The 1,153,433-nt window shown below is 39.3% G+C and overlaps 5 protein-coding genes and 3 pseudogenes across 12 annotated transcripts in view; 3 read left to right on the forward strand and 5 right to left on the reverse strand.

Moving 5' to 3' along the window:
- The window catches only part of CSGALNACT1 (chondroitin sulfate N-acetylgalactosaminyltransferase 1), a 339,564-nt gene extending 285,732 nt beyond the window's left edge, over window positions 1-53,832 (forward strand). For all 6 annotated transcript variants that reach the window (XM_028124037.2, XM_028124040.2, XM_028124036.2 and 3 more), the window contains 6 exons: window positions 1,569-1,785; window positions 17,314-17,415; window positions 39,888-40,066; window positions 40,935-41,029; window positions 49,606-49,687; window positions 51,929-53,832. In XM_028124037.2, the coding sequence (XP_027979838.1) occupies window positions 1,569-1,785; window positions 17,314-17,415; window positions 39,888-40,066; window positions 40,935-41,029; window positions 49,606-49,687; window positions 51,929-52,218 (965 nt within the window). In that variant the 3' untranslated portion in view covers window positions 52,219-53,832. The remainder of the gene's footprint in view (window positions 1-1,568; window positions 1,786-17,313; window positions 17,416-39,887; window positions 40,067-40,934; window positions 41,030-49,605; window positions 49,688-51,928) is intronic.
- A 10,243-nt stretch (window positions 53,833-64,075) lies between these two features.
- SH2D4A (SH2 domain containing 4A) lies at window positions 64,076-118,093 on the reverse strand. 2 transcript variants are annotated; one of them, XM_028124088.2, is made up of 9 exons: window positions 117,913-118,093; window positions 106,920-107,079; window positions 105,116-105,287; window positions 88,208-88,288; window positions 83,829-83,940; window positions 81,734-81,944; window positions 79,049-79,164; window positions 64,662-64,882; window positions 64,076-64,168 (listed from the first exon to the last, which is right to left on the reverse strand). In XM_028124088.2, the coding sequence occupies exons 1-9, from the start codon at window positions 118,091-118,093 to the stop codon at window positions 64,076-64,078; spliced, it is 1,347 nt and encodes a 448-aa protein (XP_027979889.2). The 2 variants fall into 2 exon arrangements, with proteins under 2 accessions (XP_027979889.2, XP_027979890.2); XM_028124089.2 differs by lacking the exon at window positions 88,208-88,288.
- A 7,549-nt stretch (window positions 118,094-125,642) lies between these two features.
- On the forward strand, window positions 125,643-126,156 carry LOC114224826 (cytochrome c 2 pseudogene; annotated as a pseudogene).
- A 73,481-nt stretch (window positions 126,157-199,637) lies between these two features.
- Window positions 199,638-199,997, reverse strand: LOC114203561 (RNA guanine-N7 methyltransferase-activating subunit-like protein pseudogene; annotated as a pseudogene).
- A 51,996-nt stretch (window positions 199,998-251,993) lies between these two features.
- Window positions 251,994-252,128, reverse strand: LOC148164819 (thymosin beta-4-like). Its single transcript, XM_088021410.1, has one exon. It carries the CDS (start codon window positions 252,126-252,128, stop codon window positions 251,994-251,996), a length of 135 nt encoding a protein of 44 aa, XP_087877536.1.
- Window positions 252,129-429,775: 177,647 nt separating this feature from the next.
- Window positions 429,776-922,183, forward strand: PSD3 (pleckstrin and Sec7 domain containing 3). The gene is made up of 16 exons (XM_028124024.2): window positions 429,776-429,888; window positions 493,597-493,705; window positions 531,954-533,037; window positions 535,669-536,064; window positions 598,201-598,395; window positions 598,492-598,572; window positions 600,533-600,645; window positions 603,186-603,244; window positions 629,505-629,594; window positions 729,937-729,980; window positions 763,487-763,680; window positions 834,757-834,827; window positions 870,251-870,408; window positions 872,992-873,136; window positions 884,669-884,812; window positions 921,929-922,183. Exons 1-16 carry the CDS (start codon window positions 429,868-429,870, stop codon window positions 922,142-922,144), a joined length of 3,120 nt encoding a protein of 1,039 aa, XP_027979825.1. The 5' UTR covers window positions 429,776-429,867; the 3' UTR covers window positions 922,145-922,183.
- A 118,650-nt stretch (window positions 922,184-1,040,833) lies between these two features.
- LOC114224832 (arylamine N-acetyltransferase 1) lies at window positions 1,040,834-1,081,565 on the reverse strand. Of its 2 annotated transcripts, none has more exons than XM_028124081.2 (2): window positions 1,081,508-1,081,565; window positions 1,040,834-1,042,593 (listed from the first exon to the last, which is right to left on the reverse strand). In XM_028124081.2, exon 2 carries the CDS (start codon window positions 1,042,585-1,042,587, stop codon window positions 1,041,715-1,041,717), a length of 873 nt encoding a protein of 290 aa, XP_027979882.1. In that variant the 5' UTR covers window positions 1,042,588-1,042,593; window positions 1,081,508-1,081,565; the 3' UTR covers window positions 1,040,834-1,041,714. The 2 variants fall into 2 exon arrangements, with proteins under 2 accessions (XP_027979882.1, XP_087877537.1); XM_088021411.1 differs by lacking the exon at window positions 1,081,508-1,081,565 and adding an exon at window positions 1,053,157-1,053,240.
- An 11,335-nt stretch (window positions 1,081,566-1,092,900) lies between these two features.
- On the reverse strand, window positions 1,092,901-1,094,103 carry LOC148164820 (aurora kinase A pseudogene; annotated as a pseudogene).
- Window positions 1,094,104-1,153,433: the final 59,330 nt, after the last annotated feature.

Raw genomic sequence — 1,153,433 nt, forward strand, 5'->3', positions numbered from 1 at the left:
ACCACTTCACATTTTCAAAGAAGTCCTTTGAGCTTCCTAAGACATGAACCTTCTTCTTTCTTCCATGAATGGCCCCTGCAGGGACTCTTAAGTTCTGTTCCAACGTGAGCTCAGCAAAACCTCTCTCGGCTTCCGTGGCTCTGAGGGCCGTTGAGCAGTATACCCTGTTACCCAAGGAATCGATGGAGGCTTCAGGAGGGCACTCAGGCCTTGTCACTGTGTGCCTGGGTCCTTAAATCACCGTGCTGGCCGCCAGCAGATTGTGCAGCTTGATTCTCGAGGCAGGCCCTTGGGACAGCTGTGAGAAATGAGACTACTTGAAAATCCGCAGGACCAGACTCCTCTCTGGGGCTCCTGAAGGAGATCCAGTCTTTGAAAAGGATCAAAGAGGCGGTAAAGCAGGCTGTGAGCATGAAAAGCCCCTGTACGGCAGAGAGTGGAGCAGAGAACCTGGCCGTGTTTGTGAAGAAGACCTGTAGTGCCCACAAAAGCAGAGGGAGTGAGGAAGAAAGGAGGGTGGTGTGTCAGAGGCCTGAGAACTGTAACTCCCGTGGGCAGGCACTTCCCTGGAGATGAACTTTTGAAGCTACTCCAAGACTGGGAAGTGCATGCCAGCTAACGTGGGGATTGGGAGGAGGGATGAGAGCTGCAATAGAAAACATGGCAAGTCAGAGGTAAAAGATGAAGGAGCTTGTCTGGCAATTTGTTGGATTCTTACCGGAGTTTTTTTCTGACTGTAGAAAAAAACACCCACAGGCAGTGGAACCTAAGCATCGGGAATCGTTTGCTTATTTGATAGAAAAATTCTGTCGGGTCAAGCTCATCTTGAGAGTTGACGGGTGGCGACTGTGGCATTTCAGTACCAGTGACATGGGGTAGAGCACAGTTTGGAGGGCCTTAGATATCCCAGGTAGTCTGGCTCGGGAGCACTGAGCTATGATGCTTCTCAGAAGTAGGAAGGATGATATGGAATTAAATAAGATGTGTGCCTACCACTGTGCTGGGTATTTTATGTGTTGTGCGCTTTAACGCTTCCAGAAGCTTCCAGAGGGCCACTCTGAAGTGCTCCGAATAGATCGCTATGGTCAGTCCATCTGAAGTGGTGTAATTTCTAAGAGATAATTTTAACATTCTTTTACAATTAAATAAATAGAATAACTATGGTATTTATCTAATCCTATTGCAGAAAGAGTGGATAATAGCGAAAAGAAAAAAAACGCACAACCCCACTCCACATCACAGCCCATCTTATTTTGGCATGTTTCCTTACTGTCCTTTTTTGAATGCCTCTGTATACTATAAATACAGTTTTGTATCCAACATCACAAATTTCTTTCTGTGTTTATAGGAAGTCTTCAAAACTATGATTTTTAAATTGATGGTATTTTGATTTCTTTGGGGATTTTAAATATGGGAGCATTTTGGGTTTTCTAATACTTATTACATGTAGAGATTTAATCTTAATTTAATGTTTTAAAAGGCATTTTGTGCTAGATCTCAGCTATAAAAAAAATATACTCAGCAGCCAGGGTTAATTTTTAACACTCTCTTTGTGTCTCTATTGACAGGGATCTACCGCACAGAAAAGGATAAAGGCACTCTGTATGAGCTTACGTTCAAAGGGGAGCAGAAGCACGAATTCAGACGACTCGTCTTGTTTCGACCATTTGGCCCGATCATGAAAGTAAAACAAGAAAAGCTCAACATGGCCAACACGCTCATCAACATTATCGTGCCACTGGCAAAGCGGGTGGACAAGTTCCGGCAGTTCATGCAGAATTTCAGGTTTGTTTGTTTGTACATGTTTACCTTCCTCCGTGTGGCATGCGTTAAAATGCTGATATCATTTCCCGTCATCTCCCGCCTTTCCCCAGCCAAGTACAAAGGCCCTTTTCTCTTCTTGTTCAACTGTTCTCTTCATGTAAAGTTTATCATTTACATTTGTCTTTCTCTTAAGCAATTAGAAAACTGTCAGACAAGCAGATTTACCTTCAGAAGGGGAAATTCTGAGGGGTGGCTTTTCATCAGGACATGCAGAGATGGCCTAATGCCTGCTGTGTCCAGGTCTAGCTTGAGTTTAGGATCAGGTTTGGGGACAGCACAGACCACGCTGTCTCATCAACGGTGTGAGGCTTCTCAGACTCTTGAAGGTCAGGGCTACCACGGCCCATGGACTTGGCTGGAGGATGTGCACCCTCAGCTGTGGGAGGCCTTCCCTGGCTGTCCTGCTCCTGAGGTGGCTGGGACGGATTGAATCAGAATCCATTTTTTATTCTAACCTACATCTCCTCAGAGACTAAATTTAGAATTATACCAAGAAGTTTCCAAGCACTTGCTTTTATAGCTACTCAAGAAGATTAAGTAGGGTTTTGTTTTCAGATGCAGTAATGTAGTTTTTACATATGTGTCTTTTTTTTTAAAGAATTTATTTGAGAGAGAGAGAGAATGAGAGAGAGAAAGCACATGAGAGGGGGGAGGGTCAGAGGGAGAAGCAGAATCCCTGCTGGGCAGGGAGCCCGATGCGGGACTCGATCCCGGGACTCCAGGATCATGACCTGAGCCGAAGGCAGTCGCTTAACCAACTGAGCCACCCAGGCACCCTACATATGTGTCTTGAAGCTCTTTACTGTGCAGTGTTGGCTCTTGTAAGCTATCATGGCTAACATTCATATATTGGTTCACCTATATCAGCTCACTCACCTAGCCAGCTTACTGTAAAGATAAAAGTTATATGTGTCTAATTATAAATTTTGGAAGATCAAATTTATTTTTATTTTACAAAAATTTTTAAAGATTTTATTTGCTTATTTGAGAGAGGGAGTGAGCACGTGTGGGGGAGGGGCAGCGGCAGAGAGAGAAGCAGACTCCCCGCTGAGCAAGGAGTCCAGTGCGGGGGCTCGATCCCAGGACCCTGGGATCATGACCTGAGCTGCAGGTGTACGCTTAACTGACTGAGCCACCCAGGCTCCCCTCAAACTTATTTGTATTTATTTAGTTTTTTTAGAGAGAGAGAGAGAGTGGGGGGTGGGGCAGAGGGAGAGAGAATCTTAAGCAGGCTCCATGGAGCCCAATGTGGGGCTCCATCTCACGACCCTGAGATCATTCGAGAGCCAGGAGCTTAACCAAGTGAGCCACCCAGGTGCCTCTCAAACTTACTTTTAATCTTTTATCATTAAATTCATATTATAAAAAGCCAGTAATGCTCAGTATAAAGGTGTGGTTGATACTTCTCAAAATTCTAGATAATGAATGCAGTCTTTTTAAAATTTTTACATTTGAAGGCTAACCTTTATCTAAATAAATTCTAGGGTCAAAATCCAATAGTCTTAAAAGACGCCTTTGGAGGTCACCTGGTCTAATCCTCCCTTAGTTCAGAATCCCTCCAGAGCATCCCTGACATTCGTTCTCTATGCAACATGTGTGTGTGTGTGTGTGTGTGTGTGTGTGTGTGTGTGTACATGAGCATGTGTGCCAGGTAACTAATTGCCTCCTTCGCTAGGCAGGCTGCTCTGTTGTTGAGCAGCTCCAGATAGAAAGCTTGCTCTTATTTGGACCTGCAGTCTGCCTCCCTGTGATTTCAACCCAGTGGGTCTAGTTCTAGCCTCTGAGGAAATGACTGAACAAATCCATTTCCTCTTAGACATCAGAGCCTTTCAGATCTTTAAAGACAGCTGTCACAATGCCCATTGTCTTTCTTTTCCAGGTTCAGCAGTTGTGCCTTCAGTTGTGACACCATGCAGGGGGAGGGTGGGCTGATCTTGTCAACTGCTCCCAATCTGTAGAGGCCCTGTGGGCACCGTCCCCTGGCTCCGGTAGTGAAGTGTCTATGGACTTTTGGCTTCTGGCAGCCTTCCTTTGGTGTTTCTGTGTCCCCTGCCTTCTCTTTGGGATGTCAGAGGGCTTCAGCATGATTTCTCGAGAAGGACTAAACCTGTGGTTGGCACTAGGCATTACGTCAAATCATTGCTTCCCGCGGCTGGTGTGGCCAGTTCTAGGACTCGTTTCCAGTAAATTTCTCTGGCCCGGAAGCTGCCTAGAGTGCGCCGGATGAAGGGCCCTGAGATTAGCGTCAGGCCGGCGTGAAGGCCCGCCGCGGGGCGTGCTGGGCGGGGCGGGGTAGTGCTCCCGCTGAAGCAGCGTCCGCTCGGTTTTCTGTATAGGCACCGGGCCCGGAGCAGCAGGATTCTCTTGGTTATACAGGACCGGCTCTTGCCTTAGTGTCGTGAGGATTGCAAATATTTAAGGATAGGACTAAAACTAGAAGGGAAATATTGTTGAAACAGATAAAACAACTACCTTGCCAGTCTCCAAAATTGAGATAGTGAAATGAAATGCAATTCTAGGTCATGTTTTTAAAACAAATAAAATGCCCGCTGTGGCACAGAGGCAGGAGAGGAGGTGGGTGGGAAGGCTTACGACGTGGGTAGGATATTTCGAAGGCCTGTGTGTGCCAGACACCCGACCAGACGTTGGGGTAAGGAGGTGATGCCTACATTCCCGTGGCCTACAAGCCACACGAAAGGAGCTTGGAACTGCAGCAGAAACAGAGACAAGGGGCAGTGGGCCGCAAGAAAGGCTTCCCAGCACAGAGGAAGCCGAGTGGGGAGTTTGCTCTGTACTCTAGGGGTTTCTGAGTGTGTTGGGTCTCTGAAAACAATGAGATAAGAAAGGGTACTCAAACCTGAGAGTATTTAATTCTGTGTCAGAACTTAGTATAGGTGGCATTTCAAATCAGCCAGCAGAGAATGGATTGTTCAGTGTATGGCTTTAGGACAACTAATCAAACATAGCAGAAAATATTTAATTCTTACTGCATACCAAAACTCTAGAGTAAACGCTGGTCAGTTAAATATTTAAATAGAATTAATACAAACATTATAGTATTGGGAAAAAATATAAGGAGCTATTTATTAAATATTTGACATTGTCTTTATGAAATCCTTTCTTTTTTTTTTTAAGAACCAAAGAGTAAATGTTGCTTCTATTTTATTAGGTATTAGACCCATTATGAAATCCTTTCTATCATAAGATTAGCAGATATTAACTCTGGCTGGAACTGAAGATGGCATTATGAGTGACTTTTGTTTTCTTCTTTTGAATTCTGTTTTGTAAATTTTTATGTAGTTACCATATGTTTTTTAAAAAATTCAACAAAAGATTTTTTGGACTGTTATAATTTAAACATGGATTTTTAGTTTGTAAAAGTGGTATATAGCTATTATAAGATATTTAAATAATATAGAACACAAGGAATGAATTATTTAAAAATCCACTCCTCCCAAATTAACCATTTTTAACATTAATTGAACTCTATTGTAGGTATTTTCTTTGGATATATGCAGATAGAATAACTTGCTAGCTAGAGATAATTTAATACAGCATGAGATATACTGTATATTCTGTTTTTAATTAAAGAATTACTTTTTGCCTGACTCAATTTATAGAAGTGAATCCAAAGTATAAATTTATAATCTGAAGAAATTGCTGATCTTTAATAAAATGTTTCTCTGCTGTAAGAGGTATTATTAGCTCTGAAGAGACCCCTCTAAAATTATCTTTTTTTTAGAGAGAGAGAGAGTGGGGGAAAGGGCAGAAGAAGAGTGAGAGAGAGAATCTTAAGCAGGCTCCACGCCCTTCATGGAGCCCCATCTGGGTATAGAGCTCACCACCTTGAGATCATGAACTGAGCCTAAGCCAAGAGTTGGACGCTTAACCAACTGAGACACCCAGGTGCTGCTGAGATCCCTCTAAAATTTAAAAAAGAAAAAAAAAAAAAGATTTTGCACAACAGAAAAGATTGGAATTATTATGTATTTTTTGCTGCATATTCTCAATTTAGCCTGGAATGACTGAAAAATCACCTAAAGAGGAGGAAATCGGCACAGACATAGTTTCTCCCTCTCCTACATCCCCTCTTCCTGTGTGCTGGCCGTCTATTATTTCTACCTTGTCAGGGGTTGCAGCCTTTGTGTTCTGTTTTGTAGCCACAGAGCCTGTGTGTAAGTGGATTTCACGGACCCATCAGCAGCCCTCTGACAACAGGGGCTTCAGTCCTGAGGTCTTGCTTGGCTAGATTCCGTGGGTGAGAAATTTTTTCAAGAAGTGTCCTATGTGCTAAGAGTGGAATGTCTACTTATGGTCATTTTAATTTAAAGATAACTTGGTTGGGCTTAAAATTCTTAGGACACAGTTTCTTTCCTCGGAAGTTTGTAGACATTCTTCTGGCATCTGATGATCCCACAGAGAAATGTTAGGACAACTTTATTTCGCTTCTGAGAATGACTTACTTTTGTCTGAGTGCCTGAAGAATTCCTTCTTGAATCTTGAATCATAATAGCTTCATCAGGATATGTCTCAGCACAGTGTCTTGTTCTCGCTCAGATTTTCCTGTACTTAATTGAGTTTTCTTTTTTGTTTTGTGGATTCTTTCATGTCAGGAAAATTTTTCGGTGTTTTAATTTTGTATTAGCTTCCATTTCTTAATGCCTTAGTCTTTTAGCTGCTTTCACATAAGGCTTTCCTCGAGATGAGCAATTTGATTTTCAGATGCATCGATTCTGTCCCTTGCTATGCTTAGTTTATTACTTTTGTGTGTTTGGGCTGCCACCTTATTTTCTCAGCACAGAATGTGCCTTTTAATCTGTTGTTTTTATCATTTCTTCTTTGAACTTGCTTTATTGAATTCACATTTTTTTTTAAGAAAGTGTGAAATGTGTAAGATATTTTCTTCTGTTTGAATTGTATTTTCTTTCAGACTAGGCTTTTCATTTACTTTTCAAATGCTGTTGGCTTTCTTGTTTCTCTCTTTTTTTTTCTTCCTTTAATTTTGATAGTCTTCTTGAAACATAGTTGCTGTGAGGTGGCCCTTCATCTTCCTTCTGCCTGGCATACAGAGGGCCACACCTTGTAGGGGGGCGGTTCTCCTTTGCTACCTCCCCGTCTTGATGGAGAACTATTTGTGTCCCACTCCTGGCTATATTCTGAGGGCAGGGTATTTATTGTTCTATTCACTTTATTTGTGGTCTCCAAGAACAGAGAAAACTCAGTGGAGGCTTTGTGCGGCCTTTGTTGGAGGTTCCCTATTCCCGTGGCTCTTCTGTGCCCTGGGATGGATATGAGCTGTGCTGGGCTCACTCTTCCTAGTGGTGGGTGGGTCTTTGTCCTCAGGGGAGGATGATTTGGCTCTGAGAATGGGCCCTCAGGGAAGGGCTGAGGCCTGGAACAGCAGCCCCATGAGATTCCTTCTCATCTCTACCTGTTGTCTTTAGCAGCTCTTCCCTCCCCCCACCAAATCAAAAAGAGGAAAGAAGATAAGGTTTGGGCCTTCTGTTTAATGATTGGTGCTGTGTGTGTGTGTGTGTGTGTGTGTGTTGTGGAGGGTATATATAAGATGTTTCATCTGACTATCAGCATTTCCCATCCCTTCTTTTTCTGCTCTTATGAAGGATCTTGACTATGATCATTTTTTTCCTTTGCTTCTGCCCACTCCACCTTTTTTGCAGGGGTTAGTTCACAAAGTGTAATGAAGAGAGTCCTAATGTCCTTCTTTACTTTCCATGTGAGGTGGAGAGACCATGTATTCCACTGTGGCTGTTCCTTCACGGAGATCCTGAATTGGGATTTGGGCCCCATCTCTCCCCAGGCCAGCTGTTCCCCTCGGCCACCTTCTCCCCGCCTGGATTGACTCTCCAGCTCTTCTGGAGGGAGTTGCTGGAGCCAGGAGCCAGGAGCCACATGAGGGGAAAATCAATCTTCTGTTTCTCCCACTGTCTTCTTGTCTTCCATGTGAAGATTTACATCCTGTTCATTGGTCATTTATTAGTAGCAAGACTTGTCATTTGCCACTATTTTTGGTATAGGGTTTGCAATGATCAGTGTGAAATTAATGTATTTAAAACATTATCTTTCCAGTGCATGTCTTTCAAAATGTAGACACGCTTTGTTCTGACACCATTTGAATGAGGAATCTTTTACAAGTAGCTTTATGTATCTGGCTTTAGTATCTTCTGTAAAATCAAAGTACTGGTCCAGATGGCTCCCCTTGTAGCTCTGACACTGGTTATTACCAATAGATATAGGGTTTTGTTTTGTTTTTCACTTCAGCATCAGTTTGCTAACTGTTAACCTAGAAAAGAGCCAAATGACTAAGAATTATAACAAAGATGCCTTCTTGGACAGAAGAAATAGATGTAAAACCCAAAATTCCCCCAGAGAGAATGGCCCCTAGGGAGGACTGGGTCTGAGAAATCAGCATACTTGGGGTGAAAGCCAGGCATGGGGTACAATCTGCAAGGAACCAAAGACCAAGTTTTCATGTTCCAGAACCATGTCGGGGGTGGGCCCTCGGGACAAAAATGATTCCTGGGTACATGGAATATATGGACTAAGATATTTATTCTCATTATTACTTGAGTCATGTCAACTAATCCTAAAAATTATTTGTGTTTACAAAAAAATACCAATTTAATAAAACCATTTTTATAAAGGTCATTAACAAAGACTGATTAACAATGCGGAATGGAAGATGGGTGTGCCTGGAACCCGGGACCAAGGGAAACAGTTGCAGATTGTCAAAAATGCCAGCTCTGAGCTTTCTGTCAGACAAAGGGACAAGGGGGAAACTAAGGCTGGTTTACTTCCGCCCTCAGTAGTTAATGAAGAGAAGGCTGCTATTTGTTGGGGGCAAAAAGCTTTCTCCTAGTACGAGACCCTAACGGCCATTATTGAAGCGTCAGTAAGCATTAAATGAGAGCTATTCCTGGGATTTACAAGACATTACAAAGCTAAAGCTTCAGTATTACAGTCTCTGTGAGTAGGAATGCGGTTGGCAGGAGCACCATGGACCGCTCTGATCTAGCTACTGGGAGCCCCTTTGTGGCGCCATTGTTATTCATGGAGATGAGATGGCTTTGTACTATGGCAGGCTGGTTCTCTGTTGCTGTCGTCGTAGTTCTGGCCCGTGGAGGATCCTCACAGGCTCCAGGTGCTGTTTTCTCTCCCATGAATGCTCCACATGACTCCTTTGGGGTTTGGGGGACACCATCATTAAGGACCCCTTTACCTGTGGCCAGAAATAGAGGGAGTGTATCCAGGAGAACTTGTTTCACATCTAACCCTGTTTTTATGTTTCCCCTTTGCCCAACAGCGTATTAACTTAAACCTACCTCCTCTTGCTCTTCTTCTTCTTCTTCTTTTTTTTTAATCACCTGATTTGCCTTTGAAACTGTTCTCATATTTGCTTCTTGGCTCTTTAGTTTCCCTTGGCTTCTGGGTTATAGGTCTCAAGCTCATCAGTTATTTCAAGGTGTAGTTTGTGATAGCAGGAAGAAACTCATAATAACAAAGCTATAGATTGTCTTTGTATCCTTTCTCTGAGCCTCTCCCAGAAAAAAAAAGGGATTTTTTAAGCAAATGATTTTTTTATGATTTCTAAAAATCTTTCCCAGTTCATTTCAAGTTTGCTTGATTTTTATTTTGACTACTTCCAGCTGGTCTGAGAACCCTTTTTCACGTTGCTATGATTCTCCTCAGACTTTGGTAGTTAATTTTGTTTTAATGTTCTTTGTTTCCTTCTTCTGACTCTTCTCTCATCCCTCTCAAAGCAATTATGATATTTTCAGTATCAGGGACATCTTTTACTTAAAATTTCTTTAGTCATATTTTAATCCCTTTTCTGCCTAGAACCATGAAGATGTTTCTGGAGATTTCTGGATCTTTAAAAAACAATGACTATAGACTCTCCAGACCAAAATGAGCCTTGAGGGTAGGGCTAACTAACCTGGTGTAATTTCGAGTATAACAGAAAGGCTTCAGGTCATCATCACATTGCGGATTGCTGTTGAGATAGGCCCCTGATCTTCTTGGTTTTTCAGAAGGAAAACTAATGTAGTTTCCATTACAGTATTATCCTTCCTCCCACTCATGCCCCTCTGCCTCTCCCACAGGCCCTTTCTCTATTCATGCACCAGTGTTGCACCTAGGAAAGTTTTAGGGTTCGTATGTTTGAGAAACACTAATTTACATCATTCACCTTATTTAGAGAAAAGTGTCTATTTTGGGACCTAACAGAAGTTGTTTCATATTTCATTTGAGCCCCAGTATGGGAAAACATTTACCCAAGATCAGCTGGAAACGATTGCATTTGCTCTTCTGAAATGGGCAACCAGGAGAGTGGGTCCTGATTGCTTGGTTGAGAGTCAAAAATCAGGCTCATTTCTTTAACACTGATCAGACTACTCAAAAAATGGAATCCAGGAATTGTATATTAATTAACTTGGGGCGAGAGAAGGGGAGAGGACCCACCAAACCAAAAAAAGAATGTTACTTTTTTAAAGCCCGATTTCAGGAGGCCCCAGTCACTCTCTCTTCCCTCTTCAGGGTAGTACCTAGTCCTTTTTTCCAGTGCCTTTTGGCTAAGCAGTTTCTTCCTGTTGGCAGCGCAGACCATAGGTAGCATTTGGAGACTAATGAGCTGTTACATATTTATTATCTCATTTGCATGGGACATAATTAAAGGTAAATCATAGATTTTCTTCTCATACCTGATATATTTGAGTAGAAAATTGACTTAGAAAAGAGCAGTGATATAATTTCCTTGCAGCTATGCCTCCTGAGCCAAGAAAACACTTTCTCTGCTCCTCTCTACCTGTGTGGAGCCTGTCAGGACTCAGCTTAAATACTCCCTCTTCCTTGAGACCCCTTCTCCATCCCTCAAAAGAAAGTAATCATACTCTTCTCAGTCTCTTGGCTCATTACACCTCCAAACCTGTGCTGCAGATAGTCCATCCTGCCTTATGCTCTTTAGCTGTCCATTCCTTCCAATACACTATAAGGTCACTGAGGCAGGTAGAGTGACCAGTTGTACCAGTTTTCTTGGGATTGAGGCATTTGTCAGGACATGGAGAATCCCAGGCAAACCTGGATGGTTGGTCCCCCTACAAGGCACCATAAAAGGTTACATTTTAAAATCTTACTCCAATGAGAATAGAGCATTGCACCACAAAGTTACTCAGTAAATATTTTTGAATCCATGTTTCCATAGGCCATTTAGCCCGAGGTATAAAAATAACTACCCCTAATTATATAAAAACACAATTTTCCTTCTCTCTGTCACCTTCTGTGGTAAGATATCCAGCTTCTTGTGCCCTCCCGGTCTTTCTAGGAATCCTCAGGGATGTTTCGCATATGCTCAAATGCAAGTTCAGCTTCCACTGACTGCTCAGGCGTCAGCTGCATGATGCCAACGCACTGCTTCCGACAACAGCCAAAGTTGTTGGCACTTGCTAATGCCACGGAGGCTGCCACATTAATTCCCCAAAAGTCCTGGCTGGAGCTCCCGACACCCCCTCATAATTGTATTTTCTGTATAGCGAGCCTTTCAGCATTTCCTGCAGCTCCATCTCTCTCTAGGGCTTACCCATGAGTCCACAGGAACCAGCTGGAGAGCAGGACAAACCCTGGGGACGTACTCTGTTTTCACAGTCATGCACCCCTATGACAACTCCAGTATTCTGCTGAACCTGATTCTTCCTTAAGATAGTGGTTCTGACTGGGGGGGGGGGGGGTTGCACCCTCTACCCTGGCACATTTGGTAAAATCTGGAGACCTTTTTGGCTATCACAACTGAGCTGGGGATTGGGGGTGCTACTGATGTCCAATAGGTAGAGACCAGAGATGCTGCTAGACCTCCGGCTATGCACAGGACAGCTCTTTCCACAACAGGGAATTCTCTGGTCCAAAATGTCGATGGTGTGAAGTTGAGAAACCCTACTTTAGGATGCATTTTTCTCCCTAGGAGTACAGCACTTCCTCCAAATAGGCCTTGGGTTCCCCTGTCCCCTAGTCCACCAGATTGCACAGTCATATCTGACTGGTCCCATCAGGAACGCAAGTGAACAGTCCTTCCCCGTGGCCAGTTTACATTTGGAGTTTGGTTGAAGCTTCTTCCACCCTCCTCCTGGTCACACAAACCCATTCCACTTTGTGGCAGAGTCCTAGACCGGTAAGACCAAAGCTGTGAGATTTCAAAAGTACATTCTTCATCCTGCTCGGGTAACCTGAGGTATACAAATACCAGGCTGGTCCTTAGGAAAGGTGGATTGCGTGCGTGCCTGCCTCCATAGCTTGGGCAGGTCACTGGAACTCCTTTCCTTATCTCTGTGCTGAGAGTGTAAATGATGGTCAAGTAGTTCTTTCCACAGTGCAGTCATTCAGATGAGTAACAAAACTCAAAGACCGTGATGTGCCTTCAGCCTCTTGAGAAATAAAAATATAGCTGTAAGAGTGACTGTGAAACATGTTTTCTGACTGAAAATATGTCTTAATTAGTCCCTGTACTCTGTGGCACAGTATCCTCAGGGAGAAGGAACTGTTGGTTTCCAGAGAAAAAATGTCTTAAAAAGACAAGGTCTTTGTGGGCTGCCTTTTGTTTTGTTGATGGTTTCCTTTGCTGTACAGAAGCTTTTTATTTTGGTGTAGTCCCAGTAGTTTAATTTTGCTTTTGTTTCCCTTGCCTCAGGAGACATATCTAGAAAAATGTTTCTACAGCCAGTGTCAAAGAAATTATCGCCTATGTTTTCTTCTAGGAGTTGTATGGTTTCAGGTCTCACATTGAGGTCTTTCAACCATTTTGAGTCTATTTTTGTGTGTGGTGTGAGGAAATGGTCCAGTTTCATTCTTCTGCGTGTGGCTGTCCAGTTGTCCCAACACCATTTGTTGAAGAGACTCTTTTTTTCCATTGGACATTCTTTCCTACTTTGTCGAAGATTAGTCATGGGTTTATTTCTGGCCTGTATTATGTTTCATTGATCTATATGTCTGTTTTTGTGCCAGGACCATATAGTTCTGATTACTACAGCTTTGTAGTATATCTTGAAATCTGGGATTGTTATACCTCCAGCTTTGTTCTTCTTTCTCGAGATTGCTTTGGCTATCTGTGGTTCCATACATATTTTAATATTATTTGTTCTAGTGCTGTGGAAAATGCTGCTGGTGTTTTGATAGGGATTGCATTAAATATATAGATTGCTTTGGGTAGTATGGACATTTTAAGAATACCGGTTCTTCCAGTCTATAAGCACAGAATATCTCCATTTGTTTGTGTCATCTTCAGTTTATTTCATCAATGTTTTATAGACTTGGGAGTACAGTTCTTTCACCATCTTGATTAAGTTTATTCCTAGGTATTTAATTATTTTTGACACAGTTGTAAATGGGATTGTTAATTTCTCTTTCTGCTACTTCATAATATTAGTGTATAGAAACACAACAGATTTCCGTATATTAACTTTGTATCCTGTGACTTTACTGAATTCATTTATTAGAAGATATTTGCCAAAGACATGTTTGATAAGGGGTTAATATCCAAAATATGTAAGGAACTTATACAACTCAACACCAAAATAATAATAATAATAATAATAATAATCTGACCAAAAAAATGGGCAGAGGATCTGAATAGACATTTTTTTCCAAAGAAGACATCCAGATGGCCAACAGACACATGAAAAGATGCTCAGCATCACTCATCTTTAGGGAAATGCAAATCAAAAGCACAATGAGGTAATGACCTTACACCTGTCAGAATGGCTAGAATAAAAAACACAAGACAGAACAAGTACTGGTGAGGATGTGAAGAAAAAGAGTCCTCGTGCACTGTTGGTGGGAATGCAAACTGGTGCAGCCACTGTGGAAACACTATGGAGGTTCCTCCAAAAATTAAAAATAGAATTAACTCTATGACCTAGTAATTCCACTTCTGGGTATTTACCCAAAGAAAATGAAAGCAATAATTCGAAAAGATATATGCACCCTTGTTTATTGCAGCATTATTTATGATAGCCAAATCATGGAAGCAACCAAATGTCCATCCATAGATGAGTGGATAAAGAAGATGTGGTATATATACAATGGAATATCACTCAGCCATTAAAAAAGAATGAGATCTTGCCATTTGCAACAAGATGGATGGACCTAGAGATTATAATGCTGAGTGAAATAAGTCAGAGAAAGACAAATACCATATGATTTCACTCATATGTGGAAGAAACAAAACAAATGAACAAAAAAAGAAAAATGAGACAAGCAAAAGAACCGCAGCGGACTCTTAAATACAGAGAACAAACTGGTGGTTGCCAGAGGGGAGGTTGAGGGAGATGGGGGAAATAGGTGATGGGGGTTAAGAGTACACTTATCGGGGCGCCTGGGTGGATCAGTCGGTTAAGCATCTGCCTTTGGCCCAGGTCATGATCCCAGGGTCCCAAGATCGAGCCCCGAATTAGGCTCCCTGCTCGGCGGGGAGCCTGCTTCTCCGTCTGCCCCTCACCCCACTCGTGCTCACACTTTCTCTCTCTCAGTGTCTGTCTCTCTCTCTCAAATAAATAAAATCTTTTAAAAAAATTACACTTATGATGAACACTGAGTATTGTACAGAATTGTTGAATATATTGTGTACTTGAAATTAATACAACAGTGTATGTTAATTATACTTCAACTGCAAAAGAAGAAGAAAAAAAGACAAGGTCTTTGTGAAGAAGCAACACTTTTGAGGCTTCTAGATTGAGATAGAAGAAAGACCACGTAGGACTGTGGAGCTAATATAATACAAAGCATCCATGTGAAATGAAGAGCTTTCCTGAAGGATACTTAGGAAGTTGAGGTGCCCTGAGATTCATTCCATGCACTTTGCTACAGCCCTACCATGGCTGTTACAGAGGGGTGCTCTCGGGGCACCTCAGTTAGCTCGAAGGATCCAGGCACAAATAATCACACCAAAACACAGATATCTCCATGTACATAGTCACCCACATACACACTCTTCTCCCGCACACATTGTTCTAGGGGATGGAGTCTGGTAAGACTTGTTTGGAAAAATATAAAAATTACAAGATCATTCCAAGAGATTGGTGATGGTGTTTCCACAGTTCTGCTCATTCCCTCGTGGAGCGTTTGTTTATTGCATCATAACTAGTTTTAGTTATGATAGTAGATCGAGAACTTCTCAAGGGCAGGACTGTTGAGGTCCCGGGTAGAGCATCTGGCCTATAGGAAGTTGCTTGCATGGTTTTCGTTTGTTGAAGGAAGTAATGAGTACGAGGAGTGGAGCCGTGGAGGAGCACCGCAGAACCCAGTCTGCTTTGCCTTTTTGGGAAGCCTCAGCTGGTGAATGAAGAGTGAAGGTCCAAGGGATCTCTCTTTTAGTTCTTGAAAGCAGAAAACGCTTCAAATGGATTTTAAAATGCCTTCAGAGATGTTACTAGAAAAACAAGAATGCTTTTTATCCAGGCTCAGCGGGTAACCCTCTCCTGATTCCGGGATACATTTTTTCCAGCTACACATGCAATTTTAAAGCACCATTTTTTGGGTACTTGGCGCTGTGTGTGCTTTTATCCTACCCTGGCAAAGGAAGTTAAAGCATTGTCTGGCAGGTTTGCAAAAGAGCTCTTTTACGGACAGAGAATTTTGTTGTCAGTAGATTCCGTCTGCGGGGCCTGGGTCTGTGAGGGAGCTCTCGGTTTGAAGCACGTTGTCACACGCTGCGCTTCTTGTTCCTGGTCTCTTGTATGTGTCTGAGAGCTCTGCCATCAGACTGGGTTTCAGAGGCAGCTCTCAACTTTCTTCCATGGGAAAGAAATAGATTCGCGGAACCAAGCCTGTGACCAGGAGGAGCCTTGTGTGCCTCTAGCCTTGGGTCAATATCATCTTCCCTGATAGTTCTTCCATCTGGAATTCTCTTCTTCCTCCTCTCTTCCTCTCCCCTATCCATCCTTCAGGCCTTGACCAGTCAAGGTGATAGGATTTGCTGTGCTTTCTGAATTCTGTGTGCTTGTTATCTGTGCCACAAGGTGTCATGATTTTATTTGAGCTCATTTTATTTCCCAAGTTTTTGAGCACAGGAACTGTATCTCCTACATCTTTGGCTTTCTCCCAGCAACCCCAGCTAGGCAGTCACTCCTCTTTGATGGCATTATAAAAAGCACTGAATAAATTGGCCTCTGCAGTTAGAGCTCAGGGACTTCTGGAAAGCTGTGATGTGTTGTTTGGGAGGTTAAGGAAAGTAGCGAATAGAGAGACAAAAGGAATTGAAAAAGGAAGGACATGCAAAATGTCAAAATGTCACAATATATCATCCCACCGGTAGAACCTTTCATTAACTCGCTTCCAGAAAACTGTTTAAACTGTGCACACACACACATATGTATACACATACGTGTACACATAAACACGTGTATACGCACATATATTTACATACACACACATTCACACACCCATAGCTATACAGAATTTACGCACATATTACACGTGTATATGTGGCAAACCCTCAGCAGAGTATCTTACCAGGTTAGCTTAGGTGTTACCATTTAGAGCACAGGACATGGACAAATAAATCAGCTTTGGTGGAGAGAGCGGGTCTGGACCAGTCCAGAGCCGGAGGCCTGGCCCCTAGAGGGCTGTCAGGGCCCTAGAGTGTGAGGTGCCAGGCGCCTGGGCTAATCGGTCATGGAGAGGAGAAATGGGGAAGCAGTGAAGGCGATTGTGGGAAGGGCGAGATACCCTAACTGTGCTTCTGCCTTGTCACTCCCTTCGGGTGTTAAGGAGGGTTTTTGTAGCTCTACATGAAAGAAGGTCTTTTTGCCTTTGTTCATCCAGTCTTTAAGACTGTTTGTGTTTGGCACACACAGGAAAAGTCAGAGACAAGGATTCTAGTCCCACCCTCTCTGGACTTTAGCTTTCTTATCCGTAAAATGGAATTTCTGTCTTCTGTCCTTCATAGACTCCTTCTGGCAAAGAGGGGGAAGGACCCAGTGCCCTTTCCATGACACTAGGTGGCTCCAGGGGCTAAGCCTATGGTAGATTGGACCTGTGGCCTCGTGCATCTGAGTTTTCATTCACTAGATCTGCTCATTTACATTTCATTGTTTTCTTGGGAAGATAAATACAAACGCAGGTAATTGTGATGGCCAACCAGAAATGTCCTGGTGTCCCATCTCTGCTTTTCTTGGCAGTTCACTCAGTTTACTTCAAGAATCATTTGCACTGGGGCGCCTGGGCAGCTCAGTTGGTTAAGTGTTCAGCTCAGGTCATGATCTCGGGGTCCTGGAATGGAGCCCTGCATCGGGCTCCCTGCAGGGCAGGGAGTCTCCTTCTCCCTCACCTTCTGCTCCTCCCTCCCGCTCATGCTCTCTCTTTCTCTCTCTCTGAAAAAAAAAAAAAAAAGAGAGAAAAGAACCTTTTGCTCTTTACAAAATAGGTATATGTTTGGACCTTGCCTGTTACAGTGAAAACGACCAGACATGCATGTGTTTTGTTTTCTAGGGAGATGTGCATCCAACAGGATGGGAGAATTCATCTCACCGTTGTTTATTTTGGGAAGGAAGAAATGAATGAGGTCAAAGGCATACTTGAAAACACTTCCAAGTAAGTACGACGAGGAGACATAATAAGGAGTCATAGTATCTGACCTCAGGAGTCTATATCTGAGGCTGGAACCTCTGCTTCGGTTTTATGTTCCTTAACACTCTGGGTCAACCGGGAGATGGACTGGCTGCTGGCTGTGCTAGGGGGAATTGTGCACCCCCGTCCCTGGGAGACCACCCCACCTGACACTGGCCCTCACTGCACAGGGTGTTGGCTTTGGCAGTTGAGATGAAGTGCCCTGAGCTACAAGGATGGGGGGTGGGGGCACAGGCCTCTTTGGGCTTCTGCGTGAGAAGGTGTCGTCAGCACTGCCGATGCGGGACCCGGTGTCACAGAGTGGGAATTGGGGGCCGCGCAGCTGCGCGGTGAGCTCCAGCTGAGTGATGTCCATCCTGGGGTTTCCTCCACTTAGCAAATGGTCTTACCCTTTTGACTTTCATTCAGTACGCATTTTGAAAGATGAGGGGGAAGCGGGAAGTGATGGCTGGGACAGGACCCTGGATGAAGCCTGCGCAGTTGAACAGAAACGACTTAACCAAAAACCTTAGACTGAGGGTTGTATGCGTATACTTCATTGATCAGTTGTGTGGGGGAATGAATGAAAGCAGCGCAGATGGTTTTCTTCCCTCCCCAAATAAACAAGCAAGTATTGATTTAATAAACACCTGGGGCATCTTCTACTAGTGAGGAAGCCAGAATGGTGCCCCCACACCGTGCTCTGGTTTTCCAGGGAGGTTTGCAGGGCTTCGCTTGAGTAATCAGGTGGGTAGTTTCTCCTTAGTGAAGCTTGGAGGGAGGTCCGTAGTACTCAGTGGCAGAAATAGCCTCAAAAGGTCCATATGGTCTAAATATAAACAGGGCCCCTGTTTTGAGTTTCTGGTAAATGGTTATAAGATTACAAGATTGACTGCCCCTTTTGTATTTATGTTCACACTTTGTTACTAAGTTGGTATTAATGGGCACAAGATCAGAATGCTTATTACAATTACTCAAACGTTCTAAAGCAGTCCGCTGGTCTTATTTCTGTAAAAAAAGAAAAAGTTGTATTGAAATGCAGGCATCCCCATTTCTTTACATATTATTTATATCTGCTTTTGTGCTGCAGCAGAGTTGTGTAGTTGTGACAGAAACTGTACGACTGGGGCTCCTGGGTGGCTCAGTCATTAAGCGTCTGCCTTCGGCTCAGGTGGTGATCCCAGGGTCCTGGGATCGAGCCCCGCATCGGGCTCCCGGCTCTGTGGGAAGCCTGCTTCTCCCTCTCCCGCTCCCCCTGCTTGTGTTCCCTCTCTCGCTGTGTCTCTCTCTTTCTGTCAAATAAATAAAATCTTAAAAAAAAAAAAAAAAAGGAAAGAAACTCTATGACTTGCAAAGCCCGAACTCTCTACTGTCTGGTCCTTTACAGAAAAGGTTTGCTGACCTCTGTTCTAAAGCAATATGGAATTCGGAGTTTATAGGCCCCTGTCGAAGGGAGATCAAAGAGAATAGAATAATTGAATATCCTAAATGTAAGTGAAATAGAAACCTCTCAACTCCAGTGCATTGCAATATCCTTTTCGTCTCTGCTTAGGAACGAGGCCCAGGAATTATTAGAGTTCATGTCCTCTGCCCAGTGGATAGGTTCCATCATCTCTGGAAGTATCCATTCCTGGGCATGGATTTCTTTTTTAAGTTTCCCAGACGATTCTAACATGCAGCCAGGATTGAGAGTCATTGTCTGAGAAAGTGGTAGTCCACCCCAGGGGCTCAGGCATGAGAGGCCTCGACTGCAGCCAGCTGCCCCATTCTGAGGGTTTTTGAGTAGTTATCCAGGTGACTCTGAAGTGTAGTCAGGACTGAGAAATTCAGTCCTATTGGGTCTGGCACCTTCTGAGCACTTTAAAAGACATTTGCTGATGGATACATATAACCAACTTGACATGAGTCTGATGGATAAGTGGAAGGCCAGTTTCAATGTTGTTATGAGAAATATCCATTTTACTGACTGGAAGGCTTAAGGACTCTTACTATCAAGGCATTCTTCTCTGTATCAAATTACCTGGCAAGCTGAATTCTCAAGCAGAAGGTTGCTGGGTGAGCAAAGAATGAATAGAATCTGAACAAGAAAAGTAGAATCATTTCAGTGGTAAGAATGGTTTACTTAAAATTTTGGAAAATTTCCAGAGATCAATCTACCCATAACCAAGAACTTTGTGTCGGAGACTGAGCTGTTCGATGCTTTAACGCAGTGCTACAAAACTCTGGTGAAATGAATTGGAACCCCGTTTTTCTGTGTTGATGCTCTCATTCTGCTAACTGGGGATATCTGCAGTGCTGAGGTCTCTGATGCTTTGGGGGGTGTCCTCCACTCTCCCTGGTGTTGCTCTGATCAGACCACCTCCTGTAGGAATGCCCCACCCTCTGCAGCCAGGCCTGGGCTGACTGAACACAGCAGCACTGCCACTCCACCTTCCAGATCAGTCTTCCTAATCACCTACTGCCCTAGGCTCCTACCCAGACTGGCTCTCACTTGTAACCTTGCCTTGATGACTTCCTGTCCCCGACCACACTGGGGGGCGTGGTTTGCCCCTTCGTCCTCCCTCTCATTATCGTCTTCAACTTGGTGATCTCTTGTCCTCCTTTCTACATACTCAGACGGCCACACTGTCGTCCCCACGCCCCCACCTGACCTCCAGTCCTCTCTCTGAACTCAGACTGTACTCCCTGCTGGCATCCCGTCTGCTTGGCACTCGGCATATGATTTGGCTATATGATCAGCACTGCCGATTGCGGGATTTGTAAGCCGATTTATAAGCTGCTTAGTAAGCAAGTAGTACCATATCACGTGGCTCTTTGTAACTCCAGCTTAGGGCCTTACTCAGAAAATGTCCAGTGTTTGTTCCTCAAGAGAAGAGCACCTGAATGGCACAGTCGGTTAAGCATTCAACTCTTGGTTTTGGCTCAGGTCATGATCTCAGGGTCCTGGGATGGAGCCCCACGCTGGGCTCCATGCTCAGCATGGAGTCTGCTTGAGATCCTCTTTCTCCCTCCCCTCTGGCCTTCCCCCTCATGCTGTCTCTCTCTCTCTAAAATAAATAAAATCTTTAAAAAAAGAGGAGGATAATTCCACATACACAGTATATTTACGCTCCTAGTAATCCATATGAACACTTATATAATGAGCCCTATTTAAATGTCATTTTTATCATTAAGGTGGTAAAACTTCTGTTCAAATGCATCTTATCTTTGAATAATAATAGTAACTGTTCTTATTTACATGAATTATCTTCTTTATTATTCACAGCAACCTTATGAGATAGTTGCTATTATTAGCCCCATTCATAGATGAAGGAACTGAGGCTTGGAGACGTTGTTACTCAGGCTGCCATGCCTAGCACAGGGGCGAGCCAGGATCTGAACCTCCGCTGTGAACTTGAGATACTCCAGGTCTTAACATGGCACATTTCCTCTTCAGTGTACTCCCTTCTGAAACTCATAGTTGTCAGTTGAAAGTAATAAGATTTGAAATCAGCCTAAGTGATATTTATTTCATTAGGATACCAGCATTGTGATTAATCTGTTCGAAATGCAGCTAAATGTATATATGTTAAGAATAGCTTTTTAAAATCTAGTTTGGCTCATGTGCAGTGTTTTCCTCTCTCTCTCTCTAGATTTACGTTTACTCAGTTGAGCTTTACATTTCAGTTGATGGCTATAGATTAGTGTTTTAGAAATTGCAATTTGTGATTCATTAGAGGGTTATGTAATAGCTTTAGTGGGTTATGTCCAGTGTTTTTAAAAACGTTGAAATAGAATAGGCTAGAAGATATCAGAGTGCATCACAAGTAGTAAGGGTAAATACTGTTTTGTAAAACTTTAGTGTGTGTTTGTGTCTAGTATGTCATGATGTATAATATATTCCTTTGTATGGGTGGCAGTCAAAATATTTAGAAACCACTGCCATGGATAAAAGTACAAATCAGTTCTTGGTATCTGATTCTTATTCCATAGTTTTCCATACTAAGCTGCAGTTAATCTCAGATTAAAACCTCACTTGGTGATTCTCAAATATAAATGTGCTTGGGAATAACCTGGGGTGCTTTTTTTAAAAAATTTTTATTTGAGAGAGATGGAGATAGTGAGAGAGAGCACAAGCGGGAAGGAGGGGGAGAAGCAGACTCCCTGCTGAGCAGGGAGCCTGATGTGGGACTCAATCCCAGGACCCTGGGATCATGACCTGAGCCAAAGGCAGATGCTTAACCAACTGAGCCACCCAGGTACCCCCTGGGGTGCTTTTTAAAATGCAGATTCCTGGGATCCAGGTCCAGAAATTCTGAGTCAGTAGGCCTGAGATGTAGAAGCTTGGTAACTGACACTTAGGATGAGTCCCACATGTGATGGTGATGTGGGTGGTCCATAGCCCACAGTGAGAAATGCTGACCTAGGTAGACATTTGCTTGGAGCTATGTATTAGGAAATTTTAAAAAATTGTAACAGGTAGGCAGATTGGCATGAGTTAACATTTACTATATTGCAGCTTCATCTTTGTCCAATCATAAGGATACAAATGCATCTTTCAGAGGTATTACCTCTGAGATCAAAGTCCTAGAGATGAGACCCTACCCTGTCATTGCAAGTATGTGACCTAAGAGAGGGGTTTTTCTGTATGTCTTCTTGGGGACCTGCCTCTGTTAGTTTTTGTGTCATCATTTCATGCCTCTTTGAAAGGATTTTTTCTTTAAGATTTTATTTATTTATTTGAGAGAGACAGAGAGAGAAAGAGCACAAGCAGGGGGAGGGGCAGAGGGAAAGAGAGAAGCAGACTCACTGCGGGGCTCGACCCCAGAACCCTGGGATCATGACCTGAGCCAAAAGCAGATGCTTAACCAACTGAGCCACCCAGGTGCCCCTGAAAGGATTTGCTTGACACGTACCCTCAGGAAGATTTTTTTCAGGACATCCCAGAAGAAAACTGGGGAGGAAGGTTTTATTCTGGTTTGTTTTATTTCAATTTATTTCTAAAATTAGAACAAAATTGTTGCTTTGTTTTAATTTTTTTCTTAAGCAATTTTTAGATACTATCTCATTCGCTAAAATCAAAAAAGCAACACAGCAAATCCCTCCCAAGAAGGTAAGAAATCTTGGACTCTGGGAGACACCTCACAGATTAAGGCAGCATCTCAGGCCTGTGGCCATCCCACCTGGCATTTGCAGGAGGGGGCTAAATATGATTCTGCTTGGTGGAGATTCCACTCTTTGTGGAGATGTGCCTGTATTCAGTATTCTAAATTGTCTTTGAGGAATTTGAACATAACATATAGATTATGATATTGTAATAATGTTAAATTTCCTGAGTGTGATTATTATATAATTATAATGTTACATAGGAGAGTGCCCTGGTTCTTGGGAGATACTTCTCTTTAAGGGTAAAACTGACATGATGTGTGCAACTAACTCTCAAAGAGTTCAAAGCAAGCAAGCAGGCAGGCAGGTAGAACGTTAACACTTGGTAAATCTAAGTGAAAGATACATGGAAACTTATACTATTCTTACATTTTCTGAAGGTCTGAACTTTTTAAGAACTCTGGAAATAAAGCTTGTAATAACCTGGAAAATGTTTATCCAAGAAAAATGACTGAATTTTTGTGCAGCTTTAATCTGGCTTATTCCCACCTTCTCCTTAGCTCTTCAGTAGCCTTGAAATCCAGTAGCCCACAAGCACAGCAAGAACCACAGCCTGGCAGCCACCAGGGGCCACCGTGGGCCAGGAGCTCCTTTAAAATATCATTCCCAGAAAAATGTCATGATGTGATCTGTCTGGAGTTTTCTGGAAGACTCCACTCAGAAGGCTGTCTTTATTTAACTGACTCAGAGCTCTCCCAGTGGAAAAAGCCTTTCCTCCAAAAAACAATTATAGGAAGTCTGTAACTTTGTGGCCGCCTGAGGTGGTAGATAAGAGTTGGGGCAAACAACAAAATAACCAAAATGCTTAAAAGGTGAGGCTGAGGAGTGAGATCTCCACTGGGTTTTTGAAAAGTTCTAATACATTCCTGGGGATCTAGAAAACCATGCTCACGTCTAGGGCTATGCTCATTACTTAGGAAAGATGTGAGCAGGCCCTAACTTTTCACCTCTGGCTGACCTTGAGGCTTTGTGCAGGAAGCAAGTAAAGGCTAAGGTAAGCAGTCAACTGCCTGGTTGAGTGTTGATGGCAGGCCCCAAAATGTACACAAAATCCCTTGGGAAAGATTTGGAGACTTATTGGTTCTAGGCGCTTAAATCTCTGTCTAATCGTTAGCTTACCGCTAAGTTGTCACGCTCAACACAGAATACAGATTTTACAGAATTAGTTCAAGAAAGTCACTAAACAAATAACAACAACAAAGAACACCAACAATAAACCCTGGGGAGGGGGGGCGGTGAGGTTGATTCTCATTTCCAGGATTGCCACATTATATTATTTAAAATGTTAAGTTTTAAACAAAAAGTTATGAGAGATGCAAAGAAACAGAAAGTATGGCTCATGCACAGGAAAAAAAAAATCAGTCATTAGAAATTGTCCCTGACAGGGTCATCTGGGAAGCTGAATTGGTTAAGTCATGATCCTGAGTCACAGGATCGAGCCCTGCATTGAGCTTCCTGCTTAGCGGGGAGTCTGCTTCTCCCTCTCTCTCTGCTCCTCCCCCCCACTCGTGCTCTCTCTCGCTCACTCTCTCTCAAATAAGTAAATAAAATCTTTAAAAAATATTGTCCCTGAGGAAGCCCAGGTGTTGGACTTACTAGACGAAGACTAAATCAGCTGTATTAAATGTGTTTGAAGATTAGAAGAAACCATGGGGTTTTTTGTTTGTTTGGGGTTTTTTAAAGATTTTATTTATTTATTTGACAGGGAGAGACACAGCAAGAGAGGGAACACAAGCAGGGGGAGTGGGAGAGGGAGAAGCAGGCTTCCTGCCGAGCAGGAAGCCCAATGCGGGGCTTGATCCCAGGATCCTGGGATCATGACCTGAGCCAAAGGCAGATGCCCAATTACTGAGCCACCCAGGCGCCCCTAAAAGAAACCATGTTTAAAGAACTAATGAAAAGTATGAGAACCAAGACTTGCCAAATAGAACCATGTCTTACCAAATAGAAAAGTTATAAGAAAAGAACCAAATAGAAATTCTGGGGTTGAAAAGTACAGTAACTAAAATGAAAAATTCACTAGGGTGTGCTGAACATCTGGTTCGAACAGGCAGAGGAAAAAATCTGTGAACTTTAAGGTAGGTCAATTGATGTGATGAAGTGTAAGAAACAAAAATAAAGAAAAATGAAGAAAATGAACAAACCTCAGAGACTTTAGGATACCATCAAGCATGCCAATGTAGACATAGTGGGAGTTCCAGAGGAGAGGAGAGAAAGAAAGGGGCAGAAAAAATTATTTGAAGAAATAATGGCCCCCAAACTTCCCAAATTTGATGAAAAACCTGAATCTACACATCTAAAAAGCTTTACAAATTCCAAACAGGAAAATTCAAAGAAATCCACAGTAAACATATGATAATCAGATAGTTGAAAGACAAAGACAAAGAGAGAAAGAATCTTGTGAGTGGTAAGAGCAAAGCACTCACTGAGTCCAAGGGATTCTTAATAAGATCGGTAGCTGATCTCCCATCAGAAACAATGGAGGCCAGAAAGTGGGATGGCTTATTCAAAGTGCTGGAAGAAAAACACTAAACCAAGAATTCTATATTCATCCACCAGAAATGAAGGGGAAATTAAGACATCCCCAGATAAACAAGAACTGAGATGTCATAACTAGCATGCCTGCCCCACAAGAAATATGAAAAGAAGTCCATAAGGCTGAAATGAAAGGACACTTGACAAACTCAAATTCTTGTGAAGAAACCAACAGCTGAAGTAACAGTAACCATTTCTCTCTTTATAGGGAAATATAAAATACAGTATAAATGTATTTTTTTGTTTATAACTCTCTTTTTCTCTTATCTGAAAAAATAACTGCATAAAACAAAGTTCATAAATCTGTATTGGTAGACACAGTGCATAAAGATATCATTTTAATATGATAACACAAAGGAGGGGAGAGGGAATGGAGGACCAAATTTTGTACACTGTCAAAATTTAAGTATTTCTTCAAAAAGAACTAGAAAATATGACTAGACCTATAACAAGTAAATGGATTGAAATAGTAATCAGAAAATTTCCCCTAAAGAAAAGGCCAGGCTCAAATGGCTTCCCTGCTGATTTCTACCAGTCATTAAAGATGAATTAATACCAATGCTTCACAAACTTTCAAAATTTGGAAGAGGAGGGAATACTTCCCAACTCATTCTATGAGGGCAGTATTATCCTGATACCTTAACCAGGTAAAGACTAAGAAAAGAAAACTACAGACCAATATCCCTTAATAAATATAGATGCAAAGATCTTCAACAAAATACTAGCAAACTCTATCCAGCAACATATAAAAAGGATTTTACACCATGACTAAGTGAAACATCCTAGGAGTGCAGGGTTGACTCAACATACAAGAATCAATCAATGTAATACACAAAACTGCATGACCATCTCTGTACACACAGAAAAAACATTTGAAAAAAATGGGGATTTACTTTATTCTGGATATTTCAGATAAGTGGAATCATATAATATGTGACCTTTTGTGTCTGGCTTTGTAACTTACAGTGATGATTTCAAGGTTCATCCACACTGTAGCATGTAACAGTAATTCACTACTTTTTATTTATGCTACTGTAAATGGGATTACTTTCTTAATTTCTCTTTCATTGTATATAGAAACTGATTTTATATGTTACTTTGTATTCTGAAACTTTTACTGAATTTATTAGTTCTAACAGATTTTTGGTGAAGTCTTTAGGGTTTTCTGTATATAAGATCATGCCATCCACAGACAGAGATAATTTTACTTCTTTCTTTCTGATTTTGTCATATATGGCCTTAATTATGTTGAGGTACATTCCTTCTATACCTGATTTGTTAAGGGTTTTTATCATGAAAGGATGTTGAATTTTGTCAAATGCTTTTTCTGTATCTTTTGAAATGATCATATGATTTTCATCCTTCATTCTGTTAATGTGGTATATCATGTTTGTTAATTTGCAGGTGTTGAACCATCCTTGCATCCCAGGGATGAACCCCACTTGCTCATGGTGTATGCTCCTTTTAATGTATTGAATTTGGTTTGCCAATATTTTGTTGAGGATTTTGCATCTGTGTTCATCAGGGAGATTGGCCTGTAATTTTCTTTTCTTGTAGTGTCCTTATGTGGCTTCAGTATCAGAGTAATGCTGGTCTTGTAAAATGAGTTTAGAACTATTCCTTCCTCTTCAATAGTTTGGAAGAGTTTGAGAAGGATTGGTATTAATTCATCTTTAAATGTTTGGTAGAATTCACTCATGAAGCCATCTGGTCCTGAGGCTTTTATTTGTGGGAGATGTTTGATTATGGATTCAATGTCCTTGCTCATTATTGGTCTGTTCAGATTTTCTATTACTTTATGATTCGGTCTTGGGAAGTTGTATGTTTCTAGGAATTTATCCATTTCTTCTAAATTATCTAATTTGTTGGCATATAATTGTTCACAGTAATCTCATGAGATTTTGTATTTCTTTGGTATTAGCTGTAATGTCTCCTCTTTCGTTTAGGATTTTATTAATTTGAGTAACATCTCTTAAATCTCTCTTAGGTAGTCTAGCTAAAGTTTTGTCCATTTTGTTTATTGTTTCAAAAGAAATTTGCTGAAACAGAGTTGTATAAGCTGGCTTGTATAAGCTCAGAATCTAGAAAATTCTAAATTATTTAAGGCGCCTACTATGAAAAGCTGCTTGAGAATATGTTTAATTTTATATTCTTGACCATACTCAAGTATTTTCAGTAAGTAGAACTCATAAGCAATTTCAATATTTAGAGCTGTTAGATTTAAAAATTTTAAATTATAATATGGGTGTTTATGTAAATTTCTAAAGTATTTTTTTAAATGAAGGTTATTGTGGGAAGTGCCACATTAAGGGAATTTCCTTGTAATGGTGGAAAGAAGTCTGTATGAGAATAAATCACAGGAGACAACAAGATCTTTTATCATTTTCGGGGGCGGAGCAAGATGGCGGAGGAGTAGGAGACCTAGATTTCGTCTGGTCTCAGGAATTCAGCTGAATAGGGATCAAACCATTCTGAACACCTATGAACTCAACAGGAGATCAAAGAGGAGAGTAGCAACAACTCTCTGAACAGAGAAGCGACCACTTTCTGGAAGGTAGGACGTGCGGAGAAGTGAATCCGAGGCGATATTCGGGAGGACAGACGGCGGGGGGGGGGCCTCCGTCGGCCGCTTCTGGCAAGTGCTAGAGCCGCGGAGCACAAAATCGGACCTTTTAGAAGCCGGCTCCGCTGAGGGACGTCGCTCCAGTGGCTAAGCAGGGGTGGAACCCTCGCGGGACAGTGGGGTCTCAGGACCCTCAGGGTCACAGAAAGACCGGGGGAGCCTGAGTGCGCCAGAGCTCCCAGGTATCGGAGCGGGGAAGCCGGCTGCAGAGACAGAGCTGAGGCGCGGGCTCTCAGCTTGGGGTTGCCATAAACTGTGATCCGCGGCCCAGTCGGGCCACTGCTCCTACAGCAGGGACCCAACAGGTGGCAGATCCGGGGAGACTCCCCTTCCTTCCCGGGGCGGAGCGGCGCGGGAACGCACCGCAGGGATCTGCTGGGTTTGGAGACTCCACACGGGGTCGGGTGCCAGAGATACAAACGCTCGGTCACAGGCTGAGTGAGCACGGAGAGCGGCCGGAGACCAGGGACAAGGGAGTAACTGCTTTTCTCTGGGGGCGCACTGAGGAGCGGGGCCCCGATTTCTCAGCTCCTCCGGGTGGAGATTGGGAGGCCACCATTTTTGCCCTGGTCCTCCAAGGCTGTATGGAGAGCTTGCAGGGAACAAAAGCTCCTGAGATCAAACCCGAGCAGCTTGCTTAGCCCGGACCGACAAGGGCGGGGCAATTCAGCCTCCGGCAAAGACATTTGGAAACCACAGCAACAGGCCCCTCCCCCAGAAGATCAGCACGAACAGCCAGCAAGCCAAGACCAAGTTCACCGATCAAGGAGAATGGGAGAACTCCAGCGCTAGGGGAATACTGCACATAGAATTCATGGCTTTTTTTTACCATGATTCATTAGTTCATCAAAGTTATTTTTGTTAACTGTTTTTTTTTTCTTTTTCTTTTTCCCTTTTTCAACCAACATCTTATCAATCTCTTTTTAAAAAAAAAAAAAACATTTTTTATTTTTCATTTTTAGAGTCATATTTTATCCCTTCATAGTAGTTACCCTTATTTTTGGCATATATATATAAGTTGTTCTCTCTTTAAAATTTTGAGATACAGTTTCTTCTAACAGATAAAAATATACCCTAAATCGCTAGTGTATGGTTCTGTTCTAGTCTCCTGCCTGATCACATTATCTCCCTTTTTTTTTCTTTTTTAAATCGATCACATTATCTCCCTTTTTTTTTCTTTTTTAAATCTTCTTTCTTTTTTCAAACAACTTCTTATCTTATCAAGTCCTTTTATAAAATCTTTTATAATTTTCATCTTTACAGTCATCTTCTATCCCTTCATTGTATCAACCCTTATTTTGTACATATATGTCTTTCTTCCTTTAAAATTTTAGGAGGTACTTTTTTATAACAGACCAAAATACGCCCAAAATCTAGTGTGTGGCACTGATCTATGCATTAGCCTGATCATATTTGATCACATTCTGCTTTTTTTGTATTGTTCTGTTTTTGTTTTTATCTTTTTTTCTTTTTTCTTTTTTTTTTCCTCTTTCTTTTTTCTTTCTTTCCCTTTCTTTTCCCCTGGTTTCAGGTCTTTTCTGATTTGTATACAGTATATTTACTGGGGACGTTGTAGCATTTTGTTCTCTCATTCATCTATTCTCCTCTGGACAAAATGACAAGACGAAAAAAATCACCTCAGCAAAAAGAACAAGAGGTAGTACCATCAGCCAGGGACCTACTCAATACGGACATTAGTACGATGTCGGACCTAGAGTTCAGAATCATGACTTTAAAGATACTAGCTGGGCTTGAAAAAAGCGTGGAAGTTATTAGAGAAACCCTTTCTGGAGAAATAAAAGAACTAAAATCTAACCAAGTCGAAATCAAAAAGGCTATTGATGAGGTGCAATCAAAAATGGGGGCACTAACGGCTAGGATAAATGAGGCAGAAGAGAGAATCAGTGATATAGAAGACCAAATGATGGAAAGTAAAGAAGCTGAGAAAAAGAGGGAGAAACAACTACAGGATCACGAGGGCAGAATTCGAGAGATAAGTGATTCGATAAGACGAAACAACATTAGAATAATTGGGATCCCAGAAGAAGAAGAAAGAGAGAGAGGGGCAGAGGGTATATTGGAGCAAATAATAGCAGAGAACTTCCCTAATGTGAGGAAGGAAACAGGCATCAAAATCCAGGAGGCACAGAGAACCCCTCTCAAAATCAATAAAAATAGGTCAACACCCCGACATCTAATAGTAAAACTTACGAGTCTCAGAGATAAAGAGAAAATCCTGAAAGCAGCTCGGGAGAAGAGATATGTAACCTACAATGGTAAAAATATTAGATTGGCAACAGACCTATCCACAGAGACCTGGCAGGCCAGAAAGGACTGGCAAGATATCTTCAGAGCACTAAACGAGAAAAATATGCAGCCAAGAATACTATATCCAGCTAGGCTGTCATTGAAAATAGAAGGAGAGATAAAAAGCTTCCAGAACAAACAAAAACTAAAGGAATTTGCAAACACGAAACCAGCCCTCCAAGAAATATTGAAAGGGGTCCTCTAAGCAAAGAGAGAGCCTAAAAGCAGCAAAGATCAGAAAGGAACACAGACAACACACAGTAACAGTCACCTTACAGGCAATACAATGGCACTAAATTCATACCTTTCAATAGTTACCCTGAATGTAAATGGGCTCAATGCCCCAATCAAAAGACACAGGCTATCAGATTGGATTAAAAAACAAGACCCATCCATATGCTGTTTGCAGGAGACTCATTTTAGACCCAAAGACACCCCCAGATTGAAAGTGAGGGGGTGGAAAACCATTTACCATGCTAATGGACACCAAAAGAAAGCTGGGGTGGCAATCCTTATGTCAGACAAACTAGATTTTAAAACAAAGACTGTAATAAGAGATGAGGAAGGACACTATATCCTACTTAAAGGGTCTATCCAACAAGAAGATCTAACAATTGTAAATATCTATGCCCCGAACATGGGAGCAGCCAATTATATAAGGCAATTAATAACAAAAGCAAAGAAACACATTGACAACAATACAATAATAGTGGGGGACTTTAACACCCCCCTGACTGAAATGGACAGATCATCTAAGCAAAAGATCAACAAGGAAATAAAGACTTTAAATGACACACTGGACCAAATGGACTTCACAGACATATTCAGAACATTCCATCCCAAAGCAACGGAATACACATTCTTCTCTAGTGCCCATGGAACATTCTCCAGAATTGATCACATCCTAGGTCACAAATCAGGTCTCAACTGGTACCAAAAGATTGGGATTATTCCCTGCATATTTTCAGACCACAATGCCTTGAAACTAGAACTCAATCAGAAGAGGAAAGTCGGAAGGAACTCAAATACATGGAGGCTAAAGAGCATCCTACTAAAGAATGAATGGGTCAACCAGGAAATTAAAGAAGAATTTAAAAAATTCATGGAAACCAATGAAAATGAAAACACAACTGTCCAAAATCTTTGGGATACAGCAAAGGCAGTCCTGAGAGGAAAGTATATAGCAATACAAGCCTTTCTCAAGAAACAAGAAAGGTCTCAAATACACAATCTAACCCTACACCTAAAGGAGCTGGAGAAAGAACAGCAAATAAAGCCTAAACCCAGCAGGAGAAGAGAAATAATAAAGATCAGAGCAGAAATCAATGAACTAGAAACCAAAAGAACAGTAGAACAGATCAACGAAACTAGGAGCTGGTTCTTTGAAAGAATTAACAAGATTGATAAACCCCTGGCCAGACTGATCAAAAAGAAAAGAGAAATGACCCAAATCAACAAAATCATGAATGAAAGAGGAGAGATCACAACCAACACCAAAGAAATACAAATAATTATAAGAACATATTACGAGCAACTCTATGCCAGCAAATTAGATAACCTGGAAGAAATGGGTGCCTTTCTAGAGAAGTATCAACTACCAAAACTGAACCAGGAAGAAATAGAAAACCTGAACAGACCTATAACCACTAAGGAAATTGAAGCAGTCATCAAAAATCTCCCAACAAACAAAAGCCCAGGGCCAGATGGCTTCCTAGGGGAATTCTATCAGACATTTAAAGAAGAATTAATACCTATTCTCCTGAAACTGTTCCAAAAAATAGAAATGGAAGGAAAACTTCCAAATTCATTTTATGAGGCCACCATTACCTTGATCCCAAAACCAGACAAAGATCCCATCAAAAAGGAGAATTACAGACCAATATCCTTGATGAACATGGATGCAAAAATTCTCACCAAAATACTAGCCAATAGGATCCAACAGTACATTAAAAGGATTATTCACCACGACCAAGTGGGATTTATCCCTGGGCTGCAAGGCTGGTTCAACATCCGCAAATCAATCAATGTGATACAATACATTAACAAAAGAAAGAACAAGAATCATATGATCCTCTCAATAGATGCAGAAAAAGCATTTGACAAAGTATAGCATCCTTTCCTGATCAAAACTCTTCAGAGTATAGGGATAGAGGGTACATACCTCAATATCATAAAAGCCATCTACGAAAAACCTACAGCGAATATCATTCTCAATGGGGAAAAGCTGAGAGCTTTTCCCCTAAGGTCAGGAACGCGGCAGGGATGTCCACTCTCACCACTGCTATTCAACATAGTATTAGAAGTCCTAGCCACAGCAATCAGACAACAAAAAGAAATCAAAGGCATCCAAATCGGCAAAGAGGAAGTCAAACTCTCACTCTTTGCAGATGATATGATACTTTATGTGGAAAACCCAAAAGACTCCACCCCAAAACTGCTAGAACTCATACAGGAATTCAGTAAAGTAGCAGGCTATAAAATCAACGCACAGAAATCAGTGGCATTCCTATACACCAACAACAAGACAGAAGAGAGACAAATCAAGGAGTCGATCCCATTCACAATTGCACCCAAAACCATAAGATACCTAGGAATAAATTTAACCAAAGAGGCAAAGGATCTGTACTCAGAAAACTATAAAATACTCAGGAAAGAAATTGAAGAAGACACAAAGAAATGGAAAAACATTCCATGCTCATGGATTGGGAGAACCAACATTGTGAAGATGTCAATGCTACGTAGAGCAATCTACACATTCAATGCAATCCCCATCAAAATACCATCCACTTTTTTCAAAGAAATGGAACAAATAATCCTAAAATTTGTATGGAACCAGAAGAGACCCCGAATAGCCAGAGGAATCTTGAAAAAGAAAAGCAAAGCTGGCGGCATCACAATTCCGGACTTCCAGCTCTATTACAAAGCTGTCATCATCAAGACAGTATGGTACTGGCACAAAAACAGACACATAGATCAATGGAACAGAATCGAGAGCCCAGAAATGGACCCTCAACTCTATGGTCAACTTATCTTTGACAAAGCAGGAAAGAATGTCCAGTGGAAAAAAGACAGTCTCTTCAACAAATGGTGTTGGGAAAATTGGACAGCCACATGCAGAAGAATGAAACTGGACCATTTCCTTACACCACACACAAAAATAGACTCCAAATGGTTGAAAGACCTAAATGTGAGACAGGAGTCTATCCAAATCCTAAAGGAGAACACAGGTAGCAACCTCTTCGACCTCAGCCGCAGCAACTTCTTCCTAGAAACATCACCAAAGGCACAGGAAGCCAGGGCAAAAATGAACTATTGGGATTTCATCAAGATAAAAAGCTTTTGGACAGCAAAAGAAACAGTCCACAAAACCAAAAGACAACCGACAGAATAGGAGAAAATATTTGCAAATGACATATCAGATAAAGGGCTAGTATCCAAAATCTATAAAGAACTTATCAAACTCAACACCCAAAGAACAAATAATCCAATCAAGAAATGGGCAGAAGACATGAACAGACATTTTTCCAAAGAAGACATCCAAATGGCCAACAGGCACATGAAAAAGTGCTCAACATCGCTTGGCATCAGGGAAATCCAAATCAAAACCTCAATGAGATACCACCTTACACCCGTCAGAATGGCTAAAATTAACAAGTCAGGGAACGACAGATGTTGGCGGGGATGTGGAGAAAGGCGAACCCTCCTACACTGTTGGTGGGAATGCAAGCTGGTGCAACCCCTCTGGAAAACAGTATGGAGGTTCCTCAAACAGTTGAAATTAGAGCTACCATTCGATCCAGCAATTGCACTACTGGGTATTTACCCCAAAGATACAAATGTAGGGCCCCGAAGGGGTACATGCACCCCAATGTTTATAGCAGCAATGTCCATGATAGCCAAACTGTGGAAAGAGCCAAGATGTCCATCGACAGATGAATGGATAAAGAAGATGTGGTATATATACACAATGGCATATTATGCAGCCATCAAAAGGAATGAGATCTTGCCATTTGCAACGACGTGGATGGAACTGGAGGGTGTTATGCTGAGTGAAATAAGTCAATCAGAGAAAGACATGTATCATATGACCTCACTGATATGAGGAATTCTTAATCTCAGGAACAAACTGAGGGTTGCTGGAGTGGTCGGGGGTGGGAGGGAGGGGGTGGCTGGGTGACAGACATTGGGGAAGATATGTGCTACAGTGAGCGCTATGAATTGTGTAAGACTGTTGAATCACAGATCTGTACTTCTGAAACAAATAACGCAACATATTTTAAGAAAAAAGAAAAAGAAGAAGATAGCAGGAGAGGAAGAATGAAGGGGAGTAAGTCAGAGGGGGAGACGAACCAGGAGAGATGATGGACTCTGAAAAACAAACTGAGGTTTCTAGAGGGGAGGAGGGTAGGGGGATGGGTTAGCCTGGTGATGGGTATTAAAGAGGGCACATTCTGCATGGAGCACTGGGTGTTATGAACAAACAATGAATCATGGAACACTACACCAAAACAAATTATGTAATATATGGTGATTAACATAACAATAACAAAATTTAAAAAAAAAAGATCTTTTATCATTTTCAATCCGGCAATTCTGGGAAATGCAAGTCATTTAGAGAAATTAAATCTCCAGTAGAAACAGTAGCTTTCTGAGGTCATTATAACGTCTAGCAGAATAATTGTTTATAACTTGGAGGAGTCCCTGTGCACCAGCCTTATTATATATAAGAGGGAATTGAATGAGAAACTTGAGAGTTTCATCAGTCAATAATACAATTCAAGAAGAAAAGAAGAAGAATAGTGAGCAATCATGGGGCCTTTTGGAACTACATATTCTGGAGTCATAGTAGGAAATTGCATAGTATCAAATGTAGGGACCTTATTCTGCCATGAAAAGGGCCCGCTTTCCTTACCAGGCCATTACTTTAGGCGTGCCACTAAATGTTACATTTCTTTGTATGGATAAATTAATTAATTCAAACCAAATTGTATCTCCTTTTTCTCAGCTCTCATTTTTTCTGTTATTTCATATTTGTCATCTTTTTAAAAGCATGGGTTTATGTCTGTCCTTAGGAGTCTGTTGGTTGGAGACTCTTGCTGATGATGTATGGGGGGTTCCCCAGTACCCACCTGAGGGAAGAAGGAGGAATTCTGGGCAGTGCCCCCCAACAGTGAAGGTCTGAGATACACCTCAGCTTTTCCTGTGGATTTACCCCTCGATTCATCTGATGCTTATTGATCATCCACTGTATCCCTGCCTGTGCCACGCACTGCAAAGTGCCACATCATCTCTGCAGATTAAGAAAGGGGGGTGGCAATCCCCCCACCAGGATTTACAGCTTGCTAGGTCATCCAGTATGTCTGTACAGGCAAAGGCACAAGAATGCACCGGGCACGGGAGGGCGGAGGGAGGACTGGGCAAAGTGCTTGGGAGCCCAAAGACGCCACTTCAGTTTGTAGCAAGACCTAAGAGGTGGTGGCACTTGGCACCTGGGTGGCTCAGTTGGTTAAGCGACTGCCTTCGGCTCAGGTCATGGTCCTGGAGTCCCGGGATTGAGTCCCACATCGGGCTCCCTGCTCAGCGGGGAGTCTGCTTCTCCCTCTGACCCTCCTCCCTCTCATGCTCTCTATCTCTCATTTTCTCTCTCAAATAAATAAATAAAATCTTAAAAAAAAAAAAAAAAAGAGGTGGTGGCACTTAACTAGGGCTGTGAAGCCTGGATTGGAAGGAGAAAGTACATTCCAGGAGGGACCCTGGTGCAGAGGCAGGAGGCACATGGCACACCAGCCATGATCATCTTCTGGACGGTCACTGTGGGGTGGGAGGCCATGGGCAGAGGACAAAACAGGGTCTTTGCCTGTGCACCTCTGTGGCCTGCATTTTTGGGTTACAGCCTCGTGGCTGTGTTGGGTGCATTCCCAGACCCCCTTGGGGCGAATCAGGGTTTTGTGTTGAAATGTGTCCTTGCTTTTGCATGGCCTCACCGCCCCTTCGTCCTCTGTTTCATACACGGTGGAGCAGAGCTGCTCCGGCCTAGTGAGCGAGTCCCCCTGCCCAAGCAGTGAGCAGCATTTCGGAGTGAAGACAGGGGACGTGTTGAGGGAGGGGCCGGGCGATCCAGCAGAAGCTAGTTTCTCGTCATTCTGTTGTGGGCTATGCTCCAGAGCTGATGCTGATGAGTTTGAGATGAGAGGAAGGTATCCACTGCCGGCCCAGATGTTTGACAGTGTATTAATCTCTCTGCTCTGGAAAAGAGAGAAAGTAACGTTGTTCTGATTCTTTTTCTGGTGTTTCCAGCTCAGCCCCCTTTCTTAGTAGAAAATCCTTGTTAATTATCTGAGGCCCTTCCTGGCAGCAGAGAGGAGAGCATGGGGCTCCTCCAGATACCGGTCAGTTATAAAACGTGCTTGGGTTGAGTGATCGGGAGGGAGGACAGTACTATTACCCATCAGCAGATAGACTCACAGCTGAGTGCAGTGACCTGGCAGCCACGCCGGGAACTGCGGACGGATGGCAGAGTTAGCCCTGGGCCTTCTCCAACACCCATGACTGGCTAATGGTGCTTCCTGGGCCAGCCACTACCCTGTCCCCGCCCTGCCTCTGTGTGCCCTCACGTCCAACTCCCTGAATCAGCTGTCACATGTGTATGCTGGGAGGCCGGCAGGAACCACGTGTCTCCTGTGTCTCCTGCTGGCCAGCACTGGTCATGGTGGATGAGCTGGGTGCGGCAGGGTTCTTTGCAGGGATTGGGGGGATGGGGAAGCAGAGGCTACTGGCGCCACGTGCGTGTGGGCCCCCATTGGGCAGCGGGACCGCGGTGCAGACGGGACAGCTGAGTGCTACACCCTGCAGCTTTGTGCATGGCCTGTGGGCGCACTGAGAGTGGCTTGGAAGTGCACATTCAGACTGGGTAGCACCACGGATAGAACGTGGACCGTCTCATCCTTGTAGAGAGCTTGACTGAGGAGAAAGGAAGCAGATTGCCTTTTATATTAGGGCCAAATGCAGGGTCCCTTGGCATCCATTTTCCTGAATTCTCTTTCTCTAGAGGAAACACATTGAAGCCTAGAAATGGATGTTTTAAGACTTGCTTAAAAAGTTCTTCCAAATTAAGGTCTTCTTAAGCACTAGGCACGGTGTTCTCCTCAGCCCTGTTCCTGGTGGTCCTGAGTGACAGACAAGCTCAGACCCCCATCTTCCTCTCTGCTCTCCCCTTTGCTGCAGTAGAGCAGCTCAGGCCAGGGTTTGGGGGATTTAGGGATAGAACAAACTAGATTAACTCACATCTTGGGTAAGGGTGTCCATCACATTACCACTCTGCCCTCTAAGTTTGCAGTAGTCAGCTGTCTCAGGGGTCAACCACATACAGTCTTGTCATAGCTTTAATGCCTGTTTCCTCAGTTTCTAGGGCCGCTTTGTGTTCTTAAGTATTCAACATGACTTAACTTCTGTAAACATTTGATATATATATAGACAAAGGACCGTAGGCTGTTCCAGGAGGAGAACTGGGCAGTTCCTTTAACACAGCATATCCAGGAACTGCATCCCTCTTCCTTTGGTGAAGGTTGCTTGTTGTTGGTAGATCTCTAACGGTAGATCCTGGAAAACCTCTTGGAGGAGGCACCTGAATTACGAGTCAGATACAGCCTGAAGAAGGAAGGCCTTCCTGCTCTGCCAACTAGCTAACCGGTATCCCCGCATTCTGGGAGGGTCCCAAGGGTATGGGCCTTGAGACGAATCAAGAAAGAGACCCAATACCGGCTGTTAGAAAAAGATGAGCCCCAGGATGTGGCTAAGTCCTGTGAGACCTGGCAGTCGGCTCCCTTAGATGAAGAGGGGAAAATCCAGGTGCCTCTCAAGGGTGAAACCTTCCTGAAAACTGTGCAAACAGGTCAGGGAGAAGTGGGGTGAGTTTGACCTGCCAGGGCAGGGCCGTGGAAGCCTCCAGGAGATGTGAACATGACTGCAGGGGCCACTCTCCACCTGCACGTGCATCTGTGAGTCAGGGAGGTAGCCCTGTCCTCACCAGGGAACAGGCCAAGCGCTGAGGAGGCTCTGGAACATGACTTCAGTGCTGTTCACAGAACATATGACCTGCGGCCACCTCCCCGGAGAGTGCAAGCAGAGGAGGACCCCAGCACACGCAGAACCATGCTGAACTGGATGCAGAATCCCAGAAAAACAGAATTTGAGGATGGAAAGGGCCCACTGGGCTCCACCAGATTTGCAATGAGGAACCAGAGACAAGAGAAGCAAAATGAGTTTCCCTAAATAGATGAGAGACAGCGCTGGGATGAAAGCCATTCGTCTGCTGACACGCTTTTCCACACACATCTGTTGAGCACCTAGTGGGGGCGGGTGTGGCTCTCGGCCCCGGATCCAGGTTTGCTGATGCAGACACCAGGGTTCTTCTAGGCGCCAGGCTTCCATGCCTCAATCGAAATCTGAAAAGCATATCTGGCTGGCACTGGACTCAGACGAGGTTGGGCCCACAGATTCCCAGGATAAAAAACCCAGCTCAGGCCCAGATTTGAAAGAAGATGTTACGTCAAGGAATGGGGAGCAGAACCAGTTCTGCTCAGCTGGTTACATGACCCAGTACAAGCACAACTTCGCATTTGAAAAGCTTCTGACTCTGTTTTTGTGTTGACCTTCCCCCAAGAGAGTTTCGCAGAATAGAGACTTTGAAATGGAAGTGGGCTTTTATACTTGTTTTGAATACATCAAGATGAGAAAGGCCTTAGGAATGGGGAGTGGGTGAGGGGAGAGCCCAGGCTGTGGGAGGAGAGGAACCATTACGATCAGATGGGTGGCGTGAGTGGGAAAAGGGGGATTTGCCAAAGGCAACCCCCCCCCCCCCCCCCCCCGCTGCATAGGCAGGGTTAGGAGCTGAAATAGGACTCAGAGTTGTTCTCTAGTTCTGTCTGGCCAAAGACAATCCCTGTCCCTCTAGGTACAACATGAATTCCTGGAACTTCTGCTCAAGACATGCCCCATTTCAGAAGTTTCTGCTGTCCCTGGGAAAGAAGAGCAAATGAAGAAAGGTGTTGCTTGGCTTAACCATCACAGGCCTCGGCATCCTTGCCTGGGCTGAGGACAGTGAGAGCTGATGCTTACAGACTGCTTTATGCTCTTGGCAGCGTTGATCTAACTAATAACTCTGTGAGATAGTTAAGGAAGGTGTTTTTATTCCCATTTTGCAGATGAGGCAACTGAGCTTCCAGGAGAGTAATGGGCTGGCCTAGATCACAGAGTTAATCTATAGGAGAGCCAGGTGTGGCATAGCCTTCGTGATCTGAGTCCAAGTCTCGTTTTCCTACCGTGCTCTCTTGCTTTACCTGAAGGTGGGGAATGAGTCCAGGTTTAAATCTGTTTGGGGCTAGACATACATCAAGACCATCGTGCCTGGTCTCCAGTCGCGTACAGATGAGAAGACACTAGGTGGGGCCATTCCAGTGTGATTTTATTTCTTTGGTCCAGTGGTTTCATTCGGGTGGCTTGGAAGGCACGGAGATCGTCCTGGGTTCTGTTCCCCTAGTCTCCACGGGTTCAAGTTTCTCTCTCACAGAGAATATCCATTAGCTATAACAGTGCAGTTTTCACTGTGGGGAAATTGCTAGAGAAAGAAGTAAGTTGAAGTAAGTTGGTGTTAAAACTTCACTGAGTGTTCTTGGTACCTTTAATATCAGTGAGTTTCCAGTGAGTCTGGGTCATTCCGTATCTTCTTGGTAGTCTCAGTGCCCTCGTGGTTACAAAAACTATGGGCCCTGGTCTTGTGTTTTCCAAGGGATTCTGTCCGCCTGGGTGCATGAGCACATGAGTGACTGTATCCAGCCTTCCCTTTTAGAGCTGCCAGCTTCAGGAACTTTACCTTCATCCAACTGAATGGAGAGTTTTCTCGGGGAAAGGGACTTGATGTTGGAGCCCGCTTCTGGAAAGGAAGCAACGTCCTTCTCTTTTTCTGTGATGTCGATATCTACTTCACCGCCGAATTCCTCAATACATGTAGGCTGAACACACAGCCAGGTAAGGGTCTCAGGAGTCGGCTCTTCCCTTTCTCTCCCCCACGGTGGTGTTTGGCTCTGTCACACTCGCACTCATTCCTTCACAGTTTCCCTCTGATGTCCTGCTTCTGTACTGGCCCGATTTTACTGCCATGACAAAAAAAAAAAAAGGAAAATCATCTGGTTTGATTTCTCCTTTGATGTCAGTGTGGGCCTGTCAGCCACCATAATTCTGGGACTTTTCATCCTAAGTTCCAGTCTGTAACCCCTTTCCCATTTTCAGCTGGGATGTCAGCCCTAGTGACCATCCATGGGAGAAAGTGTGGTGGGAGGGCAGGGGCTGGAAAGCTGTCTGAAACTAAAGGGAAAGGAGTGGCTGTGGGCGCGTACTAAGGGAGAAAGGGCTCGGAGCAGAAAGAACCCACAACAGGAAAGTGATTTTCATAGAGTTTGACTCGAACCAAGGTTGATATTCAGCTGATAACTACTGTTAAAATACAGAAGCTCTTCCATGTAAGCTGGTAAAGAGCAAGTACCCTGGGGTCCCTAAATCCACTCCTGCTGCCTGAAGTCACCCTGGCCCCTCTAGCCATCCTTTGGACTCCCACAAGGGGGCGGGGGTGGGCACCAGAACTCTCTCTTACGCCCGCCAGAGCCACCCACCGACTGTATTTTGAATACCACATCTGTGCTAGGAGGTCAGAGATATTAGAGAGTCTGTCCATGTGGTCTGGGTGTGCAGAACTTCCAAGATCTGTTTTAGGGCTGAGTGATAAGAAAAGGAAAAGTGGATGCAAATACCTGGGCTATTTCCGAGGGCTGCATATAAGTGAACCAGCCTAATAGTTTTGTCTGTTGCTTTAAGTGAATGTTTGTTTCCTGGTTTGCAGGGAAGAAGGTATTTTATCCGGTCCTTTTCAGTCAGTACAATCCTGGCATAATATACGGCCATCACGAGGCAGTGCCTCCCTTAGAACAGCAGCTGGTGAGTAATCACCCCGCAGGTGCCTTCGCGTGGCTCTGTTTCATGTCTTTCATTACCAGGGGCGCCTGACCATGAGTAAAGGTGAGTGGAAATCTCTGGATTGATTCCCATAGTAATTTTTAAGTTTGGCAGACGTTCTGGCCCTTGCTCCCAGCGCCTTGTCCATTAAAAGTGCTTGCAATATTTAAAAGTGGAAAATAAATAGAACAGTACCTTACAGAAAGGTAATTTCACACCTTCATAGTTTTCTTATATGGTTTTTGGAAACTAGGATTATTGCATTATGGATGCAGCACATTTTCTCTTTGTTATTACAAAGCTCCCAGGTAGGAAAGGTGACAGATGGCAAACAGAAGCCAGAAAGGGGTGGCTCACCCCAGGTCACACGGTGAGTGAGTCAGTGGGGGACCAGATCCAGTGCCCGTCCCATCATGCCGCCATTCCCACATATCACAGCCCCTCTGGGACATGGTCATCAGCAAGGTGGCTCTTAAAGGAACGTTGGAGGGGCTCCTCTGCTAAGATCGTGGGTTCACAGGTCATGGAGAGTGGAACCACACAGACACCAAGGATCTCCGTATGCTGAATGGTTTTGGTGGTGGTGGTGGAGGTGGTAGTGGCGGTGGCGGCAATGAGCCCGTTTAACAGAGAAGCAGTGCAGGCAACAGGAGGATGAGGTAAAGCCAGGAGAGGGTCTCTGTAACGCGTGTAGGCTTGCCCTTCGGAGACGAAATTCCCCTTTATTGTTGTCACCCCCAACTTGGACTCTGACCTTTTCCTGCAAAGAGATCAGCTGGGTGTGTCTAAAGCTGTGTTCCAGCTCAGGCTAACCATCAGGAGACAGCTGACCTGGGGCTGTCTGTTCTTCATTGCCTTGAGGGTCTCTGTCTCGAGGCAACGCTGTGTCTCTTCCCACTGAGTACGTCTTAGGGTGGAGAAGGGAAATGTGCTGTGTGAACATGAAGATGGGAAGGAACCAAGTCTCTCTCTCATGCTTCTGTGCAATGGGAGAGTAAATTGATTTTCATTGAAAACATGTGTGCTTTGAAATTCGTTCGGAGGACTGATTCTGTCTTTAAGCTTCCAGAGGTAGCAAAACCTGTTCTCTCTGGCCCCATCCCTCCAGTAAACCTCTGGCAGCTGATACAGTGATCTTTTCCAGAAGGTTTCAGCTTGGGTTCTGTGAGGTTGGATGAGGTTTACTCCTCACCCTTCCCAGCATGGTTTCCCTTTGGGCCCATGCTGCACGATATGGTAAAAATATAGTTCTCTCTTCCCCCAGTGAAATTCCGACACCACAGATACACTGAATATCTGTTTATGTAACTATGTGTATGTGTGCTGTATATGTCAATACGGTAAGAGTTTTTCATTCCCCAAGAATCAGTTTTTATCTACTTTAGGGTGATACCGCTTCTGTTGAGACACAAACCTTCTTGTTTCCTTTCCATGAGTTCTAAGCTTCCACTAGGGTTTGAGGGGCAAATGGGATACAGGATTTATTTTCTTTCAACCAATCAGAATATAAATTCCTTTGGTTTTAAATAAAGTACTTCTTTACATTTGACATCAAATGTGATTAATGTTTCAACTTCAAACTCATAAAGATCTTATTTACTTGCAAGGAATTCTTTTCATTCCACACTTTAAAAGTTTTATCCTTTTATTACCATTCCTGCAAAGAAGCAGGTGCAAAGGGAAACTACAAGTTTCCCTAAGCCAGTTTCTCAGATCCCCAGAATTAATGGTCAAGCAGAAGCAGAACTCAGATCGCTGTATGCGTAGCTAGAGCCTCAGAATTCTCCTGTAACTGGGGACATTTACTTCCAAATATACCTTAGAGCTTTTCTAGAGCATGTCAGTTTGCTGTTAGGATTCAGTATTCATGGCGAGTCAGTCCAGAGAAACACAGCAGCTGTCTCTGAGACACAGGAGGTTCTCCATCCACAAAAGGAAAATGTTGATTATGTTTGTTATTGGATGCGCCATTTCTGGAGCCCTTGCTGCCTGCAGAGAACTGGACTGGACATTCTAGAGGAGTCAGAGGAGCTGAAAGAGTTTCATATGCTCGGGAGTGATTGGGGAGGAGGTCACTTTACTCTCTTGTTTTTGTAGACTTGTCCAGGATCATACAACCAGCTAGTAGCAGAACTCAGGCCCAAAGCAGGATTTCCTTACCCTAGTGCAGTGGAAGCAGATTGGCTTAGGATCTAGATGAGGGCTGAAATATAAAGGAAATGATCTGACAAAAATTCCAAAGGAGAACATCAGGCTACAGAAATTAATTTAATGGAGACAGAATGTGTAGGTGCTGAGAAGGTATAAAATAAGAAGAGATGGTTAGGGATGGTAAGTTAGGAGAAACTTCCTAGCAAGGGTTCATTTTGGCTCGGTCCTGAAAGATCTGAAATCTATAGATATTCTTGAGAGCCACCCCTGGCTCAAGGTAGAGGGAGAACACACGTCCAGGAGGGAGCTACAACAAAAAGTACTCACAGATGCAAGCACAAGACAAGTGTCCCAGCAGCCCTGCGAACGTGACCTCATTAGTCCCCGTGCGGGTCATTGCTTCTCAGGCTGTGGCCACTGCTGTTTGATAACACTTTGTCTTCAGACTAAAGCCAGAAGCCACATTCCTGGTGTGTGTGTGTGTGTTTGTATGTGTGCGTGCATTCAGACTACTCGTTTCTTTACTTTTGAGTACAGACCATTAATGATTAGAAGTATGTGAAATCATGGGATTTTATGCTAACATTCAGTTTCTTGAGTTGTAAACCTGAGATAAACCTTTAATGTAGAAACAGCTCAGAGAGAAAGGAATGACTGATTTAAATAATTATTAACTTTAGATATTCCACTTTCCTAGTTCAAGCCTTGTTCATACTGGGGCCACTCCTGCCTCTTCCGTCTATAGACCCTTTCCCTCCCCCTATCATCCAGTCTTTCCTTCACCTTCTTTCCAAAACACAGATTAATCCCACTTTAAATCATCTTTTCTGGCCTAAAGCCAGTGGTGTGCTAGTAAATGTGTAACAGCCCACTCTCTGAGAAAGGAGGGGAAGAAAAAGCCCTGATTCATTGTGTTTGCCATTTTCCATGCTGTCAGTACCCTCACCGTGGCCTGGGGAGGCCCCAGAGTGACGTCACTGGATGCACAATCCTGGTGAGCTGGGTGGGGCGGGCTCCATCACAGCCCCACAGCCTTGATGCCTTGTTGGGGTTAACTGTTCCCCACGCTGACTCTGACACTGGTGACCGAGGAAATGGCTGCAAACGCCAGCACCTGGCGTGTGGTCCCCACTCGACAGATACCCCGCTCTGCCGCTCTGCCAAGCGAGCATACCTGCCCTGCCTCTCCGTGTGCTGACCTTCCCCTCCGGGCCCTCTCCTCACCGGGAGATGCCCTTGCTGCCTGACACCTCAGTCTGCCCTGCATCCCACCCATCATTTAAATCCAGTGACTCTGTGCTACTCTGTCCAGTGTGTAAATGGTGTACTGACTCCCGTCCTCACCCTCTGTGATTCTATACCCTGCCTGTCTCCCCCCTTCCAAGAAGTATTTTACCGCTAATCTGCATTTCAGTTTAAATGTCTAAAGCTTGCTGACTGGGCACAGCCCATCCTTTTAGTCTGCTTCTGTATTTTTGGGAAGAAGGCACTCACTGAGTACCAAGAGTAGTATTAACAGATGCCATCCACAGCCTATCGGAAGCCAGCATGGCGCCCGCTTTCTTTCGTGGAATAGCCAATAAGGTGGAGAGGCATTATTATGCTCGTTTCACAGATGAAAACTTGAAGCTCACAGGCATAAGTCACTGCTCAGATTGCTGAGTGAGTGAGAGGGTTGGGAACTCGAGGCCTGCCCTGTGTGATGGGGTCGGGGCTGAGGATGCTGAGTGGCAATGACAGGTTCTTTGGCCTCAGAGTGCTTCAAAAGACACTTTATTCTTTTTAAGCAGATACCAATAAAAGAAGACTTGTGGGAAAATGTGGGTTAGTACAAAGCTTGCAGGAGGTGGCTTTTGAGTCCATTCTTAGACCAATTCTGTGAAAGCTTGTATTTCTCAAGAAATGGAAATGGTCCCAGCAATCCTGGTGTTGGTCTGGGCTCAGCCACAACTGGCTGAGTTAGCTTGGCCAAGTCATTCTACCTCCACACTATAAGGCACATGTATACCCCATGCAGCCTCCCTCTAGGCCCCGATGATAAGGAATGTACCATGTGGGGGCAGGGGGCACCCAACCCAGCCACCAAAGCCCTTGAAGCTTAGGGTGTCTGCCGCTCACAGGCAGGACTGGCTCCGTAATTGGCGTGGCCCAGTGCACGATGAAAGGACAGGGCGCTGGCTCAGGAATTATTAAGAATTTCAAGAGCATTAAAGCAGGCGGGGCTCCGTCTGAGTGTGTGGGGCCTGTGGGCCACACGGGGTATGTACCACCGGCGTTTCTCATGAATGTGAGCCTGGACAAACACAACCTTGGTGCTTGGGAGGCTCTCTTTGATTTAGAGGAAATACTCTCCCTATTTGTTATTTATTTTATTTCAGGGCCCAGATTGCTTCGCGGGCGCTTGTCCAAGTCCGCACCATTAAACCAACAGGCGCTGACTGCCTCCCAGCTCCCCGTGCAGCTGCAGGGCGCCGCCTTCCCACATCTCTGGGGAGGGACGCTGGTTTGTGCTTTGTGCTCTGGTCCCGATAGAAAAGAATCACCCCCGTCACATGAATCGCCCGCAGAGCTGCGGGTCTGGAAACTTCCTGTGGGAGAGCGGGCTTGACAGCTGTCCTTTGTGGTGTGTTCATGCCCTGCAGGGCTCTGCCGCGATCTAAGGTGGGGAGAGAGCCGGGGCTGCCAAGAGTTGAGAGGAGGCCAGCCCTCGAGAGACATTTTTAAAAGTGAGGATAGCACTTAAAAACAGATCGGCGAAATTCAGGACAGAAGATGTTTTTCTTTGAACATACAATCTTTATCTGAGGGTTTCTTCCTCCTCTGTTGTAGTAAACATCATTGGTGTGTATCTTTTCGAAGCTTGAACAGAGCAGTGGAGCTTCTCATGCCTGGAGCCGAGGCTCTAAGCAGGAGAGCCCTCTGCTCAGAGCCCAGAAAGGTGAAAACGTTTTTGTCTGTGCGTCCAAAGCCACACGATGCTTAGTTTTCTCACTGGAATTCCTAGGCCTTCGCTGAGCCGCTCAAGAGTTCCCTGCTTGAACCATGTCTGTTTCCACTGACATGGAGCCCTCTCTGCCCTAGGAGTGCTCCTCATTCTCTCATTGGAGAAGCATTTATTGAGCACCTGCTATGTGCTGGACAGTGATCTGGGGGCTGTGAACGAGCCCAAGGCCCTGGGCTTATGTTCACCAGTGGTGGTAGGTAAAGACAGAAAAGAGAGGAACAAATGCATCAACAGGATAATTTCAGAGAGCTGTTAAGTGTTATAGAGAAAATAAACCAGGTGACAGGTTAGAGAGTGACATGGTGGTGATGGGGGTGGAGGTGTGTGCTGACACTAGCTGGGAGGGTCAGTATGACTGCTTTAGGCAAGTGACATTGGAGCAGAGCCCAGTGGTGAGCAGGGAAAAGGTGACCCAGGTCAGGGATCTGCAAGTGTCCAGCCTTAGAGACCTGTGAGCCCGGTGTGTTCTTGGGGCAGAATAGAAGGAGATTCTGCATGAGGGGATGAGATGGATGAGGCAGGCAGGGGTCGGGTCACATAGGACCTTTGCAGGCTAGAGGTTTTCTCTGGGTTTTATTCTAATTGCATTAGCGAGAATTGCAATTAAAGCCCCTGCAGGGTTTTAAATTGGAACGTGCTGTGATCTGATGTGTGCTCTAGAGTGCTCACTTCCAACGAGGCTGCCGGTCGCGGGCACGGTGCCAGTGACTCAGCCCAGCTGAGGGTGATAGAGCCTGTCAGAAGTGAACCCCCTCTTGCCCTGACGTTCTATGCCATGGGTAGGGTATGATCAAACCCGTTTCCACCAAGGGCTCAGTCTCAAGGAGCATTTCAGATAGTGGCTTTTTCTGGCTTGCCAACTTAAAAGCCGACATTAATAAGTGTTTATAGAATGCGTTCCCCAGGGCGCCTGGGTGGCTCAGTTGGTTAAGTGTCTGCCTTTGGCCCAGGTCATGATCCCAGGGTCCTGGGATCGAGTCCTGCATCGGGCTCCCTGCTCAGAGGAGAGCCTACTTCTCCCTCTCCCTCTGCCTGCCTCTCTGCCTACATGTGCTCTCTCTCTATCTCTGTCAAATAAATAAATGAAATCTTAAAAAAAAAAAAAAGAATGCATTCCCCAGCTCATAAATCAGTTTGTATCTGTCCCACTGTCCCCAGGTGAGGGTCACTCTACCTTGTTCAGTCTTGCCGGGCACTGCATCCACAGCCCAGGTCTGGGGTCACCACCTCTTGCAATCCTTCTTGTCTTTCCTCCCAAGCGCTGGCCCATTGTGCTTCCTGTTTGGAGCATTCTTGTTTAGATTCCATATAGACCTCAGCCAAATGCTTGACGTTTGGTTACTGGCCCTTCTCTTTGACTCCATTTTTATCCAGAAGCTTAGAGGCCTTGTCTGTTTGTGTCCTGGCCAGCAGAAAGATACTAAGCTAGGAGCTGCAACAGAAACCGTGTACCTGGTATGAAACAAACTGTTCTTTTTAAAAAATGACTCAGTAGAGATTTTCCCAAACTTTCCTTCCCTGCAAAATCTTTCCAGCTGATACTAATGAAATTGCCTTGTCACTTGGGAGATATTGTGTAACAGGCTTTTGTTCCGAAGAAGCTAACTGACCAAACCTCTCTCGGTCCTCACGCTCCCTCAACAGCCCTGACGCACGCGTCAGTGCAGGCCATGTCTGTGAGGAGGTTGTAGTGAAGATAAGATGGTTTCGTGGATTACAGAGCAAAAGAGTTTTTAAGTTCACAGTCCTTCCATGAGCCATATATGGAATATAACCGAGGCTGTGATGGAGATAACTTGGAACTTCGGGGAGGTGGGAGAGCAGTGAGGATAGATGTTTGGATGGTAGAGCTAGAAAGAGACCTTAGCGGAGATTTAGCTCAACCTCCTCTATTTTATTTTATTTTATTTCTTTTTAAAAGATTTTATTTATTTGAGAGAGAAATAACGAGAGAGAGCCGGAGCGGGGGGAAGGGCAGAGGGAGAAGCAGGCTCCCCGCTGAGCAGGGAGCCCAATGTGGGGTTCAATCCCGGGACCCCGGGATCATGACCCAAGCCAGAGGCAGATGCTTAACCAACAGAGGCACCCAGGTGCCCCTTATTTTTTTTTTATTTGGGGGGGAAGGGCAAAGGGATAGAGACTCTTAAGCAGACTCAATGCCCAGTGCGAAGCCCCATGCAGAGCTTAATCGCAGGACCCCGAGATCATGACCTGAGGTGAAATCAGGAGTCGGATGCTTAACCGACTGAGCCACCCAGGCGCCCCTCAACCTCCTCACTTATAGGAAAGGAAGTAGAGGCTCAAAGAAGAGTGAAGGACCTGCCTGAGGCAGAAAAGCCAGCCAATGGTCAGGTTGGGAGGAGACCCTGGTGCATCCCCCCTGCTGCACACAGTCTCAGATGAGCAGCAAAGGGAGCCAGACTTGGCAGGCAGAAAATGCAGAAATCCCAGTGGAGGGGGACCTGCTTCGGCCTCCCTTTCCCTTCCCCGAGAGGTGACTTTCTCCACTGAGCACCTCTGTTAACCTCAAGAATGAGAAAGAACTATTAAGGTCTCAAAACAAGCCCCAGAATTACCTCAGCCAAAAAATTAAATGTTTTAAAAAATCTTGCTGCTTTAGCAAATACATTGGAAAATTACTTGCAGAGTGAGAGACTGAGCAGGACCAGGTCTCGCTTTTGGAAGACAGTTGCTGCTTGGACGGCCTCTCGGCAGCCCTGTAGCCTGGCACCACCACAGATGCTTTTGGGCGCTGTTTGGTTTTAAAATAGCTTAAAGGTGAATGGACAGAGACTTTCTTCAGAACCTGGACTCTTGGTGCCCTTTACCTCAGCGAGTGAGAGTTAGCAGAGCCGAAGTAACACACTGCCTTCTCGGGTTTTCTTTTTATTCCCTGAGGGAGTCCTGTGTGTGCCCTGTGCCAGAGCAGCTGAATTCCGAGTTGTTCTCTCTCCCTTTTCTCCACTTCCTGAGCCCTTTGCTGGCTCGCCGCCTGGCCCTGTGTGAGGGGCCGAGGCCTCTGATTCTCTCTGGCGCTGGTGTCGGGCCAGACACGTAGGTGGCTTTTCCATGGCGCTGCTCAAAAACTTGCTCTCCTGGTTTGTTTTTGAGTGTGTGTGTTTGTGTGTGTGTGTGTGTGTGTGTGTGTGTGTGTGTGTGTTTTCATGCCTACACCCTAGAAACATTCCAACCAGACGTGCCAAAACTCACAAGGCCCATTTTGGAACCGGTGAGTTCAGTGTATTCCTACCCGGTGGAGAGGACTCAAATCCAGCTGCGTTTCCCACACGGTTGTGCTGGCTCTTTATCAGTGGGGGGCCGGGCCCCCCATGTAGCAGTGCTTACATGAGTATGGGAATACGCTCTACTTCTGTCCACTCAAACGACAGTGCTTTCCCTGCAGGTCATAAAGAAGGAGACTGGATTTTGGAGAGACTTTGGATTTGGGATGACCTGTCAGTACCGCTCGGACTTCATCAATATAGGTAAGTCGGAGGGACTGGCCCCAAGCCTGCACCTCTGCTGCCGCCCAGAGGCCGTGAGCAGCCCAGGAGGGGGCCGGGCAGGGTCCCAGGAGTCGGACGGCAAACGTGGTGCCATTTCCTAAGAAGAGGCCGTTCCTCTTGTCAGGGACCTGGGGGCTGGACCAGGACGAGGCGTGGGAGTGGGCGACACACGAGCCCCTCTAATCTCCACCAGACCCTCTCGGTCACCCCAGATGCGGCACACAATCTGAGGGAAAAGGCAGTTGTTGCAGAAAGGCAGCTTCGAAGCAAGTCTCCACCCCTCCACCCCCACCCCATGCCTCCTTCTGACCTAGTTCTGGCTCTGGTCCCTCTCCTGCAGAACATTCTGGGCCTCCACAGTAGCGGGATCCACTGGAGAAAAATAAGGACAACATGGGGATTTTTGGAAAATCACATATGGAAAAGATTCAGATTTCTCTCTGCTGAACCTTTGAAAATTCCAGATACTACTTCAAGCTCCGACTGAGTGTATAGTCACTGTCAACACTCACACACACACACACACACAGGTTCCCAGAGCACTGAGAGGAAAGGCCTTTTAGGTTGCAGTTGAAGAGACCAAGGGCAAAGGGACCACATAGCAAGTGAGGGATGTTGGAGAACAGAGCATTTCCTGTCCCCCTTGGAAATACCACCCCTCTTCCCATAGTGGTACCTACTCATGTGCCTCAAAACAAACAAAATTATGGATTATACTTGACTAGGATCTGAATGAACAAGCCAGAAACTTTGATCTTGGGCTCAGGGGCTCAGAGTAGACCCTGGCTTGGGGTCAGGGAAGCTCCGCCCTCAAAGAGCATGGAGATTTGCATCCCCCCCCCATCTTTCTTTCTAAAGCAGGTTTCCATTTCGAGAAACTCTGTGTTTCCTTGCTCTATATACAGGGAAAGATTATTTCGTGATGGTGTATGTTTATCAAATTTGAATTTATAATTGGATTTTCCTAAGGATGGGGCATGGCTGCAGTTGAAACATGGGGGGATGGTAGGCTGGTGAGGATGCTCTTCCTCCGTGAGCCATTGACATGACCTCAGAATCTCTGGGTCACATCTGGACCCCGGTCATTCTTTGCCATCTGGTAATTATTTGTAGGCATCTTACTTTTGCTCCGTCTATTTACTAAGTTGTAATGATACCGATGATAATAAATCAGTTACAGCTAAGCAAGTGCTGCCCCTTACATGACTATCTCATTTGGTTAGGACATCTAGTTCACTTCAGGATAAAGGAACCACAACTCAAGAGAGGTGATGTGGCCGAACCAAGACGCAAATTCCAGACCCCTGACTCGATATCGTACACCTGCCCACCATGGAGTTGGGGGGTGGGCACAGATCACTTGCATACAGAGCCCAGCCGTGGGCAGGCTGCAGTTTTCCCTGTGTGTGAGCCCCCCTTCCGGGCCCAGTGACAGCCTTGATCAGAGCAGTGCAGCGTGGGGGCTCCGTGGGGGCTCTGGTGGAAGGTGCTGAGGATGACTTCACTATTTCTTGTAGGAGTTAAATAAAGCTCCTAGGTGAGAAAGGAACAATGACAAAAAGGGGCCAGTCTTCTCTGGTTCTGTTCGGCTCACAGTGGGCTTTAGGTTAAGAAAAGACATGGGGCATCTCAGTTTACAAAGGTGAGCCTTGAGGGGCCCGTTAGTCACTTTGGAGGAGTCCACTGTGAAGCACGGTGAGACCAGTCCCTTAAACATGTGTCACGTCACCGGCCTGGGGCGGCCACACAACCTTCGGGACCATTTCAGTCCATGAAAGGCAGAGTGTTCTGTGGGACGTAATTTTGTTCACTCTGGGATCCCGTTGCTCTGTCAGGCAGCAAGCCGCTGCTTCCCTCGGCCTGAATGACAGGAGGCCACGTTTGAACAGATGCAAGAGTTTTCATCCTGGGGGCTCAGGCTGCTCCTTCACCTCGCCGCTAGCTCATGAAGGCAGGTGGGCGCTGGGAAGGAATGCTCCTTGCGGTCTTGGGATCTCCAGGAGTTGGTGCCAGCTGCCCCTGCCGCGGAGTTCTCTGTTCAGGATTTCTGAATTCTCTTTCCCGGATGGACATGCTCCTCGTTCGGAGGGGCAGTAAAGCGTCTCCCCTGGATGCTGCTTCTCTGCGTGCCAAGTGCTGTGCTGGTGCAGGTGAGGAAAGCCGGTCTAGACCGGGAGGGGGCTGCACGGCTTGGTTCAGCGCTGTGTTCTCTCTCGACAGGTGGCTTCGATTTGGACATCAGAGGCTGGGGCGGAGAGGACGTGCACCTCTACCGCAAGTATCTGCACAGCAACCTCATCGTGGTGCGGACGCCTGTGCGGGGGCTCTTCCACCTCTGGCATGAGAAGCACTGCGTGGACGAACTGACCCCCGAGCAGTACAAGATGTGCATGCAGTCGAAGGCCATGAATGAGGCGTCCCACGGGCAGCTGGGGATGCTGGTCTTCAGGCCCGAGATAGAGGCTCACCTTCGCAAACAGAAACAGAAGACAAGCAGCAAAAAAACATGAACTCCCGGGGCTAGATCTGGGGAGACCTTTTATTTTTTCCCTTTTGTGATTACCGAACACGTGGCTGTGACAAGGAAAAGATTTCCCTAAAGGGCAAAAGAAGAATTCAACTGATTAGTAAAAGAGAGGAGCGGGGAGAGCCTCTGATTTCTCTCTGCCTATTTGGCTGGACGCAACAGGAATTAAAATCTCCCACTTTGCCTGCAAAAGTAGCCCAAATGCATCCCGACCGGTGTCTGACAAAGGCAGAATGATTGTGAGGTTATAAGCCCGATGGCGTGGAGGTTTTGATTGTGTTTACAGCAAAGTGAGAGCTGTTACCTTTTGTGCTTATTGAAATAGTCACGAATTAAGACCAGTTTTATCAAAGTTCTTTGGGATGAGAGGCAAGCCCATGTCTCCCCCTAGGAATGATTACATGGTAGGGCTCTAGTGCCCGGAAGTGCTTGTGAGATTCGGAGATACACTCACAGCGATCCTTGCGAGTATATTTAAGCAAAACCAAATGGACTCGAAAAAAAAAAACTATTGTGTCATTTCCATCCAAGATTAACCAAAAATAATCTGCTCATCTTTTTTATTATAGTTTTAACCATCCCCATTTCTTAATTTTATTTAAAAATGCACTTTTTTTTGCTTATGAGTTATATTCTGCTTATTTAATTACCAATTTGCAAGCCTTACTAAGAGAGCACAAGTTAGCATACATTTTTTATATCTTTTAAGAAGATACTTGTAGGTGTATTATGAGAACTTTTTGTTCAGATCGAGCCCCATATCCAAGGACACACCAAATGCTGATCCCATCAGACACTGAATGTCAGACCTTTGGTCATGTGGAAGGCATGGTGTGGGGCTACTGATCATTGAGACATAGAGATACTTTATCCAAGAGTATTTCCCAAGAGGAGCAACTGAACACTGGAGGGAAAGAAAGATATACTTTTTACCTTAACAGAAAAGGAAATTCATTCAGACTGGTAATACCTTGATTTATTCAAAAGTCAGAAAACACATTTTCTCCTCAGGAGAACTGGGGACCACTTTCTTAGCTGTTTAAATAAACCAAAGTATACTGTGTGAACCAAACTATCTTTTTTCAAAGCAGGGTGCTCTTCCTGGCTGCTGGCTTTTATGAAAAGAAATGCAGAAAAATGTATTTTGTGAAAGATCACTCCATCTGCCAGAGTCAAGTGGGATGGAGGATTTTGCTACACGTTCACCCACCCCCATCTAGGGGAAAGTAACTATTTTTTAAATGAAACAGTTCTACTTAGTCGCCAAAATGCTTCTGAAAATCGCATTTTATTACAGTTTCCAACTATTTAAAAAAAATACAGTTAACATTGAGTGGTTCTACATTCATGTGAAAATTATTTATTTATTAGCCAGCACCAGATGCATGAGCTAATTATTTGTGATTCCTTGCCTTCTGTTTGCCCACAGTCAACTCATTGTTTAAAAGCCTCAAGAACATTCAAGCTGTTGGTGTGTAAAAAAAAAAAAAATGCATTGTATTGATTTGTACTGGTAGTTCATAAAATTTAATTAAAACACAGGACATGAATGGAAGGTGGCATTGGACAGCTAATAAAATATGATTTGTGGATATGATTTCTTCTTGGAGTAAGAATGCCATGTCTTTAGTTTTAGGAAAACATTTTTTATGTGTAGAGACTGGGGTTTCTGCTACAGACATTTTGGGCTAGATCAGTCTTTGTTGTGTGTGTGTGGGGGGGGTGGCGCTGTCCTGTCCATTGTAAGATATTTAGCAGCACCTCTGGCCTTCACCCACTGGATCCCAGGAGCGTCTCTCACCTGGGTTGACAACCAAAATGTCTCCAGTCATTGCCCAATATCCCCTGGAGGGAGGGTACAAAACCTGTTGAGGACCACTGGTCTAGACGGAGAGAACCACAAGGAAAAACCTGGCTGTTAATACATTTCACTTCTCCTTTTCAGTTAGAAAAAATTGAGAAATGATTTCTAAGGTCCCTTTCTAACTGGGTTTCATATTTCCACATGCAGTGGTGATACCAGAGACTCGGAGCATGCGTGGCCTCCCCTGCAGCAGTTCTGACGGCCTGGGGGACTGGCCGCACACTCCGGGTCGGAGGACGCCCTTCCAGCGAGGCCGGCGGCAGGGGGCAGGTGCTGTGAGCGTGCAGTTCAGCAGGTCTAGTTGTCCTGCAGACCGTGGGGTCCGGCTATGCTCTGTGGGCCAACCAGCATATCCCGGGTGCCTGAGGCTGTGACGAAGACTGGAGTTTCAGCAGTTGGTTAAGAATTGCTGAGGGTAGGGCGCCTGGGTGGCTCAGCTGGCTAAGCGACTGCCTTCGGCTCAGGTCATGATCCTGGAGTCCTGGGATCGAGTCCCGCATCGGGCTCCCTGTTCAGCGAGGAGTCTGCTTCTCCCTCTGACCCTCCCCGCTCCCATGTTCTCTCTCTCTCTCTCATTCTCTCTTTCAAAAAAATAAACCTAAAAAAAAAAAATTGCTGAGGGTAGCTGAGGAGGAAACAGCGTAAGATTAAACTACTCCTGTCTTTTGAGAATTTAGGTAAAGCAGTTTTATCAAGAAGGAGGAGCCCTCTTCAAGCACAGGTGAGAGGGGATTTGTCTTGGCGTGGGCTGCTGGACCCCAAACCCCCAGACCGGGTGGCTTCAACAGCAAGGGGGTGATTCAGCTCAGGAAGGCTGAGGATTCCAGGATCAAACCTATGTCTGGTGAGGACCCATCTCACCATATCCTCACAGGGCGGACACGAGGCAGAGGGCTAGCTCTCTTCCTGTCTCAAGAGAACACTAATCCCGTCATGGAGGCTCCCTACCTCATGACCTAATTACCTCCCAAAGGCCTCACTTCCAAATACCATCACAGGAGGGCTTCAACATCTGAATTTTGTGGGGGCACAAACATTCAGTCCGTAGCAGGACCTGTCCTATATACAGAAGAAGGGTTGGTGAAGACCCCACTGAAACATGACAATGAGGGGCTTGGAATTTAACCTCAGACAGCAAAGGAAGCAGCAATGAACTGTGGCTTGAAGGACCCAGGCACATGACGTCTTCTAAAGGAAGGATACTGCCAAGGAAGCACAGTCCTGGGCTTGTCTGCGGTCCCTTCCCGCTCTCTGCATGCCCCCTCTGTTCTTAACGGCATATGTCACCTGGTAACTGGCCCAGCCATCCCCCTGGAGCTGTGGTTTCTGATACAGACCTGGGTCTTCTCTGAGTCGTGGTGAGCTGATGCAGGCTGGGAGAGCTGCTTGTTTGCACCTCATCCCCCTCCTCACTCAGTACTGGCAGGATAGTAGCTTGAGGTCGACCAAGATGGGAGTATTTACACCGTGGGAACAGGCAGTTGGCCAAGGCTACCTACCAGGACTCCCCCTGCCCTCCCGCTCCACCACCACGCCCCATCCGGGCTGGTGGTTCACTGTTGGCCAGCCCACCAGTGCCTCCAAGTGACACACCCGTTCTCCCTGTCTACCTTATAGCACCTCTTGCAGTCATCGGTGTGGCCCGCCGGCTTCTCCCCACACATCAATGATGAGAGAATCGGGCCTAGGACTTTGCAACAGGTAAACGGAACTTCACACAGCCCTACTTTGAAGATTTTGTCCGACTCAAGCAGGCGTCATACGCAATTCTGAAAAGTATGAATACAGCTTCCCAGAACGTAATCTTAATACATTTTGTTTCGGGGAAAATCTAATGCCATCTACTTGTATCTAATCTTACCAGCGGTCAGTGGGGGGTGACAGTCAACAGCTAGGCTTTCCCAGCCACAGTGCCTGGGCTCCAATTCCAGCTCTTTGACTGGCAGCCTGTATGATCTTAAGCCAGGCACTCAGCCTCTCTGTATCCCCGTCTCCTCATTCAGAGTCATGAATGCAGTCACATCTGCCATGTCCTAGGGATGGAGTTTTGCAATGGTGGTGAGCTTTGGAGCCGACGGCCAAGCCGTCTTTGGTGCAAAAAAGGTGCTTTTATTAAAGCACGGAGACAGGACCCACGGGCAGAAAGAGTCACGGCCCCGGGACTGTGAGGAGCAACTGATTATATACTTTGGGGTTGGGGGGTGGTTAAAGATTAGGGAAATTCCAATAAAACCTAATGATGTACTTATGTTGGCTAATTGAATTTAAATTAAGTAAAATTAACAAAACAAAGGCTCACAGGCTACCAGAGGCCTTGCTGTTGTCAAGCTAAGGTTGCTTTTCCCTCTAGCAAGGCATTAACGTCGAAATGGCTGGGAGTTTCCTGAGGAATGTTACACTCCGCCTGCCTCAGGGTATTTGTCAGTGGGCTGCAGGTTATAAGGACATTTCGTCTATTTGTTTCCCGCAACTAGGACCCGTCGGGCTCGCCGCAGGTATTCACACCCAGGTATCGCTATGCAACACCAGGTCCGCATTCACAGCCGTCCGTGACGCTCCCCAGCACACCCAGCACCTCTCAGGCCAGCATGGGTTGCACGTTAGAGGTCATGAACCCATCACATGGGCACCGTTGTCCTCTATTTCTGTCATTCTGAAAACAAGTTCAGTCCATCTGAAGAAGCGTAACTAGGAATGTAAGATATAACAGGTAATTTCTTCCTTAAATTCCACGCTCGGTAATTTGGTGTCGATGACCCCCTAGGCAGCTGAGGAGCATTCATGGTTTCCGAGGTAAGGTGCAGAGCCGGGCACGTTCTGTATAGAACGCCACCGTGCTAAAGCAGGTACTAGCCTTTCCCAGGTGCAGAAACTGTAGGGAGCTCGCTCAGAGGCCCGGGGCAGAAAGTGGCTGGCTTCAGGCTCAGCTGTTATCACCCCGTCCTACTTGCCAGCTCCAGAGGGCTTGAAGGTCAGGGGGAGGGGGTAGAGAAGGGAGCTTTGGCCTCCAGCAAGTCCAGAGTCTGTTTTCTTGTGCCTCAGTTTCCCACCGTTGCTCTGCTCTTCAGCCCACCGGGCAATCCCCTGCTGGTGAAAGAAAACACCGTGATCCAGGAACACGGAACGCACAGAGCTGCCTCCCTCTAGCGGCTCTGTATTCCCCTGAGGCTTGAGGCTCTGAAGCCTTGGAAGCCGCCCTCCAGAACCTCTGTATGGCCTCTATATGCCCAAGGCCTTGGACTTAAAGGCTGCCTTGAATGGGATGGGAGAGCAGGTGGGAATACTCGCCTTTTGAAAAAGATTTGACATGGTTTCTGAGAATTGCTGATCAGAGATAATGCCCCTGGGCGGTCCCTGAGCCGGTGGGTGTGTTTTACTCCCAACACCCATCAAATAACTGGCAGCTTTGTGTGATCCATATTCTGATTAGCTTTATATTTGAATTCAAAGCTGTTTCTCCTGGCAGGACTCAGTCAGTGCTTTGCTGCAGCAGCCAAAAATCATGGGGACCGTGCCAGCTGGTGGGGGCGCGGAGGTTGGGTGGTGGTTTTTTCCAACACACAGAAAATGTTCTCTCGGCAGAGGTGCCTGTCAGAATGTCTCTGTGATAGCGATCCTTTGCACACGCCCTGGGCCTGTGTCTGCCTCCATGGTTCTTCCAGGGGAGTCTCTCTTCAAGGAGAGAAGCAGGCACGGCCTCGGGGCTGTCTCTGCCTGTCACCCAATCACCCAGAGGCTCAGGGAGGGCCAGGCCACCTTCGGCGACCTCTGCCCAAGACTCACCAAGTGTCCTTTGGTGGCTGATTGCGCAGCCAGCCTGCCCACTACAGGCGGCACCCAGGCGGGGCACTTACTCCTCATCAACCTGAGAGTCAGGGCTTCAGCTTGCTACTCCCTCTTTCTCAGCTGTTAACCCCCAACCCCCGTTTCTAACCCCACCCCAATCTGCTCCCAGAGCGCCCCCCCCAACCCCAGCGTTGAAAACTGCAACAGTCATCCTCACCTGGCCTGCTAGGATGTGAAGCCCCATTTAAAACGGTTAAGAAAAATAAATAAATAAAAATGGAATACAAACAGCAAAACCCTCAAGTTACAAAGAAAGGCTGAAGGGAGAATGTATTTAACTACTTGTTCTTTCTTCCAGTCATTAACCTCAAAGAGAGCCATGTAAAAGTCACCCCTACGGTGTGTGGGGCTGTGAGGAACAGCAGAGTGGTGTGTTCCAGAGCTCCACCACCCAGAGCACTGGCAAGAGATAGGGTAAAGCAAGCGCCATGTGGTTGGGTTGTGGAGGCTCGGTGTGGTGGAGGGTTACCAGGATCTGGACTCAGCTGGAAGGAAGACTTCATGAAGGAACATCCTTTCAGCTAAAGGAAAATAAAAGCTGATTTAGACTGACCAGGGTGGCGGGGGCTTCCCCCAACCCCCAGCAGTCTGGGTTAGCACTGGCTCTGCCTGACCTATTTGGGAGACGAAGCAGAGAGAATCCCAGAGGGATCTGGGGTTGTGGTAAATCTTCTGGTCAAAAAGGCAGGCAAATTCTTGGGGATTTGTGATCAGGAATTCCTGAACAACTGAATCAATTTGTCGATGACCAATTTTGGGTAAACACTTGGCTACTGCTAACTTCGGTGTTGTCAAAATTCAACATTAAGAGAATGCCCTCTATCTGCCATTTCTAATCTAGACTAAGGTAGCCATCTCTCTGCAAGCCATTTCAACTGGCTAATTTATTGTGTGATTCCCTATTATATCCCTCACTCTAAAAGCTTCCCTTTCCCCCTGAAAATTCATCCCAGAAACTGTAGCAAATGGGCCATTGGTATACACAGCCCATGGGTTATATAAGCTGAGTTCATAACAGAGGAGCATGGAGTGCATGAATCCCGGCTTTGTTGGACCCAAGAGACTTTACATACTTCTTTTCTAAGCCTCAGAATCCAGTGGGTGACTTGAGTCACTCCTGTTTGAGAGCTGAAGCTCAGACAGGCTTACTATTGTTTTTCTTTTAAGATTCCACACAGCTAGGGGGCACCTGAGTGGCTCAGTCGGTTAAACGTCTGCCTTTGGCTCAGGTCACGATCCCAGGGTCTTGGGATCGAGCCCCGCCTCGGGAAACCCTGTTCATCGGGGTGTCGGCTTCTCCCTCTCCCTCTGACTGGTGCTCCCTCTCTCTCTCTCTCAAATGAATAAATAAATCTTAAAAAAAAAAAAAAAAAGCCCACACTGCTGGTTAGTGATGTAGCCAGGATCCAAACCCAAACCTGCTAGACTTTCTACTGCACTGAGCTCACTCACGACCAATGTGTTATCACACAGTAGAAAGAGCAGTTTTGCCCTGTAAGGCTCCTGAGCATTTTCAATCTGGGGCAGCAGTAGGAAGCGTGAGGATCCGGCGGAGGCCAGAAGGAAGCATAGCAAGTACACTGGAAATAGAACGCCCACGTCCACAGTGGATGCAGTGAGAGCAGAATTCACGCTGCGTGTCTGTGTGCGAGTCTGTGTTGCGGAAGGGAAGGAGATGAGAAGCTCTCGGAAATACAGCAGGAAAGCAGGGAGAGAGGAAAACTATGAGGAGGAGATTACAAAAAATGGAGAGCAGAGGAGAGACGTGCAAGTAAGATTTGCGGCCACTCCTGAGGAAGGGGAAGAGCAAGTCGAACAGATGTCTTCTTTAAAAGATGTAACTGTAGAAACTTGCTTTCTGAAAGAAAGACCAATGGGATGCAGTCTGAATGTATTTACCATGTTCTTGGCAAGAAGGGAAGCCCAGAGGCCCCGTGGAGACACATCCACACACCCCTGTAAGTCATCTTTGTGTCTCCTGTGTGTCAAATGGCAGGCGTCCCGAGGATTCTGCGTGTGAGGCCCGTCACACGTGCTGAACTCCAGGCCTCTGCAGGAAGTGGCCACTGCAGAACTTTTGGCCACGAATTCTTTCCTTTCTTTAATCTAAAAGCATATTTTGTGCCACATGAGCACATGCCATTAGTTTATACTTAAAAGGACGGTTAATTCCAAAGTGTGGCTCAGATAGGCAATTTTGGTAGAAATGCCCCTAAGATATTTTAAGTGACCTGTCCAGACCCCATTTTCACTTTTTCTCCTTTTTCTTGATCCTTTTTCTTCTTAACTCTCCCTGTGTTTTTCCTTTTCTTGGCAGAAGTTTTGGGCCCACTAACACTTCTTGGCGTTGCTTAGCTCTGCTGGTCACACTGAGGAACAAAGTAACTTCTGTGTGCATCCTCCAAAAGAGGGGTAGAGTAGGAGACCAGAACCAGGGTCCTTATGGGTGACCTGGTTGGGGGTTAATGATTGTGAGGGTCTGGCAGGAGGGGGGGTGGCAGCCAGAGAGTCTGGGATGACTGTAAGAGGAGATTCTAGAATCTTTTGAGGGAGTTGAGAAAGAAAAGAATCAACGTGGGCAGTGAGAGGCATTTGCACACAGTCCCAAAGAGGAAGGCAGGTTGGAGTGCTTGGGCCTGGAACCTGGACAGTAACAGGAGGGGAACACCCTAGACCAAGAAACCGTAGGCAGGCCAGGGGCTGGGCTTGCTGAGGCAACCTAAGAGGGTTTGGATGGCCTCGCCTTAGGCCACAACTAGGGTCAGACATAGGGAGACCGTATCTAATAGCTGAGCTAGGATGAGAATTCAGGCTTCCACGACCCTATTTGGTTTATTTTATTTTTTTTAAGTTCTTTATTTATTTGACAAAGAGAGACAGCGAGAGAGGGAACACAAGCAGCGGGAGTGGGAGAGGGAGAAGCAAGCTCGCCGCTGAGCAGGGAGCCCGATGCAGCGCTCGATCCCAGGACCCTGGGATCATGACCTGAACCGAAGGCAGATGCTTAGCCAACTGAGCCACCCAGGCGCCCCAACCCCATTTGGTTTTAATCATTTTCTGAATTCTGTATCATTCTCCCTCCCTAAGAATTTCAAGTAGCACTGCTGGCCATCATATCATCAAACAATGGACAGTTTATTTCTCTGAATAATAACCAACAGGATAAAACTTACAGAACTCAGACCTGCTTCCCCTTGTACTATTAGGTTAATTCAGGTCATTTCCCGTTTACTAAGTCATCCCACAGTAGGATGTTACTAAGTGTCATTATATCTGGATATGACTATACTTATTTCCTCCAAAATAATTTTAGACAGAGGGTGATGCTGAAATCATATGTCTTCATAACGATTAGTGACTACAGGATACTTTTCTATTCATTACAGAACCATAAGATTTCAGAACTGGATGAAATTAATAAAAATCAGCTAGTAAAAGCACCTTCTTTTAATTAAAATAGAACTACCATATGACCCAGCAGTTCTACTTCTGGGTATTTATCCAAAGAAAACAGAAATACCAATTCGAAAAGATACATGCACGCCTAGGTTCACTGCAGCCATTATTTACAGTAGCCAAGATAATGGAAGCAACCTTGGTGTCCATCAACAGATGAATGGATATAAAGAGATGGATATAAAGAGATGTATACACACACACACACACACACACACACACACACACACACACACACACACACACAATGGAATATTACTTGGCCATAAAAAAGAATGAGATCTTGCCATTTGCAACACGGATGGACCTTGATGGTGTTATGCAAAGTGAAATAAGTCAGAGAGAGACAAATACCCTATGGTTTCACTTATATGTGCAATCTAAACAACAAACAAGCCAAACTCCTAGATATAGAGAACAGATTGGTGGTTGCCGGAGGGAAGGAGGGTTGGGGCGGTGGGCAAAGTGGGTGAAGGGGGTCAAGAGGTACAGACTTCCAGTTATAAAATAAGTCATGGGGATGTACAGCATGGTGACTACAGTGGATAATGCTAGAGTGCATATTTAAAAGTTGCTCTTAGCAACTTAGTAGATCTTAGAAGTTATCAGAAGAAAAAATTTGTACCTTTTAAGGTGATGGATGACAGACTTACAGTGGTGATCATTTCACAGACATTTCACATGTCAAATCGTTATGTTGTACACCTGAAACTAGTTTAATGTTAAATGTCAAGTACACCTCAACTAAAAAAATACCTTTTTTTATTAGAAGTGAAAACTGAAGTTCAGAGAGCTAATGGTGGGAAGATATGGGTCCTGTGTGGTCTTTGCAATTCTAAAATGTCATGGCTGTTGAACCACAGTTAGAAATGACAGCTAAAGACAGGTCCTCTTGGACAAACGTCTCATTGACAGTTGTCGTTCAGACTAGAAACACATGGGACATTTCAGGTAACACTTCACAATGATCTGTGTTTAAAAACTTTCTCATGAGAGCACACACATGCACCCATATGCACTCACACATACACACACGTACCCCACCCTCTTCTCTGGTTACATTTTACACTGTCTGTGAGTGTGTTACACAATCAACAACCTCATGAATAAACTGCCACAACGGCTGCTCCTTTGAAAAAATGCTGAGGCAGAGAGTAGGCCTGGAGTACAAGCCAGCCTCCATCTTCCCAGAGGATGACTCTCTGGCCCAGAGCACCTTGGTCACTGCCCAGAGGCGTCCCCCTCGCTGGGCCGGCCCGAGAGTTGCTTGCGGGTGGGGGTGCGGATGCAGTGGGGCATAAGACTCCTGACTGAGCAAACCTGCATCCCAGAATGGAACAGAGCCAGGGGGGAGCTTACTCTCCCCTCTTCCTTCCATATCAGGAGGGTGGGCTGTGTAGCCACAAATGGCACACAACACCCATCAGGTTCTGTCATGACAAGAACTTCTGTGTGAGTTTGTGAGGGCGGCTGTAACAAATGACCATAAACTCGGTGGCTTAAGACAACAGAAATTTATTCTTTTAGAGATCTGGAGGCTCAAAGTCTGAAACCAAGGTGTCAGCAAGGCCACATTCCCCTCGAAGGCTCCGGGGAGGATCCTGGCTTGTGGGGGTGGCCAGCGCTCCTTGGCATTCCCTGGCCTACAGCCGCATCACCTCTCTGGTCGCATGGCCGCCTCACCTCTGCGGGTATCTGTTTCCCAAGCTCTCTCTCCTTATAAGGATGCCTGTCCTCGGATGGAGTGTCCACCTGAATCCAGTAGCAACTCATCTTCACTTGATCACATCGGCAAAGACCCTATTCCCAACTAAGGTCACATTCACAGGTACCAGGGTTTAGGACTTCAACCTATCTTCCTGGGGACACCATCCAACCCAGAACAAGTAGTACTGCAACGGCTCACTCTCTGCGCTGGTCTGTCAGCGCCTCACGAGTGCGTGTGCTTCACCCTCCGTGGTGTGCTCTCCGACAGAGCCAGGGTCACAGGGCGAGCCCTGTGCTGTCCTCCAGGACGAGGAAACGCTCACAGCTCTTCGCTCACTCCCCTACCGTCTGCAGTATTTCTTGACGTGGTAAGCCTCTCCTCCTCAGTTTTAACTCCTCATTCAGTTTACATTCCCAAGTTTTGTTTTTCTATGTCTCTTCCTTACATCCTGGCTCCAACATACATAATAAATGAAGTGTGTCTGCAGCGTTGGTTCAACCACCAGTGAAGCCTTTTCCGCCAGTTCCCCAAAGCCAACATGGAACTTAACATAAACACAATCCTGAGATGTGAAATAATGCAAAGAGGGAGTGTAGAGGTCATAAAATAGTTCACAGGAGCTACTGGTTTTTGAAGTACGCCTTAATTCCTAAAAGGCTTCAATTTCTTTGTTCATTTTATATCCATCATTACGGTTGTATCCTTCATGTAGTTGCTGAAATTGGGGATCATCTCCCTTTACTTTTGGAGTGAATAGGATGCAGAGGTAATTTTCTCTTAACGTTAAACTCCAGCATTTGTGCAGAAGAGAGATTTCCACGGGGCTCCAAGGACACTTGCCTGTTGATCAGTGTTGGCTGGCTCTGCTGCAGGCTAACTTTGGCTTCTCACACAAAGGCCTATTTCAGCAGCGTTTACCCAGAGGAAAGCCCAGCTGGAGGGGGCAGGATGACACGATGGAGGCTGTCACTCAAAGAGCTCCAGGTAGTCGGGCGGCCCGTCCTGCTGACCGCAGGGGTAGAGAAGGAGCTCTTTTCCCAGGGAAGTTATGGGTTCCTCCTGTGAATCAGAAGGCAGAGATCAGGCTGGGCTGTGGGTGGGCAGGTTGTTAAGACAGTAGAAATAAGAATGTCATGCCCTTCCCTGCCTCCTCAGAGTACATAACTTCTTGTTTGCCCTTGATTTACATGAAGCTTTATTGGTTTACGGCAATCTTAAAAGAGATTTTCTCATCTGCAAATTGCCATGTACTCTTTTTCCCTCCTGAGCTTGAGTTCTCACTAAGAGTGGTCTCAGATGCGATCAGTGTGTGCACGGACTTTGAGCATCTCCTCCATTCTCTGCCCCAGTGCCTTCTCCCTGAGTATCTGAGGAGGAACTAGGTTCAATGATAAAGGAAATGCAATTAAGAATCCTGATTATCCGGAAGAATTATCAAAGACTAATCCCTCCGTTACTCATCTCAATCTTTCTTCTTGTAATTGCCTTTCATTGCTAGAGCTGCCGCAAGACAACCATTCACAGAGCAAATTCAGCCTGGACACTGGTTCACCTTGTGATAGTCCACCAGCGCCGCCAGGGTGGCGTGCTGCAGCCGGTCCACGCCCAGGAAGCTGTAGGAATCCGTAGAGGCATCTATGAGGAAATGCTTACAGCCATCCTCAGACAGATAGGACAGGGCATAGCCTTTGATCCTTTCACTCACACGGATCAGAAAACTGCCTGGCACGCACGTGCTCAGAAGCTCATTTGCTCTCTTTAATGTCAGAATCCCTGCGGAAAGAAGAGCAGGTATTTCAGGCAAATCATTTCCAGAACTGTCTTCAGTTATACAGCTGCGTGGATAAAGTTTAGTAAAAAGTAAGAGCAACTTCCAGTCCATTTTGGACTTCTTCAGAATGCAGTACAGTATCACTCATCTGGCATTCGGTCACCGGGCAAGCGGGGTAGGTGGCAACAGCCAATGGGTAATATAAATGAGAGCGTCCATGTTTAACATTCAGAATACGTTTCCACCTGTGCACCCGGTTATAACATCACAGGTGTTAGGTGGCTTCTGAGTCTGGTAGGACCCTTTACAGGCGTCCTGGAAGTGTTCGAGCTGGGAGGGGACTGGAAGGCGTCCTCCTCGGTTTACTGATGAGGACTCTGTGGCCTGGAGCGTGTTCCTACATGGTCTTAAACAGCGGTTCTCCACCAGAACAATGTCTGGAAATCTCTGAGAGACATTTTTGGTTGTCAGGGGCAGAGGATCCTACAGGTATCCACTGCGTAGGGGCCAGGGATGCTGCTAAACATCCGACAGTGCATAGGACAGCTTCACACTACGAAGAATCATCCAGCCCCAATATCAGTAGTGCTGAGCTGAGGAGCCTGGTCCAGGAGTCAGCAAGTTAGTAACAGAACCAGGAGGGACCCAGGTTTATCTCTTTCTTCTGTAGTTACTCCTAAATGATACTTCAGTGGCATTTAAAGGAATAAAAGAATATCCACATATGTGTATGTGGGTATGCATATGCTCATATATTTATATTTTCACATGTTTGTCTTCACATATATTCAAAATAAAACTCTCCATTTATATGAAGTTTTATATGTATATATACTTTAGAGGCCTCATGAATTCATACTAATTCAGACCAGCCTTTTCCCTGAGTCCAAACGCATGAGGTTTGACTCATATTCCCAATTTCCCTTCTTATTCCTATTGTACTTCATCAGATGAGTCAGTGATGCTGTGAGATATGCGGAGAGTGCACAAACACATCTTGGAGAGATGGTGAAGTCATTCACCTCATCAGCAGGCTCGGTTTGGGAGGAGGAGCAGCATTTTCCCAGTGACCCCCTTCACCTCGGCAGATAGAAGATCTTACTTTTCCTGTTCCACGGTTAGCTCCATAGTGATACTCTGTATCTATTAGGGAACCTCCCCAAAAAAATCTCCTGGTGAAAAGGCACTAGATGGATTATTATAGCCCGTTAGTCTTGTTATTAGTAAAGTTAATAGAGAATTGAACCCTAATTATCCAGAGTATGACATCAAATAAAAGCATCGCTGCTTCCTGGGGTGCCTGGGTGGTGCAGTCGGTTGAGCATCTCATTCTTGCGTTCAGCTCAGGTCATGATCTCAGGGTCATGAGATCAAGCCTCACATGGGGCTCTGTGCCTAGTGTGGAGTCTGCTGAAGATTCTCTTCCCCTCTCCCACTGCCTCTCCGCCTGCCCTCATGCCTGCACTCTCTCTCAAGTAAATAAATCTTTTTTTTTTTTTTAAGCATCTCTATTTTCTTTTTTGTAAGTAGACCTTTAATAAAGTGGGGATTAAAAAGTCACCCGTTCCCTCCTAGCCAAGACCGACCAACCAGCCCTTCTGTCTTCTCTTCTCCCATGTACCTTTCAGGAGGCCCCAGAGCCTGCACCTCAAAGTCACAGTGCTCAACCCCTGCGAGGCTCAACCCCAGTGAAACACCGGGATAAGAACTGGGGGTGTTGCAAACGCTTGGCAGATCCCCCCACTCACAGATAGGAAGTATCCCTGAAATGGAAGAGTCCATTTATATTTTCACATATTTGTCTTCACATATATTCAAAATAAAACTCTCCATTTAAATGAAGTTTTATATGTATATATACTTTAGAGGCCTCATGAATTCATACTAATTCAGACCAGCCTCTCTTGGCTGGTCTGAATTAGTATGGCCTCTCTTCTAGGGCCTCCAGCTCTACTGCATCAAGGCCCAGCAAGGTTACCGATGCCTGTGCATTATCTCCACCACCTCCAGTTACCTTTCTGCCCTTTCCTTGATGAGACCTGAGCCAATGGAAACTGCACGCACCACTGACAGTGCGTGAGGCTCTTGGGTCAGCTGCGGCACTGTCCACTGTAGGTGCTCAAATGATGCCCATCTAAGCTCCAACAGATACGGACTGCTGATTCTGTTGGTCTATTCTACCTTTCCAAACACACCTGATCCTATTGATAAATCACAGATGACAACCATAATCTGAAACAAGGCAACAGGTAACCAGCCTACCCAGGGACTAAAAATAACTGAAGTTTCAAGGCTCTGTATTTGATTGTCTATGAAACCAGGGATATTTTTCACTGACACTGAAAACTCCCCTTCAGAGGTGAGTGAAGGAGAAGCAGCATTCTGGAAAAAAGATTTCTCTCTCCTTCCAGACTTACCAACAACCTAGCTCTGAAACTCCAAGTTACTTCAACAGATGGGGTAGATGTTATAATTTATAACATCAGCATGTTATCCAGATGGATTTAGGTTCCTAAAATGAAAGCTACTCTGGAAAATTATAACTGAACCTGGGTTAAGTTAGGTTAAATTCCTCCTAAAGTCAGGTCAGATAGTAGCTGTATATCAAACTTCCCAAAAGCCTCTCAAACTGTAATTATTACCCATTACACACAGATCTTGGCACTGTGTAACCTCCAGAGACACCAGAACCTAATAAAATGATTTTGTGGCAAATCATAAGTCATAACGGAGACTCGAACACAATGGTTCTGAAGGCAGAACCCATAAAATGATTTTGTGGCAAATCATAAGTCATAAGGGAGACTCGAACACAATGGTTCTGAAGGTTCAGAAGTGAAGTGCCGTGGAGACCACGCTTTGTTCTTTTTGCTTTACAACAACAGGATTATCATTCTTGAGGAGCACACTCCTTTGGCTCATCTGATGATACTTGTCCATGTACAATTTGTCATGATTCCATCGAAGGAAGGGAGGCCTGGCTATGTATTGCTGCCAAGCAGTGAGATTTGTCTGCCTACAAAGAGAGTCCTTGACTGCAAAGGCAAAATCCAGTGTCTGATATTAATCGCTGTGAACTTGGGCAATCTCCTTACCCTGGTGCATGACTCTAAGAATTCTGAAGCAGTGGCCCTCATCCAGCTCCCTAAAGGGAATGACGCCTCCAGGCAACCTCCCTCTGACCAGCTCTCTTCACACATTATAAGCCTATGTGAGTTCACAAGAGGATTTCTGTGCTAGTGATGAGGGGTAAATAAAAAGCTTTCTTTTACTTCATCAATTTTTGAAATGAGCCAGATCTTCCCCCAGCACCGCTCTATTTTAAGCTGAATCTGGGCAGGGAGTGCCAGAACTACTACAGTCCAGAAGGAAGCAGATGTCACTGCATGAGGTCTTACTGGACTGCTTCTGGCTCTTGAAGAGCCTGGGGCAGAGCTGGCTACAACCCCTGAGAGCCTGACCACCCAGCCTGGAGGTTCACAACAGCAGGAGTTGTGAGGGAGCACAAAGAAATGTCCCACTCCTTTCTCTGCATGATGCCAGGGCACGCTCTAGGACAGTGCTATTCAACAGAATTTCTGTGGCAATGGAAATGCTTGGGCTGGCCGTGTGGAGGCCATTAGCCACATGTGGCTATTGAGGACCTGAAATGTAGCTAGTGTTACTGAGGGACTCAACCTTTAGTTTTATTTAATTTTAATTAATTTTGGTGTAAAGAGCCACATATGTGGAGTGGCTACCATATTGGCCAGCACAGCTTTAAACCCCACTGGAGTGAAGGGAGAGCTCCATGACAGGCCCAGAAGGACTATTTTTTGCACAAAAGAGGGTGAATAGACCCTAAGACACTTGAAATAACTCAGAACCTGTAGCATGCCCTCACTGGAAATCCAAGTGGCAGCAACAACCCGACAGAAGGAGGGCAGGTCAGTGGGATGCCCTTCTTCACAGCTTCCTTCTGGAAAATGCCTACTCATTCTCCAAGATGCAACTCAGTAGCATGGAGCTTTCTGAGCAGTAAGTCAAGGTTCCTCTGCACCTGCCGAGCACCTGTTCCCACTTCCCCTGAGACTCCCCTCATCTATCCAGGGTCTCCCCTAGCTCCCCCTCCATCCTGGCATGTACCATCCACAGCTCCATCGGAGTACTCACAGCACATTCTACTCTGTCTCTCCCTGCCCCACGTCCTTGTGATCTCATAGAGAGCAAACACCACATCTTACTTATTTTCACACTCTCGGCACCTGCCACTTACAAGATGCCCAGAAAAGGTCTAACGAGTAATTCTGTCTTATAATCAGTCCAGAAACTTTCTTCTCTGGGACACTTCTATGCAGCTATTGCCTCTAGTCTGAGCTTTGTTACGTATAGGGACAAGGGATGCACTACTAACTTTGTTTATATGTGTACATCTGTATGGCCTACGTCCAGAATCTGGAAAATATGTGTTTAAAAACCAAATGAAAGGTAACCAAATAATAGTAGCTATAGAGTTCTTAATGTTTGCCTGGCACTCCTCAAACAGCGCCTTACTTCATTTAATCCTCAAAGCAGCCTGACAAGCAGGTACCAGTCCTACTCTCAAATCTCAGATGAGCAAAACCTGCATCAGAGAGAGTTCATAATGTGCTTCAGGTCACTTAGGCAGGCCAGGAGAAGCACTGGTCTTGAACCCAGGCAGTCTGACCCCAGAGTCCAGGCTTTCACTGGCTCAACCAGAATACTACCCCTTTGCTAGCATTTCGCATTGCTCAGCGTGCCTCCATTTGCTATTTCATTTAATTCCGAAACAACTCAACATAAACAGAACTGGTATTATTACCATCACCATACAGATGGGAAAATTGAAGAACAGGTATATGCCCAAGGTTATAGGATTAGTTGGTGATGGTTTCAGGTCTCTTGTCTCTCACTCAAATATTTTGTTTTTTAACCCCCACTGGGCTCATGAAATTTTCCTGAAATTGGCTGAAAATAAACCATTAATATTTATTTCACAAAGAGGTGTTCATTTCTTACCTGGGCAACATAGAGCAGGGCGGTGGGGGGAGGGGTGGGGGGAGAATCCCGAAGCAGACTCCCAGTTCAGTGTGGAGCCCGATGCAGGGCTTGATCCCAGGACCCCGATATCATGACCTGAGCCAAAATCAAGAGTTGGACGCTCAACTGACTGAGCCACCCAGGCACCCCTGACCCAGGCAACATAAAGAAGATGCATTTGTCAGTGATGACTTAAGTATAGTCATCTGGATGTAGAATCGATGCATCAGTGACCTCTGCCACCTCCCCTAAGCTCAGGATTCCTGTTGCCAGAGACTGAAAAGCCCCAGAGTACAGCAGGCTTCAGCATTCCCCGTGACCACACCTCGGGTCTGCTGAGAGCTACCTGGGGGCTGCCCTTCCAGAGCTCTGCCAAGAAGCTCTCATTACTTGTTTTGTCATCTGTCCTATATTCTCTGCTTCTTGGGCTGCCCAGAATGCCCTGCAGGGAGGAAACAGCACTAAGATAACTTCCATGAAGGAACTCATCTCCGCTGTTAAGGTGACCTCAAAGTCCCACACTGCAAAGTGCCTAGATAAGGGGTGAATAAAAGAAAACACTGAGTTTTAGAAGAACTTCTTTCCAAGTAGCAACCCTGCCAAATGCAAAGTGTACAGAGGTCTTAAACTTGGACAAGGGCTCTATATTTTCCCACTTTAGCTCCCTTCTACTTTATGCTTTCTTTAACCGTGTCAGTATTTAAAGTAAGTATTTTCAGAGAGGCTCTGAGACCCTCGCTAGATCCTCTATCTAGAGGGAGATACACTGTGATGTCAAGCCCTTCAGGTCTCAGGTTCCGTGGGATGAGGAAAAATAGAGCTCTCAAAATATTATTCATAATGTTTCCTTAATAATTCAAGAATTAAAATTACATCATTTGCTCTTTCTTCATTACCATAATGGCTAACACTTATTAATTAGGGCTTCCTATGTGTCACACTCAGCTCTAAGTACTTCACATATATTAATTCATGAATCTTTTGAATGATTCTGTGAGGTAGGTAATATCATTGTCTGCGGTATACAAATGAGCGACAGAAGTTCAGAAGTCATGTGACTTGCCTAAGGCTGCACAGCCGGTTGGTAGGGGCTGGGATTTGGCCCCAGAGATGTGCATTTTTTAAAAATTTTTTTATTGTTATGTTAATCACCATACATTACATCATTAGTTTTGGATGTAGTGTTCCATGATTCATTGTTTGTGCATAACACCCAGTGCTCCACGCAGAACGTGCCCTCTTTAATACCCATCACCAGGCTAACCCATCCCCTCACCCCCCTCCCCTCTAGAACCCTTAGTTTGTTTTTCAGAGTCCATCGTCTCTCATGGTTCGTCTCCCCCTCCGACTTACTCCCCTTCATTCTTCCCCTCCTGCTATCTTCTTCTTTTTCTTTTTCCTTAACATACCTTGCATTATTTGTTTCAGACCCAGAGATGTGCTTTTGACGGCCACATTCTACTGCCTCATTTCCCAGCATAAAGAAAGAGTGTCCAAATTTTATAATCAGACCATGTGATGACAAAGAAAACTATGGCAACAAAAGCACAGATTAATAGTACTTCTCTAAATACCAGAATCCCCCGTTCCATAAAAAATCTGAAGTCAGACCCCCAAAGCAGCTGCTCTCAAAAGAGAGTTCTTTTGCCCCTCACCCACCCAGTCCCCCCCTTCCCTTGTCTGCGAGGTCCTTCTGGGTCTCTCCAAGAACATGGTGTAAAACTACAAGACTGGAGCCCTGGGCATCAGTAATGGCAAGCGTGGGGCTCCCGGGCACACGCAGGCCATGACACACAGTGACTGGCAGCATTAGGGGGAAGACTCAAGGGCATCATTTAAAAAACTCAAGTAAGCAAGGCCTTTGGGGTTAATGGACTATTCCCAACATTAATGGAAATACATACTAACATTTTTGCAGCCAGTTGCTACACTGGGTAGTATGAGAAAAGTCAGGGTCTTCCCAAAAAAACCCCATAATAATGCATGGTATGTGCTGCAGAAAAGCTAGCTCTTTTCAGGACTGAATGAACGTACATAGCTTTACCCTCTTTACGTTTCCTCTTCAGTTACTTTGGGAATATGATCCAATACTAGGCAGTCAGATAGAACTATGGAGAATAATTCCAAGGGCTCTAATGGTTAATGTAGGTGAAGGCTTCACACTAAACTGCAGGTGAAGCCCCAGGGCTCTGAGCTAAAGCTGTGCTGGCCCCTCTCCAGGGTGGGCCGGTGACGGCTGGGGATGCACTTGCAGGTGTCCTTCCCTGCCACACACAGACATGGCAGATTCTTGCTGCTGGCCACAGCCTACCCCACTCCACAAAGTGTATGAATCATATATGTGAACGAGGCAGGATGTGCTTCAGAAAAACAGAAGCTTGAAAGTCTCTGTGTGGGAGGAGGGCAGAAATCTGATGGCCCCACAGGGAAGCACTCACTACTCCTCAGCAAAATAGCTGAAAGACAGATGATCACTTATGAGTGCCAGTTCCCAGGTTCATTAAGGTTTTAGCCTGAAGGAAATCTTGGGCGGGCTCTGTGAGTCTCTGTCTGTGTGATCCCTCCATTGTGCATACTCAGCCTCAGGGACTGCACGGCGGGGGCTGTGGGCGGGCACATGCCCGAGGAGTGGGACATGGGACACGGGGCTCCACCCGGACGCTCCGCTTGAGGGAACTGAAGTCCCAGAGAGCAGCTACCTCCACAGAAACGGATTGGACTTGCTCTCCACGCAGAAGGAAACTTTGGAGGTATGTGTCAAAAATGGAAGCAATCAAAATAGCTGCAGTGTGAACTGAACTGAAATCCCACAGATGTGAAAGGGATTTGCTTTTTAAGTAGCTTAAAATATAAAATATTGGGACTAAAGCATTGAGAGGCAGGTTCAGTTATAAACCATGACAGCAAATGACATCCACAAGAAACAGATCAGGATGGAAACATTTCACCAGCAGGCTAATTATATCCATATTTGAATAAGGAAGTGTGCATTACATTTCAGAGGCATAATGATCAGCTATTGATGCGTAAAGCAAATATGCGAATTCTCTAACAGAAGCAATTAGAAAATTCCTAAATCAGAAATTTGTTTATACACTCATTGCTAGCTTCCCCCAGCTTCCTACTCCCAGCCCCTGCTGAATTCTAAGCTCCTGAGCACTCTCGCTTATTAGCAGGAGTTGGGATATGCTAACGGAGAGAAGGAATAAATGAGTCTGTGTGTTTCTGAACAGACTTTCAAACTTCAGATTTATTTATCTGTTGGCCCTCTGCTTGAAGAAGTATAAAAAAGCAAGTTAGTGAGTATAGTTAATTATATATCTACACACTTTGGATACTCACAATCAGGAACCAGAATAAGTAAAATGACTTTGCAGGATGTTAAATTTAGCCAGGAGGGCTCTCCAACACTAATTCTCCAACTTTACCAACATTCTAGACCATAATGTGCGTCTTAAAGACGGCTATAATGTGGTGACCAGATGCAAGAAGAAAATGAATAAAAACAAGGACTGTAGGGGTGCCTGGGTGGCTCAGTCATTAAGCGTCTGCCTTCGGCTCAGGTCATGATCCCAGGGCCCCGGGATCAAGCCCCGCATGGGGCTCCTTGCTCAGCGGGAAGCCTGCTTCTCCCTCTCCCACTCCCCCTGCTTGTGTTCCCTCTCTCTCCCTGTAAAAATATAAATAAAATCTTAAAACAAAAAACAAGGACTGTATTTCAGGGTCCAGACAGACAGGATGACAGGAGGGAAGGAGATAAGAAAACAATCCTTCCTAAGGAAACAAAACCAAACAGACTTACAGTATTCAGAAGATTTTAAATCTAGAGAATAGAAGATATTATTTTAGTAAGGCTAGGACTCATTCCCATCTTGCTGAACCTTCCCTCCCAACCCCACGCTCAACCTCAACTGGCAATGTTCTGCTTCACTTTTCCAAACAACTTTAATCCCTGTTTTGGCAGCTGTCCTCTTGTGCTTCCAAATTCCTGTTGCCTTCTGGGCTGACCTCCTGGGTTCTGGGATTTTTAAGGACAGGCCCTAAAGAAATACTTGTCAAAATAGCATAGGAGGACATTTTAGCAGTAATTAAGATCTATTTTATTGAAGTACCGCTTATTCCTTGTATATGATGCTGTCACGGCAATATTTTTGGCAAGATTAGGATTATAATGAAGAGAAAGGCAGAGAGAACAGGAATGGTGAATTTACTCTTAAGCTGTTCAGTTTTGGTTAGCCATAATAACAGAAACACTATGTGCCAGGCACTGTTCTAAGTATGTTACATATATTAGATGATATACTTTAAAAAAAACAAAAAAACAAAAACTACTCTACAGTGTAGATATTATTAACCCCCTTTTAAAGAGGAGTAGAACAGAACTCAAACCTAGGTGATCTGGTCTTGGAGTCTTGTGCCAAGCCTACACTATGTACATAGCTGACCCTCAAACAACACAGGTTTGAAATGCATGGGTTCACTTATATGTGGATTTTTTCGATAAATGTAGTACTGTAAATGCATTTTCTCTTATAATTTTCTTAATTTTTCTTTTCTCTACTTTATTATAAGATTACAGTACATAATACATATAACATACAAAATATGTGTTAATTGTTTATGTTATCAGTAAGTCTTCTGGTCAACAGTAGGCAGTTCGTAGTTAAGTTTCTGGGAAGTCCAAATTTATTTGTGGATTTTCAACTGTGCAAGGGGTTGGCACCCCAACCCCCACATTGTTCAAGGGTCAACTGCACTATCTTTCCATGCTAAGAGCTAAGAAAACTCTGTGCTTCTTCGACTTCACATTTTTAAAAAAATCAGCTTGAGATATAATTTATATACAATAAAATTCACCAATTTTAAGTGTGCAAATGATCATTTTTGACAAATGTATACAGTTAGGTAACCACTACCACAAAGTAAATAGATTCCATTTCTATTACTCCAAACCCTTGCGGCCTTGGGGCATTGTATTAAAGATTTGCGTGCTACATATCTGCTTCTTGAAATTCTACCTGGGAGTGAGCAAAATAGTGTCTGGACAAAAATGTGCTTTTTTCTTATTCTCATAGGTGGGGATGGGGCAAAACTTATGCTGAATGAAAGTTCCTTGACACTTTCACTTCACCACTGTGAGATTTAGTGAACTCATTCGTGTATTGGAGAAACAAATCTCTGTGGTTATTACTGTTCACTGATTTAAATTTCCAACTTATATAAAAAGCATGACATGGGTGTTCCCACTTGTATTAGTGCTCAGATATGCTGTGACTTTGAAGTTAAGTAGATCTGGCTCTGAATATTGCCATTAATGGTAGAAGCCTGAAAAGAACATCTTAGTTTCTAGGTTCTTACCTCTATAAAGTGGGAATAAAAGTTACTTCCTTTAAAGTGCTCAATGTAATGCTTGGCACATATTAGACCCTCAAAAAATTACAGCTCCAACAGAATATAATATGTTTATTATAACATACTGCACAACAGGTAAGACAAATGAGCCAGTCTACATTTAGAAACAAAGAAAAATCTAGATAATGTAATGTTGGGAGAAAACTCAAGTTGCAGAAAAATGCCTATAACATGATATCATGTAAATGTTAAACACAATATTGCATGTTTTATATATATCTTAATATATTTTATAAAAATGCACACACATACATATATATATAGTGAGAGTATAAAAATATGGATGAAAAGGACAACTTCAAAGGAGTGGTTCACCCCTGGGAGAGAAGTAAATAGAGTCAATAAGGGAGTAAAAGAGAGGGCCTTAATTCTTTCAGGCTTTATTTCTTAATAAGAAAAACAGGTATGAGGTAAATATGGCTTCTAACATTCACTGTATCCTAGAAAGTAGATACAACATTTGTTACATCATTGGTGTTACTTACAGTTTCCTTTGTACTGTTTGTTCAAAACATTTCCTAATCAAAAAAATTATTTTTTAAATGAGGGAAGGGAGAAAAATCCTCCATAATGTGGGTAGGCCTCATCCAATCAGCTGAAGGCCTTAAAAGAACGAAGACTGACCTTCCCTGAGCAAGAAGGGATTCTGCCAGTGTTCAGCCTTTGGACTCGAGCTGCCAGTCTTCCCTGAGTCTCCAGCCTGCTAGTCTGCCCAGCAGATTTGGGGTCCATCAAGCCTCCAGTCATGTGAGCCAGCTCCTTAAGACGTTGGCCATGGAAGGATCTTTAGGAAGAACTGCAAAGGCCCTAGGAAAGGGGTGAGTGTGGTGTGTCAGGGACAGAAGGGCAACGTGTGGTGGAAAGCAGTGATCAAGGCAGTGTTCTGTGAGGAATGTTGTTTGAGATGGAGCTGGAGCAATAATCAGATCAAGCTGGACCAAAAAGTGCAGTGAGAGTTGAGACCCCATGGCCTCTGTGTGAAAAGCTTGCTGAGAGAGGAGCAGAAGTGGGGAGACTGTTTTTCTAGATGTGTTTGAGATCATCAAAAGATGCTCACAAAGTAGAGTTCAGTACTGCATTTCTGGATCTCTCTTGCGCTTGGGATTTCCAAGCTCTTACATCTAGGAGATCAGAGGCAATACCCTACTTTACTGCCCATTGAACTCGCACCCATGGCCAGATATTTGCCTCATCATGACCCCAAGTGGGAAGGGAAACCTGAGACAAAGATGTGGGGTCTCTGCTCTTCTTTGCCATCCCACTGAGTGTTAGTGCTTCCTGGGGTCTTGTCCTGGGTCTTCTCTTAACCATCTCCTCAGTGCACTCCTGGAAAATGTCATCCTCTCCCATGCTTTTCATTGTGTGCTGATGACTCTAATCCATTCTCTCTAGCACTGATCTGTTAATCCAATTACCAAATGGATATTTTTCACATGACTGCCCCAAAGACATTTCAAACTCATCATAACCAAAATAAATTCATTGTCTCCCTTCTTTTTAAATCTTTTTTTAATCTCTGGATCCTCCTGTATTCTTTCTCCCAGCTGATAGCATGCCACCTTCCACCCGGCTCCACAAGCCAGAGATCCAGTGGTCTTCATTTCCCTTGTCCTCTCCTACCTACTTCCATACTGTCTAAAGCTAATGAAAAGGGTGAAAGTGTGAACTTCTGTGGGGAAAAATTAGCTGACCAAAACAGTAATATAAGAAAGGCAACTTATGGAGTGTATAACAGAAGGAAGATGGCAAACCAGTACAGAAGAGCTACCATCCCATTATTCCAAACAGGGCTCGTGATCAATAAACAATTATATTTCAAAAATATAAGATATGATCCTTCTTCTCTTTATCATAGAAACGTGAAATTTTGTCTTCTTAAAACAGAAGAAAATGACTTACATTGAGTACATGGCTGTGTATTACTTCATTATATTGTATCATTTATTTTGCTTATGACTATGATATTTATATAAGTGAAAATAAATAAATAACAATAGCAACTAAAAAATTATTATATGTAAAACTCAAGAACTTATTTTTTTAACCAAGGCTCCAGCTGGATTTTTAGTCCAACTTTATCTTCCTAGCTTTTAGCAACTGTTTCAAATGGAATTGCCTGTTAAAGTACCAGGAATTTTTAAACATTAACCAACACTTTCAACTTCTTATTTCCTGTTATTAAAATGAACTACCACCCTTGTAATCAGGGATGACAATATCTTCTGCCCAATGACACAGAAACTATAAAGTACTGATTTTGTCAGTGCTTATCTTAAAAAGGAAAAAGAAAAAAAAGGCAACATGAAACATTCATCTTTTGACACTGATGTCACTCTTTCTTCCAGTGTCTTCTGAACAGAATGGAAAGGAAGTAGGCTTATGACCTAGTCCTAAGAAGATAGAGGAGCTCCTCAGAGAATGGACAATTACTAAAGCCTGAATCACCGAAGAACACGTATTTTCAAGGAAAGCTAGACAGTTCTATAATGATCTGACTGTGAAAGCAGCCCTTTAGCAGAGGGCCTACTACAAATAATTTTTTTCTTTTTAGAAGTTTGCCATGTTATTTGTTTGGGACCCTATTTTTGTGGAATATTTGAGTGTGACATGATACTAATTAAAAGAGAGAAGACTTCGGGGTGCGTGGGTGGCTCAGTTGGTTAAGCATCTGCCTTGGGCTCCAGTCATGATCCCAGGGTCCTGGGATTGAGTCCTGCATCAAGCCTTGAATTGGGCTCCCTGCTCAGCAGGGAGTCTGCTTCTCCCTCTGCACCCACCCCATGCTCGCTCGCTCTCTCATATAAATAATTAAAATCTCTTAAAAATTTAAAAAAAATAAAAGAAGCCTTCAACATGATTCAAACCAAGATACTCTTTAGGACAAGTGTGCTCTGTGAAAGAACATTTTTATTTTAAAGCACTTTTGTTATACATAGAGCCAATTAATCCAATTCAACCACAGACCCTAAAGAAGCCAATTGAGGCAAGAAACCACTTCTTTTCCTGAAATCCAAGAAACTGAGAGGACAGTGAAATGTGTGCTGGCTAGACAGAGGGCTTGAATTAATCAAGTTTCTAGGGTCAAATTAAGAAATGGTTTATTAGGTAATATCTGCTCAGGTTCTAACAAACTCACCTGACAGCTTCAACTGCTTAATGGAAACACAGATCAAAGTAACAGAATTTTCAGGTTAAAGATCATGAAATTCAACACCTTCACTTAATAGGTGAGGAAAATGAGGCTCAGATAACTTGTTACAGAGAAAGACGATTTGCTCACTCAACTGCTAATGGAGAGCTGACCTTTTGACAGCTAAACCAGTGCCCAGCCCACCACACCCAAGGGCGTATCTGACTCTCCCAGCTGTGAAGGGTGGATTAAAGGCATTGCCATTTGCAGGAGATCACAATCAAGTGCCCTAGTGTAGGTGAACAGGAGGCACCGCTTTCCCCACCCACCCAGTGGTGTTTCATTTGTTAACCCACAGTACATGCTGAGACCACAACTGCTCACTGTTTTCTAAATCCGGCATGAGCGTGCAACTCACTAAGAAACCTTTGAAAAACTGCTTTGTGAAAATAATGTCAAAGACTCTTCTTGGGCAGCACAAATAAAAGGAAGCCTTTATTCTTTCTGCCCTCCTGGTGGATTAACAGATGAACACAGCTTCATCTGTCGTCAGATGAGGTTCTGTCGAGGGCACCTGTGTACTCACCATGGAACCAGGGAGCTATGGTGTCTGAGGTTCTCTGGTAGCCTGCTCGCAGTGGTAGCTGCTCCTCTTTAAACCACCGAATGATGTTGGATGCCGTCCTGGTTACTCCCTGGTTTCTGTGATTTAGAAAACAGTTCCACTTGAAAACAATGCCGTCAAAAATCATATATATCCTGTATATAAAAATCATGTATAAAGGGAGACAGGATTATATATATTTATATATATTTGAAGATCTAATTACATAGGTTGAGCTAATGGGAAGTTGGACCCCTAACTACTGCCATTATACAACTAACTCCTCAAGGGCTAGTCAACAAAATAGGAAGAAACATAAATCTGTCACTTGTCTTTCCAGTCCTATAGGGCCAGTCATGGGTATGAGCTACTGCTGTGTTAATCTATTAATAATAATAGATTTTAATTCATTTTTATATGAATAAAAGCTCCATTAACTTCCAATTAAAATTTGAGAAAATAAACATTAAAAAGTGAAATACACCCCCAGCACTATTTTCCTTGGGAGCATGTTCTTGCAAACAAAAGAAATGCAATAAAATAAATTTCTTTCCCAACATTTTCAGTATGAAACTTTCTCTTCTTTCTGTTTCCAACCTCCCTGACTTGCTTTCTTCTCTCCCACACTTTGAAGAGGTTTAGTTCTGCTAAAGACAGTCTCAGAAAAATAAAGTCAAAGAAAGAAGAGTGTTTGAAAATTGGTAAGAAAAAGATACAAGCGGCGGAATCATTTTGAAATATATTCAGTTGCAGAACTAAAGTTCTGGGATGTAAGTCAATTTCCATTACAAAAAGTAACACTGCAATGTCATAAACATATTTCCAAGTCTCATACAACAGCCCACTAATTTTGAGAATTCAGGGTAAAAACAATGACGAGTTTGGATGAACGACCTGGATGCCTGTCATGTAAATTAACTTACAGCTCTTTCTGCATTTTATGGTAACACATGGCCCTGCGAGTTACATGTGACATATATGTCAGATGTACTATACGGGTGTACATATTCATATACATACATACATAGCATTTTGGAGAAGATAGTCTATAATATTTGACTTTTTTGGGAATCAGATCCTGCACACACATGAGATTACATGAGTGCTCTTACTAGCTTTCAAATTAGGTTCTTTTTCTTTGGGAAATCTTTGGAGGTTAAAGAAAAACTCTAAGGACAGCCATCTCTGTCTTTTCTTGGGCTGGCTCCTAGCTGACCTTGGTCACACACTGTTGTCCCAGCCCCAAAACCATCCAGTCTGGCTGCCTCACAAGAAGCATTTCATGCAAGTGTATTAAGTTGGAAAAACTGAGCTCAATTAGCACAGCTCGAAACAAGAATTGCCCTTATTAAAGGCCACCTTCACTGCTGTCAATCACATACATTGTGCACTAAAAATAGTGTGGGCCAGGGCATATTACAAGTCATAGTCACACCCTTGGAAGAGCCTGGAGAACAGGGGCAGGTACACAAACAGCCCTGCTGGGGATCTGGGGCCAATGCACAGACCAGCTTGGGCACTGAAGAGGACTCTGGGCAGGAGCTCACACCGTTGTGACCTGGTCACAAAACTGCGAGGATACCTGTTTCTGATTACTTTTCTTAGGTTTTTGTCCCTAAGAAAAAAACCATTCCCCAAACTGTCACTTTGTAGAACATGATCTTTTAGTTCTGGTCTCCACATCCCAAAATGGAACCTTTCAGTTAAGTAGAAATAATTATAGTAAAGGAAAAGGTCCACCTTCCTGTTTCCACTGAGGTCATAACCCCCATTAGGAAAAGCCTGGAAGATCACTACTGACTCCAAGCAAAGAGAGATTTGTTTGCTTTTTATTTCTCCATACTTGTAACAGAGAAATATTTTTGGTTTTCATTTCAGAAGGCAAGGCTTTAGATAGTTCTGTTTCATTCAATCACTATTTGATTCTTCTTGTATATTTTAAATAATGTCTTTCTATATATTAGAATATGAAAAAATCATAATATCCAGGAGAAAATAATTTTATAATCAGTTAACTAACATAAGGGAAAGGGGGTTTCTGCTATGATATCATTGTATTTTTCTTCAGGGATTCTACAAAACAAACTGTTCTACCTAATTTCCTATAGCCTAGGAAGCAAAGGCACCATCATGACCAAAAGAGTATTCATTCAAAGAAGGAACAGTTTCAAATTCTCAACATATGAACTTGGCTCTGTAACCCAGAATGAGGATTACCATCAAATCTTTAATCCTGAGCAATGAAAATATAACTCTATGATGCCATGAAAGTCAGCATGCCCTTGGGTTCCTACTTTCATATTGTTTCCTACTAAGAGCAATACTGAGCCCTGATGAAACCCCGATTGTTTCTGCTTCTCCCCTCACTGGCTCGCCTACTGCCACTAGGTGTGGGTGGGGGTGCGCTGGTGGCGCAGGAAGGCACTGAACTCCATGTGCATCCTAAGTTATTGGGCATCTTAATTATAACAAATTATGGGTATTTTATAGATGAGAAGAGGATGAATCCAGACCAGGTATCTTGGGAAGACAGGCTTAGAGGTGAGGCTGAATTTAATTACACAAGGCAGCCAGCTGGTCTTCCACTCCCCATGGCCCATAATGCAATTTGTCTTTAATTAGCCAGTTTCAACTGCTGTACTTAAAGCCATCTGTGTGGCTTCTTACCTAAGAGGCTTTCGAGGGTATCCCGCCAGGTTTAGGAAATGAGGCTTGGGTGGAAGGGGGGGTCTTTTTGGTTTCTGTGGAACACCTGGGGGGCTTTGTGGTCCCTCACCGCTTCTTCCTTTTTCAGCCGCTAGGGATAACCTCTTGTAGTCTTCCCGCGCTTGTTTAGCCAAAGAGCGTCTCTTCTCATCAGCTGCTTTGGATTTTCGCACTAGAAAAACAAGGGGGTTTGAGAAAGGCCCTGGTCAGCCCACAGAGATGGTGAGAAGAATCAGCTGGTGAAGAGAGCAGTCTCTCAGGAGATTCTGTCATCTGCTGATAATAACAATCACTATCAACACCTAGGACTCACATAATTCGGGCCTGCACATTCACAATTGCCCAGCATTCCCTGCAGAATTCCTGTCTTTCTAAGGGGGGGTCTAGGACTTCTTAAGGGGGAGAAGAAGGAGGAGGAAGAAGGGAGGAGACAGAAATGGAGAACCACATATTTGAGAATTTCCGGCATTTGGGTAAGACTAAGTGATCAGTCACAGCCTGAGTGCGAATTCCAACTTGCTGGGAGCCTTTGAGAAATTTTTTTTTTTTTTTTTAGATTTTATTTATTTATTTGAGAGAGAGAGAGAATGTGAATTAGAGAGCACGAGAGGGAAGAGGGTCAGAGGGAGGAGGAGACTCCCCGCTGAGCAGGGAGCCCGATGTGGGACTCGATCCCGGGACTCCAGGATCATGACCTGAACCGAAGGCAGTTGCTTAACCAACTGAGCCACCCAGGTGCCCCTGCTGGGAGCCTTTGAATAGGAAGAGGTGATATTACATCCCTCAGCTCAGCTCAGGACATCACTAGTAAAGCTCAGGCTGTCAGGAACTCCTCAGCGCAGTGGCTCATGGCTGTGCACAGGGTGAGAGATCAGCGAGACTCGTCACACTCAGAGCCCCCAAAGAGCTGAACCAAATATGAACTGGCCTACCAGACCAAAAAAATAAAATGATTCTCACCACAATCAGGGAATGTGCTGGTACACATAAAAAGCACCCCAAGGCCACCTTTTAATGTTGCTTTGTAAAATAGAGGGTTTATTGTTTTGTTTTGTTTTTGTTTTAGCAACACAGTAGTAAAGGGCTCTAATGCAGGATGCTAAGACTAATTTTCATTGAGTGTGTTTGCACTTCAGGTGCTCTTGGTCAAGCCCTGTTATGTTTGACTTCAAAGAGATGCCCAAAATATTCCATTACACTAGAATTTCACTGCACTGAAGTGACTGGATCTTGCAAATATATTCATTTCACAGAACTGTCATGTTAATGGTGTTCATTGTAATGGAACTGAAGACAGGATTCTCCACATCCTGCAAACATTGTCACTCCCATTCTCCTGTTCTCTCCCTCAAGTGGCCTCAAGGGATGACCTGGCTGGTAAACCTCTGAGTCAGCTGGAAACCCTCACCGTGTCTCAAACCTGCATTTCTCCCTAGCATCCCTGAGCATGCTCTGCTCTGCCTTAGCCTGCCCTGACCTCTTCCTGAGGGGGTTTTATCTCTGGCAGTGCTAACTCAAAAAGGAGTCAGGGTTAGGTCATAGGTATGGGAGGGATGCTGATATATCCAACTGGTTATTCCTGGGTTCTTCTATTACAAAGTTAAGGTGAGTTCACTGTTGAAAATTTAGAAAGGTATGGAATAACAAGAACTCAAATAAATCTCAAATCCCATCCCTCCAAAAAAATTAACATGTTAATAACCTTCCAGTTCTTTTACTATCCTAAAAGAGGGATATTTTTCATACTATTTTATAATATTTTTCTTCACGTGAAAAAAAGATACAAACATATCCCAAGGCCATTAAACCCTCTTCCAAAACATGTTTTTTCAGAGCTATATACCATTCCATCAAATAGCTATATCACAACTGTGATGGTACAAAGATGAATGGAGAACCTTTCTACTATTCAAGAAGTGACTCGTAAGCCTCTGTGTAACAATTTAGCAATAATTCTCTCAACAACCATTTTAACTGCTTCTTAGATCGATCATTTGTTAAGAGAAGGAATTGGCCTGGAGGGTCTAAGGTGTTGTGGAGGCCTCTGGGTACTCACGAGATGCCTGCCACTCTGAATCTTCTTTCCAGTTTTTATAAATCTGCTTGGTTTTCTCCTCATCTATTTGTTTTAGTTCTTCATCTTGTGTTTTCTTCACAGATTCTTTCTTCTGTTTAAAAACAAAACAAAACGAACAAAAACAGAAACAAACACTAGTGAGTAACTCTGGCAGTTTTCTGAGAGGAGGGGGGAGGAGGAGGTGGGACGTCAGGGACACTGTGGGGTTGGTTTCGATGTAACTCCCTCTGGCCCCCTGGCTAGGTAATTTGTTGTTACAGGAAAAGCTTGGGGTCGGTGAAACCTGAAGCTGACTCTATCAGGACCTGGTTGTGCAACCACATGACCCATTACCAAACCTCTCTTAGGCTGTCTTCTTCGCCTAAATAGAATTAGAAAATTAAAAATATTTCATAGGGTTATAGTGAGGGTTAAATAATATGTAAAAAGTGTCTCCCATAGTCTGTAACACAGTAAGACTCAATAAATATTCATTTTCCTCAAACATAGCACTTATCTGTTTTAAATTGAATTCCCTCAAGTAGTGTGTAAACACCACTTCATGGCACCAGCATAAACACTGCAGTATCTGACAGGCTCCATAAAAATGACAGTACATTTCTAGAGCAGTCTCAGCTGTATCTCCACGTGCCCTCAAACCAGTGTGTCTAAAATGTGGTACTAGGGGCGCCTGGGTGGCTCAGTCGTTAAGCATCTGCCTTTGGCTCAGGTCATGATCTCAGGGTCCTGGGATCGAGCCCTCACACTGGGCTCCCTGCTCCCTTCTCTCTCTCTCTCTCTCCCTTTGCCCCTCCCCCATTCCTGCTCTCTCTCTCTCTCTCTCTCTCAAATAAAATTGAAAAAAAAATGATTTAAAAATGTGGAACTTACACATGATTTTAGGTGACCCAAAAAGGAATATTTTTTGTTTAAAAGAAATTTTTTTACAAAGCATCCTCTTCAAGAAATATAAAATAAGAAACACGAGTCTTCCTTAAAAAGGGAATTTGTTTTTAAAATTGTAAAATATACATAACATAAAAATTACCATTTTAACCTTTTTAAAAATTGTGTAAGAATACACATAACATAAAAACCGTGTTAGCCATTTTGAAGTGAACAGCTCTGTGGCATTAAGCACACTTGAAGGGAATTAGTTTTTAACTAAAGAAAAACTAACACACCAAATCACTTAGGCCTAAAAAGTACTTTTTTGGGTATTGCCTTCTGAGCGCTTATTAGAAAGCTGAATTTAGCACTTGGTGAACTAAATAAAAGCCTCGGTCACCTAAATAATGAAGTTGAGAGGGTCAGAAAAGACTGACCATGCTTCACTCTGTGTCTCAGAATTGACAGGTCTTTTTTTTTCTTTTGTATTTTCCTATAGAGAGATAAAGACAGGGGCTCCTGGGTGGCTCAGATGGTTAAGCATCTGCCTTTGGCTCAGGTCGTGATCCTAGGGTTCTGGGTTCGAGCCCCGCATCAGGCTCCCTGCTCAGTGGGCTCCCTGCTCAGTGGGAAGCTGGCTTCTCCCTCTCCCTCTGCTGTTCCCCCCACTTGTGCTCTCTCGATCTGTCAAATAAATAAATAAAATCTTTAAAAAAAAGAAAGATAAAGACATTCTTTCTGTTAAATTATTTCACCCCAACTGAAATATAAACCTTGATGTTGTGAAACTTGTTTTCAATCATTGTGGGAAGTCATAAATCACAGTTAATGTAGGAGGTGATCATTCATACACTGTCTTTCATTTCAGGTGTAACTAAACTTTTGTGTATTTATAATTTTCATTTTTTTTTCTTACTTTCTTTCCTGCCTAGAGCTAAGCCCCCCTGGTTTCCTAATATTATAAAAACCAAAAAAACAGCTTTTAGTGTTTTAAATGACTGTTAAAATTTGCTATCACCTTACTGAAGCCAATTATAAACCTGAAATACATAAAAAGGACGCTAGCAACTTCTAAGCTTAAACAGAAAAAAACTTAAAAGTTGAGATTTGTTCATCTTCCACATGCATATTTTAAAATGATTAGAAAAGAGCTATAACATTAAACCATGATAGCATGGATATTGCTGCTTAGGAAAAGCAAAAAGTTTACAAAGTGAATCTACTTAAGGAGAAATATCCAGTCACTAATAATGCAGGTGGTATGTGGCTGACGACAATCAGATGTTGGGGAGTGCTATAGCTAGTAAATCACACTCATTTTTAACCAGCAGTGTCGTTATGTATGGGGCACAGAGGGAAAGGAGACACATTAATGAGTTTCACAGAGTAATGGATGAGATGAGCCCTGATCACTCTATTTATTCAGAGCAGCTAGAAAACTTAAGGACTTGTCCTGAGTTTCTCTAAGAATTCCTCCAGAAAATTTACTTTTAGCAAAATCTTTACAGGTTGGCCTTTACTTCCTCTACTTAGGAAACCAAACCATCATTTTGTGTTTAGAAGTGTTTGCAAGAAGCATAGAGGTCCAGGATGGGGATGGTGAGCCCAAGCATGGGAAAGTCAGGTAGAGGCTGAGGGGTGAAGGGGCAGCAGGGCTGAGGCTGGACACTGGTCCAAACACCCACAGGCTGAGGTTTAGACATGGGGATGGGCAGTTTGATGTCAAAACATCTCCCACAGAAAGACTCTCATCCCAGCCTCCTAATGGAAATACTTCCCACCAGTTTCCTCATTAGACCCTCTCCAGTGCCTCCAAAGTCAGAAAGCTCTGTTTTATTATTTTTGTTCTACAGAGAAGCTGGGTAAGTGATCTATCTGCTTGTTCATTCTGTCGAGTTCCCATATAATTTCTTAAGTTAGGGAAGGAATGCATTCGCCCATGGCTCTGGGTGTTCTCATGAGAGGGTATGAAGAATATGAAAATCTGACTGTCTCACATCTAAAAATGCTTGAGAACCATCGAGTCTATCCCCCTTATTTTGGAGACAAGAATGCTCAGGCTCTCTCTTTTCCATCTAGACTCACTCTCTAGATGATCTCATCTTTCATCATGGCTTGACATAACACCAAGATACCAAATTCCTTATAAAGTGTACATGATTTCTCAGCCCTAATCTCCCTTCTCACTCACTGACCTCTCTGCCATTCCTTGACCATGTCAAGCAAGCTCTTGCCTTCGTGCCTTCATACTTGGTATTGCCTCTGCCTGGGGCATAATTTCCCCGTCATCCACATGGCTACCTCCCTCTTTACTCCAGGTCTCTGCTCCGGTAGTGCCTTCTCAGAGTAGCCTTCTCTGACCACGTCTATAAAAAGCCAATCCCCACCCTCCCAGCATTCCTCAGCTCCCTTATCCTGCATTTTCTCCACAGAACTTATGACCATCTGACTTCATAGATGCGCTTGTTGTCCTTCTCCCTCGTCCAGAATATAAGCTTCCCGAGGGCAAGGATTCTATCTGTTTTGTTCATGATGCTTCCAATGCCTATAACAGTGCCTAGCACATAGGAGAAACTCAACAGATGTTGGTTGAATAAATACACAGATCCTTTGTTTTTCTATCATTTAAAATGAAACAATGTAATCCAGGCAGTGTTACTGAAATTCTCCTTTAGATGCTCTACTGTTGCTGTCTTAGAAAGGTACATGTTATATCAGCAGGATGCACACTGGGACTACACTGCAGAAATTCATCATGGTTTCTCCAAGTCTCCATGCGAGCTATCCCAGTTCACACATGTCCCTGCAGATTGCACTGTCCGCTGGAACACGGGCCTCCGCCACGGTCCCATCTAAGGCCTGTGGTAACTCAGACCCTTCTCTTTACAGCTCCGTATCTTACACTACTTTTTCAAACTTTCTGCAGGTCAAATCCTACTATGGTTTCCAGCTGCCCATCTATGCTCCATTTATTGTGAGGAATGTACGATGCAATACAATCTAGCATGATGGAGGAAGCAGGCTCTGCCTGTAGGGGAGTCACACCTGGATGGATGTGTGAGAGATCTGAGTGCCCAAAGGTGCTCCTGGCACAGTGGGCATGGATGGTACAAAAGGCTGCTCATCGAACAGGGTCAAGCTCACAGAACCAAGGAACACATAAGGAACTTAATCTGCATTCACGATTTCTGCCAAGGTAAATGCTTCATTTATTGCTCTCTGAAATCAGTCTTCCCTCAGTGTTCGCGCAGCCCAGGATGTTGTCTCTGTGTTAGATCTTCCGTAAGGAGTTTAGCAGGTATGTCTTGGCATCTGTTCTTTCCATGATACTCAAGACTTTTCCAACTCCAGATAAACAGGTATGAATAGCTAAAGACAGATTTCACATTCTGCTGTTTTCATTCCTGTGCGAGACTAATACACCAATTTGTGAAACATTAGTGGAAATGGCTATGCATTTAGCCCCCTGAAGACAGAATGTAAGTCTTTACCTGGTGAAATCCATATGTCTTCATACGATTGATAGAATCTGCCAACATTTGTTGAATGTTTCTTGAGGAACTGGAGAGTGACTAAAAATTAAATGAAACATGTTTTTATACCATTTAGAGCTACAATGCAATTTCAGTAGATAATCTGTTCGTGCTTCTCTCATTTCAATGTCCCCTAACGTGCCCCACCCCCATAGGTGGATGCACCCAAGTTTCCCACGAGCACCTGAGTTCCTGAGCCAATAATGACTGAGGCAGCAGGTATGCAAAGCCTCAGCACCTTCCCACTCAGTAGGGCTTAGAAATGAATTATTGCTCAAGATCCTGGAGCTGGTGGTTTGCTCATGACAAGTGGGTATCTGTATTTTATTCCCAGCTGGTCCTAGGGTCCCTGAATGACTTCTAGACATCACCATTATTCCTTAATTTAAATTCTCTTCTTCTCTTAATCCCTGCTCTACCTCATCCCCTGTTTTAGGTCAGACCAGAGAAACTCAGTCTCTGCCATTTAACTGCACACGCCTTGCTCCCTATGTAGGTAGGACCAGAGGCACGACTGGAATATCAGTTCGTTGTGTGGGAGCCCTGCCCACTTTCCCTGCCTGATCGCACTGCCTCCCCTCCTCTCCCACCACTATGACCCAGCCCACTGTCTGGGCTTCTGCTGCTCCAGACAGATTTCCCAGGAGGCAACTCCTGCCAATGGGGTTCCCAGATCCATTGCCTGGATTCCCTGGTATCACTCCTGCCTGCCACATGCCAAATGCTCAGGCACTGTGACTGATCTGGCATATCACACTGAGGGCCTCTTTAGACCAGGTCAGTTACCCCGGCCCCTGTCACCCTGTCCCTGGCCCGAGCGCAGAGTCTGGGCCAAGTCCCAGCATGAAAAGCCACATGCCCCATACAGCTTAATAGAGCCACCTGCAGCCCAGGATTTATGTGCCTTGTGCCTGAGGATTCACTCCTGAATTTTGGTATCGATCAGAAGTTGTCAGTAAATTTTCAGAAAAATGTTGGTACCAAGATTCAGTGTGGAGCACAGAGGATACTTTAGGGTCATTACTATGCCATGTGATAAACCAGTGTGGCTACCTCAATTTTACCCCCTTTTTCACAGTAGCTACACTGTATTTCCCAGCTGCCCTAGCGGCTAGGTGTGCCCGTGGGAATACATTATCTCCACTATAATGCAGGTGATAACTGGTATTTGCCACTTCTCTTCTAGCCCTTAAAACCTCCTTCACACATGCCTCTAGACCACTTCCCCTTTCCTTTGGGCTGAAATGGTGATAACAGTCATGCTACTCCTAAAGACAGGAGAGCCATCAAAAGCCCAGTCCCTAATTGACTGTATGGACCTGGGCCCTCCTGAACCAGAACCCATCCTGGATGTTATAAGACAGAAAGATGAACTTCTGTTGTGTTTTGACCATTGTGGTTTTGGTCTATTTGTTACAAAAGTTTCGTCTATCTTAGTTGATAAAACTGGCCATGGCAATCGCTGGTGGCACCCTTCAAGCCCTCTGTTGGGATTTTTGACTATTATGGGGAGTGCTATTAGTCATGGAAGGCCCATCATGACCAGGCACTGTGTTAGTGACTTAAGTATTATTTTTATTTCTCACAACATCTCTGATGGATGGGCAGCACAATGCCCAGTTACCAGAGGAAGAGACTGAATGGCAGAGGAGTTGTGTATGTGGCTGGCATCACACAGCTGACTTGTTCCAGAGTTTAGACTCTTTCCACTATGTCAACACTGTAACGATAGGAAATGAGTTGTAGGTCAAAAGTTTCTTTATGCTTAGTACTTGGCAAAAAAAATGAATCCTACAGGTTTCACAACTACTACCTACCATATTCTGTCTTGTTTTTTAATATTATAAAAGGATACATAACTGCTTTGCATCCAAAATAGTACAGTCACCAGTTCTTATTCATGAACAGGTTAGAACTGTTCCAACAGGTTTTGCGTATGCCTGTTCAAAAGCCCAGTGTAATTTTGAAGGGCTTGGACTTGCAGCCTCTGAATAAATGTCCACCATAAAGGAATGTGAGCTTTAAAAACAGGCTCAGTCTCCCTTCCTTCAATGATATAAGATCTGTGGGGCATCATTTTGCAAAAAGGATCAGTTTCTTCTATGTTGAAAATTAGGAGGCGGGTAACCACCCTCTCTTGCCTCCTCAAGCAGCGCAGATAAGGTTCCAGCTACAGTAGCTATACACCCGCCTCTCCACTGCTTTGTCACAGGAGCTGGACCCATGCAGCCGGCAGAGCTGTGGACCAAGGATTTGTCAGCGGTACGTCCACCACACTCAGCCTTTAAGCTCTCGAACAAACTCTCAGTTGTTTCCCGAATTAGCATCAGGCTAACAGGTAACTGACATGTCTCTTCTAACATATATTCTACTTTGTCAAACATTGTTCCCCCATCACTTGCCAATTACTGTCATGGGTATAATACTTTAAGCATACTGTGTGAGTTATTCTTTGTCCCTTAGAATTATTTGTTCAACTGAATGATTCATCTTATATACACATACAACATTGTTTTCTCAACACTTGCTTTTTTTTATTATCTTAATTTTTTTTCCATTATCTATCTATCACCAAAGGCAGACTACCCCAAGATGGACCACTTTGGCATGCAGATTATTTTTGAGTTAAAAGCAATCAAAACACAGCATATTCAGGAAAAGCTCTTTACCTCCCCACCTCAACTGCCTAAAAGAATTTAGATAAAGGACCTGCTCTAGGAAGAGAACTATCGCTATAGATAACTACATTACACTATGAACTAGGTATGGCAGAGAGGGAAGAACGAGCAAAGCCTGTTTGATCAAAGTCCTCTATGTCCCATTCTTTTTGAGTGGCCCAGCAAACATTTGTTCACCAAACATTTACTCCTTTTCATCTTCCTGTGAATTGCATTCCTCCCCTTTAAGTCCCAGACCCTTAGCCTCTTTCTTCTTAGTTCAGGATGATATATATATACCTCATTTTGCTTGACTGTCTTTGGAATTTCCATGTCTGTGTGGGTTTCCCATACATATGAAATTGAATTTGATTTTCTCCTGTTAATCTGTCTCATGTCAATTTGATTCTTAGTCTGGCCGGAAGGACCTTGATGGGCAGAGGAAATTCTTCCTCCCTGACACCAGCATTTCAACATTCTCACTGCTTCTGCACTTATCAGAAATGATGAGGTTATTCATATTCTTAAGATAATTCAAAACTAAGCACAGGCACATGAACCAGACAATGAAATGGATGTGATACTGGGGACTGAAGGGACGAGTGTGACCATCAGCACCATCTGCTGGAGCCAGTCAGAGTTGCCTGTCTTTCTTTGTCAGAAGGTTTCGGTTCTGTCTTCAGTATACCAAAGCTCAAAGTTGGTTCTTGAGTAGAACAGTTTGAGCATAAATAATTTCGATTAGTTTAACAACCACCCAGTTAACAACTACACGATACTTCTACTGAAGTACTTCTATATGTTTAAAATATATTGTAAACTCCAAAACTATTCACATATACTAAGAACCACATTTATAAAAATTCTAATTTTCAAGGTGAACCAAGATTTGCCATTATTCCAAAGTGCTAAAATAATATGAAGAACTAATCAAGACTTATGTAGAGCAGGTTCATTCGGATACACTTACACATTCTATAAATCCATGGAATACAAGTTCAAGTTCAATGTAATAGACTAACAATAGTATATCCAAAAGAGATTCCCTTTATTGAAAAACAAAACCAGATTACAAAGGGTCAAAAGTGATGATTAATGACGTCAATACCAGATGGAGACAATCTTAGAAATACTGTTGCCACTTTGAGCATTCTCAGAGTGAAGATGAAGAGGCTTCTTAGAGAGGGTACCACCCCTCTGAAGCTTCCATATGATGTTGTGCTCCAGGGAATATACTCTTTAGTTATTCCTATTTGTAACACAGAAGAGAGGAAAACTACCACCTACCTGCAAAATTTTTGCTTTCAAAGCACTTTCAAGTCCAATATATCATTTGACCTTCATTACCAACCCCATAAGGGTGTCAAAGCAGGTACTGACTGTCCCTCTACCAAAGAGGAAAACTGACCTGTTAATAGGTAGGAAAGCAGAGACTGAAACCCATGTCCTTTCCATGTCTACAGCTTGCTCTTTCAATGGGGTGTCTCAGAGAGAACAGATGTTCGTCCTCATGCATACAAGCCTCTGTAGCCACCGCCCATTTGCTACATTAAAGATGTGTCTGCAGCTGCTGAAACTCTAGGGGCAGAGTTACAGCAATCTTACCTGCTTCATATTTCCATTGTTTAAAAATAAAAACTGCTATCAAATATTTATGCAAAAGCTCCACAAAATAAAGTGAAAACTTGAAGGTCAGTGACATCAGAAGCTAGTGGACTTCCTGCAGACACCGAGTCAGAATGGTCCCCTCTAGCCAGCACAGGCCCAATTAGATCTGGGAGTGGAGCCCATCTGTATTGACCAAAGGGTGGTATGAATGTTTATATATAAGTATATTTTAATTACCATTAAACTTAAAAGCATGGCAATTCAAATCTATATAAGCAATTGGATTATCAAAAGATGCTGTAGCATCAGTATTACATGGTTACAAATTACATTTTCCCCCAGAGACTATGTGTCCTCTGAGGATTATTCTAGTTCTATTCACTTTTAAAATGTGATTTGAAAAATAGTTCGTTCTGGCTTTTAATTTATATTCACTCTGTTTAAAAGTAGGATTATGTAATTTATTAATTCCAAATAAACCAGAAAGCTCCAAAAGCCAGAAAATTTTTTAAGAGCTGAAATGTATTTTTTATTTGCCTGAAATTCATACACATATGCCCCACTGTATTTCAAAACCAATTATATGGTTTTATTGAGTGGGTTCTCATGTCCCACTGTGTGTTTAGCTAGCACAATCATAGGTATTGTGACAGAAATAGAAGAAATACTTTTTTTATACTGCAAATGTTTGGAGGTAGCTTACAAAAACATATACAAAAATGACAAAGATAAAAATAGGTAAACTGCGTGATCAGGGAAAACAGATAGGATATGAAGAGGAGGGAATAATTAGAAGAAATAAAAGACACTGTCCTTGCCCTCAAGGAGATTACAGTCTGGGGAGAAAACTCAACCTGAAAATTGTATGAAATATGAGAAGACAGTGTGTCATTATAATAACTCTGAGGTAAGATTATAAATACATATTGAGCTCAGAGGAGAGGGAGGCCACGGAAGACAGGAGTAAGGTTTAGATACAAAGGTGATAGGACTTGGACAGTGAAGAATGGAGAGATTTTTGAATAGGTTACCAGGGAAAGCAAAGGACATACAGGGGACCAGACCTTATGCAAAATGGCTCAGCAGCAACCATCAGGCAGGCATGTTTGTGGGGAGATGGAAAACCCATGACTAATACAGAAAACGTGTAGTCTGTAGTTCGCTCATGGCCAAATGCTGGCAAGTCATGAAAGGCAAGCAGAAGTATTTACCTTGATGCTGCTAGAGGTTTCCTAATACAGAAGTGACGTGGGAAAAAGATGTGACCAGCAATCGTCTATAAGATTGGGATTATGGAGATAAGCAGGGGGGTCAGGGAGTCAGGGAGGACATGAGGAAATAGGGAGCTATACCTTGAGCGGGGAGGGCAGAGGGAATGAAGAGGAAAGTAAAGTCAGGAGAGACATTAAACAGAAAATTTTTAGCATTCATTTTTTTATGGTGAAGATAAAAATGATGAATTAACAGGCTAAAACCAAGAGTTTACTTTTGAAAACAAACTACTACGTTAAGTATTTAGCCATCTTGTTCTTACATCTCATAAATCCATGGTATTCCTCAATGGACTGCAGGTTAGAATAATAACCTCCATGAAGGCAAAAGACCGTATCTGCTTAATTTACTGGTATCTGGGGCCTCAGCAAACAGAACAGTGACTGGCACTTAGTAAAGGCCTCAATAAGTATTTGGTGCATGAATGAACTCACCATAAATTCCGAAACACTTTCTCAATCATTAAAAAATATTCAGTCTAGTTTTAATATTAATCAAGAGAGAATTAAAATTCTCTGAAAATCGATGGCCTGTAACTCACCTAGTTTGCTAACCAGGTTACTGGAATAATGAGATCATCCTATTTCCAGCCATTTTAAATAAAACTTCCCAATGATGACTATAATATTAAGCATTTGAGCATACTGGGATTTAGCTTTTTCTTTCTAAAATAGTAAGAGACACAGAATAAAGAAACTGCCTCGATAAAGTTACAAAGGAGAATAATATAGAGTGGAGGTATCTTCCAAAGGCCAACTAGACTAACAGGATGGAAAACGGGACAATTTTACTAGTAAAAATATGGTACATGGTCCCTATGGAATGGTTTTTTTGAAACATGAATTAGGACAACGAATACCCTAGGGAGTCTCTTCCCTACTTTGCTAACATTGTTGCTAGTAGAGTCTATGCACGGGGACTACTGGACAGGCTGTAGTACTTAAAAGTACAACAGATGCCTGGGTGGCTCAGTCGTTAAGCGTCTGCCTTCGGCTCAGGTCATGATCCCAGGGTCCTGGGATCGAGTCCCACATCGGGCTCCCTGCTCCGCGGGAAGCCTGCTTCTCCCTCTCCCACTCCCCCTGCTTGTGTTCCCTCTCTAGCTGTGTCTCTCTCTGTCAAATAAATAAATAAAATATTTAAAAAAAAAAAAGTACAACAGACTCTAGTATGGTGTGTAGTTTTTAGTCTTTAAGTAACACATCGTCAGGGTTTATTTTGCACATATTAGAGCATCGAACTATCATATTGGTTGAACATCTGTCCACTTCCATTGCACCTTTCTCCTACAACCCTCAAAGCAGTGTGCAAACAGCAGAACTGGGCAGGGATGTGCTCAGAAAATGCAATAATGCAGAACTGGTAAGGGCTGTTAGGGCAAAGCATTTCAGATACGAAAGAGTTCCAAAGGCCACCCTCACCATCTCACCAGAGACACACCTGATATATGTTCCCTGAAAAATGAAAAGAAGACAAGCAAGGGAAATAAAGTAATTATTAAATATAAAGTATAAGGATAAAGTAATAAAGGACTGGTAAGAGAATAGAGTCTTAAAAGCACGATGGCTATGGGAAGTCTTGACACAACAGAATATAGGAACCTAACTATAAATAATAGAAAATAATATTTATATCATACATAACACCATACAAAACACTTCAATACATATTGCTTCATTTGGATTGTTCTCACAACCAATCCAGTGATGCATAGCTATAATAACCACCATTGTTTAGGTAGGAAATAGAGCCCCAGACATATTAAATGAGTAAGTGGTCAGCAAGACCTCATGTCTCTAGACATGTCTCCAGGATTCATAATTTCTTCCTGGCACACTACTTCTAGTGAGTTGGATAAGCAAATTACTGTAAATATCATGCAAAATAAAGTTGTGGGACCAACTTCATAATGTGCAATTCTCAAGACGAGAAATGGTTTTCTCTTTTGTCATTTACTTTATATTAAGCATTTTATATAACATACTGCTTTTAAAAACACAGCAGCTTAAATGGTTTCTAAGGCCCTAGGATTTTGTAATTCTATCTTATATAAAATTTTATTCTACAGACTACCATGAAATTCTATTACAGTTACATGGAAACTACTTGGGTAATTGTGTAACTTTCCAATTATGGCTCTACTTTTGAATTAATAAAAACGAACACAACAAATCCTTTGTCTGTTTTTGCCTAGTATACCCAACACTTTCTCTCTCACAAAAACAATACCGAAATGCTTCCTGCAGGTATACCAGAAGGGAATATACATCAAGACAGTTACTGGTTTGTGATTCTCCCTCTTTTTTCTTCACATCTGTTAAAAAGAAAGCTACAGGTCCAAAACGGTGTCATTTAGGTTGAGGCTCCAAGTCAGTAAACCAAGACTTAATACCTAACCTAACTGCAGTTTCAACCCCCCAGAAATGTGACCTTTCAGCAGCCAACATGGGAATTTCCTGGCCAGCACTAAGAATTTTACTGATAGACCCCTTCCGTTCCCTTAGGAGGGTGACTTTGCCTAAAACAATAGATTCTTTGCTAATAATTTCCTTTTCTCCACTCCCTCTCTACTTTTCCTTTTCTGAAGCCCTTTGGAGCGCCCCTCTACTTGCTAGACAGAGATGCTGCCCAATTCATGAACCAATTAATAAGCCAGTTAGATCTTTAAAATTTGCTCAATTTAATTTTTGTTATTTAATACATCCAATTCTTTTTTTAAGATTTTTTTTTTTTTTTTTTTTTTTGACAGAGGGAGGCAGCGAGAGAGGGAACACAAGCAGGAGGAGTGGGAGAGAGAGAAGCAGACTTCCCGCTGAGCAGGGAGCCTGATGCGAGGCTGCATCCCAGGACCCTGGGATCATGACCTGAGCCGAAGGCAGACGCTCAACAACTGAGCAACCCAGGCGCCCCTACAAAAAGCACAAGCCACATATAACCCAAAACTTTCGTTGCTCTGCAAGTAGCACCTGGAGAAGAATAAGGGTCCAAAAAACCAATTATTTTCACTTCTTTCAAAGAAGTGGCCCTGATCTTAGTATCTTGCTTCTGAATCTCTCCTTTATAAAGGCAAACAACCAAAATCCGGTTTTAGACAACTGCTGCTTTCTGAGTAGAGAGCAAGCTTAACTTTTTGGTTTGGAAGGGATGTATGGAAGAAGGAAAACCTAAGCGGAAGTCCTTCATCATGTCTGGAAATAGTTTTACAGAGTGCTCCTTCACCACTGCCTACCGATGGGAACACAAAGCTATCACCATGGTGTCAATGTCAAGGTTACAGTCAAAATGTACAGCTTAGTAGCATGTTTTTGTTATCATTCTGTTATAGTAAAATGACAGATTTAAAAACATACCAGAGCCTTGAGACAGTGCATGCACACATGTGCACGTGTGCAAAGCGGGGGTACAGATGCAAGAGGTGTCATCTTTAACTCTCGTTCTTTAAAGATATGAAGAGGAGGACTCTGATTCAAAGCGTTTTAATCTATGAGCCTCAAGGTTTTTTGGGGTTATTTTGTATTTTTTTAGGAATGCTTTGAATCCCGGATGTTTGTGTTCTAATTTTTTTAATCTTCTGTTTTGCAGTATGGTCCACTCTGAAGGCCGTTTGTACAAAAATAACAAGTAGTTCTCTGGAGATAAAATCTACACGTGAGCAGATCTAGTTTTATTCAAGGTCCCTTTCGGGGCAAGGGCAGTCAGTCTACTGATTAATGAGTTCCCAGCCTACAAATTACATATAAACAGAGAAACACAAAGGGACTTATCTTTGAATTAGCATACTCTCCCAGTTTCCCAACCACAGAGAACTGTTCTGTTCTCCCCCAGATTCTCTAACACCAGGGTGGGGAAAACACCGACAGCATTCAGAGGACTGTCTGCATCCAGGGTCCCTAAGATCTCCACTTAGCTGCAGGAGATACCCAAACTTACCCAAACTCCCCAGGAGGGGGTACCTCACACAGTGCATCATCTGTCATTTTCTCTGGCTCCTATTAACTCCCCCTCACACTTGCCTTTGCCTGGGAATGGCGTCTGCTTCCCAACCTGCATGTCTCAGAACCTGGCTGGGTGAGAGCTAAATCCTGATATTTACCACCACCTCCGGTTCAGTGACAGGCACCCGGGAACACTAAGTGTTTAACCGTGATCCGCTGAGAATCACGACACTCTCACTAAATATTAAGCAGAGCATTATTTCTGAGTTTTCCAAGCACTATCACCACTGCCAAAAAATAAGCATAGGACAGGTATTTTGTAGAGGGCAACAGCTTTTCAGAATAAGAACCTTACACTCAGCTCTAATCCAGGCATTACTTTTAGCCTCCTCCTCAGATGGCACAAACCATAGAGCCTCCCGGGCCTCCAGCTCTTCATCTGAAAAGTGAAAAGGACCAAGGCTGGGCTCATGATAAAAATAGCATCTTATAACTGAAGAACTTCAGGGAATAATTCTTGCTGCTTCCATTAGATGATCCTGGGCAAGCATCCTCATGTTTATAAATTTTCTCAGCTTCCTTTGTAAAGAAACAGTGTTGCTAATTTAATCCCTATTTTATAGGGATCCTTTTTATAGTATCCTTACAGGATACTGCCCAGAGTCACAGAGCTGTCTGGGAGGACTGAAGCCTTGCTTCCCAAACGAGAGGTCTCGCCCTGGGTCAGTGGCACCGTTTTACAGTGTCTGGTATACTTAATCGGGCAGCCTTACCTTTGGCTATCTATTTGTTCAAATGAAAATTTTAAAGCAACATAAGTATATTCTTTAAAATTTTTTTCATAAAGATTATCTTGAGTGTGAAGACAACTGTTCTGAGACTGGACCCCAAGTTTTCTAAACCCTGAAGTGGGGATCCAACAACTCTTCTCAAAACCCCCAGATTTGCTTCTCATGGCTCTAAGGGTGAAACAGAAATTCTTCAGCCTTAGACTTGGGACAAATTTTTCATTATTCTACAAGAGATCTCCTTGGATGAATTCATTTGCTAATGAAGATACAAAATAAATCATTATTATATTGGTATAAAATAATCCAAAGGCAAACCTATAGATTGGGCTATTTAGTGTTCTGGTTCTGTTAGAAATTAGTTGGACAGTTAGGTAGTCAGGGCCAGGGTCCCCAACAAGAAGATATGGAGTCAGGACATCTAACAGCACTAACATCCTTAGACAGCTTAGACAGGACTGCACTAGCTTTCTGCTTTGCAGCCTTTGCAGAAGTGACTTTTGTAAAATGTCCTAAAGTAAAAGAATTAACCACAAAGTATTTGTCACCATCATGGGCAAGGGGCAGTTAAAACATAAGCTTCCAGATGTCAGCAAAAAAGACCATCCACACATGGACATTAACCTAAATAGGTAGACAGATAACGTGACCAAAGCCCTGACTGGCAGGACTCAGCACACCCTGCTTGCTGAAGATAGTTCCGCAAAAGAGGTCATAAAAATCCCTAAACTTAGAGGGGCGCCTGGGTGGCTCAGTCAGTTGGGCGTCTGCCTTTGGCTCAGGTCATGATCCCAGGGTCCTGGGATGGAGCCCTGCATCGGGCTCCCTGCTCAGCGGGGAGCCTGCTTCTCCCTCTGCATGCTCCTGCTCTGCCTAGTTGTGCTTTCTCTCTCTCTGTCAAAAAAAAAAAAAAAAAAATCCCTAAACTTGGAAACTCCAAGGGCAACACTCTGGGTCCCCTCCCTCTCTGGGAGCTTTATACTATTGCTCAATAAACTTTGCTTTGCTGCCCACCACTCTTTGGGCTACCTCTTCATTCTTCAAAGAGGCCGAAGTGACCAAAAACCACGGGCACTAAAGGCAGAAAATCCTGCAACAGTTCCCCAGAGGGAAGGGTACATCTCTCTCCATTTTTTATATGTAAGAAGATTAGCTCTTTCCCAGGTGGGCCAGAAGATATAGTTTTGAGTCTGGGATGGAAGGCTGTGGAGCAAAGCTCAGACTAGGATTGCCAATGGACTGGGAAAGACAATGCATACTTTATTTCCAGAAATGAGATTGGGTTCACCTCAGCCTTGTACTACTGGCCTTGAACCTCACATCTTTGCCTAAATTCTGGTTGAATATGAAAGTCCAGACCTCAGGGTGGGGCTTATCCATTGAAACTCTATAGAAACTCTCCTTTACAGCTGTACTGATATGAAAAATATTCGACTTCAGGTCATACCTATGGGCGTTGTTTTAAGGTCATGAATGTTTGGAGCCGGAAAAATATATGAGAAATCATCTCAGCAAACATCCCATCTCAACAGCTAACTGATGGCCAACAATCTGAGTAAGTGTGAAAAGGATTCTTTCCAAAGCTTGCAGATAAGAACCTGCCTCAGCCAAAACCTTGATTTCTGCCTTCTGAGACCCTAAACAGAGGACCTAGCCAAGCCTTCTCAGAATTCTGACCAAAGGAGCTGTCAGATAACAAACAGGTATTATTTGAAGCCATTTGGTTTACAGTAATTTGCTGTGGCAACAATAGAAAACATACATGAGACAAGCCTGGCTCCTGTCCCATCATGTGGCCTCTCAGCACCTCAAATGCACCCTCCAGGTCCCAGCCAAAGTACTTTCTCCAGTCAGGCTGCTCTCCTCCCTGTATCCCCACACATGATGCTTTCCTTTTTCTCACCACAGACAGTCTGCATTTCCCTTAGGCCTCCCCCCATCCCTGCCTTCCACAAACTAGTGGAGCCCTGGACACTTTCCAGCTAGTACTTGATTATGTCTTGCCTTACTTAGTACTAAGTCCTTCTAATCTTTCTTCTAACTCCTGAAGGATGAAGACCTTGTCCCATGCCTCCTTTGCAGCTCCATAACACCTATCATTACATGTATTGGGACCCTGATAAACACTTACTCAGAGAAGCACTGATTCAATCCATCCATCCAAACCGTGCAAGATCTTCACCCATGCAGCCTGCATGCAGGACACACTCACAGAGAGGAGGCAAGGCTTCAAGTACTTCTAGCTGAAACAACTCCATGGATTTTTACTGGGGTTTGCAGTTTTTCAAGCATTACCAAATATATTATCTCATGTAATTTTCACAAAAAAAAACACCATGAGATAAACAAAGCAGGTATTTTTTAATTCCCAGTTTTTATAGCTGAGAACACAGAGGCTCCAAAAAGTTCAGAGATTTGCCTAGCTGGCAAATCTGCCTCGTGATAAACCCTGCCACACTGTGATGCTGTCACAGTGTGGGGCAGAGATGCTGCTCTGAAGATCTAGGAAAGAGCTGGGAGAGAAACAACACGGCGGAGCCCTGAGCTCTGGGAAGCACCACTGCCACGAAATCAGACTGTTGCAAGGTTTCCAGGCAGTTCAATGTAACTGGTTTAACCATGTCTTGCTTCTCCACTGCTTCCCCAGGCTTCCTCTTCCTCTTTCTCCATGTTTTCTTACAGGAAAAGTTCTTCTGTTTAATTTTAAAGCTAACAACGTCTAGGTCTAAAGCATTCCTGCTCTAGGGGAAAAAAAACCCATACTCTAATTCCAACAGTATGATCATTAAGATACAGATGTGAATACTTTCCTTGGGGCATGATGAGATGGCCAGAGCACTGGCCCTACATTAGAGGAGCTGGTTTATGGCCCCGGCTCCACCTCTACTCAAGCTTTGCAGAAACCACTGCCCTTGATTCGTCCACTCTGAGAGCAAGAGCCTGTTTCACACCTATGTTTGTTGTGAGCATGAAGTGAAATGGCAAATCTAAGCCTTTGACAGCTATACAGGGCTATACACATTGTAAATGTCAAATTCCTCACCTCAACCACCATCACCCCAATTACTAGCACTAAGGCAAATCTGCCTGCTTCACCAATAAATATCCCAGGCTCCCGGTCGTGCTCTCAGGATGTACTGTTTTCCTCCGGTGATGCTGGCTGTGGCATTCATTTAGGCTGATTTCACCTCATTCAAAATACTACTGGTAAACAGGGGACAATGAAGGAGTAAGTGTTGAACTTACCCGAAGTCCTACACAGACCCAGAGGGGTCCCTATGTTTGCCTTGACCCTTCCATAAGATAATCAGAGCAGAGCTAAAAAACACCGGCTGACACAAATGCAGAAATACCGTCTACTCTGATGCCCCAGTACAAATACAAGGGGTCACTATGAACCAGAAGAACTGCTTCCCATAACTGACTGACTCTACACAGGAGCTTCTACAGTGCTGAATGCACATCAATATCTGGGTTGAATTTAACTTTCCCCTACTCTCCATAGCCCTTTGGAGAGTTTAGATCAGATCAGTAAGGGGTGCTTTCAGATTCAGGTCTGGAGTTCTCTGGTGATGATCTGTCATATGGAAATTTATTACAAATCTAACAAGGCCATTTTACTTTAGTAAATCTATAGTTGGTTTTCCGTGAATATTTTTCATAATTCTGGAAGACTGAGTGCTCTTTAAACCTGTCCATGGTTATTCAGATAAGCTTCATGATCAATAACTTCAATAAAAACTGCCTGACAATTTTTCTTTTTATAATAAATTTTAGGCCATGTGTAGACAAAGTTTAAAGACATGACAATATCTTTCTAGATATTATAGTTAAAATAAATTATGGATGAAATGTGGACCTCTTTACTGTGCAAGACTGAATTGCATTTTGGAAACATATTGGATGACTCCCAAAGCTCTAGTCTTGGTTTCTCACCAGAGTTGTCTAAAGGTACAGATCTGGGGAATACGATGAATTCTGTTTTAAACACACCAGGGTTGTGATAAGAACAAAAGTAGATAAACAAAAAGGAGAGCTTTCTAACTGATTTCTGGGCAAACCACTTATCTCTTTGAGCATTAGTCTCCATCTGTACAAAAGAAATACTTGCATTGTCTATTTCACAGGAGTATTATGAAATGAAATGACCATATGAGAGAAAGTTCTGCAAACTGTCAAATTGTATACACTTTATTATTATGTATAAAATCAACTTATATCTACTGCTACCACCTCAAGTGGCATGCAGAATCCTTGATATCTCTAAACTAGACTCTCTTCCTTTAAAACTAGCTTTTCCTCCAGATGTTCCTGTTTATGCTGATAGCACCTCCATTATCCCAGGCATCTAAGCTTAGAAACTTGGGGTGTGCTAGAAAGGTTGCCCCTCCACCCACTCTGATCCATGAACGATCAGTTCAAATTTAAAAATTTCAAAAGATAAACTGACCAGGTCAAACTCTTGCTCAAAAATCTTTGACAATAACCAATTGTTCTTGAACAAAGGGGCCAAAATACAAAGTTGTCCCCAAGACCCTGTCCTGTCTGGCCTTGCCCCCCCTCTCACTCAATCGTATGCTCTCCTCTGTCCCTTCCACACTCCAGCCACACAGCCTTCTTTGGGCTCTCCAAAGCCCCCCGTTCTTCCAGCTACACAAACCTTTGTCCATGTTGTCCTTTGCTGGAACCGCCAGCCCTGGTCACCCTCTGTGATCATCTCCAGCTCCATGTCCTCTGCAAAGCCACCCTGCACTTCCTGCCATTGCTCAAGTTCTAGTGTAATGGGGGTGCACAGAAACATATCCTTTTCTTGAGGTCACTTATCTTTTGAAATGATGGGTTATATGCAGTCTCTCTTTGCTTTCTCAACTATAAAGTTCATTTGGCAGTTCATTCCTTCAACTTATCTAAAGTTCAGCAGTGATTCTGTTTTTACTCCTACACTATAATCTCAATGTGTAGCACATAATGGGTATTTTTTAAATGAATGAGTAAATCAGTCAATCTTGAGATCTTCTCCTCTCACTGTGTGTGTGTGTATTACATATATATGTGTGTGTATAAAATATAACCCCTATAATATTTATGATATAGTAAAACAATAATAGCCATGGTACTTAACTTCTATTTTAATCTTTTGTTCTTTTGAAAAAAAATTTTTCTAGGAAAGTACTGTAATTCAAGCACAAAGATTAGCATGCATACTCAATGCTTTGGAAAGAGGTTTTTGGCTCTTGCTATTGTTGTTCTTCATTTTAGGGGTGCTAGAAAAGGAGTCTGCTGTTTGGAGGGAGTTTGGTATTAAATGTGGAATACAAAGCAGCCCCGGGAAAGCTTGCATGCTTCACTGAACATGTGAAGAAAGGATGCAGGTCTGACCTTGGGATATAAACCAAATTTTAGAATTTTGTACCCCTAAATATTTTGAGCCTCATATTTACAGCCCTTTATAAAGCTTCTTCACATTCCTTATATTAATAAGACAATCAAATGCAATAGTTAAGGAATGACCTAGGTGTCCTCCAGACCTCTGTTTGAATCCTGGTTCAGTCTTTTGTCAACTATAAGATCTGGGGCAGATTGAATAACCATATCTAACCTCAGTTTTCTTACCTGTAAAATGGACAAATACAGAAACAGTCCCTAGGTCATAAAGTCATTGTGAGAATGAAATGAGACATTCAGCAATGCGCTTTGCCACATCGTAAGCCCGTGAAGTAGGCAGGACAGATAACCGTGGCCCCGTGTAACTGCCTCAAATAGGTTAAGAGCACACACAACTAGTGTCACAAAGCTGGGGACCTGAATAGAAGTCAAACAGTTGCAAATCCCCTGTTAATTCTCAGTTTAATTAAATTCCTGGCAGAAGAAGGTACTTCATAATGTAGTTTTATTGTTCTTCCAAACTATAATCTAAGTGGCAAATGATGTCTGAGCTCTTTAAGCCAACTGAAACACGAGAGAATTCATACCAATTCTGATTATAAAATTCTATTGTGTTGAGGAAATAATGGTCCCCACAGTCACAGGCAAAATCTATGAAGCTAAAGAGGCACTGAGGTGTAGTCCTCACCAAAACAGGGAAGACTCCCTACAACATAATCTGCACCACAAAGACGCCAGCGTTCTAGGACTGGGGTCAGTCAGCGGCAGCCTGGGTGCCAAAGTGGGCCCTGTCTTGGTAAGTAAGGCTTTACTGCAGCAGAGCCACACCTGTTCGTTTGTGTACAGTTGTGACAGAGAGAATGTGGTCCATAAAGCCTCAAGTATTTGCCAACTGGCCCTTCACAAAAAAAGTTGCTGACCTCTGTTATAGAAGACGTATAACAGGGAAAAATAAACCCTGAAAAAATCTTAAAATGCAAAACTTTATTCCTAGAGTTCTTTCTTCACACCTTCAGTCTCATGAAAAAAACCCTTTTTTGTGAAGTAGCAGGTGAGCCAAATTTCCCAAAATGAAATGAACATCAGGGCCTTCAAGTTGGGAGGGATTTTTCCCAGAAAAGTTTATGATCCTGATGTTCAACTACATTCATCCCAGTGGTCTCACTATCTTTAACTCCCCTGGTTATGAAATTCTGCATTTTATACATATGAAAGACTCACTGGAATTTTCTCTTCTTCAAGGAGTGGTGCTGGTCTAGAGCCTTTCCCCAATTCTTCCTCTTCTGCTGCTTTCTTACAGATATTCTGAGTCTCCTGGGTATCTGGTGCTTGCAGATCATAATATTGTGATTTCATTTTCAAGCTATTGGCGAAGTCTTTGGACTGAGTTTTTCTGAAGAGAAACAAATGTGGAATTATCAAAAACATTCTCCAACATGGATAGCTTTTCCAAAGCAGATGTCTACATTCAAATTATGTGAAAAACAGTAACAGATACCATTTACTGAGTGCTTATAATATGCTAAGCCCTTTGCTAGTACTTAAAGTCATTAACTTAGGGGCACCCGGGTGACTCCGTTGGTTAAGCATCTGACTCTTGATTTCAACTCTGGTTGTGAGATTGAGTCCAGCATTGGGCTCTGTGCTCAGTGCAGAGACTGCTTATCCCTCTCCCTCCACCCCCTGGCCCCCCCAACACATGTGTGTGCTTTCTGTCTCTCTCAAATAAATAAAATCTTAAAAAAGAAAAGACATTAACTTAATCCTCATAACAACCCTATAAGGAAGGGCTTGTTATCCTTGCTTAATTGCAAGAGGCTCAAAATAATTATATTATTTATCCAAGGCCACATTGTGGCACAGCCAGGATTTGAACCCAGGCCTGCCCAACTCCTGTTCAGAAGCTAAACTACTAGATCATGCTGCCTGATGAGCAGCATACAATTCCTTTATCTCTGTATGCCCATTTATTGTTTTAGTTACAGGAGTTGGTGGGCAGCATCAGCAGCCCTCGGGACATGAACCAAGGTCCATATGTCAGCTTCTATCTCATCAGCTCAGAGAGGGCTGTCAATACTCAAGGGATAACAGGCTTCACAGAAGTCACCCTGGGCCCCCAGCAGAAGGGATCCATCATCTGCCTCACTGCTACCAGCCAAGTTACCTTCCTTTATCTCCAGTTGATTGTGTCACTTCCTTATTCAAACACCTCTACTGTCCACAGAACAAGGTCCAAAGTCCTAAATCTGGCTTTCAAGGCACTTCAGAGCATGGCCCCCTGTCTCCTGCTACTTGCCCACGTATACCCCAAACATTCAGAAGAAGTCATTGTTACCCAAAGAAACCAGACATATTCAAAACTAGGGGTCTTGATTATGCCCTCTGCCTGCAATTTCCTTCCTGACATTCTGCAGCTGGAGAACTCTACTTACCTTTCAAGGTTCAATTCAGATTTCACCTCCTTTGTGGGTCGGAATAATGGGCTCAGGTAATGCTCTGTTTATAACTTAGTTGTAGCACGTATCACAGCCTGTATCGGCTGAAGTTAGTTGTGTACCTGCCTCTTTCCCCTCCTACTGGAAGCTTCTTGTTCATCTTTGAATTCCTACCACCTAGCATAGTGTAAGCACCTAGAGGGCCTGCTTACTCAGCTGCCCACCTCTAGACAATCTTGTTTGAAGACCTGAAGCTTGAACAGCTGCTACATTTCTCACTTATATTCCTGATGCTCAGCTGTGTCAGCTTTGGTGCTCTGGCATGATTCTAGTGAAGCCAGTGATCACAGGGGAAACCACATCCAGATCAAAACTTGGATGACAAGCCAGGAAGTGAAACAGCTGATCTGATTGCATTGTGGGAAGGAAGGGAACCATCAAAAGTGTAAAGAAACTTGCCAGAGAGATCTATAGTGGCTTCTGTGACTCTCAGATCTCACCTCACTCTCCCTCCAGATACTCTGAAAAAGAGGCATCTTTGCATCATTTTATAATCTGGCCAGCCTCTCACGGGTTTGTAGATCTCATACCTGAGCTCTTCCGCTTCCCACTCTGCTTTCAGCTGGGCCCTCTCAGCAATAACTTCATTACAGATCACATCGTAAGGTTTGTCTAGATGGTGTTCGCCCATCACCCAGACCCAGACTTCCTTATCGGCTCCCAGTTTCCAATGAACAGATTTGCCGTTCTCTGCAAGCAAAACAAAATTTTGATTGGACAAATATCTTTAGTCATGGGTTATTATGTTTGCCATCATTAAAGTATTTAGGGTCTTTAGGAAAAAAAATGTTAGATGAGACAAAGCACTTCCAATCTCCTCAGGAAAAAGCAGCAGTCCCAGGGAGCAATGGAGGTGGTAGTGGTGGGGGGTGGCTGCAGCAGTGTTTGTTTTAAAATATGAATATGAGGGCTCCTGGGTGGCTCAGTTGGTTGAGTGCCTGCCTTCAGCTCGGGTCATGATCCCAGGGTCCTGGGATCGAGCCCTGTGTGGGGCTCCCTGCTCAGTGAGGAGTCTGCTTCTCCCTCTCCCTTTGCTCCTTCCCCTGATCATGCACTCTCTCACTTTCTCCCCCATGCTTTCTCTCTCTCAAATAAATAAAATCTTTAAAAATATATATTTTTGAATGTGTCCATTTTGTAACTAAAGAAGGCAAGATGGGGAGAAAGCATGCAGTTTGTGGTACCATCAGCTATTAGAATCTCTAAGGTCTGAGAGTCTTCTGGAACCCCAGAAGTACACAGCTGCTCCAGGGTTTGGTACTTCATTTTAGAATTAGACTGGCTTTAGTTTAAATCCTAGCCCTGCCACTTACTAGCTGTGTGACTTGGACAGATTATTTAATCTCTCTGAGCCTCAATTTCCTCATCTGCAAAATGGGAATACAACCACCTACAATGCAGGACTGCCATCGGGAGCAGGCTACGCCAGCTATTTCCCCCAGTGCCTGCCACATAATAGGAGTTCATGAGAGGTTAAGTGCTACTGTCGCCCTACTGTTTACTTCTAGGGCTGCTGGGAGAGTCACACCAGCTTGTGAGAAGATAATACTACTGGTAGTGTGATACTTGGTGAAGCTACTTAAATGACCCTTGTTTACAATTGGTCGCAGGGGTTGTATTACATTCTAGTTCCTGGACTTCTGAGATGCAGCCACACAGGTCATGCTCCCTGAACCCCGGGGGAATGTGGAACACACCCAGGAGAGGCCAAGATGTGCAGTCCCTAAATCTAAAAGCCCCCAGGCAGCCCTACCGAGGGCCATTATGGTCCATGTTGTGGTCAAGATCCCTGGGCCTTACAGACCTTAAACTGGCCAGTGGTGTTGAGTGTGGGTAAGAGGGCACCTGACGAACACAGGTGTTTAGAGGTTAGAAATCCACACTGGGATTGTGTCCCGTCTTTGTACGTTAAGTAGAAGGTTTCCAATTAAAGGATCTTCTGCCAGTGAAGTGTTGACCTACTTCCTACTGTTGCCTCAGGATACATTAAAAAAGCAGGCTGCTCAAACTCAGATGTGTTCTTTATTTTGGCACTTTCTACCCTCCTCAGGGCAATGAAGACTTTATACAATCTAATAAAATTCTAAATAGGATACTGGGGCAGGGGGGAGGGGAGACAGAATCTTCACTCTAAGAGGAGGCAAATGTATCACTCAGAAGGCAGCTGACCTCACACTACCTTCCCAAGTAGAGAAACAGTGAAAGCAGCCCCAGGTATGAAGGGAAGATCAATCCCAAGTGTGCCCTCATGGGGATGGGCCCTGGTCAGCTCTGGCTCTGTCTGAGGAGATGCCAAATGGTCCACTAACTTTAGAAAGTTGTCATACCTCATAAAACTCCCTTTATTACACTCTCTCAGGGCATCTAATAATATTTTTTACTACATCCATCTCTCAACCTTCACCTAAGTAACTCTCTACCAATATTTCTGACAGCAGGAGAAAGAAGCCCTGAGAGGAGAGTGGCAGAGGGCTAGGGGAGCAAGAGGGAGGACCCGGGATTCCCGCAGCTTTGCTCCATATGGCAGGACACATTCTCTGGGGAGCGCCCCAGGCTGTAGCCGGGGGTTATCACTCTTAGGGGAAGAAGGTGTTGCCCTGAAGGGTGAGGTGGGGGAGAAATCCCAGAATCGCCTGTGAACAGAGGGTGCTTAGAAATTATAAGCAGAGAAGACTGCCAAAGGATAGGGCTAGAGCCTTGACATTTTAGAAGCAAGGGAGTGGTAAGAGTATGGTGAAGGTAAGGAAATTATGGTTTGGAGGCAAGAAAAAAGAGAACTGTCAGATTTAGCCAGATGCCAAAAGAAGGGCTCTCGACAGAATGGCACTGACAATAATCTCTGTGTTGAGTGCTCCTCACTTTCGGGAGCTCTTCAATGTTGCGTGAGAGCACAGAGATTAGAAGGCCTTCAAGGGCTTCCCCACGACTCCCAAAACTTAGTGGAGGCTGCTGGAGAAGTTATTCTAGTAAAATGAGTGTTAGCTCCAATACCCTCAGTTTTACACCAAGATGGGGGAAGACTACTCAGGCCTCTGTGTAGTTCATACCACAAAAACTTGTTGAGTTTCTAACTCTGAGCACTATGCGGATGAGCTAAATGCTGCAGGCAACACAGGGATAAAACAGATGTGGCTGTTTTCCTGCATAGAGTCTGCGAGAGAAAGAGCAAGGTGTTCTGTTACTTACTTTAATGAATTTTATTGCATATCTACTATGTACCAGGCACTGAGGTAGATGTGCTTAAGTGCTTATGAATAAGACAGACCAGCCCCTGCCCTCCAGGAACTTATATTCTAGCTGGAGACAGAAACTGAACACTTAATTATAAAAGTAATACAACCGGGGAAGAGGGTGTGAAAGGGTACTATGGAAATGCTTAAGAAGAACTGATCAGTTTGAAGGACCAGGGGAACATACATTATAACCACAATAGATTTTAAATCCAGTGAGGATTCGCGGAATGGAGAAATTGCTTTGGAAGCACACAGAAGAAAAAAGTTCTTTGTATTGAGTTTTGGAGGATGGACATGGAATTTAGACAGAGAGGAGGGTGTAAGTTTGGTGACCTACACAAAGATGGTGTGCTCAAAGATTGGAGAAGGAAATCAGTGAAGGGCCATAGGGAAGCAGTGAGAGCCATGAGAGCTGAAAAGAGCTTTAGATGTCACCTGGTCATGGATGGGCTGAGGATCATGCAGGGTACAGAGAGCCACAGGCGCAAGTCCCAGACCCCTGCTAAATGATTTAAACGTAGGCCCTGCACTGCATAAAGCCAGAAAGTGGTGTTAAAATCCGTGTTTCTACCAACTCTTTATGTGACCATGTATATACCTTATCTCTCTGAGCCTGAGTTCCCTCTCTGATAAAACAGAGGTAGTAAGTCAGACCTCACAGGCCTTTCACGTGATAAATGCTCAAAAATATTAGTTCCATGTTCTTGATTAAATGACCAATGAAGAGTCCATGACTGTCTCCGTGCAGATGGTGCCAGGGTCAGAGAAGTGATTTAGGAAGTACCTCATGCCACATCAGCATGTGGAGTGGATCAGAGAAGTAGGAGGGAGCTGTCTAGTGGCTGAGTGGGTACAGAATGGGGGAGACATGAGGGGGGAAAGACCAGGAGTGAGGTACCCAGGGCCTGAATGAGGGAAAGGTCAGTAAGATTCAGGTGGCTGAAGAGGAAGGACTCAAAGATGATGCCAACATTTTGAGACTTACTAACTGAGAGGATGGCGGGGTAATGAGCAAAAACAGTGACATCAAGAAAATAAATTTGTTGGAACTGTTTTGGAAATGAAGAATAAATTATTTTTAATTTTACTAACAATCTAAATGGAGAGCTTCAGTAGGTATCTGAACTATAGCACTGGAGTTCAGAAATGCTGTGGAGACCGACAGTATGAATTTGGGAAATACTTTATAGCTGTCATCATTGAAGCCACTGGTGTAGAAGAATTGCAAAGGGAATGAAGCCTAGTGAGAACCTTGGAAAAGCACGTGCTCCATTCGGGAGGCAAAAGGGAAGAAAAAGAACATCCTGATTAAAACAGCAAAAAAAAAAAAAAAAAGGATTTCTGATTCCTAAACACAAGATAATACAGGAGCCTGGAGAGAATGCACTGCCATGCAGTCAAGAGAGATGGTGCTCCATGCCCTGGAGACATAGAAAGGGGGATGGAGACCCCTGAGGAGGGTCTCAGAAGTCTCTGACCTCAGAGAGTATTTTTAGGGAGACAGGTGGGGGACAGGCTACAAAAGCAGGACAGAAAGGATGGTAAAAGGTGGAGGTTGTGAGTAAGTATGTGCTCTGGGGAAGTTTACTAGCAAGGAAGTAAAAGAAAATTCAGTTATTTGTTCAACAAATATTTACTGAGCATCTGCTATGTTCCAGGCACTTTACTACAGTCCTATGAGACATAAAGGGCAGCTTAGGAGTATGGACAGTTGAAAGATTTCTTTAAATAGAAGAAACAGGGACAAGCTTTACACTTGGGGTTTTGGGAGGGGAGAGCAGAAGGATGCCAGGGACCAGAGCAGGGGAATGATGGCAGGAGGAGTGTGCAGAGAATAGGTAAGGAAGAAAATGTTGACAAGAAGAGGAGAAAAAGCTCCTGTCTGCTAAGAGCTGAAAACTGATAGACCTACACCCACATTTCTGTCCCCAGTGTACTTCCTCAAGGTAAAGTTATACACTTAAGAGATCCTACTGGGGCAGGTACTGCATCTTATAATTTAATGCTATCCACACATTCTGGATTTTCTGTCTACTTCACCTTGAAATTATATGCAGTCTTTAATCAGAGGACAGTAAGAGAGGGACCTTTTCATAGCACTTCCATTTAATTATAAGGTTTGTCCCCAGTCCTTGAATCATGTTTGTATGCTACAGTGTTCTTCATGTTTGCTAGCTTAGGGATTCTTAAGAACTTCTAAAACCAACTTTTCTAGAACAGTGGATCAGTCCTGCTTCATACCACACCACAAAGAAGCGCTGCACAGAGACTCTCATCCCCACCTCATTCACCATATACTATCTCTAACGAGGCAATGTTGTGAAATATCACATAAAAAATGGGGCAACACATGTCCCTGGCATGGGAATGGCCAGGCTTACTTCAGTCTTAGTGTGTGACACTGCTCACATCATCATTGTGTCTGACTTCTCCCCACACGGTGGTGCCCACCAGCGGTGCAGCAGGACAGACTGGAAGTATCAGTGTGGATCATCTCGGGTGCAGGTTAATGCAACTCCCAGGGCTCTCCCCAAACTACGACTGTGATTCAGACAGTCAGCAACTGGTCTCTACTCCAACGAGATCCAGTTCAGAAGGACAACCATAGTAACCGGCAAGGATAAGAGATGGAGAGAGAATTATATACCACGTCCCTACAAAGAGAAGACCAAAAACTGAGTGATGCCAGAGCATCAACACCAGGGCCCTCCTAAAAAATTTATGTGTTAAACACAATGGGAGTATCATCAGGGCTGACAGCAGCACCTATCAGTGCCCAGTTGTTAAAATATGATATACTTCCCTAAACTCCCAACCTCTCAAGTATCTCCTGCCACTCTGTCCTCTCCTTTAGGGACCCCCACCCCACATCCAGAAATGAAAAGATGAACACCAGGCTGGTGGGCACCTTTAGGACTCAATCAAGTACTATAGCCATGTCCCTTCTAACTGATGCCCATGCCATGTCTCTACCGTTAAATATTTAGAGTACCACCCAAGGCTATTACTAACCCCATCTTACATTGAGGAAGTTGAGGTTCAGGGAGGGTATTTAACTAGCCCAAGATCACAGAGCTAGTGAAATTAGAACCAGAATTCAAAACCAGTCTGTGAGACTGCAAGACCTGTGTTTAAGGCAGCCTCATAATGCACTGTCCAAACTGAAACACTTCTGAGAGCAAAAGGGAAATCCACCAAAAGGGATGCCAGGACAACAAATGTAGGGCTTTGGCGGGCTAGCTTGAGCATGGGGTCACCATCACGTTCCTCACCAGCCCTGACGAGCAGGACAGGCCAGGAGAGGGCGAAACCCAGCCCCACGTGCTTGCAGAGTCCCATAGAGACTTGCTGAAATTACTTACAATTGTTGCTTTCCCCATTGTTTGCTAGATTTGTTAACCTGGGTTCATAATCTTATAGTTGCTAATACCAAAGTCCATCTTAAAATTTTAAATAATTGTTATGTTTATTTTAGAGACAAAAGGACAGAAAGGAAGTTGGAGAACCTGCACGGTGCTTGGGCCCAGGAAAGCAGGTGGTGCTGTAGACAAGTGAAAACTTGAGTCAGGAGAGGAGACCAGCTTAATCCAGGGACTCAGGAAGGTGAACAGGAAGAAGAGATTAGTAATTACCCACAGGTGGGTGCTCACCATGGAAAAAGATAAGCCCAGCTAAACTACTAAGCCCCGAGTTAGGGGGACAGGAGACAGGGCCAGAACCAGAGATTCAGAACAGACTTGGAGTAGATCTGGGCCTGGATTCAAATCCTGGCTCTACCAGTGACCATGCAAATGACTTTCTCTGTTTGTCTCCTTATTTGTAAGAAGAAAGGTGACAACACATACCATCCCAGATTCTTGTGAGGTTTACATGAAATAGCATAAATATAATGCTTAGGTCTGGCACATCCTAACAGACCAGCACCTTGGGAAGGGAAAAGCTCTAGGCAAAGGAACAGATAAAGTAAAATCTATAGGGTTCAGTGACTAGCAATGTGGCTCCCAGGTTTCTGGCTGCAGTGATAAGGGAAAAAGCAGTGCCACTGATTATAACAGAGAATGAGAGGCAGGGTCAGGCCTGGGGGTGGTGAGGAGGATTGAGGTGACACTGATGAATTTATGGGTCATCTGACTGGGAGTACTCATTAGGGAATGGACACTGAGGCCGAAGCAGGTGAGAGGCTGGGCTTGGCAGTATGGGTTTAAGCATCGCTGGCATATAGGTGGTATTTAACTCTAAAAGGTAGAAGCGGGGGCCTCTGGGGTAGCTCAGTCAGTTGGTCGTCTGACTCTTGATTTTGGCTCAGGTCGTGATCTCAGGGTCATGGTTGTAGGATTGTGTCTGGCTCCAAACTGAGCATAGAGCTTGCTTGGGATTCTCTCTTACCCTCTCCCTCTGCCCACTGCAAACCCCCAACCCCCCGCAGCCTGCCACCACTCATGCTCTCTCTCTCTACAAAAAAGGTAGAAGTGGTGTCCCAGGGAGAAAATACAGAGACCTTAACCTAGACCTAGACCTTAACCACAGAGAAGTTGTGAACCTGAAAGTCTGTGAACAAGATTTAGGGAGCCTATGAACACTGTAAAACTATACACAAAATGTTGTCTGTGTGCATTTTCCTGATCCAATTTTCAAAGGAGTCTATGAGCCTCTCAATCCCACCTCCAGGTTACAAGCCACCAGTGCAGAGCGAGGCTCCCTGGGGGAATATGGACATTCAGGAGTCAGGTAGAGATAAAAAAAAGAGACCATTATGGAGAAAGCAAGAGACCCAGGACATCAAGAAGGAGATTCAGGGAGGCAACTCCAGAATCCGATGAGGCTGAGGAATCGACTAGATCAGAACTGAATCCATCAGTGGAGGTCACTGCAGTGACTTCAAGCATGAAGGGAGGGGAGGAAGGGCCACTGCAGGTTTCTAGTCATTTCATGAAAAAGGGAAGGCTCTGCATAAGGGAACTTGTTCACCTGCTAGCAACGAGAATGCAGCAAATGAAGTTTCATGAATCCAAGTCCATTTCAAGGGCACACACAGCCCCTCCTCCACCACACACAGCAACCAGATCCCAGCCTACTGCTTAGGTTTCTGTCTGCTTGGAGGCCCAATGAAACAAGTGCTGGGCAATCCTCTACTTAGTGAAGGCCTCTACTGTTTGTGTTACGAGAAAGAAATCGCACAGAACAAAGGCAGGGCCCTGACGCAAGCATACGTCTTAGATGTGTGCAAGGCACCTGCAGACAAAAGTACTGTCTTAAGCTCCAGGTAAGCTGGACATGTAGCATATTCGTTAATAGCACCTGCTTTGGGAGAGTTAGACTCAGGGTCTAATGCAGCTCTATCACTTACTAGCTGTTGTCCTGGGCAAGCTAGTTAATGTCCCAGGCTCACTTTCCTCCGTCTGTAAAATGTGAACAGTAATTCAGCTTCAGGCTTGGCTGTGATTATTTAATGAGATAATACATTTAAGCACTGAGCTCAGGTCCGATACACCATCAGCTCAGTGGTGCTATTTTTATAGTCCAGAGCAGGACTGTCCAAATGTGAGCTACATCTGTAATTATACATTTTCTAGTAGCCCCATTATGAGAGCAAAAGAAATAGGTGAAATTAATGTTAATAAATTTTATTTTACCCGTATTATCCAAAAGATTATCATGTCAGTATATAATGAATATGAAATTATTAATGTGGTATTTTACATTATTCTTCCTATCAAGTCTTTGAAATCTGGTAATTTACCCTTCTAACACACTCAATCCAGACTATTCTCATTTCATGTGCTCAACAGCCACACATGGCTAGGGGCTACCATCCTGGACACACAGCTCTAGACCTCCAGTTATATGCCCTCAGCAGGCAGACAAGGTACATAATTCTCTCTCTCTCTAAAAATCACATTTTCCCATGACATTTTGAAATGATTTTCTGATCTATTACTAAGGTAAATCCATATTTCTAATTGCTTTTCAGCCCTTTCTACTTTAGCCATAAGACTCCTAAGAGGTTCCCGGTATACACAATATCCTAACATTTTAGTGATGCTCTTTGAAAACTCACCACAGCGGACTATATAGAGAAGAAAATGACCAGATGACAATGAAAGAACTGCCAAGTAATGAGCGAAAATGGCGCGAAGGAATGAGGGGGAGGGACGGCATAAGATATATTTAAAGAGCCAAGAAAAGGACAATCTCCAAAGCTGCAGCCTGGCTAAGAACTGCTAAGAAAAAGCAGCACTAAAGTCAGCCGGGTACAAGCTGGGCGGGGGCGGGGAGGAGGCTGGGAGCATAGGCCCCAAAAGAGCAGAAGCACACAGTAGGCCTGTAGCACAGATACACCCCTGGGGAGCACCAGGTATAACACTGCCTTGCACTATCTTGGCTTTATCGTCAAAGGCAGAAGAAGATGAAAGATGGAGAAGTGCTATTAGAGGAAGCTGGGAAAGAATCTCAAAGCTTTTCTTTTTCTGTAGTCACAAGAGAGAACTAATTTAGTGTAAAATGTATTTTTCCAAGTGTTAAATTTAAGGGAGTAATAAACTTTTGGCATGAAATACTGATAGAACATTCACTGCATATATTAACATGCTTTTTAAATGATCATTTAATAAAATAATATAGATTTTCTAAGAGATTCAAATTCTGCAAAAAAAGAATTTAAGCAAAGAAATGAAATTACTGTTTTAAGTAGTCACAAGGAGACCACTTCAGCAGACGTGAGAACCCCCAAATCTCACAAAGTGCCTGGGCCACTGACATTAGGGGCAAGAACCCTTCAGCTCTCACTAGTCCCGAAGTTACACAACACAGTAGTGTGCTCTCTTCACAGTGAATAATGGTGCCCTGAGAGGTCCGGCTCTATCTGATAAACTCTGGCTCAAGAATGCAGGGGGATGTATGAGCCAGTTAAGAAAGATAAAAGGGCCATGCTTCAGTTTGGACATGTTACTTACTGAAGGAAAAATTCTATTTCAGGTCGTATAGAGTACTATGAAATCCAAAAAATCTGGGTACCTACTGGTGGTGTGACTGTGCATATATTACTTAACTTCTCTGATTCTAAGTTTCTCCACCTATAAAACAGACAATACCACTTTGCAGAAGTTCTGTGAAGATGAGACATACTGTATATAAAAGCGCTTTGCATAGTGTCTGACAAAACACGTTTTTAACAAATAGCTATTATTGATAATAGTAATAAATGAGATATTCATATTTATTTCCATATCATTATAAAGGCTTAATTGGAAAAGTTTTAAACAAAGGCAGTATAAGGTAAAGGTCACTAAACTGACTTCCTTTTTGAGTCTGTATATACCAGCATGCAAGTAAGATTCATTTTCTCCATCTCTGAAACCCTGAGTGGTTTTATCACATTTTATTTTTCCTGGCTTAATGAAAAATGAGGAGAAATTGGTCTTGTACGCCTCAGTGGGTGACCTTGAAAACTGTTTTTTTAAACAACTTAGGTATTCATCCATGACAGAATTTGTGCTGGGGGAGGGCGAAGAGCAGAGGTGGTTAATGTATGCTTTTCTACGTCTGCGTGTGCATATGCTTTAAATCTTGATGTACAAGAATTTCTCCCTCATGGTCTCAAGAGGATCTCTCAAGCAACCAGGGATTCCTTGGGTCAGGAAGAAATACAGCTGAAAAATTAACTCACATTAAAAAAATGTGTAGTATGGAGGCGCCTGGCTGGCTCAGTCGGTAGAGCATGCGACTCTTGATGTCGGGGTCATGAGTTTGAGCCCCACGTTGGGCACAGAGATTACTTAAAAAAATGTGTGGTATGACTTCCCCCCACCCACAGCAGTATTTGCATTTTAAGAGGGAGTTTCCCTAAAAAAAGATAACGCAAAGAAAAATCTCTTAAAGTCTAAGAAATGGAAACACAATTGCTATAAAATTGCTGATACAATGCCTTCGTATCCTGGTAGTAGGATATAGACCCCAGTGACAATAAGTGGGAGAGAAGCCCTTCCTCAGGACCCCTCAAATCAAACTGTACAGGTGACTTTTTACTTCAGCTTAAAGTCAGTCTGTTTTCAAGTAAGAGATCTGCTTAATGGCTACACAAGTTCATGGTAAATGCTGTGCATGTGTGGGTATGTGCACGTAAGTATAAACTTCAAGCTGATAAACTGAACTATTAGAATCTCAACAACATTTAGGGTCCATCTACCAAACTGGAACTTGCACCTGACTTGCTCTGACTAGTGTGAACTATTAAAGCAAGCCGGGAGCCACGGTACTAACACATTCACAGAAGAGACACAGGTAAGTTTACCTTTCTTTGGCCTGGACGTCACTGGCAAGGACTCTTTTTTTTCCATTGCTGCTTCTCTTTCTTTCCATCGGCGGATCTGTTCCTCCCTCATCTTGAAGAACAGGATCTGTTTCTGTTCTTCGCTGAGCTCTGCCAGCAGATCAGGATCTATGTACATCTCAGATAGTATCTGTTTCAGCATCTCTGCAGGCCTGGAGTCTTTTACACCTGTGACAAAAGTTCTTGAAAATGGCTTCCAGGTGTGCCTCCCCTGGGATGGCACGTGGACGTACCCACAGACCTTCCCAGAGCCTCGCAGCAATCCTAGTGACTGCGACGATAATTCAGCGAACCGGCTCTTGGTTCCTGGCAGCAAAGATATGGTCCACAATGCTGTTCGCGAATCTGCAAAGGGCAACAGGCAAAAAGCTGGCAGCGTTAAAATGTAGACGCCAGGCAGGGGCAGGCTCATGAATCAAGCTTGGAGGAAATACAGTATCGCTTTTCATTTCAGGTGAAAGGAGAAGAAAAGCTGAGGCACACTTTGTTAAGAGTTTGTGTAACCCCTATCCTGTAATTTCCAGATATTTTATCAACAAAACAAAACAAACCCTAACTTTTTACAGGTCAATCTCAGGGAAACAAAAAAAATTAACAAGTTTAGCCTTCTCCCAACTAAGCAAACGTATTATTACCTCAGAGCCTAAGCACCAACTGTATGGCTGAGAAAAGAGGCACAGGAAGAAATTAAACGGTTCTCTCCAAACAACTTATTTCAAAAGAAAATACTGTTTTTGAGATTTCACAAAGTTACCCACCCCAAACCAGACCAAAATGGGGCCATCCTTAAGGAAGGAAAAAGAAATAGAAATTAGACCACAATGCAGTTTTCCCATTTCCCCTTAGAAGTAGCACGAAATAAACACAATTATGTACTTCAACTTCACAGAAGGACAAGGCAATTTCCAGACGACGTGCCAGAACCGTGAAAATAGTGTAGGTGCAGGAGAAAACATTCGTGTACACTCTGGAAGGTCACCAGGTTTTAAATGTACCTGTTCATAGATCTAATTTAATAAAATCTAAATTTACAGACCAGAAAAACCGGGGGAATAAAGAGGTGACAAGGTTTGTTACAAAGGCTCCCTGCTGTACAAGAGCTTCTTAGAGGGCTCCTTTACCAAGAAGCCCCAGATTCATGCGCTCACAAGTGGGTTCACAGTGGTTGGGGGAGAGGGACGATTCCACTGGGGTTTCCTCTCATTTATGCATTTCTGTTTGGTTGATTTTTTTTAAGACTTTTAATTTTTTTTTTCAATATAACAGGATACACAAAAAAGCTTACTTCCTGCGACTTTTCAGGATCACCTATGTTTAAGAAGTTGACCAGTAATTTGGTGCGCCCAATGCTCAAATAATCTCACTATCTAGCCTTGCCTCTCAAATACCTTGTTTCTAAGTGCAAACACTCATAAACTTCAGACTATCACTTAGTCATACCTTGGCTGCTCTTAGTTCCTTCACCTTGTCATTTCCACGGGTCAGACTGTAAAGCTCCCCGGGAGTCCCCTGCAGCTTCCCCTCTTCTTCTTCTTCTTCCGTGCAAAGCTGTTTCTTCATTTACACAAGCATGTTCAACAGTCAGGGTACCCCAGAATGTTTGCATACACAGCATATAGTTAAATTCTCTATCCACTGTGTAGCTGGGACCTTTACTGAGGCTACAAGTATTCTTGCTAAGTGCATCCTATAATCTCCGCAGCATTCAAACTACTGGAACTCAAATGGAACACAATATTAAGAGAAAATTTTGGGGGGTGCCTGGGTGGCTCTGTTGGTTAAGTGTTGGACTCTTTTAATTTCTGCTCAGGTCATGATCTCAGGGTCGTGAGATCGAGCCCCAAGTGGGGCTCCACACTGAGGATGGATCCTGCTTAAGATTCTCTCTCTCCCTCTCTTGTTACCCCTCCCCCATCTAAAAAAATTAAAAGAAAAAAAAGAAACGTTTTAAAAACAATTAAAAGCAGTGTTTGGGGCGCCTGGGTGGCTCAGTTGGTTAAGCGACTGCCTTCGGCTCAGGTCATGATCCTGGAGTCCCGGGATCGAGTCCCACATCGGGCTCCCTGCTCAGTAGGGAGTCTGCTTCTCCCTCTGACCCTCTTCCCTCTCGTGCTTTCTATCTCTCATTCTCTCTCTCTCTCAAATAAATAAATAAAATCTTTAAAAAAAAAAAAAGCAGTGTTTGACTCTAACTCAGTCAGTCATGTCCCTCCCAGGCTCCCTTCCTACCTTTGCATTTTGCTTTGAAAGATGACCCGCAAAGGCTATACCAGCCAAAGAATTGACATCCTGTAATGCTTTTTTGACTCTTGGGTCCCAACAAGCTTCTTGAGGGGCAGGGCCAACTAAATCTACACTAAAGGAGAGTTTGCCAGAGGCTGAGCTCTGTCTTCACAGGAACCACAGGAAGGATTTTGTTCCTCAGCACACTTGACTCCAATGCTCTGAGATGAAGTAGTAAAAAAACCAAAGTGAATGACTCCCTGATGTTCCAGTAAATGTCCTTATGTTGGCACATTCCCTAACTCCAATGATTGACTTTCACAGAAATAAAACATGGTAGAAAAGGAGGAACCCAGTGAAGCCTGAGGTTTTGTGTTCTGTTCCCCATTATGAGTGGGGTGAATCTTAGCAACAACGATGGTGCGGCCTAAAAACCAAAACCCTGGAAGTGCCAAATTCACATTGCTCCTTTTCTCCACCCCAGAGTACTCCTGACAATTAAGAGCTTACACACGCTGTGCCAGCCACTACCTTAAGCACCTTTCGTGTTTTAACTCATTTTCACAATTACTCTTGGGAGTCAGCCCCTCCCTATCCCTGTTTCACAGATGAAGAAGATGAAAAGTGGCAAAGCTGGGCAGTCTGGCTCTAAGTCAGCTCTACTGTACTCCACTAGTACAGTACAGTTTCTTTGTAAGCCCAGAATCAGCACATCCTCAGGATATGCTACCATATGTGAAATTTCAGAATGAAGACCAGCAAATTTTTGCAGCAACATAAATGCTGACTTGAAGGTGCATGACATAATGCCTCTAAGGGGCAGAAGCCTCATCTAGGTACTGTAGATAAGCTGAGGGGAGACCAGATATCGAAAAACCTCCCCACCCCCCCAGGAAGGGCAGCAGGGAACTGTCATGGTGGCCCAGGCATGGATGTTGTTTGCCTGCTTTATTCACCGGGCACTTAGTGTTCTCAGTTTCCTCTCTCACAGCCGTTAGGAGCAGCATAAATGGTTCAGCTTCTCACAGGTGTGAAGAGTTCCATGGTACCTCTGTGATGAGATACTCAAGCTCTTTCACAGTTTTAATTTGGGTTTGTTTTGCCTTTTCTAGCAAACATGGATTTTTAGCATTAAGATAACTACTACATCTTGAAGGAGACGCTGGCTTCCCTGTGTCCTCAGAGAATACTTGGGGGCTCAGCTGGCAACTACCTTGAGGTCAGGCAGCTGAATAATATGCATGCTATTCTAAGGCTGTTGATTCCCAGCTGGTCTGAATTAACTCCTTCCTCCCTTACGCTCAAAGATGGAAAACTCAAACAGCACAGGGTGCTCACAGAACACCCAGCAAGGACCCCAGCATGGGCTTCTCAAGAGCTGTATGACTCCCATCCAAGAGCTGTATGACTTTCAGCTGTCATTTCACTACTGTTTTCTCATCTGTGAAATGAGGGCCTGCCCATACATCTTTGTAATTTGAAGACTATGTCATATAGTCTATGTGAAGTTGCACAGACAAGTGGAGCCAGGGTAGAGGAAACAGGAAGGAGGAAACTAACCAGGGTTTTTCCCACTTTCACTCCTTCATAGGACAACCACTGACATTGATTCAAACTTTGAATGACTTTCCCCATCTAACAAACTGAGTGCAGCAAATTTCCAGTTATTCAAGATCCAAAAAAAGAAAAGCTAACTCAGTTTTCTTCTTGTATAGCACCTTACTTAAAAAAAGAGAAATGACAAGCGACAAGTCCATAGGTGCTATTTATTTCTAAAGGGTGATAGGATCAGTTGTTTTCCAGGATACCACAGATTTGGATTTGGCCTGACTCTCACATCTTCCATAGCCCTGCTCAACAAAATAAAAGTTGTGCTTTTAATGACTCTGAGACCTTAGAGGGGGGAAAAGCCTGAGATAAAGCCTAAATCATAGCAATAATGTATATGGACAGTAAGACCTTAACATTAAGAATATAGTTTGGGGGCGCCTGGGTGGCTTAGTCGGTTAAGCAGCCCACTCTTGGCTTGGCTCGGCTCAGGATCTCAAGGTGGTGGGATCCAGCCCTTACCTCTGGTTCCATACTGACCATGGAGTCTACTTGTCCCTCTCCCTCTGCTCCTCCCACCCCCACTCACTCTCTCTCCCCCAAATAAGTAAATAAATAAATAATAAACATCTTTAAAAAAAAAGAATACAGTTTGAATTCTACCTCTTTTAAAATGGCCAACTATTTTCATACTTTCAGTTATCTTATTCAACTTTACCTAATAAAGTTTATCTGCAAAAGGGCTATTTTTGAGGATAAAATGAATTTGCCAGAGGTGACAGCAGTTTGATAAGTTTTGTACATATATACCATTCTTCAGAAATTTGAAGTTACCGTACATACGGATTTACCTAGAAAATTCCACTCATGTACCAAATCTATGCCCATATATGCCTTTCATTCATGTATTCACTTTTAAAAGCTCCAAGTTGTTTCTAGTAAGCAGGCAATCAAAAGCCTTTTAGAGGGGTGCCTGGCTGGCTCAGTCGGTAGAGCACCCAACTCTCGATCTCCTTGTCCTGAGTTCAAGCCGACCTGGGGGTAGAGTTTACTTCAACAAAACAAAACACCTTTTAGGAGCTGAGGAGCCTAAGTTTAGAGAGAGGTGCATTGCTTCTTCCCTGTGACCCCTGCGAAGGGAATGACAACTCTGAGAACCGACAAACTAGCATCTCCACGCCCACCCCTTCAGGCGCCCGCGTGAACCCCGAGGGCAGGAGCGGGCAGGGGTGCCCACCTGGCTGAAGAAGACCGTCGCCGGGTTGCCTGGGGCCACCGTCTGGGTCTACCTTCCAGCGGGCGGGCGGCGACGCGCGGCCCTGAAGCCGGCCCCGCCCGCGGCGCCCGAACCCCACAGGGCAGCCCTGCGTGCCGGGGCGCTGGGAAACCGGTTCCCGGGCCTCTCCCAGAAGGTCTGGGGCGAGGGAGGTCCGCACGGCCCTACCCCACGTGCTTGTGAGCGCTCGTCCGCGGGTGCAGTCGCTGCGGGGGCACAGGCGGGGGCGCCCGTCGCGGGCCGGCGGGAGGGCGGGCGCGCAGGAGCCCCGGAGGCCGGGACAGACGCGAGACCCGCGGGCGCCGGGGCTGTGCTGCTAGAGTCCAGAAGTTCTAGGCTAGCCCGACCCTCCCACGCGGCCACCTCCGGCCCGCCCCGGCTCAGTGACGTGCGCACGCACACCCCTCAGGCACACGGAGGCCCGCCCGGCGCCCCAGAATTGCCCCCAGACCTCCCGAGTGCGCTGCGGCCTAACCCCCCCTTGGGACTCCCCCTTACCGCGGCCACACGCCCCGGCCTCTCTCCCGCCGGCGGCTCCAGACACCGGACACCGGTACCGGACACCGGACACCGGACACCGGCCGCCCGCCCGGGCCGCGGTGGAGGGGGCCCTGGGGAGGGGCGCGGGTCGGCCTGGGCCCAGGCGTCGCCGCGGGCCTCCCCCAACGCCCCTCACCCCCGCGCCTTCCGCGCTCCCCCTCGAGCCCCCCCCCCCGTCCCTTACAACACACACCCAGTCTTCTCGCCCTCCCTCGCCCACCCCAGGCACCTACCGGTGCAGGGCCCTGCGCTCGCCTTGGAGGTTGACGAAGCAACACCACGTCCACTTGGGCCGCCAGAAGCTGTCGGGGAAGGAAGGGAGGGCAAGGCAGAGGTGCCCGCGAGCCGCACAGGCTGGCTGGACAAACACTCCGGCTGAGATGTCGGCAAACAGTGTCCCTCAGCCCCGGCCCGCCCGCGCCGCCCCACCCGCGGCCCACATGCCGGAATGACTGACTGGGCGCTCACGGCCCCACCCGGGCACCTGGAGACGCTCCAGGGCCAGACGTCGGCGAGGCCGCGCGGCCTCCTGCATCCCGGCCCACTTGTCTGACCGCACACTGCCCTGAGCGGCCGGGGGTCTGGGGCGGCAAGGCCACTGCCCTCCACCTGCAGTCTGTGAAGGCCTGTCGCGCCATCCCGGGACCTGCGGAACTTATTAAAATATCAACGGGCCCAGCCCCTTCTCCACTTCAGAGCTCCAGGTTTCCTAAGCAAGGTGGAGCCTGCGGAGGAGGCGGGGAGGCCCTTCTCAGTTACACTGACTGAGCCCCAGCAGGCCAAGTCAGCTCACCTCTCGAGTCTCTGGAGCTTACTCTTTTTTTTCTTTTTGTTGACATTAAGTAATTTATCACTCAAGACACTTGTCAGTACCGGTGTGGCTTTGTCGGACAGGATCAAGGAAGCAAAAGGCTGGAAAGATGGAGACTGAAAACAACAGAGAAGGAAAAATAGAAAGGAAAGAAGGTAAAGGAATCTTGTGAATTGCAGCAAGAACAGGTTGGGGTGGTGCATGAAGGGAGGAGCTGACTGAGTACGGGAAAGTTCGGCAGAAGCAGAGTAGAAACATTGGAGGGCATTTTCCGTTGTGGAGGAACATTCAGAATGTGTGCAGAAAAACAGCCTGCTTTGGGCAACCCCCAGATTGCACATGTTGGGGAGAAATGTAATAAACAGTGAGCATTGTGGGAGCGAGAGCACAAGGAGAGTGAATCCTCTCCATGGTCTACTTGATAAATTCAGGGGTGTGATTTCCTTCCTTCAAAAATGAAACTTTCTTGTTCCTAACCTCTCCAGACTGCAGAAGATACTCAAAGTTAGAGCCTTGGGGGCAGAGATGAGTCCTTGAGACCTAGCTATTTAGAAACCATTCTAGGGATCCTATCAGGGGAGAATTTCTGGTTTAGGTTTGGTTCCCACTACTTATTATATGAATGGCCTGTGGGTGCATTTAGCTGGATTGTCATTTGCCCCTGGGTAGCTGCTGTGGCCAGCTGAAAATGAATCCTAACACTGCATGGATTGAGCAGTTGAAGAACTATAAAGGGTGGTTCATCAGCCAGTAAAATTTCCATATGACACTGGTCACAGCCAATTACCTTCCCCCACACTCAAATTCTGATCATGTCCTGGTAAGTCCTTCATTATAGCAATGCTCCCACTTTGCTACTAACCTCTCTGTACTTCAGTTTTCCCTTCTGGGTAATAACAATGAAGTTGTTGTGAGGATTAAATGAGATAATACATGTAAAGTGCTTAGAATAGTTCCTGGATGTGGTGAGTGTTCAAACACATTAGCTTATATTATTTCACATCACATACTGTAATTTCAAGTTACAACTTTACACTCAGACCTTGGATTTTGCTTTCCGTGGTACCTAGACTCCAAGTTAGCCTCAGTGATCCATCCCCACCTCCTCATATGTCACTTCTGAGATTAGGTTATGGAAGACCTGTAAACGCATGCCAGGTTGGGCCTCCAGCGCAGGTCTTTGAGGCACTACTGTGGAACCACCAGCCTCAACCTTGCAGCGCATGTTGCCTGGGTGACTGCTAAATGTTCTCCAGGCAGGCAGTGGGCAGAGCTGCTGACCCTGTGAGTGAAATGCGAGATGCTGAAGCAGGCAAGAAGATCTTTATTCAAAAATGTGCTCAGTGCCACACAGTGGAAAAAAGTGGAAAACACAAGACTGGTCCAAATCTCTGAGGCCTCTTTGGGTGAAAAACAGGACAAACACTAGGATTTTCTTATTCTGATGCTAACAAAAACAAAGGTGTTGTGTGGGGAGAGGAAATTCTGATGGAATATTTGGAGAACCCAAAGAAATATATCCCTGGTCTTTGCTGGTCTTAAAAAGAAGAGTGAGAGAGGGATGCCTGGGTGGCTCATTCGGTTAAGCATCTGCCTTCGGCTCGGGTCATGATCCCAGGGTCCTGGGATTAAGTCCCATATCAGGCTCCTTGCTTGGCAGGGATCCTGCTTTTCCCTCTGCCTGCAGCTCCCTTTGCTTGTGCTCTGTCCCTCTCTCTCAAATAAATAAATTAATTAATTAAATAAAATAAAAAAAGAAGAGAGAGAAGATCTTATTCAATATTCGAAATGGGCAACATCTTTATGAAATGCTCTTGCAACTTAAAAAATACTAGTTTTTAAGCCAGAATTTTCTAATTTCAAATATTGCATGTTTAAAGAAGTCGTATTTGATCTTTCTTGGTCAGCCTGTAGTAACTTTAACATTTAAAAATAAAAGTTGAAATTAAAAAAATAAAAATAATAATTAAAAAAAAGACCTTGTAGCTTGTTTTGGGGTGTGTGTGTGTGTGTGTGTGTGTGTGTGTGTGTGTGTGTCTGTCTCGGATCTTTCACTCTGAAGGAAACCAACTGCTACGTCATGAGCAAACCTTTGGGGAGGAACTGAGGACTCTGTGCCAATAGCCACAGAATGAATTTAGAAGTGAATCCACCAGCCCTAGTCAAGCCTTTGGATGACTGCTGCATTGGCTTATGTCTTCAGTGCAAATTCATGCAACCACCTAATTAAGCCACTCTCCAATTCTTGACCTACAACATTGAGGTAGTAAATGTGTGTAAATGTGTATTAAGCTACTAAGTTTGAGGAAATTTGTTACATGGCAATGGATAACTAATATACCTCCTCATTGGTCTTGTTTCTAAGCCAGTTTTAGATAGCTTTTGTGTACAGAAAATTTCATGTACTGGATAACTAATTTAATGCAGATCCAGGACCTCACCCCAGACCTGGGGAATATAATGTCTGTGAGGCCCAGGCAGTAAGCACTCCAAGTAATTAGATCAAAGTTGGAGTTACATGCGTTTCATGCTTTCAGAAATTCTGCCCCAGGCTCTCCAGGTCAGACATTTCTGAATGCAGTTGCCAAATTAATATTTTTTAAACATTAACTCTAATCTCTCATATTTGGTTGCTAAAATTCTTTGATGCTCACTCCTTCTTGTCTCAAATAAGACTAAACCTCCTGCAACTTTCAAGGCCCAGGACAATCTAACATCAGTCTTCCTCAGCTTTATCATCTTCCTAATACAAACCCTGCATTCAGATAATCCGGCATTTTCCAGGCTCTTAAACCTACACAGGCTCTGCAGCTTCACATTGTGGCCTTTGTCTAAAATGTCTTGCCCCAGGGGCACCAGGGTGGCTCAGTTGGTTAAGCCTCCAACTCTTAATTTCAGCTTAGGTCTTGATCTCGTGGTCATGAGTTTGAGCCATGCATTGGGTTCCATGCTGGATGTGGAGTCTACTTTAATTAATTAATTAGTTAATTAATTAGTTAATTAATTAAAACATCTTGCCCTATAACTTGGCTTATAAAAATCCTACCTATTCTTCAAGCATCAATCTTTAGGAATCCTTTCCTGTCTACCCTCTCAGCCAGAAGCAACCCCTGCCTCCTCTATGTTTATAGCACTTGTATCACAAGTTAGCATTTAACACATCCAAGGACCAGGTAATGAACCCTCCCTAAGTGCTGGGCCTTGTGGTGACACTGGGGGATGGCAGAGCGTAGACAGCCAGGGCTCCTACTGCCATCCTTGGCATACATAGCTGTATGTATGTTTTATGCCTCTTTGAAATCATAAACGTCTTGATCGCAAGGAGTAATCCTATGCAAGTTTGAATCCTACCCAACACCCAGGCACACAACAGGTATTCAGTGCGTGTTAGTTGAATGGATGTTGACCGCCCAAATGAATGCTGACTGCACACAAATACTATAATCATTCACTCAGTGTGGAGCCCAGGATCTCTTCTTTTTTGTCTCCCTTTTCCCTCCCATCCTTCTTGTCCTGTGCCCCTGTCCTGTATTTGTAAGTATCTCCTTTCCCCTCCTCTTATTTCCGTAGTTCTTTTTCCGTCTTTACTTTGTCCCCCTTATCCTCTAGCACCTTCCTTTTTGTTTCCTCTCTCCCATTTCCCAGTATTTTCTCTTTTACTTGGCATAATATGAAGCAGAAAATATATTTTCCCTTAATTTCTTTTTTTTTAAAGCTTTTATTTATTTGACAGAGACAGCGCACAAGCAGGGGGAGTGGCTGGTGGAGGCAGAGGGAGAAGCAGGCTCCCCTCTGAGCAGGGAGCCCAATGCAGGACTCGATCCCAGGACCCTGGGATCATGACCAGAGCCAAAGGCAGACGCTTAACCGACTGAGCCACCCAGGCGCCCCTCCCTTAATTGCAAAAGTTGACAATTAAAATGTTTCAGATTGTTCCAAAAAACATCAAGTGGCCCTGTTATTTACTCATGAGACCCTCAATTACTTTTATTCTCCCTTTGGACCAGTGCTCTCAATAGAAAACATTTCCCCCATTCTGTGACCTAGGATGCACTATGGGGAGGACTGCCACCTTCATGTACTGGCAACACTCCTGATAGATGGGAGGTCTGGACAACCAGGCCTTGGCAGGGCACAGGTGCTGAGCATCTACTGCTGGCTGGCCATTGGCAGGTCAGAGACAGGTACCATGCGTGCCCCCAGCACACAGTTCAGGAGTGCCCCAATGCCCATCCAGGGCCAGTGTTCCAAGAGAAAAGCTAAATATCTATTTACTATATGCTTAGTTTTTTTAAATTTGTCATTTATTTGTAGTAAATGGATACCATGAAACAAATAGCCTACATTTTAATAGACATTAATTGACATTCCATTTAGAATGTTGTTCAAGAATCCTGCTACCCAGGTGTGGCACTGTACCACTGGAGGGACGCCAAGCAGAGACTACAGAGTGTAAGGCACCCTTTGGAGATGTGCAACACAGAATTCCTGTTGCTGCCAGAAAGACATTTCACTTTCCATAAGTAAAGGTCAATTTATGTTCCACAGAAATGCAAGTTACCTTCAGATATTTTCTTTGTAAAAATAAAATAGGATAAATACCAATAATATTTTTCCTGTCATATTTTATCATCAACATCAGAAACCTCAACCACACTTTTTTAATTTTTATTTATTTTTAATTTTTTATTGTTATGTTAATCACCATACATTACATCATTAGTTTTTGATGTAGTGTTCCATGATTCATTGTTTGTGCATAACACCCAGTGCTCCATGCAGAATGTGCCCTCCTTAATACCCATCACCAGGCTAACCCATCCCCCCGCCCCCTCCCCTCTAGAACCCCAGTCCATTTCTCAGAGTCCATCGTCTCTCATGGTTCGTCTCCCCCTCCGACTTACTCCCCTTCATTCTTCCCCTCCTGTTATCTTCTTCTTTTTCTTTTTTCTTAACATATGTTGCATTATTTGTTTCAGAAGTACAGGTCTGTGATTCAACAGTCTTGTACAATTCACAGCACTCACCATAGCACATACCCTCCCCAATGCCTATCACCCAGCCACCCCACCTCTCCCACCCCTACCACTCCAGCAACACTTAGTTTGTTTCCTGAGATTAAGAATTCCTCATATCAGTGAGGTCATATGATACATGTCTTTCTCTGATTGACTTATTTCACTCAGCATAACACCCTCCAGTTCCATCCATGTCGTTGCAAATGGCAAGATCTCATTCCTTTTGATGGTTGCATAATGTTCCATTATGTATATATACCACAACTTCTTTATGCATTCATCTGTCGATGGACATCTTGGCTCTTTCCACAGTTTGGCTATTGTGGACATTGCTGCTATAAACATCGGGGTGCACGTACCCCTTCGGATCCCTACATTTGTATCTTTGTGGTAAATACCCAGTAGTGCAATTGCTGGATCGTATGGTAGCTCTATTTTCAACTGTTTGAGGAACCTCCATACTGTTTTCCAGAGTGGTTGCACCAACTTGCATTCCCACCAACAGTGTAGGAGGGTTCCCCTTTCTCCACATCCCCGCCAACATCTGTCATTTCCTGACTTGTTTATTTTAGCCATTCTGACTGGTGTGAGGTGGTATCTCATTGAGGTTTTGATTTGGATTTCCCTGATGCCAAGCGATGTTAAGCACTTTTTCATGTGTCTGTTGGCCATTTGGTTGTCTTCTTTGGAAAAATGCCTGTTCATGTCTTCTGCCCATTTCTTGATTGGATTATTTGTTCTTTGGGTGTTGAGTTTGATAAGGTCTTTATAGATTTTGGATACTAGCCCTTTATCTGATATGTCATTTGCAAATATTTTCTCCCATTCTGTCTGTTGTCTTTTGGTTTTGTGGACTGTTTCTTTTGCTGTGCAAATTTCATCTTGATGAAATCCCAATAGTTCATTTTTGCCCTTGCTTCCCTTGCCTTTGGCGATGTTTCTAGGAAGAAGTTGCTGCAGCTGAGGTCGAAGAGGTTGCTAACTGTGTTCTCCTCAACCACACTTTTTAAAAGGTTTTTATTTATTTATTTGACAGATAGAGAGAGAGAGAGAGCACAAGCAGGGGGGGAGTGGCAGGCAGAGGGAGAGGAAGAAGCCCGCTCCCTGCTGAGCAAGGAGCCTGATACAGGGCTCAATCCCAGAACCCTGGGATCATGACCTGAGCCAAAGGCATACGCCCAATCTACTGAGCCAACCAGGTGCCCCTCCAACCACATTTTTAATTCTTAAAGAAGTTATACGTTTGTCCCACAGTGAATGTGAAGTAGATGTGAAAGAAAAAGACTAAAACATTTCAACTTTACTAAAAATTAATCAGATCTCAAAATAAATCTCTGTTAAATCATCAATCATAAAAAAATATATTGAAGATATACTACGATTTCAGTTTTCTGCTAGCAGGTTTGATTTTGAACTATTTTCATTTCTTTATGACTCTGTGGGCTTTTATTTTTTAATTCTCATAAATATCAAGATAAATTATTGGTCTTTACATTCATCTTTGAAATATTCTAATTTTAGTGTTTTTCCCTGAATTACCTTTATGAACATTTTTCCTCAAAATCCATGCTCTGAGTTACTGTTAAGACATTCTGTGTTTCTTATATTTCTGTAATGCAGTGGTAAGGAGCCTGTGGCCCAGAGGAACCGCTGATCTGAGGCTTGTGGATGGAATTGGACAACTTCTACCCCAAGTAATATGGGATATCTGTGAACAACTGTGTTAACCAGTGCTGTTTTTTTGTTTTTGTTGTTTTGTTTTTTTACAGATTGAAGCTCTGAGAAAGGAGCAGAAACAAGATTTTGCTAGTATTGTGGCATTCCCTGGACCTTCCCAGGTAGCTCTGAGTAAGTCTCCTAATACTAACAAACTAAAGTCTGATCTCTTCCTTGGACCAGATTCAGAATCAGGTTTTGATTTCCTAACATCTCTCTTCTTGCAGTCTTTGCAAAAAGCATACAAATTCATTCTAGTTTTGCAAGGGTTCACTGCCAGTGAGCACAGAAGTAGTCTCAAGCACATATGAAAATAACCTGGGGAGATTTACTATTTGTCCCTCTGCCTGCTCTCCCAAGGGGTTCTTATTTGATTGGAATGGGATGGCATCAACATTTTTTTTCAAAGCATCCCCAGGAGACCCTAATGTGTGGCCAAGCTTGAGAACCACTAAAATATATGGAAACAAAATTAATTGGTTATGGATTTTGAAGGAGTAGGAATGGCAATCCCTAGACTTTCCTAAAACAAACATGAAGGTAGATATTCATCTGTCAGGTTTTGGTCCTAAAGTTAAGTCCCCCAACCTTGTCTGGAAATGGATGGTCCACCAAACCCAGCTTGTTATTTAAATGCAATGCAACAAGTGACAATGTCTGGCTCCTAGTGGCTGCCTCAATATATCTAATTTTCACTCCTTTCCTTCCTTTCACTGCTTCCTGGTTATGAAACCCAGATGTTCCCTCTGGCCATCTAGTTGAGGAAAGCACTTCCCTCTCTAGACCAAAGACTTCCCACTCACACCAGGGCTACAGGTGTTCTCAGTCACTTCCTTATCTTTCCTGGAGGTAGCTCAAGTTCTGCCCCCTAGCAAGTCTTGCCCTCTCCACCAAGCCATTTCCCTCCATTATACTGTTTGCTTGAAGACTTTTCTCCAACTGTAAATTGGAGTTCATTCTACCCTTGGGTAAGGTGACACACTTTGCCTCTTCCTAAGAGTATGTTAGGTAAAAGCCAGCTTATGGCCACAGTGGTGATTGCCATTGTTTAGTTCATGACAGAAAGTTGGCTTTTATTGGCATGTTAGTATTTTAATGACAAAGAAATTTGTACAGCATCTAGTATAGTAGAAAGTTATGGCCAATAAATGACAGATCATGCTATACAAATAGAGAAATGTGAAAGGGGGCAGACTTTCCCTTGTGGAGTCTACACCCATATAGAATGTATATAACCACATTTGCCAACCCTCATTGTGATTAAACACTACATCTTTATAAGTTCTCATTAAAAGATGTAAATCATACAGTGCTTAGGTTGAGAAGGAATCTAGATATTATCTGGACCCCATTCTGCAGCTGAAAGAAATAAGGCAAAAACAAGGTTAACAATCACAGAGTTATCTAATCAGTGGCATATCCAAAATTAAAAAAAAAAAATTCTGACACCTGGAAGAAATGGATGCATTCCTAGAGATGTATCAACTACCAAAACTGAACCAGGAAGAAATAGAAAACGTAAACAGACCTATAACCACTAAGGAAATTGAAGCAGTCATCAAAAATCTCCCAACAAACAAAAGCCCAGGGCCAGATGGCTTCCCCGGGGAATTCTACCAAACATTTAAAGAAGAATTAATACCTATTCTCCCGAAACTGTTCCAAAAAATAGAAATGGAAGGAAAACTTCCAAACTCATTTTCTGAGGCCACCATTACCTTGATTCCCCAAACCAGACAAAGTCCCCATCAAAAAGGAGAATTACAGACCAATATCCCTGATGAACATGAATGCAAAAATTCTCACCAAAATACTAGCCAATAGGATCCAACAGTACATTAAAAGGATTATTCACCACGACCAAGTGGGATTTATCCCTGGGCTGCAAGGTTGGTTCAACATCCACAAATCAATCAACGTGATACAATATATTAACAAAAGAAAGAACAAGAATCATATGATCCTCTCAATAGATGCAGAAAAAGCATTTGACAAAGTACAGCATCCTTTCTTGATCAAAACTCTTCAGAGTATAGGGATAGAGGGTACGTACCTCAATATCATAAAAGCCATCTATGAAAAACCTACAGCGAATATCATTCTCAATGGGGAAAAGCTGAGAGCTTTCCCCCTAAGGTCAGGAATGCAGCAGGGATGTCCACTATCACCACTGCTATTCAACATAGTATTAGAAGTCCTAGCCACAGCAATCAGACAACAAAAAGAAATAAAAGGCATCCAAATTGGCAAAGAGGAAGTCAAACTCTCACTCTTTGCAGATCATATGATACTGTATGTGGAAAACCCAAAAGACTCCACCCCAAAACTGCTAGAACTCATACAGGAATTCAGTAAAGTGGCAGGATATAAAATCAATGCACAGAAATCAGTGGCATTCCTATATACCAGCAAGACAGAAGAGAGACAAATTAAGGAGTCGATCCCATTTACAATTGCACCCAAAACCATAAGATACCTAGGAATAAATCTAACCAAAGAGGCAAAGAATCTGTACTCAGAAAACTATAAAATACTCATGAAAGAAATTGAGGAAGACACAAAGAAATGGAAAAATGTTCCATGCTCATGGATTGGAAGAACAAACATTGTGAAGATGTCAATGCTACCTAGAGCAATCTACACATTCAATGCAATCCCCATCAAAATACCATCCACTTTTTTCAAAGAAATGGAACAAATAATCCTAAAATTTGCATGGAACCAGAAGAGACCCCGAATAGCCAGAGGAATGTTGAAAAAGAAAAGCAAAGCTGGCTGCATCACAATTCCGGACTTCAAGCTCTATTACAAAGCTGTCATCATCAAGACAGTATGGTACTGGCACAAAAACAGACACATAGATCAATGGAACAGAATAGAGAGCCCAGAAATGGACCCTCAACTCTATGGTCAAGTAATCTTTGACAAAGCAGGAAAGAATGTCCAATGGAATAAAGACAGTCTCTTCAACAAATGGTGTTGGGAAAATTGGACGGCCACATGCAGAAGAATGAAACTGGACCATTTCCTTACACCACACACAAAAATAGACTCCAAATGGTTGAAAGACTTAAACGTGAGACAGGAGTCCATCAAAATCCTAAAGGAGAACACAGGCAGCAACCTCTTCGACTTCAGCTGCAGCAACTTCTTCCTAGAAACATCGCCAAAGGCAAGGGAAGCAAGGGCAAAAATGAACTATTGGGATTTCATCAAGATAAAAAGCTTTTGCACAGCAAAAGAAACAGTCCACAAAACCAAAAGATAACCGACAGAATAGGAGAAAATATTTGCAAATGACATATCAGATAAAGGGCTAGTATCCAAAATCTATAAAGACCTTATCAAACTCAACACCCAAAGAACAAATAATCCAATCAAGAAATGGGCAGAAGACATGAACAGACATTTTTCCAAAGAAGACATCTAAATGGCCAACAGACACATGAAAAAGTGCTCAACATCGCTCGGCATCAGGGAAATCCAAATCAAAACCTCAATGAGGTACCACCTCACAGAATGGTTGTGAGATACCACCTCTAGCCACAGAATGGCTAGAGATACCACCTCAAGTCAGAATGGCTAAAATTAACAAGTCAGGAAACGACAGATGTTGGCGGGGATGTGGAGAAAGGGGAATCCTCCTACACTGTTGGTGGGAATACAAGTTGGTGCAACCACTTTGGAAAACAGTATGGAGGTTCCTCAAACAGTTGAAAATAGAGCTACCATACGATCCAGCAATTGCACTACTGGGTATTTACCACAAAGGTACAAATGTAGGGATCCGAAGGGTACGTGCACCCCAGTGTTTATAGCAGCAATGTCCACAATAGCCAAACTGTGGAAAGAGCCAAGATGTCCATCGACAGATGAATGGATAAAGAAGTTGTGGTATATATACACAATAGAATATTATGCAACCATCAAAAGGAATGAGATCTTGCCATTTGCAACGACATGGTTGGAACTGGAGGGTGTTATGCTGAGTGAAATAAGTCAATCAGAGAAAGACATGTATCATATGACCTCACTGATATGAGGAATTCTTAATCTCAGGAAACAAACTGAGGGGTGCTGGAGTGGTGGGGGGGGTGGGAGAGGTGGGGTGGCTGGGTGGTAGATAGGCATTGGGGAGGGTATGTGCTATGGTGAGTGCTGTGAATTGTGCAGGACTGTTGAATCACAGATCTGTACTTCTGAAACAAATAATGCAACATATGTTAAGAGAAAAGAAAAAGAAGAAGATAACAGGAGGGGAAGAATGAAGGGGAATAAGTCGGAGGGGGAGACGAACCATGAGAGACGATGGACTCTGAGAAATGGACTGGGGGTTCTAGAGGGGAGGGGGTGGGGGGATGGGTTAGCCTGGTGATGGGTGTTAAGGAGGGCACATTCTGCGTGGAGCACTGGGTGTTATGCACAAACAATGAATCATGGAACACTACATCAAAAACTAATGATGTAATGTATGGTGATTAACATAACAATAAAAATTTTTAAAGAATACTTTATTGACAAAATATGCTATCATTTGAACATTCAGTGAATTGAAATCTTTTTGATGATAGAGGTGTTGCCCTGATGTTGATGGCTGCTGGAGGATCAGGGTGGTCATTGCTGAAGGTTGGGGTGGCTATGACAATTTAAAATAAGCCAACAATGTAGTTTGCACATTGATTGATTCTTCCTTTCACTTGAACATTTAGAGGCCATTGTAGGGTTATTAACAGGCCTAATTTCAGTATTGTTGTACCTCTGAAAATAGAGGCACAAGGAGAGAGGGGAAGGCAGAAGAACAGCCAGTTGATGAAGCAGTCAAAACACACACATTTATTGATTAAGTTTGCTGTTTTATATGGGTGTGGTTCATGTGTCCCCAAATAATTACAGTAGTAACATCAAATATCACTGATCACAGATCACCATAACAAATATGATAAACATGATAAAGTTTGGAATATTGTAAGAATTACCAAAACGTGACAGAGACAGGAAGTGAGCAAATGCTGTTAAAAAATCATGCCAATAGACTTGCTTGAGGCTTACCGCAAAACTTAAATTTGTACAAAACTCAATGTGTCTGTGAAGTACAATAAAACAAGGTATGCCTGCACACTGATTTTACACCTTGTGAATTTACTGAATTTGTTTATTAGTTCTAGCAGTTTTTTGGTGGAATCTTTAGGGTTTTCTCTATGTAGAACCATATCCACAAATAGTGATGGTTTTACTTCTTGCTTCCCAATTTGGATAACTTTTATTTCTTTTTCCTACCTAATTGCTCTGGCTAAGACTTCCAATACCATGTTGAATAAAATTGGCTAGTGTGGGGATCCTTGTCTTATTCCTGGTCTTAAGGAAAGCTTTCAGCTTTTTGCTGTTTGAATATGATGTTGACTGAAGGCTTTCCATATATGACCTTTATTATGTTGAGGTACATTCTGTCTATACCCACTTTGCTGAGAGTTTTTATGAGTGTATGTTGAATTTTGTCAAATGCATCTATTGAGATGATTATATGATTTTCAGTCTTCATTTCATTAATGTGGTATATAATGTTGATGGATAGATAATGGTCTATTTTAAGTTGATAGCAAGTAAAATTGGTATGCATTCTAAAACTTTGCTCTTTTTTTCTGGGGTTTTATCTTGTTTTATTCATTTGGAATATATTCCTCTGTCTCCTCGTTTTGCTGACTATCTGTGTTTGTTTCTATGTATTAAGTGAAACAGCTATCTCTTTCAGTCTTGAAGGAGTAGCCCTGTCTAGGAGATGTACCTTATCTTTAACCCTGCCCTAGCTTTTGATTATCTCTCAAACCGTCTCTCTGATTGTTCAGACCTGCTGAGTCCGGTAGCAACCACAGGAGCAACAGCGAGGGGCAGGGCACTAGCCCACCGGGTCACACAGTGGGTTGGTGCCAGCTTGGTAGAGAGAAAGTGTACAGATGCTGCCTGCATTTGTTGGCACTAGAAGGTAGAAGGAGAGTGCCCAAAATAGGATCTTCTAGTGCCTTTGTCCCCAAAGAGTCCCAACAGGCTTTTGTCCCTTGGGCAGATGCCTCAATGTTAGCAAATGAATCTCCCTCACATATGCTCTAGATGCTTTTCAATCTGCTACTTTTGTGCTGGGTCCTGGATCAAGAGTCTGTGTATGAGCCCTCTAAGAGCCGAACTCCCATTCCCCGGAGCCCTATGTTTCTCTTGGATGTAAGCTGTGTTGGTTTTTGGAGCTAGATGTTTTGGAAGCTTATCTCTCAGTTTAGGTCCCAAGGATTGGGGTGCTGGATGTGGAGCACAAACCCTTTGCTTCTCAGAGAGAAGTGTAGGAGATCCCTCCCAACTCCTCCTGGTGTGTGTGGGTCACATGTGGGGGGTGGAGTTTTTGGAGAGATTGTGTCTCTGTTTTTCTTACCCATCTGGATGTGGCCTTTTAATTCTTGGTTGCGGAAGACCTGCTGAGCTAGTTTGCATGTGTTTTTTTTAGAGGGAATTGTTGTATATGTAGCTATATGCTTGTTTTATCTATGGGAGGAGGTAAGTTTAGCATTTTCCTAAGCTGCCATCTTGACATGCCTCCTCTAAAAGCATAAAAGCTATTGTTAGTTTTGCTACATGGTGGGCAGCCTTCCTAAATTGGCTAAATAAAAAGTCTAGTTAAATGCCCAGGAACAAAAGACTCAAATCATCTGTTTTTTAAAATAATATTTCCTGGGGCAACTGGGGGCCATCTGGGTGGCGTCTGCCTTTGGCTCAGGTTGTGATCTTGGGTTCCCAGGATCAAGCCCCGCGTAGGGTTCCCTGCTCGGCAGGGAGTCTGCTTGTCCCTCTGCTCCCTCTGCCTCTCCCGCTGCTTATGCTCACTCTCCTCTCTCAAAAGTAAACAAAATCTTAAAAATAAAATAAAATAAAATTTCCTAGTTACACTTAAGGAGGTAACATATGCCATTAAAGAGATGACACTTAACAGATAGAAATAATTTTAGTCCTCTGTGTGTGCTGTAAATGATAATGGCACCATAAGTCTGTACAGATTAACATGTCAGAGCACTTTCAAACTATTATTTCACTCAGTTCTCACAACATGTTTGGTGAGGTAGGCCTTTGATCTTAATTGACAAATGAAGACACTTAGTTACAGGCCAGTTCAATGATTTGCCTAGTTCACACAGTAAACAGGAAACTGTACTGCTGTATAGTAAACTGGTAGTGGTGGGACCAGGGCTGGGATTCAGGACTTCTAACATTCAGACCAAGGCTCTTTCCCCTACGTTCTACTGTCTCTGGCACTCTGTCTTTTCCCCTGCATGCGGAGTAAAGCTGGAACTTTGTCTTCTTATATTTGCATCCCCAGAGTCTAGCCCAGTTCATGATATGGAATAGGTCCTTAATACATGTTTGTTGAATAAATGAATGACTCTAAATTTGGGCTTGCCCAGGAAGAATCAGTACCTCTCTGAATAGTCAGGGTAAGCTCAATTTAGGCTTTGTAGCCTAAGAAATTATCAACATGTTTTTTATGGAATTATCTTAATCCCAGGAATGGCTCCTTTAACTTGAATGTTCTGAGATGAGATACTATTCTGTAGGAAAGGAGGGGATAATTTATGGGGATGATATTATTATCCTGCCACAGAATCATATACCTCTATATTTATTTTCCTCTGAGTTTTTATTATTTTCAAATGATCATTCATTACATTATCTTATATCTTATTTATATAAGATATAAATCTCTTATCCCTAGGATGTGAATGACACACATATGAGTAACTATTGTTTTTAAATACATAGCATTTCTAAAACTCTGGCCCAGAAGGATTATTATTATGACTGGTCTTGCAATTTTAGTCATGTACCATCTCAAATTATTATTTAATAGTTTTATTGTCCGTGGTTGTCCAACTAGATTATAAACTCCTTTGGATCAACTCATTCATTTTATTCATTTCATAACTCCCTCCTGCTTAATAAAGAACTGAAGGCACAAGAAAGATGGATTTCTGAGCATACAAATCAAGGCAAAGAATGTAGTACTCTCTTGAGAGAGCTCTTAGTGAGGTCTGAAAATGTTGTGAGAAAATATTTGTTTTTTTAAATTTTCATCTTGATCCAACTTAACAGATATTGTAGTCAGAATGGAATTCTGTTTTATTAGACTCCTCACAGTATTTCCTAAGAGTTTATGTTTTTTATAATTATTATTATAATTGTGTCTCTGTTTTTCTTACTAACTTTTTGTTAGTAGGGCAAAATATATAGACAGAATTGAGAAGGCTACTTCTAGGATATTTGACAAGAAAAGAAGCCACATATGACTCTCCTTCTCTTCTCTTCTTGCTTTTCCTTCTTTTCCTACTCACTTAACATGTTTAAAATCTGCAGGTGTATGCTTTCCATTGCTAAAGTGAAAGGGAAATGATTGATTGCTTCTGCTTATTTGTCAAACATGTAGTAAATGCCTATTATTGCTGGGGAGGGAGGTAACAAAAAGAAACAGTGTCTGATGGCAATAAGCATAACATCTAAAAAGGAGAAATGCTATAAATAAAAACAATTGTAATAACTTTAATGAGGGGGTAGAAAGTATAAATACCACAAAGACCACAGAGACAAAGCTGTGAGCATTCAGAAGACCGATTACATCAACCTAGAAGGATCTACATCTTGTGTATGGCAAACTGATGGTCATTGTTGGGGCAGGCTGCCCCCAAATGTACTGCTTTGGCATATTGATTTTTTTTTATAAGATTTTATTTATTCAGTTGAGAGAGCGAGAGCACGAGACGGGGAGGGTCAGAGGGAGAAGCCGACTCCCTGCTGAGCAGGAAGCCTGATGCAGGACTCGATCCCAGGACTCCAGGATCATGACCTGAGCCGAAGGTGGCTGCCCAACCAACTGAGCCACACAGGCACCCTGATTTTTAAAAATTAAAGTTACTTAAGCAACAGCTACTGCAAAAAGGACACTTATTCTCCTTTGTATTCCTGAAAGCAGAAACTAAATCTCCCATGTGAAAGGTACCCTCCCTGTACCAGGAGGTAAAGAGAGATTAGGGCTGAGAAGACTATATAAACAAACCTTGTTAATTCACTAAGGTACTACCCTAAGCTCAAACTTCTCTATCTTGTCAATTCTTCACAAATTTCTGTAGCTATAAAAGATATAAAAGTTGCCTGCTTTGGTTACTTCTTTGAATATTATATTTTGATGAGTATATGAAATTAAATTTGTTTTTCTCCTGTTAATCTATCCTATGTCAATTTAATTATTAGGCCATCCAAGAAACCTAGAAGTGAAGAAAAGTTTTCCTCCTTTACATTATCATAAAATTTATCTTACATTCCCTCCCTCTTTTTTTATAGCTTATTGGTAAAGGATTGGTAAGAATTCATGGGGCAGTCACAGAGGCAGCTGGGATCCTCAGTGAGGCTGAACACATAATGGGATTTTAAGGCTCTAGGATTTTAGGAACATTTTCTTAGTTAGAAATTTTTAGTTCTCTGGTTTGATCTTTCTAGCTTGTATCAGTTATCTCTTACTGTGTAACAAATGCTCCAAAACTGAGTGACTTTAAACAATAATACTTTAATATCTCTCATGGGTCTGTGAGTTGGCTGGATGGTTATTCCGTGGGTCTTGCGTGGGCTCACACATGTGGGTTGGCTGAAACCTGACAGGCTGGAACAGCTGGGCCTCTCCCTGCACGTGGCCTCTCACTCTCAAGGAGTCTTCATGTGGCAGTAGTTGCATTCCAAGGGGACAAGTCCCAGTGTGTTGGTGCACACGTGCTGATGACGCTATTGGCTGAGGAAAGCCACAGGGCCACATTCAGAGTCAACACTGGAGGAGCTACACAGGGGCAGGGACACTGGGATGTGTGGCTCCCTGGAACCATTAGTGTAACAATCTACCACACGGTCCAATGCAGAACTCTCTAGAATATGAACAGCATGCCTGGGAAGCTCAGAGTTGTATAGGAATTTATTCTATGGTGTCCTGGTTGGTTTATTTCTGCGGATGTCTAATGTGGAGCGACTAGACAACTCATAAGTTATAATAAACCACTGCGGTACTTCCTACAAGGACCTTTCTTCCTCCCTCCCTGCCTCAATGCCTCTCACTTCCTTTCTCCCTCTCTCCTTTCTCTTTCCCTCTCTCCCTCCCCCCTAGCTTTTTTCCTTCCTCCCAAGAGGGCAATTACTTACTCATGCTAAATTAGGGAACATTAAACACTAGATCTCAATCTAATGGTTTTTGCACAAACTTCCTATGAGCTGTCTGCTGTGGATATGTGGTCTCCAGTTTCATTTACTCTAAACTATACATTTGAGGACTTCTTGTCTAACATTTTATGTGATTTGCAAAGTTTATAATTAATGTATTTGATATTTCTTTTACTTTTTAATGCCATGAATGACCCTTATTTACTTCATAATTAATTTCGCATTTTGTTTTTATGATGTTTAACATTAACTAGTAGAGCCAGTAAAAGAGGAATGGCCCCAAACCAGATCTTATAGCACTGAACCTTATATTCCACAACTATATTTCTTCCTGTTTATTATTAACGTTGATTTACCTCATTTTAGTTGGTAAATCTGACTATGAGGGCATAGTCTGATATATGATAACTTGGGTTGCTTTTCAGAAAAGAGATGATCATTCCAAACAAACAAACCTCAACTTGTAACTCAGTGAATTCAAAGTATATTTTAAAATAGATTTTAGTTTTCATTAAGCCTAAAGCTATAATTTAACAAACAATAGAGTGCCAAATAGGAGCAGTATGCTGAGTACTTCTTTCTGTTGTGCCTTTTGTATGAGTCAGAATTTCCTAGTGTGATTATAGAGGGGATAAGTTAGGCCCCCCTAGAATCCACATTAACATGCTGAGCTTGCACTACCTGACTTAAACCAGGAAGTAACTTGGGCATTAGAATTGCAGGTCCTTGAGCAACTCATATTCTTTGTCTTACATATAAGGTTCAGGTTAAACAAACAAACAAAACAAAACCTATTCATTGCCAACCGCATGAGCGCTCATGGGAGTTCTGTGAGATCTCTATCACCCATGAATGCCCTGAGCATCATCATTTTATCATCATCATCATTATTCATATTGTTCTCCTTACTTGTCATCAATGAGCAAATTTTTGTTCAGGCATGTGTTCATTTGAAGGAAATGAAAAAAGAAAGGGGGCATCAAAGAAAATGTCGGGGTTTTTCTTTGGCTCAGTGAGGAAATTTTAGAGTATTGGATGGGAAGGTTAGATAGTTTCACCATATTCTCCTTTGGTCAGATTACCTTTGGAACGTTTGTTTGTTATTGAGATAAAATCAATCACAACCAAGTGCAGTTTTTCCAGAGAATTATGAATATGTTAAGTGAAGGATAGTTAAAGGAATTGGGGATGGTTAGCCTGAATAAAAGAAGGCTTGGGGGTGTGTGGAAACATCTTCAAATATCTGAAGGAGTCCCATGTGTCATTTCAGTTGTGGCTTAGTTATTTCTCATAATAGAAATACTTTGGATGAAATTAGGGCATTTGAAATTTGAGATCAGCTATTGCTTGCCAGACATCTCATCTCTTCTTCCAATAATCATCATTTACCAAATGAAGGACAACCAGAACTTACTGCCATCTTCAACCTCTCCTGGTCCATTTTCTTATGTATTGATACATTGGGTTTCATAATCTTTAGTTCTGGCTGTGACTCCTTTCTAAATATTTTCACCCACCACTACTGTTTCTAGTTTATCACATTTCTTGTACTAAAGCTCATTCTGATGTAGTTTTGGAATATAGGTAAGTTTCAGTGGGGTGGAGTCCGGAGCTGACAACCAAGAAAGAATGCTTGAGGCGTCTTTGGTGCAAAATGGTGGTTTATTAAAGCATGGGGACGGGACCCATGGGCAGACAGAGCTGCTGCCCTGTGGTCTTGAGGAGTGGTTGATTATATATACTCAGGAGTTGGGAAGGTGAAGACAAAGGGGGTGTCCAGAAGGACTGTCATATGCTAAAGACTCTCAGGATACCGGAGGCCTGGTTATTGTCAAGCCAAGGCTGTTTTCCCCTCTAATGGGGCACAAACATGAAGACAGTTGGGAGTTTCCTGGAGGAATGTTACATTCCTCCTATCACACACCCTTGTCAATAGGCTTTAGGTTTAGAAGAAATTCAATTTTATTTACATTTCCTTCTGCCTCAGCCTCCCTTAATATTATGAAGGGGAGGGTGATGTTAGGGCTTCAGGAACTGAGTTATGGGTCTCTGGAAGTTAGGCTATTCATAAGAAACCTTCTTCCTTGGAGGAGCAAGATGGCGGAGGAGTAGGCGACCCAAATTTCGTCTGGTCCCAGGAATTCAGCTGGATAGGGATCAAACCATTCTGAACACCTACAAACTCAACAGGAGATTGAAGAAAAGAAGAGCAGCAACTCTCTGAACAGAAAAGTGACCACTTTCTGGAAGGTAGGACGTGCGGAGAAGTGAATCTGAGGTGATATTTGGGAGGATAGACGGCGGGGAAAGGGGCCTCCGTCGGCCGCTTCTGGCAAGTGATAGAGCCGCGGAGCACAAAATCAGAACTTTTAGAAGTCAGCTATGCTGAGGGATGTCACTCCAGTGGCTAAGCAGGGGGTGGAACCCTCGTGGGACAGTGTGGTCTCAGGACCCTCGGGGTCACAGAAAGACCGGGGGTGCCTGAGTGCAGCAGAGCTCCCAGGTATTGGAGCAGGGAAGCCGACTCCAGAGATGGAGCCAAGGCACGGGCTCTCAGCTCGGGGTTGCCATAAACCATGATCCGCGGCACAGTTGGGCCACTGCTCCTCCAGCAGGGACCCAACAAGCAGCAGATCTGGGGAGATTCCCCTTCCTGCTCCAGGAGGAGTGGTGCAGGAGTGCACCACAGGGATCTGCTGGGTTTGGAGACTCCATACAGGGTCGGGAGCCAGAGATAGGAATCCTTGGTCACAGGCTGGGTGAGCACAGAGTGCGGCCAGAGACTGGGGAGACGGGAGTGACTGACTGCTTTTCTCTGGGGGTGCACTGAGGAGTGGGGCTCTGAGTTCTCGGCTCGCCTGGGTGGAGATTGGGAGGCCGCCATTTTCACTCTCGTCCTCCAAAACTGGATGGAAAGCTTGCAGGAAACAAAAGCTCCCGAGAGCAAACCCGAGCAGATTACATAGCCCGGACCAGCAAAGGCGGGGCAATTCCGCCTCAGGCAAAGATATTTGGGAACCACGGCAACAGACTCCTCCCCCAGAAGATCAGCAAGAATCGCCAGCCAAGACCAAGTTTACCGATCAATGAGAATGGCAGAACTCCAGCACCAGGGGAATACTACACATAGAATTCATGGCTTTTTTCCCATGAGTCTTTAGTCTATCAAAGTTAATTTTTAAAATTTTTTTCTTTTTTTTAAATTTTTCTTTTTCCCCTTTTCAACCATCTTATCAATCCCTTTTTTAAAAAATCTTTTTTATTTTTCATTTTCAGAGTCATATTCTATCCCGTCATAGTAGATAACCTTATTTTTGCTATATATATATATATATATTTTCTCTTTAAAATTTTGGGATACAGTTTCTTCCAACAGACCAAAATATACCATAAATCTCTAGTGTATGGCTTTGTTTTAGTCTCCTGCCTGATCACATTCTCTCCCTTTTTTTCTTAATCCTCTTCTTTCTTTTTTCAACCAACTTCTAATCTTATCAATTCCTTTTATAAAATCTTTTATAATTTTCATCTTTACGGTCATAATCCATCCCTTAATCGTATTAACCCTTATTTTTGTACATATATAAGTTTTTCTTTCTTTAAAATTTTGGGAGGCACTTCTAACAGACCAAACTATGCCCAAAATCTAGTGTGTGGCACTGATCTATGCACCAGCCTGATCATATTTGATCATATTCTATTTTTTGTTTGTTTGTTTTTATCTTAATCTTTTTTTCTTTTTTCTTTCTTTCCCTTTCTTTTCCCCCGGTTTCAGGTCTTTTCTGATTTGCTTAGTGTATATTTTTTCTGGGGACATTGTTACCCTGTTAGTATTTTGTTCTCTCATTCATCTATTCTCCTCTGGACAAGACAATGACAAGATGGAAAAAATCACCTCAAAAAAAAAAAGAACAAGAGGCAGTACCGACTGCCAGGGACCTAATCAATACAGACATTAGTAAGATGTTGGAACTAGAGTTCAGAATGACGATTTTAAAGATACTAGCTGGGCTTGAAAAAAGCATGGAAGATATTAGAGAAACCCTTTCTGGAGAAATAAAAGAACTAAAATCTAACCAAGATGAAATCAAAAGGGCTATTAATGAGGTACAATAAAAAATGGAGGCCCTACCTGCTAGGATAAATGAGGCAGAAGAGAGAATCAGCGATATAGAAGACCAAATGATGGAAAATAAAGAGGCTGAGAAAAAGAGAGATAAACAACTACTGGATCACGAGGGCAGAATTCGAGAGATAAGTGATACCATAAGATGAAACAATATTAGAATAATTGGGATCCCAGAAAAAGAAGAAAGAGAGAGAAGGGCAGAAGGTATATTGGAGCAAATTATAGCAGAGAACTTCCATAATGTGGGGAAGGAAACAGGCATCAAAATCCAGGAGGCACAGAGAAACCCCCCTCAAAATCAATAAAAATAGGTCAACACCCTGACATCTAATAGTAAAACTTATGGGTCTCAGAGACAAAGAGAAAATCCTGAAAGCTGCTCAGGACAAGAGATCTGTAAACTACAATGGTAGAAATATTAGATTGGCAACAGACCTATCCACAGAGACCTGGCAGGCCAGGAAGGACTGGCATGATATATTCAGAGCACTAAATAAGAAAAATATGCAGCCAAGAATACTATATCCAGCTAGGCTGTCATTGACAATAGAAGGAGAGATAAAAAGCTTCCAGGACAAACAAAAACTAAAAGAATTGTAAAAACACGAAACCAGCCCTACAAGAAATATTGAAAGAGGTCCTCTAAGCAAAGAGAAAGCCTAAAAGTAACATAGACCAGAAATGAACACAGGCAATATACAGTAACAGTCACCTTACAGGCAATACAATGGCACTAAATTCATATCTTTCAATAGTTACCCTGAATGTAAATGGGCTCAATGCCCCAATCAAAAGACACAGGGTATCAGATTGGATAAAAAAACAAGACCCGTTGATATGCTGTCTGCAAGAGACTCATTTTAGACCCAAAGACACCCCCAGATTGAAAGTGAGGGGATGGAAAACCATTTGCCATGCTAATGGACACCAAAAGAAAGCTGGGGTGGCAACCCTTATATCAGACAAATTAGATTTTAAACCAAAGACTGTAATAAGAGATGAGGAAGGACACTATATCTTACTTAAAGGGTCTATCTAACAAGAAGATCTAACAGTTGTAAATATCTATGCCCCTAACATGGGAGCAGCCAATTATATAAGGCAATTAATAACAAAAGCAAAGAAACACATTGACAACAATACAGTAGTAGTTGGGGCTTTAACATGCCCCTCATTGAAATGGACAGATCATCTAAGCAAAAGATCAAGAAGGAAATAAAGACTTTAAATGACACACTGGACCAAATGGACTTCACAGATATATTCAGAACATCTCATTCCAAAGCAACAGAATACACATTCTTCTCTAGTGCCCATGGAACATTCCCCAGAATAGATTGCATCCTAGGTCACAAATCAGGTCTCAACTGGTACCAAAAGATTGGGATCATTCCCTGCATATTTTCGGGCCACAATGCCTTGAAACTAGAACTCAATCACAAGAGGAAAGTCAGAAAGAACTCAAATACATGGAGGCTAAAGAGCATCCTACCAAAGAATGAATGGGTCAACCAGGAAATTAAAGAAGAATTTATTTTTTTAATTTTTTTTTTTAAAGATTTTATTTATTTGAGAGAGAGAATGAGAGAGAGAGAGCACGTGAGAGTGGGGAGGGTCAGAGGGAGAAGCAGACTCCCTGCTGAGCAGGAAGCCCGATGCGGGACTCGATCCTGGGACTCCAGGATCATGACCCGAGCCGAAGGCAGTCGCTTAACCAACTGAGCCACCCAGGCGCCCTAAAGAAGAATTTAAAAAATTCATGGAAACCAATGAAAATGAACACACAACTGTTCAAAATCTTTGAGATGCAGCAAAGGCAGTCCTAAGAGGAAAGTATATAGCAATATAAGCCTTTCTCAAGAAGCAAGAAAGGTCTCAAATACACAACCTAACCCTACACCTAAAGGAGCGAGAGAAAGAACAGCAAATAAGGCCTAAACTCAGCAGAAGAAGAGAAATCATAAAGATCAGAGCAGAAATCAATGAAATAGAAACCAAAAGAACAGTAGAACAGATCAATGAAACTAGGAGCTGGTTCTTTGAAAGAATTAACAAGATTGATAAACCCCTGGCCAGACATCAAAAAGAAGAGAGAAATGACCCAAATCAACAAAATCATGAATGAAAGAGGAGAGATCACAACCAACACCAAAGAAATACAATTATAAGAACATATTATGAGCAACCCTATGCCAGCAAATTAGATAATCTGGAAGAAATGGATACATTCCTAGAGATGTATCAACTACCAAAACTGAACCAGGAAGAAATAGAAAACCTGAACAGACCTATAACCACTAAGGCAATTGAAGCAGTCATCAAAACTCTCCCAAAAAACAAGAGCCCAGGGCCAGATGGCTTCCCAGGGGAATTCTACCAAACATTTAAAGAAGAATTAATACCTATTCTTCTGAAACTGTTCCAAAAAATAGAAATGGAAGGAAAACTTCCAAACTCATTTATGAGGCTACCATTACCTTGATCCCCAAACCAGACAAAGACCCCATCAAAAAGAATTACAGACCAATATCCCTGATGAACATGGATGCAAAAATTCTCACCAAAATACTAGCCAATAGAATCCAACAGTACATTAAAAGGATTATTCACCACGACCAAGTGGGATTTATCCCTGGGCTGCAAGGTTGGTTCAACATCCGCAAATCAATCAATGTGATACAATACATGAATAAAAGAAAGAACAAGAACCATATGATCCTCTCAATAGATGCAGAAAAAGCATTTGACAAAGTACAGCATCCTTTCTTGATCAAAACTCTTCAGAGTATAGGGATAGAGGGTACATACCTTAATATCATAAAAGCCATCTATGAAAACCCACAGCGAATACCATTCTCAATGGGGACAAACTGAGAGCTTTCCCCCTAAGGTCAGGAACATGGCAGGGATGTCCACTATTACACTGCTATTCAACATAGTATTAGAAGTGCTACCCACAGCAATCAGACAACAAAAAGAAATAAAAGGCATCCAAATGGGCAAAGAAGAAGTCAAACTCTCACTCTTTGCAGATCATATGATACTGTATGTGGAAAACCCAAAAAACTCCACCCCAAAACTGCTAAAACTCATACAGGAATTCAGTAAATTGGCAGGATATAAAATCAATGCACAAAAATCAGTGGCATTCCTATACACCAACAACAAGACAGAAGAAAGAGAAATTAAGCAGTCGATCCCATTTACTATTGCACCCCAAGCCGTAAGATACCTAGGAATAAATCTAACCAAAGAGGCAAAGAATCTGTACTCAGAAAACTATAAAATACTCATGAAAGAAATTGAGGAAGACACAAAGAAATGGAAAAATGTTCCATGCTCATGGACTGGAAAAACAAACATTGTGAAGATGTCAATGCTACCTAGAGCAATCTACACATTCAATGCAATCCCCATCAAAATACCATCCACTTTTTTCAAAGAAATGGAACAAATAATCCTAAAATTTGTATGGAACAAGAAGAGACCCCAAATAGCCAAAGGAATGTTGAAAAAGAAAAGCAAAAGTGGTGGCATCACAATTCCGGACTTCAAGCTCTATTACAAAGCTGTCATCATCAAGACAGTATGGTACTGGCACAAAAACATAGATCAGTGGAACAGAATAGAGAGCCCAGAAATGGACCCTCAACTCCATGGTCAAGTAATCTTTGACAAAGCAGGAAAGAATGTCCAATGGAAAAAAGACAGTCTCTTCAACAAATGGTGTTGGGAAAATTGGACGGCCACATGCAGAAGAATGAAACTGGACCATTTCCTTACACCACACACAAAAATAGACTCCAAATGGTTGAAAGACCTCAATGTGAGACAGGAGTCCATCAAAATCCCTAGGAGAACACAGGCGCAACCTCTTCGACCTCAGCTGCAGCAACTTCTTCCTAGAAACATCGCCAAAAGCAAGGGAAGCAAGGGCAAAAATGAACTATTGGGTCTTCATCAAGATAAAAAGCTTTTGCCCAGCAAAAGAAGCAGTCAACAAAACCAAAAGACAACCGACAGATTGGGAAAAGATATTTGCAAATGACATATCAGATAAAGGTCTAGTCTCCAAAATCTATAAAGAACTTCTTAAACTCAACACCCAAAGAACAAATGATCCCATCAAGAAATGGGCAGAAGACATGAACAGGCATTTTTCCAAAGAAGACATCCAAATGGCCAACAGACACATGAAAAAGTGCTCAACATCGCTTGGTATCAGGGAAATCCAAATCAAAACCTCAATGAGATACTACCTCACACCAGTCAGAAAGGCTAAAATTAACAAGTCAGGAAACGACAGATGTTGGCGGGGATGCGGAGAAAGGGGAACCCTCCTACACTGTTGGTGGGAATGCAAGCTGGTACAACCACTCTGGAAAACAGTATGGAGGTTCCTCAAAAAGTTGAAAATAGAGCTACCATACTACCCAGCAATTGCACTACTGGGTATTTACCCCAAAGATAGAAATGTAGTGATCCGAAGGGGTACGTACAGCCCAATATTTATAGCAGCAATATCCACAACAGCCAAACTATGGAAAGGGCCAAGATGTCCATTGACAGTTGAATGGATAAAGAAGAGGTGGTATATATCTACAATGGAATATAATGTAGCCATCAAAAGGAATGAAATCTTGCCATTTGCAACCACATGGATGGAACTGGAGGGTATTATGCTGAGAGAAATAAGTCAATCAGAGAAAGACATGTATCATATGACCTCACTGATATGAGGAATTCTTAATCTCAGGAAACAAACTGAGGGTTGCTGGAGTGGTGGGGGGTGGGTGGGATGTGGTGGCTGGGTGACAGACATTGGGGAGGGTATGTGCTATGGTGAGCACTGTGAATTGTGTAAGACTGTTGAATCACAGACCTGTACCTCTGAAACAAATAATACATTATATGTTAAAAAAAAAAAAAAGGAAGGAAAAAGTGAAGGGGGAGAAATCACAGAGGGAGACGAACCGTGAGAGATGATGGACTCTGAAAAACAAACTGAGGGTTCTAGAGGGGAGGAGGGTGGGAGGATGGGTTAGCCTGGTGATGGGTATTAAGGAGGGCACATATTGCATGGAGCACTGTGTGGTATACGCAAACAATGAATCATGGAACACTACATCAAAAACTAACGATATAATGTATGGTGAGTAACATAACATAATAAAAATAAATAAATAAATAAATAAATAAATAAATAAATAAATAAATAAATAAGTAAAAAGAAAGCTTCTTCCTTCTAAATCACCTGGACATTTGTAAACTGAGGGAGACTCCTGTCTAGTAGGACTGTGATCTCTATCAGTTAACCATTTGTTTTTCCTTTAGGGCTGCCAGGAGTGCCTGAGCAATGTCCCACACACCACATGGGGTGGGGGGAGTGCAGGGTGCCAGCTTCCACTTTGCCCTCAGCTTGCCTTCTGCTCCCACATCAATTCCATGATTTCAGAAAACCACAGGCCCAAAATGGCATCACTTAGATTAAGTCCTCAAATCAGTAAACCCGGACTTAATACCTAACTTAACTGCAATTTTAACCCTGGGGAATATAACCTTTAAGCAGTCAACATAGAATTTCCTGGTCAAAACCAGGAAACTTATTGACAGAACCCTTCCATTCCCCTTAGGATGGTAACCTTGCCTAAATAATCATTCCTTGCTAATATATTCCTTTCTTTTTCTCTTCTCTCTCTCTCTCTCTCTCTCTTTTTTTTTTTTTTTTTTGAGAGGGAGAGAGAGAGAGCGCATATGCACGCATGTTCAAGGCATGGGCTGTTTGGGGGCGGGTGGTGACCTGAGGGAGAGGGAGAGAGAGAATCCCAAGCCAGCTCCACACCCAGTGCAGAACCCTATGCAGGGCTCAATCTCATGACCCTGAGATCATGACCTGAGCAGAAATCAAGAGTTGGACACTTAACCTACTGAGCCACCCAGGTGCCCCACTAATATATTCCTTTCTTGTTCTTTTAATGCACTCTCTCTGCCTTTAAAAACCTTTGCTTTGTTTAGCTCAGTGGAGCTTCCCTCTACTTGCTAGACAATATGCTACCTGATTCACAAATCATTTAATAACACCAATTAGATCTTCAAATTTACTTGGTTGCATTTTGTTTTTTTTAACAGATTTGGTGGCAGTGATGGGACCTGAAATGAACTTCTGATGGCATTTGGGGACAATGAGAAGCACAGGAATGATGTCCCATGAAGTCCTTTGAGTTCTTGCAGTTTCCTAGGGCTGTTGATAAGTTCCTCTAGTTTTGAGCTTTGCTCTTATTGTTTTTGAGCTAACTGACCTAATTGGCTTTCCAGTCCAGGGTTATTGGGTCAGTCTAGACTAACAGGAGGCTCTAACAGAGCACCACTTCTCAGCCCTTGGTTCAGTCTATGATTCCACATGGGAGTCCTTTCCCAATTTCCAGTCCACAGTCCCTGTTTACTGTAGTTTGCTGGTTTAGTCCTTTCCCCATTTCCCATTCCCAGTCTCCATTTACTGGTTTAGAATTGCTGATGGTGTGCATGGCCTTTTCTTGGCCAGTCCACAGTAACTTCTTTTGTTTACTGCTGTTATATTAAGGTGCACAAGTTCCTTTGTCTCGTTTTGTGTAAATAAAAGCTTAGCTAATAGGATGCTTAAAATTCAAAGTATTAAGAACATCAACTTCTGGCACACCTGCTTATCTAATAGTCTAAAAACTATGGTGCTAAGAGCTGTGAATAGCTACAGAAGTGGCAAAATTCTAGAATTGCAATGGCCATTGTGGGGAATGTTTCAATTAGATAAGATCATTTAAGAAGTGTGCTTGACAGCAAGGTTCCCAAATCAAACAGAATGGGAAACAGGCAATTAAAACAGGTAATCAGAAGACTCCAAAAAGATTTCAAAATCCCCAAATAATTTCATTGAAAGATTCATTGCAAAAGCTAAAGAAAAATTAAAGATCTAAGAGGTATCTAAGACAAGAATTATAAAACTGATACTGAGACAAGGAAATTAAAGGTACCCCATTAAAAAAAGTGGTTTTATTCTTTGCTCCTTTTCCTGCTTCTCTTCTTGCTAGGACCTGCACCCCCACCTTACACATACCTTAATGTGTGTCCTCCTTGTAAAGATCAAGGAGTTAATGATTTCTTTGGCGTCTTCCATCTCAATAGATAACATCTAAGGAGTAACTATGTGAGGTTGTCATGTATGTTTTCCAAGACCACTGACTCACCAACACCCCTGGCTCCAGGGCATAAGCAACTTAGGGAGGACACCTGAACACTTGTTCTTGTCCAACCAGTTCCTGGATGCCTGCAAGGACATGTACCCCAGACCACCATCCTCAATAAAACCGTAGACTCCAAGCAAAGATGACACTCATGTTCCTTTTCCTTTCTGAGTCTCCCAGATGCTCTGTATCTGCTCTCTCCATGTCTTCAATAAACTTTGCTCTTACTTCCTCTTAGCTCCTGTTTGATTTCCATCTTGTGCAAAGTTGAGGACCTCCTAGGCTGGTCCTGTAGGAACCACTCTGGGTCCTTGGACCCAGCCTGCCTGCATCAGTATCACTCCTACTGCTCCCTTCTATCCTCCTTTGAGTACTCATTCTATTAATCAAGCCAGTCTAAATTGTTTTTCCACTCCGAAAAGATGACACAACCAGAAACAAAAGTCCACCAAGTTAATGGTCTTACAGACACTCTCATAGCTATCCTCAGAGGAGGGATCCCAAATGGGCCCCTCCCAGAGTTGACAAAACTGAGGGATTTTCTGGTAAATTGCTACATTATTCATTTAAACAGCTAAGGGGAAACTCTGATAGCTGCCAGACCTGCAGAGGGGATCCTATAAAAACTGGCAGAAGACAGCAAAGGGTAAAAATTCTTACCAGAATAATTTCTTCTAAATCTCTGTCTGTAATGTTCACTTGAGATTAGAAAATAAAATTTCATCCCATCATTTCCTTTACAAATCCAAACCCGTTGTTTATTGATCCTTTCTCTCCCAGGAATAACCATTTCCTTCTTGTTTGTCTCATTTTGCATAACTGGGTTTGGCTTTCTGCTTGTCTGGGACATTCAGGTTGTTGGCTCTTTCTTTTGGTTATTTTTGGGAGTGACTCTGGATTTGGGAAAGGTAATATCCTTTCACCTTCTTTGGGGGCCCATCTTATACCCAAGAGGGGTTATTCAATACTGCCAGAAGTATTTAAAACTACATACCAAAAGGGAAAGAAGCATATTTAGGATAATATAGTTGGGTAGGTAGATGAGCCTATGAAGTCGTTTAAGTTATAGCCTTATTCTTTGAGGAACAGAGAACAACTGTCTCTATCTTAAAAATCTTTTGCAAAACAAAAGTCAGCTCTGGAGGCAATTCGAAGTTCATCCATTCCTTTACCAATCTGTCTATCTCAAAAGGCTTGTAAATTATTGGTTTTAGAAAACCAAAAACCTGGTGTTATATGCAAACAATGAATCATGAAACACTACATCAAAAACTAATGATGTAATGTATGGTGAGTAACATAACATAATAACATAAAATTAAAAAAAAAAGGAAACCAAAATCCTTCTTTTTTTGTGTGTGTGTCTTTTTTTTTTTTTTAAGGATTTTATTTATTTATTTGACAGAGACATAGCGAGAGAGGGAACACAAGCAGGGGAAGTGGGAGAGTGAGAAGCAGGCTTCCTGCCCTGGGACCATGACCTGAGCCCAAGGCAGATGCTTAAGGACTGAGCCACCCAGGGACCCAAACCAAAATCCTTCTTGAAAGAGCTTACATTCTTTCTCTGTCTCTTAAAGCTATACATATTATTATGTCTTTGAAATGTAAACACAGCCTACAGTGTACCTGAGACTAAAGGAAAAAAGAGAGGGGAAAAGAAGCCTTATTAAAATACAAACTGCTGGGGAGCCTGTGTGGCTCAGTCTGGGATCTGAGCACTGCATCGGGCTCCCTGTTCCGTGGGGAGCCTCCTTCTCCCTCTGCCAGTCCCCCTGCTTGTGTTCCCTCTCTTGCTGTGTCTCTCTCTGTCAAATAAATAAATAAAATCTTAAAAAAAATTATAAAATATAAACTGCTAAAAAGGCTCTTGTGCCCAAACTCTTGCATAGCCTCAAAAGATTAAATCCAGAGACAAATACAAATCTTAAAAATCCTCTCCACGAAGACCCCAAATAGCCAAAGCAATCTTGAGAATGATTAACAAAGCTGGAGATACCACAGTTCCACCTTTCAAGATATATTACAAAGCTGTAGTAATGAAAACAGAATAGTGCTGGCACAAAAATAGACATAGAGATATAGAGACCAATAGAACAGAATAGAGAGCCCAGAAACAAGCCCATGCTTATAGAGGAATAGCTATGACAAGAAGGCAAAAATATACAATAGAGAAGACAGTGTCTTCAGCAAATGGTGCTGGGAAGTAGACAGCTACATGCAAAAGAATAAAACTGGGCCACTTTCTTACACCATACAAAATATAAACTCAAAATTGATTAAAGACATAATGTGAAACTTGAAACCATAAAACTCCTAGAAAAAATCATAGGCAGTAATTTCTTTGACATTGGCCATAGAAACATTTTTCTAGGCATATTGTCTAAGGCAAGGGATACAAAAATAAAATTAAACTATTGGGACTATACCAAAATAAAAAGTTTTTGCATAGTGAAGGAAACCATCAACAAAATGAAAAGGCAATCTACTGAATAGGAGAAGTTATTTGCAAATGATATATCCATAAGGGGTTAATATCAAAAATATATAAAGAACTTAGAACCAAACAATCCACTTAAAAAAATAGGCAGAGGATCTGAACATTTTTCCAAAGAAGACATCCAGATGGCCAACAGACACATGAAAGGATGCTCAACATCACTCATTATCAGGAAAATGCAAATGAAAACCACAATGAGCTATCAGCTCACACTTGTCAGAATGGCTAGAATCAAAACAACAAGAAATAACATGTGTTGGTGAGGATGCAGAGAAAAAGGAATCTTCATGCAGTGTTGATGGGAAAGCAAATCGGTGCAGCCACTGTGGAAAACAGCGTGGAGGGTCCTCAAAAAATTAAAAATAGAATTACCATATGATCCAGTATTCCACTACTGGTTATCTACCCAAAGAAAATGAAAACACTAATTTAAAAAGATATACGCACACACACACACGCGCGCGCGCACGCACAGTGGAGTATTACTCAGCCATAAATAAGCATGAGATCTTGCCATTTGTGTCAATATGGATGGACCTAGAGGGTACAATGCTAAGTGAAATAAGTCAGAGAAAGACAAATACCAATATGATTTCATTCATATGTGGAAGTTAAGAAACAAAACAAATGCATGAACAAAGGAAAATTAGATAAACCAAAAAACCAGACCCATATACAGAGAACAAACTGGTGGTTGCCAGAGGGGAGGTGGGTGAAGGATGGGTGAGGTAGATAAAAGGAACTAAGGATATACTTATGATGAGCAATGAGTAATATATAGAATTGTTGAATCATTATATTATATACCTACAACTAATATAACATTGTATGTTAATTATGTTTCAATAAAAATGAAATAAAATATTTAAAAATCTGGATAAGAACGTGGAAACCTCAGTTACTAGTTTCACTGTTCAAATATACCTGAAATCCCAGGTTGAAGCCACTCTTATAAAGGAAGTTTTATTCATTTTTCTGTTCTCATGACACCCTCCCTCCTTTGAAAAACATAAAATAATTTCACTGATTTTTTTTCAGTCAAAGAAATTTTGTAAGCATGTGCTCAATTTCAGTTAACATGAAATATCTAATTTTTTGAAAAAAAAATCCTCTCCACAGATATTAGTAGCTATAAGGTCTTTGCATCTATAAGTGTCCTTCTATATGTTGTAAAGAGATATTTTTCTACCTCTGGGTAGTATTGCTAAAATAATTTGTAAAAAGAGCTCATTGGTTTAAATGAAGTACTTGTAAAGACTGGGCATTCTACAGCTCTCAGAAAGATAGAAACTAACCTAAATGTTTTTTCAAGTTCATATGATCTGGGAAAATATTTGATATAAAATTAGTTTAAAGTTGTTGGTTTAATTAAAATAGGCATATCTTCAGAGTTATCAGCAGTAAAATTAAAACTTTTTTTTCTGCCTGGTTTCACTTAAAGTCAAATAAATGGATGTTATCCTTCAAAAAAATTTGTTTAAATAGCTTGGAATATTGACTGACTTTGATGTCCCATGAAGTTTTTATGGGTAATCTTAGCATAATTGTTAAGAGCAAATACATTGAATAGATGTAAATAATTTTCTTTTAAATTAGGTAGACTTTTAAGTATCTCCCAAGGGGCCCCTGGGTTGTTCAGTCAGTTAGGCGACTGACTCTTGATTTCAGCTCAGGTCACATGATCTCAGGGTCATGAGATTGATCCCTGGGTCAGGTTCCCCACTGAGTGTAGAGCCTGCTTAGTATTCTCTCTCTCTGTATCTCTCTCTCTCTCTCCCTCTGCCACCCCCCACTCTCCCTCTCTTTAATTAAAAAAAATAATAATAATTATAAATAAATAAGTAGTCTCCTAAATCTTTCTGGTAAACTAAAATCTTGAAGTTTTGCTGAGTTAGGTTAAATGATGAATTCAGTTAAATTTATTTAAAATCCAGATCATTTCCAAATAAGACAAAATATTAAAACATTACTAAACATAGGTTTATCTAAAAGATATTTGAATGTGTTAATGCTACATTGGAAAAATTTTAAAATCATATGTTTCTAAAAACCATGAAATGTATTCATAAATTTGCAAATCTAAAGTATATTGGGGAGCCTAGGTGGCTCAGTCAATTATCCAACTCTTGATTTCAGCTCAGGTCATGATCTCAGGCTTTTGAGAATGAGCCCCATCTTGGGCTCGCACTGGGTGTGGAACCTGCTTAAGATTCTTTCTCTCCCTCTCCCTCTGCCCCTTTCCTACCCCCTCTCTCCCTCTCTAAACAAAACAAAACAAAACAAAACAAACAAATGAACAAAAAGAATGTTGGTGTAACAGTTCACAATTGCTTGCTACTTAATTTACTTAGTTAAGGTTGCTAAGGATTAAACATTCTACTTAATATATGCAATTAAAGCTGCTGGAAATAATAATGGAAAACATCTCCATATGCCAGGAAAGTAGTATGTGTTTTCTATAACAGAAGTTTTAAGAAATGGAGATATATTTTTTGTTGAGGAAAAAGAAAGTATTTTTGTCCTAAAGGCTGGCTGTTTAAAGAAAAAAAAACAGAATGTAAAAAAAAAGTTGTAGAAGGTTTATGAAAAGGGAATCTGTTTCATTTTTTTTTTTTTTTTTTTTTAAAGAGAGCCTGCATGGGGGTGGAGTGGGAGGGAGGGGAGAGAGAGAGAATCTTAAGCAGGTTCATGCCCAGTGTGGAGCCTGACGTGGGCTCGATCTCACAATCTTGAGATCATGACCTTAGCCTAAATCAACAGTTGGATGCTTTAACTGACAGAGCCAGCCAGGTACCCCAAAAAGGGAATCTTTGAGAGCAAATTTTAATGGGTGGCCAAGTTGACTAAGATTAAAATGAATTTATTTAAAAATCAGTTTTAATATCAAAAGTAAGCTGGTACAAAATTAGAATTTGGTTTTCTCTCAGTTAAAAGGACAATTTTTTTTTTTTTTTTTTTTACTTTTGATCTGCTTAAGTCTTTTTAACCTGAAACATTCCAAAAGATTTACTAAACTATTAGGCTTATTTGCTCTGTTAAATTATATGGGAAGTATTGTTAAATAAGAAGTAATACTAAGCCTTCTTTATGTTGCATTTGTAAGACTGTGGTACAGGTGGATAGAGTCCATTCTGCCTCCACAAAAATGGCCCCTCATTGCCAGACTTTTGCCATCCTGATGTCCTGGTAACATGGCAAAAGTCTGCTCCTAAATAAAAACATTAACACTGACTGTAAATTAAGCAAACAGGGCTTTAGAAAACCCAAGATGCTGCTTGGTTCTTCCCTGCTCTCTGACAAACCCCATTTTTAAATTTTTGCTTTCCTTCATCCACCATAGTGCATTTAAGACATAGACAGTGTCTATGTCTATTATTTATTCCCCACATAGACAGTGGGGAAACTATACAATTATAAAACTGTCTATCAGCAATGTCTGACTTATCAGGTCCATCATTCTGGAAAAACTGTTTGTTGCCCAGAGGCCCCGAGTCTCCTCTCTCTACACCCTTTCAGCACTTGCTGATGGACTTCAATCACCTGCCACTTAGTATGGATTACCAATATGTTCTTATAATTGTATGTATGTTTGCCAGATGAGTTAAAGCCTTTCTTTGCTGTAAGATTGATACCCTCAAAGTAGCAAAGAAACTGTTGGAAAGTGTGTTACCCACTTGAGGTGTACCTTCCACAGTCTCCAGTGATTAAAGCACCCACTTCACTGGACCAATCATATGAGCCTTATACAAAAACCTTGCAAACTTCTGGGAATTCTATTGCATACAATCTTCTGCCAATCCCTTGTTGACTCATGCTAGTATGACCAGTTACTGTAAGTCTCTCATGTCTTATGTTCAAGCCTATCATCAACAGATTAAAAAGCCTTTCTAGATCCCAGTTTAAAGGATCCTGTTGGTCACAGTTTACAGCCTGGTGATAGATATTTTGAAAACATTATCAGAAAAAAGCCACTGTCGAGCCCCATTTGGAAAGGACCTTACCAAATGTTTCTGACCACTGACACTGCTATAAAACTAAAAGGTATTAAGCCTCGGGTACACAAAACACAACTAGAAAAAGGCTCCACATGACACCTGGTCTTGTGCACATGCTGGGCACCTCCAAATCAACGTGACAAGAAAGAGAAGGAGCTGACATCAAAGTAGACTGTTTCCACCCAAGACAACAAATCAAGACTTCATGCTTTAATTGAACATGAAACCCTTTCTTTTTCCCTTTCCTTTACTCTGGCGTACCCTTATCTTTATCTCCCAGGCCATCGCTAAGGGGAGTAATCTTTGGAATTTAGAACAACCTTCTGTTTCAGGCTAGGAAAAAATCTGACTGTGTCCCTAACATTTCACAAGTGAAATAAGATATCTCTCAATTCCCGTAAATTTACACTGTGAAGTTAGAAAGGACTTAACAAGAGGCTTTCATGATTCAGGATTTACTTTTTTTGACAGATCCCTATTTCCCTAGTTAGAAATAAATGCAAATGAGTCTAACTTCTTAATTTTTTTTTTTTTTTGAGAGAGAGAGAGGGGTGAGGGAGGGACAGAAGGAGAGGAAGAGAGAGAATCTTAAGTAGTCTCCATGCCCAGCACAGAGCCCAATAGGGGATCTCACAAACCTTAGATCATGACCTGAGCTGAAATTGAGTTGGATGTGTAACCGACTGAGCCACAAGACTAGCTTCTTAATTTTTAGAATTATTACAGAATCTGCTGCTAAAGCAATAATTGCACAACAAAGATCCTTAGACTTCTGGCCAAAGTTTTTCTTGATAATGAATAGCTTTTGGCTATCTTTTACCTGAGTACAGAGGTGCCTGTGCTATGACCAACACCACCTGCTGTACCTGGATTAACTCTTTTGGGGATGTTGAAGCTCAATTACATAAGATCACAAAACAAGCCACTTGCCTTAAAAAGTGACCCCTTCCATGGGGTGTTTCTTTGACTTATTTGATTTTGATTGGTTTGGGTTTGGGGACCATGGATCTGAAGTATGCTCCAAACATTGGGAATTATTCTGTGTATGTATAGTAATCATAATAACTTTCCTGGTGCATTATATTCTTGTGGTGAGCATAGCGAAATGTATAAACTTGTCAAATCACTAAGTTGTACACCTGAAACTAATGTAACATTGTGTGTCAACTATACTCAAAGTTTCTTAAAAAGCTTTAAATGTGTGTTCACAGCCACTAACCATCACACAAATGATCTCACTAAGGTTAGAATGTTAGAAAAGGAAGAGAGAATAACTGACATAAAGAATGTAAAACTACAGTCATAACCTGTAAATGTCACAGAGATAAAGCAAAAATATCATGACCTGAGCACATATTAATCCCTAACTCACAGTGCCTAGATGCTGCTTTTGACCCTGGAGATGTCTCCTCCTTCTTGAAACTTGCTACTCCTTTGGCTTCTGTGAACCCCCACTCCCCTGTTCTTCCTTAGCTTTCTAATCAACCTTCTCTTCTGCTTCCACTTTAAATGTTAGGCTTCCTAAGTCAACAACTCCTCTGAATCTAACAACTCTAATGGACTCTGCTAGCATGATTTCATCTACTTGCATTTTTTGAACCTACTTGTATATGGATGCCTCCTAAATCTGTACCTAGAGCCTGGACATCTTTCCTGAAATTTAGACTCGGATAATACAATGCCTGATGGACATGTCCACTTGAACATCATCTCTGAATGCCATGTCAACAAAGCACAAACAGAATTAACATTTTCTTCTTTACTTTAATCTCTTTTAGTTGGTTATATCAACCAGTCTCTCAAGTTATTCTTGGCATTTCCCTTTTCTTTCCTATTCCTCGTCCCATGTTAATTCTAACCTGACCATTGTCAATTCTAATGCTTAAATATTTCTCAAATTCATCACAGGCTTTCCAGTTGTGCTATCACTGGCCCAGAGTTTCATCCCATCTTTCTGAATTTCTAACTGATAAATTCCTAACCGGTCTCCCTTCTTCCCATTTTATTCTCTCCAAATCCATCTTATATACAGCAACAAAAAAGAATATAAATTTTAAACTAATTATGTTACTACATCTCAAAATCCGTCACTTAGAGGATAAAGCCAAAGCCCTCTATCCCCAAGATGGGCTCCTGACTGGTGAAAATCCTGGATAGGAGGAGGACTTTTGTCAACTATCAAAGGACTCTTATTTGGGCTTCTTTTTCTTCTTGTTATTCTCATCAAGTTTTGCTGTTTTCTCCCATGCCTCTCCATCTGGTGCCAAGACTCCTTCACTGCCATAACTTCAAACTGACAGATAATCCTCTCTGCTCAAGGAGACTCCCATATGTCATCAACTCTAGACACAACTGTCTCAGCTTTCCATTACTCCTATTAAATTCCCAACTGACCAATGTTGACCCATAGGTCAAGACATCTCTACACCCCTCATTCAGCATGAAGCAGTTACAGAAGAGAAGACCTTCCACCCTCAGCAATCTTAAAGATTTAAGGGTCAAATTGTTCAGGGGGGAATGTAGAGGTTGCTTTTAGGCAACCAACTTGAACAATGGAAAGCTGAGTAAGGTAGGAGATCTCACAGTGACTTCCTGGCTGAATACAAATAGGCTCATCAGGCGACCCATCTCAAAATATGCATAAGTCCTAGCTGACCAATGGGTTACTTACATCTGGACACAGGTACCAAAAAAGGAAAATTCCATATGTTCCCATACCTCCTCACACTCCCCTTTAACTATAGCCCTCCATCACTGCCTCATGGCAGACAATCTCTACCTCACTGTCTTGTCCTTCACTCCCTTACAGTGTATTGAATAAACATCTATCTCCTTGGTCTGCTTTGGGTGAATTCTTTCATTGCCTGCGCTGCCAGCCTGCACCCAATCATCAAAGAGGGAGAAAAACCATGAGAGATTCTTAACAACAGGAAATAAACTGAGGGTTGCTGGGGTGAGGGAAGGTGGGGGGATGGGGTAATTGGGTGATGGGCATTAAGGAGAGCACGTGATGTGATGAGCACTGGGTGTTATATGCAACTGATGAATTATTGAACTCTACATCTGAGACTAATGATATACTCTATGTTGGCTAATTGAATTAAAAAAAAAAAAAAGAAAGGAAAGCAACTCTAATACTGACCTGTGGGCTCACTGGATAATCAGAGCATGTCCAAGATAAGAAGGAAGACTAAGCCACGTGAAAGTCAAATATCCAATATGTTGCAATCTTTGGGTTGAAATCAGAGCAGGTGAGAATTGAAAAGACCAGTTGTTAAACTACAGTATAGATGAATCATGAGGAAGGGAGAATGGAATAGAAGTATAGTGTGGTAAATATGTTTGCTTTAAACACTCAAAAAAGAAAGGAGTTCTTCTTATCACATGCAATGGCAATGGCTCAACTTTCAAAGGTTTTTTAGGTTTCCTGAATTGACATGCTCCATCCGTAAGTGGTCTAACCTTTATTTGGGGATATTTTGAAATTCTCCTGAGGGCAATCATGAAGCAGAGCTAAAGACCACTATATAAGTTGCCAGAATGCCAGTCTACCAAGTAGGATTCACAGGGACCCAAATACTCCATCTTTCTCCGTGAAAATGGAACAATGAGGGGCGCCTGGGTGGCTCAGTCGTTAAGTGTCTGCTTTCGGCTCAGGCCATGATCCCCGGGATCATTCGCCTCAGGAAGCCTGCTTCTCCCTCTCCCCCTCCCCCTGCTTATGTTCCGCCTCTCGTTGTGTCTCTCTCTGTCAAATAAATAATCCTGGGATCGAGCGGGGTGTTGGGCTCCCTGCTCAGCGGGGAGTCTGCTTGTCCTTCTCCCTCTGCCCCTCCATCCTGCTCTTGCTCACTCTCTCCCTCTCCCAACCTCTCTCACAAATAAATAAATAAAATCTTTTATTTATTTGAGAGTAAGAGAGACAGAGCCCGAGCCGGGGAGGCAGGGGAACGAGTAAATAAAGGCCAAGTAAATAAAATCTTAAAAAAAAAAAAAAGGATTCGTGGGCTATTTTTATCCATGAGCTGTGTGGCTCATGCTTAATTGGTCATTCTCAATGAGAGCCATGACCATTAGCCTCATGATTGTTGGATTCCTTTAGTCTTTCTTAGCCTGTGGAATGACATATACTCTGGTTCCTTCTGCTCTTTTAAACTCTTTGGTATTCCCAACAGAATCGCTTCCTTCTGCTCCCTGGGGATATGCCAGCTGTTGGACATAGGCCACTGTCTCCTCCTTCCTGCACTGGCACCACGTGCTACCCTCTGCCCAGAAGAGTGGAAGTTGTATTCATTGCATCGAGGAGAGTCTCCTTCTCCAAATGGATATCAGCGTGACAATAGATAGCACTAGGACTGGTTTTCGTTTCCCACATCTGGTGTGTTTATGGTCTCTGGCAGGGAACTAATTTCATTAGAAGACAGAAGGAACTTTTTGCAGCTCCACTTTTGGAAGTAGTGAGTTAGTCATTAACGAAAACACCTATTCTTCTGGAAATGAGTCCCTACAACCTGAACACTACTCTTTTGTAGAAATGGCCTATCATTGAAAAAGAGATGACAGTTTGGAGTGGAACAAAGACCAAATTAAGAATGGAAAGAGGAGTGGGTATACCTGGAGGCTTATCTTGGCTCCTACAGAACAAATAAGGGGTCCAGGGCTCAGTCACTCTTCCCTCCAGCCTCAGTTTTCCCAAGTCCATAATGAAGGATTTAGAAGGAAAGGACTCTAAAAGTTTAAAATTTTATAGTTTTATAAATCTTAAGAAGTAGAAAACTAATTTGAGTTAAATGTAATTAAGGGTATATGCAATACATTTGCAAGTTTTGATCACTATTCTATACATATTGTCATAAAGAATAAATAGGGAAGATTTTGAAAATGCCAATAGTCTGGGTTTTTTTTCCAGTCCATGAAAAGATCTATCCAGTTGTCAACTTCTTTTTCCTTTCAAAAATCAGTCAACTAATGGTTTGAGATTTAAGTGTGGAATGATTCAAGACTAGAAATTCTGGTTGCATCAATAGGAAAAGAGTTGTGTTCCTACAGCCATTTAACTTTTTTTTTTTCATTCTTAAAGATCAACCTGAAATCTGAAACCAGGCCAGTTAAATTTAGTGTTGATGTGTCAAACATTTATCGACAATGGCAGTGTGCTAGAGTCTAAGAATAAGGGTCTGGGGGGATATAAAGATCCTTTCAGTGTTTGTTATTATGATGTACCTAGATGAATTTTAAAACTTCTTTGCCATCTGCCAAAGGTCATATGATGTCAGATCTGAACCCTATCATACAGTGATTAGTGAGTGGCTAGAGACATATGAGGCTTTGGAGACTGGCACCTTTGATAGGTTTCTAACACTTGAGTATTTCCCAGCTTGTCCCTCAGCACTTCCAAAGGGAGCAGTACAAATCCATGGGCACCCATGTGGAACTGAACTATTTGAATTATTCTCAGTTACAAGTTTCCAGGGTCTGATCCAACAGTCAAAAAATAGGTGCCGAGTGCCAGTATGTTCTAAGCACAGCGCTAGGTGCGAGAGTATGTAAAAAAAAAAAAAAAAAAGCAAGATAGATAAAGGCTTTTGCCCTCAGGTTTTCAGTCCGATGGGAAAGGATCACATTCTTCAGATTGGTGTAATAAAGATTTCAAGTAGATTTCTACCAGATTCCTGTAGCAGAAGACCAGGATTATTTGGGCAAAAATATCACTTAAACTTTAAATGTGCTGATCACCACCTACACAACTAAAAGGCCCACTGGCCACAGAAATGTCACAGGATTGATTTAAGTACTCAAAACACTGATGAGGTAGAATCTTTCCTTATCTCTCTGGGAGAATTATCTTGCTCAGGCTTCTATGCTCTCTCTTCTCTCTTTGTCTGGCTCTATTTTTGTCCTCTGCCTACCATATACTTTAGAACGGAAAAATTAATTAAACGACCTCAGTTTATTACCTCAATCCTAGAGCCTATCTACCTTGAGAGTTGCATAGTTCTAGATTACATAGCGTGGATAAACAACAGAAGGTAGGCGCACATGCAGACAGAAATGCTATGTAAGGTGGATATAGCAAATATTCCCGTGGACTTTGTCATTCTTCACCTTTTCTGTTCGCCAGTGGAGAACAGGTCTCCAGGACCACATCCTGAGGAAAGGGGTCCAGAGAACACTGCCCTCTGTGGACTGGTGTATTGTTTAAGAAACGATTCCAATAGTTTTCAGTTAAAAAAAAAAAAGCTTACATGAAGTATTTACTGTGTGCCGGGCAACGCGTGTCTTCCACTCTTTAATTCATTTAACCATCACAGTAAACCTTTCATTATTTCCATGTTACAGATGAGTAAACTGAGGAGGAGAAGTTACTTGTCCAAGATACATAGCTAAAGAATGGTAGAGCTAGGATACCAATCCAGACCATTGGACTCCCAAGTTTATGTCCTTAACTAGTATACATTCTGCCATCCTAGAGTGAAAAACTGATTGGGAATCTTCTCTGTCACATTTCCCATTCCTCTTGAATTTGTGTCAACCGAGTGGCAATCCTAAAGTACGCTTGGCATCCACAGAAGCTAATCTATCTGCCGTGCTGGCCTCCCTGCCACAAAACAGCAAGCATGTTCCTGAGTCACTTGTGGCATGAGCAGGTGGCTGGAGCTTACGCCTTCTGAATGAGCATGCCTGTCTGGAAGTGAGGCTGTCTAACTGGCTTTGCCACTGACATCACACAGGGAAATAAATTTTTAAGGCATCTCTGTACTTCTTTAACTTCCTTGAAAATGGTGTTATTTAAGTGGTTATGAAACACGCCTTGAAAAGGATTCTCTTTGATTTAAATACTTAAAACTGTACTTAATGAAGCATGTCCATTTTTAGAGTCATTGCATAATGTCTTGCCTATTAAGTGTGCTTCATAATTTTGATGGTTAAATAGTCAATTGGTAAGATAATTGGTATAATTTCTCTTTTGAAAGAGAAGCCATTCTCTGAGAATTGTAAACATATTTATATAATCATCTCCTCCTTTTTGACCTCCATGGGATGCAAATCTATTCTAGCTTGGGATGTTATTTAAACTGTTTTTTATGTGTAAGACTTGCCTCTACATTTAGTTATTAAACTCCTTAAAGACACATCAAGACATCTGGGGACACAGTAAGTGCAATACCTAATAAATATTACTGCTGAACTGAAATGAAAATATACAGATACTAAATTATCATTAGGTATAAAAATCAAGCCATAGATAAGAAATAAAACTAATAGAAAGATGTGTGTAATCTTGGATGTGTGTAATCCAGGCTTTCTCCATCTCCTGGGAACCAGGAGATGTTATGGAAAGAGCAGGAGTAAGAGCCTGGGAGCCTGGGAGTTGTTATGGAAAGAGCAGGAGTAAAAGCCTGGGAGCCTGGGAGCCTGGCTTCTGCCACGAATCAGCATTTTCTCTGCGGGTAATCAGGTTCTCTTGGCCTTAGTGTATTCACCTGTAGAGGGATTCTATCACTGGCAACTGGGTTTTACTTATTCATTCAAAAAATATTTGTTGAGCAACTACTGTGTTCCCGGAAGAGCTTCAAGTGCTGACGATCCAACAATGAATAAGACGAAGTGTCTTCCCTGATGGAGCTACATACCCAACTGATAAAGCAACCATCAAAACAGTGTTTGATTCAGACTCCTAATGATGATGAGCCTCGCCGTGTTTCCTTGCTGCCGCATTTCCTGTACACACTTCCTTCCCAGAGCCACTTCTTAGAGTTACATTGTTCCTTTGCTAGCTCCCCCTGCCTATCAGATGGTATTGTCATTATCACAAAATACTTGCCAGATGCGTAAATGGAGTGTTTGAAGAGTCCCAACAATAACCCCACTCTTTCTTTTCCAAGTTGTGAATCATTTAAGAAATAAGACAAGAGTAAAGCAGATGATTCCTTAGTTACTGGCAAATGCTGGGGCACATTTTATACTTGCTGTGAAGAAGTCCTTTGGACAGTAAGCCCCAGAGTTAGACACATTGGGTCAGTCCAGGCCCTCCACCTGGTAGCCCTCCTCCTGGTGGCCTGCCCTGTGTGGTTTCCTGATGGAGCAGAGAGCCGAAGGCATGCTTCTTACTGACAGCTGGTTCCCAGGAGATGGAGAAAGCCTGGATTACACACATCCAGTTCCTCTCCCCAACTCACAGCCAGTAAGTTGCTCCTCCTCCCTGAACTCACTGACTATTGAAAAATTGTTATCTGTTTTCTATCTGGATAAAGGAAGAAAATTTTATTCCACTTCCCCAATAGAAACAGGGCAGGGACAGGGACCCCATGCAACATTCCCTGTGTAGCACTGTTACACCCAGCCCCGACTACAGGAAGTCCTGGGTTCCCTTGTTTAACACTCATAACTACTATTGCACGGCCCATTTTGGCAAGTTGTCTAGACTGTTTGTATACTGTTTTTGTAAGGCCTGGGGTCTCTGGTGAGTTTTCCACCAAACACTTGGAAATTAGGAAGACTGCTACCATAAGAGATTAGACACAGGCATATCATTGGGAGGACAACAAAATAACTACGAAGCCAGCAGTGCTCGACTGAGTGAGTGGCTGGGCCTGTGCTGGCAATTATGAGGTGGCTACGTGTGGTGATTTAAATTTAAATTAATGAAAATGAAATAAAACATTCCGTTCTTCAGTCTCACTAGTCACTTTCAAAGCGCTCAAGAGACAATATGGCTAGTGGCTATCATGTTGGACCGCGCAGACGGAGGACATTTTATCATCACAGAGCTTTCCTGGCTGGTGTTCATCTAGAAAAGCTCCCATTAGTTGATTGAAGTGTTGGTCCATTGATTAACCTTTGAAGCGCAGACAGTGGAGAGCCCTCAAGTCACACCTGGGCACTGAGATTACATCAGTCTGGGTCCTGGGAGAAAACAGATGGCACACTTAAAGGCTTAATTGAAGAGAGTTCAATAAACAGATTATGTACAAAGTTGTGGATTGGGCTGGGTGAACCCAAAAAAGATGATGAAGCATCTGGAAGCTTTGCACAGTGAGGAGTCATCAACTGCCCTGGTGTTGAAAGGTCTGAGAGGAATGACATCCCTGGACCTGTCAGGCACTGCCAAACTGATGGCCCTCCAGTGGGCAGTTGGGGAAACACCCCGACTCTTTCTCTTCTTGTTTGTCAGCTGTCCTGCTGCTGTCCCTGCTGGCCTCCAACTGGAAACCAGAGGGCAAGAGCACTTGGGGATGCAGGCTGCAAGGCAGACACACAACGCACAGGGCAGGACAGACAGGGAAAATGGAAACAGAGGAGAGGGATCAGCTCTCCTTGCAATTGCTGCCCAGGGCAGAGCGAGATTTGGTCTGGCTAAGGGTGGTGTGAACTTTTGGTGCGGCAGTCCTAATGGAGAGATGGATTGCCTGACAGTGGCCGTGGTGCTACCGATGGTTTATCTAGGTATGGAGAAAAGACTACCTGATGCACGTGGGGCCTGTATCTGTTCATGGGGCCATTTTCTCTCTCACTGTAATGAATATATTGGCAGTTTTGAACACTTGGTTAGGTGTTTCTGAGCCTTGGACCAGGTAGGGAGACAGCATAGCCCCTGGGCTTGACTTAGGTGGAGTGTGCGTGCAGTCTGATCTGTTCTTTGCAGTGTCCACTTTGAGACAGAATGTTTGCTATCATTCAATCAGTTTGGTTTCCAAGACATTGCTAAAACAGTCAAGAAATGTTTTTTTTCTTTTTCAGCACTATTTGCAATTAAGGAAAAAAATTAACAAGTGAATAATGACAGGGGCATCTGGGTGGCTCAGTCGGTTAAACGTTCGACTCTTGATTTCTGCTCAGGTCATGATCTCAGGGTCATGGGATTGAGCCCCCCGTCAGGCTCCAAACTCAGCACGGAGGCTCAGCAGCTTCAGATTCTCTTACTCTCCCTCTGCCCCTCCCCCTGCACACACACACACACACACACTCTCTCTCTCTCTCTCTCTCAAATCAATTAACCAATCTTAAAAAAAAAAAAGGAACAGTGACAGGCCAACACTTCTTGACATTTATTTTGATGTGTTGAGTTGAATCACAAATAATAAAGTACACTTTTATAACTCAACTATGCTTTGACTTTACTTTCCTTTTATTATAGCAGGAAAATTGTAGAACACTTAGTAAGGAGAAAGTCACCTACTATCCTAACTCATTAAGTGTAATTTTTTAAACATTTGCTTCTCAGCTTTTTACAAGTTGTACCAATAAAGACTTGTATTGTGCTCTGTTCCTTAATGTGATTTCCTGTGCAGTAATTTTAATATCTGCATAATATTCCTTCTATGATATACCATAATCATTCTCCATTAGTTAACATTTAATAGCTTTTTTCATCATTAAAATTACGGCAGTCAACATCTATGAGCATGTGGTCTTCTTATAGTTTAGATTATTTCCTTAAAATAGATTCCCAGAGATAGAATTATGGGGCAAAGGGCTTTAATATTTTTATAATTCTTCATACATATTGCTAACTTGCCTTCTGAAGGATTGATAGCTTCACATAGTCACCATTGATACAGGATGTAGTCTGATTCCCAGAGCCCTGCCAGCAGGGAAATTGTATTAAATATGCAAATTAGCTAGGAGAAAAATTATGTTATTAAATTCAATCTTGCATTAAGAAGTATATCTATTGTTATATTTGTTATTGTGCAATATATATATATATAATATACCTATATTATATATAGATATAGTATTCTGCATACATCTAGCTTGAGGAGAATTGGTAACTCTAGGGGCAGGATAGACCTTGGCAGTCCTGTATGTTCCCTAAAAATCCCCACATGTGGTGTGGCATATCCCTACAAGGCCAAGATTTGGGGACCAACTTCAGAGAGCAAAGATGCTTAGTCCCATGGCCTGCACATGCAAATTCACTCCTATAACCTGCCTAAGGCATCCAAGACCTCTAGGCCTGTGTGAAGAGGGGCTACCCAACCCCAGCAGGTCATCTTCCTAGAGCTAGGGCTTCCCCAAATTGCAATTCTGCTGCAGAGTGGGGAAGGTCATTTGAGTCAGAGCCCTTGTGGACCTATGTCCGGAGGATGCATGGGCCTTGGTGGAAGTCAGGTCTTTTAAGTGTCCCTCAGCAGAATTCCTGGCCATGCCAGGATGGCAAGGCTAACAAGTTCCTTGAAATATGGCTTTGAGGGAAAAAGCAACTGTGTTTTGGAGTGGAATGGACTTCACACATCATTGTGAGTCCCCAGACGTCCCCATGGGGACCCAGTCCATCTCCACAAGTCCAGGATATAGAAGACCATCCCAGGGTGCCTGAAAGTGGAGTCATAGCAGCTTTCCCATGTACAGTTTGCTCTGGTGCACCTGCCCCCAGATATCAGAACCTCTTGATCCTTTAGACAGGGCCTGTCCTTGCTGACCAAGCCATCTTTCTGGAACAGTCTTTCTCAGAACTGCACCACTGGTGAAGACACTTGAATGGTAGTTACCTTCAGACCCCATAGGGCCCTATTGACCTTATGGGACCAGGGCCCTCTCTGACAATTGTGTTTCCCGGGTGTCTCCCATACTACATAGCCCTGGTCAGGCCCAGTATGGCTTCCGAGATCCCATGAAATCTGGCATCAGAGGAAAGAGCTACTCTGTTGTAGAGCAGAATGGAGCCTGGCAACGCAGTGTGTCTACCAGCAGTCCTTACCTATGGCTCAGCCTGTACCTACGTGGCCTTGACCCAGGGACTGATCCTAGAGAGCATGGCTGCAGGATGGGAGCCAGAGGAGCATGTGCATTCTGATCCCTGCCCACCTCCCTCCCTCGTGTATCCAGGTCCTGTAGGCCTGAGTGAACAGCATTGCCCCAGCCCTGTAGGCTCTCTTCCTAGAGTTGTGGTTCCCTGCACTGCACTCCTGAGGTAGAGTGGGGAAGGTCTTTGAGTCAGACTCTATTGACCTGTGCTGGCAGGATACATGGGGAGTCAGGTTCCCCAGGTGTCTCTATCAGTGGAATTCCCAGTGGTACCCAGGATGGCAGGGCTAGGGAGTTCCTTGAGATCAGGGTACAGGCAACTGAATTTTGGAGCAGGGTGAACCTTGGCATTGCTGTGAATCCTGAAAAAGTCACCAGAGGGGACACGGTCCATCCCTGCAAGTGCTGAATCCAGGATGCATGGATGCTGAGTCACCATGACTGGCACACTCCACCAACCTGCCCCAGGTGTCTGGCCCCCTTGGTCCTCAGATGGGGCCTTCCCTCACCCACCAGACCATCTTCCTAGGTCAGACTTTCCCCATGTATCACTGATGAGGACATTTGAATTGTGGTTACTATCAGACCCTATATGGCCCTGCTGTTCATATGCGGCTAGGCATCTGTCTGGCAGTCATAATTCCCAAGTGCTTTGTTTTGGAGGCAAATTATTTTCAGAGAAGAATTCATCTTTCCTAGCAGTTTATTTAATATAGGCTCACTGTGGGAATTTCACAAGCCAATAACATACAGGATAATGTCTCTTACTAAGCCAATAAAGAAATGACAAAGTCTAAATCAATCATAGATTAATTATACTATTTTTCCAGGCAAGGAAACACTTAAGAATTAAAGTCCAAATTTAGTTGAGGTGTACCTTTATATGATTTGGTACTTGGGAGAGCTAGCTTAGCTAACTAAGACCTGATGTCTAACTACCAGCATCAAAGTAAAAGTCCCCTGTTGCGAGAGTATGGTGCTAGCAAATGATGCCACTGGGTTGACAGGCAATATGATATTCTTCAAAGGGCCACTGTATGGCTTTTGCTAATAAAAGAGGTGCTTCTACTGCTGCAGGAGCCAGTTGCTCCAAGATCTTCAAAGAGCTGTTTTAGATCAGCAAATACCCAGACCAATCTCACGTAGTCCTCATGAACTCTCAGAATGTATAGTTTAAATACTGGTAGTTGAGCTGCTGAGGACTTAACTGGTGAGAAAAATGAGATGATGATATCCTGACACAACTTACTTTATTTTGAGATAACAAAACAATGGTTTTAATTTTTGTCATAAACAACTGGATTGAAACAGCTTTGCTTAAGTCATAAATAAGTGGATTTGAAGTCATATCAAACCAACACACAACACTGAGTTACATTGTCTAGTATACATGCAGTTTGCTCCCTAACACCTGTTCTGGTCGTCTGGCCCATTTGGCCTGTTGGCTAGGGACTGCTTTTGCTTACCAAGGAATTTTGAGGGTAGCATTTCTCCTCACTGTGTCATTGATGAAAAGGTTTGAATGGTGATTACTGTCAGGTTCCATACGCCCTTCCTCTCCTTATGGGAGTAGGGGCCTGACTGGCAACTATGATTCTCCCATCCCAGGGAGTCCTAATCAGGCCTGGAATGGCTCCTGAGAGCTTGTGAAGACTGGCTCTGATATCACAAGAGATCTGCCATCAGAGGAATTAGCTCTTCCGGTTGGAGCGGAATGAACCCTTCTATTCTGTGTATTCCTCACAAGTCCATGCCTGTTACCCAAATTACCCCACCTGATCCAGGTGCCCATCCGTGGGAGTCTCCATTCTTCAGAGTAGCCAACACATGGGTACTTTGGTCCCCGGGAAATTCCTGAACTCAGATTTTTAGGACGGTGTGTACAGAAGGTGCCCCAGCCAGCAAGCTGTCTTCCTATAGCAAGGGCTTACTTTCACTACATTGACGATGTAAAGAGAAATGTCATTAGAATCAGACAGTTCACTATGGTCCACTGTTGATGAGATATTCAGGCCTATGTAGAAAGCAGTCCTCCCAGATGTTTTTCATTAGAGAAGTTCCAAGATTTGCCTCTTATCACAAGGATCAGGAATTCCCATGAGACCTGGCTTGAGGAAAAGAGGCGACTGTTTTGGAGTGGAGTGGACCATGTCATCGCTATAAGACCTCCAGTAGTCCACAATGAGAACAGGTAAATCCCCAGCAGTAATGGACCTGAAACATAAGCCAGAAATTGTAAATAGCAAGTCCTTGTGGCTCTAGCATGGGTAGTTCTAGCCTCCTCTTCTTGCCCAAGGCATCGGGCCTCTAGGCCTGTGGTGTGGGGCCACGCTTCACCCAGCCAGATGCATTCCCAGAGCACCCCTTGCCCATTAATTAGATCTGCCCTCAGCAGAATTAGCCCCTCATCTAAAAATATATATAATTTATTTTGTTCTTCTTTTTCTTTATCCATTCATTTATCAGTGGACACATGGGATGCTTCCATAATTTTTTTATCATAAATAATGCCACAATAGGGATGCATATATCTTTTCAAATTAGTGTTTTCATATTCTTTGGGTAAATACTCAGTAGTGGAATTACTGAAACTCCATATTGTTTTCCAAAGTGGCTGCACCAGTTTGCATTCCCACCAACTGTGCAAGATGGTTCCTTTTTCTCCATGTCCTTGCCGATACTTGTTTCTTATGTTTTTTATTTGAGCCATTCTGATGGGTGTAATGTGATATTGTGGTATTGATTTGCAGATTTGCATTTCCGAGAAGATGAATGATGTTGAGCATCTTTTCATCTGTCTGTTGGCCATCAGTATATCTTCATTGGAGAAATGTCTGTTCATGTTTTCTGCCCATTTTTAAATTGAATTATTTGGGGGTTTTTGGTGTTGAGTTATATAAGTTGTTTATATATTTTGGATACTAATCCATTATCAGATATAACATTTGCCAAATATCTTCTCCCATTTAGTAGGTTGTCTTTTAGTTTTCTTGATTATTTCCTTTGCTGTGCAGAAGCTTTTCATTTTCAAAAAAATTGTTTTAGAGAGAGAGCACATGCGAGTGTGGGGGGAGGAGGGGTAGAGGGAGAGGAAGAGAGAGAATCTTTTTTGTTTTTTTTAAAGATTTTATTTATTTATTTGACAGAAAGCACAAGCAGGGGGAGCTGCAGGCAGAGGGAGAGGGAGAGAGAAAGCACAAGCAGGGGGAGGGGCAGGTAGAGGGAGAGGGAGAAGCAGGCTCCCCACTGAGCAGAGAGCCCAAGGTGGGGCTTGATCCCAGCACCCTGGGATCATGACCTGAGCCAAAAGTAGACGCTTAACCACCTGAGCCACCCAGGCACCCCAGAAGCTTTTCATTTTGATGTAGTTCCAATTGTTTATTTTTGCTTTTGTTAACTTGCCTCAGGGGACACATTTAGAGAAATGTTGCTGTGGCTGACGTCAGAGAAAATCACCGCCTGTGCTCTCTTCTAGGATTTTTATGGTTTTGAGTCTCATATTTAAAATCCTTAATCCATTTTGAGTTTATATTTTGTATGGTATAAGAAAGATAGTCCAGGGGTGCCTGGGTGGCTCAGTCGTTAAGCATCTGACATCAGCTCAGGTCATGATCCCAGGTCCTGGGATGAGCCCCGCAACGGGTTCCCTGCTGAGGGAAGCCTGTTTCTCCTTCTCCCTCTGCCCCTGCTTGTGTTCCCTCTCTCGCTGTGTCTCTCTCTGTCAAATAAATAAATAAAATCTTAAAAAAAAAAAAGATAGTCCAGTTTCATTCCTTTGCTCTCCAGTTTCCCAGCACCTTTTGCTGAAGAGACTATCTTTTTTTGACTGTGTATTCTTGCCTCCTTTGTCAAAGACTAATTGACCGGGGGCACCTGGGTGGTTCAGTTGTTAGGTGTCTGCCTTCGGCTCAGTTCATGATCCCGGAGTCCTGGGATCGAGCCCCTGCATCGGGCTCCCTGCTCAGTGGGAAGCCTGCTTCTCCCTCTCCCGCTCCCCCTGCTTGTGTTCCCTCTCTTCCTGTGTCTCTCTCTGTCAAATAAATAAATAAAATCATTAAAAAAAGAAAAAAAAAAGACTAATTGACCGTATACTCATGGGTTTATTTCTGTGCTCTCTCTTCTGTTCAATTGATCTATGTGCCTATTTTTGTGTCAGTACCATACTGTTTTGATTCCTAAAGCTTTGTAGTTTATCTTGAAATCTAGGATTCTGGTACCACCAGTTTTGTGTTTCTTTTTCAAGATTGCTTTGTCTATTCAGGGTCTTTATGGTTCCATACAAATTTTAGAATTATTTTTTCTAGTTCTGTGAAAAATGCTGTTTGTATTTTGATAGGGATTGCATTAAATCTGTAGATTGCTTTAGATAGTATGGACATTTTAACAATATTTGTTCTTGCAATCCATGACCATGGAATATCTTTCCATTTGTTTGTGTCATCTTCAAATTCTTTCATTAATGTTTTATTGTTTTCAGAGTATGGGTCTTTCACCTCCCTTGCTAAGTTAATTCATAGGTATTTAATTATTTTTGGTGCAATTGTAAATGGGATTGTTTTATTAATTTCTCTTTCTGCTATTTCGTTATTATTGTATAGATATGCAATGGATTTCTTTGTATTGATTTTGTATCCTGCAACCTTATTGAATTCATTTATCAGTTCTAGCAGTATTTTGGTGGTCTTTAGGGTTTTCTATATATAGTATCATGTCATCTGCAAATAGTGAAAGTTTTACTTCTTCCTTACCAATTTGGGTGCATTTTATTTCTTTTTCTTGTCTGATTGCTGTGGTTGGGACTTCCAGTACTATGCTGAATAAAAGTGGTAAGAGTGGACATTCTTGTCTTGTTCCTGATCCTATAGGGGAAAAGCTCTGCTTTTGATGATGGTTGCAGTGTATTTTTCATATATGGCCTTATGTTGAGGTATGCTTTGTTTAAACTTACTTGGTTGAAGGTTTTTATCATGAATGGATGTTGTACTTTGTCAGATGCTTTTCTGCATCTAATGAAATAATCATATGGCTTTTATCCTTTCTCTAGTTGATGTGATATATCATGTTGATTGATTTGTGAATATTAAACCACACTTGCATCCCAGGAATAAATCCCACTATATTGTGGTGAATTATTTTTAATATATTGTTGGATTTAATTTGCTAATTTTTTGAGGATTTTTGCATCTATGTTCATCAGGAATATTGGTCTGTCGTCCTCTTTTTGTAGTGTCTTTATCTGGCTTTGGTATCAGGGTAATGCTGGCCTCATAAAATGAACTTGGAAGCTTTCCTTCCTCATCTGTTTTTTGGAATGGTATGAGAAGACTAGGTATTAACTTTTCTTTAAATGTTTGGTAGAATTGGGGTACCTGGCTGACTCAGTCCATAGAGCATGAGACTCTTGATCTCAGGCTCATGAGTTCAAGCCCCACAATGGACATGGAGACTACTTAAACAAACAAACAAACATTTGGTTGAATTTACCTGTGAAGCCTTCTGGTCCCAGACTTTGGTTTGTTGATTAGTGATTACATTTCATTGCTGGTTATCAGTCTGTTCAAATTTTATATTTCTTCCTGATTCAGTTTTAGGAGGTTTTTTGTTTCTAGGAATTTATTCATTTCTTCTAGGTTGTTCAGTTTGTTGGCATATAATCTTTCATAATACTCTTTTATAATCCTTTGTATTTCTGTGGTGTTAGTTGTTATTTCTCATCTTTCATTTCTGATTTTGCTTAAGTCCTCTCTTTTTCTTTTTTGTTTTCTCTTTTCTTTTCCTTTCCTTTCTTTTCTTTTCTTTCTCTCTCTCTCTCTTTTTCTCCCTTCCTCCCTCCCTCCCTTCCTTCTTCCCTTTTTTTTTAATAAGTCTGGCTACAAGTTTCTCAATTTTGTTGATCTTTTCAAAGAACTAGATCCTGGTTTTCCTGCTCTGTTCTATTGCCTTTTTAGTTTTTATTTTATTTCTGCTCTAATCCTTATTATTTTCTTCCTTTTACTGGTTTGGGGGTTTTTTGGTCTTCTTTTTCTAGCAGACATTAGGTTGGGTTGTATATTTGAAATTTTTCTTGCTTCCTGAGGTAAGCCTGTATTGCTATAAACATCCCTCTTAGAAGAGCTCTTGCTACATCAAAGATTTTGGACTATTGTGTTTTCATTTTCATTTGTCTTCATGTATTTTTTTAAATTTCCTTTTGATTTCTTGGTTAACCCATTCATTGTTTAGTAGCATGTTATTTAACCTTCATTTGTGTTCTTTCCAGATTTTTTCTTGTGGTTGATTTTTAGTTTCATAGTGTTGTTGTCAGAAAAGATGGATGGTATGACTTCAGTCTTTTAGAATTTGTTGAGACTTGTTTTGTGGCCTAACATGTGATCTATTCTGGAGAATGTTTCATGCACATTTGGAATGAATGTGTATTCTGCTGTTTCAGGATGGAATGTTTTTAATATATTTGTTAGGTCCATGTGGTCCAATGTGTCATTCAAAGCCACTGTTTCCTTGTTGATTTTCTTTCTGGATGATCTATCCATTGATGTAAGTGGGGTGTTCAGGTCCCCTACTATTATTGTATTTGTTTGTTAATAGCAACTTTATGTATTTGGGTGCTCTCATGTTGGGTGCATAAATAGTTATAATTGTTATATCTTCTTGTTGGATTGTTCCCTTTATGATTATGTAGTGTCCTTCTTTGTCTTTTCTTATAGTTTTCATTTTATAATCTATTTTATCTGATATAAGTATTGCTACCCTGGCTTTCTTTTCACTTCCATTTTCATTATAAATCCTTTTCCATCCCTTCACTTTCAATCTGTATGTGTCTTTAGGTCTGAAATGAGTCTCTAGTAGGCAGCATATAGATGGGTCTTGCTTTTTATTTATTCAGTCACCCTATGTCTTTTGATTGGAGCATTTAGTCCATTTACATTCCGTGTAATTATTTGGGTATGCACTTATTGTCATTTTGTTACTTGTTTTAAAACAAGTTTCTTCTACAAAAGAAGAACTTTTGTAGTTCTTCTCTGTTCCTTACTCTCTTGCCCTCTTTTCTCATGGTTGGTTGGCTTTCTTTAGTAATATACTTGGATTCCTTTCTCTTTTTGCATTTCTAGTCCCAGTTTTTGATTTGTGGTTACCATTAGGTTTATACATAACATCTTATGCATATAGTAGTCTATATTAAGTTGGTGGTTGCTTAAGTTTGAACCTATTCTAAAAGCACTATATGCTGTCCTCCCCCACCCCCATTATATGTATGTGCTGTCATACTTTATATCTTTTTATTTTGTTAATACCTTGACTGATTTTTATAGATATTCTTAATTTTACTGCTTTTGTGCTTCCTGCTTTCCTTGCTCCTGCTTATGGTCTTTCCTTTCCACTCCAAGAATCCCCTTTAACATTTCCTGGAAAGCTGGTTTAGTGGTGATGAATTCCTTTAAATTTTTGTTTGTCAGGGAAACTCTTTATCTCTCCTTCTATTCTGAAAGATAGCCTGGTTTAGTGGTGATGAATTCCTTTAAATTTTTGTTTGTCAGGGAAACTCTTTATCTCTCCTATTCTGAAAGATAGCCTATCTGCTTATGTTGTTGTATTGTCTCTCTAAAGGTGGGGACTCAGTTTCCTATCCCCCTCCCACTCTCCCAGAGCCTGCTGATTTTTAAAGTTCAAGTATTAAGCCTCACTGATTATAAAAACTCATGAAATTAAGCCCCTGTGGTTTTCAAAGCCAAACGTTATGGGGATTCATGTTCCCAGTGGAGGTCCACTGAGCCTGGAGTGCCTGGGGTGGGGCCCGTTCCTCCCCTTTCTCCATACTTACAGTGTCTCTTCCTTTTGGGGAGAGTCTAAGGTGTCAGTTCCTAACCAAATCTCAACTGTTCCTACTCTTTACGCTGTGGCCTCTTCTCTACATGTAGCTACGGAGAGTGTTCTGCCATGCTTTGGGTCATTTTCTGGGTTATTTACACTGATGTGGGTGTTATCTACTTGTATTCATTGGAAGAAGTGAGCTTAGGATCCTCCTAGTCTACCATCTTCCCTGGAAGTGTTCAGATTTTTCTCCATGTTAAAGCCTGACAAAAGCTGGTGGCCTTGGGTTTTCCACACAAGCCACTATATGGGGCCTGGACCATGGTCTACTGGTGCCTAACCTGGGGACAGAGCCCATGCAGCCTGGCCACAAGGTTTGGAGAGCCCAGCACATGCACAAGCTGCTCTCTATCTACCTCCTGCCCTCAGGTTTCCAGCACCTCCAGACCTGGGGAAATAGGGGCTGTCTTAGCCCAGAAGGCTACCTTCGTTTAGCTAAGGCTGCCCCAAGGGCACACCTGTTGCCAAGAGGGGAAGCCCATCTAAGTGAGACCAGTTGTGGCCCTGTGCCTAAGGTGGGCTCAAGGTATCTCTCCAGTGTTTGGCAGGGGAGGGAGTCTGGCACCCGAAAAGTCTGTTAGGAGCCAATATCCCAGACAAACCCAAGATGATGAGGCCAAGGGATTCCCTCTGATACCTGGCTTCAGTCACAGGCATGAAAGGTGTGGTGGAGTGCTGTGGACCTTTACACTGCAGTGAGTGCCCCACAACTCCCCACCACGAGACTGGTCCATCCCCACATATCCAAGTCCCAGGGACTCAGCTGAGGCCACTTGAATGCTGAGGCTCTGGGGCTGGTGGGTGAATCCTGGGCATCAGACTCCCCTCAGCCCTCAGTCCCCTAGATTGGGACTGCTCTCCCTCACCAGTCCTTCCTGTGTCATCACTGCTCTGCACTGACCTATTGATGATAAAGAGGTTTGAGTGGTCATTCTGACACATCCCAACAGGCCCACCTGTCCTTATTGGACAAGGGGCCTGTTTGGCAATGGTGATTTCTAGGTGTCTCCCATCCCATCTAGTACTGCTGGGATCTGGCTTCAGAGGGGTCAACTGTTCTGGCTGGGAGCAGGGTGGACCCTTTTGTCCCCAAGGGAACCCCATAAGCCCAAATGTGGCCCAAGCCATCCCTACCTGGCCCTGACCCTGGGGCTGAGGCCAGGGAGCCTGGCTCCCACCTCAGGATGGCCAATGCAAGGGTGCTGCCCTCCATATGCACTTTCTGCCCTCAGACTTCCCAGTTGGACTGAGGTCCATACTCAGCTTTGGGCACAGAGGAGGGGCCAGCCCAGCCCATCACTTTCCCTGGAGCCAAGGGTCCTGTTACTACACTCCTGAGGCTGCTGGGAAAAGACCATTTGAGTAAGAGCCGTGGTAACCTTGTGCAGTTGGGGTAGCCAGGGCCTCTGAGGGGGTCAAGTCTCTCAGGTGTCTCTCATACACATACTTTCTGGCCCTACCCAGGGAAGGCAAGGTTCAGGAGCTCCATGCCATCTGTCTTGGGCAGAGCACAAAAATGGGTCTCAAAGCAGTGTGGAATTGGGCATAGCTATGAGTGCCCTGGAAGTCCCCAGAAGTGAGTTGGTTTACCTCATAGCTCATAATTAGGGTCGAATACCAAGGTGCCAGAATGCTGCTCACAAATGCAGAGTTAGCTTAGGCATATTTATCTCTTGGCATTAGGCTCTTTTGGCCTGTTCAGTAGGACTTGCCTTGTCGCCAAACATCCCCACCGTGGGCAGCATCCTCACTGTGGCCACGGCTATTCCTACACACCCTTGAGCTGGGGACCAATCCTAGGGTGCCTGGATGTTGAGTCACACACACTTTTGCATGAATCATTCCTTTCTGTGCATCTGTCCTCAGATATCCTGTACATGTTTTCTTGGATAGGAACTCCCCCTTACCTAATGGGACCATTCTCCTGGGGCCAGAGTTCTCTGCATTTAGCTCTTGGTGGGGAAGCTGGAAAAATCCTTTACTCTTATGGCCCTGGTGAATGTCTGGGAATAGGGGTCATTCTAAGTAGTCAAGCCTCCCTGATGTCTGTTGTGCTACCTTTCTGTCTTGCTGGCATGGCATGGCTCCTGAAATCTTACAAGATATGTACATAGGGTAATTGGCATCTCTGGTTTAGAGCAGGCTGGACTTTGACAGTGTGATGTGTCCCCCAGATGTCTCTGCCTGTCATCTTCCCTGTCCCTTCCCATCCTATACTCAGGGACAGATTCCAGGGAGACTATGCACTGAGCTGCACTGCATTTCTTTATGGAGTTCATTCTCAGGCACCTGCCTTCTGGCTCTTTGATGTGGCCTAAGCTCTCTCACATGGACATACATCCATAATCAGAGGCAGGAAAGAAGAGGGTGCTTTGGACCATGCACTTTTTCCTGTCTGCTTGCCTTCTATGTGCTCCCTTCTATTCTCCTGTCTTCTTCCTGCCCAGCACACCCTGTATACTTCCTCTGCACACAAGCCAACATGAAGTCATAACACTTCACAAAGGCAATAATTAAAGCTCTATAACCCAATGGCAGAGAAACCTATTGCATCCAGGCATGGTGAAGTTTTATGCTAGAGCTGAGTACCTGGATCATGTGTGTGTTGATTAGGTCACACCCACATGGAATTAGACTGTGGGGAGCTTCAGACACACAGCATACTGTCTGGTGGTCAGAACTGTGGAGCATCCAAAATGATGTTCCACACTTGCCCTTACTTCCCCTTTGCTGCTTCCTGACTCTCCTTTCTTGCTCCCAGCCCATCGTTAATGTGTGCCCGCACATGGCTCCAAGGTCTGAGTTGTAGAATCTCAGAGCAAAAAGGCACCACAAAAAAATCACCTGGTCCAACCCTTTCCTTTTGAATAGATGAGAAAATTGAGTCCAAGAGAAGTAAAGTGACTTGACGCAGGTTAGTCTAGGGCAAAACCAGCACTAGGACCAAGGTGTCCAAGAAAAAAATCTTTTAGATAAAGGGTCAAAAGACAGGGCTAAGTTTTAGCTCTGCCTTGTAGGAAGTGCATGGCTTAGGATAAAACTCACATGCCCTTCCTCATTTCCATAATTGTTCTAGCCACCTCTGCCTATCCAAAAGGCTGTTGCAAAGACCAGATTAAATAATAGATATGAGACAGGGCTTTAGATACTGTTAAGCCTCCTATCAGTGTAAGATTTTTACTATATCCAGTCAATGGTGTACCAAGGCAGCCTTGTGTGCTGACAATAAGAAGGCACATTGTCTGTAGAGAATTTTAAAGTAATTTTAAAACTGATAGAAATTTGGTTGCTTTTTGTTATCACCATGTTTGGCAATTCTAAATAATGTCAGTAATAAGACATTCTTTCTTGAAATTATTTTTCATTTTGGAGCAGGTTTCTAGCTTCTCCCAAGATTAGAACTTCCTAGGTATAAAATAGCTATGTCTTTACTTGCCAGACCACTCCTGGGAAATAGTGTCTTTCTTTTTCCCTCCTCAAAACCTGTTAAGCCCATCATTTTTTGTTTCTATCTGGAGTAGTTCCTAGAGCAGAATAACTTCCTTGTACTTAGTTTAAACAAGACTTACTGAGCAGAGAGCTTTGCTTAGAGCCTTTTGTTGGCATACAATATAATATTTATTCATTGTGAAGCAGACCTGTGGGTTCTAATATCTTGCTTTTGCTGTTTTTGTTTAATGGGCATATATTTTCCACAAAATATTGGTACTACCATTCCTAGCCATCTCACAAAGCTGTCTAGCTGTGTACTGGCTTTAGAGATAATATGTGTAGAACAGTTAACATAGTGGCACCTAAATGAAGTGCAATAATCCATTTTCCTTCCTTCCTACTTCTCTCTCTCCACCCTCTCTTCCTTTGGCAGAATTTTTTAAGGTTGACCTCCTATTTGCCTACAATATGTAGGCATGAGAATGGGGTTGGCTGATGTCTTTTGTATATTTGTTTTTCCAAGTTCACCACATTCAATTTACTAAAGTTGCATAAAATAAAAAGTTCTTCCAGCAGGCGGCACTGTAGGCTTCCAGAGGATCTGGAAGCCACTGGTTCCAGAAGTAGGTGCCCATCCTACAGTCAGAAAAGAAGTCTTACTTTCTGTGTTTGTTCAAGGATAGAGTCGCATGCTAAGGATTTCATCCTGGAATCCAAAAGCGTTGTCATGTCATCCTGTTACAGACAAGACAATCGGTACATACGGCCTTCCTGAAGTACTGCAAGCCTGAAGAAATAGAAGGACAAGTCAGCTGAAGTGTGCATGGAGAATAATCCTGGTGAAACACCATAATGTTAGCTTTATATACACTGTGTAAGAGAAATTAGACTGACTTAAAGGGCAAACAAACAAATGAACCAAGGAAATCAAGTAACTTAAGTTTAAATAAAGTATATGATAATGCACTGGGTTCTTAAGCAAGGGTACTAATCAGAATCTCCTTACAGCTTAAAACAAAATAAACATTTTTTGCTCCCACTCCTGAATGCTCCAATTGGATAAGTTTAGGTGGAATCTGGGCCTCTAGGTTTTCTTAAGTTCCATAGATGATTCCAATGAATGATCCTAGTATCTAGTAGGATGCTACAAAGGTTATCTGCATTATTCTTGACCCTCCAGTTAGTGTGATATAATGGGAAGAACACATCACATCTAGTGAGCTTTCAGTTTTCTGAATCAGCTTGTTCATCTATAAAAAAGGCCAAGTTGCAGAGCTGGGCTAGTTCCTCAAACCGAATCCAGACATTAGCTATGATTGGGTGCCTAGATCAGGTCTCCACATCATCCCTCCTCATCCCTGCCCCCCACCAAACGTCACTGACACAATGCTGAATGGAGAGATGTCACTGTTGAGATCCTTGCTTTCCTCAGTAATCAATTACAATATAGTGATGTCTTTTCCCTAACTTTGGTAAGTATTGGGAAATTGATCCTCTGTCATGATATAGTCTAAGAAGTAGCAAATGAGTCTTAAAACAGTATTTTTTTTGGTCACTAATTATTTAATGATTTGGGACTCAGAGACTCCTCAAAGGAATAATTAAATCTGTTCACAGTAGGAGGAAAGTAATATATGGTCACTAATGATTTGGTTTGCTCTTTTTGAGAGAAGAGAATAGAAGAAAGACTCCCTGAAAAGACATTGAACCTGAACACCAGGGCAGACAGTATCCTTGGGAACCTTCCATCTGATATTTGATGAAACAACAGCCAGCCCTTCTGTCACCTTGTAGAACCCATTTAGTTGCCACCTTTCCTCCACTTCTCCCACTTGACACCCTCTTCTACATCCTTTAAAAGGGAGTCAAAGGTCAGCATTTTGGTCCCACCTCTGCTGGTCATATATGTTGTAAATATGTCTGTTCCCTTCAAAGTAGAATTAACTAATTGATGATGGAAGATTAAGGGACAAGTAAGGTTTTCCTTATGTGCGGGGAATATGGGTGGCAATTTATGGAGTATGTCTGAAATAAACATAACGCCATCACCCCCTACCTCCCAGTATCTTGTATATCAGCCAAACAGGTATTTAATTTTACCAATGATTTATTTGGGTTAAACATTGCCCATGCCTGAAGGCCTTTCAATAAGATAAGCATCCTTAGGAAGGATGAGACCACCCCCTTGGAGTAAGTGTGATTACCAAATCTTTTTTTATCAGGCAGAAGGTAAGGTTCAGGATGGTTTAATGACAATGCCCTGGGAGTGCAGGATTTGAAAGAGAGGTGTCATCTCAGGATTCTGAAGAGGACCAGCTCTGGGCAAAGGGATGTCCTACTATGGAAGACATGTTTTGGTACAAGGGAACATTGCAGCTGGATTATGAACAAGTAGAATGTCCAAGTTGGAAGAGAATCCAATTCTTCATTTTATTTCATAGAAGCAGCGGCTGAGGCCGAGGGAGAGGAAGAATTTTGCCCAAGGTCAGCAAGAGGACTTCACAATCCACATGCAAAATATTTTCAGTAGTGATATAAGCAATGTCCTGTGCAGTCCTTGGTGCCACTGGCAAGGCAACATTCTCAATGCCAGAGCTTTGCCCCACCTTGTACCAGCTGCTCATCAGAATTCTCCAGGACTCTTTTTTAAAAACCAAAGGACTATATTTTTAACATGAATCTGCATTTTTAACAAATGCTCTCCAATTAATCTGATACACAGCAGGTTTGGGAACTACTTGTCTATGTTATTAGGACTGTTCATATAGCTAACCATAGATTTTTTGTTGGTTTGGTTTTTTGTTTTTTACTTTTTGGTTGTGTGTGTGTGTGCTTAAAAGAACCTTAGACATAGCATGAATCCTCTTATTTTTTTTTTTTTGTTTTAGTTACAGAAAAATTATACATTACTAACCACAGTCCACTTTCATGAAAAAAAAAAAACAGAAAATTAAAAAAAGACAGACTAAGAAGTCAGAGAAAAAATAAACTTACTAATGCCACATTTTAGTGTTTCCTTAGTTCCTTCATTTCCCAAAAGGAGAAAACCAGATCTATGGAATTTAGTGACTCTTCTCAAAGTCAAACAAGTAGTTTGTGACAAAGCTGGGCCTAGGAATCTAGGCCCTCTATCACCACTAGCCCAAACATATAGGACTACATAAGCTTAGAGAAAAGTCTTGTGGGAAGAGACCACATTGTTCACAGTGGTTAGCATTAGAGACTGACTCCTGATGTGGGTTTTCATTTTATACCTATCTGTATTATTTGAATTTGTTCCAGTTATAAGCAACACAAAAGACAAAATTACCTGAAAAATCCTCCTACTGCAAACACTAGACAATGCTGTAGTGAATATTGCAAATAGTCCTTCCAACACAGAGCTGAGCTTGCAGAAAAGAATGAGAAATGCTCATGTGTTGAAAATCAGGGTGGCTTTGCCTGATGCTACAGCTGCTCTGGGAGCACCAGCCTGAGATAGAAGAAGCAGCTTCTGCCCACAGCATGCAGAGGTATGAGTGAGCCCCTCACATAATCCAGGCCTGGGTGGGCTGAACTCATATAGGAGAAGAAGAAGGAAATGCTGTTTCTGCTGAAACTCAGGGTAGGAAAATTCTCCCTGAGAACTTGCAACTTGTGATTTATTCAAGTAGAATTGTATTTTATTCAGTTAAATTAGAAATTAACAACAAAGGACTTTTAAAAAATCCTATGTTTGGAAATTTAGTAATACATTACTCAGTAAGCCTTGGTTTTAAAAGGAAATACAAAATTATAAGTGTTTATAATTAAAAGATAATGTAAACACTGCAGGTTAAGAGATATGGAACGGCTGAAGAAATACTCTTAGGTAAAATTATAACCTTAAATATGATTAACAGGAAATTAAAAAGATTAGAAAGTACAAGCTAACTGTTCAACTCAAGGTTTGGAAAAAGAACAATGGAACAAACAAAGAAGCATCATGAAAAGAAACAAAAATAAGTGCACAAATTAATGAGATGAAAGAGGAAAAATACCAGCAGGGATTAACAAAACCAGCAACTGGTTTGTGGAAAATATCAGTAAGAAAGGTATATGAAGGGAAAAAGAGAGAAAATGCAAGTATACAAAATACATAATGCAAAGGAGAAATAACTATAGACACTTAAAATTTTTAAGATTGTTATGAATGGATAATATACTAGTGAATTTGAAAACTAACTTGAATGTAAAAAGTAACATGTAAAATGTGTAAAAATTGACAAAAAGAGAAATTTAAAAATTAAATAGACCAGAACTTCTGGAAAAGATGGTGGTGTAAGAGGATGCTAACTCACCTCATTCCACAGATACAACTAGGTAACACTCACATCAGTGTAAATAACCCAGAAAATGACCAGAATATAGACAGAACTGACCCTCTACAGCTAAATGTAGAGAAGAGGCCAAATCAAAAAGGGTAGGAAGGGCAGAGATGTAGTCAGGAACCAAACTGAGCTGCAAGAGAGACAGTCCATGGGAGGGAATGACACCACAAGCACAGAGAAGGGGGGTGAACAGATCTCATCCCAGTCACTCCAGTCACACCAGTCACCCCAGAAGTGGGAAAACCTGCACTGGGAGGATAAATTCCCATAACATTTGGCTGGTTCTTGAAAAGATCAACAAAGTTGAGAAAGCCAGACTTATCAAAAGAAAAAAGAAAGAAAGAAAAGAAAGAAAGAAAGAAACAAACAAACGAACAAAAAGAGAGGCCTCAAATAAGCAAAATCAGAGATGAAAGAGGATAAATAACAACCAACACTATAGAAATACACAGGATTATAAGAGAATATTATGAAAGATTATATGCCAACAAATTGAACAACCTAAAAGAAATGAATAAATTCCTAGAAACAAAAAACCTCCCAATACTGAATCAGGAAAAAATACAAAATTTGAACAGACTGGTTACCAGCAATGAAATAGAATCAATAATCAAAAAACTCCCAACAAACCAAAGTCCAGGACCAGAAGGCTTCACAGGTGAATTCTACAAAACATTTAAAGAAGAGCTAATGCTTATTCTTCTGATGCCTTTCCAAAAAATAGGTGAGGAAGGAAATCTTCCAAATTCATTTTATGAGACTACCTTTATACCCTGATACCAAAACCAGATAAGAATACCCCCCAAAATGAGAACTACAGGCCAACATGTCCAATGAACATGATGTAAAAATCCTCAAAAAATAGGAAACTAAATCCAACAATACGTTTAAAAAACCATTTACCACTATCAAGTAGTATTTATTCCTGCAATGCTGGTGTGGTTCAATATTCACAGATCAATCATTGTGATACATCTAATCAACAAGACAAGATAAAAACCATATGATCATTTCAACAGATTGAAAAAAAGCATCTGACAAAGCATGACATCCATTCATGATAAAAACCCTCAACCAGGTAGGTTTAGAGGGCACATACCTCCACATGATAAAAGCCATTTATGACAAACCTACAGATAACATCATACCCAATGGTGAGAAACAGAGGTTTTCACCTAGGATCAGGAACCAGGATATCCACTCTCACCACTTTTATTCAACATAGGACTGGAAGTCCTAGCCACAGCAATCAGAAAAGAAAAAGAAATAAAATGCACCCAAATTGGTAAGGAAGAACTAAAACTTTCACTATTGGCAAATGACATATTATATATAGAAAACCCTAAAGACTCCACCAAAATACTACTAGAACTGATAGATGAATTTATGAATTTAGGAAGGTTGCAGGATACATAATCACTATACAGAAATCCATTTCATTTCTATACACTAATAATGAAGTAGCAGAAAGAGAAATTAACAATCCCATTTACAATTGCACCAAAAATAACAAAATACCTAGGAATAAACTTAACCAAGGAGGGGAAAGATGTACTCTGAAAACTATAAAACACTGATGAAAGAAATTGAAAATGACACAAACAAATGAAAAGACATTCCATGCTCATGGATTGGGAGAACAAATATTGTTAAAATGACCATCCTGTCCAAAACAATCTACAGATTCAATGCAATCCCTACCAAAACCCCAATAATATTTTTCACAAAACTAGAGCAAATAATCCTAAAATTTGCAGAGAACCACAAAAGACCCTGAATAGACAAAACAATCTTGAAAAAGAAACACAAAACTGGTGATATCACAATCCCAGATTTCAAGATATACTACAAAGCTGTAGGAATCAAAACAGTATGGTACTGTCTCAGAAACAAACACATAGGTCAACAGAATAGAATAGAGAGTCCAGAAATAAGCCCATGATTATATGGTTAACTAAGCTACAACAAAGGAGCCAAGAATGTGCAATGGGAAGATAGTCTCCAACAAATGGTGTTGGGCATTCTGGGCACCTATGTGCAAAGGAATGAAATTGGACTACTTTCTTACACCATACAAAATATAAACTCAAAGTGGATTAAAGATCTAAGTATGAGAATTAAAACCATAAAAATCCTAGAAGAGAGCACAGGCAGTGATTTCTCTGACATCAGCCATAGCAACATTTTTCTAAATATGTCTCCTGAGGCAAGGAAACAAAAGCAAAAATAAACTATTGTGACTACATTAAAATAAAAAGCTTCTGCACAACAAAGGGAACAGTGAACAAAACAAAAAGACAACCTAGTGAATGAGAGAAAATTTATATATATATAAAATGGATATTATTCAGCCATAAAAAATGTGAAATCTTGCCATTTGCAGCAACATGATGGACCTAGAGGATATAATGCTAAGTGAAATGAGTGAGTCAGAGAAAAAGAAATACCATATAATTTCACTCTTATGTAGAATTTAGGAAACCAAACACATGAACAATGAAAAAATGAGACAAACATAAAAACAGACTTTTAATATAGAGAACAAACAGGTGGTTCCCAGAGGGAAGGTGGGGGGGGATGGGTGAAATATGTGAAGAGGATTAAGGGTGCACCTATCATGATGAGCACTGAGTAATGTGTAGAATTGTTGAATCAGTATATTGTACACCTGAAACTCATAAAACACTGTACATTAATTATAGTGGAATTAAAAAAATTAAGTAGACCACTAAGGACACAGATTTTTAAAATGGAATTAACAAGCTGTCTCTCTCAAAGCATAACATACACACACTGTGGTATGCAGCCTCTTAAATGTCTCTCAACAATCTGTCTGTCTCCTGGATTCATACCCCTGTGTAATTAATTCCCTGCCCTTGAGTGTGGGCTGCTTTGTAGTTGTCTTCTAACAAATAGAATATGGCAAAGCGTTTGGATGTCACTTCTGTGTTTAGGTTGCAGAAAGACTGTGACTTCCACCTTGCTCTCTCTCAATCTCCTTTCCTCTCTTAGCCCTGTCTCTGGGTGAAACATGATGGCATGTTTTAAGTAGCTTTATGGAGACACTCATAGGCAAGGAGTCTCTGGCCAATAATCAGTGAAGACCTACAGCTTGTGAACAGTCATCTGATTGATTTTGGAAGTGGATTTCTGAGGCCAAGAGCGAAGTGAATGAACTTGGAAGCAGGTTCTCCCTCAGGAGAGTCCTGACTGATGCATTGACAGCCATCTTATGAGAGACCCTGAGTCAGAGGCATCCAGCTAAGCCCTGCCCACAAAAAGTGTGACATAATAGATGTGTGTAGTTTTATGTCTCTAAAATCTGCGGTTGTTACATGGCAAGAGATAACTGATATGTACACAAACAAAAATTGGTTTTACTGGTGAATTCAATCAACTTTCAATGAATATTTTCTATCTTATGAAACCTGTTTCAAAATAGAAAATGAAGCTGCCTAGTTCATTTGTGAAGCTAGCATCATCATTTCATTAATGCAGACATGCACAGATCTGAAGTGTATAATTAGGTGAGTGATGAAGAACGCATACTCCTGCATAAACAATACACCAATCAAGATAAAACCTTTCTGTTACCCCAGAAATTCCCCCATGCTTCCTTCTAGTCAATCTCCTTTCTCATGGGCAATCACTAATATCAGGTTATTTTTGCTATTCTTCAAATGGAATTATATATTTATGTACTCTTGTGCTTGGCTTATTTTGCTCAACATAATGTTTATGAAATTAAACCATGTACCCCTCTCTCCTCTAGTAATGCCAACTTTCCTCCATTATGCACACCCATCTATACTCAGAAGGCTAAAATACCATATTAAAACAAGGTGATAGTCTACCCAATTGAAAAACTGTTTAAAGTTGGTCTTTTAACCATGGGTTAATGACTATGTTAAAGATTTACAAAGAATTAAGTTAATCTAGTGGCATAAAATCAGGCTGAGAGTCATGAAATTATTAGAGCAGGTTATAATTTTCTATCTTTCTATAGAGCATAATACTGTGATGAAATAAAGGAGGCTGCATGAATAAGGCTGCTGGTCAAATTGTACTAAATAATTTTGTCTTTGGTATATATTAAAAATAGCTTATTTATAGGTAGAATTTTATCTAAGAATTATCATATGGGTGTGTATAGCCCCTTGTAGATTGCTCTTTTTTGTAGCTAAAATTCTGTGTTTTTAATAGACCATTGTTGAGGGAGGCACTGATCATTGTAATTAATAGTAATATTATATTATTTTAAAATAATCATGCCAGAGATGGCAAATTGTGGACACCAAGGCTACAACTCCTCCCCTTCAATACACAAGACAATGTTACTAATCAATCACACCACTTCACCGCTCTGAGCCAGAGCTGGCCTGTGAATCCTTCTCAACCAAGTACTCTGGGCAGCCACCATCCATCTACTGGAGTTGGCAAAAGAGTGGAAACCTACTGAACTATTCAGATACCTTCTTAAAGAACATGTTATTCATAATGATGTATTGAGATACAGAACGCTACTTTATTAAAATAGTATAGTGTAAGAGTGTAGAGAAAAAAGGGACTTTGGAGTCTAAGAACGCTGGGTGTGAATCCTGGTGCCATAGTTTACCTAATGGCCTTGGCAAACCACACCTCTTCTTCAAAAGAGGAATGATCATTGTTATCTTACTGATTTTTTTGCAAGAATATAGAAATAAATTTTTAAAGTGCTGGGCAAATAATAAATGTTCATTAAATGGTGCTTAGTACTCTTATCATACTGGAAATAGCACAGGTTTTTAATCAGGTGACCTGTATTCAAATCTTAGCTCTGCTCCTTTACTGTGACTTTAGAGAACTTATTTATTCACTCAGTCTGTTTCCTCATGGGCAAAACAAACAAACAAAAATCATAATAACTACCCTGATGGGTTGTTTTGCAAGAATCAGTGCTAATACATGGAAATTACCTCGAAAATAGTTAAAGCTTGACCAATGATTGCTTTATTTTAATGTTACTGTCATTACTATTCTTCCTTCTGCCTTCCCCCAAAACTCTGGAAAATAATTGAGAAAATATTTGCCAAACTCAGTTGATGGGGCAAAGGTGGTGGGGGCATAGAACTTGAAGAGCTTCCAATGACAATTGGTATTACTGTAATGTTTGAATTTTCCAGCTCTTAATTTATACCTGAAATTTAAAGGCAATATAATAGAAAAACTTAAAAATGTGAATGTTCATTAACTACATATAAAGATTTTTTCAAATACTGATTCAACCATACTAAATAAAACTCCAAAGAAAGATTAAGCCATGTCATTGTGTGTATGAAGTAGTAAGTTGTTTTTTATTCCAATTTGTTTATCCAATTTATTTATCCAATAGTAAGTTGTTTTTTACTGCTATATCCCAAATAATTTGTTTAACCAACAAATTTGCATTGTTTTCATATTTTAGTTATGATGAATAAAGCTGCTATAACCATTCTTGTACAAGTCTTTTTGTAGACATGTTTTCATATCTTTTGGATAAGATAAATTCCTACAGTGGAATTACTGAGTTATATGGTAGGTACCTACTTAACTTTATAAGGAACTGCCAAAACTATCAGTTTTCCAAAGTGGGGAAACACTTTTACTTCAGCCAGTAAAGTAAGAAAGATTTGTTATTCTGCAACACCACCAATATTGCTCACCTAATTACATACTTCATACTTGGTGTTGTCTGTCTTTTAAATTTTAGTCACTATAATGGGTATGAAGTGGTATCTCACTGTGCTTATAATTTGCATTTCCTTAGTGACTAATGACAGCATATTTTCAGGTGCTTGTTTGCCATCCACAGATCTTTCCATGTGAAGTTCACTTCAAGTCCTTTTCGCATGTTTTACATCTGGGTTGTTTATCTTTATTATTGATTTAAGGGTCCTTTATATTTTGGATACTAGTCCTTTGTATATTATGTATTTTCTCTCTGTGGTTTGCCTTTTTGTTTTCTTTATGGGGCACCAAATTTAAAAATGCTTATAAGTTTATTTATTTCATAAAGACCAATACCTATTTATAATTCAAATTGTTCCTAGTAAATTACAAATACAATAGAACTTCCTTACCCTGTTTTGAATTATATTCAAAACCTACAACAAACATTTTACTTAATGTTGAAAATTTGAAATTGAAATTGAAAATGAAAATTGAAATTGAATTTGAATGAAATTGAAATTGAAAAAAAAAATTCCCTTTAAGATAAAGCCTACAATCCTCAGTATAGATCTGGCCAATATTACAAGAGGAAAAAGAGGTAGTATAAATTGTGAAAGAAAAAGAGATAAATTGTTATTATTTGAAGATTGTATGGTCATCTATTTACCTAGAAAAACCAACAGAATCAACTTAGAAATTAATAGAACTAATAAGAGAGTTCAACAAAATTGTCAAATAAATATCAATGTACAACAACAACATTACTTACACCATGAATACAAAGCTAGAAAAATATAATAAAGTGCCATTCACATAGTAACAAAAATGTATAAAGTGTCCAGGAACTAACCAAGTTATTCAGACAGTGTCTCAGTAGAAAACAGATGAGACACTCAAATTTGATAATTAGAGAAGAGATGATGATGATGATGATGATGATGATGATGATGATTTGGTAAAATACTTTGGAGCCTGTAATATCAGGCAGTGATTGCTACTCTTAAGTCTATAAGTTTTTGAAGTTATTTTGCATTTTCATACAAGGTGGCTTATTTCTTCCTGTGTTTTTGATTTTGGATTGTGAGTTCATGTTCCTTAGAACTTCATTTGCAAAAAATTTAGAAGACAAGTATTTGAAAATACTTTCCATCAGTGTTTGTTTTTGATAGGCACCTGTCAGACTAAGACTTCTTTAAACTAAATTTTACCTTTTGCTTTTATAAGTATTGTGACTTCTGGCCCCAATCTCATGTGTGAGCTGTCTGTGATTAGGAATTCTGAGACAAAAATTGTTTTATTTTTCTTATTTTCTCTTTCCACTCAAAGCCAAGGCTTATCCAGGCAAATATTCTTACCATCTCTTTCTGCATGACAGATTATTGTCAGTCCTATTTTTATGTCTAAACTAGCTGTTTTACTGAGGGAAACAACCAGGGTTAGGGTGACTCATTCAGTGGATGTCTCTGTCTTTGGCATCCCTGTGCTTACACATTGGACTTATTTTAAAAATAGCCATTGTTGCAAAGATAAAGGCTGAACATGAGACCCAACAGCATGGACTTCCTCTCACCAAGGCTGATTTAGCTACCACTGCTGCTAAAAGTCTGATACACCATATATATTCAATATGTTGATCCCACTGGGCCCACAGTATGATTTCATCCCTCAAAGTGACCTATCAACAATTTGACTACAGGTAATTCTATTAGACTATTTCCTCTTCCTTGATTCATTCTATTGTCATTGATATGTTTTCCATTTATGAGTTTTCTTTTCTTGGATTAAGGAATACACTGTAGGAAGAGGAATTATTCCTTAGAAATAAGAGCAAAACATAAATAGATCTGGTCTTGGTCAGCAGCACTATCTGAGTTTTCACAGAGGGCCCGATTTAATATAATAGTCTATTCCAGACATTACCTCAGACCAAGGGACTAACTTTATGGATAATAAATTGTGATAATGTATACATGACTATGGAATCCACTGGACCTGTCATATAATACAAAATTTAGAATCTGCTGGTCTGATAAGGTGTTAGAATGTCCTCTTAAAGGTGTGGCTAAGGCATCAGTTTGGGGTGGGGGAGTTGTCCTCCCAGATGAGGTACATATTTTGAACAAAAGGCAATTATAAGGTGTTATTTCTTCATAGTTAGCTACAATGCATGAATTTAAGAATGAAGAGGTAGAAGTAGGCATAACCCTTCTCACCATCATTCCTGGACTAGCTTCATAAATTGTGCATCTTGTCCCTAAAACTTTTGCCTCTCTTTTAAAAGCTGGGGGCCTTGTTGTCTGGAAGCGGGTGAAAAGTGGTAAGATACTTCTATCATGGGATACTTCAAAGTTTTTCTAAACCTAATGTGGGGGAGAAAAAATTTTCATTTCCTTCAAGATCTTCTAGCTGGACTAAAAATTAAATTGACATGAGATAACTTAACTGAAAAAAATCAAGTTTAGTTTGTACTCACAGGAAATCCACGCAGACATGAAATTCCAAAGATGGTCAGGCATAATGAGGTGCATATGTCATCCTGAACTAAATATAAGGGAGTAGTAGTCTGGGACTCCAAAGGGAAAGAATGTAATTCATAGGAAGATGAAAAGAATAAATATTTGTTAAACAGATGTTTGCTGGGTCATTCAGACACAATAGGACATAGAGAAGGCTTTCATCAAAGAGGTCTTGCAAGGGTACCATATCTAGCTCATAATATAGTGTGGTTATTTATGGTGATAGCTCTCTTCCTGGAGCAGGTCTTCTTTCTAAATTCTTTTAGGTAGTTGATGTAGGGAGGTTAAAGTTCTTTCCTGAGTCTTTTGGGCCTGGATTTTTTGTAGCTTGGCAAAATCTGCATGCCTAGGTGGCCTACTGTGGGGTCACCTGCCTGTAGCTCCTACACTAAATTATAACCTAAACTTAATCATTTCAGATTCCTTATACCAGTGAAGAAGAAAGAAATTACTATAGAAGCAGGTGTAATTTACTGTGATATCATGAGGAGATAGAAAGGTTGGTATGTAATGGGACGGGAAGAAGTACATTGGAAACTCAAGCATTCACTAGGATGCCTCTTGGATTCCTATATGCCTAGTGCTCTAAACAAAGAAATAAATGGGCAAATGCAGCAGCCATTCCCATGGAAAAGGCATAGTAACCAGAGTCTCAGATTCCTCACAGATAAAGATCTGGGTTATCCTTTTGGGCAAGCAACCTAGACCAGAGGAACAGTTGGCCAAGGATGAGAGAAGTCTACAGTGGGTGTTAAAGGAAAGATAAAATTATGGGTTTAGCACCAACTAAACAGCAGAGTCTGTAGCATGTCCCACCATCTCTCCCATTGTACTTTGAAAAAAAAATTATATATTTGAATATTGTGACTGGCCACCACCTTGAAGAATCAATGACATAGCAGAGTAAACTTAACGTGGGACACAAGTGGATCTGAGTAGTGAAAAAGATACAGTGTAATAGATACTGTGGGCATTCCATCCATATCCTCTGGGCATTCATCATCCCAATCTTCAATGACTCAATTGCTTCCAATAGAAAGCACCTATGACTCTTTGCCTGAGGATTTTCTCTGGATGCTGGAGCACAACTGATCTGTATGAATTTAGGTCTAAGTGTCAGAAGAATTAATGTCTCTTAGGATCAGCACTGAATCAATATCTGATGGAAGTTAGTGGATACCTGAATATGCAGAGAGTCCTTGCCCTTTTGTTAGGTTAACTGAGGTGGGTTTGTCAGGAATGAGCCCCAGTTTCCCACAGCAGTGGCCTACTAACTTTGTTTCCTTCCCTCTTACACCTCCCCTTTCTTGGTATTTCCTGTGATTACCTCCCAGATTAATTATTTGCATTCACATATATGTTACCATTATTTGGGTGGATTTCTGTTTCTCACAGCAAACAATCCCTGTCTAAGCTGGTTTTTGACCTAAATATCACTCCATTCAAGAAGCCTTGAGAGACACCCCTAGCAGACCATGAAGAAACCTTGCAGTGCACTTGTACAGACTTTGTAATTTTCAGTTCATAGCACTTATCCATACCGTATTGTAATCTCTTATTTGTCTGTGTCTACTGCTACACTGACAATTCAATGAGGCCAGGAACAACTGTTTTCTTTTTAGTTATTATATTCAAGTACCCTAACCCAGCAATTGGCATTTGGTAATTTCTCCCCCAAAAAAGTCTTTAAAAAATCAATTAAATAAAGGAGAATAAGACTTGAGTGGGAGACAATGATGAGTTTAGTGTTGGACATATTAGATATGAAGGACCATGGCAGCTGCTTCTTTAAAGGCAGAATTGGATATATGAGTGTGAAGCTCAGGTGAGAAGTGAGGACTGAAGTTACAGATTTTGATTTGTGAGATGTATCATTTATATGATGGTTGAAAGTAAAGAATATGAAGAGTGAAAAAATGTTGGCTGAGCACAAAACTCACAGAACTCTGTCAATTAAGAGATTGATGGAGCAGAGATTTCAAGAAGTAGAAAGTGATTGGTAGCATTCAGTGTGGCAGAAAGGTCAATTAAATTGAGGACCAAAAAATGTCTATTTGATTTAACAAGGTCATTGATGACCATGGAAAGAATAATTCCTTTCTTCAGTATATATTTTTTAAGTTTGTTTGTTTTTTTATTTATTTATTGGAGAAAGGGAGAGAGAGCCTGAGAGCCAGTGAGCAGGGGAGGAGCAGAGGGAGACGGATGAGCAAACTCCATACTGAGCATGGAGCCTGACGTGCATGGGGCTTGATCTCAGGACCCTGAGATCATGACCTGAACTGAAACCAAGAGTTGGACACTTACTCGACTGATCCACCCAGGTGCCCCTTCAGTAAATATTTTATTTAAAGCATACCATGCGCCAGGCCCTGGTGTAGGCAGAGAGGAAGCAGCAAAATACTGTGTAATGTAGTGATGAATAAAGTAGAAGCCAGATTGCAGTGGTCTGAGGAGAAGCTATGAGATAAAGAAGTAGAAACAGAGAATGGAGAATAATTTTTTTTAAAGTTTGGAAGGGAAGAAGAGAGGTTAAATAGTCACCATAAAGATTTTTCTGATGATTTGCTTTCTTCTCTTGCCTGTTGATTTGTGAGTGATTGGTATTTTTAAAATTTATAATTCATTGTAATATCTGGAAGGACAGCAGTTTTAATGGTGGTATTTGCCTCTTTGACATTTAAGTAGATGTGTCTACAATACCTCAAGAAAAAGGCTTCCAAGCTAGGGGAAATGAATACAACTGGCATAGAGCAACTAGGCCAACCCAACTGCCTTAGATCAGCTAGGCCAACCCAAAGCTTGGAATGACTTCAAGTGCCAAATTTTGAGGGGAATCTGGACCTTAATTTCCACTGTATGGCATAACTTAGGAACAAGAATCATATTACCAAAACATGTAATTCTAAAAAATTTATATTTTTTCCTTGTGATGAGAACTCTTAGGATTTACTCTCAACAACTTTCCTATGTATCCTACAGCAGCACTCACTGTAGTCATTATGTTGTACATTAATCCCTAGTACTTATTTATCTAGTAACTGGAAATTTGTGTTTCTGACCACCTTCCTCTAATTCAGCCTCCCCCCACCCTTATCTCAAGTAACCACAAATCTGAGCTCTTTTTTTAAATTTATTTTATTTATTTATTTTAAGATTTTATTTATTTATTTGAGAGAGAGAATGAGATAGAGAGAGAGCATGAGAGGGGGGAGGGTCAGAGGGAGAAGCAGACTCCCTGCTGAGCAGGGAGCCCGATGTGGGACTCGATCCCGGGATTCCAGGATCATGACCTGAGCCGAAGGCAGTCGCTTAACCAACTGAGCCACCCAGGTGCCCTCTTTTTTTTTTTTATGAGTTTGGAGTTTTTTGTTTTAAGATTCCAGGTATCTAAACTTGACATCATACAATATTTGTATTTCTTTGTCTTACTTATTTCACTTAGTATAATGTCCTCAAGATCCATTCACATTGTCACAAATGGCAAGATTTCCTCATTTTTATGGCTGAATAATATTCCAGTGTGTGTGCGTGTGTGTGTGTGTGTGTGTGTGTACTTCTTCATCTATTCATCCATTGATGGGATACTTAGGTTGTTTCCATATCTTGGCTATTATAAATAATGCTGCTGTGTCAATATGCAAATATCTTTTTGAGTTAGTGTTTTCATTTCCTTTGAGTATATTCCCAGAAGTAGAATTGCTAAATCATATGGTAGTTCTATTTTTAATTTTTTGAGGATCCTCCACACTGTTTTCTGTCGTAGCTGTGCCTGCTTGGAATCTCACTAACAGTTCACAGGGGTCCCTTCTCTTCACATGCTCCCCAGCATTTGCTATCTCTTGGCTTTTGGATGATGGCTGTTCTAACAGGCATGAAATTATAGCTTATTGTGTTCTTTTTTTTCTTGATTTGCATTTCCCTAATGACTAGGGATGTCAAGCATCTTTTTTTTTTTTTGAAGTTATAGCATCACTGTATTTATACCAGAGGAAGCAGCAAGGTGCACATTCAGAAGTGAATATAACATTGTATAACATTGTACAATCAATTCACATTAAATACCATAAAAGTAAGTAGTCGGAATACAGCATTATATACATACTATTGAAAAGGTAAGGGGAACATTTACACAGTTAAACTTTTTTATAACGTGAATTTTGATCAGCTTTGTTAAGTTAGCAAAAAGCCTCACAGTTCATAATGAAATGACTGTGTGCCCCAATCTGACCACCACTGAAACTGAGAAGGTCCCTTCCCCAGTTTATGGCTTTATTCCTGACATGCCTCTAAAAAGAGACCAAAGCGATTGTGGAACTGACTCATATCTGGAGTAATGATAAAGTACCACGGACATAATAAAAGCCAAAAGAAGCATCTACAATTGTTTTACCTTTAACTGCTGATGTCACGTACAATATGTTACAAGTAAGCATCGTTGCGCTTTCAGGAGTTGACTGTACTAACCTCTGTAAAAATTTCGGAATGAGCACATCTAAGTATATAGATACTTCCTTATCTTACAAAGTCAAATTGAGCATTTTCTACTGGAAAATTTTTATTTCTGTGTAAAACAAAGACAGAACCCCATGTAGGTCAAACAAGGAAAACAGACACCAAGTTCAAAGCACTATTAAGTCATGAAACAAAGAAGAATCTGAGGTAGAAGTCAGGCAATATAATCCACAACCTTTTTAGGGGCACACTGAACCATCACATCTCTAGTAAGAGCTCTTTTTTTTTTTTAAAGTCACAAGTTCCAAAAAATTAATGATCCACTCTCTGAATTCAGATGTAAAACTATGACCAACAGAAGATACACACAAACTTTTGTCATGTTAACAGAGGAAATGGTTTTACTAAAAGCTGCTGATGTTTCCATCAGTAGTAACCATAGGGAGGCCGTTGATTGTAACCATAGTGTCTGTATTGATGGGGGTAGTAAGGTTCTTGTCTGTGCTGCGGGTAATCGTTACCCCAGGATCGTCCATGCCACTGACTGGATCGATTGTCACTTGGCCACCCCCGTCTGCTATCCCTACCTCTAAACTGTCTGTTATCTTGCAACCGATTCTCTCTATTTCCTTGGTTCCCACCAGCTCTGCTATTCCATTCCTCAGCGATTGGAGGGGACTCAGGAGGGCGTTTCAGCTATTCCTGGTACTCCTTGTCATCTTCTGTGAATCTACTGGCAAACACCTCTTCAAAATTGGGAACAGCTTCAGAAGTGTCTGTCATCCTGAAATTCCCAGCAGTCTGAGGCAGCTGCAATGTTTAATGTTTATGTTGTTTCGATCTCCGGCCCACACGGTGGCCAAAGGATCTCCTACTACTTAGCTCTCCAAGGTAAGGGAGCCACTGCAGAGGCAAGCCAACATTCGCCTCATCATGCATCTTTTTATGTACCTGTTAGCCTTTTGTATATTGTCTTTGGAGAAATGTCTATTCATGTATTTTGCTCATTTTTAAACCAGATTTTTTCTTTGTTTGCTATTGCGTGGTATGAGGGTTTTTTTTTTTTACATATTTTTTGGATATTAAACTTTTATTAGATTTTTGGCTTAAAAATACTTCTTTCCCATTCCACATGTTGTCTTTTTCACTTTGTTGATCATTTATTTTTCTGTGCAAAAGCTTTTAATTTTGATGTAGTCCCACTTGTCTTTTTTTTGTTGTTGTTCCTTGTGCTTTAGTTGTCATACCCAAAAAACCATTCCCAAGATCCATGGTTTTTTTTTTTAAATTTTTTTATTGTTATGTTAATCACCGTACATCATTAGTTTTTGATGTAGTGTTCCATGATTCATTGTTTGTGCATAACACCCAGTGCTCCACGCAGAACGTGCCCTCTTTAATACCCATCACCAGGCTAACCCATCCCCCCAAACCCCTCCCCTCTAGAAACCTCAGTTTGTTTTTCAGAGTCCATCGTCTCTCATAGTTCATCTCCCCCTCTGACTTACTCCCCTTCATTCTTCCCCTCCTGCTATCTTCTTTTTTTTTTCTTAACATATATTACATTATTTGTTTCAGAAGTACTGATCTGTGATTCAACAGTCTTGCACAATTCACAGCACTCACCATAGCACATACCCTCCCCAATGTCTGTCACCCAGCCACCCCATCCCTCCCACCCCCCACCACTCCAGCAACACTCAGTTTGTTTCCCGAGGTTAAAAATTCCTCATATCAGCGAGGTCATATGATACATGTCTTTCTCTGATTGACTTATTTCACTCAGCATAACACCCTCCAGTTCCAGCCATGTTGTTGCAAATGGCAAGATCTCATTCCTTTTTATGGCTGCATAATATTCCATTGTGAATATATAACACATCTTCTTTATCCATTCATCTGTTGATGGACATCTTGGCTCTTTCCACAGTTTGGCTATTGTGGACATTGCTGCTATAAACATTGGGGTGCACATACCCCTTCAGATCCCTACATTTGTATCTTTGGGGTAAATACCCAGTAGTGCAATTGCTAGATCATAGGGCAGCTCTATTTTCAACTGTTTGAGGAACCTCCATACTGTTTTCCAGAGTAGTTGCACCAACTTGCATTCCCACCAACAATGTAGGAGGGTTCCCCTTTCTCCACATCCCTGCCCACATCTGTCGTTCCCTGACTTGTTAATTCTAGCCATTCTGACTGGTGTGAGGTGGTATCTCGTTGAGGTTTTGATTTGGATTTCCCTGATGCCGAGTGATGTTGAGCACTTCTTCATGTGTTTGTTGGCCATTTGGATGTCTTCTTTGGAAAAATATCTGTTCATGTCTTCTGCCCATTTCTTGATTGGATTATTTGTTCTTTGGGTGTTGAGTTTGGTAAGGTCTTTATAGATTTTGGATACTAGCCCTTTATCTGATATGTCATTTGCAAATATTTTCTCCCATTCTGTCGGTTGTCTTTTGGTTTTGTGGACTGTTTCTTTTGCTGTGCAAAAGCTTTTTATCTTGATGAAATCCCAATAGTTCATTCTTGCCCTTGCTTCCCTTGCCTTTGGCGATGTTTCTAGGAAGAAGTTGCTGCGGCTGAGGTCGAAGAGGTTGCTACCTGTGTTCTCCTTTAGGATTTTGATGGGCTCCTGTCTCACGTTTAGGTCTTTCAACCATTTGGAGTCTATTTTTGTGTGTGGTGTAAGGAAATGGTCCAGTTTCATTCTTCTGCATGTGGCTGTCCAATTTTCCCAACACCATTTGTTGAAGAGACTGTCTTTTTTCCATTGGACATTCTTTCCTGCTTTGTCAAAGATTACTTGACCATAGAGTTGAGGGTCCATTTCTGGGCTCTCTATTCTGTTCCATTGATCTATGTGTCTGTTTTTGTGCCAGTACCATACTGTCTTGATGATGACAGCTTTGTAATAAGAGCTGGAAGTCCTGAATTGTGATGCCGCCAGCTTTACTTTTCTTTTTCAATATTCCTCTGGCTATTCGGGGTCTCTTCTGGTTCCACACAAATTTTAGGATTATTTGTTCCATTTCTTTGAAAAAAGTGGATGGTATTTTGATGGGGATTGCATTGAATGTGTAGATTGCTCTAGGTAGCATTGACATCTTCACAATGTTTGTTCTTCCAATCCATGAGCATGGAACATTTTTCCATTTCTTTGTGTCTTCCTCAATTTCTTTCATGAGTATTTTATAGTTTTCTGAGTACAGATCCTTTGCCTCTTTGGTTAGATTTATTCCTAGGTATCTTATGGTTTTGGGTGCAATTGTAAATGGGATCGACTCCTTGATTTGTCTCTCTTTTGTCTTGTTGTTGGTGTATAGGAATGCCACTGATTTCTGTGCATTGATTTTATATCCTGCCACTTTACTGAATTCCTGTATCAGTTCTAGCAGTTTTGGGGTGGAGTCTTTTGGGTTTTCCACATACAGTATCATATCATCTGCAAAGAGTGAGGGTTTGACTTCTTCTTTGCTGATTTGGATGCCTTTGATTTCCTTTTGTTGTCTGATTGCTGTGGCTAGGACTTCTAATACTATGTTGAATAGCAGTGGTGATAGTGGACATCCCTGCCGCGTTCCTGACCTTAGGGGGAAAGCTCTCAGCCTTTCCCCATTGAGAATGATATTCGCTGTAGGTTTTTCATAGATGGCTTTTATGATATTGAGGTATGTATCCTCTATCCCTATACTCTGAAGAGTTTTGATCAAGGAAGGATGCTATACTTTGTCAAATGCTTTTTCTGCATCTATTGAGAGGATCATATGACTCTTATTCTTTCTTTTGTTAATGTATTGTATCACGTTGATTGATTTGCGGATGTTGAACCAACCTTGCAGCCCAGGGATAAATCCCACTTGATGATGGTGAATAATCCTTTTAATGTACTGTTGGATCCTATTGGCTAGTATTTTGGTGAGAATTTTTGCATCCATGTTCATCAAGGATATTGGTCTGTAATTCTCCTTTTTGATGGAGTCTTTGTCTGGTTTTGGGATCAAGGTAATGGTGGCCTCATAAAATGAGTTTGGAAGTTTTCCTTCCATTTCTATTTTTTGGAACAGTTTCAGGAGAATAGGTATTAATTCTTCTTTAAATGTTTGATAGAATTCCCCTGGGAAGCCATCTGATCCTGGCCTTTTGTTTGTTGGGAGATTTTTAATGACTGCTTCAATTTCCTTAGTGGTTATAGGTCTGTTCATGTTTTCTATTTCTTCCTGGTTCAGTTTTGGTAGTTGATACATGTCTAGGAATGCACCCATTTCTTCCAGATTATCTAATTTGCTGGCATAGAGTTACTCATAATATGTTCTTATAATTGTTTGTATTTCTTTGGTGTTGGTTGTGATCTCTCCTCTTTCATTCATGATTTTGTTGATTTGGGTCATTTCTCTTTTCTTTTTGATAAGTCTGGCCAGCGGTTTATCAATCTTGTTAATTCTTTCAAAGAACCAGCTCCTAGTTTCATTGATCTGTTCTACTGTTCTTTTGGTTTTTATTTCATTGATTTCTGCTCTGATCTTTATGATTTCTCTTCTCCTGCTGGGTTTAGGCTTTATTTGCTGTTCTTTCTCCAGCTCCTTTAGGTGTAGGGTTAGGTTGTGTATTTGAGACCTTTCTTGCTTCTTGAGAAAGGCTTGTATTGCTATATACTTTCCTCTCAGGACTGCCTTTGCTGTATCCCAAAGATTTTGAACAGTTGTGTTTTCATTTTCATTGGTTTCCATGAATTTTTTTAATTCTTCTTTAATTTCCTGGTTGACCCATTCATTTTTCAGTAGGATGCTCTTTAGCCTCCATGTATTTGAGTTCTTTCCAACTTTCCTCTTGTGATTGAGTTCTAGTTTCAAAGCATTGTGGTCTGAAAATATGCAGGGAATAATCCCAATCTTTTGGTATCTGTTGAGACCTGATTTGTGACCTAGGATGTGATCAATTCTGGAGAATATTCCATGGGCACTAGAGAAGAATGTGTATTCTGTTGCTTTGGGATGGAATGTTCTGAATATGTCTGTGAAGTCCATTTGGTGCAGTGTTTCATTTAAAGTCTTTATTTCCTTGTTGATCTTTTGCTTAGATGATCTGTCCATTTCAGTCAGGGGGTGTTAAAGTCCCCCACTATTACTGTATTGTTGTCAATATGTTTCTTTGCTTTTGTTATTAATTGCCTTATAAAAGTGGCTGCTCCCATGTTAGGGGCATAGATATTTACAATTGTTAGATCTTCTTGTTGGATAGACCCTTTAAGTAAGATATAGTGTCCTTCTGCATCTCTTATTTCAGTCTTTGCTTTAAAATCTAATTTGTCTGATATAAGAATTGCCACCCCAGCTTTCTTTTGGTGTCCATTAGCATGGTAAATTGTTTCCCCCCACCTCACTTTCAATCTGGGGGTGTCTTTGGGTCTAAAATGAGTCTCTTGCAGACAGCATATGGATGGGTCTTGTTTTTTAATCCAATCTGATAGCCTGTGTCTTTTGATTGGGGCATTGAGCCCATTTACATTCAGGGTAACTATTGAAAGATATGAATTTAGTGCCATTGTATTGCCTGTAAAGTGACTGTTACTGTATATTGTCTGTGTTCCTTTCTGATCTATGCTGCTTTTAGGCTCTCTCTTTGCTTAGAGGACCCCTTTCAATATTTCTTTTAGGGCTAGTTTTGTGTTTGCAAATTCCTTTAGTTTTTGTTTGTCCTGGAAGCTTTTTACCTCTCCTTCTATTTTCAATGACAGCCTTGCTGGATATAGTATTCTTGGCTGCATATTTTTCTCGTTTAGTGCTCTAAAGATATCATGCCAGTCTTTTCTGGCCTGCCAGGTCTCTGTGGATAGGTCTGTTGCCAATCTAATGTTTCTACCATTGTAGGTTACATATCTCTTCTCCCGAGCTGCTTTCAGGATTTTCTCTTTGTCTCTGAGACTCGTAAGTTTTACTATTAGATGTCGGGGTGTTGACCTATTTTTATTGATTTTGAGAGGGGTTTCTCTGTGCCTCCTGGATTTTGATGCCTGTTTCCTTCCCCACATCAGGGAAGTTCTCTGCTATAATTTGCTCCAATATACCTTCTGCCCCTCTCTCTCTTTCTTCTTCTGCTGGGATCCCAATTATTCTAATGTTGTTTCATCCTATCGTATCACTTATCTCTCGAATTCTGCCCTCGTGATCCTGTAGTTGTTTATCTCTCTTTTTCTCAGCCTCTTTATTTTCCATCATTTGGTCTTCTATATCGCTGATTCTCTCTTCTGCCTCATTTATCCTAGCAGTTAGTGCCCCCATTTTTTATTGCACCTCATTAATAGCCTTTTTGATTTCGACTTGGTTAGATTTTAGTTCTTTTATTTCTCCAGAAAGCGTTTCTCTAATAACTTCCACGCTTTTTTCAAGCCCAGCTAGTATCTTTAAAGTCATGATTCTGAACTCTAGGTCCGACATCGTACTAATGTCCGTATTGAGTAGGTCCCTGGCAGACAGTACTACCTCTTGTTCTTTTTGCTGAGGTGATTTTTTCGTCTTGTCATTTTGTCCAGAGGAGAACAGATAAATGAGAGAACAAAATGCTAACACGTTAACAACATCCCCAGCAAATATACTGTATACAAATCAGAAAAGACCTGAAACCAGGGGAAAAGAAAGGGAAAGAAAGAAAAAAGAAAGAAAAAAAAAGAAAAAGAAAAAGATAAAAACAAACAAAAACAGAACAAAACAAAAAAAAAACAGAAAATGATCAAATATGATCAGGCTAGTGCATAGATCAGTGCCACACACTAGATTTTGGGTGTATTTTGGTCTGTTAGAAGAAAGTACCTCCTAAAATTTTAAAGGAAGAAAGCCTTATATATATACAAAATAAGGGTTGATACAATGAAGGGATGGAAGATGACTGTAAAGATGAAACTTATAAAAGGTTTTATAAACGGAATTCATAGGAAGTTGTTTGAAAGAAGAAAGAAGAAGATTTAAAAAAAAGAAAAGAAAAAAAATGGGAGAGACTGTGATCAGGCAGGAGACTAGAACAAAGCCATACACTAGTGATTTAGGGTATATTTTGATCTGTTAGAAGAAACTGTATATCAAAATTTTAAAGAGAGAACTTATATATATATGCCAAAAATAAGGGTAACTACTATGAAGGGATAAAATATGACTCTAAAAATGAAAAATAAAAAATGTTTTTTTAAAAAAGGGATTGATAAGATGTTGGTTGAAAAAGTGAAAAAGAAAAATTCAAAAAAAAAACCCAAAAAACAGTTAAAAAAATTAACTTTGAAAAACTAATGAATCATGGTAAAAAAGCCATGAATTCTATGTGCAGTATTACCCTAGCGCTGGAGTTCTCCCGTTCTCCTTGATCGGTAAACTTGGTTTTGGCTTGCTGGCTGTTTGTGCTGATCTTCTGGGGGAGGGGTCTGTTGCTGTGGTTCCCAAATGTCTTTGCCGGAGGCAGAATTGCCCTGCCCTTGTTGGTCCGGGCTAAGCAAGCTGCTTGGGTTTGCTCTCAGGAGCTTTTTTTCCCTGCAAGCTCTCGGCACAGCTTTGGAGGACCAGGGTGAAAATGGTGGCCTCCCACTCTCTGCCCGGAGGAGCTGAGAACTCAGGGCCCCGCTCCTCAGTGCGCCCCAAGAGAAAAGCAGTCAATCACTCCCATCTCCCTGGTCTCCGGCCGCACTCCGCGCTCACCCAGCCTGTGACCAAGCGTTTCTATCTCTGGCACCTGACCCCATGTAGAGTCTCCAAACCCAGCAGATCCCTGCGGTGTGCTCCCGTGCCGCTCCTCCTGGGGGAGGGAGGGGAGCCTCCCTGGCTCTGCTGCTTGTTGGGTCCCTGCTGGAGGCACAGTGGCCCGAGTGGTCCAGGGATCACAGTTTATGGCCACCCCGAGCTGCAAGCCCGCGCCTCGGCTCTGTCTCAGCAGCTGGCTTCCCCGCTCCAATACCTATGAGCTCTGCTGCACTCAGGCACCCCCAGTCTTTCTGTGACCCCGAGGGTCCTGAGTCCACAGTATACCACGAGGTTTCCACCTCCTGCTTAGCCACTGGAGTGACGTCCCTCAGCGGAGCCGACTTTTAAAAGTTCCGATTTTGTGCTCCATGGCTCTATCACTTGCCGGTAGTGGCCGACGGAGGCCCCCTCCCCCGCCGTCTATCTTCCCGAATATCGCCTCGGATTCACTTCTCTGCACATCCTACCTTCTAGTAAGTGGTCGCTTCTCTGTTCAGAGAGTTGTTGCTACTCTCTTCTTCGATCTCCTGTTGAGTTCGTAGGTGTTCAGAATGGTTTGATCCCTATTCAGCTGAATTCCTGAGACCAGACGAAATCCAGGTCTCCTACTCCTCCACCATCTTGCTCCACCCCCAAATGCCAAGATCCATGTTAAGGAGATTTTTTTCTTGGAGTTTCATGGTTTCAAGTCTTTTATTTCCATTCAAAGTACTCCCTTTAGCATTTCTTGTAAAGCAAGTCTATTGGTGATGAATTCTCTCAATTTTTATTTGTTTGGGTAATCTTTATCCTTTCTTCATTGACGTACAGCTTCTCCAGGTATAATATTCTTGGTTGACAGGTTTTTTTGTTTGTTTTGTTTTTGTTTTTAGTATTTGAATATATCATTCTATTCTCTGCCTGCCTGAAACGTTTCTATTGAGAAATTCACTGAAATCTTATAGGGGTTTCCTAGTATGTAACTTCTCTCTTTTTTCTTGCTGCTGTTAACCCACCACTTACTTGCTTCTACAGATGAACAAAACCACTGATTAGGACTAGTAATTGGGCTCTACAAATAGAAACTTTGGCAAGATCCCAGTGCTGGTTGGTGGAAGTCCCTCCCACTTTTCCATCATAATCAGACTCCCAGTGGTTGAGCCCTGCAGGTTCCCCTGTAATCACTCTTGGTGTGAAGCCAGAATAGGGGCTCCCACATAGCAACCCACATTTCTGGTGACTGGATGTCACCTCTGGGCTGTCTTTTCCCATTGGATGAACAGTAGGCTCATAGGAGACATCTCGGCATGGTGCTGCACTATCCTGTGGAGAGGCTATGCATCTACATGTCAGCATGTAGCCATTCCTCTTTTCCTTCTTTTTCTTTTTTAAAGATTTTATTATTTATTTGTCAGGGAGTGAGAGAGCACAAAGCAGGGGAAGCAGCAGGCAGAGAGAGAAGCAGGCTCTCTGCTGAGCAAGGTGCCCCATGTGGGACTTGATCCCAGGACCCTGGGATCGTGACCTGAGCCAAAGGCAGATGCTCAATGGACTGAGCCCCCCAGGCGCCCCTCCTCTTACCCTTCTAATGTAGTCTGTCTTGGGCGCTGTGGTGCAGGGGATGCTTCAGTCTCACTCCTGTGCTCTAGGATTCTCTCAGTGGTGTCTTTGTCATCAATAGTTGTTAGTGTTCTTTTTGTGAAAAGGAAGTGAAATTAGGAATGACCTATGTCACCATTTTAGTGTTGTCACTCCAGAAGTTTGTATTTTTTTCATTTGTTTTTGTTAGACTCATCCATCCAATGGTATTGCTATTGCTATAATCAAAACTTAATGGAGCCAATTAAAATAATTTTAATGTAACATCTAAGTTATCTATATGTAATCCATTTATTACACAAATAGACATGATATGTATTCACATTAGTAATCTGTGAATTTCATTTTCTAATCCAGTTTTTCTTCTGTGAATATTATTATTATCATTATTTTAAATATTTTATTTATTTATTTGAGAGAGAGAATGAGAGATAGCACAAGAGGGAAGAGGGTCAGAGGGAGAAGCAGACTCCCCGCTGAGCAGGGAGCCCAATGTGGGACTCGATCCCGAGACTCCAGGATCATGACCAGAGCCGAAGGCAGTCGCTTAACCAACTGAGCCACCCAGGCGCCCTCTTCTGTGAATATTATTAATGCTTTTTAAAAATAGCTACTTGTTTTCTTTAGATTTGTTCAAGGGCTAAATATAAAGCTGAAAACTACATGCTTCTCCGGAGTTGGTAAGCTAGCGATCCCTGAAACTAGCCACTGTAGCCAATGAAGTGCATAAAATCCTGTTAATTTTTCTTTTTTTAACACTACAATTTCTTCATGAAGGGTGCTTTTAAAAATTATTTTGTGAAGCACTCATAACCTAGAATTTACATCTTAACCATTTTTAGGTGCACAGTTCAGTAGTGTTAAGTATATACACATTGTTGTGTGACCAATATTCACAATTCTCTTCATCTTAAAAAACTAAAACTCTATGCCCATTAGACCACACCCTGTTCCCACCACTCTGTCTGTAGCCTTGCCATTCTACTTTCTGTGTCTATGAATTTGACTATTTCAGGTACCTTATGTTAGTGGAATCATATAGTATCTGTCTTTTTCTGACTGGCTTGTTTCATTTAGCATTATGTCTTCAAAGACAATCCATATTGTACATGTGTCAGAATTTTCCTTCTCATATTGTTGCAAATATCTTTTCCCATTCCGTCGGTTGTCTTTTGGTCCTGTCAACTGTTTCCTTTGCTGTGCAAAAGCTTTTTATCTTGATGAGGTCCCAATAGTTCATTTTTGCTTTTGTTTCCCTTGCCTTTGATACATGCTTAGCAAGAAGTTGCTGCAGCTGAGGTCACAGAGGTTGCTGCTTATGTTCTCCTCTAGGATTTTGATGGATTCCTGACTCACATTTAGATCTTTCATCCATTTGGAGTCTATTTTTGTGTATGGTGTAAGGAAATAGTCCAGTTTCATTCTTCTGCATTTGGCTGTCCAATTTTCCCAACACCGTTTGTTGAAGAGACTGTCTTTTTTCCATTGGATAATGTTTCTTGCTTTGTCAAAGATTAGTTGACCATAGAGTTGAGGGTCCATTTCTGGGTTCTCTATTCTGTTCCATTGATCTGTGTATCTGTTTTTCTGCCAGTACCATACTGTCTTGATGATTATAGCTTTGTAATAGAGCTGGAAGTCCTGAATTGTGATGTCTCCAGCTTTGCTTTTCTTTTTCAACATTCCTTTGGCTATTTGGGGTCTTTTCTGGTTCCATACAAATTTTAGGATTATTTGTTCCAGCTCTGTGAAAAAAGTTGATGGTATTTTGATAGGGATTGCATTGAATGTATAGATTGCTCTAGGTAGCATTGACATCTTCACAATATTTGTTCTTCCAGTCCATGAGCATGGAACGTTTTTCCATTTCTTTGTGTCTTCCTCAATTTCTTTCATGAGTGTTCTATAGTTTTCTGAGTACAAATCCTTTGCCTCTTTGGTTAGGTTTATTCCTAGGTATCTTATGGTTTTGGGTGCAATTGTAAATGGTATTGATTCCTTGATTTCTCTTCTGTTCCATTGTTTCTGTATAGAAATGCAACTGACTTCTGTGCATTGATTTTATATCCTGCCACTTTGCTGAATTCCTATATGAATTCTAGAAATTTTGGGGTGGAGTCTTTGGGTTTTCTACATTGAGTATCATGTCATCTATGAAGAGTGAAAGTTTGACTTCTTATTTGCCAATTTAGAGGCATTTTATTTTATTTTATTATTATTATTATTATTTTGTTATCTGATTGCTGAGGCTGGGACTTCCAGTACTATGTTGAACAACAGTGGTGAAAGTGGACATCCCTATCATACTCCTGACCTTAGGGGAAAAGCTCTCAGTCTTTCCCCTTTGAGGATGATATTCACTGTGGGTCTTTCATAGATGGCTTTTATGACATTGAGGTATCTCCCTCTACCCTTACATGGTGGAGTTTTTAACCAAGAAAGGATGCCATATTTTGTCAAATGCTTTTTCTGTATCTATTAAGTGGATCATATGTTCTTGTCTTATCTTTTATTAATGCAGTGTATCATATTGATTGATTTGTGGATGTCCTCTTAGGACCACCTTTGCTGCATCCCAAGGGTTTTAGACTGTCATGTTTTCATTTTCATTTGCTTTCATGTATTTTTTTTTTAATTCTTCTGTAATTTTCTGTTTCACCCATTCATTCTTTAATACAATGTTTTTTAACCTCCATGTATTTGTGGTTCTTCCAAATTTTTTCTTGTAGTTGACCTCCAGTTTTAAAGCACTGTGGTCCAAAAATAGGCATGGTATGATATCAATCTTTTTGTATCAGTTGAGTCCTGATTTGTGACCAGTATGTGATCCATTCTGGACAATGTTCCATGTGCACTTGAGAAGAATGTGTATTCTGTTGCTCTGCTCTGAATGTATCTGTGAAGTATTCAATGCCTTTGTTTCCTTTTGATCTTCTGCTTAGATGATCTGTCCATTGCTCTGAGTAGGGTGTTAAAGTCCCCCTACTATTACTATATTATTATAAATGGGTTTCTTTAATTTTGTTATTAGTTGTTTTATATATATGGCTGCTCTCAAGTTAGGGGCATAAATATTTATAATTGTTAGATCTTCTTGTTGGATAGATCCTTTTATTTTGATAGAGTGTCCTTCTTTGTCTCTTATTACAGTCTTTGGTTTAAGACATAGTTTGACTGATATAAGGATGGCTACTCCAGCTTTCTTTTGATTTCATTGGCATGATAAATGTTTCTCCACTCTTCACTTTCAATTTGGAGGCGTATTTGGTTCTAAAATAAGTCTTTTGTAAGCAGCATATCGATAGGTCTTGGTTTTTTTCTTTTTCTTTTTTTCTTTTTTTATTCATTCTGATACCATGTCTTTTTATTCAAGCATTTAGTCCATTTACATTCAGAGTAATTTTTGAAAGATACGAATTTAGTGCCATTGACTTACTTGTAAAGTAAGTGTCACTCCTGTGGAGTGTCTCTGTTCCTTTCTGGTCTTTGTTATTTTTGGACTCTCTCTCCACTATTTAATATTTCTTGCAGGGCTGGTTTAGTGTTCAGAAATTCCTTTAGTTTTTTTTGTTTGTTTGTTTGTCCTGGGAACATTCTATTCTGAATGATAGCCTAGTTGGATAAAATATTCTTGGCTGCATATTTTTTGCACTTAGCACACTGAAAATATCATGCCAGTGCTTTCTGGCCTGCTGGTCTTATGTGTCTACTCTTGTAGCTTAAGGACCTCTTGTCCTGAGCTGCTTTCAGGATTTTCTCTTCATCTTTCAAATTTGCAAGCTTCACTATTATATGTCGAGGTGTTGACTTATTTTTATTGATTTTTGAGGGGGGTTCTCTGTGCCTCCTGCACTTGAATGACTGTTTCCTTCCCTAGATTAGGGAAGTTCTCCCCTATGATTTGTTCAGATAAACCTTCTGCCCCTCTCTCCCACTCCTGGGATCCCTATTATCCAGATACTATTTAGTCTTATGGAATCACTGAGTTCTTTAAGTCTTCCTTAGTGATCTAATAGTTTTCTTTCTCTCTATTTTTTAGCTTCTTTATTTTCCATCACTTTATCTTCTATATCACTGACTTGCTCTCTGCCTCACTCATCCTCTTTTTTATACCCTATACTTGGGACTGCATCTTTGTAATAGTTGTAATAATTTCGGCCTGACTAATTTTAGTTCTTTTATTTCTACAGTAAGGGCTTCTATGCTTTCTTCAAGCCCAGCTAGTATATTTATAATCATTGTGAATTCAAGTTCAGACATCTTACTTATATCCATATTGATTAAGTACCTAGCAATACTACCTCCTGCCCTTTATTTTGGGGTGAATTTCTCCATCTAGTCATTTTGTTCAGAAAACAAAGGAAGAAAGGAAAAGAAAACAACAACAACAAAAACTTCATGCAGTGTTTCTGATGTATGCTGTGCACATTCTTTTGTTGCAATTTGGCTGCTCTTTCCCACTGATCTGTCCTCTACAGAGCTCCTCCTTGCTTGTAGAGGGGAGTGTTTGAACCTTTAACTAGGTGTGCTTTGATTTGTTTGTCAAGATAAGCTTGTAAAAGCAAAGAGAAAAGAAAAGAAAAAAACCTGATACAAGACAAGAAAAAAGGAAACGGAACAAAAATGCAAACAGACAAAAACTATAAGCCTGATTCCAATGAATAAGAAATAAAGAAGGAAAAAAGAGTAAGGAAAGAAGAAAAGAGAAAAAAAAAAAGTAAGATGCCTGATTTGAAAAATAAGAGAAGGAAACAAACAAATGAACCAAAAATTATAAGCCTGGTTCCAAAAGGAAAGAAAAGATAAAGACAAAAGAAAAAAAAAGAAAAAATATATAAAATAAACAATAAAAAATAAAAAATAAGATATAGAAAAATAAAAAATTTAAAAATTTATAAAATTAAGAAAAGAGGTAAAAAAAAAAAAAGAAACAAGCCTAGTCTTAGTTCCACTGGAAGCTGATGTTTCAGATCATTCTTTAATCAGTAGACTTGGTTTATGCATGAGCCTGTGGTGGTCTTCTGAGGGTAAGGCTTGCTGGCCTGGCTCACGAACTGACTTGCCCTTGTAAGGATGCCCCTGCCAGGTGCAGGGGGGCTGGCTTTCATGTAAGGGACTGTGCTGGTGGGTGGGGGTAGGGAGGGGTGATGGAGGAAGAAGAATATGGTGTCATCTCTCCCTCTTGTCCCTGTGGAGTGGAACTCTTGGCCACCTCTGTTCAGGAGGTCCTCTGAGAAAAGAGAACAATCTCCTATGTCCCAGGCTTTCATCAGTTCCCTGCCCTTAGCCTGTCTGTTCACAGGCTATGGGTGCACCCAGAGCCACAGATCTGTATTTTGTCCCTGGCCAGTGGCTGGGATTCAAAACACCAAGTTTTAAAGGGCCTGGCAAGGTGTGGGTCCACTCCCCTGCCCTGGAGGAGAGCTTTTCTTCAAGCACCATCTAGTCCTGAAAAGCACAGTGTGCTTGCAGAGGTTAGAGTTTACTATAATGCTCAGCAAAAAGCTGGAACCAGGTTTTCTGTCCTCTGCTCATGACTCAGTCCCCTATTCTCTTGTGTCCCAGAAAAGCAGTCATACAGAGGCTTGAATCTCTTGTGGCAGTGAAAAACAGTGGCCAGGTTATCTGCAGTTTGCCTGGGTCTCTGCTCTCTGCTCAGTTCTGCCGCAGAAAAGCAGCTGTTCTGTGTGCACACATAGATTTAAGATTATTGTGGCTCACAGTGTAAAGTTGTTAAGAGGTTTTTCTGCCCTCTGTGCACACCTCTGACCCTGCTATTGAGCACCACTCAGTGGCTCCCAGCTGACCTTTTGTCCTTGGAGAGGGCAAGTACACTCTTCTAAACGTACTCCAGGAAGGGGAGTGATCTCTTCCTGTGTGACACAGGGGATCTCATGGTGGCTTACTGTGCAATCCCCACCCACTGTGCTCTCTCCCACTTTTTCCCTCTCTCTGACTTTGCTCCTCAAAAAGAGTTCCCTCGCCGTTGCGGGCAGTTTTCCTGTCCCCCGATTCATGGCTCTGAAGTTCACATCTGCCATGTTCTCTCCCTCCAACTGCGCAGATTGTTTTCTTAGTCCTCAGATCATATTCTTAGTTGTTCAAGATTATTGGATGTTGATCTAGCTAGAAGGAGGAGAGAAGCTCAGGATCCCCCTATTTCTTTGCCATTTTAACTCGCCCATTGATGTCATTTGTTCTTTGTTCCTAAATAGGAACAAATGTGTCCTCTAATCTTTTTCTCCTTTTAATAGTTTTAATTGAGCATTTTATATGATTCCATTTATGGGGTGCCTGGTTAGCTTAGTAGTAGAGCATGCTACTCTTGATCTTGGGGTTATCAGTTCGAGCCCTACATTGGGTGTAGAGATTACTTAAAAATGAAATCTTTATATGATTCTACTTCCTCTCATTTCTAAGCATACATCACTTATACTTCTTTTATCACTTTTCTAGTGGTTGTCCTTGTGTTTGCAAGTTTATTTTCCAATAACACTATACTGATTTACAGGTTGTGCAAGCATCTTATAAATTCACTTCTCTGATGAATCTGAGAAAAACTGTTAATTCAGTTTGTTCAGCATTTTTTACTTGTTAGAATGGAGTGACAACTTCCAAGCTCCTGTATACCCCAACAGAAACTGAAAGTTTCTTTTTCTTACTCTCTTAAAGATTTTTTTTTTTTTTAATTTGCAAAAGAGTGAGCAAGAGAGAGAGCACAAGTAGGGGCAGAGGAAGAGGAAGCAGACTTCCTGCCGAGCAGGGAGCTGGATGTGGGGCTCCATCCTGGGACACTGTGATCATGATCTGAGCTGAAGACAGATACTTAACCAACGGAGACACCCAGGCGCCCCTCTTACTCTCTTAATACATGTGTTTCATGACAAAAAATGTTATGGTCGTTCCTTTCGATTTAGCCACATCACACAAATTCATTGCTCATCACTGTTTCTTGTATTCTTTAGTTTTCTTATCTAAGATCTTTGTTCCGATTTATTTATCCTTTAGCTAGGTTATCTCCTGTAGTGTTTTCCTTAGACAGGCTATGTGGGTGGTCTGCTTTCTGAGGTCTTGCAAGCATGCAAATGTAAAGGATATCCTCACTGGGTATAAGATTTTTGGACTTACTCATTCAGTAGCCTAAAATAATTGTTGACTGTTTTTTAGTTTCTGATGCTGCAGAGAAGTTGAATCCTTTTTTTTCTTCATAGGTGTTCTATTCTTTCTCACTAGAAGTTTAGATAATTTTCTTCTTTATCACTGTAGTTCAGGAACATTACCAGAATATGTCTAGGTATGTATCTTCTTTTGCCTACTCCTGCTTGGGACTCTGCTCCTTTCAATACAATGATTCAAACTGTTTTTTTTTTTAACTTTAATTTTTTTCTGTTTTTTCCTTTAACAATTTCTTCTCTATTTGTTCTGTTTTGTCCTGATAATTCTATTATTTGTATAAGTTTCTTAGGTTTACCTTCCTTTTTTCTTTTCTTTTTTTTTATGATTAACTTTAAGTGTCTTTTATTCCCCTAGGTCTACCTTCTTATTGTTTTCCTCATGATTTATAATTCTTTTTTTCCTTTGAACAGTTAATTGTGAATTACTTTTCCCTTTTAGTTGTCTATCCCATTAATTTAATTCTCACCATAAGTATAATAATTCTTAGTTTTCTTGATTTTTAAAAAGATTCACCTATTTATTTCAGAGAGAGAGTGTGGGGGGGGAGGGGCAGGGGAAGAGGGAGAGAGAGTCTTAAGCAGATTCTGTGCTGAGCATAGAGCCCAATGTGGGGCTTGATCTTATCACAGCTAAGATCACAACTTGAGCTGAAACCAGGAGTCAGATGCTTAACTGACTGAGCCACCCTTCAGAGGTACCCCTCTTGAATTTTTAAATTCAAAGTCATGTTTTATACTTACAGTGAATCTTTTTTAAATTGTATAATTGCATCTATTTGAGATTCTTATAAATTTTGTTAAATTTTCTTTTTCTTTTTTCTTTTTGGGGTGTGTGTGTGTGTGTGTATGCCTTCCCATCTTGGACTTTGTAATAATTATCTATTACTGCATAACAAATTACCCTAAAATGTTGTGGTTAGAAATATAAACTTTTATTAGCTCACAATTTCTATTGGGTCAGGAATCCAGGAGTGGCTCAGCTGGGTGGTTCTCATTCAAGGGCTCTCACAAGGCTGGAGTCCAGGGGCTGGTCAGGGCTGCAGTCCTCTCAAACTCAGGTGAGGAAGGATCTGCTTCCAAGCTTCTTTACATGGCTCTCTCCACAGGGCTGCCTCATGACATGGCAGCTGATTTCCCCCAGAATGAATGATCCAAGAGAGTATAAGAAAAAATAGCCAAGATAGAAGCCACGGTCTACTTATAACCCAGTTTGGAAGTGACATCCCTTTAATTTTGCCACATCCTATTCATCAGGGGTCAATAAGGTTAGCTCATACTCATGAGGAAGTAATACACAGGGATGTGAATACCAGAAAGTGAACATCAGCCTTTTTGCAAGCTTCTGAGACCCTCTTTAAAAAACTGTACTTTTCCAGTCTATTCATGAATGTGGGTTCCCTCTGAGCCTGTTCATGTCAAGTTCATGGGAGTCTCTCAGCCAAAGTGAAGAGCTTGAAGACATGCTAGTCTTTATTTTAGAGGCTAGAGGCAAATAAACTGTCCCTAGATTTCAGTCAGCCAGAACTTTTGGCCTTTTATTCCATTCAGAAATTTAATCAGAGTATTCCTGAAAATCATAAAGAGTCACTAAAAAGCAACACAATCAGGTTTGCTTTCCAGGGAAAAAAATTATTTTAGCAAAGATATGGAGAATGGTTTGCAGAAGAGGTAGAAAAATCTGTTATGGATCATTGGCAATGATTCAAGCAGGAGATGATGGGCTGGATAAAAGCAGTGGCATTTGAAGTGGGTGAATTTGATATTTAGAAGGGAAAATTTACTAAATTTGATTCTGGATGAAGGGGGTGAGAGAAGAAATATAGCCCAAGTCCCAATTATTTAGTTTTAGCAGGTAGGAGCAATTCACTGAGATAAGAAAATATAATTAGGAAGAGGTAATTTTTGTGTGTGGACTATGGGGAATAATTAATTCAGTTTTTAAAATGCTTTGCTTCAGGTGCCTGTGGGACATCCAAATGAAATTCTTCAATAGGAAGTTGTATTACAAAGACCTGCATCTCAGTAAAGAGATCTGGGCTATTCTTGGTCTTTCCCTAGCAAGGGCCATGCTTCTTCAGGTATTCTGTTTTCTTTCCACATCAGTTTCTACTTACTGGGTCATTCTGACCTATATATACATACATGCCTTAATATCAGCCATTAATTTAAAAAATCCTTTGATCTTAATATCAGCCATTAATTAAAAAAATCCTTTGAACCACCTGGGTGGCTCAGATGGTTAAGCATCTGCCTTCAGCTCAGGTCATAATCCCAGGGTCCCTGGGATCAAGCCCCGCATTTTGGGCTCCCTGCTCGGCGGGGAGCCTGCTTCTCCTTCTCCCTCTGCTACTCTCTCTGCTTGTGCTCTCTTGCTCTCTGTCAAATAAATAAATAAAATCTTAAAAAAAAAATCCTTTGATCTCATGTCTTCCTCCAGCTACGACATTTCTCTAGTCATCTTCACAAGAAACCTCCCTAAAAGAGTTGTGTTCCTCACTGTCTCCACTCTTCACCTCCTATTTTTCTTCTCCATTAACAAAGCAGGGTTTCATTCCTATCACTCCTCTAAAACTCTAATCAAGATCACCAAAGACCAATGACCTATATCTCTCCAAAGCTAATGGTCAGTTCTCCATTCTCTTTTACTTGCCCAGACATCAGGATTTTACATAATTGGCCATTCCCTTCTTCTTGAAACTTTCTTCTCCAGGCTCTATGGAACTGATTTTACATTTATCCTACTGATTAATCTTAAAGTCCGTTGTCTTGTCTAGTGTTTCTCCTACCTCCCTGATTCCTCCTTTTTTATTTTGTCTATTTTGTGGCCTGTTCTTCTATTTGTCTTCCAAATAATCTTTCACAGTCTTAAGTCTCCATCTATGTGCTCTGAAGATGTCCAAATCTACGGACTGCCCCCAAACCAGGAAATAGAAAACATTTATTCATTTATGTTTTTTCCAGATTGATGAATGAACTCATGGCTTTAAATCTAAAGTGACTTTTTCTAAAGTGATCAAAGGTAAAAGAATACAGCTACATTTTACAATGTAACTAACATTTTTAAAATATGTTCTCTGTATTTCCAGTTCTTATATTTCTGCCTTGAACTCCTAGAAATCCAAATGCCACTTGGATATGTAGTTGTCATCTCAAATTTAAGTTGGTCAAGATAGAACTACTTATTTCCCCACTGCCATTTTTCATGTCTAACCTATCTCAGAAAACGGCACATCATCCACTTACTTGCTTAGTAAAGCAACTGTACGTCATCTTTGATTCTTCTCTTTTATAGTCCCCATTGGTTCCATTTCCAAAACATGTACAACCCAAGTCCAAACCACCACATGTTCCTTGGACTCTTGAAGCAGCCTCTTAACTAGTGTCTGCCACCACTTTTCTCACTTAGAGCCCATTTGTTCCATCCTCTGCATTTCAACCAGTGACTTTTCGAAATGTAAATCACATCAGGTCAACTTCCTGCTTAAAACTCTCAATTGGCTTTCATTATACTTAGAAGAAAACCCATCTTGTTTCCTGCCTTTGCATTCACTTCTTCCTGAGGAAGCACTTCACTGGGTATTTATATAGCTGCCTCCTGAGTGTCCCTGGCACAGTCAGTTACTGTACTTTGTTTTCTTCATCATAATTATCAGCACTCATATGAAGCTACTTATTTGTTTCCATATTTATTGTTTGACTTCCCAACCCCTCCCCATGCCCACACACTAGAATGTAAGCTCCTGGAGAGCAGGGACTTTGTTCTCTTCACTGGCTTATCCCAGAGGCTTGTATAAGGCCAGACATAGCAGGCATTCAACAAAGGCTTGTTCCCCAACTGACTTTCTGTCCATTTTTTTCTCCTCACACATACAGACAAGAGAAACCACACTAACATGTATATCAAGCTGTTTTTCCTCCTTGAGTGTTCTTTTCTTGCTTCTTCTTTTGGTGTTAAGATTTTTCTAGACTCAAATCCTCAAAAATGAGGATTTTTCTAGACTCAACTCAAAATCCCAAGAAGATTCTCAGTTCAGACAATAGTATCCCTAATGGAATTATCTTTGCTGAGTTGCATTTGTGCAATGTCTTTGGCTTTTATCAATGAATGTTCAAGAAAATGTCATATAAAACATATTTCATTTGTTATAGGAGCATTGTAGGAGACATTGTTTCTACTATAGTTCTCAGTGACACTAATAAAACTCCCACTTGAAAATTTTGTTTGAGAAAATAGTTCTAAGACTTGTTTTCCCCTTTATGAACTGGTTTGTTTTTTCCTTTATGACAATAAACATTATGCAATTGACCATGACTTCCGTTTCTGTTTGACTACCAGAGAGCTCATACATGCTCAAGTATGGTGTGACTAAACTCTTCTTCTCATTCTTAATTCTCCTTCTCCTCCTCTTCCTTCTCTTTCTCCTTCTTCTTGTTCTTCTCCTTCTCCTCCTCCTTCTTCTTTATGTATAGTTAACATTAAGCTGCTCTTTTTGGACTAAATTTATTTTTCCTCTGGTCTTGATTTTTCTTACAATATTTACATTTTCCCTGGCCCTGATGCCCTAATTTCTATTTTATCATTACTTTAATGTATGCATTTTTTGGTGTAAGCAGGTCTAATCCCTTTCTAAAAGGAGGTAGGGGTGGGAGCCTGGGTGGCTCAGTTGGTTAAGCGACTGCCTTTGGCTCAGGTCATGATCCTGGAGTCCCTGGATCAAGTCCTGCATCGGGCTCCCTGCTCGGTGGGGAGTCTGCTTCTCCCTCTGACCCTCCCCCCTCTCATGTGCTCTCTCTCTCTCTCACTCTTTCTCTCAAACAAATAAATAAAATCTTTGAAAAAAATAAAAATAAATAAAAGGAGGTAGGTGTATACATAAAGAATAGGGTGATACTGTCTTAGTGACGCCATTTCCCACATCTCCAAGCTGAATAGCTCTATCCTTTATGCTCACACATTTTGTTCATGTCTCTACTATACCTCTTTTCAAATTATCATATAACGTAGTGGTTAAAGAGTGCTTAAGTTTCAATTACTCAGTCTGCCAAGCTTTGTGATCTCGGAAAACCTCTCTGTAGTTCAGCTATAAAATGAAGATACTGATGACACCTACCTCATAGGTTTCTTGTATTAAAAAAACAAAATTCATGGGTCACCTGGGTGGCTCAGTCTGTTAAGCGGCTGCCTTCGGCTCAGGTCATGATCCCAGGGTCCTGGGATTGAGCCCCACGTCGGTCTCCCTGCCCAGCGGGGAACCTGCTTCCCCCTCTCCCTCTGCCTGCCGCTCTGCTTGCTTGTGCACTCGTTCTATCTCTCTGTCAAATAAATAAATAAAATCTAAAAACAAAACAAAACAAAATTCACTCTAGTAAATTTGAAAATCTAATTGGTTTTTATTAGGTGATTCATGAATCAGGCAGCATCTCATCCAGCAAGTAGAAAGATTCTGCTCAGAGGTATTGTACAAAATGGAAGACTTATAAGAAGGAGGATGGGGAGGGGGGTCTGGGTGGCTCAGTTTGATAAGCTTCCAACTCTTAGCTTCAGCTCAGGTCATGATCTTGTGATTGTGGGATGGAGCCCCATGTAGGGCTCTGTGCTCACTGTGGGGTCTGCTTCAGATTCTCTTTCCCTCTGCCCCTCTATGCATATGCTCCCTGTCTCTCAAATAAATAATAAAGAAAGAAAGAAAGAAAGAAAGAAAGAAAGAAAGAAAGAAAGAAAGAAAGAAAGAAAATCTTAAAAAAAAAAAAAGGATGGTGGGGAAAAGAGTGATTAGCAAAAGAAAAGAAAGAATAATTTGGGGCCAGAACATTTTCTTCTTTGGGGAAAGGGGCTTACAGGGTTTTTCATCATGCAAATTACCTCACTAGTACTAATCAGAAAATTTTAGATTGACTTTTAAAAGGTCACATTGCTGGGAGAGGTTGAAACTCTGATTAAGTCTTGATATGCTGTTGTGGGGAGCAAATTATTCCATTTGGGGATTGGTTTTTCTCTTTTAACAGTTGTGAGGATTGAAGGAGTGGATATACAATGCTTAGAATGATGCCTGGACTATATTAGGTGCTCAGTAAAGTTAGTGATTATTATTATTATTACTATTGTATTATGGTACTTATGTGTTTGACTCCCCTGATTTGTCTGGAGCTCCTTTAGGGCAGAAACTTTGTTTTACTTATTCCTAGTGCATAGTAAAGTGCCTGCAATCAACTAAGCATTCAGTGAATATTATGGAAATTGCTTAGATTTGAATGAGAATCTGTTTCATGATCCTAGAATATTAGGAAGTGAAATTAAAGAGGAATGGTGGGGATGGATTTAGGAAGGCTTTAAAAGTCAAGTAACATTTACACTTAATGTCATGGGAAACAAGATCCACTGATGGTTTTCAAAAAACAGGTAGGGAAAAGCAGTTTATTAAGGAAGATTAATCTAATAATGGATTGCAGATCTGATTGTATATGGGGTGGGAGAGGGTCACTAGGCTAATGAGCTATATCCCTCTTTGTCAAAGGCCCCACAAGTAATCCCTCCATGTTTCTAAGGTTCACTTTTCCATTGTGCTAAACTTATTCATAAGGACTTGGCTATAGTGAACTAAAAGTGACACAAATTCTTTTGCCAGCAGTAGCCAGCAGAGCTTGCCCCAGCGTTGGAGGACATAAGTCTGGGGCAAGGAAGGGTTAATAGGGATACGAGCAAAGGCACAGACACAAGTTCTCTCCCTCAAGAGAACTGTATGCTTGTGAAATAAATCAGATTGCAATCATCTCTGATGGCAATCCTGAGGTGGGGGGCGGGGGAAGGACACACAGAAAGGTTAAACATCAACCGGTGCTGAAAGAGGGTGGAGGACAAGAAGACAGTCCCATCTTCTCTGTGACCATGGAGACTATAGCCGTGTGGACATGAACTGAAGCCTTCCTTCAACACCTGTTGAGATTCTTCTGCCCCGGAACTAGTTCTTTTGACTTATTACCAGGCAACTGGGGATTTGATTCCTGCACCTGGAGGGTGAGGAGAGGATGTGGGCAGATGGGTCAAGGGGTTACAGATTTCACAGATTAACTTCCCTGCTCTAGAGAGCTGTTGATAGACAGGGATTCTCCCTTCTGGTGGTAGACTTCAGACTGTTTAGAGAAAGAAGGGAAGAAATGAGAGTTAGAATGAGAAGCCCTCCCTCCCTCTTCAGGAGTACGTCCTGTTAGCAACCTCTCTGATACAAGGACAAATATTTAAGAAGCATGATTACTGCTAATATCAGAATGTGTACAGCCCTAATGTTATATAAAGTTTTCTAAAAGTTTATTTTGTAAGTCAATCATTTCATTCATTCACTTTACAATTCATTTCATCCATAATTCAGAAAAATAGTAGCAGATATGTTATATAGTCACCAGAAACAAATAATGACTCTTGGATTTAACTCCAAACTTTCAAATATAAGCTCCATTACCACATTGATTTGTTAAAAATTCACTGATTATTTTAAATGTATTAATCACAAAAACCTGCAAATGAATTTTTTTAAATCCCTTGATTCTGTATGGTGGCATTCAAATAATCCGGAAAAGTTTCCATCTTTCTGTGAAACTGCATAAAGGAAACCTCATTTAAAATGGAGTCCGGTAGCCCAGAAGGGGGAGCTCTCATGCACGTACAACTCATTGCAGTTGAGCGAACCAGCAGAGAGAAGGAAGACAAGAATTATTTCAACAAAGGGAGGGCACTTTTCACATAGAAATTTATCTTCTGCCTTTAGGGAAGGAAGACCCCTCCCCCCATCCGCCGCCTCAGCAACAATGGTTTAGCCACTGTTTGCAGCCAATGAGAAACCTCCACAACCTCAAACTCCTGTTCTCCAATACACTTTTGTTCAGAACGACCCTCCCCAGTTGCCTTTTTAAAAAATCTTTTAAAATAGTTTAATTCTAGTACAGTTAACATGCAGTGTTATATTAGTTTCAGTTGTACAATATAGTGATTCAACTCAGTGCTCATTGTGGTAAGTGTACGCTTAATCCCCTTTACCTATTTCACCCATCACCCACATCTGTATTTTTTAGAAACACACATACAGACACAATCGCTTTTTAAAAATGTGATAAAAGCTGACCTTCCCTGTGTCTCTTCAGACTTGCCTGTGGATCATCATGGTTTACTTGTCTGGAATTGCAATTCCTCTGTTATTCCCAAATGAACTTTTTCTTTCTTTCTTTCTTTCTTTCTTTCTTTCTTTCTTTCTTTCTTTCTTTCTTTCTTTCTTTCTTTCTTTCTTTTTCTTTCTTTCTTTCTTTCTTTCTTTCTTTCTTTCTTTCCTCTCCTTCTTTCTTCTTTCTTTCCTTTCTCTTTCTTCCTTCCTTCCTTTCTTTCCTTCTTTTTCCTAAAAAAAAATTGTCCTTTTCTCTGTTTAAAGGTAACATGTCCATAAGTTAAAATCCAAAATCCTGGGTGGCTCAGTCGTTAAGTGTCTGCCTTCAGCTCAGGTCATGATCCCAGGGTCCTGGGTTCGAGCCCCATTTTGGGCTCCCTGCTCAGCAGGAAGCCTGCTTCTCCCTCTCTCACTCTCCGAGCTTGTGTTCTCTCTCTCGCTGTGTCTCTCTCTGTCAAATAAATAAAATCTTAAAAAAAAAATCAAAGTGCACAGTTTCTTAGGAACCTTTGGGTTTGGTTTCTATTGCTAGACTTGCTTCGATGTTCTTGTCATGATGTGCCCAAGAATACAAATCACAGCCATCATGATGAGAAGATATTCTATCCTTTTTAGGAAATAGCAATATCTGTTAGTAAAATTCTGGGTTTTACAAAGTCAGAAGTAAAATAAGTTTATTTTAGTTTGGGCCACCTTGATTCTCACAGGTTTCTCTGGCACACGTGCAGAGAATTCATCACTTACATGTAACACCCAGTGCTCTGAATCCCGTCAACTGTGGATTCAGAAGTTCTGTGGGTTCTTTGATATGTAAAATAAGCTTTTATTGACCTGCATATATGCTCTGCAAAGTTGGCTTTTTATAAAAGTTGCCTGAAGACAAGAAACATTTCTCTGTTCCCTGTAACACTTTAAAATACTTAGAACAGTGCTGTCCGCACTGGGGCTTTCAGCAAATTCTTGAAGATTTATTGAAAAAATCTACATAGATAAGAAGGCAAATGCACTAATTGGGCCAAAGTCCTTGACTCACTGTATATAGGTAATATGCCTTAGGTTTCGATATCATTTCAAATTTGGTATGCAGAGCAACCAAACAGAAATGAAAAAAGGATCAGATTCAATTACTCTCTGGTAGTAGATAATTAGGAGTGAAGTTTCTGGGGTTTGGTGACAAATCAGAACACGAAACTCTCCAGTTATAATCTTAAAGTTAACTCAGGCAAAGGGGTCTAAAGTAAAAAGTGAAGCATATTTCAATAATTACATTTATCACATGGGCAAAAAGTCAATTGTTTACCTTACTTGACTCCCAGTAATAGTTTACCTTACCTTACTTCCAGTAATTCTCTTAATCTTGTACTTAGTTTCCTTACAGAGTTTTGGTCACATTTCAGATACACTGTAAGGACCAGCTACCCTGGTAATTTGGGTCAGATGACAAATAGAGAAAATATTGTTGGTATTTTTAGTTTTTCTACTTTTCTTTAATAACTGTAAAGACTAACTGTACATAAAGAACAAATTACTTCAAAGGCCATGACATTAGACTACAACCATCTGTATTTTTAGAAAACACTCATGTCACCTGTGTTCTTAAAATAATACATATTACTTATCTATGGTAAATTAGAAAAATCAATACACTTTCAAAGAAGGTACATGGCTTTTTTGTTTTGTTTCAAGTTTTTATTTTAATTCCAGTTAGTTAACATATAGTGTAATATTAGTTTCAGGAGTAGAATTTAGCAATTCATCACTTACATGTAACACCCAGTGCTCACTGCAACAGGTGTCCTCCTTAATACCCATCACCCGTTTAGCCCATCCCCTGCCTACCTCTCCTCCAGCAACCCTCAGCTTATTCTCTATAGTTAACAGTCTCTTTTGGCTTGCCTCCCTCTTTTTTTTTTCCTTTCCCCTACATTCATTTGTTTTATTTCTTAAATTCCACATATGAGTGAAATCATGGTATTTGTCTTTCTCTGACTTTTTTTGATTAGCATAATACACTCTAGCTCCATCCACGTTGTTGCGAAAGGCAAGATTTCATTCTTTTTGATGGCTGAGTAATATTCCATCATATATATATACACACACATACACACACCACAACTTCTTTATCCATTCATCAGTTGATGGACATTTGGGCTCTTTCCATAATTTGGCTATTGTTGATAATGCTGCTATAAACATTGGGGTGCATGTGCCTCTTCGAATCAGTATTTCTGTATCCTTTGGATAAATATAGTAGTATAACTGCTGGATGGTAGTTCTGTTTTTAACTTTTTGAAGAATCTCCATACTGTTTTCCAGAGTGGCTGCACCAGTTTGCATTCCCACCAACAAAGTACATGGCCTTTTGAATATGTCTTTATTTTGTATAGTATAGAAAATTGATTTTTATTTATAACACATATTCATATATTAATTAATTCACAATTTTGCTGTTGGAATTCTATTAAAAAAATCAAAGGAAATACAATAGGTAAAATACTTTTTGAGTCTATGTTTTACTTGTAAATAACTGTCACATTACCTCTCTAAAATATAACTTTGTCTAAAATATTCAGTACTTTCAATAACCCTAAAATGTAGCATTGAGGATAACTCAAATTACATGTTTATTATAAAAACAAAATTTTTTAAAAAGGATAAAATGGATCTTTGTTTTTTACTTTTAATTCTGACTCTTGAACTTTGTTAGTAAATTGACTCTTTTCTTTCAATGAAACTCTTATAATAAGCTCCACACAACCATTTGAAATTGTAATTAAGAATTGCACTACATTAACACAACTATTCCTAGGAAAATGCACCATAACCATGTGTCTGGACTAAGTTTTGTGCCGTTGGACACCTGTCTCCCATATTGCACAATACAAAATTGTACAATAAGCACGCCCCTGGCAATTAGGCAAAAGATATTATTACTGAAGAGTCTCTAAATATATTTATTTTGCCATGAAGCTTCCTGGCATTAATTCAATTAAAAAGTTATATCATAGAAGTATTAAATATCATTGCATAACAGGTAGGAGGAGCAGCATGTAGGGCAGTGTTTCTTTCACAGTCCAAATTAAAAAGGATTTTACCAACAAAAATAAGACTAAAAGTGACGACAAACTCATCAATTTTGTAATTGAGATAAGACAGATTCTCATTCCATAAGGTTTGAGAAGCAAATGTGACTCCATAGGCTTTTCACTTGTGTGGAAAGAAAGCAAAAGCATCCACTATGGAATGCACCCAAAGATTAGGTACAGCTTTAAGAGGAGAGTCATGGACAATACATGCTCCTACGAAGGCTACAATTGTGGCTACCACATTGACAGTCAGTTGAAATTGAAGGAATTTAGAGATGCTGTCATAAGCATTCCTACTCTTACTTGACAACTTTAACAGTATTTGTGAGATTGTCATTTATAAGGATGATACTGGTAGGATATGACATCATCTGTTAAGTGATAGTCCTGAGGCTCCCTTGATGAACAACTGAAATCCCCGTCAGGCAGTTTAAAGACAGTAGTCATGGATTTCTTCTCTGAGTAGAAGGTATATACTTTTATAGACTCTCTTATGTTATGCTCTCCCTTTCCTTCCTTCCTTCCTTCCTTCCTCTCTTTTTTTCTCTTTCTTTTTCTTTCTTTCTTTCTTTCTTTCTTTCTTTCTTTCTTTCTTTCTTTCTTTCTTTCTTTCCTCTTTCTTTCTTTCTTTCTTTCTTTCTTTCTTCCTTTCTTTCTTTCTTTTTCTTTCTCATAGTCTATTTTTAAATGCAGAATAAATCCTAACAACACATATTTTATTTTATTGCCAGTCTGTTGTTGTGGACCTTTGATATCTTAAAAAATACATGTTAGAATTATAAAAACAATTAACACAATATTTGTTTAAAAGACGTTCCAAAATGGGTCTGGAACAGACTTAAGTCTAGGAATTGTTTTATAATGATCTCACCAATGTAAGCCTATCATTTTGCTAATAGTTAACGTTCTTATTTTATCTGAGCAAATGATTGCTGCATTTCCTGTAGTTTCAAAAGCTTCCAAATGTCTTAGTAAGTTATTATCCTTTGTTATTTTCTTTATGGAATAAGCCAAGGAAAGAGGGACTGCAAATGAAAGGTTTTCTGGGATAGCCACCACCAAGACTGTTATTCCAATAGTGAGAAACTGAACAATATATTCTATGTAAACTGCAGTGCAATCTAAAGGCCATTTGTGCTCCCCAGTTCCAAAAGTCCATAGTACAAAGTTTGTCATTAAGAAGACAAAGTGAGAAAAGCCATTAGCAAGCCGTACTTGCCAGTTGTGTTATGGATAACTGAAAGTTTGTCTTATAGAATCAACTACTGTTTGGTGTGAGTAATGTCTGAATCTGCCGCATTTGTCTTTGCTCTCTTGGATTGTTTTGTCCTCTCTGGTCCTATGAGAATCTGTTTCCTTTACATCATCTTTGCTCCTTGTTTCATAAGTCAGCAAAGACAGGATGAGGTTGCTTTGGAGCTGTGGTCACCTAGGACCTAGAAAGCAGCCTGGGGTCGTGGGTCAGCGTCTTCTTCACCATTTCCTACTGTGTGGTGAGGATGCTCTCCTCCATCTTGAGGTGCTGCAGGAGGATCAGCAGCTGGTCCACTGTAGCCCATTGCTCTAGGGGATCTGCACCATGTCTTCCACCACGAGGTCCATCCCATGGACCTCCTCCACCTGGAGCCCAGCAGCACAGCAAATGTTTTGTGGGTCTTGCTGATGCACTTCTCCAGGCTGCGGAATTGTTCCTCCTTGCTCTCTGGTTGTAGATGTCAGCCGCACTACGTGTACCACCCTCCTCCATCTCCACGTTCTGGAACAGCTGGCAAATGTGGCTCCCAACCCAAGCCACATGCACCCCATCATCACGTGCCTGCTCACTGCTGGGTGCGTTTCTTCATTTCCTTCCCCTTTTCTCCAGTGGACCCTCAAGCCCTGGCCAGAAGAGTCACCTGTGCCCTATTTCTGTACCCCCAGCTACTTCCACTGAAGTTGAAAGTGCCCCTCTTCCAATTCCAGATCTCACTCCCCTCCATCACCTCAGCCCCCCCCATGCAGCCCCCACTGCAAGGCCAAGTGCTTCTGTCACACATCAGCAGGCTCTTAGAATTCTTCAAAGACCACAAACACCCAAATGAGAGCAAGCAGAGGCTATTTATTCAGAGCTTGCTTTGGCAGGGAAGTCAGCCACTGTCAAACCTAGGACAGAGACTCAAGGGCAGGCAAGGAGTGGGAAGACTTTACAGTGGAAAACAAGGAAGGCTTCAGGTGGGCCCTAGTTAGAATCTGTTGACCTGGGGAAAGGAGGCAAGCATTCCGTGTGATTGGTTGGGAAGTATATTTGGCTTTCTCTGGTTGGTTCTGAATTGGAAGCATTGGTGTAGGCAGGGCAAACATTAGGGGAGCTTGCATTTATTGGTCAAATCTTGACCATTTGGGTCTGGTTGGTGCAGAGATTGTGGGTCAGTGTTCTATTTTTATATGCTCTGACCATGATCCCTTTGTATATTGTCACCCACCAGTCATCCCCTCTGCTTCCTTCAGCCACCTTTCCAAGTAAAAGCTGTCATTGGGAGTTTTCAATAGGAACTAACATTCCAGGGTGCTGGGGGTTAGCATTTTTTCCAAGAGAAAAAGCTCCAAGTGGTAGACCTGGTACATGCAGCCTGTGCCCAGGGCTGTGTCTTTTAGGCCTTCAGCTCTGTGATGCAGAAGGGTAGCTGAGGTCTTTGATTTTTAAAATTGTGAAACTCGCCCACCTATCTTAGTTCTATTGCAGTGCAGCCAGTGCTTACAGAAAACCAAATATTGTCTCTATATTCACCATATTCTCATGAGTAGAAACTAAAAAACTGAGCATACACCACATGCAAGGTCCAGCACAGTGGATGAAGTAGGGTGTGGTGGACATTCTGTGGCCACAAATTTGGTATTAATCCAGTTTCTGTATTCACATAGCTCCAAATTCATTTTTGTTATGATCTTTTTTCTGTGTCTGAATTATCACCATGGTGTAGGGAAATATGTTATGCTCTGTTACCCAGAGCCTTGGAACATCTTCCAAAACCTTCCGTCATTGAGGAATGATGTTTTGTCTTCATCTTTACTCTCTCCTTGCATCTGGTTAGCAGCAATTGAACAGTCAACTGGTGATTCACTGGATGCTATTTAGTTTGTTCGGTCAGCTGTTTATTAATCTGTAACTTCCTGTTAAGATGCAGGGTGTGCTTTTTAAAGAAACCTTACACAGCATAAGTTTTATTTTGGGACTGGCTATACTAATATATAAAGAGGATCTGTGAGAGTTACTTAGTCTTGTAAACTATTTTCTTCCAGCAAAATTTTGTGGGTACTTACCATGTGCCAGGCACTGTTAGTGCACTATAGTGCAGGAATGAATGAGATAGTCTCAGCTTCCAGAAGTTTACCATTTACTCCAGGAAGACAAGCATAATAAAGTGTGGTAAGTACAAACATAGATGTGCAAGGTATGGAGTGATGCAAAGGAGGAACTGGAAAATTCCAGAGGAACAGAGGAGTGAGCAAGTTTTCATAGAAGAAGCTCTAAAAGGCAATCTAGGAAAGATTTCCAACAAAGATGTCACATTTTGGTGACAACATAGACGGACAGATTGGACAAGGAAGAGCTTGAAACTAGGGAAACAATTTGAAGGTTATTTAGGAGGCTGTTGCAGTGATTTAGGCAAGAGATGATAAGGGCCTAACTGAAGACTGAGAGAGAGGTTGCAGAAAAGATTTGAGAGAATTTTTACAATGGAGTGGGACGGTGGGAGGTGAAAAAAATTTGAGCAACAGTTTTCGTTTTGGAGCATTTGGTAATTAGCGTTGCCTTTAAATAGAATGGAAAAAAGGGGAGAAGGAGGCAAGTTGGGTGACAGCTGTGGAAACAATGGGTTCACTTTTGGACCTGTTGAAATTCAGGTGCCACGTGGGGACATCATTCATTCATTGGAAATCCGAGTTTGAAGTTTGAGAAAGAGGTCTGGGCTGGAAAAACAGATGTGAGTGACATCTAACAATTTGGAAGCATGATTCTATTAAAAACAGATTGTGTTTTCTGTATATGGCATTGGACAACTAATACTTCAAAAGTGCAGAGTTTATTTGAAGATATAGTTTTCTCTAGAAACTTAAGTAACTTTTAGATCATGGATTTTTTCTTTAATGGTGTCATCTTTTATGTGGGGAACTGGGCATACCAGGGCAGGGGAAGAAAGCAGTACAAACTGAATACAATCTGCAAATTGAACTTGGGGGTTTTAACATCGACATTAAAAGTGTTACTTGCCTTTTCAATATTAGAGATTTAAAAAACACACTGCTAAACTATGGAAAACTGTATAGTTGCATTAAATCTTGGAATGCTGTAAAATATTCTTTACCAACAGTGCTTTACCAGTTTCTGGGAATTTGGAAATCTGAAAAGCCTATCATCTTTTATTAGACAAAGTGGGATTTTCAGGAATACCCCTCTGTAAAATTGTCCTTTGTATCCAGGAATCTAACATAACCTTAAACTTAACTCAAACCCTAACTTGTAGCCTTAACTGTAACTCTGGCCCCAACCCTAACCCCAAGTGAATGGATCTGTGCACCTAGACCTACACCTCATCTTCAGCTGAGCCTTAACCCTAACACTAACCACCAACTTAACCGTAACCCCAACTCTGAACCTAAATATAGTACTGGCTCTATTTCTTGTCACTAACCCTATAACCGGACCTAGAACCAATAGATCTATGGGGGAGACCTATGGGGGAAAAAGGGGGAAAGACCCATTTCAGGGGTAGACCTAGGGGAGAAAATGTTCTTCAGGTCTCTAGTAATTAGATAATCAAAACTGAGCAATGAATCTCAGACTAAATGAGTAATTTATAAGCAGATCATCAGCAGACCATCTTTAACAACATATCATGATTAGGTAACCTGAGTTTTCGGTTAAAAATGTCCAAAGGTCTGGCTATTGTTCCTGGATGTCCTACAGGACATACTTGCTTCTGTTCTCTAATTTCAGAATGTGTATTTTACATTTACCTAAAGGTTGTGCGAAAATTTGGTGAACATCTCTGAAAGGAAGTTCCAAATTAAGAGTACATTTTCATAGACTTCACAAAGGTGTAGGCTAACCTTGCTCCCAGTCTTCTAGGACTCCCCAAAGTGTAAGACTATTCTACTCCCAAAGACTTACAGAAAGCTGGGGCTCTTTTATTTATATCTAAATCCTGATGTGCCCCATAGCCAGAACTTACCAGATATAACTCACGTCTGTTAGACTAGCAGTCATTAAGACAATGTGCAGTGTTGGGCTCTGGGGATTATAGAAGTAATATAAGATACTGTATGCATTCAGAGACTTTACGGCCAAGCTGAGGGAAAAATGATTAACATTCATTAAACAATGAGAGAGTATGATGGGACAGAATGTAATTCAGTGCTATATTATGTGGTACAGACCTGGATCTGATCTATATATATTATGTGGTACAGACCTGAACTGCTTCAAAGTGTGGACAATACTTTCTCTTTTCTATATAATACTCAGCAGCTTACCAAAACTTTGTAACACACATTCAATCTTTCTTAGGATCCTGGCAGGTTCATAGAAGGCAGGTATTAGTATAATTGTTCATATTTCCATATGTAGAAATAGGTTCAGAGGAGTTAATTATATCCCCCCAACTCTCCCAGCAAAAGCGGCAAAGCAGAGTTTTGAACATAAGTTGGTCAATTTCAAATCCAGTGGGAATGCAAGTCGGTCAAATCCAATGGGAAGCTCATTCTATTTCATGGAGTAAATGAGACTCGAACTGGGCCTTGGAGGATTGAGTAACATTTGAAGAAATGAAAGGAAATGAGAGTATTTTGAATGGGGTAAATACTATAAGGAGAAAGCAAGAAGCCAAGAACGGGATAGCGAAGAGACAGAGAGGGGAGTGGATGAAGTAAGATTGGTTGCAGAAAATGGGGCTTTGAGAGCCAGGCAAGGGGTTTTATATTATGTGTAGGGTTTCACTAAGAAGTCAGTGAGCGGATAGTGGCATAAAGGAAGTGTGTGTGGGAATCTGATTGTGTGCAGGTATACAGGGGGGATTAGAACAAGGAAGTCCCAGAGGCAGGAAGGCCATTTTAGGTGGCTCTGTGGTATGGCTACAAGGAAGGGCCTGGAATGGGGTAGTAAGAGTTAGTGTTAAATGAAAATAAATGGGTTAAAAAGAGATGAATCAAAAGGATTGACTTAGTGCTCGATTGAACATGAGAGACAGAGAAAGTGAAAAAAAAAATCAAAGAATTCCAAATTTCAAATAACTAGTTCTGTGACCTCAGGCAAGTCATAGGATCTGTCTGGGCCCCTCATCTGAAGACAATGTGATGGCAGAAGGTGACAGCAACCCTCACCTCACATGTGACTGAAACTTATTATATATGCAGAACTATTGGATTAATCAGCTGCTTTAATTATGAAGGGCAATTTTTAAATGTCTAGAAAGATATTCTCAATAACATTACTGAAAATAATGAAAAATTGGGAAATATCTAAATGTTCTACAATGGAGGAAGAAGTAAATAAATTATGACTATTATGTGGAAATTAAAAGCACGTTTGTACAACATGGGGACATAAATATCCAAAATATAAAGGTAGGTGGAGAAAACAGGACACAATACTATCTGAACATTATTAAAAATAAATATATGAGTAGAAAAAAGGACTGGAAGAAAATATTAAGAGTGATTATCTCTGGCTGATGGTAATTTGGCTGATTTGTATAATCACTTTTGTGCTTTGTACTTTTCTGGAATTTGCAAATTTTGTACAACACTTTTTTCTTTTATAATAAGAAAAAATATTTAGGGAAAAAATGAGATCGGCCACTACTGTTTAAAATCTTTAGATGTGTTGTGTCCCTTCTGTTTAAAAAATAAAATATAGAATAGGTACATACATCCTTCTCTATCTGACTTGGAAAATATCAGTGGGGTGGAATAGCTTTGAAGAAGTGCCAGAGATGGAGAGGTGACCTTCTTAGGAAACAGGGAATAGAGCTGAAGAAGATTCCGGTACTGCACAGAGCAGAGATGAGTGCCTTTACTGAAAGAAAATCGGAATCCTTCTCTGTAAGGCAGTTTGATCTTTGGAAAACGCTTACAGCTCAGATAAATACAAAAGCAGCTCCGGAAGTAGATAAGAATGTAGTTATGTCACAACTGCAAACTGCTTCATTGTACAAAGTATTTCATTAGGTCTGCTAACCTCAAGGAGACCTTTGCCAGGATTCCTCTCGGTCTTCCGCTAGGACTGCAAAATGTTGTCATTGACTGTGCATTCAGGCACAAGTGGAAATTGACTATCCTGTGCGTTATGAAACATTTATGTGTTAAGAATTTTTAATAAGCATTTGTATAACTAAACAAAATATTCCCAGGAAATAAGACCACAATGTGCCCTTAAGGAACATAATTGAAAACCAGTAGAATAATTCTTAGAATCTTGATATTGATATGGATCCACGATAGTTCCTGGCTTTGTGCTCAGTAAACAGATAATATGACGTGACAGGGCTATTTATCTGAAGCAATATGAAGTGTTACAATGGTCTTTGACTCAGTTTTCTGCTAAATATGTTATTTCACATGACCTTGTACTATCACTTAAGTCAAAACCCATGGAATTATCTTTGGTAGGCAGATAGTTTCTGACCGTTAGAGCATTCCTTTTGGTTTATCTTGGAATTTGCTTTACATTTACTTTTGTGGTGTTGTTTTCACTAAATATATGCTAGTTCAGGGAACTCTCCTCAAATGTTTTTTTCTCCTCCCTATGATTTATATCGGCCTTGCTATGTTTCCCCTCACTGGTCTGGATGTCACTGCCACATAACAGGTAAAACACACTAGGGTCTGCCAGGGAGAGCTTGAGTTGTCTAAATACAAAGGTCCCCACACCCCAAAGAGGCCAAACCTAAAAGGGTCAGGGTGCAACCTCTGTCCGGTTTTTCTTTTGGATCAGCTTGTTATTAGACTTTAGGTAGGCTCAGCTATGCTAATTTTCTTGGCTGCGCTCACATCTGTAAAAACGGCATGAAAGAAAACAAGCGAACATAGCAAACAGGGGAAGAACTTTCCCACTACCTCTTTCCACCTCTCAGTGTTTGTGATTTTTGCCTATATTTTATGCTGCCAAGTGGACAAAACTGCTTCATGCAGAGCTGGAGGTTTTTCCCAGTTGCACGATACTTGTCTATATAGGTTGTCAAAGTAAATACTGTAAGACCGTTTGCTTATGATATCACCATAGATGACAGAAACATTAGGAAAACAAAAATTCGCATGTCAATACTAATTTTTTAAAAGTTGGACCGCAGTAGAATATATTTGCACCTTTAAAAATGTCTCACAGGAGGAATGTAAACACTGCTGGGAAGGAAGGATAGAGGATAGTAATAGAATGGGAACTTTATGGCCTTACTTGCAAAAATGAAATAATGAGGCCTGAGATGGCTTTTCTATTGTTGTCCTCTCACCCTGTAGGTTTACTTGCATGACTGTCAAAATAAATGACAAGTTACATACCGTGTATAATCAGTATGACATCTGGGGCTCCGTAAGAGGCCACTGTTTCTCTAACTTTAGCTAACCAGTGCACTTCCTGTAGCATGCTTTTGGTTAATTGTCAGAGCCAAAGGGTCTGATTACCCTCGGCTTGTTTTAGAATCACTCTCTCTCTCTCTCTCCCAGCTAGCAGAAGTGTCTCTTGCAGCACTTACTGCATTCCAGCATTGAAAAAGCCTATTCTTTTGACAAATATATACAAGCAAAGAGCTAATGGGGTAGCTCCATCCATTTGAAGAAACTTTTAAATCATTTTGTAACTGATGATTCCTAATTTGCTTGATACATGTACCTTTTACACCTTTTCCTTGACAAGTGAGCCAAGATTGTGTGGTGGTTTTCACTGCGGCCTGCGGCCTGAAGCGTAGGAGAGAAGGAGAATGATGAAGAAAATATTTTTGAGATTTCACAGAGAGAAGGACTGAGATTTTCACTCTGTTGTGGAATCCGCTGGAATAAACAAAGTCACTCACACCAGGCAGCTTAACTGAATACATTTTATACTTTAAGTTTCTGACACAACCTCAAAGCAAAGAGGAACCTCTCCAAGGACCTAACCAGATGCAAGCCTGGTAAGTCACTGACTAGCACGGAAACTTTCATGTGAAGCAAAACACTAGCAAGAATATATTTTTAGGAGGAAACTTTGGGTCCTTAAAAAAATTCTGTCCTTTCTACAACCATGAGTGTGTAAAAATAAGAATTCTCACGTGGTAGACGAGGTGATTTGGGGTATTTTGCCAGGCTGCTTTGTGTTATGTTTTCCTTGGGAGGAAGGAGAGAGAGAGAAATATTCTTAGTTTTACCATCTAAATCTACTCTATAAAATCAAATTGCCAGTGACTGGGTGTTTGAGGCTACAGGCAGGTTGATGCCCTGTGAACCATGCTTTTATTTCAGTATGTTATGCAAAATTGACTGGTTGGATATACAGAGTTTTCATGAACATAAACTGAAGGATGATTTTATTGGAAAACTCAAGTATATCTTGATTTTTTTAGAAGATCCAGTTCCATTTTTTAAAAACCTTGCTTTTTGTCCTTTATTTAATAATATCTTTAGTGTTGAAGAGATGAAACCATAAAGCATTGAGTTGATGACAAAGAAGATATAAATAAAACTGTAATAGCAAAAATATTAGAATAAGATATGTATTTCCACAGAAAAGCTGGACATTTAAACTTCAAAACACAGAGGCAGAAAAGGCAACTTTTTACTTTCCATTTATCCATAGAAATTGCCTTTATTTTTGTAACCAGACCCACTAAGCTGGCCTTTATATGATCCTTTGCCCTCATGAAGCAAGTGGGGAAATACCTCTATGTGAAATGACTGCAGTTTATTAAATGTCAAAGAGAAACTTGTTAACCAGACTTATCAGATAACCAATTGCCATGCAGAGCAGCTGCCAACCACGGGAAGTGTCAGTCTTCCCTTTAAGGACAACTGGTGACTACACAAAATGCATAGTTTATAAATAATTAGGAAAAAGAGATTTGAAAGCATGCCACTCATGTTATGCTATATGTTCCTAAAAAGAATAAATATTACCAGTAGTGTCATTCATAAGAATGATTAAGTATCAGTGTGTTAGAAAACTGTGAATGCAGGCAATTTCAGCCTAACTCCATAATCTCAGATATGGGCAAGATATAAGCATAGGAATGAGGTTTCAAGGACAAGCGTTGGGGGAGGGGAGTCCAGGTTTGATGTATTTTTTGTGGCTATGGACTGAAAAAACCGGTTTCCCAGGAAGGACTCCTGCAGTTAGGAGATGGGATTTTTTTTCCCTTCTCTAGTCCTGAGAATTTCTCTTCCCTGAGATGAGGGAAGGAATGGAAGCCTCTCAGTCTTTTCTGGATGTTCTTTTTCTTTGCAAAGGAGGAAATTAAATTGCCAGGATGGGATCCTGGCCAAGTCAGAGAAACCCTCAGGGGATCTATGGGCTTCTATGGGGTTGAGAAGGCCTACCTGACATGAACTCCCTGCAATTTTATGCAGAATTGCTGGTGAAGAACCACTCCTTTGCATAAGGAGAACATTTGAAGAAGAGCACTTGCGCAAGTAGAGGAGAGACAGGTCTTTGAACTACAGCTGCCTTTGAAGCTAGGGCCTCAATTGCTCTAATATACACTCTAGATCTCGGGATATTCAGGAAAAAAACAGGCTCAATTCAAGACCTCTCGGCTCGTGCTTTGTATAGGGATCTGTGTATGGAGGGCGAGAGGACAAGATGCTTCCTGCCCTTTGCAAATAAATACAGGTCAGCCAGTGAAATTTAGGAACACTATAATTGGGTTAGACTTGCCCAGACAGTGACAGAGAGGGTCAGTTGGGAGTTGGGAGATGAAGACTCAAGTGGAAAATCAGAATACTAGAACACTCGGATCACAGGAAGGGAGGCGTGTGGTTCTGATGATCGAGGCAAAGAGAGAAATTGGGAGCTAGAAGTAGTCAGTGAGAGCAGAATAAGGCAGGCTGAAAGGAAGGAATCATGAAGGAATCATGACTCCGAATTGATGCACGGGGGGAGCTGGCCATGGCCACGTGGCCTAAAGGTGCTGCAGCAGATCGGGCAAACTCTCTTCCCAATACTGTGGGCAGGCAAACTCTGGCTAAAATATTTTATCATGGATTAAGAGTTACCTCAAGAAATCTTCTATTCTGACTCCCTCATTTCATATACACGGAAAGTGAAGCCTGTGGCCTAACTAACCTAGAACCATACAGGGAAGGAAATGGGAGAAATTAGCTAAATTGACACAGTTCAGAGTCAGCAGAGATGTCTAATGGCCTTCTCACACTTGGCATGTCCCAAACTCTACCCCTACATCTTCTTTGTCTACAACATTTCTCCATTAATAGCATCTCCATCTTTCCTGGAACTTCAGGGTCACTCTTGATTTTGCTTTTTCTCTCACACCTACCTTCAATCCTTAAGGAAGTTTAGTCAGCTCTGCCTTCAGAAATATCCTTAATCTGACCATTTGGTTCAAGCCGCCAAAGCTCCGCCCTGGATGATTGCAGTAGGTGCTCTCTCTGCTTGTCACGTGCCCCCTCCACGTATATGTTCAACACAGCAGCCAGAATGACCATGGTAAAGCCTAGGTCAGATCACACTCCTCTCCTGCGCTAAACAGACAAACAAAGTGCAAATAAAATATCTCCTTGAGTAGCATAGGAAAGAAAGAGCCATTATTTATGTGATATGTGTCATTCACCTGGGAAAGGGAAGGAGGGAGGTGAGGGAAACTAGCATTTTTTGAGAGTCTACGATGGAATTTGTGTCAAGGAACTTGTATGGTGCTTTTTGCCCATCTGGCACTCATGACATGGTAGCTGTTTTTATTTTATTTAATTTTTACTGACTTCACGAGGTGGATGTTATGATCCCTTTTTGGCAGGTAAGGAAACTTGGGCTCAGAGAGAGGTTATAGATTTTAGGGTCACTTAACTAGTGGTGGTGGAGCAAGGATTCAATCCCAAGGCCACGCACCTTCCCCAATCCTATCGTTCCACTGTGATCTTTAGAAAGGACCCCCAGGAGCATACAGCAGGTGTATATATGCTATATGCGTGCATGTAGGCATTATTCACCATAGACGTGGAGAAGAAGGAAACTGGCAAAAACTCCTCCCTGGTGCCTCTTAACTTCTTTTTATAACCCAGTTGCTGAGCCCTTTGCCTTACTCCTGGACACCCATTCAGTGTCTCATATTTTCAGATGTCCTTAACCTCAGTGATCATCATTCCATTATTCAACCTGAGTTTCAATCTTCTCATCTGTAAAACTGAAATGATTATACCCCCCTCATGGATTCATTATGAAGATTAAGCAAGAATAAAAGTCAACATTTATTGAGTGCTTGCTATATACCAGATAGTACTATTTTAAGCACCTTATATGGATTAATTTATTAATCTTCACAACTACCCTATGGAGTGAGCATAATTACTATCATTGTGATCATTTAATGAGTGAAGAAGCTGAATATCAGAGATTAAATGACCTGCCCAAGGTTACCCAGCTAACAGCAAAGATTCAAACTGGGGCAGTCTGACTCTGTGGGCCCTTTGCTCCATTTCCCCTATGCGTCTTCATTTGTAAAACAAGGATAATCTCTAAATAATAAATAATATTTTTTAAAAGATTTATTTATTTATTTATTTATTTGAGAGAGAGAATGAGAGAGAGAGAGAGCATGAGAGGGGGGAGAGTCAGAGGGAGAAGCAGACCGAGCAGGGAGCCCGATGTGGGACTTGATCCCGGGACTCCAGGATCATGACCTGAGCCGAAGGCAGTCGCTTAACCAACTGAGCCACCCAGGTGCCCTAAATAATAAATAATATTAAAATAATCATAAGGTGATAATAAAGAATAGCTATCATTTACTAAATGCCAACTTGTACAAAACGGCGTGCTTCCTCCCCTGCACTGGCCCCTCTGTAGGCCTCCAGCACTGCAGAGTTATTATAAGGATAAATGACATGACAAGTACTTGCACATTATAGAGGATGAATAAATATTGTCTGCTTTCCACCCAGAGATAACCAGTATCAATACTTTTACATAGAAACTTCTAGACACTTTTCTATGCCTATTTACAAATAAATAAGTAAATATGGATTATATTGTACATTCTATTTTCAACATCCAAATATGTTCATATTTTGGATAGTAAAAAAACAACATGCTTTCTCAGTGAATTTGATGTCACCCCCAAGTCACAAAGCATTCTTGGGGTTCTCGAGGGAGGAAAAGAAAATCTAGATGTTGCAATGGTTTGTGACTCTCTCTGCCTTCCTAAATATATTTTATTTTTGTTTTTAAGGAAGGTTCTGCATCATGTGTTGTTAATTTGCAAACTGATTGGGTTATTTTATTTTTTTCTCTCAAGAATTGAGTTTTTTTAAATTTACATTAAGCCTTTAGTTGGTTTCTTTTCTTTTCTTTTTTTTTAAGATTTTATTTATTTATTTGACAGAGAGAGACAGTGAGAGAGGGAACACAAGCAGGGGTAGTGGGAGAGGGAGAAGCAGGTTTCCCCGCTGAGCAGGGAGCCCGATGCGGGGCTCGATCCCAGGACCCTGGGATCATGACCCAAGCCGAAGGCAGACACTTAATAATGACTGAGCCACCCAGGTGCCCCTAGTTAGTTTCTTTTCAAACACTCGAGTGTAGTCAGTAGACCTTCACAGGGGAAAAAAAAATCCCCACCATTAAAGCAACAGACCACATGCTTGGGCTTCTGAAGCTGCTTGGTTTCTTCTCAGCGTGCCCCTGGCCTGTAGTTTGACTATCCCTACTTATGAAAGCTTTCATCCCCTAGTACCTGAATTCTCAAGACTATATAATCTTCACAGTGTGGCAAAATGTTACAATATTTTACAATTTTTATGAAATTTTGTATTTTGCAACTATTACAAAGAAGCAGGCTATGACTCACAGTTTTACTGGAGCCCTCCTTCAAGCAAGTTCATGAAAAATATGATCTCAACAATATTTTTTGAATGAAGCGTCAGCAGAAACTGATAGAATCTGAGAAATCCGTTTAGGAGACGATAGTAAACATAAAGTCCCTCTATAGTTTACAACTCATGTTTAGCCTTGCAGTTTGTTCTATCCCATATACATACATATGTCTGAAGTTTTGATAGGGAATTTTTAGGTCAACACAATCTCTGCTCAGTTTTTTTTTTTAAGATTTTATTTATTTATTTGAGAGAGAGAGAAAAAGATAGCGACAGCATGAGTGAGATGAGCAAGCAGAATGTGGAGGGGAGGGAGAAGCAGGCTCCTGCTGAGCAGGGAGCCCGAGGCAAAACTCAATCCCAGGACCCTGGGATCATCCCTGCTCAGTTTTAAACAGGACTGATGAATTGTTGAACACTACATCAAAAACGAATGATGTACTATATGCTGGCTAACTGAACATAATAAAAATAAATAAATAAAAAAAATTTAAAATTAAACAGGAGTTTAATGTCTTAAACATTTTTAACTTTCAAATGACTTCTCTGGAAAAAAAAAACCCATAGATTTCTTAGGCAGAAAACACAGACCAACCATCAAAACAGATAATCAATATTTTTTTAATCACTCTTGAAATGATAATAAGAGCAGCTGACTTTTTTTTTTAAAGATTTTTATTTATTTATTTGACAGAGAGAGACACAAGCAGGGGGAGTGGGAGAGGGAGAAGCAGGCCTCCCGCTGAGCAGGGAGCCCAGTACAGGGCTCGATCCCAGGACCCTGAGATCATGATCTGAGCCTAAGGCAGACGTTTAACGACTGAGCCACTCAGGTGACCCAACAGCTAACATTTTTATAGCACTTGTTTACTTGTAGGCACTTCCCTAAGGGCTTTATATTACATGTAATTAATTTATATGAAGCATAGTTTTCACAAATATCTTATGAGGTGGGGACTTTAAATAATGATTGGAAATAAAAAGAAATTTATCTCAATAAATAAATAAATTTTGAGAAAAATAAAATTGCTTTAATGTACTCATGTGTGAAAATGGGTGTAGTCAACAAATTTGATGGTGGGAAAATAATGGAACGTATAACAAAATAGCTTAATTTATTTTTTTCTAAAAAGATAATTTAAGAAACCATTGGATAGCTTGGCTAAAAACACTTTTTGGATATTGTTTGATCTTAGAATCATCAGGAAAAAAGCTTGACCCATTTAAGAAGTCTCTTAATCATTTCACGATCTATGTCAAATTATAACGCTGTATGCCTTAAGCTTATGCAGTAGTGTTGTATATCAATTTTATCTCCATAAAACTGGAAAAGAAAAAAAGAAGTCTCTTAGGAGTAAGAGTGTCAAGGTTAAGCAAAGAAATATTGCTTGCAACATACAATTTGAAAATAAAGAAGGGAGGCATTCCTAGGAAGTTAGTAACTTAGTTGCCAGGGCAACTCTTTTATGATAAAACAAAGGAAAGTCAAAGGAAATGTACTGTATGCTGTGGGGTTTTTGTTGTTGTTTCTTCCTTATTCTATTCTGCTAGACATAAGGAAAAGAACACTTAGGGTTTTGGAGCAGAGAGGAAGAAAAGTAACTTTCTCCTAGAAAAGAAGATTCAGGGATTTTAGATTCCTTGAATAATTAAGACTTAGATACAGATAAAGTCCTACTAATTAGAATAAAGAACAATTAGGGCAATAAGCTTTCTTGTCTAACAAGATTGTTGCATATATGTAATATACATAATAGACAATTGCCCATGTCTTGGGCAATTTCTGATCTTAAGAAAAGGCTCAGTGAGTCCTTCTTAAAGTCAGAACTATCAAACTTGAATTCTAATTCAGAGAAGCCAAACGTACCTGGATGTTTGAGTTTCTTTAAATCTTGCTCTGTATCAGCTTACGTCATTATGCAAGAGTTAATAAATATTTTCCCTCTCTCACTCTATTTTCTAGAAAAGACTAATTGGCCCGATTGTAACTAAGTATTACTTCTTAGCTGGAAAGTACACGTCACTCATCTGCATCTCCATACTTCACTTTTCACGGGGTAGCAGCTCAGCTTCCCTGCTGGAAACACAATTAGTGTTCTGTGATAGTGTGTGTATACTCAAACCTTTTGTGATAGCACACATTCTAGGTTTAATATTTTATAAAGGATTGTACACATATTGGGTCAGTGTCTATATGGTAAGCTGGATATTTTCCCATTTCTAATAAAACCCTAGCTTAGAGCTTCCTGTTTTCTGAGCTTTGTAGGAAGCAGCCAGAAAGCAGTGTGTGTTACCTGAGACGTGTTTGTTTCCTTTGGCTCTCGAGTTTGGCATCGTCTTCCCTTTTCCTTGGCAGAAGATTGAAATTAGAGCCTTGAAGGGGATTTAAATGCAGCACTTGGGGCAGCACCCTGCCAAGCAAGCCAGCCACTGACACCCGAGGTAAGGTTATGACAAGGATTCTCAACAGTTAAGACTCCAAGAGTGAAGATTAACATTCACCTTGCCTTGGACTGATGTTACTTTTAGTCCCCTCTGAAAACAATCGAGATAACCATGTCCATGCTCAGAATGTCTCAGTCAGCGGTGGTTCCTCTTTCAGACAAAAGTGGTGCCAAGGAATGTTACTTCTGCTCTGGCCTAAATAGCACTTTTCTCCTTATTTTAAAGTGTCATTTTACGAGGAGATGTAGTGAGGGGAGGAAAAAGCCTTAAATAAATAAGCTTTTTCTTTCTTTTTTAAGCTTTGCTTCCTGGTGACCAGTGTCCATAACATCTCTACGTAAACTCAGTTTACTCCTATTTCATCTCCAATAGCCCTGCGTGCTCTTGGAGAGAGAGGGCCTCCTAGCTTATGCAGAAAAGAAGCTATGAGGCATCTTCATGCCTTAGCTTCCCTCTTGTCTGCTTCCAGAGTAACCATATGTTTACCCATCTTATTCTCCCTCCTATCTTAGAGGAAAAGAAATCCTTCATTTCTTTCCAAAGCCAATTTTTTTCATCTTTGTTAATGATCTTTCTCTTTTCCCACACTTTCTGGGATTTAATTTACTAATCTTTCTACTCTCTCTCTTCTAGCTTTTCTTTCCCCCTGCCTGTAAATGTATATGAGTCTCAACCTTGCACAAAAACCTTCTCTAAGATCACACACTCCATTCAGTTACCCCCCTTTTCCTCTGCTTGGTTTCATTGCCAACTTCTTTTTTTTAAAGATTTTTATTTATTTTATTTTGAGAGAGAGAGCGAGAGAGAGAAAGAGCACAAGCAGGGGGAGCCGCAGAGGCAGAGGGAGCTGAGCAGGGAGTCTGAAGCGGGACTGGATCCCAGAGACGCTTAGCCGACTGAGCCACCCACATGCCCCTCGTTGCCAGCTTCTTGGTAGAGTTTTCTACAATCACTACTTTCTCATCTCTCACGTACTTTTCACCTTGGTTTCTGTCCTCATGACTCAACTGAACTTATCATAGCAAAGGTCATCCATGGTCTCAAATCCAGTGTCCTCCTGAGTGGTCATCTAACTGGACCTCAGCACAGCCCTCCCTTCTAACACTCCTCCCTGGGGTTTGTGAAGCAGCTCTCTTCTCCCTAACTAATCTCACCCTTAAATGTCACCCATGGTTCTGTCCTGGGGTTGATATTAATTGAGGCTGAGGAGATGGACTTGGCAATGGCTCCTACCATGTTCTGTCCAGAGACACTTCAAGGCATGGATTAGTCATTGGGTTCCATTTTCTCTTCTTCCCTATAGTATTCCAGAAATTAGAATTTTTCAAAATATCTGACACTCAAATCCAGGAGTTGCTATTTTTGTTTTCCTTCTTGCCTCGCCCTAAGAGAGGAAGGAATTCACCTTGGTGACAAAGGCCTTGGTCATTCTCTTTGTCATGTACTGGCTTATTGAAGGAGATCAGAACAAAAGAGGGTCTTTACAAAGATACATGAAAACTTGGACAGTTCTTGCGTCTGGGCTCTTTGGATTAAGTCAAAATGAACATTTTCCCTACATGGTGCTACCATGAGTCCATGTGCCCCTGAGTCTGGTGTCTCAGTGAAAGACATGGCAACACAGTCCATTCTAGTGGAGTCATTGCATAAGGTGTTTTTGTTTTGTTTTGTTTTGTTTTAAGATTTTATTTATTTGGGGACCTGGGTGGCTCAGTCGGTTAAGTGGCTGCCTTCGGCTCAGGTCAGGTCATAATCTCAGAGTCCTGGGATGGAGCCCCCTGTTGGGCCGCCTGCTCAGCAGGGAGCCTGCTTCTCCCTCTCTTCCCCGCTCATGCTCTTTCGGTATCTCTGTTGCTATCTCTCTCTCTCTCCCTCTCTCAAGTAAATAAAACCTTAAAAAAAACCCAAAAAACAAAAAAACTTCAGGCACTGTGGTATATTGTGAATTTTGAAAAAAAATTTATTTATTTATTTGAGAGAGAGGGAGAGAGCGAGAGCAAGCTATAGCAGGGGGGAGGGGTAGAGGGAGAGAGAGAGAAGCAGGCTCCCCGCTGAGCAGGGAGCCCCACACAGGACTCGATCCCAGGACCCTGGGATCATGCTCTGAGCTGAGGGCAGTCACTTAACTGACTGAGCCACCCAGGTGCCCCTGCAAAGAATGTTTTTGATGCACAAGTACTATACCTTTATTTAGAAAATGGCGGTACTTGTTACAAGTTATGCAATATCTCTTTGCCATGACATTGAGAAATGTCTGGGAAATCACCCAGGGAAGCTTTCCTGTGGTCTCTGAGTATATCCCCTTAAAGGTTTCTCCAAAGTTAGATGATTCGCTTATGCTACAGATTTGTTTGTGGAGGCTGTAGTTACTTGCCTACTTCTCATTTCAGCGGAGTCTTCCTTTTCTCCTTTTTTTCTTTTCTGCCCTTCCTTCTTGCTCATGGGACTATTTTACTGGAAACTATTAATAACCCTCCCAAAACTGCACGTTCAACTTTCTTCTAAAGAACAGAGGAAACAGACAACAGAAATTGTGCACATACCAAACTGAAAGAGAAAAACTCAGAAAGTAGCAAAGAAGCCTGAAATAAAGTATAGGATGTATCTCATGGCCGTGAGGGAGAAGGAGAGCAGACAACCTATCGCAGAACTCTAGGAATTTCAAAGGCCTTTTCTGGCACCGTGGTATCAATGAGGAGGGAAACTAATCATCCCAGATAGGTAGTTGGGAGTTTTAGAGTTTCAAAATTCACTTAATATCGCACCGTTCACAGGTGTAATAGGTGTAATAAAGTTTATTTCTAGCACTTAATAAAAGCCCAGTGTACTGGGGGTTTTTTGGAAGAACTAAACATACTGATTTTCTCAGGATCAAACAGTCCTTTGGTTTTCCTTTTTTTCAGACATAACTTTTAGAGGAATGTGAACACTTTTGGTAATTTTCCAAGGAGCATTTATTTACAGTCACCCTTTTAGGTTGTAAAGAATTATCAGAAGACTCTTTTCTTTACCTTACTTTGTAGTTTTGTATATTCTAAACAGTTCAAAGGTTTACACCAGAATAAAACTGCTTGAATTTAGAGTGAAAGTGCTTGGGGTGGGAAAGGATTGATCATGCTAATGATATTGTATATTGTTTGTTCTTTCCTTCCATCTCCCAAATATTTCCATCCATCTATACCCAAACAAGAAGTTGTTTATTCCTTTTTGTTTAGTTTTGCTTCACATTTCTGTTTAATCAAAGTATTCACTAATTACTGTGGGAGTTTAAGTTACCCAGTCTAATAAAACACCATCCAGAGTCTGAAATTATGTAACATCCACCCTTTTGAATAATCTACAATGTTTGTAACTCAGCTGCAAAGTTTTTTTCAGGATCTAATGTTTCTTCAGAAGTTGAATGGCAAACAGCAGGGAATCTATCATTTCAGAATTCTCCTTCTGGTAGAATGAGAGAGGGAGAGAGAGAGATAGCAACAGAGATACCGAAAGAGCATGAGCGGGGAAGGGAGGGAGAAGCAGGCTCCCTGCTGAGCAGGGGTCCCAACAGGGGGCTCCATCTATGCTTTAGATACACGTGAACACAGTTCCAAAATTATCCATCTTGCTGAAGAGCAGATTTGAGACCAGACAAAAGAATGTACAATTCAGTGGTTTCCTTTTGCTCAATTTATAATGATTCCACTGTAAGCAGTAATAAATAATGATACTTTTTTTCTCAAACTTTGCCTTGAATCACAATCAGAGGGCCGGCTCCATACGGATTGCTGGGCTTCACCTCCAGAGTTTCTGATTCAGTGGTCCTGGGGAAGCCCGAGAATTTGCATTCCTAACGAGTTCCCCGGTGACGCTGATGCTACTTGTACGGAGACTGCACGGTGAGAACCGCTGCTTTAATTATAACGTTACAGCATGATAATTATACATGGTAATTTAATTGAGTTTCTATTTTCATCTCTGCATATGCGAGAGAAACTGAAAGATTAATGTGGGAATTTCAATTTTTGGTGAAGAACACACACTGAGAAAAATGATATTTTAAGAACTGGCTATTCCCTCTAACCTCAAAAGTATAACATAATATGTATAAAACACCTGAGACAAACCGAGTCATCTTTTTCTCAGTGATTTGCTGCTACGGAACAACTCTCTGGTTTTGCCTTTGCAAACAGACCACAAGACTGACTTCAGATGACTATTGCTCAGGCTGGATCCATTTATACACAAAACCCGTCTCATCAGCAGTCCAATTACATTTTCAATCCTGTTGGCTGATTTGACATCACAATATGTAATTAATGGTCATCTGCCCCAGTGACAGGATTAAATCAGGACATGCTCCTACAGCCAAAGCAAGTGTCTTTCTCTAGTAATTTTACCTTTGGAATTCAAACACAAATCAAATTCCCTTAGTCACTATTCAAAGAACAGATGCAAGAGTGCCCCACAATGTGTTTTTATTGGCTTTGCCTCACTTTTTTAAAAAGTTTAAGTATTTATGGTTTTTGAAGACCACGAGTCTTTTCTTTGAATATTCCCTATGCGATAGTTCAACTTTTTTTAAAGTCCCAAGAGAGAAGAGCTCGAGGAGCTCTAGCAAGCACAACTCACACACTATACAAAACGCAAGCAAAGATGGCACAGCCATAATTGAGCCACAGCTGTGGCTGTGGATGCCTATCCACAGAGGCTGGGAGATGCATGCCGCAGGAGGAAGAAAAGCTCCACAGTGCACGAGGACTGCACTCTTATGGGACTGTTAGCTCTGGCGACTGTTGTACAAAGGCTGATGAAGAACAGTGGAATAGCTTTGAGTATTAAACATGCACAGTAGCAGAAGTGCCTAAATATTTTTCTTTCCAAACATTTGGTGTCCTGCAACATGCAGCCTGAGTCTAAAAGAGCTATGCAATCGCTGTTGTTTAAATCTGGTTCTACGTTAGCAAAGTAATCTTAAGGGAAAACATGGGGAAACGGATCAACAACATTGCATTTGGTTATGACTGTCAAGCATGTTCTCTCTGATCTGCCTCAACTTTCAGTGTAAAACTGCCACCAGGGAGAGGCAAAGAGAGTCAGGGAAGTGCTTTTAGCCTTTGCCTCTTTCCTGCTCTTCATTTTTGAACCCTTTTGTCCTACCTCCTTTATCTCTCCCTTTTACCACCCCTTCCTCTTCTAATATAGAAAATGACTATAAAGTCATGAACTGGTTGCCCAGCTGCACATGAGAAGCAATTATTTTCTTTTCTTTTTAAGATTTTCTTTATTCATTTATTTATTTGAGAGAGTGAGCTTGAGCAGAGAGAGGAGCAGAGGGAGAGGGACAAGTAGACTCTAGGCTGAGCATGGAGCCCGACAAGGGGCTCCATCCCATGACCCTGAGATCATGACATGAGCTGAAACCAAACATCAGATGCTTAGCTGACCAAGCCACCCAGGTGCCCCACAATCCTTTTATTTTATAACTATGACTAGAATAGATCTAGTCTCAATTATATTTTCCAGCTTATTCAGTCTCACTTTTATTTTATTTTATTTTATTTTATTATGTAATGATAATCACCATACATTGCATCATTATTTTTGACGTAGTGTTCCATGATTCATTGTTTGCATATAACACTCAGTGCTCCATTCAATACTTGCCCTTTTTTTCCTTTAAATTTTTTATTGTTATGTTAATCACCATACATTACACCATTAGTTTTTGATGTAGTGTTCCATGATTCATTGTTTGTGCATAACACCCAGTGCTCCACGCAGAATGTGCCCTCTTTAATACCCATCACCAGGCTAACCCATCCCCCACACCCTCTCCTCTAGAACCCGCAGTTTGTTTCTCAGTCCATAGTCTCTCATGGTTCGTCTGCCCCTCCAGAGTCCCCTGCTTCATTTTTCCCTTCCTACTATCTTCCTCTTTTTTTTAACATATAATGTATGATTTGTTTCAGCGGTACAGGTCTGTGATTCAACAGTCTTACACAATTCACAGCGCTCACCATAGCAATACCCTCCCCAATGTCTATCACCCAGCCACCCCATCCCTCCCACCCCCCACCACTCCAGGAACACTCAGTTTGTTTCCTGAGATTAAGAATTCCTCATTGAGTGAGATCATATGATACATGTCTTTCTCTGATTGACTTATTTCGCTCAGCATAATACTCTCCAGGTCCATCCACGCCATCAAAAATGGCAAGATTTCATTCCATTTGATGGCTGCATAATATTCCATTGTATATATATATATATATATATATATATACCACATCTTCTTTATGCATTCATCTGTCGATGGACATCTTGGCTCTTTCCACAGTTTGGCTATTGTGGACATTGCTGCTATAAACATTGGGGTGCACGTACCCCTTCGGATCACTACATTTGTATCTCTGGGGTAAAGACCCAGTAGTGCAATTGCTGGGTCATAGGGTAGCTCTATTTTCAACTTTTTGAGGAACATCCATACTGTTTTCCAGAGTGGCTCCACCAGTTTGCATTCCCACCAACAGTGTAGGACGGTTCCCCTTTCTCCGCATCCCCGCCAACATCTGTCATTTTCTGACTTGTTAATTTTAGCCATTCTGACTGGTGCGAGGTGGTATCTCATTGAGGTTTTGATTTGGGTTTCCCTGATGCCGAGCAATGTTGAGCACTTTTTCACTTGTCTGTTGGCCATTTGGAGGTCTTCTTTGCAGAAATGTCTGTTCGTGTCTTCTGCCCCTTTCTTGATTGGATCATTTGTTCTTTGGGTGTTGAGTTTGATAAGTTCTTTATAGATTTTGGATACTAGCCCTTTATCTATCATTTGCAAATATCTTCTCCCATTCTGTCGGTTGTCTTTTGGTTTTGTGGACTGTTTCTTTTGCTGTGAAAAGCTTTTTATCTTGATGAAGTCCCAATAGTTCATTTTTGCTTTTGCTTCCCTTGCCTTTGGAGGTGTTTCTAGGAAGAAGTTGCTGCAGCTGAGGTCGAAGAGGTTGTTGCCTGTGTTCTCCTTTAGGATTTTGATGGACTCCTGTTTCACATTTAGGTCTTCAACCATTTTGAGTCTATTTTTTGTGTGGTGTAAGGCAATGGTCCAGTTTCATTCTTCCGCATGTGGCTGTCCAATTTTCCCAACACCATTTGTTGAAGAGACTGTCTTTTTTCCATTGGACATTCTTTCCTGTTTTGTTGAAGATGAGTTGACCATAGAGTTGAGAGTCCATTTCTGGGCTCTCTGTTCTGTTCCATTGGTCTATGTGTCTGTTTTTGTGCCAGTACCAGACTGTCTTGAGGACTACAGCTTTGTAATAGAGCTGGAAGTCCGGAATTGTGATGCCACCAGCTTTGCTTTTCTTTTTCAACATTCGTCTGGCTATTCGGGGTCTTTTCTGGTTCCATACAAATTTTAGGATTATTTGTTCCATTTCTTTGAAAAAAGTGGATGGTATTTTGATGGGGATTGCATTAAATGTGTAGACTGCTCTAGGTAGCATTGACATCTTCACAATGTTTGTTCTTCCAATCCATGAGCATGAAACGTTTTTCCATTTCTTTGTGTCTTCCTCAACTTCTTTTTGAGTGTTTTATAGTTTTCTGAGTACAGATCCTTTGCCTCTTTGGGTAGATTTATTCCTAGGTATCTTATGGTTTTGGGTGCAATTGTAAATGGGATTGACTCCTTAATTTCCCTTTCTTCTGTCTTGTTGGTGTATAGGAATGCCACTGATTTCTGTGCATTGATTTTATATCCTGCCACTTTACTGAATTCCTGTATGAGTTCTAGCAGTTTTGGGGTGGAGTCTTTGGGTTTTCCACATAAACTACCATGTCATCTGCAAAGAGTGAGAGTGAGACTTATTCTTTGCCAATTAGGATGCCTTTAGTTTCTTTTAGTTGTCTGATTGCTGTGGCTAGGACTTCTAATACTATGTTCAATAGCAGTGGTGATAGTGGACATCCCTACCGTGTGTCTGACCTTAGAGGGAAAGCTCTCAGTTTTTTCCCCATTGAGAATGATATTCACTGTGGGTTTTTCATAGATGGCTTTTATGATATTGAGGTATGTAACCTCTCTCCCTATACCCTGAAGAGTTTTGATCAAGAAAGAATGCTGTACTTTGTCAAATGCCTTTTCTGCATCTATTGAGAGGATCATATGGTTTCTGTCCTTTTTTTTTTTTCAGGTTTTAAAACTGTTTATTGCATATTAAAAAAATTGTGCATTCCAATAATTAAAATCATTTGAACAACAACAAAAAAATGGCACTCTGATTAAACTGCATTTTATAGCCTGCAGGACACCCTGGACCAGCTCGGTTTTTACTCTCGATTTCACTGTTGTCCCACCCAGCTTCTTCCTTCACCAACATGCAAGTTCTTTTTCTTCCCTGCCAGCCAGACAGGCAGATGGGAGAGGCAAGCGTCTTCGTTGTCAGTAGTTCTCGATTCTTTGATGTGAAAAGGGGTAGCACAGTCACTTGAACTTATCCAACCACTTTGCATCTTACAAAGTTAAACAGCTAAAAGAAGTAAAATAAGAAGGCAATGCTTGTGGAATGTACAGTGCATATTGGCGGCACATGCCTCATTACGATTTGCCTGCTTGCTTCTCCTGTTCAATCGTTTCTTTTGAAGGCAGTGGATTTTTCTCTTGAGTTTCTGTCTTCTTCAATTTCGACTTATTGAATTTCTCAATCTCAGCCATATTGGGTTTGTCAGACATGGTTGCAGAGGAAGCGGAGCAAGGTGCGCATGCAAGTGAAGTCCGGTCTGCTCAGTGGCCACTGCCGAATCTCTTGTTCTTTCTTTTATTAATATATTGTATCACACTGATTTGCAGATGTTGAACCAAACTTGCAGCCCAGGAATAAATCCCACTTGGTCGTGGTGAATAATCCTTTTAATGTACTGTTGGATCCTATTGGCTAGTATTTTGGTGAGAATTTTTGCGTCCATGTTCATCAGGGATATTGGTCTGTAATTCTCCTTTTTCTTGGGGGTCTTTGTCTGGTTTGGGGATCAAGGTAATGGTGGCCTCATAAAATGAGTTTGGAAATTCTCCTTCCATTTCTATTTTTTGGAAGAGTTTCAGAAGAATAGATATTAATTCTTCTTTAAATGTTTGTAAGAATTCCCCTGGAAAGCCATCTGGCCCTGGGCTCTTGTTTTTTGGGAGACTTTTGATGACTGCTTCAATTTCCTTAGTGATTATAGGTCTGTTCAGGTTTTCTGTTTCTTCCTGGTTCAGTTTTGGTAGTTGATACATCTCTAGGAATGCACCCATTTCTTCTGGATTATCTAATTTGCTGGCATTATAGTTGTTCATAATATGTTCTTGTAATTGTCTGTATTTCTTTTGTGTTGGTTGGGATCTCTTCTTTTTCATTCATGATTTTATTTATTTGGGTCCTTTCTCTTTTCTTTTTGATAAGCCTGACCAGGGGTTTATCAATCTTATTAATTCTTTCAAAGAAGTAGCTCCTAGTTTCGTTGATCTGTTCTACTATTCTTTTGGTTTCTATTTCATTGATTTCTGCTGTGATCTTTATTATTTCTCTTCCCCTTCTGGGTTTAGGCTTTATTTGCTGTTCTTTCTTCAGCTCCTTTAGGTGTAGGGTTAGGTTGTGTATTTGAGACCTTTCTTGCTTCTTGAGAAAGGCTTGTATTGCTATCTAATTTCCTCTTAGGACTGCCTTTGCTGCATCCCAAAGATTTTGAACACTTGTGTTTTCATTTTCATTGGTTTCCGTGAACTTTTTAAATTCTTCTTTAATTTCTTGGTTGACCCATTCGTTCTTTAATAGGATGCTCTTTAGCCTCCATGTATTTGAGTTCCTTCCAACTTTCCTCTTGTGACTGAGTTCTAGTTTCAAAGCATTGTGGTCCAAAAATATGCAGAGAATGATACCTATCTTTTGGTACCAGTTGAGACCTGATTTGTGACCTAGGATGTGATCTGTTCTGGGGCACGTTCCATGTGCACTAGAGAAGAATGTGTATTCCGTTGCTTTGGGATGAAATATTCTGAATATATCTGTGAAGTCCATTTAGTCTAGTGTGTCATTTAAAGTCTTTATTTCCTTGTTGATCTTTTGCTTAGATGATCTGTCCATTTCAGTGAGAGGGTGTTAAAGTCCCCTACTATTATTGTATTGTTGTCAATGTGTTTCTTTGCTTTTGTTATTAATTTGCCTATATAATTGGCTGCTCCCATGTTCGGGGCATAGATATTTACAATTGTTAGATCTTCTTGTTGGATAGACCCTTTAAGTAGGATATAGTGTCCTTCCTCATCTCTTATTACAGTCTTTGGTTTAAAATCTAATTTGTCTGATATAAGGATTGCCACCCCAGCTTTCTTTTGGTGTCCATTAGCATGGTAAATTGTTTTCCACCCCCTCACTCTCAATCTGGGGGTGTCTTTGGGTCTAAAATGAGTCTCTTGCGGGCAGCATATTGATGGGTCTTGTTTTTTTATCCAGTCTGATACCCTGTGTCTTTTGATTGGGGCATTTAGCCCATTTACATCCAGGGTAACTATTGAAAGATATGAATTTAGTGCCATTGTATTGCCTGTAAGGTGACTGTTACTGTATATTGTCTGTGTTCGTTTCTGCTCTGTGTTACTTTTAGGGTCTCTCTTTGCTTAGAGGACCCTTTCAATATTTCTTGTAGGGCTGGTTTCGTGTTTGCAAATTCCTTTAGTTTTTGTTTGTCCTGGATGCTTTTTATCTCTCCTTCTATTTTCAATGTCAGCCTAGCTGGATATAGTATTCTTGGCTGCATATTTTTCTCATTTAGTGCCCTGAATATATCATGCCAATCCTTTTTGGCCTGCCAGGTCTCTGTGGATAGGTCTGCTGCCAGTCTAATGTTTCTACCATTGTAGGTTACAAATCTCTTCTCCCGAGCTGCTTTCAGGATTTTCTCTTTGTCTCTGAGACCTGTAAGTTTTACTATTAGATGTCGGGGTGTTGACCTATTTTTATTGATTTTGAGAGGGGTTCTCTGTGCCTCCTGGATTTTGATGCCTTTTTCCTTCCCCAAGTTAAGGAAGTTCTCTGCTATAATTTGTTCCAATACGCCTTCTGCCCCTCTCTCTTTCTTCTTCTTCTGGGATCCCAAGTATTCTAATATTGTTTCATCTTATGTTTTCAGTTATCTCACAAATTCTGCCCTCATGATCCAGTAGTTGTTTATCTCTCTTTTTCTCTGTTTCCTTATTTTCCATCATTTGGTCTTCTATACCACTAATTCTCTCTTCTGCCTCATTTATCCTAGCAGTTAGAGCCTCCATTTTTTTATTGCACCTCATTAATAGCCTTTTTGATTCCGACTTGGTTAGATTTTAATTCTTTTATTTCTCCAGAAAGGGTTTCTCTAATATCTTCCATGCTTTTTTTCAAGCCCAGCTAGTATCTTTATAATCGTCATTCTGAACTCTAGTTCCAACACCTTACTAATGTCTGTATTGGTTAGGTCCCTGGCAGTCGGTACTGCCTCTTGTTCTTTTTTTTTGAGGTGATTTTTTCCATCTTGTCATTTTGTCCAGAGGAGAATAGATGAATGAGAGAACAAAATGCTAACAGGGTAACAATGACCCCAGAAAAATATACACTAAACAAATCAGAAGAGACCTGAAACCAGGCGAAAAGAAAGGGAAAGAAAGGAAAAGGGAAAAAAAAGGAAAAGAAAAAGATAAAAAAAAGAATATGATCAAATATGATCAGTCTGGTGAATAGATCAGTGCCACACACTAGATTTTGGGCATATTTTGGTCTGTTCGAAGAAACTGCTTCCCAAAATTTTAAAGAAAGGAAAGCTTATATATGTACAAAAATGAGAGTAAATACAATGAAGGGATGGAATATGAATGCAAAGCTGAAAATTATAAAAGATTTTATAAAAGGAATTGATAAGATTAGAAGTTGGTTGAAAAAAGAAAGAAGATAAGTTAAAAAAAACAAAAAAAGGGGAGATAATGTGATTAGGCAGGAGACTAGAACAAAGCCATACATTAGAGATTTAGGGTATATTTTGGTCTGTTAGAAGAAACTGTATCCCAAAATTTTAAAGAGAGAACAACTTACATATATATACCAAAAATAAGGTTAACTACTATGAAGGGATAGAATATGACTCTAAAAATGAAAAATAAAAAAGATTTTTAAAAAAGGGATTGACAAGATGTTGGTTGAAAAGGGGGAAAAGAAAAATTAAAAAAAAAAAGAATAAGAAAATTCAAAAAATTAACTTTGAAAGACTAAAGAATCATGGGAAAAAAGCCATGAATTCTATGTGCAGTATTCCCCTGGTGCTGGAGTTCTGCAGTTCTCATTGATCGGTAAACTTGGTCTTGGCTGGCTGTTCCTGCTGATCTTCTGGGGGAGGGACCTGTTGCCGTGGTTCCCAAGTGTCTTTGCCGGAGGCAAAATTGCCCCGCCCTTGTTGGGTCCGGGCTACGTAATCTGCTCGGGTTTGCTCTCGGGAGCTTTTGTTCCCTGCAAGCTTTCTGCACAGCTTCGGGGGACGAGAGTGAAAATGGCGGCCTCCCAATCTCTGCCGCGGAGGAGCCGAGAACTTAGGGCCCCACTCCTCAGTGCGCCCCCAGAGAAAAGCAGTCAATCACTCCCATCTCCCCGGTCTCCAGCTGCACTCTGTGCTCACCCGGCCTGTGACCCTGTGACCGAGCATTTCTATCTCTGGCACCCGACTCGGTGTGGAGCCTCCAAACCCAGCAGATACCTGTGGTGCACTCCTGCGCCACTCCTTCTGGGGGAGGAAGGAGAGTCTCCCCAGATCTGCCGCTTGTTGGGTCCCTGCTGGAGGAGCAGTGGCCTGACTGTGCCGCAGATCACGGTTTATGGCGACCCCGAGCTGAGAGCCCGTGCCTCGGCTCCGTCTCTGCAGCCGGCTTCCCTGCTCTGATACCTGGGAGCTCTGCCACACTCAGGCACCCCTGGTCTTTCTGTGACCCCGAGGGTCCTGAGACCACACTGTCCCTTGAGGGTTTTAGCCACTGGAGTGACGTCCCTCAGCGGAGCTGACTTCTAAAAGTTCCGATTTTGTGCTCCGCGGCTCTCGCACTTGCCAGTAGCGGCGGACGGAGGTCCCCTTCCCCCGCCGTCTAGCTTCCCGAATATCGCCTCAGATTCACTTCTCCGCATGTCCTACCTTCCAGTAAGTGGTCGCTTTTCTGTTCGGAGAGTTGTTGCTATTCTTTTCTTCGATCTCCTGTTGAGTTCGTAGGTGTTCAGAATGGTTTGATCCCTATCCAGCCAAATTCCTGGGACCAGATGAAATTTAGGTCGCCTACCCCTCCACCATCTTGCTCCTCCCCTCAATCTCACTTTTTCCTCCCTTTTTTTCTTTATTCTTTTTCTCAGGCTCAAACTGAAGTGTCCTCTAGTTTTCCCACAAATTCTCAGGTTACTTTCTTTATTGCCCAGTGGTGTGTGCTCAAGATGATGTAACTCTTAATACTAGTTTCTCCAAAGTGTAACTAAAAAATAGTGATCTGCAAACATCACATGCAACAGCCAATAAATATATGATTTTTAATATTGTCTGTGATTTTGGATTACAAGTAACTGTTCTCCATGGTAATAGATAACACAGTATATTGCCTCATACTTTTAATAGGCCTTAAATTATTGACTGATTGATTGTCCTTCTGTCCTATGAGTTTAATGATGCAAAAACTGAAGGATTGTAAGTATACTTTTATAATTGTTCTCAACCCAATGGTTTATTTAATCAACTGCATTATAACAAAATTTCTTAGGCTTCACAAAAGGGGGCATTGTTTTTCTTTACAATCTTCTAAAGCTGTAGTTTTATAGTTATTTTTTGAAAGATTTTATCTATTTGAGAGAGAGAGAGAGAGCACGAGCAGGGGATGGAGCAGAAGAAAAGGGAGAAGCAGACCCCCCACTGAGCAGAAGCCTGCTGGGGCTTGAGTCGAGGACCCTGGGATCATGACCTGAGCTGAAGGCAGATGTTTAACTGACCGAGCTACCCAGGGGCCCTTATGGTTGTTTTAAAAGAGTGTCTTTTGAGGGTACTAAGATGAAAGACCAGTAAGTAAATCAAGTTGACAAGAGAATAACATGGATTCAATCTATTAATGAAAGCCAGTAGCCACCAGAGTCATATACTTGAGCTTGAGGTTAAAAAAAAAAAAAAAAAGCAAGATGAGACGTTCTCTTTCTTTCTTAAGCATTCATATTTGGAACCACATAAACATCCCATAACAAAATCAACTTGTCTCCACAGAATTTGCTACCTTGTTCTGGCTTGACCTCATGTCTAAACAGAGACTGAAAAAGTAATGGCTCAGAAAAATGACTAACTATGAAGTTCTATCCTGTTCTGAAACTAAAGCTAAGCAAATTCTGAAGAGTGGAATGTCCCTCCTGAGACCCACCTCCTTGGGGGACTGTTTAGATCTACCTCCCATACTCCCTGCTTGGGAAGGACATGTCTCGTGCACTTCTGTGGAAAGGGTGCTCTGATTTAGGCACAAAGATTCAGACTAAGACTCTTTTTGGAAATATCCTGTAAGCCCTGAGAGCTCTCAAAGGTGAAGGAGGGAAGGGTCAGAATAGTTGGAATTCTAACAGAAGAGATATTTTAGAAAATTGAGCTTCAGGTAAAGACTCAGGGGCTGAGGTCTTTTGGGCCAGGCTTCTCAAGTCCTGCTGGCTTAATTTGGAAGATAATGCCTATGGTACCAGCCTTTCAGAATGGTGGCTTGTGATCTTCATAACTTTGAATATGACTTGTTGGAATGAGGTAGGATGGTATTAATATATCAATACATGCTTTCCAGTAGAAAGAAAAGTGAAAGGAGCATGAAATCTTGAGTGTTTGGGGTTGGGGGAACACTTAAGACACTCAACAACTTCTTATTGATTGATTTAAATGTACCTTTTCAATCCAGAAAAAAATCTGGTCTTCACTGTTTGATGGCCACTCCAAGAAGGGAATATTAGAAAGTCTATGGTTTTTTTCTCTGGGGTCTAGAATAGGAAAAGATGGGGGCAGGCTGGTGGTGAGGGAGAAGGAAAGGAACCAAGGAAAGCTTAATCCTTCAAAGCATTTGTATTGTATTTTTATTTACTGAAGATGCCATTTATGATAACTGAGAAATACTGAGGGTGGAGAGGAAAGAGCAGATTTTTTATATGCTCATTATTAGAGAATGCCACAAACACAGGAGCTATGATGCCTGATCTTACAAAGGAAAGTAGCTGAAGGTGCAGACCCGAGGGGGAGGCAAGTGAGGCACTCACCTCGGGTACACAGTTCATTGGGGTGCCAAAACCTCAGTCATCAAGATAAATAATGTAATACTCACAAAATACTTAAATTTTGTGCCTGAGGCAAGTGCCTCACTCCCCTCATCCTAGTTCCATTGATGGACTCTCTAAATGAGTTGAACTAATCTGCTGTGAAGAGGGTTACCAGAAAGCAGATTTCTCAGGGCAGGGGCCAAGGAGTCAGGCCTCAGTTGGCTTTTAACTGTAATGGGGACCTCTTAGATATACATGCCATCATGTCACGTATAAATGATTCAATGGGATCTGTGACAATATCACCCATAAATCCCATACTTTAAAAAATATAGTAAGAAAATGTAAGCTTAACTTTAATATGAGTGGTGGGTTGAACGGTCAAAAAGTTCTGTCCGTGTCATAATCCCTGAGACCTCTGAATGGGACCTTATTTGAAAACAAAAAACAAAAAACAAAAAAAGTCTTTGCAGATATAATTAAATGAAGGATTTGAGATAACGAGATCATCCTGTGTTATCTTGGTGGGACCTAGATCTAATGACAAATCTCTGCTAAGGGTGAGACAGGGGGAAACTATGCACACAGGAGAGACAGCAGGGGAGTGATGAAGCTGCAGACCAGGGAACAGCCAGTGGAAGCTGTAAGAGGCAAAGAACGGATTCTCCCCTGGAGCCCTCCAAGGAGGGCCTCCTGACCTGCACCTTGGTTCTGGACTCATAGCTTCCAGAATGGTGAGGGAATAAAATGTCTGCTGGGTACAGCCATCCAGTCTGTGGGGATGTGTTACAGCACCCACAGGGAATTAACACACTACAGCAACGAGGGCCCCATGACAGCAGAGATACCACAACTGCTGTGTTGAAGAATGCTGTCATCTTGAAGATTAGACAGAGGATGGGCCTTTAAGTAGGGTGGCCACATAATTTATTGACCAAATCAGAGCACTTTTGAGAAAAGAAGGGGTACTATTAATCACACCTGGACAACGGGCACCAATCCTGGAACGACCACTCTTTGAGACTAAGGGCTTACATCGTTAATTTCCAGCAAATTAGTGGTCAACGGTAAGTTTGTTATTGGAGCCACAACCTCTTAATGAAGCCACTTCATTAATTATAGATATTCAAGGAGTTCTGGTGTGGGATTCAAACACTTCGGGGTGTTTTTGTTAAATAGATCAATTAGAGAAATGAGTACTGAGTGGCCTTTGAAGCAAGTTTTTTTTTTTTAATTATTTATTTTGAGAGAGTGTGGGGGGAGGGGCAGAGGAAAAGACCCTCAAGCAGACTCCCCGCTGAGCAGGGACCTGGAAGCGGGGCTCGATCTCAGGACCTTGAGATCATGACCTGAGCAGAAACCAAGAGTCAGATGCTTAAGGGATTGAGCCATGCTGAGCTAAGTGTTTCATGTTGCAGCACCCAGCAGACATATTTATAAAAGCAATATTCTCCTTTGAGAATATTTATATTCTCAAAAGCAGAGAATCTGACTTTGGGAAGCTGGAGAACCAGCAGTGCCTGTTCTGGAATGTTGGCAGGCACTGCAGAGAGTTCCCGGGCCAGCTCTCAAGGGCCTTCAGAGGTGGCGTGACTGATACATTTGTGTGTGTTTATCATCGGCTACAGCGTTTGCCATGACGCCTGAGTTTCATGGTATTTTAATTATTAAACAGCCAGAGGAGCTTCAGTATTTGGGCAAGAAAGGTAGAACAAAAAAATCTATTTTTCTAATAGAGATATATAAAATCTTTAACTGAATCCACTTAGGGAAGAATTACAACTTCAAAGTCGTACAATACTGTACCTTGGCTATAACATTCTTAAACCAATTAGTTTTATGTTTGGGTTTAGAAATTTAACTTCATTATGACAACATAACACTTGAAACTTTGATGATATGTTTGGTATTTCTCTGGTTTAAACTGTGTTAAGTATGCTGTAGCAATGCTAAAAAATGTTTTCTATATTTCTAGGATATATCAATGAGCAATATCTAAGATTCAGCAATTCAATAAAAAATATTTCTGTGCACCAACTATATGCTGGGTACTTTGCCACCTGCTTGGGATGCAAAGATTCTCCATCTGTCCCACTTTCTGCCTTCTCCTCCCCGTTCTGTGCCCTGGGAGCCTGACCCTTACCGATGGGCTCCCTTACCTTCCGGCTTCCCGTTGGTGCCAGTGCACCTGTGAAGTGCATCTGTCAGCAGCTGTGTCCATACGGCTTTCTCTGGTTCTGAGTCCAAAAGGATTCCAGTAACTGGTCAGCTCTAGGGCTGGTAAATAAGGGGGTAGGGGGAAGTGAGAGAAAGGAAGGGAGAATATATTGTCTGATTTCTTTCATTTTCCTAAACCCTGCTCACATTTTTTAAATAATCCCTTTGTTAAACTGACTCCAGATTACTAATTTGAGAGGCCAAGATCCTAATTGCTGAAAATATGGACTCACCATATTTTCACTCATAAAAGTGAAAATTTTTCACTCACTCACTCATAAAAGTGAGTTCACTTTTAGCTGGAGACACAGATGTATAATACCTAACTGTACCATAAAGTGAAAACTTTACAGTAAAAGCCTGTGCAAACAGATGTCAGGGTTCTGAGAAAAGAAAGAAGAAGTGCTCCCAGGCAAGGTAGAGGTGAAGAGAGAGATAGAATAGTCTTTATCCAGGGGCACCTGGGTGGCTCAGTTGGTTAAGCATCTGCCTTCGGCTCAGGTCATGATCCTAGGGTCCTGGGATCAAGCCCTGCATCGGGCTCCCTGCTCGGCGGGAAGCCTGGTTCTCCCTCTCCCACTCCCCCTGCTTGTGCATTCTTTCTCTCTCTCTCTCTCTCTCTCGCTGTCAAATAAATAAATAAAATCTTAAAAAAAAAAAAAAAAGAATAGTCTTCATCCAGAGCGTAGCATTTGGGCTGTGGAGGATTCAGAGGTGGTGGAGTTCCTGGCATCTTTATGGACCTCAGAGATCTTGGGCTGGTTAGTTGAAGATGGTGGCAGGCTCAGGAAGGAAGAGGAAACTCCTGGAGATCCCACTATGCTGGGGTTTTCACTATTACTATTTTAGAATAATGTTATGTGGTGAGATGAGCAATGAGCCCAAGCCAGAAAGCCTTTGGGTCCTAAAGTTGTCGCTAGCTAACTGGATGAACAAAGGAACATTTCCTAACCTTCTCTCTGTCTCAACTGCTTCATCTACTGAATGGAGAGGATAATTCCTGCCCTTCCTCTTATACGATTTCTGTGAGGCTCAAAATGAAATACTGTTTGTAAATATGGCATAGGACTAAAGCACTATACAAATGAGGAACATGTAAGTGCAGGTAAGGATGGAACAAGGTTAGCCGTGAGTTGGTAAAAATTGAAGCCAGATGATAAGCACCTAGGAATTTATTACACTATTTGTTCTACTTGTGTGTATGTAAAACATTGTAATTGGGAATAATTGACTTACAGAAGAATTGCAAAAATAATACAAAAAATTTCTGTATACACTCTATCAGATTCCCCAAATGTTGATAACATACCCCTTGTGCTTTATCATTTTCTGTATGTATATATGGATGAATGTGTATGTATTTTAATAAAAAATACATATATTGCAATACAATACATATATTACAAATATACAAATATTTGAAAATAATTTATAGACATGATGCCATTTACTCCTATAAATGTGTATTTCCTACAAACAAATTCATCCTCTTTCATACCCATAATACAATGATCAAAATCGGGATATAACTAATGCCTATATAGTATTATAAGTATTGTAAGTGTATAATACTTACACACCATTATCTACACTTCATAGCTCATTCGAATGTCACCAAATATCTCACTAATATCTTTTATAGCTAAAGAAAAATAATTCTTGCTTTCTGGTCCAGGATCCAATAGAGGACCACACTTGCATTTAGCAGGTGTTTGTGTAATGTCTTTAGTCTCTTTATTTTTTTTATCTTTTTTTTTCCTTTAGTCTCTTTAAATCTGGATCATTTCCTGTCTTGACTCATTTTTTTATCACCTCACATTTAAAAAATATATAGGCCCTTTATTTTGTAAAATGTCCCTCAATCTAGGTTTGTCAGATGTTTCCTTATGATTAGATTCAGTTTATACATTTTTGACTGGAAAACCATGTTACGGAAACCCAAGTTCAGCTGCCTGTTGCTCTAAAGGCCAATACTCAAGAGACAGGTTTTGACTGGAAAGGAATGTGAGCTTTATTCAGGAGGCCAGCCACCTGGGGAGAAGGCAGACTCTTGTCAAAGGCCTACCTGGGGTTTCTGCCTGGCCCAGGGTTTTTTAAAGGGGTTTAATCAGTTAAGGGAGTGCAGTGGTCTGTGACGTTTCCTGATTACGGGAAGACTCAATGATGTTAGCTGCAGAGTTATCTCAGTGCTTGGAGACTGTGCAAGAGGGTCTGGTTCCTTGGCACCCAGGGGTTGTGCAAGAGTACTCTGTTCTTTCTGCAAAGGAGGACAAGGTCTACAGATGTGCAAAGGGAGGCCAGTGAAGTCATTTGTGTGACCTTAAAAAAGAAAAACATTTTGCTAAAAGATCGCTGGGCTAACCAGAAAGCTATGGGAGCTTCAGACAGACTTGTTACCCTCTATGGCCTGGGAAACTTCTGGTCCTTCATTCCCCAAGGCCAGTGTTCTGCAAATCTCAAAGAAAGTAAATTAGTTCTGGTGAAGGGCCTTAAGTCAGCAAGCAAGGAGTGTGTTAACTTGAAGCAAGTTAACCCTTAAGACCAGCTGCAGTGCTGTAACAACCACAGAAGTAATATATCCTCTCAGAGTGTCCTTTCAAGGGTCACAACTATCTGTTTGTCACATTATTCCTGATTAACTTTACTTGATTAAGGTTATTGATGCCAGTAAAGTTACATTTTCTCTTTGTCATTAATAAAACTCTTGTGAAGAGATAATTTATTTTCATATTTTATTTTACGTTTTTATAATAAAAATGGGGATGGTAGGGAATCAAGAGTTTAGTTTTAGATAAGTTAAATTTGAGATATCAACTAGGAAGTCAAATATATGAATATGAAGCTCAGAGTAGTGTTTTAAGATAGTGTGGTATAATATAGATGAAACATTGAGTGGACTGAAGAGAAAATTGTAGGTAAATAAGGAAGTCAAGAGCCTTTGTAGAAATTTTTTATAAGTTCTGATTGTGAGAAAGAGCATAAGAATGGGGTTGGTAGCTGATAGGGAATTTAAGGTCAGGGAAGGATTTTTTTAAATGTTGGGAAATAGGAGAACATGATCATATGCTGATAGGAATGATGCAGCAGGCGCCGAGGGGGTTGGGCCTGGGGGGTAAAATGGTGCAGCAGAGAGAGAGGGTATCAGAAGCAGGGAAGTCCCTGCAGGTATTTATCCTCAAGTCAGGAAGCTGGCTTCCCCTTCCAGCTCTGCCACTCTGGAGCTCTGAAACTTTGGTAAGTAAATCAAGCTCTTAGTACCTCAATTAACCCATTTGAAAAATAGGATTGTTATGAGAATTAAGTAAGATGGTATTTCTAAAGAACACAGTACAGTGCCCGCTGAAGTAAGTGCTATGTAAATGTAATGTTGATTATCTTGAACTCACAGTCATTTAATATCTTAGAATTGCTTTATCTCTCAGCTGAATTCTGAGGTATTCCTCAGATCCTTTCTGCTCTTTAATTGCATCTGATTTATTATTTAACCATACTTTGAGTTTTTAACTTCAATAACCATATCTTTCATTTTTAGTTCTGTTTAGATTCTCCTTTCTTGAGATAGTGTCTTGATCTTTCATACGGTTTCTATTTCCTATTTTAACTTTTAAATTCTTTAAATATAGTTATTATATAGTCCCTTCTAATATTTCAATTTGGTGGGGAGTACATGTTTTCCTGTATATTTATATCTGCTGACTTTCCCTTATGGTGATTCATTTTCTTTTGTGGTTTGTAACTTCTACTGTGAGTTCTTTTTCAACTGAAGTTGTTTTGTTTCTCTGGGTGTCCCACGAGACTTGTTTTGCATTTTCTTTTGCCAACTGTTCTATGAGTTTCACTGGTCTGGAAACCATTTTTGTATTAATTTTGCAGTTTATTGTCCCACAGATTAGGACTCTATACTTGCAAATGGCTCAGGATTGGGATTTCATTTCTCATATGAGGATTTGTTGTTGTTCATTTATATGATTTTTATTTTTAAATCAGAACCCTTTCCAGAATAGCTAATACTAGAATTTTTTAGAACTTCTTTCTAGGGACTTAGCTATATAAAGCATTTCCCAGTTTCAGTTCCCTATTTTGCAGAGGCTTAAGACCACATCAAAATGCCCTTCTTGGGGCATTAAAACCTCAGTCTTTTGGACCTATATACAGGTATGATGTGCCCCTGGGCCACCAGAGGCAGCTTGTAAGCCTAACACTCTGCCTGAGACATTTCTTGCTGTTCCCATTAACAGAAGAAAGTCCATTTGTTCTTTCATTCTTGGTTATGTGTTTACAATTTTTTGTTATGTTTTATGTGTAAAAAGGATAGAATCTATTTTAGTCCAAATGACCCAGTTGTAGGAACCAGAACTCTGCCACTTAATACAGAGAGATATATAGATATTATAAAGAGACCCAGCATGAAGATTTTCCTGAAGAATATGCAAGCCATCTTTTTCTCTATGGATTCTTTGAACTCAACTCCTGGGGTAAGCTAGACCAAAGATCAAGAGCTGTGTAACAGGAATGCATCTCATTGGGCCTCTTGTAGAATTGCTTTTCCTGAATTGCAGTTTGGCATGATACCCTCACCTTATATAGGCAGATTTTATCAGAAACGGCCTTGTGAAAACCCTCACTGTCTTTACTATAAAGATATTGTTGAAAAGAACTCATTATGCTTTCTGTACTCCTCCTGAGGAACTGGATTGTTTTTCTTTTATGGAAACTCTCAGTTGAGTAACTACTAGTGTTTTCCTCTTTGAATGGACTAATCAAAAGCTTAGAGCTAAGTGTGTAGCCAACTTCTAATAAGAGTATAAGGTTCTGGGCATGCATTATTGGATTCTAACCTTACTCTTGACTCCATCTTATTTTACTATGCTTGTTTTCTCTTTTAGTCTCATATATTTGAAATGTACTTTACCTTGCTATATTTTATTTATCTCTGTAAACTATTTTACATCTTTGATAGGGTGGGGTGAATGATGTGTCTATGAATGAATAACATTAATGTGCAAGGTACCAAGCTAGTTGCATGAGAGTAAATTGACCTCTATGAGTTAAGGGCAGAAAATAATTTATAATCCAAGTGCAAGAGAGTTAAAATATCACAAAATAATAGGCAACCATTAAAAATTAAAGTTGAAGAATGTTTAAAGAAATGGGACACACACAACAACAAAGTATTTGTCTAATGCTCCCCTTCTCATATATACCAATAGGAGCAATGCAATATTAAGTCAATAATGATTATCTCCCTTAGTAGGATTCTGGTTGGTTTTATTTTATTATTTATGTATTCTTTATTGTCCAAAATTTTGATTATAAACATATATTCCTATTATAATTATAAAATGGAAAAGCAGATGAATACCACTGTACCTATCAGGGCTGTGAGGAAACAGCATTCACCCCAAAGAGTTTAAATAAAGAGAGTTGAATGATGGATATTCTGTAGAGGCGTGTGCTGGGTTAAAAGGATGAGCAAAGATTGTTCAGACTCCCCAAAGCTAGTTGCACTGGGAGACCCCCCCCAGGGGAATAGAGGCCTATGAGAGAAAATAAATAGAACAGTAGCCTGGGGTGCGAGGTTATTCCACCAGAACTGTTGTCGCAGAGAAACACAAACATTTACGGAGACAACAGTGCCAAAGCAGGGAGGCAGTAGGAAAGAAATCTTCAGACCTTTCTCTCCATTACCTGCTATGATGGTCAATTTTATGTCAACTTGACTGAGCCACAGTGTGCCCAGATATGTGATCAAACATCACTCTGGGTGTTTCTGAGGGTGTTTGGGATGAGGTTAACCTTTAAATTGGTAGACAGAGTAGATTACCCTCCATAATGTGGGTGAACCTCATCCAATCAGTTGAAGGCCTTTCCCCCAAGGAAGAGAGAATCTTTCCTGTCTGATTGCCTTTGAACTGGAACACTGGCTTTTTCCTACTTTTGAACTCCTCTGAAACATGAACTTTTCCTGGGTCTCAGGCCTGCCAACTCTTGGAAGGGAACCCTACACCATTGGCTCTCCTGGGTCTCCAGCTTACTGCGTGACCCTACAGATCTTGGAACTTGTCAGCCTCCATATTCATGTGAGCTAATTCATTATAATACAACTATAAATTATGCACACATGCACACACATCCAATTGGTTCTGTTTTTCTGGAGAACCCTAATACCTGACTGATACACACTCTAATCTCCAATGGAAATATTGGCCAAACCCAGCCTGCAGAGGACCTGGGTGATGTTCTGGGGCTCAGAGCAATGCAGAGGACAGTGGGTGATTTCCGGAGTTGTGCATGTTGACAAGGTGGTGGAGGTCCGGGGTGTGAACAAATGGAGACAAATAAAATGCTACGGTGGTTCAGAGAAAAGAGACATTGGAGCCAATGGGGAAAATTTTATGTAGAGGTAGATTTTAAGCTATTTATGTGTGGATAAAATGGGATTATGACTGAAAATTATTTAATAACTACACAGTTCTGTAATATTCCAGCTCTTATGAAGATTAAGCTGCAAAGCATTATACACCATAGAATGATAGTACCTACACAATAAAAATTATAGTAACACTGGGGTGCCTGGGTGGCTCAGTTGGTTGATTGAACATCTGACTCTTGGTTTCAGCTCAGGTCATGGTCCCATGGGTTGTGGGATAGGGCCACATGGGGCTCTGCATGAGTGGGGAGTCTGCTTGAATGTTCTCTCTCTCTGCCCCTCCCCCCACTCACGCGTGTGTTTGTGTGTGTGTGTGCACATGCATGCATGTGCACACTCACTCTCTCTCTCAAATAAATGAATCTTTAAAAAAATCGTAATAGCATTTATCATGTGCCAGGCATTACGGTAAATGCTTTACATAAGAAATTGGGTATTTCCTTTATGAGGCAGAAATATGAACCCTTTCCCAGAGACCTAGCTATGTAAAACCAGCAGGCGGTTGGAGGAATAATTGCAGTTTGCTCAGGCACTCTGCAAGTAAGAGGCCCTATGGTTTGAAGAGACCATGATGCCATTTTGGGTTTCATGTTCATTTAGTGCAGTCCTAGTTATTGCCAGAAAAACACTGACCTTGTGGTTCAAAACCTCACATCAGGAATGGTTTGTCCTTACAGGAAGAAAAAAAGCTCTTCCCACCCAGGTGCCCTGCAAGTAATCTCCCCTGACTATGGCCCATGAGCAAACCTAGAAAGTAAGTAAAACAAAGAAAAAAGCTCAGAAGGGCATATGAGTAAATATGTCAGTCGTGGAAAGGAGTTAGGAGGCGCTCAGCTTTCTGTTGATATGAAATTCTGTTTCTTCCTGTTTTGTCCGTGTCTTGCCAAGCCTTTGGACGAATGAAGGAGGGGGTCATCATGCTGTCAGATAACTATAGGTCCCTTGATAGGAAAAGAAAAAAACACAAGTGAAAGGAAGCCAAGTGAAATGGATCAGATCATTCTGGGCAAAGTAATAATGCCGAAGGCAGGGCAGGGGAAGCTTCTCCTCATTGTCCCTAGGCCTTTTCTAGGCAGAGCATGTTGAAGGTCAGATGAGGCAGAGTCTGACATCAAGTCTGACTCATATCTGCCCTGAGCTACCTCTTGTCACTAACAGACCAGACAGAAATGTTGGGGCTTGTTCAGGGTTCTGAAAAAGGCTAAGAACAGGTTAAGAACATCCAGTTTCGGGGCACCTGGGTGGCTCAGTCGGTTAAGCATCTGCCTTCAGCTCAGGTCATGATCTCAGGGTCCTGGGATTGAGTCCCGGAGTCCAGCTCCCTGCTCAACTGGGAGCCTGCTTCTCCCTCTCTCTCTGCCCATCCCCCTGCTTGTGCTCTCTCTCTCTCTCTCAAATAAATAAATAAACTCTTAAAAAAAATCCAGTTTCCTGGCTTACATGACAAAAGACACTGTATTCCAGCCTGAGCTTTGACTGGGCATTTTAGGAGCCACAATTATTGACATCTTCTGAATTAAAGTGCACAGTGAGTGACTGGATCCTGAAGAACAAGAGGTCAAACCTGTGACACCGAAATGGAACAGGAACAGAACCTAGGAAGGAAGACGGCCAACAGCCCAGAAATTGGCAAGTCCCTCACAGCTTTAAGAGTAATCTGATATGGCCACCCAGGACCTGAGATCAGTGCTGTAGGCTGGGAGTAGGGGAGGGGCCTTCCATTCCCAAAGAACTTCAGGTCACAGGTCTGGGAGTCAGGGAGTGTGGGTTCTGGTCCCAACCCTGCCTTTAAGTTGTCCTATGTCTTATGGTGAAATAGCTTCTCTGGCCTCAGCCTCTTCATAATTAAAATGATATAGTTGTGCAAAAAGATTTCTAAGGAGTTTCCCTTAGGGGGTATAGCTCAGTAGTATACCCATGAGTTCCAGAACCTAATGTAGTGGCGCCTAAAACATGGCTTCCTAGTCTTTTTGGGGTTGCTGATAAACTTCAAAGGAAGAACAATCTCAACTCCAGAACCTTGGTACAGGATGTCCACACTGCCAGGGGTATCTCTTAGCTGGAATCTAAGAGAGCTTGGCAGATGGCAGACAAATGGTCACTACCTTCTTTTATGCCATAGCAGACATCATTAATGGATCATATTATTTTCCTAAAACCTTCTCAACTCAGAGCTTCAGGCAAACACTACTAACAAATTAGAGTAGGCCTGCTAGATGAAACTTGTTTGCCGTCCCTGCTCTCATCTTTCTTTCCAGTTTGACATTCTTCATTGGATAACATCAAAATTAATTGGTTTGCATGGAAAATTCAGTTATTGTATGAGAATACCACATTTTAATTAGGGTTTTAAGTAATTGAACTCTTTAGGCAACAGTCTTTGTATTTAAGCATTACATTAGTGAAGACATTTGTTCTCATAATTTAGCACTATGTAAATAAAGATGCAGTTACCATAGAATCATGGCATGTGGAGAAAAGAAATAGTAAACATGTGTCTGGACATCCCGTTAGTCCCCTGGAAGAAACACAGTGCAGTTACTCATAACACATTCAGTGGTAATATTGTTTTCTCTGTGCTGAGTAATAATATTACTTGTGTCTCCTCTGGGAGATTTCCATAACCTAATGGAGTTTCACAACATTTGGCCTTAATTATCTTTTACTTAATTTAATTCATTTGGTTTAACTTAGATTGCTTTCTACCAAGCTAAGTTTTTCATCCTTTTCCTTGTAAATACACACAGCAATTATTAGAAGGTAGCTATCACATCCATTCCCAAATGTCACAACTGGGTTAAAAATTCTTTTGGTTTTGCATTACATCATGCACTCTGATGTTTGATGCTCTTCTCAGAATCATTTCCAAGTTATCTACATTATGATAAATAACATCATATACTTGGGAACTTTTTTCTCTTGTTGTCAACATGCAAAGTTGTGTAGGTTCTTTCAATTTTGTCTGATAAAACTTGTGTCTAACTTTTCATATTCTTCAGTCTTTCAAAGATAGTTTCTTCTGTAACTCACAGCGAGGACCAGAGAAGACCAGAAGTAAGGAGCTTAGTTGAGGAAGCCTGAGTTATCAGAACAAGCCAAGAGGAGACATGTTTGCATTAAGATGCAGCAGACCATCTGGGAGAAGTTGAGACCACTAAAGTATGTGATCAACAGGGCTTCTCCACTCTGATTAATGCTTCTGAATAAAAGGGAGGCAAATGGTTCTCACATCTGGATAAAGAGCACAGTGGATGAGCATGGACAGTACCTTAACCAAACAAAGAATTGAGATACCTGTCCATGTCCTGGAACACTGGCTCAAGGCTGACATAAGAGTAGAGGCTGATTTATAGTGATGCTAATAAAGCTTATGCTTTAGGCCCCCTGGCTTCTATGGACTACTTCCAAGAACCCTAGGAGAGGCCTTAGCAATGTGTTCACATTGTCAGATGTTCTTTTAAAATATACCTCCAAAAAGGAAAAGAGATTTTATTTTTATTTATTTTAAAGATTTATTTATTTATTTGAGAGAGCGAGAATGAGAGAGAGAGAGAGTACATGAGAGGGGGGAGGGTTAGAGGGAGAAGCAGGCTCCTGGCTGAGCAGGGAGCCCGATGCGGGACTCGATCCCGGGACTCCAGGATCATGACCTGAGCCGAAGGCAGTTGCTTGGTTAACTGAGCCACCCAGGCGTCCCAAGAGATTTTACTTTTAAAGATTTATTTATTTATTTCAGAGAGAGAGAGAGAGAGAGCGAGAGCTTGGTGGGGGGGGGGACAGAGGGAGAAGATAATCTTAAGCAGTCTGTGGGCTGAGCACAGAATCTGATGCATGACCCTGAGATCAAGATCCTGAGATCACAACCTGAGCCGAAACCAAGAGTCAGACGCTTAATTGAGTGTGCCACCCAGGGGCCCCAAGAAGAGATGTTTTAAACACTGTTGGTCAAGATTTCTGTCTCTGTCCACTTTACTCTGTCCTTCTTTTTCTCATATTGAGTGTTAAAAGAGCCCATGAAGTTTTGAGGCTCCATCTAATGGGAAGTTCACTGGGGATACATTTAGCTGGGTTAGTGGGATATATCCATGAGGTTTATAGTAGCTTTTGTGCAGGGTTTAGTGACCATGAGCTGTCCCATGTGGGGGGCCTGTACCCTCATACCTATATGCCTGCTAGGATGTCATTGTACAGGGCCAGAGGTCATATGGTGATAATGACGGGCCCTGTGACACCTGCACTGGTACAGCTGGATAGTGGAGGAGAAGTGAGGATTTAAACAGGGAGACAGAACCAGGTCTGTGGAAAATTCTTCTATTATCAGATATTTAAAAAATAGGTAAAGGATTCTATTGTCAATAATATCTAGTCAAAATGGAAGTGATCTTCACCCAGGAAGAGACTCAATAATCCAATGTATAAAAATAATAAAATTTCTGTATAATATTTTTATTTGTTGATGGAAATCAGTGGAATGAATCGATGGGACTTCTTATGCATGAAGAGCACAAATTTATACCAGCACTAGATACAGAGGAAATGTGTGTGTGTGAAGTTATGTGCTTTATGCATCTTAACATATTGCCACATGGAGAGTATCTTACTCTATCTTCTCCTAACAAAGTCTGGTGGCTCCAGAGGAAATGATGTGCCAAATAATTACTGACAGTGGCAATCCAGGGACAAAACCCCTGAACTCATCATCCAAAACTCAATGTATGGATGCTCAGAGCAGAAGAATGATTTGATTAAATGGCAATGCAGCTAATACAACAATGCAGCATCAAAAACATTTAAAATTGCCTTTGAATTGCTCTATGTATGCCTCAGTTTCAAATTAATTTGATATATTTCTTCATATTTATTGTTCATGCTAAAATTCAAGTACAGTAAGAAAGAAGTAGTCTAGTGGAAGCCCAAATTGGTAAGCTAAAAGACTGACAGAGCTTCAAATGTCAAAAACTCTCCTGTATGTCATAATAGAAACTAAAAAAATAAACAAACAAAAAATACTAATGGTTAAAACTCATGAAGGATAAGATGAGTTGACAAAGCCCAGAAAATAAGGATAATGAAAATGACATAGAAGAATTTTTAAAAATTTATTTTAATTTAATTTTTTTTCTTAGAGAGAAACAAAGCAGGCAGGGGGTAGGGGCAGAGGGTGAGGGAGAGAATCTTAAGCAAGGTCCACGCCCAGTGTGGAGCTCAATGTGGGGCTCATTCTCACCACCCTGAGATCATGACCTGAGCCTAAATCAAGAGTCCGATGGTTAACCGACTGAGCCACCCAGGAGCCCTGACATAGAAGAATTTTAAAAGATCATGAAGATCAGGACTCTCTTTAAATGGACAAAAAAAATGCAGGAGGATTAATATAAGAATGAAGTAAAACAATTTGTGTAGTCAAATAGTACATAAGGCTAATAGCTTCATTTTGATGAATTGGCTGACTTGGATAATACTGTGACCTCTCTTTTGAGCTTGTTACAATGAGCAATAATTTTATTTGACACCGTTTAATGAATATATAGTTTTCTTTTTTTCTCAAAATTATTGCCCCACTAATATTTACAGAAAATCAAACAACACACAAGTGCACACACACAAAAGATGTTTTGAAAATAGACACTCTGGAAAAAACTTTCAAGGATCGAACTGTCCAGAGATTCTGGCTGGCCTATTCCAACACTGCATGTATCATTTTGTTTGTAAACTATTATCAGAAGCAGACATTTCTTATATCAGGTTAGTTTTTAGGCTGGATGGCTATTTCGAGAACATTCAAAAGTCATAAAGATTCTACAGGGCACTAGAAGGCTATGTTTACTTGGATCACATATTGGTCAAATAAAAATGTACTATGTCTCAAAGAACAAAGAAATAGTATATTTTTGATTGCTAAAAAGAGTTGTGTGTATTTTTTAATAGTATTGAAGTATAATTGACACACTATGTTATATTTGTTTCAGATGTACAACATACTGATTTGACGATTCTATACATTATTCATTGCTCACCATAAGTGTAGTCACCATCTGTCATCATACAACATTATTACGACATTATTAAATATATTCCCTGTGTATTTTATAACTGAAAGTTGTATTTCTTAGTCCCCTTTATCTATTTTTCCCATCCCACCACCTACCACCCCTCTGGCAACCACCAGTTTGTTCTCTGTATCTGAGTTTGGTTTTTTTGTTCATTTGTTTATTTGCTCATTTATTTTGTTTTTTAGATTCTACATATAATTGCAATCATATGGTATTTGTCTTTTTCTAACTTATTTCACTTAGCATTATACCCTGTAGGTCCTTCCATAAAGCCACAAATGGCAAGCTCTCGTGCTTTTTTATGGTTGAGTAATATTCCACTGCATATCTATACCACATCTTCTTTATCCATTAATCTATCAATGGACACTTGGGTTGCTTCCATATCTGCGCTATTGTAAATAATACTGCAGTAAACAAGGGTACATATATCTTTTCAAATTAATGTTTTCATTTTCTTTGGGTAAATACCCAGTAGTGGAATCACTGGATCATATGGTATTTTTATTTTTAATTTTTAATTAATTAATTAATTAATTTGACAGAGAGAGTGAGAGAGCACAAGCAGAGGGAGCAGCAGAGGGAGAGGGAGAAGCAGGCTCCCCGCTGAGCAGGGAGCCTGATGCGGGGCTTGATCCCAGAACCCCAAGATGGTGACCTGAGCTGAAAACAGATGCTTAACCGACTGAGTCACCCAGGCGCCCCTATTTTTAATTTTTTTGAGGAAACTCCATACTGTTTTCCAGAGTGGTTGCACCAATTTACATTCCCACCAACAGTACATGAGCATTCCCTTTTCCCCCCACATCTTCACCAACACTTGTTATTCCTTGTCTTTTTGATAATTGCCATTCTGACTAGTGTAAGGTGATTTCCCATAGTGGTTTTGATTTGCATTTCCCTGATGCTGAATGATGTTGAGCATCTCTTCCTGTGTCTGTTGGCCATCTGTGTCTTCTTTGGAAAAAATGTCTATTCAGGTCTTTTGCCCATTTTTTTGATCCAATCGTTTGGCTTTGGTGTTGAGTTGTGTAAGTTCTTTATATATTTTGGATATTAATGCCTGATCAGATATATCATTTGTAAATATCTTTTCCCACTTGGTAGGTTGTCTTGTTTTGTTGATGGTTTCCTTTGGTGTGTAAAAGCTTTTTATTTTGTTTAGTTCCAAGGGTTTATTTTTACTTTTGTTTCATTTGCCTGAGGAGACAGATCCACAAATATGTTATTAAGGCCAATGTCCAAAACATTATTGCCTATGTTTTCTTTTAGGACTTTTATGGTTTCCGGTGTTACATTTAGGTCCTCAGTCAATTTTGAATTTATTTTTGTGTATGGTGTGAGAAAGTTCTTCAGTTCCATTCTTTTATATGTAGCTGTCCAATTTACCTGACATCATTTATTGAAAAGACTGTCTTTTCTCCATTATATATTCTTGCCTCTTAGATTAATTGACATAGGTTTATTTCTGGGTCTTATCCTGTTCTATTGATCTCTTTGTTTTTGTGCCAGTACCATACTGTTTTGATTACTAGAGCTTTGTAATATAACTTAAAGTCCAGAATTGTGAAACAGCCAGCTTTGTTCTTCTTTCTCAAGATTGCTTTGGCTATTTAGGGTCTTTTGTGGTTCCATATACGTTTTAGGATTATTTTGTTATAGTTCTGTGAAAAATGCTATTGGTATTCTGATGGGGATTGCACTGAATATGTGGATTGCTTTGGGTAGCATGGACATTTTAACAACATTAATTCTCTCAATCCATGAGCATCGTATACATTTTCATTTGTTTGTATCTTCTTCAATAACTTTCACTAATGCCTTATAGTTTTCAGAGTATAGGTCTTTCACCTCCTCAGTTAAATTTATTCTGAAGTATCTTAGTCTTTATGGTGCAATTGTAAGTGGGATTGTTTTCTAAAATCTCCTTCTGCTACTTCATTATTAGTGTATAGAAGTGCAACCAGTTTCTGTAGATTAATTTTTTATCTTGCAACTAATTCATTTATTAGTTCTAAAATTTTTTGGTGGAGTCTTTAAAGTTTTCTACATGTAAGATCATGTCATCTGCAAATAGTGACAGTTTTACTTCTTCCTTACCAATCTGGATGCCTTTTATGTCTTTTTTCTTGACCGATGGCTGCAGCTAGGACTTCCACTACTTGGATTGAAGAAAAGGGGTGAGAGTGGACAGCCTTATCTTATTCCTTATCTTAGAGGAAAAGCTTTCAGTTTTTTACCATTAAGTATGATGTTAATTGTGGGTTTTTCTATAAATGACCTTTATTTTGTTGAGGTATGTTACCTTTGAACCCACTTTGTTGAGAGTTTTTATCATGAACATATATTGTATTTTATCAAATGCTTTTTATCTATTGAGACAATCATGTTTTTTATCCTTCCTCTTGTTAATGTGACATCACATTGATTGATTTGTGAATATTGAACCACCCTCATCCCACTTGATCATATGAATGACCCTTTAATATAGTGTTGAATTTGGTTTGGTAATACTTTGTTGAGAATTTTGTGTTTCTGTTCATCATAGCTGTTGGCTTGTAGTTTCCTATTTTTGTAATGTCTTTGTCTGGTTTTGGAATCAGGGTAATGCTTGGCCTCGGTGAATGGATTTGGAAGTTTTTCTTCCTCTTCTATTTTTTGGAATAGTCTGAGAATAGATATTAACTCTTTTTAAAACTGGTAGAATTCACTTGTGAAGCCATCTGGTCCTGGATATTTGTTTTTTGGGGAGTTTTTGATTACCAATTCAATTTTATTACTAGTAATCCATCTGTTCAAATTTTCTATTTCTTCCTGATTCAGTTTTGGAAGATCGTATGTTTCTAGGAATTTATCCATTTCTTCTAGATTGTCCAATTTATTGGCATATAATTTTCATAATATTTTCTTACAGCTATTTGTATTTCTGTGGTGTTGGTTATTAGTTCTCCTTCTTCATTTCTGATTATTTATTTATTTATTTTTTGTTTGAGTGTTCTTTTTTTCCTTTATTGAAAGATTTTATTTATTTATTTGACACAGAGAGTGAGAGAGCAAGAGAGCGCAAGCAGGGGGAGCAGCAGAGGGAGAGGGAGAAGTAGGCTCCCTCTGAGCAGAGAGCCCGATGTGGGGCTCGATCCCAGGACCCAGATGGCCCTCTCTTTTTTTCTTGATGAGTCTGGCTAAAGGTTTATCATTTTTGTTTATCTTTTCAAAGATTAAAACAATATAAAAAAGATCTTGGTTTTATTGAACTTTTCTATTATTATTTTAATTTCTATTTCATTTCTGCTCTAATCTTTATTATTTCCTTTTTTCTACCAGTTTTGGGCTTTGTTTGTTCTCCTTTTTCTTGCTCCTTTATGTGTGGGGTTAGGTTGCTTATTTAAGATTTTTCTTGGGCACCTGGGTGGCTCAGTCGTTAAACGTCTGCCTTCAGTTCAGGTCATGATCCCAGGGTCTTAGGATCGAGTCCCACATCGGGCTCCCTGCTCCATGGGAAGCCTGCTTCTCCCTCTCCCACTCCCCCTGCTTGTGTTCCCTCTCTCTCTGTTGAAAAATAGATAAAATCTTTAAAAAAAATTAAAATTAAAAGAGAAGATTTTTCTTATTTCTTGAGGTAGGCCTATGTGTCCGTAAACTTTTTTCTTAGAACTGCTTTTGCTGTGTCCCAAAGATTTTGGACCATAGCGTTTTCATTTTCATTTGTCACCATGTATTTTTCAATTTCCTCTTTGATTTCTTCACGGGCCCTTTTGTTTATTTTTTTAGATGAAAAATTATCCTGATGTTGCAATGAGAAGTGGTTTTCTTAAAATACTGGAAATTTCATGGGAATCATTAAGCTGATTATTGAATTTGATGCATTTTTGTGTGATCAACTGATAATTTTAAAAAAGTGACTTGCTTATGTACATTACATTAATCTAAATAACTGGAAATCCTTTACAAAATGAGTTAGACAATCAAATAAATAAACCAGGAAACAAATACCACTCCATAATTGTAAATTCTTCATAGGATATGATCGATGTTTTATCAGCTGGTGATTATTGTGCATTAGTCTTATAACAGAAAAACCTATGCATAATTTTAACTTTTTTACCAAATGAAAACCATTTATCTGTGGTCATCATATGACAATATATGAAAGATGACTACAAAGGGCAGCAAACACCCTTTCAAATATTAATAATTGCATAGGGCATATGACATATACAGCTCATTCCCTAATCACTTTAGAGGCAAAGCTGCCCCAATAGTACTGAAGTTGTTGGTTACTGCAGTATTTCCACAATAGTTAATAAGTTTGCTTTTCAGGCTTGTCTAGTACAGTGCTACCCAATAGGAATATAATGTGAGCCATATTAAAATTTTCTAGTAATTACATTTAAACAAGTAAAAAGAGATAGTTGAAATATATTTTAATGATATATTTTATTAAACCCTATGGATTCTAATATGCAATCGATAAAAATATATTTAAACATTAAAAAAAATTTTGTGTGCTAAACTTTGAAATCTCATGTGTACTTTATGTCACAGCACCCATGTGACTAGCCACACTTCAAGTGTTCCATAGCCACGTGTGGCTAGTCGTTACCAAATTGGACAGTGCAGATATTGTTGTTGGTGTGTTTTAAACACATATGACAACTCAGATTTTTCTTTAAAGGGTCTGAATACAATTAAATAGTTTGTCTATTATAAAGTGTTCAAGCGGGTGCCTGGGTGGCTCAGTTGGTTAAGCGACTGCCTTCGGCTCAGGTCATGATCCCGGAGTCCCAGGATCGAGTCCCGCATCGGGCTCCCTGCTCGGCGAGGAGGCTGCTTCTCCCTCTGACCCTCTCCCCTCTCATGTACTCTCTCTCTCTCATTCTTACTCTCTCAAATAAATAAATCTTAAAAAAATAAAAAAAAATAAAGTGTTCAAGCCTCGCCACAGGGTTGCAAGCTAGGAACAAGCTAAAGTTAACTGCAGGGCTAGATCAGATAAGGCTGACTTCTGGGACTGAACTTCTCCCAGGTGATAAAAATTTTGTGAAAGTGCAAGGGTGCCTGGGTGGCTCAGTTGGTTAAGCGACTGCCTTCGGCTCAGGTCATGATCCTGGAGTCCCGGGATCCAGTCCCACGTCGGGCTCCCTGCTCAGCAGGGAGTCTGCTTCTCCCTCTGACCCTCTTCCCTCTCGTGCTCTCTATCTCTCATTCTCTCTCTCTCTCAAATAAATAAATAAAATCTTTAAAAAAGAATTTTAAAAGTGCAGATCAGCAGGGCCCTCAGAAGAGTAACCAGGCAAGTACTGCAACAGCTGGGCCACCAGTGAGAGCTGGTGACCAAGCAGCTGAGCCACAGGACCTCAGAGGGCTACCTTGGGCAAAGCTTACAGGCTATGGAGGAGACACCCAAGGATCAAGGGCGACAGAAGGGGACCCTGGGGGAATAATAGATGATTAACCTTCTTGAATGCCAATGAGGGTATGCCAGGGCCCTGGAACTTTGTATAAATATGACAACATGGAGCCTCAGAACAATCTACGTTTAGGCATTATTATCCTGAATTTACAGGTAACACCAGTAGAGCTGAGAAAGGTGGAGAGTTTGCCTGACATCACACAGTAGGGAGTGGAATCCGAATTTGTGTTGTTTCAAAGCCTCCACGTGCCACACTGCCATAATGTCCCTGTCAGAAAGAATGGTATTCCAAAAATGGTACGGGAGGTTTGAGGAATCAAAAACAAACATTACTCTTACACCTTGATTACTTTATCCCCAATTCTAGCATTGCCTAAAAAGTCAAGAGTTTTCTTACTATTACCACAGTGTCTTTCATCAAAAATGGCCTGGGAAAATAAAGATCGCCTGCTGGTTAGATGTAAGCCAGCGCAACAGCAGCTGCTTAGAGGGCTTTCTAAAGATGGCTCTTACACTGTGGTTTCTAGAAATACGTTATGTCATAGGAGCAGAGACCTATGTCCCTGCCTATGTCATTCAGTATTTCTAAATTCCATTTGAACTAGTACAACTCTTATTTCCCTCTGACTTTTTGTCTCCCAGAGCTCTTCTTCTGAGAAATTGAGTGGATGGAGTTTACTCCTCCTTACCTTTTCTCTCCCATAGATGTAACTTTTAAGCAGGAAAATTCTTCTAAAGGAAGAAAGAGTAAAAGCATATGAAGTGAATCTCAAGCTGAATGAACAACCTCCAAGTAATTAAAAGCTGATTGTGTCCTCCTAAACCCTTTAGTTTCTGGTTTCTGCCTAAGGAGTATAAGGTTTAGGTGTGAATTGAGGGCTAAAATGGCTTGAAAGGCAACCTAGATAACTGTCTGTTGATTTGAGCTCTTCACTTATTGACTGTATGTCTGTAGGGAGCGGCGTGAATAACTTTGGAGCACCCTCATGCTTAAGTACTGATAAAAACATTAAAAACTATAGGCATTAGTTCTGCCTTTGGCTATATAGCTTTTGTAAAGGTGGGTAACTGCCTAGCCTCAGTTCTTCCTCTGTAAAATGTGAAGAGATTGCTCTCATGAACACGCTATGAAGGCGCACATATGAGTTGTGTCTTTCCACAATGTCAGCTTTATTCAATCATAAAGCAAAGTTAACCACAGTTATAAAGCAGGTTCAGGATTCCAAACTCAGTGACAGTTCACCATGTGATTAAACTTGGCTTCTTACACAGCACCCAGAGCAGGAGAGAAGACAAGCCACACAACGAACAAGATAACAGAAGGTACAGGAAGTGAACGAACCAAACTCAAAGTCAGTCTGTGGGCGTGTGGTTGAGCTAAGGCCTTGGTCTGGTCCGGGTCAGCTCTCCTGCACTCAGCTTCTGATGTTCTAGTGGTGAAGGCTCTCGGTTCTGTTTGGAGATCACGGAGATCAATGGGGCAGAGCCTTCCATGGCAGTTGCCTTTTTTAAGTGGTCAGACAGAGGGGTCAGGTCCGAAGAGTTTAATAGTTTGTTGCCCTTTTTAAAGGGATTTAGTCAGTTTTGGGTCTCTGCAGACCTCCTCTGGTTCTGCTTGTTATTAGTTCTGGGGTGTCAGCTGACAGGCGATACCTTCTAGCTATGGTATTGTTAACTGCTTACATCATTGCTTGACACAGGCTCCTACTTGACGTGAGAGACTCCATTTTGCTCTCTACAGTTGACCATTTCGTGGGATTAGTGGGCATACTGAATGAGATTAAATGAGACAATATGTGAGAGTGACTCACACAGTTCCTGGGTCAGGGCAAATAAAACGTTGAATGAATGAACAAATGAACATTTTAAGCTTTTTAAAAAAAATCGTTTACAGAATAATTATACCAATTTATCATAGAAAATACTTAGCCCATTTCTCACACAGCTGTCATTCTTATAATTCATGGTTTATTTTCCTTAGTAGACTACACATGATTATACATCTTTTTATTTTATTTGTTTTTTAAAGATTTATTTATTTGAGAGGGAGAGAGAGAAAGTGCTCATGGGGGTGGGGGTGGGTAGAAGAGGGGGCAGAGGGAGAGATTCTTCAGGCGGACTCCCTACTGAGTGCAGAGCCTGCCAAGGGGCTCCAGCCCACATGACCCATGAGATAGTGACCCCAGCCCAAACCAAGAGTCAGACACCCAATCAACCGAACCACCCAGGCCTCCCTATACATCTTTATTTAAATCACAAATTTCACATAACCAAACAACTTCCACCTCTATTTTCTTTATACATTGATTTTAAAATTAACTCAGAAATCTATATAGCATGCTCATCATTATTTGCATCGTCCAGAGATGGAGTCAAAAGGCTCTGAGAGGCCCTGCTGTTTGCACAGTCAAGAATTGACTTGGGTCTGGACACCTACCTTGACAGTGCCTCTGCTGAGTGCTGCCCAGTTCTCAGTGCACTGAGGGGAATGTTGGGCTCACAGATAGCTCAGGGATGGCCCTCATTCTAGCTGACCCTGTTAATGAGATGAGAACATTTTAATACCTGCACACTTTCTCCTGCGGTAATGATAATGCATAAGAAAAATAATGAGCAGTAGTGAGCACTAGGTCCCTTGTTAGGTGTCTGATGTGCATCATCTCACACAATCGTTATACCACCATATAAGGTAAGTCTAGTATTTTCCCCCATTTTCTACTGAGGAAGTGGGGGGAAAAGAGAGGTTAAATAACTTGCAAGGGTCACTTTGTTGCAGGAATCCTCTGCCTTTAGTGCCCATGGTTCTTGGTCATGCCGCTTCGAAGAATGAAGAGGTAGACCAGATGAAGCCTCCTGGAGAGGGAGGGGACCCGAGAGGGTTGCCCTAGGAGTTCCTAAGTTTAGGGGTTTTAATGAGCTCTTTTGCGGAACTATCTTCAGGAATCAGGGTGTAGAGTTGTACCAATCAGGGCTTTGGTCACCTATCTATCTACCTATTAGGTTAATGTCTCGTGTGGATGGTCTTCTTTGCTGACATCTGGGGGCTTATGTCTTAATTGCCCCTTGCCTGTGATTGTGACAAATGCTTTGTGGTAAATTGTCTTATTTTAAGATGTTTTGCAGGAATCATTTCTGCAAAGGCTGCAAAGCAGAATGCTAGCATGGTCCCGTCTAAGTTGCAAAACAGATGTCAGTGCTGTTTTATTTTAGCTGTCCTGACTCCAAATTTTCTTGTTGGGGACCCTGGCCCTGACTACCTAACTGTCCAATTAACTCTTAACAACTTGACTGGTAAGCAGCAGAGCTGAGACCAGATCTGGTTCTGTAGACAGCAAAGCTTTAACGACCATGCCATACCAGCGAGAGCCGTGAAACACAACATGCCGACACCACTCTGACCATTTGAAAATGGCAAATGTGTCTGTTACAGACAATTGTGTATTTGGGGCCCATCAGACCATGCATAGAGACCTGACTCTTGAATAGAATTTTTCCCAGGAGGTGATTTTCATGCTTCTGTGCTATTGTTTGGGATAATAAGAATCAACTCTGAGTGCTCCTTAATTAATGAATACAAAGACTGTGAAGATGGAGAACTTGGGTTTATTTTTTTTTCACACAAACCAATTATTTATTATATATTCATATGTTTATAATTAAATTTTTTAAATTTTATTTTATTAGTTACCATACATCATTAGTTTTTGATGTGCTGATCCACGATGCATTGTTTTTGTATAACACCCCGTGCTTCCTGCAGTACGTACCCTCCTTAATACCCATCACCGGGCTAACCCATCCCCCCTGCCCCCTGCCCTCCAGAACCCTCAATTTGTTTCTCAGAGTCCATAGTCTCGAGAACTTGGGTTTAAATCTTAGCTCTGCCGCTTACCAGCCACAGCAACCTGAGCATAGTGAATAAAATAGTGCATATAAATATTTAGTTTATTGCCTAGCAGACAGTAAGTGCTCTATAACCATTAGCTACTTTTCTTTTTATTATCAGCACATTCTTGGTAAGCATCTATTACGGATAGATGTTATAGTGGTACTAAGTATTGGCTCTAAAATTTTGATGTAGGAGAGATTCAGGGATAACGTTCTGGTTAGGGGAAGAAGAGTAGGCAAAGGACTTATCTTAAAGCTGCTTTACATAACAATGGGCTTGAGAAACATCAGTTTTATATACCAGTGATTAGGGAGGGTAGACTGACAAAAAAAAACCTTATAGGAGCTACTGCTGCTCCTAAACCACCCTTGTGGCCACAACTATAGGTTCTATAGAGAATACATATTCATATCTATCTAGCTGCCATTGTGCTAGAAAAGAATATCTTATGCCACCACCTTTAAGAAAACCAACTTGTTGGGAAAGTGGACATGTAAGTAAATCATATGGTAGGAGACCTTCTAAAGGAGAGATTTCACCAAGCACTGTAGCAATTTGGAAGAAGGAACTGACCATGCTTTGTGGAGTTGGGCTCACCTTCACAGATATATTTGAGCTGGGTCTTATAGGATATGTAACAATATACTAGATAGAGAAACACAAGAGCCAGCTAAGCAAAGAAAACAGCATGAGCAAAGATCTGATAACATTTAAAGGACTGGGACAGTCAGGAAAAGGCGTCTTGAGGAATGGCGTAGGAATTAGTGTGGCTACAGGTTAAGATATAGGTTAGGGGACATAACACCAGGAGATTAGCCCACAAGGATAGGTTGGCCAGGTAGTCCGGCAGGGTAAAGCATCTGTACCTTATCATTTAGGTAATGGTTAGAGCCTAATAATTTCTTTTAAAAGATTTTATTTATTTATTTATTTGACAGAGAGAGAAAGACACAGCGAGAGAGGGAGCACAAGCAGGGGCAGTGGCAGAGGGAGAGGCAGGCTTCCCGCCGAGCAGGGAGCCGGAAGTGGGGCTCCATCCCAGGACCCCGGGGTCGTGACCCGAGCCGAAGGCAGACGCTTAACAACTGAGCCACCCGGGAGCCCCAAGACCCTGATAACTTTTAAAGAAGGGAACACCGGGGCACCTGGGTGGCTCAATTGTTAAGCATCTGCCTTCGGCTCGGGTCATGATCCCAGGGTCCTGGGATCGAGCCCCACATGGGGCTCCTTGCCCGGAGGGGAAGCTGCTTCTCTTTCTCCGTCTGTGCTCTCTTTCTCTGTCTCACTCACTCTCTCTCTCTCAAATAAATAAAATCTTAAAAAAGAAAGAATGAAAATACTATGATCAAATCCTTATTTTAAGTATATAAAAACATCAAAGTATATTGTCAACTGAAACTCCAGTTGTTTTAGTGAGAATGTGCTAGATTGTGCTACAATAATAAACCCAAAATTTTAAGGACTTAAAACACATTTATTTTGCTCTCCCACACAATGTGTCCCACATGCGTCAGCAAGGGTTTTATCACACATAATCCCTCAATATTCCATCTTGGAGCTGCACTATCTGGATGGAGCACAAGTCCTCCTCATCAGCAAGGGAAGAGAAAATTAATCACACAGCCTTGCCTAACTGAAGAAGAGCTAGAATTGTTGATGAGAGAATGAAATGTTTGGTGAGCCTTAACTGTCTCTGCCGTGCCGGGAGAAAAAGAATTTTATATCTGGATATGACAAATAAGAGTCACTGGAGGGCTGGGAGGTAGGGTTAGATGCAGCACCTAGAATCTGTAGGGCCGGGACCAAGTAGCCATGGAAAAATTGGTCCTTCTGTGTCCTGTCCACCTACTTTCACCCTTTATCCCACCCCTGCTTGCAGATGGTCATCCACTAACCTTTCCTGAGATAGTTGTAGGGCATTAAGCAGTAAGCTGATAAATATTCTAGGTGTAGTGGGGGCTGGAAAGACACGGTATGTGGAGACCCAAGGCCATGGTGAATTATTAACCTCCCAACAATGTTTCAGGAGTGTGGGTCCCATTGTACCCACTTCCCTTTTCACCTCTCTGCCCTATTTGTGATAAAAAATAAAGTAGGCAACCTCTGGATGAGAGGCAGGAAAATAGAGAAGAGAGAAAGAGAGAATAAAATGCTATATATACTGGATAAACACGACACAATGTTAATAGTGGTTTTTTGGAGGTAGTAAGATTATGGATTACCTTTTCTCTCTCTTTTACCTCCTTTCTTTTCTGTATTTTCACATTTCAAAACTAAATAGTATTAGTTTTCATCATTGGGCAACTTGTTTTATTTAAAACAGATATAGGGGCGCTGGGTGGCTCAGTCAGTTAAGCATCTGCTTTCTGCTTGGGTCGTGGTCCCAGGGCCCTGGGATCGTGCCCTATATCGGGCTCCCTGCTCCGTGGGGAGTCTGCTTCTTTCCCTCTGCCTCTCCCCCTGCTTGTGCTCTCTCTCTTTCTCTCTTAAATAGATAAATAAAATCTTAAAAAAAACAAAACAAAACATGATACAGAAGTTGTGCTGTTTATTCTGCCAATGGTTCTGGGGGATTGACACTTAAAATTTTGATTTAATTTTCTACATTATGCAATGAAGAATAGAAAAGGTTAGCAAAAAATCCTCCAGCTTCTTGGTGAAACTAGTCTTGGACTCAGTCAAGGATCTGAGGACAGAGTTGGGCCACTGCCTGGGAAGTGCAGCACCTAGAATTTGTAGGGCCGGGACCAAGTAGCCACGGGGGGCCATGGGTGCACTATTGCCCTGAGGCTGAATTGTTAGCAACAGAACTGGGTTCTGCTCTCCCAGGAGCACATTTCTTCAGGGCAGGGTAACATCTGAGTCTTCCATCTGTCTAGAGAAAATTCTCCCCTCTCTGCCCATGATTAAATAATGAAAATAATTACTATTGATTGTTAAGAATCTTATATTGATATGAATACTTAAAAAAAACCCTTTGTAAAGACAAAAAGAGCATTAATTATGTCATAATTCGCACGCACGACAGTGGCAGGGGGACACTATTAATCTGAACAGACATAAAGATGAACACTGGAAGAACAAGAAGTTTGGGGTTTGTAATTTAAAGCAATGCGAATTGTTTTCCTGTGTGAATCAAGCCAGGATGGTAACTTGTGGTTATGTCACTGTGAACATTCTTTCCCTCTGCATCATGGGAGAAGTTATGCAGTCATTCTGATTCTCCAGCTGTTTCTAATCAGATTAAATGAAAACTAGGAAAAAGACTCTGAACTGAACCCACACCATCTACAGACAGTTCTTGCCTCAAGCAACACTGGGAGAGTGGAATATTCCTGTTGCCTACTTATAGCTTATTTATCTCATTCCTGACAGAGAAACCTACTAAGAGTCACGAATCAAGAAGATCTCTTCTATTCTCTCTCTGGACCCCTTGTCCTTTGAAGGTCCCACTAGAGAGACTGTCCGCCAAGCCCAGGCATTTAGTAGTGTCTTTGAAAGAGGCCACGTATGATAACTGAAGCCTCGGAAAGACACCATGGATTCTGAATACCAGGCAGAGCCAACAGGTAGTTTAGATACCAAGGTTAGGAAATGCGTCTGTAAGTAAAAATGCACAACATTCTTTCTTTGGTGATAGCTGCAAACATCTCAAAAAAAAAAAAATGCTAGCAAAACATATTCTATAATGTTGTAAAGGAATAAAATGATAATGTTTTGTGTGAATTGGTGTAACATAAGTGAAATGAGTGAGAGTACAGGCGAATTGGTGTTCGGTTTCAGTTCCCATTTACTGCGTGTCTCCACGCCGGTAATCGGCCTCTCTAAATACCGGTTTTCCCATCAGCATAATCGGGACACTACTTCTCTCGTCGGGAGTTCTGAGTGCATGGCTCACAGTAAGTGAGGAAACAGAAGGACGGAAAATTCTCATAGCCAGAGAAGGGCAGAATAAGGATTTAGCTTCACCTTCTTTGGACTCAGAATCTGGGCTCCTAACCTCTAAGTTGTAATGGAACCAAAAAGCCAATGTAAGAAAAACAGTCCTATAGACTGTTTTTCTGAACTAGAGTAAGAAAGAATTTTTTAGTAATATAAACAAATGAATAAACCATAAAGGAAAATGTATAGATTTGACCACGTGAAATTTTAAAACTTTTACATAAAAAACACTTTCTAAAAGTTTAAGAGGTAAAGAACAACTGAGCAAAATGTTCACAACCTGTATGGATTAATATTCTAAGTATATAAAAAAGCCAAGTGTTTAAGAAGATGAATAGTCAATTAAAAAAAAAAGGACAAAATACATATACTAAAAATGTACAAAATAAGAAATACAAATGGCCGATAAACATGTAGGGAAATATTCTAAGCCAGAAAAATTATCCAGAACACTTCATAGGTTGAGAGAACGTCCATGCTCCTAGACTCCTTCTCTGCTTCCCTTTTCTCCTCAGGCTCTCAGCTTGCCATGAGCTGGGAAGGTGAGGGCTCAGGATCTAGCCACTGCTGAGCTCCAGCACCCTCTCCTGCCACTCTCCTCCACACTGTGTAGTCCAGCCTATGGGACACCGTAGACTTACAGCATTCTCAGATTTAACTTTCCTGGTGTTGACTATTTGTTAGCTACTCTGCTGAGGCTTGAATTTTAATCATAGGTGGATGATCAGTTAGCTAGTGCGAAACATTCCCAATTAACGGTTCTTCCCTGAATGCATGTTGTGTTAGGATTTGGTGCCTTTGCTTTCTCTGTTTTTTACCCTCTTTGCTTCCCTTCTTCCCCACAAGGCCAAGTCCCAGCCCCTTCCTCTGAGAAGCCTGCACTGTAAATGGGCAGAGTACCTCACATCATTGTACTCTCTTCACACTTTATGTATGCAAAGCGTAACATGGAGGTTAACAGCATAGACTCATGAGCCAGATTGTCTGGGTTCAATCCCAGTTCTGCCACTCATAGATGACCTTAAGCCAGTTACTTCTCTGTGCCTCAGTGTCCTCATCTGCAAAATGGGGTTAAGAATAGCAACAACTCATAGGAATGTTGTAAGCTGTAAGGTAGTCAACAGGGTGCTTAGGACAGTGTCTGACACATGGTAAGTGCCTTTTTAACATTCTCTTATAAAACTTTCCACACTTAATTGTAGTTAACTGTTTATATGCAGAGCAGGATTGAAAAAGAAAAAAAGGGGATTACCAAAACTCAGTTTTGCAGATAAAGTGTAGTTTTTTCAATTTGTTTATAGATTTTCTGGAATTCCTCTTGACCGGCAACTGCCACCTCTTCTCTTGCTCTGGGACATAAAGACACCAAATGTACTCCAGCTTTGTAAACTGAGTTTGATCCAATAATTTAAATAGCCCATTGATAACACTGTCTTTGAAATTGCTTAGACTCTTCTTTGCAGTTCTCCAAACCCCACCCAACTCCCTGGGGTTGGCCTCTGAGTTTTTGGAGGGCGAGAGAATGTCCTGCCTCTGACGGGGGAAGCTGAGGACCTCCAGTACTCATAATGCTTTCTGCTCCTCTTGTCTCCCAGCTCACAGGGGCTGTGTTGGCCTGCCTTCCGCTGGAGCCTGCTACTGCTGAGCTCACACTCCCCTCTTGCTCGGCTCGGGAAGACCTACTGGCCTCTCCCTGCTGACTTAGCTCCAACGGCTGTGGCTTCCTCCAAGTCCCTGTCATGCCTCCCACCCTGCTCCCTGCTCCAGGGGCTGCACCCCAGCTCTCTTGCTGTTGGCGACCTCTCCACTTAGCACCCCCACCACACCAGGTGCATGAGGCACTCAGGAGTGCAAACCAGGCCCTTCCTCTGCCTGAAAGTGCTGCTTTGCCCTGATTTACCCCAGAACAACCAGACTCCGAAACTCTCCTGCCCCCAGCATTTCCAAATTCTATCAAACATACAACTACTTCTTTTGACCATCTTATTCCCACGATCCCTGGGGCTAGAACGGGGACTTTCCTCCATTTCTTGTGGATTGGTTGTCCCCCACCCCGCCCCGACCACCCTTACATGAAACCCTGGTCTGGACATCTGGCCTGGAACTTAATATAGCTTTCTTCCCTTCCTATCATATATGAATAGTGCCTGCCTTTCAAGCCTATTTTGTAATTGAAAAATCTAATTCAAAAATCAGATTCATTCTAAATGCTAATGTTTTCTTTTCCCTTTGACATTCATGCTGCAACAATTTAAATCCCCTCAAGACTGACAAAGAAAGAAGGTTAAATACAGTGAACACACACACACACACACACACACACACACACACACACACACACAGAGCCCCTGGAAACTGGAAACATCAGCCCCATTGTCTGACATTGTTTCTCAGCTCCCTGAGCTCTGCAGAGACAGACTTCATCATATTCATTGAGCTGGGTTCTGTCTCAATTTGAACACTGGCCCTACCACTTACCCTGTGACCTTAGGCAAGTTACTTGGCCTACCTGAGTCTGTTTTTTCATCTGTAAAATCCATTTAAGACTATAACTTTGGGGGTGCCTGGGTGACTCAGTCGGTTAAGCATCTGCTTTCAGCTCAGGTCATGATCCCAGGGTCCTGGGATCAAGCCCCGCATTGGGCTCCCTGCTCAGTGGGGAGCCTGCTTCTCCCTCTCCCTCTGCTTGTTCTCTCTCTTGCTCACTCTTTCTTAAATAGATAAATAAAATCTTAATATATATATATATATAATTTTGTGGGATTGTTTTGAAGGTTAAATAATTTAATACATGGAAAATTTTCAAAATAGTGCCTGGCATACAATAACTGCTCAAAAAATGAGAATCATTGTTGCTATTAGCTCAGCGCTTCTCCAGAGCGGTTTGCTCAATAAATATTAATTGAAAGATCATACAATGAGATAGTAACTAAACTTGGGGTATAGCTCAGGAGTTCTGATTATCAGACAGAAATATGAGTTTCATTGCACTGTGTCCTTAAAAAGAAGCTGTTAGTAAGGAGATGCAATACTGTATATGTTTTGCAATCATGTGTCTAATCCTTACAGGGGAAACTGCAATTAGCCTTTCTTTCACCTAATGCTGTGCATTTAAATATTTAAGACTTATTCCCAAAGCTACTTTTAAAAAAATTGGGCTTAGAGAAAGTAAAGAAAAATAGTAACAGCACAGGGAAGTGAAAAGAGCAGCGCTCTAAAAATCAAAAAAATGGGCATCCCACTTGCTGCTCTGGTTCATAGGAGCCAAATGACCAAAGGTAAGCCATCTCCTTTCCAGTCCTCCTCTGTTGCTGCACTACATGTCTAAGTTCCTTCCAATAAACAATGCTATTCCTTACTTCTCTGTATTATGCATTATGAACTAGATCTGCAGCACTGAATTTGCCCACATAGCCCTTTAGTTTGGTTCAGGATTCCATCAAAGTCCTCTTGCAAAGAAAGGCATGTGAGTAGTATCCATTGACAACCTGCCTTGGACTGCAGGAGTCTTGCTTGAAAATGGGTCTTTTGTACAACCAGAAAAATGAAAGGATACCTTATCTCAAATTACTTTATTGATTTAAAGACATTGATGAATTTAAATGTAAATTATTTATGAATTTAAATGTAAATTATTTATGAATTAAGCAGTAACAGCAAAATCTAAACACTCTTTGAGAAAGAACTTCCTAAGAAAAAAATTAAAGTGAAAAAATTAATTTATTATACTCATTTGAAGATATTTCTGGTCATACTTCTCAACTTTTCTTCAAAATATTTAATATAACCTGGGTTTTATTTATTATATATATATATTTATTTATTTATTTTAATTTATTTGTCAGAGAGAGAGAATGAGCACAAGCAGGGGGAGTGGCAGGCAGAGGGAGAAGCAGAGGGGGAAGCAGCCTCTCTGCGGAGCAAGGAGCCTGAGGCAGGACTTGATCCCAGGACTCTGGGATCATGACCTGAGCCAAAGGCAGACGCTCAACCGAAGGCAGACACTCAAGCAACTAATCCACCCAGGCATCCCCCCATAAACTGGGTTTTAATGCTGTAAGAATCTTGGCATAATTTTTGATTATCATTTAAAAAAATATTTTATAATTGTAAATGCTGATAGCAAATCTTTGATATTATATGCATAAGAATTTGTTTAATGTGCATACTCTTTTTAAGAAAAAGATTTTATTTATTTATTGAGAGAGAGAGAGTGAGGAGAGAGAGAACATAAGCTGGGAGGAGCACAGGGAGAGGGAGAAGCAGGCTCCCCGCCAAGCAGGGAGCCAGATGCAGGGCTCAATCCCAGGACCCTGGGATCATGAACGGAGCTGAAGGCAGACGCTTAACGACTGAGCCACCCAGGTGCCCCGGGAGAAAGAATCTTAAGCACATTTCACGCTCAGCATGGGGCCCAACGCAGAGTTTGATCTCACAACCCTGGTGTCAGGACCTGAGCTGAAATCAAGAGTTGGATGCTTAACCTACTGAGCCACCCAGGCACCCCAGTTTACTTTTTATTTTTATATTATATTCTCCTGTTAATTGAATATCTTTCCCCATTCAGACTTTCGATGCTGCTAAATTTCTTTTCCGGGACCTTTAAAATTATCTTAATTTTCTTCCTGGTTCTCCCTTTCTTCTCTTTAATCTTGTGGCACTCCTTCCCAGCTTGTCATACTTTTTACACAATTAACATTGATTGCTATTGTTTCTGAGCTTTATATATAGCAAAATTGTGTTTGAAAGCAAACTCTCAATACTGTTAACTGCCCCCAAACTCAATCCTACCCTTTAATCTGCCAATAAAGCTGTATGGGAATATAGGTATTAGGCAATAGTTTATATTGAACAGTCTCTGCTGAGATATAACTGGTTATCTTCCTAATGGAAAATCATGCTCACTTTCTCTTTTTGTGGGGTAATACTTTTCCTTACTGAGTGATATAATTACTTACAGTCAACAAGGGAGAGATAATTGATCTGAGATTAAAAGATACATAGGAGGGTACAGTTCCTCCAGCATTAAACACCCTCTCCATATGTGTAAGTATAAAGAAAAAATCTGAATCGACTTTTAGAAAGATGAATAAAATGAGCTCCAATGGACTTTGAATAAAACATATATTATTGGGAGAAAAAAATTAAAATTCTAAGGAATTCATTTGTCAATCCATAAGTCTAAAATTTTTATGAAAAAAGAAGTAGAATCAAAGAATGTGACAGCTGGAAAAGACCTAGAGATCATCTAGGGGCCCACTCATTTTAAGGCTCACTCTAATGCTCCCACTGGACTTTGTTGGAGATGTCAGAATCTGTCTCCTGCAAACCACTGCTACAAGAGATTGTACTGAAACCTACTGGAGACCTAGTGATTATTCTAAAATTGACTGAAAAAATTGAAAGATATGTTTTCCTATTCTTTTGATTGATTTCACAAAAATATACTGAAGTCAAATTTAAAATTCAGACTACCAAAAATGTTTATGTAATTTCACCATGGTTTTGGGTCCTTTTAGTGTATTGATGGTCCATTTTTGTATATTACTATAATAAGGGTACATTGAGGTTTCCCTTATTACAAATGTACTTTTTAAACAAGTTGGAGTTTCTGAGTGGGAATGTCTTAACAGAAACATTTGGGAGGAAATTCCACATTTCCAAAGCATGGCTTCAGTATAGAAAAAGAGCAAATGTGTTGATTTTTCTTTTGGGTGTGTTGGTTTTGGTTAGGTCTTAGTCATAGCACAATATATGGAAAATTCATAGGACTTTATGTTAGCAAAGGGAATGAAAGGGAACAGTTATTTAAAGGAACAAGACTTTTGGGCAAGAACCCAAGCACCTGGATATCTAAGATATATAGCCTTGTTTAGAATAGCTGTTCCCTTCCTATGTGTATGACTTTCATAGTCACAGACTGACTGTGTATACGGAACCCTAACTGCCTCTATGTTTCTATAACTAAACCTAAAGTCTAATAAGGTCTCATTCTTCCTGAAGATAAAAAAAAAAATCAAAGATATTTACAAATGACTTATCCCATAAAGGGTTAGCATCCAAAATATATAAAGAACTTATAAAACTCAACACACCAAAAAATAATAATCCAATTAAAAAATTTGCAGAAGACATGAATAGATATTTACCCAAATAAGACGTCCATATGTCAACAGACACATGAAAAGATGCTCAACATCACTTATCATCAGGGAAATGCATATCAAAACTACTATGAGATATCACCTCACCCCTGTCAGAATGGCTAAAATCAACACAAGAAACAACAGGTGTTGGGTGAGGATGTGGAGAAAGGGGAACCCTCTTGTACTGTTAGTGGGAATGCAAACTGGTGCAGCCACTGTGGAAAACAAGATGGAGGCTCCTCAAAAAATTAAAAATAGAACTACCCTATGATCCAGTAAACACACTACTGGGTATTTACCCCCCAAAAAGAAAAATGCCAATTCAAAGGAATTCATGTACCTGTATGTTTATAGCAGCATTTATAATAGCCCAGTTATGGAAGCAGCCCAAGTGTCCCTCAGTGGGTGGATGGATAAAGAAGGTGTGGTATATGTATATACAATGGAATATTACTCAGCCATAATGAAGAATGAAATCTTGCCATTTGCAATGACATGGCTGGAACTAGAAGGTATAATGAATGGTAAGTGAAATAAGTCAGTCAGAGAAAGACAAATACCATATGATTTCACTCATGTGTGGAATTTAAGAAATAAATGAGCAAAGGAAAAAAGAGAGAGAAAGAGACAAACTGACTCTCTTTAAAAATCTTTTTGTGATGTAATTTTTAAAATCACATTTCCATTTTTTTAGGTTTTTATTTAAATTCCAGTTAGTTAACATATAGCATAATATTAGTTTCAGATATACAATATAGTGATTCAACACTTCCAATACAACACTGGGTATTCATTACAAGTGCGCTCTTTAAACCCATCACATATTTAACCCATCCCTCCACCCGCCTCCCTTCTAGTAACCATCAGTTTCTTCTCTGTAGTTTATGAGTCTGTTTCTTGGTTTGCCTCTCTGTCTCTTTTTCCCCCTTTGTTCATTTGTTCATTTTGCTTAGCATAATACTCTCTAGCCTCTATCCATATACATTTGTGTGTGTATATATACATATATACACACACACCATATACGTATATGTACATCCATATACATAGGTATACACACACACACACACACACACACACACACACACACACACACCAATCCTTTATCCATTCATCAGTTAATGGACACTTGGGCTGTTTTCATAATTTGGTTATTATACATAATGCTGCTATAAACATCGGGTGCATGTATCCCTTTGAATTAATATTTTTGTATTCTCTGGGTAAATACCCCATAGTGGGATTGCTGGATCCCGGGGTAGTTCTATTTTTAACTTTTTGAGGAAAATCCATACTGTTTTCCACAGTGGCTGCATTCCTATCAACAGTGTTAGACAGTTCCCCTTTCTTGGCATCCTTGCCAACACCTGTTGTTTCCTGTGTTGTTGATTTTAGCCATTCTGACAAGTGTGAGATGATATCTCATTGTGGTTTTGATTTGCATTTCCCTGATGATGAGTGATATTGAGCATCTTTTCATGTGTCTGTTGGCATCTGGATGTCTTCTTTGGAAAAATGTCTTTTCATGTCTTCTGCCCATTTTTAAGTGGATTATTAATTTTTGGTGTGTTGAGTTTTTAAGTTCTTTATATATTTTGGATACTAACCCTTTATCAGGTATGTCATTTGCAAATTTCTTCTCATATTCCATAGGTTTCCTATTAGTTTTGTTGATTATTTCTTTCTCTGTGCAGAAGCTTTTTATTTTGGTGTAGTCCCAATTGTTTATTTTTGCTTTTGTTTCCCTTGCCTCAGGAGACATATCCAGAAAAAAAGTTGCTTTGGTCAATTCAGAGAAATTACTGCCTGTGCTTTTTTTTTTAAGTACTTTTATGGTTTCAGGTCTCAAATTTAGGTCTTTCATCCATTTTGAATTTATTTTTGTGTATGGTGAGAGAAAGTGGGCCAGTTTCATTCTTCTGCATGTGGCTGTCCAATTTTCCCAACACCATTTGTTGAAGAGACTGTTTTTTCTCATTGGATATTCTTTCCTGCTTTGTTGAAGACTAATTGGCCATATAGTTGTGGCTTTATTTCTGGATATGCTATTCTGCTCCATTGATCTATGTGTCTATTTTTGTGCCAGTACCATACTGTTTTGATCACTACAGCTTTGTAATATAACTTGAAGTCTGGAATTGTGAAGACTCCAGTTTTGCTTTTCTTTTTCAAGGTAATTTTGGCTATTTTGGGGTCTTTTGTGAGTTCATGCAAATTTTAGGATTGTTTGTTCTAGCTCTGTGAAAAATGCTGATGATATTTTGATAGGGATTGCATTAAATGTGTAGATTGCTTTGGGAAGTGTAGACATTTTAATAATGTTTGTTTAAATATTCCAATCCATGAGCATGGAATGTTTTTACATTTCTTTGTGTCCTCTTCAATTTCTTTCTTCTTTCTTTCTTCCTTTCTTTCTTCCTTCCTTTCTTTCTTTCTTTCTTTCTTTCTTTCTTTCTTTCTTTCTTTCTTTCTTTCTTTCTTTCTTTCTTTCTTTCTTTCTTTCTTTCTTTCTTTCTTTCTTTCTTTCTTTCTTTCTTTCTTTCTTTCTTTCTTTCTTTCTTTCTTTCTTTCTTTCTTTCTTTCTTTCTTTCTTTCTTTCTTTCTTTCTTTCTTTCTTTCTTTCTTTCTTTCTTTCTTTCTTTCTTTCTTTCTTTCTTTCTTTCTTTCTTTCTTTCTTTCTTTCTTTCTTTCTTTCTTTCTTTCTTTCTTTCTTTCTTTCTTTCTTTCTTTCTTTCTTTCTTTCTTTCTTTCTTTCTTTCTTTCTTTCTTTCTTTTCTTTCTTTCTTTCTTTCTTTCTCTTCTCCTGGCTTAATCTTCATTTGTTGTTCTTCTCCTAGTTTCTTTAAATGTAAAATTAAGTTGTTTATTTGAGATTTTTCTTGACTCTTGAGGTAGGCCTATAGTGCTATATACCTCCCTCTTTGGACTGCTTTTGCTGCATCCCAAAGGTTTTGGACTGTATGTTTTCATTTTCATTTCTTTCCATGTATTTTTTTTATTTCTTCTTTGATTTCCTGGTTGACCAATTTATCTTTTAGTAGCATGTTGTTTAACTTCCATGTATTTGTGGTCTTTCCATATTTTTTCTTACGGTTGATTTCTAGTTTCATAGTGTTGTGGTCAGAAATGGTGCATGGTAGGGTGCCTAGGTGGCTCAGTCAGTTGGACAGCCAGCTCTTGATTTCAGCTCAGGTCATAATCTCAGGGTCATGAGATTGAACCCCACTTCAGGGTCCACCTTAGTGTGGAGTCTGCTTAAGACTCTCTCTCTCTCTCACTTTGCCCCTCCCCCTCTTGCTCTCTAAAATAAATAAATAAATCTTTTAAAAAATGGTGCATGGTATGACTTCAATCTTTTTGTATTTGTGGAGACCTGTTTTGTGACCTAATATATGATCTATTCTGGAGAATCTTCCATGTGCACTTGAAAAGATTGTTTTAGGATGGAATGTTCTGAATATCTGTTAAGTCCATCTAGTCAGTGTGTCATTCAAGCCATTGTTTCCTTGTTGATTTTCTGCTTAGATGATCTGTCCATTGATGGAAGTGGGGTATTAAAGTCCCCTAATATTACTGTATTATTATCAATGAGTTACCTTATGTTTGTTATTAATTTTTTTTATATATTTGGGTCCTCCCATGTTGGAGGCATAAATATTTACAATTGTTATGTCTTCTTGTTGGATTGCCCCTTTCTTTATCTCCTGTTACAGTCTTTGTTTTAAAATCCAGTTTGTCTGATATAAATATTGCTGCTCTGGCTTTCTTTTGACATCCATTTACATGATAAATATTTCTCCATTCCCTCACTTTCAACTTTGAGATGTCTTCAGGTCTAAAATGAGTCTCTTGTAGGCAGCATATAGATGTGTCTTGTTTTTTAATCGATTCTAACTCCCTACATCCTTTGATTGGAGCATTTGGTGCATTTACATTCAAAGTAATTGTTGATAGATATGTATTTATTGTCCTTTTATTACTTGTTTTGTAATTGCTTCTGGAGATTTTCTCTGATCCTTTCTTGTCTTTGTCACTTTTGGTTTCTCTTTTCCGCTCAAAGAGTTCCCTTTAATATTTCTTGCAGGGCTGTTTTAGTGGTCATGAACTCCTGTAGGTTTTGTTTGTCTAGGAAACTCTGTATCTCTCCTATTCTGAATGATAGCCTTGCTGGATAGAGTATTCTTGGCTGCATATTTTTCTCATTTGGCACATTAAATATATCATGCCACTCCTTTCAGGCCTGCCATGTTTCTATTGAGAAATCTCCAGGTAACCTTATGGGTTTTCCCTTGTATAGGGGGGTTGTAAGTTAAGGACTTCTTTTGTCTTGCTGCTTTTAGGATTTTTTTCTTTATCACTATATTTTGCTAATTTAATTACAATATGTCTTGGTGTTGGCCTGCTTTTGTTGATTTTGGTAGGAGTTCTCTGTGCCTCTTGGAGCTGAATGCCTGTTTCCTTTCTCAGATTAGGGAAGTTTTCAGCTATTATTAACTGAAATACATTTTCTGTCCCCTTTTCTCTCTCATCTTCTGGGACTCCTATAATACAAATGTTATTATGTTTGATGGAGTTACTGAGTTCTCTGAGTCTATTCTTGTGTTGTATAATTCTTCTTTCTCTCTTTTGTTCAGCTTCATTCTTTTCCATTATTTTATCTGCTAGGTCACTAATTCCTCTGCTTTTTCCAACCTGCTGTTCATTCCATCAAGTGTGTTTCTGATCTTGTTTGTTACTTTCTTCATCTCTGAATAATTCTTTTTAACTCTTTTATCTCTGTTGTGAGGGTCTCACTGGTGTCTTCTATTCCTTTCTCAAGCCCAGTGTGTATCTTTATGATGGCTGCTTTAAATTCTCCCTCAGGTATCAGGGCACCTGGATGGCTCAGTTGGTTGAGCATCTGTCTCTTGATTTTGGCACAGGTTGTGGTCTCAGGTTGTGAGATCTAACCCTGTGTCATTCCACATTGGACATGGAGCCTGCTTGGGATTGTCTCTCTCCCTCTCCCTTTCCAAAAAAAAAAAAAAAATTCTCCAACAGGCATATTACTTATATCTGTTACTTAGATCTCTGGCTATGACCTTATCTTGTTCTCTCATTTGGTATAAATTCCTCCATGTTCTCATTTTGTCTAAGTCCCTGCCTTCTTCTGAGTGTTAGAAAAGCCAGTAGCCAGAAAAGCCAGCTCTTTCTCCTAAGAGTAATTGCTTTATGAAGGAGAGGTCATAGAGTTCCCAGGGCTTGGCACTTCAGGGAGTGTCTGCCATGTGTGCTGCCTGAGCTGTGGTGTTATGTTCTGACTATTCTGTTCTTCTGGCCAGTTGTCTGCAGAGGCTCTCTTTGCCCGCAGTGGGCAGTGTTTGGTCCCTGGCCTGAATGTGGTGAGTTTTAACTAAATGTGCTTTGGTCTGCTTGTTAAATGAGACCTGATATTCCTTCCACTAGAACCGAAGCCCTGTAGAACTCTTCGGTCGGGAGACATGGTGTGGCCAGGGGTTTATGCTGGTCTTCTGTGGAAGGGACCCACTGCACTGGGATTGAGGTAAGCTTTTCTGAGAAAGTCCCATCAGAGCGCAGAGGTGTGGCACTTGGTGTAAAGTTAGGTAGCCAGGATCGGTGCTACACTGCTTCCCACAGGTGGCTCTGTGTTTATGCTGAGAAGCCAGGGAGGGAAATGGCACCAGCCAGCTTATTTGTCCCTGGAGAGGTGTCTCCATGAATGCTGCCTCTCAGGGATATGCTCCAAGAAGAGTGAATAATCTCTCCACTGTGTGCCCTAGGTGCTCTTCAGATCGCTATTTCCATGCTGTACAACTGTGGTTAGTTGCCTGCCTCTCTTTAGGAGTTGGTCAGTGCCCTCCTGGCTCTATCTAAGCCAATTCCATTGACCTTTAAAACTTCAGACTTAAAGCCCCACTGGTTGCAATAACTCGTATAATTCAGCTCTTCTCATTTTTCAAGCCAATGGCTTTGGGGAAATGTTCTCTTTGTGTGTTCCCCTGTGTGTTCCTCTCTCTCTTGCCCTTCTCTGCAACCATGGCTCTCTCTCCCGTCTGCAGAGCTCAAGATCAATTTCTCTCCTAAACTACATCTCCACACTTCCTATCTTCTTCAGTATGACCTCTTCTCTCCCTTTAGTTGTGGATTTTGTTCTGTCAGTCTTCAGGTTGATTTCTGGGTTATTTAAGATGATTTGATCATTATGTAGTAGTGTTCATGGGACAAGACGAGTATAGGGTCATTCTACTCTACTGCCACCTTCCTCTACCTTAACAGACTCTTACCTACAGAGAACAAACTGATGGTTACCAGAGGGGAGGTGGGGGTGGGGGGCAGGCATGGGTGAAATAGGTGATGGGGATTAAGGAGTACATTGTGATGAGCACAAGATGATGTATGAAATTGTTGAATCACTGTATTGTACATCCAAAACTAATAGAACACTGTATGTTAACTACAATGGATTAAAATAAAAAATAAATGAGAATGTGATTTTTAAAAATGTAGTCAGTTTCAAGTAAACCTATTGCCATAAGGGTTTTTTAGTCATTTTAGGGTTTTCCCTGCCCACTTCTTCCTACTTTGAAGGATAATGTAAATTCCAGAGGCTTGTCTAGCATCATAGTCCAGGCACAAGTAGCATTCAGGGAAAGCACAAGAGCTCTAGTTTTTCTCTGTGCTACAGTGGCACCTAGTGAGAAGAGCAATTTGCTTAGTCCTTGGGTGTGGACCTCTCAGCACACTTGTGCTTGCTTGGGTGAATTCATCCCTATCTCAGTATGGGCTATAGGATCTACAGTCTTATCTCGACTAAGAGACACTCTTCATATGTCCTCAAATAAGACCACTGGCTTTTCTTTAAGTACATATCCCCATTTCTCTGTTTTTACACACACTAACCCCTCTATTTGTAAAGGTCTTCCCCACTCAATAATCTTGTCTCGGAACATTATCCAATCTTGAAAAAATTTGTAAGTTCTGGCCACAGTGGGCCCTTATGCCTGTATGACTGCAGTCCACCCGTGTGAAGTCACAGTTGCCGTCTTTGGTCCAGGCTTATGTAAACTGTCCAGAGCCTATAGGTACTTGTGACTTGCGCCTTAAACTACTAACTTTTACATTCAGTTTCTAAATTGAACTCACCACAGGCAAAGTAAAAAAAAATCTGACTGGGGTTATGACAAATAAATGTAAGAACAGAGTGGAGAATCAAGAGGCCTGCTCCCAGGTCCCATGGCTGCCATGTAACAGGCTCTGTGACTGAATGAGTCCCTCAGCTTGTCTGTGCCTCTGTTCCTCACCTGTACAATGATGGAGTGGGATTAAAGTAGTAAAGGCCTCTTCCAATACTAAAATCAGTGGAGACAGCTTTCTGATGGTCCCTGCTCTCCTCTGAACTCTTCCCTCAAGTGGAGTTGTCATCTTTATGCAAGTGCACTTGATTTATATACTCTCCATGAAGCACCTCTGTGCTCAGGGAAAAGTAATTCCCTCACCTCTGGAAGTATTCTGTGGTGTGAGTGTGCCTTAAATAATTGAATGAGAGAGAGAGGGAGAGAAGAAAGAAAGAAAAGGAAAGAGAAAGTAGTTTACCTACAAAAAAAATTAAGAAGAAAATATTTGTAAACAACTGGAAATCTACAGTGTATTAGGGTTCATTCTATGACATTAAATCAGCATTTTAAATTACCTTCACCTTAGTCTTCATTGTATTTTACCTTTATGCTGATCTATGCTGATAAGTGAATATATTATGCTATATATATGTAAAATCCTTGGCTTTCAATCTATATACAATTGAGTTTTCATCTCCTAAAATAACTGATTATGGAGATGCCACCTCTTGCAAGAAGCTCTGTGATTCCTCTGAGTCAGAAATAATCTCTTTCAGGGGCGCCTGGGTGGCTCAGTTGGTTAAGTGTCTGCCTTCAGCTCAGGTCATGATCCCAGGGTCTTGGGATCGAGCCCCACATTGGGCTCCCTGCTCAACAGAGAGGCTGTTTCTCCCTTTCTCTCTCCCTCTGCCTTTCCCCCGCTGCTTGTGCTCTCTCTCTCTCTCAAAAAAAAAAAAAATCTTTCTGCTCAAAACCTCTTATTATGTTTTATATCTCTCATATCACTCACTACATATTTTGTATTTTGTTTATTTGTGTCCTTTTGTATTTTACCTTCTAGCCTATAAGATGCTTGACAATAGAAGAGACCAAGTTTTATATATTAAAGAATAGCTACAAAATCTAATGCATGGTAATGCTCGAAATATGTTTTCTCAATGAATAAAATGACAATTGAGCTAGTCAGCTTTCACGATGATAAGCTGTGTAAAACAAAAAATCAGTGGAATGCAAACATTTATTTCTCCCTTGAAGGTCATGGACAGTCAGGTAGCTGTGCTTCGGGCTGATGTTCACTTCAGTTCTGTTCCATGTGTTTCTCATCTGGGACTCAAGCTGAAAGAGACACTTTTTCTCTGGAACGCTCACTTTTATTGTTGGAAATTTACTAGAAGGTTGGCAGAAAATCTTGAAGCTTCTTCAAGCACCCATTTGAAACTAGCAGGAGTCACTATGTCCCTCACCACTAAGCCAAAGCAAGTCACCCAAGCAAACCCAATTTCACTGGGAAATACACTTCTCCTAGGAGTGAGGTGGGACAGGTTCAGAAGTGAGGGATTATTTACTGAAAAATAATATTATCCACCGCAAAGACAATGAAGGATACAGAACAGAAAATAAGCAGATCCACAGATCTTCAGTGTTATGGCAACAGTATCACCAAGCTAAGTGTACTCAAAAAGCTCTTCCACATTCATTTCCTATCCTTATATACTTTCCAGTTAGGAAGTTGTTGTATATATAGCTCTAGCCTGCATGAAAAATATACATAGATGAACTAAAATTCAGATCAGTGATAGAATAATATGCAGGTTTTCCCCCAGGAGACTAAGAACTCTCCATTTCTGACCTAAGCTTAGAGAAAAAATGGATAAATCAGTCTTAATGAAATGAAGTTAATTAAAAAAAATTTTTTTGTATCTTTTTGAGATATAATTTTGCGTTATCATAAAATTCACCCATTTAGAGTAAACAATTCAATTCAATGGGTTTTAATATATTGAAAGTTTTGTGCAACCATCATCACAATCTAAATTTAGAAAATTTTCCTCCTCAAAGAAGAAACAGATAATTCATTAGCATTCTCTGCTTATTACCCATCCCCTAGCCCTAGGCAATCACTAATCTATTTTCTGTCTCATTAGATTTGCTCACTCTGAACATTTCATAGAAATGGAATCATATAGTATGTTGTCATTTATTTTTTTTTAAAGATTTTATTTATTTATTTGTCAGAGAGAGACACAGAAAGAGAGGGAACACAAGCAGAGGGAGTGGGAGAGGGAGAAGCAGGCTTCCCACGGGGCAGGGAGCCCGATGCGGGGCTCGATCCCAGGACCCTGGGATCATGACCTGAGCCGAAGGCAGATGCTTAATGACTGAGCCACCCAGGCACCCCTATGTTGTCATTTATGACTGCATTCTTTCACCTAGCATCTGTTTTCAAGGTTTGCGCATGCTGTATCAGGACTTCAGAATTTTTTTATGGCTGAATAGTATTCCATTGTGTGGATATACCACAATTTTGCTTATCCATTCATCAGTTAATAGACATTTGGGTTGTTTTCACTTTTTGACTATTATAAACATTTGTGTATAGGTTTTGGTGTGGACATATGTTTTCATTTCTCTTGGGTACATATGAAGAAGTAGAGTTGATGGGTTGGATGGTAATTCTATCAACCTTTTGAAGAACTACCAAAATGTTTTCTAAAGCCACAGCACTATTTTATATTTTAATCAGCAATGTATAGGGCTCCCAATTTCTCCACATCCTCACCAACATTTGTTATATCTGTCTTCTTGATTCTACCTTCCTAGTGATAGCTTACTGTGGTTTTGATGTGCATTTTCTAAATGACTAATGATGTTGAACATCTTTTCATGTGTTTATTGCCCATTCATATACCTTTTCTAAAGAAGTATCTACTGAAAGATGTTGCTCATTTTTAATTAGGTTATTTGTTTCTTTACTATGGAATTCTAAAAGTTCTTTGTATATTCTGGTTATCAGTCCCTCATCCAATAAGTGATTTGCAAATATTTTCTTCTGTTCTATGGTTGTTTTTTCACTTTCATGATGGTTTCATAGAATGAAGTCCTTTTGCCTTAGCTCTTAAGCTTTACTCCTTTCATGCCAATGCATCTGTACTGCTTTAACTGTAATAAGATGCTAGACTGGGTGCTGAAGACTATGACTTCACATGCCTTTGTCCCCATATCTTGACTTCTCTGTTCATTTTGTGAGCATAAAGGAAGTTAAATTAACACTGGCTGAGACTACCACCTTAAATAAGCATAAATCCCACTTCCTCTGTGTACCAGCTACAATTGGATGCACGCTGAACAATTGGATGAGCCACAATTCAGTTGTGGCTTGAGTGGAAGCCCCTGGAGCAATGTCTGCTCTCACTTAGGTGGAGCTCTTTCTGCCTTAACTGAAATTCAAGGTCATCAGTGCCTTTCAGCTTAAAGAAGCATCACTGCTAGTTCTTCTCTGGGTCATATCACCATGAGAATTTGTTTTCTCTTATAGTAAGAATTATTTAACTCTTCACATTTAATCTCAAATAATCTAATTTGGAAAGGCACAGCGTACTTTGCATGGACTTTAAATCCAGTATATCCCTTGGAATGGCGCAGAGGTACTCAAGAAAGCTTCATTATTTCCAGTTAATGTTCCATGACCATGCCTGTGTATTCTCAATCCTCTGATCTAAAACCTAGAGATATGAAATGATCTAATGGAAAATGCTAAACCTATAAAAATCCAAGCATGAATGTGACTTTCTAAACCTGAAATCCTTTGAGAGCCCTTTGTTCCAATATGCAAGAAGGCTGTGGTATGCAAAGCCTGCTTTTAGTTTCAGGCAGTCTTTCAATTAGCAAATTGTAAGCTTGTGTGGAGCTATAACAGGTGAAATATTCTTAAATTCATTAACAAAACTGGAAGCCCAGAAAATTTAAAACAATTTATGGAGATTTCAGAGTTGTCAGATCTGCTGTGGACAAAGTTAGAGATATTAGTTTCACCACCCTTGCTTCCCAATTTCCTCTTTTTTTTTTTTTAAGATTTTATTTATTTATTTGAGAGAGAGAGAATAAGAGAGATAGAGAGCACGAGAGGGAAGAGGGTCAGAGGGAGAAGCAGACTCCCTGCTGAGCAGTGAGCCCGATGCGGGACTCGATGCCAGGACTCCAGGATCATGACCTGAGCCGAAGGCAGTCGCTTAACCAACTGAGCCAGCCAGGCGCCCCCAATTTCCTCTTTTAATACATTGAAACTTATTTAAAAACATGAAGTCGTATGCAAATAGCCAAACACTGGGATGGTGACAAAAGTTATTGTCTTAGGTAGAATTTCCCAGAAGAGGTCCTGAGACAGAAATTGACTTCCTGGAGGTTTATTGGGTGTGCTGTCAGGAATCACTCCTGTAAGATAGTGAGGGATGCGGGCTCACACTGTATTCTCAACATCTGGGATGTGTTGAAGCTTAACCCTAGTTATAGGCTGAGGTCAATAGGTGAGGTAGGGGTAGGTTCTGATGGGGATACATATCTTGTTGTTAGAGATCTCAACACTGTCTTCAAGTAAGGGGTTGCTGCTGTTAATAGGGAGGGGTGGCCCACTTCTGTAGGCCCAGAGAGCTTGGGGAGTTAGGAATTGGAAGGGGGAGCTGAAATCAACTCAGATGTCCTTGGCTGGAAATTTCCTCTTTTTTGGAGGTTTGCTGTTCTCACAGTTAGGTCCCGAGCCTGGTAGTCAGCTTCCTCTGCCTTCTCTATCTAGCATTTGAGACCCTCTTTGTATGCTTCAGGGAGGTCCTCTTGCTTCCACATTTGGCTCTCATTTGCCTGTAAATTGCTTTCAGGTTTACATTATCTTTTCCAGAGTGTCAACCTATCTTAGTAATAGCTACTGAATTACATTATAGTTACTATTTTCTCCAAACTTTGGACACATCTGGTACTTAATACCAGCTACTTCATGTCCTTCCACTGGTGTACAATTTCAATTTGCTACTGGTGAAAGTTTTAACAACCAGACCAAGTATTAGTTTCCTATGGCTGTCATAATAAACTGGGTGGCTTAAAACAGCAGAAATTTATTCACTCATAGTTCTGGACACTGGGAAATCGGAAATCAAGGTTCAGTAGAGCCATGCTTCTTCTGAATGCTCTAGGAGAGAATTCTTCCTTCTTCTTTCTGTTTCTGGAGGCTCCTGATATCCCTTGACTTGTGGCTTTATGACTTCACGCTCTGCCTCCATCTTCATGTGCCTCCTTTCCTATTTCTTTCTGTCTGCATGTTTCCCCTTTTCTCATAAGGATGCCAGTCATTGGATTTAAAACAATCCTAAATCCAAGATAATTATATCTTGAAATCCTTAACTAATTACATCTTCAAAGACCCTATTTCCTTTAAAAATTTTTTTCTTAATGTTTCAAGTCTTTATTTAAATTCTCATTAGTTAACATATAGGGTAATATTAGCTTCAGGAGTAGAAGTTAGTGATTCGTCCTTACGTGTTACACCCCGTGCCCATCATAACAAGTGCACTCCTTAATAACCATCACCCATTTAGTCCACGCCCCCACCCAGCTCCCTCCATCAACCCTCAGTTTGTTTTCTATAGTTACCTGTCTCTCTTAGGGTTTGCCTCCCTCTATTTTTTTTTCTTTCTCCGATGTTCATCTGTTTTGTTTCTTAAATTCCACATATGAGTGAAATCATATGGTATTTGTCTTTCTCTGACTGACTTATCTCGCTTAGCATAATGCATTCTGGTTCCATCCATGTCATTGTAAATGGCAAGATTCCATTCTTTTTGATGGCTGAATAATATCCCACTGTGTGTAGGTGTGTATGTATGTACATACCATATCTTCTTTATCCATTCATCAGTCAGTGGACATTTGGTCTCTTTCTGTAATTTGACTATTCTTGATAATGCTGCTATAAACATTGGGCTGCATGTATCCCTTCAAGTCAGTATTTTTATATCCTTTGGTTAAGTACCTAGAAGTGCAATTGCTAGGTCATAAGGTAGTTCTATTTTTAACTATTTGAGGAACCTCCATACTGTTTTCCAGAGTGGCTGCACCAGTCCACATTCCGACCAACAGTCTAAGAGGGTTCCCTTTTCTCTTTATCCTCACCAACATCTGTTGTTTCTTGTGTTGTTAATTTTGGCCATTCTGACAGGTGTGAGGTTGTATCTCATTGTAGCTTTGATTTGTATTTCCCTGGTGATGAGTGATGTTGAGCATCTTTTCATGTGTCTGTTAGCCATCTGGATGTCTTCTTTGGAAAAATGTCTGTTCATGTCTTCTGCCCATTTCTTGACTGGATTATTTGTTTTCTGGGTATTGAGTTTGATAAGTTCTTTATATATTTTGGATACTAACCCTTAATCAGATATGTCATTTGCAAATATCTTCTCCCATTCTGTAGGCTGCCTTTTAGTTTTGTTGATTGTTTCCTTCACTGTGCAAAAGCTTTTTATCTTGGTGAAGTCCCAATAGTTCATTTTCGCTTTTGTTTCCCTTGCCTTCAGAGACATGTCTAGTAAGAAGTTGTTATGGCTGATATCAAAAAGGTTGCTGCCTGTGTTCTCCTCTAGGATTTTGATGATTTCCTGTCTCACATTTAAGTCTTTCATCCATTTTGAATTTTTGTGTGTGTATCGTGTCAAAAAGTCAAAGATCAAATTTCCAGATAAGGTCATCTTTTGAGGTTCTAGATGGACACGAACATGGGTGGTGGGGAGAACACTATTTAGCCCCCTATAGGTAGCCAGTTTGGCCAGGGACTATTTGTGCTCAATTTACCACTGATGAGGAGCTCCTCACTGCTAGCCAGGTGGCAAGTGATTCATTTCCAAAACCCCACATTACCTTTGTCATCCCACTCCTGATACCAACCTCATAGGTTGGGTTCTCCAGGAAACAGACCCTGAGTCAGAGTTCAGGCTGCAGAATGTTAATTAGGGAATGCTCTTGGTACCTATGGAAGGGAAGAGGAAGTCAAGCTGCATCAGCCTCAACCAACCCTACAGGGAACTTTGGAGCTAACTAAAATCACCTGTCAGAGTCATCCAGGGTTGGACCAAAATGGTTAGATGTTTATATACCCACCTCTGTTAGTCACTGGATATGAGCAACTGTGGGAAAGGCTTGATCTTGAATGAGGTGGCTCTTTGTAGCTTTCATAAATATCTCCAAATTGCTCCTCCATATGTTTGAACCAATTTACTTTCTCATTGGCAACATGTGAGTCCCAGTTATATCACATTCTTGTTAAATTTGATGTCAGACTTTAAAATTTTTGCCACTCTGATGGATGTGATCCAGTTTGTTAGTTTAATTTACATTTTGTTTATTACCAGTAAATTTGAGCTCATCTCCTAAGTTTATTAACCATTCAGATTCCCTTTCTTTTTGACTTGCCTTTTGTATTCTCTACCCATTTTTCTACTGTATTGCTTATATTTTTCCTTTTATAAGTGTTCTTATGTTCTGGATCCCAACTCTTTTGTATTCTATAGGTTGCAGACATTTTCTCCCAGTCTGTCCTTTGTCTTTTATAGTGTCTTTTGTTATACAAGAGTTTTACATTTTAATATACTGAAAAGTATTTATTGTTACATTTGTTGATTTTATTATTCTCTTTTCCTGAACCTGATGTTATAAAAGGTATTTTCATAAATCTTACTCTAAGATCAAAAGTTTTACTTTTTACATTTGTCTTTAATATACTTGAAATTATTTCTGTGTAAGATATAAAGTTTCTACAAGAATAACAAATTTTCATAAAGATAATAAGCAAAACATGTTTGAAGAGTATTCATAATTTTTGACTTGGAATTACATGATTAAGATTTATCCCAAAGAAAGGAAGAGAGATGTGTGCAAAGATTTACTAGGATGATGACCACATCATTGTTTACTATATGGAAGAATTGCAGATAATCCAAATACTTAACAGTGGGAGAATGAGTGAAATTAATCTGATTACAGCTATATAATGTTACATAGCTACAAAAATAACACATTTAAGAAAATTAAATGACATTGAAATAAATTAATGATAGGGTCTCATGTGGAAAAGACCAGTTAAAACAGTGTATATGTATGGAATGAATAAATCACAGGGATGGAAGGCACAGCATAGAGAATATAGTCAATGATACTGTAATAGCATTGTATGGTGACAGATGGGAGCTACACTTGTGGGGAGCATAGAATAAAATATAGACTTGTCAAATCACTATGTTGTACACCTGAAACTAATTTAACATTGTGTGCCAACTATACCTCATTAAAAATCCAGTGTATATGATCTAATATTATTTTGAAAAGAAAATGTAAATACACACAAAAAAGCTAAAAAGTTATTTATTGAACTGTTAGTGTCTGTGTCGTGAAGTTATGGATGGATGATCTTATTTTATTTACTTATTTCTTCACATCTATTTATATTTTACTTTTTAATAAAAAATTGGAAGTTATTTTAAAATAATCATTCCAAGGATTAAGGTTAACAGAGCATTCCTATGTGATTAATGAAGAAAAAGCAGTCTTTGTTGCCTGGTACAGTGGTTAGAATGATAGAAAGCCCAGAATCTTAATGACAGAACTGAAGTCAAACATCCTGATCCGATAGTCTTCCATATTTGTATGACCACATATCCTGATTTGGGGTTCAGAAAATGTGATTACATTACACCCTAGGTTATGGGTGCAAAGGCTTGCTCAAATCATATAGACTTTCAAGGTGATAGCATAACCACTTTTAATCCAGATTTATTTTTACACAAGTAGAAATCAAAATTGTGATTCAACAACTAAAATTTAATGAGGCAAATGTAGGTATTCTGGCAGTTATGAAACATGTTATCTTTTTTGAGAAGGGGCAGGAAGTTTCTTATTGCATAGAGGATGTCATATATGATTTGAAGATACTTTCTCCTGAAATTATGCAAGAAATAGGAAGTCCAGAATTTCTCCCAACACAAATAAACCAGGTTTTCTCAAAAGTCAAATAAAACCTGATGTTTGGTTATATCTTTCTTAGAGATGTTTTACTTTTTTTCATTACCCCAGCAAGATATATATACAGGATGCTTTGTGAAAGAAAAAAAAATCTGAAAAATTAGATAAAGATAGAACTTCAATTTTTTTATATTTTGAAAAATTTAAAAATCATTAAAAAGTAGTGAGATTATTTTTAATAACTCACTGTACCCAGAGGTGTGCTGGTCAATGTTAATGACTCTTCAGCAGGAAAAAAAAGCTCTGATTTGTAATATTTGCTGATATCTGTGATGTAAATACTTCCACAGTGGCCAGTTTTAAGCTATCATGGTGGCATCATTGACAGGGGGTTGGGGAGAGATGCACAAAATTCACTCTTCCTGGTGTGATCCAGATCCAGCACACCACTGGGTACCATAATAGCCATATTTAACAAACACTAACAATTTTTGCATGACATTTTCCACAAAAGAAATAAAACATTATGAACAATGTTGAAGTTCTCCTTGTTTCTCTCCACAGATCCATCTCTTTATCTTCCTTCCCCAGAGACACCACTATCAAGAATCTGGTATGTATTCTTCCAGACTGCATTTTCATACTTTTATTACAATATATATGCAGTAAAAACAATAATTATGTTTTGCATACTTTGGATTTTACCAAATGCTGTCATATTGTTCATATTCTTCTGCTTCCTTTTCTCTCACATTATGTTTATGAAGTTTATTCATACTGATTCATATAGATGTGGTTCATTCATTTTAACTGCTGATTGTGCTCAATTATATGAAAATATCACAACTTATTTATCCATCCTCTTATTAATGGACTTTTAAGTTGTTTCCAATTTTTGCTAATACAAGTGATGTTGTAACCACTCTAGATATGTCTCAGTATGTAAAGTTACAATGCCTAGAAGTGAAACAAATGAGTTTTAGGGGATGGTTATTTTCTACTTTAGTAATATTGACAAATTGTTCCCTAAGTGGTTGTACCAATTTATACTCCTCGTAGATGTATATGAGAATTTCTCATTTTCATATTGCCAATTTTTAGGATCATAGGACTTTTAAAATATCACCAAAACCTTAGGGTATGACATGGTATCTTGTTTTAATTTGCATTTCATAGATTACAGGGTAGGTTGAACATTGTATTAGTTAGCTAGTGTAAAGGCTAAACTGCTGTAACAAATAGCCTGTCTCCCCACTCCAATATAGTAGTTTAAAAAAGAAAGACATTTCTTTCTTGCATAGCAATCTTATGTTGGGTAGTCCAGACTGGTAAGGTGACTTGGCTCCACACAGTTATTCAGGGATCTTTCCATCTGTTATACTGCTGTCTCTTAGGCCATCATTCTTGTCTTCATGGTTAGTTAGGTTGTTGCCACATATCAACTTTTGGTGAAAGATTAGAGAATTTTTGGGAAAGCAATTTTCTTATAGGCATGTAAGGCAGAAGCTGCACACATCCCTTCCATTCACGTTCCATCAGCACTACTTAGTTTTATAGATGCATCCTTAGGAGGATACTGGGAAATGTAGTCCTTGGCTAGAGAGCCATGTGTCCAGTAGGAAGGGAAGAAGGTGGGGACTAGTATCCCTTCTTAAGCAGCTGTTTATTGACCTTTTGGGCTTCATCTTCTATGACTTAGCTGGCAATATATTTTGTCCATTTTTGTTTTGTTTGCTTTTTCTTATTTATTTATAGGAATTCTTTATATATTCTAGTTTGCTTATTTATAATAAATTTGATCACTTAAAATGTACCAGTATACATACATCAATAAAGATATCTTAAAATATTCTATTGTACATTTAAAGGAGTTACTTAAACAAGTCATGTCACATTCTTTTGATAAATTAAGATTTCCTTTATAAAGTGAATAATTCCCACCCATTCCAATTTTCTCTTTTCTGGAAATATGGAATCTCACCTACTCATTTTATTTAAAATGAGCTAGACCTATATACTCCATTGACTTCTTAAAAATGAAAGTTTTATGGCAAGTTTTTAGGTTAATATAAGTTTCTCAAAATTAACACTTAGAAAAACGTCGTTTCTTAGATTCAGTTGAACTTACTGAACCCATAAGGGACCTTGACAACATGTCTGATGTTGTGGTAATTTTCTTAACCACACTGAGTTTCAATTATCTCAGTTGAATTAAGGATGATATTATTTGCTCTAACTGCTATATGAGATTGTTGTAAAGACCAAGGAAGATAATGTAGGGAAATGCTCTATAGAATCCAAAATTTATTTAATTGTTAGGAATTAGAATTACAAATAGGATTTAAGTAGCATGCATTAGATTTTATTATGCATTATTTATGCATTTCATTTTATTATGAAACAAGTTTCATAAATCTTGTTTCCAGTTCCACTGACATACTCTATATATTATCTACACACATAATCTATACTCCATATCAAGGCCTGACTTTTGACAGTCACTACCATCTCTGGGTGTGTGTGTAGGTGCAGGTTGGAATAACAGCCATGTGGCTGAGCACCTCTATGTGAGATAAGACTCTTCTGAGAATTGCTTTTACTCAGAGCTGCTCCTTTCCTAATGGCAACCTAGGAAATGCTTTCCAGATTGTTTTCAAGCTGTTCTCAGCTAAACCTCATCATTTCTAGTTGTGCCTTGGAGTTTCTTTTATCACTGATTCAGGCCAACCCAGCTTGTCATTAATCACTGTCTTCACTGGGGAAAAGTCTCAGTTTCCTGGAATTTTGTGTCCAGCCTGTCACACATAATTAAAACTCATTACAGTTAGTTGGGCAGTACATAATGACATCTCTTTATCTTAGCCTGATCCATCAGCTCCTCTCCCCAGTATCTCTGTGCCACCACAACTCTGCATGGCAGTCTTCAGGCGCAGCCAAGGAAAAAGAGGGCTGGTGGGGGCAGAGAGGGAAAGAAACAAGAATGCCCTGGAATGTGATATTTGCTTTATTAGTGATAAACAGATTTTAAAAAGTTGGAAAGAATTATATCAATGTGTTCAAGAAGTGATATATAGTAGAAGTCTCATTATTTTATTGATATACTTGAATTTTGTTTTAAAAATTAGAACAACAGTGTTCTTGTGACAAAATGCAGGACAATTATTTTATGCTGTGTAGCTTACACCTGCAGTTGTTAGGTATACTCAGTGGGAAATAAAATGAGAACCAAGGTGATTATGTGGTGACCAAGGTGGGGGAATTAGCAGAGTGAGGGTCTCTGTCTCCCTCATACCCAAAATGGGGTTAACATTCATTCACTTGTTAAGCATTTATTGAGGGACTCCTATGTATTAAGAGATATCCTAGGTGCTGGGACACAGCAGAGGTAGAAAAAGGTGAGGTCCGGCTCTCATGAAGCTTGAATGGTAGGGCATGGAGGAGGTTAAAGGGCAAGACTTAGACAAAGAGGCAGATGATAATGAAAATAAATAAATACAAGCATATCAGTTAGTGACAAATGCTATGTCAAAATTTTAAAAAATGATGTGAAAGAGATTGGGGTCATCAAGAAAGATCTTTCTGAAAACGTAACGAGTAGACTGAGATCTGAATGATAAGGAGCAAATCATTTAAAATCAGGTGGGAAGAACACATAGCTGGAAAGCTCAGCTAATGCAAAGGACCAAAAGTAGGACCAAGTTTAACAAGTCCCAGTGGGACAAAGAAGAAGGCCAATGGCCATGTAGTGAGATGGTGAGGGCAGATGACAAGGAGGTGCATGTGGATAGGTAGGTTGGATCATGCAGAGCTCTGTCAGACAAGGCTTGAGTCACAAGTCCAGGGGTTTAGTCCAGAATGAGGTCCATTCGGGGGAGCTTTTGCAGCAATGAGGAAGCCAAGGTTCTCAGAATCAGGTAACTACGAGGTCTAGGAAGTTTATCTGGGTTGATTCAAGGATAGTCTTTAGGGGTAAAGAGCAGACATTGGGAAGATGGAAGCCATTACAGAAACAGTATCCTGCCCTGAAGGAATAATCTAGTAGGTATTGGGTGGGTTGGTGGTGGTCTCAGCTGATGGAAATGAAACACCAGAACAAGGTAGGACAGACAGACATCCTCTAGGTAAAGATTTAGTAGGGCTACAGTGCCTCTTAACCCATGCAAGCATCCCATAAGCACCAGTTCAGCCCCTTGTATCCCATACTACAGACATGGGGCAGCAAACAAGCTCCCAAACCCACTCGCTTGTGTGTGGGAACTCCAAATGTACTGCAAGGTCTGACTGTTGTTGGCTAACAGCCTTACCAGGTCCAAGCCTAAAGTTGGCAGGGACAAGGAATGTGTACCTATATAGTACTAGAACAGACTGGGAACGACAACCAAGAAGGAAAAAATTTTGCTTTTAAAGATTCAGGATCAAATTCAAGGTTCTTCACCTTTGAGTTTGGGCACCACTCAAGTCAATCAAGCCTTCCAAGTTTTTTTGACATTGTAAGGCAACCATCTGGTAAAGGAACAAAGGTAAAAGTTCATTGTGAATAAGACTTAATTATGCATCCCGTAGGCAGATACGCCCTGGGTTAGGTCAGGCACAAGTTGAGGCTTTATGTGTCAAGAAATATCTCAGGATAGCAGAAAGTGTCCCTCCTTCAAAGGTGGCACCATGTCTAACAACAAGTTCCTTAATTTTGTAGCCAGGAAAATCTCCTGATAGCCTAAAACCCCATACTATTCTTACTAGACCATCCTGTCTTCCTAGTAAACACGTCCCTAAACTTTTTATTTATTGTAGTAAAAATAAACAATAATCATGAGGAATTGAAATGAGGCATATTTCATAGAAATAATACATAATATTAAATTAAAACGTATGTGCCTGTTTGCTGAGTGGAAACCAGAGATAGCTAATACACCTGACTGTGTACAACACCTGAGGATCTTTCTATAAAAAGTTAACAACAAAATCATTTTTTTTTATTAGAAGCTTTCATTTTTGGTGCCTGACTGTGTTCTAGGCACTGTGCTGAGCACATTTTACATGATTTCATGTAACTTCGGTTATGCTATTGTTTCTAACTAAAAGTAATGTACTCAAGAAATCCCAGGGTTTGGAGGGTCGTCTGATCTGACTTATACCATTTGACTTAGAGCAGCTTTTCCATTAATGTAATCTTCTTCACCTCATGGGACTTGGGTAATCACTTATTTGTACTTCTCTCTGTCCTTTTTTTAAAGATTTTATTTATTTATTTGATAAGATAGCGAGAGAGCACAAGCAGGGGGAGGGGGCAGAGGGAGAGGGGAAGCCGACTCCCCGCTGAGCAAGGAGCTCCTCACAGGGCTCAATCCTAGGACCCTGGGATCATGATCTGAGCTGAAGACAGATGCTTAACCAACTGAGCCACCCAGGCGCCCCTGTACTTCTCTCTTTTTGAGGGGAGGATGAGGGCAACAACAAATTAACTAAACTAAGTGCTTGGATCATATATATTAGAGAAAGAAGGACCTTATAAGGCTAGCCTTCTGCCTTCAGATGATTATGCACTGGAAGGCAAGAGAGGTTAAATCCCCTTCTCAATGCCACCAGCTAAAAACTGGCAGAATGAAAACCACAGTCCAGATCTTCTATTAAGATCCTGTCACCTGGGTGCCTGGGTGGCTGAGTCAGTTAAGTGTCTGCCTTCGACTCGTCATGATCCCAGGGTCCTGGGATTGAGCCCCTAGAGGGGCTCCCTGCTCAATGGAGAGCCTTCTTCTCCCTCTCCTTCTGCCCCTCCCCCCCACTCATGTGCTGTCTCTATCTCAAATAAATAAATAAAATCTTAAGAAAAAAAAAGATCTTGTCACCTGTTAAGATCTCCCTCTCCTAAACTGAGCTTTGTTGTGAAAGCAAGAGTAAATATGTGTTGAGATATGGCACATTTGTGCCATTGGTTCTCCTTGACAAATTGTACTTTCAAAACATAGAATGAAGAGGTGAGGCTAGAAATGGTTACTGCAAATGGTATATTGTGCTTCTAACTGCTCAATTTGGAAGAATTTAGGAAAGGCAAAAAACTAAAATCTGTAGCTCAGAATAAGCACTATCCCAAGCAACAAGATCATAGACTTATCCCACCCCAGGCTGTAACAACATTCTACCCAGATGATGAAACAAATATGCCTCCCTCCTGCCCACCTCCTCTACTCAAGCATGTCTGTTCCATTCCATCCCTCCCATCTGCTGATGTCCCAAACCTCAGGACAGCCCAAGGATGCAGTACAGGATTAACAAGGGAAGGTGCTAAGGGGAACTTTCTGACAATCTCAAGTGTTTTTTAAAATGCAGAAATGGTAATTAGCATAAAGAAGGCTCATTTTAGTGTGTGTGTGTGTGTGTGTGTGTGTGCGTGTGTGTGTGTGTGTGAGTGTGTGTGTGTTGGGGAGATGAGCACTCTTCCTGATGACTGTGCCTGAATGCTGGTCCTTCCTGACCTACTAATGAGATTTCCTGCATGGCAGAGAAATAGCCTCTCACTCCATGAAAAGAGCCAGTCCCAGACAAATCTCTGGAAAGACAGAAAGATCTAAACAAACACAGACCAGACATTGATTTAATGCAGATGCTGACACTACCAGGAAAATGAGAGAAAAGGGAATATTTGGGGAGAAAGAACAGCATATCTTGAAAGGCGAAAGCAAAGTAATACATTAAAAGACCAAGAATTGGCAGCAAGAAAATTATCTTGTAACATTCATAACCATGTCAACCAGAACATGTCAAGAAGTGACTCTGGAAGCAGTAGAGAAAATGTGGAGCTTTAGCAGAGGATAAAGAACCCGATCAAAGCATGAAGTTTGCTCACATCCAAGCTGTGAAACAATCATCTCCCTAGTAAAGAGGGATAGAGGCTCAAATTGCACTTGCCCTAGCATGATTTATTTACAGATAAATTATATACCTATAATTAAGCACATAGATTTAACTGAAATGTTTAGCCACAATATTATACATACCATGTTTGTTGAATTACACTTAAATGACCCCTTTGCATTTAAAGTGCCAGTAGGGAGCTGGGTAGTGGGGGGGGGGGAGAGGAGGAGAGGATGGAGAACTCCAAGAACAAGCTGTATTTTGCATAACAAAAGACCATCCTAGATTAGGGCTTTCTCTGCCTTTACCTACTTGCTGGAAAGGGGGGTATGTTGGAGGTACTGTCCCCACGTGGAAGTTCCATCAGCAGATTTGAGGGTGTGCTGGTGGACTGAGTCAGTGAGTGAGTCAAATCCCTGCTCCACCCAGGAACAAAATGACAATAGTGTCTTTCAGGGCATAGATGTGAGTCATGTTTGAGCATCAACCTCTGCAATGCAACACCATGACATCACCTCTACAGCCTACTATTTGGCCCACAGAACAGCTGTGGAAGCAGTGATTGAATCTGAATCAAATTCAACTCTATTAAGTTAACCTTTGCAAGGTCAACATCTGCTACTTGCTTTTTGGCCAGCCAGCAATCTAGAAAATGAGTGTAGATGACCTGGTTAATGAAGCTTTAATAATAGAAATCTGGGTCCTGATTAAATTTCGTGCAGCATGTCTTTGTGGATGCTAGTGTATCTTACAGGGTTTCTCAGGGTAGGCAATTATATATAAAAAATTATAACAGCAAATGCTCATTTAAAATGTATCCTATATATAATTAGAATTAAATATGTATATGAACAACTTTGTGTATATATACACATGTATCTATATATACATTTACATACATACACATACTATAAGTACTTAATTCTATTGTATCTGTATATATATGTATACATGGGCATACATGTGTGTGCATGTGTGTGTGTGTGTATACACAAAGTTGTTCACTATAGCATTTTTTTATTGCAACAATAAATCCAACAATAAATGCCCAACAATAAGATATTTTTAATTAGATTATGGACTATATATATAGCAGGATGTTATGGAGTTGTTGACAAGAAAAAAGTGTATTAGCACGCATGATATTATTATAAGCCATTATGAAAGAAAGCTATGTGATAGAAAAAAGTATGCGGGCGCCTGGGTGGCTCAGTTGGTTGAGCGACTGCCTTCGGCTCAGGTCATGATCCTGGAGTCCTGGGATCGAGTCCCACATCGGGCTCCCTGCTCGGCAGGGAGTCTGCCTCTCCCTCTGACCCTCTTCCCTCTCGTGCTCTCTATCGCTCTCATTCTCTCTCTCTCAAATAAATAAATAAATCTTTAAAAAAAAAAAAAGAAAAAAGTATACAGTAGGATCCCATTTATGCACAAAAAAGGATATATGTAAATATAAATGTATATTAAGGCTTAGACAGTCTCTGAAAAAATGGGGGAAATAGCTATTAACTGCATTAGGCTTTGGAAAGGGATTTGTGGGCAGATGAAGTAGAGAGGTGTGAGGGAGAATTTGTTAAAATTAGTTTTTTTCTTAATGTATCTTCTAAAATACAACAAACATTAAAGAAAGGCACAAGAATTGCATCCAATATTCAGAGGTCAAACTGTCATTCGTAGGATACTGGCTGCTGAATATATACTGTAAAAATGGTTCCAAGTTTCCATGCATAAAGATTCAAGTGCCCCGAAAGCAATTTCACTATTAATGTTTTTATTCTGCCATGTTTTCTCTTTAGTACCATTTTCAAGGAATTGGGACATTCTTTTTCTAGGTATTTTCTTTCTCAGTTATTCAGACAATCATTGATCTAATAACAAAAGGAAGCTTTTAGAGACACTGTGTGCCAGATATTACTCATACTTGATAAATTGCATGCCCAAGGGAATATGAAAAGAAGCACATCAACAAAAATAGAATATAATTCACATGGATTAAAACAATATGTGCCAAACACTTCTTTTTGTGGGAGAGGGAAAATAGCAACATATATTAAAAAACTTAACAAGTGAACATAGGAGATTATGGCCCTCATAGGTTTTAGTTATTCAGTGGACTTTTCCTGATTGTTTATTTTGCATTAGGCATTATGCTGAGAATGCGTAGTGGGACAATGTGGTGAAAGGAACAGATAAGTTAAAACAATAATTAAAATGCAATAAGTAGTAAAGTGGAGGTCAAAAGGAAAATACATTTAAGCAAATGCAAAACAGCATATAAACATGAAAGAATGAGGTATTGAAGGAAAGGCAAGAATACTGCTATTCTTGGGTGTGGAGGATACATATCTCAAACTGTCTGTTCAACATGTCCACTTGGATACCTAATAAGCCTCTCAAACATAATGCACCCCAAATTGAGCTTCTTATTCCTCCACTCTCCACCTCCACCAGCTTCTCCATGGTCTTCCTCTTCTTAGTTTATGGCAACCGCATCCTTCAGCTGATCAAGCCAAATGCCTAGGAGTCACTATTGAATCCTCTCTATGCTCCATATATAAAGTATCAGCAAATCTTTCTGGATCCCCTGAAAGGATCCAGAACCTGATCACAACTCACCAGCTCTACTGCATCCATCCTGGTCCAAGCCACCATCATCTCTGGCAGCATTGCCCCACTTCAACCTATCTACACAGCAGACAGAGTGATCTGTTTATACAGTAAGACAGATCAAACCCCACCTTGACTCTCATCTCACTCTGAGTAAAAAGCTAAAGTCCTCACTGTGATTGATCAAGGTCCTGAATAATCTGACACTTCCCCTCTCCTCATTCTGCTTACCTCACCTCTACTTCCTCTTGTTGCCCTCCCTTCTCCACCCACAGGAGTCCAGCTCTTCCCCCAGCCTCCCCCAGGCATGCCTGTTCTACCCCCTCCAGTTTTTATTCAATGACCCTTCTCAGTAAGTCTTTCTAATCCCCCTACATAAATTGCAACCCCTACTCTCATATTCTATCTTCTTTTTAATTTTTCATATCACATGTAAATATCAAACACATTCTTTATTCTATGTATTTATTTTGTTTATTATCTGCCACCTAAAACCCATGCCCAGAATATAAGTTCCAGAACAATAGAGATTTTTGTCTGTTTTTGTTCACTGCTGTATCCTCAGAATCTAGAATAACATTCGGAATATTAGAGACATTCAACAAATATTTGTAAAATTCATGAATAAATGAGTGGGGTGAATGAGATATGAAATGATCAAAGTTGAGATTGAAGGGATACACAAGGGCCCAGCTCTTGAAGGTGCCATGGTAAGAACTTTGAAACTCGGGCACCTGGGTGGCTCAGATGGTTAAATGTCTGCCTTCGGCTCAGGTCATGATCCCAGGGTACTGAGATCAAGTCCCACATCGGGCTTCCTGCTCCTTGGGAGCCTGCTTCTCCCTCTACCTCGCTCTCTCTCTCTCTCATGAATAAATAAATAAGATCTTAAAAAAAAAAGAACTTTGAAACTCATCAAACAATAGAAAACCACAGGAACAAGAGAGATGTGTATGTGTGTGTATGATATATAAATACATAAACTGTATAAAGAATGCAATGCGTGGGGGGAAAGACAGGAAAAAATGGACAAAGGACTTGAATAGACATTTCTCCAAAAAGATATCTAAATGGCCAAAAAGCACATTAAAATATGCTCAACATCATCAGTCACTAGGGAAATGCAAATCAAAACCACGACGAAGGATCACCTCACTAGGATGACTATAATCAAAAAGAGAGGTAATGACAGGTATTGATGAGGCTGTGGAGAAATTGGAACTCTCATACATTTCTGGGATTGTAAAATGGTGCAGCTACTGTAGAAAACAGTTCTGCATTTGTTCAAAAAGTTAAATGTATAGTTACCATATGACAGCAATTGTGGCTTGATAGTTCATTTCTTCTTGCCACTGAATAATATTCCATTGTATGGATGTCCCAAAATTTGCCTGTTTACTTATTGAAGAACATCTTTGTTGTTTCCAAGTTTTGGTAATTATGAATAAAGATTCTATGAACATTCATGTGCAGGTTTTTGTATGGGCGTAAGTTTGCAACTCATTTGGGTAAATATCAAAGAATATGATTGCTGGATCATAGGGTAGACTATGTTTAGCTTTGTAAGAAACTGCCAAACTGTCTTCTGAAGTGGTTGTACCATTTTCCCTTCTCACCAGCAATTAATGAGTGTTCCTGCTGCTCCATATCCTCATCAGCATTTGGTGTCAGCAGTGTTTTGGATTCTAACCATTCTAATGGCTGTAGAGTTTGTTTCAATTTGCAATTTCCTGGGGCACCTGGGCGACTCAGTTGGTTGGGTGTCTGCCTTTGGCTCAGGTCATGATCCCAGGGTCCTGGGATTGAGGCCCGCATTGGGTTTCCTTCTCAGTGGAGAGCCTGCTTCTCCCTTTCCCTCTCTCGCTCCCCCTGCTTGTGCTCTCTCTCTCAAATAAATAAATAAAATCATTAAAAAATAATTTGTAATTTCCAATGAAAGCATTGATGAAAAATGTTGACTATTTTGGATCCTTATTTGCCATCTTTGTATTTATATTATAGTATTATATAATAAGTTTCCAGTGTCTCCAATCTAAGTATGAATTGCTTATTTTTAGTCTTCCCACATTTCTGGATTCCAGTTCATATTGAGGAAAGTGAATCTAAGGAATTTAAGGACAGACTCTATCTAGTACGCCCATTATCTGGTATAGGAAATCACTCATGTGATATGTAAAAATTGACTCATAGCATGAGACTGATTATAAAGCCCGAAGTCAGTCAGTTTGCATTTCCTCCTGGAAGATACCACTATTGGTTTTTACTACCTTCCTTCCAGGTCATATATTCTAACTTAATTTAATGGCTTTTAAACATGCCCAAACACCCAGACTAGAAACTCAGAGCTACCTTTGGGTTTTCCTTCTGCTTCACCTTGCACATTAATATAGCTACTATATCTCATGAATTCTACTTTAAAATGTTTCTGAAATCAATATCATTTTTTTCATCCTGACTGACAAATATTATTGCAATAACTTAAAAAAAATTTTTTTTCCTGCTATAGAGGCCTGATGTGGCAGCAGGAGGCTTCCTATTGTGATCAGAGATCTAAGCTCTCCACTTCTGCTTCACCAGAGTACCTTCACTTTTTGTCTGTTTTATATACTGGATTCCACATAGATTTAATTTTTTCAAAATAATTTTTTTCCAAACACAAGCAACCAAAAATAATTTGATAAATTGAACCTTATCAAAATTAAAACCTTATGTGGATCAAAAGACACAACCAAGAAATGAACAGAATAGGAGAAAATACTTGCAAATTATGTATCTGATAAGAATCTTACAACCAGAATATATAAAGAACTCTTCAACTCAATAAAAATAAGACAAATATTCCAATTTTTAAATGAACTCAGCAATTCCACTCCCAGGTATATATCCAAGAGAATTAAAAACATATGTTCACACAAAAACTTGTACATAAATTTTCATAGCAGCAATATTTCAAAATATCCCAAAGTGGAAACAACCCACATGTCCATCGACTGATAAATGGATAAACAGAATGTTATTCAGCTGTGTAAAGGAATGAAGTACTGATTCATGCTACAACATGGATGAACCTTGAAAACATTATACTAGGTGAAAAAGCCAGACACAAAAGGCCACATACTGTATGATTCCATTTATATGAAATATCCAAAGTGGACAAATACACACAGAGAAAAAGTAAGTTAGTGGTTGCTAGTAGATGGGTAGATGGGAGAATAGTGAGTGACTGCTAACAGGTTTGGAGGTTCTTTTTGGAGTCATGAAAATGTTCTGGAATTATATAATGGTGACAGTTGCACAACATTGTGGATATACTGAAAACCACTAGATGTTCTAAAAAAACCACTTTAAAATGGTGAATTTTGTGTTATATGAATTATATTCCAAATAAACATTGCAAAAAAAATGGTGTCTTCCAGAAATTATTATCTGGAGCTTTAGAGACAACTTTGTGATCCAGAAAATAAGCAGAAGGATCAATACAGTAACAATACTGTATTGTTTACTTAAGACTACTGTGGATTTCTGCTGAGGAGGAATTTGTGGAGAATTCTTACTGCCAGATTGAGTGATCCTCCCAGATAAGCAGAGTTGGGCTTAGTTCTCACGTCACTGTAATCCCAGGGTAACTGCTGTCATGTGCAAAGTTTGAAAATGCAATTGTTCAAACTGAGTAAACACAATGCTCATGGGGCACATGAAAGCCCACAAGAAATTATATAGATAGGCTAGTTTAAGGGCTGCTGACCAATGCCCTTAGCCTGAGGTAGGGCAGAACTTTCATATGTGCTTGTAAAACTCAGGTAGAAATGAAACTAACTACTAGAAATAAGGAAACAATGACAAAACTAAAAATACCACTATAACTATACAAGCACATGGGTTTCATACTCATGGGAAAATAATCTATTTATGCATTGAATGCTTTTTCTCTCATCACCTGTAGAGGTTAGGATAGATGATCAAATCGGCACTTGTTTGAATTCATTCCCGAAAGAACACAAAAGTACAAAATTTGAGTTTAATGGCAAAAGACAAATATTTTTTAAAAATATGAACCAATTAAAAGCTCATTACCCAGAAATACATTTGATGGTGTATGTCTTGGGAGGAAATGGTCTGAACCTTTTCTTGAAGCCACTCCCTGACCTACAGCTGGAGTAAGAACAATACAAGAGAGAGAAGAAGCAGTGCAAGACTCAGGCTCCAAGTGGTTGTTGAGGCAAACCTGCAATAAGATAGAGGAACTTTGAGGAAAAGAATTCAAGGGTGGTTCTCAACATACCAAGTAATGGGATATAGCCCGCTATGCCTGGAGCAGTTTCCAAGTTTCGACTTCCTTAAGAGACCTGGGATTGTTGAGGGGCCCTGATGGGTAGGTAGCCTTGTCTGGATTTTCAAGTTAAGACTAAGATGACCCCGGCAGGCAGGAGGGATGAAGAGGTCCCAAATAGACTGTCATGTAGTAGTTCTGTGTAGTGCACAAGTTTGAAAGGTACATTATATCTTGTGTGTTATGTAGACTGACAACACTAGAGTTCTTAATTTATACTAGAGCAATAGTACTCAAAAGCAAACAAATAGTAATTTGACAAATATTTTACTATAATCACTGCATATTGTAAGCTATATATAGAGTTACACACTTAACTCACTCCCAAAGAGAGAGAAATGGAAGGATTTTTTTTTTTTAAGACAAGAAAAAATGCATTCTTTTGATTAATTTTCTCATGTTCTGTCATCATGCAAAATGAAATTCAGGTCCGAAGGGCAGTAAGCAGTCACAAATATGCAACATCCATCTGGAGTGGTACATGGGTAGTCACTAAGGAAACGATTCCAAAACGGAAACCATAAGTGCCTTCACCAAAGCCAGATAATTAGAAATGCTGTTAAAGAAACCGTGTAGGATGTTTCTTAACTTCCTGGTTAAGGTAAATCAGATCTAATTATATTTTAGTTGCTAATTCCTACCCAAATCATTGAAATTTTTCATGAAAATTAATTAAACTGATAATTCTTAATAGGAAATTTGAGAACAATCAAGCTCCCTCAATGTTGCGTAGTTTGTCAAAATAATTTATAATCTTAACAGGAGTACAGTATCTTCATGCATTACTCTCTTCTCATAACTCATGGGATTCTTTTTCTCTTTGTAGTTATATTAAATAGATCCTATAGATCCTTTTTCTGTTTTAGTAAGTTTAGAGAAGGCAAATTTAATTACTTCAATTTCATATAGGCTTGTGAACACAGACTGACCCACGTCATATAGAGACATGCACGTTATCACAGCCTACCTGAAACATATCTGGCAGCCATTAAATCATCTGCTAAACTGCCTTCAAGTTTGGGCAGGAAATTGAATGAGGGAGCACAGGAGGGAGAAATAACTTTTGGGTAAGTAAGAATCAGAAGAAAAATCGAGTAGGTGGAGAGTTCTGTTACTCGCCTTGCCTTCTGAGCTGTGGTACCCCCCCAGTAGTCTCACAGCCCCTTATCTGAAATTTGTGGGGTCAGAGGTGTTTCAAAATTCCAAATGTTTTGGACTTCATGAAGGTAATCTATTTTGGATATGTTGCATATGCCATGACACCCCAGGGTGGCTGGGGCAGCAGCTTATAACCAAACATTGGCATGTCTGCAGTTTAATGTATGAACATCACTAAGTAGAATAAAAAAACAACTGAAAAAGCCTCTTGTCAGTTCAGATCAGGTTTGACTTTCAAATTAAGTCTGAAAAATCCTTTGGTTTTCAGAGATGATTTTGGAATTGTGGATAAAAATCATGAACCTGTAATGAAATTAAAGAGATTGCCCTCTTTGTCCTGGTTGTAGGTGGAAAATCCTCTCGGGTGTCTTTTTCACACCCTGTGTCCCCCCGACCCTTCATAATAGAACTTGAGCAAAAGCGCAGAACCGCAGGCCCCAGTGTGACCCTCGCTCCGACAGGTCAGTGTGTCTTGGGAAAGAAATTTGACGTTCAGTCAAATAAAGAGATCCTTGTTAGTTACACCCCCAACTGAAGAATTCTGTAACTGCTTGATTTGGTGAATCATGGTGAGTATGTGAATTTCCAAATCATTATCTTGGAAATCTCTCACTCTCTCATTCACCATTACCTAAATTTTGTGTATCATTTATCTCAGCAATCCAAGATTATCTGATGATGAAAAAATGCTTACCTTCCCTGCGAATTTAAATGTATGAGGTATCCCTGCCTATTCTTCGGTTTCCTCGCTCTCCCCACTGAACCCTCTGCCCCAATCCAAGTTAAATGGAACTAAAAGTATGAGCAAATTCTGAAAAACCTTATTTTGATAACTAGCACAAGCATAACAACTACAGTCAATGTGAATCTCTTTGGCTGGGAATCAATTTTCATGTTTGAACTTGCAGAGCTGTCAGTTTAGGAACTGAAAATGCCATTTTCTTGGTCTTCAGACCTACTCAGTGAAGGAAGGTTCTTAACTGGGAGGACTAAGGGCTGTGTCAGAAAGGATCCACGGTGGCTATGCAGACCAGGGCCATCCAAAAGAAGCATAATGTGATCCATACTTGTCATTTAAAATTTTCTAGTACCCACATTTAAAAAGAAACAAGTGAAATTAATTTTACTAATATATTTTATGTAAGCTCATATATCTAAAACATTAACTTTCTGATATGTAATATGAAAACTAATGATAAAATATTTTATATTTTTCCCACCAAGTCTTTGAAATCTTGTGTATATTTTATACTTAAAGAACATCTCAATTTGCACAAGTCACATTTCAAGTGCTCAAGAGCCACATACTATTGGCCACCATTTTGGACAGTAAAAGGAATGTGAAAGTTTAGAAAGCGAAGCTGGCACCCAATCCCTCAGAAGTTTGTGATTCTTCTGGGAAAAGGATGGCTCCTACTTTGACTTTTCTTTCACATTAATTCTACTATATATTATAAACAAAAATAAAGACCATCAACTAGTGAAAACAATGTCTAGTACCTCCAGTAAACTAATGAAATACTCGGGATTCATGCTCAGAATTGGATGTCATTCCTTGGCTAAGTAGAAGTCACAGTTTGAATCCAAAATTGGAGTAACACTGCAATCAGAAAGGTGTTGCCCACTGATCTTTTTGCAAAGAAATTTACAGAACAAGTATCTCTATTGACTTTAACCCTGAACTTCTGCTGGTAGCAACTTAAACTGCCCTAAGGAAAACATGTACATAGTAAATGCTAACAAGTGAATGTTGAAATGATTTAAAAATAAAATTCAACCATGTTTAGGCAGTTAGACTTCTTCCCTTTTGGAACTAAGGAATTTAGGTCTTACAATCTTATTGTGCAGTAATGAGCTGCATCTAGATTTTCACAACTATGAAATGAGAATAATGTCTAGTGTTTTATTACAGGCATTGTTCTCAGTGTATTACATGTACTGATTTGCTTAATCCTCACACTAATCGTATATGGAAGATACTGTATTTTTTTTTTCTTAACATATATTGCATTATTTGTCTCAGAGGTACAGATCTGTGATTCAATACTCTTGCACAATTCACAGCGCTCACCATAGCACATACCCTCCCCAGTGTCTATCACCCAGCCACCCCATCCCTCCCACCCCCCCCAACTAGAGCAACCCTCAGTTGCTTTCCTGAGATTAAGAATTCCTCACATCAGTGAGGTTATATGATACATGTCTTTCTCTGATTGACTTATTTCACTGAGCATAACACCCTCCAGTTCCATCCACGTCATTGCAAATGGCAAGATCTCATTCCTTTTGATGGCTGCATAATATTCCATTGTATATATATACCACGTCTTCTTTATCCATTCATCTGTCGATGGACATCTTGGCTCTTTCCATAGTTTGGCTATTGTGGACATTGCTGCTATAAACATCAGGGTGCATGTACTCCTTCAGATCACTACATTTGTATCTTTGTGGTAAAGACCCAGTAGTGCAATTGCTGGGTCGTAGGGTAGCTCTATTTTCAACTTTTTGAGGAACCTCCATACTGTTTTCCAGAGTGGCTGCACCAGCTTGCATTCCCACCAACAGTGTAGGAGGGTTCCCCTTTCTCCACATCCCCGCCAACATCTGTCATTTCCTGACTTGTTAATTTTAGCCATTCTGACTGGTGCGAGGTGGTATCTCATTGAGGTTTTGATCTGGATTTCCCTGATGCCGAGCAATGTTGAGCACTTTTTCACGTGTCTGTTGGCCATTTGGAGGTCTTCTTTGCAGAAATGTCTGTTCATGTCTTCTGCCCATTTCTTGATTGGATCATTTGTTCTTTGGGTGTTGAGTTTGATAAGTTCTTTATAGATTTTGGATACTAGACCTCTATCTGATATGTCATTTGCAAATATCTTCTCCCATTCTGTCGGTTGTCTTTTGGTTTTGTAGACTGTTTCTTTTGCTGTGCAAAAGCTTTTCATCTTGATGAAGTTCCAATAGTTCATTTTTGCCCTGGCTTCCCGTGCCTTTGGTGATGTTTCTAGGAAGAAGTTGCTGCGGCTGAGGTCGAGAGGTTGCTGCCTGTGTTCTCCTTTAGGATTTTGATGGACTCCTGTCTCACATTTAGGTCTTTCAACCATTTTGAGTCTATTTTTGTGTGTTGTGTAAGGAAATGGTCCAGTTTCATTCTTCTACATTTGGCTGTCCAATTTTCCCAACACCATTTGTTGAAGAGACTGTCTTTTTTCCATTGGACATTCTTTCCTGCTTTGTCGAAGATGAGTTGACCATAGAGTTGAGGGTCCATTTCTGGGCTCTCTATTCTGTTCCATTGATCTATGTGTCTGTTTTTGTGCCAGTACCATACTGTCTTGATGATGACAGCTTTGTAATAGAGCTGGAAGTCCGGAATTGTGATGCAGCCAGCTTTGCTTTTCTTTTTCAACATTCGTCTGGCTATTCGGGGTCTTTTCTTGTTCCATACAAATTTTAGGATTATTTGTTCCATTTCTTTGAAAAAAGTGGATGGTATTTTGATGGGGATTGCATTGAATGTGTAGATAGCTCTAGGTAGCATTGACATCTTCACAATGTTTGTTCTTCCAATCCATGAGCATGGAACGTTTTTCCATTTCTTTGTGTCTTCCTCAACTTCTTTCTGAGTGTTTTATAGTTTTCTGAGTACAGATCCTTTGCCTCTTTGGTTAGATGTATTCCTAGGTATCTTATGGTTTTGGGTGCAGTTGTAAATGGGATCGACTCCTTAATTTGTCTCTCTTCTGTCTTGTTGGTATATAGGAATGCCACTGATTTCTGTGCATTGATTTTATATCCTGCCACTTTACTGAATTCCTGTATGAGTTCTAGCAGTTTTGGGGTGGAGTCTTTTGGGTTTTCCACATACAGTATCATATCATCTGCAAACAGTGAGAGTTTGACTTCTTCTTTGCCGATTTGGATGCCTTTGATTTCTTTTAGTTGTCTGATTGCTGTGGCTAGGACTTCTAATACTATGTTGAATAGCAGTGGTGATAGTGGACATCCTTGCTGTGTTCCTGACCTTAGGGGGAAAGCTCTCAGTTTTTCCGCATTGAGAATGATATTCGCTGTGGGTTTTTCATAGATGGCTTTTATGATATTGAGGTATGTACCCTCTATCTCTATACTCTGAAGAGTTTTGATCAAGAAGGGATGCTTTACTTTGTCAAATGCTTTTTCTGCATCTATTGAGAGGATCATATGATTCTTGTTCTTTCTTTTGTTAATGTATTGTATCATGTTGATTGATTTGCGGATGTTGAACCAAACTTACAGCCCAGGGATAAATCCCACTTGGTCGTGGTGAATAATCCTTTTAATGTACTGTTGGATCCTATTGGCTAGTATTTTGGTGAGAATTTTTGCATCCATGTTCATCAAGGATATTGGTCTGTAATTCTCCTTTTTGATGGGGTCTTTGGAAGACACTATTTTATTCCTACTTGAAGGATGAAGAAACTGAGACCAAAAAGGTATTTTATCCAAAATCACACAGCTAAGAAGAAATGAAATAGTATTCAAACTCATGTTAGTAATCATTATTCTGTAACCTATTAGATTTATAAGATGAGGTGAAAATAAAATGAAACCTGATTATCTTAAATAGAAATCACAGTATAAGCACAATATATTAATATTAAAAAATATCTCATAGTGAAAATACTAAGAAAATACTCCTTTGTTAAAGGAAATCTATTTGGTTTTGTTTTTAAATATGTGTATTTATATGTCCCTCTTTTAATACAAATGGTAGCATAATATGTAGACTGCTATGAATTTCACTTATTTTAAACTAATAACTTTCTCTGATCTTTTCACCTAAGCATTGATATAGTATTCATTATATTTCTTTTTTTTAATTCCCAAATTTGCTTTATTTTTTTAATCATTTATTTTATTTTTTTCATCATGACAAGCGTACTCTTTAATCCCCATCCATTATTTCCCCCAGTGCCCCCACCTACTTCCCCTCTGGTAATCGTGTTTGTTCTCTAGGGTTAAGAGTCTGTTTCTTGGTTTGTTTCTCTCTCTTTTTTTCCTTTGTTCATTTGTTTTGTTTCTTAAATTCCACATATGAGTGAGATCATATAGTATTTGTCTTTCTCTGACTGACTTATTTCGCTTAGCATTATACTCTCGAGCTCTGTCCATGTTGCTTTATGTTTAAATTATATGTAGTTTGTCTCATGTTGTACCAAAGCAGCTGAAATTTAAACTCATTCATTCATTTACTTCATTCAAATACTCATCTATTAGTGATACTTTCCCTGATGCTTTAAAGTAAAATAGCAATAGGGCGCCTGGGTGGCTCAGATGGTTAAGCGTCTGCCTTAGGCTCAGGTCATGATCCCAGGGTCCTGGGATCGAGTCCCACATCGGGCTCCCTGCTCCTTGGGAGCCTGCTTCTCCCTCTGCTTCTCTCTCTCTCTTTCTCCCTCTGTCTCTCATGAATAAATAAATAAAATCTTTAAAAAAAAAAGTTAAAAAAAGTAAAATAGCAATAAACTTTTCTAGCCCTTAGCAATCTCAATCTTCCTTAATTATAAATTTATACATATTATTCCTTATTATAAGTATATTATTATAAATTTATGTATAAATTCATTATTCCAAATTTACTTATGTGTTTGTGTTCTCTCTGTCCTCAATAATGTAAGCTCCATACAGGCTAAATTTTTTTCTGTTTTGTTCGCTCCTATATCCCCAGTACTTGACAACAATGTTGGGATCTTAGTAAATCCTCAATAAATATTTATCAATTGAACAAATGATTGACTTTTTAATATTTATTCATTTGTTGATGCTGAAACAACACATATAGCAATTATGTACATAGACTTTGGAACAAAAAAGACTTGGATTAGAATCACAGCTGCCATTTACTATTCGTAAAGTATTTATAAATTTATTTATTTATTTATTTATTTAAGATTTTATTTATTTGTCAGAGAGAGAGAGCCCAAGCAGGGGGGAGTGGCAGGAAGAGGGAGAAGCAGGCTCCCCACTGAGCAGGGAGCCTGATGCGGGGCTTGATCCTAGGACCCTGGGATCATGACCCAAGCCCAAGGCGGATGCTTAACCAACTGAGCCACCCAGGCATTCCTATTGTAAAATATTTAAAAAATAATAAATACATTGATCTCATAAGATTATTGGGAAGATTAAATAGGATACTTCTTTCTAAAAGTAGCATAGAGGCTGGCACAAGGCTATGCGCCACGAATGTTGTTGTTGTTAAATTTTTATTACTTATGCACTCATTAAATAAACACAGTGCCAAACACTGTGCTAGGTGCTGAAGGAGTTTGAGCTAAAGAAGACATCTCTTTTGAGATAAATCATAGCTTTTAATACACTGCTGGACTCATAAGAAGTAAAGGAGCTCTTTAAGGCTTCCTTACCCCACAAGCTCTAGCCCACACCCTCCACACTCCAACCCTAAGGTGAGCTGAAAGCAGAGTCAGGCGCTGGAAGCAGCAAGCAAATGAGAAGTGTATGTTTTCCGGAGAGCAAAGGCTACAAGCTGTACGGCCATCAGGGGCTCAGGCCTCAGGCCGGGACCGGGCAGACAGGTAAGCCTGCCAGTCTGACATAAGAGAGGACTAAAGTCGTACCTGTGTCAGTAGCAGCAAAAGTAGACAGAAATTCTCTCTGAAGAAATCTGCATGATCCCCATGATTTAAGATCATGCAAGTATGAGTTCAAAAAGATCACCAAAAACACAAATAAACAAGCCATCATGTTGCCAAAAAAGGAAATAAACAGGTTTATTAGACCCCCAAGGATTTCACATTTTTAAATTATTAGATAAACAATACATAATATAGAAATAAAAGATAGGATTATAAATTTGATGAAGAAACAAAATGACAGGTAGATTTACAAAAGAATCTAATAGAACTCTTTAAATTGAAAAATATAATTATGGAAATTAAAAACTCAATGGAGAGGTGAAACGAGATGAATAGCAGCTGCAGAGGGAATCTAAGAGGGCATACATGGAAACTACGAGAAAGACAAAGAGGCTTGTGGAGGAGGGAGTGAGAAGCCTGCCGTAGGTATAACCAGGGTCCCAGAAGTAGACAATAGAAAATATGGAGGAGAGGTGAGGATTGAAGAGAAAAATGGGTTTCTGATAAGACAAGACTCACCAAACAGGATAAATAAAAATAAAACTACACTTAGATAAATCACAGTGAAACTGCAAAATATCCAAGCAAAGAGATGTTATAAGTAGCCAAAGAGAAAAGGCAAATCACCCACAAAGGTACGACAAACTTCCAGCAGACTTCTGAACACACCATATAAACAGCCAGAAACTGGAATAATGTCATGAATAGTTTAATGAAAACTTAGAAAAGCTGTTTACAGTATAAGTCTGAAATAACAACCCTTTTAGACCTGGGAGAGTTGCTCCCAGCAGATCTTTACTAAAGAAACTTCTACAGAGGGGTGCCTGGGTGGCTCAGTCGTTAAGCATCTGCCTTCGGCTCAGGTCATGATCCCAGGGTCCTGGGACCGAGTCCCGCATCAGGCTCCCTGCAGGAAGCCTGCTTCTCCCTCTCTCACTCCCCCTGCCTGTGTTCCCTCTCTCGCTGTGTCTCTCTCTGTCAAATAAATAAATAAAATCTTTAAAAAAAATAAAAGAAAAGAAATTCCTACAGAATCCACTTCAAAATAGAGAAAAGTGATTCCAGAAGAAAGGTCTGAGATGCAGGAAGGAATGGTAAGCAGATCGATTAGAAAACATGTGCTTTATGATAAAAATGATGTCTGATTGTGAAATAAAGCATTCCAAAGCCCTTGCATTTTGGGGAGAAGATGAAGATAATGGATTACAATTTGACTTTGTTTACTCAAGAAAGATCACTGAAAAAAATAGTAATAGAAAAGTTTAGTTTCAAAAACCAGAAGCAAAAAGAAGATGAGAAAAACAAGCAAATAGAAGTCATGTTAAACTTTTTTAAAGGCAAAGAAGAGGGGGAAAAGAGGTGTAGAAAACATAAAACAAACAAAAATAATAAAGTAAGGTGGAGTAAAAAAATCTAAATGTATCAGTAATCACAATGAATATAAATGTTATCATCTTACGAGTTAAAAACAAAGTAAATCAAAGAGAGAGAAAAAATTCCAGCTATATACTATTTATGAGATATGCCTAAAACACAAAAACACCAAAATGTTGAAGTAAAAGAACAGATAAATATTAATTTAAAGCAATATTATATTAAATAACTTTTTGAATAAAAAAACAAAAACCACCCAAAATCTTAACCATAATTATTTTTCATTTTTGTAAATTCCTCTTTTTGTCCCAAACTTCCATATTTGGATATTACTATATTTATGATACACATTTAATTTCAATTCAGTTTTTTTCTTTTTAAAGTTATAGTATAATATAATATCCCAAGTTTTTAGGTGGTCTGTATCAAACATATTTGACCTTTTTATAATTCAATTATATTTCCTGCACGACCTTTCCAGTAGTGAATTTTATAAGCTTATTACAAACTGTGTGAAGTAAAAACTCATTTTATTTGTCCTAAATGCTTAGAAATTCAGAATCTGTTTATCGTCTGAATACTTCTCGATTTAGGGACCGCCCGTGTTATTTTATGCATGCCACTCAGATTTTATAGATTGGGAACATAAGCCTACTTGGTCTTTGCAGGCTGAAGCATTGCCCTCTTTTGCACATCCTCACATAGCACCGTGCATCTTGCGGATCATTTTATCTGACTCTTCGGTCTTTCTGAAGAGGGCAGAAGGCTGCTTGGTTGGCTGGGAGTTGGAGTTGAGGATACAGCACCTTTCTAAGTCTCAGGATGGAGCACAAGACTGAAATAGAGGTGCTCAGAAATACCAACAAGCAATGACAACAGTAACAAACTTCCTACGTGCCACGTACTGTTTAATCATATTCCAGACGGTAGTGCTTACTGCTGAGTCCAGAAAGGCCTCAAATACCTTTCTGATTCTTCTTTCTCCTCCTCCCTTCTTTGTTTCCAAACAAATTAAGAGACAAGCGAGTAGGCATTCAGGCCTCTTGCCTGTTTGCAGAAGCTGTAGATTGGCATCAATGCTTCCATTCATCTGCCTCTCTTCTGGGTCAAGAGGGCACAATGACAGTATGGATTCTGAAACAAAGGGGTGTGAACTTGGGGGCAGGAGGCCAAAAAAGAAAAAAAAAATCCAAATAACCAAACCATAGAGGTCAATGCTAATGAGCAGAGAACCAGCTTACAACTAAGACTTTCCAAGCCTTTAAGGAACTAAATAAAATTGGATTATGTTTCAGTGACTGACATCACAGCATAGCTGAATAGTAATAATACAGTAGTGCAGTACATAGAAATTACATACGTACATAATTATGGCTTTATGCAAACTAATGAACCAGATGAACTTCTCTGTTGCCTCTGACACAAACCTTGGTTTTTCTCCTGGGAGTTGGAAAAAAGTCAATGTGTCAGCAATTCATCTATTTCTGCCTGTTGGTACATCATGCAGAAATTAAATGAGGTGCATAATGTGAATTTAGATGTCAACATTCTGTTGAATTCTATAAAGATGTACTAAAATGTTTAGTTTGCATTATAACAAATTTGTGTCATTCTGAGTTTGTTAAATTTGGATTATGGAAAATTGAAGATTTGCATAAATCTAAATTCTACTAAGGACCCTGTGTTAATATATTCTTCACATTATTTTTCCAAAGGATAACTTTGATCTGTTCAATCCAATCTTTAAAGTCTTCATTATATACTTTGGAAAGCAATATTTCCTTCAACCTCAAGTATTCAGCCATTAAATTAATCTTTTGAGCAGGTCCTAAAATATTTAGTAGTTTTATCTGACAGGGTAATCATCTGACATGAACATTATCATGATATATTAAAAACCAAAACAAACCAAAATAAAACAACAAAAAAAGGTTCATGCTGCCAATCATTTGGTTGGTCTGTGCTAAAGTCACCCGTAGGCCCTCACTGGGTCCCCCTGACAAATGGCACCTATCTGGGAATAGAGGCTGGTCAGGCCCAGAGCTCTGAGCTCAGCCACGGAGCTGAGCACGTCTAAGTGGGCTCTCCTGGGCCTGCCCAAGGATAACAACAAGAATTATAATTACTACTTAAACGAAACGAGTTTTAATATTGTGCGCCCCAATATTAAATATCAGCTTATGTAAAGCAGCCTGTAGCATATGCTGCATACTGGTTCATTTATGTGATAGCTTACCTCGACGCTGGCTCCTTTTAGAGCTGATGGTTCCGCTACCCTCTTACATATCATCACTGTGGATACCAATCTAACCCAAGCCCTTATCACCCAGACTGAGGCCACTGACACTCTTTCCCCATTTTCTTGCCTCAGCCTCATTCCACTTAAACTGCTCTCCACGGTCAAGCTAATCGTCCTATAATAAAGCTAGTGTCGTGTCTTACCACTACTGAACAAGCTAGAACGGTGCACAACTGTTCCTCCATCTGGCTTTACAATCAGTCTTCCCTGGCTGCCTTCTTTCCTTCCTCCCTTCTTTGTTTCCTCCCTCCTTCTTCCTTCTTTCCTTTTGACTTTTGACTGAATTATAATATACATCTAGAAGAGTGCATATATCAGTGGATTTTCACACAACTGACTAGCAACCCAGAAATTCCTTCTTGCTCCTTCCCAGGCTCCACCCACCCTAAAGGTAACCAGTATCCCACGGTCTAAGAGCAGGAGTTAATTTAGTCAGTCTTTACTTTTATTAACCTCCTACATGCAGGACTCTGGGAAAGGCTCTAACTCGGGGTACAAGAGGATGCCTTGGGCCCCCCAGACCTTGAACCTATGGCAGCAAGTCTAATTTGAGTCCCTACACTGATGGATCTGAATGTCCTGAGATGTCATCTGCCTTCATCAGAATTTGCTCAGGAGCTGCCAGCTAGAGGTGTCCAGGTGACAGCTAACAGAAGTTTGGTAGGGAGAGGGAGAGACCGGCGATGGGTAGGGTTTGCTGATGATGTTCTAAAGCGAACATATGCATTTTGCCTCCCTCCCATTTTCTCCATCTCTTGCTCTTCAATCATCTCCTCTGCTCCCTACTCAATTGCTTTTCAATTAACAAAGCCACAAAAGGCAACTGCAACCTGTGGCGTTCAATCATAGAGTCCCCAACTAATACCCAGGGCCTCTTGCATCTCAAGTGGAATGCTTCCAGGGCGCGAGACCCTTTGATGCTGCTCTGACCGACAGAACATTCTCCCTGTCTTCCAGGAGCAAAGACATGAAAATAATTTTTATCTGTGATTCTTTTTAACAGCAATTCAACAAATGCTATTTGTTGTTGCCTTATTGTGAAGTTGAGATTTTCTTAAGCAGACCTATTGAAAACATAACATAAAAATAGAACATTCAAGATCGAAGAAAAGTCAGTGGGTATTACTCATCATCCCAACCTAACTCTACAACTAGTTTAATTTTGCATATCGTCTCTTTTGCATATTGTCTCTCAGATCCTGTCCACACTCAGAATTTGTACACTTGCTATTGTAGTGCTCATATCAGGAGACTACCTTTAAGTAGCCTTTTGTTTATGCAAACAAAAGGAGTAAGTTTCACGGAGTCCCCCTATAAAATAATTTGAATAAAGAATCACAAAATTCTGCCTTCCTTTTCTGATGTATCCTAATTCTTTTCATTCAGGGGAGCTGTGTAGCTCAGCTACAACAAATGGCAGCCATGCCAGGACATGAGGAGCCTGGTTCTTGCTCCCGCTCTGTCAGTCACTGTTTAAGTAAACATACGGGTGTCGTTGTAACTTCGGTATGCCTCAGAATCTTCAGGAGTAAAGTGCAGAGGCTAAGACCTATCCCACCTACCTCACAGGATGCCTTATTAACTCAATAAACCGAGCACCTACTACGCATGCACGGGGTCCCTGCTGGAGGCTGTGGGCCAAAGCAGAGCTGGCAACTGTGCCTACCTGGGTGGCTACCTGGGCAGTGGACAGGTGGAGGTTCTGGTACAGAAGAGGCGATGGCCCCACTCAGGAGGGTACGTGAGTCAGGCCTTGGTCAGGGCTCCGGTTTTTTTTTTTTTTTTTTAAAGATTTTATTTATTTATTTATTTGAGAGAGAGAATGAGAGACAGAGAGCACGAGAGGGAAGAAGGTCAGAGGGAGAAGCAGACTCCCCACCGAGCAGGGAGCCCAATGCGGGACCCGATCCCGGGACTCCAGGACCACGACCCGAGCCGAAGGCAGTTGCCCAACCAACTGAGCCACCCAGGCGCCCTAGGCTCCGGTTCTTGCATTGCTGCTCTCCTCCCCTCATCCTTGTTCTCTCTGAGAGCAGGTTCCCAAGGTCCCCAGGATCGTCACAGGGTTTTGACCTCTCTGCATCCCCCCCTTGTCCCTTTCTCCCAGCTCCTCGCCTCCCTCCCCAGCTTCCACCACCTCTTCCTTAGTCCTCCTTCACCAAAGTCTCATTCTCTGCTTTTTCCTAGGCAGGGGCTCGGTGGTCCCCCAGACTGGGACCCTGACACTGCGCAACACAAAACTTATTTCCCTTCCTGGAAGGGAAGTGTGGGGGCCTCAGAAACCCAGGGGCCTTTCTTTAGGATATATCACCCTCCCTCAAGAATGCACAGAAAAAAGTTTTCTGCTGAGGAGGGGAAAAAATAATTTTAAAACATTCCATTTCAAATTCCATATCCCATTCCACTTACATTGAATCCAGAAGCGGGAGCAGTTGTTTCTGATTGGAAATGTCTTGCAGGATTTTGCAGAGTGTGGCATTCGTGTCAAGCAGTAGAGACAGTTGGGGGCTTAAATAGGGCACCTCGCATGAAGGAGCACAGGGGGCAGAGTTCAGAGGTGGGAGGATCCAGAGGGTGTCTGGAGAGCTGCAAGGATCCAGAGGCAGACGGGGCCTTAGAACTTCAGAGCTGCTATGCACATGTCCTGAATAAGAGTGCTCGTTCTCCAAGTTTAAAGCAATCTGATTTGGAAGGAGTGAGAGGTTCTTTATGTGGGGTATCCAGAGAAGAGCTGCCTGTGATGACAAGGGTGGGACTATGGCACCAGCCCACCAGAGCCACATCCACTTCCTCTAAGAGGCTGGTCGGCCCATTGCCTTGTGCACATCTCCCCGTGCCTCATCGCTCCAGAGGTCCCAGCGTCCCGAACATCCATCACCACACTCTCACCGCACATTTTCCATATGTGCCTTGACCTGATCAGTCCACCTTCAGGTCCCTCCTGAAATTTCTGCATATCACAGCCTCTCCTCTGAAATATGGAGGTTCTCTGAAGACACCTTTCTCAAAGGCTGTCTTTTCTCCCACATTCCATGTAACCAGGACCCCAGAGGTAAGGTAGATATCTTCCTTGCTTCCCTGTGCCACCTCCAGACCATTTTTATCCTGTGAAACCGTGCCCTTTGACATTCATGTGATTGGGACACAGTACCTCCCTCATCTCTGTCACCTCCCGGTCACACTTCTTCATTTGCTTGTTCCCAGGCTTCCTCTCCACTCCAAATTCTGTCACTCTTGTAATTGTAGCATTCTCAGGAAAGGCCATTTTAATTCCTGGCATCTCAGTTTCTTCATCTCTTTGTCTCATATGATCTTTCCTTCCCTCTGCTTCAGTTACCTCCTCTTATTGTTGCACCCTGGACAATTTGCACCACCTCTGAAATCCTGAATGCCAACATCATGCTCCCAGACTCTCCATATCCTTCTAGTTTAATTATTCATGTAACCTACTAGAAAAGTCCTTTAACCTCATCATGGCTTCCACTTCATTGATCCTCCCACTTTCTCCCTATCCAACAATATCCTCCTCATAAATGCCTCCCTTCCTGCCTAGGTTCAATTCCGTACTCCACCATTCTAATCATTTTTTACAAATGCCATAAATTCACTTATCTGCCATTGCTTCATGGATGTGTTATGGACAAAGATCCCCGGTAGCAGCAGAAGGAATGAATTAAATTAGAAGGAAATTGAAGGCAAAACTGTTGGGAAAATAAAGTGATCCCACAGATATATATATCTATTCTTTGAAAAGGTAAATGGACTATATAAACATATGGTTGTACTAAGTTACATTTAGTAATTTTATTCTTCATTAAGAATTAATAATATTTGACCTGATCAAATAGTTTAACCTTGGGTTTGTCATGTTCAAATTATCATGGTTTTTGAGTAAATGTCCCAGATTATCTCAATATATTTATGCCCACAAGCTGTAAAACATTTATAGTTTGTGGTTTGGGGGCTAATCAGGCCTGAAAGTATCTTTCCACAGTAATTGGAAAAAGCCTCCCATATCCAGCTGGCTATTTTTAAACACAAGGAACCTCTCACTCCTTCCAAATCAGATTGCTTTAAACTTGGAGAACAAGCACTCTTATTCAGGACATGTGCGTAGCAGCTCTGAAGGTCTAAGGCCCTTTTCCTTCAAGTATCTGGATTGAAATGGTGCCTGGAAAAAGTGATTACAGAGGCAATGAGTTTGAAAACTTCAAAAATAGTCATACAGATTTTAAAGATGTATTTAAAAGCAAATAAACAAAAACTAATTCTACCCACAGTACCTGTGGAATGAAGGAGGTCGAGCTCTACTTTCAACACCAAAAGAAATGAACAGTGGAGGAAGAAAGGTGTTGAACTGAATGGATGCCAAGAGACCTCTTAGCAAAGGGCTATAAAAGGCTATTTTATTCATTGTTGTTTCAAGACCCAAAAATTCCAAGTGAAGCCAGCACACTGATGTGTTTGGTTCTGTGGTGGTAATATGTGAGCGGATCTGGTGATGAAAGCAATTTGCTGCCTACTAAAAAGGAGGTACATCTCAAGCACTCTGCTTCATGGGCTGGGGCATCCTCAACCTAGTGGTGACACATAGAAAATGATGGAAAAAAGAAAAAAAAAGATGGAGTTCCTATGAAAGGCATCTGAAAAAAATTAGTTTTAATTGTTAGGACAGAAAGCATTATGTTGATCCCTGGGTTGTCCTGAAGAAAGTGCAGTGAAAAAAAGGGGAAACTTAAAATAGTTCTAGTAAAAAAACTTGACAGATATTCACAATGTGTCTAGGTAATTTTATGCCAGTATAAAGAATGTATTAATGACGTGTCGTATACTCGGGCCTCTGGGGAGGCATTTGAAAGGCAGCATGGCAGATGGAAAGGGCCCTCACCTGGGCATCAGGAGATGGGTTGGTTCCAGCCAGATCTCTGACTCTTACCACCACTGACTTCAGATAGTTAGCTTCCCTTTTCTGACAATTCTTTCCTCTTCTTAGACTAAAATGTTGGTATCCACCTTAGGCAGGAGGAACGACATCTCAGAGACTAACCAGGACAGAGTCTATGGGTGTAGATGTGTTAAAGAGTGGAGTAGAAAGCCAGCCTCCAGCTTGGACCTTATCCTTTTTGTAGAGCAGGAAGTGATTTACCCACTGGGGGAAGAGGCAGGGGCCCAGGTGAAGAGAAAGTTTGGAGGAGTGTCTTGGTGAGAAGAAGGAAATCAGAAAAAGCCGGCAAAGCCACAGTAACATTTATAAGCACAGATACGTAGTGAACCTGACAAATGGCTTCCTTGCAGCAGCAGCATTTCCCAATGTGTGAAGCCAGAAGATGGAAATCCTTGAGCAGTGGGAGTTGGAGAGAGAGTAGGGGTCAGGAAAAGGTCCTACAGTCAAATCTGAAGAAATATTGCAGAGTGCATTCCCTTATTGAAGATTCATGGTGCATATTAGCATATTGAAGGCTCTGGGGAGACCTACAGTAAGGAAACAGGATTAACTATTTAATCCTGAACTCACTTCAGTACAGAAACTTTTAAAAATAGATGTTTGCGATGGTTACCAGAGGGGAGGTGGGGGGGAGGGACGGGGGAAATAGGGGATGGGGATTAAAGAGTACATTTATCATGATGAAAAAATAAAATAAAATGAAAAAATAATGCTGGAAAAACTATGTTTGTTAAAATTTCACCGAACACAATAGATAAAAACACTGTTCTAGGGTATAAAATTCCAAGCTCGCTACCAAGGTATATAAGACCCTGAAGGACTGAGCTCCTACCACTGCCGGCCTCAAACCCAGTGTTTAGTGCTACTAAAGCCAAACCACGTGGGGCTCACCTCTGCCCACCCCACCCCCCAAGTCTGCACACCCCAGACTGCCCTGCAAACTGCATGCCTGTAGTTTCGTTACGTGTGTTTTGCTCACTGAACACACAAATGCTCTCCCACCTCTCAGACTGGCTAGTCCCCTCATCTTTTAAGATTTGTGTAAGAATTATCCAGGAGGGGGATGCCTGAGTGGCTTAGTCGTGTGAAGGGTCTGCCTTGGACTCAGGTCATGATTGGAATGAGACCCCCCCATCGCCCCCCCCTTCCAGCTCAGCAGGGAGTCTGCTTCTCTCTCTGTCTCTCCCTCTGCCTCTCCCCACCACTCGTTGTCTATCTCTCTCAAATAAATAAATACAATCTTAAAAAAATAAAAAGAATTTTCTAGGAGGCCATGCTTGTCAGGGATATTTTGTAACTTTAAGTGGAGTCATATTCAGAAAAATAACTCCCCTGTGACCTGATTATTATCATCATTTTATAAGTGAGAAAATGAGGTTCAGCCAGCCCCAGTGACTTGCCCAAGATCACCCTGCCAGGAAATGGCAGAAGCAGGGCGTTCTCACTTCAAAGCTGAGGCCTGCCCATACAGTGGCTATGGGAGCCATTAGAAATAGACTTAAAGCATTTAAAGAGCTTCTTGTAAAAAAAATCCTCGGCTTCTCCCTCCGGTCTCTTTCTCTGTGTGTCTCTTTCTCTAACATCGTCACTGCCAGCATCATAGCGTCTGCCTCTCAGAAGGCCCACTGGTGACTGAGAAGGACGGAGAGTCTAGGGTGGACTAAAACTCATTTGTACCCTGTGCACACGTCTCTTCTCCCAGCTGCTGCTGTTCCCAGTTTTCTGCTTGGCTGGATTTTTTAAAGAGTGTTAACTGTGTTTTTCCTATTGCTAAATGCAAAACAAACAAAAAGCAGTCACGTGTGTGTACACATGCTAGTGTATTTCTTTCCGAAGCAAATATTTGTAATAACAAGGAGCTGGAAAGGATGAAACTTGCCTTTAAAAAAATTTTTTTTTACATCGTTTTCCATATGTTAAAAGTAGAAAGGGACTAACGGAAAATTCTCCAACTATAGCCGTAAACACTGAGCCCAGCACTGAGCCCAACAAAACCTGTGCTGTTGTCGGACTTGTGTGAGTTCACTGGGAATAGTAGGTGCAGGTGAGACTCTCCCTGGCCTGCTTATGGCCCATTCTCTCCTCCTGCTGCCGAACCCGGACACTGTATGAGGAAGCAGCCTCAGAAAACCACTTGCACCAAGATATTAGTTTAATGGTAGGTTTGCTCCTCCCAGAGTAATTAGAATTTTAAAAGAGAATCTACCCCCAGGAGATGATTGACCCAGAGAAATTAATCTGTAAGGGTAGAACTTTTGGATCTATGTCACTCTGATGAGCATCTCTTTTGGGCCCAGTAGGCCTTCCTGGCATCCTTTGAGTTGCATCCTATGGAAGGACGTTCTCTTTTCCCACTTATAAGGCCATCCTGACTACCAGGGTGAAAGAAGTAATGCTAAGTTGAAAAAGAGGCCCTAACACATATGTGTGTAAAATGGAATAAACAACCATTTTCCATCGTTTAAACAGCTGCACAGACCTAATGAAAAGCAGTCTATTTCAAACAGTTATGCTTTTAAGTATTGCTTTCTGCCCTTTACCCTTCACTCTTCTTTTACTCCTTTCAAGATAAATAGGCCTTTTTTTTTTTTCCTGCTATTAGAAGATTTCCTTCTGAAAGGCACAGACTGTGTGTGAGAAGCACATCCATTCATATCCGGCCGAGGTAGTCAATGCTGCCTGGTCTGCCAGGCAAAGGGGAAGCGGATCCGTGTGCCCCTGTCTGTCTGCATCTGCCCACTGGGCATGGCCACGTGCCCACCACCCTCAGTGCACCATACTGGCCCTGTTCTTCTCCCAGCAGAAAGGACATGCTGTGTCTCCCAGGCAGCGTTTCTGTTTGCTTCCTGACAGGAACCCAGCTTGAGGGCTGCAGAGAATGACTGGGACGTCGGGCAGACCACACTAGTCACTAAGGCTGCTGCTTGGTCGGGTTACCCTCAGAGCCTCTGTTTACTTCTCGAAGCCTGGAGGTGCCAGGGTGTGCTGTGGGACGTCGTGAAATGTGGTCTATGAAGTGCCTGGCACACTCATGCCCAGCACAGTATGGAGAAGTTGCTCTTGCCAGATCCCCAAGAAAGGTTTGTTGGGCTGAAGCACTGAACAAACTGTCTTTCACAGACTCAAAGTCACTTCCTCCTCAAAAGCCTCAAAAGATCCCCTTAACTTTATTTTCAAGGTCTTCCGTGACGTAGAACAATGCCCACGCCCCCATATTTCCCATTGTAACCCATGCTTTGCATGCACTCCATCATTTTGAGCCACATATCATATGCTCTAAATTTGCCACATCATGGTCCCATTTCTGTGTTTTTCCTCTGGTTTCCTCCAGCTTTGAATGTATGACTCCCTAATTTTTACCTACTATTGTAATGCTGACCAACAAGGTCACCTCAGGTGGCGCTTCTTCCAGGAGATCTCCCTGACAGCTCTGTCAGAATAATCTCTCTCGGGGCGCCTGGGTGTCTCAGTTGTTAAGCATCTGCCTTCGGCTCAGGTCATGATCCCGGGGTCCTGGGATCGAGCCCCGCATTGGGCTCCCTGCTCCACAGGAAGCCTGCTTCTCCCTCTCCCACTCCCCCTGCTTGTGTTCCCTCTCTCACAGTGTCTCTCTGTAAATAAATAAATAAAATCTTTGGAAAAAAAAAAGAATACTCTTTCTTCTTGTACCTCTATTCAATATTTATCACATTCTGTCTTGTATTAAAGCTGTGTTTTTCTGTCTTTCCCATTAGATTACAAGCTTATTAAAGGCAAGAACTTGTCCATATACACACCATTTCTTCATTTAACAAGTATTTATTATGCTAGGTTCTGTTCTGGGGACTAGGTAGGGGGTGAAGAACAAGATCATGTGGTGCCTGCCCTGGTCCTGAGGGAAACAGACTTCAAATAATTAGGCAAATAAATAACTCTGTGATGACACAATGTGGTATGTGCTATGAAACCTATTGCAGAGACACATCTGTAAGTAAGTAAATATTTTCTGAACTGCCCTCTCTTCCCTACTCTCATCTCACCTTGATCTTCAAAAGTCAAATGTTCATAATGCTCCTTACATGGCAGTTCACACCCATTTTAATCTCCTTATCAAATGGGCGCTGGACCACACCCTAAGTTCCCTTCTGAACACATTCTCTTTTTATTCCATATGGGAATTTCTCAAATCTTCAAGTTCTGGTTCCTTTTGGCTTAATAATTCCATCTTTAAATCCTTTCTATCCTCTCATATTTTACTGTAAGAAGTCAGAAGAAACCAAGTCACTTCTTCAACACTTTGCTTAGAAATCTCAGCAAAGCATCCAATTTCATGGGGCACCTGGGTGGCTCAGTCAGTTAAGCGTCTGCCTTCGGTCAGGTCATGATCCCAAGGTCTTGGAATGGAGCCCCACGTCAGGCTCCCTGCTCAGCGAGGAGCTTGCTTCTCTGTCTCCTCCCCACTTGTGCTCTCTCTCACTATCTCTGTCTCTCTCTCTCTCAAATAAATAAATAAAAAATCTTTAAAGCATCCAATTTCATCACTGGCATGTTCTACCTTCCACAAAATACTAGAACACAAACACAGTTCAGCGACGTTCTTCACCATGGCCTTTTCTCCATTGTCCAATAACATGTTCCTTACTTCCATCCCAGACCTCATCAGAACGGCCTGTATTGTCTGCATTTCTATCAATATTCTGTACATGGTTATTTATGTATTTTCTAAGACGGAAACCTTCTTTACAGCTCTCCTTTCCTTCCTGAGCTCCCACCACAGTCGTTTATAAACGTTCCTGTATGTTAATTTCAGCTTCGTCTAACAGGCGACTAAAACTCTTCCTGCCTCTACCTTCAGAGCTGCTTCCCCCTTTCTAGATATCTGTTGTAGCAGCATCCCATTTCTTGGTTTGAATTTCTTAGTCAATTCAAGCTGCTTTCACAAAATACCATAAACTGGGTGGCTTATCAACAATAGAAACTTATTTCTCACCCTTCTGGAGTCTGGGAAATCCAAGCTCAAGGCGCCGGCCAATTCAGTGTCTGATGAGAGTCTCCGTGCCAGTTGCTCACTGCTGACTTCTTGGAGAAGGGACAGTCCCCTAGCCTCTTCTTTTAAGGACACTAACCTCACCAAAAGGGCTCCACCCTCATGATCTGATTACCTCCCAAAGGCTCTACCTCCAAATACCATCATATTGGGATTAGGTTTAAACCTATAAATCCTGGGGGGGGCGGACACTAACATTCAGTCCATAATAGCATTCATCAATTGACTCTCCCCAGTATCCCCTCTTCTGAGCCCTGTAGCACTTTAGCCTCATTGCCTCTAAGGACGTTTATTTACTTGTGTCTGGATTCAGAGTTTTCCATGTAGGCAGCACCCCTACTGGATCTAAGCTGCTTCTGGGCACTGACTAGTACGTACTTAACCTCTGCAGTCCTTGCCACACAGGAGATGCTCAACAGTATTTGTTGAAATGGTGAATTTGTGTCCCTTCGTGGCAATGATATATATGCCACTGATGTTAGAAACCTCAGCTGACACAAAACAGGGGAGCATAGAGGAAGGGAGGGAAAAATAAAACAAGACAAAATCAGAGAGGGAGACAAACCTCTTAAAAGAGACTCTTAACCATAGGAAACAAACAGGGTTTCTGGAGGGGTGGGGGGTGGGGGGATGGGGTCATTGGGTGATGGGCATTAAGGAGGGCACGTGATGTAATGAGCACTAGGTGTTGTATACAACGGATGAATCACTGAACTCTACCATACTAACTATATGTTAATTAATTGAATTTAAATAGAATTAAATTAAAATAAAACCTCAATTGTTCAATCAATTTGTCTTATCTTAAAAGAAAGCATCAGAATTCAAATTCTCCTCTATAGCCCTAACATGGTAATTATTCAGTAACACTGAGTTAGGGCAGATATTTTTATATTTCACAAATAGAGGTTAAATCTGTGCTCCTGGTGAGGTATACGGCTAGACCTGCAATCTGGTCAGGGCTCTGTTCTTTTTATCATTCTTCTCCAAAACAAAGCCTAGGCCTGTCTCCAGTGAACATCATTCCTTTGACCTGAAGCCCCTGTCAAGAATGATAGCAGAAGCCCAGAAATCCTAAAAACAAAGCAGGGAATCCATTTTGGATAAGTATCCCCAAATATTATCTAGCCTTATTACATTCTAGACTTCTCCCTTCCTGTTACTTAAGGGATTACATCGTGCCTTTCTTGGGAGAGAAATTGTGTTTAACGCTGATCCAGGGGACTGGTTTGATTCTGGATCATTTTGCCCTTGCAGGAGTTAGGGAATAGAGCAAAAGATCAAACTCCCAAGGACTGAAGATTACTGTGTTTTCCGGTCAGAGTCTTTATGCAGGGATATTACTGCAGTATTACAGTAGCATTATTACTGCAGGGTAGAGAGTGGATGCTCAATCAATATGGGTTTAGTAATTGCTTTTATTATTAAGACCTGATAAAACCTCCTCCGCTTCTATTTAAACAGTGCCTTATTGTGTAAGTTGGTATGCCACACACACGGCTTTCCAAATTCACTGCTGAATTAGTCATAATTTGATAACATTTCAAGTGAATTCATTGTCTGATATATCTAAAAAATTACCAATATGTGGTTCTGATCTGAGTATAAAACTAAGCCAAATGTTTTACTTAGGGCAGAATTGTTTGGATTTTTGAGAATGAGTCAGGAGTTAGCAAAAAGAAAATTTCTAAAGCTTAGTGAAAACTTCTTTCTTTCCTTTCTTTTCTCTTTCTTTCACCACAGGGAAGAATACGTGACTGGCATTAGAATAAACGTTGTTGGCAGAAAGTGCTAGAAAAGGAAGGATTATTGATGGCTGGAGTGTCTGGCAAAGGTGTCAGAAAGCTGGTGGAATCTATACAGGATCCCAGAAGGCAGTAGCGTTTGCACAGATGGGGAAGACAGAGAAGGGAAGGGGCTCAAGCAAGGGTCTAAGTGAAAGCTTTGCATGGGGAGCAAACCTGTATGAGGGGGATCACATGGAAGAGCAGTGGGAGAAAAATCAAGGAAAAGAGGGAAGGCACAGGCAAACCGGTCATTGAGATTATCTTTATGTCAGAGACTGGTGACCATGGGTCATGGGCATGACAGACTTAGGGTCTTAGAAGACCAATATAGCAGCAACTAGTAAAATCCATTGAGTGGGGATGAAGGGAGCACAGAAGGAACTGGGTTGGTTCCTCCAGTGGGTTGGAATGAGGACGGGGATGCACTGAGAGGCACTTGGCGCCTGTTTGGAGTTAGGACAAAAAGGGCTCAAGTGCTGGCTTTACCTCTTGTTAATGACCTTGGGCAAGGTGCTTCATCTCTCTGGGCCTCAGTTTCTTCATTCTATGGCCTCTTGAGGACTAAACTGGATAGCAAATGGGAAGTCTTTGCACATGGTGGCACTAGATAAAATTACAGCTATTATGGGGTTCAATAGAAATGAGTCATTTCCTCTAATTAGTTATAAAAAGTGCACTTAGACGTAATCCCTATTCATCTAATCAAGCTTTTGTGCAGGCTGCTTCTGGCAAACTCAGAACAGTGTGAGGATGGCTTCCCTGAGGAACAATCTGGAACAATTAGAGATTAAGTGAGGGAGGTGTAGCCTTTGGCTCTGACCTGGGTCTCAGAACACCAACACCTCAAACCTCACTCCTCACACCACAGACTGTCCCTATCCTCCCCCACCCCACCCCCTCTGTAAGGTGGAGCCTGCTCCTTACCTGGCTGCAAAGACCCCCACCTTTGACTATCTAGCGCTTGCATGTGGAAAAGGCTTCAGAAACCATGAACTAAAAGACAGTCATCTGGGCAGGACACAGAGCAGAGCATTTAAATTCCTCATGGCCATCGCTCTGGTCTGTTCAAGAACTTTTTCCATTTACTTGAAAAACAGTCAGCCTGTGTGATCAGATGCCAGGGTAGGCACATATCAACCTAAAATACAACGAGTCACTCAAAAGACACCCACGTGTGTGTGGGGTCAAGGTGCCAGGCAGTAAAGGAAATAGAAACAGGATGGAAATGGGGGAAACTCCATTTGGTTCTTCCAAAAATAATCATCACAAGGGGGAGTATCTGACATGGTGTCAACTCCTGAAGAAATGAGCTGAGCTTGCTTTTTGGGGAGAGGGAAAAAATGGTCACAGGGGAATGAGTTTGAAGAAAGTAAGAGGAGGAGGAATTGAGGGGACCATGTGCCCCCTGATACTTGAAGGGGATGTGAGAAAAGTTTTTTTTTCACCTCTCCAAATCTCAAGTGTTTGTCTATAAAATAGAAAATAAAGTTGGTCCCTAAATAGATGCATTTGGAAGCAATGTGGCATTGTGGAAAGATCATAGACTTTGGAGCCTGAAAGACCTGAGTCTGCATCTGCTTTGTTGCTATGTCACTTTGGGAAAATAGTTGAACTTCTGCAAACTTCAGTGTCTGCTTTGAGACAGAGACTCTAACGTTTACCTTGTGGTGAGGATAAGAAGCGATATATATATGTGTGTGTGTGTATATACACACACATATATATATAATGCCCATGGCAGTGTCAGGCATACAGTAGACAAGCAGTAAATTGTAACTGTTGACGTTGGCATTAACACATTCACTATTATGCAAATCTCCTTATATAAGCCACAACTGTGAGGTGAGGTGTATTTCTAACCAGTAGATAGAACATCCTGGAGAATCTTGAAGCCTTATTTGAAATGGTATGAATAGGAATGCTCAGTGCTTATTATTGGCATAGCTCGGACTCTCCTAGGTCATATCTTTCAGTTCAGTCCATGTCTCTGCCCTAGACATACTCTCTCTGGCCGTTTCATGCCTCCTTAGCCATTCAGGTTTCATTTCTGCCCAACTCTTCCTCGATCCCATGCCCCATCCTTACCTCTGCCCTGTTTCTCATTCTTTCTGGACTCAAGAATGCATTATCCAAACACATATAATAGGAGAGGCTATAGATACTACCTTCTTTTCCTTCCTATTAGGCTGTTGATGACCAACAGGTCACTAACAAATTGGACACAGTGACTCCAGAAGTCTCCCAGTTTAATTGCCAAGGGTGGATCAGTGTTGATGCCACCTTTTGTGAGAATGAATGACTGGAGAGGCAGGTTGTGACTCCTTTGACTTAAACTCTGAATAGAATATTTCCAGGAATCCTTGGGATTCCCTGGAATGTGAACCTCTAACACTCATTCTCTGGGATCACCACTCCTGGGAGAATTACTTATCTTCAACTCAGATGACAAATCTTGATTGTACCATTTTTGTACAATCTTGAATCATTTAAGCTCTTAAAGACACCAGGGAAACCACTTTAGAGAGGCTCCCTCATCAGCAAACGTAACACATGAGTGGTGGGTGGGTCTCTCCTGGGAATCCAGGTTTTGGAGATGGGAAGTACAGACAGGCTGAACAAGCTGCATTGATTGGGTCCACCCATCCTAGTGAGGGGAAAGAACCAGACCTGGATGAAAATCTCAAATTCCTGCCCTCCCAAACCACGTTGCTCTAAGCAAGTGACTTCATTTCCCTTATTCTCTCTTTTCTGCATTTCTTATTTTATTTTATTTTATTTATTTGAGAGAGAGAGAGGAAAAAAAAAGAACGAGCAGAGGGAGAGGGAGAAGCAGACTCCCCGCTGAGCAGGAAGCCCAACATGGGGTTCGATCCCAGGACCCTGGGATCATGACCTGAGCCAAAGGTAGACGCTTAACTGACTAAGCCACCCAGGCACCCCCCTTTTCTACATTTCTAAAAGCGGGATCCTGCTGTCTACTTCCTAAGGTTATCAGAAGGTTTAAGTGAGAGAAGCAAGTGCTCTGATATCCCTTCCCAGTGCCCACTCCCCACTCCACCCTTGTTAAGATTCTAGAATGTTCTTTTTCTCTCTAAAAGTAATGAGAAGAAATCCCTAGCAGAAACAGAGTAAAGTTTAAATCATCTGTTGTTTGCAGTAATCCCTTATGAATCTTGAAGGTCAGTGGTGGTGAGAATCCACCTAGAATCCTTTTAGACAAAGAAATCTTGAGCCTTCAGAGAAATCAGAGACAATGATTTAGAGTTATTACTGATATTATAACAAAAGCCATCCTGACTTAAAGACCTAATACATGTTAATTTTGTGTTTACAAAGTATTCTTACATAGATTATCCCATTTGACCTTCAAGATAATTCTGTAAGTCAGGAAAGGCAGAAATTTATTTTGCTCAGGTATATGCACTGAAGTTCAGAAACTTGCTGTGGGTCATAACTAATAAATGATCATACCAGGACTCAAGCACACGTGTCCAGACCCCAATTCACTGCTGACTCTTCCCTCATCCCAATTAATCCTTTTTTTTTTTAAGATTTTATTTATTTAATTGACAGAGAGAGAGAGAGACAGCATGAGAGGGAACACAAGCAGGGGGAGTGGGAGAGGGAGAAGCAGGCTTCCAGCCGAGCAGGGAGCCTGATGCGGGGCTCGATCCCAGGACCCCGGGATCATGACCTGAGCCGAAGGCAGTCGCTTAACCAACTGAGCCACCCAGGTGCCCCCCCCCAATTAATTCTTTAGCTCTTAGATGCTTACCCATCACCTTAGAAGCATGAAAACATGCATATGATGCCCACCATGGATTTAATATATACATTTCATGACACAACTCAAACCATTCCATTGGGTCAATCAGTTTTCTCTAGGCCTTAATAACATGGTATAAATTCTAAGAGTTGCTAACATTTATTGAGAAACCATTATGTGCCAGCTACTCTGCTAAGTAAGCCCTTTATATACACTTCCACCTGATCCTCTCAGCAACCCTATAAAGTAGATATTGTTACCTCATCTTAGAGAAGAAGAAACTAATAATCAGAGAGGTTAAGTAACTTGCTCAAGGTCACACAGCCACACAGTGGATTCAGAGAAATGTCTGTCTGCCACGAAAGCACATGCTCTCAATCACAGTGCTATTTACATCATAGCAGAAACCCATGTTTCTCTGGCTTGCCCCAACATCTCAGACAGGACTCCAGCCTCCTTTTGAGGTGGCCCCCAAATACTTAAAATGTCCTAAGGAGATGTCTTACGTGTGACCTCCAAGTAAGTCCTGTCAGCCCTTCTGTCGACTCTTTAGTGGCGTTTACCATTTCTTTACTCTTCTATTCCAAGCCCGTACAACCTAGAAATGAAATATTTGGCCACAGTCACTTCTGTGGTAGGCTTACAAATAAAAAGTTAGAAGAGAGAAGTGTCCTGAACATACCATCACTACCACCAGAGTTCTTTTGTACATCGTTTTATTTGGAGGTTGGAGTTGAAGTGAGACCTCTCATCTGATAGCTCTTTAAAGCCCTGGCCCTTCTGCGGTTGTGGGAAAGAGGCAGCCGGCAATCATTTCACTTTCCTGAGCCACACATTCCTCAGCTGCAAAATGAAGGTGATGCCACCTCCTCATGGGATTGTGTTCTGCCTTGAATCACATAAGGTTTACCAAGCGCCTAGTGTAATGCTTGGCACCCATAGAGGCTAAAACAAAATGATGGTTTCTTCTCACCCAAATCCCTGTTCTGTACAAACATAGAACTCCTGGCCTTCTTAGCAGTTAATCAGTGAACAAACTAGCATTTGTTGAGTGATTAGTGTCTGAGCAAGTACTTTTATAGGAGAGTGGGTAAATTACGTAAGAGGACCAGCCATCACTCACACAGGACTTTTGTTGAGAAACAGTGTGATCAGATCAGCATGTCATTATTTCAATGGATGGGTCTAAGACTTGGACATAGTACTGTTTTGCCAAAGTTTTCTCTGTAATGCTGTTTGTTGTAAAGGAGTTATAGTGTCCCATGCCTGCACTAGACAGCTCTGGCACATTTCTCAGTAGATGTACACGAAGTCCTTTGTCAGCTCTCTGGAAATGTGGGCAGAGCTGCCATCATCTTGGTTGTAAAGGTTGTGTGAAGATGTTTAAAAATAAAAATAAATGGAGAGCCCCAGCCGCCCCTCCTGAGAATGTCCCAAGACGCCCTGGCCAGCGGTGGTCAGCCAGGGCTGTGGCCCTACCTTACTCCAGGGGTGCTGCCAGTGGAAGGGAACGGCCAGGTGCCAGGGAGAGAGAGACAGCTCAGGCTCATGTGCTGCAGAGCAGCCTATTTTGTGGGCTCTGGGCTCAGTTTGTCTCCTAGCAAAACGTCCTGGTTCCCTTTCAGGCAAGTTCACATTGAGAAAGAAAAGTCCTTTCCCACCTCCTCAGGGACAAGGCCACAGGACTCAGAATGTTCTTTTCCACTGTGAGAGGTATTGAGCCTCTAGTAACACTCTGAAAGTGAATTACTCAATGAATTTTCGGGTGGATTGCTGTAGTTCTCACAAGAGGCTGAAGTATTTCTCTAAAACAAACAAAAGCCCCTTGCATCTGATTTGTCACCTGCATGTTTTTTCTTATTTTCTGTCTTTTTCCTATCTTTCTGTCTCTCTCTCTCTTTTTTCTCTTATCTCTTTTTCATCTTTATCTCATTATTTTTATTTATTTGTGTGTGTGTGTTGCCAAGTATTTTGATGTGGGACTATGGGACTCCTGGGGAACTCCTAAATAACCGCAGGATTTAAAGAGGAAATTCATTAAAACATTAAAGTTGTTCACAAGTGTGCATTATCAATGCAGGCAAGGGAGATTAAAAATACACTTTGAAGTGCCCTGGAGGCTTCATGTATAAATCACAGAGTGTCTCACAAGTCAGACACCAAAGAAGAGGTGTAGCTAATATGGAATTCAGGATTAAACGATGAGACAAATAACTTTTGTGTTTTCATTTCAAATATGGGGAAGGGGACATTTAATTAAGAAAAAGGAATTCAATCAGACGCACCAAGGTGAGAGCGATGAAGTCTTGACTGTCCCCTCCCACCTCATTCCTAGATTGTGCTCCACCAGTCTGTCTGCTTTTATGATTCTGTGAAGTGAGTGCTGAGTCCAGTCCCACAGCCAGCATTACCCCTGCTCCTTGAAGACTCCCCCTGCGTGCTGAAGGTGTGTCGTTTGCTTCCTCAGGCTGTCAGTGGAACCATGGGGCCAAGTCATGTCTGGTCACAGCTGCTGGTATTTGCATCCCTGGGCGCTGAGGTCTGAAACTCGACCTTGGCAAGAGCCAGCCCTACCCCCTTGGAGGAAATGGCTGAACAGCCTGAGCAACAGCAGATGAAAACTTCCTTCCTCTTCATCCAGCTGCAGGCCCCCCCCGCCCGAGCTCTCCCCTCCCTGTCTCCAGCCGAGACAGCCTGGACAGCAGCCCCAGGGGGCCCGGAGGAGGGACACATTTTCCCAAGTCCCAGGACTGGCTTCTTGGCAGGCCGGGACCTCAGGCACACACAGGGCTCAGCTGCTCCTCCCTCGCGCCTGCTGCAGAAGGGGGGCTCTGGGACAGAGGAACCAGCTGCTTTCAGTTGCTCTGCTCTGAAGGAGGAGGAGAGAGAGGAAACACCCCAGGATCTGGATGTAAGGAGGGGTGGCGTTTACAGACCCCTACGTCACAGGCCTTCCCTGGCCCCTGCCTCCAGGAAATTTGGACGACAGCAGCCCCTGTCATGCAGCCTTCCTAGCCCAGCTCCCGTAATGAGTGATGAAAGCAGCAATCCCTCCATGGGCTGGGAGCACTGGCCAGCCATCACTGCCCCCCAGGACCTGGGGAGCACGGACCCTCGGTCTTGGGATGCCTTGGGATGTTCAGTTCCACAGGCCAGCCCGACTCATACCACTGACAGAGGTGAAAGCGCTACGCTGAGGAGAAGTGTTGCCACCTGCCAGGTACCCCCGAAGAGCTGTGAAGCGGACATCGGCACCACAGCGCGAGCTAGGAGAGCCAGGCTCTACAGATACTGTCCGCGCATTCAGACCAGCCAGAGCTGCCCGGCCCTGCCTGCCCCTCTGCCTCTCACGGTAAGAAAGTGCACGTGGCTAAATCCCCAGACTCCAGCTGTTCCCCTAGAAGAGGGCTAGAGAGTGGGGACAGATGAGCCCACTAGGGCTCCCAGTTCCTCACACTTGGGTGTCCTCTCCACCATGGACGAGGTGTACCTCAATAGCAGGGGTACTCACCAGCCACAGTCCCCTGGGGCCTGGGCCTGGATCCTTCCTCCGTGTTCTGCCACCTTCCCAGCCATTAGCAACATCTTGTTTGAAAGGAGAGAGAATAACTGTTTCCCAAGATTTCTGCCAAAGATAGGAGAAGAGAATTTAGGCGAGGAAGTACATACTTTTAGGGGAAGACAAGAGGAGGGACAAAGGAGGTACATAGACCTATATTGAGCCCTATGCTGTGCCAGCCATTTATGCTAGATGTCTTCTTATACCCCATTTATCCTCATAACCACCCTGAAGAATGGAGGCCCATATCCCCAATTCCAGATGGGGGGACTGAGAAGTGGCCAGGCAAAAATCCTCTTCCTTCCAAAAAGAAAAGGGCAGAAACAAAACCTGTTCTCCAGAATGGGCTGTGGGAACTCTGGGGAGGCTTCAGTGAATTTTGTGGAGGTTTTCAGAACTGGGGTACAGCTTGGAACTCAGACACATCTTTACAAGCTTGACCTTCTAAGGGCCACATCGACTTCCCATCACCCTCCCCCGCCCCAAGAGGGTATATAGCCCTGGGTGTCAGCCTCCCAGCCTCCATTTCCCAGCAGGAAGGGAAGGGTTAGGTAATTTTGTGTGGATCCTCAGGGTCTCTTCCAGCTCTTATGGGCTATATCTCTAATCACGGCCATGCTGACTCTTTGTTATTAACATCTTTTTCTCTGCATCTCTGACTCCACCTCCTCATCATGCTGGTGCTCCCTCCACCCAGTTCAGGTGTATGGCTCCCAAAATGGGTTGGACCAAATAAAAAATTATGCTTTTATTTTCCCTTTCTTCACAGCATGGACAATTTGCTATACTTTGCACATATATAGGTGACAGCAGTGAGGGTGAGGCAGAGTGCGTGTGTGCGTGTGCGTGTGTGCATGCGCGTGTGTGTGCGTGTGTGTTGGCGCTGCTGGGATGAGATAGAAGACTAGGGATTCTTGTTGGGATATGTGGAAGGTTGACATGGAGGGGACTGTCAGGAACCTCACAGGAGAAATGGATGAAATTCACAACATCAGAAAATGGGTCTTCCATGGGCTTGGAAGTGATGTGGCTTCATCTAGATTCTGTGGCTGTCTCCGACATGCTTCTACACACCATCCTTCCTTTCCCTTTCCCCTTTTAACAGGGAGCCTGTATAGTCACAGTTAAGAAAGGATGAGCCCAAGTTCTATTCAGGGGAACTCTTGGAAGAAGAGAGATACTAGCACGCTTCCTTAAGAAATAGTTTACATTCCTTCCTAGTTCTTGTATCACTCATTTCCTACAGGGATTTAGAAGGAATGACATACCCGTGCGTCAGAGCCCCATCTCTCTATGTGGGATCACACAGTAGTTGTTTATGTACTTTAATGCTGGTCTGATAACTTGAAAACTCCATCTTTTCCTACTCTCCCCTCCTGTCTTCCAGATATAAGCCAAAGCCTCAGAACTGTTGCCTTTTCTCTAGGGAGAGGCACCTTGAGAGTTGGTCCAAGTGGATAGATTTCTGCCTTGTCTGCCTCATGTAGTCACTTTTGCTTATGGGTTCTCAGATATCTGCCCCCATCTAAAGTAGGGATTGCAAGGTTCCAAACTAAAAACTTAGATTTGTGTATGAAAGTGTTGGTCCAGTGAAAGGGACCCTCAGTAGCCCTGTCTTAAAGGAGAGAAGAAGAGAGGCAAATCAGTGGGACATCGGGGCAGGACCAGGGAATACATGGTCCATGTAGGGTGGGACTCAAGGTGGTTAGGAAGCCAGGCTAAAAAAATTAACCTTGAATTTGCTGGTCAGATGTTGTGATTCCTCCACCACAGGAAGGTGAGTTGGGAAATTAGCACCCTCAGGCACCAAGTCCTTTAAATGCCTTAAGGCTATTATTAACCAGGTGACCCCTGCCTGGTCTTTTGTGTTAGAGAAAGGAGAAATTAACAGAGATAGATTTTCCATCTGTGCAGTCCTGAGCAGACTAAGTGGCTGGATCTGATAGATTAGTGTATGAGAATTCTCCAGTCTTCTCCTGCTTCTCGTAGCTATATAAGTCACAGCAAAGTGGCAGAAAGGTGATTAGAAATATCTTCTTATCAACTATGAATGGAAAGCCCCTGATTACCCATAGTGGAAACTTTGGCTTGATGTACTCATAAAAAATGTGATCGATTATATTTGTTAAAGTGAAATGCTGGTTACATGGAAGCAAAGCCTACATATACTACATGTGTATGATAAGACTGAGGTTCTTGTATCAACTTTCCAAGCAGAAAGATCTGAATCGTAAGTGTAAACTCTCTTCTTCGCAGCGCTCCAGATTGCTAAATTTATCCTCTCACAGTTGAAACAAACGGGCTCCAATGTGAAAATTGTTGACTTAAATCCTTCCAAGCTAGCATAGGGAATAAGCACAGCAAATCAAATCAAACCAGTTCGTTCCTAATTTATGGTAAAAACAATTATAGCACTCAGTGACCAACACAGGGCTTCCAATGCACTATTTCCTCTTATTAAAACCTCAAAACTCCATGAAGATATATGTTATTATCATCCCTCCTTCACGGATGAGGAGACAAGAAGCTTAGGGATGGTCAGCAACTTGCTGGGTTCTATGACTAGGACGTGGCAGCTCAGGACAGAACTCTAGTTATCCACTCAGAAGCCAGAGTTCTTTTAGCCTTCTCTGAGTGTCTTCTGAGAGGGTGAGATTTCCTTGGAAGGCAACCCACTACTTCCCAGAACCTGGGATACTATTCTCCTACTTTCTGTGGTGGGAAGGATGAGAGAAGGACCCTCAGGATGGGAGAACGACCCTCAGGTCTAGTGACTTGTGTGAAGAGGCGCTGCTTTCTAGAAGCAGTGAAGGCCTGGGTTTGGAGGATGTCGAGTTCCAGCTCCTGGCAATGCCAACTGAGGGCTATAACATTCCTGTGGTGAGTCTGTCAGTGTGAATCAGAAAATGTTCCATGGTCTGAGGCCAGAGCCTGCCTTAACAATTTCTCGGACCCCATGTTCTGCTGCCTCTCTGTGGGAACAAGAGGAACTGTCAGATGTGTGGCTTGAATCTGGGGCGAAAGATACAAAGACCATACAAAGATAAAGAAAACAGACACAACACAAGAGGGGGGAAAAGCTTTCTCTATAATCATTTTGGGAAATTTCCAGTTTTTTAAAAACTAGGTCTTTGTATCTTATGTATTTTATGTTTTGATATAACAACGATTTGGGGCATCTGGGTGGCTCAGTCGCTAAGCATCTGCCTTCGGCTCAGGTTACAGTCCCAGGGTCCTGGGATCGAGCCCCACATCGGGCTCCCTGCTTGGCAGGGGGGGCCTGCTTCTACCTCTCCCTCTACTGTTCCCCCTACTTGTGCTTTCTCGCTCTCTCTGTCAAATAAATAAATAAAATCTTAAAAAAAAAAGATGAAATAACAATGACTTTTGGTAAGTAAATGACAGAAAATCTTTCCCAAATACCATTTTTATAAACCCCACAAAATTTTCACCTTGTAGCTTTAAATTTCCCAGAATTTTTACCTCTCTCCATTAGTCTTCCTTTTTTCTTCCTCTGTCATCTCAAAAGCAATCACCTTTTTGAGTTTTTATCACCAGCTTCCAGGAGTGTTCAGGTTTAGAAGATAGGGTGGAGAATGAGCAGGACAGACAAGAAGTCCATGGAAGGTTTATGCGGGAGGGAGACAGGGAAGGGTAGTTCTTTTTTTTTTTTTTTTAAGATTTATTTATTTATTTTGAGAGAGTGAGAATGAGAGAGAGAGAGAGAGAGAGAGAGTACATGAGAGCGGGGAGGGTTAGAGGGAGAAGCAGGCCCCTCGCCGAGCAGGGAGCCCGATGCGGGACTCGATCTCGGGACTCCAGGATCATGACCTGAGCCGAAGGCAGCTGCTTAACCAACTGAGCCACCCAGGCGCCCAGGCTAGTTCTTTTTTAAGGTAGTGAAGGGAAGTGCAGGTCTATTGTCCTATAGGCAGGCCTTGTCAAGCAGACTAAAAAAAATGGTTTGAACTTTCTATGTCTTGGATTGTTTTGCCTTAAAATAAGACCAATGTCTGACATATAAGTCTGTAAAGGGCATTAAATTTTTTAAAGATTATTTATTTATTTATTTATTTATTTATTTATTTGAGACAGAGTGCACAAGAGTGAGCACACAAGCAGAGGGGAGGGGCAGAGGGAGAGGGAGACACAGGCTCCCCCGTGAGCAGGGATCCCAACTTGGGACTCCATCCCAGGACCCTAGGATCATGACCTGAGTTGAAGGCAGACCCTTAACTGACTGAGCCACCCAGGCGCCCCAAAATGTAAAATTTTTGATGGAAAGCTTTTATTTAAAGTTCTCTGGCACTGGAATTTAAGAGATGAAAATGAAGCTCTGGTTTTGGCAACTAACTAGTTAAGTGGCCCCTGACAACTCACTGAACAAAGCTAGGTTATTACATTTGTTCTCTGAGATCTTTCCAGTTCTGACACTCTACATAAAGTATGAATCTATGAATCCAGAAAGGGAATGGAACTGTTTGATGAAATGAAAGTATTAAAACAATCAGCTTGGGGGCACCTGGGTGGCTCAGTTGGTTAAGCATCTTGCCTTCAGCTCAGGTCCTGCCAGGATCGAACCCGCGGAGGGCTTTCTGCTCAGCGGGGAGCCTGCTTCTCCTTCTTCTGCCTGCCTCTCTGCCTACTTATGCTCTCTCTCTCTGTCAAATAAATAAATAAAATCTTGAAAAAAAAACCAATCAGCTTGTCTCTAAAGATCAATGATTTTGTCAAATGACCTCACTGCAAGGAAGGTACCTAGTGCCTCTCTCTGGGAGATCTGGGACTTCAGTGGGCTCCGGGGTGGTTATATACACGGTAGCACAGTGCCTGGCACTTAACAATTAGGTGAATGAGTGAAAGAATGAAGGAATGAACCTTTGAAAGGCTGATTAACCTTCAGTGAGATGAAAGAGTGCCTTGGGTCGCCTGGGTGGCTCAGTAAAGCAGATGACCTGCCTTCTGCTCAGGTCACAATCCCAGAACCCTGGGCGTCCCACGTGGGGCTCCCAGCTCGGCGGGAAGCCCGCTTCTCCCTCTCCCACTCCCCCTGCTTGTGTTCCCTCTCTCGCTGCGTCTCTCTCCATCAAATAAATAAATAAAATCTTTAAAAAAAAAGGAAAAAAGAAGAGTCAGTGCCTTTTTGAGCAATAAAACAAATCTCACCATGGAATTTTAGGGACAGAATTCCCAGCTGTCAGTCCCCTAATGATTGATATTTCCTTCTCTGACCAGATTCCAGGTGAATTAAATTACCTTCTGGTGTTGAATACTGACCCTCCAGGGTATACTTAACCCGGCCCTGGCAAAGGTCATTTATCTTATCTAGGGTAGATACTTAATTACCCAAGTCTGTTTGTTTTCTGGCCTGTCATAAGTTTAGAAACTGTTCTGCACACAAAATGGTATTCTAGAGAATTCTACCTTTAAATTAATCCCTTCTGGTGAGCAATTTAGAATTAAAAAAAAGAAATTAGAACAGAGAGAGCTTGCACAAATGCCCGTATAGGAATTTTAACAGCAATATAAATACATGTGTAATGCTGTCCCTTTTAAAAGATTTTGGTGCTTAGGAGACAGTACTGATTGGATTGAAAAGCTTATCTTTAGTCTATTTTATACTGCTTTGGTTTTGACACAGATGTCTTGATTTAGTACTTGAATAAATGAAGTCTGAGATAGCAGAATGGGTTTCAATTCTTTTTTATCTTGTGATTCGCCTTGGTGTTCCCATGACAACGTTTTCTCGCTCTTTTTCTCTCCTTACCCTTTCATTTCACATTCAAACACGGAAGTCCTGTGGATCATTGTACAAGTGCTACCCTCGCGGAACTATATGCACCACGGCATCTTGATCGCGGGAAGAGGGCAGAGAGCACACGGGCCACGTTACAGTTGGGTGTCCCTGTGACATACAGAAAAGCAATTGGAATGGGAGCTAGGACATAGGGACTCTGGCCCTCTCTTTGATTTAAGTTAGCTAAGGAAGGACAAGTCTTTTCATTCTGGGTCTTAACACCTTGTCTATAATGTGAAAAGATTAGGACTGCTTTCCTCCCATCTAGTCTATGATTCTAAGCTCTTGCCAATCCATTTGTGCCTACTTTAAAATTCAACCAAAACTACAGCTTTTGATGATAAATCTCTGAAAGTCCATCATATTTAGAATTTACTATGAGTTGGGAAATTCCTTTATTGGTGAAATTAGATGTCTCTTCACTGTCCAGAAGATAAATAAGAACTAAATACTTTTTTAAAAAAGATTTATTTATTTTTAGAGAGAGAGTACAAGCCGGGGAGGGGCAGAAAGAGAGGGAGAGAGAGAATAGGAGGCAGACCCCCTGCTGAGCGCAGAGCCCAATGCCAGGCTCCATCTCATGATGCCGAGATCGTGACCTGAGCCAAAACCAAGGGTCGGATGCTCAACAAACTGAGCCACCCAGGTGCCCCAGAACTAAATACATCTTAAAACACTTTACAACAGGTGCCTGGGTGGCTCAGTTGTTAAGCAGCTGCCTTCGGCTCAGGTCATGATCCCAGGATCCTGGGATGGAGCCCCGCATCTGGCTCCCTGCTCTGGGGGAAGCCTGCTTCTCCCTCTCCCACTGCCCCTGCTTGTGTTCCTTCTCTCGCTTTGTCTCTCTCTGTCAAATAAATAAATAAATAAATAAAATCTTTAAAAAAAAAAACCACTTTACCCCAAGTGTTAATAGTTTTTATAAAATGTTAGTAGCATTAGTCAAGTATTAGACACATTTGGACAAAGAGTCTAAAGTTGACTGTTTTTATAACTCTACAAAAAGGAGCTTTGTTATTCTCCCATATTAAAAAGGAAATAAATGCTGAAGGGGGTTTTTCTGTGTTTTTAGTCTCTTGAATTGGTTATTCAGCAAAGGAAATATTTGGAATTCAATTCCAATCAGAAATTAAGATGGTGAAGAGTGGTGAAGAGACTTGTCCTCACTCAGCTAGTTTGAATTAGTTCCAACAGATTGCCTCCGTTTAACTCTGAAGGTTTGTGCCTTTGAACAAAAGTGTTCTACTTGTAGATTTAGTTAGGATTCTTGGTTGTATATAATAGAAATCCTCAAGGATACTTTATCCCAAATGCAAGGCACTCACTGGAAGAAGGACACATGTGTGTAAGAGTAGGGTCTCATAGAACCCTAGGGCCTCAGGACCCTAGGATGTGGCAATGTGGATGGGCCTCAGGACCAACTGGAGTGGGGGCTCCAGAGCTTTTAGGGCTCTCTCTGTATCTCTTTTCTCTGTCGGTCCCTGCTCTTCTCTGTACTCTTCTCTGAATCATTTTTTCTCTTTCTGCACATCTGCTTCCTCTATTCTCTCTTCCACAGGGCGTGTATAGCCACCCACAAGTCCCAGGTTTACATCTCCTCTCTTTAGAGACAATGTAGACTAAGACTGGAACCCTTAGGCCTGCTTCCCAATCTCCCAGGAAGAGGCTCCTTGGCCTAGTGTGGGCTGGGTGTCCCCCCATTTTACTATGGAGGGGGCAGGGGCAGGTACAGCTCACATGATACTATCAGGTCTGCTGAGAGCCCAAAGATGGTGATGTATATGTATATCTTAGAAAGGGACAGCTTCTGTAAATTAATGGGATGTGGAGAGGAGAAGAGCAAATTTGGACAACCACCCAATAAATGACCAAAAACACTTTCAGGGAGTTGTCAACTAAATTTACAAAGTGATCGCTTTGTGTAACTGTCCTATCTGAGCCTTCTGAAATTTTAGGGAAGCCACTTTTCATAGCCTTTGGGGAGGTTTTTTAAAAAGAGCACACCTGAACTAAGCAATATATTAGAAAGAAGCTATTGCCTGATACAGTTTATGAATAGATTTGCTTCTAGAATCTGATACTGGTTATGATATTGTCAATTTTCTCTTTCATCTATGTTTCTTCTTCATAGACTTTTCAAAGACTATAGGATGCTAGAAGATTTACACAAATCTAAGTCCTCTCTTACTAATTCCTTCACTCTTTCCTCATGTCCTTTAGTCCCTCCACTTCACATTTGTTTTTTGTTTTTTTTTTAAAGATTTTATTTATTTATTTGAGAGAGAATGAGAGACAGAGAGCACGAGAGGGAAGAGGGTCAGAGGGAGAAGCAGACCCCCCGCTGAGCAGGGAGCCCAACGCGGGACTTGATCCTGGGACTCTGGGATCATGACATGAGCCGAAGGCAGTCGCCCAACCAAGCCACCCAGGCGCCCCCTCCACTTCACATTTGTAAGGCATTAAACTATGAGGCCTCCAGGCTGGTGACTTGTCAAGCAAGGGGTGGGCTTCTATAATAAGCAGATTACCATCTCAGATTCTATATGTGATCTCTTCCACTTTACAGCAACTCACTGGGACTCCTGACCCACAATATTCAAGAATTAAGAACAACAAAAATCATAAAGATAAGCCACATTCCTTGAACTGGGTTATACAGATTCCCTGAACTGAAACATATCAATGGAAAACAAAGGTGGGCGCAGGAAGGAATGAAGGTTCCATGCAGTTCACATTGTTGGGCTATTGCAGGGCAGCATGTTTGGTGGTTCCCTTTCCCTCATTTTGAAGTAATCAGCAGCTGCGATGCTTTTTTGGCTGCCCCTTGTTCTGTGCATATTTCCTGTGATTATATTTAGTCAATTTTAACTTTTTGGAATTTAACTTTCAATTTTCAAGATGTGTGATTTTGTCTTAACCTTTCAATTACCAGGTTCAGCAGATTATGAACCAAAAAGCTTCTGGACATTATTCAAGCACTTACAATGTTTTATCATTTGAAAATCCCACTTTATCAGCAAGGAGCTTGGTTTCTCTTTATTGAATTCTCAAAGTGATTGTATGATGGAGGAACAATTAAAATGTCATGCCATTTATCCCATGCCACAAGCAGAAAGATCTTCAGGAGAGTTTGTTACATACCCTCGATCTTTTTCCGTTAAGGATTTCAAGTGTACCTCAACTATAGCACAAATAATAAATAAAAATAATGGTAAAGGTAAATAGTAATAATCAGGTCTAGGGAAATATAAATAAGGATCAAGATGAAGAAGAGATCAAGTGAAAATCAGGAAAAGAACAACAGTAACAACATAAATGCCGTAAAGGCTTACAAAGTTGGTGTTTTTCAAGGTCAGATTTGGATCTGTGCTTTCCAGGTATCCATGCTATAAGGGACACGGTTAGCTACACAGTTCCAGTTGTGAGAAGGGAAGGAGAAGGGGGAAAAGGAAGGAAGGAAGGAAGGAAGAAAGGAAGGAAGTGAGGGAGGGAGGGAGGGAGTTTCTTTAACATGTTCCACAGAAATAATGCTCTCAGAAAACCAAATTTTGCTTGCCCTTTCAAATAGCAATAAAAATAACATTTTAGATAAAATCTTTTCTAAGGAGCACTTGATATTTACTATTTCCTTGTTTCTTTAGGGGTATATACAAGATAATTTAGGGCACCTGGGTGGCTCAGTTGGTTAAGCGACTGCCTTCGGCTCAGGTCATGATCCTGGAGTCCCGGGATCGAGTCCTATGTCGGGCTCCTTGCTCAGCAGGGAGTCTGCTTCTCTCTCTGACCCTCTTCCCTCTCGTGCTCTCTATCTCTCATTCTCTCTCTCAAATAAATAAATAAAATCTTAAAAAAAAAGATAATTTAACTTTCTTGATAACTTAAGTAATTACTATAATAGCAATATTGTTTGTTGGCAACTTCACATCTATAAGACTATTTGCTTTGTACTAATGCCCCCAAATACTCTGCTTTCTGAGTTCTTACTGCTTTTTAGTTATTTTTCAGTTTCCTCCATGCCGGCCTATTCCCTCTTACTGCTATTAGTGTGCCTACCTCTAACATACTTTTTAAAATCTACCGCAGGCCAGGAAACTAGATAACAAATTCGTTTAAATTGTAAAGCAAGTTTGTTAATTATGGAAAGTAAAAGTAAAAACCCTCTGTGTGAGGGGTTGAGTGGCTCATCCAGCAGAAAATCTCGAGTTTTAATACAGATTTTTTTTCTTTTGATTTTGTGTGTTCAGACGTGATACTTTTGCTTTCTATAACTATGGTTTCAATCCGATGAATAGTTGCTAAATAAATAACTTCTGGATTCATTCATTCAATAAATATTTCTTGATCACTGTTCTAGGCACTGGGGATACAGCAATGAATAGGACAAAGTCATTGCTCATGTATTCTGGTAGGAGCAGGAAATGAAACAAATAAACAAGACATGAGCATACAACTTCAGATTGTGACGAGTGCTTGGAAGAAAATAAAACAGAAGGAAATGGTGAGGTGAGGGGTGTTAGAATGAATAGGTTAGTTTGTGTGATGAAAATTGGCCTCATGGAGAAAATGTCTTTTGAATTAAGACTTGAATGACGGGCAGGAGCCAGCCAAGGGAGATCGGGGAGGGGAAGGTTCAAGGCAGGAGTTAGCACAAGAGTGCCACGTGCCTGCAGGATCACTGGTGAGCATTAGTTACTAGAAAAGTCAAAGCCATAGGAAGGGACAGATCATGTAGAGCTTCACAGACTCAGAAAAGAAGTTTGAATTTTATTCTACGTACAATGGGGAGCACTTGGAGAGTTTTAAACAGGAGAGGAACTCAGAAATTAAGGTAAGAGTGGGTGCATTGATGAAGTAACTTCCCTACAGTTACTCTACAGATTACAGGATTTAATAATGTTCCTGCCTCCCACTTCCTAATCTTATCAAAAAATCCTTGAGGCACACAATTTAACTTCCTCTGGATGGTAGGAAACTCTCATTTTTTCCTTAAAGTCCTTTAGTTCTGAACTATAGATTTTATTATTTATTTATTTGAGAGAGAATGAGTCCAAGAGCGGGGAGCAAGAGAGGGAAAGGGAGAAGCAGACTCTCCGCTGAGCAGGGAGCCCGATGCGGGGCTCGATCCCAGGACCCTGGGATCATGACCTGAGCCGAAGGCAGACACTTAACCGACTAAGCCACCCAGGCGCCCTAGTTCTGAGCTATAGTGGTATGATGAATTCATGAAGGAGGGGGGAGAATACTCCAGTTCCTCAAGTATTTGAGGTTTCCCTGAATAAAACTGCATTCTCATGGTAGACAATCGAGCAGATCCTTTCAATATTTGTAACCTTGAAAATTTTGATTTTGTTTAGGATAACAATGTTTAAGATTTAAATTTAAAAAAAACTTTCTTTTTTTATTATTATAAAATGTATTGCACATAATAGGTGCTCCATCAATATAACCTCTAGATTGCCTATGGCATAGCCACTCTAAGTGACCTCCTCTCTTACTCATTCTTTCACTCTTTCCTCGTGTCCTTTAGCCCTCCACTTCACATTTGTAAGGCATTAAACCAGGAGGCCTCCAGGCTGGTGACTTGTCAAGCAAGGGGTAGTTGGCACCGTTGGAGTCAATCCAAAGTAGAATAAAATCTCAAACTATCTTCGGGGTCATAAATTTAGCATAGTGGTATTTTTATGATAATATATTTCTCTTGCAGCTGAAACCATTGTTTAAGGAGTTCTTGGGTGGGCCTGTGGCCAAGGAATTACAGTAATATTTCTCTTTGGCTCAACTTGTTGACCTAGTTTTTACAATCTACTTTGCAAATAATCTCTGCGAATAATGTCCCCTCAATAGTGATAACTATTCTCCTAAAGAACCAGCTTTACTCCATGCTCTGAACAACCTATGAAATTAGTATTTTCACCATAAATAATCATTCCTATTTGTCATGCCATTTGAGAAAGCTAATGGCAATATTCTTTCCATTTTCATCCTCAATCTGTTTTAGTAAGTGAACTTTATCTTACAGTTCTCTCCAAACTGCTCTTCCACCCTTCTTTGCTGTTTGTGAACCATTTATGGCTGGCTGCCTTCTGTGCGTTTATTGGGTTGTCTTGTTGTTTGTAGCCTCTGAAGCCTTTTGGGAAAAGAAAAGCATTACAAAAATCCAACTAGAAGGAATTATACTGTTGACTACTGTAAGTTACTTCAAGCATTGTTAAAAGAATTTTTTAAATGTTTATGTAGGTCCTTGGGCAGACATAAAACAAGTAGGAGGTTCTTTTCATGCTTTCTATAAGCTTGAAGTCTGAGGCAGACAAACATATATACAAAAAGGCACTTTGGACATATACAAGAAATATCAGCAGAATAAGGACAAAGGCTTGCTACTTTGGGTAATAATCAGTGTAGGCCTGCACTCTGATGATGACCAAATAAGAAGGTTGTTGTGCAAGTTACTATCCGCTCATCATGGTTTGAGAAGAAAAGTCACCATATCTGTTCCATTTAGTCAGGGGAAGATCCATACTGGAGATGGGCTTCAGGGCCTTTCTGAGTGAAGGAAGGAAAAGCGTGGTGACGGATAGAAATGTAAAGAGGGTTTGAGTATGGAGTTTCTCCTGAGTTCACAGGTGAATTTTCTTATTCATTAATAAGGAACATAACAACTAATATAATCATATACACATAGAGTGAATGTTTTCCTAACTGAAAACTAAGATTTCTGGGTTGTAAGTTTATACCTCTTACTCAAAATATAAAAAATAAATTTAAAATAATAGACTGCATTTACTGAATTAAAAAAAATACCATGAAAAGAAGCACATATTTCAGCATAAAAATATGCATCGTTTAGTGCGACATTGGAGAATTTGGAGCCAGGACCAGAAAATCTGGACATAGACTGCCATGTTTGTGCAATAGAGACAGGTAGTAGCATTCCCCGGGACAGAGAATATTTCTCCTCACCCTGGAAGATTTCCCTTCCCAGGTGGCAGGCAGTGATGGCGACTGATTAAGGCCACTTTGCAAGGCGTTGCTAAGAGACAGCAGACATGCAGGAATGGGTCCTGTAAGCTTGATCAAAGTCAGTGAATCTGAATCTATTTCCTGGTCAGAATGTGCAAGGAAGTGGGGAAGGGGAGGTTGGGCTTGGGATGCCTCTTTGAATGTGGCTCCTTTTGCAAGGACTAAATGTTGCCGATAGCACATGAAGGATTCTGTCACTTGGACAGCAAATCAAAGCAAGTGATCCACGTTGGGAGTGAGCAGAATGTGGCCTCTGAACAAAAATGAGGTTTAGAACTTTGTGACACTATAACAATATGTCAGTTCACAACAGTAATGTATACATTGACTTTTCTGCATCTTTCTTCCCAGACAAAATGATTTTGAGACCTCTTAGGCCTCTTAATCATGAAGACAGGCCAAAGAATTTATAGTGTTAATACCCCTCCATTTGCATGCTTGCCTAGCCTATCCTGAACATGAACAGACTTGGCCTTATAAAAAAATTGGTTCCTACACTGTTAAGAGTAGGAAAAAGAAGAAAATAAGTTATTCATGAACTATAACTATAGCAGGTATCAAAAGCCATCATCATGTTCAGAGAAAGAGCCATTTCATTATTTTTCATAAAATCACAGTAAAATCTTGCTCCATATCCCCATCTTCCTGGACTAGCAATAAATTCAGTCTTGGATATTCTCAGGGTTCCCTGTCCACTAAAATTGGGCCAAGGGTCGAGACATTTCCATGGTACAAAAGCATTCATGAATTTTTGCATTTACTTGTTCCTTCAGCACATGGTCAGCACAGCACCATGTTGGAGAGCACAGACCCCAGAGGCAGACTCCAGGTGTGAGCCTCAGCTCTGCCTGCACCTTCCTAGCTGGGTAGCCTTGGGTGAGTTACTTAATCTTTCTGTACCTCAGTTTCCTCATCTGTAAAGTAGAAGTGAGGTGAGTTCCTACCAGACAGAAAAAAAGAATTAAGTTCTAATTTGTAAGGCACTTGGGCCCATGCCTGGCACAGAGTATGCAGATGCTGGGGAACTCCAACTTCGATCCAACTTCGATCACCAACTCCAACTTCCATCACCAGTACCCCATCCACCCTAACCTTTGCCAAACTGCCTCTCATTCTAGGCTCTGGCCTTCAGGTCTGGCAGCTCCATTGCTTCTGTGCCCCAGGGCCTGGGGTCTGGACTCCGTCTGTGCATCTGGAAAAGTAACACATAGGAAGTAGACAAGTCGGGAGCAGGGGAGAGGAAGAAGAGGTCTCCCTTTACCTGTAGGTCTGAATAATGATTCCTTTCCTTACCCCCTTCCATCTCCAAGTATAAAGACAAAGGCTGTTACTTTTTTTGTCTAATCATAACTTTTGTGTTACATGCGCCTAGTATGAGAATTCTCCATCAAGTCATCATCTACTGCAGTCCAGAACTGCGGGACCTGGAGAAAAAGAAACGCACTGAAGCTCAGAAAACTTCAGGAAAACGAAAGAGAGCTCCCTGTAGTTGGAAACATGAAGTAATTTGCCTCAGATCCTAAAACAAGGCTGGGAAGTGGGAGACAGAAATATGAAAGCCTGTAAAATCATGACTAAGGGCAAGTCATTTCATAAACACACCCACCCTTCCTTTAATTTCTGTCCTCTCCTGCTTAAAACTTCCCGGAGGGTGCTGCCTCTGAGTAGCCCCCTAGGATTAATCAGGATTCTCATTGTACCCCTTGCCAGGCTCAGGCCAACACCCTCCTCTCTCAGACACTTGTTTTAGCATCTTTAGCATCTTCTAACAGAAGGGAAATGCCCTGAGGGACACTGTGCCTTGACATATAAACCTCCCCAAGGTACAGCAAAGGGCTTCGCTTAAAGGGAAGGGTGCTGAAAAAAAAATCAAGAGAAAATTCACAAATTCATGTTAATAAATTATTCTGCCACTTAAGACGGTTTGGAGAGGTTTTTAATTATTAGACCACATTCTAAAAACAAAACACTAAGTCTGGGTCTGCCTAGCCTAAGTAAAAAGGAAAGAGTTAAAGAAAATTTGGATTTTACAAAAATGTATTGATAAACTAGGCTGGTTCTCTGGACTCAATATCCCAAATTCAAGATTCAAGTTGCTTGGTTACTTCCAGTAGTTCCAAGGTCCTCTATTTTTTTTTTTTTTTTTTTTTTTTAATTTTTAGGAGGGGAAACCAACCTTTACTTACACTTGGGTTCCAGTTCAGAGCCATCGTTAAACAGGATACCAAAGCAGGAAAAAGCACAGATCCTGGGACCAAGGTTCAAATTCCAACACAAGCATATTATCTATGTGACATCTGGCAAACATTACCCGTAGTTTCTTCAGTAAAGTGGGGAGAACCTCACCCCAGCTTCCAGCAGCTGTTGTAGCTGCCTCTGCCCCAGCCCCTCCCTGAGCACTCTCCCTGAAAGGCAGCTTGGTGGAAAGGAGCATGGGCTCTGCAAGTCTCAGTTCTGCTGGTTACGGAGGCACTTGAAATAGGAACTCTAAAACTGATGCAAGGACCAAGTGAGAAAAACTGCACATAGGTCTTCAATAAATATTAGTTATCTTCAAGGCTTGCCCAGAACAAGGATGTGTCCAAAGTGGGCGATGATGTGCAAAGTGGGGTGCACAAGACAACTTATTTGGCACAGAAAGAAAAAGATAGTTTTTTATGTTTTTATATCTCATCTTTTAAAATTTTTATTTTGTGGGGCACCTGGGTGGCTCAGTCCGTTAAGCGGCTGCCTTCGGCACAGGTCATGATCTGGGATGGAGCCCTGCGTTGGGCTCCCTGCTCAGTGGAGAGCCTGCTTCTCCCTCTCCCTCTGCCTGCTGCTCTGCCTGTCTGTGCTCTCTATGTCTCTGTCAAATAAATAAATAAAATCTTTTTAAAAAATAAATAAATAAATAAAATTTTTAATTTGTGCTTTAAAGCTTACATGATGTATTAAAATGATAGTATTAATTGCAATGATGACTGGATTCAGGGGAAAAGGTTTAAACATTGCTAGGCATATCACACTAAAAACTAATATTAAAAACAAATATTTACATTTTTAAATTTTAAATGTACAAAAATTTTAAATTTACAAAATTTACAATTTTGTCTAAGTCTTTTGCTTCTTGTAGCATCATGATGCATCTGAAATAGGGCGGGAGTGCCCAGAACTATGATCTACGTCTGCTCCAAATTCCAGTGTGTGGAGCTTTTACCCACACCACCAAGCAATTCTATACCAGCTGGGTGCCCTACAATTCAACTCAATTCTGACACTACCGACATGGAGATTGCATCCAATTCCACAGGTTGAGTGTTTAGTACTACAAAACTGCACCTCTCCTCTCCCATTTTAGATTCCAGACCAGATTGTCACCTTTGCTTCTGACCTACTGGTTCTAGATTGGAGCTTTCCACAATCACTCCTTGAGTTCAGTTAATTTGCTAGAGCAGCTCATAGAACTTGGAGAGACGGTTTACTTGCTAGATCACCAGTTTATTATAAAAGGATGTAACTCAGGAATAGCCAGATGGAGGAGATCATAGGGTGAGCTCTGGGGAAATGGCACGGAGCTTCCATCCCCTCACTGGGCAGGTGTGCCGCTCTCCCCAAATCTCCAGTGTTTGCCCACCCAAAGGCTTTCTGAACCCTACCTTTTCTCGTTTGATGGTGGCTTAATTGCACAGGTATGATTGATTATATCATCAACCATTGGTAATTGAATTCAGTCTCCTGTCCCTCTCCCCTTCCAAAAGTTTCATCATTAACATGACAAGAGACATCTTCCTGGCCCTCATCACTTAGGACATTCCAAGGGTTTTAGGAGCTCTAAGCCCTGAAAGAGACAAAGACCAAATACATATTTCTTATTATGAATATAATATCACATACGGGCAATAGGCAATTTTGTGATACTCCTAACCAGAGGAATCCCTTCTAGTCCTGAATTCCCTACCACCTAAAAATAGGATCTTATCTTATAGGTTGAGATTTGGAGTAGGGTTGCCAGATTTAGCAAATAAAAATAGCAATATTTGAGACATACTTTTACTTTTCAGTGTAATTATTTGTTGTTTATCTGAAATTCAAACTTACTGGTGTCCTATATTTTATCTAACAACCCTTGTTTGGAGGTGGACTTGTCAAATTGTCCTTGTTTGGAGTCAACTGGTTGCACTAGCTAGCTAAGTGATCTTGGACAAATTACTTAACTTCTCTGAGCCGCACTTCCTTTGTACCCCTCCATTGTTTTGAGCATCCTTTTTATAGAGGATGTCAAACACTTGCACAGTTCTAGCACGTAGCAGATAAAGTTCCTGCTAAATTATAGGTATTATCACAATCACAGTTGACCCTATTATGTAGTTTTGCCTAATATTACAGTATTTCTATACAAACCTTATCTCCTTTACTAGAAATTGGGATCCACATCTGCAGAGGCCTGCGCATAATGGGTGCATAACTTGTTGAATTTTGCATAAATACAGCCTCTATCACTTCTGTGGAATCTGGGGGACTGGCTACTTGGCTGGCCCTTCTTCCCATTCTCCTATTCCCTTCCTTTCCCTTCCCCCATACGAAGAATAAAGCTTGGTTCCTAAGTTATTTCAAGCAAGCTAAGCCCTTGTGGAAACTGCTTCAGTCAGTTTTTATAGGCCAAAAGATCCCACAACATGTATAAGATTTATTGTTCATATTAAATTGAAAAGCTCCCTTGAGCAATTCTTTGGAAATACTGATGAAAATGAATGGCATTCACTAGAACTGTTGTAAAGATTTAATGACACTTGCATTCAAGCTGCTGAAAGTGAATAATTATGATGCTGGGTAGCTATTTTTCTGCAGAGGTTCAACAGTTTAAAACAACTTGCCCTATGTTAGCTTGGCATTTACTCAGGGTGTGTGAACCATCCCTATCAGAACTGTGGGCTAGGGGAGCCTAGGTGGCTCAGTTGGTTAAGCTTTCTGCCTTCAGCTTCAGGTCATGATCTCAGGGTCCTGGGATAGAGCCCTGTGTGGTGCTCCCTGCTCAGTGGGGAGTCTGCTTCTTCCTCTCCCTGCTCTTGTGCTTGTGCTCACTCTCTCTCTCCCTCTCAAATAAATAATCTTAAAAAAATAAAAATAAATAAATTAAATTAAATAACCAATATGTCAGCATGGTACATTTTGGGTGGCCTACCTTTGGCCCCTACAGCTCCATATGCAGACTGCAGAGGACACAAAATCAGGGGACTAGCCAGTCAGTCCTGTATTCCCAGCACATGGACTTGAGTGAACTTTGGGCATGTGGAAGATCATTGTTTTCCACGTCATTACCAGAAAGCATTTCCCATGTGCCTAACTAATGGAGGGATTTTCCTTCAGACCCCAGGTGTCCATGTTGAAAGCTAAAGGGAGATCCCAGCAGTTGGCAGAAAAGACAGAATGCATAGACAGATGCCAGAAGCATTTCCCCAAGCTGGCCAGCAAACAGTACAAAGGGCTGCATTTGATAAACCCAGCGGTCACCCAGTTGGCTCAAAGGGAGAAATGAGTCACACATAGGTGACTGCTGTGGGTCTCTCCAGAGCAATTCCTACCTGCTTTGCCTAGCTTGCCATGCTTCACTTCACCCAGAGCCTTGAGGGTCACCCCTTGCTGCAGGCTCAAGACACACCAGGAAAGACTGTGTCTGGACCACCAAATTGTACTTCCATCTTCTATTTCTGGTTGCCCATTTGTGTGGGATTTCCTGTCCTTTCACAAGCTATTTGAGTGATGCTCACGAAAGTTATGATTCAGACTTGTGAGCTCACTGAACGCATTGGTTAGAGTCCAAGGGCTTTTCTGATACCCTTTCTGTAGGAGGTGTTTTGAAGAATGCAGTGACTCTTGGTGCAGTGATGGCTTTTGGTTTCCTTATCTCTGAAGTGAAGATTTGGATGCCATGACTCTGGAGTGTCTTCTATCTCTAATATTCTGTGAGCCTCTGATATGGAATAATAGGTATGAACATACTCTAGCACTATCAAGTAGGGTCACTACTGTTATTATGTTTTCCCCTGCATCATATCACAAACTAAGACGTAGCTTGATACCAATTTCTCTCAATAATTCCTTCAAATTGACCAATCTTTTAAAATGATAATTGAGATAATTGAATGTCTACCCAAAGAACACATCAGTCTTACAGTTTTAGCGTTAACTTTCACTCATTCAACAAATACTCCTTTACAGGCTCTGTGCTAGACATTAGGGATATAAATAATAATAATAGTAATAAACCCCAGACTTGTTCTTGAAGTATACGTAATCTAGCTGAGAAGACAGACATTGAATAAGTAATTAAAAGTATGATGAGTGTTACAAGGAAGGTCAAGATGCTGTAGAAATGGGGGCACCCAACCTGGTTTGAATGGGTAAGAATAGCTTCCTGCCAGGAGTAACCTTGAGTAAAGAATGTGGTGAACAACTACCTATGTCGTATCCAGGTGTTAGCTGGGAGCCTTGGCCATGTTTTTATATGCAGCCAAAGGTATTAGGGTTTGTGAGAAGTAGAGTTTCTCTAAAGTAAAATTTTCTCATAAGTGAGATAGAAGCCATAATGTAATTTTCTAATAAGCCTTGAGTATTAAAACTCTATAGTGATCTTAATGAAATTCCACCTGGTATCTATCAGATGGCAATAACAGTAAAGGTTGACTGTTTTAATAATAGAATAATTCTAGCTAAAGTCACAAAGGCATTGATTCTAGCAGGTTCTTTTTCTCAATACTTGGAATTATTACTATTTAGGGAAGAAGTGGGAGTAATAAGGAAATATTACAATCGTAGTAGGGAGGAATTTTATTTCTGACATTTTAAGCATAGCTCTAAAAAGTTTAACTTGAACATTTCTTATGACATAACATTTAGGAGATGAATGTGCTGGGCAGCATTTAGATTCTTAGGTATTATTAGAATGTTTCCACCTTAACTTCAAAAGAAGCAATTTAAGTGTGTCCAATATTACTTTATCTAGGTGCATACCAAAAGCATCTTTAAGTATTAGGAATCACATGCTACTAAAGCTTAATTACCTAGAATTCAGCTACCTGGACTTCACAATTAACTTGAATTTCTTTTTGTATTGTATCCAAGGCTTAAGGGAAGTTGCCAGATAATAAGGTGTTAAAAAAAAAAAAATCCAACTCATATATTTTAACACTAAAGCATGTCATGCTGAATGTGCACCTCAGGCCAAGATTCTGTACATTCCAATTCTGCTACACCTGGGATTAAAGGCTAAACTTGGAAATCAGATGGACCTAGCTGACAGTCCTTATTATACTTGTTATTAGTCTCCAGGCAAGTTATTTATTTTCTTGATAGCTCGATTCACTCATCTGCACAAAAGAGATAATAATATTGTCTTGCTGTAATGTAAGAAGAGTCAAAAGGAATTGCATAAGTAAAGCAGAGAGCCCCTCAGGCACTTGACAGGTGCTCAAGAAACTGAAATCATTTAAAACCACGATTTAGCCACCCCAGTATCACAAATAATCCCAAAAAAGGTGATATTACATTTGGTATTCAGTACTCTTATAGAAAATTATGCCTTCATTTTTTCAAAAATTATTTTTAACAACGATGATTAAAATTAAAATATTTCCTGGTTAACCCTTGTTAAGCTACAGTTAAAATCAGGTAACTAGAATTTCCAATTTAGAAAATATTCAGGTTAATAAAGACGACTTTTTACATATTCAGAAACTACAGTGTTTTATCTACAAAAAAAAATAAGATCACCTTCCAGAGTCAATAGACTGGTTAACTCTGATTTTAGCAAAGTTTAAATAGACTGTCAGGTAGGAATTAGTGCTATGTTTCTCTGCCTGTTTAAGCTAATTCTGAAATTTTCAAGTCTTGCTGTCTCACACATGCCTTATAATTAATTCTGTAGTTTTGTTTTTTGCTGAATACCTATTATCACCTTTATTTTGCAGGGATGATAGACTTTTTTCTTGACTAATGTTGAATGGTTCTGAATTTTCTTTTCTTTTGCATTTGGGGCAAAACAGACAAATCACATAGATATGACTTTGAAAAGATCGATTTTCAAATATAAGTTATATCAGGATGTGGCAAATTTCACCCAGGATGGGGAGGCAAAAGTTGTCAGCAAGTTTGAGGAGATGGAACATGGCCTGGAAGGAAGAGGAGTTTAAAATAAAGGCTAAGAAGGAGAACATTCTAAGTGGGGTTAGCCGTGTGTGTAAAGTCTTAGCAGTGATGTTTTTAAATGTATAATTTAACAAATTTACTAGCAAACAAGCAAAATAGTAGTACCTGTTTATTCCTGATTCAAGCACAGTATTTGCGAACTAACATGCTTGTTGGTTGAGTCACTTTGTTAACTTTGTCTTGTCACCAATGATTAGATTATTAACTATGTCCTTTTTTAATTTTCCAAAATATTCTCTAACTATAAGGACCTTGGCCAACTAAATTACTTTATCTCTTTGGCTTGTTTGTTTTGTAAGTGTGGTGTGGTTGTGTGTGTGTGTGGGGGGGCATTTATAAGGACTGTCAACTGTGATTTCACTTTTTTTTTTTAAGAAATTCTAAGCTGGCATAGGAAAATGGGGAGGGATGAAAATAAATGAGGCATGCTCAGCTGCCACCAGTGGAGGGTGGCACCTGGCTGATGCCTGCAAAGGGTGCCAGGCTATAAAGGAGAGCCAGGCTAATGAATGTGCCCCACTGTGTTTTGTGGCTGATTGAAAGAGGACAAAGAAAGGGCCAGTCAGAGTAGGTAGAAGCCAGGAACCTTCAACAAGGGGCTGTTGTTACCCTGCCCAAGAAGGTATCTAGATAACCGGAGACAGGCACCTTCTAAGCCACTTGCTATTCTTAAGCTTCATGCCCTTGCATGAATGGCTGCTTCCATGTATCATCTTTCATTTCCTTCTTTCTTCCTCTAGTTAACTTTATAACTGAGGAAATCATAAAGAAGAATTTCATCCTATCAATAGAAAATAGGCATAACAATGAAACGATGATCAATTTGGCTTCATCAGGGAGGCATATTTTACACTAACAAGATTTATTGACATATATTACTGTTAGTGTTGAGTTATGTATAAGATCTGCAAATCTCTGTGACTATAGCTATAAGAAAACCAATAATCCTATAAGTGAAGCTATAGATATATATGTATTGATAAATAAGAGGTATTGATAGCAAAATTTCTATATAGATATTTCTAAAGCTCCTTCTTAGAAACTCAATTAAATTTTAAAGTGTTTTTTTTTCAAATATGAAGTTATCTTTATAGTACTGGATTATGACTTTCCTTCAGAGGCAAATTCTAGCACACTGCATACAGTGAATACTCTGTATATACTATTAATTTGCATACATAAAGTTCAAAATCGCTTTCCTCCTCCCTCATTCATTTTTTTAATTTTTTATTGTTATGTTAATCACCATACATTACATCATTAGTTTTTGATGTAGTGTTCCATGATTCATTGTTTGTGCATAACACCGAGTGCTCCACGCAGAACGTGCCCTCTTTAATACCCATTACCAGGCTAACCCATTCCCCCACCCCCCTCCCCTCTAGAACCCTCAGTTTGTTTTTCAGAGTTAAAGTGTTTTTTTTTAAACTTTCCTCTAGTCATCTGAAACCACAGACTCCTTAAATCTCCAAGCTTCAAAATGTATTCACTTCCTTCAGCTGACATTATTCACAAATAAGGAGGAAAACAAACCCCAGCTCAACAAAACTTGACATTTCAGGGAGTTAGGGCCCTCCAAACATCATAATATAAAATAGTTGCTATCATTTGAAAGGTCAGTGACATTTAGGGCTGCCTGTGGTCAACAGCACTCATCTCAAGCACAGATTTGACTGAAGCCCAGGCAGACTTGCTAATCCTTTGGTTCTCAATGCAGTTGCTTGGAATGCAGCGCTAGGCACAGCACAACACTAGAATTTCCCATGGTTATAGGAGACAGAAGGCAGCCTGGGGCGGGTACCCTGGTCTATACAGCGCTGAAGAGGTGTCTAGCAGGATGGAAAAAAAGAAAATGATCCAAGAAAAAGAAAAGCCTTGAACTTTCTATGAATTATTTCTTTCCTATCTCTCTCCTTTTGTTGTCTCCATAATGTTATCCATTTCATCTTTTTGTTGTGGGAGTGATTAAAGGTCTCAACTCAACATTCTACAAACATAAAAAGTTTTTAATTTTTTGAATAACTGATAATAAACTTGCTCTCATAATTTCCTTGCTTAGGTACTGAGGGAGGAGAAAGAGGAATCTATTTGATCTCATCAAATAAAATATCCCAGTGTAATCTGATACTGTTTTAAATCCAGACTTTTCACAAAGCTTAAATCTCTCACCCTTCTACTGAGACTAGTTTTTTGTTCAAGAGCAGCTGCCACTGCTACTGTTGGGAAGAGTGAGTTGCAGAGTTTGGTATGCCCTGTATTCCTCTCATAATTTTCCCATGTTTTCCCTTTGAGCTGCACCCTCTGCAGCTCATAATTTTCCCATGTTTTCCCTTTGAGCTGCACCCTCTGCAGAAGCAGCAGTAGAACTGGAGGGTAGGGCAACCATCTTCCTATGAGAGTGAAAGCAGTCTACAGACTCTAGAAGCCTGGGTGTGGTCACTCTTTGTTGACGCCTGCTGTGGTGCCATTCCCTAGTCTGGTTCCTGGCATGATGTTGCAGACTCAGCAACCGCTGAGGGAAGTGCCCATGACTTAGAACTTGATCATTCTGTTTTTCATGGTCTCTGCTAAAATGGGGATTGCGGTGTAGGTGGCATTCAGAATTTGCATGGGCAGCATTCAGCTCCAAAATGTAATCAACCTCAACCAGATCATTGGAGGATAGTCAAACTTTCCTGTAGCTCTTGCCAACGGTACATGTTGTATCCCTTCAGGCTGGACAACTCTGCTTTGCATAGTGATCACAAAGGCAAGCTATTGGCTTCCCTCCTTCATTCAATCTCATTTGGGTCACAGAAACCACCTGGGTTCTTGCCTTGATACCCAAAGCCACTGAGAACTGGAATGGCAATATCCTCACTTTCTCTTTCCTTGGTGTGCTCCATGCTATGGTCCCCTCTCGTTCTACTGGCCTAGATACTGCTGAGCCTCTTGCCATCAAAAATATCCAGATAAGCAGCTGACACCAGTCCTTAATTTCCAGAAACATCTCCGAACTTCAGAGGACTTCTGTACAATGTGCTTAGTTACTCCAGTTCAGGGAGAAAGAAGGGATACTGTCATTATTTTGGTTGGGCCTAGCTGGTAGAGTAGACAACACTTAAAAAAGTATCATAAAGAAAAATTAACTTTTGTGTATGTGCATATGTATGTGTGCATGTGTACACAGTTCTCTGAGTTTTAACACACACATATATATACATAGATAATACATACATGTGTAAGTTTGTGCAACCAACCACCACTATAATCAGGAAATATAATGGCTACACACCCCAAAAACTCACTTGTGCTATTCCTTTAGAGTTATACCTCCCCCCTCACCCATAATCCCTGGAAATCATCGATCTGTTCTTTAATACAATAGTTTTGTCTTTTCAAAAATGTCATAAAATGGAACCACAAGTATATAATTTTTTGAGACTCAAGGGTTTTGAGGTTCAACCAAGTTATTAATTATTGCATGTATCAATAGCTGTTCCTTTTTAATGCTGAGCATTCCATTGCACAGGAATTTGTCCACAGTTTGTTCATCCATTTACCCTTTCAAAGACATTGGGCTGTTTCCAAGTTTTAGTGATTATGAATAGAGCTGCTATAAACATTCATGTACAGGTCTTGTGTGAACATTAGTTTTCATTTCTCTAGGGAAAATACTCAGGGGAGAGATTTCTAGGTCATAGGGTTGAACTTTATTTAAAAAAAGAACTGCCAAGCTGTTTTCCTAGATGGTTCTACCATTTTGCATTCCCACCAGCAAGGTAGGAGAGATCCCATTTTTCCTCTTGCCAGGGTTTGGTATTTCTTCTGTTCTGTGTTTGTTCCATCCTAATATGGGTATAGTAGTATCTCCTCATGGTTTTAGCTTGCCCTTCCCTAATGCCTATCCTTATAATCTCTTCAGTGGAGTGATTGTTCAAGTCCTTTGCCCATTTTTTCCCCTTAAACCATTTATTAGGTGAATTTTTTTTTCTTTTCTTTCTTTTTTGAGTTTTGAATGTTCTTTATATAGTCTAGATATGTCCTTTGTCTGATACGTGGCTTGTAAATATTTTATCAGTCTGTAGCTTATCTTTTCATTTTCTTAACAGTGTGTCTCACTAAAGTTTTTAATTTTTGATGGACTGAAATTTATCATATCTTTTCTTTTATAGATCATGCTAATGGAATATCATGTCTAAAAACTCTTCATTTAATCTTAGGTCATGAGATTTTTTTCAGTTATTTTCTTCTAAAAGTTTTATGGTTGTAGGTTTTAGATTAAAGCTTATTACCCATTTTTTAATTTTTGTGTATGAGATTTAAATTGAGGTATACTTTTTTTTATATAAAGATAACCTGTTGTTCCAACATCATTTATTGAAAGGGTTATACTTTCTCCATTGAATTGCTTTTGCATTATTGTTAAAAATGAAATAGTCATATTTGTGTGGGTCTATTTCTGGACTCTGTTCTGTTCCCTTGACCTATATGTATTTCTTCATGAATACCACTCTGTCTTATTACTGTAGCTTAAAGTCTTAAGACTGGATACTGTGATTCCTCCAACTTCATTATTCTTCAAAACTGTTTTAGTTATTCTAGTTCCTCTACCATTCATATACATTTTAGAATCAGCTTGTTTTTATCTTCAAAAAAATCCTGCTTGGGGCAACCCTCTCAGGTCCCCTCCCTGTTCGGGAGCTTTGTACTCTTACTCAGTAAACTTTAGTATTGCTCAATAAACTTTGTTGCCTGCCAAAAAAAAAAAAAAAAATCCTGCTTGTATTTAGATTAGTATTGCATTAAATCTATAGATCAACTTGGAGAGAATTGGCATCTTTAACATGTTGACTCTTCCAATTAATGAACACAGTATGTTTCCATTTCTTTCAGTCTTCTTTGAGGTTTTTTTTTAATGGATATTTTGTAGGTTTGGCATGTAGCTTCTGAATATTTTTTTTTAGACTTTACCTAACTATTGCAATTTGGGGACTTAATATAAATGGCATATTTTTTGTTTTAGTGTCGACTTTTCTTTTTTAAACTACAGTAAAACACACATAACATAAATTTTATCATTTAAATCATTTTATTTTATTTTATTTTATTTTTTATTTAAATAAACTCTACCCCCCAACTTGGGGCTTGAACTCACAATCCTAAAATCAAGAGTCATAAGCTCTACCAACTGAGCCAGCCAAGCACCCCTCATTTTAACCATCCATTTTAAAATGTACAATTCAGTGGCATGAAGTACATTCATAATGTCATACAATTATCACTTCTATCTGGTTCCAGAACTTCCTTATTACCCCAAAAGTAAATAGTATTATTTTTTAAAGTTCAGTTTTCACTTGTACATTGTTAGCATATAGAAATAAGACTCTTGTGCATTTACTTTGTGTTTGTGACCTTTCTAAATTCACTTACTAGTTTGAGGAGTTTTGTTGTAGATTTATTGGGATTTTCTACATAGACAATTTTGCAATCTATAAATGAGGATAGTTTTATTTATTCCTTTCCAATCCACTGGGTTTTTTATTTATTTAATTTTATTTAAAAAATTGCCATTTGGTTCTTCTTTATATCTTCTGACACTTTCTATTTTAATATTTCTTTCAAGAATGTTTGCAAATACTTATTTGAGCGCTTTTATAATAGCTGTTTTAAGGTCTTTTGTCAGATATCCCAATATCTATGTCATCGTGTTGGTATCTGCTGATTATCTTTTCCCACATGAGTTAACATATTCCTGGTTCTTCATAGGCCAAGCAGTTTTGGACCGTATCCTGGACTTGTTGAATATGACTTTATGAGACTCTGAGAACTGTTTAAATCATATGAAGAATATTATTTTTGTTTTAGCAGATAACCAACCTGGTTAAGTTCAGGCTACAATTCCAACCCTCCTTTTGTGGTCTGTGATTCCAATGTCAGTTCAATTTTCAAAGCTTTTATGGTACTACTTAGATTCGTCTCACAGGTGCACCACTCAGTGGTCAGTGTGGGACCTGGGTGCAGTTCATCCATTACCTCAGTTCTCAAAGTCTTTGATTTGCTAATTAGGATCAAATCCAGGCATGGGCATGACAGACTTGAGCCTAGGAGTTCCTGAATGTAGTCAGTTTCCTGAGATGCTCCCCTCTTCACTATCTCCCTAGTTCCCTCTTTTTGATCCCCTAGCCAGAAACTTTTCACTTCCATACCTGCGCCATATCTGGGGCCAAGTGACAGGAGGAGATATGACAGGGAGAGGATAAGAGAGATGAAAGAAAAGGAAAGCAATGGGATTTGATCCCACTTCTGAGAGTTGCAACTTCACTGAACAGGGAAAAAGTTTCTCTCCTTTTGAGTGTTGGAGTTTGGGCTCCAGCAGGTTGCTGTCGTGACGGCTGTCACTGCTGCCACCATTGCCACAGCATAACCTGGTGGCTGGGACCTGAGAAATTGGAGCAAATAAAAAATAAAGAGGGGATTTCCCCCACACTCTCTGAAATTTAGTAGATCCCTTCATTGCTTCTTAAGCCAGAACTAAAGTGCTTCTCCTGATCTCTCCCTATATGCATCACACACTTCCACATCTCCAGCTACCTCAAGTTCAGGCTGCAGCATATGGGAGGGAAAATAAAATGGTAAACTTACCAACAGTTCCGTGCTATTTTGAGTTACAGCATTCTCTGATCGGCCTGCTGGTATATATTTCCTTTGTTGGGTCTTCAAATATCCGAACCATGCTTTCTGTCTATGTTTTATACCTGCATTCAGCGAGAGAACAAGCAGCATATGTTTATGCCATCATACCTAGAAACAGAACTTCCGACAAGTTTTGTATGACATAATTTTTTTAACCCAGCCAATTTTGATTTGAAAAAGTGTTGTTAATTCAGGCATCACTACATAAAATTAGAATAAAAGATTACTGGATCTATACTCTTTCCGTGCCTCAGCTTCCTCTTCTGAAAAGTGAAGATAATAATAATTTTTACTTTAGGGAGTTGTTATGAGATTTAGATGAGGTAATATATATGTAACAGTTAGAATTGTGCCTCAACCATAGTGGTGTATAAACTTTTGGTATCATCATCATTCACCATTAGAAAGACATTAATCATTCTTGTAACATTAGACCTATTTTTGATATTTCAAATATATGTGCAAATGGAGATAAAAAGACAAATTTTAAGCAATTGTATAGAATGTAGGAAAAATGTCAGATAAATATAATATCAATTTTATACTTATGTGTGAAAGCTAAGCAAGTAAAACACAATGAAATTTAGACGTGACAATCTACTGAAAATTTGGAGTTCTTTCTTACTATAGATACCAGTTTGTAAAATGAAATCATGATTTTCCTTGATACTTATGCACACATGAGTTTTCTCTCATTGTTTCTTTGAAGAACAATTTAGCAAGAATCCAAAACTCATTCAATTCTAAATGCTGAAAAAATTAGGATTCCCTACTAAAATGCTCCCTCGATTTGGGAAAGCACTGAGTCTTTTTTTTCAAACTAATAACAGTTTACATCTGCTGAGTTGAATTTCCCTTAAAAAGTCCTGTCCAAATTGCTTTAGAAGTGTCCCTTCCATTCTTGATGTTGTTTGTACACAGGAACAGTCACACTAACAATTGTGTATATTTTGTCAGGCTTCTTGTTGCTCTCAGACATTCTTGGGGGTTAGTCTTTAAATCAGGGATGGGACATTCATTTACAGTTTTTTAAAGGCGCATAGCCATAATTTTAGCTTGGTTAGCTGACGTCATTCTTTAATTTCATTCATATCTCTAAAATGTCAACATAGTCCAACCCTGTTTCTCCTTAGAAATATTTTCTTCAAATGTAAGGAAAATTAACCCATAAGTCCCCAGATTGTGCCTACTAAAATTACAAAAGGACTATATGCATAGTCTGAGTGGAAAAAATGATTATTTCCAAGATGCCGTCTCACTAAATCTTTCTACTTCTATGTTGTATCTTACCTGACACATGCTGCTGGCTCTCAGTAGTCATCCTCTAACCTGTATAGTCCCAACTGGAAGAGAGCAGCTTTTACATCTCCTTATTCTGCCATTATTCCCTTATGCCAGTGGGACTAGCTCAAGAGAAGGCCTACAGGGGGAGGAGCAAGATGGCGGAGGAGGAGGAGACTTAAATTTCATCTGGTCCCAGGAATTCAACTGGATAGGGATCAAACCAGTCTGAACACCTACGAACTCAACAGGAGATCAAAGAAAAGAATAGCAACAACTCTCTGAATAGAAAAGCGACCACTTTCTGGAAGGTAGGACGTGCGGAGAAGTGAATCTGAGGCGATATCTGGGAGGATAGACAGCGGGGGTGGGGGGCCTCCGTCCGCTGCTACCGGCAAGTGATAGAGCTGCGGAGCACAAAATCGGAACTTTTAGCAGTCGGCTTGCTGAGGGACATCGCTCCAGTGGTTAAGCGGGGGGTGGAACCCTTGTGGGACAGTGTGGTCTCAGGACCCTCGGGGTCACAGAAAGACCAGGGGTGCCTGAGTGTGGCACAGCTCCCAGGTATTGGAGAGGGGAGGTCGGCTGCAGAGGTGGAGCCGAGGCGCGGGCTCTCAGCTTGGGGTTGCCATAAACTGTGATCCGCAGCACAGTCGGGCCACTGCTCCTCCAGCAGGGACCCAATAAGCGGCAGATCCAGGGAGACTCCCCTTCCTCTCCCGGGAAGAGCGGTGCAGGAGTGCACCACACAGATCTGCTGGGTTTGGAGACTCCACACGGGGTCGGGTGCCAGAGATAGAAACAATCGGTCACAGGCCAGGTGAGCACGGAGTGCAGCTGGAGACCAGGGAGATGGGAGTGATTGACTGCTTTTCTCTGGGGGCTCACTAAGGATTGCAGCCCCGAGTTCTCGGCTCCTCCGGGGTGGAGATTGGGAGGCCGCCATTTTCACTCACATCCTCCAACGCTGTGCAGAAAACTTGCAGGGAACAAAAGCTCCTGAGAGCAAACCTGAGCAGATTACTTCGTCGGGACCTGGCAAGGGCGGGGCAATTCCGCCTCCCGCAAAGACATTTGGGAACCATGGCAACAGGCCCCTCCCGCAGAAGATCAGGAAGAATAGCCAGCCAAGACCAAGTTTACCAATCAATGAGAACAGCAAAACTCCAGCGCTAGGGGAATATTGCACATAGAATTCATGGCTTTTTTCCCGTGATTCTTTAGTCTTTCAAAGTTAGTTTTTTTTAATTTTCTTTATTTTTTTCTTTTTCTATTTCCTCTTTTTTTTGGAATTTTTCTTCTTTCCTTTTTCAACCAACATCTTATCAATTCCTTTTTTAAAATAGTTTTAAATTTTCATTTTTACAGTCATATGCTATCCCTTCATTGTATTTAACCTTATGTTTTGCATATATATAAGTTTTTCTTCCTTTAAAATTTTGAGATAGTTTCTTCTAACAGAACAAAATATACCCTAAATCTGGTATATGGCTTTGTTCTAGTCTCCCGCCTGATCACATTCTCTCCATTATTTTTTTTTAAATTTTTCTTCTTTCTTTTTTCAACCAACTTCTTATCAATTCCTTTTTAAAAATCTTTTTAAGTTCTCATCTTTACAGTCATATTCCATCCCTTCATTGTATTTACCCTTATTTTTGTATATATATAAGTTTTTCTTTCTTTAAAATTTTGGGAGGCAGTTTCTTCTAACAGACCAAAATACACCCAAAATCTAGTAGGTGGCTCTGTTCTATTCACCAGCCTGATCATATTCTTTTTTTCTTTCTTTCTTCCTTCCTTTCTTTCTTTCTTTCTTTCTTTCTTTCTTTCTTTCTTTCCCCCCAGTTTTGGGTCTTTGCTGATTTGTTTAATGTATATTTTTCTGGGGTAATTGTTACCCTTTTAGCATTTTGTTCTCTCATTCATCTGTTCTTCTCTGGACAAAATGACAAGATGAAAAACTCACCTGAAAAAAAAAAGAACAAGAGGCAGTACTGACTGACAGGGACCTAATCGATACAGACGTTAGTAAGATGTCGGAACTAGAGTTCAGAATGATGATTATAAAGATACTAGCTGGGCTTGAAAAAAGCATAGAAGATACTAGAGAATCCCTTTCTGGAGAAATAAAAGAACTAAAATCTAACCAAGTCGAAATCAAAAAGGCTATTAATGAGGTGCAATCAAAAATGGAGGCTCTAACTGCTAGGATAAATGAGGCAGAAGAGAGAATTAGCAATACAGAAGACCAAAGGATGGAGAATAAAGAAGCTGAGAAAAAGAGAGATAACCAACTACTGGATCACGAGGGCAGAATTCGAGAGATAAGTGATACCATAAGACGAAACAATATTAGAATAATTGGGATCCCAGCAGAAGAAGAAAGAGAGAGAGGGGCAGAAGGTATATTGGAGCAAATTAAAGCAGAGAACTTCCCCAATTTGGGGAAGGAAACAGGCATCAAAACCCAGGAGGCACAGAGAACCCCCCCTCAAAATCAATAAAAATAGGTCAACACCCCGACATCTAATTGTAAAACTTACAAGTCTCAGAGACAAAGAGAAAATCCTGAAAGCAGCTTGGGACAAGAGGCCTGTAACCTACAATGGTAGAAATATTAGATGGGCAGCAGACCTATCCACAGAGACCTGGCAGGCCAGAAAGGACTGGCATGATATATTCAGGGCACTAAATGAGAAAAATATGCAGCCAAGACTACTACATCCAGCTAGGCTGTCATTGACAATAGAAGGAGAGAGAAAAAACTTCCAGGACAAACAAAAACTAAAAGAATTTGCAAACACAAAACCAGCCCTACAAGAAATATTGAAAGGGGTCCTCTAAGCAAAGAAAGAGCCTAAAAGTAACATAGGCCAGAAAGGAACAGAGACAATATACAGTAACAGTCACTTTACAGGCAATACAATGGCACTACATTCATATCGTTCAGTAGTTACCCTGGATGTAAATAGGCTAAATGCCCCTATCAAAAGACACAGGGTATCAGATTGGATAAAAAAACAAGACCCATTGATAGTCTGTCTATAAGAGATTCATTTTAGACCCAAAGACACATACAGATTTAAAGTGAGGGGGTGGAGAACCATTTACCATGCTAATGGACATCAAAAGAAAGCTGGGTTGGCAATCCTTATATCAGACAAATTAGATTTTCAACCAAAGACTATAATAAGAGATGAAGAAGGGCACTATATCATGCTTCAAGAGTCTATCCAACAAGAAGATCTAACAATTGTAAGTATCTATGCCCCTAACATGGGAGCAGCTAATTATATAAGCCAATTAATAACAAAATCAAAGAAACACATTGACAACAATACAATAATAGTAAGGGACTTTAACACCCCCCTCACTGAAATGGACAGATCATCTAAGCAAAGATCAACAAGGAAATAAAGGCTTTAAATGACACACCGGACCAGATGGACTTCACAGATAGTTTCAGAACATTCCATCCCAAAGCAACAGAATACACATTCTTCTCTAGTGCACACGGAACATTCTCCAGAATAGATCACATCCTGGGGTCACAAATCAGGTCTCAACTTATTATACCAGAAGATTAGGATCATTCCCTGCACATTTTCAGACCACAATGCTTTGAAACTAGAACTCAATCACAAGAAGAAAGTTGGAAAGAACTCAAATACATGGAGGCTAAAGAGCATCCCACTAAAGAATGAATGGGGCAACCAGGATATTAAAGAAGAATTAAAAAAATTCATGGAAACCAATGAAAATGAAAACACAACTGTTCAAAATCTTTGGGATGCAGCAAAGGCAGTCCTAAGAGGAAAGTATATAGCAATACAAGCCTTCCTCAAGAAACAGGAAAGGTCTCAAATACACAACCTAACCCTACACCTAAAGGAGCTGGAGAAGGAACAGCAAATAAAGCCTAAACCCAGCAGGAGAAGAGAAATAATAAAGATCAGAGCAGAAATCAAAAGAATAGTAGAACAGATCAATAAAACTAGGAACTGGTTCTTTGAAAGAATTAATAAGATTGACAAACCACTGGCCAGACTTATCAAAAAGAAAAGAGAAACGACCCAAATAAAATCATGAATGAGAGGTGAGATCACAATCAATACCAAAGAAATACAAACAATTAGACCATATTATGAGCAACTACATGCCAGGAAATTAGACAATCTGGAAGAAATGGTTGCATTCCTAGAGACGTATGAACTACCAAAAGTGAACCAGGAAGAAATAGAAAACCTGAACAGACCCATAACTAGTAGGGAAATTGAAGCAGTAATCAAAAATCTCCCAACAAACAAAAGCTCAGGGCCAGATGGCTTCCCAGGGGAATTCTACCAAGCTTTTAAAGAAGAATTAATACCTATTCTTTTGAAACTGTTCCAAAAAATAGAATGGAAGGAAAACTTCCAAACTCATTGTAAGAGGCCACCATTACCTTGATCCCAATACCAGACAAAGACCCTATCAAAAAGGAGAATTACAGACCAATAACCATGATGAACATGGATGCAAAAATTCTCACCGAAATACTAGCCAGTAGGATCCCACAGTAAAATAAAAGGATTATTCACCATGACCAAGTGGGATTCATTTCTGGGCTGCAAATCTGGTTCAATATCTGCAAATCAATCAATGTGATACAATACATTAATAAAAGAAAGAGGATGCTGCCTCTTTAGAACAAGAACTATATGATACTCTCAATAGTTGCAGAAAAAGCATTTGACAAAGTACAGCATCCTTTCTTGTTTAAAATTCTTCACAGTGTAGGGATAGAGGGTACATACGTCAATATCATAAAAGCCATCTATGAAAAACCCATAGTGAGTATCATCTCAATGGGGAAAAACTGAGACTTTTACCCTACGGTCAGGAACATGGCAGGGATGTCCACTATCACCACTGCCATTCAACATAGTGCTAGAAGCCCTAGCCTTAGCAATCAGACAACAAAAAGAAGTAAAAGGCATCCAAATCGGCAAAGAAGAAGTCAAACTCTCACTCTTTGCAGATGATATGATACTTTATGTGGAAAACCCAAAAGACTCCACCCCAAAACTGCTAGAACTCATACAGGAATTCAGTAAAGTGGCATGATATAAAATCAATGCACAGAAATCAGTTGTATTTCTATACACCAACAATGAGACAGAAGAAAGATAAATTAAGGAGTCGATCCCATTTACAATTGCACGCAAAACCATAAGATACCTAGGAATAAATCTAACCAAAGAGGCAAGGAATCTGCTACTCAGAAAATTATCAAATACTCATGAAAGAAATTGAGGAAGACACAAAGAAATGGAAAAACGTTCCATGCTCATGGATTGGAAGAACAAATACTGTGAAAACGTCTATGCTACCTAGAGCAATCTACACATTTGATGCAATCCCTATCAAAATACTGTCAACATTTTTCAAAGAAATGGAACAAATAATCCTAAAATTTGTATGGAAGCAGAAAAGACCCTGAATAGCTAGAAGAGGGTTGAAAAAGAAAAGCAAAGCTGGTGGCATCACCATTCTGGACTTCAATCTCTGTTACAAAGCTATAGTGATCAAGACAGTATTGTACTGGCATAAAAACAGACACATAGATCAATGGACAGAATAAAGAGCCCAGAAATGAACCCCCAACTCTATGGTCAACTCATCTTCGACAAAGCAGGAAAGAATGTCCAATGGAAAAAAGACAGTCTCTTCAACCAATGGTGCTGGGAAAATTGGACAGCCACATGCAGAAGACTGAAACTGGACCATTTCCTTACACCACACACAAAAATAGACTCAAAATGGTTGAAAGACCTCAGTGTGAGACAAGAATCCATCAAAATCCTAAAGGAGAACACAGGCAGCATCCTCTTCAACCTCAGCTGCAGCAACTTCTTCCCAGAAACATCACCAAAGGCAAGGGAAGCAAGGGCAAATTTGAACTATTGGGACTTAATCAAGATAAAAAGCTTTTGCACATCAAAGGAAACAGTCAATGAAACCAAAAGACAACCAACAGAATGGGAGAAGATATTTGCAGATGACATACCAGATAAAGGGCTAGTATCCAAAATCTATAAAGAACTTATCAAACTCAACACCCAGAGAACAAATAATCCAATTAAGAAATGGGCAGAAGACATGAACAGACATTTCTGCAAAGAAGACCTCAAAATGGCCAACAGACACATGAAAAAGTGCTCAACATCACTTGGCATCAGGGAAATACAAATCAAAGCCACAATGCAATACCATCTCACACCAGTCAGAATGGCTAAAATTAACAAGTCAGGAAACAACAGATGTTGGCGAGGAGAAAGGGGAACCCTCTTATACTGTTTGGAATGCAAGCTGGTGCAGCCACTCGAAAACAGTATGGAGGTTCCTCAAAAAGTTGAAAATAGAGCTACCCCATGACCCAGTAATTGCACTACTAGGGATTTACCCCCAAAATACAAATGTAGTGAAAAGAAGGGCCATGTGCACCCCGATATTTATAGCAGCCATGTCTACAATAACCTAACTATGGAAAGAGCGTAGATGTCCATCAATGGATGAATGGATAAAAAAGATGTGATATATATATGTGTGTGTGTGTGTGTGTATACACACACACACACACACACACATATAATATTGTATGATGGAATGGAATGGAATATTATGCAGTCATCAAAAATGAAATCTATTTGCAATGATGTGGATGGAACTAGAGGGTATTATGCTAAGCAAAACAAGTTAATCAGAGAAAGACAAATATATGATCTCACTGATATGAGGAATTTGAGAAACAAGACAGGATCATAGGGGAAGGGAGGGAAAAATGAAATAAGATGAAACCAGAGAGGGAGAAAAACCATAAGAGACTCTTAATCTCAGGAAACAAACTGAGGATTGCTGGAGTGGAGAGGGTGGGAGGGATAGGGTGGCTGGGTGATGGACACTGGGGAGGGTATAGTGAGCGCTGTGAATTGTGTAAGACTGATGAATCACAGACCTGTACCCCTGAAACAAATAATAGATTATACATTATAAGTTAATAAAAAAATAAGTAAAAATAAATAAAAAAATAAAAAATAAAATTAAAAAAAGAGAAGGCCTACAGAAGACAGGGCAGTTTCTGAATATTGGAATCTCTCTTCCCTTATGCTGGAGAAGAGAGGGCACAGAGTGTGTGTGTCCTTTATATTGCTGACCTCTGAGGAGAAGGGACAATTATAATGTGATCTGGGCTTTCAGGGATTACCTCCAAGACTAATCTGGAGTCCCCAAATTTCCTTTCCTTCAGACTCATACAGTCAGCTTGCAGGCCCCTCAATTTTAATTTTTCTCTCCTAGCAACTTATGAGTGTGAGAAATGAGAGGCACAGTATTTGCTAGTCAGTGAGTGAGGGGTGACAATGGGAAGGTGTCTTTTATTAAGAGAAGATAAATGCTAACTAGTTGTTCTAGGAGCCTGAGTTCTGCACTTCTCCACTACTAGATATCTTGTCCATTCAAACCACCCATCAATGCATAACATGGCCTTGAGGAAAGCCTTCAGAATATCTACAGGTTCGGCCAGACACTTTCATAAATAACCAGAGTTTTCTGACTTCTGTGGGGAGATTACTTGGCCTAAAAGTGTTTTCAGGAAACTTTAGTCATTTATATATTGTCTTTGTGATTTTTTTTCTGTGAGTAAATATCTCTGAAGTCAAGATTTGATGTTCTAATTACATGCTTTCTAATATATGTTAAAATAGGTACTTCTAACTATCAAAATATATCAGAATCTCTAAGGTGGGCCACATGGATCAGTATTCCAAATATCCCCAGGTGATAACAATGTCTGGTCAATGTTGTTGAGACCTCATTCTTTAGAGGTTGTTGTGAAAAGAAAATGAGATGCTGTATATCAATGTCTACCCTACTAGCTGGCGCATAAGTGTTGACTTCCTTACACTTCTAACAAAATGGGCATTTCCTTTATACCCTTTCATTGACCAGCAGCTGAAAAATCTCAAAATACAAATAATAAGGTGGTATATTCTAAAGATATGCTTTCATTGGCTTCTATCAGTGAAATCAAGTACCTCCTGATTTTATAATATGGAGAGTAAAAGGCTTCTATTTTGTCAATGGTGGTTACTTGCAGCTCTTTTCTGTAGAAGAATGGTATCACCATTAAGCATATGGCTGAATGGCTAGATGGAAGGTGGTCAGTTGACCATGAAATCCAAGGAAATTTCTTTTTTCTTTGTGGTGGCATCAGGCTCTTGGTATATAATTGTGAATAAAAGAGGTGGGTGAAAATAATGGGAGGAGGTAGAAGAGCATACTTTACATTTGATAGTTAGGAAAGACCTCTCTGAAATAAAAACATTTATGTTAAGACCCAAAGGTTGGGAAGAATTTTACCAAAAAAGTAGGAAGAAAGAGCATTTCAGGTTGGGGTGTGAAGTCCTGAGGTTGGAAAAAAGCTTGGTGAATTTAAGGAATTGAAAGAAGACCAATATGATAGGATCCCAGAAAGAAAACAGGAAGTAGCATGCTTACTTACTTATTACTGATGTATTTTGGTTTATTCCAAATGCTATGGGAAGTCATTGAAGAGTTTGGGCCAGGGATACTATGATATACAAATATATATATATTAAGATTTTATTTATTTATTTGACAAAGAGACACAGTGAGGGAGGGAACACAAGCAAGGGGGGTGGGAGAAGGAGAAGCAGGCTTCCTGTGGAGCAGGGAGCCCGATGCGGGGCTGGATCCCAGGACCCTGAGATCATGACCTAAGCCGAAGGCAGACGCTTAATGACTGAGCCACCCAGGCATCCCAGGATATTTATTTTTAGATCACTCTGACCACAGGCTGGATACAGGCAAGAATGGAAGCAGAGAACAAGTTTAGAGGCTATTCAGTGGTTCATGAGAGAAATGATATGAAAGTGGACATGAGATATATTGTGAAGTAGAAATGACAGAAGATGGAAAAGAAATGGAGGAGTTGATTAAGGGTGAAGTAAGAATCTTGAGCAACTTGGATTATGGCAAAGACCACAGACAAATAAGTTGGTGTGTGTGTGTTGTATATGAGTGGGGGGGTGGATTAAGAGTTCATTTGGGATGTATAAAGTCTGAGATGTCCCTGAGTTCATCCAAAAGGAAAAGTTGGGGAAGCATTTGAATTCTGCGGAGAGGATGGAGCTGAAGATAAAAGTTTAGGAATCATTAGCATATTGAAGATATTTAAGTCAACACATATAGGTGAGATTACTCAGGGAAAGAATGTAGCGGGAAAAGAAGTTCAGGACAAAGCATTGGGTCTCTAAGAATTTAGACATCAGGCAGCAGAGGAGTCCAAATGGTCACAAGGGTCAGGCACAGACACTGGTCAATCTGAAGAAATGCTAGTGACATCCCTAAAACAGGGTCTTGGAAGCCCCCTTCTGTCTTATATTAAGTAAATGTTTTCCAGGGCCCAGAAGAGGGTCCAAGACAGCAGAAAGCCTGGGGCAGAAGTGGCTCAGGACTGTAGCTATTTACAAGTGGTATGAAGTATTTCAATATTTTAGTACCAGGTATAGTCAAAGTGATACAGACCAATTGATTATCAGTACTGGATCCTGCAAAGGAACACAGAGGAGTAACTAGGGTGGTAGGCAGAGTTTTTGGTGTCTTAGAAGCTTGAAGGTTTAATTGTGTCTAACATTACTGAGATGAGGCAACATGCAGACCTTGACAACAGAAATTCCAGTGGAAGGATGGGAGAGAAGCCAAATTACAGTGGGTTGAAGAGTAAATGAAGGACAGTATTCATATGCCACTCTTTGAGAAATTTGGCTACAAAATAGAGGAGAAAATTGAAGTAGATGGAGGGATGTGTAAAGAGACAGTAAAATATATTTGCATGCCAGTAAGAGTAATATAGGAGAGTAAGTGTTGGTGATGCAGAGTCCAGGGGAGAACCAAAGTAATACAGTTTTCAGAAGCAGAGAGATGAAATAGCATCAAGAGCTCATCAAAAGCTAGGAAGAGAAATGAGGGCAGAGGCAGGCTGGCATGTAGGTTTGGTGGTAGCAAGATGAAAGATCACAGCCTTGTCTGAGAGCTTTTCTTTTCTTTTTTTTTAAATTATTTTTTATTTTTTAGTATTTATTTAAATTCCAGTTAACAACAGTGTAACATGAGTTTCAGGTGTTACAATTTAGTGATTCAACACTTATATAAAATACCTGGTGCTCATCACAACGGGTGCACTCCTTAATCCCCATCACCTTTAACCCATCTCCCATCCTGCTCCCCGCTGGTAACCATCAGTTTATAAGGGTCTGTTTCTTGATTCGCCTCCCTCTTTGTTTTGTTTCCTATGCTCCTTTATTTTGTTTCTTAAGTGCCACATCTGAGTGAAATCATATGGTATTTGTCTTTCTCTAACTTATTTTGCTTAGCATATACTCTCCAGCTCCATACATGTTGTTGCAAATGGTGAGATTTCATTCTTTGTTATGGCTGAGTAATATATTCCTTTGTATATATAGACCAACTCTTCTTTATCTGTTCATCAGTCAATGGATATTTGGGCTGTTTCCATAATCTGGCTGTTATTGTAGATAATGCTGCTATAAACATCGGGGTGCATGTATCCCTTATGAATTAGTATTTTTTTAAAGATTTTTATTTATTTATTTGTCAGAGAGAGAGAGAGAGAGAGAACAAGCACACAAGCAGAGGGAGAAGAAGGCTCCCCACTGAGCCAGGAGCCCCATGTGGGCCTCAATCCCAGGACCCTGGGATCACGACCCGAGCCAAAGGCAGACGCTTAACCGACTGAGCCACCCCGGGGTCCCTGAATTAGTATTTTTGTATTGCTTGGGTAAATACCTAGTAGTGCGATTGCTGGATCATAGGGTAGTTCTATTTTTAACTTTTTGAGGAAACTCCATACTTGTCTACAGTGGCTGTACCAGTTTGCTTTCTTAGCAACTGTGCAGGGGGGTTCCCCTTTCTCCAAATCCTCGCCAACACCTCTTGTTTCTTATGTTGTTGATTTTAGCCATTGTGACAGGTGTGAGGCAATATCTCATTGTTTTGATTTGTATTTCCCTGATGATGAGTTATATTGAGCATCTTTTCATGTGTCTGTTGGCCCTCTGTATGTCTTCTTTGGAAAAATATCTATTCCTGTCTTCTGCCCATTTTTAAATTGGATTATTCTTTTTTGGGATGATGAGTTTTATAAGTTCTTTATATACTTTGGATACTAACACTTTATCAGATGTGCCATTTGCAAATATCTTCTCCCATTCCGTCGACTGCCTTTTAATTTTGTTGATTGTTTCCTTTGTTGTACAGAAGCTTCTTATTTTCATGAAGTCCCAATAGTTTAATTTTGCTTTTGTTCCCCTTGCCTCAAGAGACATATCTAGAAAAAAGTTTCTACAGTTCATGTCAAAGAGGTTATTGCCTGTATTCTCCTCTAGGATTTTAATGGTTCCATGCCTCGCATTTAGGTCTTTAATCCATTTTAAATTTATTTTTGTGTTTGGTGAAAGACAGTGGTCCAGTTTCATTCTTTTGCATGTTGCCATCTAGTTTTCCCAACACAATTTGTTCAAGAGACTGTCTTTTTCCCATTGGATATTCTTTATTGCTTTGTTGAAGATTAATTGACCACATAGGTGTGTGTTCATTTCTGGGTTTTCTATTCTGTTCCATTGATCCATGTGTCTATTTTTGTGCCAGTACCATAGTGTCTTGATCACTACAGCTTTGTAATATAACTTGAAGTCCTAAATTGTGATGTCTCCAGCTTTGCTTTTCTTTTTCAAGGTTGCCTTGGCTACTCAGGGTCTTTTCTGGTTCCATACAAATTTTAGGATTATTTGTTCTAGCTCTGTGAAAAATGGTGGTGGTATTTTGATAGGGATTGCACTGAATGCATAGATTGCTTTGGGTAGTATAGACATTCTAACAGTATTTGTTCTTCAGATCCATGAGCATGGAATGTTCTTCCATTTCTTTGTGTCATCTTCAATTTCTTTCATCAGTGTTTTATAGTTTTCAGAGTACAGGTCTTCCACCTCTTTGGCTAGGTTTATTTCTAGGTATCATTGTTTTTGGTGCAATTGTAAATGGGATTGATTCCTTGATTTCTCTTTCTGCTGTTTCATTATTGATGTATAGAAATGCAACAGATTTCTGTACCTTGATTTTGTATCTTGCAACATTACTGACTTCGTGAATCAGTTCTAGCAACTTTTGGTGGAATCTTTCTGGTTTTCTAGATATAGCATCATATCATCTGCAAATAGTGAAAGTTTGACTTCTTCCTTGCCAATTTTGGAGGCTTTTATTGCCTTTTGTTGTCTGATTGCCATGGCTAGGACTTCCAGTACTATGTTAAATAACAGTGGTGAGAGTGGACATCCCTGTCTTATTCCTGACTATAGAGGAAAAGCTCTCAGTTTTCCCCCAATGAGCATGATATTAGCTGTGGGGTTTTAAAAGATGGCCTTTACTATGTTGAGGTATGTTCTCTCTAAGCCTACTTTGTTGAGGATTTTTATCCTGAAGATATGTTTGTACTTTGTCAAGTGCTTTTTCTGCACCTATTGGAGTGATCATATTGTTCTTATCCTTTCTTTTATTAACATAGTGTATCAAGTTTATTTATTTGTGAATACTGAACCACTCTTGCAACCCAGGAATAAACCCCACTTGATCATGGTGAATTATTCTTTTAATGTATTGTTAGATTTGGATTGCTGGTATTTTATTGAGGATTTTGGCACCTACATTCATCAGGGATATTGGCTTGTAGTTCTCTTTTTTAGTGGTGTCTTTATCCGGTTTTTGTATCAGGGTAATGCGGACCTCTTAGAATAAATTTGGAAGTTTTCCTTCCTTTTCTATTTTTTGGAATAGTTTGAGAAGAATAGGTATTAATTCTTCTTTAAATGTTTGGTAGAATTCTCCTGCGAAGAAATCTGGCCCTGGACTTCTGTTTGTTGCAAATGTTTTGATTACTGATTCAGTTCCTTTGCTAGTTATCAGTCTGTTCAATTTTCTGTTTCTTCCCGTTTCAGTTTTGTTAGTTTTCTATGTTTCTAGGAATTTGTCCTTTTCTTCCAGGTTGTCCAATTTGTTGGCATACAGTTTTTCATAACATTCTCTTATCATCGTTTGTATTTCTGTGGTGTTGGTTGCTATTCTCTCTCATTTGTGTTTTTATTTATTTGGGTCCTTTCTCGTTTCTTTTTGAAAAGTCTGCCTAGAGGTTATCAATTTTATTAATTTTTTTCAAAGAACCAGCTCCTGGTTTCATTGATCTGTTTTATTGGTGTTGGGTTTTTTTTTTTCTTTTAGTTTTTATATCATTTATTCAGCTCTAATCTTTATTATTTCTTTCCTTCTGCTGGCTTTAGGCTTTGTTTGTTGTTCTGTTTCTAGCTCCTTTGGGTTGTTTATTTGAGATTTTTCTTGCTTCTTGAGGTAGGCCTGTACAGCTATATACATCCCTCTTAGGACCACTTCGCTGCATTGAAGAGGTTTTTTGGACCATTGTATTTTCATTTTCATTTGTGTCCATGTATTTTTTAACTTTTTCTTTGATTTCCTGGTTGACCCACTCATTGTTTAGTAGCATGTTGTTTAACTTCCATGTATTTGTGGTCTTTCCAAACTTTTTTTTGTGGTTGACTTCTAGTTTCATAGCACTGTAGTCAGAAAAGATGCATAGTATGATATCAGTCTTTTTGTATTTGTTGAGGCCTGATTTGTGACCTAACATGTGATCATTCCAGAGAATGTCCCATGTGAGGGAGTATACTTTCTTAATGAAGAGCAGCAAACTGCAGTCATTGCCTATAGTCCAGGAAATAAGGTGGAATTTGGGGAGCAAAAGAAACTGCCCAGTTTCTTTTTGCAAATTTTTACACAGTGAATCCCTTTATTATATGTTTACCTTTCTGTTTTATTTTTGTCTTTGTTTGTATATTTTGAATCAGTGCAACTGAGGAAGGGATTAGCAAGGAATACTTAGGTATATTTGTACCAGGCAAATATCAGTGTTCACTTAGTTTCCGAATATGGAAACTAGAAAACCGGAGAAGTTTGGAATAGCTGATGAGGAAGCCTGCACAGACACCATATATATTTTGGAGTCTGAATGGAATGTTTGCTGTCTGTTGAAATTTGAAAATGAAGCAACTGCCTTGCTAACATGGTCTCCACTAAGCCATATCTTGGTTTGCCCATGCATTTTCCTGTTCTGGTTAGATTGCATGCATGGAATATGTCCAATCTTTCCATCAGGAGGTTTCTCTTTACTTTGTAGTTGTACAATGAATAAAAAATCTGACTCACTTCTCTTCAACCGAGAGGAACAGTTCCAAGACACATTTTAGATTTAATATAAATATTCAAACATCCAGATTCTGCCTGGCCTAATTAATTAGGGTATAAGAGAGTCAACTTTCTTTCTTTATTTGTAAAGCTGCAATGTAACAAAGTGCCCAGAGGCCACAACAGGCTTCTTTTGTGGCTTCTGAGTGTCAGATTTTGCATTGGAATAATATCTTTTGTCCTTTTGTACTTGAAAAAGATGAAAGGGAAGGAAGCTATCCCATGTGAAAGTTGCTATAAATGATCACATTTAGATGAGATTAAAACTCAAAGAAACACAACAAAGGACACAGTATTTAACATCAAGGAGGAAAAGAAAATTCAGACCAAGAAACAAATATTTTCAAGATAATAGAATTATCTTTCAGTAGACTATATCTTAATAAGGCACATAACAGTATTTTTAGTATGAGAGCAAATAATTTTGGAAAGTAATGTGTTCTCTTGCCATATACATCAGCATGCAGCATGGAGACTGAAGTTGAATTGAATTGGATTCTGTATCTACCTTTGTTTGGTAGAATGACTTTCCAGTCATGTTTGAGGTAATCTGAATATAGGAAAGGAACCACTGAGAAGATTAAATCTCGGTGGTAACAGGTCACAGAATGGGGTGTGGATTTAGTTGGGTCTAGGATTTCAGCACTGGTCCTAACTGTGTCATTTTGCTTTGTCAACACATTTTAGCATCAATTCTACATTTACCCTCTGAGCCTTTTGCCTTTTCTTGCTATCTTGAAAATTGAAATAGTCCTTTTACCCCAGAACTAGTGATATAGATCATTGGAAAGGTCTGTAAGTCGTCTAGGAATAGATATGTCATTAGTTATGTATGAACTGCCTCATCAGTAAACTTAAGCTGTTATATTAGTTAGACTAGGCTAACCTCTTCCTTGGCAACATAGCAACCCCTGAGTCTCAGTGGATTAACATGACAAAGGTTTATTTCTTGCTCATGCAAAATCAAATAAGAGAAGAGAGATCAAGAAGGTTATGCAAAGTCTTTTTACTGTCACAGTCCAGAAATGACATATACATCTCTTCCACTACATTAAATAGGACTAATCACACTGTGTGCCTACCTGCAAAGGGGCTCAACATGTGGTCCTCCATGTGCCCAGGAAGAAGGAAAAAGGATAGACAATTTTCTACCACAAATTTTCTTTCTATTGGCATTATATATATCACATAACCTATAATATATATAGTATTCTTATTTTCTAAATTACTTAGTTCAAAAGTCCCTCAAGCCTAGAATTGCAGATATGCCAGATTTAAAAATTGTTGGCATTGTTAGATGCTATTGAGGGGAAATTTTATTAGCATGATTCCTGTTTAAGAGTAGGCCTTTTAGAAGAAAAAAAAATCCTATTTTTATAAAATAGTTTCAGATTCATATAATTAGCTCACACATATTATTAAAACTAAGATCACCAAAAATATTAATTCTCTGGACTGCATTTGGCAAATTCCCAAGTGAAGATTCCTTGCTGCATTTTTCAGCATAAAGAGAAGTAGGGGAGATGGGAGGAAGAAAACAGAGACATATGGGGCAAAGAAGTTGGATCCATGCAAGATGATTATAGAGATCTGGAAACATAATTTCCTTGCTCCCTTCCTCCCTCCCTTTCTCCCTTCCTCCCTTCCTTTCTCCTTTTCTTCAACAAATATTATTCAATCTCTGCCATATGCCACAAACTGCCAGGTACCAAGGAAACACTCACAAACAAGGTTGTCATTGTCCCTATATTAGGGTGACACTGTGTGCTATAACAGATAAACCCCCAAATCTCAGTGGCTTAACACAATAGAAGTTTGCTTTTAATTCATGTAAAATCCAAAATGTGTGTTTCAGAGCAGTGGGAGGCTGCTTTCAATCAAGTAGTTCACTCACATGGCTCCACAAATTTTCCATGTGGCTTCCAAAGCGCTTGACTGCAACAAGCCAGCAGAAGGGGAAAACACATGGATGATCTCATGTAGGAGATTTTTATGGGCTTGGCCTGGGAGTACTCTACACCACTGCCATGTCCAAATGCAGGGAGGGCAGGTCAGAGCAGAAAAGACTTAACAGACCATAGAGAAACAGGCTGAAAGAGTCCTCTTTTGGTTTAGAGAAACAAAAATCAAAAATTTATTCACTTGTTCAACAAATAATCATCAGTGCCTTCTCTTTCAGGCATTGTTGTGGGTACAGGAGATTCTACAGAGAAAAAGATAGACATAATTCTTCTCTCATTAGACTAATGGTAAAGTTTAAAATATTCCTAACCAAAGATTCTACTTTTAGGTCTATACTCTTAAGAAAATCTTGCACAGGGTGCCTGGGTGGCTCAGTCGGTTAACCATCTGCCTTTGGTTCAGGTCATGATCTCAGGGTCCTGGGATCGAGTCCCACAACGGGCTCCCTGCTCAGTGGAGAGCCTGCTTCTCCCTCTGCCCCTCCCCCCACTCATGCTCTCTCTCTCTCTCTCTCTCTCTCTCTCTCTCTCACAAAATAAATAAATAAAATCTTAAAAAAGGAAAATCTTGTACATATAAATAAGAAACCATACACAAAATGTTTACAACATTGTGTAAAAGAAAAAAAATGTTGAAATAAATGTCCATCGTTGGAAAAATAAATTATAATATATTTATTCAATAGAATACTATAAAGCAGATAAACTGAAAAAATTTGAGCTACAACTATCAACATGAACAAATCTCAAAAACACAATATTGAGTGAAAAAAAGTAAATTGCCAAATGATTACTGATAGACTGGGGTTACATTTAAATAAGTTTTAGAACCCCAAAGAGCAATACTGTATACACTTCATGGATACAAATTACACTAAAAGTTAAAAACATGCATAAGCATGGTGAACACAGAATTTAGAATAGTGGTTATTATCTCCAAAAAAGAAGCAACAGGGAAATGGATCAGGAAGGGATACACAGAGGTCCTTGTGTGTATCTATAAAGCATAATTTCTCTTAGAAGAATCTGAAGCAAATATGGCATAATGTTTAGATTGGATAAAGCTGGATGTAAGCAGGTGAGTGTTCACCATAGCATTATCTTTTTTTGCTATTACATTTGAACTGTTTTTGGTACCCTCTTTAACTACTCATTGCCTCTATCCTCTTCCCATATTTTCCCTCTCCAAACATCCTACAGATCTCCTGGCTAGTATCTCAACCACTGGTCCTGCCAAGGGGAGACATTTTCCCTTCTTGCCTTTGGGTGATGCATCTGAAGCAGTACAGAAAGGCTGCTAGTGGGAAGGCAGGAGGAACAGGGCACAGGTGTTATAGGCTTTCAAGTGGGGAGGGAGTGGTAGGTAGAAACATGGTCACTGGAGCTCCCTGCTTACACTCAGGTCTGTACCCAAACACCTGTCTTCCCCAGTTGGTCTGATTTCCAAATCCTGGTGCACCCAATGGACCCACTCACCATCTTACAAGATGGTCCTGACCCTCAGCCAGCACCAAGATTTCTAGTGACTAAAATCCTCCCACTTTGCATGGACAATTTGTTCTCTCTTGATATCCCTGGACTCCTTCCCCACTTTAGACTCCTTGGTTAGCTGTATTAATGCAGAGCCTCCACTCCATTCTTTAAGCTCTGAATTTAGATATTGAAGCACAGTTAGAGAAATTTCAAGAAATCCATACATATATTTATAGCAAACCAATTCTCAGCTCCTGATACTTGCTTTTATAACTTTCTGTATTTTTTTTTCTAACTTTCTGGCCTTATTACTGTGGTAGCTTTTCCAGACCACCTTTACTCTCTTCAAGCCTCCATCTTTTCTTCCACCTCCCCATACTCCTATCTGAGGATCTTGCCATGGGAAAGCTGAAACAAAGCAAACTGTGGACACCTAGCACAAATGCTCCGTCCCCAATCACCTTTACCTATTTTTATTTCTACATCTGTTCTCTCTTCCTTTGTTGTAATATAGAAGGAAGAGATTTTCCTATTCCTTCCTGGAGTTAATTCATCTACCTGTGCTCTAAATTTCTTTACATCTAAGCTGAAAGATATTATTTCTGTATCATGCCATCTTTTTCTAGCATCCTGTGTAGTCTGTCATTTTCAGTTAGATTTTGTGGATTTTTCTTTTTCTTTTTGAGTGCCTGCACCATGCTGGATGCAGTGGATAGAATAAAGAATAAAATGTGGCTCCTGCCCTCAGCTGAGTAGGGGAAGATGGTAACATGCTATTTCCCTGACTATTATAATATAGTCAGCATGACACAATGACAAAGAGTTCTCCAGGTGTTCACAGGAAGGAGCAATTATTCTGATAGGGAATTTTTATTTCCTCAAGCCTTTCAACTGCCCCCAAGCCAATTTCCCCATTCCAGCAGCAATATAATAGAAAAGGAGAAAGTGCATGCAAATTCATTCATTAATCCATTCAGAAAATATTTATTGAGTGCCTACTATGTGTCAGCACTACTGGGGTGTTGGAGGCTTCCTAATGAGCAAAAACAGACAAGGTCCTTGCACTCCTGGAGCTTATGGATAATTGAACAAGAAAAGTCTTAATTACACAAGTCAGTATGAGCTATAGTAAGTGCTAAAAAAAAGCCAATGCTGGATCATGTAAGAGAGCGTAATAGAAGATGTGGTCTGATCCCAGGAAGCAAAGAAGTCTTCCCCAGACCTGCAATAATGGAACTAAGAACTGAAGAGTGAATGCTGGTTATGGAGGCAAAGATGGAGGCAAGGTGAGGGCTAGCCTGTGCAGAGCTCCTGTCTGGGAAGGGAGCTCGACAAGTACACGGGCCTGGAGGAGGCCGAGGGAAGGTGATACCATGGAAGGGTGGGGTGCATGCATGTCAGGTGAAGAGATGCCATGGGGAAGGAACTCACGGGCTCTTTATTCTAAGAGCCATGGAACTGTTGATGATTTAAACAAAAAGGGAACATAATCAGATGTATAAATAAATGAACACTCTAGCTTCAGTGTGAGGAGCAGTGTGGAGGGGTTGGGGGTCAACTCTGCTGAAATTGAAAGAGCACTGGACTTGGAATTGGGAATCATAGGTTCCATCTCCAAGTTTTATAAGTCCGGTGACCTTGGGTGAACTGTTTTGTTCCTGAATCTTGTTTCCTCCTCTGGATACTGAGACTATTGGAAGAGTATGTATGTGACTAGTTCTTGGCCCACAGGAGGTCTTCAGCCCGTTTGTTTAATCCTGTACCTTTTTTCTTTTTTTTTTTTTTTACGATTTTATTTATTTATTTGACAGAGAGACACAGCGAGAGCAGGAACACAAGCAGGGGGAATGAGAGAGGGAGAAGCAGGCTTCCCGCGGAGCAGGGAGTCCAATGCGGGGCTCCATCCCAGGACCCCGGGACCATGACCCGAGCTGAAGGCAAACACTTAAGCGCCCCCTCCTGGACCTTTTTAATTTTCTCTAAACCTATAGCCAAAATCCATTTGACAGGTAGACATGTGGGTGAGGGGTATAGACTATGGAACCCACAGCATTTCTGAGGCTGAATTTCCAAGAGCTTCGGGCAAACTTCACAGGCCCAGAAGAGGTGGAGTCACTTAAATTCGAACACCTTTTTTTTTCTAATTTCAAAAAAATTGCATTTGTCGAAAACTAACTTAGCAGAGCTGAATGGCCTCTTTGACCTACATCGTAAGTAATGAGATCTTGATCTAAGAATTAGTGCATTCCCTATCATGAATTGGCTGGCTTGTTTGAGCAGAAGTGTAGTGTTTTTTTAAAATCCTGGCTTCTTCAAGACTTCAACTTTCTGCTAGGTACTGGCTGGAACCAAGAATTTTAATTGTTTCATTCCTTTCCTTGTTGTGATTGTTTTCTATTAATGGATTAGTCAAATAAGAGGTTAAGCTAATAAGTGACAGGGATGGGATCCAAATGCAAGGAGTCTGGCTTCACACTTTGGATTTTGCCAGGCCACTCTGCCTTCTCAGTAGTCAAAGCAGGCTCAGGAGCCAAACTGATAAAACACCTAGATTTTTGCTTTCTCATTAAATGAGAAAATAAAGCCATCTTCACCATTATCTTCTCTCACAGATCTTAGAGGCATAGGAAAGTCTTAGAAACCCAGGAAGCTCATCCACACACATGATTTAGGTTTAAGGAATTCCTGACCTCCTGCTTATGGTAGGACTACAATGATGGGAGATATTCTCCTCCCTCCTCATTGGAGAGTATCACCTCCTTTTACAGCCTGTGAACCATGCTCCCTTCTTTACCCCCAGTTCATATGTTGAAGTCTCAACTTCTAGTACCTCAGAATGTGACTGTATTTGGAGATAGGGCCTTCAAAGAGGTAATTAAGATAAAATGAGGTCTTATGGTTGAACCCTCATTCAATATGACTGGTTTCCTTATAAAAAAGAAGAGATTAGGACACAGACCACACACCAAGGGGCAACCCTGGGAGGATACAGAGAGAAAGTGGCCATCTGCATGCCAAAGGAAACAGGTCTCAGAAGAAACCAAATCTGCTGATGGCTTGATCTTGGACTTCTAGCCTCCAGAACTGGAAGGAAACAAATTTGTTTTATTTAAGCCTCCCAGTCTATGGTATTTTACTATGGTACCCCGAGCTAATTAATACAGAGCCTCATGTAGCTCTACCAAATCCACATAAAATGAGAAAACCTGATTAAGTTTCCTTGCTTTCCTGCTCCTATGGAATAAATCTGACTCTGTGACAGTTTTCCATGTTTTGTGAATGAGGCTGCCTACTGCTTAAGCAAATTGCTTTTCCATATCTTTCAACTTGACAATGCACAGGTCTCACATTTATTGACCATGTTGATGATTTGAAATCTCCTCTCTTCTCTCTCATTTCTCTCACAAAGATAGATAAGCTAGCACTTTGGCAGTTAAATTGCTTAGAGTTCACAAAGTATTAATTCAGTAGCTAAGTACCTTTCACTAGTTTATTCATATATCTTTGTAAGCTAAATGTTTTTTTACCATGATCAGTGCTATAAACTGTTTCTCCAGGAATCTTTCAAAGGTGTGGGCTTTGGGGAGACAAAGTACACTCTGCCCTCATAAAAGGATCCCATAAACGATGTCTCTGCTGTTTTTGCCTCTAAGGTGGTAGATCTGCCAGAACTCGGCAGCCTGTAGGAGAGAGTGGGGCCACGTCTCTTTGAAGAGCCAAAGGGGTTGGCTCCATTGCCCCACCAGGTTCATTGGCATTTGAGTTGATTTTAGTCCCTGAGGGCAGCTATCAAGCCTGGCCTCACTCTGTCTGCTGCTTCGGACGGAGGCTTCAGGAGAATGAATTAGAAGCTATTGGCCCTGTTCTTTGAAGTATCTGGATGTGCACATACTGCTTGTTCTAGGTTTAGGCAAGCCAAGGATGCTAACCGGTTTGTCAGTGGAACTGCTGCATAAGAAAGGATGGAAAGTAAATTTGCAGGAAGATTCATCTGCAAAAAAAAAAAAAAAAAAAATCTAACCACGAGACACTCAGTGGCCCAACTAGTCTGTAAGTAGATGCCACCTCACAGCAGAAACTTCAGAGCAGGAGGCCCACCTGGCCACGGCATTGGGCCCTGGGCAGTGTGATAGCCAGCTTCTGCCTGGAGCATGGGCACCTTGGGATCCTTATTCTAAGGGGTTCCCATTCTTAGGAAGGAGAGGACTGGTTCTCTGCCTTGTTAATTCACATCATTCAACATGTCCCTGTTGAATGCCTACCTTGTGCCAGGTATTCTGCAAGATGTGGGAGAACAGTGGTGAAAAGACAAACATGGTCCCTGCCCTTTGGGCTCAATAGTATAGTTGTGCAGAAAGCAAAGGTTGTGTTTTCTTCCCCTACCCACACTCTGTATCTCCATCTTCTTTGTCCTTTCTTCCATTCATCTGTCCCCTGTACTCCTACTCCCAGAGGTTGGCATCTGAGGAAGACAGCCACAGAAAGAGTGGTGCTTATCCCAGGGCAAGAATCTTATCATCTGAGTAGAAGATCCTTTATGATAAATGAGCATCTTGTGGACCCTCCAGTTACACAATCCTGAATCCCTTCTTTTGTGATGAAATCTGCTCAATGCACTCACAGTGTTATAGCCTGGATGCCTTGTGGAGGTACATGAAGGCTGCTCCAGAGTGCCAAGAACTGCAGAGTTAGAGACCACCAGGCTTGCAAATCAGCAGTGCATGTTGTCATTAGCAAATAAACAGCTGAGTGGCACTGAATTTCTCTGCTGAGGCTCTTAAATACTTGTCTACTCAAGCTCCTAGTTTAGTTCCTGCTTCCTGCAAACAGATTTATGTCCCCACATACACAGGAATGAGAGGTCTGCTGGCAGTGAGTCCCAGAGAGGTAGTGGGGTTTATAGAGGATATGCTGACAAATAGACTTGCTGGCAGCTGTTGGTCCCAAGGATGCCAGCCATAACATTTAATTCCTAATTCTCCAGATAGTATATGAACTGAGGATGGGTAGAGACCACTCTTGATCAAAGACAAATGTTCACCTGAGGCCTACACCTGAGAACTTTGTCCCTATCCCTACTAAGTTTAATGCCTTTTCTTCTATTGCAGGACTAACCAATCATTTCACTTGCTAAGAATTGAATGATAGCAAGCTTCAGTATTACTGTTTAACAGAGCCAAAAGTATTTCTTTGAAATACAGTTTCTTTTGTTGGCTTTAACAAAACCTCATCAGGTCTTACTAAAAGGATTAGCATCTGGAGTTTTATTTGGATTATCCAACACTGGATCAAATTTGGGAAAAAAATGTTTAGCTTGCCTTAAAAATTTAAGGCAAGGTTACACTTGGGCATTCCAAGAGGCAGAAGGTAATGATAAGGGGATTATGATTAAGTAAGAAGGAGTGGGCATGGCTCTTTGTTAAGTCTGACCTCAATCAAATGCATGGTGCTGGGAACTTAGCTCATATTTATTGAGTAAGTAAGTGACGGCCCAAGAAAAGAAATTGGCCAATGCTAAAATGATAAATAAATCAGGATCCCCATCAGGTCTGAGAGTGTAAGATCTAATTATTTCATCTTTTTCTAAACAACTTTTTTTGTCCGTATTGGATAATCCCAGTAAAAGTTTGCTTATGCAAACTAAACTTGAAATTAATTTCAATTGTCCTTGGTAATCACCTATTAAGGACAGAGCATAAGGGATGATAGTTATGGCCTAAAAAGAGATATAAAGAAAAGTATTTAAGAACCTAGTAATGATTAAATTGATGTGAACCCTGAATTCAACTGGGATAAAAATGCCTACCTGGCAGGTTTTTGTGAGAATTAAATGAATTAATGGGTATAAAGCATCTAGCATAATGCCAGCTAGCTATACAGAACAACTACTGAGAACTGCTATTTTCAAGTACTCTGTGCTGTTGCTCAGAAATGCATATTATTTTCCCAGGAAAGAAGCTTGGCCATGTTCAAGGGATTTTGGCTACTGTCAGTCTCAACTCCTTTAACACTTCTGATATATTCAAAATAAAAGATATATGAAGGGAATATCTAGGCCCTTTGGTCAAGTTTTCCCATGATACTGTGAATCTCTTAGTTTTATATCATCCTCTCCTTAAAATTTTCTCCCAATTGCCTGTGAGAAATGAAGTCCAAATCCCTTATAATGGCATTCAAGGATTTTTGCAATTCAGACCTTAACTTTTTTCGAAGTCTCATCTTGCTCTCTCCCTGGAACATTTATCGACTTCCCCACCTCTACACCAAACTCCTCTTCATCTGTGGAGAATCTCTTCTGTAAAGCTTTATGGTTTTCGGTAGAGCAGGGTTCTTATAGTCCTTTCTTATTTCTTTCAATCCCAAAGTACTTTTCATGATTTATTGTAATTATTTTCATGTGTTTGTCCTCACTGGACTACAAAGTCCTGGAGACCAAGGCCTGGGTATTGAGAGTCACTAGATTAAGAGCTATGGAATGAGTAGAAAAGGAACAGTAAATATAGTGAAAAAGAACAGATGATAATTTATATTCACTTAATATCTGCTATAAGCTGGGTATTGTGCTGGATGCTTGCCAGGATATAACTGATATAATCTTATTTAATCTATTCAATAACCATGCAGGCATTAATCCATTTACAGATTAGTAAAAGGATTTAAGGATAGAGTGACTTGTTTAGACTAATTAAGAATAGTACCTAGATTTGAATCCTTTCTGATACTCCAGAAAAACCCAGGCTCTTTGCATTACAGTAGGCTGGCTTGAGAAGGGAAATGCTACAGTGGAAGATATAGGCTGGCATTAGTAAGCAGTACAGATTCGATAGGGGAGGAAAAGCAGCTAGGAGACTAGCTACTGGAACAATTGAATTGTGGAGTAATGAGGGCCTGGAAAAGAGTAATAAATAAAGAATAATTAATGAAAGTGGTAGACATTGACAAGGAGCCAAACAGAACCAACCAAATGAAAAGCAGATTCATAGAAATCACGAATGCAACACAGTACATGGTCTGAATGTGGTTGGGGGACAGAGGACCTGTAGTAGGGACAGGACACAGTCCTTAGCCTGAATCCTCAGGGGCTCTTGGCCCTGTGCTGGGATACCATCCAGTAGCATGTGGAGCAGAAAACCAAAAGGACTCAGGTCCTGCCAAGAAATCATAATCTGTTCAATCCAATGTGAGTATTTGAGATTTGACATGAGAGGTGTTCAAGGTATTTCCCCCCTAACTATGAACCTAAAGGTGGCCTGCAAAAATAATAGATTGAATCCCATTTCTCTCCCAGCTCAGATTTGTCAAGGGGATTTCAGCTGCTGTGAAGAAAGGACAGCACCACAAATGCACTAACAGATGGGAGGGTTGTTTGAGTTGTGTTTGACTGAATATCACAGTACATGGAAAGGCTGACCCTGACCTACCACTAAAACTGTTTGAAATCTTGTTTATGTAGCATGATTCCACATGTATGAATTCTTTCTGCAGCCATTTTGGCCAAATATGCTACTTGCCAGTCTGTAGTAATTGACAAAATGTGTGGTCTGATGCTCAACATAGAATTGTCCTCCTGGTTCAAGTCTTGGGTCTTTGCTCTTTTTTCCTACTCTTTTCTGTTCTGTCTGCTCTCCCCACCCTCCACCCCCGCCTTTTTGGATTTTTTGTTTCTGTAAGGTCAAAGTAGTTTAGGGCCAAGAACCAGATAATTGGGAAGAAGAGGTAGGACAAAGTGAGGACCATATTTTTTTTTGTAACTCCCTCTTCTTTGCATTATTGGGCAACTCATTGGTAAACTATTCCTTTATTTGATGTTACCAAGATGGAAGTTGTATTTAACTGGAAATTAGGGCAATTCTTCTCTTGTGAAGTTGTGCTTTCTTTTTAGGAAGTGTGATTCTTTCACAGGCATTTAATTCAATTTAAAAAAGAAAGAAAATGGAACTTTTGGCAGCAGACTCAAGCATTATGAATGAAATTAAAATGCCCAAATCTGTGCTCAAGCACATTATGTGGATTAATGATACTCCTTTGAGCTCTTCATGAATTCAGCTATTTTGAGTTTCAGTGACCCATTAAAAAGGCACTTTCATGACTGCTTTTTGTTTATATCCTCAACTTTTTTTTTTTTTTTTAAGAAAACTGCAGAAATTCTATTGGTGTTTAGACCTGGTCAATTTCATAGACTACCTACTTTGCTGGCACAGAATTGAAGGCTTTTGATATTTCAATCACTGACATTTGGCTGTTACATGTGATTTTTTTCACCTTATGCATTATAGAACTAGATTTATCACGCCTGATATTTTTCTTTTAAATATGTGCCAGTTTTGCTTAGAAACATGTTAGGGACTTATATAGAGCCTCACCCCACATTTCACTAAACATATGGAAGGGAAATAATTTTGCAGGATGTAATTCTAGAAGCTGGGTCACCTGCAAAATCACTTTGGAATTTGATATCCTTAAAAAAAAAAAAAAAGAGCCCACAGGGATGAAATACCATATGTTAGGTGCAATGTGGGAATATGAATCTTTTTTTTCTCACTTATTATGTAAGTTTTAAAAACCACATGTTCATCCAGCTGTTTCTCATCAGTTTCATTTTGTTCCCATATAAACACATACACATAAAATAGACAATTTTAATGAAAAGAGAAATTCTCTTTTTCCCTTAAAGTTTCTTTGATGATGGAATTCATGTAAAGCTCTGAAATATGAAAATGTATAAGTTAAGAACCCAAAGGAGAATTTAAAACAAAATGCATTTTGATTGTCTGTTTTGTCTCCATTTTTCAAATATGTTCATTCTTTTAACTCTATAAAACCACATGGGAAAAGCACAATTTTAAAATAATATTAGCAAATAAGGTTCTTGGTTTCTTTTTAATGAGAAAAGATCAATCAGAACATTTTTGCTGACAAGATCAACACAGAGAGGAATACTGGTTGTTCAGAGCATGTTGAGACATAGCCTTACTGTTTTCTCATCTATTTTTTTTTTTAATTTTTAAGATTATTTATTTATTTATTTTTGAGAGAGAAAGAGAGAGAGCAGGAGTGGGGGTAGGGGCAGAGGGAGAAGCAGAATCCCTGCTGAGCAGGGAGCCCAACACAGGACTGAATTCCAGGACCCCGGGATCATGACCTGAGCTGAAGGCAGACGCTTAACCGACTGAGCCACCCAGGTGCCTGGTCTCATCTATTTAAAAGCTGTCTGGGCATACAGTCCAGGGTGTTTATCTGATACATATTGACTTATAGCTTTTAGCTATCTTTATGTACAGCTTTGGAAAATTCAAGAGGTACAGCATTTCCAGCGGTTACAAAGTAACATAGAAAATATTTGGTTGTATCTTTTGTACTGAATTTTACTTAAAGAATAGTAACTTAGATATCTATAGAACTTTATAGCTTTATGGTTTTCTTATACATTCTCCTGTTTAATCCTCCCAAATGTGTACCTCCTTTACCATGAATTTAAGGTACAGGGGACATAGATAATTAGAATGAGTGTCAGGGTGCCTGGGTGGCCAGTAGGTTAGGTGACCAACTCTTGGTTTCGGCTCAGGTCATAGATCTCTTAGTCATGAGACTGAGCTCTACATCGGGCTCCGCACTCAGCATGGAGTCTGCTTCAGATTCTCTCTCCCTCTCCTTCACCCTCCCCCTCTACCCGTCTCCCCACTCATGCTCTCTCTCTCTCAAATAAATAAATAAAATCTTTAAAAATAAAATAAATGAGTGTCATACAGTGGGCCCACTCACTTTGGCAGTGTACTCTACCATATTAGGGTCAATTGAGCTACTGAAGATAAGGATAATTAGCTAGATCAGCTCCAAAGAGCTTTGTCCTTCTCTGAGTTAATGCCGTTGCTATTTGTCTTGTGACTTACAGGATGTAGGCAGCCATACAAAAGTAAATAAAGTAGGTTCTACATAAAATGGGATCAAGTCTCACAATATGTAGAATGTTGAAGTTGAAGAAACTTTACATACCATGTGGTCCAAGCACAATTCAGACAGCATCCTTAATTTCCCCCACTTTTGCTTGGATACTTCCAATACGGGACATAGCACCTCACAAAGTAGCTTATTCAGCAAACTTATCATTTGTATTGATACTCTGGTCCAAGTCATCATAATCTTACCTAGCCCACTGAATCTTAGCAGGTCATCCTGCTATCATTCTTGTCCTACACCAATCTCCATGATCTATTCTTCATACTGCAGCAAGTGAACTTTTAAAAATGTAATCAGGACAAGTTATTTTCAGGTTTAAAAATCCTCTAATGTATTCCCACCGTGCTTTAAATCTAAATCCAAACTCTTACTATGGCCTTAAGGTCCAATGACCTGGCTTTCTGCCTACATCTCCTGCCCCTCCCCTTCTTAAGTGCTCTGCCCTGACCACATGGATCTTTCTACTGTTCCCATTTCATGACATTTGCACGCTGCTCCCTGAGCCTGCTGAGCTTTTCCCATGCATTTGTGTGGCACACTCCCTCATTCAGTCAGATCAATGCTTATATATCATCTCCTCAGATCACCCTAACTAAAATAGCTCCCCCCAGATCATGCATAAACACTTGACCTGCTTTATTTTTCTTCATAGTTTTATTGCTCCTTACATTATTATTTTTTTATATTCAATTATAATTAACATACAGTGTTACATTAGTTTCAGATGTACAATATAATGACTCAGCAATTCTATATGTGTTTATTTGTGTGGATGTTTATTGTCAACCTCCCCACTGTACTGTAACTCCACAAGATAGGGACTTTGTCTCTCTCATTCTCTACTATGTTGTCATATAGTAGGTATTCTATATATGTTGATGGAATGAATAAATTAATTATTAGAAAAATTTCCTCTCCATTCTAAGACTGAATTTATGTGGAGTGAAAGATGAATTCTAAGATTCCATCCCTGGGTAACTGAAAGAAGATGGAAGTGGGACAGCAGGAATTGTAGGAATAAAGAGTTCAAAGCACCTAATATCAACCAATCTACCCCCTTACTCTAGAGATAAGTTGAATGATGACCTCTAGATCATACAGCCAGTACATCATGGACTGGAATCCATGTCTTGTGTAAATTTCCCTGATTTGTGTTTTTTTTTTTACAACACCACACTATCTCATTTAAATCAGCAGAAGGAGATGAGGTTGGGGGTATAGCTAAAATGGTAAAGGAAAGATGATAAATTCAGCTTTGGATATACTGAGTCTGAAGTGGTACTGGAACATTTAGATTCAGATGTCATGTACCATAGATGTAAAAACTGAAACTCAGAAATGAGCTCAGATACCTGTATTGATTTAGTAATTCCAAACTGTTGGAAAGGATGAGATTGCCAAGAGTAGAGAAAGAGGAAAAAAAAGAAAAGAAAATGGAAAGAAGAGAGGGGAAAAAGGCTAAGTCCAGAAACTTTACATATAGAAGAAGTTTGCAAAGAAAAAGGGATCCACGTGGTCTCATAGAGTCAAAGAAGAAAGAAAATCAACCTAGGGTAGGTCAAATAGGATAAGTACTAGGCAGAAGGAGAGGCAGTTTCAACAATGTGGGATAGAAAGTCAAATTTCTCAGGACTGAGGGAATAAGGGTGAGGGGCTTAATGGTGAAGAGCTCTGGAATTAAACTGCCTGGATTTAAATCCAGAGTTCAGCATTTACTGTATGTCCTCAGACATTTTTAATGTCTCTAAGCCTTATTGCCTCATATATTAAGTAGGGATAAAATTAATATCTACAACATGAAAGTGTTATGAGAAGTAAATGAAATAATCCATTTACACAGTTTAGTCCAATATCTGACACATAGTAACTACTCAATAAATTTAGATACTATTTCTCTTGGTAAAAGTTTAGAATATAGAGGAAGGAGAAAGATAAATTGTGGAAATTAATGGGGTCAAGGGAAGACTGCTCTTGAGGGGAAAATCCTGTAAAGAAAGGAAAAAGGCTTACAGATTTAGGCATAGGGCTTAGTTTTAGGGAAGAGAAGATAGATTTTGAAATAAGAACACAAACAGATTTTAGAGATGAGAAGAAATATGGATATTTTGATAAGGAGAAATGTATTCCAATGTCACCTTGATAGATCAGTCCATGGTCCCAGCTTGTTGAGAGATTTTGAGTCCTTATTTCTTATAATGCCACGTTAGCTGATAATTCCAACAGTCTGAAGTGATAAGCTTGATAAGTTTGATAAGCACTGCAAAGAGCTAAGGATAGATTCTTACAACATGCTGTGAGAAAGCCTCTCCAAGTTGCCATTGATCAACACTGAATCAAGTGGCTATTGATTTAACACAATCTTTTTAAAATTTCAGGTTGGAAAGCATCTGATAAGGTCCTCTGGCCCAATCTCATCTGAATTCTCTCCACATCTCTAGCAGGTAGTTTTATATAAGCTGTATTTGAACAACATCCCATTTGATATCTTGCAAGCCAGACCTTTCTTCCTCAGATTAGATTCTTCAGCATATAAAGTTCTTCCACTGAGTTGTCATGGGTCTTGAAATGGTCACATTCAATCACTTCTTAGGTTTAAGGGACAGAGGATTCTTTTTCTTTTCTTTTTTAAAAAATATTTATTTATTTATTTTAGAGAGAAAGAGAAAGAGCAAAAGGAGGGGGAGAGGGAGAGGGAGAATCTCAAGCAGACTCCCCACTGAGTGTGGAGCCTAATGCAGGGTTCAGTCTCAGGACCCTGGGATTATGACCTGAGCCAAAACCAAGAGGGTGACACTCAACTGACTGAGCTACCCAGGCACCCTGACAGAAGGATTCTTTCAAACAAATACATACCTGGGAATAAAGACACTGGTAATGACTTGTCTGTAACAGTCCTTTGTTAGTCACATAGAATGACCTTAAAGATAGGTAAATTCTAATGTGCAGTAGGAGATGCTGGAGCACAGAGGATGTTTAAGAGCATAAGATACTGCTAAAAGGGTTAGTCCTAGAGAGTGGCAAAACAAAAGCACAAGGTATCAGAGGAAGGGAAATATTGAAGTCATAGTCATCCTTCTTCACACCTTTGGCTTTTTCTGACCCCAGGTGGGTAATGGGTGAGCTACCATCTAAAGAGGAGCTCAGGTCTGAGCATTAACTTGTCACCATTACTGTCAACAAGATAGTCCATTTAGTCCATTTAAATGGACCCAGCCAGCAGTTGCATGGATCTGGTCTGAGCTAAGAAAGCTAAAGGTATTCTCACTCTACCTGTGGATAAGATTTCCAACTCCAGACACATAATGCCACCACAGTCCAGATATAGTCTAACCCAGCCCAGTTCAGCCCACTACTCTCTGAGTTCAGCTAATCTGAACTTTGTGTTTCCTCATTTGTAAATTACCTTACCTATTAGAATTCAGAGAGCTGGTTAAAATGCTCTCGTGGGTGTTCCCACTTTTAAGTTCCATGATAGTAGCTCAGCTTTAAGATCTCCCTGGTGACTCAAGAGATCATGGCAAGAGGTGGGTAGGCAGTGGCAGCTCCAGAATTTCAACCTAGGACACAGTTGGGGGTCAATCTACTTGAAGGGGAAAGCTGCAGACTTGTCATGGAGCTGCATCTTCTTGGCAAGTGGCTGTTTTTATCTTAATTGCATAAGCATTGGGGGGACTTAGGGGCGGTTAACAAGAATTGGGGGAATCTGAACCTCCCCCACAAATAACCCCTTGTGCAATTTCTGGAAATAGTTCTAGGTAGATGGTGTGGTAATTCTTCCAGCTCTATACTCCTGGCAATCTCCATATCCTTTGTTCAGCTTTAGGAAACTAAAAGACTCAGCAGTGGTTATTTGAACATTACATCCACCATCAGAAGATACTCCTTTTTCATCAGGAAACTTTGGTTATCTCTGTGTGTTAATTTTCTCTTCTGCCTGAGTGTGTAAAATGGTTAGGATTTGGCCAAGAGAAGTATAAAAGAGAGACTGGACAATTTGTTAAAAACAACAACAACAACAAAGAAAGAAGTTTAAAAAATTCTTCTTCCTAATTCAACAATGAAATTATGACTGTTAATGAAAAATGAACTGGTCAGGATGCCTGGCTGGCTCAGTCAAGCATCTGATTCTTCATCTAAGGGTCCTGAGTTCAAGCCCCATATTGGGCCTGGAGCCTACTTTAAAAGAAGAAAGAAAGGAAGAAAGGAAGAAAGGAAGGAAGGAAGGAAGGAAGGAAGGAAGGAAGGAAGGAAGGAAAGAGAGAGAGAGAGAGAAAGAAAGAAAGAAAGAAAGAAAGAAAGAAAGAAAGAAAGAAAGAAAGAAAGAAAGAAAGAAAGAAAAAGAAAGAAGGAAGGAAGGAAGGAAGGAAGGAAGGAAAGAAAGAAAGAAAGAAAGAAAGAAAGAAAGAAAGAAAGAAAGAAAGAAAGAAAGAAAGAAAGAAAGAAAGAAAGAAAGAAAGAAAGAAAGAAAAAGAAGGAAAGAAAGAAAGAAAAAGGAAGGAAGGAAGGAAGGAAGAAAAATGGATGGATGAACTGGTCTATTCTGACCATGAACACTTTACCATTTATGATAATAACACTAGCATCAATACTAAACACCGTGCATCTATTAATAGCAATTTTCATCTTCACAGTGTTTTACCAACAACTAATTAATTAAAAAAACCTATTTTAATTAGTTGCCATGGTAGTAAATAGAGATACACAGAAATAGTTACCTCCATCAAATCTGTTCTTAGCTCCTGAAACATAACTCAGTTTGGGCAATAAATCATTATTATGTAGCACTATAATGTGTTTAGAATGACAATTATGTTATTACGTTAGTAATGAAAAGATTTGCAAGTACACATAAATACATGCAATAGCAAATATTTATAAAGATAATTTTTATGTTTGTTACACATAGAATTTTTTCTTTAACTGAGTCTGATAGCTAAAAATGAAAATTTCATCTATAATTATTACTCTGTTTATATCTTATCTGTTACGTTTCTTCCTGGGTACCCATCCTGAGAAGAGGGTCATCAGAATGACAGAGGCTACAAAAAATCTGCTGTTAAATTAACAGTGAAAAGAGGAGTTATGGAGGGAGGGTGAGAAGATGACACAGTCACCATCTTCAAGTGTCTGAATGGTTATTGGAGGGGAAGAGAAGTTGGACTGATGGTTTGTCCTCTGGGGTCCGGACCAGAGTGCACAGTGGAAGCTACAGGGAAGTGTGATCTGAGGTGTCACGGCATAGTGGTTATGGCAAATGCTCTGGAGTCAGACTGTGCTTAAATCCAGACTCTGTCCCTTCCATAGGTCAGGCTACCTACTCTAAGCCACAGACCTGTTGCATGGGGTCATGTGGGGATTACCAAATTAATGCACTGAGAACGCGCTCAGGCCTATGCCTACTATATAGGAAGTATTGCATGAATGTTAGCACTTTATTAGTGGAAGGTTGTTAAAAATGGAACGGGTTCCTTTGTGAGGCAACGATTCACTTCTCTGTGACCAGAAGTAATGCAGGAAAAACTGAATGGCCACCAGTTAAAAATATCATATAAGGGCTTCCTGTTTTGAGGGTAAGGTTGAAATAGATGATTCTTGGGTCCATATGATTTTTTGGGAGGGGAAGGAGGAAGGACTTCTACTTTTACTCTACACTGGATCAGTTCCCCGCTTGCTCATTGAGAGAAGAGTTAAACAACAAGGTAAAGGTCGATATAAATATTTAGGGAAATGTGATTATAACAGAGAACATTCTGGATATTAAGGGAAGTCATTTGTAATTTTAGAACAGTGAGCCACAGACTTAGGGAAAGCAGTTGGAAAAAAAAATCTCCTTTTGAAAATGACTTAAGGGGTCTCAGAGGAAAACCCAGCAGAGACTAGATTGTCAAAATTAGTGGATTTTTTTTCCCCCAAATTAAGACTATTTCAGGGCAAAAGTCTGAAAGAGAAAAGTTTGCTCCATATAATACCATTTAACCAGTAATACTATGTCACCAGCTGATCTAGATTTTAAACAGTGGGAGCTTCTTTCTCATCATTTTTCTCATTTTTATCTCCTTCTCTCTAACAACACTGTGTGATGACAACTCTGGTCCAGTTGCACAGAGCTGCTGAAATCCATAACATTTTGGGCTTGTTTGTGGGATATGATGTTGGGTCGGTCCCAAACACTCATGAGACTGCTATTCCTGGGAGTGTGGCTGTCACTATGACAAAAGGCTGGGAATAACAGTGAACTAAGAACCTTAAAGAGAGGCTGAGATGGAGCCAAGGGAAAAGGAAATGAAAAAATGAATCTTGAGGAGGTAACCAAGGCAAGGGTAAAAGCCTGGATATAAACAGTACAGGAAGAGAATGGAAACAGAAGGAAAAGAGCACAAAGCAGAGAAAGAAAAAAGAGAGGTTTAAAATCTGTTCTTTTACCTTTAAACCTTACATCTACATAGATCCTTCAAATGCAACAAAAACTATTCTTTTTTTAATTTAAATTCAGTTAATTAACATATAATGTATTATTAGTTTCAGAGGTAGAGGTCAGTGATTCATCAGCCTTATATAATACCCAGTGCTCATTACATCATATGCCTTCCTTAATGTCTATCACCCAGTTACCCCATCTCCTTTCCCCCCTCCCCTCCAGCAACCCTGTTTGTTTACTATGATTAAAAGTCTCTTACGGTTTATTTCCCTCTCTGATTTTGTCTTGTTTTATTTTTTCCTCTCTTCCCCTATTCCTTTGTTTTATTTCTTAACTTCCACATATGAGTGAGATGATATCTTATGATATGATCATATGATAATTGTCTTTCTTTGACGGACTTACTTCTTTTAGCATAATACCCTGTAGTTCCATCCATGTCGTTGCAAATGGCAAGAATCATTTTTTTGATGGCTGAGTAGTATTCCATTGTATATATATACCACATCTTCTTTATCCATTCATCTGTTGATGGACATCTAGGCTCTTTCCATAGTTTGGCTATTATGGACATTGCTGCTATAAACATTGGGGTGCACATGCCCCTTCTTTTCACTACATTTGTATTTTGGGGGTAAATCCCTAATAGTGCAATTACTGGGTCATGGGGTAGCTCTATTTTCAACTTTTTGAGGAACCTCCATACTGTTTTCCAGAGTGGCTGCACCAGCTTGCATTCCCACCATCAGTATAGGAGGGTTCCCCTTTCTCTGCATCCTCACCATCTGTTGTTTCCTGACTTGTTAATTTTAGCCATTCTGACTGGTGTGAGGTGGTTTTTCATTGTGGTTTTGATTTGTATTTCCCTGATGGCAAGTGAAGTTGAGCTTTTTTCATGCATCTGTTGGCCATTTGTATGTCTTTTTGGAGAAATGTCTGTTCATGTCTTCTGCCCGTTTCTTGACTGGATTATTTGTTCTTTGGGTGTTGAGTTTGGTAAGTTCTTTATAGATTTTGGATACTAGTCCTTTATCTGATACGACATTTGCAAATGTCTTCTCCCATTCTGTTGGCTGTCTTTTGGTTTTGTTGACTGTTTCCTTTGCTGTGCAAAAGCTTTTTATCTTGATGATGTCCCAGTAGTTCATTTTTGCCCTTGCTTCCCTTGCCTTTGGAGATATGGCTAGCAAGAAGTTGCTGCAGTCGAGGTCACAGAGGTTGCTGCCTGTGTTCTCCAAGGATTTTGATGGATTCCTGTCTCATATTTAGGTCTTTTATCCATTTTGAGTCTATTTTTGTGTATGATGCAACAAAAACTATTCTTCAGAGAAAATAAAAATTAAAGTTTGAAGGCCAAAATAGGTAGTAAAAGAGAAAAGAAAAATGTCCTTTTATAGATAGCCATTGTAGAATTAATCATTTACTAGAAGCACTATAACTGTGTAGACAGCATAAACTGGTATGTCCGGTATGGGCACTTTCCATAGTAAACCACAAATGAGAAAAAAATTAAAGGAGAAAACAATCTTATAACCAAGAATAACTAAAACATCACATTGAAAGTCTTTTTTTCTGAACAAAATGGATTTGAAGTTAAATGTCCATTGTTGTGTGTGTGTGTGTGTGTGTGTATGACATCTACGTGGCATTTTTACCAAATGACAAATTTTAAAACATTAAAATAGCCCTCCCTTTTAATGTTTATAGTCTCAGAATTTCTTCAAAAATGTGGGCATATTCAACTTATATCCACAACAAAATAAGAGGTGAGTTCTACACTCTGATATTAATGTTGAATATCCATCGGCTACAAATTACTAATACTTTCTTTGGAAATATTTTATTACCTGAAAAAGTTCCACAGCAAATCAATACAATTCAAGTTATAAAATAAGTCAAATTAGTTCTGCATAGTAGAACTATGCAGTTATAGTGCTTCTAGTAAATGATTAATTCTACAATGGCTATCTATAAAAGGACATTTTTCTTTTCTTTTACTACCTATTTTGGCCTTCAAACTTTAATTTTTATTTTCTCTGAAAAATAGTTTTTGTTGCACCATACACAAATGGTCCCAGGGTCCTGGGATCAGGCCCCGCATCGGGCTCCCTGCTTGGCGGGAAGCCTGCTTCTCCCTCTCCCACTCCCCCTGCTTGTGTTCCGTCTCTCGCTGTGTCTCTCTCTGTCAAATAAATGAATAAAGTCTTTAAAAACAAAACAAAACAAAACTCCTTAAAAAAATAAGTCAAATTGGTTTTGAATTTTTTTTCTAAATATTATATTTAACATATAATATAAGGGATAGATAAACTATAACTCATTTATGGGTTTGTGTGTGTGTGTGTATGTGTTTAGGGGTAGTGTAAAGGGATAAAATGTTGATTTTTAAAAGATAAAAATTGCTCTACAAATCTTAATGTCTTTTCTATAAGGTAAAAGCATTTTTATTTGTAACTCATCTGATAAATGAAGATGGTGATTGGAATAAAATGACCAGATATGACTCATTGGTTTCAAGTTGGCATCCTACATTTGTCCCCTCCTTCCAGGTGTCCAGTGGTCTGAGCACCCCATTCCCAAGTCATGTTGAATGGCAGGAGAGACTCCTCTCAGAAGGTGATCATTTTTAAAATAGAGCAGATCATTGGATGTATCCAATTATTAAATTTTTATAGTAAAATTTTATGAGGACTTGATTCAAACAACTGTCTTGCAACCTAGCCCAAGAGTCTATAGGAGGGTTTCCTCATTTGTAAATAAAGAGATTGGGTTAATAATCTCTAATGTCCCTCTTAGTTTTGTCTATGAAGTTGAGTCCCTTGCTCATGGTTTTATTTTTCCATCCCCATTTAGTTAACATACAGAAACAAACCTGTCATCAGAATGTCACCCACTTTCTTCACAAGTAGTACTTAACCACACTATGATGAATCTAATATAGTTGGTTAATGAACTTTCATCCTAAGTCTCTTTATTGGAGAGCTTTTAGATCATTTGTCGGGGAGGTGGGGAATACCTTCACCTACATATGTGTTTAGTACTTTTTCAGACTGTGCTTGACTTTATTGTGTCAAAAAACAAAGATCAGTTCACCAGGGAAGATATTAGAATGGGTTTAAATTTGTTATATACTACCTTGTTCCCTGCTATGATCTTACTCCTAGAAGTAGTGTGGCAAATGTGACTAAACTGGTAACTGTTTTGAGGATACATGATTCACATATCTTCCAACAGAATTCCCTTACAGCTTCCAAAATAATATGCTTATTATTTGATACTTGATTATGTGTATTGGGGCTAGGTATTTATCACGTTCTTGCTCTAATAGAAAACCCCATAAATTTCAGTAGCTTAACACAATAGAAGTTTATTTATCACTTACTTCACAGAATGTATGTTGGTGAATGTTCTGGTTGCTCTAGGCACTGGCAACTTCCTGATAAACAAGGAAGAGAATAAGGAAGATTTTGGGTGTCAGGCCTTGAAGTGTCATATATTACTTCTGGTGACATTTCATTGACCAGAACTAGTAAAATGGCCTCATCTAGATACATTTGGGATAGGAAATGTAGTTTTCCTAACATGCCTAGGAAAAAATTAAAATGGATGGTAAACACAGGGGATTGTTTCTGCCATAGTATTCCATAGCAATGAGCCATATTTAGCAATGAGTTGAAGAAGAGGAGCCTGATGGGGAAAACAGCTTATACATTTTCCATGACCAAAGTTAGGATGGTCCTCAGAGGTTGTAACAATTATCATGTTGAATTTCTCCTATTTGTGTAATTCAGAAATGAAAGAGTGGTAAAACTTTAGAAATTAAGTTGATATGGGGCCAGAGAGGATAAATGCTGAGTAGGGAAAAGTGCATTATTCTGGGGGGGGAGAGAGAGAGAGAGACTGAGAGAGAGAGAGAGAGAGTGTGTGTGTGTGTGTGTGTGTGTGTGTGTGTGCCTGTGTTGGGGAGTATTTACAGAATCTGGAGATATGCTCTGTCAGATATTGGCTTCATATTTTTGCTTGGATGCCCCACCGCCTAACCTTTGTACAGTCTATACTTACTTATAATATACCTTACTTTCTTTGTCATTGACTTAAATTTAAGATCTCTCTAAGCTGCAACCTTAAGAAGCTAGAAAAAGAAAAGCAAATTAAATCCAAAGTAAGAAGAAAAATGGACACAAAACAATAACAACAGAAATCAATAAAATAGAAAATAAAAAAATAATATAGACTATAAATGAAAAAAAGTTGATTCTTTGAGCTAAACTGATGAGAAAAAAATAGAGAGAAGACACAAATGACCAATATCAAGAATGAAAGTGAGAACATGACTAGAAATCATAGAGACATTAAAGGATAATAAGGAAATCCTATGAAAAACTTTATTCCAATTAATTTTGACAATGTAGATGAAATGGACAAGTTCTTTACGAGCTCACTCAAGAACTAGATAACCTGAAATAGATAACCATATATATTTTGTATGTTATTATTACATGTAATTATATGTGTATATATAATATACATGTTTTTTAAGCAATTAAAATGTAATTATATGTGTATATATATATATATATACACACTTTTTTTTAAGAAATTAACTTTGTAATTAAAAACCTTCTCCAAGAAAACTCCAAGTCCTGATGGTATCACAGGTAAATTATACCAAACACTTCAGGAAGAAATAATACTGATCTACACTAACTCTTTTAAAAAGTAGAAGAGAAGAAAATACTTCCCAACTCTTTTATGAGGCCAGCATTACTCTGATATTCAAATCAGAAAGATATATTACAAGAAAGATGTCAGGCCAATATCCTTCATAAACATAGCTGCAATGGTAGTATAAACAGTTAGCAAATTGAATTCAGCAACATATAAAAGGTTTATTTGTTATGAACTGAATTATGTACCCCTCCAAACTTTATATTGAAGTCCTAACCCCAATGTGACGGTATTCTGAGAGAGGGACTTTAAGGTTAAATGAGGTCATAAGTGTGGGGACCTAATCCAATAAGACTGGTGTCCTTATAAGAGAGGAAGAGACTAGGGCGCCTGGGTGGCTAAGTTGGTTAAGCGACTGCCTTTGGCTCAGGTCATGATCCTGGAGTCCCGGGATCGAGTCCCGCATCCGGCCTCCCGCTCAGCGGGGAGTCTGTTCTCCCTCTGACCCTCCCCCCTCTCATGCTATCTCTCAAATAAATAAATAAATAAATAAATAAATAAATAAAATCTTTAAAAAAAAAAAGAGGAAGAGACTCCAGGAGTGTGTACACAACACACAGAGGAAAGACCATGTGAGGATATAGCAAGAAGGTGGTATCTGCATGCCCAGAAGAGAGGTCTCATTAGAAACTAACCCTACTGACACCTTAATCTTGGACTTCAGAACTATGAGAAAATACATTTTTGTTGTTTAAGCCACAACATCTATAGTATTCCGTTATGGCTGCTTTAGCAGACTAATGCAGTAATATATGGTGATTAAATGAGGTTTATCTCAAATGTAGGGTTGGTTTAACATTTGAATATCAGTCAATGTAATTCTCCAAGAATACAGCATTAGAAAGAGAAATCATATGAATATCTCAATAGATGCGAAAAAAGCATTTGACAAAATTCAATACCCATTCATGATAAAAAAAAAAAAAGAAAGAAAGAAAGAAAGAAAAAAACTCTCAGCAAATTGGGAATAGTAGGGGACTTTCTCAACCTGATAAAAATCATCTACCAAAAACTTGTAGCTAACATCATACCTAATAGGAAAAACAAATGCCTTCCCCCTAAGATCAGAAAATGAAGCAAGAATTCTTATCAATTTGATTTAATATTGTACTAAAGTTCCTGATCAGTGCATTAAGCAAGAAATAAAACTATCTTCATTCACAAATGACATGATCAGCTATGTTGAACATTATAAGGAATTTATTTAAAAGCTAGTAGAATAAGTGAGTTTAGCAAGGTCACAGGACACAAGATCAATATACAAAAACAAAATTTGTTTCTCTGTATTAATAGTAAAATATTTGAAAGTATAATTAAGAAAATAATAACATTTACATACCATGAAAAATCATGTGACAATTGGATATAAAGTTAACAAAATATGTGCAAATACCATACACTAGAAACTACATAACACTGATGAAAGAAATCAAAGGAGACCTTAATAAATGGATATATATATATATGTATATATATACCATCTTAACGTTTCATAAGACTAAGCGCTGTTGAGATTTTCAGTTCTCTCCAAATTGACCTATAGATTCAGTGCAATCCCAATCAAAATCCTAGTAGGCATTTTAAAAGAAATTGACAAGTTGATTTTCAAATTTATATGGAAATACAAAAAACGTAGAGGAGGCAAAACAATTTTGAAAAGGAAGAACAAAGTTGAAACAAAGTTGAAATACTTACACAACCCCATCTCAAAATAATCTTTTTAAGAATGGTATTAGAACAGGGGCACCTGGGTGGCTCAGTCGTTAAGCATCTGACTTCGGCTCAGGTCATGATCTCAGGGTCCCGGAATCGAGCCCAGCATCGGGGTCCCTGCTCCGCGGGAAGCCTGCTTCTCCCTCTCCCACTCCTCCTGCTTGTGTTCCCTCTCTCGCTGTGTCTCTCTCTGTCAAATAAATAAATAAATCTTAAAAAAAAAAAAGAATGGTATTAGAACAACTGGCTATCCATATGGGAGGACCCTTAACTTATGCCATATATAAAAATTAAGTCATAATGTAAACATAAGAATTAAAACCATAAAACTTCTGGAAACAAACATGGGGAAAACTTTGTGACATGATGTTAGGCAAAGATTTCTTAGGACACGAAAAACATAAATCATAAGAGAAAAAAGTGGTAGACTAGACTTCATTTAAATTAAAAACTTCTGTTTTTCAAAGAAATTTAAGAAATTGAGAAGGCAAGACAGAGGCAGGAAGAAAATATTTACAAAATACATATCTGACATAGAATTTGTATCCAGGATATACAAGAATTCTTACAATTCAATAATAAGAAGACAAAAATAATTCATTTTAAAAAAATGGGCAAAAGTTTTAAACAAATACTTTAGGAAAGAAGACATAGAAATTGGAAATAAGCACATAAAAGGATGCTCAATAGTATTCATCATTAAGACATGCCAGCCAAACTACAGTGATAGCCAACTACACACACACAAAGCCAAAATTGAAAAAAAGAATTGATAATACCAAATGTTGGCAGCAATGTAGAATATTGGGACTCTCATACCTTGCAAATGGGAATGTAAAATAATATGGCCAATTTGGAAAACTATTTGGTATTTTTTTTTAAATAAAGTTAAATATACATATACCACATGAGCAGCAATACCATATCTGGGTATTTATCCAAGAAAGAACATATAAACACAAAAATACTTGAACATATATACTCATACATTTTCTTTATAATAGCCAAAAACTGGACACAACCCGAATGTCCATCAACTGGTAGAGAAACAAGTTATGTATCCATGCAATGGAACACTACTGAACAATAAAGAGGATTAAACTACAGACCCATATAAAAACATGCATGAGGGGCGACTGGCTAACTCAGTGGTAGAGCATGCGACTCTTCATCTCAGGGTCATGAGTTTGAGCCCCACATTGGGCATCCTACTTTAAGAAAAAAAAGAAAAAAGAAAAACATGCATGAATCTTAAAAGCATTATGCTATGTGAAAGAAGGTAGATAACAAAAATTTTCTTATTTTATGATTCGATTTATGTGGAATTCTAGAAGGGCAAAACAGAAAACCAGGTCAGTAGTTGCTAGTATCCAGGGTTTGGAGGGAGGGATTGACTGCAAAGAGGCTTGGAACTTTGGCTGTGGGGGAGTGGTTAGGCAAAATATCTTGATTGTAGTAGTGATTTACACAACTCTATACATTTGCCAGAACTCACTGAATTGTATACTTACCAATTCTGATCACCAGTTCCAACATGTGTGAGTTTTCCCCCCATATCACCAAGCAATTCTCCCATACCAGCTGGGTATTCTACAATTCAACTCAATTCTGACACTGTCTACCTGGAGACAGCATCATATCCCATAGGTTAAGGGCTCAGGCCTTAAGGGACTAATGGCAAAACTGCCCCCTTCCCTTCAGAAACCATAAGTCCAGGTTGCCATTTGGGCTTCTGACCAACCTGCTGTAGACTGAAGGTTCCCACAGCTTCCACCTCAGGTTCAGTTATTTGCTTGAGAAGTTCACATAAATCAGAGAAAGAGTTACTTACTAGATTACCAGTTTATTATTAAAGGATATAACTGAGTGACAGCCAGATGGAAGAGATGCAAAGGGCAAAGTATAGGGAAAGGGCACAGAGCCTACTCTAGAGAGAGTAATGTTGGTAAGCACTATCAACAAAGTAAGTAAGAGAACTTTGAATAGAACTCTCATCACAAAATACATGCATTATGAACTCTTACATTTGAAAATTTCTGTAAATTTAAATGTTTCTGAAAGGAGAGAAATCTATCAGTTTTCTATTTCCCATTAAAGACTCTCATTCTAGACACACCTGCTGAATTACTTGCAAGAAGTGATTCTCCCAGAATCTCCAAGTGTTCACCAACCTGGAAGTTCTCCGAATCTGTGTTTTTTGGTTTTTATGGAGGCTTCATTACCTAGGCGCAATTGATTAAATCATTAGTTCTGGGCAACAATTCAACCTTCAGCCCCTCTCCCCTTCCTAGATGTCAGGAGTTGGTACTGAAATTTCCAACCTTATAGTCACAAGTTTGGTTCTCTTGGCAACAAGCAACAAGTCCCATCTTCAGGTGAGGTCCAAAAGTTACCTCATTAACAAAACAAAAGACTTTTTTAAAAAAGATTTTATTTATTTGAGAGGAGGGAGAGACAGAGCATGAGATGGGGGAAGGACAGAGGGAGAAGCAGACTCCCCGTGGAGCAGGGAGCCCGATGTGGGGCTCCATCCCAGGACCCTGGGATCATGACTTGAGCAGAGTCAGAGGCTTAACTAACTGAGCCACCCAGGTGCCCCCAAACAGAACACATTTTAATGCTCTAGTCACTTAGGAAATTTTGAGGGTTTTAGGAGCCTCTGTGCCAGGAACAAGGACAAAGATGAAATACATATTTCTTATAAATCACAATATCATAATACTTAAAATTGTTGACTTTTACTGTATGTAAATTGTACCTCAATAAAGGGAGGTATTAAAGGGAAAAGACCCTTTCCTCCAGGGTTCCTGACTGGATTTATATGAATCAATAGACCAAAATAGCTGGTCTCACAGATCTTAGAGGCGAAGTGATTGAAAAAGAGCCACTCTGTCAGAATTAAGCCTCAGGAATGTGTCACTTCTTGCAAGTAATTCAGCAGGTGTGTCTAGAATGAGCGTCTTTAATGGGAAATAGAAAACTGATAGATTTCTCTCCTTTCAGAAACATTTAAATTTACAGAAATTTTCAAATGTAAGAGTTCATAATGCTTGTATTTTGTGATGAGAGTTCTATTCAAAGTTCTCTCACTTTGTTGATAGTGCTTACCAACATTACTCTCTATAGAGTCAGTGAAATCAAAGGAATTCTTAAACATGTTCTCCTTCCCAAAACAAGGAGAGAGAATTCTTTCATTCATTTATTCATCCAGTGAATACTTGTTGAGTACTTCCTCTGTGCTAGGCAATATGTTCTGCAGTGGAGACAAAAAGTAAGTAAATGAATGAATGAATGAAGGAGTGAGTGAAGGAATGAATGAATAAGGTGTGGTCTGTACCCTCTGGAAAGTGCTGTCTGCACTGGGTTTCCTAGGGTCACAATTCAGAGCATTCAGCTCCTGGGGTTTGCCATTGTCACTTAAAGACTTGCCAGAAAGACTGAGGATCATGAAAATAAAAAATATTTTTAATTGAAAGCTCTTTAAAGATTTTATTTATTTATTTATTTATTTGAGAGAGAGAGAATGAGAGATAGAGAGCAAGAGAGGGAAGAGGGTCAGAAGGAGAAGCAGACTCCCCGCTGAGCAGGGAGCCCGATGCGGGACTCGATCCCGGGACTCCAGGATCATGACCTGAGCCGAAGGCAGTCGCTCAACCGACTGAGCCACCCAGGCGCCCTTGAAAACTCTTTAAATCCCCAAATGCTGCAATTTTTCAAGTGGGAAGGACAATCTCTCCCAGTCATAGAAAAGGAAACGAGGGCCTAAGGATAAGAAGGTCCCATTCCATGGTTAGATAATGAGTGAGCTGAGACGCTGTCGTCTGATTCTTGTTGAATATTCCAGAGGTCCCTGAGGTCATCTTCACTGTCTCCTCTCATCACTGACTGTACAGCAGCCTGTTACTACGTTATGCCTTCTTCTTGGAGAAATGCCTACTTACTTTTGCAATTTGAACGCACACACCATAGGTCATTTCTACTCTGTCAAAGATATTATAATGAATGCTTTTTCAGCAAAGAAATGTTTTGTATGGAATCCCCCTTCAATACAAATACTGCTTTTGAAACAATTCCTCTGCTTTTGAAACAATTCCTTTTCATTTGTTGAATGATTCTGAAAAAAGTGATCTGTTTTTTGAGGGAAATAGGGACTTTTCCCCAAACATTTTCAGCAATTATTCTGATGGTAAAGCATTTTCTGGCAAAGTAGGAGGAAGCAGATAGGTTTTCAAGTGTGAAATAGAAAAGCAGCTGTAGCTATGCAAAGGTTTGGTTGTTTTTAATTGTTGAGTTGGTAGGGGTGCTTGGGTGGCTCAGTCCTTAAGTGTCTGCCTTCATCTCAGGTCATGATCTCAGAGTCCTGGGATCAAGCCCCGCATCGGCCTCCCTGCTCAGCGGGAAGCCTGCTTCTCCCTCTCCCACTCCCTCTGCTTGTGTTCCTGCTCTCGCTATCTCACTCTCTGTTAAATAAGTAAATAAAATCTTTAAAAAAAAATTGTTGAGTTGGTTCATAGTATTGCACTAAAAAGCTTTATCTTCTCAGAAAAATAAATCAGTGCAATCTTATGGTATTCTTGGACCGAACTTTCATTTGTCATTTATTCAGTGCCACCTATGTGCCAAACCCTGTGTGAGGCAGGGCTGTCAACAAAATTCTTATGAGGATGGCTATGTTCTGTCTGCATTGTCTAAATATAGGAGTCATTAGCCACATTTGAAATATGGCTAAAAACTGAATTTTAATTTAACTTTAATTCATTTAAATTTAAATGGCTACATGTGGCTAGTAGTTCTCAAATTGGACAGGATATGTATGAGGAATAAGTAATATGAAGTGTCTCAATATGCACAATGTGGTTATGGTGTATTGGGCTAGATGTAGATGTAGGATCTTTTCCAGTGATATCTGTCCACAAGTGTACCAAATCTGTCAGAATCATCACCTTCAATGAATCTACAATGAAAATGATTCAGTCTGTATCTGGAGGTACAATGAATAATGTGCGTACTTAAATGTCCATGTAAATGTCCATGTAAATATATGTGCACACATATTTACAGTGAGAAAATAAAGTGCTAAGCCTCTTTCAAGCTAAGAAGCATAAGAGGATGGTAGAATAAGGCTCTGCCTCAGGTTCAACTGAGGTGTCAGTGCAATAGATATCAAAGGCTTTGGAAGTGAATGTGAGACAAACCTCTACCCCATGTGCAGATTTTTAAGGAAATGGTCCTGAGACCCTGTTCCACAATACTGGGTCCTACAGTCAGATCAAAGCTATAAAAAGAAGAGTATGAGGTCGGTGGGAGCCTAACTCTACTCCTCATTAGGGGGAGGTAGGAGGTGCTACTCTCTAATTCTAAGCCCAGTGAAGGGACTTTTAGAGGGCCCTTGGAGATATTTGAAATTGTTCCCTGTAGCTGGAAAATACTGAGAATGGTGGTCTAACTCATGTCCCACAAAACTAATGGAGACTGCGGCTTCCCGGGAAACTCAGTGTGGGAGACTGTTGACCACGCTTTGGGGGCAGGGCCAGAGAGCTCCTGCTGTGTGGTTGGGATTAGCCTGCAGTTCCAGAATTAGTGAAGCCAGGGACATGTGAGTGTTTCTTGTGGACCAGGTGTAGATCACATGCAAGAGAGTGGGCCTTGGGTCCGCCCTCTTGGGGTATATCCAACAGGGTGGGCTGGAGAGAGACTCAGCGGGAACAGGAGGTGTCCCGCTGGGGTACCTAGGGCTGAATAACAGGAAAGGGGACCTCGCCCACCCTCTTCCCCACTGCACACTTCCAGATAAGCAGAGATTTAATGCTAGGTCAACGTTTTTTAAGCCACTTTCCTTTATTTAGGTACCTTCTTGCAATTACAAGAGGTAAGACTAGTCTTCGTGACATAAAACTGTAACACAAACATGCTATAAGCACTATGGAGCTGGCCACATGGACTTCTACCTCTAGGTAGACCTGGCACGAGTTGAAGGGACTGGTGAAGCGCCCTTGACTTGCAATAGACCTTCCACAGGGTGGTTTTTAAATCTCCCTCTCCCTTCGCCAGAGGAGGGCGCCTTTTCAGGTCCTGCCTTTGCCGCACACCCCAGAGGGCAAGAGGAAAAAGCACGGGACTTTGGCACTTTCGATTGAAAAGGCAGTTTTTAAAGTGAGCTTCCCCCTTGCAGGCACATTCAGTGTGGGATAGTCCCGAGACTAGACTGCCGGGTCGAGTGAGCGCCCGTCTTCCCAGGCGAGATCCTCCCGAGGGGAATGGACCTCAGTTGGCGCGGCGGGTGGGCAGGTCGCCGGAACTCCGGCGGCGGCTAGTGGCCCTAGGAGCCCCCGCAGAGGCAAACAAACCACAACCCTGACCTGAGGGGCCTCCCCCTCCGCACCCCCTGCCGCCCAGGACCCTGGGGGCGGGGGCGCGTAGGCGCGTGTCCCCGCCGGCGCGCGGCCCGGCGCTCTTCCTCCTCGCCGAGCCTTCACCCGGCCCTTCCAGAGAGGAAACACCCTGGAAAGCGTCTCTCACTTTCCTCAGGGTGGGAAAACTGGCAGGGAAGAAGACAAAGCAACAGGCACGGTTCCGCACTCCGGCTGGAAGCCGGGCGGAGGGCGAGCCCGTGACACCTAGCGACTGCTGAAGGCCCAGGGCACCGCCCCCGCTCGCCCTTGGGGCACCGCCCCCTCCACCTCCCCTCCCACCCCCTCCCACCCCCTCCCACCCTCGGGAAGTTACCCCTTCCCGCTCTCCCGCCCCTCCCCGCCCCCCGGGCTCCTGCCCCGCCCACCGCCTCCAGCCGCAGCCTGCTGTCGGACCTTCTCAGGGGGCCTCGGGGGCGGGCGGGCGAACCGCCTCTGCAGCCTCCGCCAGGGTGCGCACCGCCGCCGCCGCCGCCACCGCGGGGCTGCTAGTCCGCCGCCACTCGCCAGTCCCGGGAGCCCAACAAAGAGCGCGCGGCAGCGGCCGCCCGCCTGCAGTCGCGCCCGAGGCTCCCTGGCCCGGGAGCGCCCGGCGACAATTTCGGCGCGGGCGATGGAAGATGGAAGGAAGAAATGCCGCGGTGAGGCTGGAGAACCGCCGGGGGCTGAAGGGCGTGTGGGGTCGCTCGCGTTGCTTACCGTCCGATCGGGGATTTGATTTGCTTTGTCGCTCCTTAGTCCCCCTGGGTCCCTGGGCCACTTGTGTTTGTGCCTTGATGTCAGATTCTGGTAACTGTTTTCCTTTTTGCTCTTCCTTTGTGTGTGTTAGGAGCCCAGAAGGGTCAACTTTGCGGTGTTAAGGGGTTTTAATTCAACCCTCCGCTTTGAAAACCTGCCTTGGAAAAAAAGCCCGAGTACTCGTACTTGCTTAATGATCAAAAGAAGGAAAGCATTAAAGAGGACTTAATGTGCCAATTTTTACTCTGCCCAAGTCAGCTCTTGTATTTAGGGGCTATCACGTTTCTCTTTCAGAAAGAAACAACAACAACAACAAGCCCCAAAACAAATTTGCATTGAGCCAGCAAACAGGGGAAGATTATTTGGTCTAATATTCTCAGTAGCTTTTAAAGACGTTTCATTCTGTTTTACATGCATTTAACTTTTATCTGCTGTTTTCAGCTGTAAGTTCTAGCAAATGATGTTCTGAGGTTTAAAAAAAATGCGGGTTAACACTTAAGAGAACGTGGGTTTAGAATGTTGTCCTTGACTTAAATAATAAATGGTTAGTTTTACCCGTCCCCTCGAGGTTAAAGGATGTTAAACACCCAGTAGGCAGAAGATGTAAAGGGCATTACGATTTTATTTTATAGAAACTGGTTTTCCTGACAGTGGGATGCAGGATTTCCACACCAGAGTAACTCTTCAGTGGGTCCAGGTGTTGGTGTAGGGAAAAGGCAGATCTTGAAAATTGCACTCAGTGGGATTCTGAGAACAAATGCTTTGTTTCATTAACTATAATTCAATACATACAAAGGATTTTGCAAAGCCCAATAGCCAGGTAAGTAAGACAGAATTTCAGCTGTCAAGGAGCTGCTTTCTAGTAGGAGAGACTTATGCATAGGTTACATGGAGGAACCCAGAGGGAGGAGAGCTTCTGACCTAAGGGCTTGGAAGTCCTCTGAGAGGAGCTAGCTGTTGAGCTGGACCTTGAAGTGGGGAGGGTTTGTCTGTCTTTTTGTGTGTGGGGGAAAGATGTTCCTTGCTGAAGGAAGAGAAATGCACTTTCTATCCTATTCCAAGAAATGCTTTACCATCCTTTCTTTTCTTAGAGTATTTACAAATCAGGAGATTTTTTTTTTTTTTAAGTCATTAAATTCCTCTTCACTTGAAAATGCAACATGCTCAACAGAACCAGCAAAACAATACAGAATAAATTAACACCTTCCCAACCGATTTTTAGTGGCTTGATGCATGTCTTTCTAACAACTTTCTTACATCCATTCACAGATCATATCACAAATATATGATTCGTCTTGCCAGATACTTTATTAACATATGCTTTTTATACTAAAAGGAGTAGAGTGGTACCATGGAAAGCACTTGGGTGGAACACTTGGCTTGTAGGTTTTGTCACTGAGTTTTTGCTGTTGTATTGGCAAATCATTTTAACCTCTAGCTAAAATTTCTTCCTTTGTAGGTTGAGGGGATTGGGAAGATGCTTTCTCAGAGCCATCTAGCATTTTATGGTAACATGCTTAAACATGTATATGCATTACTTATATAGTGATGTAGTCTTAACTTCACATTCTGACTATCTCAAATTTGTTTGTGAACGGATCATTGCTCTTATCCTATCCTGGCCATTGAAAGTGGGAGAGCGATTAAAGCTGCAAAGCTAAAATAACACCTTATTTAAAGGTGAAATTCCACAGTTGAATGTTATTTTTAAAAATGCAAGCATAAGAAGCTTGATTTGCAAATCTCAATTTGTGTTAGTTTTAAAAAAATTTTGTTGACACTCTTCATTTGTGAACAAAGAATAATGCATTTACTATGTACATTGTACTTAAAAGGTACAATTTTGCTTTTAATTAAATAGTTTCAGTTAAAAAATGGGATGGGATTAAAAAAATGGGATACTAGGAAATCCTTTTAGGCTAGTAAATCTTGGGAATTTGGAAATAAAAATAAAATAAGACAGAAAATCAGTTCATTGAAAAAGGAAAATTCAGAGATACTTTCCATAAATGGCTCTATTCACTTTTTTAAAAAACTTGGTATTATTTGTTTGCTAATCCTGGTGGAAAGTATGAATGGGATTTAGTCTGACATTACATTAAAAACAACAACAACAACATGTCCAAGGCATTACTACTTTCAGAGGTGGTTTTTTTTTTCCTTTAGAAACTGTGGAGTCATCTGTCCTGCCTTATTCATAAACATGCTATTGTGGTAATAGGTTAATCTCAGTCATGGTTAAACTGAGGCAAAAACCATGTGAACATTAAAATGTGTGTGTGCTTTGGCCTCCAGATTGGTTTGTTTGAGGTTTACCTGAGGTATCTTGTCATATGGCAGTTATGAAAAGAGCATTTCTTTGGGCTTGGGTTGGATTAGGAGGTGAGTAATGGATGGTGATCCTTTCCAATTTTTAGAAATGAATTCAGACATTGAAGTTTAGGCAGTCTGTGAAAAATAATCTGGCGATCAGTAGGTGACCAAAGTCCACTTACCTCAGGATATGAGTCAGGCTCCCAGAAGGCTGCGGATCTAGTCTAGCTTTAAATCACTGTTGTTTTGTGGGTTCTCAACAGTTAGGGATTCTTCCCCTGTAGTCTGGGCCAAACACAGAAGTCCTTAGTTTCCCTTTGTTGAGAGTGGAGGTGATTTATCTTGAATAACTGCCTTTTAGTTCTTTCTGAATTCTTTTACAGTTAAACCAGCCTAACCTTATGTTAGGGAGTGCAGGATCCAGATGAATTTCTCCAGAGCATTTGTTCAGAGTGTCTTGTGTCTGGACAGTTTGCGTTGTTTGTGATATTGCAGACTCAGAGGCTTGCTGGAAAGAATTTTAGTGGTGACATTTTGAGAGTGTGTCCCTTTGTACTTTTCCTCTGTTTCGGAGTTACAAGACCATCTTCCAAAGACATTTTTCACATGCTGCAGATTAGTGTTAGTTGAGTGGCTACAGTGGCAATGTCAATCACTGTTGCAGTTTACAGTGGAGAAAAAAAGATAGTTTGCAGCATATAGTTAACAAGTTATTCTTAAATCCAGATCGCTGGATTTCCATGCCTCCTTTGAAAAGAAGGGGTAACACATAACCATAATGAATCTTTGCTTGTGCTATCTTATTTATATAAAAATAGCACATGTCCCTGCAGTCCTTGTTTTTCACTGGGCCCAGAAGGTCAACAAACTGGGGCCCGGTTGGTGCCTAATCGGCAGGGACTTTGTTGACAATCCGGGACACAGAGGTGGTGAAACATTTTTTCTCTCGAGCATACTTGTGGTGTGAGGGAGTCACTAGCTCCTCGCCCCTTCTTCCATGTGAGTGCCAGGCCCTGGCTAGGGCCCGCCACTCATTTCTTGGGGCTTGCTTAACTTTGAACAGCCATCTAATATGAAACTCCCTTTTCCTTGGCCACAAATCAGTGATATGAGTCAGAATAATTGTACATGTTGATGGATGGTTTTCAAGTTTATTCTTGGAGTTAGGGATTTAGAGTAAGTGGAAAAGTAAGCATTTTGACCTGAGCCTGGGGCTCTTTTCTTACACAGTATTTTTATGTGGGTTGTCTGAGCAGCAACGTTTTCCTTTAAATTTCATCTTAAGTGAAATTTTGGAAATTTTGGAAGTTTAACAATAACTTCTGGAAAATGCTTATTTTAAGCATTTTAGAAAAGCTAATTTAAGTTTTCAGGAGATGCATTTTTACCATCATAGCTAATACTGATTGAGATCTTACTGTGTGCTTTGGCAGATTACCTCCTCGAGTCCCCATGACAACCCCATGAGGTCAGTACTGTCATTATCTCCATTCTGAAGTCTGGAGAGGTTAAGTAACACAGCTAACAAGTGGCAGAATGAGGTTTAAATTCAACAGTCCAATTTTCTTAACTACTGTTCTGTTTTTATGTCCTCAAAGTTAGCATTGCGTTTTGCAGAAACTGAACTTTTTGGCTCTCATATTTAGATTCTGTATGTCTTAGGACCTGAAATGGGATGACAAATCAACAGCCATTATTTTATATATGTGTTCGCTTAAGTGGTAGGACCAGGATTGTAGTTTGGCTCAAGAGATGGAAATTGTGTAATTTTCTTTCAAAAACACTCTTAGTGTCTAAAGGGATCACTAAATGGATTATGTAAGGAGTTCTGTATAGTTATAAGCAATTCATTGGAATTCAAAATAAAGCAGATTTACAATTTGAAATTGAATGTAAGGCTCACCTATTTTAACTTATAATTACATCACCTCATAGAAGTAATCTAGACTTTTTTTTTTTTTTAATAATTGTGGGTGTTGACACAGAGAAGGCTGCTTTTTTCTTCCCGTGAGCTGGGACTTTGGTTGTTGAGAAAAGGAGCCTCAAACAATGAGGAGGAGGTGAATGAGCTGAGGGCATTAATAGAAAGATCAGGCAGCAACTGCTCCCTTTTCTCTTACCTTCTGTTCCCAGACTTGTGCTAAGAAAAAGTGAATTATAGAAATGGAGTAGCTTGGTTCTTTCTATGGCTTTCTATAGTCTGGGGACAAGGCGAGTAGAAACATGTAAATAGAAGAAGCTGTAGCTTCTTTTGTTTGGACTTGAGGAGGTTATTGGTTAAGGGCCACTGGCACTGCTTTTCTCGGTATATGAAAACTTACACCCTTTTCTGAATTTTGATTTTTTTTTTTTTTTGGTAATCCTTTCCAAGAAGTTATTTGATAGGCACAGTATAGATTCACTCATAGGACACTGGGGGAAAGGGAAATCTAGGTGTAACAGTGAGTGACATAGACAATGCAGTTAAATGATTGCTGCCTATGTGATTAATAATATTTTCTAACAATGATATTAGGAAGATACTGAGAAATGACAGCAGGCTGTGTGATCTTTCATAGCATCTTACCACCCTGATCTTTCCTTCATGTCTCTAAAAGCTACAAGTCGGAGTGTTTAAAGAAGAAAGATAGTTCCTTGGGGCTGAAATTTTTCATTTGAACGTCAAAGTTTGCTCTGGGCAGGTGTTTATTTTCAGCTTTTATTTCTAGTGGCTTCAAAGGGTCCGTGAGCTGCCTACTCCACCTGCTGATGCTTATTTCTTCCTATAAAAATCCCCTGTGCCAGAAAAAATCTCAATGCTTTCCATGAACTAATATCTATAAGTAAATTAAGGCAGAACCTGAAGTACAGACATTAATATGCTATTCATTCATTCAGCAGATGTTAAGTACTTATCATGTGCTAAGTTCTATGTTAGGCTTTAAAAAAGCTTGTCCACTGACCCCTAAAAGAAAACCTGCCAAGAACATTCAGAGACATTTGGGTACTTCTGAGAGTCAGACCTCACAATCTGTAAATACTGATAATGTACCTAAGAACTCTGAGCTTAAACAAACTTTCATAGAATCAACGAAGTTTCTGTCATACCAGTATTGTTAAATAGAATTTTCTGCTATGATGGCAATATTCTATATCTGTGCTGTCCAGTATGGTAGTCAGTAGCCTCATGTACCTACTGAGAGCAGTTGGAATGTGCCAGTGAAATTTAGGAACTGAATTTTAAATTTTATTTATTTAGGTGAATTTAAATAGCCTCATGTGGCTAGTGGCTATTACGTTGGATAACACAGCTCTAGGGCAAAAATGCACTAACAGATAGCATGGGCTATCCTGAGCAGTCATTTCCCATGTGACCATCTGGTTGCTTATGATGTGTTCACCGACGAAGCTTTGTTAAGTTTTTAGTTTTGCACATATTTACAAAAGCAGTGAGAGTGTATGGAAGCATGGGATTTTAATGGAAGTGAAAGTGGAGGTAAAATCATTGAAAGTGATGAGAAGGAAAAACCTTTGATAAAATGGAAAAACGTGAGTGTCTTGCTGAGAGTCTTCTATTATATTAATAATTAGGTGTTTTGAAAACTTAGGGAGATGGTGAGAACACTGCAGTTGACTTTTTTTGTTGCAAGCTGTGGATAGTTCATAATTTCAAGTCCCCTTTGATCTGCCCACCATTGCAGTGAGTATAAGGGTGGGTCATGCCCAATATCTTAAGTGGCTAAGGTCTTTCCTGGGACCCCTTAAAGCTGTCCTGGAGGCCCAATAGATTTTTAGTGTAGTTGAAGCCGACTAGGAAAGACACCTGAATAGCATTGATATTGGCAAGGAATGGGCCTGGTTTTAAAACTACTCATGGGGCACCTGGGTGGCTCAGTTGGTTAAGCAACTGCCTTCAGCTCAGATCATGATCCTGGAGTCCCGGGATCGAGTCCCACATCGGGCTCCCTGCTCAGCAGGGAGTCTGCTTCTCCCTCTGACCCTCACGGTCTCTCTATCTCATTCTCTCTCTCAAATAAATAAATAAAATCTTAAAAAAAAAATAAAACTACTCATTAGTAGTAGATGGTGCTTTTGCATCATCCTTAGAGATCGAGAACACAGTAAGACAATGGAATGGAGGAAAAAAAATCTTACTCTTTTTCCCCAGATACTTTTTAGTGACAAGTCTGGGAGGTGGACAGTCCTGTTTGCAGGCTCCAGGATTTCTCTAGGTAGGCGTACAGGAATAGCCTTGAGTGTAGCATGTGTGAAATCATGGGAGAATTCTCATGGTTAGGCGTCTGTTGAAATACATTCCAGTTTTTGAGTTTTGTAACTTGTGGTGAAAACAATGAAATCAAGGCATAATGAATCAAAAACGTGGGGATAGGAAGAGGAGAAGGAATGACATGTATTCTGCATTTACGTGTGTGTGTGTGAACTTATACATTATTATGTGTTCTTTACATTATTGTAAGATAGGTGGTGTCCCCATTTTCAGAGGATGAAATTGAGGCTCATGAAGGTTTAAATGGGATTCTTTTTAAAAACAACTTTATTGACAATAAAATTTACATACCGCACAACTCATCCATTTAAAGTGTACATTTAGTGACTTTTAGTATGTTCACAGAGTTGTGCATTTGTCACCATAGTCAACTTTAGAGCATATTCATCACCTCACACTAAACTTTGGACCTATTAGCTATCACCCCCTTCCCGACCCAGGCAACTGAATATCTATTTTCTATGGATTTGCCTATTCTGCACAGTATGTGGCCTTTTGTGACTGTCTCCTTTCATTTAGCACAATGTTTTCAGTGCTCATCTGTGTTGTACTTCATTCCTTTTAACTGCTGAGTAATATCCATTTGAATATGCAGGGCGCATTTCATTTATTCATCAGATAATGGGTTGTTTCCATTTTTTGGCTATTAGAAATGCCGCTTTGCACATGCATGTACAAGTTTTTGTGGGGACATATGTTTTCATTTCTCTTGGATATATACATAGGAATGCAATTGCTGGGTCATATTATAACTCTATGTTTAGCACTTGGAGGAATTGCCAAACTGTTTTTCACAGGGGCTGCACTATTTTACATTCCCATCAGCGATGTATGAGGGTTCCCATTTCTCTACATCCTCATCAACACTTGTTATTTTCTCTGTTTTTGATTTTAACTATCTTGTTGGTGTGGAGTGTTATTTCATTGTGGTTTTCTCTAATGTAGTTGAGCATCTTTTCATATGCTTCTTGCCCATTTTTATATCTTTGGTGAGATGTCTGTTTAGATTCTTTGCTTTTGGTAAAATTGGGTTGTCTTTTAAAATTGGGTATTTGTCTTTTCATTATTGAATTGTAAAATTTCTTTATGTATTATGGATACAAGACCCTTGTCAGATATATGCTTTGCAGATATCTTCTTACATTCTGTGGGTGGTCTTTTCATTTTCTTGTCTTATCCTTTGAAGCAAGTGAGGATCTTTATATTAAGCAAAGCATGAGAGGGTTTAGCACACTTCACGTACTTACTGAGGTCAGTCAACAAAATGACTCATAAAATGGCTTATGTAATGAATGTCATCTTGTTTGTTTCTGGTTGGAGAAAAAGATAGATTTAACCTTTGCCTAAGCTACTCAGACAGGGTTGCAAAGCTTTCATGTGTATTAAAAGTAAAATTTGCAAGTTGTTTCTCTGTAGACTTTTATGTATAGAAAATAGTGCTTTCCTCTTGGATTCAACAGAGAACTGTTAAAAAGGAAAAGAATGGGGCACCTGGGTAGCTCAGTCAGTTAAGCATCTCCCTTTGGCTCAGGTCGTGATCCCAGAATCCTGGGACCGAGCCCCACGTCTGGCTCCCTGTTCAGAGGAGAGTCTGCTTCTCTCTCTCCCTCTGCTGCTCCCCCTGCTTGTGTGCTCTCTCTCTCTCTCTATCAAATAAATAAATAAAACCTTTAAAAATAAAAGGAAAAGGAGCTATTACCAAGAAGAGCCCTCTTTTGAGGTCCTGTAATTTTTATGATCTAAATAATGTTTCCCATATTTGTCTATCAAGGGAATTACCTGATTTTAGATTTCTAGGGCCAGTTGAAGGTTCTGGCTCAATAGTTCTGAAGTGACACTTTTCATCAACACTTCCCATGATTAGGATCAGGAATGCTTGAGAAACTCTGATCTAAACTGGTGATAATAATGACCTTTAGTGGTTTCCCCTAGAACTTAATTAGACCTCTTTAGTGGGTGTGACCTCCAGGGGACAAGCATCCTTCACTGAGGGTTATTACAGAGCGCAGATCCAGCCAGTCTGACGACTTTGCTTACCACAGCTACTGATCTTGATCCAACACAACCCAAATTCTCTTCCCCTCCCCTTATATAGTAGAGATAGTTCCACTATAAAAATTTAATCCAGGTTCATAAACATTTTCATGTCATAAGGTTACCACCGTCCTCCTGAGAGTATTGCTCTCTTTCCTTTTCCTCTCCTTTAAGATGTGTTCATAATTTTCTTAGCATTGTTGAATCCCTGGAGGCCTCCCATAGCCACACAAATCTCCATGTAACTTGGTTACTTACCTGGGGGTGGGTGGGAATTATTTTCAGTCTTCAAGTCACACAGCTATTAATTGGTTAAACTGATCTTTCTTGTACCCTGTATTATTATTGCCTGTAGTGCACTGTGGTTGCCAAGAGGAAGATTCTAGTACTTTGTGTGGTGCTTTGGCACATAGTAGTCACTTAGTAAATGTTTGTTCGACGAATGAGTTGAACACCACAGTCTATTTATTTATTTATTTATTTATTTTTTAAGATTTTATTTATTCATTTGAGACACAGAGATACAGAGAGAGAAAGCATGAGCAGGGAGAGAGGCAGAGGGAGAAGCAGGCTCCTTGCTGAGCCAGGAGCCTGATGCGGGGCTCGATCCCATGACCCCGGGATCATGACCTGAGCCAAAGGCAGACGCTTATCCATCTGAGCCACCCAGGCGTCCCACCACAGTCTATTTAATAGCTAAATCCAGGAACCCTTCCAAAAATGTATGGACAGAGTAGGTGCTCTGACTTTTAGCCGTGTGTTTTGGTGGAGTAGAATTTCCAGAGTCAGCAGATTTCTGGCCTCATCGTTTTTTGTTGTTGGCTTCACTGTGGGGTTTGGTCACGTAGCTCCTGTTTTAGGGAAGTGGAATTTCCCCCTACTTTGTAGACAGTGTTCGTGGTCTGCTTTTAGAGCTCCAGGTGTGTGACTTTCATTACAGCTTTCTTGCAAATGACAATCTAGGGCACAAAAGATAAGAGTAATATGTCACTGTGAATTTCCTCACGCAGGTCTTTCCCTGATGGCAGAGGCATCTGATTGAAGCAGATAAAGGTGTGGGCTGTGTTTGCCTAGAGTGTTGTAACGGTCTCAGAGACCCATTTCATTTATTCTTTTGATTTTTCCTGTTTTCATTCTTGGTTCACTTCCTCCTACCTACCTTGTGTGGCTTGTATGGGAGATAATTGCGTCATATGTTGATGGGTTCTGTTTGGGGGAAAAAAAATCTAAACACGGCATAATCTAAAATGAACTTATGTAAAGGTATACCTATGTTAAAAATATTTATATATTTTAATTTTATATATAAAAATATATGTTTCAAAGAACTTGGTAGGCTTAGAGCAATTAAAGCCAACATTTTAGAAGCACTACTAAAATAAATAAATCTGTGATTATGTAGTCCATGGGAAGAATATTTTAATTTATAATATTATCTATGAAGAAGGTTCCCGGGTGAGCTAAAAGGATAACAGTAATTTCTTGGTGTATATAGGGATATTTGCATCATGAATCTTAATATATAACAAATACAAGTTTTATTTTGTTTGTATACAGCAAAAACAATTTAAAAATGAACCATTGTTGGTAGAGTTCTCTTACGGTCTTGTAATGTGTTGTGTCTAGAACATTCCTTTTAGCTTTCCTGGAAACAACTCTTTTGTATGTACCCATATGTAATTGTTTTACATAATATTTAATTGAATTACACAATTTCAGTAGCAGGTACAACTGGCACAAGTCAGTTAGGGAGCAAACACAGTTGATTCTTGGTAACCATCAACTCAGTGATAGGAGCAGAATTTCATGAGCTTGCCAGAGTCTTGATTACTAGCTATAGGCACCAAGTAATAATGGGCATCAGCTAGGATGTTTTACAGGGTGAATGTTCATCCTGGAGTTGGCTAATTGGAGGTTGGTTAAGAGCTTCTGCTCTAAACATGACTTCCTATACATAACTTCAGAAACAGGCAAACATATATGAGAATTAGTATTATAAGGTAGAGAAATTAAGATACTCCATTTTTTTAAAAGTTATTTTTGGCTTTTATCTGCCTCACATCACTGCTGTTTGTGTACAGAGTTATTTTACTCCTGAATTAATTTATTTCTGCATGTAAATGTTTTTTGAAATTATTTTGCTTTCCTTTTACATGGAAATAGTTGAAGTTCTTAGTGGTTTGTAAAAATATGACCCACAAATGTCTATCTTTTGAGTGAGTATATTACTAAAGTATTAATACCCCAATTTTTTGTCTTATATATAAGTTCAGAGGTTCACCGAAAACAGGGTTGCACCCAGATTTTTTATATTATTAAAACATTAAGTGCTTCGTACTTTGTGTCGTAATTTCTCTATCTTTTTTAGAAATGAAAGCCCATTCTATTGGCCTGGCAACTTTGACCTGCTTCAGGAAGGGTATCCATATCCAGACCATCTTTTCAGTGTGCTCTGGTGAAGCAAGATCTAGGGTTTTGAGAAGTCCTAGTGCCTTTGGAGTGTTTTAGAGTATCTCTCAGTTTAGAGAACTATGTCTTTACATTACTCAGTTTTTTTATGAGGTTAACTTAATTTTCAAATTGGAGCCCCCCCTTTTTTTCCCCACGATATCTGAATATGTATATACATACAAAGTGCCTGATTAAAAGTATGCTATCATATATCATATACAGGTCTGTATCACTGTCCTCTTTCGTTCACTCACTTATTTATTAAATATTTATTGTCTCCTATGTACCAGGCATTATTTTTAGATACAGGGGATACAGTCATCATAAAATAGACAAAAAATTCTTACTTTTGCAAGGTGTGACAGGCTGTGTGTGTGTTAAGTACTTTGGGGAAAAATAAAGCAGAGGAGAGAGATTGGGAATGAGGTGGAGTTCCAATTATAAATAGGATCGCCAAGGATGGCCTCAGTGAGGTGACTTGTGATAAAAGGCCTGAGGAAGATAAAGGGAGTCATGTAGGGAAGAGTACTTCAGGAAGTGTAGACAGCAAGGGGCTAAGTCCTGAAGTTGAGGCATGCTTCCTGCCGTCCAGGAACTGCAAGAACAGTGTGACTGGAGTAGAGTGAGCAAGGAGGAGAGCATACACCAGTTCCTGTGAGGCCTCTGGTCTTGTAGGCTATTGCCAAAGGCTTGGGCTTGTACTTAGAGTGAGAGCAAAGAAGCCAGGGGAGAGTTTCAAGTAAAGATGTAACATGATCTGCCTTCTGTTTTAAGAAGACACACTGCTGCTGTGTCTCATGAGACTAAACTTAAGTGGGGAAGGGTAGAAATAAGGACACCAGTTAGGAGGCTATTGTAGGAACCCAGATGAATGATGGTGACTAGAGTGGTAATGTTTTGAAGGTAAGAGTGGGAATGATTTCCTGAGTGACAGGATGTGAGATGTGAGTGAGAGAAGTCAGTGGCGAATTGTAGGGTTTTTAGCTTATGCAGCTTGAAGGATAGAGTTGCATTAACTAAGCTAGGGAGACAGTGATTTTGGGGGAAAGATCAGGAGCTCAGTTTTGGAGATGCCCAGTTGGCAGTTGGATATATTACTCTGGATTTTAGAGCAGGTCTGGGCTGGAGGTAGACACTTGGGAGTTGTCAGAGTAAGGGATTGGGTGAAATCCATTAAGAGAGTGGGTGTAGATAGAGAAGCAGAGAGGTTCAGGACCAAGAACGTGGGCTACTTCCACATTGAGGTTGGGAGATGGAACCAGTAAAGGAGAATGAGAAGAAGCAGCTAATCAGGTAGGAGGAAAACCAGGAGAGTGCGGAGTCTGGGAGCCAAGTGAAGAAATACAGTGAATCAGATGCTCCCAAGATAAGGGTCAAGACTTGACTTAGGAATTTAGCAATGGGGAGGTCACTGGTGAGCTTGACAACAGCAATTTTGGTGGAGTATTAGGGACCAAAATCGGTAAGGATTCAAGAGAGAGCAGGAATAGAGAAATGGAAACATCAAACGTGGACAAATACTTCAAAGGATTTTTGCTGCAAAGGGAAGGTGAGAAATATAGCTGAAGGGAAAAGCGAGGTCAAGAGAGATTTTAAAATGGAAAAAATAGCAGTATGTTTGCTGATAGGAAAGACAATAAAGAGGAAAAAAGGAATGAGCCTTCATGTAGTAGCATAATTCTCATTCAGAAGAACATTGGTTTTGTTTGATACAGCTAAAATCATTTAGCTTACTATTGTAAACGAATTCTTGTTAATGCAGTTTGTATTTTCAACATACAAAGTTCTTACCTTCCCATCTCCATCAAAAACCAAAACTTTTCTTTTGTCTGAGCCTTTAAATAAATGATGTTTTGGTATGGATAGTTTCTGTTCATCTTAAACAACCTAATGTAGTCCTTAGATCTGCACCAGTATGCATGGGCCGGAGGTACACTCAATTCACATACCTTCTTCAGTAGCTGATGACTTTTTTTTTTTAAGACTATTTTTTAAGAGCAGTTTTAAGCCCACAGCATAACTGAGAGGAAGGTACAGAGATTTCCCATTTATCTCCTACCCCCACCCATTCATAGCATCCCCCATTATCAACATTTCCCATCAGAGATGGTACATTTGTTACAATTGGTGAACCCACACTGACACATCATCATCACCCAAAGTCCATACTTTACATTAGGGAATTACTCTTGGTGTTCTGCATTCTATGGATTGGCAAAAATGTATAATGATTTGTATCCTTCATTATCATATCATGCAGAATATTTTCACTGCCCTAAAAAGTTCTCTGTGCTCTTCTTATACATCCTTCCCCACTGTCCCAGCACCTCGCAACTGATCTTTTTACTGTCTCTACAGTTTTGCTTTTTCTAGAATGTCATATAGTTGGAATCATGAAGTATGTAGCCTTTTCAGATTGGCTTCTTTCACTTAGTAATAGGAAGCTTAGTAAAACCTAAGCTTCCTCCATGTTTTTTCATGGCTTGATAACATTTCTTTTTAGTGCTGAATAATATTCCATTGCCTGAATACACCACAATTTATCCATTCACCTACTGAAGGATGTCTTGGTTGTTTCCAAGTTCTGGCGATTGTGAATAAAGCTCCTGAGAACATACGTGTGTAGGTTTTTGTGTGGGTAAATACCAAGGAGCATGATTGCTGGATCATATTATAAAAAGAGTATGTTTAGTTTTGTAAGAAAATGCCAAATTGTCCTCCAAATGGCTGTACCATTTTTGCATTCCCACGAACATTGAATGAGAGTTCAGACGTACTATTTCTGAGCTTATTTTTTCCTCCTTAGGTTTTGCTTCTGTTTTCTTCCTGTTTTCTCTTACTTCTCTCTAGCAAGCACTTTCTGACTCTCAGAACATGTAGCATTTCAGTATCTTCTGCCATCCAACCTTTGCATTTTTATTGATCTCTGCAAAAAGACTCATAGCTCCTGGGTGTTTGTTTAGTAATTAGGTAGCTGAAGGGACTCGAAGCACATTTCATTTGAATGAATGGCCAGACTTCTGGGTATTATTTAAATCCTGAGGCACCACATTACTGACAAAAGCTTCTCAGATGGCTCTAGAATTGAAGAGGTACTTAATCAAAGGTAATTTTTTTTTTTTGGTTGAGGAAAAGTTTGAAGTTAATTACATATAAACTCTGAAAATTCATTTAAGTTTTTACATTTAGTTTCTGCTATAATTTAGAATATATATCTTGTCCTGAATTTAATTTTCATGAGGCATATTTTTTAGGATCTATATCGGTACTGTCTAATGGAAATACAGTACCAGTTTTATATATAATTTTAAAATCCAGGATCTGAACTCTATAGACAGTCTGATTCGAGAGCTTATTTTCTTACAGGCTGTGCCAGATTGTTTCCTCAGCATATCTCAGCAATGCATCTTTAAATTGTATGATTGAGGGGTGAAGAGTGGGGATTGCTTGATTTATGAAATCAATATATTCTGTAAACTTGAGTGTAAATTAACTTTAAGTAAATCACATTCTGTTTGCCATTAATTTGTCTTAATTTTAGAGTTGCTTTATCTTGATTTCTCACTGACCTTCCATTACAGTTGAGCCTCAACACTTTATTACTCTGTCCAATTCTGACTTGGGGGAAAAACACCTAATAATATATAAGGCATACCTTCAGTGTAAGAGAGAACTGGAAACCAGTAACACCAGCCACAACTATTTATTGAGTGATTATTGTATGCCAAGCATTGTGCTAATAAGACTTTGCACTTACTGTCTTATTTAATCATTAAAATGATGCTGTAGGGTTGGTTTTCTCTTCCTCAGTAAGTGCCAAAAGCTGTGCCACTACAGTCCAAAACAGTTAGATTCTGTGAGAATTACTGTATTTGATTCTGGGGATCATATTTTAAAAGAGACATTAACAACGAAAGGGCAGTTAGGTGGCTGAGTGGTAGGTGAGTGGTCAGAAGATAATGTGATATTAGGAGAGGTTGTAGAAATTGTGATCTTTAACCTAAGGAAAGAAGACTCAGTGGATAGAAAGTTGTCTTTAAGTATTTGGGACAAGGAGTGTGATATAAAGAGAAACCTGACTATGGCATAGGACTATACTTTTCTGTCTTTCTCCAAAGAATATAGAAAAGAAATTTGCAGAATAACACAGTTTTATTTCTGAATAAGAAAGAACTTTCTCAAAGAATTGTTTGAAAAACTAAACCAACTTTAGATGTGTTTGGACAGAGGCTATGTCCTTACCTAGATATTTTAGATTAAACGCTTGTATTTGGAAGATTTGGATTATAGGAATTGGCCATTGGGTGAGTTGTCCGATTCTTCACATGAAAGTTCTTGGGAGTTTGTGATTTTGTCACAGATTGTGTTCTAAAATCAGATGCTTTTATAATATAAATAATTGTCTCCGTTTGTAAATTAAGTTGGAGATTGTGATTAATAAGAATGTCAGAGCTAAGGATGAAGTCTTACAGTCTAACCTCATTTTGCAAATGAGGAAACAGAAAGTTACAGAGGATAAAGCCCCTGTTGGACAAATAGTCAGGCATTAACTTCATAGGTGAAACAGACTAAATCACTTATAGCACATGTTTAAAGGTCCTTTTTAATCTTATCCAGAGCTAACAGAATGAAGCATCTGGAATTCTGATTGGGGCACACTGGAGTCCTTTTGTTGTTGTTATCTCATCTGAACTTGGAGCTCAGTGATTTTCCTAAAGAGAAATTTTCTGTTTCTTCATGGTGTTTTAGTTCCTTGGAAACATATGCATCTTCACATTAAAAGCAGAAGAAGGTACAGTGGCTCTGATAATTTATTGTTCATTCAACATATATTTATTGAAGGTCTCCTGTGTGCCAAACACTTTTCTGAGTAGGGTTGTACTGTCACAGGCTTTTACTCTGAGATGGGAAGCCATCAAATAGTTTTGAGCAGAGGATGAGGAGATTAACTTTTTTTTTTTAAGATTTTATTTATTTGTTTGACAGAGCACAAGTAGGCAGAGCGGCAGGCAGAGGGAGCGGGAGAAGCGGGCTCCCCGCTGAGCAGGACACCTGGCGTGGGGCTTGATCCCAGGACCCTGGGATCCTGACTTGAGTCAAAGACAGAGGCTTAACTGACTGAGCCACTCAGGTGCGGCCCCCCTTAAAAAAAAAAAAAAGTATGGCTGAACTATAAAAGGATTCTCTAGGAGTTTCCCCCAGGTATAGTCTGCTTTGATGTAGTGAGACATACCTTTTGGCCCCTAGGCTCAAGATTAGAATAAGGGCAATTAGAGGTTTAAATAAGTTATGTATGTAAGTTCACAACAAGTTATATAAGTAAGTTCATAATAAAACAAGTATAGACCTCTTGAAAATACTTACCATATGCCAGTTTGAAAAGCATTATGACTTCTTGATGGAATTTATAGACCTAGGTTTGAATCTTACCTCTTAGGGGTGATCTGATTTTGAAATGTATGAATTCTCTGAGCTTCAGTTTCCTCATTGGTGAAATGGGGGTAAAACCTTTTTCATGGGACTTTTTTGATGGTTAAATGCTTAAAGTGGGACCGTGCATGTAAAATGCTCAGCTCAGTGCCTGGCCCCATTGTAAACATTCAATCAGATTATTACTACGATAATTGAGTCAAGGGAATTTTAAGATGGGTATAAAGATAGATTTGGAGTGCTAACTCTGAGTGTTAATTTATTTTTAGTTTAGACTAAATGTCTTAAGTACCTTTGTCTAGAAGTCCTGACATTGACTCAATGCTTAAAAATAATACCCTTCCTTAATACTGTTTTACATGTATATGAATTAATCCTTTTATATGTCACTAGCTGCTTTTGTGGTGTCACAATGTGGCAAATTCTAGAGCTCTCCTCCACATTCCACAGCCCTTATCAGTTTGGACCAATTCTGGAGGTTTGGCTATTGATAAAAGCAGGCAGGGAAGGGCCCTGCCTGTAGGTCATAGTTGACCTCTAGCCAGAGGACACCCAAGGGACTGGTTCACTGTGAAGCTGCCTGGGTTTGAGGGGTGTGCGCATGCGTGCGTACTCTGTTATCCAGAATCTTTGTCCTCCTGGAGAGTAAACACAACACGCTATGATTCTGTGGACGAGTTCACCTCTGTAATGTTTTTTGTTTGCCCATTTTTACACCTGGAAATTCAGTCTGACTGTTAGTTCAGTATTCTATCTATGGCTGTGTCTAGTTAAAAGCATAACAAATTTGACTTGCCAGTCTCCAAGTGATACTAGGAGAAAGTTCTGTGTAAAACTGACTTGGACCTCAGTAAAACATGTCTTTTGGGTGCCCTCCTTTCCTTTTGCTATGGCGTCAGCTGTTTCTAGCCCAGTGCTCCATCTTATTTTCCTGAGGCTTTAGGTATCACCTAGCTGAGTTGATAAATTCATCTGGGTTAATGGGAGAGGGTTAGAGGACATTTCAACTGTTTTTTGGAGGCACTATTTTGTTTTCCTCTCCCCTCAGTTATTTGAAAGTACTTTGGCAAAACTAAGGCCACTGTGTTAATACCACATTTCAGCATTATTTTCAGTTGAGCCGTTAGTGCATGTCAGAGTCATGAGAATTTTAGATCATGGAAAAGGTAGGTGCATGGCAGGTCTCTTGTGAAGATATAGGCACATAGAGCCCTTTTTGTTTTCCCTTTGAATTGTGTAATTTTTAAAATTCTACTTTAAAATATAAAATTTTAAACTTTTTCTGATTATGGGAAAAGGCCTGGTAATTGTGGATTAATTGGGATATACAGAAATATTTAAAGAAGACAACAAAAATCAACTAATCCTTCTACTCAGACGTAAAACACTGTTAACCTTTTTTTTTTTTTTTTAAAGATTTTATTTATTTGGGAGAGACAGAGACAGAATGAGTGAGCATGATGGGGGTGAGGGTGGGGGTCGGGAGCTGCAGGCAGAGGGAGAGGGAGAAGCAGATTACCTGCTGAGCAGGGAGCCTGATGCTGCTCCATCCCAGGACCCTGAGATCATGACCTGAGCTGAAGGCAGACCCTTAACGGACTGAGCCACCCAGGCGCCCCTTTGTTAACCTTTTTTGAGACATTTCTATTTCCTCTCTTATTCTGGGCGTGTGTGTGTGTGTGTTCATATAGTATACAGTTTTACATGGTGTTTTAGTTTGCTTAATATTATAATATGAGCATTTCCCCATATCATTAACACTGCTTGCAAATATGCTTTATTATTTGTTACTATTGTTTTTTGAGGAGCATCCTTCTTTTTTAATTGAAGTATAGTTGACATACAATGTCACATTAGTTTTAGCAAATATGTTTTTTTAAATGGCCACCTGCTATTTAATCTTAGGGTTTTTCTGTAAGTTATTTAACCAGTTCCCTATTACTGAATACTTAGGATGTTTCTGTTTTTTCGTTGTGATGACATATATATACACCTTACAAATAAAGGATTTTATATAAACTTTGTGTCTATGTCTCTGATTATTTCCATAGAATGTTTTCTTAGGAGTTTGAGAGTCAAAGGTGTGAACTTTTTAAGGTCCCCAAATCTGTATTCCTTTCTGGAAAGGTGGCACCAGTTACATTTTATCCACCATCATATAGAGGCAGACAGAAACACGTGGTTTTTAGGTGATACAGGTTAGGGCTGGCTCCGTTTTAGTCACTGTCCTAAGTTTACACCTTTTAAAAAGGTGGTGGTGGAATCACAGAGCTGCAGATCTTTAGATCTGTATCTATAAGAGATCTAGTCCTACTTTGATACTTTTATAGATGAAAAAACTGAGAACTACAACAAGGAGTTAATTCATTGACCCAAGATCATATAGCTGGTAATTGGCTGAGCCACGATTAGAGACTTGACTCCTTTTTGTCCTGTGTCGTTTCTTCTTCAGCTTGAACCTAATGCACCAGAGAGAGTTGTCTATAGGACTGAACTCGAGGGGAGTGGGGACAGATTATTATTATTATTATTTTTCCTATAGCATGGCCTCTGTTTAGTGTATAGTACCATTACCTATCATCTGGCCCCCCTGGCATGCCTCTTGCCCATATTTCCAGAAAAATCCCCAGGCTTAAATTTGATAGGGCTAGCTTGAGTTATGTGTCTGTCTCTGTGGACAAGGGAGTGGACTACCTTGGCTAGGTCTGAGTCGCACGGCTGCATGCGTGGCCCTAGGTAAGAATGAAGGGAAGTTGTCGGTTTAAGCCTAACTGCATGGAGTGAGAATAAGGGAGAGATGATTTAAAGAAGAAAAGAGGTGTTCTATTATGAGAAGAGAGAGTGCTGGGCAGGCAGAAACAACAGATGCTCATGGCAGATGAAATGGGGCTGGCCAGAAGAAGCATATGCCAGGAGAGAGGAATAGCAAGCACAGAGGCCAGGGGTAGGCTGGAGCCTAGCATATGAAGAATGGGAAGAAGTGAGTAAGGAGGTGTTAGGGTGGGGGAGAGGGGGACTGGAGAGAAGGGAATTAGAAAGGAAGGCTGAAGCAGATAGGGCAGGACCTTATAAAGTAGCCTGTTTGGATTTTATCCTATGAAAATGGGAAGTGATTGAAGGGGTTTAAGCAGTTTGGCATTTTGAAAAGATCACTCTTGGGGCACCTGGCTGGCTCCGTTGGTAGAGTGAGTGATTCTTGACCTCAGGGTTGAGAATGAGCCCCATGTTGGGTGTAGAGATTACTTAAACTAAAAAGATCATTCTTCATTCCATTCTCCACCCTGTAGAAGGGAAGCAGGGCACTCAGGAGGCGTTTGTAGGTGAGAGAGGAAGGTTTCTTGGATGGGAATGGTGGCAGTTGTGATACAGACAAATAAGCCACATTTTGTGTAGATCAATAGAACCTGATTATTGATGGGATGTAAGGAGAGGGGAATGAAGTAGATTTCTGGCTTGATTAACACAATGGATGGAATTGCCATTATCGAGATTTAGCACTCTTATTGGTATTGTTTTGTGTCACTGAGTTCCTTCCGCCTAGACTGGACTTCTTAAAAATAGGATTAGACATCATCTCTTCACCATTGATGGTAGTGCAGTGCTGAGCATGTGATAGGAACTTGGTTCGGCATCTGTTAGGTGGGTAGTCGATCTTAGTCTCCTTCCAGGGTGGGCCTTGAGAGGAGGCTTAAAGTAACAACAACAAATCCTATTTGTTAGGACATACCTTGTTGCATTTTTAAATTTGTTTAAAGTACAAATTATGTGGGAAGAAGTTACCATGAGCTGCATTTTATCAAAAATGTAATCAGACCACAGAGTTAACGAAATCTGCCCATATTTATTGACAGAGCTGTAACATTTTCTAATCCCTGGTATTCTCATTAAATCATCTACCCTATTCTTGTTCTTCTGGGTAATTTTTTTTTCCCCTAAAATTAGTGTTTTTTCTTCCTTTGGCATTCTAATGCCAAATTTTGTTTTACTATTAAAAGTAAAACAAAACACTAGATAACTGGCCACGTCATCTTTGGGTGGTCCCTGCACCTTTGATACTGCTTTGTTGTCTCAATTCCTTTCAGTCTCTTTTTTCTCTTTTACCAAAAACCTCATTCTGAAGTGCCTGCGAAAAAGAGACCCAGACCAGAAGAAATCAGTCCAGCGACCCAGCAACAAGCTCCCCGAGGTTATAGGGCAAAGTAAACCTCTTCCCAGAATGTGCTTCTAACATGGAAACACAGTGCCTAGTTAGGGCTCAGGAGATGCCCACCAATGCTGGTTACTCATCCTTAGCCAGTGCTTTGGTTTGACTTATTCATGGCTGTTGCTCTCTCTGGCATGCTTTCATTTCCCCCTGAGAGAAACTTTAAAACAGGAGGAGTTAAACAGAGGCAGTCTAAAAAAAAATGGGTACAGAACACAAGCTACCCTTATCTGGTGTCCTCACTGTGCAGGCTGTTGTCGATGTAGAGTGCCCCTACAGTCCTATGGTTTGCTTGACCCAGGTTTGCAGTTGGTTTTGAAGCCCCCAGGCCAAATGGCAGGCCCTAGTCCAACAAGTACACACCTTACCTTCTGGGGCAAAAATGTGCTTTTTGTTCTGCCATTCCTCCATTTGCTACAGATTTTTATTGTTAATTTTTAAAACTTTTTATTTGAGAGAGAGAGAGCATGTGCGGGAGAGACGAGCAGTGGGGAGGGTCAGAGGGAGAAGCAGACTGCACTGAGCAGAGGAGCCCAACACAGAACTCAATCCCAGGACCCTGGGATCATGACCTAAGCCGAAGGCAGATGCTTAACTGACTGAGCCATCCAGGAGCCCTGCTACAGATTTTGTAAAAGAGTGATTGATTAAGAGAATTTCATAAACCAGAGTTACTTTCCCTACTCTTACTTGCGTATTTCTGAAGGGTTATTAGAACTTTTAAGTTCTGTTCCTTAGAAGTTTCTAAGGAAAAATCAGTGTTCTAAAACTTTGGGGTCTTTTTCATGCTCCCAAATCAATCCTTGTTTTTTACATGTGGTGGTGTCATTAATGTTCTTGTGGAAAAATTTGTTTAAGGAAGTAGAGCTTCCAGACTGTGGAGGGGTTTGGTATATGGGGGTTGGGTGAACATTTTGAGTTAGGTAATTAGGCAGCTACAACCATGTGGAACAGAGGCGATGATTAGACTAATTAGTTAAGCCATTTTTGTAAGTGCCATGTCGACCCAAGGGTAATGGCCTAGAAATGCTGCCTTTCCTGATTTATTTGATTGATGAAAAGCAGGTTTTACACGTGGGGTTTACTTATTTTTAAAATTAAGGATTTGCCTGCTTTTCATCTGTTTCAGTTTTAGTTCTCTGTATCTGATTGTGGAATTTTGGGCTAGGGCTTTTCCACTTCTGTTTCCATCTCCACTGTACTGTTGTTGTGGAGCAGATGTGACAGGGCACCTGTAGACAAGCAGGTCTTTCCAAACACCGGGGGTGTTGCATTTGGTCGGTATACAAGCAGCTTTCTTTCTGGTCATTTTTATACACCTAACTTATTCACGTGTGCATTTATTTATCTACCATTCCCTGGTGTCTGTTGTGTGCCAGATACTATCTGGCAAAGGATCCAAAGATATGTAGCAGTTAGAGACTTTATTTTGTTCAGTGTTACTGCCCCAGTTTCCCCAGCTGCTTGGCGTGGTGGGTATGTATGTTCAGACTCACCTCATGCAATTGTAGCTGAGTTTGCAAGGCAGATTTTTTTTAAAAAAAGAAAACACATTTCTGTATACTAAATCCCATTTATTTCCTTGTAGTTTTAAAATTTAAGCTGAATCTCTTAAAATGATTTACTTTCTAAAAAATAATAAATATTATCAGGAATGCTGTAGATCTTTTAAAAATAAAAATACAAAGTGAAAACATTTTACCAAATTTTAATACGGTACTATGTGTAATTTACTAAGTACTTTTACACATGCTATGATGTTTGATCCTGCCATCAGCTCTGAGGTAGGCAGGCAGGCATTACTCCCTGTGATAGCACCCTGATAGCACATTGTGGGGAATTCAGAAAAATTAGCTGATTTTCCTCAGGTGTTCATAGTCAATACATAACAGAGACACAACATTACTGCATCTTCTCCTTCCTGGCTTATTTTAGTCTTTTCTTAAAGGAATACTTTCTTCTGTAGTCAGTTCACAAATGGCTAAAGTAGACCCACTGGGTTTAAAGAATCTTTTAGGGGCATTCAGCAATAAGTGGTAAAATGTATAACTTTTCAAAAACAGCATTAGTAATATATATATATAAATATATACTAATCAGATAAACTAAATATAGTGCTATTAAAACATGTTTGTGAGACTTTATTCACACAGTGAACATTTTGTGCTGATTTGTCCATTGTCCTTACCTTAGGTAAGAGTGGTGGGCTTTATGAAAATCTATAGTGAGGTGAAGAGCCAGATAGCTTTCTGAGTGCTTTGAGTGTATTTTGTAATATACAATGGAGTAATAATACCAACCTTGCGGGAGTGTTCTGAGGATTACGTGGTAATTCATGTAAGCAAGGTGCTACTCATATGAGGTACTCAATATTTGGTAGCAAAAATGAAGTAAAACAAAAACAGGTAAAATCCTAAATACCAAAGGGGAGAATAAAACTATTTTTAGGTGCCTTTTTTACTTTATAATTGAAATTCTAATTATAATTTTTATCTATTAATACTGTTTCTCCAAAAGCCTATACTATTAACCTAATTTCAATATTCCATGTATGTGAAGGGAGCAAAGTTGTTCTTTTTAAAATAAAAACTTCTCAATTCAGTATGACCTTTTACAGTTAGTCTAAGTTAATGACCTTTATTACATCATTACTAATTGAGGATTTTAAAGACCAATATTGCTCTGCTACCCAGCATCTCCCGGCTTAGGAATCTGAGACACAACTGGAATCTTAGTCTTTAAATAGACTTTTGGGTAATAAAATGAGGTGGATTATCAACAGCAAAGCTTGATTAAATATGATTATAATGTAATGTTATTAATTCAGTCACAAGATATCCATTAAAATCACACTAATTAGGAAATATTTAATTGCGTTCTGGAAAAAACAGAAAATGTTATAGAGTGAATTGCCACCCAAAATCAGGAACAGAGAATTAGAATTGATTCTGAGACCTCTTCATGATACTGAAATACATCATTCTAATATTTAAATATTTAGAAAAGAAATCTGAAACAACTTTAAAATATTTCATCTGTCTTTTGGGATAATAATGAATATTGATTTCATTATTTGGATAATACTTCTGGAAAATGCAGAAATTTAAAAAACTCAATACTTTTTATAGCTGTAATTAAGGAATTATGATAATATTCACAAATTTACTTTATTACCTTATTTAAAAAACTGAAACTTGTTCCTTAAAATGGTCAGATGGTTCCTTTAGATCATTTTTTGATGGAATTCTTTAAAAAAATGATTATTCCCTTTTCTGTATTTTAAATGCATGTACTTAATGCTGCTTAACTTTTTTTGATGATTCATGTTGACTGTTTCCTAGTATTCAATTACAGTGATATTGTCTATGGGGTATAAATCTATATCTTAAAGGCATTATGATAAGTTATTTTATATGATAACCAGCTTGTAAATAACAGTTTTAAATAATAATGTATGATAACCAGGTTTTAAATAACAGTTTAGTTAAATTATGCTATTTAACAACTAGATATTCAGCCCCTATTTAAGTGTACATACAGAATCTTAAGAAAAAATGTTTTAAGTACTTCTCAAGTAGTAGCTCATTTAGTCTTTACAATACCTTAATGAGGTTGTTATCCTCTTTTTAATTTTTTATTATTTTATATTTTTAAAGATCTTATTTATTTATTTGACAAAGAGAGAGAGAGAGTACAAGCAGGGGGAGTGGCAGACAGAAAGAGAGGGAGAAGCAGGCTTCCCGCTGAGCAGAGAGCCTGACGTGGAGCTCGATCCCAGGACCCTGGGATCATGACCTGAGCTGAAGGCAGTCGCTTAACCGACTGAGCCACCCAGGCACCCCATATCCTATCTATCTACTATCTATCTATCTATCTATCTATCTATCTATCTATCTATCTATCATCTATCTATTTTTGAAGGGAGATCCTTCTTTATTTTATTTTATTTTATTTTTTTATTAACATATCATGTATTATTTGTTTCAGGGGTACAGGTCTGTGATTCAACAGTCTTACACAATTCACAGCACTCACCATAGCACATACCCTCCCCAGTGTCTATCACCCAGCCACCCATCCCTCCCACCCCCACCACTCCAGCAACCCTCAGTTTGTTTCCTGAGATTAAGAGGCTCTTATGGTTTGTCTCCCTCTCTGGTTTCATCTTGTTTCATTTTTTCCCTCCCTTCCCCTATGATCCTCTGCCTTGTTTCTCAAATTCCTCATATCAGTGAGGTCGTATGAAACTTGTCTTTGATTGACTTATTTCACTTAGCATAATACCCTCTGGTTCTCTCCACGTCATTGCAAATGGCAAGATTTCATTTTTCGATGGCTGCATAATATTCCATATATATATATATATATATATATATATATATATATATATATACCACCTCTTCTTTATCCATTCGTCCATTGATGGACATCTGGGCTCTTTCCATAGTTAGGCTATTGCGGACATTGCTGCTGTGAACTTTGGGGTGCAGGTGCCCCTTCGGATCACTACATTTGTATCTTGGGGGTAAATACCCAGTAGTGCAATTGCTGGGTAGTAGGGTAAGTTCTATTTTCAACTTTTTGAGGAACCTCCATACTGTTTTCCAGAGTGGCTGCACCAGCTTGCATTCCCACCAACAGTGTAGGAGGGTTCTCCTTTCTCCGCATCCCTGCCAACATCTGTCATTTCCTGACTTGTTAATTTTAGCCATTCTCACTGGTGTGAGGTGGTATCTCATTGAGGTTTTGAGATACCCTCTTTTTTTAAAGTCACAGGGAAGTTAAGTACCTTGTCAAACTAGTACATAGTAGCATTTAGATTTGAATTCTCTCATCTGGCACCAGAGCCTTCACTCTTAATCACCAAGGTAGTCTTTTTGTTGTATAATGAGTGGACTTTGTTTTTCATTTTTGGTAGTCTGTGGCCTGTTTTGTTTACATCCTGATTTTTGTATGTTTTGAAGCTTTTTGTTTGCTCATTTGTTCATTGGCACATACTGATTGAGCACCCATTATGTGGTGCTGAGGGTGCAGCAAGTAATCCAGGTAGACCCTTTGGAGTTTAGTGTCCAACAGTCCATGACTGTTCATGCTTGATGTCTAGTAGGAGGGAAAACAGATGTAGCAGAGTTCACTTACTGTGGCATTAGAAAGAACTCCGTGGGAAGCAAGGGTCTGAGAGAGGCACAGGGTTAAGCCTGATTGGGAAGGAGGTATGAGGAGAAGAGGGGTGACATTCTAGTCCAGAAGGAGCAGTCAAGCGCAAAGCCTGGGATGAGAGGCTGTGTAGGTTTTTCAGGGAACTGCCAATAAATCCACTGTGGCTGAAGCTCAGTGTTTTGAGTTGGGAGGGGTGAAAGGTGTAAATAGTGTAAAAGTGTTTTAAGATCAGATAGAAGAGTAAAAGAATTAACTTAATACTTTATTCTAATTTCTGGGATAATAAAAGCATAGAAACAGAGTATATGACTTCCATACTTACAGGGGCACAGAATAATAAATCAGTTCAAAAGGAGCAAGAAAGGAGATTAAGATAAAATAGATGGGATAAATAGCACAAAGTAAGATGGTACATCTTACAAATGTATTTGTAATTACATTAAATGTGTATGGACTAAATTAAAAGACAAAGATTGTCAGACTGATAAAAACCAACCAACCAAAGAAGGCCCTACTTTTACTTTATTGATTCTCACAATATGAGAAATGACAAGAAGTGGCCATGAGATGATATACCCCCATCTCCTCACCTCTCCTTGTACTCTGGAAGCTGTCACCTTCTTGGGAAGGGCACTGGGCTTCCCACCGTAAGTGCAGTGGTCATACTGGGAGCTGGCAGGTTAGTGGTATCTGGATGATGAAGGACTGGCTCCCCACCAGCTTGTGAGACCTTTTATGGCAGAGGTGGAGTTTTATTCACGTCCCTAGTGACTTACGTAGTGTTTGACTTGTGGTAGTAGTTGGTATACGTAAGTATAAATACCGTACCTAGTATTTATCACATTTGTATATTTGAGTTCCATGTGAGATTGTAAACGCTTTGCAGGCAGGGAACTTGTTATAGTTTTCACTTTTCCATAATACCTGCTAAAGTATGTATAAGTATATAATAAATATTTCTTAATTAGTTCAGTCAAGTTCAAATCTGGTCTGCATAAAGACATTCTACCTCTGAAGGCTTTGGAGGTTTGTTTGTATAGCACAGAAAAACAAAAACCACTTCTTTATACAATAAAGAATCTAATGACCTGCTTTTCCATAAAGACATTTTACAGATATGAGTATCCTTTTGAGGTGGTGGGGGGATGGGTGAAATAGGTGATGGGATGAAAAGGACACCTGTCTTGCTGAGCACGGAGTAATGTATAGAATTGTTGAATCACTTATATTGTACACCTGAAACTAATATCACACAGTATGTTAACACTTTGGAATTAAAGTAAAATTTAAAAAATTAACATCCAAAAGAGGTGTTCTTTTGTGTTTTGAAGAGCCTGATTTATTTGGTATCAAAATAAATACTTTGCTTATATAAAAGCTATAATAAGATATTAGTAATGAAATATTAAAAGTATTTTTCTTGGAAGAAATATTGGACAGAACATATCAAAACAGCAGTTTCTTTTTCTGGAGTGAAAGATACTTTTGATTCTGTTAGTCCAATGCCTGAAGTTCTCTGGTTGACTGAGGATGTACTGCTTGATACAAAACTCAGTTGACTTCATGTAAGAGTTACTCCTTATAAGTGAAAGAATTATAGAGTGCAAAGTAAAAGCAAGACATTCTGTTTTTAATTACAATGTATAAAAATTAAAACATGCAGCCAGGGTCTAGTTGGATATACTTTTTTGTAGTAGGCATTTTTGGAAACGTTTACTGAGAAATAAAATAAAAATGGGTAAATGCAGCTTCCCCTCAATATCCTGGTGGTCCTCCTGTTTAGTGATCTATTTGGCTGTCATGAAATCACAGAGTTTTAAACCATGGAAAGGTTCTCAGAAACCTCTTAGTGGTGAGAGGACTAGACTACTTCAGTCTGTATGGCTAACTGTAGGAGGAACTGGAAAGGGAGAGAGGTTGAGAGGGAGAGTCAGTGTCAGTGAGAGAGATGAGAGATGGGGATTGAGAAGAGGAGAGGCATAGCGGATGATAAAACGGTATTTCCTCTTTGCTCCTTCTCGGAAGTGGGAAGTCAAGCAGTGATCTGAAGCCGTGCAGACGTGAGGTGAGCGGAGACTGGCGGTGCTGGGGATCTAAACATTCTATACCTTCAGTATAAACCACCTGGAGCTAACTGAGGCTTGCTGGCTGCGCTTCAGTCCAGCCACCATAGAGCTAGCCAACTTTCAGGGTAGATAGAGATGTTAAGGAGAGAAGAGGCAAATTGAAATTTATGTGGCAGATCATTTGTCAGATTTCAGATTTTTCAAATCTTAGCAAAAGGGTATAACCTCACACTCCCTTTCTACTTTCAAATCTGAGCAAAATTGTTTGACTTCCTTCCTTGGTTAGGGTATGACTTTTAAAGAAGAATCATAGGGCAAACTATTTCAAAGGTATTTTGAATGTTAGTTATCCTTTCCCAGTTCACACAAGGTGATTTACTGCAGTGAAACAAGCGTTGAAACTGCGTGTGGGGGGGTGCAGTGCTGGTTTTTAATGTTGCCCACAGTGCCCTCTGGACTTCATCAAGCCTGGGGCGGTCACCTGGCACCAGATTTAGGTTCTTAAATCCCCAGATACCTCCCTGAAGTCAGGTGGGCGCGTGGCCCAGTTGAGGCTGAGAGTCTTAGCTACTCATTATCAGTTGTTTCCTTTGGTATTACTGTGCTGTCTGACGTACAGCTTCTCAGGAAAGCATGTGCTCTTCGCTTGTTTGTACTCTAAAGTCCATTTCTGGTTACATCATTGGAAGTCTCTCAGTTTGACCTCTTACTTTGTAGGTTCTATATGTAAATAAAGACAGTTTATTTGTTCCCATTACACAGGTAATGTATGTTCATTTTAGGAAAATCAGAAAATAGGGAAAACAAAAAGAGAAAAATATAAATTAATCTATAATCCCCCTCCTAGAGAAACCCCTGGTAACATTTTAGTGTGTATCTAAATGGTTTTTTCTGTACGTTTGTTTGCATAATACTAAGTATGCTTTAATACATAATACTGTTTTGTACTAACATTTCTCATTTGACATATTCTATACCTCTCTCATGTCAATAAATACAGTTTTGTATTTTCAAAAGACACATCTCTTTGTCTCTATCTTTTAAATACAAGTAAGTACAAGCAAACAAAAAAGTCCTGTAATCTCACAACCCATGTTGACGTATTTGAATGGCTACTAATGAAACATCTAACATTAAATGGTTGCTTACTGTATGCCAGGGGCTGTTTTATCTGTTAATTCCTCTAATCCTCACAAAAGCTGTAAGAAGTAGATAGTATTATTAATCTTGTTTTGCAGCTGAGGATACTGAGGATAAGTGTTTAAGTACTTTCCCAAAGCCGTAGAGCTAGTAAGAAATGAGCCTGGAATAGGACTCAGGCAGTCTGGCCCCAGAGCCCATTTCTTAACCATGTACCACACTTTAAAAATAAACAAACAAATACTTTTATGTCCATTTTAACATTCATTCATCCACCATCCATACATTTCTGTTTATATGAAAGGGATCATACACATTTTTCTAAAAGGTTCATAATAAATTTGGAGATCCTTATCAGCATGAACAGGGCTGTTTCATTCCATATGACAGTTACATAGACATCCTTTGTGTAACTTGGTTTAATTATCTAGTTCACTACAATGGACAGTTTGGTTGTTTCCAGATTTTGCAATTATAAGCAGTGTGGCAATAATATACTAATCTTTATTAAGTGATAAAATCAGGTACTATATGTAAAGTTTGTAGAACAGTGCCTGTTACATAGTAAGATAATTATTGCTATTACTGTTAATACTCTGTGCCACACCCTGTGCTAAAATTTTATTTGATCTTCAAAATATTCCTAAGAGATAGTGTTGTTATTCCTAGTTAAGGAAACTAAGGCCTACAGAGGTTAAACAGTTTTTATTGTGTCACGTAGTGAAGTAAGTAAAACCTAGGATTTGAACCCAGCCTTATGATTCTGGAGCACATGGTCTTGACTACTCCCATCTCTATATGCCCAACTTTCAGGGGCGGGGGAGTTGTGATCCTCCCAGTACCCAGAAGTGGAGGAGCATGGATATTGGTAAATACTTATTTTGGTGAGAACATTTAAGTTCTAATCTCAGTAAATTTCGTTCATGCAACACAGTGTTATCAACTATAGTCACCATATTTTACATTACGTCCTCATACCTTACTCATCTTGTAGCTGAAAATTTGTAGCCTTTTACCAACCTCTCCTTATTTCCCCCACCCGTGTAGCTCCTATAAACCACTTTTCTACTCTGCATAAATGTTTGACTTAAAATTTTGTTTGTTTTTAGATTTCACATATAAGTGATACCATGCAGTATTTGTCTTTTTCTTTCTGGCTTATTTCACCTAGCATAATACCCTCAAGATACATCATGTTGTTGGAAATGACAGGATTTCTTTCATTCTCATGGCTGAATGATATTCCATTATATATACATATAATGATGTATATATGTGTTATATATATTATATAAACATGTATGTATATTATATACATACTTATAAATGTGTATTTATATATCATGTACATAATGTGCATAATATATATGTATAAATATACATATACACCATGTCTTCATTAGCCATTCATCCATTGATGGACATTTATGTTGTTTCCATATCTTGGCTATTGTGAATAATGCTGCAATGAACATGGGAATGCAGATATCTTTTCCATATACCGTTTACATTTCCTTTGGATATATACCCAGAGTTAGTATTGCTGGATCACATGGTAGTTCTTTTTTTAACTTTTTAAGAAACTTCCATACTGTTTTCTATAGTGGCTACAACAATTTACATTCCCACCAACAGCTCACAAGGGTTTCCTTTTCTCCATACCCTTACCAGTACTTGTTATCTCATCTTTTAAAAAAAATTTTTTTTTATTTGAGAGAGAGAGAGAGAGAGACAGAGAGAGCGAGCATGTGTGAGCAATGGGAGGGGCAGAGGGAGAGTAAGAGAGAATCCCCAGGTAGACTCCCTGCTGAGCATGGAGCCCAGTCATGGGACTTGATCCCAGGACCCAGAGATCGTGACCTGAGCTGAGATCAAGAGTCAGATGCTTAACTGACTGAGCCACCCAAGCGCCCTGTCTTTGTTTTTTTGATGATAGCTGTTCATATGGTTGTGAGGTGATATCAGAATGTGGTTTTGATTTGCATTTGTTGATGACTAGTGGTGTTGAGTATCTTTCACGTATTTGTTGGCCATTTGGATGTCTTCTTTGGAAGTATCTTTTCACTTCCTATGCCCAGTTTTTAATTAGATTGTTCCTTTGCTATTGAGTTGTATTTCTTTATATCTTTTGGATATTAACTCCTAACAGATACATGATTTGCAAATAGTTTCTATCATTCCATAGATTGCCTTTTCACTTTGTTGATGGTTTCCTTTTCTTTGCAGAAGCTTTTTAGTTTTTGCCTTTGTTTTCTTAGCTTTTGCTGTCATATCCAAAAAAATCATAGCCAAGGCTAATGTCAAGGCCTGTGTATTCTTGTAGGAGTTTTATGGTTTCAGATCTTATGTTTAAGTTTTTAATCCATTTTGAGTTGATTTTTTGTTTGTGGTGTAAGATAGGGGTCCATTTTCTTTTTTAAAAAAAAGATTATTTTGAGTTGTCTATAAAATAAAGAAATAGCCTTTCAACTTTCATACGCATTGTGAATGTTTTTCCAATGTAAACATTTTTAATGACTGTATTTTCCATTATATGGAGGATTGTAATTTATTTGAATAGTCGGTCTTTTGATTTTAGTTTTTTACTAGTTTTACATGGTAACTGCTTTCCTTGAGGTCAAGGAAAAAGACTTCAGATTTTTCTTTCTGTTTGACCTATTGTTTGCATTTAGCACTGTGGTCTACCCTTTCATCCGGTGAAAAGCAAAAACGCACTGAACAGTAGTCAAGACTGCAGGACCTGCTGGATGTAATAGCTAGCAGGCCTGCTGTGCCAAACCCAAGTCTCTCTGACCACGAGTTCTAAAATGGCACCTCTTGGGTCTTCTGCCTCCAGCCCTCTGCCCCTTCACTCTCTGTGCCTTTCTTTTTTAACTTGATGTGTTATGTATTAAAAGTTTGTTTGTTCAGTCTACCCTCTACCAGTATGTAGTGGGTAGGTGAGTGGGATTTTCTTTTGTTCGCTGTTCTACATGTTCCCTCGGACTAGCACATCCCGGGGGCTCCGTAAGTATTTGTCAAATGGGCCATAGGACTTGGTGGTGAAAAGTCTAATTTGCACTCCTTAGATCTCTTCCCCTTGAAGGCACATAGGATTATATTTGGCCCTTCCTGGGAAATTTGGTCAACTCTAGGGATTTTGAAGTCCATCAGGTCTTAGGGCCTGAGCCAAGTGAGAGTCCCATAAAGAGGGGGTTTATAGTTATGAAAGATTTGCATGAAGAATATCTCAGACCTTAGTTTGAATCCTGACCCCAGATATTTTTAGTCATTGTCTGAATTTGAGGAAAGCTTTCTGGGCCTGTTTGCTCATCCGTAATTGTGTGTAATAATACCTGCCTCCTTGGTGTGCAGTGAAGATGAACTGGTACAGGGGAAGAAAAATAAAACAATGGTGGTAATATGGTTGTTAGCTTTTTAGTTTTCTTCTGTGTGATTTTCTGTTAATAAATGGATTGATTTCCTCAGTTGGATTGTACTTACTGTCTTTTACTAATTTAGAGAGGCTGTTCAATGTAGTAGTTAAAAGCTCTTTAGGTGACTTTGGAGTTTGCCTGGGATCTGGTCCTTTTGCCACTTACCAGCACTGTGACACCGGGCAAGAGTGAACTGTCATTTATAAGTGACAACAAATGGCTGTAGTAGTAGTATTTACCTTAGAGTGGTTATAAAGATTCAGTGAAATCCTGCTTAGCACAAAGTTTGGTCCATAAGAAGCACCTGATAATTTATATCCTGTAGTTTAATAATAATAGTTATGATAGTAGAGTTGACAGAAGCTTAGACTTCATCTAGTGCAACTCTAGAAGCCCTGTTTCTTTCTTTCTTTCAAGATTTATTTATTTATTTGAGAGAGAATGGGGGGAGGGGCAGAGGGAAAGAGTCTCAAGCAGACTCCCTGCTTGATCTCATGACCCTGAGATCCTGACTTAAACTGATATCAAGAGTTGGAAGCTTAACCAACTGAGCCACCCAGGCGCCACCACCCTGTGTTTCTGATTCTGCCACCTGCAGGAATAAACAAATGAGTATCCTTTTCAGTCATAGTCATTCATGTACTTAAGATTGGATCTTGCAGACTGATTTATATCCCTTCAGAATTTGTATGTTGAAGCCCTAACCCCCAATGTCACTAAATTTGGAGATGGAGCGTTTAGGAAGGTAATTAAGGTTAAATGAGGTCGTAAAGGTGGGGCCCTAATCCTGTAGGACAAGTGTTCTTTAAAAAAGAGGAAGAGACAGCGGAGATTTCTCTTTGTGAGAGACAGATATAGTGAGAAAGTGGCTATCTACAAGTCAGGATGGGAGGCTTCATCAGTAAACAAACCTATGGCACCTTGATCTTGGACTTCTGGCCTCTAGATCTGTGAGAGAGGCCTGGAGGCTGGTTCTTAAGCCATTTAGTCTGTGGTATCTTGTCAGAGCAGTGTGAGCAGATTTGAACAGATCTTTTTTCTTTTCTCTTGTTATCATCCCTATCTTATCTTAGTTCCCCTCTTGAGACAGTTTTCAGATGCCTTGCAGTCCTGGTCATCACTGGCTGGATAATTTCAAGTGTGCCATTGTCCTTTTTAAAATGGGAAACCCCAGGAAGATCAGGACTCTCAGATGGTCTGAGCAGATTGGGTACTGGACATTACTCTTCTAATAAAATCTAAGATTGTGTTAGGTAGTCCCCCAAATACCCAAGACTCATGTCAGTGCCAGCCTATATTTGGTCAATATTTTAGTCCAAATCCAAAATTTTATCTTGCTAATTTCAGTCTTCTTTTTTTTCCTCCTTCAGAACTCTCTTTGGATCAACTTACTCAGTGCTGGCAGTTTTCACGTTGTATTTTTGGTCAGTCTGTAACAAATTACCATAGACTGGATGGCTTAAACAGTAAACATTTCTCGGGGTACTGGAGGTTGGAAGTCCAAGTTCAGGGTGGTGGCATGGTTGTTTTCTAGTGAGGGCCTGGTGTCTGGTTTACAGAGGGCTGCACTTTGCTGTGCCTTGCCATAGTGGAAAGGGAGCTGCTCAGCCCTCTGTCCTCTTAATAAGGGGCACTAATCCCATTCTTGAGAGCTCAACCCTCGTGACCTAGTTACCTCCCAAAGGCCCATCTCCAGTTACAATTACATTGGGATTAGAGTTTCAGCATGCACAAGCACATTGCACTGTGCTCCTAATGTTGGCCGCCTACCCTGCTCGTACACTTCCAGTGGTGGGGAGCGTACTCTTTTGCTGTAGAAATTATTTCATTGCTTGGATTCCTCCAGGTGTTTTGAGGAATTATGTATGTTGAGCCAAAATCTGACTCTGTAACTGTGTTCTGTAGAGGAGCAGAAAATAGCTATTCTGCCTGCACTTGATAGTTTCTCATAGACTCCCCTTTCCCCTCCTGATACTTGTTCTAAACAATATAATATTTTACGTAGCATCATTGGGGAAGATCAATTCCACTTGTTTTCCACAGGCCAAAGGTATATAGATAAATAAATCTGTAATACATAAATAAAAGAGGAGCTTAATTGACTGTATTTGTTTTTTTTAGTGAGTAGCTTCCATCAGATCTATTCTCTGTGAAAATAGATTGAGGTAGTAGGCTCTTCATTCCTTATTATTTTCATCAGTAAGATACATTTCTCTGTTTAGTGTGATGAGCATTAATCTTTACCTGAACTCTTCATTGTATTTTAGATCTGGAAGGTACCCTACAAATTTAATTTCTTGTAGACCCTTCTGTGGCAGATGTCTATCTTTCTTGTGCTCAGTTTTCTTATCTGTTGTGGTAATCCAAGGCCAATGGAAAGCTGGGCTCAGCCTCCCTGTGCTGAAGCCCAAGGCAGGCTGACCTACCTTGGCCTACTTCTGGCCATCAGATTGGGCTTGTGATTCTAAGGAGCTCTGAGTGCTTCAGTTTGCCTGTGTAGACTACTGGAGGCAGCTGCACTGGTTGACGGGTAACAGTATCTATGGTCCAGAGTCATGTGGACGGAGGTGACAATCTGCTGGGGTGGAGTAGTGGCTGGAGCAGTGGCTGCAGCAGCGCTCTGGCAGGCGAGGCTGTTCTGTTGTAGGACCTTGGCTGTGTTTGCCCTGCCTGGTCCCAGTCTGAGTCTGCATCTGCAGCCCCTCTGCAGACAGCGAGCTCCCCGAAACCTTGCCAGTTACAAGCACCTTTTCTGCCTAAGCTAACCCAGTCTGAGTCTGCATCTGCAGCCCCTCTGCAGACAGCGAGCTCCCCGAAACCTTGCCAGTTACAAGCACCTTTTCTGCCTAAGCTAACCCGAGTGAGTTTCTTGTTTTTCACCAGGAACCTAGGCAGGTACATCCTTATTTGAGTGTTTTCAAATTGTGGTATAGGATTTGGGTGTGTAATCATCTCTGCCTAAGCACATCTGAGGTTTGCATGTACTAGTTAAGGAATGTACTCGCTAGGGTGTATAATTGCTATTTATGTGGCAGTTTGGAGCTATATCTTTTCATCCTTAACTGATTAATTTTCAGAGTACTCTTGTAAGCAAGATTTCTTTGTTTGTTTTTTAATTAAGTTCTAGACCCAACATGGGGCTGAACTCACAACCGTGAGGTCCAGAGTTGTATGCTCTACTGACTGAGCCAGCCAGGTGCCCCGGAGAGATTTACTTTTTGACCCTTTCAAAGCAAGTACTGATAGAGTAGGCAGTTAGACATGACCTGGAGGCAAAAGTGGTGATAAATAGGTGCCACTTAGAAGCACACTTAGAAGCTTGAGGGCACAATATCCTGATTTTGTGGCTTTTAACATCTTGGTCTTGCTGCTTCCAGCACCCTGGGGCTGACAGACCAAGAGCCGCGGGTGCAGAACCTGCGCTCTCCTCTTCAACTGCTGCCCCAGGGTAACCTGTGGCTTCATTATAATATATTTATATTGTGGGGGCGCCTGGGTGGCTCGGTCGGTTAAGTGTCTGCCTTCGGCTCAGGTCATGATCCCCGGGTCCTGGGATCGAGTCCCATGTTGGGTTCCCTGCTCAGCGTGGAGTCTGCTTTCTCTCTCTCTACCCTTCCACCTCTGCTCATTCTTTCTCTCTCTCTCAAATAAATAAATAAAATCTTTAAAAATATATATATATATATATATTTATATTGTGGTTTTGACCTCCCCCACCAGCCCCCAAGGGGGAAGATGGCTCTGACAGTTCCATTTGTACCGGCAAGTACCTTGTAGGGCCAGAAACTCCCCCTCCCAACCCTTAGGAGGAGTCCCTTGGATGATTGGAAACAACCTCAGTTGGAGACTGCCTAAGCTGTAACCTCTGCACGACACCGCTGACCGGTGCAGTGGCCGCCTCCGGGCCTGCCTGCTCTCCCACCTTGAGGGTGTACTGTCCTTAATGAACTGCTTTGTGCTTGCTACTTTCTTTGTGGCTGTCTTTATTAAAGTGTGGATCCTCACATAAATCTTTCATGCGGAATCCAAGAACTGAGACCTCCATTCACACAACACAGACTCTCCCACTGGTAATAGTACATTTATTTATTTTACTTTATTTTTTTAGTGGGCTCCACACTCATTGTGGAGCTTGAACTCATGACCCTGAGGTTGGGGGTCGCATGCTGTACCTACTGAGCCAGCCAGATGCCCCGGTAATAGTATTTTTTAAAAGAAGATGGACAGGGGCGCCTGGGTGGCTCAGTCGTTAAGCTAAGCATCTGCCTTCTGCTCAGGTCATGATCCCAGACTCCTGGGGTCGAGTCCCACATCAGGCTCCCTGCTCAGCTGCAAGCCTGCTTCTCCCTCTCCCTCTCCCACTCCCTCTGCTTGTGTTTCCTCTCTCCCTGTCTCTCTTTCTGTCAAATAAATAAATAAAATCTTAGGGAAAAAAAAAAAGAAGGTGGTCAGGCAGGGAACATGCCAGGATGTTGAAATTTAGGATGTGGAAAGTGTTATAAAATGGTAAAGCTATGTCTGATTGGCTGGTAGGAAGGTTACAATCTATTATAAAACTGAAGTTTTTACCGAGCTCCATGGAAGGGCTCAGATTGCAAATAAATTTAAGAAAATGAGGTACATTGGTGTATCAGTGTTTGAATATATTAGGGTAAATGAAGGTTTTTTCCCCTCTTTTACTGAGCATGTTATTTCTCATTTCAAAAACTAGATAGTTAAGAAATAATTAATGTTACCTTGCACACTTGTATATATTTATATTTTATTAGCAGGAATAAACTTTTTAAATTCTTTAAAGCTATATATAATTTGGAGGGGTTTTTAAAAAATCCCCTGTGGGCCATTCATATGGAGACCATGTGTCTGTGGTATCTACAAATCCATAATAATAATACATCCTTTCAGAATATTTACTCATTATGACTAGTATTTTCAGATTTCTAAAGATCCTTGGGTTTACTTTAAATTACACCCACTTATATTAAATTACAGGTAAGTTAACAGGGATTCAGGTCTGTGGAGTATGATAGCCAAGGCTAATATTAATAATATTAATGATACTAATATTATAACAATTTGGATATTGAATTTTCCTACAGATGGAACATTCAAAATATCAAGGGTGTTTGATTAATTTAATCTTACACTATCTTGTTGAAATTTGTCTTGCTTATTAGTCCATGTCTGTGAATACCAGACCTTGAACAAGTAAGGTATAGTGTGATCTCTTTTTAGAAATGGACACAACAAGCTATAAGTATAAAATAATTTTTAACAAGATCTAAAACATGGATACTTTATTTCATTACTGAATATCCCCCCACTAGGAACTTGTATTGTTTTCTGGTCATTCCATAAATTCACATTGTACTGTGGATTTTTTTTTTTTAAGATTTCATTTACTTGATAGAGAGAGAGGGAACACAAGCAGGGGGAGTGGGAGAGGGAAAAGCAGGCTTCCTGCTGAGCAGGGAGCCCGACATGGGGCTTGATCCTGGGACCCTGAGGTCATGACCTGAGCAGAAGGTAGACACTTAACGACTGAGCCTCCCAGGCACCCCTCTACTGTGGATTTCTAAATCTAAATTAAGCTGTTTTGTTTTCAGGATTTCATTAAGATCGTGTACTTTGTGAGCACTTGAACAAAGAATATTTGTGGGAAAGGGATTTTTTAAAAGAATATATGAGTATGATATAACTTTACTTAGTACCTTAAAGCTGTTATTAAAATGGATCCCAGTAAGAGAAGGCATTCTGGGAAGCATACTGAACATTAGCTTCCCCCCGCCCCCCGCCACCTGACATGTTTATTAAATAAATAAATTTTATATCAAAACATAAAGATTTTAAAGAACATTGTTCTTTTCAGAGTAGACACTTGAGGAGGCTTTACACTAACTTTTGTGATTTTCCAGTAGCTGAACACATTGTTGGATCTTTTTACTTTGGAATTACATTTATATCCTCCATTGCATTTTGAAAAATTACCCATAGCAGTGATGGACCTTTATTTTTTTGTGGGTGGATTTTATTTTTGAGTCAGGCTACAACTTTGAAAGTTTGCTCTGTAGGCCAGGTGATAGCAAGCTGGGACACAGTCTTTAGTGAGACATGAGGTGTGTCTGTGAAGAATCCCCCTGTCTTACGTGATGTGAAAACTGGTTTTGGAGGTTACTTCAGAACAGGAATTCTAAATGATTTGCTCAGGATTTCTTGAAATAACAAGTGTGGTTTCCTAGGGCGACTCTTTGAATGAGGACAATTCATTTAGACATACAAGTTCTGTTTTTAAAAATAAAGTTCAATATACTTTATGATCTGCTTGTGAAATCTTCCTCAATGTCTGAGTATCGTAATGAGGCAAATTGGACTTGAGAGCAGTTTTTCTGAACTGAGAAATCTCAGTTATTGGGTAGAAATACAGGATGATCTTAACCGAGGGCAACGGCTACCCTGAAGTAGTACACAGTGTTCTATGTGGGTGTGTGTGGATATTTTTGTTCTATGTGTGTGTGGTTTTTTTGTTTCCCTTCAAGAAAGGGTACAGTGTATTCACCACCTTCTCCAAGGGTTCTGGAACCCCAAACAATTGAAAACCAAGAGTATCTTCCTTCTCTGGTAGTTTCAGGAACTGTAGGAACATGGATATGCATTTCTGCACCCTGGTTCTTTTGTAAATCTAGAGGTGTCCCGAGGAGCTGAAATGAATGTCTTCCATGGGTGTAGTTGCTCATTTAGCTCCTCAGAGGGGGTACCAGTTTAATTTTGGTGGTTTAGATTTAGATCTTTCACTAACGTCTTTTTGAACTTCTTGGATGTTGGAAGCAATTCCCTTCATAGCATCTGGGAATATATGATTGGGCCCTCAATACTTAATCTTAATTCTATGCATTTGGAAGGAAGGAAGTTTTGGGAGAAGCCATTTTTGCCCAGTCAGTTGATTTTCCTGGTTACCTGGTATCTGGTAACCTTTGTGTGCTTTTTACCTTTGGTTGCTAACTTGATCATGTGACTCTTTTGGCAGTTAGTGATATTTCTTTCTTTTTTTTTTTAAGATCTTATTTATTTGAGAGAGAGAGCAGGAGTGGTGGGGAGATGCTGAGGGAGAGGGAGACGCAGGCTCCCTGCTGAGCAGGGAACCCAACTCAGGCTCCATCCCAGGACCCCGGGATCATGACATGAGCTGAGCCGGGAGCCTGATGTGCGGTTCGATCCCAGGACCTGGAGATCATGACCTGAGCCGAAGGCAGACACCCAACCATCTGAGCCACCCTGGCACCCCAGAAGTATGCATTTTTAACAACTACTTTGTTTGACATTGTAGTATAAATTCTAAAAACTTTGTGAGAAGTGGAATGGCAATCCCTTTTGCAAAGTATATAGTAGTGTGGAAATTATAAAAGGAAACCTAACAGAAATGGAGTTGGGAGGTCAGAAGGGGGAGCCTTCACTTGTCAGTTGCAGAACCAACAGAGGTGCTTTGCAAGTCCATACTACTTTACTACTCCAGCAGGAGAGAAGGGTTTTCTCCTTGCTCTGTAACAGCCCAGCCAGTGAAAAGCCACTACACTTGGAACTCCCAGTTTACTCCAGTATAGTTTTTGTTTATAACAGCCCCTCCCAATTCCCTCCTTTTCTCTATAAAAGAACGTTCCTCTCCTTTGTTTTCCAGACTTAGCTATGGTTTTGCCATAACTTGGTAGTTTGTATGTCCTGAATTGCAATTCTCTGCTATACCCAAATAAACCCATTTTTGCTAGTAAAATAACTGGCAGTTTTATATATAAGGTTAATAGTATATAGCTGCCTAAGAAATCCATCTTATCTCAATGAGAATCATTTCCTTTAAAATAGCCCAGTGTATTCCACCCTTTAGTAGAGAGACAGGCTAGCTGGTTCCCTGACTATAGGACAGTGTACCAGCTGTAATCCTGGGGAAAGTTATACATCACATTTTTTTTTTCTATTTTAAAAAAGGGAGATTAAAATACTTGTTGCCTACTCCTCTCATAAGGTGTTGTAAGGATTAATGAGATCGTGCTAGTAATGTGCCTTAAACTCTCTGGAAAAAATGGGCACGGAAAATACCAAGTGTTATATTACCAGGAGTTTAACCCAGGCGTGGCTTTTACTCTGCCAGTAAGCTTCTATTTATTTTGTTTACATGTTGCTTTAAACAATAAAGTAAAGTACTGTATTAAGCTTGAGGCCCTTCCAGTAGGTGTGTCAAAATGAGGAGTAAGGGAGTAAGCCTTTGGCCTCACATGTTTTAACTTGCCGTCTATTTCAAGAATCCTGTAAGCTTGACTGTTGTGTGTTGGATTGGACACTTTCTTTTTTTAAAGATTTTTATTTATTTATTTGAGAGAGAGAGAGAATGAGAGAGAGCATGAACAGGAGGAGGGTCAGAGGGAGAAGCAGACTCCCTGCTGAGCAGGGAGCCCGATGCGGGGCTCGATCCCAGGACTCCAGGATCATGACCTGCGCTGAAGGCAGACGCTTAACCAACTGAGCCACCCACGTGCCCCACTTTTTTTTTTTTTTTAAGATTTTATTTATTTGACAGAGGGAGAGAGAGGACAAGCTGGGGGAGCAGCAGAGGGAGAGGGAGAGGGAGAAGCAGGCTCCCCACTGAGCAGGGAGTCCGATGCGGGACTCGATCCCAGGACCCCAGGATCATGACCTGAACCTAAGGCAGACACCGCCTGGGCCACCCAGGCATCCCTGGACACTTTTTCTGTAGACCTCTTACTACATTTTGCAGCTTCAGGTCTGTTTGTGGGACTCGGCTTCTTTAATAACTCCAGGCTGTCATTTTTAAAAGCATATAGGTTAAACTTTGTGCCCTACTTGAGTAATAAATTGTCATTCTGGCAACCTGATGTGCATTCTAACCAGGGGATATGGTGTGCATGCCAAGGAGAGGGCTGATGAGATGAGAGAGAACAAAGCCTTCCCAGTGAGGCCTGTGGTCCTTTTGTGAATGGCCCAATAGGGATGCTGATTCCTGAAGGGCATAGCCTCCTCTCTGGGTAGATTTCCCCCTGATTTCATTTGGGGAAACCTCTTGGGCTTGGCAGGATGTGCTCAGACATCATTATGTAGCCAAAACCTGACTGGTATAATAACTGAGTTTAAAAGTCAGATGCCAGAGTGTTCAGAAAGGCATTATTTCTGAATTATCAATGAATGAAGCTACTGTAATAGAAGAACAGCAAAGTTTAAAATAATGTTGATATTCAGGATGGCAGAATTGGGGGAGTTGGGAAGGAGATGGGAGAAATATAATTTTAAACTTTTAAGATTCCACTGAAGTATAATGCTTAATTGTTAGTGATTCTAAGCAATGAGGCACATTTAAAAATAGCTTTTTAACATGAATGAACTATTTATGAGTTGAACTTCAGTGAAGAATAAGTTGGTCATGCAAATTGTTTTTAGTAGTCTGTTAAACATTTCAGGGCTGAGATATTTTTAAAAAACATTTTATAAAAGCAAAAAATCTGACCTAAAAGCAACATTAATTATAATGATAGTCCATTGTATAGCTCAATGAAGAAATATGTGTCACTTTCTTTTTAATGTTATGTTTTCTTTGAGTTTCAAAATATGCAAAAGGGGTGGCTTGGGTGTAAACTGGAGACCAGTGAGTTGAGTGAATTGAGAATAGTTGTGGACACAGGGGTCTTTTGTGTGTCTCTGGGTAAAAAACAGCCAGTGCGGAGCCACTCTGCACTCCAGCAGCTTTGGAAATCAAGGGAGGCCTTGCAAAGTGAGAGGTTGAGTGTAGTTGGTGGCTCAGGAAGTAGCACTGTGAGGAGGAAATCAGTGCTTGTGCTATGAATTTGTTCTGAGGCCACTGAGTCCTTGAAATAAGAAGGTAAGTGCTCCAGGGTGTTAAGGAGTAAAACATTATTTTGGTGAAGTGTAACAAGAGATTTTGATTAGAATTAGAAAATAATATTTCTTAGTGAGCTATTTTGCCTGTAAATAAAGGCAAATAAACGTGGAAACTATGCATATGTAAGTGCTGTCTTCTTAATGAGTTATTACATTTTTGGTAGAAAGTACTGAAATGTGTAAATTCCATTACTTTTCATAATTTTTCTTTCCTCTGTACATGAAGAAGGCCTGCCTTTTGTGGCTAAATTACTGAAAGCAGGACTAATATTCACAGAGGGGCAGCAAGCAAATCATACAAGTATGGAACACCTAGGATGAATGGACCCAACCGACGGGGCCAGCTTGATTAACCCCTCCTCTTTCCAGGGACATATTTACTTCATGTTGTAATAATGTGGCCTCTCTATTTTAGCTATAAGCAAAGCCTTAAAATATTGCTGTTTCATTAAATTTGTAGTACTATTAATAAATTATTTATACCCGAAACATTGCTACTGACCATGCATTTCCCCCCACTCCTCATTTCGTATTTACTCCCGGCAGTGTTGTGTATTCCTCTGGCAAGATAAATGTAAAGAACTAATCATTGGTTCTAGTTTTTAAATGTTTTAATGGTCTCTACTTGCCCTTCTGAGTAATTCTGAAAAAGAATTGAATTTGTTTTGTTTATGCTTTGCATTTCAGTTGTTGCTAGTTGGGTATGTATAAAATAAAAAAACAAAACCCTGAGGTTCACAAACAGAATCCATAGCATGCAGAAAATTTCGAGAACCTGGTATGTGCATGAGAAAAGTTTTGAAGGAATTTTTTAGTTTGAGAAGCAGAAATTAAGGGGGTCAAGTTCTTTGTGGGTTGTAATGTATGGGAATATATATAGCCTGAACAGAACTCTTCCAAAGACCACGGAACATCTTGGCTCCCCTGGTGGCCTGATGTGTTATTTAACCCTTCCATGTCTTCTTTGAGATAGGATTGACAGTGGAACCTAGATCTCAAGTGCTTATAAGGATTAAGGTGATACAATATATGAAGTTGGTTAGCCAGGCACCCCTGGCTCATAGTTTGTAATCATACATACCTTTTTTTTTTAATAAAAGAAATATCTTTTTTTTTTTCCTAGACAGTAGGAGCTGTCTAGACTAGTCAGTTCTTCAACAGTTGGAGGTATTCAGACTTCAGTGTGCTGTGGAAGGATTCAAGCATAAACCTGGTAGTCAAACTGAAATAACTCCAAGTCCCATCTAAGAATGATCTTTTTACCCAGTTAAAAAAAGACATCTTATTTGCATATTGCATTAGCAATATGGTTTGCCATTTTTTCCAAAACGATACTTTCTTTCTTTCCCATAAAAAAATCCCTTTGGCTGTGTGTCTGTATTGTTATATCTTACCAACTTTATTTATTTTTTTTCAGGTTTTAAAACTTTTTATTGCGTATTAAAAAATTGTTCATTGCAATAATTAAAATCATTTGAGCAAAAAAAAAAAAATGGCACTCTGATTAAACTGCATTTTGCAGCCTGCAGGACACCCTGGACCAGCTCGGTTTTTACTCTCGATTTCACTGTTGTCCCACCCAGCTTCTTCCTTAAAGCAAACCAAAGATTTCTAAGTTTTTTAATGCTGCGGAAAGTGTTGAAGGAAGTTCCTAATAGGCATAACAAGGTTTTAAGAATCATAGTTGACCTGTCTTCATTTTGAGACTAATACAGAATTTTTGCAGAAAGAAAGCCAGTGTTGTAGATTTTACGAAGTTTTATCAGGAAAGCAGGTAATGTCTGTTATGTGCTTGAAGGAATGAGCTCTGGGGCAGTGGAGGAAGAAGCACATACATTGTTGACCAGGATTTAGAAATATTTTTGTCAGACGGATACCTGATTTATCTGCTCTTTGACTCAGGACAAACAAAATGCCTGAATGACAATCTTAAAGACCTCTCTAGAGGAATAATATTCCTCTGTATATTTATTAGTTTCTCTCTCTATATTTTTTATGACTCTTGTTTGTTATCTTCTGTTGCCTTTAGATAGCTTAAATTGTAGCAACATGTTCTGTGTTACTGTGTTCTGTATTACTGTCCCATTGTGTTGACAACTGTGTGGACTACCAACTATTGAGATGACTAAAAAAGGTAGTATTGTTTCTACTCTGCTTCATTGACAGTGCTTATGCTTAGTTTCTCCTGTGTATTTTAGTAAAATTTCTCTGTTGCTGAATTTCATCATTTTTCAGTGGAGCTGTAAAATGTCTACTTGCTATATTCTCTTTAACTTCTAGTCTTCAAGAGTATGATTACGCCTCACAATTTTTTTTATATTTGTCCGAAGCTTTTTTACTCTTTGCAGAAGTTTCATTTTTCAGCTCCTTAAGTCGTCTTCATTGTTCTTTTCAGTTAGGCTTGGAACTCTAATAAGGACTAATTGGGATCTGTTGGTTGTACCTAAAGAGAGTATAGAAATGACTTAGTTCCTACCTCTGATTTTTGGCAACTCTGTTTTGTGAGGAATATCCCAGAGGCAGTAAGCGTTCAGGATCAGCTGATGACCTACAGTGAAGTGACCCTGAGTATATTTATGCATTTCTTAATTTGTTTTCATGAATTGTTTGTTCAGTTCTTTGTTGGATAGCTTTCCATTATTTTATGATTTCTGCTTTAATTTATTACTCTGACATTCAAAGAACCCTTTTCCAAATCACCTCTAAATAACTGTAATCCCCTCTCTTGCTTCTCTCTTGCCTATTCTCTTGGTTTTTGCTGCTGCTTTGTATTTTGTATTCTAACCAGGCATGCCACTGACTATGAATCTTCCGAGCACACCACTTGATTATGTTTCCCCTTTATTTAGCATTCCTTCCTAACTATCGAACACTCCACTCCACATTCTGATATGAATAATTTTTCCAAAATCAGTGGATAGCTGAGTGTCGTTTTTGTTAGGGCATGCATCTAAGTGATGCGAAGTCAGAGAGATAAGATAGAGTCCCAGGATCAGGAGACTTATTGTCTATTTTATCTGGATAGACTACTCATCAGTACAACAGATATTATTGTAAATGACAAGAGTAACACAATATTAAGTGCTATAGGAATTCCAAGGAAAGGATAACATGATAAATGATGTCTGGGATGGGATGGTTTTCCGGTCAGGGGTGGGACTTGTACTGTGCCTTGAAGAAAGGGTTGAGTATTAGTGAGACGGTCTATCTTTACCTGGCCTCATGTTTCCAGTCAAAGGGACTGCCACAGAAAGAAGAGTGACTTATTGATTGGTGAGCTGGGGAGAATGAAGATTTTCAACTCATCACCTGCTAGGCCTCTCTGTTCAGAGTCAGCCTGCATTTGGCTTTTCCTGCCTTAAAAGACCTGTCCCTGCTGGGATGGCTTGGGGTTGTCTAGCTGTGCCAATGACTGGCTACAGAAGTCTGGCTAATTCTTATCATAGATTATAGCCATTTTCTCTAGTCAGCTTTATCTGTAATAAAGTTGGTGTCTTGACTCATCTTGACTTGCTCCTCTCTTAGTTGGATGTGAGCTTGGAGAGAGGGTGGAAGGACAAGGTTGGTGGAGGCATAGGCATTAAATACTGAGTAGATGAATAGTGTTGGCTAGTGTAGTGGATCAGTGAGAGAGAAAAGTTGAAAGAGGAGATGGAACCAGATTGTGCAGGGCTGCAGAGCATGGACTTTATTTATTTTGTAGTCTGAGGACACGTTCAAGTTTTTGGAACACTTGAGTGTATAGAGTCTTGTTTTAGTACTGTAAATCAGATAATGCTATAGAATGGATTCCTGTTTTATACTTTTTTTTTTTTTAAGCCTTTACTTCAAGGGATTCTTCAGTTGGGATTCATGGAACTTCTGGCTTTGGAAGTTAATCTTCCAAAAAGGGTTTAAGGCCCACCATTAAACACCTTTGTATTGTTTGCTTATAGGACAGGTAGGAAGAGAATTTCACCAATCAAGTATGGTGTTTACTCTGGATTGTTTGTAATGCCTTTGCCAGTTTACAGAACTTCTTTTCTATACCTAGTTTGCTAAGGATTCTTTTAAAATAATAAATGGATGTTGAATTTTATCAAATATTTTTCTGCAGGTATTCTCATGATCAGATAGGTTTTTTTCTCCTTTAATTTGTCAATATGGTACATTACAATAATGGAGTTCTAAAATTAAAACAGCTTTGCTTTCTTGGGACAAAGCCAGGTTGGTTGTGATGGATTATTTTTTTTTATATATTGTTGAATTCACTTCGCTGATTTCTTGTTTAGGATTTTTACATTTAGTTTTGTGAGATTGACCTGCAACTTTCCTTTACAGAAACATCCGTAAATGTTTTCTGTAACTTCTTGAATGCTCGGAAGGAATCCATACATTAGAGAACCTTAAGAAAACAGCCAACCAACGAACCCCAAATTGGAAATAATATATGATGTATAATTAAAAACTAATTAATTAATTGATATAAAAGGGTAGGAACTATGAAAAGAAAGTCTTTCTCTAACCTTAAAAACCCAGGTCTCCTGGCAATCTGTTACTAGAGATTGTGTACGTGTGTGTGTGTACACGTGCACATACCCACACATCCCTCCCATAAATGGTTGCATATTCTACACAGTTTTCTATTTTACTGTTTTTACTTAATATTCTTTGGAGATAGCTTTAGAGTAGCACATAAAGTCTTCCTTATTCTTTTCTTAAATCTCTGTTGTATTTCATTATATTCTGGAATAGGTCATTAGACCCTTATTGATAGACATGTAAATTATTTCTTGTGTTTTGCTGAAACAAATATCATTTTACTGCCCTCTTTGGCATGTTGGTTTTTGTAGACTAAATTCCTATAAGTGGAGTTGCTAAAGGGGTGTGTACATCTCAGATTTTGACAGAAATAGCCAAATTTTCTTCCAAATGGGTTACATCTCTTTACACTCCAACGGTGTATGAGCATGCCATGGCAAATGTCTGGAGGATCCTGACCTAAGACTCATTTACTACGGCACAGGTCACTGGGTTTCTTGGTCATGCTAGTTGCACCCACACTTCACCCCACCTATAAGTGCATTCATTAGTAACTTGGTGATCTCATAAGCTTTGGCAAGCAGTGATTTCCTGCTTAAGAGCCTCTTGAGAGCCTTGGAAATGGCTGTGTTCTAATGTATTACTGTTCTAACGTATACCTGATCTCAGGCTACCTAACTTATTCCTGTCTCTTCTCTACATCCCTCCTTTTCCAGGTCCTCGTGGAATAGTGGAAATAAATTCAGCAAATGCTGGCTTCTGTCTCAGTCGGCTTTCCAGCGCTCATGCTGAATGGAGTGGACAGGGATTGATGGGATGACATGAAATTAGTTCTCCGAGAATTGGACTCTGTCTGGGCTGTTCTTACCTTTGATTTTGTTGCCCCAAGTTAGATTAATTTCTCGAGTTGTGTGCAGTCACCCTTCTTTCCTGAGGGATTATTTATTCTGAAGCCTAGGTGTGTGGAGGTGATTGATATGTACTCCTAGAATTGGCCATCATCTCTTACTGAATTATGCGTCCTTGTAGTGGTAGTCATGAGGGGATGTGTGGCAGGGGAGACTTAACACTTGGTTACTCCTGTCCCTAATAAACTGTTGGGAGTCTTACCAACTTAGAGAATAACAAGATTTCCCCCAGTTCATATACAAGAGCCCTCAGGTGTTCTCCTGATTAACGTATATATATTTAATTGCATGGTCTTCTGAACATGTATACTTTGATCACTCTGAAAATCTGTTTTCTGTTGTCCCAATATGTGTTTGTTGGATTATTATGTTCCAGATAAGGGAAGTGTTAAATTAATAATACCACCATCTCTTTATATTTTTAACTGATTTGCTCTTGTACAAAAGATGATTTATTCTCAGCTCCTCCAAGCAAAATTAGGGATCTGTAATCACTCACATCAGTAGTCTTTATTTGTAAATTTATGTGAGCTACCAGTCTCAGTTAACCAGATTTTACCGTATGTCTAAGTAAAATGTATAAGCAATCTCTGACTTTCTTATGTGAATCCCAAAAGTTATTCATCATTATTTGGAACTCTGCTTTTATTTTTCCACAGAAGTCAGTTTCTAGGTTTCCAGCAAGCCCAATCAAGCATTCTTAAAATTAACTCTCAATACTTAGTAAAGCAGTAAGTATTATTTGAGCTCAACCTAAAAAATACAGTTTATCACATGATTTTTATATTCCAATTATAGATGTAAAAATAGAACAAGCCTCTAATCCTCAGAAGCTCTGGTGATCAGAGACTGTGGGCTATGTGGGTGGGTAGGTTGGGGGTAGGGTATGTGTAAATGTCTTTAAAACCGAAAGTGAAGACACCTCTCAGTGAATCATTTATTCTCCAGTGTTCTGTATTTAAGGACAAAGGTAATTTGCATTCACTCCTTTTTCTTTAGCTCATGCATTGTTGAAAATCCAGTGTTTGTGAAAAGAACTTGCCTTTTGTAGCAATGGGCATTACTCCATACTGTACTCCTTGCACTGCTTGGGTCCAAAAACAACTTCATGGCTAATAGCATTGTTCTCACTCACTGCACTAATTTAAAGCCATTGATGATAGCAACTGACATCTTTAACACCAGTTGTAAAATACCCACAATAAACCAGAAATCCTAAGAGTACATTTTCCCAGGTATTTTGTGGTTGTAATTTTTGCTGTAGGGATGGTGGAGGTAGCCTAAGAGGGACAGGCTTTGTTCCCTTCTGTCAGCTGTCCTGCTGTTTCTTAGTACTTCTTGAGGGCTCAGTTGTATACTCCAATGGAGCTCTAACAGCTCTCACGCTTCAGCATGCCTAAGAATCAGCTGGAGGAGATCGGTAAAAATTTAGGTTCTTCAGCTCCACTTCCAAGAATCTGATCCAGTGTGCCTGAGTAGTTCATCGATCTGCAGTTTATCCGTTGCACCCCGGGTACTCTCTTAACAGATGTTCTCTGGGCCAGCAGAAATAGTGCTCTAGAATGTGTCGCACTTCCTAATGTTATCTTTCTCAGGTATGAGTGAGAGCAAGACAATTCCTAGATCACCAAGACAATTCCTAGATCACCTGCTTCTGTGATTGAGGCTGATGAACTCTGTCAGGGACCAGTGTACAACTTGATGTCCCTGAAGAGGTAATTGATAAAATGGGACATAAAAGTCCTGAAATAATTATTTACTTTTATCATGTTTATATAAGCAGTTTGTTTCTGAGAAGTTTACTCTTTTTGGATTACAGATGTGTGTCTTTGCAAAATCTAAACATGTAAAATTGGAACTTTTTAGTATTGAAGGTAGTGTGAGTATCCTGACAATGCTTAAGTTTAAAGAACGGAGAACTTCTGAGATCAAAACCCAGATCACTTTGTCAGTTCATATAGTGTCTTTTATTTATTTATTTATTTAAGATTTTTAATTTATTTATTTGACAGAGAGAGCACACAAGCAGGGGGAGCAACAGAGGGAGAGGGAGAAGGAGCCGGGAGCCAGGAGCCCGATGTGGGGCTCGATCCCAGGACCTGGGAATCATGACCTGAGCTGAAGGCAGATGCTTAACCGGCTGAGCCACCCAGGCGCCCCTCGTGTAGTGTCTTTTACCTATTAACTGCCCATCATGCCTTTCCTGAAGCTAGGATGCTGAGAAGTTATCAGTGGAAAAATGGGCAATTAGTGTACTTGCTTTGTCAGGATATTTTAAAAAAATGACTTTACTGGTGATTAACCGGGGTATTAAGCACCCACATAAATATTTCACTTCGTTTCATTTTAAATTAAAATTAAAAATTTGGTGAAAAAAAATTTATTAAGACCATTGATAACTAGTGTTATTTGTCTGAGAATTGACTTAGAATATTTTGCTAAATTTCTGTTTTCAGGACCTAGTGTTCTATTTGGTGTCCTTCTGTACCTCTCCTTGACAGATGTATATTTTATAAATCATTGTATCTTAGCTCATGCACATTTCTTCATAATAGGCATCTGTTAGCAGCAAGGGATGTGATGCTTGGTATTGTCTGGTCTGGATTTATGTCCTGCAGGAAGAACCAGATGCAGGGAGAACCAGCTCCATGGTGGTTGACCTGGTCCTTATGGTTTTCTTTATGATGCCAATTTCATGATCATTTGGTGTTTTTCAAGAGGAGTTTGGAGACACTTTGCTTTGGACTGCATATTTTCTTGTAGAAATTAATGCAATGATGGTATTACTCCTAATATTTCATGTGTTATTTTAGCTTAAATTACAACCTGAATTTTATGACTTTTAGAATGTTTGTATTTGCCCAGAAGCACTTTTTTCTCTATACATGTGGGTCTGGTAAATGACATGGACTTCAAAAGTAGGAAAGAATGTTGGTTTAACTTATTTGATCTCTCACATGCCTCCTTGAGAAGAAATTTGTGGCTGCTTTTCTTACCTTAATCAAGAACCATCTTTAGCATGTCTTATTTGTAAGATCCAGTCTTGGGTATTACATGTTTCAGTAAAATACATAGCCGCCACCCAAGAGGTCACTTTAAGTTAAGGGAAATAAAGATGTAGCAAACTAAGGTGAGAAGACACTTACCTCTCCTGGTTTCCACCTTGGTCACATTTGGCATCTGTTTTTCCTTCCTGTCAAAGTGCCAAATGACATGTTTTTTAAACATTAGAGTGATTGTAGTTTTTTTCAGAATTTAGCGGAAACTTTGAAGTAACTAAAGACACAGTCATATTCTGCAAAGCTTAGATTTAGGTGAGTAGGCAGATAGTTTTCATTTATGTAATTTTTTTGTGATGTTCCTGCCAAGGCTTCCAGAGTTTTTTGAGGTTGCTGAGTTTATAAGGACTCAGCAAAAACATTTTGGAACACTTAACTGTGAGCCTGTAGTCTGTCTGCTTTGTGTGATACTGGTTTTGATTGTTCTCAGTACCTAGTCTTCCTGCCTTTTTTTTTTTTTTTTTTGAGTACATAGAGGAGCGTTTATGAATGCTATTATTCGAAGTCTGGTTGATTTCCTTGGAGGGATGTTGATTTTGCTGGGCTGACTTCTATAAAGTTCTGTGTGGCTTTGCAGTCTTCCCTCAATTTGCTGAAATCCTGCAGCGCTCTCCCCATGTGGAAAGCTCCAGCCTTCTGAGTAAGGACCTGAAGCAAATAGGGAGATGTGTTCAAAGGCTTAAGAAAGGTGTGTTTTTCTCTTTAAAATCTGGATCTTTACATTGCTTCATTTATGAGTTTTAAACCTGAAGCACACAGGTCCAAAGCCTGAGGAAGGTGGAGGTGGTACGTAGTAGGTAGGTAAGGAAACAGGAAAGGCAAAATGAAATCTTGTCACTGGGCCTGTGCATTTGCTGCCAAAGGTTGCACCCGCTCGTCATTACTAACTGTGAAATAGTGGGAACGGCAGAGGATATATTCTGAACTGATAAAATTCGGTTGCTAGTTTTCTTTTAATTCTTTCTTTGAAGCTCTCCAGCACTTTAGTTAGTTGGTGCTTTAGTGAAGGAACTGTGAGGAAAACTTGATCCCTATGTCTTGTATTTGTTTTACAGAGGTTTTGTTACAAATAAGTGTTTATCATCCTAGTTTCCTAGCCCCTAACTTTCTACATTGTCCTCCCCCCAAAATAAAGGTTCTATCACTATTTGTAATAAGTCATAATGTGTTGTGAATGCAGTCTTGCCAGGTGTGGGCACAGTTCCAAGAATGGACATGTAATCTTCCCATTTGGTCTGAAGGCAACTAAAATGGGTCCAAGATGCAAATTATCAAGGGAAGAGTCCTTTGAGTTGGCCCAAAAGTCTGCTTATCTTTCCCTTTGACTTCACGTGAGATGGACGGCAGCAGGGTGACTCTGTGTGCTCTGGAGCCCCTGCCACACCTTCCCCCATTAGGCTGGCTTCCCTGACTCCATGCCTGGAGGAGCAGTAGAACCCCCAGTTGCCCTGCCCCAGGGGAATGTGCTTTCAGGAAATGGGGTGAGTGAGTAGACATGAGAATGGACCTCCAGGGGCTTTTAAAAAAGCCTTGAATTCAGCTCTTGTCTTTGTGCTCACACAGTTAAAAAAACAGGCTTGGCAGCAGGGCTAGATAGTGACTAGGTGAGGAGCTGAGGTCTCCTTTTTGCCAGTGTCTTCCCTTTGGTCTTGTAGCCCATTTCCTGCTTTGCTCTATGGTTTTGAAGCTGTTTTTTACCTTTAGAAGTCCCTTTCTGTTATGCTGTTTTTGGCCTCTCTCAACTCTTGAGAGGCCCTCTGTCCCAATTTTACTTGGTGCTGTTACTGGTTTTGGAGTATCTATCCAGTTAGCCTGTCAAGGTAGTAGGAGCTGGTTGTAGGGGAATTCTAAATCCCCCCTCTATAAATTGGGCCACCCTCTTCTCAAACACCAGTGTTTTTTCTGCTTGTTTATATGCCGGCATGTGTCAAATATCTTTTTAAAGGGAAAAATGCTGCCCCTGATAAGATTTGAATATCTCTTTTTATAACCATGTAAATGGAAGAAATGGATGGTTTTGTTTTTGGTTTTTCAGCAAGACAAATTTCTTAGCTGTATTGGAACAGTGGAGTATATTTGGATGAACTGCAATCACGAGGAACACTATTAGTGGAATAACAATTCCTTGATAAGTCTTGTGATTATTTCATTAACAACTCATTTGTACTTGAAAGCAGCAGAAGTATACTTACAGAAAAAATATGAGTGTGAACTCTTGGTTTAATTGCATAGATGTAGAAGTATAGAATAAAAGTGTGCACTTGTATATATATTTCTCTGTGTGTTTGTATTAGTTTCCTATGGCTGCTGTAAGAAAGTACTACAGCGTGGTAGCTTACAACAACAGAAATGTATTCTCTTATAGTTCTAGAGGCCAAAAGTCTGAATGAGGCTTAGGGGCTAAAATCAAGGTGCCAGCAAGGCAGTGGTTCCTCTGGAGACTAGGGAGGATCAGTTTCCTTGCTATTTCCAGCCTCTGGCACTGCATTTCTCACATTCCTTACAAGGGGCATTTGGCCCCTTCATCCATCTAATAGCATAGCACTGTTTCATTCTGCTTTCCTCTTTCCACTCTGACTTTCTTCTTTTCTCTATCAAATCTTGGCCCACCTGAGTAATCCAGAATTATCTCCTCCTATCAAGAAACTTAATCACATCTTCAAAGTCTTTGCCATATAAGGTGACATTCACAGACGGCAGGGCTTAGATTGTGGACGTGCTGGGGGCCCTTATTCAGCCTGCTGCAGTGAGCACACAGGGTTGTGTGTGTCTGTGTCCTCTGAACTGGTCTATAAGCAGGTACACCCCAGTAGCAATGAGCATACCCAATCACCCCAAGTCCAGTTCTTGTATCTAAATACTAAATAATATTCTTCACTAAAAGGGACTAGGTTTTTTTACCCCCCTCCCCTCCTTTTTTTTTTTAAAGAAATGGCTGATTCTAGGGAGAAGCCTGGAACATCCTGTTGTACCAGAAAGTAAAGTGGTACTCATAAAATAATGGAGACAGGTCAAAAAAACCAGAGACCGGATAGAACTTCTACTGGTCAAAACTGGGCAATCTGAACTTTGAAATAAATAATGAACGTAGATTACAACCCATCAAATAAAATAGTAAATTCAGCCTTTACTGATAAAAATATATAAATTTATAGGTTCAAAGTTTGATGAGGTATTTACTTAGTTTCTAAGTATTTTTCTACAGCATACTGATTAATTACAATGAGAAAAAGTTGCAGTTGACAGTGGAGAAGCCTGGCAGATCAAAATGAATATGATTAAGTGGTGGGACAGGTTAAAATTGTGTGCCACTGGAGGATGCAAAGAGAAGAGCATCACTTCTATGATATGTCAGAGATGCATAATCTGAACTTAATCATGAGGAAATGTAAAGATAAACCCAAGGTGAAGAACATTCTACAAAATAACTAGATGGTAATTTTCATAAAGTGGCACAGTTGTGAAAATTAAGGAATATGATGTAATGTAATAGTGGGGTCTAATAGCCAGTTGGTAGTTCTAAACTTCACTGTATGGGGATGTGGTTAGGCCACTTATTAGTGGACCCCTGGTTTAATTATCTAGGTCTTTCTTGGGCTGGTTACCTTCTACAGAGAAAACTCTTCACATCTGCCTGCCTGCAGGGTAAAGTCTAGGGTGCCAGCATTTTACAGGCTGGATGGAAGAAGTCTAAGCATCCTAACATTTAGCAAACAAGTCCCCATTTCCACTCTGGTGTCTCGTATCATTTGTGCCTGGTGACCCTCAGCCAGAGATGTTCTTCAAAAAATCTCTCCAGTGAATACAGCTCCATTCTTTTGCCTGGGTTGGGGAGGGACATTTGGGCATTGAAGCAGAGGTTGGGATCTGGGGATCTAACTTTTGGATAACCATTCTTTTTTACTAATCCTGCTTGTTTTAGCCACTCTTCTCCCCACCTTCCCCCTCCTCCTGGCCTTTGAGTATTGTGTGGTATGGCTTTGATGGGTTCTGTTCTCTTTTACTTGTCATCCTAAATAACTTTCTTTTGGCTCTTAGCTCTTGCAACCTTCCCTAATGTAGTACTTGTCTAGGCTGCCACAATAAGGTACCTCAGAGTAGGTGGTTTAGACAGCCAGAGACAAAATTATTTTATCACAGATTTAGAGGCCAGAAGTCTTGAGATCAAGGTGTCAGCAGGGCTGGTTTCTCCTGAAAGCCTCTCTCCTTGGTGTGTAGATGGCTGGCCTCTCCTTGTGTCTTCATATCGTCTTCCTTCTGTGTGTGTCTGTGTCTTCATCTCCTCTTCTTATAAAGACACCAGCCATATTGAATTAGAGTCCACCCAATGACCTTATTTTAACTTAATTACGTCTTTATTTTTTTTTTAAGATTTTATTTATTTATTTGAGAGAGCAAGAAGGAGAGAGAGAGAGAGAGCACATGAGAGGGGGAAGGGTCAGAGGGAGAAGCAGACTCCCCACTGAGCAGGGATCCCGATGTGGGACTCGATCCCGGGACTCCAGGATCATGACCTGAGCCGAAGGCAGTCACTTAACTGACTGAGCCACCCAGGCGCCCTTAATTACTTCTTTAAAGACTGTCTCCAAATACAATCACATCTAAGGTACTGGGGGTAAAGACTTCAACATACGAATTTTGGAGGGCACAGTTCAGCCCATAGCACCCATCTGACCATTGCCTTTGGCAGCATTAGCACTAAGGCCTGCACTTGCCATGACATGCACAGTGCCCTGTTTCCACAGGCCTCACTTCTGCTGGGCCATGGGAGCAGATGGGACTGAACAGGCTCAAGTGTGAAGTTGTGAATGTTGGAACCAAGGGTTTGTTCTTAATGAGTTCTGAAATACTGTTCTTAATGGCCTTTTATTTAGCTTTTAATCATCTCTGGCTTAAAGGATTTGGTAATACTTAGCTCTGACCGACTAGGAGGCTCTTACCACACTGACACGGAAATGATGAGGAAATGAAAGAGCGTACACCACCACCCGCAAACTCTACTCTCCATCCCTGTTCCACCCTTCCCTTCCTCTGGCCCCATCCTTCCCCTCCCAAATCAAATTACTTTTACTTCTAAAATTTGCTTGCTGCTGTCTGCTTTCGCCTCTTGATTTTTTGCAGCTAGACAATTAGAAAAATTATTTTACGTCAATAGTGTTTCTCATGTGTCTAAGATTGGTAATTATAGTCAGTAACATCCTGAGAGTTGGATGATGTAAGTGAAAATTCTTAGCAAATTTGAAAAGCCATGTAAAACTAAGATTGAGATTTTATCTGTCCTGTCCTTGTAACGGTGGACTTGCATCTTTAAATGCAAGGCATGTTTTGGTAATCATGTCAGTGTAATGTTATCATAAGGAAAAGATTTGCGTTTTTCCTCCTTAATGTAATATCTGTGAAGGTGGTTCAGAAGTGTGAAGAATCTTTGTGCTTCAGAATTTGAAGGGACATTAGAGATAAATTTGAATAACGCTCTTTATCAATAGGGAAGCTAACGTCCACAGACTAAGCATTAGTGTGAGAATGAGTGATAATTCCAGGTGGGATTGAAGTCTGGATCATCTGGCAGTCCGTTTGCTAATGTTACTTCATATCCCATATTTTTTAATGAGATCTATGTTTCTAAAATGACCGTGACAAAATCGAAGAATATATTTTATTCAATTAGTAATACAGAAGAAAAAAGTAGTACTGAATTATATGGGTCAAGTTGCTTGTTTCAAATACTGTTTTTCAAAGACCTGCAAAAATTATTTAGAGATGCGTGCTGCTATAACCCTTGGCCATGAGGAGATTGTGTGTGTGTGTGTGTGTGTGTGTGTGTGTGTGTGTGTAACCAGGAATAATTAATGTAGGTAGAATGGATTTTATTTCACTAGGCAAGGTGGAGGAATGTTAATGCTTTGATTTGGGTTTGAACGTTGGGTTTTAGGCTCCCCCATAATTGTCATAGCATGGAGTGCTTTATCAGAGTGGAATCTTTTAGTGTATTTAATTCCTGGGTAAAACATCCCTTTAAAAAAGTGCTTCTCTTCTCTGAAGTCTGAATATGCTTTGAACACTGCTTTACTTTCAAACTTTAGCACAGATGTGCTCTGTGAACCACTGTCAGCATCCCCCTGGGAACTTTTTAGGAATGCAGAGTCTCAGGCATCTCAGGCACCACCCCAGACCTGCTGTATTTTAACAAGATTTCTCATGTGATTCATATATACAAGAAAGGATGAAAAACATTGGCCTAGGGCAGTGGTTCACAACATTCAGTCCCTGGAGCACTCAGCATTAACAACATTACCTGTAATGTTAGAAAATGCAAATTCTCAGGCCAAACATCCCAGACCTACTGAAACAGAAACTGGGTGAATCCAAAGTACATGTTTTAACAAGCCCTATACATGATGCCAATTCATGCTGAAGTTTAAGAGCCACTCTGAGCAATGTGTTTCTAGCAGTTTGTAAGATAATACATTTTACATCATGATCTCTCTCTCTGTCTGTCTCTCTCTCTCACACACACAAACACGCATGTGCGCATGCACACAAGTAACTTAGGAGTTTTATAAAATAGTGCTTATCTTGGGGCGCCTGGGTGGCTCAGTTGGTTAAGCGACTGCCTTCGGCTCAGGTCATGATCCTGGAGTCCTGGGATCGAGTCCCACATCGGACTCCCTGCTCGGCAGGGAGTCTGCTTCTCCCTCTGACCCTCCCTCCTTTCATGTGCGCTCTCTCTCTCTCTTTTTCATGCTCTCTCTTTCAAATAAATAAATAAAATCTTTAAAGAAAAAAACAGTACTTATCTTACTGCATAGTAAGATATACTCTGGTATTTTCAGTTTTGTTCTCTTAAATATATATATATGTATGTATAAACTTATAGAGTGCTCTTGAGCAGGGTCTCTTTTTGTTTGTTTTCTTTTTTTAAATTATTTTATTTTATTTCATAATGATAAGTGTACTCTTTAATCCCCGTCTTGTATTTCCCCCACACCACCACCCACCTCCCCTGTGGTAACCATCAGTTTGTTCTCTTTAAGAAAGGGTCTCTTCTTTTGTGCCATGGCCCCTTCAGCAGTCGGGTAATGCTCTGGATCTCTTGTCAGAATAATGCTTCTAAGTACATACAGTAATATACATGGAGCTGCAGGAAAACCGGTTACAGCGTTTAACACGTATGTTTAACAAAATATTAAACAAATTTTTGATAGGGTAGTGCATTTCTTTATTCATACTTTAATTTAGTGGTGGGTCTAGTAACTACTATCATTTCAAAGTAGGGATGAGTATAAATTATATTTTTAAAATATCTGCAGTAACTGTTAGGTGGTGTGAAAATTGTTGTGATTTCTATTGATAACAGTTGCAGCTACTGATAATAATACTGTGGTTCATTGCATACATTCATATTTGAAAAAACTGCTACATTTCAGCTTAAGGTAAGTGAAAAAAAGATGGAATTTTTTTTCACCATCGAATTTCAGATTTCCAGAATTCTACTGATAGACCCCTATGGAACTGAGGTTAAGAACCCTTTCTCCTAAAGAGGAATGCTCCTTTACAGAACAGTTTTCAGGCTTTAAATTGAAACTATGCCAAAAAATTATCTTTCTGCAACTTCTTAAAACTGGTTCTTCATAGATGGCATATTTTCTTGTTTTTTAGCACCATAGTAATGGATTTTGTTTTTAGAATTTTCTTTTCTGTTGTTTTACTGAGACCTTGCAAGGTCACCTGGAAGCCCACATCCACGCTATTGATAATGTTCCTGCTCTAGTCTCCCCTGTCTCAATGCATGCACCCAGTTGCTCAGGCCAGATTCCTGGGAGTCATTCCCTGGGTCATGGGTTCTGGATTCAGGATTGAATCCATAATTTATTAGCTTTATAACCTTGGACATGTTACTTACCCACTCATTACTTCTTTCTCTACGTATGAGACTGGGATGATAGTAGTGCCTGCCTCGTATGATTGTTCTGAGTGTTAAGTGAGATATCCCATGTATTGCGTTAGTGTGACCAAGTCCAAGTTTGTCCACTGGCCACACGATAGAGCAATAAGTCAAGGGCAAGATGTTGGGGCAAGGAAAGCAATTTTATTTAGAAAGCCAGCAAACTGATGGTGGATTAGGAGTATTGTCCCAAAGAACCATCTCACCAGGCATGATATTTGAGATCCTTTTATGTTAGGAAGAGGGGGAAGTAGGAGAGGGTTAGAGTCAAAAGGTGACTGACGTCTGTAAACATCTGAAGAAGGTTGTATAACTTCTTTGTCCTTGGGTCAGTTGATCTTTGCGTACAGGAATCTGGTCATGTCATTCTGTAAATGTTGAACATAGCAGAGTCATTTTGTACATACTTCCTTATTTCCCTGGGTAAGGTAGATTTTGGATAGAAAACAGTTTTTGCAAATCTTAGCTGTAACATGCCTATGTGCAGGGGTAAGCAGAAGTTTCTAAGCTGTAAGTCACAGTACCAATGGAAGTAGAAGCAATATGGAGTCAGACATGTAAGTTTCTCTGCTGCGTTAGAGCAATGATTTGCTGGGACTAAGTGGTTAGTAAATGTTATTCATTATAATTACCCCTGATTTCTCCCTGCTCTCATTCCTTAAACCCAATTTATCAGAAAGTTTATGTAGATCCTCCCTACAAAAATATATTTAAAATTGATCTACTTCTGCCTGTTTTTATTGCCATTGTTCTACTCTAAGCTTCCGTACTCTAGCTTGGGCTCCTAACTGGTGTCTGCTTCCTCTTGACTCATTTCAATCCATTTTCCTGTAACAATCATATGCTCTTTTTTAAAAGTTTTAAATGGATGATCTTTAAAAAGTGAAATACACAGTGATCACTGTGTATTTCAAACCCTTCAACTGGCTTCCCATTAAACCTTTCCTTGACTTACACACTTGTATGTTTGGCCCCTATCTCATCTACAGTGTTACTTTATGCTGTGTTATTTTCCTGGTCAGTCTCTAATTTCCCATTTACCCACTATTCTGTGGCCACATGGGCTTTTCAATCATTTGAATAGCCTAATCCTTTCATGCTTTAAGGCCATTGTGTATGACCCTCCCTCTGCTTAGATGATGGGGGTTTCTCTCCCTCCCCAGCCTCTCCTCCTTCTCATCTCTGCAAGTATTTAGTTCCTCAGGGAGCCTTCTGTAACCACTCTCCCGAAATTAGGGCACAGTGTTCCTCTTCTACCAGTCTGAAGCTCCCTAAACACATCAAAACGTTGACATTTCCTCTGTTATGGGGAAAAGGTTGATCAACAGCCTGCGATTATCAAGCATGTAACTCCAAGAGGAGTGTGCACCTTTACCATAAAGATAAATATTACACATTATGAACATTAAGTGATTGTAGAGCTATTTTTAGAAATAAATTGTTATCTCAAAATTGTACAGCCTAGCTCTTTGATATTGGTATTAAAGAACAAAGAGAAGCCTGCCCGTTGACTAGTCTGCAGTAGGGTGATGGAGTTAATCATAACCCCATCATGGGCCTTCTCATTACTGTCAATCATTTCTGCTCCAAAGAGTGTAACAGAAGTCATAAGATTTCCCTCTTTGAAGTAGTTGCCTGGTTGCTGATAAAATCCTTTGTGTTTTTCTCTCTTAAAGTGAATGGTCAGGTTTGCTTCTCAGACATGAGAAAAGAAGGTGTCTCATAATTAGAGGGTGGAAACCAGTGAGGGCAGTGTCTGGATCCTGGTTGATTTTTGAGTTCAGGGTAAAGTGGCAGAATGGCTGTTTGATTGAACTAGGTCAGATTTCTCTGTGTTTTCCAATTTCTGCCTGTTAACTTATTTTTTATTTTAATTAATCCTAGGCCAGAGAAGGGAGGCACTCGCCAGGAAGAAGGTCATAGGAATTCCAAATCATGATGTGAACTGCTTTCACAGTTACCTTTGTAGCTTTTCTTTCAAATAGGGGACTTTAAAGAATTCCAAAGAACACTGGGACATATGCTTAAATTTAGGACAATTAGTATAAGTGGGATGACTGGCACTTCTACTCTGTGCACCCTGTTTGGCTGAATGGTATTCCTGATTATATAAAAAGTATGGTCTCTTTTGGGGAAAGACTACTTTTTGTTGGCTTATTTTAGTAGAACCTATGCACAAATATTCTTTGTGCTGTGGGGTAATGATAATCATTTGGAAAATGATATATCTAAAAATAAAATACAGTTTTCTGATTGCAGAAAAGTAACGTAAGTTTAATTTAAAAAAATTCCAGCAACCCACAGGTAACATCATACTCAATGGTGAAAAGCCAAAAGCTTTTTCTCTAAGACTAGGAACAAGACAAGGATGTCAGTTCTCACCACTTTTATTCAACATAGTACTAGAAGTCTTAGCTGCAGCATTCAGTCAAGAAAAAAAATAAAAGACATCCAAATTGGTAAGGAAGAAGTAAAACTGTCACTGTTTGCAGATGACATGGTATTATATAGAGAAAACCTAAAGAGTCCACTAAAAAACTATTAGAACTGATAAATGAATTCAGTAAAGTTGCAGGATACAAAATTAATATGCAAAAATCTGTTGGGTTTCTATATGGTAATAATGAACTAGCAGCAAGAGAAATTAGGAACACAATCCCATTTACAATAACATCAGTAAGAATAAAATACTTAGGAATAAATTTAACCAAGGAGGTGAAAGACCTATACTCTGAAAACTATAAGACATTGATGAAAGAAATTGGAGATGACACAAATAAATGGAAAGATAGACCATACTTATGGACTGTTAAGAATTAATGTTGTTAAAATGTCCATACTAACCTAAAACAGTCACAGATTCAATGCAGTCCCTATCAAAATACCAGTAGTACTTTTCACAGAACCAGAACAAGCAATCCTAAAATTTATATGGAACCATAAAGGACCCTGAATGGCAGCAATCTGGAGAAAGAAGCACAAAGTTGGAGGTATCACAACCGCAGAATCCAGAATACACTGCAAAGCTATAGTACTCAAACAGTATGGTCCTGGCACAAAGATAGACATGTAGATCAGTTGCATGGGACAGATAACCCAGAAAATAACCCACACTTACATGTTCAGTAAATCTATGACCAAGGAGGCAAGAATGTACACTGGGGAAAAGACCATCTCTTCAGTAAGTAGTTTTGGGAAAACTGGTCAGCAACATGCAAAAGAATGAAACCAGACCATTTCTTACACCATACACAAAAATAAACTCAAAATGGATAGAAGACGAAAATGTATGACCTGGAACCAAAAAACTCCTAAAAGAAAACATAGGCAGTCAGCTCTTGGGCGGTGCCCTTAGCAATATTTTTCTGGATCTGTCTCCTCAGGCAAGAGAAAAAAAGCAAAAACTCAACTATTGGGACAGCAAAAAGCTTCTGCACAGCAAAAGAAACCATCAACAAAACAAAAAGGAAACCTACTGAATGGGAGAAGATATTTGCAAATGATATCTCTGATAAGGGGTTAATATCCAAAATATATGAAGAACTCATAGAACTCAACTCCAAAAACCCCAAATAATTGATTAAAAATTGGGCAGAGCACCTGAATAGACGTTCTTCCAAAAGAAGACATACAGATGGCCAGGAGACACATGAAAAGATGTTCAACATCACTCATCATCAGAGAAATGCAAATTATAATCACAATGAGACATCACCTCCCACAGACAGAATGGCTGATGACTATTATAAAAAAGACAAGAAATAACAGTGTTAGTGAGGATGTGGAGAAAAGGGAACCCTCATGCACTGTTGGTGGGAATGTATATTAGTGCAATGACTATGGAAAACAGTATGGAGGTTCCTCAAAAAATTAAAAATAGAAGTACTGTGTAATCCAGGAATTCTGCTCTGGAAGAAGAAAACAAAAATGTTAATTTGAAAAGATATAGGCACCCCTATGTTTATTGCAGTGTTACTTCTAATAGCCAAGATATGGAAGCAAGCCAAGTACCCATCCACAGATGAATGGATTAATAAGATGTACACCATGTACAGTGGCGTAATAGCCATAAAAAGGATGGAAAGCTTGCCATTTACCACAACGTGGATGGACCTAGAGTGTATTACGCTAAGTGAAATAAGTCAAAGACAAATGCCACATGATTTCACTTATATGTAGAATCTAAAAAACAAAATCGGTGAACAAACAAACAAATATACCCAGAAATAGAGATAAGTGCAGAGAACATAAATGCAGAGAACAAACTGGTGGTTGCTAGAGGGGTGGGAGGATGGGCTAAATAGGTGAAGGGGATTAAGAGGTCAAATTTCCAGTTATAAAATAAGTCATGGGGATGAAAATTACAGTATAGGGAATATAGTCAATACTGTTGGAATAGCTTTGTATGATGACAGGTGGTAAATACATTTATCATAGTGAGCATTCTGTATCACTGTGTTGTATACCTGAAACTAATATGTTCTGTGTCAGCTATACTTTAATCAAAAAAAGATACTGTACCACAGTTCTGCACTCCCATCAATCCAAAGTTTTCATATTTTTCTTATTCCCCTATAGATGTATGTTTATTTTTCTATGTAATTGTAATCTTGCAGTGATCATCTTGTATTTTGCTTTTTGTTGTGTTATATTTTTCATGTTTCATTTTTAATGGCTGTGTAGCATTCTGTCAAGTAGATACGTCATTCTAACCATTCTCTTGTGGTTGGTTTGCTTTATGGTGTATTTTTTATGATATGTTTTAAATGATGTCTTTGTTATGTTTTAATTTTGCAGGCAGAGACATTTGTTTGGGTTAACAATGCATCAGCGCATTCCCAGAGTGTTGCCAAGGCCAAATATGAGTTTTTATTTGGCAGATCTGAAGAGAAACCTCCAGATACTAGTAAGTGTTTCCTGACCCTCTTCCTTCAGGTAACAGATGTGAAGTGCTACTGAACTTTCGTATCTCAGAAGCTGAGAATTCTTCAAACCAAGAACTGATTTGAAATTACCCAGAACAGGCTACAAGAATCACATCCAGTATTTCTTAGAAAATTTGTTTTGAAGAAGAATTAAAGTGAGCAGGTTTCAAAGAGGAGGAAGGCAGCAATGAGGGTGGAGAAGTACTCAGAAGGTGATAAAGGGGATATTAGTGTGTCTTGGGAGTTAGCTAGGAAAGGGATACTGCATGTGCTTAGGAGCCCGGGCTCTGGAGCTGGACTTCCTGCATTTGAATTCTGGTCTTGTAGTTTATGAAGTTTGTGACCGTGAGTAGGCTAATCTGTTTGTGCCTCAGTTCTGTCATCTGTAAATGGGATTATACAGGTTATAAATAAGTTAGTTACACCTGTCTCAGAGTTCTCTTAAGGTTTTAAATAAATTGACATATATAAAGATCTTAGAGCCACATGCGGCATGTAATAAGTGCTATAAAAGTGTTTGCTGATGTTATTATTTATTGTAATCATCATCATCATCACCATGTCCCTGACATTTGAAGTACAGTCCTGACTCTCCTCGATTCTGTCACTGTCTGACACTGATTTTTGTTTTGGGTAGACAAGGAATCTGACCTAATGTAGTTGTCGTTCAGTTGAAAAAAAATCAAATAATAACTGCATTTTGGACTTCTATGTTAGATAGGAATATGTGATGGACCTCATATTATTTGGGGATAGCAAGATTGTAGTGTATCTGCAGCCATTTAAGAATTTCTTTTGCCCTAATCATGAATACTTATTAGATATTTCATTAGTTGAGGACTCTTAAATGAAGTATAAACCAGCTTGATTATTTTTTTTTAAAGATTTTATTTATTTATTTGACAGAGAGAGACACAGCAAGAGAGGGAACACAAGCAGGGGGAGTGGGAGAGGGAGAAGCAGGCCTCCCGCGGAGCAGGGAGCCCGACGTGGGGCTCGATCCCAGGACCCCGGGATCATGAACTGAGCCGAAGGCAGATGTTTAACGACTGAGCCACCCAGGTGCCCCCAGCTTGATTATTTTTTAAAAATCATTCTGCTTTTATTAGAGTGCCCCCAATTTGCTATTTATCTTTCAGCATAAATATTTAACTATTCTGGGCTTGAGGTTTGGGGCACTTAATCATTATTCACTATTTCTCAGACAGGAAGTACTGATTCAACAAGACTATTTAAAACTTCTCAAACAAAACAAAACAAAACCCGAAAAAAAACTACAAAAAACTCCTTCTTGACATTGCTTTAACTTCGCATGTCACATTGTGATTTTATGCTGATTAAGCTATTTTTTTACTTTGATAAAAAATGATTTTTTCTTTACTATGTAGAAATAATATGAAATGTCTGCATAGTTCTCTGACTTGGTGGGTGAGTTTGGTTCTTCCTTACTTAACAGGTTTTGAGTATACCTGTATACCTGAGGCAAATCAGAATGACATTTTCATGACATTTTAAACCTGTTTTTATTTGCCTTGGTAAAAATGGTTAGTAGTATTTGTTTCTAGCGTGATATTGTTCTGCAGGTGTGAAAGTATGCATGCATTCATTGAATAAATACGTTTAAGGAAAACTTACAGTGTGTAGTCACCTGTACTGGGGACTGTGAGGATGCAGAGAAGTACAGATACAGTTCTTCCATTAGGAGCTTATTCTTTGGTCAGGGAGAAACAGATCTGTGAGTGACTAGAGGGAGGGACTAATCATTTTCAGCCGCGACTTCATGGAGGAGGTAGAAGTTGAACTTTTTCATAAAGAATGACCAGTGTTCTGATTAGTATGGTTTTTGGGGAGGGCATTTCAGATTGGAGGGAATGGTATGAGCAAGGGTATGGTGGCAGAAAATAAAAATTGTTTGAAGGACAGGAAGGAGACTAGCCTGGTTGGTTAACAAAATATCTCAGTGAAAGATAAGTTTAGCAAGATAATCATTTAAAAAGGGGCAAAATCATGTAGGGCCTTCTAAGACAAGGTAAAGAGTTTGTACATTATCCAGGTATGCAAAAGGAAGTGGAAAATCAAGAAGGATTGATCTGGAAATTGGAATAGAGCAGCAGAAGCTGTTGCTTACCACAGGAGGGTTGTAAGATGCAAGTTTATATCTTTTTCATATCTTTTTCTTCTCATATCTTTACAAAAAATTATGGCGTTTTTTTTTTTCATTTCAAAAACACTATTGAAGTTTCTTTACATAGACTAGTCATCTGTCATCAAAACACTGCCCAAATTCAGAATACCACAGGGTAAGGTAGTAGAGAGAATAGGACGGTGTTTTTATTTGAATTTGATTGATAGACATACCTCTTCCCACAAAGGTTTTTTTCCTTAAAAAAAAAAAAAGTGAATTAGGGGCACCTGGGTGGCTCAGTTGGTTAAGCGTCTGCCTTCGGCTCAGGTCATGATCCCAGAGTCCTGGGATCGAGCCCTGCATCAGGCTCCCTGCTCGGCAGGAAGTCTGCTTCTCCCTCTCCCACTCCCCCTGCTTGTGCTTTCTCTCTCTGTGTCTCTCTCTGTCAAATAAATAAATAAAATATTTTTAAAAAACATGAATTAAATAAGTGACTTAAACTAGGTGCTCCAGAAACAGCCTGCTGGAGAAATGGATGCATCCCCAGTGATAGGTTCCATCACCCGAGGGGTGGTACCCTAGTAATGACATATTCAGATCAGGTAAATTCATTTGGTTCGTGATCCCCAGTTAGGCCCAAGGAAAGTGTCGCTGCTACAGGGAGAGAAGGCTTAGACTTTGCCATTGAGCAGGGACTTAACAGGAGTCATAGGTGGGAGGTTCTAGGGAAAACAAGTCAAGACTATTTGCACACTATAGCTTATTGCAGGGATTTTTGAATCGGTGACAAGACTTAGGGTGTTGGATGGGGTATAGGAGAACATGTGAATTGTAGGAAGATGGCTTGGAATTAAGATCTAGATTCTCATTATTTGTTCATCAATATAGTGAAAGGAAAGTGATGACTATGCTTGTCTGGTTTCTGTGTTCACTCTACTTTCTGGGAGCTTCAGCTTTCAGGAGCTTCTCAAGGGTGAGAGCAGTAGTTGGTGATTGTTGAGAGGCTTTGGGCTACGAGTGACTTCAGTTGTGCTGTGACTTAATGAGGCTGTGGTTCTCATCTTCCATCCCAGTCCGCTGTTGGAATACGTATGGAGCTGTATTGAACTTCAGAGAGATAGAAAAGAGGTATCATAGGAACCTCATGGGGGCTAACCATAGGCCTGTATTAATTAGTGTTTGGGTGACAATGCCTTTTAGACTTCCACTTACCACACTTTTCCTCTTTAGGTTGCCACACATAGATGACAAGCATGGCTTTTCTAAACTAGTCAGATAAAGTATACTTTAACAGAAGGGTGGCTTCATTTTGGGAAGGTATGTTTTTTGAAGTGTTTGTAAGGCAGTATCAGATGACCACAGTCAGTTGGTCTCTCTTTTATCAAAATCCGGAAGTCTTTGAAGAAGAGTAAAACTCTGGTCCTCAACTTACAGGAAGGACAAGTGACTTATGGAGTGTGTGAGGAAGTAAAAGGGCCTGTGGGATGCTAAATTAACTCTTAGAAGTTGACAAAATCTTACTCCCATGTTCTTTATTGATTTATAAACTAATTTTTAAGGTAAGTAGGTGAAGAAATGCACTTCAGAAAAAGAACCTGCCCAAGGGTGCACAGTTTAGAGCTTTCGAATGAAGTGGAGGGCAGGGAGGAGATAAAGGGACTGGGGATTGATATACCGATTTTCCAGAGCTCTGAGTTGGGGGAAAGCCACTCATGTGGAACTGAAACCCAGGCTGCAGCACAGAGGGGGTAGAGATCCAACTATATCTTCACATGATATCTAGAAATTGACACAAAACTGGTATTGGACTTATTGACCTTAAAAGAGCCAGTTATTTTACCAGCAAAATCAGTTTATTCAGGAATAGCAGAGGAATTGTAATTTGGGACACGCAAAGTATGGCAAAACGTAGAAGTCCAAAGATCAAAGGAGAGGAACCTTACTTTATAGAGAGAAAGGAAGTTGGGAGGGGCTGCTTTGAACAGAAGTCCATTGGAAGAAAGTGAGAGTTTAGGGTGGTGACAGTTTCTCATTGGTTGAGTTGCGGTATTACTGGTTGAGCTTATTGCTGGCCAGTCAGAAATTCTTCCTTTCTCCTGCTGGAATCGTAAAGTAGGCTTCTTCCTTTTGGGAAAGCACAATACCTCCCTTCCTGTTGGTGTCTACAATTGACCAATGTCTCAATTTTTCTCTCCTATTTTAAAATATTACCTTCTATTCTTTCTAAGAAAAGTTTCACTTTGATAATTCTATTTATAATTTCTTTCCCAATCTCTGATCACTTAGTTTTCATTTTAATCTGTTCTTTTATATATGCATTATGTCTAGAGACTCTCTCTAAAGAATTCACTAGAATAGAATTGTTTTTCTAAGATTACCTTCTGTTTCTGTAATTTCTACTTCATCCAGGGTCAGTTCTGTTTTATTCAATCTTGGAGCTTCTCTTGGAAGCCACTGTTTTTCCTCAAATGTCTGTTGGAGTTTTTTTTCCCATTCATACGCATGAATAAAAGACTGAGTTCCCTGGGGCGCCTGGGTGGCTCAGTTGTTGAGCATCTGCCTTTGGCTCAGGTCATGATCCCAGGGTCCTGGGATTAAGTCCCGCGTCGGGGTTCCTGCTCAGCGGGGAGCCTACTTCTCCCTCTCCCACTCCTGCTTGTGTTCCCTCTCTTGCTGTGTCTCTCACTTGTCAAATAAATAAATAAAATCTTAAAATGAAAGAGACTGCTTTCCCAAATATAGATAGATAGAACTTTTCTCTGTGTGTGGAGTGCATCCCCAGCAGGCCTCTTCCTTGTAAATAGAGAAGGGCTTAGAAGAATCTTGGTGAGTTGAGATTTGTGGACTGGTACAGGGATAGGTAGGTGGGCTGCCTTTATACTCCGACTATGTGCTTTGATGCCAGCAAGCCTCTAGGTAGGATGGTGGGAGAGGGGCCAACATAGGAAGCTGTTTTGTAGGTAATTCTTCAGGTAATCACAGTGACATATGTTCTGCTTCCCATTCTAGATATGGACACCTGTCAGCCCTGGGCTTTTAGCTTCTCTGTGGCTTTACCGTGGGGATATTTGCAGCCTTCAGGATTGGGTCTTGGTTGTGATTTCTGCTTTATTTTGTCTGTGATGATAACCCCATCCATCCCTTTCAGTTTGACAAACTCATTAAAATTTCTGGCTTAATAATGTTCCTCTTTTTCTCAGCATCATTAACAAATTTATTTTCTTTTGAAAATTTATTTTCATTTTAATAGGACTTAGAAAAGGAGAGGAGGAAAACTTGTGTCCTTGTCTGTTGCAGTAACCCAGAAGCCCGAATAATTCTTTTTTCTCCAGTTTTACTGACATATAATTGACAAATAACTTTGTGTAACTTTAAGGTATACAGTGTGATTACTTGATATATGTATATATTGTGAAGTGATTACCACATTTAATTAGCACATCCGTACCTCACATAGTTACTATTTCTTTCTCTTCTTTTTTTTTTTTTTCATTTGTGATGATTGCATTTAAGATCTACTCTCTAAGCAAATTTCAACTACACAGTACAGTATTGTTAACTGTGGTAACCATGCCGTACTTTACATCCCCACAACTGACTCATTTTTTTAACTGGAAGTTTATACCCATTGACCAACATCTCCCCGTTTCCCATCCCTTAGCCCCTGGTAACCACCAGTCTACTCTGTTTCTAGGAGTTGACTTTTTTAGATTCTGCGTAAAAGTGAGATGATGTGGTACTTGTCTCTGTCTCACTTAGCATAATGCTATTAAGGTCCATCCATGTTGTTGCAAATGGCAGATCTTCCTTCCATTATATATACCGCATTTTCTTTATCCATTTATTTGTTGATAAACACTTCAGTTCTTTCCATGTTTTGGCTACTGTAAATACTGCAAGTGAGCATGGGGGTGCAGATGTCATTTTGAGATAATTATTTCATTTCCTTTGGAAGAAGTGGTATTGCTTTTTAGTAGCTTTATTGAGATACATCTTATAATACCACATAATTAACCCATTTAAAATATAAAATTCAGTGGTTTTTAGTATGTTCACAGAGTTGTACATACAGCACCCCAGTTAACTTAGAATATTTTCATCATCCTAAAAAGAAAAGACTGCATGCCCTAGCAGTCACTCTATATCTCTTCCTCACTTCAGTAGGCAACCAATAATTTATTTTTTGTCTCTATAGATTTGCTTATTCTAATCACTTCATATAACTGGGATCATATAATATGTGATCTTTTGTGATTAGGTTTTTTTTACTTATTGTGTTGTTTTCATCCATGCTGTAGCATGTATCACTACTTCATTCCATAATAAAAAATTGCAGAATAATATTCTATTATATAATAAGACTACATTTTATTTGTCTCTTCATCATTTGATGGATATTTGGGTTGCTTCCACTTTTTGGCTATTATGAATAATGGTTTTATGAACGTTTACGTATAGGTTTTTGTGTGGATGTATGTTTTCATTTCTTTTGGGTCTGTACCTAGAAGTAGAATTGCTAGATCATATGGTGATTCTATGTTAAACCTTTTGAGGAATTCTAAATTTTTTTCCATAGCGGTTGTACTATTTTATATTCCCATCAACTGCATACGAGGGTTCTCATTTCTCCATATTCTAGTCAACACTTATAATTATCTTTTTTATTATATCCATTCTAGTGGATGTGAAGTAGAATCTCATTGTGGTTTTGTTTTGCATTTCCTCAAGGACTAATGATGTTGATCATCTTTTCATATGCTTATTGGCTTATTTATTTCTTCTTTGGGGAAATGTCTGTTCAGATTCTTTGCCCAGTTTTTAATTGGTTTGTCTTTTTATGATTGAGTTTTAAGAGTTCTTTGTATATTCTGTATATGGGTACATTATTCGAAAATATTTTCTCACATTTTGTGGATTGTCTTTACTTTCTTGATAGTATCATTTGCAGCACAAAATTTTGAAATTTGGTCAAGTCCAATTTATCTGTTCTTTTGTTGCTTGTGCTTTTAGTATTATATCTAAGAAGCTTGTGCCTAATCTAAGGTCAAGAAGATTTACTCCTAATATTGTCTTCTAAGTTTTATAGTCCTAACTCTTAGATTTAGGTCTGTGATCATGTTAAGTTATTTTTTGCTTATGTGTGGGGAAGAAGCTGAATAACTCTTTTTTTTTTTTTTAAGATTTTATTTATTTGACAGAGAGAGCACAGGGAGGGGGAACAGCAGAGAGAGGGAGAAGCAGGCTCCCTGCTGAGCAAGGAGCCTGATGCGGGGCTCGATCCTAGGATTCTGGGATCGTGACCTGAGCTGAAGGCAGACGCTTAACCAGCTGAGTTACCCAGGCGCCCCTGGACTTAGTACATCTAAACAAAATGGTTTTTTTGCATTATTTTAAATATCACTGCATTTCCTAGGACTATAACTATCATGTGAACCAAGGGAAGATTTTACTTAGTTTGGAAGTTTACTAAAAATTGTTCACCATTTCAAAACACCATATCCCACAGGTGATATTCATGCTGTTGAGTCATCAGCTCCACACACCTGTTATCTGTGCTTGAGCCTTGCCTTCCGGGGGACTCTGTTTAGGTGCAAGCAAGCATCTAACGTAAGCATTTACATAATGAAAATCATTTTAATTTTTTGTATTGCATTTAGTAAACTGCTGAATGTAGTACATTCCATAAATTATTGATTAGTTTGAATTTTATATTTAGTCAGGTCATTATTTTTGAATGTCACTTGATGATAATAGAGGAGGCATTGTAAAATATTTGTTATAAAATTAAAGGCATTTTTGCTCTTACGAAGTTGAGAATTGCTATTTTTTTTTTAAGATTTTATTTATTTGAGAGAGAGAACACCAGACAAGTAGGGGGAGGGGCAGAGGGGGAGGAAGTGGAGGGTGAGAGATGGGGAGGGAGAAAAATCTCAGGCAAACTGCACTGAGCTCAGAGCCCCCTGCAGGGCTCCATCTGGAGACCCTGAAATCATCATGACCTGAGCTGAAACAGGAGTTGGCCGCTTTAACTGACTGAGCCACCCAGGCCCCCCGAGAATTGCTATTTAAAGCAATGGTTCTTAAGCATATCAGATTGCCCTGTGGCAGTTTTGAAAATCATCATTGTGAATCTCCCCTAGAAGTACTAATTTAATTGTTCTCTACAAATTCTAGGAACTCTACAAACCTTTCCCACTTCATGACATACTTAGATGATAGTCTTTGTATTATACACTTAGGAAGAATGAAGGCAGCTGCTTCAGGCTTCAGGTGACAGTTTCTGGGAATTCTGTGGCCCCTGTTTTGTCCAGCCCTGACCTGCCTTGCTAGCAGAGATATATTGACACCTTGGATGCTTGGAATGCTCGTTAAAAACTCAAATATTTCTTTCACAGTGTATACATATATAAAATATCACCTTGTATGTTTTAAAATCTTGTAATTTTACTGTCTGTTATATCTCAGTAAAGCTGAAAAACCAGTTTGGATTCTTGAACTTCACCCCAGTAATTCTGATTTTGGTGTGTGACCTGAACATCTAGTACTGTATTGAATGCCCTAGATGATTCAGACCCAGATGGTTCTCAGATTGCACTGTGAGCGGTCCTGCTCTTGAGGGGTGAGAAGAGGAATTGGGGCATTCTGAGAAGAGGACAAGGGAAGGTTACGCTCCTTTCTAAGTGTGCGGGAGGTCATGTTAAGAGATTTCTGAGACAAAGTGGAGATACAGAACTGCTTGGTTGGGTTTGTCCTATCACTGAGAGCAATTGCCTTGTTGGAAATGGTAGAGCAAACAGTGCTGAGAAGCAAAAGCCCAAGAGCTCAGCTCCTCCTTTTACGTGAATTTCAACTGTGAGGGATTATGTCCTGAGAGGCTGAGTAGATTTACAGATAAAGTACAGATCCACTCTAGGTAATCTTGGAAAAACAGAAAGGGCAAGTGCTCAAAAATTTTGAGAGGCAAAACCTTTATTTTTAGAAAGAATAAAGGAAATTGTAGAGACTCGTGATTTTCAGGATAATGTTCAGCCAAAGTGTAGAGGATTTTGAAAGTATTGGGAGAGTAGAGAGTCCTCCCCAGGAAGGAGCTTGTGGTGGGGGCTCATGGATGGAGGGTGGGATCCGGACGGAGGGCGAGGCTCAGGGAGAAGAGCTTCCAGGCAGAAGGTAGCCAGCAGGGTTGGGAGACAGGGTGGAAGGACTTTGACAGGTTAGTGGAACTGAAAGTCGTCTGGAGTGGTTGGAAACCCGCATGTTATTAACATTATTAACTTCCCTACATGGATGTTGTTGGAACACAGTTGGGGAAATGCTGATGTATTGGAAACAGGCCTGGGCAAAGAATCAGGAAGCCTGGATTTTCATTTGTGCCGGGTACCAGATGCCAAAAACTTCCTTCAAGGCAAGTAAAGGCACTTCTGGGTATTTACTTTTTCAACATATAATAAATATGTATAGTTGCTAAGGCTGGAGTTACAGAAATAAAGCATAGAGTCTGACTAAAGACCGGTGGGGGAAACAGACAAATAATACGATGATTGTAACACAATACGCGACTTGTTATAATGGAAGGAGGAACAGTGAGATTTGGGAGGCGATTGGAAGCACACCTAAAATCGACTGGAGGGAAGGCTTCTAGGAGAGGTGATTATCCGAGCAGGGTTTTTGAGGGTAAGGCGGAGTCGTTGCTGGGAAGAAAGATGTTTCCGATGGGAAGGAGCGTATGTAAAGATGTGTTACTGTGAAACACGGCTTGTTCAGAGCAAGGAGCATCAACATGGGAGGAAGGGGGGAGAATGGGAAAGGCCAGGGCCAGGTTGTGAACTGTCTTACATGCCATGCTAAGGAGTATAGATAGTACGGATTTTTTAAAATAATGGACTGATTTTTCACATTTGGGATTTATAGGAAGTAGCTAGAGATTGGGGTGCAGTTAAGGAAAGGTGAGAATCGAGGTGGTGTACCATGTTAGGAAGGTACACACACATACAAACACGCACCCACACAAACTAGTGGCTTAGACAAAATAAAAGTTTACTCTTCTCTTCCATGGAAGGAATCCAGCCCAAGATTTAGAGCTCAGATGCTGATTCCACAGAGTCAGATGATCCTGACTCCTTTGGACTCTTTGGTCTGCTATGCTTTGACTATTTCTCGTCTTCTGATGTGGTTGCTTGCTGCCATATTCCTTGAGAGCTGGAAGGTGCAGGAGGAGCATGAGAATGGTAGAGGGGCATGTGCTCTATGTAATTTAAAGATATTGGGCAGACAGGACCACAAAACACTCTCAGCTGGAGCTCATTGTTTATAATGTGGTGCTGTATTTACAAGGGAAATGCCGAAAACATAATCTTTATTGCAAGTGTCCATGTGTCCGGCTAAAAATTGGGAGTTCTGTTAGTAAGGGAGGAGGACAAACGTCCAGTGTCTCTGCTGCAGAGTCGTATAGGAATGCAAGGGACTTGTGAGGAGGAGGGGCTGAGGCAGTGGAGACCGGAGGGAAGAGGCTTCTCCTGCAGAGAGTGAGGTACTGCTGCTGGCAGCTGAGCGGATGTGGAAAGGAAGAAGAGGGAGGCCCTGAGTGGCCTCTGCTTGGGCGGCTACGTAGACGGTGTTGCTTTCTGACAAGGCACAGTTTCTTTCTTTCTTTTTTTTAAAGATTTTATTCATTTATTTGACAGAGAGAGTGAGCGAGAGCAGGAACACAAGCAGGGGGAGTGGGAGAGGGAGAAGCAGGCTTCCTGCCAAGCAGGGAACCCAATGCAGGGGCTTGATCCCATGACCCCGGGATCACGACCCGAGCCGAAGGCAGACGCTTAACGACAGAGCCACCCAGGCGCCCTAACAAGGCACAGTTTCGAAGGAGGAGCAGGTGGGGGGTAAGAATAAGAACGGTGACATTTGGACGTGTTGAATTTGAGAAGCCTGTGGCACACTCAGATGGAGACATCCGGTGGGCAGGTGGGCATACAGGTCTGGGCCAGAGAGAAGACGTTCTGGAGGTGGGTAGGATTGCCCAGGAAGCATTGCAAAATGAAAAGATGGCACTTGGAAGAACAAGAAAATTAAAGGGCAGGCTGAGTGAGTGGTGTTTGAGGAAAATTAGAACAGAAAGATATTTGGGGAATAAGAGAACGGATTTTAATAATAAGGGAGTAATTCCTGCCGCAGATGAATCTAGGAAGATCAAGACTGAAGTAACTAGAAATTAGGAGTTAACTGAATGCAATAAAATAGAGAAATGTGTGTGTATAAACAACTCTGTATATCAGATGTGTACAAGTGTATGTGTAAAGTTGTTTAGATTAAACCTCTTGATCCTGTGACTTGTTAAAATCACTCAGGGTAGATGGTTGCTATTTTCCTGAAATGACCTAGAAGTGGTCTGCATATTCTATGCCCCTAAACCCTTAGCAGCCCACACTGGGCTTTCGTCACTGGGACAGGATAGTGACTGACTCTCTCAAGCTAAAATTATGGGTATATTTACTGCTAAGTGAGAATATTTTTATGGGTATGGTGGGGTAGATATTTAATACAAGGACTAGTGTGCTCTAAGTATCATGAAATGGTTTAAAATATGTGATGAAACGTTATTCCACCTGCCACTGTCCACCACCTTCTTGAGCTTTAGAGCATCAGCCTGAGTGAGGATGAGGGACTGGTCAGAACTGCAGCGAGCTTGGCTAGGTGGACCTGGACATGGTGAGTCTTTGTTCCTTTTAGGATAATCCTTTCCCTAGAGGTTTAATTCATAGGCACAAAATGATTTTGAAAACTGGACCATCTTTTATGATATCATTTTAACCTAATTACAGATATGTAGTGGCAGATTTCTAGGTTTTCCTTCAATGAGTAGATATTTTTTCCCCGAAAATCTTGGAAAGAAATATTTTGAAAATACAGAATTTTATTCCCGAGTTTTAAATTGTTCACGCAGTTCTGTTAACAGTGAGACAACACTGCCCTCTGGTGGACAAGGTGTGTAACACTTTCAGTAGAGGTTCTCAAGTTCTGTTTGCTTTTCCTGCAGGCAGATTTCTTGCAGACTGTTTTGGAGGTCAGTTAGTGTGCTTTTGTTCCTTCTGCCTAATCTATTCTGGAGGTTTATAAAAATTCCAGTGGTGTACAAATATGTCTTAAATCTGTTGTGTCTTAATCTCATTATGATGTTATGAAATTAAAGATTTTGAAATTTTTATGGCAAAAAAACACTGAAGTTTTTGAAATAGGAAGTTAAGCAACTATACCCTCAGATGGACATTTTGGTAGGTTGTTGATAATAATACTGTCTGAATATAAGATGCATTAAAATAATATATGAAACCCAATCTGGGATGCTATTTTTTTTCCTTGTATATAAATTTTGCAAAAACTTCCAAAGAAGTCAGTATTATTGGAGATGTAATAATTGAAAGATTAATGTGGAACGTCCTAAATTTTTCCTTAACTGATGGGTTTTTGGTTGCTGCACTTTATAATTATGATACAGGCTGGTAATAATGTGAGTAGGATATTTTTCTTAAATTTTTTGGGTTCAATCCCGAGTGAACATTTTTATACATTTATTATGTAATGTATACTCTACTAGAAAATTTTTATATTAGTTTAAACCTCAGAAGAATCCTTTGATATTAATGTCTCCCCACCCCTGGGTTATTTCATAGATGAGGCTCACTGAGATTTAAATAATTTAACCTTAGGTTACACAGCAAGTAAGGCATGGGAATGGCATGCCAACTTGAGTGTGACTTCAGAGCCTGGGTCTTCCCACAATATCCTATGTTTCTACAGAGCATCAGAGTGGTGTGTCACTGTACCCCCAGTTGCCAGTCAACATGAAAGTGGACTGTAATTCTGACTTTGTCAATTTTTTTTTAAAGGATTTTATTTATTTATTTGACAGAGAGAGCACAAGCAGGGCGAGCAGCAGGCAGAGGGAGAATCAGACTTCCCTCTGAGCAGGGAGCCCGATGTGGGGCTTGATCCTGGGATCATGACCTGAGCCAAAGGCAGAGGCTTAACCGACTGAGCCACCCAGGCGCCCCTGACTTTGTCATTAATTGGTAGTATGATATTGGATAAACTATTTAACTTTTGGGGTTCACTTTAAAAAATTTTTTTTTTAAATCTTGAAACCAAAATCTTTCTGTTTCCCTGAGGTTTTGCGGAATGAGGAGATGGTGGTATGAGTCCATGCCCCACCCCAGTCAACCAAAGGCATCCCTTCTTTTATCTGTCTCACATATTGGACTGTTGTGTGAAATATAATTTGAAGGCATAATTTTTCCTCTTAAAAAATAAAATTTTTTATGTCGGTCTGTATGATGTTTTAGGTCTCATGTAGTTCATTATTTTTTGACAGGTGTTGATGCAGTGCAATACCTCCTTGTAATTTTCCTTTGGGAGGAAAGAAGATATGGCCTAAGGCATCAGATTATTTCATGCATGTTCCTTTCCATTGGTAGCATTAGGGTGCTGATGACAGGGCCATCAACTTAGGAAGAAAGCAAACTCTTGATGGGGCAGTCTTCTGTGTCTCAGGATACTGAAATGTCTAAATTCTTTATCCATTTTGATTGGAGCATCCAGCCTGCCCCTTTTTCCTTGCAGTGTAACTTCAACAACCAAACCTTTCTTATCCAGAGGGAAATTATAACATCAGGAATGTGATCGAAGTAAAAAATACATAAAAACACTGAAACCTAAATTAAAATATCTATTTGCTTTCAACATTGTAGAATTAGCGATTTCTTGGCAAGATACAAAATAGCAGTGAATAAGACCAAGCACCCTTTCATCCATTGCTATGTTATTTATGCTTTCCCCCAACAATTTGTTTTCCTTTGTTGTGTCTGTACCGTTCATATATTGGAGTATCCAGTCAGTATTCATTCACTTGATAAGACAGTGGTGTTAACAAGGCCAGGGTCAAATCTTAAGGAATAGATAAGTTTATTTCATTATATCAGGAGACTTGCAAATAATTTTACAAAAATGTTTCTGTTGGTTATGAGGGTGGCCCTAGCAAATGAATGGGGATGGCTCAATGGAAAACTCAACTAACTGTACTAGGAAAAGCAATTTAGAGAGTTTGCCCTTTTGATGACAGATTGTTAAATATTTAAAATATGGTCTTTTTAGTTGTCCTTGGAACAACTAGCTTTGGTGAACTTCGAGTTAGTTCTGGTGAAAATGAAGAGAATTTTTAAAAGATGCTTGAGACCCTGTTCTTTTTAAAGGAAAAATGACTAGAGATTCTTTGTGGTGGCAAATTTCCTAAAATTTGCTGGGAACTGAGATGTGTGTAGCTTTGGTTCTTATATCTAGGTAATTAAAAATAAGAGAAAAGTAGGGGCAGGAAATAAGTTTCTCTTGTTTAATACATTTAAATAATATCTACAAATATTTATTGAGTATTTGCTATGTACCTAATACTGCCGATCACTCTTTACAAGAAGCTGATGAACTTGTAAGCAAGACAATATTCATGCTTGGAGCCCTTAAATAGAAGATGATGTATTTAAGTGCCAGATAATTGGTTTAAATCTCATGAGCAGATGACTAATTCCATGTTAAAGATCCTGCTAGAGACAGACATACATTCTTAAAAGGAGACAGATGTCGAGGTCAGGAGCAGCGTGGGAAATCAGGGATATGTGGTCATCATATTGTATATAGGAGAGGAGAGATCAGAGCAGCGTATGAAGGAGTAATCAGAGGCTTCTTGGAGGGATGCTAATGTGTTCTGTTTTTTAAAGGATAGGTAGTATTTGAATATATGGAAAAGAATGGGGAGAACGTTCTGTTGTGGGAGAAGATGAGAGTGATGTTGTGGAAAACAGTAGGACACTGACTCAAGTGGAGAGGTGAATGAAGGTATGATGCCTTTAATACCAGTTCAGAAGGTTGTGATTTGATGTCTGTCCTGAGAAGCTTTATTTAATCCCTTTCAATCTGATTGACTATCCATTTCTTTGAGGGTCCCCTCTGTACCTTAGAGTCTGCCTTGGCTTTTGAATCAGTTACTCTGAAAGGCACTAATTTATTTACAGGTTTTTCTTTCACTAAATGAGACTTAAGACTACACTTGTTACCTTGACTGGAATTTGGCTATTTTTGAAATTCCACATTCATCAATTTACCTATTATATTCAAGGTGGATTACTTCTACAGATAGTTTGATTTTAATTATTTTATGTTTGAAACTTAAAATTTAGGTTTTTGTGATTTTGCTCTCATTCTCATGTGCCGAGTGCAAAGGACATAAAAATTAAATCCTATCTAGCAATACATTTAATGAATTTGTCTTGTAAAAAAAAGACTAAGTGAAAGAAAATTAAAATTCAGCCACTATGTGTCATGAATATTATTGTGTGTTTTATTTATCTTCTTTTGTATTCACGGTATGTTATTCTACTGATATTTAGGAACTCATTTTTATCTCTGAATTTGTTTTAAAGATATATTTTACAATTAGTTGCTAATGACAGTTTTTCCTGAGTTGTTTTAGGCTATGAAACTTCCACTTGTGATGTTTGAGGTTTAGCAGTAACCTGTGTTGGCCTGAGGAAACCTGGGTGTGGTGGAGGTGTCTCCAGGCTATCTGAGCTTTCTTAGCAAGCGGTGAAATGAAATTGAAATATGCAAGTCATTGCTGATATTTCTCCTCTCCCCTCCCACCCATTTGCTTGTAACTATGAATTTTTCCATTTCTACTGTTTATGATCTTTGACATCTTCTGATTTGGGTATACTAGTCTGTTTTTTGACAATGTAAAAAAAAATATTGCCAGATCCTTTGGTGCATTGAAATTTCTTTGAATGAACTAAAAGTAAAGTTTCTTAGATGAGTGAGAGCTGTGAATGTCTAACATGAAACCCTCTGGGAGAGGATTTCTTAACTTTAGAGGGTCTGTGAGCTCCCCAGAAATTTTATGCAGAGTTCATATAAATGTCCATCTGAATGTTTCTTATTGGGAGAGGGTCCATAGCTTTCTCTAAGAGGTCCATGATACCAAAAAATTAAGAACCACTTCTCTGAGACTTGGGGAACAGAAAAATAAGTTTAAGGATTATATCTTTATGGTCCTACAAATATAACTATTATCCTAAATCCATAACACTAATAAGATGTTTATTGTAAAATAACCTCTTTCAAGTAGTTGAGTTACTGAATCTATATTGTCATTGTTTTTTGCAAGATATACCTCATAATGGAAAGGCCAAAGGGATCAATTTATACTGTTTCTTTTTTCCATTTAGAAAAATTATCTGTTTCCTATATAGGGATCACTTGCTGTAATCTTTATAAATAAGGGGAGTGGTGAAAATTGTTTTGGGTCCGTATATCTATGGATTGCCTTGTAACTTAACATTGTCATCATCCTAGTAAGGAATTAATGAATACCTTAACTTTTACAGTATGATAGTTATCTAGCATATAGAAAACTTGAGATAAAAAGTAAGTGGGGAAGGCAGTATGAAATCATGAAAATATAAGGACCCAAAGAAAAGTACAGGCAGTATATGTTTTAAGAGTAAAAGGGAGGGGATGATCATGGAGTTGGGTCAAGCATGGAGGACCTCAGTGAGAAGTAGATTTTTTTTTTTAAAGATTTTATTTATTTGAGAGAGAGAATGAGAGACAGAGAGCACGAGAGGGAAGAGGGTCAGAGGGAGAAGCATACCCCCCACTGAGCAGGGAGCCCAATGCAGGACTCGATCCTGGGCCTCCAGGATCATGACCTGAGCCCAGAGGAGCCACCCAACCAACTGAGCCACCCAGGCACCCCGAGAAGTAGATTTTGAGTGGGGACATGAGTAATGAGGAAGACATAGTTGGAAAAGAGGGAATAACTGTATACTAGTTTTACACAGCCATGGATTAATTTACTCTCGTCTGTGGCTGTTTTTGCTACTGGGGCAGAGTTAAATACATATTTGCGTAGAGACCTTATGGCCCATGGAGCTTAAACTATTTACTATTTAGTCCTTTACAGAAAAGATTTGCTGACTCCTGAGTTCAAGAATTACATCTTTAATTTAGTCACACTGGGAATTCGTTTTAAGATTTGTTTTGTTTTTTTGGGGGAAAGGGAAGCATTTAATGGGACTGTGGTGACAATAATGCTATCAGAAAAGTGCTTTAGGAAGATTAATATGGCAAAATTACTTACAGTGTATTAGAGGATATGGATTCATGTTGAGGTGGGTAGAATGTTCAGGATCAGTAGCTAATAGTACCTGCTCTAGAGAAGTGATAGTAATAATATAAATGAAGGGATAGATGCTTAAGACTTTAAGAAATGAGGGCACCTGGATGGCTCAGATGGTTAAGCGTCTGCCTTCGGCTCAGGTCATGATCCCAGGGTCCTGGGATCAAGTCCCACATCGGGCTCCCTGCTAGGCGGGGAGCCTGCTTCTCCCCCTGCCTCTGCCTCTCTCTCTCTCATGAATAAATAAATAAAACATTTAAAAAAAAAAAGACTTTAAGAAATGAGTTATAGTCTTGGAGACTAAAGATATGGGGACATGTGACAGGGGAGGTTAATGTTACATCAAAGTAGGAATTCTCTCAAGCTAGGTTTTCAGGGAAGGTAATCACTATGATTTTGACATGTTGAATATGTAACGTGAGACATCTGTCAGATAGTTAGAAATTGTTGACTCTGCGTTTTCTCTGCTTCTCTGGACAGACCCAGCTTTCCAGGGATGGTAGGCACAGTTCTAGAGGAGGCTGCCTGAGACCCCATACAGGATCCCAAGAAAGAGAGAATGTTTCCTCAGTCCAGGTTTCCTTCTTCCTGGTAGTGCCTTTCAAAGTGAGAAGGCAGGGGGTTGGCGTGGTGAAATAATGTGGATATGTAACGCATGGTTTACTCTTGGCAGTGATGTGGCCACTGTCTGTGGAGGAGCACGGGGCAGAACTCTCAGGGGCTCTCTGGAGCATATAGACTCAAGTGAGCCCATCATAAAAAGCTCTTCCTTTGCATTTTTCACATTAGACACACATCTCTTCTAGACTCCTCCTGAGACACCTCCCCACCCCGCCCCCCATGCCAGCTAACTGGATTATGTGTGAACTGCTTCTAGCTGTGGTCTACTTTGTATTTGTTTTCTCATTATGTTGTCATTAACCTAAGTTTCTCATACATTGTCATTATCATAGGTTGACAGGAATGTGGCCTCCAGACCTTTAACTTTCCTTGGTAAGATTTCTTCTGTGTTTGGCTTCCTTCACGCTTGTAATTAAAAGGATACAAACTGGTCTAGAGTTCTCCTGTTTTCTCTCCTTTTTCTGTTACCGCAGTCCAAGTCTAGACCCTGCCCCAGGTGTCTGGTTTGACTGACTGGCAGTTTCTTCTGAATTGACTAAATCATTGATATCTTTCTCTTTTTATTTATAGTGGTCTCTATGTGAGGTGGACTAAAGCTCAGGAGAGATGTTGGGTCTGGACATCTGGAATTATCAGTGTAGAGCCCTACTTTCAAATGCCATTTTTTAGTTTTCAGTTACTCTTTTGTGTGACCTTTCTAATTTTAATTTTTTTTAAAGATTTTATTTATTTATTTGAGAGAGAGAAAGAGCACGCACGAGAGAGTTCAAGAGCATGAGCAGGGGGAGGAGTAGAGGGAGAGGGAGAAGCAGACTCCCCAGTGAGCAGGGAGCCCACTGCGGAACTCGATCCCAGGACCCTGGGATCATGACCAGAACTGAAGGCAGATGCTTAATTGACTGAGCCAAGCAGGTGCCCCTATAATATTAATCTTATAGCAGCCTTGTGAGGTAAACATCTTGCTTACCTCCATTATTGTTTGAATCATGAATCAAAATTAATTGCAAATTTTTATTTAGTGAGTACAAAAGACTGGAAAAAAAGTTTGACTTTTAATGAGTTTTTTTAAAGTAATAGGTGAAAGCTGAGGCTCAGAGAAACAAAATTATTCGCCCAAATTATATAGTAAGTAATGGAGCAAAGACAGATTCCTAGTAGTGATAGTAATATCAGCTGGTTTGTACCAAGTGTTTCCTATGTGCTGGGTGCCATTTTAAGCACTTTATGTGTATTAACTCATTTAGGATACTTTTGCCACCGTACCAGTTTGTCTTTTGGATGATCAGTATTTATTCCAAAGCTCTTGCATCTTATTTATTTTTTTAGGATTTTATTTATTTATTTGAGAGGGAGAGAGAGAGAGAGAGAGAAGGAGCAGGGGTCGGGCAGAGGGAGAAGAGAAGCAGACTCGGGACTCTATCCCCAGACCCTGGGATCATGACCTGAGCCGAAGGCAAACGCTTAACCGACTGAGCCACCCAGGTGCCCCAAGCTCTTGCATTTTAGAAGGCAGAGAACGCTAAGTGAGAAGAGCAGTGAGCTGAGAACTACCTAGAATTCTTGATACTACCCGTAATTCAAGGGCAGGAGAAAAACTGTATGTAATAAGCCACGGCGACAGAAACATAGCAGAAGAGGTAGAACCACAACCAAGACAGCATATTGCTACACAAGCCAATGGGGGAGACAGTTTCTAAAAGAAATTCTATTCCCTTCCATCCTTTTTGGCTGAGCAGATGTGCTCTGTTGTTGAGGCTGGGTCTAGAGTTGTTCTGGTCCCGATTCCCTGCCATCTAGCTCATGGATGCCCTTATTGATCCCTACAGAGAGGGGAGATTACATTTTACATTAACATAGTTAATATGAGAATTTTTAAAGAGAATCTCTTACTGAAAGAAGGAAAGAAAATAGAAACAGCAAATAAAAGAGTTTATAAGTTAGAGGATTATATAAGTATGGCTTACTGAGCCCTTCTGGCTAGCTTTAGTTGCCCACCTGAATGCCATTGGGATACTTACCAACTTTTCTATATTAGGGGAGATTCAGTTCTTCATAGTATTTGCTTTCAAGTTTTACTTCTGTGTATGGGTAAGGACCCCTTCAGGTCACCTCTTTAGCTCAAGACTGTACTTTCCTTCAGCTCTAATGCTATCCTGGCACCCTTGGTTTCTAATTCTATCCTGCACCCCATATATGAGGAAGGCAGTTTGCTGACTGTAAAAATTCTCCTTGTTCATTACATGCAACTGAGTTTTATGCCCTCTTGAATAGGCCTTGCAGTTCAATATTTGTGCTTCCTGAGTATCTCAGTGGCATGGGTATACTGCAGTGAACAAAATAGAAAAATATCAGTGACTTCACGGAAGTTTCATTTGGGTCTTTGGGGGCTTATATTTTGGTTACATTCTAAATAATATTAATTAGCCAGTTGTCAATGGTAAGAATCTACTTAGAATAATATTGGAAACAACAATAACTAAATTATATTACTACTAAAAATTATGTTTACATGGTTTATATTAATAAACAACATGATATGAGTATTATTATAAATAATACAATCAACGAGAAAAAAAGGTTCAGATCCCCAAACTGTGCTAGATTAAAAGACAGGAATGAAGTATAATCCAGTGTGAAATAATGATTTTGTTTGTTTCCTTCTGCTGTTCTGTATATTCATATTTGGGCTGGCAACTAATTGCTTTTCTTTTATTCCCTTACTTTGGCCTGAGGGATATTTCTTGCTCTCCTGATCTTCTAATCGTGTGTCAGCCAGGTTTCTTCAGCTTTATACTCTTGATCTGTAAGAAAGCAGTTAATATCCTATATTATCCTATATACTCCCAAATTAGGGTAAGGATGTTTTCCTTAAAAACTTATCAGAAAGGGCACCTGGGTGGCTCAGTTGGTTAAGCGACTGCCTTCGGCTTGGGTCATGACCCTGGAGTCCCGGGATCGAGTCCCACATCGGGTTCCCTGCTCGGTGGGGAGTCTGCTTCTCCCTCTGACCCTCTTCCCTCTCATGCTCTCTATCTCTCATTCTCTCTCGCTCAAATAAATAAATAAAATCTTTAAAAAGAAAACAACTTAGCAGAAAAAAAGGAGTGGTCTTACACTCAAGTTGTTAACTGTTTCTGTATAAGAGAAGTTTTGATTATTTTGAATAACAAAGAACTTTTTGGAGAAAACACATTAGCTTGGAACAACTATAGATAATGCTGTTGGGATGTTTACAGAAATCACTAAAACAGATTAAAAAAAGGAGAAGAAAACATATCTAACACACGTTTAGTAGTTATTACTGGGGAAAGATCCTGGAGTTGTGTCAAAAGTCACTGTAATCTAGCTTTTTAAAGATGGCTTCCAAGGTTACATTGTGAGGCTCACCCGCAGTGAATGGATACTGTAGATTAGGGTAGAATTTCCAGTTACAGCTGGAAATTCTGTAAAACAGAAAACAGTCACAGGTTTAAATATTGCTGTCTCTCAACTTAAGACAGAACTGAAGATATAATATAACTCTATGGTAGCAAAGGTCCTAATACCAAATTGCATATGAAAAGCTTGAATTAAATAATTCTCTGAAATGTAAGTGAAAAAAAGCTAATATTTTTTAATTGCTTTATGTGGTATGTTAAATATATATACAAAATTAACATAAAATATCAACATGCACAAAATTAGTATGAATTATGTGCAAATTTGTACAAATATGGACAGATTAACAGTAAAAGTGCTAATAGAGAAAGTGAGATCGATTAAAAACATTTTTTTTAAGAGAGGTAGAGAGAGAGGAGGGGCAGAGGGAGAGGGAGAGAATCTTAAGCAGACTCCACACCCAGTGTGGAGCCTGAAGTGGGGCTTGATCTCACAACTCTGAGAATGTGATCTGAGCTGAAATCAAGAGTTGGATGCTTAACCAACTGAGCCACCCAGGCGTCCCCAAGTCTATGAAAAATTTTAAGATTTTATTTGAGCAAAAATTGATTTAAATCCTACAGCATCCAATATAGGAGATAGGAAGGAGTTCCAACTTGTATAAAATGGAAGACTTTTTTTTCTTTTAAAGATTTTATATATTTATTTGACAGAGAGACACAGCGAGAGAGGGAACACAAGCAGGGGGAGTGGGAGAGGGAGAAGCAGGCTTCCCACCGAGCAGGGAGCCTGATGTGGGGCTCGATCCCAGGACCCTGGGATCATGACCTGAGCCGAAGGCAGACTTTTAATGACTGAGCCACCCAGGCGCCCCTAAAATGAAAGACTTTTATTGGCAAAAGGGAATGGGAACAAGGAGGTTATAGTAGGCAACAAAATGGGTTGGTTATTGCAAAGTTACCTTCCTATAGGGATGGCTGGTGTGTGTCAGGCATATTACCTAACTAGTACTGATTAGGTGATTCCTTCCTAATTGACTGGATTAACATTACAGTTCTGGGAGAGCCAAAACTGTAATTAAGTTATGTCTCAGTTTGGTAATGTAGAGCTTAGCAATAAGAGACTCCATTTGGTGCCTGTTGTTTGTTTTTTTATTTTTTATTTTTATTTTTTTGTTATTTTGTGTTGTCTTGTTTTTAACATAAGTTACATTTCACCTTGGAGTGATTTCTTTTTTTTTTTTTAACAGTATTTCGGAGTATAAAGCTCTGACTTCGTATCAGTCTTGGTATATTGCCTACCCCTCCTCTCTGCTTGGATTTATTGGATTTATTTCATGTTATATCTTCTTAGGTTCTATTTATCTCTATGTGAAGCTTAAACTTTCAGATGTACCTTACAATAGAAACAATAGACTAATATATAAAAACTAAATTTTTGTAATCCTGAAATAGGCAGTGAGGTTTTTTGTTTTTAAGATCTAAGAACCAGACTTAAAAAATAAACTGGAAACTGGCTCCTTATTTATTGGAATTTGCTCAGTGAAAGTAAGTTATTTCAAATAAGGAATTATAGTTACAGTTCTTCCACCTGGATTTAGGAATTAATAAAAACTAACAATAAAATGATATGGTGATAAGAATTGGCATCATAGTCAGTCTTGATTTGTGAAAAAGGTCTAATTCTAAAATCTCATACTTAATTTGATAAGTTTGCTTGCCTGTCTGTATTACTTTGTTTGAAGATTTTGAGAAATAACACATATATCAAAGAACAATTTACTACCTACAGCTTGTCGTTTCTGAACTAAAGGGGCAGTGCCAGTGACATGAAAGTGGAGAAATACCTTACTGATTGGAAATTTTGTTCTTAAGAAATGAGTAGTTGTTCATTTCTCTTAAAACTTTGTGATAAAATTTGGACTGGGCATTTGTGTTATCAGGTATGGTAAGACACACAGACATGTGTGTCCGACAGACATGACAATTATTTCCATGGATATAATGGAAATAATTCTCATGAAGGACGCAGTTTACACCCACAGATCCCTAGAAACAGGAGGCATAGTTGGTGTGCAGGGCCACATGGGGAAGGAGGCAGAGGGAGTCAGGGAGAACATGGCCCAGCTTTTAACATGTTTTTTGCAGGAAGGAATGGGCAAGCAGTGTAGGTCCCTGAGTATGTTTAGGATTGAATAGTTTGAATAATTTCATGGGTTCTGGTCTGTAGTGGTAGGTCCTAGTTGTCCAGTACAAGGCCCTGGAGTGATTTAGGGCAGGGGGAATATTGGTTTAAGAGTGTGAGAGATTTATGTAGGAAATGGGTTGTGGCTATAGATTGGTTTGTATATCAAAAGTGTACTCCCATGGGAGTCCATTGCTATCTCCAGGAAATAGCTAGTGGGATGGGGGAGGGGTGCTTTGCTTCCTCAAGATCAAAGTTTCAAATGCCAGAGCATCAGTTATAGCAAATAAGAAGATATAGTCAATATAAACTTTGTGTTAATGTTCAAAATATTTTATAATTTAAATTTCATCTTTGTTTATTAAAAAAATTGGTTGTAGTTAGTTGGCAAGTATACTTTTACTTAGAAAATATTCCTTTAAATTTTAATGAAAAATAAATCTAGTTTTTGATTAGTTCACTCTGTCAGTGATATTTCTAGAAAAACTATTAATATTTTACAGAAGAGGTATAACCAGAATATTGGTTTGGATTTTTTAATGGTTCTCTACTCTGAATATTTTGGTATTATGTATCCTTTAAGAATAATGGCAGTGTTATTAGATTACATTTGAGACACAAAACAAAATAATTTCAGGATGGCACTGCCGTCAATCTGAATAAAGAAGTAAACGGAGGCAAGCTTGAATTATCAGAAATTGAGTTTATTTGGGGATAGCAGAGCAATTGCAATTTGGGAAATGCATCCTGTAGCAAGCTGTGGGTGGATCCACTGAGAGTTTGGATCAGGCTGTATCTATGGCCAAGGAGTGCGGAGGGGGAGGGCCAGCCAGAGTTCAAGCAGGTAAGTTCATTGGCTTGTGGATGGAGAGAGAGTTGTGGCAGCTATTCATTGGTCAGGAGATAAGTCTTGGTCTTCTGTAAATCAGACATTTATAGGAATCAATCTTAGTTACTAAGTTCTGTTTTTCTGCGGGTGCCTGTGTGAGTTTCTCCATTTCATATCCCCTGGTTCCAGTTAGATTGAAAAATCCTTTCACTTAATCTAGTTATGGACTCATATGCTGTTTTTGAACATACGGTTTTTAGAGATGGTGCCCATGAGAGACTAGAGAATATATAACAAATCTGTTTTTGAGTTTTACTTTTTGAAATAGAAGGTTTTAGGATGTCAGTCCAAGATAGTATTAGTTAAAGCCTAATGTGAAAGGCTAGACATTTGGAATTGGGACATTTGTGAGGTGGAGACACATTTCTTCATGGTCCCTGGTAGTTGCAGTTGTATAGCCTTTATAATAGCAGTAACTTTATCAAGCATCCTCATTCTTGTATTTGAGTTTTTGTGTTTTTTTCTCCTTTAACATTAGCCTAGTTGCATGCAGATTGGATATATGGAAAAGTAAGGAAAGTAAGATGGAGGAGGGACATTTCACATGCTGTTGCTTTAGCCCTTAAACCTTTTGTTGTTCTGTTTGTAATAGGGCAACATAGCTTCTAAGTTTTGGGAAGTAGTATGTTTTGCTTTTTCTATCCCGCGGGGTCATCCATTGACTTGGACTTGGCACTGGAGAGGATACAGGCTCCGGATCTAACAGAAAAGTCATGATAAATAGCCCAGCCTTCCAGTTAGCCCTTGGAACTACCAGAAAAATGTGACCTTTAACTGTATGATCTCCATAGGATCATGGAGAGTTGCATATAATAGAAAATTGAATTAAATACTTGAACTAAAGGTGTATTTCTCTCCATTGTAAAAGAAGATGGGGGTGGTAGATCTATGGTGGGTTTGGGCATTCTCTGTTTCACCTCCCTAACTAATAGGATGCCTACAGTTTGGGATGGCTGCTTTGGCTCTGGCCCCCTTCCATATTCCCGGCAGAAGAAGAAGTTGGGGAGGGCAAAATGGTAAATGCTCCTGTTTCTTCCCCATATAAGGAGCTTTTTGAATGGCATGCCTAATAACTTCCATCTTGCATCTCATAGGGAATCAGTGATTCATTGATTGGTTAATGTTTATATGAGGCCAGCAGAGGTTGTCCTTTGCTTTTCTAATCAACTCTGGAAAAATAGCAGCTCTTTTGGGAGAGGGTTTTGAAAAGTTGGCAGTTTTAGTAAGAAAATGTGACATTAATACTAAAAGTAATGATGATTATGGAAAACAATAATAATTAACCTTGAGCTTTTATTATATACTGGTTGCCACTCTTGAGTGCTTTATACATTTATATGATAAGGACCAGTATTACATTATGCTATTCATTTTGTGCTATTTTTCACCTCACTTTTCTCATCTACAAAACTTAGTTTTTGCATTTAGTATTTTTATTGAGATTATGTTGAAAGGTATTGCATACATCCAAGGTTCTATTAGTGATGTAAAAATTTATGCCATCATATTTAAAACTAGATGTTAATGTCTTTGAATTTTTTATATCACATTTCCCAAGTAATATCAATTACCCATTAAAATTAATTTAATCACATGAATGATAATGTAATTAATCATCAGTAAAATGACTTGAGATGGCAGTGTCATTTAGCAATGAGATAAGGACTGGCAAAGCAGGATTTATATCTTCCTACGGCAGTTTTTCAGCATTGTATTTGCTTTTGCCTTTTCTGTTTAAATAACACAAGAATTAAACCCTTTTACAGGGAACCCATGCATTTCCTTTCACATATGTCATTCCCTCATCAGAGAAAATGCTGCATAATCCTGAGAGGACAGCCCCACCTCTGATGTCACTGAGGATGGTACAATCCTCTCCGAGCCTTTGCTGGGGTTTCTGCCGCCGCACTGGGGAAATGGTTACATTAAAGCTAACTCCCGTCATCTCAATTATCTCCTTGGAAGTAGTTTTCACAAATATAGAAAAGCCCTACGGTGGTTGTTTTCGGTAAGCTACCAAGGTAGAGAGAGACAGGCAGAAAGAGGGCAAGCAAGCGAGCGAGCGAGCTAGCAAACAGGCGGCTTAGCCTTTGTGAGAGAGGGACTGAGGCGGCAGCTCCTCTCAGCTAGGGTTTCCAGTGCTCAAAGTGCTTCCATTGACATCACCGTGTGCAGTGCAGGGCAAAAGGGGCTGCCAGGAAATTTGAAACTCATTTGCTTCCAGTTGACTAGAACAGCAGATTTTGAATTAGCTGTTTTTTTTTCTGGCTAACTTTTCTCAAGCATTAAGCTGATGAACTGGGCATTTTCTATGATCAATGGGTAACTGCTGGAGCTACAGTAATCTCTGTGAGTAACCTCTATTTGTAGGTCTATGCAGGCAAATATATTTTTATATATCTATCTCTTGTAAAATGCTGCTGTGAAATGATCCATCTGTATTATTGACTGCTTTTGCTTACTAGTCTTGTCTTTTGACTGTCCCAGTAGGAGACCCCTGGGGCTAGACCAGGTTGTGCTGAATCCTGACATAGGAAAGAGCATACCGCATTATTTAGGGATGCCCATGCCAATATTTTTTTAATTCCCCAGTCATCAGAAAGATGCCACCTACCCTCTGAGTGCTTTTGCCCAGTACCTTACCTGGCTTTAACCTGGAATGTTTATTTTAGCATCTGACATTGGATTTTCCAAAATTTTTATTCTTAAATAGAAAGCAATATTCTTACCTGTGCTTTTATTTCCTTTCATTGGTTTTTTTGTTTTGTCCAACCGGCTTTCCTGAGAATACAGTTCTCTCAACCTATTTCTCTACTCTCTGTTTGTGATGTATTATATAGAAAGAAGGAGGAAAACAGGCTACCCCGGTAGTTTTAGAAAGACATAATATTGTGGCACTGGACGGGAATAGGGGAGGAGTTTCTCTTAAAGAGCTCAAACCCCTTTCCATCTGCATGCCTAAAGTATGGCTCTGAGCAGCCTAGAAGAGAACCAAGGTTGGCCACAGGGTAGCACCAGGAATGTTCTGTGAACACTGTAGTTAAGGCTGAGATAGTATCCATTGGAGATTTATAATTTAACTCCTCAGTTTATAAACGGGCGTGTGTTTTTTATGTCTATTGAAAGTGTCACTTTTAGAGTAATACAAGATTTATTTTTCTCTCACCAGGGTACTTGACTTTCTATGAAATTTGCATCTCAGATATACTTGGAATTATTGCTCATGTTAGTTTGCAGCTGAATCCTTAGCAAAACTGTGGGTCTCTTTTTGAGCATGAAAATCACCGAATGCAAATACGAATCAGCTGAGGCTTATTACAGACTGGAGGCTGAGCGAGGTTGTTTACCATTGCACCTAACATCTGTCTTGACACAGCAGTGTAGAGAAGTCCACAGCTGTAGTTGATCATCACTGCGAGGAACTCCAGCTGCTTGGCATTCATGATAAAAAAAAGAAGACTTGTGTTTTTTTGTTGTTGTTTTGTTTTCTAAAATTTTATTTATTTATTTGACAGAGAGAGAGAGCAGGAGAGCACAGGCAGGGGGAGTGGCAGAGGGAGAGGGAGAAGCCAGAGCCCGATGTGGGGCTCCATCCCAGGACCCTGGGATCATGACCTGAGCTGAAGGCAGTTGCTTAACCGAGTGAGCCACCCAGGCGCCCCAAGACTTGTATTTTGAAACATCAACTTCAGTTTCTTAAATACTAAAATCTCTCATAAAATATTTTATATAAGAATTTATATTAATACTACCAGATTCATATTAACTTTAGCAGAAGAGAGACTGCTGTAAACAAAATTGTGGAATTATTTAAAAGTTTAAACTTTTCTTGCTTTTCAAAATAAAATAACAAAAAGTAAGGGTCAGAGAATTGTTAAAATTGGGTTTTTCAGAGAATAGAATGGTGGTTATGAGGTGCTGGGGGGTGGAGGAAATGGGGAGATGTTGATCCAAGGGTACAAGCTTTCAGTTATGAGTGAGTTCTGGGGATCTAATGTACAGCATGGTGACTGTAGTTAGTAATATTGTATTATACACTTTGAAGCTGCTAAGGAGGGTAGATCTTAAATGTTTTCACCACAAAAAAAGAGATGGTAATTATGTGACATGATGGAGATGTTAGCTTAAACTATGGTGTTGATCATTTTGCAGTCTATAAGTATCGAATTAACACATACACCTTAAACTTACACAATATTGTATGTCAATTATAGTTCAATAAAGCTGAAAAAAAGTAAAAAATAAAATTGGGTTTTTAAAAGTGTGAATTCCTAAATAGGAAGTAGAAAATGGATAGAATGGATGAAATCAGAGGAGCAGCTTTAGTCAGAATAAGGCTGAAAGGAGAAGCACAAGGTGTGGATATAAAAAGAAAAGTTACGAGAAGTGGAGGACAGTGGAGGAACTTACTGTTTGACAAAAGGAAACCAGTTTTAAAAAACAATGATTTTAAAGCTAGGCTTCAATTTGACTCTTACAGCTTAGTGTTTCTTCTCCACGACGAGAATAGTGTTCTGCACACGTGCAGAGACTTTGGTTTAAAATTAGTGGGCTGTTCCTTATCTCACTCGTTTACCTTCCCTATGCTGGATGCAGGGCCGCTCCTTAGCTTGCGGAGCTTCCTCTGAAATTGACCAAGATGGTAAGCTAGCGTCATGTCCCCGGGGATTAGAACTGAATGGGGAGAAATGGGCTCTGAGTCATTAGTATGTGATATATCACTTCTGGTAAGCACAGCTGTAACTATTAATCACTCAGGAAGAGTGTTCAATTCATGCAACAGTCTCTAGTTGTGTGCACATGCTAATAGCTTGTGTCGTAGTCGGCAGGCCTTTTCCTGGTTTTTGCAGCATATAAATAAATACCTGAAATATGTGTGTTTTTAGACTTATTAGTAACCAGACAGTAGCCAGCATTCTCTGTGAGTTTTATTAGGGTGAAGGGTGTGTACCAAAATACAGTGTACTTAGATTACTCATTTAGTAAATTCTCATTACTCATACTCATTTTCTGTTATTTTTATCATACTAAATATATTTTCCATTGCCTAGTAAAAACAGACCAGATTATTTTTTTAAAGGCAACTTTTTCTGTTGCATTGCAAATCTGAACAACGTGTACATGCATCACTATTACTGGAGGGGTTTATTATTAGACTTAAAAACATTGATCACTGTTATTCACAGTTAAGGATTATAGTTACTTATAGATGAAATGTATTTGAGATTTTTTAGCTCTGCAAGGCTTTTTATACATTTTGTAAACTGGACCTTTGTTTTCCAATTTTTTTTTATTGATTTAGGAAATTTCACACTAAAGGGGACAAAGTGATCGCCCTCCTATCTGTGGGACTGAATTCCTATTTGACAAGTCAGGGGGACTTTAAGCTTATTTCTGTAAAATTTCCAGTGTTAAAATAATTTAGGAATTTATAGTTCTTTTATCACACTAACTTATGATGTAAGTCTTAAGGTGTTTGCTAAATGATATTCATTAAGGAACAGAGAGTACCAGTGACATTGCATTTTATTTTTATTTTTTAATTTAATTTAATTTTTATTTTTTGCATTTTTAAGGAAGATTTTATTTATTTATTTATTTGTTTGTTTATTTATTTATTTATTTGAGAGAGAGAGAGAGAAAACAAGCAGGGGGAGGGGCAGAGGGAGAAGGAGAAGCAGACTCCCTGCTGAGCAGGGAGCCCAATGCCAGGCTCAACCCTAGGACCCCCACAGGATCATGGCCTGAGCCAAAGGCAGATGCTTTACCGACTGAGCCGTCTAGGCACCCAATGTTATTGCATTTATGAACAAAGTACACGGAAAGGAGAGAAAATAGATTTTTAGTGGCTAAGTTAGCTGCGATTTATAAAGAAATGAAAATCTGTTGATTTGAACTCATAAAAAATAGATTACAGACCCCCTAGTGCACTCTTGAAAGTACCTCATCAGAGTGAATTTGTCCATGCATTTTTATTTTACAAGTAATATATCCAGTGACATGTACATTAAAAGTCTGGGAAAATCCTGTTTTTAAAAATTGAAAAAGCTTATCTTTCCCTCAGCCCTTTCCCTTTAAGCTCTAATGTTATTTCGTTAAGGCTGTGTACAGATGTTTACAATGCTCAAGTTTACATTTGCGTTACTTTAGGATTTTATGTTTTTTTTTCCATAAGTAGAGTTGAGTCATTGACCATTCACTGTGAGAGAAATTTACTATGAGATGTAAAATAAAGAAGAGATTATATCACAGTAGAGGAGATTCTCTTCCTCTCTTAAGAAAGATTCTAGGATGACTGGAGGGCAAACCCAGATGAGAATGAGCAAGCCCTTCTCTTGTAGGAATGAGACTGTAAGTTTCTTTAGTTGTTGTCTACTTGATTAAACAGTTGGACCTTTCAGTTAGGAGGTAGGAACTCTTGGGATTATATTATATTATATTTTTTATTTTTTTTTAAAGATTTTATTTATTTATTTGACAGAGAGAGAGAGACAGCAAGAGAGGGAACACAGCAGGGGGAATGGGAGAGGGAGAAGCAGGCTTCCTGCCGAGCAGGGAGCCCGACTCGGGGCTCGATCCCAGCACCCTGGGATCATGACCTGAGCCAAAGGCAGACGCTTAATGACTGAGCCACCCAGGCGCCCCTTGGGATTATATTTTAGAATAAAAAAGTAGCCGTTGAAATGTAGTCAGAACAACTTTAGATATTGTAGTAGATACTATTGTAGTTCTGTGGAGAAGTGCTTCTCTTACTTTAATGTGTATATAAATAACCTGGGTTTCTTTTTAGAAATACAGATTCTGATTAGGAAGGTCTAGGGTGGCACCAGAGTCTTCGTTTTTTTGCAAACTCCTGGGTGGTATTTGTGTTACTGTCCCAAGGCCACACTCTGAGTAGGAAGATTCTAGGACGGTACTTCCAAATAGAATTTTCTGTGATCACAGAAAAATGTTCTATATCTGTGTGGTGCAATATGGTAGCCACTAACTACATATGGTATTGAGCACTGGATTTTCAATTTTATTTTATTTTAATTAATTTAAATTTAAGTAGCCATATGTGGCTGTGCGTAACATATTGGACAGCATAGCACTTAGAGTAAGACAGTCAGTTGAGAAATTTATTCTTAATGGTAAGCCCCTGTGGGGTCATGTTGAAATCTGGAACGGTGGGCAAGATTGTGTCCTCTTATTTTTACCACTGCCTGAACTTTGTCTGCAATAAACAAGTGCATACAAACGGAGTTACTGGATTGCAAGCTCTCTGATGGCGAGAGCCACGTTGGCCTTGTTTGTTGCTTTGTTTTCCAGTGTTCAGCACATACTTGGCTCACAATAAATGTTGGCTGAGCAGTTGGAAGAATTAGCTAGCTGTAACGTTAGGAAGGACCCCCATGTTTGCAGCAGTCTATTCAAGCCTGTACTTGGGACTAGGGGACAGAAGGCTGATGGCACTGATATGGAGTATTTTGCTTGTGTTTTGGTAGGTTTCTTCTTGTTTGTGTTTTGAGGTTCTATTAAATGGTATCCTGATGGTTATAGGACGTTCTTCATTTATTCATTTATCCAACAAATATATCCATTTTGCTAGGTACTATTGTTCTGGGTTCTGGGGATATAAAGGTAAAGAAAGCCAAGTTCCAGCCTTTTGCAGTTTATATTCTCAAGGCAACAGAACAAAAACAGTACAAAACAAAAACAAAAATCCTCTTTCTAAACATTACTGGATCCAGTTTCTAGGGAATATGTATGTGTAGAATTCATAATTATGGTTCTTCTGGGGCTCTAGGCATAGACATGACAGTCATATTCTCTTGGGAAACTGACATCCTGTTGATCAGAATCCCTCATGATAAACCTTTTTACTTGCTTCACATTTCAGCTTCCTGTGTCCTACTCTGCAGTAGACTTGCCGAATAGTTCTTACTTTTTTCCTTTGACCATTTTCTTTTAAGGAGTTTGCTAGCCAGAATGGAAGAAAATCCATTTCATTTACTGGTCCTCAGGATCATTCTTAGAAGGCCACGGTCTTTCTGAAGCCCATCTTATTTAAGCCCAGGCTCATTTCCTTATGATTTGAAGAAAAACAGGTTTTTAAAGTTGAGGTATAACTGACATGTAACATTATATTAGTTTCAAGTGCATAACGATTTGATATTTGTATATATTGCAAAATATTCGCCACAGAACGTATAGTTAACATCCATCACCATATATAGTTGTAATTTTTTTTTCTTGTGATGAGGCCTTTTAAGATCTACTCTCTTAGCAACGTTGAAATATATGATACGGTATCGTTAATTATCATCACTATACAGCACATTACATCTCCGTGACTTATTTATTTTGCAACTGGAAGTTTGTGCCTTTTGACCCCCTTCACCCATTTCACCTAACTCCCATGCCCTGCCTCTGGTAACCACCAATCTGTTCTCTGTGAACTTGGATGTTGTTGTGGCTGTTTTTAGATTTCCGTATGTAAATAAGATCATACAGTACTTGTCTTTCTCTGTCTGACTTATTTCACTTAGCATAATGCCCTCAAGGTCTATCCATGTTATTGCAGATGGCAGGATTTCCTTCTTTTTTTATGACTGAATAATATTTCAGTGTGTGTGTATGTGTGTGTGTCTGTGTGCGTGTGCACGTGCCTGTGAGATTTTTTTCATTCATTCATCTGTTGACGTACACATGGGCTGTTTGCATATCTTGGATATTGTAAATAATGCTGCAGTGAACATGGGGGTGCCTCTCTTTTCGAATTAGTGTGTTTTCATTTTCTTTGGATAAATACCCAAAAGTGGAATTGCCGGGCCATACGATAGTAAATAATATGTTTAAGTTTTTGAGGTTCCACCATACTGTTTTCCACAGTGGCCGCACCGATTTACATTCCTACTAACAGGGCACAAGGGTTCCCTTTCTTCCACCTCCTCTCTAACACTTGTTTTTCTTGTGTTTTTGATACTGGCCTATCTAAGAGGTATGAACTGATATCTCATTGCGGTTTTGATTTGCATTTCCCTGATGATTAATGATGTTGAACATCTTTTCATGTACCTATATGTATATCTGTATGCCTTATTTGAAAAAAAAAAAAGTCTTTTCAGAACTTCACCCCATTTTTAAATTTTTAGACCTGTCCCTGTTTCCCAGAAGTGTATGGCTATTTAACCTACAACCCAAAGCACTCTTGAAATTGATCTTGTTAACATTAAAAAGTATCCCATTTCTTTCTCAATATATTAAGTTAAAAAAAACATTAAAAAAACTACTCGATTTAGTTCATCACAGGAAAAGCATCTTTACTAAACAACAAAAAACAATTTGTTAGGGATCTGACCAAATATACAAAGTGGCAGATAAGATTCCTATTAGAAAAAGATGATTCCTAAAGGAATAAAAATAGATAACTCCCCAAAGTATATGTATTTCACATGAGTGTGAAAAACTCTTCTTCTCTCTCCCCTCCCCTCCCTCCTACACACTTGACACTACATTTTCATTCCTTTAGGGGGAAAAATAAATGCAGAAAAGCTATGAACTCTTATTAATTCAGATTCTACTAGTGTGTGGTTTATACTTAGGTAAGTGCTAAAGTTCTTTTTTTATACTTCACAAATCCCTTTGTCACAGATATGGAACCAAATTTGGGCAAGACTAATTCAGTAAGACTTTTGGGAAGAGAAATAGCTATTTCAGTATTCACTTGGATTCTTACATTAGTGATAGAGACTGACAAAGGTGAAGGAAAAGCTTTAACAAGTGAGATGTAAGAGCCCACAGCAGTCGGCATGGGCTGAGCAGTAGATTTGTGGGAGCATGTTGAAGTTGGTGGGGGCTGGGGCAGAGGGCATGCGGTGATACTGGGTGTGGATACTGGATACTCCCACTGGAGTGGGAGATGCAGGAGCCCTTGCATCTTTGTTCTGTCCCTTCTGCCTTTGCCCAGGCTCAAGCGCGCATCACCTCACCTGGGCTATTGCCAGTAGCCTGTGTTGTTACTCCTGAGTCTGTTTATGCTTGTTCTTTCTCCCCTGTATATCCCTTCAGATGCTACCAGAATAAACTTCTCTAACATGGTAAACAGACTTTTCATGCGTTGGCAGTATTTGCTTTTGAATCCCCTATATTTATAGTACACAGCAGGTAGTTAAAGAAGTATGTTGAATTTGAAGGAATTTTGGAAGTGATAGGCATTTAGTGGGAAGTATCTGTGGTCCTGTTTCCAAAGGGAACAGAAAAAAAATCTTAAAGTAAAAGAAGAGTTTGGTCTTTTAAAAAACAATTACCCTAATAGTCCCGACTTTTAAAAATAAGGAATAGGTCAGAAATTCTAAATAAGAAGGTCAGGATTAATATCTTATGAAGTTTTGTTTGTTGTTAAATACAGTTTAAGTGAGTGGTGACCTGAAATGCAAGCAGCAAAAATGAACCGCTCTTGCATTCTAACAAAGAAATGCCTTATTTGAAAGGAAAGATTTGATGCTATGCTGAGTCCTGTGACGAGTGCTCTAACCAAGAGCCATGTGATTTTTTTTTTTTAAAGATTTTATTTATTTGACAGAGAGAGACACAGCGAGAGAGGGAACACAAGCAAGGGGAGTGGGAGAGGGAGAAGCAGGCTTCCCGCGGAGCAGGGAGCCCGATGCGGGGCTTGATGCGGGGCTTGATGCGGGGCTCGATCCCAGGACCCTGGGATCATGACCTGAGCCGAAGGCAGACGCTTAACGACTGAGCCACCCAGGCGCCCCAAGAGCCATGTGATGTTTAAGGCTATTTTTACTCAGAAGCTACAACTGGAAGATTTTTCATTCTTTATTGTGTTTGGTAATATTATTGCTGTCAAAATAAAGGTCTGACAAACCAGAGGCCTCTTAGTTTTTCCCAGGAATTTACTCCTGAGAGACAAAAAGACTATGAATCTAGTCCTGACTTGTAATTCTCGCATAATATATGGTTGAACGTCGTTCCATTTACCTTGGTCAAGTCAATTTGCCTCTCAGAACATTGATTTCTCTTGGTCTATGCTAGTCCGTATTCAGTTAAAAAGTAAACAAAACTTAATAGAATAGTACTTATTAGAACAGTAAACTTAGAACAGGAGAACTGACTGGAATAGTAAAGCAAGCTATTTGTCATGCAGGGTTTTGGTTTTGTCCTTCTGCCTTTTGTCTCACTTTCTTTGACCAGTTGCGAAGTTGTTATATCACAATATCACAAGCTGTTTCCCACAACTGATGCATTTGCCATCTCCTTTTTGTGGTACATTTTAATGAAAAGTATTAAAAATAGGATGGAGAGATTATTTAATTCCTTTGAGGCCTCTTTTCTTGATTTCTTTATGGTCACTTCTCTTTGGGCTAGTGTGCTGTGTTTATTTTAGTGGTGGTTTTACAGGTGGCAGTTTAAACGGTTAGAGCAAAGTGGACTCCTGAATGATAAAGTGTAATTTTTCTTCCTTTTGTTGAACGGATTTCCCTTTGGTATGTTAAATATATGTATGGCTTCAATGGTCACTATGGGCAGTTTTGTTAAAGCACTTCAGATAGGTTAAAAATTGTTGCCTTTTGTAGCTTTAAAATATGAGCTAACATCATGTCCACTTATTTCATGTATTTGTACTACTATATGTAATGTACAGCTAAGATTCTCTTGATATTTATAAGGGGAGAGGTGACTTCTTGCAAGGGCTGGTGATTAAGGGAAGACTTAATTAGAGAAAGGGAATTTGAGTTAGGTCTTGAAGGAGGAAAACAATCTGGTCTTTAGAGATGGCAAGAAAAACTATGTCCTGTGGGGAAAAGAGATTGAGCAAAGGCAAAGGCATGTATATATAGTTAACTTAATTTCCAGTATATATTTGAGAGAACCTTTTCAAGGTATTCATGTGCTGTATCCCTCCTTCAGTTAGAGAAGTAATAGTATAGTATATTTGAAAAGAGTTGAACAAGAGAAAAAGAGTAATTTGGGGAAGATAGATTGGGATTGGTTTGGGATTGGGACTTCTAGCTCAAGGAGTTTAGACTTTATTCTGTAGGCAGTGCGAAACTACAGAAAGCAACATAATTTTTGGTTTAGGAACAAAATGGGAAAATGAGGCTGGGCATTGGTTAACCATTTCAGAAGATTTTTAAATTTCAGGGAAAAGATTGAAGACACACATATTAGGGTACCTTACTACCAATAAAGGTGGAGGGGCGAGGAGGGATGTAAAGCATAGTAGAGGTAGACTAGAAAAGCTCTGATTTTTTATTTGTTGTATCAGGTTGGTAGAGTATATCATTCAGTTGAGCCTGGTTTCTCACCTAATTATGTTAGGTGGCTGATTTAATTCTTAAATCCCTCCAACCTTTGAAATTCTATATTCTTTGGTCCTTGAATTTTTGTAAAGGTACTAGCTTAGAGAAATAATGAAAAACATTTAAAATTTAAAGGAAATATTTCCTACTGTGGACTAAGTACTTCTCTATGCATTTTAAGCTCTTTTACTATGTTAAAGAAAGGAAAACATCTTTTTGGATTATTCACTTTTTTCTTTCATTGCATATTAACAATAAATTTATAGCTTTAAAGTGCTGAAGAAACCGATTAATGGAGAGAAAACTTTTAAGAGCTCAAAAAAAGTATAAAACATGAAAAATGTTTTAAAAAAGTGTAAAAGGTATAAACAGATACCAATATAGGATATTTCCCAATTCATTTTGTGAAGCCAGCATTACCCTAATACCAAAGCCGGGTGAAGATAATACAAGACAACTGCAGGCCCGTATTGCTCACCCAAAACACTAGAAACCTGAATTTAGCAACATTTTCTTCATCAGAACATTCTTGTTGTTCTCAGTGACTGCCATTTTAATAAGAAAATGTAAATTTGGTTTGTTGCAGTAAATATGTACTAATTATTGTTTTTACTGCTTCATATATTGGGGTTCTGTATAACACTCCATTTAGGTTTTATGCTGCTGGGATTCTGGAAATATTTCTTAACACATTAAGTATCCTATTCCATTTTGACTTCACTCTCATTCTCCGAGGATGTTCTGAAAGCCTTTTTTCCCCTTAGAAATCCAATAGTGAAGGGGAGGCTTCCAGCTGAAAAAGTATTTACTGACTTTAAATAGATCATATCTGTCTCGGAGATTGTACTGCACAGATGCTGTTGGCTGGATCATAAGGCTCTTTGTTTTTATGCCTAATATAAATATTCTAGTTACTACTTCACAAGTGGTATACGGCAAGTGGTACGGATTTTATTTTAATTTCTTTTCTTTTTTTTTTTTAAAGGATTGTTTTGTTTTTCTTTTTTTTTTTAAGGATTTTATTTATTTGAGAGAGAGAGAATGAGAGATAGAGAGCACGAGAGGGGGGAGGGTCAGAGGGAGAAGCAGACTCCCTGCTGAGCAGGGAGCCTGATGTGGGACTCGATCCCGGGACTCCAGGATCATGACATGAGCCGAAGGCAGTCGCTTAACCAACTGAGCCACCCAGGCGCCCCTATTTTAATTTCTTTTTGCATGTGCAGCAACTGAGTTGCACGTGTGGGACTTTATCAAAACGGTGAAAGATGGCGTGTGTCATTAGATGCCTCCTTCTGTACTAAAACCTTTGCCCTCATGTAAGCTAAGTGGAAGGGACCACTGCAAAGTTATGAGAAGTTATGAGAAGAATGTGTTGCTGGGTGGCTGAGGGGCAGGAGACAGTGAAAGAATCAAACAAGGACTATTGAGTACCTGATATGTGTGGATATTTATTAATCTACATTGGAACCTGTTGTTCAAAACAAGTTATGTGTCCATTCTGTTCTATCCGTAGGTGATCATGGAGGAAGCACTTTACTGCCACCGAATGTCACAAATGAATTTCCAGAATATGGGACCATGGAGGAGAGTGGAGAAGGCCTAAGAACTTCTCTTGGGTTTGATACAGAGTCTCTGCCGGGCGGCCCACAGGGGCAGCAGGGGGCCCAGCTTCTCGACGGCCACCACTCTGGGCCTGACAGTGTTACAGAAGGACCAAAAGATGTCAGAGAGTCCCTCTCTCAAAGTCACCTCAAGGAACAAAGTTTACAACCCATTGACTCTTTGATTTCAACTCTGGAAGCCACGGAAGCCAGAATAGCTTCAGGAATATTACAGGCTACAAAGGTACTGGACAAAGATGCTGTTTCTAGTTTTTCAGTTCAGCAGGTGGAGAGGGAGCTGGACACTGCCCTTCATAAAACAAAGAGACACAGAGCCAACAAATTATTTCCTGCTGGCCAAGGAAAAGGACCAGATATACCTCTTTCAGCTAAAGTTGCAACTGAGGAGAATTCTTACTTGAGCATCCAGAAGGATCTGACTGTACTGTTAACTGGAGAGGCTCAGGCAGAGCTTTCTGAGATAACTGATAGTGGTAGCAAAGGGGCTCTTCGTGTGCAGGAGCCCGCTCGTCCGGTCTCCTCCCTGGGGAGCCCAGCAGTGACCCATACCTCTGCGGGCAGTGTTGGTTTTTTGAGGGAGAGAAGGTCTGATCAAGGTAGCTCCACAGGACGCCCTGGCCGGGTCAAACATGTGGAGTTTCAAGGGGTGGAAATACTGTGGACAGGAAGGGAGAAAGGAGAGACACAGCACCCTGTGGATTTTGAGATCCCGTCGGAAAGGCTGACCTCTCCTGAAAGCAGAGAGTTTTCCAACATGCCAAGCCATCTCCTCTCATCTGCTGGTTTGTATAATTCAGTTGGTTTGACGGAGAGTGTTTGGGATGGAACCTGGAGCACTTCATCAGAGAAGCCGGACGCTAGCTCAGGGACGTTTTCCCCTCTGCCTCTTGTCGACAGTGCAGAGGATGAGGTCTTCCTAAAGGAAAACAGAGAACATCCTGAGAAGAAACCTGACCTGGAGACAGACAAGGGAAGGTGAGCTCCCATAGTCATCCTGCTGTCTCTGATGCCTGGTACACGTTATAGGAGAATGTCGTCCCATGCTTGGCTATGAGAACTCAACACAGTATCCTGGGGCCTTGTTATCATAGAATGCAAGAGAAGTTACCGTGAGCTGGATTCCTTCTAAGTCCCAAAGATACTAAAGTGATTTTGTTATAAAGCTGTCCGTCAGGCATAGACTACGGAGGGAGAGTTATGGAGAACCTGCAAACCCATCCATTTCTGACAATTTTTTTATATTTGACAGGTTTCAAGTTTTCCAGCATCAAGATAGCTACATACACAATACCCCGCAGTTATCTTTAATAATATGAAAAGATTTGGACTCTTGACATATCCTACAGTCACTGTATCTTATCTTAGGCACTTCTTCTGGATGCAACACCAGTACCTGCACACAAGCTGCAGACATGTGTGAATGCAGGGGTTTTGGGTGCGGGCTGCCTCAGTTTCCTAGGTTTAGTAAGGAGGTCAGGAGGTCAGAAGTAGACTTTATAATTCAGTTGTTCTTGGCATTGACATGAGAATCCCTTCTCCCAAGTAGCACATGTTTGGATTTTGGGCCTGATAAGTCAACTTACATATATGGTATTTCCTGATCTTTCCACACATTTCTGACATCTGCACCAGCTTAGAGCCTGGATAAATGGAAGACAGGACCCAGCTCTCTTCACCTCTCTTGATTGCAGTGCTCCTTCTGGCAGAGTGATTTGTTGTATACTCTCATTTCCAATTTGTACCATCTTTTCTCCCATCAGTCCTCAGAACACCACATTTTACAGTATATGTGGGAGAACATCTATGTCACGGCTGTCGGGCTTTTGTGTTTGTTTGGTGTAAGGAAAATACCTTTTCCTCTGCAGTTAATTAACAAATCCATCTAGAGTGACGTTCCTTTAGGATGGTTATCAGGACTCCTCCTCTCTACTCCTTCCCCCCCCATCCCCCTAACACATAAAATCTCTAGACTTCCCTCACAAGCAGCCTTGATATGTGGCACATGGCTCAGTAATTATATTTCTGCTGGAATATGCACTTTTGCATATTAATTCATTCTTCCTTTCCTCTCTTTCCCTTTCCACAAATAGTGTTTGATTATCTACGATGTTATTGACCCTGCTAGATGCTGGACATAAAAGAATGTTCAAAATAGATAATGGCCTGTGGTCACTGCCTTCATGGAGTTTACCGCTGAAGATAAACACTGACCATATAAACATATTAATTACAGGATCATAAATAGTGGTAGGTTCTGTGAAGTAGAGGAAGAGAGACATACTAGAAAAAATAACTTAAATTCAGGTGATGGCTCTGCGGCGGCCTTTCTGTGGAAATGCTAAGTAGGCTGAGACTTGAGAATTAACTATGAGTTAAGCAGGCAGAGTACGGGGAGGAAGAGTACTCCAGGGAGGGCGGGAACCGCATGTGTCAAGGAGGGCTGCTGGGTTGCCTGACTATGCGCGCTTCCTGGAGTTGTGTGAGACAAAGGCTTTATGGCAAGTTGGACAGCAGTGTGGCTGGACCACAGGGAAGCAGGCCTGCGGTGTGGGGGGCGAGTGTGGAGGGGTAGGGAGGAGCTCCCTCATAGGAACTTGCCATTTTATTCCATAAGCAGTGAGAAGCTGTTTAGAGATAAAAACCCAGAATACTGTTTGGTACATGGTAGACCTTTGTAATTTGAAAACAACAGAGACAACTGTATTGTTGATTGTGAGCCCTCATAATACCTAGGAATATGGATACTTAACAAGGTAGTTTTCTTTCTATTTTTATTGTATTCCTGTTTATAAGAATCTGAGGCTCAGAGGTTAAGTAAAGTTTTCTAAAGTGACATAGCTGGTAATTGGCACATCCATCATTCAGCTCCAGGTTTTTCTGACTCTTGACCTCTTGCTCTTACTGAGTTTTAAAGTTTTTATTTAGCTATCCTAATGTTCATTTTTAATATTTGAACAGAATGCTGCATACTAAGTAGTTGGTGCTCTACCCATGTATATTAAATTGTAAGGGGTTTTCACTGTTTTGGTTAGCCTTGGAGTTAACAGGTTTGTTGGCTTAAAAAAAAACAAACTTTTTTAAGAGGTCATAGCTGGCTCTCTTAATTTGGGGCTTGAAATCTCTCTGCAGTGCTGCCTTGTTGTCAGCAGGGGGCGACCCTTGGATTCTAATGTATTCATCCTTTTGAGGGCGTTTGTTCTTGTTTAAATCAGAAAGTATTAATAGACTGTTGAAAGTTTAGTGTATTTTTACTCCGTTAAGTTTACACAATATATTTATGTGTCCGTTAAAATTGAGGATGACAGTAGCTGCTAATAATTGGAATTATTATTTGGAGTTTAGTTGACCAGATAGAGTCACATACTGGGAAACTAGTGTGAAACCATATAAATTATTTAGAGGGTAGTGTAGCACATGTATGCCAAGAGGTTTGTCAACCCGAATATGTTTCCATGGTATCTTCCTTCCGAAATATATTAAAATATAAGCCCAAAGAATATAATTGCTAGCTTTACAGAATATTATCTTTTTTATATGGTTGAAGGGGAAAAAATAAAAAGAATATTAGCCTAATTTTGACATTCTTTATTCTTATTTCCTTTCCAGGATTCTTGAGCAAGAGGAGCACTTTAGGGGAGGAGATGATGATATCCTTGGGCCTGGTTATGCAGAGGACTCCACTGATGTGTACAGCTCCCAGTTTGAAACCATTTTGGACAACACTTCCTTATACTACAGTGCTGAGTCCTTGGAGACATTATATTCAGAACCTGATAGCTATTTTAGCTTTGAAATGCCCCTAACTCCAATGATACAGCAGCGCATTAAGGAAGGCAGTCAGTTCCTGGACAGGACGTCAGTGGCAGGACAGCAAGATGTCCTGAGCGTCTCAGCAGATGGTGGAATAGTGATGGGCTATTCTAGTGGGATCACCAATGGGCTGAATGACACCAGTGACCCCATCTACATGAGAGGCACACCAGAGATTGCTTTCTGGGGAAGGTACTATCTCTAGTCTCATTAATTTCACGTGGTGGTTTTTGTATCATTTTCTCTTTGGGAGATCTGGGTGTGGAATATATCTAAGCAGCGTTTGGCCAGTTTCTGTGGATATAAGTGAATGATGGGAGTAGAAAGTAATTTGGGTTTTAGGGGCAGGCAGAGTACACCCTAGCAGTTTGCTAAATTGGCAAGCTGTGGTTATTGTATTTGGTGATGTTTCCTGGACTACGGTATGTAAATTGGATCCTGAGCGAATAGTCGTGGGTGAGGAGTAGGTGTCAGCTCCCGTGGTGTAGCTTCGGCGGCTGTGATGGTGCTGTGAAAAGAGCACTGAGAGCTGTTGACTTCTGTTTTGGCACTGACATTGGTTGATGACTTGAAGTGGGTTGCTTGACTATGCCAGGAATTCCTTAATTGCAAATTGAGGGTGTTGGGTTAGCTGGGCACCAGAGTCTCTTCCAGGCCTTTGCTCTGTGAGGTCCTCTTCTCTCAGGCATTCTTCCTGTTCCTGAGATGGTGGGGGAAGGATCTGATTATGTGAATGCTTGGTAGAGCCGATACTTGGTCAAGGCTATAAATACTTCCTCTCTCTACTTTAGGATTTAAGTCTATCTGGGGGCTAAGATGACAAATTATATTGTTTATATGTGCCATACCTGTCATTTAGTGACTCCCTGTCTATTTATGGATTATCCAGCATTTCATTTCTTCTTGCTCATCACCCTCAGGTGATTTACCTGTCATTTAGCATCTTTATCAATGCACAGGGAATACTAAACTTCAAACGATTTTGTGAATTTGGTTTGAATATAATTTTCCTGAATTGACGTGTGTCAGTGTGTGTGTGTTGAGAGAGGTGGAGGGGAGGTTAAATGGGGATAAACTATTTTAAAGCTGTATGAGAAAGTGTCAGTGCTTTTTTTAAGTCAGTATTCATGTTACAGGTTTCCAATGAACCTCTCTTAGTGAGCAGTCCATCTTATGTTGAGCATTTTCTAGACTTCATTGGATGAACACATTCAAGACTGACACGTTATAGAATTGCAGCAGTGGATTTCCATGTGAAATGGACCATGGATGTTGGTTGACTTCTTGGGTAACTAGTGAGATAATTAAAAAAATCTCTAGTCTCAAAAGCAGAAGACCTTGGTCTGAAATACTTGGGCAAGCCACTTATTTTCTCTGATACCCACTCTATTTATTGTCAAAATGGGGTTAATGATAATCTAGTATGCTATGTGGCTATATTAAAGAGTTAATATAGATTTAAGCAACTAGCATAGTGCCTGGTATAAAGTAGGAGCTTGAGTAAAGGTGTTGTGAATCAGAATTGGTTTGGCTGCTAAGTCCACATTTAGACTTCCTGTATCTCTTGAGAGGGGCGGCGTCCCTGAGAGGGAGGGTGTCTCTGGAGGGGATCTTTGAGGGGAAGATGTTTCTGAGGAGGGTGGCCCTCCCCTCAGAGGGGGGACCTTTTTGCTCTACTCTTTTGTCCTTTTTTTTCACCATCATCTCTGATAACTAAGTTGTAATAAAATGCAGTAGTATAGGCATGCAGATAATTTTATTAAAATTTCAGTCCAACTTTCTGGGGTGAGTTGAAGTTATTTATATAACAGGCCCAGAAATAGGTTGGGGAGCTGAGATGTTTTGTGGCTGAGAGGCTTTGTTGTAGAAGTTACAAGGCGGGTAAGTAAATAAAAAGAAGAGGTGAACATCAGCGAGTCAGATCAGGAAGGAATTAGGTGAAAGTTTTAATCAAATGTATGGTCTGCTTACTTGGAATACGAAGTAGTCATCACTGGGGCCAGCATAGGTGCCAGTCATTTTTAGTAGGGCAGAGTTAGATAGTTAAGGAAGAGTATTATGGTAGATTACAGTATTTTAGCATCTCACATTTAGACAGCAGTATACTTCAGTCCATCTCAAGACAAAGCTGTGTTACCTGTACTGTAAAACCATGAGATCTTGGCCAGCAGTAAGACGAACCAAGAAACAGACTGTTAACAGTAGAGAACAATCTGATGGTTACCAGAGGGGAGGTGGGTAGGGGGATGGGTGAGGTAGGGAATAAGGAGTGCAACAGCACTTTCATAGCAACCCCCTTCCCCTGAACACTGTGTTAATACCATGTACATGAATTCAAGAAGGACCACCCTTTTGTCTTTTGGCGCACAATTTATTTAACAATATGATTGATAACAATATTCTTATTAACAATAAGAAATGAGTTGGTACCTTACCATTCTATACAGTGATTGAATCTTCTTGGATTTTCTTATATACAGTAATTATAATGCTTGCATGATTTATACTAGAATTGCTTTTCCTCATTTCAAGTTTCATATAGAAAGAAAAGAATGCTTCTTCTCTATTAACATTAGCATGATCTAAGAGAGTGATTATCCCTGTTTTTGTCTAAAACCAGTTTTATCAGAGAAATAAAGCAACAATTTCCACATCTGCAAGACAAGAGTTTGGCTTAAGCCAGTATGTATAGATAGATGTGTGTGGGGGTGTGTATGTGTGTGCACACAGGAGCCAGTTCCTATCGTCCAGGGGTTAATACTTGGAGAACGCCCACAGGAGCTCGCTATAGAAAAAAATCTATGTCAGAAAGTTGGGATACATTATAAGCTTGCATTATTTCAAGAATCAGTTTCCAAATATTCTTCTTCTTCTCACTTTTAAACATAAATGTTTAAAGTCTTGAAAATACAAATAAAAAATATGAATATAATGAACTTGTTTTTCCTGTTAAAAAAAGCACGAGTCACCAGCAATGACAACAAAAAGAATCCAAACAAAACCCCCTTTCCCCCAAAACAAAACAAAACAAAACAAAAAGAGACAGAACAGATATTTAAATCAACTGTTTTTTAACAAAAAATACATATTATTTGTATTATGTGGATGGATGAGATGGGGATTAAGGAGCACACTTACTGTGATGAGCACAAGGTATTGCAATGAAAGTGTTGAACACCCACCTGAAACTAATATTACACTGTAACTTTTTAAAAAATAAGATGGAATTCTAGTACTGAATGAGAAGCATCTTAGAAATGTGCCAACGAAACTTCTCTCCCAGCTCTGGCATTCTTCCTCATGATTCCTGAACTAGTGGTCATTCTACCCTTCCTTGAACCCTGCTGGTGACTTGGATGGATCTCTTTGTGGTCTTTGAGTTGGCATAAGATAGTAAATGGTTATAGGTGGAAGAGGTTTTGTTTTATGATATGTGTCTCTATTCAGGGTTAAAAAAAATAGAGTGAGGTCAATGATCCTAAGAAATTTTAAAGAAACTGGAATGACTGTTATGTTTTTCTTTACCCTCTCTGCCTTATTGGTGCTTTCAAGATGCAGCATCAGAAGAATTGTAGGTTGAAGAATTATGACATTTTCAGCTCAAAGGGGCCTTAGATAACCTTTCCTATTTTTATGGTAAAGAATCTGAGTCCCAGTTTGGTGGGATGGATTTACTTGGTGAGAGATCCTGTACCAGAATTCAAATAGTCTGACTCTTAGACCAGATACATTCACTGTTCTAGGCTGCCTGGTCTCATATCTTTGTTCTTTTTCTAAATCTAATTTCTCTCATTCATAAGTCTAGAGAATCAGGAGTCTGAGTTGGTAATTGTAGAACTTGGTGGTGGTGGTGGTGGTGGTGTGTGTGTTTAGAAAAAATTTACCAAATTGATAATGAACATGTCTGCATAAATTTTTAAAGTAATCAACGAGCAGGCTTTTAAACATTTCTTCTACATTAAAACATTCTTCTGCAGAGGTAAGGAAGTAGACTGTTGAGTCTGTTAAGGAAATCCAGATTAGAATGCACAGTTGCCAACCTGATTGACTTCCCTCAACCAAGCACTGAGGGTCGAAGTGTTAGGATTCAAGGGAAAAACATTTTTCCAATTTTATTAATAAATGTTGTGACATTTACATAAGGAAAGTGCTAAATAAAACAAGTGCACATGCCTAGTATTTTGTCTCTATTCACCAGCCTTGCTGTTCTGTTGGCAGCGGACTGGGGGGGTTCTGACCATATTAAATAAAGGGAATCTGAAGAAGGCTCAAAGGAAAGGGGATGATATGACTAATGATATGACTAGTGACTAATGATATGACTATCTCCCTGATAATGCTTCTTTAATTCTAGCTAGACCTGAACCAAGAAATTTAAGCCCGTCTCTGTTGACGTATTGATTTTAATGTATAAAATGTTAGGTCTCAGCCAGTAGAAAAGATTGTAAGATTACTTAGGTTGTCTCTAAGCACAATTTTATATCAGAGGCATCCTATGGGTTTTATTTAGTAAATACATGGTGCATACTTCTCATAAGGAGCCAGGAGAAAGAAGCTATTAATGTTCACATTTTCCAGATAAGGAAACTGAGACATAGCACAATTGAGTAACTTGCTCAAAGTTACACAGGTGGTAAATGGCACACCTAGGATTTGAACCCAGGTAGTCAGGCTCCAGAGTCCATTTATTATTGGTTTCAAAACAAAAATATATTTGGCATTGCCTAGGTATGTTCTAAAATCTTTTTCTACTTCAGTATGTGCCTTTACTTTGTCATTAAAGGTGATTTTAGCAGCAGTATTTGACAGTGATTTCTTTTGAACGCAGGATGACACTGTTCTCTATTGTGTGGCTTCTTTAAAGACAGGTGCAAATGTTTGGGAATGGTGATGAGGATGTTGTATCGCTTCAGCAAAACTTAGTTCTGTCTCTCAGCAACATCTTCCAGTCTTGGATTTAGCCATGCGTTGGTGGCCAGAGGGGGTTGGTGTTCCCCGATACTCTCTCTCTCACCACTTAGAGAAGAAATCATTTCAAATCTGTGATATTCTAGTATCAGGTCGGAAAGGACATTTTCAAAGAGTGTATATGCTCACTGTTTGTCTTTTAAAGGATTATATACCTTTGTGATATCAAATAGATCGTTCTTTATAAGGTGAAAAAAATTCTTAAGACCCTGGACTAAACCTGGATAGAAATAGTAAAATTCTCTCAGGTGCTCTGAACACTGAATATTGGCGAGGGAGCTGCATGTCAGTCAGGAAATAGCTCACCCTGTGAATGCAACACAATATTTTAATGAAGGAGCAAAGAGGAGCATCCCCTCCCGTTGTGGTCCGCTACAGAGCACTCAGGCTGACAGGGTCAGCAGTGCTGTGTGAAGTCCAGTCACATGGCTCCAAAATTAGAAAGGATAATTAGAGACTTACAGTTGTACATGTTCCAATGGGTTCCTTTGTGTCTGGGTGTTTCTCCCTCGCTGGCTTATCATCTGATGATTGCCACTCCAATCAGTAAGTTCTGTCTTGAAGACTGAAAGGCACAAATGTTGTCACTGTGACCATTAACAGAGCTGAATATTGTCCCTTTCTATTGAGCTTGGATTTGGACAGATAGGAAAAGAGAGATATCAAATACAGTAATATGGCAGGAGCTTTCTTTTGGTTCTCTGAAATATATAAAACTGCTTTTTAAAATCACCTGTTTAGTGTAATGGATATATTTTATGTCTCAGCTTCCTAGTTTTTCTTTCAGATACTGCTCAGGATGTGGAGTACAGCAGAGGAGTTGAATTACATCTACTTGCAACTGGTATGCCTGAGGAGAGTGCTCCAGCCAGTCTTGGGTCCACTCTGAATTTGATAGTTTTGGTTTTTTGCCTTCCTCTTGTTCTCTCCCTCCCCTTCTCAAATGGAATGTTGGCATTTAAAAGTATCCCCTTTCCTCAGTTTTTCTCTTTCTTTAGTGTCTTTCTGTCTAGGAAAAAGTTACATGAAATAGGATTAATACAGAAATTTGTGAAGTGTGATTTCAAAAATTTTTTTGAAATTCCAACTTAGAACCTGCAGGCATTTTAATATAATGTATAAGTATTAAAATAAGAAATTAAAATAACATGGTATTAGTTAAGCTGGTGACTGAGGAAAAGATTTGATCTTGTGAAATCATCTTTAGAGACCTGGCTGGCCACTGAGTACCCAACTTTTCTTCTGTCATTAGAAGCTGGAAGCTCTACTGTCTCATAGGTTGATTATAGGGTAGCCGTTGCTCTAGTAATCTCTTTAGTCCTTTTCTTTTACATTTTAAAACTAGTTCTGCAGGAAATGGGTTCTCATTTTTTTTCTTTCTAGCTTCTTCTTTCTGCTTTTCTAGCAGCTATAATGGATTTTGTTTTTTTATTTACCAAAAGGGGTTCTTGCTCAGTGGTAAGTGATGTGGACTCTACTAGGTAGAGCCAGGCATACCTGGGTTTGAATCCTGCCTCAGTTCCTTACTAGATTGTAATCTTGAGTAACTAATAGAAAATCTGGGAGCCTTTCCAAGTATAAAATACAATGAATAATCCCTATCTGGTAAAGGAAGGAAAAGCAAATGAAATTAATCAGGTGACAAAAATCAAGAAAAGAAAATCAAGTGGCATGACAATGAGTGGTGTACATAGTAGGAGATAAATAAATCAAAATTTATGTCCATGCTACTCTACCATGTGCTCAAGTCCTGTATCAGCCTCTGAGCTGCCAGCGGTGTCCTCCCAGCTCTAAGCTGCCTGGCACACTTAATTACTGGACTTCCTGAAATCTCACTTATTTTCATAAAGTACAACGCACTGTGGTAGGGTGGCATAAATATGGGGATTTAGGATCAGAAGACCAGGAGGTCAAGTCATCCTTTTTACTGGCTGCCTGATGTTGGGTAGGTTGTTTTACTTCAGAGAGCCTCTGATTCCTTATTGGTAAAATGGAAATAACCTCACCACTCAATTTATAGTTTGTTGTAAGAATTTGCTAAGTTCTAGTTGGTGGATATTTATTTTAAACCTGCTGTGAGTTTTGTACTATTCTGAGTAATAGTGTAAGGGATATAAGAAAATAGGTAAGAAAAGCCTGGTAAAGAAAAAAAGATGCAAGGTTTGGCAAATGTTTGAGTATAGGACATGAAGGCTGAGTCAGAATCATAAGGAGACTTCAAGCTTAGATGACCAGAAGTAATAGGAAGTGGGGAGATCATTTGTGGGAGAATAGCTTGTAGTGGGGTCAGTTTAAACGGGTTAAATTTGAGGAGTGATGGTGCTTTATGTACAAATGCTGGTGGGAATATGAGATTGAAGGTTGGTTGCAGGGACTTTGGAGCCACGATTTAGAGGTGAGGCCTGCTGCTGTGGACATGAGCAGACTCTTGAAGGGCGGGGGCTGCACTGAGGCCACTGCAGAGATGCACACACAGGAGCACTAGAGTGCTGCTTGTGTGTCTTTCTGATTCCATATTTGTAGAAAATAGCTCCTAAGGTGACTTTCCTGGCAGCTCTCTGTGCTGGCTTCATTTCTCCAACAGCACCTTCATTTCTCCAACAGCACCTTGTTTACACCCGGTGTAAAAGCTACGTGCTCTGGTCATCGTTGTTCTTTCATTTCCTCCCAGACAGTCCTGGCCCTGGCTGGCTCTGGTGGTTTTGGGCTCTTTGTATTTGTTGAGTGCCTCTTGTATAAATTGCTGATGACTTCAGGAAATGGTGCTGGATTTGAAATAGGGTTTCTTAGAAACATTGTAATTCTGCAGTTTATACCTTAAAGTAATGCGCCCTGGATAATGGTGGCTGTTACACTGAGGAGTGCTGCGGGATGCTCACTGAAGTGGATGATCTTTTATCAAAGACCATATTAAAAGACTTCAAATGATAAAAGATGTTGGGGCATATATATTAATTACAAGGGCAGTCGCAGGTCTAAATAAAAACTGGATTGGCTGTTAATATTGTAACTGGTTGGGATGATGCAGCAATCTTTTTATTCATATACCAGTGCAATATTTAACTTGTAAAGGAAGCAATAACATTTCCTCTCAGTAGAGGTCACTTAACACAAGATTTGCAGTACTGGATGAGAAATGTTACCCATTGATTTGTGGTTTGGGGAAGAAAAAAGAGAAATAAAGTTCTTTGAAGGTATTTTCCATAGGAGTACCAGTTTATCAGAACCCAAAATAGGTACATTTCCAGTGCTTTGATCTTTTCTTTTTTTCTTTTTCTACTGTGGATCTCGTAAGCTTTTTATAAACTGATATACAGAGTCTGTATTAAATTGGCTCAAGCTCTTAGCAGAGCCTTAATACTCAGGACCTGAGTGGCCATGCTACAAGTTATGTTCAATATAATCTTTCTCATGAATGCTAATGAGGATTAATATTAAACTACATCTAAACCAATGTTAGGTAAATGATTTACCTTTATAATCCCTGTACCCCATATGCTATTTCATGTGCCTGCACCTAAACCTCCGTCTGCAGTATTCTCCTGGTCTCTGAATTAAGAATTATGAAAGGAAAGCCTAATAAATCACACACACTGAACTACTGAGATTTTTAATCTTTCTACTTACCACCTTGCTTCCCAGCAGTATTGACCTGGGAGCTTGTTGGAAGTGCAGAATGTCAGGCCCCACCTCTGACCCACTAAATTAGGATCTGCATTTTAAGATGTCCAGGTGGCTTATGTATACAGTGAAGTTTGAGAAGCACGGGTCTAGGACAGTGGTCCACGGACCAAGCTAAAGTAGGAAAGCTCTAAAATAGGGTTTTCTAACCTGACTTCACATTAGAGTTACGTAGGGGAACTTTTAAAATTCCGACTTCCCATGCTTCACCCAGAGATTCTGATTCTGTTGGTGTAGGGTGACATCCGGATAGTGATAGCTTTAAAAGATTCCCAGGTGATTCTGTTGTTCAGCTTAGGCTGTCAGCCTCTCAGAGTTTGTTGGAAATGTGTACCACAGAGCTTACCCCTGACCTACTCGATCAAAATGTGTGTTTTAACAAATTCCGAGGTGATTCATAAGTACTTTAAAGTTTGAGATGCGGTGAAAACTCTTTAGAGGCAGAACACAAAGCTCAGTAAGACAGTCCCTGTTCTCAGGTAAGCAGGGTTACTGTTCTAGTGGCAGAGGTTTGTAAAAGTGAGTGGTCCTGGCTGTGAACCTTGAAATGATTTGTTTCATCTTTTGTGTAGTGATCATAGGGTGCCCATCCTTACTCTAGAAATATAGGGGTTGATCCATTTTCCTGGTAGGGAACAGTATGTTTTTTTAGTAAAGAGTGTGGGTTCTGAAAGAGTGTGAACCAACTGCTTTGGTTCAAATTTTGGTGAATTATCTCCCTAAACCTCAACTTCCTTATCTGGGAAAAGGGATAATAATTTACTTCCACTTTACTTCCACTTGATGAGTACTCAAATTATGTTGGCTATTATTATCAGTAATAACACTGCTTAAGCTAAAAGTTTTCTTTAAAACTTTTTCAAACTCACCTGATATGAATGGGCTGTGGTCAGATCGACAAAGGTGCTGTGTATCTGTAGTAATAATTCTTGGATTACTTGAAGGTGAGGATTTTTAATGACTGTTTTACTGTCTTTATAATTATCTATTTAGCAGCTCCACCTCAACACAAAGGTGACATTTTTTTAGTCTAGAATAGTAGTATAAAATTTTTAGTACAGAAAATAAGTGGTATTGAATAATTATTGCAAAACACAATCATAAAAGTTCTTTATTCACACTCAGCATTCATTTAACAGTAGTTTTAGGGTTCATCCTGTAATATTGTACTTGGTCAGGTATGGGCCTATCTCTCCTCTTAGGCAGTGATCTTCTCAAGTCTTCAGTTCTGAGACTCAGAGAACCTCTGTGACAGAGGCCAGCACACACCAGACACTCGGTTTTTGCTTAACGAGGAACTTAATTATCAGCTGCTCTCTACTAGGTGCTAGGTGTCTTCCAGAGAGGAGGCAGGTAAGAAAACTTCACAGATAGTTCTAGTGCGGGCCTGCCAAGCCGGACGTAAAGTTCTGAGGCTGGGGCTACTTCTGGCATGAGGTGTTGTGGAGGCCCTCTGGAAGTGCTGCTTTTTGTGGCGGGTTTTGAAGGCAGAGGTAGATATGTGTAGATGATCATCAGGGGAGTGGGCAGGGTGACTGTCCAGGTAGAGCCAAACTGAGGCAGAATTAGTAACAGGTGCTCGGATCTGGGGACTTGAGAGTTAGGAGTTGAGGGAACTGTGAACCTCTTTGCCTCTTCTGTTAATTTTTTAGACAGAACAGGTGCCGCTGCACTCAAAGGCAGCCATTATGAGTTGACTTTACAACTTCTGAAACATTTTAGGCGTACCCAAAAGAGTAGGAAATAATAAACACCTGTGATCTCACCAGAAAAATAAACAGTGCAGATGAATTGCCAACTCCTGTGAATGCCTCCATGGTATCATTCCTTCCTTTCTCTTCGTTAAGGTAACCATGACCTGTGGGTGTTTGTCATTCCTGGATAGGCGTGCATCTGTGAACACTAGATAGTGTTTTTTTCACGTTTTTAAACCTTATATAAACGCTACCTTCATCTCTCCTTTTGTAACTCACATTTTTCCTCAACATTTCAAATTCATTCTTACTGATTCATAAAGTCCTAATTTATTTGCTTATAGTATTCATTGTATGAACGTATACTATAATTTACTCTTCCATTTTCCTATTTATGAACACTTGCTGTCTTGTATTTTTATCTCAAATGGCATGGCAGTGAACATTCTAATTTGTGGCTTCTTGTGCGCTTATGGGAGAGTTCCTCTAGGTGAGGTGTATATTTAGGAATAAAATTGCTGGACAGTAAATTATAATCATTTTCTGGGTGAACCAAGGCATTCTTGAAAGGGCATATTACATTTTCTTTGAGAAGATGTAATTTTATCTATTTCTATTTATAAAGTGATTTTTAGGTATTTTACCTCCTGATCCTTGTAATTCCGATATCCCAACAATAATTCCGATATCCCGACAAAAACAGCTGGCGCCCAAAGAAAAAAGCATGGGAGAGAAACTAAAGTAGAACGCTGCTGTCCTTTCCCCAGAGGGGCACCGAGTGCTGCGCACTCTGTTATCCATTAGCTGGGTCTGGTGGCCGCGCTCTCGTCGGACGCCTGGAGCTCAGGAGCGGAGCTCCGGGTTTCTGAGACTTCTGTGTGGCCGCGGTGGCCTGTGTGTGACCGCTGTGGGTGTCGCCTGTCCACTTCTGGGTGTCTGAGGCAGGACTCCACAACAGGGCAAATGAATATTTTCACATTAACGACAGCAGAAAACCAGAATCAAAACTAGGAATGAAAGTAGAAAAACACAAATCACATTGTGAATTTTATATAATATAAATGAATTAGATTTATTTTTCCTATTTCAGTCATTCTTTTAGGTCCAGAATGTGTGTGCTGCAAGAAATTATAGTCTTCAAAAACAGTACTTCAAAAACCTTAGTGCTGTTTTGGAAGAACAATGCTGAAATTACTTTGGTTTTTTTTCTTTTTTTTTAAATGAAGTTGGACAAACTTCTCTTTCTTCTTTAAGAGCAACCACTCCAAATCAGCTAAGACAGTTGCCCTTTCTCCCTGTTGTCGGCTTGCCGCCTAGCTTCTAAAGAGTTAAGTTGGAGGTTTGTGAGGTCATGTGTGACTTCACTGGGTCTGGACTTTTGAAGCAGATCTTTTGGAGGGAAGCTGCCTGTTGAGAGGGGAGGCTAGGCAGAAGGGGTGGAGGGAGGGCTCCTTTCACTTCTTTCAAGTTCTTATCCCTCAGCCCCTGAGGGACATAGTGACATTCCGGGAGAATGTCACTGCAGAGCCCGTGTGTAGCGGTTCGCACTCCCAACAGAAGCAGCTGTATAAGTACATTAAAAGAGGCCTTGCCGAACATGAAGGTTTGCTGAGCAGTTGGAACAGGAGAATGTTCTTTGTATTCCTGATAAAATTATGGGCAGACTGTTTGCTGACGGAGGTAACTAGAATTCAGTTTATTGTCTTTGTCTGGTCCCAGACAGTACTGGATTATATATAATTGTAGTTAGAGAAAAATTCCTTGGATTTTAAACTGTTTTATTTAAAATGGAAAACATCAAGAAAGTCTCAGAGACTTAGGAAAATGATAGTTCATATATATTCTAAAGAAGGTTGACAAAAATGAAGAGGGTGTATTTGTTATAGGGTCTGTAATGTTTGGACAGGATGAGATTTTCTTCCTTAATAGAGTTGTGCTGCTCTTTGAGGTGGTCAGACATAGCTTGGTGCTCCTAGACTACAGTCTGCTTTCAGCTACCTTTTCTGAAACTGCATCCAGGCATTGGAAGGTTACCAGTTTGTTTGAGCTTGATCATTTAGTGGGGTCCATTCTGACTACTGTGCAAGGCTGTCACTCTTATTTTGGTGTGTCACTGCTCTAAAGGGAAAGTTGGCTGTGCTGTTTGTGTAGAAACGTGATTTGTCTTAGATTTTAGCATTAGGTTTGAAACTTCAAATGCTAGCTGGTTATCTAAAGAAAAAAGGCATAGGGAATATTTTTTTCTGGAACCGAGTGAATTTCAGCTCCACAGTTATCTCTGAGAAGGTCTCTCTTGTTTCATATTCATAACTAAGGTCAGTGGTGGTAAAAGAGGGAAATTGAACCCAGTGTGTTGATATTTTTTTTTTTTTTTGGCCCATTCTTGAGATGCTTGGGGTTAAAGGATTCTTGAACACCTGGGAGCCCATGAGGACCCTGGCGTTTGAATGCCCAGGACAGTCAGCTGATTCTAACAGTTGTATTTGTGGGTATGTGTTGGGGAAGTTGAAGTTTCTTGCCTTGATAACAGTGTTTAAGTTCATAATTTTAAATCCATATTTCTAGTATTTTATAATGTCATTTATCTTACCTGGCCATCAGTATTAAAAAAAAAAGCCTCTTTCTAATTGAATTTTTTGTTTCATAGCTTTAATAACAAAGGGCAAAGAGAATGCTTGATAAAAAGGATGTGAAACATACTTTGTGACAGGCATAGTGGTTATGAGCCTGGACTTGGGAATTATAGGCTCACTGATTGAGTTTTATCTCTATTTCTTACAATTTGACCTCTAGTAAGTTACTTAACCGTTACTCTTCAATCGCAGTTTCTTCATATGTGACCTAGAGATGGTCATAGCACCTAACCTAAGAGGTGGTTGTTGTGAAGATTAACTGAGGTACAATACAGGAAGCACTTAGCAGAGTATCTCCTGCATTAATAAAAGCTCAGTAAATATTAATAAACTAGCTATTGTTATGTTTAAATTGCCCTTCCTTACCTCAAGCACATGAGAGGACTTAGACCTTAGAGAATGGCTGTTATGAACTTGGAGTTGTGGGTGTGCCCACACTGTAAGCATGGCAGGGTTCCGGGTAGTGCCCTGTGCCTCATGGAAGGCAGTCTTTCCCGCTGCTGCCCCAGAAATCCTCTCTCAAATGGAGCCTTAGGTGTCAAGGAGGGCTGAGAGAGAAAAGGGGTAGATCAGTACAATCCGTCAACACTTTGTGAAACTTCTTTATGCTCATGTCCTGTTGATAGTGTATCCGTTCCATCATCTTTGAATGTGGAACACAGGACTGCACACACATGTACCTCATAGGAGGAATGTGACCCACACTAGGAGTAAAACTGAAGTGATTGTCAGAACCAGGCCATTCTTTCTGTGTTCTTTCTGTAGGTGCAGATTGTCCTTTTCCATGCAGTAGTGGCTGTTCTTAGAGGGTTTATCTGTATTTCCAGCTTGGCCCTTTCTATCTTTAGGCTCCAGGAGTTAGTAGCTGTGCAGCTCTTTGAAGCTCCTTAACTTCTATTTCCCGGAATATGACTTGTGGGTAATATCTTTTCTTCCATGGTTATTGAGATTAAATAAGATAAAATATGGGGCACCTGGGTGGCTCAGTCAGTTAAGCACCTGCCTTTGGCTCAGGTCGTGATCCGTGGGTTTGAGTCCCACGTGAGGCTCCCTGCTCCGTGGGGAGCCTGCTTCTCCCTCTGTCCCTACCCCAGCTTGGGCATGTTCTCTCTCCCTCTCTCAAATAATTAAATAAAATCTTAAAAAAAAAATAAGATAAAATATGTGGAAATGCCTAGCATAAGGTCCTAAGTACTAACAAATTTTTTGCTCTTCCAAAAATTCTTCCATTTCTTCTATTACTGTGAAAGGAAAATTCACACAGTTTGTAAATGAGTCTCTCCCTATTTTGCTTTATAAAGGTCTCATGTCTAGATCAGTGTTTCTAAAGCTTTTGTTTACAATGATTTTCTTCTGTGTTATTAGTTTACTTTGTCTAGTGTCAGTTTCTCTGTCACCATGACTTTCCCGGGAAGTCATTACGGCTTTTAAATTTAATTTAGAACTAGTTTTCAAAAATATGAAAGGAATATGTGCCAATGGTAAAAATTGAAATTGAAGTTCTCTTTTTTCCCCACTTGGCTCCAACTTCTCAGAAGGAACCTCCTGATGGTTTTTAGTGTATTCTTTAACGCATGGTCTGTGCGCTCTTTGGGAACCAGTTTTTAAACTGCCTCACTGGTGCAAAAGTGCAGATGTAGAATGGAAACTTCTGTCAGATTTGCCAGCTCCCTGTGCAGCTCAGTTCCTCCCTCCAGTTCTGCAGCACAATGTTTGGAATGTTTGGGAGCACTCTTGTAGGGAACCTGCCCGCACAGCTGGGTTGTGTCATCAAGAGCCTAATGCACTTGGCAGGTCCAGCTGTAGCCACACTATTATGATTCATGTGATCAGGCCAGAGTTCATGCAGGATAGCGAGGCAGGCCTGAGTCTGAACCTACCGTGAAAATGCTCAGTCCTGAAATTCTGGGGAGGCGGAGCCTGTGTTGGGTTCCAGCAAGGATTTTAGTCATTGTTTAGCTGGCTAGAGGGTGTGGTTCAGTCAGCTCGGTTGAGCGACTGTTGTGTTTGGCTTTTTGTCATTAAAAACATTGGGTGGAGGGAGGATACAAGTAGGTGCACTGAATGTGGAGTTGTAAGAAAGGGGCTCAGCTCTCAGCCTTTGCTGCTTACCAGCTGTGAGGCGGAGGGGGCATGGGGTGGGGGGGAGCAAGGCTTCTTTGGTTCTCTGTTTCTTTAGTTGGAAAATGGGATTGTTGTGAGGGTGAGATACAATAATGCATATGAAAGTGCTAGATCGCAAGGTGCTCAGTGGGTTTTTAAATTTGTTTTTCTTAATGGATATTGAGAGGACTGGCTTATTCCTCCTGAATGGCTTAGGTATGTTAAACTATTTGTGCTTTGGAGAGGGAGGAACCGTGCCTCTGTCTAGTGTTTGGTGTCATTGGACTTCATCCCACCTCTTGGTGAAGGTTGTTTGTTCCATCTGCTGTTGAACGCTCCCAGCATACCTAGAAGCCTGCGTTTAGAAGGGACTAGGGCAGTATAGTTTCTGTGCTCAGAATGGTGTCAAAGAAGCCACTCCCTTTTGTTGATTTAGCTAGTCCTTTATTGAGACCCTACGTTTTAGCAGAGGAAGCACTGCGAACTGAGGCCCTGATTGTCTCCATTGACCCAACTCTGCTACTGATTGTGAGACCTGGGAAGAGTCACTTCCTCTCTTGATCTCTCACTTTTCTCCTCTGTAAAACAAAGGTGGTTGGACAGAAGACTTTTTTGTATGTGGGGGTGGAGATGGTGGACTAAATTTTTCTCTCTTTCCTCTACCTTATTATATCCATCATCTTACTGACCAATTCTTTCTTCCCCCTTTTAAACACCTTAGGACAGTTATCTTCAAAAAGATAAAACAAGTGAGTAATGAGGCTAAACATCACTTGAGGGATGCTGTGTTGACTTGTGAGATCTAAATATAATGAAAACCCTTTAAGGATGACAGGGTGGTAAAAGAGTGAGTATCATATTCTCCTGCCTATAATCCCTGACCTTGACGTGCTTTGTTTTGTAGTCATCTGGAACCAATCATCTTTGATTAGGGCTTCCATGCCTCAGATCTGTGGTTATGGGAGCTATGAGTACCTGAAGGGAGAGAGAGAAAAAGGATGCCATGGCAGGTGGTAGCTGAAATAGAGATGCCACCATGACAAGAAATGGAGTATGAGTATTCTTTTAGCTGGAGGCAATAATCCCTTCAGGGCAGAGGAGGGGCCTTTTGCCAGGCTGCTGTGGCTTAGTTCTCAGTACTATTCATCCATCCTGGTTCTTAAGTTCTTTATCTAAATCTTATTCACTAGAGGAACACATTTATCATGTGTGGACATTTTTAGGCTGGCTTTCCCAGGACAAGACTGCATTTCGAGGTGACAGAATGATAGGGAAACATTTGTATTTCTTCAGTATTTTGCTGCTAAAAGATAAACAAAAAGACAGTTAAAAACTGTCTCTGCAGCTTACAAATCAGAAGGCTTAGGACTGGTCCAAGTAGTGTGAGACAGTCATTGCCTGTTGTAACTTGTGTTCCTTGGGTCAGCTGAGTCAACTTTTAGAGACCCATGGAAAGGCTCCTTCTTGTTGAAATAATTCAGCTAAAGAACTCCAGGATTCATGACTTCAAAAGTCAATGGTTGGTAAGAGGAACACAGATTTCTTATGTGACTGGCTGAGTAGCCCAAGTGTATGACCATGTGTTAGAGGGCTTATCTCTGTTGTAGACCCTTCAGTCTCAATGTAAATAGAGATTCTGTTGATCAAGATTTCACACTTCTTGCTAATTCCAAAATGAGGTCTCAGATATTTACCTTGTATAAACTTTGTGACAAGTAGATCAATACCTGCTTAAATGTCAAATGTATAAGTGCTGCTTCAGGATTGGAGGTGGGGATATGGCCAATAGGTTTAGAAGGTAATGAAGAATAAACCTAAGGACTAAGTCAGTATAAGATGAGTTTGGCTTTGCATTTTCTGGCATCTTGACCTTGGGAAGCTGGTATGTCCCATCCTTGACTATAACTTTGAATTTACCATGGAAATTGCTGGGCATTTTCTTAAGCTGGAAAATGAGGGAACCAAAGTATCCACTTGAAACACAGCCAAAAACATGTTAGCATATTTTAATATAATGAGATACTGCCTAGTCTCTGGGCCCCACCTTCTCAGTAGGGTCCTGGTAAATTTACTGATCATTCTGGGACTCCTCATTGGTAAGCAATATCGATTTCACATCCCAATCCTTTGAATATAACTTTTTTTAAAAGATTATTTATTTATTTATTTGAGAGAGAGAGAGAGAGAGAGAGAGAGCGCACGCACAAGCAGGGGGAGTGGCAGGCAAGGGAGAAGGAGAAGCAGGCTCCCCACAGAGCAGGGGGAGCCTGATGCAGGGCTTGATCCCAGGACCCTGGGATCATGACCTGAGCCGAAGGTAGTTGCTTAACCAACTGAGCCACCCAGTCACCCTTCTTCTTCATTTTTTTTTTTAAAGGAGAAAAACATTTTTGTTAACAAAATATTTCACTGGCAAATTTAGGTTGAATAAAACAGACACCCACTATCATACACACACACACACACACACACACACACACACACACACACACGGCAAATTTAGGTTGAACAAAACAGGCACCCACTATCTCTCTCTCTCTCTCTCTCACACACACACACACACACACACACACACAAGGTGAATTTAGGTTGAACAAAACAGGCACCCACTATCATACACACACACACGACAAATTTAGGTTGAGTAAAAGCAGGCACCCACTATCATACACACACACACACACACACACACACACACACACACACACACACACAGCTATTCCCTGAAGTATCCCAGCTTGAGAGAGAACAAACAGCACTTACACGTGAGCCACAGTCAGTAGACGTTTGAAATGTCTGCATTGCTCCATACTGATTCTTCGCTCCATGTCTGGTTTCATTTGGTTGCTGCAGAGTGAGAGCGGGCCATCTCCTGAGTCATCAGTATCTCTTCCTGTGGCACTGAGGCCTTCTTGGGAGGTCTCAGAGCCACACAGCCATGGGGCCGGTTCTGGCAATAGGCTGAGAGATCCATCTACAGAAGCTAGGCTGTGAGCCAAGGGTGGGGTTGCCCCACCCAGTATGTGTTAAGTATTAAAATCCACCCATGGTTGGCTAGTGTAGAAGTAATATTTATCTTGTGTTATACTCAGTTTTATGGAACCATACCCAAAGACAGCAGTCTGCTGTAACTGTACACCAAGTTGATTAAAAATTGAATTAGATATACCTTCTTAAAGAACTTAAAAGGGAAGTCTCATTGTGAAGAAATAACAAGATTTTGGTATTTTTTCCCCTCAAAATATTGTATATTATACGACTACCAGCTATCCTTCCTGTGCTCCAATGCCATTCTTTTCACTAGCTTTTTTTTTTTTTTTGATAGCATGTTTTCTCCCTCCTGCTTTCCTTCTTCTGCCTTTCCTGTCTCCTCTGTCCTCAGAATTCAAATTGTCATGGGATCTTTTCCTTTCCCTGATTATTTAGCCATGCTGATGTCTCCCCAATTGTTTCTCCATTCCACATTCTTATCTTCCTGAGCCTCAATAGCCACTGACGGACAGGGACTTTAACTTGCCATGTTGCTGTGGCCATTGCGCATCTACCAGTGAGACTCTGATAAGCTTAGGTTGCTTCCAGACCTGTCTGTGGAAGGTGGACGTCTACAGTAGTCCTGTGTCTGCTGGTGATGCAAGTGGTAGTAGGAAGAGTGCTGTGCTGGGAGTTGGAAGACTTGGGCCCTGGCCCTTGTTCTGTCTATATCTAAATTCCTAACCTGTCTCTCCATTCACTCATATGGAAAATGAGATTAGATTAAATAATTCACAACGTAGGGCGCGTGGGTGGCTTAGTCATTAAGCGTCTGCCTTCAGCTTGGGTCATGATCCCGGGGTCCTGGGATCGAGCCCCGTGTCGGTCTCCCTGCTCAGTGGGAAGCCTGCTTCTCCCTCTCCCACTCCCCTTGCTTGTGTTCCTTCTCTCGCTGTGTCTCTCTCTGTCAAATAAATAAAATCTTTAAAAAAAATAATTCACAATGTGTATTTTCAACTCCAAAAATCCATTACTTGACTCTATGAAATCATACTAATTCTGGCTCCTTAGATTAGCTCTTTGTGACCAATTAGAATCTTCTTTACAAGAACAGATTGAAAAATAGTGAGGAGACTGTGGAATTGGAGCAGGTAAAATAACACCAAAATTTAGCAACAATGCTTAGAGCATTGATAAGATGGAGAGCAAGTGGAAGGAGAGGACATTTTCCATTCTTCTATGGTCTTTTTTGGGCTGTGTACACAGCCTGACTTTTGCATCATTCTTCCATGGAAGCAACATCCACCAATTACCCATTTTCAGTCTAAGTTGGCTGATAAGAAATACTTATTTTGAAATCCCAAATGCACTCTGCTCTGAAGATGAACACAGAGATAGTAGGCTATTGGAATTTTCCTTTTGGCTGAAGGAAGTGACTTATGGTTGCATCTTCTTTATCCCTTCTTAAAGTCCTTGTTTCTCACATGAAAGCAGAAGTGTGACCCACAACAGCTGAAATGAAACCAGAATGTAGGAGGTTAGAGTCCATGTAATTCTCTCTTGATTCTTAGTTATCCAGTGTCTGGATATTGTATCCCCTGCATTTAGGAGAACTATTCTCTCCTCTTTGAACTGAAGAAGTATGGCGTTGGCAGTCAGGAGCCTGGGGTTTTTCTAGTACTTCACATTAGCTCTGTGGCTTTGGGCATGTCACTTAGCCATTTCTGAGCTGATCTTGTCTTTAAAATAAGGGAGTTGGGCTAGGCAATACTTAGATTTTTTTTTCCAGAGCCAACATGCCATGACCCTGTAATTTTCCTCTTCCATATGCGAGACCATGAGAAAGGAGTGGCGGTGAGGGAAAAGGAGAGTAACAACAGTCAGGTTCTTCTGATGCCTTGTATAGAGCTTACAACCTCCTTGAAGGCAGAGGCTGTCTTTTTATTTTTGTATAGCACTAAGTCCAGGTTACCACAATGTTTTAAAATTGATTCTTCTTTTCAGTTAGTATATTGATTTTTGCATTTATGAAGGTATCAGCAGTCTAGGCCTCTCTCTGTGAGGAGGACGACCTCCTAGAAACATGAGTGGATTCCAGTCTGAATTTTTCTTGTAATGATGGCAGAAGTTTTGAACTATCTGTACTTTCATGAGGAAAATGTTTCCCTCTGTGGGGTGGTGGAAACTTTTCTATTGATCTCCCTTTCTGTTTGTGTTTTCTTCAACCAAAGCCTCAAGGACATTTGTTGTTCCCCAGCTTGTAATAAATGTCTGTTGGTATCCAGATTGAAGGACCTGCTTGTGTTTTGGAACCCTAAGTGAGGGTTAGCAAGGGAACATCAGTGTTTCTTCAGGGAATTATTTGCCTTTGCCTTCTTGATAATGATAGTGCCAATCAAAGCATTTGTATTCTGATTGATAAAGTTGAGTACATGCATTGAATGGCTTATCAAGAATATTTTCCGGTCATGAGGAGATCTGAAAATCTCCTTTTCCTATTTTTTACTTTTTTTAGTACCACAAGGCAACTTCAGAATCGGCAGATTGCCCTGAGTTTAAAATAAATCCTCTCAGTGAGTGATGCCACTCTTTCGAGTCCTGGAGAATGCTTTGGTTTAGGCTTATACCACTGACTTAAGGGAAGGGTATCAAGACGAGTGGAGATTATTATAATCGCATTTAGTTAATCTGTGCTATTGGTCAACAGAAATAGAAAGGATTTCACTTATTTATATATGTTTGTTTTATTCAAAACATTAGTTTCGGTATTCTCTCCTGTCAGACTCTTAGACGGGGTTATAGTTTGATTTATTTGTGTTTCTCTCTTCTGCCATGTCCTAACTGACAGAGTAACACGATGTACGAAGCTTCACCTGAGGGGGAAGAGGGAGTCAGAGGGCTCAAGTGGTCCCGGCCTGTGCAGCTGACATAACTAAGAGGGGGTCGATGTGGTGGTTACAGAGCTCACTTAGTTTGGAAGTACCTGCCTCCTGAAGCCCTGTCCAGTACCCTTGGACTGATGACTGAGGATGGTCTTGCCATCCTGCCTGTGTCACTAATTCTGGGACCACAGACAGGGCCACGTCAGTGGGACCAGCGGCCCAGGGGGCAACTACTCCAGCAGATTGCAAGATTTCTCCAGCTTACTGCTGATGTGACAGTCTCTCCTCTTCACATCCTCTTCAAGATAATATCTGTATAGATGTGGCAAGCTTATATGAGTAATATAGTCTCAAGTCAGAATAGTAATAGTGAAAGATGCTATTTACTTTTGAAGAAAAATTCTAATTTACTAAATATATTTCTACCTACTGATTTTTTTTCTCCTTAGAACAAACTTACCCTCAAGTTAAAACTTTGTTCTATTTAAATAACAATATTTTAGACAATCTAGGCTAGTTTGTGAACTCCCATGACATGCTTTGAGCCATCCATGGCTGTACATTCCTAGACTTGAGTACAAGGCTTTTCCCACCAATTTGGAATGAACTGGTCATTGTAACCAGTTTTGTATGGGACAGTTGTTTCAGATCCTAATCCTATAATGATGTCATTTTCTTTATACCCAAAATAAATGCTGTGCAGACTAGATTATTCTGGAATTTGACTGCTCTATTTTTCTCCCAATTAAAATCTGTTGCAAAGGAACCCTGCTGGTGAACAGTTTCCCTTATAAGTTATTGTTTTTGTGCTTCTAACTTTGCTAGTAATAAATCTTATTTTTCCATGAGAAAGCAGTCTGTTCTATTTAAGGTGGAGTAGGAGTTGTGGTTGAAATTGCAAGCACATCCAGTGTGTTCTATTTTGATTTTCTAGCTTCAGAGTATTCAGTGGAAATGGTTTAATCTCAGTGTGCTTTGGGTTCAAGGGTATAGAAGAGTAAGAGCTATAAATATGGTGAATGGAAGAAGGATCATTATTCTATTTAGCCAAAATAAAGTGTACTCTAGATTGTTTATATATAAGGCCTTGAATTAGAGAAACTAATAATCAGTAATAGAGTTCTCAAGTTTCTGATGGAAGGTGTGCATGTCTACCTCAAGTTGTTTATATGGAAAAGAATAGAGGAGAGATCACCTTGTAGAAAATTCCACCTTCTTTAGAACTCCCAGGGGATTGAAGGGGGACCTTCCTTTACTTTCTTTCTATGATACCTTCGTATTTGATGAATAATTACCAGAACTCATATTTTATCCTTGGGAAGCTACAGCTCTTAGGTAATTATGGATATATTTATAGGATTTAAAGAGTATTAATGCGAGTCTTGCCATAACTATTTTATGTAATCCCATCAAGCTAACTGCTGGACCTCTTTTAGGGCTAGAATTGTAAGTATGCGATGGCGCAGAATCACATGTAGGGCTAAGAACCTGTTTCTTTATCAGATTTATCTTCATAGCCCAAGCTGGCTGTTACCTGACAGTATTACCTTGGGCAAAAAAACCCTCCCTTTTGTCCTATAAAAGGACAGTAATACAGTAATACCTACTTCCTAGAGGTGTTTCGGTTAAGATAATGCTCATGAAGTGCTTAACACAGTGTGCAGAAAATGTTGGTTGTCATCACCGTCTTCACTGTCGTCATCATTATCAAGTCATTCTGTATACTTGAAAATGCCTGTATTTTCACTATGCTTTTTGTACTATTTCCATTAAGCATAAAGCTTAAATTAGCAACAAGGGACATTATTGCATACTCATTTCCTTTCTACTCTCCTCTATGCTTTGTATCTCTTGGTGTCCTTTGCTCAGGGGTGCTAGGTGAGGTTTAAAGCTGTATCTCAAAGCTATTATTAGAAGAGGAGAAAAATCCAGAAATGGATTTTCTGGATGCAGAGTTATTTGCAGGCATCTTTTCAGGGAGAGGGAATTTCCTAATGCCTCTTAACGGTACTTTGTTGCATAAAGGAGAAAAAAAATAGAAAAACTTAAATAATGTCTGACTCCCTTGCTTAGATTTTTAAGTATGGTGAGTTTAATTCCTCATGCTGGTATTTATCTATCTAGAACAATAACTTTCAGTTATGGGTCCCTATAATTCTGATGATAATTTTATTTTTTATTAACAACCACAGCAGAGACATAGCTTTCTAGAGTGGTGCATTGACAGTGGAAAAAACAACATGGAAACTGAATATCCTTTTAAAAATTAGAACAATATGAAAATTTATGGGTCTCTATCCAAGGAAAATCCCGTGCCTGATTCCATAATATTCTGACAAAAAGGAACCTAAGAGGAAGACCTCTGTACCTTAACATTGTACCAGGCTTTCTGTAGTCAATGCACTCATTCTTTGATTCATATTTATGTCTAAAACCTTTGCTGCAGAGCTCTCATTGACTGAATATTAACAAAGTCAGTATATTAGTAAAACTATAAATTTTTGTGAGATCTAACTTATCTTAAAACTAAAGAAAAAAATTTATTTTTTTTGAGATTTTATTTTTAAGTAATCTCTACACCTAACGTGGGGCTCGAACTTAACCCCGAAGTCAAGAGTCACATGCTCTACCAGCTGAGCCAGCTAGGCACCCATAAAGAAAACATTTAGATTGCTATGAAGAGATCCAAAAAAGATGTTTCCATTTAAGCCCGTGGCGGGAGCATTTTTATGTCAAAAATAAACTACCTCTAAGAGCCTACCTCTAAGCAGTCTCTGCAACACAGAGGGGTTATAAAGGCATGTGAACTTTGGAACTGTGCATTTTTGAGCTGCTTTGGGATAATGGTGATGCTATACAGAGTAGTTGTGGTTTTCGTCCAAGGAGCTCTGGTTGTGGGCTAAATGCTAGTTGGTGTGATCCTTAGTCTCATTGTGTATCAGCGGTAGGCTTCAGGTACGATTTCCTTCTTGAGATTCTAAGACACTTGAAATACCAACCAAAATGGGAGAATGGCGAAGTCCATCTGATTGTTGGCCTTGGAAACAGCAGAGGAAGGGCTCTTCACTGCCTTTCTGCTCCTACGACTAGTAGCTAGGGTTTCTTTATCAGCTGTATACCTCCATTGGCCTTGAGTATTCTGCTTACAAATAGAGTAGGTACTAATTAAACAAAGAAAGGGGCCAGGGACCCTTTGTTAGTTTATGCTTTTAAATTCATTTTGTTACCCTCATATACTGAGTCATGCGGGATTTTTCTACAGGTGGTGTGGCTCAGTGTACAACACTTCTTCCTTCCCTGATCCTCTGAGACTTCCTGAGAATGGTTCATGCCTGTTAGCAAACTGTCTCTTGAAAAACTCAAGAGAATTTTGTCTGTCATCATCATAGTTGAGTCACCCAGGCATGACCGGTTGATACCAGCTGGCTGGGTGCAACCCAGAAAAGCCCACCCACTCACCAGCATCCTTCTTTTTATCCAGTTCAAACAACGCCTGCACTTCTGTTCTCCATTTCCATATGGGATCCAGGGAGCCCTTTCTCTTCGTGGCAAGTAAGGGTGATTGATTCCTCCATGCTAGTGGGTTTTAAAACCGTGTGTGTGTGTGTGTGTGTGTGTGTGTGTGAGAGAGAGAGAGAGAGAGTTTAAATAGACATTTTTAAAAATAAAGTATTATAAAGAACTCTCAGTTTTATCGGATAGTTGAAAGTGGAACTTGCTTTGTCTGAAGCTTAAACGGGGTGATACTGAATTCTACTCCAGGCATCACCAGCCCTCCTCAGGCGCTGCTTTCACGAGTTGTTCTTGCTAAGAATACATAACCTATTTCTCCATGCTTTTCTGTGCTGTGCATGAACATGCATACACACAGGAACACACGTTAGCAAGCCGTAACAAGTAGGACAGTTTACTAAGCCACCACAAAGTTAGATACTACCTAACTGCCTTAAGCATGAATTGTCACTCCTGGCCAGGGGTTTACCAGGCAGTTTAGGTTATAAACTTGATTTTTACCCAACAGAAATTATGAGACTTCTTTTGCTTTCCATCCCCTACCTAGGTTCTTGTTTTAGTACTTTTTAAGTAGCTCATAGTATTCTAATAACCTTACCCCAGGTATAGTAGACTATTGTAGAATTTTAGAGGGAGAAGGGACAATTTAGTCCCTCCCTACACACACACACACACACACACACACACACACAGTGTTGTGCACATGAATGAATATACTAAGGTAGTAAAGCAGCTTGCCCCAAATCTCACAACTAATGATGAAATGGAGACAAGAATTCAACTCTCTTGACTGCCATATATATCCTGCTGTTCCAGAATGTCTTCCAACATGTGCCTCCTGCATCTGACCACTATCTGTAGATCTGCCGTACCACACTGGCATCATAGACCTGTCCTAGGGATGCAGGATAAGCAGTGTGATGTCTTACGGCAGACAGTCCAGATACACATCCCAGCTCTGGCATACTGCTCACCTGTGCCTCAGTTTTCCCATCTGTCAAGTAGACATACTAATAATACCTACTTCATAGAGTTGATATGAAAATTAAATATGCTAATGCCTGTAAAAGTCTCAGAACAGTGCCTAGAAGAGTGAAAGGGCTTAATACACATTAACTGTTATTTTTATTTGAATGCAGCTATGCATTGAATAGCAGTGGAGGGAAATTGAGTGAAGTCCATTATGGATCACACTGAAATGTTTACCACAACCTGGGCAGACCAACTAGGGTTCATTTAGTTCATTCAGCATTAGCAAAATATATACCAACCACTCAGGTCATCTCTAGAAGGCCAACATGTTTGTCATAAGTGTTTTGAGACATTTGGCTTAGCCTCCCCTCCAGTACACACCTCTCCATACCCCAAACTGTAACCAGGAGTGATTGGGGGCATGAGGCTTATCTGCTTAGCATGATATGGTGGGATGTTTTCAGACAGAGGAAGGTAGTTCTTACTCTAAGCTCTTTAGGCTTATTCACTTGGCAATCACATTCCTTTGAGATAATGCAGAGTAGTTTTGTTTGACACCCAGAGGACAAAGGGATCAGCAGTAGGATCCTTAAAGGCTCATGGGATGGTTAGTTTTTACAAAGCATGAGCCATTATTTTGTTCGTTCACGTAATAATGTAAATTATTATGTGGAACAGTATGTGGGAGGAGAGAGAAAAGTTTTTATGGAACGATGGCACTGCATTGTCTGTCTATGTGAATGATGTGGGTGAAATAACCACAAAATATTGCTAAGTAACTACCACATCTGTCAGTCCATTGCCGTAGGCTGTGTGGGAGGCAGGGAGATACCGTGTGGAGCTAATTGTGTCATCACTGTGTCATGGAAGAGCTACAGTCAAGCCCAAGTCTTGCTTTGTGTGCTAAAATACTTGGAGGATAACCCCATTGGTACTTTGAGCTCAGTGTTCAGTTGACTTACAGTGGGTGATAACTTTGGTGAGTGGTGTGTTCTAGAACTACTGGAGCTGCAAAACCTTCTTAGGAAACTTGTTTTTCTCTGGGTGAGTATTAAATCCTTGGTTCCAGCTTATATTTGCAGAAGTGTTTCTTCTCTAAGTAGGCCTCCTCTGTGACTGGCCACAGCCTGTCTGTCACTCCCTTCTCTTTGCTGTAGGAAACAGGCTCCACCTTTAAGGGCCATGAGTTGTATGAGGAAAAGCAAACTCAAGGTGCTTTGGTGGAGAGAGAATCCTGTGAGGAAGATGTCCCTAGAGGAACTAGGGAAATTTGCCTTTTGACAAAGGATCTTTTAAAGGGAAAGCTTTGCTCTATTGTTTTTTGGTCATTTTCCTCTTTCAGGCTTAGAAACAATTTTCCTTTAAAAGTAAGTTAGATTTGTGTCTAAAAGTTCAATGGAGAAAATGTGCTTGCACTAGGGATGTCTTTTCTGTCTGTGCTCTGATGAGATAATAATGCAAGAAACCGATGAATTCACCAATTCAGAACACTTGTAAATGATGTACTCTCAAGTTAGGATGCTGGCACACTTCTGTGGCTCTCCTCTGCTTAAAATGAGGAGCAGTACCTTGACTGCTTTTGAGAAAGCTTAGTACAAGAAGTGGTGTTTTGAGATTTAGTTCCCTTTTTGAAAGATCCCTTCCGTTTGTTTTAAAGTTGGTTTTGAGTTGTCTGCCATTTCTATTTGTATGATAAGCCCATTTCCTCTGGGTCATTTGTAGAATATTTAGAGACTGATTGTGATTACTGAGAAACAGGGCCAAAGTTGTATTTTTGAACTGCTTTTAGCCAAAATAGGTTGTCAGCCCCTGAAGGATTATATTTGTTTTATTGAACATTATAATTTTTAAAAAAGTTGAACTTTGGTTTGCATGTACTTAAAAAAGTTTCCCTAACTCTATGTAGTTTTGTTGTTGTTTGTTTTTTTTTTTAAGAGAACAGGACACATTTAGTGAATAATGATACTTAGCTTTACTAATCACAGAAGTACTTTTGGAGAGCAGATGCAGACTATTTCCTTTCCAGGAAACGCATGTTCTAACACTTGTCAAGAGTGGTAAGACAATGCAGTCCTTTGGATAATATTTTAGACTTAATGTTTCTTGATCACATCATGAAGCCATAGCTCTACATGAAATCAAAACTTAAACTCTAGTATTATTGGCAGAAGATTGTTTAGAAACTAAAAGCCCTGCTCAGGGCTGCCAGGTGAGTACAGGTGTGAGCTTTGTCGGATGGCATTGTGCGATAACTGGTTAAGCCATATGATTCATTAGATAAATGAGATAACTTAAAGCCATTCATAATTATGCTTTTTATTAGACTGGAGACCTTTGTCTACACAGGGCAGGCATCTGGAACAGTCCTCTATCATTTCATTCTCAGACTGACCCTCCCTTACCCAGTGGCTGTCTGTCTGATGTACAACATGACATTTTGAAGATAAAATGAGTTGTTGATCTGATTGAGGTTAGAAGAGAGTCATCCTAATTCTTACCCAAGGTGGAGTACTTGAAAACCTTAGAGCTGACCAGGAAAGTATGTATATTTTATGGTCTTTTGCCAGTTAGTAATAAAGTGTTAAAAACAGTGATATCTTGGTAACCTAACTAAGTGGTATGAAAATTAAGCCATTAGGATGGAGAGAGAAAGCATGGTCACTTTCTTCCAGAGACCACTCTTTCATTGAACTTGCTCTCTTACTCCTTTTGAGCTCTATGTAGGCAAACCTGTGTTTATTTTACCTTGGTAATGTTTTATTTTTTTATTTCTAATTTTTTATCTTTTAAGATTTTATTTATTTGAGAGAGAGTGAGCGCGAGAGAGAGAATGAGTTGGGGGGGTGGAAGAGCAGAGAGAGAGGGAGAAGCAGACGCCCCACTGAGCAGGGAGCCCTGACGCGGGGCTCGATCCCAGGACTCCAGGATCATGACCTGAGCCAAAGGCAGCTGCTTAACTGACTCAGCCACCCAGGCACCCCCTGGGTAATTTAAATGACATTAACTAAAATATGGTATTATGGTATTGGCATGTGTCGAGAAGACTTGTTTACCACAAAGCAGTGAAGAAGCTCTTGGTAGAGCTGGGCCCCTGGTTCAACAAGTGCCCAAGAACTTGTTCATGGCTGATTCAAGAGCATCTCGCATTTGCTCTCTGTCTTCTTTCTGGACCTTGATTTTTGCACATGAAATGCTGTCCACTGGAGTTTTAAGATCATGTATACTATATCTGTCTGCTACTGGTAGTATTATGTATACTACTACTATCTGGGCTTGTGTTTTTTGTTTCTGAGCATAATCCCCACCCCCACCTTGAAGGTCTCCTAGTTCCTTTCTGTCCTGGATATGTAGCTAAAAGCCTTACGCATCAGATCAAAGCAGAAACCAGAGAGCTTAATTTTTTTTTTAATTAGTTTCAGAGGTAGAATTTAGTGATTCATCAGTTGCATAAAACACCCAGTGCTGATTTGCCTCCCTCTGTGTTTCTGTCTTATTTTATTTTTCCTTGCCTTCCCTATGTTCATCTGTTTTGTTTCTTAAATTCCACATATGAGTGAAATCATACGGTGTTTGTCTTTCTCTGATTGACTTACTTTGCTTAGCATAATACCCTCTGGTTCTGTCCATGTCGCTGCAAATGGCAAGGTTTCATTCTTTTTGATGGCTGAGTAATATAATTATATATTATTATTATATTATAAAATATATTATATATTGCCCTATATATATAGCACATCTTTATCCATTCATCTGTCAAGAGACATCTGGGCTCTTTACATAGTTTGGCTATTGTGGACATTGCTGCTATAAACATTGGGGTGCATGTGCGCCTTTGAATCACTATGTTTGTATCCTTTGGATAAATACCTAGTAGTGCAATTACTGGGTCATAGGGTAGCTCTATTTTTCACTTTTTGAGAAACTTCCATACTGTTTTGAGGAGTGACTGCACCAGTTTGCATTCCCAGTGTAAGAGGGTTCCCCTTTCTCCACATCCTCACCAACATCTGTTGTTTCCTAGGTTGTTCATTTTAGCCGTTCAGACTGGTGTGAAGTAGTATCTCATTGTGGTTTTAATTTGTATTCCCCTGATGCCATGTGATGTGGAGCATTTTTTCATGTGTCTGTTGGCCATTTGTATGTCTTCTTTGAAGAAATGTCTGTTCATGTCTTCTTCCCATTTCTTGACTGTTTTGTTTTTTTGGGTGTTGAGTTTGATAAGTCAGAGAACTTAATTTGAATGAGACTTGCATGTATATTAAAAACCCAACCACTTAAAAAAGGAGTCTAATTCTAAAAGGAAAGTATTTATTCCTAGAAGACAGTTTCAGAAGTAAAGTATATATTCATTGAAGACAACCTGAAAAACACAAAGAAGAAAACAATCATTCTACCACCAAGGAATTAGTGCTGTTGCCATTTTGGTATATGCATTTTCAACGTGTGTGTGCATGTGCACACATGTGCACAGAATATATCAAGTTTATTTAGATAGCATTTCCCCAAGTTTGGTGCAGACACTATTCGTGGTATATGAGATATTGTAGAAAATATATGAATGAGCATGTTTTGTTAATAAGTATATATTCTAATATGTATTATAAAATTATAACTAGCACATCAAATCTGTGATTTCATGGTTACAATTACTGTGAAAGACCTTTAGTTGTTGGGAGTCCTCAGCACCTCTTCATTGCCTCACTCCTTAGGTGATTTCACTAGGTCTTTAATATCTAGCACACTGGCAATCTGGTCAGCTCTACCTTCAAAATATATTAAAATTAAATTCTTTCATCATTCCAAATGCTATCATGATCCATATGATCCAAGTTTATTACAATATCTTTTTAACTAGTGTCCCACTTCAGTCGTCAATCTCTTTTGGCTTCTCATCTCGGAGCAGAAGCCAGAATCCTTACCATGATGTGTAAGTCCTTACAAAATATACCCCATGTCTGCACCCCACACCTTTATGATCTCATCTCCTTTCACTCTTATATTCACTTTGCTTCACTCACATTGGCTTATTTGCCCTCCTTTGAACACACCAGACATATTTCCACCTCATCCTTTGCCCTTGTTATTCCATCTTCCTGGAATGCTCTCTCTGTCTCATGGCCAGTCCCTTCACTTCAGGTCTTTCTAGTGAGCATTTACCTGGCTACCTTCTCTAAAATTCTAACCCCTTTCCCCACAAAGCCTCATATTCCCCTTGCCTGCTTTATTTTTTCTCCCTAACTGTGTCACCAACATGCTGTATATGTTATTCACACTAAAATGTAAGCACCACTAGGGTAGGGATTTTTGTCTGCTTTAGTCATTGCTGAATTTCCAGCGCCTAGAACAGTTCCTGGCATTATCATAGGCACTCAGTAAAACCTTGTCGGAAGAGTAGGTTAAATAAAAATCATGAGCTGACTTAAGGAGTAATGTTAATAAGTAAGTCAATACATGTGGTGAAGGGGTATATATAAAAAGCATGAAAGTGATGAATGATATTTGAGAAACACTGATTTAAGTAATCTTTGAGTTTCTTTTGTGTTATTTATAAATAGTACTGTAGTAAATATTCTTAAGTAATTTTTTTGTGCATGTTTATCATTATTTCCTTAAACTAAATGCTTAAAAGTGTCGTTTCAGATTCTTAGGATATATAGTTGTTGTTTTTTTTTTTTAAAGATTTTATTTATTTGACAGAGAGATAGCGAGAGAGGGAACACAAGCAGGGGGAGTGGGAGAGGGAGAAGCAGGCTCCCCGCCGAGCAGGGGGCCCGACGCAGGGCTCAATCCCAGCGCCCTGGGTCACGACCTGAGCCGAAGGCAGACGCCCAACGACTGAGCCACCCAGGCGCCCCTTAGGATATATAGTTTTTAAGTCTTACAGAAACTAGAAACTTTACAGTTTACATTCCTCCCTCCAGTGTCTGAGTTGTCCGTATTTCCTCCCATAGCCCACTGTGCAGTTACCACAGCCCTTTTTTATCGTTTCCAGTTGAAGAGCTAAAGAAGCTATCTGGGTACCTTAACCTGTACTTCTTTGATACCTTATTTTTTGTATGAGCATTTTGTCACATGTTTAATTCTGATCTTTTTATCCTTTTTTGTGGATTATTTGCTCGTGTCTGTTTTGGTCTGGGCCCTGGGTGTAGTGGACTGAAAACCTACATGAACTGGTTTTATTGGACTGATACCACAGGCACTCTGGTTTATCTCGAGGAATAGAATACAAAGGACAGTCATACCTCCCAGAGACAAGAACTGGAGAGTCAGCCTCCTCCCCTCATCCTGACTCTCCTGCTTTTCTTTACATCCTGCATTTCCCTTTCCTCCAGGCCTCTTTGCTCTCCCATAACTCTTTATTCCATCTGGCTTTGGCTTGCCACTGTCACTTAGTTCAGGCTCTCCTTTAACTTGACCCTTCAGTTCAGGTACCCTTCATCATCTGAGTGCCTTGGATATCTGTGTCCCAGATTTCTAGGAGTGAGCAATCGATTGGCTCAGTTTCACTCCGTGTTCAGTCAGCAGAGATCAGGATAGGGGTTGAGGTACTTGGGGCCTGTTCTTTCCAGGCACTGTGGATGAAACAGCTTCTCTAGGAGAGACACAGCAACTAGAATGTTCAGTACAGTGTCCTTTGCCCATTTTTTGATTTGTTGTGTTTATTTATCTCTTTTGGGTCCGTAGAAGTCCTTTACATATGTAGGCTAGCGTTGTCTTTATCTTATGGGTGTTTTTCTGTCCATTTATCATTTTTCTTTTGCTTGGTGTTTTTGCCATGTAATTAAATCTGTCACTTAAAACATGATTTCTGCTGGTGTAATGTTGAGAAATACCTTCTCTGTGAGGAAATTATACATTTAGCTATATTTTCTTCTAGTTCTTGGTTTTATTTTTTATGTGCCCCCTGAATTGTGTTAAATTTTAGAGGAATTTGAGAAATGATTATCTTTGCCATTTTCATTCCAGGAGTATAGTCTTTATTTAGTACTCATCTTTTCTTTTCCTCTTAGCGAAGTTTTATAGCTTTATTTTAGTTCTGTGCTTTTAAGTTTATTCCTAGATACTTTATAAATTTTATTCTTATTATGAGTAGGGTTTTTTTTTCAGTTATGTTTTCTAGTTGCTCCTTCATGGTTTATGAAAGCTATTTTAAAAATATTTTTATTTTATAATTGACCATCTCAGGCAGGCTGGCTCATACTAGTTCTAATAACTTTTTTACTTGATACTTTTGGGCTTTACATGTGGAGAAGTTGGTGGAGTTGAAAAGGGGTAGGGACAGCATATGCCAGTGTCGGAAACATTTAGTTGTACCTGGATCTGAACCTATGCAGAACTGAAGGGAAGGCCTGTCTTCTGTTACTGGAGTCTGAATTAAGAGTTTTGAGGAATGTGGAAGGCCGTTTCATACACGGATGAACTCTGTATACCCTTGTGTACCCTTGGCCATGAAGGAAAATGGAAGGAAAAACCCTGTACCTTATGCTTTTCCCCTTTAATTTATTTGCTCTCCAGGGTTGAAGTAGTGCAGCTACTGGACTTTTACATCCTCTAAAATGGCAGGCTGCCTCATAAAGTTCAGGAACCCCACCTACAAGAAAGACTATATTTAAGAAGCCTGAGTGAAAAAAGACAACAGGAAAAACAGGAATGTCTACAAAAATGTAGTATTTGGTGGTGCTCTTTTGTTGTCAAAAGAAAGGAAGGTTTGCTTTTGTGAGCCTGGATGGTACCAGTTTATGAAAATATTTCCAGCAGTGAATAAAAAATTATTAAATGGTTTCAGTGTTTTTCAAGTTAAACTCGTCTTCCTATGCGTCTTTTTTGTGTATTATCATACTCTATTATAAATTATAAACTGTGGGGCGCCTGGGTGACTCAGTTGGTTAAGCGGCTGCCTTTGGCTCAGGTCATGATCCCTGGGTCCTGGGATCAAGCCCCACATCTGGCTCCCTGCTCTGTGGATTGCCTGCTTCTCCCTCTCCACTCTCTCCATCTGTCCCCCACCCCATGCTCGCTCGCTTTCTCTCTCTCTCTCTCTCAAATAAATAAAATCTTAAAAAAAATAAATTATAAACTGTGAACTCAGAACTGAATATAAACAGGAAGACCAAATATATTTTTGGTTTTTATCTTCTATGTCTCATTTATTCGTACTATGTCTTTCTTAGGCAATCTGCTGTTTGACATAATGTTGAACTGGTATTAAAAACAAACACAGCAATTGAGCTGATTTTATGTGAGATTACTATATGACTAATAAACAAGTTGAGACTGTGTATTTTGGCAGTTTGAGTTGTGGTGCTGTATTTCAGTTCAGAGTAATTCTAGAGCTGAACACTGGCTCAGATTTAATTAACCGTTTCACTTTACAGACAAAGTAGCTGAGATATTAAGTACTTACCTGAGGTCATGTGGCTTTCCAGTTTCAGGGCCAGACTAGTAATAGTAGCCACACTGGTGGATGCACTTAATGATGGTAACACTGTTACCTATTTTACAGAAGACGAAACTGAAACGCAGAGAAGTAACTTGCCCACCTTCACACAGCTGTTGCACATGAAGCCAGGATGTGAACCAAGGTCTGGGTCTCACATGCCTGCTTTTAACCATTGAGTTGTTTTGCTTCTCCACTCAGTATTCTGTGCTGTTAACCATGCTGCCACCTAGCATTGTTTCAGCATTGCTATTTATCCAGTATTTGGCTCCTAGAGGTGCTTTTCATACCTGAAAATGGTATTAGATTTTCCCCAACACATACTCTGTTCTCAGAGCTGGTTGAGGTTGAATGGATCTAGTCTGTGATTAAGGAACCTTGAGACAGGAAATAGGTCTGCAAGCAGTAGGGCCAGTTCCCCCAAAAGACAAATCCAGCCTCTTCAGGGACATAGCTAAGGTTATGCTGCAGTCCTTTTATTTCCTTTCTCAGCCATGGAATTTTTTAGTTAATTTCTTCTTCCTCAAAAGCCAACAGATGAAATTTGTTAATGCTATAATAGCCGAAGGGTACTCGGATACTTATTATTTATTTACCATAGATCGCAGAAGGTAATTTCTACTGGTATTCTTTGAAATGAATTGTAGTATGCATCTGTTCTATGGCCTCTAGCTAGGGAAATAGCTAAAAGAAATTCCCAGGAGCTTTGGTGCATAAGATTTGCTGTAAAGTTAGGTTTACCACCAAATGGATCTGTTTTAGATGTGGGCCACAGGGGTTTATCATCGGGAAGACCAAGTAGAACCTGAACACATTTTACTGCACTTGTGGAATCCAGAGTCCACAGTGTCCAGAGGGCTTATTCATGTAATAGAAAATTGCTAAGGCTTGGTGTTTCTAGAGCTTTTTTTGAGGGGGAAAATGGTTGTGCTTTTTGCCAGTCAGGTCATGTGAGATGGTAGCCTTTTAAAAATTTCTGTTTATAAAATTGTAATAAAAATTTTCTCTCAAACTCTAGAGCATCTTTTCATATCATATTATTTTATTTCAAGACAGAATTAAAGAAGTGCCCTTTTAGAGGTCGAGCAAAAGTGCTGTGGGATTATAAAGTCAAGTCATTTGAAGGCTTGGGTCGGCTGTATAGAGGCATTTGAATTGAGAATGGAGGAGTGAGTAGATTTCCATATGGTAGAGAGAACGAAGCACACTTGGAGCTAAGGGAACACTAAACTGAGCAAAGGGTCTTCATAGTGTACAGGGAAAGATGCAGTGGGGACTGAGGCTAGAGGCTTGATCAGCTGATACTGAGAACACCGTGCTAGGAGCAGTGCGATGAACATCATGCTGAGGAGGTAGGGGGATATTCTGTAGGCTTTGGAATTTTTTTAAGAGAATGATATCCATCCTATGATAGCAGGAGAACTCTGGACGAATGGAGGTTGGATTAGAAAGAAAAAGCCCATGGTGATTGAATGTATCTAAAGATTCCTGGGTTACTATATAATCTTGAAACTTGTTTCCTTCTGTGTTTTTTAATGAATTTTTATTTTTCCATGTGTAGTTATTAAACTTATTTTAATTAATTTAATTAAATATTAAATTTAAATATTAATTTAAAAATTAAAATATAAAAAATTTTAGATGTTAGGTACCTTGCCTTTTCATTATAAAGAAAAGTGCCTTTGTCGGGGAATTAAAAAAAAATAAAAAGAATCATGAGTAAGACCATTTTTTCTGTTATCAAAATTTGGATGTGGTAACTTGGTTGTTTCTGTAACTTGTAAATAGACTTTGAATCTTTAGTATTATTAAGTGTGGGCATTTCTCATTACTAAATACATACAACAAAGCCTTCAGAGGAAAAATCAGCAACTGTAAGACTAGTTTGTAATTATAAAAGACCAGTTATTTTGATAATTTAGGCTGCTTTCTACAATTAGTTAAGGGGAAAGTGGAAAATTCGAGTATGAGGATGATGTGTTTCCTCTGGTCAAATTTGTGAAGTGGAAATAACCCTGCACCAAGGAGCTGGAGGATTTGGCTTATAGTTCTGCTGATTGTAACTTTTAAATTATGCAACTCAGGGAATCTTGTTAACTTCTCTGAGTCTTTTCTTGTAAAATAAAAATAAACTGTTCACCTTACAAGGACTTTATGCGACCCAAGAGATTTAAGAATGAGAAACATCAGATTTTATTGCTGATATAAAAAAAATCACATGTATTATCTCTGTCCTTCCTAAAACAGTCTAACTTGTATTTCTTATCTTGGCTAAAAGTTGGTTAAATTCACTATTATTCACCCAACACCTTACGTTGTACAAAGCCAAAAGCCCGGAAGTCTACCTCGATTCTGCTCCTTCCTTCATTTTCCAGGTATAATTGGTTAAAACATTTTACTAGTTTTACTACTTTTCTCACAGTTCTGCTCCTTAACTCCATGTTCATTACCTTGTATTGAGTCTTTTGTGTTTTTCGCCTGGACCTTTGCAATAGTTTAATAATTGGAAGCCCCTGTCTTCAGTCTCCCTTCCTAACAAACGTTTGAATGGCACTACTTTCCAACTGCCATTTAAGCACTTTATAAATTACAATTCATTTAATCCATCTGTGTAATCCAGTCACCTTCCATAGTGCAACCCACTGATCTCTCTCAAATCTGGCCATTTTTCTTACCTTCTTAAGTCTTTGTCTGGCTTCCTTGCCTGAGTGTTCATACTCCTTCCCCTTCTCCTACCCTGTAATCTGGTGACACTGGCCTGTTGCAGTTCTCTGAACAAGCCATGCAGTTTTACTCCTCCGTAACTTGCATATAGCCATTCCCGGTGCTGGGAGAGCCTTTCTTTCATCGCTATCCACCTGGTGAATGCCTTCTTTTGGCTCAGAGTTGTGCAGGATGTAACCTTTTGCAACTGAAGCACTAACTGCTCCATGATTTCTGTCATGTTTCTAGTTATTTGTATAAAGTTCATCTTCACTCTCTTTTTTGCTCTTTATTCATCTCTGTATACTCCATACCTACTGTGAAGTCTGGGTGCTTAATAATTGATGTCACTGAGGGAACTTTGTAGGTTAGACATATCTGTTAAGCCTGTGCTCTTAACCGTGATGTTAACATTGTACAAAACAATGTCAGTCATCATACTATTCATATCACTTTGGTATGAGCTGATGTTAGTGAGCTCCTTGTTAGTTATAGCTGATGTTAGTTGTATTACAGCACTTAAAGCTTAGAACTTACAGTACACTTGAAAGATAGAAGATGTACTTCTTCTGGCTATAGAAATACTCATATCACTCTTGTAAGTAGGAAATGGAAGTGGCCCTGGTTATATATAGACATAATTAGATTAAAAAAAATCAAAAACAAAACCTTCAAAAATTTTCAAAGGGCCTTTGCCAGGACTGATATGCATTCCCAAACATCAGGGATAACACAGTAGATGTTAGTGGAATCAGGTGTATGTAATAGAACTTTTTTCTTCCTTAATGATACATTTTATTTTCCCAACAGAAAAGACAAAAGAAACTCTTTTACATCACAGGGAATATAAAGTAATATGACATTATACCATCTGATGAGAACTATAGGAAGTCAGACTTAGGTTAAAAGGGAAATTGCTGTTGCTATTACTCTGTTTGGATCCAATATTTGCACTAATCCATAGAGAGGGTAGTATACCTGTGCTAGTCAGGGTTCTTCAAAAAAACAGAATCCATAAGAGATACATATAATGAGGGGATTTATTTTAAGGAATTGGCTTATGTGCTTACGGAGGCTGAGAAGTTCCACAGTCTGCCATCTGTAAGCTTGAGGCCCAGAAAAGCTGGTGGTATAATCCAAAGACTTTGGAGCCAGAGAGGTATAGATTCTGAGCTTGAAGTTCTGAAAACCAGGAGTGATCAGGGCAGGAGAAGATGGATATCCTAGTTCAAACAGTCAGGCAGAGCTCAAACTCAGTTTTTCTTCTATTCGTGCCCTCAGTGGATTGGATGATACCCACCCATATTGAGGAGGGTGAGCTGCTCTACTGAGTTCACTAACTTAGATGTTAATTTCTTCCAGAAATACCCTCACAGACACACCCAAAAATAATGTTTAACCACATATTTGGGCATCCTGGGGCTCAGTCGAGTTGATGGACAAAATTAATCAATCATTACAATGTGTTTTGTTTTAAGAAGGGAACATGCAGAAGAACTCCAGCATCTGAGCACAGGAAGTGGCTCTGAACCAACCACACAGATCCCGCTGGGTGTTCTGATCTTGCCATACTTTTAAAGCCATCAGTGTGGAGGCAATGGAAGAGATCAGATTTTCACAGGTCATTCTCGGTCCATGAAAGATAGCAGTCAGTTAAAGCAGTCATGTTCAAAGTATGAATCAATGAATCATAGTTTCTTAACTTAAAGCAAATATTGAAAGCATCTTCATTCAAAATAATATTAAAATGCTTTGAGCTGTTTTTTACCAATGAGAGGGCTCCCTTCCCCCTCAGCATTCATATCTTAATTGTTATTTTATAAAATATAATGATTAGGATGAAGATGCTTATAGCCAGGAGGCGTTTTAGTTATACCCGCTATAGGAGTGATTCACAAAGTGGCCTGCACCCTGTAAATCTCAGTCTTTAGGGGTGGTGCCCAGTAATGTGCTTGCTTGCTTGCTTTTTTAAAAGATTTATTTATTTTACAGAAAGATCATGAGCAGGGGGGAGGAGGAGGCAGAGGGAGAGGGAGAAGCAGACTCCCCACTGAGCAGGGATCCCCATGTGGGGCTCGATCCCAGGCCCCTGGTATCATGACCTGAGCCAAAGGCAGGCGCTTAACCAACTGAGCCACCCAGGCGCCCCAGTAATGTGCTTTTTTTAAAAACAAGCTTCCAGGTGACTCTTAAAGACATTGAACTTTGAGATGGACTGGTGGTAATTACAATGAGAGATAGCTGACAACTCTAAAACTACTGGTTCACGGTTTTAAATTTGTTATAACCTGGCAGGTTTATTTGAAATATAACTAAATCATTGTTTCTCAGACTTTTAGGTCTTGAGTGGCATTGAGAAGTTGACATTGTAACAGTTTCCCAGGTACTTCTCATGTAAACGTAAGTTCAAGAAACCGCTCTAGTATATGACAGCACTATAGTAAGTCAGGGTTTTCCAAATTGTATTTCTCTAGGTGTTAATAGAGATGTTCTTAGAACAAAAGGATTTATGGTGAAATAAGCTTGAGAGATGTTAGAAAGTTAAAGAAGATTTTTTTGTTTTTGCTTTTGTTTTTAATAGCTCCACTTTTCAGAGCCTGGAATGGAATACTGTTTGGGGGGACATATAGAAAAAGGTGGCTCTTGTCCTCTGGTTTGTTCTAAGATGTGGCTAGAGAGGTGCGGTTGGACTTGTGTATAGTGGAGCACACTGTGTGTTATTGGTACTCTGAGCTGGGGATTAGTTGATCTCTTTTAGATACCTGTATTACAGTCAGGTAATGAACAAAGCCGTCTTGGTTCTACTTTTTTATTAACTGCTGCCCCCAACACTGCAAATTTCTTTGGAGCATTTATCATGGATAATGAAGTGTGTTCCTTAGACATTGGTATGTGGCCCATGGATTTATTTTGGGGAGTTGTGGGGAACTTTTTTTTTTTCCATTTCTGTTCTGTAAAATCAAGAATTCTGGGAAAGAGAAAACAAAATCTTTTAAACAATTTAATTGTTGTCACTATTTTTGAGTGACTAATTTTATTTAATCTTCACTGTAACCCTTTAATGGAGGTACTTTGATCTTCATTATTTGTAGGTAAGGAAGCCGAGGCTAGGACAGGTGATATAACTTGGCGAGGCTGAGCCCTGAGCCTAAGTCTGTTTGAGTCTCCAAACTCATAATTTCTTTTTCTTAGTGATTTTGCCTTTCAGTTTTATTTAAGATCTGTATTAGTGCATTGGATTGTTTACTGTGGGAAATACTCTAAGACTGAAGATAGATGTAGCTCAATTTCAGTTTTGTTTCTAAGTAGTTTTGTTTTTGGGAAAGTCCGTAATCTCTTTGGGCCTCATTCCCCCCCCCACATTAAGTTTATAGTGCTTTCCAGACCTTATTCCCAGAATATTAGGAAAATTTGTGAGTATGTGTGTGTGTGCACACGTGCACATGCACATGTGCATTCTGAATAAAATCTGTAACTGTAAGGGAAGAGAGCAGGTAATGGTATTCTCATTTGTAATAATGAGCTTTCCCCAAACTTTGGCAAGTTTAAAATGGTATCGATGGGAGTTACTTCTGCAAGTATTTTGGTTGCTGTGAAGTGACTAGCATGTGACAACAGTGTGACAAGGTGCAGAAACGTCATCTCTTGGGTGACTTGGAGCTGATGGCATTGCAGCAAATTGCGGAATTTAGGCTCTCCTGTGCCAGGACCAAAAAGCTAGCCTGATCTCCAATAGGACAGGATTTTTAACACCTTTGGTGAAGAAAGGGGAGGGGAGAATTCACACCTTTCCAATTATTGCCACTTGCCTTGTATTTTCTTTTTAAGTGGTTGGGGTAAAAATCTGGTAGGATTGGCGAGATTGACTTATTTTATCAGCCCTCATTCCAAGGATAAGAATTCGGAATGTGAAAGTAAGACTACCTAGGTGATTTGACTGTAGTTGAAGAAGAAATTTAAAAATGAATTTTAAGAATGGTGCCACAGTAATTTCTGTTTCCTACAGACCCCAAAGGAAGGAGTGTATCCTTCGAGTAGAAGTTCCAGATTGGTAGGTTGTTTTTTTTGTTTGTTTGTTTGTGTGTATTTATGTTTTAATTTTGCTTCTTGGGTGTTTTTCTAGCTATTGACTTAGATTTTTCTTTGTCTTCCTTCCCTCCCTCCCTCCTTCCCTCCATACTGCTTTATAAAACGAGTTTTTACACCTCAGAATAAAATTACTTACAATATACCTCAGAAATAAAATTAAAGAATAAAGCCTAAATAAAAACTTCATAGAGCTGATTGACTAGATTGATTCATCATTTTTGAGTGAGTATATATGCTGGGATAGGAGTTGTGGTGCCAGAATCTAGGAGAAGGGTGGGCAAACAGATATTCTTGTTCTCTAAACTTTAAAATACTTAATGGTCATCTGACATGTATTTTTTATTTTAGAAGAAGGACGATATATTACATGAAGTTAATGTACTAGTGAGGACAGTATATTTTATTTTCTATTGTGCATCTTATTCTGAAATGTCAGAATGTTCTCTGAAAGTCACAATGTATATGAAAGCTGTTTGCTGGGTTAATCTCTGATACACAGCTTTGTGTAGCAGACAGTTGGGAATTGCTTTGTGTAGCAGATAGTTGGGAATTGCTAAATTATTCACATTGTCAATTCACATTGACAAATATGGTTTCATTTAGGTCAGGAAGTAGACAGACGGTCATTAGGGGGATACTGGCTTACGGATAGACAGATTGTACCTAAGACATCACAACTAGGTCATTCATTCTAGCTATCTTAAAAGTTGAGTTTGAGGATATTTCTACTTTATTCTTGCACGATGGTGTGAAGTGTTGCTCATAAGAGTGTGTATGTCCAGCTTAGGGTAGGGTGAAGGGGTATCAGGAACACACTTCAGGGGGTGGACTGTAGTATTGAAGAAGGGACCCAGGTTTGCCCTCCTACTCTCAAGTGAGTGACACTCTTTGAGGAGCTGGGCTGGAGAGACAGCAGGTACTGTCTAGGGCTCTGCATGGTGCTTCTTTTTCAGGAAGACATATGTGATCAGATCTCCCTCTATTTGCTTTTCTCTAAAGTCTAAAGACTCAGCCTGGGCCATCTATTGGATTCAGGCCACCCAAGACCCTCTTATGGCCCCCCACCCCCCAAAAAAAGTTTCTGTGGCACAAAAAGCATCAAACTCTATAGCTCTAATAACTTAGTGAAAGTTTGAATGCTTCTGTTCACAGAGTGTGTGTTCCATGTAGAATAGATAGGAAGTAAATGGGTAGTAAACAAAACCAAAACCAAACAACAAAAAAAGATTTTATCAAGGTTGAAGTAAAACTCTTTTCTGCAGAACTTCTAAGTCTTTAGTACTAAGAGGACACAACTGCATTGTGAATCGGTAGGGGAGGAGGAGGAGTTAGAAGTAAATACTCTCTTCACTTTCCACAATCCTCTTTTGTATGGTATGGAAGGTATTTATTCTATAGAGAATTTTCTCCCCGTGCTATCCCTTTCTCAAAATACAGTTTGAAGTGATAGAATTGATTATGGTTCAAGATTTTAAAATCTTTCTATATATATAGATATAAATTTGAAGCCATGGGTATAGAAGTTCACGAATTGTGTGGAGTTGCAGCTTTATTTTGTGTGTGTGTGTGTGTGTGTGTGTGTGCATGTGTGTGCATGTCAAAAGTCCAAAATTTTGGTATTATAGCAATATGGATATTTAATATTATCTAGAGCAGTGTTTGAATTAGCTGGGGAAATACTCATTTCTACAGAAACTGGCCAAAAAATGAGAAAAGTAATAATTGTTTTAGAGAAAGCACAAGAGTTTTCATTTGCTTTTGTTAGGCTTTAACTAGTTCACATAAACTCCACTTTATCACTTTTCTTAGGAGGAATAGTTACCTGTAATCTTTTTTTTTTTTTTTAGATTTTATTTATTTATTGGAGAGAGAATGAGAGAGAGAGAGAGAGAGAGAGAGAGCACATGAGAGCAGGGAGGGTCAGAGGGAGAAGCAGGCTCCCTGCTTAGCAGGGAGCCCGATGCGGAACTCGATCCTGGGACACCAGGATCATGACCTGAGCTGAAGGCAGTCGCTTAACCGACTGAGCCACCCAGGTGCCCCAGTTACCCATAATCTTAAAAGTTTAGCATTTTGGAACTTGGTATATTGGTGTTTTTGAAATTGGTGGAGCAAAATTGTAATACTAATTATCTCAAATGTGTTCTTGGTGCACATCGTCTTGGAGATAATAGCAATGCTTTAAAAATACTGTTCTCATTTATCTATGCTGAAAAATAGTATTTTTAAAAGCACTGATTGGAGAGTATAATATGTCTGTGTTCTTTTGAATGGTGATTTTTGAGAATTGGGCCATAAACTTCTAGAATTAAATGCAAACACCAAAACTTCAAAATAACTTGTCTTTTCTACAATAGAGGGAACAGAAACCAAAGACTTTATTGCCATCATTATTTTATCTCAGGACCCATAAATGAGCAAATCAAGAAAAAGAATATATATAGTCTTCCTTTTAAAAAATTAAATGTTATTGAAATTTAAGGTAAGTCTAAAGTAATAAAAAGAAAAAGACATAGAATTTTTAAAATCTAAGATGCTGTTGATTCTGAGGTAAATCATTATTTTAAGTACCACCAGAAAATAATAGGCCTCTAATTAACTATGACACAATGCTTTTTAATACTTAGAATTTTTTTTTCTTTCTCTGTCTGACTTATTTCACTTAGCATAATATTCTCTAGGTCCGTCTATGTTGTTGTAGATGGCAAGGTCTCATTCTTTTAATGGCTGAGTAACATTCCATTGTATATGTATACCACAGCTTCTTTATCCATTAGTTGATGGACTCTTGGGCTGCTTCCGTATCTTGGCTATTGTAAATAATGCTGCAGTAAACATATGGGTGCATGTATCTTTTCAAATCTGTTTTTGTTTTTTTCTAATAAATAACCTAGTAGTGGAATTACCAGATCATATGGCATTCCTATTTAAACGTACAGATTTTTACATGAAAATAAGAATCTTAGTTGCTTATTTTCATTGTCTTCTCCATACACAATACTTTTATTTCAATACCAATTAATAGCATAATCTTTTTGGAGACCTTGTACACATCAGTTAAGTCAAGACTAAATCAACAATGTATAATTTTCCTTTGTACACAGATAACGAACATCTGTCTGGCTGACAGGGGTTGTACTATATAAGAAACCATCCGAATTTCAGAGACTACGAAATTTAGAAAAAAATTGTCTAAATCAATGGTATTTATATAGTTTTGTCAAAATCAGTACCACTTTTGCCTCATCTCTCTGGAGATGTTCAATGGGAAAAAAAGGAAAGGGGGAGAGGACTTCTGATTTTTATTCAGGAGCATCCCTGGCTCTTCCTGGTATCACCCCCCTCCCTTGATAGGAAGGTTCATGATCAGGTTCTGGAGGATTACTTTCAGGGTTTCAAGCTGGTCTGCACTGCCTCTGACATCATCCCCTCCTTTTATTAGTTTTCTGGGCTTTCAGAAGTGCTCCTCCCCCAGTGCCGTTTCCCTTGACCAAGAGACTTTGTCATTTTCAGTTTACTTGAAAAATATTTTCAGAAGCATTTGTTGAAATTGAAACTACCCTTTGGGAAGGCCAGCTTTGTCACCAGTTATTTAAATTGTCATCTTTGCTCTGGACAATTGTGTACTGGACAAAAAGTTTTGGATTTGGAGTTGGAAGACATGACTCTAAGGGCAACTCATACTTCTGGATATCAATTATTGTCATGTAAACAACGAGTACTTAGGTGATCTATTATTTGAAAGTTCTGCAGGTGCTTTCCTTAGGCCGCGTGGGCTAACGGTAGGTGGTTGTCGTAATTATGCCATAATTTCTTTGGACCACTGCAAGGGTCTCAGATGTGAAGAGTAGTTTTATGACCTGAATTCTGTTTGCTCAGCTGTGAGCCCTGGTAGGGTTTCCCTTATCTAAAACATATACCAAAATGGATGCCTTATTGTATTTCATTTGTACATAGGGGATACCTTTCTAAAATTCATTCAAAGAAGCTGTACTAGGAGGTTCTGACTGTCATTAAAATGGGATGATATATGTAAAGGGCTTGTTACATGTCAGAGTGTCAGAAAATGTGATTTCCTTTCTTCTCATCTGATTTTAAAGACTCTCTTTTTTTCTTTTTTGGAGAGGGAGGTATTCACTAAATTTGTTGTCTACTGTGTCCCTTTAATTCTCATCTTATTTGCAGAGCAGATTGTCTTGTCTTGTGTCCAGGAACTGAATCTGTTCCAGTTTATGTTATACCTCTGAAATCCCACGATTTCCCAATTTTAAAATACCAAAATACTTGAGAAAAGAGTTGGATGGTAGATAGCTGATGTCATTTACATTAAGGAGCACCAGGCTCACTCCCCTCACATTGCAGGAGTTGATAGTGTGAAATCAAAGGGCAAATAAAGATGATCTACAGCTCCCTAAAATTTGGTAACTTTTTTTGCATGAGAAAAGTAGTTTATTTCTAAATTAAACTTATACATGGTTCAGATGATTTATTCATTAAGCAAACACTTTGGTAAGAATAAACTGTGTGCCAACTGTCTGGTAGGCACAGTTCTCCTGGTTTTCTTGCTTATTACCTCATTTGTTTAAAAATATATATATTTTTAAATCAAAGATCGTTTCAAGAAACCTGTAATTTTCTAAAACATATTCCTTGGAAAGGAAGGCACCCTGTGTCTGAGCACCTCCTCCTCTCTTACGTGACTCAGTGATCCAGGAAGTCATCTTCAGCATCATCTTATCTATTTTTAACATATAATTAATGAAGATAGGAAGAACCTGGTTTAAGCATCATTCCTAGGAACATACAAAGCTTGGCAACTGGCAATGCTACTTTTCTTTTTAAGATAATATAAATGATCTTTTTATTAGCAATGATGGTTTTACTTTTCTAAGTTACTAAGAATTGAATGTTCCCCTTGGATTCTGTCTACTTTGTTGCCACTTTTTCATATTTTCTCCCCATTGTGTAGTATTAAGGAGCAGGTAATGTTTAAAAAAAATAATAAACCTGGGTAAAAGTGTCTAGAGAGAGCTCATTGGTGTTTTGTACTGGTCAGAGCTTCCAGATTCCATAATGAGGGAAGTATTTAAAATTATTGAAGTAATTCTAATTGGTGGATATAAGTAACCAAAAACTTTAAGCTTTTTATATAGGTTCAAGAGAGGAAGCATCCTAATTATTATTTTCAGGTATCTTCTAGTCAGGTTGCTTGGTGTGTTTAGACTAGAACACAGTCATTGACTTTTCTTTTTAAATTTATCACAATTTGATTAGAGCACTTCCAGTGAGCAACTGTTTATGTGCCAGTCCTTGGACTAGGCATTGAGATAGAAATGTGATGAAGATCTGGATTCAGCCTAGAAATGTCACAGACCAACCTGATGGGTAAAGTAGTAGAGACAGTATGCACAGTGTGCAGTGGATCCTTGTGCCACAGGATGACTTAGGGGATTGCTGGAGTCTGGGCCTTGGATGATGCTGAGGGTCACGGGATCATTATCAGAAGTAGGGGAGGAACTGAAAAACAGCCTACTAACTTTGGAAGCTAACATGTGTCTAAGATACTAACAGTCTGGTTTGTTGTTGTTGTTGTTGTTTTTGTTTTTTTAATTGTTGTACCTCTTCTGACCATAGCTGTTTGAGAATTGGAGTTGATTTGGGGGCTTTTGAGTGAGTGACTGCTTCGGAGTTCAGACCCCACCTCTTCCCTTGCTCTCTCCTCTCTAGCTGTGGTGTCCTCTCTGTGCTGTTGTTTGGACTTGCCAGTCCTGCCCAGGCCTTAGTATTTGTTTGGAGTGCTCTTGCTAAAGATACTTTGCGAGGACACATCCCTACTTTCCTTCAGTTTTCCACTCAAACGGCACTTTCCTGGTGCCATGAATAAAACAGCAGGTCTAGCCTCCCCCGTTTCCCTACCTGGCTGTATTTATCTTCAAGGCATTTATCACCATCACTGTCTGAATGTTAGCTCCATGAAAGCAAGGGCTTTTGCTCTTCGATGCTTTATTGAACACTTAATATTTACCTTAGAACAGTGTCTGACTCATAACAGATATTTAGCAGATATTTGTGGAAAGGTAAAAGGGAGGGACACAGAGAGGGAGACCTTGATTTGTTTATTATCTGTCTCTTATTTGAAGTTAAAACTGTACAAAGGCAGGACTTTGTTACGGTCATTCTGTACTCCTAGCACCTAAAGTATGTCCAGCACATATTAGATGCTTTAATAAGTTATTGCAGAGGTAATTGTGCACATTGATGTGTACACTTTAGTAACTATACTAAGCATGTTTAGTTATATGGATGTCCCTTAAGAAGTAGACATTTTTGTTCTAATATGCCAGTGTTATACTGAAAGTATAACATTGCCACAGAAGAAAGGCCACACAGCATATTGTTTAAGAGCTTGAACTTTGCAGATCAGACTGCCTGGCTCGAGCTCCTATCCCAGCTTTGCCATCGATTAGCATTGTGACCATGTGAAATTACTTTACGTCTCCATGTCTTAGTTTGCTCCTCTGCTAAGTGCATGATAGTACCGATCATAGGGCTGTTAAAGGGTTTAGGTGAGTTAATATAAAGTGCTCAGAATAGTGTACAGAGCACAGTAAACATTCTAGATGTGCTTACAAAATATATTAAGACAAACAATGTTTATGGATATTCTTGGTAACTCATTCATCATAGGCAATAAAGAGTGGAAAAAATCCCTTTTTATTCCCATAGCCCCAGATGAGGATGATCCCTTTGTTTTGTCTCCAGATGAGCTGGAATAATGGAAAGAGATGAAAGGAGGAAGTGACTGAGATAAGACTTTATTTCCTTAGGGAATGATCTTCCTGCTTTCTTTGTGCTGATCTTACTACACTGTTGTTAGGAAGCACATTTTTTCTCTTTTTAAAATTAAACACAAAATTTGTTAAGCGAATCTGAGAAACCTCTATCAAATACAGCAGCTTTCAGTGTAGTTGCAAGAAGTGACACTCAGGAAAAAGTCAGTATGGAGAGGATATGCTGACCGGCCACTGTAGTAGGAATTGCATGGAGTTTGTGAAAGCGAAAAAGCGAAAACCTGCATCATCTGAGTCATGCCCCCCGAGGAGTGTGAAACTCTAGAAGGGTGAAGAGTAAAATTATATATTTAAAATAAATGCCTCTAAAGTAAATGCAGCTTGTTTCATTCACTTGGTGTTTGGGCAGTTTCTTTACCTCTGCTTTGCATGTTGGTGCCCTCTCCTGGAAGACTGCAGAAGGTATTTGCAAGGTGAAACTGCCAGAAGCTGACGGGCACAGCAGGCCAGCTGTGCAGTTCTGAGGGCGCCAAGAAAGTGCAGCAAGACCTGTGGTGTGGGGCAGTGAAAACAGGTATTTATAAAAATTTGAAGAGAGGGCAGAAAACACTAATAGTGATGATACAAATTGGATATATCTAACCATAGAAAGTATTCATAAAGCCTCTTGTTCTTCCGAAGATGGAAGAGTTAGAAGAGAAGAGGAAGAGAGAGGTGAGTATAGAATTGATCTAATGTTCTCTAGATAGATAATATTATTTAGTACCTGGACGGGCAGAAGTGTGTGTGTGGGGTGTTTGATCAAGCTAAATTTGTATTTACAAGTATACTTTTGAGGGTTGTAATGTTTTGTTTAGGAATGGGATACTTACGTTTAGTAAGCTAATTTTAACTTACTTATGCCTAATGGTTATCACTCTCAAATAAATTACATTAAAAAGAAATTAAGTTCTAAGTTGAGACCTCTAGCAGGGGTTGATTAAAAAAAAAATCGACTTGAATTAGGATACATCTTCTAACTCTAGACACTGCTTGCAAGATAGAAGAGGGCTATCTATCCCTGACTTGCTTTAGGTGCCACTTAACCTGTGTGCTCAGAGGGAAGCAGGGATTCACAGGATTGGTTTAGATACACCAAGCCTTTTTTATTTTCTTTTAAATTCCAGTATAGTTACCATACAGTGTTATATTAGTTTCAGGTGTACAGTATAGTGATTCAACACTTCTATACATCACCCTGTGCTCATCACAACAAGTGCGCTCCTTAATCCCCATCACCTATTTAACCCATCCCCCCACTAACCTCCCCTCTGATAACCATCAGTTTGTTCTCTATAGTTAAGAGTCTGTTTCTTGGTTTGTCTCCCTCTCTTTTTTCTTTCCTTTGCTCATTTTTTTGTTTGTTTCTTAAATTCCACATATGAGTGAAATCATATGGTATTTGTCTTTCTCTGACTGACTTATTTTGCTTAGCATTATACTTTCTAGCTCCATCCATGTCATTGCAAATGGCAAGATTTCATTCTTTTATATGGCTGAGTAATATTCCATTGTATATACATACTACATCTTTATCCATTCATCAGTCGATGGACACTTGGGCTGCTTCTATAATTTGGCTATTATGAATAATGCTTCTATAAACATAAGGGTGCATGTATCCGTCTGAATTAGTGTTACTGTATCTTTGGGGTAAATATCTAGTAGCACGATTGATTACTAGATTGTAAGATAGTTCTATTTTTAACCTTTTGAGGAATCTCCATATTCTTTTCCAGAGTGGCTACACCAGTTTGCATTCCCACCAACAGTGCAAGAGGGTTCCTTGTTCTCATATCCTCGCCAACACTTGTTGTTTCTTGTGTTTTTGATTTCAGTCGTTCTGACAGGTATGAGGTGGTATCTCACTGTAGTTTTGATTTGCATTTCCCTGATGGTGAGTGATGTTGAGTATCTTTTCATGTGTCTGTTGGCCATCTGTATTTCTACTTTGGAGAAACATCTGTTCATGTCTTCTGCCCATTTTTTAATTGGATTGTTTTTTGGATGTTGAGTTGTATAAGTTCTTTATATATTTTGGATACCGACCCTTCATCTGGTATGTCATTTGCAAAAATCTCTCATTCCATAGGTTGCCTTTTAGTTTTGTTGATTGTTTCCTTTGCTGTACAGAGATTTTTTATTTTGATGTAATCCCAATAACTTATTTTTGCTTTTATTTCCCTTGTCTCAGGAGACATATCTAGAAAAATGTTGCTACCGCTGATGTCAGAGAAATTACTGCCTGTGCTCTCTTCTAAGATTTTTATGGTTCCAGGTCTCACGTTTAGGTCTTTAATCCATTTTGAGTATATTATTGTGTATGGTATAAGAAAGTGGTCCAGTTTCATTCTTTTGCATGTAGCTGTCCAGTTTTCCCAACACCTTTTGTTGAAGAGATTGTCTTTTCCTACTGGATCCATTCTTTCCTTCTTTGTCAAAGTTTAATTGACCATATAGTTGTAGGTTTATTTCTGGGTTTTCTGTTATGTTCCATTGAACTCTGCGTCTGTTGTTGTGCCAGTACCATACTGTTGTGATCACTACAGCTTTGTAATATGACTTGAAGTCTGGAATTGTAATACCTCCAGCTTTGCTTTTCTTTTTCAAGATTGCTTTGATTATTCAGGGTCTTTTGTGGTTCCATACAAATTTTAGGATTGTGTGTTTCAGTTCTGTGAAAAATGCTGTTGGTATTTTGAAAGAGATTACATTAAATGTCTAGACTGCTTTGGATAATAGAGACATTTTAACAATATTTGTTTTTTGGATCCATGAGCATGGAATGTCTTTTCATTTTTTTGTGTCATCTTCAATTTCTTTCATCAGTGTTTAAAGTTTTCAGAGTACCGGTCTTTTATCTCTTTGGTTATGTTTATTCCTAGGTATCTTATTATTTTTGGTACAATTGTAAATGGGATTTTCCTTTTTAAGTTTTTATTTAAATTCCAGTTAGTTGTGGGGTGCCTGGATGGCTCAGTCGGGTAAGTGTCTGACTCTTGGTTTCGGTTCAGGTCATGTTCTCGGGGTCATGAGATTGAGTCCTGCATTAGGCTCCGTGATCAGCATGGTCTCTTGTCCTCTCCCTCTCACTCTGCCCCTTCTCCCTGCTCATGTGTGTGCACGCCTCTCTCTCTCTCTCTCTCAAATAAATAAATAAAATCTTTAAAAAAAAAAATTCCAGTTAGTTGAGATTGTTTTCCTAATTTCTCTTTCTGCTTCTTCATTATTGGTGTATAGAAATGCAACAGATTTCTCCATGTTGATTTTGTACCCTGGGACTCTTCTGAATTTGTTTATCAGTTCCAGCAGTTTTTTGGTGGAGTCTTAATGGTTTTTCTGTATAGAGTATCATGTCATCTGCAAATAGTGAAAATTTGGCTTCTTCCTTGCCAGTTTGTATGCCTTTTATTTCTTTTGGTTGTCTAATTGCTGAGGCTAGGACTTCTAGTACTATTTTGAAAAAAACTGGTGAGAGTGGACATCTTTGTCTTGTTCTTGACTTTAGGGGAGAAGTCTCAGTGTTTTTCCATTGAGTTTGATATTCACTGTGGTTTTTTCATGGATGGCTTTTATTATGTTAAAGTATGTTCCCTCTAAACCTACTTTGATGAGGGCTTTTTATATCATGAATAGATGTTCTCCTTTGATGTTTTTTCTGCATCTATTGAGATGGCTTTTATCCTTTTATTGATGGGTACACCAACTCTTGATATGACACTATTTAACAAACTGTTTACAATAGTAAAATTGTAGTCATTATCCGTGTAAGGATTATCCACTTAGTGTAGTATCTTTTGCCAGTTGTGTTGGTCAGAGTTCATACATACCCTCACTGGCAAAATCCTTGATCACTTTCTGTTGCCCAGTGAATGTATAGTAATACTAATTCAATGCAGTAAAAGTGTAGACAGACAATAAATTTTTGCTTAAAAATTATTTATTGTATTCTAAAATGTGTGAAACATCTACTAATATGAATAATTAGAAGATGGTTTAAGATTCAATTGAAAGTAATTCAGTGCTTCATATTTTTTAAATTAAAATTGAGCATTTTCTTACCCTCTGTGGTATGAAGGGGCAGAATATAGCACTTTTATTTATTTATTTATTTATTTAAAGATTTTACTTATTTATTTGACAGAGCGAGAGAGCACAAGCAGGGGGAACAGTAGAGGGAGAGGGAGAAGTAGGTTCCCAACCAAGCAGGGATCCTGATGCAGGGCTCGATCCCAGGACCCTGGGATTATGACCTAAGCCAAAGGCAGATGCTTAACCATCTGAGCCACTCAGGTGCCCCACAATAGAGCCTCACTTTTAAAACAGTATCTTTTAGTTATAACTTTTCCTCAATAATATAACCATAGTGATAGAAAACTGATCATTTTCCAGTATCAGATAAACTTAAAAAACTAGAAAAAATTTAGATAATTATGATTGAACTTATAATAAAACATGTCTTGAGTTATCAGATGGTTATTTGGGAATTTATTGCTTTTGCATTGACTTCTTTTGTTTAATGATAGATTGTACCATTGAATGGGCCTCAGTAGAGGGAAGCACTGAGAAATAATGTTACAAGCACTACAGAAAAGCAGCCATTATCATTAGTTTCTTTGTTATACAGAATTGTATGTGACAATTATTTGTTGTCTGTCTTTTTTTAGTTGGTAGGGATTTCAGAGAGAAAAAGCAAAGATGTGCTAGTTGGGGCAATTTTGGCTTCTAAAAATTTGACATTCCTTTTTATAAATTGTCTTTGGAAGGATAGACTTGATTTCATTCTGTGTTACTGTAAATACTCTAAGGATATTAAACTTTCTTCCTTATAATTGTATTGCATTTGGCAATAATAGCATCCTTGACTAAATCCCAGGAGTGAGGGTAGTGGGCTCTAGCAGTTCAGTTAGTCCCTTTTACATGTCTTACTTTTCTCATGTGTCATAGGGCCAAATAGTACCTCCTTCTTCCTCAGTCAAAGGAGGGTGTGTTTTGATGAGTTTATGCTTTATTTGTGTATGTTTACATTCATTTATTTAGAATGTTAATGCCTTCCTTCAAATGAAAATTTTTTAAATTAGATAATTTGAATTTGGAGAAACATGAAGGGATATAATATCTTGGCATGGGGGATAAGCTAGTGTTTTTCCATGTAGACATGTGGGTGTATTGTCTAAATTCAGACCACCCTGTTTCCCCAGAGTGTGCAGCGCATAAACACAGTCATTAACAGATATGGTCAGCTTCAGACTGTCTACTTATGAATTTACAGGGATATGGAATGCAGTTGTCCCTTTTATTTCCTTTTGTCAGGGTAGAGAGTGATATGGTGCCATTAGAGATTTTTAATGCCATATAAAGGCAGTGAGGTAACATGGCCAAAAGCTGTATCTTATGAAAGATGTACACTCAGAATACGCAGTGACATTTTAATAGCATTCCAGGAAAACAAGTTAGTCCATCTGTGAATGATTCACTCTTCCTTTTTTGCCCACTGGAATTGGGATTCACTGTTTCGTTCACTGAAGCTTCTGTGCAAATAATGAACATGTAAATGTTTCTGCATCATTTTCCTCATTTATTATCAAACTAGACATCCAGTAATAGTTGCTTTCCAAATGATTCACCTCATATTTTTATAATGTAGTTGTATTTAAATTGCCTTGATAATAGTGCAGCAAAATTACATTCTTATTTGAGAGCCAGCCAAAAGCTCCAGTTTAATATGAAAAATCAAAACAAAATAAAAAACTCAAAAAAGAAAAAAGAAAAAAAAATAATCCTGCATCATCTGGATTATGCCCCCAGAGGAATATGAAGCTGTAGAAGAGTAAAAATACCAATTATTTATTGGAAATAAGTGCTTCCAAGGCAAATTTGTAAGTTTGGTCAGCTTCTGTACCATTGCCTTGCACATTGGTGCCCTTTTCTGGAATACTGAATGTAGGACTAAGTAAAATGAATGAGGTTTTAAAAATATCCTGAGCCAGAACCTCTAGGTGACACTTACTACAATTCTTCATTTGTAAAGACTGAATTATGTTATCCATGCCAAACAGAACTAGCCATTAGGAGTTTCTATAGTTAGATTTTATCAGTGGTTCTCTATAATTATAAAGTCCCTGAAATCATTTATAAGTAAAATGCAGTTCCATCTAGAGAGATGTATTCTATATAAATGTCAAAAGTAGGTTCATTTGAGGCAGTTTCTTTAGAGAAGTCAAGTATTAATTTCTACTGAGAGCCAGTTAACATTTGTGTACAATACAAATAGCGGCTTACATTTAATAAAATACTGCCTGATGTAATAATCTTATGTGATCATCCAAATAACCAAGTAATAATCTTAAAGATGTAAGGAGTAGTAGTAGTAGATTTTCCATGGGTTACAATGGTGCCTCAAAATCCTGATAACACATCAGAATCATCTTGGAGCTTAAAAAGAAAATGTGAAGACCCACCTCAAGCAAACAGTCTGAGAATTCCCTGGAGTAGTGGGTCTGGTGATGGAAACTAACATTTATTGTTCACTATGTGCCAAATGCTACTAGGTAAACGTTTATGTGGATCTTCTCATTTAATCTGCACAACACCTTGGGAAGTTGGTATTGTTCTCTCCATTTCATAGAAGAAGAAACTGAGGCTCACAGAAGATAATGAATTTACCCACTCTGGTGACTGATAGAACCAATTTTTGAACCTTGACAGTCTATAACTGGAGCTTTTTGGCAGATACTTGCTTTTAGCATCTTCTACATTAATAATTGTTACTGGCAAACTAAGCACTTGCATGTAGAATCTCATTAATAAATGAAAGGAGACCTCATTCTTCTGCTGTAATGGATTTGTGTTCAGATGAATACACTGCTAGACATACTTCTTTGTCACACATTTCTGGATTCCTTGGGCATATTGGACATTACAGCCCCTTACCAGGTGATCGAGCCACATGAGTGGAGGGGACTGCTAAGCTTGTACTGAGTTCCCACAGGTAGTGGATAGTTGCTGTGGCTACTAGACAGCTCTGCCTGAATATCCTGTGGACCCCCTTGTATGATTACATATATATTATTACCCACCCCTCTGTCTCCTGTTTCTGTATGTGTGCGTGCTTGCGTGCCCCTCACACACTGTTACACGTCCCATCTTCTTCCTCTTGTATTCGTTATCTTGGTTGGTGGCAACATACTCTGCCCAGCTTCTAAGTCAGAGTTAGCTTTCTGCCCTCCCTTGGAACACAACTCCACACACATTCCAAATCACTCATTATGTTCTTTCAGTTTATTTTTTGTAAATATCTTTCAGAGCAGAGCAGGGTTTGTTTGTTTGTTTGTTTGTTTTAAGATTTTATTTATTTATTTTGAGAGAGAATGAGAGATCAGAGCACGAGAGGGAGGAGGGTCAGAGGGAGAAGCAGACTCCCCGCTGAGCAGGGAGCCCGATGCGGGACTGATCCCGGGACTCCAGGATCATGACCTGAGCCGAAGGCAGTCGCCCAACCAACTGAGCCACCCAGGCGCCCTGTTTGTTTGTTTTTTAAAATTTATTTATTTATTTGCGAGAGGGAGAACATGCACGGGGGAGGGGCGGAGGGAAAAGGAGAGAGTCTCAAGTAGACTATGTGCTGAGTGTGGAGCCCTAGGCGGCCAGTCTCAAGACCGTGAGATCATGATCTGAGCGGAAATCAAGAGGTTGGTCAGTTTACCAACTGGGCCACCCAGGCGCCCCTTGGAGCAGGTGTTGTTTTTTGTTTTTTTTGTTTTTTAAATATTCACGTGAATTATCTTTCAATTCAGGTTCTTGTCTCCTAGCCAGAGTATTTTGGTAGCTTTTCTAGCTGATTTCTCTGCCCTCAATTTTGTCTCCCTATAGTTTTTCCCACATGGTACAAAGAGAAGTGATCTTATAAAAATCCAAGTCTGGTGGGGTGCCTGGGTGGCTTAACTATCCGACTCTTGATTTCCACTCAGGTCATGATTTTAGGGTCATAAGATCGAGCCCCGAGTCCAGCTCTGCCCTGAGCATGGAGCCTGCTTAAGATTGTCTCTCCCTCACTCTTAAAAAAAAAAAAAAAAAAAATCCAAGCTGATCATTATCATTTCCCCTCTTTAGACCTATAGTGATTTTCCATGGGTTACAGTGATGCCTCAAAATCCTGATAACACATCAGAATTATCTTGGAGCTTAAAAAGAAACTGTGAAGACCCACCTCAGGCCAATAGTCTGAGAATTCCCTGGAGTAGGCCCCAGGCGCATGTCTTTTCTGAAAGACATTACATATGCTCATATTCCCATATCTCCTTGGATATCTAATGGAGATCTCAAAGTTAATGTATCTAAAATGGAATTTCTTTCTCTTAAAACCTGTGCCAACTTTGGTTTTCCTATGTTAATTGATGACAACTCCACCCTTCAAGTGGCTCAGATCTCCCATGACCGCTTTATAAATAAAAATATATCTACCTCTCTCCCCAAACTGAGATTCTTGATCTCTCTTTCTTTTCTATTTTTCTTCCATAGCAGTTATCACATTCTAATGTAATATACGTATATATATTTTTTTCATTTATTATAGTTGTTTATTTTTAGCTCTCCTGGGGTAGAAGCTTTTTCTTTTGTTTACTGAACTATTCCTAAATAGTAAGCACCTAAACACATTGCCTGACACATGGCAAGGAATTTGTTAATATTTGTTGAATCAGCAAAAACAACCATACCAGAAAATGACTAGCAGTAGCAAAATTAATAGTAGTAGAGGATATAAAGGACTTGAGTACTGAAGTCCCATTGTCCATGTCTAGCTCTATGCCTCAGTTTCCATCTGTAAAATGGGTATACAACTATCTACTTTATAAGATTATTGAGGATTAGATGAGACAATCTCTAGGAAACACTTATCTCGGTGACTGGCACAAAGTAAGTGCTTAACTAGAGTTAGATGCTGTTAGGTTAATGGGTACCACTGGAGGTACTGTAGCTGTTACGAATAATTTCTCATTTATATTTCTTCCAAGATTAGATGATGTGCTATCTCTGCAATGCCTGAGAAATAAATGTCCTACATAATGATGGCCAATAAGATTTCCTTTCCTTTCTCAAAGGCGATGTTATATACTTCAGGATTTTAAGTGTATCTTGGTTATGATATACTTAGGACTCTTTTTGACTGACGTTCATTCTGGCCATGAAAGCTAATGCATTTTTACATTTTTTTCCTGAATCTGTTGGTTTCAGGCCTTTATAGCTGTAATTTCAACCTGAAGAGTGGTGCCAGGGTCATATTGTACCCTCTGGTCCTTTCATTCCACTTGCAACTGGAGTCATTTCTTTCCACTCTTTGGGATTCTTCTGACTGGCCTTTACCTAGCTTATACAGTATAAAATTGGACTAGGTGCTGTTTGTTGTTGTTTTCTATGCACAACTCCCTCGGTATACTTTATAAATGCGGGGGGTGGGGGAAGCTTTGACACCTTAGCCTAGTTTACTTTTTTTATCCTAGTTTTATTACCTCAATTCAATACAAATTTAAAGAATTTCTTAAAATTTAAATTCAAAGTAAATATGAAACCAGGCTATCTAACTGGTACCCTCTGCTGATGTCAGCCTCTTCTAGAACATTCCAGGATTGGTCATAATGAATTAGACAGTTCGTGCGTGCCATGTGATATTGACAGTATAGCATAGAAGACAGTGGAGGAAGTGGACAAAGCCAGTTGCTCAGTTCTTGCATCCTTGTAGCAGATGGCTTCTGAATAACTTCATCCTTCTCTTGTGATGTGGATACAGAGTGAAATTCGAGATTGTAGTAGGTGAGAGAGATGGGACTTCTAAAAGAAGAGCTAGAGTAAAGGTAATTTATCAACTGCTCTGAGAATGCAGGAGGAGGGAGTTGGAATATGATTCTTAAAAAAGTTATCTCACTTGTGTTCTTGTAGGGTCAAAAAGAATTTGCAAAATTTGGGGCACCCCAGAAATTTAGGGTAGGGGTAACAAGAGGGGCAAAAGGAGCAAGATGGAAAAGGGGTATGAGAGCACAGCTAATATTCCTGTGTGGCCCAAGCATGAGGAAAATGGTAGATGATAAATCTAAATGAGCCATTGGGGTCAGCTTGTGAATCGTCTTATCTGACATGCTACAGAATATGGATTTTCATCTCGATTTCTATGAAGGAGGCATATTATTACATCTGTGGTAGCACTATGTAAGCTGGGAAAGAAGGGTGAAAATAAGAGAAAAGAGTTTTTCCTTTGTATTTAGAGGACATTAGGGAAGAATCAGTAGGTCATAGGCAACTGAGAGAAGGTCTTAATGAAACTATAGAACAATAGTTTAATAAGGAATAAAAATTACCTAAGTAAGTCAAAATAAACCCACACTGTGGGTTGTGAAACACGCTACCAATTGGCAGTTAGGGAACACCATTATTGGAATTCTTCAAATAAGTTTAGAACAAATATTTTGGGAGGTGGGGTTACCGGGTGAACCTAGGTAAAATACAAGACGACCAGTTAAATCTGAATTTCAGATAAACATTGAATTTTTTTTTTTTAGTGTATGTTCTGTGCTAAAAACTATTTTTTTTTTGTTTATCTGAAATTCAGATTTAACTGGGTATCCTATTATTTTTATCTAGAAAAACTGGTAATCCTAGTATTATAAAAAGGTTATGAGAATGTCCGGTGATCAGACTAATAATCTGATCCTTCTTTTGATGGTAGTGTTATTACCATATGTATTTGCAGGTAGGAGGTACAGGCCCCAGTGAAGCATTTTCTAGAACACAGGAAAAACCTTTTGGGGAGTCTTTTTACATTTAAGTGGCTATTAGGAATTTCACCTTAGGAAATTGTAAGGTTATTTGATCAAGAAGAAAAGAGAGACTAGAAAAAAAAAGGGAAAATTCAAACTACTGAAAGCATCTAATATTCAGCAGACTAGATGGACAATGTCTTGTGTATTCCAGGAAACAAAATGGGGTGTCATCCCTCCTGAGAGGGATCATCCAGTTTGCTTTATCAAGTGTGAGCAAGGCTGGGCTGCCATTGTTGTTTATGCTCTTAATATACAGTGGCTCTTGTGTTCTGGCTCCTGTTTTTATTGGGGTTGTAAAAACATTACAAAAACCCCAACAGTAAGCACTCTGCCAAGAAGGTGAGGTCATAGTAATATGACTTCACGGGGAGTGAGGTCCTTAGAAGCCCTGGTGGACCAATAGACACTGGACTTGTGGGGCAAAGAGTGCTGAGAAGGGGCTTATAAGAGGATGTATGTATGGCCCAGCCACCCTAGGCTCTGAGATGAGTTCTTTTTGGTGTCTGCCTTATTGCTGGTGAGTTTGTGTTGCCATTATATTGCCAGGCTTTCTGATTTAAAAGGAGCAGTCTCTGTTCTTGCTCAACTAATCTCATAAATCATGAAATGGGACAGAATGAAGCCATCTAGGAATGGAGGTATTTATCCTCACTGTATTCCTTATTTTCTTTTTTACTGAAGGTTTTGTCAAGAAGATCCAGAGAAGTCTGATTTGTACAGATTTTAAAATTACCTCCTTTTGAAGAATGTGGGGAGAATGAGGTGAAATAGACTGGGCTGGGCAAGAGAATAGAAAGAGGGGGCAAGTAGAAAGAGTGGTGACTGTCACCACTACACTTAAAAAAACTATATGCTCATTAGGGTAAGTCTCTTGTATTTGAACAAAATCTTTGCAGTACTGTATATGTGGTGTAATTAAACTATTTACATGGAATGATTAAATATATGCTATAAATTTGTCGTGAAAAATGAGCAGTAAGTAGCAGTTTAATTGAAAAGAAAATGCTTTCTTTGGCATTTGTTTTTTCTCCATGATAGCTACTAGATAGAGTAAGAGAATGCATGCAGACAGAACTGCAGGGATTTTCTTTTATAATTAGAAAAATTATTTGATTGTAACTAAAATAGTTCTTGGAATAAATGTTTTACATTTCTACCACGAATGCAGGAAAACACAAAGTATGAGTTGCCCTTTAAAAGAATTTTCTAATACGAGTTTACTTATAGGTTTGGTGTATATAATGATTGAATACTCAAGTTTTCTGATAGGATAGATTTCATAAAACTGGCTGGTAACTCTGTAGAGGAAGGTTTAGGATGAAAAAATATTTAAATGTATTTGCATGAAGATCTCGTCATAATGATGCAATTTATTATAATTGGTATCTATTTCTGTTGGAAAATTGTTTAAAGTGGCTAATTGTTTAAAGAAGGTTACCAAATATTTTTGCCTGGGGTAATTCCAGTTTATGTTTGTTGTCCTGGCATTGACTGTGGCTTAACATTAGACTGACTTTAAAAAATGAAGTATTATCATTAACAGCTGCAGTAAAGTTAAGTCAGCCTGGGTTTGAAGAGCCTCCAGTTGGTACTTCTAGCTTCTCTGCAGTGTCCTGTGGGCTGTGTGAGTTGACGTGTGCATTGAACAGAATAGTTGAGTCTAAAAGACAGTGTGGGATAACCTCTCTCTTTTCCCTCCCCTTATAGCTCTCTTTCAAGGACAGCATGTAGAATACTTGCTGATAAAATGAGCTTGGAGAGGAGTTGTGAGGGGCAGTTATCTCCCTCAATTCTGGCAGTGGTTGGGGAAGTCTGGGACTGTGCAGTTCCTAGGTGTACTGGCTGGACAAACAGTGATAGTGTACCTGCCAGGCTACTACTTAGTTAGTGGTAGGAAGTGGAAAATCATAAGGTAGCGTAAGTGACAAAAATAGATACTGAATAGTTCTGCTTAAAAAAATACATTTTTTTGCTGTAATGATTTTTATCATTTATTATAAGTTTACAACTAATTTTTTATTGGTGATGCCTTTTTTTTTTAACTTTGTAACAATTATAATCTCATTTAATTTTATCATCCTGTTCCCTCTTAAGAGTATCTTGGGTTAGACAATAAATGGATACTCTACTTATAATTCAGGCCAAGTTAAAGAACTATGTGACAGAGCAAAGACATGCAAAACTAGGCCCATGGGCCTGTTCAGCCTAGCCTGGAATGGTTTTTAAGTTTTAAAAGGTTGCAGAAAAACAAAAACAAAAACAAAGAAGCATGTGTGACAGAGACCTTATGTGGCCTTGCCTGAAATATTTACTATCTGGTTCATTACAGAAAAATTCTGTGTCTGGTTTGGAGTCTGTGGTAAGTGTGCTGGAAGGCTACTTAAATGTGGTAGTTTATCATGAATGTATTGTTCCTTAGTTACCAAGTTAAAGTGAGGATTTGGAAATTACTGCGTAATTGGTGTGTGTGGTATAACTGCATGATGTAGCACTCTATAGCCACCCACAGGCTGACCCTTCAAGAGCAGAGGCACTCAGTGTGGTTTGTGGGGCTTACCGAGACCCTTTCAGGAGGCTTATGAGTTCCAGTTTATTTTATAATAACGATACAGCATTATTTTCCTTTTTCACTGTGTTGATGTTTACACTAATGATGAAAAAGCAATGGTGTAGGGGCTTTAGCACAAATCAAGGTTGTGGCACCAAACTGTCCTAGTTGTTATTATGTTCTTCACTATCATGCACTCAAAAACAAAAGCCAGTCTCACCTAAAAATTCCTAAATATGATAAAGTGGTACAAAATAATTACATTTTAACTCTTGAGTATATACCTTTTTAATTTCACGTGTGATGAGATGGAAAATATGCATAAAGCACTTCTACTCCTGATGGTTTTCTTTAGGACAATCTTGTATGTAATTCGAGTTGTAAGTTATAAACTAATTGCTTTTTATGAAATGCCATTTTTCCTTCAAAGTGTAACTGACAAGCTATGGTTATTGGGAGCCATTTTCTCAAAAATTAAGAGAGTGAGCCTATTTATAATTTAAGAAAACAACTGACAGTATTTGTTGCCAACAATAAAATTTGAGCTTTCAGTTAAAACTTAGAATTTTGGAAAAACTTCTATCTGCCACCAAAAGTTTGGTAGGTTTTCCATACTTAAAGATTTTTCTGAACATAATAGTGGTGACATAATAAATGTGATTTTAAAAAATATCATATAATGAAATGTGTCAACAGATATTTTGCAAATGACCAATGTATGCTACGGAATCTTGCCTGGGTAAAAGATCCATTTAAAGTAGAAGACAAATTTTAATATGAGTATAAAAAGTTCTTTGATATGATATTGGCACTAAACTTTGGGAAACTACCACTTGTCTTATTTTGGTGCCGTATAAAAAAAGAAAATCTACAATTATCTGGAAAGGATATTAAATTACTTCTTATTTTTTTAACTAAATATCTGTGTGAGGCTGGATTTTAATATATTTCAATCAAAACAAAGTATTGGTTAGTGGCAGTGAGAACCCAGCTGTCTTCCAGTAAGCCAACCATTAAAGAAATTTCTAAATATGTAAATAATTGTTGCCTTTCTCACTAAATTTTATGTTGTTTTGGAAACTATAATTGTTTTTAATAAAATATATTATTTATATTCATGAAATGGGTTTGTTATTTTAGGTGAGTTAATAGTTGAAATTTTTCTTTTTAAATTATTAATACAGTGAATATGAATTGATAAAACCCACACAAACACAAAGGTCTTTGGTGTCCTCCGTATTTTTAAAAATGTAAAGGTCCTGAGACCAAAAGTTTTAAGAACTGCTCATCAGAGGTTTAAGCAATCTCTTCTTCAGTACATTGAAATATAGTAGCTGGAAACACTTTTATGAATAATTAAGCATAAAACCATCTCATTTAAAAGTTTTTTTCATTTAGTTCTACAATAGCATGGTAATTTCATCAGCTATTTTTCCTTTTTGTCACATAAAAAAATCTTTTCTTTTTTTTCTTCTTTATCAATTCTCACAGCAATGCTGGGGTAAAAACAACACTACTAGAGGCTCATTCTGAGATGGGGAGCACTGAAATTCTGGAAAAGGAGACCTCAGAAAGTCTCAGTAATGGTACCAGCAGCAACGTAGAAGCAGCCAAAAGGTTGGCCAAACGACTTTATCAACTAGACAGATTCAAAAGATCGGATGTCGCAAAGCACCTAGGCAAGAAGTATGTTACCAAGGCTGGTGTCTGAGTGTTCCTTACGTGTGTGTCTTTTTTAATAGCTTGGATTTTAATAACAAAGTTTATCCTGTTTTCTTATAGCAATGAATTTAGCAAACTAGTTGCAGAAGAATATCTGAAGTTTTTTGATTTTACAGGAATGACACTGGATCAGTCTCTCAGGTACGATTAAATATCACTTCTTTTTTTGTTGTTGTTAAGATTTTATTTATTTATTTGACAGTGAGGAAGACAGCAACAGAGGGACCACAAGCAGGGGGAGTGGGAGAGGGAGAGGGAGAAGCGGACTCCCTGCTGAGACTCCCAGGACCTGAGCGGAAGGCAGACGTTTAATGACTGAGCCACCCAGGCACCCCCGCTTCTGTTTTTTTTTTTTTGCCTCCAAATAATTTTGAGAAGAGAAAGTAATGCTGAAACTAATTTTTTAACCCACAGTGACTTTGTGATCTTAGCTGAAATTATACTATAGTTTATTAGACACAGTAGAAAGAAAATTATATTGTTTTTATGAAATCACACATGAAATCATATTTTCCAACTAGTAGATGACATAATAAAGAATAGTGACAAAGTAAGTCTTGAGAAGTGGAATCTGTGGGAATTTGGTTTTCGAATGATCAATTAAAAAAGGCATAGATTTACAGACTGTAGAATTACAAGCTTTTTTCCCCTAAGCATTTGTTTATAATAGCCTTTTAAGATGATACTTCAAATTAACTCATGAATGGAATAAAAATGAGTATCAACATAATCAGCAGAAGATATCTGTAAACTGTTTCAGGTAGTAGCACTTTTTGCTGATCTGTTCAAATGAAGGTTTAATAAACACAATGAACCTCAGTTTTCACACCATATTGTACTGTAAATTTCTAAGAGCCGCTAAAGGTAAAAGTCAGCATTTACTCTTACAAACTTTATAACATGCCTGGAGGAATTCTGAGATCATCTGTATAACCCTCTAGTTTTATAAATCAGGAAACTGCGTTTTGGGAGGTGAGGTAAGGATGTTTGGATTAGAATGCACAGTAATGACTTATTTGGTGGCACTTTGCGTGAATTGAGGGCATGCATAGGTTTTTCCACTGAAAACAAATAAGGGTAGAGGAAAGATCTATATTTATGCTTTGTTCTCTGATGTGGTTTATAAAAGACAGTTATGAAAAATTCAAGTTTGATAATATAATAATTTAGATTTAACAAACTAAGACAGCAACATTTTCATCATAGAAATCAGGTTTTTTGTATGTTTCTTTTAATTGTAAGATTTCTTAGAACATTTTAAAGAATTTTTTTTCTTCCTATCTCAATGTTTAGGGAAGTGCATCTACTTTGTCAAGTGAGGGTTATCAGAATTTATCATTAATAGACAGTACTCTTACTGACCCTAATTTAGATTGGTGTGTGGTTCTGGGCATATTTTTATTTTTCAAAGAATTTTTATACATAAAAATACATAAAATTTTATTTTTATAGCCTAAGGAATAAATTAGGGTTTTAGCTCCCAATTTTCTTCTCATATAAAAAGTTAATAATATAATGTGATAATAGGCAAAATAAAATTCACAAAAATCTGTGCACAAGATAATATAATTGTAATTTTTCTTTTTTTAAAATTTTATTTTATATTCAGTCAGTTAACATATAGTATATTATTATTTCAGATGTAGAGTTCAGTGATTCATCAGTTGTATATAACAGTGTGTCAGTGGCAAGTACAATCATATAACAAAATGGCAAACTTTGATCCATGTATAGTTTTTAAAACATAGCCTACATGGTTATGGGTTCAGTCTTAAGTGTTCTTTGGTTTTTATCTGACTGATCTTTTAAATGGCTACTTGTCACTCAGTCATATGGGAAGTTACTACCTTCCTAAGGCTTTTCTTAATGTATTAGCTACCATGTTATTGTTACTGCCCTGTCATCTTTTATATTGACATTTTATAGAACTAAATAAATTTATATTGAATGCCTATCTAATAAGTGATTTTTTTAAAAAAATAACTAGAATATCTTCTTTGTATAATTAATTTTTTATTATATATGAATTAACTTTAATTGTCAAACGTAGAGTATGGTAATGTTTTCTAGTTTCACTTTTTTTCTCTTAATTCTTTTTAAGGTATTTCTTTAAAGCATTTTCTCTTGTGGGAGAAACTCAAGAACGAGAGAGAGTTTTAATACACTTCTCCAATAGATACTTTTACTGTAACCCAGATACCATTGCTTCACAAGGTAATCAGATGAAAATGTTTGTATTTCAAAAAACAAGGGTTATTTTTCTCATTATGAAAGTTATATTTTATTGTGGAAAATATGGAAGATTATACAGATGAAAATGAAAATCATCTAGGGATCTCTGGAGAAAACTATTAACAACTGTTTGATTTATTTCCTTCTATTTGTATAATAATTAATTTCAAATTTGAATCATTACAGAGTTTTGTTTCCTGTTGTCTTTCCCTTTCATTGTGAACATTTTCTCCTGTCATTAAATATGCTTTTTAGCATATTTAATGACTGCATGATATTCTTTTCTTTCCATTATTTTTTACTTCGTTTTACAGTTCCATAGTATGACAAGATGCTTTAAGTTGCTCATGCTGCCACTCTGAGATTTTACGTGGCAAAGCACATTGTAATAAATGAAATGCTGGTTTTCTTATGTCTTCTTTCTATCCATCTGATCTCTAAACTTCTTGAAGTGCATGTATGCTTAGTTTTGGAAACATTTACATTTCTCACTGGAGTTTGTAGTGTGTCTCCAGTGCTTTGGTTTGATATTCATTGTAACACTGACCACTGACTTTGGTTTATGATGTTAATGAACTATGAGTTTATGTTTATTGTACTATTTTTAAAAAGCAACTTTAAACTATTTAATTGTTGCACCCTGTCAAGAGGTTTTCTTCCTCCATGCCGTTTCCTGCAATAAAGCAAAATTTTCAGGGTTTGAAGTCAGGCACATTCATTTGCAATTGGAGAATCTTTCATAAACACAAATTCTGGAATAGATCACTAGGACTAGATGCACTAGAAGTAACAATTATCTCTTAGCTTCAGTATTGCCAATTAACTGGGATAAATGTACTTGATATTGACCAAAGTGATTAATCGCCCCCCCACCCTGCCTCTGCCCTGCAGGCTCTACCGAAATTAACTAACAATCTGATCCTTAGAGTTACATTCCTCTCTGTAAAATGGGAACTTAATTTTCTTTAGTCCTTTCTTTGTTTATACTTAGACTATTTATTCACTGTTTCTATCACTATCAGGATTGAACAGATAATGAAGGGGATAGAAGGGAGTTGTTTTTATTAAAACCTCCGTTAATCTAATAAGATGCTGACATTCCTGAGTGAAACAAGGAATATGGATGGACGTGGACACTTGTACACGTGGCCATTGATAAGGGTATTTGAGAGTTGGCTACTGAGTTTTACAAATGCTTTCAAGGAAAATATTTTAAATTATTTAAAATTTAATAACAAACTGGAACTGGAGTAAATATACTTTTGGGCATTTGATAGCATCTCCTTAGAGACATTAGTAACAGAAATCACCTACTATATTCAAAGGCATACTTCTGAAAAATAAGCTATTTTTAATTCATGAATTCAGTAATTAGGAAGGCCTGCCTTTCTGTACATTGGCATACACTAATAAGATTTTTCTGCATCTTCACTGCCATTGTCTACTATACTTGGATTGAGAATTGCAGGAAAAGAATGAGGAGAATAATTCTAAGGTTTGGAAATGAGAAGCTTCTAACTCTTAGTGCTTTTTCTTTTCCTTTATAAAGTAAGAGAGAGTGATGTTTCCATCTAAATGTGACATGATCCATCTGGTTTGAGCAACATCTTTCCCCTGAATATTTAATTTTTTAATCTTTACAGTTATTGCAATATTTTACTTTTGTCTGATCCATAGTATCCTGGACCAACCTACATGCTGCCTTTAGTGAACTGTCAAGAAAGAGGATAACTATTCCTACCCATATATTTTTAGCCAGAGACCTAATACACAGACAGTATAGTGAAAGATGCAAATCTTGGTTTTCTTTAACTTTTGCTTCTTCCCTAATTCACTTTCCTCCCAGAAAGTAAAAAAAGAAGGAACAGTAGCAAATAATTTATTTTCATTTCTGTATCTTATGTTACAGAAAATTGGGAAAATATAAATAAAAAGATAAAAATTATCTCACTATCCAGAGATGATAATCTTTTAATATGTTATATATTATTCTAGATGTATTTATATTTAAAGGGAACCATACTGCATGTAATGTGCTTTTCATATAATAATTTATTGTGAAATATCTTTCTATTTCAACATGTATACTTGGACAACATTTTTAATGACTTAAACATAACAGGATTGTGTTTTTGGAGGGTTTTATTTACTTGTTCCCCATTATAAGCAATATTTCTTTGGATACCCTTGTATTTTGTATAGATCCTTATTTCCTTAGTGTAAAGCCTTATAAATGGATTTGCTGTGTCAAAAGACACTGTTTCAAAGCTTAAGATATGTTCTATCAAACTACCCTCCAGAGAGGTAAAAATGATACACTTTATCACCAGCAGAGTCCAACTCTGTGCAGAGGTCCTTCTAATAATTTACCTATTTTTTGTCTCCCCAAACAAATACAATTAATTGTGCATAGCCACATTTTTGTGTTTTCATAGGTTCTTAATGTATGCCACTCTAATGATAATAAGGAGTCCAATAGGAAATAGTGAATTAATGCTTTCTTTCCTTGTCTCTTCCCTTAGATGGGGTCCATTGTCTCACCTGTGCAATGATGCTTCTTAACACAGATCTCCACGGCCATGTAAGTGTAGGTGTGTGAAGCTGTCTTACGGAAATCAAAATATCTTGGGTTTATCTTTGCTTTTGTGTTCATACGTACTTATTCTCTGCCTCCCTTTCTCTCATTCTCTACATGGCACGTAGGTAAACGTAAATCCTTGGAAAAAGAAATAACTATTTTATATGCTAGCACAGAACATAATTCACTTAAAAGTGAATGTGATATTGTCTACATGTCTGGAGTTGACTTACCTGTAGTGAGTGTGTTCTGTATCTTTTTTCTCCAGTAGATGGCAGGGACATTTTTATTTGGGTTGATACATGATGGAAAGGGGATATAAGTTAGATCTGAAGATGTTGACTGTGTTTTTACTAAATCTAGTAGCCAGTCTTAAGAACACAGCCTTTTCTACACTTCTCAGCTCATGTGGTCTTCTACTAGTTGAAATATCAAAATATTCTATTTACTATCTCATTAAATTTATAATTATATATAAACTTTTACCTCTCATAGATGTGGAATTTTAGCATTTACTTAAACTGTTTATCTTAGAGAAAATGAAAATGTTTTAGTTTAATATAGGCCAGTATGTTCTTATTTAGCACAAAAATTATTTCATAGTCCCAAGTCCATTTATTTTGGGGAAGAGAAAACCAGGTTTCTTATGATTAAAGAATCTAGATCATCCCTTGATTTGCTATATGATTTATCTTACAATTTTAAAAAATCACATTGAAAGAACTAAAACTGGGGTGCCTGGTGGCTCAGTCATTAAGCATCTGCCTTCGGCTCAGGTCATGATCCCAGGGTCCTGGAATTGAGCCCCGCATCGGGCTCCCTGCTCGGCAGGAAGCCTGCTTCTCCCTCTCCCTCTACCCCTGCTTGTGTTCCCTCTCTCGCTGTCTCTCTCTCTGTCAAATAAATAAAATCTTAAAAAGACAAAACAAAACAAAACACTAAAACTTAGGTATCCATACAGATTCGTTTTCCTATTCCGAAAGCCCACATAATTTCTTTAAGAAAGGCAAAATGGAGCTGTTTGGGACTCTTAAGATGGACTGAAGGAAAAAAAAGTGATCTATCAGAAAAATGAAGAGGAGATGTAGTGATAGCTAACACATCTTCACAGACCTCTCAACTCAACTAGGAAGCTAGGAAGTTCCTTTTGCAATTTGCATGAGATGAATATAGAATAACCTAGTAACTTTTAGACATATGTGTCCAGAGATGATATAGAATAAAATTAGTAGATACTCTTGGGACATTTTGGGGTAAGAGCGCCATAATACATCTTGGGGAAATAAAGGTACTAGGATTTCCACAGTGTGACCTTTGACATGAGGATCAGAATCTAAACTCATTGGCTTGTTGTGGGGATGACCAGTCAGTGGACAGTCCTGACCTCTGTTTTTCTCTTACCAGTAAAGCAGATTTTCCTTGTTTAATTTCTCTGCCTGTCTTATGATGACAGTTACAATTCTGTCCCCTTCTTTTCCTCCGACTTAATTTCTCAACCTAACTTTCAGCCGAAAGAGACAATTTTGAATACTCTTGTCCACATATAACTTTGATCCAAGCCAGCAAGTCCCAGCATGAGGTATTTTCCTCACGTGAGATATTTTGTGGTCTCATTCACATACGATGGTTGTGCATTTAGTGTCTGTTGGCTGAGAAAATTTATAATGACAAAAAAAAAAAAAAGTCCAGTAACACTTTCTATTCTTACTTAAAAGTTGAGGATCTCATAGAACTTCTGTGGAAGTTGCTAGATGGCAGATTGGTTTCTATTAAAAGCTGAATTACTTTTTAGAAAGCTAATATTGCTTTAATAATACTTTCAAATAGACGTGTATCTTATTAATCACAATAATTTGAAACATAGCAGTAAATAAAGGTGTGAGGTTTGTTATTATTCACATGACACAGCATGTTTTATACCCAAACTAACCACAGGCACCCCAGTGTCTATAGTCCATAGGTTCAGAAGCACAGATCTCGGATATGCTCTTGTTCTGTTTTCAGACCACTTTTGAATAATTGAAAAGAGATTAAATGAAGCGTCACACTTCTTTTTGGCAACTAGAATGTAGGAGTTGATAGATGAGAGGCAGTATACAAATGAAACAGTTTAATACTGTTTGGCTATAGTCACAATTACATATAAGAAAGAGAATAAATACAATATCATCAACATATTTTTAGTAATTATTAGTTCTTAGCTTTGTTTTTGAAAATGTGTGCTGTATACTTAGGATTGTCTGTTGTTTAGGTTTTGTATATTAGAGGTTTTTTAAATCCTTATTTACAATGCATGCTGTTAAAAGTGTTGAATATATAGTAGTTATCATAAGAACTAACCATATGAAAATGTGTTTTCTCATCTTCCAACTCTGGATTCATTTTAAAAATAAATTTTCCTTCTAGGTGGTAAGTTTTTATCCATAATTCTGGGTGTAGCTTCTCTTGCATCATGATTGCCTGATTTATTGTTACAGTGTCTGTTTGACTTATTAGCATGGCCCCTTTGAAGGTGAATCATTCAAAATATAAAGTGAATTACTTCTAATGTCTGCCCCTTTTCACCTCCTTCCCAGGCCGTACTGCCTAGGCCCTCACCTCTCATTACTTAGTCCAACGCCAGAATAATCCTCTTGGGAAGTGAACTAATAAATTACCATTTTCCTTTTCTTCCTTAACATGGTGCCATGATAGCAATACAACAGCATGACCCTTTCTAAGAAGTACTGAGATGAGCTTGTCTTTTGCTTTCAGTGGGGGAGGCATAACTTGGGAATTAGCTTCTTTTGGCTTTTCTTTGTGAATCCTCCTTGTGGGTTTTATTTACTCTAAGGAATGATACATTGAAAATGCACTGGTATGGGCCTTTGTTCATTCTGCTAATTTTTCTTACTAATAAAATGATAGAATGTATACTAATATAATAAATCTAATATACTGTCATATATTGGAATGCCATTCTTTCTTTCTTTTTATAATTCTGTTATTCAGCAAACACTTAACAGTATGTCTACTCTATCCAAGTTCTGTGCCATTTGGGTAAGGATCAGAAATGAATGAGACATTTATGGAACTCAAATCTCATTTCTGGTAGTATTGGCTAGGCTGACTTCCATTAGTCCTTTTAACTGAAAAATGTAGCAGGTAACTGAGGTGCTATAGTGGAAAAGTACTGGGGGGCTATTTTAATTATACCTTGGATTATTGAATTTCACTAAGTAGGCTAAAACAAAAACCAGTACGAAGTATATGCAATATTTTTGGGAGAAGTTCATTCAAATGTTATAATTTCATTGTAGCTAAAAAGGCTGATTCCCTTTTGTACCTATTTTTTTAAAAAAATAATGTATCATTATTTTAGCAATTGTATTGACTTGCTTTTATTTGCATGTGGTTTATTCTCAGATAAAATATTTTATAATTGTGGTCACATGGCTAATTTGCTAAGTAATTTCTTATTTTTAAAATGCCTCTTCATCTATGAAATAGGTATGTAAATTAAACTTTTGCACATACAGATAAATTTCTATTAAAACAAATTCTAGAGTTTATTTTTCTCTTACCATGCTGGAACTAAGTTGTATTGATGTTATTTCAACTATCAACATGGAAAGAGCTGAAAATCTGAAAATCTTTCTTTAAAGCCACGTGTTTTATTGGAAATAGTATGAATAAAGGATTTTGTCATGTTAGAATAAATTCAAAACTATTTCTTTTCTGGACTAATCTTCAAATGTGCTTTGTTGACGATAACTAGCTCGCAGGTACTTGGATCATAGTTGAGATTCAGCTGTCTGCCGGGATTATCACTGGGGCTGAAGACAGGTGTCAGGGGCAGGACAATAGGCAGAAACTTCTTACTAGGGCTGGACCCTGAGGTGGGAGGAAGTTTTAGATATAGACTGAGTTGTAATGAAGACCAGGATAAATAAATATAGCATCGGTCATTTTCACAACTAAAAGTCAAAAGTGATCCATAAGACAGTGACTGCCCAGGGTCAGGCGATGGTCAGAGGCAGTAGCCAGGACATTATTTTTAATCAAGATATTGTGGCAGAATCTACCCTTTAACACTGTGGCTTGGGATTTTTAGTAGCAATTTTACCCAAGATGTCTCTGTGTTTTTCAGTAATGGCAGGAGCTAGCCCACTTTGCGACAGGGTGTAAGGGATTTGGGGGTGTGGTTCTTCTGGAGTGGTGGTTCTATCTGGCTCAGGCTAGGCCTCCTGTAGATAGATATCTTTGGGTACTCTGGGTGTGTTGACTGTCATCCTCAGTGGTCTGAGTTTAATGTATGAGGCAGGACCTTACTGTTTTTTGTTTGTTTCTTTTTGTTTTTGTTTGGTGTTGGGTTATAGGTTGAACGACTAAAGGATAAAACCACAGTTAGTATACCATACTGGTAGGGAGGCAGAAAGAAGTCAAGGAATCAAGTATAGGTTTTGTAATAGAATAATGTTAAAAATATATGCATAGTACAGTTTGACATAGGTCATAGCAGTCCATTATTTTTCAGTCTGTAAACTGCATTGTTAATTGTATTTTTAATTCCTGGATTGGCTCTGTAGGATCATAGAATTGTAAATGGTGGGTAAAATATTTGATTAATTATCAGAAGTGGAAAATGACTATTATAAGAATTGTCTAATGCTTTTACTTTTCATATTGTGCTGTTTTACCTTTGTACCCTCAAAGCACCACAAACCTCTGTGAGGGTGATAGGCAGGTTTAATAGCCTAGGAAATCTCTGTTTCTGTGATTATCTTTCTTGTAACTGGCATCTGCCTTAAGTGCGTTTGGCCTGCTGCCCTCCCTCCCGTAGAGCTGTCTTCTCTCTGGGCTCCTCTTCCTGTGTCTGCTGCCCCACACCCTCAGTGTCCTCTGCCAGGAAAGCCATCCCTGGCATTCATTTATTTTCCTGAGTTTTTCCCTACTGTAGATTCTAGCCTTGTGTTTAATTTCCATTCAGCCAGCACAGTCTCCTTCCCTTGGAATCCTCTTTTCCATGTCCTTTGTACCAACTCTCTCCTTTCACCTCTTTGGGAGCTTCCCAGCCACAGTGACTTCCAGCAGGCTCTCATCCCTGGAGCTTCTCAGTGATACTGGTAGTTTGCAGAAGCATCAGGTCTGGACCAGAGTTGCCAAGGGTTTTTGGTGGGGCCTTGGGTTCACTTTTACTGTTACTGTTTTTCTCACCAGAAGGAGCATTTTGGGGATCGCCTGAGAACCTTAACCATCAGCTGTGGAAATGTTTTTATAGAAAAATGTCTTGATTTCAGATTTTTCTATTTTTTTTAAAGATTTTATTTATTAATTTGAGAGAGAGAGAGCTAGAGTGAGCACAAGAAGGGGGGAGGGGCAGTGGGAGAGGGAGAAGCAGTCTCCCTGCCGAGCAGAGAGCCTAACTCGGGGCTCGATCCCAGGACCCCGAGATCATGACCTGAGCCAAAGGCAGACGCTTAGCTGACTGAGCCACCCAGGCACCCCTCAGATTTTTCAATTTTTTAAAATGACCTTTGAGATACTGTCACATTGACAACTATGTGGATTTTAATAGGAATGCTTACTTAAGCATGTCACAGTTAATCATGCACTGGTGCATTTTCTCTGCTTCTGTGACTCCTCAAAATGAAAGCCTCCTTTCCTTTTATTCCTTTCCCCCATTTCTGCCTCCCTAGCCACCTCCCACCCTTTCTCTTTCTTTAACTTTTTTTTTTTTTTTTGGTAGCTCTGCTTTTTTTTAGAATAGGTTCATACATGGAAAAAATACAATGCGGATATCAGTTGGGTCAATGGGGTTCATTTAGGAACCTCAGGTTATCTAATTTATGCATTATTCAGTTGCTGCATTCCTTTTCCTTCTTACCATTATGAGTTTTTCACATTTGCACAGGTCATTAGTAGAAAATGATAAAGGAAAGTAGATGAAACGCCATATGAAGTCTGTTTTTGCTCTTTCTCCTGCAGATGGTTTGGGGAGGGAAGAAGTGAGGGTAAGGAAGGTGACTGAAACCTCTTAACTCTAATCCCATTGCTTAAGTTAATGTCTGTCATTCTATGATAACTTAAAAGTAGAGTTTAGTCTTTGTAATTTGATAATCAGGTCAGTGTCTTTTCCTTTATCTTCTCAAATTTCAGAGGAAACACTTTTTATGATGTTGTGATAGAATATGCTACTACAGTACTTCTCTCAAACTTTACAGTATCATATTACCTTTATACTCTTAAATTTTTTTGAGGACCCCAAAGAGTTTTTGTGTATATCCATTAATATTTACCATGTTAGAAACTAAAATGGATAAGATATTAAAATATTTATTAAATTATTTTTAAAATAGCATTAATAAACCCACTAAATGAATAACATACTTTTTTCTTTTAAAATGAGTGAATTTTATTTTTTCGTTTTTAGGTGTACAACATAATGATTCATTGTTTATATATATTACAAAATGATCACCATAGTAAGTCTAGTTAACATCTGTCACCATACATGGTTATAATTTTTTTTTCTTGCGATGAGAACTTTAAAGCTACTCTTCAGTTTCAAACATTCAATACTGTAGTCACTATGATGTACATTATATCCCCATGTGGTATTTGTTTTATAACTGGAAGATTGTACTTTTTTTTAATTGAAGTATAGTTGACACACAATGTTATGTTAGTTTCAGGTGTACACCATAGTGATTTGACAAGTCTGTATGTTATGCTGTGCTCACCACAACTGTAGCTCCCATCTGTCACCACATAACGCTATTACAGTACTAGTGACTGTTTTCCCTATACTGTACTTTTTATCCTGTGACTTATTCATTTCATAACTGGGAGTCTGTGTCTCCCACTCCCCTTCACCTATTTTGCCCAGCCCCCCATCCCCCTCCCTTCTGGCAGCAATCAGTTTGTTCCTCTGTATTTATGCGTCTGTTTCTGCTTTTCCTTTTTTTTTTTTAAAACTTTACACACATATATTTTTTTAAGTTTTTAACTTAAATTCCAGTTAGGTACCATACAGCATAATATCAGTTTCAGGTGTACAGTTTAGTCATTCATGTACAGAGAATACCTGGTGCTGATCACAAGTGCACTCCTTAATCCCCATCACCTATTTGTTCATTTGTTTTCCAGATTCCACATATTAAGTGAAATCATATGGGAATAACGTTCTTTTTTATGAATTAGACAAAAAAATCAGTGAGAAGTATAGCATTGAAAATTTTTTTGCAAGACTTTCATATTTGGCCTAGTAGAAGACAGCTAAATTCTCTGCTTTTTTTAGTTAGTTGCAGTATGTCACAAGTAATATAGCTTCTAGAACACCCCACTGTAACCTGTGAGAGAGAGTGAAAAAAATGTTCTGAGTATTATTATAACACCAGGTTTGACCTCATGGACACCCTGAACTGGATCCCTGAGTCATACTTTGAGAACCACTGTGTTACAATATTATCATTTGCAATTTTTTTTTTAAGATTTTATTTATTTGACAGAGAGAGATAGCGAGAGCAGGAACACAAGCAGAGGGAGTGGGAGAGGGAGAAGCAGGGAGCCCGATGCGGGGCTCGATCCCAGGACCCCGGGATCATGACCTGAGCCTAAGGCAGTCGCTTAACAACTGAGCCATCCAGGTGCCCCTATTTTTTTCTTTATACCACGTCTAGTTCCTTTTTCAATGGCAGTGTATTACACAAGTGGCAGGAAAAGTCCAAGTAATATTTCAGATATCCCTAAAAGTTGAACTTCTAATACTTCATTAGCTCATGGTTGGGGTTTATGAAAGAATACTTTGAATATCACATCCATAGCTTCTTGGTTTGGAAATTTACAAAGGATACTGCTTTGCCTGCTAATCATGCATATAAAAGAATAGACACCTGAGGGCAGCATAATACAATTAAACGTATTTGATAGAGAAGACTACAAAACAAAAGCAAAATAGCTTATAGCAGATCTACAAAACTGAACTAATTACCAAATCTGTAGTATGATTCCCCCCCCCCATTTATTGTAACATGTTGGAAGAGGTGGAATTGTCATGTGGGAGGGTATGCCTGCTGTGTTTTAAAACCCCAAGATTTATGAAGCCAGATTTTACCAATGGGTCATGAAAGCTTTTAGTTTCTCTGAAAGCAGGTTTTTCCACAATGCTTCCAGACTCTATATTATTAAAAATAAAAATTTTAGGATTATTTTGCCTAATTCTGCAACCTGTAGGTCAGAGTATATGCTACGATCAGTTTTCCTGGTGAATACTTGAGATAGCTCTCCTTGCTAGAAGCTCTCTCTTAGAACTGAGTTTAGGTTAGGTCTTGGCGGGAGCTTTGAAGAAGGTTTCATTCCTCCAGTTGTCAGGGAAGGCATACTCAAAGCAAAGACTTGGTCACTCTTGTGCTGAATTTTGGTCAGTAGCTTGTATGGTTTCTAGGTGACTCTAAAGAAGGAATCTCTTCATCTTAACTTTTTGCCCCTTTGCTCTCATTGTTTCCACTAAAGTTGGGAGCTAATTATCAACTGAGTGGGGAAAATGCCATAATTTTAACAGCAAGGCACAGAATACATCAGGATGCCTAATCTATTTGCATGCTCACTCATAATGTTATCCTCGATACAAATGCCACTTCCTTCCAGTTTTCTTTTAGTTCAGGGGGTCAGCTGGGCGCCTGGCTGGCTCATTGGTGGATCATGGGACTCTTAATCTCGGGATTGTGATTTCGAGGCCCCCAGTGGGTGTAGAGATGACTTAAAAATAAAATCTTAAAAAAAAAAAAAGATCAGGGGTCAGCAAAGCATGACTCACAGGTAAAATCCAGCTGATGGCCTGTTTTTGTAAGTGAAGGTTATGGAACACAGCCACACACATTTCTTTACATTTTCACACTAAAATGATAAAGTGTTGAGTAGTTGTAACAGGGACCTCATGACCTGTAAAGCCTAAAATATTTCCTATATGGTTCTTTTCACAAATTTACAGAACTTTTCTCTTCTACACCCCCTGCCCTTAGTCCATGAAACCTTCTACTCTTTCTCCCAAACATAGTAGAGTAAGGTTGAGGATGATCCTTTTACTTAACATTCTGAATGAGAACATGTTAAAAACATATCTGAGTTCAGTTTTTCAGAAATGATAAATTCATCAAAGAATTTCTCTCTAAAAAGGCATTTAATGTATCTTTAAAAGAAAACAAATGGAGAAAACAGCTCTTTCTTTTGTATTATAAGAGAACATATTTGAAAATGGCAATATAATCATTTGGGAGAAAAGCCTTAAATTTTTCTGGGGATATGAACCTCCCGTCTTGGGTTTTTTATCTTTTTGCTTAATATTTTCTCTCATTAAGGAAGGTGCCTTAATTGGCCAAATATTCAAAATTTGGGCCTGCCTGGTATTTTGGGATTTCAAATAAAATTCTTACTTTTTGTGGATTTTCCATTCTGTATGTTAAATTTTAGATTTGATTAAAGATGCCTCTTGATTTTAGTTAATGATCTAGAGATTCATATTCATCGAACAGCTCAGATTTGATTGGAAATATTTCATTGATTTCAAGAAAGGATTTCTGTGATTCTCAATGCATCAGGAGGCTTTTTCACATCTCCATGCCTTATTCATTTAATGGAAGGGAATCCAGAATATAAAAAGGTACTACAAAATTACTGCCTTGGCATGTAACTGGCCAGCATTTGTTTCAGAGCAAGCCTACTTTTTTCCAAAGTTATGAATCAATTTGGGAAGAAAATAGAACCATGGCAATGTGTGAGTTTCTCTGCAATAGCTATGAATGGTTGAGATACAAGATCAGTGATTACAGTTAGCTTTGTTCAGTGGAAAGTATTTGAATAATAGTATTTCAAGGTAATTGATACAATTTGGTATAACAAGAAGGAAAAATCCAGGTATTATATGAAGGAGTGTTTCTCGCTGACAAAGACTTCATTCCATTTTACTTTTACTCCATGACAAAAATGGAGTTTTTGTAAAACTCAGGTAATGTTTAAACATATATGTTAGTAAGGCACAAATGGACTAATGAGACCCTTTCCCTTTCCTTCTGGGCCTTACCTAGAATTACCACTGAGTCAGAGGAGGATAATAAGTAGCAGATATAAATAGCCTCAAACAATCAAATATTCAGTAAGTTGTTGAGCATCTTTGACTAATAGAAGGCCATGTATCTAGGTTATTTTCCTACATTAGTCAGACAAATTGAGGTACCAGGTATTGGATGATTGTACTAATTCTTCCTTACTGTGGAGGACCCAAAGTGTATGAATTGTTTTTGTTGGTTCGAATTTACATATCCATTTTCTCCCTAATTGCTATTTTCCTAATTGTTATTTCAAAATCCATATGAGTCAAAATGGTATCTTTATACTAATGTAGGCTGTGAAAGTATATAAAAAGCAATGCTAAATAAGCAAGTAAATAAAATAAATTTGAATTTAGAATGAAGTATGACTTTATAAACCAAAATAATGCCAGGGACTTTGCCATTGTCTTTAAATGTTATAAAACATAACAATTATTAATTAAATGATGATTTATACCATATAATAGAAATTCATGGTGTCCTCAAGAAGTTTTTTCTGACTTAGTGATCTTTAAACGTATTGCTCATGAATCTTTCAGATTTTGAACAAAAAATAGTATCTTTCTTCCAGTTTAAAGGTGTCCTCTAATTGTTTTCATTAAAAGTTTAAGTAATTAAAAATAATAAGATTTTGTGGTGTTTTCACTTGCTCTCTTATCATTCCTCTCCTCAGCTCCACAGTAATCTTGAAAACCAGTAGTCTTTCACGGTCACAGTAGCTGTGAAAACCAAAAGCTTAGCATTCACTGGATTGGGCAGTTAGGAGCTCCCTCAAGAGCCCCATTCCCGGAATTATCATTATTTGACTTGTCTGGCAGCTCCCTGGAAAACCCTCACTTGCAGAGCTTATTTTACTTCGATCTGACTCTATGCTCATTCCAGAAAAAACAGTCTTCTCCCCAGAGCATTTGACAGTTGTTCAACATTACTGCTGCATCTGGTGCTAATAGCAGTTGGGCAAACAAGAAGCTGACCAAAAAACTTAAAAGGAAAAGCTGAGAAATATGGCATACTGGTGAACTCTGACATGTTCTTGGGAATCTTTGTCCACCTGTCTGGGAAAAACCTGAGAAGGCTCTAAGCTCTTACCTCTAACAACCCTTGAGATTCTGCATAAACAGAAAGTGAAGACTATAACAGATTTAAAAACTGTCTCCTGGAGCATTGAAGGTATTCCTTAACATGCATGCAGAACCCAATGACAAAGGCTGGGATACTTATTCATTCAAGGCATTTAAGGAAATCTCTATCCAATAATAAGCTGGTTACTGAGCTAACTGAGGCTTCAGGGGTCACATACAACAAAGAATTAGTTCAGGAAAAGCCATTAAACAAACAATACAGTAACAACAAACAGGTGGGGAAGGGGAGGAATCTGATTTACAGATTTGCCGCATTATTTAAAATCCTTAGTTTTCAACAAATAATTATGAGACTTGCAAAGAAATAGGAAAGTATGGGTCATACACAGTAAAAGAAAGCAGTCAATAGAAGCTGTCCTCTGGGAAAGCCAGACATTGGACTTAAAATATTAGAAAAATGGATTAAAAATATTCAACTATGTGCTGCCTACAAGAGGAACATTTTAGATTCAGAGACAAATACGTTGAAAGTTAAAGAACGAAAAAAGTAGTACTGTGTAAACAGGAATTGGAAGAGAGCCGGAGTTTCTTTGTCAATATCAACAAAATATACTTTAAGGCCAGAATTACTAGAGACAAAGATATTTTATAATGATGAAAGGGTCAATGCACCAAGAGGATACAACAACTCTAAATGTAGGAACTTAATAATGTAGCCCTGTAGGGGCACCTGGGTGGCTCACTCGGTTAAGCATCTGCCTTTGCTCAGGTCATGATCCCAGGGTCCTGGGATCTAGCCCTGCATTGGGCTCCCTACTCTGTGGGGAGCCTGCTTCTCCCTCTGCCTGCTGCTCCCACTGCTTGTGCTCTCTCTCTTTCTCTCTGTCAAATAAATAAAATCTTTAAAAATAATAATATAGCCCTGTAATAAATGGATAAACAGGTGACAAGTGGAAGGTAGATAATATACCGAAAATCAGAGCACCAAAATATATAAAGCAAATATAGAACTAAAAGGAGAAATAAACAGTGGAATAGTAATAGTTGGGGCCTTTAATACCCACTATCACCAATGGATAGATCACTTAGAGAATCAACAAGGAAACAGTGGATCTAAACAATAGTATAGGTCTGATGGACCTAGGACACATATACATTCTGATATATACATTCCATCCAATAGCAGTAGAATACATATTATTTTTAAAGCACACATGGTGCATTATCTAGGAACAATCACATGTTAGGCTGCAAAACAAGTCTCAAGAAATAGAAGATAAAAATTATATCAAGTACCTTTTCTGACCACAGAGGTCAGAAAATGAAAATAGAAATCAATAACAGGAGGAAAGGTGGAAAGTTCACAAATATATGGAAATTAACAAACAGTGGATCAAAGAAGAAATCAAAAAGGAAATGAAAAAGTATCTTGAGACAATTAAAAATCGAAACACAATATACTACAACTTGTGGGGTGCAGCATAAACAGTTCTAAGAGGAAACAATAGCTGTCAGCAATATGTCAAGAAAAAAAAGATCTCAAACAACCTAACCTTATAACTCAAGGAACTAAAAGAACAACAAACTAAGCCCACTGTTAGCAAAAGAAAGGAAATAATAAAGATAAGAGCAGAAATAAATGGAATAGAAAATAGGAAAGCAATAGAAAAGATTAACAAAACTGAGTTGGTTCTTTGAAACAATAACAAAATTGACAAACTTTTAGGTAGACTAACCAAAAGTAAAAGAGAGGACTCCTAAATAGATAAAATTATAAATGAAAGAGGCGACATTACAATAGACACCACAGAAATAAAAAGAATTATGAGAAACTACTATTAACAGTTATACTCCAACTTATTGGACAACCTAGAATAAATGGATAAAATTTCTAGAAACATACAGTCCACCAAGGAAATGGAAAACCTGAACAGACCAGTAATGAGTAAGGAGAGTGATTCAGTATCAAAATCCTAACAAAGATAAGCCCAGCACCAGATGGTTTCACTGGTGAATGCAAACATTTAAAGAAGGATTAATGCCAGTCCTTGTCAAACTCTTCCAAAAAATTCAAGAGGAAGAGGGAACACTTCCAAAATCATTTACAAGAACAGCGTTACCCTGATACAAAAGCCAGATAAGGTCAGTATAAGAAAAGAAAATTACAGGCCACCGATGAAGACATGCAAAAATTCTCGAAATACTAGCAAACCACATTTAAGAGCACATTAAAAGGAGCATAGACTGTGATCAAGGAGGCAAGTATGTTTCATCATACACAGATCAATAAATATGATACGTTACATTAATAGAATAAAAGAAAATTATATAATTATCTTAATAGATGCAGAAAAAGCATTTAACAAAACATTATCATTTCATGATAAAAACTCTTAATACATTGGGTATGGAAGTATGTATACCTCAATAAAGGCCATACCACTGCTAACGTCATACTCCATGGTGAAATGATGAAAATTTTTCCTTTAAGAATGAGCGCTGTAAATTGTGTAAGACTGTTGAATCACAGACCCGTACCTCTGAAACAAATAATACATTATATGTTAAAAAAAAAAAAGAAGAAGATAGCAGGAGGGGAAGAATGAAGGGGGGGAAAACAGAGGGGGAGACAAACCATGAGAGACTATGGACTCTGAGAAACAAACTGAGGGTTCTAGAGGGCAGGGGGGGATGGGTTAGCCTGGTGATGGGTATTAAAGAGGGCACGTACTGCATGGAGCACTGGGTGTTACATGCGAACAATGAATCATGGAACACTACATCAAAAACTAATGATGTAATGTATGGTGATTAACATAACATAATAATAAAAAAGGAATGAGGCAAGTGTTTCCATTCTCACTATGCCTATTCAATTTAGTAATGCAAATCCTAGCCATAGCAATTGAACAAGGAAAAGAAATTAAAAGAATCCAAATGGGAAAGAAAAAAGTAAAATCATCTGTTGGCAAATGACATTCTTAAATATAGAAGACTAAAGACTAGACTCTACACATACAAAAATGTTAGAACTAATAAAGGAACTCGGTAAAGATTGAAGATAAAAAGTTAATATGCAAAAAATCATTTTGGTTTTTATACACTAATGACAGAGTATCTGAAAAAGAAATAAAACAATCCCAGTCACGATATTATCAAAAACAATGAAATACTTAGGAATAAAAGGAGGTGAAAGATCTGTACACTGAAAACTAGAAGACATTGATGAAAGAAACTGAAGATACAAGTACATGGAAAGATGTCCCATATTTATAATTGGAATAATTAGTATTGTTAAGATGTCCATAGTACCTAAAGTCATCTCTAGATCCAATGCAATCCCTATTCAGATTTCAATGGTAATTTTTACAGAAAAGGAAAAATAACCCTAAAATTTGTATGGTACCACAGAAAACCCCAGGGAGCCAAAGCAATTTTGAGAAAGAAGAACAAAGCCAGGTATATCACATTTCTGGATTTCAAACTACAAAGTTATAGTAGTTAAAACAGTATGGTACTGGCATAAAAATAGACACATAAACCAATGGAACAGAATTCAGAGCCCAGAAATGAATTGACATATATACAATCAACTTAATATGATATATATGTGTGTATATATGTGTATATAAATATTTTTTAGAGAGCATGAGCAGGGGTGGGGAAGGGGTAGAGGGAGGGGGTGAGAATCTTAAACAGACTCCACACTGAGCACAGAACCTGACATGGGGCTCAGTCTTGCAACCCTGAGATCATGACTTGAGCTGAAATCAAGAATTAGACACTTAACTGACTGAGCCACCCAGGTAGGTGCCCCACAATCAACTAATATTTGACAGGGGAGCCAAGAAAACTCTATGGGGTAATGATTGTCTCTACAATAAATGGTATTGGGAAAACTGGTTATCCACATGCCAAAAATGAAACTGGATCCCTATCTTACACAACTCACAAAATTAACTCAAGTAGATTAAAGACTTATATGTAAGGCCTAAAACCATAAAATCCTGGAAGAAAACATTGGAAAAAAGCTCCTTGACATTGGTTTTAGAAATGATTTTTTTAATCTGACACCAAAGCAAAAGCAACAGGCAAAAATAGGTAAGTGGTACTACAGCAGAATAAAAAGTTTGTACAGCAATGCAAACCACCATCAAAATGAAAAGGCAGCCTATGAAATGAGAGGAAATATTTGTATATCATATATCTGATGAGAGATTAATATCCAAAAAATATAAGGAACTCCTATAACTCAATAGCAAGAAAAAAAAAAGAAAAACTAAAATTGGGAAAGGAACTGAACTTTTCCAAGGAAGATCTATTCAGATTGTCAACAGATACATGAAAAGATGCTCACCATCACTTACCATCAGGAAATGCAAATCAAACACAATGAGATATTACCTCACAGCTGTTAAAATGGCTCTTATCAAAAAGAGAAAAGGAAACAAGTGCTGGTAAAGATTTGTAGAAAAGGGAACCCGTGTGCATTGTTGGTAGGAATGTAAATTGGTGCCTCTTGTCACTTCTGTGTACCATATTGAAGTTTTTGACTAGAGTAATTAGTCAAGGAAAAAATGCATCAAGATTAGAAAGGAATAAGTAAAATTAACTCTGTTTGCAGAAGACTTGATCTTGTATTTAGAAAATCTTAAAGAATCTACAAAAAAAAATACCTTAATCTCAAAAACAAGTTCAGCAAGGCTGAACTTCATTTACAGAAGCATCAGAAATACTAAGATACTTAAGAATAAACTTAAAATAAGACTAATATATTGATGTTGAAAACTATAAAACGTTCAAAGAAATCAAGTGATAAGTTATCCCATGGTCATCCCATAGGGACTGGGACACTTAATGTTAAAGTGGCATAGTCTACAAAATGATCTTAAGAGTCAGTACAGTCACTGTCAAAACCCCAGTTGGCCTTTTTTCGGCAGGGGTTTGGTGGAGGTGGGTGGGTGGGGGTTGTCAATCTTAAAATTCATGCAGAAAGGCCAAAAAAATCTAGAGCACAGAAATAACTTGAAGGACTTGTACTTTTTGATTGCAAAACTTACTACAAAACAGTGCTAAAAGAAATTAAAGAAGACACAAATAAGTGGAAAGACTTCCCATGTTCATGGATTGAAGACAATATTGTTAAGATGTCCATACCACCCAAAGTGATCTGTAGATTCAATACAGTTAGTATCAAAATCCCAATGGCATATTTTGCAGAAATAGAAAAAAAAATCCTAAAATTCATATGAATTCTCAAGGTACTGTGGATAGCCCAAACAACTTTGGAAAAAAATGGAGAACCCACACGTCCTGATTCCAAAATATAGTGTAAGGCTACAATAAGCATAAGAGTGTGATACTGACATAGACAGGTAAATAGATCAATGGATTGGAATACACAGTGCAAAGATAGACCCTTGCGTATTTGGTCTAATGATCTTCAACAAGGATGCCAAGACCACTCAATGGGAAAGGACAGTCAGTCTCTTCAAATTGTGTTGGGAATAAAGGATACCTAAGGCAGGAAAATGAAGTTGGACTTTTATACCATATAAAAAATTAACTCAAAATGGATTAACAATCTAAATATAAGACCTAAAACTGTAAAACTCCTAGAAGAAAACATGACGTTGGACCTAGCAATGATTTCTTGGCTATGATACACAAGCACAGGCAAAGCAGAGGTAACAGAAGCAAAAATAGACAAATGGGGTTACATCAAACTTTTGTGCATGAAAGGACACAGTGGAGTTAAATGACTGCCAATGGAATGGGAGAAAATATTTGCAAATTATATATATGGTGAGGAATTAATATCCTGTAATGTACCAAAACTCTATAATAAAAAATCAAGGATGAAGGTAGTAAAATTAACCAAAATTACAACAGTTAGTTAATGGAAACATAAAATAAAAGGATGTAAAATGTGTCATCAAAAATATAAAATGTGGATGAGGAAAGTAAAATGTAAAGCTTTGGAATGTGTTTAAAATTAAGTTTTTAGCAGCATTATCTACAGCCGCCAAATTATGGAAACAGCCCAAATATCCATTGACTGATGAATGGATAAAAAAGAGTGAAATCTTGCCATTTGCAATGACATGGATGGAACTAGAGTGTTACGTTAAGCAAAATAAGTCAGGGAAAGACAAATACTATATGATTTCACTCATATATATAATTTATAAAACAAAACAAAGGGGAATAAAAGAGGGAGAGAGCAAACCAAGAAGGAGATTCTTAACTATAGAGAACAAACTGATGGTTCCCCGAGGAAAGATGGGGAGGGGGGCATAGGTGAAATAGATGATGGGGATTAAGGAATGCACTTGCTGTGATGAACACCTGATGTTGTGCGGAAGTGTTGAATCACTATGTTGTATACCTGAAACTAATAGTACACTGTATGTTAACTAACTATAATTTAAATAAAAACTTTAAAAAATAAAATTTGCTATCAACTTAAAACAGGCTGCTGTTTACATAAGATATTTTATGTGAACCTCACAGTAACCACAAGGAAAAAAACTTACAGTAAATAGACAAAAATGAGGAATGAATCTAAACAAAACTTGAAATAAAGCCATCAAGCCACAAGGGAAGAGAGAGAGAAGAACTACAAAACAGCCAGAAAACAGTGAACAAGATGGCAATAAGTGTATGCTTATCAATAGTTACTTTCAATGTAAATGGACTAAATTCACCAATCAGAAGACATGGAGTGGCTGAATGGGTAAGGAAACAAGAGTCATCTACATGTTGCCTGTAGGAGACTCACTCCAGAAGTAAGGACACATGCAGAAAGTGAGGGGATAGAAAAAGATACTCCATGGAAAATGGATCTGAAATGAAAGCTGGAGTATACTCATATCAGACGAGTAGACTTTAAGTAGGTATACTTATGTCAGAGTAGACTTTAAAAGACTGTAATAAAAACAGAAGGGCATTGCACAGTCTTAAAGGGGTCAATACAATAGGAAGATATAACACTTACAAATATATATGCCTTCAACGTAGTAGCACAAAGATCTATGAAGCAAATATTACCAGACTTAGAGGGAGAAACTGAAAGCAGTGCAATAACAGTAGTGTTTCAATAATGGACAGACCATTCAGACAAAAGATCAAGATGGAAACATGAGGCTTAAAATGACACATTAAACCAGATGGATCTAATAACTACATACAGAACATTCCATCCAAAAGCAGCAGAATATACAAACTTCTCAAGTGCACATGGAACATTCTCCAAGGATAGATCACATGTTGAGTCACAAAACAATTCTCAGTAAATTCCAGAAAACTGAAATCATATCAAACATTTTTTCCAATCATAATGTTATGAAACTAGAAATTAATTACACGAAGAAAATGAGTAAAAAAACTCAGAAAACTTGGAGATTAAACAATAAGGTACTGAACAACCAGGGGTCATTAAATAAATCAAAAGAGAAAGAAAAAAATATCTAGAGACACATAAACAGAAATATGACATATCAAAGTTTATGGGATGCAGCAATCCCAAATCTGTTAACACCTAACAAAAATGGTTCTAAGAAGGAAATTCATAGCAATATAGACCTACTTCAAGAAACAAGAAAAACCTCAATCTAGCTTTACACCTAAGAGAACAAGAGAAAGAAGAGCAAAGCCCAACATTGGTAGAAAGAAGAAAATAATAAAAATCAGAGAGGAAATAAATGAAATAGAGACTAAAAAGACAGTAGAAAAAGAATCAGTGAAACTAAGAACTGGTTCTTTGTAAATATAAACAAAATCAATAAACTCTTAAGCTTGACTAACCAAGAAAAAAAGAGGACTCAAATAAAATAAGAGATGAAAGGGAAGTTAAAACTGATATCCCAGAAATACAAAGGATCATAAGAGACTACAATGAACAATCATATGCCAACAAGGTGGACAACCTAGAAGAAATGGATAAATTCCTAGAAACATACAATCTTCCAAGACTGAATATGAAGAAATATAAATTTTAATAGACTTTTACCAGTAAGGAGATTAAAATAGTAATCAGAAATCTCTCAACAAATGGAAGTTCAGGATCAGATGGCTTCATTGGCAAATTCTATCAAACATACAAAGAAGATTTAATATTCTTCTCAAATTCTTCCAAAAAATTGGAGAGGAGGGAACCTTTTCCAACACATTTTACAAACCCAGCATTATCCTGATACCAAACCCAGACAGGGACACCACAAAAAAAGGAAAATTATAGGTCAATATCCTTGATGAACATAGAAGCAAAAATGCTCAACAAAGTATTAGTAAACGGATCCAGTAACATGTTAAAAAGATTATACACCATGATCAAGTGGCATTTATTTTGGGGATGCAAGGATGGTTCAACATCTGCAAGTCAATATGATCTATTAACAAAGTGTATGATAAAAATCATGTGACATCTCAATAGACACAGAAAAAGCATTTGATAAAATTCAACATTCATTTATGTGAAAAACTCAACAGAGTGGGTATAGAGGGAACATACCTAAACACAATAAAAGCCATATATCACAGTCCCAGAGCTAGCATCATAGGCAACAGCAGCTGAAGGCTTTTCCTCTAAGAACAGGAACAATAGAGGGTTGCCCACTCCTATCACTTTAATTAAATATAGTATTAGAAGTCCTAGGTATATCAGTTAGACAAGAAAAAGAAATAAAAGACATCCAAATCAGAAAGGCAGAAGTAGAACTGTTTTCACAGATGACATGCTACTACATATAGAAAACCCTGAAGAATCCACCAAAATCTGGTCCATTGGAACTGATAAATGAATTCAATAAAGTTGCAGGACACAAAATCAATATATAGAAATCCATGGCATTTTTATATGCTAATAACAAAACATCAGAAAGATAAATTAAGAAAACAATCCCATTTATAATTGCAAACAATCACAAAGAGTAATATACCCAGGAATGAATTTAACTACAAAGGTGAAAGACCTATACTCTGAAAACTATAAGACACTGATAAAATAAATTGAAGATGACATGAATAAATGGAAAGATATTCCATACTCAGGGAAGAGTTTGAAAAAATTACTATTGTTGGGGCACCTGGGTCGCTCAGTCATTGGGCATCTGCCTTCTGCTCGGGTCGTGATCCCGGGGTCCTGGGATGGAGCCCCGCATTGGGCTCCCTGCTCAGCGGGAGGCCTGCTTCTCCCTCTCCCACTCCCCCTGCTTGTGTTCCCTCTCTCGCTGTGTCTCTCTCTGTCAAATAAATAAAAATCTTTAAAAAGAAAATGAAAAAAGAAAAAAATTACTATTGTTAAAATGTCCATACGACTTAAAATAATCTACAGATTCAGTTCAATACCACTCAAAATCCTAATGGCATACTTCACAGAACTAGAACAAGTAATTGTAAAATTTGTATGGAACCACAAAAGTTTCCAAAGAGTCGAAGTGATCCTGAGAAAGAACAAAGTTGGAGGTATCATGCTACCTGACTTCAAACTGTAATACAAAGCTGTAATAATAAAAAAGTATGTTATTGGTATAAAAATAGACACACGGATCAGTGGAATGAAATTGAAAGCCCCAAAATAAATCCACATATATATGGACAATTAAACTACAAAAAAGGAACCAAGAACATACAATGGGGAAAGGATAGTCTCTTCAACAAAGAGTGCTGGGAAAACTACAGCTACATGCAAGATAATGAAACTATACCCACTACCACCTTACACCATACACAAAAATTAACTCAAAATGGATTAAAGACTTGAATGTAAGACCTGAAACCATAAAATTCCTAGAAGAAAACATAGGAAACTCCTAGACATCAGTCCTAGCGATGTCTTTTTGGACCTGACTCCCAAGATGAGAAACAAAAGCAAAAATAAACAAAAATGGGACAGTATGAAACTAAAAAGCTTCTGGAAAGGAAAACCATCATTAAATCATAAAGGCAACCTAATGAATGCAAGAATATATTTGCAAACCATATATCCGATATGGGGTTAATATCCTATATATATAAGGAACTCCTATAACTCAACAAAACCCAAATCTGAATAGACATTTTTCCAGAGAAGGCAAAGGGCAAATGAGAAGATGCTCAGCATTCTCAGCATCACTAATTTTTAGGGAAATGCAAATCAAAACCAAGTGAGATAACACCTCACACCTGTTAGAATGGCTGTTATTGAATGACAAGACAAGAAATAAGTGCCAGATAGGATGTGGGAGAAAAGGAACCCTCACACACTGCTGGGATTGTAAATTGGTGTACCCACTATGGAAAACATTATGGAGATTCCTCAAGAAATTAAGAATAGAACTACCATATGACTCAACTATTCTACTTCTGTGTATTTTTTTGAATACGAAAACACTAAAAAATACGCATGCATCCCTATGTTCCTGACCCAGATATGGAAACAGGCTAAATATCCATCAGTAGACAAATGGAAAAAGATGTGGTATGTATGTACGTATGTATGCGTGTGTATGTACAATGGAATATTAGCCATAAAAAGAATGAAATGTTGCCATTTGAGACAACATGGATGGACCTTGAGTGTATTATCCTAAGCAAAATAAGTCAGATGCAGAAAGACAAATACAGTGTGATTCCCCTCATATTTGGAAAGTTAGAAAATAAATGAACAAACAAAACAAACTCGTAGATACAGAAAACAGAGTAATGCTTACCAGAGTGTAAGGGGATTGGGGAGTGGGTGAAATGGGTAAAGGAGATAACTGTATGGTGTTGGGTGGTAACTGGACTTGTGGTGGTGATCATTTGGTAGTGTACGCAGATGTCAAGTTACAAAGCTGTACACTTGAAATATATATATATATACACACACACACACACTTATACATACATATGTGTGTATATATATACGCACATATATATATACATACACAACATATACAAGAAAGTACTCTATGATTCCACTTACGTAAAATAACTAAAGCAGTCAAATTCAGAGAAGCAGAAAGAAAGAATGATTGTTACCAGAGGCTCAGGGGAGGGGGAAAAGGGGAGTTGTTTTTTAATGGTATAGAGTTTAAGATTTGCAAGATGCAAAAGTTCTGAAAGTCTGTTTTATAGCCATATGAATATACTTAACACTACTGAACTCTACACTTAAATATGGTTAAGATGGTAAATTTTTTCTATGTATTTTTTAGCCACAGTAAAGTACAAAGGCAAAAACAACTTACTACAAAGCTACAAGAATCAAGAGAGTATTATACTGGCATCCAGTCATATGTCTAGGTCAATACAATAGAATTGAGAATTTGTACTAAACCCTTACATTTATGGTCAGTTGATTTTGAACAAGGATGCCAAGATTATTCAGTGGGAGAAGGAATAGCCTTTTCAACAAATGGTGTTGGGATAGCCACATGGAAAAGAATGAACTTGGATATGTTTTTCCTGTACAAAAATTACTGCAATATGGATCAAATATCTGAATGTAAGAGCTAACTGTAACATTTTTAGAAAGCATTGGAATAAATCTTTCTGACCTTGGATTAGGCAATAATTTGTTAATTTGACAATAGAAACACGAGCAGCAAAAGAAAAAATACATACACTGGATTTCACTGAGATCAAAACTTTCTGTGCTTCAAACAACACCATCAAGAAAAGATAACCCACAGAACAGGAGAAAACATTTTCAAAGTATATATCTGATAAGGAGTTTTGTATCCAGAATATATAAATAACTCCTACAACTCAACAAGAAAAGACAAATGACTCAATAAGAAAAGGGCAAAGAGTTTAAGAAGGCATTTCTTCAAAGGATATATACAAATGGCCAATATGTGCATGGAAAGGATGAACATCATTAGTCATTAGGGAATTGCAAATCAGAGCCACAAGATGGCAATTCATATCTACTAGAAATGTCTAAAATAAAAAAGATAAATGTTGGTAAGGATGTGGAAAAATTGGAACTTACACTTTTAGTGGTGATGTAAACTGGTGTGGTCTGTTTGGAAAAAATTCTGACAGTTTCTCAAATGATTAAACATAGAGTTACCGTACGACCTAGCATTCCTACTCCTGAGTTATATATATAGGAGAAATAAAAACATATGTCTACAAAAAACTTTACACAAATATTTATAGCAACATTATTCATAATAACCAAAATGTGGTAACAGTCCAGTCAGCCATCAACTTCTGAGTGGAAAATTTGTTATATTCATACAGTGGAATGTTATTTTGCAATAAAATACTGATACATGCTAGAATATGGATGTACCTTGAAAAAAATATGGTAGATGAAAGAAGCCAGTCAAAAAAGGCCATGATTCTATTTATGTGAAATATTCCTGCACAGGCAAATCCATACAAATAAAAAGATTAGTGGTTGCCAGGAGATGGGTGTTGGGAATGGGAGGAGAGATATAGGAGCTGACTGTTAATGGATATGGGGTATCTTTTTGGGTGATGACAACGTTCTGAATTTAGATAGTGGTGATGGCTGCAGAACTCTATCAATATATTAAGAATTATTGAATTGTAGGGGCACCTGGATGGCTCAGTCGGTTGAATGGTGGACTCTGATTTCAGCTCGGGTCATGATCTCAGTTGGGTTCCGCGCTCAGCGTAGAGTCTGCTTGTCCCCTCCCTCCCCCTCTGCCCCTCCCCCTGCTTGCCCTTGCTCTCTCTCAAATAAATAAATAAGAATCACTGAATTGTATAATTCAAAAGGGTGAATGTTACGTGGATTATATTTCAGTAAAGTTGGTATTTGTAAAAAGTTACAGTGAGCAGACACTCCATCATATGAAAAAGTCAACTCTTTATTTCACCTTTTTTTTCTAATATTCATAATTGTTTAATTTTCCATAGTTTTTTTTTTCATGTAACATGTTTTTATACTTGGGAGTCTTTTATTGATTATTTGATGAAACTTTCTTGTAACAAAATATCTCATGACTATAAAATACAACGAATGTTTAAATATAAATCATTCTGCAAGAAATTGTTGCTATGAACAATACAAAGTTGATTTTAAAAAGATAGTGTTACAAATATTTGAATTCACCAGATCACATATTAAAGAAAATTTTGGTTTTTAACTGATGGTTAAATCATGTCATCTTTTGATTTTTGAGAATTGGAAACTGCCTGACTTGGAAAAGAATTTATGTAGTCATTATTCATTCATTTTTCTCGGGTCCTCAGAACATAACCAGAAAGACCTTGTCAAGTCGTATCAAAATGACTATTGAATATTCTTGTTACTTTTTACCTTAAGGTACCTTTTGTTTTTTTTATTATTATGTTCAGTTAGCCAACATATGTACCTTTTTGGATCTGATACATTTGATAAGGATTGGGAAGGTTGAGATATTGTGTTTTTCAATATAATATTGTGAAATAGTATTTTTTATTAAAGTTTCTGTGCTTTAAATAAATTTTTCATCAGAACTTAGGGCTGCAGATTTAACTTACTTAAAATAATTGGCAAAGTCAGTTCTCGTTGTTAAAACATTCATCCAGTCATGTGAAGTCTGACTGCCCTCTTTGCTGATGGAAGAGGCAAGGTTTTTAACAACAGTTAGTTAGCACTTTTACTCTAACTAATTCGATAGGATCAGTTGGATGATTTGTTTCATGTTATAAGGTAGAAGAGCAGCTGTGAGAGGGGGAGTGGAAAGCAATTACTTTAAGACACATAGGTGTATATGTCCCCAGGCAGATCTGTATTTTTGAAGTTCAGGTTTTGTATACATACTCTAAAAACTATCTATGGCTTTGCATCCCTTTTAAAGTCTTAATATTTTTCCTCAACTTGAAGACTAACGTCCTACCCCACTCTTAGTCTTTTCTGAAAAATAGCCTCAGAGAGTATACATTTTATTTGTATGCATATTATTGTACAAGGATATTAATATGTTGGTACACTTCATATTCACTTGGACCACATTTGCCAGAGATCCCATGCGGTTGCGTGTATATTCCACACCCCGCTCCTGCACTCACGATGGATTTCTGTTGGTGTCAGATTGAGCCTCTGAATCCTCCCTGACTGGCAGCTCTTACTAGTTGACTGAGGCTGGCATAGAAGTTTTATTAGTTTTCTCAGTCTAACATATTTGTATCTTCTCTTTTTTTGTTACTTTATATTTTCTGTTTGCTTTTTTTTCATTTTGTTTATTAATGTGATTTTTTGGTTAAACTTATTCTTAAATCTTAAACTTCATCTTAAATGTGTTTGGAGACAATTTTCCATGGGTCTCTTGCATTTCTGTACATTTTGTGAACAGGAGCTTTGGTTGCTTTTGTTCTGTTCTATTTTTTCAAAATTGTTTCTGCAGTGAGCAGTTTGGAAAATATAGTGACTTTAGAGCAATGGATAGGTTTGCTTATAGCCTTGGATGAGAAGAGTTGGTTTCTTATTTAGAGCAAAAGCAATAGGCATGCTTACTGTCCATTACAAATATTCAGATTCCCAAATCTCGGGGCTCTTTTCCTGTATCACAACCCACTGTGTGTGCATGTCAGCTGGCCCTGTCAGGTTCTGTGAGAATTGGGACTCAGGAAACTGGAGCAAGAAAATGCTGATATTTTGGCTACTCCTGTTGTTGTAAAAAAAATTCCTGTGCCTCCGACTCAGGAATCTTACTTCATCTGCCAACATGTGAGATTGTGGTAGACTAGTTTGTTAGCTTGAAAGTGGGCTAAAATCTCAGATCCTTCACAGTTCTTGACAATATGTAGGAAATAAAAATAAACAAGCAAATAAATATCAGAGTTCAGCTCAGAAATGTCATTTTATCCATGTTTTCCATTAAAAACTACCTTATATATATATAAATGTAGCATAGATTTCTCAGATGTTTTCTTAGGTTAAAATAAAGGTTTGGCATAATTTTGCTATTTATATTTAATGACTGTTTTGAAAGCATAATAAGCCATCTGTTTCTTATAAGGTTGTATTATATGTATGTGTGGATATATGCACATATAGGGGCATGTGTATTCATGTTTTGAAAAGCCAAATCAGTCTTGCTTTGCTTAATCACAGTTTTAAGAATTCCATGTATGTATGTCATTATGATGTATTATTTGCCTCTATTCCAGAATATTGGAAAGAAGATGACCTGCCAAGAGTTCATTGCAAACCTTCAAGGGGTAAATGAGGGTGGTGATTTCTCCAAGGATCTACTGAAAGTAAGCATTGAAATACTGGTTTTTAAAATATGTTTATATTTTATCTTTTCTGTTTATTTTTTGATCTAAAATAAACAGGCCAAGGATTACTTAAGTATTTTGTTTTTTGCTTTTGGTTTTGTTGGTGATATTTCTGTTGGACCTCATCCTTGATGTGTCAGACTGCAAATACCCTTCAATGAATAAATGCTAAAAGTTCACATTGTAATCAGTAATACTGAGATAAGTAGATTTGGAATAATTGGTGATTCAAATAGTGAGCAGTTTTTGTTTTATTTGTGAGCATACTGACAGAACTTGAAAAAGATCACAAAGGTATATTCACTATAGAAACAGAAAAACATTTACATACTATAATGGAAGCTGTATTCAGTCCCTAGTTACAGAACTAGGACTTAAGTTGTCTCTGGAAATCTGAGTAATTGTAGAATGTTTAATTATTTATAGTTAGCTTTATTATTGGTAACAACCAGCATGTTTTTCTGTATCAGAATTGTTTTCAAGGAGACAATGAAATCAGCTTTAGAATTTATAACATTCTACAGCAGTATAAATGAGATATGCATTTGTTTAAATACAAAATAGTGATTGATAATGGATGTGAATATTTTAGAAGTTCAGGATAAGATATGTATGTTGACAGTGTGAGTTTTACAGATTCCTATTTGATTCTAGTCTTTTTAAAAACTTTGTACATATGTAGATTTCTTTGGCAATTCCTTTGAATTTGCTAAGGGTAACACATATGAATTGTGGTATGATCTGGAAATGTACCAGTTGAGAATAAGTCCTTTATTATGTTTTATGTATCTTTCAAACCATATAAAATATATACAGGAGAGTTCTAGATTTTGAAAGTCATATACTATGGAAAGTGAAAGAAGGCTTAAGAATATGGTATTATGAGATTCTCTTACTGACTTTAATTGCAGCTCATTAAAAAATTACATTATATAAAAAGCAGGAAGAAAAGCATCTTCAGGTTACTATAGAAAGAAGTGTTTTTTAGATTGTTTCTTTATAGGACAAATGCTGCCATTGCTGAAGCTACAGTTCTGAATGGGAAATAAAAGGTGTTGGATTTTGACATGATAAATATATTCTCTACATCCATTGAAGATGTACTGTAGACACATGTTAACAAATCTTTTTTCAGTTTAGTGGTATTAACGTGGAAAATAATGCAGTCTTTTTAAGGATTGGTGAAGCTTTTATCAAGTTATGTCAGAAGTAGAAATTGGCAGGAAAATTTTTCAAGTGAAGCTTTTATATTTTATTGGTAGGCTTATGGTAACATGCATGACTGTGGATGAAATATTGGGCAAATTTAGAGCATATTTGATGAGCTGTCTGAAACCAAATGTAGTTAACATACAGTCCAGTTGCTGCCGTTCACCTTGGGTAAACATATGTTCTTTGGTTTACTCTGCCAAGAATTTTCTGGATGATTTGTTACAGTTGTGCCATTGAGATCATGTTTATAAACCTCAGGGGGGAAATATTTATTATACTCTTTTATTTACTGTAGGAAGATGACAGTGAAATGACACTGAAAGTGACAGTGGGATTTAGCATGGAAATTGTCAAGTAAAATACTGATTTCCTTTAGTAGCCAAAACCCCAGCCACTCACCCACCTAAGATGGGAGTTTTCCATTTCAGTAAGAATCTGGATTTTACTGCAGATTTCATCAAGAAAAGGTTTTCTTCAAACCATTTTTGTTTCGTTTCTCTTCCATGTGGCTATTCTTTTTTCCTTCCCTGCCCTCCTGCTCTCCCCCCAACCGACTTTCCCTCCTTTACTTCCTCTGTTTCTATTTATCTATGTTTTTTCCTTTCTCTTGTGCTCTTTTTGTCTCTCTTTTTTTCCTCTTCTCTCTGTCTCAAACTCTCTCCCTCACTCTCTTTCTCAATGGCTATCTCTTGATTCTCTTCAGAGATAAATTACTAGGTGGAATGTTAATTTGAACTTTTGTGGAAAATGATTATACACATGTCACATAGAGAGATAACACAAAACATTTGGTATTATGTTACAGGTTCTGAGTAACCTAACCCCTTTCTGTCTTCTTCCACCCTCTCTCCAACTTGAAAATTATAGGCACCTACAACATTCAGTTTAATTTATTAGTTAAGATGCTTAGAGTTACATGGATTGAATTGAGCCTTTCATTGCTGCATATTGATCTTATTACTTTTAGATTTCTTTGGCTCAAAAATAGCATTTGGATCTATGTCTGTTCAGATTTCTTTGGACCAGCAGTAAGATTTCACCTTATGACTGTTGTTCAATGTGGTTGGGTAGTAGGGAATATTTATTGATGGCCCATTGTGCATTCACTGGGTATTGTGGACCTGGAGAACATGCTGGAACTAAATGGGCCCCTGTCCTCACAAACTGCTGAGAAAGATGGGTGGTTCTTTTTCCCTTAAAATAAATAGTTATTCCACATTAAAATTAAAATATAAACTGATTCTGCTTGTTCTCAACAGAAATGGTTATCAAAAAAGATAAACCGTAATGTATTTAAATGTATGAAAAATGAGAAATTTATTTCAAGCCTTTAATTCAGAGACTTCAGTTAATATTTTGCTTTAATTTTGCCTTGACTACATGAAAGGGATAGATGATACATTGAGCCCCTTTTTTATAATTACAGTTCCACTGCAGTGTCCCTTTTTTTTTTAAGATTTTATTTATTTATTTGACAGAGAAAGAGCACAAGCAGGGTGAGCGGCAGGCAGAGGGAGAAGGAGAAGCAGTCTCGCCACAGAACAGGGGGAGCCCAATGTGGGACTCGATCCCAGGACCTCAGGATCATGACCCGAGCCGAAGGCAGACGCCTAACCGACTTTGCCACCCAGGCGCCCTGCAGCGTCCCTTCTGACCTGATGACCTAACAGATAAATGAGTGCTTTGTGCGAATAAGAATGTTTCTCCCACAAGTTGCTTTGAGTATAAATTCTAGATGCCTACAGTAGAAGGTACAATCTAAGTAGAATTAGTTGGAGACCAAAGGACAACCAGTGATAGAATATTATTTAGGTTCTTTAAAGTTGAAGTCTGGCTGTGAAGATGTGGTGTTTGAGAGAGGCCTTTGAAGTATAGGTACCATTTTAGTAGTAGCCTTATTTTGTTTTTTAGTTAGATTATTATTTATTTCATTTCCTACCACCTTTCCCACCCATAAACATTAATGTTCTCTGTCATAAGTACCTTTCACTAAATCAGGACAGCAATTCATTTAACAAAATATACCAAACCTTCTGGCATGTTTCATGGCTGTATAGGGACTGCCCATCCCAACACTTGGTTATGGTTTGTGCTTAAGCATTCTGAAGGGACAATGTGGAAAAGAAAGGTAAGGGAGGTTCTGCTTTTGGTTCTCATAGACTTAATAAGATATTCCTAAGATTTTTTAGTAAGTAATAAAACTATTAAGTACATGAATAGAGAGGGATGAGAATGTAAAATGTGGGCCAAGTCTGGGTTGGAGGCTAAACTTTCTGAGACACTATAGTGTGGTGATTATGATTATGGACTTGGGAGCTGTGTTGATTGGGTTCTAATCCCAGTGCCCCTCTCTTAGTAGCTGAGAGATTGTAAGCAAATTCACTGAAATTTTGTCTCTTGATTTCTGGATCTGTGAAATGGGAGATCCTATTAGTACCCACCTCATCAGTTGTTTTAACAATTGAATGAGTTAACCTATAAAGTCTTTAGAGTCCTAGCATGTAATAAATGCTATATGTGTTAGCTATTGTAACTTTTTATTTTTAATATTTTATTCTTTACCTAGCTTGAAGTGGATTGGGAAGGGCCTCCATCCCTTCCTGCAGGGTTTGGGTCTAAGGTGTTTTATAAGTATGAGGGCTAAGTGGGATTAGCTTTTATTCACAAGATCTCTCTCGCCCATCCTTTTTTAGCATAACCATGCACATTTTCTTGCTCTTTCAAACAGACCATCTGTGACCTTGAGCTTAAGCATTTCCTCTTTTTGTGGTAAGATTTTTAACCCTCATCATTTATGGCTTCCTTTCTTCCCAAAGATTGTTGATTCCAAAGAATGGCTGTCAGAATTTTCCACAAGAAGCGTTTGTTCCATAAAGTCTGTGTTAACATTGTGGAGGCACTTGAAAATGAACCTTGGTTAGAACTTCCCTCTTGCCACGCTTTTATATCTTATATTTGGTTTGGATCTTTGAAACTGCAAGATTGGAGGTCCCGAGCCTTCTTACCTAGGACTATTTGGAGAAAATATGAGAGCCAGGTGGACATCTAGCAACCTTTCTTTTTGTCCCTGGAATTTTAAATCACTTCAAATAATTCACATCTCCATTAATATCCCAGGATTATTTTGGGATCTTCAAAGAGGAGAAGAACTAATTTGCTTCCTCAAATGTTCTTCAGGATTCCAGGACCAGTTTAAGTTTGGTCTTAAATTATTCTATAAGTTTTATTTCTTCTGAGTTTCCTATGAATCTCTATTCTTGATTTTAACAGAAAAGCCACATTTTTATCTTTAGTCCATTCTGTGTTCTATTTCTAACCTGGGTGGTTGATAATCCTTCATTTCTCATTACATATAGGGGGAAACACAGGAACTTTGGGTGATGGACACCTGTTATTTAAATATTTAGAGGGGAAGCAGCCATTTCAAAATATATTTACATAAAAGCAGGAAAGAAGCAATGGGAAATAAGGCAAAAGGAGCCAATGAAAAGTGTCATAGAAACGTATGGGGTAGAAGGTTAGTTATTGCTTGCATAATAATTTCATTTTGGGGAGATCCAGACTGAAGATTTTGACAATGAAACATGAAACCCTGCTTGTTTTCTATCTCAGCGTTCTTATTGTCACCTACCATTTGATACTCAAATAACATTCTTAATATTTTTATCCTTGTCATAGTTAGGTCTCTAAGTTTCTTTTTTTCTTGAGCAGCAATTGAATTCAATAGGTGCCAATGGGAATTAGAAAAAAAATCTCTTAAGAATTTTTGTATCATCTTAATGATGGAGAGGGTAGAAATGACAAAACACCCAAGTCTTTCAAAATGATCCTAATAACTAAAAAACAAAACTGAATGCAATTTGCAGAATGTTTTGAAATCTATCTCCTTTTAAATCTGCCTAAATACACAAATAGCTTTAATAATAGCTCTAGTTACAAGGCAGTGTCACTGGAAATTATTAAAAAGCAAGGTAAATAAATCTTGCTTGGGCAAGTCAGTAACATGCCATCCTTTCAGGCTATTGCTTATGATTAGATGTTTGACTTTAGAATATTCTTCTGAAATTTATTGCATCTATCTCCTTTACTTGGGAATTTATTAACCTTGAAATTAACTTGCAGTCTCTTGAGGGAAGACCAAAAGTTTTCACTCTCTCAGGTGTTAGTGGTGAAGAGAGAGGTAGTTAATGATGAAGAGAGAGAGAGAGAGAGTGTGTGTGTGTGTGTGTGTGTGTGTGTGTGTGTGTGTGTGTGTGTGTAGATTGCAGCTGGGGGTTATGGCAGTTAAATTGACAAAATGCAAATCAGTATGCCTGGCTTAGTGGAATTTCATATGCATCATTTCATTAATGGAATGGTAAATGACATAGTGAGTTCAGTTGTTACATACTGTATTGGTCAGAATCCCAATAAAAATTCTTATTCAGATGTGCTTCTTTTCCCTTAGCTTTCACAAAAGACAGAATTTAGGTGAGGTTCTTTTATAAGAAGTGTCTAAGAACATAGGCTATCTATATCCAATCCTTAGCATACATATTTGGCTGAAAGCATTATGTTTTATTCTAAATGCATTTTTCTTGTTTGGCATTATTAGGGAAAAATAAGTTGTGAAAATGATGGAGAAATTAGCTGGAAGAGTAGCATTTAAACAGATGACTCTAAAGGTCAGCAAAGAAAGATATAATACAGTTTATTTCTTTTCAAGTTTTTAAATTCCAATTAACATACAGTGTAACATTAGTTGCAGGTACATGCAATACCCAGTGCTCACCACAAGTGCCCTCTTTAATACCCATCGCCCATTTTACCTGTCTACCTGCCCACTCCCCCACCCCCTCCACCCCCCAGTAATGCTCAGTTTGTTTGTTCTCTAAAGTTAAGAGTCTCTTTTCTGGTTTGCCTCTCTTTTTCCTCCCCCCATGTTCATGTTTTGTTTCTTAAATTCCACATATGAGTGAAGTTATGTGGAATTTGTCTTTCTCTGACTGACTTATTTAGCTTAGCCTAATAAGCTCTAGATCTGTCCACGTTGTTGCAAATGGTAAGATTTAATTTTTTGATGACTGAATAATATTCCATTGTGTGTGTATATACACACACACACCACATCTTTATCCATTCATCTGTCGATGCACATTTGGGCTCTTTCCATATTTTGGCAACTGTGGACATTGCTGCTATAAACATTGGGGTGCATGTGCCCTTTCGTATCACTGTGTGTGTATCCTTTGGATAAATACCTAGTAGTGCAATTGCTGGGTCATAGGGTAGCTCTATTTTTCACTTTCTGAGGAACCTCCATACTGTTTTGAGGAGTGGCTGTACCAGTTTGCATTCCCACCAACAGTGTAAGAGGGTTCCCCTTTCTCCGCATCCTCGCCAACATCTGTTGTTTCCTGAGTTGTTAATTTTAGCCATTCTGACAGGTGTGAGGTGATGTCTCATTGCAGTTTTGATTTGTATTTCCCTAATGATGACTGATGTTGAGCATCTTTTCATGTGTCTATTAACCATCTTTAAGTCTTCTTCGAAAAAGTGTCTCTTCATGTCTTCTGCCCATTTTTTAACTGGATTATTTGGTTTTGGAGTGTTGAGTTTGATAAATCTATATAGATTTTGAATACTAACCCTTTATCAGATATGTCATTTGCAAATATCTTCTCCCATTCCATAGACTGCCTTTTTGTTTTTTTGATTGTTTTTTCACTGTGCAGAAGCTTTTTATTTTGATGAAGTCCTGTCGCAATAGTTTATTTTTGCTTTTGTTTTCCTTGCCACAGGAGACATATCTAGTAAGAAGTTGCTATGGCTAATCCCAAAGAGGTTATTTCCTGTGTTCTCCTCTCGGATTTTGATGGTTTCCTATCTCACATTTAGGTCTTTCATTCATTTTGAATTTATTTTTGTGTATGGTGTAGGAAGGTGGTCCAATTTCATTCTTTTGCATGTCGCTGTCCAGTTTTCCCAACACCATTTGTTGAAGAAACTGTCTTTTTTCCATTGGATATTCTTTTGTGCTTTGTTGAATATTAGATGCCCATATAGTTGTGCGTTCATTTATGGGTTTTCTATTCTGTTCCATTGATCTGTGTGTCTATTTTTGTGCCAGTACTATACTATCTTGATCACTACAGCTTTGTAATATAACTTGAAATCCGGATTTGTGATGCCTCTCACTTTACTTTTCTTTTTTGAGATTCTTGTGGCTCTTTGGGGTGAAAAATACATTTTAAATAAAGATTAATGTGTTTTATTGGACAAGGAAGAAACATGATTATGAAATATAAAATATTGTGAAAGTTCATAACCATTAGGCTTTTCAGTCAAATGATAGTTGTATTTAAGGGTAAATAAACAAAAATCAATCAGCAGTTAGAAATAAGCAATTTTTTTTTGTGATCTCAGTCTCTGAAAAGGACCTGTTTCACAGTGTGACATGAAGAGCTGTAAGGATTCTTCTTAAAAAGAGAGAGCAAAGAGTGAAATAAGTCAATCAGAGAAAGACATGTATCATATGACCTCACTGATATGAGGAATTCTTAATCTCAGGAAACAAACTGAGTGTTGCTGGAGTGGTGGGGGGTGGGAGGGATGGGGTGGCTGGGTGATAGACATTGGGGAGGGTATGTGCTATGGTGAGCGCTGTGAATTGTGCAAGACTGTTGAATCACAGATCTGTACTTCTGAAACAAATAATGCAACATATGTTAAGAAAAAAGAAAAAGAAGATAGCAGGAGGGGAAGAATGAAGTTGAACCATGAGAGACGATGGACTCTGAAAAACAAACAGGGTTCTAGAGGGGAGGAGGGTGGGGGGATGGGTTAGCCTGGTGATGGGTATTAAAGAGGGCACGTTCTGCATGGAGCACGGGGTGTTATGCACAAACAATGAATCATGGAACACTGCATCAAAAACTAATGATGTAATGTATGGTGATTAACATAACAATAAAAAATTAAAAAAAAAAAAAAGAGCAAAGCCAGCCCACTTCACTTCTAGAGTTCTATCTAATTTGACCCTTTCAGCCAGGGAGAAGGTTGAAAATTTAACACTGAAAATTGCCCTCCTTTTCTTTATCCCAAAAGACTATCCTTAAGCAACATCCCACACTCCCCCTGCGCACACCATTTTTGCTCTCTACTCTTTCATCTTTACTTCCAGTGTTATCACTGAGGACAAGTATAACTAGAGAAACATGAATAAGGTCAGGTTTTATTAATGTCAGTACTGTGGTTGTGATAGTATACTGTAGTTTTGCAAATGTTACCTGTGGAGGAAACTGGGTAAAAGGTGTAAGAAATCTATTATTTCTTACAACTACATGCAGATCTGTAATTATGTCAATAAAACTTTCAATGAAGAAAAGGCCCACTTAAAAAAAAGGGGGTGGGGGCAAATGCGCCTGTTCTCTCCATTCAGCCAGAGATTTAGGCATTGTATAAAAATTAGCTTAATGAAATTTTACTCCTTGTGGGTCTTTCTTTTAAATTACCAAATATCATGATCAACAGTTTAGGTATAACTGTATAGCAGCATTAAGAACAATGATATATTAAGAAAAAGGCAGTGGGAATTATTTTCAAGAGTTAAAAGTTGGAAAGTCACATAAATCTATTTTTATGATTACTCCGGATACTGTAGAGATTTGTTTGGGAAGATGTGGGAGTAGAAATGGAAAAGAAATGGTCTGTCCACAAGAGAAGGAATAGTGGCGTGGATATGGGTATTGACAGTATTGAGAAAAATATATTAACTATTGAATTATTTTGAGTTTTTTATTAGAGTTTCTGTTGCTAAATTATTATCCCAAATTGCCCATCTGCCCCCTCCTGTATTACCTGCATTCTAATCTGCGTGGAATCTAAGAGCAATAAAAGGTAGAACAACCATAATTTTTTTTCTGAGTTAATGTTTGGTCTGTTAGGCTGAATGTAATGGTAGGCTTTGTGGCCATGTGAAGTGAATATTGTCAGATCTGGAAAGGAAGCCCAATATTTTACCTTGGCCAGACAATTAACTTCTTTCAGTTTCCTCGTGTATAACACAGATAATACTTTCCTCCAAGAGTGATTATGAGGATTAAATAAGATGATGTGTGTTCAGTGGCTGCATTGTGTCATCTAAAATGCGTTCAAGTGTTCATAAATATTAGCTTCTTTGTTTTTTCTACTCCCAATTTTTTGTGAATGGGCTGTGGGGGTCACTGGGGCTCTGAGCCTGTCTGAATGCTGCCAGGGACTGGTGATGGACTCTTAGCATGATCATTTCACCTCTTTGTACCTTAGTTTCTTCATTTGTAAAATAAGATATTTGGGCTGTGCCCATAATGTGTTCGGGCTCCTATAGCCCACAGTGTCTATCACCACCACTTGCCACCTGGAACAGAACTTCTTACTCTGTTTTTCTGCTGTGCTCATATTTTTTGAGCTAAATATTCAATGGCAGAGCTGTTGGAAAAATCCTATAGATGATATTTAAGGTACCTTTCAATCTAAGTATTGGAAGCATTCCTAATTTCTCTTTGTAAACTGAAATCGTATCAAGTTTTATTTTTCCTATTGTATTTATTGATTTAGACAAACAAGTGTGTACCTCATAGTGAAAGTTCAGATTTAAATCCAGGAAGATTACCTTTGTCGTAGCAGCGTTCTCAAAGGCTTAGTCCTAAAGAATTACATGAGAGAAAGAAGCAGGCTGCAGTCAGAAAAAAGTCTGAACTTTTTATAAATGAAAAGCTTGAAGTGAATTCTCAAAAATACTTGATCTGAGTTATATTCGGAGTATGTAGTTGAAAATAGGAACTTATGGGTGGTATTTAAGTGTAGCTAAAAAAAGAGCATCAACTGTTGCCTAGAGTAGGTGAGTTCTCTCAGAGAGAAGGTCATGGAAACCTGGTAGCAACAGTATCTATGGAGGAAAAGGGCTCAGATGCTTATCCTGATACAAAAGCAGGATAGCTTTTAAAGAGAAAAGCTGTGTTATCAAGCTCTTTAAGAGAAAAGCTCTAAAGGTTCTTGTTTAAAATATGGAATATTGCTTTTTTCAGTAAAATGAATCAAGCTGAGTTGTGATGAACAGTTCATGGTGTGTTTCTGCTTCTGCTTTCCCCATGGAGATCTAGAAGCATGCTTTGCTTCCAGTCATGTGCTCGTCATGGACTGAGTAATGATGCTGCCTTTCGTATGGTTCAGACCTTGAATGAAACATGGTGACGGTAATGAGGATAATACTTTGAAGTAGCTGAATATCCACAAAACATCTTCCCATGCTTTTAAAAAAAAATTATCAAAAACAAGTCTGGTAGAACATTTTGGCAGAACAGATGCTGCTTAAAGAGTACAAACAGATTCTTAACCAAAAAAAAAAAAAAAAAAGGAAAGAAGTTTGGGTAGGGGAGGTAGTAATCAGTAGGGGCACTTTAATGGAATATTAACGATTCCCAGAGAGATTCTATTTTTAATATGATCATGAAGGAGTGCTACAGAATTTCATATTCAGATGTATCTATGGAAGTTAGATTGTATGTTTAGAGATGTTTTAAAGCATTATCCATCAAGGTTGCTGCTCCTTTCACTCAAGTATAAACATGTGATATGAATGTCATGGGTCACATGTGAATTTAAACCATTCTCCTTTTGCTTATGATATACCACACGGGGATGGGTTCCTTAGGAGTGATGTGCTTTTTTCTTTAAGAGGGCTGCAATCCAATGTAAATGAACTATCAGCAAATATGTATTCTAAACACAGTGTTTACCTATCCATTAAGGATACAATGAGACAAATTTTAATTTAAAGGCATTTTTAGCTGTACAATAAAAATGTCATAAAGGAAAACAATTTTTGTGGTTGTATTAATGGTTTATTCATGTAAAGGTCAGTTGTCTGAAAAAGACTCAGTAAGTTGAAAACACAAAATAAGAACTCCGAACAGCCAGAATAAATGGATGTTATAGCGTCTGTGTAACAAACCTTAAAATGTTACTCAGACCCTGACTTGTGGCCTATTTTTAATAATAACCACAACTTTTACTTCAAAATTTTTGCCCTAATCTCCTTTCTGGGTATATCCTAAGGAAATGGCCACGCAGACACAGGCAGATACTGATACACAAACAGCTGCTTCAAACTATGGCCTGGCTGGGCACCTGCCAGTAAGAACCAGCTCTTAACTGGCAAAGTAATAGCCACATTCAATTGATTTTTCTAAAACAAACTTCATAAAACACAAATATTTTGGTTGTTACTTAAATTTTTTAGTTGAAAATTTAACTTAATTTTGTTATTTTCTCAGTTAGCCATGAATTAGAAGGATGAAGTTGGAGGGAGTGCTTTTAGCTATTTGGACATTAGCAAGAAGTGATTTGATAAGAAGGTGGAGAGAAAAGGAAACCTTAAAAAGTACTGGGTCTCCAAATGGAACAGCTGGAGTTGTTTTGACAAAGGACAGGCAAATCTAGGTAGTCAAGTAGGTGCTCAGAGAATGGCTCTATTATGTGGCACATCAGAGTAATGGTTGTACTTAATGAGTCATCAAAAATGTTGCATTATGCTTATTTAGTTTAAGGAGACAATGTGAAATAGATTTAGAAAGATTCCCAACAAAACTATTTTGTAAAGATTTTGGCATTTAAAGAAATTAGCTTACATCAGAAAATCCACTATTGTAGAATAATTCATTTCTCTACTCATTTTTGAACTCCATTCCCTGTCAATGTTGGATTTTTTTTGTTGTTAAAGCTTTTTGTTTATTTTAGTAGTTCTAACATTTACCCTTCCCTCAAACTTTTCACAGATAGCAGTATAGTTTTTGTGCTGTAATGTTGATTTCTCAGAAACACCAGGAAACAGCATTTTCCCAGACTTCACAAGGACGTGTTTCCTGGATGATGTAGGTACACAAACTTTCCTCTTGACCCCTATACATTCCTGCAGTTCTCCCTCATCATCTCAGCTACCTGTTGAAAATTCTGATACTTTCAGATAAATAAACTAATATGTTCATTTCAACACACTGCCATTTGAAGAAGAGCACTAAGGGAAGTCAGTACTTAATCCTAGGCAAGTCAATTTACCATGTGGTTGCTTAATTCTAGAAGCAATCAGAAGCAATTATTCTTTAAGAATGCAACATATATACGTTGTTTTCTTTCACTTGTAGAAACATAAATCAAAGACAAATCTGTGTACCTAAAATATTACCTTGAAGCGTTGTTTGCATTTCAGGTTGTTAGTCGTATGTTATAAACATAGGCAAAAAAAGACATATTTGAAAAGAGTTATGGATTTTGAGAATATCTGAATTTTTATTATAGCTCATTGTTTGTGTATGACCTTTTCCCTCTTTTTTTTAGTATAGTTGACATACAATGTTACATTATTATCAAGTGTTCAATTTAGTGATTTGACATGTTTATACATTATGCTATGTTCACCCCAAGTATAGCTACCATCTGACCCATTTCATTGGTATTACAGTATCCTTGACTGTGTTCCTTATGTTCTGCTTTTTATTCCCGTGGCTTAGTTATTCCTCTCCCTTTCACCCATTTTACCCAACCCCACACCCTTCTCCATCTGGCAACCATCAGTTGGTTCTCTGTATTTATAGTTCTGAGTCTTGTTTTTATTTATTCATTTTTTAAAAATTTTAATTCCAGTGTAGTTAATGTACATACAGTGTTGCACATTAGTTCCAGGTGTACAATATAGTGATTCAGCAGTTCCATATATTACTCAGGGCTCATCAAGATAAGTGTGCTCTTAATCCCCTTCACCTAACTCACCCATCCCTCCCACCTCCCCTCTGGTAACCATCTGATTGTTCTCTATAGTTAAGAATCTGTTTTTTGATTTGTCTCTTTCTCCCCCTTGTTCATTTGTTTTGTTTCTTAAATTCCACATGAGTGAAATCATATGGTGTTTGTCTTTCTTTTACTGGCTTATTTCACTTAGCATAGTACTTTCTAGGTCCATGTTGTATCAAATGGCATGATGTCATCATTTTTATGGCTGTGTAATATTCCAGTGTGTGTGACATTTTCCTTATCCATTTTCCCTGACCCTATTCTTTTTTTTATTTTTATTTAAATTTAAATTAGTTAACATATAGTGTATTATGAGTTTCAGGGGTAGAATTTAGTGATTCATCAGTTGCATATAACACCCAGGGCTCATTCCATCAAGTGTCCTCCTTCATGCCCATCAACCAGTTACTCCATCCCCCCACCCACCTCTCCTCCAGCAACCTTCAGTTCCAAATAGTTCAGAGTCTCTTATGGTTTGCCTCTCTCTCTGTTTTTATCTTATTTTTCCTTCCTTTCCCCTATGTTCATCTGTTTTGTTTTTAAATTCCACATATGAGTGAAATCATATGGTATTTGTCTTTCTCTGACTGACTTATTTAGCTTAGCATAATACCTTCTGGTTCCATCCATGTTGCTGCAAATGGCAGGATTTCATTTTTTGATGGCTGAGTAATACTCCATTGCATATATATACCACATCTTCTTTATCCATTCATCTATCACTGCACATTTGGGCTCTTTCTGTATTTTGGCAACTGGACATTGCTGCTATAAACATTGGGGTGCATGTGCCCCTTTGAGTCACTGTGTGTATATCCTTTGGATTAATACCCAGGTGCTGGGTCATAGGGTAGCTCTATATTTCACTTTTTGAGGAACCTCCATACTGTTTTGAGGAGAGGCTGCACCAGTTTGCATTCCTACCAACAGTGTAAGAGGGTTGTCCTTTCTTCACATCCTTGCCAACATCTGTTGTTTCCTGAGTTGTTAATTTTAGCCATTTTGACGGGTGTGAGATAGTATCTCATTGTGGTTTTGATTTGTATTTCCCTGATGATGAGTGATGTTGAGCATTTTTTCATGTGTCTGTTGGCCATTTGTATGTCTTCTTTGGAGAAATGTCTGTTCATGTTTTCTTTCCATTTCTTGACTCGATTTTATGGGGTTTTTGGGGGGTGTTGAGTTTGATAAGTTCTTTGTATATCTTGGATATTAGCCCTTTATCTAATATGTCATTTGCAAATATCTTCTCCCATTTTCTAGGTTGCATTTTAGTTTTGTTGATTATTTCTTTTGCTGTGTCAAAGCTTTTTATCCTGATGAAGTCCCAATAGTTCATTTTTGTTTTGTTTTCTCTGACCCTATTCTTGAGGGCAGAGACTGTGTCTTATTGGTCACAGTATCTTTATACCTAGTGTAATTCTAGGACAAATCAGATATTCAACAAATACTTGTGAAAGAAATTATTGCAGTTTTATGTAAAACACAGTGCAGTGATTTCAGTCCATGGATTGGCTTTGTGAGCGTTATGTGAACAACTTGACACTATATGCAGAATTGTGAATCTGTGTGACTGTATACATAATTCCATCTTTTTTGGGTGTGTGTGATAGAGAGCAAGGGGAGATTGTCAGAGGGATCTTTGGTCCCCCAAATATTGAGAGCCTATAGACCTAGGACCCTCCTAGAGTAGAGACTTGTGCCTTGTTGTTTTGATTTAAATAAACACACAGAATACTTAGGAGAAAGAGTTTTTTCTTTCTCCAAAGCATATTGTTCATTCATTGAGGTCCTGCTGTGGGCCAGTCTCTGCTGGATTCTGGGGTGCAGCCCTTAAATAACACAGATACAGGTTATGCCTTCATGGAGCTCAGAATTTGGTAGGGAAAACAAATATTGGACCCATGATTATAAAGTATGAAATGCTTTCCTCAAAATTATACAGTAATTGTGGTTAGGTATAAAAGGCATACTTAATAGATTTGTCATGTATGGCAAAAGTAAAAAACTGGATTAAGATGAAATTTGATAGGATTCATGAGTTTCTACTTTAGTAAAGACTGTGCTAAATATATTAGGGAAAGCAAAGATGAGTGAGACATGCATCTTTCCCTGAAGGAATTTCTAACATAGTGGTTTGCAACTCTGGCTACACATTAAAATCATTTGAGGTGAGAGGAGAAATAATAGGCAACTAATGTATTCTCACTTAGGTGGAAACTATTAAAATAGTATAGACTCTTTGAAGTAAGGTCTTGAACTTTTTTATAAAACTAAACATACGCTTACTCTATGATCCAGCAATTCAAGATAAATGAAAACCTGTGTTACAAAAATATTTGTAGTAACCTTATTCATAATAGCCCCAAACTGGAAACAACCCAAATGTCTGTTAACAGGTGAATGGATAAACTGTGGTATACAGTGTGGTATTCCGTAAAAAGGAATGGCCCACCAATTCACACATCACGAATGAAAGAAACTTTATAAACAAATGTATGCAATGCATGGTTATATATGAAATTCTGCTATAAGCAAAACTCTTCTATGGTGGATAAAATAAAATTGGGGATGTGAGAGTGGGAATATCCTAGGAATGGGCAGGCAGGAACTTTCTGTGGTAATGCTAATTATAAAAAAAAAAAGTGTTGGGGAAAATGTCACTTGTGAAGCTGTAAACAAAATCTTGATGTCTTCTCCCAGCTCTTCTCTCCTCCCTGTCATCGATTTCAAATCTCTGGGTCAATGTGCATTTTTAAAAGCTCCTCAGATGTTTCTGTTGTCCACTGAGATATGAAGGAATATTGAGTAGGATAAAGTACAAAAGAAAACATACTAGTTTTCTATTGCTCTTGTAACAATTTACTGTAAACGCAGCAGTTTAAAACAACACAGATTGATTATCTTACTGTTTTGTAGGTCACAGGTTTGGGCTGACCTGAATTTTTCTGCTCCAGGTCTCACAAAACCAAAGTCAAGGTATAGGCAGGCTTACCTCTCTTTCTGAAAGCATTGAGGGTGAATCCATTTCCAAACTCATTCAAGCAAAAATCAGTTCCATGTGGTTGTAGGACTGAGGTCCTCATTTCCTTGTTGCCTGTTGGCCAGTGGTCATTCTCATCTTTTAGAAGCCATCTGCATTCCTTGGCTTCTGGTCCCCTTTTTCCATCTTTACACCCAACACCGATGGCTCAAGTCCTTCTCACTCCTCATATCTCTCTGACCTCCCTTCTGCTTCATCTCTCCTCTGCTCTTTTTTTGGAGGGGGGCACATCTCCTGAGTGACTGTTCTGTCTTCCTCTTATGTTTTGAAGGGCTCGTAGAATTAAATTGGGCCCACCCAGATAATCCAGAATAATCTTCCTGTTCCTTAGTCAACTGATTAATAACTTTAATTCTGTCTATCTGCACAGTTCCTTCCCAGCAGTACCTAGGGAATGAGAAGTAAGCATGTTTAGAATTCTGTCTACAGTAGAGAATTACCTATAAAATGCTGTGGAATAAAGAGAAGTGACTTCCACCTAGGGAGCATTGGAAAACCTCCTTTGAGGAAGTGGAATTTAGTTGTCATTTAAAAGGTGGTTCTTATGGAGTCTATGGAGCTAGAATAGGAGCGAGAACTCTGGATGGGGATAATAGTTTAAGTGCCAGTGTGGAGGAAGGAAAGGTGACAATGTGTGATGCACTTAGAACAGCCCTTATCCCATGAAGTCAATCCATGTGTATTGGTTATTTACAGTGAGTTATTTGAACCACTATAGCATAAAAGCAGTTTTTTTTTAGATTAGAGTAAAATAGGAATATCAAAAAGTTACACATCTAATGTGTAGAAATACCATTTTTAAAAGGACTGGGCAATTTTATAATGTGACTTTTGTGTCAGCTTTTTTTTTTTGTTAGAACCCTGTAGATTTACATATGAAAGTCTAAAAAATTATTTACATATTTCTAAATTTTTTAGAACTCCAAATCTACTGAGGAAAACCTGGGGATTGTGGCCTTCCATGAAAGTAAACCACTCTTCCTTTATATTTCCCCACAATACTTAACTCTTAACCATTTTTAGTAGACTTTTTATACTGCTATAGGTGGATGATAAAACGTGAGTACAATTGCAGCTTCTGTGTAGAGATGCCGTGGCCCTGTGGCATCTATCTAAAAACTGCATCATTATCCACTGGTTTTTTATAGTAATTTCACATAAAGGAAAAATCCTTTTTATAAGCTTTAAGTTCTTTGTACCAGTTATCTTCTTTTTACCTTATTTACTTATTTATTTATTTATGGGGGGTGGTGAGGGGCAGAGGGAGAGAGAATCGTAAGCAGGCTTCATGCCCAGCATGGAGCCCAACTTGGGGCCCGATTTCACAACACTGAGATCATGACCTGAGCTGAAATTAAGAGACACTTAACTGACTGAGCCACCCAGGTGCCCCTATTTATGTTTTTAAAAAAGATTGTGTATACATTTTTATGTTGAAACACACTCATCTATATAAAAAGTTTTAGAATACTTCCTGCCAACCTTTTAAAAATACAAAGGATATAACTGCCTATGGTCATTTTTATTCAGCCTTCTAAAGGATGTGTACATAAAAGCTAGAATAATTAGACCAGCACAGCTAGCTCTGTAAACTTCTGGTACATACTAAGCATTCTGGAGTCTTTCCAGACTTTTCTTCCTAGCTCTTGCCAGTGTCTGTCTTCTTTCCTTCTCTTTCCAACCTCCACCCAAACTAAAGCGGTGGTCATGATGGTTGGAGTCCTGCTAAAGGACACCCATTCTTCTTCTGTGTCATTTTTTACTAGCCTTGAGAGGAGAAAGAGCTTTTTCTTGGAGTTGCTTTCTGCATTCTGAGTAAAGAGGATATAAGTTATTCATACAGTAGTTAATTTAGCTATCTAGCACCTGCAAAGGAAGCACTGCTTGCTTCACCATGTTGCAGTCTTTTTCTTGTCATCATCCTGCCAGGACCTCTTCTGGTATTTTGATTAAAACCCCATGCTTTCATATTTAGAATTACTGAGAACTCTTTTCTGATTTCATCTTTTTCCACTCATTTTCCCACTTTTATATGCTAAGGTATATTTTCTAATAGTTCTAAGAGATTGCAGTTACTTTCACTTATTTCTTTCTCTTCATATTTCCATAATGCTACTGACTTTGAGAGTGTCTATTTTTTTTGCCTGTCTACTACATCAGTTACATTTTTTTTTAAATAGGAAAAATTGAATTAAAGATACCTGAAAACTAAACCTTTAGAAACTCTCTTAGGTACCTTCTTCAAGTTCTTATGTTCCTATATTTTCCTTGTTTAGAATACTTTTAATTAAGCTCACTGTAAGGATTTTTCCAGTGCTGTTAACCTCCAGTAAATGGTGTCAGTACTTCTGCAGGTACCCACATATATTTTTATGAAAAGGCCAAACTCTGATTTATGATGTGTTTTACATTATTATTATTAAGAAACAGAATTATTTGGCAATATTTGCTTTTGAGAAGCCCTTTTTAACATTAAAAAATTGGTATGTTTATAAACTTCACATTATTTCCTATGAGCAAAGGAGGCCATCAGCTGGCAGTTCTGAAACTATTACTAGGATTAAACAAATAAGCAAATAAACTGTAGATGATAAGAGACAGGTTTCTCTCTATAGGAGAAAGACATTACAGTTTAGGGAAAGGGGTAGGGTTAAACCCTTTGGGTGTTAGATTGGAATTAGAGTTATCACTATAAATTTATAGTTTTTTAATGTACAGACACAGAAATGTAGCTGGGTGTGCATGTGCTGGGTTAGTATGCATACAGATATTTCCTAGTTCTGCCTGCTGAGCGGATCCAGAAGCAGTGACCTTCCTAGGATCCAGACCTTGGTTTCTAATTATTCACCATAAAAAGAACCAGGGCTCCTTGGAGAAGTGTTTGACTCTAGACCTGGGACAGGGAAAATACAGGGGAGCCTAGGACATCTCGGGGGCAGGCCAAAAGAACTGGGCCAACCTGGAGAGACTCCCAAGGTCAAAGCTGGAATAATTTGAGCAAGGAAACGATAATATTAGATTATACCCCATAGAACAAAATAAATATCCATTGAAAAATGCCTAACCTCAGTGTAAACATGAGAAAACATCAAGCAAACTCAAACTGAGGAATATTCCACAGAATAGCCAGTTCTCTTCAGAAGTGTCAAGGTCATGGAAGACAGAACTATCACAGATTAGAGGAGACAAAGAAAACAGAACTACCAAGTGGATCATAGGATCCTGGATAGTGTCCTGGAATAGAAAAAAGACAGTAATGGAAAAACCTGTGAAATTCAAATAAGGTCTATAGTTTACTTAATAATACCATACCAATATTAATGTCCTGGTTTTGGTCATTATAGTACAGTTTTATAAGTTAACGTTAGGAGAAGGCTGGATGAAGGGCATATAGGAACTCTCTGTACTATTTGTACAAGTTTTTTGTAAGTCTAGAATTATTTCAAAAGAAAAAGAGAAGATGCTGGGTACTTAAATGTATAAAGATGTGTGTACAAGGACATTAATTGCAGCATTGTTTACAAAAGCAAGAAATTGAAAATAACGCAGTTGTCCATTGGTAAGGGATTAAGTAACATAATTAAGTAATTAATTGTATGTTATACTTATATAATTAATATAGTTACTAAAAAGAACCACATAGCGTTATGTGTACTGATATGTATGTCATGGTGAAGGGTTGAGAGTGTACAGTTTGATTCAGGCTATGTGGATTTTCATCCCCTCCTCAGTACTTAAAACTGATTCTGTGACCTTAGGCAGATTATTCTCTTCTCTCAGTTCACCAGTTTCCTCATCTGTAAATTGGGAATAATAATAGTATGTACATAAGTACATGGACTGGCTGTGAAGATTAAATGTGACAATCCTTGTAAATTGTGCTGATAATACTTAGCACATAATATTGTTAAAATATTAGGACTTTTATTTTCTAAGAATAAATGGAAAAAAAAAACCGAAATAACATTAAGAATCAAATGATGCCATTTCTGTTAAAAATAATTGTGGGGCACCTGGGTGGCTAGACCAAGAATCTGTAAGCGTCCTACTCTTGATTCCAGCCCAAGTCATGGTCTTGAGGTCATGGGATTGAGTCCCGTGTCAGACTCTGCACTCAGCGCCGAGTCTGCTTGAGATTCTTTCTCTCCCTCTGCTCCTCCCTCTGCTCATGCATGCTATCTCTCTCTCTCTCTCTCTAAATAAGTAAATAAAATCTTTAAAGAAAAAATAAAGTCTATTAAAAAACATATGTATGAATATTAAAGATCAGATACTAATGCATTAATGGTGGTGGTGTTAGAGGAGGTTGGCAAATTAGGGAACTTGCACTTTCTAAGTTAAACTTTAAAAATGTATTTTCCATAAAGTGTACAATTAGACAAGTGTATACAGCAGCTTTTAAAAGAAGCCTGCTATTAATAATTATTAAATAAAAATTATTAAATAGAAATAATTAATAGAAATGGAAACTATCTCTAAGGCTAAAGGAATTGGTTAGTCATTCTAGATGAGTCTTCAAGATCATATGACTTGTATTCTCTTTTGTTGGAAAGTAGAGGAGGTTTGACTCTGTTCTTGGCCATGTAAAGCTAGTCAGTATCTAATACCCTGCAACAAGGTTCTTGACTTGGAAAATGAAGAACTTAATGGCTCTAGCTGATTATTCTAGGCTGTGGAAGGTTATTGTGAGGATGAATGTGACCAACTTTTTGTCTTCGTGGGATCTAACCCAAAAGGCCTAAATTGTAGAATTTAGCCAGAAATAAGTAGTTCTGGTAATTTTTATTAGAATGATTAAACTCTGGAGGAGAGTACCAAAATGATATAATCTCTAGGCTTATAGTTAAAAATAGGATAGGTATGAATTGCTTTTTGATCCTTAGGTAGTGGTGGCCCACCTGAGTTACAGTGTAAGCCAGAATTCACTGATATGATAACAAAAGCCATTTATATTTGTATACAGCATAGATAGAATATATATGTATATAACTTGTAAATAACTACACATTTTCACATTTTTGAAGAATATCCTTAACTCAAATTTTGGATATGATGTCATCTTTTTTGTGGTTAAGAAGGTTTGTGTTTCTTGTTTGTTTGTTTTTCCCTTCATTCTTGCTTCAGTACCTGTGATGTTCTGAAGTTCTTTATAGTGCTAGGGCTCTGTGCTTGACCACTCTGATCTGTACAAGTCTATGCAGCAGATTCAGGTACATCTGTCTTTGTAGTTTTAGACTGTACTGGGTTTCTAAAAGGATCACAGGGTGGAATTAGGATGAAATCTCAAAAATAAGTATATTCCAGGGATATGGGAAGACTATTTCTAGAAATTAGAATAAAAGGTAAAATGCGCTTGTTCTTTTGCATTTGTAATTCCTTTTTAATATCTTCCCTATAATAGACCTCTCAAATTTGAATCACTAAGGCTTTCCAAGGGAAAAAAGTGAAAATGTTGAAAGCATATTTTCCTCATTTGACTCTTGGTAGTGTTTTTACACTCTTTCCTCCTGGTTTTGTTAAACATTTTTGTTCAAATATACAATATTGGTTGACCTGCTATTTTAAAAATCTTTTAGATTTCATTTACGTTTCACTTTTCCTTCAGGACTCCACCTGCTTTTTTCTTCTGTTTGCAACAGTCACTGTTTCATCCATGGTAACTGGATGGCAGAGAATTTTTCTTTTATGATAAAATTAGATGCAGTGCACTGAAGCCCATATTATTATATTGCAATCTCTGGGGAGCTTGACATAGATAAGAGAGGGCATCCCCAAATGCAGTGTGCTTGTGGATAAGGTACTGGTAGATCATCTTAGCACAAGATTGGGTTTTACAATATTACATTTTAAAGGTACTGGTATATATAGCTAGTGGCCACATATAAATGTAGAGTCTGTACATGAATAGCACAGCTGGAATGTCAGTAGGGTTTTCCCGCTTTTTCCTAAATACTTTAATATGAGATAAAATCGGCTAGCTGTAGTGGGCACAGCTCATGTGAGCCAGTGCTATGAAGGTGGGATCATGATAGTAACAAGTCTAGGGAAAGAGCGATGGACTTTTGGAGTCACATCATCTTGGGTGTAGTTCTGACCCTGCCACTCACTAGCTTTGTGACATTGGGCAAATTATTGAAGTTTTCTGAAGATCCTTTCTGCAACTGTAAAATGGAGATAACATTATATCCCCTTGAACAGTTGTTATAAGAATTAAATTAGATCATGTATATCAAAATGTTTAGCACATCCTCTGGCTCATAACTAGTACCTTTCCACCCTACCTTACTTGTTCTAATCTACTTCTTGCTCAGTGCTTTGTTTTCTAATACTTAAAAAAAACAGCAGAAAATATTACTTCAGTCAAATTTTAAAAATGAGAAAAATTGTGAAAAATATATTACCTAAGTCCCTTTTGTATATTTGGACCTGAAAATTCTTATTGTAAGTTTTCTTTCATCATTTCATTCTTTCATTCATTGTTGACTGTGTGCCAGAACATCTTTCTGGAGGATAAGCTCACACTCAGCAGAATAATTGAAGACACTGGGAGAGCCCTGAAGCAGATGTACTGAACCCTGGGGGAGCTAGAAGGTGTGGGAAGGTTAAGATTGGCTCCACAGAGGAGGCTAAAGCAATGTTTAAGCAAAATTAGGAGGAATAGTAGACCAAGTGTCAAGAATAGAGGGAATAATTTGTTCATTTGGATCTGGGGATGAGTGAAAGAGAGGATTTCTGGATGCCTGGTGGTGCCATTTCACGGAGATTAGGCATACCTGGGCAATTTTATTAGAGCTGGAGGTAGTTTTAAAAGGTTATCTAGTCTGATGTCCCTGAAATTTTAGATGAGGAAACTGAGGAACTATTAAAGGTAGGCTCAAAGAGGAATTGAGATTTATTCAGGGTCACTCAGACACTTTCCCTGCTTTATTAGGAGTGCAGTGATTTGATTGCTGAAAGAGTCCCTTAAGAATGAGATAGACATTGGGGAGGGTATGTGCTATGGTGAGCGCTGTGAATTGTGTAAGACTGTTGAATCACAGATCTGTACCTCTGAAACAAATAATATATTATATGTTTAAAAAAAAGAAGACGAAGAAGAAGATAGCAGGAGGGGAAGAATGAAGGGGGGGAAATTGGAGGGGTGACGAACCATGAGAGACTATGGACTGTGAGAAACAAACTGAGGGTTCTAGAGGGGAGGGGGTGGGGGGATGGGTTAGCCTGGTGATGGGTATTAAAGAGGGCACGTTCTGCGTGGAGCACTGGGTGTTATACGCACACAATGAATCATGGAACAGTACATCAAAAACAAATGATGTATGGTGATTAACATAACATAATAAAAAAAAAAGAATGGGACTAAAGGTATGATGTGTTTTACTTGAGAATTTTACACATGAAACACCAAGGCATCCCTGTCTTTGTAGCAAGAGAAGGTCACTGCCAGCTGTCAGAATTGAGGAGAAGGAGTGAAGTGGGGGGGAAAAAAAAGGTAGAGCTGAGGTCAGATTCTGAGGAGTGAGTAGGTTGCCAACACCCACTGCCAGTAAAAGCAGTGTGGGAGTGATCCAGGGTGAGTTAACACAGCAGGAGCTGTCCGCCTGGAGCCAGGGTCATTGTCCGGGTCATCAGTCCAGTTGGAGATCAGAGCTGGGGACAGAGGACAAGGAGGCAAGGCCGTGTTATATGAATATGGAGTTGGTGCCTAGAAATAACATGGGAGCCACTGTGGAGGTGGCCTGAGGACCTCTCCTACAGGCCGGCCTGCCACCATTGCTCTGCAGTGTTTGGCTGACATCTAACATCTGGCAGTTTTGTTTCTCTGAGCGTTTTCATGAAAAAGAAAGTTACCAAGCAGTCTCTTAGCCCACATTTGGTGTTACGTTATTTGTGGTATCTTGAAAATTCTTTTGGAAAGAACCTATGTTCTAAAAATAGCTAATAGTGTCTGCCTTCGGCTCAGGTCCTGGGACCAAGCCCTGCTTCTCCTCCTCCCTCTGCCACTCCTCCTGCTTGTGCTCGCTTGCTCACTCTGACAAGTAAATAAATCTTAAACATAAATAAAAATAGCTAATAGTGTTAATTTCATCTAGTCATAATTAAAAATACTTGGTTTTTATTTTTTTGCTACTAAAAAATAGGGTAAATTAGAAATCTGTGACTGTTTATTAACAAGCAAAAAGCAGACGGTATTTATAAAATGGGCCTCTTTCTATAACTATTAGACACAAGATAAATGGAAGTTTAAAAAATAAATTTTGGAGTACATAATCCTGTTCTTCATTTCCAACCCTATAATAAAACACAGATGTTTTAGGAAATTTTATGGTTCACCATAGAGTTCAAACAAATCTATTTATATTTGATGTTTTCCAGGTTTGCCCAGCCCTCTCTTTCTTTAAATACTGATGGTATTTCAACAGTGAGCCTATAACTAATAATTAAGCATAGGAACACCCATTTTTTCCCTTATATATCCCAGTCTTCTTTCTTGCACAAAGATTTGTTTATTGCCTAAAGTCTATTTCTGCTGGGAGAATCATATGTTTCCCTGTTACCGATTATAGCTGAGCATAGTTTTCAATCTAAATGAGTTTTTCATTTGCTTAGTATTTTCTTTCTTAAAGATATTTATTGCTAAATTCTCATCCACTTGAATTTTTCCTGCTTTTCCATATGTGCCTTCCAAAATGATTTTTTAACGTTGAACTTATTTATTAACTGAATCACTAAATAAAAGTCAGTCTTTTGTCCGAGTTGTTCTGGCAGGTGCCAGAGGTTCTTAAAAGGAAAAGAAAATCATTCTTATGGTTGTTTTTGTCTTATAGACATATTAAGACAATTTTAGGGGGAAAAAATGACTAGAATTTCTTACAGAACACTTTTTTTTTTTTGAGAGAGAGAGAGAGAAGAGGTAGTTAGAAAGCTTACCTTTGTCTGTTTTTTAGCAATCCAAGAAGACCATTTCTGGAACATGATCAGTTTGTTAAAGGTATAATCAACGCTTCTACCTGTGTGATGTTTATATCCCTTCTGTTCAGACACTGTTCTGGTAACTAGTATGAGTCTTCATTTTGGTGCTGAGTAAGGTACCAGTTTGGCATTCAGACCTACTCATGTTATGGTTTAACCTATGATGGAATTGAGATATCCAATAATGAGTAGAATTTTCAAAATTTAATGTGCAATGTGTATGATAGATCCCCTTATAGGATGATTACTGTGTGGATTCAAATGTACCACCTGGTGGATTGTGTCCCCAGAAAAGAGCAGCTACATGTAGTAAAACGTATTGGTTCTGACAACATGGATGTTATTTAGTCATAGATTGTTAGGGCTAGGAAGTCACTCGTGATATGATTCTGATGAACCCTCTCCGTCAACAAATGAGAAAATGGGTTTCAGGGAGATAGTGACTTATTCAAGGTCCTAGTCAATATGGTGAGGCAAAAACAGAATAGAGAGGAGTAAAGCTAATTCTGTTCCCCACTGCCATGGTTTTCTCACCTGCCAGGCTGCCTCTAATTTTGAAATGACATGCAAAACTGATTACTGTCAAGTCATGATAATAGTCTGTGATGCAGATGCTAGGGTCTGGAATTAACAGTTCTGTTTTTTTGCCAGTGACCCATGTCAGGGATTCAGATTTCCTGATTCCCATTGCATTGTCCTTCTCCCAGTCTCACACTGAAGGACTTTTAAGATCAATCAAAGACAGAACAACAGAATAGCACAACAGAATCCCTGAGTTCAAATGATAGTTCTACCATTTTCTAGCAGTAAGCCCTAATTTTCTCATTTGTGAACTAATGCACTGTTTCTCAGCTGTGACTGTGTTAGCATCATCTGGGAGAATTATAAAGACAACACAAGACAAATCAAAATAGCCTTTACCCCGAGAAAGCTCTGATTTTAAGTGATCCTGGATGGGGTTAGTATTGTTTTTAAAGCTCTTCAGGTGATTCTAATGGACAACTAAGCCATCAGACCTGATAACTTTGAAGTTCCTTTCAAGTTCTAATATTCTGCGATTCTTAGATTTTTTTAAAATGTCATCTAGTCCAACTCCTCATTCAGCATAATCATCCCTTAGTATTTGAAAAGTGGCATCTTATTTTTATGTCAAAATTTTGAAAGTTGCTTAATTATCATCAGAAATCTTAGATTCTTAAAAAGTTTTTTTTTCTGATAAGCAGACAGATTTGCCTGTGGAGAAACAGATAACTCTAATCCCTTATTTATTTGATGACTTTTCTAATAATTGAAGATTACTTTTATGATTCTGCAAAGTTACCTCCTAAAGCAGAATACTCCCAACTTTCCACCTCTGTTGATGTGACAGTATGTCCGTATCCTAATACCCTGCTTGTCTTGCTCTGGGGATAACCTGGGTGGCTATCATCTTTGTGATGTGTGTTCCCTAGAAGTGAACACAATCCCTTGATGATCACAGGAGGGAGCCCTAGGGGTTTTTGGTGATCGTCATCCTCTGAAACTCTTTTTGAGCGTAGGGTTAATGAAAGTCCCTAGTTTCAGTAAATTATTTACTGACACTCACGGGTTTACAGATATATTCACTAATAAATACCATAGATTATATAATCCCCAGCATTTTTGAATTCTTACGTACCAGGGATGGTTCTAGTGTTTTAAGTATATTAATACATTTGATTCTTGGAATAACCCTATCAGGTACATATCATTATCATCTTCATTTTATAAATAAAAAGAAGAAACTATCCAAGGAATACGACAGGTAGGTATCTTGCCTCTGATTTCACAATGGGTGGCAGAGCTGGAATATGAATAATATAAGGCATTTTACTGCAGAACCTGTAGTCCTTTAGCTTTTCAGTAAGAGGTCTCCTTATCTGTAATGTAAGAATCTTGATTTCTAAGTACCTTGACACCTCCAAGTTCTTATTCTATGTAAATTAACAACAGTATATTGATACTAATTAATTTTTTTTAAAGATTTATCTATTAATTTAACATAGTATATTCAAAGAAAACAATCTTCAGCTCCTTAGGCCTATTTCTAAGGCCAAGAGTTTTTCATTTATTTTACTATAAATCATAGATACATTGCCTGATTTTGCACAAGAAATTAATCTTTTTATTTTATAGTAATACAGACATGCATTATGCATAAACATGTAAAATAAAGGAATTTAAATTCTGTTCATTCATCCTCATCTAAAAGTCTAGAGAGAGGCTGGCCTGAATCTTGTTGTATTTCATAGAATTCTAGAACTCTAGAGTTTCAAGTATTGTGACTCATGATATGAATTACCCTTAGTTTGTAATTGTGGAAGTTGGAAGTTAAAGAAGTTTTATGGAGGGCATAAGGCTTATGCTTATACCTAAATTGGTAAACTAAATTTTAGGAGATGTGCTCATTTGTTATAATTACATGCTGTTTTAAGAAACTTCAAGGACTTCAGAAGCTACTTTCCATAAAAACAACTTAAATGCTAATTATGTTATTTTTATTTATTCTTTAAAGTAGATTTTCAGTGAATTCTGCTAGACAATCTTTGTTCAATTTGCCAAATCAATTTTCTAAAAGATAATTTTATTATTCAAATGAGTGTTTCTTCAATTGACTCAAACAGAAAGTTTCTGCCTATATCATTGAAAAATTGTTGAAAGAACCCTTGTTGATATCCAGTAATCCTTTGTGTTCTCACAGTTTCACCAGCCTGAGAAATTTGTATTGATTCTAAGTTTTTATGAATACTGTTTCTTAGTCCTTGTCTGATTCATTCTAAAAGCTCAGTCTTTCTGTGTAAGGCTTATACTCAAGGTTGCCAGTAAAAACCATGCTCCTGGGGAATAGAAACATTTCAGAGAAAAATTGACCTCGTAGAACGTACTCTCATCTGATTACTTTAGCAGATATGTTTGTATGGCTGGTAACAATATAAAGTATAAAAGCTGCAAATAAAGCATTTCTTTTCAGTGTGACTCTTAACCTACAGCGTAGTGTGTGTACTTATGCTCATTTGCACTCATGTCTCAGCTCAGTAGATTTTTCTGAACTCGTATTGTGAGCATCTAAGCCATCAATTGGATTGTTTATGCTAAGGCCTTGGTGGTCTTGTGAATATGTGCCAGTATTACACTCTAAATTATTGGCTTTAGGAGTTTATGGAAACAGTCTTTGATGTGAAGATCCGACTTTCCCTTTAACAGCAGAATTTTAAGTTTTCATCTCAGATGAGGACTGTTGCTTTTGTAGTACAGAAAAGCTTTGTAATGACGCTGCTGTTCTTTGGAAGCTTTTGATTTCAGCTTTAGAAAGAATGATTTAACACCTTATAAAACATCAGAATGAGAAACTGTGATCTTCCTTTCTTTTTGTTGACTTTGGTATTTATAGTCATGGGCTCATAGACTTAAATGGGGGTGAGATGGGGCTTGAAGATACTCTCGCCCAGGCACCTCATATACAGGTGACGCTACCTGGCACCGTGCATTTGCTCCTTTTATGTCTCCCCATGACATGAAGAGCTCCATGAGGGCAAGGAGTTGATTGGCCTTATTCACTGTTGTGTCCCCAGTGCCCCAGTAGGTGAAGAACCTAAGACTTAGGGAGAGAAAAAAGACTTACCCAAGATTGTCCAGCTCAGTAAGTTGCAAAATATGACCTAGACGCTTCATCTTCTGACTACAAACTTTGTGCCTTTTTGTGATTAAAAAAATAGACTTTATTTGGGAGTCATAATTATTTGGGGGCCTTAATCTGTATAAAAAGGCAGAATCAGACATAGTTTACATTTATTACATACTGTTTTTCAGGTGTATAGACTACTTACTTCATTGAACCCATAGAGGAAAACTCATTGATTGAGTGTATTTTTATCCATATTTTTATAGGTGAAGAAACTTGGACTTTAAAAGATTAATTTACCAGGGGTTCTATACAGAGTCAGAGAGCCAGGATTCAAATCTTTTTTCTTCCTCCCGAGTTTAGTGTTCTTTCTACTTTTGCCTTTTATGTGGGGGCCAGTGTTTGCCGGACTAAAGAATTATCGAGGCCCAAAGTAACAGTAACTGAAATTATTTAGCCTTATATGTTGCAGACCTTAATACCTGTAAAGTTTGCTAAGTGAGTGCTAGCTTGGCCTAGAGGTCTCTGTTTAAAAGATAGTAAAAGAAGCATCACTTCCCAGTTTCTTTCATCTGTGGTAGTCAGTGTTGGCCTCCTGTGTGGTCTGACATGAAGGGCTTTTCTGCTCCCTTATCTTTTTCTCATTTTCCCATAATTACACTTGGATTTCCTCATTTTGGTCTTACATGATTTGCAGGCTTCAGAGCTTTCCTGCTAAATTACAGATACCCCTGAGATGGTATGGTATTGGATTAGTTGAAGACTAACATCTACAGCTGGCAGAAAAAAATTAACCTCTGTTGTTTTTATTATGGAAAATGGAGAGGAACAGTGACAGACTGGGAAATGAGTGGAAGCCACTGTGACAGAGCATATTTGTTCGCATTCTTTGCAAATGATAACCTCTTATCCAGTGGAATTTTGTCCAGGCTCAATTGGACTAGTTTCTTGGGACTCAGGATAATCTCATTACATCTCCACTTTGGTATATAAACCCATCTGCCAACCACTTTTTGGGAAAAGTCATGCATGAGTAATACCACTGTTTCCTATACACAGAGATTGGAGATGTCAGGAGGGGTTGGTGTTCTGCAGCACTGCACGTTGGTGCAGGAAAGAGGCAGCTGCCTGTCCACAAGAGCTGCTATGTTACTACCTCCATTTATCACTCTTATTTTTCAACTGTGGATATTCCAGTATTTACTTCTTCTAAGAAAGATGTTGTAAACATTGATCTTTTAAAATCATGACCCTAAGAAGTAGAACTTTTTTGAAAAGAACTCCATCTTTTCCCCTAACGATTTATGTATTCTTTACCTGGTACAAAATCCTTGTATATTTTGTTTACAACATACATTTAGCTAAAGGTACTAAGAGACTCAGGGACGGTTCTATAGACTCACTCTTTTGTTCTCTATTTCTGTATTTTAAAAGAATTCTAATTAGATGTTTTCATCGAGGTTGCTGTCTGTGAAGATAGAGTCTACACTACATCCTCCATTTTGTTCTTTTCTGTTCTTCATTGGGTGAAGAGTCAAGGGTGGGAAATAGGGTATATTGGCAGGAAAAGGCACTTAATTTTGGCCATTTTTAATTTTTTCTCTTGATTTCCTTTATGTTACAGTGGTTTCCAGTAGTGGGGCTTATGACAGATTGCTTGCAAAGATGGTCACCTGTAGTTCTTCCCATCCCTATTTGCACATGCTGTTCCACCCATCAAGAGGGTGGCATCTTCCCCCTCCCCTTGAAGTCTGGGCTGGCCTAGTGTGACAGAATGTGGCAGAAGCAGTGCTGTGAGAATTACAAACCTTAGAAGGGGGCAGTTTCTGAGCCACTGTGTAAGGAAGGAAGCCCAAGCTATCCTGCTGGAGAGGGGAAGCATTTATAGTAGGAACTCCAAAGCTCTGCATCCTGCAGCCAGCACCACTTCCAGACATGGGAGTGAGGTACCTGGATCCTCCAGCCCCAGTTAAGCCCGGCTAACACCATGTGCGATAGGCAGTCTCCTCAGAGCTCTGCCCCAAACTGCACATCCACAGAATCATGAGCAAATAAAACAGTAGATGTTATATGCCACTGGCTTTTGGGGTAGTGTGTTGCAAAGCAATAGGTAATCAAGACAGGATTTTTATTTCTTCCAAATCTTTCTTCTTTTCGCATAGCTGTTTATTAATTGTCTAAGTATATCCATGAATTTGTATTCCTGAGGGGGGTCTGCTATCTGATCAGTATTTTGTTTGTTGTGGTAAAAATTTGTTGACATTCTTTAACAGCTGTTTCTCATTTTGTTCTTTACCAGCTTTATATTTGTCTTCACTTACAGCAGATTCTGTGTCTCCTGAAATGCCCCTGAGAGGTCATTTCTCTGGAGCACACAGAGAGACCAATTTCTCATAGTGTGTAGAAGACAAAAAATTATTCCTGTCTTGCAAAAGAAAAATAATGAAACAAAGAAAAGATAACCTATTTTCTTTAAAGAGTATTTCCTTGCTACTACATTAGACCATACTCACCTCTCAGACTCCACGAGTAGCTGAACATTGTGCTCATTGGTGGACAAAGAACATGCAATGTACATTCCTATTGAAATTGTAAGTATTCCCAGGAAAACTTAGAAAGTAATTATTTCGTTTTACTGTAAATTTTCTGGAAGGATCTGAAACAATTTTTAAGAGTATGACTTTTAATTTCCTCCTGAGCAGAATGAATGCTTATACTGAGATCCTTGTATCAGCTTCCATAAGCAATTTCCTTTGAAAACTCAAGGTAGTATTTTTCTCGTTTTGTTGTCAGTTTTTTATACTTTAAAGATTTATCATTTTTTTCTGTTGTCTCTCTGTCTAGCAGTTTCTTTCCTCAAACTCTCCCAAATAATTGACTAAAAAGAATTACTAGAATTATGTTTGATCAGGCAGTAAAGTTTAAGTATCAAATGGATAGAAGAGGCTGGGTTTAGAGGATCTCAGTTGTCTTTCTTAATAGAGAGAATCGTATCCGGCCCACCTTAATGATTCATTTACTGTTTCACTTACTTCCAGTCATTATTTATCGGGTAACACGATTCCATGAGTTCAGTAGTCAGTAGTTAGAATAAATGTTTTGCTGTTTGATGAAGAGGGTTCTTTGGGGTGGTAGGGGAGGAGACAATTTTCTAGAAAAGGCTGAGGGGAATAATTTTTAGGACCAAATTCTCTCTCCTTCATTTTATTTAAAAATATTTTCCAGGCGCCTGGGTGGCTCAGTCAGTTAAGCGTCTGCCTTCGGCTCAGGTCATGATCTCAGGGTCCTGGGATCAAGTCCCACATCGGGCTTCCCTGCTCTGCAGGGAGCCTGCTTCTCCCTCTCCTCCCCACTTGTGCTCTCTCTCGCTATGTCTGTCTCTCTCTCAAATAAATAAATTATATATATACATACATATATATATATATATACACACACACACACATATATATATCCACCTTACCTAGGTACTTGTGAATTTCTGCTTGGTTACCATCTCTCCAACCCTAAAACGCTATTACATACTCTTAACAACCTGTAAGGCAGTGGTTCCTGCTGGACATTGGCAATGTGTGGAGACATTTTTGGTTTTTACAACTTGAGGTGGGTAGGTGCTAATCATATTTAATGCATGGAGGCCAAAGATGCTGCTGAACATTTTGCATTGTGTGGTATCTGGCACACAGGAGGTGTTAATTAAATGAGTATTAAATGGATGAATGAGAGGTCAGTGAATGTAACGGTGGATACAGTGTGTCTTCCTTCTCTTTCCTCACAGATACTAAAAGTAGGCTTTGTTAAAGATCAGATTGCTAGTTCAGGTATAACCCAAGGTCTTCTTGTTAATATGCATAGATAAAAGGTTTTTGCATTTCCTACACACAACAGAGATGAGAGCTAAATAATTTTTTTAGTTATAGTGTGTGTGTGTGTGTGTGGGTGTGTGTGTGTGTGTATGCACGTATGTATGTTTATATTAGACATACTTGCCACTTATCAGCTAGAGATTAAGAGATTAAGGTATTAACAGATGAGAATTAATGGCAAGGTTGATCACACCATGGTACCTTCATCCTTAAAATGTCAGGTCCTCATTTTGTTGTCCTAGGGTTGTGGAATGCATGTGATTTCTTTAGAGCTGTTCCAAAGTAACATTCCCCATTAAGAACATCTCAAAAGAAGTGGTATATTGGGAATAACACAGTATACTATTTGTAATTAGTAAAAAGCAATACTTTAGTGTATTTCTTACTTTTGAAAGTCAAGAACTAGTATGCCAAATGATGCCCCTATTTTAGAAAAGGGGCAGCTTTTTTGTTTTATGATGCTTTCTTTTCTAGTCTCTGTGGAATTGTGCCTTCACTATTTTAATGAAAGAGGAAATAAATGAATGTGCTAAATAATGAGAGTTTTTACTGGGTGGAAACATTGTTTAATGCACTGTGGCAATATTATTTAAAAAATTTGAATTAGTAACTTCCTCAGAAGGAAGAAGGTTTAACAGGGGATTTATTTCCCTCTCCTGTGTAGTAGGCTAGAAGCAGGGTTATTAGGGATTTTCCCCCAGAATAGCATTTATATTTTTTCATAGTGTCCTCATTTCATTCATGGCCCAGAGCGAGTGCTAGCTGTTTTGAGGAAGAGCAGTGTTTAAAGATAATGTATGAGACAGGTGCTGGGTAGTTCTTAATACACAGTTCTAAAAATTGTCCATTTAAAATCCATACCTTTTCTAATTCATCCTTAGAAAACTGCATCTTTTTTGTCTTGGGAGCTGTGGATTCTGTTTATCCCTTTTATCTTTGTTGCACACTTCTTTTCTTTAATGTAATGGCGTGTTCTCAGGAATACTATATGAGTCTAGATTTAGTCCTCTGTCTTGAGGCAATTTCAGGTGACCGTCCCAAACAAGATACCACATTTGGACAGAACTCAGTATTGAATATGAACTAATGTTAGGAACTGGTGGTGGATTAAAGGGAGCTAGTAAATTTGAAGCAAGAAATAAAACGGAAAGCAGAACCAGTTTAAACTGTTTCCTTAGCTCATTGCTTAAACTTTCACACATCGCCTAGTAATTATGGGAATCTATAGGATTACAGATTCTGAGACGAGTCCAGTTCAGAAATCTCTGCTGACTGGCAAAGAAAGTTCAGTCCCAAAGGCGGAAAAAAACTAGAGACTTAAGGTTCATATAGTTGATGAAATCTGCATTTGCATTTAAAATTGCTTGTTAGTTCAATTACTACATTTTAAAATGACTCTGGTTTGTTTGTTTGTTTGGATGGGAAAGGAGCCAGAAGAATAAAAATTTTCATTCAATGTTTTCAACCCTGCATCTTTTTGAACAGACATTTCAGGATACAGAGAAAATGTAAGACCACAAGGATTTTATTCTGTGTTTTTCCTATAAGGATTTATTCTCTAAACTGAGAGAACTGACACGTAAGGCCTCTCCCTTTCTTTTGCCCCTTCTCAGCTTCCCTCTCATAATCATTTTGATAGCCCCTGCTTTTTTTTTTTTCCTTTGAATGGGAAAGGACAACTGAAGATGATTTCCAGGCCCTTCAGACTCTGATCCTTGACAATCCTGAAGCTTGAGCTCTTTTCCTGTCCTCTTTGTGCTCTGAACTCTCGACCTATTGAACTTCTTTCAATACCTGAACACTTTCTACTCTGTCTTGCTTCTAGGTCTTTATTCATGCTATTCCCTCTGCCTCAGACATACCTCCCCACTTTTTTTCTGACTAACTCTTACTCATCCTTCAGGTCTTCCTTTGCATGTCCCTCTAAGAAGCCTTCCCTGTTGTTGACTTCCAAGTTAAATATCTTTTCTCTTTCATCCATAGCACCTTGTTTTTAATTGACTTTAATGTTTACACTATACTATAAATTTGGAGAAGACAAAGACCATATCTGTTGTGTTCATTGGTGTATCACCAGTGCCTGACACAGAGCTTGAGGCATAGCAGGCTCTCAGCTATTCACTGAATACTTGGAATGGGTATTTAAGTGCTAAGTTGTATGAAGAGAAAAAACACTGAAGATAGAAGTGATTGTAAAAGTGGGGATTTGACCTGAATTATAATCTCCTTCATCGAAGGGAGAGTTCGGCACATTCTTTCTCCTACTTCCCTTTCTTGCTTCTGTTTTTCTCTTATTCTTACAACAACTCATTCATTCATCCAGCAGATATTTTTTGAGGTCCTAATATGTTTTCAGCATTATTATGGGTGCTGAAGATAAAAAAGTGAAAAATTCTTGCTTTGGTGGCATTATATTCTGATCGACTAAATGGATAAAAATGAGTTAAATCTGAGTATAGAAATTAGCAAGCTGGTAGGGCAACGAGGAGGGCCAGTTTGATGAATAAGGTATGTTGCAAGTTGGACTTTGAATGGCTCCCCTTAAGAGCATAATTTTACTTTGGAAAGTAGGTGGGTAATGGAGCCGTATATATAGCTTTTGAGTAAAGGAGACTTTTAGTCTGTAATTAGTATGCAGCAACTGAAAGTAAAAAGGCCAACTTAGACAAGATTGCCAAAATAGGGGTAAAGATACCCAACTTGGAATAGGGTAGTGGCAGAGAGGTAAAGATGTTTAGAAGAGACGGTGTGTGTGTGTGTGTGTGTGTGTGTGTGTGTGTGTGTGTGTGTGTGTGTCTGGGGGTAGTGTTTGGACTTCTTTTTAATTCAGCAATTTAGTTTCTGAAGAAAATGTCCTAGATGATAGACTGCCTGGATAGAGGAGATAAAGGAGAGAGATAAATTAAAACTATACATTTAGAGCCCAGAAGAGCAATAGGAACCCTGAGAAACACAGGGGCAGTAGTTTGGATGGAATTAAGATATTTTGCATAAATTGAATCAGATTTCATCAGATTTAGGTTTATTCAATTGATGCTTGTTAAACTCCCACTTTGTATCATTCTCTGGAGGTCAAACAGCTACATGAGACTGAGGGAGGCCGATGAGGCCTGTGCTGCCATGAAGTTACATTTTAGTGGATACCCAGATGAGGGGGTGGAATTGTCGATCAGGGTTTGGCAATCTGCTGTGACAGATATGAGTTGAAGTCATGGGATATCTAGGTAGCAGATAATCTTGTAGTTTATTTGAATTTTTATGTCTAGGGTTTGATATAATGATGTTATAATTGTAATCAGTTACGGCAATTGGAATGAAAATAAAGAAAAAAGATAAGAGAAAATCAGGGCATTACTGTGAATCTTTTAACCAGCTATACTCCTTTTCCATATGTGGAAGAAATATGGAAATACAGACATTTCTTTGTCTTTAAATTCTGAGCTGTCATTTTATTAAAGTTCAGTAACTTAATGTCTCTCTCTCTGCTTATTACTTGGCAGGATCTCACTAGCTCATCGATGTCAATTTAGGCTTGTCTCCAACAAATGCATGAAAGAAATAGAGGCCAGTAATTCATATGATTTTTAAATAGATTTAGCACATGAGTGCCTTTCTGGGTTTAGGAAAGTGGAGTAAGGAGAGACCCACAGTCATAGCTTCTGTTGTCTTTGTCCTCTTTCAGTAATGGCCCTGAACTGTGAGGCTAGTGTCTTGGCTCAGAGATAAGGATGGTTTGGCATTGATTCTTCTGTTGCTATCTCAAGCTGTTTTTTTTGTCCCCAAGAACAGCACTCTCAGTGGGTGTGGAAGTGGGTGGGACGTGAAGCAATGGTTCGTTGCATTGCCTGGCTACAGCTTGGCATTTCTTCCCTTTTTCTTTCTCTCTGCGTCATTGCCACTAGTGCCACTAATTTTACTTACCCCAACCACCCTTATTCTTGGGAGTAGCCCAGTGTCTCAGCATTATATTTTCTTTGGAGGTGTGGCAATGTTCTCAAGAAATAATCTAGGAGATGTTACCCATCCCATCTTCCAAAGTTAATGCTAGAGGAATTCATGAAGGAAATAGAGTGGGGGAGAGAAAGTCCCTCTCACTTGATCTTCTACTTTTCTCTCTGCTTGTCTTTTACTTGGGACATATCCTAAATGAATATATACAAGATGCCTCGGTCGCCAAAAGGGAAGGATTTAAAATGGGACATAAGGTAGAAGGGTTGTAAAAAAGAGTGCCAACCCCATTCCTTCCAGTGATTCCAGAAATCAAAACAAGCCTCCTTGAAGGAAGTATAAAAAATTTTTACCCCCTTAGGACAAAGTGCGATTTAGAGACCTGGTTTTCATTTTTTTTTTTCCCAGATCCGAACCAAAGAAGTCTATAATATTAGTTTCTTCCAAGCTCAGATCCTACTTACATCTCCTCCTTTATCTATTTCTGTCCCTATCTGTTTGTAGCCTCTCTTCTCAAAACTAGCTATTTTCTAAGTTTCCTAAAGAAGAAAGAATTCTTAGGGCTTGTATTAAGATAGACCTTAAAGTATGAATAGGTTTGGGGTGGGGATGAGGTGGGGTGGAGACTTACTACAGACATGGGTTAAAAAAGAAATAACATGATTGGGAGCCAATAAATAGAACATGTTTTCTATGTTGAAAGCCTAATGAAAGGTTATTTGGCAGAAAAGAACTAGGAATTTAGGATTTGCTCAGTGATCTACATGGGAAAATACAGTTCACTTTATCTAAGTCTTAAAATCTTTCTACATAAGTTTTTTTTTCCCCCCTGATCAATAACTTTGCCCCAAGCTCACCTGCCCACTTCAGATCATCCAGTATTCCTGTCTGGTGGTTAGGATTGTTCTTTGTTCATGGTCCTTTTACCTCCCCCATACCCAGGAGTAAATAATTTATCCCCACACTCCTTGTTCTAGTTTTGCCTTCATTTAGTCCTTCCTCTATTTATTTATATGTTCATGTGTTCTAGAATCATTTGTTAAGCAATATTTACCTTTCTCACATTAACCATTACACGTTCACATTAAATTTTATACCCACGCTGGAAAGAATTATAAAGAGGTGTCTAGCTGTAACAGTACTGCTATTTGCTTTGGCTACTCAGTATGTTGTTGCCTCATTTTTCTTCTTCTGGCGATAGACCCCTTGATAATAGGCATAGGCATGCCTGATGCCAAGAACTCCACTTTGCATAATGCCTCCGCTCTCACCTGTGACCCAAACCCTAGGCTTGTATTTTTGTCTTCTTTTTAGTATATCCATTTTTGAATGTCTGTTAATGTTTACTTTCAAAAGAATAATTTCTATGTAACTTACAGTCCTTTGCTTAATATGGCTGTGATCGCAAATCACTCTTCTCTGATACGTGTAGATACAGAAGTTGCCTCTGACATTAATTTCTGCTTCAGGGAACATGAGATTTAAAATCAATAAATGGTTTTTGCAGTGACAGTGTGTGGGAGAATCAACTCTTCTCTAAAAATTAAGTCAGAAGAAAAACATGTCCTTAAAATATATTATTTTTATGTACTTGACTTTCATAGGATTGTTTATTTATAAAGGGCTGCCGTGCTTTTCTATGTTTATACCTACAAACTTCATTATTTCATAAACAATGCAGTGCGACTGACGCACTCTTTGAACTATTACTGTACATGCAGCCCTGGGAGAAATGGTGATGGAGGTGCAGAAGGAATAGGTTTCTGTTCCTTTCCTTGAGAACTTGATGTGTATGTGTATATGTGTGTCTAGGTGTGTTTGTGTGTGCTTTTTATATTTGAGAATTAACAAAATAGAAAGGGAACTCTGTCATGTCTTTTTGTATTTATGTCAGGATGTTGTTTGGTGCTGGGCATTTGACAGATCTTCGGTAGAGAAATGCCTATGTGACTAATTTGGATTACATTAGAATAGTTGACGGAAGGATCCTTTTAATGACTTGCTGTAAAATGAAAAAAATGACTGGATGATGAAATCCAAAAATGAAAGAAAAATTACATCCATATTGGCACAAAGGCATTTGAGGAATTTGCATACCTAAGTGTTACTTATGGCATTTTGCTTTCTTGAAGATGAATAACAACAATAATATTGATGATTATGTCTAGTCTCTTCAAAGGAGCTGGATCATTGGTGTGATTTATAGCCGTATACCTTTCAGTTGCATCTGAGTTCATGTACAGCCAAAGGCAGAAATACTGTCTCACTCCCGAGAGGCATGAGTTTGACTATGCTAATTCAGTGTGGCAGGATTTTTTCGCCAAGCTCCTATTTGTCCACTTATGTGCTAGTGCTATGGAACATATTTTGAAAGTATAAGTTCTGGTGTATGTCCTTGATCTTACAGTTTAAGTGAGGAAACAAACCGGGTAATGTATATGCAACAACTAGCAAAGGACATGACATTCTGTAGTTGGTAACGAATTATGGGTTTTGCATAAGAGTGCTATAAGAGTTCAGAAAATGAGAACTTGGTGTATATGTGGTACTCCAGGGAAGCTCTATTTGTGTGATGAATTTTGAATGGGTCTAACAGATAGATGGGATTTAGACAGAGGGGAAGGGTGCTTATGGTGGGGAGGAAAGGGCATTCTGGGGTTAGAGAAAAGCAGGATTTGGGAGGGGTGAGGGAGCGCAGTGTTAATGTTGGATAGCAGTAAGGATGGCCAACCTGAGGTCCGACCACACAGGTCTAGTGGTTACTGAGAGGATGTGACACTAATGGGAGACAGTGGAAGAGCGACGTGGGGGCTGAAGGAGGTTGATATGCTTTCTTTGCCCCATGCACAGTTGCTGCCACTGCTGTGTGCTCTCTTGAAGTGGGAATGAAGGAGAGAGGATGGAGAGAAAGATTTAATATTTGTCCCTTTCTTGAAAGATTGAGTTTATTCTTAGTGTAGATCATTTATTACCCAGATGAACGGAAAGCTTTTACAAGGCCATCTAGGTAGAAATCTCAGATTATCACTGTGATTAGTGTTTATACTGTGCTGGAAAGAGAACGTTATAAGAACATGTACATTTTTAGATTCTGGTTTAAGTTTTTCCTTGTGTTTGTCAGCTCTATAAAGTAGACCCGGCAAAGGAAGGCTGAGTGTTGCTTCTTTAAAAAAGGGAACAACCTGCTCCTTGTCGAATTAGGGAATCTCTAAGACTTTGTCACATACTTTTTAGTCCCACTGACATATTACTCCCACATCCTTGTGGGTAGTAAAGTTAAAATTTTTTAAATGTTCTTTGATCTTCCACCCACTGATCTAGTAGACATTTAAGTTCAATACTGCAGCTGGGAGAAAGGGGAGTTGAAATATAATTTATACCATTAAAAAAGCCTCAGAAATCACAGTCTCTATGTCTGTACTAGTTTAGAAATTATAACAATAAATTGGCTTCCGTTTTAGAATGTGTTGTTAGTCATCACACTTTAAATTACATGGAATTACTATTTGTGACCTACTTAAAATGGTTGTCCTTGTACTGGGAACAATATGTGTATAGCCATTGGTTGACTTGTAGGCCTTTTACAAAGCTGTCTTTTAATTGCAACCATATTGAACATCAAGTTAAATGAACGCTGACTGATTCTCAGTGGACTGGATTTTATTGGGTGAAAAAGTGCAACAAGCCTTTATTCAGGGAACTACTTAGTAAATAGTTAATAGTAATTAAATGCCTCTCCCCTGCTCTGTATTAAGATAGGACACATTTTCTAGAGTGATCATCTATTTTATGCGGAGTGGTTCCTAGAGCAGGAGTCAAGAGACTCAGGCCCTCCCGTAGCCATGATGGTACACTGTTCTGTGGCCTTGGGCAGGTTACACACAGCTTCACTTTCCTTCACTTTCCTTCGTATAAACTGAAACATTGCATTATCATCTCACTAAATGTCAGTCTTTTTAACTTCTGAGTTTTTTGATGGTCCTAGCTATGCTACAGAACTCTGGAGGAATATAAAAGATCAATCCAGTGTTCCTTGGTCTCAGTGGCCCAAGTACTTGGTCCTGGCTACCAAGGACATGGTTGACTCATCCAGGTAGACATTTGTGGGCGTATCTCAAAATGAATCTTACATCAAATAGCACTTTGCCTCCCCCAGCCCTTTGGAGCCTCTCCTAGAAATTTCGTAGATTTTATTAAGAAATAATTGATCCTTAAAAGGAAAGCATTAAGATTATTTGAAAAAAAAAATACCAGAAGTTTCATACATCTTGTTTTGCTAGCCGGAAGTGAGTGCTCTGAGGGGTATCCTATGTGTCAGACGGCAGTGATACGATCCCCTGGGGTTCTAGGGGTGAGAAGGGCTTTGTTCTCAGAGGGACATAGACAGTGGACAGTCTTCTTTCACCAAGAAAACTGGTAGAATGTTCATGATTTAATCTCTTTGTTCACATTGGCTGATGAGGCTTACCCCTCAGTATAAATATTTTTATCTTCAGGCTTGCTTTTAAAATAAAGGCTCATTTTGGTTTCCCCAAATTCTGAAGAAGAGTGATATAAAATAGGAAAAATTAGAGGCACCTGGGTGGCTCAGTTGGTTAAGCATCTGACTCTTGATTTAGGCTCAGATCATGGTCGCAGGGTCGTGAGATGGAGCCCCAGGTAGGGCTCCATGCTGGGCGTGGAGCCTGCTTAAGATTCTTTCTGTCCTCTCCCTCTGCCCCTCCACCCGCCCCCCACCCCCGCTTGTGTGCACTCTCTCTCCCTCAAAAAGAAAAAAGGTAGGAAAAATTAAAACCTTTAAAACATCACCACTAATGATAAATCACTATTTTTTAAAGTGACCTTTGAACCTTCTTTGCTTTTCTTGAAGACTTTTGAGTTGTTGTAATTATGTGTGTATTTAAAGCGTGTTACATGAGTGCATCTGTATCCCCGCTTATGGGTATTGTATGCCATCTGCAGAGCACTGTGGGGGTGGTCAGGCAGGGAGGAGGGTTTCATACTAGACTGGATTTTTCTTTCAGTTTTTCTGGCAGATTTCAATACGAACTTCTTTAAGAATCTTTTCATTTTTCTTTTCTTTTCTTCTGGTCAGTTTGCATATAATAATTTGTTTCTATCCCATCAAGAGCTTCTCGTTTTTACTGCTTTTTGCCAATCCTAAATAGCTGTAAACATGTATAATTCCAGGCAGTTTGAGGATATGGTTACAGTGTTTTGTTTTGTTTTTGTTTTTGTTTTTTAAGTTTTGTTTCCTGCATTGCCTGTGTTTTACTCAGCAAAATTGTACTGTCTTTCCAGATTTATATTAAAGTATGTTGTCAATTCAAAGGGTCTTAAGAGGTTCAGAGTGCAGTTCTGACAAAAAGTGTAATCCAGTAAATATCTGGTGGTTCAGGTAGGTAGGAATGATTGGAATGTGCCTATGTGCTTTACTAATAAAGGGTTATGTTTTTGTATCCAGAACTACGGCTTTGAGCTTCTTTGTATTTTCTAGCATGCCCCTCTACGTGCAGAATATCTCTGCAGATTTTCTTTGTACATATCAGTTTTGCCATATCGGGTATGGCAGTTATCCTTGATGGGGTGGGTCAGAATGGGACAGTCATAATTGCCTGTAGGTTTCTATATTTACACTTTGGGCACTGTGGACAAAATTTACATATCCTTTTCTGTATTTCAGTGAGAGAAATAACAGTACATCACTGTGAACAGAATAGATATTTCTATTTTTAAAATTTTTTTGTTTGAGTATAGTTGCCACTCAGTGTTATATTAGTTTCAGGTGTGTAACATAGCGATTTGACAAGTTTATACATTATGCTGTGCTCAGCACAAGTGTAGATACCATCTGTCACCATACAGTGCTATTACGATGTCATTGACTATATTCCTTAAGATGTGCCTTTTATTCCCATTACTTATTCATTCCATAACTGGAAGCCTGTATCTCCTACTCCCCTTCGCCCATTTTGACCATCCCCCCTACCCTCTCTCCTCTGGCAACTGTGAGTTTGTTCTCTGTATTTATAGGTCTGATTCTGCTTTTTGTTTGTTATTCATTTGTTTTTTTTAGATTCCACATACGAGTGAAATCATATGGTATTTGTCTTTTTCTGACTGACTTTTTTCACTTAGCATAATACCCCTCTAGGTCCATCCATGTTGTCACAAATGTCATAAGTTCATCCTTTTTTATGGCTGCATAGTATTCCATTGTGTGTTTTATACATATATAAGTTTATATAGTCACAGCTTCCTTATCTGTTCCCCTATCGATGGACACTTAGGTTGTTTCCATCTCTTGGCTAGTGTAAATAACACTGCAGTAAACACAGGGGTGCATATATACTTTTGAATTAGCATTTTCATATTCTTTGGGCATTTGCCTAATTTGGTCTTCCACAATGGCTGAACCAGTTTGCATTCCCACCAACAATGCACAAGAGTTCCTTTTTCTTCACATCCTCACGAACACTTGTTGTTTCTTGAGCTTTTGATTTTAACCATTCTGACAGGTGTGAGGTGGTAACTCATTGTAGTTTTGATTTGCATTTCCCTGATGATGAGTGATGTTGAGCATCTTTTCATATGTCTCCTGGCCATCTGTATGTCTTCTTTGGAGAAATTTTTCATGTCTTCTGCCCATTTTTAATTAGATTATTTGGGTTTTTTGGTGTTGATTTGTATACGTTCTCTATATATTTTGGATACTAACCCTTTATCAGATATGTCATTTGCAAATATCTTCTCCCATTCAGTAGGTTGTCTTTTAGTTTTGTTGATTGTTTCCTTCATTGTACAAAAGCTTTTAATTTTGAGGTAGTCCCAATAGTTTATTTTTGGTTTGGTTTCCTTTGCCTTAGGAGACTTATCCTCCTAAGGCAGAGAAACTGACTTATCCTCCATTGTTAGAGAAATTATGGTCTGTGTTCTCTTCTAGGAATTTATGGTTTCAGATCTTTCATCCATTTTGAGTTTATTTTTATGTATGGTGCATGTAGTTGTCCGGTTTTCCCCAGCACCATTTATTGAAGAGATTGTTTTTTCTCCATTGTATATTCTTGCCTCCTTTGTCATACATTAATTAACCAGATAAGCATGGCTTTATTTCTGGGTTTTCTGTTCAGTTCCTCATCTCATAGATATATCAGTGTATCTATGTATTCATGTAGATACAATGATTCATGTAGATATATCAATCTATGTATCTGTTTTTGTGCCAGTATCATACTGTTTTGATTTTTACAGCTTTCTAATATATCTTGAAATGTGGTGTTGTGATACTTCCTCAAGATCACTTTGACTATTCAGGGCCTTTTGTGGTTCCATACAAATTTTAAGATTCATTGTTCTAGTTCTGTGAAAAATGCTATTGGAATTTTGATAGGGATTGCATAGAATATGTAGATTGTTTTGGATAGTATGGACATTTTAACAATATTAAATCTTCCAATCCGTGAGCATGGAATACCTTTCCATTTTTTGTGTCATCTTCAATTCCTTTCATCAGTGTTTTAAACTTTTCAGAGTACAGGTTTGTTCCTAGGTATTTTATTCTTTTTGGTGCAATCATAAATGGGATTGTTTTCTTAATTTTCTCTTTCTGCTACTTTGTTATTTGTGTATAGAAATGCTACCGATTTCTGTGTATTAGTTTTGTATCCTGCAACTTTACTGAATTCATTTATTCTAGTAGTTTTTTGGTGGAGTATTTAGGATTTTGTGTGCATAGCATTATGTCATCTGCAAATAGTGACAGTTTAACTACTCTTTACCAATATGGATGCCTCGTATCCTTTTTTTGTCTGATTGCTGTGTCTAGGGCTTGCAGTATTATGTTGAATAAAAGTAGCAGGAGTGGACATCCTTGTCTTGTTTCTGATTTAGAGGAAAAGATTGTTTTGGATAGTATGGACATTTTGTGGACATTTAGTTTTTCACCATTGAGTATGAAGTTAGCTGTGTTTTTCATATATAGCCTTTATTATGTTGGCTAAACCCACTTTGTTGAGAGTTTTTATCATGAATGGATATTGAATTTTGTCATGTGCTTTTTCTGCATCTTTTGAGATAATATGATTTTTATCCTTTGTTTTGTTGTTATATTATGTCATTTTGATTGATACTGAACCATCTTTGCATCCCCACAATAAATCCTGCTTGATCATGGTGAATGATCCTTTCAAACGTGGTTTAGCAATATTTTGTTGAGGATTTTTGCATCTGTGTTCCTCACAGATATTGGCCTGTAGTTTTCTTGTGATTTTGTCTAGTTTTGGTATCAGGGTAACACTGGCGACTTCTGTTTTTTAATATATGTGTTCGTATATAGTTCATCATATACAGAATGCTTTCTTATTACCTCAAAATCTTTGGCAAAACAAAATATAAAATACTGAGTTTGCTATATACATATATGCTATCTTCCTACAAAGCTGTTTGGTTAAAATGAAATTACTTGACCGTAAAAGAGATGTAGGCAGTTTTAGGAATAAAAATAAAATATCCTAGAACAAGCAAGTCAGTCTTTCTCAGAGTTGGAATTGTCCATAGATAAAATGTACTGCCTATGTAAATGTGGCTTCCTTGACCTGAAAATGTTCAAGCATAGTCTGGGCAGTTAGCTGGGGTACTGAAGGAGAGGTTCAGCTAAAAGAATAGTTGGACTAAATGACTTTTAAAGTCCTTCTCAAATAAGATTCTATGGTATATAGTTCATTACAGTTTAATACAGATATGAGTGTTGTTTTAAGCAAGATGACTAATAATACATAATAAAGAAGATGTCTTTAAATATGTCTTCTGCTTCCGCCAATGCTGCTTATGTAGCTTGAGAATGTTTTGTTGTTGTTGTTTTTTCCTTAGGAGTCCCTCTAAAACATGGAATAAGGTAAAAGCCTAGATTTAGTTACTTCCTCAGGCCAGTCAATGTCAGATTTCTAAATTTTTCCTAAGGACTTTGTCTTTTGACAAATACCCCAATAGAGCCTGATTAAGAGGAACTTTATCATTAGTATCCTCCTCATGTTACAGATAAGGCAGTTGAAGTGTTTAAGTGAGGAACATTTCTGCATTCCTAAAGTCTGACTCCAGAGTCTGAACTTTGATTTTATATTTTGTACTGTCTTTTTATTTTTTTTTTTAAGATTTTATTTATTTATTTGAGAGAGAGAACAGAGAGCACAACCAGGGATTGGGGGAGAGGGGCAGAGGAAGAGGGAGAGGCAGATTTCCCACTGAGCAGGGAGCCTGATGCGGGGCTTAATCCCTCTACCCTGAGATCATGACCTGAGCCGAAGGCAGACGCTTAACCGACTGAGCCACCAGGTGCACCTATACTGTCTTTTTAGAAACAGGATGCCTCTTATAAAGAAGCTTGCAGTTTTGTTAAATATGATTCCTCAGTGATCTTGGTGCTACTAATCATCTCACTTGACATCTTAAAAAAAAAAAAAAAAAAAAAAGGAGCTTTATATATGCCACACACCAGACTTGGTACTTTGATAGTCTCAGTGGAGTCTACTCATATCCCTCTTCCAAGGTGCCTCCTAGAAACTTGTTTATTATCTGGAACAGGGCAGAGTGCTTCTGAAACGGGCCGCATGCCTATCAGAAGTCACAGATACCTAATTTTCAGTATCTGTCTTGATTTCTTTCCTATTAGCCTTATTCTCCTGATCTCAGATAACTCTGTTATCACTTATATTCCTTAATCCTTTATTCTCATAAGTTCTCTACATCAGCTGACTGACAGTTTTACAGGTGTCTGTGTCAGTTGGGTAGAATCTGAAGTTCTGTGATGTCTGTTTTTGCACATTATCTAGGCATTTGTGCTAAACTCTACTCTCCTTATTTGCCTTTTTTTTTAACCTGTTTTTCCCATTTTAGTTTTTTATTTTTTCTGGCACCAAATCCCTTTACTTTCAAACTTCTTGTATCTCTTAAGTTAGAAAATTTCCCTGACTTCCTACTTTCTTTTGCCATCATTTCCTATTTTGTCCTACCTCTGTTTTTCATCTCCTAAGGGCTTTTAGAGTTTTTACTTCAGATTGTATGACCTTTCAGGTCTTACAAGACCTTGTGCTCAGGAACACAGCTGAGACCTGAATATATGCAGTATTGATGTGTTTTCTTTTTATTAATATTTTTTCTAACTGTAAAATGTATTAAACACTTGTTATAGAAAACATGTAAAGTACTAAAAATGCCTTCAGTATTCCTATAGCCCAGAGATAATATTTTTGAATATTTCCTTTTAGTCCTTTTTTTCTAGCTATGAAGCTGAATGATTTAACCTCTTTGTAATCCCTGCCTCTGTCTACTTTCTTAGAAAAACAAAAACCGAAAAAACACATACAGTAGTATGCTAAAGTTACAAGTCTCTTATAATTTCTTACGGGGGGAAAAAAAAGGTATGTGAGCCTGTAATGGATAACATGGGAAAACAGATAAACAATGCTGGATGATTCTAGAGAAATGAACATGAATGAGTAAATGGATGAAAGGATAAGATAAAGAGTGTGAATGTAAAAGAAGGTTATTTACACTATAGCTCGGTAAGGGTGCTCTTTTAGGGGGTGGAGGTGGGTTGTGCGCGTTGGAGCAGCAGCAGGAGGTAAACAGTCAAAGCCCGCTGACAACAGAAGGTTCCTGGAGGGCTGGCTGGAGCTGGTGTGAAACATATACCCCCTCTACCTAGTATCCTTGAAAAAATACATAGCAAACCCTGGTACAAAAGTAGAAAGGGTTGCACAGTGTGGGACTCCCAGAGGAGGACACACTGGCTCCCTTCTCACAGGCTGCCTTCCACAAATCCTTCTGAGCCATTTTTGACATTTAGTCTGAAACCTGTGGAACGTGTTCTGTGTTCTTCTATTTACCAGGTCTCACCTCATCTAATTTAGTGTATGTAGGGGAGCTGGAGCAGGCGAAAGTTTGTGAAATGGAAAGAATGATTTAATATATGTGTGAAAAAAAAAACCACCAAAGCAGGCTGTATGGAAAAAAAAGCCAAATAATGTTTTTGTCTGACTCTGTCAAAATGGCAAGAATTCATCAAAGCCAGTGTTGTGGTTGCTTTGGAGAAAAAGATAAAAGAAATTATATAAATAACTAATCTATAAATACATGAAATAGATAATATATCAAAGGGTATTTAAAACAGATTCCCTTTCTGCAGTTTTGCTTTATGTTTTCTTTTAAAACTGGAGCAAAATATGTTTAGGCTCAAAAGGTTAAGACATTATAATTGTAAAAATAAAAGCAAATTAGAATGTTTTGACCACAGTTAGAGATGTGTGACCTCACACCAGGAACAGGTGCTCCTGGCAGAAGCATGACAATTGCTAAACAGTATATACTTAAGGAAAGTTCCCCTAATTCCCATTCTGGAACATTTTTTAAATTGACATTTTCTTCTAAATGGCTTTACTCCTTATTTTTACATACACACACACACACACACACACACACACACACACACATATAAAATAGGTCTGTTGTAAATGGAATGTTAGGGTGAAATGCTTACTACCTGAAAAAAAAAAACAACAATTGAGAAACATGATTTACTTTGATGGTTTATTTATTTTTATTTAATCCTGTTGTTTTGCTTTTGATTTGTGTACTGGAGAAGAAAACAAAAAACCTTTGTTGATACTAGGACTCCTTTTAAAAAGGCTGATTTCATTTCTGCTGGCTAATTTTCATTTTCTTCTTTAAGAAGTTTTTTTTTTCGTGTTTGAAGAACTTCAGGTTTCTAAGTCTAAATGTTTGAATTTTTTTTTTTTTTAATTTATTTTTTAAGTAGGTGCATCCTGATCATCCACATCTCTTTGGAGTCTGGCAGGAGACTATGCCCAGGGTTGGGCTGCCATTGTGCCTCCCCTCTCTGTCCTGGGGAAGGTGGAGATGATCATATTAACACCTCTGTCTCTGTGACAGAGAAATAAATTGAGAGATACTACCTTGTAGTCCTTTCTTTTGATTTCTAAAATTCTCATTGTATATGAGATCAAATTAGCCATTTTTAAACCACTGGCTTAAATCAGACATGGAGAATAATTTATAGAACTATAAAATGGTCTATTATAAAGGTTAATCAGATCATGTTATTCCCTGCTTAAAACCCTTAATCCTATAACTTCCCTCCACACCTAGAAAAATAAATTTGGACTTCCTTATCAAGATCTACAAGGCTCACATGATCAGACTCCTGACACTGATCCCATAATCTCACCCCCTCCTCATCTCTTGCCCATGTTTTTCTTACTGCACAAGGTTCAGCCACACAGGCCTTCTTGCCGCTCTGTGAATATACTAGACTCATTCCCACTCTCTTCATTGTTTCACACACTTGGAACATTAACATTCTTCCTTTCATTGGCTCCTCCTTGTTAGTCAGCAGCTTGCTCAAAAATTGGATTCTTAGGCCATCTATGCCTCTGGTACCTGAAAAGGTAAAAATTGTATTTCCTTTAGCTCCTGCTGGCCGGGTTCAGATCTGTGATTTAGGTTTGGCCCTCAGAACTCCAAGGAAGATGACCATGAGCCATAAAGGGGCTGAGTCTGCTTGTAATAGTGCTGTTCTTTCTGCTGCAGTTTCATTTTTCTGTGGCTTCTGTGGCAGATGTCCAAATGTCTACTGCTTGCGTACCTACCCAGAGGCAGGATGTGGGCGCCAGTCATGTTAGAGGTCGGGTGGTTCTGGCGGCAGCACTGCCCTCATCCTGGCCACGGCCGTGGCTTCTCTCGTGGTGCAGGGCTGCAGTATGGCTCTGGGACTGTTGCCTGGACACTCAGCCTGGACTTTTTCATTAGCTCTTCTAGCAGTCTGTAAACTGTTTTAATATCTGATAAATCACAGTCTTACACTTCCTAAGGAGATTCCATTCTCTGCACTTGCACCCTGACCACTATCTGTGCTGGGCCTACCCTCTCCAGTAGCACTTACCCACCCCCACTGTTACATTCTGTTCTCTAACCCTACTTTATGTTCTTCATAACACTTCAGCAACCTGGAATGATTCATGTATTTGCTTATTCATATGTTGGCTGCTTTCCTCACTGAAATCTTATGTTCTATGAGGGTAGATGCTTTGTATTTTACTGTGCCCATCTATACCTAGAACAATGCCTGACACATAGTTGAGTCTCAGTACATATTTATTGAATGAACTTCTATGCCACATCCAGTTTTGGGGTAGCTTCTGAGAGAACTGAGAGAGAAACTGAAGACTGCAATGGGATTTTGTTAAAAAAAAAGAAAAGAAAAACAAGTATTATTAATAAGTGATATTCATCATAGGCTATAGAGCAGCAAGGCCTGTGTTTGCCATGCCTGCCATAGATTTTCACAGCTGAGGCAGAGCGTTGATACCTGTGTTTAGAAAGCATTTTCAAGTAGTTTAATATTTTTAAAAATCTGTTATATTTAGCAAATATTACAGATAAGTCTTTCAACTTAGTCTGTAGAAATAAATCACATTTTAAAATTACTGTCAATTTACAAACTAGGTAATTTAGAGTTTCTAGAGTGCTTACCTTTTTTGAACAATCTGAATTAGGGTAATTTAAAGAATAGCAAAATACTCTTTTCTTGAAGTGTTACAGTTTGTAGATGGACAGTAAATACATACATGAATACATTAATAAAATAAATGTCCTAAAATTGGGTTTTCAGATCTGCTTAGTCTAGACCATTGCTTTTTAAATTGCAGGTTAGTGGATCATTAAATCAATCTAGTGTTTTGTGGCTAGCATTTCTTTCATTAAAATGGAATAGAAAAGAATGTAGTACGTAGAGGAAAGGTAAGTATTACTTTCTGAAATTTTTGTTTCAGATATATATGTGTGTGTCTTGTATGTGGTGGGTCATGATGAAAGTGTTGTTACTGAATATTAGAGTAAAAACTCCCTGAAAAGACGTAGAGAGATAATTGTGTGATCCACAACTCATCAGTGATAGCTCTACCCAGAAGTACTGCTAAGATTGAAAGTTAGAAATTTGTCTATGGATAAACTTACTGTTTTTTAAAGCCCCAAACTATCACACCCTACATGAGCAAACAAAAACTGCGCTCCCTGCTCTCCAGAGAAGATAGATTGGTATTTATTTGTTTTTATTCAATCACTCTTTTTGGGGGCTCTTACTTCCCATTCCAAACTTTCCAATCTCACATGGTACTCTTCTGAGGAGTGTAATGATTTTTCTCTATCTTGTTTCATTTCCAGCGAGTCTTACATTATTATGAGAAGCTAAAATTAGCAGGAGGTAATATACATAAGACCGAGCTAATGGACTCTGAATCCCAGCTGTACTACTGCTGCCCCTGGGAACGTTATTAATTGTCTGAGTCTTGCTGTGTCCGTGGAATACAGGAGTGATGACAGTCCCTATCTCATAGTCTTATACTTTTTTTTTTTCTTGGTAATTTGTAAACAAGTGCTCAGGACTGTGCCTTGCAGCAGTAAATGTGTTTGCTGCAGGGCTGCTGCCCGTAAATCCTAAGCATCCCTGCCCTGAAACTGTGACATGAGTGTGGTCAGGTATCAGTTGCACAAATATTTTTTGAGAATCCACTGCTCACTTGTTGCTGTGGGGAATACAGGAGAAGGTTTCAAGGAGCTTGTAGTTCCTGCAGAGGAAAAGTCTCATATACTTGATGTGTGAGTGGAACAGAATAACCAGGTAGTGCTGTTGTGAATTAGAAAGGAAGGAATAGGGTTCCTGGAAAGGAGAGGAGGGTGAGCTTTGAGGTGTTGTTTTGAATGATTCCTTGCTGCTCTCTCTCCTAAAAATGAAATCTGAATCACAATTTCTTAACTTATTGACTTAAATAACTTTATCTGAGCCTGTTTTAGTAGCAAATTCTTTTCCATTGGTTAAAACTATTAAGCCGTATAATATTCAGAAGATTGTTTGGCTGGGTGGCATCAGGGCAGGGGGGTTAGATGAATTGAATGTGTGATGTCATTGAGCTAATAATAATAAGGCAGCTTGATACAGCCATTTCCAATAGGGATGAGTGTGCAGTGGACCACAAACCTCAGAGTTCCTTAGCTGCAGCTTCTGTATCCATCTCTATGCTCGGAGATTGCCAGTTGGACCAAAAATGTATCCAAGCTCACTTAGCTAAGGCTTCTTCTCTGGACTGTACATGGATGGGCACTGCCAGTGCTTTTGTGTATGGCTTTTTTGCTCTTCTTCCTTGGCTAACAAATAGCTGACAGTGAGGATTGCTTTAGATATTGTAATATATGCAGTCAAGGTGAATCCTTCTAGCTTGTTGAGCTTACTTTTTTGAACTGTGTGATTATATAATACATAGTTGTAATAGAAAAATTAGGAAATAAAGATAAGCACAAGAAAAAATCTCCCATAACATTTTGCAGAATAGCATCGCATTGATATTTTTTAAAATAGTTTTGCTACATAACAAACCACCCCCAAATCTTGATGACTTAAATCAGATTAGTTTCCTTCTCTTACTACATATTTGTGGCTGTGGGATGGTTATGACTGAACTCTGTTCTGCTCCAAGTGTCTTCTCATTTGGAGATCCAGCCTGGATGAGGTGTTCCTCAGTGCACAGGCCCATTCTTGTGGTAGAAGGAAGACTGGGAAAGGCTGAGCCCAACCACAATGAACTTAAAGCTTCTACTGGTGTGTGACATAGATCATATTCAAATATTCGTATGCTATTGGCCAAAGCAAATTACATGTCTGTGGCCAACATCAATGGGGTAGGTAGTTCTTCTTGGGAAACCTTGGGAGTAGGGTGTGTATAGGTATTAGAAAAACAGTACAATTTATGATAATTTTGGTCACAAATATTCCCTTTCTTCCCACCCAGAATATTCATGTATCCAATAATACAGCAACCACATTCTACTTTCCTGTTCATGAACACTCACTTCCTTCCACAGGCAAAGTACACTCACCCCCTCTCCAAAGAGGAGTCATCCAAGAACAGTCTTTTTGTTGCATTCTTTAGGAGTTCTATAATATAGCCGTAAATGAACACAAATTTAAGTGGCGTGGTCTGCTTTTTTCAATTCATATATTAAAAAAATCTTTACAGATCAATATATATTTTAATAAAATTTTAATGCTCGCACTGTATTTCATTATTTATGCTATGTTGTTTTTTTTTTTACCAGTCGTCTGTTAGTAGACATTTTGATTGTTTTAGTTTTTGCCATTTTAAACAACTGTTTAAACATTTTTTTTCATTTCTCAGTTATTTACTTAGGAATTGCTGAGTCAAAGATAAATCCATATTTTTAGTGCTTTTCCTTTATATTATAAAATTATACTCCAGAAGAGCTATTTTGTGTTATTTCTGAACCAGTTTGACAGGTGAAAATTCTATCTCATTGTTATTTTTTTTAAGTATCAATTTCATTATGTTTATTGGACATTTTAGTATTTCTTCATTTTTGAATTGCCTGTTCATTACTTTTTTTTTCCAATTTTTTGAATTGGGATTTTCATCTTTTTTTCTAATTCATCTCTAAAATTTGTATTTAATGATTCACATATGCTGCTTATTTTTTTCTAGCCTATCTTTTAACTTTATGTTATTTTTTAAAGTTTCAGTTTTTAAATATTAAGTAGGGCAAAGACATTGTGGATAGTATATTGCATGAAGGTAGAATAGGGTAGAATGCAGAAAATGGGCACACTGAGACTGGGCAACAGGTCTCTCAGTAACTGGGCAGGCCTGAGATGAAACTCGAAGAGTAGGAAACACTGGGATTCTCTCATTTTCCTCTACTCCCTGTGTTTAAGGTTTCCCACTGTGGAAGTGTATCCTCCCAGAACTGGTCTTCTCATAAAGGGACATTCTCCGTTTATAGTCTAGTAAGAGAAAAAATGTTTAGGATAAAGGAAATGATCTTTATTTTAGTGGCAGTAAAATTAGTGTTTGAAGACAGAAATGTATGTTTTCATTTGGGAAGCAATATTTTGGTACATCATGCCTTTGATTTTTGCTTTTTCATCCTTTTGGCATCTTTGTTTTAGGTCTTATCTGCCAGGAAGTTCATTTTTGATTAATCAGCTCTTCTTTCTTTCTTTTTTCTTCCTTTTTCTTGGGGGGGGGTGGAATCGGTGCCACAATTTTAGGAACAAACCAGTGATGTTGCAGTATTTTTCACCACTTTGATTAATGTGAAATTCACGGGCAATATACTTCAGGCCAAATTCTGATCATGATTGCTTTGAGATTCAACTGCATTCATTTCTCTTGGTTTTAAAATACAAGGTTTACTTATTAATTTTCAAAAAACTTAGTGTTATATATTCTCATTAGAAACACATTCATGTTATTTTACTTTTTAAAAAAAGAAAACCCTAAAGATTGGCAACTGGTCTTTTAGAAAAAGCATCCATGGCAATGGATGTATATCACCCGGTCTTCTGTGGAAGTTATTCATATGTTATTTATTCTAATTAACAGTTCCACGTCCATGGGAATTCTCTACGTGGGAGTGTGTTTTCTGTGGGTGATTAGTTACACCAACAAAAATGGCACATTGTTAATTGTTTATATTCTTAGAAATTTGTTTAAAATTTATTCTTGAAAAGTAAATGCTCGATCTCCTCAGAGTTCAAATATTCTCATGATAATGAAGAATTGAAGGAAAGCAATTTTGATTTCAACCTCTTGAAAGTCTGATTGAGCACCTTTAGGGACCTTGGAAGAGACAATAACTCAGTATAACTCTGGGTAAGCCACTCCTGAGCTAGGTGGGTGCTGGATAGCTGTAGGTTTCAGTTGTATATTGGTCAGTAAGCTTCACTCTCTTACAACTACAGAAAGCATGTGAGACAAATCTCTGTCATGGTTCATAGACTATGAATTCATCAAGAAAAGACTCCCTGTAACCAGAACAATGAGGAAGTTCAGCAACCGTTGGTGGTGTCTTCTTTTTAGTGGAATCCTAGCAGCAAAGAATTAAAGGGCGCTTCATGCAGCTCTTGACACTGACAAATAAGAGTTTTCTCGTGCTAGAATTTCTCCCAGTTCTTGTCCTCACAAAAACACAAAAACCAAGACAGTATCAGAAAAGAGATAAGAGAAGGACATTTTAGGAGAACATGAAAATGGCCCTGGCGAGCAGTACACAAAACAATAAAGTGTCTCTTGTAAAGAGTACCAGTTAAGGTATAGATATTTTACAAATAAGCTAACATTTTAAGTCATTTCCATCTTACAACTCTGAGAACAATTCCTAGGTAGGTTATATGTATGTGTGTGTATATATACACACAGATATATGTATCCATATACACATACATAAGATTTCCCTATTTTATAGAATGGAAAGCTGAAGCTTAACATATAGCATAGTTCCCCAGACAGGAAATGGTGTATCTCCCCCACCCCCATCTTTCTTAACCACTGTACTGTGTTTGTGTGTGCCTCAGTATAATTTACTTAATTAATCAGGTCATGTTTTCAAGTTATTAGGGAGAATGTGGATCTTAGAGTTACAAACAGTTCCATCTATTTCAAGATGATCTTAAACATGTAGAAACAACTGTTGGTTACAAATTAGTGGTTTCAGCCTCCTCTACAGATGGATCAGCTCTCAGTGTAATACCTGCAACAGTAAACCACTAAGAGTATCTGAAGGCAACACCGCAATTCCTGGGAAACACTCTGTCTTGAGAAGTACAATGGTAAAACTTGATCTTGAAGAGTTTTTTGGTTTTGCTTTTATTTTCAGTTCTTTCACATAATTTTCAGATAATGTGCAGACAAAAAGTCCCAAGAGCCATAAATGGTCCTATGAACATATGAACACAGAGACATTTTCATGATTTTTTTGTGTGTCGGATTGAAAAAGATTGAAATGAAGTATTGTCCCTAAGTTTCTTTTTTCTTTTTTTTTAAGTAGGTTTTTACACCCTTGGGAAAGCTTTGGCTATGTGATTGTAAAGCTTATTGCAAGTGTGAATAATTCCATTTTAAAAATAAATATCCACTTAAAGCGAACACTAAGCATTATCACATAAACTCAGTGCATTTGAGGAAAATTCACCCTGACAGATATGTCTGTGTATCTTGGAATATGTCCTGTTAGGCAACCCCTATTGTTTCTTTCTACAATGAAGGTCTTAACTCATATGATAGCATTTGCACACATATGTTTGGTTTAACTGGATTGTGATATAAATGATCAACTATTGATAATCATTATGATTCTGTTTTGTTCTGTATGAGAGGCCCCTTGCTGTATGCTAGGTTTTAAGTTATGCAGTCTTCACATGGGGCATGTTTAAGTAGTATATTATATATGGGTTTGAAATTTGTAGCAAGCTGAATGAAATTTGTTTTGTCATTGAAATTATTGCACACATATGTTTGGTTTAACTGGATTGTGATATAAATGATCAACTATTGATAATCATTATGATTCTGTTTTGTTCTGTATGAGAGGCCCCTTGCTGTATGCTAGGTTTTAAGTTATGCAGTCTTCACATGGGGCATGTTTAAGTAGTATATTATATATGGGTTTGAAATTTGTAGCAAGCTGAATGAAATTTGTTTTGTCATTGAAATTATTTATATCAACTCAAAATATCCAACTCCAACTTTGAGTTATACCAACTCAAAGCATCATTTCCTGTGACCAAATTTTTTTTTAGTTATAATATTTAAGATAAGATGTTATTTTATGAAATCTGCAAGAGCCTTAGAGGTCATACCTTCTATACAGATGAGTAAACTGAGGCCTTGATATGTGAAGGGACTCTTCCAAGGTTGCTTCAATTTCACTTAGGGTTTTGAACCTCTGTTCAGCACCCTTTCTGTTCCACTATTTTTTTTGACCTTGGCTGACGTAAAGAAAGAAAAGACAAAAAGAAGGGACAAAAGGAAATGAGGGCTCAATATTCTGTGGATTGATCTGTAGTGTGATGTGAAATCTGTTGGTCTTGGAGTCTAGCAGTTTAGAGGTTTGGCTTCTCTTTTTGCCCTTGCTAATTTTGGCCTTGTTTTCCTCTTAAATAAAACTATTTCTGCAGTGTTTTATGTATCTGGCCTCTTTTTGTGTTTTGTTTCTGATGGGAAAATGAACATTTATACATTTTGTTTTATAAAAGGAAGTTTGTTCTTAAATCTTTACTCTCCAGAGTTCAAATCATTTATAAATAGGTAACTGTGTTTAATGATAAAATTATAGATCCCTACACAGCTGCTGCAGGCTTGCTACATGATGAAGCTGTGCTTCTGCTTAGTCTTAGCTCCCAAACCAAACTGTTGATTTTCTTAAACACAGCTTTCAGGTTATTAGAAGTAATAGCAGAAAGGCTTAAGATGATAGGTGTGGGATATAGACCGTAAGCAATGTTCACTCTGTTTAAGTGGTGTTTTATATCTTTAAGAACTTGATCCAAAAACAAACAACCATACTGTAGAAAGTACATCATATTTCCAATTATTAATGTGAAAATATATACCTTTTGATGACACATTCATTATAATCTATATAATTCATATTCTAACAGCCTATATAATAAATTCTTGGACTTTGTTTATTTTTTTAAATTATATTTAATTAAGTGATTAAATTAAGAAATCTGTTTTCAGAGGGAAACAGGGAGAGAGCTACTGCATTATTTTCTGGTCTTTGTTTTTAAAAGGTATGTTTAATGTTAACATGAGAGCCCCAAAAAGTGGTGGTTAATTTCTTATGTCCCATTTCTTCAAATCTTAGCTTAGGAAAATGATAACAAGGTTTGACTGAAGTAAGATTCTATCAAATCCTCTTGCAAAGAAGGAAGCCACACCTCATTAAAATTTTCCAGGACTTTTGTCATTGATTAACTAATTGCCTGCGGGAAAAATTTTATTCTTGGAAGTAAGTTCAAAAAGTTAACCATTCACCAATGGTTGGTAAAGAAAGGAAGAAATAAAAGCAGAATCTATAGCTTGCTTTTTGTTTTTTTTAAGGCTTCTGTACAATTTGTACAGTGTGTAGTACTAGGAAGAACCCTAATAAACATTGTTTAAAAAATGGAAATAATTAAAATGCTTCACATCTTACTTTTTCCTCTGTCTTAAAACACTCATTCTGGGGGTGCCTGGCTGGCTCAGTTGGTGGAGTGTGCAACTCTTGATCTCAGGGTCGTGAGTTAGACTTAGAGCTTACTTAGAAAATAAAATAAAGTAACACATCCATTCTGTATCTCAGTATGCCTATCCAAAAGTTTCTTATAATTAATTTTTCTTTCATACTACTTGAATTCCTTTTATTTTTCTCTTATCATATATTGCCCAATAATCCTTACATTGCCTGAAATCTTTGCCAAGAATTATAAACATCCCAGCAAACATTTTCTGAGGAAGCTCTTCTTCATATAGAATAATTGCCCAAGTGAGATTAGCCAGATCACTAAATAAAAAAGCTACAATTTTTACCACATTCCACATTGTCACCGTGAAAGTAAATTCAAAAATCAAATTTTGGGTCCTCTTTCTTAATTGTAACTAGGGGTATCAATTTAGGTAGGCTAAATTGCGATAGTAAATGATCCCAAATTGCATAATGGCTAAACACAGTAGAAGTTTATTTTCCTTCTTACTCAGTTGTCCAAGGCAGATAGATATTCCTGGTGAGCAAGTTGCTTTTCTCCATGAAGAAAAATAACAGCCTGTGTCCATTTTGTGGCTTTAACAAACCCAGGGACACCTTAATTTTTCTACATCAGGCTTCTAAAAGGGAAAGAGAATATGGTGGGAGCGGGGGCTTTAAAAGTGGTCCACATTCCTTCCACTCACATTCCATTGGCAGGCATCTAGCTACAAGTGGGGCTGAGAAAGTGTCTAGGTATTTCCAGCAACAGCCCTGTTAATCCGAAGTTAATTCCACCTGTTTTCTTTTTACTCATTTTGATGAGGTTACTAGAAAATTTTAAAGTATGTATGTGGGTTTCATTATATTTCTGTCAGACAGTACCTACCCCAAACTTTTCCCCCAAACTAATGATGGTATGATTTAAGGCTGAACACCTTTCCCCTATCCTAGTCAGAATGGATAAAAGCGGTGGAGTCAGATTTGTTAGAACTAACTTAATAAAAACTTATTTCCTGTTAAACTTATATTGATGAACATGACTTGATGAGTGATTGTGATACTGTATATAGTAAAACGTTGGTAATTCTCAAGGGAGACTATAATTAGTACCTGAGTTAAAGAATATTTTAAAAGAAATGCATTTTATTTGCTTCTAGGAATATATACTAATACAAGCTAAGCAAAACGCTGCTCAGTAAAATAGGTCACACAGTATTAGAAAGAGACTAGCTTTTAAGATCTTGTGGATTTAACAGTGAATTCAAGTCCCTATTTTAGCTGAATGACTTTCTGCAGTTTAGCCAACTTCTCTAAAACCCATCTCTAAAATGAGATTAATAATGTCTACCTAGTAAGGTATGTCACAGGATTAAATGAGGTAATGTAAGTGAAGATTCTGGCATATATAAAGTTCCCTGGGGTGCATACTCTGAGTCAGAGGTTAACTGGTAGGAAGTTTACTAGGGAGTAGAATCCAGATCATACCAGGGAGGTGGGGGCGGGGTGGGGGCATGCTGTGGAGGAGAGAGGAAGAGAAGTTGGACTGCGATGCAGTCTCACAAAGGCCTCAGCTGACCCTTGATGGAGCTCTGAAACTGAGAGGTGGCCCTTTAGAACGATCCTGCAATGGGGTGATCCAGGTCCATTCCTCCCTCAGGTCAATTCTCAGAGAGGGCTAACAGGTGAGGCTGGATGTGTCCTTCTTTCCTGAAAGGGCATCTGGGCAGCCCAGCACTGTTTCCACCTAGGAATGTTCATTACCTCTTCTCTCCTGTTACAAAGCTTGCTTTACAACAGGAAAATATGCTATTATGTTGTATGAAGTTACTATAATTAATTTAACCATTTGAATTTTTTTCCTGTGCCTTCCCATTACAGTGACATTTTTGAGTTCATCTCCTGGAGCATATATATAAGAGCTTTTCTAGAGTGTAGTCCTAGGAGAAGAACTGCCAGGCCATAAGGTAGACAAACTCAGTTTTATAAGATAATGCCACATTTTCCGGAGTGTTTATATGGAGAGAAGAGCAAGACAGGTAGGATTGGGCCCCAGAAAGTTTTAATAGTAATGATTATATTATATTTCACATAGTGAGGGTAGAGGGTTAAGGGGTGTTTCTTTCATTATTATGTTTATTTTGCATAAATATTGCATGTATTATTTTATATGTATCAATTATTACAAAATAAAAATGCCCCCTAAATGGGAGTAGGTAGAAGTTTTCCATAGTTCTATGAAATCCCTCAAGGGTTGTCTGCAGTACATGGAAGAGGTCTAGCAGTTTGTTTCTAAAGTACTTGATAACCTTAACCAGTTATGTTTCTAACATATTTTGAAGGGAGGCATGAAAGACATTATCTTGTTACTCTTTTACCTCATGCTTGCGCTTCCCTTTCTGCAAGGCTCATTTGGGGCTGTCAGGTATCAGTGATTATTGTGTCTACAGCTTCCTCTAAGAGATAATTAAGATTTATTTTAGATTGTCAGCCTTCCCCTAGTCAGCCCAAGTTTGTGATCTCAATATCACTGTAATATTAGCTCTCATCAGCCCTTTGTTGTTGCTGCTCTTTGTAAAGAAGCTTTTTCCTTCTGCTGGAGATCTTTAGTCTTATTAGGGGTAGTCTTATCCCTAGAGAATTTGAGAATTGCACAGCATAGCTCTGGTCCCTTTTTCATGCTATTTGTCTTAGAGTCTCTGTTTCCATTTATTGGTTCCTCTTACAGTAAAATGTGTATTGGATTGTTTTTCAGGGCACCTGGGTGGCTCAGTCAGTTAAGTGTCTGCCTTCAGCTCAGGTCATGATCCCAGGATCCTGGAATCGAGCCCCTAATAGAGCTCCTTGCTTGGCTGGGGAGTCTACTCCCTCTGCCCCCCCCCCCACCACTTGTGTTTGTGTGGGCTCATGCGCTCTCCCTCTCTCTCAAATGAATAAGATCTTAAAAATAAATAAATAAAATGTGTTTTGGATTGTTTTTAATATCTAAGAGTTAGTAGTATTTTTTTGGGGGGGTGGTATAAATTTCCACATGCTTGGCCAGCTCTAAGAATCCCTTGAATGACTACTGCTAACCTGAAAACCATTTCATTTTTCAGAATAATTTAAATTTATTATCTAAGAAGTAAAAGAGCTTACATCTAGAAAGGTAAACTCACTTCTTAATTAATTTGAGCTTTGTAGGATGTTTTCCCAAAAGACTTGGGGAGCACTGTAGTGGTGGGAACAGGTGAGCAGAGTAGGCTAGTGGGGTGGGAATGGCGGGTAGCTGTTTAAGGCATAGGGGACAAGACTGTTTTATTAATGATTGTTTACTATTTGTGTCCCAGGCTTAAATAGGTACCAGAATCTTTTTAATCTTTGTTACCGAAGTGAAATTCTGGATTGAGCTGCTTTATTTTTTGTTTCATGAAGCTCAGACAGGAGTATTTTCAGATCTCAAAAATCAAGTTTTTCAGAGCATCAGGATCTAGCTTTACTACTCAGTTATCACAAATATGTCTTTTACGTATCAGGTGCTATGCTAAGTGCTTCATCTGTGTTTTCTAACCTCTACCATCTTCCATAATGCCATTGTAACAACCACGACTGTTGACTACCCCCCGCAAAAAAAGAAAACTGACCCATGATAAGGATAAAAAGAATTTATTGGAAGGTATTCAGGTAGCTTACAAAATGGAGGGGGAGATTATTTGAGAATCATGTGGAAAATAGGCTCTATTCAAAGAAGGCTGACAGCAGAGGAAAATGCCAAGTTGCTTCCGTGAGAAAGGTGCCGTCAGGACCCTGCAGCTGCCACCAGGACTGTAACAGGGATGCTCTGTCATTGCCCCTTTGTCTTTATGTCCCTCCCTTGGGAGCACCAGGTGGTCAAGCTGAGGTCACATGGCTTTTGCTGCCAGCTTACAGTGACAGAAGACTGTCTGTAACCCCACCTCTGGCCCACAGTAGGGGTTTCCCCTAAAGTAGGAAGTTGTTCTTAATGAGTAGCCTAAAATCAACAAGTGTACATTTAGTTGTTTCCCCCATTTTTCATTCAGGTTTAGAGAATTCAGGCAACTTACCCAGAGTCATACATCAGTCAGTGATGACGCGAAGGTGTAAACTCCAGCCTGTTTTGGCTCATAACCTTGTACCTTATTACCACTTTAAGTGCTATTAACCTTGTAGAAGCCCCAGGTGTAGTCTTGTCCACACTGAAATTTGAATGAAGCAGGGAGTATTAAATAGAAAGCTATTGCTTTGTTTAGTTGGGTTTTGTTTTGGTTTTTGACGGTTGCACATTTCCAGCTAGTCTGGTTCCACTGGAAAAATCTGGCTCAGTTTGAGAAACTGATCATTGGATATTCTGTGATATGCATAGTCTAGCCTTTACCTATTTCAGAATAAACTATACTCCTGAATTTGCTCCGAGATTTTTCTTAACCCTTCAGGAGTTTACTTGAGGGTAAACTCATACCAGTGCAACTTCCCACCTGGATCCCCACCCCTGGAAACGACTTTCTGAAGCTCCAGAGCAAAACTTTGGTTTTACAGGACTTTAAATGTTCCTAACACTCTGTGTTCCATTCTTTTCTTTAATTGGAATTGCTGATTGAGAAGTTAAAATAATATCCATGTAGTCTGAGCAGTTTGGCTTATTGTCCTTTTGAAAATAAAAGCCACAGATAGATTTGGAAACAGAAAATGGCCCCAAATTAACAATTTTTGCAGTTCCTTTTTTGACTGATATAACTCTGGCTTCTGCTATTACGCTACAGTTGCTTAGACCATTGGTCCCTTCTTCCTGTTTATCCTTCAGATTCCATCTCATCATCAGCTCCTCAGGGAAGCCTTCCTAGACTTCTTAAGACCAGCTCAAAACCTGATGGTGACTCAGAGTACCTTGTGCTTCTCCTCAAATCAGTGGCACTGTTACTGTTTTCCATTTGCTTGTGGGATTATTTGATTATTTACTAATTAATGATTCTGGAGCTAATGTCTAGCTCCGTGTAGACTCAGTAGGAGCAGGAACCTGTCTGGTTTTGTTAAGATTCTGTTCCTAGTGCCTAACAGTGAATGAAGGAAATTATAGTGTTGAGTAGAATTAAACAGGTCTTTTGTCTTTAGCACGATAGAGCTTACAGTTACTTTTATGTAATACTATTTTTGGTGAAATTAAAGATGACTTGAAATTATTAAAGACTAATAGAAACTGATAATGTGACCCAAACTACCAAGCAGACTAATCAAAGAAATAGAAAATGAAATTCTTTGGTTTGTAAGCATTTTCTGAAAGAGAGGCAGCAAAAAGTGGTGCTTTCTCTATATAAATCCTGGTTTGTTTTGTTTTGTTTTAGGAAAAAAGTGAAAGTAAAGTCATGTACTTTGATTAGCATTATTTTTTACTCAAGAGAATAATTTGTCTTTGGTGTGAAGTTCTGCAAGGGCAGCAATCTCTGACTATTTTTCTTTTCTCCCGGACATTGTACCTGACATGTGTAAGGCACTTAGGGAATATTTTTTGAATTAACACTAAGTGTTATAAAGAGATTATTGTGGGTGGGTTTATTGGATTAGCTTCTGGAACAGAATATTTTCTCACCACTTACCATCCCATCTATAATTATTGGTTTACTTCCTAGAAGAACATCTTTTAGGGCTCTGAAATGATAACCATTTTAGTGTTTGCATTTTGTGTGTATTTGGAGATAGAATGAAGAATACTTTCTTGTGGCACAGAAAGAAAAATTTGTAGTGTCTCAGGTATACATGCTAGGTTTTTCTAGCATCCTAGAAGGCCTGGGCTGAATGTGACAGTGTTATACAAAATTATGTCTTATGAATACATGGATGAAGTCTTCCTTCTGTAATTTCCTGTACTTCTAAATAGCAGATCTAATATTTGACCCTGGTCTAAATGTTTTACATCACTGGATTTGGTTTTATGAGGGCAAAATGATGTTTTTTCAAGTTTGGAACTATTTCACGCTTACAGGGTGTTTTTCCCCCCCTCAAGAATGTTATTTAATTTTAAATGTAAGAAGGTTCTATTTAAAGATTTTTTTTCCCCATCCTGTTGCTTTGTATGAGGAACAGATGGAACTAAAGCATGTGATAATAGAGGCAAGATTGAGGGCTGCTAGAGTGAGGTAATACGTCTTCATAGGTTGAACAAGTCATAGGCATTTTGACTTCCAACTGCCAATTACTGCAGACAGTGGTTATTCATTAAAATTAAACTGATTTTACTTTTTGGATAATGAATTATGACTCAGAGAAATCCGAAGCCCCGCTGCTAGACAATACTGCTCACTTTTGTACACAGCTGAAATGTGTAAAGATAAGCATTATCAGACCTTTAGCAAAGGGACAGTGGACAAAGAGAAGGCTGTGAAACTTGCTCATTAGGCCGAGATTGAAGGATAAACGGACCAGGGAGCAGGTTCATTATCTATTTGTGGAGAAATTGTCTGGGTCCCGATTTGGAAAATAGTCTTGAGGTATGTCCAATCCATTAAACTAATAGATTGGTGACACATAGCAACAGAGTTCCAGTTCAGACTGAGATTGGTGACACATGGCAACAGAGTTCCAGTTCAGACTGTCGGCACCTCAGGCAGGTGAGCCTGCATGAGGCCTCATGTGGTCAGACCACCTGTGGATCAGGATTTAGGCCTGGGGTGTAGAGCACTAGGAGAATCCAGGCTAATCACCATTTGCTAGGGCTCAGAATGGGTCCCCAGATTGGAAAAGTATCAGAATTATGGGAAAGCCTGGAAGAAGACAGGAAAATAAAGCAGGGAATAAGTTTTTATCAAATGTCTCTGTTTTATTATTTGAAATCCTTTGTTGTTTTTATGTACTCTCAACGACTACATTGTCCTCTAGAAGGTTAACTAATTTTGCGATCATGTTGCTGTATAGAAAGGAATAGCCCCCAGAGAATGGGAGGATACATACCTTACTCTTGCCACATCAGCAACAGGAAGCTGTCACACATTTTCCTGGACCCTAAGGCTAGTTCCTAAGCTGTTGGCAGAGTTGATTTTTCAAGTCTTCCCTACAGTTATTATATGAGTGGTTGGGTTCCATTTCACTTCTGGAGTCAGTCTTCCTGTAGTGAATTTTCCATTTCCAGGTAACCATTTCAAGCCTTATTGCAGTCTGAAAAAAATGTGTGGCCATGGAATCCTTAGCTTTCAAGAAGCAAACAGCACAGGAGAAAAACATCTTCTGTTAGATATTAGGAAACCTGGACACAAGTCTCAGTTCTGTCACTTATTAGTTGTGAGATCCTGGACAAGTCACTTCATGTTTCTGGGTCTCAGAAATCTTCACCTGTGAAATGAAGAGATTGAAGGTGATTTTTTCTAAGGTCCCTTCCAGCTCTACCAATGGGATTAAATCCAAATGAATGGCCTAGAAGAAAACCACTCATTAGCACCTTTATGATGCCAGCACTAGCACCAATATTGGAGATGTGGGGCCACATGACAGTCATGGCCAGAGAGCCTCAGTGAGCACCTGACCTCTGACTCCCAGATCAGCATTCTGTCACTTTACTCTCTTATACAAGACACTGTGTTCTAAAGAACCTAGGGAAAGCCATGAGATCTTTTTATATTAAGTGAATGTTACATCCACCGTTTGTTCTGTTCTGAAAATAAAGTGAGCTGGTTTCCTCTTGCCATCTCATGCCTCTCTCCCTAGCCCTTCTATGTATCATGTTAATAATTGTACCTCTGGGCAGTTGGTATTTAGAATTCATTACCACTTTGGCTTCTCTCCAGAGTTCATCACTCAGTCTTTATCTTTTTCTGCTCGTGATTCCATGACGTTTTCTTAGAGGGGAAAGAAGCATCTGCCTAGATACCATTGATGTTCTCTTCTGTATCTCATTTGGGATCTACAGTCTTCAGTTAATTGATCTTTCAAAGGTATCCACCATTATAATTATGGTAATAGGATTTCCTGTTTTTTCTAACCCTCACCCCCAGCTGGCTATGGCTGCCTAAAGTCAGGGGCCTCGTGCTGATGTTGTATGTATATATCCCCAGCACCTGGTAGGCACACGTGAACAAGGTATTAAATTGGATTAGTTTCTCTGGGACTCTGCCTTTGGAAGGGCTTAAGAGAGTTTTTCTGCTACCCATTAACTGGGACACTTTTTTAGCCAACCTTTTAGGGTTTATGTACTAAATAGTATTCTAAGTCAGAAAGCATCAGAAGCTGAAGTACCAATTTTCAGACCTTCAGTTAATTTACTTGCATAATTAAATTCCCCTTACAATTTCTATTTCATATGGAAGTCACCTTTATTTTCTGTGAAAGCTTTTATGGAAAGTTATTTTGAAGTTCTAAATAGCTGCTGCTCCTCAGGAGGCCTGCCTTTATTTTATAGCAAGCAGGCTGTCTGTGCACAGGCTGGCTGAAGTCTAAGGACAGTCAAGCCCACTCAGAGCAGGATGGGGCAGCACAGGGTGTTCTGATAAGTCTTTGAAGTGATTCATATTGAATCTAGTTGCAACCCCCATAAATACCTAACATGATGACTATGGGAGATATGAAATAAATGCAAGAAAAGGAAAATAAGACTTGTTCAGAAAATTGGAAAACCATATTGTTTAAATACTGTTTAAGATGTGGCATACTACAGGCATATTCACTGCATCCTTATTTATGGTAGCAAAGACTGTAAACAAAATGTCCAGTACTAAAACCCTGAGAACATATGATACCTCACCACACTGGAATACTATGTAGCTATTAACAAGAGTGAGGTAGCTTTGTGCTGATGTAGAAAGATCTTGAAAAGGGAAAAAGGCAAGAAACAAAAAGAATATATATCATGCTTTCATTATAGCCCCTAAGAAGGAAAAGGACACAACATATACACACTCACACATATAGTGTAGATGGATGGATTATCTCTGGAAGGATGCATGGGAAAATGGCAATCGTGCTTTTTTCTTGGCAGAGGACTGGGAAACTGGTGTGGGAGGGAACTTAAATTCCCTCCCTTAAAACTGCATACTCTTTTGGACCATTAGGAAAGAAATTGTGTATTAACTGTGTTCATTTTTCAGAAAAAAATTATGCTGAATTTTCTTAGAAAGTTTAACAACATGAAATGCAGTAGAGAAGGGAAGCTTACTGTGTATTTAAGGAGTTTAATTATTCAACAAGTAGTCATTGAGCTCCTGCTCTCTACCAAGTACTGTCGTAGGCTCTGAATGGCAGATGACTTCAGACAGCCCTGATCACCGTAAAGACCAGGAGATAGCAGTTATGATGGAGAATGACTGGGGTGGAGGGTAGGGGCTCTTTTAGGAAGCGTGACGGAGAAAGTGTCTTGGAACAAGTAGCAGCTGAACTGAACCCTGAATGAGAAGCCGGCTGTGTGGAGGATCAGGGTAGAGCGACAGAGTTCCAGGAGGGAGGACAGCAAATAGGAAGTAATTCAGGAGAGCTACAGTAAGGAGCTGAGCTTGTGTTTTGTGTGTGGGTTGAGTGAAAGCTGCAGTGCAGTGTATACTCTGCACTGGGGTGGAGAGACAGGTCTGACTGAAGGAAAGAGTGGTACTGGGAAGGGGTGGGAGTTAAGTATAGGTCAATGGGACGCGGCCACACCACTGACCCTGAGTGCTAGGGGCCCTGCCAGTGTGTCCACATACCTCTTGGCCAGCATGCTCAGTTAGGCTTAGACGGGCTCAGACAGGCTCACCCATTGCTGACTCTTAGAGACTAGAGCCATTGCAGTGGTTCTCTTCACTCTGTGCAGGCGGAAGTGTGGAGGGAAGGCACAGGGGGATACTTTTCTCTCCCCAACTTGCAGAAAGATTTATTCCAGGTTTAAAGAGGAAAGGGCCGATGTAAACAGCCATAGTTTGTGGAAGACAGTATGGTTGGTGGTACGGTTTAAAGTGAGGGTTGGAAGGCTGGCTCTGTGCTAGCTTCCTGAACTGACCTCGCTCATCTATAAAGTGGTAGGGATTGTAATGTCACTTTAGCCCACTTCACAAAATTGTCAAGTTGATAACCAAAATGAGATAACAAATGTTACTTCTATAAAGTAGTAGTAGAAGGTGTTAAATAGATGAAAATTGTTATTAATAATGACATTACAGGAGTAGTACTGTCATTTGGGCAGTCTGTGGGTAAAGATAGAATATTTCCGCTGAACAGAAACCAAGTTGTAGATCAGAATCCATTTCTGTACATACTAGCACATGGTTTTCATTCTTTTTATGTAACCTTTTTGGTGGAGAAAAGGAAATTCAGCTCATCAGGAGACCCATTCTGACTCCTTATTACGGTGACCAGCAAATATCCAAAAGACATGTTTCTTTTAAACCAGTGCTCTGTATTTATAACCGTGCTGAGGCAGGGGCTCTGTCTTTTACACAGTACTTTTTGAATTTTTATCTTGCCTCTGCTAGTAGTTCCTTCATGGGTTCTACCTCAGGCTTATTTGTGTTAAATGAAGATATTTCCCTATATAATCATCATATATGATGATTTAAGTGTACTTAAATTGGAATTTTGCAGAATTAATGGTCAGCTTTATCATGACATTAGAGCACTTCTTTTTATGCTTTTGGAACATGCTTTGTAATATGTTAGGTCACTACTTTTTTTTTTCTTTAATTTACTTTATAGAACAGTTATGCAATAGCTTCAAACTACCTGGGAAGAGAGGGAAATTTACCACAAAGTAGCCAAAACGATGTTATAGACTCTAAAATCAATTAATTCTTAGAGGAAACCCCCAAGATCTTCTAAAAAGCTATCACCTATTATTATTTTAGACAAAATTCTATCAAAAATTAATTTCTCTTTTCGTTTATGACAGAGTTGAAGTATCAAGTGCTTCAGAGATAGGAGATGGAAAGTAAAGAAGTCTAGAGGAGGGTGGGAGGAAGCCCCTGACCTGAAGGTGAAACAAAACCCCAAGTCCAAATACCACTTTTTCTGGGCTGATTAACAGTGAACAAAACAGCCTGAACACCATCTTAAGTAGTTCTCAAGCACATCGGTGCTTTGCCATATACTGTATAAAATTTGTAATCCTGAGTCATCAAGAAAAAGTTCCGACTTGAGGATTAGATCAGTTGAGGCACCACTCTCTTCCTAGATTGGCGTTTTACAAACTATTTTAAAATTTTGTTATTTATATTAACAATAAAACTTCTTTTATCTGGAGGTTATCTGGCTGACCCTCTCTCCACCCCTGAGATGCCAGAGAAGTGAGGCATTGCAATCCTGAGTGTTATACTCAAAACTGACTCTGTGTGTCAGGAACTAAAATTACCTGGTCTTCTAATAATTTCCAATTTGTAATACTTACTCGAAAGGTTGCATGTGTTCTTGTTCACTGACAGAGCATTTACAGCTCTTGGAAAAGCTTATTGCTTTTTATTGATTGAAATTGGTTTTATCGGTCTTACTCTAAGCCATATTTAAAATTAACGTGTGCTAACTGACCAATTTTTTTTTTTTTAACTTTTTAGTATGATAGGAAGGTAGCATAACCTCTTTTTTATTCTGGATTTTTCATACAACCTGACACAATTCCTGTCTAAATAGCTGGCTAATTACCCTAAGGTCATAATAAACATTTAATTCATCAGAAGGCAGTACAGTTTAAGTTACTGTTAAACAATGTGTGGCCTGGGACAAGAAAGAGAGGAAAATAAATGATTGTTGGAGATGCCTTTCTGGCTTCCATCTTTTTACTAGCCTGTAATTGATGAACCTTTTGATTTCCATCCTTCTTCCCCGCCCCCCTTTGGAGCTGTATCTCTGTTCCCACCCCACATGGTGCCTCACAGATTACTTGAGACTTTTATTTGTGGTATCTCTATTTTGTTGTTGACATTAGTGAGCTTGCTGCACAATATCACAAGAGAAATGGTGTTGCTATTTGAAATGTTAATGAATAGCTTGCCTGGCCAATTGCCATTTGCTTCAGTGTGTGAATATGGAGCGTGTGTGTGTGTGTGTGTGTGTGTGTGTGTGTGTGTGTGTGTGTGTGTAAGTAAGTAAGTAAAAGAGAGACGAGTAGCAGGGGTGGGATTGCATTTTTTTCCTCTTTCGCAGCCAGTGACGTGAGCCGTGCCTGGAACAATCAGACTCGCTGCAAACAGGGTAGTTGAAGATGCTGGGGGAGGCAGCCTGGTGTTTCTTAAGCTAACGCAGATCTCTGCTCTCTGAGCTGCTCAGGCACAACCCGACAGAGTTCCTTCAGCATTAGAACCTTTCAGCGGTTGGAAAGTGCCTTTTTATTTCTCCAAACCTCTTACCCAGTCAACCTGAAAAATGATTGGAGTGAATAGTGTTCAGAGTACCAGCAAGGTGCGGGTGAGGACCTCAGGTTCCGTGAAATACTCCCGGGAGGATTCTATCCGGCGGCAGTCCCACCGGTCAAAGTCTATGAAAATTTCTAACTCCTCAGAGTTTTCCGCTAAGGATACCAAGGTAAAGAAATACCATGTTAACCCGTACTGAAAATTTGATACAGTCTTTGCAAATGTCTAATGTGCAGTGACAGAATGAGAAAGTAAGATATATAAAATGGCTCTAAGATAATCAGGTGAGATCAGATGAAAGGGATGGTATCTGAACTCCAGATATAAAGATTGCTGTGGCATCGGTCAGTTTTATAAAGAGCCCGTTTGTGGAAGAGAAGGGTGAGGCAATGCTCAGAATGAGATGATTGTGGGAAAGTGTTGGTTGGCACATTGCTCTTGTTTTTAGTCTCAGAAAGGTTGCCTTGACAAATAATTTGTCAGTGCAGTGTATTTTTAGAACATCAGGAATACAGAGACATTGTGTATGATTTTATCATTCAGTTAGTCCTCCTGCCTTCCCTTCCCTGTGCTGCCCACAATATATGGAGCTGATGTACAACAGTGACCTGGTCTTATTAAACTACATTCTTGCCTTGTACAAAGTCAGTAGCCTCGCATATATGTAATTGGGAAGATTTTCTTCTTTCATGTTTCTTACACATATGTGCTGGCAGTGCTGCCATTAATCGCTTGTCTTTTTGCGACATCTGTAGGATAATATTCTCTCTGTTCATATGAAATGTGAAGGGAGTGATTACGTAGTGAAATGGGCATTTACTACATGCAACATATTCTTGAGATTCTTCCCACCACCATCTGTGTGAGCAGGGTACTCAGAAACACTCCCACTCCACAGGTTTAAAAATGGAATAATAGAATCATAGGATCCCAGAACTCTAAGGCTGGAGATGTAGATGATTATGATGGAGATTTCAGAGGTTTGATGATGCACAGAAAAAGCTCAAGGAGGTAGATCTCAGTGTCCTGTCTGTCTTCTCACAAGTTACATGTCCAGACCCACTGAGAGTGACATTAGGCTTTCACCCTCCCACCTTTCACCTTCCCAGTCCCCTTCTATGGCATTTACATTGTTGAAAGACTTTGGCATTAGCAGGTTCCCTTAAAAGTATGGCAGGGGTGGGGATGAAGGGGGCAAAATACCTTAATGTGACTTTAAGAAACATGCTGGCTTTCTGTCCACCCCCTTAGATTATGACACAGTGGAATCTAACCTCTTCAATCATTAGCAAATTTTCTAGCTAGAATGTCGTCAGATGTAGCTCTTTCCCCTTCAGTATTTTTTTAAAAGCTGTAGCTTTGGGGAGAAACATGTGTCTTCACATGTCCTGTTCACATGTCATCTTCACAGTCCTGTCACTGTGACCTGCTTGGTGAGACCTCCTGTGGTGTGCCGACTACTGTCTCCTGCTGTGATAGACCTGGATGGCTTATTATATTGTTAAATGGCTAAATGTATGTAAGATGTATGTGATTCTCAACATGGCTCTAAAATTGGCTCCTATGAGGAGTGCAAAGGAAGCATCTTTAGATTTTGTTTTAACATGGATTTTACCTACACTATGCTGTCAAAGGCTTTGGGAAATAAAAAGATCATCATCATCTACCAGCAATCCTGATGAATACAACTAGAATTATGGTTGTATACTGTAATTAATGTTGGAATCTAGCATAGATGTGAAATGAAAAGACTTTCTACTATCTTCTGTTTGTTACACAGTACAGGTTTTCTTATTCGATATTGCATCTATGCAAGAGAAAGCCAAGCATTTTTTTTTTTTTAATATCACAAACATTACAAGGAGTGAACAATATAAAAGACCCCTGGTAGAATTGTAATCAATAGGCCGTCATATGGTACTTTGGAAATTATATTCAAATTTTTTTAATTATATTTTTTAAGCATATTTGGTCTTTCAGTTCTGGAGCGTATATTTAAGAATGTGTCCAAGTCCCCAATATCTCACAAGAGGTACTTTTGTAGGATTATGTTGTCTTTTAAAATTGAACACCAGAAGGAGCTCATAGAAAATCATTAGAACAGGAAATTAGATAGATTGAACTTAATCTTTCACTAGCCATTTTTGTTCCCTAAATGAAGTTAACTGAATGACTCTGTAGACTTGTACCCTAAATATAGGGGACTGAATTATATTATAGATGCATAAATACTTATCAACACATATTTCTATCCATAGTGTATACATTTTACTCCAGGCGTTAATAATCAGAATTCTTATTCACCAGTAGTCCTTTTTTAGCACTTAATGTTTCTTCCCACTAATCATGTAAATAACACTTTTTAATTATCTGACTCTTTATCCAAAATGAAAGATACCTAATCCAATGATTAGAAAAAATTCTTCCCCTAATCTCCAGAAAGGTCAGGTGCTTGTTATATACGCTCCTGGGATTTAATTTTGTCTCTCTGGAACTCTGGTTCTTCCTAGAATAGGTGTATTAATTGTCCTTTGTCAGAGAGTTGGAGTTATAACATGTTTTATATTCCTTGAAAGCTTTCATTTTTCACGTTTCTAACTTCTGTTTTGTTGTTTATTGAAAACATAATGGTTTAATTTAAATTTGATTCATCTGTTCTCACTTTTTATCTGGTTTATTCATATTTGTTCTTCATTTGAAGCGGTTATTAAAGGACTTCTGAAAGGATTAGGTACTATTGCCTTTGATTTTACCAAAATACCTTAAAAGCTTCCCTTGATCTAATCATTTTAAATTAAGAAAATTGAATTTTCTAATCCTTTGTGGTTCATTTTGACGTAGTTTGAAGAATGTTATTTGAACTACCAAAGTGCAGTCTATATGTTATTTTCTTTAAAACTTGATTTTCTGTATGGTCTTTTTTTTTTTTTCTCCTTTAAGGTATTTTAAATTACATTCTTTAGACCTCTGAATGGAATGTGGCTTTGTCCTTTTCTAGATAACATTGTTAATATCAAATTCTGAAGCAGATAAAATGAGTAGGACACATGTCAGTATGTTTTAGAAGAATGTGCATTTTGTGGAGAACACATTCACTGTTCAAATGTATTAATTCTTACTTTGACTTAAGCTATTTATCAGTTAAGGGTCTGTTATTGGAAGAGTTACCAGTGAGGCTCCTGGCCATGAGGGGGCAGTGCAGACTTTCCTGCTGTCAGGCCCAGCTGGTTGCTCTGCCTTTGACAGAAGTAATATTTTGGAGTCAATTTCTTCAAAGGCAAATACTCCAGAATTTGGTGTGTGTAGTATAAGAAATGTTGATTAAGCCTCAGTTCTGCCTGGAATTTCCACATGTCTCCCGTGGATTTAGTTAAATCTCAAATATAAATTATTTAGGTATTCCTTAGTTTTTAACTTGAGTAAGTCAATTATAGGTTTAAAACATAAATCTGTAAAAGTTCATGTTGATAATGTCATTTATTTCCTTCTTCATCTCTTGTCAGACTGCATTATATATTATAGATCAGGAAGATCTCAACTGATGCTTTTGTTTCATGTTGTTGTGGGTGAATATAACAAGCATGGTTGAACTCTTGAGGCCTTTTTTTTGAGGACTAGTATGAGGCTAGGATAAACCAACAGTTCTCTAGTTGATTATTGTATGGGTTCAAACAAATTGTTTAAAGCTATTATTTAATAATATGGCAAAGAAGTCAATTTCTCCAACACTGAAATTTCAGAGTAAAACTTGTACTTTGGGTAGTGCAAATTGGAAAAAGTTGGCCGTTTGCTCTCTGTGCCAGGGTATTGCATCCTGATAGCCTAGCCTGGGCTTTGCTCCCTATAATTAGCAATATGTGCCTAGACAGTCTCTTCTCCTCCCTGGGACTCATCCATAAAATGCAGGGGTTGATAGAATGATAGCTTTGTTCTGAGCAATGTTAAATTTAGAAATCTTGCGGGGGTTGGTGGGGGTTATTTCCTCTGTAAAAGGAATCGAAAGACAGCTAGATTCAGGGAAGGTGAGTTTTATATGTATTTTGAATAAAACTTCCTGTGCTAGGAGATGTTAACATAAACATGTTAAAGGGAAATGAAATGCCTAATTCATTGCTTTGTAAAACATGTTGCCATTGTGGTGAAAGGCCCCATCAACTCTATTCTCCCCATCCTGCATAAGCTTGCTTGTTATGTCTTTAGCATTGTTAGATAAATGTTACTCATTTCCCCTTCTGTGAATCAAATCCATACACACAGGAACCTTAAAGATGTCATTACAATGCCCACTGCAACCTAAAGTTTTTCAGGAGAGGTTTGAGGGTTTTTCTTATTCTTTACCAGGTCCCTTTTGTGCTTTAGATTAAGGCTAGAGCCTGGGAAGGAGATTCTGGTCAAATGGATCCTTTATATATGTGTACTCAAAAATGTGTATCTCATATATTATGGGAAAAATCCTTAGTCATAATTTGGAAAAATTCCTGCAAATGTCTGTTTATATATATATATTTTTTTATTCTTAAATTGAAGCAGAACATCTTTTAATCTTGTAAATTCATCCTCACTTGGATCCTTGCAGGACAGTAGATTTAAACAATTGGGGTCGGAATTCAAGAACATCTCTCTGGACATCTTATAACCCTGGCACATGAGAGAATTAGGGAGGAAGTGTCTTTCACAAAGCAAATCTGATAGTGTAAAGATAAAAATAATTTTATCTCCAGAACCCTATTTTTCTTACATTGGCTCTGCTGTCTTCCCACTGGAGTCACTTCTTGTGTTCTAAAAAGTTATACTTTTCCCTCAGGTGTGATTCTGCCAGACTAACAAATTTGATGTTTTAATGTGATCTTTACCCAAAGGAGGTCTTAAGAAGAAACCTGGCTCCTTCTGGAAAGGATTTCTGCAAACTACCTTATTATCAATAGCTATTTAACTCACTTAAGACTTTAGTCAGTCTTGCTCCAAAATAGAAGCTTGTACTACCTTTGGATTTATTTTTAAATTATAAAGTTAGCAAAGTGATAATGGTTTTTATTGTTGGGCTTGGGTTTTTTTTTTTTATTCTCCTTCAAGACCTAACCACCCCCAGAACCACCACCAGCTTGTTTCTGAATTTCTCAGATCCTGCCAGTACTTTCATGTAAATTAATACTTTTTTTCCCTTAGATTATACAGATTTTGAGATGTTGAGCAAACTGTGCTCCTGATGAAATGACCCTTGTTGACCCTTGAATATAATTAAAAGCAGGTCTTCATCATTTACCTATTTTCACTTGATTAAAGTGCCAGTAGAGTTGTGCTTGGCTTGAGTGTCTCTAAAATAACTCCCAGTGTCATACTGTATTCTTGATCTGCTTCCTTATGCCTTTCTCTTTGAAAACATTCTTCCAATGATGTATATAGCATATATGTATATAGCACCCATAGCAGGTGGTTCAGAGCTTCGATGTAATATTTGAACATTGTAAAGAAATTGCTGGCCCATGCCATCATTTTTGGCAAGCTAGTATAATACCCTTGTCAGAATCAAAGAAAAGGAAAAAAAAAAATCTATGAAATATTAAGATGAGAGTTCAGGGAGGAAAAAAGAATCCTCTCATTTTTAGGAGTCTTTGTTGAAGCTCGAGGGAGGTTAGTACCATCATGATAACCTGAACTTAACCATCTGGGAGCTCTTGTGTGGGAATATGCATGGTGACCAGATGTCCTGTTTTTCTAGGATGATGACTTTCCTTTATTGTATCCTGTTGTTAGATCATGCCTGGTTGCCTGGTTTATAATTCATGACTGCATTCAGTTTAGGGACTAATAGATTTTTGGAAAAATGTTTTTATTTACTCATCCATGGTGATGCAGAAACCATGAGGGGCTGGGCAAGATGGCTCTTCCTCAGTCATTTATCATGAGAGTTGCTCTTTTATCTTTGATTTTAATTAAGATTTTGGAGCATTACCTTAACCTTCAAGCAGATCACTTTTCATTGCTTTTTAAAAGCCAGTCTTTCACATTCAATGGTACAACATTTGGCTTATTTGTGCATATAGATCATTTGATCTTTGTGGAATTTGTTTTTCTAGGTAGATTACTTGTAGTGTTTCATGTCAAAATTTTTAAGAAAGTACTGGCTGAGACTCAATTTTTATAGCCTGACTCATCTCATAACATAACACTGGTTGTAGCCTGCAGTTAAGTGTTAGAAGGCAGGATGATACCCAAGGCACGGGAGACACTAGTATACTTACTCATCATTACCAGATTCAAATCTGGTAAGCCAAGTTTGTGTTTGATTCTGGCAAATCAAAGAGGATTATATAGCTGTTTCATGCGGCACCTGGGTGGCTCAGTTGGTTAAGCGTCTGCCTTTAGCCCAGGTCATGATCCCAGGGTGCTGGAATCGAGCCCCGCATTGGGCTCCTTGCTCATCAGGAGCCTGCTTCTCCCTCTCCCTCTGCCTCTGCCTGCTGCGCCCCTTGTTAGTTCTCTCTCTCTCTGTCAAATAAATAAATAAAATATTTTTTAAAAAGATTATATAGCTGTTCCAGACACAATAATCCCCTTGCATCCAGGTGCAATTTAGGGGGTTCAGCTTCAACCTTGTAACTGAGAAATCTACTGGATCATGCCAAGGTATTTATAGCAAGCTGTAGGACCTTCTCTAGACCCTGGAGCTCCTAGCAGTTCATGACAAGGGAATTCATGCCTATTGAGCTTTTTTATTAAAGTTTTCTTCTAAGATTTCCCAGTGTAAGTAAACTAGAAGGGTTGGGGTCTAGTTCGTTGAGTAGACTGTATAGGCAGACAGATAAAGGAGAGTGCTTTGAGAGAAAAAGCTCTTTACTGTCACTTAGAAGGACTGCTAAGGTACCAGCAGTGCACTGATTTATGACAGTTCTCCCCAGAGCACTTTTTAAAGAATAGGTAAAATGGAAAGGCTCTCCAGAATACTTTAATTATGATTGGGCAGTATTTTGAGGGGAATTTTGTATGTTTCATTAACCCCCTGCTGTGACCTCTTAAGATTGTGATTAAGTGGTATTTATACACTGCAAAAGCATAACTCTTAAAATTAAAGATAACAATATGCTTTTCTCTCCATGCCTATGTAAACCTCACTGAAATGACAGTACAACTCCTAGATTTTGAAGTACACAGATTGAGACCTGATGCCCTCAAGATGTCAAAAAAATTTGGAAGATGGAAAGCTTACCAGACTTGTTAACTATTTACCAATCCAGAGAAAGCCAAAACCCAAGTGTCTGCAGACCTGGAAGCCAAGGAAAGATAACTGATTTTCCCCATAGGACACAAGAGAGGTCTAGGAATTGGAAGCACTGATTACATCTAAGGACAGTAGGTCGAAACAAGAAGATCCCTTTAAAGGTTCTAAATTAGTAACTAGACACTCTTAATGCCCTCCCTACTTTCTAGAGCCAAATGCTCCTCATCTTCTGCAACTCCTGTCTGGGAAGATTAACCCAAAAACTTTGGACTTCAGAAATCAGGTCAGTTGAGGCCAGTAGTGAGATTCCCACATTGAAAATAGCAAAATTAAGTGAAAAGTACATACATTTCACAATGGGCAGACTCTTCCTTTCTCCTCACCCATGTACTTTTTCTTAGTTACATAAAGAAGAGGAGGCTTGGTATCCAATAAACAGGAAATCTAATAGCAGAGAGGCAGAGGAAAGCCTCAGGATGATGATTAAGAGAAGCCCTAGGACATCAGCTATGCAGGAGAGAGAAACCAACCAGTTTAGATTAGAGTGAGAGAATAGAGAATTCCAAGGATGCTTCCAACAGTGTCACTGAGAGAATATGTGAAATGTTAGACCATATGGAGAGGAAAGTCACTGTTCTTCTGGAAAATGTGGAGATGAATTAGAGATAAGCTTTTGAAAATGAAGTAAACAATAACAAAATGAGGTAATAACTCCAGAGAAGACAAAAAGCAAATGAAACAGAGTGCATACATAGCTCAGGGGTGAATTATATCTACACAGTCATAATAATGTAAGCACTGAAAATTGATGTAACGTTAAATTGTGATTGTGATATAATTTTAGTGGAAGGATTGGGGTGCAGGAGGGGAGAGAGAGTGAGAGTCAGCTGTTGGTATGTGTGAGTGAGAAAAAAAAAGAGAGAAAGAGAAGTGCCCTTTTTCTAGAGGCCCATAGGTAAAAGTCAGTCGATCATACTGAAAATACAAAAAAAAAAAAAAAAAAAGGATTTGAAAGAGATTACTTCTGGGCAGCAAGAATCAAGAGGTAAATCAAGGGATTGTTATATTATATGCCTTTTGGTAATTGTTTATTATAAAAATTATATACATGTATGGCCTTGTTAAGCTTTTAAAAATGAATAGAAAATAGCATATATATGTGCATATGAGACTGGAATAATTTTCAGTGACTAGAATGGTTTGTGTAGAAAAGCAGGCTAGAGGAGTTGGTGGCAGAGTAAGATGACACTGGGCTTGTCTCATCCCATGAATATAGCTAGATAACTATCAAATTATCCTACATACTCGAGAAATCAATCTGAATACTGGCAGAACAAACTTCACAACTAAAGGTAGAGAAGAGGCCACATCAAAGAAGGTAAGAAGTGTGGATACACAGTTTGGAAGAGAAATGGAGTATGGCTGCTGTGGTAGGGAGGGAGCTGCGATCACGGAGAAGGGCTAGAGGCAGACAAGCGCATAGGAGAGCTCACAAGGAAAATGAATCCCCATAGTAATTGGCTTGGAAAGTAAGAGGTCCCAAATTTTGTGAGTTCTTGCAAACAGTGGGGATCTAAGCCTAGAGTTTTAAAGGTCAGCATGTGTGGCTCTGGGAGATCTCAGAGGACATTGGGACTGCTGTTGGGGAGAAGGCAAGCAAACAACCTGCAGACATGCAGTGGGGAAATAGCAATCTGAAGAGCACCTGGGGCATACAGTGGGGAGGTTATTTGCTCATCTCTTGGAGCTCATCCGAGAGAGAGAGCATTCACAGAGACCCATCCAGTTCCCAAAAAGGAACTGGTAGGCATTATTTCCCTCCCTTCAGCATAAGCACAGGGCCACCTGGGAGAACCAACACAGCACCAACACTCGCTCCCTAACTTGCTTACACCAAGCCCCACCCCCATGCTCTGGTAGAACAGCCCCTCCCAGTCTTGCCTCCGTCCCAGCACATCACCCCTTCCCCCAGAAGACAGGTCCAAACTCTTGCTCACATCACATCTCCCAATGTGGGAGTTTTGTGGGGCCTTGGTTCTAGTGGCAGTGGTGACAGGTCTCATTTCACAAGCAGACGAGAACACACCTAGTTAAAAATGTGCTGCATTCAGGCCAAGGAACAAACACTGCCCACAACAGTCAAAGAGACTCCACAGACAACTGGCCTCAAGGATAAAGCCACCAGGACACAAAAGCAGAGCACAAGTAACACACATTGGAGACATTTCCAGAAGCGCCAGGGTCTAAGCAACAGGGGACATTACTCAGCAAGGCACTACAGGACCTCTTTTTCATAAGGCCGTTACCTTCAAGAAAAGGAGATACAGCTGACTTTCATAACACACACAGACACAGAGATTTAAACAAAATCAGAAGATAAAGAAATTTATCCCAAATGAAAGAACAGGACAAGGCAATAGCCAGGTATCTAAGTGAAACAGATATAGGTAACATGCCTGATAGAGAATTTGAAGTAATGATCATAAGGATACTCCCCAGACTTGAGGAAAGAGTGGAAGACATGCGTGAGACCCTTAACACAGAGATAAGGAATAATATAGCATAGATAAAAGGCTCAATAAATGAAATGAGAAGCACACTTGATGCAACAAACAGCACAATGGAAGAAGCAGAGGAACGAAATAGTGACTTAGAAGACAGAGTAATGGAAATTAAGCCAACCAAAAGAGGAAAAAAAGAATTATGCAGAATGAAAATAGACTTAGGGAACTCAGTGACTCCATTTGTAGCAACATTTGTATTTTAAGAGTCCCAGAAGAAGAGAGGCAAAAAGGGGCAGAAAATTTATTTGAAGAAATAATAGCTGAAAACTTCCCTCATTTAGGGAAGGAAACAGACACCAGATCCAGGAGGCACAGAGAACTCCCATCAAAATCAACAAAAGCAGATCCTCACCAAGACATACTGTAATCAAATTGGCAAAATACAGTGATAAAAAATTTTTAAAAGCAGCAAGACAAAAGAAGACAGTAACTCACAAAGGAAAACACATAAGGCTAGCAGGGGGTTTTTCAGTAGAAACTTTAAAAGCCAGAAGAAAATGACAGAATATATTCAAAGTGCTTAAAGGGAAAAGTCTGCAGCCAAGAATACTCTATCCAGCAAGCCTGTCATACAAAATAGAAGGAGAGAGAGAGAGTTTCCCAGACAGATGAAAATTAAAGGAGCTTGTGACCACTAAATCAGCCATGCAAGAAATATTTTATTGTATTTAAATTCAAGTTAGTTAACATATAGTGTAGTATTGGTTTCAAGGGTACAATTTAGTGATTCATCGCTTACCTATAACACCCACTGCTCATCCCAACAAATGCTGTCTATACCCATCACCCATATAGCCCATTCCCCCCACCAGCTTCCCCTCCAGCAACCCTCAGTTTGTTCTCTTAACTATAGAATCTCTTACTGGTTTGCCTCCTTCTCTGTTTTTGTTTTTGTTTTTTTATTTTTCCTTCCCTTATGGTCACCTGCTTTGTTTCCAAAATTCCACATATGAGTGAAATCATATGGTGTTTGTCTTTCTTTGACTGACTTATTTTGCTTAGCATAATACACTCTAGTTCCATCCAGCCTTGCAAGAAATATTAAAGGGGACTCTGAGTGAGAAGGAGAAAGTGACAATATAAAGGTAGGAAACACAAAAGCAGTAAAAATAAATACTTATGTAAAAAATCAGTCATGGAACTCACAAAATAAAAGTACATAAAGTATAAAAACATAAATCTAAAGTGCAGGGAGGAGTAAAGAATGAGTTCAAACCTAAATAACCATCAACTTAATATAGATTGCTATATGCAAAAGAGGTTATATACAAACCTAATGATAACCATATATCAAAACCCACTAATAAACATGCAAAGAATAAAGAGAAAGAGATCCAAATACATCACTAAAGAAAATAACCCATGAAAGAAAGAGAAGAAAGGATCAGAAAAAATATTAAAAAACAACCCCAAACAAATAATAAAACAACAAATACATATCTATCAAGAATTACCTTGAATGTAAATGGACTAAATGCTCCAATCAAAGACAGTGGATAAAAACACAATACCCATCTATATGCTGCTTACAAGAGACTCATTTCAGACTCAAAGACACCTGCAGATTGAAATTGAGGGGATGGAGAAACATCTGTCATGTAAATAGATTTCAAAAGAAAGCTGGAGTAGTAATACTTATAATAGACAAAATAGACTTTAAAACAAAGACTTGAATAAGAGACAAAAAAGGACACTATATAATCATTAGGGGACAATCCAAAAAGAAGATATGATAATTGTAAATATTTACACACTCAATACAGGAGCACCCAAATACATAAAATAGTTAATAACACACACAAAGGAACTAATCAATAATAGTAGGAGACTTCAACACCCTACTTTACATCAAAGTACAGATCATGTAAACAAAATCAAGAGGGAAACAATGGCTTTAAATGACACACTGGAACAGATGGATTTAACAGATATATTCAGAACATTCCATCCTAAAGCAGCAGAATATACATTATTTTCAAGTGCACATGGAACATTTGCTAGAATAGATCACATATTAGCCCACAAAACAAACCTCAACAAATTCAAGATGGAAGGCATGCTACATATGTTTTCTGACTACAATGTTATGATAGTAGAAGTCAGACACGAGAAAAAAATCTAGAAAGACCACAAATACATGGAGGTTAAATAACATTCAACTAAACAATGAACGGGTCAACCAGGAAATAAAAGAAGCAATTAAAAAGTACATGGAAACAAATTGAAGATGAAAACACCACAGTCCAGAACCTCTGGGATATAGTAAAAGTTGTTTCAAGAGGGAAGTTTATAGCAATACAGGCCCACCTCGAGAAGCAAGAAAAATTTCAAATAAACAACCTGACCTTACACCTGAAGGAGCTAGAAAAAGAAGAACAAACAAAACCTAAAACTAGCATAAGGAAAGAAATAATAAAGAATAGAGCAGAAATAAATGAAATAGAAAGTAAAAAACCAAAGAACAGATCAAAAAATCAGGAGCTGGTTCTTTGAAAAGAATTAATAAAATTGATAAACCGCTAGCCAGACATATCAAGAAGGAAAGAGAAAGGACTCAAATAAATAAAATCACAAATGAGAGAGAAGAAATAACAACCAACATCACAGAAACACAAATAATTATAAGAGAATATTATAAAAACTACATGTCAAGAAATTGGACAGCCTAGAGGAAATGGATAAATTTCTAGAAACGTATAAATTACCAAAACTGAGCAAGAGGAAACAGAAAATTTGAACAGACTGATAACCAGTAAAGAAACTGAATACTCAAAAAATTCCCAACAAACAGAAATCCAGGACCAGATGGCTTCATAGGCAAATTCTACCAAACATTTAAAGAAGAGTTAATACCTAGTCTTCTGAAACTATTTCAAAAACTAGAAAAGGTTGGAAAAACTTCCAAATTCTATGAGGCCAACATTACCCCAATACTAAAACCAGATAAAGACACCACTAAAAAAGAGAAGTACAGGCCAGTATAGCTGATGAACATAGATGCAGAAATCCACAGAATACTAGCAAACCAAATCCAACAATACATTTAAAAAATCATTCCCCGTGGAGTGCCTAGGTGACTCAGTCAGTTAAACGTCTGCCTTCAACTCAGGTCATGATCTCAGCGTCCTGGGATCAAGTCCTGCATTGGGCTCTCTGCTCAGCCGGGAACACTGCTTCTTCCTCTTCTCCCTGCTTGTGCTCTCTCTCGCTATCTCTGTCACTATCTGTCTCTCAAATAAATAAATAAATAAAATCTTTTAAAAAAAAAAAAAATCATTCACCATGCTCAAGTTGGATTTATTCCTGGGTTGCAAGGGTGGTTCAGTATTTGCGAATCCATCAACATGATATATCACCTCAGTAAGAGAAAGGCTAAGAACCATATATGACTATTTCAATATCTGCATAAAAGCATTTGACAAAGTATACAACATCCATTCATAATAAAAACCCTCAACAAAGTAGGGATAGAGGGAATATACCTCAACGTAATAAAGGCCTGATATGAAGCCCCACAGCCAGCATCATCCTAAATGGGGAAAAACTGAGATTTTCCCCTAAGGTCAGGAACAAGACAAGGATGTCCATTCTCACCACTTTTATTCAACATTATACTAAAAGTTCTAGCCACAGCAATCAGACAACAAAAAGAAATAAAACACATCCAAATTGGTAAGGAAGAAGTAAAACTTTTGCTATTTACAGATGACATCGTACTCTAGATAGAAAACCCAAAAGACTCCACAAAAAAACTCTAGACTTGATAAACAAATTAGTCAGTCACAGGGTACAAAATCAACATACAGTAATATGTTGCCTTTCTGTGCACTAATAATGAAGTAACAGAAAGCAAAATTAAGAAAATAATCCCATTTACAGTTGTGCCAAAAATACCTAGGAATAAACCTAACCAAGGAGGTAAAAGATCTATACTCTGAAAGAAATTCAAGACAATGCAAAGAAATGAAAAGATATTCCATGCTCATGGATCAGAAGAACAAATATTGTTAAAATGTTTATACTACTCAAAGCAGTCTACAGATTTAATGCAGTCTCTGTGAAAATACCAAGAGTATTTTTCACAGAACTAGAACAAAGAATCATAAAATTTGCGTGGAACCACCAAGGACCTCAAATAGCCAAAACAGTCTTGAAAAGACTGTCTTGAAAAAAGCAAAGCTGATAGCATCCCAATTCTGGACTTCAAGTTATATTACAAAGCTGTAATAATCAAGTATATGGTACTGACACCAAAATCAACACCTAGATTAATGGAACAGAATAGAAAACCCAGAACTAAACACATAACTATATGGTCAATTAATCTTTGACAACACAGGAAAGAATAGCCAGTGGGAAAAAGTCTTTTCAACAAATAGTGTTGGGAAAACTGGACAGCTACATACAAAAGAAAGAAACTGGACCTCTTTCTTGCACCATACACAAAAATAAATTCAAAATGGATTAAAGACGTAACTATGACCTGAAACCGTAAACATCCCAGAAGAGAACACAGGGAGTAACCTCTTTGACACTGGCCATAGCAATTTCTTTCTAGATATGTCTCCTGAGGCAAGGGAAACAAAAGCAAAAATAAAGTATTAGAACTACATCAAAATAATAGCTTCTGAGCAGGGGAGGAAATGGTCAACAAAACTAAAAAGCAGCCTATGGAATGGGAGAAGATATTTGCAAATGACATATCTGATAAAAGGTTACTATCCAGAATATAAAGAACTTACACAACTCAACAGCCAAGAAACAATCTATTTAAAAATGGGCAGAAGACATGAACAGGCTAACAGATACATGGAAAGATCCTTAACATCACTAATCCTCAGGGAAATGCACATGAAAACTACAATGAGATATCACGTGACACCTGTCAGAATGGCTAAAATCAACCACACAGGAAACAACAGGTGTTGGTGAGAATGTGGAGAAAAAGGAACATTCATGCAGTGTAGGTTGGAATGCAAACTTGGTGCAGCCACTGTGAAAGACAGTATGGACATTTCTCAAAAAGTTAAAAATAGATCTACCCTTTGATCCAGCAATCCTACTACTGGGTATTTACCCAAAGAATAAAAAAAAACACCAGAGGGATACATGCACCCCTATGTTTGTAACATTATTTACAATAGGGAAGATATGGAAGCAGCCCAAGTGTCCATCTATTGATGAATGTTTATAAAGAAGCTGTGGTGCACACACACACACACACACGCACACACAAACAAAATTTTGCCTTTTGCAATGACACAAATGGAGCTAGAGAGTATAATGCAACGCAAAATAAGTCAGTCAGAGAAAGACAAATACCATATGATTTCACTGACGGTGGAATTAAGAAACAAAACAAATGAGCGAAGGGAAAAAGCGAGAGAGGAGTTAAGAAACTGATTGTTAATTATAGACAACAAACTGATGAGTACCAGAGGGTGAGGGGATGGGTTAAATAAGTGCTGGGGATTAAGGAGTGCACTTGTTGTGATGAGTACTGGGTGATGTATGGATTGTTCAAAACTGTATTTTACACCTGAAACTAATGCAACACTAACTGGAATTATGTATGTTAACTAACTGGAATTACAAAGTTAAAATTTTTAAAAATTTGGGAAAGCATAAAAAATTCAAAAAATAAAATGGTTTGTGTATCTTAATTAACTTGTTTAGCAAATGCCAAAAAACAGAGACTACTTTTTTAAAAGTTACATCTTTCCCAAGACACTATATTTTAGCAGTTATGGGACTAGATCATGTTCTGCTACTGGTCGCTGTCAAAATTTTCTGTCTGTAGTAAAAATGGTCATGAAAGACTGGTCCTCTCTTGGGAAACATTCCTTTATTTGAGATTGTCCTTGTTACTTATTTTTATGGAATGATGACAGTAGTAGTGTTGTGGTTTGGTTTGTTTTTAAAAATTTATTTCCTCACTTGGCAAAATTTAAAACTTGGCAATTCCATGTGGGTTCCCAAAACCTCTTTAGAAAATTTTCCTGTTTATGAGATCCAAAAACCTGATAGTCACTAGATTAGATCATTTAATTTGGCTGTATTGATTGTTTTTGGATAAAATCTAGTTCCATTTGGTTTGTCTTTCCTTGCTTTGTCTAATCCACGGAAATGACAGAGAACAAATGCCATGCCTGGTGTTCTCTCTAAATGTCAGAGTCTCCTAATGATCATTTTTTTTACAAGCTTTTTGTAAAAAGAAATCTGCATGTTACCCACCAAACAGTTTTTTAACTGTGTACATTAACTTTACCATCATGTCCATAATCATTAAATAGTTGATCATTTTTCTCAGGTATTTAAACAATACTGCATGCAATTTATAAAGAAGCTTAGAATTTGTTTTCCTTATGTTCTAAAATTATGAAGCATTTTTATTATGGTACAAGCCTTGCAGTTCTTAACAATAAGGTTTACCAGCAGGAAGGTCTAAGAACTGATTAGGGCAGGTATAATTCAGAACCTTCTTTGAAGTTATTGGTTATTGGTATATTTTTTCAAAAGAATGGCTTAGCTATCCAAATCCAGACAAGTTTTTGTTATAGTGCCAGAGGATTAGGATATAAGAATTAAAAGCAAAACCAGGAGGTAATTATAAATGTAGTGAGTTTGAAAATCATGAATAGTCTGAATCAAGTCAGAAAATAGTTAAACATTTGCTGAAGAATATTTTGGAAGTTCATCATAACTCACATGGAAGAAGGTGGTGATTCACTAAGAACATAGTTACATTAACTTTTCCCAAGCTGTCTAGCTCTAAGGCTTGTTCTATTAAGTTACACCTATATAATGTTTTTGGATACTAGTTTTTAATGCCCACATTGGTTTGAAAATGGAGGGTCCTTTTAAAATATATGTTGCAGTCTTTCCATCTTTCATGAGAATCTCACTTAGAATACCCTCTTCTACCTGAGATACATATCCTCTTCTTAAGAGTGTTTTGACAGGGTCATGGCAAGTTCATTTGAGGAAGGACAAAGAAGAAACTGTAAAGTAGTGAATAAAAACATGGGTTCTGGAGTCATAGTCCTATGTTTGAGTTCCAGTTTTGCCACTTACTAATAACTCTGTCACTAGGATAAAGGTTGCCAGATTTAGCAAATAAAAATACAGAAAACCCAGCTAAATGTGAATTTCAGATAAATTATAATATTTAGCATAAATATTTCATGCAAAATTTGGAGACATATTTATGCTAAAAAAAAAAAGTCATTCGTTGTTTATCTGAACTTCCCATTTAACTGGGCATCCTGCACTTGATCTGACAACCTACAGCATTCAGCAAGTCACAGTCTGCCTTATTCCCAGCTTTAAGATGAATGGAGTAAATTATACCTATAGAATGTTAAGTTAAATAATGTACATAAGTGCTCAGTTCAGAGTCCAGCACATAGTAGCACTCAGTAAATGTCAAATATATGGAAGACCTTCCTTCAGTTGTCAGACATCTAGCCTGGCATCCTAAAACAAAGAGGACTCTAGCCCTAAAATGTTGTTAGACATCCAGTTGGAGTTCTGTGCCAAATTCTAAGATCCTTGGGTGAAGAGTATGCTAGTCTGAGTGGTCAGAGACTTGTACTCTTGTCTTTTAAAATTTGGGGAGGAGGAATTATATAGCCTAGGCTAGTTAGCATACACAGAGTTAGAAATAGGAAGTGAATGCCTATATTTTTAAAAGAAATCAAAGGTCAAGGAAAAAATTATAAAGGCTTTAGAGTCAAACTGCCTATGATTCCATTTTGAGATCGGCCTCTTAGCAGCACTTTACTTAACCTCTGCACTCTATTTTCCTTCTCTGTAAAATGGGAATAATACCCATGGGTGGTGGTAAAAAGAGTAAATGATGTAGGTCATGTATAACCCTAGGAACAGGTCTTGGCACTTGTTAACTACTCAGTAAATGTTAGTTTGTTGGCATAATTTGTCCATGATGCCAAACTGCCAATTTGATTCAAAATAAGTGATTCTTCTAATGCCCAGCATATGTTTGCCATGGGGTATTGATTGGCTAAGGGGCATGGAATGGATAGATTCTGGATATTTAAATTCAAATATTCTATAAAATCTGAGGAGGACAGGAGTAGACTGCATGTAACAAAAGTAGTACTTTTTATTTATGTGTCACTTAACCAGAGTACAAATGGTTTCATATCATTTTCACAATTCTGTGAGGTAGGTGTTATACTATCTTTACAGATGAAGAAAGCAGAGGTTTAGTGTTAGTGGCCCCAAGTCGTAACAGCTGATTCAAGAGGCAGGTTTGATACAATTCTACTGATTTCTAGTCCATTGTTCTTTTTTCTATGTTTACTGTTTCCCATCATAATTGTTGTATTAGGATTATCATCATTGAGATCTTTGGCTTCTCAACAGTTTTTTTTTGTTTTTTTTTAAACACTGGCTGTGGTCGAGACAATTTATGAGGCATTGTGGAGACTAAAGAGAGGCAGAAGACTTGATTACATGTGCAAGAAGTTTAAAATTTAGTATCTAGTTTTTCAGTTGAAGTAACGTATACATGGTGTGGTAAACATTTGAATAGTACAGAAGATTTTACATTGAAAACTCTTCTCACCCCATTTCCCCAGTCGCCCTCTCCAAAGGCAGTCACTGTCAATGGTTTCTTCTGTATTTCAGAAATGTTCTGTGTAAGCATATATTTATATTTATATGTACACATGTGCACTGTTTTGCACCTTACTTTCTTCTTTTAGCAATATATTCTAATATATCTACTTTTTTAATTTAAATGACTTTAAATACTAATGGGTGAGAATATATCTCTGGTGCTATTGTTAAAACTGTCTTATCCAGGGGCGCCTGGGTGGCTCAGTTGGTAAGTGTCTGCCTTCGGCTCAGGTCATGATCCCAGGGTCCTGGGATCGAGCCCCGCATTGGGCTCCCTGTCCCACGGGAGGCCTGCTTCTCCCTCTCCCACTCCCCCTGCTTGTGTTCCCTCTCTCACTGTCTCTCTCTGTCAAACAAATTAAAAAAAAAAAAAAGTCTTATCCAATTTTTTATTTGTGCTTGAGGCATGCAAAAATGGGCCACCCTTCTCCCATAATTTAGGAAGATAGCCTGATACATCCCAAATCTGCCACTGCCATCACCTCAGTCCAGGTCACATCATCTCTACCCACCAGTCTTTCTGCCACTTCCCTTGCTCTCTTCTAGTTCTTTCTCCACACAGAAACCAGGGTGACCTTAAGAACATGAACTAGAGCAGGTCTCTCCTCCATGGTTGCCCAACACACACAGAAGTTCTTTGTTTTCTGGTCAAAAAGCTCTATGTGACCTGTCTACCTATTTGCCCTTACCACAGGCCTTCAGACCCACCATGCTCAGTTATACCAAGGAGCTGCTTACTGATCTTCCGTTTATCTTTGTGTGGCTGCTCCTTGTCATTCATATTAAATTTCCTTGTATAGAGGTTTTCTTATCCATCCGGTTGAAAGCTAGTCTTTTAAGTTACCTTATATTAAATACCTTATGATAATTATCTGGAAGTCTACCAGAAAATGATAGAATCATTTTGATGTGTTTGTTTTCTTATTCCTTTATTGTCTGTTTCCACCCCCACTGAATCTAAGTTCTTTGCCTGTGTTTTTCACCACTGGACTTTTCAGTGCCTATATTAATACCTGACAGCCTGAAAGGTAGTAAAGACTCAGTAAATATTTATTGACTGAATATATGAATGAAAGAGTGAATAGTCTTAAGAGATTTGTTTATACTATATTGTTACAAGTGTTACAACTATTATACTGTACTATTGATGTTACAATAGGAATTATAGTCTTCTAGTAGTGAAGAAGGAAACTGTACTATTTTGTATAAATATTTATACTATGTATTATACTATTATAGGAAAAAATATCATTGATAATTATAAAAAGTAGTTTAAAAAAGTTACTTAAAAATTTCCTCTGACAGGGCACCTGGGTGGCTCAGTTGGTTAAGCTACTGCCTTCGGCTCAGGTCATGATCCTGGAGTCCCTGGATCGAGTCCTGCATCGGGCTCCCTGCTCGGCAGGGAGTCTGCTTCTCCCTCTGACCCTCCTCCCCCCATGTGCTTTCTCTCTCTCTCAAATAAATAAAATCTTTAAAAAAAAATTTCCTCTGACATATTAGCATATGATAGAATATTTGTTGTAGTTATTGTACAATAGAGTGATACAATAAATATGAATTATGTGATATATGCCATTTGAAACAGTTTATAAAGATTTAGTGATGTGTTAAAGGATAATTTGAACTACTGACTATCAATTCATGTAGTCTGTGATAAGTTTTAGGTGTACAACATAATGACTTGATATTTGTGTATATTGTGAAATGATCACCTTACATACTTAGGAAAATTTTTTTTCTTGTGATGATGAATTTTAATCTACTCCCTTAGCAACTTTCAAATATGCAATAGAGTATTATTAACTATATTCACCATGCTATACATTACATCCCCGTAACTTAATTTATAACTGGAAGTTAGTACCTTTTGACCCCCTTCACCCATTTTATTCACCCCTCAGTCTGGCAACCACTAGTGTGTTCTCTATATCTACAAACTTGGTTTTTTGTTGTTGTTTTGTTTTAGATTCCACGTATAAGTGATATCATACAGTATTTGCCCTTCTCTGTCTGACTTGTTTCATCTAGCATAATGCCCTCCAGGTCCGTCCATGTTGTATCAGATAGCAAGATTTCACTCTTTTTATGGCTGAATAATATTCCATTATATATATATGCCACACTTCATCCACTCATCTGTCAGTGGATATCTAGGTTGTTTCCATATCTTGGTGATTGTAAATAATGCTGCAGTGAACATGGGGCTGCATATGTTTTTGAATTAGTACTTTTTATTTTCTTTGGATAAATGCCTCGAAGTGGAATTACATGGATCACATGATAGCTCTAGTTTTAATTTTTTGAGGAACCTCCATAATGTTCTCCATAGTGGCTGCACCAGTATACATTCCCACCAACAGTGCACAAGGGTTCCCTTTTCTGTGCATCCTTGCCAGCATTTGTTATCTCTTGTCTTTTTGATACTAGCCATTCTAACAGGTGTGAGGTGATAACTCATTGTGGTTTTGATTTACATTTCCCTAATGATTAGTGATGTTGAGCATCCTTTCATGCTGGCCATCTGTATGTCTTCTTTCGGGAAAAAAAAAGTGTCTATTCAGATCCTCTTTGGAAAAACGCCTATTTAGATCCTCTGCCCATGTTTTAATTGGATTGGGTTTTTTTGTTTTTTGTTTTTGCTGTTGAGTTATGTGTATTATATTTTGGATATTAACCCCTTATCACATATATGATTTGCAAATATTTTTTCCCATTCAATAGGTTGCCTTTTCATTTTGTTGATGGTTCCTTTGATGCGCAGAAACTTTTTCATTTGATACGGTCCCACTTATTGTTGCTTTTTGGTGCCAAGTCCAAAACCATCATTACCAATACTGGCATCAAAAAGCTTACCCTCTGTGTTTTCTTTTAGGAGTTTTAGGATTTAGGCCTTATAGTCAAATCTGTAATCCATTTTGTGTTAAAATTTATGTATGGTGTGAGATAGTGGTCCAGTTTCATTCCATTGCATATAGCTGTCCAATTTTCCCAGTGCTATTTATTGATGAGAATGTACTTTCTCCATTTTAGATTCTTGGCTTCTTTGTAATAAATTATTTGATCATACATATGTGGGTTTATTTCTTGGCTTTCTGTTCTGTTGTTCTGTGATTCTGTCTTTATGCCAATATCATACTATTTTAATTACTGTAGCTTTGTAATATAGTTTGAAATCAGAGAGTGTGATGCCTCCAGCTTTGTTCTTCTTTCTCAAGGTTGCTTTGGCTGTTGGAGGTCTTTTGTGGTTCTTTCCATCTTTTAGAGATTGTTGGTTATATTTCTGTGAAAAAAAAAGCCATTAGAACTTCTATTTGGATTGCACTGCTTCATAGACTACTTTGGGTACAACAAACATTTTAACAGTGTTCTTCCAGTCCCTGAACACATAATATCTTTTCATTTATTTGTGTCTTCTATTGTTTCTTTCATTAATATCTTCCAGTTTTCACTGTATAGGTCTTTTACCTTCTTGGTGAAATTTACTCCTAGGTATTATATTCTTTTTGATATAGTTATAAATGGAATTATTTTCTTAATTTCTCTTTCTGATACTTTGTTATTAGTGTATAGAAACACTACAGATTTTCATATATTGACTTTGTATCCTACAGCTTTACTGAACTCTTTTATTAGATCCAATAGTTGTTTTTTTTTTTATGGAGTCTTCAGGGTTTTTTATATGTAATATCATGTCATCTGCAAATAATGACAGCTTTACTTCTTTTTTTTATTTCCCCAACTTGAATGTCTTTTATTTCTTTTTCTTACCTAATTGCTCTGGCTGGGACTTCCAATACTATGGTCAGTAAAAGTGGCAAGTATAGACATCTTTGTCTTTTTCCTGACTTGAGGAAAAGTTTTGAGCCTTTTCACTGTTGAATATTATGTTAGCTGTGCACTTGTCATATATGGGGCCTTTATTATGTTAGGGGATCTGTTTACAGTTTTAACAAGTGGAAAAAAATTCTACTTAAAATTGTTACTTAATAAGGAACTTAGTACAGATATGGAATCATTATATTGTACACCTGAAACTAACATAATGTTCTATGTTAATTATACCTCAATTTAAACAGAAAAAAGGAACTTAGTGGCTATTTACTACTTAAATTTTTGCTTACATTTGCAATAGTGTTATTCATACTAGCATATTTAAGAAATTTTCCCTAAGACGCAGCAGCTAGTCAAATGGGAAGCAATTGTAAGGTGTAGTTAAGGCACTTTAGGAGGAATGTGCTCTGTGTAAATTCTCATAACACCTTATTGACCAACCTGTCCCTCAAAATGAACGAACAAAAATACGTGTGTGTGTATTTGTTTGGAGTATTGCTATAGTAGAAATGATAATTAGGAGTTACAGTTTTATTTATTTTCATGTTTGGTTTAGTGGTACCTCCAGAGCTGCTCACCAAATCTTTTGTGTGCCTATTTAGTATTATCTTTGGCTGCATTTCTTTTCCCTTCAGTAATAATGAAGGAATGGTGGTTTCTATTTTAGCTCACAAAGATACATTTGACAACAGGCATTCAGGCAGTGTTCTCCTCCCCCTTAGAGAATTAAATCTCTCTCTCTCTCTCTCTCTCTCTCTCCCTCTGTCAAATAAATAAGTAAAATCTTTATTTATTTTAAGATTTTATTTATTTATTTGAGAGAGGGAGAGAGAGAGAAACAGCATGAGAGGGGAGAAGGTCAGAGGGAGAAGCAGGCTCCCCGCTGAGCCGGGAGCCCAATGTGGGACTCGATCCCAGGACTCTGGGATCATGACCTGAGCCGAAGGCAGTCGCTTAACCAACTGAGCCACCCAGGCGCCCAATAAGTAAAATCTTTAAAAAGTTAATGTCAGTCAGATGCTCACCCCCCACACTTTAAATCCTTAGATCCGGAGATTGGATATGGTTTCCTTCTATAAAATTTTTCTCTAAAGAAAATACATTTAATATAAATCAGATATTAGATACTGTGTGTGTAAAGCATCTTGCACTTTGTAAATAGGAAGCAAAGTTAGTTGACTCTGTTAGCTGACTAATTCTCCATTAGGTAAAGTTCAATCAGGTTTAGCATCACATTTTGTCACCCTTACATAAGAGGCCCCTGAAGGCAGAATATATTTATCTGCACCCAGCATAATGTCCCTCCAGCCAATAGAATGTTCTCAAAAATGTTTATTATGTGATGAATTATACATATTAATTATACCTCAGATTCCCTTTCAATAACAAAAGCATATATTTAAGTTTGTTTTCTACTGTCTATTATGGGTTTTTGCTGGCATGTCTACTCAATTGAGTCAGACAGATAATGGTTCGATATTTCTGCCATTGCTGGCTGGGTTTGTAAGTGCACCACAACAGAAGGTTCGAGTTAATTGTTCAAGACATAGATTTTGATTCTGTTTATATGGTGGCTGGATCTGACTGTAGATGTGGAAATAAACTCAAAATCAGTTACTTTATATTGAGCATGCTTCTGTCACCCTGAGTAAAAACTAGAGATGAATGTTTATGATGTTGCTTGTGAATATATGTTCTTTAATGTAGTGCTCTTTAAACTTGGATACATGAAAATTGTCTAGTGGGTTTGGGAACACAGGTGGTTTAAAGGGAAATCAATTTCGAGAAACTCATCTTTAGTATTTCTCCCTAAAATGGATCTACCCTATGAATGCTCTGTGGTCAAAACTTCAGGCTGTTTATTCTTTTTTTACCTCTACTTGACAGTTGCCTTCTGCCACTTAAAAAAAGAAGGGGGATATAGCTTTCACCCATAATCTTATTTGGTACATTGCATACACGTGAAATCCTCCAGGAATAGAAGGGGCAAACAAAAAGTCCATTCTAAATACTGGTTTTAGGGAAGCCTCTAATGAGGGGGGTAATGCAGTTTTTCAATATTATTTTAAGGCATAGAGAAGAAAATAAAAATAGAGCACCATTTCTTTAACATATTTTGAGTTTCTCTAAACAATTTGAAGTTCATTTGGTTACTAGTTTTATCATTAGTTTTTAAATAGTGTCTTTTTCAAACATAGTCTCTCTTTGATAATAACTTCAAGTAGTGCATATTTAATTTTATACTTAAAAGTCTGCTTGATCTGAATATCTGCATGAATATTGTACTTGGAAAAGATAGCCCTGGTGTTAATGGTGTCATAATTCTTCCTGGGTACAAATTTCATTGTGGTCACTGTCTGTCTCACTAAAGGCAGTAGGAAGCTATCCAATTTATCCTGTGTAATTTGTATAATAATTGAAAGAACACATGGGAAAAAATATCATTGGAGGTTAGAGATGATTGAACTAAAATACATGAATATGATAGATTGCAAAATGTGCCTCTGTGTGGGGAGGGGTGGGAGACAGGGAGAGGGAGGGAGAGAGAGACAGAGAAACTCAGGTTACACAATGCATGGTAATGGGGAAAACTTCAGAAAACCATGCGTGGGCTGTCAGTGATGGTGTTGAGCCTTGAATAAAATTGCATTTTATCATGTCAATGACAAACAAAAGTTAGAAACAAAGCCTTAAAAGTAAATTTAGACCAAGATACCTTGATCTCTGTAATTTAAGCAATTTACTTCTGCTTTCTCATTCTTAAAATTTAATGAACTTCAAATTTGAAGAATCATTCTGACCTGTTTAGTCTCAGTGGAGGCATTTGATTGTTGTCTAGCTCCTGGGTTTAAGTTGCAGGAATTTCACTTAAAGAAATGATTGGTAGGGACACCTGGGTGGCTCAGTCAGTTAAGCACCTGCCTTCAACTCAGGTCATGGTCCCGAGGTCCTGGGATCCTTGCTCAGCGGGGATTCTCCGTCTGCCTGCCGCTTCCCCTGCTTGTGTGTTCTCTCTGACAAATAAATAAATAAAATCTTTAAAAAAATTAAACGATTGGTAAACTTGCAAAGCAGTGGTTTTTAACGAAGGACTCATACCAGCGTCAGGAGTAGAGCATTTAGAAATATCCATATATTTTCTCAACTGGGAATCTGATTCAGTAGATCTGGGATGGGGCTCAGTAATCAATATTATTAAAAAATTCCTTGACTGATTTTGGCAACCACTATGGTAAAAGATTGTTTTACCTAGGGACTGACTCTGGAAATATTTCTGAAAAGCAACCTTTCTTTACTCAGATATCTGTCTTCCATTTATACCTTTGTGTATTAGTTTCCTAGGGCTGCTATAACAAATTACCACAAACTTGGAGTCTTAAAACAACAGAAATATATCTTCTCCTAATTTTGGAGGCCAGAAGTCTGAAATCAAGTTGTCAACATGCTGCACTCCCTTTGGAGTGTCTCAGAGAGAATCTCTGCCTCTTCCAACTTATGGTGGTTGCTGGCATTCCTTCACTTGTGTCTGTATCCAATTTCTGTGTCCATCTTCACATTGCCTTCTCTTCTTCTGTCTTTCTTAAATCTCGCCCTCCCATCCTCTCTGGACACCACCCAGCCCAGATACCCTCCCCATCTCAAGATCATTAACTTAATCACATTTGCAGTCTTTTTGCTATATACAGAAATGTTTACATGTTCCAGGGATTAGGACCTGGACATCATCTGAGGGTCCATTATTTAGCCCACCACAACTGGTTATTACCTTACTGCATATAATATATATGGGTTACTGTGGCCCATTAAGGTTGATTTATCCCCAACTATCAATTTGTGGCCACTGGGCCACACGAAACAGCCTTTCATGACAATGTTTGCCCACAAACCTTGCTCTCTTGGAGCTAGGTCAAATAACCCCTTACATAGCTAGGGATAAATTATTTTCCTGGGCTATAGACTACATCTCCAGTTTCAGCCATTTATATGGCAGATACCTTTAGTTGTAAGTGGACTGAGACTATAGGATCAGTGTGGCAAACCAGTCATGGTCACCAACAAAGGCATTTCAAGCATGTGTCCTAGCAACAGTGACTTTTGTTGAAAGCTCATCCATTAGAATATTACAATGACCACCGTTCTTGAATGTATTCTGAGAGAGGCACAAGCCTTGTTACCTTTTCACATGGGTCTTGACAAGCCAGGCATTTACGGTGCTGTAAAGTTTGGTCTTAGGAGGAGACAGTGTAGTTAGTTTTAGTTGATAAAAGATTTAGTTGAATTTATTTATATATATTATATATATATTATATATTTAGTTGAATAAATATAGTCAATTGATTTCTGAAAAATGTGATTTCTGAGTCAGAGCTTATGAAAAACAGCTATTGGACCTTGAGAGAAGTTAATTAACATATGACTTCATTTTCTTTAATCTATAAAAGGAAGAATTTGTTTTATGATTTCTAAGGCCCCTGTCAGCTGTGAAATTCCATTTTGTTGTTTCTTGAGTAGGAATTAGAGAGTTGTTACAATTCATCCCAAAAACATTATTACTAAAAGATTTGTCCCTATGCCATTAGTAGGCAAATACAAATATGATTTTAACTTGGAACTTTCTTGCTTGTATGATAGGAATATAATAGTATTGTGGATGAAATAGTTGATAGAAAAATTCTGGCAGTCCTAGGATTCTGACTTGGATATATTTTATATTACTGTAAACTACCTTTACTTGGGCTTTATGTATAGTGTTTCCACACTCAAAAAATTAAATACTTTATACTAAGGTTACCAAGTTTGAGAGTACATTTTCACTTTTAGGTCTTCATGCCTTAGTTCCTCTTTACTGAGTTTGTGGTGCTTTGGAAACATCCAGGTGCATCTGACATATGGATCTAATGTTCACAAGAGTTCACATGGGCTGAAGATAAACCCTTAGGCTCACCTACATTTAAGTGATAAGGTGAGAAAGATGTGAGTAATGGGGATTATCCAAAGAGTTAGGAGAAAATTCAGGAGACTGTATTGTGTCACAGAAAATAAGGAAGAAAATATTTGAGAGTATTCAGTGCTGCTGACAGGCAAAGTGATGCAGGAACACTGAAAAGTGGCTTGAATTTAGCATAAAAGAATCGGATGCATTTATTGTGATCAGTTTTTAATGGAGGAACAGGAATGAAAGCAAGATTGCCTGAGTTGAAGAGAAGACATTAAGTGGAGATATGAATTGCAGAAACTTATCTCAGAAATTTAGCTAAAATAGCAGGCTGAGGAACAAAGGGTGGTAACTAAATTGCAGAACTGGGGTTTAGAGAGACTTGCACATGTTTGAAAGCTAATAGAAAGGCGCTAGTAAAGGAGGAGATGTTACCACAGAAAGGGAAGGTATCAGGACCAATTTTAGAGGATCCCTTCCCTTACCATCAGAAAGGCAGAAAAAATAGATGCCATTGTGGGTACATTTTAGGGAAGATGGCAAAGAGTTGAAGGAGGCTCATGAATCAGCCTCTCCTGAAGTTTGAGATGATGAATATTCAATGGCATTAATTTGTGTTCTTGTTCAATTTTCACCCTTAGTGCTGAATTAGTCACCTACAAATAGGGGAGGCTGTGAAGCTCAGGAGGATAACACTAGTGGCTAGGTCAGTGCTACCCCTTCTTTAATATATACCCCAACCTCCTTGACTTCAGGGCTGGGCCCAGTCATATTTCACCTTCCAGCTACAGGGATTAGTCCATGGGGAGGATAGGTGATCTAAACCACACCAATTAGAATCTTCAAATTGGAGTTAGGAGAAAGAACTGTTTTTTCTTGTTGAAAGACATAAAAGATGTAAATGGGGGTTGCTTGTTGTAGACATATTTCTTGTGTAGTAAAGAAACAAGGAGTGGAGATGTTTGGGGTGGAAAGAGAATAGTTGAGAGGAGAGGAGGAGAGTTTTAAATGCCTGTGTCCCTGAGGCCAGCCCCACCCTGTCTTTTTATGATTTGGCCACATAAACTATTACATACACTATTAGGTCCCCCTAATGCATAAGGTAGCTAGAGTTTAGGTATTTGTATTTGAAACTAAAGAAACCTTAGCTAATATACGCGGTATAAATGTGGAGAAGTCAGAATAGGATTGGTCAAGAGTTTCAGTGTCTTTTTTTGGTATAGCAGAGAGGCAGTGGGACAAAGAAGTTGAAGATATTAATAATAACAAGACTGGTTGATGTGATAGAGCATGGGGTCTAGGTTGCACGAGAATGGAAGGGAGGACTGTGGGGCTAAAGAGGAGTCAGTTCTTTACTAAGCTAATAGGTAAAAGGATAGGAAGTTGTGACGAAGGATATATAAATGTTAGATGCATTTGCAAAGCATATTTTCCTTTTTTTAAGAAAAATAGTGTGTCATTATAAAGCACCAGAAAGATTCAAGCAAATCCCTTTGTAATTTTGCAGTTGGAAAAGGATAAGCATAACATCCACTTTTTAGATTTGTCATGTTATAATATATACACTGGGAGAGGACTACAATATGACAAGTTTGTTGAATTTTACAGAATACTTTATAAAAGATTTTTGTTGCATGATATGCATCTGAACAAGAGTTTTCTATTTTGGAACTCAGTACCTCATTAAGCAAAAATATTCTCATGAGCAGAAAATTTGAAAAAACTCGCTTTAGGACAGAAATGAATATATTAGAAAATTTTTAGATGCTTAGATATCATTGTCAAGTATCTACCTTTATGAATAGATTTTTTTTTATCTTTACTACATTGTTAAATTACTCTAGGTAATTTTGAGTATGATAGTATATAAAGAACATTTAATGATCTGTCTTTTTTCAATTGCAGTTTCTCAGCTCACTATTACTTGTGGGTTCAAAATGCTCATGCAAATAATGGAACCCATTTAAAAGGCATTTATCCAGCAAGAGTTTCTGAGGCTTGAGTTAGACATCTTCTCTCTCTGCACATCTAAATAAGTGCAGTCTCATGAGACATTTAAACAACAGGTTGTTGTAGTTCTTCAGTAAATTTGAGTTCCTCAAAAAGAACATCCAATTTATAGCATGGTCTTTGTGCCTCAATTTACCCCTTATTTTAATTTGATGTTCTATCAGTTTTGTATTTGAGGACACGTTTTACCATGTCCTGTTAATGATGAAATGCCTCCTAATTTTTATTAGCTTCATAATTATCCAGTATTTAAACTGACTGTGGTAGCCACCCTGCAAAATTCCCACAGAGTTTGTGAAAATGCTGGCTAAGGATACATGAATTAAATCTCAAGTAATATAAAATCTGTAACCTAAATATATTTGTACTGAGTCTTCGGTGAGTCAGTCGAGTTGGTCCAAGTTCTTTGAAGAAGAACATTCCAGCATCATTATAATGTTACGATACACATATCCTTTTCTTCAGTATAACTTGTTGTGGTAGTTTTATAGCTTAAAGATACATTTGTGTTGTCTTTTACATCTTACTCAAAATTAAGAAAGCACAGATGTGGAGTAGCATTTTCTTGGGTGGTTGTCATAGTGGAACAACTTGATTACAAGGATCTTATCTGGGAGAATCAGGGAGAATCAGGCTGACTGTCATTATTGTTACCAAAACTCTAGTTTTCTGTCTTTCCCCTCCACCACCTCACATCCATCAGGATAGCACTTACTAACTGTAAAGCACAATTATGAAGTTAGACTGATAACAACTGCATAAGTCATTGGTATAGAAACTCTGAAATTATTCTAAGATGGGTTCCATACCCTAGGTTCAGTCCCCCTCACATGTATCTTACTCATTAAAATGTTGTGAAAACAGTTAAATTTATTACATCAATGAAAAAGATATGCATACTTCAGTATCCAAACTAATGAAACTACAAGATCATATTTTGAATAAGGAAAATAGAGTACATGGTCTAATTTTAATCATATCCTAATATTTTACTATGGTAAAATATAATACAGTGTTGCATGTCTTATTTATAAAAGCCATTTTTTACTTTGTGCAAAATCTGTTTCACAAAAGGCTGCTTACCCTATGCTTATTTGCCTCACCTGTCCTTATCTTTCAGAGCCGACGGGTGACTAACAAGGGGCTTAGGAATTGCTTGCTGATTCCTTTTGGCTTTGGTCATTTGCTGAATTAAAAATATTGAACAGAATGAAAAGAATAATTCCATCTTGTTTTCTCTCTTTACAGGCTCTGTACAACTCTATTAAGAATGAGAAGCTTGAATGGGCAGTGTGAGTATGCTGGATGTCAGCATTTTAATAAATGAACTACTTGTCCTTTTCTTACTGTCTTTCTTTGTGCTTTAGAGGGTGATCTTAGAGAAGGATTAAATATGCATGGCCAGTTCTCATTTTACACCAGTGTCTAACATACTCTGTATAAAACCTAAGTAAACCCTGAGTATCCCATGTCTTTTTCTTGGTACCCAGCCTGCTTCTGTTTGCTTTGAGTCTAGTTGCCTTGCTTAGAGACAATTATCTTTTTAATGTATCCTTTTAAAAAATAGCCATTCTAGAAGAAAATCTGATAAAATCACGTAATTCCAGAATCCAGTACAAATGATTTTGGTACCATCTACTTACTATAATTCCCTCCTTCCTATCATCATAGATCAAGGTTTTCCAGTCTTATTTCCAATGACCCCAATTATATCAAGATATTGATAAACTTGAGAAACGATGGATTAAATAAGCAAAAAAAAATTTTTTAACTGCAGAACTTCCAGGAGTTTGTACAATGCCAGTCTCCAAGAGAGGAATCAAATTCGCAGTGTTTTCTGAACCTTTCAACAGTATAATGTAGTGCTGCTTCAAGGTACATACTTTGGTAGATACTAGTATAGATAAATTATATCTAACCCTATGTAGACCAACAATACTGCTCTTGCTGAACTTTCACAGATTAATGCAGCAATTAAGAATTTAACTTAAAAAAACTTGTTACTGGGTGCCTGGGTGGCTCAGTCGTTAAGCGTCTGCCTTCGGCTCAAGTCATGATCCCAGGGTCCTGGGATCGAGCCCCGCATCGGGCTCCCGGCTCTGCGGGAAGCCTGCTTCTCCCTCTCCCACTCCCCGTGCTTGTGTTCCCTCTCTAGCTGTGTCTCTCTCTGTCTGATAAATAAATAAATCTTTAAAAAAAAAAAGTGTTACTTAAAGTTATCCATAAATTAGGTCAAAATATGTTTTTCAAATAGAACTACATGTGAATTTTATTTTTGGTTTTCACTGATATTAAGCATTCATAAATATTTTTTTCTACCATGTGACCTAACATAGCAGTCTGCAGTGAACTTGGGTTTATAGAATCGGAACTTAGGGGATAAATTTTATTCTTTCATTGTACATTGGAAAAAAGTGGGTTAGCAATTGACTACATATATCTCACATATATATACATCATGAGACTCAAAGACAGTGTATCATTTCAAGGAAAACTGATTAAGATAATAATAAGAATTCATGGTCTATCCAAAGTGATCACTTTTGGACTTCTCTGTCATGAATGAAAGTGGGTTTACTAGAAAAATTTCATAAATGTTATACTTGAATCTTGCTGAAATATTAAAGGTATAGCCTGATCTATGCAGAATATCTCCTCTAGTGAAAATTAATAAAAATGAAATGTAAATATATTCATACTAGGGGAGAGAATATTTTTCTTTTATAAAGTTATTTTTAAAACCAAATAAATGTACCCCTGAGGATCTGTTTTGTAAATCTAAATCTTTGATATATTGAACTTGTTACAGTAGGTTTCATATATATTTATGTATAATGGCAGTTTGGTGCAAGAAAGTTATCTTTTTTAAAAATGCTGGTATAGTTAACATAGAATGTTATATTAGTTTCAGGTGTACAATATAGTGATTCAGCAATTCTGTATGTTACCCAGTGCTCATCATGATAAGGGTACTCTAATCCCCATCACCAATTTCACTCATCCCCCAAATCGCCTCCCCTCTGTTAATCACCAGTTAGTTGAGTCTGTAGTTGAGTCTGTTTTTTGGTTTGTCTCTTTTTTCTTTGTTCATTTGTTTTATTTCTTAAATTCCATATATGAGTGAAAGCATATGGTATTTCACTTTCTTTGACCGACTTAACTTCACTCAGCATTATACCCTCTAGTTCCAGCCATGTTATTGCAAATGGAAGACCTCATTCATTTTTATGTCTGAGTAATATATACAATTATATACACCACATCTTCTTTATTCATTCATATATCAATGGATGCTTGGGCTGCTTCCTTATCTTGGCTATTGTAAGTAATGGTGCAATAAACATAGAAGTGCACATATCTTTTTGATTTAGTGTTGTTTTGTATTCTTTGGGTAAATACCCAGTAGTAGAATTAGTGGATCATATGGTAATTCTATATTTAATTTTTTGAGGAACCTCCATACCATTGTCCATAGTGGCTGCACCAGTTTACATTCCCACCAACAGTGCACAAGGTTCTTTTATCTCCACATTCTCTCCAAAACTTTTTCTTGAGTTTTTGATTTTAGCCATTCTGACAGGTGTGAGGTGATATCTCATTGCAGATTTGATTTACATTTCCCTGATGATAAGAAAGTATCTTATCTTGGGCCTAATCCATGGCTGAGCATGTGAGTTTCCCCAAGAACTGAATTCTTCTGTGGCCCTCTTGTCAAGTCAAGAGAGCACTGTGTTCAGGAACCCAAATTCCAGAATCAGATAGATTTGGGTTTGAATTCCAACTCTTGCATGTACTAGCTGGGTCACTGGTCATGCCTCTATGCCTCAGTTTTCTCTTTTGTATGATGAACAATTAATGAACCTCATATAACCCTCAGGATGACACTATAAAATGTTCTGAACTACTAAACATAAAGCAACAGTGAAAGCCATATCTACAGCAGTGAAAGGTATGGGAGGAGTCAAAGATAAGATAGAGGCCCAAACCTAAGTAGGTAGGGAAATACTGGTGTTGCTAATAGAAATGGAGAATATATGACAAAGTTCAGAGACAGATGATAAAGTCTAAATGGAGTGGAAATGTCCTGTAGGAAAGTAAAAATGTTGAATTGAAATTTGGGAAAGAGATCAGAGCTATATAAATACTTGGGAAAATTTTTTATAGATCTGGCAGATGAAGTTTTAAGAATGAGTAAAGATTGCTGAGAAAAGGACCTTAGTGAAAAAAGACAGAATAATTCTAAGTGCTGATCTTTGGGAGGTACCAACATTAATAAATAATAGGACGAAAATGAGTTAGAGAAAGTGTGATTGGAGAGGTGCAAGAAGAACTGAGTGAGCACAGTGTTCTATATGCACATACTTATTTATCAAGGAAAAATCTTAGTTCTTGATCTGAAGAAATCACATAAATTGATATATAGCAGAGTTTTCTAAAGTGTGTTCTCAGGAACATTAGTTTTAGTAGCTGTTAATAGGTATTTTATAATCAAAAGAGGACTCAGTTATCCCATTTTTAAATTGGATTATTTTTGGGGGGGTGTTGAGTTTATAAATTCTTAATATATTTTAGATACTAGCTGTTTATTAGAAATGTCAGTTGCAAATATTTTGCTCATTCTGTAGGTTGTCATTTAGTTTTCTTGGTTGTTTATTTGCTGTGCAGAAGCTTTTTGTTTTGATTTAGTCCCAATAGTTTATTTTTGCTTTTGTTGCTTCAGGAGACATATCTAGACATATGTTGCTATAGCCAGTGTCAGAGAAATTACTGCCTATGTTCTCTTCTAGGGCTTTTATGGAGTCAGATCTCACATTTAGCTTCTTAATCCATTTTGAATTTATTCCTGTGTATGGTTTAATGTTCAGTCTCAATCTTTTACATAATGCTGTCCAGTTTTCTCAACACCATTTGTTGAAGAGGCTGTCTTTTTTCCATCACACGTTCTTTTCTGCTTTGTTGAAGATTCGTTGATCATATAATTGTGGGTTTATTTCTGGGATTTTATTGTGTTCCATTGTTCTGTGTGTCTGTTTTTGTGCCAGTGCCATGCTGTTTTGATCACTACAGCTTTGAAATATAACTTGAAGTCCAGATTGTGATGCCTCCAGCTTTGCTTTTCTTTTTAAGGTTGCTTTGGCTATTTGGAGTCTTTTGTGGTTACATACAAATTTTAAGATTGTTGTAGTTCTGTGAAAAATACTGTTGATATTTTGATGGGATTGCATTAAATGTGTAGTTTGCTTTGGGCAGTACAGACATTTTAATAATACCAGTTCTTCTGATCCAATGAGCATGAAATGTCTTTCTGTTTCTTTGCATCATCTTAAATTTCTTTCATCAGTGTTTTATAGTTTTCAGGATACAGGTCTTTCACCTCTTTGGTTAGGTTTATTCCTAGGTACCTCATTATTTTTTGTGCAGTTGCAAATGGGATGGTTTTCTTAAATTCACTTTCTATTCATTATTGGTGCACAGAAATACAACAGATTTCTGTACGTTGATTTTGTATCCTATGAATTTACTGAATTCATTAATCAATTCTAGAAGTTTTTTGCTGGAGTCTTGGGTTTTCTATCTAAAGTATGATGTCATCTGCAAATAGCAAAAGTTTTACTTCTTCCTTACCAATTTGGATGCCTTTTATTTCTTTTTGTTGTGTGATTTTGAGGACTAAGGACTTTGAGTAACATGTTAGATAAAAGCAGTGAGAGTAGACATCTTTTTCTTGTTCTTGACATTAAAACTGAGTTTTTCCCCATTTAGGATGGTGTTGACTGTGGGTGCTTCATATTAGGCCTTTATTATGTTGAAGTATGTTCCCTCTAACCCTACTTTGTTGAGAGTTTTTATCATGAATTGGACTTTGTCAGATGCTTTTTCTGCAGATATTGAAAGGTTCTTATCCTTTCTCTTATTGATGTGATGTATTACATTGATTTGCCAATAATTAACCACCTTTCATCCGAAAATTAAATCCTACTTGACAGTGGTGAATGATTTTTGTTGGATGCGGTTTGCCAATATTTTGTTGAGGATTTTTGCATGTATGTTCATCAGAGATATTGGAGTGTAGTTCTCTTTTTTTATTGTGTCTTTATCTGGTTTTGGTATAAAGGTAGTGCTGCCCTTGTACAATGTATATGGAAGTTTTCTTTCCTCTTATATTTCTTGGAAATGTTTGAGAAGAATAGGTGTTAACTCTTCCATTAATGTTTGGTAGAATTCAGCAGTGAAACCATGTGGACTTCTGTTTATTGGGAGTTTTTTGATTACTGATTCAATTGCATTGCTGGTAATAGATTTGTTCAAACTTTCTGTTTCTTCCTGCTTTAGTTCTGATAGGTAACATGTGTCTAGGAATTTATCCATTTCTTCTAGGTTGTCCAGGGTGTTGACATGAAGTTTTTCATAATATTCTCTTACAGTTGTTTCTATTTCTGTGGTGTTGGTTGTTATTTCTCCTCTTTCATTTCTGGTTTTGTTTGAGTCCTCTCACCCTCTTTCTCTCTCTCTTTTTTGATTTTGGCTAGAGTTTTATCAATTCTTTGATCTTTCCAAGAACCAACTTCTTGTTTCATTGATCTGTTCTATTTCTTTTTTATTTTCTACATCATTTATTTCTGCTGTAATCTTTATTATTTCCTTCCTTTTGCTTGTTTTGGGTTTAGTTTGTTGTTCTTTCTCTAGCCCGTTTAGGTATAAGTTTAGGTTGTTTATTTGAGATTTTTCTTGCTTTTTGAGATAAGACTGTATTACTATAAATTTCCCTCTTAGAACTGCTTTTGCTGCATCCGAAAGATTGTGTATCATTATGTTTTTATTTCTATTTTTCTCCATCTAATTTTTTATTTCTTTTATGATTTCATGGTTGGCCCACTCATTGTTTAATAGCATGATAATTAACCTCCATGTATTTGTGCTCTTTCCAGATTTTTTCTTGTAGTTGATGTCTAGTTTCATAGCATTGTGGTCATAAAAGATGCATGGTAAGACTTCACTCTTTTTTAATTTCTTGAGACTTGTTTTTTGGCCTAATATGTGGTCTATCTGGAGAACATTCCATGTACACTTGAAAAGAATCTGTTCTGTTATTTTAGGATGGAATATTCTGAATATATCTTTTAAATCCATCTGATCCAGTGTGTCATTCAAAGCCACTGTTTCCTTGTTTGTTTTCTGTTCCTATGATCTGTCCATTGATATAAATTCAGAGTTAAATATCCCCTAATATTGTATCAATATTGATTTGTTTCTTCATGTTTGTTATTAACTGTCTTATGTATATAGGTCTGCCCATGATGGATGCATAAATATTTACAATTGTTATATCTTCTTACTGGATTGTCCCCTTTATGATTATGTAGTATCCTTTTTTGTCTCTTGTTACAATCTTTGTTTTAAAGTCTGTTTTATCCGATAAGTATTGCTACACCAGCTTTCTTTTGACATCCATTTGTATGATAAACGTTTCTCCATCCCCTCACTTTCAATCTGCAATTGTCTTTAAGTCTGAAATGAGTCTGTTGTAGGAAGCATATACATGGGTCATGTATTTTTATCCATTCTGTCACCCTTTATCTTTTGATTGGAGCATTCAGCCTATTTACATTTGTAGTAATTATTGGTAGGTATGTATTTATAGCCATTTGGTACTTGGTTTGTGGTTGTTTTCTACTTCTTCTCTGACCCTTTCTTCTCTTGCTCTCTCCTCATGATTTTCTGGCTTTCTTTAGTATGGACTTGTATTTCTTTCTTTTTATTTTTTGCATATCTCTCACTTGTTTTTGATTTGTGGTTAACATGGGGTTTGTATATAACATCTGCATATAGCTGTCTATGTTAATTTGGTGATCACTTAAAATTGAACCCATTCTTTACTCCTCCCCCCACCCATGTTTTAGATATATTGTGTCAAACTTTACACCCTTTTGAGTCCCTTGACTGATTTTTACACATATACTTATTTTTACTGCTTTTCCTACTTTTCTTACTCCTGCTTATGGTCTTTCCTTTCCAGTCAAAGAGTCCTCTTTAACATTTCCTCTAGGGCTGGCTTGGTGGTCATGAACTCCTCTACCTTTTGTTTGTCTGGGAAACTTTTTATCTCTCCTTCTATTCTGCATGATAGCCTTTCTGGAAAGAGTATTCCTGGCTGCAGATTTTTTCCTTTGAATATATCATGCCACTCTCTCCTGGCCTGCCAAGTTTCTGCTGAAAAATCCACTAAAGGGGTTTCCCTTCTATGTAACTGTTTTCTCTTGTTGCTTTTAAAATTCTCTCTTTATCACTACTTTTTGCCATTTTATTATTCTGTGTCCTGGTGTGGACCTCCTTGGGTTGATTTTGTTGAGGGATCTCTGCCTCCTAGATGTTGATATAGTTCCTTCCCCAGACTTGGAAAGTTTCCAGCTATTATGTCATCAAGTAAATTTTCTGACCCCCTTTCTCTCTCTTCTGGGATCCGTATAATGAGAATGTTATTATGCTTGATGGAGTTGCTGAGTTCCCTAAAACGATTCTCATTTTGCATATTTTTTCTCTCAATTTTTCAGCTTGATTACTTTCCATTATTCTCGTCTCCAGGTTGCGAATTCGTTCCTTTGATTCCTCTAGCCTGCTATTTATTCCATTTGGGTATTTTTAATTTCATTTATTGTGTTCTTCATCTCTGATGTGTTCTTTTTTATGTTTTCTCTCTCTTTGATAAGGGTCTCACTGATGTCTTCCACTCTTCTCAAGTCCAGTGAGTATCTTTATGATCATTAAATTCTCTATTAGGCATATTACTTACATCCATTTTGCTTAGGTCTCTTGCTGTGGTTTTGTCCTGTTCTTTCATTTGGGACATATTCTTCTGTCTCCTTATTTTGTCTAACTCTGTGTTTCTCTGTGTTAGGAAAGTCAGCTTTGTCTCCTGCTCTTAGAGGTAATGGCCTTATGAGAAAGAAGTCCTATATTGCCCCAATGTGCAGTAACCCCTTTTCACCAGAACCTGGCACTTCACAGGTGTCTCCTATATGTTTTGTGCACCCTGCTATTATGTCTTGGCCTCTTTTTCCTTCAGTCCAGTCATGTGCAGTGGCTTTCTTTTTGCCTGTTGTGGGCAATGTTTTGTCCCTCTAGGGCTGCCTTGGTCTTGAATTGAGTAAGATCAAGCATTTCCCAGAAATGCAGTAGCACCAAACTTCAGTGTATTTTCCCTGTGTTGTCTAGTGAGAGGGTTTTGTTGGTAGGTGGGTCCTGCAATCAGACCAACTATCTGCTCACAGTCCACTACTTGGGCTGCCATCTAACTGGTGGGTGTGGTTATCTTCCCCTCACCCCAGAGAAGGAGTCACTTTGGAGTGGCACTGGCCTCTGTTGGAGCTGTTTGCATATTATCAGTGGCCTTGGATGGGCTATGGTCAAGGGCATATTGGAGGGGACATCATGCTGCTGCTGGGACTAGCTGGTGTGGGGCATGTAGTTTTAGCACAGTGTGCACTGGTCTGCTTTTGAAATGAGACCCTTCACCAAAGCTGCAGGAACTGGGTAGCCTGGGCAAACCTACACAGTGCCTGTGGGAAGGGTAAACAATTTAACAAGGTATGCCACCATGAGGACCAAGGCCCCACAAAGCAGTTGGGTTGGAAGACACAGTGTTGGTAAGGTTTGTTCCAGTCTTCTGAGAAAGTAGACTCACAGCTCCGGCACTGAGGCAAATGTGACTGGAAAGGGTGGATTTGTGAAAGTGTAGGGGGCAGTGCTTGGTGTAAGCAAGTTAGGTAGTGAATGCAGGCACTGTGTTGGTTCTCATAAGTGGTTCTGTGTTTCTGCTGAGGGGCCGGGGAAGAAGATGGTGTCTGCCAACTCCTTTGTTTCTGGAGTAGTTTCTTACTCTATCCCTCCTGGACATGCTCTGAGATTAGTAAGTAACTCTCCCTCCCATATCCCCTGGGCGTTTTTCAAACTGATAGTTTTACAAGGTATCTTCTTGAGCTCTTTCTTGTTCTCTTTAAGTGTGGGTACTCAACTTCCTATTGAGTATTTGTCACCTAGTATTTCTGGCCTAGAGCCAAGCCTGCTGATTTTTAAATTCTAGGTTTTAAGTACAGCTATTTGTAAGAACTCCAAAAATTTGGCCCCTCTCCTTTCAAAGCCAAATATTATGGGGATTGGTTTTCCCCATGCAAGTGCCCCAGTGTGATAGTCTAATTCTACCCTTTCCCACCCCACGGCTTTCTCCCACCTTGGGGGCTGGGGTCTTTTTAGCTACCCACCACATCTCCACCTTTCCTACCTCCTTTGATGTAGCTTCTTCTCTACATTTAGTTGTGGAATTTGTTCTGCTAGTCTTTGGGTCATCTTCTGGGTTATTTTTGCTGAATGTGACTGTTACCTGGTTGTGTCCGTGGGATGAATTGAACTTATGGTCCTCCTATTCTGCCGTCTTCCCAGCCTCCCTCCAGTAATTCTCTTTTTAAACTTCCAAATGGCCACCTGTAGATTTATATTAATTACTATTGAGAAAACTAAGGCAAAAAAATTTGCTATAGATTGTGCAGTGTTTGTAGATACCACAAATATATTTAATGTTAAAAAAAATTGAGTGTATCAGAAAAAAATTGGGCAAGTTGGCATTAAGAGTTACTGGTACAGAAAGAAGTAACCATGGGAAAATTAATAAAACTATTTGCGTGAAACATTGGACCATAAGGAGGAAAAGGAATAAAACTCAGTTCTCCATTTTGGGTATTCATACTACTAAACATTTGCTAGATATGTATTGTGCCTCATTAAAATAATAGAGTAGAATAAAAATTAACATTCTTACCATCATTGCTATTAGATGATTGCTTTCTTCACATTCCTAACATGGAGAATGCTACATCATGTTTTTGGTAAAATAATAATTCTAATGTTAATGTTACATGGAATTGATAAATTTAGAAGGTAATCTACATGAATATTAAATAAGGGTAAGTCTGTATATATAGATGGATATGTAAAGAGTATTATTCATTTGATTATTCTAATGTAAATTCAGTGAAAATACATTGAATATACGATAAGGAAAGAAGGAAAAACAGAAATAATATAGTTATGAATGACTCATTAATTTGAAGGGAGATTTTTGAGCTGAAGAATTAATATCACTTAAAAATTTGTAACTAAAAATGATATTGACTGTGACTCTATCTCCCTGATTTTGGGGTTTAAAGGAGGAAAGATTTCAGGCTATAGAATTAGGGAAGATTCTCCTACAGCTCTGTGAAGTGTAATTTATTAAGAATCTGAATCATAGCTCACAATTTTAATCTGTAAGGACCTGTTTTTCTCAGTCATTTCAAGTATGCTGAACTCAGATATATTGAAAACTAGAAGAATTTGCCATCAATTCTCAGCTTTAAAGGGAAAGTTAAAAACAAAATGTCTGCTTTCTGTGAGATGGATACTTAGAATATTTAAGGATTTATTGTCACAACAGTTTTACTATCCATAAAGATGATGATGAAAGTGATATAATTTACAAATATTGTTATCTTTGCTTTACATTATCTTTAATTTCAGAATATGCTGAACAGATAGTTGGTGACCATATGGAATATGATTATAATGTTAGTATCCTACTGGTCCCAAAGCAATTTTAGAATCACTGAGGTGCAAAGAATTATGGAGGCTGGGCTATAAGGAAATTGTCTTTCCTAAAAACTGATGATTTAGAATTTTATACCATCTATATTAATTGCTAACCTTTTGATTTTTGTTAAAGACAGGAGGCAAATACTACAATGAATATAATTTCTAAATGAAGCATATTAGGCATGCAGTGGCTAAATAGTGCCTTGAACATTTTAGACAATAGTCTGGATTTCATTAAGCATTTTGTATGTGTACATTTTAATATACATGCATACATACATTTTCAGGAGTGAGGAAAATTTAGCCAGATCAGTAATACTAAAAGAAGTTATTTTAAGTTGCCCATTAAAAATTTCTTAGTAGATCTTTTGAATTTTTGAATTTTTAAATTTACATACCTTTTTTATTTTATACTGTTGGTAAAAGACAAAGATGGATTCATTTTATACTCCTACTTTGTACCATAATATGATCCAGTATCATAGAAATTTCTTGGAATGTCAGCAATTAGGTTGAGAAGCAACATACCTCAACATACTAAAGGACATGCATGGTAAGTCCATAACTAATATATCAGTGGTGAAATGTTGAAAGCTTTTCCATTAAGATCAGGAGTAAGACAAGGGTTCCCACTCTCACCACTCCTATTCAAGTAGTACTGGAAATTCTTGCCAGAGCAATCAGAGGAGGAAAAAGGCATCAGAATTGGAAAGGAAGATATAAAATTGTCTCTGCTTGCAGATGACTTGATTTTATATATAGAAAATCCTAAAGAATCCAACAAAAAACTATTAGGCCTAATCAACAAATTCAGTAAAGTTGCAGGATACCAAGTTAACATATAAAAATCAGTAGCATTTTATACACTAACACTGAATTATCTGAAAAAGAATTAAAGAAAATGATCCTATTTACTATAGCATTAAGAACAATAAAATACTTTGGAGTAACTTAAAGAGGTGAAAGATCACTACTCTGAAAACTGAAAGACACGGATGAAAGGAATTGAAGAAGACACAAATAGAAAATTCTATGTTCATGGATTGGAAGAATTAATGTTGTTTCAATGTCCATACTACCAAAAGCCATCAATAGATTCAGTACAATTCCAGTTAAAATTCTGATGGCGCATTTTGCAGAAGTAGAGAAAACAGTCCTAAAATTTTTGTTTTAATATTTTATCTATTCATTTGATAGAGAGAGACACAGCAAGAGAGGGAACACAAGCAGGGGGAGTGGGAGAGGGAGAAGCAGGCCCCCCCACAGAGCAGGGAGCCCGATGCGGGGCTTGATCCCAGGACCCCGGGATCACGACCCAAGCCGAAGGCAGACACCCAATGACTGAGCCATCCAGGTGCCCCAAAACAGTCCTAAAATTTATATGGAATCACAAAATAGCCAAAGCAATACTGAGAAAGAACAAAGCAGGAGGCATCACACATCCTGATTTCAAGCTATACTATTAAAGCTATAGTAATCAAAACAGTGTGATACTGGTATAAAAGCAGATAGATCCATGGAACAGAACTGACAGCCCAGAAATAAACCCCAGCATATATGGTCAACCTAATATTAGACAAGGGCGCCAGTAATTCTCAATGGAAAAAAGACAGTCTCAAATAAATGGTGCTGGGAAGATTGGATATTTGTATGTAAAAAAAAAAAATGAATTTTTTCACTATTTTACAGCACTCATGAAAACTAAGTTGGTATGTATTAAAGACTTGAACGTCAGATCTGAAACCATGAAACTACTAGAAGAAACACAGGACTAAAGCTCCTTGACATGGATCTTGCCAGTGATTTTTTTAACAAGTGGAACTACATCAAACTGGAAAGCTTCTGCACAGCAAAATAAACAGCAAAGTGAAAAGATAACCTACAGAATGGGAAAAATATTTCAAAGCATGTTTCTGATTAGAGGCTAACGGCCAAAATATGTAAAAATGCCTGCAACTCAATAGCCAAAACAAACAAACAAACAAACAAAAAAACCTAATTAAAAATGGGCAAAAGACCTGAATAGACATTTTTCCAAAGAAGATACACAAAACACCAACAGGTACATGAAAATTGCTCAACATCACTAGTCATTAGGGAAATGCAAATTTTCCAGTAAACCTGCCTTATAAGAATTATTAAAAGAAGTTCTTGAGAGAAAAGGAAAATGATATAGATCAGATTCTCAGCTCTACATAAAGAAAGAAAGTGCATCATAGGAGGAATAAGTGAATGGAAAATTTAAAAGAACTATTTTTCTTACTAACGTCTAACTGATAAGTTTGTTCAAAATAATAGGAACAATCACTTGATAATGTATTTATGCATATATGTGTACTTATACATATATACATATATGCTTGTATATAAGTGGCATGAATTACAGCAATGATACAAGGAACAGGAGGCTGGAATTTGATGGTTTCTGTTATTATAAAGTACTTTCACTACCTCTGAAATGTTATTTGAATGTAGATTTGGATTAGTTGTAAATGTATATTGCAAACTTTAGGGCAACTACTAGAAAACATTCAAAATTGTAACATACTAAGAAATGAGGAAAATGGAATCATATAAACTGCTCAGTTAAAATCACCAAAAGATGGGAAAAGGGGGAAATGAGTAATAAGAGCAATGAATAGAAAACAGTAACAAACATGGTAGCTCTTAATCCAATTATATCATTAAATGTCAGTGGCCTAAATACACAGAAGACAAATTGTCAGAGTGGATCAAACAGAGAGAAATTTATAACATAAATTTTTATATTAAAAAAGAAGAAAGTTCTCAGTTCAAAACCTAATTTTATACCTTAAAGAACTAGTAAAAGGAAACTAGCAGAAAGAAATAATATACTTTACTGCAGAGATGTAAAATAGGGAATGGCAAAATAATAGAGAAAATCAGTGAAACCAGGAGTACTTCGGAAGGTTAACAAAATTGACAAATCTTTAGCTAGATTGAGGAAAAAAAGACTCAAATAATTAAAATCAGAAATGGAAGAGGGGATGTTACTACTCATTTCACTGAAATAAAAAGGTTTATTAAAAGAGTACCATGAACAATTGTACACTGACAAATTGAATAACCTGTATGACAGATGAACAATCTTTATAAACAAACAACCTACCAAGACTAATCATGCAAAAATACAAAGGCTGACAGACTGATAGGAGATTGAATCAGTAATAATAAACCTCCCAATGAGGAAAAGCCTAGAACCATATAGCCTTACTGGAGAATTCTATCAAAACTTTAAAAAGAATTAAGGCCAGTCCTCCTAAGACTCTTCTAGAAAACTGAGGTGGAGGGAACACTGAACACTTCCAAACTAATTCACCAATACCAAATTCACCAGTATTAACACCAATACCAAAACCAAACTAAGATCTTTCAGAAAATTACAGAACAATATCTCTTAGGAATATTGATGCAAAAATCCTCCACAAAACACTAGCAAAGCAAATTTGTTATGCCACATTAACAGAACAAAGAATGTAATCCACATGACTATTTCAATTGATGCAGAAAAATAATTTGACAAAATTCAAACTATTTCCCCTAGAAGCACTCAACAAATCAGAGATAGAAGGAAAATACCTCAACATTTATGTGTGAAAAACTTAGAGCTAACATCCTACTCAATGGTGAAAGACTGAAAGCTTTTCCTCTAATATCAGAAACAAAAGAAGGATGCTTACTCTCACTACTACTTTTCAACATAGTACTAGAAGTCATGGTAACAGTGTGTTATGGACTAAATTGTGTTCCCTTTATATTCATATGTTGAAGCCCTAATCCTTAATATGATTGTATTTGGAAATAGGGCCTTTAAGAAGGTTATTAAGGTTAAATGAAATCATAAGGGTGGGTCCTAATCCAATATGACTTGTATCCTTAGAAGAAGAGACACCAGAGTTGCACACACACCGAGAAAAGGCCATGTGAGGACACTAAATAAAGCCACCATCTACAAACCACAGAGAGAGGCCTCAGTTGAAACAAAACCTACCAGCATTTTGACCTTGGATTTTAACCCTCCAGAACTGTGAGAAAACACATTTTTATTGATTAAGCCACCTAGTTTGTGACATTTTGTTATGACAGCTATGACTGACTAGTACACAGAGCAATTAGTTAAGAAAAAGAAATAAAAGGCATCAACATTAGAAAGGAAGAAGTAAAGAGATCTCTGTTCACAGGTGACATGATATGTAAAAATCCTTGAAGATTACACATACACAGATAAAAACTGTTAAAACGAATAAACAAGGGGCACCTGGGTGGCACAGTCAGTTGAGCAACCAACTCTTGGTTTCAGCTCAGATTGTGATATTGGGGTCATGGGATCAAGCCCCATGTGGGGCTCTGCACTTAGCGTGGAGTAGGCTTGAGGTTCTCCCTATCCCTCTGTCCCTCCCCCATGCATGCTTGCTCTCTCTCAAATAAATCTTTTTAAAACACTTATAATAAAATCAGTAAAGTTGCAAAATACACAAATATCAGTTGCTTTTCTATACACTAAAAACAAGCAATATAAAAAGGAAATGAAGAAAACAACTCATTTTACAATAGCATCAACAGGAATAAAATACTTCGGGCTGAACTTAACCAAGAAGGTGAAAGACTTGTACAGTGTACACCCCCACCCCTGACACACCAAGAAAACTCTGTTTAATTTTTGAGAAACTACCTACTATATAGTTTTCTAAAGCAGCTTGAATAGTGAAGATGTTTCAGCACTGAAAATGGTGATTGAAATTAACAAAGACAAATAAATGGAAGAACATCTTGCTTTCATGGGTTGCAAGACTTAAATTACTCTTAAGGCATCAGTTCTGCCTATAGTAACCCACAGATTCAGTGTGGTTCACAGAGCATTACTAAGTGACTTTTGTTGTTGGTTTGCAAAACAGAAACCTATTCCAAAATTTATAGGAAATCTGAAGGAACCCCAGATAGCCAAAACAATCTCTTTTTTTTAAATCTTAAAAGATTTTATTTATTTGACACATAGAGATAGTGAGAGGGGAAGCTGCAGGCAGAGGGAGAGGGAGAAGCAGACTCCCCATTGAGCAAGGAGCCTAACGCAGGGCTCTATCCCAGGATCCTGGGATCATGACCTGAGCTGAAGGCAGACGCTTAACCAACTGAGCCACCCAGGCGCCCCTAGCCAAAACAATCTTGAAAAAGAACAAAGTTGGAATAAAAATTATTTAAAAAAAAAAAGTTTAGGGGTGCCTGGATGGCTCAGTCAATTAAATGGCTGCCTTTGGGATCAAGCTTTGCATCAGGCTCTCTGCACAGCAGGAAGTCTGCTTCTCCCTCTCCCTCTGACCCTCCCTCCCATTTGGGCTCTCACTGGCTCTCTCTCTCTATCTCAAATAAATAAATAAGTCTTAAAAAAAAAAAAAAGAACAGAATTGGAGGCCTCACCCTTAATGATTTCAAAACTTAACTACAAAGCCATATTAATCAAAACAGTGGAGTCAGTACTGACAGAAAGAAAGATATAAAGACCAATGGACTAGAATGGAGAGCCAGAAATAGACCATTCCATATTGTGGTCAAATGATTTTCAACAAGTTTCTATGACCATTCAAATGAGGAATAGACACTCATCAACAATTGGTGTTTGGAAAAGTGGACTTACACATGAGAAAAAAAATGATGTTGAACCTTATCTTACACCATATATGGTAAGTATCTTAAAATGGATCAAAGACCTAAATGTTAGAGCTAAAATATAAAACTTTTAGAAGAAACACGAGGGGAAGAACTTCAGACATTGGATTTGGCAATGATTTTTTGGATATAACACCTAAAATACAGGAAACAAAAAGTTAGATAGTTGGATTTCATCAAAATTAAAAAATTCTGTGCATCAAAGAACATTATCGACAGAGTGAAAAGGTAACCCATGGAATGGGACAGATTATCTGCAAATCACATATTTGATGTAGGATTAACATCCAGAATGTATAAAGGATGACACTTCAACAATTAACAAAAACAAAACATTTACTTGAATAGATTAAGTTTCCAAAGAAGATATATAAATGGTCCATAAGCATTTGATAATATGTTCAACATCACTGATAATTAAGGAAATACAAATCAAAATCACTATGAGATACCACCTTATACCTGTTATGATGGCTACTATCAACTCAAAAGAAAATAAGTGTTAGCAAACATGTGGAGTGAAGGAACTCTGTGTACCATCTGAGAAAATGTAAAATGGCATAGCCATCTATGGCAAGCAATTTCTCAAAAAGTTTAAAAAAGAATTACCAAAAAAAAAAAAAATACCGTATGTTCCAGCAACTGTATTTCTGAGTATATCCCCAAATTCTTTGTTTAACTTTAGTTTAGTTAATATATACTGTAATATTACTGTCAGGGATAGAATTTAGTGATTCATCAGTTGCATAAAACAGCCAGTACTCATTACATCAAGTGCCCTCCTTAATGTCCATCACCCAATTACCCCTCCCCCCCACCTCCCCTCCAGCAATCTTCAGTTTGTTTCCTAGAATTAAGGGTCTCTTATGGTTTGCCTCCCTCTCTACTGTCATTTTATTTTTCTTTCCCTTCCTCTATGTTTATCTGTTTTGTTTCTTAAGTTCTGCAAATGAGTGAAGTCCTGTGGTATTTGTCTTTCTCTGACTGACTTATTTCACCTAGCATCATACCCTCTAGTTTCATCCACATTGTTGCAAATGGTAACATTTCGTTCTTTTTGATGGCTGAGTAATATTCCATTGTTTATACATACCACTTCTTTATCCGTTCATCTGTCAGTGGACTTCTGGGCTCTTTTCATTTATTGGCTACTGTGGATATTCCTGCTATAAACACTGGGGTGCATGTGCCCCTTCAAATCACTACATTGTATCCTTTGGATAAATACCTAGAAGTGCAATTGCTGGGTCTTAGGGTAGTTCTGTTTTCCACAAAGTAATTGAAAGCGAAGACTCAAGATGTTTTTATACCCATGTTCTTAGCAACATTATTCAGAGTAGCCAAAGTGTGGAAGCAGCCCATGTCCCTTGACAGATGAATGCTTAAACAAAATGGATAAGCACATACACATATACATACATACAGACATACATAGACACAATGGAATACTAGCCTTTAAAAGGAAGAAAATTCTGAAACATGGTACAACATGGATGAACCCTTAGGACACTATACTAAGTGAAAGAAGCCAGTTATAAAAAGACAAAAACTATGATTTCACTTACATGAGGTGTACCTATAGTAGTGAAATTCATAGAGACAGAAAATGGAATGGTGGTTGCCAGTGGCTGGGAGAGGAAGGAATGAGAAGCTGTTACTTAGCCAGTATAGAATTTCAGTTTGGGATGATGAACAATTCTGGAGATGTATGGTTGTTTCGGTTTCACAGTGATGTGAATGTACTTAATATCACAGAACTGTAGCATTTTTATGTTTAGTGTATTTTACTACAACTTAAAAAAAAGGAAATGCATGTATAAATGTGAATACTGGAAGTGCTTCACTTTTTCTGCCTGGTGAACTTATATTTATTGTCCAACTCCAATATCACATTCTTCGTGATGATTTCACATTGAGTGCAATTGAGTAATACTCCAGTTTTGCTCTAGAAAATGTTTTTTCTTTCAACTGTTACTTCTGTCTGTGCCCCAACACACACACACACACATACTCAGACTCACATACTCACACACTCATACTCATACACACACACACACACACACACACACAAGCCCCACCAATTTATATTTTATTTCAGTATTTGAATGCCACATAACTGAGGCCTTTCAAGATAATGTAGTTTTCAAGTTTGGTTCCAGCTTAACTACTTTGTTAAAACTGAAACTCCACTTGATGAAACTTACCAAATGAGGTATTTCAAAATCTGGTTGGTGTCTGGGTCAATATAATGATACTCAGCTTTTGTAAATTTTATGAAGCAGTTGTTTTCCATTCTTTGTGAAATTACACTGAAATACAAGACTCCAATGAATTTGTTTGATTTCTTATCTAATTTTTGTTTCATAGTAAATCACCTGTCATAAGTAAGACAGAATATAGGAAATTCATGATTTACGGTTGACCTTTAGAAAGAACATAGAAGTTAGAAAGGTTATCCACTATCAGCACAAGAGCTTTTGTCATTCTTGAAATGAACTGCACTGCTAAGTAGTGGACTTAGACCACCGATGAGTTTATACACTTGTTTACTGAGAGAACAGATTCATGTGAAGAAGGGGTGGGGGGGAGTTGTAGGTTGTAAGGTTTTGAGATGTCTGGAATCTCAGTAGAAAATAGTACACTCTGGAGTCTTTTTAAAAATATTCAGGTATGAATCATTCTTTTCACAATCAAGACTGAGAATCCTGTTGTGTCTCCATTTTACTTTAACAAAGTATCATCATCCTGAAAATTTTTCAGTGGTTCACTATACACAGGAATGTCCTATTTAGGTGGGCTTTTTTCTGTAGAAATGAGCTAACTTTATTTATAGAATTATTTTTATCAGAATATTAATTTATATCTTCTCCTGTATACAGTGAAAATAATCTCCCTTATGGGGAAGCACTGGCATTTATGATAAACTATAAAAACAATGAAACCCTACAATGATCCAGTCAGGAATCCAGGTATAAAGTGATTGGTTCCTATTTTCTGCCAATTCCATGTCTCAAATGAAGCCTGACACAGGTTCTTCTGGGGACTAGGGAGATATGAGAAGAAGGGTACGCATAATAGAGAAAGAGGGTATACTGCAGGGGTGGTTGTTAGGGAAGGAGAAGATCCTCACATTGTTATCTGATACTGCTTCCATGCTAGAAGTCCCAGCCAGCACAGATCCATGTATATTTAAGCCCCCAAAATAGCCTCCACCAGATGGAGCCAATCTGAATCTCAGACTAAAGTAGGTTTTTACTTTCGGAGCTTGACAAGATCATTTCATTAATTTTCAAAATATCAAGAATACTTGTTTTGCAGGATTGAATATTTTCAGCCTTCACTTATTTTCAGGGTTTTACTGAGCTGTACTGTTTTGAACATTTTTTAATTACTGTTGTCCCATTGTTGTTTTTAATACTCAAATATCATAGAATATTTAAGCTGCTCTAACAACAGACCTGCCTAAAAGAAATCTAATGTGAGCCACATATGTAATTTTAAAATTTTTAGTACCATATCCTAAAAGTAATAAGAATTCAATGAAATTGATTTCATACTGTATTTTTAATTTAATCCAGTGTATACAGAATATTATTTCAATATGTAAACAGAAAAAAGAAACTTACTGAAACATTTCCTCCCCTCTTTTGTACTGAGTCTTGAAGTTTGTTGTGTATTTTTTCACTTACTCCACATCTCAATTTGGATTATCCACATTTCAAGTTCTCAATAGCTGTAGTGGCCAGTGCTACCATATTAAACATTGTAACTCTATAAGCTTCTTTTTGTTGATGTTTATATAGAGAAAAATCATAATTGCAGCCCTAAAACTCAGTACCACATTTTATTATTTTTTTGAGATTTTATTGATTTACTTGACAGAGAAAGAGCACAAGTATGCAGAGTGTCAGGCATACAGGGAGAGAGAGAAGCAGGCTCCCCGCTGAGCAGAGAGCCTGATGCAGGGCTCAATCCCAGGCCCCCAGGATCATGACCCGAGCCAAAGGCAGACACTTAACTGACTGAGCCACCCAGGTGCCCCTCAGTACAACATTTTAAACAATACATGCAGAAATTCTGTACTTCTGAAACAAATAATGCAATATATGTTAAGAAAAAAAAAAGAAGAAGAAGATAGCAGGAGGGGAAGAATGAAGGGGAGTAAGTCGGAGGGGGAGATGAACCATTAGAGACAATGGACTCGAAAAACAAACTGAGGGTTCTAGAGGGGAGGGGGTGGGGGGATGGGTTAGCCTGGTGATGGGTATTAAAGAGGGCACGTTCTGCGTGGAGCACTGGGTGTTATGCACAAACAATGAATCATGGAACACTACATCAAAAACTAATAATGTAATGTATGGTGATTAACATAACAATAAAAAATTATTTTAAAAAATCAAATAACATTACAATTGAAGGTCAGTCATGTAGTCATTTTGAAAACTGTGCCCAACTGTCAGTAAAGAATTATCTTGGACTAGGATGTCGCTGGATTTGTTTGTTTAAAGACACAGTTATTGGGGTGCCTGGGTGGCTCAGTCAGTTAAGTGTCCGACTATTGGTTTCCACTTGGGTCATAATCAGCCCCGAGTCTGGCTCCACAATGGATGAGGAGTGTACTTGAGATTCTTCACCCCCCCCACCCTCCCACTAATCAAGTACACGCTCTCTCTCTCTCTCTCAAATATTTAAATAAATAAAATCTAAAAACACAGTTATTTGGTGGTATGGATGCAATATCTTATTTTATTTTATTTTTAAGATTTTATTTATTTAGTTGACAGAGAGAGACACAGTGAGAGAGGGAGAAGCAGCAGGCTTCCCGCTGAGCAGGGAGCCTGATGCAGGGCTCAATCCCAGGACCTTGGGATCATGACCTGAGCTGAAGGCAGACGCTTAACCACTGGGCCATCCAGGTGCCCCTGGAAGCAATATTTTAAGCACCTTATATTTTTTGTGAATGATTACTGTGTATATATATATATATATATATATATATATATATATATATATATATATAGGCGTTTTTACTGCCCTTTAGACACTTCTTAGGAAATTATTTGAGATTGACATATAATACACTATTATCACTTTTTTCTCTTGCAAGGACTAGGAAATAGATCCCCATTTTGCATTTTTTGACCAAACATTGATTTCCAGAAATGAATCACTTGCATTAAGTGGGACAGGACTTGGATGCTAACTCTTGAGTACAGTGCTTTTCAAATTGTGTTTATGTTGACTGAAGTTGAAGGCTTTTTCATAGTGCTTCAGGAGTTTAAAAGAATTTGAGTCTACATTCATTTTAAATAGTGTTTCAAACTTTTCAGCTTAAAATACAAAATGCCTTACATGTACTAAATTTTTATACATTTAAACATCATCATATTTCTTTTATATATCTCAGAATAATGTTCTGCTGCTATCTCACTTTTCTGTTAAAAAGTACTCTGTTCTTGAAGTAGGCAACTTAAAATAAAAACTTTATCTTTTATGCCACTTTTTCATATGAATCAGAATTTTCACAAAACTGTAACCATCCAAAGTACAAAATTAGAATGCTGAGGCTAACCACACTGATACACAGTCCAAGTTTTATAAATTGTGTGTTTGTAAAAAACCATTCCAAAAAAAAAATTGTAAAAAGTTCCACCTTTCCAATTGATAATGCTTTATAATAAATATTATACATTAAAATTTATAAAGCAGAATTACACTTCATCAACTTCATACTCAGATTTTGTTTAGTTTACTCCCTCCAAAAGATTAATTTGCTTAAAAAACAAGCTTGTAAAGAATGTATATAGTAGTGTTCCTTATAGTTCTTTATTTCTAAAATAATTAACATAATTCCCGGGATAATCATTCTGTTTTTTTCTGCTCACAGCTCAAACTCCCCAAAATTAGTAATGCCCAAATATTAAGGACAGATTTATGAATAAATTTTGAAGTCAAGCAGTTAACAGTCCATTAACTCTTATTTAATCTGTATCCTATTTTCCTCCTTCAAAATGAGAAAATAGTACTTTGAGTATGATCATCTTAAAATACCACTGCATAGATAAAGAAAAACTAACATTTACTGTTATTTTTGTCTTGTACTTAATAACTTAAAGCAATCAAAATTGCTTTAGAAATAACCATGTGTGTCATGTGCTCTCTTTTAGAAATGTGGCTTATTCACATTAAAAATCTATTTAATATAATCAAAATTTCAAAATTTATATTTCTGATGACTACCAAATGTAATAATATAGAATGGTATGGTGAGAAAACTAAGTCTAATTTTTATAAGCACTTTGTAAATAGATAAAACTAGAAAGGAGATATCATTTTTTCAGGTAGATATATTTTGGCTTGCTCACATCAGAATTTACTTTGTATCATCAGTTGCACAAACAAAAAATGATGTAAGACACTACACAGAATGAAGTGATATTCAACAAGCAATATTTGACTTGTGAACCTGCAATTCTTTTTTTTAATACAGGGGATTACTTTTTGTTTTTCAAATGAATCCAAATTTATAACTTACGAGTATTAAATCATAATAGTAACAGAATAATCTATTTGAATAGTAGGAATCTTCCTTCTGGATTGATTCCAAACTATGAAAGATCTGTAAAACTATTTTTATTTTATTATCATGATGGTGTTTACAAACGCAAGTAATTTTTCATTATAAAAATAAAACCTAGAAACTGGAAGTTACCCAGATAACTTTCAAAAGAGAAATTAAAAAAATATCTTGAGACAAATGAAAATGGAAGTACAACATATCAAAACTTAAGGGATGCATGAAAAGCAATTCTCAGGGGGAAGTTTATAGCAATAAATGCCTACATTAAGTAAATAAACAACCTAATTTTATACTTCAAAGTATTAGAAAAAGAAGTACAAACCAAACCCCAAATTAGAAGAAAAAAGGAAATAATAAAGGTCAGAGTGGAAATAAATAGTCTAAAAAAGACAACAGAAAAGATCAATGAAACAAAGAGTTCAATTTTTGAAAAGATAAGCAAAATAGACAGACTTAAGAAAAAAAGAGGACTTGGGGCACTTGGGTGGCTCAGTCATTAAGCATCTGCTTTCAACTCAGGTCATGATCCCAGGGTCCCCGGATCAAGCCCCGCATTTGGCTCCCTGCTCCAGGGAAGCCTGCTTCTCCCTCTCCCATTCCCCCTGCTTGTGTTCCCTCTCTCGCTGTGTCTCTCTCTGTCAAATAAATAAATAAAATCTTTAAAAAAGAAAAAAAAAGTGGAAAGTAAAATTGGAAATGGAGCACATTACAACTGATAACACAGAAAATACAGTCATTCATAAAAGACTACTATATGCCAACAAATTAGACAACATAAAACAAAAAAAGGATAAATTCCTAGAAATGACCACCCTACCAGGACTAAATCATGAAAAATTAGAAAAACTGAACAGACAAATTACTAATAAGGAGATTGAATCAGCATTCCTCCCAAAAAGTAAAAATCCAAGACCTGATGTTTTCACTGGTGAATTCTACCAAACTTCAAAGAAGAATTAATGCCAATCCTTATCAAACTATTCCAAAAAAAAATAAAGAGGAGGGAACACTTTCAAATTACATTACCCTGATACCAAAGCCAGACAGGGATACAGCAAAAAAGGCCATATCACTGATGAACACAGATGCAAAAGATCCTCAATAAACTAGCAAACTGAATGTAACAACATATTGAAAAGATCATACTCCATGATCAGGTGGGGTTTATTCCAGAGATGCAGGGATGTTTTGACATCCACAAATCAATAAATGTGATGTACCACATGATCAAGTTTAAGTATAAAAACTATATGATTGTCTCAGTAGACTCAGAAAAAGCATTTGACAATATTTAACATCCTTTTATGATAACTCTCAACAAACGAGGTAGGGAGAGGATGTATCTCAACGTAGTAAGGGCTGTTTGTGACAAGCCCATAGCGTATATTCTATTCAGCACTGAAATGCTAAAAGCAGTTCCTCCAAGATCAGGAACATTGGCCAAGGATACCCACTCTCAACATTTTATTCAACATAGTACTGGAAATCCTAGCCAGAGGAGTTAGATAAGAAAAAGAAATACAAATCAAAAAGAAGGAAGTAAAATTACCTCCGTTTGCAGATGACATGGTATTATATATAGAAAACCCTATAGAGTTCAACAGAAACACTATTAGAATTAATAAATGAACTCAGTAAAGTTGCAGAATATAAATTAATGTACAAAAATCAGCTATGTTTCTATATATAAACAATGAACTATCAGAAACAGATTTTAAGTAAACCCCATGTACAGTAGCATCCAAAGCAGTAAAATACTTAGGAATAAATTTAATGAAGTGAAAGACTGTACAATGAAAACTATAAGACACTGATGAAAGAAATTGAAGAGGGCACAAAAAAATGGGAAAAGTATTTTGTGTTTATGGATTGGGATAATATTGTTAAAGTGTCCATACCGGCCAAAGCAGTCTACAGATTCAATGAAATCCCTATCAAAATTGCAATACCATTTTTCACAGAAATAGAACAAAAAATCCTAAAATTTGTGTGGAACCACAAAAGACATCAAATAGCCAAATCAATCTTTTTTTTTTCCTTTTTTAAATTTTAGTTTTTATTATTTTTCATCATGATAAGTATACTTTTCTTTGCTCTCTGTATGATTGATTGATTTGGTTTCAGGAGTAGAAGTTAGTGATTCATTACTTACAGATAACACCCAAGGCTCATCATAGCAAGTGCCCGCCTTAAATACCCATCACCCATTTAACCCATCCCACACCCACCTCCCTCCATCAGCCTTCAGTTTTTTCTCTGTTGTTAAGGGTGTCTTATGATTTGCTTCCCTCTCTGTTTTTTTTTTTTCTTCCCATATGTTCATCTGTTTTGTTTCTTAAATTCCACATGAGTGAAATCATATGGTGTTTGTCTTTCTCTGACTTATTTCACTTAGCATAATTCTCTCTAGGTCCATCCACATCATTGCAAATGGCAAGATTTCATTCATTTTTATGGCTGAGTAATATTCCATTGTATATGTATACCACCTCTTCTTTATCCATTCATCAGTCAGTGGACACTTGGGCTACTTCTATAATGTGGCTACTGTAAATAATGCTGCTATAAATGTTGGTGTTCATGTATATCTTTGAATTAGCATTTTTGTATCCTTCAGATAAATACCAGTAGTGCAAATGTTGGATCACAGGATAGTTCTATTTTTAACTTTTTGAGGAACCTCCATACTCTTTACAATGGCTGCACCAGTTTGCATTTCCACCAGCAGTGCACGAGTGTTCCCCTTTCTCCACATCTTCACATCCTTGCCAACACCTGTTGTTTCCTGTGTTGTTGATTTCAGCTATTCTGACTAGTATGAGGTGATACCTCATTGTAGTTTTGATTTGTATTTTCCTCATGATGAATGATGTAACCATCTTTTCATGTGTCTTTTGGCCATCAGTTTGTCGTCTTTGGAAAAATGTCTATTCATGTCTTCTGCCCATTTTTCAATTGGATTATTCTTTTATTGGGTGTTGAGTTTTATAAGTTCTTTACATATTTTGGATACTAAGCCTTCATCAGATATGTCATTTGCAAGTATCTTCTCCCATTCCATAGGTTTCCTCTTAGTTTTATTGATTGTTTCCTTTGCTGTGTGAACATTTTTATTTTGATGTAGTTCGAATAGTTTATTTTTGCTTTTGTTTCCCTTGCCTCTGAGACGTATCTAGAAAAATGTTGCTATGGCCAATGTCAGAGAAGTTACTGCTTGTACCCTCTTCAAGGATTTTTATGATTTCAAGTCTCACATTTAGGTCTTTAATCTCTTTTGAGTTTATTTTTGTGTATGGTATAAGAAAGTGGTCCAGTTTCATTCTTCTGCGTGTAGGTGTCCAGTTTTCCCAACATCATCTGTTGAAGACTGTCTTCAGTCAACAAAACTAAAAGGTAACCTATGGAATAGGAGAAGATATTTGTAAATGGCTTAACTAATAAAGGGTTAGCATCTAAAATATATAAAGAACTTACAAAACTCAAAACCCAAGAAACAAATAATCCAGTTTAAAAATGGGCAGAAGTCATAAGTAGACATTTTTCCAAAGAAGACATACAGATAGCCAGCAGATATGAAAAGATGCTTAACCTCATTCATTATCAGGGAAATGCAACTCAAAACCACAATGTGATGATTACCTCACACTTGTCAGAATAGCTAAAATTAACAACACAGGAAAGAACAGCTGTTGGTGAGGATGTGGAGAAAGGGGAACCCTCTTGCACTGTCAGTGGGAATGCAAACTGGTGCAGCCACTCCAGAAAACAGTATCAGTGTTCCTCAAAAAGTTAAAAATAGAACTACTCTATCACCCAGCAATGGCAGTACTTGGTATTGACCCAAAAGAAACAAAAATACTAATTGAAAAGGTTACCCGCACACATATATTGCAGGATTATCTGCAATAGCCAAATTATGGAAACAGCCCAAGTGTCCATGACTGATGAATGGATAAAGAAGTTGTGGTGTGTGTGTGTGTGTGTGTGTGTGTGTGTGCGCGCGCGCGCACATGTGCATGTGTGTGTGGTGGAATATTACTCAACCATAATAAAGAATGAAATCTTGCCATTTGCAATGATGAGGATGGAGTTAGAGATTATTATGCTAAGCAAAATAAGTCAGTCAGAAAAAGACAAATACCATATGATTTCACTCATATGTGGAATCGACGAAACAAAACCAACCAAAGGAGAAGAAAAGACAGAGGGAGGAAAACCAAGAAGTAGACTCTTAACCATAGAAAACAAACTGATGGTTTACCAGAAGGGGAGGTGGATTGGGAGATGGGTTAATAAATAAGTAATGGGGATTAAGGAGTGCACTTTTGATGAGTACTAGGCAATGTACAGAAGTGTTGAATCACTGTATTGTATACTTCAAACTAATATTACACTGTGTGTGAACTAACTGGAATTTAAATAAAAACTTTTTGGAAAGACTGTCTTTTTCCCATTGTATATTCCTTCCTCCCTTGTTGAAGATTAATTGACCATATAGTTATGGATTCATTTCTGGGTCTTCTATAATGTTCTATTGATCTATGTGTCTGTATTTATGCCAGTACCCTAATGTTTTGACTATTACAGATTTGTAATATAACTTAACATCTAGAATTGTGATATCTCCACTTTTGTATTTTTCAAGATTGCTTTGGCTATTCGAGGTCTTTTGTGGTTCTATACAAATTTTAGGATTCTAGCTCTGTGAAAAATGCTGTTGTATTTGGTAGGGATTACATCAAATCTGTAGATTGCTGTGGGTAGTTTAGACATTTTCAATATTTGTTCTTTCAACCCATGAGCATGGAATGTCTTTCCATATCTTGATATTGTCTTAAATCTCTTTCATCAGTATTTTATAGTTTTCAGAGTACAGTTCTTTCATCTCTTTAGTTATATTTGTTCCTAGGTATCTAACTTTTTCACACAATTGTTAATGGGATTTTTTCTTGATTTTTCTTTTTGCTTCTTCATTATTATAGTATAGGAATTCAGCAGATTTCTATACATTGATTTTGTATCCTGCAGTGTTACTGAATTCACTTATAAGTTCTAGTGATTTTTAGGTGGAGTCTAGGATTTTCTATTTTTGTTTCTGGTCATATGCAAATACTGAAAGTTTTACTTCTTCCTTACCAATTTGGATGCATTTTATTTCTTTATGTTGTCTAATTGCTATGGCTAAGACAGTACTATGTTGAATAAAAGTGGTGAGAGTGGACATCCTTGTCTTGTTCCTCACCTGAGTGGAACAGTTCTCCCTTTTTCCCCATTGAGTATGATATTGGATGTGGGTTTTTTATATAAAGCCTTTATTATGTTGAAGTATGTTCTGTCTAGACCTACTTTGCAGAGGATTTTTATCATGAACGGATGTAGTACTTTGTCAGATGCTTTTTCTGCATCCATTGAAATGTGGTTTTTATCCTTTCTGTATTGCTGTGACATCCGTTTGGTTGTTTTGGAAATACTGAACCACCTTGCATCCTGGGAATAAATCCCACTTGATCAGGTGTATGATTTTTTTTTTTTTGAGAGAGAGTATGCACACACATGGGTGTAGGGCAGAGGGAGAATCTTTGTGCAGACTCCCCCTAAGCATGGACCGCCCCCCACCAATGCAAGGCTCAGTCTCACGACCCATGTAACACCTGAGCCAAAACCAAGAATCAGACACTTAAAAAACTGAGCCACAACCCCTGGTATGTAATATTTTTAATGTTTTGTTGGATTTGGTTTGCTAAGATTTGTTGAGGAGTTTTGCACCTATATTCATGAGAGAGATTGGCTTGTAGATCTCTTTTTTTTGTGGTGTCTTGGCAAGCAGCCTTGAAAAAGAACAAAGCTGGAGGCATCATAAGTCCTGACTTCAAACTATACCACAAATCTATAATAATCAACACAGTATGGTACTGACATAAAAAAAAAAAAAACAGACACACAGATCAATGGAACAGAATAGAGAACCCAGAAATAAACTCACAGAAATTTGTTCAATTGATTTTTGACAAGGCAGCCAAGAATAGATAATGGGGAAAAGATTGTCCCCTCAATAAGTGGTTTTAGGAAAACTGAATATCCACATGGAAAAGAATGAAAATGGACCTCTTATCTTCTACTTCACACAAAAATCAACTCAAGTTGGATTAAATCTTTGACTATAAGCCCTGAAGCCATAAAACCCCTAGAAGAAAACATAAAGAGCAAGCTTCTAGACATTGGTCTTGACAATAATTTTTAAATTTAGGAACAAGAACAAAAATTAGTGGGACTACATCAAACTAAAAAGTTCTACACAATGAAGGAAACCATTAACAAAATAAAAAGGCAGCCTACTAAATGGGAAAAGACATTTACCCTGTTGGTGTGAATGTTAACTGCTACAGTCACTATGGCATATAGCACTGAGGCTCCTCAAAAAACTAAAAACAGAACTACCTGGTGCACCTGGGTGGCTCAGTCGGTTAAGCATCTGCCTTCAGCTCAGGTCATGATCCAGCGTCCTGGGATTGAGCCCCATGTCAGGCTCCCTGCTCAGCAGGGAGTCTGTTTCCTCCCTCTTCCTCTGTCCTCGCTTCTCTCTCTTGTGTGCGCACTCTCTCTCTCAAATAAATATAATCTTTTTTAAAAAAGTAGAACTACCAGTAATCCCACTTCTGAATATATAGACAAAGGAAACAAAATAATTATCTGAAGGAATAACCTGTACTCTCATGTTTATAGCAGAATGGTTTACAATAGCCAAAGTATGGAAAAAACCTAAGTGTCTGTCTACAGATGAATGGATAAAGAAGATGAGGTATATATACATGATGGAATATTATGCAGCCTCTAAAAAAGAATGAACTCTTGTCATAGGCAGCAAACATGAATGAATCTGGAGAGCATTATGCTAACTGAATTAAGTTAGACATCGAAAGATAAATACTACATAGTATCACTTGTGGTATTGTGATATCTGGGATTTTTTTTAAGTTGAATTTATAGCAATGGAGAGTATAAAAGTCATTTTCAGGCATTGAGGTGTGGGGGAAGTAAGGAACAGCTGGTAAAAGTATGTAAGATGGTTATAAGTTATAAGATAGATGAGATCTGAGGAAATAATGTATAGTGACTACAGTTGATAACACTGTTGAATAATTGAAAGTTTCTGAGTAGAACTTAAATGTTTTCACACAAAAAATATTTGTATATACATATATATAAATATGTAAAGTGATGGGTGTGTTAACACAATGAAGTGACTTTTTTCATGATGTATATGTATATTAAATCCTCATACTGTATACTTTAAATATCTCACATTAAATTGTCAATTAAAAAAATTAATAAAGCAACATAGAAGAGGAAATGTAATCCATATAATAACAAATTGTAATTTTTCAGGATTTTTGCAATATCCAGAAGATATTTCCTGAACATCAATAGTGACCATTAATTTTAAATAAATTAATAAATAACTAAATCTCTTACATTGCATAAATCAGTTATTCCAGAGGGAGAGGAAGACGGCAGCAGAGTAGGAGGACCCTAGACTAATGTTGTTCCATGAACACAAACTAGGTAGCTATCAAATCCTAAGTAACCCAGAAATTGACATGAAGACTGAGAGAACAAACTCCACAACTAAAGGAAGAGAAGACATTGAATACGGTAAGGAGTGCAGAGAAGTGATTTGGGGGAGAAACAGATGCCAGGTGCTACAGAGGGGAGAGAAGTGTGGTTGTAGAGAAGGATAAAAGAGGAGCACACAGGGGAACACACAAGGAGAACCCAAAGCCATTGGTTTGGAAGACAAGAGGGGCTGGATTTTATGTATTCTTACCATCAGAGGGGCTTAGAGCCTGGAGTTTTAAAGGTCAGCAGGCTTGCCTGGCATAGAGACTAGAAGGCACTGTGCTGCTCCTGAAGAGAAGGCAGGCAAACAAAGCAGAGGGAACTAGACAGCATTAATGCTAAGCAAAATAAGTCAGTGAGGGAAAGGCAAATACCATATGATTTCACTCATATGTGGAATTTAAGAAACAAAACAAATTAATAAAGGGACAAAAAAAGGAAACAAACCAAGAAACAGTCTCTTAAGTGTAGAGAACAAACTGATGGTTACTAGAAGGGAGGTGGGTGGGCAGATGGGTTAAAGAGGTGATGGGGATAAAGGAATGCAGTTGTTGTGATGAGCACCAGGTGATGAAGTGTTTAATCACTATGTTGTACAAACTATTACACTGTATGTTCACTAACTGGAATATAAAAACTTTAAAAAAATGTATTAAAAATCAGTTGTTCTTCAGTAAAGTTGGGAGCAGGGAGACAAATGGATAAGCAAAATAAATATGGTATACCACAAAATGAAATAGTACTTAGCAATAAAAAGAAACAAACTATTGATTTGCACAATATGGATGAATCTTAAATTTAATTTGCTGAGTAAAAGAAACCAGTTTTATGCCATTTTGAAAAAGGGAAATCTATAGGGATGGAGGACATCAGTAATTTTCAAGAATTGGTAGGGGAAAGGAATTAACTAAAAGAGGAACGCAGGTGGCAATTTTCTATATACAGTGAACACATCTAGTACCTAGATTTGGTTTCTAAATACCGTTGTCCAGCAAGAAGAACGGAACTTCTTGGAGACATTTCTTCCAGGGTCGACATAAGGAAAATTTAAGATGAGCTTAGAAGCATCTTCTTGTGGTACCTAAAAGAAGTGCTTAAAAAACAAAAAAGGAAAAAGAGGGAGGCATGTTCAAAGGAGACAGAAGCCTCCTTGATAGAACTACTAGTGGCCAAAGCTGAAAAAAATGGAGCAATAAATTTAATAATGATAGTATTTTATTATAATGCAAAAGAATAAGATTATATCCATGTGTCCATACTTACAGAAGAATTGCAATTACTAATGTAGAACAAATGAGGGAAATAAAAAAACACCATTAGAGCAGCACAATAATAATTGTCATAGGCAAGATCCACTGATGAATGCTCATATTAGTGTTCTGAAGTTTAAGGAGAAACAGGCTATTTTCATAGTCACAAATTTTCCCCAAAACATTTACAAAAGAAAATTGTAACATTACAGAATAGAAACTTGTCAGACAGCACCTTAACCAAGTAATCAAGGTTAATATCACTGGTCATAAAACATATATACCCTCATCTGATGCCCTGAGAGGGTCCATCAGTATGATATCCTTCCCAAAAATGTACAACCTCAATCTAATCAAACAAACCTAAATTGGGGATATTCTGTAACATAACTGGCCAGTTCTAATACTCTTCTAAATGTCAAGGTCATGAAAGACGAGGAAGGAGTGAGGTTCTGTTGGTGACTGGAGAAAACTAAGAAATCATAACAACTACATGCACTGTGGGATCATGGATAGGATCCTGGAACAGAAAAAAAAAAATAGTGAAAAAATTGGTAAAGTCTGAATAAAGCCTTAAGTTTAATTCATAGTATTGGATTATTGCTTTCTTCATTTTGAAATTTTTACTATGGTTATATAAGTTGTTAACATTAGGGGGAACTGGGTAATGGGCAGATGGGAATGTATGTACTATCTTTACAAATCTAAAATCTCAAAATTAAAAATTAAGTATAGATGTCTAAGGGCCCAGTGTTGTTTTTATATATCTCACGATAATCAAATAGCAGTGGAGAAAAAAAAGACTATTTTAATTTGATCACCAAATAAACACTTTGATTATTATTAATTTTCTGGTTTCTTTTAAATATATTTTGGGAGAAAAATAATAAATATATTTTGGTTGTGATTATTTTGAATTTTTAATAAAAATATTCACTAATTAATCTAATAAGCATTTAAACCAGAGGTGATTGAGGAAATTGAACAGGTGAACTAAGACAAATGCTCTTAATTTGGTGCTGTTTTTTAGCAGTATATCAGAGTTTATTAATTTTCTTCTTCTCTTCATTCCTCTTTATTAATTGAATGTAACCATCCATTTTCTGCCTCCTTCATACTTAATGTACATTAGAATCTCAGAGTTAAATTTGCCCTCCTTGAAGGATCAGAGATTTTTTTTTTAAGATTTTTTATTTATTTGGGGTCAAGGGGAGAGCAGAACGGGGGGGGAGGAGCAGAGGGAGAGGGAGAAACAGGCTTCCTGCTGAGCAAGGAGCCAGATGTGGGGCTCAATCTCAGGACCTTGAGATCATGACCTGAGGCCAAGGCAGACACTTAACCAACTGAGCCACCCAGGCACCCCGGAACAGAGATTTTAAAAAAGATTGGCCAATTAAAGGTTTTCTCAGTGGCTGTGAGGGTGCCCCACACTTTTATGGCAGTTGGCAAAGTAGTCGCTATAAGATGCCAAAGCACTGTGGATAACACCACCATCCTACCTCATTAATAGCTTTACCGGGGGTTTCAGTATAAGAGAATTAACTGTTATTTGGCAGCTATCATTCAATATTATTCATTGGACTGAATCTATAATTATTTGTTGTATTCTGTATACTTGGCAATGTGCTAAACCATGTAGAAATCAAAAATCAAAATCAAAATCATGATCTCTACCAAAGAATCCCCACTCTTTTGAAAGAGGACAGACATGAAGGCTCTGTAGTGGGTAGAAAGAGCAAAGGCTTTAGAGATTGTTCATATCCTTACTATCTTTCTTTGATTACTAGATCTGTGTCCTTGGGCATTTATTTAAACTCCCTTGAGTTTGTTTCCTTATCTCTAATATGGGATACTAATGTCAGTCTTAGAAAATTGTTATGATCATTAATACCTGGCACATAGACACATAGTAAATGATGCCTGTTATTACAGTTTTTGTTATCAAGACTGATAGACTACTGGAAAACATGGTAGTTTATTACACGAAATAACTTTGTTCATTGAGTATTATGTTAGGTGCTCAATCTGTGTTTTCTCCCTTTAGAGATGATGAAGAGAAAAAAAAATCTCCATCCGAAGGTACTGATGAGAAGGCTAATGGGACACATCCAAAGACCCTCAGTCGTATTGGGAGCACTACCAACCCATTCTTAGACATTCCTCATGACCCAAATGCTGCTGTGTACAAAAGTGGATTCTTGGCTCGGAAGATCCATGCAGATATGGATGGAAAGAAGAGTAAGCACAATTTGTTGTCATTGTCTGTTTGGTTTATTTCATCTTGAGGCCCAAAATGTAAAGTGAATTTATTTGAAGTAAAGTCAAGGATGAAGAAAAATTATATTAGGTTCATCTAGAGAAGTATTAACTGAAGTTTGATGAAGCCTCTAACCCTAAGTCAGAAATCCATTGTGGCACCTGCTCTTCTCCAAGTAGAATTATAGAACTTCAGAAATGGAAGACGTCTTACAGATTATTCATTTCCAATCTTTTATTCATTTATTTACTCTTGCCTTCAACAAATAATTCTGGGTACTTAACTGTATACTAGACATCAAAAATGTAGCAGCAAATGGGATGGGCAAGGTCCCTGTCTTCATGGAGTTTACATCTCTGGTGGTTGAGGGGAAGAGTGAATTTATAACACAGCATAATCAATAATGTAAGATCCCACAGACAAGGAAGGCAAGGAATGGCATTCTGCACACATTTGGAGGGATTGGCCTTTATGGGAGATGGATAGGTGTTTCGTAGGCAAGCATGGTATAATTAGTACTGGAAAATTAAAGGAGTCCCATCTGACGGTTCTGTGAGGTATGAGACATCGTTATCTACTGACAGGGGTAATAGTATTTGAGATTTGAAAGAAATGAAGTACATTTCTATGCTTAGAATAACCTATGCAGAAAGTGAAATAGCAATTTGATATAGTTGAACGGGCTAAGGTAAGCTAGTATGTATGCTCAGAATTAGTGGGTTAAACCATTAGGGTATTCCTACCTACCTAGAGACACAAATATGCACTGCTTGGATGGATAGTACCACTACTTCTGTCCGTGGCTGGGTACTTTGTTAGCACCTTCTTTTGGGTTACAGTCAAGAGAAATATTGTAATAGAGTGGCTTTGACACTGACTAATGATGCTGAGTATGTTTCTCAGTTTTTCCAAGTTCCTTAGGAGTACCTCTACCATATATCCTGTACAGTCTATATACTAGCCTATTAGACTACTAAATTTTCTCAAAGAGAATTGTTTCAGGACTCTTGTAGTGGCAAGTGACAGCAAGTCTAACTGGCTTAGAAAAAAAAAGGTCAAGGACACACTTAAAATGAAGAATGTTTCCAGGACCCTTTGTCCATTTCTGTCTCTGCATTATATTGCATGTCATCTTTACTCTTTGAAACAGGTTTCTTTTACATGGCTGGTTATGTGATTATTAGCAGCACTTTAGAGCAAGTGTTCAATTTTGTCAACAAAAAGTATTCTCCTTCTTTCCTGATTGAATTTACTGTATTCTGGGCACAACCCTGATTTGTATGAGAGATGGAATACTGTAATTGTCAGCACTCACTTGGTCGAAATGCAAAGAGGGAAAGTTCCCTCAAGAATGAATAGGATACAGTTCTCATAGAAAGGGATTCTTTTTGGTGGACAAAGCACTAGATATTCATTTCTTTGTTGGCAGCATACACACACACCCTTTCTCCAGCCAGTTCAAGCAAAGCCTTTGGTAAACATAGTACCATTTTTCATTTATAACCACAGATATACTTATCTCTGTCCCACATGTCATGCCTAAGAGTGGCTCCCATCTCCAAGGTTTAAATTTGCTGGTCGGTGTCCATTTTCCCTAGGTAAGGATGTAAATTCACTCTATAGGCTAAATGAAAAATACAGAAATATTTGACAACTTTATATAAAGTTCCAGAAGCAAAGAGCAGAATAACTGCAGTTGAAAATACCAATTCAGGAAAGGCAAAAAAGGAAGCAAAACAGCAATCATTGGTTCGGTGTATTTTACTACATTCTGCAAGGTTAACCTACTTGAACATCTTTTCATTGATTCATTTCCTTAGCAATGGATTGACATAATTGATTAACTTATTTCAAAGAGTCCCCAGATTCATCTTACCAGTGAAATTTTCTTTCTTTCTTGTTTTCCTGGGACACTTCTAAGGATTATTGGAGAGAATTCCCTGGCTGGAAGCTCTACTCCCTTAGCTGACCACTGTATACGAGTATAGGTACAAAACCTGGGAGTTCCTTAGTAGTTGAGCCATCATAGACCTTCTCTATCACGCTAGATTTTCCTGCCAATATAACTCCTTTAAAGCCTTAGTTAACTGCTTTGAGAACTTCAGATTCATTAGGGCAGTTTTAAGTGTCATGGGACTTTTATCTTTTTAGCAACTTAAGAATTTCTGCCTAGGTGAGGCGCTCCCCCCAAAGACCAGCACAGGCCCCTGCGCACATCATGTCCCTAAAGCCTAGAGTGTTAAAAGTCAGCAGGTTTGGCTGGGATACAGCTCAGAAGGCACTACAGTGTTCCTGGAGAGAAGTCAGACAAACAACCAGGGGCAGACTGTAGAAACAGCAATCTGAAAAACACCTGAAACAAACAGTGGGGAGATTATTCATTCTTCTTGGCTTGCTTCCCTGAGAGACAGCATGCACAGATACTCCTCTCCAGGAACAGAGGAACTGGCTAGGTCCATTTCCTCTGCTACCCCGCAGCATAAACACAGAGCCACCTGCAGTAAGCAGCACAGTGCCCACACTGGATGTCTAACCTCCTTATACAAAGCTTCACATCCCTGCAATCTGGTAATACTGCCCTTCTCAGTGAAGCTTGCCTCAATCCCAGTGCCGCAGGCCCTTTCCTCAGAAGACCAGCAGAAGCCCTTGCCCACACCACAGCTGCTGACCAAAGAGTTCTGCATGGCTTCAGTTCAAGTGGAAGTATCAGTTCTCATTTAACACACAGACCAAAGTGAACCTAGTTAAAACATGCCACATTCTAGCCAAAGACCAAACACTTCCCACTGCAGGCAAGGAGAAGCCACTGCAGAAACTGGCCTGAAGGATACAGCAGCCAAAACACAGTAGCAGAGGGCATGCAGCACACACCAGAGACAGTATCTGAAGTACCGGGCCCTGGACCTATATGATCTCTTCTCCATAAAGCCATGACTATTAGGAGCGGGAAACATACAGGCTTTTCTAACACAGAGGAGAAGAGAGACTTAAGCAAAATGCCAGAGATCTAAGCAGAACAGATACAAGTAATATGACTGATGGGGAATCCAAAACAACAATTATAAGTATACTAGCTAGCTTGAGAAAAGAACAGAAGACCAGGGAGACCCTTACCACAGAGATAAAAGAGTAAAAAAACAGTCAGAAATGAAAAATTCAATAACTGAGATTCGAAACAATAAATGCAATGACCAAACAATGATGCAACAAACACAAGGATGGAAGAAGCAGAGGGCCAAAAAAGCGACATACAAGATAAAATAATGAAACATAAGCTGAACAAAAGAGAGAAAGAATTTTGCAATATGAGAATATACTTAGGGAATTCAGTGACTCCATCAAATGTAATAACATTCATATTCTAGGTATACTAGAGGAGGACAGAGAAAAGAGGACAGGGAATTTATTTCAGAAAATAATATGTGAAAATTTCCCTAATCTGGGAAAGGAAACAGGTATCCAGATCTGGGAAGCACCAAGAAATCCCATCAAAATTAACAAAAGCTGGGATGCCTGGGTGGCTCACTCAGTTAAGCATCTGACTCTTACATCTCGGGTCATGATCTCAGGGTCATGAGATTGAGCCCTGTGTTGTGCTCCGTGCTCAGCGGGGAGTCTGCTTGAGATTCTCTCTCCCTCTTCCTCTGCCCCTCCCCAACACTCTCTCAAATAAATAAATCTTTTAAAAAATCAACAAAAGCTGGCCAAGAACATGACATCGTAATTAAATTTTGTAAAATGTACTGATAAAGAGAAAAGTAGCAAGACAAAAAGAAGTCCCTAACTTACAAGGAAGACCCATCTCTCAACACAAATTTGGCAAACTAAGAGGGAGTGGCATGTTATATTCATAGTACTGAGTGGGAAAAATCTCCAGCCAAGAATACTCTATCTAGCAAGGAATAGAAGGAAAGATAAAGAGTTTCCCAAAGAAAAGCTAAAGGAGTTCATGGCCATTAAACCAGCCCTACGAGAAATATTAAAGAGGACTCTGAGTGGAAAAGAAAGACCAAAGTGACAAAGACAAGAACGTAATAGAGAAAATCTCCCAAAATAACAAAACAAGTAATAAAATGGCACTAAATACATATCTATCAATAATTGCTCTAAATGTGGGGTGCCTGGATGGCTCAGTTGTTATGCGTCTGCCTTCGGCTCAGGTCATGATCCCAGGGTCCTGGGATCAAGCCCCACATCAGGCTCCCTGCTCCTCGGGAAGCCTGCTTCTCCCTCTCCCACTCCCCCTGCTTGTGTTCCACCCCCCCGCTATGTCTCTTGTCAAATAAATAAATAAAATCTTTAAAAAAATAATTACTCTAAATGTAAATGAACTAAACACTCCAATCAGATACACAGTGTCAGAATGTATTAAAAAGAGAAGACCCATTTATATGCTGCCTACAAGAAATTAATTTTAGACCTAAAGACACCTGTGCATTGAAATTGATGGAATGGAGATATATTTATCATGTAACTGGACATCAGAATAAAGCCAGATTAGTAATACTTCTCTCCGACAAACTAGGCTTTAAACCAAACACTGTGAGATGAAGGGCATTATATCATAATAAAGGGGACAATCTAAAAGTAAGATCTAATAATTGGAAGTATTTATACACACAACATGGAGGCACCCCAATACATAAAACAATAACAAATATGAAGCAACTCATTAATAATAATAGAATAAGAGTAGGGGACTTTATTACCCCACTTAGATCAACGGACAGATCATCTAAGCAGAAAATCGACAAGGAAACAATAACTTGAATGACACACTGGACCAGATGAACTTCAGAGATATATTCAGAATATTTCATCCTAAAGCAGCAGAATGCACTTTAATGCAGGTTCTTTTTGACTACGCATGGAACATTGTCCAGAATAGATCATATACTAGGTCACAAATCAGGCCACAAAAAGTACAAAAAGATTGAAATCACGCCATGCATCTTTTCTGACCAGAGTGCTATGAAACTTAAAGTCAAACACAAATATATATATATATATATATATTTATATATATATATATATATATTTGGCACAGACACATGGTGGTTAAACAACATGCTACTAAACAATGAATGGGTTAGCCAGGATATCAAAGAAGAAATAGAAGCCAGACTTATCAAAAAGAAAAGAGAAAGGAACCAAATAAAATCAAAACAGGAGACAAAAAATAACCACCAACACCACAGAAATAAAATTATAAGAAATATTATTGGGTGCCTGGGTGGCTCAGTCGTTAAGCGTCTGCCTTCAGCTCAGGTCATGATTCCAGGGTCTTGGGATTGAGCCCCACATTGGGCTCCCTGCTCAATGGGAAGCCTGCTTCTCCCTCTCCTGCTCCCCCTGCTTGTGTTCCCTCTCTCACTGTGTCTCTCTCTGCAAATAAATAAATAAAATCTTAGAAAAATATATGAAAAACTATATGCCCACATATTGGACAACCTGAAAGAAATGAATGTATTCCTAGAAACATGTGAACCACCAAAACTGAAACAGGAAGAAATAGAAAACTTGAAGAGACCAATAACTAGCAAAGAAATTGAATTAGTCCAGGGCTAGGTGACTTCATGGGTCAATTCTATCAAACATTTAAATGACAGTGATTACCTATTCTTCTCAAACTATTTCAAAAAACAGAAGAGGTAGGAAAACTTCCACATTCATTCTGTGGGGCCAGAATTACCCTGAATTCAAAAATAAAGACTCCACTAAAAGAGAGAACTAGAGGTACAGGTGTAAGGTAGTACCTTACCAACAGTATGGTACTGGCACAAAAACAGACACATCAATCAATGAAACAGAATAGAAAACCCATCAATATCCCTGATGCTTATGGATGTACAAGTTCTGAATAAAATAGTAGCAAACCAAATCAAACAGTACATTAAAAAAATCATTCATCACTATCAAGTGGGATTTATGCCTGGCCTGTAAGTGCGGTTCAATATTAGTAAATAAATCAAAATAATACACCACAAAGAAAGGACAAGAACCATATGATCCTTTCAATAGATTCAGAAAAAGCATTTGAAAAAACTATATAACATCCATTCATGATGAAAAAAAAAAACCCTCAGCAAAGTAGGGTTAGAGGGAACATACCTCAACATATAATAAAGGCCATATATGGAAAAACCCACAACTAATATTCTCTTCAATGGGGAAGACCTAGGAGCTTTTCCTCTATGGTCAGGAACAACACAGGGATGTCTACTTTCACCACTATTATTTAATATAGTACTGGAAGTCTTAAGCATCAGCAGACAACAGAAAGAAATAAAAGGCATCCAAAATGGCAAGGAGGAATCTAAACTTTCACACTTCACAGACAACATGATACTCTTATGTAGAAAACCCAACAGACTCCACCAAAAAATTGCTAAAACTCATACATGAATTCAGCAAAGTCTCAGGATAAAAAAATCAATGTACAGAAATCTATTGCATTTGTCTCTGCCAATAATGAAGAAGCAAAAATCAAGGAATCAATCCCATTTATAATTGCACCAAAACCTGTAAGATACCTAGGAATAAACCTAACCAGAGAGGTAAAAGATCTGTACCGTGGAAGCTATAGAACATTTATAAAAAGTTCAAGAGGATACAAAGAAATGGAAAAGCATTCCATGCTCATGGATTAGAAGAACAAACATTGTTAAAATGTCTATACTACCCAAAGCACTCTCTACAACATTCAGTGCAATCCCTATCAAAATACCACCAGCATTTTTCACAGAGCTCAAACAAATCCTAAAATCTGTATGGAACCACAAAAGACCCTGAATAGCCAAAGCAATCCTGAAAAAGAAAAGCAAAGCTGGAGCCATCACAATTCTGGACTTCAATCTATGTTACAGCACTGTAGTGATCAAAACAGTATGGTACTGGCACAAAAACAGACACATCAATCAATGAAACAGAATAGAAAACCCAGAAATGAACCCACAACTATATGGACAACTACTCTTCAATACAGCAGGAATGAATATCCAGTGAGAAAAAGACATCTCTTCAACAAATGGTGTTGGGAAAACTGGATGGCAACATGCAAAAGAATGAAGCTGGACCAGTTTCTTATACCATACCCAAGAATAAATTAAAAATGGATGAAAGACCTAAATATGAGATGGGAAACCATCAGAATCCTAGAGAACACAAGCAGCAACCTCTTTGACCTCAGCCAGAGCAACTTCTTACTACTCATATCACTGGAGGGAAGGGAAACAAAAGCAAAAATAAACTACTGTGACTTCTTCAATTTAAAAAGCTAATGCACAGCAAAAGAAACAGTCAACAAAACTAAAAGACAGCCTGCGGAATGGGAGAAAATATTTGCAAATGCCATATTTGATAAAGGGTTAGTATTCAAAACATATAAAGAACTTGTCAAACTCAACACCTCAAAAACAAAAAATCCATTTAAGAATAGGCAGAAGACATGAATAGACATTTTTCCAAAGAAGACATCCAGATGACTAACAAAAACATGAAAAGATGCTCAACATCACTCATCATCAGGGAAATACAAATCAAAACCACAATGAGATACTACCTCACACCTGTCAGAATGGCTAAAATGAACAAAACAGGAAACAACAGATCTTGGCACAGATGTGGAGAAAGGGGAACCCTCTTACACTCTGTTGATGGGAATGCAAACTGGTGCAGCCACTGTAGGAAACTATGGATGTTCCTCAAAATGTTAAAAATAAACCACCCTTGTGATGCAGCAATTGCCCTACTAGGTATTTATCCAAAGGTTACAGAAATACTGATTCAGAGGGGTACCTGCACCCTGATTTATTAGCAGCATTATCAACAACAGCCAAATTATGGAAGGAGCCCAAATATCCATTGACTGATAACTGGAGAAAGAAATTGTGGTATAGGTGTTAAGGAGTTAAGGTATACACCTTAAGGAGTTAAGATGGCAGAGTAGTAGGGGTACCCAGGTCCTGCCTCTCCCTTGAACACAGCTAGGGTAATATCAAATCATTTTAAACACCGAGGAAATTGATCTGCGGATTAAGAGAACAATCTGCACAGTTAGAGAGACTCTGAGAACATGGCATGTACAAGGTGCAGTGATGTGAAGTGGTGGAGAGAAAAGCCATGGTGCTGTGAAGGGGAGGAGGGAGCACTTTCCGTGGAGGAAGGAGAGCGAGAGAGAGGGGGACAGAGAGCAGCATGTTAGTTCACACAGGAAAAATACTTCCCCAAAACCGTTGACTGGGGAATCCAGAGGAATGGACTTTTGCAAGTTTTTACAAGGAGGAGAGTTCACAGTTTGAAGTTTTAGAAGACCGTGCCATTCACAGGAGTCCAGTGGGGTGGGCAGCATTTCTGCTGGAGAGGAGGAGGGCGGAGACCTGGGAGCAGAAAGTATTGTGTAGGGATCCCCTGGGTCACACTGGAAGAGAATATTCCCCTTGCTGGGGTACATCTGGAAGAGGGTATATTGCCTCTCCAAGGAAAAAATACCCTCCAGGCACCATTGAGCAGCTATTCATTACCAAGGTACAGAAGTATGCACAGAGGGCAGATAACCTGTTCACAGTTTTTCATTGTGCTTTACCATAAACTCCAAGCACCTGCACTGCCATGCAACTACTCTCCTGGGACAGAACAGCACCAGACACAATGTGGTGAGGCTCAGCTCCAGAGGAGGAGAGTGGGTCTGCGCCATAGCAGGTCCTTTAAGATTTGGAGTTTTGTATTCCATCCAGGTGCCAGACATAAAACACAGGAGAACTGTGGCACTGGATGTGCCCATGGCTCAGGCACAGACAAATTGAGAGCAGGGATCAGCCTGGGACACCAGAAGGGAGGTTGTTCAATTTTCTTTTAGGGCTTTCTGAACAGTGTTAGCCCGAGCTCCCCTCTTAGGGATGAGAGATCGAGTGATGCCATCTTTCCCTCTCCCAACAGCATGATTGGACCTCAGTGAACAACACAGCACCCCCGGTGGAGTCTTGAGCCACTTACACCAAACCCTGCCCCCCTGTGCCCTGCAGGTGCATCTTTACTACAACAGGTTGGACTGTGAGCCAGCGCAGCAGGTGTCTCCCACAAAGGAGTAGCATAAGCCCCCCGCATACACCAAGTCTACTGATCATAGAGTGCTCCAAAGTGTCAACTTCAGTTCTGTTGGAAATAGGACCAGGCTTTCTTTTTTCTTTTTCCTTTGGAATATGATTTGTAGTTTATAGTTTTTTGTTTGTTTGCTTTTCTCTTTTTTAGTATCAGGCTTTTTTTTTTTTTCTTTCTTTGGAATCAGACTTACTGCTTTTAGTTTGTGGGTTTTTTGTCCTTTTCTCTCTTTTTGGATCAGGTTTAAAAAAAAAACAGGCTTATTGTATCAAACAAATCAAAGCATACCTGGTTAAATGTCTAAACACTCCCCACTGCAAGCAAGGAGGAACTCTGCAGAGCACTGACCAATGGGAAAGGGCAGCCAAAACACAACAGCAGAGTGCACAGCATGCACCAGAAACACTTCCTGAAGTGCCAGGCCCTGAACAGTGTATTACCCCTTCTTGATATAGCATTACTCTCAGGAGCAGGGAACATAACAAGCTTTCATAACACACAAAAGACAGAAACCTAGACAAAATGACAAGATGGAGGAATTCTCCTCAAAAGAAAGATCAAGAAGAAATCACATCCAGGGATTTACTCAAAACAGATATAAGCAATACATCTGAACAAGAATTTAGAACAGCAGTCATGAGAATACTGGCTGGGCTTGAAAGAAGCATAGAAGACACCGGAGATACCCTTGCTAGAGAGATAAAAAACCTAAAAAGTAGTCAGGCAGAAAGAAAAAATGCCATAATTGAGATGCAAAACTGAATGGATAAAGTCACAATGAGGATGGAAGAATCAGAGGACACAATAGGTAATGGAGAAGTTAAAATTATGGAACATAATGAAGATGAAAAAAAGAGGGGAAGAAAACTTTGATCACGAAGTTAGGCTTAGGGAACACAGCAACTCCATAATGTGCAATAATATCCATATCATAGGAGTCCCAGAAGAAGAGCGGGATAAAGGGACCGAAGGTTTATTTGAACAAATTATAGCTGAGAACTTTCCTAATCTGGGGAAAGAAACGCATTCAAGTCCAAGAGGCACAGAGAACTGCCCTCAAAATCAACAAAAACATAAACACCATGATATATCATGGTGAAACTTGCAAAATATAAAGATAAAGAGAGAATTCTGAAAGCAGCTAGGGACAAAAAAAAAAAGTCCTTTACCTACAAGGGTAAGCATATAAGGTTAGCAGCAGACCTGGCCACTGCAGCTTACAAGGCCAGAAGAGAGGGCAGGAAATATTCAACATGCTAAGTGGGAAAAATATTTAGCCAAGAATACTTTATCCAGGGGGTGGCTCAGTTGGTTAAGTGTCTGCCTTTGGCTGAAGTCATGATCTCATGGTCCTGGGCTCAGCAGGGGAGTCTGCTTCTCCCTCTCCTCCTGCTCATGCTCTCTCTCTCTCTCTCTCTCTTAAAAAAAGAACACTTTATCCAGCAAGGCTGTCGTTCAGAATAGAAGGAGAGATAAAGAGTTTCCAAGACAAGTGAAAACTATAGGAGTTTGTGAATTCTAAACCACCTGTGCAAGAAATATTAAGGGGAACCCTTCGAGCAGAAAAGAGAGACCAAAAACAACAAAGACTAGAGAGGAACAGAGACAATCTACAGGAACAGCAACATGACAAGTAATACAATGGCACTAAATTCATATCTATCAATATTATTCTGAATGTACATGGACTCAATGCTCCAACAAAAGACACAGCGTATCAGAATGGATAAAAAAAAAACAAGACCTATTGATACGCTTCTTAAACAAGATGGACTTTAGACCCACAGACATCTTCAGATTCAAAGTGAGGGGATGGAGAACCATTTATCATTTTAATGGACATCAAAAGAAAGCTGGAATAGCTGTACTTAATATCGGACAAACATTTTAAACCAAAGACTGTAAAACGAGATGAAGAAGGACACTGTATTATAATAAAAGGGTCTATCCGACAAGAAGATCTAACAGTTGTAAATATTTATGCCCCTAACTTCAGAGCAGAGAAATATATAAATCAACTAATAACAAGGAAAGTCATTGATAATAATCCAATGACAGTAGGGGATTTTAATACTCTACTCACAGCAATGGACAAATCATCTAAGCAGAAAAGCAACAAGGAAAAAGGGCTTTGAATGACACACTGGACCAGATGGACTTAACAGATATAGTCAGAGCATTTCATACTAAAGCAGCAGAATACACATTCTTTCCAAGTACACAGGGAACATTCTCCAGAATAGATCACATACTAGGTCACAAATCAGGCCTCAACCAGTACAAAGACATTGAGATTATACCATGCATATTTTCAGACCATAATGCTGTGAAACTTGAAGTCAACCACAAGAAAAATTTGGAAAGACCACAAATACGTGGAGGCTAAAGAATATTCTGCTAAAGAATGAATGAGCTAACCAAGAAATTAAAGAAATAAAAAAATACATGGAAGAATGAAAATGAAAACATGATAGTCCCAAACCTTTGGCACGCAGCAAAGGTGGTCATAGGAGGGAAGTATATAGCAACACAGGCCTTCCTTAAGCAAGAAAAATCTCAAATATACAACATAACCTTACACCTAAAGGAGCTGGACAAAAAATAGCAAATAATGCCTAAAACCAGCAGAAGGAAATAATAAAGTTTAGAACAGAAATCAGTGATATATAAATCAAAAAAACAGTAGAACATATCAATAAAACTAGGAGCTGGTTCTTTGAAAGAATTAACAAAATTGATAAACCCCTAACCAGACTTATGAAAAAGAAAAGAGAAAGGACCCAAATAAATAAAATCATGAAAGAGGAGAGATCACAACCAACACTGAATAAATACAAATGATTATAAAAGAATATTATGAGCAGTTACATGCCAATAAATTGGGCAATCTGGAAGAAGTGGATAAATTCCTAGAATCATACAAGCTATCAAAACTGAAACAGGAAGAAATAAAAAAATTAGAACAGACTCATAATCAGGAAAGAAATTGAGTCAGTAATCAAAAATCTCCCAACAAACAAGAGTCCAGAGCTGGGTGGCTTCCAAGGAGAATTCTTCCAAACACTTAAGAGTAATACTGATTTTTCTGAAACTATTCCAAAAAATAGAAATGGAAGGAAAACTTTGAAACTCATTCTATGAGGCCAGTATCACCTTGATTCCAAAACCAGACAAAGACTCCATTAAAAAGGAGAATTACAGACCTATATCCCCGATGAACATGGATTTAAAAATTCTCAACAAATACTAGCAAATTGAAAGCAACAGTACATTAAAAAAATTATTCACCACAACCAGGTGGGATTCATTCATTGGCTGCGGGGTTGGTTCAATATCCCCAAATTAATCAAGAGAAAGAAAGAAAAGGCATCCGAATCGATGAAGAAATCAAACTTTTCCTCCTCACAGATGATGTGGTACTCTATGTTGAAAACACAAAGACTCTACCCAAAAATTGCTAGAACTTATGCAGGAATTCAGCAAATTGGCAGGATACAAAATTAATGCACAGAAGTCAGTGGCATTACTCTAAACTAACAATGACCCAGAAGAAAGAAATTAAGGAATCTATCCTATTTATAATTGCACAAAAAACCATAAGATACCTGGGAATAAACCTAACCAAGGAGGTAAAGGATCTGTACTCTGAAACTATAAAACACTCTTGAAAGAAACTGAGGAAGATAAAAAGATGGAAAAACGTTCCATGCTCATGGATTGGAAGAACAAATATTGTTAAAATTTCTGTGCTTCCCAGAGCAATCTATACATTCAATGCAATCCCTATCAAAATACCATCAACATTTTTCTCAGAGCTGAACAAATGATGCTAAAATTTTTAAGGAACCAGAAAAGATCCTGAATAGCCAAAGGAAAGTTGAAAAAGAAAGAAAACCAAAGCTGGTAGCATCACAATACCAGGCTTCAAGCTATAATACAAAGCTGTAAGCATCAAAAACAGTATGGTACTGGCACAAAAACAGAAACATAGAGCAGTGGCACAGAATAGAGAACCCAGAAATGGACCCTCAACCCTATGGTCAACTAATCTTTGGCAAAGCAGGAAAGAATATCCAATGGAAAAAAGACAGTCTCTTCAGTAAATGGTGTTGGGAAAATTGGACAACAACATGCAGAAGGATGAAACTGGACCACTTTCTTACACCACACAAAAATAAATTCAAAATGGATGAAAGACCTAAATGTGATTCAGGAAACCCTCAAAATCCTGCAGGAGAATACAGGCAGAAACCTCTTTGACCTTGGCTGTAGCAACTTCTTACTAGACACGTTGCCGTAGGTAAGAGAAACAAGCTAAATGAACTATTGGTTGGGGCATCTGAGTGGCTCCATAGGTTAAGCATCTGCCTTCGGCTCAGGTCATGATCTCAGGGTCCTGGGATCAAGCCCTGTGTTGGGCTTCCTGCTCAGTGGGGCATCTGCTTCTCCCTCTCTCTCTGCCTCTCCCCCTGCTCATGTGTGCACTCTCTCTCTCAAATAAATAAATAAAACCTTTTTTAAAAAGATAAAAACTTCTGCACAGCAAAAGAAACAATCAACAGAACTATAAGGCAGCCTACGGAATGGGAGAAGACACTTGCAAATGATATACCTCATAAAAGGTTAATATCCAAAATCTGTTAAGAATTTGTCAAACTTAACACCCAAAAAACAAATAACCCAGTTAAGAAATGGGCAGAAGACATGAATAGAGATTTTTCCAAAGATGACATCCAGTTGGCTAACAGACACATGAAAAGATGCTCAATATCACTCATCATCAGGGAAATACAAATGAAAACCACAATGAAATACCACCTCACACCTGTCAGAATGGCTAAAATTAACAACACAGGAAACAAGAGATGTTGGTGAGAATGCAGGTAAGAACCCTCTTGCACCATTAGGGGGAATGCAAACTGGTTCAGCCACTTGGGAAAATAGTATGGAAGTTCCTCAAAATGTTAATAATAGAACTACCCTACAACCAAGCAATTGTACTACTAGGTATTTAACCAAAAGCTGCAAAAGTACAGATTTGAAGGGGTACATGCACCCCTATGTTTGAGGCAGAATTACCAACAATAACCAAAGTATGGAAAGTGCCAGGCATCCATAGACTGATGAATGGATAAAGAATATTTGGTGTATGTATACAAAGGAATATTACTCAGCCATAAGATTGAATGAAATCTTGCCTTTTATAATGATGTGGATGGAACTTGAGTGTGTTCTACTAAGTGAAATAAGTCAGAGAAAGACCAAATACCATATGATTTCACTCATATGTGGAATTTAAGAAACAATACAAATGAACAGAATGGATGGGTAGGAAAAAAAGAATAAGACAAAAATAGAGAGGGAGGTAAACCATAAGAGACTTTTAACTGTAGAAAACAAACAGGTTTGCTGGAGGGGTGGTGGGTGGGGAATGGGCTAAATGAGTGATGGGAACTATAGAGGGCCCTTGTGATGAGGAGTGGGTATTATATATAAGTGACGAATCACTAAATACTACTCCTGAAACCAACACTACACTATATGTTAACTAACTTGAATTTAAATAAAACTTGGAAGAAAAAAAAAATGTATGTTCTGGAGATCAAAAGCAAAGTATAGTGCATATAGACAACAATATTGTATTGTAGTCCTCAGACTTGCTAAGAGACTAGATCTTAATTATCCGCACCACGAAAAAAGAAATGACTGTGATTGCCATGATAGCAGTGCTAACTATTGCTACAATGGCAATCATATCACAGTATATAAATGTATCAAGTCAACATGATGTATACCTGAAATCAACGTAATGTTATATGTCAAATATAGTTCAAAAAAAAATTAAACTGAACAGAAGAAGACTTTCGGCAGTAATAGGATTATCTGAAGTTGGTAAAGAGCATATACCAAAATCCTGTTTCCAACATCATACTTACTAATGAAGGACTGAATGCTTTCCCCCTGAGATTGGGAGATTTATATGCTTACCACTTTTACTCAACATAATACTGCAATTCTAGCCCGTACAATAAAGCAGGATAAAAAAAATAGAAAATTAGATGGAAAAATAAAACTGTATTCGCAGATGACATGATTGCTCTATATAAACTTCCAAGGAATCTACCAAAAAGTCCTAGGATTTACTGCAAAAGAAAAATCATAGTATTTAGTATGAGTTCAGCCTTGTTGCAGATTAAAAGATCTACACAATAAAATATATCCCGTTTCTATATACTAACAATGAATATGTGAAAACCAAATTAAAAATGCAATTTCATTTACAATTACTTTAAGGAAAATATATTACTTAGTGTGATGGATTGAATTGTGCCCCCAATGTGACTTTGTTTAGAGATAAGGATTTTAGGAATTGAAGTTAAATGATGTCATAAAGTTAGAATCCTAATCCAGTAGGATTGGTGGCCTTAAAAGAAGAGGAAGATCTCTCTCAGTCCCTCCAGATGTATGTACTATGGAAATGCCATGTAAGTACTTGAAGGGAGCTCTTTCTAGAAACCAACCATGCTTAACACCCTGATCTCACGCTTCCAGGCTTCAGAACTGTGAGAAAATAAATTCCTGTTCTTTAAGCCACACAAATTATCTGTGATAATTTGTTACGGCAGCCCAAGCGGACTAAGACACTTAGGTATGTGCTTAAAACATGTACAGTATCTGTGTGCTGAACATTACAATATTATGATGAAAATAATCAAAGAACTAAGTAAATGGAGAGGCATACTATGTTCAGAAGTAGGAAAATTCAACATAGTAAAGATGTCAATTTTCTCCAAATTGATATATAGGTTTAATGCAATTTAATATCCAAATTCTAGCAAGATTTTTGTAGACATAGTGAAGCTTATTCTAAAATTTATATGGAAAGTCACAGGCCCTGAATAGCTTAAATAATCCTGAAAAAGAATAAAGTGTCAGGAATGACTTTATGTGATATGAAGTCTTACTATATAGCTACATTACTCAAGACTGTGGTATCAGTGCATCTATCGTCACACATATCAGTGGTGCAGGCTAGTGAGCTCAAAATAACCACACAGGGGTATGTTCATCTTGTTGTTTACAGTGGTGCAAGAACAACTTAATGGAAGAAGGATAGCTTTTTCAACAAACGGCAGTGAGGCAATTGGACACCCATAGGCAAAAAAAAAAAAAAATCTTGACCTAAACCTAACACCTTATATAAAAATTAACTCAAAGTACATCACAGAGTTAAATATAAAACTTTGAAAACTTGAGGGATAAAAACATACAATCTTGGGAGTTTAGGGCCAAAGAGTTCTTAGGCCTGACAGCAAAAGCATGATCAATAAAGGAGAAATTAATAAATTGGATGTCATAAAAATAAAAAACTCTGCAAAACCCATAGTAAAGAGGATAAATAAGGACAGACAACAGGAAGATATTTGCAAATCAAATCTCCAACAAGGAACTGCTATCAAGAATATATAAATAGGTCTCAAAACTCAACAGTAAAAAAAAAAAAATCCAGTTAAAAATAGGCAGAGACATGAAAAGACTCAAAAACACAGTGAGATATTGCTATACACCTATCAGAATGGCTAAAATAAAAGTCAGTGACAGCATCATGTGGTGGGGAGGATATGGAGACATAGGATCACTCTGCATTGCTGGTGAGAATGTGAGATGGCACAGCCACTCTGGGAAATAGGTTGGCAGTTTCTTCTAAGACTATGCAATTATTATATGCTTCAGCAAATGCCCTCTTTATATTAAATAAAAACTTAGGGTCACATAAGACACCTATACATAAATGTCCATAGTAGATTTATTTGTCATTCCTAAAAATTAGAAACATGCCAGATGTCCTTCAATGGGTTAAATGTTTAAATAAACTGTATATCATGGAATACTACACAGTAATAAAAAATTAACTATTGATACACCAGGCAACTTGGATGATACAGAATATTATTCTGAGTTTATAAAAGCCCATCTTAAATAGCTACATACTATTTGATTTCATTTATATAAAATTTTGGAAATGACAAAATATTAGAAATGTTGAACAGATTTGTGGTTAGTAACTGCAGTGATGGGACATGAATTTATATATGTGATCTAATTGCAATGAATGTATTTGTGCCAGTCTCAGCTTATGAATAACCAGTGTTCTGGCTGGACTGGCCCTTGTGGTTCTTATCATGACTGCAAGATGCCCTCAGCAACCATCATTAGGTAACTTTGAAAATAAGTTTTATTACTTACAAAAAGGAAGGAAAGTAGGAAGGAAGGAAAAGAAAGAATTTATTGTGTGTGTGCGTATACACACACACGCACACACACAGACTATTAGCCATCAAAAAGAATAAAATCTTGCCATTTGCAACAAGGTGGATGGAGCTGGAGCGTATTGTGCTAAGTGAAATAAGTCAAGTCAGTGAAAGACAAATAAGTGATTTCATTCATATGTGGAATTTAGGAAACCAAACAGATGAACATAGGGAAAGGTGGAAAAAGAGAGAGGAAAGCAATCCATAAGAGACTCTTAAGGATAGAAAACAAACTGAGGGTTGTTGGAGGGTTGGTGGGTGGGGGATGGGCTAAATGGGTGATGGGTATTAAGGAGAGCACTTGTTATGATGAGCACTGGGTGTTATATGTAAGTGATGAATCACTAAATTCTACTCCTGAAGCCAGTATTACACTGTATGTTAACTAACTAGAATTTAAATAGAAATTTAGGGGGAGGGGTAGGAAACCACTAAAAAAAAAAAACACAAAGAATTGTAAGCATTTGAGTACAATCGAACTCTTTAGATATGTATTTGGAGATCCTGAAACGAAGTTTTTTGCTTCCCAGATAATCTCCATGCTCTCCCCAACCCCTATTTGTTGAACTTTCAGTCATATCTAGTTGAACTGGTTTATCTCAGTGATAGACTGCTGCTGCTGCTTAGAAATATACCAGAGTGTCTAAACTGCTTCTGAATGCATCTGCTTCTCTTTTGAGAGGTGGTCACTATAAGTAAGTTTGGAATATATTTTATGTTACTCATATCTAATGTGTTTTGAAAATTTTCACTTTTTCATTTCTAATACATTAAAACAAATTAGAACAACAGTGGAGTTTATTTGGAATAGGTGCTTCAAATAATTTTTGAGAAATCTGTGTAATGACACCTTTTGGACATATTTTTCCTGCAAAATCTGTAGACATGTATTTGGGTTATAATGTTCAGTGTTGCTAGAACTGTATTGCATTTGCATATATATGTAAACATAGCCAGGTGCTATGATAACAGATATTACTAAAAGTTTTTAATAAGTGAACATTTGGGTCGAAACTCTGGAGAGATTAAAACCCTGATTAACTTGTCTCTAAAAGACCTCTTGTCTGACTCTATAATTGATATCTTTCACTTTTTTAAATTAACTCTAAGGACTCAGTTTGTGAGATTGCATCTGTAATAGCTCGTAAACATTTTTAAAAGCCTTGGAGCTTTTCTTTGCTTCATTTAATTAATTTATTTAGCCTTTAAAAAATATGCTCAAATCAGAAATTCTACCTCCAGGAGACAAATCATGATCAAAAGCAAATGTATCTCCCATAGAAGTATATGTGTTTATCAGACTCATTAAGTCTGACATTAAGGTAAAGTTTTGAACAGTCATATTTGGAAAACAAACTATATCTTCTGATTTTGTCATGTAAAATAAAAAACAAAATTCAGTATAGCCTCTTAGTTTTATTAACCTGATGTAAGAAATTTGTGGAACTCAAAGTGACTGGAAACAAGGTATTCAAAATATAAATGTTCTAAAATGAAGATAATAACAGAGATAAAAGTGACAATCAGTATTAAAGTTTTATCATAAGCACCTCATGAATTAACTCATTTAATCTTCACTCTATGAAGCAAATATTATTAGTATCCCCATTTTATTAAGGAGAAAATTGATCTTAAACCCCTAACCAAGGCTGTAGTAGAGAATTCCCAGACATTTGATAGAGTAAAATCTGATTATAGCAAACTAATTGCAACATATTGTTTAAAGCAGTGCCCAAAAGAAAATATGCCTATGAAACATTTAAGTTCTGCATTTTTTGTATTGTTGGTGACAGTCTGTCACTATGTAGCATGTATTTAGATGACAAGAGGTATCAAACCAGAGCCTGTGCAGGCTGAGCTTTTCTTTTCTTTGGCTAACACAGTCCTTTTATGTATTTTGACTTGCATGAATTTTGTTTGGAATTTTCTTGTTGACCATAGTTTCCACAACTCCCTATGCCATACCAGGCCTCCTCACACAATAATTGCTACTTCTCCGGCCCCGTACTCTTTTGAGATTGTGATCCCAATCCCTGTCTCCCATTTAGACTGAAGTAGCACACAAGAGATGGGGGCAGGCAAATGAATAAGATCACACATAGTGCCGTGTTTGTATTTTAGTGGTATCGATGTGGGAAGAAATGAAGTGGCTGTCTAGTTTTTATTACCACAGCCTACATAAGATGAGATGCAAGTAATGATTTTTTTCCCTACATGAATTAATCACTCCTGGAGTACCTAACACTGAATATGTATAAAGATTTATATTAAACATAGCCTGTCTCCTACATCTCTTACATATGTAGAGAGTATTTACAATCTAGCCTCCATAGTACAAATTTTTAAATACATAGTTAGCTAAGGTACCACACATAATGTTCAAAGTTGAGTGGAAAAAGTACTATTCAGACCATGCTTGCATTTTCTCAGATAACAAGACATTGATAGGACCAGTGGAATTGAAGAGAGCCCAGAAGCAGCAGTGTCCATTGTTTATAACTTGAAAGATGTCATAAGAAGTATTTCATATAGTTAAGGACATCAGAAATGCTTCAGTAAATTGTGCAAAGTGTGGGATGCGAGTATGTGGATGGGATAGGTAGGGGGTATGGTATGTGTGGTAGGATGGTATGTGATACGTGTTCATTTGGGGTGTGCTAGGATGTGTGTGTGTATTTTCCACATCAGTCCTATCAGAAAAATCAGTTCCAGGTAAATTAAAAGTAAAAATTTGAGAGAAAAAATCTAAAGTTTTTAGAAGAAACTGTGGAACAACATCTTTATTATCTTTTGGTAGAGAAATTTCTTAAGATTTAGAAAAATAAAAACAGTGAAAATATGTTTATACATGTGATTACATTAAAAGTAAAGACTTTTTTGTAGTAAAATCCTCTTTTGAAAAGTTACAAGACAGTCCACAGATTGGGAGAAGATACTTGTAGCACATTGCCAGGATTAATATCCATAATACACATTTATTTTTTTTTAAGATTTTATTTATTCATTTGACAGAGACAGAGAGCACAAGCAGTGGCAGCAGCAGGCAGAGGGAGAGGGGGAAGCAGACTCCCCGCTGAGCAGAGAGCCCGACGCGGGGCTTGAACACAGGAGTCTGGGATCATGACCTGAGACAAAGGCAGATGCCTAACCAACTGAGCCACCCAGGCGCCCCCATAATACACATTTAAAAAAATCTTAAATTAGTTAGAAAAGGCAACCCAATAGAATAATGAGCAACAATGTGAACATATATCATCCATAGAAAGAGAAAATCAGATGATCAATAAATATATGAAAAGATACCCACCCTCACCAATAACAATGATATTCATATTAAATAACATGATGATATATTATTTCACATATGTCATTGGCAAGAATTTGAAAGAATGATAGCAAATGTTGGCAAGCATTTTGGAAGACAGCTGGCAATCATCAGTAGAGTTGAAAATACTTCAACCTATGTCTCAGTTAATCCAATCCTACTTAGGTACATATTACAAAAACACTTGCAGTTTTATGAGGAGAAATTTCATAGCAACATTACAATAGCTGAAAATGAAATAATCAAAATGGACCTTAATAAGGGATGGGATAGGCTTCATGAATTCATATAATAATAAAAAAAAATGATGTAACAGTGAAAAGGAAGGAACTAGCGTTCCATGTATCAACATGGATGACTCACAAACGTGAAATGAAAAAAAAGCAACTTGCAGAAGAATGCACATGTATGGTAAGATGCTTTTTTAATTGAATTTAATTGTATTTAAATGTGGAAAACCCAAAAGACTCCACCCCCAAATTACTAAAACTCATACAGTAATGTGGCAGGGTACAAAATCAATGCACAGAAATTAGTTGCTTTCTTATACACTAACAATGCCAATGTAGAAAGAGAAATTAGAGAAACGATTCCATTTACAATAGCACCAAAAACCATAAGATACCTCGGAATAAACCTAACCAAAGAGGTATAGGATCTATACGCTAGGAACTACAGAACAGTCATGAAAGAAATTGGAGAAGACACAAAAAGATGGAAAAACATTCCATGCTCATGGATAGGAAGAATAAACACTGTTAAAATGTCTATGTTACCCAGAACAATCTAAAACTTCACTGTCATCCCGATCAAAATTCCAAAGACATTTTTCAAAGTGCTGGAACAAACAGTCCTAAAATTTGTGTGGAATCAGAAAAGACCCCAAATTGCCAAGGAAATGTTGAAAAAGAAAAACAAAGCTGGGGGCATCACGTTGCCTGATTTCCAGCTATATTACCAGGCTGTGATCACCAAGACAGCATGGTACTGGCACAAAACAGACACAAAGACCAATGGAACAGAATATATTGAGAGCCCAGATACGGACCCTCAACTCTATGGTCAACTAATCTTCGACAAAACAGGAAAAAATATGCAATGGAAAAAAGATAGTCTCTTCACCAAATGGTGCTGGAAAAATTGGACAGCTATATACAGAAGAATGAAACTCGACCATTCTCTAACACCATACTCAAAGATAAACTCAAAATGGATGAAAGACCTCAGTGTGAGACAGGAATCCATCAAAATCCTAGAGAGGAACATAGGCAGTAATCTCTTCGACATCGGCCACAGCAACTTCTTTCGAGACACGTCTCCAAAGGCAAGGGAAACAAAAGCAAAAATGAACTTTTGGGACTTCATCAAGATAAAAAGCTTCTGCACAGCAAAGGAAACAGTCAACAAAACAAAGAGACAACCCACAAAATGGGAGAAGATTTTTGCAAATGACAGTATAGACAAAGGGCTGACATCCAAGATCTATAAAGAACTTCTCAAACTCAACATCCAAAAACAAATAATCATGTCAAAAAAATGGGCAGAAGACATGAACAGACAACTTCTCAAAAGAAGACATACAAATGGCTAACACTCACATGAAAAAATGTTCATCATTAGCCATCCGGGATATTCAAATCAAGACCACATTAAGATACCACCTTAGAATGGCGAAAATTGACAAGGCAAGAAACAACATATGTTGGAGAGGTTGTGGAGAAAGAGGAACCCTCTTACACTGTTGGTGGGAATGCAAGTTGGTACAGCCACTTTGGAAAACAGTGTAGAGGTGCCTCAAAAGATTAAAAATAGAGCTACCCTACCACCCAGCAATTGCACTTCTGGGTATTTACCCCAAAGACGCAGATGTGGTGCAAAGAAGGACCACGTGCACCCCAATGTTCATAGCAGCAATGTCCACAATAGCCAAACTGTGGAAACAGCCGAGATGCCCTTCAACAGACGAATGGATAAAGAAGATGTGGTCCATATATACAATGGAATATTACTCAGCCATCAGAAAGGATGAATACCCAAGTTTTGCATCAATATGGATGGGACTCGAGGAGATTATGCTAAGTGAAATAAGTCAAGCAGAGAAAGGCAATTATCATATGGTTTCACTTATTTGTGGCACATAAGGAATAGCATGGAGGACATTAGGAGAAGGAAGGGAAAACTGAAGGGGGGGGAAATCGTAGGGGGAGATGAACCATGAGAGACTATGGACTGCGAGAAACAAACTGAGGGTTTTAAAGGGGAGGGGGGTGGGGGGATGGGTGGGCCCGGTAATGGGTATTAAGGAGGGTACGTATTGAATGGAGTACTGGGTGTTATACCCAAACAATGAATCATGGAACACTACATCAAAAACTAATGATGTACCGTATGGTGACTAACATAACATAATAATAATTAAAAAAAGCAACTTGCAGAAGAATGCACACATATGATAAGATTCTTTTTTTGATTGAATTTAATTGTATTTAAATTCAATTAATTAATATATAGTGTATTCTTAGTTTCAGAGGTAGAGTTCAGTGATTCATCAGTTGTATATAACATCCAGTGCTCATTACATCACATGCCCTCCTTAATGCCCATCACCCTGTTACCCCATCCCCCAACCCCCACCCCTGCAACAACCCTCAGTTCGTTTCCTATAGTTAAGAGTTTCTTATGGTAGGGCGTCTGGGTGGCTCAGTCAGTTAAGTGTCTGCCTTTGGCTCAGGTGATACCAGGGTCCTGGGATTGAGCCCACGGTGGGCTCCCTGCTCAGTGGGGAGTCTGCTTCTCCCTCTCCCTCTATCTCCACCCTGCTTGTGTGCTCTCTTGCACACTCTCTCTCACTCACTAACTCTCTCAAATAAATAAAATCTTTAAAAAAGAAAGTCTCATGGTTTGTCTTCCTCTCTGATTTCATCTATTTTTTTTTCTGATTTCATCTTATTTTATTTTTCCCTCCCTTCCCCTAAGATTCTAAAGCATGTAAAACAGCACTATTTTTAGTATGAATACATTCACGTATAAGAAGTAATTACATATGAAATTGTGCTTACCTCTTGGAGAGGGGAGAACATGTAGTCAAGTGAGGAGTACACAGCAGTTCAACTATATTGATCATGTTTTTTAAAAAAAAACTAAGTGATGGTGTTTGTTTTATTGCTCTTCATAAACTTTAGATGCATTAATGTTTTATGACAGCACATTGTCTAGGGATATAATGGAAATTACCCAGAGAAATAACTCAAATGTTAAAAAATGGTTTCTTTTGGAAAATGGAATGGGAGGACTTGTGAAGAAGTGAACTAAGGTGGCTAATTTTGTGGACATATTACTTTAATAATTTTGAAATACTTTAATCACATTGCATTTCCAGTATAGATTCTTCAGTGACTTCACCCACTTGAGATTTATTTCTGATTTGAAATATTGAAATGTGGTTTGCTTTGTAAGGAAGTAAGAACCATACCGGTGCTATTTGGTAGCATCTTGAGAAGGTTAGGGAGGTTCACTCACTTTATAGGGATTTACACACTTGCCTATCAGTAAAAGTTTTGAATATTTAGTCCCACATACCAAATTTGAGAGAGTAGATGTTATTCTGAGTCACACATACTGAAAATAGAGTTTATAATGGTAATGCAGGCAGAATTCTTTGCTATTGTATAACATTGAGAACAGTGACACTATAATTAAAAGATAATAAAATTGAAATAGTTTTCTTATTTCCATAAGCCAGTTGTTTCGTCCTGCTAGAGAAAGACTCTTTAAGTGGAGGCAAAGCAAAGCAATTATTTTAAAAGTATGCTGAGTTCTCCCCCTCCTTTCCACTGTGCTGTCCTGGGGGCTTTGGGTGAGTAATGAAGCCATTGAGCTGTTGATACAAGGTGAAGGAGCAGCACCTTGAGGGCAGCCCTTTGAGTTCTCATGTAGTAGTTTGACCTGTGACAGTCTAGTTTTGGTGGCATTTTATCTGTTTTTGGTAGGGAATGCCTCTTCACAATTCTACACTTAGACTAAAAAAATAAATTGTAAGTTTTTAAGTTCCATTTTGATGGTTAATGTCTTTAATTTAAAATCCTTTTCCTGAAGTGGACTAAAGTTGTTTGAAAGAGATCATCCACCATTCTCAAAAGCCCTTGACAAGGACCCAAGGAATAGAAACTGCAATCTTTTAGCACCAAAAAAAATCTGTGTTCATAATTACCGAATGCACTGCTTTCACTATGTCTGATTTTTAGTAATTATTCTATTTGAACTGTTGACTCTAAAGATTTTTGATACAGTTAACGTTTGTGAAAAAAAGAAAATAATGTTGCTGTCTCTGTTATGGTTATTTAATGCAGTATGAAATTCTTCAGTAATTTGGTAAAAATTTGAAATGAAAAATACAATACTTTTGTTTTAAAGGAAATAATTACAATGACAAATTTATTTATGAGTTTTATCACTGGATAGTACAGACTTAATTTAAGTTTTGAAACTAGTAATCAGTCTTATTCAGATTTTCTATTTCTTCTTGATTCAGTCTTGGAAAATTGGATGTTTCTAGGAATTTATCAATTTTTTCTAGGTTCTCCAATTTATTTGTGTATAAGTTTTATAGTAGTCTCTTAAAATCCTTTGTAATCCTTTGTATTTGAATCATGAATCTTGAATCTAAGAAACAGGAAATCTTAGACCAGTAATAGAAATGAAAGTTGAGCTAGGAGTCAGAAATCTCCCAGCAAAGAAAATAGCCCAAGACCACATGGTTTCATTGATGAATTCTACCAAACATTTTAAAAAATAATCACAATCATTATCAAATCTTACAAATAATAGAATAGAGTGAACACATTCAAAATCATTCTGTGAGGCTAGTACTACCCTGATACCAAAGCAGGATAAAAACAATACAAGGACAAAAAAATTCTGGTTTGTTGGATATAATTATTGCTACTTTGGCTTTATTTTGACATCCATTTGTGTGATAAATGTTTCTCCATACCCTCACTTTCAAACTATAGGTGTTTTTAGGTCTAAAATGAATCTCTTCTAAGCGGCATATAGATGGGTCTTGTTTTTTTAATCCATTCTGACACCCTGTGTCAGATGGGAGCATTTAGTCCATTTACATTTAGAGTAGTTATTGATAGATATGTACTTAGTGCCATTTTTACTACTTGTTTTGTTGTTTGTGGACATTTTCTCTGTTTCTTTCTTGCCTTTGTCACTTTGGTCTTTCCTTTCCACTCAAAGAATCCCCCTTAATGTATCTTTCAGGGCTGGTTCAGTGGTCACGAACTCCTTTACTTTTTCTTTGGGAAACTCTTTTATCTTTCCCTCTATTCTGAATGATAGCCTTGCTGGATAGAGTATCCTTGGCTGCAGATTTTTCCTTTTCAGAACTTTGAATATATCATGCCACTCCCTTCTGGCTTGTTACGTTTCTGTAGAGAAATCTGCAGCTAGCTTTATGGGTCTTGAGAGTTAAGAACTTCTTTTGTCTTGCTGCCTTTAAGATTTTTTCTTTGTCACTGCATTTTGCTTCCTGCATGTGGCTCTGTGTTTATCCTGAGGGGCAGCGGAGGCCTTATGGCACTGGCCAGCTCCCCTGTTCCCAGAGAGGTGTCTCTGTGAATGCTGCCTCGTAGGGACACTCCAAGATGATTGGATAATCTCCCTACTGTGTGCCCCAGGTATTCTTAGATTGCTGTTTCCATGCCATCTGCCCCTCAGTTGTTTGCCTGCTTTCTCTCCAGGAGCAGGACAGTGCCCTCTAGGCCCTATCCCAGCCAAACCCACTGACCTATAAAACTCCAGGCTTTGAGACCTGCTAGTTTCAAGAACTCACAAAATTCAGCCCCTCTTATTTTCTAAGCCATTGTTTTTGGGGAAATGTTCCTCTTGCACATTCCCCTGTGTGTTCCTCTCTCTTACCCTTCTCCAGGGCCATAGCCATTGTTTTGGGGGGAAATGTTCCTCTTGTGCATTCCCCTGTGTGTTCCTCTCTCTTACGCTTTTCCAGGGCCATGGCTCCCTCCCCTCCACAGCAGCCCTGATCCATTTCTCTCCTAAACCATGTCTCCATGCTTTCTACCTTCTCAGTGTGGCCTCTTCTCTCCCTTTAGTTGTAGAGCTTTCTGTCAGTCTTCAGGCTGATTTCTGTGGTATTTAGGATGGTTTGATAGTTATCTAGTTGTGTTCCTGGGACAAGATGAATCTAAGGTCTCCTACTCTGCCGCCATCTTGGGGAATCTCTATGTCTTTTGATTGGAGCATTTAGTGCATTTAGCTGTGTTCTTATTGCTATTTTATTAACTTTTTTTCATTGTTTTTGTCATTCTTCTGTGTTCATTTTTTCTTGTTCTTTTTCTTTGTAATTTGATGACTTTATTTAGTGTTGTGTTTGTCGTCCTTTCCTTTTATTTTTTGTTTGCCTGTCATAGCTTTTTGATTTGTAGATAACATGTGACTCATATACAACAACTTATCTACATAGCAATCTATTTTAAGTTGATGTTTGCTTAAATTGAAATGCATTCTAAAATTACTATGTTGTTCTACTGCCCACATTTTATGTTTTGATGTGTTATTTTACATCTTTTTATTTTGTGTATCATTTAACCTATTATTATAGATGGAATTGATTTTTCTTTCTTTTAATCTTTGTAGTAGTTTGCAAGTAGTTTATCCACTACCTTTACTATTAGTTTGATTTTGCCAGTGAGATTTTTTTTCTTTTGTAATTTTTTACTGCTGATTATGGCTTTTTCTTTTCCAATTAAAAAAGTCACTTTAAATTTTTTGTAAGTCCAGTTTACTTTCAGTGAACTCCATTATTTGAGTAACTCTTTCTCTCCCTCATTTCTGAGTGATAACTTTTCTGGGTAGATTTATTCTTGGTTATAGCGTTGTTGTTTTTTTTTCCTTTTAACACTTTAAATATATGATGCCATTCCCTTCTGGCCTATAAAGTTTCTATCATTCAAGGATGATAGTCTTATTAGTTTTCCCCTTGTAACTCGCTGGCTTTATCTTACCACTTTAAAAATTCTGTCTTTATTACCTTTAATTTGAGACATTTGAATTATAATCTGTTTTTGTGTGAGCCTCTTGGAGTTCATCTTGTTTGGGGCTCTCTGTTCTTCATGGATCTGGATGTCTGTCCTTCTCCTGGTTGGGGAAATTTTCCACTATTATTTCCTGAAATATGTTTTCTGTTCCTTTTTTCTCTCTCTTCTCCCTTCTGGGACCTGTATAATCTGAATGTTTTATGCTTGAAGTTGTCCCTGCAGTCCTTAAGCTAATTCCATGTTGTGTGTTTTTCATTTCAGCTGTATTCTTCAGTTCTGAATCATTCTGTATGTTCTATCACTTTTTTAAAATTTCTCATTGTTCTTCCATTCATATCCTGAGTTCAGTTAGCATCTTTATGACCATTACTTTGAACTTTTTGTCAGGTATATTGCTTATCTCCATTTTGTTTAGTTCTTTTTCTAGGGTTTTTCCTTGTTCTGTTGTTTAGAACGTATTTCTCTGTCTCCTCATTTTGTCTGACTTCTGTGTTTGTTTTTATGTATTAGGTAGGTCAGCTATGTCTTCTGGTCTTGAAGATATTGACCTATGTAGAATGGTCCTGTGGTGGCCTTTGGTGCTTTCCCTCCTGGTTGCCAGAACCAGCCATTACAGGGGTGTCTACTGTATTCATTGCATGTGCTCTTCTGTTGTGTTTGGGCAGTGACTTTTGTGGGCACACTGATTGGCAGGGTAGCCCCTGGTTTTGCTGGCTGCCAGGTCCAGCACCTGTTGGCACTGATCCCTCCAAAGCCACCTTTCAGGTATGGTAGGGTGGGAGCTGCTTTGAATGGGGGACACAAGTCCTGACTGAGACTGCTTGCTAGGTATTGTGGGACAGAGCCACCTTTTGGGGGGGGGGGAATTGCTTTCCAGCCAAGGCTGCCTGATGCTTGTGGCAGTATTGGAGCCAACTTGTAGGGATACCTGCCTGGGTAGGCAGGTTGGGTGGGTTCTTTTATAGAGGAACGCCCAGACAGGGCAAGCATTGGTAGCAGGGTAGATGAAAGTGTTTAAATGGTGCTCACCTTTGCCAGGCCAGCAACATAGGAGAGTAATAAAAACTGGTATCTACTTCTGTTCCCAGAGAGATTTCCTACAGGCCCTTACCCTTTTGGCACATACCCAAAATTGGTTAAGTCCCCCCTTCTCATATGACCTCGGTGCTTTTCAAACTGCTGCCTCTGTGCTGGGTCTCAGAACAAGTGAGTTTGTGTACAAGCCCTTTAAGAATGAAGTCTTGGTTTTCTATATCCCTCCAGTTCTCCTGCAGTTAAGACTCACTGATTTTCAAAGCCAGGTATTATGGCAACTTGGCTTTCTGGTGCAAGTTCCCAGGGTTGCACCCAATGTGAGGCTGGAACTCCTCACTCCTCAGATAGGATCTTCTCATTTGTGATATCTTTCCTCCTTGTGGGTCACTACACTGGAATTGTTGGTCCTCACTAGACTGCATCTCTGCCCCTTCAACTTGTCGTAATATGGCTTTTTCTTTATATCTTTAGTTGTGAAAGAGCTATTCTTCTAATGTCAGGTCATTCTCAGAGAAAGTTTTTCTTATGTATTTGTAGTTTTAGTGCGTCTGTGTGAGGAGGTAAGCTCAGAATCTTCCTATTCTACTGTTTTTTTGTCTCTCCTCAATTCATTGATTCATTTAAAAAAATACTTTTGAGCACCAGCTGTGTGCCAGTACACTTAGTCTTGATGGGGAATAAGGAGAAGGACTGGATATACCTGAATAGGTGTCTTTGAACTAGAAACTGAATTATAAAAGAAGTCCATAAAATCTTTGCACACAAAGATCATGGATACAAATATTCTAGCAAGGAGGTAGATAATGCAAGCCTTAAGGTGAGAAGGATGAAATGAAGCTAATGCCTGTTAGGGTGATTAGAAAGAACCTAATTGTTATTGTAAGAACCTAATTGTTATTTTTGCTACTGAATATCATCATCATCATCATCATCTTAGAAATTCCATGGCCAATGAAAGACTTATTGAGTAAAATAGGGAGAAGAGTACAATGTCTTTCTTTGATGTCATTTTTTAAACACCATAAGATATATTCTTAGCAGAAGTGTTTTTAAAAGATCCCAGGGGAGGCGGAGCAAGATGGCGGAGGAGTAGGAGACCTAGATTTCGTCTGGTCTCAGGAATTCAGCTGAATAGGGATCAAACCATTCTTAACACCTACGAACTCAACAGGAGATCGAAGAGGAGAGTAGCAACAACTCTCTGAACAGAGAAGCGACCACTTTCTGGAAGGTAGGACGTGCGGAGAAGTGAATCCGAGGCAATATTCGGCAGGATAGACGGCGGGGGAGGGGCCTCCGCCGGCCGCTTCTGGCAAGTGATAGAGCCGCGGAGCACAAAATCGGACCTTTTAAAAGTTGGCTCGGCTGAGGGATGTCGCTGCAGTGGCTAAGCGGGGGGTGTAATCCTCCCGGGACAGTGTGGTCTCAGGACCCTCGGGGTCACAGAAAGACCGGGGGTGCCTGAGTGCGGCAGAGCTCCCAGGTATCGGAGCGGGGAACCCGGCTGCAGAGACGGAGCTGAGGCGCGGGCTCTCAGCTCGGGGTTGCCATAAACTGTGATCCGCGGCCCAGTCGGGCCACTGCTCCTCCAGCAGGGACCCAACAAGCGGCAGAGCCAGGGAGACTCCCCTTCCTCCCCTGGGAGGAGCGGCGTGGAAGTGCACCGCAGGGATCTGCTGGGTTTGGAGACTCCACACAGAGTCGGGTGCCAGAGATAGCAACACTCGGTCACAGGCCGGGTGAGCACGGAGTGCAACCGGAGACCAGGGAGACGGGAGTGACTGCTTTTCTCTGGGGGCACACTGAGGAGCGGGGCCCCGAGTTCTTGGCTCCTCCGGGTGGAGATTGGGAGGCCACCAATTTTGCCCTGGTCCTCCAAAGCTGTACCGAGAGCTTGCAGGAAACAAAAGCTCTTGAGAGCAAACCCGAGCAGCTTCCTTAGCCCGGACCGACAAGGGCGGGGCAATTCAACCTCCGGCAAAGACATTTGGCAACCACAGCAACAGGCCCCTCCCCAGAAGATCAGCATGAAAAGCCAGCCAAGACCAAGTTTACCGATCCAGGAGAACGGGAGAACTCCAGCCCTAGGGGAATACTGCACATAGAATTCATGGCTTTTTTTTACCATGATTCATTAGTTTGTCAAAGTTAATTTTTGTTAACTGTTTTTGTTTTATTTCTCTTTTTCCCTTTTTCAACCAACATCTTATCAATCCCTTTTTAAAAAAAATTTTTTTTTTATTTTTCATTTTTAGAGTCATAAGTTATCCCTTCATAGTAGTTACCCTTATTTTTGGCATATATATATAACTTGTTCTCTCTTTAAAATTTTGAGATACAGTTTCTTCTAACAGATCAAAATATACCCTAAATCACTAGTGTATGGCTTTGTTCTAGTCTCCTGCCTGATCACATTCTCTCCCTTTTTCCTTTTTTTTTCTTAAATCTTCTTTCTTTCTTCAAACAACTTCTTATCTTATCAAGTCCTATTATAAAATCTTTTATAATTTTCATCTTTACAGTCATCTTCCATCCCTTCATTGTATCAACCCTTATTTTGTACATATATGTCTTTCTTCCTTTAAAATTTTAGGAGGCACTTTTTTCTAACAGACCAAAATACGCCCAAAATCTAGTGTGTGGCACTAATCTATGCACTAGCCTGATCATATTTGATCATATTCTACTTTTTTTGTATTGTTCTGTTTTTGTTGTTATCTTTTTTTCTTTTTTTTTTCTCTTTCTTTTTTCTTTCTTTCCCTTTCTTTTCCCCTGGTTTCAGGTCTTTTCTGATTTGTATACAGTATATTTGCTGGGGACGTTGTAAACCTGTTAGCATTTTGTTCTCTCATTCATCTATTCTCCTCTGGACAAAATGACAAGATGAAAGAAATCACCTCAGCAAAAAGAACAAGAGGTAGTACCGTCAGCCAGGGACCTACTCAATACGGACATTAGTACGATGTCGGACCTAGAGTTCAGAATCATGACTTGAAAGATACTAGCTGGGCTTGAAAAAAGCGTGGACGTTATTAGAGAAACCCTTTCTGGAGAAATAAAAGAACTAAAATCTAACCAGGTCGAAATCAAAAAGGCTATTGATAAGGTGCAATCAAAAATGGGGACACTAAATGCTAGGATAAATGAGGCAGAAGAGAGAATCAGTGATATAGAAGACCAAATGATGGAAAATAAAGAGGCTGAGAAAAAGAGAGAGAAACAACTACAGGATCACGAGGGCAGAATTCTAGAGATAAGTGATACGATAAGACGAAACAACATTAGAATAATTGGAATCCCAGAAGAAGAAGAAAGAGAGAGAGGGGCAGAAGGTATATTGGAGCAAATAATAGCAGAGAACTTACCTAATGTGAGGAAGGAAACAGGCATCAAAATCCAGGAGGCACAGAGAACCCCTCTCAAAATCAATAATAATAGGTCAACACCCCGACATCTAATAGTAAAATTTACGAGTCTCAGAGACAAAGAGAAAATCCTGAAAGCAGCTCGGGAGAAGAGATCTGTAACCTACAATGGTAGAAACATTAGATTGGCAACAGACCTATCCACAGAGACCTGGCAGGCCAGAAAGGACTGGCAAGATATCTTCAGAGCACTAAGCGAGAAAAATATGCAGCCAAGAATACTATATCCAGCTAGGCTATCATTGAAAATAGAAGGAGAGATAAAAAGCTTCCAGAACAAACAAAAACTAAAGGAATTTGCAAACACGAAACGAGCCCTCCAAGAAATATTGAGAGGGGTCCTCTAAGCAAAGAGAGAACCTAAAAGCAGCAAAGAGCAGAAACGAACACAGACAACAGACAGTTAACAGTCACCTTACAGGTAATACAATGGCACTAAATTCATACCTTTCAATAGTTACCCTGAATGTAAATGGGCTAAAGGCCTCAATCAAAAGACACAGGCTTCAGATTGGATTAAAAAACAAGACCCATCCATATGCTGTCTGCAAGAGACTCATTTTAGACCCAAAGACACCTCCAGATTGAAAGTGAGGGGGTGGAAAACCATTTACCATGCTAATGGACACCAAAAGAAAGCTGGGGTGGCAATCCTTATATTAGACAAACTAGATTTTTAAAACAAAGACTGTAATAAGACATGAGGAAGGATACTATATCCTACTTAAAGGGTCTATCCAACAAGAAGATCTAACAATTGTAAATATCTATGCCCCAAACATGGGAGCAGCCAATTATATAAGGCAATTAATAACAAAAGCAAAGAAACACATTGACAAAAATACAATAATATTGGGGGACTTTAACACCCCCCTGACTGAAATGGACAGATCATCTAAGCAAAAGATCAACAAGGAAATAAAGACTTTAAATGACACCCTGGACCAAATGGACTTCACAGACATATTCAGAACATTCCATCCCAAAGCAACGGAATACACATTCTTCTCTAGTGCCCATGGAACATTCTCCAGAATTGATCACATCCTAGGTCACAAATCAGGTCTCAACCGGTACCAAAAGATTGGGATCATTCCCTGCATATTTTCAGACCACAATGCTTTGAAACTAGAACTCAATCACAAGAGGAAAGTCGGAAAGAACTCAAATACATGGAGGCTAAAAAGAATCCTACTAAAGAATGAATGCGTCAATCAGGAAATTAAAGAAGAATTTAAGTTTCATGGAAACCAATGAGAATGAAAACACAGCTGTTCGAAATCTTTGGGATACAGCAAAGGCAGTCCTGAGAGGAAAGTATATAGCAATACAAGCCTTTCTGAAGAAACAAGAAAGGTCTCAAATACACAACCTGACCCTACATTAATGGAGCTGGAGAAAGAACAGCAAATAAAGCCTAAACCCAGCAGGAGAAGAGAAATAATAAAGATCAGAGCAGAAATCAATGAACTAGAAAGCAAAAGAACAGTAGAACAGATTCAACGAAACTAGGAGCTGGTTCTTTGAAAGAATTAACAAGATTGATAAACCCCTGGCCAGACTGATCAAAAAGAAAAGAGAAATGACCCAAATCAACAAAATCATGAATGAAAGAGGAGAGATCCCAACCAACACCAAAGAAATACAAACAATTATAAGAACATATTATGAGCAACTCTATGCCAGCAAATTAGATAACCTGGCTGGAGGAAATGGGTGCATTCCTAGAGATGTATCAACTACCAAAATTGAACCAGGAAGAAATAGAAAACCTGAACAGACCTATAACCACTAAGGAAATTGAAGCAGTCATCAAAAATCTCCCAAGAAACAAAAGCCCAGGGCCAGATGGCTTCCCGGGGGAATTCTATCAGACATTTAAAGAAGAATTAATACCTGTTCTCCTAAAACTGTTCCAAAAAATAGAAATGGAAGGAAAACTTCCGAACTCATTTTATGAGGCCAGCATTACCTTGAACCCAAAACCAGACAAAGACCCCATCCAAAAGGAGAATTACAGACCAATATCCTTGATGAACATGGATGCAAAAATTCTCACCAAAATACTAGCCGATAGGATCTGACAGTACATTAAAAGGATTATTCACCACGACCAAGTGGGATTTATCCCTGGGCTGCAAGGCTGGTTCAACATCCGCAAATCAATCAACGTGATACAATACATTAACAAAAGAAAGAACAAGAATCATATGATCCTCTCAATAGATGCAGAAAAAGCATTTGACAAAGTACAGCATCCTTTCTTGATCAAAACTCTTCAGAGTATAGGGTTAGAGGGTACATACCTCAATATCATAAAAGCCATCTATGAAAAACCTACAGCGAATATCATTCTCAATGGGGAAAGGCTGAGAGCTTTTCCCCTAAGGTCAGGAATGCGGCAGGGATGTCCATTCTCACCACTGCTATTCAACATAGTATTAGAAGTCCTAGCCACGGCAATCAGACAACAAAAAGAAATCAAAGGCATCCAAATCGGCAAAGAGGAAGTCAAACTCTCACTCTTTGCAGATGATATGATACTTTATGTGGAAAACCCAAAAGACTCCACCCCAAAACTGCTAGAACTCATACAGGAATTCAGTAAAGTAGCAGGATAGAAAATCAATGCACAGAAATCAGTGGCATTCCTATACACCAACAACAGGACAGAAGAGAGACAGATCAAGGAGTCGATCCCATTTACAATTGCACCCAAAACCATTAGATACCTAGGAATAAATTTAACCAAAGAGGCAAAGGATCTGTACTCAGAAAACTATAAAATACTCATGAAAGAAATTGAAGAAGACACAAAGAAATGGAAAAACGTTCCATGCTCATGGATTGAAAGAACTAATATTGTGAAGATATCAGTGCTACCTAGAGTGATCTACACATTCAATGCAATCCCCATCAAAATACCATCCACTTTTTTCAAAGAAATGGAACAAATAATCCTAAAATTTGTATGGAACCAGAAGAGACCCCGAATAGCCAGAGGAATATTGAAAAAGAAAAGCAAAGCTGGCAGCATCACAATTCCGGATTTCCAGCTCTATTACAAAGCTGTCATCATCAAGACAGTATGGTACTGGCACAAAAACAGACATAGATCAATGGAACAGAATAGAGAGCCCAGAAATGGACCCTCAACTCTATGGTCAACTTATCTTTGATAAAGCAGGAAAGAATGTCCAATGGCAAAAAGACAGTCTCTTCAACAAATGGTGTTGGGAAAATTGGACAGTCACATGCAGAAGAATGAAACTGGACCATTTCCTTGCACCACACACAAAAATAGACTCAAAATGGTTGAAAGACCTCAATGTGAGACAGGAGTCCATCAAAATCCTAAAGGAGAACACAGGCAGCAACCTCTTCGACCTCAGCCACAGCAACTTCTTCCTAGAAACATTGCCAAAGGCAAGGGAAGCAAGGGCAAAAATGAACTATTGGGATTTCACCAAGATAAAAAGCTTTTGCACAGCAAAAGAAACAGTCCACAAAACCAAAAGACAACTAACATTACCAGTGGGACAAAGTATTTGCAAATGACATATCAGATAAAGGGCTAGTATCCAAAATCTGTAAAGAACTTATCAAACTCAACACCCAAAGAACAAATAATCCAATCAGGAAATGGGCAGAAGACATGAACAGACATTTTTCCAAAGAAGACATCCAAATGCCAACAGGCACATGAAAAAGTGCTCAACATCGCTCGGCATCAGGGAAATCCAAATCAAAACCTCAATGAGATACCACCTCACACCAGTCAGAATGGCTAAAATTAACAAGTCAGGGAACGACAGATGTTGGCGGGGATGTGGAGAAAGGGGAACCCTCCTACACTGTTGGTGGGAATGCAAGCTGGTCAACCACTCTGGAAAACAGTATGGAAGTTCCTCAAACAGTTGAAATTAGAGCTACCGTTCGATCCAGCAATTGCACTACTGGGTATTTACCACAAAGATACAAATGTAGGGACCCGAAGGGGTACGTGCACCCCAATGTTTATAGCAGCAATGTCCACAATAGCCAAACTGTGGAAAGAGCCAAGATGTCCATCAACAGATGAATGGATAAAGAAGAGATAGTATATATATACACAATGGAATATTATGCAGCCATCAAAAGTAATGAGATCTTGCCATTTGCAACGACGTGGATGGAACTGGAGGGTCTTATGCTTAGTGAAATAAGTCAATCAGAGAAAGACATGTATCATATGACCTCACTGATATGAGGAATTCATAATCTCAGGAAAGAAACTGAGTGTTACTGGAGTGGTTGGGGGTGGGAGCGATGGGGTGGCTGGGTGATAGACATTGGGGAGGGTATGTGCTACGGTGAGCGCTGTGAATTGTGCAAGACTGTTGAATCACAGATCTGTACTTCTGAAACAAATAATGCAACATATTTTAAGAAAAAAGAAAAAGAAGATAACAGGAGAGGAAGAATGAAGGGGAGTAAGTCAGAGGGGGAGACGAACCATGAGAGACGATGGACTCTGAAAAACAAACTGAGGGTTCTAGAGGGGAGGAGGGTAGGGGGATGGGTTAGCCTGGTGATGGGTATTAAAGAGGGCACATTCTGCATGGAGCACTGGGTGTTATGAACAAACAATGAATCATGGAACACTACATCAAAAACTAATGATGTAATATATGGTGATTAACATAACAATAAAAAAATTTTAAAAAAAAGATCCCAGTTGTGTGATAGTAAAATGTTTGCATAGTAAAATTATAAGGTAGTATACTAAAATGTCAATAATGGTAGTCTCTGGTTAGATTGGTGATTCTATAGTTTTTTATGTGCTTTTTTTTCTCTTATTTTTCCTTATTTTTTATTTACTTTTGTATTTTTGCCGTTGATACTGGACAAGCATGACTTACATTTTCAGGGAAAATTGATATTTTATGTTAAAACATGTTATTTAAAATGTGACATTAAGGGGCGCCTGAGTGGTGCACTTGGTTAAGCATCTTTCTGACTCTTGGTTTCAGGTTAGGTCATGATCTCAGGGTCCTGGGATCAAGCCCCGCATTGGGCTCCACACTCAGTGTGGAGTCTGGTTGAGATTCTCTCTCTTCCTCTGCCCCTCCCACTCGTGCTGTGTCTATCTCTCTCTCTCTCAAATAAAGTCTTAAAAAAATAAAATGTGACATTAATACAATGGTTTTAATGTTCTAATGAAGTATAATTATACTATAAAAATATAGATATATACTATATCCTAAAAATATAGACAAACATTTGCAAAATAATGATAAATGGAAAAGGGTATAACAAATATTTATCATACATGATTAACAATAAAAAAATGATTTACGGTAAGATGGGTCTGTGTTTTCCATCTTCTGAAAATTCACTTAATCATAGTTTTGGTACTGTTCTTATCATAAATAAATTAGGGGCTAGGGGATGATTGTATAGTTGACAAAAGGTGGTTTTGTGTTGTTTTAAGTAATTTGTATAAAGGATGCTTGTTGCCATACTCTTGGGAATGCATTCCTGTTTGCCTTTTTACAAAGTGGAAAGCACTTTAGAGCACCAGAAGTCTAAATAAATGGAAGACATATGACCTGAATTGGAAAAGCTAAGAGTTAAGCACACAGTGGCATCAATTCAGATACAGTCTATGACACCTCTGTGTGAGCAGCCTTGTAGTGTGCGGCAGGTCAGGAGTCATATTTCAGAAGGAGGAGCTGGAAGTCTCTCCTGAAGCTTCTAAGTTTGGGGAAGAACAGACAGACTTCTATTACATGCCCTGGAGAATAGATTCTGTCTGGAGGCTGCTCATCCTTGCCACTAGGAATTATTTTTATTGACCTGCAGTTGCTTTTGCCTAGGGACATTCTAAAGATGCTAGGAGCCTTGGGCTGTTTTACAATTACAATAGCTTATTTGAAATGCTATTTGTAGAAATGCATGTTCAGCAGGGTCTTTGACTCTGACCTTGACACGTGATTTGGTGTCACTTGATAAGCCTACTTGACTGATTCAGCAGTTACCTGCACTACTCAGACTATAACGACTTAACCTTACATTTTATTTTAGCACTTAGCTCTCTATAAGTTTTATAATGAGCTCTATAAATTGCTGAAGAAATTATGAAAAAAACATTAGTATGCTTGATTTTCTTGTAGTTCAGTGTTCATACCTTTCATATATAATGAAGTTATTGAACCTCAGTAACATTTAGCTATGTGCAACTTTTTAAGATGATTATTAAAAACATCAAGTTCTCCTGCATCCTCCTTCAGTTTATAAGAATTATGATCATGTTGATTGTGGCTAATAATACTGTATCTCATATTTGCATGTTGCCAAGAGAAAAGATCTTAAACATCCTCATCATAAGAAAAAAAATTGCCACCATATATGGTGACAGATACTGGCTAGACTTACTGTGGTGACCATTTCATTATATATACAAATATCAAATCATTATATACCTGAAATTAGCGTAATGTTGTCAATTATACCTCAATTTTTTTAAATGAATTTTGAGATGGCATTTCTTTCCTAGAATTTTGAAGTCCTTTGCCACAAATGTTCATTCTATAAATCCTTGAAAACCCATAGTACTTTGTCAAGCTGTATTTGTTCCTTATGAGCTTTAGTCTTTGCTAATAATCTTATTTTCATATCTAACATCATCTTGCTGATATAATCTGCATCAAAATTTTATCCTGCCCCGTCTTTTCTCATTAAGTAACCTGAGTTTTATAACATGTTTCATCTAAATGATAGAGAAAATCAGTTTTTAAAAAATTCCCTTTAACATTTGTTCAGTCACATCACATCAGCATACCTATTTGGGACATCTGATTTTTTCCATTTTTCTTCCAAGTTTTTAATCTGCTCTCTGGACATGGCAACAAATCAAACAAAGTTCATACTCGGAGGTTCCATTCTACTATAGAGGGAGCTCAATAATAAATTTGCCATATTTCAGACAGGTGTTAAGTGATCCAAAGAAGAACAAAGCTAAGGTGAGGAGAGAGTTGTTAAATAACAAAAATTCAACTGAATAAATTGAAGATCTAATTGGCTTTGTAAACATTTGGGCAGCATCCCATCTAACAAAGAAAAAGGAATTTCATTGAGCTGTAGAAAATGAAAGGTTTTTAAAGGCAGGACAAAGAAAAGGAAATTATTAGCAATGAATATATTGTTTTAGGTATGACCATACCCTCCTAAGATGAACTGAAGGAGCCTATCAGTGAATTTCCTAGTGCTGACCAAGAAAATCCATGTTGACTGGTTTTATTCCTGGCATGGGTGCGTAGGAATTGAAACTGCAGTTTGGTCAGGCGTTGAGTCTTCGTTTGTTGACTTGGGGCCTTAACATAAATGATAACACTTTGGACAGAGAGAGTAAGGATCTTTGTTGGGCAGCTATTGTCTTAGTAACGGATTCTATTAAATCTTAGAGTTAAGGAGAGGCTTCTGATCATATTCTTATTTATATTTACTTCTAACCAGCATAGTATGGCCCCACCAAAGAAAGCAAATCCTGAGTCATGAATACTTCCTATAGTTCCTTTCTACCTTGATGATGTATATCCAGCAGAGTCAAACCGTGAGATGTAACTATTTAGGGCACAGTTAGAAAAGCTGGTTATGTACCAGCCATCTTGGTATTCACAGGCCCAAGGAGAAGATAACCATCACAGACAATGATAAAGCCTGTCAAGGTACAAACTACTTCCACTAAGCTGGCTCTGTTAATTGACATGTAGGAGTTTTTGATAACAGATCCAACAATCTAAAAGGCTAACTTTTTCTCATTAGTAATGGCCTGGGAGACACAGATCGTGGCATTATCTTTCCAGAACAGTAGCAGAGTAAAGGACAGACAGGAAAGAAGGAGTTACCTGTTAAAGTATGAAGTCTTGATCCAGCATCTTGGGAGGAAGCATTCTACCTCAATTTCAGCCACTTTACTTCCTCATCGATTTGATTTGGAGTTTCCAGCATCTGTACAGGACCACATGTCAGGTGGAGACTTCTTTAGTTGTGAGATGCGTATCCAAGAGTTAAGTTCCTGAAATGTGGCTCTCATTTAAGTAGTGAGAAGGACCTGGTATAGTCCCTTCCAAGGAAATTTAAGGGCAGTCTTTGTTCTTAATGATTCAAAATCAGAAGAGCATCTATCCTTTTTTTGCATACAGAGACGTTCTAGCAGCTTTAATCACATATATTTATTTGAATTCTTAACCTTTAGGAACCTTAACTAAGGAGTAAACAACTGTGAATGGTCTTTTACATTAGCATTCTGTGAATTGGGCAGATTTATACTTTTTATGATTTCTAGAAAAATGCTTTTTTTTCTTAGGACATTTCTTAGCATCTCATAATATGTTTACTAATACATGCAAATGTCTTTAGTTCCTATGTAAAAGGGAGCAAAAAGTGGGTAAGCTTATGTTTAGTGATTAATGTTTCATTATTTTATCTTATCTGGAAATGATCTAGATATTTGATAATCTTCCATTATTTAACTTCACTTAGCAAAACTTAAAAAATTTCAAGTTACCAAAGAGATTTGGGAAGCTATTTTTCAGTACATATGCTTTATAAAACATAATTATTGCTAAAAAGCTCACCTAAAAACTTTTTATCATCCATATCTATTTAATTTACTTGTTCTCAATAATTATTTTGAGATTACCCATGAAGACTTAAGAGGCATTAGACAAATTCAGCCATTATTTTGTTACCTTTTGCTGACAAATTTTGCAACAGAAATAACATTAACTTACTTGAGTAATAAACCCAGGAAGAGTAAGAAGTTATGTCTGCATTACATTCAGTGTTTGTAACTCTAAGGCATGTTTTTTAATCAAACCAGCAAACTTAAATTAGCTTTAATACCAAATATCTTATGATCACCTGCACCTAAAAAGCATTTGTGTTAGTTTCTATTATATTTCTGAGATTTAAAAATAATTTATAAGTGCTTATTTTTAAGCCAATTAAATAGAGCTCTTTACAAGTCTCAGCAATACCATCCGGAGTTGGAAAAGGCTGCACATCTACAATAGACAGACATAAACATATAAACAGAGATCTTACTGTTTTCAAATTTTTTAGCCATAGAACTGGTATTATGGTAATGCAACTAGTCAATATTCACTAGTCTGTAAAAGAACAGTTGGATCCAAACTGTTTTCCTGGCAGATAGAATAAGTTAAGGTTACCTGCTCAGATGGCCTAAGTTTTTTCTGCTATTTGTGGAAAAGACACATGATTTTTCATTTGTCTAAATTTAAAATGACCTTTCCTTTTTTTCATTCTACTTCTGATAAGAATTACTTCTCTGAGGTTTGTACTTTTAATATTTTCATCTCAAAGGCACAGGGAAAGAATGTAAGTTCCTCCCAGGACCAATAATTTAAAAGCCTTTGAGATAAACGGGAGGTTTGGAGATCAGTGAAAGGAATAGGTGAACTTTGAATTGCCCCTCATGCTGCATTTATGGTTTTGAAAAACTTGTAAGATAAGGACACTTTCTGTTAACCTTAGCTTTCCCTTGGCTGTTTAAGGATATAATGTCGCAGTTTACCAGCTCACCTAAAAGTCACCTAAAGTCGACTCTAGGAGGGGCACATATGGGCCCTCCTTTGAAGGTAGATATGGGGGTGTCTATAAGGCCATTAACCTGGTGGACTTTTGTTTACAGTCATGTAGTCTTTTCAGAGAAGGAAGACTACTCAGAGGGTCACTAGAATGAGTATTCGGAAGGGGACAGAGGGAAGCAGCAGGAGTTACATCAGTCTTAGAGTCTTTGTAGTCTTTCCTATCAGGTACCTCTTGTCTTTAATTTGTTACCAGCCTTTTACTGTGAAACTTTTGATAAAGTTATTTTGGGAATTTTGAAGATTTTGCTTTTAAGTTCACTTCTTAAATAATCTTATCTAACTAGAATGTTCCTCATAATGGCCATTGTATTCTAGATTGTAATTCCCCTGAAGGCTGGCAGTTCAGTAAGACCCTAACTGCAAATGGGGTGCAAGTCACACTTCTGTCCAGCCTTAATTTGTGGACCCTAGCCTGACAGTTACCAAGTGAAGTTCTTCAGGACACAAAACAAACTTAGTAAGATTTTGCCATTTTTGTAGATATTTATAGCTTCTGGGACCATGGTTCTTAGATTTAATAAGCAGGTATGCTAACTGGATTTTAAGGATTCCATTTTATTGTTATTTATTTATTTATGATTTTTCTTTTAGCTAAGGCTTTGGGTCTCTTGGAGCCAAATTAATGCCAAGGAGGTATATGCTGCAGGGTTGGGGTTGTGTGGTGTCTCACGGTGTACCTTGTTACACAGAAATTTCCTTGAGGTTCGTGGGTGACGTAATGTCAATCTAACTAACCCATTCCATGACCAACTTATGCTAACACAGGAGTCTTTGGGTTAAGAGATGAACACTCTAACAGCTCTTAAATGCTTAACATGTATCCACTAATTTTGTGGCCTTTTGGCCTTTGAGATCCCTGTTAGCAATAACTTTTATCTACACCAAACAAGACAAGCAAACATGCACTTAATATATCAGCAGTAACCAAGAAATGTTACTGTGTCTTGGCCAAGAGAAGGCCCTGTGCACAGCACCAATTCCCATGGAACCTTGAACTGGGGAAGGGATTCAACCAGCAAACCCAAGGGATGGGGACTGCAGAGTGATTCCAAACAACAAAATGCAGAACTGCAGTTGCCACCAGCAGTTCCCAATATTGGATTCCCAGGAAGGATTCCAAACAAATGGGCAACTGCAGACTAAACTGCCAGCAGTTCCCTGCATGGAATCTGGAGATGGAATTGAGGACTGGGGTTTTCCACTAAAAAACCTGGGGCTCAGCTTTGGGCAGAATCATCTGCCAGCTCAGCTGGGCACTAGGAAAAACCATCTGCCAGCTCAAACTGATGTGCCCTGTAAAGGAAAGCCAGTTAGATTGGGAGCTCAAAGCAAAGAGAGCAGAGCTCAGAACCAAGAGGGAACTTACCCACAGCCCTTGGAAATAGCAAGAAAGACAGTGAACGTAAAGGGTTTGTGGGTACCACACATTTTTTTCATTGTTCCTTAAGGCCAGCAGATGTCTCCTTTGGTCCCAACTACTGTCACCAAATCTGTTTAAATAACAAATATTCAACTGAGTAAATTTGAAGATCTAATTGGCTTTATTAAATGATTCATTAATCAGGCAGCATCCCATCCTACAAATAGAAAGGAGCTCTGTTGAACTGTAAAAAAGGAAAGGTTTTTAGAGAAGGAACAGGAAAAAAAGAAATTATTCACAAAGAATGCATTGTTTTAGACAAGCTATCCTCCTAAAAGCAACAGAAGTTGTCTACCAGTAAATTTCTTAGTGCTGACCCGGGAATTCGATGTTGATTGGTTAAAGGTTACATTCTTGGGGAGGTTGAAACTGCAGTTAGGTTCAGTATTAAGTCTTGGTTTGCTGACATGGGGCCTAAACATAAATGAGTCCATTTGGGCCTGTGGTTTTCTTTTTAATGAAGTGAAGCAAGGGGGGGTAGGTGCTATATCGCATAGAGTGATTAAAGTGGACCTGTGGATGAGGTGGTATTTCAGCAGAGACCTAGTTGAAGTGAAGGGGCAAGCTATGATGATATATAGGGAAGGAATATTTTAGCTGGAGAGAATGTAAGGTATAGTTCCTTTGTAAAAATTATTTTTTAAAAAGTTACATGACTACTATTTCTGTTTTTCCTTAACATGTATTCAGAGTCATTTTTGTATTTCTTGCTGCCTGCATGCTTTTCCTTTAAACTTTAGCTTATGATGGTATGTTCTTCTTGTGTTCTACCCTCTTTTTCAACCTCCGCATACATCATTTAAATTCTTCCTGTGCTTCAGTAATGGCTACCAGTGAAGCTATCTCCTACCTAAGTGGAGAAAGATAGTTGTTTATAAGTTAGGTTTGTAGATTTTTGTAGCTTATTACTTGGGTAAAAAGTTCTCCATCAGCTTTTGTCCTTTCTCCTATTATTTATTTTTATTGTTTGTAATCATATTTGATAATCTTCAATATTAAGACAGGGCCTGAGACAAACAGAAACAAATATGTTAATAAATGAGTTGTACTTCCCCTAGTTAAATTAAGAGTGAAAGGTGTACCCTCTTTCTGTTAAAAATTTATCAATAGGGGCGCCTAGGTGACTCAGTCATTAAGCGTCTGCCTTCGGCTCAATAATGAAATTGAGACCTAAAGAAATGACCAAGGCAGGCAATTTTTATATGTTTTAGGCAAAGAGACAATAAACCTGTGAGGAACTGATAGGACAGAGAAAACTTAACTTTGGGAGTTTCAGTTAGTAAGGAATTCTAAACAGAATTTCAGCTGGAGGAGTAAATTAGTAAAAAGTAACAAGGGTTGTTTATACAGTTTTCTCATCTCTAAATTTTCTGTCTCTGGTGATAAGAATTGTCTCTACTTCATGGTACAGAGAGGGTATCTTTCACATGAAAGATTTGTTTCTTGCTTCTGTAGACAAAGTGTATATGGTGGGGGGATCAGAGTGTTCTTTTTGCATTGGTTGTTTCTTAAGTAGTTTTTATTGAAAATAATATGCCAAAGTGGCACATTTTGGGCATCCTTCCCTTGACCCCTAAAGTTCCCTGGAAGTTTCACACATTAAAAGTTGAGCTAGTAGATTGTTCTGTCTCCTCAAACCAGTCTCCTAGTTCTGACAATAGGTCAGTTCAGTTAAACTCATTTCAGGAAGTGGGTGTGTTCTCAAACATCGGCCTATGGCTAAAATAATCAGGTAATAAGTAAGAGGCATGGAAAGAAGAGAAAAACAATAGTTAATGATTAGATCAAGTTATAAAATAGCTTTTGAGTTTTGAGGGTAGCTAGTCAAGAGGATTTCCAGATGTCAGGTGTAAAGCATCTTTAGATAGAGTGAGGGTAGGTAGAAGCAATCTAACAGATTTTCTTGTTTTGTTGTTCAAGTGTCTTTGGTGATCTATTTGAGTGGCCCAGTGGGCAATAGGCATGAAGATTGTCTATATATGAGATACTGTGCTGATTGCTATGAAGTTTAAGTCAAGGTGCTCATAATCAGTTTGTAGGGCCTCAGGAAAAAGGGTAGTTTTAGTTATCAAATGATTCCAAATCAAAAGGATGGGGGAGAAAATTGAAAACGTTATTTTGGAGAGTTGTAGCCTAGGCATTGTATGAAACTAGAAGAAATCAGGATCTAATCCAGTTTATAATGAACTGTATTAGAATCTAATATCCACAGAGGTTTGTTACCGAAATATTTTTTCCTTCTGTAATTACCCTTACCTTACCAAAGATAGCCAAATTAATACTAATTTGTTTGTAAAATAAGTCAAGTTAAAAAACAAACAAACAAAAAACTTGTCCTGGTTATTTACTTCAGTGCAGCAGGAGGAACAGTTGGTCATATAGGCTCTTTTCAATCTGGTCTGCTGGAACTTTTTATAAGGAATCTCCAGATTGAACTTTTAGCAGCCTCTTTAGACCTGAAGCCAAGCAAAATACTTGCCCTCAGATTTAGCCCATTACACCGTGTAGATTTGGGTTCATAATTCTCTTCTTGAGGTCCCCAAAATATCTTGAGGTTCTTATACCTGCCAGGAAGTAACCTTCTTTACTCACCTGGTAAGACTGCTTGAGAACCCCATAAGCAAGGTGGCAGGCTATTTTTCCACATGGACTTTATTGGCTCCATAAAGTCAACTTTAGTTCCTTAAAGCTGTCTGGTCATGAGTTTAATGCATATCTCCCTCAAATATGACATTCCATTTAAGTCCTGGGTAATATAACCAATGTTTCAGGGGTGCCTGGGTGGCACAGTTAGTTGAATGTCCAACGCTTGGTTTCAGCTCAAGTTGTGATCTCAGTGTTGTAAGATTGAGGCCTGCATCAGGCTCTGTGCTCAGCGCGGCGTCTGCTTGAGATTCTCTCGCCCTCTCCCTCTTCCCCTCCTGCTGTACTCTTTCTCTCTGTCAAGTAAATAAATACATCTTAAATGTATATATCAGATATATATATATATATATATATATATATATATATATTGATTCTGCACCAGTGTATTTTGATATTAAACCTCATTCTTTTTGTTTGTTTGTTTCAGAGGTAGAATTTAGTGATTTATCAGTCTTGTATAACACCCAGTGCTCATTACATCAAGTGCCCTCCTTAATGCCCATCACCCAGTTACCCCATACCCCCCCACACCTCCTCTACAGCAATCCTGTTTGTTCTCTATAGTTAAGAGTTTCTTGTTTGCCTTCCTCTCGTTTTTATCTTATTTTATTTTTCCTTCCCTTCCCCTATGTTCATCTGTTTTGTTTCTTAAATTCTACATATGAGTGAAATCATATGGTATTTGTCCTTCTCTGACTTATTTTGCTTAGCATAATACTCTAGTTCCATCCATGATGTTGCAAATTGCAGGATTTCATTCTCAAAACTCATTCTTAAATAAATTTCTTTGAAACTTAGCTGGTATTGACTGCATATAAAAATTTCTTTCCAGAGATTCCTTTTCTATAGACCTTTTACAACTTTCTTTTTTACATTCAGATTTTGTCCTGAGATTTGTCTCTTTAAATAACCAGCCTCACTTTAGGACAAAATTTTCTTTTTCCTCAACAAAAATGTATTTCCATTCCTCATAGTTTTTCTTACCAAAAGCATACATTTTACTTTCCTTTCTTATGGAGAATTTTTCTTACTATTTTGGGTAGCTTTGACGCAGGCAGGCTGGGTTCATGGACCCAGAGGACCAGCCAAGAAGGTCCTTGGCTTCTCACAGCATAGAAATCAAATGTGAGCTGGAGAAAGTGAAAACAGGATTTATTATATAGTATGAGTAACAGAGAATAGCACAGAGTGTCTGGGAGACTCAGAAGGGAAAGGAGAATGAGTCTCATCATCACTTGGGGTTAGGGATTTATATTGGAAAGGGGTCTAGGATATGTGTTCCTTCAGGAATCCATGGTGAGATCCTATCAAAGGCAAGGGTCAGATGAACAATAGGTGCTATTCCATAAATTACCAAAGGTAGGTATACTGATACCAGCGCCAGCTGAGGTTTGTTTGAAGCTAGTCCCAGAACATGTTCAGGATCTGGCTCTTCTTAAATGTTTTTAGGTGTTTGGAGCCTAGTAAAGAACTTAGAGAATGGTTAACTTTCTTGTTTCCCCCTTGAAGTGGCTTAAGCTTCTTTGGCTTATTCAGAGGCAAAATATAGAACATGATAGCAGAAAAACAGCAGAGACAGAGTTCCTTCTAAATGGAGTCCCTTCAGCTTCCCTGCCTCAGCTTTACCCATATATATTAATTGGAATTCTCAACTCTCAGAAACTAATTTCCAGTGAAAGCTAAATGATAAGTAAATGTGAACTGTTATACAAACATTGTTTTAGATTGGTAAATTTATGAATACAATTTCTAAAAACTTGTGTTTTTTTCATAGTACAATCTTTTAGTAAAGCATAAAACATGTTTACTAACAGACCCAAATTTATTTTTACTTTTTCTGTAGTTAAGAAAGCAAAAGGAGGGCCGCCTGGGTGGCTCATTTGGTTAAGCATCTGCCTTCGGCTCAGGTCATGATCCCAGGGTCCTGGGATTGAGTCCCGTATTGGGCTTCCTGCTTAGTGGAGAGCCTGCTTCTCCCTCTGTCTCTGCTCCCACTGCTTGTGCACTCTGTCTCTGACAAATAAATTTTAAAAATATTAAAAGAAAGAAAAGAAAACCAAAAGTACATAAACTGATGTTTAGTACGTAATGTTTATTATTTTCTTATTTGGAAATGACTGGGATATTCAGTGAATTAAACCTAATTCATCACTTAACTTAGCAAAACTTAAAGATTTCAGGTTACCAGAAAGATTGGGGGAAAGTAAAAATTTACCTTAAAAATGTTTTGTTTTGTTTTTTTTGTTTACAGCTGTGAAATTTACCTGTTCTTAACAGTTATGCTTCAGGTAGCCATAGAAACTTCAAGAGACATCAGACAAAGTCAGTTACCTTCCCGAAGTGTTAACTGTTTTAAAACATTTTCTAACATAAAACATCAACTTTAGTTTGAGTAAACTTGGGTAGAATAAAAGTGTTAATGCTGATAATTTTGAAGACATGTCTGCCTTAATTAAACTAACAACCTTGAATTAGCTTTAATATTGAATATTTTTCCCAGATCACAAGAACTTGAAAAACATTTGGGTTAGTTTCTGCCTTTTGGGAAGTTATAGAATACCCAGCCCGTATAAGCACTTGTCTTCAGACCAACTAAATAGAGCTCTTTTACAAATTGATTTTAATAATACCATTTGGAGGCAGAAAAATTACCTGACATTTACAACATATATATATGGGCCATACATAAACAGATACAAACAAAAATCTTACAGCTTTTGTTTTTACTGATATTTGTGGAGAGGATATTATAGGCTTTATTCCAAATACCTTTTTTTTTTCATCTTTTGATGAGAAACTTCTCCTTAAAGTCTGGATTTCAAAGAATGCTTTTAGATCCTAGAAAAGATGGGGGCAGAAAATTTATACCACAAAAGCATAGAGAAAGTATTCCCAAGTTTTCTCCAAGGTAGACTTTTTGGAACATAATGGCCTTTTATCAGAGATGCTATAGCCTCTGGGCACAAGAGCCCTTTCAGCAGTTTTTATTTTAAGAAGGATTCTTCTCTCCCAGACATCCCTTTATTTTCTTCAGTCTCAGGTAACTGTGGGTTGTGTTTACATTTCAAAGACATGATGAGATTTATTACTTTAAGAGACAGAAAGAGTATGCAAGTTTTACATTTTCTTTCCTCAAGAGTTTTATAGTAATTGCTATTTAAAATCTATCTTTCTTTTATTTTCTTAAGATTTATTTATTTATTTGAGAGAGAAAGAGAGAGCAGGGTAGAGGGAGAGAGAAACCTAAGCAGACTCTGAACTGAGTGTGGAGCCCAACATGGAGCTCCATCTCAGCACCCTGAGCCCACGACCTGAGCGGAGACCAAGAGTTGGCCACCTAACTGACTGTACCACCCAGGTGCCCCTCTATCTTTCTTTTTTTTAAGTACAGGACAATTTTGTCCCAATATCCTGATCTTTAATAATATCTATAAGAATTTTGAGAGTAATAGGCAAAGTTTGGGGATTGGTAAAGACAGGTGGGCTTAAATTTGTTTTTAGATTTATGTTACTGGTTTTGTAGAGATTTTTTTTTTAATTTGAATTTATTATGTTATGTTAGTCACCATACAGTACATCATTAGTTTTTGATGTAGTGTTCCATGATTCATTGTTTGGGTATAACACCCAGTGCTCCATGCAATATGTGCCCTTCCTAATACCCATCACCATGCTCACCCATCCCCCCACCCCCCTCCCTTCTAAAACCCTCAGTTTGTTTCTCGGAGTCCATAGTCTCTCATGGTTCATCTCCCCTTACGATTTCCCCCCCTTCATTTTTCCCTTCCTTCTCCTAATGTCCTCCATGCTATTCCTTATGTGCCACAAATAAGTGAAACCATATGATAATTGCCTTTCTCTGCTTGACTTATTTCACTTAGCATAATCTCCTCCAGTCCCATCCATGTTGATGCAAAACTTGGGTATTCACTCTTTCTGATGGCTAATATTCCATTGTATATATGGACCGCATCTTCTTTATCCATTCGTCTGTTGAAGGGCATCTCGGCTCTTTCCACAGTTTGACTCTTGCGGACATTGCTGCTGTGAACACTGGGCTGCATATGGCCCCTCTTTCACTACATCTGCGTCTTTGGGGTAAATACCCAGAAGTGCAATTGCTGGGTGGTAGGGTAGCTCTATTTCTAATCTTTTGAGGCACCTCTACACTGTTTTCCAAAGTGGCTGTACCAACTTGCATTCCAACCAACAGTGTAAGAGGGTTCCTCTTTCTCCACAACCTCTCCAACATATGTTGTTTCTTGCCTTGTCAATTTTCGCCATTCTAAGGTGGTATCTTAATGTGGTCTTGATTTGAATATCCCGGATGGCTAATGATGAACATTTTTTCATGTGAGTGTTAGCCATTTGTATGTCTTCTTTTGAGAAGTGTCTGTTCATGTCTTCTGCCCATTTTTTGACTTGATTATTTGTTTTTGGGTGTTGAGAAGTTCTTTACAGATCTTGGATATCAGCCCTTTGTCTATAGTGTCATTTGCAAAAATCTTCTCCCATTTTGTGGGTTGTCTCTTTGTTTTGTTGACTGTTTCCTTTGCTGTGCAGAAGCTTTTTATCTTGATGAAGTCCCAAAAGTTAATTTTCGCTTTTGTCTCCCTTGCCTTTGGAGAAGTTGTTAGTGTATAAGAAAGCAACTGATTTCTGTGCATTGATTTTATACCCTGCCACCTTACTGAATTGCTGTATGAATTCTAGTAATTTGGGGGTGGAGTCTTTTGGATATTCCACATAAAGTATCATGTCATCTGGGAAGAGAGAGAATTTGACTTCTTTACCAGTTTGAATACCTTTTACTTCTTTTTGTTTGATTGCTGTTGAACTTCTAGTACTATGTTGAACAATAGTGGCAAGAGTGGGCATCCTTGTCATTTTCCTGATATTAGGGGAAGGACTTCTAGTACTATGTTGAACAATAGTGGCAAGAGTGGGTATCCTTGACGTGTTCCTGATCTGAAGGGAAAGGCTCTCAGCTTTTCCCCATTGAGGATGATATTTGCTGTGCCTTTTTCATAGATGGATTTTGTGAACTTGAGGAATATTCCCTCTATCCCTGTACTCTGAAGAGTTTTAATCAAGAAAGGATGCTGTATTTTGTCAAATGCTTTTTCTGCATCAATCGAGAGGACCATATGGTTCTTCTCTCTCCTCTTATTAATGTGTTCTGTCACATTGATTGATTTGTGAATGTTGAACCACCACTGCATCCCAGGGATAAATCCCACTTGGTAGTGGTGGATGATCATTTAATGTATTGTTGGATCCTATTAGCTAGGATTTTGTTGAGGATTTTGGAATCCATATTCATCAGGGATATTGGTCTGAATCTCTCCTTTTTGATGAGGTCTCTGCCTGGTTTGGGGATTAAGGTAATGCTGGCCTCATAGAATGAGTCTGGAAGCTTTCCTTCCGTTTCTATTTTTTGAAACAGCTTCAGGAGAATAGGCATTATTTCTTCTATGAATGTTTGGTAGAATTCCCCAGGGAATCCATCAGGCCCTGGACTCTTGTTTTTGGGGAGGTTTTTGATCACTGCTTCAATCTCGTTACTGGTTATTGGCCTATTCAGGTTGTCAGTTTCTTTCTGTTTCAGTCGTGCTAGTTTATAGGTTTCCAGAAGGCATCCACTTCTTCCAGGTTGCTTAATTTATTGGCATATAGTTGTTGATAATAGTTTCTAATAATTGTTTCTATTTCCTTGATGTTAGTCGTGATCTCTCCCCTTTCATTCATAATATTATTAATTTGGGTCCTTTCTCTTTTCTTTTGGATAAGTCTGGCCAGTGGTTTATCGATCTTATGAATTCTTTCAAAGAACCAGCTTCTAGTTTTGTTGATCTGATCTACTGTGTTCCTGGTTTCTAATTCATTGATCTCTGCTCTAATCTTAATTATTTCTCTCTAATGAGTGGCTTAGGCATCGTTTGTTGCTTTTTCTCTAGTTCTTTAAGGTGTAGAGTTAGTTGGTGAATTCGGGATTTTTCTGTTTGAGTAAGGCTTGGATGGCTATGTATTTCCCCCTTAGGACCGCCTTTGCAGTATCCCATAGGTTTTGGACTGATGTGTTTTCGTTCTCATTAGTTTCCATGAATTGTTTAAGTTCTTTCATTTCCTGGTTGACCCAAACATTCTTGAGCAAAGTGGTCTTTAGCTTCCAAGTGTTTGAATTTCTTCCAAAATTTTCTTGTGATTAAGTTCCAGTTTTAAAGCATTATGGTCTGAGAATATGCAGGGAATAATCTCAGTCTTTTGGTATCGGTTGAGACCTGATTTGTGACCCAGTATGTGGTCTATTCTGGAGAAAGTTCCATGTGCACTCAAGAAGAATGAGATATGAGGTCCATCTGGTCCAGTGTGTCATTCAAAGCTCTTGTTTCTTTGTTGATTTTCTGCTTAGATGATCTGTCTATTGCTGAGAGTGGAGTATTGAGGTCTCCTACAATTAACGTATTATTATCAATATGACTCTTTATTTTGGTTAACAGTTGGCTTATGTAGTTGGCTGCTCCCATGGTGGGGGCGTAGATATTTACAATTGTTAGATATTTTTGTTGGATTGACCCTTTAAGAATGATATATTGTCCTTCTGTGTCTCTAACTATGGTCTTTAGCTTAAAATCTAATTTGTCTGATATAAGAATTGCTACCCCAGCTTTCTTTTGAGGTCCGTTGGCATGGAAGATGGATCTCCATCCCTTCACTTTCAGTCTGGATGTATCTTCACGTTCAAAATGAGTCTCTTATGGACAGCATATGGATGGGTCCTGTCTTTTTATCCAATCTGCAACCCTGTGCCATTTTATGGGAACATTTAAGCCGTTCACTTTGAGAATGATTATTGAAAGATATGAATTTATTGTCATCATGTTGCCTGTGAAGAACTTGTTTTTATAGATTGTCTCTGTAAATTTCTGTTCTGTATCACTCTTGGGGTCTTTCTCCTTTAATGAACCCCCCTTAATATTTCCTGCAGGCCAGCTTAGCAGTCACATATTCTTTCAGTTTCTGCCGGTCTTGGAAGCTCTGCATCTCTCCATCCATTCTACATGACAGCCTTGCCGGATAAAGTATTGGCTGCATGTTCTTCTCGTTTAGTACCTTGAATATGTCTTGCCAGGCCTTTCTGGCTTGCCAGGTCTCTATGGATAGGTCTGACGTTATTCTGATGTTCCTCCCTCTGTACGTAAGGAATCTCTTCCCCCTAACTGCCCTTAAGATGGTTTCCTTGGTTCTAAGATTTGCGAGTTTTACTGTTACATGCCAGGCATTGGCCTGTTTTCCTTGATCTTGGGAGGGGTCCTCTCTGCCTCTAGGACACAAATGTTTGTTTCATTTCCCAGATTAGGGAAGTTCTCAGCTACGATTTGCTCAAATATATCTTCTAGTCCTCTCTCTCTCTCCACCTCCTCAAGGATCTCAATAATTCTGACATTGGAACATTTCATGGCATCACATTTCTCTAATTCTGTTTTCATGGATTTTAGGGTGTTTTTCCGAGGCCACTTCTTTTCTCTTCTTTTCTATCAATTTGTCTTCTAGATCACTAATTTGTTCTTTTGCCTCATTTACCCTAGCTGTTAGAGTATCTAGATTAGATTGGCTCTCATTTATAGCATTTTTAAGTTCTGCCAATTCAGCTTTCATTTCTACCCTTGGAGACTCTGTGTTGCCATTAATCAATTTCTCTATTCTAGCTGTCGTCTTCATAACTGTTACCCTGAAGTCCATTTCCAACATCTTAGTTATATCTGTATCCATTTGTAAATCTGTGGCAGAAGTCACAGTCTCTTGAGTCTTTCCTATTTTGGGGGTTCTCCTCCTAGTCATTCTATTGAGGGGTGGTTGAGGGAATGTACAGAGTCCAAATTATTGACCACAACCCAAGCAATATGCACCTGTTTTGTAGGGACCTTAGGGTTGTCAGCCTCTTTTTCTCCTGGCCTGTCTTATGGGGGGGGGGGCTGCTACACAGTTACTCAGACAACCCTGTTTGGGCAGAGTTGCCCTGCCCCCTGTGGGGGGGGATGGGCTCAGTGAAAACCGGTTTTGGGGCTTTTGTTCTCTGGCGGCTTTCCCTGGCGGCTTTCCGCATCTCTTCCGAGAATCAGAGCAGAAGAGACCGTTTCCAACCCTCTGCCTCAGAGCAGAGATCAGTCTGTTCTTCACTGAGCTCTCCAGGCCACACTATTTCTGTTTCTATCTGTGCTGCTAAAAACTGCAACATCCTGGTTTGTGTGCTTCCAGTCCTCACCTCCAGGTCGGGGCATAGGGCACGTCTCTGCCCTTTGTGCTTCTAAATCTGCCAGCCACCCCCAGTTGGCACATGCAGCTCCGCCACTCCAGGTTTCAGTCTGGGGGACTGCCCTAACGTCCTTTCCCCACCACTACCAGTCTGCGAGTCTGTGCCCTGTCCCCAGTGCAGGAGGCTTTCGCTCACCAGCGGTGCAGGATCCCAAAGGCTCCCTCCCCCTTCTGTTTATCTTCCATTATGTGCCTGCAGAATCACAGCTCCCTGCTTCATACCTCGAAACCAACCACCTGCAACATTCTGTTTGTAGAGATCCAGATATATCTTCTTACATCTCAGGCATGGATGTTCAGAGTGGTCTGGTAGATATCCAGCTCAATTCAGGGGACCGTTTGGAATAGGGTCCCCTACTCCTCTGCCATCTTTTTTCTAATGGTTTTGTAGAGAGTTGGGGGAAAAGACAAAGACAGTTGTTTCCATTTCCCCCAAATTACTGAATTAGAGCCTGAATATCAAGGGATTGACCTGCTTTTTTAAATTAAACTTGTTTATTTGGTTTTTTATATCAGGGAGATTTTTAACTAAAATGGGAATCAAAAGATTTTTCCTTTGTAAAGTCTGTATAAAGCATTTTAACAAAAGTCTTCTTTCTGAATACACAGTTTAATCTTGTCTTCTATTAGTCTCTGAATACTGGCCTTTCCCAGATCAGTTGTAGGAGGACCTGTTAGAAATTATGGTCATTCCTTTCCTTTGTGAAGGACTAGTTGGGAGGGATAGGAGGATGTGCACAGTCTGGCCTGCCTGGTGACCATAATATAATCATGGGCTGGAAGAATTCCCCTTAGCAGCCTATCTAGTTATCTGTGAATGGGGTTGTAAATAGCCATTAATCTTTTTAATTTTTCTCTAAATTAGGTAGAATCTTTTGAAAGTATAGGGAAAAGGGCTTTATAATTTAAAAAAATCTGCTGTTGTTTAGGGGATATGAATTCTTTGCAAAGGTGGAAGCATGTCCTAGAATACATTTGCAAAGGTTATTGCATAGGAATGTCTGAAACTGGCAGAGCTTAATTACAGTAAACCAAGCCCTGCTGCCTATCCCACATGCTTCTGCTAAATTCACTTTCTGGCTTTCAGCATTTATAAGAATAGCCTATATTTTGAACCTATAGGTTAGACCAGAATACTCTGTAAATCTTGTAGGGAAAAGGAAGTTAAAACAGGCAGATGGAGCCAGATTTTAACATGGGAAATTTACACTGGATGTGGACATTAATTTTTGTCTTAAGTCTAGTTTCTGTCTTTTGTTTGTTTTCATCTTTTAAGGGAGTCCCTAAGTCTAGCCATTATACTAATAAGACAATTGAGAGCTCTCTATAAAAAAAGTTTTTTCTTCCAAATATAGCCAATTAAAAGGATCCATTGTCTGACCACTGATGAATAGGATTTTATTAATTTCAATAATGACTCAAACAAATAAGCCTTTTTTTTTTAAGCTTTTATTCATTTGACAGAGAAAGAGAAAGCACAAGCAGGCAGAGCGGCAGGCAGAGAGAGAGAGGGAGAAGCAAGTTCTCCACTGATCAGGGAGCCCATTGTGGGACTCGGTCCCAGGACCCCAGAATCATGACCTGAGGCATGATGGTTAACCAACTGAGCCACCCAGGTACCCTCATAAGCCTTTTTATGGAAAGACTCAGAAGCACTTCCATGCTTAGATTATGGACCCAAGAGGCAGCCCTGGAGAAGGCATAGGTGATGCAGCCCCCATGATCCAAAAGTTTGCTCCCAAAAATAGTCTAAGAAAGCAAAGACCTTTGTTGTATAGGTGGTAAAAATCCTGTCGTGTATATGGTGTCTCCAGTCTCCCACAAATGTGAGATGCCTCAAGTCATAGACCCACTAATCACCAGGCAGGTGCTACTGGAATGGGGTGTTTTTTTAGCACTAACAAGCAACCATGGTTGAAACAACAAAGATACCTTATGGCTGGGACCTCTAACAACAAATTCCCTGACAGCTGGCATAGCCCTACAGAGAGTACTGCTTGTAACTGTGTATCTTAGATCCCCACCCAGTTTGTTAAACTAGCCATCTGCTAAGTGCATCCTCTAGATGGAGGAGACCAGAAAGAATATTTTCACTTGGTCACCAAACCAAGCTCTTAGGACATAAAACCAGATGAAAGGAAAAACCTCATTCAGGTTTTTTTATATGTGTATTAGCAGCTTTAGCTGACCCTTGGGTCTCTCAGAGCTAACAAATACCTAGAAGGAATGTGCCATTGGGTTTACAGCGTACCTGATTGCATGGAAGTTTTCTTGAGGTTGGCCAGTGACTTAGTGTTAATCTAACTTGTTCTGTGACCAACCTATCCTAACATAGGAGTCTTTGAGTTGAGTGGCAAGGGCCCTAACAGCGTTTAAGTGCTCAACTCATGCCCACCAATTTTGTGGCTTTGGCTTCCAAGATGTCTCTTAACAATAGCTTTTACCTCATATACACATTAACCCTCAACAAAGCTTATCTGGAACAAATGTTGGTCTGATAAGAACCATGAACTCAGTCTGTAAGGCAAGCTTGAGCAGCAGGCTTGTAGGGCCTATGCCTGGTGTTCTGTCCTATGGTAATAACTTTTGTGTGGCAAACAACCCAAAAAACAGACAAAGGAAAACAATGACCATCTCTGGGAGGAAATGGATCAGTAAAACCAAGAATATTCTACCAAATTTTTACCAAGAATCACTAAGGCCAAAGAACTAGTTCCACAATATGTTCTCCTGCTAATCTAAATTTAGAGAAAGGAGAGTCTTACCGCTCTTGCTCCATTGGACTCTGGGGATGGATTCCTGGAAGCTGCCACAGTAAGAAATCTTACCTTCTGTGGGCTATATGTCAGATGTCCCAAGATTGGAAAGCTGCAGAATCTTCAAAGCAAATATCAAGCAGAATTTGATCTTGCCAACTATGCCTACTGTAGGAAAGGAAGAAATAATTTTTCCTGTGCCCTTCAGGGTTCTTCTTGACTAAGAATTAAATTGACATGAGACAGATTACGGGAGAAAAAAACCAGAGTTCTATTACATGCAAACAGAAGCTCAGTAATGAAATTGAAACCTAAAGAAATGACCGAGGAAGGCAGTTTTTATACTTCTTAAACAAAGAGACAATAAATCTGTGCAGGATTGACACAACATGGAAAACTTAACTTTGGGAGCTTCGGTTAGTAAGGAATTCTGAATAGAATTGGGCTGCAGTAGTAAATTAGTAAAAAGTAACAAGGGTTGTTAATACAGCCTTCTCGGCTCCAAATTTTATATCCCTTATGATAAGGATATCTTTACTACCTGGTACAAGAAGCATACCTTTCTCATGAGAGATTTACATCTTGTTTTCTGGAGACAAAGGAGGGAGGGATTAGAGTGTTCTTTTTGCATTGGTTGTTTCTTAAGTAACTTTTATTGAAAATAATTCATATGCCAAAGTGGCACATTTTGGGTGGCCTGCTCTTGGCCTTTATACTCTATAAAGATTTAATAATAGTTATGGTAGTGCCTGAGGATATTTATGAAAGAAAATTAAGGATAACTATACAAGGATTAACCCTTAACTTTACTTAATGATTTGTAGGGCTGTCATTTATGAATTTGTCCAAATCCTTTGCAAACCAGTCGCAGAAAGCAAATTCTGCCTGCCTGTGTTGTACCTTCAACTACCTTAGGGGCACTGAAGTGACTCTGTCAGTTGAGCATCAGACTATTGATTTTGGTTCAGATCGTGACCCCAGGGTCCTGGGATCGAGCGCTGTATCGGGCTCCCCACTCAGCAGGAAATCTGCTGGTCTCCATCTCCCTCTGCTTCTCCTTCCCATGCTCACTCATTCTTTCTCTCTCTCTCTCAAATAAATAAATCTTTAAAAGAAAAAAAACCCTACCTCAGTGATGTAGAATTTAAGTTTGCCTCCTACCAGGGTAGGATACCTCTTCATCCTGTAAGATAGATAATTTAAGAATTTTACCCAATTTTCAGGTGCTGTCACTAGAGAAATAAAGCAACTTTAAAAATGTCTTATGCCTTTTACAAATATAATATAAATATATCCCAATTGTACTAGTATAGAAGAGCATTTGCTGAACACATATTTGTTTCCAAGTTCAGCAAGGATTTATTTTGGAATGCCCTCATTGGTATCACATTGTATTTTAATGTCTTTGCCCATTAACATGAGGAAATTGAATGTTCTATGCAAAATTCTCATATTTCGTTTGGTTCCAAACCTGGTAGGGCCTGCAGTGTTAGCCTTCAGGCCATGACTCAAGAATTCTTTCTCATTAGTATTGATATGGCTTACTGACCTTCTCTACTCTTTGGGAGGGTAGGGGGAGAGGGTGGTATTTTTGTCATTTTACTGGGGCAGTAGAAGAATGCTTTTCAAGCCAACATACAGGAAAGATTAGTGTATTAAAAGAAAAAATAGACAATGTACATACTATGTCTTTCTGTACATATTAAATTTTTCTCATATTAAACTTGAATAAAAGCAAAAAGTTGATGACCAGGGAATCCAAAGTGAGCAGTTGCCAAAAAGAGGATGAATCGATTTTGACATAAGAAAAAATTCTCTGCTTTTTGAATAAAATAGAAAAATTGGAACAGTAAGATATTAGCCACAATTTGTTCCCGGTTTCGTTCAGAAGAAATTAAAGTTGAAGGGTATAGCATGCAAATAGAAACTTTTACATGAAGCCTATACCTTTTGGTGGATTAAAAAAATGCATAACTTTATTTTTTGGCATATATCCAGCAGTACTCTTTACTTAATATTTTATTGCTCAGGAATATTTTCTGATTCCTTCCTCTTTATGAAAAAATGGTGACAATCTGTGCTTTCAGTCCCAGTTATGTATTAACTATTTTACAAAGATCAATGGCAATAATTGAAGCCAAGATGTTGTTACTTTATGTTTCCAAAAAGACTTCTTCAATTTTATAATGAACATGAGAACATTAATAAGAACTGGTTTGTAATATTGAAGATTTAATGACAGTTCCATTATCACTCATCTGCCAATTTCTCTTTTGCAGAAATATATATTCCATGTGTGTGTGTGTGTGTGTGTGTGTGAGTGATATGTAGAATAATAAACACAAAGGTTTGTTTGACTTTTCTTGTTCCTTATTTTAACCTACGATGGGCAAGAAACGGTACCCTATCCAGGGCTGATAGTCAAGGAATGTGTTCATTTGAACAGACTGTTTACCATGGATGTCCCTTCAGTCCTGATTGGGCAGTATCTTTCCTGATCAGTCAGAGTCCATGCTAAGTCAGCTCTTAAATAAGCTCTTATACCTCAGAGTTAACTAAGACATTGTACTTTCCCTGCATACAAAGCAGAGTAAAGTGTCCAAGTGCTATGGGAACAAAGTACTGCAGGTTAGGTGAGATCCCAGATTCCACGTCGGTAAAATGGAGAGTATAATAATCGCTTCCTCATAAAGTTGTAGGCTTTAGTTAATACACATCAGGTTTTGGAATAGTGCTTAAAACAATGTGTGCTGTTACTTCTGCTATAATTAGTGCTGCTATTAGCATTGGTACTGTGCAAAAATGTTGGGCTGGTTGCATCTGAGAGGGCAGACACAGGGATCATACCTCAGCTCTGAATCTCATAGCCATGAGCAAGGATACCTTTGAAAGTTCTGTAGTTCAATGAAATTAGAAAACATGCGTAACTTGCATTCCCCTCCTATCCCAACTTCTTCTTTCCCTTTCCCTTATATTCATGTCACTGGAGTAGCAGGCCTGACCATTTGCAGAGGGTTATCATCTGGACAGTTTCTCCTTCTTAATGCAGCCTTAGAATATATTTCCTTGTCTGAATTGCCCTATAAGCTTTGAAATCCTTAGATACATAGCCTCCTCAGTAGCTTACTCCACCTCTAGGACTACAAGTATAGTTAATAAAGGAAACATTAATGTGAAAAGAGGCATTAATACCTAACCAAAAGGATTGTTTGGATCAAATTTAGTGTACATTTTCAATGTTAGCCCAGTGCCCAGAGCACTGTATATAGGTGCTCAGTTTACATTAATGCCTTCTCCTTTCCTTCTATTTCTTTTTTTTTAAAGAGAGAGAGAGAGCAGGGAGAAGGGGCAGAGGGAGAGGGAGAGAGAGTATCCCAAGTAGACTTCACACTAAGCCCAGAGCCCTATGCAGGGTTCAATTTCACGACCTTGAGACCATGACCTGAGCTGAAATCAAGAGTCATACACTTAACCAACTGAGCCACCCAGCCACCCATCCTTCTATTTTATTTTTATCTTATTTGTTGTGTACTTCTATGCATATTTTGGCCTTTTTCTCTCATCTGGGCAGTTGTAATAGCCTCCTCACTGGTGTTCTGTTTTCTAATTCCTCTCATCTTGTCCTCAGCACTTATCTCCTGTATTCTGCTATAAATGAACTCTTCGTAGATTACAAAATTCTCTACAAAATAAATTCTTTTAAAGAAAAAGAAAAAAGAGCTAGAGGGTCTACTTTGGCAATATGATGGCCTACAGATTCTAAAACTTGCATTATAAAACATCTAAAAATGATCAAATGGAGCGCCTAGGCGGCTTAGTCAGGTAAGCATCTGCTTTCAGCTCAGGTCATGATCCCAGGGTTCTGAGATGGAGCCCCACATCAGACTGCCTGCTCAGCGAGGAACCTACTTCTCCCTCTCTCTCTGCCACAACCCCCTGCTCATGCTATCTCTCTTGCTCTCTCTCTCAAATAAATAAAATCTTTAAAAAAAATCAAAATAAGTAAAAAATTAAAATGATAAAATATGTAAAATGCCTTTTAAAAGAATGAATGACTATAACAATGAAAGGGAAATCCTGTAAGCCAGGAAAAAAGCATGAATACAAATCTAGGGAAGGAAGCTAACCCTAGGGCTGCTATACCTTTAGAGTATCTCTGGATCTGGGTGTTGAAGGAATATTGGAGATAAAATTACACAGCTTTTAGCACAGAAGGACAGAAAGAATATGAAGGAGCAGTCAAGAAACCTCTGGAATGGAATGAGAAATTAGAGTGTCACAGGTTACAATAGTGGAGACAATGGAGGACACAATATCCAAAGATCTAATGACTACAAGTGTTTGGAATAGATACGCAGAAAGCCCAAAGAACACCAAGCTGGCTAAATTTAAAGAAACCTCTTCTTAGACATAACAGTTAGGCTCAAGATAGACATTGCAACAATGACGGGAGCCAAAGGATAGCGCAATAATGTCTTCATAAGAAAATATAACTGTCAACCTAGAATTTTTAATAAAATAAAGACATTTTTATATAAACAAAAATAGAAAAAAGATTTACCACCAAAACAGTCCTCACTAAAGGAACTTCTAAGTATAGATTTAAAGAATTAATTGAAAATTACCTCGGGGTACCTGGGTGGCTCAGTCATCCAACTCTTGATTTTGAAGCCCAAGTCATGATCTTAGAGTCCTGGGATGGAGCCCCAAGTCACGTTCCATGCTCAATGGGGAGTCTGCTTGAGGATTTCTCTGCCTGTCTGCCTCCTCCCCCTGCTCAAGTTCTCACTCTCTCTCTCTCACATAAATCTTACAAAGAAAGAAAGAAAATGGCCTCAAAAAAATTTGAGGTAAAGAAAGTGTTAATGAATAAAGGTAATAGTAAACATGACAGTAAATCTAAATAGACAATGGCAGTTTATAGAAAAATAATGATATCCCTTTTGGTAGTGTTAAAAAATATAAAGTAATAGGTAGCATTATCATGTAAGGTTGGAGGCAGATGATTAGAATAAAATATTCCAAGATCTTTGTATTTTCAAAAAGAAGGAAAGTATCTTTGGACTTTGAGTATGCATATTAAAAAGAATCATGAAAACACAGTCTAGTGCCTAGAATGGTGTCTTTTGATCAAGTTCAGTGAATACCTTTTCACAGTAGACACCCAGGTATCTTTAAAATCTATCTACCAACTCTCTCACCCTTATAATTTAAAGCCTTTTAGTAGGAGACATTGGGTTTCCAAACAGAACTCTTACTCATTCCTCCCATCATGTTTATTATGTAACCAGTTACAACTCTTTCCCTGGTCTTATATATTTTAATAATCTTGGAGTTATGAAATCAGTTTTAACTCATTCTGCAGTCATTATGAGGAGCAATGCTCTTCATTCATTGACATCTAACCCATGTGCTTCACATGGCAAGCCTCACCAGATACAAGAGCCATAGCAGCACTTTGTGTGTGGCTTTAGCATCAGGACTGTTGAGCTTGCCTTTAGAGAGCCTCCCCAGCCTGCTCTAGTGCACAGTGGTCTCTTTCTTCCCTGAGTTCCACTCATTTGTACCCACAGTCCCATATATAAATGGAGGTAACAATAGTACCTTATTTTTAGCATTGTGGTATGAGTTAAATGAATTAATACATATAAAATCATTTAAAGTAATGCTTTTGTAACACACTAGCTATATACTGTTGAGCACTTGCTCCTAAGTTATGTTAGGAATATTGGTTGTTTATTTAAGGCTTAAACAACTTAATTATAATTGATCAAAAACAAGATTTTATGTTTTAACCTCCTGTGGGAGATGGGAAAGTAGAGAATGCAATACAGAGTTAATGTTCATTGACTTAAGCATTAGTCATCCACAGTAACTTAAGATCACGTTTCATTTGGAAAGCTCTTTGTGATCTGTTTCTAGTAGGCTTGGTGTGGTAATGATAAAGAGCTACTAAAATTTTTTGTGAACATGTATGTGGATTCATGGATTGGAGATTTCTACTTGAAAAGTAGTAAAATAGATTTGTAGGTCTTTGAACTGAAGCAATCTCAAGATGCCTCAGCTAGTTTTAGAGTTTTGGGGAAAGGCTTTAAAATCCAGGACTACAATCCTCCTATAAAAACAAAAGGGTTTTCTTGAAGATGACGGAGTAGGAGGACCCAAAGCTCACTTTCTCCCACAGATACAACTAGATAACACTCAAATCAGCATAAATAACCCAGAAAACACCCCCAAGACTGACAGAACAAAGTCCTCAACTAAATGTAGAAAAGAAGTCACATCGAAGAAGATAGGAAGGGTGGAGATGTGGTTTGGGAGTGAAGAGGACTGTGGCTGTCCACTGTCAGGAGTGAAGCCAAGGGTGTGGTAAAGGGGGAGAAACAGAGTATCACACTGGGGAACCCACTCAGGGAAGACTAATATTTGGCTTTGAAAGTAAGAGGGGCTGGGGGTCCTGGGATTGAGCACCGCATTGGGCTCCCTGCTGTGCAGGGAGCCTGCTTCTCCCTCCCCTCTGCCTGCCACTCCCCCTGCTTGTGTGTGCTCACTCTCTTTCTCTGTCAAATAAATAAATAAAATCTTTTTTTAAATAAGGAAAGTAAGTGGGGTTTACCTCATGAGTTCTTACAACTTGTGGGACTTAAAGCTTGGAACTTTAAAAAAAAGCAGGCTCAGCTATGGGAGAGCCCAGAGGACATTAGGAAGGTGAGTCCCCATCCTTAAAGAAACAGTATGACAAACAGCCAGCAGAGCTACAAAGTAGAAGCAGCAGTTTGAAAAACACCTGGGGTATACTGGAGGGAGTGTTACTTACTCATCTCAGAGCATGATTTGAAGAGGCAGGAATCACAGGGAGACCTCTCCAGGATTAAAGGAGCTGGCAGGTGCCATTTCATTCCCCCGTTCGTCAGCATAATCACACAGCCACCTGCATGGCACTGACACTTGCTACCTAACTTGCTTACACCAAGCCCCATCCCCCCACATTATGGTGGATCTGCCCTTGCCAATCATGCTTGCCTCAGTCCTGATGCTACAGGTCCCCTTCCCCAGAAGAAGGGTGCAAACCAAGCAAACACCAGATCTCCTGACCTGGAGCCTCAGTTCTGGTGGTAGTGGCAGGTCTCATTTTGCAAGCAGACCAATGCACACCTTCTTAAAATGTGCACCACTTGGATGGGGACCAAACACTGCCCACAACAGGCAAAGAGAGTCTCTGCACACAACTGCACTAAAGGATAAAGTGGCCAGGGCACAACAGTAGGGCACAGCACACATAGGAAACACTCCTTGAAGTGTCAAGTCCTGTAGAGGAGGGTCACTGCACTGTAAGGCACTATAAGACCTCTTCTTCATAAGCCCATTACCTTAAAGAACAGGAGATGAAGCTGACTTTCCTAACACACGGAAACAGATACAGTTGGACAGAAATGAAGAGACAGAAGAGTGTGTCCCAAATAAAAACACAGAACAAAACCACAGCAAGAGACCTAAGCAAAATGGAGATAAATGATATGCCTGATAGAGAATTTAAAGTAATGATCAAAAAGATACTCACTGGACTTGAGAAGAGAAAAGGACATCAGTGAGACCCTGAACAAAGAGATTAAAAAAAGCAGAGATGAACAAGACAATAAATAAAATTAAAAGTACACTTGATAGAATAAAGAGCAGGCTAGAGGACTCAGAGGAACAAATTAATAACCTGGAAGATAGAGAAATGGAAAGTAACGAAGCTGAACAAAAGAGGGAAAAAATTACACAAAATGAGAATAGATTTAAGGAACTCAGCAATTACATAAGCATAATAACATTCACATTTTAGGGATCCCTGAAGAAGAAGAAAAAGAGAAGGGGGCAGAAAATTTATTTGAAAAAATAATGGCTGAGAACTCCCCTAATCTGAAGAAGAGATCCATATCCAGGAGGTACAGAAATTACCCAACAAAATCAATGCAAGGAGGTCCACACCAAGACACATAGTAATTAAAATGTCAAAGTAAGGATAAAGAGAAAAAAATTTAAAGCACCAAGAGAAAAGAAGACATTACTTATAAGGGAAACCGCATAAGGCAGTCAGTGGGTTTTTCAGCAGAAACTTTACAGTCCAGGAGACAGTGGTGTGATATATTCTAAGTGCTGAAAGGGAAAAATCTTCAGCCAAGAATACTCTATCCAGCAAGCCTATCATTCAGAACAGAATAAAAGATGAATGGATAAAGAAGATGTGGTGTAGATATACACAATGGAATACTACTCAGCCATCAAAAAATGAAATCTTGCCATTTGCAATGATGTGGATGGAACTAAAGGGTATTATGCTAAGTGAAGGAAGTTAATCAGAGAAAGAATTATCATATGATCTCACTCATGTGGAATTTAAAAAACAAAATAGGGTCATAGTGGAAAGGAGGGAAAAATAAAACAAGATGAAATCAGAGAAGGAGACAAACCATAAGACACTCTTAACTATAGGAAACGAACTGAGGGTTGCTGGAGGGGAGAGGGTGGGGGATGGGGTAACTGGGGGATGGACATTCAGGGGAGCACATGATGTAATGAGCACTGGGTATTATATAAGACTGATGAATCACTGAACTCTACATCTGAAACTAATAATACATTATATGTTAATTGAATTTAAATTAAAAACAGAATGACAGATAAAGTTTCTTAGAAAAACAAAAAAATAAAGGAGTTCATGACAACTAAACCAACCCTATAAGAAATATTAAAAGGGACCCTTTGAGTTGAAAGGAAATGAAAGACCATAGTGAGAGTATGAAAAGTAGGAAACACAAAAGCAGTAAAAATAAGTATATCTAGTAAAAACCAGCCAAGGGATTCACAAAATAAAAGAATGTGAAATATGATACTGTATACCTAAAACATGAGGGTGAGAGGAGAAAAGAATGGGTTCCAGCTTAAGCAACCATCAACATAGCATGGACTGCTGTATGTAGAAGATGTTACATATAAACCAATGGTAGCCACAAATCAAAAACCAGATAAGCAAAGAATAACAAGAGATCCAAGTATATCACTAAAGAAAGCCAGCAAACCATGAAAGAGATCAAGAGAAGAAAGGAGAAAAATTACAAGAATAACCACAAAATAAGTAACAAAATGGCAATGCATACACAACTATCAATAATCATTTTCAATATAAATGTACTAAACACTCTAATGGATAAGACATGGGGTGCAAAACTACAATGTGATATCACCTCACACCTGTCACAATGGCTAAAATCAACACAAGAAACAATAGGTGTTGGCAAGGATGTGGAGAAAAAGGAACCTTCCTGCACTGTCAGCCAGAATGCAGACGGGTGCACTCATTGTGAAAAATAGTATGATGCATCCTCAAAAAATTAAAAATAGAACTACCCTATATCTAATAATCACAGTACTGGGTATTTACCCAAAACATGTAACAACGCTAATTCAAAGAGATACATGCACCTCTATGTTGATTCCAGCATTATTTACAATAGCCAACTATTGAAGCAGCCCAAGTGTTGTTCATCAACAGATTAATTGATAGAGAAGATGTGCTACATATATGCAATGGAGTATTAGCCATAAAAAGAATTAAATCTTGTCATGTGCAACAACATGGGTGGAGGTAGAGTGTATAATGCTAAGCAAAATAAACCAGTCAGAGAAAGACTAATACCACTTGATTTCACTCATATGTGCCATTTAAGAAATAAAATTATTAAAGGAAAAGAGAGAGAGAGACAAAGCAAGGAACAAATTCTTAACTATAGAGAACAAACTGATGCTTACTAGAGTGGGGGTGGGGTGGTTCAATAGGGGAAACAAACAGGGCAAGGGGATTAAAGAGTACTTATCATGATGATATATAAGGAAGAGTTAACACCTATTTTTCTCAATCTATTCCAAAAAAATAGTTGAAGAAGGAAAGCTTCAAATTCATTCTATGAGACCAGCATTAGCCTGATAAAACCAAATGAAGACACCACAAAAAACAAAATTACAGGCCAGTATCTCTGATGAACATAGATGCAGAAATCCTCAACAAAATACTAGCAAGCCAAATCCAACAATACATTAAAAAAAATCAACAAGATCAAGTGGGATTTATTCCCAGGATGGAAGGATGGTTCAATATTTGCAAGTCAATCAGTTTGATATATCAATTAAAGAAAAGATAAAATCCATATGATCATTTCAATAGATACATAAAAAACATTTGACAAAGTATAACATCCATTCATGATTTTTAAAAAGGCCCTCAACAAGATAGGTTTAGAGGGAACATACCTCAACATATAAAGACCTTACATGAAAATCCCACATCATAGTCAATGGGAAAAAACTGAGAGCATTTCCCCTATGTGAGGAATAAGACAAGGATGTCCACTTTCACCACTTTTAGTCAACAAAGGCTGGAAGTCCTAGCCACAGCAGTCAAACAACAAAAAGAAATAAAAGGCATCTAAAACATTAAGGAAGAAGTAAAACTTTCAGTATTTGCAGATGACATAAGACTACATAGAAAACCCTAAAGACTCCACCCAAAAGCTATTAGAACTGATAAATAAATTCAGTAAAGTTGCAGGATACAAAATCAATGTACAGAAATCTGTTTCATTTCTATACACTATTGATGAACCAGCAGAAAGAAATTAAGAAAACAATCCCATTTACAGTTGCACCAAAAATAATAAAATACCTAGGAATAAACGTAACTAAAGATGTAAAAGAAATCCAAGACCACACAAAGAAATGGAAAGACCTTCCATGCTCATGGATTGGAAGAACAAATATTATTAAAATGTCTTATACTACCCAAAGCAATCTACAGATTTAATGCAAATCCCTATCAAAATACCAATAGCAGTTTTCACAGAACTGGATCAAACAATCCTAAAATTTGTATGGAACCACAAAAGACCCTGAATAGCCAAAGCAATTTTAAAAAAGAAAAGGTGGAGGCATCAGAATTCCAGACTTCAAGTTATGTTGCAGAATTCTAGTAATGAGAACAGTATGGTACTGACACAAAAATAGACACATAGATTAATGGAACAATAGGATACACAGAAATAAACACACAACTACATGATCAATTAATCTTTGAAAAAGGAGGAAAGCATGTGTGATGGGGAAAAGTCTGTTCAACAAATGGTGTTAGGAAAACTGGACAGCAGCATGCAAAAGAATGAAACTGGACCATTTTTTTTCACCATACACAAAAGTAAAGCCAAAATGGCTTAAAGACCTAAAATGTGAGACCTGAAACCATAAAAATCCTAGAAGAGAGCACAGGCAGTAACTTCTTTGACATCAGGTGTAGCAATCAATATTTTCCTAGATATTTCTCCTGAGGCAGGGGAAATAACAAAAATGAACAGTTTTGACTACTAAATTAAAAGTGTCTGCACAGAGAAGGAAACTGTCAACAAAACTAAAAGGCAACCTGTGGAATGGGAGAAGAAATTTGCAAATGACATATCTGATAAAGGGTTAGTATCCAAAATATACAAGGAACTTATTCAACACCCAATAAACAACCCAATTAAAAAATGGGCAGAAGACATGAACAGACATTTCTCCCAAGAAGACATCCAGATGGCCAATAGACACATGAAAAGATGCTCAACATCAGTCATCATCAGGGAAGTGCAAATCAAAACCACTGTGAGATATTACCTCACACTTGTCAGAATGGCTAAAGTCAAAAACTCAAGAAAGAACAAGTATTGGCAAGTATGTGGAGAAAAAGGTACCCTGATGCACTTTTGGTGAGAATGCAAACTAGTGCAGCTACTGTGGAAACAGTATGGAGATTTCTTAAAAAATTAAAAATAGAACTACCCTAAATACCCAGTAATCACACTACTGGGTATTTACCCAAAAAATACAAAAACACTAAGAGGCACACATGCATCCCCATGTTTATTGCAGCATTATTTATAATTTCCAAATTATGGAAGCAGCCCAACTGTCCTTCAGTAGATGAAGGGGTAAAGAAATGGTGTGTTACAGACACACACACAAACAAATATTACTCAGCCAAAGAAAAAAGACTGAAACCTTGTCATTTGCAACAACATGGATGGATCAGAGAGTGTGATGCTAAGCAAAATAAGTCAGTCAGAAAAAGATAAATACCATATGATTTCACTCATATGTGGAATTTAAGAAACAAACAAATAACAAAGGAAAAAAGACAAACCAAGAAACAGACTCTTAAATATAGAGAACTAACTGATGGTTACCAGAGATGATTTGAGTGGGGTTGGGTGAAATAGGTGATGGGGATTAAAGGTGATGGAAGAAAGCAAAAAAAAAAAAAAAAAAGAGAGAGCGAGAGAGAGAGAGAGAAACAAAAAAGAAAAGGGTTTTCTCTAAATTACTTTCCACCATTAGCTAGTGGTTTGCCTTAACTTAGGTAAATTATCCATGTTTTTAAATGAAGCATCTGAAGTTTTGAAAAATTGGTGCATTTGGTCAGTGGTCAGGAGTTACTCAGGGGTTTTGGGTGAGGTGGTTTAAAGACAGGACTAGAAACCAGCTGGTCTGTTTTCTAGTCAGGTGCCTTCAGCACACCATGCTGTCTTTGGTCCTGTTGTGCCATGGCTCCTGCAGCCTGTGGTCACTTCTGTGTGCACTATTCTCACATCAACTGTATCAGAATTAGACACCTATTGAACAATGCAGTCAATATTTATCATATATATATATTTATATATATAATGATCTGTGGTTCTCTTTATAAAGGAGATAATTGTGTACTGTTGTTGATCATTTATTTTTGAGTACATACTTTTAAACCTTGCATAGTGAAGTGAAAACAGATGGATTGATTTTTTTTTTTTTTTTTTTTTTTTTTTTTTGTAATTTCCCCTGGAAACCTGCAGAGCGGATGTTTTGAGTCCTTTTTTGCCAGGTGGATATATCAGTATGGTGTTGGCAGGGGCATCTGTGTTCTGCAGGGGGATCTGTGTTCTGCAGGGGGATATTCACACAGTTACCAACCCTAAGGATTCTTGAGTCTTCGGTCAAAGAAAATTTAAAGGATTTGCTTAAGAATAATATATTTCCTAATTTAATCAGGTATCCAAGTTAAGACAGCATAAAGGCAGCCAAATAGTTGATAAAGGAATAAGTGGTCCTCCCTACCTATTTGGATAGACATGTTTAGAAAAATGGCATTCAGATATACCATAACATTTTCCAGTTACATATTTTAATTAAGATTAAATAGTAAACTGTCTTTGCTAATCTGTGCTTTTGTTTTAGGACAGTCTGTAAAAGTATACATAAGTCAATAGAGAAATTCCACCTTTTACTCCAAGAAAATACAAACAAAAAGAATGTAAAGACTTCTGAAAGAAACTTAATTTGGAGAATTTTTATGACGGTACCTAATGTCTGCCTTACATGGTGCCAGGTACTGTGAATTATAAAAATGAAGGGTACCTGCTCTCAGGTCATTCGTAATCTCCTGAAAGAGACACCTCAACAAAAATATTGTTACAGTGTGGCAGGATCTGCAACTGAGGTATCACAGATTGCCATAGGAATAATAATAACTAAAGTTATAATCCAGCTGGTGGGTGTGTGGGGGAAATGCCAAGAGGAGTTCTTTTATATTCTGAGATTTTAATGATTTCTAGAAACTTTGACAGAGCTATAAGTAATCTGGTACATGAGCCTTTTAAGCTTTCTCTTAGATTAATGTATACTTCCAGAATGCCTCTTTGCTTTCCCAGTCCTTAAGTCATGTCTCTAGAGCCATGCTGCCTGGGTTCAGATTCCTGCTTCTCCTCCTAGTTGTATGACCATGAGCGGATTACTTTCTGTGCTTCAGTTTTATAAGTCTCAAGGAAATTTTAGTTCTCATTATTAATTTTGGAAGTTAATAAACCAGGAACATTGAAACATGATCACCATGTTGATCATTTTGATTATTTCTAAAATGCTATTTTCTGTCAAATAAAATTTTCCATTTTTTTTCCCCTTTCTAGCTCCAAGAGGAAAGCGAGGATGGAAAACTTTTTATGCTGTACTAAAGGGAACAGTCCTTTACTTGCAAAAGGTAAACATAAATTAAAAAATGAAGCTCACAAAACTTTTTGAAATGATTTGACAAGGTATCCAGAAAATATTTACTTTGTACAAAGAGACTACATCAAACACCCAAAAGATTATTTAATTGATGTCTAAATTCTTTTTTAGGTTTTTTTTGTTTCTGGTTAAAAAATTATTTTAGAAATTATATATATGTAATTGTATATTATATAAAGTATTTTATACATAAAATATTTTGATATATGTGTTATAGTATATATTAAATATAAATATAAATATTGAGCTGTGTTCCATTTGTGTTCAGTTAGAAATTTTGAATAGAGGTTGATAAGTCAGACTGCAAATGGTCTATGTAGGTACAGACCTGTGGCAGCACTTGTTTCAATGGTTATTTATACTATAGATTAGTTAGAGCCTTCATTTATCTCCTTCACTAATGCTATGTAATGGTATATCTTCATTTAATTATTTGCCTTCATTTAGATCTTACCTAAATCTAGAAACACATTTCATTCAAGTCCTGAAGCATTGGTACTTAATCCAAATTATCTGAGTAAGTTTTTAACCAGACCATTTCCTGCCCAGATCCTTTCTTCTAATCCCAGAATCTGGGAACCTGTTTGGGGTCAAGTTTGTATGTTCTGGCCTTTGAAGGGTAATCCTGGAGCTTCCACCTCCCTAGCTCTGTGTGTGTGAACATGGGAAATTTGTGTGTTGACTGGAATGAGGTCCACTGCTTCCCAGGGCCAAATAGGATTCCAGCTCTAACTGTGAGGGGCAGCTTGGAATTCAGGCAAATAGGCAGCAAGGCAGTAACAACATTGTCCTCAATGATGACTGATAGGAAAAGTCTTAATTTTTTAACTGTGGTCAAAAACATATAACCCTCAATTAATTTCTAAGTACACAGTAGATAGTATTAACTATCAGCACAGTGTTGTACAGTAGATCTCTAGAATTTTCCATCTTGCATGACGAACAATTCCAAGTGAACAGCAATTCTCTCACTCCCCCCTCTCCCCAACCCCTGGCAACCACCATTCTACCTTCTGTTTCTATGAGTTTGGCTATTTCATGTAAGTGGAAACAAGTAGTATTTGTCCTTCAGTGACTGGCTGATTTCATTTAACATAATGTGATGAAGGTTCATCCGTGTTGTAGCCTATGACAGAATTTCCTTCTTTTTTATGGCTAAATAATATTCTATTTTTTACTTCATTTTCTTTTTTCATTCATTCATCCATAGATATTGATGTTGTTTCCACCTCTTGGTCATTGTAAATAATGCTGAAGTAAACATGGAGTGCATATCTCTTTTTGATATCCTGATTCAATTCCCATTGATAACACAAAAGTGGGATCACTGGATCATATGGTAGTTCTGTTTATTTTGTGAAGAATGTCTATACTGTTTTCCATAGTGGCTGAATTATTTTCAGTAGCCACCAACAGTGTCAAGGAGTTCCAATTTCTCCACATGCATGTCAGCACTTCTTATTCTCTGTTGTTTTGTTTTGTTTTGTTTTTTGTTTTGTTTTGTTTTTAATAATGGCCATCCTAACAGGTGTGAGGTGATATCTCATTGTAGTTTTGATTTACATTTTCCTGATGATTAGTGATGTCAAGCATCTTTTCAATACCAGTTGGCTATATGAGTGTTGTCTTTGTAGAAATGTCTATTCAAGTCCTTTACCCTTATTTTTCTTTTGTTTTTTTGCTGTTGAGTTATAGGAATTCCTTATGTATTTTGGATATTAATCCCTTATCATATATATGGTTTTCAGATATTTTCTCCCATTCTGTAGGTAGCCTTTGCATTCCCTTGTTTCCTTTGCTGTACAGAAGCCTTTTACTTTTGTGTAGTCTCACTTGTCTATTTTTGCTTCTGTTGCCTGTGCTTTTAGTATCACATCCAAGAAATCATAGCCAGTGTCAGTGCCAACAAGCTTTTCCCCTATGTTTTCTTCTAGTTTTATAGTGTCAAGTCTACATTTGAGCCTTTAATCTATTTTGAGTTAACTTTTGTGTAGAGTGTAAGGATGAAATTTCATTCTTTCGCATGTGGATACCCATTTTCCTAGTACTGTTTATTGAAGGAATTATCTTTTCCCCCTTGTGTACTGTTGGCACTCTGTAGAAATCAGTTTACTGTATATGCATAGTATGTCTGTCCTTATGCCAATATTATAATGTTTTAATTACTGTAGCTTTGTAATGTATTTTGAAATCAGGAAGTGTGAGGTCTCTAAATTTGTTCTTTCTCAAGATTGTTTTGAGTATTCAGGATCCTTTCTTGTTCCATATGAATCTCAGGGTGAGTTTTCTATTTCTGTAAAAAATGCCATTGGGATTTTGATAGGTATTATATTGAATCTGTAGATGACTTTGGGGGGTATAAACATTTTAACAGTATTGTCTTCAAATCCATGAACATGAGATGCCTTTCCATTTATTTGTGTCTTTAATTTCTTTTAGCAATGTTTTCTTTTTTCAGTGTATAAGTTTTTCCCCTCCTTCATTAAATTTATTCTTAAGTATTTTATTATTTTTGATGCTATTATAAGTGGAAGTGTCTTCTTAATTTCCTTTCAAGATTATTCATTATTAGTATATAGAAATAAAACTGATTTTTACATGTCAATTTTTTATCCTGCAGTGTTGCTAAATAAGTTTCTTAGTTCTAACAGGGTTTTTTTGGTGTGTGTGTGTGTGTGTGGAATCTTTGTAAAGTTTTCTATGTGTAAGGTCATGACATCTGTGAACAGACAGTGCTACTTTTTCCTTTCCAGTCTGGAAGCCTTTTATTTCTTTTTCTCACCCATTCTGGCTAGGACTTCAGTACTATATTGAATAGAAGAGGTGAGAGTGAGCTTCCTTGTCATATTTCTTTTCTTAGAAGAAAAACATTCGGTTTTTCACCATTGAATATAGTGTAAGCTGTGAGCTTTTCATATATGACTTTTATTATAGTAAGGTAATTTCCTTTTATTCTTTGTTGAATATTATCATTAAAAAGTCTTGAATGTTTATTAAATGCTTTTTCTGCATCTATTGAGATAATCATGTGGCTTATAACCTTTGTTCTGTTAATATGATTTATCACATTAATTGATTTTCGTATATTGAATTATCTTTGTATCCAAGGAATAGATCTCACTTGGTCACAGTGTGTGCTCCTTTTGATGTAGTGTTGGATTTGGTTTGCTGGTATTTTGTTGAGGATTTTTACATCTATATTCTTCAGGGATATTGACCTGTAGTTTTCTTGTGTATCTTTTTCTGGTTTTGGTATCAGGATAATGCTGGCCTCATAAAGAGAGTTAAAAGTGTTCCCTCCTCAATTTTTGGGAAGAACTTGAGAAGGACGGGCATTATTTCTTCTTTGAAGCTCTTCTTTAGGGTACCTGGGTGGCTCAGTCAGTTAAGTGTCTGCCTTCAGCTCAGGTCATGATCCCAGGGTCCTAGGATCGAGCCCTGCATTGGGCTCGCTGCTCAATGGGGAGTCTACTTCTCCCTCTCCCTCTGCCCCTCCACCCTGCTCGTGCTTGCTCTCTGGCTTGCAGTCTTTCTTTCTCTCTCTCAAATAAGTAAATAAAATCTTTTAAAAAATAAATAGACTCTTTAAAAGAATTTATGAGTAAGCCATGTGGTCCTAGACTTTTCTTCTTTGGGGAGGGTTTTGATTACTGATTTAATCTGCTTACTAGATACAGATCTATTTTGATTTTCTATTTATATGATTCAGTTTTGGCAGATTGTATTTTTCTAGGAATTTATCCCTTTCTTCTAGGCTGTCCAATTTGTTCATAGTTGTTTCTTATATTTGTAGTGTAGTTAAAGGACTGTCGGTTTTATTAATCTAAAAAAAAAAATTCTTGGGGTGCCTGGGTAGTTCAGTTGGTTAAAGCATCCGGCTATTGATCTCAGCTCAGATCGTGATCCCAGGGTCATGGCTTAAAGCCCCACATTGGGCTCCACACTGATCATGGAGGCTACTTTAAAAAAAAACAAAAACAAAAACAAAAAACAATTCTATGTTTTGTTGATTTTTTTTTTTTTGCTATTGTTTTTCTGGTTTCTATTTCATTTATTTCTGCTCTAAACAGAAATACACCTTTAAATATAAAGTGAGCCTCTTACAGACAGCATATAGCTAGGTGTTGTTTTATTATCCATTGAGACCCTCTGTATTTTGGTTGGAGAGTCTAATCCATTTACATTTAATTATTAACAGTGCAGGACTTAATATTAGCATTTTGTAAATTGTTGTCTCTTTTGTAGCCTTTTGACACTTTTTTCCTCTGTCAATGTCTTCCTGTGCATTTTATTGATATTTTGTAGAAACATGTTTTTATTGCTTTCTCATTTTTTTTGTATATCTTCTGTACATATTTTCTTTGTGGTTACCATGAGGCTTACATAAAATGTTTTATAGTTCTAACAGTCTCTTTTAAGCTGGCAACAACTTAACATTGTTCAATCACGTACAAAAACACATACGCTTTCACTGCCTACCACAACATGCACAATTTATGATATTGATGTCAGAATTCTTTTAACAAATTTTTGTGTTTATAGTTATTCTTGACACATTTTTCTTTTAACTTCTGTGCTATAGTTATATGTGATTTGCACACCACTGCTACAGTACTTTATTATTCTCTTATTTGTCATATTTGCCTTTACCAGTGATATTTATACTTCCATGTGCTTTCATGTTGCAGTTTCACATCCTTTCATTTCAAATTCTTGTTTTGTTTTCATTACACTTCTAGTAAGGCAGGTCTAGCAGTAGCAAAGTCCCTCAGTTTTTGTTTATGTGGGAAAATCTTTATCTCTTCTTCATTTTTTAAAGGACTAATTTGTTGGATATAGTACTGTTGGTTTGCAGGTTGTTTCCTACCATTCCGGATATATCATCCTATTTTCTCCTGACCTGCAAAGTTTTTGCTGAGAAGTCCTTTGAGAGTCTTAAGGGATTCCAGGTAAATTACAAGTCACTCTTTTGCTACTTGCAGACTTTTCTTCATCTTTGACTTTTGAATATTTGATTATGATGTGTCTTGTTGTAGTTGTGAGTTTATCTAGATTTGAGACTTTAGGGCTTCTTGGATCTAGATGTCCATTTCTTTACTGATTTGGGAAGTTTTTGGCCATTATTTCTCTCTGTAAGCTTTCTGCCCCTTTCTCTCTTCTCCTTCTGGGATTCTGATAATGTGTATTTTAGTCCAGTGGATAGTGTCCATTAGGTCCCTTAGGCTTTCTTCACTCTTTTTCATTCTTTTTTTTCTTTGTATTTCTTTGACTGAATTATTTCAAGTTGCCTGTCTTCAAGTTCGCTTATCCTTTCTTCTTGCTCAAGTCTGCTGTTGAACCCTTCTAGTGATTTTTTTTTTTTAGTTTAGTTATTCTCTTATTTAGCTCCAGAATTTCTGTTTAGTTCCTTTTTATATTTTGTATCTCTTTGTTAATATTCTCATTTTGTGCACACATCATTTTCTTGAGCACATTGAGCATCTTTATGATGGTTAATTTGAATTTTTTAATCAGATAATTTATATACCTCTCCTTATTTAGGGTTGGTTTCTGGAGGTTTATTTTGATTTTCTAATCAGGCCTTATCTACTTGTTTCTTCAGTTGTCTGATAACTTTGTATTGGGATCTGCACATCTAAAGTTACCTCTCTGTCTTTACAAACCATTTTCATATAGGGAAGACCCTTACCAATCTGCTTGGCTAATTTTCTGGGGAGCTTTGAAACTTTTTTGAGGGCTGCAACTTCTCTATGCCTCTGCATGCAGTTTCTCAGGTAGACAATCTTGCATTCTTCTTTTTCAAGAGCTTGTAATTTTTGCTCTCTCATGTTTATTTCTAGAAGTGCAATTGCTCTGGTTTTACAGCAGCAAGCCATTCAGCTCTCTCTTCTTCTGAGAGACATCCAGAGTATGCCAGCTCCCATCAATGCCCCAAGTCAGACAAGATAAATACCATTTCCCTTGGCAGCCCTCTGATAAGAATGCCAGATACACACTCCATCCCTGTATCTCCCTCTTGAGAGGGAAGCCTTAGGTTGTGCAATTTTCTCCCAGTCTCACCAAGCCATGCTGGCTGGAGCAACCTCCTTTCCTTTAATTTCAGCAACCTCCAGGTATCCAATCTATGCTGATTCACTCAGAATTCTGAGTGAGGCAATACAGAAACCATTCCTTCAGCAACCTTCCAAAAAACCAGAACATTAGAGGTATTCTCCACTCTTCACTTTACCATGAGGGAGTAGTCAAGGGCCAGGGTATTTTCTTGCAGTGCTGACCTATGGCAGTTTCAGAGAGGGGCTGACACAGGTAAAGTGAAATTGTTCTTCTTATCCATTTCAATATGGTTCTTCTTGACTTTTTTTGTCCTGTAGTACTGCAACCTCTTAACTGCATTCTAACATTATCATAAAGGGATTTTGATGAATATATCATGGCTAAATTGTGTTAATGTAGGGGAACAAGAACTGAGACTTTTTATTTTGCCATCTTGCTGACATCACTCCTAGGAAAATATTTTTAAATCTACTTGGACTATGATAAATAGTTTTGGCATCATTTTCTTTTTACTTTACTTAGTATCATAAGCATTCTTAAATTAAAATTTTTTCAGAAGCATATTTTTTGGTCAATCTGGTATCTGGTGACTGTGATATGATAAGTCATATGGTTTTATTTTTTTCCTTCTCTCCTTAATAAAGTTTATAAAAGCATTCATATTTAATTGCTTACAGTATATTTTCCATTAAATAGGTTTACCATAACTTCATCTTTTTCCCATTTTCAGACATACCCTCATTTCAGTTGATTTTCAGTTATAAATAATGTTGTGTGTATTTATGCACATGTCTATTTATATCCTGAAGATAAATTTGCGGTACTGTCACCGGTCACAGGGACAGGATTGGAACTGCTTAAAATTATTGAGACATAACTCTAAATTCCTTCTGAGGAGGCCAAACCAACATTCATTCCCTGGTTCTTCTTGCAGTTATTTATGACAGTATTTGTCTCATCACAGCTTCTTCTCACCACATTAATTATTGGTATTTGGATATTTGAAGAGAAATTTCCCATTCTTTTTGAACTTTTTGTTTTTAGTGTACAAACACATGCCCTTACACATTTAATATTCTTTTTTTTCCTCTTTTTCTTTTATTAAGTTATGTTAATCACCATACCTTAGTTTTTGAGGTAGTGTTCCATGATCCATTGTTTGGATCATTAGTTTTTGAGGTAGTGTTCCATGATCCATTGTTTGGATCATTAGTTTTTGAGGTAGTGTTCCATGATCCATTGTTTGCATATAACACCCAGTGCTCCATGCAGTACGTGCCCTCTTTAATACCCATCACCAAGCTAACGCATCCCCCCACTGCCCTCCCCTCTAGAACCCTCAGTTTGTTTCTCGGAGTCCATCGTCTCTCATGGTTCGTCTCCCCCTCCGATTTCCCCCCCTTCACTTTTCCCTTCCTGCTATCTTCTTCTTTTTTTTTTCTTAACATATAATGTATTATTTGTTTCAGAAGTACAGATCTGTGATTCAACAGTCTTAACACAATTCACAGCGCTCACCATAGCACATGCCCTCCCCAATGTCTATCACCCAGCCACCCCATCCCTCCCACCCCCCACCACTCCAGCAACCCTCAGTTTGTTTCCTGGGATTAAGAATTCCTCATATCAGTGAGGTCATATGATACATGTCTTTCTCTGATTGACTTATTTCGCTCAGCATAATACCCTCCAGTTCCATCCATCTCATTGCAAATGGCAAGATCTCATTCCTTTTGATGGCTGCATAATACTCTATTGTATATATACACCACATTCTTCTTTATCCGTTCATCTGTCGACGGACATTTTGGTTCTTTCCATAGTTTGGCTATTGTGGACATTGCTGCTATAAACATCGGGGTACATGTACCCCTTTGGATCACTACATTTGTATCTTTGGGGTAAATACCCAGTAGTGCAATTGCTGGGTCATACGGTAGCTCTATTTTCAACTGTTTGAGGAACCTCCATACTGTTTTCCAGAGTGGCTGCACCAGCTTGCATTCCCACCAACAGTGTAGGAGGGTTCCCCTTTCTCTGCATCCCCGCCAACATCTGTCGTTTCCTGACTTGTTAGTTTTAGCCATTCTGACTGGTGTGAGGTGGTATCTCATTGAGGTTTTGATTTGGATTTCCCTGATGCGGAGTGATGTTGAGCACTTTTTCATGTGTCTGTTGGCCATTTGAATGTCTTCTTTGGAAAAATGTCTGTTCATGTCTATAGCTGCCTTTTCACAAGTGTTTTTCTCTCAGAAAGAGTCCTTCCTTTGATATAACATCTACAATACTGAATCAGATAGCATCCCCTGTATGATGGCACCCATGTAACACAGATGTACTAAAATGCTTTGGAATGGAGGTATCACTAATGAGAAATAATTTTGATTTATTTTTATTTTAAACATCTCAAATATTATAATACTGCTCTATATAATAAAATGGAAAGAATGATTTGCTTTAAAAACCCCCCTTCCTTAGGAGTCCTCCCAGTCCAAAGAAGGACTTCAAGTACATTTTATTATATTCTATATCAATAGTTTGCATATTATCAGAGCAGCTTTGTAAGGAACACTTTTATAATTCTCCCCTGTTCTATTCTTTATTGGAGCTTTTTTTCAGATGTTTACATTGGGAAGGACCATTACTTACACAAACCCTTTTATTTTCTTCCTTTTGTGATAGATTAGGTGAGGAATGTTAGAGCATGGGATGCTTCACCTTGGACCAGAATTCTCTTTGTTGATAAGTCACCTTTTCAGAAAAAGGTGTGGAGTTAGCTGAAATCCAAAGATTACAAAGAATTTGCAGCATCCTCCTAAAATTGACACATTATTTTAACTGAGAAAACAAGAGAAATGGAGACTGTCATTGATATTAGATTATCCATGCTCTTACATGGTCAGTTTATCTTGTATTGTCTTTATTTCCCTATGGAGCCAACACAGCTTCTAATTTATAAGTCAACCACCTTGGCCTCTGCCAAAGCAGCATGTGTGTACATGCTGGGCCCACATTGGTCCTTACAGCTAGCTTTGTCTCTGCAGGAAACAACCCTTTGAAATTAAATTTCACATAACACAGCTGTTTCCCCAGCAGAAATCCTATTCTCTTGGCTTACTTTTTCATTTTCTCTGAAATCTCTGTAAAGGGCATGGCTGTCTTTGGCAAAACCATTCCATTGAATACGGAGCCACAGGATTTCTACCCACTCCATCCCAGAGTGAGCCTGGGGAGAGAGAAAAATGCTCTTGCATTCAACATTTGACAGAGGCAATGCAAAGAGAGATGCTGTTTCCAAGTTACCAGCTTTTCTTATCTTGCCCTCTCCCTCAGTTAAGTGAATTGGATTGAGTTTGACTCATCCGGATACTGAAAAAAAAGGGCTAAATATTGACAAGGGAATAACTTTGTGAACTTTGAATCTTCAGCATCAGTTTGTATTAGAGCTCCAAAATTAGATTGCCCACCATTCTTTTTTTCATGCCTTTCACCCCATATAAATTTCTCAGCATTAAAGGTTCCTGTCCAAAGACTTCCAGTAATTGTTCTGTACTGGGTCCCTTCCATTTTTCTCAGGTGGGCAGATGCTCTGTCACTGCTCCCTACCACATCATGACTTCTAGTATCTTGGCACTCCAAAGGTACAGCAGGGGGTAGAGTGGGTGAGGGGATAGTATTGCGTAAGACAGGACACAGGGCCTCTACTCCCTTGATAAATTAATGAAGTAAATAATCTAAAGAGATCATAATGACTGGCAATTCACTTCTTTAAAGCCCACCTTCCCTTTATTATAAACACATACACACCACACACACACACACACACACACACACACACACACACACAAAAAAAAAAAAAAAAAAAAAAACCCTCTCCCAGTTAAATAACGATATATTTAGGTGCTCATTCCATTATCAGATGCTCATCATTTACATTTAAGCCTTTCATCAAGATTTCCCAACTATGAAATAGCCTAATGATTTTTACCCATATGGAACAATGCAGTTAGTATTTCCTCCCTTAAGAATGAAGAATAATAAGTCACCTCCCCCTTCAAAAGAAAAAAAAGTCATTCGAGGCATAGCTTAAATTATACTGAGAAAGAGCTCTGAATCCTCTCAGTCTCCATTCATTCAGCCTCCTTCCCTACTTCCATCCCAACCAAAGAGGCTTATCCCAAAGGTTTTCAGTGACTGCTATAAGAAATTAAAGAGTTAATAAATATCTAATGCCTCTAAAGTTTATAATCCTGCCTGTGTGTTTATAACCCTCTCATGACTATTCCTGTATTTAAAAAAATACATCCTTACAGAGTGCTGCTTTTTTATCTAATATCTAAGAGAATAATCATTTCTCAATCCAAGCGTCACACATCAAAGAGGTAAGAAATGGGTTAGCAAACATACTAAGACAGCTTACTTCAGTGATCATTCAGCCAGAAATGACTAGTTAACTTTACATCCTCAACCAGATTCAACTTACTTTTGGCTAATACATAGCAAGTGTGCAATAGCTTATTTTCTTTCCCTTTAGCCTCCTGCTTTGGTAAGAACTAATGGTTACCTTCTCTCTCATTGTACTCCCCTGGCTCCAGCTACTGTTTTACTGAAATATGAGGCTATCTCTAATCATCTTCTATAAGTAGAGTAACTAACTTTTGAGATTTTCTAACATGGACCCATTTTCAATTATTCTTCCTTATTGTTCCCATAAACCATGAAAAACCATGAAAATGTCAACATTCCAACCATTTCATGACTCCTGGATGGACACTTAAAAGTAACCCAAGCATCCTTTATCAGCTGAACTTTGGCAAAGAAACTACCATTCCGATACAGAGGGCCATACTAGGAAGAAAATCCATAGTGAATACATCTATTAGATTAGGACTATGCCAGTTTTTCAAAGTGCTATACACTGGTGACATGATTCTGAGCAAGATACAGTTCCTAAAGAAGCTTATACTCTGAAGAGATCAAAAAAACAAAAACAAAACAAACTATCTGAATGCAGTTTGATACATGCTACAAAAAGTATGGTAATGGAAACACTTAACTGAGCCTCAGGAAGAGAAAGGAAGATTGTGAAAGAATTCATGAAGTAAGTGATATTTAAGCCTACATTTAAAAGACAAATAGAGGTTAGTCATACAGAGGATTGGGACAGGGAGAAACCTGTGTGGATGCCTAACTGTGAGAGACCACAACACATTTGAGGAGCTATAGGTTCAGTGGAGTATAAAGGGTATCCAAAGCAGATGGAAGAGCTTATAAAATTATGTTCAAGAGTTGAGATTTTATCTTAGAGCAATGTGGAGCTATCAGAGTGTAAATGGGATATGACATGATCACATATATATTTTAGAAAGATCAGTCTGACTATAGGATAGAGAGGATTGGAGTCAGATTCAATCAGAGACAGAGACCAGATTAGCTTGAACTATAGTAGGGATAACAGAAAGGGAGAAACATAGTCTAACTAGAGAGTTCAGTTTGTAGTGTTGAATTCAAGGTGTCTTTGGAATAATAAATGGATATGTCCAAGAAACAGTTATGGATATTCAGATCTAGAGCTGAGGAGGGAACCTAAAAATACAGATTTGGAGAAACCATCAAAAAAATAGTTAATGATTTCAGCCATTGGAATAAGTTATGTCACTCTGAGTAGAGTGAGGAGAAGATGGAGGATAGAACCAGTGGACCACACACACTTCATATGTTTTCTAAGAGTAATAGACAGTGAAGGAGCCTGAGGAACCTAAACATTATAACCAGAGAGAGCCAAGAACAAAACAGAGAGAGACAGAGAGATGAGATACTACAGATGTCAAGAGATGGTAACAGCATTCCATGTTGTAAGATGGTTAAAGTAAGACAGAAATTGGAAAGTGTCACTTGAATTTACAAACAAGGAAATTATTGATAAAGCAGTTTCAGCAGAGTGGCGGGTATGGAAGCCAAAATGGACTGAGAATTAAAGACATACAGGCAAATGGGGCATCTGGGTAGCACAGTCTGTTGAACATCCAACTCTTGGTTTCTGCTCAGGTCATGATCTCAGGGTGATATCAAACCCCTCCTCGGGTCATGCTGAGCTGGAAGTCTGCTTGAGATTCTCTCTCTCCCTCTCCCTCTCCCTCTGCCCCTGCACCCCCCTCAAATAAATAAATAAATCTTTAAAAAAAAAAAAGATGTACAGGCAGAAAGTATATAGACAACTACTTTGAAGAGGACTGATTTTATAGCTTCCACTTTGATCTTCCCTCCACTCCCCCTTTTCTGCTACTCCCTTTCTGTGACTTTGACCAATAACATCCCCAGTTTCTAACTCATTTCTGTTGAATCTCTTTTCTTTCCTGTTACTGATTTCTCTCTAAAGTAAAATAAGTCCTTTTTCTTTCTTCTTTTCCCCTAGACAATTTCTGACATTATCCAAAGTTCTTGTTTTGCTGCTTCAGGTTACACACAGTCTTCCTGACCACCTCATTTCCCTTTCTGGTCCTCTTGCTTAATATCACTTAGTCACGTTTGTCTCTAACTTTCAAGCAAAAAGTAAATCCACAGAGTATCACAATAGTAATTTCAGAACCATTTATAAAATGTCATATTGGGAGCTATATCAGAAAGAAACATGGTGTCTACCCCCTAAAAAAGCTTAGGGTTACAATGTAGATGAGAAGACCAGTCTTATGCAATGAATGACTAGTGATAAATAAACCAAATGTATAGGTGGACAAAACATAGGATAAATGGAATAAAGTTGGGTGAATAACTGATTCCAGTTTCTAGAATTCTCTTAGGTACACCAAAATAGGGCATTTATGATAGAGTGGTTTTGTCGGTCTTCCAGGTAAGTAACAGTATACTCCTATCGTTGTTTGGTTTTCATACTTGCAGTATCCCTGAACCCAGGCAAGCTCATGCCTAAGAAATGTATACCCTATTAATGATTATTATTATTGGAATATAAAGTGTTCATTACAGAGGATTCTAATATTATCACTTTACTATAACACAGTTTATATATGCTTTAAAATATTGAAATTGCTATGAATTGATGATAAAATGAGTAAATTCTTGTTGGTCTTGATGATCCATCATTGTTCATATTCAGATATTAATTCATATCCATTTGTTAACTGAGAATGAGTCATCTGCTAGCTAAAGGCTTAGACAAGCCTTTGCGATCACAGAGCTTCAAAAGTTCTCTGTTGGTTTCTATCATGGGCTTTGTGCCTGACCTTGCTAGTCTGTGCCTTTTTCTTGAAAGTATTTTTTGTAAGCTTTATGACGGTATTTCTGTTGCAGGTCTGGTGGTGACAAAACTGAACTATGTTACTCTTAAAATAAATTGTCAGGTGATTGATGGAACAGTTAAGAGAAATGGGTGTAGGTTGCTGGTTAATACATGGCATTAATTACTTGATTATTGCATTCTCCAGACCAAGCTGTTGAGAATCTTCTAATAATGTCTTTTATCTCAAAGGTCTAGAAACAGCCATTCAAACCTGACTATATTTGTCTTCACCAGGTCTTCAAAGGTGAAAAATTAATTCGTTATCTAAAAATTTAGTTTGCTGTCACAATATCCTAGGAAGTCTCTGTGCTTGTAGCAAGATGTTTTCTTCATTCCTTGGGTTACTTGGAAGAGAGTTTTGTTCCAGCTGCTTATAAGGTTTTTTACATCTGATTGGAAGAGAGTTGTTTTTTGTTTTTGTTTTTGCAGTGTTTGAAGTATAAGTGGCATCAGGAGTGAGCCTGGACCCCAGGCAGAAGAAAGACACTGATGATTTAAGTCTTTTGACTGTGATGATGGCGGTCAGTCTGGGGCTGATAAGACAAATACCATAGTGCCAGGAGCCGGCTTATCCCTGAGAGCAAAAAGCTTTCCTGTATGCTCAGAGCATTTTTATTTCCTTTCATGAAACTGCTGGCTCTGTGCCCTTTCACACTTTGAAAAGGCTGTCTGGACTTCTCTCATTCTCTAAAACAATGGAAAATGCATGAGAGAAAAAGTTAACTAGGCTTTGAAGCCTAGTGTTTCCTTGGGAGAATGATGATAATATCCAAGTTTTCACTAGTCATAATTTAGATGAATGATGTAGTCCAGCAGAGAAATGTGGCCATCATATAAGAGATATTCCGGAAATAATCGCAATTCTAAAAAAGACTATAAATTTATAAAAAGACACTATAGCTAGAAACACACCTGGTTGCTGGGGCTTAAGACATATAGGCTGTGCTCTGAAGATTTCTCTTTAAAAACACAATTCTCATTCAAATGCCCAGTAAATAGTTTATTCCTGAAGGTTTTTTTTTTGTCCCCACATGAAGAGATGATGCAGTACTTTGTGGTTTTGATGTAGGAAAGACGATAGGGTTCGAAGCCAGTGGCCAAGAAAGATCTTGAGATGTCTTTGGTGCGAAAAGGTGGTTTTATTAAAGCTCGGGGACAGGACCTGTGGGCAGGAAGAGCCGCACTGGGGTCACGAGGAGTGGCCCGTTACATACTTTCAAGTTGGGCAGGGGTTAGGGATCGCGTAAGTCTCTAAGGAGTGTTGGAAGCCAGGTTTCCAGGACCTTGGGGGAACTAGCTATTGTGGGGAAAAGGTCATTTATTACCGTCTAATAAAACCTTAGTCATGAGACCCTTCAGATGTATATCGGTGGGCCATGTGCTTGGGGGATGATTGCCAACACGTATCTTGGCGGGAGGCAGGGGGCGGGGGTTTAGAGATATTAGAGAGAAAGGAAGTTTCCAAAGGAAATTTTATATGTTAACGTAGACTTACAGGATCCGAGGGAGGGGAGGGGGAGGATCAAGCTAGGATTGCCTTTTGCCCTTAGCAAAGTAGTAACACTGAGGCAGTTGAGTCCCTGGAGGAATGTCACTCTGCCTGTTTCAAGGACTTGTCAGTGGGCTGTAGGTAGGAAGGCAATTTAATCATATTTCTTCTGCCTTTGTTTCCCACATCAGTTTCTTCCAAGTTATTCAAGTTTGAGACAGGTCCAGAACTCAAACTTCATTCCCCATTTACTACTCAGGTCCCTAGACAGTGCCTCTCTCCCTGTCTTCCTCCCTCTCACCTTCCCTCTCTTTCAATAAATATTCCCTCCTTTCAATAAATATTATACCCCCATCAATCACGTGAAAGTTGTAAAGGGCAACATGAATTAGACACTAACTTGATCTCACAGGTCTCTGAACTGAGTGATGGTAGGGTGGGTGATGGACAGACACATCAGTGTGGTCACTCATAACAAACACATGTTAGTGATACCTAGAACTGAAAGGAAAGCAGAAAACAGCCTCCTACCAATAAAAATAGAAGTATGGAAGGATGCTCAAGATTTTTTTTTTCCTGTTTATAAACTTAAAGACTTCTTGAGTCTTTTCATATGTTAAGTCAAGGAACCCTATTAGCTTTTTCAAAGGCTGTTGATGGTTAACTCTTCCAGTTCAGTTGTGGAATCATTAAAAATATAGATCCTGAATTCCTGGTTCAGTCACCAGACTGACTGTAGAAAATTCCCTGGGCTTCACAGAAGTCTGAGGGCTTACTGAGAAAGCATTTCAAGTCCTTCATGTTCTCCTGTGTCTATAAGTGCTTGCTCGCTACGTAGATTAAGGAGGGTTACAGTGCAAATTGTTTCAGTGCATAACAAGTTCTCCTACTACAGGCCGATACCTCCACATTATTGTAATATATAATAGAAACATCTTGAATCCTTTGACTTTAAATTGTTTATTCTCCTAATTCTCTTTAGTACTGTAATATAGGTCATATTTTTCTGACACTAAAATTGCTTACCTAACGTGAGAAAATTAGATGAAAAGATCCCTCAGGCTCCTTTCAATTTTTAAAGTTCTGCAAATAACTGATTGTCAGATGTGTAATTAGTTGAGTGATGGGCTAAAACATGCCTTCGTTTGATATGATCTTACTCCTCACTTCCCACATTTGTGGAAACATAGCACTTTTTTGCTCCTTGGGAGAAGAAAAAGAAACTGAATGATTTTTAGAAAGCGATCTAAACAGAAGTATTTAGAATTTTTAAAAAAGATAGCCACCAAGGTATAAAAAACACTTTTTTTAAAAATCAAGGATTAAACTGTCTAGGATCCAGTTTCCTTTAATTACTAACATTTTTATTAATATCATCATAGTTTCAAACAAGAATTTGTTTTCAGTTTTCCAGTCTTTATTCTCTCATTGGAAATAAAGATCATTTCAACTTTGCTTTGAATTGTTTTAATTAAGTATACCACTTTTACCTATTTAATAAGGCATGAAATAAATAACATTTTGAAAACTGGAATCTGAGAATCTTTTTAATTGATATTGAAGAACTTCTTTTGAGATTTGGTCATTTTCCAAATGGGACTTTATATTTACCTAAAGAGTACAAGTTTTCAGACTGATTCCAGTTATTTGTACATATATAGATGATTTTTGTATTAGTGTATTATGATTCAACTCTATAAGATGTTTAATTAACAAGCTTCTTAGGGGGAAAAAACTTTTCATTCCATATTTTAAATTAATTTAAAATAAATAGCATTGTAAAATCACATTATTGGTGCTTAATAGGGTTGGTGGAATGCTTTAATGAATTACACTAGATAAAAAAGACGTAGATTGCAACTGAACGTGGAGTAGGGTAACATGTTTTTAGGCTTCACTGTCACCTTTAATTTGTTTGAAAAAATGAATAGTAGTTAGATGTCATGGAGCATTTTATTTTCTTACAGAAAATTCCTTGGTTGTATTTATCTTGCTGCCTCATATTATAGCTTGCATAGCAAAGAATCTTAGGTTTGAAGTGGTTTGATGATCATTTATCCCTTATTTCTTCCTTCCCAATTCCATCATTTAAACACTATCTTCTACTTTAGTGAAAAATAAAGGTGTCAGAACAAACTCTGTAGGGTAAAGTCATTTCTTTTTATCCAGTTGTCAGTCCTAGTGTTTCCAATCTCACTCTGGAATTTGCTCATTTTTTATGGACTTGGAGCTTCAATTTCTAGTGGGAGTTCAGAATGCCAAACATATTTTGTTTTTATTTAGGCTTTGTTTTGTTTTTTTTTAATTGAAGTGTAGTTGACATACAATATTATATTAGTTTCAGGTGTACAACACAGTGATTCAACATTTATATACATTAGGAACTGATCACCATCATAAATCTGTTACCATCGGTCACCATACAAAGTTTTACAATATTATGCACTGTATTCCCTATGCTATACATTGTATCTGCCTGTCTTATTTTACAACCAGAAGTATGTACCTTTTCACCCCCATTCAAAACAGGGGAATGGGGGTGAAAAGGTACATACTTTTCCTTCAACCCTCCTCCCCCTCTACTTTGGCAACCACCAGATTATCTGTATCTATGAGTCTGTTTCTGTTTTGTTTGTTCATTTCTTTTGTTTTTTAGATTCGACATATAAGTGAAATCGTATGCTATTTGTATTTCTCTGTCTGACTTATTTGACTTAGCATCATATCTTCTGAGTCCATACATGTTGCAAATGACAGGATTTCATTCTTTTGTATGTCCTGAGTAATATTCCATTGTATGTATGTATACACACAGACACACAAACACACACCCCACATCTTTAACCATTCATCTGTTGATGAGCACTTAGGTTGCTTACGTATCTTGGCTATAGTAAAAAATGTTGCAATGAACTTGGGGTGCATATATCTTTTCAAATTAGTGTTTTGTTTTCTGTGGATAAATATCCAGAAGTAGAATTTCTAGCTCATATGTTAGTTCTATTTTTAATTTTTTGAGGACACTCTATACTGTTTTCCATAGTAACATCACCTTTTTGCATTCCCACACGATAGAGTACAATGGTTCCCTTTTATCTGCACCCTCGCCAGCAATTGCTGTTTCCTCTCTTTTTGGTAATAACCATTCTGACAGGTGTAAATCTCATTGTTATTTTGATTACTATTTCCCTGATGATGAGCATTTTTTCATGTGTCTATTGGCCATCTATATGTCTTCTTTGGAGGAATATCTATCCATATCCTCTGCCCTTTTTTTAACTGGATTATTTATTTCTCTGATACTGAGTTGTGTGAGTTCTTTACATAGTTTGGATAATAACCCCTTACCAGTTGTATCATTTGCAAATATCTTCTCCCATTCAGTATGTTGCCTTTTCATTTTGTTGGTGGTTTCCTGCACTGTGCAAAACCTTTTTAGTTTGATATAGTCTCATTTGTTTATTTTCACTTTTGTTGCCCTTTCCTGAAGAGACAGATCAAAAAAATATACTGTTAAGACCAATGTTTAAGAGTTTACTGTCTATATTTTCTTTTGGAGTTTTATGATTTCTGGTCCTACATTTAGGTCCAGATTTATCCATTTTGAGTTTGTTTGTATATATGGTGTAAGAAAGTGGTCCAGTTTCATTCTTTTGCATGCACTTGTCCAGTTTTCCCAACAGCAATTATTAAAGACATTGTCTTCCCCATTGTATATTCTTGCCTCCTTTGTCAAAGATTAACCAAACATATAAATGTGGGTTTATTTCTGTATTCTGTTCATTTATCTCTGTGTCTGTTTTTGTGCCAGTACCATAGTACAATACTGTTTTGATTACTACAGCTTTGTAGTATAGTTTCAAATCAGGGAGCATATTACTTTCAGCTTTGTTCTTTCTTGAGATTGCTTTGACTGGGGTCTTTAGTGGCTCCATACAAATTTTAAGATTATTTGTTCTAGTTCTGTGAAAAATGACACTGGTATTGTGATTGGAATTGCAATGAATCTGTAGATTGTTTGGGGGTAGTGGGTATTATGGGCATTTTAACAATATTCTTTCAATCCATGTGCATGGAATATCTTTCCATTTGTATCATCTTCAGTTTCTTTTATCAGTTTCTTAAGGTTTTCAGAGTAGGTCTTTCACCTCATTGGTTAAATTTATTCCTAGGTATCTTATTATTTTTGGTACAGTTTTAAATGGGATTGTTTTCTTAATTTCTCTTTCTGATAATTCATTATTAGTATCAGGAAATACAGCAGATATATGCATATTAATTTTGTATCCTACAACTTTACCAAATTTATTTTAGTTCTAATAGTTTTTGGTGGATTCTTCAGGGTTTTCTATATGTAGTATGTCATCTGCAAATGGCAACAGCTTTACCTCTTCCTTACCTATTTGGTTTTTCCCTTTATTACCGTGGCTGGGATTCCCAATATTATGTCAAATGAAAGTGACAGGAGTGGGCATCCTTGTCTTGTTTCTGATTTTAGCTTTCAGCTCTTCACCATTGCATCTGATGTTAGCTGTAGGTTTTTCATATATGGGCTTTATTATGTTGAGGTATGTTATGTTCCCTCTAAACCCAGTTTGTTGAGAGTTTTTATCTTAAACAGATATTGAATGTTATCAAATGCTTTCTCTGCATCTATTGAGATGATAATACTTTTTATCCTTTTTGTTAATATGGTATATCACATTGATTAATTTGCAAATATTGAAACATCCTTGCAATCCTGGAATAAATCCCACTTGATCATGGTATATGATCCTTTTAATGTATTGCTGAATTTAGTTTACTAATAATTTGTTCAGGATTTTTGCATCTGTGTTCATTAAGCATATTAGCCTATAATTGTCTCTTTTTGTGTTGTCTTTGGTTTTGGTATCAGGTAATGTTGGCCTTATAGAAAAACTTTCAGCATGTTCCAAATTCTTCAGTTTTTTGCAACAGTTTGAGGATAGTTATTAATGTTTGATAGAATTTGCCTGTGAAACCATCTGGTCCTGGACTTTTGTTTGAGAGGAGTTTTTCGATTACTGGTTCAATTTTATTAACTAGTAATTGGTCTGTTCACATTTTCTGTTTCTTCTTGATTCAGTTTTTGAAAGACTGTGTGGTATTAGGAATTTATCCATTTCTTCTGGGTTGTCCCCTTCATTAGCATGTAATTGTTCATAGTAGTATCTTATGATCCTTTGTGTTTCTGTGTCATCAGTTGTAACTTCTCTTATTTCTGATTTTACTGATTTGGGCTCTTTTTTCTCTTGATGAGTCTGGCTCAAGGTTGTTCAATTTAGTATTTCTTTTCAAAGAACCAGCTCTTAGTTTAATTGATCTTTTTTACTTTTTTTTAACTTTCTATCCCATTTATTTCCACTCTGATCTTTATTATTCCCTTCCTTTATGAACTTTAGGCTTTGTTCTTTTTCTAGTTCCTTTAGGTATAAAATTATTCATTTGAGGTTTTTCTTGTTTCTTGAGGTGGACCTGTATCACTGTAAACTTCCCTGTTAGAACCTCTTTTGTTGAATCCCATTGTTTTGGACTGTTGTTTTCTTTTTCATTTGCCTCAATATTTTTTTTCCCTGTCTGTTTTCTTCTTTGACCCATTCGTTGTTTAGTAGCATGTTGTTAACCTGTTTGTTTCTTGGGGTTTTTTCCAGTTTTTTTTCTTATAATTTCATCCCTGAGGGGAACTTGCAAGTCCCAGTGGTGTCCCAAACAACTCCTATGGGGCCCGACTTTGGGGTCAAGGCTGGGGACCGAATTCCTACCTCAGGGCAGCCAACACAATGGCACTGCTCTCCCTGCCCTCTTCCTGCCCTCAGGCCTCCTGGACGGATGGATTGGTATCTTGTTTTTTATCCATTCAGCCACGCTGTGTCTTTTTTTTTTTGGAGAACTTAGTCCACTTGCATTTAAAGTAATTATTGATAGATATGTGCTTACTGTCATTTTATTGATTGTTTTCTGGTTGTTTTTCTAGTTCTTTGTTCCTTTCTCTTGCCATCATCTGTTTGGATTTTGTGATTTTTTTCAGTGTTATATTTATCTTCCTTTCTCTTTATTTTTTGTGTACCTATTACAAGTTTACAGGTTTTTGGTCCGTGGTTACCATGAGGTTCCTTCATAGCATATATGGAAGACTATTTTAAGTTGCTAGTGGCTGAAGTTCCACCACAGTGTAAAAGCACTACATCTCCCCATCCCCCCACCACGTTTTATATTTTTGACACCATATTTTACATCTTATTATTTGTTATGTCTCTTGACTAACTGTTTTAAGTCTAGATGATTTTACTGCTTTTATCTTTTAACCTTCATACAAGCTATGTTAGTACTTGATCCTTTACCTTTACTATATGTTTACCTTTAGCAGTAAGATTATTTCTTTCATATTTATTTTTCTAGTTATGGCCTTTTCTTTTCTGCTAAAGAACTCCCTTTAACATTTCTCATAAGACCAATTTGATGTTGATGAACTCTAAGTTTTGCTTTTCTGGGAAACTCCTTTTCTCTCCAATTCTGAGTGATAACCTTGCCAGATGACGTACTCTTGGTTGTAGGTTTTTTCCTTTCAGTGCTTTGAATATATTGTGCCACTTCCTTCTGGACTGTAAAGTTACTCCTAAAAAACCAGCTGGTCGTTGAATGGGGGTTCCCTTGTACATGACTAGTTGTTTTCATCTTACTGCTTTTAAGATTTTCTCTTTAACTGTTGACACTTTCCTTATTATATGTCTTGGTATGGACCTTTTTGGGTTCATCTTGTTTGAGGCTCTCCATGCTTCCTGGACTTGGATGTCTGTTTCCTTCTTTAGGTTAGGGAAGTTTTCACCCATTATTTCTTCAAATAGAGTTTCTGTTCCTTTTTCTCTTCTCCTTCTGGGATACTTTTAATATGAATGTTAGTATATTTGATGTTGTTCTATGGTCCTTTAAATTATCCTCACTTTTTAAAATTCTTTTTTCTTTTTGCTATTACATTTAGGTGATTTCCACTACTTGTCTCCCAGATCACTGATCCATTCTTCTGCTTCATTTAATCTGCTGCTGTTGATTCCCTCTAGTGTATTTTTCATTTTAGTTATTGTATCCTTTAGCTCCGATGATTCTTTTTTATATTTTCTATCTTTGTTGAAGTTCTTACTATGTTTATCCATCCTTCTTCTGATTTCAGTGAGCCTCTTTATGACCATCACTTTAAACTCTTTATCTGATAGATTGCATATGTCTGTTTCATTTAGTTCTTTTTGGGTTTTGTCTTGTTCTTTCATTTGGAATATATTCCTTTGTCTCTTCATTTTGCATAACTTTCTGTGTTTGTTTCTGTGTGTTAAGTAGATCGGTTACATCTCCCAGTTTTGAAGGAGTGGCTTTATGCAGAAGGTGCCCTGGGCGGCCCAGTAGTGCAAACTTTAGTCACCCAAGCCCTTGTGTTGGCAGTGTGAACCCTCTTGTAGCTGGGTCATGATTGGCAGACTCACTAGTTTACAGGACTATCTCAACATGGTTGTCTGTGAGGATTGGCCACAACCACTATGGACATGCTGGTGACTAGGGTTGGCCCCCAACATAGCAAGCTGAGAGGCCTGGCTATGACAAATGTAGGAGTGCTGATGGGTGGGGCAGGTGGGACAGGTTTCTGATGCAGCTGTGAGGTATGGCTGTGACTGTTGTAGATGCTCTGGTGTGCAGGGATGGCTCCCTGGGTTGGGGTCACTGATGCCAGCTGAGGCCACCACCATGTTTTGTGGGGCAGGGAGTCACTTGGGAGGAATGCTGGGCTGGGGTAGGCAGTTTAGCAGTGTAAGTCCACAGGTAAATGTTAGCGTTAGGGGAATGGTGCTAGCGCGGTAGATGGAGAGTGTCAGAAATGGTTCCTGCCAGCATTTGCATCCCCAGAGAACATTCCAACAGATCCCTCACTCTCTGATGCACATCCTAAAGTTAGTTGATGGATCTCCTTCTCTGTTAACCCAGGCACTTTTGAAACTGCTGCCTCTGTACTGGGACTCGGAGCAAGTGAGTTGTGTGTGTACCCCATAAACGTCCCCCAGACGTAAGCCCCACTGATTTTTGAAGCCAGACATTATGGGTGCTTATCTTTCCGGTGCAGATCCCCTGGGCTGTGGAGCCCAGTGTGTGGCTTCGAACCCTCCTTTCTCAGAGCCCTCGTTGATTCTGAAATCCCTTTCTCTGTGGATCACTGAACTAGGGGTATGGTTCCTAACTAGACATCTCTGCCCCTCCTACCCAACTCTTTGTGGACTTTTTTTATATCCTTAGTTGTATATGATCTGTTCTGCTATTCTTCAGTTCATTCTCAGAGATAGTTGTTCTGTATGTAGTTGTAGCTTTTGGTGTGTCCATGGGAGGGGGTGAGCTCAGGATCTTCCTGCTCCATTATCTTGATCCTCTCCTATTTTGCCTTATTTTTTTTCATGGTAAAGTGATATTACTATCAACTAGAGAAACACAAGTTTGTTAGACTTAAAAACAAACTGAGGGTTGCTGGAGTGGTGGGGGCTGGGAGGGATGGGGTGGCTGGGTGATAGACATTGGGGAAGATACGTGCTATGGTGAGTGCTGTGAATTGTGTAAGACTGTTGAATCACAGACCTGTACCTCTGAAACAAATAATATATTATATGTTAAAAAAAAAAAAAGAAGATAGTAGGAAGGGAAAAATGAAGGGAGGGAAATCGGAGGGGGAGACCAACCATGAGAGACTATGGACTCTGAGAAACAAACTGAGGGTTCTAGAGGGGAGGAGGGGGTGGGGGGATGGATTAGCCTGGTGATGGGTATTAAAGAGGGCACGTACTGAATGGAGCACTGGATATTATATGCAAACAATGAATCATGGAACACTACATCAAAAACTAATGATGTAATATATGGTGATTAACATAACATAACAAAAAAAAAAAAATTCCTAGACTTCAGTTCCATCCTAACTACATAGATCTTGCCTACCATTTTTGCCCTGTGCAGTATTTTCCTTCCAATGTAAGATAAACTGGCAGTGTATCTTAGTTTTGGATCTGCCATAGAATAGAGTCCTCTTCAGCAACAATGGTACAATTCTCCCAAGTTTGATAATTACTGTTTGCTTTTACTTAGGGCCGTAATAAATGTTGCATTTTAAATTCCCTTGCACTTTTAGAGCAGTCTAAGAACGTCATCCTTAGGCTTGGTTTTAAGTGAAAACATCAGCAGATAAAATATGTTCTAAGAATACTTATATTCCTCCAAGTTCAAAGGCTTAAGTCATTCATTATTAATAGCTATCAATTGGTCTCATGTTTCTTACTCAACCTATAGCAGTTTGTTAGACATCATGACATAGGTAGGAGTTTAATTGATAAGAGCAGTTGTAATCATCCCAAGGGGCATTTGGGGAATGAGAAAAGATGAAAGACAACAGCGGAACTAACATCTGAAGGATAGTCTAAAGAGAAGATAACAAAGAAATACTCAGTAAGATAGGAGAGAAACCAGGAATGAATTTTAAGAGAAGCACAGGAAGACTTTCAAAAATATTGTTGACTTCGTTGGGTACCATATGATGAGAACAGACAATAATTTATTGAATTTTTCAATTAAGAGGCCATTTGATGACCTTTGCCAGAGCAGTTTCAGTAAAGCATAGAAATGAATTCCAGATTGCAGTGGGTTAAAAGGTAAAGTGGAAATCAATATATAAAAACAGCTAATAAGGACTTCTAACTCGTCATATATAAAGGAAAAGAGGTGATGCCAGAGGAGAAAGCAATATTCAGAAGAGACTGTTATTTTACAAAGATAAGAGACTTGAAGTGTATTTATAGACTTTGGGGGAGAAGCCAGTAGATAGAGAATAATTAAAAATGTAGAAGAATGATAATAATCAGTGAAATAAGCTCCTAGGGAAGGTTGATGGAGGATTAGCCTTGAGCAGGAATCTTCTGTTTTAGGAAGAAAGAAAAGTGGTCACCAAATATGGTATTTATAGGATATGTAAGCAGAAAGTTATATATTTACAAGTTTGACCTTATAAAATACAAGCTCAAACCATATGTTACTAAGAAATTATTATTAGAAACTATACCAGCTAGCACTTGAGTGGTTACTATATGCTGTGAACACTGAGTTTAAGAAACAGTATCTCATTTAATTTCATCATACAATTCTGTGAAGAAAGTATTCTCAGTACTTCTCAATCTTAGAAAGTGAAGCTTAATAAGTTTAATTAACCCAAGGTCACAGAAACATTAAGTATCATATTAGAACTAGTCATTTAAACCTAGGTAGTTCTAACTCCAGGCACCTATGCTCTTAACCACAGTTGTGGTGGGTCGGGGGTGTCGAAGAGACTGGGGAATGTTTGGCAGAATGCAACAAAAAAATTATCATGGATGTGTGAAAGAATTGTTAGTTGGCACTGAGTGCAGCCATAGCTGGAGACCATAAGTCAATGCTGGCACACATCTGTGCAACTGTGTTGATTATCTCTAGCAGCAGTTGGCAGCCCAAGTGAATAATCAAATTGCGGTGGGAAGTTTTTCATTCCGAACTGGGTAGATGAGAATATTAAGGCATAGCCTAGCAAAAATTCCTAAATTCTGAGAATAAAAAGAAATCTCTGTAAGATTCCTAACAGAAAATACAGTAATATGGGGGAAAAAAATCAGACTAGCATTGGACATTTGTAAAACTGGAAGGTGGAAGACAATAGGATGGCATCTATGGATTACAGGGTAGAAGAGCACTGCAGCCAGGACTTCTGTGCCTGTCAGAGGATGGAAGACATCTGGAAATAGAAACTAGAGTATATCATTCACCTGAAAAAAAAATACTTGAAAGGAGAGAAAATAACCAAGGGATGAGAAAAAGGACCTCAAGATAGAAGAAAGTGAGCGATTGAATCTAAAAGATAAGGAGAGACTCAGTGAACATGTAATGTAAGTGAAGTAAGGTTTCTTGAAACAGAAAATACATAATACAAGGTAATTTTAATAAGATTGCACAACAAACATAATAAAGTATTTCAGCAAAGTTTAGGATTAATGAGAAGGAGGGAGGGAAGTTAAATTATTTTAAAAATCTTACCTTGTTGAGGTGGACTATTAGTAGAGAATTAGAATATTTTGATGGGAGAGAGAGCCTTTTAAGTCTCTATCTTACATAACTAAGCACTACTGGATAAAGAACATTTTAAAATAATAAATAGCACATCATTTAAGGAAGAAAGCAGTCACAAGCCTAAGTACATCCAACAACATAACAACTAAATTGTGAAACAAAAACTATTAGAAATACAAGGAGAGCTTAAAATACAATACAGTGAAAGAAAGATGTCAGTATATTTGTCTCAGAGGATAAACTTGTAGAAAAAATGATGCAAGAACATAGAGGGATTGATTCAATAAATATAAAAACACACATCCCTCAGAGAATAATATTTTTCTGTATGTCCATGGAACATTAAAAAAATCAAATGTAGTTTGAAAACCTTAACAAATTTTGGAGAAATAAAATAGATTTTACAGAGTGCTATAAAATCCCTGGTCGGAAGCCAATAAAATTAGAAATATACAGTGATAAATAACTAAAATCTTAGGTACTTTAAACTTAAGAAACATACTATGACTAACACATGACTAAGCTCAAAGAAGAGATCAAAAAGTAAAGAAAAAAAACAGAAAAACAAAAGAACTAAGTAATCATCTTAAATTCAAACAAAAAACATAAAAGAAACTAGTGAGAAGGAATTAAAGTAAAAGGCAGAAGGGCGGAGCAAGATGGAGGAGGAGTAGGAGACCCAGATTTCGTCTGGTCTCAGGAATTCAGCTGAATAGGGATCAAGCCATTCTGAACACCTACGAACTCAACAAGAGATCGAAGAGGAGAGTAGCAACAACTCCCTGAACAGAGAAGTGACCACTTACTGGAAGGTAGGACGTGCAGAGAAGTGAATCCAAGGCGATATTCGGGAGGATAGACGGCGGGGGAGGGGGCCTCCCTCAGCCACTTCTGGCAAGTGATAGAGCCGCGGAGCACAAAATCGGAACTTTGAGAAGTCGGACCCGCTGAGGGACCTTGCTGCAGTGGATAAGGGGGGGGGGGGTGGAATCCTCCCGGGACAGTGTGGTCTCAGGACCCTCGGGGTCACAGAAAGACCGGGGGTGCCTGAGTGCGGCAGAGCTCCCAGGTATCGGAGCGGGGAAGCCCGCTGCAGAGACGGAGCCGAGGCGCAGGCGCTCAGCTTGGGGTTGCCATAAAGTGTGATCTGCGGCCCAGTGGGGCCACTGCTCCTCCAGCAGGGACCCAACAAGCGACAGAGCTGGGGAGACTCCCCTTTCTCCCCCGGGAGGAGCGGCGCAGGAATGCACCACAGGGATCTGCTGGGTTTGGAGACTCCACACAGGGTCGGGTGCCAGAGATAGAAACGCTCGGTCATAGGCCGAGTGAGCACGGAGTGCGGCCCGAGACCGGGGACACGGGAGTGACTGCTTTTCTCTGGGGGCGCACTGAGGAGCAGGGCCCCGAGTTCTCAGCTCCTCCAGGTGGAGATTGGGAGGCCACCATTTTCGCCCTGGTCCTCCAAAGCTGTACCAAGAGCTTGCAGGGAACAAAAGCTCCTGAGAGCAAACCCAAGCAGCTTGCTTAGACCTGACCGACAAGGGCGGGGCAATTCCGCCTCCGGCAAAGACGTGGAAACCACGGCAACAGGCCCCTTCCCCAGAAGATCACCACGAACAGCCAGCAAGCCAAGACCAAGTTTACCGATCAAGGAGAACGGGAGAACTCCAGCACTAAGGGAATACTGCACATAGAATTCATGGCTTTTTTTTACCATGATTCATTAGTTCATCAAAGTTAATTTTTTTAACTGTTTTTTTTTTAATTTCTCTTTTTCCCTTTTTCAACCAACATCTTATCAATCCCTTCTTTAAAAAAACATTTTTTATTTTTCATTTTTAGAGTCATATTTTATCCCTTCATAGTAGTTACCCTTATTTTTGGCATATATATATAAGTTGTTCTCTCTTTAAAATTTTGAGATACAGTTTCTTCTAACAGATCAAAATATACCCTAAATCACTAGTGTATGGCTTTGTTCTAGTCTCCTGCCTGACCGTTCTCTCCCTTTTTTCTTTTTTTTTAAATCTTCTTTCTTTTTTCAAACAACTTATCAATTCCTTTTATAAAATCTTTTATAATTTTCATCTTTACAGTCATCTTCCATCCCTTCATTGTATCGACCCTTATTTTGTACATATATGTCTTTCTTCCTTTAAAATTTTAGGAGGCACTTTTTTCTAACAGACCAAAATACGCCCAAAATCTAGTGTGTGGCACTGCTCTATGCACTAGCCTGATCATATTTGATCATATTCTGCTTTTTTTGTATTGTTCTGTTTTTGTTTTTATCTTTTTTTCTTTTTTCTTTTCTTTCTCTTTCTTTTTTCTTTCTTTCCCTTTCTTTTCCCCTGGTTTCAGGACTTTTCTGATTTGTATACAGTATATTTGCTGGGGACGTTGTTAACCTGTTAGCATTTTGTTCTCTCATTCATATATTCTCCTCCGGACAAAATGACAAAACGAAAAAAATCACCTCAGCAAAAGGAACAAGAGGTAGTACCGTCAGGCAGGGACCTACTCAATATGGACTTAGTACGATGTCAGACCTAGAGTTCAGAATCATGACTTTAAAGATACTAGCTTGGCTTGAAAAAAGCGTGGAAGTTATTAGAGAAACCCTTTCTGGAGAAATAAAAGAAATAAAATCTAACCAAGTCGAAATCAAAGAGGCTATTGATGAAGTGCAATCAAAAATGGGGGCACTAACTGCTAGGATAAATGAGGCAGAAGAGAGAATCAGCGATATAGAAGACCAAATGATGGAAAATAAAGAGGCTGAGAAAAAGAGAGATAAACAACTACAGGATCACGAGGGCAGAATCAAGAGATAAGTGATACGTTAAGATGAAACAACATTAGAATGATTGGGATCCCAGAAGAAGAAGAAAGAGAGAGAGGGGCAGAAGGTATATTGGAGCAAATAATAGCAGAGAACTTCCCTAATGTGAGGAAGGAAACAGGCATCCAAATCCGGGAGGTACAGAGAACCCCTCTCAAAATCAATAAAAATAAGTCAACACGCCGACATCTAATAGTAAAACTTACGAGTCTCAGAGACAAAGAGAAAATCCTGAAAGCAGCTCGGGAGAAGAGATCTGTAACCTACAATGGTAGAAACATTAGATTGGCAAAAGACCTATCCACAGAGACCTGGCAGGCCAGAAAGGACTGGCAAGATATCTTCAGAGCACTAAACGAGAAAAACATGCAGCCAAGAATACTATATCCAGCTAGGCTGTCATTGAAAATAGAAGGAGAGATCAAAACCTTCCAGGACAAAAAAAACTAAAGGAATTTGCAAACACGAAACCAGCCCTCCAAGAAATATTGAAAGGGGTCCTCTAAGCAAAGAGAGAGCCTAAAAGCAGCATAGATCAGAAAGGAACAGAGACAATATACAGTAACAGTCACCTTACAGGCAATACAATGGCACTAAATTCATATCTTTCAATAGTTATCCTGAATGTAAATGAGCTAAATGCCCCAATCAAAAGACACAAGCTATCAGATTGGATTAAAAAACAAGACGCATCAATATGCTGTCTGCAAGAGACTCATTTTAGACCCAAAGACACCCCCAGATTGAAAGTGAGGTGGTGGAAAACCATTTACCATGCAAATGGACACCAAAAGAAAGCTGGGGTGGCAATCCTTATATCAGACAAATTAGATTTTAAAACAAAGACTGTAATAAGAGATGAGGAAGGACACTATATCCTACTTAAAGGGTCTATCCAACAAGAAGATGTAACAATTGTAAATATCTATGCCCCGAACATGGGAGCAGCCAATTATATAAGGCAATTAATAACAAAAGCGAAGAAGCACATTGACAACAATACAATAATAGTGGGGGACTTTAACACCCCCCTGACTGAAATGGACAGATCATCTAAACAAAAGATCAACAAGGAAATAAAGACTTTAAATGACACACTGGACCAAATGGACTTCACAGACATATTCAGAACATTCCATCCCAAAGCAACGGAATACACATTCTTCTCTAGTGCCCATGGAACATTCTCCAGAATTGATCACATCCTAGGTCACAAATCAGGTCTCAATCGGTACCAAAAGATTGGGATCATTCCCTGCATATTTTCAGACCACAATGCTTTGAAACTAGAACTCAATCACAAGAGGAAAGTCGGAAAGAACTCAAATACATGGAGGCTAAAGAGAATCCTACTAAAGAATGAATGGGTCAACCAGGAAATTAAAGAAGAATTTAAGTTTCATGGAAACCAATGAGAATGAAAACACAACTGTTCGAAATCTTTGGGATACAGCAAAGGCAGTCCTGAGAGGAAAGTATATAGCAATACAAGCCTTTCTGAATAAACAAGAAAGGTCTCAAATACACAACCTAACCCTACACCTAACAGAGCTGGAGAAAGAACAGCAAATAAAGCCTAAACCCAGCAGGAGAAGAGAAATAATAAAGATCAGAGCAGAAATCAATGAACTAGGAACCAAAAGAACAGTAGAACAGATCAACGAAACTAGGAGCTAGTTCTTTGAAAGAATTAACAAGATTGATAAACCCCTGGCCAGACTGATCAAAAAGAAAAGAGACATGACCCAAATCAACAGAATCATGAATGAAAAAGGAGAGATTACAACCAACACCAAAGAAATACAAACAATTATAAGAACATATTATGAGCAACTCTATGCCAGCAAATTAGATAACCTGGCTGGAGGAAATGGGTGCATTCCTAGAGATGTATCAACTACCAAAATTGAACCAGGAAGAAATAGAAAACCTGAATAGACCTATAGCCACTAAGGAAATTGAAGCAGTCATCAAAAATCTCCCAAGAAACAAAAGCCCAGGGCCAGATGGCTTCCCAGGGGAATTCTATCAAACATTTAAAGAAGAATTAATACCTATTCTCCTGAAACTGTTCCAAAAAAGAGAAATGGAAGGAAAACTTCCAAACTCATTTTATGAGGCCAGCATTACCTTGATCCCAAAACCAGACAAAGACCCCATCCAAAAGGAGAATTACAGACCACTATCCTTGATGAACATGGATGCAAAAATTCTCACCAAAATACTAGCCAATAGGATCCAACAGTACATTAAAAGGATTATTCACCACGACCAAGTGGGATTTATCCCTGGGCTGCAAGGATGGTTCAACATCTGCAAATCAATCAACGTGATACAATACATTAACAAAAGAAAGAACAAGAATCATAGGATCCTCTCAATAGATGCAGAAAAAGCATTTGACAAATTTCAGCATCCTTTCTTGATCGAAACTCTTCAGAGTATAGGGATAGAGGGTACATACCTCACTATCATAAAAGCCATCTATGAAAAACCTACAGCGAATATCATTCTCAATGGGGAAAAGCTGAGAGCTTTTCCCCTAAGCTCAGGAACGCGGCAGGGATGTCAACCATCACCACTGCTATTCAACATAGTATTAGAAGTCCTAGCCATAGCAATCAGACAACAAAAAGAAATCAAAGGCATCCAAATCGGCAAAGAGGAAGTCAAACTCTCACTCTTTGCAGATGATATGATACTGTATGTTGAAAACCCAAAGGACTCCACCCCAAAACTGCTAGAACTCATACAGGAATTCAGTAAGGTAGCAGGATACAAAATCAATGCACAGAAATCAGTGGCATTCCTATAGACCAACAACAAGACAGAAGAGAGACAAATCAAGGAGTCAATCCCATTTACAATTGCACCCAAAACCATAAGATACCTAGGAATACATTTAACCAAAGAGGCAAAGGATCTGTACTCAGAAAACTATAAAATACTCATGAAAGAAACTGAGGAAGACACAAAGAAATGGAAAAATGTTCCATGCTCATGGATTGGGAGAACCAACATTGTGAAGATGTCAGTGGTACCTAGAGCAATCTACACATTCAATGCAATCCCCATCAAAATACCATCCACTTTTTTCAAAGAAATGGAACAAATAATCCTAAAATTTGTATGGAACCAGAAGAGACCCCGAATAGCCAGAGGAATATTGAAAAAGAAAAGCAAAGCTGGCAGCATCACAATTCCGGATTTCCAGCTTTTTACAAAGCTGTCATCATCAAGACAGTATGGTACTGGCACAAAAACAGACACATAGATCAATGGAACAGAATTGAGAGCCCAGAAATGGACTCTCAACTCTATCGTCAACTAATCTTTGACAAAGCAGGAAAGAATGTCCAATGGCAAAAAGACAGTCTCTTCAACAAATGGTGTTGGGAAAATTGGACAGCCACATGCAGAAGAATGAAACTGGACCATTTCCTTACACCACACACAAAAATAGACTCCAAATGGTTGAAAGACCTCAAGGTGAGACAGGAGTCCATCAAAATCCTAAAGGAGAACACAGGCAGCAACCTCTTTGATCTCAGCTGCAGCAACTTCTTCCTAGAAACATCGCCAAAGGCAAGGGAAGCAAGGGCAAAAATGAACTATTGGGATTTCATCAAGATAAAAAGCTTTTGCACAGCAAAAGAAACAGTCCACAAAACCAAAAGACAACTGATAGAATGGGAGAAAATAATTTGCAAATGACATATCAGATAAAGGGCTAGTATCCAAAATCTATAAAGAACTTATCAAACTCAACACCCAAAGAATAAATAATCCAATCAAGAAATGGGCAGAAGACATGAACAGACATTTTTCCAAAGAAGACATCCAAATGGCCAACAGACACATGAAAAAGTGCTCAACATCGCTCGGCATCGGGGAAATCCAAATCAAAACCTCAATGAGATACCACCTCACACCAGTCAGAATGGCTAAAATTAACAAGTCAGGAAACGACAGATGTTGGCGGGGATGCAGAGTAAGGGGAACCCTCCTATACTGTTGGTGGGAATGCAAGCTGTTGCAACCACTCTGGAAAACAGTATGGAGGTTCCTCAAACAGTTGAAAATAGAGGTACCATACGACCCAGCAATTGCACTACTGGGTATTTACCACAAAGATACAAATGTAGGGATCTGAAGGTGTACGTGCACCCCAATGTTTATAGCAGCAATGTCCACAATAGCCACACTGTGGAAAGAGCCAAGATGTCCATCCACAGATGAATGGATAAAGAAGAGGTGGTATATATACACAATGGAATATTATGCAGCCATCAAAAGGAATGAGATCTTTCCATTTGTAACGACGTGGATGGAACTGGAGGGTATTATGCTGAGTGAAATAAGTCAATCTGCAAAAGACATGTATCATATGACCTCACTGATACGAGGAATTCTTAATCCCAGGAAACAAACTGAGGGTTGCTGGAGTGGTGGGGGGGTGGGAGGGATGGGGTGGCTGGGTGACAGACATTGGGGAGGGCATGTGCTATGGTGAGCGCTGTGAATTGTGCAAGACTGTTGAGTCGCAGATCTGTACCTCTGCGACAAATAATGCAACATATGTTAAGAAAAAAGAAAAAGAAGAAAATAGCAGGAGGGGAAGAATGAGGGGGAGTAAGTCAGAGGGGGAGAGGAACCATGAGAGATGATGGACTCTGAAAAACAAACTGAGGGTTCTAGAAGGGAGGAGGGTGGGGGGATGGGTTAGCCTGGTGATGGGAATTCAAGGGGGCACGTTCTGCATGGAGCACTGGGTGTTATGCACAAACAATGAATCATGGAACACTTCATCAAAAACTAATGATGTAATATATGGTGATTAACATAACAATTAAAAAATTTTTAAAAAAATAAAGTAAAAGGCAAAATCTTGGACCTAGACATCAAAAATGACACAGGGATTTCTGGGCTGATCCCTGTGCAGATTCCACTATCCAGTGTGTTAGAGATCAGTATGCATGCAAATGTATGCAAATCAGTATGTATGCAAACATATACATTCTCCGAAAATAATTTTGGCCCTGGTCTTTTATCCCCACTCCCCATTATTTATCTGCTTCAGATTCCTATATGGAGCTAAGTGGTTAAAATGAGTGGCTGTTTAGCTAATACAGGGTTCTATTGTAGCATAATCATGAGGTTGGAGGGGAGCTCTACCTACTAGAGTTGATACCTCCTACTCTAATGACAGTTCCCCTGGAAGGAGATTTGTGATTCTTTGGAATGCTAAATCACTAAGAAAAATCTCATTTAAAAAAGACAAGACCCCAAAACGTAACTAGATTACAGCTTTATGCATTAATGGGAATTGTAGAACAGATAGGTATAAATATATTGTATTTATTTTAAGATTTCTATTTTCTTTCTTTATTCGTCATACCGCTCTGGATAACTATCATTGTCAACAGCAGTTCTAAATCTCTGAGGCTTAATAAAATAGACTTGTTGCAATTTAAAGTAGTAATTTCATCATTTAATATTATAAATTTGGGTGACCTTTATATTCCTATTGGTATTTACTCTGTATTTTAGGTTTTCCTTACCTTTGTCTCTCAGCACTCTCACTGACTGATCATTAAGAATCAACAGTTCATTTCTGTTGATTTCTGACTCCATTTGAATTAATAGTAATAGTACATTTGAATTGCTTGCTTTGTGCAGGGGATGGGGGAAGGAAGTAGGAGGTATGAGAAAGTGTAATTGTTTTTTTTGGAAATTTGTAAAACCAGACTGTGATAAGAAAATAGATAATGTCTTCCTTTTAGGATTTTTTTTTACTAATTAGAGGGTAAGAAGAATGTGTGCTTATGTGTGTTTTCTTTACAGAAATCCAAGTTTATTTAGCATCATGTCTGACAGATTACGGGAAGGGGAAAGAGGGGAACTTACACACTAGAAAACATCTCCTAAAACAATTTGTAATGTCGACTATATTTAATTGCTTTCTTTGAAGTCCTTTTTTATTCTAATGGACCTGGGGAAACTACTAAATAGATAATATGATAATCAAATTTGCTTTAAATTTTCATTATTGTACTAGTTGGGATTTTTTTTATTGTTATTTTTGAGGGAAGCCTTTATAAATTCTGTAAATTTTGTGTAATTCATGCCCAAAGATAAGATTGCATCTATACATGATACCTTCTGTTTTATATAATTTTATCCATTTTCCCTGTTTATTATAATACAGCTAAGCCTTCTCCTGAACATTAAACTGATTTTCCTCTTTTCTTTCAAAGAACAGCTAGAGGAATCATTTTATTTTACGGTTCATTTTCGTTTGATAATATTAGACTCAAGAAAGTAGCAACAAAATAGAGTAGCTTTAGAGCAAACAACACAATGGCATGGTTTTCACCATCGATACAATTCTGTTGATGGGTATCTTAAGTAGCAAAGAGTTGTTTTTACATCACGTCAGTTTTTTCATGCACCTTCATGGATTTTCTAATTTCTTTTAGTTTTAGGGGTTGTTTTTTTTACTTTCGTTAAAAGAGAAGGTGAAATCTGAACAAGATCTTGTCTTAGTTTTCTTTGTATCCATCTTTCCACCTGTAGGATGAATATAAACCAGAAAAGGCCCTGTCTGAAGAGGATTTGAAAAACGCCGTGAGTGTGCATCATGCGCTGGCATCCAAGGCCACAGACTATGAGAAGAAGCCGAATGTGCTTAAACTTAAAACTGCCGACTGGAGGGTCTTGCTTTTTCAAGCCCAGTATGTTTCATTGGTTTGGTTTGGTTTCATGGTTTGCATAGCACCACCTTATACCAAGAAATAGAATCAGAGTCTTCAGGGGAATTTGAGTTGGATTCAAAGTTATTAACTGGTTACATGAGAGAGACAACTACCTAAGAAAACTAGAATCATAAATAGAAACCCTGAGTTCAAGTTTTTTGTTTGCTTCAAAGTAGCCCTGTGACTTTCAGTCAGCCACTTACCATCTCTAGAACTTAATATTTTTATGAATAAGATATAAGCGTTGTGGTGTACAAGTTTTATAACACAATAAGTAAAATAGACGTGGATTCAAATCACCATTTCCTAGCTCTTTGTCCTGACACGTAATTTAACCTCTCTGAACCTTAGCTTGTCACTAGTGCAGATGATAATGTTTATCTCACAAGGTTCTTGTGAGAATTAAATGAGATCAAGTATATAAAATACTTCATATAGTGCCTGGCACATAGAAACTGTTCAGTAAATGTAGATTTCCATTTTGTTCCCTCTGTCTCTCTTCTCTTTTCCTTCTGAGCTCTAATAGTCTTTGATAAACCTAGAAGAAAAAGATAAAATTATATTGTGGGCAAGGAAATGGGATGGATTGCCAGTTTAATAAGGGGTCCATGACAGCCTTCAGATTCAAAGTGGAGCACTTCACACGGAGAATTCTGGATCTGTGAAGTGAGAAACTGGATTTTCAGAACTGAGCCTCTAGAACAGGAATCTTTGTAGGCGCACACATAGCATCAGTGTCTGTGGCAGTGTTAATTCTTCATAGCATGCTTTCCACAGCCTGAGCTTGACTGCAGAATCACTCTCAACACAACACCACCAATTGACTTCAGTTGGCAACGGTCTTAATATTTGACATCAAGATAGTGAACACAAGTATTGCTTGTTGATCGTAGCAGTGTAAGGTCAAAAAAAAGAAATAAGAACAACAGCAGGAACTCTGGTGGTTTATGAATGTTGAATTTGCAGAGGTATGAAATTGTTGACATCGGGTGAGGAGGAAGCTGTAAGGAAATCCAAGTTACACAGGATTTTTTTGGTGTGGGAGTAAGACAGCTTTAACACCACAGAGGGAATCATAGCCAGATATATAATTACAGCTATTAGTCATCAGAGTCCTTCAAAGTATTTTATTCCCCAACATTTTTTTTACTAAAATACCAAATATGATAACTAAGAAGCTGTAATTACTTCAGATAGAATTGATGCAGAAATCAGTGAATTAACAGAGCCAGAGAAACCAGATTAGAGAAGCATCTGGGGTGCAAAGAGGAGTTGATTTCTAGTGTGGTCTCAGGTTAGTGTGATTTCTCAGAGTAACCGGTAAAGGAAATGTATTTTATGTGGACTGACATTTTGTCCATCTTCTGTTTATTGATTATATGTACGTGGTGGATCAGCTATCCTGGCTCATGACTATTTCTCCCATTCATTTATGAATTCACAAATACGGATAAGCACTGTCAGTGCTGGTCTCTGCAAATATATGACATTTCAAGTTAAAAGTATGTTAATGACATCAGATGATTTTCACATCCTGGCAGGTAGATTTTTAACATCCTTTTGGGATATACCTTATGTATGATTAATCTCACCTGGGTTAAGTGTACAATTCAATAATTTTTAGCAAATTTACAGAATTGTGCAGCCATCACCACAATCCAGTTTTGGAACACTTCTATCACCCCAAAGAGATCCTCCACAACCATTTTGTAGTCACTGCCCGTTTTTACCCCCAACCCCAGACACCACTCATCTCCTTTCTGTCTCTATAGTATTGCCTTTACTGGACTTTTCATATACATGGAATCATATAATGATATATGGCTGGCTTTTCTCACTTACCATAAAGTTTTGGGGGTTCACCATGTAGTAACATATATCTGCACTTCATGCCCTTATTGCTGAGTAGTATTCCACTGTATGGACGTGTGCCACATTGTTTTATTCATTCACTAGTCGATAGACATTTGGATTGTTTCCCCTTTTGGACTCATATGCTATGAACATTCACATACAAATCTTTTTGTACCTATATGTTTTTATTTCTCTTGGGTATATACCTAGGAGTAGAATTGCTGGGTGATATGATAAATTTATAGTTAACTTTTCAAGAAACTAAAGCTGCTTTCCAAGTGGGTGTTCCCTTTTTTACATTCCTTTTAAGTTCTATCAGTTTGTCCCTCAGTTGGATTTTAAAATTGAATTATGTGATTGGAAGAGATGAGTTAATTTTTTAATTAATTTTTGACTGAGCCTAGTATCAAAGTAGGGACTTAATATTTATTATCAAGTGATTTTAGTTTTTTTTTTCCCCTTCTGTATCCTTGAAGGATAATCACAGCCTTATACTATAATGATCATAGGTTCCTGGACCTCTTACTGCCATGGTGATTGCTGTTGAAAATGTTAATCTCAGTGAAGTTTTGTTAGGAATTAATTGTACCAGGAAAAATAAATAAAATGATTTTACTTGCCTTTTTAAGTGGGTAATGAGAAATGGGCAAGGTGTGATGCACTTAAGATAGAGAAATACCCTGATGTAAATTTATCTGTTTCTCATAGGAGTCCAGAGGAAATGCAAGGGTGGATAAACAAAATTAATTGTGTTGCAGCTGTATTTTCTGCACCACCATTTCCAGCTGCCATTGGATCTCAGAAAAAGTTTAGTCGTCCACTTCTGCCTGCAACTACAACAAAATTGTCTCAAGTAAGTCATTTTGATAGTGCTTTGACTTTGGGGAAAGAGCACTTTGTGAAATAATCTTATTAACATTTGACTGGAATGATACTCCACATTTTGGCAGCAAGGATGAGAACTTGCCTTTGGAAGGTCTATTGTATAAATGGGGCAAAATGCAGTGTACTGGGTTTTACAGTTCATATTGGAAGCTGACACAATTGAGTCATGGTTGGTAGGACAGATACTTTGAATACGTTTCAAAAATTTATAGTAGTTTACTACTCAGTCATATGGGACTAGATTACTTTGTTTTTATTTTTTTTAATTGAAGTATAGTCAACACAGAGTGTTACATTAGTTTCACTTGTACAGCATAGTGATTCAGCACATCTCTATGTTGTGCTGTGCTCCCCACAAGTGTAGTACCATCGGTCCCCATACACAGTGTTACAACACCATTGACTATATGCCCTATGCTGTACTTTTCATCCCCATGATTTACTCATTCCATATCTGGAAACCTATTCCCCCTGTTGTCTACTTCACCCATTTTGCCCATCCTCCACCCCTCCTCCCCTCTGGGAACTATTAGTCTGTTCTCTCTATTTATGGGTCTGTCTCTGCTTTTTCCTTATTTGTTTATTCATTTGTTTCATTCTTGAGATTCCACATATAAGTGGAATTTTATGGTATTTGTCTTTTTCTGTATGACTTATTTCACTTAGCATTATACCCTCTTAGGTCTGTCCATGTTGTTGCAAATGCTGGCTTAGGTTTTTCGTTCTGTTTGTACTAACAGCTCATATTTAAAATGACTGGCTAGTGTTAGACACCCTGGCTTGAACACAAGCTAGCTAGTTATTTATTTATTTATTTATTTATTTATTTATTTATTTATTTAATTGAACTTTTCCCGTATCTCAGGCTGTGTTTGATGCTGGGTATGTAAGAATATTCCCAGGGATCCACTATCCACAGTACAATAGGGCATAGACTTCCCTACCTCTTAGGGAGGAGTTAAGTGGACCACGTGGCTTTTCCTAGGTAATCAAGACAATGTACAGTAGAATGGTATTCCAAATGTAGTCACCTAAGCTGCTCTCCTCTTGTCAGATCGATCTCTCTAAAGGTCTTATTTTATGTCCCTTTCTTCCTTAAAACTCTGTTCTAAGGACACTGTAAACAGACCCGTTTTGCCAATTTTAATCCTGTCTGCACTGCCCCTATTGCCATTGACTAGTTAAGGATTTTGGAAGCTACTTTGATGTACATGTGAATTTCTTATTGGTGCAATAATAGAAATAGTTTCATCTGACTCTAGTTAACCAGGTGTTGATATTCACTGACTCCTCTACCTACCTGATATCATGGATTATCACTGTATTATGTGCCTGTTACACTTGAGAGACTATTTTAGGCTCTGGAGACAGAAAGACAAATGAAACCCAGACACTCTTTGGATACAAAACATGCAAGTAAGTATAATACAGTTTGGTTAGAGTACAGGAAGGGTGTGTCCAGAGTGCTGTGGGAGTACACAAAGGGGCGTTTAGCCTGGCTTGTAGGTGGAGGAGGAAGTATGGTATCTACTATGAAACCTAAAGGATGAGTAGCAGTTAGATGTGATGTGGGAAGAGAAAATGATGCAGCAGAGGATCACAAAGGCCCAGAAGAGAAAGCCCTGAGATGTGGAACCACCTAAAGTTATCAAATGTGACTTGAGCACAAATATTGAGAAAAAGCAAGATGCATTCCTCTGTAGAAGTAAGTAAGGCCAAATGATGAAAGGTCTTTTATGTATAGGATTTTGGATGCTTCACTGGTTCCCCAACATCCTTAGGATAACAGTTCAAGCAGGAAAGTAATGTGACCAAATTTGTGCTTTGAAAATTACTTATGTTACAACAGGAAGAAAGTATTAGAGGAGGAAAGTACTAGAAGCAGAAAGCCTAATTTTAAAGGCATGGGAGGGGCGCCTGGGTGGCTCAGTCAGTTAAACATCTGCCTTCGGCTCAGGTCATGGTCCCAGGGTCCTGGGATCGAGCCCCGCATTGGGCTCCCTGCTCAGCGGGGAGCCTGCTTCTCCCTCTCCCTCTGCCTGCCGCTCCCCCTGCTTATTCTCTCTCTCTCCCAAATAAATAAATAAATCTTTAAAATAAGTAAGATAAAAATAAAGGCAGGGGAAATAATGAGAGGAAAAATAACAAAGTTATTTGTAGAAGAGATGGATAGAATGGAAGTATTTGAGACATCTTGAAAGTGTGGAATGAGTGTTCCTAATGGCTCACTGAAGTGAAGGGATGAGGACTGTCGTCTAGGCTTTGGCAGCTGGGGATTGTGCTGTCTGACTTGGCTTTTGTGACCTCACCATCTGGTTTTCATCCTGTTGCTTCTTCCTAGGGTTCTTTCCTGGGTCCTTTTCCTCTTTCTACTTCCAAATATTGCGATGCTCAGTGCTCAGAAGGAGACCAAAATGGACATGAGAAACAATTTTTCTGTTGTTAAGGAAAAACAGGGAGAATGTTGTGCCAGAAAAGGGGAGAAAGAGGAGAGAGTATCAGGTAAAATTAGTACAAAATATATCTCCTTTGAAGTGGTAGGAGGTCATTGGGTCCCTTGGTGAGAGCAGTTTGCAGAGCGATGGCAAGAGAAGCCACATTAGTCTTCTTTGAGGAAGGATTGGAAAGTAGTAAGGAAGTGGAGGAAGGGAATACATACAAGTCTTGCCATGAGCTTATAAAAAATAGACTAGTGGTAAGAAGAGAGGAGACATGGTTTTAAAAAATGAAAGATTCTTTTGGTTTTGTTAATTTATAATTATTACTAACATGAATTGGATAATAGTAAGCATTGCTATTACTATGTAGTTCATAGACTACCAAACAAAACCTGTTAAGAATAGAAAGGACCGGGCTAGCTCACTTTACAAGGCAGAATGGCATTTAATTTTCAAGGATAACAAATATTCTAAGAGAACAGGTCATCTTATTGATGACTAGAAAGCATGTTAGCAGAATTCTCCATCTACCCATCTGAACTGTGACCTCTTAAAGCAAATGCATTCCCCCACTTTAATTTTGGGTACTTGAAATAAACAGTAAAACCACATTATATAAGGTATGAGAAGAGAAAACAATTGAACAACTAACTAGAGGCAACAAATACCTTCAGAAGTTGGGTTTTGTTCTGTTAATTTCACGAGGGATTTTCCAGTCCTTATTTTTCAGTAGATTGGTCTTTCTCACAAACATTCTTATAAAAGATCCAGGAGAAAGGTGAGTTGAAGTTTGAAAGGATAGAGCAACTTACAAGTTTTAACTTGTTCTTTCCTTACTATGGATCTACATTTCTATTTACTTTCGTGGGAAGCCTGCTTCTCCCTCTCCCACTCCCCCTGCTTGTGTTCCCTCTCTGTCAAATAAATAAAAATCTTTAAAAAAAAGAAAGAAATGTACTTCTGTTCTATTTATGTATGGGCTATATTTTAATAAGTCACTGGCACATGAAAATGAATGTGTTTCTCTATTTGTGTATTTTTTTTACCATGAGACCAGGCAAGCAAGCACTTTTTTCAAGGCAAAATCTCTTATTTTAAACAAACGTCTTACACTGGAACTAAAAATAGGATGCATAAGATTTTTAATATTTTTCCTCATTTTGAACATAAATCCACAAAGATACAAAAAAAAAAAACCTTGCTTATATAATGTGATCAAAATGATGGACTTAGGATTTTAAATAAGGCAGTAACCAAAAAGAAGCATACTCCTTTGTCACATAAGACAAGATGACCAAGTCCTTTCAGGAACTTAATTACCTTGTAAAAAAAAAATAAGATGGTTTCCTCCTCCACAAATAAATCACCAAGTGTTTGTGGGCCTCAGTTTTCCAACTGGAAAATGAGGAGATTGTTCTAGAATGTTTTTAAGGTTCTTTCACTAGCTCTGTATTTTTTGCCCAGGTCATTATGTTTGTTTACTTAGAAATGAAGAAGTTTTGCCTTTGAGATTAATACGACAGTTTAGAAATAAATACATAAAATGAAGGATGTGATAAAGAATAGCTTAGAAAGAGGAAGAGAAGAGTTAGTCCACACACAGCCTGTGCAGTATGTGGAGTACCCTCCACAGCAAATAGAGACTCCTGTGGGGATATCTTTGGAGGAGTCATAGTGTACCTTCAGTGAATCCTGGGATACATGTCTAGATGCACCCACAAGTTTTCCAGTACTTTGAAGACCAGTCCTCTTCATTTAGCGTTGGCATTGCCAACCTCAGCACAACTGCCATTTTAGCCTAGATAGTTCTTTGTTGTGAGGGTTGTCCTTTGAATTGTAGGATGTTTAGCACTATCCCCAGCCTCTACCCACCAGATACCAGTATCATCCCCCTAGTTGTGACAACCAAAAATGTCGCCAGACATTGCCAAATATCCTGTGGGGTCCCACCCCACTGCTACCTGCTGCTATTGAGAACCAGTGAATTAGCCCAGCCATCTTTCCTTTCTCCGTACACGCACAGCCTGGCTATGACTCCCCTAAATGCCAGAACCACTTGGATAATTTTAGTTTACAAAATGCATGTATAACAATGTGAGTACCCTACTGGAAAAAAACTTAATAGTGTTAGGAAAAAATTAAACATTCAATTAAAAGATTGTTTGGTGCTTTTAAAGACATACTGTTCATCATCACCCTGTCATTTGCAGGCTTTTCTTTAATTTATTCTTGTCTTCTATCCAAAACATATTAGCCTTCATTATTAAAATTGATTATTATCAGTGCAGTGTGGTTCTTTCTGAACAACTCTGCTGTGTAGGAGTCATCTTCAGTTGTTTTCATGGCAGTGCTGCCAAGGCACATTTTTCTTCTTCTTTTACGGGTAGAGAGACTAGTTTGAAAATTTAAGTTTTGTTTCTCCTTCTGGTACAGTGCTCTAAACTTAGGATTTCCTGGTTGGCCCTCTTCAGGATCTATTCAGGACCTCCCTTTCTACTCATCAAAGTAGTCATTTTCAGGCTTTATTGTGTACAAGAATGATCTGGGGACTTCTTGAAAATGCACATGTCTCAGCATCCCCACCCCAGGTTAATGAGGTCCAGGTCAGGGGCCCGGGAACATGAATGTTTTAAGACATACCAGGTGTCCAGCCCGCAAGCAGTGCAGATCATACTTAAAGGGACTGCACTATACTCCCTACAATCCCTACCCTTTCTTTCACTGCTTCTTTGGAGACGTGTGAAACTGAACTGGGCTCTTGGGCTAGTTCAGCAATAGAAATTGACAAGAGGCCAAATGGGAGTTTCAGGCAAGGCTTTATTGGGGCTTATGCTTGAGCACTGGTGAGCTCCTCAGGCTGACTTCCCCGAGGCAAGGTTAGGGAGAGCTTTTAAAAGCAAGTTGGGAGTAAGTCGGAGGGGGAGACGAACCATTAGAGACGATGAACTCTGAAAAACAAACTGAGGGTTCTAGAGGGGAGGGGGGTGGGGGGATGGGTTAGCCTGGAGATGGGTATTAAAGAGGGCACGTTCTGCATGGAGCACTGGGTGTTATGCACAAACAATGAATCATGGAACACTACACCAAAAACTAATGATGTAATGTATGGTGATTAACATAACAATAAAAAATTATTAAAAGCAAGTTGGGTGGAAAAAGCGTCCTGTGTAAGCATGTAGAGGCAGGGGTTTATTAGCACCTACGCATTTAAAATTCATGCTTCTTCATATATCACATGTCTAAATAACATGCGAAATCTCCACCGTGGGTGGGATTTTTAGTATTATTATGAGGGAAGAAGCCCGTGAAAGTTCAGCATTGGGGTCCATATTGGGGCAGACTGGTTTGGTCCAGTCTTCACCAGTCCTTGTAGTAAGTATCTTCCTTTCAGTAAGCATCCTTCCTCCGCATTCCTGCAAGATGTGCTACTCAAGAGGCACAGAGTTTTATCTTTTTTTTTCTCCTTATGGAGAAGGCAAGGAACACTGGATTTCAGTTAGGGTTAGGGGACCCAAGTCTAGTCCCTGCTCTTGTCTCACTTGCACCTCATGGAGTTACCATTTCCTGATATCTAATTCTGTTTTCTTCTTTGAATTTCCACCATTCTCCTGTAAAGATCTAAATCAATGATTATTTGAATCACTCACCAGTGATACTTTGATCATTAAATGTTAATTGTTGAAGGCCAGGCCTTGTGCTAAACACTAATTTGAAACAAAGGAAAACGCTCTGCTTGCTTCTCACCCCTCTTTTTATGCTGTGGTTTGACCACCAGGGCAGTAATGGCCAGGGGCCAGATGAGTGTGGCAGGGTGCCTTCATAATCTGGCCCCTATATACAGAGGGCAAGGAGAGGCTGAAGAAAGGAGACCACTTCAGATTGGTAGGTGGCAGTTTTAATAAGCAAGGGCACTTACTTAAGAGGTCTGTCTTGGGTGGCCACAAGATGAGTAGATCTTTGCACCCGCCTGCCAGAATCATAACGTTTATATAGAGGCTTTAATTGAGCCCAATCTTGTGTACCATTCAAATGGTCTCAAAAACACATTACTATTTCAAGGCTGCGTCCTTGGGGCAGCTTCTAGCATGGGAAAGGGAGGTAAAATGCACATTTCATGGACGGGGAGGAGGTGAGGAGCCTCCGGTTGCCCAGGTCCAGCTTGGCTTTCAGCCACTGGTTATGTCATCTCAGTGACCTCCTCTGACAGGCAGGCATTAGGAGCAGTGGGATTTCAGAGGAGGAAGTCATTCTTGTAATCGTGTCCCTCACTGGCCAAAACCACACCCTTCCCACTCGACTCCATCTTAGACTTTTTGTCACAAATCCTGTCACTTCTCCTTCTTAAATATCTTTCATATCCTACCCACATTCCTTAGTTCAGACTTTTGTCATTTTTAACCTATATCACTGGTCTCAACTTTTTTGATCATTCACCTTATTAATACTAAATATTTGAACAGATATCCTCCAACATATGTATACATTTTTATAAAATATGCTACATATCCAGTTATCAATACAAGATGGAAAAATGCTGACCATCATTACTCATTAGGAAAATATAAATCAAAAACAGGAGATGCCATTTTATACTCATTAGAGTGGCTATAATTAAAAAAATCTTTCAAGGAAAATAATATGTTGGTGAGGATGTGGAGAAATTACCACTTCGGTATGTTGCTGGTGAGAATATAGAATGATGCAGCTACTTTGGAAAATAATTTGGTGGTTCATCAAATGATTAAACATAGAGTTAACATGTGACCCAGCAATTCCACTTCTACTTAGATAGCAGGAAAATGAAAACATAAACCCACACAAAATCTTTTACACAAATGTTCATAGCAGTCAGGGGTGGAAATGGCCATCAGCTGATGGATAGATGAATGAAATGTGATATATACATACCATGGAATATCATTCAGTTGTAAAAAACAATGAAGTACTGGTACATCCTACAAAGTGGATGAACCTTGAAAACTAAGTTAAAGAAGGCAGTCATAAAAAGAAACGTGTGATTCCATTACAAAAGGATTTCTTTTAGGGAAACTAAAATGTCATAAAATTAAATTGTAGTGATGGTTGCACAACCCTGTGACTATACTAAAACTTATTGAATTACATACTTTAAATGGGTAAATTGGGGGCACCTGGGTGGCTCAGTTGTTAAGCGTCTGCCTTCGGCTCAGGTCATGATCCCAGGGTCCTGGGATCGAGTCCCGCATTGAGCTCCCTGCTCGGCAGGAAGCCTGCTTCTCCCTCTCTCACTCCCCCTGCCTGTGTTCCCTCTCTCACTGTGTCTCTCTCTGTCAAATAAATAAAATCTTTTTTAAAAAATAAATAAATAAATAAAATGAATAAAATGGGTAAATTGTATGGTTTGTGAATTATCCCAATGCTGATTTTTAAAATTCTTCCCAGTGGATCATCTTGCTTGGCTTGCACACAACCCACTTTGAAAAACTCTGACAGACTATTTGTATAACCACTTGAGATCTCTCTTCCTCCAGTCTTGCTTTTCTCTAATCCCTCCTTCACAGTTATGGCTAAAATATGACTCATGTACTATCACTTAAACATAATTGACTCCCTTTCACCAACATGATGCAGTCCACACTCCTTGGCATCGCCTTAAATGGTTGACTACACATTTCCAGAATAGATTTTGTATTCATTTCTTAGACATCTGCATTTAACATATATTGAGTACTCAGTAAACAATGAAATCATGTTGAAGTTATGCAGAAGCTCACTAAACCGTTTAAAGTCTTTAAATCTCGGGGCACCTGGGTGGCTCAGTCTTAAGCATCTGCCTTCGGCTCAGGTCATGATCCCAGGGTCCTGGGAGTGAGCCCCACATCGGGCTCCCTGCTCAGTGGGAAGCCAGCTTCTCCCTCTCCCACTCCCCGTTTGTGTTCCCTCTCTCGCTGTGTCTCTCTCTGTCAAATAAATAAATAAAATCTTTTTAAAAATATAAAAAATGTCTTTAAAAAACATAAAATGATAAAATCTTTCTGATGGTGCCTTCAATAATAGGTCAAACTGACTTAAAGCAGATGTTCTGTATTCTAAATTCCATATAGCTTGGATTTAGAAGGCTACAGTATTCAGCAATTTGACTTGTAAGTTTCCCAGAAGATTCTTAGAAATGTCATTACCTTGTAAATCATCTATCTACTTTAAAACAGTACAAGGAAACAGTCTGAGCCCCTTTTTACCTCCCCTCCCTTCTTTTTTAAATTATTTATTCAGCTACTGTTTGCTGAAGAACCTATATATCAGGTACTATATTAGGTATGTGGGCATTATAAAAATAGCTAAGATGATGGTCTTGGCTCTCAGCTAATGAGAACTTAAGGAATATGTTAATGTTATTCGGGTACTATACAAAAACTATGCCATATACTATCTTTTTTGCTCAGTACTGCACACTGGAGGATTTGAGAAAAAGGAAAAAAATAATTTCCCTTTTCTGCCTTTAAAGAGCTTGTAATCAGTAAAGGAGATAAAATTCACACATAAGTAGTATAGACTTTTAAGTGCTATAGTAATACAGAAGTGGAAGAGATTGTGAGATCTGGAATAACACTGGTTTTCAGTGAGTATCAAATTTTGTCAAAGATATAGAACAATGTGAATTTTTAAGCCTACTATGGAAATGTAAACTGGTAGAAACACTTTAAGAAAACAGGTTAATGTCATCTTAAAGATGTGCATATTCTAAAACCCCAAAATTCTACATCTTAGTGATTACACTGTAGAACAATTCTTGCCCATATTCACTAGGCAGCATGTTCAATGTAGTATCATTTATAATAGCCTAATGAAACCCCAAAACAACCTAAACATCCTTCAGTGAAATTCTAGTATGTCCTATACTTAAAAGGAAGAAACTAGAACATATGTGTGAGTAAATCGTAAAAACATGTTTAGTGAGAAAACAAGTCACAAAAGGAAACCTATAAAGTATAAAAACCTGTAGAACATACTCTCTATTTTTATGGATCCTTATATGTGTATAGGAGTAGCATAGAAAAAGAATTAGATTAGGATGCCTGGGTGGCTTAGTCGGTTGAGGGGCAGACTCTTGATTTCGGCTTAGGTCATGACCTCAGGGCTGTGAGATCAAGCGTGCTTAGTGGGGAGTCTGCTTGAGATTCTCTCCCTCTGCCCCTACCCCTGCACTCTGTCTCTCCAAAATAAACAAATAAGGGGGTGCCTGAGTGGCTCAGTCAGTTAAGCGTCTGCCTTTGGCTCAGATCATGATCCCAGGGTCCTGGGATCGAGCCCCATGTCAGGCTCTCTGCTCAATGGGAAACTTGTTTCTCCCTCTCCCTCTGCGCCTCTCCTCCCCCCACTCCCCACTTGTGCTCTTGATCCCAAGACCCCGGGATCATGACCTGAGCTCAGATTCATAATGTGGCATATTTCTATACATATCAATAGATGATAGATAGATAGATAGATAGATAGATAGATAGATAGATAGATAGATAGATGATAGATAGATAATATACTCTCACATCATAAATTAAAATTAGGATTTTTTTCACCTCTAAATTATTCTACTAGATTTGAATTACAAGCTTAAATTGACAGATTTATTACACAGTTGCTTTAGGGTTTAAATTCTTCATCATCTGGCAACTATGTATGCTGATCTTGGATTTAGATAGTAATTTTAATTTATAAAAATGCCATATGGAAAAAATTCAGCTGGGAATTGTGATGATGATGTGTTGTACATGTTAATTTTTTACCTTTAACTCTGCTTGTGATCATCTAGAATGACATGAATTTGGGAAGCAGAAGGGGAAAACTCATCTTGTTTGTTTGTTTTTTAATGCCATGCCTTTTATGAGGAGTACAAATTGATATGTCCTAAAATAAGAACTTAATAAAGGAGGGAAATCCCTTTTGTCCGCTATTTTAAAAAAATAAATAATGTTGTTATTATACAAGATATATTTATCACCTAGTTTAATCAGTTCCTCTTCATTTACTTTCATCCATTTATATCTTATTGTACATGTAAAATTTATATTCAACAAGAATTTGGATAATATATATATATATGAAAGTAGAATAGTAAAACAGCAGTCATACAATTAGAGGAATGCAAGAAAATTTCAGTCTCTTTGTTTCATTTTTAAAATGTTGCCATAGGGTTTGATATTGTCCTTCATTATTGTAAGGCAATAAAAATGGTACCCCTATAATGGAAGTTCTTTGACATGGGATCAACCATGTTGCATTGGTGCATGGTGCCTATAGTAAGGCTGTTCAGGCAAGAATTGCTCTATAGGTACGTTTAATTGAATCACTACTTTGGGTCAATAAGATTTAGGAGGTCAGAACCTCTACTATTTTGGAGGGGAAAAGCATAGGTTGCTTCATTTTTTAGAATATTATCTGATAGGGATGCCTAGGTGGCTCACTTGGTTAAGCGTCCCACTCCGTGCTCCACGGGGAGCCTGCTTCTCCCTCTGCCTGCCACTTGCCCTGCTTGTGCTCGCTCTCTTGCTCTCTCTCTCTCTGATAAATAAATAAATAAATAATAAATAAATAAAATCTTTTAAAAATGTATATCATCTGATAGCTTACAGAGAATTATTTCTTGGTGGCATTGCTTGTCTCAAAAAAGAAAAAAAAAACTAAGCAGAGAGGCTCTTCATTCATTGCAACAGACAGGGAAATTAGCAGCATTGCTGAGTGGACAGGAAATGGAAAAGCCAAATTTTGTGGGACTCTAAGGATAGGTACTTAACTGGTGCCATGCCTATTGAAGTATTTCTTAGGAAGCCTGGTCTCAACTCCATGACAGCCACACTTGATAAGGGGCTCTGAAAGTATTTGGTTTTGTAACAAGGGGCCTAGTTGTCGTTTTGCAAAGGTACATGTGAATACTAGCTTGAGAAAGTTGGTAAGATGTACAGCAGAGGCACATTGGACTGTTTTGATGAATTAAAGTCATTCATCATAAGGGATTTTAAAAAGTACTCTATGATTTTCTTATTGATTTATTTTCTGGATGCTCTAAATAGCTTAATAATTTCCTGCAGGAGGAACAGCTGAAATCTCATGAAAGCAAGCTGAAGCAGATTACCACTGAGCTCGCTGAGCACCGCTCTTATCCCCCAGACAAGAAAGTTAAAGCCAAGGAGATAGATGAATACAGACTGAAAGATCACTATCTGGAGTTTGAGGTATGTTGAACCTGAATGTAATAAATGCCTATACCTAAGTTATCTTACGATTTTTCCATGAGGCAACTTTTTTTCAGCTACCATAACTATAGGAAGTGTACCTTGACCCTGACTCTAACTTGGGAGCTCCAGGCATGGTCTAGATCATGGTGGCCTCCCATGTTCAGGATTCTATATAAGCATCAAACATAAAAAAAGTAACTGTCAGTTTATGTGCTTAAAAGCAAATAGCCTGCCTGGTTGGGATAATGTATGCCTGCTGTGAGAAAAAACAACAGTAGATGGACATGCCAGAATGGGCAGCTGCTTTCCATATGTCTCTGTCTCTTCCAGCAGAGTTTGAGTCAAAAATAATAAAATAAAAATTAAAAAATACAGTAGAGGGAATGAGCTACAGGGTCACATGACATGAAACAGCTTCTTCCTGCATATTCCTGCTGTTGGGCAACACTGATGCCTTTATCCTCTCCCCACCTGTATCCTTCAGAAGGAGATTGATAAATAGATCAATTGTGGCACATCCGTCTCTGCGCTGTGTATAGCAAGTGTGGTTATTAAAAAGAATAGGGAGGATCTATAATCTCTGGAAAGGTAAAAAATGCAAAAGCAAGTTGAAAGAAAGCAGTATATATAGCAAATGTTAGCTTTGGCTACATTTCTCCCCAGTTAGACAGTGTTGTTATAGGAAAAAACTTTAGGGTTCGAAGTCAATGGCCAAGAAAGAATTCTTGAGACATCTTTGGTACAAAAAGGTGGTTTTATTAAAGCTCGGGGACAGGACTGGTGGGCAGAAAGAGCTGCACCGGGGTCATGAGGAGTGGCCCGTTACATACTTTCAGGGTGGGAGCGGGTTAGGGATAAGAATCTAAGGAATGTTGGCAGCAAGGTTTCCTGGACCTTGAGGGGGCTAGCTGTTGTTGGGAAAAGGTCATTTATTACCGTCTAATAAAACCTTAGTCATGAGACCCTTCAGAAGTATATCAGTGGGCCATATGCTTGGGGGATGATTGCCAACACGTATCTTGGTGGGTAGAGATGTTTCCAAAGGAATTTTTATATGTTTAAGTAGACTTATAAGGAACCTGGGGGATTGTTGCCCTTAAAATATTAACACTGAGGCAGTTGAGTCCCTAGAGGAATGTCACTCTGCCTGTTTCAAGGACTTGTCAGTGGGCTGTAGGTAGTAAGGAAATTTAATAATTTTTCTTCTGCCTTTGTTTCCCACATCAAGTGGCATTCGTCTCTTCAGCAGTTGCCTTGATTTTCCCCTACAACTACCCCCACAATTTATCTTATGAATAAAGTCCTAATCCTTAATTTAAGAGGATTTGGGTTCTTTGTTTCTGCCACACTGGTCTTTCCACAACAGCCTCCATGTATGTTAGTCACATTTCTGCCCACTATCTCTGAGCACACTTTATGCCTTTATGCCGTTGTTCATCTACTTTCTTCTGCCCCAAGTGCTCTTCCCCTCATCTTCATTTCTGAAAGTCCTCTTCATCTTTCAAGATGCAGCTCAAATCCCTCCTGATGTAGTTTTGGAATGTTGTTGGGGTCCGGAGCCAATGGCCAAGAAAGAATTCTTGAGATGTCTTTGGTGCAAAAAAGGTGATTTTATTCAAGCATGGGGACAGGAGCAGTGGGCAGAGTTGTGAGGAATGGCTGATTATATACTTGGAAGTTAGGGGAGGTAAGGAGAAAGTGAGGTAGCCAAAAGGACTTTCATATGCTAAAGAAGACTCTCAGGATGCTGGAGGTCTGGCTATTGTTATGTTAAGGTGGTTCTTCCTTCTAGTAAGGTATTAACATTAAGATAGTTGGGAGTTTTCTGGAGGAATGTTATACTCTGCCTGCTTCAGGTATTGCTCAATGGGATGCAAGTTATAAAGAAATTTAATTTTATTTCCGGTCCCTTTTGCCTTTGTTTCCCACATCACTGTGGAGGGGAGGGTGATGTTAGGGCTCCATGAAATTGAGTCTGTGGGTTTCTGAAAGTTAGGCTATTGATAAGACTGCTTTTTCCTTGTAAATCACTAAGACGTTTATAAACTGATAGGGACACATACCCTGTAGGGCTGTGATTTCTATTAGTTAACCATTTGATTTTTTCCCTTCCCTTAGTTTTAGGGCAGCCTGGAGTGCCTGAGGAATGTCACACAGATCCCATCTTGGGGGAAGGCTGGTTGCTGGGTGTTTGCTTGTGCTTTGTCGTCTGCTTGCCTTCTGCTCCCTCCTCACCTCCTATGAAAAGCCTCCTCTAAATCTATTAGCTGGGTTTAATCTGTTACAGTCTTTGCCACAGTTGGCATTGTATTAAAGTTTCTCGGTATGTCTTTGTATCTCTAGTAGCTTCCATTACACCTCCCCTTGCTCAAGATGGTAAGGCCTTGGGGTACAGAGACCTCAAGTTCATGTCTAATCTTTTCTTCATGTTTGCATATTGAATTGGACAGGAGCTCATGGAAGCTTAAAAAAAGTATCTTCCAGAGTTACAAAATTTCCATTGTAAGATGTGGCATTTGATCCCTGCAGGTCCAGGGACTGGTTTTCTTCATGGTTCGAGCAAGCCCTTGCTCTGGGGAGATGAAGAAAAACCACGATTTTAGTAAAGGTTAAAGTTTATTAGCAAAAACTGTGGAAGCCTTGATGCGATTTGAAGTGGGCTTCGGGAGCAAACGGTCAAGAAAGAATTCTTGAGGCGTTTTCCGTGCCAAAAAGAAAAAAAGGTGGTTTTATTAAAACACAGGGACAGGACCCAGGGGCAGAAATAGCTGCACTGGGATTGTGACGAGTGATTGGTTAGGAGGGGTAGAGACAGAGGAAGTTTCCAAAAGGATTTTTGTATGTTAAAGAAGCCTTAAGGATCCCGGAGGCCTAGCTATTGTCAGGCTAAGGTTGTTTTTCCCTCTAGCAAAGCATTAAAATTAAGACAGTTGGGAGTTCCTTGGAGGAACTCATTCTCTGCCTATCTTAAGTCTTTTGTCAATGGGCTGCAAGTTATAAGGACGTTTAATTTTTTCTACATTTCTTGTGCCTTTTTCTCCACATCGGCCTCACCAGCAAAAGACTTGAAAAATATTTTTTAAAAAACAAACAAAAAACCTAAGCAGCTCATCTTTGTTTCCCTAGGCTTGTTCATTCTTGAGAAATGGGAGTATCTCAAAAAGCAATCATAATTCTTAACACTTCTAGAGTGGCTTTCAGCTATAGGCCCTTTTATTTTCACACATGCTAATTAAATTTCCCAACACCTCAGTCCCGTTTCCAGTACTCAACAACTTACTTTGAGCCCTAGACTTTGAAGGCTAAGAGCCTGTTCCCAGGAGATGGGGGTGGCTGCAAGACCATGGTAAGGTTGTCACTGCAAAAAGCACTCCTTATTTTTTAACCTACTGTGGTACCCCTTTTCCAAAAATGTAACCTAACAAGAACAGCATTTTCATTTAATGACATGGAACTTAGACCAAGCTTTGTGGAGATAAGTCTTGCTTTCATCACATTGTCACCTCAAGGAACCTGAAGACTATTCCACAGCCCCTGGCTCATTAAAATCCATACTCATATGCTAATATGTCAGGCATGACGGATTGTCTCTTAAGCTGCCTTAACCTGTGTCTACCAGGAATGTAGAACGGTATATGCTATCTAAACAGGTTTTTGTAAAAGTAATCCTTTTTAAAAAATGAATTATTATTTTTCATTAACTTGAAGTAGTATAACTTGTGGAGTCCACTTTGCTCTTCTTTCAGCCACCAGAATTTTTCATGTGTGTGTGTGTCTGCACACGCACACACACTTATGGAGATCTTTTGTGTAGCGTTAAGTACTCTGCTTTATGACCAGCATTCCCTGAGTAGACTGCTTCGTTCCCTAATTGAATCTAATCTCATTCCCTGAATAGGGAGTGTGAGAGTGATTGATCATTTTTTATATTTTCACTGCTTTGTCCTCACTTCCTGGGGCATGCAATACATATTTGTTGAATGAATGAATGGAATTTTGTTATCGTATATAAGAGATAACATCAAAGAAAGTAGTTCCCTGAGACAGCTTCGTAGGTCCCCTGAAAGCACATCTGATAGGCAGGTGTGAACAGACAGCACCTTCTATAGTTCAGTGTGAACCACAAATGGGCAGTGAGAGGAATGGGAGTTTCAATCCCATCTGCATCCTGTCACCAAGAAGAACCACAGTCAGAAAGGAGCTCTTTCACCTATTCCTGGAGAAAGGGCCTCCCTGTGGTTTCAGAACACAGAAAATTCTTATGATTTTTCACATCTTCATAAAGAAAAATGCGTTTATTTTGTTAGAATATTAAGCTTTTAGTAATTACACTGGGAGTTGTTCCTAAATTTATGCATTTCAGTTGTTTATATCCCAAGTTGCTTTCAATACAACAGTTCTTCATGGTGGGCTGAATTCACAACTCTTTCTGTGCCTGAGAAATATCCTCTAATCAACAACAGCCAAATTCTGGAAAGAGCCCACATTGTCCATTGACTAATGAATGGACAAAGAAGATGTGGTATATATGGTATGTATGGTGTGTGTGTGTGTGTATGGTATATATATATAGTGTATATATGAATATAGAGAGAGTATATATTTTATTTATACATATATATAAAATAGTGGAATAGTGGAATATTACTCAGCCATCAAAAAGAATGAAGTCTTGCCATTTGCAACAATGTGGTTGAAGCTAGAGTGTAGTATGCTAAGTGAAATTAGTCAGTCAGAGAAAGACAAATACCATATGATTTCACTCATATGTGGAATTAGACAAAACAGATGAACATGGGGGAAAAAAAGAGAAGCAAACCAGAAAACAGACTCTTAACTATAGAGAACAAACTAAGATTTGCTGGAGGGGAATGGGCAGGGGAGAGCTAAATGGGTGATGGGTATTAAGGAAGGCACTTGTGATAAGCACCAGGCATTATATCTAAGCAATGAATCACTAAATTCTACTCATGAAACTAATATTATACTATATGTTAACTAACTAGAATTTAAATGAAAACGTCAGAAAAAAACTGCCTGTTACTGCCTCCTAATTTTTCTAGAAGCCTTTGTCTTAGACTGCTACTAATAAATGCCAAAAAAAGAAAAGAAAGAAATATTCTCCAAACTCTGACTGACAGGAAGTCACTAGAAATTGTACTAAGTGAAGTAGGTTCAGGGTTTGTTTCATTGTTTTTGTTTTTTGTTTTAAAGTCTATAAAAAGTCTACAGTGAGCAAGGAGAGTGGAAGTTCCATTTATCTTACTAGCCTTAGCTTGTAAGAAATAGATTCTCATTTACTTAAAGCAACAAACTTCAATCAGAATTGGTTGTAATTGACTAAATCCATGCCTGTTTCTCTATTGACTGTTGGGGGGAAGGGCAGATGTTTTGTTTTTTATAGGATTGGTACCCCCAAACTATGGCTGTTAATTCTGTGGAAGAGTTCACTTGGAACCTAAACGTACTTTTGAAAGAGCTGTTAGACATCACAAGTCTCTTTTAAGAAACTCAGCATCATTTTCCAATTTTAAAAAATAAATATCAGAAATAGCCTCACTTCTTTATAAATTATTTCTACTTTATTCAGTTCCCATTTCCCTTAAAAATGTCTAAATTGATCTCCATGCTTCTGGTGCATTTGGAAATTTTTCAAGGTATAAGCAAGACGGATGATTTGTATCAAATATAAAAATTTACAAAACTCCAGCCAGTGAAAGCACAGTAGGCTGAGCTGTGGCAGAAAACTTCTGGGATGTTTAAGAAACAGCCCTGTTAAAAAGATTCCTTTGATAGCATGCTAGCCCCATAAATTTGGATTTGTTTCTTCAACTTTAAAGACAATAGCAAGTATAAAATGAAGATACTATTTACACCAAGATGTTTTTCATGTAACAATTAGAGTGTTTTCAGAGGAGGAGTTAAGATGGCAGAGGAATAGGGGACCCTATTTTTGTCTGGTCCCTGGAATTGCTAGACAGTTATCAAATCTTTCTGAACACCTGTGAAATCAACCTGAGATCTGAGAAAAGAATTGCTGCAATTCTTTATTGAGAAGAAAGAAATTCTATTCTATTGAATAGAAAAGCGACCACTCTTTGCAAGGTAGGAGGTGCAGACACATGAACCCAAGATGATAGAGATATCAGAAGATAAACCACAGGGGGTGGGAGCCTCGTTAACTGGGTACCGGAAAGTGTTATAAACAGTGGAGAGCAAAATCAGAACTAAAAGTTCTGCCTCAGATGTGCTGGGGGCAAAGTGGGGAGTAATCCCAGATGGGACAGTGTGGTCTCAGGATCCCCAAGGTCACAAAAAGAATTGGGGGGAGGGTGCCTGAGAGTGGCAGACTACCCAAGCGTCGGAGCAGGGAATCCAGCAAGTCCAGGTGCTGGCTTTCTGCTCACTATTGCCATAAACCACAAACAACTGTATGGTCTGGTGACTGCTCTGCAGACTGGGGCCCAGCAAGAGGAAGAATTGTGGGGAGAGCCCCTCCATCCCCTGGGAGGAGTGGCATGAGAGCAGGCAGCAGGAGTCCATAAAGTTTGGGGACTTGAAATGGAGTCCTATGCCTGAGATAAAAACCCTTGCTCATAGGCTGGGTGAACACAGAGTTAGGACAGAAACCAGGGACACAAGAGTGATTGACTGCTTTTCTGTGAGGGCTGCTGACAAGTAGGGGGTGCAGACTTTCAGCTCTAGGGCTAGAGATCAGGGTGCTGTCATTTTCATCCCCCACATCAGTACAGAAAGCCTTCAGGCAGCAAATCAGCCACATAGAGCAATCCAGAGTCTCTCACACTGAGCCCGGCCCCCTGGCAAGGGTGGTGCAACTCTGCCTGGGGAAAGACACCCTGAGAATCAGCCCAATAGGCCAATCCCTAGAAGACCAGCAGGAACATCTTGCTAATACCAAGTTTACTGATCATAGAGGACTATAAAACTTCAGTTCTTGGAAAAGCAGTATTTAACATTTGTGGTTTTTTTCTTATTATTCTTTAGTCTTTCAGTTTTATATATTTTTTTCCTTTTCAGCTATTTTATTATATCAATTCCTTTTTTAAGTCTTTTTTAATTTTCATTCTTACATTTACGTTTTATATGTACATTTTTCATTTTTGGCTTCCTTTCATTGTATTCAATTTTATTTTTGTATATCTGTGTTTTTCTTTCTTTCCTATTTTGAGATCTAGTTTCTTCTAGCAACAGACCAAAATACACCCAGGATCGAGTTTATCGTTCTGTTCAACTTCTTTCATTTTACTCTCTTTGTATGTTTGTTTGTTTCTGTTCCCTTCTGATTTGTTTAGTGTATATTTTTCTGGTGTCACTATTGCTATTTTTGTATTTTCTTTCTCTTTCATCTGTTCTTTTCTGGACAATAATGACAAGATGGAAAACTCACCCCAGAAGAGAGAATAAGAGACAGTACTCATTGCCAGGGATTTAACTGATAGGGATGTAAGTAAGATGTTGGAACAAGAATTCAAAACAAGGATTATAAAGGTACCAGCTGGGCTTGAAAAAAGCATAGAAGACAATAGATAATTCCTTACTGGAGAAATAAAAGAACTAAAATCTAATCAGGTTGAAATAAAAAATTCTCTTACTGAGCTGCAATAAAAAATGGAGGCTCTAACTGCTAGGATAAACAAGGAGAAGAGAGGGTCAGTGTTATAGAAGACAAAATGAAGGAGAATAAGGAAGCTGAGAAATAGACATAAACAACTACTAGATCACAAGGGAAGGATTCGAGAGATCAGTGATGCCATAAAACAAAACAATATTAGAATAATTGGGGCCCAGAAGAAGAGGAAAGAGAAGAGCAGAATGTTTATTTGAATAAATTATACCTGAGAACTTTCCTGATCTGGGAAAGGAAACAGGCATTCAGGTTCAGGAAGCACAGAGACACCACTCAAAGTCAATAAAAATAGGTCAAACCTCAATATATTATACTGAAGCTTGCAAATTTCAGAGATAAAGTCCTGAGAGCAGCTTGGGACAAGAGGTCCTTAACCTACAAGAGTAGAAACATAAGGCTGGCAGCAGACCTGTCCACAGAGAACTGACAGGCCAGAAAGGACTGGCATGATATATTCAAGGTGCTAAATGAGAAAAATATGCAGGCAAGAATACTTTAGAGATAAAGAGCTTTCAGGACAAACAGAAATTAAAAGAATTAGTGATCATTAAACTAGCCCTGTAAGAAATATTAAAGGAGATCCTTTGAATGAAGACAGAGCCCAAAAGTAACAAAGACCAGAAAAACAGAAACAATCTACAGAAAGTCATTTTACCCATAACAATGGCACTAAATTAATATTTCAGTAATTAGTCTGAATGTAAATGGACTAAATACTCCAAACAAAAGACACAGGGTATCAGATTTGATGAAAAAAGAGGACCCATCGATATGCTGTCTACAAGAGACTCATTTTAGATCCAAAGACACTTCCATATTGAAAGTGAGGGGATGGAGAACCATTTATCATGCTAATGGACATTAAAAGAAAGCTGGGATAGCAATCCCTATATCAGACAAATTAGATTTTAAACCAAAGACTGTAATAAGAGATGAAAAAGGACATTATATCATAAAAGGGTCTATCCAACAAGATGATCTAAGAGCTGTAAATATTTATGCCGCTAACTTGGGAGCAGCCAATTATATAAACCAATTAAAAACAAAATTAAAGAAACACATCAATAATAATACAGTAATATTAGGGGACTTCAACACCCCACTCACAGCAGTGGACAGATCATCTAAGCAGAAGCTCAACAAGAGCTTTGAATGACACACAGAACCAAATGGACTTCAAAGATCTATTCAGAGCATTTCCTCCTAAAGCAGCAGAATATACATTCTTCTTGAGTACACACAGAACATTCTCCACTGTAGATCACATACAGGGTCACAAATGAGGTCTCAACCTTTACCAAAAGATTGGGAATATTCCCTGCATATTTTCAGACCACAGTGCTTCAAAACTTGAACTCAATCACAAGAGAAAATTTGGAAGGAACACAAATACATGGAGGTTAAAAAGCATCTTACTGAAGAATGAAATTAAAGAAGAATTTTTAAAATTCATGGAAACACGACAATTCAAAACCTTTGGGATGTAACAAAGGTCATCCTAGGAGGGAAGTATATAGCAATAGAGGCCTTTCTCAAAAAACAAGAGAAGTCTCGGGGGGCGGAGCAAGATGGTGGAGGAGTAGGAGACCCGGATTTTGTGATTTCAGGAATTCAGCTGGATAGGGATCAAACCATTTTGAACACCTACAGACTCAACAGGAGATCAAAGAAAAGAATAGCAACAACTCTCTGAACAGAAAAGCGACCACTTTCTGGAAGGTAGGACGTGCAGAGAAGTGAATCCGAGGCGATATTCAGGAGGATAGACGGCGGGGGAGGGGGTCTCCGTCGGCCACTTCTGGCAAGTGATAGAGCTGCGGAGCACAAAATCGGAACTTTTAGAAGTTGGCTCTGCTGAGGGACGTTGCTCCAGTGGCTAAGCTGGGGGTGGAACCCTCGCGGAACAGTGTGGTCTCAGGACCCTCAGGGGTCACAGAAAGACCGGGAGTGCCTGAGGGCAGCAGAGCTCCCAGGTATCGGAGCGGGGAAGCCGGCTACAGAGACGGAGCCGAGGCGCGCGGGCTCTCAGCTCGGGGTTGCCATAAACTGTGATCCGCGGCACAGTCAGGCCACTGCTCCTCCAGCAGGGACCCAACAAGCGGCAGAGCCAGGGAGACTCCCCTTCCTCCCCCGGGAGGAGCGGCGCGGGAGCGCACCACAGGGATCTGCTGGGTTTGGAGATTCCACACAGGGTCATGTGCCAAAGATAGAAATGCTTGGTCACAGGCCGGGTGAGGACAGAGTACGGCCGGAGACCGGGGAGATGGGAGTGACTGACTGCTTTTCTCTGGGGGCGCACTGAGGAGCAGGGCCCCGAGTTCTCGGCTCCTCCGGGTCGGAGATTGGGAGGCCGCCATTTTCACTCTCGTCCTCCAAAGCTGTACGGAAAGCTTCCAGGGAACAAAAGCTCATGAGAGCAAACCCGAGCAGATTGCTTAGCCTGGACTGGCAAAGGCAGGACAATTCCGCCTCAGACAAAGATATTTGGGAATCACGGCAACAGACCCCTCCCCCAGATCAGCACGAACAGCCAGCCAAGACCAAGTTTACTGATCAATGAGAACGGCAGAACTCCAGCGCTAGAGGAATACTGCACATAGAATTCATGGCTTTTTTTTTTTACCATGATTCATTAGCCTTTCAAAGTTAATTTTTCTTTAACTGGTTTTCTTTTTTTTTTTTTTTTTTGAATTTTTCTTTTTCCCTTTTTCAACCAACATCTTATCAATCCCTTTTTTTAAAAAATAAAAACATTTTTATTTTTCATTTTTAGAGTCATATTCTATCCCTTCATAGTAGTTTCCCTTATTTTTGGCATATATATAAGTTCTCTCTTTAAAATTTTGAGATACAGTTTCTTCTAACATATCAAAATATACCCTAAATCTCTAGTGTATGGCTTTCTTCGAGTCTCCTTCCTGATCACATTCTCTCCCCTTTTTTTTTCTTTCTTTCTTTCTTTTTCTTTAAATCCTCTTCATTCTTTTTTCAAGCACCTTATCAATTCCTTTTTTAAAATTTTTTATAATTATCATCTTTAGAGTCATAGTCCATCCCTTCATTATATCAACCCTTATTTTGTACATATATAAGTCTATCTTTCTTTAAAATTTGAGGAGGCACTTTCTTCTAACAGACCAAAATACACCCAAAATCTAGTGTGTGGCACTGATCTATGCACTGGCCTGATCATACTTGATCATATTCTGTTTTTGTTTGTTTTCTTCTGTTTTTGTTTGTTTTTATCTTTTTCATTTTCTTTTTTTTCTCTTTCTTTTTTCTTTCTTTCCCTTTCTTTTCCCCTGGTTTCAGGTCTTTTCTGATTTGTTTAGAGTATATTTTCTGGGGACGTTGTTAACCTGTTAGCATTTTGTTCTCTCATTCATCTATTCTCCTCTGGACAAAATAACAAAACAAAAAAAATCACCTGAACAAAAAGAACAAGAGGTAGTACCAGGGACCTACTCAGTACGGACATTAGTACGATGTCGGACCTAGAATCATGACCTAGACCTAAAATCATGATTTTAAAGATACTAGCTGGGCTTGAAAAAAGCATGGAAGTTATTAGAGAAACCCTTCCTGGAGAAATAAAAGAACTAAAATCTAACCAAGTCAGAATCAAAAAGGGTATTAATGAGGTGCAATAAAAAAAATGAGGGCACTAACTGCTAGGATAAATGAGGCAGAAGAGAGAATTAGTGATATAGAAGACAAAATGATGGAAAATAAAGAAGCTGAGAAAAAGAAATCAACAAATACTGGATCACGAGGGCAGAATTCGAGAGATAAGCAATACGATAAGACGAAACAGCATTAGAATAATTGGGATCCCAGAAGAAGAAGAGAGAGAGCAGCAGAAGGTATATTGCAGCAAATTATAGCAGAGAACTTCCCTAATGTGGGTAAGGAAACAGGCATCCAAATCCAGGAGGCACAGAGAACCCCTCTCAAAATCAATAAAAATAGGTCAACACCCCGACATCCTAATACTAAAACTTAACGAGGCTCAGAGACAAAGAGAAAATCTTGAAAGCAGCTCAGGAGAAGAGATACGTAACCTATAATCTTAGAAACATTAGATTGGCAACAGATTTATCCACAGAGACCTGGCGGGCCAGAAAGGATTGGCATGATATCTTTAGAGCACTAAACAGGAAAAATATGCAGCCAAGAATACTATATCCAGCTAGGCTGTCACTGAAAATAGAAGGAGAGATCAAAACCTTCCAGGACAAACAAAAACTAAAGGAATTTGCAAACATGAAACCAGCCCTACAAGAAATATTAAAAGGGGTCCTCTAAGCAAAGAGAGAGCCTAAAAGCCGCATAGACCAGAAAGGAACACAGAGAATATACAATAACAGTCACCTTACAGGCAATACAATGGCACTAAATTCATATCTTTCAATAGTTACCCTGAATGTAAATGGGTTAAATGCCCCAATCAAAAGACACAGGCTATCAGATTGGATTAAAAAACAAGACCCATCGATATGCTGTCTGCAAGAGACTCATTTTAGACCCAAAGACACCCCCAGATTGAAAGTGAGGTGGTGGAAAACCATTTACCATGCAAATGGACACCAAAAGAAAGCTGGGGTGGCAATCCTTATATCAGACAAATTCGATTTTAAAACAAAGACTGTAATAAGAGATGAAGGACACTATATCCTGCTTAAAGGGTCTATCCACCAAGAAGATTTAACAATTGTAAATATCTATACCCCGAACATGGGAGCAGCCAGTTATATAAGGCAATTAATAACAAAAGCAAAAAAACACATTGACAACAATACAATAATAGTGGGGGACTTTAACACCCCCCTGACTGAAATGGACAGATCATCTAAGCAAAAGATCAACAAGGAAATAAAGACTTTAAATGACACACTGGACCAAATGGATGTCACAGAAATATTCAGAACATTGCATCCCAAAGCAACGGAATACACATTCTTCTCTACTGCCCATGGAACATTCTCCAGAATAGGTCACATCCTAGGTCACAAATCAGGTCTCAACCGGTACCAAAAGATTGGGATCATTCCCTGCATATTTTCAGACCACAATGGTTTGAAACTAGAACTCAATCACAAGAGGAAAGTCGGAAAGAACTCAAATACATGGAGGCTAAAGAGCATCCCACTAAAGAATGAATGGGTCAAACCAGGAAATTAAAGAAGAATTTAAAAAATTCATGGAAACAATTGAAAATGAAAGCACAACTGTTCAAAATCTTTGGGATGCAGCAAAGGCAGTCCTAAGGGGAAAGTATATAGCAATACAAGCCTTTCTCAAGAAACAAAAAAGGTCTCAAATACACAGCCTAATCCTACACCTAAAGGAGCTAGAGAAAAAAGAGAAAATAAAGCCTAAACCCAGCAAGAGAAGAGAAATAATAAAGATCAGAGCAGAAATCAATGAACTAGAAACCAAAAGAACAGTAGAACAGATCAACAAAACTAGGAGCTGGTTCTTTGAAAGAATTAACAAGATTGATAAACCCCTGGCCACACTTATCAAAAAAAGAGAAATGACCCAAATCAGCAAAATCATGAATGCAAGAGGAGAGATCACAACCAACACCAAAGAAATACAAACAATTAAGAGAACATATTATGAGCAACTCTATGCCAGCAAATTAGATAACCTGGAAGAAATGGGTGCATTCCTAGAGATATATCAACTACCAAAATTGAACCAGGAAGAAATAGAAAACCTGACCACTAAAGAAATTGAAGCAGTCATCAAAAATCTCCCAAAAACAAAGGCCCAGGGCCAGATGGCTTCCCAGGGGAATTCTACCAAACATTTAGAGGAATTAATACCTATTCTCCTGAAACTGTTCCAAAAAAGAGAAATGGAAGGAAAACTTCCAAACTCAATTTTATGAGGCCACCATTACCTTTATCTCCAAACGAGACAAAGACCCCATTTGATGGGGAGAATTACAGACCAATATCCTTGATGAACATGGATGCAAAAATTCTCACCAAAATACTAGCCAATAGGATCCGACAGTACATTTAAAGGATTATTCACCACGACCAAGTGGGATTTATCCCTGGGCTGCGAGGTTGGTTCAACATCCACAAATCAATCAACGTGATACAATATATTAACAAAAGAAAGAACAAGAATCATAGGATCCTCTCAATAGACACAGAAAAAGCATTTGACAAATTACAGCCTCCTTTCTTGATCGAAACTCTTCAGAGTATACAGATAGAGGGTACATACCTCAATATCATAAAAGCCATCTATGAAAAACCTACAGCGAATATCATTCTCAATGGGGAAAATCTGAGAGCTTTCCCCCTCAGGTCAGGAACACGGCAGGGATGTCCACTATCACCACTGCTATTCAACATAGTATTAGAATTCCTAGCCACAGCAATCAGACAACAAAAAGAAATCAAAGGCATCCAAATCGGCAAGGAGGAAGTCAAACTCTCACTGTTTGCAGATGATATGATACTGTATGTGGAAAACCCAAAAGACTCCACCCCAAAACTGCTAGAACTCATACAGGAATTCAGTAAAGTGGCAGGATATAAAATCAATGCACAGAAATCAGTGGCATTCCTATACACCAACAAGACAGAAGAGAGACAAATTAAGGAGTCAATCCCATTTACAATTGCACCCAAAACCATAAGATACCTAGGAATACATCTAACCAAAGAGGCAAAGGATCTGTACTCAGAAAACTATAAAATACTCATGAAAGAAATTGAAGAAGAAACAAAGAAATGGAAAAACGTTCCATGCTCATGGATTGAAAGAACTAATATTGTGAAGATATCAGTGCTACCTAGAGTGATCTACACATTCAATGCAATCCCCATCAAAATACCATCCACTTTTTTCAAAGAAATGGAACAAATAATCCTAAAATTTGTATGGAACCGGGAGAGACCCCGAATAGCCAGAGGAATATTGAAAAAGAAAAGCAAAGCTGGCGGCATCACAATTCCGGACTTCCAGCTCTATTACAAAGCTGTCATCATCAAGACAGTATGGTACTGGCACAAAAACAGACACATAGATCAATGGAACAGAATCGAGAGCCCAAAAATGGACCCTCAACTCTATGGTCTAGAAATCTTTGACAAAGCAGGAAAGTTTGTCCAGTGGCAAAAAGACAGTCTCTTCAACAAATGGTGTTGGGAAAATTGGATAGCCGCATGCAGAAGAATGAAACTGGACCATTTCTTTACACCGCACACAAAAATAGACTCCAAATGCTTGAAGGACCTCAGTGTGAGACAGGAATCCATCAAAATCCTAAAGGAGAACACAGGCAGCAACCTCTTCGACCTCAGCTGCAGCAACTTCTTCCTGAAAACATTGCCAAAGGCAAGGGAAGCCAGGGCAAAAATGAACTATTGTGATTTCATCAAGATAAAAAGCTTTTGCACAGCAAAAGAAACAGTCCTAAAACCAAAAGACAACCGACAGAATGGGAGAAAATATTTGCAAATGACATATCAGATAAAGAGCTAGTATCCAAAATCTATAAAGAACTTATCAAACTCAACACCCAAAGAACAAATAATCCAATCAAGAAATGGGCAGAAGACATGAACAGACATTTTTCCAAAGAAGACATCCAAATGGTGAACAGACACATGAAAAAGTGCTCAACATCACTCGGCATCAGGGAAATCCAAATCAAAACCTCAATGAGATACTACCTCACACCAGTCAGAATGGCTAAAATTAACAAATCAGGAAACAAGATGTTGGCGGGGATGCAGAGAAAGTGGAACCCTCCTACACTATTGGTGGGAATGCAAGCTGCTGCAACCACTCTCGAAAACAGTATGGAGGTTCCTCAAACAGTTGATAATAGGGCTACCATATGATCCAGCCATTGCACTCCTGGATATTTACCACAAAGATACAAATGTAGGGATCCGAAGGTATACGTACACCCCAATGTTTATAGCAGCAATGTCCACAGTAGCGAAACTGTGGAGAGCCAAGTTGTCCTTCGACAGATGAATGGATAAAGAAGAGGTGGTATATATACACAATGGAATATTATGCAGCCATCAAAAGGAATGAGATCTTGCCATTTGCAACGACGTGTATGGAACTGGAGGTTGTTATGCTGAGTGAAATAAGTCAATCAGAGAAAGGCATGTATCATGTGACCTTACTGATATGAGGAATTCTTAATCTCAGGAAACAAACTGAGGGTTGCTGGAGTGGTGGGGGTGTTGGAGCAATGGGGTGGCTGGGTGATAGACATTGGGGAGGGTATGTGCTATGTTGAGCGCTGTGAATTGTGCAAGACTGTTGAATCACAGATCTGTACCTCTGAAACTAATAATGCAATATATGTTAAGAAAAAAAAAGAAGAAGAAGATAGCAGTAGGGGAAGAATGAAGGGGAGTAAATCAGAGGGGGAGACGAACCATGAGAGACGATGGACTCTGAAAAACAACCTGAGGGTTCTAGAGAGGAGCGGGGTAGGGGATGGGTTGTCCTGGTGTTGGGTATTAACGAGGGCACATTCTGCATGGAGCATTGTGTGTTATGCACAAACAATGAATCATGGAACACTACATCAAAAACTAATGATGTAATGTATGATGATTTAAATACAATAAAAAAATAAAAATTTAAATTTAAAAAAATAAGAAACAATAGAAGTCTCAATACACAAGCTAACCTTACACTTAAGGAGCTGGAGAAAGAACAGCAAATAAAGCCTAAACACAGCAGAAGAGAAATAATAACGATTAGAGCAGAAATCAATGAAATAGAAAACAAAAGAACAGTAGAACAGATCAATGAAACTAGGAGCTGATTCTCTGAAAGTTAATCAAATCGATATACCCCTAGCCAGACTTATCATAAAGAAAAGAGAAAGGACCCAAATATATGAAATCATGAAGGTAAGAGGAAAGATCACACCACCACCAAAGAAATACAATTATAAGATCATACTATGTGCAACTATATGCCAACAATTGAGCAATCTGGAAGAAATGGATGCACTCCTAGAAACATATAAACTACCAGAACTGAAACAGGAAGAAATAGACAATCTGAACAAAGCAATAACCAGCAAGGAATTTGAAGCAGTAATCAAAACTCCCAACAAACAAGGGTCCAGGACTGGATGGTTTCCCAAGGGAATTCTACCAAACATTTAAAGAAGAAACAACACCTATTCTTCCAAAGCTGTTTAAAAAAACCTAAATGGAAGGAAAACTTCCAAGCTCTTTCTATGAGGCCAGCATTACCTTGATCCCAAAACCAAAGACCCCACCAAAAAGGAGGATTACAAACCAATATCCCTGATGAACATGGATGCCCAAATTCTCACCAAGATACTAGCCAGTAGGATCTGACAGTACATTAAAAGGATTATTCACCACGACCAAATGGGATTTATTCCTGGCCTGCAGTGGTGGTTCAACATCTGCAAATCAACCAATGTGATATACCACATGTATAAAAGAAAGTACAAGGGGCGCCTGGGTGGCTCAGTCGTTAAGCGTCTGCCTTTAGCTCAGGTCATGGTCCCAGCGTCCTGGAATCGAGCCCCGCATTGGGCTCCCTGCTCGGCGGGAAACCTGCTTCTCCCTCTCCCACTCCCTCTGCTTGTGTTCCCTCTCTCGCTGTCTCTCCCTGTCAAATAAATAAATAAAATCTTTAAAAAAAATAGTACAGGAACTATATGATCCTCCTAATAGATGCAGAAAAAGCATTTGACAAAATACAGCATCCTTTCTTGATTAAAACCCTCTGCAGTGTAGGAATAGCGGGAACATACCTGAATATCATAAAACCCATGTACTAAAAGCCCACAGTGAATGTCATCCTCAATGGGGAAAAACTGAGAGCTTTTCCCCTCAGGTCAGGAACAAGACAGGGATGCCCACTCTCACCACTATTGTTCAACATAGTACTAGAAGTCCTAGCCTCAGCAACCAGACAACAAAAAGAAATAAAAGGCATTCAAATTGGCGAAGAAGTCGAACTGTCACTCTTCGCAGATGACATGATACTCTATGTGGAAAAGCCAAAAGACGCAATCCCAAAATTGCTAGAACTCATACAGGAATTCAACAAAGTCAAAGGGTATAAAGTTAATGCACAGATGTCAATTGCATTTCTATACACTAACAATGAGACAGAAGAAAGAGAAATAAAGGAATCGATCCCATTTACAATTGCAGCAAAAAACGTAAGATACCTAGCAGGACACCAACTAAAAAGGCAAAGGATCTGTACTCTGAAAACTATAAAACACTTATGAAAAAATTGAGGAAGACACAAAGAATTGGGAAAACATTCCATGCTCATGGATTAGAGGAACAAATATTGTTAAAGTGTCTGTGCTACCCAGAGCTGTGTACACATTCAGTGCAATCCTTATCGAAAATATCATCAACATTTTTCACAGAGCTGGAAAAATTAATCCTATAGTTTGTATGGAACCAGAAAAGACGCCAAATAGCCAGAGGAATGTTGAAAAAGAAAACCAAAACTAGTGGTGTCACAGTTCCAGACATCAAGCTATATTACAAAGGTGTAGTTGTCAAGACAGTATGGTACTGGCAGAAAAACTGACACATAGATCAGTGGGACAGAAAAGAGAACCCAGAAGTGGACCCTCAACTCTCTGGTCAACTAAGCTTCGACAAAGCAGGAAATAATATCCAATGGAAAAGACCGTCTCTTCAACAAACGGTGTTGGGAAAATTGGACAGCCACATCCAGAAGAATAAAACTGGATACTTTCTTATATCAGACACAAAAATGAACTCAAAATGGATGAAAGACCTAAATGTGAGACAGGAATCCATCAAAATCCTAGAGGAAAACATAGGCAGCAACTTCTTCAACCTCGGCCACAGCAACTTCTTGCTAGACACATCTTCAAAGGCAAGGGAAACAAAAGCAAAAATGAACTGTTGGGACTTCATCAAGATAAAAAGCTTTTTTGCACAATGAAGGAAACAATTGACAAAACCAAAAGACAATCTACTGAATGGGAGATAATATTTCCAAATGTCTTATCAGATAAAGGGTTCATATCCAAATTCTATAAAGTACTTATCAAACTCAACACCCAATAAACAAATAATCCCATCAAGAAATGGACAGAAAACATGAACAGACATTTCTCCAGAGAAGACATACACATGGCATCAGACACATGAAAAAATGCTTGACATCACTTGGCATCAGGGAGATACAAATCTAAATCTCAAGAGATACTACCTCACTGGCCATCAGACCAGTCAGAATAGCTAAAACTAACAAAGTCAGGAAACACCAGATGTTGGCAGGGATGTGAAAAAAGGGGAACCCTCTTACACTGCTGGTGGGAATGCAAGTTGGTATAGCCACTCTGGAAAACAATATGGAGGTTCCTTAAAAAGTTAAAAATAGAGCTACCCTATGACCCATCAATTACACTACTAGGTATTTACCCAAAGGATACAAACATAATGATTTAAAGGGGCACCTGCACTCCAATGTTTATAGCGGCAATGTCCACAGTAGCCAAAATATGGAAAGAACTCAGATGTTCCTCAACAGATGAATGGATAAGGAAGTGTATATATACAATGAAATATTACTCAGCCATCAAAAAATAAAAATCTTACCATTTGCAGTGATGTGCATGCAACTAGAGGGTTAGCTAAGCAAAATAAGTCAATCAGAGAAAGACAATCATATGATTTCATTCATATGTGGAAATTAAAAAACAAAACAGGATCATAGTGGAAGGGAGGGAAAAATAATATAAGACAAAATCTGGAGGGAGACAAACCATAAGAGACTCGTAACTCTAGGAATCAAACTGAGGGTTGCTGGAGGGGAGGGGGGTGGGGGGATGGTTACCCCATCCCTGGGGGATGGACATTAAGGAGGGCACTTGATATAATGATCACTGGGTGGTTATATGAAATTGATGAATCACTAAACTCTACCTTGAAACTAGTAATACACTATATGTTAATTTAATTGAAATTAAAGAAAATCAGGATGTTTTCAGTGGCATCAATAATTAATCCTTGTTACGGCCCAAAATGATTAAAAACATGACTGAGCTATAAGAGATTTAATGAAGAGGGATTACTTAGGGTCAGGTTAATAGAGGGAGGCTTCTGAGGTTCATTCTGGGTCAGATGGAAATCTGATGGCCAACACAATGCCAATGAATTTTATGTGGCCATCAGACCTAATGATAACATTTTTGTTTGGCCAGCACAGTGCTATATTTGTTTTCATTGTAATTTATATGCCCTCACCTATTATATCATGTGTGATAGGTTTCTACATTTATGTGTTGGCCTGAAGGCATTTGAGTTTGCCCTCCCTAGTATAAAGGCTGCAGCCAGTTGTATATGCTTTGTGTGTTAGTTAGATCTTTGAATGTGTGCTTTTGAATCAACTGTCCCTTCATGTTTAGAAAGTGGATACTTCCTGGTATGTGTTTTCAGGTCCTCATCTAGCAGGAAAAAAGTCCACTTCTCTAATGGCTCAAGCCAGATGCAGAATAATGTCCCCTTGGCTTCATGGGCTAGATTTCAGTGAGTTGTCATTCCTGAATTGCAGCCTAGAGTAGCATATGCTATGGCTTAAGACCATTAAGACCCACACCAACCACATGGCTAGAAAATTCAATTTTAGAAACAACAAATGTCCACTATAACAAGACATATAAGAGTCTTGGGACAGAGTATTTTAAATCTAGAAAATCTAGGACATTCTTGAGATATGATGCTTTTTTTTCTGAATTTCTAATTTTTCTTGACATGTAAAATGGCATGATTACTTCTGAAATTGACATATGAGAATAAGAGCACATTCCACGCAGGCTCATTAGAGAAACTCAAACAACTTATATTTAGAGGTGCACATAATATAAATATCTAGTTGTAAACCCTCGGTTTTTTTGTTGGCTTGTTTGCTGCATGGTGGGTAGATGGGTGGTTTGAGAATTTTTTTAAATAAATTCTCTGTGATCTTAGCCCTGTTTCCTCAGATTGCTCATTTTAGATTTGTCAACAATAAATAAGTAATTTTCACATTATGGACCACTTCTCTCACAGGAGCAGTGTAAGGGCATATCTCAATACAATGCCAACTGTCACAAGGCAAATCCACCTCTGAAACCAAGCTATTAATTTATAAGTGGCCTTAATCAGAAAAGTAAAATGATAGCAGTTGTTACCCTTTTTCTCCCTAGTGAAAGCAAGGGAGAAATTCCATTCGCTTACTTAAAGAAGATTAGTAGCAAGTCTCAGTCTTAGTAACAGAGTCTAGCCTGGAATCTAATATCTCCTTCACAGAAAACCTCACAGGAGTATTATGTCTGGGTCTGAGAAGCTGTATTGCAGGTTAATAGACTTCTTGAGGAAATTTAAGAATTTTATTTTTTTTAGTGGGATACTGTTGTGAGTCAAAAGCTAGAGACCTAAGATCAGCAGTTTTCTAGGAAATTAACAATAGAGACATCATACTTGCCATACCATTTGGAATTGCATTTTTATGACATGATGAAAGAGGGCTAAGAAGCTCAGAATTTTACTCTGTAAATGATGATATGTGCTTTTGAAGGGAGGAGCTAAGCAGCAGGTTCCTTTGAATCACATATTTTTAATTTAAATTCACTTAGCCAAAGTATAGTACATCATTAGTTTTTGATATAATGTTCAATGATGCATTAGTTGACTATAACACCCAGTGCTCATCATATCACATGCCCTCTTTAATTCCCATCACCCAGTTACCCCATTCCCCCCACCTACCTCCATTTTAAATAGATTGAAAAGAACTAGGGCCATACCTGGGAAGGCAAAATAAACAGCCATATGAGTTGAAATGACTTTCTGTCCCTATATCCCACCTTATGCTTGAAATATCTGCTCTCATGAGGTTCACTGCTTTGGATTAAGGTATTATCTGCAGGATAAGTGCAAATGCAGTGATAAAATAGTAAAATTGGGAAAAGGACTGGGCCGGGAGTTAGGCAGCCGTTTTAACCTTATCCTTAACGTTTTTGTTACACATTTATTCTCTCTGGGCCTCAGTTTCCCGGCCATTAAAAATGAGATGGGATTGGGTGAACTAACATAAAGGCCCTAAAGGACTAAAGGTCCCTTCCAACTCTGTATTTTTTAGGAGAGTGACATATTAACACCAATTAGTTTGTTAGATTAACTCACTCTCATGAAGACCCCTGAGTGTTAAACATAGAAGAAGAATATTTTGATTTGGTGTTTGGCTGGCTCAGTCGATAGAACATGTGACTCTTGATCTTGGGGTTGTGAGTTCAAGCCCCATCTTGGATGTAGAAATTACTTTAAAAAAAATAAAAATCTTAAAAAAAAAGAATATTTTGATTTGGGGATTTCAGGAGATCTAGACCAGTACTATCCAATATCTAATACCTAATAGCTACATTTAAAAATTAAAGGAAACACATGGAATTCATTGTAATAAGACTTCTACATTTAACATAATGTATCCAAAATATTATCATTTTAACATGTAATCAATATAAAATATTAAGATATTTTACATTCTTTTTTCTTACAAAGTCTTCAGAATTTAGTGTTTATTTTCTTTTTTCCTTTCTTTTTTTTAAAAGATTTTTATGTATTTGTCAGAGAGAGAGAGATAAAGAGAGCACAAACAGGGAGAGTGGCAGGCAGAGGGAAAAGCAGGCTCCCCGCTGAGCAAAGAGCCCGATGCGGGACTCAATCCCAGGACCCTGGGATCATGACCTGAACTGAGGCAGACAGTTAACCGACTGAGTCATCCAGGCGTCCCTAGTGCTTATTTTCCACTTATGACATATGTCAATGCAGACTGGCCACATTTCACATGTTCTGTAGCCACCTTAGGCTAATGGCTACTGTATAGGCCTTTACACATCTATAAAACCGTGCAATCTGCTTAAAACTCAGGTAGGGTTTAGGAGGTCTGATAACAGGCCTGGGTAAACTTTATGGTTAGTTTAAGAGGTGGAACATGAGCTGATAGGCAGCTATTATGTACCTGTAAAGCTTTAGGATGCTTTACAAGTGGTTTCCATTCTGATTTAGCACTGCCTATTGCTGTACCAGTAGTTTAATATTTCGATTATTACTTCTGGTTGGGAGTACAATAAAGAGGAGGCCCACCTGGTGTGAATGATGTTGCCTATAGCCTTGTAGTGTCCCTTTTCATATCAGTAACTTTTGAGATAGGAGAAAACCGAATACATTTCCCTCACAAAGTTCTCATGCAAACAATGTGAATCACCTCCTTTCTGGTTCCTGTAGACTTTTTGGTAAATGACCCTCCCCATCTCATCTGTTAGTTTGCTGACTGCTGGTGCCAAAAATACTTTCCTGGGCTAACCTCTGGAATTAGAACAGTGAAAAGAGGGTGTGTATTTTGGTTTTGCTTTTTTATTTTTACCCGTACTTTATCTCTAACTACATTAGATTTTTTCCTATTGTATTCTAGAAGAATCTTATGCTTTTGATATGTTTTAAAAATTTAAGTACCTGATCTGGGATGAAGAGGTTTTTGGGGTGGGGTGCTGGAACAGTCTGTTGAGATTCTTTAGGTATATCTAGTTTAAAATTACTCAATACACTTATAATGAAAATGTAAAATGTTTTTTAAAATTTTATTTCTGGAAATATTGGGAAAAAAAACATATGCAAACCAAGTGATGTTTGCTATAAGAACTTTCAGCACAGCATTCTTTGGAAGACTAGACATTGGTTCTATTCATGTCATAGACTTCTTTTAGGCACACTCAATAATTTGTCTACTTGTGTTCCTCCTTGAGGTATGACTCACCCACACCAAGGAATGTACAAGGTGCTTTCACAGCAGGTTTCTTCCCTGACCAGATCTGGCCTCTGGCAAAATTGTGACATAAGTAAACCATGGCGTGTTTTCCATTTCCCTTCTGTGTCCTATGTGGAACTTGAAACCTGCAGGAATCAAGGAATTTAGCCAAGGTTCAGTGTTCTGACTCCACTGTTTGGAAGATGCTTTAGAGACAGGCTCAAAATTGGACACAAAAATATTAACATGGTAGCTTATGGTGTTTCCCTTAAAGAGACATTTGAACTGAGAATACAGAGGTGTAAAAATGCTTTTAGCTCAAAAGCAATTAATAAATCTCAGGGATGAGATGTCATGGAAGATTAGTAGGGAAGGTAGTTTAAAGCCAAGGTCTTTCAAAGCCTCCTCAGATCCAACTTTTTAAAAATTTCCTGACCCTGTCTCCTTATGACTGGCATTGGCCATTTTGGAGCTGTGAGTCTGTGACAAGCTGTAGTGAAGACTCTGGGAACGTGCTGCTGAGGGATACCTTGTATGACTTCAGGGAATTACAGTATAATCAGAAGCAGTAAGATAGAAACCAAAAGATTAAGAGCATGACTTTTATAAAAATGTTGTTATAACAAACTAAAATTTTGTTTTAGATGAGTTCCATAAGGAAAAATTTAGTGAGAGACAAACTTTTATTCCACAAGAGTTAAATTTAGGGCAACTGGGTGGCTCAGTAGTTAAGCATCTGCCTTCAGCTCAGGTCATGATCCCAGCGTCCTGGGATCGAGTCCCACATCGGGCTCCCTGCTCAGCAGGAAGCCTGCTTCTCCCTCTCCCACTCCCCCTGCTTGTGTTCCCTCTCTCGCTGTCTCTCTCTGTCAAATAATTAATAAAATCTTTAAAAAGAAAAAAAAAGAGTTAAATTTAGTCATTTGTCCAGATAATAGAAATATATAAATAGTATTTCTCTAGCTCAAATTCCTTAGCTTATAGAAACTTGACTTCATAGCTCTCTGTTTCAAAGGACAATATCTTCTCCGTTTTGTTGGTTTTTTAAAGATTTTATTTATTTATTTATTTGACAGAGAGAGACAGCGAGAGCAGGAACACAAGCAGGGGGAGTGGGAGAGGGAGAAGCAGGCTTCCCGCTGAGCAGGGAGCCCGATGGGGGACTTGATCCCAGGACCCCGGGATCATGACCCGAGCCGAAGGCAGACGCCCAACGACTGAGCCACCCAGACACCCTTCTCCATTTTTTTTTAACAGCAAACTTTTTAATCCTATTAATCCAGAATGAATTTTCTTTTATAGTTAACTTTATACTTTACTGCTGTCAAAACCCTTACACAAGGCCAAACTGTGTGGGACCATTGGGAATAGGCGTAACTGGAGCTCCCAGAGCCAGAAGCCTTGTGGGTGACAGTTCTCTGTAGAATTACCCCATTGGTGGGTTGGAACTAAACAATTCATTTCTTGAATTTTCCACTGAGAAAACAAAATGTGTACTATTTTCTAAGTGAGCTTTGTGGACTTTTAAATTAAGAATTTTGAGTTTAATTTTTTAAGATAGAAATCTGTATACGAATACAGACTGGGTTTATAGAAAGGGTTTTGAGAGCTAGAAAAACAAAGAATGAGAGAGGTAGTGGTGTTTAGCAGGAATCAGGAATATTCTCCTTAACAACCCAAGTCTTTTCCTTTTCCACAAAGATGGAGGTGGTGTCCTGCAAAGGTAAAAAGTGCAGGGGATCTGCCTCCCCAGTGCTGGCAGCCAGGCAAGCCCTGAGAAGAGCAGTAGCGGCTCCACTGATGGCCATTCAGCTCTCCTTTCTCCCTAAAAAGGCCATGGAAGAGCTCTTCATGGGCAGTGAAGTCGGGATGAGTTGCCACCTAGCGAAGACCGAGTGCCATAGGAATATTTGGGCTGGGAGAGCCAAAGGCAAAAGAATGGAGACAGTAAAGCTCTCAACAAATCCAGTCCTTTTTGTATATAGTAGAGCTTTTTGATCCCTTCTGCTTATATTATTATACAAAAGCAAGCTTTTTGTTTTAAAGTTTTTAAAGTAGGGCACCTGGGTGGCTCAGTTGGTTAAGCGACTGCCTTCGGCTCAGGTCATGATCCTGGAGTCCCCAGATTGAGTCCCACATCGGGCTCCCTGCTCAGCGGGGAGTCTGCTTCTCTCTCTAGCCCTCTTCCCTCTCGTGCTCTCTATCTCTCATTCTCTCTCTCTCAAATAAATAAATAAATAAATCTTTAAAAAGAATAATAAAGTTTTTAAAGTAGAATAGCCACAAAGTTCATTTAGAAAGTAATAGAGCCGAGAGGTAGACTGAAATGAAAAAATGGAATTCATATTTCCTCAGATTTTCCCAGAAAGCCACAAATACAAATATACAAATTAAAATGTGTATATTTGCTATATTTAGGCAGTGGGTTACCACTGCATGCGGAGGCCTAATATGGCAGTAGCATAAGGGGAAAAAATTATTTTAAAAATTTCTTTTTAAAAATGTAAGTCCTAGCATAGCTTTCAGATAAGAACTTCCAGAAAGCTGCTTTGAATGTAATTGCTTTCTTAAGTTAGCAAGTAGTGGTAGATGAGCCAGCTTGTCAAGGAGAAAGTCTGCAAATCAATTCTGCCACTATTCCATACAATGCAAAATGGAAATGAACAGTCTTTATTTGAATAAGCAGTTACTTCAAGAGTTCCTTCCTGTATTGTTTGCTTCTTTCTATTTTTTAGTTTGTTTGTTTGTTTCCCAGTGTAGAAATCTAAGAGAAAAAGCATTTTGCTATGTACATGACATTATTGGTTTTCTTCTCATTTCATTTTGAAATGACCTTTTACCCTTCCTGCATGAGAAAGGAAAATGTCAGGAGGAAATGTATTCAGGATTTGATTGCTAGAGCAGTAAGGTCTGAATGCAAATGGCAGTACCAAATTAAAATTGCCTGCACAGTGTTATTTTCATTCAGGTTGTTACTATTGTATTCATGTATCAGAAATCAGAAGGAGATAGTGTACTGATAAATGAAATAAATGGTATGCAGGGCTCAAGAGAAAAGAAACTGTTCAGTCAAATGCATGTAAATTTATATGTGGATGTGATTAAACTTCTTTTCAAATAATATCAATGGTTGGATTGGTTTTTTTTTCTTTTTTCTGGTTTTGTTTCTTTTAGTAGGTAGTTAACATTCAACCTAAGCAAAAGCTTGCTTGCCTTAGACATGGTGTTTTCCGTTCCTCCCTAGTAGGCATTGCTGCTAGTGAAAGGGATTTTTTTTTCTACATATTAAGAAGCATTGTTATAGGTAATTAAAGACCAACTTTTTAATAAATGAATATAGCAAAACAAAAATATAGTCAAGAGTTTACAGACTGAAAAAAGAATTTTATTTTAGCAGAAAAGAAGCCATTTATATTTGAATTGTCTTTGGCTCTTGATGGTCACAGAAGGCTTTCTGAAAATAGCAAATCTTAAGAAGGAAATTAAAGGAGAAAGCTTGCTGAATGGACAAAGCCACCAAAACAATGTTTAGAAGCTTTTCTGTAGGGAGTAACTATTGGACTTGGATTTCGTGAAATCCCATCTCAAATTGTTTTGATAGTGGCATAAGATTAGACAGTTGCACTGTTAGAAATCTATTCAGGCTGTTGGAGAGTTCCTAAGGAAGGAAGCTGAGCATACAACTACCACATTTTCTAGAATTGATCTGAGAATGAATCAGCAGAGACTAAGACAAAATTTTTAGTAACTTGGCCAAAGGCAGCAAATTGTCCCTGAGGTACATCTTCTTATTCTCAAATTTTCTTTGTCCTTCTTAATGAAAGAAACGTACCTGAATATGCTACATAACAAAGAGTGAATAACAATTTAGGAAAGTAAACAAATGCCATACTTAATAGTGGCAATGTCAACGTCAGGCCACCTGACCCCAAGACTAGTCTTTTCATTGCCACAATGCCTTTCACTCATTTTTTATATCCCATCTCACTCTTAACTTGCCCTACCTGGAGTGTGTTAATTCTTACATAGTGATTACTTTATGGCATGAAATTATATTAGCTAAACCAGACGGTCTGGTTATGAATATTATTGTCATAGGAAAGATATAATATTTAATATTGTTAATTTGTTTACTATCAATAGCAGATTCCCTCCTGTATTAATAGTGACAAGGCTACTACTCTCAGACCCAGGGAGTCTAGTTTCTTCAGTTAGTATTGAAGTATTTACCCAAGGGTAAATGTGATCCTAATACATTACATGTAAGTTACATGTGGGAATGATCAGGCAGGGAAATTCAGATATAAATAACCAATGAAAAATTCTTATCTTTATAACAGATGCTTTTGTTAGAAGGTAAATGTAGAAGCTTCTCTTCATGTCAAAATGAGATCTAGTAACTATCCAAATAAAGAACCACCGTAGTCTGTGTACAATGATCCCATTTCTCAATTTATTTTTAAGCTCAAAGTGGGTAGTAAAAATTGGGTCTTCATTTACTGCTATATGAGATGCTCAGAAATATGTCATGTTTTAGGAACCTCAAAAATATGATATAAACTGTTCTTCTTTCTCTGGAGAGAGAGAGAACCCCTGTTTTTTTATTTATTTATTTTTAGTTTTTAAGTTTTATTTATTTTTGAGAGAGCACATGTGTGTGCAAGCTGGCAGGGAGGGACAAAGGGAGAGAGAGAGAGAATCTCAAGCAGCCTTCACGCTCAATGTGAGCCCCACACAAGACTCAGTCCCACAATCCTGAGATCATGACTTGAGCTGAAATCAAGAGTCAGACACTTAGCTGACTGAGCCACCCAGGTACCCCAAGGGAACCCTATTTTAAGCACAGCAGCCTGCCTGTCATTGCACTGTGTGGGATTTGCCCTGCATGTCATCATGATGACCATGGTCAAGTAGATGTGGACACGGGAAGAATATGAACAAGTCTCACACACCTCAGTACTGCTCCACAGGGTCAGCCCTTCATGTTATTCTGGAAAACATGCGAATGGTAGAACACTGAAGATTTAAGTGTGTCCCCATGGGTTACTGACTTAGGATTTCATCAGACATCTACTTCTGTGTTTATATACATGTTATTTTATTTTTTCTAGGATTTTCCATATTGAGAGTTCAAAATATGTGAAGTTTTATTGAGAAATTTTATATTTTAGTATTTGTTCTCTCTTTCCATTCAACATTTATTCAGTGTTTTCTCTGTGCAAAAGCAAAGTTCTTAACCTCATATGATTACATTCTAGTATTGGCAGAAGAAAGAAACAGAATTTTTTGTAAGTAAAATTTAAGTCTGATAGAAGTACTAAGGAGACAAATAAAGCAGTGAACAGCAATAAGAGTAGGCATTGCAATTTCTAGGCCATTTTAAAGATTTGAGGTTGGGAAGGATTTCTAAGGATGAGAAACCATTGAAGAATTTTGAGCAGAGATGACATGCTTTAACTTTTTTTAACATCCATTCATGATAAAAACTTCCAACAAAGTGGATATGTAAGAAACATACCTCAACTTAATAAAGACCATATATGACAAACACACACCTGACATGGTACTCAATGGTGAGAAACTGAAAGCTTTTCTTCTAAGATCAGGAACAAGACAAGGATTCTCAGTCTTGCCACTTTTATTCTACACAGTATTAGTAGTTCTCGCTACAGCAGTCAGACAAAGAAAGGAAATAAAAGGCTTCTATGTTGGTAAAAAAGAAGTGAAACTGTCACTATTTGCAGATGACATGATACTGTATATAGAAAACCCTAAAGACTCTGCCAAAACACTACTGGATCCAATAAATGAATTCAGTAAAGTTGCAGGATACAAAATTAATATACAAAAAATCCATTGTGTTTCTGTACACTAATAACAAACTAGCAGAAAGAGAATTTAAAAAAAAAAAAATTCCCAGTTGCAATTACATCAAAAAGACTAAAATAAAATACCTAAGAATAAATTTAACCAAGGAGAGGAAATTGAATGACACAAATAAGATATGGAATGCTCATGGATTGGAAGAATTAATTGTTAAAGAATTGTTAAAATGTGTATTGCCCAGTGCAATCTACAGATATGGTGAATTCCCCATTGGAATACCAATAGCACTTAACACAGGACTAGAACAAATAATAGTAAAATGTATATGATACCAGAAAAGACCCCAAATGACCAAAGCAATCTTGAGAAAGAACAAAGCTTGGAGTCCCAGATTTCAAGATATACTACAAAGCTGTAGTAATCAAAACAGTGTAGTATTGACACAAAATAGACACATAGATCAATGAACAGAATAGAGAGCCCATAAATAAATCCACATTACATGATCAATTAATCTTCAACAAAGGAGGCAAGAATATACAATGGGGAAAAGACAGTCTTTTCAATAAATGGTTTTGGGAAAACTGGACAACTACATACAAAAGAATGAAGCTGGACCACTTTTTTGCATTGTATACAAAATAAAAACTTAAATGTAATAACTGAAATCATAAAGCTCCCAAAAGAAGACACAGGCATTAAATCTGGACGTTGGTTGTAGCAACATTTTTTTTGAATATGTTTACTCAGGCAGGGGAAACAAAAATAACTGCACCAAAATAAAAAGCTTTTGCACAGCAAAGGAAATCATCAACAAAATGAAAAGAATGGGAAAAGATATTTGCAAATGATATATCCAATAAGGGATTAATGCCCAAAAGAACACATACAACTTAACACCAAAAAAAACAAACAATTCAGTTAAACAATGGGCAGAAGACCTGAATAGGCATTTTTCCAAAGAAGACATACACATGGCCAACAGACACATGAAAAAATGTTCAGCATCACTAATCATCAGGGAAATGCAAATAGAAACCACAATGAGATATTACCTTCACATCAGCCAGAATAGCTAGTATCAAAAAGACAAGAAATAAGAGGTATTGGTGAGGATGTAGAGAAAAGGGAACCCTCCTGTACTGCTTGCTGATGGGAATAAAATCTGGTGCAGCCACTATGGGAAACAGTATGGAGTTTCCTAAGAAGGCAAAAGAACTAGTTTGAAATGCACCTCTATGTTTATTGGAGCATTATTTACAATAGCCACAGTGTGGAAGCAACCTAAGTGTCCACGATAGATGAGTGGATAAAGAAGATGTAATGTGTGTGTGTGTGTGTGTGTGTGTGTGTGTGTGTATAAATTTACACCGACAATGGAGTATCATTCAGCCATAAAAAAGATTGAGATCTTGCCATTTGTGACAACATAGATGGACCTAGAGGGTATTATGTTAAGTAAAATACGTCAAAGACACCATCACTTTTATGTGGAATTTAAGAAGCAAAACAAAAGAACAAACAAACCAGAACAGAAAAAGAATCATAAATACAGAAAAAAACTGGTGGTTGCCTGATGGGTAGAGGGTATAGGGATGGGTGAAACAGGTGAAGGGGATTAAGAGGTACAAACAAATTATAAAATAATTTAAGTCGCTAGGATATAAAGTACAACAGAGGGAATATAGTCAATAAGATGATAAAACTTTGGTGACAGATGTTAACGATACTTAAATCGTGGTGAGCATTTTGTAACATATATAAATATCAAATTGCTGGCTTATACAATTGAAACTAATATTGTATGTCAGCTATAAAGCTAAGTTAAAATTGGTGTGTAAGGCAAGCAGAGAATCAACAGGGAGTGTATTTGTAAATTGCATTTAAACTATCTGATATACCAGTTTAGAGAACAAAACGTGATGATCATGTTCAAATGGTCAGTGTTGGCCAAAGAAGTTGGTATGTTATGTGCTATGCAGTCACTGTTTGCTGCTTCCCTAGCAGCCCCTTCTTTCATGCTAACAGAACTGTGATTTTCATTGAGGAGGTCAATATGCCTAGCTCCAGGAAGGGAATCATGGTTTAAACCAGACATGATAATACTTGCTCATGTGGCTAGTCAACCTGGCCCACAAAGTTTCTGCTGAAAAATCAGGTGAGAGTCATAGGGGTGTTCCCTTGTATGTAACTAGTTACTTTTCTCTTGCTACTTTTAAGATCCCTTTTTATCTTTAATTTTTGACATTTTAATTATTGTATGTTTTGGTGTGGATCTCTTTTGGTTCATCATGTTTGCAGCTGTGTTCTCTTCCTGGACGTGGATGTTTGTTTCCTTCCCCATGTTAGGGAAGTTTTCAGCTATTATTTATTCAAATAAGTTTTCTGCCACTTTATCTCTTCTCCTTCTGGGGCCCTATAATGCAAAGGTTGGTACATTTGATGTTGTCCCAGAGATCCCTTAATCTATCCTCATTTTATTTTAAATTCTTTTTTCTTTTTGCTGTCCAGTTTAGATTATTTCCGTTACCTTGTCTTCTAGATCTCTGATCCATTCTTCTGTGTCTTCTAACCTGCTGTTCATTCCCTGTAGTATATTTTTCATTTCCGTTTTTGTGCTCTTCAGTCTGATTTGTTTCTTTTTAATATTTTCTGTCTCTTAGTTGAGGATCTCACTGAGTTCATCCACTCTTCTCCCAAGTCTGATGAGCATCTTTATCAGGTAGATTGCTTTTCTTCATTTCATTTAGTTCCTTTTCTGAGGTTTTGTCTTGTTCTTTCATTAGGAGCCCATTCCTCTGTCTCTTTATTTTGTCTAACTCTCTGTGTTTGTTTCTATGTATTGATTAGGTCAGTTATGTTTCCTGGTCTTGGAGGTAGTGGCCTTATATAGAACGTATCCTGCGGGGACCAACAATTCTCCCTGATCACCAGAACCAGGCACTCTGGGGGTGTCCCCTATGTGGGCTGCGTGTGCTCTCCTGTTGCTACTGGGCCACACAGCTTCACCTACGAGTGCTCGTAGGTGGAGCTAGCTCCTTGCCATGCGGACTGCAATGTGGGTCATGACTACTGCAGATGTACTGGTGTGTAGGACTGGCTGAGAGGTCCAGCTGCAGCTGCTACAGGCATGCTGGTGGGTGGGGATAGCCCCTATTGTGGCTGGCTGTGAGGCTTGGTGTGACCCCCAATTACAAGTGTACTGGGGGTGGGATTAGCACCTGGTGTGGCTGGCTGCAAGGCCCAAGTGACCATTACAGGGGTGCTGGTGGGCAGGGCTGGTCCCCCTCCCTGGGCCAGTAGTTGCTTTGGAGGGGCACTCGTCCTGGCTGATGCTACCTGCCAGGTATTGCAGGGCTTGTGGAGAGCTGCTTTGGAGGAGCACCTGCCAGGGCAGGAAGATTGGACAGGGTGGAGTAAGAGGCTAGCAAGGTAGATGGAGAATGTCAGAATTGGCACCTGCCAATCAGGCCTGCTAGGCTGAAGGAGGACAAGAAAAATGTCACCTGCCCACACTTCCATTCCTAGAGAAAGTTCCTATAAATCCCTGAACCTCTAGCACATGCCCTAAAATTATTCAATAAATGTCCTTTGTGTATAGCTCAGGTGCTTTCAAACTGCCACTTCTGTGCTAGGTCTCGGAGCAAGTGATACTGTGCATAAGCGCTTTAAGAGTGGAGTCTCAATTTCTGGCTCTTCCAGAGTTAAGACTCACTTGATTTTCAAAGCCAGATGTTATAGGGGTTCATCTTCCCAGTGTACACCTCCAGGGGGAAGTACATAATGTTAGGGACTAAATCCCACAATTCTCAGGGAGGACCTCCATTTCTATAATAGTCCTGCCACTTGTGGTCACTGTGTCAGGGGTTTAGTTATGACCATATGTCTGCCCTTCCTGCCCTTCTCTGTGTGGCTTTTTCTTCCTATCTTAAGCTGTGAAGAGTTGTGTTAGTTTTTAGATCTTTCTCAGAGTCGCAGTACATGTATTTGTACCTTTGTGTGTTTTTTGAGAGGGGGTGAGCTCAGAATATTCCTATTCCTCCATCTTCCTCTCTCCCCCAGCTTTAACTTCAAACTTAAATTCCACAGTTGGTTTTAGAAAAAGGGATAAGAATCATGCCTTCTCTAAAAGAAAGAAAGGAAATAAACCCTTCCAAAGATACCACATGGTTGCATAGTTAGAAAGAAGTATGGTTTTCTCACCCCCAAAAAAGGAGAGTAAAAGGAGATATCAATGAAAAAGAGACTTTTTAAAAATTTTTTATTTAAATTCAATTTAGTTAACATAGAGTGTATTATTAGTTTCAGGAGAAGAATTTAGTGATTCATCAGTTGCATATAACACCCAGTGCTCATTACATCAAGTGCCTTCCTTAATGCCCGTCACCCCACCCTCCCACCCACCTCCCCTCCAGCAACCTTCAGTTTGTTCCCTATAATTAAGAGTCCTTGGGGTGCCTGTGTGGCTCAGTCAGTTAAGCAGCTGACTCTTGATTTCAGTTCAGGTCACGATCTCAGAGTCCTGGGATCCAGCCCCACATCAGGCTCCGCACTCAGCTTCAGGATTCTCTATCCTTTGCCCCTTCCCCCACTCTCTCTCTCTCTCTCAAATAAACAAATAAATATTTTAAAAGACACAAGAGTCTCTTATGGTTTCCTCCCTCTCTGTTTTTATCTTATTTTTCCTTCCCTGAAGAAGAGACTTTTTTTTTTTTAAGATTTTATTTATTTATCTGACAGATAGGGAGAGCCAGAGAGCAGAAGCTGGGGGAATGGCAGAGGGAGAGGGTGAAGGAGGCTCCCTGCTGAGCAGGGAGCCCAATATGGGGCTGGATCCCAGGCCCTTGGGCTCATGACCTGAGCCAAAGGCAGACACTTAATTGACTGAGTCACCCAGATGCCCCAAGAAGAGACTTTTTAAAGTTACATTCATTTCCATTGCTCTTCAGGGCTTCACGCAGAGTTGTTTCTCTTTACTCAGAGACCATCTTTTTTCTTAGCCCTAAGCCTCAAAGATAGAGATTTATATATTTAGATGAATCTATAATCTCAGAAGAATATGGCTGAAACCAATACCCACTGAATAATTCTAAGACTAAAGATATCCTAAAATACTTTGAAGATGCATTTAGTTTGATTTTAGAGAAGGCTGAAAAGCAAAGTTGCATCACTGGGTTTAGTAGCCTCTGTCCCTGTAAACCTTTTTAACACAGAAACAGAGTACAGCCATTTGGAAGTTTATAAACACCCATCGGTTTCCTTTTCTTTATTTCCCTTAACAACAACTGAACACTTCATTTTCTGGTCCCCTTTCATTCTTTGCTTTCCTTTGTCTTTTCTTTTCATCTGATGACTCATGTGCTTCCACTCTTCAGTGCTATTCCTTTTGTTTGTTGACTGACACACTGATGCAATTTATTTGAGACAATAGCTTCACAGCTAAAGCTGTAGAATGAGTGTTTGAAATGGTATTTTTCAGGTGAATTTTCCCAGTAGTATCAGTTTCTTCAAAGACTAGTAGAAAATTGGCCCTATCACCTTCATTTTGTCCCCTTTCAAGTCATCTCAAAAATTTGTCTTTTGTCCCCCTTTTATTGTATAAATGCTCCAGCTTCATGAAATTGTATGCCTTCTGCTGGCTTTCTGAATCTATTTTTAAACTGTCTTTGGATCATTTTACTAAAGGTTGTTCATACTGGGAGTAGTTCTTCCTGTACTTTAATCTTGCCACCAAGGCAGTTTAGAGACAGATTAAAATAGTAAATTTTTAGAATGAATAGGACTTTAGAACTAGTATGCCCTTTGGATATTGTCTAGTTCAGTCCCCTGATTTCACTGATGCATTGACTAATGTGTAATATTGATAACATGACAATTTTTATTAGCAAATGCCCTTATTAAGCCCTTTTGTAACTTTCTGAGATAAGCTTAGTATTTTATTCTTTTATTTTGTTACTTTATTAAAATTGGAATGTATATCAGTTAGTAATGCTTTCAGCTGCATTTGACAATGCCTAATGAAGACTGGCTTAAACCCTAAGAATATTTATTATTCATACTAACAAGATATTCAGAGATAGTAGGGAGTCTTAGAGTTGGATCCAGCTCATTGTATCATCAAGAACCCACGTTCTTTCTGTCTTTCCCTTTTTTCCTCAAGCTAGTATCTGGTCCTTTTGTCTTTCTGCCTACTGCCCTATGTCATGGCGTTCAGTTTAAGCAGTCATATCCACGTCAAGGAAGAAATAAAAGTGAAAAGGAACTAGTACCAGTAGTTTCTCCTCTAAAGCCTGGCCCCTTTATCAGAAAGCAAAATCGCTTTCCCAGAAGCTCCCCAATAGATTTCTCCTTACGGCTCATTGGCAAGACTATCACCTGACCCATCTTAGCTGCAAGAGCGGCTGGGGAAGTATTCATGTTTTACAGTGGGAGGAACCTTTGTAGTGGGGGGAACACAGGAATAGGAGGGATTGAGAATGCCTTTTAATTGACTAAACCAACAGCGGCTGTCAGAGTAGTCATCCTAAAATATACATGTATATATTTTCCATATCCAGTGAGGAAATATATCTTAAGACAGTGGGTTCCGGAGTCAGATTTCCTGAGTTTAAATCCCATCTTCTTTGCAAACTCTGACTTTGGACTTCTCTCTGCCTCTATCTCCTTTACTGTAAAACAAGGATAATAATTTACTGATTATGTACATGATTTTTGTATTAATGACCTGAAGTTAGCATATGAGCACTCCACATGAATGTCATTATCATCATCAAGCAAAGCTTGGCATCCCCACATAGATACTGACCAAACCCAGAGCAAGCTTAATTACTAGCAGCTTTTTCCCACTTTCGCAGTCAAATGCTCTACCACTGAGCTATACCCCCTTTTTCCCACTTTTGAACAAAACATCCTGAAAGAGTAACTTCCAATAGCTTCAACATCATAATTCTTAATTTAAAACTAAGATATACAAAATTTCAGTCTAACTAGGAAAACCCTTAAAAGTCATAACAGCATTTGCCTGCCTTTGTTGGGATAATTTATAACTGACATGTCATTTTGTTTTATTTTAAACACTTTAGGCTTTTTATAAATGCTTCCTGTGTCAAAGCAGTATGGTGAAAGGCTTATTTTGACTAGAACCTATCAAATCAAGAATCTGAGACCCATCTGTAATTTGCAAGATATATATATACATACATTCTGTAGTGACCCAGATAAAAACAAACAAAAAAAAAGCACCAATTAGGGTTAGGGGGAAAAAAATCTCTGCAGTGTTCTTTTCAGTTATTTTTAGACAAAGATACACAGAGATAGGAGAATTGAGGACCTGTTTGAAACATAAGAGATACTCAGGAAATAGTTGATGATGAAAAAAATTTTGTAGTATGAGAAAAACATCGGAATATAATTTGAAGTTTTATGGGAAGCTATAGTACTCTGAGAAATTGGTAATCCTAACAGAAAAGCAATGGTGGGAAACCCAGAGCAGCTTCTAGAAAGTGTTGTGGTCTTGTAGGGGACTGGAGAATAGATTCACCATAGACTGATTCCTCAAGTTAAGTCTTTGTAGAATTACAGGGAGTAGGAAAGAGAATAAACAACCACATCCAAGCGAGGTTCAAGTGAAGGCCTTGGTCATGTGAGGGAAGCTCAAGTGACTATACCATAGGAGCCATCTAATTGCCCACAACCAGAGGTTATAGCTCCTCCAGCTTCTACCATTCTTGTGCCTGGATGTTGAGGAAGCATGATTCTTCCATGCATTTATGAACAGTGTACTAACTACCATTCTTCTCTGACTTTCCCTCCAGAAAACCCGTTATGAAATTTATGTCAGCATTCTAAAAGAAGGAGGCAAGGAGCTCCTGAGTAACAATGAAAGTGAGGCTGCAGGACTGAAGAAGTCACATTCAAGTCCTTCACTGAACCCGGATTCATCCCCAGTAACAGCCAAGGTCAAGCGTAATGTGTCAGAGAGGAAAGATCACCGACCTGAAACACCAAGCATTAAGCAAAAAGTTACTTAGAATCCATCTGTGACCAGGAAGTACTGGTCATGGAGCAAAATAGAGTTTTTCAAGATCTTTCTGGTAAACCCGTGAATATATTTTTAAACAGTCTGTGACTAAATGGTGCATTAGTAACCTTTTCTATTGTATAATTTTGTTAGTTTCTGTACTGATTGTCTCTTTGCTCTTAATTTCTTTGCTTTGATGATTTTTTTTGCTACTTGATGACTAATGCACCTTTTTCGTGAGGGGGAGGGGATCGTGATTTCAGAATGAATTGCGTGTCACTTTTCCTTTGGTTTTTTTCTTGTTTGCCCTCTTCTCAGTTGTTTTATGTATTCTCAAATCAGCTGTTACACTTTTTTAAGATTAAAAAATTTAATTCATTGTGAAACATTTAACTGGACAAACTTGGTAGTTTAGCAAATTCTAGCCAGAGCTAATACAAGCCTTTATATGTGAAATCTTGCTCAGTCACAGAGGTGAAATTGAGCACTCACAGAAATTCAGTTAAGAATTACAATTCTGGGAATCAAGATGTTCTACTGTGATACAGGTGTGCATACATCTTTGCACTTGCTGTTGAGTTCTGACCCTGCTGGAAGCAGGGATAGGAGGTGTGAAGATCGGAGGACTGGAGAACTTAAGAAGTGCATTAGCTTCCTTGAAGTGTTGATTTCATTTCAGCCAAAGAAGGAAAGAGGAAGTGGAATCTTTTGCCATTGAAGGCTGTAGAAAGACAACACCAAGTTTATTTTGTTTTGTAAAGGGCAGTGGCAATAATCGACACTTGGGAAGCTGTAGCAGTAGGCATGTGGTTGGTGTGCAGGAAATTGTTACCTCACTCCCAGGGTCTAGACTAGGACTCCAGAATCATCTCTATCGTCAATACCCTGCCATTCAGGAATTAGGTTATTTCAGGCATTGTGTTATCTCCTGTTTGTAAAATATTGGGGTCTTCCTAACAAAATAATGTTGAAAATGGAGCCTCTTTTCTTTTTTTAATCAAAACAAAGTAAGACAGGAAAAAGTAACTGCAGTTCAGCAATGCAATGATTCTTTTAAAGTAAATCTGAAGGTAATGAATTGTGGTTGGAAAACAAGAATCTGCTGGTTGCATATGCAAGGTTACTTATTTTATTCTGATCTCAGTCTCTTTGATAGCCAATTCACTCTGCTACTACTGAACTTTCTCCTAAAAATAAGTACTTTATTTTAAATCATTATTTTCTACCTATTCAAAATAGTTCTATTAACCTTACAGTAATGAGTTTGTTCAGTGATGGTCCCTTTGCAATTTAGGATGATAAACAGCACATTCTCTTGTAGAGGAAGAAAAAGTGAAAAATGAGCCCTCTATGAGTTAGAACTTTCTGATTTTGAAATCTTAAAACTTTGTGATCCTGAGAGCTATACTCTCCATGATTTCAGAACTAATGGAATCACTTTGAATACTCTTTCTCCGCCCATACATATTTGCTCTAGTTATTAGTTAAAGGTACTATGACCAAAGAATCAGGGACTCTGCATGAATATTATCATGGTTCTGGTGAATTACAGAAAACCTGCTATTTAACCATGGTGGTTTCTGGTGGCATATTGTTCTGATGTACCAGCATTTAATCACAAGATTATTTATTAACACTTATTTCCTTTACCTATATAAATGCCCATGTTTGCTAGTGCCCAGAAAAGAGAAACCCCATGCTATGGTTGTAGCTGCTTGCTTTGTGATAAGTATTTTGCCACACCTTTGAAAAACTCACTCTAACCCTCTATTGTGTTTACATAAAGGCAGTGACTTAAATTTACGTTTCAAAACCATAAAACAAACAAGGTAGTTACCGATATGGCCCTGTGTACCTGATTCATTTTTGTAGCTTCTGACCAAATCCAGGATTTCCATGAGGGAATCATCTTTCTTCCTCAAATCTGAACAATTAGCCTATTTGTTTTCTGCCTAGATATTCATACCAAGCAGAGAGAAATACCTAGACTATATCATCTCTGAGTTTCAGTAACTAAAGAAAAATAAACATCCCTGATTGGCTTGAATGTGTTTGTCCGCAGTGTGACTGTGTCTGTGAATATAGAATGTCTCTGTGTATTTTACTTATAGTATATAATCGACATGAAATGGTACCTTGCTGCAGTGTTTCTGACGTTTAGAGTGGTTCTGAAATGCTTAGTTAGCATCAGCACCACTACAGCATTATTCCTATTATGTGATTCTCTAATGTTAGCTACAGGAACTTCTGTATATGCTAATAGATAAATGGATGAGAAGGACACTTTGAAGCTGCTGTATACTATGTTTGCATAGTTTCTCTTTAAAAACAACTGCAAAAGGTTTTTCTGTGAGCCAGGATCCCAGATTACCCTGGCATGATGTTGCCCATCTGCAGGGGATGGGTTGAGAATACCTCTGCCCTATCCGTTGTCAGTGCACCTAGCAGGCCAAGAGTGTTTCCAATAGGAGGAAACGGCCCGGATTTGACTAGATTCTGAGTCTTGCCCATAGCCAACTTCATTTTCCTTCGTGCTAATTTCTTTCCTCTGGTATCTAGTCAGAAGTAATCGAAGACATTTCCTTTCACAGCTATTCCAGGCATGCTGCCTAGTTCGCGGTACAGGGGCCTCTCCTCCTCTCCTTCTGAAGGGACTCGCGCTCTTCCCGCTCCCACTCACCCGTACCTCAGCACCAGGAGGCTTGGGATTTCTCTCCATGTGATAAATCATTATTCTCCTTCACATAAATACACTTAATATTATTTTTTGTACAGAAAATCTTTATAGCCATCAAAACACCTTGGTGATAGTCTTATTGCAAAATTGACCAGAGAAGTGGCCCATGTATAAAATCTTTAAGTGTTTTCGGGGTTTGTTCCCCCACCTCGCATGTTGACTTTTACAAGAGGTGTCAGAAATCCACTGTTAGCGATCAGACTTGACTACTAGCATGCAGAGTCCTCATTTTATTGCCAGGCTATAGCCATTGTTTGAAGTGTGCTTTTTAGAAACATTTTGGTAACTCTTAGCAATGCCTAATTAAACCAAGCAATACTTCCATGTATTTTAATTAATCATAAGTAAAACCAATGTGTAGGAGAGTCCTCTGGTGGAACTGTAGTTCCTATCGATCTTATTTAAAGAAGGTAGAAAGCAAATGTGCAAGACCCTCTAGGCTTCTCTGTTATCCTAATTCGGAAGATGAGGACTGTGTCCTAGTCAAGAGTGACATGAGGGAATTAATTCTGGACTAGCAAAATTGGCTGGCTTTCCAAAGCCAAGCTTAGAGGTGGGCTCTTGAGTTTGTATTTCACCCTGTGGCCAAACCACAGAACTTCTGAGGCTGCAGAAGAATTTATATAACCAGCAGCGAAGGAGCATTTTCTGCTGGCCCTGGCCTGCTACTCCTTCTGATATAAAGAGCTTGAAAAGCTGTTCTTAGGTAAGGCAGGGCCTGATTTGGTATGAGCTTTAACTCTTCTCTGCCTTTATCCCTAATCGTAGACAATGGGAAGAAACTTGACCTTTTAGAAGTTTCTCTATTGTCTTACTAGCAAGACTTTTTTGAGTATAGTTACTTGTCATTGGATTTTGAATTCCTTTGGCATCTTTCCTTGTAGTCATCATTTTAAGCCAGAATTCACAGGGAGTTTCAGAGCCTTGTAGGTCCAAATTTCTGTACCTTAGCTCATGGACCTGGTCAAGTTTTCAGCACGTTGGTAGCTACCTTCCGTAATTTCAGCAGCGCACAATCTCTTCACTTTTCAAATGACAGTTTTTTCCACTTGTAACATTAACGCTGTTGAACAAAGAACCAAAGTGGTATCCTAGGACTTATTAAAAGTAGAGTTTAGTTAATGAATAATAGTGTGAGTTTGGGTTTAAATAGCATCTGCTTTTCTCAGCATCTAAGTTACTCTGACAAAAAAAGATTAGTCAGCTTTGTAGGCAGATGAGTCTCTGGGTCTACCTTGCTCCAAAGCTTTCTGGCTGTCTCTTCTCCCAGGCCAGGTCAGGCCACTAGTCGGCCTCGAGTCAACAGATATCTCCATTAGCCTTTTGACATCTTACACTATCAAGTCACATAGAGGACTTTACAGGTCAGTAGTTCACCACAAAATAATCCCAACAAGTGATAGGGAGGTGCTTTGTCATTGCTTCTTCTCTCAGATTCCTTTTCAATGTCTCACTATTAAAAGGGGATCTAAAGTCCAAAGCCATTGCCATTCTCCTTTTGTACCTATAGTATCCAAAACCCAAGTGGGCAGCATTCTGCTTAGGACAGTGACACCCATTGCATGCAAAGAGAATATCTTCATAGAGAGAATGTCAGTAAATACTTGAATCTGCATGATAGTTTGTTGACTTGAATGCAACAGCAAGAAAATATTGCAAGTTAAGTAATTGTATATAGTTTCCTTAAATCTCTGTGGCTCATTCTTTGTAATTTATGTGTGTATTTGTGGTGTTGCAGGCTTTTGGAGAATATTCATATAGATAGTATGTCAGACATCACAGAAAATGCTTTCTGTCACTTGCCGATGTTGTATTGTGGGTATTTATAGTTGTATGTATGTATGTGTATATGTATCAATGTGTAGACTGTATATCAGTATATGGTATATGTATATCAAATTTATTTTTATCTTTAATAACCAGTGTGATATGAAAAGCAAGTAAAAACCTCATAGGGTTGATTATATAATACAGTTATTGAGAGTATATATAGTGGTACTGTTTTATTAAACTTAAATTAAAATGATATTTTGATTAGATTTTTAATAAGATTTTATGTTAGAAAATTCCATCTTTGATCTTTGAATCACCAGGGCAAAAATGACTCTGAACTAACTTTGTGAAACTATTTCAGTGTACTGTGTACAATACTAAAGGGATAGCTCATTATAATCTGAGATATACAGAAAGAAAAAAAAAAAAAAGGCATCCTATGCAGTCTTAACAACTTCAGTATTCTGAGCACTTAACCATAAAATCAAACTGACAATTTTGGGCTTATTACAAAATGTGATGCTTTAAAGCACACGTTCTTTATTGTTGTAATTAGTCCAGAACAGTAGAGCTTTCAGAAGAATTAACTAAGTGCCCACTCTTTCATTGTTGTGCCTGTGTCTGTTCTAAGTAGATCAAACCGCTCTTCTGGCGCCACCTCCTTACCCTCTTTACTTTAAAGAAATTTTACAATGTTAAAGTATATCAGGGCTTCCCAAGATCAGGTACTATATTCTAGGTTTGCAGTTTTACAAATTAGCATCTAGTATCACAAGTAAAAGAATTTTAGGGCAGGCTATGGACCAGGTTAAAACTTTATTTAATATTTTTATACTTAGGTCTCTCCCTGCCTCTCCCCAAAGAAGAGCCACTGGCCTTAGTTGTTTGAGCTTACTGCTTATCTTACAGTGTGTAAATAGATAATTAGAGATTAAATGTATATTAACCAGCATGTTTGGTGTATTTAAAGCAGCAACTGAGTATGTTTGAGTGAGTGGTTGAGTGCAGTATATTTTTAAACATACTGTCTCCTATTCTTTGTATCTGATTCAGAGAATTGGAGTTGTGGGGTGGGAGACTAATCTTCGGCTCCAGTCTGCAGTAGTGTGTTGGTGGTTACATTGGAGTTTTTTATTAATCCACAGTCTCAAGCTATTTTTGCAAATATATCATATTTCCTAATTTGTTCTTGACGTGCGGTGAACTGGCTCTGTGACTGATCAGCAGGGTCTTTGTTCTGCAAGAGTGTGTTTCTTTCTAAAAATTATAGTGATTTGCAAAAGCATCCATTTGATTCAGAAAGTATATACAAAAGGAGTAGCAAAAATAAAGTTTCATTTTGAGCCTTAATCATTTGAAATGTTTGGACTTTTAATATAAAGCCATGTAGGTTATAAAGCCAAGTAACCATTTGGCGTGGATAATAATATCCACTGTATAGAGAGTATATATGCACATTGATTTTTAATGCCATTAGGATACTTTTTTAAGCTATAGGAACGAGACTAATTAGACCAAATTGAAGTCAGGGGGCTTGGTAGGGGAAGTGTATGAGCTGGTTGCCTTCCATTTAAGGTAGACATACATGTGGTCAGTCCTCTGCTCCTGAGAGATTCAGAACCAGTTTACTATCCCCTTAGGTGTGTAAGGGGAAAGTGTTCCACATCTGGGCCTCTCACATGTGTACATACACTTGCACACATGTACACGTAGGGAATGCTTTAAGTTATAGGACCTTAAAACACAAAGGGCCAGAGTGTAGAAGAGGTGATGAACGAAGGGAGTGGAAACTGCATCACAGGAATGTTTTCTAAGGGCTAGGGAGGAGTTTGAGCTCTACTGTCTGACTTTGAGAAGCATTGGATTTTTAACAAATACATGAGGGCGTACATATCACAAATTGAAGGCTTTGTTATAATTCACAAGCAGCAGGTCCCCAACACCCCACAGTAGCATGGGGACATTCCAGAAGGCTGATGTTCACTGTTTTCTAGGGTGGCATTGCTGCTTGCCCTGGAGATCATTACTTTGCGAAAGAAACATAAATGGAGAAGCAACAAAGCACTTACCATAGGAGCATTGATGTGAATTGTACACACTCCCTTTTGAGCTGTACTGTCGAGAAGGCTCAGATTGAAGTGTGCTGAACAGTTAAGCAATGACAGTGAAGATGGAGATGAAAAGAAACCTAGCTAAAATATATTTCCCTTTGCAGGGTAAAGAGCTAAACTCTCACTAATAGTGTTATAAAAAGTACCTTCACTTCAATTCCTGAAAATGTTGGTTAGTGGAGAGAAATTTGAGGTTTCACTTACCATTTCCCTGTGATAAAAGACTTTAGACACTTTAGATAAGACTTTAGATACTCCCAGGAGAGCCCTATTCGGAAAGCTTAGTTAAGGACAGTACTGTAGGTCTGAGGCTCCTTGCTCTGACCCCTGAATACTGGGGCACTACAGAGGGTGATAAGGTATTCTCTCTGCAAAGAGGAGCTTCTCTTCTGGCCTTGTACTCCACTAGGGCTTCTACTGAGCAGCAAGCACATCCTGGCTTTCAGTGCTAGTTCCCCAGCTTTAGGAATCCAGCTGTTTGAACAGGTTGACCCTGCTGAGGAAAGATACCAACTCAGAGTGACTGACTCACTGGGGGTGACACATGACAAAGGTATTTTAAAAATTCTCTGACCGAAGCCAAGACCATATATTTTGCCCTTGCAAGAAACAAGCTGTCACATTGAACTCTAACCAGGGACGGATGATATCTTTGCCTTTGCACCCAGATTTCTGGAAATGGATAATGTTTCAGTTCTGTGGGAAGGGTCAAGAAACAACGTATTGCTTCGCATTTCTGCTCAGTTCAGATGAGAGCTGTTGGGTAAAGGCCTAAATGCCTCCCTGCATTCTCTTCTCCCTCAGGTTTTAGGAGCCCATTTCTAGAACAAAAATTTATACAAGTGGAGAACCAATACTGTCAGCCTTGATTACTGCAGGACAGGTAGAAGGGTGGTAGTATGTACCCTTTAATATAGAACAAGCTTCTAACTTTTCCAGCCTAGTAACTAAGTTATATTTACTGTGACTCAAAGTAATTGGCAGTGTGGAACATTCCTTTCCCTTCAAAGTTTTCTCCACCAATCATTGCAGTTTCATTGCAGTCCTGGTGCCATATCTCCCTGCAAATTGTGAAAGTAATTAGTGACAAAATAGCAGCCTACTCCTTTTCAGTGGCCAAGCTGTCAGCATTAGCAGATTTAGGTAAGCTAGTGGGACTGAATTATGTACTGGAAACCTGTTCCTCATTATCACCCACCAGACTGAAGAAATGCCATCTCCTAGAAAATTACGGCATTTGTGGTGGTCATCTTTTTAATGGAACAGTAATTTATGTGGATATTGTTAAAGCGTTTAGAGAACATTTTGAAAATTAAGTTTACATTTCACAATTGCTTTATTTTTATTAAAATAGTTGTATATAAATATTACCCCATTTCACTGTTGGAGTAAACCTAAACCATGTAGACAAGTGAGTCACCTGATATGTATAGAAACTGTGACATATATATAGTACTTTTCTCTATTGTGTAAATGTTTATGAATATAACTGTTCCTGTGTTTTTATAAGTTGGGGATAATTTGTTGTTTTACAACAACAAAATCTATTGGATTTAAGCGGTTTTTATGTAACAAATCATGCAAAATAGCGAAGGATTTAAAATATGTATATGATATATGTAAATGTACAAACTTTAGAAAGAAATAAATTAACAGATTTCAATCATTTAGGGGAATATTTTTATTTGCTTATTTAAGCAACTGTATAATACCTTTAAAAATCAAAATAACACAATACACCCCCTTGCATTAAAAAGATAGCCACAAGCCCCACAGTGAGAGATTTGGCCAGGGTCATTGATTAAGGTGTTAAGAAAGTCAAATCATTAGCTCTTACCTCCATTAACTTCTGTGAAAACCTGTGTTTGCACAAAGAGGTTAATGAGACTTAGGAGGCCTACTGTCTTCATCAGGAGGCGTTGAGCAGGGAAAGAACAAAAGTTTTGAAGTAATATCAAAAATTCATTTGCATTTCCATACTCCTAACACTTTTTATCAAGGTAAGGGGACTGAAGAGTTAATTATTGCCCTAAAATGCAAACGCTGATCACTGCTTTATGGTGCCTAGTGTATACATTTGTGTTCTCATAACCAAACTTAATGTTAAAAATAACATCTGTTGATTTGGAAAATGAAAAATAAAATTCCACCCTAATCACCTAACTTCTGAATATTTGAGAAAATGTTTTATGTTTGGGGATTTGGACTTTTTGAAGCAAAATAGCTGATAAATGAATGAAACTGATGCCTGGCAGAGATGAAAACTGCTGTTACGTGTAAATCTCAGAGAAATAAATAGCTTGGGGTGGGGAAAAAGGGGGAAATAGGTGTTTTGGCACCCCTTGGCTTCCATTAAAATTCCCTGTGTGACTCTCAAACATGAATCCTCTTACATAAATATTGAATCATATTGTACACCTGAAACTAATAAAATGTTATAATGTCTATTATATCTCAATTTAAAAATGAAACAAACATAAATCCTCATTGCCCAGTTGTCTGTCCTCCGGAGCTAGGAGTTTAATATATCTTGTCATATTCTGGTGTTGCACAAATTAATGTTAAAAGATGAAACACTCGTGAGAAGAAACTAAAACCCAGGGCAAATTAAGATATAATGAAAAAACTATCAACTCTAAATAATGTCTCACCTCTACATTAATACTATTCCACAGTGCTGTGAGATTTACCAATGAGACTGCTGAATCACCCAATTTTTACTGAAAAATTATAAGCCATATTGGAAATATTGGAGACAGGCATATATTTTCCTAATATTAGAAAAGAGTAAGTTCTGGATGCTGCAAACTAGTGAGTTTTATATTAATTCTAGGCATAGTCATAGAGTGAATGATAAGGATGCAACAAATATCACAAGCCGGCATGGATTCTCAAGAACAAACTATTTCAGACTACATATATTTCCTATTTTGTAAGATTAAGTAGATTAGAAAAATATCTGAGCCCTAAAAAAGAATTTAATGTGGTCATATATATTTGGGCAAAATGGTGAAATATTGACATTATACAATTATTAGGTGTATAATCACTTGATTGGTGCTAATTAAACAATACCTATCAACCTGGAAGAGCATGTCTAGTGTCCGGCTGCAAAGCTTGCCTTTTGGCTCCATCTGTCCAACATTTCAATTAATAACTTGACTAAAACTACAAAAAATGTGTTTATTAAAAATGTACATGTCATAAACCTGGGAAAGAATGATTTTACTAAAGGACAGGATCAAAATTCGAAAAAACAATCTCACCAGGCAGGGAAATGGGACAAATTAACAATGTGAAGTGTTGAAGTGTAAGATTTTACACTTCAGTTATTAAAAAAAAAAAAGAGTTTTACAAGGTCAAGCTAGGACCTCGTGTTGCATAGTGCAGCAAGCACACAAGAAAGAAAGCCTCCGACTGTTGTCCCCGCAAAACTCAATTAACGTGAAGTGACATAGCCACCAAAAACACTGGGGCCGTCCCAGGCGTACTCTGTGCGATGCAAGTATGACTTCTAAAACAAGAAAGTGAGTCACACTGCCCTACACTGAGACTACACCCAGATAAATTATCTTGTGACTTGAGATGTAAACAGACCAGAGAGTATGCAAAATTATCAGTCAGGATGGCAAAAAACATGAATAATGTAATGAGAAATGTAGGAAATATATGAGCTGGGAATGGTTAACCCATGACAGAACTAAGGAATACTGGTTTTAAAAGTTCAAATGAGTCTTAGGTAGAAGGGAAATGAGAACTGTGCTGTAGCAATCTAAGGGGTTTAACTAGGATTGATTTTTGGAACCTACAAGAACTTAATAGGGAGAGCTTTCCACACAAGGCTGGCCACAACAGACAAATCCCTTGCCAATAGAGTAGTTCAGATGTGATCTGGCAGGTTGCGATATTGAGAAAAATAAGAAACACCTCAGGTGGGTAGTTGGATTGTAGTAACACTGATAGATGATACTATTATTTAAAGTATCTATTGAGCACTTAGGTGCCTGGCACTGTGCTGGCTACTTGGCATGGATCATCTCATTCAATCTTTATGAAATTCCATGATACAGCATTATTATTTGCCCCATTTTACAGATGAGAAAAAGCCTGCATCAAGTTCCATCTCTTCAGATCTTCAGCATTTTAATACCTCAACAGCTTCTATCTTGATCTACAGAAGTCAGAGCTAACACTACCTTTCTTGTCAGCCTCAGTTTTGAGGAGCAATGACTTCATCACAGGAGTTAGGAATGTATGTGTATCATCTGGGAGAAGCTGGCAGTAAAAATAGTTCTTTTAGCTCCACAGGCCTGGATACCACCCACAAAACGCTGAATGAATTGATCTGGAATGTGGAAATTTTAGAAGTTCCCTGGGTGAATCTGTCATGCACCCAGGCTTGAGAACTACTTCCTTGAAGCTTGACAACTTAGTAACATCTCCTTGGACCTTGTAGGAAAAGTAGAATCTTAGGCCCCTTCCCAGACCTGGTGAGTTAGAAGGAGTTTGCATTGAAGTTATGTCCCCAGGTGCACAGTAAAGCTTGAGAAGCGCTGCTTTAGAGCAGTTCTCAATGTGTGGTCCTGAAGCAGCACCACCAGCAGCATCTCCTGAGTATTTGTTAGAAACACAAATTCTCCATCCTACCTTGGACTCACTGAGTCAGAAGTGGGGATGAGGCCCAGCCATCTGTGCTTTATCAAGCCCTCCAGATGAGGCTGATGCCCAGAAAGTCTGGAACCATTACTTTAGAGTTACTTTAGAGTTAACTCACACGGCTACAGAAGACTTTTGTATGCACAAAGGGCAACTGGCTGTTTCCTGCCGGATGCAGTGCTGTCCATTGTCCCTTGCATCTGTCCTCTTTATGGCTTTGACCACTGTATTATGAAATGTGACCTGGATGGTGCTACTGAGCTGGCCAGAGGGCTTGCTTATATGTAGAAGAGAATGGGAAGCCCCAGCACTCTCTTATCTTGTAAGGGGCCTTCCTACTGACCCACTGCATAGACCCTGCCTGAAGTACATGCCTTGGGCTCACCCTTCTGAAATGGCTTCCTCTGTAAATTCAGTTGCCTTCCCTTGCTTTAAGGACAATCTGCCCCTTCTTTTCCAGGCAACCTTCTCCAACTAGACTTAGTTCTGTCTTAAGTTACAACAGAATTCTGGCCACACCACTAAAATTTGTGAGGGGCCTTTATGGCCTGGAAGAGTATATCCATGGAATTCTTAACTGGCAATCTCCCTAGAGTACCGTTGCTGGATAAAATATAAGATGCCCACCTACATTTGAATTGCAGATTAACAACAATGGTTTTTTTAGGGTATATCCCATGCAATATTTGAGTCATGCTTATGCTATGAAAAGTATTCATTGTTATCTGAAAATCAAATGTAACTGAGTATCCTATATTTTATCTGGCAGTCCTACACAGGGGGTCCCTTTGGGTAGCACTTCCTCACTAGTTTAACCTTTGTTAGCTTTTGGATTTTGTCAGTATCTTCAGGCTAATAAGATTCACAGAAGCTCATTCACACTGACTGACAATCTCACAGAGGATGGAAGTGTAAAGCCACATGACAATTTTATTGAGAATAAAAACAAAATCATAATGTGGCCTGGAATGTTGGTGTTGTGGTAACAAACATTTTCCCCCTTAGGTATATCTACAGTGGAAGTCAAATTATAATCTGAATTTTGCTTAGCTCCTCAAGGGCAGAAAAAACTGTGCCTTGCTCAACTTTGTGTGAGGTAAGGTGCTATGTACCTGGCATCCCAAGAAGCTGCTCAATAAATATATTTTGGATAGAATCAAAATGAGAGGCATTAGGTCTTCTAGGCGATGCCCTTCCTTTGAAATCATTTGTAACACTTTTCCCAATTAAGGAGCTGCATTGCCAGCATAATCACAGGGTATTGAGTGGATGCCACACTATGTAGTGCTAAATGTACATGGCCTCACATGCTGACTTCTGCTCAGTAGAACAAATAGTTAAAAACAGAGATACTGGAATCCAAAGGAGCTGCCTTTAACTCCCTATCCTGCAACTTACTGGTTGTGTGACCTTGGGCAAGTTACCTAATCTCTATTCCTGTTTCCACATTTTAAAAATGTGAACAATAGTGGCACCTGGGTGGCTCTGTCGGTTAAGGGGCTGCCTTCGGCTCAGGTCATGATCCCAGGGTCCTGGGATCGAGCCCCGCATTGGGCTCCCTGCTCAACGGGGAGTCTGCTTCTCCCTCTCCCTCTGCCTGCCTCTCTGCCTACTTGTTCTGTCAAATAAATAAAATCTTTAAAATAAATAAATAAATAAATAAATATATGAATAATAATAACATTCAACTCATAGAGTTGTTAATGAGGCTTAAATGAGAAAATATATATAAAACACTTAACACAGTACTTGTCCCTTAGCAAAACTTTATAATAATAATAATAGATAATATTGACTAACCCATTACCTTATTGATTGGCATTAATTCCATTAATGGTAGTTGTCAGCTTGTTCCCCCAGTTTCTGTCCCAGGAAGAATTGTGCTTTTAGCATATATCTCAGCTCATCTACAGTGTGTTGATTTTGTAATTTAACTCTTAGAAGAATTTTGGAGAGGGCCACTTTGCTAACCCAGTCTGCACATAAAGTTTAACAAGTATTTAGTATTTACATTGTCTACTTTTATTATGATCTTGTTCCTCTAGAAAAGTACTGTTCAACGTGATAGCCACTAATCACATGTGGAAATTAAAATTCTGTTTTAGTTACCTGAGCTACATATCACTGATATATAACATATATATAACATATACTAGGTGTGTGTGTATATATATGTATATATGTATGTGCGTGTATCTAGATAAACACACATTTCCATCATCTGTTGGACAGTACTGCTCTAGACTCATGTTTAAGTTGAAATTTTCCATGCACTTCATAAGTACACATGATTACAATGAAAATTTCTGTATGGATCAAGTCTCAGGTACCCAAAATTGATTCATTCATTTAACAAATATTTATTCTGCCATGGAACTATGCTCAGTAATAACAACAAACAATATAGCTAAACATTACTTCAACCCTTATATAAAATGTATGTATAACCCTTATATATGTATAAAAAGATACATACAGTATTGCTAAATAGCCTCAGAGAAAAATTCAATAAAAATGATATAAAGTATATCAGGATCTAATTAAAATAAGTTAAGAACTAATGAAATTTACTGAAAAAGAGTGTGTACTTCAACCCAATGAGCAAGTCTGCTCTGATTTTTTGTTTTTACTTCTTCCTTTGAAATATGGATCTCTATTCCTTTCCTGGTTTCCCTACAACTATTAAAAGCAGGGTAATAGAATGATCTCCCTGCATCTCCTTCTAGTTTGCCTACTAGGAGATGTGGAAATGGGGCTGCTCCATACTGGGGATGAGAACAATTCACTGCCAGGTTGTGGACGACTTTGAGAAACAGAGTTTCCACCCTGAAGAGGCTGGTTTTGGGCAGTGTGATCTGTGGCTTGCCTCTCAGTACTTGCTGTTTAGGTAATCTCATGATTCCTAACCAAGATATGTCCCCATAACAAGAGACATGCCCATAGACAGAGGTAGATGAAAGCTCAGATCTGGGAATTTCAGCTCTACCTGAAAGGCATCTACAGCCCACATTTTCTTAGCATATTCTCCTCAAAGCCCAGCTAAATTCTAAATCTAAATAGTTTTAACTGCCTACTTGGGTTCCCAATGTATCTAAGAGGTGCTTGCATTTGGGAGCTCAGTAAGTTTGTTGGAAAAAAATAATTGTGCTCTTAACAATGATGAAAATTGGAAAGCATGACTCCCCACCTCCGCAGAGGAACAGCAAAGATCCCCACCATGAGAGTCCCTGAAATTTGGAGTTTTGAAACTCAGTCACAAGCCTGAAGTAAAAAATCTCAGACACAGGCAGGGTGAACACAGAGTTCTGACAGAAGCTGGGGACATAAATGTGATTGATTTCTCTTCTGTGAGGGCCCACTGAAGGTGGGGGGCATGAACTTTCAGCTCTGGGGCTAGAGAGTGGGGCACCGCCATGGTGCCCATCAGTGCTGAAAACCTTCAGGGAGCAAAATGGCACCACCTAGTGCGGACCAGAGCTGCTTACACAAAGCCCTGTCTCCTGGTGCACTGGAGGCACAGTTCCACTAGGGCAAATCCACCTGAGAACAGGGCAACAGGCCACTCTCTCCCAGAGGACCAGCAGAAAACAACTCCCTCACACAAAGTTTACTGATCATGGAGAGCTACAAAGCTTCAGCTGTAGGGGAAAATAGTATCTACCCTCTTTTGTACTTTTATTCTTTGTCTTATTTTTCATTTCTTTCTTAATTCTTTTTTTCATTTTTTAATTTTAATTTTATGTTCACTTTATATATTTTTTCACTTCTTGCTTACTTTATTTTTTTATTTTATTTTATTTTTACATATATTCTTTATTGGGATCTAGATTCCTTTAACAAGCAGATTAGCTGGGCTTGGAAAAGCATAGAAGACACTACAGAACCCCTTACTGCAGAGATAAAAGAACTAAAATCTAGTCAGGCCGAAATTAAAAATGCTATAACTGAGATGCAGTCCTGAGTGGAGGCTATAAAAATGAGGATGGGTGAAGCAGAGGAGTGAATCAGTGGTATAGAAGATAAAATTATGGAAAATAATGAAACTCAAAAGAAGAGGAAAAGAAAGGTAATGAACCACAAAGGTAGACTTAGGGAACTCAGCAATTTATTAAAACATAATAACATAGGAGTCCCAGAAGATGGAGAGAAAAAGAGGCAGAAGGTTTTTTTGAACAAATTAGAGCTGAAAAATTCCCTAAATGGGGAAGGACACAGACATCAAAATCCAGGAAGCACAGAGAACTCCCATTAAATTCAACAACACCCACCCATCACCAAAGCACCAAAGCACCAAAGTTAAATTCACAAAATACAAAGACAAGAAATTCCTGAAAGTAACAAAAGGGGGGAAAAATGTCCTTAACCTACAAGGGAAACCAGATTAGGTTCACAGCAGATCTATTCATTGAAACCTGGCAGGCCAGAAAGGAGTGGAAGGAAATATACAAAGTGCTGAATGGGAAAAATATGCAGCCAAGAATTCTTTATCCAGCAAGGCTGTCATTCAGAATAGAAGAAGAGATAAAGAGTTTCCCAAACAAAAACTAAAGGAGTTCATGACCGCTAAACCAGCATGGCAAAAAATTTTAAGGGGGACTCTTTGAGTGGAATGTAAAAAAAGCCAAAGCAACAAAGACTAGAAAGAACCATAGAACATCACCAGAAATACCAACTCTACAGATAACATAATGACACTAAACTGATATTTTTCAATAATCACTCTGAATGTAAATGGACTAAATGCTCCAATCAAAAGACATAGGGTATCAGAATGAATTAAAAAACAAGATCCATCTAAATGCTGCCTACAAGAGACTCATTTTAGACCTAAGACACGCAGATGGAAGTGAGGGGATGGAGAACCATCTATCATACTAATGGATGCCAAAGAAAGCCAGAATAGACATATTTATATCAAATAAATAGATTTTAAGACAAAACTATAACGAGATGAAGAAGGTCATTATATCATAGTTAAATGGTCTATCCATCAAGAAAATCTAACAATTGTAAATATTTATGCCCCCAACTTGGGAGCACCCAAATATATAAAACAATAATAAATATAAAGAAACCCACTTATAATAACACAATAATAGTAGGAGATTTTAATACCCCATTTACAGCAATGGACAAATCATCTAAGCAGAAGATCGAGGCAACAAAGGCTTTGAACGACACACTGAACCAGATGGACTTAACAAATATATTCAGAACATTGGATCCTCAAGCAGCAGAATACCCATTGTTTTCAAGTGCACATGGAATATTCTCCAGAACAGATTACATACTGGATCACAAAACAGGCCTCAACAAGTACAAAAAGATGGAGATGCATATTTTCAGACCGCAACACTATGAAACCTAAAGTTAAGCACAAGAAAAAATTTAGAAAGACCACAAATACATGGAGGTTAAAAAACATCCTACTAGGCCGGGGGAGTAAGATGGCAGAGGAATAGGTGACCTAAATTTCGTCTGGTCCCAGGAATTCAGCTAGACAGGGATCAAACCATTCTGAACACCTATGAACTCAACAGGAGATCAAAGAAAAGAATAGCGGCAACTCTCTGAACAGAGAAGCGACCACTTTCTGGAAGGTAGGATGTGCACAGAAGTGAATCCAAGGCGATATTCGGAAAGATAGACGGCGGAGGGAGGGGGCCTCCGTCAGCCGCTACTGGCAAGTGATAGAGCCGCAGAGCACAAAATCAGAAATTTAAAAGTCGGCTCCGCTGAGGGACATCGCTCCAGTGGCTAGATGAGGGTGGAACTCTCGCTGGGACAGTGTGGTCTCAGGACCCTTGTGGTCACAGAAAGACCAGGGGTGCCTGAGTGCAGCAGAGCTCCCAGGTATCAGAGTGGGGAAGCTGGCTGCAGAGACAGAGCCAAGGAGTGGGCTCTCAGCTCGGGGTTGCCATAAACCATGATCTGCGGCACAGTCAGACCACTGCTCTTCCAGCAGGGACCCAACAAGTGGCAGATACGGGGAGACTCCCCTTCCTTCCCAGGGAGCAGCAGCGTGGAAGTGCACTGCAGGGATCTGCTGGGTTTGGAGACTCCACACTGAGTCGGGTGCCAGAGATAGAAACGCTCAGTCACAGGCCGGGTGAGCACAGAGTGTGGCCAGAGACTGGGGAGACAGGAGTGACTGCTTTTCTCTGGCGGCGCACTGAGGAGCGGGGCCCCGAGTTCTCGGCTCCTCCAGGGCAGAGATTGGGAAGCCGCCATTTTCACTCTGGTCCTCCAAAGCTGTACGGAAAGCTTGCAGGGAACAAAAGCTCCCGAGAGCAAATCTGAGCAGATTATTTAGCCTGGACCCGGCAAGGGTGGGGCAATTCTGCTTCTGGCAAAGACATTTCAGAACCAGGCCCCTCCCCCAGAAGATCAGCAAGAACCGCCAACCAAGACCAAGTTTACTGATCAATGAGAACGGCAGAACTCCAGCGCTAGGGGAATACTGCACATAGAATTCATGGTTTTTTTTCCATGATTCTTTAGTCTTTCAAAGTTAATTTTTTTAATTTTCTTTTTCTTTTTTTTAAAATATTTTTCTTTTTCCCTTTTTCAACCAACATCTTATCACTTTTTTAAAACTCTTTTTTTATTTTTCATTATTAGAGTCCTATTTTATCTTTTCATAGTAGTTAACCTTATTTTTGGAATATATATATATATATATATATATATGGAATAAATATATATATATAAGTTGTTCTCTCTTTAAAATTTTGGGATACAGTTTCTTCTAACAGACCAAAATATACCCTGAATCTCTAGTGTGTGGCTTTGTTCTAGTCTCCTGCCTCATCACATTGTCTCCCTTTTTTTTAATTTCTCTTCTTTCTTTTTTCAACCAAATTCTTATCAATTCCTTTTATAAAATCTTTTATAATTTTCATCTTTACAGTCATATTCCAACCCTTCATCCTATTTGCCCTTATCTTTGTACCTACATAAGCTTTCATTCTTTAAAATTTTGGGAGGCAGTTTCTTCTAACAGACCAAAATATGCCCAAAATCTAGTGTGTAGCACTGATCTATTCACCAGCCTGATCATATTTGATCATATTCTTTTTTTTTATCTTTTTCTTTTTCTTTTTTTTCTTTTTCTTTTTTCTTTTTTCTTTCCTTCCCTTTGTTTTCCCCCGGTTTCAGGTCTCTTAGGATTTATTTAGCGTATATTTTTCTGGGGTCGTTGTAACCCTGTTAGCATTTTGTGCTCTCATTCATCTATTTGCCACAGGACAAAAATGACAAGATGGAAAAAAAACACCTGAAAAAAAAGAACAAGAGGCAGTACCGACTGCCAGGGACCTAATCAATACAGACATTAGTAAGATGTCAGAACTAGAGTTCAGAATGATGATTATAAAGATACTAGCTGGGCTTGAAAAAAGCATGGAAGGTATTAGAGAAACCCTTTCTGGAGAAATAAAAGAACTAAAATCTAACCAGTCAAAGTAAAAAAAGCTACTAATGAGGTACAATAAAAAATGGAGGCTCTAACTGCTAGGATAAATGAGGCAGAAGAAAGAATTAGTGATATAGAAGACCAAGTGATGGAAAACAAAGAGGCTGAGAAAAAGAGAGATAAACAACTACTGGATCACAAGGGCAGAATTTGAGAGATAACTGATACCTTAAGATGAAACATTATTAGAATAATTAGGATCCCGGAAGAAGAAGAAAGAGAGAGAGGGGCAGAAGGTATATTGGAGCAAATTATAGCAGAGAACTTCCTTAATTTGGGGAGGGAACAGCCATCAAAATCCAGGAGGCACAGAGAACCCCCCTCAAAACCAATAAAAATAGGTCAATACCCTGACATCTAATAGTAAAACTTATGAGTCTCAGAGACAAAGAGAAAATCGTGAAAGCAGCTCAGGAAAAGAGATCTCTAACCTACAATGGTAGAAACATTAGATTGGCAACAATTTACAGTAACAGTCACCTTACAGGCAATACAATGGCACTAAATTCGTATCGTTCAGGAGTTACCCTGAATGTAAATGGGCTAAATGCCCCAATCAAAAGACACAGGCTATCAGATTGGATAAAAAATCAAGATCCATTGATATGCTGTCTGCAAGAGACTCATTTTAGACCCTAAGACACCCCCAGATTGAAAGTGAGGAGGTGGAAAACAATTTACCACACTAATGGGCACCAAAATAAAGCTGGGGTGGCAATCCTTATATCAGACAAATTAGATTTTTAGCCAAAGACTATAATAAGAGATGAGGAAGGACACTATATTATATTAAAGGGTCTATCCAGCAAGAATATCTAACAATTGTAAATATGCCCCTAACATGGGAGCAGCCAATTATATAAGCCAATTAATAACAAAAGCAAAGAAACATATCAAAAAAAAAAATACAATAATAGTAGGGGACTTTAACAACCCCCTGACTGAAATGGACAGATCATCTAAGCAAAAGATCAACAAGGAAATAAAGACTTTAAATGACACACTGGATCAAATGGACTTCACAGACATATTTAGAACGTTCCATCCCAAAGCAATGGAATACACATTCTTCTTTAGTGCCCGTGGAACATTCTCCAGAATAGATCACATCCTAGGTCACAAATCAGGTCCCAACTGCTACCAGAAGATTGGGATCATTCACTGCATATTTTCAGACCACAATGCTTTGAAACTAGAACTCAGTCACAAGAGGAAAGTCAGAAAGAACTCAAATATATGGAGGCTAAAGAGCATTCTACTAAAGAATGAAAGGGTCAACCAGGAAATTAAAGAGATTTAAAAAAATTAATGGAAACCAATGAAAATGAAAATACAACTGTTCAAGATCTTTGGGATGCAGCAAAGGCAATCCTACAAGGAAAGTATATAGCAATATAAGATTTCTCAAGAAACAAGAAAGGTCTCAAATACACAGCCTGACCCTACACCTAAAGGAGCTAGAGAAAAAACAGCAAATAAAGCCTAAACCCAGCAGGAGAAGAGAAATAATAAAGATCAGAGCAGAAATCAATGAACTAAAAACCAAATCAATGAAACTAGGAGCTTGTTCTTTGAAAGAATTAACAAGATTGATAAACCCCTGGTCAGACTTATCCAAAAGAAAAGAGAAAGGACCCAAATAAATAAAATCATGACTGAAAGAGGAGAGATTACAACCAACACCAAAGAAATACAAACAATTGTAAGAACATATTATGAGCACTATATACCAGCAAATTAGATAACCTGGAAGAAATGGAAGCATTCCTAGAGATGTATAAACTACCAAAACCGAACCAGGAAGAAATAGAAAACCTGAACAGACCTATAACCACTAAGGAAATTGAAGCAGTCATCAAAAATCTCCCAGCAAACAAGAGCCCAGGGTCAGATGGCTTCCCAGGGGAATTCTACCAAACATTTAAAGAAGAATTAATATCTATTCTTCTGAAACTGTTCCAAAAAATAGAAATGGAAGGAAAACTTCCAAACTGGTTTTATGAGGCCATCATTACCTTGATCCCAAAACCAGAAAAGATCCCATCAAAAAGGAGAATTACAGACCAATATCCCTGATGAATAGGGATGCAAAAATTCTCACCAAAATACTAGCCAATGGGATCCAACAGTACATTAAAAGGATTATTCACCACGACCAAGTGGGATTTATTCCTGGGCTGCAAGTTTGGTTCAACATCTGCAAATCAATCAATGTGATACAATGCATTAATTAAAAAAAGAATAAGAACCATATGATCCTCTCAATAGATGCAGAAAAAGCATTTAACAAAGTACAGCATCCTTTCTTGATCAAAAATCTTCAGACTATTAGAATACAGGGTACATACCTCAATATTATAAAAGCCATCTATGAAAAACCTACAGCGAATATCATTCTCAATAAGGAAAAACTGAGAGCTTTCCCCCTAAGGTCAGGAACATGGCAGGGATGTCCACTATCACCACTGCTATTCAACATAGTACCAGAAGTCCTAGCCACAGCAATCAGACAACAAAAAGAAATCAAAGGCATCCGAATTGGCAAAGAAGTCAAACTCTCACTTTTTGCAGATGATATGATCCTTTATGTGGAAAACCCAAAAGACTCCACCCCAAAATTGCTAGAACTTATACAGGAATTCAGTAAAGTGGCAGGATATAAAATCAATGCACAGAAATCAGTGGCATTCCTATACACCAACAACAAGACAGAAGAAAGAGAAATTAAGGAGTCAATCTCATTTACAATTGTACCCAAAACCATAAGATACCTAAGAATACATCTAACCAAAGAGGAAAAGAATCTGTACTCAGAAAACTATAAAATACTTATGAAAGAAATTGAGGAAAATACAAAGAAATGGAAAAACGTTCCATGTTCATGGACTAGAAGAACCAATATTTGAAGATGTCAATGCTACCTAGAGCAAACTACATATTTAATGCAATCCCTATCAAAATACCATCCACTTTTTTCAAAGAAATGAAACAGTCCTAAAATTTGTTTGGAACCAGAAAAGACACCAAATAGCCAGCGGAATATTGAAGAAGAACAACAAAGCTGGTGGCACCACAATTCCAGACTTCAAGCTCTGTTACAAAGCTGTCATTATCAAGACAGTATGGTACTGGCACAAAAGCAGACACATCGATCAATGGAACAGAATCGAGAGCCCGGAAATGGACCCTCAACTCTATCATCAACTAATCTTTGACAAAGCAGGAAAGAATGTCCAATGGCAAAAAGACAGTCTTTTCAAAAAATGGTGTTGGGAAAATTGGACAGCCACATGCAGAAGAATGAAACTGGACCATTTCCTTACACCACACACAAAAATAGACTCCAAATGGTTGAAAGACCTCAATGTGAGACAGGAGTCCATCAAAATCCTAAAGGAGAACACAGGCAGCAACCTCTTTGATCTCAGCTGCAGCAACTTCTTCCTGGAAACATCGCCAAACGCAAGGGAAGCAAGGGCAAAAATGAACTATTGGGACTTCATCAAGATAAAAAGCTTTTGCACAGCAAAAGAAACAGTCAACAAACCCAAAAGACAACCAACAGAATGGGAGAAGATATTTGCAAATGACCTATCAGATAAAGGGCTAGTATCCAAAATCTATAAAGAACTTATCAAACTCAACACCCAAAGAACAAATGATCCAATCAAGAAATGGGCAGAAGACATGAACAGACATTTTTCCAAAGAAGACCTCCAAATGGCCAACGGACACATGAAAAGTGCTCAACATCGCTCAGCATCAGGGAAATCCAAATCAAAACCTCAATGAGATACCACCTCACACCAGTCAGAATGGCTAAAATTAACAAGTCAGGAAACGATAGATGTTGGCGGGGATGCGGAGAAAGGGGAACCCTCCTACACTGTTGGTGGGAATGCAAGCTGGTGCAACCACTCTGGAAAACGGTATGGAGGATGCTCAAAAAGTTGAAAATAGAGCTACCGTATGACCCAGCAATTGCACTACTGGGTACTTACCCCAAAGATACAAATGTAGTGATCCAAAGGGGTACACGTACCCTGATATTTATAGCAGCAATGTCCACAATAACCCAACTGTGGAAAGAGCCAAGATGTCCATCGACAGATGAATGGATAAAGAGGTGGTATATATATATATATAAATGGAATATTATGCAGCCATCAAAAAGAATGAAGTCTTGCCATTTTCAACGACATGGATAAAACCGGAGGGTATTATGCTGAGTGAAACAAGTCAATCAGAGAAAGACATGTATCATATGATCTCACTGATATGAGGAAATCTTAATCTCAGGAAACAAACTGAGTGTTGCTGGAGTGGTGGGGGTTGGGAGGGATGGGGTGGCTGGGTGATAGACATTGGGGAGGGTATGTGCTATGGTGAGTGCTGTGAATTGTGTAAGACTGTTGAATCACAGACTGTACCTCTGAAACAAATAATACATTATATGTAAAAAAAAAAAAAAAGAAGATTATAGGAATGGTAAAATGAAAGGGGGGAAATCGGACGAGGAGATGAACCATGACAGACTATGCACTCTGAGAAACAAACTGAGGGTTCTAGAGGAGAGGGGGTTAGCCTGAGTGATGAGTATTCAAGAGGGGATGTATTGAATGGAGCACTGGGTATTATATGCAAACAATGAATCATGGAACACTACATCAAAGACTAATGATGTAATGTATGGTGATTAACATCACTAATAAAATTTTTTAAAATTCTACTAAAGGGTGCCTGCCTATCTCGGATGGTTGGGCATCGATCTTCGGCTCGGGTCGTGGTCCCAGGGTCCTGGGATCGGTTCCCACATCAGGCTCCCTCCTCCTTGGGAGGCTGCTTCTCCCTCTGTTTCTCTCTCTGTGTATCTCTCATGAATAAATAAATAAAATCTTTTTTTAAAAAAATCCTACTAAAGAATGAATGGTTAACCAGGAAATTAAAAAAGAAATAAAAAATACATGGAAGCAAATTAAAATGAAAACACAACCGTCCAAAACCTTTGGGATGCAGCAAAGGCAGTCCTAAGAGTGATGTATATTGCAATACAGACCCACTTCAAGAAGCAATAAATGTCTCAAATACACAACCTAACGTTATACCTAAGGGAACTAGAAAAATAACAGCAAATAAAGCCTAAAGCCAGCAGAAGAAGGGAAATAATAAAGATCAGAACAGAAATAAATGATATAGAAACAAACAAATAAACATAAACACAGTGGAATGGATTGATGAAACTAAGAGCTGGTTCTTTGAAAGAATTACTAAAATTGATAAACCCCTAGCGAGACTCATCAAAAAGAAAAAAGAAAAGACCCAAATAGATAAAATCATGAATGAAAGAGGAGAAATCATAACCAACATCACAGAAATTGAAACAATTATAAGAGAATACTATGAAGAATTATATGCCAACAAACTGGGCAATTTGAAAGAAATGGACAAATTCATAGAAACATACATACAACCAAAACTGAAACAGGAAGAAATAGAAAATTTGAACTGACCCATAACCAGCAAAGTAATTGAATCAGTTATCAAAAATCTACCCCCCCCCACCCCAGGGCGCCTGTATGGCTCAGTCATTGTCTGCCTTTGGCTCAGGTCATGATCCCAGGGTCCTGGGATCAAGCCCTGCATCGGGCTCCCTGCTCAGTGGGAAGCCTGCTTCTCCCTTTCCCACTCCCCCTGCTTGTGTTCCCTCTCTTGCTGTGTCTCTCTCTGTCAAATAAATAAATAAAATCTTTTATAAAAAAAAATCTCCTCCCCCCAAAAAAGTCCAGGGCTGGATGGATTGCCAAGGGAATTCTACCAGACATTTAAAGAACAGTTAATACCTATTCTCCTCAAACTGTTCTAAAAAATAGAAATGGAAGGAAAACTTCCAAACTCCTTCTACAAGGCCAGCATTATCTTGATTCCAAAACCAAAGACCCCACTAAAAAGGAGAATTACAGGCCAATATCCCTGATGAACATGGATGCAAAAATCCTCAACAAGATACTAGCAAATCAAATTCAACAGTATATTAAAAGAATTATTCACCACAATCAAGTGGCATTTATTCCTTGGCTGCAAGTGTGGTTCAATATTTGGAAATCAATCAAGGTTATACACCACATTAATAAAAGAAAGGATAAGAACCATATAATCTTCTCAACAGATGCGGAAAAAGCATTTGACAAAATACAGCATCCCTTCTTGATAAAAACTCTCAACAAAGTAGGGATAGATGGAACATACCTCAACATCATAAAGGCCATATACAAAAGACCCACAGCTAATATCATCCTCAATGGGGAGAAACTGATAGTCTTTCCCCTCCAGTCAGGAACAAGACAAGGATATCCATTCTCACTATTACTATTTAATGTAGTACTGGAAGTCTTAGCCTCAGCAATCAGACAACAAAAACTAATACAAGGCATCCAAATTGGCAAGGAACAAATCAATCTTTCACTATTTGCAGACAAGAGATACTATACATAGAAAACCTGAAAGACTCCACCAAAAAATTCCCAGAACTGATCCATGAATTCAACAAAGTTGCAGGATATAAAATCAATGTACAGAAGTCCAATGCATTTCTTTACACCAGTAACAAAGCAACAGAAAAAGAAATTAAGAAAAAAAGAAAAAGAAATCAAGGAATTGATCCCATTGGCAATTGCACTGAAAACAATAAGATACCTAGGAATAAACCTAATAAAGAGGTTAAAGATCTGTATTCCAAAAACTATAGAACACTTATGAAAGAAGTTGAAGAGAACACAAAGAAATGGAAAAGCATTCCATCAGGAGAGCAACTGCACAGTAATTTGGTTAGGGACAATTGAATACCTATATCACTATAAGAGAGGATTGAAATAATGAGTAAAGGGTAAGAAAAACACTTAAGAACAGCAACTACCACTAAGACTGAGGAAGAGTACCCAAGAAAGGGTCCACATCTCCCCCGGGGCTGAAATCCAGATCTTGGAGAGGCACGGCTTTACTCACTAAATGGCAGATAAATTGCCATGCCACTATGCCCGTAGAAGCTGCTGGGTATTTGCCCTCTAGAACTTGCTAGAAATCTATCCTCTAGAATGCCAGGGAAAGCATCTCATGGGAAGGTGTTCTACTGGAGTCACTCTGCTACAAAACTGCCCAAGAGGGTGCAGGAAGAAGTTGCTGGCCATTGCATTCTGCTTACCACTGTATGCTTCAGGAGCCCAGCACTGGAGAAGCTACCCATCCTGAAGGATCTGGGTGCTGGGGAAACTACATGCACTGAAATTGTTGGGTGCTGGGCAAGACAAATTCACTGCAGGAGTCAGGCTTACTATATGAACTAAGTGCTGGGAAAGATTCATGCACTGAGGAAATGAGCACTGGTGAAGCCACGTCTACTGCAGGAGGGGCAATGCAGGAGAATGCTAAATGGGTACATCAAATCCAGAAATGAAAAGCACATTCTTTCTGTAATCTTTCTCCAGCACCCTCTACCACTCTACTGACAAAGCTTTTATGCCAACTGGCAAAGGAAAAATATTTCAAGGGCTCAGATCTACTTTTACAGAGCAGGAAATGAAGTATGAATTTAGACCTAGAGGCTAAATGATACAAATAATGACTGCTATACTGCTGAGTCAAAAAAAAAAAAAAAAGTCTCCACATAGAGGAAGCAATATCTGGATTCAAATCATACCTTTACTAATTACTATCTGTGCTTTGTGACTCTTGGCCAAGTATTTCTCAATGTGCTTCAGTTTTTCCCCGAACATTTTTTGCTTTGAAAAAATTTAAATCTCTGGACAAGTTGAAAAATTAGTTAAATGAAAACCTGTCACGTGTTGAATTCTCAGGAAGTAGTTACTGAGATAGAGTTTGGATGCAAGGTGTTCATTAGGGATCAACACCTGTGAAAGGAAGGATAAGGAAGCAGAGCTAGCTAGATAAGAGTCAAACTACGTTGGGGCCTGATGAAGCTTCTGTGAACCCAGTGGTGAACTCTGATACAGGTTATATTATTAGAATGACCTGTGCTAAACAGAAATGGCTGGGTCTTGGTACCCTATCTCTCTCAGTCACTGGATGTGGAATGCTATAGAAAGAAGATGATTCTGATGAGGCAGCTCTCCACTATAGAGGCAGAGGTGGGGAGCTGATAGCTGGAGGCTGTCTCCTAACCACGCTCTCTGCAGCTGGACAAGTCCTTCCCTAAAGATACATGTCCATGTCTCCCAGAATCCCCTAGACCTAGATTCACCAAAGGTTAACATTTTGCCACATTTCCCCCCTGCCTTTCTCTCTATAATCACCCACCCATTCACATGCACACAACATTTACACTTCTTATTTTAGGTTGAACCATTGGAAGACTTTTTTCCTCTGAACCATTTACAGGCAACATGAAACTTCACCCTTTAGTGCTTCAGCATACATCTCCCAAGAACAAGGATATCCTCCTACATAAGCACAGTCTCATCACACTCAAGAAATTTAACATTGATGACATTATATTGCCTAATATATAGTCCATATTAAAATTCCCCAAAAGTCCCAAAAATATCACATAGCTATTTTTTTTTCTGCTTGCCATGATCAAAGGTCAAAGTAATTACATTTGGGGCGCCTGGGTGGCTCAGTCGTTAAGCATCTGCCTTCGGCTCAGGTCATGATCCCAGGGTCCTGGGATTGAGCCCCGCATCCGGCTCCCTACTCAGCGGGAAGCCTGCTTCTCCCTCTCCCACTCTCCCTGCTTGTGTTTCTTCTCTCGCTTTGTCTTTCTCTGTCAAATAAATAAATAAAATCTTAAAAAAAAAAGCAATTACATTTCAACTATTTCTTCTGCCGTTTCTTTCTCTCTTCCTTTAGGATTGTTTTTACACATATAACAGACTTGATATTGTCCTACAGCTTTTTTATTATGTACTCTAAGTTTTCGTTTTTTACTGTTTTCTCCATTGTATTTTAATTTGGGTATTTTTTCTTTTTTATTATTTTATTTTTTATTCAAGGGTAATTAACATACACCTTATATTTGTTTCAGGTGTACAATGTCATGATTCAACAATTCAATACATTACTCATTTCTCATCACAATAATCTCACCTGACCTATTTCACCCATCTCCCCCAAAGACCTCCTCTGGCAACCAACATGTTTACTGTTTGCATGTTTTTGTTGTTTGCATGTTTTGCTTCTTAAAATTCATGAGTGAAATTATATGGTATTTCTCATTCTCTGACTGACTTATTTCACTTAGCATTTTACCCTCTAGATCCATCCATGTTGTTGCAACTGGCATTATTTCATTCCTTTTTATGGCCGAGTAATTCTCCAATACCACATCTTCTTTACCCATTTACCTATCAGTGGACACTTGGTTATTGTAAATAATGCTTCAATAAACATAGGGGTGAACATATCTTTTCAAATTAGTGTTTTTATATTTTGGGAGTAAATACCCCATGGGGCAATTACTAGGTCATATGGTAATTCTTTTTTTAAAAGATTTTAAAGATTTGTTTATTTATTTCAGACAGAGTGAGAGAGAGAGAGAGAGAGAGAGAGAGAGCACGAGTGGGGGAGGGGCAGAGGGAGAAGCAGACTCCCCACTGGGCAGGGAGCCCACCGTGGGCTCAATCCCAGGACCCTGGGATCACGACCTGAGCCAAAGCCAGACACTTAACCTAATGAACCACCCAGGCACCTTGATCAAAAACCATATAATGAAACACCCAAGCACCACGACCTGAGCCAAAGCCAGACACTTAACCTAATGAACCACCAGGCACCTATATGTCTGTTTTTATTTTTTGAGGAACCTCCAAACGTCAGCATTTCCACAGTTGCTATGCCAGCTTGCATTCTGACCAACAGTACATAAGGGTTCTTTATCTACAAAGCCTTTGCGACACTTACTATTTCTTCTCTTTTTTTAAGATTTTATTTATTTATTTGACAGAGAGAGAGATAGCGAGAGCAGGAACACAAGCAGGAGGAGTGGGAGAGGGAGAAGCAGGCTTCCCGCTGAGCAGGGAGCCGGATGTGGGGCTCAATCCCAGGACCTTGGGATCATGACCTGAGCTGAAGGCAGACACTTAGCGACTGAGCCACCAAGGCGCCCCAATACTTACTGTTTCTTCTGTTGTTGCTTTTAGCCATTCTGACAGGTGTGAGGTGATATCTCACTGTCATTTTTTATTTTTTGTAACATATACTTTTTAAAATTTTTATGTTATGTTAGTCACCATACAATACATCATTAGTTTTTGATGTGGTGATCCGTGATCCTTTGTTTTCGTATAACACCCAGTGCTCCATGCAGTATGTGCCCTCCTTAATACCCATCACGGGGCTTACCAATCCCCCCTCCCCCCTCCCCTCGAAACCCGTTTGTTTCTCAGAGTCCATAGTCTCTCATGGTTAATCTCTCCCTCCGATTCCCACCCCCGCCTTCATTTTTCCCTTCCTACTCCTAATGTCCTCCATGCTATTCCTTAGGTGCCACAAATAAGTGAAACCCTATGATAATTGACTTTCTCTGCTTGACTTCCTTCAGTTAGCATAATCTCCTCCAGTCCCATCCATGTGGATGTAAAATTTGGGTATTCATCCTTTCTGATGGCTGAGTAATATTCCATTGTATGTATGGACCACATCTTTATCCATTCATCTGTTGAAGGGCATCTTGGCTCTTTCCACAGTTTGGCTATTGTGGACATTGCTGCTATGAACATTGGGGTGCATATGGCACTTCTTTTCACTACATCTGTGTCTTTGGGGTAAATACCCAGTAGTGCAATTGCTGGGTCATAGGGTAGCTCTATTTTTAATTTTTTGGAGCACCTCCATGCTGTTTTCCAAAGTGGCTGTACCTACTTGCATTCCCACCAACAGTGTAAGAGGGTTCCCCTTTCTCCACAACCTCTCCAACATTTGTTGTTTCTTGCCCTATCCATTTTTGCCATTCTAACTGGTGTAAGGTGGTATCTCAATGTGGTTTTGATTTGAATCTCCCTGATGGCTAATGATGATGAACATTTTTTCATATGTCTGTTAGCTATTTGTATGTCTTCTTCAGAGAAGTGTCTTTTCATATCTTCTGCCCACTTTTTGACTTGATTATTTGTTTTTTGGGTGTTGAGTTTGAGAAGTTCTTTATAGATCTTGGATACCAGCCCTTTATCTGTAGTGTCATTTGCAAATATCTTCTCCCTTTCTGTGGGTTGCCTCTTTGTTTTGTTGACTGTTTCCTTTGCTATGCAGAAGCTTTTTATCTTGATGAAGTCCCCAAAGATCGATTTTGCTTTTGTTTCACTAGCTTTTGGAGATGTATCTTGAAAGAAGTTGCTGTGGGCGATGTCAGAGAGGTTACTGCCTATATTCTCCTCCAAGATATTGATGGATTCCTGTCTCACATTGAGGTCTTTCATCCACTTTGAGTTTATCTTTGTGAATGGTGTTAGAGAATGGTCGAGTTTCATTCTTCTGCATGTGGCTGTCCAATTTTCCCAGCACCATTTAATGAAGAGACCGTCTTTTTTCCATTGCATGTTTTTTCCTGCTTTGTCAAAGATTATTTGACCATAGAGTTGAGGGTCCATATCTGGGTTCTCTATTCTGTTCCATTGGTCTATATGTCTGTTTTTGTGCCTGTACCATGCTGTCTTGGTGATCACATCTTTTTAATACAGCTTGAAATCAGGCAACGTGATGCTCCCAGCTTTGTTTTTCTTTTTCAACATTTCCTTGGCAATTGGGGTCTTTTCTCATTCCATACAAATTTTAGGATTGTTTGTTCCAGCACTTTGAAAAATGTCATTGAAATTTTGATTGGGATGGAATTGAAAGTATAGATTGCTCTGGGTAACATAGACTTTTTAACAATGTTTATTCTTCCAATCCATGAGCATGGAATATTTTTCCATCTTTTTGTCTCTTCTTCAATTTCTTTCATGAGTCTTCTGTAGTTCCTAGAGTATAGATCGTTTACCTCTTTGGTTAGGTTTATTCCAAGGTACCTTATGGTTTTTGGTGCAATTGTAAATGGAATCGTTTCTCTAATTTCTCTCTCTACAGTTGCGTTGTTAAGTGTATAAGAAAGCTACTGATTTCTGTGCATTGATTTTGTATCCTGACACATTACTGAATTGCTGTATGAATTCTAGTAATTTGGGGGTGGAGTCTTTTGGGTTTTCCACATAAAGTATCATGTCATCTGCAAAAAGAGAAAGTTTGACTTCCTCTTTGCCAATTTGAATACCTTTATTTCTTTTTGTTGTCTCATTGCTGTTGCTAGGACATCTAGTACTATGTTGAACAATAGTGGTGAGAGTGGGAATCCTTGACGTGTTCCTGATCTTAAGGGAAAGGCTCTCAGCTTTTCCCCATTGAGGATGATATTCTCTATGAGTTTTTCATAGATGGATTTTATGAAATTGAGGAATATTCCCTCTCTCCCTGTACTCTGACAGAGTTTTAATCAGGAAAGGCTGTTGTATTTTGTCAAATGCTTTTTCTGCATCAATTGAGGGGACCATATGGTTCTTCTCCCTCCTCTGATTAATGTGATCTAACACATTGATTGATTTTCGAATGTTGAACCACCCTTGCATCCTGGGGATAAATCCCACTTGGTTGTGGTGGATGATCCTTTTAAGGTATTGTTGGATCCTATTAGCTAGGATTTTGTTGAGGATTTTGGAATCCATATTCATCAGGGATATCGGTCTGAAATTCTCCTTTTTGATGGGGTCTTTGCCTGGTTTGGGGATTAAGGTAATGCTGGCCTCATAGAATGAGTTTGGAAGTTTTCCTTCTGTTTCTATTTTTTGAAACAGCTTCAGTAGAATAGGTACTATTTCTTCTTTGAATGTTTGGTAGAATTCCCCAGGGAATCCATCAGGCCCTGGACTCCTGTTTTTGGGGAGGTTTTTGATCACTGCTTCAATCTCGTTACTGGTTATTGGCCTATTCAGGTTGTCAATTTCTTCCTATTTCAGTCTTGGCAGCTTATAGGTTTCCAGAAAGGCCTCCATTTCATCAAGATTGCTCAGTTTATTGGCATATAGTTGTTGATAATAATTTCTAATAATTGTTTCTATTTCCTTGGTGTTAGTCGTGATCTCTCCCCTTTCATTCATAATTTTATTAATTCGGGTCCTTTCTCTTTTCTTTTGGATAAGTCTGGGCAGTGGTTTATCGATCCTTTTAATTCTTTCAAAGAACCAACTTCTAGTTTTGTTGATCTGATCTACTGTGTTTCTGGTTTCTAATTCATTGATTTCTGTTCTAATTTCAATTATTTCTCTTCTAATGTGTGGCTTAGGAATTGTTTGTTGCTTTTTCTCTAGTTCTTTAAGGTGTAGAGTTAGCTGGTGAATTCGGGATTTTTCTACTTTTTTGAGTGAGGCTTGGATGGTTATGTATTTCCCCCTTAGGACTGCCTTTGCAGAATCCCATAGGTTTTGGACTGATGTGTTTTTGTTCTCATTGATTTCCATGAATTGTTTAAGTTCTTCTTTGATTTCCTGGTTGACCCAAACATTCTTGAGCAGAGTGGTCTTTAGCTTTCAAGTGTTTGAATTTCTGCCAAATGTTTTCTTGTGATTGAGTTCCAGTTTTAAAGCATTGTGGTCTGAGAATATGCAGGAAATAATCTCAATCTTTTGGTATCGGTTGAGACCTGATTTGTGACCCAGTATGTGGTCTGTTCTGGAGAAAGTTCCATGTGCACTCGAGAAGAATGAGTATTCTGTTGTTTTAGGGTGGAAAGTTCTGTATATATCTATGAGGTCCATCTGGTCCAGTGTATCATTCAAAGCTCTTGTTTTCTTGTTGATTTTCTGCTTACATGATCTGTCTATTGCTGAGAATGGAGTATTGAGGTCTCCTACAATTAACGTATTGTTATCAGTATGACTCTTTATTTTGGTTAACAGTTGACTTAGGTAGATGGTTGCTCCCATGTTGGGGGCATAGATATTTACAATTGTTAGATCTTCTTGTTGGATAGACCCTTTAAGAATGATACAGTGTCCTTCTGTGTCTCTAATTACAGACTTTAGTTTAAAATCTAATTTGTCTAATATAAGAATTGCTACCCCAGCTTTGTTTTGAGGTCCACTGGCATGGAAGATGGATCTCTATCCTTTCACTTTCAGTCTGCATGGATCTTTAGGTTCAAAATGAGTCTCTTGTAGACAGCGTATGGATGGGTCCTTTTTATCTAATCTGCAACCCTGTGCCATTTTATGGGAGCATTTAGGCCATTCACGTTGAGAGTGATTATTGAAAGATATGAATTAATTGTCATCATGTTGCCTGTGAAGACGTTTTTATAGATTGTCCCTATAAATTTCTGTTGTATATCAATCTTGGGGTCTTTCTCCTTTTACAGAACCCCCCTTAATATTTCCTGCAGGCCGGCTTAGTGGTCACATATTCTTTCAGTTTCTGCTGGTCTTGGAAGCTCTGCATCTCTCCATCCATTCTAAATGACAGCCTTGCCGGATAAAGTATTCTTGGATGCATGTTCTTCTCATTTATTACCCTGAATATGTCTTGCCAGGCCTTTCTGGCTTGCCAGGTCTCTGTGGATAAGTCTGACATTATTCTGATGTTCCTCCCTCTGTACATAAGGAATCTCTTCCCCCTAACTGCCCTTAAGATGGTTTCCTTGGTTCTAAGATTGCGAGTTTTACTATTACATGCCAGGGTGATGGCCTGTTTTCTTTGATCTTGGGAGGGGTCTTCTCTGCCTCTAGGACACGAATGTTTGTTTCATTCCCCAGATTAGGGAAGTTCTCAGTTATGATTTGCTCAAACACATCTTCTAGTCCTCTCTCTCTCTCTCCACTCCCTCCGGGATTCCAATAATTCTGACATTGGAATGCTTCATGGTGTCACTTATTTCCCTGATTGTATTTTCATGGATTCTGAGTTGTTTTTCCCTGGCCTCCTCTTTTCCCTTTTTGTCTATTAAATTGTCTTCCAGGTCGTTCGTTCTTCTGCCTCACTTACCCTAGCTATTAGATTATCTAGATTAGATTGGATCTCATTGATAGCATTTTTAAATTCTGCCAATTCAGGTTTCATTTCTGCCCTTAGAGACTCTATGTTGCCATTAATTGATTTCTCCATTCTAGCTATTGTCTTCACAATTGCTATGCCTGAATTGCATCTCCGACATCTTGGTTATATCTGCATCCATTTGTAAATCTGCGGCATAAGTCATAATCTCTGAGCCTTTTCTAATTTGGGGGTTCCTCCTCCTAGTCATTCTGTTGATGGGTGGTTGAGGGAATGTATAGAGTCCAAATTATTGATCAGAACCCCAGGAAGATGCACCTGTTTTCTAGGGACCTTAGGGTTGCTGACCTCTTGTTTTCCCAGGCTGTCTTCTGAGGGAGGGGCCTGCCATGCTGTTACTCAGGCAACCCTGTTTGGGCAGAGTTGCCCTGCCCCCCTGATGGGGGATGGGCTCAGTGGGAATCAGTTTATTGGGGCTTTTGTTCCCTGGCAACTTTCCCTGATGGCTTTCTGCATCTCTTCCAAGAGTCCGAGCAGAAGAGACCATTTCGGGCGCCTGGGTGGCTCAGATGGTTAGGCGTCTGCCTTCGGCTCAGGTCACGATCCCAGAGTCCTGGGATCGAGTCCCACATCGGGCTCCCTGCTCCTTGGGAGCCTGCTTCTCCGTCTGCCTCTCTCTCTCTCTCTGTCTCTCATGAATAAATAAATAATATCTTTAAAAAAAAAAAAAAGAAGAGACCGTTTCCAACCCTCTGCCTCAGAGCAGAGAGATCGCAGTCTGTTTTTCAGTGAGCTCTCCAGGCCACACTGTCTCTGTTTCTGTCCGTGCTGCTATAAACTGCAGTGTCCTGGGTTGTGCGCCCGTCCACAGTGCTCCCAGTCCTGCCTCCAGGTTGGAGCACGTCTCTCCCCTTTGTGCTTCTAAAACCGCCAGCTGCTCCCAGTTCACATGCGCGAACTGCCGCTCTGGGTTTCCGTCCTGGAGGCTGTCCTAAAGTCCTTTCCTTGCCACTACCAGTCTGCGAGTCTGTGGCCTGTCCCCAGCATGTGAGGCTGTTGCTCACCGGTGTAGGATCTCCACGGCCAGGCTCCCTTCCACTGCTGTTTATCCTCCAATATCTGCCCACGGAATCAAGGCTCCCCGTTTCATACCTTGAAACCAACCGCCCGCGATATTGTTTGTAGAGATCCAGATCTATTTTCTTACATCTCAGGCTGATTTCGTTGGTGCTCAGAGTGGTCTGGTAGATATCCAGCTCAATTCTGGGGACCAGTTGAAATAAGGTCCCCTACTCCTCTGCCATCTTTTCTCTCCTCTCACTGTCATTTAGAGCTACATTTCCCTTATGAGTAGTGATGTTAAACATCTTTTCATCTGTCTGTGGGCCATCAGTGTATCTTCTTTGGGAAAATGTCTATTCATGTCTTCTGCCAATTTTTTACTTAGCATATTTGGTTTTTTGATGTTGAATTGTATAAGTTCATTATATATTTTGGATATTAATACCTTATCAGATATATCATTTGCAAATATCTTTTCCCATTCAGTTGTGTCTCTTTGTTTTGTTGATGGTTTCCTTCACTATGCAAAAGCTTTTAATTTTGATATATTCCCAATAGTTTAATATTTCTTTTGTTTCCCTTGCCTTAGGAGACATATCTAGAAAAATGTTTCTATGGCTGGTGTCAAAGAAATTACTGCCTATCTTCTCTTCTAGGAATTTTATAGTTTCATGTCTCACATTTAGGTCTTTAATACATTTTGAGTTTGTTTTTGTGTATGGTAAGAAAATCCAGTTTCATTCTTTTGCATGTTGCCATCCATTTTTGCCAACACCATTTGTTGAAGAGACTTTTTCCCATTTTACCTTCTTGCCTCCTTTGTAGATTAATTGATCATAAAAGCATGGGTTTATTTCTGGACTTTCTATTCTATTCCATTGGTCTTTGTGTCTATTATTGTGCCAGTACAATACTGTTTTCATCACTGCAGTTTTGTAGTATACCTTGAAATCTGCAATTATGATACCTCTTTCTTTGTCTTTTTTCAAGATTGCTTTGGCTATTCAAAGTTCTTTCTGGTTCCTTATAAATTTGAGGATTATTTGTTCTGGTTCAATTAAAAATGGTGTGAGATTGATAAGTTCTTTATAGGTCTTGGATACCAGCCCTTTATCTGATATATCGTTTGTTAATATCTCCCATTCTGTAGGTTGCCTCTTAGTTTGTTGACTGTATCTTTTGCCATGCAGAAGCTTTTTATCTTGATGAAGTCTCAATAGTTCATTTTTGCTTTTCTTTTTCTTGCCTTTAGAGACCTGTCTCGCAAGAAGTTCCTTTGTCCAAGGTCGAAGAGGTTGCTGCCTGTATTCTTCTTTAGGATTTTGATGGATTCCTGTCTCACATTGAGGTCTTTCATCCATTTTGAGTTTATCTTTGTGTTTGGTGTAAAAAAAATGGTCCAGTTTCATTCTTTTGCATCTGGCTGTCCAATGTTCCCAAGATTTATTGAAGAGACTCTTTTTTCCATTGGTTAGTCTTTTCTGCCTTGTTGAAGATTAGTTGACCATAGAGTTGAGGGTCTTGTTGCGGGCTCTCTATTCTGTACAATTGGTCTGTTTTTGTGCCAATACCATGCTGTCTTGATGATCACAGCTTGTAATATAGCTTGAAGTCAGGCATTCTGATGCCCCCAGCTTTGGTTTTCTTTGTCAACATTCCCCCGGTGATTTGGGGTCTCTTCTGGCCCATACAAATTTTAGGATTGTTTGTTCCAGCTCTTTGGAAAATGTCAATGATATTTTGATAAGGATTGCATTGAAAGTGTACTTTGCTCTGAGCAGCAGACATTTCCACAATGTTTATTCTTCCAATCCGTGAGCATGGAATGTTTTTCCATCTCTGTGTCTTCCTCAATTTCTTTCATAAGTGTTCTGTAGTTTCTAGCATATAGATCCTTTACCTCTTGGGTTAGGTTTATTCCTATGGATCTTATGGTTTTTGGTGCAATTGTAAATGGGATCGATTCCTTAAATTCTCTTTCTTCAGTCACATTTTTAGTGTATAGAAGTACAACTGATTTCTGTGCATTGATTTTATATCCTGCCACATTGCTGAATTGCTGTATGATATCTAGCAAGTTTGTGGTGGAGTCTTTTGGGTTTTCCACATAAAGCGTCATGTCTTATGCAAAGAGAGAGAGTTTGACTTCTTTGCCAATTTGAATGCCCCCTATTTCTTTTTGTTGTCTTATTGCTGAGGCTAGGACTTCTAGTACTTTGTTGAACAAAAATGGTGAGAGTGGGCATCCCTGTCATGTTCTTGAGCTTAAGGGAAAAGGTCTGTTTTTCCCCATTGAGAATGATATTCACTGTGGGTTTTTCATAGATGACTTTTATGATATTGAGATATGTTCCCTCTATCCCTATACTCGGGAGAGTTTTAATCAAGAAAGGATGTTGTAGGGCGCCTGGGTGGCTCAGTTGGTTAAGTGACTGCCTTCGGCTCAGGTCATCATCCTGGAGTCCCGGGATCGAGTCCCGCATCGGGCTCCCTGCTCAGCAGGGAGTCTGCTTCTCCCTCTGACCCTCTTCCCTCTCGTGCTATCTTTCATTCTCTCTCTCTCAAATAAATAAATAAAATCTTTAAAAAAAAAAGAAAGGATGTTGTACTTTGTCAAATGTTTTTTCTGCATCATTTGAAAGACTCATATGGTTCTTGTCTTTTCTTTTATTAATGTGTATTATCATCGTCATTGATTTTTGAATGTTGAACCACCCTTGCATCCCAGGAATAAATCCCACCTGGTAGTGATGAATAATCATTTTAATGTAATGTTGGATCCTATTGGCTAGGATTTTATTGAGTATTTTGGCATTCATGTTCATCAGGGATATTGGTCTGTAATTCTTTTTGATGGGGTCTTTGTCTGGTTTTGGTATCAGGGTAATGCTGGCCTCATAGAAAGAGTTTGGAAGTTTTCCTTTCATGTCTATTTTTTTGTTTTAAACAGCTTCAGTAGAATAGGTATTATTTCTTCTTTACATGTTTGGTAGAATTCCTCTGGGAAGCCATCTGGCCCTGGACTCTTGTTTTTTTGGAGGTTTTTGATTACTGCTTCAATTCCTTACAGTTATTGGTGTGTACAGATTGTCTATTTCTTCTTGTTTCAGTCTTGGTAGTTTATAAGTTTCCAGGAATACATCCATTTCTTCCAGATTGCTTAATTTGTTGGCATATAGTTGCTGATAATAATTTCTAGCATTTGTTTCTATTTCCTTGGTATTAGTCATGATCTCATTAATTTGGGTTCTTTCTCTTTTCTTTTGGATAAGTCTGGCCAGAGGTTTATTGATCTTATTAATTCTTTCAAAGAACCAGCTTCTAGTTTCGTTGATCTGTTCTCCTATCCTGGTTCCTCTTTCACTGATTTCTCCTCTAATCTTTATTATTTCTCTTCTCCTGTTTGGTTTAGGTTTTATTTGCTATTGTTTCTCCATCTCCTTTAGGTGTAAGGTTAGCTTGTGCACTTGGGATTTTTCTAATTTTTTGAGAGAGGCTTGGATGGCTAGGTACTTCCCTCTTAGGACTGCCTTTGCAGTACCCCGTAGGTTTTGAACTGATGTGTTTTCATTCTTATTAATTTATGTGAATTAACTTCTTTAATTTCCTGGTTGACCCATTCATTCTTTAGCAGGATGGTCTTTAACTTCCAAGTGTTTGAGTTCCTTCCAAATTTCTTCCCTTGTGGTTGAGTTCCAGTTTCAAACCATTGTGGTCTGAAAAAATGCAGGGAATAATCTGAATCTTTTGGGATCTGTTGAGACCTGATTTGTGACTCAGCATGTGATCTATTCTGGAGAGATTTCAATGTGCACTCAAGAAGAATGAGTATTCTGTTATTTTAGGATAGAATGTTCTGTGTATATCTGTGAAGTCTATCTGGTCCAATGTATCATTCCTTAAAGCTCTTGTTGATCTTCTGCTTAGATGATCTGTCTATTGCTGTGAGTGGGATGTTGAAGTCTCTTACTATTAATGTATAATTATCGATATGTGTCTTTACTTTGGTTATTAATTAGTTTATATAATTTGGTGCTCCCACATTGGGGCATAGATACTTACAATTGTTGGGTCTTCTTGTTGGATAGACCCTTTAAGTATGTTATAGTGTCCCGCTACATCTCTTACTATGGTCTTTGGTTTGAAATCTAATTTGTCTGATATGAGGATTGCTACCCCAGCTTTCCTTTGCAGTGCATTAACATGGTAAATGGTTCTCCATCCCTTCACTTTCAATCTGGAGGTGTCTTTAGGTTCAAAATGAGTCTCTTGTAGACAGCATATGGATAGGTCCTGCTTTTTTATCCAATCTGAAACTCTGTGTCTTGATGGGAGCATTCAGCCACTTCACGTTGAGAGTTAACTATCGAAGGACATGAATTTAGTACCTATTGTATTGCCTGCAAAGTCCCTGTTTCTGTAGATTTTCTCTGTTTTTTTTCTGGTCTATTTGGCTGTTGGGGTTTCTTCATTTACAGAATCCCCTTTAATATTTCTTGTAGGGCTGGCTTGGTTGTCACATATTCTTTCAGTTTCTTCCTATCCTGGAATCTCTTTATCTCTTCATCCATTCTGAATGACAGCCTTGCTGGATAAAGTATTCTTGGCTACATGTTATTCTCATTTAGTACCCTGAATATGTCTTGCCAACCTTTTCTGGCCTGCCAGGTGGCACAGGTGGACAGGTCTGATGTTATTCTGATGTTCCTCCCTCCAGATGTAAGGAAACTTCTCTCCCTAGCTACTCTCAAGATAGTTTCTTTGGCTGTAATATTTGCAGGCTTCACTATTATATGTCGAGGTGTTGACCTATTTTTAATGATCTTGGGAGGGGTCCTCTCTGCCTCTTGGATTCGCATGCTTGTTTCCTTCTCCAGATTAGGGATGTTCTCAGCTATGATATGCTCAATATACCTTCTGGTCCTCTCTCTCTGTCCACCCCCTTGGGGATGCCAATAATTCTGACATTGGAGCATTTCATGCGTTTTTGATCTCTCCAATCCTTTTTTCATGTGCTACTAGCAGCCTATCTCTGTTTTCCTCAACTTCTTTCCTTTCCATCGGCTTATCTTCTAGATTTACTAATTCTCTCTTCTGCTTCACTTACCCTGGCTTTTAGAGTATCCAGTTTTGACTGCATCTCATTCATAGCATTTTTTTTTAGTTTGTCCTGATTTATCTCATTTCTGCTCTTAGATTCTATTATGTCACTAATGCTTTTTTCAGGCCTAGCTATTGACTTTATGATTGCTATCCTGAATTCTATCTCTGACATATTGCTTATATCCATATCCATTAGTTCTGTAGCAGAGGACATTGTCTCTGTTTCTTTTCTTTTTGAGAGTTCCTCTTCCTAGTCATTCTTTTGAGGGATGGTTGAGTGAATAAACAGAGTCCAAAATATCAACCACAACCCATGCAAGATGCACCTAGCAAAACCTGGAGTGGTCAGAAGCCACCACGGAAAAACAAAGCCAAAATGAAACATAGGAATAAAATTTAAAATTTTTTTAAAAAGGGGTGGAGGTGAAGAGGGACTATAATTTCTCAGTGTGGACAAAGCAAGGCTTTCCAGTTGTTCCTGGGTGTATTTTGGATTACAAGGAATGTAAAACTTATATATTTATATGTATAACATATATCAATATATTCAATTGATAAAATTGAATAGAGTGAAAAAAGGACTAAAATGAGGCATATATCTATAAAAAATTATAGGTGTGAATAAATACTGGTTAAAAAGCAACTTATATTTATAAGTTGATATAATAAACATCTAATTGAAATGAGAGAAAGGTGGAAAAAAAAACCCGACGAGATTGGGCATGTTCAGAGTGTTATGGCCATAGACAAGGATACAGATGTAGTAAAAAGAAAGGGCACATGCACCCCAATGTTCATAGCAGCAATGTCCACAATAGCCAAACTGTGGAAAGAGCCGAGATGCCCTTCACCAGAGGAATGGATAAAGAAGATGTGGTCCATATATACAATGGAATATTACTCAGTCATCAGAAAGGGTGAACTTTTGCATCAACATGGATGGGACTGGAGGAGATTATGCTAAGTGAAATAAGTCAAGCAGAGAAAGTCAATTATCATATGGTTTCACTTATTTTTGGTACATAAGGAATAGCATGGAGGACATTAGAAGGAAGGAAAAAATGAAGAGGGGGAATTGGAGGGAGAGATGAACCATGAGGGACCATGGACTCTGAGAAACAAACTGCGGGTTTTAGAAGGGATGGGGGTGAGGGGATGGGTTAGCCTGGTGATGGGTATTAAAGAGGGCACATATTACATGGAGCACTGGGTGTTATATGCAAACAATGAATCATGGAGCACTACATCAAAACTAATGATGTACTGCTTGATGACTAACATAACAATAAAAAAAAAGAAAGAAAGTAAGGAAACAGAAAAAAGCATAAGAAAAAGAAAAGGAGAATTTTATCTGAAAAATAAACAAGTCGTGAGTGAACACCTGGAGCTCAATATACTACTCCCCCCCACCCCTCACCCCCCGGCTTTGGGATTTTACCGTCTTATGGGATCCATAGGGCTGTCATCCACCTGAGGGTCCTGCTGCACTGTTTCTCAGGTAAGCTGCCTGTGCGGAGTTGCCCCACCCCTGTCAGGGGGATGGGCTCAGTGGAAACTGGTCCTCTGTGTGGCTTTCTTTCCCTGTAGGCTTTCTGGCCTCTTCAGAGGATCAGAACAAAAATGGCTGCACCAAAATCTCTGACCCAGGGCAAAAAAATTGCAGTCTGCCCTCTTTAATAAGCCCTCCAGGACAAAAAGTCTCCGCTTTTATATGCGCTGCCGAAAACTGCAGCCTTCCCTGGTGCATGCCTGGGAGTGGCTGCGGGCTCACGTGCATGCCCTCCCCACGCTCCTAGAACGTGTCTGGGTGCTGCTCAAACGTCCTTTCTGGGCTGCTACAGCCCTGTGTCTTTTTGCCCGGTTGGACACAGGTTCCAGACTTCGCCTGTCTGCTCAGGAAAGGCACAGTTACCGACAGGCCCAGCTCAGGGTTTATGGTGATCAGAGTTGAGAGACCCTTCCTGGGCTCACTGACCCTAACTTGCTTCCTGGTTCCACTGCTCAGGGACTCTACTGGTTCAAGCTCCCCCTTTACCCTCTGTGGCTCCTTGTATCCTGAGACCACAATGCCTTACCTAGAATTCTGCTTTTCATTTCCAGAACCCCTTTCAGAGATGGATGTCTCTCACTAGAGCAGATTTCTAAGGGTTCCAATTTTGCACTTGGGTGTTCTATCACTTTCCACTCCCCCTTTTGTTTATCTTGATATCTCCCCACAGATTCACAACTCCTCACGTCTTACCTTGTAAAATGCAGTCACTTTTCTGCTTGTAGAGATCCAGATATATATTCTTACATCTCAGGCTGATATTGTGGGTGTTCAAAATGTTTTGATAGATATCCAGCTAATATCAGAGGACCAGTTGAAATGGGGTCCCCTACTTCTCCACCATCTTGCCTCTCCTCTCTGAAGCTTGAGTTTTACAGTCCTGTGGGAAATAAGACTCTCAATCACCTGTTCTTCCAGTCTGTTTTCTGTGGTGGGGCCTGCTGCTCAGCTTCTAAGGCATCTTTGCCTGGGTGGAGTTGCCCCACCTCTTCTCAGGGGGTTGGTCTTAATGTGAGCTGGTTGTCTGTGTGGCTTTTGTTCCCTGGTGGCTTTCCCCCCCTCTTTAGAGGGTCAGAGCAAATATGGCCATGCCAGGATCTCTGTCCCAGAGCCTCAGGGTTGTGGTCCCCTTTCTTCAGTGAACCCTCCAGGTCAAACTGTCTCCACTTCTGTGTGTACCAAACTCCACAGACTTGTGTTGTTCTCACCCACTGCAATTCCCTCCGGAGGAGTGTCAGGGACCCACTAGCATCTCTGTGCTTTGTGTCTTTGCGATAGCAAGCGGCCGTGGGCTCCAGTGTGCACCCTGTTCCACCACTCCCAGGTGACACCTGGGTGCCTCCAAAAGCTGTTGCCCAGTCATGGGCGCAGCCTCTGTGTGCACCAAACCACCGAATCCCATGGTTCAAGCTGGCTGCAACTCTCGGGGCGGGGGGAGTTCCAGGGGCCCAGGAGCATCTCTGTGCTTTGTGTCTTTGTGATTGTGAGCAGTTGTGGGCTCACCCGGGCACCTGATTCCGTGGCTTCCAGGTCACAGCTGGGTGCTGCCCTACTGTCCTTCCCAGGTTTGCTGCCACCCTGAAACCTGTTGCCCAGTCATGGGTGCAGCCGTTTCCTATATCCTGGGAATGTTAAACAGCCTGCGTGTTCCAGTCCTTTTCAGGGTGCTCAGGCAGAGAGTGAGCACCTGGTGCTCTCTCTCCTTGTAGGTCTCCCTACCAGTCTGGCTCCCAGTTTACGGCTACCAGAGCTGGGAATCCCTTCTGGGCTCGTTGACCAGAACCAATTTCCCCACTTCACTGCTTGGACAGTCTATTGGTTCAGACTCCCCTATTCTTTTCTGAGTCTCCTGGGAACCTGAGACCACAATGATCCACCTAGAATTCTGCCTTATTCATCTCCTGTGCCATTTTCAGAAAGGAAAGTCTCTCACTGGAGCAGATTTTTAAAGGTTCTGATTTTGTGCTCCAGTGTTATATCACTTTCTGGTAGCCGGCTTTTGGAGGCTACCTCCCCCCTCCATTTATCTTCTGATATTTCCCCCAAAGATTCAAGATTCTGCACCTCCTACCTTGCAAAAAGTAGTTGTTTTTCTCCTTGTAGAGATCCAGATATATTTTCTTACAAACCAAATTGAATTCATGTGTGTTCAGAATGGTTTGATAGATATCCAGCTAAATTTGAGGGACCAGATGAAACGAGGTCCCCTACTCTGCCACTCTTTCCCCATCCTCCTTAAATTTATAGTCTTAAATAAGCTCCCAGCCCTTGTTTTATTTTGGTGTATTCTGTTTGGTTTGTCAGCTTTAAATGATATTCTTTTACTCCATTACCAATGTGGCAATTACTAAACTTACTCTGCATTTCCTTTTCTCTCTCCTTCCTCTCAAGTTTTTGATTTTATCATTTCTTTGCCAGAATATATAAGTAGTATATTATTTCTCCACTCTTGTCCCTATGATTGTATTATTATTTATATAGAAATAAATTCAGTGCTCACAAATACATTTTTTTGGCCAAAATTTCCCTAGTTACCTCTTGGTTGGGTGAAGCTTACGTTTGAATAGACTTTTTTTTTTTAAGATTTTATTTGTTTGAGAGAGAGAGCATGAGTTGGGGGGAAGGGCAGAGGGAGAGGGAGAAGCAGGTACCAAGGCAGGACTCAATCCCAGCACCCTGGGATCATGACCTGAGCTGAAGGCAGAGGCTTAACCAACTGAACCACCCAGGTGCCCCTTGAATAGACTTCTTTTTTTTTTAATTTTTTATTGTTATATTAATCACCATACATTACATCATTAGTTTTTGATGTAGTGTTCCATGATTCATTGTTTGTGCATAACACCCAGTGCTCCGTGCAGAATGTGCCCTCTTTAATACCCATCACCAGGCTAACCCATCCCCCCACCCCCCTCCCCTCTAGAACCCTCAGTTTGTTTTTCAGAGTCCATCGTCTCTAATGGTTTGTCTCCCCCTCCGACTTACTCCCCTTCATTCTTCCCCTCCTGCTATCTTCTTCTTCTTTTTTTTCTTAACATATATTGCATTACTTGTTTCAGAAGTACAGATCCGTGATTGAATAGACTTCTTAGGCAGAGTTCCTGAATGTTGTATTTCTAGTATTATTGCATTTAAAAATACATTTTCAACACTTTTCATATTTGCAAGAATATTTAAATACTGAAGAGGCTTAATACAAAATTCCTGGGCTCACATTTTCTTGAGTTTTTGAAGACATTGCCTTACTTTTATTTTTCTTTGTATATTGATGTCAAGAATTCTAATGCCAAGCTAATATCCTCTCCTTTATACACAGCTTGACCTTTAACCTTGAGAACTAACAGATTTTTCCTGTATCTTTAAAGTCCAATTGTTTTAGCGAGATATATCTCATATGTGGCTATTCTGGTTTAATATTTCCAGGTACACTTATGGTCCTTCCAATGTGTCTACTTAGTTTTTTTTATTTCAAGAATGTTTCCTTGGATTATAGAATTTAAAGATTAGGGCTGGGGTTTTTTTTCCCCCCACTTTTTGGGACTTTAATTATATGTATTTTGGATCTTCTTTGCTTACTTTTCATATCTATCTCACTTTCTCTCAGCTCCCTTTTACTTCTTCTTTATTTTATTTTCATCATTTTGACTATAGTTATTCTTCTCCTCAGTGACCCTTATTATTTTATCAATCAAACATTTTCCCTTGCAATTTAATCTTAATTTTTGAGGTGATTTTCAGTTTCTTTCCTGAGTTTGGTCAACTCTTATTTCTTCCTATTTTGAAAGGAAAAGTTTTTTGGATTTCCAAGTTTGTTGGAACATATTAAGATTTTTTCATATCTTCAAAAAAATTTTCAAGGATATCTATATATTTGATATTGGTTGAGAGGTGAGTGTTCCCCTGCTGTCTGGGGGATGAGGAAAGGACTGGACAATTTTTATCAGATTCTCATGTTTTGTTTTCTTCTTGTATGCATGTATAAAAACTGGCATTTTCGGTTATTTGAAATGTATTATTTTTTTTTCTGGACCAGCAATAAAAGATTTTTTTTTAAGCCAAGAATAAGGAGTTTGTATCGCTTATTAGCTTTCTTAACTCAAGTTTACCTTCTTTTCTTGGAGTAGAGAGGTTCGATTTCTTTAATAAATGATGCCTTCTGGAGGAGAAAGTCTTAACTGATTTTGTGATTTCCTTTTGCTTCTACACAATCCTTAATTTGTACCACTTCCTTCCTCCTTTCCCTTCACACAAAGCCTTCTCTTCTAACTTGTATCCTCTTCTCTCAGAAGTGGTACTTTCCCCAAATTGCCATCTCAAATTCTGAACAATTTCAGGTCCTTTCTTTCCAAGTCTCTTTTAGTGCTGTGCTCTACCAGAACTGTTCTCAGAATTTCTTCAATTAGGGTGGGATTCAATCTCTTATCTATACTAGTCAATTTCCCACTATTCTCTTTTCTTTTCTGTGTAGTTTCTCTCTGACTCTCTACTTCTGTATGAACTGTAGAGCTGTCTCAATTTGTTTCAGGTATTTCTTTTCCTATTTACATGCCAAAATTATAGTATTTTTATCCCAAAGAGGAAAACATACTGTAGGCATGTTTTTAAGGGTAGTTTTACTTGAACTCCCTTGTGATTTGTATGTTTTTTTGTAGGATATGTGATGTATTCTAATTCAGATTGCTGTTGTTATGCCATGAGAACCAGGTACCTCAGATCCTTTATCTTTTTTTTCAGATCCTTTATATTAAAACAAGATGTCTGAAATATACCTTTCCATTTTATTTTCCAAATTAAATGAGGTAACACATACAGAATTCCTAGCCTAGCATAAGGCACATATTAAGTGTTCAACAAATTTTAGTTGTTATGTTGTTATTCTGATGCACATTGTGAGTCTTCCCCACATTGTATCCTTTCACTGGATCCTCAAAGCACCAAGAATCCCCAGGAAGGGAGAATCTGACGTTTAGTTCTAGATCCTCCCTTAGTAGCATGTGCTAGCCCTGTTTTCCTTCCCAAATTCAACTTGAGTTTGACAGTAGTCATTTTTACCATTTCTAGAATTCTAAAAAAAAATTCTGATATTTTCCCATTGAGGATAAAAGTTTCCTCAAAAACAATTAATCATAAAAACTGATGGAGTGGTAATGAATACAATGCCTTGTTGGTCCCAGCAGGAGGGCTAGAATGGTGGCTTTGCCTCTCACTCTGCCTGAACTGCCTGCATTTGGTTCCTGTGCCATTTGGTATTATAAGATTTACTTTTCCAAACTGAGCTGTTTCATCTTTCTTTCACTTTACATTTTTCCTCTCCCTTTTCCTGATGCCTCATCCTTATTGCTCTCTTTCCCTATCATACCCTTTACCCTCTCTTGCATCTTCAATTACAAATAGGTGATTACTCTGCAGTGTGTCACTTGAACAAATAGTTTATATTTAAAATATCCCTCCACCCAAATTGGAATTAACATATACCTTTTCATTCAGTTTCCACTTCTTTTTCCAGCTGCTTTTACTAAACCATCACTGCCTTAGGTATTGACTATATAACATGTAATGCATTCGGGGTAAATGACTTACTTAGGATGGGGCACTGAGAAACAGTAGCTCTTGAACCTCAAGCCTTTAGTGAACAAGCTGGTTCTTATATCACCCCATAAGCAATGGCATATCTTATGCAAGGGGCACTGAACAAAAATAAGAATACTCAATTATTATTGCCTAGGAATCCTTGTAAACCATTCCAGTCTAACTTCCTGACGTTAGAATAAGAACTGTTCTTTGCATCTCTACTTCCCCACTACTCAAGAGAGAACCTAATATGCATAAAGTTCTTAGGCAATGTAGTATGCTCAATAATGGCTCCCCAAAGATATCCAAGTCCTAATCCTTGGAACCTATGAATCCCTTATATGTCAAAAGGGAGTTTCAGATGTGATCAAGTTTAAGGATCTGGAGATGGGAGATTATAACTGGAATATCTGGATGCATCTAATGTAGTCACCAGGATCTGTATAAGAGAAAGGCAAGAGATCAGGGAGAAAGTGCATGTGTCAACAACAAAAGCTAAAGGGTTGGAGCTGATGTGAAGAAGAAAGGGTCACAAGCCAGGGAATGCGAGTAGCCTCCAGAAGCTCAAAAAAACAAGAAGATGGATTCCCCCCAAGAGCCTCCAGAAGGAACGAGCCCTGCCTTAACTCAAACCCATTGAAACTGATTTGGGTCTTCTAGCTCCCCAAACTGTAAGAGAATAAGTTTTGCTTCTTTTAAACTACTAAATTTTTGGTAAGCACCACTAAGGAACTAATACAGGCCATGTTAGTTACCTTTTTACAAAATACATTTTACAGAATGTATTTATTCTTTACTTAACATTTAAATTCAGTAGAGTTAAGGCACTTGTCCAAATTCACAAGGATGGTTGAGACAAAGTTTTGATTAGAGCTAGGATGACTCTATGTATCAGTTAGCTTGATGCATAACAAATAACCCAGAACTCAGTGGTTTAAAACAATGAACATTTATTTAGCTAACAATTTTACAGATCATAAATTTAAGCTATAGGCTTGCCTGGGTAGTTTTTCTGATGTTCACTGAGCACATCCATGCATCTGCAGTCAGTTGCCAGGTCATCTGGGGATTGGCTGATCGATGATGACCTCATCTGATAGGGTTTTGTCTCTGCTTCACATGATCTTTCAGCCTCTAGCAGGCTCACTCAGGCATGTTCTCATGGCAGCTGGACAGAGCTCCAAAAGAAACAATGAAAATATGCAAGATAACCTGAGACCTGGGCTTGGAACTGGCATATCACTTCCATTGTGTTTTATTGGCCAAAGCCAAGTCATAAGTAAGTTCAGATTCAAGAAGGGGAAATAGATTCCTCTTTTGATGGAGAAGCTGAAATTCATATTGGAAAATATATTGATGAAGGAAGGAGTGAATGATTTTGCAATGTACCCCATCATATAATTTACATCTTAAATTGTGTCACTTCTGAGAATGAAAGGGGATGCTTTTAAGAATTACATCATGAAAACAGATATAAACCAGGACTGTCCCAAGTGTTAGGGTATTATGGCCCTTATCTCCTGACCTCCAACACAGGGCTCTTGTTATGTCTCCAGACTGTGTTATCATAGTGTTTTAATGATGTTGGGAGGAAAACACAGAACTTGCAGACCTCAAATCTGAGTCCAAGCCAAAGATTAACATGAATGCTATTCCTGGTGTCCAGGTAAATATCTACAAAGAATTTATTTTCCCAATCCTCTCTATAACCCAAATGTCTTTTCCTTTAAAACTCTTCCCTGGGGCTTCTAGCACATCTCAGTGGTCATCAAAGTGTCATTGTCAATAAAAATAGCTGCTGCTCTCAGTTTGGCTCTTGGTGCTCGCTCTTCAGTGTGTGTGTGTGTGTGTGTGTGTGTGTGTGTGTGTGTGTGTTTAATGTGAATGTACATTTTATAAATATAAAGATGTAAAGAAAATAATTTCTAGAGTTCCCAACTGAAGGTTTTCATGTAAGCATGGGTGTATAAAGCTTACCTCTGTGAATTCAAACCTTGTCATATATTCCTGTTGATCTGAACCATAGGGAATCTGGCTTCCTTTTCTAGTCCTGTCAAGTCTTTCAAAGGTTTATTTCAAAAGCTTATTTTATAGCTTGGTTTATAAAAAGGTCCATTTTTCGTTCAAATAATATAGTATTTTGGAAACAGAGTATTTATCCATCAACTTTGGAAATATTTGTACTATGGTTTGAAGTCATGAGCTGGGGCATTTTGGAACTTATTTAAAAACCTAGAAATCCTAATGGATGTGTGGTGACCTTGTAATAAACTCTGAGCAAGCAGGCAATTTTCAGAGAGATCATTCAGCTAGTAGTAGCTGATTGGCCTGGTTCCACTACTTCCATCATAAATTCTTAGATCAGATTTTGTGATACCATTTCCTGCCTTGATTAAGTCTAGAGGCCTCTGTTTGGCTTTGCAATCATGTCCAGCCTGATCCTTGTAGCTCTGAAACAAGTATTTGTCAGTCTCTCAGATTGATTCTCTTACTTTGCCTTATGTGTACAATTCCTGAGAAATACATATCATCTCTCCTCATTGGTAGAAGGCAGAGAAGAGTGCAGATGAAGATGACAAGGGTGACTACTGCCCAATCATCACTGGGTGGGATGGGGGTGGGCAGTGTGTGTCTTCACACACAAATGCCTGTTGTTCTTTTTCAAAACAGTTACCATGGGAGGCCACACTCTGCAGTAAGGGAGGACCTCAATTCTGCCCAACTTGCCCTCTCTCAGATTGTGACTAACCATCCAAATGCTATGCTTACCCTTAATTTTATCTGTGACCCATCAGCTCTTTTCTTATTTTCTTATTTTTATTTTATTATTATGCTCAGTTAGCCAACATATGGTACATCATTAGCTTTTTATGTAGTGTTCAGTGATTTATTTGTTGCATATAACACCCAGTGCTCAACACAACATGTGCCCTCCTTAACATCCATCACCTGATTACCCTATCTTCCCACTCCCCTCCCTTCTTTAACCCTCAGTTTGTTTCCCAGAGTTAAGAGTCTCTCATGGTTTTTCTCCCTCACTGATTTCTTCATATTCAATTTTCCTTCCTTTCCCCTCTGGCCCTCTGCGCTATTCCTTATATTCTAAAAATAAGTGAAACCATATGATAATTGACTTTCTCTACTTGACTTATTTCACTTAGCATAATCCCCTCCAGTTCCATCCATGTTGATGCAAATGGTGGGTATTCATCCTTTCTGATAGCTGGGTCATTGTATATATGAACCACATCTTCTTTATCCATTCATCTGTTGATGGACATCTTTGCTCCTTCCAGTTTAGCCATTGTGGACATTGCTGCTTTAAACAGTGGGGTGCAGGTGCCCCTTCAGATCATTACATCTGTATCTTTGGGGTAGTCCAATTGCTAGCTCATAGTTTAGCTCTATTTTTAACTTCCTGAGGAACCTCCATACTGTTTTCCAGAGTGGCTGTACCAGCTTGCATTCCCACCAACAGTGTAAGAGGGTTCCCCTTTCTCCACATTCTTGCCAACATCTGTTGTTTCCTGTCTTGTTAATTTTAGCCATTCGGAGCAGTGTGAGGTGGTATCTCATTGTAGTTTTCATTTGTATTTCCTTGATGACAAGTGATGTGGAGCATTTTTTCATGTGTATGTTGGCCATTCACATGTCTTCTTTGGCGAAGTGTCTGTTCATGTCTTTTGCCCATTTCTTTACTGGATTATTTCTTTTTTGGGTGTCGAGTTTGAGAAGTTCTTTATAGATCTTGGATACCAGCCCTTTATCTGTTATGTCATTTGCAAATATCTTCTACCATTCTGTAGGATGCCTTTTATATTGTTGATTGTTTCCTTTGCTGTACAGGAGTTTTTATCTTGATGAAGTCCCAGTAGTTCATGTTTGCTTTTGTTTCACTTGAATTTGGAGACATGTCTTGCAAGAAGTTGCTGTGGCCGAGGTCAAAAATATTGCTGCTTGTGTTCTCCTCTAGGACGTTGGTGGATTCCTGTCTCACATTGAGGTTTTTCATTCATTTTGAGTTTGTGTTTGGTGTAAGAGAATGGTCCAGTTTCATTCTTCTGCATGTGGCTGTCCAATTTTCCCAACACCATTTGTTGAAGAGACTTTTATCTATTGGGTATTCTTTCCTGCTTTATCGAAGATTAGTTGATCATAGATTTCTGGGGTCTCTATTCTGTTCTATTGATCTATGTGTCAGTTTTTGTGCCAATACCATACTGTCTTGATGACTACAGCTTTGTAACATAGCTTGAAGTCAGGTATTGTGATGCCCCCAGCTTTGGTTTTCTTTTCCAACAGTCCCCTGGCAATTTGGGGTCTTTTCTGGATCCATACACATTTTAGGATTGTTTGTTCCAGCTCTTTGAAAAATGTCAATGGTATTTTGATAGGGATTGCATTGAAAGTGTAGATTGCTCTGGACAGCATAGACATCTTCACAATGTTTATTCTTCCAATCCATGAGCATGGAACGTTTTCCCTTCTCTTTGTGTCTTCCAGGATTTCTTACATAAGTGTTCTATAGTTTCTAGAGTACAGATTCCATACCTCTTTGGTTAGGTTTATTCCTCGGTATCTTACGTGTTTAAATAAAAAAAAAATAAAATTTCTAAAAACAAAAGTGTAAGGGGGTTCCCCTTTCTCCACATCCTTGCCAACTTTTGTTTCCTGACTGGGAACAATGAATTTGAATGACATACTGGAGTAGATGGATTAACAGATATATTCAGAACATTCGATCTTAAAACAGCAGAATACACATTCTTTTCAAGGGCACATGGACCATCCTCCAGAAAAGATGACATATTAGCCCACAGAACAAACCTCAACAAATTCAAGATCAAAATAATATCATGCAGGAGAAGAGAAGATGGCAGCAGAGTAGGAGATTCTAGGCTCATCTCAACTAAGGAACACAATTTGATAACTGTCAAATCAATCAACATGCCTCAGAAATCAGCCTGAAGACTGACAGAACAAACTCCACAACTAAAGGGAGAGGAGAAGCCACATCAAAGAATATAGGAAGTGTGAAGATGTGGTTTAGGGGAGAAAAGGATAGCAGGTGCTGCAGAGGGGGAGGAGCTATGGTCATGGAGAAGGGCAAGAGAGAGTAGAGCACACACAGGGGAATGCACAAGATTTCTCCAAAGCCATTGGCTGAGAAAACAAAAGAGGCTGATTTTCTTGAGTTCTTGTGACCAATGGGCCTTAAAGCCTGGAGTTTAAAGGTCAGCAGGCCTGGCTGGGAGAGAGCCCTAGGAGCACTGCCCTGTGCCTGGAAAGAAGGCAAGCACATGACCCAGGGTCAGCTAGCATGGTAACATTAATTTGAAGAACACCTGGAACACGTAGAGGGGAAATTATTCCCTCTTTTTGGAGCACTTCCCTGAGTGGTAGCATTCATGGAGACACCTCTCCAGGGACAAAAGAGTTGGCTGGCTCCCAGGAGGTGGGGGGGATAGTTTGGATGGATGATGAAGAATAAGGAATGCACATATTGTGGTGAGCACCAGGTGTTGTATGGAAGTGTTGAATCACTAAATTGTATACCTGAAACTAATATTACACTGTACTTTAACTGTAATTTTTTATTTTTTTAAAAGATTTTATTTATTTATTTTTGTGTGAGAGAGAGAGAGCACGAGCAGGGGGGAGGGGCAGAGGGAGAGGGAGAAGCAGACTCCCTGCTGAGCAGGGAGCCCAACGTGGGACTCCATCCCTGGACCCTGGAATCATGACCCGAGCTAAAGACAAACACTTAACTGACTGAGCTGCCCAGGTGCCCAACTAACTCTAATTTAAATAAAAACTTTTTAAAAAGACATAAAGACAACCATTTAAGAGTCTATAAAATTTTCAGGTGAAATCAGAAAAAGTAGCTATTGCTTAGATACATTCATACAGATATCCAATTCATACATTTTATTTACATCAGTCACTGTGAGCAAAATGGGCATTCTCGTATCTCTGCAGCCTCAGCCAAGTATATTCTCTTTTACAAGCTCTTTTATATTGAAAGTTTCTAAATCTTTGCTAGGTTTGCTACCCAGAGCAGTTTGGTAGGACATACACTTTTGAAAATGCTTAAATGCTTAAGACAAGGCAATAAGACAATGTTGTTTTTATAAAGGAACTTTATCCCTTTAGAATTTAAAAAGTTTTCTTCAAGACAATTGCAAAAAAAGTATATATTTAACCTTTAAAAATGTCTTAAAGAAGTTTGCACCAAGGGCTATTTAAACATTTAAACTATTGCAGTTTTGTCAAGAATGAGGAAATGGCTAAAATTAGAGGCTGGAAACTATAGGTCAGATCTGCCTGCAGATATTTTACCTTGGCCTACCAATTTTAAAAATTATATTTAGGATATTGAATTTGGGTTGCTATTGAAAAATGGGAAGATCTGCCACACTGGGCCAATTTCTGCAGTCCCCAGTACTTTCCTATTTTCTCACTGAGAACACAAAATAAAAATAATAATTTTTATACCAGTGATCTGAAGAAGAAAACACAGGATTTTCTCTCTTTAATTATATATGGCTAACTCTTAAGTTGAGAAATGTCAAACACACTGTAGCAAGACCTTCCAGGTAGTGTGGCTAAGAAGGGAAATGGCAAAAAAGCCTAGTATGGGTAAGTGTAAAATACTTCATGTAGGAGATATATCTTAACTAGAGTTCTAACACGAGTGTCTCTGAGGCATGCATTATATTTCAGGAGTGATTCCCATTTCTTTATTGTCTCCAGCTGAATGGATCACATTCATGATGAAGTATATTGATATCAATCTCTCCTTTTGGGAAATTATGGCGACATGGTCTACAAGAGCTATAAAATAGATCTGTGAGTGGCTACAATTCCTAAGTAGAAGTTAAAATAATTCTGGAAAGATAGACCCATATGTGTCTGAAAATACATAATTTGAAATGCAAAAAGTCCAAAATGCAAATTCTAGAGCAAGGATAAATTACATTTCCATGTTTTCTTTATAACTTTGGCACCATTTGGCGTAGATGCTTTAATTTAATTTTGTGAATAGGTAATACATCCACAAGATTGAAACATCAAAAAGTATTTTTAAAAAACGGAGAACTTTCTCCCACTCCTCAACATATGTCCCAAACTTCCCTGCCTCCATCATACACAGAGCTTTTTTTTTTTTTTTTTTCGTTTAGACACCATTATGCATACAGGAACAAATATATTTTCTCTCTCCTTTTTAAATTTTAATTCCAATATAATTAACATCCAGTGTTATATTAGTTTCAGGTGTGCAATATAATGATTCAATAATTCTATACATTACTCAGTTTTCATCATAATAAGTGTACTCTTAATCCCTTTTACCTACTTTTCTTCAAAGTTTTTAATTTAAATTCCAGTTAACTTACAGAGTAATATTAGTTTCAGGTGTACAATATAGTGATTCGATACTTGCATACAACACCCAGTGCGCACCACAACATGTGTACTCCTTAATGCCCATCACCTATTTAACCCATTGCCCCCACCCTCCTCTCTGATAACATCACTTTGTTCTCTTTAGTTAAGAGTCGGTTTCTTGGTTTGCCCTCTTTTTCTCCCCACTTTGCTCATTTGATTTGTTTCTTAAATTCCACATATGAGTGAAATCATACAGTATTTCGCTTTGAGCGATTATTTTGCTTAGCATCATACTCTCTTAAGTCTATCAACATCATTGCAAATGGCAAGATTCATTACCTTTTTTGGGTAATATTCAAATGTATATATATATACCACCTCTTTATCCATTCATCAGTTGATGGACATTTGGACTCTTTCCATAATTTGGCTATTGTAGATAATGCTGCTATAAACATTGGGTTGCATGTATCCCTTTGAATTAGTTAGCTAGTTTGTTTGTTTGTTCTGTATTTTTGGGTAAACACCTACTAGTTCAATTGCTGGATCATAGGATAGTTCTATTTTTAACTTTGTGAGGAACCCCCAAACTGTTTTCCAGAGTGGCTGCAACAGTTTGCATTCCTACCAACAGTACAAAAGTGTTCTCCTAGCTCCAGATCCTCACCAACATCTGTTGTTTCTTATTTTGTTGATTTTAGGCAATCTGACAGGTATAAGGTGGTATCTCACCCCTTATTGGATGTCATTCTCAAATATCTTCTTCCATTCCATAGGTTGTCTTTTAGTTTGTTGATTGTTTCCTGTGCTGTAGAAAGGCTTCTAATTTTGATGTAGTCCCAAGTGTTTATTTTTGCTTTTGTTTCCCTCGCTTCACGAGACATATCTAGAAAAAAATGTTGCTACAGCCAATATAAAGAAATTACTGACTGTCCTCCTTCTAGGATTTTAGGTACGAAATTTAGGTCTTTAATCCATTTTGATTTATTTATCTGTATGGTGTAAGTAGTCCAGTTTCATTCATTTTCATGTTGCTGTCCAGTTTTCCCAATACCATTTGTTAAAGAGACTCTTTTACTTATTGGATGTTCTTTCCTGCTTTGTTGAAGATCAATTGACCGTATAGTGGTTGGTTCATTGCTGGGTTTTCTACTCTGTTCCATTGATCTATGTGTGTATTTTTGTACCAGTATCATACTGTTTTGACCACTATAGCTTTGTAATATAACTTGAAGTCTGGAATTATGATGCCTCCAGCTTTGTTTTTCTTTTACTTCTTTTTATCATTCTTTTTAAATTTTTAAAAATTTAAATCCAATTTAGTTACCATATAGTATATTATTAGTTACAGAGGTAGAATTTAGTGGTTAATCAGTTGCATACAAACCCAGTGCTCATTACATCAAGCACCCTCTTTAATGCCCATCAGCCAATTACCCCATTCCACACACACCTCCCTCCAGAAACCTCTACCTCTGTAACTAATAATACATTATATGTTAATTAATTGAATTTAAATAAAAATTTTTTCAAAAAAAAGAGTCTCTTATGAAACTCTGTTTTTACATTATTTTATTCTTCCTTCCCTTCCCCTATGTACATTTGTTCTGTTTCTTAAATTCCACATATGAATGAAATCATACGGTATTTGTCTTTTCTGACTGACTTATTTTGCTTAGCATAACACCTGCTAGTTCCATCCACATCATTGCAACCGACAAGATTTCATTCTTTTTAATGGCTGAGTAATATTCCATTGTGTATATATGCCACTTCTTTATCCATTCATCTGTTGATGGACATCTGGGCTCTTCCCATAATTTGGCTATTGTGGACATTACTGCTAGAAACATTGGGGTGCATGTGCCCCTTTGAATCACTATGTTTGTATCCTTTGGGTAAATACCTACTAGTGCAATTGCTGAGTCATAGTGTAGTTCTATTTTTAACTTTTTGAGGAAACTCCATACTGTTTTCCAGAGTAACTGCACCAATTTGCATTCCCACCAACAGTGTAAGAGTGTTCCCCTTTCTCTTCATTCTCACCAACATATGTTGTTCTTGAGTTATTGATTTTAGCCATTCCAACTGGTGTGAGGTGGTATCACATTGTGGTTTTGATTTGTATTTCCCTGATTCTCAGTGATGTGGAGCATTTTTTCATGTTTCTGTTGTGTTATCTCTTCTTTGGAGAAATGTGTGTTCATGTCTTCTGCCCATTTCTTGACTGGATTATTTCTCTTTTAGGTGTTGAGTTTGATACGTTCTTTATAGATCTTAGATACTCTCCCTTTATCTGATATGTCATTTGTAAATATCTTCTTCCATTCCATAGATTGCCTTTTAGTATTGTTGACTATTTCCCACTGAGGTCTTTCATCCATTTTGAGTTTATCTTTGTATATGGTGTAAGAAAATGATACAGTTTCATTCTAGATATAGCTGTCCAATTTTTCCAGCCCCATTTATTGAAGAGAACTCTCTTTTTTCCCTTGGATATTCTTTCCTGCGTTTCCAAAGATTAGTTGACCATAGAGTCAAGGGTCCATTTCCGAGTTCTCTATGTGTCTGTGTTTGTGCCAGTACCATACTGTCTTGGTGATCACAGCTTTGTAATATAGCTTGAAGTCTGGCATTGTGATGCCCCCAGCTTTGGTTTTCTTTTTCAACATTCCTTTGGCTTTTCGGGTCTTTTCTTGTTCCATACAAACTTTAGGATTGTTTGGTCAAACCCTGTGAAAAATATCAATGGTATTTTTATAGGAATTGCATTGAATGTGTAGATTGCTTTGGGAAACATAGACATTTTAATGATATTTGTTTTTTCAATGAGCATGGGATGTTTTCCCATTTCTTTGTGTCTTCCTCAGTTTCATTCATAAGTGTTCAGTCATTTTTAGAGTAAAATTCCTTTACCTCTTTGGTTAGGAATAACGGTTTTTGGTGCAATTGTAAATGGGATTGATTCCTTAATTTCTCTTTCTTCAGTCACATTGTTAGTGTTTAGAAAAGCAATTTATTTCTGTGCATTGATTTTGTATCCTGCCACGTTGCTGAATTGCTGTATGAGTTCTAGTAGTTTCAGGGTGGAGTCTTTTGGGTTTTCCACACAAAGTATCATGTCATTTTCGAAGAGAGAGATTTGGCTTCTTTGCCAGTTTGGATGTCTTTTATTTCTTTTTGTTGTCTGATTGCTGAGGCTAGGACTTCTTCATACTATGTTGAACAATAGTGGTAAGAGTGGACATCCCTGCTATGTTCTTGACCCTGAGGGAAAAGCTTTCAGGTTTTCCCTGATGAAAATGATATTTGTTGTGGGTTTTTTGTATATGGCTTTTATGATATGGAGGTATCTTCCTTCTATTCCTACACTGCAGAGTTGTAATCTAGAAAGGATGCTGTATTTTGTCAAATATTTTTCTGCATCTATTGAGAGGATCATATGGTTCTTGTCCTTTCTTTTATGAATATGGTGTATCACATTCATTGATTTGTGGATGCTGAACCACCCTTGCATCCCAGGAATAAATCCCACATGGTCGTGATGAATAATCCTTTTAATGTATTACTGGATCTTGTTGGCTAGTATCTTGGTGAGAATTTTTGCATCCATATTCATTGGGGATATTGGTCTTTAATTCTCATTTTGCTATGGTCTTTGGCTGGTTTAGGGATCAAGGTAATGCTGGCCTCATAGAATAAGTTTGGATGTTTTCCTTCCATTTCTATTTTTTAAAAGATTTTATTTATTTATTTGACAGAGGCACAGTGAGAGAGGGAACACAAGCAGGGGGAGTGGGAGAGAGAGAAGCAGGCTTCCTGCCGAGCAGGGAGCCTGACATGGGGCTCGATCCCAGGACCATGGGATCATGACCTGAGCTAAATGCAGATGCTTAACCAACTGAGCCACCTAGGCTCCCCCTTCCATTTCTATTTTTGAAACAGCTTTAGAAGAATTCTTCTTTAAATGTTTGATAGAATTCTGGTGGGAGGATATCTCACTCTGGACTCTAGTTTGTTGGGAGATTTTTTATTACACTGTTTCAATTTCTTTGCCAGTTTCAGGTCTGCTCAGCTTTTCTATTTCTTCCTGTTTCAGTTTTGGTAGTTTATATGATTGGAATCATATGGAATGGAATTAATCCATTTCTTCCAGATTGCCTAATTTGTTGGCATGTAATTGTTCATAATATTCTCTTATAATTGTTTGTATTTTTATGGTGTGGTTGTGGTCTCTCCTCTTTCGTTTATGATTTTATTTGTTAGAGTCCTTTCTCTTTTCTTTTTGATAAGTCTGTCTAAGGGTTTATCAATCGTATTAATTCCTTCAAAGAACTGACTCCTTGTTTTGTTGATCTATTCTACTGTTGTTTTGATTTCTATATCATTGATTTCTGTGCTAATCTTTTTATTTCTCTTCTCCTGCTGAACTTAGGCTTTATTTGCTGTTCTTTCACCAGTTCCTTTAGGTGTACAGTTAGGTTTTGTATTTGAGGCTTTTCTTGTTACTTGAGAAAGGCTTGTATTTCTATGTACTTCCCTCTTAGGAGTGCCTTTGCTGCATCCCAGAGGTTCTGAACTGTTGTGTTTTCATTTTCTTTTGTTTCCACATCTTTTTAAAATTCTTCTTTAAGGGGCGCCTGGGTGGCTCATTTGGTTAAGCAATTGCCTTCAGCTCAGGTCATGATCCTGGAGTCCTGGCATCGAGTTCGCATCAGGCTCCTTACTCAGCAGGGAGTCTGCTTCTCCCTCTGACCCTCCTCTCTCTCATGCTCTCTGTCTCTCGTTCTTTCTGTCTCAAATAAATAAGTAAAATCTTTAAAAATTCTTCTTTAAGATTCTAGTTAATCAATTCATTCTTTACTAAGTTGCTCTTGAAACTTCATGTATTTGAGCTCCAAATTTTCTCTTGTGATTGAGTTCAAGTTTAAAGCTTTGCTTTCTGAAAATATGCAGGGAATAATCTCAGTCTTTTTGTACCAGTTGAGACCTGATTTGTGTCAGTATGTGATCAATTCTGGAGAATATTTCATGTGCACTTGAGAAGCATGTGTGTTCTGCTGCTTTAGGATGAAATGCTCCAAATATATCTGTGAAGGTCGTCTTGTCCAGTGTGTCATTCAAAACCCTTGTTTCCTTGTTGATCTTCTGCTTAGATGATCTGTCCATTGCTGTAAGTGGGGTGTTAAAGTCCCCTATTATTTTTATATTATCAATGTGTTTCTTTAATTTTGTTACTAATTGGTTTATATAACTGGCTGCTTCCACATTGGTGGCATAGATATTTACAATTATTAGATCTTCTTGTTGGATAGACCCTTTAAATATGATAGTGTCCCCTTCATCCCTTACTGCTCTCTTTGTTTTTTTTTAAAGATTTTATTTATTTATTTGAGAGAGAGAGAATGAGAGATAGAGAGCACGAGAGGGAAGAGGGTCAGAGGGAGAAGCAGACTCCCTGCTGAGCAGGGAGCCCGATGTGGGACTCAATCCCGGGACTCCAGGATCATGACCTGAGCTGAAGGCAGTCGCTTAACCAACTGAGCCACCCAGGCACCCCTGTCTTTGGTTTAAAACAATTTCTTTAGGGATGAGTGGGCTGTTCAGTCGGTTAAGCATTTGCCTTTGGCTCAGGTCATGATCCCAGCATCCTGGATCCTTGTTCATCAGGGAGCCTGCTTCTCCCTCTGCCTGCTGCTCCACCTGTTTGTGCTCTCTCTCTGACAAATAAATAAATAAAATATCCTTTAAAAATAAAATACAATAATTTGTCTAATATAAGGATTGCTACCACAGCTTTCTTTCGATTTCCATTAGCATGATAAATGGTTCTCCACCCCCTCACTTTCAATCTGGAAGTGTTTTTGGTTCAAAAACGAGTTTCTTGTAGACAACATCTGGATGGGTCTTGCTTTTTTATCCAATCTGTTACCCTGTGTCTTTTGTTTGGAACATTTAGCCCATTTAAATTCAGAGTAACTACTGAAAGATATGAATTTAGTGCCATTGTATTACCTGTAAAGGTGCTGTTTCTGTAGATTGTCTCTGTTCTTCTCTGGCTTTGTATTGGGCTCTCTTTGCTCAAAGGATCACTTTTAATATTTCTTGCAGGGCTGGTTTAGTGCTCGTGAATTCCTTTATTCTTTGTTTGTCCTGAAACTTTTTATCTCTCCTTCTATTCTGAATGACAACCTTGCTGGATCAAATATTCTTGGCTGTGTATTTTTCCCTTTTACCACATTGAATATATCATGCCAATCCTTTCTGGGCAGCCTAGTCTCTGTGGACAGGTCTGCCAACAGTCTTATGCTTCTACCCTTGAGGTTAAGGACCTCTTATCCCCAGCTGCTTTCAGGATTTTCTCTTTATCTCTGAAATTTGCTAGCTTCACTTCTATGTCAAGGTGTTGACCTATTTTCATTGATTTTAAGGGGGTTCTCTGTGCCTCCTGGACTTGAATGCCTGTTTCCCTCCCCAGATTAAGGAAGTTCTCAGCTATAATTTGTTCAAGTAAACCTTTTGCTCCCCCTTCATCTTCTAGGACCCCTATTAATCAAATATTATTTCACGTTATGGTATTGCTGATTTCTCAGTCTCCCTTTGTGATCCAGAAGTTGTTTTTCTCTCTTTTTCTCAGCTTCCTTATTCTCCATCATTTTTTACTCTATATCACTTAATCTCTCTTCTGCCTCATTTAGCCAATTGTTAGAGCCTCCAGCGTTGACTACATCTCAGTAATAGCTATTTTAATTACGACCTGATTAAATTTTAGTTCTTTTATTTCTACTGTAAAGGATTCTCTAGTGTCTTTATTATTATTATTTATTATTACATTCAATTAACCAAAGTCATTAGTTTATTGTTTTCTTTTTTTACTATGTTATGTTAATCACCATACATTACATTATTAGTTTTTGATGTAGAGTTCCATGATTCATTGTTTGCATATAACACCCAGTGCTCCATTCAATACATGCCCTCTTGAATACCCATCACCAGGCTAACCTATTCCCACACCCCACTCCCCTCTAGAACCCTCAGTTTGTTTCTCAGAGTGCATAGTCTCTCATGGTTCGTCTCCCCCTCTGATTACCCCCTTCACTTTTCCCCTCTGGCTATCTTCTTCTTCTTTTCTTTTTAAATATAATGTATTATTTGTTTCAGAGATACAGGTATGTGATTCAACAGTCTTACACAATTCACAGCACTCTCAATAGCACATACCCTCCCCAATGTCTATCACCCAGCCACCCCATCCCTCCCAACCCCCACCACTCCAGCAACCCTTAGTTTGTTTCCTGAGATTAAGATTTCTTCATATCAGTGAGATCATATGATACATGTCTTTCTCTGATTGACTTGTTTCACTCAGCATAATACCCCCTAGATCTATTCACGTCGTTGCAAATGGCAAGATTTCATTCTTTTTGCTGGCTGCATAATATTCCAGTGTGTGTGTGTGTGTGTGTGTGTGTGTGTGTGTGTGTGTGTGTGTGTGTATAGCACATCTTCTTTATCCATTCATCTGTCAATGGACATCTTGGTTCTTTCCACAGTTTGGTTATTGTGGACATTGCTGCTATAAACATCAGGGTACATGTAACCCTTCTGATCACTACATTTGTATCATTGCGGTAAATACCCAGTAGTACAATTGCTGGGTCATATGGTAGCTCTATTTTCAACTTTTTGAGGAACCTCCATACCGTTTTCCAGAGTGGTTGCACCAGCTTGCATTCCCACCAACAGTGTAGGAGGGTTCCCCTTTCTCCTCATCCCCACCAACATCTGTCGTTTCCTGACTTGTTCATTTTAGCCATTCTGACTGGTGTGAGGTGGTATCTCATTGAGGTTTTGATTTGGATTTCCCTGATGCCGAACGATGTTGAGCACTTTTTCATGTGTCCGTTGGCCATTTGGAGGTCTTCTTTGCAGAAATGTCTGTTCATGTCTTCTGCCCATTTCTTGATGGGATCATTTGTTCTTTGGGTGTTGAGTTTGATAAGTTCTTTATAGATTTTGGATACTAGCCCTTTATCTGATATGTCATTTGCAAATATTTTCTCCCATTCTGTCGGTTGTCTTTTGGTTTTGTTGACTGTTTCTTTTGCTGTGCAAAAGTTTTTTATCTTGATGAAGTCCCAATAGTTCATTTTTGCCCTTGCTTCCCTTGCCTTTGGCGACGTTTCTAGGAAGAAGTTGCTGTGGCTGAGGTCGAAGAGGTTGCTACCTGTGTTCTCCTTTAGGATTTTGATGGACTCCTGTCTCACATTGAGGTCTTTCAACCATTTTGAATCTATTTTTGTGTGTGGTGTAAGGAAATGGTCCAGTTTCATTCTTCTGCATGTGACTGTCCAATTTTCCCAACACCATTTGTTGAAGAGATTGTCTTTTTGCCATTGGACATTCTTTCCTGCTTTGTCAAAGATGAGTTGACCATAGAGTTGAGGGTCCATTTCTGGGCTCTCTATTCTGTTCCATTGATCTATGTGTCTGTTTTTGTGCCAGTACCATACTGTCTTGATGATGATAGCTTTGTAATAGAGTTTGAAGTCCGGAATTGTGATGCCACCAGCTTTGCTTTTCTTTTTCAACATTTCTCTGGCTATTCGGGGCCTTTTCTGGTTCCATACAAATTTTAGGATTATTTGTTCCATTTCTTTGAAAAAAGTGGGTGGTATTTTGATGGGGATTGCATTGAATGTGTAGATTGCTCTAGGTAGCATTGACATCTTCACAATATTGGTGCTTTCAATCCATGAGCATGGAACGTTTTTCCATTTCTTTGTGTCTTCCTCGATTTCTTTCATGAGTATTTTATAGTTTTCTGAGTACAGATTCTTTGCCTCTTTGGTTAAATTTATTCCTAGGTACCTTATGGTTTTGGGTACAATTGTAAATGGGATTGACTCCTTAATTTCTCTTTCTTCTGTGTTGTTGTTGGTGTATAAGAATGCAACTGATTTCTGTGCATTGATTTTATATCCTGCCACTTTACTGAATTCCTGTATGAGTTCTAGCAGTTTTGGGATGTAGTCTTTTGGGTTTTCCACATACAGTATCATACCATCGACAAAGAGTGGGAGTTTGACTTTTTCTTTGCCAATTTGGTTGCCTTTGATTTCTTTTTGTTGTCTGATTGCTGAGGCTAGAACTCCTAGTACTATGTTGAAAAGCAGTGGTGATAGTGGACATCCGTGAGGTGTTCCTGACCTTAGGGGGAAAGCTCTGTTTTTCCTCATTGAGAATGATACTCACTGTGGGTTTTTCATAATTGGCTTTTATGATATTGAGGTTTGTACCCTGTATCCTTATACTCTGAAGAGTTTTGCTCAAGAAAGGATGCTGTACTTTGTTAAATGCTTTTTCTGCATCTATTGAGGGGATCTTATGATTCTTCTTCTTTTTTTATTAATGTATTGTATCACATTGATTGATTTGCGGATGTTGAACCAACCTTGCAGCCCAGGAATAAATCCCACTTGGTCGTGGTGAATACTGCTTTTAATGTACTGTTGGATCCTATTGGCTAGTATTTTGGTGAGAGTTTTTGCATCCCTATTCATCAGGGATATTGGTCTGTAATTCTCCTTTTTGATGGGGTCTTTGTCTGGTTTTGGGATCAAGGTAATGGTGGCCTCATAAAATGAGTTTGGAAGTTTTCCTTCCATTTCTATTTTTTGGAACAGTTTCAGAAGAATAGGTATTAATTCTTCTTTAAATGTTTCGTACAATTCCCCTGGGAAGCCATCTGTCCCTGGGCTCTTGTTTGTTGGGAGATTTTTGAATACTTTCCTTAGTGGTTATAGGTCTGTTCAGGTATTCTACTTCTTCCTGGTTCAGTTTTGGTAGTTGATACATCTCTAGGAATGCATCCATTTTTTCCAGATTATCTAATTCACTGGAATATAGTTGCTCATAATATGGTTTTCTAATTGTTTGTATTTCTTTGGTGTTGGTTGTGATCTCTCCTCTTTCAGTCATGATTTTATATATTTGGGTCCTTTCTCTTTTCTTTTTGATAAGTCTGACCAGGGGTTTATCAATCTTATTAATTCTTTCAAAGAACAAGCTCCTAGTTTCGTTGATCTGTTCTACTGTTCTTTTGGTTTCTAGTTCATTGATTTCTGCTCTGACCTTTATTATTTCTCTTCTCCTGCTGGGTTTAGGCTTTATTTGCTGTTTTTTCTCTAGCTCCTTTAGGTGTAGGGTTAGGCTGTGTATTTGAGACCTTTCTTGTTTCTTGAGAAATCTTGTATTGCTATATACCTTCCTCTTAGGACTGCCTTTGCTGCATCCCAAAGATTTTGAACAGTTGTGTTTTCATTTTCATTGGTTTCCATGAATTTTTTTAATTCTTCTTAAATTTCCTGGTTGACCCATTCATTCTTTAGTAGGATGCTCTTTAGCCTCCATGTATTTGAGTTCTTTCCGATTTTCCTCTTGTGATTGAGTTCTAGTTTCAAACCATTGTGGTCTGAAAATATGCAGGGAATGATCCCAATCTTTTTGTACTGGTTGAGACCTAATTTGTGACCTATCATGTGATCAATTCTGGAGAATGTTCCATGGGCACTAGAGAAGAATGTGTATTCCGTTGCTTTGGGATGGAATGTTCTGAATACATCTGTGAAGTCCATTTGGTCCAGTGTGTCATTTAAAGTCTTTATTTCCTTGTTGATCTTTTGCTTAGATGATCTGTCCATTTCAGTCAGGGGGGTGTTAAAGTCCCCTACTATTATTGTATTGTTGTCGATGTGTTTCTTTGCTTTTGTTTTTAATTGGCTTATATAATTGGCTGCTCCCATGTTAGGGGCATAGATATTTACAATTGTTAAATCTTCTTGGTGGATAGACCCTTTAAGTATGATATAGTGTCCTTCCTCATCTCTTATTATAGTCTTTGGTTTAAAATCTAATTTGTCCGATATAAGGTTGCCACCCCAGCTTTCCTTTGGTGTCCATTAGTGTGGTAAATTGTTTTCCACCCCCTCACTTTCAATCTGGGGGTGTCTTAGGTTCTAAAATTAGTCTTTTGCAGACAGCATATCGATGGATCTTGATTTTTTATCCAATCTGATAGCCTGTGTCTTTTGATTGGGGCATTTAGCTCATTTACATCCAGGGTAACTATTGAACGATATGAATTTAGTCCCATTGTATTTCCTGTAAGGTGACTGTTACTGTATATTGTCTGTGTTCCTTTCTGGTCTATGTTATTTTTAAGCTCTCTCTTTGCTTAGTGGACCCTTTTCAATATTTCTTGTAGGGCTGGTTTCGTGTTTGCAAATTCCTTTAGTTTTTGTTTGTCCTGGAAGCTTTTTATCTCTCCTTCTATTTTCAATGACTGCCTAGCTGGATATAGTATTCTTGCCTGCATTTTTTTCTCATTTAGTGCTCTGAAGATATCATGCCGGTCCTTTCTGGCCTGCCAGGTCTCTGTAGATAGGTCTGTTGCCAATCTAATATTTCTACCATTGTAGGTTACAGATCTCTTTTCCCGAGCTGCTTTCAGGATTTTCTCTTTTTCTCTGAGACTCGTAAGTTTTACTATTAGATGTCAGGGTGTTGACCTATTTTTATTGATTTTGAGGGTAGTTCTCTGTGCCTCCTGGATTTTGATGCCTGTTTCCTTCCCCAAATTAGGGAAGTTCTCTGCTATAATTTGCTTCAATATACCTTCTGCCCCTCTCTCTTTCTTCTTCCGGGATCCCAATTATCTAAACAATATTAGAATATTGTTTCATCTTATGGTATCAGTTATCTCCTGAATTCTGCCCTCATGATCCAGTAGTTGTTTATCTCTCTTTTTCTCTTCTTTATTTTCCATTACTTGGTCTTCTATATCACTAATTCTCTCTTCTGCCTCATTTATCTTAGCAGTTAGAGTCTCCATTTTTTATTGCACCTCATTAATAGCCTTTTTGATTTCGACTTGGTTAGATTTTAGTTCTTTTATTTCTCCAGAATGGGTTTCTCTATCTTCCATGCTTTTTTGAAGCCAAGCTAGTATCTTTATAATCATCATTCTGGACTCTAGTTCTGACATCTTACTAATGTCTGTATTGATTAGATCTCTGGCAGTCAGTACTGCCTCTTGTGCTTTTTTTTTGAGGTGATTTTTTTCGTCTTGTCATTTTGTGCAGAGGCGGATAGATGAGTGAGAGAACAAAATGCTAACAGGGTAACAACGACCCCAAAAAAGTATACACTAAACAAATCAGAAGAGACCTGAAACCGGGGGAAAAGAAAGGGAAAGAAAGATAAAAGAAAAAAGAAAGAAAAGGAAAAAGATTTAAAAAAAGAATATGATCAAATATGATCAGCCTGGTGAATAGATCTGTGCCACACACTAGATTTTGGGCATATATTGTTCTGTTAGAAGAAACTGCCTCCCAAAATTTTAAAGAAAAAAAAGCTTATATATGTACAAAGATAAGGGTAAATACGATGAAGGGATGGAATATGACTGTAAAGATGAAAATTATAAAAGATTTTATAAAAGGAATTGATAAGAAGTTGGTTGGAAAAAGAAAGAAGAAAATTTTTTTAAAAAATGGCCGAGAGAATATGATCAGGCAGGAGACTAGAGCAAAGCCATACACTAGAGATTTAAGGTATATTTTTGTCTGTTAGAAGAAAGTGTATCCCAAAATTTTAAAAGAGAGAACAACTTATATACATACCAAAAATAAGTTTAATATGAAGGGACAGAATATGACTCTAAAAATGAAAAATAAAAAGATTTTTTAAAAAGGGATTGAAAAGATGTTAGTTGAAAAAAGGAAAAAGAAAAATTCAAGAAAAAAAAATTTTAAAAATTAACTTTGAAAGACTAATGAATCATGGGGGGAAAAGTTATGAATTCTTTGTGCTCTATTCCCCTAGTGCTGGAGTTCTGCCATTCTCATTGATCGGTAAACTTGGTCTTGGCTAGATGTTCTTGCTGATCTCCTGGGGGAGGGGCCTGTCACAGTAGTTCTCAAATGTCTTTGCTGGAGGCGGATTTGCCCTGCCCTTGCTGGGGGCCGGGCCAAGTAATCTGCTTGGGTTTGCTCTCAGTAGCTTTTGTTCCCTGCAAGTTTTCCATCCAGCTTTGGAGAATGAGAATAAAAATGGTAGCCTCCCAATCTCTGCCCCAGAGGAGCTGAGAACTTGGGGCCCCACTCCTCAGTGTGACCCCAGAGAAAAGCAGTCAATCACTCCTGTCTCCCTGGTCTCCAGCCACACTCTGTGCTCATCCAGCTTGTGACTGAGAATTTCTATCTCTGGCACATGACCCTTTTTGGAGTCTCCAAACCCAGCAGATCCTGCAGTGCACTCCCACGCTGTTCTTCCTAGGGCAGGAAGTGGAGTCTCCCTGGATCTGCTGCTTTTTCAGTCCCTGCTGGAAGAGCCTTGGCCCAACTGGGCCACAGATCACGGTTTGTGGCAACCCCGAGCTGAGAGCCATCTTTGCAGCCCGCTTCCCTGCTCTGATATCTGGGAGCTCTGCCACACTCAGGCACCCCGGTTTTCTGTGACCTCAAGGGTCCTGAAACCACACTGTCCCAGGAGGGTTCCAACCCCCATTTAGCCACTGGAACAACTGACATACCTCAGAGAAGCAGACTTCTAAAAGTTCCAATTTTGTGCTCCGGGGCAGCTCTATCACATGCTGGTAGCAGCTGATGGAGGCCCTCCTCCCCCAAGCCCTCTATCTTACTGAATATTGCCTCAGATTCACTTCTCCACACATCCTACCTTCCAGAAAGTGGTCGCTTTTCTGTTCAGAGTTGCTGTTATTCTTTTCTTGGATCTCCTGTTGAGTTCATAGGTGTTCAGAATGGTTTGATCCCTATCTAGCTGAATTCCTGGGACCAGATGAAATTCAGGTCTCCTACTCCTCCACCATCTTCCTCCCCCTCCCAACATCATTAGTTTTTGATGTAAGGTTCAGTGAGTTGTTAGTTTGGTATAACACCCAGTGCTCATCACATGTGGCCTCCTTAAAACCCATCACCCAGTTACCCTATCCTCCCACCCCTCCATTCTGTAACCCTCAGTTTTTTTCCCAGAGTCCAGAGTCTTTCATGGTTTGTCTCCCTCTCTGATTTGTTCCCATTCAGTTTTCCCTCCCTTCCCCTCTGATCCTCCATGATATTCCTTATGTTCCACATATGAGTGAAACCATATAATTGTGTTTCTCTGCTTGACTTATTTTATTTAGCCTAATCCCCTCTAGTTCCATCCACGTCGATGTAAATGGTGGGTGTTCATCCTTTCTGATGGCTGAGTAATATTCCATTGTATATATGAACCACATCTTCTTTATCCATTCATTTGTTGAAGGGCATCTCAGCTCCTTCCACAGTTTGGCTGTTGTGGATATTGCTGCTAAGAACATTGGGGCTTCTATGCTTTTTTCAAGCCAAGTTGGTATCTTTATAATTGTTGTTTTGAATTCTAGTTCTGACTCACTTATATCCATATTGATTAAATACCCAAGAGTGAGTACTACCTCCTCTTCTGTTCTTTGAGGTGAGTTTTTCCATCTCGTCATTATATCCAGAAGAGAATAGAAGAAAGAGAAAAAAAAATAGCAACAATAATGGCAGAAGAATGCAAATAAAACCAAGCAGAAGAAACCAGAAGGAAAACAAAATAAGAAAATCAAACAAGAAATAAAATAGAACAAAATAATAAACTTGTTCTTGGATGTATTTTGGTCTGTTTGTTAAAAGAAACTAGGTCCCAAAATAAGAAAGAAAGAAAAACTTATATATGAACAAAACTAAAATAAAATAAAATGAAAGGAAACAAAAAATAAAAACATTATATATGACATATATATAAATAAAAATTGAAGAGAATTAAAAAAGAGAATGATAAAATAAGAAAATACCTGGACAAAAATAAAACTGAAAGACTAAAAATAATAATAATAAAAAACCCCACAAATGCAATATACTGTTTTCTCCAGGAGCTGAAGTTTTGAAGTTCTCTGTGATCAGTAGACTGGGTGTTAGTGATTTGTTCCTGCTGGTCCTCTGGAGGTGGGGCCTGTTGCTCTGATTCTCAGGTGCCTTTGCCCTGGTGGAATTGTGGCCTCTTGCCGTGGAGCAGGCTCAGTGTAAGTCACTTCTGAGCCTTTTTATCTCAGGCACGGACCCACTTTCAAGTCTAAACTTTATGGATTCCGGTGGTGCAGACCCATGCTGTTCCTCCTGGGGGATGATCGGGGGAGGGGGAGTCTCTCTGCACTCCTGGCTATTGTTGGGCCCCTGCCCAAAGACTGTCATGCAACCGTGCAGGAGTTCACAGTTTATGGCAACACTGAGCAGAAAGCCAGAACCTAGACTCATTGTTTTCAGCTGGCTTCCCCGCTCTGATGCCTGGGAACTCAGCTGCACTCAGGCACCCCTATTCTTTTTGTGACCCCAGGGATCCTGAGGCCACACTTTCCCACCTGGGATTCTGCCCTTCGTCACCTGAGCACCTTTAAAGCCAGGGAAATCCCCCACTGTGGCAGACTTCTAAAAGTTCTTTTTTTAATTTAAATTCAATTAGCCAACATATAGTACATCATTAGTTTTTGATGTAATGTTCAATGATTCATTAATTGCATATAACACCCAGTGCTCATCAGATCACGTGCCCTCCTTAATGCCCATCACCCAGTTACCCTATTCCCCCACCCCCTCCCTTCCTCAACCCTCAGTTTGTTTCTGTGAGTCATGAGTCTCTTGTGGTTTGTCTCCCTCTCTGACTTCTTCCCATTCAGGTTTCTCTCCCTTTGGTCTTCTGTGCTATTCCTTATATGAGTGAAATCACATGATAATTGTCTTTCTCTGCTTGATGTATTTCGTGTAGCATAATCCCCTCCGGTTCCATCCATGCTGATGCAAATGGTAGGTATTCATCCTTTCTGATGGCTGAGTAGTATTCCATTGTATATATGAATCACATCTTCTTTATCCATTCGTCTGTTGAAGGGGCATATCAGCTCCTCAGTTTGGCTAGTTTGGACATTGCTGCTATGAACATTGTGGTGCATATGGCCCTTCTTTTCACTACATCTGTATCTTTGGGGTAAAGGCCTAGTAGTGCAATTTCTGGGTCATAAGGCAGCTCTATTTTTAAAGTCTTGAGGAACCTCCATAGTGTTTTCCAGAGTGACTGTACCGGCTTGCATTCCCACCAACAGTGTAAGAGGGTTCCCTTTTCTCTTCATCCTCGCCATTTGTTTTTCCCTGTCTTGTTAATTTTTGCCATTCTACCTGGTATAATGTGGTGTCTCATTTTGGTTTTGATATGTATTTCCCTGATGGCAAGTGATGTGGAGCATTTTTCATGTGGCAGACTTCCAAAAGTTCTTGTTTTGCACTCCACTGTTTATAATACTTTGTGACAGATTCCTTAAGCAAGCTCCCTAACCTACTCCATATCTTCTGAATATATCACCCTGGATTCACATCTCTGTACTTCCTATTTTCCAAAAAGTAGTCCCTTTTCTTTTTGTAGAAGTGCAGCAATTCTTTTCTCAGCTCTCTGATTTTTCAGGTGTTCAGAATGATTTGATAAATATCTAACTGAATTCCAAGGACCAGATGAAATTAGGGTCCCCTACTTATCCATCATCTTAACTCCTTCCCACCTTTACCATATTCTATTGATTAGAAACAAGTCAGAAGTCACATCCACACTTAAGGGAAGGAAACTACACTAGGGAATGAATACCAAGAGGAGGATAGTATAAGAAGCCAATTTTAAAGCAACCTAAGCACATGACTTCTCTTTTGTTTTCATATAAACCAAGGTATCAATGTTAACATTTAAAGCCATGTTCTCTAAGAAAACTCCAGGAATGTATGACATAATAAAATATGATATGATAACCAGTTCCTGTATCTTCTGTCATTGGGAATCATTCAACATAATTATGTCTAGGAGAGAATTGAGACAGTGGAAAGGAGTCAGTATCTTTTACAAGAGATTGGATTGGGTAATATAGAGTATTTATCTGTTGTTTTGCTTGTATTGCCCATTTCATCTTTGGTTAATAACTCCCTAATTTTTTTAGAAATATTTCCTTACCTATTCTCAACCCAGGCCATTCAAATTGGAAAGACCTCAACCCACAGCCCAAGACTACCCAACTAGAGCTATAGTAAGGATTTAATCAAGGTTTAGATCCTAAACCCGGATCATCAGAATGAGGCCTGCAACTTTTGTAGGTATTCCTGTGAAAGATTCTCTCAGTTCTCTGGGGTAGTCGAGCTGCTAGAATAAAAGACTTGTCCTGCTGGCAACTATCCATCTCACCAGTTGGTGTGAGGGAGCAAAAAAAGAGATAGAGGTAGAGAGAGGAATACTCCTGATAACATCATTTTAGTATCTGGTTCCATCTGCATCTGAACTTAGTGCACATCTAGCCTTATAAATTTCATAAACCAACAAAACCACTGCCACTTTGCTTGAGCTAATTTAATTTAGGTTTCTGTCATTTGCCACTGAGCTAGGGAAGAGATACCTTTCTTCAGATAAAATGGCAATTCCAGGGGACAGGGAGATAATGTTCACTTCTATTTTTCTTTGCTTATTGTAGTCTGAACCACCTTTTTATCTATACAGGGTGAAACCTAAGTGACTGGTTCAGGCCTAGGTGATTTTGTTTCTAAAAGCTTATCACTACAGTTATTGGTGCCAGGTATTATCACTTGCCTAAAACTCAAGTCTATAAGTTTAAAAAAATGGATTAAAAAAGTCAATGAGGTAGGAGAAGATGCAAACCTATGAAGTAAAAAAAAAAGTATCTGAACAGTACGAAGTGCTTCAGACAGAATAAGTAAGAATAGAAATGAAATCACTTCATCAATGATGATTAAGAAGATGTTTGGCAACTTTGAGGGAGTATTTTCAAAAGAGTGGCATGGAGCATTTAGCAAGAATGAAGGAGTCAATGAGTAGTATCAAGTGTATGTTTTGCTTCACTTTGCTTTTTGCTTTGGCAAAAAGAGGAACATCAGAGAATGGTAGCTCCAAAAGAAGCCTGATGAAGGAAAATGTTTTTGCCTGAGAGGATGGGAGAGCTAGCTAGAATGTCAGATGGAACAAAATCTTTCATGAACTGATGTCCAGCGAAAAAGTGAAAGGCACTCTCCAAACTGGTCTCAGTCTGTACATAGAATCACGCAAGGAGGTTATAAAAATATAACAATATCTAAGTCTCATTCCAGTCAATGTAATCAGATTCTCTGTGGGGTGTGAAAAGGGCATTGGGATGTTTTCATGTGAATCAGGCTTAGGAATACTTTGGTCCCTGGATCAGTGGGAATGGATAAAGTTTGAGAAATTTAGCAACAGGGAGATTTCAAGACAGTTGGCATTGGTCTCTTCAATAAAGAAGAAAACAAAGTCATCTGTTAAGAACAAGTGGGATGATGGCTGGCTTGGGACCAAAAAAAGAAAAAAAAAAGAAAGAAAAATGTTTAGAACAGCCATCAGGTTAAAAATAAATGTCTTCATAGTGCTTCTACTTATGTGAAATTAGGTCATGTAATGAATAGTGCCCCAAATGAAATACAGCTACTGCAACTGGAAAACAATTCAATAACTCATCATGTTTGCAAAAACAAGGAAAGTAAAATTGTTAAATCAACTTTGGAAAATAAATCACACAGAGGGTAATATTAGCTGTAAGGATTAAACAGTAGGAACATTAATGTACGCTCAAGTGGTGATTTAAATATAATGCTGGTTTCTTTGAAGTTCTAAGGATGAAATTACATTTCTGTGTTACATTCTTATGAGAAAGTTTAATAGACTTCTTTTTCTATTTATGAAGAGACTTAGGGATAGTGGATGGATGGGTGCCAAAAATATTGATTAATTTGCCCAGGCTCCAAGGAAAAACAAATTTATAAATTCAACTAAAAAAATGATTGGGACTTAAGAAAAGAAAGAGAAGGAGAAGAAGAAGCAATAGCACTTTACCATAAAAAGCATTCAATCCAGTAGAGGGCTTAAAATATAACTGTAGAACATAATGAAAGCCATGAAACAGGTACAAAATGCTATGAAACCATGAAAACAAACAACTGAAAAGACATCTGCCCAGTTTTTCAGAGACAGTTTCATGTGCATGATGAAAATTCAGCTGGGCCTTGAAATATGGGTAAGCATCTATAAACAAATGCTAGTGGATATGTAGAGTGTGCATGGAGGAGGAAGAGGGAGCTATGAATACAAAGTATGTCACAGGGGAATCAATTTAAGGAGGACCTAGAAGGCCATGTCAAGGACTCTGAGCAATGAACACTGAAGACAGGTGAATAGTGAAGTCATGATATTAGAATTATGTCTTTCAAAGATTATACATGTAGGAATGCTAATTGGGAAGCAATTATGATGCCTGAATGAGAAATAAAGAAGAAAATGGGTGGGTGCATGGGTGGTTCAGTCAGTTAAGCGTCTGCCTTCAGCTCAGGTCATGATCTCAGCATCCTGGGATTAAGCCCTGCATTGGGCTCCCTGTTTAGCAGGAAATCTGCTTTTCCCTCTCTCTCTCTGCCCCTCCCCACCCCACTCCTGCTCTTTCTCTCTCTCCCAAATAAATAAAATCTTAAAAAAAGAAGAAATGGGTAATTCATATACATATATAACTTTTAATTGGAGTCTTGTAAATATAAATAAAAGTGCACAAGCCCTAAGTGTACAACTCAATGAACACAACTGTGTATCTACCATTGAGACTAAGAAATGGAATATTAGCATTTCAGAAGACCTTCCAACCTTCCCCATCAAGAAATCTCCCAATCACCACACTCTCCAGTAATTACTACCCTGACATCAACACTTGCATTTGAATTTCATATGAATAGAATCATAGAATATCATTCTTTTTTTTCTCAAGTTCTGTTTTTTAATTTCAAGCTTTTATTTAAATTCTAGTTAATTAATACATATGGTAAAATTGTTTTCAGGTGTAGAATTTAGTGATTCATCACTTATACAACACCCAGTGCTCATCACTACAATGCCCTCCTTAACACCTATCACCCATTTAGCCCAACCCACACTCACCTCCTTCCTTCCAGCCTCAGTTTGTTCTCTATGGTTAACAGTCTCTTATGGTTTGCTTCCCCCTTTCTATTTTTTCACCTTCCCCTATGTTCATCTATTTGTTTTTAAATTCCACATGAGTGATAGCATATGATATTTGTTTTTCTCTGTCTGACTTATTTTGCTTAGCATAATACACTCTAGCTCCATCCACACCGTTGTAAATGGCAAGATTTCATTCTTTTGATGGTTGAGTAATATTCCATTATATATATATGTGTATACACACACACACACACACTACTTCTTTATCCATTTATCTGTCGATGGACATTTGGGGTCTCTAACAGTTTGGCTATTACTGATAATGCTTCTTATAAACAGTGGGGTGCACATACCACTTTGAATCAGTATTTCTGTATCCTTTGGGTAAAAACCTAGTAGTGCCAATAGTTGAGTCATAGGGGAGTTCTATTTTTAACTTTTTGAGGAAACTTCATACTATTTTCCACAGTTTGCATTCCCAGCAACAGTGTTAGAGGCTTCCCCTTTCTACACATCCTCACCAACATTTGTTGTTTCCTGTGTTGTTAATTCCAAGTGATGTTCAGCATTTTTTTTTTAGGTGTCTGTTAGCAATCTGTATGTCTTCTTTGGGAAAATGTCTATTCATGTCTTCTATTATGAATGAAATATCATCTATTTCTTAACTGGATTATTTCATTCTTGGGTGTTGAGTTTGATAAGTTCTTTATAGATTTTGAATACTAACCCTTTATCAGATATGTCATTTGCAAATATCTTCTCCCATTTTGTAGTCTCACTTTTAGTTTTGTTGATTATTTCCTTCACTATGCAGAAGCTTTTTATCTTGATGAAATCCCGAGTTCATTCTTGCTTTGTTTCCCTTGCCTCTGGAGATGTTTCGAATAAGAAGTTCTTGCAGCCCAGGTTACAAAGTTGCTGCCTGTGTTCTCCTCTAGGATTTTGATGGATTCCTGTCTCACATTTAGTTTTTTTTTTTAAGATTTTCTTTTTATTCGTTTGAGACAGAGAGATACAGAGAGAGAGAGAGAGAGAGAGAGAGAGTATGAGCAGGGGGAGGTGCAGAGAAGGAGGGAGAAGCAGGCTCTCCGCTGATCAGGGAGCCAGATGTGGGACTCGATCCCAGGACCCTGGGATCACGATCTGAACAGAAGGCAGAGGCTTAACCATATGAGCCACCCAGGCGCCCCTCACATTTAGTTCTTTAATCCATTTTGAGTTTATGTTTGTGTATGGTGCAAAAAAGTTGTCCAGTTTCATTCTTCTGCATGTTGTTGTCCAATTTTCCCAAGAGCATTTGTGGAAGGGACTTTCTTTTTTCCATTTGATATTCTTTCCTGCTTTGTCAAATATTAGATGACCATATAGTTGTGGGTCCATTTCTGGGTTTTATGTTCTGTTCCATTGATCTATATATCTCTTTCTGTGCCAGTATAATATTGTCTTGAGGACTACAACTTTGTAATATAGCTTGAAGTTCAGAATTGTGATGCCTCCAGCTTTGATTTTGTTTTTCAACATTCCTTTGGCTATTGCGGGTATTTTCTGGTTCCATATAAATTTTACAATTATTTGTTCTAGTTCCGTGAAGAATGCTGGTGGTATTTTGATAGGGATTGCATTAAATGTGTAGATTGCTTTGGGTAGTATAGACATTTTAACAATGTTCTTCAATCCCTGAGCATGGAATGCTTATCCATTTCTTTGTATCCTCTACAATTTCTTTGGCAAGTGTTCTATAGTTTTCAGAGCACAGATCTTTTACCTATGGTTAGATATTTGCTAGGCATCTTATGGTTTTGGTGTAATTGTAAGTGGGATTGATTCCTTGATTTCTCTTTCTGCTGCTTCATTATTGGTTTATAGAAATGGAACAAACTACTGTACCTTGGATTTATATCCTGCAATTTGCTGATTTTGTGTCTCTGTTCTCCTAATTTTGGGTGGAGTCTTTTGGGTTTTCTACACAGAGTATCATGTCATTTGCAAATTGTGAAAGTTTGACTTATTCCTGCTGATTTGTATGCTTTTTATTTCTTTTTGTGTCTAGTTGCTAAGGCTAGGATTTCCAGTACAAAGTTAAATAACAGTGGTGAGAATGGACATCCATGTTAAGTGCCTGACTATAGAGGAAAGGTTTCAGTTTTTCCCCATTGAGGATGATATTAGCTATGGGTCTTTCATATAGGGCTTTTGGTGTTGAGGTATGTTCCATCTATCCCTATTTTGTTGAGAGTTTTTATCAAGAAAGGTCCATGTTGATGCAAAAGTTGGGTATTCATCCTTTCTGATGGCTGGGTAATATTCCATTGTATATATGAACAACATCTTTATCCATTCTTCTGTGAAGGGCACCTCGGTTCCTTCCACAGTTTGGCTATTGTGGGCATTGCTGCTATGAACTTTGGGGTTCATGTGCCCCTTCTATATCTGTATTTGTGGGGTAAATAACTAGTAGTGCAATTGCTGGGTTATATGGTAGCTCTATTTTTAATGACTTGAGGAAACTCCACACCGTTTTTCAGAGTGGCTGTACCAACTTGAATTCCCACCAACAGTACAAGAAGGTTCCCCTTTCTCCCCAACCTCACCAACACCTGTTGGTTCCTGTCTTGTTAATTTTGGCCATTCTAGCTGGTGTAAGGTGATATCTCATTATGGTTTTGATTTGTATTTCCCTGATGGCTAGTGATGTGGAACATTTTTTCATGTGTCTGTTAGCCATTTGTATGGAGAAATGTCTGTTCATGTCTTCTGCCCATTTCTTGACTGGATTATTTGTTTTTTGGGTGTTGAGTTTGAGACGATCTTTATAGATTTTGGAAATCAGCCCTTTATCTGCAATGTCATTTGCAAATACCTTCTCCCATTCCGTGGGTTGCCTCTTAGTTTTTTTGACTGTTTTCTTTGCTGTGCAAAAGGTTTTTATCTTGATGAGGTCCCAAAAGTTCACTTTTGCTTTTGTTTCCCTTGCCTTTAGAGACGTGACTTGAAAGAATCACTGTAGCCAATGTCAAAGAGGTTACTGCCTATGTTCTCCTCTAGGACTTTGATGGATTCCTGTCTCACATTGAGGTCATTCATCCATTTTGAGTTTACTTTTGTGTATGGTGTAAGAGAATGGTCTAGTTTCATTCTTCTGCATGTGGCTGTTCAGTTTTCCCAGCGCCATTTATTGAAGAGACTGTCTTTTTTCCATTGGATATTCTTTCCTGCTTGGTTGAAGATTAGTTGACCAGAGAGTTGAGGGCCATTTCTGGGCTCTCTATTCTGTTCCATTGATCTATGTGTCAGTTTTTGTGCCAATACCATACTGTGTTGACGACTATGGCTTTGTAATATAGTTTGAAGTCAGGCATTGTGATGCCCCCAGCTCTGGTTTTCTTTTTCAACAGTCCCCTGGTAATTTGGGGTCTTTTCTGGATCCATACACATTTTAGGATTGTTTGTTCCAGCTCTTTGAAAAATGTCGATGGTATTTTGATAGGGATTGCATTGAAAGTGTAGATTGCTCTTGGCAGCATAGACATTTTCACAATGTTTATTCTTCCAATCCATGAGCATGGAATGTTCTCCCTTCTCTTTGTGTCGTCCAGAATTTCTTACATAAGTGTTCTATAGTTTCTAGAGTACAGATCCTTTGCTTCTTGGGTTAGGTTTATTCCTAGGGATCATATGGTTTTTGGAGCTGTTGTAAGTGGAATTGATTCCTTAATTTCTCTTTCTTCAGTTACACTGTTAGTGTATAGAAATGCAAAATACACCCAGGAACAACTGAAACTGTTTTTTCCACACTGAGAGATGATAGCCCTCTTCCCTCCCCCCTTTCCCCCCTTTATTTTCTATTTTATATATACATATATTTGAATATACATATATTATAATTTTTTCTTTTTGTTCAGTTTTTTAACTTTATACTTGTGTTACATTTTGGCTTTGTTTTTTTGGTAGTGACATCTGACCATCCTGGATTTTGCTAAGGTGCATCTGGCTTGTGTCGTGGTTGATATTTTGGACTCTGTCCAGTTGTTCAACCATCCAACAACAGAATGATGAGGTGGAGGAACTCCCAACAAAGAAAAGGAAGAGAGACAATGTCTCCTGCCACAGAACTAATGGATATAGATATAAGCAAGATGTCAGAGACAGACTTCAGGATAGCAATCAGCAATCATGAAGTCATAGGCGCGAAAAAAGGATTAGTGACAATATATAATCTCTAAGGACAGAAATCAGATATAATCAGGATGAATTAAAAAATGCTATGAATGAAATGCAGTCTAAACTGGATACTCTAACAGCCAGGATAAATGAGGCAGAAGAACAAATTAATGACCCAGAAGATAAGCTGATAGAAAGGAAGGAAAATGAAGAAGAAAGACATAAGCAGCTGGTGGCATATGAAATTAGACCTAACGAGATCAACAACACCATGAAATGCTCCAATGTCAGAATTATTGGCATCCCCGAGGGTGTGGAGAGAGAAAGAGGACTAGAAGGTATATTTGAACAAATCACAGCTGAGAACTTCCCTATTCTGGAGAAGGAAACAAGCATTCGAGTCCAAGAGGCAGAGAGGATCCCTCCCAAAATCAATAAAAATAGAGTAACACCCTGACAAGTAATAGTGAAGCCTGCAAATTTTAGAGCCAAGGAAATCATTCTTAGAGCAGCCAGGGGGAAGAGATTTCTTACATACAGAGGGGAGGAACATCAGACCTGTCCACAGAGACCTGGCAAGCCAGAAAGGGATGGCAGGACATATTCAGGGTACTAAAGGAAAAGAACATGCAGCCAAGAATACCTTACCCAGAAAGACTGTCATTCAGAATCAATGGAAAGGTAAAGAGCTTTCAGGACAGGCAGAAACTGAAAGAATATGTGACAACCAAGCCAGCGCTACAAGAAAAATTAAAGGGGATTCTGTAAATGAAGAGAAACCCCAAGAGTCACATAGACCAGAAAGAAACAGGAAACCTACCGTAATAGATTACCTCACAGGCAATACAATGGCACTAAATTCATGTCTTTCAATAGTTACTCTCAATGTGAACTGGCTGAATGCTCCCATCAAGAGACACAGGGTGTCAGGTTGGATAAAAAAGCAGGACCCATCCATATGCTGTCTACAAGAGACTCATTTTGAACCTAAAGACACCTCCGCATTGAAGGTAAGGGGATGGAGAACCATTTACCACACCAATGGACCTCAAAAGAAAGCTAGGGTAGCAATTCTCATATCAGACAAATTAGATTTTGAACCAAAGACTGTAGTAAGAGATGTAGAGGGACATGATATCATACTTAAAGGGGCCATCCAACAAGAAGACCCAAGAATTGTAAATATCTATGCCTCCAACATGGGAGCAGCCAACTATATAAACCAATTAATAAACAAAATAAAGAAACATATAGACAGTAACACATTAATAGTAGGAGACCTCAATACTCCACTCACAGCAATGGACAGATCATCTAAGCAGAAGATCAACAAAGAAATAAGAGCTTTGAATGACACATTGGACCAGATAGACTTCACAGATATATACAGAACATCCCATCCTAAAACAACAGAATACTCATTCTTCTTGAGTACACATGGAATTTTCTCCCGAATAGATCACATGCTGGGTCAAAAATCAGGTCTCTACTGATCCTAAAAGATTGAGATTATTCCCTGCATTTTTTCATATTATAATGCTTTGAAAATGGAATTCAACCCCAAGAAGAAATTTGGAAGGAACTCAAACACTTGGAGGTTAAAGAGCATTTTGCTAAAGAATGATTGGGTCAACCAGGAAATTAGAGAACTTAAACAATTCATGGAAACTAATGAGAATGAAAACACCCATCCAAAACCTATGGGATACTGCAAAGGCAGTCCTAGGGGGAAATACGTATCCATCCAAGCCTCTCACAAAAAAATTAGAAAAATCCCAAATGATTTGTGAATATTGAACCACTCCTGAAGCCCAGGAATAAATCCGATTTGATCATGGTGAATGATGTACTTTTAATGTACTGTTAGATTCGATTTGATAGTATCTTGTTGAGGATTTTTGCATCCATGTTCATCAGGGATATTGACCTGTAATTCTCCTTTTTAGTGGAGTCCTTGTCTGGTTTTTACCATTTCAAGGTAATGCTGGCCTCGTAGAAGGAGTCTGGAAATTTTCCTTCCATTTCTACTCTTTGGAACAGTTTGAGAAGAATAGGTATTAACTCTTCTTTAAATGTCTGGTACAATTCCCCTGGGAAGTCATCTGGCCCAAAACTTTTGTTTGTTTGGAGATTTCTCATTACTGATTCTTTGCTGGTTGTGGGTCTATCCAAATTTTCTATTTCTTCCTGTTTCAGTTTTGGTAGAATGCATGTTTCTAAGAATGTATCCATTTCTTCCAGATTGCTCAGTTTGTTGCATATAATTTTTCATAATATTCTCTCATAATTGTTTATATTTCTGTGGTGTTGGTTGTGATATCCCCTCTTTCATTTGTGATTTTAATTATTTGGGTCCTTTCTCTTTTCTTTTTGATAAGTCTGTCTAGAGGTTTCTCAATCTGAGTAATTATTTCAAAGAACCAGCTATTAATTTCGTTGATCTGTTCTACTGGTTCTTTTCTTTCTTTCTTTCTTTCTTTCTTTCTTTCTTTCTTTCTTTCTTTCTTTCTTTCTTTCTTTCTTTCTTTCTTTCTTTCTTTCTTTCTTTCTCTCTTTTTTCTTTCTTTCTTTCTTTCTCTCTTTTTTCTTTCTTTCTTTCTTTCTCTCTTTTTTCTTTCTTTCTTTCTTTCTTTCTTTCTTTCTTTCTTTCTTTCTTTCTTTCTTCTTTCTTTCTTTCTTCTTTTTTCTTCCTATATCATTCATTTCTGCTCTTCCTTTTCTAGCTCCTTTAGGTGTGAGATTAGGTTGTATATTTGAGATTTTTCTTGCTTCTTGAGGTGGGACTGTATTGTTATATAGTTCCCTCTTATGACTGCTTTTGATGCATCCCAGAGGTTTGGACTGTCATGTTCTCATTTTCATTTGCTTCCATGTATTTTTTCAATTTCTTCTTTAATTTTCTGGTTAGGGGTGCCTGGGTGGCTCAGTAGGTTAAGTGTCTGCCTTCAGCTCAGGTCATGATCCCAGGATCCTAAGATCGAGTCCCATGTCATGCTCCCTGCTCAGTGGGGAGTCTGCTTCTCCCTTTCCCTCCTGCTCATGCTGTCTCTTGCTATCTCTCTCTCTCTCTCGAATAAATAAATAAAATCTTTAAAGAATTTTTTCTGGTTAGCTCATTCATTCTTTATTAGGCTATTCTTTAACCTCCATATATTTGTGGCCTTTCCAAATTTTTCTTGCGGTTGACTTTAAGTTTCATATCATTGAGGTCTCAAAATATGTATGGTATGATCTCAAACTTTTTGTACTTGTTGATGTCTGATTTGTGACCCAGTATATGATCTGTTCTGGAGAATGTTTCATATTCACTTGAAAAGAATGCATATTCTGCTGTTTTAGAATGGAATGTTATGAATATATCTGTTAAATCTATCTTTTCCAGTGTGTTATTCAAAGATACTTTTTCCTTTTTGATTCTCTGCATGATCTGTCCAGTGATGTAAGTGGGGTGTTAAAGTCTTCTACTATTATTGTATTGCTATCAATTATTTCCTTTATGTTTGTTATTAACTTTTTTCTGTATTTAGGTGCTCTTATGTTGAGTGCATAAATATTTACAATTATTGTGTATTCTTGTTGAATTATCCCCTTTATGATTGCATTGTGTCCTTCTTTGTTTTTTGTTTTTTGTTGTTGTTGTTGTTGTCTGTTTTTGTTTTAAAGTCTATTTTGTGTGATATAAGCATGGCAACTCTGGCTTTCTTTTGACATCCATTTGCATGAAAAATGTTTCTGCATCCCTTCACTTTCAATTTGCATGTTTCTTTAGCTCTGAAATGAATCTCTTGTGGGCAACATATAGATTTTTTTATTATTATTATTATTCATTCCATTGTCCTATGTCTTTGATAGAGAATTTAGTCCAATTACATTGAAAGCGATTATCCATAATATGCATTTACTGCCATGCTGTTTTATGGTAGTTTTGTACTTCTTTTCTGTCCTTTCTTCCCTTGCTCTCTTCTCTCACAATTAGTCGGCTTTCTTGACTGTATACTTGGAATATTTTCTCTTCATGTTTTTTTCATATTACTGCTTTTTCATTTGTGGTTACAATTAGCTTTCTATATAACATTTTTTTTGCATATAGTAGTCTATATTATGTTGACGGTTGCTTAAATTTGAACGCATTATTTTTTCTCTCCCCACTGCATTTTAGATGTATGGTGTTATACTTTATGTCCTCTTATGTTGTGAGTTCCTTGACTTTTTTTTTTTACAGATACTTATTTTTATTGCTTTTGTGCTTCCTAGTTTTCTGACTCTTACTTATGGTCTGTCCTTTCCAATCAGAGTCCCTTTAACATTTCCTGTATGGCTGGTTTAGTGGTCATGAACTCCTTTAAATGTTTGTCTGGGAAACTCAAGTCTCCTGTTCTGATGATAACGTTGATGGATAGAATATTCTTGGCTGATAATTTTTTACTTTCAGCACTTTGAATATATCCTGCTGCTCCCTTCTGGTCTGAAAAGTGATTAAAAATCTGTGGATATCCTTATGGGGCTTCCTTATATGTAACTGTCTTCTTTTCTCTTGCTGCTTTCATTTATTTTTTCTTTTCTTTTTGTTTTTTAGGTTCAATCAGCCAACATAGAGTACATCATTAGTTTTTGATGTAGTATTCTTCAATGATTCATTAGTTGCACATAACACCCAGTGCTCATCAGATCACTTGCCCTCCTTAATGCCCATCACCCAGTTACCCTAACCCCCCACCACCGACCTTCTGCAACTCTCAATTTGTTTTCCAGAGTCCAGAGTCTCTCATGGTTTCTCTCCCTCTCTGATTTCTTTGCATTCAGGTTTCCCTAACTTCCCCTTTGATCATCTGTGCTATTCCTTATATTCCACATACGAGTGAAACCATATGATAGTTGTCTTTCTCTGTTTGACTTATTTCACTTAGCATAATCCCCTCCAGTTCCATCCATGTCAGAGTAAATGGTAGGTATTCATCCTTTCTGATGGTTGAGTAATATTCCATTGTATATATGGACCACATCTTCTTTATCTGTTCATTCATTGAAGGGCATCCTGGCTCTTTCCACAGTTTGACTATTGTGGACATTGCTGTCCTGAACTTTGGGGTGCATGTGCCCCTTTTTTCACTACATCTGTATCTTTGAGGTAAAGACTTAGTAGTGCAATTGCTGGGTCATAGGGTAGCTTTATTTTTAACATCTTGAGGAAACTCCATACTGTTCCCCAGAGTGGCTACACCAGTTTTCATTCCCACCAACAGTGGTAAGAGGGTTCCCCTTTCTCCATATCCTCACCAACACCTGTTTTTGCTTTGTTGTTAATTTTAGCCATTCTGATTAGTGAGGTGATAACTTACTGTAGTTTTGATTTTTATTTCCCTGATGGCTAGTAATGTTGCACATTTTTTCATGTGTCTGTTAGCCATTTGATTGTCTTCTTCAGAGAAGTGTCTGTTCATGTCTTCTGCCCATTTTTATGTTTTTTGGGTGTTGAGTTTGAAAAGTTCTTTATAGATCTTGGATACCAGCCCTTTATCTGTAATGTCATTTGCAAATATCTTCTCCCATTCCTCAGGGTTGCCTTTTAGTTTGGTTGGCTGTCTCTTTTGCCATGCGAAGATTTTTATCTTGATGAAGTCCCAATAGTTCATTTTTGCTTTTGTTTCCGTTGTCTTTAGAGATGTGTCTTGCAAAAAGTAGCTTTGTCCAAGGTCGAATAGGTTGCTCCCTGTGTTCTCTTCTAGGATTTTGATGGATTCCTGTCTCACATTGAGGTCGTTCATCCATTTTGAGTTTATCTTTGTGTTTTGTGTAAGAAAATGGTCTAGTTTCATTCTTTTGCATGTGGCTGTCCAATGTTCCCAGAGCCATTTATTGAAGAGACTGTCTTTTTTCCATTGGATATTCTTTCCTGCTTTGTCAAAGATTAGTTGACCGTAGAGTTGAGAGTCCATTTCTGGGCTCTCTTTTTCTGTTCCATTGATCAGTGTGTCTGTTTTCATGCCAGTACCATGCTTTCTTGATGATCACAGCTTTATAATACAGCTTAAATCAGGCATTATGATCCCCCCAGCTTTGGTTTTCTTTTTCAACTTTCCTTTGGCGATTTAGGGTCTTTTCTGGTTCCATACAAATTTTACGATTGTTTGTTCCAGCACTCTGAAAAATGTCAGTGATATTTTGATAGGTATTGCATTGAAAGTGTAGATTGCTCTGGGCATCATAGACATTTTCACAATGTTTATTGTTCCAATCCATGAGTATGGAATGTTTTCCCATCTTTTTGTGTCTTCTTCGATAGCTTTCATAAGTGTTCTGTAGTTTCTAGCGTATAGATCCTTTACCTCTTGGGTTAGGTTTACTCCTAGGGATCGTATGGTTTTTGGTGCAATCGTAAATGGAATTGGTTCCTTAAATTCTCTTTCTTCAGTCACATTGTTCGTGTATAGAAATGCAATTGATTTCTGTGCATTGATTTTGTATCCTCCCACATTGCTGAATTGCTGTATGAGTTCTAGTAACTTGGGTGTGGAGTCTTTTGAGTTTTCTACATAAAGTATCATGTCATCTGCAAAGAGAGAGAGTTTGACTTCTTCTTTGCCAATTTGAATGCCTTTTATTTCTTTTTACTGTCTGATTACTGAGGCTAGGGCTCCTAGTACTATGTTGAAAAACAGTGGTGAGAGTGGGTACCCCTCTTGTGTTCCTGACCTTAAGGGAAAAGCTGTTTTTCCCCATTGAGAATGACATTCAATGTGGGCTTTTCATAGATGGTTTTTATGATATTGAGGTATGTTCCCTCTATCCCTATACTTTGATGAGTTTTAATCAAGGAAGGATGCAGTATTTTGTCAAATGCTTTTTCTTCATCAATTGAAAGGATCATATGGTTCTTGTCCTTTCTTTTATAAATGTGGTATATCACGTTGCAGATGTTGAACCAGGCCTGCATCCCAGGAATAAATCCCACTGGGTCGTGTTGAATAATCCTTTTAATGTACTGTTGAATCCCATTGACTACTATCTTGTGAGAATTTTGGCATCCAGGTTCATTAGAGATATTGGTCTGTAATTCTCCTTTTTGATGGGGTCTTTGGTTTTGGGATCAAGGTAATGCTGGCCTCATCAGATGAGTTTGGAAGTTTTCCTTCCATGTCTATTTTTTGAAACAGCTTCAGAAGAATAGGTATTATTTCTTCTTTAAGTGTTTGGTGGAATTCCACTGGGAAGCAATCTGACCCTGGACTCTTGTTTTTTGGGAAGATTTTCAATTTCCTTGCTGGTTATCAGTCTGTTCAGATCATCTATTTCTTCCTGTTTCAGTCTTGGTAATTTTTAAGTTTCTAGGAATGCATTCATTTTTTTCCAGATTGCATAATTTTTTGGCATATAGTTGCTCATATTATGTTCTTAGTATTGTTTGTGTTTGTTCAGTGTTGGCTGTGGTCTCTTCTCTTTCACCATGATTTTATTAATTTGGGTCCTTTCTCTTTTCTTTTTGATAAGTCTGGCTTGGAGCTTATTGATCTTATTAATTTTTTCAAGGAACCAGCTCCTTGTTCATTGGTGTCTTCTACTGTTCTTTTGATTTCTCTATCATTGATTTCTGCTCTAATCTTTATTAATTCTCCTCTCTTGCTGGATTTAGGCTTTGTTTTCTTCCCCCAGCTACTTTATGTGTAAGTCTAGGTTGTGTACTTAAGACTTTTCTTGTTTCTTGAGAAAGGCTTATATTTCTATATACTTCCCACTTAGGACCGCCTTTGCTGCATCCAAAGGTTTTGAACAGTTTTGTTTTCATTTCATTTGTTTCCATGAATTTTTTAAATTCTTCTTTAATTTCCGAGTTGACACATTCATTCATTAGTAAGATACTCTTTAAGCTTCATGTATTTTGTGTTCCTTCCAAATTTTCTCTTGTGATTGAATTCAAGTTTTGAAACACTGTATTCTGAAAATATGCAAGGTCAATCTCAGCCTTTTGGTACTGGTTGAGACCTGATTTGTGATCAGTATTTGATCTACTCTGGAGAATGTTCCATTTGCACTGAAGAATTTGTATTCTGTTGCTTTAGGATAAACTTCTCTGAATATATATATATGAAATTCATCTGGTCCAGTGCGTTATTCAAAGCCCTAGTTTCCTTGTTGATATCAGCTTAGATATCTGTTCACTGTGGTGAGTGGAGTGTTAAATCCCCTACTATTTTGTATTATTTATCAATGTGTTTCTTTAATTTTGTTATTAATTGGTTTAAATATTGGCTGCTCCCAAGTTAGGGTCATAACTATTTACAATTGTTAGATCTTCTTTTAGGATAGACCCTTTTATTATGATGGAGTGTCTTTCTTCACCTCTTACTACAGTCTTTGTTTTAAAATCTAGTTTCAGAGGGTTACAGAAGGGATGGGCGTGGGGGTATGGGGTAACTGGGTGATGGATATTAAGGAGGGCACATGTTGTGATGAGCATGAGGTGTTATACACAACTAATGAATCATTGAACTCTACATCAAAAACTAATGATGTACTATATGTTGGCTAATTGAACATAAAAAAAAGTAACTCTCATTGGTGGGATTAAAAAAAAATCTAGTTTACTGATATAAGTATTAGTACTCCAGCTTTCTTTCAAGGTTCATTGACAGGATACATTGGTCTCCCTCCCCCCTAATTTCAATCTGGAGGTGACTTCTAGTCTAAAATGAGTCTCTTGTATACAGCATATCAATGGTTCTTGGGTTTTTTTTTTATCCAATCTGATACCCTGTGTCTTTTGATTGGAGCATCTAGTCTAATTACATTGGATTATTGAAATTATTGCAATATAATTTATATAATTTATATATATTAATATATAATATAATTATTGAAAAATATGAATTTAGTGCCATTGTATTACCTCTAGTATTGCTGTTTCTGTAGATTGTCTCTGTTCCTTTCTCGTCTTCACCACATTTGGACTGTCTATTCTCTCAAAGAATCACCTTTAATATTTCTTGCAGGGCTGGTATAATGTTCACAAATCCCTTTAGTCTGTTTGTCCTGGAAGCTCTTTATCTATCCTCCTATCGTGAATGACAGCCTTGCTGTATAAAGTATTTTTGGCTGCATATTCTCCCCATTTAGCAAATTGAATGTATCATGCCAGTCCTTTCTGGCCTGCCAGGTCTCTGTCAGTCTTATATTTTGACCCTTGTAGGTTAAGGACCTCTTGTCCCGAGCTGCTTTCAGGATTTTCTCTTTATCTTTGAATTTGCAAGCTTCATTATTATATGTTGGGGGGGTCAATCTATTTTTATTGATTTTGAAGGGGGTTCTCTGTGCCTCTTCGACTTTAATGTCTGTTTTCTTCCTCAGAATAGGGAGGTTCTCAGCTATAATTTGTTCAAATAAACTTTCTCTCCCCCCTTTGTCTTTTTGGGCCCCTACCATTCAAATATTATTTCACTTTATGGTATCACTGATTCCTCAAAGTCTCCTTTTGTGATCCAGTAGTTATTTTTCTCTTCTTTTTTCAGCTTCCTCCGGTGTTCTATATCACTGATTCTGTCTTCTGCTTCCTTTACCCTAGCAGTTAGAGCCTCCATGAGACTGCATCTCAGTAACAGCGTTTTAAATTATGGTCTAATCAGGTTTTAGTTCTTTTATTTCTACTGGAAGGGATTCTCTAGTGTCTTCTATGCTTTTTTCAAGCCCAGCTATTATCTTAATAATCATTGTTTTGTATTCTAGCTCTGACTTCTTACTTAAATCCATCTTGATTAAATTTCTGGCAGTGAGTTCTGCCTCCTGTTCTTTTTTTTTTTTTTTTTTTGGTGTGAGTTTCTCTGTCTCATCATTATTTCCAGAAAAGTATAGATGAAAGAGAGGGAAAAGACTGCAATAAGAACAATAACATCCAAAAAAATAGAAACAAAAGAAATCAGAAGAAAACAGGACAAAGCAAAATAAAAAAAAAATCAAGCAAGTGACAAAACAGAACAAAATAATAAATTATATCCTTGGTGTATTTTGGTCTGTTTGTTAAAAGAAACTAGATCCCAAAATAGGAAATAAAGAGAAACTTAAATATACACAAAAATAAATTAAAATATTTACAATGAAAGGAAACAAAATATATATATGTATATATAAAAATAAAAAGTAAGAACTAAGAATAAAGAATTGATAAAATAAACACATAGGTGAAAAAATAAAACTGAAAAACTAAAGAATAATTTTTAAAAACATGAATGTTATATACTGTTTTCCCCCAAGAGCTATAGATTTGCAATTCTCTATGATTGGTAAACTTGGTGCTAGCCAGTTGTTCTTGCTGGTCTTCTGGGGAGGGCCCTGGTGCCCTGATTCTCAGGTGTCCTTCCCATGGTAAAATTGTGCCCCCTTTGCCAGGGGGTGCTCTCAGTGTAAGTGGCTCTGGATTGCACTATATGGTGCTGTTTTGCTCCCTGAAGTCTTTCAACACCAATGGAGGAATGAAAATGGTGGTGCCCCAGTCTCTATGCACAGAGAGAAAGTTCGAGTCCTCCCAGTATTCAGTGAGCCCTCTCAGAAAAGTAGTCGTTCACTTTTGTGTCCCTGGTTTCCATCTGAAGTCTGTGTTCACCCAGCCTGTGACTGAACTTTTTTATTTTAAACAAGGGACCCAGTTTCCTGTCTCCAAATTTTATGGAGAGGAGTTTCACCATGCTTCTGTCTTTTGCTGGGAACCTGTCTGGAGAGTGGTCACACAACCATACAGTGGTTCACAGTTTATGGCAACACTGAGCAGAAAGATGGTACCTAGACTTGCTATTATCGGCCAGCTTCCCTGATGCTTGGGAACTTTGCCACACTCATTCACCCCGGTTCTTATTATGACCCAAGGATCCTGAGATCATGCTGTCCCACCTGGGATTCTGCCGCACTTCTCCACCTGAGCACCATAAATTCAGGGTGTCCCCCACCAAAGAAAGCTTCCAAAAGTTCCGATTTATTTTATTTTATTTTTATTTTGTTTATTTTATTTTTAGTTTTTAAATTAATTTTTAATTAATATATAATGTATTATTTGTTTCAAGGGTACAGGTCTGTGATTCATCAGTCTTAAACAATTCACAGCACTCACCATAGTACATACCCTCCTCAATGTCTATTACCCAGCCACCCCATCCCTCCTACACCCCTCCATTCTAGCAACCCTCAGTTTCATTTCCTGAGATTAAGAGTCTCTTATGCTTTGTCTCCCTCTCTGGTTTTGTCTTGTTCCATTTTTCCCTTCCTTCCCCTATGATCCTCTGTCTTGTGTCTCAAATTCCTCATATCAGTGGGATCATAGGACACTTGTCTTTCTCTGATTGACTTATTTTGCTTAGCATAATATCCTCTAGTTCCAACCACATTGTTGCAAATGGCAAGATTTCAATGTTTTGATAGTTGCATAATATTCCATTGTGTGTGTGTGTGTGTGTGTGTGTGTGTGTGTGTGTGTGTACCACATCTTCTTTCTCCATTCATCTGTTGATGGACATCTATGCTCTTTCCACAGTTTGGCTAATGTGGACATTGCTGCTATAAACATTGGGGGGCAGGTGCCCCTTCGGATCACTACATTTGTATCTTTGGGGTAAGTACCTAGTAGTGCAATTCCTGGGTCATAGGGTAGCTCTATTTTCAATTTTTTGAGGAACCTCCATACTGTTTTCCAGAGTGGCTGCACCAGTTTGCATTTCCACCAACAGTGTAGGAGGGTTCCCCTTTCTCCGCATCCCCGCCATCTGTCGTTTCCTGACTTGTTAATTTTAGCCATTCTGACTGGTGTGAGGTGGTATCTCATTGAGGTTTTGATTTGTATTTCCCTGATGCTGAGTGAGCACAAGTTCTGATTTTGTGATCCACTACTTATAATATTTTCCAGTAGCTGACTTAAGGAAGGTCCCTCTCGTCTGCAGTTTATCTTCCAATATGTTGCTCCAAATTTACATCTCTGCACTTCCTTCCTTGTAAAAAGTGGTCACTTTTTATTTGTAGAATTGCAGCAATTCTTTTCTCAGATATCCAGTTGATTTTGTAGGTATTCAGAATGTTTTGATAAATATCTAGCTGAATTCCCAGGACCAGATGAAATTAAGGTCCCCTACTCATCTGCCATCCTAACTCCTCTACTAGATGGGTTTTTTTCTTCTCCCATTCTGATACCCTATGTCTTTTGATTGGAACATTTAATCCATTTACATTCAGAGTGATTATTAATAGATAAGAATTTAGTGCCATGTATTACCTGTAAATCTGCTGATTCTGGAGATTTTCTCTGTTCATTTCTAGCCTTTGGTGTTTTGGTCTTTCTTTCGCCCTCAGTGGGTCCCCTTTAATATTTGTTGCAGAGCTGGTTTAGTGGTTACAAACTCCTTTAGTTTTTGTTTGGGAAGTTCTTTATCTCTCCTGTTCTGAATGACAGGCTTGCTGGATAAAATATTCTTGGCTGCATATTTTCCCCCATCAACACATTGAATATATCATGCTAACTCCCTTCCGGACTGTTAGGATTTCTGTGTGAGATCTCTTGTGAACCTGATTTGTTTTCCCTTATAGGTTTGGGATTTCTTTTCTCTTTTGGCTTTCAGGATTCATTCCTTATCTTGATTTGTTAAAAATTTTACTACAATGTATCTTGGTGTTAGCTGGCTTTTTAAAAATTTGATGGGATTTATCTGTGTCTCCTGGATTTTGGTCTCTTTCCTTCCCCAGATTAGGAAAATTTTCATCAACTCCACTTTGCTCAGATAAACCTTCTGCTCTTTCCCCCCTTTTCTTCTTCTGTACTCCTATGATAAAAATACTATTATATTTCATGGAGTCACTGAGTTCCCTAAGTCTACATTTGTGATCCAATACTTTTCTTTCCCTCTTTTTTTCAGCTTCATTATTTTCCATAATTTTATCTTCTATATCATTGATTCATTCCTCTGTTTTGTTCATCCTTGTTGTCATTACATCCAGTTGGTTTTGCATCCCAGTTATAGCATTTTTTTATAGCCTGACTAGTAGTTCTTTTATCTCTGCAGTAAGGGATTCTCTAGTGTCTTCGTTTTTCTTAAGCCTAGGTACTATCCTTATGATCGTTTTCAATTCTGGTTCAGGCATATTGCTTATATCTGTTTTGATTAGATTCCTGGTTGTCACCTCTTCATTTTCTTTCTTTTGGGGTGAATTTCTCCATCTTGGCATTTTGTTTAGGTCACTATTGTGTGTGTGTGTGTGTATGTGTGTGTGTGTGTGTGTGTGTGTGTGTGTGTGTGTGTGTGTTAGGAACACTTGTTATATTTCCTGCTCCTGAGAGTAATGGTTATCTTAAGAAGAGGTCTTTTACTGTCCAGGGCATGGCACTTCAGGAAGTGTTTCAGAGTGTGCACTCTCCTGTTTTGTTTTGGCTGCTCTCTCTCTCAGGTCAGTCCTCTGCAGAGTTTCTCCTTGCCTGCAGTGGGGAGTGTTTAGACCTTGTCCAATGTGTGGCATTTTAACTAGGTGTGCTTTGGTCTGCTTGTTAAAATAAACCTGATCCTACTTCTACTAGAGCTGAAACTTTCAACACTCTATGATAAGTAGATTTGGTGTCTGTGGGACCTTTGTTCTGGTCTTCTGGGAGAAGGGCCTGCTATGCTGGTTCTCAGGCAGACTTGTCCTAGTAAAGATGCACCTGCAGGGTGCTGTGGGGCAGGGCTTGGAGTAAGCAATTCCAGCCTACACTGGGGGGTGCTCTGTTGTTCACTGAAGTCTGTCCATCCTGAAGGGCAGGGGAAAAATGGTGTGGCCCTGCTCTCATCCCCTGAGAGGGGAGTTTGCACCTGCCACTCTTCTGGAAGCCCTCACAGAAGAGTGAACAATCTCCTCTCTTATGTCAAAGGCTTCTGTCAGAACCCTGCTTTCATCTTGTCTGTGTCCAAACTATCTGCCTGCCTGGTGGTACAGTACTTCTTTGTTTTATCTCACGTGCATCGCTGGGTTTCAAAAATCCATATTTTAGGGATCCAACATGGCCCAGACCTAGGTTTTTCCTCTGGGAGAGGGACTTGCCTCACTGTATCTGGTGCCAGGTTGTCCCAGAAAAGCAGTTACCCAACTCATCAGAGGCTTGGAGTTTATGGTAGAGCCCAGCCAAGAGCTGGCTTCCAGGACCACTGTCTTCAGTAGGTACCTTTCTTGCTATGCTAATTAAGGGGCATCTCAATGGTTCCTGCCATCTCTTTTGTTCCCTGATAGGCAGTGCCACCTCTACCAAATACATGCCAGTGGGGGAACTGTTTTTCCTGGAGTGACCCAAGAGATCCTCAGACCATGCTGTCAGCTGTGCCTCTGCCTTTTTCCTCACAGGAGCACTGCTAAGCCCCCCAGGCATGACCCTGGCAATGGCATATCTTCTAAAATTTCAGACTTTGAGCTCTGTTGCTTGTAAAACCTTGCAGTCATCAGCCACTCTTTCTTTCCTAGTCAATGGTTTTGGGGAAGAGTTTTTCTTGTGCAATCCCCTACATGCTGCTTTCTCTCTATCTTTCTCTCTCTCTCTCTCCTCTCTCTGTGATCAAGGCTCCCTCCCTTTCACAAAATACACAATTCTTTTCTCCCTTAAATCAACTCTCCACAGCTCCTACCTTCCATGATGTGGCTGTTTTTCTCCCTCTAGATGTGCAGCTTATTCTCTCAGTCCTCAGATAGATTTCTTATGTGTTCAGAATGATTTGATATTTATCTAGCTGTGTTTGAGAGATGAGGCAAACATAGGTCCCCCTACTACTTTACCATCTTAACTCCTCTCCCCCTCTTCTATTTTTGGAATAGTTTGAGAAGATATGTATTCTTGTGAGCTTTGTCTTTTGGAATGTTGTTTGGCTACAGTGAAAAACAGTATTCCAGAATTATCTGGACAATATTGGTACATTGAAACAATGATCGCCATTACAAACTGAGCTTATATTTATGCTGCCCAATTACATAGAAATACTTGTGATAGTCTCTATCCATCAGATTTTATCCATCATTTCATGAGAATTTTAGAAATATGATTGCCTGTGTGGTATAGAAAAACTAATTTAAAAGAAGTTTTTAAAGAGGGCACGTGGAATGGTGAACACTGGGTGTTATACTGAACTAATGAATCACTTAACATTATATCAAAAACTAATAATGTATTATACCTTGGTTAATTGAATTTAAATAAGTTTTTTAAATTAAGGTTTAAATTTTTAAATTGAAAATTTATTTTTTACTGATAGGGAAAAGAGTTTTCTGTGAAAGAAAAAAAGGACATATTTATATTCCCTTTGTGCTTTCTAAGGAGGATGAGGTCTAAGTGTGAGAAGGATTTCTTTTTACTGAGTAATGTGAAGAAAAGAAGTTTGTGGGTTTGGAGGTAGAAACTGCAAGAAAATCAAATTTTTCTGCAGAAAGACTTGGGAAAAATCAGACAGAGGGGGTGGGAAAATGGAGGCAAAGATGGGATTGTTCACCAGAAAGGAAGAGGGAGAAGCTAAGTGACAGTAGGTTGATCTTTGGATGGAAATGGAAAAGAGAAATGGTCTGGCAATTTTAAGGATGAAGAGAGAGAATTAGTAAGAGATATCTCTTGTGGATTCTTAGAGTGTACACTGTGCATCCTCCTTCTTATTTTCTATAAAATTTTTATTCAAACATTTTGAATGAATGATCTAATGCAAATTGTCTCTTCATGTTGAATGTAACAATAGAAATAAAAGCTGCCTCTGCAGGCCAGCTTATGATTGCTTAGGAAAGTGTCTGAGAAGCTGCTTTGGGTGTAGAAGTTGGGGTACTGAGAGTATACATTGGGAGAACACAATAAAACACAGAGATACCAAACTGAATGATAATAAAATAGGGATACCAATTCAGAATTTGGAAGTGAGAGAGAAAAGAAAAGTGAAGGGAAAAGCCTGGGTTAAGTCTGCAGAGAAAGTAAATGCTTTTAGTGTCAGGATGGCTTATTCTTTTTTTTTAAGTTAAATGTTTTATTTAGAGATAATTGAAGACTCGTATGCTGTTGTAACAAACAATACAGAGTTATCCTATGTACCCTTTACCCAATTTCCCAGTGATAACATCTTGCAAAACTATAGGACAATACAACAACCAGGATATTGATATTGATTCAACTCACTGATCTTATTCAGATTTCCCAGTTTTACTTGTACTTGTGTGCATGTGTGTGTATTTAATTCTATGCAATTTTATCACATGTACCACATTCAGGATACAAAACAGTTCCATCACAACAAGGATTCTTCATGTTGCTTTTTATAACCACACACAGCGGCCTCACAACCCACATACACTTGTTTTTAAGCCTTGATAACCACCAATATATTCTCTATATCTATACTTTTGTCATTTCAAGAACACATAAATGGAATTATACAGTATGTAATATTTGGGGATTGGCTTTTTTTAATAAATCACAATTAATTGGAGATCGATCAAGTTGCTGCATATATCAGTAATTCATTCCTTTCTGTTGCTAAATACTAGTTAGTGGTAAGGATGTAATCACAGTATTTTTGAACTATTCACTCAACACTTCCTCTTTCACTAGCTGCCTTTATCTACAGTATTCAATCCTGATTTCTGCTGTTTTCCACTTTCATATTTTGGTCTAGGACATCTAGATTATTTCCAGTTTTTACTTATTATGAATAAAGCTGCTATAAACATATATGTACAGATTTTTGTGTTTCATTTCTCTGGAATAATTGCCAGTGGTCCAATTGCTGAATTGAATAGCAGTTGCATGTTTAGTTTTACAAGAAACTTCCAAATTCTTTTCCAAATTTCCAAATTCTATCCTTTAGTCTAAAATTCTTTTGCAGAGTGATTGTATTATCTTACATTCTTACCAGCAATGTACTGAAGTAGTTTGTGGCTCAGTTGGTTAAGCGGCTGCCTTCGGCCTGGATCATGATCCCAGGGTCCTGGGATCGAGTCCCACATCGGGCTCCTTCCTCAGCAGGGAGCCTGCTTCTCCCTCTCTCTCCCTCTGCTTGTGCTCTCTCTGTCAAATAAATAAATAAAATCTAAAGTAGTTTTAATACAAGAATATTAATATTTTATTTTATTTGTGTTTCTTTGTAAGTTTCTTCTATTTATTTGTGTTTCTTTGTAAGTTTCTTCTATTACTCCACATCTTGAGTAAAGTTGGCTACATGAATAACAGCTGTAAGAAGTCAAAGACTGGGGACAAAATTCTATGTCACTGTTGGTGCTGATAGAAAGAAGAGGATAAGGCAGGAGATAACATGGCAGGAGTAAGATAATTCATGGGATGAATGATCTCAAAGCCATGTGTTTGTTTGTCTCAAAGTCATGAAAGTGTAATGCCCTGGAAATTGATCAAAATCTTAGAAAATTTCTATAAGAGGCTGAATTAATTATATGTAAATCTCAAAGCACAGTGTAGTTTTAGCTTATATCTGATTTTCAACTAAAATCCAGAGTAAAATCCCCAGTCTGTCCTTTCAACTTTATGATAAAGTCTTCACTTTCATTTGGATTGTTTTCATATCTCACCTTATTGATCCAAATTAAACCTAGGTGGTATTATAAAACAAAAAAAAGAAGAAGTATGAGAATTGGAAGATTTATAAGAGAAAAAATAAATTTTTAATATTTGCACTTGACATGATCACATGAATGGAAAAAAACTAACAAAATTAGCAAATTTTAGGACCAGTAAAAAGAGGTTTACAAGTTTGTTCATACAGATAAACTTGTAAAACTAATAGTGCTTCTCCACACCAGCAATAACTAAATAGAATTTATAATGGGATATACGATACCATTCACAATAGTAGCAAAAACTATAGTTACATAGAAATTATTTCTTAAGGAAGGAGGCAAGATGGCTGAAAAGTACAGGACCTCGTTTCATCTGGTCCCTCAAATTTAGCTGGATATCTATCAAACAATTCTGAACAGCTATGAAAACAGACTGAGCTGTAAGAAAATATATCTGGAACTCTACAAGCAGAAAAGCAACTGCTTTTTGCCAGGTAGGAAGTACAGAGTCATGAATCTAGAGGGAAATATCAGAAAATAAATGAAGTGGGGAGGGATCTTCCATAAACTGGCTACTGGAACATGATATAACACCTGAGTGCAAAATCGGAACACAGGAAACTGCTCCAGTGAGAGACATCCCTTTCTGAAAAGGGCAAAATTCTAGGTGGATCATTGTGGTCTCAGGACCCCAGGAGACACAGAAAGAATGGGGGTGCCTGAACCAATAGAGTGCCCAAGCTGTGGAGCGGGGATACTGGTTATTATTAGTGAGCCCAGGAGGGACTCTCAACTCCAGCTACCATAAACCATAAACTGGGCTGGTAGGGAGATCACTCTTTGCCTGAACACCCTGAAAAGGACTGGAATGTACAGGCCATTTACCATCCCCTGGGTGGGATGAAATGGTTGTGCCCATAATTGGGCAATAGCTATCGGGGTGGTGGCAGACCCAGAAAGGACAGTAGGGCAGGGTCCAGCCATGACCTGGGATCACTGGAGCAGCGTGCTTGTGCAAGCCCACAACTTCTTGCAGTCACAAAGACACAAAGCACAGTGATGCTCAGGGGTCCCTGGGACTCCCTCCTGGGAGGATTGCAGCGAGCACAAACCACGAGAATCTCCAGAGTTTGGTGCACACAGAAGTGGAGACTCTTTGACCTGGAGGGTTTATTGAAGATAGGGGACCGTAATCTTGTGGCTCTGGGCTGGAGATCTGGGCATAGCAATTTTTGTTCTGACCCTCTGAAGAGGCACAGAAAGCCTCCAGGGAACAAAAGCCACACAGACAACCAGCTTACTTTGAGCCCATTCCCCTATGGGGCAACTCAGGCAAACACCTGAGAAGCAGCACATGAGGCCCCTCCCCCAGAAGACAGACTGGAAGAACAGGTGAATGACAAGCCTATGGATCTCACAAGACTGTAAAACTCAGCACCAGGGGAAAATAATATATTGACCTTCAGGTGTTTCCTCACGACTTTTTATCTTTCAGTCTAAAATTTTCGATTTCAGGATGCCGTGAGTTATGCACTTGCCTTTGGCTCAGGTCATGATCCAAGAGTCCTGGGATCGAGTCCCACATCAGAATCCCTGCTCACCGGGAATCCTGCTTCTCCTTCTGTCTGCTGCTCCCTATGCTTGTTCTCTCCCTCTCTCTCTCTCTCTGACAAATAAATAAAATCTTTAAAATTTTCCATTTCTTTTTTTATCTTTTTCCTGTTTCAACCAGATTCTTATTTTACCAAAGTATGTTTTTAAATTGCTTTCTAACCTTTATTTTTTCATATCTACACTTTATACATATATGCTTCGTTTTAGTCCTTTTTTAACTGTATTCAACTTTATACATATATCAGAAGATAAATATATATATCTTATATATATATACTATATATATTTTTTCCTTTCTTTGCAATTTTGGGATGTAGTGTCTTCTAATAGACAGACCAAAATTCAATCAGGAACAAGAGGATCACCCTGCTTTGTTCACCTTGGGAAATTACAGTCTTTATTCCCCCCACATTTTATATTGTTTTGTTTCATTTTGGCTTTGTTTTCTTTTCTGTGGTGGCTTCTGACCACTACAGATTTTTCTATGGTGCACTTTGGGCATGGTTAATTTTTTGTTTTTGTGGGTTTTTTTTAAGATTTTATTTATTTGTTCATGAGAGACAGAGAGAGAGAAGCAGAGGCAGAAACAGGTTCCCAAGGAGCAGGGAACCCGATGCAGGACTCGATCCCAGGACCCTGGGATCATGACCTGAGCTGAAGGCAGACGCTTAACGATCTGAGCCACCCAGGCACCCTGGTTGATATTTTGGACTCTGTTCATTCAATCACCCACCCTTCCCTGGGCAAAATGACTAGAAGGAGGAAATCACAACAAAAGAAAGAACCAGAGGTAAAGTTCTCTGCCACAGAGCTAATAGATACGGATATAAGTAAGATGTCAGAGATGGAATTCAGGATAGCAATTATAAAGTTAACAGCTAGGCTTGAAAAAAGCCTAAGTGCCAATACAAAATCTCTAAGGGCAGGAATGAAATCTAATCAGGTCGAACTTAAAAATGCTGGAAATGAGATGCAATCTAAATTGGTAGCTCTAACAGCTAGGATCAGTGAAGCAGAAGAAAGAGTAAGTGGTCTAGAGGACAGGCTGATGGAAAAGAGGGGCATTGAGGAAAAGAGAGATAAACAACTAATAGCAAATGAAGAAAGGCTTCGAGAATTTAATGATGCCTTGAAAAGAACCAATGTCAGAATCATCGGGATCCAGAGGAGGTGTAGAGAGTACTAGAAGGTATATTTGAGCAAAACAGCTAAGAACTTCCCTAATCTGGGGAAGGAAACAAGTATTCATGTCAAAAGGCAGAGGGGACTCCTCCCAAAATCAATAAAAATGATCAACACCATGATATATGATAGTGAAGCTTGTAAATCTTAGAGAAAAAGAAGCTATCTTGAGAACAACTAGGGAAAGGAGGTACCTTACATACAGAAGGAGCAACATCAGAATAACCTCAGACCTATCCACAGAAACCTGGCAGTCCCCAAAGGGGCTGGCAAGATATATTCAGGGTACTAAATGAGAAGAACATGCAGCCAAGGATAATTTTTCCAGCTAGGCTGTCATTCAGAATGGAAGGAGAGATAAAGAGCTTCCAGGACAGACAAAAACTGAAAGAATATGTGACCACCAAACCAGCCCTGCAAGAAATATTAAAGGAGATCCTGTAAGCAAAGAGAGAGCCTAAGGGCATCATAGACCAGAAAGAAACAGAGACAATCTACACACACAGGGACCTTACAGGCAATACAATGGCACTAAATTCATATCTTTCAATAGTTACTCTGAATGTAAATGGGTTAAAGCTCCAATCAAAAGACAAAGGTATCAGATTGGATAAAAAAGCAAGAACCATCCATATTTGTCTACAAGAGACTCATTTTACACCTAAAATCACATTCAGACTGAAAGTGAGGGAGTGGAGAACAATTTACTGCACTAATTCACCTCAAAAGAAAGCTGGGGTAGCCATCCTCATATCAGACAAATTAGATTTTAAGCCAAAGACTGTAGTAAGGGGTGAAGAAGACACTATATCATACTTAAAGGGTCTATTTGACAAGAAAATCAAACAATTGTAAATATTTATGCCCCCCGTGGGAGCAGCCAATTATATAAACCAATTAATAACCAAAGTAAGGAAACATATTGATAATATTACACTAATAGTAGGGGACTTCAACACACCATTCACAGCAATGGACAGATCATCTAAGCAGAAGATCAACAAAGAAACAAGAGCTTTGAATGACGCACTGGCCCAGATGGACTTCACAGATAGATACAGAACATTCCACCCTAAAACAACAGAATACTCATTCTTCTAGAGTGCACATGGAACTTTCTCCAGAATAGACCACATACTAGGTCACAAGTCAGGTCTCAATCAATACCAAAAGATTGAGATTCCTCCCTGCATGTTATCAGACCACAATGCTTTGAAACTGGAACTCAGTCACAAGAGGAAATTTGGAAGGAATTCAAATATTTGGAAGTTAAAGACCATCTTGCTAAAGAATGATTGGGCCAAACAGGAAATTAAAGAAGAGGTTAAACAATTCATGGAAACCAATGAGAATGAAAACACATAAGTCCAAAGCCTATGGGATACTGCAAAGGCGGTCCTAAGAGGGAAGTACATAGCCATCCAAGCCTCTCTCAAAATATTAGAAAAATCCCACAAGCTAACCTTACACCTAAAAGAGCTGGAGAAACAATAGCAAATAAAGCCTGAACCAAGTAAGAGAAGAGAAAAAAATAAAGATTAGAGCAGAAATCAATGAAATAGAAACCAGAAAATAGGAAAACAGATCAACAAAACTAGAAGCTGGTTCTTTGAAGGAATTAATAAGATCGATAAACCTCTGGTCAGATTTATCCAAAAGAAAAGAGAAAGGACCCAAAGTAATAAAATCATGAATGAAAGGGGAGAGATCACAACCAACACCAAGGAAATAGAGGCAATTGTTAAAACTTATGACCAGTAGCTATATGACAACAAAGTAGGCAATCTGAAAGAAACAGATGCATTCCTGGAAACTTAAAAACTACCAAGACTGAAATAAGAAGAAATAGAAAATCTGAACAGACCCACAGGGAAATTGAAGCAGTAATCAAAAACCTCCCCAAAAACAAGAGTCCAGGGCCAGATGGCTTCCCAGGGGATTCTACCAAACATTTAAAGAAGAAATAATACCTATTCTTCTGAAGCTGTTTCAAAAAATAAAAATGGAAGGAAAACTTCCAAACTCGTTCCATGAGGCCAGGATTACCTTGATCCCCAAACCAGACAAGTCCCCGTCAAAAAGGAGAATTAGAGACCAATATCCCTGATGAACATGGACGCCAAAATACTCACCAAGATCCTAGGCAATAGGATCCTACAGTACATTAAGAGGATTATTCACCATGACCAAGTAGGATTTTTTCCTGGGATGCAAGACTGGTTCAACATCTGCAAATCAATCAACCTGATATATCACATTCATAAAAGAAAGGACAAGAACCACATGATCTTCTCAATTGATGAAGATTTGACAAAATACTGCATGCTTCCTTGATTACAATTCTTCAAAGTATAGGGATAGAGGGAACATACCTCAATATCATAAAACCCATCTATGAAAAGCCCACATGAATATCATTCTCAATGGGAAAAACTGAGAGCTTTTCCCTTAAGGTCAGGAACAAAACAGGGATGCCCACTCTCACCACTGTTGTTCAACATAGTACTAGGAGCCTTAGCCTCAGTAATCAGACAAAAAAAGGCATTCAAATTGGCAAAGAAGAAGTCAAATTCTTTCTCTTTGCAGAAGACATGATACTTTATGTGGAAAACCCAAAAGACTCCACACCCAAGTTACTAGAACTCATATAGCAATTCAGCAACGTGGGAGGATACAAAATCAATGCACAGAAATCGGTTGCATTTCTATACAGGAACAATGTGACTGAAGAAAGAGAATTTACGGAATCGATCCCATTTACAATTGCACCAAAAACCATAAGATCTCTAGGAATAAACCTAACCCAAGAGGTAAAGTATCTATATGCTAGAAACTACCGAACACTTATGAAAGCTATTGAGGACGACACAAAAAGGTGGGAAAACATTCCATACTCATGGATTAGAAAAATAAACATTGGGAAAATGTCTATGCTGCCCAGAGCAATCAAACTTTTGTGCAATCCCTAACAAAATATCATTGACATTTTTCACAAGACTGGAACAAATAATCCTAAAATTTGTATGGCATCAGAGAAGATGCCATACAAAAAGCCAAAGGAATGTTGAAAAAGAAAACCATAGCTGGGGGTATCAGAATGCCTGACTTTAAGCTATATTACAAAGCTGTGATCATCAAGAAAGCATGATACTGGCACAAAAAGACACACTGATCAATGGAACAGAAATGGACCTTCAACTCTATGGTTAACTAATCTTCAACAAAGCAGGAAAGAATATTCAATGGAAAAAAGACAGTCTCCTCAATAAATGGTGCTGGGAAAATTTGACAACCACATGCAGAAGAATGAAACTGAACCATTGTCTTACATCATACACAAAGATAAACTCAAAATGGATGAAAGATCTCAATGTCAGACAGGAATTCATCAAAATCCTAGAAGAGAACACAGGCAGCAACCTATTCGACCTTGGACAAAGCTACTTTTTGCAAGACACATCTCTAAAGGCAAGGGAAACAAAAGCCAAAATGAACTATTGGGACTTCAAGATAAAAAATCTTCTGCACAACAATGGAAGCAGTCAACAAAACTAAGAGGCAACCTTCAGAATGGGAGAAGATATTTGCAAATGACATAACAGATAAAGATCTATAAAGAATTTCTCGAACTCAATACCCAAAAATCAAATAATCCAGTCAGGAAATGGGCAGACAACATGAACAAGCACTCTTCCAAAGAAGACATACAATGGCTAACAGACACATGAAAAAATGGGCAACATCACTAACCATCAGAGAAATTCTGATCAAAACCACAATGAGATACCACCTTAAACCAGTTAGAATAGCAAAACTTAACAAGACAGGGAACAACAAATTTTGGTGAGGATATGGAGAAAAGGGAACCCTTCTACACTGTTGGTGGGAATGCAAGCTGGTACAGCCACTTTGGAAAACAGTATGGAGGTTCCTCAAGACATTAAAAATAGAGCTACCCTACCACCCAGCAATTGCACTACTAGGTATTTACCTCAAAGATACAGATATAGTGAAAAGAAGGGCCAGCTGCACCCCAATATTCCAGAATAGCCAAACGTGGAAGGAGGTGAGGTGTCCTTTAACAGATAAATTGTTAAAGAAGATGTGGTGCATATATACAATGGAATACTCAGCCATCAGAAAGGATGAATACCTATCATTTGCATCAACATGGATGGAACTGGAGGAGATTATGCTAAGTGAAATAAGTCAATGAAAGAAAGACAATTATCATATGGTTTCACTCATATATGGAATATAAGGAATAGGGCAGATGACTATCAGGGAAGGGAGAAAAAACTGAATAGGAAGAAATCAGAGAGGGAGACAAACCTTGAGAGACTATGGACTCTGGAAAACAAATTGAGGGTTTAAGAGGGGAGGGGGGTGGGGAGATGGGGTAACTGGGCGATGGGCATTAGGGAGGGCACATGATCTGATGAGCACATTAGTTATATGCAACAAATAAATCATTGAACACTACATCAAAAATTAATTATGTACAGAAATCAGTTGTATTTCTATACATGAACAATATGTTGAGTAATTGAACTTAATAAAAAAACAAAAAAAATTGAAAAAAGATTTAATATAATACTAATAAGAAACTTACAGATCAGATTGAAAATCTAATAGATAAATTGGCAAAAAATATGAATAGGCAATTTACAGAAGAAACTTAAATGACCATAATCCATATTAGGAGTTGTTTAAACCCATTAGTAATCAGAAAAACGTGAAAATAAAATTACAATCAAATATCACTTTACACCCATCAGAATGGGGGAAAAAGCCAATATGGTGGAAATATTAAAAAAGAAGAAGAAGCTCCGTGTACTACTAGTAGGGGTTTAGCCTGATGCAGTCTTCTGGAGAGCAATCTGGCTGAAGTTAGTCAAATCAAATATGGCATGCCCTGTGCATTTGTAGTCCTAACGGATTTATGCTCCAAAGAAACTTTCAGTTTATTTATTTATTTTTAAAGATTTTATTTATTTGAAAGAGAAAGTGTGTGTGTGTGAGAGAGAGAGAGAGAGAAGGAACAGGGGTAGAGGCAGAAGGAGAGGGAGAAGCAGACTCCCTGCTAACTGCATCCTGGGACTCTGGATCATGACCTGAGCCACCCAGGCACCCCAAAACTTTCAAAGTTTATATGATGCTCATTATAGCATGTAGTGGCATTGGAGGAGGCAAGCAACCTAGCTGTCCTTTACGGGGGGACAGAGGAGATTTAAAAACTATGATGTAGTGGATACATACTCTGGAATAATATGCAGAAATTAGAGGCAGTAAAACTTCTAACAAATAGAGTCACCACAGCAAGACTGAGAAATCTCAAACACACAGTACTAAATAAAAACAAACCAAAGTGTCTCTATAAAGCAAAAAAAAATTTATGTAAATTAAATGTACACTCATATAACACTACATATTAAAAGGATAATTGCAGTTTCAAGTATGCATATCAAAAGCATCAGAGTGGTGGTCTATAATGGTTGGGAAGGGGAATGTGTGAGATAACAGAAATACAAATAGATTATAGATATAGATGTAGACAGACACAGATATAGATAATACAGACATAAAGATCTCTGCACTGGTTCCTGACATGGGGTTCCTGAAATCTTTGTAATTTTCTTGGTGAAAGAAATGTCTTTTGTTCCAGTAAAACAACTCTGGGTGGGCTCCTGAATGAGAGCTGGTCACCAGAAAGAACAAACCGTGATTAGAAGCTTGGAATTTTCTGCCCCACTCCCATTTTCTTAAAAGGGGAGAAGACTGAAAATGGAGTTAATGACAAGCATGCCTATGTGATGAAGCCTCTATAAAAAATACCAATAGTATGGGGTTCAGAGAGTTTTCAGGTAGTTGAGCACTAGGAGATGCTGAAAGAATGCATGCCTGGAGAGGGCCTGGAAGCTCTGCCCCTTCCCATATACCTTGCCTCATTGATCCTCCATCTGGATATTCATCTGTATCTTATATCTTTCTATAATAAACTGATAAATGTACATAAACTGTCTTTCTGAATTCTGTGAGCAGCTCCAGCAAATTAAAAGAACCAAGGAGAAGATATGGAAACGTCTGATTTATATCAATGAGAAGCTCAGGTGATAACCTGGATTTGTGATTGGCATCTGAAGTGGGGTGGGGACAATTTTAACCATTCTGATTGGTGTGAGATGGTATCACATTGTGATTTTGATTTGTATTTCCCTGATGCTGAGTGATGTTGAGCATTTGTAGAAATGTCTGTTCACATCTTCTGCCCATTTCTTGACTGGATTACTTGGTTTTGGGTGTTGATTTTGATAAGTTCTTTATAGATCTTGGATGCTAGCCCTTTATCTGATAAGACATTTGGGAATATAGTCTCCCATTCTGTAGGTTGTCATAAATGGTGTGAGTGGGAATCCCTTTTGTGTTCCTGACTTTGGGGAAAAGCTCTGTTTTTCCCCATTGAGAATGATATTCACTGTGGGCTTTTCATAGATGGCTTTTATGATAATGAGGTATATTCCCTCTGTTTCTACAATCTGGAGAGTTTTAATAAAGAAAGGATGCTGTATTTTGTCAAATGCTTTCTCTTTATCAACTGAGAGGATTATATGTGTCTTATCTTTTCTTTTATTAATGTGATCTATCATGTTGATTGATTTCCAGATGTTGAACCAGCCCTGCAGCCCAGGAATAAGTCCCACTTGTCTGTGGTGAATAATCCTTTTAATGTACTTTTAGATCCTTTGGCTAGTATCCTGGTGAAAATTTTGGCATCCATGTACATCAGGGATAGGGGTCTGTAATTCTTTTTGATGGAGTCTCTCTCTGGTTTAGGTATCAAGGTAATGTTGGCCTCATAGAATGAGTTTGTTTTTTTGGAAAAGAAAAAAGTTTTCTTTCCATTTCTATTTTTGAAACAGCTTCAGAAGATTATGTATTATTTCTTCTGTAAATGTTTGTTAGAATTCCCCTGGGAAGCTATCTGGCCCTGAACACTTCTTTGTTGGGAACTGCTTAAATTTCCTTACTGGTTATGGATCTGTTCAGATTTTCTATTTCTTCCTGTTTCAGTCTTGGTAGTTTATAACTTTTCAGGAATACATCCATTTCTTCCAGATTGCTTAATTTGGTATCATATAGCTGCTCATAATATGTTCTAAGAATTACCTGTACTTTCTTGGTATTGGTTGTGATCTCTCCCCTTTCATTCATGGTTTTATGAATTTGGGTCCTTTCTCTTTTCTTTTGGATAACTCTGGCCAGAGGTTTATCAATCTTATTAATTCCTTCAAAGAACCAGCTTCTAATTTCATTGATCTGTTCCCCTAGTCTTCTGGTTTCTCTTTCATTGATTTCTGCTGTAATCTTTGTTATTTCTCTTCCCCTGCTTGGTTTAGGCTTTATTTCCTATTGTTTATCCAGCTCCTTTAGGTGTAAGGTTAGCTTGTGCATTTGGGATTTTTCTAATTTTTTGAGAGAGGCATGAATTGCAAGGTACTACCCTCTTAGGACCATCTTTGCTGTATCCCAAAGGTTTTGAACAGCTGCGTTTTCATTCACATTACTTTCTATGAATTTTTAAAATTCCTCTTCAATTTCCTGGTTTGCCCCTTCATTCTTCAGCAGGATGTTCTTTAACCTCCAAGTGTTTGAGTTCCTTCCAAATTTCTTCCTGTGATTGAGTTCCAGTTTCAATCACTATGGTCTGAAATTATGCAGGAAAAAATCCCAATCTTTTGGTATCCATTGAGACCTGATTGTTACCCAGTATGTGATCTATTCTGTGTAAGTTCTATGTGCACTCTAGAAGAATGAGTAGTCTGTTGTTTTAGGATGGGATATTCTGTATATGTCTGTGAAGTCCATCTGGTCCAATGTGTCATTCAAAGCTCTTCTTTCTTTGTTGATCTTCTGCTTAGATGATCTTTCCATTGCTGTGTGTGGTGTGTTGAAGTCCCCTATTTTTAATGTATTGATGTCTCTTTACTATGGTTATTAATTGCTTTATATAATTGGCTTCTCACATGGGGGGCATAAATATTTACAACTGTTAGACCTTCTTTGCTCAAATATGCCTTCTGGCTTTCTCTCTCTCTCTCTCTCTCTTCCCCCTCAGGCATAGCAATTATTCTGACATTGGTTCTTTTCAGGGCATCATTAATTTCTCAAATCCTTTCTTCATGGGCTCTGAGTTGTTTTTCTTTCTTTTCTTTAACTTCTTACTTTTCCATCAGCCTGTCTTCTAGATCACTTACCGTCTCTTCTGTCTCATTTACCCTAGCTGTTAGAGCATCCAATTTAGACTGCATATCAATTATAGCATTTTTAAGTTTGACCTTATTAGATCTCATTTCTGCACTTAGAGATTCTCTGTTGTCTTTTACGCTTTCTTCAAGCCCAGCCATTAACGTCATAATTGCTATCCTGAATTCCATCTCTGATATCTTACTTATACCCATATCGATTAGTTCCGTAGCAGAGAACATTGCCTCTGGCTCTTTCCTTTGTTGTGAATTCCTCCTTCTAGTCATTTTGCCCAGAGAAGAATGGGTGAGCGAGTGAGTGAAATTCAAACTATTAACCACGACCCATGCGAAATACATTCTACAGAAATCTGAAGTGGTCAGAAACCAAAACAGAAAAGGAAACAAAAATAAAGCAAAACAGAACAAAAAAGAAAAAGAGGGGAAAGAGTTGGGGGAGATAGAGACTATAATCTCACAGGGTAGACACAACATGGTGATCCACTTGTTCCTGAGTGTATTTTGGTCTGTGAGTTAGAAGACACTACATCAAAGAAATTCCAAAGAAAGCAAAACTTATATATATGTAATAGTAAAATTGAATAGAGTGAAAAAAGGACAAAAAAGAGGCATATATCTATAAAATGTAGACGTAAAAAATAAAAGTTATAAAGAGACTTAAAAAGGGTTGGTAAAATAAGAGACTAGTTGAAATGGGAAAAAAGAAAAAAAAGAAATGGAAAATTTTAGACTGAAAAATAAACAAATCACGAGAAAAAACCTTGACTTCAATATGCCATTTTCCCCTGGTGTTGGAGTTTTATAGTCTTGGGGGATCCACAGACTAGTTGTCCACCTGTTCTTCTGCAAAAGGGGCCTGCTGTGCTGCCTCTCAGGTATCTTTGCCTGGGTGGAGTTCACTGCCCCTTGGCAGGGGCCTGGGCTCATTGTAAGCTGGTCCTTTGTGTGGCTTTTGCTCCTTGGAGGCTTTCCGTGTGTCTTTAGAGGATCAAAATAAAAATGGCCGTACCCCAGTCTCTAGCCCCAGAGCTGAAAGATTTTGGTCCCCCCTCTTCAATAAACCCTTTGGGACAGTCTTTACTTTTGATGGGCCAAACTCTGCATACTTCTGTGGTGTGTGCCCTCTGCAATCCTCCTGGGGGGCATCCTAGGATCTGGCATTACTGCCCTTTGTGTGCCCTGGGGCTGAGAGCGGTAGCGGGCTCGTGCACCGACCCACTCCACTGCTTCTGGGGGATGGCTGAGTGTCGCCCTACTGTCCTTTCCAGGGCCGCTGCCCTGAGAGCTGTTGTCTGGTCATGGCACACCCATTTCTTCCCTCCTGGGGATGCAGATGGCCCATGCATTCCAGTTCTTTTCAGGGTGCTCAGGCAGAGTGGTCCCCTGACCAGTTGGCTCACAGTTTATGGTGACCTAAGCTGAGAGTCCTCTCCTGGGCTCACTGATTGTAACGTTTCCCCACTCCACTGCTTGGACACTCTACTGGCTCAGGCACCCCTGTTCATTCTGTGATTCCTGGGATCTTGAGGCCACACTGACCCATGTAGAATTCTTTCCTTTTCATCTGCTGAACCTCTTTCAGACAGGGATGTCTCTCACTGAAGCAGATTTCTAAGTGTTCTGATTTTGCTCTCTGGGACTATATCACTTTCCAGTAGCTGGCTTATGGAGGTTTATCCACCCCCCCCCCCCCGTTTATCTTCCAATATCTCCCTGGAGATTCATTTCTCTGCACCACCTACCTTGCAAAAAGCAGTCACTTTTCTATTTGTAGAGTTCCAGATATATTTTCTTATATCTCAGGCTGAATTCATGGGTGTTCAGCTAAATTCAAGGAACCACCATCTTGCCTGTCCTCTAATGTTTCTACCTTTGTAGGGAAGGACCTCTTGTCTGGAACTGCTTTTTTTTCTTTTCCTTTTTTTTATCTCTGAAATTCGCAAGCTTCACTGTTATAGGTTGTGGTGTTGATCTATTTTTATTGATTTTGAGGGGAGGTTCTCTGTGCCTCTTGGACTTAAATGCTTATTTCCTTCCCCAGATTAGGGAAGTTTTCAGCTATAATTTGTTCAAATAATCCTTCTGCCCCCCCTTCCTCATCTCCCAGGACCCCTATTCATGGTTTATGGTTTTACTGATTTCTCAGAGACTCCTCTCGTGATCCAGTGGTTGGTTTTCTCTTTTTCTCAGCTTCCTTATTTTCCATCATTTTGTCTTCTATACTGCTGACTCTCTCTTCTCCATTTTTTACTTCATCTCCATAATAGCATTTTTAATTTCAGCCTGATTATATTTTAGTTCTTTTATTTCTGCACTAAGGGATTCTCTAGTGTTTTTTATACTTTCTTCAACCCCAGCTAGTATCTTTATAATCGTTATTCTGAATTCTAGTTCCAAAATCTTACTTATATCCATATTGATTAAATCTATGGTAGAAAGTATTACCTTTGGTTCTTTCTTTTGTTGTGAATTTCCCCTTCTACAGATTTTTTCCAGAAAAGAAAGAAAAAATTAAAGGGAAAGAAAATATCAGCAAAAACAGCAATAATAACATCAACAACAAGAACAACAACAATATCTTCAGAAAGTGATTCTGGTGTATGTTGTGTACACTCTGCTATTGTGTTTTGACTACTCTTTCCCACTGGTCCTTCCTCTACGGTTACTCTTTGCTTGTAGTGGGGAGTGTTTGTTCATTTAAGTAGGTATGCTTTGATTTGTTTGTGAAGTTAAGCCTGAAGCTGATGTTTTGGAGCTTTCTTTAATCAGTAGACTTGGTATATGCTGGGGTTTGTGTTGGTATTCTGAGGGAGAGGCCTGCCGGTGTGGTTCACAAGCTGACTTGCCTTCAGAAAGATGTTCCTGCCAGGTCAGGATGTGGGGCTTATTGTAGGGGCCTCCACTAGAGGCCCTGTGCTTCTCTCTGGAGTCTGGTTGTGCTGGTGGGCGGGAGAGGGGGTTGTGGTGGAGGAGATAAAATATGGTGTCACCTCCTCCCTTTGTCCCTGGGGGGGTGGAACTCTCAGCAGCCACTGCTCAGAAGGCTCTCCCAGAAAAGCAGTCAATCTCCTGAGGCCCAGGACCTTATCAATTCCCTGGCCTAACCTGTCCATATCCAATCATTGGCATACCCAGTACCATAGATCTCCTGTATTTTGTCTCTGACCAGTGGCTGGGATTCAAAACTCCAAGTTTTCAAGGGCCTGGTAATGTGTGCACCCACTCCCGTCCCCAGGCAGGGAGGCTGACATGCCCAGTACTGTTTCATCCCCAAAAACCTTTGCACAGTGCACACAGAGGCTAGAGTTTATTGTATTGCTCAGTGAAAAGCTGAAGCCAGGCTATAAGCCATCTGCAATTGACTTAGTCCCCCACTCCCCTTTGTCCCAGAAAAGCCATGGCAGAAGCTTGAATCTATTGAGGCAGACAGCAAAAAGTGGGGGCCATATTATCAGTGATCTGCTCCAAGTCTTTGCACTGCACTCAGTCAGTCCCAGAAAAGTGACAATTGGCATGCTCAGAGAGGCTCAACCCTACTGTGGCTCAGAGTAAAAAGCAGTGGCCAGGTTATCCCTGATCACCTCCATCTCTGCACTATGCTCAGCAACTGTAAAGGCAGGCCCAGAGGTTCAAGCCTATTGTAGCTCAGAGCAAAAAGTGGCAGCCAGGTTATCTGAGATCTTTTCCAGTCTCTGCATTCCACTCACTCAGGCCCAAAAAAAGCAGCTGTAAGGTATGCACAGAGGTTCAAGTCCCCTGTGGCTCACAGTGAAAAGTTAAGAGGTTTTATCCCCTCTGCACACCCTTCCAACCCTGCTTTGGAGCTCCCCTCAATGGCTCCCCAGCTGTCCCTCTATCTCTGGAGAGGACAAATATGCTCCTCAAATGCCCTCCAGAAAGGTGAGCAATCTTTCCCTGAGCAACCCAGGGACCCTATTGCCACACCTTATTGTGGGGTCACAAAAAGATGCAATCTTTCTGCCTTTCTCCCTCTTCCTAGCTTTGCTCTGTGAAACAGGTTTCCTACCCTTGCCTGCCCTGTGGCTTCCCAATCCCCCTGTTCAAAGCTCTGAACCTTGCTTCTGCCAAATTCACTTGCTCCAAATGTGCACATTGTTTCTGTGTTTCTCTGATTGTTTCCTAGTTGTTCAAAATAGCTGAAGGTTGACCCATCTGCATTTGAAGGATGAGGCAAGTTCAGGGTCCCCCTGTCATCTTGGAATCTCCCTAATATGTTCTTTATAGATCTGGAATACTATTCCTTTATCTGATAAGGCATCTGCAAATATTTTCTCCCTTTCTGTAGGTTGTCTTTTGGTTTTCTTAACTGTTTCCTTTGTCGTGCAAAAACTTTTTATCTTGATGAAGTCCCAATAGTTCATTTTTGCTTTTGTTTCCCTTGCCTTTGGAGACCTGTCTAGCAAGAAGTTGCTGTGACTGATGTTGAAGAGGTTACTGCCTATGTTCTCTAGGATTTTGATGGATTCCTGTCTGACGTTGAGGTCTTTCATCCATTTTGAGTTTATCTTTGTGTATGGTGTAAGACAATGGTTCAATTTCATTCTTCTGTGTGTGGCTGTCCAATTTTCCCAGCACCATTTATTGAGGAGATTGTCTTTTTTCCACTGAATATTTTTCTTGCTTTGTTGAAGATTAGTTGACCATAGAGTTGAGGGTACTTTTCTGGATTCTCTTTTCTGTTCCACTCATCAGTGTATCTGTTTTTGTGCCAGTACTATGCTGTCTCCATGATTACAGCTTTGTAATATAGCTTGAAGTCAGGCACTGTGATGACCCCAGCTTTGAATTTCTTTTTCAACATTCCCCTGGTGATTAGAGGTCTTTTTTGCTCCACACACATTTTAGGATTGTTTGTTCTAGCCCTGTGAAAAATGTCAATGGTATTTTGATAATGAGTGCATTGAATATGTAGATTGCTTTGGGAAGCACATTTTCACAATATTTGTTCTTCCAATCCATGAGCATCAAATATTTTTCCATCTCTTTCTGTCTTCTTCAATATCTTTCATAAGTGTTCTGTAGTTTCTAGTATATAGATCCTTTACCTCTTGGGTTAGGTTTATTCCTAGGGATCTTATGGTTTTTGGTGCAATTGTAAATGGGATCGGTTCCTTAAATTCTCTTTCTTCGGTCACATTGTTCATGTATAAAAATGCAACTGATTTTTTTTAAAGATAAAGTCACAAACCATTTATTCATCCAACTAAAATTTTTTGAACATTCATTACATAAAAAAGAGAACAGAGTAATGAACAACACAATACTTCTTTTCATAGTCTCCTCATCTAGAAAAGAGCCAGGCAGGTAAACAATTACAACTCATTGCATAACATGATCAGCTTGACATTTTAAAAAGATTCCTTTCACAACATGGAAAGGAGTGGTTTGGAAGAAGAAAAAAGCCAAGAGTCCAGTTATAGAGGTATCATGCAGTTTATGTAACAGAACATAGGTTGCAAAGGTTAGATCATGAGGAAATGACTGTCAGGAGAGGAGACACATTCAGAAGATTGGGTGGGCTCAAATTCCAGCCACCAAACCTACAAAATTACCTGCAAAATGCAACTGATTTCTGTGCATTGATTTTGTATTCAGTTGCTGAACTGCTGTGAGTTCTAGTAACTTGGGTGTGGAGTCTTTTGGGTTTTCCACATAAAGTATCATGTCATCTGCGAAGAGAGAGAGTTTGACTTCTTCTTTGCTAATTTGAATGTCTTCTACTTGTTTTTGTTGTCTGATTACTGAGGCTAGGGCTTCTAGTACTATGGTGAACAAAAATGGTGAGAGTGGGTCTCCCTGTAGTGTTCTTGACCTTAAGGGAAAAGCTCTGTTTTTCCCCATTGAGAATGATATTCACTATGGGCTTTTCATAGATGGTTTTTAAGGTCTTAAGGTATGTTCCTTCTATCCCTACACTCGGGAGAGTTTTTGTAAAGAAAGTATTCTGTATTTTGTCAAATTCTTTTTCTGCATCAATGAAGAGCATCATGTGATTCTTGTCTTTTCTTTTGTTAATGTGTTCTATCACATTGATTGATTCCCGAATGTTGAACAACCCTTGCATCCCAGGAATAAATCCCACCTGGTCATGATGAATAATCCTTTTAATGTACTGTTGGATCCTATTTCCTGGGATCTTGGTGAGTATTTTGGCATCCATGTTCATCAGGGATATTGGTCTGTAATTCTCCTTTTTGATGGGGACTTGTCTGGTTTTGGGATCAAGGTAATGCTGGCCTCATGGAACGAGTTTGGAAGTTTTCCTTCCATTTTTATTTTTTGAAACAGCTTCAGTAGAATAGGTCTTATTTCTTCTTTAAATGTTGGGTAGAATTCCTCTGGGTAGCCATACAGCCCTGGACTCTTGTTTTTTGGGAGGTTTTTGATTACTGCTTCAATTTCCTTACTGGTTATTGGTCTGTTCAGATTTTCTACTTCTTCCTGTTTCAGTCTTGGTAGTTTATAAGTTTCCAGGAATGCATCCATTTCTTCCAGATTGCCTAATTTGTTGGCATATAGTTGCTCAAAAAATGTCTAATAATTATTTGTATTTCCTTGGTGTTGGTCATGATCTCTCCCTTTTCATTCATGATTTTATTAATTTGGGTCTTTTTTCTTTTTGATAATTCTTCCAAAGATTTATCTTATTCTTTCTAAGAACTAGCTTCTAGTTTCATTGATCTGCTCTACTGTTCTTCTGGTTTCTATTTCATTGATTTCTGCTCTAATCTTTGTTATTTCTCTTCTCCTGCTTGGTTTAGGCTTTATTTGCTATTCTTTCTCCAGTTCCTTTAGATGTAAGGTTAGCTTGTGTATTCGAGATTTTTCTAGTTTTTAGAGAGAGTTTTGTATTGCAAAGTACTTCCCTCTTAGGACCACCTTTGCTGTATCCCAAAGGTTTTGTACAGCTGTGTTTTCATTTTCATTTATTTCCATGAATTTTTAAAATCTTTATTTTCCTGGTTGATCCATTCATTCTTCAGCAGGATGCTCTTTAACCTCCAAGTGTTTGAGTTCCTTCCAAATTTCCTCTTGTGATTGAGTTCAAGTTTCAAAACCTTGTGGTCTGAAAATATGCAGGGAATGGTCTCAATCTTTTGGTACTGGTGGAGACTTGATTTGTGACCCTGTGTGTGATTTATTCTGGAGATAGTTCCATATACACTAGGGGAAGAATGTGTATTCTGTTGCTTTAGGATGGAATGCTCTGTGTATATCTGTTACATCCATCTGGGTCAGTGTGTCATTCAAAGCCCTTGTTTCCTTGTTGATCTTCTGCTTAGATGATCTATCCATTGCTGTGAGTGGGGTGTTGATGTCCCCTACTATTATTGTATTATTATCAATGTGTTTCTTTAACTGTGTTATTACTTGGTTGATATAATTGGTTGCTCCCAAGTTAGGGGCATAAATCTTTGCCATTGTTAGATTTTCTTTTTGGATAGACCCTTTAAGTATGATATAGTGTCCCTCTTCATCTCTTACTAGTCTTTGGTTTAAAATGTAATTTGTCTGATATAAGGATTGCTACCCAGCTTTCTTTTATGTCCATTAGCATGATAAATGGTTCTTCATCCCCTCACTTTCAATCTGGACGTGTCTTTGGGTCTAAAGTGAGGCTCTTGTAGACAGCATATGAATGGTTCTTGCCTTTTTATCCAATCTGATACCCTGTGTCTTTTGATTGGAACATTTAGCCCATTTACATTCAGAGTAACTATTGAAAGATATGAATTTATTGCCATTGTAACACCTATAAGTTCCTGTTTCTGTAGATTTTGTTTTCTTCTGGTTTATGTTACTCTTATGTTACTTTTGGTCTCTCTTTGCTTACATTACCTTAATATTTAATTAAACTTACATTACATTAATATATAGCAATTAAATATATATATATAGCAATTCAATTCAATTAATTGCTTACATTACATTAATGTTTCCTGTGGTGCTGTCTTGGTGGTCACATATTCTTTCAATTTCTGTCTGTCCTGGAAGTTCTTTATCGCTCTTTCCATTCTTAATGACAGCCTTGCTGGATAAAGTATTCTTGGCTCCATGTTCTTCTCATTTATACTCTGAGTATATCATGCCAGATCTTTCTGGCCTGTCAGGTCTCTGTGGATTAAGTCTGATGTCAGTCTAATGTTCCTACCCCTATAGGTTAAGAACCTCTTGTCTCCAGCTGCTTTCAAGATTTTTTTCTTTCTCTGAAATTGTCAAGCTTCCTTAGTATATGTCAGAGTGTTGATTTATTTTTATTGATTTTGGGAAGGGTCCTCTCTGTCTTGGATATGAATGGCTGTTTCCTTCCCCAGATTAAGGAAGTTCTCAGCTATAATTTACTCAAATATACCTTCTGACCCTTTCTCTCTTTCCTCTCCCTAAGGCACTCTAATAATTCTGATGTTTCATTTTATGGCATTACTGATTTCTCAAAGCCTTCCTTCCTGGTCTATTAGTCTATTAGTTGTTTTTCTCTCTTTTCCTCAGCTTCCTTCCTTTCCAACTTGCCTTCTATGTCACTTACCGTCTCTTCTGCCTCAGTTACCTTAGTTGTTAAAGCATCCAATTTAGACTTCATCTCAGAGCATTTTTAATTTAGGCCTGATTAGATCTCATTTCTGCAATAAGAGATTCTCTAATATCTTTTATGCTTTTTTCAAGCCCAGCTATTAACTTTATAATTGTTGTCCTGAATTCCATCTCTGACATTTTACTTATATCCACATCAATTAGATCTGTGGTAGAGAGTATTATCTCTGGATCTTTCTTTTGTTTTGAATTCTTTCTTCTAGTCATTTTGCCTAAAGACATATGGATGAACAGATGAAAAAAAAATACAAATATCAACCCCAACTCAAGGGAAATACACACTAGCTAATTCTGAAGTATCAGAAACCAAAAAAAAAAAAAAAAAGCAGGGGTTGGGGGGAAGAGAGAATAAAATCTCCCAGGTGGACAAAACAAGGTGATCCACTTGGTCCCAGGTGTATTTTGGTCTGTGTTAGAAGACACTAAATCCCAAAATTGTAAAGAAGGCAAAACTATACATATACAAAAATAAAATTGAATACAGTGAGAGGAAACCAAAAATGAAGAATATGTCTAGGAAATGTAAATGTAAAAAACGAAAGTTAAAAAAAGACTTAAAAATAAAGAGTTGATAAAATAAAAAACTCGTTGAAAAGGGAAAATTTTAAACTGAAATATAAAAGAATCATGAGAAACAACCTCGAATTCTATGTACTATTTTCCCTTAGAGCTGCACGTTTGCAGTGCTGTGTGTTCTCTAAGCTTGGTGTTCCTTGTTCTTTCAGCTAGTCCTGGAGCAGGGGCCTGCTGCACTGAGTCTCAGGTGTCTTTGTCTTGGCTGAGTTGCACCAACCCTTGCCAGGGGGCGGGCTCAATATAAGGTTTTTCTATGTCTCTTTTGTTCCCTGAAGGCTTTCTAGGCCTCTTTAGAAGATGAGAGTAAAAATGGCTGTGCCCCAATCTCCAGCCCCCAAGCTGAAAGACTGGTCCCCTTTCTTCAGTAAACCCTCAGGGATAAGCAGTTTTCACTGTGTGTGCCACACTGCAGACTCCTGGGGGAAGGTGGAGGTTCATGCATTTCTGTCATTTCCAGAACACCCTCCCCCCAGTAGAAGGGTCACCTGGTCATGCGTGTACCTGTACCACCCCTACTGGAGAAAGGTAGGGGGTCATGAGCCTCTGTCTTTGCAGGGACCCTGCAAGGACAGCATTCACCTAGTAGTGCCAGTGCCCCCATTGCCCGTCCCGGGGGAAGGCAGAGGGCCATGGCTTTAACTGACCTTTGCAAGGCTCCTCCCCACTCCACTGAGAGGTGTCACCAGAGCCTGCAGGGTTCACGGTTTATGGTAAACCAAGCTGAGAGCTTCTTCCTGGGCTCACAGACAGTAACCAGGTTCCCCGCTCCAATGCTGGGGAACTCTGCTGGCTCAGGGACCCCGCATGCTCTCTGTGACCCCAGGGATCTTGAGACTACACTGTTCCACCTAGGATTCTGTCCTACTTCACCAAAGAGCATCTTTCTGGCAGGGATGTCTCTCACTGGAGCGGATTTTTAAAGGTTCAGATTTTGTGCTCTGGGGCTATATCACTTTCTGGTAGCCGGCTTACAGAGGCTCCCTCCCCTCCCCATATCCTCCGATATGTCCCCTTCATTTCACTTCTCCACACTCCTACCCTGCAAAAGGTGGTCACTTTTCTATTTATAGAATTCCAGCAATTCTTTTGTTGTATCTCAGGTTGAATTCATAGGTGTTCAGAGTGATTTCATAGTTATCTAGCTAAATTCAGAGGACCAGATGAAATAGGTCCCCTACTCTTCCACCAAATTGCGTCTCTTCCATGATTATTTTTTCTACATTCTGATTTTATTCTGTTTCTTTTTTAATTTAGTTAGTTAACATATAGTGCATTATTGATTTCTGGAATAGAATTCAGTAATTCATCACTTACATACAATCCCCAGTGCTCATCACAAGTGTTTTCTTTTTACAGATTTTTAAAAGATTTTTAAAGATTTTTTAAAAATGTTTTTCTTTTTAAAGATAGAGTGTGAGGTAGAGCAGGTGCAGGGGCAGAGGGAGAGAAGGAGACTCCCCACTGAGCAGGGAGCTCATTGTGGGGTTTGATCCCAGGACCATGGATTCATGACCTGAGTTGAAGGCAGACACTTAACTGACTGAGCTGCCCTCAACAAGTGCCTTCTTTATTACCCATCATCCATCTGGCCCATCCACCACCCACCTCCCTCCATCAACCCTCAGTTTGTTCTCTATTGTTAAGAGTCACTTATAGCTTGTTTCCCTCTCCCCTTGTATTCTTTTCCCATATCCCATATGTTCATCTGTTTTCTTTCTTAAATTCCACATATGAGTGAGACCATATGGTATTTTTCTTTCTCTGACTTATTTCATGTGGCATAATACACTCTAGTCCATCTACATCACTGCAAATGGCAAGAGTTCATTCTTTCTGATGGCTAGTAGTCCATATATATATATATATATATATATATATATATATATATCACCTCTTCTATATCCATTCATCAGTTGTTGGACATGTGGGCTCTCTCCATAGTTTGGCTATTGTTGATAATGTTGCTATAAACATTGGGGTGCATGTACCACCTTAGAATCTGTATTTTTGTATCTTTTTGGTAAATACCTAAGAGTGCGATTGCTGAATTGTAGGGAGTTCTATTTTTAACTTTTTGAGGAACCTCCAAACTGTTCCCCAGCGTGGCTACACCAGTTTTCATTCCCACCAACAGTGCAAGAGGGTTCCCCTTTCTCCATAGCCTCACCAACACCCGTTTTTTCTTTGTTGTTAATTTTAGCCATTCTGATAAGTGAGGTGATAACACACTGTAGTTTTGATTTTTATTTCCCTGATGATGAGTGATGTTGAGCATTTTTTCATGTGTCTGTTAGCCATTTGTATGTCTTCTTTGGAGAAGTGTCTATTCATGTCTTCCACATATTTCTTAACCAGATTATTTGTTTTGGGGGGTGTTAAGTTTGATAAATTCTTTATAGACTTTGGTATTAACCCTTATCTGATATGTCGTTTGCAAATATCTTCTCCCATTCCATGGGCTGCCTTTTAGTTTTATTGTCTCCTTCACTGTGCAGAAGCTTTTTATTTTGATGAAGTCCCAATTGTTTATTTTTGCTTTTGTTTCCCTTGCCTCTGGTAACGTGTCTAGTAAGAACTTGCTGCAGCTGAGGTCAAAGAGGTTTCTGTCTGTGTTTTCCTCTAGGATTTGGATGGTTTCCTGTCTCACATTTAGGTCTTTTGAATTTATTTTTTGTGTATGGTCTAAGAAAGTGGTCCAGTTTCATTTTGTGCATGTGGCTGTCCAGTTTTCCCAACACCATTTGTTGAGGGGACTGTCTTTTTTTCCATTGGATGTTCTTTCCTGCTCTCTTGAAGATTAGTTGACTATATAGTCGTGGATCCATTTCTGGGTTCTCTATTCTGTTCCATTGATCTATGTGTCTGGTTTTTTTTTTTGCCAGTACCATACTGTCTTGATGACTACAGCTTTGTAATGTTAAATGCTGACATTTTTAAGGGTAAAATTTTCCTCAGTATAATGTGTGAGTATTGGGGAAATATGGTAGCTGATAATTGATAAATTGGGTGATACAGACATTTACTATTTTATTATCTCTATGATTAAAATTTTTTATAATAAAAAGTTTCAGTACATGAAGTAATACTGAGGACCATTTTTGCTCCTTATACTAAATGGTAAAAAATTGATCACCATGTTTGGGCACAAGCTTTCTCTCCAAGGAAATATTAAATATATTTTTCAGCTCTTTTTCTACTTCTTCCTCATTCAGTATTTTAAACTCTATCAAATCCATATTGTCCTTAAAATTGAATTTCCTATAGGTAAGGGTGCAGCCCACTAAACAGTGAACCCCTTCAGAGGTCTGCAAGGAACAGAATGACTTGTTTGTAAACACAGATGTTGGAGACATCTGAAGGTATGTATTCACAGACTCAAAATCTTCAATTGTTCGAGGTTCAAGAGTAAAGGAGTATATTTTTCGGTATTTATTCTTTTCTAGGAGATCAGAATTAAGAAACTCTTGGTTTGGAATGTACTGGTCTCTTCTGATTTGGTCCAAGTACCAGATTCCTTTGTCTTCTGTCAAGTGGAAGATGCAAGGCACCTGAGGCTGATCCTTCCCAGAAATTAACTCCAGAGGCTGCCACATCTGGTAAGAGCATCCAAACCCAGCATCTACTATGTAATTCCTGCCATCAGTAGTCACTTTCAGCAGAAGGTGAATCATAGCCTTGCTATATTTGCTGGCTGGAGTACTGTAAACATACCCTCCTAACATTGTGGTCTCAAAACCGATTGTGGTCAGAGCCCAGTACAGAAGATGATTGACCTGGAGACACCACCCACCACGGTTCTTCCTTACAACTTGATCAAAAATGGGCTCCAAGCCCAATTCCATGGCTTCCCCACAATGGATGTCAAGGTTCTCAAAGGGAATGGTTCGGATTTGGTGCTGAAGAATATCAGTTAATGTTTCCAAGTCCAGTTTCTTCCTAGAGTTCTTATAACCGATTCTTTCAAAATATGCTTCGATGTCCATGATCCCCTAAGGGAAGTACAACAAAACAGAAATAAATACATTACTTTTGCACTGGATTTCTTTGATTAGCTTAATTATAACTAACGTATTTTAAAAATGTAAATGCAATCAGTGGTTATAAATATCCATAATCATGTCTTTTTTTTAGTGCTTTTATTGTATAAATTACTTCTGTACATATAAACTCACTTAGTAGACTTAGTAACCCCGTAGGAAAACTATTATCCCTTCTTTCATGTTTTAACCATGAGAAATTGGAAATCCATCAAAAGTGAGGAGTGAAATTATAAAAACAGTTTACATGTGGTTTTCCTCATGACGAACAAAACAAGGTTCAAATTGGTATCAAAATAGGGTTTAAAAATAGTTCCTAATACAAACAGGAGAAAGAGTCTATATAAAGTCTATAAAGAGTCTATAGATTTCATGGTACCTGATCCACTCAGTTTCCCCTTTAGATAAAATTATTTGGTCAAAGTTTCCCACTCAAAGATTATATTCATTTTTGTATTGATTTATTAATTCATTCAATATATTCAATATATTTTCTGAATACCTACTATGTATTTGCTCCTGATCTGCTGCTTGCTTGCCCTCAGAAATCTTACATTTTAGTGGGAGTTGGATGACATAGATAATAAATTGGATAAACCAATAAAACATTCAATTTCTTAGATTCTGATAAGTGCCCTGTGGAAAACTAAAGCAAAGAAAGAACACGTTATGCACTGAGAAAACTAATTTTGAATAAAGTGATCAAAGAAATCACCATTGTGACCTTAAAGATGTGAAAGAATGAGCCATGTCCACATGCATGGGGAATACCATTCAGGCAGAAGAAACAAAGCAAAAAAAGTCTCAAAGTAGAACCTGCTTAGAATTCTCAAAGAACATGTAGGAGGCCAGGGCGATTGAAGCAGAGTGAGTGGAAGGGAATGTGAACTGAGATGAGATCAAACAATTAACATAGGCTTAAAAATCAGTGGGGGAACGTTGCAGTTTAGGCAAAGTGTACCATAATCAATTTGATATTTCTGGCTATTATATGAAGAATAAGCTGTATGTATTCAGCTAAATAAATAGACATGTGACCCATGTGGACCCATTAAAAATATGTAGGTTCTAGGACCAGTACTTTGCTCATGAATGGTATGTTATCCAAGTCAAGTCAATGAGACTCTATTGAAGGAATATTTCAGAAACCTAAGCAGATATGTTCTGCTGCAGGGCTAAGAATTGGTAGGGTATTTTCTCAAAGCTACTGGGAGAACTTGCTGAAAAATAATATCAACAAAAATTTATGGGGTTGAGGAGTGAAAAGCAGGAGAAAAGAAGATGAGAAAAGACCTGAATCAAATCTTAAATTATCTCTTGACCTTCTGTTAAAGTGAGGTAGCAAAAAAAAAAAATCCTTATTTTGCTAAATCCCATGTAGAAAAGGTTTCTGTCCCTTGCTGGTGAAAAGTCCTAATCCCATGTAGATGCTAATTGTAACAGTAGTGCATTACCTTTGTTAATATGACATGGCCTGAGGTGACATGATACAAAAGGCCCTGTCCCCTAGGCCAGTGGTGATAAGCTATGTGTTTCTATTGTCCTTATTCTCATTTCTTTTGTATTCTATTTTTCTTTCTTGATCAGCTCTTCTCATTTTGCTAGGGTTTTAACTTTCTCTATTTTTAACTTCTGCAACATTATTTTCTCTAAATCTATTAAGTTTATTTCATCTCTTCTCGTCTTATTTGCATTGATATCCTTTACCAACATGTACACAACTCTAAAACTACCACTCAGACACGGAGAAACAATTGTAATTGAGCCAGGCCATCCAAAACCCTCTCTTATTCTATATCCAGAAGCACTGTTGAATAAGTAAGGAGGACTGGTGATATGGAACAAAAGAAATATGGCTTAGACATGCTTGACCTTTAAAAAAAAATTTAGTCAACAGTCTTTTCCCTTTTCAATTAAGTTAACATATAGTGTATTATTAGTTTCAGGGGTAGAATTTAGTGATTCATTACTTACATATAACACCCAGTGCTCATGACATTAACTGTCCACCTTAATGCCCATTACCCAAATATCCCACCCCGCCACCTCCCTTCCAGCAACCCTCGGTTTCTTTCCTATAGCTAAGACTTTTATGGTTTGCCTCCCTCTCTGTTTTTATCTTACTTTGTTTTTCCTTCCCTTCCCCTATGTTCATCTGTTTTGTTTCTTAAATTCCTATGAGTAAAATCATATGGTATTTGTCTTTTCTGACTGACTTATTTTGCTTAGCATAATATCTGGTTACAACCACGTCATTGTAAGTGGCAAGATTTCCTTCTTTTTGATGGCTGAGTAACATTCCATTATATATATATATAATCACATCTTTATCAATTCATCATCCATAGACATCTGGGTTCTTTCCATATTTGGCTATTATGGACATTGCTGCTATAAACATTGAAATGCACGTGTCTCTCAGAATCACTACGTTTGTATCCTTTGGTTAAATACCTAGTGGTGCAATTCCTGGGTCATAGGGTAGGTTTATTTCTAACTTTTCGAAGAACCTCCATATTGTTTTCCAGAGTGGCTACACCAGTTTGCATTCCAAACAACAGTGTAGGAGGGTTCCCCTTCCTCCGCATCTTTGTCGACATCTGTTGTTTCCTGACTTGTTAATTTTAGCTATTCTGACTCATGTGAGGTGGTATCTCATTGTTTTGATTTGTATTTCCTTGATACTGAGTGACATTGAGCATTTTTTCATGTGTCTGTTGGCCCTTTGCATGTCTTCTGTGGGGAAATGTCTGTTCATGTCTTCTGTCCATTTCTTGACTAGATTATTTGTTTTTTTCGGTGTTGAGCAAGCTATAAATTCTTTATAGATTTTGGATACTAGCCCTTTATCTGATATGTCATTAACAAATATCTTCTCCCATTCTGCGGGTTGCCTTTTAGTTTTGTTGACTGTTTCCTTTGCTGTGCAAAAGCTTTGTATTCTGATGAAGTCCCAATAGTTCATTTTTGCTTTTGTTTCCCTTGCCTTTGAAGACGTATCTAGCAAGAATTTACTGGCAATGAGGTCGAAGAGGTTGATGCTTGTGTTCTCCACTAGGATTTTGATGGTTTACTGTCTCACATTTAGGTATTTCATCCATTTTGAATATATTTTTGTGTATGGTGTAAGAAAATGGCTCAGTTTCATTCTTCTACATGTGGCTGTCCAGTTTTCCCAACAGCATTTGTTGAAGAGACTGTTTTTTTCCCCCCACTAGCTATTCTTTCCTGCTTTGTTGAAGATTAGTTGCCCAGAGTTGAGGGTCCATTTCTGGATTCTCTATTCTGTCCCATTGATCTATGTGACTGTTTTTATGGCATACTGTCTTGATGGTTACAGCTTTGTAATTCAGCTTGAAGTCCAGAATTGTGATGCCACCAGCTTTGGTTTTCATTTTCTTTCTTCCTTCCTTCCTTTTTCTTTCTCTCTCTCTCTCTCTCTCTTTCTTTCAAGATTTTGCTTATTTATTTGACAGAAAGAGAGTATGAGCAGGGGGAGCAGCAGAGGGAGGGGGAGAAGCAGGCTCCCCGTTGAACAGGGAGCATGATGTGGGCTTGATCCCAAGGCCCTGGGAACATAACCTGAGCCAAAGGCAGATGCTTAATGAACTAAGCCACCCAGGCACCCCTGGTTTTCTTTTTCAACATTCCTTTAGCTATTCAGGGTCTTTCCTGGTTCCATACAAATTTTAGCGTTGTTTGTTCCAGCTCTGAAAATGCTGGTGGTATTTTGATAAGGATTGTTTTAAATGAGTAGATTGCCTTTATTTATATATTTGGCTGTTCCCATAAGGGGAATAAACACTAACAGTTGTTAGATCTTCTTGTTGGATATACCCCTCTATTATGATGTAGTGTCCTGTTCATCTATTACTACAGTCTTTGGTTTAAAATCTAGTTCGTCTGATATAAGGATGGCTACTCCAGCTTTCTTTTGATGTAAATTAGCAGGATATATGGTTCTCCACTCCTTCACTTTCAATCTGGAGGTGTATTTGGGTCTAAAATGAATCTTTTGTAAGTAACATATCAATGGTTCCTTTTTTAAAAAATCCATCTGATACCCTATATCTTTTTTATTTTTTCTATTTTTATTTTTTGGAGCATTTAGTCCATTTACATTTCTCCCAGAAATGGATGCATTCCTAGAGACGGATAAACTACCAAAACTGAACCAGGAAGAAATAGAAAACCTGAACAGACACATAATCAGTAAGGAAATTGAAGCAGTAATCAAAAATCTCCCAACAAACAAGAGCCCAGGGCCAGATGGCTTCCCAGGGGAATTCTACCAAACATTTAAAGAAGAACTAATACATATTCTTCTGAAATTGTTCCAAAAAATAGAAATGGAAGGAAAACTTCCAAACTCATTTTATGAGGCCACCATTACCTTGATCCCAAAACCAAAGACCCCATCAAAAAGGGGAATTACAGACCAATATCCCTGATGAACATGGATGCAAAAATTCTCACCAAAATACTAGCCAATAGGATCCAACAGTACCTTAAAAGAATTAATCACCACAACCAAGTGGGATGTAGTCCTGGGATGCAAGGTCGGTTCAACATTTGCAAATCAATCAATGTGATACAATACATTAATAAAAAACAAGAATCGTATGATACTCTCAATAGATGCAGAAAAAGCATTTGACAAAGTACAGCATCCTTTCTTGATTAAAACTCTTCACAGTGTAGGGTTAGAGGGTACATACCTCAATATCATAAAAGCCATCTATGAAAAAGCCACAGCAAATATAATTCTCAACGGGGAAAAACTGAGAGCTTTTCCCCTAAGGTCAGGAACATGGCAAGGATGTCCACTATCACCACTGCTATTCAACATAGTATTAGAAGTCCTAGTCACAGCAATAAGACAACAAAAAGGCATCCAAATTGGCAAAGAAGGACTCAAACTCTCACTCTTTGCAGATGACATGATACTTTATGTGGAAAACCCAAAAGACTCCACCCCAAAACTGCTAGAACTCATACAGGAATTCAGTAAAGTGGCAGGATATAAAATCAATGCACAGAAATCAGTTGCATTTCTATACACCAACAACAAGACAGACGAAAGAGAAATTAAGGAGTTGATCCCATTTACAATTGTACCCAAAACCATAAGATACCTAGGAATACATCTAACCAAAGAGGCAAAGAATCTGTACTCAGAAAACTATAAAATACTCATGAAAGAAATTGAGGAAGATACAAAGAAGTGGAAAAACGTTCCATGCTCATGGATTGGAAAACCAATATTGTGAAGATGTCAATGCTACCTAGAGCAATCTACACATTTAATACAATCCCTATCAAAATACCATCCACTTTTTTCAAAGAAATGGAACAATTAATCCTCAAATTTGTATGGAAGCAGAAAAGACCCCGAATAGCCAGAGGAATGTTGAAAAAGAAAAGCAAAGCTGGTGGCATCACAATTCCGGACTTCAAGCTCTATTACAAAACTGTAATGAAGACAGTATGGTACTGGCACAAAAACAGACACATAAATCAAAGGAACAGAATAGAGAGCCCAGAAATGGACCCTCAACTCTAAGGTCAACTAATCGTTGACAAAGCGGGAAAGAATATCCAATAGAAAAAGTCCCTTCAAGAAATGGTATTGGGAAAATTGGACAGTCACATGCAGAAGAATGAAACTGGACCATTTCCTTACACCACACACAAAAATAGACTCAAAATGGACGAAAGACCTAAATGTGAGACCGGAATCCATCAAAATCCTAAAGCAGAACACAGGCAGCAACCTCTTCAACCTCAGCCACAGCAACTTCTTCCTAGAAACGTCGCCAAAGGCAAAGGAAGCAAGGGCAAAAGTGAACTATTGGGACTTCGTCAAGATAAAAAGGTTTTACACAGCAAAGGAAACAGTCAACAAAACCAAAAGACAACCGACAGAATGGGAGAAGATATTTGCAAATGACCTATCAGATAAAGGGCTAGTATCCAAAATCCATAAAGAACTTATCAAACTCAACACCCAAAGAACAAATAATCCAATCAAGAAATGGGCAGAAGACATGAACAGACATTTCTGCAAAGAAGACATCGAAATGGCCAATAGACACATGAAAAGTGCGCAACATCACTTGGCATCAGGGAAGTCCAAATCAAAACCTCAAAGAGATACCACCTCACACCAGTCAGAATGGCTAAAATTAACAAGTCAGGAAATGACAGATGTTGGCGGGGATGTGGAGAAAGGGGAACCGTCTTACACTGTTGGTGGGAATGCAAGCTGGTGTAGCCACTCCGGAAAATGGTATGGAGGTTCCTCAAAAAGTTGAAAATAGAGCTACCCTACGACCCACCAATTGCACTAGTGGGTATTTACCCCAGAGATCTAAATGTAGTGATCCGAAGGGGCACCTGCACCCCAATGTTTATAGCGGCAATGTACACAATAGCCAAACTATGAAAAGAGTCCAGATGTCCATCAACAAATGAATGGATAAAGAAGATGTGGTATCTATATACACACGGAACATTATGCAGCCATCAAAAAACGAGATCTTGTCATTTGCCAGAACGTGGATGGAACCAGAGGGTATTATGCTAAGTGAAATAAGTCAACCAGAGAAAGACAAGCATATGATCTCACTGATATGAGGAATTTGAGAAACAGGACAGAGGATCATAGGGAAAGAGAGGGAGAAATGAAACAAGACGGTGAGTTTCAAAACTCCAAATTTCAGGGACTCTCATGGCACAGACCCACACTGCTTCTCCTGGGGAAGGGGAGTCCCGCCCATTGTAGGTGGGGTCCTGCCAAGCTGCTTTTTGCAGGACCTGTCCCTGGAAAGCAATTGCATGACTGTGCAGTGGTTCACAGTTTATGGCAACACAGCAGAAAAAGCCATCATCTAGACTCCTTGTACTCAGCCAGCTTCCCCACTCCAATGCCTGGGAACTCTGCCACACTGAGGGACCACCTGTTCTTCTTGCAACCCTGCAGACTCTCAGACCATGCTGTCACACCTGGGATTCAGTCCCATTTCACCACCTGAGCACCTTTAAGCCAGGCATATCCCCCACTGTAGCAGACTTCTAAAAGTTCCGATTTTGCGTTCCACTCCTTATAATGCTTTGTGGCAGCCTCCTTAAACAGCTCCTTCCCCTCTGCCATATCCTCTGCTATATCACACTGGATTCAAGTCCCCTTATCTCCTACCTTCCAAACGGTGGTCACTTTTCTACTTGTAGACTTGCAGCATTTGTTTTCTCAGATCTCTGATTTATTTCTTGGATGCTCAGAATGATTTGATAACTATCTAGTTGTATTTGATGGACAAGACAAACTTGGGGTCCCCTTACTCCTCTGCCATATTAACTCCTCCCCTTTAGTCAATAATCTTAATCTACTGAGACTCAAATTGGAACCAATTTACACATCAAGGCTAACCCTTCCACAATGTGGCACAGCCTGAGATGGCATGGTATAAAAGGCCCTGGCTCTAAGTTTAATAGTCATAAGTATTTCTCTTCTTTCTCCTTACATAATTTCTTTCTCCTTATATAATTTTATTTCTCTTTTTTGATCCAGCTATCACTCTCATACTGCCATTGCTTCCAACTTTCTCTGTTCACAGTATCTGAACTATTGTTTCCTTTCAATTTATTAGATTCATTACACTTCCTCTCATCTCACCAACAGCTTTCCCAATATTTAGAGAAGCTATAATACTCTACTATTTAGTCACAGAAAGAACAACTGGTATTTAGCCAGATCCCCCCATATCCTCTCTGGCACTAACCCAGAATCTATAAATGTGTATGTAAAGAAAAAAGATGAAGGTTAATTGAAAAGGAATCAAGTGGTTTATAGCTGGACCATTTGATTCTTGGTTAAACTATTATTCCTCCTACTCGAATATTATTTTATATTTATTACGAATTGTCATAATTTGTTTTCAAGTGTTTTCCTTTTCCCTTTTCTCTCTATTCTTCCCTTTTTTAAAGATATAATTTTAAATTAGAATTTAGTAACTGCATGTCCATGAAAAAAAAAAAACAGTTTCTGTTAGGAGTTTTGATGTAAGCAGCATATTGTAACCAAAAAATACTTGAGTATTGTGTGTCTAAACATAAGAAATTGTGTATTACTAAAGTTGTGATTCAAGGTGAAATGCTGAAAGCATTTAGAAAGTAGTTGGAAGGGAAATAGTTCATTGAAAACACTAATAGCTTTGTATATTGATTTGTAGCATCTCTGTAAAGTGATATACCCCTCCAGTTCAAAGATAAATACAAAAGATTCAAAGAAGACAGAATGAACATACTTAGAGTGCTTACCGAGAACTCTCAGAAAAGTACTTAATATCTTACTAAGTAAATAAGAAGGAGGTTGATTTTTAATTTTAATTCAGAATACTTAGAAATGTCTTATTCCTGGCCCTAACTCTAGAAATAATGGAAAAGATAGTAAAACGTATAATGTGATTTCCCTTGAAAACAAAAAGGTAGTTTGGTGGACCACGAATTCTTTTTAAAATCCCTAAAATCACAAAACAGAAGAGAAAGGACTGAAGAGTAAAGTGAACATCTGAAATATATAGGAGAAACTGCAGAAAGTTTAACCACATGAGATGAGCAGCATGGATGGAGCTCTAGGCATGGAAATTGTGGAAGCCAGAGAAGGAGGCTCAGAAACAACCAACCAGATGATTGTTGCTATGAGATCAGCAAGGAGGGTTGAACCATGTTTTATGCCCCTCATTGCTACAAGATTTACCAAACACAGCAAATACCAGTATGTAATGGTAATATCTGGTCTTCCTTTTGGTGTAAAATAGAATTGGGAATATTGGCACACAAAAATAAGATAATGTTGTTTATGTATGGTGCCACCAGAAAGGAAGACTGGCCATCAAACTATCTTCTGTCCTATTCATTGCCCTTCATTTCCACTGAAAAGATTGAGGAGTCAAACCCCACCCCAACTAGTCACATTAGATTTAAGAAACAAGGGGGACACAGAGCTACACATGCATGAATATAATGAAAAAACAGAATGCAAATTTAGTATGAGGTTGGGCTTAAAAGAAAAGGACATAATATGTAAAATAAGCCCAAAAAAGGCAGCCAACTCAAGAAAAATATAAACTAACAATGGAAAGAAATTTTTCACACGTACTTGGAATGACAGGACATTTAAAATACATGACAAAAAGCCAAAAAATGAGCTGCTAAAATAATGCAGCATTATGGAACGGAAGATTTCAGGCCCTAGGAAACTAACTAAGAACAAAACCAAAGCTAATAAATAATTATAAACAGAAAAAGACAACATAGATACAGCATGATACAAATTACTTATGTAGAGGAACAATTTTATACTCACAATAACAGTTAATAAAAAGACAAAGCCATTAAACAGAGAAAAGCTAATAGAGAAAGCAGTCAAGGACAATTCAATATGAAGAAAATTGGTGATTCTGAAGAAAATTCAAAAAGCATAATGGAAAAAATATAGAGAGAGAACATTTTCCTGAAATAAAGCAAAAAATTTGAATTTACAACACAAGAGAAACAAGATTTTGGGGAAGTCTGATTTTACATACTAACACTGGAATATATTCTGATTAAATTATTGAATATTAAAAATTTAACTAGTCAAGCATCAGACAGAGAAAACAAACAATTTATAAGGCAGAAAACATTACACTGGCATCAGAATACTGCACAAAAATATCCAAAGGTTCACCTTACTTCAATAATGGAATTATGCTTACAAAGTTTTGAATGAAAGTGTGACCCTCAAATATGATTCTGTTAGTGTTTCATTGAAGGCAAAATGAATATAAAGACAATCTGAAGCATGAAAAAACTTGACAAATGCAACAATGATGAGCTACCCTGACAAAATGTTACCTTTCCTTTGGTTAGTGAAGATGTAAATCAAAATGAAAAAAAAAAAAATAAGAGAAACCACAATAAAGGAGTGCTGGGCAGAATTGACTCCTTTTATTATAGAACAAAGAGTAGAAAAATTATGAGAATTATAGCCGAAGTATTTAAAAACATCTAAAAAAATGTGACTCAAATGAAACCTATTACTCCAGCACAGGTAAAGCGGGGGTAAAGAAGAGAGCAAGCATGTTTAGTGTACCTAGACAGGGCACACGGGATTGATGAGGATTCAGAACTAAGGCCAGTGTGGGGGAAATCGGTCTGTAAGCCACTCATACCACTTCAGATCTCTTTCACCATTTTGCTGTGCCCTGGTCTAGCTTTTATGTTCTTGCACTTAAGGACCTGCACCCTAGACTCTCTTTGGAGAACTCCTTGAGGGCTTCTTTGCCCCAAGGGGCTGCTTTGCCTTCCTATCCAGAAAGCTGCAAGTGCCAGGGAATTCACATCTGGCCAGGGCTGCTCTGGGTCAATGACTTACTGGTGGGATGTTTTGAAAGCCCAGCACTTTGCATTGTGTCTGGACAAATTTACAGTTTGCATCCAGGCTGAAATTTGTATTCTCCCAGGAATACTTACTTAATGTCACTTGCACATGTATCTTTTTCTCTCTCTCATTCTGGGAACCTGATTTAGGTCACACTGATGGTTGTTTCGGCAAGCTGTGTGAAGGAAAGGTAAGATACATGGGATGAGGCAAATTCCAGAGGGCCTTGAATATCAAATAAGAGACTTGTTTTTTTTCTGTAGATCAAACGGATGTTTGTTTTCTTGAATGGTTGATACTCAATAGTTGAATGGACTTATCCTTAAGTGACGTGTTACTTCAATTTATCCTTAAGTGACATATTACTTCAATTTATCCTTAAGTGACTTATCCTTAAGTGACACGTTACTTCAATTACAAATTACCTTTTTGAGGAGGGGAAAAGATGGTGGAGGAGTAGGGGTCCCTATTCCAACCATCCCCAAAATTGAGCTGGGTATCTACCAGACCACTCTGAACACCCAAGAAATCAGCCTGAGATGTAAGAAGATAGATATGGATCTCTACAAACAGAATATCGCAGGCAGTTAGTTTTGAGGTATGAAGTGGGGAGCCGTGAGTCTGCGGGCAGATATCGGAGGATAAATGGAAGGGGGAGGGAGCCGAGCCATTGGATCCTACACTGCCGGTGAGTGATAGACTCCCGTGCTGGGGAGGGAGCACAGACTCGCAGACCGGTAGCGATGGGGAAAGGACTTTAGGGCAGCCCCCCAGATGGAAACCCAAAGCGGTGGAGCCACGCGTGTGAACTGGGGGAGGCTGGCGGTTTTAGAAGCACAAAGGGCAGAGATGTGCCCTGACCTGGGGGCGAGGACTGGGAGCACTGCTGAGGGGGTGCACAACCCAGGATGCTGAGTTTATAGCAGCACAGACAGAAATGGACAGTGTGGCCTGGAGAGCTCACTGAAGAACAGACTGTGATTTCTATGCCCTGAGGGAGAGGGTTGGAGACGATCTCTTCTGCTCTGACTCTCAGAAGAGATGTGGAAAGCGACCAGGGAAAGCCGCCAGAGAACAGAAGCCCCCCAAAAATGGTTTTCACTAAGCCCGTCCCCCGCCACAGGGGGCAGGGCAACTCTGTCCAAACAGGGTTGCCTGAGTAACAGTGAAGCAGGTCCTTCCCCACAGAAGACAGGCTGGGAGAACAAGAGGCCAGCAACCCTAAGGTCCCTAGAAAACATGTGCACCTTGCTTGGATTGTGGTCAATAATTTGGACTCTATACATTCCCTCAACCACCCATCAACAGAATGACTAGGAGGAGGAACCCCCAAAATAAGAAAGACTCAGAGACTATGATTTATGCCACAGATTTATAAATGGATGCAGATATAACCAAGATGTCGGAGATGCAATTCAGGGTAGCAATTGTGAAGACAATAGCTAGAATGGAGAAATCAATTAATGGCAACATAGAGTCTCTAAGGGCAGAAATGAAAGCTGAATTGGCAGAACTTAAAAATGCTATCAAGGAGATCCAATCTAATTTAGATCATCTAACACCTAGGGTAAGTGAAGAAGAAGAACTAATTAGTGATCTAGAAGACCAATTAATAGACAAGAAGGGAAAAGAGGAGGCCAGGGAAAAACAACTCAGAATCCATGAAAATAGAATCAGAAATAAGTGACACCATGAAATGTTCCAATGTCAGAATTATTGGAATCCCTGAGGGAGTGGAGAGAGAGAGGACTAGAAGATATATTTGAGCAAATCATAGCTGAGAACTTCCCTAATCTGGGGAATGAAACAAACAGTCGTATCCTAGAGGCAGAGAGGACCCCTCCCAAGATCAAGAAAAACAGGCCAATGCCTGGCATGTAATAGTAAAACTCACAAATCTTAGAACCAAGGAAACCAGCTTAACGGCAGTTAGGAGGAAGAGATTCCTTACATACAGAGGGAGGAACATCAGAATAATGTCAGACCTATTCACAGAGACCTGGAAAGCCAGAAAAGGCTGGCAAGACATATTCAGGGTACTAAACGAGAAGAACATGCAGCCAAGAATACTTTATCCGGCAAGGCTGTCATTTAGAATGGATGGAGAGATGCAGAGCTTCCAAGACCAGCAGAAACTGAAAGAATATGTGACCACTAAGCCGACCTGCAGGATATATTAAGGGGGGTTCTGTAAAAGGAGAAAGACCCCAAAAGTGATATAGAACAGAAATTTACAGAAACGATCTATAAAAACGAGTTCTTCACAGGCAATATGATGACAATAAATTCATATCTTTCAATAATCACTCACAAAGTGAATGGCCTAAATGCTCCCATAAAATAGCACAGGGTTGCAGATTGCATAAAAAGACAGGACCCATCTATATGCTGTCTAAAAGAGACTCATTTTGAACCTAAAGATACATCCAGACTGAAAGTGAAGAGATGGAGATCCATCTTCCATGCCAACGGACCTCAAAAGAAAGCTGGGGTAGCAATTCTTATATCAGACAAATTAGATTTTAAGCTAAAGACTATAGTTAGAGACACAGAAGGACACTGTATCATTCTTAAAGGCTCTATCCAACAAGAAGACCCAGCAATTGTAAATATCTACACCCCCAACATGGGAGCAGCCATCTACATAAGCCAACTGTTTACCAAAATAGTCATATTGATAACAATACGTTAATTGTAGGAGACCTCAATACTCCACTCTCAGCAATAGACAGATCACTGAAGCAGAAAATCAACAAAGAAACAAGAGCTTTGAATGACACACTAGACCAGATGGGCCTCATAGATACATACAGAACATTCCACCCTGAAACAACAGAATACTCATTCTTCTCGAGCACACATGGAACGTTCTCCAGAATAGACCACATACTGGGTCAAAAATCAGGTCTCAACTGACACTAAAAGTTTGAGATATTCCCTGCATATTCTCAGACCACAATGCTTTAAAACTGGAACTCAATCACAAGAAAAAATTTGGCAGAAATTCAAACACTTGAAGGCTAAAGACCACTCTGTTCAAGAATGTTTGGGTCAACAAGGAAATCAAAGAAGAACTCAAAAAATTCCTGGAAACCAATGAGAACGAAAACATCAGTCCAAAACCTGTGGGATACTGCAAAGGTAGTCCTAAGGGGGAAATACACAGCCATTCAAGCCTCACTCAAAAAGACAGAAAAATCCCAAATTCTCCAGCTAACTCTACACCTTAAAGAACTAAAGAAAAAGCAACAAACGATGCCTAAACCATGCATTAGAAGAGAAATAATTAAGATTAGAGCAGAGATCAATAAATTAGAAACCAGAAACACAGTAGATCAGATCAATGAAACTAGAAGCTGGTCCTTTGAAAGAATTAAGATCGATAAACCACTGGCTAGACTTATCCAAAAGAAAAGAAAAAGGACCCAAATTAATAAAATTATGAATGAAAGGGGAGAGATCACGACTAACACCAAGGAAATAGGAACAATTATTAGAAATTATTATCAACAACTCTATGCGAATAAACTTAGCAACCTGGATGAGATGGATGCCTTCCTGGAAACCTATAAACTTCCAAGCTTAAACAGGAAGAAATTGACAACCTGAATAGGCCAATAACCAGTAACGAGATTGAAGCAGTGATCAAGTATCTCCCCAAAAACAAGAGTCCAGGGCCTGATGGATTCCCTGGGGAATTCTACCAAACATTCAAAGAAAAAATAATACCTATTCTCCTGAAGTTGTTTCAAAAAATAGAAACAGAAGGAAAGCTTCCAGACTCATTCTATGAGGCTAGCATTACCTTAATCCCCAAACCAGGCAAAGACTACATCAAAAAGCAGAATTTCAGACCAATATGCCTGATGAATATGGATTCCAAAATGCTCAACAAAATCCTAGCTATTAGGATCCAACAATACATTAAAAGGATCATTCACCACAACCAAGTAGGATTTATCCCTGGGATGCAAGAGTGGTTCAACATTCACAAATCAATCAACGTGACAGAACACATTAATAACAGGAGAGAGAAGAACCATATGGTCCTCCCAATTGACGCAGAAAAAGCATTTGACAAAATACAGCATCCTTTCCTGATTAAAACTCTTCAGAGTATAGGGATAGAGGGAACGTTCCTCAAGTTCATAAAATCCATCTATGAAAAACCCACAGTGAATGTCATCCTCAATATCATCCCTTTCCTAAGGGAAAGCTGAGAGCCTTTCCCTTGAGATCAGGAACATGTCCTGGATGCCCATTCTCACCACTATTGTTCAACATAGTGCTAGAAGTCGTAGCAACAGCAATCAGACAACAACAAGAAATAAAAGGTATTCAAATTGGCAAAGAAGAAGTCAAACTCTCTCTTTTCACAGATGACATGATACTTTATGTGGAAAACCCAAAAGACTCCACCCCCAAATTACTAGAACTCATACAGCAATTCATAATGTGGCAGGATACAAAATCAGTGCACAGAATCAGCTGCTTTCTTATACACTAACAGTGCAACTGTAGAAAAAGAAATTAGAGAAAAGATTCCATTTATAATAGCACCAAAACAATAAGATACCTCAGAATAAACCTAACCAAAGAGGTAAAGGATCTATACTCTAGAAACTACAGAACACTCATGCAAGAAATTGAAGAAGACACAAAAAGATGGAAAAACATTCCATGCTCATGGATAGGAAGAATAAACTCTGTTAAAATATCTATGCTACCCAGAGCAATCTAAAACTTCACTGCCATCCTGATCAAAATTCCAATGACATTTTGCAAAGTGCTGGAACAAACAGTCCTAAAATTTGTGTGGAATCAGAAAAGACCCCAAATCGTCAAGGAAATGTTGAAAAAGAAAAACAAAGCTGAGGGCATCACGTTGCCCAATTTCAAGCTATATTGCAAAGCAGTGATCATCAAGAAAGCATGGTCCTGGCACAAAAACAGACATACAGACCAATGGAACAGAATAGAGAGCCCATATACGGACCTTCAACTCTGTGGTCAAATAATCTTCGACAAAGCAGGAAAAAATATGCAATGGAAAAGACAGTCTCTTCAGTAAATGGTGCTGGGAAAATTGGACAGCTATACACAGAAGAATGAAACTCGACCATTCTCTAACACCATACACAAAGATAAACTCAAAATGGATGAAAGGCCTCAGTGTGAGACAGGAATCTATCAAAATCCTAGAGGAGAACATAGGCAGTAACCTCTTTGACATTGGCCACAGGAACTTCTTTCAGAATACATCTCCAAAGGCTAGTGAAACAAAAGCAAAAATGAACTTTTGGGACTTCATCAAGATAAAAAGCTTCTGCACAGCAAAGGAAACAGTCAACAAAACAAAGAGGCAACCCACAGAATGGGAGAAGATTTTGCAAATGACACTACAGATAAAGGGCTGGTATCCAAGATCTATAAAGAACTTAACCAACTCAACACCAAAAAAACAAATAATCAAGTCAAAAAATGGGCAGAAGACATGAACAAACACTTCTCCAAAGAAGACAGACACATGAAAAAACGTTCATCATCATTAGCCATCAGGAAAATTCAAATCAAAACCACATTGAAATAACCACCTTATACCAGTTAGAATGGCAAATTTGACAAGGCAAGAAACAACAAATGTTGGAGAGGTTGTGGAGAAAGGGGAACCCTCTTACACTGTTGGTGGGAATGCAAGCTGGTACAGCCACTTTGGAAAACAGTGTGGAGGTGCCTCAAAAAATTAAAAATAGAGCTACCCTGTGACCCAGCAATTGCACTATTGGGTATTTACCCCAAAGACACAGATGTAGTGAAAAGAAGGGCCATATGCACCCCAATGTTCATAGCACCAATGTCTGCAAGAGTCAAACTGTGGAAAGAGCCAAGATGCCCTTCACCAGATGAATGGATAAAGAAGATGTGATCCATATATACAATGGAATATTACTCAGCCATCAGAAAGGATGAATACCCAACTTTTACATCCACATGGATGGGACTGGAGGAGATAATACTAAGTGAAATACCTGAAGCAGAGAAAATCAATTATCATATGGTTTCACTTATTTGTGGAACATAAGGAATAGCATGGAGGACATTAGGAGAAGGAAGGGAAGAATGAAAGGGGGGAAATCAGAGGGAGAGATGAACCATGAGAGACTATGGACTCTGGGAAACAAACAGGGTTTTAGAGGGGAGGGGGTGGGGGGATGGGTTAGCCCAGTGATGGGTATTAAGGAGGGCATGTACTGCACGGAGCACTTTGGTGTTATACAAAACCAATGAATCGTGGATCACCACATTAAAAACTAATAATGTATTGTATGGTGACTAATAAATTAAATTAAATTTAAAAAAAATTACCTTTTTGAACATACCCCTGGAGAATAAGTTGGTATACAAAACTTATTGTTTAGTTTCCAATCTCTAGAATCTTGTATCTTTCATACGCATCAATGATTTTCATTTTCTTTCTTTCTTTCTTTCTTTTTTTTTGGCTACAGAAACCCTTATTCTCTCCCCAAATGAAGTTATAAGCAAGAGCCTTAAAAATTTTTGAATAGATTGATCTGGAGATAGACCACATGGGGTTCTGCCCTCCCACTTCAAGACTATAAGCAGCATAAATAAATTATTTGACTGAGATAGAATCTTCTATACCTAATGCCTAGATTTCTGGCACTATTGAACTGAATTTAAAAGAGTGGTAGTGGATGATTTTTCTTTCTGTGTATGCTGCACCCCCCCCAATCCCCTTCATTCTCTTTTTTCCCCCTCTGTCCTAGTGAAGGCTATGGCATCCCACTGGATTGACACTACAATCCAGCCCTCCCTCCCAAAGGCAAATTACAGCTACTTGACTTTCTGGATGAAAAAATATGTTGCTAGGCTAGCTATCTCACAAGCCATTGGTCAATAAGCCTTAGTGTACTGAAAGCCTACATCTCAGCCTAAGCTCTAAGTTAATACCTATAGAGATCAGGCAGGTATCACGGCATCCATAGAGCAGGACCAGAAAGCCAATCTAAAATGAAACATCTGCTCAGCTAAAGAAGGCAAAGGCCAAACAATATAAGTCTCCAGGGCAGATGTAGCTAGGAAATTGACAGTTAAAATTTTCTTTTGAGGGAAAGAGTGGCTAAAATGAGCTAAAATGAGGGCTGGCCCTGGGGAAGGACATATGCTGCCATCACATTCAAGGCTACAGGCAGCATGAGTATACTTTTGGGCTCAGGTGGAATCTCCAACTTCTACTGCCAGGATTTCTGGCATTACTAAATAGATTTTTTAAAAAGTGATATAAAATTCACATAACAAAATTAACTATTTTAAAGTGAACAATACAGTGTCATTTAGTACATTCATAATTTTATGAAACTACCACCTCAATCTAGTTCCAAAATATCTTATTGTCGTGAAATAAAATCTCATATCCAAATCAGTTAAGATGGCAGAGTTAAGATGGGGCCCTAAGTTTCTCTGGTCCAAATAAAGCTAGATAGTTATCAAATCTTTCTGAACATGTGTGAAATCAATCAAAGGTCTGAGAAAAGAAATGCTACAATTCTACAAATAGAAAAGTGACCACTTTTTGGAAGGTAGGAGGTGCAGAGACTTGAAAATGGGGTGATATATCAGAGGATGCTGGGGAAGGGAGGGAGCCTGCTTACAGAGGCTACCACAAAGTATTATAAGCAGCGGAGTACAAGATTAGAACTTTTAGAAGTCTCCAACAGTGGAGGATGTGCCTGGCCTAAGGGTGCTCAGGTGGCAAAGTAGGGCAGAATCCCAGGTGGCACGGTATTGTCTCAGGATCTCTGGGGTCACAGGAAGAATGGAGTGCCTAAAGTGTGGCAGAGATCCCAGGTATAGAAGCAAGGAAGCCAGCTGAGAACAGGCAGTATAGGCACCAGATTCTGCTCTGTGTTGCCATCAATTGCAAACCACTGCATGGTCATACAACCACTTTCCTGACAGGGATCCAGGAAAAGGTAGAAGCCTCACAAGACCTACGGCACCACCGCCCCCCCCAAGTAGGAACAGCATGGGTCTACACCACAGGAGTCTAAAATTTGGAGTTTTAAAACTCAATTGCATGTCCAAGATAAAAATGCTTGGTCATAGGCCGGGTGAACAGAAAGAAACCAGAGAGATAAGACTGACTGCTTTTCTATGACAGCTCACTGAAAAGTAGGGGGCATGAACTTTCAGCTCCAGGGCTAGAGATTGGGGTGCCGCCATTTTAATCCTGCCAATTGGTGCTGAAAGCTTTCAGGGAGCCAAACAGCACTACGTAGTGGAACCAGAGCTGCTTACATTGATCCCAGCTCCCTGGTAAGGGAGGTGCATTTCCATAAGGGCAAGGGCACCTGACAATCACTGCAACAGGCCTCTCCCCCAGAAGACCAGCAAGAACATCTGGCTCACACCAAATTTACTGCTCATAGAGAGCTAAAAGCTTCAGCTCTTAGGGAAAACAGTATATAGCATCTGAAGTTTTTTTTTTTTTAATATTCTTAATCCTTTTAGTATTATTTTTTCAGTTATTTTCTTATTTTTCAATTCTTTTTAAAAATTTTATATATACATTATATACATTTTTTATTTTTTTGTTTCCTTTCATTGTATTTCATTTTTTTATGTTATCCATATTTTAATGATATTGAAAACAGGAATAAAGGGCTTTCATAATGTCTCACTGAATATTAACCACAGAGTCAGATCTAGAATGTATTTCTTTGCAAAAGTAAAATATTCTTTATATTTTTCTTAAATAAGAAATACACTTATAAATAGCCTATTCAATTTTGGTAATATTTGATTATAGTTTTTTAAAGTTTGCTAAGCTTATCCCTCAGTATCGTCCAATGTAGTTTTTAAAAAATTTTTTTATTGTTATGTTAATCACCGTACATTACATCATTAGTTTTTGATGTCGTGTTCCATGATTCATGTTTGTGCATAACACCCAGGGCTCCACGCAGAATGTGCCCTCTTTAATACCCATCACCAGGCTAACCCATCCCCCCACCCCCCTCTCCACTAGAACCCTCAGTTTGTTTTTCAGAGTTCATCGTCTCTCATGGTTCGTCTCCCCCTCCGATTTACTCCCCTTCATTCTTCCCCTCCTGCTATCTTCTCCTTCTTTTTTTTTTCTTAGCATATATTGCATTATTTGTTTCAGAGGTACAGATCTGTGATTCAACAGTCTTACACAATTCACAGTGCTCACCATAGCACATACCCTCCCCAAAGTCTATCACCCAGCCACCACATCCCTCCCACCCCACCGCCACTCCAGCAACCCTCAGTTTGTTTCCTGAGATTAAGAATTCCTCATATCAGTGAGGTCATATGATACATGTCTTTATCTCATTGACTTATTTCACTCAGCATAACACCCTCCAGTTCCATCCACGTCATTGCAAACGGCAAGATCTCATTCCTTTTGATGGCTGCATAATATTCTATTGTGTATATATACCAAATCTTCTTTATCTATTCATCTGTTGATGGACATCTTGGCTCTTTCCAGTTTGGCTATTGTGGACATTGCTGCTATAAACATTGGGATACACGTACCCCTTCGGATCTCTACATTTGTATCTTTGGGGTAAATACTCAGTAGTGCGATTGCTGGATCATATGGTAGCTCTATTTTCAACTGTTTGAGGAACCTCCATACTGTTTTCCAGAGTGGTTGCACCAGCTTGCATTCCCACCAACAGGGTGGGAGTGTTCCCCTTTCTCCACATCCCCGCCAACATCTATCGTTTCCTGACTTGTTAGTTTTAGCCATTCTGACTGGTGTGAGGTGGTATCTCATTGAGGTTTTGATTTGGATTTCCCTGATGCCGAGCGATGTTGAGCACTTTTTCATGTGTCCGTTGGACATTTGGATGTCTTCTTTGGAAAAATGTCTGTTCATGTCTTCTGCCCATTTCCTGATTGGATTATTTGTTCTTTGGGTGTTGAGTTTGATAAGTTCTTTACAGATTTTGGATACTAGCCCTTTATCTGATATGTCATTTGCAAATACTTTGTCCCACTGGTAATGTTAGTTGTCTTTTGGTTTTGTGGACTGTTTCTTTTGCTGTGCAAAAGCTTTTTATCTTGGTGAAATCCCAATAGTTCATTTTTGCCCTTGCTTCCCTTGCCTTTGGCAATGTTTCTAGGAAGAAGTTGCTGTGGCTGAGGTCGAAGAGGTTGCTGCCTGTGTTCTCCTTTAGGATTTTGATGGACTCCTGTCTCACATTGAGGTCTTTCAACCATTTTGAGTCTATTTTTGTGTGTGGTGCAAGGAAATGGTCCAGTTTCATTCTTCTGCATGTGACTGTCCAATTTTCCCAACACCATTTGTTGAAGAGACTGTCTTTTTGCCATTGGACATTCTTTCCTGCTTTGTCAAAGATGAGTTGACCATAGACTTGAGGGTCCATTTCTGAGCTCTCTATTCAGTTCCATTGATCGATGTGTCTGTTTTTGTGCCAGTACCATACTGTCTTGATGATGACAGTTTTGTAATAGAGCTGGAAGTCCAGAATTGTGATGCTGCCAGCTTTGCTTTTCTTTTTCAAAATTCCTCTGGCTATTCGGGGTCTTTTCTGGTTCCATACAAATTTTAGGATTACTTGTTTCATTTCTTTGAAAAAAGTGGATGGTATTTTGATGGGGATTGCATTGAATATGTAGATTGCTCTAGGTAGCATTGGCATCTTCACAATATTTGTTCTTCCAATCCATGAGCATGGAATGTTTTTCCATTTTCTGTGTCTTCTTCAATTTCTTTCATGAGTATTTTATAGTTTTCTGAGTACAGATCCTTTGCCTCTTTGGTTAAATGTATTCCTAGGTATCTTATGGTTTTGGGTGCAATTGTAAATGGGATCGACTCCTTGATTTGTCTCTCTTCTGTCTTGTTGTTGGTGTATAGGAATGCCACTGATTTCTGTGCATTGATTTTATATCCTGCTACTTTACTGAATTCCTGTATGAGTTCTAGCAGTTTTGGGGTGGAGTCTTTTGGGTTTTCCACATACAGTATCATATCATCTGCAAAGAGTGAGAGTTTGACTTCCTCTTTGCCGATTTGGATGCCTTTGATTTCTTTTTGTTGTCTGATTGCTGTGGCTGGGACTTCTAATACTATGTTGAATAGCAGTGGTGAGAGTGGACATCCCTGCCGCATTCCTGACCGTAGGGGAAAAGCCGAGCTTTTCCCCATTGAGAATGATATTCGCTGTAGGTTTTTCATAGATGGCTTTTATGATATTGAGGTATGTACCCTCTATCCCTATACTCTGAAGAGTTTTGATCAAGAAAGAATTTTTTGTATCCATGTTCATCAAGGATATTGGTCTGTAATTCTCCTTTTTGATGGAGTCTTTGTCTGGTTTGGTATCTAGGTAATGGTGGCCTCATAAAATGAGTTTGGAAGTTTTCCTTCCATTTCTATTTTTTGGAACAGTTTCAGGAGAATAGGTATTAATTCTTCTTTAAATGTTTGGTACAAATCCCCTGGGAAGCCATCTGGCCCTGAGCTTTTGTTTATTGGGAGATTTTTGATGACTACTTCAATTTCCTTAGTGGTTATAGGTCTCTTCAGGTTTTCTATTTCTTCCTGGTTCAGTTTTGGTAGTTGATACATCTCTAGGAATGCACCCATTTCTTCCAGGTTATCTAATTTGCTGGCATAGAGTTGCTCATAATATGTTCTTGTAATTTTTTGTATTTCTTTGGTGTTGGTTGTGATCTCTCCTCTTTCATTCATGATTCTGTTGATTTGGGTCATGTCTCTTTTCTTTTTGATCAGTCTGGCCAGGGGTTTATCAATCTTGTTAATTCTTTCAAAGAACCAGCGCCTAGTTTCGTTGATCTGTTCTACTGTTCTTTTGGTTTCTAGTTCATTGATTTCTGCTCTGATCTTTATTATTTCTCTTCTCCTGCCGGGTTTAGGCTTTATTTGCTGTTTTTTCTCCAGCTCCTTTAGGTGTAGGGTTAGGTTGTGTATTTGAGACCCTTCTTGTTTCTTGAGAAAGGCTTGTATTGCTATATACTTTCCTCTCAGGACTGCCTTTGCTGTATCCCAAAGATTTTGAACAGCTATGTTTTCATTTTCATTGGTTTCCATGAATTTTTTTAATTCTTCTTTAATTTCCTGGTCGATCCATTCATTCTTTAGTAGGATGCTCTTTAGCCTCCATGTATTTGAGTTCTTTCTGACTTTCCTCTGGTGATTGAGTTCTAGTTTCAAAGCATTGTGGTCTGAAAATGTGCAGGGAATAATCCCAATCTTTTGGTACCGGTTGAGACCTGATTTGTGACCTAGGATGTGATCAATTCTGGAGAATGTTCCATGGGCACTAGAGAAGAATGTGTATTCCGTTGCTTTGGGATGGAATGTTCTGAATATGTCTGTGAAGTCCATTTGGTCCAGTGTTTCATTTAAACTCTTTATTTCCTTGTTGATCTTTTGCTTAGATGATCTATCCATTTTAGTCAGGGGGGTGTTAAAGTCCCCCACTATTATTGTATTGTTGTCGATGTGTTTCTTTGCTTTTGTTATTAATTGCCTTATATAATTAGTTGCTCCCATATTAGGGGCAAAGATATTTACAATTGTTAGATCTTCTTGTTGGATAGACCCTTTAAGTAGGATATAGTGTCCTTCTTCATCTCGTATTACAGTCTTTGTTTTAAAATCTAATTTGTCTGATATAAGGATTGCCACCCCAGCTTTCTTTTGGTGTCCATTAGCGTGGTAAATGGTTTTCCACCCTCTCACTTTCAATGTGGGGGTGTCTTTGGGTCTAAAATGAGTTTTGTGCAGAGAGCATATTGATCGGTCTTGTTTTTTAACCCAATCTGATAGCCTGTGTCTTTTGATTGGGGGATTTAGCCCATTTACATTCAGGGTAACTATTGTAAGATATGAATTTAGTGCCACTGTATTGCCTGTAAGGTGACTGTTATTGTATATTGTCTGTGTTCCTTTCTGATCTATGCTGCTTTTAGGCTCTCTCTTTGCTTAGAGGACCCCTTTTAATATTTCTTGTAGGGCTGGTTTCGTGTTTACAAATTCCTTTAGTTTTTGTTTGTCCTGGAAGCTTTTTATCTCTCCTTCTATTTTCAGCGACAGCCTAGCTGGATATAGTATTCTTGGCTGCATATTTTTCTCATTTAGTGCTCTGAAGATATCATGCCAGTCCTTTCTGGCCTTCCAGGTCTCTGTGGATAGGTCTTTTGCCAATCTAATGTTTCTACCGTTATAGGTTACATATCTCTTCTCCCGAGCTGCTTTCAGGATTTTCTCTTTGTCTCTGAGACTCATAAGTTTTACTATTAGATGTCGGGGTGTTGACCTATTTTTATTGATTTTGAGAGGGGTTCTCTGTGCCTCCTGGATTTGGATGTCTGTTTCCTTCCTCACATTAGGGAAGTCCTCTGCTATTATTTGCTCCAATATACCTTCTGCCCTCTCTCTCTTTCTTCTTCTTTTGGGATCCCAATCATTCTAATGTTGTTTCATCTTATCGTATCACTTATCTCTCGAATTCTGCCCTCAGGATCCTGTAGTAGTTTATCTCTCTTTTTCTCAGCCTCTTTATTTTCCATCATTTGGTCTTCTATATCGCTGATTCTCTCTTCTGCCTCATTTATCCTAGCAGTTAGTGCCCCCATTTTTTATTGCACCTCATTAAGAGCCCCTTTGATTTCGACCTGGTTAGATTATAGTTCTTTTATTTCTCCAGAAAGGGTTTCTCTAATAACTTCCACGCTTTTTTCAAGCCAAGCTAGTATCTTTAAAGTCATGATTCTGAACTCTAGGTCTGACATTGTACTAATGTCCGTATTGAATAGGTCCCTGGCAGATGGTACTACCTCTTGTTCTTTTTGCTGAGGTGATTTTTTTTCGTCTCGTCATTTTGTCCAGAGGAGAACAGATGAATGAGAGAACAAAATGCTAACAGGTTAACAACATCCCCAGCAAATATACTCTATACAAATCAGAAAAGACCTGAATCCAGGGGAAAAGGAAGGGAAAGAAAGAGAACAAAGGAAAAAGGTAAAGATAAAAACAGAACAAAACGAAACAAAACAAAAAAACAGAATATGATCAAATATGATCAGGCTAGTGCATAGATCAGCGCCACACACTACGTTTTGGGCGTATTTTGGTCTGTTAGAAGAAAGTGCCTCCTAAAATTTTAAAGTAAAAAAGACTTATATATGTATAAAATAAGGGTTGATACAATGAAGGGATGGAAGATGACTATAAAGATGAAAATTATAAAAGATTTTATAAAAGGAATTGATAAGATAAGAGGTTGTTTGAAAAAAGAAAGAAGAAGATTAAAAAAAAAGGGAGAGAATGTGATCAGGTAAGAGACTAGAACAAAGCCATACACTAGTGATTTAGGGTATATTTTGATCTGTTAGAAGAAACTGTATCTCAGAATTTTAAAGAGAGAACAACATATATATGTATATGCCAGAAATAAGGGTAACTACTATGAAGGAATAAAATATGACTCTAAAAATGAAAAATAAAAAAAAGTTTTTAACAAAGGGATAAGGTGTTGGTTGAAAAAAGGAAAAAGAAAAATTCAAAAAAAAACAGTTAAAAAAGATTAGCTTTGAAAAACTAATGAATCATGGTAAAAAAGCCATGAATTCTATGTGCAGTATTCCCCTACCGCTGGAGTTCTCCCGTTCTCCTTGATTGGTAAACTTGGTCTTGGCTTGCTGGCTGTTCATGCTGATTTTCTGGGGGAGGGGCCTGTTGCCATGGTTCCTACATGTCTTTGCCGGGGGCGGAATTGCCTCGCCCTTGTCCGCCGGGGCTAAGCAATCTGCTCAGGTTTGCTCTCAGGAGCTTTTGTTCCCTGCAAGCTCTCGGTACAGCTTTGGAGGACCAGAGTGAAAATGGTGGCCTCCCATTCTCCACCTGGAGGAGCTGAGAACTCGAGGCCCCGCTCCTCAGTGCGCCCCCAGAGAAAAGCAGTCACTCCCGTCTCCCCGGTCTCCGGCCACACTCAGTGTTCATCCAGCCTGTGACCGAGTGTTTCTATCTCTGGCACCCGACCCTGTGTGGAGTCTCCAAACCCAGCAGATCCCTGTGGTGCGCTCCCGCGCCACTCCTCTCAGGGGAGGAAGGGGAGTCTCCCCAGCTCTGCTGCTTGTTGGGTCCCTGCTGGAGGAGCAGTGGCCTGACTGGTCCGCGGATCACAGTTTATGGCCACCCCAAGCTGAGAGCCCGCACCTTGGCTCCTTCTCTGCAGCAGGCTTCCCCACTCCGATAGCTGGGTGCTCTGCTGCACTCAGGCACCCCCAGTCTTCCTGTGACCCCGAGGGTCCTGAGACCACACTGTCCCGCAAGGGTTCCACCCCAAGCTTAGCCACTGGTGCGACGTCCCTCAGTGAAGCCGACTTCTAAAAGTTCTGGTTTTGTGCTCCATGGCTCTATCACTTGCCAGAAGCAGCCCACGGAGGCCCCCTCCCCTGCCATCTATCCTCCCAAATATCGCCTCGGATTCATTTCTCCGCACGTCCTACCTTCCAGTAAGTGGTCACTTTTCTGTTCAGAGAGTTGTTGCTATTCTTCTCTTTGATCTCCTGTTGAATTTGTAGGTGTTCAGAATGGTTTGATCCCTATCCAGCTGAATTCCTGAGACCAGACAAAATCCAGGTCTCCTACTCCTCCGCCATCTTGCTCCACCCCTCCCTCATTTTATTTTTTTAATTGTTATATATATTTAAGTTTTCCTTTCTTATTTTGGGATTCAATTTCTTTAAACAAGCAGACGAAAAGACACAGATTCTAGTTTTCTGTTTTGTTTTGTTTCTTTTTTGTTATTTTCTTGTTTGTTTTTTCATTTCTTTTCTGGTTTGTTTTTATTTTTGTTATTATTGTGGTTATTCTTGTTTTTTCTTTTTCTCCTCTACTATTTTCTGGACAAAATGAAGAGATGGAGAAATTCATTCCAAAGAAAGACCAAGTGGTAGTACTCACTGACAGGGATTTAATCAATACAGATATAAGTAAGATGTCTGTACTAGAAATTAAAACAATGTTTACAAAGATAATAGTTGGGTTTGAAAAAAGCATAGAAGACACTAGAGCATCCCTTATTGTAAAAACAAAAGAACTAAAATCTATTTAGGCAAAATTTAAAAATGCTATTACCACAATGAGGTTCCAAATGGAGGCTCTAAAACAAGGATAAACAAGACAGAAGAGTCAGTCAGTCAGAAGATAAATAATGGAAGATAAGGAAGCTGATAAGTGAGAAAGACAAATACTGAATAACTAAGGGAAACTTATAGAACTCAGTGATTCCATAAAGCAAAATAATGTTCAAGTAATAAGGGTCTCAGAAGATGATGAGAGGAAGAGAGGAATAGAAGGTTTATTTGAACAAATTATAGCTGAGAACTTCCATAAACTAGGGAAGGAAACAGGCATATAAATCCAGGAGTCATCGTGAGCCCTCCCTTATTGCCCATTACCAAGTGATGTGACTAGCAATGGGTATTATATGGAAGTAATGAATCATTGAACATTATATCAAAAACTAATGATACATTGGCTAATTTAATTTAAATTAAAAAAAATCCAGGAGGCACAGAGAACTCTCTACAAAATCAACAAAAATATCTCAAACCTCGAAATATAATAGTGAATGAAGGGTGCAAATTACAAAGATAAAGAAAAACTCCTGAAAGCAGTTTGGGACAAGAGGTCCTTAAACTACAAGGGCATTATTAAACATAAGGCTGGCAGCACATCTGTCCACAGAGAACTGGCAGGCCAGAAAGGACTGGCATGATATATTCAATGTGCTAAATGGGAAAAATATGGAGCCAGGAACACTTTACCCAGCAAGGCTGTCATTCAGAAGAGAAGAGGGGATAGTTTCCAGGACAAACAAAAAATAGAGGAATTTGTGAACATTAAAACAGCCCTGCAGGAAATATTAGAGGGGATCCTTCGAGTGAAGAGAGAGCCCAAAAGTTACAAAACCAGAAAGGAACAAATGCAATCTACAGGAACAGCAACTTTACAGGTAATACAATGGCACTCAATTCACATTTTTCAATAACTACTCTGAATGTAAATGGACTAAATGCTCCAATCAAAAGACAGAGGGTATCAGATTGAATAAAAAACAAGACCCATTGATATGTTGTCTATAAGACACTCATTTTAGACCCAAACACACCTCCAGATTGAAATTGAGGGGTTGGAGAGCCATCTATCATGGTAATGGACATAAAAGAAAGGGAGAGTAGCAATCCTTATATCAGACAAACTAGATTTTAAACCAAAGACTGTAATAAGAGATGAAGAAGGACATCATAATAAAAGGGCCAATCCAACAAGAAGATAAAATTGTAAATATTTATTCCCCTAACATGGGAGCACCCAAACATATAAATCAATTAATAACAAAATTAAAGAAACACATTGATAATAATGCATTAATAGTAGGGGGCTTTAACACCACACTCACAGCAATGGACAGATCATCTAAGCAGAAAATCAACAAGGAAACAAAAGTTTTGAATGACACACTGGACCAGATGGACTTAACTGATATATTCAGAACATTTGATCCTCAAGAAGCTGAATATACATTCTTTTGAAGTGCACATGGAACATTCTCCAGAATAGATCACATACTGGGTCACAAATCAGACCTCAACAAATACAAAAAGATGGAGATCACACCATGCATATTTTTAGACCACAACTCTATGAAACTTAAGGTCAACCACAAGAAAAAAATTGGAAGGGCCACAAATACATGGAGGTTAAAGAGCATCCTACTAAAGAATGAATGGGTTAACCAGGAAATTAAAGAAGAATTTTAAAAATTCATGGAAGCAAATGAAAATGAAAACACAACAGCTCAGAACCTTTGGGTTTCAACAAAGGCGACCCTAAGAGGGAAGTATATAGCAATACAAGCCTTTCTCAAGAAATAAGAAAATTCTCAAATATACAGCCTAACCATAGGCTCCTTAAAGGATCTGTAAAAAGAACAGCAAATAAAGCCTAAACCCAGCAGGAGAAGAGAAATAATAAAGATTAGAGCAGAAATTAATGATATAGAAATAAAAAAAACAGTAACCTAGATCAACAAAAGTAGAAGCTGATTCTTTGAAACAGTTAATAAAATCAATAAACCCCTACACAGACTTATCAAAAGAAAAGAGAAAGGACCCAAATAAATAAAATCATGAATGAAAGAGAAGCTATCAGAACCAACACCACAGAAATACAAACCATTATAAGTATATTATGAGCAAATATATGCCAGCAAATTAAGACAATTGAAAGAACTGGATGCCTTCCTAGAAATCCATAAACTACCAAAACTGAAACCAGAGGAAATAGAAATGCTGAAAGACCCATAACCTGCGAAGAAATTGAAGCAGTAATCAAAAATCTCCCAACAAACAAGAGTCCAGCACCAGATGGCTTCCCAGGGGAATTCTCCCAAACATTTAAAGAAGAATTAATACTTACTCTTCTGAAACTGTTTCAAAAAGCAGTAAGGAAGGAACACTTCCAAACTCAATATGGCCAGCACTACCTTGATCTCAATACCAGACAAAGACCCCACTAAAAAGGAAAATTATTGACCAATATCCCGGACGAATACAAATGCAAAAATTCTCACCTGGATACTAGCTAATAGGATCCAACAGTACATTAAAATGATTATTCACCACAACCAAAAATAAATCCCACTTGGTCATGGGGCAAGGGTGGTTCAACATCTGCAAATCAATCAGTGTGATACACCACATTAGTAAAAGAAAGGACAAGAACTATACGGTCCTCTCAATAGATGCAGAAAAAGTACTTGACAGAAGTAATTTTGATTAAAACTCTCCACCATGAGCGCTGTGAATTGTGAAAGACTGTTGAATCACAGATCTGTACTTCTGAAACAAATCATGCAACATATGTTAAGAGAAAAGAAAAAGAAGAAGAAGATAGCAGGAGGGGAAGAATGAAGGGGGGGAAATCGGAGGGGGAGACGAACCATGAGCGATGATGGACTCTGAATAACAAACTGAGGTATTCTAGAGGGGAGGGGGTGGGGGATGGGTTAACCTGGTGATGGGTATTAAAGAGGGCACATTCTGCGTGGAACACTGGGTGTTATGCACAAACAATGAATCATGGAACACTACATCAAAAACTAATGATGTAATGTATGGTGATTAACATAACAATAAAAAAATTAAAAAAAAAGAACAACAAAAAAACTCTCCACCATGTAGGGATAGCAGGAACAGACCTCAATAACATAAAAGCCATATACAAAAACCCACAGTGAATATTATCCTCATCAGAAAAAAACTGACAGGTTTCCCCTAACGTCAGGAACATGTCCAGGTCACCACCATTGTTCAAGATAGTACTAGAAGTCCTAGCCTCAGCAATCAAACAAAAAGAAATAAAAGGAATCCAAATTGGCAAAGAAGAAGTCAAACTTTTACTCTTGTTACATTTGTACATATGTAGAAACCGCCCCCCTAAAAAAGCACCAAAAAATTGCTAGAACTGATAAAGGAATTCAGCAAAGTTAGAGGATATAAAATCAATGCACACAAGTCAGTAGTATTTCTGTTCACTACAAATGAGGTAGAAGAAAGAGAATTCAAGGAATTGAACCTATTTACAATTGCTCCAAAAACCGTAAGATATCTGAGAATATACCTAGCCAAAGAGGTAAAAATATCTGTATTCTAAAAACTATGTGACACTTACGAAGGAAATTAAGGAAGACAGAAAGAAATGGAAAAATATTCCATGCTCATGGATTAGAGGAACAAATATAGTTAAAATATCTATGCTACCCAAAGCAATCTACACATTCAATGTCATCCCTATCAAAATACTAACAACATTTTTCATAGAGGTGGGACAAACAATCCTAAAATATTTATGGAAGCAGCAAAGACCCTGAATAGCCAAAGGAATGTTGAAAAAGAAAACCAAAGCTGCTGAAATCACAATGCTGGACTTCAAGCTATATTACAAAGCTGTAATCATCAAGACAGTATGGTACTGGCACAAAAGCAGACACATAGATCAATGGGACAGAACAGAGAACCCAGAAATGGACCTTCAACTCTATGGGCATCTAATCTTCGACAAAGTAAGAAAAAATATCCAATGGAAAAAAACGCAGTCTCTTCAACAAATGGTGTTGGGAAAATTGGAACGCCACATGCACAAAATAAAACTGGACCACTTTCTTATACCATGTACAAAAATAAACTCAAAATGGATAAAAGACCTAAATGTGAGACAGAAAACCATCAAAACTTAGAGGAGAACACAGGGAGCAACCTCTTTGACCTTTGCCACAGCAACTTCTTGCTAGACAGGTCTCCAAAGGCAAGGGAAACAAAAGGAAACATGAACTATTGGGATTTCATCTAGATAAAAAGCTTCTGCACAGCAAAAGAAACAATCAACAAAACTAAAAGGTAACCTATGGAATAGGAGAAGATATTTGCAAATGACATAACAGATAAAGGGCTGGTATCCAAGATCTATAAAGAACTTCTCAAATGCAACACCCCAAAAACAAATAATCCAATCAAGAAATAGGCAGAAGACATGAACAGACATTTCTCCAAAGAAGACATACAAATGGCTAACACACACATGAAAAAATGGTCAACATCACTAGCCATCAGGGAAATTCAAATCAAAACCACATTGAGATACTACCTTACACCAGTTAGAATGGCAAAAAACTAACAAGGCAGGAAACAACAAATGTTGGTGAGGATGTGGAGAAAGGGGCACCCTCTTACACTGTTGGTGGGAATGCAAGCTGGAGAACCACTCTGGAAAACAGTATGGAGTTTCCTCAAGAGGTTAAAAATAGAGCTACCCTACGACCCAGCAATTGCACTACTAGGTATTTACCCCAAAGATACAGATGTAGTAAAAAGAAGGGGCACATGCGCCCCAATGTTCATAGCAGCAATGTCCACCATAGCCAAATTGGAAGGAACTGAAATGCCCTTCAACAGATGAATGCTTAAAGAAGAGTTGGTACATATATACAATGGAATATTACTCAGCCATCAAAAAGGATGAATACCCACCATTTGCATCAACATGGATGGAACTGGAGGGGATTATGCTAAGTGAAATAAGTCAATCAGAGAAAGATAATTATATGGTTTCACTCATATGTGGAATACAAGGAATAAGGCAGAGGACCATAGGGGAAGGGAGGGAAAACTGAATGGGAAGAAATCAGAGAGGGAGGCAAACCATGAGAGACTATGGACTCCAGGAAACCAATTGAGGGTTTCAGAGGGGAGGAGGGTGGGGGATGGGGTAGCCAGGTGATGGGTATTAAGGAGGGTACATGTTGTGATGAACACTGGGTGTTATATACAACTAATAAATCATTGAACACTACATCAAAAACTAATGATGTACTACATGTTGGCTAACTGAATATAATAAAAAAAGGAATAAATTCTTAGAAAGAAAACACACACACACACACACAGACTGTGGGGCACCTTGGTGGCACAGTTGGTTAAGCATCTGACTTGGTTTCAGTTTATGTCATGATCTCTGGGCGGTGAGATTGAGCCCCACATCTGGCTCCTCGCTCAGCATGGAATCTGCTTAAGACTTTTCCTCCCTCTCCCTTTGTCCCTCCCCCCTGCTCTCCTCTCTCTCTCTAAAGTGAATAAATAAATCTTTTAAAAAACACAAAGTCTATAATAATGAGACATGAAAAGATATTACATGTAAATGGAAACAAAAAAATGGGCTAGCAATACTTATATCAGACAAAACAGATCTTAAAACAAAGATTGTATTGAGACCAAAAAAGGGCATTACATAATGATAAAGAGATCAATACAATGAGAGGATATAACACGAATATCTATGCACTGGACATAGGAGCACTTAAATACATAAAGCAATACTGACACATGTAAAGTGAGGAACTGACAGTAATACAATAATAATAGGAGATTTTTAACACTCCACTTACATCAATGAATCAATCATCCAGAGAGAAAATCAATAAGGAAATGTTGGCCTTAAATTACATATTAGCCAGAGGACGTATATAGATAGAATATTCCACCAAAAACAGCAGAATATGTATTTTTCAAATGTACATGGAACATTCACAAAGATAGATCACATTTTAGGCTGCAAATAACTCAGTAAATTTAAGAAGACTGAAATCATATCAACCATCTTTTCTGAACACAACAGTTTGAAACCTGAAATCAATTACAAGAAGAAAACTGGAAAAAGCACAAACATGTGAGGCTAAACAATGTGGGTCAACAAAAAAAAATCAGAGGAAATCATATTAAAACTCAAGACAAATGAAAATGGAAACAAAATGTTTCAAAACCTCTGAGATGCAGCAAAAACAGTTCTAATAGGTAAGTTTACAGCAATACAGGCCTATCTCAAGATTGAAAAAAAAATCTCAAATAAACATTCAATCTTATATCTGAAGGAACAAGAAAAAGAACAAACAAAGCTCAAAGTTAATAGAAAGAAGGAAATAAAGATTAGAGTGAAAATAAATAAAATAGAGACTAAAAAACCAATAAAAAAAATCAGTGAAACTAAGAGTTGGTTTGTTGAAAAGATAAACAAAATTGACAAACCTTTTGCCAGACTTATCAAGAAAAAAGAGAGTGCCCAAATAAGTAAAATCAGAAATGGGAGAGAAGTTACAACTGATCATACAGAAATACAAAAGATAATAAAAGACTATTTTGAACAATTTCTTGCCAACCAATGGGACAAGCTAGAAGAAATGGATAAATTCCTAGAAATATACTCTCTTCCAGGACTGAGTCAGGATTAAATGGGCAACCTGAATAGACAGATTACTATCGATGAAATTGAATCAATAAAAAAAAACAACCTCCAAACAGACAAAAGCCCAGGACCAGATGGCTTCAAAGATAAATTCTACCAAATATTTAAAGAAGAGGGTTGCAGAAGGGAGGGTGGTGGGTGGATGGGGTAACCAGGTGATGGCTATTAAAGAGGGCACATGATATGATGAGCACTGAGTGTTATGTGCAACTAATGAAGCACTGAACATTACATCAAAAAATTATGATGAACTGTATGTTGGCTAATTGAACTTAACAAAAAAATTAATGCTAAAAAAAAAGAAATTCGTTTTGATGTAGGACTGGAGGTGAGACTCTAAATTTCCTGTGAGTAAACATGTACACAAAACTATTTCTCTTGAAGATAATTTTATTAATCTTTAGTTGGTTTTATCTAGGAAAGCTTATTTTTACTAATTTTCTTTCTTTTTATGAAATACAATGAGATCTTTTAAATTATGATTAATGTTTTTTGTCTGTTTTATTTTAGTCAAGAGAAATTAATAATATCTTTGTTTATTGATTCTGTTCCCCACAGTTATAGACAATGCTTACAAAAAAATAACAAACAATAAAGAGTTAATACCTATCCTGGTGAAAATATTCCAAAAAAATGAAGAGGAATGCTTCCAAAACCATTAAAGGAGATCAATATTACCCTGATCCCAAAACCAGGGGAAGACGCCACAAAAAAGGAAAATTATAGGCCAGTATTCCTGATGAACACAAACGCAAAAATCCTCAAAAACTATTAGCAAATGAAATTCAATGATACATTAAAAGGATCATCACCATGATCAAGTGGGATTTATTCCAGAGATGCAAGGATTGCTCAGCATTCACAAATGAATCACAGTAATACACCATACTAACCAAAAAGGATAAAAACCATATTTTCATCTGAATAGATGCAGAAAAAAGCATTTGATAAAATTCATCTATTATTTATGATAAAAACTCTCAACAATGTGGGTATAGAAGGAACGTAGCTCAACATATTAAAAGACATATATGACAAAGCAACAGTTAACATCAGACTAAACAGGGAAAAGATGAAAGCTTTTCCTCTAAGATCAGGAACAAGACAAGGATGCCCACTATTGCCACTTTTATTCAACATAGTATTGGAAGTTGTAGCCATAGCACCAGGGAAGAAAAATAAATTTTAAAAAATCTAAGTGGAAATAACAAGTAAAACTGTCACTATTTGCAGAAAACATATTTATATAGCTAACAGACACATGAAAAAATGTTCTTCATTAGCCATCAGGGAAATTCAAATCAAAACCACATTGAGATACCACCTTACACCAGTTAGAATGGCAAAGATTGACAAAGCAAGAAACAACAAATGTTGGAGAGGTTGTGGAGAAAGGGGAACCCTCTTACACTGTTGGTGGGAATGCAAGCTGGTACAGCCACTTTGGAAAAAAGTATGGAGGTTTCTAAAAAGTTAAAAATAGAGCTACCCTATGACCCAGCAATTGCACTACTGGGTATTTACCCCAAAGATACAGATGTAGTGAAAAGAAGGGCCATATGCACCCCAATGTTCATAGCAGCAATGTCCGCAATAGCCAAACTGTGGAAGGAGCTGAGATGCCCTTCAACAGACAAATGGATAAAGAAGATGTGGTCCATATATACAATGGAATATTACTCAACCATCAGAAAGGATGAATACCCAACTTTTGCAGCAACATGGATGGAACTGGGGGAGATTATGCTAAGTGAAATAAGTCAAGCAGAGAAAGTCAATTACCATAAGGTTTCACTTATTTGTGGAACATAAGGAATAGCATGGAGGACAGTAGGAGAAGGAAGGGAAAAATGAAGGGGGTGGGGAATCAGAGGGGAAGATGAACCATGAGAGACTACGGACTCCAGGAAACAAACTGAGGGTTTTAGAGGGGAGGCGGGGAGGGGGATGAGTTAGCCCGGTGATGGGTATTAAGGAGGGCACTTACTGCATGGAGCAATGGGTGTTATATGCAAACAATGAATCATAGAACACTACATCAAAAACTAATGATGTACTGTATGGTGACTAACATAATAAAAAAAAAAAGAAAACTGTACCAACTACCAAAAAAACCCTATCAGAACTAATAAATGAATTCAGTAAGGTTGTAGGATACAAAATTAATATACATAAATCTATGGCAATTCAGTCAGCTCTTGGACATCAGTTACTGATAGGGGTTAGTATACAAAATATACAAAGAACTCACAAACTCATCATCAAAAACAAATGAAAAATCAATCCCGTTAAAAAATAGGCAGAGGACTGGAATAGACATGTTTCCAAAGAAGACATAAAGATAGCCAACAGACACATGAAAAGATGCTTAACATCACTAATCATCAAGGAAATACAAATCAAAACCACAACAAAATATCACCTCACACCTGTCAGAATGCCTAGTATCAAAAAAGACAAGAAATAGTAAGTGCTGGGGCACATGGCTAGCTCAGTCAGTAGAACATGTGACTCTTGATCTTGGGGTCATGAATTCAAGCCCCATTGGGCATAGAGCTTACTTAAAAAAAAAGAAAGCAACTATAGGTTAGGATGTGGAGCATAGAGACCCTTGATCACTGTTGGTGGGAATGTAATTGGCACATCCATTATGGAAGGTAGTATGGTAGTTACTCAAAAAATTAATAATAAAACTGCCATGCAATTCAGCAATTCCATTTCTGGGTATTTATATGAAGAAAATGAAAACACTAATTCAAAAATTATTGAAGTTAATTGCAGAATTATTTATTCTGCAAGATATAGAAGCAATCTAACTGTCCATTAATAGAAGAAAGGATCAAGTAAATGTAAATATTTACAATGGAATAGCACTAAGCCAAAAGAAAAAAAATAAAATCTTGCCATTTGTGACAACATGGATGGACCTAGAGAGTATTACCCTAAGTGAAATAAGCCAGACAAGGAAAGAAAATTCTGTATAATTTCACTTAAATGTGTATATAAAAAACAAAACAAACAAAACAGAAATAGACTCATAGATACAAAGATAATCTGATGATTGTCAGAGAGGAGGGGCATGGGGCAATGGGCTAAATAGAAGGGGATTAAAAGGTACCAACTTTCAGTTTCAAAATAAATAGGACATGGGAATATAATGTACAGTACAGGCAATATAGTTAATAATATGTAACAATTTTGTATGGTGACATATGGCAGCTAGATTTATCTTGGTGATCATTTCACAATGTATATATAAATACTGAATCACTATGTTGTACACCTGAAACTAATATAAAATTGTATGTCATTTTACTTTAGTAAAAAAGAAAATAATAAAAATTAAATAAAAAGTCTCCAGGTAAATTCAAAGTACAATCAAAGTTGAAAATTACTGTCCAGAGACAGAATTCTCACTCTTTCCCCTATTAGTTACATAATCTCAGACAAAAACTCTGGCCACTCTGTGCCTCAGATTATTCCCCTGTAAATTAGAATGATGAGGATGATAGTTTAATATTACTTTACTGAGTTGTAGGCAGGACTAAAAATAGTTTAATATACAGAAAAGAACTATAATAGTTTTGTTGTGGGCTGAATGTTTGTACCCCTCCAAAATTCATGTATTGATATCCTTACCTCCAATATGATGGCCTTAGGAAGTAGGGGGGTCATGGAAGATAATTAGATTTGGAAACTGAAAGCCTCATGAATGGGATTAGTGCCTTTAGAAGAAGAGACACACACACACAAAAAATAGAATAAGAGACACAAGAGACTTTTCTTTCTCCCTCATCTCTACCTTGGAAGACAGAAGAAGAAATCAGCCCTCTGCACAAAAGGAACTGGGACATCAACAGACACGTAAACTGTACACCTTGGAAGTGGACATCCCAGACTCCAGAACTGTAAGAAATAAGTTTGTTGCTTAAACAAAACACTTCATTCCTTTTTATGAATTAGTAATATTCCATAGCATGAATATACTGTTTTTGTTTGTCTCTTCATTCCTTGATGAGCATTTGTGTTGTTTCCACCTTTAGCTATTGTGAATAGTGCAGCTATGTACTTGTGTTCAAGTACATTTTTCAGTATCTGCTTTCAATTTTGGGGGATATGTACCTAGGAATAGAATTGCTGAGTTGAATAGAAGAATTTTAAGGAGTGCTCTTGAATGACTTTTCTTCCTATGTGCTTTTCTTTCTTTTCCTCTCCCTTCCTTTCCTTTCCCATCCTATCCATTCAGCTTTGGCTCTGAGGCCCACCACAAGGACACTACAGCCCAGCCCACTCTCAGGGGCATGTGGTCAGCACAGTAATGTTCCAGATGGAAAAGGAGAAGTTGCCAGGCAAGCCATGCCCACATACCATCCTTGAACTGTCACTGAAAAGCCCCATCCAGGAAAAACAGTTGGTACAGTTAAAGAGAGTTGGAATGAGCCCCAGGAAGCAGGAAGTTCTGAGAGTTTTGTTTTGTTTTGCTTTTGCCCTTCTCAGGAGAAATTCAGACTTGAAGGTAAAATCTGCCTATTTTTAAAGTTGGATCTGAACTTTTTAAACCCATAAAGGGCAAACAAAATAAGTCTCTGGACAGGATGCAGCTAAAGAGTCGACAGTTTAATTTCCTTTGGAGTGAGAGAGAGGTGGGGTCAGCTGTTTTGTGATTGAGAAACTAAAATGAGGGCCCTGGGGAAGGGACAGAGCAGTTTATTTAAAAAGAGCCACCAGGCATGTTGTGGGAATCATGCCAAAGCCTGGAGGCAATGTCCAGAGTGGAAAGCCCATCAGGCCCCTTGCTCCTGGGGCTGTCTGCTTCAGCAGCTTCCTCTCTCCTGTGGAATTTTGTACCTCGCTGCTCGGTGCCAACAGTGAAGGAGTTGACTCTTGTCATTATCGCTCCTGGGACCCTCCCCACTAAGCCTCTTTCCAACACGATGGAACTTCCTTCAGGAATTCCCTTAAACACTGCAGACAGTGCAACTTAGCTTCCCTGGACGTTTGGGATTATTAGAGAATTTCTGACCAGTTAATGCTGGAGGAGCAGGAAATATGAACTTGCTACCTATAGGGCTAACTGAGCCCTTTGGGACACAGCATGTTGGGGACAGAGGAGGTGGACATCACTGTTTCAATTATCCAAAAGGGAAATCCCTGAAACATTCATTATACACATTAGCTTTTATACACTTCTTTAATCCACACAACAACCCTTTTAAGTAAACTCTCTTATTACATCCATTTTACTGATGGACAAACTGACTTTTAGAGATGCAGAGTGACCTGCCCAAGTCCTCACAGCTAGGATTCGATGTGGCTGTGACTATAACCCCTATAACCCAGGCAGTTTGAATCAAGGGCCCGTTTCTTATATCTGTATAGTAGTTACAGCATCAGGATTCAAAGTATGTGTTAATCAAACTTTCTGAACCACCATAGGACCTGAAATTCAAGAGAGCTCAGTATCTAATCCTCTGGATACACATTTAAGATAGGATTAAGCCCCAATTTCAAAGCATAAACAAGTCACTTACCGAGGTCCACTAGGCCTCACAACCAGGAACCAAGCTGATAGCCGTCCTCCCACTTCCAGCACCAGTACAAGAAGTGCCCTTCCTGTCTTTCCAAACTGCTCCACCCCCTAGAGTTGAGTTAAAATCACCCAGAGATCTCTGGGAAATGTAGTTTTGGGTTCTTACATTGTGCTTGTATGCCTCTTCTTCAAGTCTATTTATTGAAAAAGAGCGGAGAGCTGTATTATCTGATGAGCCCTGGTCACAGGCTGTGAGGGGTACGATGTGTTTGACACAGTTCCTGCTCTTTATGGAGCCCAAAGCCAGATGTCCTATGTGTAATGTGGGAGGTGAGAGTTTTGATGGGGTCCAGAAAAAGCAGATCTATTAACCTAGAGGAGGCAGAAAATAGATGTTTAAAATCACTCTCCTCAGTTTATGACACCCTTTCTTCATCAAGTTCTATGAGGCCCCTCAGTTTCTATATTTCTTTTTTTCATCCCCCATCTTTCAGTCCCATTCATCACTGCACCTCAAGGCACTGTGTAGTGTTTCTGAAATGTGTCCACATATGTGGTATGAATGTGATGTATGTAATGTGGCTTTGTTTCTGCTTGTGTTTTAAATTTACATTAATGATATTGGTCTATAATTCTGTTTCTTATGCATTTCCCTCTACCCTATCTCTTAAAATCTGTCTGCATGACACAATTGTTGCCTTGTGCTCTCCCTTTGGTACTAATTCATGCCTCTGGTGTCCTGCTGCACGAACTTGGGACTCTACCTGGACGTTTTCTCTTAGCCTGTGCTGTGCAGGCTAGATGGACAGAGATGGGTGTAATTTAATGTACCTGGCACCACCACTCAGCCAGCCTGATGGGAACTGGAGGATAAATACCCCTGTGTTCTACCCACTTGGGTAAGATTACTCAGGGGCATAGATAACACTGCCTTCCAGGGTTTTCCAGTGGGATTAAGCTCTCTTTGTCCACAGAAGTAACCTGCCATAATGTACCCTTTATTTATTCTTACACTGCCTCTGCCTCACTTTCCCCCTCCCACACTGGTGCTTCCTTAAATCATCTCCCAAATAAGCTACTTGAATGCAAATCCTTATTTCAGGATCTGGTTTTAGAGGAAACCAACCTAAGACCATTTAGCTTGTCAGTCCCACTTGTGAAGGACAATTGAGTTGCCTCTAATTCCTGGTTACTACAAACACCACTGTGATGAGTACCTTCTAATGTGCCCTGTAGATAGACATGAGAACTTTCCTTGGATATACATTAGGAACGGAGTGTTCTGGGGACAGGACATACTTATACTTAATTTCACTGATCATTATTGTCCTCCTGGGTAGGAAAATTCCCATCTTCTTCATATCCTGATTGACACTTTATGTTAGCAATATCCAAATGTCTGCTGAACTTATATGACTAGGGTGATAGCTTAGTGTTTTCATTTTGTTTAATTTTTTATTGTTATGTTAATCACCACACATTACATCATTAGTTTTTGATGTAGTGTTCCATGACTCATTGTTTGTGCATAACACCCAGTGCTCCATGCAGAATGTGCCCTCTTTAATACCCATCACCAGGCTAACCCATCCTCCCACCCCCCTCCTTTCTAGAACCCTCAGATTGTTTTTCAGAGTCCATGGTCTCTCATGGTTCATCTCCCCCTCCAATTTCCCCCTCTTCATTCTTCCCCTCATGCTATCTTCTTCCTTTTTCTTTTTTTTTCTTAGCATATATTGCATTATTTGTTTCAGAGGTACAGATCTGTGTGATTCAACAGTCTTGCACAATTCACAGTGCTCACCATAGCACATACCCTCCCCAATGTCCATCACCCAGCCACCCCATCCCTCCCACCACACCCACTCTACAGCAACACTCAGTTTCCTGAGATAAAGAATTCCTCATATCAGTAAGGTCATATGATACATGTCTTTCTCTGATTGACTTATTTCACTCAGCATAACACCCTCCAGTTCCATCCACGTCATTGCAAATGGCAAGATCTCATTCCTTTTGATGGCTGCATAATATTCCATTGTGTATATATACCACTTCTTCTTTATCCATTCATCTGTGGAAGGACATCTTGGCTCTTTCCACAGTTTGGCTATTGTGGACATTGCTGCTGTAAACATCAGGATGCATGTACCCCTTCGGATCTCTACATTTGTATCTTTGGAGTAAATACCCAGTAGTGCAATTGTTGGATCATATGGTAGCTTAATTTTCAACTTTTTGAGGAACCTTCATACTATTTTCCAGAGTGGCTGCACCAGCTTGCATTCCCACCAACAGTGTAGGAGGGTTCCCCCTTCTCCACATCCCTGCCAACATCTGTCGTTTCCTGACTTGTTAATTTTAGCCATTCTGACTGGTGTGAGGTGGTATCTCATTGAGATTTTGATTTGGATTTCCCTGATGCTGAGCGATGTTGAGCACTTTTTCATGTGTCCATTGTCCATTTGGAGGTCTTCTTTGCAGAATTGTCTGTTCATGTCTTCTGCCCATTTCTTGATTGGATTATTTGTTCTTTGGGTGTTGAGTTTGGTAACTTCTTTATAGATTTTGGATACTAGCCCTTTATCTGATATGTCATTTGCAAATATCTTCTTCCATTCTGTCGGTTGTCTTTTGGTTTTGTGGACTGTTTCTTCTGCTGTGCAAAAGCTTTTTATCTTGATGAAGTCCCAATAGTTCATTTTTGCCCTTGCTTCCCTTGCCTTTGGCGATGTTTCTAGGAAGAAGTTGCTGTGGCTGAGGTCGAAGAGGTTGCTGCCTGTGTTCTCCTTTAGGATTTTGATGGACTCCTGTCTCACATTGAGGTCTTTCAACCATTTGGAGTCTATTTTTGTGTGTGGTGCAAGGAAATGGTCCAGTTTCATTCTTCTGCATGTGACTGTCCAATTTTCCCAACACCATTTGTTGAAGAGACTGTCTTTTTGCCATTGGACATTCTTTCCTGCTTTGTCAAAGATGAGTTGACCATAGACTTGAGGGTCCATTTCTGGGCTCTCTATTCAGTTCCATTGATCGATGTGTCTGTTTTTGTGCCAGTACCATACTGTCTTGATGATGACAGTTTTGTAATAGAGCTGGAAGTCCAGAATTGTGATGCTGCCAGCTTTGCTTTTCTTTTTCAACATTCCTCTGGCTATTCGGGGTCTTTTCTGGTTCCATACAAATTTTAGGATTATTTGTTCCATTTCTTTGAAAGTAGTGGATGGTATTTTGATGGGGATTGCATTAAATATGTAGATTGCTCTAGGTAGCATTGACATCTTCACAATATTTGTTCTTCCAATCCATGAGCATGGAACGTTTTTCCATTTCTTTGTGTCTTCTTCAATTTCTTTCATGAGTATTTTATAGTTTTCTGAGTACAGATTCTTTGCCTCTTTGGTTAGATGTATTCCTAGGTATCTTATAGTTTTGGGCGCAATTGTAAATGGGATCAATTCCTTAATTTCTCTTTCTTCTGTTTTGTTGTTGGTGTATAGGAATGCCACTGATTTCTGTGCATTGACTTTATATCCTGCCATATTACTGAATTCCTGTATGAGTTCTAGCAGTTTTTGGGTGGAGTCTTTTGGGTTTTCCACATAAAGTATATCATCTGCAAACAGAGAGAGTTTGACTTCTTCTTTGCTGATTTGGATGACTTTGATTTCTTTTTGTTGTCCGATTGCTGTGGCTGGGACTTCTAATACTATGTTGTATAGCAGTGGTGATAGTGGACATCCCTGCCATGTTCCTGACCATAGGGGGAAAGCTCTCAGTTTTTCCCCATTGAGAATGATATTCGCTGTAGGTTTTTCATAGATGGCTTTTATGATATTGAGGTATGTACCCTCTATCACTATAATCTGAAGAGTTTTGATCAAGAAGGGATGCTGTACTTTGTGAATTGCTTTTTCTGCATCTATTTAGAGGATCATATGATTCTTGTTCTTTCTTTTGTTAATGTATTGTACCACGTTGATTGATTTGCAGATGTTGAGCCAAACTTGCAGCCCAGAGGTAAATCCCACTTGGTCGTGGTGAATAATCCTTTTAATGTACTGTTGGATCCTATTGGCTAGTATTTTGGTGAGAATTTTTGCATCCATGTTCATCAAGGATATTGGTCTGTAATTCTCCTTTTTGATGGGGTCTTTGTCTGGTTTTGGGATCTAGGTAATGGTGGCCTCATAAAACAAGTTTGGAAGTTTTCCTTCCATTTCTATTTTTTTGGAACAGTTTCAGAAGAATAGATATTAATTCTTCTTTAAATGTTTGGTAGAATTCCCCTGGGAAGCCATCTGGCCCCAGGCTTTTGTTTGTTGGGAGATTTTTGATGACTTCTTCTATTTCCTTAGTGGTTATAGGTCTGTTCAGGTTTTCTATTTCTTCTGGGTTCAGTTTTGGTAGTTGATACATCTCTAGGAATGCAACCATTTCTTCCAGATTGTCTAATTTGCTGGCATATAGTTGCTCATAATATGTTCTTATAATTGTTTCTATTTCTTTGGTTGGTTGTGATCTCTGTTCTTTCATTCATGATTTTGTTGATTTGGGTCCTTTCTCTTTTCTTTTTGATCAGTCTGGCCAGGGCTTTATCAATCTTGTTAATTCTTTCAAAGAACGAGCTCCTAGTTTCGTTGTTCTGTGGTACTGTTCTTTTGGTTTCTATTTCATTGATTTCTGCTCTGATCCTTATTATTTCTCTTCTCCTGCTGGATTTAGGCTTTATTTGCTGTTCTTTCTCCAGCTCCTTTAGGTGTAGGGTTAGGTTGTGTATTTGTGACCTTTCTTGTTTCTTGAGAAAGGCTTGTATTGCTATATTCTTTCCTCTTAGGACTGCCTTTGTTGCATCCCAAAGATTTTGAACAGTTATGTTTTCATTTTCATTGGTTTCCATGAATTTTTTTAATTCTTCTTTAATTTCCTGGTTGACCCATTCATTCTTTAGTAGGATCCTCTTTAGCTTCCATGTATTTGAGTTCTTTCCGACTTTCCTCTTGTGATTGAGTTCTAGTTTCAAAACATTGTGGTCTGAAAATATGCAGGGAATGATCTCAGTCTTTTGGTAGCAGTTGAGACCTAATTTGTGACCTAGGATGTGATCTATTCTGGAGTATGTTCCATGGGCAGTAGAGAAGAATGTGTATTCCGTTGCTTTGGGGTGGAATGTTCTGAATATGTCTGTGAAGTCCATTTGGTCCAATGTGTCATTTAAAGTCTTTATTTCCTTGTTGATCTTTTGCTTAGATGATCTGTCCATTTCAGTGAGGGGTGTGTTAAAGTCCTCCAATATTATTGTATTGTTGTCAATGTGTTTCCTTGCTTTTGTTATTAATTGCCTTATATAATTGGCTTCTACCATGTTAGGGGCAATGATATTTACAATTGTTTTATCTTCTTGTTGGATAGACCCTTTAAGTAAGATATAGTAGTGTCCTTCCTCATCTCTTATTACAGTCTGGTTTAAAATCTAGTTTGTCTGATATAAGGATTGCCGCCCCAGCTTTCTTTTGATGTCCATTAGCATGGTAAATGGTTTTCCACCCCCTCACCTTCAATCTGGGGGTGTCTTTGGGTCTAAAATGAGTCTCTTGTAGACAGCATATCGATGGGTCTTGTTTTTTATCCAATCTGATAGCCTGTGTCTTTTGATTGGGTCATTTAGCCCATTTATATTCAGGGTAACTATTGAAAGATATGAATTTAGTGCCATTGTATTGCCTGTAAGGCGACTATTACTGTATATTGTCTGTGTTCCTTTCTGGTCTATGTTGCTTTTAGGCTCTCTCTTTGCTTAGAGGACCCTTTTCAATATTTCTTGTAGGGCTGGTTTCATGTTTGCATATTCCTTTACTTTTTGTTTGTCCTGGAAGCTTTTTATCTCTCCTTCTATTTTCAATGACAGCCTAGCTGGATATAGTATTCTTGGCTGCATATTTTTCTCTTTTAATGCTCTGAATATATCATGCCAGTCCTTTCTGGTCTGCCAGGTCTCTGTGGATAGGTCTGTTGCCAGTCTAATGTTTCTACCATTGTAGGTAACAGATCTCTTCTCCCGAGCTGCTTTCAGGATTTTCTCTTTGTCTCTGAGACTCGTAAGTTTTACTCTTAGATGTTGGGGTGTTGACCTATTTTTATTGATTTTGAGAGGGTTTTTCTGAGCCTCTTGGATTTTGATGCCTGTTTCCTTCCCCAAATTAGGGAAGTTCTCTGCTATGATTTGCTCCAATATACCTTCTGCCCCCCTCTCTCTTTCTTTTTGCGGGATCCCAATTATTCTAATGTTGTTTTGTCTTATGGTGTTGCTTATCTCTAGAATTTGCCCTCGTGATCCATTAGTTGTTTATCTCTTTTTCTCAGCTTCTTTATTTTCCATCATTTGGTCTTCTATATTGCTAATTCTCTGTTCTGCCTCATTTGTCCTAGCAGTTAGTGCCCTCATTTTTTTATTGCACCTCATTAATAGCCTTTTTGATTTTGACTTGGTTAGATTTCAATTCTTTAATTTCTCCAGAAAGGGTTTCTCTAATAACTTTCATGCTTTTTTCAAGCCCAGCTAGTATCTTTAAAATCATGTTTCTGAACTCTAGTTCTGACATTATACTAATGTCCATATTGAGTACGTCCCTGGCAGTCGTTACTACTTCTTATTCTTTTTGTTGTGATTTTTTCCGTCTTGTCATTTTGTTCAGAAGAGAATAGATGAATGAGAGAACAAAATGCTAACAGGGTAACTATGTCCCCAGAAAATATACTCTAAACAAATCAGAAAAGACCTGAAACTGGGGGGAAAGAAAAGGAAAGAAAGAAAAATGAAAAAGAAAAAAAAAGGAAAAAGACAATAACAAACAAAAACAGAACAAAACAAAAAAAACAGAATGTGATGAAATATGATCAGGTTGGTGCATAGACCAGTGCCACACAGTAGATTTTGGGTGTATTTTTGTCTGTTAGAAGAAAGTGCCTCCCAAAATTTTAAAGAAAGAAAAATTATCATATGGTTTCATTCATATGTGGAATATAAGGAATAACGCAGAGGACCACAGGGGAAGGGATAGAAAACTGAATGGAAAGAAATCAGAGAGAGAGACAAACCATGAGAGACTCTGGACTCTGAGAAACAAACTGAGGGTTACAGAGGGGAGGGGGAGGGGGTAACCAGGTGTTGGGTATTAAGGAGGGCATGTGATGTGACTAGCACTGGGTGTTATATGCAACTAAGGATTTGTCAAACACTATATCAAAAACTAATGATGTACTATATGTTGGCTAATTGAACATAAAAAAATAAAAAATAGCTGGTTTTGAACTGAAAAAGAAAGAAAGAAAGGAAGAAAAAAGAGAAAGAAAGAAAGAAAAAGAAAGAAGAAAGAAAGAAAGGAAGAAAGGAAAGAAGAAATGGAAAGACATTCTATGCTCATGACTGGAAGAAAAAATATTGGAAAATGTCTATACTACCCAAAGCAACATATGGATTTAATACAATCCCTATCAAAATACCAACATTTTTCACAGAACTAGAACAAATAATCCTAAAATATGTACTCAACCACAAAAAACAACAACAAAACAAACCTCCAAACAGCCAAAGCAATTGTGAAGAACAAAGATGGATTTCAGGTTATACTACAAAACTATACTGATTAAAACAATATGGTACTGGCACAAAAATAGACACATAGATCAATGAAAGAGAAGAGAGAGAACAGAAATAAACCAATGCTTTTATGATCAATTATTCTGTGACAAAGGAGGCAAGAATATACAATGGGAAAAAGTCTCTTCAACAAATGGTGCATTGAAAAGAAGGAAACTAGACCTTCTCTTACACTATATTCAAAAATAAATTCAAAATGGATTAAAGACCTAAAAGTAAAACCTAAAACAATACAATTCTTAGAAAAAAATATAGGCAGTAATTTCTTGACATTGGTCATATAAACATTTTTTTTACATATGTCCCCTGAAGCAAGGGAAACAAAGCAATATTAAATTATTGGGACCGCACCAAAGTAAAAACCTTTGGCACAGTGAGGGAAACAGTTAACAAAACAAAAAGGTAATAATCCAGTCAATAAATGGGCAGAAGACATGAACAGACATTTCTCCAAAGAAGACATACCAATGACCTACAGACACATGAAAAAATGATCAACATCACTTGTCATCAGGGAAACAAATCAAAACCACAATGAGATACGACCTTACACCAGTTAGAATAGCTGAAATTAACAAGGCAGGGAACAACAGATGTTGGCAAGGATGTGGAGAAACGGACACCTTCTTACATTATAAGTGGGAATGCAAGCTGGTACAGTCACTCTGGGAAACAGTATGGATGTTCCTCAGGAAGTTATAAATACAGCTATGCTATGACCCAGCAATTGCACTACTGGGTATTTATGTAGAGAACCCAAAAAACTCCACCCCCAAATAGCTAGAACTCATACAGCAATTCAGCAACATGGCAGGATACAAAATCAATGCACAGAAATCAGTTGCATTTCTATATGCTAACAATGTGACTGAAGAAAGAGAAATTAAGGAATCGATCCCATTTACAACTGCACCAAAAACCATAAAATACCTAGGAATAAACCTACCAAAGAGGTAAAGGATCTGTACTAGAAACTACAGAACACTTATGAAAGAAATTGACAAAGAAATGGAAATGGATGAATGATCTGAATGTGAGATAGGAATCCATCAAAAAGATGGAAAAACATTCCATGCTCATGAATTGGAAGGATAAACATTGTGAAAATGTCTATGCTTCTCAAAGCAATCTACACATGCAATGCAATCCCTATCAAAGTACCACTGACATTTTTCACAAAGCTGGAACAAATAATCCTAAAATTTGTATGGAACCAGAAAAGACCTGAAAATGAAAATCAAAGCCTGGGGCATAACAATGCCTGACTTTAAGCTATATTACAAAGCTGTGATCATCAAGACAGCATGGCATTGGCACAAAAACAGACACGTAAATCAAAGGAACAGAATGGAGAGTCCAGAAATGGACCCTCAACTCTCTGGTCAACTTATCTTCGACAAAGCAGGAAAGAATATCCAATGGAAAAAAGACAGTCTCTTCAATAAATGGTGCTGGGAAAATTGGACAGCCACATGCAGAAGATTGAAACTGGACCATTTCCTTACACCATACACAAAGATAAATTCAAAATGGATGAAAGATCTGAATGTGAGATAGGAATTCATTAAAATCCTAGAGGAGAACACAGGCAGCAACCTCTTCAATCTTGGACAAAACAATTTCTTGCAAGATATTGCAAGATCTAAAGGGGCATCTGGGTGGCTCAGTTGTTAAGTGTCTGCCTTTGGCTCAGGTCATGATCCTAGGGTCCTGGGATTGAGCCCCACATTGGGCTCCCTGCTCAGCCGGGAGTCTGCTTCTCCCTCTCCCACTCCCCCTACTTGTGTTCCCTCTCTCACTGTGTCTCTCTCTGTCAAATAAAATCTTAAAAAAAAGATACATCTCTAAAGGCAAGGGAAACAAAAGCAAAAGAGAACTATCGGCTTTATAAAGATAAAAAATCTTCTGCACAACAAAGGAAACAATCAACAAAACTAAAAGGCAACCTATGGAATGGGAGAAGATATTTGCAAATGACATAACAGATAAAGGGCTGATATCCAAGATCTATAAAGAACTCCTCAAACCCAACACCCCTCCCAAAAAATAATCCAGTCAACAAATGGGCAGACGACATGAACAGACACTTCTCCAAAGAAGACATACACATGGCCAACAGACACATGAAAAAATGCTCCACATCACTTGTCATCAGGGAAATTCAAATCAAAACCACAATGAGATACCACCTTACCCCAGTTAGAATGGCTAAAATTAACAAACAGGGAACAACAAATGTTGGTGAAGATGTGGAGAAAGAGGCACTCTCTTACACTGCTTGTGGGAATGCAAGCTGGTACAGCTACTCTGGAAAACAGTATAGATGTTCCTCGAGACATTAAAAATAGAGCTACCCTATGACCCAGCAATTGCACTACTGGGTATTTCATTACAGATGTAATGAAAAGAAGGGGCACATGCACCCCAATGTTCATAGCAGCAATGTCCACAATAGTCAAACTGTGGAAAGAGCTGAAACGTCCTTCAACAGCAAAATGGATAAAGAAGATGTGATTCATATATACAATGGAATATTACTCAGCCATCAGAAAAGAATGAATATCTACCATTTTCATTAACATGGATGTAATGTAGGGTATTATGATAAGTGAAATAAGTCAATGAGAGAACCACAATTATCATATGGTTTCACTCATATGTGGAGCATAAGTAATAGTGCAGAGGACAATAGGGGAAGGGATAGAAAACGGAATGGGAAGAAATCAGAGAGGGAGAGAAACATGTGATTCCAGGAAAAAAAATGAGGGTTGTGGAAAGGGAGGTGGGAGAGGGGATGGGGTCCTGGGTGATGGAAATTAAAGAGGGAAGGTAGTATGATGAGCACTGGGTGTTATATTCAACTAATGAATCATTGAACATTACATCAAAAACTAATTATGTACTTTTGTTAATTGAATTTAAATTAAAAAAATTTTTTTAAAAAAGAACAGATGAATGAATCCAGGAGCTGGTTCTTTGAGAAATTGATAACCCTCTAGCCAGACTTATCAAATAGGACCCAAGTAAGTAAAATCAGAAATGAAAGAGGAGAAATAACAACCAAATCACATATATGCAAACAAGTATAAAAAAATATCGTGAAAATTATATGCCAAAATATTTGATAATCTGGAAGAAATGGATAAATCCTAGAAACAGATAAACTACCAAAACTGAAACAAGAAGAAATAGAAAATTTGAACAGACCCATAAGCAACAAAGAAATTGAATCACTAATCAAAAATTTCCCAACAAAATCTAAGGCCAGATGGTTTCCCAGGGAAATTCTACCAAACATTTTTTTTTCTATACAAAAATCCTTATTTTAACATTTAAAAGAATCACATGTTCATCCTGACAGCTTTCCCAGGCTTGGCCACCCAATAAGTTACACACACACAAAGGTACTTGGAAGGTTATTGCACGCCTCTGTCACTGATGAAGTCACAGTGATGTGGCCACTCTCCCCGCAGTCAGACCCCGAGCCTGTCCTCCCTCCACCAGGGGGCCTCACTCCCAGGCTGTGGGGAGGCTCCAGGTGGACCTCGCCTCCGGAACGCGTGAAGCTAGTGACATTGCCACACTTGCTGTGGATACCTTCACTCCAGAGCACAGTGTTCACTGAAGGGGACTCTTGGGTGGGGAGGCTGAGCCAGTGCCCTTGGGCACGGGCAGGCCTGTTCCTGACACCATACAGCAGCCCTGCCTCTCAGATTCCTCACCCTGCACCATTCTTAAGAGTTTTTGCTAGTTGATTCTTTGCTTTTTTGGCTACTTGATGGTTTTGATGAATTTGTTGTGATCCAGGGGTGTTCAAGTACTTCTCTGAGAGTCGGCCTTTGGCTGGGATGATGTTTCAACAGTCTTGAAATGAGGTCCCTGGCTCCCTCCAGCATGAAGTCAGGGCATGTGAACTCAACCCGCGATATTCTTTTGTAGGTCTCTTGGTATGTGCTTGCCTCAAAAGGAGGTTTCCAACTAGAAATTCATAGCAAAGAACCCCAAGGCTCCAGAGATCCACCTTTTCTTCATGCATTCGGCCTTCAATCATCTCTAGGCGCAAGTAATCCAGGGTGCCACAGAGGGTGGTTTTCCTGGAGGATGGGGCATGTACTGACCACCCAAAATCTGCAATCTTAAGCTCTCCAGCTGATCCAAGGAGTGGGTTCTCTGGCTTAATGTCTCAATGAATGACTCTCTTCTTTGAGTGACATTAGGACAGGGCATCTGCCAACTCTGTGATATAAGTAGCAGTTCTCTTCTCATCAAATTTTGACAGTTTCTGAAGTTCTCTGTAGACAGCTCTGAGAGGTGTATATTCTAGAATTAGGTAAACTCTGGTGGCATCATGGAAATAACCATACAGTCTGAGAATATTTGGATACCTAAGGTGGGATTGTATTTCTATTTCTCTTCTCAGCTGATGCTCGACTCCTGCTTTCTCCAGTTGACCTTTAAAATAATACTTTAAGAGTCAGGATAAACTTGCTTTGCTTTTCTCTTGCCAAGTAAACATTACCAAACAAATCTTCCAAAGCCTATTGCCTTTTTTTTTTTTTTTTTGATTCTTCATTTTTCTGTTTTGTTGCCAGTTCCTTTTCAGAATTATTTCCAGGGGCTGATGATGACAGCTGCTCATTCTTTTAGGTATTATTCAGTGGCCTAGAGACAGGATGGGGAACACTGGTTGCCTGCAATTGCTTCTGCTTCAGGTTCTGAACTGGTTTATGGCTGGAGATGAGCTAGTGTGCTTGTGGAGGAATTCACTGGGAGAAATTTGAAGGACAAAAGACCTGCTGGGCTTGGCCACTATTTGCAGATAAAGGATTCTGAGAAGGAATTTGCTGAGTCACTGGAACACGTTTTGGACCATCACTGCATGCAATCATAGTCTTAAGAGGCCCTGCAATGCAGTTTTCTTTAGATTGGTCCATGATGCCCGTTAGCTCCCACCTCCGACCCAAAGCAGCCAAGTCCTCCCGAGAGCTCAGTGAAGATTCAAAGTCTTCATTTTAAATAGGAGTTAAACCCTCTAATCTGAAAGCTGATTCTCTACCAAACATTTAAAGAAGAGTTAATACCTATTCTCAAACTGTTGCAAAATATCAAAATGGAAGGAAAACTTCCAAACTCATTCAATGTCAACATTACCCTGATACCAAAACCACACAGACTGCACTAAAAAGAGAACTATAAGCAAATATCCCTGATGAACAAGGATGCAAAAATTCTCAACAAAATAGTAACAAATTGATTCCAACAGTACATTAAAATCATTTGCCATGAGCAGATGGCATTTTTCCGGGGCTGCAAGGATTGTTTAATATTTGTAAATCAATCAATGTGATATACTGTATTAATAAAAGAAAGGATAAGAACTATATGATCATGTCAATAGATGCAGAAAAACATTTGACAATGTACAGCATCCATTCATGATAAAAACCCCCGACAAAGTAGGGATAGATAGAGGGAAGATACCTCAACATAATAATGGCCATATATGAAAAACCCACGTCTAGCATCATCCTTAATGGAGAAATACTGAGAGATCTTCCTCTATAGTCAGGAGCAAGATAGCGATATCCACTCTCACCACTGGTATTGGAAGTTCTAGCCACAGCAATAAGACCTGAAAAAGAAATAAAATCATCCAAATTGGCGAGGAAGAAGTCAATCTTTCACTATTTGCAGATGACATGATACTCTATATAGAAAACCCTAAAGACACCACGAAAAAAATTGCTAGAGTTGATACAGGAATTCAGCAAAGTTACAGTATACAAAATGAATGTACAGAAATCTGTTGCATTATACACCAATAATAACCAGCACAAGGAGAAATCCAGGGATCAATCACACTTAAAATTTCACCAAACCCACAAGATACCTAGGAATAAACCTAACCAAAGAGGTAAAAAATCTGTTGTGAAAACTATAAAACACTGATGAAAGAAACTGAACATTACACAAAAAAGATGGAAAAAACATTCCATGCTCATAGATTGGAAGAACAAGTATTGTTAAAATGCCTGTAGTACCCAAAACCATCTACATAGCCCTATAATAATACCACCAGCATTTTTCATAGAGCTAGAACAAACAAATCTAAAATTTGTATGGAAAAGACCCCAAATAGCCAAAGTAATCTTGAAAAAGCATAGCAAAGCTGGAGGCATCACAATTCCTGATTCCAAGTTATATTATAAAGCTGTAGTGATCAAGACAGTAATGGTAATGCCAAAAAACAGATACATGGATTAATGAACTAGAATTGAAAACCCAGAAATGAACCCACAACTATGTAGTCAATTTATCTTTGAAAAAGCAGGAAAGAATATCCAATGGAAAAAAGATAGTCTCTTCAACAAATGTTGTTGGGAAAAGTGGATGTCAACATGCAAAAGAATGAAACTAGACCACTTTTTTACACCATACACAAAAATAAATTCAAAATGGATAAAGATCTAATGTGAAACAGGAAAGCATCAAAATCCTAGAGGATATCACAGGCAATAACCTCTCTGGTATTGGCCATACTTCTTACTAGATATGTCTCCTGCGGCAAGGGAAACAAAAGCAAAAATGAATTATTGGGACTTCATGAAGATAAAAAATTGCTGCATAGTGAAGGAAACAATCAACAAAACAGAATGGGAACCTAGGGAATGGGAGATGATGTTTGCAAATGACATATCTGATAAAGAGTTAGTATCCAAAATCTATAAAGAACTTATCAAACTCAACACCCCCAAAACAAATAATCCAGCTAAGAAATGGGCAGAAGTCATGAACAGACATTTTTCCAAAGAAGACATACAGATGGCTAACAGACACATGAAAAAATGTTCAACATCACTCATCATCAGGGAAATAATTGTATTTATTACAAAATTACAATGAGGCATCATCTCACATGAGTCAAAATGGTTAAAATTAACAACTCAGGAAACAACAAGTATTGGTGAGGATGTGGAGAAAGGGGAACCCTCTTGCACTGTTGGTTGGACTGCATACTGGTGCAGTCACTCTGGAAAACAGTATGGAAGTTCCTCAGTAAATTAAAAATAGAACTATCCTACAATCCAGCAATTGTACTACTACATATTAACCCAAAGATTCAAAAATCCTGATTCAAAGGGATACACTCACCCTGATGTTTATAGCAGCATTATCAACAATAGCCAAAGTATGGAAAGAGCCCTAGTGTCCATTGACTGATGAATGGATAAAAAAGAAATGGTGAATATATACACAGTGGAATATTACTCAGCCATAAAAAGAATGAAATCTTGCCATTTGTAACAACAGGAATAAAGCTAGAGAGTATTATACTAAGTGAAATATGTCCTTCAGAGAAAGACAAGTACCATATTTCATTAGTCTGTGGAATTAAGAAACAAAACGGATGAACTTAGGGGAAAGGAAAAAAAGATAAGGAGGCAAACCATTAAACAGACTTTTCCAGGTTTAAAGACAAAGATTTGTCCATCTTTGACATAAACAATTTCAGTAGATTAGTAAAAATAAAAGGCACACTTCTAGGGATGATGGCAGAGTAGGAGAACCCTTGACCCACCTCCTCCCATGGATACAACTAGAGGACACTCACAGCAGTGTAAGTAACTCAGAAAAGGATCCAAAGACTGGCAGAATAAACTCCACAACTAAATGTAGAGAAGAGACCACATTGGAAAGGGTAGGAAGGGCAGAGACTTGGTCAGAGCTAAATGGGCTCCCAAAACTGTTCCAGAGGTGAGGAATGCCAGGCACACAGCAAAAGGAGAGAAACAGACCACTACACTGGGGAGCCGGCAAAGGGAAGGCAAATCCCCACAACATTTTGCCTTGAAAATCAAAACAGCAAGCCACAAGCGTGGCAAATAGGATACACACCTGAAGCACTAGGTTCTGGTAAGCAGGGGACACTACACAGGGGGCACTATAGGACCTCTTCTCCATAAGGCCACTACTTTCCAGTATAGGAGACATACCTGTCTTTCCTAACACAGAGAAACAGACATGGAGAGTTATACAAAATGCGGAGACAGAGGAACATGTCACAAATGAAAGAATAGTACAAAACAGCAAGAGACCTAAGCAAAATGGACATAATATGCCTGATAGAGAATTTAAAGTAATGATCATAAATATACTCAAGGACTTGAGGAAAAACTGGAGGACATCAGTGAGACCCTTAACAAAGAGATGGAAAATGTAATAAATAACCAATCAGAGATGAAGAACACAATAAATGAAGATAAAAATACACTTGATGGAATGAAGGAGGCTTATTAACATTTGGGTTCCCCCTCCCTCTTCCCAGGGTGTGAGTGGGCTCCTCTTCCTCCTGGTCATGTGACCCTGGCACAAGATGCACACAGACACCAGCTTTCCACATCCTGCCCTTTTCTCCCAGCCCAGGATGAGGTGAAAGGGGAGGGTGCAGCCCAAAGCCAAATCTAGCAAGTCTATAGATCTGGAGTGAATATCATGAGCAAAACAACTTAGACCCCATGACCCTTATGCTGGCTGAGCACCACAGGTGAGCCCTCTACCTGCCCCTCCATCAAATTTGCACTCAACATCCTGACTCCTGGCCTAATACCCAGCCCCATGATGCCTCCAGCCCCCAAAAAATAGGCTAAAGGAAGCCAAGGAATGAATTAATGACTTGGAATACAGACTAATGGAAATTAATCAAGCTGAAAAATGAGAGAAAAAAGAATCACACAAAATGAGAATAGATTTAGGGAATTCAGTGACTCCTTCAAGTGTAATAACATTCACATTACAGGGATACCAAAAGAAGAAGAGAGGAGAAAAAAAGAACAATAAATTTACTTGAAGAAATAATAGCTGAAAACTTCCCTAATCTGGAGAAGGAAAGAGGTATCCATAGCCAGGAGTCACAGAGATTCCCCCAACAAAATCAAGCTAAGGAGGTCCACACCAAGACATATGGTAATAAAAATGGCAAAATGTAGTGATAAAAAAATTTTAAAGCAACAAGAGAAAATAAGATAGTTATATACAAAGAAATGCCCTTAAGGCTAACAGCAAATTTTTCAGCAGAAACTTTACAGGACAGAACTAAGTAGCATGATATATTCAAATGGCTGAAAGGGAAAAATCTGCACCCAAGAACACTCTATCCACAAGCTTATCATTCAGAATAGAAGGAGAGTCAAGAGTTTCTTAAACAAAAAATTAAGGAATTCATGACCACTAAACCAACCCTACAAGAAATATTAAAGAGGACTTTTTGAGTGGAGACCAAATGAAAGTAGGAAAATAAGTATGTCTGTAAAAATCAGTCAAGGGGTTCAAAAAATAAAAGTATGTAAAATATGACATCATATACCTAAAACATGATGGGGTGGGAGGGGAGAAGATTAAAGAATGTGTTCAAACTTAAACAATGATCAACTTAATATAGACTGTTATATGCAGAAGATATTATATACAAACCTAATAGCAACAAATCAAAAACCAGTAATAGATGTGAAAGAAACAAAGAGAAAGTAATCCAAGTATATTACTAAAGAAAACCAGCAAACCATGAAAGAGTACAAAAGAAGAAAGGATTAGAGATAAATACCTAACAGTGCAATTGTTGGCTCATAGGGTAGCTTTATTTTTAAGTTTTTGAGGAACCTCCATACTGTTTTCCAGAGTGGCTGTACCAGTTTGGATTCCCACCAACAGTGTAAGAGGGTGCCCCCCTTTATACACATCCTCGCCAACATTTGTTGTTTCCTGCCTTGTTAATTTCAGCTATTCTAACTGGTGTAAGGTGGTATCTCATTGTAGTTTTGATTTGAATTTCCCTGATGTCTAGTGATGTCAGAGAGGGAGACAAACCATGAGAGACTATTGACTCTGGGAAACAAACTGAGAGTTTCAGAGGGGAGGGGGTGGGGGGATAGGGTAGTCAAATGATGGGTATTAAGGAGGGCACATGTTGTGATGAGCACTGCGTGTTATACGCAACTAATGAATCATTGAACACTACATCAAAAACTAATGATGTACTATATGGTGGCTAACTGAACATAAATAAATAAATAATAAACAAATAAAATTCTGATGGGCACTGCATGTTATACGCAACTAAAGAAACATTGAACACTACATATGTTGGTTAATTAAACTTAATAAAATAATAACAAAATAAATAAAATAGAAAGGATCAGAGAAAAACCTACAAAAACAATGAAAAACCAAGTAACAAAATGGCAATTGATACATATCTATCAATAATTACTATGAATGTAAATGGGCTAAACACTCCAATGAAAAGACATATCATGACAGAGTGGACAACAACCAGGACTTTTCTTTTTTGTGTCTGTTTATTTTTATTTTTATTTTTTTATTAACACATAATGTATTATTTGTTTCAGGGGTACAGATCTGTGATTCATCAGTCTTACACAATTCACAGCTCTCATCATAGCACATACCCTCCCCAAAGTCTATTACCCAGCCACCCCATCCCGCCACCCCCCTCCACTCCAGCAACCCTCAGTTTGTTTCCTGAGATTAAGAGTCTCTTATGGTTCGTCTCCCTCTGGTTTCATCTTGTTTCATTTTTCCCTCTCTTTCCCTATGATCCTCTGTCCTGTTTCTCAAATTCCTCCTATCAGTGAGATCATATGATATTTGTCTTTCTCTGGTTGACTTATTTCACTTAGCATAATACCCTCTGGTTCCATCCACGTTGTTGCAAATGGCAAGATCTCATTTTTTGATGGCTGCATAATGTTCCATTGTATATATGTGTATATATATATATATATATATACACCACACCTTCTTTATCCATTCATCTGTTGATGGACATCTGGGCTCTTTCCATAGTTTGGCTATTGTGTACATTGCCTCTATAAATATTGGGGTGCAGGTGCCCCTTCGGATCACTACATTTGGATCTCTGGGGTAAATACCCACTAGTGCAATTTGTGGGTCATAGGGTAGCTCTATTTTCAACTTTTTGAGGAACCTCCATACCGCTTTCCAGAGTGACTGCACCAGCTTGCATTCCCACCAACTGTGTAGGAGGGTTCCCCTTTCTCCGCATCCCCACCAACATCTGTCATTTCCTGACTTGTTAATTTTAGCCATTCTGACTGGTGTGAGGTGGTATCTCATTGAGGTTTTGATTTGGATTTCCTTGATGCCAAGTGATGTTGAGCACTTTTCATGTGTCTGTTGGCCATTTGGATGTCTCCTTTGCAGAAATATCTTTTAGGTCTTCCGCCCATTTCTTGATTGGATTATTTGTTCTTTGGGTCTTGAGATCGATAAGTTCTTTATAGATTTTGGATACTAGCCCTTTATCTGATAGGTCATTTGCAAATATCTTCTCCCATTCTGTCGGTTGTCTATTGGTTTTGTTGACTGTTACCTTTGCTGTGCAAAACCCTTTTATCTTGATAAAGTCCTAATAGTTCATTTTTGCCCTTGTTTCCCTTGCCTTTGGTGACGTTTCTAGGAAGAAGTTGCTGTGACTGAGGTTGAAGAGGTTGCTGCCTATGTTCTCCTTTAGGATTTTGATGGACTCCTGTCTCACATTTAGGTCTTTCATTCATTTTGAGTCTATTTTTGTGTGTGGTGTAAGGAAATGGTCCAGTTTCATTTTTCTGCATATGACTGTCCAATTTTCCCAATACCATTTGTTGAAGGGACTGTCTTTTGCCATTGGACATTCTTTCCTGCTTTGTCGAAGATTAGTTGACCTTGGAGTTGAGGGTCCATTTCTGGGCTCTCTATTCTGTTCCTTTGATTTATGTGTCAGTTTTTGTGCCAGTACCATACTGTCTTGATTACAGCTGTGTAATACAGCGTGAAGTCTGGAATTGTGATGCCACCAGCTTTGTTTCGCTTTTTCAACATTCCTCTGACTTTTTGGGGTCTTTTCTGGTTCCATAGAAATTTTAGGACTACTTGTTCCATTTTTTTGAAAACAGTTGATAGTATTTTGATAGGGATTGCATTAAATGTGTACATTGCTCTAGGTAGCATAGACATTTTCACAATATTCGTTCTTCCAGTGCATGAGCATGGAACGTGTTTCTATTCTTTGTGTCTTCCTCGATTTCTTTCATGAGTATTCTATGGTTTTCTGAGTACAGATTCTTTGCCTCTTTGTTTAGATTTATTCCTAGGTATCTTATGTTTTGTAAATGGGATCGAATCCTTAATTTCTCCTTCTTCCGTCTTGTTTTTGGTGTGTAGAAATGCCTCTGATTTTTGTGCATTGATTTTATATCCTGCCACTTTACTGAATTCCTGTATGAGTTCTAGCAGTTTTGGGGTGGAGTCTTTTGGGTTTTCCACAAAAAGTATCATGTCATCTGCAAAGAGTGAGAGTTTGACTTCTTTGCCAATTCGGATGCTTTTGATTTCTTTTTGTTGTCTGATTGCTGAGGCTGGGACTTCTAGTACTATGTCGAATAGCAGTGGTGATAGTGGACATCCCTGCCATGTTCCTGGCCTTAGGGGAAAAGCTCTCAGTTTTTCCCCATTGAGAATGATATTCGCTGTGGGTTTTTCATAGATGGCTTTTATGATATTGAGGTATGTACTCTCTATCCCTACACTGTGAAGAGTTTTAATCAAGAAAGGATGCTGTACTTTGTCAAATGCTTTTTCTGCATCTATTGAAGAGTATCATATGGTTCTCATTCTGCCTTTATTAATGTATTGTATCACACTGATTGATTTGCAAATGTTTAACCAACCTTGCAGCCAGGGATAATCCCACTTGGTTGTGGTGAATAATCCATTTAAGGTACTGTTGGATCCTATTGGCTAGTATTTTGGTGAGAATTTTTGCATCCATGTTCATCAAGGATATTGGTCTGTAATTCTCCTTTTTGATGGGGTCTTTGTCTGGTTTGGGGATCAAGGTAATGGTGACCTCATAAAATGAGTTTGGAAATTTTCCTTCCATTTCTATTTTTTGGACCTGTTTCAGAAGAATAGGTATTAATTCTTTAAATGTTTGATAGAATTCCACTGAGAAGCCATCTGGCCCTGGGCTCTTGTTTATTGGGAGATTTTTGATTACTGCTTCAATTTCCTTACTGGTTATGTGTCTGTTCAGGTTTTCTATTTCTTCCTGGTTCAGTTTTGGTAGTTTATACGTCTCTAGGAATTCATCCATTTCTTCCAGATTATCTAATTTGCTGGCATATAGTCGGTCATAATATATTCTTATAATTGTTTGTATTTCTTTGGTGTTGGTTGTGATCTCTCCCCTTTCACTCATGATTTTATTAATTTGGGTCCTTTCTCTTTTCTTTTTGATATGTCCAGGGGTTTATCAACATTATTAATTCTTTCAAAGAACTAGCTCCTATTTTTGTTGATCTGTTCAACTGTTCTTTTGATGTCTATTTCACTGATTTCTGCTCTGATCCTTATTATTTCTCTTCTCCTGCTGGGTTTAGGCTTTATTTGCTGTTCTTTCTCCAGCTCCTTTAGGTGTAGTGTTGGGTTGTGTATATGAGACCTTTCTTGTTTCTTGAGAAAGGCTTGTATTGCTATATACTTTCCTCTTAGGACCGCCTTTGCTGTATCCCAAAGATTTTGAACAGTTGTGTTTTCATTTTCATTTGTTTCCATGAATTTTTTTATTTCTTCTTTAATTTCCTGGTTGACCCATTCATTCTTTAGTAGGACGCTCGGTAGCCTCCTTGTATTTGATTTCTTTCCAAGTTTCCTCTTGTGATTGAATTCTAGTTTCAAAGCATTGAGGTCTGAAAATATGCAGGGATTGATCCCAATCTTTTGGTACCACTTGAGAACTGATTTGTGACCCAGGATGTGGTCTATTCTGGAGAATGTTCCATGGGCACTAGAGAAGAATGTGTATTCTGTTGCTTTGGGATGGAATGTTCTGAATATATCTGTGAAGTCCATTTGGTCCAATGTGTCATTTAAAGTCTTTATTTCCTCGTTGATCTTTTGCTGAGATGATTTGTCCATTTCAGTCAGAGGGGTGTTAAAGTCTCCTACTATTATTGTATTATTGTCAATGTGTTTCTTTTATTTTGTTATTAGTTGGCTTATATAATTAGCTGCTCCCATGTTAGGGGCATAGATATTTACATTTGTTACATCTTTTTGTTGGATAGACCCTTTAAATATGATATAGTGTCCTTCCTCATCTCTTATTATAGTCTTTGGTTTAAAATTTAGTTTGTCTGATATAAGGATTGCCACCCCAGCTTTCTTTTGATGTCCATTAGCATGGCAAATGGTTTTCCACCCACTCACTTTCAATCTGGAGGTGTCTTTGGGTCTAAAATGAGTCTCTGGCAGACCACATATCAATGGGTCTTGTTTTTTATCCAATCTGATAGCCTGTGTCTTTTGATTGGGGCATTTAGCCCATTTAAATTCTCGGTAACTATTGAAAGATATGAATTTAGTGCCATTGTATTGCCTGTAAGGTGACTGTTACTGTATATTGTCTGTGTTCCTTCTGGTCTATGTTACTTTTAAGCTATCTCTTTGCCTAGAGGACCCTTTTCAATATTTCTTGTAGGGCTGGTTTGGTGTTCACAAAATCTTTGAATTTTTGTACGTCCTGGAAGCTTTTTCTCTCTCTTTCTATTTTCAGTGACAACCTAGCTGGATATAGTATTTTTAGCTGCATATTTTTCTCGTTTAGTGCCCTGAATATATCATGCCAGTCCTTTCTGGTCTGCCAGATCTCTGTGGATAGGTCTGTTGCCAACTAATGTTTCTACCATTGCAGGTTACAGACCTCTTGTCCTGAGCTGCTTTCAGGATTTTCTCTTTGTCTCCAAGACTTGTAAATTTTACTATTAGATGTTGAGGTGTTGACCTATTTTTATTGATTTTGAGGGGGATTCTCTGTGCCTCCTGGATTTTGATGCCTGTTTCCTTCCCCAAAGTAGGTAATTTCTCTGCTATTATTTGCTCCAATATACCTTCTGCCTCTCTCTCTCTTTCTTCTTCTTCTGGGATCCCAACTAATCTAATAGTGTTTCACCTTATGGTATCACTTATCTCTTTAATTCTCCCCTTGTGATCCAGTATTTATTTAGCTCCCTTTTTCTCAGCTTCTTTATTCTCCATCATTTGGTCTTCTAACTCACTAATTCTCTCTTCTTCCTCATTTATTCTAGCAGTTAGAGCTTCCATATTTTATTGCACCTCATTAATAGTCTTTTTTTATTTCGACTTGGTTAGATTTTAGTTCTTTTATTTCTCCAGAAAGGGATTCTCTAGTATCTTCTATGCTTTTTTCAAGCCCATCTAGTATCTTTATAATCCTCATTCTGAACTCTAGTTCTGACATCTTACTAATGTTCCTATTGATTAGGTCCCTGGCAGTTGGTACTGCCTCTTGTCCTTTTGTTTTTTTGGTTTTTTTTTTTTTGAGGTGAGTTTTTCCATTTTGTCATTTTGTCCAGAGAAGAATAGATGACTGAGAAGACAAAATGTTAAAAGGGTAACAATGACCCCAGAAAAATATACACTAAACAAATCAGAAGAGACCAGAAACCAGGGAAAAGAAAGAAAAAAAAGTAAAAACCAGGGAAAAAATGAATATGATCAGGCTGGTCAATAGAACAGAACCACACACTAGATTTTGGGTGTATTTTGGTCTGTTGGAAGAAACTGCCTCCTAAGATTTTAAAGAAAGGAATACTTATATTTATACAAAAATAAGGGTAAGTAGGATGAAGGGATGGAATATGACTGTAAAGATGTAAATTAAAAAAGATTTTTAAAAAGGAATTGATAAGATAAGAAGTTGGTGAAAAAAAGAAAGAAGAAAAATTTTTTAAAAAAGTAGAGAATATGATCAGGTGGGAGACTAGAACAAAGCCATACACTGGATTTAGGGTATATTTTGGTCTGTTAGAAGAAACTGTTTCCCAAAATTTTAAGTAAAGAAAAACATATATATACACACACAAAATAAGGTTAAATACAATGAAGGGATAGAATATGACTGTAAAAATGAAAATTAAAAAAGTTTTTAAAAAAGGAATTGAGAAGATAAGATGTTGGCTGAAAAAGGAAAGAAGAAAAATTCAACAAAAATTGAAAAAGAAATAAAGAAAATTAAAGAAATTGAAAGACTAAAGAATCATGTGAAAAAAGCCATGAATTCTATGTGCTGTATTCCCCTAGTGCTGGAATTTTGCAGTTCTCATTGATTGGTAAACTTGGTCTTGGCTGGATGTTCTTGCTGATCTTCTGGGGGAGGGGCCTGTTGCTGTGGTTTTCAAATGTCTTTGCTTAAGGCGGAATTGCCCCGTCCTTGCCGGGGGCCAGGCTAAGTAATCTTTTCGGGTTTTCTCTCAGTAGCTTTTGCTCCCTGAATGCTTTCCATACAGCTTTAGAGGACGAGACTGAAATTGCTGCCTCCCAATCTTTGGCCCTAGAGGAGCCAAGAACTCAGTGCCCCACTCCTCAGTGAGCCCTCAGGGAAAAGTAGTCAATCATTCCTGTTTCCCTGGTCTCCGGCAGCACTCTGTGCTCACCCGGCCTGTGACCGAGGATTTCTGTCTCTGGCACATGACCCCGTTTGGAGTGTCCAAACCCAACAGATTCCTGTGGTGTGCTCCTGTGCCCCTCCTCCTGGGGGAGGAAGGGGAGTCTTCCCAGATCTGCCACTTGTTGGGTCCCTGCTTGAAGAGTAGTGCCCTGACTGTGCCATGGATCATGGTTTATGGCAACCCTAAGCTGAGAGCCCACTCCTCAGCTCTGTCTTTGCAGCCATCTTGCCTGCTCTGATACCTGGGGGCCCAGCCACACTCCAGTACCTCTCATCTTTCTGTGACCCCAAAGGTCCTGAGACCACATTGTCCCAGCGAGAGTTCCACCCCCCGCTTAGCCACTGGAGCAATGTCCCTCACTGGAGCAGACTTCTAAAAGTTCTGATTTTTTGCTCCACTGCTCCATCACTTGCTGGTAGCCAGCTGATGGAGTCTTCCTCTCCCTGCAGTCTATCTTCCCAAATATTACCTCGGATTCACTTCTCCACACATCCTACCTTCCAGAAGGTGGTTGCTTTTCTCTTCATAGAATTGCTGTTATTCTTTTCCTTGATCTCCTGTTGAGTTTGTAGGTGTTCAGAATGGTTTGATAACTATCTAGCTGAATTTTTGGGACCAGATAAAATTTAGGTCTCCTACCCCTCTGCCATCTTGCTCCTCCCCCAACCAGGACCTTTCTCTATGCTGCCTACAAGAATCTTATTTCAGACCTAAAAAAACCTGCAGCTTGAAAGTGAGGAGAAGGAGAAACATTGATCATGTAAATGGATGTCAAGAAAGTTAGGGCTTCTGACCACTCCAGATTTTTCTAAAGTGCATCTCGCTTGGGTCATGGTTTATATTTCAGACTCTGTTCATTTGCCCACACAGTGTTCTCTGACTAAAATGTCTAGAAGGAAGAGCTCACAAAAAAAGAAAAAAAAAAAAAAACAGAGGCAAGATATAAATAAGATGTCAGAGGTATAATTCAAAAGAGCAATCATAAAGTTAATAGCCAGGCTTGAAAAAAGCATAAGTGACAATATAGAATCTCCAAGGGCAGAAATGAGATCCAATCAGGCTGAACTTAAAAATGCTATGAATGAGATGCAGTCTAAACTGGATACTCTAACAGCTAGAGTCAATGAGGCAGAAGAGAGAATAAGTGATCTAGAGGCCAGGCTGATGGAAAGGAAGAAATTGAAAAAAAGAGGGAAAGACAACTCATAGCACATGAAGAGGGGCTTAGAGAATTCAGTGATCCATTAAAAAGAAAGAATATCAGGATCATTGGGATCAAAGAGGGGGTGGCGAGAGAGAGGGTAGAAGATATATTTGAGCAAATCATGGCTGAGAGCTTCCCTAATCTGGGGAAGGAAACCAGCATTCACATCCAAGAGGCAGAGAGGACCCCTCCCAAAATCAATAAAAATAGATGAAAGAGGAGAAATGACAACAAACACCACAGAAATACAAAAAAAAAATAGGAGAATATTATGAAAAATTATATGCCAACAAATTAGACAACCTAGAAAAAAATGGATAAATTCCTAGAAACATATAATCTACAAAAACTGAAGCAGGAAGAAACAGAAAATTTGAACAGACCTACTACTAGCAATGGAATGAAATCAGGATTAAAAAAAAAAAACCCAAAAACTAACAAACCAAAGTCCTGGATGAGATAGTTTCACAGGTGAATTCTACCAAACATTGAAAACAGTGTAGATGCATTTTCTTCTCAAGGCCAGTATTACCCTTATACCAAAACCATAGAAAGACACCACAAGAAAAAGAGAACTAAAATGCAGTATCTTTTAACATAGATGCAAAAATCCTCAACAAAATACTAGCAACTCAGATCCCACGATACATTAAAAAAATCATCCACCAAGATCAAGTGGGATTTATTCTTGGGATGTAAGTGTGATTCAATATCTGCAAATTAATAAATGTGTTACATCACGTCAATAAAAGAAAGAATAAAAACCATATGATCATTTCTTTAGATGCAGAAAAAGCATTTGACACTCATGATAAAAATCCTCAATGAAGAAGGTTTAGAGGGAGTACACTTCAACATAGTAAAAGCCTTTAATGAAAAACCCACAGTGAACGTCATACTTAATGGAGAAAAACTGAGAATTTCTCCCCTAAGTTCAGGAAGAAGACAACGATATCCACCCTCACTACCTCTATTCAACATAGTACTGGAAGTCCTAGCCACAGCAATCAAACAAAAAGAAATAAAAGTACCCAAATTGGTAAGGAAGAAGTAAAATTTTCACTATTTGCAAATGAAATGATACTATATATAGAAAAGCCTAAAAACCCACTGCCAGACCTGATCAATGAATTCAGTAAATTCATAAGATATAAATATCAATGTACAGAAATGTGTTGCATTTTAGTGAAACCATATGATAATTGTGTTTCTCTCACTGACTTATTTCACTTAGCATAATACCCTCCAGTTCCATCCATGTCGATGCAAATGGTAGGTATTCATCCTTTCTGATGGCTGAGTAATATTCCATTGTATATATGGACCACATCTTCTTTATCCATTCATCTGTTGAAGGGCATCTCGGCTCTTTCCACAGTTTGGCTACTGTGGACATTGCTGGTATGAACACTGGGGTGCATGTGTCCCTTTTTTCACTATATCTGTATCTTTGGGGTAAATACCCAGTAGTGCAATTGCTGGGTCGTAGGGTAGCTCTATTTTTAACGTCTTGGGGAACCTCCATACTGTTTTCCAGAGTGGCTGTACCAGCTTGCATTCCCACCAAGAGTGTAAGAGGGTGCCCCTTTCTCCATATCCTTGCCATTTGTTTTTCCCTGTGTTGCTAATTTTAACAATTCTAACTAGTGTAAGGTGGTATCTTGTTGTAGTTTTGATTTGCACTTATATATGTGGAATATAAGGAATAGCACAGAGGACCACAGGGAAAGGGAAGGAAAACTGAATGGGAAAGATTCAGAGAGGGAGACAAACCATGAGAGACTCTGGACTCCAGGAAACAAATTAAGGGTTGCAGAAGGGAGGTGGGGGGGAGGGGTAACAGGGTGATGGGCATTAAGGAGGGCATGGGATACGATGAGCACTGGATGTCATACGCAACTAATGAATCATTAAACACTACACCAGAAACTAATGATGTACTATATGTTGGCCAACTGAATTAAAAAAAAATGTGTTGCATTTCTATACACTATTTTTTTAAATTTTTTGTTTTATTCAAATTCAAGCTAATTAACATAAAGTTAATTCCCAGGTAAAATTTAGTGATTCATCAATTGCATGTAACACCCAGTGCTCATTACATAATGTGCCCTCCTTAATGCCCATCATCCAATTTCTCCATCCCTCCACTCCCCCCCCAGCAACCCTCAGTTTGTTCTCTATCGTTAAGAGTCTCTTATATGACTCAGCAATTGCACTACTAGATATTTATCCAAAGGATACAAAAAAAGTGAATCAAAGGGGCACATGCACCCCAATGTTTATAACACTATCCACAGTAGCTGAATGGATAAAAAAAAAATGTGACATATTTATACAATGGAATATTACTCAGACATCAAAAAGAATGAAATATTGACATTTGCAACAACATGGATAGAACTAGGGTGCATTATGCTAAGCGAAATAAGTAAGACAGAGAAAGACAAATACTAAATGATTTCACCCATACATGGAATTTAAGAAACAAAACTGACAGGCGCCTGGGTGGCTCAGTTAGTTAAGCGACTGCCTTCGGCTCAGGTCATGATCCTGGAGTCCCGGGATCGAGTCCCACATTGGACTCCCTGCTCAGCGGGGAGTCTGCTTCTCCCTCTGACCCTCCCCCTTCTCATGCTCTCTCTCTCTCTCATTCTCTCTCTCAAGTAAATAAATACAATCTTTAAAAAAAAAAGAAACAAAACTGATGAACATAGGGGAAGGGAAGGAAAAATAGGATAAAAACAGAGAAATTGAATACAACAGAAAGAAATTGAAAGACATTCCATGTTCATGGATTTGAATAACAAAATATTGTTTAAAATGTCATACTATCCAAAGCAATCTATGCATTTAATGCAATCCTTCTCAACAGCATTTTTCACAGAACTCGAATAAACAATTTTAAAATTTGTATGGAACCATGAAAGACCCCAAATAGCCAAAGAAATCTTGAAAACAAAACAAAAAACAACAAAACACAATTCCAGACTCCAAGTTATAGTACAAATTGTAGTTCTCAAAATAGTGTGGAACTGGTGCAAAAATAGACACATAGATCAATAGAATAGGAAACCCAGAAAAAAACCCCACAATTATATGGTTATTAATCTTCAACAAAACAGGAAAGAATATCCAATGGGTAAAAGACAGTCTCTTCAACAAATGGTGTTGGGAAAACTGTACAGTGACACTCAAAAGAGTGAAACTTGACCACTTTCTTACACCATAACTAATAACAAATTCAAAATTGATTAAAGACATAAATGTAAGACCTAAAGCCATAAAAATCCTAGAAGATCACATAGGCAGTAATTTCTCTGACATTAGCCATAGCAACATTTTCTAGGTATGTCTCCTGAGGCAGGGAAAATAAAAGCAAAAATAAACTATTTGTACTACATCAAAATAAGAAGCTTCTGCACAGTAAGGAAACAACAAATATAAAAGGCAACCTATGGAATGGAAGAAGATATTATCAAGTGACATATGTAATAAAGGGTTAGTATCCAAATTATATGAAGAACTTATACAATTCAACACCTAAAAAAACAAATAATAAAATGTTTAAAATGGGCAGAAGAAATGAACAAATATTTCTCCAAAGAAAACATACAGATGGCCAAGAAGACACATGAAAAGATGTTCAATATCACTCATCATCAAGGAAATGAAAATTAAAACTACAATGAGATATCACTTCACACCTGTCAGAATGGCTTAAATCAACAACAGAAGAAACAAGTGTTGGTGAATCTGTGGAGAAAAACAAACCTTCGTGCACTGTTCGTGGGAGTGCAAACTGGTGCAGCCACTTTGGAAAACAGTATGGAGGTTTCTCAAAAAGTTAAAAATAGAACTATCCTATGATCCAGTAATCACATTACAGGGTATTTGCCCCCAAAATACAAAAACGTTAATTCAAAGGGATACATGCACTGCTATGTTTATAGCTGCATGTTTACAGTAGCCAAATTACAGAAAGTTATACCTTATCATCACATTGTTGTAAATTATTGAGAGCAGAATTTGCTCCTTGCCATTCTAGGCTGTAATTCTCAACAGAATAGGTAGATTCAGACAAAATAAATGATAAACACAGATGCACACACACACACACATACTCCCATCATGATTGGAAATATGTTTAGTGAAACACATTACTGGGGGGACACAATAACTTAAAAGGGGAACATTAAATTAATCCATTGATTCCTTCACTTATAAATTTTATCATAGCTGACATCACCATGCCAAATTTTTTATGTAATAGGATGTAGTTTTCTTTCTTTCTTTTTTTGGTCTAATACTTATTAACATTTCCACCAAATTATGAGAATGTAGTAAAATAAGGTATATTGTAATTGTGCCTGTTTTGGTAAGTTTATGTGTTTGAGAGGGGAAATAAATATGTTCTCTTTTTTAGTTTTTATTTCAGAACATAACTTCCCACTCACTTCCAAAAAAGAAAAATGTGGGGAAAAGGAGTATTTTTACCCAGAAGATTATGTTCCCTTTAATGTGCATGTTATTTCAATGGAAATGATGCTTTGGAAAAAGACAATTTTTTTATATATAAAAGAGGTTTTCTTTAGAGGCAAGATATGCCTAAAATTCCTGAATGTTATTTTTCTTTAGAACATTTTTCTAAGTTCCCAGCAGTCTCTTTTTTCAGTTCACCTACTAGAAAAAGACCACAGTCCTTTTGGCTTATTGAGGAGAGCCAGTTTCAGAGAAGGCCATACTGAATTTTAAAACTCCCTTTAGGTCTTGTATTATGAGTTCTTATTCCGTTTTACTCCACTAGCCAACCAATGCCTTCAAGCCTAAGCCATCACACTATGTCAGCTTAACACAGTGATGAGATTTCCAGTTGTTGAGCCACATCTGTCTACCTTTTTCTTAATTCCCCCCTTAGAGAAAAATTTCTTTGTGATTAGTTATGTTAGCAAAATTTTAATAAGTAAATGGAGTCACAGCATTAAAAGGTACATGCTATGTGTTAGATGGTGTTCTCTAACAACAACTAGAATTTATTAAGTACTTGCTATGTTCTTAATTGGTGTTTGAAGAACTTAACATATATTGACTCATTTTAGTCACATATCATTCTCATGATATGCTATTACTTGTTCCTACTCAAGCAGAAGGAAAATCAGAGAGTGAGTAACTTGTAAGAAATTAAGGGGAAGAGTTGAATTTGAACCAAGGCAGTCTATTTCTGGAGTCTGCAGGTCACCATTGCACTGTGCTGTGCTATATTATTACACTAACCCATATTTTAAAAAAGAATTGATATATAACTGGCATAGAGCAATATGTAAGTTTAAGGAATACAATGTGTTGACTTGATACATTTATATATTGCAATATTATTACTATCACAGTTAAGCTTACACTTTCATCACATTACATTATTATCTTTTTTTATGTGATCAGAACATTAAAGATCTTATCTTTTAGCAGTTCTGAAGTATATAAGACTTCTGAAGTATATAATACCAGTATTATTGACTGTATTATATACAATATATTATATACAATGACTGCACAATGTCGTGCATTAGATTTCCAGAATTTATTCATTTTCTAACTTCAAGTATGTACTGTTTGACAAACATCTCCAAATTACAACACACCCAGTCCCTAGTAACCACCATTCTACTCTCTGTTTTTTTTTTTTTTTTTAGATTTCATACATAAGTGATATTATACAGTATTTTACTATCTCTGTATGACTTATCTCACTTAAAATAATGCCTTCAAGGTCCATCTATGTTGTTGCAAGTGACAAAATGTCCTTTTTCATGGCTGAATAGCATATACCCAATCACATCTTCTTTATCCATGAATCTTTTGATTGATGCTTAGGTTTTGTCCATATCTCGACTATGGTGAATAATGCTACAATAAATATGAGATGTCTACTTCATATCCTGTTTTCCTTTCCTTTGAATATATACCCAGAAGTGGAATTGCTAGATCAAATGGTAGTTCTATTTTGAGTTTATTGAAAAACATTTGTACTGCTTTCCATAGTGGCTGACCCATTTATTATTCCCACCAGGGGTACACAAACATTCCCTTTTCTCTGCATCCTCACAAACACTTTTTACTTTTGTCTTATTGATAGTCATTCTAACAAGTGTGAGGTGATACTTCATTATGGTTTTGATTTGCATTTTCCTGATGATTAATTGTTAAGCATCTTCATGTACTTGTGGGCCTTTTAGATGTTCTTTGGAAAATGTCTATTCGGTTATTTTGTCCACATTTTCAGTCATATTGTCTGACAGTTATTAAGTTGTATGAGTTGTTTATATATTTTGGGTATTCACGGCTTGTCCAATATATGGTTTGCCAATGTTTTGTCTCATTTCATAGATTACCTTTTCATTTTCTTTGTTGTTTCTTGCTGTGTAGAAACTTTTTTGTTTGATGTGGTCCTACTTATGAATTTTTGCTTTTGCTGCTTGTGCTTTTGTGTCATATCCAAAGAATAGTTGCCAAGACCAATGTTAGTGAAATTTTCCCTGTTAATTTTTCTAGGAGTTTTAGAGTCTCAGGTCTTATGTTTAAGGTTTTTTTTTTTAAGATTTTATTTATTTATTTGAGAGAGAGAATGAGAGAGAGAGAGAGAGCACATGAGAGGAGGGAGGGTTAGAGGGAGAAGCAGACTCCCTGCTGAGCAGGGAGCCCGATGCGGGACTTGATCCTGGAACTCCAGGATCATGACCTGAGCCAAAGGCAGTCGCTTAACCAACTGGGCCACCCAGGCGCCCCTTATGTTTAAGTTTTTAATCCAAGTTTTTTTGTTTGTTTGTTTTAAATCAAAACATTTTTTTCAACATATTTCTTGGAACTTACAAATACTGTGGAAGTAAAACAATCATTAGGCAACATGTGTGACTTAAAGGTAAGCAAGCCTTAGATGGGCTGGGTTCATAAAATAACATTACATTCTTTTCAGCAAAGATTTTACAGTTTTAAAGGTTTTTGTTATTTTTCAATTCAGCAAAGTATGACAACATCCATATTATATAGGTAGGAAGATGGAATGTTCTCTTGAATATCTATATAAGGAAATAGGAATAATTACTTCCCATAAATGGGAGAAAAGCAGAGCATCTGAAGCCATGCCCTGCACTTAAAAGAATCTGGTAGGACTTTCACTTCCTCTTACTTGGTTTTTCACAGGCAATAAGCATAAGAGAGACTTTTGAATCATGAATTGGATATACAACACTCATCCTGAAGTCTCATAACAGCTTCCAAAGAACACTCCAAAACTTTGTCAAGGACACCATTTTTGCCATTCCCATCAATGTTGCTTGCTTGCTTTCTTTCTTTCTTTCTTTCTTTCTTAGTTTTTTAAAAAATAATTTAATTTAACATATAGTGTATTATATTTCAGAGGTAGAATTTAGTAGTTTCATCGATTGCATATATAACCCAATGCACATTCCATCAAGTGCCCTCTTTAATGCCAATCATGCAGTTACCCCATCCCTGCACCCATGTCACCTCCAGCAACCCTCAGTTTGTTTCCCATAGTTAAGGATCTCTTATGGTTTGTTTCCCTCTCAGTTTTCATCTTATTTTTTCTTCCCTTCCCCTATGTTCATCTGTTTTGTTTCTTAAATTCCACATATGAGTGAAATCATATGATATTTGTCTTTTGCTGACTCACTTATTTTGCTTAGCATAATACCCTCTAGTTCCATCCATGTCGTTCCATGGCAAGATTTCATTTTATTTGAACAGAGAGAGGCAAGATGGCAGAGAGGTAGGGGACCCTGCTTCAACTGGTTCCCTGAATTTAGGTGGATATATATCAAAACATTTTGAACACCCAAAAATCAGCCTGAGATGTAAGAATATATATCTGGATCTCTACAAGCAGAGAACTTCCCTAATCTGGGGAAGGAAACAAGCATTCACATCCAAGAGGCAGAGAAGACCCCTCCCAAAATCAATAAAAATAGATCAACACCCTGACATATAATAATGAAGCTTGCAAATCTTATATCCAAAGAAACGATCCTGAGAGCAGCTAGGGAAGGGAATTTCCTTACATATGGAGGGAGGAACATCAGAATAACATCAGACCTATCCACAGAAATCTAGCAAGCCAGAAAGGGCTGGAAAGACATATTTAGGGTACTAAACGAGAAGAAAATGTAGCCAAAGATATTTTATCTTTGCAAAGCTATCATTCGGAACTGATGGAGAAATAGTTTCCAGGACAGACAGAAACTGAAAGAATATATGACCACCAAGCCAGCCCTGCAAGAAATATTAAGGGTGATCCTGGAAGGGAAGAGAGAGCCCAAGCGCATCATAGACCAGAAAGAAACAGAGAAAATCTACAGAAACAGGGACCTTACAGGCAATACAATGGCACTAAATTCATATCTTCCAATAGTTATTCTGAATGTAAATGGGTTAATGCTCCAATCAAAAGACAAATGGTATCAGATTAGATAAAAAAGCAAGACCCATCCATATGCTGTCTACAAGAGACTCATTTTGAACCTAAAGACACGTCCAGATTGAAAGTTAAGGGATGGAGAACAATTTATCATGCTAATGGACCTCAATAGAAAGCTGGGGTAGCAATCCTCATATCAGACAAATTAGATTTCAAACCAAAGACTGTAGTAAGAGATGTAGAGGGACACTATATCATACTTAAAGGGTCTATCCAACAAGAAGACCCAAGAATTGTAAATATCTATGCTCCCAATGTGGGAGCAGCAAATTATATAAACCAATTAATAACCAAAGTAAAGACACATATTGATAATTATACATTAAGAGTAAGAGACTTCAACACTCCACTCACAGCAACAGACAGATCATCTAAGTAGAAGATCAACAAAGAAAGAAGAGCTTTAAGGAGTGACACTGTGGACCAGATGGACTTCACAGATATATACAGAACATTCCATCCTAAAACAACAGAATACTCATTCTTTTCGAATGCACATGGGACTTACTCCAGAATAGATCACATACTGGGTCACAAATCAGGTCTCAACTGATACCAAAAGATTGAGATTATTCCCTGCATATTTTCAGACCACAATGCTTTGAAAATGGAACTCAATCACAAGAAAAAATTTAAAAGTATTTTCATATGTAGTCCGAACACATAAGGAAAGTGCCGTATACTTAATGAAACTTAATTTAATTAAACAAATCGGTGTAGGAAACATCTCTCAACTAAGATCTTCTTTCATGAAGCTAGAAGCTTTTCTCTTTTTTTCGAAGATTTTATTTATTTTATTTGAGAGAGAGTGCGAGTGAGGATGAGTGGGGGGAGGGGAGAGGGGGAGGCAGAGAGAGAAGCAGACTTCCTGCTGAGCAGGGACCCTGACATGGGGCTCAATCCCAGGACCCTGAGATCATGACCCAAGCTGAAGGCAGATGCTTAACCAACTGAGCGACCCAGGTGCCCCTAGAAGCTTTTCAAATCTAACTGCAGAACCATGAAGAAAGTGCACTATTCTTATCTTAAAGTCTGTGTAGAAGCAATCTTTCAACTAACATCCTCCTTCATGTAGAAGTTTTTCAAATAAAATTATGGTAGCATAAGGAAAGCACCGTATACATAACTCAATCAAACACATGGCAGAAACCATCTTTCAACTAACATTATTTTCACAATTGTATGGGTGTTTTCAATGGTATCATTGGAGGTATAAGGATTGTGCATATATTTAACTCAAAGAAACAACTCTGTGTAGAAACCATCTTTCTACAAATATTTTCTTTTATGAACATAGAAGCATTTGAAATATTTGTGTGAAAGTATGCTCAAAGTGCAAAATACTTAAGTCAATGAAACAACTCTATAGAGAAACCAGCTTCCGACTAACATGAACTTGCAATATGTTAGAAGCATTTCCAAATGTAGGTCTGGAAGTATAAGGAAAGTGCCATACAGTTAACTCAATGAAGCAACTCCATGTAGAAACCATCTTTCTTTTTTCTTCCTTTTTCATGAAGATAGAAACATTTTATTCTTTTCTAGCTCCTTAATCTTTTATTTTTTATTTAAATTCAATTAGCCAACATATAGTACATCACTCGTTTAAGATGTAGAATTCAGTTATTCATCAGTTGCGTATAACACCCAGTGCTCATCACATCATGTGCCCTCCTTAATGCCCATCATCCAGTTACCCCAACCCCCACCTTATTCTCCATCCAGCAACCCTCAATTTGCTTCCTAGCGTTAAGAGTCGCTCATGGTTTGTCTCCCTCTCTGAAACCATCTTTAAACTAACAACTTCTTTCATGAAGATAGAAGTGATTTCCAATATTTGTGTGGAAGCAGAAGGAAAGTGCCATATATAAAGGAAGCAAAAATGTTTTGAAACCTTCTTTAATTGGCATTGACTTTCAAGAAGTTAGAAGCACTTTGAAATGTATCTGTGGAAGTATAAGGAAAGGGCCATATAAACTCAATGAAACAACATAGTATAGAATGCATCTTTCAACTAAAATCTTCTTTCATGAAGATAGTGTTTTCAAATCTATCTATGGAAGCTTAAGAAAAGTACCATATAATTAATATCATGAAGCAACTTTGTAGAGAAACCATCTTTTAACTAATATCCCCTTTCATGGAGATAGAAGTGTTTCCTAATGTACATGTGGAAACATAAGGAAAATGCCATATACTTAACTCAGTGAAACAAGCCTGTGTAGAAACTATAACTCTCATCATCTATCCATTAGGCAGAAGAATTTTCAAATGTATGAGTGGAATCATAAGGGAAGAGCCAACACTTAAGTCACTGAAACAAGTCTGTGTAGAAACTATCCTTCAACTAACATCTTTCATGGAGATAAAAGTGTTTTCAAATATATGCATATAAGCTTAAGGAAAGTGCTATATACTTAGTAAAACCAGTCTGTGGATAAAGCATCTCTCAACTAACATCTTTTTTCATGGAGATAGAAACATTTTCAAACATATGTGTGAAAACATAAGGAAAGTGCTATATATTTAAATCAGTGGAAAAAGTCTGTGGAGAAACCATTTTTCAGGTAATACCTTTTTTCGTGGAGATAGAAACATTTACAAATTTATATATGAAGACATAAGGAAAGAGTCATGTCCTTACTTCAGTGACACAAGTCTATGAAAAAACCATCTTCAACTTACATGTCCTTCCATGGAGACAGAAGCTTTTTCACATGTATGTGTGGAAACATGAGGAATGTGCCATATAGTTAACTCAGTGAAACAAGAATGTGTAGAAGCCATTTTTCTATTTTATCTCCTTCATGGAGAAAGAAGAGTTTTCAAATGTACGTGTGTAAGCATGAGGAAAGTGCCATATACTTAAATCTGTGAAACTAGTGTGTCTAGAAACCATCTCTAAAATGCCATATTCTTTTATGGAGATAGAAATTAGTTTGAAGTTATATGCAGAAGCATAAAGAAAGTGCCATATAATTCACTCACTGAAACAAGACACTGTAGAAACCATCTCTCAACTAAACTCTTCTTTCATTGAGAGAGAAGCATTTTAAAATGCAAGTGTGGAAGCATAAGGAAATTGTAATGTACTTCATTCCATGAAATAAGTCAAATAACCTCTTTTTCTAGGAGATAGAAACATTTTTGAATGTATGTGTGGAAATATAAGGAAAGTGATATATAGTTAGCTCAGTAAAACAAGTCTGTGGAGAAACAATCTTTCAACTAACCTCTTCTTTCATGAAGATAAAACACTTTCAAATGTTTTTGTGGAAGCATAAGGAAAGTGCCAATACTTAACTGAGTGAAGTGAGTTTGTCTAGAATCCATCTTTCAACAAAGATCTTTCATGGAGATTGAAGCATTTTCAAATGTTTTTTTGGAAGCATAAGTAAAGGGCCCTATACTTAACTCAATGTAACTAGTCTGTGTAGAAAACAACTTTCAACTAACATCTTCTTACATGAAGACAAAACCATTTTCAAATGTTTGTGTGGAAACAAAGAAAAGAGCTAAACTTACCTCATTGGAACAAGTCTCTCTAGAAACCGTCTTTCAATTACCATCTTCTTTCGTGGAGATAGAAGTGTTTTCAAATGTTTATGTGGAAGAATAAGGAAAGTGACATAATTAACTCAGTGAAACAAGTCTGTGTAGAAACCATCTTTGAATGAACATCTTATTTCATGGAGATAGAGTATTTTCAAATGAACATGTGGAAGCATAAGGAATGTGCTATATACTTAACTCTATGAAAGAAAACTGTGTAGAAACCAACTTTCACCTAACATTGTCTTTCAAGAACCCAGAAGCACTTTCAAATGTATGTGTGGATGCATAAGGAAAGTGCCATACACTTAACTCAATGAAACAAATCTGTGTAGAATCCATCGTTCAACTGACATCTACCTTTATGGAGATAGAAGATTTTTCAGAAGGTTGTGTGAAGCAGAAGGAAAGTTCCATATACTTTACTAAATGAAACAATGGTGTATAGAAAGAATCTTTCAACCTACATCAAATTTCAACCAGTGAGAAGCACTTTTGGGGTACCTGGGTGGCTCAGTCATTAAGCATCTGCCTTTGGCTCAGGTCATGATTCCAGGTCCTGGGATCGAGCCCCACATCGGGCTCCCTGCTCGGCAGGAAGCCTGCTTCTCCCTCTCCCACTCCCACTGCTTGTGTTCCCTCTCTCACTGTGTCTCTCTCTGTCAAATAAATGAATAAAATCCTAAAAAAAAAAAAAAAGAAACACTTTTAAGTGTATGTGTGGAAGAATAAGGAAAGTGTCAAATGGTCAACTCAGTAAAACAGTCTTTGGAGAAACCGTATTTCAACAAACATCTTCTTTAATAGAGATAGTATCTTTTTCAAATATATGTGTGGAAGAATAATGAAAGTGAAATATACTTAGTGAAACAAGTCTGCTTATGATCCATCTTTCAACAGCACACTAAATTGTTGTTGTAGATGTGGTAGAAATTGGGGACAGGAGGAGAAAAAAGAAGCAAGGTGGCCAAAGCTGGACATCTGAACACACAGGCAGGCTCCTGGAGGCTTTCCCAGGATTTCAACAGGTTAAGGCTGACTGTGTGTGTCTCCACACAACATGCCCCTGAAAAAAAATAAGCCACCTCTTTATATAGCCTGATCTCATGTAATCTTGGGGCAAATCTCATGAATTCTCAGGCAACCTCCTGCAAAACTTTGAACCTTATCTCAAGAGATCTCTGGACAAAACTTGTGAGATCAAAATCCACTCCTTGGAACTCAGCCAAAATCTACTGAGAGGTCAGGCCAAATCTTGAGACATCTCTGGCCATTTTGAGACCTGGGGAATATCTCACAGGAACTTGGCATGGGTGGGAACTCCCTGGCCTTGACTCCTGTGAAGCATGATGTGTAGCACTGGAACATGCCTGGATTGAGGACCCCTGGGAACACTTGGAATGTCACAAAAGCCCCCAAATGCCAGCAGCACAAAGACACAAGTTGTCTCCATTGTACATCTGCCACCTTTAGCATTCTGAGTGATGTGGGGATCAAAACAGAGCACTGAAAAAGGGATGAACAGTCCTCCAGGTCCCTTATTGATACTACCTTAAGAGGTGATTGACACAGGAGGGCAGTAGGGTCAGGAAGAGGCAACAGGATGGGAACTAGCTCATCTGAACACACAGGAAGGCTCCGTGGGTGTTTCCCAGGTTTTTGACTATAACCTCCAGGGCCCTCAGAAGGACCTGGCATTCCCCAGCTGAGCCTCAGCTGTGCTGGTTAAGTGGGTAGGGATGGCACATTCCAGGATTGGGCACTGCTGCTAATATTTGCAGTTTCAAAAATGCTCCTGGAAGTGACCTGCATGAAGACACAAGGGGTCTCACTCCTATATCCCTGGTGTTTCAGCATCCTGTGTGAAGTGAGAGTAACAAGGTAGCACTGTTTTCAAGATGAATGGGCCATGTGGTCTCTTCTTCACACTAGTTGGAGGTGATAGAAAAAGGAGGGCAGGAGGAGAAGGAAGAAACAACGTGTCCCAGAACAGGGCAACTGAGCACACAGGCAGGTTTCCTGGGGGCTTTCCCAGGCTTTCAACACGTTAAGGCTGTCTGTGTTTGTCCACCCCCCCACCCCCATGCCCCCAAACCACCGAAAAAAGATAAGCCACCTCTTACCTTAGCTAGATCTCATGTGATTTTGGTGCAAATCTTGCCAAATCTCAGACTGTTTGTGAAACCTAGGACCAAATATCGTGAAATTTCTGGAAAAATCTCATGAGATTAAAGGCGACTTTTTCAAAATATGCCAAAATCTCTTGAGAGATTCTGCCAAAATCTCTTGGTACATTCCAGAATTGGGCACAACTGCCAATATTTGAAGTTTCACAAATGTTCCCAGAAGCAACCTGCATGAAGACACTAGAGGTCTCAGTCCTATATCCCTGGTGTTTCAGCATCCTGGGTAAAGTGGGGGTAACAACTTAACACTCTTTTCAGGATGAATGGCCTCTGTGGCCTCTTATTCACACTAAACTGGAGATGATAGAAACAGGAGGGAAGGAGGAAAAGGAAGAAACAATGAGCCCCAGAGCTAGATATCTGAGCACACAGGGAGCATCCCTGAGGGCTTTCCCAGGCTTTCTTTTTTTTAAAGATTTATTTATTTTTTTGAGAGAGTGAGAATGAGACAGAGAGAGTACATGAGAGCGGGGAGGGTTAGAGGGAGAAGCAGGCCCCTCGCTGAGCAGGGAGCCCGATGCGGGACTCGATCCCGGGACTCCAGGATCATGACCTGAGCCGAAGGCAGTTGCTTAACCAACTGAGCCACCCAGGCGCCCTCCCAGGCTTTCTATCACCACCAATTTAGTGTGAAGAAGAGACCACAGGGCCTATTCATCCTGAAAACAGTGTTACCTTGTTACCCCCACTTTGCACAGGATGCTGAAACACCAGGGATATAGGAGTGAGACCTCTTGTGTCTTCATGCAGGTCACATCTGGGAACATTTGTAAAACTGCAAATATTGGCAGTTGTGCCCAATCCTGGAATGTCCCATCTCTATCAAGTTAAACAGCACAAAGGAGACTGCTAAGGAGTGCCAAGTCTTCCTGAGGGCCCAGGAGCTTTGGCCAGAGATCTCACAAGTTTTGGCCCTAGATCTCACTGACTGAGCCTGAGATCTCATGAGATTTGGGTGAGATCTCCCAAGATTTGGACTGAGATCATGAGAGATTTGCCCCAAGATCATGAGAGATGTGGCGAAGGAAGAGGTGGCTTGTTTCTGCATGGGGCAAGTCTTAAGCAGACTGTCTTGGATTGTCAAAAGCCTCTGAAAGCACCCCAGGAGACTTCCTTGTGTGTTCAGATAAACCTGCTCCCATACTTGTTGCCTCTTCCTGCATGTAAGTCCCACCTGTGTCTATCACCTCTAACCTAGTGCCAATAAGACACATGGAGGTCCATTCATTCCTCTTTCAGGGCTCTGTTTTTACTCCCACATCACATGACACCTGGAGCCATTTGAAGAATGCCAGGTGTTCCCAGGTATCCCAAATCCAGGAATTTCCCAGAGCTACCTAATATGCTGCACAGGAGTTGAAGCCAGGGAGTTCCCACACTTGCCAAGTTCCATAGAGATTTCTTCCCAGGTCTTACATGATTTGGCCATACATCTCAAAAGATTTGGCCTCAACTCTGGGGATTTTGGTAGATTTCCAAAGAATGGCCTTTTATCTCATGAGATTTGTCCAGAGATCTTGTGAGACTTCATCCACGGTTTCATGAGAGGTAGCCTGAAATTCACAAGATTTGCCCCAAGATTACATGGGGGGCAGGAGGAGAAGGAAAGAAGCAATGTGTCCTGGAGCTGTCCAACTGAGCACACAGGCAGCCTTCTTGGGGGCTTTCCCCAGCTTTCAACACATTTAGGCTGTCTGTGTGTGTCTCTCACCCCCACAAAAAAAAAGATAAGCCCCCTCTTACCTTATCCAGATTCCATGTAATCTTGGGGCAAATCTTGTGAATTTCAGTCTACCTCTCCCAAAAGCTCAGACCACATCTCATGATATCTCTGGACAAATCTCTTGGGAGCAAAGGCCACTACTTGGAACTCTGCCAAAACCTCCTAAGAGGTCAGACCAAATCTCCTGAGACCTGGGGAGAAATCTCACAGGGACCCAGCAGGGGAGGGAACTCCCTAACCTTGACTCCTGCACAGCACAATAGGTAGTGCTGGGACATTCCTGGATTGGAGATACCTGGGAACACCTGGCATTCTACAAATGCCCCCAGATGCCATTGTGATGTGGGGGTCAAAATGGACCCATGAGAGAGGGATGAATGGGCCTCCAGGTCCCTATTGACACTATGTTAGAGGTGATAGACACAGGAGGGCAGTAGGTGCAGGAAGAGGCAACAAGCGTGGGAGCTGGCTCATCTGAACATACAAGCAAGCTTCCTTGGTGCTTTCCCTACTGTGGGACACTTCAAGAAAGTCTGTTTGTGACTAGCTCCAACCCAAAACAAGGCGCTTGTTTCCATTGCCAGATCTAACAAAATCTTTTTGCCAATCTTTCAGGATCTCACCACAAATGTCACAAGATTTCAGCCACAACTCTCATGAGTACTTGGGCCCAATCCCATTAAATCTATGACCAGTTCTCATGTCACCTCAAGGCAAATATCAAAGGAACTCAGCAGGAGTAGGCATCCCAGAGCCTACCCTCCCTTGCATAGTTTAAGTAGGTTGGGCTGGGATATGCCTGGGTTTGGGACACCTGGGAACATCTGTCATTCAACCAACAGCCTCAGATGCCCCCAGCATAAAGACACAGGGTGTCTCAGTCATATGTCTCACCTCTTACCATATCCTGGGTGATGTGAGGCTAACAAGAGAGCACTGAAATAGGGGTAAATGGGGCTTGTGGTCCCTCTCTCGCACAAAAGTGAACATGATAGAATAGAAGGGCACTAGGTGCAGGAAGGTGTAATGTGCATGGGAGCTGGCTCATCTGAACACACAGGCTATTTCCTTGGGTGCCTTCCCAAACTTTTGACACTTTAGGACAGTCTTTTGTGTCTGGATTCAAATCTAGATTCAAATCTTGTGAGATCTCAGCTCAAACCTTGCAATATCTCAGCCCATGGTTCAGGAGGTCTCAGGTCAAATCTCATGAGATCTATGGACAAATCTCATGAAATTTCTAGCCAAATATCATGGGCACCCTGATTTGAAGGAAATGCAGAGCTTGGCCAAATCCAACAGTGTCCAGTGGTCAGAGCTGCAACATTTCTGTTTGGGATCTGCTAGAAGTATTTGCTGCTTCACAAAGGTTCCAAATGCCACCAGCAGACAGTCCCAAGGTGTCTCGCTCCTATGTCTGGCCTCTTTCCATATCCTGGGTGGTGCAGGATAACAACAGGGCACTGAAATAGTGATGAACGGTCCTTGTGGCCCATTACTCACACCAAAGTAGAGATGATAGAACAGTAGGGCAGTAGGTGCAGGAAGAAACAACATTTATGGGACCTGGCTCATCTGAACACACAGGCAGTCTCCGTTGGTGTTCTCCTAGTATTCAGACACTTTAGGACAGTCTGTGTGTATCTCGCACCCTCCAAGATACAAGCCCACTTTTCCATTTGCCAGATCACACATAGTCTTGTAGACAAATCTTGTGAGATCTCAGTCTGTCCTGAGATCTCTGTCCCAAACCTCTGGGAACTCCACAGGAGTGGGGACACCTTATCATAGCCAGCACTTCCCTTTCCAGATCTCATGAAATTTTGAGGCAATTCTTGCAAACTCTCATGCCAAATCTCAAAGATCTCATGCCTTATCTCATGAGACCTCAGGCCAAACCTTGCAAGATATAGGGGCCAATCTCAAGATATCATTTCTGGCCCAATAAGGCAGGAACTCAGCAGGAGTGGGCACACCATAACCTAGTTTCCTTTGTGCAAGAGAAGCAGATAAGTCTGGGACATTCCACACATACATATGAAAATGTTTCTATCCTCATTAAAGAAGATGATAGTTGTGAGATGGTTTCTGCACAGACTAGTTTTTTGGAGTTAAGAGTTTGCCACTTTCCTTATGCTTCCACATATAGATTTTTAAATACTCCTATCTCCATGAAAGAAGATATTCAACTAATGGTTTCAAACAAGACTTGATTCACTGAGTCAAGCATATGGCACTTTTCTTATGTTTTCAAACATGCATTTCAAAACACACATCTTCATGAAAGAAGATGATAGTTCAAAGATGGTTTCTATACAGTGTTCTTTCTTAGAGTTAGGTATACGGCACTTTCCTCATGCTTCCACACATACACTGAAAACCCTTCTTTTCTCATGAAAGAAGATAGTTGAAAGATGTTTTCCATACAGTGTTATTTCATAGTGTTAAGTATATTGCATTTTCCTTATGTTTCCACACATACATTTGAAAATGCTTCTATCTTCATGAAAGGAGACATTAGTTGAAACATGGAAACTGTGCCATGAGCAACCTGCAGGATGGAGATGGAGAGCATGATTCTAGCAAAAACCCGATCCCCAGCTCCTGGTGTACCTAGTCCCTGAAACCAAATATTAAACCTGAACATTCACCATAATGCTCACCAAAAACTCAGCCCTCACATCAGGTCTCTGGACTACCGTTGGATAGGCCACTACCATCTCCTGAACCAGAACCCAAGATCTAGCTCTGTCTGTGGCCCTGGTAGGACCTGAAACTTAGTTCTGAGGGAACAATGGGTTTTGGACACCTAGCCAACGCCAGACTACTCAGGCAGGAAGACAGAAGGAAACCGTGCCACCAGTAACTGCAGAATGGAAGAGGACACCGTGATTCTAGAGAAAATCGCACCCTCACCAACACCATCAGCATCTCCCTGAAGCCAAAGCAGAAGGTGGAGCCTCAACCTAATGCTAGTATTCAACTCAGCCCTCAGGGCAGGTCTCTGCACTGCCATCACATAAGCCCCAACTGCCTCCTGGGCACTCATCCTAACCCTAGTCAGGCCTCTGGGGCTAAATGTGTCTGAATCCCAGGTCTGAGGGTACAATGGATTTGCAACACCATGCCAATGCCAGACTACCCAGGCAAGAATTCAGAAGATAACTCAGTCATGAGCAGTCACCAGGTTTTATCAGGAAAGCGTGATTCTAGCAAAAACCCAAAACCTCAGCACAGCATAATCATCCCCTTGAGGCCATAAAAGAGGATGGGGCCTCACCCTAAAACTAGTCCTCAACTCAATACTCAGGGCAAGTCTCCCCAAATACCATCAGATCTACCCCCACCATGTAGTGGACTGAAATCCTAATCTTAACCCTGGCTGTGGCACTGACCCAGCCAGAACTCTAAGTCTGAGGGCACAATGAATTTGGTACACCTGGCCAATGCCAGACTACTCAAGCAGTAATACAGAAGGAAATCTTGCCACAGGCAACCTCCATAATGGAGTGGGAGAGAAAAGATTTGAGTGAAATCTTAACCCTCAGCACACCATCAGCATCCCCCTGAGGCCAAACCAGAAGCCGGAGCATCACCTTATTGCTAATGATAAATGCATATATTAGGGCAAGTCCCTGCAATGCCATCAGATTGGCCCCTACTGTCTCCCAGGCACTCTTCCTATGCCTGGCAAGGTCTGTGGAGCTAAAAGGTTGGGAAACATAGCTGTGAGTGCACAGTGGATTTTGGGACCCTGGCCAATGCCAGACTACTCAGGAACACAGAAAGAAAGCTTGCCACGTGCAACCTCCAGAAAAGAGCAGGAAAAAAAATGGTTCTAGCAAAAATCCTAACCATCTCCAACAATATCATCATGTCCGGGAGGCCAAAGGAGAGGTCAGAAACTCAGGGCCAGTCTCCACACTGCAATCGCATAAGTTCCTACCATCTCCTGGACCCTCAACCTAACCTTAGGCATGGCTCTGGCAATACCTGGGCCCAAATGCTAAGTCTGAGGAAGATGGGATGTGGGATAAAAGACTGGTGTAGGAAAAATCAGTCAAGATACAGATGGAAACTGAGCTTCGTGCAACCACCAAGAAAGAGGTGGAGAGCATGATTCTAGCAAAAACCTGATCCTCAGCCCCATCATGTGCCTAGTCCCTGGCACTGAACCCTAATCCTGAGAGTCACCCTAAAGCTCATCCTCAACTGAGCCTTCAGGTCAGGTCTCTTCACTGACAACAGATAGGCCCCTATAGCCTCCCCGAGCAAAACACTAACCTTAGCCCTGGCTATGGCCCTGATAGGACCTGAAACCTAGGTCTGAGGGCACAATGGATTCAGGATACCTGGCAGATGTCAGACTACTCAGGCAGGAACACAGAAGAAAACTGGGCCACATGCACCTCCTGGTAAGGAGCGGGAGGGTAGGGTTTTATCAAAAATCAAACCTTCACCAACACCATCAGCATCCCCATGAAGCCAAACTGGAAGCTGGAGCCTCACCCTCATGCTAGTCCTCAACTTAGCCATCAGGGCAGGTCTCCACACTGCTATTAGATAGGCCCAAACTGCCTCCCAGACTCTCATCCTAACCGTAGCCAGGCCTCTGGGGCTGAAGGACCCAAATCTTAGGCCTGAAGTTACAATGGATTTGCAACCCCTGGCATATGCCAGACTAATCAGGCAGAAATACAGAAAGAAACCATGCATTTGCAATCCCTGGATGTTGCTGGGGCACATGATTCTAGCGAAAAACCTGATACTGGGCAAAAAATTAGCATCCCCTTGAAGACAAACCAGCAGCCTGAGTCTCACCCTCATGCTAGTCCTCAATTCAGCCCATAGGGCAGGATTCCACCCTGCCATCAAATTGGTCCCAAAGATCTTCAGGACAATAACAAGAACCCTAGCTTTGGATGTGGCCCTGGCCAGGTCCAAAATGTAGTTGTGAGGGTAAAATAGATTTTGGACACCTGCCCAATACCAGACGAATCAGGCAGGAACACCAAGTGAACCTTGGAGACCATGATCTAGTGAAAATCATAAATATCAGGAACACATGGAGCGTATCACTCAGGCAAGTCAGAAGCCAGATACTGACCATGATGCAAGCCATCAAATGAACCCTCAGGACAGATCTTCCCACTGTCATGGGATAGGTGCCTACCATCTCCCAGATTCTCACCCTAACCCAACGAATAGCAATGTCCTTACATGGGCACAGATGATATGTCTGAGGAACTACCGTTGGGACAGAAGACTGGTGTAGGACAAATCCTCCAAGAAAATGGAAGAAATACATAACATAGGCAAATACCAGGGAAGAGCTAGTAGCAAGATTCTGGTGAAAACCTGACACTGGACCCCCCAAATGGGCCAAGACCCTGAAACCAAACCCTAATCCTGAGCTTCCCCCTAAAGCTCACCCTCAACTCAAGCCTCAGGGCAGGTCTCCACACTGCCATTGGATAGACACCTAACCATCTCCTGAACAGTAACCCTAACCCTAGCCTTGGCTATGGAAATGACTGTGCCTGAACCCTAGTTCTGTGGGAACAATGGATTTGGTTCAATTGACCAATGCCAAACTCATCAGTCAGGAACACAAAAGAAAACTGTGCTACTTGCAACCCCCAGGTATGCTGGACAACAGAATTCAAGCCAAAAACCTGAAACTCAGCAACACTGTGAGCATCCCCCTGAGGCCAAACCTGAGCTTGAGCCTCACATTTGTGCTAGTCCTCCACTCAGCTTTCAGGATAAGACTCTGCATTGCCATCAAAATGGACCCTAAATGCTTTAGGACTATAACCCAAACCCTAGCCCTGGATGTGGCCCTGACCAGACCTGAACCCTAGTTGTGATGCTACACTGGATTTTGGACACCTGGGCAATGCCAGGCTAATCAGGAAGAACAAAGTAGGACACCGTGTGACTTGTCACCCCCAGGGATGTTAATGGAGACCATGATTAGGGTAAAGACCCTAAACCTCAGAAATACATGCAAGATCTCCCTGAGGCTAAACGGGAAGAAGATGCTCCCCCTAATGCTGGCCCTCAACTCAGTCTTAGGGACAATTCTCCCCACCCCAATTGAGTAGGTGTCTACCATCTTCCAGATTCTCATTCTAACCCTAGAGTGTTAGAATGTTAACCCTGAATGGCTCAGGCCCTACCTAGGACTGAATGCTGTCTCAGAAACAATGGGATTGGGGACACAAGATTGCTCACCACAGATCCTCCAAGAATGCAGAAGGAAGCCATGCCACAGGCCACCACCAGGGTGGAGCTAGTTGCATGATTCTGGTGAATACCTGGCCCTCAAGCCCATAATCGTCCTAGCCCCTGAGACCAAACCCTAAACCTGAGCTTTACCCTAAAGCTTGCAGAAAACTCAGGCCTCAGGGCAGGTGTCCACACTGTCATCAGATTGACTCCTACCATCTCTCGGACTGTAACCCTAACCCTAGCCCTGACTGTGGAACTGGCTGAGCCTGAACCCTAGATCTGAGGGTGAAATGGCTTTGGCTTACCTGACTGATGCCAGATTAATCAGGCAGGAACACAGAAGTTAACAATGCTACTTGCACTGACAAGTGTTGCTGGACAACAGGATTTGAGTCAAAATCCTTAAATTCAGCAACACTCCAGGCATCCCCCTGAGGCCAAACCCAAAGTTTGAGACTCACGTTCATGCTAGTCCTCCATTCAGCATAGAGGATAAGACTCTGCACTGCCATCAAATTGGCCCCTAAACTCTTCAAAACTATATCCCAAACCCTAGTCCTGGATGTGGCCTTGACCAGACCCAAACCACAGTTATGAGGCTACAGTGGATTTTGCACTCCTGGGCAATGCCAGGTTTATCAGGAAGAACAGAGTAGTAAACCATGCTACTTGACACCCCCAGGGTTGTTGCTAGAGACCATGATTCTAGTAAAGACCCTAAACCTAAGGAAAAAATGGAGCATTTTGCTGAGGTCAAATGGGAAGCCAGATGCTGCCCCTAATGTTAGCCCTCAACTCTGCCTTGAGGGCCCTTCTCCTTACCACCACAGGATAGGTGCTTAACATCTTCCGGGTTCTCATCCTAACCCTACCCATGGCTCTGGCCCCACCTGGGCCCAAATGCTAAGTCTGAGGAACGTCAGGATTAGGGACACAAGACTGATGCAGGACAAATCCCCCAAAATGCAGAAGCAAGCCCTGACACGGGTCACCACCATAGTGGAGCTAGTAGCATGATTCTGGTGAAAACCTGAACCTCAACCCCACAATGGGCTCAGCTCCTGAGACAAAAACTAACACCAAGCTTCACTCAAAAGCTTGCCCTCAACTCAGGCCTCAGGGCAGGTCTCCACACTGCCTTCAGATAGACTCCTCCAATCTTCTGGACCATAACCCTAACCCTAGCCCTGGCTGTTGAACTGAATGTCCCAAACCCTAGCTCTCAGGGGGCAATGGATTTGGTTCACCTGACCAATGCCAGACTAAGGAGTCAGGAACCCAGAAGGAAAACATGCCACTTTGCAACCCCCAAGTGTTGCTGGAGAACAGGATTTGAGCCAAACCCTGAAACTCAGCAACACTCTGAGCATTCCCCTGAGACCAAAACTGAAGGTTGAGCCTCATGCTAATGCTAGCTGTCAATTTAGCCCTCAGGATAAGACTCTGTACTGCCATCAAATTGGCCCCAACCTCTTCAAGACTATTACCAAAACCCTGACCCTGGATGGGGACCTGAGCACACTGAACCCTAGTTGTGAGGTCACAATGGATTTTGAACACCTGGGCAATGTCATGGCAGGCTAAATAGGCAAGAACAAAGAAGGAAACCATGTGACCTGAAACCTCCAGAGATGTTCCTGGAGGCCATGATTTTAGTGAAGATCCTAAACCTCAGGAACACTATAGAAATTCCCTGAGGCCAAATGGGAAACCAGCTGCTCTCATGAATGCTGGTCCTCAGCTCAAGCCACTGGGGCACTTGTCTCACCACAATCGGATAGGTGCCTAACATCTCCTGGGTTCTCACCCTACCCTAGGTATGGCCTGGCTCTGCCCACGTCCGAATGGGAAGTCTAGTGTAGGTCGGGGTATAAGACACAAGACTGGTGCAGGACAAATCCTCCAAGAATGCAAAAGCATGCCATGTCATGGGCCACCACTAGGGTGGAGCAAATAGCATGTTTCTGGCAAAAATACTGACCCCACACCCCACAAGGTTACTAGCCTTTGAGTCCAAACCCTAAACCTGAGCTTCACCCTAAAGCTCGTGGAAAACTCAGGCCTTGGGGAAAGTCTCCATACTGCCTTCAGATATACTCTTACCATCTCCTGGACTGTAACCCTAACTCTACCCTGGCTGTGGAACTGAATGCGCCCAAACCCTAGTTCTAAGCACGCAATGGATTTGGCTCAAAGACTGCTGCCAGACTAACCAGTCAGAAACACAGAAGGAAACCGTGCCACTTGTAACCCCTGGGTGTTGCTGGACAACAGGATTGAAGCCAAAAACCTGAAACTAAGCAACACAATGGGAATCCCACTGAGGCCAAATGCGAGGCCCGAGCCTCACACTGATGCAAGCCCCCCACTAAGTCCTTGGGATAAGACTCCACACTGCCATTGGATTGGCTCTACCATCTCCCAGGCATTCCTCTTACCCCTAGCAAGTCCTGTGCAGCTGACAGGGTGGAAAACATAGGTCTGAGTGCACAATGGATTTGGCACCCCTGGCTGAAGCCAGCCTCCTCAGTTAGGAACACAGAAGGAAACTGTGCCACATGCCACCCCCAGAATGGAGTGGGAAAGCATGAGTCTAGTGAAAAACCTAACCCCTTCCAACATTATCAGCAACTCCCTGAGGCCAAAGGAGAAACCTGAGACTCACCCTAATTCAAGGTCTCAACTACACCCTCCGGGCCAGACTCCTCACTGCCATCTCATAGGTTTCTACCATCTCCCAGACCCTCAACCTAATCCTAAACATGGCTCTTGGAACTACCTGGGCCGGAATGGGATAAGACAGAGAAAGATGAGATTTGGAATATAAAACTGGTGCAGGAAGAATAAGGCAAAAGTACAGATGTGGGGTGCCTGGGTGGCTTAGTCGTTAAGCATCTGCCTTTGGCTCAGGTCACGATCCCAGGGACCTGAGATCTAGCCCCCCATTGGGCTCCCTGCACAGCGGGAAGTCTGCTTCTTCCTCCCCCACTCTCCCTGCTGTGTTCCCTCTGTCGCTGTGTCTCTCTGTGTCAGATAGATAGATATAGATAGATAGATAGATAGATAGATAGATAGATAGATAGATAGACAGATAGATGATAGATAGATAGATAAAATCTTTTTTAAAAAAGGGTACAGATGGAAATCAAGCTTTGTGCAACCTCCAGGAAGGAAGTGGAGAGCATGATTCTAAGGATAACCAGATCCTCAGCCCCCCACGTGCCTAGTCATTGACACCAAACCATAATGCTGAGTGTCACCCTAAGGCTCACCCTCAACTCAGCCTTCAGGGCACATCACTGCACTGCCAATGGATAGGTCCCTACAGCCTCCTGGAGGAGAACACTAACCCTAGACCTGGCTGTGGCCCTGATAGGACCTGAAACCTAGGTCTTATATTACACTGGACTGGGGACACCGGGCAGATGCCAGGCTACTCAGGTAGGAACACGGAAGAAAACCAGGCCACATACAACTCCTGGAATCTATCAAAAATTGAACCCTCACCAATATCATCCGCATCCCCTGAGACCAAAAGAAACCAGAGACTCACCCTAAAGCAAGTCCTCAACTCAGTTCCTAGGGCAAATCTCGGCACTGCCATTGAATCAGCCCCAATTCTCTCCTGGACTGGAACCCTAACCATAGTCCTGGCTGTGGCACTGAACCAAATGAACACTATATCTGAGGGCATAATGGATTGGGACACCAGGTTGATGCCAGGCTACTCAGGCAGGAATACAAAAGGAAACTGGGTCTCATGCAAACCCCGAATGGAGTGGGAAAGCAGGATGCTAACGAAAATCGAAACCTTCACCAACACAATCAACATCCCCCTGAAGCCAATCTCGAAGACTGAGCCTCACCGTAAGGCTAAGCTCTCTACTCAGCCCTCAGGATAGGACTCTGCACTGCCATCAAATTGGCCCCTAACCTCTTTTTTATTATAACTCAAACACTAGCCCTGGAAGTGGCCTCGACCAGAATCAAACACCAGTTCTGAGGCTACAAAGGATTTTGGACACTTGGGCAACACCAGGCTAATCAGGTAAGAACAAAGGAGGAAACCGTGGGAGTTGCAACCCCCAGCTATACTGCTGGAGACCATGATTCTAATGAAGACCCTAAACCTCAGGAACATTAGGAGCATCTGTGGAAGCATAAGGAAAAGACCACATAGTTAACTCTAAGAAAGGACACAGTCTAGAAACTGTCTTTCAACTAACATCTTTCATGAAGATAGAAGCATTTACAAATGTATGTGTGAAAGCATAAGGAAAGCACCATATACATAACTCTAAGAAAGAAAACTGTAGAGAGACCTTCTTTCAACTACATCTTCATTCATGAAAATTGAAACCTTTTGCAATGTATGTGTGGAAGCATAAGGAACATGGCATATACTTAACTCTTTAACATCTTTCACGGAGATAGAAGCGTTTTCAAATGTATGTGTAAAAGCACAGGGAAAGTGCCATATAATTTATTCTAAAAGAGTACACTATATGAGAAACCTCCTTTGAATAACATTATTTTTCATGAATATAGAAGCATTTTCATCTGTACGTGCGAAAGCCTAAGAAAAGTGCCATATACTTAATTTTGGGAATACAAGTCAGAAACCATCTTTCAAATAACATTATTTTATGAAGATAGAGCCATTTCCAGTGTATGTGTGGAAACATAAGGAAAGTGCCATATACTTTACCAAAGAACAATGTATAGAAACCCTCTCTCAATGAACATCTTCTTTGATGAACATAGAAACATTTTCCAATGAATATATGGAAGCCTAAGGAAAGTGCTGTATATTTAATTCTAAGAAAGAATGCCATATAGAAAGCATCTTTCAACTCACATCTTCTGTTATGAAGATGGAGGCACATGCAAGTGTTTGTGAAAGCGTAAGCAAAATGCTGTATACTTAATTCCAAGAAACAAGTCTGTGTAGATAGAATGCAACTTCGAACTAATACCTTGACTTATGAAGATACAAGCGTTTTCAAATATGTGTGTTGAAAGTTAAACAAAGTGCCATAACCTTAACTCTAAGAAACAATACTGTAGAGAAACCATCCCTTACCTAACATGTTCTTTCCAGAAGATAGAAGTATTATCAAAAGTGTGTCTGAAACATAAGGAAAAGTGAAATGTACTTAACTCAGAGGACCAAGTCTGTAAAGAGTGCAAATTTGAACTAATATCTTGTTCCATGGAGATAACAGAGTTTTCAGATATATGTAGGGAAGCTTAAGGAAAGTGACATAAACGTAACTCTAAGGAACAACATGGGAGAGAAACCAAATTTCAACTAACATCTCTCCTGAAGATGGAAGCATGTTGAAAGGGTGTGTTAGAGTGTAAAGGTAGTGCCATATTATTAGTCTAAAAAACAAGTCTGTGTAGAATTCATCTTTCCACAAAATCTTGTTTCATGTAGATCAAAGTGATTTCAAATGTACGTGTGGAAGCCCAGGCAAAGTGCCAAATACTTAATTTTAAGAAAGAGTACTGTAGAAAAAACGGTGTTCAATGAATCCCTTCTCTACTGAAGACGGAAGCACATTCAAAAGTATGTGTGATAGCACAAGGAAAGTGCGATGGACGTAACTCTGAAGCAACACGGTAAAAGAAACCATGTTTAAACTAAATAATTTCAGGAAGACATGTATTTTCAAAACAGTGTGAAACAACCCTGGGCACGGATTCGATACAAAACTCAGAGGGAGAAACAACACCGTGCAGAGGTCACCTCCTGACTCACCTCTTCCTGAAGCTTGCACTAACGATCCATGTGTGCTTTGAATGCTAAGTGCTCGACACTTGGAAGAAACAAACCTGGGAGGAACACGAACATCAGCTCACACCGTCTCTCCACAGGGTGGCAGCATTTGGCAGTATGCTTGTGTGAAAACCTGGGGAATGGATCCCATCCACAATTCCGAGGGAGAACTGGGACCATGCCAGAGGCAATCTCGATTCAGCTCTTCTTTCGGGAAGCAATGCTGCTGCCCTGAATGGGCGAGTACTCCTAAGTGCCATCCACCTAATGCAAAGGAACAAAATTGTAGAGAACCCGTGCCTCAGCAAAGATAGCCCTTCTTGAACATGGAATTCATCTGTTGTGTGCTTCTGTGAGAGCACGGAAAAATGGGACCCAAAGGTAATTCCTGGTGAGAAAAAGGACTCTGAGGAAGGCTGCTCTTGACTCACCTGTTGTTTTAGGAAGTTACCACTGCTGTACCTCGTGTGCCTGGATGCATAGGCACCAGGCTACTAACACAAAGAATCAATACTGCAGAGTTACCAAGCTTCAGCTAACATCGCCATTCCTGAAGTTGGAAGAATTTTGCAGTGTCCGAGGTTGAGAGCCTGGGGAACGGGTCCCATGTGGGAAATCGAGTGAGAAAAAGGATCGTGCAGAAGGCAGCTCTCACTCACATCTTGTTTCATGAGGCTAGTACCATGGCCCTGTGTGTGCATGCAGGCCAAAAGCCAACCACCTAACTCAAAAAGACAACACTGTAGAGAATCCGTTCTTCAGCTTAAATAGCCTTTGCTGAGAGTGGAAGCATATTGCTGTGTGCGTGCGTGAGAGATCTGCAAGTGAGTCCGAAACCATATTCCGAGTGAGACTCAGGCTGGGGCAGAAGGCAGAAAATGACTCCCCACTTGTTTCGTGAAGACAGCACTGCGGCCCCACTTTGGCAAGGAAGTCTAATTGCTAGCGTACTAACTTGAAGAAACAACACAGTAGAGGGACCGCATTTTAGCTAGCATCGCTGTTCCAGAGGGTGGAAACATTTTTAGTGTGTGTGCATGAGCCCGGAAATGATCCATAAATCACTCTGCGAGAGAAACGACTTCGTGCAGAAGGCACCTCTCGAATCAGCTCTAGTTTCGTGAAGCTAGCACTCCACCTGCATGTGTGCGTGGAGGTCTAAGTTCCAGTACCTCGCTCGAAGGAATTACACTGTAGAGAAACCGTGCTTTAGCTACCGTCGACCTCTCTGTGGGCGAAAGCAGTTTACAAGGTACCATATGGAGAGCCTGGGGAACGAGTTCCATACGTAAAACCGAGGCAGAAGCAGACAGTGCGGAAGGAACCTCTTGACCCAGCTCTTGCTACCTGAAGCTAACACTACTGATCCATGTGTGCTTGGAACGCAAAGTGCTCAGCCCTGACTTGGAATAAAGAAGCCTGTGAAGAATCCTAGCTTCAGCTCACTTCACCTCTCCACAGGGTGGCAGCATTTTGAACTGTGCTTGTGTGCAAACCTGGGGAATGGGTCCCAGCGTAATTACGAGGGAAAATAAGCATTGGCCAAAGGCACCTATCGACTGAACTCATGTTTCAGGAATCTAGGTCTGTTGCCCCCTGTGGGCATGTAGTCCTAAGTGCCATCCACCTAACTCAAAGGAACAAAACACTAGAGAACCCGTGCCTTAGCAAAGATCACCCTTCCTGAGCGTGAACTTCGTCTGTTGTGTGATTTTTGTGAAAGCATGAGAAATCGGACCTAAACGTAACACTGAGAAACAGACCTGTAAAGAAGGCTGCTCTTGACTCACCACTTGTTTTAGGAGGTTAGCACTGCTATACCCTGTGTGTCTGGATGCCTAGGTGCAGGCTACTAAGTCAAAGAATCAAAGCTGTACAGTTACCAAGCTTTAGCTAACATTGCCGTTCTTGAAGCTGGACAAATTTTACAGTGTTCATGTATGAGAGACCGGGGAACGGGTCCCATACGAGAAATCGAGTGAGAAACAGGATCGTGCAGAAGGCAGCTCACTCACCTCTTGTTTCATGAGGCTAGTCGTGTGGCTCTGTGTGTGCGTGCAGGCGTAAAGCCAGCCACATCACTCGAAAAGAGAACACTGTAGAGAACCCATGCTTCAGCTTAAATAGCCTTGCCTGCGAGTGGAAGCATTTGGCTGTGAGAGTGCGTGAGAGCACTGCAAGGGAGTCTGAAACCATATTCCGAGTGAGACTCAGCTCCGGCAGAACGCAGAAAACAACTCCCCACACTTGTTTCATGAAGTCAGCACTGTGGCCCCACTTTGCACGGAAGTCTAATTGCTAGCGTACTAACTCAAAGAAACAGCACTTAGAGGGACTGTGTTTTAGATAGCGTTGCTGTTCCAGAGGGTGGAAACACTTTCAGTGTATGTGCGTGAGAGCCTGGGAAAAGATCCCATAAATCACTGGGCAAGAGAAATGGCTTTGTGCAGAGGCATCTCTCAAATCAGCCCTAGTTTCACGAAGCTAGCACTCCTGCATGTGTGCGTGGAGGCCTAAGTTCCAGGCACCTCCCTCGAAGGAACAACACTAGAGACACCGTGCTTTAGCTATCGCCGAACTCTCGGTGGAGGAAGTATACTGTGTACTGTGGCTGAGAGCCCAGGGAACGGGATCCCTACGTAAACCCGAGGGAGAAAAAGGCCAGTGCCGAAGACACCTCTCGACTCAGCTCTTGTTTCTGAGGCTAGGACCGTTGCCCCGAGTGTGCGTGCAGGCCGAAAACCAACCGCCTAATTTGAAGGAACAATACTGTAGAGAATCCATGCTTCAGCTAAAATAGCCGTTCCTGAGGGTGGAAGCATTTTGCTGTGTACATGCATGAGAGCACTGCAAGTGAGTCCAAAAACATTTGCTGAGTGACACTCAGGCCGCGGCAGAAGGCAGAACACGACTTCCCACTTCTTTCATGAAGCTAGCAATGCGGCCCCACTTTTGCATGCAAGTGTAATGGCTAGCGTGCTAACTCAAAGCAACAACAGCGTAGAGAAACCGTGCTTTAGCTACCGTCGACCTCTCTGAGAGAGGAAGCAGTTGACGGGGTACCGTGGGTGAGAGCCTGGGGAACGGGTTCCTTACGTAAAAGCAAGGAAGGAACAGGCTGGTGCAGAAAGCACCTCTCGACTCAGCTCTTGCTATCTGAAGCTAACATTACTGCTCCATGTGTGCTTGGAATGCTCAGTGCTCGACACTGTCCTGGAAGAAACAAGCCTGTAAAGGATCACAGCTTCAACTCACTTCGCTTCTTCAGATGGTGGCAGCATTTTCAAGTGTGCTTGTGTGCAAACCTGGAGAATGGGTCCAAGCATAATTCCAAGGGAGAAAGAAGCATGGGCAAAAGGTACCTCTCGACTGAACTCTTCTTTCAGGAAGCTAAGTCTGTTGCCCCGTGTTGGGGAGTAGTCCTAACAGCCATCCACCTAACTCAAAGGAACAAAACTGCAGAGAACCCATGACTCAGCAAACATCGCCCTTCCTCAGCGTGAACTTCATCTGTTGTGTGCTTTGATGAAAGCATGAGAAATGGGACCTCCACGTAACTGTGAGCGAGAAACAGGCCTCTAAGGAGGCTGCTCTCGACCAACCTGCTGTTTTAGGATGTTAGCACGACTGTACCCTGTGTGTCTGGATGCCTAGGTGCCAGGCTACTAAGTCAAAGAATCAAAGCTGTAGAGTTACCGCACTTGAGCTAATATTGCCGTTCTTGAAGCTAGAGGTCTTTACAGTGTTCGTGTATGAGAGACCGGGGAACAGGTCCCATACGTGAAATCGACTGAGAAACAGGATCGTGCAGAAGGCCGCTCTGACTCATCTCTTGTTTCATGCGGCTAGTCGCGTGGCCCCGTGTGTGCATGCAGGTGTAAAGCCAGCCACCTCACTCGAAAAGACAACACTGTAGAGAACCCGTGCTTCAGCTTAAACAGCCTTTCCTTCGAGTGGAAGCATTTTGCCATGAGTGTGTGTGAGATCACTGCAAGTGAGTCTGAAACCATATTCCGAGTGAGACTCAGGCTGGGGCAGAAGGCAGAGAATGACTCCCCACTTGTTTCATGAAGCCAGCACTGCAGCCCCACTTTGCATGGAAGTCTAATTGCTAGCGTACTAACTCGAAGAAACAGCACCGTAGAGGAACCGTGTTATAGAAAGCATCAATGTTCCGGAGGGTGGAAACACTTTCAGTGTGTGTGCGTGAGAGCCTGGGAAACGATCCCATAAATTACTGGGCGACAGAAACGGCTTCGTGCAGAGGCACCTCTCGAATCAGCTTTAGTTTCACGAAGCTAGCACTCCTCCGGCATGTGTGCGTGGAGGCCTAAGTTCCAGGCACCTCCCTCGAAGGAACAACACTGTGGAGAAATCATGCTTGAGATACCACCAATCTGTCAGTGGGAGGAAGCAGTATACTGTGTACTGTGGTGACAGCCCAGGGAATGGCTTCGCTACGTAAACCCGAGGGAGAAAAAGGCCAGTGCCAAAGACACCTCTCTACTCAGCTCTTGTTTCTGAGGCTAGTACCGTTGCCCCGTGGGTCCGTGCAGGCCGAAAGCCAACCACCTAACACGAAGGAACGACACTGTAGAGAATCCGAGTTTCAGCTAAAATAGCCGTTCCTGAGGGTGGAAGCATTTTGCTGTGTGCATGCGTGAGAGCACTGCAAGTGAGTACAAAACCATTTTCTGAATGAGACTCAGGCCACGGCAGAAGGCATAACACGACCACCCACTTGTTTCATGAAACTAGCGCAACGGCCCCACTTTTGCATGGAACTCTAATCGCTAGCATACTAACTTGAAGCAACAACAGTGTAGAGAAAACATGCTTTAGCTACCGTCCACCTCTCTGAGGGAGGAAGCAGTTTACGGAGTACCATGGGTGAGAGCCTGGGGAACGGGTTCCATACGTAAAGGCGAAGGAGAAACAGGCCGGTGCAGAAGGCACCTCTCGACTCAGCTCTTGCTACATGAAGCTAACACTACTGCTCCATGTGTGCTCGGGATGCTCAGTGCTCAACACTGTCCTGGAAGAAACAAGCCTGTAAAGAATCACACCTTCAACTCACTTCGCCTCTCCACAAGCTGGCAACATTTTCAACAGTGCTTGTGTGCCAACCAGGGGAATGGGTCCCAGCAGAATTCCAAGGGGTATATAAGCATGGACCAAAAGCACCTCTCGAATCAACTCTTCTTTTGTGAAGCTAGGTCGTCTGCTCCATGTGTTTGTGTAGTCTTAAATGCCATCCACCTAGCGCATAGGAACAAAACCGGAGAGACCCCGTGCCTCAGCAAAGAACGCCCTTCCTGAGCGCAAACTTCATCTGTTGTGTGTTTTGGTGAAAGTGTGAGAAATGGGACCTAAACCTTACTCTGACTGAGAAACAGGCCTGTAAGGAAGGCTGCTCTCGACTCACCTCCTGTTTTAGGAGGTTCCCATTGCTGTACCCTGTGTGCCAGGATGCCTAGGTACCTGGCCACTAACACTAAGAATCAATGCTGTACATTTACTGGCTTTAGTTTACATTGTCATGCCTGAAGCAGGAGGAAATGTACAGTGTAAGTCCATGAGAGACCGGGGAAATGGTCCCATACGTGAAATCGAGGGAGAAAGAGGGACACGCAGGATGCAGCTCTCAACTCACCTCTTGTTTCATGAGGCTTATACCATTGCCCGGTGTGTGCGTGCAGGCCTAAAACCAGCCACCTGACTCAAAGAAACAAACTGTAGAGAATCTATGCTTCACCTTAAAAAGCGTTTCTTGAGATGGGAAGCATTTTGTTGTATGCGTGCGTTAGACCACTGTAAGTGGGTCCCAAACCTAAATCCGAGTGCTCAGGCCGCGGCAGAAGGCAGAACACAACTCCCTACTTGTTTCATGAAGCCAGCACTGCGGCCCCCCTTTTGCATGGAGGTCTAATTGCTAGCCTACTGATTCGAAGAAACAGTACTGTAGCGGGACTGTGTTTATATAGCGTCCCTGTTGCGGAGGGTGGAAACACATTCAATGTATGTGCGTGAGAGCACTGAAGGGGGGGTCAAACCTATATCCGAGTGAGGATCAGGCCACGGTAGAAGGAAGAACATGACTCCCCTCTTGTTTCTTGAAGCTAGCACTGTGGCCCCACTTTTGCATGCAATCTAATCTCTAGCGCCCTAACACGAAGAAACAGTGTAGAGAGTCCATGTCTTAGCTACCGTTAAGCACTCTGATGGAGGAAGCAGTTGACAGTGTACCATGGGTGAGAGCCTGGGGAACGGGTTCCATATGTAAAGGCAAAGGAGTAACAGGCCGGTGCAGAAGGCACCTCTCGACTCAGCTCTTGTTACCTGAAGCTAACACTACTGCTCCATGTGTGCTTGGAACCCTCAGTGCTCGACACTGACTTGGAAGAAACAAGCTTGTAAAGAATCCCAGCTTCAGCTCATTTCGCCTCTTTAGAGGGTGGCAGCAATTTCAAGTGTGCTTATGTGCCAATCTGGGGAACAGGTCCCTGCATAATTCTGATGAAGAAAGAAGCATGCACAGAAGGCACCTCTCGACTCGACTCTTCTTTCGGGAGGTTAAGTCTGTTGCCCCGTGTGTGCGAGTAGACGTAAGAGCCATCCACCTAAAAGTAACAAAACTGTAGAGAACTCGTGACTCAGCAAACATCACTCTTCCTCACTGTGAACTTCTTCTGTTCTTTGCTTTTGTGAAAGGATGAGAAATGTGACCTCCACTTAACTCTGAACGATAAGGAGGCTGCTCTCGACTGACCCGCTGTTTTAGGATGTTAGCACAGGTGTACCCTGTGTTTCTGGATGCCTGGATGCCAGGCCACTAAGTCAAAGAATAAAAGCTGTAGATTTACCGAACTTGAGCTAACATTGCCGTTCCTGAAGCCAGAGGAATTTTACAGTATTCGTGTATGAGAGACCGGGGAATGGGTCCCATACTTGAAATTGAGTGAGAAACAGGATCGGGCAAAAGGCATCTCTCATGCACCTCTTGTTTTATGAGTCTAATACTGTTGCCCCATGTGTCCGTACAGCCCTAAAACCAGCCACCTAACTCATAGAAACAAACTCTAGAGAATCTGTGCTTCACCTTAAAAACCCTTTCCTGAGATTGGAAGCCTTTTGTTGTGTGCATGCGTAAGAGCCCTGCAAGTGCATCCCAAACCTAAATCCGAGTGAGGCTCAGGCCGTGGCAGAAGGCAGAACAAGACTCCCCACTTGTTACATAAAGCTAGCACTGCAGCCCCACTTCTGAATGTGAGTTAATTGCTAGCGTACTAACTCGATGAAAAAACAGTGTAGACAAACTGTGCTTTAGCTACCGTCCACCACTCTGAAGTAGGAAGCAGTTGACAGTGTACCGTGAGCGAGAGCCTGGGGAAGGGATTCCATACCTAAAGCCAAAGGAGTAACAGGCCGATGCATAAGGCAGCTCTGGTTAGCCATTCCTACCTGAAGCTATCACTACTGCTCCATATGTGCTTGGAACGCTCAGTGCCTGACAATGAGTTGGAAGAAACAAGTCTCTAAAGAATCCCAGCTTCAACTCATTTCGCCTCTCTACAGGGTGGCAGCAATTCCAAGTGTGCTTGTGTGCCAACCTGGGGAATGGGTCCCAGCAGAATTCCAAGGGAGAAGGAAGCATGAGCAGAAAGCACCTCTCGACTCAACTCTTCTTTCTGGAAGGTAGGTCTGTTGCCCCGTGAGTGCGAGTAGACCTAAGAGCCATCCATCTAACGGAAAGGAACAAAACTGTAGAGAACCCGTGACTCAGCAAACATCGCTCTTCTTCAGCGTGAACTTCAACTGTTGTGTGCTTTTGTGAAAGCATGAGAAATGGGACCTCCACGTAACTCTGAGCGAGAAACAGGCCTCTAAGGAGCCTGCTCTTGACCAACCTGCTGTTTTAGTATGTTAACACTGCTGTACCCTGTGTGTCTGGATGCCTAGATGCCAAGCTACTAAGTCAAAGAATCAAAGCTGTAGAGTTACCCAACTTGAGCTAACATTGCCATTCTTGAAGCCGGAGGAAGTTTACAGTGTTCGTGAATGAGAGACCGGGGAACAGGTCCCATATGTGAAATCGAGTGAGAATCAAGATCGTGCAGAAGGCAGCTCTCACTCACCTCTTCTTTCATGAGACTATTCCCGTTTCCCCATGTGTGCATGCAGGCATAAATCAGCCACCTCACTCGAAAAGACAACACTGTAGAGAACCCGTTCTTCAGCTTAAAATGCCTTTCCTGAGAGTGGAAGCATTTTGCGGTGAGCGTGCGTGAGAGCACTGCAAGGGAGTACAAAACCATATTCTGAGTGAGACTCAGGTTGGGGCAGGAGGCAGAATACGACTCCCCACTTGTTTCATGAAGCCAGCACTGCAGCCCTAATTTGAACGTAAGTCTAATTGCTAGCGTACTAACTCCAAGAAACAACAATGTAGAGAAACCGTGCTTTAGCTACCATCCATCACCCCGAGGGAGGAAGCAGTTGACGGTGTACCATGGGTGAGAGCCTGGGGAACGGGATCCATACGTAAATGCGAAAGGAGTAACAGGCCGGTGCAGAAGGCACCTCTGGACTGAGCTCTTGTTACCTGAAGCTAACACTACTGCTCCATGTGTGCTTGGAACGCTCAGTGCTCAACACTGACTTGGAAGAACCAAGCCTGTAAAGAATCCCAGCTGCAACTCACTTCACCTCTCCACAGGGTGGCAGCATTTCCAAGTGTGTTTGTCTGCCAGCCTGGGGAATGGGTCCCAGCAAAATGCCAATGGAGAAAGAAGCATGCGCAGAAGGCACCTCTCGACTCAACTCTTCTTTCAGGAAGATACGTCTGTTGCCCCATGTGTGGGAGTAGACCTAAGCCTGGGGAACGGGTTCCATACATAAAAGGGAGGGTGAAACATGCTGGTGCACAAGGCACCTCTTGACTCAGCTCATCCTACATGAAGCTAACAGTGCTCAACACTGACTTGGAAGAAACAAGCCTGTAAAGAATCCCAGCTGCAACTCACTTCACCTCTCCACAGGGCGGCAGCATTTCCAAGTGTGTTTGTCTGCCAACCTGGGGAATGGGTCCCAGCAAAATTCCAATGAAGAAAGAAGCATGCGCAGAAGGCACCTCTCGACTCAACTCTTCTTTCGTGAAGCTAGGTCATCTGCCCCATGTGTGCAGGTAGTCCTAAGTGCCATCCACCTAACTCAAAGGAACAAAACTGTAGAGAACCCATGCCTCAGCAAAGATCGCCCTTCCTGAGCTAGAACTTCATCTGTTGTGTGTTTTTGTGAAAGCATGAGAAATGGGACCTAATTGTAAGTCTGACTGAGAAACAGGCCCGTAAGGAAGGCTGCTCTCGACTCACCTCTTGTTTTAGGTTAACACTGCTGTACCCTGTGTGCCTGGATGCCTAGGTACCAGGCCATGAACACAAAGAATCGATGCCGTAGAGTTACCGGCTTTAGCTAACATTGCCGTTCTTGAAGCTGGAGGAATTTTATATTGTTCGTGTATGTTGACCGGGGAACGGGTCCCCTACTTGAAATCGACTGAGAAATCCACTGCAGAAGGCAACCTCTCACTCACTTCTTGTTTCATGAGGCCTGTGTTGTCTTGCAGGCTTAAACGCAGCCACCTAACTCGAAAGAACAATACTGTACAGAACCTGTTCTTCCGCTTAAATAGGCTTTCCTGAGAGTGGAAGCATTTTGCCGTGAGCTTGGGTGCGAGCACTTCAGTTGAATCTGAAACCATATTCTGAGTGAGACTCAGGCTTCGGCAGAAGGCAGGAAACGACTCTTCACTTGTTTCTTGAAGCCAGCACTGCGGGCCCACTTTGCATGGAAGTGTAATTGCCAGCATACTAACTCGAAGAACCATCACTGTAGAGGGACCGTGTTTTAGATAGCATCGCTGATCCGCAGGGTGGAAACACTTTTCAGTGTGTGTGCATGAGACCCTGGGAAACGATTCCACAAATCACTGGGCGACAGAAACGGCTTCGTGCAGAGGCACCTCTCGAATCAGCTCTAGTTTCACGAAGCTAGCACTCCTCCTGCATGTCTGCATGGAGGCCTAAGTTCCAGGCACCTCCCTTGAAGGAACAACACTGTACAGAAACCGTGCTTTAGCTACCGCCGATCTCTCAGTGGGAAGAAGCAATATACTGTGTACTGTGGGTGACAGCCCACGGAACAGCTTCCCTACGTAAACCCGAGGGAGAAAAAGGCCGATGCCGAAGACACCCCTCAACTAGGCTCTTGTTTATGAGGCTAGTACCGTTGCCCTGTGTGTCTGTGCACGCCAAAAGCCAACCACCTAACTCAAAGAAACAACACTGTAGAGGAGAGCCGTTCCTGAGGGTGGAAGCATTTTGCTGTGTGCATGCGTGAGAGCACTGCAAGCGAGTCCAAAACCATTTTCTGAGTGAGACTCAGGCCGCAGCAAAGGAAGAACACAACTCCCCACTTGTTCCATGGAGCTAGCACTGCGGCCCCACTTTTGTATGCAAGTCTATTTGCTAGCGTACTAACTCGAAACATCAACAGTGTAGAGAAACTGTGCTTTAGCTACCTTCGACCTCCCTGAGGGAGGAAGCAGTTAACGGGGTACTGTGGCTGAGAGCCTGGGGAACGGGTTCCATACGTAAAAGCGAGGGAGAAACAGGCCATTGCAGAAGGCACCTCCGGACTCAGCTCTTGCTACCTGAAGATCATACTACCGCTCAGTGTGTCCTTGGAACGCTCAGTGCTGGACACTGCCTTGGAAGAAAGAAGCCTGTAAGGAATCCCAGCTTTAACTCACTTCGCCTCTACGGCGGGTGGCAACATTTCCAAGTGTGCTTGTGTGGAAAACTGGGGAATGGGTCCCAGCGTAATTCCGTTGGAGAAGAAGCACTCGCAGAAGGCACCTCTCAACTCAACTCTTCTTTCAGGAAGATAGGTCTGTTGCCCCGTGTTTGCGACTAGTCCTAAGTGCCATCCACCTAACACAAAGGAACAAAACTGTAGAGAACCCGTGATTCAGCAAACATTGCTCTTCCTCAGTGTGAACTTCATCTGTTTTGTGGTTTTGTGAAAGCCTGAGATATGGGACCTAAACCTAACTCTGAGCGAGAAACAGGCCTCTAAAGAGGCTGCTGTCGTCCAACCTGGTGTTTTAGGATGTTAGCACTGCTCTACCCTGTGTGTCTGGATGCCTAGGTGCCAGGCTACTAATTCAAAGAATCAAAGCTGTAGCATTACTGAACTTTAGCTAATATTACCATTCTTGAAACTGGAGGAATTTTACAGTGTTCGTGTATGAGAGACCGGTGAAGGGTCCCATACGTGAAATCGAGTGAGAAACAGGATCATGCAGAAGGCAGTTCTCACTCATCTCTTGTTTCATGAGGCTAGTACCGTGGCCCCGTGTGTGCATGCAAGCGTAAAGCCAGCCACCTCCCTCGAAAAGACAACTCTGTAGAGAATCCGTTCTTCAGCTTAAATAGCCTTTCCTGAGATTGGAAGCCTTTTTCATGAGCTTGCGTGAGAGAACTTCAAGTGAGTCTGAAACCATATTTCCCAGTGAGACTCAGGCTCCAGCAGAAGGCAGAAAATGACTCCACACTTGTTTCATGACGCTAGCACTGTGGCCCCACTTTTGCATGGAAATCTAATTGCTAGCGTACTAACTCAAAGAAACAGCACTGTAGAGGGACAGCTTTTTATATAGCATCGTTGTTCCATTGGGTGGAAACACTTTGAGTGTGTGTGCGTGAGAGCCTGGGGAACGATCCCATAAATTGCTGGGCAAGAGAAACGGCTTCAGGCAGAGGCACCTCTCAAATCAGCTCTATTTTCACCACGGTAGCACTCTTCCTGCATGTGTGCATGGAAGCCTAAGTTCTAGGCACCTCCCTCGAAGGAACAACACTGTAGAGACACACTTAGCTACCGCTGATTTCTCTGTGGGAGCAAGCAGTATACTGTGTACTGTGGGTGAGAGCCCGGGGAACGGGTTCCCTACGTAAACCCGAGCGAGAAAAACCCGGTGCAGAAGGCACCTCTGGACTCAGCTCTTGCTACCTGATGCTAACACTACTGCCTCATATTTGCTTGGAAATCTCAGTGCTTCACACTGGCTTGGAAGAAACTAGCCTGTAAAGACTCCCAGCTTCAGCTCACTTCTGCTCTTCAGAGATTGGCAGCATTTTCAACTGTGCTTGCGTGCAAACCTGGGGAATGGGTCCCAGCATAATTCCGAGGGAGAAAGAAGCATGGGCAGAAGGCACTTCTCGACTCAACTCGTCTCTCAGGAAGCTAGGTCTCTTGCCCCGTGTGTGCGTGTAGTCCTAAGAGCCATCCACCTATCGCAAAAGAACAATCCTGTAGAGAACCCGTGCCTCAGCAAACATCGCCCTTCCTCAGGGTTAATTTCATCTGTTGTCTGCTTTTTTTTCTTTAAATTTTTTATTGTTATATTAGTCACCATACATCCCATCATTAGTTTTTGATGTAGTGTTCCATGGTTCATTGTTTTTGCATAACACCCGTGTTCCATGCAAAATGTGCCCTCTTTAATACCCATCATCAGGCTAACCCATCCCCCGCCCTTCTCCCCTCTACAACCCTCAGTTTGTTTTTCAGAGTCCATCGTCTCTCATGGTTCGTCTCCCCCAGCAGTTTCCCCCCCTTCATGTTTCCCTTCCTGCTATGTTCTTCTTCTTTTTATTTTTAACTTATATTGTATTATTTGTGTCAGAGGTACAGATCTGTGATTCAACAGTCTTGCACAATTCACAGCACTCACCATAGCAGATTCCCTCCCCAATGTCTATCACCCAGCCACTCCATCCCTCCCACCCCACCTCCACTCCAGCAACCCTCAGTTTGTCTCCTGAGATTAAGAATTCCTCATATCAGTGAGGTCATACAATACATGTCTTTCTCTGATTGACTTATTTCACTCAGCATAACACCCTCCAGTTCCATCCACGTCATTGCAAATGGCAAGATCTCATTCTTTTTGATGGCTGCATAATATTCCATTGTGTGTCTGTATACACACACACACACACACACACACACACACACACACACACACACACACACCACATCTTCTTTATCCATTCATCTGTCGATGGGCATCTTGGCTCTTTCCACAGTTTGGCTATTGTGGACATTGCTGCTATAAACATCGGGATGCAAGCACCGCTTTGGTTCCCTACATTTGTATCTTTGTGGTAAATACCCAGGAGCGCAATTGCTGGATCGTATGGTAGCTTTATTTTCAACTTTTTGAGGAACCTCCATACTGTTTTCCAGAGTGGCTCCACCAGCTTGCATTTCCACCAACATTGTACGAGGGTTCCCCTTTCTCCACATCCCCGCCAACATCTGTCGCTTCCTGACTTGTTAATTTTAGCCATTCTGACTGGTGTGAGGTGGTATCTCATTGAGGTTTTGATTTGGATTTCCCTGATGCCAAGTGACGTTGAACACTTTTTCATAGTCTGTTGACCATTTGGATGTCTTCTTTGGAAAAATATCTGTTCATGTCTTCTGCCCATTTCTTGATTGGATCATTTGTTCTTTGGGTGTTGAGTTTAAGAAGTTCTTTATAGATTTTGGATACTAGCCCTTTATCTGATATGTCATTTGCAAACATCTCTCATTTTGTCGGTGCGGCAGGCCCCTCTCCCAGAAGACAGGCTGGGAAAACAAGCAGCTAGCAACCCTGAGGTCCCTGGAAAACAGGTGCATCTTCCTTGGGTTGAGGTCAATAATTTGGACTCTATACATTCCCCCAACCACCCCTCAACAGAATGACTAGGAGGAGGAACCCCCAAAATAGGAAAGACTCAGAGATTATGACTTATGCCACAGATTTACAAATGGATTCAGATATAATCAAGATGTCGGAGATGGAATTCAGGCTAGCAATTGTGAAGACAATAGCTAGAATGGAGAAATCAATTAATGGCAACATAGAATCTCTAAAGGCAGAAATGAAAGCTGAATTGGCAGAACTTAAAAATGCTATCGGTGAGATCCAAGCTAATCTAGATAATCTAACAGCTACAGTAAGTGAGGCAAAAGAATGAATTAGTGATCTGGAAGACCAATTAATAGACAAGAAGGGAAAAGAGGAGGCCAGGGAAAAACAACTCAGAATCCATGAAGATAGAATCACAGAAATAAGTTTTAACACCAAGAAACGTTCCAATGTCAGAATTATTGATCTGGATCCTGGAAAGGGTGGAGAGAGAGAGAGAGAGGACTAGAGATATATTTGAGCAAATTGCAGCTGAGAACTTCCCTAATCTGGGGAATGAAACAAACATTCATGCCCGAGAGACAGAGAGGACCCTTCCCAAGATCAAGGAAAACAGGCCAACACCCTGGCATGTAATAGAAAAACTCGCAAATCTTAGAGCCAAGGAAACCATCTTAAGGGCAGTTAGGGGGAAGAGATTCCCTACGTACAGAGGGAAGAACATCAGAGTAACATCAGACCTACCCACAGAAACCTGGCAAGCTAGAAAGGGCTGACAAGACATATTCAGGGTACTAAATGAGAAGAACATGCAGCCAAGAATACTTTATCTGGCAAGACTGTCATTTAGAACGGATGGAGAGATGCAGAGCTTCCAAGACCAGCAGAAACTGAACGAATATGTGACCAGTAAGCCGGCCCTGCAAGAAATATTAAGGAGGGTCCTATAAAAGGAGAAAGGCCCCAAGAGTGATATAGAACAGGAACTTAGACAATCTATAAAAACAAGGTCTTCACAGGCAACATGATGACAATAAATTCATATCTTGCAATAATCACTCTCAACGTGAACGGCCTAAATGCTCCCATAAAATGGCACAGGGTTGCAGATTCGATAAAAAGACAGGACCCATCCATATGCTGTCTACAAGAGACTCATTTGGAACCTAAAGATACATCCAGACTGAAAGTGAAGGGATGGAGAGCCATCTTCCGTGCCAGCAGACCTCAAAAGAAAGCTGGGGTAGTAATTATTATATCAGACAAATTAGATTTTAAATTAAGACTGTAGTTAGAGACACAGAAGGACACTATATCGTTCTTAAAGGGTCTATCCAACAAGAAGATCTAACCATTGAAAATATCTATACCCCCAACATGGGAGAAGTCATCTACATAAGCCAATGGTTAACCAAAACAAAGAGTCATATTGATAATAATACGTTAATTGTAGGAGACCTTTAATACTCCACTCTCAACAATAGACAGATCACCTAAGCAGAAAATCATCAAAGAAACAAGAGCTTTGAATGACACACCGGACCAGATGGACCTCATAGATATAGACAGAACATTCCACCCTAAAACAACAGAACACTCATTCTTCTCGAGTGCACATGGAACTTTCTCCAGAATAAACCACATACTGGGTCACAAATCAGGTCTCAACTGATACCAAAAGATTGAGATTATTCCACGCATATTCTCAAACCATAATGCTTTAAAACTGGAACTCAATCACAAGAAAAAATTTGGAAGAAATTCAAACACTTGGAAGCTAAAGACCACTCTACTCAAGAATGTCTAGGTCAACCAGGAAATCAAAGAAGAACTTAAACAATTCATGGAAACCAATGAGAATGAAAACACATTGGTCCAAAACCTATGGGACACTGCAAAGGCAGTCCTAAGGGGGAAATACATAGCCATCCAATCCTCACTCACTCAAAAAAAAAAAAAAAAAAAAAAAACCGCACAGAAAAATCCCGAATTCACCAACTAACTCTACACCTTAAAGAACAGGAGAAAAAACAACAAAGGATGGCTAAGTCACGCATTAGAAGAGAAATGATTAAGATTAGAGCAGAGATCAAGGAACTAGAAACCAGAAACACAGTAGATCAAATCAGTGAAACTAGAAGCTGGTTCTTTAAAAGAATTCATAAGATCGATAAACCACTGGCCAGACTTATCGAAAAGAAAAGAGAAATGACTCAAATTAATAAATTTATGAATGAAAGGAGAGAGATCACGACTAACACCAAGGAAATAGAAACAATTATTGGAAGTTATTATCAACAACTATATGCCAATAAACTGAGCAATCTGGATGAAATGGATGCCTTCCTGGAAACCTATAAACTGCCAAGACTGAAACAAGAAGAAATTGACAACCTGAATAGGCCAATAACCGGTAATGAGATTGAAGCAGTGATCAAAAAACAAGAGTCCAGGGCCTGCCGGATTCCCTGGGGAATGCTAACCAAACACTCAAAGAAGAAAGAATACCTATTCTCCTGAAGCTGTTTCAAAAAATAGAAACAGAAGGAGAGCTTCCAGACTCATTCTATGAGGCCAGCATTACCTTAATCCCCAAACCAGGCAAAGACCCCATCAAAAAGAATTTCAGACCAATATCCCTGATGAATATGGGTTCCAAAACCCTCAACAAAATCCTAGCTAATAGGATCCAACAATACATTAAAAGCATCATCCACCACGACAAAGCGGGATTTATCCCCAGGGTGCAAGGGTGGTTCAACATTTGCAAATCAAACAATGTGATAGAACACATTAATAAGAGGGGAGAGAAGAACCATACGGTCCTCTCAATTGATGCAGAAAAAGCATTTGACAAATTACAGCATCCTTTCCTGATTAAAACTCTTCAGAGTATAGGGATGGAGGAAACATTCCTCAAGTTCATAAAATCCATCTATGAAAAACACACAGCAAATATCATCCTCAAGGGGGAAAAGTTGAGAGCATTTCCCTTAAGTTCAGGAACACAAGGATGCCCACTCTCACCACTATTGGTCAACATAGTACTAGAAGTCCTAGCAACAGCAATCAGACCACTAAAAGAAATAAAAGAAACTGGCAAAGAAGAAATCAGACTCTCTCTTTTCACTGATGACATGATACTTTATGTGGAAAACCCAATAGACTCCACCCCCAAATTACTAGAACTCATACAGCAATTCAGTAACGTGGCAGGATACAAAATCAATGCACAGAAATCAGTTGCTCTCTTACACACTAACAATGCAACTGTAGAAAGAGAAATTAGAGAAAGAATTCCATGTACAATAGCACCCCAAAAGCCATAAGATAACTCAGAATAAACCTAACCAAAGAGGTACAAGATCTATGCTCTAGGAACTACAGAACACTCATGAAAGAAATTGAAGAAGACACAAAAAGATGGAAAAATATTCCATGCTCATGGATCAGAAGAATAAACATTGTTAAAATGTCTATGCTACCCAAAGCAATCTATACCTTCAATGCCATCCCGATCCAAATTCCAATGACATTTTTCAAAGTGCTGGAACAAATAATCCTAAAATTTGTATGGAATCCCAAAAGACCCCGAATCGCCAAGGAAATATTGAAAAAGAAAAACAAAGTTGGGGGCATCACGTTGCCCGACTTCAAGCTTATTACAAAGCAGTGATCACCAAGATAGCATGGTATTGGCACTAAAACAAACACATAGACCAATGGAACAGAATAGAGAGCCCAGATATGGACCCTCAACTCTATGGTCAAATAATCTTTGACAAAGCAGGAAAAAATATGCAATGGAAAAAAGACAGTCTCTTCAATAAATGGTGCTGGGAAAATTGGACGGTCACATGCAGAAGAATGAAACTCGACCATTCTCTAACACTATACACAAAGATAAACTCAAAATGGATGAAGGAACTCAATGTGAGAAAAGAATCCATCAAAATCCTAGAGGAGAACATAGGCAATAACCTCTTTGACATTGGCCACAGCAACTTCTTTCAAGATACATCTCCAGAGGCAAGCGAAACAAAAGCAAAAAAAAAAAAAAAAAAAAAACAGCAAAAGATCTTTTGGGACTTCATCAAGATAAAAAGCTTCTGCACAGCAAAGGAAACAGTCAGCAAAACAAAGAGGCAACCCACAGATTGGGAGAAGATATTTGCAAATGATACTACAGACAAAGGGCTGATAGCCAATATATATAAAGAACTTCTCAAACTCAACACCCAAAAAAACAAATAATCAAGCCAAAAAATGGGTAAAAGACATGAACAGACACTTCTCCAAAGAAATACAGATGGCTAACAGACACATGAAAAAATGTTCATCATCATTAGCCAGCAAGGAAATTTAAATCAAAACGACACTGAGATACCACCTTACACCAGTTAGAATGGCAAAAATGGACAGGGCAAGAAACAACAAATGTTGGAGAGGTTGTGGAGAAAGGGGATCCCTCTTACACTGTTGGTGGGAATGCAAGTTGGTACAGCCACTTTGGAAAAGAGTGTGGCAGTGCCTCAAAAAATTAAATATAGAGCTACCCTATGAATCAGCAATTGCACTCCTGGGTATTTGCCCCAAAGACACAGATGTAGGGAAAAGAAGGGCCATATGCACCCCAATGTTCATAGCAGCAATGTCCACAATAGCCACACTGTGGAAAGAGCTGGGATGCTCTTCAACAGATGAATGGATAAAGAAGTTGTGGTCCATATATACAATGGAATATTACTCAGCCACCAGAAAGGATAAATACCCTGCTTTTACATCA

This window comes from Eumetopias jubatus, unplaced genomic scaffold (genome assembly GCF_037043125.1).
Source record: "Eumetopias jubatus isolate StellerSeaLion01/CBP00866 unplaced genomic scaffold, mEumJub1_p1.0 scaffold_2, whole genome shotgun sequence".
Classification (NCBI taxonomy): domain Eukaryota; kingdom Metazoa; phylum Chordata; class Mammalia; order Carnivora; family Otariidae; genus Eumetopias; species Eumetopias jubatus.

What these genes read in the sequence shown, in the direction of transcription:
- SH2D4A (XM_028124088.2), bottom strand. Translation starts at nt 118,093, where the DNA reads ATGCTGAAACAGATACTATCTGAGATGTACATAGATCCTGATCTGCTG. An exon ending in GACGTCCAGGCCAAAGAAAG is followed by an intron (nt 107,080 to 117,912) that starts GTAAACTTACCT and finishes TTTTGCTTGCAG; the next exon opens with AGAACGGCAAATCTGTTCAT. An exon ending in CATAGCTCCCTGGTTCCATG is followed by an intron (nt 64,883 to 79,048) that starts GTGAGTACACAG and finishes TTCTTTCCGCAG; the next exon opens with GGATTCTGACATTAAAGAGA.
- LOC148164819 (XM_088021410.1), bottom strand. Translation starts at nt 252,128, where the DNA reads ATGTCTGACAAACCCAATATGGCTGAGATTGAGAAATTCAATAAGTCG.
- PSD3 (XM_028124024.2), top strand. Translation starts at nt 429,868, where the DNA reads ATGGAAGGAAGAAATGCCGCG. An exon ending in CTGGAGACAGACAAGGGAAG is followed by an intron (nt 533,038 to 535,668) that starts GTGAGCTCCCAT and finishes TTTCCTTTCCAG; the next exon opens with GATTCTTGAGCAAGAGGAGC. An exon ending in GAGAAGCTTGAATGGGCAGT is followed by an intron (nt 729,981 to 763,486) that starts GTGAGTATGCTG and finishes TTCTCCCTTTAG; the next exon opens with AGATGATGAAGAGAAAAAAA.
- LOC114224832 (XM_028124081.2), bottom strand. Translation starts at nt 1,042,587, where the DNA reads ATGGACATCGAAGCATATTTTGAAAGAATCGGTTATAAGAACTCTAGG.